This window comes from Cupressus sempervirens, chromosome 5 (genome assembly GCF_028749045.1).
Source record: "Cupressus sempervirens isolate cs-2001-9-10 chromosome 5, ASM2874904v1, whole genome shotgun sequence".
NCBI lineage: Eukaryota > Viridiplantae > Streptophyta > Pinopsida > Cupressales > Cupressaceae > Cupressus > Cupressus sempervirens.
The window spans coordinates 626,288,236-627,441,668 of record NC_143122.1 but is presented as its reverse complement, the minus strand read 5'-3'; the positions used below and the strand labels follow the sequence as shown (position 1 = coordinate 627,441,668).

Here is a 1,153,433-nt window from a genome sequence, read left to right as displayed (position 1 = left end):
AGTTCAAAAAATACTTCTAAATTTTTTAGAAATTTAGGTACACAGGTTCGTAGGTTTGCAAGTACACAGGTATGCAGGTCTACAAATCCGTAGGTCCACAGATCTGTAAAACTCTGTGGTTTGCAAAATCTAGAATAGTGAGAAAGTGTACTTCTACAAAGGTGCACTTTTCTCCAAAATTTGATGCAAGCTGGAGGATATTGATCCAAAATCCCCATTTTAGCAAGCATTAAGGTATATGCCAAGTACACACAAATTTTTTGAGCTAACCCACTTCCGTAAACCACGTAGTGACAAGGGAACATCTCAAGTTCAACCACTCCCTTTTGAAATTTCATCATATTCTTCAACTCCACCTTCACTCCAAGCACCTAGTGAACCCCCACATACTTTGATAGCTACTCCCCAACAACCACCATTAGGTCCACCAAATCCTCCCATGGCCTTTTTTGCAAACATTGTAGACTCATCAATAAACTTAAGAGGTGCACTCCATGACCTCCCAAAGAATCTTGAGAAGTTTTTCCCAAGATTCATCTGTGGTGAAACATGAACTGCTGAAGATCATGTCAAAGTTTTCAAAGAAATTTGCAACCGAAAGCAAGTGGCTAATGAGGATGTGGTTCTTCATTTATTTCCCTACTCTTTGTGGGAAATTTCCTCTGATTGGTATGTCAATTTGAAACTTAGATGTATCAAAGATTGGGATACATTTGAATTTTTTTTTTGGAACAATTCAAAACATTCATCAATCTAGCTATAATACATCATCAATTCATATCAATTAAAAGGGACCTAGCTGAGACAATGTCATGCTTCAACCATTGCTTTCATATGGCCTATTGCAAGTTGGAAATGCCATACACCATACCGGTTGAAGCCGCTATTTAAATTTATTTGAATGCTATGGACCCTCTTACTACGATCTTTCTAAGAAGACTTCCTGCAGTGAATATTGACACATTAGACAAAGTCTTTGCAGAAGCGATCACGTTCATGAAGCAAGCCAATCCTAATGGAGGAGGAGTGATGCTTCCAGCACAAGCAATCCCTACAATGCCAACATTGTTAAAATTAAAGATAGAGTAACTAAGAGGGGGGGGGGGGTTGTGAATCAGTTACTCACACAAATTAATCCACAGATCCCTTAGATGTCTTAAAGATCTAGTTACTACTGATACTCGGTAAACATAACAAAATGTTGTAACTCGATAAATTAAACTGTTACTTATCTTCAAGAAAACATGCATGTAATTGAAAACAAAATGAACACAAGAGACACCAGATTTAACATGGAAACCCAATATGAGAAAAACCACCAAGTAACTAGCTACCAATTTTTCACTCTTTTGAAGTGAGCCCTATTAGGAGCCAACCCTATTAAAGGTTACAATACACACTGTTAGGTGTGACCCTGTTAGAGGATTTAATCACCCTATTAGGAGTGGCCTTGTTAGAGGTCTTTAGAACAATTCAACTAAATTGTCACCTTGTTAGAGGATTTACAAAATGGCTGTTAAACCAACTCTATTAAGAGATTTGAAATCACTACTACAATTGTTAGAAAGCAATAATGAATTGACCTGAACAAGATACAACTAAATTTTCTAACTACAAGTCTCTATTCAACATCATTAGATCCTTCTTGATCAAATATAGCTTTGCTGCTCCTCAATGATCTCTGATCATCCTTCAAATTTGCTTCCAGAATAATTAGTCCTCATATCACATTAATTTCACTTTGACACTTAGAATTTGCAACTTAACCTCTTATTTATACCATTCAGATTATCAAGTCGACTCATTCACATGTTACATTTACCAATAAGCCATACACCAGTTGGCTACAAATATTACTTTAAAAAAATAAATGTTATTTCACAAAACAATGAAATCCTTCACTGGCCAACCCTGCTAAGTAAATACTGCTTCCAAAAATTTCTTGAGTTAACCATCTTGACTCGGTTAACATTGCAACATCTATGAAATCCTTTGGCTACCGAGTTGACTCGGTAAGAACTAAATTCCTTCTCTGTCCATGAAAACTCGGTAAGAACTACTTTTGCCATAATTCCCTTTGATGATCGAGTGAGCTCAGTAAGAATTGAATTTCTTTGTTTAACCTTGAATGTTCGATTACAACTGTCTACTCGGTAGACACTGCAAATTTTCTTTACTAACCTTCTGAGCTCGATAGACTCTCTCTTTTGCCTTGCTGACTAACTAAGCTTGATAGACTCTATTCTTTGCCTTGCTGACCATCTGAGCTCGATAGACTCTGTCTAATGACTAATATGACATTTGTGTGACATCAAAGACAACACAAAATTGAAAAATTGTATCCAACAATCTCTCTCTTTGGAATTGATGGCAACACAACATGTCATATAAGAATGAAATTTAAAAACAAGTCTTTATTAATAGAATACTTCACTTTCTTCTTCAAACACAACAAACTCCATCTTTCATAATATTCTCTCCTTCTTACACAAACTCTTATTATTTTGTAAATTTCAGAAAGATATGACAATATACTTTCCCTCTTTGATAGCACATGCCAAAGACAACACAAATCAACTAAATAGCATGGTACCTAATTTACTGATTCATATGCAATGTCTTCATTAGTTTGTTGCATCAAATTTCTAGATCTTCAATTCTGTTTCTATTGTTGCATCACTAAAACTATATTTTAGTGAGCTTTAGATAGGGGAATGACCCCTAACTTACCTCTAAGATACAAGAATGCATCCTTTAGCAAAGGCTTTGTGAATATGTCCGCAATTTATTCCTTTGTATGCACATATTCCAATCTGATTTCCTTTTCTTGTACCAATTCTCTAACAAAGTGATATTTTATGGCAATATGCTTGGTTTTTTAATGCATCACTAGATTCTTGGAGATATTAATTACACTTGTGTTATCACAAAACATAACAATAGGTACTTTGATTTCTTGCTTCATACCTTCCAATAATTGTTTGAACTACACAATGTTTGAGTAGTTTATTGCTACTGCAATATATTCAGCCTCTGCTATGGATTGAGATGTACAATTCTACTTTTTACTTGTCCAAAAAACCAACCTTTTTTCAAGAAAGAAAGCTCCTCCACTTGTACTATTTCTATCATCAAAATTCCTTGCCCAATCTGCATCAGTGAACACTTTTAAATCTAGATTTTCTCAAAGTTTATACCATAATCCATAATCTTCGGTTCCTTTTAAGTATCTCATGATCCTTTTGATTGCCATCATGTGATTTTATTTTGGTTTTGCTAAGAATCTTCCTATAATTCCTACTGCAAGGGCAATGTTTGGTCGTGTGTGCACTACATATTGTAACCTTTCAATCATAGGTCTATACAATGTCTGATCCACTCCCTTTGATTCATCATCCTTGGTAAGTTTCAATCTAGTACACATAGGAGTCCCAACTAGTTTGCAGTCTTCCATACCAAACTTTTTCAGTATCTCCTTGATGTATTTAGATTGAGTGATGTAGATGCCATTCTTACTCTATTGAAGTTGAAGACCAACAAAGAATTTGATTTCACCAAACATTGACATTTCAAATTCCTTGTTCATCTATTCTGAAAATTATTTGCAAAGATCATCATTTCCTATGAACAAAGTATCATCTAAAAATATTTCTACTAAAACAATCTTATTATCTGGTCCTTCCTTTATGTACAAACTACTGTTATCATTAGTTCTTTGAAAACTAATCTAAATAAGATAGTTATGAAATCTTTCATACCATGCTCTGGGTGCTTATTTCAGACCATACAATGCTTTATGCAATTTACAAACCATGTCCTTCTTTTTTGGATGAAAAAAACCTTCAGGTTGTTTGATGTAAACCTCTTCATGCAATATGCCATTAAGAAATGCTGACTTGACATCTATCTGATGAACTTTGAATCCTTTGAATGCAGCATATGCACATAAGGTTCTGACACATTCCAATCTTGCAATAGGAGTAAAATTCTCACCATAGTCTACACCTTCTTCTTGAGAGTATCCTTTGCATACAATTCTAGCTTTTTCCTTGATACCTTACCATCTTCATTTAGCTTGTTTCTAAATACCCACTTAGTTCCAATCACATTCTTGTCTTTGGGCCTAGGTACAAGAGTCCATGTTTTCTTTTTCTCTATCTGTTCTATCTCATCATTCATAGCTTCAATCCAACTTTCATTGTCTAATGTATCTTTGACGTTTCTAGGTTCAAAATCAGCAAGTAAACAAGTGTCTTTTAACTTACTTATTGTCATAGTTCCTTCTGATTTGTCTCCAATGATCTGATCTGGTGCATGATGATTTCTGACATACTTGGCTAACACAAGCTCCTTGCCTTTTGAATGACTTGCTTTGTTATCCTTCTGTGTCTCAACTTCTAGTTCTAATTCTAGTTGCTCGGGCTCTGTAGATGGTAACTTGGTAGCTTCTGTTTGCAACTCAAGTTCTTGCAGCTCAGTAGGTACTGACTCAGTTTGAACTTCTTGTGACTCAGTTAATGAAGACTCAGGAATTGAAGATTCCTGATTGACAGATGTATTTGGCATTGTATTAGGTTCAATGTAAACAAATCTCCTGTAGTCTTTAGGTTCCCCTTTGCTTTCTTCTTTTGCTCTTTCTACAAACTCATCAACTTTCACATGTGCACTTTCTATGACTTTGTGAGTAGATAAGTTCAAACATCTATATGCTTTACTTTTGCAAGAGTATCCCAAAAATATTCTTTCATCGCCTTTTACATCAAATTTACCTTTTCTAGATTATTTCAAAATGTAACATTTGCTTCCAAATACTTTTAGATAACTTACATTGGGTTTGTAGCCATACCACTACTCATAGGGTGTTTTGAATGAATCATTTTTTAGTTGTACTTGATTCAAGGTATTAACTACAGTGTTGATAGCTTCCTTCTAGTATTTGATAGCAATGTTTTTCTCAATCATTAAGGTTCTTGCACAACCCATGATAGATCTATTCTTTCTTTTTGCTATTCCATTTTGTTCAGGAGTTCTAGCTACTAAAACTTGTCTTTTGATTTCCCTTTCAATGAAAAAGTTATTGAACTCATGTAAAATGAATTCACCACCTCTGTTAGACCTTAAACATTTCAGTCTTTTGCCTATTTCCTTTTCCACTCTGGCCAAATACCATTGCAACTTTTCAAATGCTTCTGATTTCTCTCTTAGGTACATGACAATCATCATTCTTGTATAATCATCAACAAAAAGAATGAAGAATTTTTCACTAGTATAACTTTCAATGCCAATAGGTCCACACAAATCGGTATGCACAATTTCCAAAATTTCTTCAAACTGATAGTTCTTTCTTTTAAAACTAGTTTTTTCCATTTTGCCAATTTGACAATTCTTGCATAGACCAACCTTAGGTTTCTTTATGTTAGGAATGCCTCTTACTTTTCTGAACTTACTTATTTTTACCAAGTTGTCAAATTTTACATGACATAACCTTCTATGACATAATCAACTCTCTTCAACTTGAGCAATAGAACTTAAACATTCACCAAGTTCAAGATAAAATAAGTTACCTTTTGTTTGAGTGCCTGATCCAATCATCTTACCTTTTCCATCCAGCAATCTTTCTGTTCCATGCATAAATTCCACTTTGAATCCATTATTGAGTAGCTGTGCCACACTTAGTAGATTATGCTTTAGTCCTTCTACCCAATATGCATTACCACATACAAATTCCTTAGTTAGAGAGATTCTTCCTTTTCTTTTTATGCAACAAGGTTCATTGTTACCAAATCTTACACTTCCACCATCATAGTCTTCAAAGTGTTCAAACTTAGTTTTATCACCAATCATGTGATGAGAACAACCACTATCTATAATCCATGTATCATTTCTACTTATATGAGAAATAAGTGTCATTTCTTCATCATTATTAGACTCATCTTTCACAGCAATGTAGACAATTTCATCTTCTTCTTCATCATCAGAATCATTAGAATATTTAGCCATGAAACATGTTTTCTTACCTTTATCCTTGAAAGATTTGAAGTCTTTCTTGCCATTGTACTTGTGACCTTTCTTCTCATCCTTATTCTGCTTATTTGGGCACCTAGCAGCAATATTTTCAATTTCTTCACAAGAAAAAGAAAGATTAGAAGAACCTTACCTTTGTATTTCCCTTTCCCTCTTGAATATTTTCTTGCTAGTAGAGCTTCAACCACCTCAAGATCATTGTCTGATTGTGGATCCTTCATCTTCTTCCCTTTTTCTTTGAGTGAAAGCTTGGCTTCAAATGTTTATTCAATGTTCTTGGCAGCTGGAACATAATTATCATAGTTGTCTAGCTTGAATGTAGTCAATCTTTGAACTATGGCCTCTAAATTTATCTTATGGTTTGCTTCACATCTTCTTTCTTGAATTGCAGAGACTCTGATTGCATAGATAGGAAGTGGAGTTCTAAGAACTTTACTTATAACTGTCTCCTCCATGATATCTCCTCTAGATGCTTTTTGATAGCACTAACACATGCTTTGACTCTTTCAACATAATTTGCAATGTTTTCATCTTCTCTCATCCTCATTTGATCAAATTGTCCTCTCAAACTTTCTGCTTTGGCTCTTCTCACATTATCATCTCCTCCATAGATCTCTTTTAGCTTGTTCCACATTTCAAAGGCAATTTTACAATCCTTGATGTCATCAAATTCTTCATAACTTAGAGTAGATGCTATATCTATCATCATGTTGTTGTGAGTTTTTTTTTTAGCAATATCATTGACAAATAATGTACCAAAAGGTTCTCCATATTTTTCATCAAGGTACTTCAGCCCTATATCACCAATAGAAGCTAGATGAAGCCTCATCAATCCTTGCCATGCTGAGAAGTTGTCCCTATTAAGTCTTGGAATTTTCCTTTTGTAAACATCTTGATCTTTAGCTTAGATCCTTGAAATATTTTCCTGTAAGCACCAAAAGATCTGATACCAATTGTTGGAATTAAAGATAGAGTAATTGAGAGGGGGGGGGGGGGTGAATCAGTTACTCACACAAATTAATCCACAGATCCCTTAGATGTCTTAAAGATTTAGTTAGTGATGATGCTCGGTAAACATAACAAAATGTTGTAACTTGATAAATTAAATGCAATTGAAAACAAAATGAACACAAGAGACACCAGATTTAACGTGGAAACCCAATATGGAAAAAACCATCAAGTAACTAGCTACCAATTTTTCACTTTTTTGAAGTAAGACCTGTTAGGATCCAACCTTGTTAAAGGTTATAGTACACACTATTAGGTGTGACCTTGTTAGAGGATTTAATCACCCTATTAGGAGTGGCCTTGTTAGAGGTCTTTAGAATAATTCAACTGAACTGTCACCTTGTTAGAAGATTTACAAAACGGCTATTAAACCAACTCTATTAAGAGATTTGAAATCACTGCTATAATTGTTAGAAAGAAACAATGAATTGACCTGAACAAGATGCAACTGAATTTGCTGACTACACATCTCTATTCAGCATCATTAGATCCTCCTTGATCAAATATAGCTTTTTTGCTCCTCAATGATCTTTAATCATCCTTCAAATTCACTTCCACAATAATCAATCCTCATATCACATTAATTCCACTTCCACACTTAGAATTCGCAACTTGACCTCTTATTTATACCATTCAGATTATCAAGTCAGCTCATTCACATGTTACATTTACCAATAAACCATACATTAGTCAGCTAAAAATATTACTTTAAACAAATAAACATTATTTCACAAAATAATGAAATCCTTCACTGGCCAACTCTGCTCGATAAATACTGCTTCCAAAATTTTTTTGAGTTAACCGTCTTGACTCTGTTAACATTGCAACAACTGCAAAATCCTTTGGCTATCGAGTTGACTTAGTAAGAACTAAATTCCTTCTCTTTCCATGAGAGCTCAGTAAGAATTTTTTTTGCCATAATTCCCTTTGATGACCGAGTGAGCTCATTAAGAACTGAATTTCTTTGCTTAACCTTGAAAGCTCAATTACAACTGTCTATTCGATAGACACTACAAAGCTTCTTTACTAACCTTCTGAGCTTGGTAGACTCTATCTTTTGCCTTGTTAACCAATTGAGCTCAGTAGACTCTATTCTTTGTCTTGCTAACCATTTGAGCTCAGTAGACTCTATCTAATGACTAATATGACATTTTTGTGACATCAAAGACAACACACAATTGAACAATTTTATCCAACAAACATACCCCATGGGAGCACCCATCATGCCTAGCCAGTTCATACCTATGAACCTAGTTCCATTACAACAGGCACCTACTCCACAAACTCAAGTGATAACATATCTAGGGTATGAACCTCCAAAAATAGCTTTCTTTGAACAGAAAGTGATGGTTCCTACAAAAAAAAAAAAAAAAAAATCTTCTTTCAAAAGTTGGTCAAATGAAGAAGACTATGTCACAAATGAACAATGAGCTGAAATGTCTTAGGTTGTCACAAGGAAAAAATAACAACTTCCAAAGGAATAATGTTGGCCCCTACAACAACAATTTTGGTCAAAATTACAACAGGAACTTCAACAATAACAGTAACAAAAATAATGCAGGAAACAAAAATGGCAGAGGAAACAACTTCAATCCTCCTGATTGCAACAATGGCTTCCAAAGGCAAATTCGGCAATGGTACACTCGACCGAATAATGGAAGCATTCCTACTGATAACAACAACAACAACAACATTCAATATGCTGATGTCAATCAGTATGATGATAGCCAAAATGTGCCTAGCAATTATGGTTCATACTACAATGGTAATCAGGAGGTGAATCAAAACTCACAAGTAAATGACAATCCTCCTCTAGTTCAATTCAATGTAATTTTATTGGAATCTTACGATTATACATAGAATACGCAAGTGGAACAACAAGAAAATGAGGAATTCTCATTCCCATTTAGCCAATAACTAGACCTTCAACATGATGAGATGTTTGCCTTTAGAAATGATAATTAGGATACATACAATCTCATAAATAGAAAGGATCCCTTGATAGATGGAATTCCTCCTGGTTTGCAACCAAATCCACTTGATCCAAGAGCAAATAACAATCTTCCACTAGTAAGACCAGCCTAGGGAGGAAAATAGTATCAGAATCAAGTGAACATACCAAAAATATTGAAGAACCTCGCTTGGTCTATTGAAAAGTACAATGCAATAGAAGATCTAAAGAAAACTAAAGCCAATATGTCCATGTTCGACATGTTGCAAAATTGTCCACAACAAAGAGAAGTTCTCATCAAGACATTGGATAATACAAAGGTTTCCCACAATACAAATGTTTTCCCTCAAAAGATAATACCACAACAAGTAAATGTTGCATAAGCGATGGCCACTATGTTCAAGGATAAAGTTGAGGTACCCCCATTTTTGTTGAGCATAAGGATATATTGGAAGAATCTTCACAATTGCCTCATTGATTTAGGAGCTTCATGTAATGTAATGCCATTATCAATAGCCCAAAGGCTAGGAGATAGTCTTCACCCCTCTAATCGAGTGGTGATATAGTTGGATAAAATAGAGGTAAAAGTCATTAGAGTATTGAAAGATGTGCAGATACAGTTAACAATTGATCCTCAGATCTAGGATGTTATCGACATACATGTGGTTGACATCCTAGATACATATGGATTACTTCTAAGCAGAGAATGGACAAAATGTCTGAGAGGATGGTTTTCTACAAACTTCACTCAACTATGGTTGCCATGGAAGGGATTGAAAAATCAAATCAAGATAGATTATGAGCCCAAATTAAAAACAATGATCACATATTACAATGCCCCAAATGAGATAACATTCTTACAATCAGATTTGGGTTCATACAAAGTGATGGTATTGGATATGGTTCCAAACAATACACCTCAAGATCAAAATGAAGAACCTAAGGTGCTGGTACCCAAAAATGAAACTGTGACACAGTTCATAGACAACATGGTTGCTAATTTACAATGTTTAGGAGAGGAAGATGATCCTAGCATCCTCCTCCTTCCAAGATTTTGTCGATTGCACAAAGTCAGTCATTCAAAATTTGAATGTTCCTTATGTCAAGAATTAGTTGTGAAGGCATTGACCCACATGATGGAAAACAAGGATACAAAGACCTCAATAGATGAACTCACAGAAAGTCAAAGTTTTGTGAACTCATCCCACCTTGTTGAAAAGACTGAAGAGGAAAGTGAAGATCTAAATGTTTCGTACAGTGATACCTCTTCAGATGGTGGAGGTTTGTCTTCTCCTCCTCTAGGGATGATCAAAGTCCAAAGAAGGAGACGATATGTGAAAGGTACAAGATGGACCTCAATATTCATTCATCTTGAACCTAAAGTTGAGGAAATCAAAGAGCTGATAGGGGAAATTCAAGATAAATAAGAAAAATACACACTTCCTCTATCTACAAGTTATGAAGGGGACTCATCAAGTCCTACACAATGAAAGCTACAATGGGTTCCTAAGAAACAATCATTCAAGGCTCAAGTGAAAGAGAAGTTAAGGACGAATAAGCATAAAATCAAAAAACCTAAGGAGAATGCAATTTGGACACTCCACTTCAATGGCTCTAGGTGCAAGATGGGAGCTGGTGTAGGTATCAAATTAATCAACCCAAAAGGTAGATCTTTCTATGTTGCATATCGATTGCAATTCAGATGTACCAACAATGGTGCAAAATATGAGGCTTTAATCTGAGAACTCCTCTTTGCACTCAAAAAAGGAGTCACAGCTCTTAAAATTGAAGGGGATTCCCAATTGGTCACATGACAAGTAAAATCCTTATATTCTTGCAATGAAAAAAGATTACTTTCTTATAGGAAAAGGGTATGGGACATATTGGATGACTTTTAGGCCTTAAACATCAAGTCTATTCCAAGAAGAAAGAACATGGTAGCAGATGGTCTTGCCATCTTAGCTAGTGCATTGCAACCAGTTGAAAGAACCAAGTTGAAAATATTTTTAGTAGAATTGGTCACTGTTCCATCCATCCTTGATAATATCACAAACTTTCAAGTCATTCAAGATGATCAACATATACTTGAGTTTATCATGTGTAGTCATCATTTTGAGTCACAAGAAATTGATGATACACCAGATGACAGACTTGAAGATGATGGACTTTAAGATGAAGATGGGATTCTAAATTTAAAAACCAACACTATTTCAAAATGGATGGTTGAACTTGAACGCATCTTTGATCATGATGATTCAGTACTCAATAGAAGGGAAACTCAAGAAAAGGGAATCAAAGAATGTGATTCGTACAATTTGGGTACTAATGAAGAACCAAGAATGGTACAGATAGGAAAAGCGTGTACCTCACAAGAAAGGGATGATATGATCAAATTACTCACTAAATATAAGGATGTAATTGCCTAGAGCTATGAAGAGTTGAATACTTATGATCCTAAGATTATCACACATGACATCCTACTAAAACCTAATGCAAAGCCATTTTGACAAAGACAAAGACCGATAAATCCTCTCATTGAACCATTGATCATGAAAGAAGTAAAAAAGTTAATGGATGCTAAGATCATATTTCCTCTCTTCCATTCCACATGGGTGGCCAATTTGGTTCCCATGCGGAAGAAAACAAGAGAGGTTCATGTTTGTGTTGACTTTTGTAACTTGAATATAGCATTTCAGATGGATAACTATCCTCTACCTCACTAGATGAGGTATTGCAAATTGTTAATGGTTCAAAAATGATGTTATTCTTGGATGATTACTCAAGATATAATTAGGTGATGGTTGACAAAGAAGATAGGCTAAAGACTGCTTTCACAACCAAGTGGGGAACTTTTTCTTATAGAAGGATGCTTGTCAAACTAATTAATGCAGGAGCTAAATTTCAACATGCAATGGATGAAGCTTTCAAAGAATTGATTAATAGGTGTATAGTTATCTACATGGATGACTTGACTATCTTCTCAAAAGATCAAAGTACCCATATTGTTGATCTAAGGCAACTATTCAATAGATGTCATAAATATGACATATCCCTCAATCCCAATAAATGTTCATTTGGCGTTACTAAAGAAAAGCTCCTGGGACATGTCATTTCTGAAGCTGGAATCTCCATTGATCTGGATAGAGTTGAGTCTATTTTTAAGTTAGCACCTCCACACAGTCAGAAGTAATTGAAGTCTTTCTTTGAAAAGATAAACTTTGTACAAAAATTCATAAGTAGATTTGCAGAGATAGTCCATCCTCTCAATGATTTACTCAAAAAGGGGGCTAAGATAGAATGGGTACCAGAAATAAAGAAATATTTCAAAGATATTAAGGTTTCCATTTCCATAGCCCTAGTTTTGGTAAGTTTGGATTACAAGTTACCTTTCAAGATCTATTTCTTTTCTTTCGAACATTCTTGTGTAGGGATCTTGACACAAAAAAGAGAGAAGGAAGATAAGCAACCAATTTCTTTTATGAGTTGCCCTTTGAAGAATGCAGAGTTGAAATATTCAGACCTTGATAAATAGTCCTTTGCATTGATCAAGGTAGTAAAGAAGTCTTGTCACTACATACTTAGAAGTAAGCTATATGCAATTGTTCCTGATCTAGTAGTAAATATGCTTCTGATGCAGAATGAACTTGGTGAAAGGAGAGGAAAGTGGATGGCCATACTTCAACAATTTGATCTCAAAACTCAATCTATGAGATTAGTCAGAGGACAAGGGTTGTCAAAAATGATAGTAGATAACCAAGATGGAAATGAAAAGGAATTCAAGTTTGACAATGAGATAGATGAAGATGATCAAAAGAAGATGGTTGTATCACAAGTTGGTATCAACCAAGGTGTGGTGATAGATTTGTGGTACCAAGACATTGTTTATTATCTCTTACAAGACCAATGCCCCAAATGGATGAATTGTTCACAATGTAGGGGACTTAAGATGAAATGTGAGTCTTACATGTTACTTGATAACAAGTTGTATAAAAGGAACTACAAAGCAATCTATCTAAAATGCTTAGGACGTGAAGAAGCTAAGGATGTTTTGGAACATTTCCATGACAAGTATGGTATAGGACATGGTTCAACAGAAGTAACAACTCATATGATTTTAAGATCAAGTTATTTTTGGCCCTTGATATTCAAAGATACTTTTGAGCATGTGTATTCTTGCCATATATGTCAAACTAGTGCTAATAAAGAAAGGCACCTAGTAATGCCCCTACAATCAGTGTACGAGGTGTACCCCTTCACAAAGTGGGGACTAGATTTCATAGGTCTAGTCAATCCACCCTCATTAACTAGACATGCATTCATCCTTACAGTGATGGATTATTGTACATGATGGATGGAAGCAGAGACATTCAAAAATTGCACTACTAAGGTAGTGACTAATTTTTTGGAAGAACACATTGTTACCAGGTTTGGAATGTCATTCACCATTGTGTGTGACAATGGATCTACTTTCACATTTTCATTCTTGACCTAATGGTCATTTGAAAACAAAGTCATTATTAAGTTCTCTTCAAATTACTACTTGCAAGGAAATGGAGTAGCAAAATCTACAAACAAGAACTTGATCATATTGATAAAATGATTGTTGAAGGAGAATCGTAGGGATTGGCATACACAACTCAAATAAGCCTTATGGATGGATCAGGTGAGAGTCAAAAATTCCTTAGGTAATTCTACATTTTATTTTTTACAGACAAGAACTAGTGTTCCCACTCAATCTCAGAATTTTGGTTTTAAAATTCATGAGTGGGTATGTTGAAGATGCTGACAAAGTTCAAATCAGATTGATGAATCTCCTAGAAATCATTCAGGATTTCTAACCTTGTTCTACTCTGGGATAAGGCAAAATATAATTCGGGCAGTCATACCAAGTTTCAACACTTGTGGAAGGGTCCTTATCAAATCACAAAGATCCTAGGAAAAAACACTTTTAGGCTCAGTTCCTTATAGGGGGAATTTCTTCCCTTGCTTATAAATGGGTAGTTTCTGAAGCATTATTTTGAAGCCTAAAAGAAAAAAAAATTAGTTAGATTTCATTTCTGCATTTAGCTTAGATTTTTAGTTTATTTTTGCAAGTATGTTTGCTTTCATGTTGCGTGTTTTCTTTCAGTCATGTGTTTCCTTTCAAAGTTGCGTCAGTCCTAAGGGGGTAAGGTGTACTTGAGATTTTCTCTTAAGATTTCACTAACCACTTCTTGGTTCCATTTTTAGGAAGAGATATTTCTTTGTCAAAACATTTAGACGATTGTGTGTCTTAATCCAACCAAGCAACAGATATTTCTTGTTGAAATAGGGGACTCTCAATTTGGAAATCAGAGGCCTAAACCACTAGTTCTCAACACTTTACACATTTAAAGGTTTGATTGTTTTAGGTGTGGTTGATTTTTAGTTAAAGATGGTGAGAGACAATCCAAATTTTAACTAGTTCAAATAGGAGGGGTCTCCTCAAAAGCTTACTAAGATCAATGATTTGGCATGAGAGTTTTTCAAAAGTTCTAAAAGAGGAACACAAGGGATGTTCACAAGAGATCGAATTTGAGAAATGACACCGATGTTATGACTACATAGTCTAAGCATAGTTAGGATACAAAAAAAAAATTAAAGAGAGAGAGAGAGAGAGCACAAAATACGGTGTTGAGTCTAAAGGATTCTAAGATCTAAAAAGGAAAAAGATATGTTCTCAAAATGAAGTATCTTATATTCAAAGTATTTTTCAATCAAAAGTAACATTTTGAATGACATGGAGCAACTATTCAAAAGCCAAAAATTCAAAAGAATGTGGCATCTCGTAAAGAGCCCTCGAACTAATTCTCTCATCTAGTCAAGTAATTCATTGATAAAAAGCCTTCATAGAGATCCCAAATGAATGAGTTGGGAGGAGTGGAAGATGGTTTCAAGTTGTTAGAAGACTTTGATTGACTACGTCGTAGCACGTCAAAGGGAATGAATACACAATGCACACACTGAGTTGGTGGGTTTCGAGTTTTGAGATTTTGATTGAAGAGTCATCTAAAAGACACTCAAAATGTTCAAAGTCTGGTTGGTGTTTGACACATGTTGGATGGATGTTTGCTGATGAAGAAATGCCTTGGTCATTTCTTCCTTTTTTTTGGGGCTATTTGTTGTGGTGTCCACAATAGATGCCCCATTCCTCGCTAGGAATAGGGACCCCCTACCTTTTTTTTTGACTCCTAGAATCACAATTTGAGAGTCGAGAGAAGAAAACTTGTTTAGGAATTTGTGTCATAGAGTCAAAAAAATAAAAAACAAAAAAAAATTCCCCTCCCCTCACCTGCATGGGTGCATCAAGGCATGGCGTGTATGGTTTTTCATGTGCAAGGGGAGGAGGGTTATAAAACCCTCCCTCTCCTCCTTCTTCTTCATTTTTTTGAAGTGTTTAAGGAGGGATAGGTCAGCCTTAACACCCTCTCTCTATTGCCATAGTGCCCTCATGGGTGTGCACGCATTGCATGCACATGGCACGTACAACACTTGTGTGGCACACAGCATGGTGCAAGGTGCAACACCCTTTTGGGTGTACAAGTGGTGCCCATGCCTACACCCTCATGGCACTAGGCACAGTGTCCACACAACATCCTTTGGGGCACCATCATGGCACCCGTGCCTATGCCCTAGCAGCACCAGCTGCAGTGTGAAAGGTGTTAGTTTTCAATTTTGAAAAAAAATTATAAATTTTTTTTTTTAAAATTAAATTTAAAATTTAATAATAATAATAATTTTCAAACAAAAAAAAAAAAAGCCCCAAGGGGATCTTTTTTCTTCTTACATTATTTTTTCTTATTCGCTAGCTGGTGATTGATGATATTTTCTTCTCTCATAACGCATAGGTAATGTGATCAGATGGAGTCTACATCTAGAGTAGTAGCAAAACCAGTTGTTTTCAAGTTCCAAGGCATACCCCCAAAGTCAAGATTACATGATGAGTATGCTAAGATCAAAGATACTGACCTCAAACACATAGACTTGGGAGAATTCCTAAGAATTTGCAACAATCCAACATAAAGGTCAACCTTGGTGTCCCCATTGATCTGATCTAGATTAGTGAATGCAGCATTATATCTTGTGTCGATACAATCAACTGAATTGGTCATGACCTTGCCATGACACTTCATTCTTGATGAAAGGGTAATTAAGAGTGTCATCAGAGAAGTGGTCTTAGATCTATGTCTCAACAACAATGAGAGAGTCTTCCATCTTTTCAGAGCCAATCAGTTCATTTGACTCTCCTATGAAGCAACTAAAAGATGGTATAAAGATCATCACCAAGAAACCATCAATATTATACATTCCTTGTACTTCATTGAGAAGCCACCTCAGGGAAAGAAAATTAGAAAAGTGGATATGACTCAGGGATACATGAAGGATGACATCAGATACTCTATCATTCTCTTGAGTAGAGTCATGGGCTTACTTGCAATAGGTCATCTAACTCCATTCATGGTTAACTTCATTGAGAACATCAAGCATGCAAAGATACCACTGGATTGGGCCACCACACTTAGTGAAAACTTGTGTGAGTAGTTGAGAATAGTAAAGGACAAGAAGAAGTTCTATATGACTTCTTATGTGGTGTACCTACTTGTAGCAAGGGCAATGAACTATATCAAGTTATACAAGAAAGGTAGTATGCAAGACCCCAATGCTTCTCCATACATAGTATATCCTTAGTTGGTGAAGAAGAACCTCTCACCATAGAGCAAAGAGTACAGAATCATAAATGGTGCTTTCATCTTTGCAATCATTTAATTCATTGAAGGGGACAATGGGAATAGATTGTCAGAGGAAGCCAAGGCATATATCATAGCTCCCAGAGCATATTTCATCCAGTTCTACACATTTACATATATTCGGGTAGGTGGTGCATCTATCAATCTAAAGAAACTCCTGAGGTACATAAGTGACAAGTTGGTCCTAATGGAAATATCCAAGAAAATTGAGTCAGCTTATGAGAGGATCAAAGGACAATGGAGACCTTGTTGGGATTGGCCTTTTTTTGTAGGAGCATATCAAGTGAAAAGAAAATAGGATATTCTAACATTTGAGTGGGAATGGGAGAACTATCCACTTGAAGAGTACAACTCTCCTCAGCCATATTTTGACAATGTGGGAAAAGTGGAAAATTTGGTTGGGAAGGATTTCTATCATGAGGATGCCATTGACGATCATAGGATGAACACCACAAATAAATACGATGTCCACATCAGAGACTATTGTAGGATGACTTTGTATCTAGCAGAAAAGGCTCTCCATTTGACCATCCCTAATGAGATAAGGCTATGGGACTCCAAGGAACTACTAGATCCACTTGATCCAATTCCTAATACTGTAATCTTCCATGCACATGCTCACCCAAAAAGGGGTAAGGGAAGGAAAGTCACAGTTCCTATCTTTGCACTCCAGTCTCCTATTAGGCCAGAGATATTCTACTAGCTTGATCACCGAGTGGGATATTATCACCCTTCTAAAAGGAAGGGAAAGAGGAAGGGAACCTCTCCTTAGAGGATTCAGATAGAACATGTTATAGAACATGTGTCTTCTTGGCAGCATGAACAATGCTCACAAGAATCCCAAGGTATTAGAGCCTCTCAAATCCAAGATGAACCTTGTATATGAGCAATGTTAGTATGCTAATAGAAATCAAATTTAAATAAAGCTTCTACAAACTAAACAAAATTCATAAACTTCAAGATAGACTAAGATGAGCTCTCAATTGAGAATATGATCCATTAATGGGCTCTCTTAATAAGAAGCTCTCTTGTTGAGTGGCTTTGTCTAAATAGATAGGATGTATGCTCAAGCTTATGCTTCAAAAAGGGCTTCAAATGGAGTTGGAATTTGGGTGTGAGTGTATGGTTTTGATGTAAAATGGCTTCTTAAAATGGCATTATGACTTTACTTCATGGATTGTGTTCTTTTGCAAAGGGGAAGGATCTAATTTATAGGCAAGAGGCTTGAGGGATTGAGGGCTAAGATGCAAGGGTGGGGAAAAGCTCATGGAGGACTCAGATTGCATGAGAGGAGAGCACATATATTATGCTTCCTTACAGCCAATCAGGGAGTGACACATGCCATAGGGTGAGAGGATGGAGGAAAGGGGAAGGATGCATCAAAAAAGGAGGCTCAAGGGACAAAATCTTCATAAAGACCCTCATAATGGCTTGTAAGAGCAATGAAAGGGCTTGGAAGAGTCATTTATGGCCTAGTGGGCTTCACAAAGTTTTATGGTTGGGATATTTTGAGGGAGATGAGAGGAATTTTGACTTGGGCTTGATTAAGAAGGTTTTAAGCTTGCTTAGGATTGTGCAAATGATTAGAGGATGGATTAGGATGATTTAGGATTAGCTTAGGGATAGGCAAGTGGATGGCATTTAATGAGGGTGGGTGAAGGAGGAGATATTTGTTAACTTTGGCTTGGGTTAGTAAGTCTTAACCCATGTTTAGGGAATGTGACAAGGTTAGGAGGGGATTAGGATTAGATTTAAAGACATCTTCTAGAAGAGTCTACACTTTGGATGAGGATAAAGACTTTCTAGAATAGTCTAGAACTTCCTAGGATGAGGATGAAGACTTTCTAGAAGAGTCTATAACTTCTTAGGATGAGGATAAATTAGATTTTTAGGAAATAAATAAAGTTTTATTTATTTCAAGGGTTTGGGTTGAGGAGATATTTATTAAAACTTTTTTAATAAACATGAGGATTAATATTTAATCTTAATTAAATATTTCGAGATGGGATTAGGGGTAGGAAATGATGGGATTAGCCTTTAATCAAAATTAAAGAAGGATTAGAAGATTTTGGAAGAGGTTAGTGGTCTTAAGGAAGTTGGCCAAGTTTTGGGCAAAAAAATAATTTTTTATTTATTTTGAGTTTTTTGGTCAATTTATTAATTAAATAATTAATAAATAAGGAAATAATGTTTAAATAAGATTTAAACATTTTTGTGAGGGATTCCTTAATTAAATATTTTTAATTAAGATAAAGGGATTTAATGGCATAAAAATAAATTAATTAATTAATAAATGATGATGTCATTAGGAATTTTTTCAAAAAATAAAAATACTTTATTTTCTAAAGGATTTAGGTGTCTACAAACCTTAGTTGCCTCCTATTTTGGCAAGCCAACCTGAAGAGGGAAAAATTATAGAGACCTCTATTCTTCCTATGCAAGAAGAGTCTACTTCTCCTACAGTTTTGAAGAAAAAAAAGAGGACCAAGGTTAGGATGAACAAAAGACAAAGAGTCAGTAAGAGATTAGTGCCTAGTCCATCAGTTTCTGAAACCATTATGGAGGAAGAAACAAAATTAGATGAGGAGGCAGAAAAGTGCTCCTACAAAGGAGAACTTGATTAGCAAAAACCATAGACTTGGAAAGAAGAAAAAATGCCACAAGTACCCTGCCACCCACCCAAGTAGAACCATTAGAGCTCTCTTCTTTGGAGGACAAAGTGTAACAGTGGGTAAATGAGAAAAGGAAGCAAAGTGGAGATGTTCTCTCCATCCCAAATTTTGATTTCATGCCCATAGGTACAGAGTTAGTTTGAGGTAATATCATGGACACCCCTACAGGTGAACTCCAATAGAAAGACTAGATGTAGATGCCAACAAAGACATAGGATCCTGATCTCACTCCTCCATCTCCACCATAGGTCATGGTGGTAGATAAGGGTTCAGTAACTCGCCCACCTCCAAGTTCAGAAGAGGAACATGTTCAAAATGAACCATCATCACAAGAGAAACTAGAACCAAGTGTTACTAATGAGGCATCAAAAGAGGAACAGATAGTAGAATATATGCAACAACCTTCTCAGGAAGTTGAGGATCAAACTACAGGATCTACAGAGACTGAGACTACAGAAGAGGAGTCCTCATAGTAGGAGACTTCGAGCAAAAGTGATAAAGGGAAGGAGGTAGTTGAACACATCTCTTCATCATCTAGAGCCAAGGTTGTAGAGAGACACATCCCAAGATGGTTTTAGAAAGAAATAATGAGAAGTGCCAAGAATCAATTCTATGCTTCAAAGGATGACATTTGTTATATTGCAGAGATCTTGAACAAGCCTAAGTCTCCATTACATGATGGAATGCCATTTGCGTTTGTCACTACCATACAGAACCAGGACATATTTGCACAAGTAGCTCACCCTCCTGAAGCTACAAATGAAAAATTTGTTAGTCTTGACTACTATGAAGTGAAAGATATTATGTTGGGAAAGCCTACATAGGATACATCTTGATAGATGATGACTATGGGAGGCAAAGAGGTTCTTTGGCACATGGAGTAGGATGAAACTGAACTATGAACTCTTCGAAGGCAAGTTGAGATCCTAAAGGGATATTTAGCTGAAGTTGTTGGTCCTCTTAATCCTGAGTGCCCTGAGGAGACTCTAAATACCATTCTTAGAGAAGGGGAAGGTGTACAACTCAATCCATTTTTGAAAGCTTGTCAAGATTGGTGAGACAACCTTGAGGATAAAGGTATCACTATAATCATAGGAAGTTTGAAGTTGTTGCATGCTACACAAGAGAATGTTGATAAGATCATGGCAATTTTGAGGCAAGACTTCAATATCATGGATGAGGTACGAGCATGGAGCAAAGATTTGAAAACTCTACAAGCCATAAAAGGGAAAAGGTACCACATTCTAATTGATGTATATACTGGAGAAGAGTTAGACATGATAGATGATTAGATTGAGAAGATTGTAGATGGGAATAAAGTGATGGAAACATTGCATGATGAGATACATAGGCTCAAGGACCAAGCCTGAGAGAAAATTTTGGAAGCAGAAAAGTTGTATAGTGATGCATGCTTGGACATCTTTGAAGATGAAGAATGAGAGAAGTTGTTTCCAATTGAGGTAGTAGTGGAGAATTTCAAGAAGACTTTAGAGGAAGCTTCTAGTGATGAGAACATCAGACAAGGCTTCAAGATAGAGGAAGCATTGTTAGAGTTCGACAACAAACTCAAAGATTTTGCATAAACTCAAATTGAGGTGGACAACTACAGATAGAAGGTCAAAGACAAGTATGAGGCTGTAGATCTTCCAAATGCTACTAAAATTACTAAGATGATAGAGAAATTCAAGGGAAAACATCCAAACATAGTAAAATTTTGAGTTTTTGACCCAGTCAAGGTTTGTAGCTCCGCAAGTTCATAGCTCCGCATTTTCATGCTACTCTACAACTCTACAAGTCCATAGCTCTACAATTTAGAGGTGTGTTGATAGTTGACTACTAGTTCCAAAAATAGCACTTTCCATGCATTGGGAGCGCGTTTTGATGGAAAGTTAACTCCAACACATGCCTAGTGAAGGGCCAACTTTTATTTTTGGTGCATCCGTGCACTTCCACTTTGACTAATGGCTTCCTCCTACTTTCTCTCTTGTTCTTTCATTGTTTTTGACATGTAAAGGGCTCATGTATCAAAACAATGAGTAAAATATGGATGGAGTCCCTCTAACCATGAGATTAGTTGATAGTCTATAAATATTTAGTTTATTTTTATTGTTAAAAGCATTTTATTGCATGAAAGATATCTCTCACTTTCAACACAAATTGAGGAGATGATTTCTTATGAATACCCCATTGTAAAATGTAACAAAGGCCATTGTTATTATGCAATAAAATTATGCTTTTGGTACTCACATTTGGAGTGTAGTGATTCTTGCCTAAATGTGTCATTATTTTTGTGAATTTTATTCATGAGATTGTGATTGAGCCAAAGGTTCATTGCATTGTTTCTAGTTGTGTGATCTTTTAGTTCTAGTGTTTGCTACAAATATACAAATTCTACTGACATAACAAGCTTGAGAAGAGATCACCTGATTGTGTCTACATAGCTTTTTGTCTTGCATGAGCACACTTTCTATGGCCTTGTGATTTGATGAAGAGTGAAACATCATTCGATTTGTTAAAGATACTCATCGACAATTGTATCAGTGGATTCTAGGAAGCGTTGCTCCTATTTTCATTGGTTTCCTACCAATTTCTTCAAAGGTTTAACTCGCAGCGTGTTCTATTTTGTAGCTTATGTCCATTTAGGAATTTTAATTTCAAGTCATTTGATTTCATGGTATTTTATTTCAGTTTCGTTATTTGCTTTACCAACCCCTTGTTAGAATAAGACCTCATAGTAGCTACATTTTTAGAGTTGCATTCATTGAAAATAGAAAATACAAAAATATTGTTCTTTTTGGTGTGTTATTTTGAGATAGCAAACAAATTTACTTTGATTTCAAGACAAAAGTGTTTTTTAGAACCAGCGCAAAGGCCTCCTTGTGAACACTCACATTTATCTTCTACTGAGGAGATTTTGGTATGTCGCAAGAAAAACACTGAACCTTGGAGTGGATCCTTAAAAATATTTTCTTTTCAAGAGAGGAATTACACAATGGATTCCTCCCTTTAACCTTGTGCAAAACAAATGCCCAACAGTTAGTATACATGAACTTAGACATTTATTTAACTTTATTTTAACTTATATTTATTTGGATAGGCCTATTTTGATTTGATACATGTACATATATAATTGTTTCTACTTATCATGCTTCATGTTTACAGGACAATTCAAATCGGCAAAAGCATTTAATTGGTTAACAATGCAACATGCTAGAACCGATGTTAAGTTTTTATGAAATTTCTTTAAAAGTGGACATGGAAAAGGGGAGCATGATGGAGTAGGAGCATGTATAAAGTGTGTGCTTTGACAACATGAACTTGTAGGTAAATATGAATTTAATGTGCATGTTTAATACTAGTAGCATATATTTTAAATTATATATATGCATGTTGTATGTACATATAGGGAATAGGATAGATAGTGCAAATCAAATTGTTGAATGGTGCAAAGTTCATTTTTCTACTCAAGATATTGAATACAATAAGCATTACTTTTGGGAAGTGAAAGGTGAAGTAATTTATATTTATTTTTAATGTATTTTTCAAATTCTTGAGTTTTTTATTAAATATTTATTTTGGAATATGACAATTACTTTTTGTATTTGTAACAGATATAGATTGATCTAGTTCTTATGATTACCAAATGATTCTAGTTATTAGAAGTTTACATCAAGTGATGACTATAGGAAACCATAAACCTCGAGTAATTAAAGTAAGAGAGAAAACATGTTTTTGTGATGACTGCATTAAGGACAATCCAGTGAGTGTATGTGAAAATATTGTGAATGGATATGTTTCACATTAGAATTTGAAGGAGATAATTAGAATGCCTCATTTTGAAGATGTTGACATTGACATTGACATTCATGATCTTGTATATTCAGCTGATTATGAGCACATTTCTAATTTAGTTATGGAAAGTTTGTGTGCATATATACAAAAAAAATTAATATACATGTATATATTCATTTTAAAATTAATTTATATTTATCTATTTTTATATACATGCAAGAAATATTTTTGCAGTTAAAACCTTACCCGATAATGCAGAAAATGTGGACTATTATCTTTTAAGATGCACAAAAGAAAAACACAAGTTGCTAGAAGGAACTATAGATGTTGATGGACAATCATATCCAATTGGATCAATTGTTATTGAAGGAACATATTATCAACAAACAAGAGTAACTAATAGTGGTATTGAATTTATTGAATACAAGCCTAGAGAAAAAGTTTTACATTGTAGTAACCATGTTATAGCAACAAAGTTACAATTTGAAGCAATGAAAAGAAGAGGATGTCATGGAAATCAAAAGTGGAAACTATCTATTGAAGAACATGAAAGACTTCTAGAGATAATAAAAACTAGAGAGGATCCTAACAATACAATGTTTGTGGAGCTCTAGTTTACCTATTACTTATTATGGAGCTCTAGTTCAGCTATGTCTATATAGCTAGATTATAATACTTTCACATTTAATGTTGATAGGATATTTGTTTTATAAATTTGTATACATTGGATCATTTATCAAGTGGATATGTGAAATTAGACATGTTTTGTTATTTTTATGTAAATTAGACATGGATATCTCATTTAAGACAACCTCTTAGGACCTCCCCTTAAGAAAACCTCTTAAGACCTCCCCTTAGGACTACCTATTACCCAACCTCCCCTTAAGACCACCTATTAGGACATCCCCTTAGTACCACCTTTTAGGACCTCTCCTTAAGACAACCCCTTTAGTAAATTTGTATGTATTTATATACATTGTTTATGTTTTCTTATTGATTGTTAATGCTCTTATGTATTTATGTATATAATCTTTATATTCTTATATGATACATGTTCTTTATGTTTGCATATAATCTTTATGTTCTTATATGTATTAACTTTTATTAATTAAATGTTGTAACATGCATTCTTTAGATCATACTCTTTATATGTTCTTATGTACATGTATATGTTATATTCTTACCTATGCATTAATCTACATTCTTATAACATATTAAATTTATGATCTCCCCTTAAGACATGTCGTTAAATATAGTTAATTATACTTAGATTTAGACATTAAAAAAGTAACGTATGTACATAAACATGAATATTGAAAACATACATGTGTACATTTAACATGAAGATATTTACATACATCTATGAAATAAAATATACATTCTTTATGTTTGTATATAATCTAAGTTATGTTCTTATATGTATTAGCTTTTATTAATTAAATGTTGTAAAATGCATTCTTTGGGTCATACTCTTTATATGTTCTTATGTACATGTATATGTTGTATTCTTACCTATACATTAATCTGCATTCTTATAACATATTAAATTTAGGATCTCCCCTTAAGACATGTCATTAAATATAGTTAATTATACTTAGATTAAGTCATTAAAAACAATAACATATACATAAACATGAATATTGAAAACATACAGGTAGTCTACATTTAACATGAAAATATTGTTGACATTGAGTCAAGTTTGTTATTAGTGACATCACTGATTTAGATTCTGTATGGTTACCGAGCTCATTGAATAGTCTATAGTGTTTTCCATGCAATTCAGTAGCCACCAAGCTTTGCAATTTCTACCGAGCATTCCAATGGTTACCAGGTAAATTCAAGTAATGTGAAGTCCTATAGTTTCTACCAAGCAATTTAGTGGTTACCAAGCTTCATAGTTTCTACCAAGTCATCAGTTCATGTGAAACAAAGTTAGTGTTAACTGAGTAATGAGATGATTAGTGTTTACTGAGTTCAAGTATTGTAAACATGCAATTTAGTTTCTACCAAGTTGCAGAATATCTACCAAGTTGCCAGTGTAGACTGAGTTTGAGACTACTCTGAGATGATTATTATGGACCAAGCTTCCACTTCTACCTAATGCATGATGATGTCGAGTAATGATAGTGCACATCATGTATCAGAACTTCACCAAGTCAGTCTTCTGAACCTGAGTGTCTTTATTTGAGCCAACTTTGTAATATTGGTTTTAACTTGTATATTGGTCGACTTTGAAATTTTGTAAATTGGATTTATATATGTGTGTGCTTGTGTGTGTGTGTGTGTGTGTGTGTGTGTGTGTGTGTGTGTGTGTGTGTGTGTGTGTGTGTGTGTGTGTGTGTGTGTGTGTGCATGCATGTGTGCATGTGTGCGTGCGTGTGTGATGTATTGTATCATATCCAATAGTAATGAGCAGTGTGGAATGAAGTGATGTGAGATAATGTGAATGTCAATCAATAGTAGAACAAAGTGTATTGTAAGGCCATATTAGGAGCAACAAAGTTATATCTATCACATGGAGGTGATCAGTACTTCAAAGAATCTCTATCAACAAATTAGTTGTAAGTCAGAGATCTACGGTTTCATCCTAATACGTGAATTAGCTCCAAATTCCTCTAACAAGGTAGACTTAACGGTCTTTTTGTCAAATCTCTTTATCAAGTGCATACTTCATTATATGTCTGTAAATCCTCTCAAGGTGGACCTAGCAGTCCTAATTGCTCCTAACAGGGTAGATCATCAGAAGTGATCATTGTAAGCCTTAACAAGCCAACTTTATGCTGTAGTATTGAAGTTTTGTGGGTACCATCCTCACTCCAATTTTACTTTCTATTTGGAAGGTTTTTGGGTCACCCAATCATTGTGTTCATGTGTCGTGAATATTTATGTTTTTAGTTTCTCATGCATGAAGTTAGATCTGAGTTATAGAATTAAATGATTATTGGGTTATTACAATTAAGGTATGAATTTGTTAAAAGTTTTAAGGTTACTGATTCACCCCTCTTCTCTTAGTAACCTAGCATAGTCTTGAATATTTCCAACAATTGGTATCAGAGCTTTGTGGTTCTCAGGATAAAGCTTGATAGCTTGAGCAAAGATCAAGGACAATGGATATTCTTAGACTTGATAAAGTAATTAACAATGAAAAGCTAGGTCTAGAAATGGCCTTTGCACAACTCAAGAAAGCTAAGGAGCAACTTTCCCAATCCCTGAAAAGAATGAAGGAACTTGCAAATTAGATAAATGATTATCAATACATTGAAGAATAGGTTGAAGATTTTTTCCCTTCAAGCAATTTAGATTAAGCAAATGATGCAATCAAAGAACTCCTAAAAAAGAATGGTTCCCTACAAGAAGAAGTAAGAAAATTGAAAAGAGAACAAGAAATTTAGTCAATAAGATTGTGTGAAATCTCAGAACAAAGAAATAAGGAAAAAGAAGACTTGGATGCAAGGAACAATGAAATTCAAAATCAATCCCTTCAGCAAGAAAATCTTATTGATCAAGTCTCCTATGCAAATGAAGAAATCATGAGTCTGAGATCTGAAAATGAATGTTTAAGGAATGAATTAAACATTGAAAGGAAAATCAATGAAAGGATGAAAATTGATCTAAATTCTAAAAAGAAACTCAGTGAGCAAATAATGAAATCCCAACCAGACATGGATCAATTGAATTAGCAAAGTGAGTAGAATCTTTACAGACAAAAGGGTAAGGCATGACTTGGATACAAAGAAGAAGGTGAAATGTCCAAACAAGGTGCTCAAAGGAATCAAAGACCTACTTGCAATCACTATGGTAAGATAAGTCATACATCAAATAAATTTTGGAGTAATGGAAAGGCAAAATTCAATGGAAAATGTTACAATTGAAATCAGCATGGTCACAAGGCTAATGAATGCATAGAGAAATCAAAATTTGAAGGAAAATGTCACAAATGCAAGAAAAAAGGTCACAAGGTATCAAACTACAAAACCAAGGCATTCAATCTAGCAGAGAAAATTGTGAAAGTATTATTTGGTTGGGACTACAACACCTAGTGTAGATGTTATTACTGTGGAGAGTATGGACACATTGGCATGAACTATGTTAAACATCACACAAGGAAGAGAGATACCACCATAAGATGTTACACTTGTATAGAACTTGGTCATCTAGCCAAAAATTGCATGAATACAGGTAGAATTGAAGATGAAAAGAAGGCAAAATTAGATAACATTAGAAAGAAAATGAGGTTGAAATGGATTCCTAAATCCACCAAGAAAGGTAGTCCAAGTAATGATGGTCATGTCACTCAAGAAATGGGTGACTCCACCATTTCCAACAAAATTCTTAAGTAAGAACTGGAACTACATAATCATAGTCACATCTAAAATAGTTTTAGAATTGAAAATGAAACAAAGATCCAAATCAGTATTTGAGATACAAGGGGATCACAAAAAGATTATTATTAGTAATCACCTAGTAGGGTTGGGTCATGGACTCTACCGAGCAAGGTTGAGAGTAACTAGTCACACATGTATTCATTTTCAAGTTATGAAGTATTCATTGAGCAATCTGAACAGATAGTGGATGACAGCCTGTTGCTCATAATGATGTCATCACAACTAATTTTGTACCAAGCATTAATGGAAAAATGTTATCAAAAGGGAAGAAAGTTCAAACCATTTTTCACAAAAATCTTAAATTGTTATTACGATCAAGCGAATTGCAGAGCGATCAAGCGATTTCAAGTAGAATTTGCAGAAAAATTTCTCAAAGTTTTCTATATCCTACAGAATAACCATGGAACCATCAAGGCAATGAAAGGGTTAGAAATGTTGGTCTAAGGAGTCAAATGGAAACTGCCAAATTTCAAACTTATACCAACAATTGCAGAAACCCTTGATCCAAATGGAGTGCAATTGCAAATCCCTCCTAAGGTACTTCTCATTAATGATATTTGAACTCATTTTAAGTGTCCAATTCAAGAAATTGGAACCCTAGAAATGGATGATGCCCTAGGTGAATTATGTATGAATGGTGTTCTTAAACTCGAGCATAAGCACTTGGAAGATATGGGTTTAACCCACATTCCCCACCTACCCTAGAGTTTCAAAATCAAATGGATCAAATACATCATAAGCCAAAATCATAGTGATCAGTTATGGCTTGAGAAACTAGTTTTGATTACTAAGAAAATGATTTATTGCTTGGAGACCAAGCTTGAAGATGATTGAAACTATTATTAACTTAAAAAATAATGCATTGGTAGCATAATTTGTATATTGTACACATCTCAAGCTAGGGAAGCCTTTCGGAGTATTTTTAAAATTTTGCTCTCTAAAGTCAAAGCTACTAAAACCCTAGGTTGGGTGGAGTTAGAAAAGAAAACCCTAGCCGAGTGGGATGGAAAAGGCATGAAGATTAGTAGTGTAACTGATGTAGAACTGAAATTTGGCATACATGTAATAGCACACAAGATTTATAGTTTGAGCCATCTCAATAGTGTGTCATGTGAAGTAGTAGACTTGGCATTCAAAGTTGTGAAAAACAATATTTCATATGATCTTGCAAACTTATTGTTGAAACAATTCAACAAAAACATGGAAATTATAAGAACATCCAAGAACAATCCTTGTAAATTTGGTTCATTGTTGACATGTCTATTTTTTTATGTTCAAATTTTTTTCCCTTCAAAAGGTATAGTTGTATGGAGAAAGGACATGCCAGTTTTGTATCAAATTAATAAGTACATTACAAAAATGAGTGAGAATTTTGATAGCATAATGGATAACTACTTCGATGTTTTCAAGGAGAAAATGAATAATAGATTTAGGATTCCCATGAAATTGGTTGAATATTATGAGGATGATCTTTGTTTTATGGTAGATAGTGATAGAGTCTACATTCAAGAAATGATTCCAAGGGTTGTATGGGTAAAATATCTTCCCTATGAGGTGAACATTGATGAAGCAAGAGACAAAATTGAGGCCTTATTAAATGAACCTGTTGATCCAAAGGCACCACACTTTGGAACCTATGATGAGGCCAAGGCAAGAATAGAGCTTGAAATAAAGCTTCCACAAGTGGTTAACAAAGGCAAGAGGAGAATAGAAAAAATCAAAAGAAAAACACCTCTTTTGTTGACCAAAGGTAAAGGAGAAGATGATGATGATGATGTATAGGATGAAGATGAGTCAGAGAAGGAAGAAGAGCCAGTGAAGAAGAAAGGCAAGGTGGTCATCACCAAGTCATCAAAGCCATCCACTACAATGTTTACTAGAAGATCTAGAAAGAAAGTTAGTGAAGTTATGTTTAGCAAGCCTCTTCTAACCTTCCAAGAAATATTGAAACAAATGGAAGAAGGTGTAGGCATAACGAACTTCAAATCATTGAAGTATGAGACTGGGATAGAGGCTAAGAAGAAGTAGATTGAGGAATTGGTACTAGAACCAAGATGGATAAACAGAAGTATTCCCTTGATTAGATGGCTTCTCAAATTTGTAAAGATCTATTAGAGAGATTGAAGCCAAGATGGGACTTAGCCATGCAAATAGTAAGAGATGTCTATGAACAAAACCTAAGGCAGTTGTTACCGAGCATTACAAATGCTAAGGTAAAAGAGTCTATGAGGAAATATGAAGACAAGATGACTCTTAGATTCAATACTTGTTTAATTTTGTCAAAGGATATAGAACATGTAGTCAAGAATGCTATAGGCACGTGGAAGAATATCTATCACTTGCAAAAATTGAGTGACTTTCCTATAGAAGTCAAGGACGATGACAATGATGATGAGGAAGAAGAAACAAATTTTTAAACAATTCAATTTGATAATGAAGGAGTTGAAGAAGATAAAGAGGAAGAAGCTATTGAGGAAGTCAAAGGAGATGATGAGGAGACTAATCCTATGAAGATGGCTATAGTAGTCATTGCCTCACTTCCTCATTCTCCAAGAAAATTAGTAGCTACATCAAATTTAGAGTTAGCTTCAACAAGTTTGATTGTGACCATAGTAGAAACATCAAATGTCCAATCACTCTTCATTCCATCTCAGCTCAGCATATCATTAATGGAAGTGTCTACCACTTCATCTACCAAGTTGCAACCTCCCTCTTCTTTAGTTCCTGAGTCATGTTCTTTAGCAATATGTACATCATGCTCTACACTTTTGTGTTCTTCAATAGTAAGTACAGTTTCAAGTTCTACAATTTTGGATTCTATAGTTTTTTTTCTACAACTTTGGATACTTCTATAAGTATATCAATTTTTTATTCAATAAGCATTCTAGTCACTATTCCATCTGTCAGTACTATATCAATTTTTATTGCTAGCCTAGCTATCTCTACTATTGTCTCCATTATGGATTCTAAGGTAGTTTTTACTAAGGTAGTTGAACTCAAGGATCAACCTTTTACAAGACTTTTTGAGTGGAAAAGAGATAGAGGAAGATATTGATTTAGATGAGGAAATTGAAATTTCAAAGTGGTATTTTGATAATGCCACTGTAGATCAAATGAAATTAGTTAGTCAGCTCCTCCAAAAGAAAGCCAAGTACAAGCAATTAAGAGAAGAAAGAGACAAAGAATATAAAATCATAGAGAATGCTAAGGATATTTTGACTGAGGTAATAGGTGTTGAAGTTGATACTTCTCAACACATTCTATTTCAATTGGAAGAATCGGTCTAGAAGTTTAATGAGGACTCCAATGGTCAAGAGAAATTGATTGATAAAGTAGAGAAGAAATTTAATAATAAAGTGCTTGATCACATTACTCAACAAATTGCTATTCAGCAAGTGGAGCTTTTCTCAATTTTGACAAATCTTGAAAATTCTTGCACAAATATTACATCACTTTTTGCAAAGTTATGTAATGTTTCTGAGTTCACAAAGGAAATAAAGAGAAAATTGAATAAAATTGATGAATACCTGAAGGCTAGTGCACAAAAATTGCAACTTGACCCTAGTTCAAGTTCTACATATCATATGAAAATTAGATTCTTGTCAGACATGCAGGCAGAATTGTTGAGAGAGGAAGCAAGGATCCGGTCTTCATTAATAGATATTCAAAATATGATCCTTCCCATCATGGATACAATGTAGAAGTACATTGCCTATTCCAAAACATTGATCCATGACAATAATTTCTCAATTTTAGATCACATGATCGAGCTCTCTATAGAAGTACAAGTTGCTCTACAAACGTGCAAAGTTTTGCAAGAAAACTAGGATAAGACTTTAGCGCTCATTCTTAAGGTACATTCTAAGTTTTTTTCTTACATTGGTGTATCTATGTAAATAAGTTTTGACTAAATCTTTGGAATTATTTTCAAAAAGGGGGAGGAACAGAATATATCTATGTGTCTGTATGTATATAAGAGGAGAATCACGTAGCATGTATATTGTATGGGGGAGAATCATGCAAAGAAAATGAAAGTACATACTTACAAAGACAAATTTTGAAAAATCTAAAAAAAAATCAGTATTCCAATACTGAGCCAATATCACACTGTATTGTATATAAGTCTTGGTTGATAAGTGTTTTTTTCACTAATGCCAAAGGGGGAGATTGTTGACATTAAGTCAAATTTGTTATTAGTGACAACACTTATTTAGATTCTGTATGGTTACCGAGCTCATTGAATAGTCTATATTGTTTGACATGTAATTTAGTAGCCACCAAGCTTCACAATTTCTACCGAGCATTCCAATGGTTACTAAGTAAATTGAGGCAGTGTGAAGTCCTATAGTTTCTACTAAGTAGTTTAGTGGTTACCAAGCTTCATAGTTTCTACTAAGTCATCAGTTCATGTGAAACAAAATTAGTGTTAACTGAGTAATGAGAGTTAGTGTTAACAGAGTAATGAGATGATTAGTGTTTATCGAGTTTATATATGGTAAGCATGGAATTTAGTTTCTACCAAGTTGCATAGTATCTATCAAGTTGTTAGTGTAGACCAAGTTTGAGACTACTCTGAGATTATTAGTATGGACCAAGCTTCCATTTCTACCAAATGCATGATGATTCCAAGTAATGACAGTGGACGTCATGTATCAGAACTTCACCAAGTCAGTCTTCTAAACCTAAGTGTCTTCATTTGAGCTAACTTTGTAATATTGGTGTTAACTTGTATATTGGCCAACTTTACAATTTTGTAAATTGGATTGATGTGTGTGTGTGTGTGTGTGTGTGTGTGTGTGTGTGTGTGTGTGTGTGTGTGTATTGTATCATATTGAATAGTAATGAGCAGTGTGGAATGTAGTGATGTGAGATAATGTGAATGAAATGTATGCATGCAAATCTGAATTAGCAGTAGAGTAAAGTGTATTGTAAGGCCATATTAGGAGCAGCAGAGTTATATCTATCACATAGAGGTAATCAGTACTTCAAAGAATCTCTATCAGAAAATTAGTTGTAAGTCAAAGATCTACTGTTTCATCCTAACAAGTGAATCAGCTCCAAAATCCTCTAACAAGGTAGACTTAACATTCTTTTTGTCAAATCTCTTTATCGAGTGCATACTTCATTGTATGTTTGTAAATCCTCTAACAAGGAGGACCTAGCAATCCTAATTGCTCCTAATAGGGCAGATCATCAAAAGTGATCATTGTAAGCCTTAACAGGCCAACTTTATGCTGCAATATTGAATTTTTGTGGGTATCATCCCCACCCCAATTTTACTTTCTATTCAGAAGGTTTTTGGGTCACCAAATCATTGTGTTCATGTGTCATGAATGTTTATGTTTTCATTTCTCATGCATGCAGTTAGATCTGAGTTAAAGAATTAAATGATTATTGGGTTATTGCAATTAAGGTCTAAATTTTTTAAAAGTTTTAAGGTTACTGATTCACCCCTCCCCTCTTAGTAACCTAGCATAGTCTTGAATATTTCCAACACATATTTACATACATGTATGAAATAAAATATACATTAATCTACATTCTTATGTATAATTTAGGATCTCCCGTTAAGACATGTTATTAAATATAGTTAATTACACTTAGATTAAGGCATTAAGATGAATAACATATACAAAAACATGAATAACACATACATAAACATAAAAGATTAAGTCATTAAAAGATCAATAACATGTACATAAACATTAATAAAAATATGAATGTTGAAAACATGCATGCACATTCAACATGAACATATGTACATATACATTTATGAAATAACATCTGAGACATGTACATATATATAATAAAATATATCTAGAGAATAATGTACCCATATCAAATGTATGAAAATATCATGTATCAAATGTCTCCAAATAACATATATAAAACATCAAAGTCTCCATATAAACATGTATCTGGAAATAACATATAAAACATCAAAGTGTCCATATAAACATGTATCTGGAAATAACATATAAAACATTAAAGTATCCATATAAACATGTAAATCCAAAATAACATGTATAAAATAAAAGGCCATGATATAATTAGCTACATCCCCCTCCTAATCCTGGATGTCCCCAAAAGGGTCTATCAGCTGCATCTAAACTGTGTGTCAAATGATAGTGTCAAATTATGTATAGACAAAGTATATCATACATATAAATCAAATATATATTTAAATTGTAGCATACCTGAGACTCATAATGTGTAGGATCTGTCGGTGTCTGCAAATCACCAAAACGTAACATACTATCACTTAGACCCTATAACACATACACAAACATACACATATCTATATAAATTTAAACATATAGACATATTTACCATAATTAAAATAAATTTAAACATATAGACATATAAATACCATAGCATCATGTAATGCTTTGCCAATCTGACTGATATTTGAATCATGCAATGATAAAACATTATCAACATCCAAGTCGATAGTGTCATCTAAAAGCATAGAGGTAAATAGATCAGGTTGTCTAGCTATGAAATCCTGAGTAGGGGGGGTGTTGTAGGGTCTTGAGTAGTTGGGGCTAGTGTTGTAGGGGCCTATGTAGTAGTAGGAGCAATAGAAGGTGCAAGAATGTCCTCCTGCCTTTGTGAACCCTCTAATCTTGTTGTACATGATAGAATATGACTAATCTAAGAGTTGATGTCATGAAGTGGAATCCCTATGATTGTAGATAATGCTCGATATGAATCCAAAATATTAGATACTAAACAGGATCCCAAACAATGCAATGCATCCAAATCTGAGACTACAAAAACCTTTAGTGGAGAAGGTATGTCTACTATCCCATATGCATCATCGACACCTATGCTAGATGATGCAGCTGCACCAGTACCTCAAGACTGTAACATATATCTACCACATTGAACAAAAGAAATCTCCTGCAACTATGTGGATATAGTGGTGATGCTCGAATAAATCTATGTCCTGATTGTGTCATCAGGAACACTCTGGCCTACAACAACCATCTATGGACCTCTCAACATAACCAAAAGGTTTGGACCCACCATTTCCCATTTGTTAATGGACACAAGAGTGTCTTCAAGTCTGAATTTGTCTAAAAGTCTCCTCGGACCCTGCCCAACATGACCTAGATAATCTGTGTAATCAACACCATGGTGTAAATGAAATTTTGCAAACAATTGTTTGCAAAAATATAGAGGGAACTCATGCTTCTATGGCCATCTATGATGAGCAGCCAATAGCGAGGATATATGAATGGTGCAATGAGCTCATCAGTACACTTCATCGCAAAGTAGCCTCTAACTCTACCTCTATCTATATAAAATGGAAACATGGTCTTCACCATGGCAGTGGAGACCTCATTTTCAACTTGTCTATACTTCATAGTGCTAGTGACACTATGAGATAGAGAAGAATAAAATGTCTCAATACTAATATCATCAAAAGGGTTGTATGATTCAATGCGCTGAATCATACAAAACAACTTCTCTTGCATCACTATGATCTTCTCCCTATTAGAGAGGGTGGTAGAAGAGGAAACTGAGGAATCCATAACCCCTATATCATGAGATAATCTGGCAAGTGTATCTCTAAATAACTACTCTCTATCCTTAGTGGAGGATGTTGATCTACATGTTGTGCTATACTCAGCACTCTGACCCCCTCTATGGACACTAGCATCCCTTGAGGATGCAAGACCACAATCCCCAAAACCAAATGCCATAATGTACATATGTATATAATGTATGAGGATATGAGTGTGAAGCTACAAGACTGATAAATATCTAGACATCTGCACACAAACACACACACACACACATATAAACAAACAAGTGTATAAATTAAAAAAATTAAAAGTTAAATTTAATTTGAAGCACACGTACATATAAATACACAACATTAAATGTATGGTGCTATTCAATCATGTAATGTATGTATTTTAAAACAAATTATCTTAGAGACTATATCTAATGTCTTTTAATGTGTTCATGCAAATGTGAAAAATAAATATTCGTACATGTACATGTATATGCGATAATCTAAAAAATAAAATTTCTTGATTAAATTATAACTAAGTGTACACATGTATATGCAATAAAAAAATAAAATTATTGACTAAATTAGATACTGATTTAACTACAGGGTTAAACAATTTTTCTAAATTTCATATAGATTCATATAAAGGTACATTTTACCTAATGTTTTTCTACATTTTTACCTAATGTTTTTTTGCATTTTTTAACTAATATTTTTTTTACATTTTTTCACTAATATTTTTTGATATTTTTACCTAATGTTTTTCTACATTTTTATCTAATGTTTGACTACATTCTTGCTTATGTTTTAAATAATTTACTAACAAATCTAGAAAACAACTTAATAATATAAAAAAATTACCAAATCTAAATAATTCACTCATAAAACACGTAAAAAATAATTAATTTGACTACCATTAACATTTATTCATCAAAAAACACTTTTAAAAATTTTTAAATGGAAAAAAAAAGCCACTAACCCATTATGGCCGAAACACCTAGACTGCTCTCTAAGAAATCTGGAAATTGCTATAGTGAAAATGGTAGTCAGAAAGTGTTTTTGGTAGTTTTATAAAACCAGGGGGTTTTGGCTGGAAGCACTTCGGCTGAAACAGTACAGGCCATGTGGGGACGCAGAATTGCCACGTATGTACAACTAAAACTGTTACAGCCAAAATTGGTACGATCATAATTGTTTCAGTTGTAGCCCTCTTTGATATCATGAAGGGTGACATTACTTCATACTTTCACTCAATGTCAAACCAAGATTATTGAGTTTTGGAAAATGAGGAAAAATTTGGTTGAACCTATGACATCAGCTAGTTTTGAAGAAATTGAGGAGGATGAACTTTTTAGTAATTATTTGATTAAAGAGCATCCAATTGTACTATATGATTTTGGTAGTTTTAGTGATAGTGATATTCAAAGACAAAAGGACCTCGAGTTTGATGGAGACATTCAAGGTATTCAGGATTTGGGATCAACCAGGGGTAGATATATTGTTAATCTTCAAATGACTGATTCTATTAAACAATCATATACTAAAGGGGCAACTATGATACAAAAAATGGGTTATGTAGGTATAGGGCCCATTGGTGCAAGCGGTGAAAGGATTTGGAATCCATTCTAGTACCAGAACCACCCAAATGAGGAAGTAAACCAATCATTGGACTCTCCAATGGGATTGAAGATGATTCATCTAGAAAGGGAAAAAAACATTATACTTCTACTTCTAAAGGTCATCCAAACACATTATTTGTTAAATCTTCAAATCCGATTTTAGTTTATCCCATTGGTACTAGCACTGGCACTAGCATGGATGAACCTTGTGCAAAAAAGCAAAAAGTTATGACAATTATAGTGGAAGCAATGTTAGGGGTTACTTTACCAATGTTTGTAGCAGTAACTTCTGTATAAAACCTTGAAAATAGTCCTAAAATGCCAGGATTTGGAATGGTCCATTTTTAGTATGTTGGCAATCCTCAAAATACAATTGTAGGTGGAGTAAGTTTAACTAGAGTTAGAGGATCATACAAAAATACAACTAATAATTCACCTTTCAAACACTCAATTGTGTCAGTAAACCCATATTTTAGTTTGAAGGAGTTTACATCAAAGTTTGATCAGACAAGCAAAAGAAATAGGCAAATTATGAAGACTTTGAAAAGTGATGCAGTTGTTGAATGTCAGGGATCTACTAACAATATATTTCCAACATATGATCCAAACACCAAAATTATGAACTTCATGGTTTTTGTGCCCCTAGCTAGAGATAATAATCTACCAGAAAATGTGATAAATTGTAACAATGTACAAAATGGTCTACTCTACACTTCTAAAAGCAGAGAAGGAAAAAAAAGGCTTACAAAGCAAACATAAAAGTTACAGGCAGACCTTGATAATGTGAAGGCCAAGGAGAAAGCAACAAATAATAGGTTCAAAGAATTGAAAAAGAAGATAAAGAATTCTTCTCTTATAGAGGCAATTGTTCAGTACGAAAATATGAATGAACGACTAAAAAAATTGACTAAAGAATTGGATGAGTGCAACAAAAGAATTCAGCATGAAAAATCCTCTATTACATAGGAATTGGGGAATGAGAAGAAAAAATAGGAGTCTAGTGCAAACACAATCCATAATTTGAAGAAGCAATTGGAGAATATGAAGAAAAAATAGGAGTCAACTGAAAAAAAAAAATCCTTGATTTGAAAAAGGAATTGAAGAATGTGAAGAAAATGGAGTCTAGTGCTACTACAAATAGTAACACAATCCACCATATGAAGAAGGAATTGGAGAATGCAAAGAAAAAAGAGGAGTCAACTACAAAGAAAATCTTTGATTTGAAGAAGGAATTGGAGCCTGCAAAGAAAGAGGAGTCTACTCAAGCACTCCATGATTTGAAGAAGGAATTGGACAATGCAAAGAAAAAGGAGTCCACTACAAAGACAATCCATGATTTGAAAAGGGAACTTGAGGATGAGATGAAAAAAGAGGTAACTACTATAAAGAAAATCCAAGATTTGATGAAGAACTTGGAGGATGAGAGGAAGAGAGCAACTAATTAGCAATGACAACTAGAGGAAATACAAAAAAAGAGTGAAATAGATATGTCTGAAATGAAGAAAAAGATGAGAATATAATTGAACAAAATATAATGACATCTTCTGAAGACCATCATGTCAAAGATACTATAATAAACATGATTAATCTTATCAAACAAGAAAATTGGGACAAAATAATGAAGAATAGTGATAGTTTATTTGAATGGCTTGATTTAAATAGAAATCTAAGACTTTTCTTTGAAAATTTTAAAAAAAAAGTTGAAGGTAAAAGAAGTATCTTCACCAATTCCTTAAAAAATCTTGCTAAAAAAATTTTGAATAAAGTACAGAGATCTAGTGATAGGGATTTGGCAAACCAAGGAATAAACAACCGCTTGGATGCCTCTATAATGATCTTGTTGTCTGTCACAATTATGAACACGTAATAGAAATATATGAAGCTCTCAAATCTACTTATAGAGAATTGATGAAGATGAATCATAGCACACTAAACTTGCTAAATGTTGGATTACCAAATCCAACTTACGTAGATGGAAAATTCATTAGAAAAGAAGATTACATGAAAAAGTTGCAGAACACCATGAATTCTGATTGAGGCAACTTGCCTGAGGAAACCACTCTAGAAAGAATTGCAAGTTGTATCAAACCATTATCAACAATGAATGCAATTATAGATAAATTTCTCAATTCATGTAAAAATATCTCTTTTAAGTATTCATTGTTGATAAGGTTACAACTATTTAGCTACAACCTCAAAAAAATAGAGCTTCCAAATGATGCAGAATGGAGCGCCCTAAAGAACATCATTGGAGTTGGGTCATCTTCTCAAACTGTTACTATTGCTATCAATGATAGTCATAACTAATAGCACTAAGAAGTAACAACTTAGTAAGAGATAGTACTATAATCATTTTGTTACTTGTTGCTCTTTAATTTCAAATTTTGGATTTAATTTCAACTTTGTTTATTGTTAATTGTTATAGGAATAAAGAGCCAGCATATCAACATAGTTGGACATCCAAGCACTAGCATACTATTACTACATAAAGCAGATGGAAACAATTCCCCTACTCCTACTTGAAAAAATTGTACAATTGACAATTTAGCAAATTGGAAATGTCACTGTACACATGTAATGTATTATGTAGTAATAATTTGATTATATATATAATTACAAACTGACCTATAGCTATTGTTTCTCCCTTATATCTGTAAAAGGGAATTCAAGGTCATCTGACATTAAGTCATTTGCAAAAGGTTGTAATTGTTTGTAATTGTTAAATGTATTATGTTACAGGCTGATTTATACTTATAAATTATAATACAATTTTTTTTAAAATAAAACTTATTCTGTTAAATGCATTATGTTACAATTTCTTAAAGAAACTAGAATCAATGAAAATTTAAAAGTAAAAATGTCTAAAAACTAGAATGAATGGAAATCTCAAGTTCAACATGTACTATTGTATTAAAACTAGAATCAATGAAAATCTCAACATGTTTAAAAAATACAATCAATGAAAATCTCAACATATGTAGACTCTAAAAGTAAAAACTAGTTTTAATGAAAATCTCAACATGTAAGTTTGTAACATCAACATGTTTAAAAAATAAAATTAAGGATCTATAAAAGGACAATGAATAAAGGCTATATATTAACTTCTACAAACATAATTAAGCAGTAGATAGAGTCTTAAATCAGAGCTACTAGTCTACTACTTGACTCACACAGAAGTTAGAACTTAAAGTTGAGAAGCTACTATAGTTGCCACTCTGCATGGATCGACTCAACATCACTATCATCAAAATCCTCCTCATTTATTGCATATAAAATTTCATTGTTCAATTTCTTTTTTTCATATTCATTGTCAATGTCAGTATGCATGCCAAAGTCAACACCATCTTCATTGCTTCCAATATTAGGACATGAACCAATACCACTACCACCGCCACCACCACCACTATCACCACCACTGCCACTACCACTTGGGTTTGAAATGTTAGCCCTCCCTCTTCTTTGATATTTGTTTCTCCAAATGTTGAGAGCCCTATCATAAGGGAAACTATCTACCTCATACCTAGAATTATAGAGCCTCAAACAATTATCCAATTTTTTGTCTAATTTGTTTCTAACCTTTGACTTCAGGAAGCCCAAAGTACTGAAAACTCTCTCATCCTCCACTAAACCCAATATCATTATCAAACATAAATAGGTAAGCTTGAAATATTATAGTATTGATTCTCTCAACTAATTACTCTCACCAAGGTTTTTCCAAAGCTTTGTTACCACTCCCTCTTCATTTAGATTCTCCATAAGATCATATTGTTCCCTTATTATGTTTGCAAAAGAATATGATTGATCTCTCAGTCAAGATTCATCTAAAATTTTGTTTATAGTTACTTCATTGATTACTTTAGGTTTGTAAAAATGTTGAATCAAAGTTGTCATCCTTCTTTGAAAAATTAGTCAGATGGTTTAGAGACCAATATTGAGGAAAAATAATAGACATTGCTTCGAGTAGTTCCTCTGGAGGGAATTTGAATCTAATTTCTAACAAAAGATTGTAGCAAACTCACTTAATAGATTCAATAAAAGAGTCTTTGATCTTCTTGAAGTCTTCACTTGTAACATAAGAAAGTACCTTCGCTGGTTCTGATTCTACTTCACTTCCTACTTCATTGGGGTTGGAGTGAGGGTTGATGTGGGCATATGATGGGGACACAACCCAAGCACAGAATGGACACAATAGAAAAAGGGAAAAATATATTAAATGAGAAAATAAGCTAGTACAATATACAATAGCATAAATCTAGAGATAATTTCTCCTTTCAGTACCTCCTCTCAAACTCCACTCCAAACTACCTTTTACAATGCTAGGAATCTCCTTAAATAGACCCTGGAGGGTTAAGGACTAGGAGTACATTCTAGAAAGTGATAGTAGGCATCCACTGACCAAATAGAAGGTTCCAAAATTTGTGTTAGAAGTCGGTGCAAATCTAGAAGAATCCAGAAACGGTCACCGATCTTTTGGGAGGCATAACTTTTGAACCGTAGCTCCGATTGATGAACCGTTTACATTTTCAGAAAGCTCTCAAAGTGCTCTATAGCCCTATGGACAACTTCGCTCATCCCCCATTTTTTGGCCCTTTTTGAGGTCATTTAATGCCCCTAACTTGACTTTGAAGCATTCTTAGGAGGTCTCCAAAACTCAAAAAACTGAACTTTCAAACCGTGGGGCCTTTTGACCTGATTCTTTTTCTAGAATCCTCTAAATCACAATTACATTCATCTGGCCAATTCACACCTTCTAGTTTACCAAAATGATGGCCCAATTACATGCTCCTATTTTTTCAAGATTTTTTAGCACACTAATAGTGGAACTATGAGAGTTGGAACCTTTATTTTATCCAAATGGGTATCCAAAAATGAAAACACATGAAACCGAAACTAAGTCTAAGTACATTTTTTTTAGGTGACACAGGATTTCCCTTATACCTCTGGATGCTCCTGCATCAGACACCCAGGGTAGATTGAAAAGTGACTCTATCACTTTATGAATGGTAGAGGAAATCCCAAATGGGAAACCTCAGCTACTAAAATCCAAGTTGAGTCCTTAATCGGTCATCCTTTCCATTTGACCAAATACTCTTCATACTGCCTATTTCTGGTACTCCTACCCACACGATGATCTAGAATGTCTTCTATCTCCTCCTTCTTAGAAGCAAGAATTGGACATGGCTCTAACACCAGCTCCTCATCTACACCATCATCATGATACTCTGTTAAATTTGCAATGTTGAAAATGGGAGAAATGTGAATACCATCTGGCAACTCCACTTCATATGCATTTCCTAAGTCATGTTTCTTCAAAATTTTGCAAGGGCCAAATTTCTTCATTTTCAGCTTGTTGTAAGTACTGGTTGGAAATCTTTCTTTTCGTAAGTGCACCATGACTAGATCTCCTACTTGGAATTCCTTATGTCTTCTCCTTTGATCAGCCCTAGCTTTATACTCTTGATTCATCTTGGTAATGTGTGCCTGAACCTCCTCATGTAGATGCTTGATATGTTCAGCAAATTCTTCTGCTTCAGCACTTGTCCTCTCCCCTTGCTCCATCTTCCTTAATTTTGGTGCAGTCCTTGGGCTATTCCCATATACAATTTGGAATGGTGATTTTCCAGTACTCCTATTTATAGAGTTATTGTAAGAAAACTCTGCTTGTGGTAGAATCAAATCCCATCCCTTGGGCTTATCCCCAACTAAACATCTCAACAAATTGCCTAGACTTCTATTTACCACTTCTGTTTGGCCGTCAGTTTGTGGGTGATGCGTGGAACTAAATTTCAAGTTGATTCTTAACTTTTTCCACAATGTCCTCCAAAAATACCCCACAAATTTAGTATCTCTGTCAGAAACTATGCTCCTTGGAAGACCATGTAGTCTTACCACCTCTTTGAAAAATAAGTCTGCAATATGGACAGCATCATGAGTTTTGTGGCATGGAATGAAATGTGCCATTTTGGAGAACCTATCAACCACCATGAATACTGAGTCATTACCCCTTTGTGTCCTTGGCAATCCAAGAACAAAATCCATACTTATATCCTCCCATGGCCTTGATGGAATAGGCAATGGCTAATATAGGCCAGTATTGTGACTAAACCCCTTGGCAACTTGACAAACCTAGCAAAAAATTCTTCACATCCTGTGAAATTTGAGGCCAAAAATAATGTTTTCTAAGAATGGCAAAGGTCTTATCTCGACCAAAATGTCCTGCCATCCCTCCACTGTGTTTCTCCTTAATCAGATTTTCCCTCATGGAACTCCTTGGAATGCACAATTGACTACCCTTGAACAACATGCCATCCTGAATCAAATAGTCTAACCACTTGGTTCTATCTACAACAACGAGCTCTTTACAAGCTTTCCATGCTTCAGCAAAATGAGGATCCTCAGGGTAAAAATTCTTGAGTTCATCAAACCCAACTACTTCAACCTGCATTACTGTAAGCAACAACTGTCTCCTACTTAGTGCATCTGCAACCCTGTTAGATTTGCCACTTCTATGCTTCAACACAAATGTATAACACTGCAAGAACTCTACCCAATTCATATGCCTCTGATTCAATTTACCTTGGCTATTTAGGTATTGTAATGCCTGATGATCAGTATACCAAAAAAATTCCTTTGGCAATAAATAATGCCTCTATTTCTTTAAGGCCTGAACTATTGCATAGAGCTCTTGATCATAAACAGAATACTTCTTCTTTGCATCATTCAATTTTTTACTAAAATATGCAATAGGCTTACCTTCTTGGCTTAATACAACCCCAATAGTGCTAACATTGGCATCACAATCCACCTGGAAAACCTTTCTAAAATTTAGAAGTGCCAACATAGGTTGATCTATTAGCTTCTTCTTCAGCAATTCAAAACTTCTTGCAGCTACTGCAGTCCATTTGAACTCTTTTCTATCCCCTCTTATTGTATCAGTTAGGGGTGCACATATGCCACTAAAATTCTTAATAAACTTCTTGTAAAAACTAACTAGACCATGAAATGATCTTACCTCAGTAGCAGTCCTTGGAGTAGGCCATTCCAAGATGGATTTTACTTTCTCTGGATCCATTTTGAGACCTTCGGGTGATATAACAAACCCCAAATAGACTAACTCCCTTTTTGCAAAGATACACTTCTTCAGATTAATTAATAGTTTCTCTTCCCTTAGCCTTTTAAGGACACTATGAATATGCAGTAAATGTTCTTCCAAAGTCTTGCTGAAAATTAAAATATCATCCAAATAGACTATAACAATTTTTTCCAAGAACTTCTTAAGTACCTCATTCATGAGCCGCATGAAGGTGCTTGGGGCGTTCGTCAATCCAAAGGGCATGACTAAGCACTCATAAAGACCCTCCTTGGTCTTGAAGGTTGTTTTTCACTCATCTCCTTCTTGAATCCGTATCTGATGATAGCCACTCTTGAGATCTATCTTTGTGAAGTACTAAGCTCCACTCAAGCAGTCCATAAGATCATCCATCCTTGGCAAAGGAAATCGGTACTTGATCGTTATCCTATTTATAGCTCGAGAATCTGTACACATCCTCCACTCTCCATCCTTCTTTGGTGCGAGTATTGCAGGTACTAGACATGGACTTAGGCTTTCTTACATCAAGCCCTTCCTCAACAGCTCTTGAACCTGTCTATTTAGCTCCTCTGTTTCAGTAGGAGTCATCCTGTGAGCAGCCTTGTTAGGCAAACTAGCTCCTGAAATCAGATCTATCTAATGACTGATTTACCTTACTAGCGGCAATCCATTTGCAACATTATCAGAGATAGTATCTCCAAACTCCCCTAGTAAATCTGAAACTTCAAGTGGTATTTCACTACTACCTTCTTTATCTTTCCTAGGAATCAAAGCATAGCACATATGTTGATGTTTCATGCCATCTAAAAACTTCTTTTCATCAACAAGACAAATCCTAGCACTACTACATACCTTTTCACCTTCCTTTTTCATGGGCTTCAATTTGTGGCGAACTCCATCCTTTGTCAGAGAGTATGTGTTTGCATGTCCATCATGTACTGCATGTCTATCAAAGTGTCATGGTCTACCCAATAATAGATGGCAAAAATCCATCGAAATAACATCACAGAGAACTTAATCATGGTAACTCCCAATCTTAAATTTCACTAAACATTGTTCACTTACCAGGACCTTATAATCATCTTTTACCCAAGCAATCCGATAAGGCTGGGGATGTTTCTCCCTCTTGAGCTTCAGCTTAGAGACCATCTCTTTTGATACCAAGTTATCAGTGCTACTATAGACACCTAAAAACCTTTAGAAAATAAAGTATTTTTATTTTTTGAAAAAAATTTGATGACATCATCATTTATTAATTAATTAATTATTTAATTTATTTATTTATTTTTATGCCATTAAATCCCTTTATCTTAATTAAAAATATTTAATTAAAGAATCCCTCCCAAAAAAGATTAAATCTTATTTAAACATTATTTCCTTATTTATTAATTATTTAATTAATAAATTGACCAAAAAACCCAAAATAAATATTAAAAAAAAATTTTGCCCAAAACTTGGCCAATTTCCTTAAGACCACTAACCTCTTCCAAAATCTTCTAATCCTTCTTTAATTTTGATTAAAGGCTAATCCCATCATTTCCTACCCCTAATCCCAACTCAAAATATTTAATTAAGATTAAATATTAATCCTTATGTTTATTAAAAAAGTTTTAATAAATATCTCCTCAACCCAAACCCTTGAAATAAATAAAACTTTATTTATTTCTTAAAAATCTAATTTATCCTCATCCTAAGAAGTTCTAGACTCTTCTAGAAAGTCTTCATCCTCATCCTAGGAAGTTCTAGACTATTCTAGAAAGTCTTTATCCTCATCCAAAGTCTAGACTCTTCTAGAAGATGTCTTTAAACCTAATCCTAATCCCCTCCTAACCTTGTCACATTCCCTAAACATGGGTTAAAACTTACTAACCCAAGCCAAAGTTAACAAATATCTCCTCCTTCACCCACCCTCATTAAATACCATCCACTTGCCTATCCCTGAGCTAATCCTAAACCATCCTCTAATCATTTGCACAAGCCTAAGCAAGCTTAAAACCTTCCTAATCAAGCCTAAGTCAAAATTCCTCTCATCTCCCTCAAAATATCCCAACCATAAAACTTTATGAAGCCCACTAGGCCATAAATGACTCTTCCAAACCCTTTTATTGCTCTTACAAGCCATTATGAGGGTCTTTATGAAGATTTTATCCCTTGAGCCTCCTTTGTTGACTCATCCTTCCCCTTTCCAATATCCTCTCACCCTGTGACATGTGTCACTCTCTGATTGGCTGTAAGGAAGCACAATCCATGTGCTCTCCTCTCATGCAATCTGAGCCCTCCATGAGCTTTTTCCCATCCTTGCATCTTAGCCCTCAATCCCTCAAGCCTCTTGCCTATAAATTGGATCCTTCCCCTTTGCAAAATAACACAATCCATGAAGTAAAGTCATAATGCCATTTTAAGAAGCCATTTTACATCAAAACCATACACTCACACCCAAATTCCAACTCCATTTGAAGCCCTTTTTGAAGCATAAGTTTGAGCATACATTCTATCTATTTCGACAAAGCCACTCAACAAGAGAGCTTCTTATTGAGAGAGTCAATTAATGGCTCATATTCTCAATTGAGAGCTCATCTTAGTCTATCTTGAAGTTTATGAATTTTTTTTATTTTGTAGAAGCTTTATTTAAATTTGGTTTCTATTAGCATACTGACATTGCTCATATACATTTTGGTACGCCCGGTGGGACCCCGCATGGGTCATCTTCATTAGCTTTTTTAGTCAAGTTTTGTATGTCATTTGCTAATTTTGGCTAATTTTGTTTGTTTTTGTGATTGGTAGGATTGTATAAATTGGTTTTGTAGGTGCACATGAGCATGAAAAAGACAAAGGAACTTATAATCTATCTCATAGTGTTTGCAAATTTTTCAAGCTTATAGGTCGACAAAGCACTTGGAATTCTTCTTCCTCTTCTTGTCTATATTCTTCTTATTCCATCTACTTCTTCTTCTTCTTCTTGTGGGAGATCTTGGCCATTTTTTTTGAAGGAAGCAAAATCATACACACTTCTTTTTAGTACTTAAAATGAACCCCTAAATCATACTTAAATCCATTAAAAACTAAAAATTTGCAAAAAAAAAAAAAAAAAAAGCCTTTTAACAAGTGAAACTAAACCAATTCAATCATTTGCATCCTTGCAAGATCAAGGTTTTAGATGCATTCATGCAAAGATAGGAACACTTCATTTTTGGAAATTTAAAATGAACTTCAAGTTTCCATTTCAAAAGGTTCAAAATCAACACTAAGTGCACACTAAAATCTAAATCAAACTCAAAGCATCAATCAAGGATAAAATGAACCTCATTTGCAAATATTTTAAAGTTCTTTTAAAAATCTCATGAAAACTAAGAATCCTAAATGGTTGCCAAAAATTTTCCTAAAAGCTTTGTTATTTGTTCCAAACAAATGTCTTGTTGCAAAATCTTGAATGTTTCTTAGGTTTTTCATGCATCAAAACAATCTAGGAATATCATTTTTGGGCTTAAAATATGCAAACTAGAACACAAAATCTTGAATAAAAATCAAAGTCCAAAGAGTCATTTTCACTTTTGAGTCCAAAACAATCTTGAATGATCTAAGGTTAAAACAAAGCACTTCAAAGTTCTTAAAACAACACACAAAATCTCAATCTTGAATGCTCAAAGGAAAAAACTTGAATGTTTAATCACTTGTCTTTGAATGCATGTTGCTAAACACACTCTTGAATGCCATGGATTAAAATCAAATTTTCCTTGAATGCATGATTAAAACAACAAATCCATTCTTGAATGCCAAGGATCAATTAACCATTGCAATATCAAACACTTCATTTGGAGCTTCTAAAATTGAACAAAACAAAGCCCTTTTCCACATGCAATTTAGGTAAAGTTTGATTTTTGGACATTTAAGAGACTTTGTTAAGTTAAATACAAATTTTCAAAAATCAATTTGAGTAGTTCCTTGGACTCACCTCTTTTCTAATCACCCATCAATTCAACCATTGGTTGCAATCTCAGCACCATTTATGGGGATGGGTCTACTTGAAAAAGGTGTTAAATGTTCCACAATCTAACTCACTCACTTGGTCTTTGAATGTTTTCTTTAACTTTATCAAAAAATTTAAATGATCAAAACTCTAGATTAAATCAATCACACTTCAAGTTTGGGCACTAAAATTGAACAACTATTGACGTGGAGGGCCTCTGGGCACACACTTGACAAATCGAGTCTCACACATCTTTGCTTTGGGCTTAAAACAAAATCACACCAACTCTTGAATGCTTTAAAAGAAATTAATCAATACTTGACATGGAGGGCCTCCGGGCGCATGAGTTTGCTTTTGTTGATACTAACTCTTCTTCTTGTTTTCATTCTTCGATCGATTTACTTTTGTTGGCACTTCAAGTTGGAATTGAACATTGTCTCTTAAACATGAGTGCTTGCAAAGTCTAGATTAGCACACATAAGAGTCAGCTGGTAAAAGAACAAGCGTGTTTTTTTTTAGCCCAAGGTCATCCAAGTCTTCTCTCCCCTTGTCATCTTTCGAGGCCATCTTGGGTGCATAAGATTAGGATCCAAAACCTTGTTTCTTTTTAGGAGGCCTTCTTGGGGATTTCATCACCCCTTGGATGACCTCAACTCCAGCGTTCTGGGAGAGTATAAGAATCGGGAGGTGAATCGAAAGACACCTCTCTTGAAATCAAGATTTTTGTCATGCTAAGCCTCAAGGAAATTTATACCCTTGAGAAGTGAAAGAGGAGAAGTCGATTACTGCTCCTCTCGGCTGTGTGACATCTTGTTGGTTTCATCTATGGATTTGGGCCTCACGTACCTTTGGGTATATCGAGGACTCCCTAGCTAAACCAACTGTCAGCCTTGTAGACAACCATCTAAAGTGTTAATGTGTTTGAAGTGACTGATCAAAACATTTGTAAAACATACACACTTCTCAGCGCAAGTATCACATTCTGAGAATCAAAAACTTCTATCTGGTTGTTCCTATCTTCTGCTTGCTTTTTTATTTGTTGAATGAATGTTTTCCAAACTTGGTCAATCCTAGCTTAGGGTACACTTAGCATAGTCACTACCTATTCCAAAAGTTGAACAAGTTGAAGAAAAATAATCGAGGTCTCTCAAAGCCAAGCAGATTCAAGAATTGATGTTAGAGCAACCCAAATCCAAATAGAAGTTCCACAAAGTTAAACTCAAACCATCTCAGACATACCAAGAACTTTCAGCCAAGAGAAAGGAACTAACACCAAGTCCTCGAATTTCCAAACTCCATAAAGCAGAGGATAAAGTTGTTGACGAAGCACTTCAAGAGGCCTGGTTAGAGCGCACCATCAAATTTAGCCAACATCCAGGAGTTAATCTCGCTTATGCCTTACCAACTAGGCATGATTTCTATGATTAGACACCCTTGTTTCTCCACACCTTCTTGGATAAGCTTCACCTTAGAGTCATCTTTGTAGAAAAGTCAGCCATCTTAGGTTATCCCCTTAAGCATTATTAGCTCATCCATATCACTTAGGACCAAACCATCTAGCCAGCAATCCAAAATCTTCACATCCAAGCCTTCAAAAATTGTTGTCACCTTGCTAAAAGTTTTCCATTCCTAAAATCTTTCAAAACCATCAATCTCACCAAGGTTATCCCTTTGACAAAGCTTTGTCTAGGGTAATCTCGCTTTGCCACTTGTTATCCCTCATCACCTTGAGCTAAAGGTTGGGATCCACAAGTGGTCAATCTTGTGTTCTTCCTAAAGGATCATCAGTCTATCCTTAAGTTGACACAATCACCACCAAGCCTGCACATAGGAAAGTAGACCTTTTGTGCTTTGGCAACATATCTTTGAAGTTAGAATCTCCAACCCAATCCTCCTTAGGTTTTTTCATATAGCTTTGCCTCAAGCTAGGAAATCATTTGCATAGAAAAGCCTTCCTCCCTTTTGCATCCACCAGCATTTGTTGCATCTCATTCCTAGGAGCATTTTTCATGCCACCCGTCACTCGCTTAGCCAAGAAGAAAGAAACAATGGAGCCCTATCATTTGGATCGAATAGCCTCACCCCCCTTGAGCATTCAGCCATCCTTCATCCCAGAGAAAGCTATGCCATCATCTACTGACATTGAAGCTTTCATGAACCAACCAAAAAATGCAGTATTGGTAAACGCCATTATAGACAAGAACAAAGAGACAATCATGGCTAATTTTTGAAGGGACAATGTAGGAACCTTTGACTTTGGAAGACCCCCTCCGTTATCAAATCCATCTCACCCATTGTTTGGGCAGCTGCCACCACCCATAGGCTCTTATGATCCAAATTATCCTCAATATATGCCAAAAGAAGAGCCTCCAGCCAATCCATATGATCCAACAGACCCAAACATACCATCATCCACCCAAGTTGAAATCTCCATGCCGCAAGCCAACCCAGCCACCACCACTCCATCCTTGGTTCATACCTCTCCACTCCAAACCCCCTTTACCCAAAACACCTCACCGTTCATGCCCTTCACTATTGTTGCTGCTGCTCCCCAACCCAGCCTTCCAAATCCACCCATCTCCCAAATCAGTGCTAGCATCTTTGGCCAACCTCAGTAATATACAACAGGGATGCCGCCCATGGGGCCAAGTAATCAACCTGTCATCACCCCCAGCTTGTTCACCACAGCCCAAAGCACAATCCCATCATTTCCATTAGGTCTTGGGAGCTCAGTTCCATCAGCCACAAATCCACAAGCTACTACCCTCACTCCACAAAGCTATCAAACCCCACAAGCTACTACCAATGTTTTGCCCAGCTCTCAAGTGACCCAAGCTCCCACCACCACTCTACCAAACTTCCAAATCTAGCCACCAAGCTATCAAACCCCATCAATTCCATTTCCTAGCTTTCAATTCCCACCACCTCCACCACCAACTAATCCATTACCTCCTATTACCAACTACTTTTCAATGCCACTTCTAGGAGGTAACCCACCAATCCAGCCAACCACCAATTATTTGTAGGTACCATCCCAAATGGGGGTGCAGCCCACATACCTTGGTCAAACCCCACAAGCCCCCCGATCCTTTTCCCAAGCTTCACAACCATCTTATACCTTACCTCCACAAAGCAATTCATTTATCCCACAGCCAGCTTATGTTCCGCAATCCCAACCTCAAATCCCATATCAACAGCAAACCTCGCAGCACATGCAGCACTATGTGCCACCTCCCCCTCAGCAAATCGTCATCCACCATGCAATTGCCCAAACAATGTACAATCCCTATCAGCAAATCCCTTACAGCCATCCATATTCAGTGGCCCCATCTAGTGCATACCTACCTCAAGGCACTCCTACATTGGGGGCACCCCAGCCATCACCCATTAATTCAAAATGGGAAGCCATGAAAATAGCTTTGAAGAACATCCAAGAGGGAAATGATCCAAAAACTTTCAAGTTTGAGAATGTATGCCCTTACCCATTTGATAGAGCCATTACCATGACACCATTCCCCAAGCATTTTGAGACACCCAAATTTGACAAATTTAGAGAAAAAGGAGACCCTGTCACACATATCAAAGAATTTTACATGCACTGCCAAGAAGTGGCATACGATGACGTCTTCCTCTTGCATCTCTTTCCCAAAAGTTTGGTTGGACCAGCTCTTGAATGGTTTTATAGAATCCCCTATGGCACAATTAAAAACTTTGCTGAATTATCTGAGGCATTTGTAGCCCAATATGCCCATCTTGTTGAAATAGAGTTATCAGTAGTTGATCTTGTCCACACCAAGCAAAAAAGTGGAGAAAGCCTTCTCGAATATCTGCAAAGATGGCAAACCCTTACCACCCACATATCTTGCACCTTGCCAGAGCGCCATTTGGTGAAAATGTTTATTGATAATGCCCATCCTAGCTTAGCTCACCACATGACCATGAACTATTTGCAGACCTACAAAGATATCAAAGAGAAAGGAATGATCCTTGAGAAAGGACTCATTAAAGATGGTGTGGTCAAGATTTACAAGGAAGCCAACCAAAATCAATCACATTCCAATGACAAGTCTAGGTATTGGAACAAAAACAAGCATGTTGCAACAGATGGCGTCACTGGCACCAGACATGTGAATATTGTTGGTCCTTCTTACAACCAGTCCAACCCACCCTATCAACCAAACAATTAGCAAGCTATCAACTACCAATAGTAGAATAACCATAGCTATCAAAACCACAATCCAAGACCAAACTTTCAAGGGTCTAGCAATCAAGCTAATGCCATCAATATAGCTGCAGGACAAAAGCCCAGATTCCAACCTACACCTAGAAACTATACACCCATTGGTGAGCCATTGGATGTCATTTTTGAGAAATTAGTCAAGGAAAACCTCATCAAATTTCCTCCTACCCATCAAATTGACCCAAGCCAATCCAAAGCTGCATGGTACAAAGACAATGAGTACTGCAAATTTCATAGGGTAAAAGGTCACACTACCCTCAGATGCATAAAACTAAAAGACTATCTACAGGACCTCATTGATCGGAAGGAAATCACCATTGGTGCCCAAACCTCTCCCAATGTAGGCTTACAGATCTATCAAAATGCTTTTCCTCCTCACAACAATCAAAATCCTAGAAAAACACCTATCCAAACCAACAACCGTCAGCCAAACCAACAGCATGGGAAGAACAATGACCACACTTCATCCTATATAGACTATGGTAGCCTTATAGGTTGTATATCTGAGAAAGAGCCTTTTGTCAATGTTATCAATATCCAAGGACCAAACAATGAGTGTGCAGTCACCACTCAAAGAGCTCGATTTAACATCGCAGGCCCACTCGTTTCACCAGCACCATCAGCTCCATCAAAAAGCTAGTACAATATCTTGGAACACCTTGGGAACATGCCAGTCCAAATCTCCATTTTAGACCTTCTTCGCACTAGTCCTGTGTACAAGAACATCCTTGACAGTGCTCTCATAGAATCTCGTGTCCCTTCTGATATCAATGCTACTAATTTTCGTAATATTATTGGAAACCTTTCATCCTCATGTGCCCCATCATTCAAACCCACTGACATACCCATGGTCGAGACAGATCACACCCTTCCACTTTGCATAGCCATCATGGTATCCAATTTTGCCATGAAAAGAGTAATGATTGATAATGGATCAGCCTTGAATATTTGCACTCTAAAATTCATAAAACAAGCTAGGTATACTGAGGTAGATATAATCAGTGAGGTTATCACCATCAAAGCTTATGACAACTTGGAAAGAACCACAAAAGGAACTATTTTGCTTCCAATCAAGGTTGGGCCAATCATCCAAGAAACACTCTACCATTTTATTGATCTAAACCTACCATTCAACATCCTCCTCGATCGCCCATGGATTCATGCCATGAAAGCCGTTCCATCCACTTACCATCAGTGTGTCAAATTTTCGCATCAAGGCACTGAGGTAACCATCCATGCCGATCCAGAACCCTTTGCTTACTGCAATGTGGTTGAAGCTTCATATATAAACCATTGCCCTGGAATTGATATCGGCACATCCATCGCCAGCTCATCCCACACTTGTAATGACCCAAAAACCATCCTCACCTTTACCCTGTCTACCGTGAAGATCAATAACAAGGGCTATGGAGAGTATAGTCTATCGCGTGCATTTTCTGTCGGGGCACTCCCACTTGATCCACATGCCCATGGTCGAATGACATATCACAAAGCTAAGGAGATTCCACCTCCTTGATACAAACAGTTTGGCCCAACAACCTTTGTATCCTCGAAAATCCCTCTTCATGAGGAGCTCACTCCAAATATCAACAATTGGTTACATAACGATGCACCTTAATGGAATTAGACATGCCTTGATCACTTCAGCTAGAAGTATCCCCAAGAACATAAGCTCATCACTAAAAAATGGAACTATCAAGGTGGTGGTCTAGGACCAAAAGAAAGAGGCATGCAGTGCCCCATCGACACACACAAGTGGGAATCGAAGTCAGGTCTTGGCTTTGGAATACCCACAACTGAGGGCACCAATACAGATGGTCACACTTTTTTGAACATTCATCGTGACCTTGTCAAAATTGAAGACATTCTTGAGGAAGTTGAAAAGAGAGCCTACGATGATATCCTAGACCAAATCTCCCTCGGAGACTCTGTTCTCCAAGAACTATCCATCCACCTCATTGACCTACCACTCGCCCATCCACAACTCATAGATTAGGACCAACCAAGTGTCATACACATTGATGAGTTCACATCAGAGGAAGCACTTCTGAGATTCATGGGAGCTGAAACACCTCACAAGAAAACAAAGCCAGATTCTGCCTATATCTACAAGCTAGATCCCAAGGGGTATTTTGGAGAAAATCCCCAACCTAGTTCTGATACACCCAAAACTAGAACTAAGGTGAATCTGAGACTAGCTAAGGCAGTGAAGAGAACCCCTCAGCAAGAACATCTAGAGCCACAAGCAGAACATGAGGATTTAGCATTACCTCCTTAAGATAATCAACCAGAGATATCTTCTATTCTAATTAAGGATACTAGGGAAGTCAACATCGGTTCTTCAGAGATCCCTAGGCTTGTTCACATTGCTACATACCTATCACAAGACCAAGTTGATCTCCTCTTTGAGGTCTTAAGAGAGAACATTGGCCAATTTACATGGTCATATCAGGACATGCCAGGGCTTGATCCAAAGCTTGTAGTTCATCATCTTGCAGTCAATCCACAGATCAAGCCCGTCAGACAAAAGCTTAGAAAAATGCACCCCAAGGTGGCATTATAGGTCAAAGCTGAGTTAGAAAGAATGTTAGATACTAAGGTTATCCGACCTATTGACTATTCAGAGTGGATCTCCAACATGGTCCCCGTCACTATACCTTCTGGTGACATCAGAATCTGCACTGATTTTAGAGATCTTAACAAAGCTTGTCCAAAAGATGATTTTCCCTTGCCCAACATAGATATGATTGTAGATCTTACAGCTAGACATGAAATTTTGTCCCTCATGGATGGATTTTCTGGGTATAATCAAATCAAGATTGCAGAAGAGGATTAGCATAAGACAACATTCACTACCCCTTGGGGAACCTTTTGCTACAACATGATGCCTTTTGGCCTAAAGAATGTTGGGGCTACCTATCAAAGAGCTATGATAGCCATCTTTCATGATCTCATCCATAGCATTTTGGAGGATTATGTGGATGATATCTTGGTCAAATCTCATACCTTCATGGATCATCTTGCTGACCTGGAGAAATTCTTTGATAGGTTAGCCAAATATCATCTCATGCTGAATCCCAAGAAGTGTGTCTTTGGGGTCACATCTGGCAAGCTTCTAGGCTTTATAGTGTCTAAACGAGGTAGAGAGATAAACCCCAAGAAGGTCAAGGCTATCTTAGACATGCCTCCTCCCCAAACACTGCGACAGCTTCGCTCTCTTCAGGGAAAGCTTCAATCTGTCTGACGCTTCATCTCCCAGCTTATAGATAAGTGTACACCATTTTCACATTTACTAAAGAAGGATGAGAACTTCAAGTAGGATCCTTTATGTTAGCACAGCTTCGATCAGCTCAAGCAGTATCTCACCAATCCCCCTATCTTGGTTCCTCCAGTTCCTAGTCATCCCCTAATTTTGTACATATCAGCAATGCCTACTGCTCTAGGGGCACTTCTAGCACAGCTCGATGACTATGGCAGAGAAAGAGCCATCTACTACATTAGTAGAACCCTAGTTGGTTATGAACTCAATTATACTCCTATGGAAAAAGCTTGTTTGGTAGTTGTTTTCTCAACTCAAAAGCTTCGCCATTACATGCTAATTCATACCATCCAACTAGTCTCCAAGATTGACCCTCTCAAGTATATGCTCTCCAGAACAGCACTTACAGGCCATTTGGCCAAATGGGTTATGCTCCTTAGCAAATTTGACATCCAGTATGTGGACAGAAAGGCAATCAAAGGGCAAGCTATAGCAAATCACCTAGCTGATGCACCTCTAATAGATTTTTATCCGTTGATCACATAATTTCCAAATGAGCATATCTATCTAATTGAAGAACAACCCCCATGGAAACTTTATTTTGATGGCTCATACACATCTCATGGATCAGGGGCAGGAATATTGTTGGTCACACCTCAAGGAGATTACATTCCAAAATCCTTCAAGCCACAATTCCTTAGCACCAAAAATATAGCTGAATATGAGGCCCTCATAGCAGGATTAAAGATAGCTGCAGAATGGAACATTGTTGAGCTACAAATCTTTGGTGATTCTCAGCTCATCATCAAGCAAGCCCTAAATAAATATCAAACAAAAGATGAAAATCTATTACCCTACAAAGAGCTAGTTGATCAGCTAACCCAACATTTTACAAGGCTTCAATTTACACAAGTGCCTCGAATACAGAACAAAGCAGCAGATGCTATGGCTACTATAGGCTCGCTCTTGAAAATTCCCCAAGCAGCTACACAGTATGAGTTTTTAGTGGAGCAGCTCCTCACACCCGCCTATGCGAATGAGGATTCAAACCGTGTTTGTATCTTGGTTGGTCCCCAATCCCCTTGGTACCATGAGATTCACACTTACCTCAACGATGGTATCATATCCCCTCACCTCACATGTACCCAATGCCAGAACCTCATCCAAAAATCATCCCGCTATGTTATCATAGCCAATACCCTATATCATCGAGGTTATCATGATACTCTCTCTTGATGTTTAGACCAAAACGAGGCCACGATGGTGTTAAAGGAAGTACACTCTGGACTTTGCGGTGCCCACACGAGTGGTATTTTCCTAGCGCAACAAATCCTTAAAGTAGGCTACTATTGGCCTACCATTGAAGAAGACTCTTGTGACTTTGTTAGAAAGTGTCTCCCATGTCAACAACATGCAAATCTTGTGTACGCTCCAGCACAGGATCTGTAGCCTATTGCACCACCTTGGCCTTTCACTTGTTGGGGCCTTGATCTAGTTGGAACTATCACACCCCTCTCATCTAATGGACATAAATGGATAATAACAGCTACAGACTATTTCACTAAATGGGTGGAAGTAGTCACCCTAGTCTCAGCTACAGGAGTTCAGGTCTCCAAGTTCATCTTGTACCACATTGTTTGCCGCTTCGGCATCCCATCCACCATCTTCACCGACCATGGAGGTAACTTTGAAAATCTCAACAGGGAAGAATTATGCACTTCCCTCTGCATCCATCACCGCTTTTCTAGCCCATATTTCCCACAAGGTAATGGCGAGGCAGAGGCAACTAACAAAACCCTCCTCAAAATCCTAAAGAAAGTTGTCAATGATTCCGGCCATGATTGGTACCTACAAATAAATCCAGCCCTATGGGCCTATCAAACTTCCTTTTGTACATCCACAGGCACAACTCCATACTCCCTAGTCTATGGTGCCAAAGCGGTACTACCTATAGAGGTTGAACTTCCCTCCTTGTGCATATCTTTGCAAGGGCAAATATCAGATGAAGAATACAGAGTAGCTTGGCTCACCCAGCTAGATCTCTTAGACGAGAAGCGACAACAAGCCTATGATCATCTCACAGTCTATCAAACTTGTCTCAAAAGGAATTTCAACAAGAAGGCGCTTCCACGACACTTTCATCCAGGTGACATGGTCCTCAAAGAAAACATGAAAGTCCAAGCAGATCGAGAAAAGAAAGGCAAGTTTGAACCTACATGGCTTGGTCCTTATGTTGTCACTGTTTCCTTCGGCTCCAGAGCCTATCAGCTATCTACACTGGAAGGAGAAATCTTGAATGATCCTACTAACATCATTCATCTCAAGAAGTTCTACGCTTGAAGATCCTTGGTATACCCAGCTTTTGAAAAATACAAAAAAAAAAATAGTAAAGAGAAATAAGCATCCAATGGTGAAAACTTGGCAATTCAAGCACCTTGGATAGGTACCTTGGTGAAAACTTGGTAATTTAGGTGCCTTGTGTACTAAGACTAATCCATTATCTATCACTATCCTATCCCTCATCCATTCACCCACCATCCCATAAAACACCTGCTTGTTCCCTTGGTGTTCCAACCAAATATCCAAAATCTAATGGAGCTTGTAAATACCTCCTGTACAGCTTGTAAAATCTTGTACCAAAGCTTGTATTATACCTTGTAAATCTTGTACCATACCTTGTATATCCAAGTCTTGTCCAAATTTTGTACCATATAGCCTGTAAATAATCTTGTATCCTAGCTTGTATACTATCACGTGCACACACAAAACCCCATTTTCACTTTAGCTTTTCGCAAACCATCTACCTATCCACCTATCACCTATTATAGACATCTCATCCTTCACAAACATTTCCATCTCACAAAAACCAAAACATGAACAAACTTGTACATTTGTAACATATCTTGGTCCATCAACTTGTACATCCTCTTTAGCTTAGTACCATTGTATCTATCCAGCGTTCGTGTCAGTTCATCCTTGATCAGCATCTTGCACCCATCGCACATCTTGGTTAGCTATTCTAATGCATCCTTTAGCTAGATTTCCTATCACCAAAGTGTTATCTTTCTTAGTTCAGCTTGCCAGACGCATCACTCATCCAAATCCACCAGCTTAGGTGTTCTAAGATAGGTCCTTGTAGGATATAGCTTTCCTCATGTCTGATCTTGGTCCGTTAGTACCTCGTCCTACCCATCTCATTGGCAAACGGTTCTCTTTCAGATTTTTGCTTTCTTTTGATTTGGACTCTTCCCTATTGGGTCTTGAAATATCTTTTCCAAGCAATCTTCTTGTTCCCTCCTTAAGGTTGCCATGATCTTCCATATCATGGTATACTGTGAATGGGGCAATCAGAGCGTAAGGTCTTGATCATGTCTTTTGCTTGTTTTCTTTTCTACTTGTGGGTTACCTAGTGTCGTTTCCACACTGCTTCCTCTAGGATTCATGTGTGATACTGGGGCGATCCTTGTGTTTTTGTTTTGAGTCAGTTCATCAGTCCTCTGGACAGTTGGTGAAAAGGCCTTGATGTTCTTGGTAACCTTGGCAATTAACCAATAGCCCTATACCAAATCTAGTGCTCAACTGCATGGTGGTAATTCTCTTTGAAGTATCTCCCTGCTGAAAAAAGCTTCAATGGTTTCCCTTCATCTCCATTATCCCCCATCCATATCCAGCATCTGTCTCTCCTACCCCAGCTTATGCATCAGTATCTCTTTGAATCACTCCTCACCTTTAGCTTTAGGGATCCACAATCCTAGTCTTAGGGATCCACCAATCCAAATCAATCCACCAAGCCTCATCTTTCGAGATCCACAATCCTAGTCCTAGGGATCTCCGAAACCCATCTTCCGCCAATCTGACTCTTTGAAATCCTATTGCATCAGCTTTTTAATCCCCTCATCCATCTCCCCATCCTGGATTCCTTTTATAGCACTTTGCTCCTTCATCCTCTACAATCCCTGAGATCTTAAGCGTGCTTCCTCTTGTGCCTCTAATTCTCCCTTTATCATTCTCCTGTAGTGAGAGTTTGAGCTAACTAAACCTCTTCTCTTAAGCCAATCTGAGTCTTCTTGCTCATCTTGAATTCTTGTACTTTTCAAGAAGTCATCGAGCCTCGCTTTCTCTCCCCGCTGCCTTCTTAAGGGGGCATCTTGCAGTCCATTCTCTCCTCTTCTGCAATAGCCTTGGGCATCTTATTTTCTTATCTTTGATGCCATGCCACTTGTGGCATCACATCAAAGAGGGGCAAAATGTAGACACCTAAAAACTTTTAGAAAATAAAGTATTTTTATTTTCTAAAAAATTCCTGATGACATCATCATTTATTAATTAATTATTTATTTTATTTATTTATTTATTTTTATGCCATTAAATCCCTTTATCTTAATTAAAAATATTTAATTAAAGAATCCCTCCCAAAAATGTTTAAATCTTATTTAAACATTATTTTCATATTTATTAATTATTTAATTAATAAATTGACCAAAAAACCCAAAATAAATAAAAAAATTATTTTTTGCCCAAAACTTGGCCAATTTCCTTAAGACCACTAACCTCTTCCAAAATCTTCTAATCCTTCTTTAATTTTGATTAAAGGCTAATCCCATCATTTCCTACCCCTAATCCCAACTCAAAATATTTAATTAAGATTAAATATTAATCCTCGTGTTTATTAAAAAAGTTTTAATAAATATCTCCTCAACCCAAACCCTTGAAATAAATAAAACTTTATTTATTTCCTAAAAATTTAATTTATCCTCATCCTAAGAAGTTCTAGACTCTTCTAGAAAGTCTTCATCCTCATCCTAGGAAGTTCTAGACTATTCTAGAAAGTCTTTATCCTCGTCCAAAGTCTAGACTCTTCTAGAAGATGTCTTTAAACCTAATCCTAATCCCCTCCTAACCTTGTCACATTCCCTAAACATGGGTTAAAACTTACTAACCCAAGCCAAAGTTAACAAATATCTCCTCCTTCACCCACCATCATTAAATACCATCCACTTGCCTATCCCTAAGCTAATCCTAAACCATCCTAATTCATCCTCTAATCATTTGCACAAGCCTAAGCAAGCTTAAAACCTTCCTAATCAAGCCCAAGTCAAAATTCCTCTCATCTCCCTCAAAATATCCCAACCATAAAACTTTATGAAGCCCACTAGGCCATAAATGACTCTTCCAAGCCCTTTTATTGATCTTAACAAGCCATTATGAGGGTTTTTATGAAGATTTTATCCCTTGAGCCTCCATTGTTGACTCATCCTTCTCCTTTCCTCCATCCTCTCACCCTGTGACATGTGTCACTCCCTGATTGGCTGTAAGGAAGCACAATCCATGTGCTCTCCTCTCATGCAATCTGAGCCCTCCATGAGCTTTTTCCCATCCTTGCATCTTAGCCCTCAATCCCTCAAGCCTCTTGCCTATAAATTGGATCCTTCCCCTTTGTAAAACAACACAATCCATGAAGTAAAGTCATAATGCCATTTTAAGAAGCCATTTTACATCAAAACCATACACTCACACCCAAATTCCAACTCCATTTGAAGCCCTTTTTGAAGCATAAGCTTGAGCATACATCCTATCTATTTAGACGAAGCCACTCAACAAGAGAGCTTCTTATTGAGAGAGTCAATTAATGGCTCATATTCTCAATTGAGAGCTCATCTTAGTCTATCTTGAAGTTTATGAATTTTGTTTAGTTTGTAGAAGCTTTATTTAAATTTGGTTTATATTAGCATACTAACATTGCTCATATACAGCAACTACCATCAATGATCATGTCACAACATTTATCCTCACACTTGCATCTGGTATGGAACAAACTCCTCCATTGTCCTAGTTCAATCTCACCACTTAGTAGGACTCTTTCATTTACCAAGTTCTCTTCTCTTTCTGCATCCTCTGAATATGATGATTGTGCATCCTCATCCACATGAGCAACCCTAGCTTGGCCCTCAGCTCTCCTATCTATCCTTCCTTGTCATTGAGGGCATTCAAAGGCACGATGACCTTCTTCATTGCAATGGAAATAGGTACCATGGAAGCCTCCTCATCCTTGTCCACGTCCTCTACCTCTTCCTCTCTGATTTCCAAAGTCTTGATCATGGGAGCGGTTGAAACCCTCATTCCTCTGGTTCCTGCTAGTACCCACATCTTCATTTTTCTTTTGGGTTTCATTGTAGCCTCCAGATGATCTACCGCTTCCCCTTCCTCCTTGACCGTGCCCTCTTTTTCTTCCTTCAAACCTTTTATTCAACTTCTCTTCAACTCATAGGGAAAACTGGTATGCCTCTTCAATGCTGGTCATTCTTACCAGACTTAATTCCTCCTAGATGCTAGGTCGCAGCCCACTGATATAACAAGCAACCTTCTCCTTATTTGCTTCTGCATGCCCTACTCTAATCAAGAGTTGATAAAACTCCTTTGTATATTCTTGGACTGATCTTCTTGCTTGCTTTAACTCATGCATCTTCTTAAACAAATCAAGCTCGTAGTCCATAGGAATGAACTGCTTCTTCAATTTGTCCACCATGCGATCCCACCTTGTGATCTTCTCCTTTCCTCTTCTGTTTCTTTCCAATTGAACCTATTGTCACCAGATTTTGGCATGGCCTTTTAGTTTGGCCTTTGCAAACTTAACCCTATCTGGGTCCCTGATATCCTCATACTCAAAGTATTCTTCTAGTTCATTGATCCAATCGATCAACTCATCTGGTTTCAGATTTCCTGAAAAAATACACCCACTTCAATTGTAGGTCTTTTTCCAAACTTAATAATGGCCCTAAAAAGCCTTTCCTCTGCATGATTTAGAACTTCTCCGTCAAATTCCCCTTCTGGTCCAATTTCATCTTTGTCATTGTCATCTTCACTTTCATCACTTGTGGCCACAATTGTTCCTCTACGAAGCTCCTCCTACAATGCTTGTACCTGCCTTTGGAGGGCTCTAACCTCCTCAGGATTAATAGCTCTGGCCCTTTCACCATGCTCTCTTCATGGAGGCATCTTCTTAACTCAAACCCACAACTACATAGTCCTGGTGCAAACTACCTCACAGTCGGCACTCTATCTACAGACTCAAGAAAACCAGCTTTGATACCACTTGATGGGGACACAACCCAAGCACAGAATGGACACAATAGAAAAAGGAGAAAATATATTAACTAAGAAAATAAGCTAGTACAATAGTACAGGGAAAATAAACTTCAAAACATGCCCTAAGGGCTTACAATAGCATAAATCTGGAGATAATTTCTCCTTTCAGTACCTCCTCTCAAACTCCACTCCAAACTGCCTTTTACAATGCCAGGAGTCTCCTTAAATAGACCCCAGAGGGTTAAGGACTAGGAGTACATTCTAGAAAGTTCTAGTAGGCATCCACCAACCAAATAGAAGGTTTCAGAAGCTGCGTTAGAAGTCAGTGCAAATCTAGAAGAATCCAAAAATGGACACCAATCTTTCGGGAGGCATAACTTTTGAATCGTAGCTCCGATTGATGAACCGTTTACATTTTTGAAAAGCTCTCAAAGCGCTCTATATCTTTGCTCATCCCCCATTTTTGGCCCTTTTTGAGGTCATTTAATGCCCCTAACTTGACTTTGAAGCATTCTTAGGAGGTCTCCAAAACTTGAAAAATTGCAATAACTTTCAAACCGTGGGGCCTTTTGACCTGATTCTTTTTTTGGAATGCTCTAAATCAAAATTCCGTTCATCTAGCCAATTCACACCTTCTAGTTTACCAAAATGATGGCCCAATTACATGCTCCTATTTTTTTAGGATTTTCTAGCACACTGATAGTGGAACTGTGAGAGTTGGAACCTTTATTTGACCCAAATGGGTATCCAAAAATGAAAACACATGAAATAGAAACTAAGTCTAAGTACATTTTTTTGGGTGACACAGGATTTCCCTTATACCTCTGGATGCTCCTGCATTAGCATAGTTGAATTGGTATGTCAACTCCACATGCCTTGGCACATACCTCATCATTTGCACCAATATATAAAAAGTTCCCAAGATTGTTCAAATCTATGATTTCTATCCACTTTGCAAACTTTGATTCATCTAATGGTAGTAATTGATACAGAGTATCCAGGATACTACATGTCATTTTATGCAACTTATTATATTATATGATGTACTTAACTCTTTGTTGAATTTTTTTAATAATATTTCTCATGTCCTATAGCATGGGGAGAATAGCTACTAGCTAAGAGTATCTTAACATTAGTTAGACTTGAATATAGCTGAGGGAATCTATCTCACATAGAGTGGATTAGTCCAAGAAATGATAGATATTCAAAGAATATTTAATGCGCTTGGTCCATCCAAACAGATCCATCTAGTATCATTGTCTTTAAGAAGCTTCCTCTCATTAATAAGTTCTTGAACAAAGTGTTAAAATTCTCAAACTTATTTTTGACTTCGAGAAAAGTATTGGTAAATATCTTTAATTAGAGATTCCACTTTACTTACACAACCAAAATCACTGACAATTCCGAAAGCTAGATTCATTTGATGGGTCATGCAATGGATGGGAATAGCATAGGGTGCCAAATCATTCTTGATCTTTTGGCAAAGATTTCCTTTATGACCTTGCATAACTGAAGCTCCATCCACTCCAACACACACCAACATTTTGACAATCTCCATGTTATCCAAACATCCACATTCAATTAGAGTACTCTTTAATAAATTATATAAATTTTTAGTTGTTGCACTACAATTCAATTTAGCAACAGATAGTAGAAAGGGTTGATGGCAAAGATCGTTTACAATATAAACATGCATACACACCCAAAAAGTATTATTAATTTTTGTAACTTCATCTAGAGACAGTGTAGTGAAATTTGAGTATTTTATTTTCACCTTCATATCTTCTTTTTCAACTTGTGCAAGACATCTAGCCCATTTCCACCCACTATTTACTGACCAATGACTGTTCAGATAGTTTCAAACTTTAAAAAAGTGCAATAAGGCTGTAATTGAAGGGTAGTCCATCATAGGAAGTCCTCTACTCAAAATATAAAAGATTGAACTTAATTGAACTACTTTCCCATATTTTGCACTTGCATTGCTTTCCCAATGAAATCTTCAATGGAACTTTTTACTACAAAATGCTTCTCTTGTAATTTCTTGTGTAACTCATATATTTTGACATTCCTAATATGCAGACAGTTATCCTTTTTTTTCCAAGTTAGCACAGATTTTTCAACTCCATCCATAGTTTCCCTTTTACAAACTTTATCGACATTCTTTTCTATGCTATCAAGTTTAAGCTACAACCTCTTCTCCTTCTTTGTTATCTCTATGCAAATCTTACATCTACATTCTACAAGAGGCTCACCATCAACTGGATTGGCCACTAGTTCAATGCACCAGTAATTTTCCACCCATTCTAATTGAAAATTTCTTTTGGACAGATCCCAGCAAGATCAATCTTTCTTTTATTCCAATTTTATTTTTCTCTTTTGTGCATGAACATGATTTATGAAATCACTTTTTGTTATCTCACCTGATTAGTCATTAACTAACTCCAACTCTATAATATCAGTTTGTGACTCCCTACTCAGTGGAAGTGCCTCCAAATTGTGTTCAAGTTTGTCCTTAACTAAGATATCAGATTCACCAACTTGAACTTCTTCAATATGGTCTCCAACTTGTGATGAATCTCCTTTTTCAATAATTACTAGAAATATAACCTGTGAATCTTGTAGGTTGCCAACATTTCCACCACCAAAATATGTTGATATGGTTCTACATTTTGGTAATGGTGGCCTCTCTTGGCTTTCAGGGATCCTACTGGAACCCCTGTTACCCCTCTTGTTTGACATTGCAAACTAATAAAGGCTGCAAAAAATAAATCAACTTAGTTGTTGAACAAAAGACTCAAATAGTGACGAGTCAAAGATTGTGAACAGTGATACTAGACTACTTAGACTACATATAATAACACTAATATGATTCATTCTCATAAAAAGGGTACTATAGTCTACAATAATACCCAATAAAATTTGGAAACCTATAGGCTATCTTAGCATGTGAGATGTCTAGTCACCAGTGGACACTGGACAATAAAACTAAAAAAATAACCAGTACTGATACCACTGTCCACATAAAAAATAAATTTAAAATCATTTGCCTTTTACGAGAACCACAGTCCATGAGTCAATGGGCAATGCACTTAGCACTCTAAAACTTTGGCAACAATAAGAAATGTCAGTCTCCAGACCACAAAAGAGTGAATTGTGTAGAATAATAATATCTTATAGTCTAATCTAGGTTGGAAAATTACATGGAATTAACAAGCAAGAATGTCAAATGTAGGTGAAACACCTTCTTATGCAAGCCCACAATAAGAAATAGTTGGCTAAATGGGGCTGGTGGTTAACACATGTTGGGAAAATGGTAGGTGATGCCCAACCCAAGGGAAAATTATTTGGTTGTAGTAATGGTGAAAGAATGTTGGCCAATAAGAAACAACATGCAAAGGATGGTGAAATGTTTAAAATAAATGTATCCAAAACATATATTACATTGGTGATTAGACCGATATTTTTTACCAATCATGTGATAACTAATGGGTGACTACCACGGGCATTGGACCCAAATTTGATAAATATCTGGTGACACAGTTGACCTATGTTGCATGTGCTATTCACCAAATGATGATCAACTCATGAGATAGGATCACCAAATGGTGAAGATTTGCTGCTAAAGCAATCTCTAGTGTTGTTACTTTGGCTTATGTCCATTAGGAATTTTTCTTTCAATAATTTTCTTAAAATGTCTTGTTACTCTATCTTTATTATTTTCTTTTCAAACACTTGGTTAAAATAGAAATTCATATAGTTACATTGATAAATTGAATTCATCATCATTTTTAGTAGAGTTGTGCAAATTGGTTGGTACCAGCTGTAAGGAAACTTAGGTGCGAAAATAGCTTCCTACACTAATCTCTTAAAGAAGTATGGTACAAATCCTATTAAAACCTGTTACACTTACAGATTCAATATCATGTAAACAACAATATTTCAGCCAAGCAAGCATAAAGAAAATAGACAAAGAAAAAAACACATAACACAAAGATTTGTCAATGGGGAAAAACCTTTTGGTAAAACAGCCCCACCCCTCCAGAACCTACACAATGTATTATCTTCAACACAAGGTTACAATACACTTGCAATACAAGTTCAATAGTGACAACAGAAGACTCCAGTAGCGACTCACAATACCAACAATACACTTTTTCGCATACACCTCATCGCAACCCTAAAAATTCTTATAACATGCACTTCACTTTTAGGGCTACTCCCAAAGGTAACCATATTAGGGTTTTACCATTCTCTGAGAAAATAGGAACCCCAAAAAAATTTTGGGCCAATGCCCTGAACCCCACTATTGGGGTAGAGTGTATAGTACTCAAATTTATCAGTTGCCATGTATCTTCACCTATCATTGAATCTTCCTAACATAGCTCTTACATGTCATAGGAATTTTTCATAACTATTTTAGCTATGACCTCCTTATACACAATTAAAGATGCCGACATATCAACATTATTTGCAAGAAATACATTTTACAAAACAAATAATTAGCATAGGAATTATCCAAGGTTGAGACACCTTGTTCCTAACACCAGAAAATGCCTCCTTGTGAACATACACATTTATCTTCAATTGAGTTACCCAACAGGTTAAAAAACAACCGTCCAGAACCTTGGAGTTGGTCATTGATCAAATTTTCAAGAGAGAGATTTGAAAGTATTTATGCCATTAAGCATCATGTAAAATGATATATCAATAGAAGTGGTGCTAGAAAGAGGGCCCAAAACCATTCTACCCAAAAACCCAAGTTGTTTGAAAATTCTGCAATTTTTGGAAGTTCAAAAATTTTCCAAGTCTGTCACTGTTAGAAGGTGCGTAGGTGCACTTTTTGAAGGTACAATTTTTAGAGGTGTGTTTATCTAGATTATATACAAACTAGAAGATCTTGATCCACCATCTTTTTTTTAGCAATCTTTAAGGTCTTCACCCGGTAGACATGAGTTCCTAGAACTTAGTCACTTTTGCAAGCCTCGTAGTGATAAAGGGATACTAAAAATTTTACCACTGCCATTTCAAATTTCATCATCTTCCTCTGTTTCACACTCAAACTTACCTCCACCTACCATTCCACCTAACCCTCTATCCATGGCTTTCTTCAGTGCCCAAAGTTCACCTTTTTACCTAACTGGTCCATTACATGACTTGCCCAAAAATCTTTATTTTTTTTGCCCACTATTCATCTATGGAGAATCATGAACATTAGAAGATGATATTAAAATTTTTAAGGAAATCTATAATCAAAGCCAAATTCATCATATGGACATAGTCTATAGCCTTTTCCCTTATAGTTTGGGGAAAAGGCATTTAATTGGTACCTCAATCTACCACCAGCATCAATAAGGGATTGGAACTCTTTTGAGAGTTGGCACAATTCAAGGTCTATATTGATCCAACTACCCTACATCATTAGTTCATCTTAATTAAGAGGCATCCCCATGAGACTATTTCACAATTTAATCATCGCTTCTATAGGATGTATCACATAATGGAGTTTCCTTATATTGTACCACAAGAGGTTGTCATCCAGATCTATTTGGGAATAATGGATTTGTTAACATCTATTTTTCTAAGAAGGCTTCCACCCAAGGACATTGATACCATTGAAAAGGTCCTCAAAGAGTTTGTTACATTGACAAAGCATGTAGATACCCATGTGGAGGGAACTTTGTACCTTGCTTCACTTTGAATAATATAGTAGCCATAACACCATTTCTAGCAGGAGCATCTACTATACCCAATCGAATGCCCCTATTAAATAATGTACCTCTACTACAACATGTTATTGCTACTCCAATGCCAACAATTACATATTCAGGGTATGAGCCCCAAAAGACTGGATTCTTTGAGCAAAAAACTTCTCCACCTGCTAAACTTGAGAATAATATGGCTAGTGCGTTTAAGGCCATGAAGAAGACAATGTCACTTTTATCCAATGAGCTCATTAGGATAAATTTTAATTCCTCAAGAAACCAAGGAAATCATCCAAGACAATGCTGTAATGTTCCTGACCTCTGATATGGTTCCTGATTTCTATTGGGTATGTAACACGAAGTACAGATACTAAAATTGGGGTCATACAATAACGTTAGAAAGGAGTAGGGATGATGCTAGAGGTTGTTCAATAATGGTGGAGGGAAGTAGGGATGATGCTAGAGGTCATACAGTAATGCTAGAGGGGAGTAGGAATGATGTTGGAGGTCATTAGGGATGTTGTTGGAGGTCGTACAACAATGTTGGAGGGGAGTAGGGATGATGTTGGAGGCCATATGGTAATGCTAGAGAGGAGTAGGGATGATGCTAGAGGTCATTCAGTAATGCTAGAGGTGAGTAGGGATGATGTTGGAGGCCATTTGATAATGTTGAAGAGAACTAGGGACGATGTTGGAGGTCGTACAATAATGTTTCAGGGGAGTAGGGACAATGTTGGAGACTATTATGTTGTTGGAGGCCATACAATAATGTTGGAGGGGAGTAGGGACGATGCTAGAGGCCATTAGGGATGTTGCTAGATGTCATATAGTAATGTTGGAGGGGATTAGGGACAATGTTGGAGGGGAGTAGGGATGATGCTGGAGGTCATATGGTCTTAGAGTGTATGGGTAGGGAGTAATGGAAGTCATACAAGTAAAGAGAAAGTCATATGGAAATGTCCAAATGCCACACGTTACAACAATGAATGCAAAATTCATTCATACACAACACAAGTAGATCAGATACAAGATTAGAAACTTGAATACAAATAATTTCTTCAATATATGCCAAAAGATGGTGCTCTGATTTGCCAGATCCAAGCAAAGTGCAACACACAACGAAATAGGGTTAGGGTTGAATCCCACCGAAATTGGAAGAGCCAAATAGGGAAGATATTTCACTTCTAAAATGGTGAACAATAAAGAATACCAACTAGAATTCACAGTACAAGAGAAATAATCCAAATCGCATACCTACTACTACCTACAAGCCATGCTTAAATACCCATCGGGGAAACATTTCTGAGGGTGTACAAAGATAGCCAATGACAACACTAAAATTAAAATAGGTCCAAGATATATTAAATCAATCAGAACCACAAATACAAATATTAACTTCGGCCCATATTAATTAATTAAAGGTCCTTTTATTATATTATTTAAATTCTGGGACCAGTTAATTAATTAATTTATATAAATTATTACATAAAAAATTGGGGACATTACAAATCCTCACCGGCCAAAGATTGCTTGTCCTTAAGCAATACACAAACTCTAGGATCCCAAACCATGCACATATGTGGATTGTTGAAAACTCCATGCTTCTTCTAGATCACATGTGCATAATTGGATTCAACTGAGATGAGTAGATCACCATTCAAGCTCCACTATGTCATTTTGATATAAACATTGTTTCTTCCTGACTCACCAAGATCCCAAACTTGAAATTCATCTTTTTAATCCATCATGATTGCCACTGGGGAATATATTTCATAATCAGACAACTATAAAGATTGCTCCTACAAATAATCCTCGATTGAATCTGCATCACCACAAGGCTGAACAACTACTGATAGAGCTTTCTTATTCAAAGGGCCACTGATAAAACCCAAAGTTCCATCAACTTGATCATCGAGCATTGGGTTAATGTTATTTTTGCAAGTACCTTCTTCCATAATCATTTCCTTCATCTTTGATTCGGGTACCAAATAGATTGTCTTTGTGGTGAATGACATTTCCCACCACCTTATATCTGTCATCTTGTACTTGGCCATCCAACAATTGGCAAGAAAAAGTATTCTTGGAGTATTCAACTAAAAAATGTGCCCTCCAATCAAATGGAAATTGAGCCATAGTGTAATCCAAGTAAAACTTCTCCATTCTCCCAACAAGTTGGTAGAATCACCAGCTCTGATACCACTGTAATGTTCCTAACCTTTGATATGGTTCCTAATTTCTATTAGATATGTAACACAAAGTATAAATACTAAAATTGGGGCCATACAATAATGTTGGAGGGGAGTAGGGATGATGCTGGAGGCCGTTTGGTAATGTTGGAGGGAAGTAGGGATGATGTTGGAGGTGAGTAGGAATAATGCTGGAGGTTGTTAGGGATGTTGCTAGAGGTCGTACGGTAATGCCGAAGGGGAGTAGGGATGATGCTAGAAGGAATAGGGATGATGCTGGAGGTCATATGGTAATGCTAGAGGGTAGTAGGGATGATGCTAGAGATCATTCGGTAATGCTGGAGGGGAGTAGGGACAATGCTAGAGGTCATTTGGTAATGTTGGAGGGAACTAGGGATGATGTTGGAGGTTGTACGATAATGTTGGAGGGGAGTAGGGATGATGTTGGAGGCCATTAGGAATGTTGTTGAAGGTCGTACGGTAATGCTAGAGGGGATTAGAGACAATACTGGAGGCCATTAGAGATGTTGTTGGAGGTCGTATGGTAATGCTGGAGGGGAGTAGGGATGATGTTGGAGGGGAGTAGGGACAATGTTGGAGGCTGTATGGTGTCAGAGTGTATGGGTAGGGAGTGATGGAAGCCATACGGGTAAAGAGAAAGCCGTGCGAAAATGTCCAGATGTCACACATTACAAAAATGAATGCGAAATTCATTTATACACAACACAAGTAGATCATATACAAGATTAGAGATTTGAATACAAATAATTTTTTCAATATATGTCGAAAGATGGTGCTCTAATTTGCCAGATCCAAGTGAAGTGCAACACGCAATGGAATAGGGTGAGGGTTGAATCCCACCGAAACCAAAAGAGCCAAATAGAGAACATCTTTCACTACTAAAATAGCGAACAATAGAGAATCCCAATTGGAATTCATAGTATAAGAGAAATAATCCAAATTGCATACCTACTACTACCTACAAGCCGTGCTTAAATACCCATTGGGGAAACCTTTCTGAGGGTGTACAAAGATAGCTGACGGCAACACTAAAATTAAAATTGGTCCAAGATATATTAAATCAATCAGAACCACAAATAAAAATATTAACTTGGGCCCATATTAATTAATTAAAGGTCCTTTTATTAAATTATTTAAATTCTAGGACTAGTTAATTAATTAATTAAATTAAATTATTACATATAAAAAATTGGGGACATTACAAACGTGTTGCCCAAAATAAGTATTCTCAAAGTCAAAAATAAATAAAAAATTAACCCCTACGATAACATCAACAATGAGAATAATGGTATTATAGGTATGAGTCTAAGTGAGAATGGATATGGATACAATGATATTTCAGATCAACCTCCCCAAATCATGGAAAACCTTTGCAGTTTAGTGCAATGGTGTTTGAGTCATATGATAAATATGCAAGAGGAAAAAATGATGAAGATGATCAAGAGGAGTTTGTGTTCCCATTCAATAAAGAGAAAGAGCATGGATGCTCTGACATACATGTTTATTGCAGCAATAATATGAACGCACAAAGTTTGAAAAGTAGAGAAGAATCTCTAATGGATGATGTCTCTCTATAGTTACATCCTACTCCTCCAAACATGCAACTCTATAACACCCCAATGCATTATGAGGCTCCAAATAACATTACCCTGATAGTTCAGAATGAATTACATGTAAAGGATGAGGTTTTAAAATGTTTTATGGATAACATAACAATAAATTTGAAGTATCTTGGAGAAGATCAGAATCCAAACATCCTTTTGCTTCCTAACTATTTTTGCCTCCATAAAAGGATTCATTTAGAGTTGGAAAGTTCTAGTTGCCAAGATGCAATATCTAATGTGTTAGCGTAGATAGCTCAACCTATTGCCAAAAGTAAAGAAATTGTTTGATGTTTTAATGTTCCAATAAATGTGGATATTCTAGGAAATTTTGAGAAGGCATAAAATTTTGAGGTTCCAAATACCTATAGAGTTGCAATTTTTTTTCCAAGTTGCAAAAAGTGATGGAAATGTAGAAGAACAAAAGGTTGCTGAAATTTTTGAATTAGGAAGTCATTAAGAAGATACAAAAGCTTCCTATTATGGTATTGATCCTGCTTTGGATAATGATGAGGTACCTCCCTCAAAATGAGATATCTCATTAGATGAGAGAGAGATAAAGTGCTTAATTTGGTCTCAAGCTTGACTAAGGAAATGTCACTTTGTGGGTATTGTACAAATGTATCAAACCATGCAATAACCGAGTCATGTAGAATCCATCCATTTGGGTTCCATTAAGAAGTAAGTTGTCCTAATTTCTTGTTAGCTTGGGAGATCACAATGGAGGGTAACTATGATTTTGAACATGCTTCTTTGGGATATGAAGGAGAAAACACCTTGATTAATTATGTTAATGAATCCTATAATTCAAAAGGAAGGCTTATGATTGAGTTTTCTAGTCCCAAGGAACCTAGAGGTGACAATTTGTGGTTTAAGGCTAATGATGGTGATAATAAGGACCATAAAAAAATGTTCTATCTTTTAGGTCTTGTTTTGCTAGCTATATTACATCATTGAAGATAGTGTTTCCATATACGTGTGGATTTGTGTACCATGAGGTAAGACCACCAAAGGATAAATTACAATGTGTGAGTGTACCCCTATGGTGGGGGACTCACTAGATTAGGTGATATCATTCCATTATCTCTCTCAGTTTGATGATTTTCAATTTGAATATGATGTCAAAGGTAAGAGAACTTGTTTGTGGATTAATCATAACCATGGAAAGTTACCACAACTTCTGATTGTGTGATTTCTACCTAGAATTTGAACCAAGATTGCCCAAATTTTATTTTACTAAGTACAAAGACAAGTTATCATTTTTTAGAGCTATATGGGGTGGTTTATTAGTATTGCACATAATGAGAAATCTACTGACAACCACCCCATGTTATTATTATTTAGGGTTTTCTATATATAATTTTTTTTTACTTTTTTTTTTAGTCTTTTTAGTTAGGTGTTAGTTTTGTTTGTGTCAAGTCTATTTTGCTTGGATTTTTTTGCATTTTTTTGCTTCTTTTCCTTTTTATTCTTTGATTTAGGGAGTTACTATGTTTTTTTAGGGTTGTTCCCAACATGTGGTCCACCTAAATTGGTCTTGATTTTTGGAAGAGGTGTTTCTTTGTCAAAGCATTTGGAGAATTATGTTTCTTGTATGAACTAAATATAAATGTTGCTCATAGGTAAATAGGAATTCCAGCCTTAAAATCATATTCTAGATTGACCGCTCTCAGCACTTTACAAATTTAAAGAATTGACCATCTAGGTTGCTTTCAACCCAGGGGGACAGTGGTTAAGAGGTAGTCCAAAACTTTCTAGTTTGAAGAGAGGATTTCCCCATATACTTATCAAAGTCACTTATTAGAATGTGCATTTCCCAAAGTTCATTAAAAAAGGAATTCAAGAGTCATCATATTGGAAAAGGTCCATAAGAAAGGAACACCAAAATCTTGACCACATAGTATAATTGTTGTCAAGAAGAAGAAAAAATGGTATCATCAAATAGGATTTCAAAACTTGGTATGAACCAAAATAAGGTGATCAATGAGAGCTAACATAATATAATAATTGGCTCACTTCAAATGAATAAAAGTTTCAAGGAAGAATCAAGTGGAAACACATGAGCTTCATGAAGTTGACAAATGGATCACCAAAAATACAAAAGACAAGTAATTGATGACTCATTAAAAGCCCTCTGAATGATTTCTCACATCTGGTCATATAGTGATTTGAAATTGTCGATGGGGATTTCTCAAACTCTCACTGATCAGTGAAAGATTGTTTCTATGTTGTTTCACACTCATGGTGGTTGGCACTTAAGAGTGTCAATGGAATTAAGACACAGAACACACACTGAGCATGAAAATTGAAAAGTTTGAGTTCCTTGTTTGAAGTTCTCAAAAGCCACTAATGACATCTGGAATCAAGTTGCAAACTTGATATGGGTTCAAAATTTGCTTGCTGATAAAGAAATACCTTTGTCATTTCTTCCTTTTGTTGGGGCTATTTGTTGTGGTTCTATAGCACATGCACCATTTTCAACTTCAAAAATTTCAAGGTGCTCTAGGGAGTGGAAATTGTGTAGTTCAGGATAGGTCTAGTTAGTTAGCATCTTTTTACCCCCTAGTACCAATATACTGATGTTTATCTTTTGTATAGGTCATCATGGCATCCTCATCATCCGTGGCACAAAAAATACCATGGTATTACATGTGCATATTCAGCACAGGCGCCTTGAGATTTCAAATAGAAGAAGTAGGAGTTCAAATCTATAACAATGTTAGACTATAAATGGGCCTAAATCATCAAAAAGATCAAAATAAGTACACTAGAGGGCTTCCAGACATCATTTGAGAAAACCCTGAAAGCATTTTCAAAACAAGAAATTTGATTTTTGGGTGCATTGAGCAACTTGATCATTTCCCTGAAGGTGCAGAGGTGCACAATTGAGCAAGTGTGTAGGTATGGAGGTGCAAAAGTGTGCAAGTGTGTAGGTGTACAATTTGATGATTAGGTGAAGGAATTGTCTGCAGAGGGTGCACAAGTGTGAAGGTATGCAAGTGAACATTATAATTTTGAAATATTCATGAGTTGAGTGACTCTAGAAGGTGTAGAGGCATGAAGGTGTGCATGTGCGAAGGTGCACAATTCTAAAATCTTGAAGATGCCTAAGGTCCCAAAGATGCTAAGGTGTGCATGTATGCAATTTTACAAGTTTTGAAGAACAAAGTGCATAGGTGCGCAAATGGGCCTAAATCATCAAAAATATCAAAATAAGTACATAGAAGTGGTCTAAAACCCATTTGAGAAAAACCCAAAAACCATTTTGAAAACTGAGAACTTTGATTTTTTGGTGAATTGAGCACCTTGCGCACTTCCCTGAAGGTGTGTAGGTGCATAATTTGAAGATTTGATGAATGAGTTATTACTAAAGGTGTGCAGGTGCACATATCTAAAATATCTAGAGGTCCCTCAAGGTCCCAAACATTACCATGGCTTCCTTGTCTTCTGCAGTAGCTAAGATTAGACTCAAACCCATGACTTTCAAGTTCCAAGGAATGCCCAAGAAGTCACACTTCATGATTTCCATGGGGAAGTGAGGGGAAAGTATGAAGATTTAGACTTATTATCTCCTTAAGAAATCACCTTTGCCATCCAAAAGTTCAAAGGGAAGCATCCACACATCATTTTGGTTGAAGGTCAACAAGACCTAGATGATAGAAACTGAAAATTGTGGACTTAGGAAATTTCTCACTTTGGAAAATTGTGGAGTTAGAAAAAATTTCTCACTTTGAAAAATTGTGGAGTTAGAAAAATTCTCGCTTTGGAAATTGTGGAGTTAGAAAAAATTTCACTTTGGAAAATTGACACTTATAGAATTTTTGGGTCCTGTCACCATGGTGCACTTTTCTTAGAGGTTCATTGACAGTTTTGAAGAAGTAGTGCGCTGACAGTTAACTACCAGTTGTAACTTAGAGCATTTCATGGATCAAAAATTCATTTTAACAATAATTTAATTACCAGAAACATGTAGAGAAGGCCAAACTTGCATTTTTAGAAGTCCTAGTGACTCTCAGCTCATCTCATAGCTTCTCTCTTCTTATCTTCGTCTTCTTTTATTATTTTAAGTCATGTAAAGGCTCATGCAGCCATTAATTGATATAAACAAGGGTGGAGACCTATTGAGCACTATTTAGAGAGTTTGTTTTTATGTAATTAGCTCTATTTTATTAGTTTTTAACATAATGTTTTCATTAGAAGAGCTCTCACTCCTAACACAAAAGGAGGAGAGATTTCTTTTAAATACATGGATGTAATATGTACTCTAGGCCATTATTTTGATGCAATAATATATGCTATTAGTGCTCTCATTCTGAATGTAGTAAATCTTGCCAGAGTGTGTTATTTTTGTGAATGTGTGTTCATGAGTAATAATGGAGCCAATGGTTTTATTGCACTATTATGATTGTGTGATCTTTTAGTTATGGTGTTTGCCTTGTGTTAACAAATTCTGGTATTGTGACAAATTGGAGAAAGGATCATCTTTGTTCTTGCATAGCATTGTGTCTCATATGAGCGCACTTTCTGTGGCCTCACAATTTGATGAAACGTGAAACATCTTTTGATTATTATTGTATTTCCCATCAACGATTGCATCAGTGGAGTTGAGGAAGCACTACTCATAATTTCATTGGTTTCCTACCAAGATGTTTTTAATAATTTAATTCGTAGATGTGTTGTTACTTTGGCTTATGTTCGTTAAGAATTTGTCTTTCAATAATTTGCTTAAAATCTCTTGTTACTTTATCTAATTTATTTGATTTTCAAATACTTGGTTAAAAAATAGGAATTCATATAGTTGCATTGATAAATTGCATTTATCATAAAATAAAAAATACAAAAATATATCTTCCTTTATAGTTACATTTTTTAGCAGAGTTATGTAGATTGGTTGGTACCAACAAAGGCCTCCTTGTGAACATACATATTTATCTTCAAATGAGTTACCCAACAGGTTAAAAAACAACCATGCAGATCCTTGGAGTTGGTCATTGATCAGCTTTTCAAGATAGAGATCCGAAACGATTTCTGCCCTTAAGCAACATGCAAAATGATAGCTAAACACCTACCTTTTGTCTAGAATAGAAGATAGATTTGTTCAACATTTTGTATGAATGCATGAGTTGTTTATAACGACAAATAGTATAAGTCAAATGAAAAACATCTTATTAAATTTTAGTAAACAAAAATTTAAAATTTTAGAAATTTTTTTATTACAATTAATTTATAACTATTATTATTTTATACAAAACCTTGATCATAATACCAAGCAAAATTTTTTATATTGAAAATTTAGGTTCTAATAGATTTTGAATCAAGATCAAAGTTAGTTTGATATTTGTCATGGGAGTAGGTTATTTAGTTTCCTTCATATTTGATTGTGTTTGGCATTTGAGGCCATATCTGCAACTACAAACTTATCTTTTACTTTTTACACCGTTAGTAAAAAATATATTTTGTTTGTGTATTTTTTTCTTTCTCTTATACATATTTTTCCATATCTAAAGGTTAGTGGTATCTATAATTATGTTGTTTAGGGGTTTCATTATATCACAAGAGAACATGCTCTCATTGGTCAACTTGTATAAATGCATTATAAAAAAAGTCATACTCTTTAGCTTGTATGTGTCCCCTAAAATGTTTATATCAAATTAAATACATTTTAATGCTTGAATTAAAATGTGTGATGTTAATGACATATGAATAGCACTCAAATAATTGATGTATAAAATGTATGAAATGAATATGGTTAAATATAAGGATATTGTAAGGTATCATTTATAATTTATGTTAAAGTGGCTCCAGGTAAGAAAGAGATAGGCAAAATTCCATAGTCTTTTAATATTTTGTTTTCTTATTTAAGATAACCATGTTTGGGGGTCTACATTAGATTCCATATTTGCAATCTTGTCACACCAAAAGAAAGTAGATGACACTACACAAACCTACCTTTATTGTAAATTGTTTTAACATTAGAAATAGATTTAACTTTATTCTAAATTGTAATTTTTGAATTTTTTTTTTATTTGATAAAAATTAAGTTGTAGGAAGCTATCTTACCTACTACAACATAGATCCCCCACACACAACAAACTAGGTTGTTTATAAACATGTAAGATCATATTTATATAGGTAGAGAGAAACTGGGGTTTCATTTTTGGGCAATGATTTTCTCATTCTTTTTTCTTGCCTTAACCAGTGTTGCATTTACAAAGAAGATTCAATCAGGTTCGATCTTGAAACCTCCCAATGAGTTATCGCCCTCACCATCTGAAAATTTAATGAACATAAATAAACTATCTTTGTTCTTGTGAAGAAGAATTTCATTGAACTTTTTTTTGGTAATTCCTCTCTAAAAAATCAAGCTGGGCAACTTAGTCATCCAGTTTATATAATTGATCTCAAGGTTTGACAACTTTTCTACCATTCTAATAGTTTTTGCTACATGTTAATACTCAAAGATATGAATATTAATTTCAAACTTACCGATTGTAGGAATATCAGATTGGGAATGTTCTCTTAAGAGAGACAACTAAAAAATTGAAAACAAATGCAAAAATATATGTCAAGCATACACAACTATAACCCTAAATCAGAACATCTATAGAATGAGATGCATGAGCAGTTAAAACAATACACATTGAAAAAATATATTAAAATGAACATGAGATTGTATTTCACAGTTACATCTAACACACTCCAGTGCGCATAAAATGTACAGGAGACAACAAGGGGAGAAGCCTTTGTTGTTTTGCTTTCCAGTGATATAAATCCCCTTGCATTTACCATGATCTATTAAACATAAAGGGTCAAAATACCCAAATATTATAAACCTAGGCTTCTGTAGGTAAGATATATTAACTCAAGAAATTAGCTGAATTAGCTGAATAGTTTATGAAAATCTCAAGAAAATACAAGTGACAATTGTGAAGCTAAATACGACAATCTTTTTCAACATCTATCTTGTCACTACCAAAATGGCAAAATTTTGTTTTTTGCTTGTATCTTTTTCAAGAAGTTCTTTCTAGAAAAATGCACACAAGTTGTTCCAAAAAGATTTCTTTTACTGTTTCCCAAAACAAAATGCTCTTCTGGCTTTGGTTTGAGATTTCTTGATTTCTCGGTGCGGTTGCAAAGTAAACAGTTGATAGAATTAGAGAATGGGCATGACTTTGAATCTAGAAAATGGATGTGAAGCCTCAAATGGTAGAACTCCAGTGCAGTCTTTGATGGAGCATTAATTCCACATGCCCGATTTGCAAGTAAACTAGTTGGAATATGTCTTAGTCAGAATGAAAAAGAGAGTAAGTAAAATCTTTCGATTCATTTAAATTTTTTTTGTTTGCAGATAATGTTTCAACATATTCAAGAACTTGTTTTTAATAAGCTGTGAAGATTTAAGAAGAGCCACCAATATTCATGTATATGTCTCATGGTTCAGCTCCCAATAGAGTCCACGCAGAACCAACCACTAACAATACTCTTCATTGGAAACCCAAACTCATTAGGCGCAAACTCTAGACCTCGGGAAACATAAAATTGGAAACCAGTGAGGCCTCTAGAATTCGAAGAACCTAAAACCTAAAATCTAGAATTCGAAGACACTAATTAGACATGGACAATGAAAAAATTAGCTCCCTGCACACTCACAGAGACATATATAGGCAGGGACTAAAAAGAATTAAGGAATTAAGAATATCTGAACTTAAAATAAAAGATGTTAAGATCCTAACTAAAGAGGGTTAATGGTTAAGAGTTCGGGTTTTTATTGTGAAAGGAAAAAAGCTAAAGATTTTGAAAGCTAAAAGTCAACATTCCAACTTTTCCCATTCTTTCGGGCTACATTCTAATTTATTCCAGAACCAAGTAACTTTTAATAAATTAAGAAACTTTTGCTCTAATCTTAACCTTCCCTAAAATTTCAAAAAACAAAATCCCAGTGTTTCTCTTATGTGAACATCACCTAGATCCACTGAGTGCTAAGTGTTCCATTTATTCTCATTAGAGATAGATTCATGTGAAACTCATAAAATATGGATCAATGAGATTGACTGGAAAACTACACAGTTAAACCTGATAACAATATCACAATTTACCGTAAGAGTTTCGGGGCCCCTTCAAAACCTGCTTTTACCGTAATCTAAAAACAATATCACAATTTAACTTGTAAAAAATGTCTCCTACTTATCAAAACCCCCAACTCCAACTTTAGGAAGTACTTCTTGGTTACTTTTGGTAGCCCATTTGGCTGCAGGAATAGGAATGGAAAATAGGGATGTAATATACGGAATAGGAATGGCTATTCCAATAACAGCTGTTTTTTGGAATGTGTGTAACCTTATTTTAGAGGCGAAATGAGAATATGTATTCATATTCCCTATTTCAAGTGACGAACCAAAGGGAAAATTAAAAACATTTTCCAATTTTTCTATTCCTATTCCATCAACCAAACGAACCAATAGTGCAAAGGGTAAATTTCGTCGTAGACATGAAGGGAAAATTTGGGCTAAATGACAGATCCCAAATAATGGAATTGTTGATTCATCATCAGACTGGCATAAATATGCACAAAATAAGACTCGCTAAGAAGCATTTCAAAAGGATGTCATTTCATGAAAGAAAATGATCGCAGAATGTGGACAGATCAGTTTGCACAGAGTTGAAGATCTTAAATTTGAGTAAGGGGAAGTGCAAAAAAAAAATCCTAACATTGGTTGATATAGAATGGTTTTCTCTATAAACTCTACCTCATTCTTGGCCGCATCATGGAGGAGGATTTATCTTAAAAATAGAGTAACTGTTGGAATCACAAAGATCATGAACAACATCAGAAGTAACAATATAAGGTATAAAATATTTGTCAAGATGTCTTAATGAATTGTATATTCATAGGCTAAACTGCAAACCATTTGAAAAATGGGCTTAGAGAAATGTGATCTCATGGTCTGTGATTATCAGAAGGCTAAAATTTGAATGGTGATAAAATCCTGGAAGAGGATATCTTGGTTTCTCTAGTCATCCAGTTCAATCTTTTTGAATGGATATGAATTTAGTGATAATTAATGAAAATGAAATAAATTTTCTTCAGAGGCGTCATGAGATAATGAAGCCATTAAATGGCAATTTGGCAGACAATGCAGTGATGTGCATGCATTGCAATAGTAAAACTAATGTGCTGTGCAGTGCAACAAAGAAAGCCCATTAAATGTTTGACAAAATGTCACAAGAACATCATTTTGTTTGATGTTTATTTACACAAAATGTGGAAGCAAATGAACTATTTGATATAATTCCTCATATGTATGAGACAATAACGTGGTCATGTAAAAGCTCCTCACATTGATGTCCGAGCTCTCATGGATTTGATATTATTGTTTCTAATGTTGGTAGCTACGGGATCTCTATTTTGTTCAAGATGGCAACTTAAAATAATGCCCATGTAATGTCAGCTAACTTGGAGTCACATGTAAACTGTTTGACATGTGATCTAGTATATGTGACTCTAGGGAATGTATGACAATAAGGTAGTTGTGGAGAAGTTCTTCACATGGATTTGTTATTATTTCTAATGTTGTGGATTTGTTATTATTTCTAATGTGGGTGCGTAAGGGAATCTTTATTTTGTTAAGGATAGCAACTTTAAAAAATTACATGTCATGATGTCATCCATTATTTTTAAGCATATATATTAAGAGAAAAGTTAAGCTTGGAAAAAGCAAGAGGACTTTGATTATTTAAGTCTTTTAGCATAGGAATCAAGCCTTAGTTTATCATGTTTAAGTTGTCCACCAATTAACATACGGACAAAAATATGGAGCTATGAGATCACATGTAAACCATTTGACAAAATGTCACCTTTGGCGATCTCATATGTATCTTGGGTAACTAGTTTCTATGCACTAGCGTAATGGAATTGTTTGACAAAATGTATGGTGGAGCAATGAACTTTTCACTCAAATGCCACAAAGGTGTTCATGTCTCATATGTGGGTTGAATGCATGATTTGCACAAATTGTATAAGTTCAAATAGTTCTGTAAACTAGAGGTCAAACTCACAACCTTTGCCAAGCATATTATCCATCTATGTTTTGATAGGAGCATTGGAACATGTCAAGCAATCTTGGCTTTGCATGTGGACTGTTTTAAAGAATGTTGCAAGTAGATGTGAGTATCATAAAAAGGATACGATAAAGTAGTGAGTCACTTCTTGTTTGGTATAATTCTAAAGAACATGGAAGCATATATATAGTATGGTTGATTAGGGTATGTATGCCCACCATACTATAGAAAAGTGGTAGATTTTTATCCAATGCTATTTATCAACATCCATCATAACATAAGTGATTCAAATTAGTTGAAGGTTTCAGAAACACTATGGTTTCTACCTATAAGTTTCATTAACATTCACCACCACCTCCTTTGGATTCATGATCTTTGAGTAATGAATGTTCCTCAAGGTTGATGCCTTCATATGCTAACTCGAAACTCTAGCCAACTCAAATCAAAGTAAAAAGTCTTTGTATCTAATTTTGAGATTATGCCTACATGGGGAAACAATAAGAGATTCCTATTTAAGGTGCCTACATGGGAAACAATAGGAGATCCATATTCATATATTGTATGCTTTGTGGGTCTTTGTAGGTTTGGTAAGGGTAAATAATGCATTTGTGTCCATCTAAGTGTTCAAAACATGAAAATTGCATTGAAGCACATGAGTCATTTAATAGAGTGAGTCAAAGAAATGTACTCTTATTATATAGTGATTACATGATATATATAGACACACATATGCAAGCTCTTCAAGGTGCTCTTCAAAGAACATTGATAACAAATCAACAAAGACCACCTTTTAAATTAAATTACACTCAATACGAGGGATGATAGATTAATGGATCATATGATCATAAAAAATGATGTGAATGTCTTAGTACAATGATGTTATTGACATATTTAGTATGGTTCATTCAATTGAGGTAAATTTTCTAAAGGAATATTTTAGATGAATGATTATCTCTATGCCAATGATTTAGGTGTTGATTGAGCAATAGTGATATAGTTGCAATTGTGCAAGGAAAAGGGTTGGCAAGGATAGAGAAGCACATCAAGATATCTCATATGTCCAAGTTACAAGTTTCTAGATGCTTTTGGTAAAAAATAGGTTTTGTCACTTTAGGTCAAAGGTTAATCAGTTGACTATTTTTTGCACAAAATTAAAAGGTTAATTAATCTCTTCAAAATATGTAAAAATAAGTTTGTTATTAAGCTAGGAATTAAGGTAGTTATTTTTATGAGCTTATAAATACAAGGCTTATGTAATGCAGGGGGATGGGGAAGACAAAGGAGGAAATGCTAAAGAAATTTGTAAAAGAAGTTTTTGGTCTGCATCATGCATTGAGTATTCTTTAGTTCTTGTCTATTTTCAAGGAAATAATGAAGAACATATTTGGTCATATTTCTAAGATGTGTTCAACAATTATAATTATTTACTTTTGATATGTTAAGTCAATAAAGTTGATGAAAGCTCAACCTCGTAGCTCCCAAGAATCACCTACATACAAACAACTATCATAGAAAGAGAGAAGCAAAAGTTATGGAGGTTGCAATTCTCAGATCCATTGATGAGACATTCTTAATGAGAAAAAAGAGAAATTGCTATTGTCAAAAGTGAATTAATGTAAATAAGAAAGAGAGAACAATCCTTATAAAAGGAGATCAAAGCCCTAACAAGAATCTAACCTAGGTTGCATGATAATAATTAATAAAAGAATTAATTATTATATGCCTAAAGCTTAGATTAAGTAGAATAGAGTTAATTAGAAAATATATAATTACTCTGACACCCCTCCTAAGATAAACTCAAAGAGTAGCTAAAAACCTAGAGACTACTATTGAAAGTAAATTTGGGTCCCGACAACAAAGCCTAATGAGGTACCCAAACACAACCAAATCTCTATAAAGAGGAGAAATAGACATGGAAAAAACCCTACTCCAAGAAAAGATGGAAATAATGCCAAAAAGAATTGGTGAAGAAATCAAGAAGCCTCTAGACTAGGAAATGTCCCAAAAGATAGGAAAAAAAGATGATCATGAAGAACACCATTGAAGCATGTAGAAGTTACAAACCTTCGTCAAAAGTAACTACTAATATGAACCTAACCAGGTAAAGAAGACTATAATATTAATGATTTTTCTCATAAAATAATACTCAAATTAGGAGGCACATAAAGGCAAACAACTGAACTTGAATACATGGATGACATAAAATACCAAAGCCTAAAGAGTTGATCAATTGAACATGAAAATTTGCATCCAAAGTAGGAATGAAAAGAAGAGTGTCTATATGGTAGTTGATCCAACTGCATCCACCTAGTACATAGAAACAAAAACTAAAAACATAGTTCACTCTATCAAACCAAGGAAGCATGAGAAACAATAGAGTAAAACCCCCACACCTGCCCCAAACACACCACTAAAAATAAGGGTGGGGTGAGAGGAAATTTAAAAAGTGGGCCAAAAGTATTTCTTGTCAAGGAACCATGATTAAGATGCACAAAATAATATATGTGTGTGTACTAAAGTGATCAATCTCAGGCACGTCATGAGGCTAATGTCATAGAAGGGAAACTCACTTGACAAAGGAAGATGAAGAACAAACACAAAACATCAACCCGCCCCCATAGCACTGTAATTAGAGTAGTGAATGTACAATAAGGCACAAGATATGCTAAATCCCAAAAAAAAAAAAATCTGCATGAGTCTCCTTAAAAGACATTGCTCCAACCAAAAGGCAAACTAGGCAAAACAACTAAAATGAAAATACAAATACAATATGATACTTTATCTTAGTGCATTTACAAGAATGCATACAAATGATGTCTAAAAAGACTAGAAGAAATATAGGGCTAATAAAATAGATAGTACAACCCATGACATATCATCTGAAGCAACAAAATCAATAACAACCACGATATCTACCAAAATGCAAAAATACAAAAAATTAAATAGAATGTTCCTAAAGTAGAATTTGGAAAAGAAACTAGAATCACTGGAAAGAGTTCTGAAAGACCTTTCCAAAAATATAAAGAATTCCCAAATTGGAGATTAGAATCTCAAGATAAGTCTCCCAGAGTGCAAAAAATAACTCTAAACTTTGACAATAGAAAATGCAATAAAAAAGAATCAAAATGGAAAATAACCTATAGCACTGTGATGGGCTCAGGACCAACTTTTTGATGATATCTTGTTTTCTAAAAATACAGTTTGTATGCACAAGATATGAGCTAAAATTTTAAGGTAGTTCAACATAGAACTAGAAGGGTTGATAGGAGTGTTGATGCAATTCTAACATCAGCAAGTGATGAGCAAAAATTTGACAATCAAATGGTCATCGAGGAAAAAAATGCCTTAAAAATGACCCTTGGCAGAAAAAAAGAAAGATGAAAAACTAAAGGTCAGTGCCAAAAAATTTGGTGGCCAATAAAAACATGAGGTGAAAAAAATTTGCACCATGCAAACTACTTAGGAAGGCCAAATCTACCATTTACAAAATGTTAGCATATGAATACAAAAACCACACGATGTCCTTAATCTCCACTCCGAATGTTATTTTTTGAACATGTTGGTTTCCCAAAAAATAGGGACCACATGTCAAAAAATAGTGGACTGAGGTTGAAGGTGCCAAAGTAAGGTGCAACACATGTAGGTCTCATAAAATAAGGCAAGGTAGGAAAGAGGACAACACTTTAATCAAGTGTGTGAACTTGGGAGGTGGGTTGCTGACATGAGGCCTAAAAAGGAGGTTAGTACTGCTATCCAAAAAGTGCCTTCTGCAAAAAATAGCTCAACCTACAAAAATAAGCTCCACCAATAAGAAATGCCTTCACAGAGACCAATCAAGTGCAACTCAAGGGAAGGTGTGTCCTCCAAAAAATGGTGCCACAAGGGTAGGCTAACTAATCCACTATCACCAAACCAATAACATGTGCCAAGCATACTGCAAAACTAGAAAAAATAAGTCCCAATGGAAAATAAATCTAGCAACTAAGTTTAGCATAAAAGCATGAATTTTTAAAAAATTCACATGCACATGATGTATAAAGGCACCATCAAAAATTAGAATTGGTGCAAGGCACACATGGCACAGGGTGAGGTTGTGCCCTCTAATAAAAAATGCACCTTTCAAAAATCAATATGTGTTGACTGCAAAATATCCATAGGTCAAGGTCATTGAGTTGTTGATATGGAAAAGGGCATGGCACACAAAATATAGGAGTACCAAGAAAGCTGTCAAATGTGGAAGAAAAAACAAATAGTCTACAGCCCAAAAAATTCCATCTAAAATTGCAGAATCCTTAACATAAATTCCTTTTACCAAAAAAGAATGATAGGAATGGCATACTTCATGTGTTCCATCTCCAAATAATGAATATATTTTCTCTTCAATTCAAAACATGATCTTATGAACATAAGTTTACATGCCTCAATGGATTTGAAAAAATAATCAACAATAAAGATTATTCGAGAAGAATTGGGGGTAACTAAGTGCACCAAAAAGGAGGTTGTGATCACACAAAGAGTCTGAAGTGGACCAAAAATACATCCAAACTTGTGGCTAAAAACACATGCATGCCAAAAAAAAAGGATTGCTTCCAAAACAAATCCCATTGACTAGCCCAAAAACATGGCATGTGTGGGAGGAGAGAGCATGGGGATAAAAAATAATGGGTAATGGTGGAGGAAAAAGTGGTTGATGGTTGTCAATCCCACAACACACATCAACACACAATTCTAAATACATGCATAATCCAAAATTTACACCTCCCAAGTACCTTCCCCCTTCACTTTGTCTACCAATGATTTTGATAAAAAAGTTTATAAAAATAAATCAAAAATATCGTGCCTCATTTTTCAAGCCTAGTCCATATGGCTTAAGTAAAAAAAAAAATGCCTAAGATTTTAAGAACATTTAATTGGACATATTTTATATGGAAATGGGGGTTTTCAATCGTTTTGGGCTCAATGGTGATGGTTGTTTGGGCCCAAAGTGTCCCAACAAAAAGTGACCCCCAAATCTAGAATAAAACAAATCTCAAAGCTCAAACCCTCCAAAAGAGAAAAATATGGATTTAAAAACCAAGACAAGCCTCTATGAAACATACAAGGGCATGAAGATCTGAAGCCCTGATACCTTGTTGAAGTTGATGAAAACTTAATGCCACAGCTCCCAAGAATCACCTACATGCAAACACCTATCATAGAAAGAGAGAAACAAAAGCTATGAAGACTGGAATTCCCAAATCAATAGATGAAGCATTCTTAATTAGTAAAAAGAGAAATTTCTATTATGAAAAGTGAATTAATGTAAATTATAAATGTTGAATTTGATGAAATATCAATCCCACAACTCCCAAGAATCACCTGCATGCAAATACCTATCACAAAAGAGAGAAGAAAAAAGCTATGGATGTTGGAATTTCCAGATCCATAGATGAGACATTCTTGATGAGCAAAAAGAGAGATTTCAATTATCAAAAGTGGATGTATAATTACAAAGAGAGATTATCCTTATAAAGGAGATCAAAACCCTAACAGGTTAAACCCTAGGTTCCATGATAATAATTAATAAAATAATTAATTATTATATACATAAAGTTTAGCTTAAGTAAACTAGAGATAATAAGTGACTTAATAATTAAATAAAAATGATTTAATTAATAAGGCAATATCTTATTACTCTAACACCCCCCCACAAAGATAAACTTAAGGAGTAGCTAAAAATCTAGAAACTACTACTAAAAGTACATTTGAGTCTCGACAACAAGGCCCAATGAGGTACCCAAGCACAACCAAATTTTTGTAAAGAGGACAAATATAGAAAACTATATGGGAAAAACCCTACTCCAAAAAGAGATGGAAAGGATGTTTCAGAGGATAGGAACAAAGGATTGTCATGAAGAACAACATTGAAGCATGAAGCTGTAAACACTGTCAAACTATTGGTCTAAAGAACCTCTACTATATAGAATATGACCAAGTAGAGAAGAGTAAGTCTAAAGATTTGATCAATCGAGGATCAAAGTTATCTTCATGGCCTCCAAAAATAGGAATGAATGAATATCTATATGGTAAATGATCCATCTCACTGAAATGCATAAGTATCTAGCCACTTCAATCTCCTAGTACATAGGATCAAATATTGAATAAAAAACTCACTCGATCAAACCAAGGAAGAAATAGAACCAACATAACCCCCCTCTAATGCTGAGAGGTAAGGCATGAACACTAAGACTAAATACAATATCTAAGGCAGAAAGAAGAGCTAGGAACATCAAGAGTGCAAAAGAAGTACAAACACCTATACTGACATGTGTCATCGACACATCATGAGGCTAATGTCATGGAAGAAATACTTACTTAACAAAGGAATATGAAAAATATGGCCAACATGAAACCCCCCAGAGTACAACAAAATTCAAATATGTCCAAGATCCTGAAATGCAATAAAGTGACACTTTATCTTAGTGCATTTGCAAAAATACTACAATGGGATGTCAAAAAAGATCAAAAGAGATATAAGGCTAATACAATAGATAGTATAACCCATGAAAAATCATCTGAAACAACAAAATTGATCACTGGACATGAAACAACCAAGATATCCATCAGAATACAGAAAAGAAAAAAAAATGAATGGGATATGCCTGGAGCAGAATCTAGAAAATAGAATGTCTCAAAATATGTCTCTCAGAGTGCAAAATATAACTTTTGAATTTGACAGCCAAAATAGGCCACCAAATAGCATAAAAATCCAAATAAATTGCACCATCATGATAGGCTTGGAATTAACTTTATGACACTTCTTTCAAACCAAAAAACATAGTCTGAATGAGCAAGTTATGGCCAAAAAACACATGTAAGTCAAAAAAGCATTGGAAAAGCACACACAAAAATTATCGCCTTGAGATCTATGCCTGAATACCTCAAAAAGTGTGTCCACTAGTAACATATATTAAATCGTGTACCAATTTTGTACCAAAATATCTCAATTTGCATGCTAAAAAAGCTCAAATTTCAAACCAAAAATTAAAAAATCATGACCTTGAGAAATGTGCAAAAATCTCATTTTTTTAGAAAAAGTCTTGATTTGTGTACTAAAAATCTAAAAATATTCACCATGAGAAACATGAAAAAAGAGAGATCAATCCTTATAAAAGAGACCAAAAGCCTAACAGGAATCTAACCTAGGTTGCATGATAATAATTAATAAAAGAATTAATTATTATTTGCCTAAAGTTTAACTTATCTAGAATAAAGTTAATTAAAAAATATTTGATTACTCTAACACCCCTGCCCCCCATAAGATAAACTTAGGGAGTAGGTAAAAACCTAGAAACTACTACTAAAATAAAATTTGGGTCTCAACAACAAATCCTGATAAGGTGCTCAAACACAAACAAATCTTTGTAAAGAGGAGAAATAGAGAAAACCACATGGGAAAAACTTTACTCCAATAAGAGATAGAAATAATGCCAAAAAGAACTAGTCAAGAACTGAAAATGCCTCCAAACTAGGGAATGCCCTAAAAAGTAGGAACACAAGATGATCATTAAGAACACCATTCAAGTATGTAGAAGTTTCAAAACTCTGTCAAAAGTAATTACCACTAGTACATTTGGGTTGCATTTTTAACCTAAATTTTTTATGACAGGCCAATTTAACTTGTAAAATTCATTTTTCTTTAAAATATGATCATGATAATGTCAAAAATTTGGTGTCACTTAAGTTTTTCATCAAAATTTAGGTGTGGTAGTGGATATAAATAAAAAGAAAAGAAAAATGAAACTTTATTTATTCATATGACAAAGTGCGGGTGGGAGGGTTCAGTAGTGTGATGAAGATTTATTCATCGTCATCCAAGGTAAAATTTTCTTTCATCTATGGCATGAAAATGAGGAGGATCAAATCCTCATGTATTTGGTTTCTTAGTAGTATTAAATCCTCAATTATTTGGTTTCTTAGCACATTTGGAATGCATATAAGGCTACATTTTCAGTTTTTCTAATTTGCATGAAAGCTTCACTTTGAGAACCATGGCTCATTTGAATCCCATGTTTGTTTTGAATTCCCTAATTCTTGCTAAATCTTCTTTCCCTAAAAATATTGTGGTGTATTTTCTTTCCATTATTTTTGTCATATCCTCAAAATTGTACAAGAATTTGTCACTATACAAGTTTCTAGTCACCCATGTCTCTCAAGATTGTGACCAAAATTTCATATACCAACAAAAATCAAGCCAGAGGAAAAAATTACATCTTATTATAGGTCATCATTATACTTACAAGGGCACCCTCAAAAACAACTTATTATAGGTCACTGTTATACTTTATAAGCACAAAAGAAAAGGAAAGGATGTACAAGCAAAAAGAATTTGTCACCCTCCAATTTTATGCTTTACTTAACCATCGAATGGTTAAATTCATTTGATAGACAATATGTTAGGTTTAAACTCAATATTTGTTGCTCGCATGAAATGAACTTAGCATTCCATAGATCACTCATTCTCCTACAGAATATTAAAAATTTATCTTTCATGTATAAACAATGTCAACATTCAAGCATTCATGTCCTTCCTTCCACTGTTATGAAAAGGATTCAGACAACTAGAAACACTACCTCAGATAATGATGACATAAAATCAACCTTGGGAAAGATTAAGGATACAATAAATGAATGTATCCTTAATCATTTAGAAATGAAAATGAAAAATTGAAGTCATTTTGCTAACAACCATTAGGCTCTAAATCATTGAATGTCTAAAGTAAAATAACTTAAGTTTTCTTTAAAAAGATTCAAACATGCATATAGATTGCTCTGAAGATCTTTTGATTTTTAGTATTTTTAATTATTGTTTGAAGTAGGATACCAAAATATTGTTAGAAACCAAGATTAGTTTTGGACAACTTGTTCAATTTACTCTATTTTATCTTAGGTTATTTCTTCCAAAAAATAGCCTCATCTTGCTCTCCCTCACTCTCACTTTGAAATCCAAACTTATCTCTACTTCTTTCAATTTAGAGAATATATTATTTTGTACACTAGTGGACATTGACATGATTTCAAGTTAATCCTTTATTACTTTAATCAGTTCCAATATACTTGTTGACAGTGTTATCAAAGGGACTCCCACATTGAACTTAGATCATTCTACATATGATGTATTGAAGGTGATGAACTATTGCATAATGTTTGTCTATGGCTCAATTGGGTGGCATGATCCAAGTCAATGACTAAAAACCATTATTGAGATGGATTTTAACATGCTTTATGTTGAGAAGGCAATATGTGCTTTTGTACATCACCGGGGGAGAAGGACTAGGAACAATCAATATAGGGTCCCTTGATACATTATATAAGGATTAGTTCTCTATTAGATTTATGAGCCCTTTCCAAAAGGCTCATTTTTTTTTTCTTTGGTAGTTTCTTACAAAACTTAATCTAATTTAATCAAGTTGACATTTTTTCATTTACGGAAAGGAATGCCTACTAATGCTCAATCAAGTCAAAATGTCTTTTTGGCTATATGTAATCACAAGTTGGTTTCAATAGAGAAGAGGACATGATGCTTATTATTCATTCTGATATCTTTTCTATATCATAAAAGAGTCTATATTATTATAATCGATTGACTAATATATATAGTGAATAAATTTTCTATAGTGGCATAATTTGAGGCTTTGTCTACAATTGGTTCACAATTGTAGAGATGGCACTTTGAAAGTAATTGTCTTGGCATATTGCAATGATGGAAACCTATGAATTGAATTGCCAATTGAAATGCCTTGATTTTGTACACTAGTGGAATTTCACATGCTTTTAAGTTTATCCTTTATTACTTTCATCCTAAGTTACTAGATTCTCTTCAACAAACCCTCAAAGTCTAGTTCAATTCTGTACAAAGTCTAGTCCTTGTCAAATTCTCTTCAAATTCTCTTGCAAAGTTACGAATTTGCTGCAAATTCTCTTAGAAGAACCTAGTTAGAATTTGTAGTGAATTTTGAAGAATTTTTTGTCTACACCTAGGCTAAATTTAGTCTTCGAACATTTTTCTCAACCCTATTGTGACCACTAAAAGACCAAAAAATATTTTTATATGTCATTTATGTATTTGTGTATGAAAATGAAAGCTTGTTTATAAAGGAAATCCAAATTGACAATAGGTGACATCTAAATTGATGATTACAAAGGAATGTCTTTAAAAAGATATGATAGGTTTGAACCCAAGACTTCAAATTTGTATGTCACCTTTTGATATACCCTAGTTAGAAATACTCTAACCAATACAAAATAAAAATTTAAATAACTACATTTATCTTTTGAGAATTGCTTTCATTCTCAAATTGTCCCCATGATATGGAAATATGTTCCATGCATGTGACCAAGCATGTGCATCAAGTAGTATCTAGTGCTAAATAATGCAGTTAATGTCCTATTGAATTGAAACATAGATTTGGTGGTGTATTTTTCTATGTTCCTTTACTATTAGTAGAACCAAGTATGGATTTATTTTTTGTTCAATACATATACATGTAGACACCTAAAAACCTTTAGAAGATAAAGTATTTTTATTTTCTGAAAAAGTCCTGATGACATCATCATTTATTAATTAATTAATTATTTAATTTATTTATTTATTTTTATGCGATTAAATCCCTTTATCTTAATTAAAAATATTTCATTAAGGAATCCCTCCCAAAAATGTTTAAATCTTATTTAAACATTATTTCCTTATTTATTAATTATTTAATTAATAAATTGACCAAAAAACTCAAAATAAATAAAAAAATTATTTTTTGCCCAAAACTTGGCCAATTTCCTTAAGACCACTAACCTCTTCCAAAATCTTCTAATCCTTCTTTAATTTTAATTAAAGGCTAATCCCATCATTTCCTACCCCTAATCCCAACTCAAAATATTTAATTAAGATTAAATATTAATCCTCATGTTTATTAAAAAAGTTTTAATAAATATCTCCTCAACCCAAACTTTTGAAATAAATAAAACTTTATTTATTTCCTAAAAATCTAATTCATCATCATCCTAAGAAGTTCTAGACTCTTCTAGAAAGTCTTCATCCTCATCCTAGGAAGTTCTAGACTATTCTAGAAAGTCTTTATCCTCATCCAAAGTCTAGACTCTTCTAGAAGATGTCTTTAAACCTAATCCTAATCCCCTCCTAACCTTGTCACATTCCCTAAAAATGGGTTAAGACTTACTAACCCAAGCCAAAGTTAACAAATATCTCCTCCTTCACCCACCCTCATTAAATGCCATCCACTTGCCTATCCCTAAGCTAATCCTAAACCATCCTAATCCATCCTCTAATCATTTTCACAATCCTAAGCAAGCTTAAAACCTTCTTAATCAAGCCCAAGTGGAAATTCCTCTCATCTCCTTCAAAATATCCCAACCATAAAAATTTATGAAGCCCACTAGGCCATAAATGACTCTTCCAAGCCCTTTTATTGCTCTTACAAGCCATTATGAGGGTCTTTATGAAGATTTTATCCCTTGAGCCTCCTTTGTTGACTCATCCTTCCCCTTTCCTCCATCCTCTCACCCTGTGACATGTGTCACTCCCTGATTGGTTGTAAGAAAGCACAATCCATGTGCTCTCATCTCATGCAATCTGAGCCCTCCATGAGCTTTTTCCCATCCTTGCATCTTAGCCCTCAATCCCTCAAGCCTCTTGCCTATAAATTGGATCCTTCCCCTTTGCAAAATAACACAATCCATGAAGTAAATTCATAATGCCATTTTGAGAAGCCATTTTACATCAAAACCATACACTCACACCCAAATTCCAACTCCATTTGAAGCCCTTTTTGAAGCATAAAGCTTGAGCATACATCCTATCTGTTTAGACAAAGCCACTCAACAAGAGAGCTTCTTATTAAGAGAGTCCATTAATGGCTCATATTCTCAATTGAGAGCTCATCTTAGTCTATCTTGAAGTTTATGAATTTTGTTTAGTTTGTAGAAGCTTTATTTAAATTTGGTTTCTATTAGCATACTAACATTGCTCATATACATTTTGGCACGCCCGGTGGGACCCCGCATGGGTCATCTTCATTAGCTTTTTTAGTCAAGTTTTGTATGTCATTTGCTAATTTTGGCTAATTTTACTTATTTTTGTGATTGGTAGGATTGTATAAATTGGTTTTGTAGGTCCACATGAGCATGAAGAAGACAAAGGAACTCATAGGCTATCTCATAGTATTTGCAAATTTTTCAAGCATATCGGTGGACAAAGCACTTGGAATTCTTCTTCCTCTTCTTGTCTATATTCTTCTTATTCCATCTACTTCTTCTTCTTCTTCTTGTGGGAGATCTTGGCCTTTTTTTTTTAAGGAAGCAAAATCATACACACTTCTTTTTAGTGCTTAAAATGAACCCCCAAATCATACTTAAATTCATTAAAAATTAAAAATTTGCAAAAAAGAAAAAATCTTTTAACAAGTGAAACTAAACCAATCCAATCATTTGTATCCTTGCAACATCAAGGTTTTAGATGCATTCATGCAAAGTTAGGAACGCTTCATGTTTGGGAATTTAAAAAGAACTTCAAGTTTCCATTTCAAAAGGTTCAAAATCAACACTAAATGCACACTAAAATCTAAATCAAACTCAAAGCATCAATCAAGGATAAAATGAACCTCATTTGCAAATATTTTAAAGTTCTTTTAAAAATCTCATGAAAACCAAGAGTCCTAAATGGTTGCCAAAAATTGTCCTAAAAGCTTTGTTATTTGTTCCAAACAAATGTCTTGTTGCAAAATCTTGAATGTTTCTTAGGTTTTTCATGCATCAAAACAATCTAGGAATATCATTGTTGGGCTTAAAATATGCAAACTAGAACACAAAATCTTGAATGAAAACCAAAGTCCAAAGAGTCATTTTCACTTTTGAGTCCAAAACAATCTTGAATGATCTAAGGTTAAAACAAAGCACTTCAAAGTTCTTAAAACAACACACAAAATCTCAATCTTGAATGCTCAAAGGAAAAAAATTGAATGTTTAATCACTTGTCTTTGAATGCATGTTGCTAAAATCACTCTTGAGTGCCATGGATTAAAATCAAGTTTGTTTTTTTTTATGAATGTATGATTAAAACAAAAAATCCAATCTTGAATGCTATAGATCAAATAATCATCTTTTGGGGCATAAAAAGAATGCACATTTTTGAAATCTTCTAAGTTATAAAAACTAATAAAGATACTTTGAGTAAGCTTGTAGTTGGACTCACCCTCTTTAATCACCCATCAATTTAACCATTGGTTGCAATCTCAGTGCCATCTATGGGGATGGGTCCACCTAAGAGGGTGTTAAGTGCTCCACGCAAATCAAACTCCACTCACTTGGGTTTTTAGTAGTTTTTCTAAGTTAGAAAATTCCTTAAATGCACATTAGTCTTGCTAACACTTCATTTGGGCATAAAAATTGAACAACTCTTGACGTGGAGGGCCTCCGGGCACGCGCTTGGCAATCGAGTTTCACACATCTTTGTTTTGGGCTTAAAACAAACTCACACTCAATCTTGAATGCCTAACAATCAATGAACATTGCATGGTTTGGACGCATTTTCAATGACGCTCGCATTTCTTATGTTGACGATCTCTCGACTTTCATTATGCTGACGATGCTATCAAATTGGAATGAACATTGTATGCCATAATCACAAGTGTCTTCAATCATAGCTTACAAAATCTAAATCATCAATTAGAATAAACGCGTATCTTTTAAAGCCCAAGATCATGTATGTGGTCTTGTTTTACACTTTTTAGGAGGCCTGCTTGGGGATTTCATCACCCCTTGGGACAACCTCAACTCCAGCATTTTGACGGAGTATAAAAATCGGGAGGTGAATCCAAAGACACCTCTCTTGGAATCAAGATTTTGTCACTCGGGCTAAGGCCCAAGGAACTTTATACCCTTGAGAAGTGAAAGAGGAGAAGTGGGTTACCACTCCTCTCAGCTGTGTGACATCTTTTTGGTTTCATCTACGGATTTGGGCCTCATGTACCTTGCGTATATCGAGGACTCCCTAGCTATAAGAAATTTCATCCTTGTAGAAAGCTTCCTAGGATGTTGGTGTGTTTGACGTGCTTGCTCCAAAATTTTGTCTACTTGTTTGTTCATAGATTTTGAATTAATGTTTTTCAACTTTGGTCGAAATCCCAAAAAAGCAGAAATCTCCCAGCTCAAGGCATACTTAGCGTAGTCACTGCCTCATCAGAAAATCATCCAAGCTCCCCCACTGCAACTGAATCTATCTAGTTCCTTGCTTTAGAACAATCCAAAATCCAAAGTCTCTCCAAATCATCCCCCCCAGCTAGCTAGCAACCCAATCCAAAATCACACCCAAGCCTTTAGAGAGTTGTGGTCATTCTGCTAGAATTTGCTATCCAATCAATCCGACCAATCCACCAGCCTCACCAAGGTTATCCCTTTGATAGAGCTTTGTCTAGGGTAATCTAGCTTTGTCACTTGTTATCCTTCATCACCTTGAGCTAAAGGTTGGGATCCACAAGTGGTCAATCTCGTGTCATGCACATAGGATCATTAGTCTATCCTTAATTTGACACAATCTCCACCAATCCTACACATAGGAAAGCAAAACTCTCACTTTTTGACAGCATACCCTTGAAAGTCTTCCATCCACAGGAAAGCCAAAAATCTCTAGCCAATACTCCTTAGGTCTGTCATACAGCTTTGACTCTCCCTAGGAAATCTTTCATCAGCCAATCCAAAATTTGAGCTTAATCCAAATCTGACCATGAGCTTCTGTGCTCATCCATATGCAAGACCCCATCCCCATCAAACTCATCGCCAAAGCATGAAGTACCAATCCTATCATGATGTGTTCAGTCGTATTGTCCTTGCTCCTACCACCTCCTATTCCAATGATGATGAAAATCTTGTTGACTATGAAGGGTATCTTCAGAGCCTTAGAAACATTCCACCAACCATCCCCCAAAATCCAAGAGTTATTCCAAACTATCTAGTCATGCCATTTGATATCCCAGCTTCTCCTCCATCACCCAATCAACCAAGCTTCCAATCTTCCACCCCCATCACACTAGCTATTCCTATCAATCCACCTCCACCTCTGACACACGAGTCTCCAAGGAATCTCCTAGAGGAAATACAAGAAAAGTCGCCTCCAATAGTCGATAAGCCATGTCATCTAATCCAACCATGTGAAGTAGTCAGTGATGAAGCTTCCCCATCTATAATATCACCTCCATCTCCCATAGCTACCATCCCCATACCATCCATCAAATTTCTTAAAATCCTTCCACTTCCCACAAGCATCAAAATCCCACCACCCATTGAATCGCTCCAAATCCCATCCACATCTCCTCCTCCAAGCATTATCCAACTCCCATATAATGAACCTCATGCATCCACTCCCATCCATTCCTGTCAAGATCTTATCCAAAAGCATGTTGAAATATCCTCCGACAGAACAACAGATCCCGCCATCCCACTTATTCCCCTACATGATCCATTTTTACCATCCCCTCCATATCTAAATCCTACCATCTTACTTACTCCATCTCAAGATCCCTTTCCCTCGGCCCACCCAACTCAAGATCCTATCCTCCCATCTCCTCGGCTTCATGATCATACATCTCCCATAATCCATGATGATAGATCCATCGAAAAAGAACTAATTATCATATCCGAAGCTCCAACTCCTTCAGCTAGTAATGGACTCACATCTTGTGTTCCAAATAATGAACATCATATTGAAAAAAGAAATGAAAATGTATTTCTAGATGTTGGTATCCCCACTATTCCTGCATGGTCCCAAGTCCTTCCATCTCCACCCCAAAGTTCCCATCCATCTTATTCCGCATCTATTTTGGGCTCTCATCCTACTCCTTATCTCCAACCCTCCATTTTGGGTCCATATATCCCTTATCTAAATCCCACACCCTTTCCGTCCATTTTGGGTCCTTACATACTTAATATGAATCCTTTATCCCCTCCATCTATTTTGGGACCTATACCTTCCCCATTTCCATCTATTTTGGGCCCATATCCTTCCTTCCCTCCACCCATTTTGGGCAATTATATCCATCCATATCCTATGTTCCAATCTATCCTTCTATCCCCTCAAATCCACTAGCTAGATCATCAAAGGCACTCACCCTTGAATCCCTTCCAACCTTTAAACCCTATCACTCCATCAATTATCGCTCCATCTCCTCCATGCTCTTGTTCCCATCCCATGGCTAATAGAAGCATATTGGATGCCAAAATACAAAAGCATAAATCCAAAAATCCACAAAAATCCAAGTCTCAACATGTCCCTCTAAAATACATGTTCAAAACAAGAAACATTTAATCCCAATCAAAGAAAAAGTCAAGAGGCCACAAAAGCCCAAGCTAAAAAAGTCAAAGATCATGTGGATACCCAAGATGCTCATAAAAGAAATGCATCTCAAAGAAAAATCTCAATTGGCATCCATTCATGCTACTCAAAAAGCCTCATCCATCCATCGTTCATCCAAATCCCCATATAAGCATCCTTCATCCCCCCAATCCACTTTTAGTCCATATGCTTCTTATCCTAAATTTCCCATCCTCCATCTTCCAACTCTACTTTTAGTCCTTATCTTTCTCTTCCTCCATTTTCTCCTCAACCTCGCTCAAAACCATCTTTCCTACTACTTTATCACCTCTCAAGGTGTGTGCCAATGATGATCTTTCTATTTTCCTCATCCATTTACCCACAAGCCTTATGCCATCACATCCATTATCTGTTAAACTCCCACCCACCATTCCACTTATTCAATCCAATCCTTTTTCATCCATCCTACCAACATCTATGAGCCAAAAATAGCTGAAGAAAGCCAAAATCATTCCAACTAAGTCCAAAGTCAAAAAGTCAAAAAAAAAAAAGTAAAGAAAAATAAAGCGTCCACTGGTGAAAACTTGGCAATTCAAGCGCCTTGGACAAGTACCATGATGAAAACTTGGCAAACAAGCGTCATGCGTAATACAGCCATCCCCAACTTAGCCTATCATCCTCATTCTTTTGGTCACATCTTTCCATCCAGCTCCATCTTCCAATTTATCCACCAATCTTTCATCCTCCAGCTTTTATCTATCGCTATCTACTTATCTTCTGCAACCTCACCCCATTATCCCAGTTATCATCCATCTCCCTAGCACCTTTAGCTTTTCCATCCTAGCTTCAATACTATCACATCCATCGTAAGACCTCCTTTCACATGTCATCTTCTAACTAGGGGCACTATATTCCTTGGAGATCTTGTCTTGTCCATCCTCCATTGTCATTGGTATCTCGCTCTAGGCTATCCTCATGCAAATCCAATGTCATCCTCTCATTAGCCATTCACTCTAGCACCATCTATCCGTTCAGCTACCACCAACCTTAGCATTTTCCCCATCATCATCATTGGATGCATCTTGTCAAATCCATATCTTTCGTTATCACCTCATCCTTAGCTTCTGCCTCTTGCACCAACTTGAACCATCCCGCTGTCCTCTCATCCTGAGCTTTGTATCCATCTGTATCATACCTATCATTGGTCTATTAGCTTGTACCATATCTTGATTAGCCCACTTGTAAATATCTTGGTCCGTCAGCTTGTACATCCTCTTTAGCTTAGTACCGTTGTATCTATCCAACTTTCATTTCAGTTCCTCCTTGATCAGCATCTTGCACACATCGCACAACCCTTGGTTAGCTATTCCAATGCATCCTTTAGCTAGATTTCCTGTCACCAAAGTATTATCTTTCTTAGTTCAGCTTGCCAGACACATCACTCATCCAAATCCACCAGCTTAGGTGCTCTCCAATAGGTCCTTGTAGGATATAGCTTTCCTCATGTCTGATCTTGGTCCATTAGTACCTCGTCCTACCCATCTCGTTGGCAAACGGTTCTCTTTTGGATTTTTGCTTTCTTTTGATTTGGACTCTTCCCTATTGGGTCTTGAAATATCTTTTCCAAGCAATCTCCTTGTTCCCTCCTCAAGGTTGCCACGATCTTCCATATCATGGTATACTGTGAATGGATCAATTAGAGCATAAGGTCTTGATCATGTCTTTTGCTTGTTTTCTTTTCTACTTGTGGGTTACCCAGTTTTGTTTCCACACTGCTTCCTCTGGGATTCATGTGTGATACTGGGGCAATCCTTGCGTGTTTTTTTTGAGTCAGTTCGTCAGTCCTCTGGACAGTTGGTGAAAAGGCCTTAATGTTCTTAGTAACCTTGGCAATTAACCAATAGTCCTATAGCAAATCTAGTGCTCAACTACATGGTGGTACTTCTCTTTGAAGTATCCCCCCACTCAAAAAGCTTCAATGGTTTCCCTTCATCTCCATTATCCCCCATCCATATCCAACATCCATCTCCCCTACCCCAGCTTATGCATCAGTATCTCTTTGAATCACTCCTCACCTTTAGCTTTAGGGATCCACAATCCTAGTCTTAGGGATCCACCAATCCAAATCAATCCACCAAGCCTCATCTTTCGAGATCCACAATCCTAGTCCTAGGGATCTCTGAAACCCATCTTCTGCCAATCTGATTCTTTGAAATCCTATTGCATCAGCTTTATAATCCCCTCATCCATCTCCCTATCTTGGATTCCTTTTATAGCGCTCCACTCCTTCATCCTCCACCTTCCCTAAATTCTTAAGCTTGCTTCCTCTTGTGCATCTGGTTCTCCTTTATCATTCTCCCATAGTGAGAGTTTGAGCTAATTCAACCCCTTCTCTTTGCCAATCTGAGTTTCCTTGCTCATCCGATATTTTGGTACTTTTCAAGAAGCCATCAAGCCTCGCTTTCTCTCCCCGTTGCCTTCTTGAGGAGGCATCTCACAGCCCATTCTCTCCTCTTCTGCTCTAGCCTTGGGCATCTTATTTTCTTATCTTTGATGCCATGCCACTTGCGGCATCACATCAAAGAGGGGCAAAATGTAGACACCTAAAAACCTTTACAAAATAAAGTATTTTTATTTTCTGAAAAAGTCCTGATGACATCATCATTTATTAATTAATTTATTATTTAATTTATTTATTTATTTTTATGCAATTAAATCCCTTTATCTTAATTAAAAATATTTAATTAAGGAATCCCTCCCAAAAATGTTTAAATATTATTTAAACATTATTTCCTTATTTATTAATTATTTAATTAATAAATTGACCAAAAAACCCAAAATAAATTAAAAAAATTATTTTTGCCCAAAACTTGGCCAATTTCCTTAAGACCACTAACCTCTTCCAAAATCTTCTAATCCTTCTTTAATTTTAATTAAAGGCTAATCCCATCATTTCCTATCCCTAATCCCAACTCAAAATATTTAATTAAGATTAAATATTAATCCTCATGTTTATTAAAAAAGTTTTAATAAATATCTCCTCAACCCAAACCCTTGAAATAAATAAAACTTTATTTATTTCCTAAAAATCTAATTCATCCTCATCCTAAGAAGTTCTAGACTCTTCTAGAAAGTCTTCATCCTCATCCTAGGAAGTTCTAGACTATTCTAGAAAGTCTTTATCCTCATCCAAAGTCTTGACTCTTCTAGAAAATGTCTTTAAACCTAATCCTAATCCCCTCCTAACCTTGTCACATTCCCTAAAAATGGGTTAAGACTTACTAACCCAAGCCAAAGTTAACAAATATCTCCTCCTTCACCCACCCTCATTAAATGCCATCCACTTGCCTATCCCTAAGCTAATCCTAAACCATCCTAATCCATCCTCTAATCATTTGCACAATCCTAAGCAAGCTTAAAACCTTCCTAATCAAGCCCAAGTCAAAATTCCTCTCATCTCCTTCAAAATATCCCAACCATAAAACTTTATGAAGCCCACCAGGCCATAAATGACTCTTCCAAGCCCTTTTATTGCTCTTACAAGCCATTATGAGGGTCTTTATGAAGATTTTATCCCTTAAGCCTCCTTTGTTGACTCATCCTTCCCCTTTCCTCCATCCTCTCACCCTGTGACATGTGTCACTCCTTGATTGGTTGTAAGGAAGCACAATCCATGTGCTCTCCTCTCATGCAATCTGAGCCCTCCATGAGCTTTTTCCCATCCTTGCATCTTAGCCCTCAATCCCTCAAGCCTCTTGCCTATAAATTGGATCCTTCCCCTTTGCAAAATAACACAATCCATGAAGTAAAGTCATAATGCCATTTTGAGAAGCCATTTTACATCAAAACCATACACTCACACCCAAATTCCAACTCCATTTGAAGCCCTTTTTGAAGCATAAAGCTTGAGCATACATCCTATCTATTTAGACAAAGCTACTCAACAAGAGATCTTCTCATTGAGAGAGCCCATTAATGGCTCATATTCTCAATTGAGAGCTCATCTTAGTCTATCTTGAAGTTTATGAATTTTGTTTAGTTTGTAGAAGCTTTATTTAAATTTGGTTTCTATTAGCATACTAACATTGCTCTGGATTTTTATTGTTGCCTTTGTTTATATATTTATTATCCCATAATAAATTCATTATAGTTGACTCTAATATTGCTCCAACAACAGATCTTTTATTTACCCCATTAATATGTATACTTTATTAGTTTATGTATTTATCGTCAGTTGTCTTGGAGACATAGCAACTGTGGCATTGACGTGCTAACTAGAGTATTGAATCCTCTCTCAAATTATCATTCACATGCTAACTTGGATAATCTTTCTTGTGTAGATACCTTAGAGTCCTTATCATATCAATTTTAAACTCCTTCTTAGCATATACCATTGTTTCAATTTAGTTCATCCTATATTTCCAACTTCATAGGTGCTAAGCTTTATGCGTAGTCGCATACATGTTAAAACTTATTATAATGGCTAATTAGTTTCTATCACTTGTATCTATTCATAGTGAAGGAGGAAACATCATACTAGTTGTAATGGATGGTAATAATTTATTCTCTTGTTTGAAAGCATTTTTGTGTGGTTAATCCTTTCTTTGTCATTCCTTGTCTTTCTAATTGTCTTATACTTAGTTTTTTCTGATATTTTTACTTAGTAGCATATATTTGTTATATCTTGTGAATAACCAAGTACAACTCCTATTATATCTTTCTTTTTTAAAGGATAGATAAGATATATGAAAATGCAAATAATTCATCGTTCTCTACTCTTTACTTAAACTTGGCTTTTGAGTTAATGGGAACATGTCTTGTTTAATGGTTTGGGAAATTAACTATATTTATGCAAACTTATCATTGTTATATTTATATGACAACTTTTTGTCATCTCATTATTGTTGAATTCAATGCATGTTAGATAAATAATAGGGAGAGATTGACATGCACTACATACTTCAATTTTATTTTTTCCCTTCTTTGTCATTTGATTTGAATAAAGTTCTATAAAGTTTTACAGAGGAAGAAAATAAAGAGCCAGTGTATGTTGCATTGAATATTTTCTAATGAATTTTTGGCAAGTGGTGCCAAATTGATCTTGTGTTCAGTATGTTCATATGACATTGGATTATGTTTTTGTGAAGTAATTATCAAGTTGTTTTCATCTTGAGCTCCATAATGGTTTGGCAAAGAATGATTTCTCTTTTTTTTTAAAGATAATACATAATGAATAGTACAGATAATACACATGATAAGAATAGGTTTCAAAAATCAAGACCAACAATGTTGTCAAAATAATAAATTTAAATTATTAAAGACATCCATTTTTAGCGAAAGATTTTGTGACAGACTGGGGCTATGGGATTTTTTGAAAAATGCATGTATGTTTCAAAGAGCCCAGTCCATGTTAATGTCACTGGTCAAAACCTTTTCAACCAAATAAGCATTTCCTAACTTCTCCTCCCTAATTGTTCAATATAAGCAATGGGTAAACAATTCAGCATCTTGATAATGAACTCAATTTCATCCCTTTCCACATCCTTGACCACCAAAATCTTTTCCTTGGACAGATAATGTAGTGAAAAATTAGTGACAACTTCTCATGGAATATTCTTTTGGATCGATAATACATTGCATCCAATGGATTTGATCTTCTTTATCATACCTAGAATATAATTCCTCTCCTCCTTCAAAATTCTAACCATCCTTGTATAATCAAAGACCACAATGTTCTTCTTAATCATCGTCTTGGGAGGCAAAATCTGGAACTGTATTATGCCAATCTTTGCATTCTCAGTCCTAGTGAGGCCTCCAGTCATATGACTTTCCTTCTTATTGAACACCAAACCCTTGACCATCTATGTATCATCAATAGTCCCACCCAATTTTCACCAAAGAGTCATAGTCTATCAATTTGATAGGAATAGCCATCGTAGTTAAAAACTTGATGGTCTTTTTAGAAGCCCTATAAAAAGCCTCTAACATAATGGTAGGATGAACACCCTTAGACAAAAAATTCATGCATTGTTTAAGAATCACACCAGTGATGACAACAACTATTATCGTGTTGTTACTAGCAACAATATCCTGAGATTTCAAAAGCTCTACAAGCATTTTAGCTCAGTGGTTCTACCCATGGGTGTTGCACTGTGGTCGCCATTTTTAACTTCTTCCAAAACTTCTTTGTGTTGTCTTCTTTGCCTCCTAAAACCCTGGTAGAAAATCAGTAGATTGAATACCCTCTAATGAAACTTCGAGTGTCAAATCAAATCCCTCTCACTCAAACAAGTTCATTCTTACTTCTCGTTGTAGTCACTGGCAAATTCAAAGACTATACGATGAGCTCAATGTGTTGAAGGTGTATTGTGACCCAATTATTATTTTTTGAAAACTCTAGCTATCATCAAAACTTTGGCAGAGTTTACCATCAATGGTATAAAAAACTCATTGAATCATCTCTAGCTGGCATTGATAGTTTGACAGGGTTTGTCGTTGATGGTATAACATACCCATCGAATCATCTTTTCCTAGTGTCAATAGTTTGACACTTTGAATCAGTTGTCTAGCACCGACATGTGACATAGATAGGGGTGATTTTTGATGAAACTTCATGTCGATACATCAATGCTTGTGGAATACATCAAACTTTCAATGCATTTATAGCAATGATGACTGTTAACATTTTACTATCAAAATTTTGACTAGAACTATGTCGAAAAATAGGTCCAAATTTACTAGTGTACTGATATGAAAAACCTCTACTAAAATATAGCCTAACTAAGTAGAGAAGACTATAATTTGCTTGAGTGCTCTTACAAGGAACTACTCAAATTACAAGGCACATAAAGGCAAACAACTAAACTTGAAGATATAGATGACATAAAACACCAAAGCCTAAAGATTTTATCATTAAAAAATGGAAGGTCGCATCCAAAGTAGGAATGAAAAGAAGTAGTCCTCAAAGTTAGATGGTCCATCTCATTGAAATGCATAGGTACCCAACCACTGCATCCACCTAGTACATAGGAACAATAAATGACTACATAGCTCACTCCATCAAACCAAGGAAGCATGATAAACAATAGAATAACCCCCCTAATGCAGACAAGGGCGAGATGATAGGCAACTGAAAAAGTGGGCCAAAAGTGTTGCATGTCAAGGAACCATGAACAATATGCACAAAATAATACATATGTGTGTACTAAAGTGATCAATTTTAGACACATCATGAGGCTAATGTCACATAAGGGAAACTCGCTTAACAAAGGAAGATGGCAAACAAAGAAAAAAAATCAACCCCCCATGCCACTTTAATCAAAGTATTGCATGTATAATAAGGAACAAGATATGGTGAATCCCAAGAAAATAAAATCTGCATGAGTGTCCTTAGATGACATTGCTTGAATCATAAGGAAAAAACTAGACAAAACAACTAAAATGAAAATACAAATGCAATATGTCACTTTATCTAAGTGAATTTGCAAGAATGCATACAAATGATGTCTAAATAGACCAAAAGAGACATAGAAATAATACAATAGATAGTAAAACCCATGACATATCATTTGAAGTAATAAAATTGATCCTCGAACTTGAAACAACCAAGATATTCACTAGAATGCAAAAATACAAAAAATGAATAGAATGTTCTTGAAGTAGAATCTAGAAAAATAACTAGCATCACTAGAAAGACCTTTGAAAGACCTTTCCAATGATATAAAGAATTCTCAAATTAGAGATCAGATGCTCAAGGATATATCTCCTAGATTACAAAATATAACTTTGAACTTTGACAATAGAAAACACCATCAAAATAGAAAACAACATATAGCACTATGACAAGCTCAGAACCAACTTGTCGACAATATCTTGTTTGCAGAAAATGAAGTCTGTAGGCTCAAGATATTAGCAAAAAATTGATGGTAGGTCCATACAAAGCTAGAAGGGTTGACATGAGTGTTGATGTAATGCTGATGTCAACAAGTGACAAGCACAAATTTGATGGTCAAATGGTCGTCGAGGCAAAAAAAAGCCAAAAAATTACCCTTGCCAGAAGGAAAAAAAGTTGGAAAACCAAAGGTTGGTGCCAAAAAATCTGGTGGCCAATAAAAACATGTGGTGAAATTTTTTTACAACATGGAAACTACTTAGGAAGGCCAAATATGCCATTCATGAAATGCCACTGTGTGAAGTCTAGCAAAAACCATGTCATGTCGTTAATCTCCACTTTGAGAAATTCATTTTGAACATGTTGATTTCCCAAAACAAGGGGATCATATGTCAAAATATGGTGGAATAAGGTTGATGGTGCCAAAATTAGGTGCAATGCATGCGTAGGTCCCATCAAACAAGCCAAGGTAGGTAGGATGAGAGTGCTTTAGTCAAGTGCATGAACTAGGGAGGTGGGCTGCTAACATGAGGCCTACAAAGGAGGTAAAAAACACTATCCAAAAAGTGCCTTCTCCAAAAATAAGCTCAACCCACCAAAATAAGCTCCACGAATAAGAAATGCCTTCACAAAGACCAATCAAGCACAACTCAAGGGTAGCGTGTCCTCCAAAAAATGTCACCACAAGGGTGAGTTGATTGATCCACCATCACCAAACCAATAACATGTGCCAAGCATACCACACAAATGGCAAAAATAAGTCTCAATGGAAAATAAATCCAACAACCAAGTTTAGCATAGGAGTGCAAACTTTTAAAAAAATTGTATGCACATGATGTATAAGGGCACCATCGCAAATTAGAATTGGCACAAGGTGAGGTTATGCCCTCTAATAAAAAATGCACCTTCCAAAAAAAATGTCCTGACTGCAAAAAATCTACAGGTCAAATTCCTGGAGCCACTGATATGGAAAAGGACATGGCACATAAAACACAGGAGTACCAAGAAATTTGTCATGTGTGGAGGATAAAACTAATAGTCTGTAGCTCAAAAAAATCTTTCTAAATTTTCCAAATCCTTAACATGAATGCCTTTTATTAAAAAATAATGATAGGACTAACACACTTCATGTGTTCCAACTCCAGATAATGAAGATATTTTCTCTTCAATTCAAAGCACTATCTTATGAGCATAAGTTTACATGCCTCCATGGATTTGAAAAAATAATCAATAATAATTATTGGAGAAGACTTGGGGGCAGCTAAGTGCACCAAAAAGGAGGTTGAGATCACACAAAGAGTCTAAGGTGGACTAGAAACACATCCAAACTCATGTATCCCAAGGTAGGGCTGAAAACACATGCGCACCAAAAAATAAAGGAGTCCTTCCAAAACAAAGCACATTGATTGGCCCAAATTCACGGCACATGTGGGAGGAGAGAGCATGGAGATAAAAAATAATGGCGATGATGGTAGAAAGAGTGGTTGAAAGTTGTCAATCCCACAACACACATCAACAAAAAATTCCAAGCATGCACATGATCCAAAATTGGCACCTTCTAAGTATCTAACCCCTTCACTTTGTCTGTCAATAATTTTGATAATTTTTTAAATAAAAATAAAAAATATATATCGTGCCTCAATTTTTGACCCTAGTCCATATGGCTTAGGTACAAAAAAATGTTGCCTCAAATTTCAAAAGCATCTAAAGTGGATGTATTTATATGGAAATGGGGGTTTTCAAGTGCTTTGAGTTCAATAGTGATGCTTTTTTGGGCTCAATGTGTCTCGAAAAAAATTTACACCCTAGATCCAAAACAAAACAAATCTGAAATGTGAAACCCTCTTAATGAGAAAAATACAGAATTGAAAACCAAGCCAAACCTCCATGAAATAGATAGGGGCATAAAAATCTAAAGCTCTGATACAATGTTGAAGTTGATGGAATCTCAACCCCACAACACCCAAGAATCACTTGCATACAAACACCTGTCAGATAAAGAGAGAAGCAAAAGCTATGGAGGCTGGAATTCCCAAATCCATTGATGAGACATTCTTGATGAAAAAAAAGAGAAATTGCTATTATCAAAAGTGAATTAATGTAAATTACAAAGAGATATCAATCCTTATAAAAGGATTTCAAAATCCTAATAGGAATCTAACCTAGGTTGCATGATAATATTTAATAAAATAATTAATTATTATATGCCTAAAGTTTAGCTTAACTAGAATAGAGTTAATTAGAAAATATATAATTAATCTAGCACCCCTCCTTAAGATAAACTTAGGGAGTAGCTAAAAACCTAGACACTAACACTAAAAGTAAACTTGGGTCCTAAAAACAAAGCCTGATGAGATACCCAAACACAACCAAATCTCTGTAAAGAGGAGAAATAGAGAAAATCACATGGGAAAAACCCTACTCCAAGAACAGATGGAAATAATGTCAAAAAGAACTAATGAAAGACTAAAGAGCCTCCAAAATTTGGGACGTCCCAAAATATAGGAATGAAAGATGATCATGAAGAACACCACTGAAGCATGTAGAAGTTGTAAAGCTCTGTGAAAAGTAACTACTAATCTGAAGAACCTCCACTAAAATAGAACCTAACTAGGTAGCAAAGACTATAATCTGCATGAGTGCTCTCAGTAAAAACTTCTCAAAATAGGAGGCACATAAAGGAAAATAACTAAACTTGAAGATATAGATGACATAAAACACCAAAGCCAAAAGAGTTGATCAATCGAGCATGGAAGATTGCTTCCTCCTATAGATATGTATATATACATATCATACATGTATGTACATACATATGTATATATACTTGTGTATATATATATATATGTATATATGTATATATGTATATATACACATGTATAGATACATATGTATGTGCATACATGTATAAATAAATATACATGGTGTTTATAGATATGTATACTTAACATAAATATCTTTTACTTAAAAGGAATGATAGGAATGGCATGCTTCATGTGTTCTAATTCCAGATAATGAGGATATTTTCTCTTCAATTCAAAGAGCATGATCTTATTAGCATAATTTTACACACCTCCATGGATTTGAAAAATTAATCAACAATAGTCATTATTGGAGAAGACTAGGAGTGACTAAGTGCACCAAAAAGAAGATTGAGATTGCACAGAGAGACCAAGGGGTATCAAAAACACATACAAACTCCCACAGCTAAGGGCAACACTAAAAACACATGTGTGCCAAAAAAAAGGAGTACTTCCAAAACAAAGCATGTTGTTAGGACCAAAAACATTGCATTTGTCAGAGGAGAGAGCGTGGGGATAAAAAACAATGGTCATTAGTTGAGGTAAAATTGGTCGACAATTGTCAATCCTACAACACACATCAATGCACAATTCCAAGTAGGCACGTGATCCAAAATTTGCACCTTCCAAGTACCTACCCCCTTCACTTTGTTTGCCAAGAATTTTGATATTAAATTTTATAAAAATAAATCAAAAGTATCGGGCCTCATTTTGTGAGCCTAGTCCATATGGCTTAGGTACAAAAAAAAATTTCCTTAGATTTCAATAGCATCTAAACTAGATGTATTTTATATGGAAATGGGAGTTTTCAACCATTCTGAGCTCAACAATGATGTTTGTTTGGGGTCAACATGTCCTAAAAAAAGTGGTCCTCCAAATCCAAAACAAAACAACTCTAAAAACTAAAAGCCTCTGAAAGAGAAAAACACAAATTTGAAAACCAAGCCAAACCTCTATGAAACAGACATGGGCATGAAGATCTAAAGCTCTAATACTATTTTGAAGTTGATGAAAGCTCAACCCCACAACTCCTAAGAATCACTTGCATGCAATCACCTATCACAAAATGTGAGAATTAAAAGCAATGGATGATGGAATTCCCAAATCCATAGATATGACATTCTTGATGAGCAAAAAGAGAAATGTCTATTATCAAAAGTGAAATAACATAAATTATAAAGATAGATCAACCCTTATAAAATGAGATCAAAATCCTAACAAGAATCTAACCTAGGTTGCATGATAATAATTAGAAAATATCTAATTACTCTAACAATTTCTAATGTGATGGTGAAATCTAATCATCCTCTATGCAATGAATCTGGAAAAATATATTCATCTCTTGGTATCTTGGTGTGAATATGATGGCATAAATTGTTAGAATGTTTAGATGAATCATTATCCAAGGTCCATATGTACCAATTGAGAAAACAAACACTTAATTTTTTTTAGATCTTATCATTCAATAGCTCAGCCTCTATAGTCAACTTTTAGTAAACATAAACTAACATTCCACTGTCCTAAATATAATAGAATTATAGAATGTAAACATTAACAATAAATCAACACATATAACATCCACACAATTTTGACACTGGATTTAGCATAGAAACTCAATTTGAGAAAAACCACCAATAACATGTCACCAATCTTTCACTCTTTTGAATTGACCTCTGTTAGGAGCCAACCCTGTTAAAAGTTACAAAACACACTATTAAATGTGACATTGTTAAAGGATTTAACCACCCTATTAGGAGTGTCCTTGTTAGAGGACTTTAGAACATTTCACTAGAATTCCACCTTGATTATAGGATTTACATATGACTGTTAGGTCAACCTTGATAAAAGGATTTTAAACTAATACAATGATTAGAAAGTAACAACAAGTTTTGATCCGGAAAATACAACTCCCTTTTCAAATATAGATCTTGGTTAGGCACAAAATGTAATCCATTAATAAGCCTTCATCTTCATCTTAGAATCTAATTTTCTTGGGTACCCTTCAAGCAATCACACTTCTCCTCTTCTTAACTCTTCTCAACCATCTGCTTAAGTTCATAAGTCAATATCATCAACAATTGCTTCAACATTCAAAAAATCTTAAGGTTAGCCCTTGTACCTCCTTAAATAGATAATTTTGATCTTTTGTCACTTAAGCACCACCATAGGTATTAGGATTATGATTATATTCAACACATACACTAAATTTGTCCACCTTTGTTTTTATCCTCTTCTTTTCTAGAAACTTCTTCATGAACCCTTGCATAGAAACACACAAACATGGTTTATCTTGATTTAAATTTTCCCTGTCATCCATCCTTATCTTCAACACACTTTCCATATTCCAAGAAATCAACTTTGTTGGCTAAAAATTATGATTTCTCATAAATTGTCAAAATTTTGTCCCTTGACCAACACTGTGTTCTGACACTCGGTTATCACTAGATTACTTGGTTGCTACTAAACTTCTTGTTCGACACATGTACTATCACTTGTCAATTAATGCTCAGTCAACACTATTTCTACTCAACACTTATTGTGGCTCGATCAACACTACCATCACTCAACAGATACTTCAAGTTCTTTAATCTTCTTCTCTATTGCTCGCTCAAGCCTATATATTCAGTCTATCTTTGATCACTTCTTCAAGACTTTAACATGATTTAAAAAATCACTTTATCTTGTCAAGGTTTAACTAATCAAGTTTCCATTGGTAGTTTCCTCTTCATAACTCAACCTTTCCTCTAGGTGCTTTTTCCATGACCTACTTTTTAAATCCTCTTCATCAATTATATAGATATGACACTCAAATTAGATAGAAAATGGTCTTGCCAATAAGGATTGACATCAATGAAAACATAACAATTGTTTCAATTATAGCTTCCAACAATCTCCCTCTTTGTAAATGATGGCAACACCTCTAGTTACATGCAATACAAAACATGTATTGAATGAAGAAAACTTCTTCATTGTACATTATAAAATCTTCATTAATATCTTGAGTTTCATTCTAATTCACATCTTGGTGTCCAACAATCTCTTTCTTTATTTTCATTATAATTCTCATCTATGTATATTTGATATGCCACACATATTGTAATGCCTTTCCCGGAGATCCTTGGAAACAAGGATTCAAATCAAGCCAAGATATTTTTTTTTTACAAGTATGAATGCACAAGACAACATCATACAGGGATCACAAAGATCGCAACAGAAGACTTCAACACAATCCCGACAACCAACAAATCTCGGAACGCCACTACCCAACTGACACACCCAAACAAAAGCCAAAAACCACCACAACAAGATGAGGGCACAAGAAAAGACCACTCATCAACAAAACACCAAGCTGGGGTAAAATGTAGAATCCCCAAATTTGGCTAAGCCTGAAATCCTGAAGCCCTAAAAATTGGCTAAGTCTAGATTTATGAAGCCTTGAAATTTCCTAGAATCCATAACTTATCTCCAAGAGGTCTGAAACCTATCTCAAATAATTTGTCGCATATATTAAAATATATCTTAACTATAAGAAATTAAATATATGTCAACTTATACTTGAACGATATATTTTAAACCCTAAGAGACTAAAACAGAAACACAAAAACTCGATTTCAAGAGAAACCGACAAAATTCAAAATGCAACAGCATAGGGTCGAAGAACGTCCAAAAGGGTATCCAAAACTACTCTCAAAAAGATCGGATCACGAAGAAAAAAGTGCTCGTTGATGGCACACACAGGTTTTTCACAAAAATTGTGTGACACTTTTTACTAAGGGAGGGCGATACTTCTCCTTAAGGCGTGCGACACTCTTCCAGTGTCATACAACATTTCTCAAGAAGGCATGCGACACTTTTTACCATCATACGACATTTCTCAAGAAGGCGTGCGACACTCTCCCAGTGTCATATGACATTTCTCAAGAAGGCGTGCGATACTTTACAGTGTCATACGACATAGTTTGCATGGGCGTGCGATACTTTTTAAAGTGTTGCACCATGTTGAACAAATGTTGCCCATAGAAACACAAGAACACTCCCAGAAGCAAAAAGGACCAAAATTAGAGCAAAGAACCTCCACACCAAGGAGTACCAGATCCATAAAGGCTCGAGGAATGAACGCTCGAGTGCAAGAACAACACAGAAAGGAGAACATCTATCCATCTAAACTACAACAGCAAAGAACACACTAAAATAAACATCACAGTAAACTGAACAACCAAACTAAGTATGTGGTTCCTCCCAACTGTCAATAGCATCATAAGACCATCGTGGATCCTAGCCATCCCCCGCGTGTAACATCCCAAGCCACTGGCCAAATCGTCAGTACTGTCATAATAGGGATGTCACTACTAAAACATGCATAATAACAGCATAAGAAAATCTAACATGCTAGTGATAACGCATAAGATAATCCTACAGTAGATAACATCACCTATCACATGCTAAACAATAGTAAGCAACAGATATACTACTAAAGAAAATCACATCATCTAATCATATGCTAAACATCATAATAAGGGAATGCGCCAAATAAAATAACATCATCTAAACATGATATACAAGCATCCCAATGAAAGCATAAATCACAAGAAAGCATACTCCGGAACTCGAAGTACCAAGTGAAGACATCTAGCAACGGTTGCACTAGGACAAAAGATCATCTCTATACACCGATCCCTAGCAGTAGTGAAGGTAGCTACGCCTCCCAGCCATGTGGCACCCATAGGTCCACACTCGCTGTGCTGATGGAGATAAAGATCCAACCACAAACACACAAAAATCACAACATCCATGGCTAACACTCACGCCAAACAGTATGATGGTTGAACCAAGAACCTAAGACAATGCAAGGAGTACAAGTCCTGGCCAGACACTCAATAGGCTACTATGTAGGGACTAACATCATGGAGAGTCGCTTGGCATCAAAAAGCCCAAGCTAGGACTTGCAGAGATTCAACATCTCTCAACGGAAAGGCTCTTGCACCCAAAATATTTTATTATCTTAAATTTTATTACCAGTCACACATTTTCTTTAGTTATCACTTAAACAAGCTCCTCTCAGCCATACCCATGGCGTCATGATCGTCAAGCTACGAGATAGAAGCCCCCTCCATATGCTACCCTACCCTACCCATGCTCATCCTACGACAAGTGCCCGTGGGCATGCATACTCCCATCCCAACCCCAATGATCATAACTTTCGACAAATCCACAGAAGATCAGGCCTCGCAAGTCACCCAACAAATGTATGCGCACGTACTCGTGTGTGGCACACCACCATCACGAAGATCATAACACAAAGACAAGAATGAGAACACAGTGCAAAGAAAACACCCAACTAAACGCAACATGGGAAGGACGGATTCTACACGAATCCCAAAGCCAAAAAAAATCATACATCATGAAATCACTCAACCGGCCTCAATCCGAGAGTATGAATTCTACACGAATACCAATGATGTAACAAGACCAAACATCGTGAACTCACTCAACTGGCCTCAATCCAAAAGTATAGATTCTACACAAATCCTAGCGTTCACGAAACAAAAGCAAAGGTCCAACAAAAACCATAACAAGAATAAAATCACTCAACCGAACACAACGTCGGGAGTATGGATGCAACATGCATCCCAATGCAACATAAAAATGCAAAAGTGGTCTGACTGATATCCAAACGGATCATCAAGGTCCACAACCCACATTGTACCAAAAAAACTCGAGAAAATAGGGCGGTATGCAAAACAAGGTAAAAACCCCAAAAATTTGGAAAACTTCAAAATTAAAACCCATTTGGCCTTTGGGTTCAAAAACCCCAAAAATTAAAAAATAAATGGAATCGGACACCGTATGCAAAAATGGCCAGCATAATGGCGTAAAATCTCAAACCCTCATCCCAAAAAAAGGGAAATGTTCATACCCGCCCAACCGGGTAGAACTAGTATACAAAAACAGAGGGGAACACTAGTTCTCAGCCTCCAAACAAACGGCTACCAAAAACAGAAGCAAAAATAAAATATCCAAAAAAAAATGGGCTATTCCTATAAATAGGAATTCATCTATGGCAAAGCTGCCAAAAACTAAAATAAAACAATTAAAAAGCCCTAAAACCCAAAAACACAGAAATCACCTTAACAACTTTTGCAACAATGTGAACCTCTAAATGCACAGACACGCTTACTGGTCTAATCACATAATGCAATGAGTTCAGATTTAATAATCACTGAAAGGTTTAAATTAAACATTTAATTAAAGATACGTCGACCATATAAGGACAACATTGGTAAAATATGAAAGGCTGAATCACTAACTCCATGTGCCACTACCAGGGATATAAATCCTGCAAACTAAACAACACGATCAAATGCAATTGCATATAATAACATAGCCGAAGAAATAAATGCATTAAATCACCTAATTTAACCATTTATTTAATTATATTAAAATAATCTATTTACATCACTCACATTCGCATAAAGCATAACAACGCAGGAATGAAGTAAATAACCATAACATTAAATCCATCACATAACATAATTAGAGGTATGCCAAAAACTAGATAACCAGATATCATCATAAAAACACATTGTCATCTCAAAATGGCATCATCATGCAATATGATTAACTGAACAGCATAGTAGTATAACATCTATGATATTGAAAACCAAGTATAATATCTGACCCTCAGGTCATCTCAAATGTAAACATAACATGAGTAACAAATATCTCTCTAATCAAAAATATAACAAGGTAAATGTCCGTAGCACATAACTAAATAATCCCACATGAACAATCCATTTCTAATCATTAATGCATTTAATAAAGATTGATTACTCTACATTAAAAGGCACTTAAAACACATAAGCAAACACAGTCATAAACATGACTAACCACTGCTACAGGAACCTAGTCCTGTGTAGCATGGTAATGGTACACAGTGCAATCTCTGCACACATCTCAGGGTAATCACGGAACAACCTCATGATACCACATCGATCCTAGTAACCACTGGCACAAACCTCAGTGAACCAAAAATCACATCATAATCTCATAGATCAGTCAAAAGCATACACAAAACAACTGATACAGAAACATATATCCAAACACCTCGACGGTGTAGACCACTCAGGGTCACAATCATGATCCTATCACAACAAAATATCAGCAAGGTTGCATCCATCAGGACGACTTACAAAAGTCAAATGGGAGAGGCACTACATCATCCCCCCCAAAGACTAGGCTTACTCCTGGAAGCCTACAATCCAAGAATAGAAACCAAAACACACAAGAACCAAAATCAAAAGCGAGCAATAGGAATGACTCAACAACTTTGTACAAGTCAAATCCAAATCACTCCAACATTCTCAAACCATCACGTTAACCCCCAAATAGGTTAACCATGAGAGAATGGGTGTAACACAGACACAAGGTCCTCCAACAAGGAACCTTCTATGTGCTAGGAAGAACCCAACTATCCATAGAGTCAACAATACAAGGTAAGGAAAATCCCTCTCTACCTCGTCAGTAGGTGCCCAACTACAACATGCACCAACCACATGACCACAAAACCAGGTCAAAACACTAAGCACTTCCAACAAAAGTTGGAATCATGGGGAATAACCATCCCAAACTCCCAAGAATACTATCATGTCACACATGATCATTCTGGAATCCACGTAAACTCACCCTTAGAACAAAGAGGATGAAAGTTTACCAAAAAAAGGACACACTCCAAAAGACTGCTCACCACCAAGCGTAGGAGCACAACACCTCACCAAGGCACAAAAGCTCAACTATCACTGGGAACTGGGGTAACACAACCCAACCAGACAAGATATCACATTTTCACAAGGTTCAAAGACTTTCGTCAGTGGACACAATCATCAAATGTCTGCATACCAACTCACGAGATGGTAATATGTGTCCAACGATACCATGTCCCTCCAGCACCATGCTAGAAAAAATACACCCAAACTACCACTAAACTCAATCTCTAGCCTCAAGTCAACAGTTAAAGAGAAAATTTGATTCAGACAATCCACATGAAGATATAAGCTTAGGGAGAAGGATACTAAAGAGTATTAGGACTGAGAGGGAGTCTCTCTCAACCTCTACACTAAATCAGCCCAAGATGTGTTAGGGAACTCACAATTTCCCCAACCATCAACATACTCACAAGAGAACACTAACAAAGCTAGTGGCATAGCCACACTAGCCTACTCTATCAAGAGAGAAAGAATACAGAGATGTGCCAAGGTCAACATTCAGAAAGGAGAATGTAGACTCATCAAAGAACTGAGTCACTCCCAAACGATAAGGAAACATCATCCTCAAACAAGGAATGCTCAAAAACCACACTACACCTCACAAGGGTGGTTCAGTGCAATAGGAAACATAAAAACCCAAGCATGAACCCCAACAGGTACCTAGTAGATTATGAAGACAAGATAACTCTTCCATTATGAATAACATGAAGAGTTAAACTTCTCCAATGGCCATAAATATGATATGTCATGATTGAATTGACCTCTACTCGAAAAGGTACTCAGAACATCAATCAGCAACTCCAAAAGCCATAGCTTTAAATTCAGACTCGGATTGGCTCCACCCAAAAGCATCAAAAAGATATTGCTAAGGACTACAAAAAGATGGAGCTTTGAGAGACCTAAGACCTAGGATCTGAGCCACCACTCAAATCAAAACCACAAAGGCAAAAACAACAGTCTTGGTAACCAAGACAAGCAATGGACAAAATGTCCAACACCACACAAGAGCACACATGCCCAAACAACATATGACATGGAATGAAAGGTAATACACACATTGAAACCATCATTACTTTTCTTTCATAAATTCATTAATTAAGCATAACATAAGAACTAATGCATAATGAACTGAAAGATTTTCAAGCAAGGGTCCAAGAGTCACTATAGAACAAGTACATACCTTTCAATTTCTTTCAAAATAACATTAAGTTTAATCACCATTTAAACCATTCAGTTACAATAACAACTTTAGATCTAACAAAGACACACTAGCATGTTCTCCATGATATTATCCCTTGAATGTACTACCAGAGGTTCGAGATGAACATGATAGAGTCACAACACACAACTGGGCAGCAGTAAAACACATCCAGAATAATCATCATGAACAAAATCAAAAGCCCAAATGGGGGAAATTATCAATTCCAATAGTAAGTACCAAAAAGAGCTCATTTCAACAATAAGTCAAATGTGACAACTATCACAAAGAGAGCGATAGATAAAATTTGATGACTACTCCAAAAGAGGAAATTACTGAAAACCAATGCTAGCCCAACAACATGAGGAAAGTAACTCCAGCCAAATAAAATAAGGCATGAAACAAATCACATTACAAGTGATGACTGAGTACAATCACACAAGAGGGATAAATCACCACACAATGCTAAGGAATACATCATCCTAGCAATGTTAGAGAACACACTCACACACATCAAACAGTATACCATCAGTAATCTCATGCATATGCAAAAAAAAAAAATTCCATGCAATGCAACATTTAGATATCCATCAAATTAATACAATTTTACATAATCTTAAGAAACAATCAGATTGGGGACTTAAGTCATTAACCCAAATATATAATGCAAAACTACAACTTTGCAATGATTCACAATAAACACTCATTTTCAATGAAAGGAACCATTTCATCATTATAACAACAAAATAAAGAATCACAAATAAGATTCATTCATCAACTTACAATTAGGAGAAAATAGGGAAATAATGCACCTAACTCCACAAGGAGAAACAAGAAGAGGCACACAAGCCAACACATGGAAACCAATCAGTGGCTCCATCCAAAAAGGGTCACACACGCAACCAACCAAACAAGGCACATCAATCCCACCTACAAGGCCAGGAAGACTCACTTCCTTCTCCATACACTGCTCTAGTTGCATCTACTGGACAAGCAAGTCCATCATGAGAAGATACCAACGCAACAAAGATCACGAGTTCTCACCAAGACACTCTCACTCAACCAATGCAACAACAACTACATGGGCAACATAAACACAAAGATCCCAATGTTTGAACTAGGCTCTGATACCAGATGTAATGCCCCACTCAGAGATCCTTGGAAACAAGGATTCAAATCAAGCCAAGATATTTTTTTTTTACAAGTATGAATGCACAAGACAACATCATACAGGGATCACAAAGATCGCAACGGAAGACTTCAACACAATCTCGGCAACAAACGAATCTTCGAACGCCACTACCCAACTGACACACCCAAACAAAAGCCAACAACCACCACAACAAGATGAGGGCACAAGAAAAGACCACTCATCAACAAAACACCAAGCTAGAGTAAAATGCAGAATCTTGAAATTTGGCTAAGCCTGAAATCTTGAAGCCCTGAAAATTGGCTAAGTCTAGATTTCTGAAGCCCTGAAATTTCCTAGAATCCATAACTTATCTCTGAGAGGTCTGAAACCTATCTCAAACAATTTTTCGCATGTATTAAAATATATCTTAACTATAAGAAATTAAATATACGTCAACTTATGCTTAAACGATATATTTTAAACCCCAAGAGACTAAAACAGAAACATGAAAACTCAATTTCAAGAGAAATCGCCAGAATTCAAAATGCAACAGCATAAGGTCGAAGAACGTCCAAAAGGGTATCCAAAACCACTCTCAAAGAGATCGGATCACGAAGAAAAGTTCTCGCTGATGGCACGCGCAGGTTTTTCACAAAAACCGTGTGACACTTTTTACTAAGGGAGGGTGATACTTCTCCTTAAGGCATGCGACACTCTTCAAGTGTCATACAACATTTCTCAAGAAGGCATGCGACACTTTTCAGCATCGTACAAAATTTATCAAGAAAGCATGCGACACTCTTCTAGTGTCTTACGACATTTCTCAAGAAGGCGTGCGATACTTTACAGTGTCATACGACATAGTTTGCATGGGCGTGCGATACTTTTTAAAGTGTCGCACCATGCTAAACAAATATCGCCCATAGAAACATGAGAACACTCCCAAAAGCAAAAAGGACCAAAATTAGAGCAAAGAACCTCCACACCAGGGAGTACCGGATCCATAAAGGCTCGAGAAATGAATGCTCGAGTGCAAGAACAACACAAAAAGGAGAACATCTATCCATCTAAACTACAACAGCAAAGAACACACTGAAATAAACATTGCAGTGAACTGAACAACCAAACTAAGTAGTCATTCCTCTCAACCGTCAATAGCATCATAAGACCATCGTGGATCCTAGCCATCCCTCGCGCGTAACATCCCAAGCCACTGACCAAATCGTCAGTACTATCGTAATAGGGATGTCACTACTAAATCATGCATAATAACAACATAAGAAAATCTAACATGCTAGTGATAACGCATAAGATAATCCTACAGTAGATAACATCACCTATCACATGCTAAACAGCAGTAAGCAACAAATATACTACTAAAGCAAATCACATCATCTAATCATATGCTAAACATCATAATAAGGGAATGCGCCAAATAAAATAACATCATCTAAACATGATATACAAGCATCCCAATGAAAGCATAAATCACGAGAAAGCATACTCTGAAACCCGAAGTACCAAGTGAAGACATCCAGCAATGGTCGCACTAGGAAAAAAGATCGTCTCTATACACCGATCCCTAGCATGGTGAAGATAGCTACGCCTCCCAACCATGTGGCACCCATAGGTCCACACCCGCTATGTTGATGGAGATAAAGATCCAACCACAAACACACAAAAATCACAACATCCATGGCTAACACTCACGCCAGATAGTATGATGGCTGAACCAAGAACCTAAGACAATGCAAGGAGTACAGGTCCTGGTTAGACACTCAATAGGCTACTATGTAGGGACTAACATCATGGAGAGTCACTTGGCATCAAAAAGCCCAAGCTAGGACTTGCGCAGATTCAACATCCCTCAACGGAAAGGCTCTTGCACCCCAAATATTTTATTATCTTAAGTTTTATTACCAGTCACACATTTTCTTTAGTTATCACTTAAACAAGCTCCTCTTAACCATACCCATGGCGTCATGATCGTCGGGCTACGAGATAGAAGCCCCCTCCATATGCTACCCTACCCTACCCATGCTCATCCTACGACAAGTGCCCGTGGGCATGCATACTTCCATCCCAACCCCAATGATCATAACTTCCAACAAATCCATGGAAGATCGGGCCTCGCAAGTCACCCAACAAATGTACGCGCACATACTCGTGTGTGGTGCACCACCATCACGAAGATCATAACACAAGGACAAGAATGAGAACACAATGCAAAGAAAACACCCAACTGAAAGCAACATTGGAAGGACGGATTCTACATGAATCCTAAAGCCAAAAAAAATCATACATCATGAAATCACTCAACCGGCCTCAATCCGAGAGTATGGATTCTACACGAATCTCAATGATGTAACAAGACCAAACATCGTGAACTCACTCAACTAGCCTAAATCCAAGAGTATGGATTCTACACGAATCCTAGCATTCACGAAACAAAAGAAAAGGTCCAACAAAAACCATAACAAGTAAAAAATCACTCAACCGAACACAACGTCGGGAGTACGGATGCAACATGCATCCCAATGCAATATAAAAGTGCAAAACTGGTTTGACTGATATCCAAATGGATCATTAAGGTCCACGACCCACATTGTGCCAAGAAAACTCAAGAAAACAGTGCAGCACGCAAAACGAGGTAAAAACTTCAAAAATTTGGAAAACTTCAAAATTAAAACCCATTTGGCCTTTGGGTTCAAAAACTCCAAAAATTCAAAAATAAATGGAATCGACATAAAATCCCAAACCCTCATCCCAAAAAATAGGGAAATGTTCATACCCGCCCAATCAGGTAGAACTAGTATACAGAAACGGAGGGGAACACTAATTCTCAGCCTCCAAACAAATGGATACCAAAAACAAAAGTAGAAACGGAGCAGAAAAAATAAAATGGGAAAGCCCTACCTCACTGCCAAAAGGGCAAAACGGGAATCTGAACCATAAAATAAATATCTCGCAGAAGTAGCTAAAAATTGCGACAATCCACGATTTCCCCGAGCTGGATCCAACGAGCCCAAGCTCGCGATGATCCCACTCCTGTAGCTCCCACAACGAACAAAACAGTAAATCCTCATGAAGAGGATTTTGGGTTTTACTCTCCAACTTTCCAATTTGAAAGTGAGAAGTGAGGGATTAAATTCCTCTTTGGATATTTATTCACTTTTTGAGTGAATAATCGATTAGGGCAAATAACCAGCCAACTTAGTTAACCCCCGAATCAACCCAAACGAAAATAGGCTATTCTTATAAATAGGAATTCATCTATGACAAAGCTGCCAAAAACTAAAATAAAACAATTAAAAAGCTCGAAAACCCAAAAACACAGAAATCACCTTAACAACTTTTGCGACAATGCGAACCTCTAAATGCACAGACACGCTTACTGGTCTAATCACATAATGCAATGAGTTTGGATTTAATAATCACTGAAAGGTTTAAATTAAACATTTAATTAAAGATACGTCGACCATATAAGGACGACATTGGTAAAATATGAAAGGCTGAATCACTAACTCCATGTGCCACTGCCAGGGATATAAATCCTGCACACTAAACAACATGATCAAGTGCAATTGCATATAATAACATAGCCGAAGCAATAAATGCATTAAATCACCTAATTTAACCATTTATTTAATTATATTAAAATAATCTATTTACATCACTCACGTTCGCATAAAGCATAACAACGTAGGAATGAAGTAAATAACCATAGCATTAAATCCATCACATAACATAATCAGAGGTATGCCAAAAACTAGATAAACAGATATCATCATAAAAAAACACTATCATCTCAAAATGGCATCATCATGCAATATGATTAACTGAACAGCATAGTAGTATAACACTATGATATTGAAAACCAAGTATAATATCTGACCCTCAAGTCATCTCAAATGTAAACATAACATGAGTAACAAATATCTCTCTAATCAGAAATATAACAAGGTAAATGTCCGCAGCACATAACCAAATAATCCCACATGAACAATCCATTTCTAATCATTAATGCATTTAATAAAGATAGATTACTCTACATTAAAAGGCACTTAAAACACATAAGAAAACACAGTCATAAACATGACTAACCACTGCTACAGGAACCTAGTCCAGTGTAGCATGGTAATGGCACATAGTGCAATCTTTGCACACATCTCAAGGTAATCACGAAACAACCTCATGATACCACATCAATCCTAGTAACCACTGGCACAAACCTTAGTGAACCAAAAATCACATCATAATCTCATAGATCAGTCAAAAGCATACACAAAACAACTGATACAGAAACATATATCCAAACACCTCGACAGTGTAGACCACTCAGGGTCACAATCATGATCCTATCACAACAAAAGATCAGAAAGGTTGCATCCATCAGGACGACTTACAAAATTCAAATGGGAGAGGCACTACACATATGTTCCCTTTATCATATCAGAACATGAAATCAATCAGATTATTTTGTACTGCTAACAATACCTTTCATGCTTATTCAATTTCTCCCTTTTACTAATTACATATTTTCCTTCTTTCTTATGGTAACTTCTTCACAACAACACTTCTTCATGGTAATCTCTCTTTTACTACATGGGTAACTAGGTAACTACCTTTCATCTTCTCCCTCTTTGACAACAATGTCAAAGACATTTTAACTCATGCATCTTTTCCATGTAGATATCTTCATGCCAGTACTAAATTCTTCATATGTCATCTATGTATGACTGATACAACATGACTCTTCCCTTCTTCCCCCATTGATACTTCAGGCAACTCCTAAAGTAGGATTTTCTACATCAACTTGTAAGATAGTTTGATTAGCACATTTGATGCAGAATACTGTCTTTTCTTAGATATCTTTATCTAGGAGAATAACCCCTAGTTTACTTCTTAGATATTCATGAGCATATTTAGGTAAGTCTTTAGTGAAAATACCAACTATTTTCTCCTTAGTATTCACATACTCTAGTTTCACTTCTTTTTCTTGAACTAGCTCTCTCAAGTAATGATACTTGATAGCAATATGCTTAGTCTTTATGTGCATCACAAGATTCTTTCATATGTTAATAGCAATACTGCTATCATAATAGATAACAACTAGATTAGTAATCTCTTCCTTTATACCATTTAAAAACTGCTTGATCCATATGATATTTGAATAATTTTTTGTTGCTGCCACATATTCAACTTCAGCTGTTGATTGTGATATGCAGCTTTATTTCTTTCTTGTCCATGAAACTAGTCTCTTTCCTAGAAAGAATGCACCTCCACTTGTGTTTTTTCTATCATCAACATTTCCTACCCAATCAAAATCAATAAACATGTTTAGTTCAAACTTATAATTATTTTTGTAATAAAATCAATATTCTTCTATTCCTTTCAAATATCTTAGTATCCTTTTTATTGCCATCATGTGATTCTCCTTAGGACTTGCATAAAATGTGGCAACTATCTCAACTATCAATGTAATATTAGGTCTGTCATTAACAAAACATTGTAGTTTTCCATTCATTGGTCTATACAATATCTAGTTCACATTAGTAGAATCATGATTCTTAGATAACTTATGTCTAGTGGACATAGGTTTACTAACTAGTCTTGAATATCCCATTCCAAAAGTTTTCAATATCTCCTTGAGATATTTGGATTGAGTAATAAAGATACCTTGCTTCATTTGATATACTTGTAATATATGAAAGAATTTGATCTCACCAAACATAGACATTTTAAATTCCTTTTTCATCTCATCAAAAAATAATTTTCATAATGCTTTCTTGCCTCCAAATATGATATCATCAACAAAAATTTTGGACAACAATACCTCATTGTGATTGCAAGTCTTCAAGTACTAATTACTATTATCATTAGCTCTTGCAAATCCAATCTTCACCAAATAATTATGTAGTCTTTCATATCATGCTCTAGGGGCTTGCTCCAAACTACATAGACTTGTGCATATTACACACCATATTCTTCTTGTTGGGTTAAAAAAATCCTTCAGACTACTTTGTGTACACTTCTTCTTCAAGTATTCCATTCAGAAATGCAAATTTGGCATCCATATTGTATACCTTAAATCCTTTGTAAGCAGACTATGAAAGTAGTGTTCTAATTCCTTCTAGTCTTGCTATAGGGGAAAATGTTTCTCCATAGTCACTACCTTCTTCTTGTACATATATTTTTCATACCAATCTAGCCTTGATCCTTGTGACTTCACCTTTTTCATTCAGCTTGTTCCTAAATACACACTTTGTATTCCAATAATATTTTTGTGTCTATGTTTTGTTCTTTTCAATCTACTCAATTTCTTCATTCATTACTTGTAACTAATCCTCATTCTCCAAATAATCTTTTACAAATTTGGGCTCAAACTCACAAAGTAAGCATGTATCACTTCTAAGTTTTTTTTCTTTTCATAACATTAGATTCTTTATCTCCAATAATTTTCTCAGGTGCATAATGTCTTCTCACATATTTTTCTAATACAGATTCTTTTTTTCTCTCTTCTTCTGTAGGTCCATCTTTAAAAATGATTTTAAGCTCATTATCTCTCTCTAGTTTAGGTTTTGGTTCATGTTCTTCTCTCTCGTAACCATCTTCATGATGTTCGGCTCCCTTTGTCGATGACTTGACATCATTTTTTTATTGCTTGACACCCACTGTCTATTGCTTGGAAACTGGCTATTATAACTCGGCATTCCCATTTTGTTGTTGATTTGTAACTTTTTTCTCTTGTTCAGGTGGAGTGTTGGGAGCACCATCATTCACATATATGAATTTATTGTAGTCATCAGGTTTTGTCTTACATTCAACTTCATTATTTTCTCCATATTCATTAACTTTCACATTTTCCCTTTCCACAACTTTGTTAGTGTTAGATTTCAAACACTTATAAGCTTTTCTCTTAGTTGAATAACCTAAGAATGTGCTTTCATCACTTTTAGCATCAAGTTTTCCATTTCTATTGTCCTTAATGTTAGTATTCACCTTAGATAGAAATAATAGTTACATGCAAATATAACCAATACCAGAAAATAGTAGATTTCATAAAAGAGAACACAAGACACCAAGATTTAATGTGGTTCACCCAATCCCTAGGCTACAATCACCAACAGAAAGCCCAATATTATTATTATCCAATGATTACAACCTGATTATAATCTATAATTGGTTACAACTCAATACTACTGTAAGGCCCAATTTTCACATCACACATTATAAAAATCCCTAACCCTAAGCCTTTTTATACAAGCTTTTTTCCACTTACAAATTTAGGGATAAAATAATAGAAAAATAGTAGTTGATGCCTTTTACAATATAAGGTCATTTTTGGCTTTGGGGGTGCTGACCCCAAAAACCCCCTTAGGGGTGTTGCCCCTCAACCCCACCCTATATTGCAATAGGGAGCACACCTAGGGCATGGTGGTACCCCTTGAACCTAGCTTGGGGGTGCTACCCCCAAACCGCCATAGAAATAATCTGGAGGGAAACTCTGTCGAATAAAATCTTAGTCTAATTAGGCTCCACATACAACAATTTCCCACTTGGAGACTGATCAGACTCCACAATAATAACCTTCCACTTGGAGACTAATCATAGCACTACTAAACCTATAGCTCCCACTGGAATATTAAACCACCCTGGACTCTACTATTCTTTCAGCCTGTTCAGTCTAGAAGACCAACTGAAGTTGAAGAGGAGTTCATGATCTTCTCCCTTGTCACTACCTTTGTAAGCATATCTACCGGATTGTTATTTGTATGTATCTTCTCTAGTGTTAATTTTCCATATCCAAAACTGATCGAATGAAATGGTACTACAACTATATCTATTTTGTCTTTGAATGTAGAGGTGAATTCTTTGCAAGATGAATAACACTCTGGCTATCTGTGAACAAATAATTATCCCTCTATGGGTGTCCCAATTCTTCCATGAAGAATTGAATCCATATCATCTCCTTGGCTACCTCTATAGTAGTAACATACTCTACCCCTATAGTGGATAAAACATTAACTGTTGTAATAAAAAAACCCATCTCATCACTACCCCACCAATAGTAAATACATAACTTGTAGTACTCTACCTAGTATCAATATCCCCTACCAACTCTGAGTCAACATATCCTTGTAAAGTAATAGTAGATCCCCCAAATTTTAAACACTTACTAGATGTTCCTCTCAAATATCTAAGAATTCATTTAATTGCATTCTAATGCTCAGTTCTAGGATAACTCATATACCTATTAACAACTCCCACTACATGTGCAATATCTAGCCTAGTACATGCCATAGCATACATTAATCTTTCTAAATCTAAAGCATAGAGTACCTTAGACATCCTTTCCTCCTCTTCTTGTGTCTTGGGACACATCTCCTTAGTCAACTTCAAATGACCAAGTAAAGGTGTGCTGACAACTTTAGCATTCTCCATAGAGAAAAGTTGCAACACCTTCTCAATATAATCAACTTGAGATAATGTCAATTTTATGTTCTTCCTATCTCTCAAAATCTTCATACCAAGGATTTTTTTTACTGCCCCCAATTCCTTCATAGAAAATGCATGTGCTAACTAGCATTTCAGCCCCTTAATATGATCCATGTTAGATTGAGCTACAAGCATATCATCAACATATAAACATATAATAATGTAGATATCATCATCCAACCTCTTAAAATAAATACAATGATCTGAATGAAACCTACTATATCAAAACTCATGCATAAACCTATCAAATTTTAGATACCATTTTCAAGGTGCTTGTTTCAAGCCATATAAACTTTTCTTCAATCTGTACACTAAGTTCTCCTTACCTTTGACCTTAAATCCCTATGGCTATGCCATATGTATCTCTTCATCCAAATCACCATGAAGGAAGGTTGTTTTAACATCAAGCTACTCTAAATGCAAATCTTTAGTAGCCACAATACTTAAAATAGTGCGAATAGAAGTCATTTTAACAATAGGAGAGAAAATCTCATCAAAATCAATTACTTTTTTTCTATGCAAATCCTTTTACAACTAACCTAACTTTAAATCATTTATTACCTTCGTCCTCTTCTTTTAACCTATAAACCCATTTATTTTGCAAAGCCTTTTTACCCATAGGCAACTTGCATAAATCCCATGTCTTATTTTTCAACAAAGAGTCCATTTCATCTTTCATTGTAGACTCCCACTGAATCTTAGTATCCACCTACATAGCTTCATCATAATAATTAGGTTCACTAGCATCAATAAGTAAAATAGAATACAAGGAGAAAATCTTTCTAGTGCTCTACTTATCCTTGTTGATCATCTAACATTTACTAGGGTGTGTGGTATTTGTTGTTGCAAATCATGAGGAACTACTGGAACATCAACTTTTGGAATATCATCCAACACTACATAATCATTTTCTTTCTTCTCATGTTGCTGCAATAGATCTTTGTACAACACTTTCTTATTGACTATGACATCCCTGCCTCTTACAATTTTATGATTTTCATAATCTCAAATCCTATAACCAAATTTATTAATGTCATATCCAACAACTACACATTTCTTTGACTTAGCTTCTAGCTTGGTTCTATTTGCAAAATTTATATGAGCAAATGTTTCATGACAACCAAAGGTTTTGAGAAAAGAATAACTCACCTTCTTACTAGTCCATGCTTCCTCTAGAATACCACAACCCAAAGGAATAGAGGGATCTCTATTAATCAAATATATAGTAGTATTAATAACCTTTGCCCACATGTTTCAGGGTAACCCTACATGAAACCTCATGCTTCTTGCATGCTCCATTATAGTCTTGTTCATGCATTCAACCACTCCATTTTCCTATGGAGTCCTTGGAACATTTTTCTATCTACGAATACCATTAGTAGAGAAATAATCTTCAAATTCATGACTACAATACTCACCACCATTATCAGATCTAAAAAAATTCAATTTCTTTCTAGTCTCATTTTCAACCAAGCATTTCCATTTCTTAAAAGTTTGAAATACATTAGATTTTTTTCTAAGGAAATAAACCCATACTTTTCTAGTTGCATCATTAATAAATGTAACATAATAATGAGAGCCACTAGGGGAAGATATCTAAGCCAGTCCCCATACATCAGTATGCACAAGCTCTAATCTCTCAGTTCTCTTTTCCTTCCCAATTTTCACAAAACTCACTCTCTTTTATTTTCCATACACACAACTTTCACAAAAATTCATATTGACACATTTTAGACCTAGTAAAACTTTCTTTGAATGAATTACTTTCATAGCTTTCTCACTCATATGCCCAAGTCTGTTGTGCCACAACATTGTGTAGCTATTTGTTCTCCCCACTCAACTACAGTAACTATTCATGAACATTCATTTTTCTATGAAACAATCAAACTAGAAGGAACAATATAACCTGTACAGAGATATAAGATGCCTAATTTCACACATTTTTCTACTACAAGGGAACCTTTTGAAACCTTCTAATTTTTATCATTAAAAGTAATTACACAACACAACCCTCATCACTAAGTTTCCCTGCTGAAATTAAATTCCTACTCAGCCTTGGAACATGTATTACCTCATGTAGTAGCCAATGATTCCCATTCTCTAGCTTAATTTTAACTTTTCCTTTTTCAACAATCTAACAGGGTTCATTATCCCCCCAATAAACAAGCCCAAAATCTCCTTGGACATAATCAATAAAATAACCTCTATGAGGTGTAGCATGAAATGAAACACCAGAATCTAAAACCCATGAATCATCAACACTTTCTAAAGACAGAAGAAAAGCATCCTCTTTGGATTTGTTACCACATTTGCCTCATTGTTCCCTTCTGGTTTATCTCCTTCATTGTTCTTTCGATTCCAAAAATCCTTTTGCTTATACCCCATTTTACCACAGTACCAGCAATCTCTTGATCCTCTAGATTGAGACCTCTTTCGCTTTAACTTTCCTTTTGATTTTCCAGAATTTCCATAATTACTTCCTCTCTCAATCGTTCTGCCTTTGCTTTGTGTATTCAAAGCACTTCCTAGTGTAGATCCAACTGAGGATTTCCTATTATTTTTCTCACTCAAAATAATACCAACCACAACATCAAATCTTAGGGTATTAGATCCAGAAATAGAATTACTCACAGCCATTACCAAGCCATTCCAACTTTTAGGCAAAGAACTCAAAATCAAGAGAGCTCTAATTTCTTTATCAAAATTAATACCCACAAAAGATAATTGACTAGTAACAATATTAAAACCATTTAAATGATCTGCAATAAATCCACCTTCTTCCATTTTCATATTAAATAAATGCTTCATGAGAAATACCTTGTTTGAAGCAAAGGGCTTTTCATACAATTTTGCTAGGGTTTCCATCAACTCTCTCAGCATCTTCACTTTTGTAAATGTTAAATGTCACTAATGGTTCCAAACATAATCGAATGCTTCTAAGTCCCTTTTTGTCTAAAATCTCTCAGTCCTCATCTAACATAGTTCCTTGTTTCTAGGATTTTCCTTCCAACGGCTTCCATAAATCCTTTTGATAAAGATAGTCTTCTATTTGCATCTTCCATAACTGAAAGTTATTCCTATTAAAATTTTCCACCTTTAGTTTACCCTCATCTGCCATAGCTCCCACTCAACCATGAGACTCCCACTCAACCATTAGACCTTCCTACAAAGGATCGCTAAAAAAAAATGATGACTATCTAGCTTTGATATCACTTGTTAAGATTAACCTCATACAAAAATAATAGTTACATGCAAATATAACCAATACTAAAAAATAGTAGATCATATAAAAGAGAACACAAGACACCAAGATTTAACATGGTTCACCCAATCTCTAGACTACATCCACCAACAACAAGTCCAATATTATTATTATCCAGTGATTACAACCTGATTACAATCTATAATCCCTTACAGCTCAATACTGCCACAAGAACCAATTTTTACATCACACATTATAAAAATCCCTAGCCCTAAGCCTTTTTATACAAGCTTTTTACTGCTTAAAAAATTAGGGCTAGAATAATAGAAAATAGTAGTTGACACCTTTTACAATATAAGGTCATTTTTTGGCTTTAGGCTCGCTGCCCCTGAAAACCCTCGCCCCCTAGACCCCATCTTGGGGGTGCTACCCCCAAACCCCCATAGAAATAATTTGGAGGGAAACAACACCAAATAAACCTCTGAGTCTGATTAGGCTCCACATCACAACACTTAATTATATAGCATTTTCTTCCAAAAACTTTAAATTACTTTATATTAGGTGCATATCCATACCATAATTCAAAAGGTGCAACATTTGTACCTTTCTACTTGCACTCTATTCAAAGTATAAACTAGTGTACTTACAACTTCTCTCCAATATTTTGGTAACACATTTTTCTCCATTATCAATATTCTAGCACAATCCATGATTGATCTATTTCTTCTTTCAACTATTCTATTTTAAGGAGGAGTCCTACTTGTTGAATTGTGTCTTGATTCCTTTGTCATTATAGAATATGTTAAATTCATTGGAAATGATTTCACCACCTCTATTAGATCTCAAGCACTTCAAACTCTTTCCTATCTCCTTTTTAACTCTGGCCAAATACCACTTAAATAAATTAAAAGCATCAGAATTTTCTTTAAGAAATATCATGGTCATCATTCTAGAGTAGTCATCAACAAATAGAATGAAATATTTGTCTCCACAATAGCTTTGAACACCAATAGCTTCACATAGGTCAGTATGAATCAATTCCAAAATATCATCAGATGAATATATCTTGCTCTTGAAACTAGACTTTGTCATTTTTTCCAATTGACATTGTTTACACATAACATTATCAGGTTTCTTCAACTTTGGAAAACCTCTTGCTCTTTTCATCTTACTAATGGTAACCAAATTTACATGACCTAATCTCTTGTGTCATAACCACATATCTTCATATTGTGAAAAGAAACATGTCTCGCTAGATAAATCTAGATAGAATAAGTTACCTCTTGTTTGGTCACCACTTCCAATTAGCTCACCATTAGCATCAAATATCATTGCCTTTTTTTGATGGAATTCAACTTTGTAACCTTATTTGTTTAACTGTAAAACACTCAACAAATTATAGTTAAAAACTTCAACTCAATAAACATTGTTACACTTAATCATATCAATAAATTTTATTGATCCTTTACCTTTCACAAGACATGGTACATCATTACCAAATTTAACATAGCCATCCTTGTATAGTCGAATTTTCTCAAATTTAGTTTTATCACTAGTCATGTGATTTGAAAAACCACTATCAATCATCCACCTATCACTTTTATTCACATAAGAGATTAATATAATTTCTCATCTTTGTTAGAATCTTCTATCATAGCAACATAGACTACTTCTTCATCATTACTTTCATATTCATTCTCAGTTTCTTCTTCAACAATGTAACAATATTTCTTACCATTTTCTTTGTAGTCCTTTTTTCTCTTGTTGCCTCAATCATCTCTTCTCCCTTTGTACTTTTTTTCTCCCTTATTATCCTTGTTTTCTCTATCAGGACATCTTGTAACAATATGACCAACTTTGTTGCATGAAAAACATATTACAGGAAGTTTACCTTTGTGTTTCACTTTGCCTCTTAGAAGTCTTCTAGCCATCAGTTCTTCAAGCTCATCAAGTTCATCATCAGAAGTATCATTGTCCCTCTTTAAATGTTTTCATTTTCCTTTCTTACTAAGAATCGATTGTGATTTAAAAGAATATTCAATTGAAGTAGGAGTGAAATTATCAAAATTTAACATCTCAAAAGCAATAAGCCTACCAATCACACCTTCCAAACTTAGGTCATTACCTAGAGTATATCTTAGTTATCTTAGTTCTTGTATTGTAGAAAACCTAATAACATGGATACAAAGTAGACTTATCAATACCTTAATTATTATAGTGTCATCATCAATATTTCCAATAGAACCTCTTATATATTTAACAACTTCTTTGATTCTTGCACCATACTGGACTATATTTTCACCTTCTGTAATTCTCATTTCATCAAACTTACCTCTCGAGCTTTCTAATTTTTCTCTTAGGACATTCTTGTATCCTCCATAGATGTTTTGTAGTGTATCCCATATTTCTTTAGCATTATTATAGGGTTTAATATCATCAAACTTGACATAGCTTAGGGCTGATGCAATCTCCAACATAGCTTGGTTGTGTTCTTGCTTCTTCAGCTGCTAAGCTATTAGAGGAATTGTTCTTATCTCCACATATGTGATGGAAACACAACCAAAGACCAAAATGAACACACAGGAAAATGGAAAATATTATTATCAATGAAAAATGCCCTATGGGCTTACAATAGTATGATTCTAGAGAAAGAAATCCTCTACATAGTACCTTCTCTCAAACTCCACCGAGAATTGCCTTTACAATGCCAGAAGTGTTCTTAAATAAGCCTCAAATGGTTTGGGATTAGGAATACATTCTAGAATATGCCATTGGGCATCCACTTCCAAAATAGAAGGCTCCAAAAGTCACATTAGAAGTTGGTGTAAAATTAGAAGAATCCAAAAACGGTAGTCCAACTTTCAGGAGGCATAACTTTTGAACTATGACTTTGATTGACGAACCGTTTACATTTTTGGAAAGCTCTCAAAGCGCTCTACAACCCTATGGACCAGCTTTGTTCATCCCCCATTTTTGGCCCAATACGATTCTATTTAGTGCCCCAAATCTGACTTTGAAGCATTCTTAGGAGGTCTCCAAGAAAATTAAAACTACAATAACTTTCTATCCATAAAGCCTTTTGACTTGATTCTTTTTTTGGAGCATTTTAAATTACAAGTGTAATCATCCCTTCAACTTAAACCCTCTAAATCATCATAATTTTGGCTCAATTAAAAAATAACTCACTTTTTGCATTTACACATATCCCAAGGTGCTTAAGGTGCTTAAAAACTCTAACCCATAAAACTAATAGTGGAACTATGAGAATTGGAACCCTTATTTGACCCAAATGGGTATCCAAAAATTTAAAAAAATTAAATAGAAACTATATCTAAGCATATTTTTGGGTGATACAGGATTGCCCTTACACCACTGGATGCTCCTGCATCAATATGCATTATCCACAAAATGTATTACACATTCTCCAATTCCTACTAGATGTAGCCTCATCAAACATTTCCATGCAAGGAAGTTCTCTTTGTTTAACCTTGGCACCTCCTTTTTGTACATCTCAACCTTTAACTTCAAGTACATTCAAACTTTTCTTTACAATCAACAAAGCTCTAATACCAATTGTTAGAAAACAGTTATCTAAGGTCTACATATACCAATTGAAAAAACAAACACTTAAACAATTTCAAATCTTATTAGTCAATAGCTCAGCCTCTATAGTCAAGTTTTAGTAAACATAAACTAGCACTCTGTTGTCCTAAATATAACAAACTTGTAGAATGTAAACATTCAGTAAATCACCACATATAGCATCCACACAAGTTTGACACTAGGATTTAACATGGAAACCCAATTTGAGAAAAACCACTAGTGACATGTCACCAATCTTTCACTCTTATAAAGTGAGATATGTTAGGATCCTACCATGTTAAAGGTTACAAAAAACACTATTAAATGTGACTTTGTTAAAAGATTTAATAAGTCTATTAGGAGTGGCCTTGTTAGAGGACATTAGAAAATCCCACTAGAATGTCACCTTGATTAAAGGATTTACATAAAATTGTTAGGTCAACCTTGATAAAATTATTTCAAACTGATATAATGGTTAGAAAGTAATAGAACATTTAGATCTAACAAATGCAACTCACTTTGCAAATATAGATCTCATTTTGGCTCAAAAGTTGATCCATTGATAGGCCTTCATTATCACTTTTGTCTCTAATTCACTTGGAAACCCTTCAATAAATGACACTTCTCTTATCAACTCTTCTTAGTCTTCTACTTAAGTTCACCAATCAATAACATCAACAACTGCTCCAACCTTCAACAACTCTTAAGGTTAGCCCTTGTACCTCCTTAAATAGGTAATTCTAATCTTTTTCCACTTCAACACCATCGTAGATATTAGGGTTACAATCAGATTCAACACATACAATGAATCTGTCCACCTTCTCATTCATCCTCTTCTTTTCTATAAACTTCTTCATAAATCCTTGCATAGAAACACACATACAATTTCCCTTGATTTAAATGTTTGAGATCATCCATCCTTATCTTCAACACACTTTTCATATTCCAAGAAATCAATTATGTCAACTAAAAATTATGATTTCTCATAAACTATCAAAATGTTGTCCCTCAACCAACATTATGTTCTAATGCTCGATCATTACTAGATTACTCGATCACTACTAGATTTCTTGTTTGACACATATATTGTCACTTATTCAATATCGATGCTTGATAAACACTATTTTTTCTTGTCAGTTATTGTACCTTAGTCAACACTAGCAACACTTGACATATACTTCAAATTCATTAAGCTTATGCTCTATTGCTCTATCATGCCTATGCATTCAATCTATCTTTGATCACTTGTAATGCCCCACCAAGGGATCCAAAAGAACTAATCCTAAAGTTCTCTAAAATTCTACTAAGTTTTCCAAACTTTTTTTTTGAAGAAAGATTAACATACACATTGATCATAAATAGTGGAAGCAATAACATACAATCATACATAAGCAAACATAATAGATTACATTCCCTAAGGATCCCAAGACATTGAGCCACATTTAATTTTAAATAATACTAAGTCTAATAAATAACACCTCCACATGAAAGTACAACTAAAAGTCCATTCCACTTAAATAATATACATTTGTTTTGAATGCCACTTGGCAATAAAATTTTAAATACACAATCATCCACTGTATATGTCATAGGGTATGAAAGGCTAAAAGAATATACATTTATAAAAATAGATTACATCATCCCTTTCAGATCCATGAAACAAAGTATAATACAATAAGTGAAACCATCCATCATAATACATACAGATAGAATGAAAGAAAATGCAGACTAGGAACTCCAGCCACGGCATCAACGGACAGATCTCAATGGTAAGAGTAAAAAGCACTACCACCTGACCTCATGGTAACCCAAAAAGGTCCCCTCCCACTGTGCTGAGGACATAGTCTCAAGTCCTAAATAGGATATCAATCCCAAAATCAAAAGTAATATCTAAGTCAAGGAAACCCTACAAGTAATCTAACTCAAAGGTTCCAAGATAAATCGACATCTAAACTTAGAGGCAAATATAGACACATAGGAAATCTATACTACTAGTGGGCAAGTGTCATCGCATGAACCAACTCTAGGGTTACCCAACTACTCTTTTAATCCTCCGGCCCCCTACTGATTCTATGTGGCACTATTATCCTTTTGTAATGACAAGACATACTAACGATGTGTGGTCCAACCAAGTGCCTTGTCTTCTCCCATCCTGCTTTGCATTAGCACTTGAGGCATCGGTGAGGAAAACAAAGACTCTTATTATGTTCATTTTACTCTCATTTAGTGTAGTGTTTTCACTTATTAACTACTTACAATAGATTACCCTGGTAGCCACTTTGGGCCCTGGCCTCCATTGCAAGCCACTTCCCAACTTAACATACAAATTACCTACCCTAGGCTCATAAAAGTACAAATCAAAGAATCACAATTTTCACCTTAGCCCTCTACAAGTGACTGAAAAGCATCAAAAGATAATTCACAATAACACCTTAGTCATTTACAAGCAATTGGAAAGCATCCCAAAAATAACTAATTGAAGACTCAAAGGTTAAGTCAAATAGGTCATAACATTCATCTCAGTTTTACACAAGAACACTAAAAACAATAACAAACAATAAGTCTAGACTCATCATAGAGAATACCAATGCATTACCATGGTTGAGTTAAAAAATATCAAGACCAAATCATCATAATATCACAGAAACAGAACTCCTGAGCCTCTGGTAACATCTTAAGATTGGTCAACACTCTAGTCAACCCAAACCCAAAACATCAGACAACATATAATTAAAAGTATAGTTTCAGAGTTTCGTTTGATTTTGAAAACATATAGTCTGAGTCAACAGTAAGGTCAAGTTTTTTGTTTTAAGTTTTTGAGTACATAAGATTTACATTTTAACCCGTACTATTTAACCCATTTCTTGTATTTGAACAAAATGCACAATTACCCTTATCTAATTATAGGTTAAATATTCTAAAATAATTTAAAGGTGATTATTTATTAAATTATTAAAATAATAATTATTGATTTTCAACAAAAATAATTACAATTTTATTTAAAAAGCTAAATTAATAATAATAAAATAAATTTAAAACTTTATTAAATACTATTTATTATTAATTAAACTTAATTTAATTTAATTTAATTAATTAATAATTATATATATAACAACTATTTAATATTCATTAATCATTTATTAAATTAATAATTAATAAAAATAACCATTAATAAAAATTATTAATAATTAATAATAATCATTAGCAATATAATACTATTACTAGAATTTAATATATTAATATTTATTAATATTTAATATATTAATATTTATTAATATTTAATATATTAAATAACATTTAATAAAACTAATATTAATTAATTATTAAAAAAAATTAATTTTTTTTTTTTTTTTAATTTTAAAATCATCTTAAACTTTTGTTTTAAATTTAACAGCCTTAATGAAAGGTTGGTTTCCTGCGGTAGCCTTCGTATTGACCGCAATAGCCTTTAGGCCTACCACGGCAACCCTTGACATGCTCACAATAGGCCCTATATTGCACGTAATAGCCAAACCACTGCTAGGAGGTTGAGAGGTGGGGGGGTTTGGTGGCCCCGCCTCCCTTCCAATTTATTTATTACTTTTTTAATATATTTTTTTAAATATATTTTCTTTTATATAAAAACGTTTTCAAGCAGTCCCTCCCAATTCACATTCTCTTTTAATATACACATATTTTAATAGAAGTTCTAATAGTACTCTGATAAGGAAAATACGAGAAATCAGCCAAATATATATTCTAAAATTTTGATTTCATTTCAAACCTTTCCTAATTAAAATACTAATTTCTTTAATCTACGAAATGAGGGTTTCTAATTGCTTTTCAATCCTAATATATAGATGGAATTTGATACAAATAGGAATAGATTCAAAATGAAAGATTCAAAGATTCATACAAACAAAAATTGGAAAACAGATTTCACAAACACGATGTAGACAAGAATATCGAATTACGTAATTTATTAAGCGAATAAAACACAAAACCCTATCTGGGTCTAATGCTAATACGCAACCACCCGAAGATTGTGAGAGAATTCTCTTTTCTCTCAAAACCTTCTCTCTGAAAATTCTCTTCTCCAAAATCCCTGGTCCCTAAGAAATGAACCCTCCATTGATGATAAGGAGTTCTCTCCTAAATTCAAGGCATTGATTATGCAATCACCCCAAGGAACTCCTTGATCACAACCCTTTAACTCTTTATTAACCTTTCTTTTTATGTTTTCATGCATGCTTTTTACAATATAAAATATCTTTATTAATTTATTTGCTTTTTCTTTTTAATTAAATTATTATAATTTAATCTCATGCATAAGCTTTATGCAATTTTATTAAAATAAACTTTATTAAAAAATTGGTTACTCTCTCTTAAGAATTTTTGAAGCTTTTTTTTAGATGTAATATTTATTAAGTAATAATAATATTTAGCATTTATTTAAAAATGTTCACCTATATATTACTATTAAATTAGTTACATATTATTACGCTCTCAAAATAGAACTATAATTTCTATTTTAAATTGTATTCTTTTTATTTAATTAATTTCTCACTTAATTAAATATAATTAATATTGAAATTATCTTAATACTTTTCCATTAAATTAAATCATTAATTAATTTTTTAATTTGACATAATTAATAGAAAAATCACCAAAAACCTAAAAGATGAAATATGGAAACCCATCATAAAATACAACATACAAGATCAAACTCAAGGGTTAAAATCACGAATCTATGTCATACAAAAAATTTGAAAGGGTAATCATCTCAGATACTTGTCCTAATCTTCTAGGACAATTGGTTTAAAGGTTAGGATTTGGACTTAAGAATTTATCTCCCCTCTCTTACCATTGAGATATTGTGATAGGGTATGCTCATCCTGGCAATTCAAGGAAGTCGATATTGGGTACCTACAATCTGCATAAAATCCACGCATGTAGAAACACATATATTCTAAAGTAAATAGGCAATGGTAGGAAGTGGTGCATTGTGTAGATCTCGACTAGCAAGTGACTATGACTCCCTTCCTTAACCACATCAGAAATGCCATACATAAAGAAAATATACATGCACACCATACACATATAGTTTGGGGTAAGTATCCATAAGAAAACACATATAATAATCCATCTAACTAATCATCATCAAATAATTGAATCGCTATAATAATTATCATCAAGGTATAATCATGCATACATGAAGTAAATAGTACCAAGTAGTCTCATCATAAAATCAACCAAGTGTGAAACAATATCTGATAATTTGAAAGATAATGCTACTAATCATCAAGCATAAACTGGCCTAAAAGAGTTTTACAATAATAATAAAATGTAAACTAGGGGTAGACACTACATCACTTCTTTAGGGCTTTAGAACAATTGTCTTCTCCACTTCTAACATGATTTAAACAATCACTTTACCTTGTCAGGGTCTAACCAATCAAGTGTCCATTTGTAGTTTCCTCTTCATAACTCAACCTTTCCTCTAGGTGTTTTTTCTATGACCAACTTCTCAAATCCTCTTCATCAATCATATAGATATGACACTCAAATTAGATAGAAAATTGTCTCACCAATAAGGTTTGACATCAATGAAAATATAACAGTTGTTCTAATTGTAGTTTCCAACGATTTGTTCATATGTCAAGGTCTTTTATCCATATTTTATCTTCATTATATTTATGTGCTCAAATCCCTTTTGTTGTCACTTATCCATCATGAAGCCTTATTTGGTATTTGTATGTCTATCATCGGGGGTTTCTATTGTTCATCTTTTTTAGTTTTATATTTTCCTCTTTTATGTGCTTTTTTATAAAAAGTATACAAAAATCCCAGATACACCCATCTTACGAGGGAGATGCCCCTCCCAAACATACAAGAAGATAGAAATCTGATAGTGATGTTTCAACCTATCCAACTATTGGCACAATTATCACTATTCACACACAAACATGGTCAGTTTTAGAGATAATTACAGTGTGATAACTATGTTTACCAACAATGATCATAATTACATTGTGATAACTATGTTTACCAACAATGATCTATAGTACATCTCTAAACTAGGCCTTTTTGTTAGACTAATTAGATATTTCCTAATTAACTCTAATTTTCTTAAGCTAAACTTTAGGCATCTAATAATTAATTCTTTTATTAAAATTATTATGATGCAACCTAGGTTAGACCTTTTTAGGATTTCGATCTCCTTTATAAGGTTGATCTCTCATTGTAAACATTGATTCACTTTTAATAATAGAAATTTCTCTTTTTTCTCATCAAGAATGTCTCATCTATGGATCTAGGAATTCTAGCCTCCATAGATTTTGCTTATCTTTTCTATGATAGGTTTTTGTATGTAGGTGATTCTTGGGAGCTATGGGGTTGTTATTTTATTAACTTCAACATGGTATTAGATTAGTGCATGTACAATAAGGTACAAGATATGGAAAATCTCAAGAATATAATAATCTGTACAAGTGTCCTCAGATGACACTGCTTGAAATAGAAGGCAAAACAAGGCAAAACTATTGAAATTAAGATACAGATGGAATATGACACTAGATCTCTGTGTGTTTGCAAGAATGCATACAAATAATGTCTAAATAGACCAAAAGAGACATATGACTGATACAATAGATAGTATAACCAATGAAGGATCATCTGAAGTAATGAAATCGATCCCCAAACCTGAAACTACCAAGATATCCACCAAAATGTAAAAGTGCAAATAGAATGTGTCTAGAGCAGAATCTAGAAAAACAACTAGCATCACTCGAAAGATCTTGGAAAAACCATTCCTACTTTGGTTTCAGCCTTCCATGCTTGATTGATTAGCTCTTTAGGCTTTGGTGTTTCATGCCACATGTATCTTCAAGTTCAGTTGTTTTCCTTTGTGTGCCTCTTGATTCAATGCAGATTATAGTCTTATCTACCTAGTCAGGTTCTATTTCAGTGGAGCTTCTTCAGATCAATAGTTTCTTTTGATAGATCTTTGCAACTTCTACATGCTTTCATGGTGTTCTTCATGATCATCTTTTGTTCCTATCTTCTAGGACATTCCCAAGTTTGGAGGCTTCTTCACTCCTTCACTAGTTCTTTTCAACATTATTTCCATCTCTTTTGGAGTAGGGTTTTTCCCATAGGGTTTTTTCTATTTTTCCTATTTTCATATATTTGGTTGTGCTTGAGTACCTCATTAGGCCTTGTTGTTCGAACCCAAATTTACTTTCAATAGCATCTTCTAAGTTTTTAGCTACTCCCTAAGTTTATCTTAAAGGGGGGTGTTAGAGCAATTACATATTTGCTAATTAACTCTAGTTTTCTTAAGCTAAACTTTAGGTATCTAATAATTAATTCTTTTATTTAATTATTATGATGCGGCCTAGGTTAGACCTTTTTAGGGTTTTAATCTCCTTTACAAGGACGATCTCTCATTGTAAACATTGATTCACTTTTGATAATAGCAATTTCTCTTTTTGCTAATCAAGAATGTCTCATCTATGGATCTAGAAATTGTAGCCTCCATAGCTTTTGTTTCTCTTTTATGTGGTAGGTGTTTGCATGCAGATGATTCTTGGGAGCTATGGGGTTGATCTTTTATCAACTTCAACACCTTTTTTTCTAGACATCAAAGGAGTAGAGCTACTAATTAAAAAAATACATTTGAAAAGTAAGAAATATTTGACAAGGGAATAAGGATAATTAAAACTTATGAATTAAACTATACATTGTTCATAAAATAAAAATTAGGAAGAAATTTTCTTCATGCCATTTATAAATAATGGACACTATATAAAGTTAGGGGCATTCCTCACAATCATTAATTTGGTAAGACAGTGGGAGGATGATATGGGGTATATATTTATAATTATTATTTTCTTGCACTCATTTTTTTGTGCATGTTCTTGATTAAACTATATTGGTTATCCTTTCTTTTGCTTTCCTATAACTAGTTGACACTTATTCATTATACATTACATTAATTGGAGAAAAGTGTGATACATATAAAGACTTGGTATATTAGAGAATTTTTTTTTATATTAAATCCTTGATTCTAAATGATATAAGTTTTAATGTATTATAATGGTTGAGAAATTCTCTCACAACTTGTGTAACTCATCAAAATGTTTTAATCTTATGGATTTATTGTAATTCCCCACCCGGAGATCCTTGGAACAAGGATTCAGTTCAAGCCAAGATTTTCTTTTTTTACAAGTATGAATGCACATGGCAACATCATACAAGGATCATAAAGATCACAACTTAAGACTTCACCAATAATCCCAACAACCAATGAATCTCCAAATGCCTCAACCAAACTGACACACTCAAAAAGAGGCCCACAACGACCACACATAGGATGAGGGCTTGAAGAAAAGACCACTCATCAAATAAACACCATGCTAGAAGATAAATGCAGAATCATGAAATTTGGCTAAGTCTGAAATCCTAAAGTCATGAAATTTGGCTATGTCTGAATTTCTGAAGCCTTGAAATTTCCTAGAATCTTTATCTTATCTCAAAGAGGTTTGAAACCTATCTCAAAAGACTCATCACATATATTAAAATATATATTAAGTATAAGGAATTACTTAAACGATATATTTTAAAACCCTTAGAAAGACTATTTTGAACTTGAAAGGTGTGAAATCCAATAAGGTGTCCAAAACCAACTTTCAAAACTTCCTCAGCCAAGCCTAACTACTCCCTGTTTCTTGTGTGAGGAAGTACACTAGTCTCCAATGTCGCACGAGGAAGTGCACAACCTTACATGAGGAAGTACCAAGAATTGTGCAAAAACATGCAAGGAGCCACACGAACCTTCACATTCTCACGCAAGAAAGTACAATTATGCGCAAGGAAACACATTAGCAAGCCAAAACACTTAAGGAAAACAAACTAGGAAAAGAATTTACTCCACACCGGGGAGTACCAGATCCACATAAATTGAGGAATGAATACTCAAGTGCATAAACAAAAAGATGCCATGAAACAAGAAAGAGGAACATCTATCCATCTAAACCATAGTAGTAAAAGAACATACTAAAAGCAACATCATAGTGTATAAAAGCAACATCACAATGTACAGAAATAACATCGCAATAACTGAACAACCAAACTAAGTACGTGGTTCCTCCCAATTGTCAATAGCATCATAAGGCCATCATGGATCCTAGCCATCCCTCGCACGTAACATCCTAAACTACCAACCAAATCGTCAGTTCTATCTTATGAGGATGTCACTACTAAAATGTGCTACAACATAAGAATAAGGAAATTTAACATGCTAAAAGTAAAGCATTAGATAAGCCAATAGATCTACCACATCATCTATCATATGCTAAACATCATATGAATAGAAAATCTAACATGCTAAACCAATAAGCAATAGATACGCTAATGAAGCAATTCACATCATCTAATCATATGCTAAATATCATAATATAAGAATGTGTCAAATAAACTAGCATCATCTAAACATGATATCCAAGCATTCCAATGAAAGTATAAATCACAAGAAAACATACTCTAGAACCTAAAGTATCAAGTGAAAGCATCCAACAACTGTTGCACTAGGACAAAAGACCATCTCTATACACTAGTCCTTAGCAGTGTTATAGGTAGCTATGCTTCCTAACCATGTGAAACCCATAGATCCATTCTTGCGATACTGATGGAGGTAATGATCCAACCACAAACACACACAAAGAAAACATCCATGGCTAACACTCACACCAGACAATATGATGATTGAACCAAGAACATAGACAATGCATAAACTACAGGGCCTGGTCTAAAACTCAATGGGCTACTAAGTAGGGGTTGACATCATGGAGAGTCACTTGGCATCAATAAGCCCAACCTAATTTTGGCAATTGCTCTTCCCAATGGAAGGCATACAATTCAGTTATAATTATCTTAAATTTTATTACCACTCACACATTTTATTTATTTATCACTTAATTAAAACTTCCTTTGCTAACCCTTTGGACACATTGATCACTAGGTTACGAGATAGAAGCCCCCTCCATATGCTACCCTACCCTACCCATGCTCATCCAACGATGAGTGCCTATAGGCATGCAAATTGCCAACCCAACCCCAATGTTCATAGCTTCTGGAAATACCACAGAAAGTTAGGGCTCACAAGTCACTAGACAAATGTACACGCATGTACTTGTGTGTGGCACACCATCATCATGAAGATCATAACACAAGGACTGGATGATAACACAAATAAAATATCACTCAACTGAAAACAAACTCGAGAGGATAGATTCTACATGAATCCCAATGAACAATAAACCATATATCATAAAATCACTCAATCGGCCTCAATCTGGAAGTATGGATTCTACACGAATCCCAATGATGCAACAAGATCAAAAATCATGAACTCACTCAATCGGCCTCAATCCAAGAGTATGGATTCTACACAAATCCTAGTGTCCATGAAACCAAAACAAAGGTCCAAAAGAAACCATAACAACAGGTATAAAATCTCTCAATCGGGAGTATAGATGTGGTGTACATCCCAATGCAAATATAAAAGTGTAGCAATGGTCTTTCTGACATCTTATAGATAATCCAAGTCCACGACCAACATCATGCCAAGAAAACCCAAGAAAACTAGGTGGCACACAAACCAAGGGAAAAAAACTTCGAAACCCAAAAACTTCAAAATTAAAACCCATTTGGTCTTATGGCACAAAAGCCACTAATATTAAATAAAATCTAGGTTTGGAGTTTGTATGCAAAAATAGCTAGCATAATGATGTAAAACCCCAAACCCTCAACCTGAAAAACAAGGAAATGCTCATACCTGCCCAACTGAGTAGAGCTAGCATACAAAAATGGAGGGGAACACTAGTTCTCAACCTCCTAGCAAATCACTACCAAAAATAAAAGTAGAAACGAAGCTAAAATAATAAAATGGGAGAGCCCTACCTCACAACCAAAAGGGTAAAATGAGAATCTAAACCATAAAATAAAAAGCCTATAGAAGTAGCTAAAAATTACGGCAATCCAAGGTCTCCCTAAGTTGGATCCAACGAGATCAACCTCGCGATAATCTCATGCATGTAGCTCACACAACGAAAAAAATAGTAAATCCTCATGAAGAGGATTTTGGGTTTTACTCTCCAACTTTCTAATTCAAAAGTGAGAAGTGAGGAATTAAATTCCTTTTTGGATATTTATTCACTTTTTGAGTGAATAATCAATTAGGGCTAAGAACTAGCCAACCTAGTTAAACCCTGAATTGACCCAAACGAAAATAGGCTATTCCTAGAAATAGGAATTCATCTATGGCAAAGCTGCCAAAAATTCAAAATAAAATAAAGCTTGAAAACCCAAAAACACATAAATTTCCTTAACAACTTTTGCGACCATGTGAACTTCTAAATGCATAGACACACTTACTAGTCTAATCACATAATGCAAATGAGTTCTAATTTAATAATCACTAAAAGGATTAATTAAACAATTAAAATAAGCAAATGTCGATCATACAAGGACAACATTGGTAAAATATGAATGGCTGAATCACTAACTCCATGTGCCACTGCCAAGGATATAAATCTTGCACACTAACAACATGATCAAGTGCAATTGCATATAGCAACATAGCCTAAGCAATAAATGTATTAAATGACTAATTTAACTATTTATTTAATTATTGAAATAATCTATTCACACCACTCACATTTTCATAAAGCATAACAACAGAAGAATGAAGTAAAACCCGTAACATTAAATCCATCACATAACAAAATCAAAGATATGTCCAAATACCAGATAACCACATATCATCATAAAACACACTATCATCTCAAAATGGCATCATCATGCAATATGATCAACTAAGAAGCATAGTAGTCTAACATCTATGATACTAAATCAAGGTACAATATCTGACCCTCAGGTCATCTCAAGTGTAAAACATAACATGAGTAACAAGCACCCCTTGGATTAAAATATAACAAGGTAAATATCTGCAACACAAAACCAATGAATCCAACATGGAAAATCCATTTGTAATTATTTAAGCATTTAATAATGGTAGTTTACACAACATTAAAAGACACTTAAAACACATAAGCAAACACAGTCATAAACATGACTAACCACTGCTACAGGAACCTAGTCCAGTATAGCATGGTAATAGTATACAGTGCAATCTCTACACACATCTTAGGGAAATCACGAAACAACATCATGATACCACATTGATCCTATTAATCACTAGAATAAACCTTAGTGAACCATAAATCACATCATAATCTCACAAATTAATCAAAGCAACTGATACAGAGCATAAATCCAATCACCTCAATAGTTTAGACCACTCATGGCCACAATCATGATCCAACATAACGAAAGGTCAACAAGGTTGCATCCATCTAGATGACTTACAAAAATCAAATGGGAGAGGCACTAAATTTATTCTTTGTTTGAAATTTATATATGTAATTGGGAAAGTTTTGAAAGTTTTGGAGGTTATTTGGTGTATAATCTTAAGTTTCTTTAACCACAATCTATTGTTCATTTTCCATCAAACCTATTCATTTGTTCTTTGAGTATACATGACAAGCTTGCAAAAGATGGCATATTTATTTTCTTTGGCATTTGAAAAGGTACAAAACATAGTGGTATCTAGAAATAGGAAATCAATTTTTATAAGATTAATTGAAGGAAGGATGTCTTTCATTTATTTCAAAAAAAATAATAATATTAAAAATATATGTGATTATTAATTTAATACATATAATAAATATTCTAACTTCATGACCATTTTTATATTAGGTTTAGTTTAAATACAACTTGAAATAGTTATTCTGATTGTAAAGCTCGTGATTGCAAAACCTTTCGATTAACATAATTATTTACATAAAATAAAGCTTATTTCTCATTTACAATTGTATCTTTTATTATTATTTACCAATCTTGAGTCTCCACCTTAACGTCTAATATCTCTAGCATCACAAAATAGAAAGGTTGTAGAATAATTATGTGGGAAGGGAAAATTCATTAGGCCATTCATTGTGTTATTGAGTCCTAGTTAGAATTTTAGAAGAGGAATTACATCAACGTAAGTTTGACAAAGATTTGCACTGTGATTCATGCATACTTATGCAGTGGGCAAAGAAGCTTAAAAAATTTAGGCCAATAGTAAGTTTATTTTCATTCATCATACCCAAGAATTTATCACACTTTGTGATCTTTATTTTTCTCTACAACCTCATTTTTTTAGGAGATTTGTTAGAGCCTAACTGGAACTATTTGAAGATTGAGCAACAAAGAGAAAATAAGTGAACTAGGTAGGATGTTTCTCTTTCATCCATTGTCTAGTTGTGCCCTTTTTATTGCACTTGGTCTAACTTTGTTGTCATTCCTATCTGAGTGTCATTTTATTAGCAACATTCTTTGAATTGAAGTAGTTATCATAATTTCTTGTCAATGTTATCAAAATAATGTTTCTTCACAATGTTATCAAAAGAATTTTTAAATTACAATTATATTGTAGAATTGTATTGGTTGGATGATGCTACACTGATAATCAATACATATATAATTGAATTTGTTATTCTCTATAGTAGCATACTTCCCAAATGCACAACTAACCAAGTTGAGGGAATGGGTCTTCTTTGTGAACTCAAGGTTGCACTCTTTATTAGTATAACAACCATTTTAATTAAAGGGGACTCATAACTAATCATTGATGTTGTTAAATTAATGTCCAAGACTAAATGGTCCATTGAGTTGTTGGAAATATAGGAGTAATTGATTCACCCCCCCTCTCAGTTACTCCTTCTATATTTCCAACAATTGGTATTAGAGCTTTTGGTGCTTGCAAAAAGGTTTCAAGGACCTAAGCTAAAGATTAGGATGTCTTACAAGAAAGAGATTCCATAGTTAAATAGAGACAACTTTTCAGCATGGTAGGGAATCATGAGACTTTATCTAGCTACCATTAGTGATTCAAGTTGTAAATACCTTGATGAAGAATACAAAACTCCTACTGGTACATTATTTATTGGAGATCTTGCTAAGAAAAAAGAACCATAACATCATGATGATTGATATTGCATCTGCTCTCAACTATGATGAATTTGATGAGATCAAAGATAGTAAAACTACTTTTGATATGTGGAACAAGCTAAAGGATATCTATGGTGGTGATGACAATGTAAAGAGATCCAAAGCAGAAAGCCTTAGAGGACAGTTTGATCGGATGAGAATGAGAGAAGATAAAAATGTTGCCAAATATGTGGAAAGAATCAAAGCTAGTGTCAGTGCAATTAGAGCTTCTGCAAGAGAAATCAAGGAACAAACTATTGTAAGTAAAGTTCTTAGAACATTGCTTCCTATATATGCAATTAGAATATCTGTTATTCAAGAAAAGAGATGTGATCCAAATCACAAGTTAAGTTTGGATGTCTTAGTAGGAAGATTGACAACCTTTGAGCTAGATAAGTTTAACAATTATGTTCCAGCTTCCAAAAATGTTGAGTCTGCATTTGAAGAAAAACTTTCACTCAAAGAGAAAGGCAAGAAAATGAAGGACATTTAGTCAGAAAGTGAAGAGGAAATGGAGGAAAGTTCTGATAGTGATCTTGAAGTTATTAAAGCTTTACTTGCAAAGAAATATTCTAGAGGTAGAGGAAAATACAAAGATAAAGTTCCTTTAATCTATTTTTCATGTGAAGAGATTGGTCATATTGTTGTCAAGTGCCCAAATAGAGAAAGAAAGGATGAGAAGAAGAGCCACAAGTATAAAGGCAAGAAGGAATCCAAAAGTCACAAATCCTTCAAAGACAAAGGTAAGAAGACTGGTTTTAGTGGTAAAGATTATGATAACAGTGAAGATGAAATAGTGTACATTGTTGTAAAAGATGAATCTGATGAAGAAGAAGATAAGATGGCACTTATCTCTCATGTCAGTAAAAATGACACATGGATAATAGATAATGGGTGTTCACATCATATGATTGGAGACAAAGCACAATTTGAACACTTTGAACACTACGATGGAGGTAGTGTAAGGTTTGGAAACAATGAACCTTGTTGCATAAAAGGGAAAGGTTGCATATCATTAACTAATGAACTTGTATGTGACAATGCCTATTGGGTTGACGGACTAAAACATAACCTAGTAAGTATGGCACAACTAATCAACATTGGATTCAAGGTAGAATTCATGCATGGCAAGGCATGACTACTAGATGACAAAGGGAATTTGATTGGATTAGGCAAACAAACAAGAGGTAACCTATTTTATCTCGATCTTGGTGATTGCTCATGTTTTATTGCTCAAATGGAAGAAAGTTGGTATGGCATAGAAGACTTTGTCATGTAAACTTTGATAACATGGTCAAGATAAGAAAATTTAGAAAAGTAAGAGGTATCCCTAATTTGAAGAAACCAGATGTTGGATTATGCAAAAATTGTGAAATTGGCAAAATGGGAAAGACTAGTTTTAAGAGAAAAAATTATCAATCTGAAGATGTCTTTGAAATTGTGCATACTAATTTGTGTGGACCCATTGGAATAGAAAGTTATAGTGGAGAAAAATTCTTCATTCTTTTTGTTGATAGCTACTCTAGAACGATGACTGTTATGTATCTTAGAGAAAAGTCAGAAGCATTTGAGAAATTCAAATAGTATTTAGCAAGAGTAGGAAAAAAACAAGAAAAAGATAGAAATGCTTAAGATTAGACAGAGGTGGTGAATTCATCTCTAATCAATTCAATAATTTTTTCATTGAAAGAGGAATCAAAAGGCAAGTATCAACTCCTAGTACTCTTGAGCAAAATGGAATAGTTGAAAGAAGAAATAGATCTATCATGGATTGTGCAAGGACTCTAATGATTGAAAAGAATGTTGCAATCAAATACTAGAAGGAAGCCATTAGCACTGTAGTTCATACTTTGAACCAAGTACATTTGAAGGACTCATATAAAACTCCCTATGAATTATGGTATGGCTAGAAACCCAATGTGAGTTACCTAAAAGTATTTGGCAGTAAATGTTATATCTTGAAAGAGTCTAGAAATGGCAAATTTGATGTGAAAGGTGATGAAGGTATATTCTTAGGATATTCTTGTAGAAGTAAGGCATATAAATGTTTGAATTTGTTTACTTATAAAATCATAGAAAGTGCACATGTGAGAATTGGAGTTTGCAAAAAAGACTGAAGAAGAAAGCAAAAGGGAACCAGAATATTACAAAAGATATGTTTATTTTGAACCTAATACATTGCTAGACACATCTAACAATAAGGATACTTCAACTCCTAAGTCCTCCTTAGCTACCAAGTTGCAAACTGAGTCACAAGGACTGAGTCACATTCTGAAGCTATCGAGCCAATGCCTACAGAGTCTAAACAACCCGAGCCTAAAGTTGAAATTTAAAATGAAGAAAGTACAATTCATTCAAAAGAAAAAATAACATGTATTGGCCAAATTTGTAGAAGGCATCATGCACTTGATTAGATTATTGGAGATAAATCAGAAGGTACTATGACAAGAAGCAAATTAAAAGGTACATGTTTACTTGCTAATTTTGAACCTAGAAGTGTTAAGGATTCTATAGAAAATGAAAGTTGGATTGAGGCAATTAATGAAGAAATAGAATAGATAGAAAAGAACAAAAGTTGGACTCTTGTTCCTAGGCCTAAAGATAAAAATGTGATTGGAAAAAAATGGGTATTCAAAAATAAACTGAATGAAGATGGACAAGTATCAAGAAAAAAAGTCAGATTAGTGTGTAAAGGCTATTCTCAAGAAGAAAGAATTGATTATGGTGAGAATTTTGCTCCTATTGCAAGATTAGAAGGTGTTAGGACCCTACTTGCCTATGCTACTCATAGAGGATTCAAAGTATATCAAATGGATGTTAAATCTACATTCCTAAATGGAATTCTTGATGAAGAAGTCTACATTGAACAATCAAAAGGTTTTGTTGATCTTGAAAAAAGGAATATGGTCTGTAAATTATAGAAAGCTCTGTATGGTCTCAAACAAGCTCCTAGAGCCTGGTATGAAAGACTACATAACTACTTGATACAGATTGGTTTTCAAAGAATAAATGATAACAGTAGTTTGTACATCAAGGAAGGACCAAACAACAAAATTGTGTTGGTAGAGATATTTGTGGATGATACTCTATTTACAAGAAATGATAACCTATGCAAAGCATTTTCAAAACAAATGAAGAAAGAGTTTGAGATGTCCATGTTTGGTGAAATAAAATTCTTTGTTGGATTGTAGATATAGCAGAACAAAAATGTTATCTATATCACCCAATCCAAGTATGTAAAAGAGATACTCAAGAAGTTTGGTATGGAGGATTCTAAACTAGTTGGTACCCCTATGTATATTGGACTCAAGCTTACCAAAGATGATGATTCTAAAAAAGTAGATCAAATCTTATACAGATCAATGATTGGAAAATTACAGTATGTAGTTCATATAAGGCCTAATATTGCAAGATTCTTAGCTAAACCCAAAGAAAATCACATGATGGAATAGTAGCAAGATTCTTAGCTAAACCCAAAGAAAATCTCATGATGGAAATCAAAAGAATAGTAGTTGGAATAGTTGGAATAGTAGTTGGAATAGTAGCAAGATTCTTAGCTAAACCCAAAGAAAATCACATGATGGAAATCAAAAGAATCTTGAGATATTTGAAAGGAGATGAGTACTATGGCTTATGATACAAACTTGGAGGAAACCTAGACCTAAAGGTATTCACTAATGCTAATTGGGCACGAAATCTTGATGAGAGAAAAAGCACAAGTGGTGGAGCTTTCTTTCTTGGTAAAAGGTTGGTATCTTGGAAAAGCAAGAAGCAAAACTACACATCCCAATCTACAGCAGAAGCAGAGTATGTAGTAGTAGCAGTGAATTGTTCTAACATTGTTTGGTTCAAACAATTGCTGGAAGGAATGAAGGTTGAAATCAAAGAGCCAGTAGTCATGTATCATGATAACACCAATGCAATTAAAATATTAAAGAACCCAATGATGCATTCCAAAACAAAGCACATTGCTATAAAATATCACTTTGTCAAAGAACTGGAGTAGGACAAAGAAATTAGATTGGAATATGTCCATACAAAAGAACAAATTGTACACATATTCACCAAGCCATTACCTAAGGATGCATTCTTGTATCTAAGAGGTAGGCTAGGGGGCCATTCCCCTATCTAAATCTCACTAAATGAAGTTTAGTGATGCATCAACAAGAACCAAGTTAAAGATCAATCAGTTGATGCAGTATAATCAAGAGAATATTGCATATGAATCAGTACTCAAGGTACATTAATACAAATTTGGCATGTGTTGTCAAAGAGGGAGAAGTTTACTGTCATGTATTTATCTTTCTAAAATTTTGTAGAGGGAGAAGTTTGAAAAGAAAGTATTCAAAGGGAGAATACAACATAAAGAAGAAGTTCTTGTGTAAAATCAAAGAGGGAGAAATGTTCTAGCAAAAGGAATCTTGTTCTTAAAAATTTCATTGTGCTATGACATGTTGTGTTGCCATCAATTCCAAAGAGGGAGATTGTTGGATATAATTGATTAATTGTGTGTTGTCTTTGATGTTACAAAAATGTCATATTAGTTAATAGACAATGCTTACCAAGCTCACTTGGTCAATGAAGATAGTTTTCCTTGTCTACAAAGCATTCATAGGTTTACTCTAAACAGATTACAGTATCTACCAAGCTCACTTGGGCATTGAAGGAATTGACGTAGAAAAGAGTGTTAACCAATCTCACTCAGTTAATGAAGGGAAAGTTGGATAGAGTTAGTACTCACTGAGTTCACTTGGTTGCCAAAAGATTTCTACAAGTTTGTAGTGTTAACCAAGCCTTTTTTGGTTAACACAGAGAATCGTTCCAAAGTTAGTTTCTACTGAACAGGGTTGGCTTGCAAAGGATTTTTCTTGTTTTGGCATATGAAGCTGAATTACTTTATGTGTTGATTCTATCTGACTATGATGATGAACATTGGTTATTGTAATATGAATTTGGGTTGACTTGACAATCTGGAAGGTATAAATAAAAGGTCAAGTAGAGATTTTCAGTGTGTGTGCAAGTGTGTTGATTGAATTGAAAAGAGAAGAGAGGGAGTGAACTTGAAGGATAAGTAGGTATCCTTGTGGAGTAGAAAAGTAATATTTGATCAAGAAAGATCAAGTTTAAGCAAAAAAGAGATATGGATTCAACAATTCAGTTGCATCACAATTAGGTCATTTCATTGTTACTCTAACCATTGTAGCAGTGATCTAAAATCTCTTAATAGAGTTGGTTTAATAGCTAGTTGTAAATCCTCTAACAAGGTGGAAATTACATTCAATTGTTTTAATACCTCTTGCAAGGCCACTCCTAACAGGGTTGGCTCCTAACAAGGCTCACTTCAGAAGAGTGAAAAATAGTAACTAGTTACGTTGGTGGTTTTTCCCAAATTGGGTTTCCACGTTAAATCATGGTGTCTCATGTGTTCATGTTATTTATCTTATGCTTGCAAGTTAATTACTATTAATGTTTTGAGATCTACTAAAATTAATTCACACTCTGCATTTATCGAGTTACAGCATTCTTTGTGTATTTACTAAGTAACAACAATCAATCATTTTTCTTAGTCTAAATTTTATTTTTGACATCTAAGGGATCTAGGACTTATTTTAGTAGTAACTAATTCACCCCCCCTCTCAATTAATCCTTCTCTATTTCAACATGAGTGTACTATATGGGATATTCATTGGCTCTTACAGAGCTTTGACTCATTCATCACTAACCATGTTTATAGAGAATGCAAGTGATTCTAGACTCCTCAACTACTAATATTTATGAACTAAAAGAATTGAGATGCTAGTGACATCTTCACTCTCTTCAAACTGACATTCAAACCATCTTGAATGGGTAGTATTCAATTTCTAATGGAGATTTTGTGTAAGAGCTTGCATTGGAGGTGGTGCCTCCTTCATTATACTTTATGCAGTTAGATTTTCAACCACCCTAACCTTTTATGTACCAAGTAGGAGTGTGGGAATAGTGAAAAAAAATTAAATTTCAAATGGACGGTGAAAACATGGCATGATGGTATTTGTATACAAAAAAGCCTCATCCAATGAGATATTGATAATCACCTTTTCCATAGAGCTTCACCAAATTCCCCCTGGGTAATCATAAGAATTATAATTATTTTTAGAAATAACCTAAACTAATGAGATCACATTATGCAAGGGTAAAAAATGGTCACATCAACATTTATCATTTCCCCTCGCATAATGGTGAGTACCTAGTTTACACTATTTTGAAAAGACTTTATCTTGTGGAAAGTTGTAGCTTGAATGAGCCTAATTTATTGGGGGGAGGGGGTGGTTTAATGATATAAATTCTTAACTGATGGACAAGAATTTATACTTTCTTTATATCACTTCATGATAACAACAAGTTTCCATAATCATATCTAAGGGTTACAATTTTGTTCTCAAAGTCGATAACCCTATGTAATCTATTATAATGATAGGAGGGGACCATGTCCACATTGAGTCTGGGAAGACAAATGACTTAAATAGAGACCCCACAATGTGTCATATTTGTAAAGAAAAGGGGGTTTCTGACTTTAGTTAATCCATTAACAAATTCAATGGGTCTTGTCTATCTAGTTTTCTAGTTCCTTAAACAATAAGAGAGTTTTAGTTGGGGGTATCTCCTTTTTGAGATCAATGAAGAGGCTATCACAAAGGATTTTAGACTGTCCACTAATGGAAGGAAATGCAAGAAGATGAGTTGAATAGTTTTTAATGAGATCTTGAATTGGTTTTTTAGAGGTTATGAGGCTCCAATCAAAATGCAAGGAGGAGATGACAAAACTCAACTTCTACCACCTTGGGACCAAGTTTGTCGAATGCTCATGAAATATTATATAATGAAAGGGTGGTTTAAAGTTTATTACTCTAGTCACATGCCTCTCCATAACCATTTCAAGAACCATGGAATCATCTTCTTCTTTTTTCCTATTCATTTAGTTGGAGATTTCCATGGTCTATGCCAAGGAAAGAGCCTATTCTCAAGGTAGAAAACCAATTCCCTTGACCAAGGTCTTATTCTTAGGCTTTTACCACTTCTCCTTAGCCCTTTGCCATCATAAACCAATTTTTGTCTATGAGGCCTTTGTTCCTAGACAATAAGAGAGTTTTAGTTGGGGGTATCTCCTTTGAGATCAATGAAGAGGTTATCACAAAGGCTATTAGATTGTCCACTAATGGAAGGAAATGGAAGAAGACTAGTTGGGTAGTTGATAACGAAATCTTGAATAGGTTTTCTAAAGGTAGCGAGGCTCTAGAAAAAATGCAAGGAGGACATGACAAAACTCAACTTCTACCACCTTGGGATCAAGTTTGTCTAGTGCTTGTGAAAAATGAATCCTTTGCAGATGAGGTAAACAATGAAGCGAAGAAAGTGAAGGAGGAGCATAACACCCCTCATAGATGAAACATATTGATAACAAGGTTTAGTAAGAAAGTTAAAAATATACTAAATGATTGTGGCTCAGAGGATAATATTGAGTAGGGGAATCAAAAACTTAAAAGGAGAGTGAGAAGATCTAGACTATGGAAAGTGAATAGTTGAAGGTTGGCGCTATTGGTAGCTCAAACAAGTCTAACTTCAACAACTTGACACACACATTTGATAGGGTGAAGGAGGGACCTATTGATCTTGGGACTGAAAAAATTGCCAAATGAGGAAAATTCAATCTCGACTAACTCCATTGTGGCTTCTACTTCAAATTTTGCTAGCCTACACATGGAGGTGGATAGTTTGAAGCATAGGTTTAGTGAGGTAGAAACAAAATATGAAAGAATTTCTAGCTTTATCCTTAGGTGATGCACAACTCTACAACTTCTTAATACCTACCACAACACAAGATGCTTGACGATGGGCATGACAAATGTGATTATAAGTATTTGTTCAAATTCCTTACTAAAGACTGAGCACAACTCCTACACCAGCTGGGTAGTGACATTAGACTCTCCCATGATTCTTAATTCATGGTTGGTTGGGGTTATGCCCCCTTACCCTTCTGGGATTTGTTGGATTACTTGCTCATTAAATTTCTTGTCTTACTAAACTTTTTTTGTTTCTCTATGGTGTAAGTTATATAGGCTCATAAGATTGTGTCTTTTTCTAATATTTTTAATGGTACTAATTTGTATTGGGATTGTTCACTTCAATGTTTATAGGTTGTTTGACTACAACCTATACTTATCATATTTCACAACACAATTCTATGTTGCTTTTGATGTATTTTTGTTGTCAGTGTGTTGTGTCTAAACACCCTTGAGCAATGGTTTTGTTGGCTTGATTTTTCACACTGCCAAATTTTTTGAAAAACTTTGTCAAAATCAAGAAGAATTTTGGTGTCAATTGCTTAGGGTTTCTAAAATTTTGTTTTCCCTCATGAAAAAACCCCAGCGCAATAGTAATGTCTTGTTCCTTACATAAAATGTTTTTAATTTTCATGCAATTATCAACTAGGGACATGTAAAAATTTTGCTTATACTTCAATATCCCTAAGTCTTTTAACATTTTGCAATGTTATATTTCATGCTTCTAAAGACTTTTAAGTTGTGATGTTGCGAAAGTGTTTTACTCGCAACATCGCTCCTATGTAATCATTAACTTTTTTGAAGGAGGCGAGGATGTGAAACGGTCATAGACATAATTAGCTCAGCTTGTCGGCTATTAAGGCTGAGTGAAAGGTTTAAGTTGCAAAGATGTAGTAAGTTGTTAATTGCAACATCGATGGTAGTCAAATAAAACCTAAAGTCTGAGTCACGAAGGTGCGAAAGGTAGTAGCGATTATCTTTAAGGTTATTGCATGCTCACAAGTGGTCAAGGAAAACCAAGCGCCAAGGTAGTGACATAGGGAAAGCTTGTAGTCACACCATCGTAGGGTTAAATGTTAACTCAGATCTTCAAGTTGTGAACTAGCAATGATGAAGGAGACAGTCAAGTTAACAATTCATTGCAACATTGCATGGGTAAGCTAGAAGTTGAGATTGTAAGTTATGAAGCCATGAAAAGTATCTAGCAGTCAGAAAAAATGGTCATCACAATGTTGCATGGTTTTGAAATGGAATGAAAAATTAAGTTATGATGGAGTGATTAATTAATTAGGTAGTTAAGTTTTAAACCATCACAACATTGCAAAAGTTTGTGATTGACTCAAGTTTATAGTGCCAAAGTTACAAAAGCTTGAGATCACATTATCGCAAGGTCAAAGTTGCGATTAACATTTGAAGTTGCAAAGCTACAAAGGAAAAAAAATGTTAAGTCTTGGACTATGGAAAAGCTACGAAGAGTTAAGGATAAGTCTTTTCACATGTCATCATTAATGATGAAGAAAAGGGATAAACTATGGTTAAGGCATGATCATGGAAAATATGAGGAATCGCAACATCACAAGGGTGACCTCATGGTTTAGGCTAACTGCTCCAATAATGTGAAGAGGTTTGGTTAACCGATGGTCGCAATGTCTAATGCAAGGTTAAGAGAATTAGCTCTGAGAGTGTGAAAGCTTATTTTGCATGGTCACAACACTTAACCCATGGTCAAAGAAATGAGCTCCAATGGCGCGAAAAGGGGTCAGACACATGGTTGCTTGGGTTAAAGTATAGTCAAGGGTAAAGGCCCTGATGGTGTGATAAGATGACATGTGGCAAGAAACAACAAGGTGGTGGATTGAGAAAATTAGATGATGCCATGTGGCATGCTCTAGGACGACAATCTTGAAATCGAAGAAGGAGAAATGGAAGCTTATGATGCTACATTGGATCGTAAGTTCATAGGTGAAGATCATGAGTTTTTTGATGTCACGAAGCAATGTCATTGTATGATCTTAAGAGGAAAAATAAATGCTTCTGAAGCTACGAAAAAAGGGTTTGCTAATTGTGATCGTAAGATTGTAAGGTTGGAAAAGACAAAGCCTAATGCTACGATATGGTTATGATCGTGAGATCATAAGGCCAGTTTCTAGGCTTACAAGAATACAAGGGGTTTCAATATTTAAGTGCATCAACAAAACAAGGCCTAGGTCAACACCGAACAAAGGGATGAATTGATGCTCAAGCTACACAATTTTGATGGTGATTAGATTTTTAAGTGGAGTATAACAATTAGGAAAATTAGATTCATTGAATGACCATCAAGAAAGAAATAATTATTTTGAAAGCAATTGCAAATATCAAGGCTTTGCTGGCAGAAAGTAGTTAGAGATTTACATGATTAAGGGATGTTACTAGACAAACAAAATTAAGTTAGAACATTAAGGGTCTTATCTACTTTATAAGATTTAGTTGTATGCTTTGAAATTGGTACCATATGAAGAATTTGAGGTTCACCTACCTAGGTCTTGTAGAGACTGAACAAGGAGTACAGGCTTATAGTTGGCCCCGGTGTCTGAATGGGTATGTTGTAGATGGGAATTAGTTGCCCCTAGATGTATTATGTTCTCGTCATTGGGTTATTTTAAAGCTATTAATTTAGGAGCCAGCAGGTTCTATAAGGGTCATCATCATAGTTTTTTTTGTTGATTAATATCAAAAGAAGGAAATTTGATCATCAATATTGCAAGGACTGGACTAGAGCATGTAGCTATGAAACACTGCCATTAAAATATCTCTTAGATTAGATATTAAGTAGAGGGCTAGGAACAAATATGGTGAAATAATGGAGCTTAATGGAAGCATAAAAATATGTCATTAGTTGAGTTATCTTATATCAATTATTGATATGAAGGCATCAAAATAAATGCAAAGTCAAGGGGAAGGGGAAACCTAGGATAAGGTATACTTGCAAAGAGGCGGTAAGCTGTTAATCACAACATCGCTGGTAGTTAGATAAACCCTAAAGCCTAAGTCGCAAAGGTGTGAAAGATAGCAGCGGTTATCTTTTAAGGTTATTACATGCTTGGAGGTGGTTAAGGAAAACCAAGGGTCAAGGTATCGATGCAATGAAAGCTTGTAGTCACACTATCGTAGGGTTAAATGTTAACTCAGATCTTCAGGTTACAAAGCAAAAATCATGAAGGAGAAAGTCAAGTTAAGAGTTGATCACAACATCGCATGAGTAAGCTAGAAGCTGAGATTATAAGTTATAAAGCCATGAAAAGTATCTAACATTCAAAAGAAATACTCATCACAATGTCACAGGATTTTGGAATGGAATGAAAAATTAAGTTGTGATAGAGTGATTAAGTAATTAGATAGTTAAGTTTTAGATCATCGCAACATCACATAAGTTTGTGATTGACTCAAGTTTATAGTGGCAAACTTGTGAAAGCTTGAGATCGCACTATCACAAGGTCAAAGTTGTAGTTAACATTTGAAGTTGCAAAGCTATAAACAAAGAGAAATGTTAAGCCCTGGACTACATCGAAGAGTTAAGGATAAATCTTTTCACATTGTCATAGCCAATGATGAAAAAAAGAGATAAACTGAGGCGAAGGCACAATTATGGAAAATATGAGGAGTCACAACATCACAAGGGTGACCTCACGGTTAAGGCCAACTACTTCGACAATGCGAAGAGGGCCAGTAAATCATTGGTCATATGGCCACACCATCTAACACAAGATCAAGAGAATCAACTTTGAGAGTGTGAAAGCTTATTTTGAATGATCGTAGCACTTAACCTGTGGTCAAAGACTGTGATGACGCAAAAAGGGGTTAGATGCATGGGTCAATCGGGTTAAAGAGTAGTCAAGGGTAAAGGCCTTGATGGTGCAATAAGATGACATGTGGAAAGCAATAGCAAGGTGGCGGATCTAGCAAATTAGATGACACTGCATGGCATGCTCTGGGATGACAATCATGAAATTGAAGAAGGAAAAATGCAAGATTATGATGCTATGCTAGATCATAAGATTGAAGGAGCGGATCATGAGTTTTTCAATGTCACAAAGCAATGTCATTATATGATCATAAGAGCAAAAATAAAGGCTTCTGAAGCTATGACAAAAGGGTTTTCTTACTGTGATCGTAAGATCCTAAGGATGGAAAAGACAAAGCCCAATGTTATGATATGGTTATGATCGTGAGATCATAAAGGCCAATTTCCAAGCTTAAAAGAATACAAGGGGTTTCAATATTAAACTGCATCAACAGAACAAGGCATAGGTCAGCACCGAACAAAGGGATGAGTTGATGCTCAATTTGCACAGTTTTGATGGTGATCAAATTTTTCAAGTAGAGTATGATAGAAAAGAAAATCAGATTCATTGAATGACCATCAAGAAATAAATAATTATTTTGAAAGCAGTTGCAAATATCAAGACTTTGCTATCATAAAGTAGTTAGAGATTTACATGGTTAAGGGTAGTTGAAGACGGACAGAATTAAGTTGAAGACACTTGCAATAATTACCTGTTGCCAGCTTCACAACTACTTTCCCAAATTTTGTTTGAATGCATAGGATGTTTGTAATGTAATAGTATAGAAATACCTTTATATTTGTAGAATTTTGAGAGGAGTCCTCCCATCTAAAACTTGTTGCAATCCTTCTCTATATAAGGATTTCTAGAATGTGGAGGAAGGGGTTCAAGTTCTTAGATATTTTTCACTATTGTGATACCACAAGGATGGTTCTAGTTTGGTTGAAATTTCTTTCACAATTGTGATACCACATGTTGGTTCCAATCTTTATGCATGTGATACCATAAGGATGGTTCCAATTTTATTATTGTGTTACCACCATCTTCAACATTTTTCTCTATTATGAACAATATTGTAATTTCTATTAATCATTTAGATAATGCAGTCATTTGTTGTGTACTTTTTGAATTTTTGCATACATTTGATGTATTGATTTCTAGGAAATGAATACACAACTTTGTTGAAAGTTTCAATCTGAACCTTGTCTCCTCTTTATGGGTTTGTAGTTTTTTGTGATATATGTAAAAGGTGCATATTGTCTAGTTGCAGCTTGGCTTTGAAGTTGTATGCCATTGTGTATTTTGTTGTTGGGTCAAGGACTTAAGTAAATTGCTTGATATGCATTGACAGAATTGCAGGGATCATAGGAGGATTTGATTAGTATGAGTTTCATTTTGAAGATAGATGTTTGTTTGCAAGGTGAATGGATAGATTTGATATATGGGTATATAAGTATATCTTGGTTATTCAAATGTATGTTTTGACTTATTTAATGCCCAATGGATAAGGGACTGATCAACTTGGAGATTGTATGTTTATTGTTGTTCATACCTTAGATTTTCTAATAATCAACATCATTAATCAAAGCCTTTTCCCTTTTATGTTGAAGAGCAACAAGGATTTACCCTCACTTAGCTTGTCAAGTTCATAGGTCATGTTACTAGCTATTTCATGTCCATGATTATTTGCACAAGTAGTAGAAGATTAAGGGTCTTATTTGCTTTATAAGATTTAGTTGTATGCTTTGAAACAAGTACCCTATGAAGAATTTGAGGTTCACCTGCCTACGTCTTACAGAGCCTAAAGGAGGAGTATAGCCTTATAGTTGGCCTCGATGTCTGAATGGGTATGTTGTAGATGGGAATTAGTTGCCTCTAGATGTATTATGTTCTCATCATTGGGTTATTGAAAATTTGTTAATTTAGGAGCCAATAGGTTCTATAAGGGTCATCACCTTAGTTTTTTTAGTTGATTAATATCAAAAGGAAATTTGGTCATCAATATTGCAAGGAATGGACTAGAGCATGTAGCTATGAAACATTGTCATTAAAATATCTCTTAGATTGGATCCTAACTAGAGGGCTAGGAACAAATATGGTGAAATAATGGAGCTCAATGGAAGCATAAAAATATGTTGTTAGTTGAGTTATCTTATATCAATTATCAATATGAAGGCATCAAAACAAATACAAAGTCAAGGGGAAGGGGAAACCTAGGATAAGGTATAGTATGAAAAATAAATGAAAATGGAGTGTAAAAAATGTCCTACACTTTAATCAAAATATTTTGTTTAGAACAAAAAATTGATGGAAGCATTCTTACCTACTTTATTTTGGATTTTTAATTCATAACCAAAAATGCAAATTCAATAGTTGGTTTTAGCTATCTCCATTAGCGTGATTTAACTAATTCTTACTTCCAACACCACACATATCATATATAAAATCAATAGTAATGATGATTGAATAACACTATTAGAATGGTCAAATAAGATATAAAAGTCCAAATGATTTTGTTTCCTCTCAAGTCCTTTCTTCTCTTCATCTTGCCCCACATGTATAATTAATACAAAGTTAATTGTAATGATGAAAGAATCTCATTATTATCATGTCGAAATAAGATATAATTTTGTATATGCTTGTTTCTCCTCTCATGTCCTATTTTCTCTTTATGTCACTAGGTGTTTGTCATGAATATAAAAATAATAGCAATGATGATAGAATCTCATCAGTAGAATGTTCGATAGGAAAGTAAAAATTATACTATTTTTTCTCCTCCAAAAATATTTTCCTCTCTATCCTGTAAATTTTACTTTCTTCATATTTTATAGACATGAAGTAATTACCATTATATATTTGTATAAAAATATCTCATTTAATCTCATCTCCTCTTCATCTAACAACTACATTTTATAACATATGTAAGCTATAAATTTCTCCTATACAAACTATTTTTATTTTCCTTTTAACTCATCTCTTCTCTATATTCTTTAATTGTACCTTAGATTATCAGATTTTATAACCAAAAAAAAGATATATCTCACTATCCTGATGCTCAAAATCAGATGACCACATCCCTGTCATACTTTATATTATATTTCTTCTTTATTTCTTTAATTTTATACTTGTCATATCAGAGGTATATGACATTATACTGATACCCCCCCAATCAGATAGCTGATCACGTTTCTGTGAAAGAAAAATAAATAAAATAAGCACCTGAGATGTTTGAGCTTCTACGTAACTTATCACAGATATTTTATTTTAAGCCCAAAGAGAAATTGGTGAAAGCTCTCTTTCCTGTTCTATTATTGACTTTCCAATCCATTGGCAAAATGCCAAATTTGAATGGATGCAAGTGACTATCTTGATCCAATCAATGCGATCAATATTGATTGCTACAGGAAACTGGTCTAATAAACACCATTTATAAGCACCAAGACAAACAATATTTAGTCATGTTATTGTTGTAATGGTTAGCTACAAAAGACGTCTAATTTGTTCAGAATTTCTATTAGAAGATTTTTAATTCACAAAATTGTTCTCATTGTCTGACATGGAAGCAAATTTGTTTTCATTGTCTGATTTGGAAGCAAGAATTCAATGTTGAATCTCTTCAGCTAAAAGATATCGTCAAATTTATCTTCAATACAATCTCAACTTCATCTTTTATATCTTTTATATTAGTATAGAAAACTAAATAAGTTTGGATGATAAGGCTTATCTGATCAATGGTTGGTATTGTCAAATTTATCTTATTACTATCTCAACCTTACATTTTTTATAATAATATAGAAATTTCTAATTAAATTTAGATTTTTGTTTGATAAGGCTAATCTGACCATTGGGAATAGCAGCCATTTGGTGCATCTGAAACACAAATTGAGAAGCTAGTGTGTGATTTCGAGAGAGATGTTGAAATCGAAGTATGTCACAGAAAGAGAATCCAAAGCAGAAAAAAAAATGATGAAGCAGCAATGTGGGTCCGAATCCATGTTTCCTGTCCTTGTCCCACAGTGTCCACCTGAGAAGATATAGCCTCATGTTTCTGCAACGTCATGCTAACGTTTTTACTGTAGAAAAAAGCTGCCATAGGTAAACTTGTGGGCTGAAAAGTCAGTGGCATTACTTCAATGTTAACCCAGTGTTTCAGTATGGGAGGCAGAGAATATTAATCTTTGAAAGGTTGGGTTTTGTTTGGAATGATTTAGCTATTTATGACTGCAGTTCAATTACTTGGACATGATCGATGCTATGTTTTTTTTATTATACTCTTTGCTAAGATCTAAAGTTAGTAAATTGTTTTAGGTTGGGTTTTGTTTCAAAATATTTATTTATGTTAGTATATTTTTGGGATCAATCATATTTCATGATTCTGGAGGATGTAAAATTGAACATGTCCATCTTTGAGCTCTCGTATTCAGATGTTGGGTCATGGAGTATAATCGGAAATGTCATTGTTGAAAAAAGTGATACACAATCCATCTCAAAAGTATACAAGCATGAGTATGGTTTGTGGAAATTGGTTGTCTTAAATGATTTATTTATTCATCACATTTAATTCAGTTAGGGATTGTCGTTCAATTGATTGAATATGATTGATAGGATAATGGTTTGTTCCTTAATCATACTGTTCTCCTAAATCAAAACTTGTAGAGGTATGATATAAGGAATGTAATTGAGATCGCGACTTGATGACTTTGCCGGCACGGATACACTTCAGTCCTTGTCTACCAGACAAAGAAGTACTGGCATAAGCTCATACTCCTTTCAGTGTTTAACTCTTAACCAATGATGTATGAATATCATATTGATATCTTGCCTTAATGATTTTGGCATAATAGATATCCCTTCAGTCCTTGACTCTAACCGAAAAAAGTATTAACATAAATTCACACTCCTCGCAATGCTGAACTAATCAATGATGTATCAGCATGAGCTTGTGCTCCCCTCAATCCTTGACACTTGACCTCAAGATATACATATAAAATAAAATAACACTTCTTATTGTCCATATAAATTAATGCAAAAGTTTCATATCAACCTAGATTCTAAATATAAATCATCTTATTTGTTTTAACTAGCAGACAAGACTATTTTTTAATATCTTCAATCATATAGTTCATACTCTTGCTGGGCAAGATTACTTCATAGATTTACTCCACACATTCACATACAAGAATGAGGCTAAGTTGTACAATTGTTTGAGTTGATGGTATGCTCTTTGATTACAATTGATGAGGTCAGGTTGTAGACACCTGAACAGTTGGGAGCATTCATTATCAGGTGGCATAAGAGAAGGATTGAAATTCAAAATTAGCCAGTGCCCTTTAGAAGTATGATGTAAAGAATACCACTATATCATATCATAACAAATTTAATAGAATACATATATCTCATTCGTTAACCCAAAAAAGTGTCAAGTAGTACCTTGACACTTCACCTAAGACATCAGCACAGACATATAAAAGGAAAATCCCCCACTTGTTTTGCACAGTTCACTAAAATAACATCAAGTATCCAATTGGTTTGCAGTTTCTTCAAGTAGCCTTGCTGGTACAGGAATGAATCTCAGTCGTTCATGTACTAAGAACGTGCGTTTTAAAAAGGCCCGTATTCACATTCCAGGTCAAATTAGGGAACCTGCCCAACTCACGCATGGGAATAGCAACGGTAAATGTGTGAAAATACCGACTTCACGATGAAGGAAGAAAGAAACCGAAGAATTTAAAGTACTCTGATTGCTTTTCACTTTTGGTAGTTTTGGTTAGTTCTGAGTGGATTCAGTCTGCCTCAACTGGTATCCAAATGGTCTAAGAATATTAACTGATTCTGTTATATAGCGCAGGGTTCGGTTTTGAATACTTTGGAAACGAAATATGGAATTTGGGTATCTGAGAAGATTGTACAAGAGCAGATGGCTTGTGTTGGTTGCAGCCATATGGATGCAATCATGGGCAGGAATCGGATATGTGTTTGGAAGCTTATCACCTGTCATCAAGAGCTCATTAAAGTATAATCAGAAGCAGATCAATGCACTGGGAGTGGCTAAAGACATTGGAGATGCCATTGGACTAATTGGAGGGTATTTCTCCGAGCTTTTGCCTAGTTGGGCTATTATGCTGTGGGGTGCGTTGTTTAACATTGTTGGGTATGGGTGGTTGTGGCTGCTTGTTTGCCACAAGGTTCCCCAAATTCCATTCTGGATGGTAAGTTCAATTTCTTGATCTCTGAAACATTGTTTAATGCATCTTTTCGCTTTAGTTTTGTTTGGCTGTCCTGCTTAATCAGGATTTGGTGTTCTTTCTGAAAGCTTAGATTGCTCTTTTCTCAATCCATGGTCGTCGCTGAATCCAAATATTAGTTTGGAATCCATTTAACCTTCTCTTCCTTTGGCCGAGTACCATATGGAGTGATCGCCCAGTGGCCCTAAAGTTTTGGTTGAATCCATTGCAACAATACATGGTCGTCACTGAATCCAAATACTAGTTTGGTATCCATTTAACCTCCTCTCTCTTTGGTCGAGCACCATATGGAGTGATCTCTTGATCTCTTAAACAGTGTTTTATCATTTATGCATCTTTTCCCTTTAGTTTTGTTTGGTGTCCTGCTTAATCACGCCATCGGGATTTGATGTTCTTGCTGAAAGCTTAGGTTGTTCTTTTCACAATCCATGGTCGTCACTGAATCCAATATTAGTTTGGCATTTATTTAACCTCCTCTCCCTTTGGTCGAGTACCATATGGAGTGATCGCCCAGTGGCCCTATAGTTTTGGTTGAATCCATTGCATTCAAAGCAACAAATGCCCTCAGCTTCCCAAGGTGCACTGAGTGTTCTGTTACGGTAATTCTCTTGGCTCTCTATTTCAGCGGGAACTTGATTATATGAGTAATCAATAGCAAGAAATGGACTTAAAGTTTTATTGGCAGCGCACAAGGTGCTTTGGGTACTTATCCATTTGCAGAGGGCATTTATGTGTTCAAAGTATTGCAAAGGAGGGTTCATTTATGGATAGATTGAAATCCTACAGGCCATCAGGCAATCGATCTTGCGATCTCTGTCTTCCTATCAGTTGATCGCTAAACCTAAATGTAGATTATTCCCATCAATAGATTGAATCCTCCCGCCAAATGTGATTGAGAATTTATTGATTTATGGTATTGAAGATCAAACCGTCAAAGTGATGTACCCATTTTCCAGAGGAAGCAATTCCTTTTTTAACTATTCATTCTTGTTATCTTCACATGAGTCTTGAATTACATAAATTGCCTATGATCTTACTTCAAGCCTCGGATTCATAGTATAACCATGGCCAATCGAGAGTTCTATGCATTTTGCGAGTTTTTAAAGTTTTTAACGGCTGTTTCTCTATTTAGGGTAAAGGCTTTTTGATTTGGTGAATGTTATATGATGTAGGTGTGCCTCCTGATAGGCATAGGAACGAATGGCGAGACTTATTTCAATACTATTGCTCTGGTTTCATGCGTGAAAAACTTTCCTAAGAGCAGAGGCCCCGTTGTAGGGATTCTCAAAGGTTTTACAGGCCTATGTGGGGCAATACTTACGCAGTATTATGCTTCCTTGTTTGCACCGAATCACGCAGCCTTTATCCTCATGGTTGCTGTCGGACCTTCCATGATTGCCATTGCTCTGATGTTTATTTTAAGACCCGTTGGAGGCTGCAAGGAAACCGATCCTTCAGATCATTGCAATTTCAATTTTCTATATGGTGTTTGTCTATTACTGGCAGGATATTTGCTAGGAGTGATGCTTGTGCAAGATTTTGTTGAGATTGAACGCGGTGTCAATTTGATATTCACACTTGTCTTGCTGTTAATCTTGATTTTGCCTTTGGCTCTACCCCTTATTTCAGCATGTAAGAGTAACTATACCTCTACAGATCTTGATCCTACCATTAAAAGGAGTAGTTTGGAAGAATCGCTCTTGATTAATAGCAGGAATCCGGAGTCCGATGGATCAAAGCAATCCAACAATGGTCAAGGAGGATATCAGAGACAGGATTCGAGTGTGAATTGGAATGAAGTACTAATGAGTGAGATTGAAGATGAGAAGCCTAAGGAAATTGATCTTCTGCCAGAACGGGAGAGACAGAAAAGAATAGCCCAATTGCAGGCGCGTTTGTTGCATGCTGCCGCGGAAGGAGCTGTAAGGATCAAAAGAAGAAAGGGACCTCGGAGAGGGGAAGACTTCACTTTGATGCAGGCTATAGTTAAAGCTGATTTTTGGCTCATGTTTTTTTCTCTCTTTTTTGGAGCAGCATCAGGTTTAACCGTGATTGATAATCTTGGACAGATTAGCCAGTCATTGGGCTACCAGAACTCTCATATATATGTATCAATGATAAGCATTTGGAATTTTCTTGGGCGTGTTGGTGGTGGGTATATTTCTGAAGTTGTTGCAAGGTAAGGTTCAAACAATCTCCACATATTTGTAGCTGCTTCATATTTCTTCCTTTTTGTTTTGCGCTTTCATTTTTCAAGTGAAAACTAGGGGCGAATTTTGAAGTGTTTTCCCATCAATTTTCTAGAGTGCTATACTTGCAGCTGCAGTTTCTGATTAGATTTTTCTGTACGGTTTTCAAGAACCCATATATGCAACTAGGAAGTTAATGAGTTTGATTCTGCGCGCTTGTCCTCATTCAAATCTTTGTGGATCTTATTGTTTTTATTATCATACTATATAGGGGAAGAGACCTAGTACCTGTCCAGACTAACTTTGTGCATCTAGATCTTCTAAACTTTAAGTCGAGTTATGCCAATTTTTTTGGTGTACCTCTGTAGGTGACTCAAGAGCTTAAAGCTAAGTTTTTTGTGCTTGGGCATTTATGGATCTCTCTATAGAGGCTGTGGAGTGTAAAGTGATCAAAAAATTCCAGTTTGAAACACTCACTGATACTGGTTATGTTCATCCTTCAATAGTCGCTCATCAAAAAATACCAAAAGCACCAGTACTTGTGGTAAAATGTCCCAGTAGTCATTATGAAATGTTGACGATAGAAGATTTCCACAATCTATGAATTGTTCAGCTATATTTCTGGGCTGAGATTGTGTGCAAATGTTTAACCATCAATGTTTCAGATCATACTCCATGATCCAAGATTTTGCTTTCTTACATTCTCTCATCCTGATGATGGATCATGGAGTATGCTCCGAACATTGATGGTTAAAAAATTGTACACAGTCTCAGCCGAGAAAGACAACTGAACAATGTTATGAAATGTCCCAATAGTAGTGCACAAACAGGTCAATCACCAACCAATAAAGCTAAAAAGTTGTAAAAAATGATGAACTATTAGTACATGTGTGATCAGGTATTGAAAGGTATCTATGACATCTACTCCATTATGGTCATTGGACCCCCTAACGGCTACTAGGTCTCTTCCCCTATAATTGTTTAGCAAAGAACTTGGCAGATCACATTTCCTTGATGCATAGCTTTCAACGAATTAACATTTATATCAACATATTGTGGCCTATATCAGTATGGATTACATTAAATGGTTTTTTTAATGACTTGTGCTTTAAGATGAGGAAGTAGTTCTTACTATTTATGACATTTTCACAGGGATTATGCGTACCCTCGGCCAGTAACAATGGCAGCAGCACAGATCATCATGGCAATTGGCCACATGCTTTTTGCAGTAGGGTGGTCAGGATCATTATATATAGGGACATTACTTGTCGGCATGGGCTATGGTGCACATTGGGCTATTATTCCAGCAACTGCTTCTGAAATCTTTGGTTTGAGGAATTTTGGTACATTTTACAACTTTTTCATCATGGCCAATCCAGCAGGAACTTTCATCTTTTCAGGTCTCATAGCTGGTACTCTCTATGACAGGGAAGCAGAGAAACAGCACAGGAAGTCAAATTTCTCCACTTTGAATGCCACAGATTTTGGTATCTCAGGTGGGCCTCTTAATGAGAACAAGTCTTTGGATTGTCATGGTCCATCATGTTTTTCCCTCACCTTTGTCATCATGACAGGGGTGTGTGTTCTTGCAACAGTCCTTAGCTTGATACTTGTCTATAGAACAAGGATTGTCTACAGAAATATCTATGGAAAAATTCCCAATTTCGAGGAGAAGATCCTCAGGAAGGATAGTGATTTGCGGGGTCAAGCCTCTTCTAGTGACCTGAGACCTGGTGTTTTGAAAAATATCTAGCCTAGGGCGAATAGCCCAGCCCATCTGGTGTAGTTGAGCTTGAGGTCGTAGGTTATCCTCATAGTCTTGGGTTCGAGACCACCCCAGGTCTGAATGGTACATGTGTGTTATGGATATGTGCGTGTGCCCCAACGGAAACTAGATTCGCCCCGCTCACCCCAAAATGGGCTGCTGGACAGATAGCAGAGACACAACCCTCGATTAAAATTAAAAAATTAAAAAAATATCTAGCCTGTTTTATTGACAATCTTGAAATCTGTTACAGTTTGTTTGTGAGTTGGTGGAGTATGATTTTTATTATTGGCACTTAATGGCAGTCCTGAAATGATAAGAACATATGTGGAGGGAAGTCTTTTGCTCCAAATTGCACCCTAACAGTCCTTCTCAGTGATGATTGCTGCCAGATTATAAGTTGGCTTGCAGGGAGAATTTCAGGAAGACTAAGGATCGCTGCATGAGAAAGAAATTTATTTATAGATTGGACTTGCAAAATACCAAGTTGAAATTGTTGTTATTTGCTTAAAGGCTTATTTTGAACAACGAATGGTGACGAAAGCCCGCTTTCACCATCAATGGCGAGCATACAGATCATTGATTTATAGTTGTAATAATATAGTAAGCATTCATTATTCCTGTTTTTCCAGTTTTTGTGCCATGCGCCTTCCAGGTGGAAGATATTGTAGTGGGAATTCTTTAATGTACGGATTAATAATAATTCATCCATGTTTTGTTTTGATCTTCTGATTTAAGCAGCTTTTTTCATAAGGATTCAGACTATTCAAATTGCAGATTATGATTGTATTATGTAGTCTGAATTCCAAACAGGGAATTTGGTGCTACAAATTTTGTTTTATTGAAAAACAATTCAAAAGTAATTTCTTCAGAGTTAAAAACAGGTTTCTAGATTTAGGGGTCTGATTCCTCGGTGGGAGTTGCTGCTGTTCTTTTTCATTCACAGGCAGCCAGATTAAACTTTCCAAATAGGGAAAGATGGGATTTCCATTTCGAAAATTGAAACATCCGTTTTCCTTTTCCTTGGATATGAGCTGGTAGATTTTTTTTCAAATAAATAAGAGACATTTTTCACAACAAATTAAATTGGGATATTTGTATTAGAATTCAATTATAAAGTCAAATTGTATAGACCTATATTTCATAAATAGTGATTCACAACAAATCATCTATCATAAAAATATATATATAACATTAACTCATTTTTCATAAATTGTAATTCACAAAAAATCATATCATAAGAATGAAATAGAAAATTGGCCCATATTTGAATAGTAGTGATTCATCATTTCTCTCAATTAAATAACTAGAACACTTGACACCACCTTCTTATGTCATAGTTGTGTGCATATGTTTCAAAATTTTGCTATCTCAAGTTTTAATTTTTCCAAATATAGGGTAAGACATGACTCAAAATTCAAGTTTCTTATCGAACACAAATCCCTAAACCACTAGCGGTGTACTTGTCACAACAATAGCTATTGAGTAGCAAGAGCAATAATAAAGTGCATTAGAATTATATTAACAATATTTTGCTCCTAATCTTTATAGGTAATTTTTAAATTTTTTTTTTGGTTAAATTGGGGTATTGTGCTTTTGTACATGTGATTTGCTTAATCACATAGTTTTGTTCGTGGTTAAAACCCTCTCTACATGCATCCCATTTGCAAAACCTTCATCAAGTGTTGTGCTTTGTACATTTGTTTTACTTCATTATAATATCTCATTCACAAAACTATTTAATATAATAAACGTATATACAAATACACTATATTATGATGCTTACATTTACATTGTATGCTGGATAAAGAACAAATTGTGATGAATAATGAAAAAAGGTGCATCAATATCACCAACAATTTCATTTTGAGTGATGGGGATCTAAGTAGTAGTTGTGGTAATTCCAAAAAAGAGCTAATACAAATATTATAAAATCTTCTTTGAATATGACATCTCTAATGAGAGTGAATGAAACATTTAGCCCTAATTGCATTTAGGTAATACTCACTTAGTAATAAAAAGTTAAAACTGAATCTTGATAGCAATATCACAATTCTAAAATAATAATTTAAAATTTACTTTTGTATTAATTAAGAGGATACAAAAGTTAACATTAGAAATGATAGTAGCTTTTAATTTTTTAAATAACAAATAACATATTATCTTTTATGTTAATTAGAAAATACAAAAATTATAAATATAATAAATTTTAAGTAGAGAAATCAATTAGCTTTAAACTTGAAATTGTAATATATGTAAAATATAATATTATAAAATATCTATAATTTAAATAAAAATCAAAACAATAATATCTTCAAATTTCTAATAGTAATTAAAAAACCATCTTTCGTATTAATTTAAAAATTAATAATAATAATATTTTTTTAATTAACTATTTTTATCAAGTTATATTAACTATACATAAAGAGTACAAAAATAGCAGATAAGTCCAAGAGGTGGTTAAGAGAAATCATCAACTCCCAACCAACTTAACCCGAGGTTAACCCCAAACTAAAACCATCAAAAGGGCCTAGCCCTAGTGAACCTTAGAACCAAAAATAAAGGGTCCAAGGTAGTCGTAGGGGAACTTCTCATGTCATGAGAGCATACAAGAGGGCGGCATAGGATCAAAATTGTCATTGAAATCTCCCCATCCATTGATCTAAGGGGGTTCTGGATTTGGGAGTCTCCAGCAATTTGCAACGTCATTAATATCCTCGTTTTCATCTCAGTGGGGTGAAGTGGCTAATGAGAGATGAGGGATATCCTTAGTAGAAGGCCAACTGATAGGTCCACCAATTGGCCAACCAAAAGTGGATGTTGGTGGCTAGGTAAGTGTTGGGCAAGCGCCAGATTGAACAAGAGAGGTATCACAACCAACTGGAGCATGAAAAGCACATAGTGACCGGTGGCAAGGAGAATTGGGCTATCGAGCAGGCTGAGAGCGAGAATCACTTAGCCTATTGGAACTATTGTGTCCCTGACACCTTCCTCTAGAATGTGGAGGGGTATCAGAAGAAAAGCCATCACCTTAGCAAATACATACACATTAATGTCACTAATAGCATTTGAAAAAAAAGAGTTGAATTCCTTTCCTTCCATATTTAAAAGCGAATTGTCATTCTAAAAGTGTGCCAAATTTGCAGGACTAGAAAGGGAAGAGAGGGGTGATCTCCAAACAAAATGTGTAGCCAAGAAAACATCAACAAACAAAAAGTGGCAAAGACGCTATGTATCTAAACCCAATAATTTTTTGATCTATGACAAAGCCAAAAAAAGTGCATGAAAGTTTCGGGCTAATGGCAAAAAGGACAACAAGTATCCAAAACATCCAAGTAATGTAATCAAGCACCCAAAGGTAAGCCTTGAAACAACAAACATCAATTAAAATGAGCAATTTTAGGTTCTATGATACTAGACGAAATAGTAATAAATAATTGTCTCCATTGAGAATGTGATGATTATGCATGCCACCTCTGGTTCAATACATCTACCATTAGCAAATGGTGCAAGAGCCTGAAGGATCCTTGTTGAGGGTGGTATCTGTCAAAGGCAGTAACTAGATACCATCACCAATCCTTCCACCATGGTGTTTGTCATGTCCCCTTTTCAAATAATTAAAAAATAATAATCTTTGCTAAGACAGGCAGGCCCAAGAAAGTGAAGTTTCGGAAAAAGGGAGTTAATCTTTGGAAACCGTTGGACTAATAAATGATAATTATTATTAAAATATGTTTCATTAACCTCTCTTGGACGTGAGTTACAGTTATGCCCTTTTTAAAGAGGTTTGGAGGCATTTTGGGGGGATTCCAGACTTGATTTTCACTCATTCTTTGTTATTCTTCAGAGGCTGCCAAACCTGTGGAGAAGGAGACCCAAGAACGAGAGTTTGCAGGTTTCCAGGGAGACCCAAGAACGGGAGTTTGCAGGTTTCCAGGAAGGCTAAGGACGGGAGTTTGAAGCCATTCCATGTGCATGCTCATACAGAGTTTGCCTTTGTGCTGAACAGTGCAGATTTGTGAGTTTCCGGGTGTATTTTTGTAAGAGTTTGGTGTTTCCGGTTGAGTATTTCATATCAGTTTTGGTTGCTGCTGTATTTTATACTTTAAGCTGTTAAAATAGAGCTGAATATATATATTGGGACGTGATTAAACTTCTGAGATAGATTATTAGTGTTCTTGTGGTGTTTCCGAGCATATTTTGTGCTATTTCGGGAGCCCGATGAGCATAGTTTTGGTCCTACATTTTCGAGCTGTTGTGTAAAGGCTATACGGATCTGGAAATATCAATTTGTAGGCTGTTATGCTGCTGAAAGTTCTGTAAAAATTTCCATTTTCAGATTCATTAATAATTTGTGAAGTTGTGAAGCTTTTAGCACTATTTTCAACATACCCGATTTGGGGTTTCTTAAGGAATTTGGTGGATCTTTGTGATAGCAGTTGTTTGATTTTAAAGATCTGATTAGAGGTTGGAAATATCATGAAAAATCAGAAAAGGGACATTTCAGTGTTCGAGAGGTGACGCCAATCTTATACAATAATTTTGGTGGAACGAGAGAGAGAGAGAAGAAACTCAAATGTCTCCCTCTCATGACTAGAAAGACCAAATTGTGCACAAGCACACTCCCAAGTGTGAACTGACATAATTTTATGACATAAAAGATCTTAAGGAGTGCACAAACTTGGAATTGGAAATGTAAAGGTTGAAGGCCTGGAACTCTGACCAATGAAAATCCTTGCACTTGAAGAAGAGGAGACCACCAAAGGTTTTGTTGATTAAAAGAGAGTCCATTGTGGATGGCCAAACCATGCCAATGCAACCAAAGTTGCACATCTTACCAAGCTCACCAAATACTTTTGACAACAAATGTATCTTGAATCTGCACTAGTTCTATTATGAGGAGGATGTCATGGAAATCCAAATCTATCCATGCTAGTAGGGAATAGGTTGTCCAAATCCAATGCAATGATGAAGCAAAACTTTCCATGCTTTATTTCTGGAAAGGCTACAAACAATTCATTTAACACAAATAATGTCTTGCCTATGAATGGAAATGAGACCAAGACCTTTGGAATGACAAAGGAGACAATAATACTCCCAGGCCATATGATGAAAACCATGTTGTTGAGAATTATAAGCCCACCAAAAATCATGGAGATGGCATTCCAATTTGGCATATGCTTCTTTAGAAGGTGACCAACCAACAAGAGGAATATTGAACATGAGTGGCAATGATAATCTTCAAACAAATTTGAAATTTAGTAGCAATGGAAAGAGGCTTGGTGGTTCAATAAGAAAGCTTAGTCCCACTCTTGGCTAAAATTCCATCCCATAGCTCAACTAGGGACCTATGAAGGGTAAACGAAATGTACATAAAGTAGGATACTTGACCATAGTAATTCATTGCCAATTATCCACCGAGGAGGAGGCAAAAAGGACATCTAAAAATAAAGAGTCTTATGCCATTGGATGGAGGATCCAAATGTTGAACAAAAAATATCAAGGCAATGGATGACATTTTGAACATTGGCTTCATCCTCACTAAGAGTGATGAAGGAAACATCTGCAAATTGACCATTAACTAATTTGGCAGTGGAATTGGGTAAATAAATGCCATGAGCATGCCCAATAGAGGTAGTAGAGGAAAGGAGATAATTAAAGCCTTTGGCAACCAAAACATATAAGGTAGGAGCAAGAGGGCAACCTTAACTAATGGATTTGTGCAAACCAAAAGAGGCAGCCTTCCGACCATTGATAGTCATGCAAGCATTGACATTGCTAAAAAAAACATTTTAATAGAGGAAATAAATGTGGGCCAAACCCAAGAACAATCAACATAGCCAAGATAAACTATCATTCTGTAGAATCATAAGCCTTTGCAAAATCAATTAAAGAAAAACATAGTTGGTTGACCAATGACATGAATCCATTCTATACCTTCCCAATAAGTAATAATATTAGCTACAATAAAATGGGAATGAATGAAGTTTGTGTGTTTAGGTCTAACAATTTGAGGGAGAAGATGGTAAACTCAAAGAGACAAATCCTTAGCAATAATTTTGTAAAAAATATTAAGCAATGTGATTAGGTGCCTAAGCAATGTGATAAGGTGTCAAGCACAAATGCCTTCAAGATCACCAAATTTAGCTATGAACTTAATGTTGCCTCTATTAATTTCACTTCCTACAGTGCTAGTGTGAATTGATTCTAAACAAACATGGTATAAATCATTCCCTAAAGTGACATATAAGGCTTAGTAAAATTCAACAGGGAAAGCATCACACCTTTGAGCTTTGTCATCATTGGATTGATAAGGTAACCTCTCTAAGGTCTTTCTATGAAAATTATTTATCATGAAAGGAAACTTAGGAGGGAGAGAGATGATTGAGAACACATGCCAAACAAGCTACAAGAGCTTGTTGAGAAGCAAGAGTGGATTCTTGAGAAGTGAAAAAATCTTTACAATGAGCTACAAATGCTTGAAGAATAGTTGGAAGTTCAATATGTATAACATACCCTTCCTTTATCCTTCTAATCCCTAAATTGGAAGGCTTTGGGAAGAGTATTGAAAAGAATTCCTTAGTAGCACAATCCCCCCATTGTGGACTAATGTAACTATGCCTTAACTTGAGCTCATCTAGCGACATAAGTGTCAACAATTTTCTTTGCATGATGAAGTTCTTCCACCTTAACTTGTAACTTAGATGAAAAGGGTTGAGCTACCAACTTGCCAACAATTGCATATAATTCCTTGGTTTTTATGGCATAGGACCGATGATGAAAAACAAGTAGTTGTTAGCCAAAGAAAAGTAAAAATAAGTATGGTTCTAGAAACCACAACTAGTGATAACTTTAAGAAACCCCACTCAAAAAAATGCCTACAATGCTAATGAATCCAACATTTTGTGGGAAGGAAAATTTTAATTTTGAGGGCAATTTTTTTGTTCCATATAGGGAAATAAAATCTTATATGTTGGCGATTTTTTTCTTGCCCTAGCAAAAATCATTTTAAATGTGGTGAATAAATGTTTGCTCTTGCTGACATATAAATAAATGATGCCTATTTTTTCCCTTGACAAAAATGAATTAATAACGTCAGAGGAGAATTACTTGCTTTGTAGGAAAATGAATAATAATGGTCTTAGCCAATCTTTAGTGGTAAACTAAAAATTTGTTTAATCTGAAAGTGAATTAGTAGTCACTTCAAGTTTCAACGTGTGTACTGTCTTAGGTCTATTATTAATAATGTCGTAACGTTGTTATGTCAGTGTCACTATTACCAAGTCGGCTATCATCACTTTCAAGTTTCGTATTGTTAATACAATAGTTTTATCAATCGTTGATTAATTAGAGATCAATGACAAAAGATGCATTTCGGGGTCACTCGCTTGAAAAGACCTGGAGTCACATGAAATTCTCTAGAATGGAGACACGTGGGAAATTTTGCACTGAAACCATAAACAGGAATGTACTCAATGTCAAGAACTTTCGACTGTCCGACATTAATGCAAGTACATTTTGCACAATTGAAAATTAATAGGAATACAATAAAATAAGATATGAAAGATCGTGAATGCCAAACAATTTAATGCAATTGCCATTAAATAGCCTCTTCAATTCCTCTTTCATTATCATTTCTCAAATTCTTCAATTTGAATTCAATTTGCAGAGTTTCTTGAATCTTAGTCATGATAATGCCAATTTGCTTAAAATGCACTATAATGGCTCTGCAAAAGCCCTTTTTGGGCATGATTCTTAACAATACCCTTGCCATGGTTTACAAGCCAGATGCCCAAAGTCCTTTTATCCGCCGTGCTATATTCATGGTCCTTGGCCATGAATTCTTAAGAAACAATAAGAGGTATTGTGTGTCCACAGATATTACCTCTCGCTTCCCCGTGTCTCTTCTCAACCTTGGATGTAGTCAAATAGACATTCTGATGCTTCTACATAACATTTTTAAAGAAACATTTTTAGAAGATGATGTCAAAATTCTTGTATTGGTCGAGAAGGTACCAGGGCCGGGCATTGGCATCCATTTTGCAGATGTAGCAAACAAGTATTGGAAGCAAGGCATAGGGAGCATTGTACAAAAGCATCCCTTCTTGCTCAACATGACTGAATGGCAATTGACTCACCATCAGAAGTGTGCGCAGCTCGGAAAAGATTTTCTATGAAAGTGGTTGTTGTTGGACGACACCAGTGAGACTGACTTCACATGGCTGGACAAGTTCAGTGACATCATCTTCTCCAACAGATTCCTCGCAGAGGGACTTGACGACCTTTCTGATTGAAGGCTTCAAGCCCTTAGCCCCTCATCCCATTGATGCTTCTAGCCTCCTTGTTCCCTAGTTCCTTGTTCCTTGTTTCCTAAATGTTGTTTCCGTAACCCTTGCCCTTTGGGAAATTTTTTTTTTTTAAGATATATGTTTTTAAGACAAAAATGTGTGCATAAAAGTATCACACTTCTATAAACTATTATTCTTGAGAGAACCCATGGAAGAGGGAGTCTCAAGGGTTGGCTTATAGCTCTCTATCTATGACCTGCAAAGGCTATGAGATGGTGGCTCTCAAATGAACCAAACTATGCAACCTTTGCAAGATGCACAATAGAACAAGTGATTCAAACAGTAGAGGCAAGAGTACCAATATCCAATAATCTAGAATAAAATGCAATGCAAATGCAAGCTATTCTAAATGAAATGCAAGCTAAAAAAGAGAACTAAGCTAAAGCATAAATAAAACTAAGAGAAAAAGTATATCATAATGAAAGTAGAATGAGAGCTAAGCTAAAATGCAAAAATGTAAGAATGCTCAAGTCTCCAAAATCACCAAGAAAACCTACAGCATAACAATGGCACGAGAGACTAAGATTTTTTGAATGAGGAGAGAGCTCTCCCTTCTAAAGAAAAATGGATGTTAGAGATTAAGAGGCAAAAGAGGAATAATCAAGGGAGGAGAATACATCTTGAATGATCCATGTGCACAAGCATCTCAATCAATCACAATAAATGATTGACTTTTGAGAGGGTTTGAAATGTGTGGAGGAAAATTAAAGTTATTTTAAAAATAGAAGATTCTTCTCACATAGAAAATTGTGCATTCATGTGTAGACAAAAATGTCTTTTCTTTTATTTCTAAAATAGGAATAATGTTTTATGTGTGCACACTTAGGATAAGAGATGAGTGGGGAATTTTATTTAATTAAAAGGGGTGCATGTTCCTCTTATTAAACATGAACTTGGGATAAAGTGGTCATACCATAGGTTATAATCGTATAAATAGATTTTTGAGGATTTGATCAAAAATAACCATTAGATAAAATATGGAAAAATGCTAGAAAGGGGGCTCATAGTCTAGATGACCATTTTTAGTTGATTACAGACTTCAGCGAGACTAACTTCACATGGTTGAATGAGTTCGGCGACATCATCTTCTCCAACAGATTCCTCGTAGAGGGACTTGAAGACCTTTCTAATTGAAGGCTTCAAGCCCTCGGCCCCTCAGCCCATTGATGCTTCCAACCTCCGTATTCCTTGGTTCCCTATTCACTATTTCCTAAATGTTGTTTCCTTAACCCTTGCCCTTTGGAAAAAAAAATATGTTTAAGATATCTGTATTTTCTTTGGATTGGGCATTGTCCTTTAATGTAAATTACAAAATAGTAAAAACAAGCTGATTTAATCAGCTATTTTGAATATCTATGCTATGAATCAATATTATGTACATTGTACACTCTAAAATATTATCAATGAAAATAATAATTTTTGGCTTCTCAAATCATTGTTCCTATTAGTCTATGACTTTGTTTTTAGCCTCTCAATGCACTGTTGAATTGTTAGTATGCAACTTTTTTATAAAAATTAATTGTTAATAGTTATAAAGTTAGAAATTAGAAACAAAAAAAGGGTTTCAACAATCCCTTTATGGTTTCATATTTGATTAACGATTTATAGTAAAAAATTATTCAATTGAAAATTATCCAATTAAAAGTTTTGTAATTTCTAAAACTATTTTTCTTTAATTTGATTGGTTAAAACAAATGAAGTGATAAGAGCAGATTTCAAGGAAAACTAAAGATTATAACCTTAACAAAGTTAAATAAAATTTTGATAATTTATGTGTCAATTTTTTATTTCTTACCTATCTTACCACCTAACTTTTTTTCATTATGAAATATTTTAAATGATGAAGAATAGTTTATAAACTTATTACAATTTTCAATATATGTTAATAATTTATAAATAATCAAACTATGTTACATTTTAATTTTGAAACTAAATAATAAATATGAACAAAAAATATAGCATTTTCAATTATATTTTTAAATTATATTTATTTTATTTATTTTAAACTATTGTCATTATTATTTCATATCTTGCACCAATTTTATTTTATAAAATTTAATATATCTTCATTGAATTTTTCATATCATCTTTACAATAAAAAGTTTATGATAGAAAAGAAAATCCTTTATTTATATTATATTATAACTATTATATTTATTATTATAAATTTTATATATATATATATATATATATATATATATATATATATATATATATATATATATATATATATAAAATTAAATTATCATCATGATTTTGACATGCTCAAACTTAAAAATAAAATAATAATAATTAATAACAATTTCTTTAACAATATTTATTTCAATATTTTTCTTTATATTAATTAATATGCTATTTAAATTCTTTTCATGCTAATATTTTTTTAAATTAATTTATTACTAATTCTATCAATTTTTTTGCCACAAACTTAGTTGCTATGGAACCTTGTTTAAATAATTAATATTAGTTGTTCAAAAGGTTTAAGTTTTAACGATTCGTGATTTGATCTGGACCGTTCAATGAATGATAGATCAATGACCGCAACTCTATTTCAGGCCAAATTTTAAAAGATTGAAGTTGAATTCTATTTCTCCTCGAAATCAGGACACGTGTACTCAAAGATTCTACCCGAAATCCTGACCATTGACTAAAAGAGAGATCGATGGCCCGAGATGAATTTTGGGTCGATTTGGGGAATGTTTTCCCATGTGCCTAGATTTATCCGGAATGGTGAAACATGTCCAGTCATTGCAAAGCTCAATTAAGTGTCAGGAATTAGTTAATATTAATAATAATTATGTTTAGTCTTTTTAAAAAATTATTACTTAATCTTGACTTAGCAATGTCGCGATTGTTAAGTAAAAGGTAGATCAATGGCAATGACAACAACCCGAGATGAATTTTGGGTCTGCTATCATTGTTGTCAAGAAACATCTGGAATCATGACATGTGTCCTTAAAAAGTGTCACGATTTCGGATGACTCTTGACAACAGCGATAACATTCCACAAATTGACTCGAAAATCATATCGATAATTAAGTTTGATTTTTATTAATTTATTTATTTTAAATGTACAAATTTAAAAATTTAAATGTATATTAATGTAATAAATTTTAACTTTTTATTATTATAGTTATGTACATTACTACATTATTGAGTCTTTATGTCATTTACATGTACATTATACATACTATTAGTAAAGTACCTAAAACTAATAATTACTTAATACTTTCATTTTAACTTTTAACTATTTACTTTCTATGTTTTTAGAGTATGAAGTTGAAAGTTCTCCAAGTCAAGAGTCCAATATGATAGGGTTTTCAAATTTCAACTTTTTAAAGACTGACTGAATTTCATTTTGTGTTCTGAACACCGAAACTGTAAAACTTGAGTATCACAAGACAACACCAATTATCAAATCTTGATTCTAGGTATTTAAATTTTTTAAATTTTCTTTCATTGCAATTTGCAACAATAGAAATCCTAATTTTTATTGTCTTAGGCTTACACTTTATAATTTTTTTTAAATAGGGATTGAAAAAGAATTTAGTGTAATAACCAGTGGCAGGCATGGGCAAAACAAAGTCAAAAACTTCTACTATGAGTACAAGCATAAAGGAAAAGAAAGACATTATAGAACTCAGGCAAGTGCTACAAACCCCAAGTTTCACCAAAGAATGTCATGATATTTTTTATCCTATTATCCATGGAGATTTTAGAATCATGAGAATTACACATGCATTGTTTAATAAGTGGAAAGATCCACAAAAGGAGAGAAATTACTACAAATATAACAATAGTATTCGTGCACATACAAATAAACTAGCTACTTTGGTTACTAGATTAGCAAACCTTGTTGTACCCAAAGTATTCCCTTGCCCTGAAATTGTAATGCTATGCACTCAGAATTATGATGAAAATAAAAAGGAAATTGTGAACCAAAACACTCAAGAGGAAATTTTATCCATAACTGAGAGTGAATTTTTCACTCTGTTAAACCTAGGGCTAGGGTTTAAACCAAAAAGCTTTAATGAGTGCATTGACTTGGGTAAACTAGCACAAGCTTATGACAAGCTAGAAAGAGTTTTTCAAGATTCATATATTAAGGGTTTAATAAACTCAGAGTCGTCTACTAGTGTTACACTAGACATAGACCATAAGCCTCCTTATCAGTATGATATTTTTGTGCCATGGGTTCAGAAATAGTATTTCTTTGTTATCATTTTGTCTGGGATTGGACAATAATAAGGAAGTGGGGGCCAGTGTTCTTGAAATTATTTATAATAATCATTGTCGAGGTCAGTAAGTTGAGAAGGTAGATGTAAGATATAATTTTGTTTAGACATTGTTGAATCTGTGCAACAACAATTACTAATGATTAAACAATGTACAACTATAGGCAAGACGAAGACATTTAGGTTCACAAGTCACTTCTGTTACCTTCTTTTAGCAAAGCATCACCCAATATTTGAGACAAAGAACAAAAACCTTGATATTGAGGTCTATAAGTTTGATGAGAAAACCCAAAAGAAATCAGAGACTCCAAGTCTAGTATATGAGTGGACACATAAGACGAAGATGACTGCTAACAATAATATCTACAACCATTTTGTAGACTTCTTTTTAGCACCTATTTACCAAAAATCACAAGCACTTTGATGCCTAGATTGTTTGTGTCTTGTAAATATTGCATTCAACCGAAAAGTCAAATTCAATTGGCTGACTAGTTCTTCATGGAAGAGTACACTGTCTTAAGGTTTTATGGTTCAACAGTTGAACCATGCAAATTTTCAATGTATGTTACAGAAAGGGTTTTTGTACTGGAATATGTACGGAAGATGGAGAGCACAAATGAATTTTTCACTGGACAACAAAAGAAAATGATATTTCCTTCCTTGCCTTTCACAATTGGAGGCCTCACATTTGAGAGAAAGGCTTTCAAAGTGGCAAATGAATTGGTAACTTTTTTGGCTTTAATTTTGTCAGTCACTGGAATTGTGATCCACTAAACATAATAAAAACAAAACTTATTGCCAATGGGAACTCTATGAGAAAATATCAACATCATGAGATGCCATTGATAGAAAAGTTAAAAAACAAGGATTCATGGGATGAGGTTAAGAAAGAGATGGAAAATCATGCAACAGAGAATAATATTTCAATGCAAGAATTGTCATCCCAAATTACGACATTCTACATATCAAAGTCATACAAATCAAAGCCTCTAACATACTTAAATGTCTACAAGAAAGCATCTCAACCTTCTAAGAGGTCTATGCTAAAAGCAATTAAAGAGGCATGCACATCTAAACTGTGGTGTCAAACCAAGATGACTGATTTTTGAAAACTGAGGCAAAATTTGGGTGAACCAAAGACATCAACAAGTTTTGAGAAAATTGAGGAGGATAAACTTTTCAACAATTATTGGAATAAAGAGCATCCAACTATACTATATGATTTTGGCAGTTGCAGTGATAGTGATATTCAAAGATAGAAGACCTCGAATCTAATGTTGACATTCAAGGTATTCAAGATTCTGGGTCAACCAAGGGCAGACATATTTTTAATCTTCAAATGAGTGATTCTATTAAATAAATTTATAATAAAGGGGCAACTATGATACAAAAAATGGATTATATAGGTATAGGGCCCATTAGTGCAAGTGGTGAAGGGATTTGAAATCTAGTTCTAGTACAAGACCCACCCAAAAGAGGAAGTAAACCAATCATTGGACTCTCCGATGAGATTGAAGATGATTCATCTAAAAAGGGGGAAAAAAATTATAATTATGCTTCTGAAGGTCATCCCAACACATCATTTGTTAAATCTTCAAATCCAGTTGTAATTGATCCCACTGGCACTGGCACTGGCACTGGCACTAGCATGGATGAAACTTGTGTAAAAAAGCAAAAATTTATGACAATTACACTACAAGCAATGTAAGTAGTTACTTCACCAAGGTATGCACTAGTAGCTTCTATACAAAACCCTGAAAATAGTCCTAAAATACCAGGATTTGGAATGGGCCATCTTTTGTATGTTGGCAATCCTTAAAATACAATTGGAGGTGGAGTAAGTTTAACTAGAGCTAGAGGAGCATACAATAATAAACTGATAATTCACCTTTCAAACACTCAATTGTGTTAGCAAATTCATATTTTAGTTTGAACGAGTTTGCATCAAAGTTTGATCAGACAAGTGAAAGAAATAGGCAAATTATGAAGAATTTTAAAAGTGATGCAATTGCTGAATGTCAGGGATCTACTAATAGAATATTTTCAAAATATGATCCAAACAATGAAATGATGAACCTCATGGCTATTATGCCCCTGGATAGAGATAATAATCCACTAGAAAATATAATGAATTGTAACGATGTACAAGTTACCAATCTTCAAATGGATTTGTCAAAAGTAAAAAATATTGATAAAATCAATATATCAAAAGAGAGCAACAAAATGGTCTACTCTACACTTCTAAAAGTAGAGAGGGAAAAAAAAGGCTTACAAAGACAATAGAAAAGTTGCAGGCAGACCTTGATAATGTGAAGACCAAGGAGAAAGCAACAGACAATAAGTTCAAAGAATTGCAAAACAAGATACATAATTCTTCTCCTACAAAGGCAATTGTCCAGTAAGAAAAGCTGAATGAACAAGTGCAAAATTTGACTAAACAATTGGATGAGTGCAAAAAAATAATTCAGCATGAAAAAACCTCTACTACACAGTTGTTCAAGTCTATAGACAATAGTGTACAAGTCAAAAATAAATTAAAAACTGACTTGGGCTCTGCTGTCAAGGAAAATAATAATTTGAAGATTGAATTGGAGAATGAAAAGAAAAAAGAGGAGTCTAAGGCAAGGATAATTGATAATTTGTAGAAGGAATTGGGGAATGAGAAGAAAAAAGAGAAGTCTATTGAAAACACAATCCACAATTTGAAGAATAAATTGGAGAATATGAAGAAAAAAGAGGAGTCAATTGCAAAAACAATCCTTGATTTGAAGAAGGAATTGGAGAATGTGAAAAAAATAGAGTCTAGTGCTACTACAAATAGTAACACAATCCAACATATGAAGAAGGAATTGGAGAATGCAAAGAAAAAAGAGGAATTAATTGCAAAGAAAATCCCAGATTTGAAGAAGGAATTAGAGAACGTGAAGAAAGAGTCTACTCAAACACTCCATGATTTGAAGAAGGAATTGGATAATGTGAAGAAAAGGAGGAGTCCACTACGAAGACAATCCATGATTTGAAAAGAGAACTTGAGGATGAGAAGAAAAAAAAGGCAACTACTACAAAGACAATCCAAGATTTGAAGAAGAAATTGGAGGATGAGAGGAAGAGAGCAACTAATTGGCAAGGGAAACTAGAGGAAATACAGAAAAAGAGTGAAATAGAGATGTTTGAAATAAAGAAAAAGATGGTGAATGCAATTGCACAAAATAGAACGACATCTTCTGAAGACCATCATGTCAAGGATACTATAATAAACATGGTTAAGCTTATCAAAGAAGAAAATTGGGACAAAATGGTGAAGAACAATGATAGTTTGTTTGAATGGCTTGATTTAAATAGCAATCTCAAACTTGTCTTTGAAAATATAAAAAAAGATGTTGAGGGTAAAAGAGGAATCGTCACCAATTCCTTAAAAAATATTGCTAAACAAATTTTGAATAAAGTACAGAGATCTAGTGACAGGGATTTGGCAAAGCATGGAATAAACAACCACTTAGATGCCTCTGTAATGACCTTTGATGTCTGTCACAATTGTGAACAAGTAATGGAAATAGATGAAGCTCTCAAATCTACTTCCAAAGACTTGATGAAGATGAATCACATCATACTGAACTTGCTAAATGTTGGATTACCAAATCTAGCTTACTCAAACAAAAAATTCATTGAAAAAGAAGATTACATGAAAAAGTTGCAGAACACCATGAATTTTGATTTAGGCAACTTGTCTGAGGAAACCACTCTAGAAAGAATTGCAAGTTGCATCAAACCACTATCAATAATGAATGCAGTTATAGATAAATTCCTCAATTCATGTAAAACTATCTTTGTGAAGTATTTATTGTTGACGAGGTTACAACTATTTAGCTACAACCTCAAACAAATAGAGCTTCCAAATGATGTAGAATGGAGCACCCTAAATAACTTCATTACAGCTGGGTCATCTTCTCAAATCATTACTATTGTTGTTAGTGGCAGTCATAGCTAATAGCACTAAGAAGTAACAACTTAGTAAGTGATAGCACTATAATCGTTTTGTTACTTGTTGCTCTTTAATTTTAAATTTTGGATTTAATTTCAACTTTGCTTAATGTTAATTGTTATAATAATCAAGAGCCAGCATATCAGGATAGCTGGATAGCCAGGCACTTGGATACTATTACTACATAGAGTAGATAGAAAAAAATTTCCCACTCCTCCTTGAAAAATGTGTACAATTGGCAATGCGGCAAATTGGCAATGTGATTGTACACACATAATGTATTATGTAGTAATGATTATATATACAATTACAAACTGGCCTATAGCTATTGTTGCTCCCTTGTATCTGCAAAAGGAAATTCAAGGTCATTTCAATTTGACATTGAGTCATTTGCAAAGGGTTTTAATTATTTCTAATTGTTAAATGTATTATGTTACAAGCTGATTTCTAATTATAAATTATAATACTTTTTTTTTTAATACAACTTATTCTATTAAATGCATTATGTTACAATTTCTTAAAGAAACTATAATCAATGAAAATCTAAAAGTAAAAATGTCTAAAAACTAGAATGAATAAAAATCTCAAGTTCAACATGTACTATTGTATTAAAACTAGAATCAACGAAAATCTCAGCATGTTTAAAATACATAATCAATGAAAATCTCAACATCTGTAGACTCTAAAAGTAAAAACTAATTTCAATGAAAATCTCAACATGTAAGTTTGTAACATCAACATGTTTTTTAAAAAAAATTAAGCATGTATAAAAGGATAGTGAATGAAGGCTATAAATTAACTTCTACAAACATAATTAATTAGTAGATAGAGTCTTAGATCAGAGCTACTAGCCTACTACATGAATCACATAGAAGTTAGAACTTGAAGTTGAGAATCTACTATAGTTGCCACTCTGCCTGGACCGGCTCAACATCACTATCATTAGAATCCTCCTCATTTATTGCATATAACATTTCATTGTTTGTTGTGTTTTTTTCAGATTCATTGTCAGTGTCAGTATGCATGCCAAAGTCAACATCATTTTTGTTGCTTCCAATATCAAGACATGAACCAATACCACTGCCACTGTCACTGCCACCACCACTACCACTACCACTTGGGTTTGAAATGTTGGGCATCCCTCTTCTTTGACATTTGTTTCTCTAAATGTCGAGAGCCCTATCATAAGGGAAACTATCTACCTCATACCTAGAATTATAGAGCGTCAAACAATTATCCAAATTTTTGTCTAATTTGTTTCTAACCTATGATTTTAGGAAGCCCAAAGTACTAAAAACTCTCTCATCCTCCACTAAACTGAATATCATTGTCAAACATAAATTAGTAAGCTTGAAATATTCTGGTATTGACTCTCTCAACTGATTGCTCTCACCAAAGTTTTTCCAAAGCTTTATTATCGCTCCCTCTTCATTTGGATTCTCGATAAGATCATATTATTCCCTCATTATGTTTGCAAAAGAATATGATTGATCTCTCAGTCAAGATTGATATAAAATTCCATTTATAGTTGCTGCATTAATTACTTTATGTTTGCAAAAATGGTGAATCAAAGTCATCATCCTTCTTTGATTATCAGTTAAACAGTTTAGAAACCAATATTGAGGAAAAACAATTGACATTACTTCGAGAAGTTCATCTAGAGAGAATTTGAATCTAATTTCTAATGAAAGATTGTAACAAACTCGCTTGACAGAGTCAAGCATAGAGTCTTTGATCTTCTTGAAGTCTTCACTTGTAATACGTAAAAGTACCTTCTCTAGTTCTAATTCTACTTCGCTTCCTGATTTGTTGGGGTTGGAGTCAGGGTTGACGTAGGCATAGTACTACATTGGTATGTCAACTCCACGTACCCTAACACATACCTCATTATTTGCACCAATATGTAAAAATTTCCCAAGATTGTTCAAATCTATGATTTCTATCCACTTTGCAAACTTTGATTCATCTAATGGTAATAATCGATATAGAGTATCTAGGCTATTACATGTCATTTTATGCGGCTTATTATATTTTGCAATATACATAACTCTTTGTTGAACCTTTTTTATAATATTTCTCATGTCCCGTAGTATGCAGAGAATAGTTGTTAAAGTTAAGAGTATCTTAATATTAGTTAGACTTGAATATAGCCAAGGGAATCTGTCTTGCATAGAGTGGATTAGTCCAGGCAATAACAAATATTCAAAGATTACTCGATGCGTTGGTCCATCCAAAGAGATTCATCTAGTATCATTGTCTTTAAGAAGCTTCCTCCCATCAGTAAGTCCTTGAGCAAAGTGTTGAAATTCTCAAACTCGTTTTAGACTTCGAAAAAAGTATTGGTAAATCTCTTTGATTAAAGATTCCACTTTACTTATTTAACCAAAATCGCTGACAATTCTAAAAGCTAGATTTATTCGATGGGCCATGCAATGAATGGGAATAGCATAGGGTGCCAAATCATTCTTGATATTTTTGCAAAGACTGCCTTTATGACCTTGCATAACCAAAGCTCCATCCGCTCCAACACACACCAAATTTTTGGAAATCTCCATGTTATCCAAACCTCTACATTCAATTAGAGTACTTTTTAATAAATCATATAAATTTTTAGCTGTCACACTATAATTCAATTTAGCAACAGATAGTATAAAGGGTTGACGACAAAGATCATTTATAGTATAAACATGCATGCACACCTAGGAAGTATTATCAATTGTTGTAACTTCATCTAGAGACAATGCAATGAAATTTGAGTGTTTTATTTTTCCCTTCATATCTTCATTTTCAACTTGTGCAATAGATCTAGCCCATTCCCACCCATTATTTACTGACCAATGATTGTTTGGATAGTTTTGAACTTTGAAAAATTGCAATAAGGCAGTAATTAAAGGATAGTCCTTCATAGGACATCCTCTACTCAAAATATAAAAGACAAAACTTAATTGAACTACTTTTTCCATATTTTGCACTTCCATTGCTTTTCCAATGAAATCTTCAATGGAGCCTTTTACTACAGAATGCTTCTCCCGTAATTGCTGGTGTAGCATGTATATTTCGACATTCCTTATATGTAAATAGTTGTCCTTTGTTTTCTAAGTTAGCATGGATTTTTCAACTCCATCTATAGGTCCCTTTTCGTAAACTTTTTCAACATGCTTTTCTATGGTATCAAGTTTAAGTTGCAACCTCTTCTCCTTCTTTGTTATCTTTGTGCAAATCTTACATCTATATTCTACAGGAGGCTCACCATCAATTGGATTCACCATTGGTTTAATAAACTAGTACTTTTCCACACATTCTAATTGAACATTCCTTTTGGACAGATCCCAGTGAGATCGATATTTCTTTGAATCCAATTTTCTTTTCCCCTTTTGTGCATGAACATGATTTATGGAATCACTCTTGGTTTTCTCACCCGACTAGTCTGGAACTAACTCCAACTCTATAATATTAGTTTTTGACTCCCTACTCATGGGAAGTACCTCCAAATCATGTTCAATTTTTTCCTTGATTGAGATATTAGGTTCACCAACTTGAACTTCTTCAATATGGTCTAAGTCTCCAACTTTTGATGAATCTCCTTTTTCAATAAGCACTAGAGATCTAACTTGTGAATCTTGTAGGTTGCCAACATTTCCACCACCAAAATATACTGATATGGTTCTATGTTATGGTAATGGTGACCTCTCTTGGCTTTCAAGGATCCTACCAGAACCCCTATTACCCCTCTTGTTTGACATTGCAAATTGATAAAACCTACAAAAAATAAATCAACTTAGTTGTTGAACAAAAGACTCAAATAGTGACAAGTCAAAGACTGTGAACAGTGATAGTAGACTACTTAGACTACATATAATAACAATAATATTATTCATTCTCAAAAAGGGTACTACAATCTATGGTACTACTCAATATAATTCGCAAACCTATATGTTATCGTAGCATGTGAGATGTCCAATCACCAGTGGACACTAGACAATAAAACTTAAAAAATAACCAGTACCACTGTCAACATAAAAAATAAATTAAAAATAACTTGCCTTTATGAAAACCACGGTCCACGAGTCAATGTGCAATGCACTCAACACTCTGAAACTTCGGCAACAATAAGAAATGTCGGTCTCTAGACCAAAAAAGAGTGAATTGTATAGAATAGTAATATCTTATAGTCCAATCTAGGTTGGTAAATTACGTGAGACTAACAAGCGAGAATGTCAAAGGTAGGGGAAACACACCTTCCTATGCAAGCCCACAATAGGAAATAGTTGGCTAAATGGGGTTGGTGGTCGACACACATTGGGAAAATGGTAGGCAACACCCAACCCAAGGGAAAATTATTTGGTTGTGGTAATGGTGAAAGAACGTGGGCCAATAAGAAACAACATGCAAAGGATGGTGAAATGTTTAAAATAAATGTATCTAAAATGTGTATTGCATTGGCGATTGGACCAATATTTTTGACCAATCATGTGATAACTAATAGGCGACTACCACGGGTGTTGGACACGAATCTGATAAATATTTGATGACGTAGTTGACCTATGTTGCATGCACTATTCACCAAATGATGATCATCCCATGAGATAGGATTACCAAATGTCAAGGATTTGTCACTAAAGTAATCTCTAACCACAACATTCCACCACTCAATCCAACCTGACAATTGGGTTGGTCTCGATTGAAGGTTCCAAACATTCTTTATGTGATCTTGAGTGTTAGGATGATGAAGAAATGGCGTATTAAGCTGAAAAGTTGGTGAAGAGAAATGTGGTTGGTGAGTTATCCACTAAAATTTCTAAAATTATAAATAAAAAGTTATCTTTTATATTAATTTAAAAATAAAATTATAAAAAGGCAAGAGCCTACAACACAACGGTAAATTGTGAGCCTCTTATCGAAGAGGTCTTGGGTTCGAATCTACCAGTGCTTAATAAAATAATAATTAATAATAATACATAATTATTAATCTTGGCTTCGGCCTCTTATCGATCAAAAAAAAAATTATCAATAAAATAAATTTTAAAATAACATAGAAAAAGAGATAAGGCCGAAAAAACAAAAAAATAGTGGGGAAAAATACATAAGAGGACATCATCTCACCTAGGACTTTTGCACGAAAAAAAAGAAGGATAGTTGGAGAAGTTGACAATTTAGGTAGAAAGTCTCTCACAATTAGCCTATTAGCTAAATTATATTGTTGGAATGTTCTTTGTATTGATAATAGAGATTTGTTGGAAAAAAATGTTTGGCAAATTCAAAGTTGTGTGATTGTCATTGGTTATTGATGTGGTTGTGAGCACTTCATTGACACTTCAGATGCTTATGGAAAATAAGAGAGACCTACTAGGGTAAATTGATAGTAAAAAGAGAAAGATAAAAATAATGGCCTAAAGAGACATGACACAAAGACATATTAACATATAGATATAATTAAAATAACTTAGATAATTATGTATAAAAAGGGGAAGAGCATATGGCCTTGAGATTTATGCATAGAGTTTGTATGTGAAACATTATCACAATGTGTCAATTTTAAGACGAGACTGTTTTGACAAGTTTTCTATAGAAATTCCTTTTAGGATGTAAAGGTGGACAAATGAAAAAGGATTAGAGTGAATGCATGGACTATAACATGAGGCTTGGAACAATTTTAAATTGCAAGCATGCACTATAACAACATGACCAATGAAGAGCTACTCTAATGGGTAATACTTTCACATGGCTATGTGAAAAAGTGGTCCCTAGTAGATAGATGAAACATAGTAGAGTAGCATGAGTATGATAGTATAGACACTTGTAGAGTCTATCATTTGATAGATAGAACTTCCTTAAACAAAGAATTTAACACATCCAAAGTTGTGTGATACTTATCAATTATCCATGTGGTCATGAGTGAGAAGTATACCAAGACTTGACATTGTTTTGGAAACCAATAGAGATGGTTTAACCACTTGGATGTTGAGTTAATTGTTGAGTCATTTTTCATGTCAATATGGCCCTAGTTTCTATTTTAATATAATTTTTTTTATTGCAAGTTACCTAAATTTTCTTATCTTAGATTGAATTCGCAATGCGGTGCATAGCTACCTGTATTTTTGAAATTTGGAAAAACATTTTTATCAGAGTTAATTCAAAGTTATTTAAAAAAAAAAAAACAAGAAATAATGATAGCCATGAGACAAATGGAGATTAAGCATGCAATTTTAAAATGTGCACTCAACCATATGCTTCAAGTCTTATTAGTGACAAATTTGGTTGTTGTCTAGTAGATTTCATTTGGATATTTAATATAATTACATTTATTGCAACTCTTTAAGAGAGGAGAATTCCCTTATGCTTGAAAGTTGTGGTATTGGATATGTTGGTGTATTCTTGAAGCTTTTCATTGTAAGGACCACCAAAATCTCAAAATAACATAATTTAGATAATATAAATAGACATAAACAACTCTCATGTGTTCAAATATACAAGATCAAAGACTTGGAAAAAAATTCAACATAAATATTTAGTACATAACCTATGAAAATTCATTCAACATAAAGATTTAGTACATAAGCCAATAACAAAGTAGAACATAAGAAAGCATACCTAGGTGAACCCAAAATAGTGGGTTTTTTTTTGCCTAAAATGACACTAAAATTTACATTCTATAAAATAAATCATCACTTTTGGATGCATATTGCCACTAAACCATTATAAATTGGAACATGAAGTAAATTAGATTCTTTTAGGATGTTGTGTATTTGTCCAATTTTATTTTTCTTTATAGAAAGAAGACTTCAATACCTAGTACATGGTTATTTTTCAAAATTTGTTTTCTCTTATTTACTATTTCTCCATGAACATTGAACACAAAGGTTTATTTTTGGTAAGAAACCTACATTTGATTGAGATCAAAGAATATGTGCATAATAAACCCATTTTTCCAAATAAATGTATAACCATTAGAAAGACCATTTCAAGTACTTGTGTCATGAAAATGAGTTTATCAATGTTGTTCCACTTGAGTCCTTTGATTGTGTCCCAAAATCATGAAACCTTCAACAAATTCTTTCCATTTTCAACATAGGCCTAAATAGGTTTCAGTCAAAATTATTTTCCAAATTTGGTATGGTTAAGATATTCACTTAGGTACTTTCAATTGAAAGTACTTTTCTACTTTTGATAGAAACCCAAGTTGCTTTATTTAAATTTTTTTAGTCTAGTAATAATTTAATATAAATAACTTGATTATTTATTATTATTTTGTGTACCATCCTAAATTGGAAGCACTTAAATTAGTAATTTTCACCTCCTCTTTAGTGTGTTTTCATTTTACACTTGCACTTTGCACATACTTGTCTCAGTTTCCCTCTCTCCAAGACAAACTTGAGGTAGGATCTAACACATCCTCCTTGATTTCCCTTTTTTTCTTTTGTGAAAATTGAGGTGGGACCTAAACCTTATAGGGACTCCTCTCCTCTTCCCACTTTAGCCTCAATTTTTCATTTAAAACTTTATTTCTCACTTATCTATATGGAAAATCCTGATGAAACTTGCCTATTTGAGATCCTGAGGGGTCTTGCATAACAAAAATCCTCTTGGGTGGAGGATAATCTTATACACTGCCTATGGTAGAGGTCATCCTTTACCCTAGGTATTGTAATTATGGGACCTTGGGCCTATTTCAATTTTGGGGTTTTCTTGCTCAATTTAGTTGGTTCTTATGGGATTTCATCTTCAAAACACTAAAAATCACTATATTTAGCTTCATTTTCCAATCTACGTATGAATGACATTTTGCAAGGGTGAAAGCATGCTTCGATGGACATCCCAATTTTATATAAGATAAATTTCAAAGTGAAGACCAAAAGCTTTGTGATTCATCCATTGAAGCAAAGAAGTGTTTAAGAATTTCAAACAACCTTCAAGCAAGCATTCAAGACATTATGGAGTTGCAAATGAATTGTGAAGATGGATAGAGTACTTTATCCCTTCTGGGCTTGGTATGATTTCTATATTATTCTCACATCTATGCTTTGTTTATTCATATTTACACATTGGCATGCACTCAAGCACATATGGATTGAATTTACATGTTAGAGTTTCATTTTCTAGGGTTAGATTTTGGCATTTTTACATTATATTACATATCTCCTTTCATTTTCATTCAATACTCTAGATTCACAAGCACAAAATGCACTACATTACTCTTAGAAATTATTCATGGAGGAGGAAATCGCCAAAATGAGGGATTACCTAAGGCAAACCCCTATATAGCCAAACACACATTTTTTCATATTTGCAAGATTCAAAGCATAATTTTGAGTACAAATTTGAGAATTAATTTTAAATAACTTCCTAGATCCATATTGTATTCCAAGTTTCAACATTCCAAGGTTGAGGTCAAGGTCATCCCTGACCCTGTAGTTTCAATGATAGTTCTATTGCAAATTTGATAGTGCAAAGTGTAGATTTTGATATTAGATCATTAGTTTTCTACCCAGGTAGAGAACAAGGTCATCCTCCACCTAGGTTCAAGGATGGTATCATCCTTGACCTCCCGGTTCATCCCTATCCTACTTAGAAACAAAACCCAATCTAGTTCAGGTTTCACAATTTCAGGGGGCTCATCACATAATCAAGTCATTTTGGGCTTCCAATTAGTAGTAAATCAGTCATTTAGCCATTTTCTTCCATTGATCTCAATGGTACACACATTCTTGTCTCTACTACTTGTACTTATTTTCCTTGATCATATTTACATATGTTTTTGCTTTCCTATCTCACATATAGCATCAACACAAAAAGACCTTCAAACTTGTAAGGTTTAGGTCTTGCGCTTTTATCCTTCTTTCTTAGTGGTTCTTGTCAAATCCACTTTGTGGGTTAGGATCCATCCTCTTGATCCATATGTAATGGTGGAATGCGACCATTTTTACCATTACATTTTGTAAAGTCACATTTTGAAAATTATTCACATTTTTAAGAAGGAAGACATTTGGAAGTGCATATTTTTGTATTTTTTCAAATTTTAGAAGAGGATTTTTATGGAGGAGCGTGATGGGAAATAAAGGATAGGGGAAAATAAGACTACATGAAAGTATCACCTAAAAATGAACAAAGACTGCATGAAGAATTGTTGGCAATATATCATCATTGGAAAGAAGGTAGCTCTCTCTCCCTCTCTAATTCTTTTTAGGATCTTTCTCTCTTTACTTCTTTCTAGCATCTCTCTCTCTCTCTCTCTCTCTCTCTCTCTCTCTCTCTCTCTCTCTCTCTCTCTCTCTCTCTCTCTCTCTCTCTCTCTCTCTCTCTCTCTCCCCCTACATATTTCATAGATCCCCTCAACACTTGTTTAGGGGGAAAATGACATCAATGAATTTTAATAATGTAATATAGATGAGATAAATTAATTAACAACACACTTTCACACTAATCCATTCATTACAAGACAAAGAGTGGCTTCCAAACATAAATTTCAATATAACTCAAGTTAGATTAGAAAAATACAAGTAAGATGAAGGGATGTCAATACTAAACCTAAATTATATTAAGGAGATACACAAACAAGTCCTCTTTTATGCAATGTTTATTAACTTTAGATATGAAAATGCGAATGTAAATTGAGCCAATTTCTTAAATAATAAGAGTAAAATAGATCTAGGTGCTATATGTATTCAATCAACCCAATTGAAATATGGAAATAGGTCCATGCTAAAAAATAGAGGTGAAAATCTAACCTTGAAGTTTGCAAAGAAGACTATTTTTTCTCTCTAAAAACTGTATGTCTGAAATTATGACCGAGAATCTAACTACGGATCTATGATCATAATAGAATAACCTTAAAAAATTTGAAAATATAGGTCTTTGGGTACAAGTTGATGGTTTTCTTGGATAAGGGTGTGCCTTGGTCAAGCCCTATATTGAGGAATCAACATTGAAATTGAAATGTAGATAATGACAAAGGAAATGCTACCATGTAGTAGAATCAAATCAACAATGAAAAATAAAACTACCTTTGTAGATGCAATTAGATTTAGTATGTAATCAAGTATGCAAATATAGTATCCTTGATTATGTAACTTCTTAATTGGAATCACTTCAATATAATAACAATTTAGCACCCATTTAGTGTGGTTTAACGCTAGGCTTACATTTAATTTGTACTCTCCTCTTTATTTTCATATCTAATTATTTCTTCTAGATGGAATTGGGGTAGAACATAATAGATCATGCTTGGTATTCCTCTTTTATGGCATAAAGCTCAAGGTAGGAATTATTTACTTTGGTCATCCCTTCCCTTCTTTCAATCATCCAGAATCTTTTTTTTGCTCTAAAACTGGGCTTCCTCAAAATTTGTGCCTAATTTTTCAAAATAAAGACTTGTTCTAGGATCCTAAGGGAATCCTAGAGATTTCAGGACTTGGTTAGCAAAGATGCACTATGTCCCTACTTGATAGGGATGTCCCTACTTGATAGGGACACACTATGTCCTATCAAGGATCTATTTTTGGTATCCTCCTTGGGCCATGTATCTAGATTGATCTAGGGCATTAAATGCAATTTCACTTAGTGAATGAATTTTATTTTGGGCCTTTATAAAAATATTCATTTTCCTCATTTTGAATCTCATCCACACACAAGAAATAAACCACCAAGAATTCCATCATTCTCAAGCACTCAAGTATTCAAGCATTCAAGGCATTCAAGCAAGCCCTCCATTGAAGATCAAGGATTCAAGCATTTAATCAATTGAAGGACTTTATGCAAGATCTATCATAACATTTTCAACATTCAAGATCCTTTTTTGCATCTTCTATATTCATCTCTTCAAGGTCATTCCTAAGGTGAACTTCAAGCACACTCATTCATGAATGTTTTGATTTACTTTTATTTCCTTTCCTATGTTTTTTGAAGTTGATTTAAGGCTACTGCATTAATATACTTGGTTAAATTCTTAGTTCAAGAGTATATTCATATATTTATATTACTTCATGTTAATGTTCTCCTACTACTTGTTAGCATTATCTATTTCATATCTCAATATCAAGGTTGATTCCTAAACTAGGGTTTGACCAAGGAAAATCCCCCAAAAAAAGAAATCCCTCTTTCTTATAGGTTGTGGATTTTAGAAGATAGAGCAAAGTGTAGATTTGGATACCCTTTTTGTAGAACTTCATAGATTTGTAAATTGTTTCACATTTGAACACTATCAGAAAGGGAAGCACTACATCCCTGCCAAGTCAACCCTAATGCCTTAATTCAACCCTACCATAAAGCTAAATGATTTCTAGGTTTTTTGCATCTTGCAATTTCATGTCCAAGCAAGTTTTGGCAGTTTCAATGATCAGATGACAACCCATTTATAGGTTTGTATTTCATGAGGTGTGTTTTCTTTCCTTCTTTATTTCAATACACATTTTCTTACATTCATATTTACATGCATATATATATGCATAAACCCTCTCTTTATGGAGGTTAAGGAGTAGTGATTCCAAGGAATTTACCCTTTTTCTTTAGGTTACGAATTGACACTTTATCTTAAATTGATCATGCCTACATTAGGAGGTGAAACTTATTTTTTATCCTTCCTTTGTGGTTAGGGAAATTGATCCATTTTTTCCCTACACATTTTGGTGAACCTGACAATGTCAATTCTTTCTTTTGTGGTGTTATATTCCCCTTTGCATTCTATTGTGCACTCACCTTCACTACACATTTTGGTGAACCCGACAAGTCTCATCTTCTTGATTTTTGAGTTAGATTATTTCTTTGCATATCTATCTACTTTGTGTGCTATTATTTTTCCTTAGTGGTATTTAGATATCCTTTTGCATTGTTTTCATATAGAATGCATTTCATATATTTGCATTGTAAAAATACCAAAATACAAAATTTGCATCTAGTTCATTCTTAGGTTTCATTTCTTTCATAATCATTGCATTTCATTTCAATGGGGTTCTTAGCTTTATTTTCAAGTTCTATTTGTGATATTCAAGATGTTCAATTTCATGCACATGATGAACATTTAGTTTTTCATTTCATTGATTCTCATCCCTCTCCAAAGGGTAATCTTTTCAAATATGACATAGATCAATGTTAAGTGCATTATGATGTTCCTGACTTGGGTGTGCTCCTATTGGATGAGCCCTTAGATGGGATAATTGACTACTCTCTCCCTCATGATTTTATTTTTTGTGTGTCATGGTTATTCCTCTTGTAAAGTGTTCTTATTTCTCTCTTTGGATGATTATACTATTTGGGATGAACCCTTAGATAACAAGGGTGAATCCCTTCCTCATGAGACACCTTTTTATGATTTGATGATAGCATTATTGGTCCCATTTATCAACCACTTTCTATTCATCTCATTGCTATTCATTATGTACATGAGGCTTTTATGAGTTATCTTTTTCCTTATCCTAAGAGTTCCTTAGCCATAGAAGACTACAAACTTGATGCTTCTTCTTGTTCCTTTCAAGACATGTCTCAAATAAATTTAATTCTTCATTATGACCTTATTTTCACCAATTAAACCTTAGGTCATAAGGATCATAATCCCATTGACCCTATAAATGGTTTCTCAATTATTCAAGATTAAGAACCCTTAGATTTTATACCAACATTTTGTAACCAAACTTACATTCTTGACTTTGTGAGTCAAACACCTTTATTTGATGAATATGTGCCTATTGAATGTTTCTCTTTAAATTCCAATCTAATCACATTTAAGAGATCTTCTTTTTCTATGCTTCACCCTTATTTTCAATTAATTTCCTATGTTATGTTTCATATGACTTGCAATGATGAACAATATCTTTTCATGATCATTTTACTTGACACATATACATCCCTATTATGTTTCTTCTAGATCTGTGGCATTCTTAGCCTATACTTTAGGGGCTCATCCTCCTACTTTGTAAGTAACATAATAGTCATTTCTCTTTTCTCTACACTTGGGGGGCAAGGCCCTATGTCCTTCTTCTATATATATATATATATATATATATATATATATATATATATATATATATATATATATATATATATATATATATATATATATATATATATATATATATATATATATATATATATATATATATATATATATATATATATATATATATATATATATATATATATATATATATATATATATATATATATATATATATATATATATATATATATATATCATAGGATCTATTTTCTCACTTTGTTGACTTGTTTTCCTTTTATATGATGACATATTTTCTTGCATTCTTATTGTGATACTCATGGATTAATTTTTGGAAATTTGGATAAGAGGTGAATATTTGTTAAGGTTGTCATTAATGGAAACATATCATCCCTATTAAGTCAACATGTTATGAAGACAAAGTTTTGCCTTGAAGACTTAGAAAATTGTCTAAGTATCATAGAGTTTATCTGCCAACACAAACACCTTTTTGGTTGGTGCACTTCACAGATGAAGTTTTGGCACGTGCACAGTTACTTGGAGGAATTAAAAAAATTTAGTATTTCATACCTATGTGTGTGAGCCATTATGTATGAACAAAGATATTGGAGGTTTAACAGTCACAAGTTTGCACAGATTGAACATGACAAAGTAAAGGAAATTGGTAATTTAAATTAAGGAATTGTTGTGTTTACTAAAATATTTAGGGACACGTGTGAAGACATGAAGTCCAACATGACAAAACAACTTAGTATAAAGGATACAATTTTGGATGTGAAGTTTTGTAATGTTTTTGTGATGTCTAAAATATTGAAATGCTATTGTATTATGATTTGAGATTTACGATAAAGCAGAATAAAGGCAAAGTATGTGAAGTTGTGTACAAAGAGCTAAAAAGGACAAATTAGATATTGCAAATATCAATGTTATCAAAAGGTTTATGTATCTATTCCTTTTGAGTACAACATGTATCATTGTAATTGTATGTTTGGTTAGTGTGCTCATCTTGCATACATTTTGTAATTGTGATAACAACTCCTAATAGGGTTGAGGCTTCTAACAAGGCCTAGTCCTCTAACAAGGACCAAGACACTATACAGATGTAATAGACTCTAACAGGGTCAATATCTTTCAGAAGACACTTTTGATTAGTGGATCATTTTGTGGGTACCATCCCCACTAAGATTCTCCCTTGGACAAGATTTACTTAGTTAATAAATAATGGCATTATGAGTTGCATTGTGTTATTTCTATGTTTACTTTTTAGTTTATTCACATGTGCATGTTTTACGGTTGTAAAGGATATCCATAGTTGGGAAAAAATTTGTGGAATACTAATTCACCCATCTCTCTCAATATTTCCTATTTCTAACAATTGGTATCAAAGTGTAGTTATTTAGAGGAGGCCTAACAACTTGAGTAAGATCACTATGGATCTAGGTCAATTGTAGAAGAATCTAGAAGAAGCCCTTCAGGAACTTGATGTGATCATCGAAGATATAGATAGTTTGAAGAAGAAATAAAAAGAGGCAAAAAATACCACCTAGAAATTGAAAGAGCATATTGAATCCACAAACTCCAAGAAGAATGAGTCTTATGATCAAATCAAGGACAGTGACCCATTTTCTAAGCTTAAGAAAGAGAATGAGATCTTGAAGCATGAAGTTGAGATTTCCAATCTTAAGATGAGCTTGATGGAAGATGAGAAGATAAGTCAATCAGATTTGAGATATGAGAATGTAGATATGAAATACAAACTTACTAAGGTGAAATATAAATTTGATAATTCAAAGCTTTAGCTAACAGAACTTGAGAAGTATAATGTTATTGTGAAAGGAGAGCTTACATAGACAAATCAACATCTTGAGAAGTTGTCTTTCGGCACTAAAAAACTTGATGATTAGATCATGGCATACACACATAGTTATGATTAAGACTAGTATTGATTACCATGATGGAGAATCATCTAAGAGATTTGAAGTTATTGAGGAACCAGATCTTAAGATCCCAACTCCTGGATATCTACAAGGATATCAAAATAAGGAAGAGCCTAAGAAATCAAAAGAAGTACCTAAAGAATGTGAACAACCTAAAGAAGTAAGAAGGAAATTTATTAGAAAATGGTTTGCATGCAATAAGATTGGTCACATGAAGAAGGACTATACAAGTAATTATACTAACCCTGTTTCTAGTTATTGTTATAATTGTTATTCTTATGGACATAAAGCTAGCGAATGTACAAAACCTAGATTTAACAATAATATGTATCAAGGTACTAACCCTGCAACTAGTAGACCTATTGGAGAAAATAATGTCATAAGCAATAGAATCATGTTTTATAAGTGCAACAACTTTAGACATATTGCTAGAGATTGTAGATTAGAAATCAGTCAATTAGGACCTAGATATTGAAACAAGATGATATTATGTAAGATTTGTAACAACATGGGACATACAAAAAGATTATGTAGGATTAACAACATGAGCACACCTAGGTTTAGAAGGTATGTAAACAATTTGAGAAGGAATGAGAATGATAATAATAGTCAAAAGGAGAATGTGAAAGAACATATAGAGAACTTCAATGAAACATTTGTTAAAGCCAAGACATCATCTAGCATACAAATTTGGGTAGAGAAGAAGACACGTGACACACATGATAACAAGTTGAAATCATTATTAGTTGCAGATAAAACCTTATCATTCTAAGATGTTTATTCTTTGAAATCTTAAGGGAAATAGCATATGAAAATCATTTAGCCCTTGCAAAGTCAAGTTAAATCTTACAAAGCTAGGAAAAGGTTTATATGGATGTGAGGAAGCTATGGTTAAGTGTGCATACAATTATGAGTTCATATGTGAATGTACGAACAAGAAAGAGTTCTCTGGTTAAAGAAAGAAACTTATTGAGCTCTGCATACTTGTATAATTAATGCATAATCAAATTGAGTTGGATTTAATGGTTGAAATCAATGATTTGAGTACCTTCTAATTGAGAAAAGAGTCAAGGAGCACAAAGAAGAAAATTGAGAGCGAATTACTAGAAGTTTGGAAAAATTTTCAAAGCATTTCACCGTAATTGTGCAGAAAGCCTTGAATCACAAATTAAAGGTATTTACACTCCTGCACAGTAAATTTGTGAAGTAGGGTTAAGTTTTTAAATTACTACAATGGAAGAATCTATGTTACACAATGTTGAGGATGTCCCAAGACCTAAGTGGAAATAGAACTCTATTTCACCAATGGAAGATGACCCCAAAACCACATTTTCACAAATTCCCGATGAAGTACTTTATTTGGAGGAAATTGGGAGTTATACACATTGAATTATGAGACAATAGGAGAAAATGACATATCAAATGAATTTAGCAAGGTATACAAGAAATAAATGTCATTTAAGGATATATTTGAACACCTAGGTCAGAATGGTGTAGTGAAGTATATGTTTTAACTAGACTTTGACAATGAAGACTGGACCAAGATGATCTTAAGCAGAATTCATGATCATAAATTTTGTATAGGAGACAATGTAGTTGAAATTATAGAAAATTTGACTGATGAGGTAAATAGACTATGTAATTAATTAACAATTTCGCTAAATGAGAAAAATGTTAAGAAAATTGTAATTAAAAATACCCATTCAACTTATAATGGCAAAGGAATAGTAATTAGTAAGATAAACAAGGATGATGTGAGGTTTGTAAGTAAGATTATTAGAATAAAGTTATGCTTAAGTTCTAGAGATAATGGATTGGTAGAAACATTTATGCAAGAAGCATACAAGTTGTGTATTGAGAAAACCCGAGTCAATTTATGTGAAATTCTGAGGATTTAGTTGATAGAAAACTTGGAGAGGATAAAGTAAACAAGGAGTGGATAGTTTAGATTTCGGTCATTAATCACATACATATTTTTTCATCTTTTGAAGAGATTTCTAGTCATGCCTATAAATAATTGGAAAAAATGACAAATGTACAATGGACAAAATCACAAACTTTTATAGGAGACATCATATTGACAAGATTGAGAGCAGCGTAGTACTTATTTTGACAACATTTTAGTTAGAGATGAAATAGAGAACAATAATTCCAAAATCTATATTTGAGAAGTATAAGGATGAGATATTTTTTATGGTAGATATTGATTTGACATATATGGAGGCAGTCACACCAAGAGTATTGTATATTGACCCTCTTAGTTACAAGGTGTTAGAAGAAGCAATTGAAGAGTATGAATAAGCAATTCTCAAATCAAAATTAGATCTTGACAGTACAATATTTGGAATTTGTGAGGAAAACATGTAGTTGGCATATCAAGTTAAGATTGAGAAGTCCATAAGAAAGAAAGTAGAATGTACAATGAAGAAAATCATAGAAGAGATAGAAATCACCACATAAGAGTTTTTTGTTGTAAATTAGATTGTATCTAGAATGAAATAGGTTGGGTAGAAAGGCATCCTATTTGTTCCACCTTTGTCAATTGAAGGCCCTATCTCTACACCTACACCTGCAACTCAATTTGTTTCAACACTTGCAATTGTTCTAGATCATCCTATTCAAGAGGAAGCTGCTAGTATAATACATATTCAGCTATCTATACCTACCAACTGAAGAATTGCATCGAGGTTAGTAAAAGTGAAACAAGAATTAGTAGAAACCCCCAATCCTAAAAGAATGAAAGAAATAGCTATTGAACCTAGAAAGAGACAAAAGGTTATAACTACATATGAAGGAAGAAGGATGAGAGGACAAGTTACTACTCTTGAAGTTCAACACCAAAAACAACAACAACAACAAGAAAGAAGCAAGAAGAAAGCTTCATGGAAACCAAGAATTGAGAATATAAGTGATTCTATATCAAATGAAGCAAAACTTAAAAATCTAAAGCAATTTTATGACATACACCATGTATATGAGCAGAGAAATTTGGAAGTGATAGTAATTCAATACATGAATAATTTTTAAGAAACCCCTTCACATAATCGATGGTGAATTACCCAAAGCATTATGTGATAGATTGAATAGGGAAAGGTTGAGGATAAAGAAAGAAGAAGATATTTTGAGAGAAGAAATAGTGAGAAAATTCTAAAATATGAAGAATGGTGCACAAATAGAAATAATACTACATTTAATGAATCCACATGTGTGAGATAAGATGAGAGTAATAAGAATCATGGGAGGACAAAAAGAAGAAGTGATTAAGCACATTGAAGTGATTATTGATCAGATATTGTGTGAGTTGGTAAGAAGATTCTATATAGAAGAGGCTTGAAAAGATATTTTAACTCCTCCATCTACCATAGAACCACCTAGAACATCAGAGACATACATACCTATGACTATAGTAGAGAAGACTTCAGAAGACAAAATAAAGTTAGATGAACTTGGGGCTAGTAAATAGGAAGGAAACACAATGATAGGGGGAGTGGCATAAACCCTAGCTACTATAGCTACTACAGATATAGAAGCAAAGGAAGAAGAAGATATTGCAATGACTGGAGAAAGAGAAAACAAGGAGGCATAAGTAAACATTGAAGGAAAAATATCAAAAACTCTACAAATCACAATTAATGATGAAACAATGAATATTGATAGTATAGTAGTGGATGACACAGAGGATCCATTTAAGGATTAAGGAAATATTATTGACAATTTGGCAACAAAGAATTTGGTTGACTATCCAAGTTATAATAATGAGAAGAAAGATGAGAAAGAGAAATTAGAAGATCTAGCCACATTGGCTAAAACACTCAAGAATATAGACCTCAAGCTACAAATTGATTGGAGAATTATAGTTCAAGAAATGTCTCATTTTACACATTAGCTAAGACATACTAAAATAGGGAAGGAAATATTGTCAGTTAGGAGGTAGATGAGTTAGAACAACAAAAGGACACTACTGATGATCAACGCCTACTACAAATAAAGGATGAGAATCAAACAATTCAAGAATAGTTGGTTTTTGATAAGGTAAACAGGTTTTAAGGGGTCCTGAAACCCATAAGTTTAACAACAAGAAAGGCTGAAAATAAGCGAAAAAATGCCCAGCCAAAACATAAGCCTTACGGCTGAAAATAAGCCCAAAGGCCCAGCCCGAAACAACTGCCCACTAAAAAGGCCAAAGAACCAACTAGAAAAACAGAGACCAGACAAAAAGCCAAAGTTAGGAGAAACAAAAACCAAAGGACAGAGACCCAACCTAGCAGACTACTTCTCCATCTCGAGCATGGTTTGGGCAGCTTCGGCGCACTCTTGTTGCTCTTCTGCCTTATGATCTTGGGCGTTCGTCAAATCCTGCTCCATAGTGTTGTCCTTGGCTTTATCCACATCCAGCCTATCTTTGTCTCTGTTCTATTTATCATCTTCCTCCATCTGGTTCCTATCTTTGAGATTTTCCAAGAGAGAGAGGATGTTGTCGTTGATCGAAGCGAGGAGGGAGATCATTTGACTTGCCAGGTTGTGATTGTAGTTCTCAATATTTTTTACTCTCCTCTCCATCAGAGTCTCCCAGCTGTTCCAGTCGCCTTGGCTTTCTGCACCTGTCTTGCTCTTGATTTTTTCCATTTGGGAAACCCTATCTCTGACATCCTCAAGCTCATGGAAAAGCCATTTAATTGATCTGAAGTTGTCGATCATGCTATTGCGGGCATTGTTCAACAGATTCATGCTCGTTTCTCTTGCATTATCAGAAATAGCCACTATAGTCGGGTTAATTAGCTCATTGAGTCTAGGCTTCTCGAGGTCGTCCACCAGGATTTGGGGGTTCATCACCTCTCTGTAGATTCCCATAGTGGCCGTTCTCACATTGAAGTTCTTCCAAGCCTTCCTTCTGTTATTAACTTGCACTTCCCCCTCAATTTGTCCAGAGTTGTCATTTTCCTCCAAAGGAGGCTGAGGATGTATAGGGGAGAGGGGAATGGGCAGAGAATCCTTTCCCTGACTACTGGAGCGCTCCATGCTCTCTCCCTCCCTCTTCTATCTTTTTCTCAGTTTCTCCTCATCCAGCTCCTCCTTCGAAACCTTGTCAGAATCATCAGTATCGATTTCCTCCTCCACCTCAGTAGAGCCAGTTTTAGCTGGGGTATGACCTCTAGGGCTCTTTCTGCTGGGTAATTTGATAGAGGGGTAATCCTTCTTATGGCTTTTAGTCTTCTTACCTGAATGCTCAAAAACCTCATCAGAGCTGATGCTCTCGACATCGTCGAAATCTGAGGAAAAACTGGAGCTGCTCTTGTCAACATCCGCCCCCTGGATAGGGTTTTTGCTAATGGTTTGGGCATGGAAATGCTCATGAATCAGAAGCAGAAGACCCTCATGCAGTGCCGGGTTGACGGTAGCTTTCTTTTTAAAACTAGAAATGGCCTTGTTCATCAAGTTAAAAAGATAATACGGGAAGGAGATCTTACTACCATGGCGAAAATGATTCAGAATCACAAAATGGTGAGTCCTAACCCTATCAAACCTGGGGTCTAGGGTTATATATTCAATGACAGCGTAGAGAACATACCTCCAGAGCTTCTTTATAGTATCTGTTACAAAAAATGTCTCTTTCTTGCCCAGCTTGTTCAGCTCTTCAGTGTTTTTCACAAAATCCTTGATTGCATTAGAAGACATCTTCTTGTCTCTGAAGAATTTATGCCCCTCCATCTGAATCCCCATGACTTCAGCAACCACATCCTCAGTAATTTGAAAGTAGACCCCGTTCACCTTAACCTTACCATTATTCCACGAATTCACCATGCTGTTAGTGATCTTAGGATCCGAGCCATGAAGTTTCTCGAAGAAATTAGTAACCCCACCCTTTTCCAGCTCTCTCCAAACTTTGGCCTTGTTCTTCCACTTCTGAACTTCCCCCACCGGCTCCTTTCTGCTCCTCTCACCCGTCATGTTTACCTGATCAACTTCCACAATTCTCATGAACTCTGAACTGTGCAAGTTATTTGCATTCAAAAAAATGGTGATGTTTCTTTTATGATACCCGTGAATATACCCCTTTCTGAAAATAATGGTATCGTCCTTTCGAACGTGTCAAAATGTCAGAGGAAACCCGTTTTGCTGGTGAAAATCATGATGCCAATAATGGCACTTACCATTTATTAAGCAATCGTTATTATCTATAATTGCATTGGATTTGAGCCGTCCTTCCCAAGATTTTATCTTGGTCGATAAGAAACTTTGCCTCTGCCGAAAAATATTTTTCGGCATGCCAGGTCAGATTATTGGTGGCGTTAACCCCATTATTAGCAAACCAATCAGCGACTGGGTTTGCCTCTCTATAAACATGAGTGACGTGGACCTTATCGAATTTTGTGAGAGTGGCGCAAGTCTCAGCAATTATGTTCACAATCGTCCACGAGGGAGGGGAAATACCATTAATGGTATTAATAATGTTTTTGGAGTCCCCCTCAAGCCAGAGTTTAGTAATCTCGGCTTCAAAAGCCAACTTGACCACCTTACTCACAGCTCTTGCTTCAGCCAGATGAATAGTCTGGATTCCCAGCGGGGAAGTAAAGGCAGCTATTCCCTCCCCATAGCTATTTCTTATGATTCCACCACAACCTGAAGGGCCTGGGTTACCCTTAGAAGCCCCATCAAAGTTGGCTTTTGACCAACCATCTGGGGGGGAGAAGCCAGCTAGCATCCTGCCTTTTGAGGTTCCTGTCTTTTTCTTTAGCTATCTTTCTGTCCCCTTCTTCTTCTTCTTCCTCCTTCAGCACTTGGAGATTTTCCTTTATATTCTTCGAGACCTTCCTGCCAAGGATTATATCCGGCTCCTCTCTGTCTCTAAATATTCTATTATTCTTTTCCTTCCAAATTCTCCAGCAAAAATGGGGTAAAATCCAGTCCGAGTGATCCTGCCGACCAGCAATCTTACAAAGACCTTTCCACTGATGGAAAAAATCCATGAGATTATCCGGTTTGCACCAGAGGGTTTCATTATCATGTATGATGACATTCCACACCTCCCTGGCATAGTCACATAAGATGAAAATGTGATTTCCGGTCTCATCCTGATTCTTACACAAGGGACATCTACTGGGCATAACATGTCCTCGCTTCATGAGATTGTCATGAGTAAGGATTTTGTTCTAAAGAGCCAGCCAGTAAAAAATGTTGATCTTTGGAGTGAGACCCGGAATCCAAGCCTCCGCCCAAGGGGCCTTCTCTTTTAAGCTCCAAAGGGAATTATAGCCTGAGGCAACAGAGTATCTTCCATTGGGATTATCCCTCCAGACCAGCTCATCCCCCAAATTGATAGGAATCATGGAATTGAGCATAAGCATTATAGGAGTCAAGTCCTCAGAGATGAGGGATAGGTCACTCCATTCTTGGCCATTCCAATAATCACAAACTTTGGACCCAATTTGATCAGTACAAGCTTGCATCCATCTCTCAAAAATAGGGTTATTGATAAGTGGATCTTGGGAAAGCCATCTATCCGACCAGAACTGGATGTCCTTCCCATTTCCCAATTTCCATGATATCCTGGCCTTAGCCAGGTCCCTGGCTTTCATGATCCCATTCCAAATGTTCGATCCTTTTGGGATATCTTCATTAAAAAGGGTGAAAAGAAGAGTGGGTCTTCTAAGGTACTTGTTTACCAGGGTGTCCCTCCATTGACCGGTGCTACTGAAGATCCGCCATATTTGTTTAGCTAGGAGAGCCTTATTGAGGTGGGTGATCTTTCTAATGCCCAGACCTCCGTACCTCTTAGGGAGGCAAACCTTCTCCCAAGCAACAAGAGGGTATCTTTTCTTCCCTTCATTACCATTCCAAAGGAAGTCTCTCTGGATTTTCTCCATTCTTTCATCTATTTTCCCCGAAATTCCAAAGAGGCTCAGGGCGTAGATTGGCAGATTTTGAAGAGAAGATTTGACTAAGAGGCATTTCCCCGCTTGACTAAGAGAGACCCCTTTCCAACCAGCCATCTTCCTGTTGAATCTGTCCAAAATACCATTCCAAAATGACTCCGGGGGTGAGGATCCCAAAGGGAGACCAAGATAGGTAGAGGGGAAAGAGCCTACCCAACAACCCAGAATCCTGGCAATTTTTCTTTGTCTAAACTCAGAGGTGGTAATGAAAAAGAGCGAGCTTTTGTTCCAATTAATCAGCTAACCCGTCCCACTGGAGTAAGTATCAAGAATCTTCTTCAGGGCTCTGGCCTCTTTGACAGAAGCTTCCCCCCCCAAGATAGTATCGTCAACAAATTGCTGATGAGTGAAGGGAACGCAATTAGAGGAGGGAAGGATCCCTTTAATACAAGCCTCACGCTTTCTACAGTCTATAATCCTTCCTAAGCATTCAGCTAAAATGATGAACAAAATGGGCAAAAGGGGGTCTCCTTGTCTGAGGCCTCTGGAAGGTTTGAAAAAATTAGAAGGGACTCCATTAACCAGAACAGCCAGGGAGGAGGTGGACACCAATTGAGAGATAATTTTGCAAACTTTACTGTCAAAGCCAAAAGTTGAGAGGACCTTCCCAAGGAGAGACCAGTCCACCCTGTCATAAGCTTTAGAAAGATCCAGTTTGAGAATCATACCTTCCCATTTGGATGCCTCAAGAGAGTGGATGACTTCGTGCACCATCTGGACAGAATCCAAAATTTGTCTCCCTGGAACAAAACCTGATTGATGCTGCGAGATTATCATGGGCAAGATCTTGAGCATTCTTAAAGTGAGAACTTTAGAGATGATCTTGTAGAGTGAGTTGCACAGACTAATAGGTCTAAAGTTGTCCAACGAGTCCGCCCTAGGGGATTTAGGAATGAGAACCACAAAAGTCGAGTTTAGCTCCTTGAGAATAGATTTGGCTCCAAAGAATTCCTGGACAGCCTGAACAACCTCTCCCATGATCACCGGCCAGAACCTATGGAAGAAAAAAGTGGGAAAACCGTCCGAGCCTGGAGCCTTGTCAGCAGGCAGAGAAAAGAGAGCCTCTCTAACTTCCGAAGCATTAGGAATAGCACAGAGCTGTTTATTATGGATAGGTTGAATGAGCTGAGGGATACAGTGTAACAAATCCTCCTGGTCCAAATTGGAAAGCATTGGGTCCTCAGAGAGAAGGCTAGAGAAAAAGGAAACAGCTTCTTCCGAGATGGCAGATTCTTCAGTTAACAGCTCCTGCCCCTTTCTGATACCATAGATCCTGTTACTAGCACGGTGCTTGAGGGTGGTTAGGTGAAAAAACTTAGTGTTCCGATCTCCTTCCTTTAGCCAGGTGATCCTCGATCTTTGCCTCCAAAATTTTTCTTCCTTATTAATAATGTTATGAATTTCAGATAGGGTCTTGAGCTCTGAAACCCTGTTGGTCTCAGTGTAACCTTCCTTCTGAATGCAATCTTGGATAATAGTTAGATTATCAAATAACTCTTTCTTTTCATGGAAGATATGACCAAAATCAGACTTGTTCCAAATTTTAATCATCCTCTTCACATTGCTAAGTTTTCTGGTGACTCTGAACATGGCTGAGCCCTCCACCTCTATCCCCCACCATTTCTTGATATTATCTAGGAGGTCAGGGTGAGAGGTCCACATTTTCTCAAACCTGAAAGGATGGTATCTCATGTGTACCAGAGGGGAAACTAAAAGAGAAATGGAAGAGTGGTCCGAACCAATTCTGGGAAGCAGAGATAGTCTGCAACTGAAGGATTGAAGCCAGTCCGAAGATATAAGAGCTCTATCCAGCCTAACCTGAATGCAATCATGGCCTTTTCTCTTGTTTGACCAGGTAAAGGATCCGCCCTTAAGCTCTACGTCCATAAGGGCCAGATTATTTATGAAGTTAGAAAGATCCTATTTACTTTGCCAATCCGGGGGCATACCTCCCTTTTTCTCTTTATCTTCTAGCGGTGTGTTAAAGTCTCCCATGATTATACCTTTCTTAATGTCACAATCTTGCACCATATTACCAACTTTGGTCCAGAAGTTTTTTCTATCTCTCTTATTATTGGGGGCGTAAATATTCACTAAAAACCAGGAATCATTGGTGTGCAAATGTTGAACTCTGCAGAAAAGAATGTTATCTTCATCATACTCAGCTACTATATTGAAATACTTATCATTGAAAAGTAATAGCGGTCCTCCAGACGCTCCTTCAGAGTTAGAGGCTATGCCCTTCATGCTATTGTTGAACTTAATATTTTCCATCCTTTCCTTCTTCATTTTAGTTTCCTGGATTAGAAACACATCAAGCCTTTGGTCCCTTATCATATTTCTAATAACTTCTTGCTTGTGGATTCCATTGAGTCCACGAATATTCCAAGATAAGATCTTCATGATTTAACTACTGAACATGCTTCCTGGATGGTGCGCTGCGTACCATCCTTAATGTTTCTTCTGGCTTCCTCTTTCCTGATTTCATTCTTGTTTTTCCTTCCCACTAGGTTAGATTTGTGGCTGAGATCAGCCTTAGCCATGCTTCTAGTAGAAGGGGGAGATACTGGAGAAGGGTCCCTGCTATTCTTCTTCTTTCTACTCCTGACTTCTGTCCAGGGATTCTCTTCTCCCTCTAGTCCTTTGTCCAGCCAAGCATCAATTCTCGCCAAATGTTCCCTTGTCGATGCAGACAGCCTCTCTATGATTCTGTTTACTGTTGAAGGGGGGGGACAACACACTGGGTTAGGGTCCTGGGACATGGGTTCCCCCACCTTTAGTTCTTCCATGGAGTTCGAGACAAAGGATAGTTTCAAGTCATCCTCCTAAGAATCCAGAGGGGGAAGAGTCATATTTTCACCTGTCTCCTCAGGTTTCTTCTCAGATTCCTTCGCATTGGGGAGAGGTGTTGAATCATCTTTCACTCCTTTCTCTTCTCCCCCTCCTACATTTCCAGTCGCCCGAGGAGGCCCTGATTCCTCTTGGGGTGCATTAGGAGCAGTATTTGTTTTTCCTTCTGCCTCTCCATTTGACTTGACTTGCGATGCTTTTTTCCTCCATTCTTTTTTGGGATCTAGAGAATCTTTTATCCCCCCTTGTGGATGAGCCTTTCCCACCATACTCTTCCCTTTGAAAAGTGGGCATGATCCAGCCTTGTGGCCAGCCTTCTTACAATGGAAACAAGAAAAAGGCACACTTTCATAGTCAATCTTTTGAGATCTGTTTCCCAGACGAGATTGTAGTTCTAAAACTTGAGGCATGTCCTGGCCTTCGATGACTCCTACACAGATTCTTGCGTAGTTCAATCTTTTCTTAGCTGCTGTGACAGGGTCAATGGAGAGGAGCTCTCCAAAGGTCCTGGCTATGCCATCAAAGACATCCTCATGCCAATATTCCAAAGGAAGTTTCGGAAGTCTTAACCAAACTGGAACCTGAGATTGGAAATCATTGTTCAAATCCAAGTTGGATGTCCATTTTTGCAATATTAGGTTGGATCTGCCCAAAGACCAGTTCCCAGCACATAGTATACGAGAAAAATCTTTCGAGCAAGAGAACTCGAAAGACATGAAGCCTTTGGCCATAGCAGTCACTTCTACATGCCCTTTAAGGTCCCATTTTCTACTGGTAAATGTCCTCACTACATCAATATTAGGTCTTGGCCCTACAAATTTTCCTACTAGAGTGTTCGCCATACTTAGGATATTGTGGTCAATAATTTCCCTAGGGATTTCCAGAGCAAAAATACCTTTCTCCTTATCAGATTTGTCAATGACTTTTGGGAAAGACGATTTACCTGATGGTTTTATCCCGAATAGATTTGACCAGCGTCCTCATGCCCCAGATGGCCCATTGCCCACATGGGGGGGAGGGGGAATCTTCTCACCTGGATGGGGCATCATAACCCGTGGGTCCCCATCCTTTGAGGCATCCTCATCTTTCCCCTCCGTTTCTTGCCCTGCGCTTGCTGCATGCCCTCCTGCAGACGTGCTCTTCTGTCTCCCGCCTTTCTCCAGATTCGAAACAACGTGATTCGAATTGCAGTTCCCGCCCGCTCCATCCCTCTCTCTCACCGTGCCCATCTCTCACTGTTCAATCTTTCACTTGTTGCCAATATGTTTGATGACCATTGAAACACTTTCTTTTAAGAATAGTTGGTTACTCAAACAAAGGATATAAGTAAAGAAGTGCCTAGTTTATCAAAGTCCCCATTGGAATCTTTAATAGCTAGTATGAAGAGTTGTACACCACTGGCAGTAATAGAAGACTATGAGATTGAGATGCTTAGTTAATTATCAGCATTCGCTACCATCAAAATTATAGAGAATACTAAAGGAATCAAAAGTAGTCAAGAGATTCTTGATAAAATGACAGGAAAAATGGAAAGTTTGATAAATATTCATATTACTAAGAGGAATCTACATGAGAAGACAACCAAAGTATTAAAAGAATTTGATAATCATTTCAAGACTTTGGTAGAATTTTCTATAGTCAAAGCCTAAGGTTAACATGATGCAAACCATTTTGGCAAGGTATGTAAGAATGTAAAAGATGACTTAGCAAACTTGGACACGTATTAAAAAGTTGAGAAGATGTGTACATGAAGGTAAGGAACTATACGAGAAATGTGCTTTGTCACATAATTATATTCGGACCTCATCACTAAGGTCAAAGAGAAAGAAGATGAATTGAAGAATGAGGTAAGAAAGATAAAGAATGAAAATGCTTAAGTCATTGACTTAGAGCAAAAAATCGTTAAGATTTGTGATGAGCATAGATTATTGGAGAAATTCAAGGAGAAGATATTGCAAAGGTTCTCTTTATTAAAAGAGAATTTTTCATTGAATATTGATCAAGTCTAGCAACAACTTGATGATTTTCTAAAAGAAAAGACATCTAATGAGCACTTCACTTATCTAGACTTTCAAGCTACAAAACTTGCATCTTATGGACTATGCACACTCAACATTGTGTCAGATTTGGTTAAAGATTCTTGGAAGAAAGGTCTAATCATCTAAAAGAGAAGTTTTTTTTAAAATTATTACATTGCTAAATAATTCATCAACATAAAATAATGAAGGTAAAATCAAATTTTGACTCGTAAATAGTTTTTGACTCACCTTTGTCATTGATGTCACTAGGGGAGTATATTGTATGGAACATTGTATATGCAAAGGTATAAGGTAGAGTGTAGACTTAGGGAGAGTATATATAATTTAAAGATGGTATATAATAGAAATTATCCACAATTTTGAAAAAAATCAATGGCCATGTGAAGAACTTCACAATTTTGCAATTTTGCAATTTTGGGACTTGGCCAATTTTCCCATATGTTGCCATTAATGCCAAAGGGGGAGGTTGTTGGAAATTTGGATAAGAGATAAATATGGAAATGTTTTAAGGTTGTCATTTATGGAAACATATCATCCCTCTTACATCAACATGTTATGAAGACAAAGGTTTTCCTTGAAGACTTAGAAAATTGTCTAAGTATCACAAACTTTATATGTTAGCACAAACACCTTTCTGGCTGATGTATTTTATTGATAAAGTTTTGGGATGTACGTAGTTACCTAGAGGAAGTACATAGTGTCAAGATTTTGTACCTATGTGTGTGTGTCATTATGAGTTGTATAGATGAAGATATTGAAGGTTTAACAGTCACATATTTGCACAGACATAACGTGACAAAGTTAACAAAATTGGTAATTTAAGGTATTATTTTGTTTACCAAAAGAATTACTTGACTAATTAGGGATGTCATCCTAGATGTTAACCTGGGAAAGAGTTAGTTTATCATTTTGGGACACTATGAAGACATGAAGGCAGACAAGATATAATAACTTGGTATAAAGGACCGAGTTTTGGATGCGAAGTTGTGTAATTTTTTGTGATGTCTAAAATATTGAAGTGTTATTGTATTATGAGGCGATATTTATGTTAGAGTAGAATAAATGCAAAGTATGTGAAGTTGTGTACAAAGAGATACAAAGGATAGAACAAATTTTGTAGATATCAGCATTATCAAAAGATTTATGTATATATTCCTTTTGTGTACAACATATATATCATTGTAATTGCATGTTTCAGCAATAGGATCATCTTGCATACATTTTGTAATTGTAGTAATAACACTTAACAAGGTTGAGGCTTCTAAAAAGGACCGAGACACTATACATATGTAATAGACTCCTAATAGGGTCAATATCTTTCACAGGATATTTTTGTTTAGTGGATCATTTTGTGGGTACCATCCCTACTGGCGATTTCCCTTGGCTAGGGTTTCCCTAGTTAACAAATAATGGTGTTATGAGTCGCATTGTGTTATTGCTATGTTTACTTTTCAGTTTAATCACATGTACATGTTTTAAGGTTGTAAAGGATATTTATAGTTAGGAAAAATTTTGCGGAATGCTGATTCACCCCATTCCCCCCTCAATATTTCCTATTTCTAAGATTAACATGTTGAGTAAAATCTTATTTTTTTGAAATTACATGTCTTGTATAATTTACAACCACTTACGAAGGAGTAATGTGTCCTTCTCATGTTCAATGTATCCAGTATCATTTATGAATTTGTGTTCTCTTATAGTTTGATGTTCTCTCTTCCATGCATTTATTGTACTACGTAAGGATTAGCATCCTAAGCATGATATTATTATTGTATGTGTATCTTGATTATAAGAAATCTATCATTTAGGGCATATATTAGATTTTAATTCTCCCTTTTCTCAAGGATTCATTATCCCTTTTTTTTTTGTTTCATGATAACTAAGTAGGTATAACGTGGTATCCTTTCATATATCTATCTCATTTCTCTATAGATTTATACTATTTTATGGTGCATTCTTCTCTACCAGTATGTATAGCTTTATTAAATGAAAGATTGGGTGTCTTTGTGTAGCAATGTATTTTCATACCTTATATTTTAATGTTTCTCATTTAATAATCTTCTATAGTTTACTTCATATTTTATATTTTTCTAGCATCTCATGTTTCTTGGAATTTATTATCCTATGATGTTTCCTGCTTTCATTTTCTCTATGGTTTTGTATTATTCTATGGTACTTCTTGTTGGATATGGGGTGTTTGTGTTTTGTGCATAGCTATAGGTTTCTTCTTACAACTCATCTTTATATTCTACAAGATTTTGTTTTATAATCTACCATACATTTTCTCTCTCCTCATGCTAGGAGGGAAAGATGCCTTGTACATTCTTTTTTTCCCCTTATTTTCTTAGGATCTAATTTCATTGGGTTTAAGTGGAACTTGTTTATTATGTGACATCTTCTTATGAAGAATTATGCCTCGACTATGAATTCTCTCTTTCACAAGATTTTTATGTAGTGTATCATCACCTCTATTTTATTAGAAAAAAAATTTCTATTTTAAATAATTTCCCTTTATTTGGGTTAAAGTTGGCACCCTTCATCAGAAAATTGCCAACTCCTTTGAAAATAGGGGGCTAGATGGCTAAATTTTTGTTCCCCTCTTCTTTCTCGTGGAGATTTTATCTTGATCATGTGATCCTCTTAGGTATATGTCTTGTATTCAAGATTTATACCTTTTGAGGATACTCTTACCATAGGTAATATCCTTTTCATGATTGTCTATGTCTGTAGATTGTAATGGTTGATACCCTTTGATATGAATATGGTATGCATTGTTGTCTAAGGATGTCTCCTTATTGTGTGAAGTATGTATCCTATTTCTCTTCCTTATTGTTTCTATTATTTATACATGATAAGGAGGTGGACATATATACATCCTCCTTTGTATATAGTTTTTGCACTTTTACAATATGTGATAAATCTCATATATGGGTAACGCATACAAATTTGCTAAATCTCATATATGGGTAATGCATCAAATATACGATAAATCTCATATATGGGTAACATGCTCAAATATGATAAATATCATATATGGGTAACACATGTGAATATGCTAAATCTCATATATGGGTAATGCATACAAAATTGTTAAATCTCATATAGGGTACCACATTTAAATTCAACATGATAAATCTCATACATGAGTAACACATTTTTATTAGACCATGCCATGGTGGTACAAGGACATTGATCTATGGATGGAACTTTGGTGGGTTGACCAGCAGGTTACAACCCTATTAGACTATTCAATGTCATCTTTTGCAAGTAGCTCTTCTTGTGGTTCACAATAGGTTGGCCAACAAAATGGATGAGGTAATCACTATTTTTCCTTTCTCTCTTTTGCTTTCATGCTAGTAGGAATAGACTATGAAACTATTTTATTAATTATGTTTCTCTTGCATTTCTTATGTCACCATTTATGCTCTTGTCATAGCCTTCCAAATATGACATTAGTTGGTGAGAATTTGTTGGTCGATGTCTCTTCATTGATTGACTTGGGTTTTTTTTGTTGGTACTAACACCTTCTTTTTGTCTTTGTCCTTTTTTGTCTTTGTCTATCTATCTATATATATATATATCTATCTATCTATATATATATATATATATATATATATATATATATATATTGCATCTTGTGCATGATTGTGGAGCTTATAGGACCCTTTGTATTCATGGATTATTCCCCTTGACTAAGTGATGTTATATCTTGTTGTGATTCACTAGATTCTTCCTTCACTACTTTATCACAAGTTTGGGTTGAGCCATACTCTCATTAAAGTGGGGGATAAATTTAATGTCTTAAATTGGGTGCACTTAAATTTAATGATGTTTTAGTACCCATTTAGTGAGATCTAATGTCAGGCTTGCATTTGATTTGCATTCTCCTCTTTCTTCGCATCTCTCTTTATTTATTCTAGATGGGATTGGGATAGTACCTAATAGATCCTCCTTGGTATTCCTCTTTCATGCCACAAACCTCAAAGTAGGACTTATTTACTTGGGTCCTCCATTCCTTTCCTTCAAATGCTTGGAATCTCTTTTCTTCTCTAAAATTAAATTTTTTCAAAATTTGTGCCCAATTGCTCAAAATTGAGACCTATTCTAGGAACCCAAGGGAGTTCCAAATATTTTAGGACCTAGTTAGAAGGGAAACATTTCATCCCTTACAAGGACCCATTTTTGGGTGTCATCCTTGGGCCCTATATTAGGATTGATCTGAGGCATTAATTACAAGTCCAATCGGTCGATGTGAGGAAGTTCATTTTTTAGCCCTTTATAAGCATAGTTGTTTGCATAATTTTGCATATCATCCACACACAAGAAAATGACTATCAAGAATTCTATCATTCTCAAGCACTCAGGTTTTGAAGACTTCAAGCATTCAAGGCATTCAAGCAAGTCCTCATCCTCCATTGAAGATCAAGATGTTGAAGAAGGAGATTGTTGAAAATAGATTAATACAAGTATAATAAATGTGTTTCAACCATTATTTTGTCACTAATGTCAAGCCATCTATTTTTTTGGTTAGACTATTGGTTATATGATTTAAGTACTATCACTTATTTGATTGACGAAGAGGATTTGATCAAAAGATGTAACAATAATGCCTAGAGGAAAGGTTGAGTTATGATATAAAAAGGAGTACATGAATAAGTTAAGATAGTGATATCATAGAGTGCATTGATAATATAATTAAGGTTGCAAAGGTTGGTTACACTAAGCAAGTTCAGAAGAATAAGTTAAACAAAGTTTGTCTACCAAGCTTGACTAAATGGATAGTAGGTGCCAATCAAAGTTAGTGCAAGCCAAGCAAAAAAATTAGTTGGAGCCGAGTAAGAGTCTACTTTAGTCTATGCCGAGAAAAATAGTGGATGTTGAGTAAATTTTAGTTGATGTTGAGCACTAGTAAACTTTAGTTCATGCAGAGTGATTCTACAAAGGATGTCAAGCAATGCAATTTGTGTCAAGCATCAGAAGCAAGCTGATGTCGAGTGTCAGCATTATTAGAAATATTGTGAATTCGATGGATCTAAGATGACAAGTTTGTTTTCATGGATTGTGTGAACCAAGTGGAAGATAAGATTGATGAGCTGGTGGCACAATTCATGGTAAGCCATTTTGAGTTGAATTCAAAAAAGGATCGAAGAAGAAGTTTCTAGAAGTGATATGAAATGAGGGGTAGATTCATTGAATCCTACCTAATCAATCCTAACCCTAAATTGGACGATGGAGAATGAATGGAAAGAGATCTTAATTCTCTATTTAAAGGGATGGTTGTTCAAAAGCAAGGGTTTTCATGTGCAAGAACCTAAGAAAGACAAGGAGTCAAGGGTATTGCTTCATTCAGTGACCTAATTGAGAGTCTGCATTGGCATGTTAAGCAAGAAGGCTTAAGGGTATGGATTTTTGAAGGGTGAATAAGCTATCAAAGCTGAAATTTGTGAAAGCCAAGTAGAATAGGGGATTGAAATAGAGATCTATAATCTACAAATGGAGTTTTAAGTTGTTATTAGATCAATCCTTACTATTACTCTCTAACAATTGTATCAGTCTAAGGTAAATCCTTTGGATTAAGGTTGACCAAACAATCATTTGTAAATCCTTTAACTGGGTGACATTCCAAGTGAATGGTCTAAAGTCCTCTAACAAGGCTCACTCCTAATAGGGTGATAAATATTCCTTTAACTGGGTCACATTTAACAGTGTGTATTGTAACCTTTAACAGGGTTAGCATTTCATAGGGCATCACTTTAGAAGAGTGAAAAAGAGTAGCATGTTATTGGTGGTTTTTCCCAAATTGGGTTTCCACGTAAATCATTATGTCAAGTGTGTTGTTGAATCTATTACGTTTCATATTTACATTTTTGTAAATTGATTTGACAGTAACCTACAAGATTTAAGTGATTGCATAATCTTATGGATGCATGCATGATGATAAATGTTTTATGGGTTCACTAAGATGTGAAAATTTTTATTTATACATCTAGACCTTGAATAACCAATTCACCACCACCCTGATTATTCTAAATAATTCCAACAATTGGTGTCAAAGCCATCTACTTAAGAGGACTAGTTTGAAGGTACTAGAAGCACAAAGATCAAGATGTCAAAAAGAGATGTACCCAAGCTCATAGATAACTTTCTTGCATGGAGAAGTTTGATGAATTTACACATTGGAGGACAATGGAGATCATGCACAATCTACCATTACTACTGAGCATGTTCATCCTACAAGAGCCCTAACTGCTAAGGGTCTAAAAAAGAAGAAAGAACATAACTAGGTAATGTTGGAGATTGCCTTTTCCATAAGTTGTGTTGAATTTGATGATATCAAAAGTCTTGATAGTGTAAAGAAAATGTGGGATGCTCTACACACCATATATGGAGGAGACAAGAATGTCCTAAGAGCCAAAGCTGAGAGTCTCAGAGAGGTAAGTTTGATGATATGAGAATGCAAGAAGGTGAAGATATTGCTCAATATTTCTCAAGTATAAAAGATGTTGGTAATGCAGTAAGAGGAGCTATTGATACAATAGATGATGACATTGTACTAAGAAAAGTTTTAAGAAAATTGTTGCCTATATATGCTATTAGAGTTTCTGCAATACAAGAACTAAGATGTATATCAGGGAATACTCTATCTCTTGAAGGTCTAGTAGGTAGGCTCACTACTTTTGAGCTATCTAACTTTGATAATTACAAACCTAAAAATATTGAATCTACTCTCAAAGCTAAGTTGTTATTGACAGAACCTAATAAGAAGAAAAAGAAGAAAAAGACAAAGTATGTGTCCAGTGATAGTGATACACATGAGGAGGATGTAGATCGACTTGAAGCACTACTGGCAAGGAGATTTCACAGAGGTAAAGGCAAATTTAAAGGTAAATTACTTATTATTTGTTTCAATTGTAATGAAGTTGATCATATTGCTAGTAGATGTCCAGAGAAGAAGAACTACAGAGGTGGTGACAAGTACAAATGTAGAAGAGATGAAGATAACAAGGATTACAAAGACAAAGGCAAGAAGTCTTCCTACTTTGTTGAAGAGGAAACAAAAGATGAATCTAATGAACATGATGATGAAGTGGTGTATATTGCAATTAAGGACGAATCTAATGAGGATGAGGCAATTGCACTTGTGTCTTATGTGAACAAGAATGAAAAATGGATCACTGAAAGTGGATGTTCACATCACATGACTAGAGATAAAAGTAAGTTCATTACCTTGAATTGTTATGATCGAAATAGTGTAAGATTTGGTAATAATGCGCCATGTTTGATAAAAGGAAAAGATTATATCAAACTCACAAAAAATATTTTATGTGACAATGCATACTATGTTGAAGGACTTATCTATAATCTATTGAGTGTATCACAACTAAATAATTTAGGATGTAAAGTTGAGTTTGAAAAGAATATTGCTAAGATATATGATACTAATGGAAAACTGATTCGAAAGGGTGATCAAACTAGAAGTAAACTATTCTACCTTGATATAGAGAATTATACTTGTCTAATTGTAAAATCTGATGATGTATGGCTATGGCACAAAAGGTTATGTTGTGTTAATTCTGATAATTTGGTTAGTATCAGTAACATGAGAAAAGTTAGAGGTTTGTCTAAGTTGAAGAAGCTTGATAATATAATGTGCAAACAAGGTCAGTTAGGCAAAATGACAAAGTCAAGTTTTAAGAGTAAAACTCATACCTATGAAAGGAATAATAGAGATTTTTCATACTAACTTATGTAGACCAATTGAAATGCAAAGATACAAAGGAGATAAGTACACTATGTTGCTTGTTGATGATTATTCTAGAATGATGACAGTTATGTTTCTGAAATAGAATTCAGATGCTTTCCAAATGTTTTAAGTGGTACTTAGCAAGGGTTGAGAAGGAAATAGGTAAAAATTTGAAATGTTTGAGATCTGAAAAAGGAGGAGAATTTAGATCAAATGAGTTTGAGATGTTCTGTAATGACAAAGGAATGAAAAGATAGACATCTGCTCCTAGAACCCCTCCACAAAATGAAATTGCTAAAAGGAGGAATAGGTCTATAATGGGTTGTGCTAGGACACTCATGATAGAGAAAAATGTTGCTTTGAAATATTGGAGAGAAGCTATAAGTACAACTGTCTATACCTTGAACCATGTACAAGTCAAAAAAGGTACGCATTCGACACCTTTTGAACTATGGTATGGATACTCACCCAATGTAAAATATTTTAAGGTATTTGGAAGAAAATGCTTTATTTTCAAAGATTTTAGGAGTGGAAAATTAGATGCAAAAATAGAAGAAGGTATATTCCTAGGTTAGTTCACAAGAAGTAAAGCTTATAAGTGTTTAATAATAACACTAACAAAGTTTTGAAAAGTGCAAATATGAAATTTGATGAATATAGAGAAGTATATGAGGTTGAACCTATGAAAGAACTAGAAGAATACAAATCATTTGTATACTTTTATGAAGGAATACCTACTAAAGAAGATGCTACAAATATAACTACTAATCAATAGCAAGTTTGAGTGACGGTCGAGTCACGTACTATAAATGTCAAGTTGCATTCAGGAACCGAGCTACATTCAGATGCCAAGTTACAGAATGAAGTTGAGGCACATTCTGATTCTAAGATTAGCATACATGAGAGAGATGATGAAGTACTTGATAGAGATGTACATAATGACTCTTAAGTAGATAGACAAAATGAAGAAACAAGAGGTAAACCAAGATTGTCCAAATATGTCAAGAGAAATCATCTTGTTGCACAAATCATTGGAGATAAAGATGCTAGACCAATGAAAAGAAACAAGTTGACAAATGATACATGCTTTTTGAGCATAAAAGAGCCTAAAACAATGAAAGATGCCTTAGAAGATGCAGACTGCAAAAAATCCACGGAAGAAGAGATTAAACAAATAGAGAAAAATAAGACATGGACTCTAGTTCCTAGACCAGAAGACAAAAATGTGATTGGCACCAACTGGGTATACAAAAATTAATTAGATGAAAATGGTGAAGTCACAAGGAAAAAGGCAAGATTATTCTACAAAAAATTTGCACAAGAAGAAGGAATTGACTATGGAGAAATATTGGCTCCTATTGCTAGATTGGAAGGAGTAAGAACTTTGCATGCTTATTCTACATACAAAGGTTTCAAAATTTATCAAATGGATGTTAAATTTTCATTTCTTAATGGTATATTAGAGGAAGAAGTTTACATAGAATAGCTAGAAGGATTTGTTAATGTTAACAATAAGAACATGGTATGTAAATTACATAAAGCTCTATATGGTTTGAAACAAGCACCAAGAGCATGGTATGAGAGACTTCATAATTATCTTGTGAAGATTGGATTTGAAAGGATTGATTATAACAACAATCTGTACATGAAGGCAGAGAAAGGGAAAGGTATTTTGCTATCTAAAATTTGTGTTGATGATATCATATTTGAAGGTCAAGATGCTTTATGTAAGGATTTTGCAAATGAAATGAAGCAAGAATTTGAGATGTTTATGTTTGGAGAGACCAAGTTCTTTGTGGGTTTGCAAATACATCAAATGAAATATGGTATATACATCACTTAGTCAAAGTATGTAAAGGAGTTACTAAAAACTTTTGGATTGTAGGATTACAAACCAATAAGTACACCTATGGTAACAGGACATAAATTGTCAAATAATGATGATTTAGCTTAGGTAAATCAAACATTATATAGGTCTATGATTGGAAAATTACAATATGTAGTACATAGCAGACCTGATATTGCATTATCTATAGGAGTAGTTTCAAGATTCTCTACTAATCTTAGAGAGAATCATTTGATGGCTGTAAAGAGAATACTGAGATATCTGAAAAGAATAGAGGAATATGGTCTAGATACTATAAGAAAAATGAGAAATTTGAATTAAGAGCGTACACTGATGATGATTGGGTTGGAAACATTGATGACAGAAAAAGCACCAGTGGAGGAGCATTTTTCTTAAGCAAGAGGTTGGTTACATGGACTAGCAAGAAACAAAATTGCACTTCACAATCTACTATTGAAGCTGAATATGTTTTTGTTGTTGTAAATTGTACAAATATTGTATGGATCAAATAGCTACTCAAAGGTATGAAGGAAGAGATTTCTAAACCAATGATACTTTATTGTGATAGTACAAGTACTAAAAATATATCAAAGAATCCCGTGATGCACACAAAGACTAAGCACATTGCAATCAAGTATCATTACTTGAGAGAATTAGTTCAAGATAAAGAGGTGAAGATGGAATATGTTAGCACAAAAGAAAAATTTGTTGATATCTTCACTAAAGAATTGCCTAAGGATGCTCATGAGTATCTAAGAGGCAAACTAGAGGTGATACCCCTATCAAAGGCTATCTAAGTAACAAAAAAAGTGCCCTACATCAAATAAATTGATTTCCATATGTTACATTTTGATGTAGTGGATCTTACTTTAGGATATGCCTAAAGTAATCAAAGAGTTGGAACTAAAAATCAGTCACAAGCAAGGTAACAAAGGGAGAAACTGAAAAAGTTTATATTTGCATATTAAGATGACAAGTCTTTGCCATTGTTGTCAAAGAGGGAGAAATACAAGAGAGTAAACTGATAAACTAATCCTAAAGGGAGAATACAAGAGATTGAACAAAGAGGGAGAAATCCTAATCCTAACTCACAGTATGAGGGAGAAATTTTGACAATGTATCTTCTGATTACATCTACCTAGCAAGATGAAGATAATGCAGAGAAGTAATTCAGAGGGAGTCATAAGGATGACACAATAGAGTTTTGTAACCTATTCAAAATATGAAAGCTATTGATAGAGGGAGAGATTTCAATACAAGGAATTATTTTCTTTTTGGTATTTTTTTAGTCTTACTCTTTTAACCTAGTTAGTTTGGTTGATCAATTTGGTTCTCCATCAATGCCAAAGAGGGAGATTGTGGAAAATAGATTGATACAAGTATGATAAATGTGTTTCAATCATTATTTTTCCAATGATGTCAAACCTACTATTTTTCTAGTAAGACTCTTGCTTATGTGATTTAAGTACTATCACTTATTTGATTGATGAAGGGGATTTGATCAAAATATGTAACAATAGCACCTAGAGGAAAGGTTGAGTTATGATATAAAAAAGAGTACAAGAATCAATTAAGATAGTGATATCATAGTGCATTGGTAATTGACTTAAGGTTGCAAAGGTTGGTTAAACTAAGCAACTTTAGAAGAACAACTTTAAAAAAAAATTGTCTGCCAAGCCTGATCGAATGGATGGTAGGTGTTGAGCAAAGTTAGTGCAAATCGAGCAAAAAATCAATTGGAGCCAAGAGTCTACTTTAGTGTATGCCAAGAAAACAGTGGATTTCGAGTAAAGTTTAGTTAATGCCAAGCACTAGTAACCTTTAGTTTGTGTTGAGTGGTTCTACAGAGGATGATGAGCAATGCAGTTTACGTCGAGCATCAAAAGCAAGTTGATGTCGAGTGTCAGCATTATTAGAAATATTGAGAATTTGATGGATCTAAGCTAACAAGTTTATTTTCTTGGATTGTGTGAATCAATTGGAAGATAAGATTGATGAGTTGGTGGCACAGAATTCGTTGTAAGTTCTTTTGAGATGAATTTGAAAAAGGATTGAAGAAGAAGTTTCTAGAAGTGATATGAAATGAGGGATAGATTCATTGAATCCTAACTAATTTTTTCTAACCCTAAATTGGATGATGGAGAATGAATGACAAGATATCTTAATTCTCTATTTAAAGGGATGGCTAGTCAGAAGCAAGGGTTGTCATGTGTGAGAACCTAAGAAAGAGAAAGAGTCAAGGGTATTGCTTCATTGAATGACCTAATTGAGAGTTTGCATTGGCATGTTAAGCAAGAATGCTTAAGGGTATGGATGCTTGAAGGTTGAACAAGCTATCAAAGCTGAAATGTGTGAAAGCCAAGCAAAATGAAGGACTGAAATAGAGATCTCTAATTTGCAAATGGAGTTGTAAGTTGTTATCAAATCAAGCCTTACTATTAAACTCTCTAACAATTGTATCAGTCTAGGGTAAATCCTTTGGACTAAGGTTGACCTAACAACCATTTGTAAATCCTTTAAGCAGGTGACATTCCAATTGAATGGTCTAAAGTCCTCTAACAAGGCTCACTCCTAACAAGGTGATTGAAATCCTTTAACTGGGTCACATTTAATAGTGTGTATTCTAACCTTTAATCGGGTTGTCCTTTCACAAGGCATCACTTTAGAAGAGTCAAAAAGAGTAGCATATTACTAGTGGTTTTTTTCAAATTGGGTTTCCACGTAAATCATCATGTCAAGTGTGTTATTGAATCTACTATGTTTCATATTTACATTTCTGCAAATTGATTTGAAAATAACCTAAAAGTTTTAAGTGACTGCATAATCTTATGGATGCATGCATGATGATAAATTTTTTATGGGTTCACTAAGCTATGAAAAGTTTTATTTATACATCTGGACCTTGAATAAATGATTCACCCCCCCTCTCAGTTATTCTAAAGAATTCCAACACAAGACTCAAGCATTCAAGTAATTGATGGAGTTTATGCAAGATCTATTATAGCATTTTCAACATTCAAGATCTCCCTTCACACATTCAAGACACTTTGTTCCATATTCTATATTCATCTCTTAAAGATCATTAAGATCATTCCTAAGGTCAATTTCAAGCACACTCACTCTTGCAGGTTTTGATTTATTTAAATTTTCTTTCCTATAGTTTTTTGAAGTTGACTCAAAGGATATTTCATCAACATACTTGATTGCATTCTAAATTCAAAAGTATATTCATATATTTATATTGCTTCATGTTAGATATACTTCTATTACTTGCTAGAATTCTCTATTTTCTATCTCAATTTTAAGGTTAACTCTTAAACTAGGGTTGACCAAGGAAAACCCCCCATCAACAAAATAAAATTCCCTTCTTTCTTCTAGGGTGTATATTTTAGAAGACAAAATTGAGCATGGATTTAGATACCCTTTTCATAGAGCTTCAAATTTCAAAAGTTATTTCACATCTAGACATTGTTAAGTAGGTCATTTACTCGACCCTTCTACCTTAAGTTGACCCATCTAGAAATCCAAACAACTTTTGGGTTTCATAGATCTTGCAGTTTTAGGTCTAGATCATGGGTTTTGATAGTTTTAGTAATCATTCGGAAACTTTTTTACATGTTTATATTTAGCAAGATGAGTTTTCTTTATTTTAATACACATTTTCTCACATTCAGCTTTATATTTCATATCTAACTTCATAAACCCTCTCTTTGTGGAGGTGAGGATGAAGTAATTCCAATCATTTGACCATTTTGCATTAGGTTACCAATTTACACTTGATTGTGCATTGTTCATACGTACATTAGGATGTGAATCTTAGTTTTCACCCTTCATTTTTGGTTAGGGTGATTTATCCATTTCCCCCTACATAGACTCAAGGAAACCAAAAGGAAGCCATAGAATTTAATATTGCATGAAAGGGAATGTTTATACCATGTATTAATGAAGAATGAAATAACTTGAATGGGTGAATGGAAAATCTCTTCCTTAGAAGTCAAACTCCACTACCACCTTGAGGGAAGAAGCTTGATGCAAGAAGGAAATGCTTGATCTTGGATTAATGCTTGATGTAGATGCTTGAAAATACTTTCTTGAAGTCTCTTGTATGCATGTATTCTTGATTGTGTGTGTGGATGGATAGCTTGATGGATGAAAACAAAATTCCTAGGCATCCTTATATACTAGTCTTTGGGGTTGAAAACAAAACATGTGAATTGCAATATAGAATCAAATAATTTAAAACTTAAGAATATATAGGCCTTGGGATAAAGTCCCAAAAAGTATAGGTACTTTTTAGGTCAACCTATACCAAGGGGGTCTTGAGGAAAAGTGACCCTGAGGTCTTGAGGAAAGTGAAGAAAGATTTAGGAAATATTGAATCTGCTAGAAGATATGATCAAAAAGATCATAAAATAACACGTAAAGGGCCATGCAAGAAAATAAGAGAGAACCTAGAAATTTTAGCAATATTGGAAGAAGACGGAGAGGCCAAAACCATACTAAGGAGGGCTAAAAGGACTTAAAATGAAGTGCTTCCATTTTAATACAATACAAGACTCTCTCTCTCTCTCTCTCTCTCTCTCTCTCTCTCTCTCTCTCTCTCTCTCTCTCTCTCTCTCTCTCTCTCTCTCTCTCTCTCTCTCTCTCTCTCTCACACACACACACACACACACACATACACACACAACCCCTTTTTAGTATCTTTATACTTATGTCATAGATCCCCTTAAGAATGTATTTGCAAGTTAAATTTTTGTGAAAGGAACATACTTTAAGCAAATAAAAATAGTAAAACATGGGATTTAGTTTTATTAGTTATCAACATAACAACAAGGTTTATTAGTATATACACCTTGTTATTTACACTACCATATCTCTTCATCCATTCATAGGACATAGCATTCGTAAGTGGAGATTTGATACTAATGATCATAAGAGAACATTACATGTTATCCAATAGAAAGTCAAACCACTTGATGTGGCCTAATATATATATATATATATATATATATATATATATATATATATATATATGTTTGCAACTTGTGTGAATTTTGGTTGAACAATTCGACATAAATATAGATTTGGCATAAGCTTGTATACATGGCTAAGAGGATGATTAAAATTATTATATTGTATTTTGACAATTTCTTTGTTCTTAAGTTAGGATATGTATAAGGAGATGATTTAAAATCTGAAATATGATTCATGTAGATACAAGATATTGTATTGTGGTAATTTCAATTTTTTTTACTTTAGACATGTCTTAAGGATGTGATTTATTGTGTTGTAATGGGTGCTAATGTGTCATAAAGGTTGCTAATGGGTCATAAACGTTCCTAGAACACATTAGGATTCATTATGATACATTATGAACACTTAAGAACCTAATGTGTCATAACGGGATATAATGGGTCCTAAGTGGTCCTAATTGATCATAAATGTTCCTAGGACACATTATGGCCCATTATGATACATTATGAGCACTTAAGAATATAATGGGTCCTAAGTGGTCCTAATAGGTCATTTTGTGTCACAAGAGGTCCGAATGTGTCCTAAGACTTTTGAATGTATACATGTCATTGCAATACTTTATTCATTAATTAGGACACATCTTAAGGGGAATGTTTTAATACTTATCTCCATGAATGTATGCATGATATTGCAATTTTTTAATTTTATAGTTAATTAATCAAGACATGTGATAAGGGAGTGATTTAATACATATGTTAGTAATGTGTGCATGATCTATTTTATTATGAAAGACTTATTGTTTATTAATTAGGACATGTCAAACATATAAATTATATCTTGAAAAATATAAATTAGATCATGAAACATATAAATGAATGTAGCCATGATATTGTGATACCTTAGTTATCTATTTATGTAATACTCACCCATAGGTCACTTTCTAGTTTATATTTTTTTTAAACAATAACAGCCAAATAAGGTGGTTGGCCCTTTTTACAAGGCTCATCAAACAAAAATGGTCCAACAATAGCATAAAGATCACACAGAGTCAACATGAGGAGTGCTAGAAAAAATAGAACTAAAACAAAAAGGCAAGGAGGCCTTTGCCCAAATAGAGCAAGCCAAAAATCATACTCCAAAAGAAGGCAGGTGAGAAACAACCAAATCCTTCAGACAACTGACAAAACATAAAGGGAAAGCCCACTAGAGAGTGCCAAACTTACACCACAAAAGGAGGGTGTGAGTTCCTTCTTTGCCTTTTGACAATTGTCAAAATGACACAATCTTTAGGTTCCCCAATAAAGGAGACACCTCTAAGACAACTAAAAACACAACAACCAAAGTTTTGGAGAAGTTGAGAAATGTCAACAGAACCATGGTGCATGACTATAGAAGAAGAGGGAGTAGAAGTGCCCTCCTGACCTGAGGGTTGAGCACTAGTAGAGTTTGTGGAAACTCTAAGGGAAATAGTAGAAAGAAGACTTGGAATAAAAATAGAAGCCTGTCAATGAAAAATATGTTTGGTTAGGTCATGAACAACAAGAAATGCCTCAACAAGATCATTTACAAAGGTTAAATCTACAACAACAATCTATGAGCCATCAAAGGAGGACTCTGAGAGGGATTCATCAACTTGAATTTTCAAATGGTCAAAACAAGTGGCATTCCACCAAGAAGAAACACCTTTGCATTGTAAAAGAGCATAATCCAAAGCCAAGTGACCAGTAGTAAAGCAAGGCCGATAGCGGAAGGGGAAGCCCTCATAGTACAATGCTTGTGTCCATGGGCAAACTTTCTAGTTTATGTTGTTGTACTCATTTAAATTAGTTTTCATGTGTTTGTGTATTAGTTTACTCAATGTTATTGAAGAAATGTTATATGACATTACATTATGGATACATTTATATCATGAGACCTTTCTTATATTATATGCTTTTAGTAGTCAATTACGATTGTTCTCATAATGTAGTTACTTTACATTCTTTCAGTTAGTAATTACATGGAAAGCCAAACTAAAGTTCCATCATGCTTCAAAAAGGGAACAAGGGTCACTATGACTTTCAAATAAATTCATAAAACTTGTCTTGAGTAGAAAAATATTTTGACTAACGAGACACAAGTGACAAATTATTCCTAAAGGTGGTGAGAGGGATGAAGTTCTACCTAGAAATGCAAAAGTATCTTACGAGTTCTAAAACTTGACTTCATGAACATGGGTGCACTTTTGGAGTGCCCAAGTAGACACTACAATGCTTTTGGCACACACCTTTGATGTTTATTTCATCACATATATTAAGTGATGCATTTTTGTTGGGCTCAACCATCACTTTTCTCTTCCCATTCACTTAAGTTCGCAAAAATATCAAACAACTCTACTTGTGAAGAAAATTAGTACTCCAACTATACCAATTGGCCAAGAAAACAAATAAAGGAAGAAAAAATTTAAAGTTTTTCTCTATTAAAATTCAAGATTCAACATCTTTTTGAAGTCTTTTCCAATTATATACAATTTTCAAATGAAGAGGAGGGCCTATAATTATACAAAGTTATTCTATTGTTCTTTCTAATTGGATTTTCTCTAACTTTCCTTCCTTTCCAGCTTTCCAGCAACCTTTAAGCATTTCCTTTTAGAACTTGTGTTTTTGGATTATAGTAAGATCATCTCAAAGTCTCAAAGATTGAGCATTTGTAACACATAAATAAGAAGTTTGAGCACATAAGCTCGAAGAGGATAATCAATGTTACACTTAGCTATAAGATTAGTCATTTAAATAGTTATTGTCTTTATAGATATTGTATTAATAAGTTCATCAAGTTAATTAATTATTGATTGTGCTAAGTCGGGCTTTGTATTGATGACATATGTAAGACTTATCACTTTGAACATATCTTACCTATTTATTTGTGAAATTACATTATGTATTTCTTTCAAAAACTTGTTCACATTGAATAGTTGCCCTTTTTTTAGCTAGCCAAATGTTGTTTGGTTGTTTCAATTGACATTCTTTCATTCGATATCTGAAAATTTTATTTGCATGACATGATGCAATTTGGTGCATGACAAGATAGTATCTATGTTAATCATTGGTGATTCAATGTTGTAACCTAACTTGATTACATTCCTCAAGCCTTAATATTATTCATTAGACCACGTTTATCCATTTAACTAATTAAACTCATTCCTTATTATTATAGAGCCCATGAAACTCTATATTATTGTCTACTAGGGCATCTGATATCTTCCAAGGAAAATGGATAATCAATACCAAACCATTTTCACATTAAAGTGTTTTGAGTCTACTGTAGAATCTCAAGATTACAAAATTTTTGAATGGTTTAATTTCAATTTATAGTTAAACCCTCACTAATAGGCATGTTAAACAAGGGTTTCAGTCAGTTTTAAGATAATTCAATTATTCTTATGGGAAGAATTGTGACTGAACCTCCAAATCATATCAGAAGGAAGAGTATGTTAGAATATATAGTCCACCAATATAACTAAGAGGGGAGATGAATCAGTTATCCAACTATTATCACAATTATCAGTCTTATTAAATCTTAACCATATGAGAAATATAATCAAAAACCATAACAAGATACTCATTCACAATAACACTAGATATGTTAACTAGGGAAACCCTTGATCAGAGGGAAAACCCCAGTGGGGATGGTACCCACAAGATGATATACTAATATAAATACTCCTTGTTAGAGGATGGATCCTGGCAGGAGTCTTTGAAATACATTTAGCAAATATCAGTCCCTGTTAGGAGACTTTGAATCCCTATTAGGAGATTCCAACCTTGTTAGGAGTTGTGGAAGGTAGATGGACCCACTGTCCAAATAGTTTCAAGGGAAAAATCAATGAGCCCACTATCCAAATGATCTTTGTATTATTCCTTGTAGAATAATAGAATTGTAATGTACTGCTCCTTCCTCTTTCTCTTTCATGTCAACATGACCTCTACTTTTTTTTATCTCAATACCAAATCATGAACTCCGCATCCAATAATCCCTTGGATCACTTACTCACATTTTCAAATACTCTGCTCTTATTTGCACTTCTTTGATTACATTGCATACTCCATACACTTACAAATAAAGAAAATACTTTCCTTTTATACCAAGTCCTCAAAAAAACTCTTTGAGTCTACCTTGAGGCTTTCCCAATTAATTATAATACGACCACAATAAGATAATTAATTATTTCACAACCATATAGCACTATCAGCTCATAGTCTATACAAATTCTCACACGTGCGACTTCAGGGCTTGTGCACTTGCTGACATCATCATTAGGTTGTCCTTTATCATTGAATAATTGTGCATCTCCAAATTATATCTCTGTTAGAAGATATAATAGGATCATCAGAAACTGCTTTCCAGGCACTCTATCTCTGCACTGCTCTCTATAAATAACATATAACTTCCATATATCTTTGACTTAGATTATAGATACTTGACCTTGCTATCAAGCCACAATATATAACATGTCCTTAACCGCACATCTCCAAATAATCAAAATATTGTATGTACAACCACGATTTCTATCTTCTACTCTACTAGTCTTCATAGAATTACTGCTATGTTGACATCAATGAAAAACACAGTTATGAATGCAACATGTCAATCATGCTAACAATCTCCCAAGTGTTCTAGCAATGCTTAGGATACTTCCCTAAAGGAATACCATCAGCATTCATGCTAATAATCTACCCCTTTGGCATTGATTACAACATAGATGAAAAACATCTTGTTTCCAAGAATACCAAACAATACTTTGTTGTTGCTCTCATCTTTTCAAATCCTCTTCATCAATCAAATTTGAGATCCTCTAAAACATTTCTTTGTTCTGCATCTTCAAGGATTAGCATTAGTTATTCACACACTAAACAACTCTTAGCTTCTCCCCCGTACATTGAGAATCTTCATACTACATATCTCCCCCATAGAGATATTACTTCTCCTTACATGAATCTTACTAAATCTCCCTAATACATTAGAGATGTTTTTCATGTATATATCTCCCACATTGACATCAATTACAAAGGCCTCCTTATATCAATTCTCTACTCCAAGTCTTCAACCAGCTCAAGTGTCCAAAGACATTGTTACAAGACCAATTACCAAGAGTCCTTGATGACTCTGCTCATTATATATACTCCCCCATATAGGAAGCATCAACATTCAGTCTAGTCAAACAATAGTGCTCTGTACCACTAGAATGATGCAATATTTACATCATCTACTCTGAATTAGGTAGGGGCATAACCCCAAGCATACCTCTGAGGTACTCAAATGTATCTTTAGGTAAGGGCTTTGTAAAGATATTTGTAATATAATCTTTAGTACTGGCATACTCCAATCTAATTTATTTTTCTGCCACCTTCTCTCTCAAAACATGATACTTAATAGATATATGCTTAGTCTTAGAATGCAATAAAAGATTCTTAGACATACTTACTGTACTTGTGTTATCACAATATATGACAATAGGTTCTAAGAATTTTATCCCAATATCATTTAGTATATGCTTCATCCATATGACTTGATTGCAATTATTTGTTGTTGCTACATACTCTTCCTTAATTTTACTTTGTGACATACAATCTTATTTCTTACTTATCTAAGAAACCAATCTACCTTCAAGAAAGAATGCTCCACCACTAGTGCCTTTTCTATCATCCATATTGCCTAACCAATCCACATTAGTATAAGCACATAGAGTGAAATCACTTGATCTATCATACCATATCGCATAATCAGATGTTCCAATATCTAAATATTCTCTTTATTGCTGCATAATGATACTCCTTAGGGTCAGCTTGAAATCTAGCTACAATCCCAACAAAATTTTCTATATCTAGTCTAGTGTGAGTTAGATATTGTAAACCTCCAATCATGGATATGTACTTCTTCTCAACTACAGGTGTCTCATCTTTGCTAGATAAGTTGTGACTAGTTATCATTGATGTACCAATAGGCTTACAAGTTTCCAAGCCAAATCTATTCAACAATTCTTTCAAATACTTAGCTTGTCAAATGAAAATGCCATCATTGTTTTGCACAATCTTCAAACCTAGAAAGAACTTCATCTCTCCTATCATACTCATTTCAAATTCATTCTTCATTTCTTTAGCAAACTTATCACATGCTTCATCATTGCCTCCAAAAATTATCTCATCAAAAAATATTACTATAATCAACATACCATTCTCAATTTCTTTCAAATATAGGTTATTATCTGTCATACCTTTAGCAAATCCAAGTTTTGTCAAATACTTGTCCAATCTTGCATTCTAGGTTCTAGGTGCTTTCTTTAGACCATACAAAGCTTTCTTCAATCTACATACCATGTCCTTTTCTTCTATCAGAGGGAAACCTTCAGGCTTCTCAATGTATACCTCTTCCTTAAGTTCTCCATTCAAGAAGGTTGATTTGACATCCATCTGATGCACTTTTAATTTCTTATTTGCTTCATAAGCCTAAAATATTCTTATTGCTTCCATTCTGGCTACAGGGGCATATGTCTCCTCATAGCCTATTCCTTCTTATTGTAGATACCCTTTGTACAAAGTCTAGCTTTGTTCCTTACAACTTTTCCTTGCTCATTCATCTTATTCTAAATGTCCATTTGGTTCCTATAACATTCTTGCCTTTAGGTCTAGGAACTAATTCCCATATGTCATTCTTCAAAATCTGATATAATTCTTCATTCATTGCTTGAATCCAATGATCATCTTTACATGCTTCATTTGCACTCTTAGGTTCAACTTGAGAAATCAAACATATTTCCTCATTAACTATGTTCCTTGTCATCACTCCTTTGTCTTTGCTTCCAATTATTTGCTCTGGGGGTGATTCTTTGTCAAGTTCTTATTAGAGGTAGGAGTTGCTAACTCAACTCTTATCTCTTCTCTTGGTTTAGATCTCTGTTCTCCTCTTTGCTCAATAATTTACACATCATTCTACATATCATTGTTAGTCTCAAAGAAAACTTCCACATTTTCATGGTTAGCCTTTGGATCAATAATAGTTACCAAAGCTATATCTTCTGTTACTAAATATTTCTTAACCAATTCAAGCTCATTATATTTATCATCATAGACATTCAAGAATCTTTCCATACTTGCTTTAAATTCTTCATCTTTGTCAAAAAGTGAACTCTTTCTAGTTTTTCTTACTCTTTTAGGACATCTAGATGAAAAATGAGAAAACTCTTTACATGTGCAATAAATAAATAAAATCATACCTTCTGGCTCTTTTTTCATAAGCAGATTAATACCTTCTTTGAGCTTCTTGTCTTCTTAGGATCTGGATATGTCTTTACTTGTGCCTCTAATCTTCTCAATGTGATAAAAGGATTTTGGATCATGTAACTCAATGCTCTATTCTTTACACAATTCTAAAATCTTGCCAAGAAGCTCCATCTTTTGAGTGTCAAAATTTTCACTAATTGATTTAAGACTATCTTTTATGAATTAGCTCGCCATTGATCTCCCAAAGTTATTAAGCTTTCCCTTCAAGGACTTGATGCTCTGATTCCAATTGTTAGAATATATAGTCCACCAATATAACTAAGAGAGGGGGGCGAATTAGTTATCCAACTATTATCACAATTATCAATCTTATCAAATCTTAACCATATGAGCAATATAATTAGAAACCACAACAAGATACTCATGCACAATAACACCAAATACGTTAACTAGGGAAACCCTTGATCAGAGGGAAAACTCTAGTGGGGATGGTAACTACAAGATGATGTACTAATATAAATATTCCTTCTTAGAGGATGGACCCTATTAGGAGTTGTGGAAGGCAGATGGATCTTTAAGGGCAAGAACCATGAACCTACTATCCAAATTATCTCTATATTATTTCTTGTAGAATAATAGAATTGTATTGTACTACTCCTTCCTCTTTCTCTGTCTGACCAACCAAACCTCTTCTCCTTCTGATCTCAATACCAAATAATGAACTTCACATCCAATAATCCCTTGGATTGCTTACTCACATTTTTAAATACTCTACTCTTATTCACTCTTCTTTGATTACTTTACATACTCCATACACTTACAAACAAAGAAAATAGTTTCCTTTATACCAAGTCCTCAAAACAATTGCTTGAGTCTGTTGAAAATAATCAAGACTAGCTAGGTTACTAATAGGGGAGGGGTGAAAAAATAACCTTAAAAACTTTCATAATTTCAACACTTAACAATGTAAATCATTCACCATTAATTGACCCACTTTACTGCATGCATAAGAAACTGAAAGATAAACATTAATGACACATGAACACAAAATTTGGTGACCCAGAAACCTTCCAAATAGAAAGTAAAATTGGGGTGGGGATGATACCCACAAAATTTCACTACTACAGTATAAAGTGGGTTTGTTAAGGCTGACATTGACCACTTCTGATGATCTGCCCTGTTAAGAGCAATTTGGACTACTAGATCCACCTTGTTAGAAGTTTTACAAACATACAAGGAAGTATGCACTCTGTTAAGAGATTTGAAGAAAGACTGTTAAGTCTACCCTATTAAAGGATTTAGAAAATTGAGTCACCTATTAGGATGAAATAGTAGATCTGACTTACAACTTGATTGTTGATTAGATCCTTGAAGTACAGATCACCTCTTGTGACAGATATAACTTTACTTTTCCTTGTAGACCTTGTTGAATACTCTTCTCTATTGTTGATTCTCATTCACTCTTCTCAAAACATTACATGTCCACGTCATCCATATTTTTCAAATCATACAATACATCACATATATACCATTCCAATATTTACAATTATAAGGTCGGCTAAAATACAAGTGAACAAAATATTACTGAGTCGGCCAAATAGTAGAAATTCAAGTTCTGTAAGCTGACTTGGTGAACTTCTAATACTCGACATCCACTGCATTACTTGGAATTTTCATGCACTCGGTAGATGTAGAGGCTTGGTCCATACTAATCACACAATGTAGATTCGAACTCGATGACCATTGGAGACTCAGTAGATATAGTGTCACTTGGTGGAAATTGATTTCTATATTTACCTTGTTGGCACTCAGTAAACATTGCACATCCATCACTTGGTAGAAATTGGCTTCATGTCACAGTAACTGATGACTCGGTAAGTACTACAAAGCTCAGTGACCACTAACTACTCGGTGATAACTGCTAGACTGTGCAATATCTACTTTCACTCTGTAGCTTCTGGAATGCTCAATATGAACTGCTTAACTGATGAACTTACTTGGCAACCACTGAATGCTCGGTATAAATTGTAGACTAAGTGATGAGCTCGATAACCATACAGAGTTGAATAAGTGTTGTCACTAATGAAAAATTTAACATAATGCCAAAAATCTCCCCATTTGGCATTAGTGACAAAAACACTTATAAGCCAAGACTTTTGTACACTAACATACTGATTTTTAATTTTTCAAAATTTATCTTTGTAAAGCTATTGTATATACATTTGCACATATCTCCCCCATACATAAGACATAATATATACATAGTCTCTCTCTTTTATTCTGTACATATGTCAAACTATTATCTCCCCCTCTATCTCCACATATCTCTTACTCCCCCTTTTTGACAATAATGCCAAAGAGTTATGCAATATATTCAAATAGAGACATCAAAATGTGAGAGAAACTCAGAGTGTACCTTGAGAATAAGAACTAATGTCTTATCCCAGTTGTCTTGCAAAATTTTGCAAGTGGAGATTGCCACTTGAACTTTTGCTGCAAGTTCAATCATATGGTTTGCAATTGAGAAATTATTATCCTAGACCAACGTCTTTGACTATGCAATATGATTTTGTGTTGTGTCCATGATTGGAAGGATCATGTTTTGGATATCTATCAATGTGGATCTAATCCTTGCTTCTTCTCTCAACAATTCTACCTACATTTCTTACAAAAATCTCACCTTAATGTGATGTGTTGAGCTCGAGCTGGGGTCAAGCTACAGCCTTTGAGCACTGGCCTTCATATCTACATCAATCTTATTCAATTTCTCTTTTATCTCCTTAGTGTATTCAGTAACATCACATAGTTTTCCAAAAAGAGATGTTACATTGGTAAAAGAATGTTCAAGATTACTCAAAATTGAGAATAGCTGTACCTAATTAATAGCAATGTGCTTAAGCACCTTATTATCAAACTTTTTCTTTTCCTTTTCAATTAACTTCTCTTGACCAGATGTGTCCTCGTTGAACTTATTGACTACTTCTTCCAACTGTGGCAAAACGTGTTGAGATGAATCAACATCAACACCTAGAGCCTCTATTAGTATATTCTTTGCATTTTCAATTATTCAATATTCTCTGTCTCTTTCCTCTCTTAACTACTTCTACCTTGCCTTTTGTTCCAAAAGCTGGCTACCAGTCTCATTTCTTCAACTGTAGTAGTATCTAGATCCAACTTAGGAATTACAATTTCTTTGTCCAAATCTATGTCTTCATCAATTTCCTTACCAATAAGCAAAATTTTTAGGGGTTTCCTTGGTTCTACTCCTGACATTACTACCTTTGACTTAGGAATAGAGACAATTGTAGAGATACTTGGACTAGCTGAAAAAACTTGAATAGGACCAACTGAAGGAAAACTAAGAGGAGTGATAACTGAATCCATAATTGAAGTACTACCCAAAATTGAAGTGATAACAGGTGGAACACAAACTAGAGTACTTACAATAGAAGAACTTACTGGAAAAAAAATTGGTGCAAACAAAGCTATAGTAGTCAAAACTATAGAACATGATGATGAACTTACTGTACATGTTGCTGAAGAAGTTGACAAAATTGTGAACTAGATGTTGTGCATACTGTTGATGTAGATGACTTAGGAGCTGATGAAGAGAAAGGTTGTTGCTTGGTAGATGAAGTGGTAGAAACCTCCATTATTGATACCTAGAGCTGAGAGGGAGCAAATAGTGACTGAACAGATGATGTGTTTGTTGTAGTTGTGATCACATTTGCCGAAGCTATCTCCAACCTAGATGATGTAGCAGTCTTTGATGGAGAGTGAGGAAGGGAGGCTATAACTTGTGCATCTATTCTCACTAGATCATTCTCTTCATCTCCTTCCTTATAGTCCTCATCACCTTCTTCCTCTTTCTCTTCATCATCATTCTTTAATGCTTGATAGTCTTCAACATCAAAAGTGGCACATGGAGTGTTATATTCTTCATCATCATCACTATCATCATCATCATCTTTGATTTCTATTGAATCTTCACTAGGCTTGTGCAAATGATAGATGTTTTTCCACATGTTTGTAGCATCTCTAACAACATGCTCAATGTCTTTGATCAAAATCAGATAGGTATGAAATTTAATCATCATTTTACCTTCATTGCAGTAACTTTCTCAAAGATTGCTCATATATATCTTTTGTTGTTTGTATAGCTAATTCCCATCTTGGTTGCAATCTTGCCAATAATTCGTTTGAAATCTGAGGGGCAATTTGATCAGGGGAATATTTCCATTTTCCCATCTTCTTGAGTACTAGCTCCTCAATCTACATTTTCTCAGCATCTATCCTAGTTTCAAACTTTAATTCCTTGAAGTTTGTGATGCCTACACCTTCTTCCATTTGCTTCAACCTTTCTTAGAAGGTAAGTGGGGTCTTACTCAATACAACTTCACTACCACCTTTCTTCTTGGATCTCCTTGTGAATACAGTTGTGGAGGCTTTGGGTGGCTTGGTAATAATTACCCTGCCCTTCTTTTTCACTGGCTCTTCCTCCTTTTTAGATTCCTACTCTTCTTCCTCTGATTCTTCAATGTCTTCCCCTTTACCCTCAGTAAGCATAAGAGGAGCACTTGCAGTTTTCAACTTGGCTACCTTCCTCTTACCTTTGCTTATTTCCTGAGGTAGCTTGATTTCAAGCTCTATTATGGCTTTGGCTTCTTCGTAGGTTCCAAAGATGAGCAGCTTTAGATTTACTGGCTCATTCACCAAGGCTTCAATAATGTCTTTTGTCTCATCAATATTAACCTCATATGGAAGAGGTTTCACCCATGCAATTCTAGGCTTGACTACCTGGATATACACTCTATCACAATCAACCATAAAGCATACATCATTTTTATAATCTTCAACTAATTTGGGAGGAATCCAAAACCTGTTGTTCATTTTCTCCTTGAACACTTCAAAATAATTATCCATTATACTTTCAAAATTTTTACCCATCTCTACAATGAATTCATTAATCTGATACAAAATGGGAGTATGTTTCCTCCATACAACTAAACCTTTTGATGGGAAAAACTTTTGAACATAAAAGAAAAGACAAGTTAACAAAGAACCAAATTTTCAGGGGTTGTTCTTTGATGTCCTAATGTTTTCCATGTTCTTGTTTAGTTGCTTCAATAATAAAACTGACAGATCAAATTCTAGGTTTTTCTTCACAACCTTGTATACCAAATCCACAGCCTCACATAGCACACTATTCAAACAACTGGAGCTATATATCTTGTGTGCAATGATGTGAATACCAAACCTTAGTTCCACATCTAATACATTGTTAATCTTTAGACCTCTATCATCCCACTCTGCTAGGGTTTTCTTTTGAAGTTCATTCTGACCTAGGGTTTTGGTTATTTTGGCCTTATTGAGTATAGGGAGACTAGTAATCTTATGAATCATTTTCTTTGTGATCAACACTGGTAGTTAACCACAACTAACCATTATGAACATGGCTCAGAATATAGCTAATCCACTCAATTTGGAAATTCTTCAGCATATACGAGATATGGGTTAACCCTTTGACCTCTAGATGCTTATGCTCGAGTTTCAATGATCCATCAACACACATTTCTCCTAGGGAGTTGTCCATCTCTAGGGTTCCAATTTCTTGAATATAACACTTTAAAATGAGTGTGAATATCATTAATGAGGAGTACCTTTGGAGGAATTTGCGATTGAGCTCCATTCGGATATAGTGACTCCGCAACTGTTGGTACTAGCTTAAAATTTGGTGCTTTCCACTCCACGCCTTTTACCAACATCTCAGAACCTCTTTTTACCTTGCCATTGCTACTACTTCTAGATGCCATGGTTGCTCAATAAATGAGAAAAAAAATTGAACAAATATTCGCTACAAATTCACTTGAGATTGCTTGGATGCACTAGAAATCACTCTGTTATAGGTATACTAAAGTCACAGTGAAAAAATGAAATTGAATTCTACCCTTTTTGATGAAAAATTTTCATTAATTCTTGGTACCATAATGGCATAGTGCATGACAGATTGTCATCCACTCACTGTGCTTAGTAGAAGCTTGTGACTTAGCGATCGAACAAAACTTTATTACTCCCGACCTAGCTCAGTAGAGTCTATGACCAACCTTGCTTGATATGACTTGATTTCTTGTGATCCCTCTATATCTAAAATATTGATTTGGATCTTGCTTCCTATCATTGGAACTACTTAAGATATGGCTTGAAGATACAATTCCAGTCCTTCCTTAAGAGCTTAATTGGAAATGGTGGAGTCACCCACTTCTTGAGTGACATGACCATCATTTGAATTGGCTTTCTCGGTAGATTTGGGAATCAATTATTGTCTCATCTACTTCTTGATATTATCAACTTTAGCTTTCTTTTCATCTTCAACCTTTCCTATATTCATGCAATTCTTAGCTATATGACCAAGTCTAGTGCATGTATAACATCTTATGGTTGTATCCTTCTTTGTCAAGTGATGCCTTCCACAGTTTATGCCAATGTGTCCATATTCTCCATTATAATGACATCTACAAAAAGCATTGTAGTCCCAACCAAATATTGCTTTTACAAGTTGTTCAGCTGGATTGAATGGTTTAGATCTACATTCAGATGCCTTGTGACCTTGTTTCTTGCATTTGTGACATTTAGCTTCAAATTTTGGTTTCTCCTTGCATTCTTTAGCTTTATGACCATGTTGACTACAATTGTAACATTTTCCATTGAATTTTTCCTTTCCATTGCTCCAACATTTGTTAGATGTATGACCTATCTTACCATAGTGATTGCAAGTAGGTCTTTGATTCCTTTGAGCACCTTGTTTGGAAGATTCACCTTCTTCTTTGTGTCCAAGTCCTACTTTACCTTTTTTCCTATAATGATTTGGCTCGCTTTGCTGATTTAATTGATCCATGTCTGCTAGGGATTTCATTATCCTTTCATTGAGTTTGTTTTCAGAATTTAGATCAGCCTTCAATCTTTCATTGATTTTTCTTTTAGTGATTAAATCATTCCTTAAATTTTCATTTTCAGATCTGAGACTCATGATTTCTTCATTTGCATTGGAGAGCTGATTGATAAGACTTTCTTACCAAAAGGATTGATTTTGAGTTTCATTGTTCCTTGCCTCCAAGTCTTCACTTGCCTTATTCCTTTGTTCCAAGATTTCACACATTCTTATTGACTAAATTTCTTGTTCTCTTTTCAATTTTCTTACCTCTTCTTGCAGAGAGCCATTCTTTTCTAGGAGTTCTTTGATTGCCTCATTTGCTTCATCTAAATTGCTTGAAGGGAAGAAGTCTTCAATCTTTTCTTCAACATATTGGTGGTCATTCATTTGTGTTGCAAGTTCCTTCCTTCTTTTTAGGGGTTGAGAAAGATGCTCTTTTGCTTCTTTGAGTTGAGTTATTGCCATCTCCAGATCTAGCTTTTCATTGTCAATGGTTTTGTCAAGTCTGAATATCTCCATTGTCCTTGATCTTTCCTCAAGTTGTCAAACTTTATCTTGAGAACCACAAAGCTCTGATACCAATTTTTGGAAATAATCAAGACTAGCTAGGTTACTGAGAGGGGAGGGGTGAATCAATAACCTTAAAAACTTTCATAAATTCAGCACTTAAAAATGTAAATCATTCACCATTAATTGATCTACTTTACGGCATGCATAAGAAACTGAAAGATAAACATTAATGACACATGAACACAGAATTTGGTGACCTAGAAACCCTCTGAATAGAAAGTAAAACTACAATGGGGATGATACCCAAAAAACTTCACTACTATAGTATAAAGTTGGCCTATTAAGGCTTACATTGACCACTTCTGATGATCTTCCTTGGTAAGAGCAATTTGGACTGCTAGATCCACCTTGTTAGAGGTTTTACAAACATACAATGAAGTATGCACTCTGTTAAGAGATTTCAAGAAAGACTGTTAAGTCTACCCTATTAAAGGATTTAGAAAACTGAGTCACCTATTAGGATGAAATAGTAGATCTAACTTACAACTTCATTTTTGATTAGATCCTTGAAGTACATATCACCTCTTGTGACAGATATAACTTCACTGCTCCTTGTAGACCTTGTTGAATGCTCTGCTCTGCTGCTGATTCGCATTCACTCTTCTGAAAACATTACATGTCCATATCATCCATATTTTTTAAATGATACAATACATTACATATATACCATTCCAATATTGACAATTACAAGGTCAGCTATAACATAAGTGAACAAATTATTATTGAGTCGGCTAAATAGTAGAAACTCAAGTTCTGTAAGCTGACTTGGTGAACTTCTGATACTTGATGTCCACTGTATTACTCAGCATCACCATGCACTCAGTAGAAGTAGAGGCTTGGTCCATACTAATCACACAACGTAGCTTCAAACTCGGTGACCATTGGAGACTCGGTAGATATAGTGTCACTCGGTGGAAACTGATTTCTATGTTTACTTGCTAGCACTCGGTAAACATTGCACATCCATCACTTGGTAGACACTGGCTTCACATCACAGTAATTGATGACTTGATAAGTACTACAAAGCTCGGTCACCACTAGCTACTTGATGATAACTATTGGACTACGCACTGTCCTCTTTCACTCTATAGCTTTTGGAATGCTCGGTATGAACTGCTTAATTGATGGACTTACTTGGTAACCATTGAATGCCCAATATAAATTGTAGACTGAGTGATGAGCTCAGTAACCATACAAAGTTGAATAAGTGTTGTCACTAATGAAAAACATAACATAATGCCAATAGAGTTAGCCTTGAGGCTTTCCGAATAAATTATAATATGACCACAATAAGATAATTAATTATTTCGCAACCATATAGCACTATCGGCTCATAATCTATACAACTTACACGTGCAACTTCAAGGCTTGCACACTCACTAGCATTATCATCAGGGTGTCATTTATCATTATATAACTATGCATCTTTAAATTATATCTCTGTTAGAAGATATACTAGGATCATCAAAAATTGTTTTCCAAGCACTCTGTCTATGCACTGCTCTTTGTAAATAACATATAACTTTTGTATATTTTTTACTTAGATTATGCACACTTGACCTCGTTATCAAGACACGGTGTGGAACATCTCCTTAACTGTGCATCTCCAAATAATCAAAACATTGTCCATACAACCACGATCTCTATCTACCACTCTGCTAGTCTTCACAGAATTATTGCTACGTTGACATCACTGACAAACACAAACATGAATGCAACATGTCAATCATGCTAACAATCTCCCCAAGTGTTCTAGAAATTCTTACGATACTCCCCCAAAGGAATACCATCAACATTCATGCTAACAAAGTATTCATTGAGAAGCATACCTTAACCAATTTTATAGTTCTCTTAATCAATTTCAACAATGTAAATGTTCCTTTAAAAAAGAATGTGGCATTTCAATGAACAATCAAGGTACTAATCACAAAATATTATTGAAATCACTTTGCATGTTGATCAATACTCATGCAAGATGGCTAGAGGTAGATCATCTCACTTGTTTGCATGTAGTGCCTCTCCCATTTGACTTTTGTAAGTCATCCTGATGGATGCAACCTTGATGATCTTTTGTTGTGATGGGATCATGATTGTGACCCTGAGTGGTCTACACCGTTGAGGTGTTTGGGTTTATGTTTTTGTATCAGTTGCTTTGTTTATGCTTTTGACTGATCTTTGAGATTATGATGTGATTTTTGGTTCACTGAGGTTTGTGCCAGTGGTTACTAGGATCGATGTGGTATCATGAGGTTGTTCTATGATTACCCTAAGATGTGTGTAGAGATTGCATTATGTTCTATTACCATGCTACACTGGACTAGGTTCCTGTAGTAGTGGTTAGTCATGTTTATGACTGTGTTTGCTTATGTGTTTTAAGTGCCTTTTTAATGAAGAGTAATCAATCATTATTAAATGCTTAAGTAATTAAATAGATTGTTTATGTGGGATTATTTAGTTATGTGTTGTGGGCATTTACCTTGTTATATTTCTAATTAGAGAGATATTTGTTACTCATGTTATGTTTACATTTGAGAGGACCCAAGGGTCAGATGTTACTCTTTGATTTCAGTATCATAGATATTAGACTACTATGCTATTCAGTTAATCATATTGCATGATGATGCCATTTTGAGATGACAGTGTGTTTTATGGTGATATCTGGTTATCTGGTATTTGGACATACCTCTGATTTTGTTATGTGATGGATTTAATGATATGGTTATTTACTTCATTCCTGCGTTGCTATGCCTTTTGCGAACGTGAGTGATGTGAATAGATTATTTTAATATAATTAAATAAATGGTTAAATTAGAGATTTAATGCATTTATTTCTTTGGCTATGTTATTATATGCAATTGCACTTGATCGTGTTGTTTAGTGTGCAGGATTTATATCCCTAGCAGTGGCACGTGGAGTTATTGATTCAGCCGTTTATATTTTACCAATGTCATCCTTATATGGTCGACGTATCCTTTATTAAATGTTTAAATTAAACTTTTTGGTGATTATTAAATCCAAACTCATTTTCATTATGTGATTAGACCAGTGAGCATGTCTATGCATTTAGAGGTTCAAATTGTCGTGAAAGTTATTAAGGAGATTTATGTGTTTTTGGGTCTTCAAACTTTTTAATTGTTTTATTTTAGTTTCTGGCAGCTTTGCCATAGATGAATTCCTATTTATAGGAATAGGCTGTTTTCGTTTGGGTCAACTCGAGGTTTAACTAGATTGGCTGGTTATTTGTCCTAATCGATTATTCACTCGAAAAGTGAATAAGTATCCAAAAAAGAATTTAATTCCTCACTTCTCACTTTCAAATTGCAAAGTTGGAGAGTAAAACCCAAAATCCTCTTCATGAGGATTTACTATTTTGTTCGTTGTGGGAGCTACGGGCGTGGGATCGTCATGAGGTTGGGCTCATTGGATCCAGCTCGGGAAAACCTTGGATTGCCGCAATTTTTAGCCACTTCTATGGGCGTTTTATTTTCTGGTTCAATTTTTCATTTTGCCCTTTTGGCTGTGAGGTAGGGCTTTCCCGTTTTATTGTTTCGGCTCCCTTTTTGCTTTTGTTTTTGGTAGCTATTTGTTTGGAGGCTGAGAACTAGTGTTCCCCTCCATTTTTGTATGCTAGTTCTACCCAGTTGGGTGAGTATGAACATTTCCCTATTTTTTGGGATGAGGGTTTGGGATTTTACGTCGTTGTGCTGGCCATTTTTGCATACCATGTCCGATTCCATTTATTTTTGGATTTTTGGGGTTTTTGAACCCAAAGGTCAAATGGGTTTTAATTTTGGAATTTTTCTAAAATTTGGAATTTTTACCTCGTTTTGCGTGCTGCCCTATTTTCTTGGATTTTCTTGGCACAATGTGGGTCGTGGACTTGGATGATTTATTTGGATATCAATCAAACCACTTCTACACTTTTATGTTGCATTGGGATGCGTGTTGCATCCGTACTCCTGACATTGTGCTCGGTTGAGTGATTTTATACCTGTTATGGTTTCTGTTGAACCTTTGCTTTTGTTTCGTGAATGCTAGGATTCGTGTAGAATCCATACTCTCATATTGAAGTCGATTGAGTGAGTTCATGATGTTTGGTCTTGTTACATCATTGGGATTCATGTACAATCCATACTCTCGGATTGAGGCCGGTTGAGTGATTTCATGATGTATGATTTTATTGGCTTTGAGATTCGTGTAGAATTCGTCCTTCCCGTGTTGCTTTCAGTTGGGTTTTTTCTTTGCATTGTGTTCTCATTCTTATCCTTGTGTTATGATCTTCATGATGGTGGTGCGCCAAACACGAGTACATCCGCGTACATTTATCGAGTGACTTACGAGGCTCGATCTTTTGTGGTACTTCCAGAAGTTATGATCATTGGAGTTGGGATGGGAGTATGCATGCCCACGGGCACTTGTCATAAGATGAGCATGGGTAGGGTAGGGTAGCATATGGAGGGGGCTTCTATCTCGCAGCCCGATGATCATGGCGTCATGGGTTGGCAGAGGAATCTTTATATAAGTGATAATTAAATAAATGTGTGAATGATAATAAAACTTAAGATAATAAAAAGGTTTGGGGTGCAAGAGCCTTTCCGTTGAGGGATGTTGAATTTGCACAAGTCCTAGCTTGGGCTTTTCGATGCCAAGCGACTCTCCATGATGTTAGTCCCTATATAATAGCTTATTAAGTGTCTGACCAGGACCTGTACTCCTTGCATTGTCTTAGATTCTTTGTTCAGCCATCATACTATCTGGCGTGAGTGTTAGCCATGGATGTTCTTTTGTGTGTTTTTGGTTGGATCATTATCTCCATCAGCACGGCGGGTGTGGACCTATGGGTGCCACGTGGTTGGGAGGCGTAGCTACCTTCACCACTACTAGGGACCAGTGTACAGAGATGATCTTTTGTCCTGGTGCGACCGTTGCTGGATGTTTCACTTGGTACTTCAGGTTTCGGAGTATGCTTTCTCGTGATTTATGCTTTCACTGGGATGCTTGGATATCATGTTTAGATGATGTTAGTTTATTTGACGCATTCCCATATCATGATGTTTAGTATATGATTAGATGATGTTATTTGATTTAGCAGTATATATGTTGCTTACTACTGTTTAGCATGTGATAGGTGATGTTATCTACTGTAGGATTATCTTATGCATTATCACTAGCATGTTAAATTTTCTTATGTTTATATTGTTGCATGTTTTAATAGTGACATCCCTATGACAACAGTACTGACGATTTGGTCAGTGGCTTGGGATGTTACGCGCAGGGGATGGCTAGGATCCACGATGGTCTTATGATGCTATTGACGGTTGGGAGGAACCGCGCACTTAGTTTGGTTGTTCAGTTCACTGTGATATTTATTTCAGTGTGTTCTTTGCTGCTGTAGTTTAGATGGATAGATGTTCTTCTTTCTGTGTTGTTCTTGCACTCAAGTGTTCATTCCTCGATTTGTGTGGATCCGGTACTCCCTAGTGTGGAAGTTTTTTTCTCTATTTTGGTCTTTTTTGCTTCTGGAAGTGTTTTTGTTTTCTATGGGTGACATTTGTTCAGCATGGTGCGACACTTTAAAAAGTATCACACGCCCATGCAAACAATGTCGTACGACACTGTAAAGTATCACACGCCTTCTTGAGAAATGTCGTACAACACTGGAAGAGTGTCGCACGCCTTCTTGAGAAATGTCGTACGATGCTAAAAGTGTCACATGCCTTCTTGATAAATGTCGTACGACACTAGAAGAGTGTCACACGCCTTAAGGAGAAGTATCACCCTCCCTTAGTAAAAAGTGTCGCACGATTTTTGTGAAAAACCTGCACCTGCTGGCAGCGGGCACTTTTCTTCATGATTCAAACTTTTTGAGAGTGGTTTTGGATACCCTTTTGGGCGTTCTTCGACCCTATGCTGTTGCATTTTGAATTTTTTCGATTTCTCTTGAAATCAAGTTTTCATGTTTCTATTTTTGTCTCTTGGGGTTTAAAATATATCATTTAAGTATAAGAATGTTCTTATACTTAATATATATTTTAATATATGTGACAAATCATTTGAGATAGGTTTCAGACCTCTCAGAGATAAGTTATGGATTCTAGAAAATTTTAGGGCTTCAAAAATCCAGACTTAGCCAATTTTTAGGGCTTCAGGATTTTAGGCTTAGCCAAATTTCGAGATTCTGCATTTTACCCCAACTTTGTATTTTGTTGATGAGTGGTCATTTCTTGTGCCCTCATCTTGTTGTGGTGGTTGTTGGCTTTTTTTTGGGTGTGTCAGTTGGGTAGTGGCATTCGGAGATTCATTGGTTGCCGAGATTGTGTTGAAGTCTTTCGTTGCGATCTTTGTGATCCCTGTATGATGTTGTCTTGTGCATTCATACTTGTAAAAAAAAAAATATCTTGGCTTGATTTGAATCCTTGTTTCCAAGGATCTCCGAGCGAGGCATTACGTCTGGTATCAGAGCCCATGTTCAAACATTGGGATCTTTGTGTTTATGTTGCCCATGTAGTTATTGTTGCGTTGGTTGAGTGCGAGTGTCTTGGTGAGAACTCGTGATCTTTGTTGCTTTGGTATCTACTCGTGATGGACTTTCTTGTCTAGTAGATGCAACTAGAGTAGTGTGTGGAGAAGGAAGTGAGTCTTCTTGGCTTTGTAGGTGGGATCGTTGTGCCTTGTTTGGTTGGTTGCGTGTGTGACCCTTTTTGGATGGAGCCACTGATTGGTTTCCATGTGTTGGCTTGTGTGCCTCTTCTTGTTTCTCCTTGTGGGGTTAGGTGCATTATTTCCCTATTTTCTCCTGATTGTAAGTAAATAGATGAATCTTATTTGTGATTCTTTATTTTGTTGTTATAATGATGAAATGGTTCCTTTCATTGAAAATGAGTGTTTATTGTGAATCATTGCAAAGTTGTAGTTTTGCATTATATATTTGGGTTAATGACTTAAGTCCCCAATCTGATTACTTCTTAAGCTTATGGAAATTTGTATTAGATAGATGAATATCTAAATGTTGCATTGCATGGAAATTATTTTTGTTTGCATATGCATGAGATTACTGATGGGATATTGCTCGATGTGTGTGAGTGTGTTCTCTAACATTGCTAGGATGATGTATTCCTTAGCATTGTGTGGTGATTCATCCCTCTTGTGTGACTGTACTCAGTCATCACTTGTAATGTGATTTTTTTGATGCCTTATTTTATTTGGCTAGAGGTACTTTCCTCATGTTGTTGGGCTAGCATTGCTTTTTAGTATTTTCCTCTCTTGGAGTAGTCATCAATTTTATCTATCGCTCTCTTTGTGACAGTTGTCACATTTGACTTATTGTTGAAATGAGCTCTTTTTGGTACTTACTGTTGGAATTGACAATTCCCCCATTTGGGCTTTTTGATTTTGTTCATGATGACTATTTTGGATGTGTTTTAATTGCTGCCCAATTATGTGTTGTGACTCTATCATGTTCGTCTTGAACCTCTGGTAGTACGTACAAGGGATAATGTCACAGAGAACATGCTAGTGTGTGTGTAGTAAATGTAAAGTTAAAGTAATTAAATGTTGACTAAACTTAATGTTAATTCTTGAAAGGTATGTACTTGTTTTATGGTGGCTCTTGGACCCTTGCTTGAAAATCTTTCGGTTTCATTGTGCATTAGTGCTTATATTATGTTTAATTAATGAAATTATGAAAGAAGAGTAATGATGGTTTCAATGTTTGATTTACCTTTCATTCCATGCCTTATGTTGTTTTTGGCATGTGTGCTCTTGTGTGGATTTGGACATTTCGTCTGTTGCTTGTCTTGGTGACCAAGGCTGTTGGTTTTTTCTTTGTTGTTTTGATTTGAGTGGTGGCTCAAATCGTAGGTCTTGGTCTCTCTTAGCTTCTTCTTGTTGTAGTCCTTGTCAATATCTTTTTGACGCTTTTCAAATGGATTCAATCTGAGTCCAACTGTGAGGCTATGGCTTTTGGAGTTGTTGATCGATGTTCTGAGTACTTTTTCGAGTAGAGGCCAATTCAATCATGACATATCATATTTATGGCCATTGGAGAAGTTTAACTCTTCATGATATTCATATGGAAGAGTTATCTTGTCTTCATAATCTACCAAGTACTTGCTGGAGGTCGTGCTTGGGTTTTTGTGTTTCCTATTGCACTAAACCACCCTTGTGAGGTGTAGTGTGGTTTGTGAGCATTCCTTGCTTAGGGTTGATGTTGCCTTGTCTTTTGGGAGTGACTCAATTCTTTGATGAGTCTAGATTCTCCTTCTTGGACGTTGTCTTGGGCGCACCTCTGTATCCTTTTCTCTCTTGTGAGAGTAGGCTAGTGTGGTTATGCCACTAGCTCAGTTAGTGTTTTCAGGTGAGTATGTTGATGGTTGGTGAAATTGTGAGATTCCTAATGCATCATGGACTAGTTAGTGTAGAGGTTGAGAGAGAGACTCCCTCTCAGTCCTAATACTCTGTAATATCCATCTCCCTAAGCTTATATCTTCATGTGGACTGTCTCAGTCAAGCTTTCTCTTAAATCATTGACTTGAGGCTGGAGATTGAGTTTAGTGGTAGTTTGGGTGTAGTTTTCCTAGCATGGTGCTAGAGGGACATGGTATCATTGGACACATGTTACCATCTCCTGAGTTGGTATGCAGACATTACATGATTGTGTCCACTGACAAAAGTCTTTGAACCTTGTGGGAAGGTGGTATCTTCTCTGGTTGGGTTGTGTTACCCTAGTTTCAAGTGGTAGCTGAGCTTTTGTGCCTTGTAGAGGTGTTGTGCTCCTATACTTGGTGGTGAGTAGTCTTTTGGAGTGTGTCCTTTTGTTGGTAAACTTTCATCCTCTTTGTTCTAAGGTTGAGTTTATGTGGATTCCAGAATGATCATGTGTGACATGATAGTATTCTTGGGAATTTTGGGATGGTTATTCCCCATGATTCCAACTTTTGTTGGAAGTGCTTAGTGTTTTGACCTGGTTTTGTGGTCATGTGGTTGGTGCATGTCGTGGTTGGGCACTTGTTGACAAGGTAGAGTGGCTTGTTCCTTACCTTGTATTGTTGACTCTATGGCTAGATGGGTTCTTCCTAGTGCATAGAAGGTTCCTTGTTAGAGGACCTTGTGTCTGTGTGACACCCATTCTCTCATGGTTAACCTATTTGGGGGTTAACGTGATGGGTTGAGAATGTGGGAGTGATTTGGTTTGACTTGTGGAGAGTTTCTTGAGTCATTCCTTTTGCTCACTTTTGATTTTGGTTCTTGTGTGTTTTGGTTTCTATTCTTGGATTGCAGGCTTCCAGGAGTAAGCCTAGTCTTTGGGGGGGATGATGTAGTGCGTCTCCCATTTGACTTTTGTAAGTCATCCTGATGGATGCAACCTTGATGATCTTTTGTTGTGATGGGATCATGATTGTGACCCTGAGTGGTCTACACCGTTGAGGTGTTTGGGTTTATGTTTCTGTATCAGTTGCTTTGTTTATGCTTTTGACTGATCTTTGAGATTATGATTTGATTTTTGGTTCACTGAGGTTTGTGCCAATGGTTACCAAGATCGATGTGGTATCATGAGGTTGTTCCTTGATTACCCTAAGATGTGTGCAAAGATTGCATTATATTCTATTACCATGCTACACTGGACTAGGTTCTTGTAGCAGTGGTTAGTCATGTTTAGGACTGTGTTTGCTTATGTGTTTTAAGTGCCTTTTTAATGCAGAGTAATCAATCATTATTAAATGCTTAAGTAATTAAATGGATTGTTCATGTGGGATTATTTGGTTATGTGTTGCGGGCATTTACCTTGTTATATTTCTGATTAGAGAGATATTGGTTACTCATGTTATGTTTACATTTGAGAGGACCCAAGGGTCAAATGTTACTCTTTGATTTCAATATCATAGATACTAGACTACTATGCTATTCAATTAATCATATTGCATGATGATGCCATTTTGAGATGACAGTGTGTTTTATGATGATATCTGGTTATCTGGTATTTGGACATACCTCTGATTTTGTTATGTGATGGATTTAATGATATGGTTATTTACTTCATTCCTACGTTGCTATGCCTTTTGCGAATGTGAGTGATGTAAATAGATTATTTTAATATAATTAAATAAATGGTTAAATTACGTGATTTAATGCATTTATTGCTTCGGCTATGTTATTATATGCAATTGCACTTGATCATGTTGTTTAGTGTGTAGAATTTATATCCCTGGTAGTAGCACGTGGAGTTATTGATTTAGCTGTTCATATATTACCAATGTCATCCTTATATGGTCGAAATATCCTTTATTAAATATTTAAATTAAACCTTTTGGTGATTATTAAATCCAAACTCATTTGCATTATGTGATTAGACCAATGAGCGTGTCTATGCATTTAGAGGTTCGCATTGTCGCGAAAGTTATTAAGGAGATTTGTGTGTTTTTGGGTTTTCGGGCTTTTTAATTGTTTTATTTTAGTTTCTGGAAGCTTTGCCATAGATAAATTCCTATTTATAGGAATAGCCTATTTTCGTTTGGGTCGATTCGGGGTTTAACTAGATTGGCTGGTTATTTGCCCTAATCAATTATTCACTCAAAAAGTGAATATGTATCCAAAAAGGAATTTAATTCCTCACTTCTCACTTTCAAATTGGAAAGTTGGAGAGTAAAACTCAAAATCCTCTTCATGAGGATTTACTGTTTTTTTTGTTGTGAGAGCTACGGGTGTGAGATCGTCGCGAGGTTGGGCTCGTTGGATCCAGCTCGGGGAAACCTTGGATTGCCGCGATTTTCAGCCACTTCTGCGAGCATTTTATTTTCTTGTTCAATTTTTCGTTTTGCCCTTTTGTCTATGAGGTAGGGCTTTCCCGTTTTATTGTTTCGGCTCCGTTTCTGCTTCTGTTTTTGGTAGCCATTTGTTTGAAAGCTAAGAACTAGTGTTCCCCTCCGTTTTTGTATGCTAGTTCTACCCGGTTGGGCGGGTATGAACATTTCCCTATTTTTTGGGATGAGGGTTTGGGATTTTACACCGTTATGCTAGTCATTTTTGCATACGGTGTTCGATTCCATTTTTTTTGGATTTTTGGGGTTTTTGAACCCAAAGGTCAAATGGGTTTTAATTTTGAATTTTTTCTAAAATTTGGAATTTTTACCTCGTTTTGCATGCTGCCTTATTTTCTTGGGTTTTCTTGGCACAATGTGGGTTATGGACTTGGATGATTCATTTGGATATCATTCAAACCATTTTTTCACTTTTATGTTGCATTGGGATGTGTGTTGCATCTGTACTCCCGACGTTGTGTTCGATTAAGTAATTTTATACCTGTTATGGTTTCTGTTGGACCTTTGCTTTTGTTTCATGAATGCTACGATTCATGTAGAATCCATACTCTCGGATTGAGGTCGGTTATGTGAGTTCATGATGTTTGGTCTTGTTACATCATTGGGATTCATGTAGAATCCATACTTTCAGATTGAGGCCGATTGAGTGATTTCATAATGTATGATTTTATTGGCTTTGGGATTCATGTAGAATCCATCCTTCCCGTGTTGCTTTCAGCTGGGTGTTTTCTTTGCATTGTGTTCTCATTCCTGTCCTTGTGTTATGATCTTCGTAATGGTGGTGCACCACACATGAGTACGTCCGCGTACATTTATCGAGTGACTTGCAAGGCTCGATCTTTCATGGTACTTTTGAAAGTTATGATCATTGGGGTTGGGATGGGAGTATGCATGCCCACGGGCACTTGTCATAGGATGAGCATGGGTAGGGTAGGGTAGCATATGGAGGGGGCTTCTATCTCGCAGCCTAACGATCATGGCATCATGGGTTGGCAGAGGAAGCTTTATATAAGTGATAATTAAATAAATGTGTGAATGATAATAAAACTTAAGATAATAAAAAGGTTTGGGGTGCAAGAGCCTTTCCATTGAGGGATGTTGAATATGCACAAGTCCTAGCTTGGGCTTTTTGATGCCAAGCGACTCTCCATGATGTTAGTCCCTACATAGTAGCCTATTGAGTGTCTGACCAGGACCTGTACTCCTTGCATTGTCTTAGATTCTTGGTTCAACCATCATACTGTCTGGCATGAGTGTTAGCCATGGATGTTCTTTTGTGTGTTTGTGGTTGGATCATTATCTCCATCAGCATGGTGGGTGTGGACCTATGGGTGCCACATGGTTGGGAGGCGTAGGTACCTTCACCACTGCTAGGGACTAGTGTATAGAGATGGTATTTTGTCCTGGTGCGACCGTTGCTGGATGTTTTCACTTGGTACTTCAGGTTTTGGAGTATGCTTTCTCGTGATTTATGCTTTCATTGGGATGCTTGGATATCATGTTTAGATGATGTTAGTTTATTTGACGCATTCTCATATCATGATGTTTAGTATATGATTAGATTATGTTATTTGATTTAGCAGTATATATGTTGCTTATTGTTGTTTAGTATGTGATAGGTGATGTTATCTACTGTAAGATTATCTTATGCATTATCACTAGCATGTTAGATTTTCTTATGCTTATATTGTTGCATGTTTTAGTAGTGACATCCCTATTACAACAGTACTGACGATTTTGTCGGTGGCTTGGGATGTTACGTGTAGGGGATGGCTAGGATCCATGATGGTCTTATGATGCTATTGACGGTTGGGAGGAACCGCGCACTTAGTTTGGTTGTTCAGTTCACTACGATGTTTATTTCAGTGTGTTCTTTGTTGTTGTAGTTTATATGGATAGATGTTCTTCTTTATGTGGTTTTCTTGCACTTGAGTGTTCATTCCTCGATTTGCATGGATCCGGTACTCCCTGGTGTGGAGGTTCTTTGCTCTATTTTGGTCCTTTTTGCTTCTGGGAGTGTTTTTGTTTTCTATGGGCAACATTTGTTCAGCATGGTGTGACACTTTAAAAAGTATCGCACGCCCATGCAAACAATGTCGTACGACACTGTAAAGTATCGCACACCTTCTTGAGAAATGTCATACGACACTGGAAGAGTGTCACATGCCTTAAGGAGAAGTATCACCCTCCCTTAGTAAAAAGTGTTGCATGTTTTTTGTGAAAAACCTATGCGTGCCAGCAGCGGGCACTTTTCTTCATGATTCAAACCTTTTGAGAGTGGTTTTGGATACCCTTTTGGGCGTTCTTCGACCCTATGCTGTTGCATTTTGAATTCTGTCGGTTTCTCTTGAAATCGAGTTTTTGTGTTTCTTTTTTTGTCTCTTGGGGTTTAAAATATATCGTTTAAGTATATTTCTTATACTTAAGATATATTTTAATATATGTGACAAATCATTTGAGATAGGTTTCAGACCTCTCAGAGATAAGTTATGGATTCTAGAAAATTTCAGGGCTTCAGAAATCCAAACACAGCCAATTTTCAGGGCTTCAAGATTTCAGGCTTAGCCAAATTTCGAGATTCTACATTTTACCCCAGCTCGGTGTTTTGTTGATGAGTGGTCATTTCTTGTGCCCTCATCTTGTTGTGGTGGTTGTTGGCTTTTGTTTGGGTGTGTCAGTTGGGTAGTGGCGTTCAGAGATTCGTTGGTTGCCAGGATTGTGTTGAAGTCTTCCGTTGTGATCTTTGTGATCCCTATATGATGTTGTCTTGTGCATTCATACTTGGAAAAAAAAAAAATATCTTGGCTTGATTTGAATCCTTGTTTCCAAGGATCTTCGGGGGGCATTACATTGCATTTGTTGATCATCTTTCTCCCACATTTTGTCTTGCTCTATGCCCACATTTGGGTTGAATGGGAATTTTATGAACACTGTCTTTTATTCAAGTATTGTCATGTTTGTCAAAATTCTAACAAAAATATATTTTGTCAAAATTCTGATGAACACAAGCAAAATTCAAAAAAAAGAAAAAGATTGAGCAAATAGTTCTCATGGTCTGTTGAAAATTTTTTTCAAAAAATGAACCCAAATGAGTTAGTGAGTGTACACCTTATCCCACTCCTACAAAGCTTTTTGACTCCCCTTATTTATGCACAACCCTCTTAAGGGTCAATAAAAACTACATAGGATACTTAATTTGACATTTTATCAATTTATGGAATCAACAATTTCACCATCAACCAAGGCAACTATTTATATGCCTCTATCAAACAACATAAGTTTGCTAGTATGCTAACATAACATGGAATGTGAAATGTTGTCATTCCCTCTTTCAACATTTTTTCTTCCATGTAGAGAAAGGGGAAAAGGAGGAATTTAATATAAAATGTGTAAATTTAATTATGATACTTGATTCTTAATGTTCTATCTTTAGAAGCATAAAAACAAGGGTTTCTTAGCTACAAATATATGTCATACATGTTGGGAGAATATATCTTAGTTTCTTAAGGCTTCAAATAGCTCTAGATGCATTGTAGCATATGTATATGTTAGCCATATTATGAGTCGCCATATTTTTAAACTTTTCCTAAATTGCCCATCTAGTCATTGAAGCTTCTTATTGTCATTTCATGCTCTCCCGATCATTGAAAACCATTGTATGAAGTCAAAAGAAGCTTCATATCGTTCCTTGTCTTTGTTTGAACCACATTGAAACTTGGTTCAAAGTAGTTCAAAGCAATTCAATCAAAGGTTTTTACACTGACCTTTGTTTTCTACAGGTAATTCATGCAACACTTCGGAGTGTTCCTTTGAACCCCTTTGAAGCTTGGTTTGAAGCAGTTTGAAGCAGTTCTATAACTAAGGTTCTCCAAAAAAATTGATTGTGGGTTGGTGAAGCCACAGTGTTCACGTGGCATAAATTACCACATCAAGAGGTAATAATTCAAAAGAGTTGCCTTAATTTAAGGCATGGGAAAATGCCATCATGACTTAAAGTGGAAGATCTTTTTGCCAAAGGAAGGATTGGGTGTCAGACAAAGCTAATCATTGTCAATACAACCGAAAAGGGAGGTATTTAATAAAACGTCAAGTCAAAATATTTTGAACGTGTGAGCTTAGCCGCAGTTGATCTGTCATGAATGCCTCATTATGAGGTTGTACTTTCGCATGTATGTTCTATTTCCCTTAAAAAGATTGTAGTCTTTCTTTTTGTTTATCATGCGAAAGGAAAATTTGAAGGAGTTGCTAAAGGGCAAGAAAAGAGGTTATTTTTCTCAGCAAGTTGCAGGTGAGAACACAGAAAAGCCTTCCTTTTGTTCTACCGTCTGTGTGCATTTCAAAATAGAATTAGTTTGAGCCTTGCTTTCCTTGTTTAAGATGAAATCTGTGTTACATTTCTTTGGTAATGTGTCAAGCTTGGAGTGCAAAAGACCCATTATTTGTGATACTAATTTAGAAGGTGTTAGGCTGAAAAAATTAAAGTTGAATTTCCTTGAGCGAGCCGATTAATTAAATGGTTGTATGGAAATTTTGACTAGTGGTATAATTGTAGCAGCAGGTTTCCCTCTTGCCTTGTTAAGCCCTAAATTACTACAACTTTGTATTGACCATTATGATGTAAGGAGTAAATGTATCCTGAATAAAGATGGAGAACCTACGCTATCAATATCTAGGCAAACTATCGCCTCAGTATTGTGACTACTAGAAAGTACATTTGTTGCATTTTCTCCCATCCAATCCCTAGCTGAATACCAAGAAACCCCAAGAGAATATTGTAACTATTAGTGTAGTTTTTTTATTTTTCCTATTTTGCTAGGTTTTTCCTACACTTTTAATAATCTCGCTTAAGTTAATAAAGCATGTCTTATTAGGTGAATGGTTGTGAGGTGTCACCTTCCTACATGTGAGCATCCATTAGCTATCTCGAGAAGATACTTTTCTATCTTTAGTCCGATAAATGGTTGCTCCTCATTGGTTGGTGTTGCCACCTCCTCCCTCTTCCTAGCCTATATAAGCATGCTACCTGGCTTGTATTTGCATCTCTTATTTTTGCATCCTCTTAATGCTATTTTGCTTCCAGCATTTGCATTACTCTCTTCGACACTAACTCTATGATGTTATTTTGATTTTGTATCATTTGCATTCATAGTTTAGATATTTATTCTTTGCACTAGTTTTCTGGGTTATTAATCTTATCAGATTCTAACATGGTAACAGAGCTTTTCTATGTGCAAGAGTAGATTTTAGTTTCCTTATTTGAGAGATTGGGGGGGGGAGGGCAAATAAACTTTATTGTAGTTTTTTTAAAAACGAAGTATGCTCTTCTCTTGCATCTTTGGATGATCCTAAGAATCAGAAAAGTTTTTACAAAAATGATTTTTCTTTGGGGTTTCAATCTCAAATCTGACAACCAACTTGCATATTTGGAGTTTTCAATCAGTTTTGCAGGTTCCAGCATGTCATTGATGGACTTAGGAAGCTGATCCAGCATTTGCATGTCATATTCTGGTTGCTGGGGTCATTTTTTGATTTTTGGAGCCATTTTTTACTGTTAAAGGCGTCTGATTTAGACTACAGCAACATCTTCTGTACATCAGCAAGAGAAACGCTTTCTTAGTTTTGTTTGTAGCCCCGAAAAACCATCTGGGTATCTTTTAGATTTTGCATGCAAGCTGTATATTTTGTAGAATCGAGCATGCAAAGCTACAGCCATACCCCTCTCCATTGGCAGTCGCATATTTGAATGCAGTTTTCAAATGTCTCATTCTTGCTCATACAAACTCTGATTTTGATGATTCTTGTTATGAACTTGGCTATTTTTTTGTGCTCTATCCACTAGTGTAGTTTTTTTTATATTTTCATGCATGAATTCTTCAAAAATTGCAGATTCTTAGTCGTGACTGTGCATAGTTCTCGTTTTGGAAACTTCGAAGGATCATAACTTTCTCATACGACCTCGTATCGAGGCGATTCTTTTTTTGAAAGTGCATGATTTCTCAAGTAGATCACACTGGTGCTATTTTTTTCCTTGATTATTGTGCCCAAGTTTCACTTTTAGCATATGCTCTTCATAAGGAGGCCCTGTCAGTTTTTCTTCCGTAACTTGAGCATACGGATGTATTTTTTCAATCCAAAAAATGCGTCGAAAAGCTGGTTCTGAGACAGAGATGATGTTATAGGTTTTTTTTTATTTTTTCTATAGTCTAGTTTCCTATTTTGGCAGTCAAAGCCAGATGTTCTATTTTTCCTTCTGGGAGCCATATCTCGCTCATTCAGACTCTTTTCTGGGCTCGCCAGATATCGTTGGAAAGCTGGTTCTATGAGTTATTCAGTTGCAGAGGTATTTTATCTAGATTCTACTCCAGGTTCTTTCTCCTTTGAGTTTTGCACTTTTGCACTCTGGCGGATTACTTGGATTCTACAGGTCCTGGAATCTCTTCTTTTGTTCTTTTGGCTCACTCTTCTTTCTGACTTCTGAGCATTGTATGCTTCTATTCTGTTGCATTCCTTTTTCTGTAAACACACTGAGATAAAGTGTCTTCTTTTGCATATCTGGGATCTTGTACACCTTGTGTTTGTTTGTACTCGCACTCAATTATAAAGTGCCATGGGGGGTCATGATGTTTTGCCATTTTGTGCTCATCCACCTTTGTCAAGTGAATTTTTCTTCCACGACATTAGCCCATGCAGTGTGTCAGTGACACCGCCCTTTATCCTGTGCTTGTACTTCTATTGCACTGTTGGTGTTCCTGATTCTTCTTCTTGCAGATGTTTTTGGCATTGCATTTCAGTGTCCCTGTCACCCCTCTCCCTGTTTAGCGTTATGGGGGGGTTCACCTGTTGGCTCTATTGCTTCCTTGGTTCAGTTGAGTGATCTACGTATTCAATTTTTGTTCCTATGTACTAGGCGGATGTAGTGTCTAGGCACCTATGCATTTCGGTGAGATGGTTCATCTACTATATAGACACTCATTCATTCCTACCTTTGGAGGTCACCTCTTCTATTGATCAGCTCTTTAGACTTTGTCTTCTCTACTTGGTCATGCACTATTTCAGTGGGGGTTCCAGCAGTTTCTTCTGACAATGTTTGCAGCTTCATGCTTCGAAGATGCTTCATGCTCTTTTTTGTTCCTCTCTTTGGGACATTTCCTAGATTGGAGGCTTAGTTTCCTTCATCTAGTTCTTTTTCTTGTATTGGGTACCTGATCAGGCCTTGTTGCCGAAACCCATTTCTACATCCACCTAAGCTTCGCTTATGGGGGGGTGTTAGTGTAGTTTTTTATTTTTCCTATTTTGCTAGGTTTTTCCTACACTTTTAGTAATCTCGCTTAGGTTAATAAAGCATGTCTTATTAGGTGAATGGTTGTGAGGTGTCACCTTCCTACATGTGAGCATCCATTAGCTATCTTGGGAAGATACTTTTCTATCTTTAGTCCAATAAATGGTTGCTCCTCATTGGTTGGTGTTGCCACCTCCTCCCTCTTCCTAACCTATATAAGCATGCTACCTGGCTTGTATTTGCATCTCTTATTTTTGCATCCTCTTAATGTTATTCTGCTTCCAGCATTTGCATTACTCTCTTGGAGACTAACCCTATGATGTTATTTTGATTTTGTATCATTTGCATTCATAGTTTAGATATTTATTCTTTGCACTAGTTTTTTGGGTTATTAATCTTATCAGATTCTAACAGTAACATCCTAGCTAGGAAGTGGACAATGACTAATTATGGAGGAGGTTCAAGACTACCCAAGATAGTCACAAAAGATCACCTAAAACCCCATATTCATGATCTTGTAGTGTTGTTACATCGAGTTAAGGGTTCGGCTATGTCCTCCTTTTTGAAGAATGGATGTTTTGTTACGTTGAAATTATTTTAAAGGGAGAACAATGGATTGATTGGGAAAAAATAATTGCTAGCTCACTAAGAACATAGCTTAGACATGCTAAAGAATCAATCAAAAATTTGTACATGGCCTCTTATCTTACATACTACATTGCTTATGTCAGTAATCTCACTTCCCTACCCCATGAGATTTGGAGTGAGGAAATAACAATCTATCAGTATTGTCCCCTACTGCAAAGAGATAAAGTGTTAGAAAGCTTTAGAAAGGTGCATGATATATTGGTAGAAAGTGTACATTTATCTCTAAAAAAGACATCCATGCCCAAATTATCCTCAAAAGCCCAAAGACTAATTCAAAATTATGGGAGCTATTACATGTAGTTCCTGAAGTTCACTTATCTGAGAATAAGTGGGTTCGAGGATGAGCCAATAAGGTTACCACGTTATGCACTTGACTATTTTGTTTTAGCTGAGGTCTATAGGCAGTTATTCTCTATCATTAAGGATAATCTCCCACAAGAGAATTGGGAGTCAGTATTTCCTATCTAGCTTGGCCCTTTGACTTGTAGTAGCATGATCAATGCTTCAATCATAGGAAGCAATTTTCTCGGCTTTGGTTTTGGGTCTTACCAGGGAAGAAGGGATTTTGATAGTAAAGGATTACGGCTCAAGTTCTTGGTTTGAAATATCAATTATCCACAATCCCACACCTGGAGGATTTATGGAAGGATTGTAAAAATGAGGAAGAAGTGTTAAAAAGAGACCACTCAAGATTAACACTTAAACAAATCAATTCCCTCAAATTGAAGTTTCAACTTGAAGGAGTAGTTGAAGATTGTTCAAACATTGTTGAACCTGGGTGGGAAGAAGCCAGTGAATCAAGAAAATTAGAAGTGGATTGGAATTAGGAAGAAGAATATGATATAAATCTAAGAACTACATCCATTCTCACTCATATAGACAATTGGCTAAGTAAGCAGAGCATGAAAGTAGTCAATGAACCGTCTCCAAAAATGGTTTCTTTTTATAAACCACTAACCTTTGACATCCAAGTTTCATCTCCTGTTGTAGGTGTGTCAACTCTTGGCAAGCAAAAAAAGATGCCAGCACCCGCATAGAACACGGCTCCTCAAACCAGATCTAAAACTAAGTTTGAAGCCACCATGCAACAAGAATTCAGAAGGAAAAGATGCTGACCAAAGGGTAGGATTCAGGTGATGGTTTTGGTTTTTCAGACAATCCTGATGGCAATGTGCAATTTATTGAAGCTCCTAGGGCACACCATCCTAAATTCATGACTCCTACCTGGGATACCCAAGCAATCTCTGCTAATCTTGTTATCCCATCCTGGTTATCTAACTCAGTCAGCAAGAAAAGAAATTTGCAGCTAGTATGTACGCCTATAAAGGACATTGTAACAAAATATACAGCATGTGGTTCCAAAGTTGAAAAGCTAAAAAATGACACCTATTTAATAAAAGACACAGTGACTGGGAAAATCACAACAGTACTGGCCACATATAAGCAAAAGTCTAAATTTGCAAAAATAGACAGCGAAAGCTTCAAAGTTACTTCGGTTGAACTTGGAACCATCAATAGAAATACAAACAATAACTTCTTCAATTTTTCTATTGATCATATGTTAACCCACTCAAAAAAGGATAGCAGGGAGAAAAAGGAACTCAAGGCCTTAGTGGTGACCATGGCTACTTATATTGATCTCAGAGCCTTACCAATTGTTCAAGCCCCTCAATCTTTCGATCCTAATTCTGCAGACAGCCAACAACTAGTAAAATAGATGCAAAAAGGGAAGCTGCTCTCAGATGCAATGTAGGATTGGGTGAATTCTATTATCAAAGAAGGTAATAAGTTTATCCTAGAATTCACCACTATGTACGTTGAAGGGGAAACACTCTTAGGAGAGATTCAAACTCTTATTCTAGGGTGGGAAACTGAGCGGAGTTGATGTCAGGTTGTTGTGTTCCAAGTGACTGAAGTTGAAAAATATGGAGTGCTTAAATTCCTAAGTGAGAATCCTATGAAACTTGTAGATTCCTGTATGTTATTTATTATGAAAAACAATATGGGTTGGAAAGAATCGATTTACAAAGAAGCTATTAAAGAAATGCAATCAATTACAAACAAAATTTTTGGAATGCATGAAGAGCTTCTTAAAGACATGAATATAGTAAACCCTAAGGGAATTCTACAATTTGATGATGGCAACATGGATTCTGAAGCATTAACAAAGAGCTTCAATGATGCTATTACAAAGATTAAAGATAATGAATTGCCTACTACTAGTGATTTCGCCACTCTAGCAAATATTGAATCCATGTTATGTCTGAACAAGAATCTCATGCCATGTTAGAGCCTAAAAATCAAAGAATTCAAATGTCATAAAGACACTTGTAGGACTAAGTTGTTGAGTTTGAAGAACCCCCATTCCATGCGATGCAAGAATTCATGAACATCTTTAGAAGCTGGAAATTGGTAAGGTAAATTGTGGGTGAAGAGGAAAAGACCGATGATGAAGTTTGATCAAGATAGTTACTTCCGGTCATGTTTTAGGAAACCATTTTAAAAACTATTTTTTGTTCATATCGTAACTGTTTAAACTGAAATGGCTGGGCTTTAATGGAGACCTTTCAAATTTGTAATGAAACTATAAATTTTGGGGCATTGAACTAATTAGGGGTTAGAATAGAAAGCTAGAAGATACTTTGATAAGTAGATACTTTTACAACAATAGATAGATAGCATATATATGTTTGCTTTTTGAATGACTATGTGCATGAAGGAAGTTTTAATATATGTATCTAATCTTGGATCCCACTTTGAAACTTGGCATTTGAAGTGTTTAAATCATTGTTACTTTGTGAGCATTTGATTTATCATTTGAAGATATCTGTTGCTCTTTCTTTTGTAGTTCACATTGATTAAATCTCTTGAATGATTATTATGAAGTTGTTGTATCATTCTTTTCTTTGAATGGATGGTTTCTAAGAAGATATTGTGAATTATTTTCTCTTTATTGCATAAATGAATTATCACCTCACTACGTAGGAGTATGTGAGAGTCCTTATGAGCTTTTTGGAAAAAGTGCGAAACAAATTTTTGATTCATTGTTAAATCTTTTAGAGTAAGTTGTACCTATAAATACAAAGAGAAAATAATAGCATGAAGTTTTCTCAACTGTTGTGAACATTTTTGTACTTTCCAAAGTCTTGGGCATAGAGCAAATTATCATTGTGCAATTAGAGAGACAATATGTTCACTAACAAATTTTTGGCGACTCTACTGGGGAGAATCCATGTGTAATAGAACCAACTAAAAAAAGACTATGAATTAAAATGGTTCTCCCACATAGTGATGTGTTCCATGTGTTACAACCTAATCTTAGATTTGAAGATACACAGGAAGATATAGTCTTAGATTTGGCTACAACTTCCTGGACATTGCATCGAAATAGCCAACAATTTCAACAAGTGTTGAGGGTCCTACAAAGAGAAGAAGAACGGGCCAAACTATTAAGGGGTGTGCCTAAGATTCAAGAAGAGGTCATGGTCAATAGGCTTTCTCAAGCACCTGCAAGACCTGAAATAAAAAGTGATAAATAGAGCTAGCTACTAGGAGATATACAAGAGGAGAAAGAGAAAAGGGTATTCTAGACGAGAACTTTGAACCTTTAAAGAATCTAACTTTCTTACCTGATTTTAACAATCCCAAAAAGAAGAAAAGTAAGTCTTGTAGTAGACCCAATTCCCCACCAAAACAGTCCCCTTTCTTTCCTTTAGTGCAGTCTTTACTTCCATTAAAAGCTCTTGTTCTTTTTCATTTGAACATCCAACCTTTACAAGTCATATTACCAAACATAGTTGTCAATCAACTATGGGGACAAAACATAGGTCCATTGAAACTTGGTGTCAATCCTGCAACATTGCCTAAAGGCGCCACAAAAATCCTACCTAAATTTAGTGGGGATGGTAAAGTTTCAATAGATGATCACTTGAGCACTTTTCATACAGCATGTGGCATTATAAGCATCCCTACCCAAGAAATTATTGTTAGACTATTTGTTCGAATGCTAACCGATGCTGCTACTAATTGGTTCAATTACCAGTTGGAATGATATGAAAAATGTGTTTGAAAATAAGTTCAAAGCCCCTAAGAATGAGTGCTCCTTATTACTTCAACTTAGTCAAATGAAAAAGGAGATACACAAACCTATGAGAGAATTTGTGGAAAAATTCAATAGGTTAATTCAAAGAATTCCTGTAGTGTCTAGACCTAATGCAGAAAATCAAAAGATATTCTTTGTCAATGTTGTCCCTCTGGATGTAAGTTTTCACCTCATCAAGGATGCAATTGCTGATTTACCTACTGCCCAAAGGCTAGCTATTCAATTGGAGGACGTGTTTATTACTGTTGGTAAATGGAGAAGAGAGGTCCAATCTTCTGGGACCGCTTTTTCCTCTGCTCCCATAGACCCTATCATGCAGAAGTTGATGAATAATGTAGCCATGATGAAGAGGTAGTAGAATAAACCTCATGGCCGTTATCAATCTCCCTATCAGGATATTTATAAGCGACAACAACCACCAAATTATAGTAAAACCCCCACATTAACCACCCCCCAAACAAGGTTGCAAATTGAAGAGGCTCCCAAAGAGGTGATGTGTTCTTTTCATATGACCACTGATAATGATGGACGAACTTGTCCCAATTGGCTAAATTGTGTTCAATAAGCAAAAGATGCCCTTACAACAGAACAATCACCTGAAGTTGAAAAAGCAGAAAATGAAAGTGCAAGTGCTTATTTTCTTGAATACAAACCGAACATAGAGAGGGGAGGTATTGTTTTAATGACACTTCAAGACCTTGCTTGTACAATAATGACCAAAGGTCAAAGAAATCAAAAGCCCTATGCAGGAGCTAGTCCAAACTCATCGAATGCTAAAGGGAAAGAACACGTACAAGTTGATTCCATGAAAAATGCAAAGCCTAGAATATTGTCCAAAATAGAATCAGTAGCTAGTACGTTGGCCTTTGATATTGTAGAATTTTGTAAGCCTTCTTCTATATCCATTTCTCTAGTTGAATATCTGAGGTTGAATCCTAAAGAATTAGATAAGTTAGTCAAATATGGAAAAGGAGGCTCTACTACTAATGTTCAGTTTGCTGATAGTGTGATTAAAAGCCCAAAGGCTGCAAGTGAACCTATCTTTGCATATGAAGGATGCAGAAAAGATACTCCTTATAGGGAATCAATTGTTAATACTATTGGAGGAGATAAAAAAGAGAAAAAGCCCAATCCATCATTATTATTAAATGGACAAAAGCTCAACAACTATATCATTGACTCTGGAGCATTAGATAATATTATGCCAATGCTTGTTGCAAAAGCCCTCGGCTTATAGCTTACAAAAACTTTTGGATGTTGTTATTCTATGGATGGGAAGAAAGTACCCCTGGTTGGCCAAATGAAAGACGTGCAAGCTGTTCTTTATGCTTGCCTAGAGAAAAGGTTGAAATTGATTATCTTGGTAGCTGACATACTAGCTAGTTATGGAATGTTTCTTAGTAGAACTTTTTGTAAAGATATCAATGGAGAAATCAAGATGGACTTGTCTGAAGCCTATATTCCAGTAGGGAAGAAAAGGATAAAATGGGAGCTAGAACCAAAGAATAAATACATAGTTGTACCTTCAAACAATCCAAAAGCACAAATACTGTATGAAGAATGTCAGTTTGGAAACTATGTTATTTTGCTTGAGAATCAATGTGAGGAAATTGAAAAAGCAAATGACGAAGAAGCCCTGTGGACACTGGAGTTTGATGGAAGCTACTCAAATTCTGGGTCAGGTGTGGATGTTGTCCTAATTTATCCTTTAGGAAACATTTCTCCATTTTCTTTTAAATTAGATTTTCATAATACAAACAATACCGCAGAATATGAAACATTGCTTCTATGTTTGCAAGAGACCAAAGCAAAGAGGGTGAAAAATTGAAGGTAAAAGGTGATGTTAAACTCATTGTCAAATAGGTAAGGAAACAATTTTCTATAAAAAAAATGACAAGCTAAAGCACTATAGAGACCTAGTTTGGGATAAAATTGAATCTTTTGAAGCCTTCTCTATTGAATTTGTGCCTCATTCTCAAAACACTAAAGCAAATTCCTTAGTTGTTTTAGCCTCCTTGTTGTTACCACATCCAGATTTTAAAAGTGATACCTATAGGATTGAAATGATTTACAAACCAAGAGTCCCAGATAATGTCAATCACTGGCAGGTTTTTTATAATGATGCACAATTGAAGGATTTCATCGAGTGTGTTGGAAATTTTGTTGAAACTTTCTTCAAAGGATCAAACCATGAGGGTAAAACTATTGGAGAAGGATCATCTAAATCAAGAGAAGTTGTTCAATTGAAGGGTAATCACACTCGAAAGGGGTTGGTGTCTCTAGAACATCTCTTTGGTAGAAAGAATGATAGTGCCAAAAATAGAAGAAGTGACCCTGATAAAGGTGCAGAGAAACATGACAAAATAAATATCAGGAATGAAGAAAATCCCAAATGGATTTCCATTGGCTGAACCTGCTCTGAGCAAAAGAAGAATAAATTGTCTAAACTCCTCACCCAGTTTCAAGATGTTTTTGACTAGGGGTATGAAGAATTGAAGAACTTCAAAAATGGAGAATTTGTACATCATATACCTTTAAAGCTAGGAGTTACTACCTTTAGGAAAAAGGTCAAGAACTATAATCCTAAGGTATCTGAGGCTATTTTTGAAGAAGTAGAGAAGATGTTGAAAGCTTGCATAATATACCTGATTCATCACTCAACTTGGGTAGCAAATATTGTCCCTATGAGAAATAAAAATGGTGAAATTAGAATTTGTGTAAATTTTAGAAATCTGAATCAAGCCAGCCTCAAGAACAATTATGCACTTCCCACTATGGATCATATTTTGCAAATGGTTGTTGGGTCTGAAGTTATGTCAATGCTCAACGGGTATTTAGGGTATAATCAGATTAGCGTTGCACCTGAGGATCAGCACAAGATGACCTTCATTACTCCCTGGGGCACATTTTCTTACAATTGGATGCCATTTGGCTTGATCAAAGCGGGAGCAACTTTCCAAAGGGAAATGAATTCTTCCTTTAAGGATTTGAGGAACAGAATAATTGTGATATATCTCGATGACTTGACCATATACTCTAAAAGAAGGAAACATCACTTGAGAGATTTGGGAATGGTGTTGGACCAATGTAGGCAACGCAATATATCCCTCAATCCCAAAAAGTTTGTGTTCTTCGTAGAAGAAGGCAAATTGCTCAGACATATCGTTTCTAAGGACGGTATAACGATTGACCCAAAGAGGTGAAGGCAATACAAAAATTGGTACTGCCCACTAATAGAAGTGATTTGAAGTCCTTCTTTGGTCAAATCAATTTTCTAAGAAGTTTTTTGCCTGAATTTTCAGAAAAGGTAAGATACATGTTGGGTATGATGAGCAAAAAACATCCTTTTAGATGGTAGGAAGAGGGCAAGAAAGCTTTTGAAGATATTAAAACAGCTATTTCAAATGCACCTATGCTGGTGAGTCCTAATTTTGAAAAAGATTTCATTATTTACTGCTATGCTTCAAACCACACTCTATCCAGCTTTCTAACTCAAAAGGATGATGGAGATAATGAAGCCCCAATTGCTTTCATGAGCATTCCCTTGAAGAAACATGAATTAAATTATACCCAAATGGAGAAACATGCATTCGCTATGGTAAAGGCATTGAAGTAGTTTAGGTACTACGTTCTACATTCTCATTCAATTGTCTATGTGCCATAAATAGGAGTAAAAAGTATATTAACTCAGCAGGAAATTGGGGTGAATAAAAGAGCTGTATGGGTAACTAAGGTTCAAGAATATGATTTAACTATTAAGCCTACTTCTCTAGTAAGAGGACGAGGTTTGTGTAGATTGATGGCTGAAAACAAAGATTCACCTCCTAATAATATTAAAGAAATGCCCACTATTTTGCTGGAAAGTTCAATAGACCCTTGGTTCTCCAATGTAACCTACTTTCTAACATATGGTGAATGCCCTCTAAACATGAGCTATAAAGAAAAATAGAATCTTAGATTGAAGGCTGCAAAATATGTAATCTCTAATTGTATTTTATATAAGAGAGGGATAGATGGAACCTTTTTGAGATGTGTAGATGCAGAGCAATAGGAAAAGTTGTTAAGGGCATATCATTTAGATGTATGCGGAGGACACTTCTCATCCACATTGACTACCTTTAAAATCCTAAGTTTTTGCTTCTTCTAGCTAGGTATGTTCAAAGATGCCTACAATTTTTTAAAGAATTGTGAGAAATGTCACCTTTTCACTAGGCAATCTCAGTTAGTAGCTTTACCCCTTAGGCCAGTAGTGATTGATGAACCCTTCCATCAATGGGAATTGATTTCATTGGACCTCTAAGTCCTCCATCTAGCGCTGAGCATGTATACATATTAATAGCTATTGCTTATTTCACCAAATGGGTGGAGGCTATCCCAACTAAGAAGGCCAATTTCCAGGTGGTATGTGAATTCTTATTTGAGTGTGTATTTGTCAGGTTTAAGGTTCCTCAAAAGATAGTCTCAAATAATGCAACCTATTTTTCATTGAAATAGATTTCCCTTTTCTATTATGAACATGGCATATCCCTATCTCATTCATTGGATTATTTTCCTCAAGGGAATGGGCAGGCAAAATCTAGTAACAAGAACCTAGTTGCAATAATGAAGAAGTTGGTAGCTAATAATCCCCAGAATTGGCACAAAAAGTTGTATGAACCATTGTGGGCCTATCATATTACCCCTAAAAGGGCCATTGGCATGGCTCCATTTGAGCTGGTATATGGAATTGGTGCTCAAGTATCCCTACCTCTAGAGTTGTTTGCTTCGAAATTGCAATCTGTGATTAAGGATCATTTTTTTCAACTCTCTAGAAAAGAGAATAATGTATTAGAACAAATTAGAAGAAGGAAAAAGCACATTGATCATATTACGGAGCATCAAATGAAGGTGAAGCAAATTTTTGATATGAGTTCCAGGCCTCACAGTTTCCTGAAAAATGATGAAGTTCTTTTGTGGGATAAAAGGAGAGAACCTAAAGGAGCACATGGCAAATTTGATTCCCTATAGAAAGGGTTGTTTATTATCTCTAAAGTTGTTGGTCCAAACACCTTTCATCTAAGTTACACAAATGGCACAACCCTGCCCTTCACCTATAATGGGTAGGATTTGAAGTTAATAAAGGTCTAATGTCTCAAAGGCCTTGATCCTGTATATACCTTTTGTTTGTGGCTTTGTTTCTGTTTGCTTTCCTCTTCCCATTTTTTTTTGTGTAGTTTGGTGTTGTTTTTGTTTCTAGTTTTTTGAGTTTTTTGTATACTTCGCGTACCCAGTCCCCAGTCAAAGCCCCTATTAACCATATTATGAGTCGCCATATTTTAAACTTTTCCTAAATTGCCCATCTAGTCATCGAAGCTTCTTATTGTCGTTTCATGCTCTCCCGATCATTAAAAACCATTGTATGAAGTCACCTAAAGCTTCATATATTTCTTCATCTTTGTCTGAACCTCTTTGAACCACTTTGAAACTTGGTTCAAAGTAATTCAAAGTAGTTCAATCAAAGGTTTTTATGTTGACCTTTGTTTTTTGTAGGTAATTCGTGCAAGACTTCGGAGTGTTCCTTTGAACTACTTCGAACCCCTTTGAAGCTTGGTTCGAAGCAGTTTGAAGTAGTTCTATAACTAAGGTTCTCCGACAAAATTGATTGTGGCTTGGTGAAGCCGCAGTGTTCACGTGGCGTAAATTACCACATCAAGAGGTAATAATTCAAAAGAGGTGCCTTAATTTCAAGCATGGGAAAATGCCATCATGACTTAAAGTGGAAGATCTTTTCCCCAAAGGAAGGATTAGGTGTCAAACAAAGCTAATCATTGTTAGTACAACTGCAAAGGGAGGTATTTAATAAAAGGTCATGTCAAAACATTTCGAACATGTGAGCTTAGCCACAGTTGATCTGTCATGAATGCCTCATTATGAGGTTGTACTTTCGCATGTATATTCTCTTTCCCTTAAAAAGAGCGCAATCTTTCTTTTTGTTTATCATGCGAAAGGGAAATTTGAAGGAGCTACTCAAGGACAAGAAAAGAGGTTATTTTTCTCAGCGAGTTGTAGGGGAGAACACAGAAAAGCCTTCCTTTTATTCTACCATCTATGTGCATTTCAAAATAGAATCAGTTTGAGCCTTGCTTTCCTTGTTTAAGATGAAATCTATGTTACATTTCTTTGGTAATGTGTCAAGCTTGGAGTGTTATAGACCCACTATTTGTGATATTAATTTAGGTATTAGGCTAGAAAAATTATAGTCAAATTTCCTTGAGCGGGATGATGAATTAAATGGTTGTATGGAAATTTTGACTAGTGGTCTAATTGAAGTAGCAGCTTTCCCTCCTACCCTGTTAAGCCCTGAATTACTCCAACTTTGTATTGACCATTATGATGTAAGGAGTAAAAGTATCCTGAATAAAGATGGAGAACTTGTGCTATCAATATCTAGGGAAACTATCGCCTCAGTATTGCAACTACCAGAAAGTACATTTGTTGTATTTTCTCCCATCCAATCCCTAGCTGAATACCAAGAAACCCCAAGAGAATATTGTAACATCCTAGCCAGGAAGTGGACAATGACTAATTATGGTGGAGGTTCAAGACTACCCAAGATAGTCACAAAAGATCACCTAAAACCCCATATTCTTGATCTTATAGTGTTGTTACATCGAGTTAAGGGTTCGGCTGATGTCCTCCTTTTTGAAGAATGGATGTTTCATTACGTTGAAATTATTTTAAGGGGAGAAAATGGATGGATTGGGCAAAAATAATTGCTAGCTCATTAAGAACACAGCTTAGACATGCTAAAGAATCCAAGAAAAATTTCTACATGGCCTCTTATCTTACATTTTTCATTGCTTGTGTCAGTAATCTCACTTCTCTACCCCATGAGATTTGGAGTGAGGAAATAACAATCTATCAGTATTGTCCCCTGTTGCAAAGAGATAAAGTGTTAGAAAGCTTTAGAAAGGTGCACAATGTATTGGTAGAAAGTGTACATTTATCTCTGAAAAAAACACCCATGCCCAGATTGTCCTCAGAAGCCCAAAGACTAATTCAAAATTATGGGAGTTATTACATACAGTTCCCAAAGTTCACTTATCTGAGAATAGGTGGGTTCGAGGATGAGCCAATAAGGTTACCACGTTATGCACTTGACTGTTTTGTTTTAGTTGAGGTCTGCAGGCAGTTATTCTCTTTCATTAAGGATAATCTCCTGCAAGAGAATTGGGAGTCGATATTTCCTATCAAGCTTGGCCCTTTGACTTGTAGTAGCATGATCAACGCTTCAGTCATAAGAAGCAATTTGCTCGGCTTTGGTTTTGGGTCTTACTAGGGAAGAAGGGATTTTGATAGTAAAGGATTTGCGGCTCGAGTTCTTGGTCTGAAGGGTCAGTTATCCACAATCCCACACGTGGAGGATTTATGGCAGGACTGTAAAAATGAGGAAGAAGTGTTAAAAAGAGACCACTCAAGATTAACACTTCAACAAATCAATTCCCTCAAATTGAAGTTTCAACTTGAAGGAGTAGTTGAAGATGGTTCAGACATTGTTGAACATACGTGGGAGGAAGCAAGTGAGTCAAGACAATTAGAAGTGGATTGGAATCAGGAAGAAGAAGATGATATAAATCTGAGAACTAGATCCATTCTCACTCATATAGATAATTGGCTAAGGAGGCAGAGCATGAAAGTAGTCAATGAACCGTCTCCAAAAATGGTTTCTTTTTCTGAACCATTGACCTCTAACATCCAAGTTTCATCTCCTATTGCAGGTGTGTCGACTCTCGGCAAGCAGAAAAAGATGCCAACACCCACACGGAACACAGCTCCTTGAACCAAATCTAAAACTAAGTCTGAAGCCATCATGCAACAAGAAGTTCAGAAGGAAAAGATGCTGACCAAAGGGTAGGATTCGGGTGATGATTTTGGTTTTTCAGACAATCCTAATGGCAATGTGCAATTTATTGAAGCTCCTAGGGTAGACCAGCCTAAATTCATGACTCATACCAAGGATACCCAAGCAATCTCTTCTAATCCCGTTGTCCCATCCTGGTTATCTAACTCAGTCAGCAAGAAAAGAAATTTGCAGCCAATATGTACACCTACAAAGGACATTGTAACAAAATATGCAACACGCGGTTCCAAAGTTAAAAAGCTGAAAATTGATGCCCATTTAATTAAAGACCCAGTGACTGAGAAAATCACAGTAGAACTGGCCACATATAAGCAAAAATCTGAATCTGAAGAAATAGATAGCATAGGCTTCAAAGTTACTTCGGTTGAACTTGGAACCATCAACAGAAATACAGGCAATAACTTCTTTATGTTTTTTGTTGATCATATGTTAACCAGTCAAAAAAGGATAGCAGGGAGAAAAAGGAACTCAAGGCCTTAGTGGCGACCATGGCTGCTTATATTGATTCATTGATGAATCTCAGAGCCTTACCAGTTGTTCAAGCCCCTCAATCTTCCGATCCTAATTCTACAGATAGCCAACAACTGGTAAAACAAATGCAAAAAGGGAATTTGCTCTTGGATGCAATGTAGGATTGGGTGAATTCTATTATCAAAGAAGGTAATAAGTTTATCCTAGAATCACCACTGTGTATGCTGAAGGGGAAACGCTCTTGGGAGAGATTCAAACTCCTATTCCAGGGTGGGAAACTGAGCAGAGTCGATGTCAGGCTGTTGTGTTCCAAGTGACTGAAGTTGAAAAATATGGAGTGCTTAAATTCCTAAGTGAGAATCCTAGGAAACTTGTAGATTCCTGTATGTTATTCATTATGAAAAACAATATGGGTTGGAAAGAATCAATTTACAAAGAAGCTATTAAAGAAATGCAATCAATTGAAAATAAAATTGTTGGAATGCATGAAGCGCTTCTTAAAGACATGAATATAGTAAACCCTACGGGAATGCTACAATTTAATGATGTCAACATGGATTCTAAAGCATTAACAAAGAGCTTCAACGATGCTATTACAAAGATTAAAGACAATGAATTGCCTACTGCTAGTGATTTCACCACACTAGCAGATATTGAATCCATGTTATGTCTGAACAGGAATCTCATGCCATGTCAAAGCCTGAAAATCGAAGAATTCAAATGGCTAAAAGACGCTTGTAGGACTAAGCTACTGAATTTGAAGAACCCCCATTCCCATGCAATGCAAGAATTCATGAACACATTCAGAAGCTGGAAATTGGTAAGGCAAACTATGGGCGAAGAGGAAATGACCGACGGTGAAGTTTGATCGGGATAGTTACTTCCGGTCATGTTTTCGGCAACCATTTTTAAAACTGTTTTTTGTTCATATCGTAACTATTTAAACTGAAATGGCTGGACTTTAATGGAGGCCTTTCGGATTTGTAATGAAACTATAAATGTTGGGGCATTGAACCAATTAGGGGTTAGAATAGAAAGCTAGACGATACTTTTACAGCAATAGATAGATAGCATATATATGTTTGCTTTTTGAATCATTATGTGCATGAAGGAAGTTTATATATATATAATTATATAATCTTGGATCCCACTTTGAAACTTGCCGTTTGAAGTGTTTAAATCATTGTTACTTTGTGAGCATTTGATTTATAGTTTGAAGATATTTGTTGTTGTTTCTTCTATAGTTCACATTGATTAAATCTCTTGAATGATTATTATGAAGTTGTTGTAGCATTCTTTTCTTTGAATGGATGGTTTCTGAGAAGAGATTGTGAATTATTTTGTCTTTATTGCATAAACGAATTATCACCTCACCACCTAGGAGTATGTGAGTCCTTGTGCGCTTTCTGGGAAAAGTGCAAAACAAATTTTTAATTCATTGATAAATCTTTTAGAGGAAGTTGTACCTATAAATATAGAGAGAAAACAAATAGCATGAAGTTTTCTCAACTTTGTGAACATTTTTGTACTTTCCAAAGTCTTGGGCATAGAGCAAATTATCATTGTGTAATTAAAAAGACAATCTATTCACTAACACTATACTTGTACTGTGTTAGTGTAGTAAAGATCAAAAATGCTTGTTCTTCTTGGGGATTTCAATCTTTGAAGGTTTCTATATGTTAAATGAATTGTCTTAGTTGAGTGTAATATTTTTCCATGATTATATCATTAATTTGTACTTTTCTTAATATTGGCATACCAAATGAACAAAACAACCAACACATATCAATATATAATGATTGAAGACTTCACAAAAAGATATCTATAGATGGTAAAAGTTACAAAGACTATCAAACTCTTTATGTGATATTCAAATGCAAGAAAGCCAAATAGATATGGCCACCTCTTGAAAGTGCAATTACATAAGAAATTGATAAAAGAAAACTAATATTTCATTTTAATATGAAATAAAAGACAACTTATTTGTTTAATTCTATTATTATGTTATGCATGAATAGTGGGTTCAGTCACCTTCATCTAGTGTAATAGAACATAGGTTTGAGGAGTGTTAGAAGAGTTTCCTATATTAGAAACTTTCAATAAGTTAAAGAGTGCTGCAACTTGAAGAATATACGAGATAAATTTCTATTCGAAATAATTGCTGAAGAGCTAAATAACATCCCAAAAAATCTTAATATAACTACTGCATATTCTCCCTATTATATATTATTATTATTAAAAGAAGAAATTTCATTAAATATCAAGAATTTACAACTTTGAAAATGTAAAGGCAGAAGACCATAATCAAATAAAAGAAGTCCTTCCATCCAAAGGACTAGGTTACAATTTTAATATAATTACTATTTCTCTTGAAAAGAAAGATATTCACAATGTTTGTCTCGAGACATATTGAGGATGAATTTCTAGAAAAAGTATACACGATCAGATGGGTAGTTGGGAGTTGGGAGTTGGGAGTTGGGTACTCTTAACCATAATTCAATTGACTCTGAATATCAGTAAAGAGTTCTTCGCTATTTTGTTATAGATCAATTTTGTGGGAGAATAAACAAATGCCATTCCTTTATTTTAAGTAAAGAGATAAAAAGGTTAGAGGTTATTGCCTCCAGTGACAACCACCTTCCAAGCAGAGAATATATTCAAACCTCGAGGTGCTGAATTACAGATAACCAGTCAGATGGCCTTTGCAGGCAGTAGCATCTTCAACAAAAACTGATTTTGACGCCAACAGCAAGGCAACGAAATGGGTTGTTAAAATTAATCTAATGTATTTTGTTATTTCTATCTACACTAACAATTCGAACTACATTAAACATGAGATCCCTAAGTAAAGCATTCTTGATGCACTACATTAGACTTTATATGAAAGCTGAGCACCCACTGAGGCAGATGAATATGAGCTAGTTTCTCTTGAAACTTTGAATTTATTAAACAAGACAGTTAGCTTGATCAGGTTCCAGATGATCTTTAGTCAATATGATGAGTTCATGTGTTCATAACACCCTTTCTTCCTGCAACTATCATTTCCATGGCTTCTCCTCTGCAAGCATACCAAGCCATAAAGGAAAATATTTACCTTGAAGCAAAGAGACAATGACTCATTAGGGGTATCCATTATGTAAAAAAACTACAAATTGTACAACCTCCAATTTTCAGGAGTAACGATGGAACCCAAGATTAACAGGTGCTCTTAGAGGGATCTATCATTAAAGTAGTTCACACCATTATCCACCTTGGTTACCCACCAGGCCTCAGCTATGTTTGAGATGCTTATATACTCTTTGCCAACGAATGAAAACCCACTTCAAAGACTCGTTTGTAGAGGGTATCCATCACGAGCATTCCCATTAGTAAAACTAACTGGCTCTTGCTGCTGCAGACAACAACATGACAGATTCTGAGTCAAATGCTGAGAGAATTTTGTAATCTAAGGAATAAGATATTCATGTATGCATAGAATGAAAATATAAGTTACAAAACTTATAAGCTAGAGTACTTCCTATATTATAAAACTGCGTGCTAATAGATGCCACCTGGAACTGTAGAAGCGGGAATCGGAAATTAAAAGCTGATACTAATCTACAGCAAGTTCCTCTTGTAAAACAATGAAGGAAAAAAGGCCCAAGATTTCTAAACTATGTTTCATATTATAGACATTAGGTTTCCATATCGAGGCGATTTGAACTTCTAGTTTGACTTTGTTCTTTTTTCTCTCCAACATTTCAAATCATTCTCCATGATTTTCCTCTAGCTCTCTATCTAATTATGAGTCATAGAACATAATTTGAAAAATTGATAAGAAAATAGAACATAATTTGAAAATTTGATAAGAAAAAGAATACCGCCAAAACCAAAAGCTCAAATCACATCTTTTATATTTACAAATATCAGAGACTGCTCCTCACAAAGCAACCTACAGATATCTCCTTTCAGAAAAAATTCTATTGCATATCTTATTTCAGGAAACATGAAATATTCTTAAAATGCATTGATTGGTGTTTTTCACCTCACTTAAACAGTATAAAATTGAAGTGGCGTACTCTTCTACTAAAAATTGAACATTAACTACAATTTTCATTCCCATCGGTTTTTCTTTCTTAAAATGCATTGATTGGTGTTTTTCACCTCACTTATACAGTATACTATTGAAGTGGCGTACTCTTCTACTAAAAATTGAACATTAACTACAGTTTGCATTCCCATTGGTTTTTCTTTTTATTTCTCTTTGGTTCAAGACAAGAAACTTTTCTGAAAAATCATAGAAGCCCAAGTAGCAACAAGCCCAAAAGTTTCCATGTCGTGAAAGAAAGATCTAAAATAATAAATAAAAATATGCCATGCAGTTTCCAAACCATTAATATGCTGACAAAAGGCAAAAATTGAATCATAGAAACTCTGACGACATCAAATGTGTAATGAGCTTGATCTGTTATATGTACTCAAGCAAAATAGTAAGGGAGAATTTAAAATAATCATTGTAGACATTACGTGTTTTTCTATTTTATAACTAATATAAATGCAGGTTTATTACAATTCACTACCACAACTGCCAGGGAAATACTAGGTCGAAGACTCAAACTCAGAAAACAACAAATCTCACTGGCATCCTAAAAGAATTAGAAAAACTTGGAGGCTTAGAAAGTAATAAACCAATGAGCACCCAAACTAGTTGGAGGACTAACAAACAATGAACCCCGCAAACATCCTAAATTAGACTACCCATAAAGCTAATTACTATATGAGCAATTTTAATGAGAATTCGTTTTTCCCGAAATGCTCTTTACTCGCCAGTCCACAACTTTGTGAAACAGATATAACTCAATAGTAGTGTCACCTTGTCATGATGAAAGCTCTCAGTTATAACCTGATTATCCTAAACCAGATATCAATTCTATTTTCATTTCTGTTCATTCTTTGTTTAATCATAAGAAAAAGAAGCTAGTGGATTGAAATGACAAAGCGAGGATGGCTATAATATAAAAAAGAATTTAATGCCCACCAAAATGAAAAGGGAATGTCGTACAATCATTAAAAGTTGACAGGTAGCAACATTTTAATAAACATTCTATCCTAGAATGTAGGATGATTATATTTGTTTCTAAAACGAGTTAGGCTCATTGTTTTATTTCTAGCGGATCATTCAATTCATACATTAGCTGGAAGACTATAATCCAGGAACACCATGAGCAACTCAGATTTGTTTGAGAACTTGAAAGAGTGGCCCAATCAACTTCTCCGAAATTTCCTTCTCTACAAAGTATTCTCCTTTACTTCCCACAAGTGCTATTTCATGGGTTCTGTTGATAGTCAGATGACAAACTGAAAATAAAAAGCCCACTAGAATGGGAAGTTTTTGAAACACTTTATAACACAAAAAAATAAGTCCAACACCTTCAACCATATAGACTGTAAACTAGGAGCTAAAAATCAATGACTCAGAAAGAACCCAAACATATTAGGAAGTGCTCCCTCCAAGGCTTTTCCTCTTCATGCTGTTTGGATTAATGATCCATCGTTCATTCTTTGGCATATCTGGTTGGAGAGGAATCGGCGAATCTTTCAAGATGCCCAAATTGGTGTTATGCATCTTTGGTGCAAGATCTCACATTCTCTTCAGGAAACTATTCGAGCAAAAAGTGAGCTAGATGGGGGTATGGATCTGACCGATTGTGCTATATGCAATTGCCTCAATTTTCATCTTAAGGATGGGGCTGCAGCTCAATGGTATCAAAGAGTGCCCAAACAGCCCCGGCAACAGGATAAGGGATGGGTGAATCGGGAGGGGCATTGGATTCCTCCTCCTGCTGGTATTGGGGGAGTGGCTCGTTGTGGCTCTGGTGAAGTTAAATTCTTTTTTTCAGTGCATAAGGGTTACCATAATAACAATCTCATGGAGGCTCAGGCCATTTTATATGCTGTGGAACAGTGTTGCTTGAGGGGATGGCGCAAGATTATCTGTGAGTTTTACTTCACAAGAGCTTGAGAATGTTAGTTGGCAACTGGCTACTGTTGTTAATCAGACTCTTCTCTTTTGTACCTCTCTTGAGTTCATTAGGTTTACTTACATTCCTCATGAATGGAACAAAGCTGCTGATTGTTTGGCCAAATGGGCTTCTGTTCATGCACCAGGCTGGAATATTATGGATAGGGGGCAACTACCCCTTGATCTGTTACAAGAATTTGATGAACTTGTTAATCAGGACAGAGCTCCTTGTTGAGCTCTCCTTGTTGTAATCCATTCTGTCTTAATAAATTTTTACCCCTCTTTTTTCCAAACTACCAACTCAAATATACATATGAATAAACTTATAAATATATATCCATATGAATAATTTCACTCTATAGTTAATTGTTTATGTTTATATATAGCTATCTAACATTATATTTATGCTGTTGATCACACAGGCACTCTAAATTAGTTGGAAATCTCAAATAAATATGTACATATGAAGAATTTCACATTTCACTCCATAATTCATTGTTTCTGTTTATATCTAGCTTTTCTTGTTTATACAATTGATTACAAAAGAACTATAAATTAGTTGCAAATCTCAGATAAATATATATACATAGGAATAAATCACTTCATAGTTACATTTTTTGCGTTTATATATAGCTTTCTCTCTAGACACATTCAGTATCTGACAGCATGTTTATGCAATCGATTGTACAAGCACACTAAATTAGTTGGAAATCTCTAATATACATCACTCTATGTTCATTGTTTCGGTTTACATCTCTCTCTCGGATGTTGACATGTCACTTAGCCGTGTTCCAACTACAACCTAACAGACACATTACCAGGAGAACAAAAATAAGCAACACGGTTGTTAATTATTTTACTTCATGGGCAGACCCACTTGCAAGGTGAGCAGATGTTAGACTATTTGATATATTTATGATTGGTTGATTATTCAGATTGACCTCCTCTGCTGGAGCCCAGTTTGAATCGTAAGTCTCACAAGCACAAAAAGACAACGTACAATATCCATGAAACAAATTTAACTTGCCAAAAAGCACAAACTGAACCAGGTTAATAAAAAAAATGTAAGATTAGATATATACAAATGGCTCCCTAGTTCAAACAAAGGAAACCTTTCCTCTTGCAAAGACAGCGGTGTTCAGAAATCACCAGATAAAAGGGAACAAAGGTAATATTTAATTTGTAATGTTACCCTACATCATCTGAAAAGGGCTTGGATGAGCATGGACTTACTTGTTTAAAGAAAATGTCCATGAGGTCATTTGTAGAACTATAATTTTCTGGCAAAAAGCCACTGTTCGCTTTATCATGATCCATTGTATAATCTTTCTTCAATTTCATTAGACTCTCCGCACTAGACTGCCCATTATCACATTGCCCTCCAAAAATAGGAACAAACAAGTTTACTGGTGATCTGACAGGCACATTCATCTTTGGATCACAAAATCCAATATTCTGTCCCTGGAATTGAGCACAAGGCCTTCCCACAAATTTCTGATTCAAAACAGATGTCTGGCAGAACTGGGGTCTCAGCAAAGAATTAGCACTACGCCCATTTCCTTGGTTACTAGTTTGCCACTCTTGTTTTATTACCTGATTTAAACCAGGAATAACTCCAGGAGTCATATCACTTGGCACTGGAAGCTTTTGTCTTGATGGCGCGACTTCACTTAAGTTCCCCATGGTAGTACCCATTGCACTAACAGATGACAGAGAGAGATCATTTCTTGGGCCAGGATTTTGCGAGTTTGGTCCTGCAAAAGTGTTGACAGGGGAGATAGGAACATCCATTGTCTTACAATCACTGTTGGAAACTCTTATAAGGTTTTCTCTGTAATTTGGAATGGAGGAACTCGCAGTGCCAAGAGAACTACCAACTGACCTACTATTTGCTGACAAACCTGAAAATGCTCCACAGTTGCCCCAATTTTCATTAAGTCCGCTAGTGCTAGGTACTTGAGAAGACATTCCAGTGCCACTATCAGCTATCCCAGATTTTTGACCAACAATTCCCGCAATAGGTAGCCCTCTGTTATGCTTTTGTTGGTGATGTTGCATTAACATCATGGGATGATTATTTGTTGGATTCATAGTGACATTGGCACTACCACTGCCTCCAAAGGCAAGAGGAAGATTATTTGTCACAGTCAGCTGCTGCATTGGGTTAAATCTTGCAGAATCATCCATGACTGTAGTCATATCTCCAATTCTAGAAATCTGCTGCTTTTTCTGTAAATCTTCAAGTCCAGAGGGTAAGCAAGAAAGCAAGTTGCTAGAACTGTTGACAGGGTGTACTATTCTTTGTGCTCTTCCAATGTTGTTATTTGTGGGCGGGCCTTGAAGAGAAGTAAACTGAAGCATTCCAGAGGAATTCAAACCTGGTATTCCCAATCCTACCGGACCACTCAATCTTCCCAAAACTCCAGCATTCATTGATGCAAGTGCATGAGCAGGCAATTGACCATTGTGAGCAAATGCTTGCATTTCACTAAATCCGTCCAGAGCTCCAAGAGAAGCAAATGAAGAATCTCTGCCTCCTCCGAATGCATTGCCCATACCACCTTGCTGACATGCAACACCACTTATCCTTTTCAAGTACAGTCTATATTTCTGCAAAACATTCCCATTAAACGGCTTTATTGAACTATCTTTTCAAACATAGCAAATCAAAGGAACCATTAAAACCCATGAAATTGTACCCAAAATAAAGAGTTCAAATATGTTTGGCGATTGATAACAGAATCTGTACATTGAACAAGAACACATGCTCTTTGGGAAACATTAAACGCTGGTATAATTTTCAAAATACCTGCAAATGACTTGCAACATTTTCTCGTGTCAGTCCTTGAACATTCATAAGCTCCAGTATTCTTTTTGGTACAGCTTCTGCAGCCAGGCACAAATTATATGAAAATCAAAACCTGGAAGCCAGTGGATAAAAAGGAGACCAGGGTACACAGAACAGCATGCGTAAAGCATATGATTCTAAATCAAAAAATGGGATTCATGTTTTCATTGGTACGTTAAAACCACACAGGCTCACAAGGAGCTCTAAGACCACTCAAGTTTGGATCTGATTCCATTCAATCAGTGTCTACAGTACTGAAATTTTCGGGGTTTTGTTTCCATCTCAACCACTCTCTGCAGAAATCCAATTTTTGGGGTGGGTCTAATCAACACCTGCTCTTTCGCTCACATGCATAGAACTCTAAGCATGTGTAGTTTTGAATCTCATCTCAAACATAAAAGCACGGGCTGGTTCCTCACCATCTTGTCCACTAGGCCGTAGCTGGATGGACTACAAAGCGTTGAAACTAAGTGAAGATTTGGACAGTTATAAGCTCTGTAGAAGGAAATAACAGATATTGCTGCCTAACCGGAGGAGCAAGGAAGGTTCCGCATAGATAACCTTAACAAAACAAAGTAATTTGCTACATCACTGCAAAAATAGATTTACTAGGTGCATGAGTTACTAGAGGCAAAGATAAAAGAGTTCTTACTATCTATTCCCAATGAACTAACAGCACTGACAAATTGTTGATGTAATTCAATCGACCAAACGACTCTTGGTTTTTTCGATGTTGAAGGATCTTCATTGTCATGTTCGTTGTCATCATCATCATCATCATCCTCTTCATCATTTTGATCCTTCCTCTTCCTATTATGCTTAGAGTTGCGATCTGCTCCCTCATTAGCACTGGACACATATTCTCCATCCTCCATCCCACACCTTACCTTTTCATTTTCATCCCCCTGTCCTACAAGGTCATGATCCTTGGTGTCTGTCTTCTTTTTCCTAACCACATGCTGCCATATATTTTTCAGCTCTTCAAATCTGACAGGCTTCAGCAGATAGTCGCAAGCTCCATGTGTTATTCCCTTCATTACAGCACTAGTTTCACCATCTGCTGACATCACTGCATTGGAAAAACAGTGGAAAGAACATATATAAGCACAGTACAACATGAGATTGATCAAATTCTTCGTACCATGCAAAACAGTAACGGCACTTCATGCTAAATCAATGGTCAAACGCAGTTAGAAAAGGAAAAATCAAAGCTTTAGATTCTCTTTTTAATTCTTTTCATTTGTGTTAGCGCGTCCCCTGGCTGAGGCCTTCTGAAATGGAAGCGTATACCCATTTTTCATGAAAATATGTAGACCTAGGGCTGGTGACAAATACAACAAGTCAGAGATTATGACAAGAGTAAGTACAAAACTAGAAGAAATTGTCCTGTAACAAAGGAGGTTATAAGGCATGCTGTCATCCAACGTTCTCATGTGTTCTAATTGATATTCACAGATTCAGTCTACAGAACCCAGAGTAATGCGTGTAGCTTGGAAATTCTAGGGTGAATCCCTAATACTATTTCTGAAGCCTCCTTGATGGTTCAGACCGTATGGATCCAAACTTCAAAAGCAAGACTACCATTCAATACTAAAACCCTTCAGCTTGGGAAGCAGTTTAACCCTGTTGCACGTTATTGTTGCTCTATTCACCATTTCTGACCAAGACATTTTGAGTTAAACTTCATTTCATCAGTTCCCACCACAGTATTTAACTTTAAGAATCGAAGCATGCTGAAATGTTATTCAATAAAACATGCCCACAATACAGTTCTGCGATATAAAAGCATTAGTACTCACTGATAACAGGCAGGTCCATCTCAAGCCCCACAAGTTCCAGCAGCTTGAACCCGTCCATGTCAGGCATATAAACGTCACTTAGCACAAGGTCAAATTTATCCTTGTTTTTCCTCAATAGTTCCAGAGCTGTAATTGCCTGCACACATGTTGTAACTGCGATGCCCAAAAACCAATAGGTTAGTAACTCATCAGTTAGCATAAATAGATTATCTGAAAATAAGCACAACAAAGACAAGAAACTAGGAAAAACAAACCATTATACTGGCAGCGCTGAAGCAATTTCTCCAACATAAGCAACCAGACGGGATCATCATCAACGACCAGGACTCTCATGCCCACCGGAAAATTATCATTCAACTCATCTTCATTTACAACTTTCCCACCATTACCATTATTGACACTAATGTTCCCCGACATCTTGTGAAGAGGCTGTTGCATTGTTACAACAGCAAGCCCGCCTTCAGATCGATCATTCCCCCACATGAAATTTCTTTCACCAAACTTCAATTTACTTCAAACCCACATCAAAAACCCCCCATTGCTAACAATCCCACAGCTCAGATCTGTTCCTCTGATAAGCTACCCCGAGTTTCTCATCCAACCCAAATACAAAAATATCACGTCTCTATATAAACCGCGTTTACTCCATACCCAAATGCTATGTATGGTAAACTCAGTTTTTTACTTAATTAAATGCTATTGTATATTTTTGTACATATTGTGTTCCACCAGGCTGGCCCACGGGGACTATAATGCAGAAACTAGCTGTACAGATAGCGAAGGAGATCGGGGAAGATCGGCTAAGTACTATGACAGAAGCCCGAATGCTTTTGCAAAATATGAAAACATCCCAAACCCAAAAAAACCTCTGGTTTTGACCCCAGATAAGAAAATTTGCAGTGCTAATGATTATTATAATCCCGAGTACTTCAAGTACAGCTATGAATTACATATACTTACATGGCGAATCAAAAAGAATAAAGAAATATCCCGTTTGCAGGGCTGATTCACACGAATGTATATGTGGGTGATGCTGATTCTGATGCTTACTTCTTCATTAACAGAGGATTAGTATTACCATTCTGTTAAGGCTTATGTAATGAGTAACACGGAGATTCAAACGGATAGGAGAGGCAACGGAAAAAATAAGATCCTCTTCCCCTGCAACTGCAGATTCTCCTTCATATCTGCCTCACAATTAGCTTCAAATTTAGTTTGGCATTGACAAAGAAAAGAGGAGGGAGAGAGAATGATACAGGGGAATCAGTAACCGCTGTGGCCCGTATGACAATGGGCACATGTCGTGAGGTCACTGAGTAGATGATGTGCTGTATTTTGTCAACTTATTATTTGTTAGGGCCTTTCTAGTTTTTGGTCTGTGGGCTCCGCCAATGATTTGGGGGTCAAAAACCAACCAAAACACATTTAAAAACTTGTGCCAGGAATTTTATGATAAATCTATCCTAAGCTTTTTGTGGCGTGCACCTTTTTCTGATTTGTTTAGAGTTTCATGTTTTGGCCAAAGTGTAAAGTTCCTAGGGATTATTTCACCCTGCATGCGTCCCCATCTGCCACTGCCACATTTCCAGGAAAATTCTTTTGCCCATTTCTTAGTGGGTTTTTGACATGAATGCACTAGGTATCACTTTGAGCATGAGCAAGAGGGAAATTTTTGTTTTGAAATAAGGAGTATTATACATTAAGGTGTTAGGTTGATCAAAAGTTTTGGGTATTAGTTGTGTTCAAATCAATAGGGCATAATGTCGATCGTGCCTCTTATGATGTCATAGAATGCACTCAACAAGTCTTGACCCTTTGTCGAGAGGAAGCAAGTCAATCCAAAACATCCAAATGTTTTATGACTATGGGCATGAATAAGAAGGAAACCATAAGACTTGACCCTTGGTGGGTTGACCAAGAATCCATTAACTAAAAGATAGTTTTGTGTATGGTGATTTTTGGTTTTGATTGTTTGTGTTCAACATGAATCATATTTGATTATGTATAATTGAGAGGAAGCGAGTCAATCCTAATGATATATCATCAAGAAGAGTAGAGTCAATCCAAAACATCCTAATGCGTTAAGACTATGGGCATGAATAAGAAGGAAATCATAAGACTTGACCCTTGCAGGCTCACCAAGAACCGGTCAACTTCACCAATCAACTGAAGGTCCATTAAGTAAAAGACAGTTTTGTGTATGATTATTTGTGGGGTTTTGATTGTTTATGTTCTTCATGAATCATATATGATGATTTATAATCAAGAGGAAGAGAGTAGATCCTAATGATATATCATCAAGAAGAGTAGGGACAATCCAAAACTTCCAAATGCACTATGACTATGGACATGAATAAGAAGCAAATCATAAGTATTATCAATTTCATAGATTGAGGTATTTGTTTGATGAAAAGGGTTTCAAGCATTTTCGACCATATATATTTTAGAAGGCAATCTTGTGTACAATTGTTTTTGGTTCTAATTCTTTATGTTTTTCAAGAATCATACTGATTGCCTCATCATCAAGAATAAGAGAGTCAGTTATAATTTCAAGAATCTCATTTGTCGATTCATTGTCAAGAAGAGTAAAATCAATCGAAAACATCCATTGAAAAACATACATAGTCAAAATCAAAAAGGAATCACAGACATTAATACATGGATTATGGAAAACTCATGTCAATTAGAAGATAGTCAAGCTTTATTTCATATCACATTTTATAAAAGACAAGCATTTAGATAAGTTTTTGAAATTATGAATATTTGTTTGATAAAAATAAATTTGTATTTGATTCTGATTGTTTATGTTCCTTAAGAATCATTTTAAGTGAATTATTACCGAGAAGATGAGAGTCAATCCTAATTTTAAGAATCGCATTTAGTAATATCATTAAGAACAGTAGATTTAGAAAAACATATAAAATCAAAGCCAAAAGAAATCATAGCCACTATGATAGGGGCCATCATAAAATGACTTTTTTATATCAAGATATTAGATTACATTTTGTAGAAGATAGTTTGGTATATGATTATTTATTTTAAATTCTAATTGTATATGTTTTTCTAGAATCATATTTAGTTAGGCATCATTGAAAAGAAGAGAGTCAAATCTAATTACAAGAATCATATTTGGTTATTTATCATAACATAAATTAAGAGTCAAATCCAAAACATCCATTAAAAATATATCGAGTCAAAAATCAAATGAGTATGGGTATGGGCAAGTAAGAGAAAAGTTTCATTTTTAATCATGAGTATTATCCATTTCATAGACTGAGACATTTGTTTGATAAAAAAGTATGAGTTATTGGTTTTTTCTATTTCAATCTTTTGGATTATTTTTAATTAAATATAGTTTGTTTATGACTGTTATGATATTAATTACTTATATGTTTCAAGCATTATATTTGGTCATTGATTATTTGTAGAAGAAAGTCAATTCTAATTTCAAGAATTACATTCAATAATTCATCATCAAAATGACTAAGAGTCAACCCAAACCATCCTCTGAAAAATATACCTAGTCAAAATCAAAAGCAATCATATACTTTATTTCATAGATTATGAAAAATTCATGCTAAATCAAAGATAGTTTATTTTCATCATTTTATTTCATATTACATTCTATTCTAATTTCAAGAATTACATTCAATGATTCATCATCAAAATGACTAAGAGTCAACCCAAACCATCCTTTAAAAAACATACCTAGTCCAAATCAAAAGCAATCATATACATTATTTCATAGATTATGAAAAACTCATGCTAAATCAAAGATAGTTTATTTTTGATAATTTATTTTCATCATTTTATTTCATATTACATTCTATTCTAATTTCAAGAATTACATTCAATGATTCATCATCAAAATGACTAAGAGTCAACCCAAACCATCCTTTAAAAAACATACCTAGTCCAAATCAAAAGCAATCATATACATTGTTTCATAGATTATGAAAAACTCATGCTAAATCAAAGATAGTTTATTTTCGATAGTTTATTTTCATCATTTTATTTCATATTACATTCTATAAAAGAAGAGTGTCTAGTGAAGTTTATGGAAGAATTAAAACATATATACTCAAAATTAAAATCAATAATACACACGATTTCATTGAATGTGAAAACACGTGTCAATTACAAGTGATCTTATTTATATTGTTTTTGTATCATTTTTAGAAAAAAAAAAACATTTGAATAAGTTTATGAATGCAATAGAAAAAATTTAAATTTTAGAATCTAGATGAGACAACAAGATTATTGTTTTATTGTTTTAAATTGCTTATCTATTGCTATAATTAAAATATTTAAGAACAAAAAGTAAATAAAAACTTTTTAAAAATCTCTCAACTACATTGAATGCAAAATGTGATCATTAAAAAAGAGATTGTCAATTAAAAAACAGTATCCAACAAAATTTGCATTGATCTTCTTTATATTATTATTTTAAAAACATTTTAGGAAAGATTTTGTATTAATTGTATTGTTTATTTACAAATCAGATCTCCCAAAAGAATTAACTTTCATCAATTAATTTAAACAAAACCTAGAAAATCTCAACTACTCAAAAAACACATTCTAATTATGGAGGGTTGGGACCGGGGGCAATTAATGGATTGCCATGTTGAGGGCAGCTTGACTTTTGCAAGGAAAAGATCTCCATGCTTGTTTTTTGTGATGTTGTTGGAAGGAAGGAATCATGTAACTAACTTTTTTATGTGGTCCTCCATTTTCCACTACTTAGCCGAATTTGAGAACAAAATCTTACAATTCCTCTTTCCACCAAAGATTGAAATACTTTTCACAACGGTGAAGAGAGAATCTAAGCAACTAGGGATGATTGTGTTACGTGCCCACTCTTCAAGTTGAGCTCATGCAATTTTCATTAGTGTAAAATGCATGAATGGGCATATGATGAGGTAATTGCATGAATGAGGGTCAGTGTTGTAAAACAACTTGATTCATTATCTAGGTTAAGTTTTACTATATTAAAAATTAAATAATTAGATGGTATTAATATTTTATTTTATTTGATGGAGGGTTCAGATCTACGAGGTAGGCGAAGGCTACTAATATACGGATAATTAGATATTGATATTTATGTTCTTCTAGAGCGGATTATAAGATTAGGATGAAATCTTTATTAAAATTAGAAGTTTCTTTTTAGGTTAAGTTGGTTATGAGTAGGAGGTATCGATTGTTGGAAGAGATTAAGGTCTACAATCTTAAATAATAGTTTAATCAAGGTACTAGATCACTTTTCTTTTCTTTTTGTATATAAGTAAATAGGGTTTAATTATAAAATACGTATTGAATGAAGATGATTTTGCCTAACAAACTTATAGGAGAATCATTCTTCTTCTAGACAAACTTGTGTGCATGATGTGTAATTATTTAAATCATTTTTTTAGCAACATAGAAACACATGGAATATTTTGTTTTAGGTTAATAAGAAATTTACATTCTCATGTTGTTTCTCATTTAATTGAATTTTTTTTTAAAGAAAATATCTCTATTCTTTAGAAAAGTATCTTAATATATGTAAATACTGAAAAATGACATTATCTTGGCCCATTCTCCTATCCTTCACCCATCTCTCTACATAAATATTTACATTTAGATGAAAAACTTAATCTAATCATTTTTTCAAAAGAGTCTTAACCTAAAAAATGGCATAAACAAGGTAGTACACTTTTTTTTTTTCATATAAATAAGTTTCATTAGTTATACAATATGTATGAATGAAGATAATTTCACCTATCGAACATGTGAAAGGATAATTATTCATATGAGAATAAAACTCATAACTAAACTTTGAACATAGAAATATTTTAAGAATATTTTATGAAGTTAATAAAAATATTAATAGTTGCACATGTTGCAAATGGCATCATCTTGTGTTCAAAGTTTGGCTCATTCCCTTGTCCTTTACCCATGTGGGTGCATTCAAATATTCATATGTGTTTATTTAAAATGAATCCTTACACTTTCATATTTGATGAATTCACTTACACTTTTCCATCTATATAACTATGTCAATTTGTCAATTATCTATATAGATTAGAAGGTGAATTGACCTTCAAAACTGGCTTAATCAAGGTACTAAGTCACTTTTTTTTTTTACAAGAAAATGTGTTTAATTATACAATACGTAATGCGTATTGAATGAAGTAAAATAATGTCTACCAAATTTGTAAGAGGATAATTCTTCTCCTAGACAAACTTGTGTGTAGGATGTCTAGATTAATAAGTTTTTTTTTAATAATTAAGTATTAAATATAGAAATATTTTGCATATATTTTTTGAAAGGTAGTAAAAATATTTAGTTGATAGTGAAATTGACATGCTTATGTCATTTACCATTTAGTTCTATATTAGTTTTGGGAAAATGCCTTAACAATTGTAAATGTTGAGAAGTGATATTATCTTGTGCCAAGTTGTCCTCATTCCCCTATTCTTTACACATCTCTATACATGTGTATTCACATGTATTTATTCAAACATTATTCTCCATGTGCATTCTTAATTGTACTTCTAAATGATTTTTATCTTTAAAAAATCACTCAAGCAAGGCACTAGACATTTTCCTTTTTGGTAATAGAAAATGCCATTTAAATACACAATACATATTGATTTAAAATGATTTTTCCTACAAAACTTATGGAGGATGATTCTTCTCCTAGGAAAACTTGTGTAAATGATGTATAGATGTATTAAAAAAAAAATTGAATAACTAAATTTTAAATGTATATTTTTAAGGTGTTAGAAATATTAGGTTAATATGGAATTTGGCATGTTAGTTTTCTTATTCACTTAGCTCTATATTTGTTTTGTGAAAAAATCTTAACAAATATACATGTTGAGAAGTGATTTATTTTTTTCAAAAGGTTGTATACCCATAACATGGAACTGATAAAGCCACCAATATGAAATCAACCATGAACAAAAACAAAATACGACTCATCAAAACTACGAATTGTCAACTAAAAGTATGTCTTAGTTGTATCAACAATCTTGCATAACAAAATTGGCCGACACACCATTTCATCAATGTTGAGAAGTGATGTGATCTCGTGAGAAGTTAGAATAATTCTCTTATCCATTACCCATCTCTGTACATGTATGTTCACATGTATTTATTCAAATCTTGTCCTTAAACATGCATATTTAGTTGTACTTTCAAATATTTATTAACCTAAAAAAATGGTTCAAGCAATGTACTAGACATTTTATTTATTGATATAAGTAAATGTCATTTAATTGTACTATTTATATTGAATGACGATGATTATTCCCACTAAACTTATAACAGATATTTATTGTCCTCGACAAACTCATGTAAGGGATGTGTAAATTTGTAGAAAGTATTTTTAATAACTAAAATATAATATAAAAATATTTTAAATACAATTTTAAGAAGCTTGATGTCAGGTTAAAAGTAAAATTGACATGTGCATTTTATTTCTTATTTAGTTGTATGTTTGTTTTGGTAAAATATCATAATAGATGTATATTTTGTGAAATGCATCCTCCTATGTGAAGTTGGGCTTGTTCTCTTGTCTTTTACCTTTATTTATATAGATACAATCAAATGTATTTAATCAAAAATTATCCATATTTATACATAATTGTAATTTTGAAGGATTTTTAACCTTAAAAAATGACTCAAGCAAAGTACTAGACATTTTCTTGTATACAAGTAAATTTTATTTAAATACACAGTGCGTATTAAATGAAGATAATTTCACCCATTGAACCTATGAAAGGGTAATTCTCCTAGGGTGTAGATTTCTCAAAAAGAAAAATATATATAAATATTTTAAGTTCATTTATTCTAAAAAAACTTTTGGGTTAACAATGAAATTAGTAAGCGCGTGTTATTTTTCATTTAGTTGTTTTTTTTTTGGGAAAATATCTTAATAAGTGCATATCTTGACAAACAACGCTATCTTGTGTGAAGTTGGGTTCATTCTCTTGTCCTTTATCCATCTCTATATATACATGTATTTATTCATATGTTATCCATACACGTATATTTTGATATGTTCACCTAGAGTAAGTATTCAAAATATATATCCATATACCTATTGATTTCTCCATTATCTATTAGATCTTAAGGTTTTTTAACCTAAAGAACTAACTTAATCAAGATACCAACCAAACTTATAGCATGATAATTCTTCTCTTGGAAAAACTTGTGTGCAAGATGTGTAGATTTCTATATTTAAAAAATATAGCTAAACTTTAAATATAGAAATATTTTAAATACAATTTCTTGAAAATCAAAGTATTAGGTTAATAATGAAATTTTCATGACTATGTTATTTCTCATTTAGTTTTATTTTCTTTAATGATATTAATACTCTCTATATATATTATTATTTTACTTTATTTATTCAAACATAATCCATCCATGTGCATACTTACTTGTACTTTCAAATGATTTTTTAAACCTTAGAAAATGGCTCAAGCAAGGCACTAAACATTATGTTTCTTTAATACAAGGGAATGTAATTTAATTATACAATACATATTGAATGAAGATGTGTATGGGAGATATATTGAAAATAAATAAAAATAAACTTTAAATATAGAAATATTGTAAATATACTTTTTAAAAGTTATTAAAATATTATCTTAATAGTGAAATTAGTATGCATGTGTTATTTATTATTTAGCTATCAATTTGTTTTGGGAAAATGTCTTAAACTAACACATGTTAGAGAAATGGCTTTATCTTGTGGGGTGAGTGTGTGAATATGTTGAATAGAAAAGTGACCACACTCCAAAAAAAAAACTCTTTAACTTGATTGGGTTAATTAAATTTTGAAATAACCTGGCTGGGTTACAACTTGGTGAATACCAAGCCTAAGTTCTTCAAAATCCAATTGTGTTTTGAAGAACAAAAAGATCTCCAAAATGTGATCACATTTGGAAGAAATAGAACCTCTTCAAAAAATGAATGTGTATTGAAGAACTAATTTTATTTTTAAATCATGATCATATTTTGAAGAACTTAAAATGCACACCAAATTCATATTCTCTTAAAAACCATGTGCATTTTTTCTTATCTAAAAATGTTATTTCTTCCTAAGACAGATCTTAAATAACATTATGATTCAAGTAACGGTAGATTAGGAAGATAGGAGATTGAGGTGGATAAAGGGAATAAGGTGTGTGTGTGTGTGTGTGTGTGTGTGTGTGTGTGTGTGTGTGTGTGTGTGTGTGTGTGTGTGTGTGTGTGAGAGAGAGAGAGAGCCCTAGGTAGAGAGATCTTGATGTTAACACATATACTAAATAGTTTCAAAAGTTGTGTTTAAGGCCCAAGGTAATAGAGGATGATAGTGTACAAGTTGCAAGATATCTAAATGGATTAATATAAACTATCTAAGAAGAAAATATTTTGATAACCTACCATAGTCCACAAGTTTTATCAATTTGCACTTAAGGTGGAGAAGAAAAGAAAAAAGACACATGAACAAGGAAGCAAAGGTAGAGGTAGAGAGAGAGAGAGAGAGAGAGAGAGAGAGAGAGAGAGAGAGAGAGAGAGAGAGAGAGAGAGAGAGAGAGAGAGAGAGTAAAGGTCATAGAGGCAATTTTGGTGGAAAAAATACATACCAAAGAACCCAAGGAGAATCTAAACTTGCAAAAAAAGTGGAGATTCTAGTAGAAAAGGAGGCTACAGTAGAGGAAGGGATTCTAACAACAATAAAGATAAGTTTGGAGGACCAGGTAGAGGGTCATATTTCACTACCATGAAATTCTACAACTGTAATCAACTTGGACACCCTGCTTATGAGTATCTTGAGAAGGCATCTTCTTCCCAAGGTATTAAGAGGATTAACTATGTACAAAAGGACACTAGGAGTGTGAAATCTCCTTAGGTGAACTTATATTTAGAGGTTGGGGACAATATCATGATAAGGAGAATTTTGATTAAGGAGCCTATCGAGGAGGAACCAAAGAAAAGGTTTCTATTTAGAATCAAATGCAAAATCTTGGAAAAGGTATGTAAATTTATTATTCACACAGGCTCTTCTGATAATATTATCTTTGAAGAAGTAGTTAATAAGTTGATTTTTTCAAGAATTCCTCATAACAATCCTTATAGGGTTACATGGCTCAACAAGGGGCAACTTGTCCTACTTATTTTACAAGCTTGGGTAGAATTTACAATAGGAGCTTATAAGGATAGGATGTTGTATGATGTTTTTCCAATGGATGCATGTCATTTTCTATTGGCTAGACCATGGCAATATGAAAGAAAATTTATTCATAATGGCAAGGAGAATTCATAATCCTTCCAGAAAGATGATGTCACATATAAAATCCAATCTATTGTGGATGGGGAAGAGGGTAAATCCCTTGGTCCTAATGTGTTGTTGTTGGAAATCTGATTGAAAAGATCATTGTTGAAGAACGAAGAAGATTGTTTGCAACAAGGGAGATTGTTAATAAAGAATGTTTTCAATCATTATTTTGTCACTAATGTCAAACCTACTATTTGTTGGAATGACAATTTCTTATAAGATCCAAGCACTATCACTTAGTTGATTGATGAAGAGGATTTAATCAACAAGATGTAACAAAAGTACCTAAGAGAAAGGTTGAGTTATGGTTTTGTAATGAAGTGCAAAGATCAGTTAAGACAATGGTAAAATGATGTATTGATAATATACTTGAAGATACAAAGGTTGGCCACACTTAGAAACTTTAGAAGAACAAATTGTAAAAAGGTTGTCTGCAAAGTTTGACTAAGTTCATTAGTGAGTGTTGAGCAAATGCAAATTCTAGTGTGTGCCAAGTGATACAGAAGGAGCACAGCAAAGTTCAAGTGTCGAGCATCAGAAAACTTAGTGGATGTCAAGTGAACCCATAGTAGGTGTCGAGCATCAATAAAATGTAGTTGGCAAGTAACACAATATGTGTCGAGCACTAGAATTTTAATAGTGTCAAGCTACTACATTATGTGAAAAGTCAAAGATTCACTAGATCTGAGCCGACAAGTTTGTTACCTTGAATTTTGTGAGCCATATGGTGGATAAGGATGATGAATTGGTGGCACAAAATTTTAAGAAACTATTTTTTAGCAAATTCAAGAGGATTCTTCATGATGTTTCTAGAAGGAACAAGATATGAGGTAGATTCATTGAATCCTACATAATCCATTCAAACTAAAATTGAAAGTGTAAAGGGTCGAGCAAGAAAGAGGATTCCAAACTTTTATTTAAGGAGTCATAGGCCAAGAAGTTAGAGTTGTTGGGTCGAAGTTGTTGAAGGGTGTCAAGAAGAAGGCATCGAGAAGAAGGAAGAACAGAGCATAGAACACTCTGCTTCGATAAGTGGCCATATAGGAGATTGCACTAGTATATCAAGCATGAAGACTCAAGGAGACAAAGATTGAAAGGAGGACAAGTTTTCAGAGCTATAGAGACTAAATGCCAGGAAAATTGTGAAGAGTTGAATAGAGATCAGAAATCTACAAGTTAAGTTGTGAGTTGTATCAGATCAAAAGCCCTTGTTGTTACTCTTTAACAATTGTGTCAGCTAGGGTAAAATCCTATGGACTTAGGTTGGTTTAACAGGCATTTGTAAATCCTTTAATAGGGCAAAATTCCAAGTGAATGTTCTAAAGTCCTCTAACCAGGCTCACTTCTAATAGGGTGGTTAAATCCTTTAACCAGGGCACATTTAACAGTGTGTTGTAGCCTTTAATAGGGCAAGCCTTTCACAAGACATCACTTCAGAAGAGTGAAAATTGAGTAGCATGTTACTGGTGGTTTTTTCCAAATTGGGTTTCCATGTAAATCACTGTGTTATGTGTTGATCCTTCATGTGTTGTGCTTGCATGTTGATTTTATAGTAACTTGCTAAATTACGAAAGTTTAAGCTTGGATGCATGTATAGTTTAATGGGCTCACTTTACTTGATGATAAAAAGTTTTAATTGGACATTTGGACCTTGAATAACTAATTGACCTCCCCTCTTAGAAGAATTTCTAACAGTTGTTAGTTGGAGGAAAATAATTTTTGATCACCCTCAATAAAGGGAAATGAGTTGGTTATGCCATTGATGTGAAACCCAAGGAAGAAGAAAAGTTAAGAAGGTAGACATACCTACAGAAGTACAAATCATTTTGGATAAATTTAAAGGCATCATCAATGATGGGGGCCTTGCTACTTTACCATCACAAAGAAAAGTAAGTTGTTGGATTGACTTTATTCCAGGGGATTCCTTTCCAAATAATAATACTTACAAAATTACCCAAGAGTAGAAAAAAGAGGTTGCTAAGAAAGTACAAGAGTGTGCTTCTTGACAATGGGATGGTAGGGAAGAGTATTAGTCCTTGTACAGTCCACCGGTGTTGGCACCTTAGAAAGGAGGGTCATGGAGATTGTTTACTTATTGAAGGGCCATCAATAGGATTAAAGTAGGATATAGGTTTCTGATTCCTAGGTTTGAGGACCTAATGGATTGTTTGGTGGGATCTCAATACTTTACCAAGATAGACCTTAAAATTTGCTATCATCAAATCAAGATAAAGGAAGGTTATGAATGGAAAACAACTTTCAAGACCAAATAAGGCCTATATGAATGGCTTTTATGCCATTTAGACTCACCAAAACCCCTAGTACATTCATGAAGCTCATGAATAAAGTCCTTGAAGAATATATAGAAAAATTTGTAGTTCTTTATCTAGATGAAATCAAATTCATTAGTAAAACTAAAGATGAGAATATTAAGCATATAGAAATGGTACATAGGAATTTTAATGATGAATAACTAACTATCAATTTGGGGAAATGTGTGTTTATGAAGGAGCTTGTATACTCAGGCTTTGTGGTCTCAAAAGGAGATTTGAAGATGGATGCATCAAAGGTTGAAGCAATACTAAACTAGGTTACTCCCAAGATAGCTAATGAGGTGAGGAGTTTTTATGGACTTTCTTAGTTCTATAGAAAGTTTATAAGAATATTTAGTCAAATTTGTTCTCCAGTACTTGATAGTATCAAAGGTCATATGAAAACAAAGATTAAATGGACTAAGGAGGTAGATATAAGATTTGAATTTCTAAAGAATAAAGTGGCCACACAACCTATATTGGCATTTCTTACCTTTGAGAAACTCTTTATACTCAAATGTGATACAAGTTACATTGTAGTAGGTGTAGTGTTAAGTTAGAATAATAGACCAGTAGAATTTTATAGTGAAAATATCAATGAGGCTAAAATGAAGTACTCGTCCTATCACTTGGATCTCTGTGCACTTGTTTAAGCACTTGGGAAGTGGAGGCACTATCTTTTTCCAAAAGATTTTGTTGTATACAATAACAACCAAGCATTGAGTTTTCTTAACTTAGAAGACAAGTTAAGTCATAGGTACATCAAATAGATGGAATACTTGCAGTCTTGCAGTCATATATTTTCACAATAATTCATAACAATGGGTACTATCCAATGCCACTTTTCTGGTCACATTCTTCACTATCCTCTTGTCTTGTACATAATTGTGTGTCGGTGTCATGGTTAGCTCAGATGATTAGATCAAAGTTGGATGCAAAGTTGTGTTCACCAACCTGACCATTACCAGTAAAGTGAGAATATCTTATATCTCATTAGGCTTATTGAAAATCCCCAAGAAATGGTTCCAATTGATTTTCCCCAACACAATGTCCTTGATCTTAGAGTGTGCATCAATAAATTTAGACATCACAAGGTATTCTTTGAACTTGTATTGTATTGGCCTAGGTGATGCCACCTTGGATTGGGATACAAAGGTAGAATCCATTGATTATCTATATGAAATAACATCCATCAAAATTCATGTCACAAAACCATGCATGGAAAATGATCAGAAAGACTTAGACTGGAATGGAGACTATTATGACTATGCAAGGAAATTGACTAAAGAAGTGATGTAGTACAAGGTAGGAGAATCCACAAAGGAGATTTCCTAGCCCCCTGCAATTAACCATGTAGTGGAATATTAAAAAATAGCATAGAGATTAATATGCACAACAATACCAATTCTCATAATAGAATCATAATCTTTTCAACCAACATGCCTAGTTGTAAGGCCTTCCGAGTTACAACCAAATACAAAGAAATTACAATAATAATTTTGTAAGAACTCAAAAGATCCAACCACTAGCTAGTCCAAATTCCCAATCTAATAGAAAACCCCAAGAAGAATCTAAACTTGTTCTCACAAGCCACCAAGAAACCCTCGTGTTCTCCAAGCGACACTTAACTACTAGCTATACTCAAAAATTTACTCCTCTTAACTACTCCATCTTCTCCATGTTGGATGATAATGATTCAAGACTCCACAAGACCATCTTACTTATACCTAACTAGGCTACAAGTCAACGTAGAAAGATAAAAATTAAATAAACTCTTACATTAAATACATATTTAAGCCATGAGTTGGCCTACAACATAGATTAAATACCAAATTCCTTAGAAGGCTTAAAATACCCATTAAATACACATAGGACAAATAAACAAGACCAAAATAGGTTCTCACAAACTTCCATGATTTCTCCACATCATGATCTCACACCACATACATTAAATGCTCCAAGATGATTGATTAAATCTGCAAGAACTTCAATCAACAAGCCCAAATAGTCAAGCATTAGCAACTACCAACTAAGCATTGTCAAACTCCTACAAGAATTTTTGAGAAATATGGTATATGTCGAGCAATAGTATATACCAAGAAATAGTATATGTCAATTTCCTTCACTGACCAAGCACCTTGGCCAACACTACACCCAAGAATTGGTCAATAAGAATGAGGACTAGTCATTCTACAATCGAGTTCTCTAACTCCAAGGTCCAACCACTTCCCAATGCAAGATTGCCAACTACCCTAGGATGCTTATGCATCAAACACCCTAGGTGTGAAAAGATGTTCTTAGTATCTAGAAGAAAATCTTCTAAGATTCAATGCATAACTCCCAAACAGGTTCTTCACATACATGTCCTCCAAGTCTTCAACTTGCATAGTCTTTCCCTTGTTCTACTTCTACCAATCCTTTCCAACAATAGACAATTTCTTTCTCTTCTTCTACACATCCATCCTCAGTGTTCCACAAGTGTTTTTTCCACTCTGATCTCTAACCCTCTTAAAATCCTTCAACTCAACCTAGCTAACAATACTTAGGTTCCTCCTACCGAGTTCTTCATCCTACAAAGGAATAAGGAAAAGCTTTTGGCCATCTTTCTTTATAGTAATCAAATTCTTGACACAATCATGCATAGCTCTGCAATCATACTGCCAAGGTCTACCAAGCAATATGTGACATTTACTCATGTCCACAATATCACATGACACTTGGTCCTTCTACTACCCAATCAAAAAATCAACAAGACATTGCTCCCTCACTTCGAAAGCATGTTCATCTTATAGCCAACCAATCCTATAAGGATAAGGATATCCCAATATCTTCAAACTAGTTTTCTCTGAGCAATAAGGTTATCTATGCTATCACCATCCACAATCACATTGCAAATTTTACCACTAGACTTATAATGACTCCTGAACAAATTACTCCTTTGACAAGGTTCTAGTGCCCTCTTACCAAACAGTACTCGTTGAACCAATAAACTCTCCCCTTCCTCAAGTTCATTGGCATGGCCTTCAAGTTCATTCACCACAACAACTCTCCTATCACCAGCCTTCTATGAACATTTATAAGCTTGATGTCCTTTTTCACCGCAACAAAAAAAATTACCTTTAAATTCACATATGTCTATCCTTATCCTTGGCCCAATGGGTTTTGGTTCACATTCTGCACTTGGTTCATCCTTTTCTAAGTGATCTTTCTTCTCTTTCCATTAAAAATTATCTTGATTTCTTCTCTTAAACTTCTCTTTTGCCCTCAAAGCATATTGATAAGCATCCTCAACAGAAACAATATCCAACATACCAATCTCATCCTGAATATTAAATCTCAAGCCATTAATGTACCAAGACACCTTCTCCTTAGATAATTCTCTATGTCCAAACCGAATGGTCAACTTGTAGAACTCCTTGGTATAATCTTTCACAAACATATCCTTCTACTTTATATTTTGCAACCTCTTAAATAATTTAAGTTCATAATCAGAAGGAATGAATTTAGCCTTCAACTTAGTCACCATCAAGCTCCACCGAGTGATCTTGATAAGATAGAGAAGAGGAAGGAGAAGTATAGTTTAATTATATTATTATGCAAGGAATAATATAGAGATCATTTGGACAGTGGGTTCATTGGTCTTGCCCATGAATTTGTTTGGATAGTGAGTCCATCTGCCTTCTACAACTCTTAACAGGGTTGGAATTTCCTAACATGGATTCAAAGTCTCCTAACAGGGACTAATATGTATTGGTTGTTTTCATAGACTCCTGAAATGGTGCACCCTCTAAGAAGGAATATTTATATTAGTACATCATCTTTTCGGTACCATCCCCACCGGGGTTTTCCCGCTGATCAAGGGTTTCCCTAGTTAGTATATATGGTGTTATTGTGCATGAGTATCTTGTTGTGGGTTCTAATTATGTTTCTCATATGGTTAAGATTTAATAAGGTTGATAATTGTGATAATAGTTGGATAAATAATTCACCCTCCCCCTCCTCCTCTTAGTTATATTGGTGGACTATATATTCTAACACATATGTGAAGTGAAATATGGAACTAACAACAACTACTAACCATCTAAAATAAATCCCTAAGTCAAAAGGCAATGGTAGGATTCAAATTTAACACAATTTGGGAGGAAAAAATACAAGTAACAGAAGAGGGGGGAAATTAGAGCATATGAACCTTGAAGATGATCCAAGAACTAGACTAATGTTGTGAACCAAGCATGGGTAAGATGAAAAGGGATACACCCAACCAACCATAAATGATTAAGATCAATGTAAGATCAACATCGCATGCCACTAAAATGAGAACTTGTCAAAAGAATTAAGCCAAAACTAAGGAGGCCTGACAAAATCTCCTTCTCGTAAGACACAATGATAAGCACACAAACCTAGAAGACAAAATTAAGCAATAATGAGTAATGAAAATGGAGGAAAGTAGTATTTGAGAGCCCATATCTAGACCATGGGGTGGCAAGACATTAACCCTAGGATCTATGCACCAACCCACTCCACCAAACTATGGAGTTGTGCACTTGTGCAAGTGTGCAATACCTTATATGAATCAAAGAAGGCACACATCTAGACCTATGGAGATACATAAGTGTGTAACTATACAAATCTATAGTTTTCAAAGTGACTAAAGAAAAAAAGATAAAGATAAACTATAGACCTATGGAGGTGTGCAAGTGTGTAACTCCACAGATGCAAAAATGCTTAAACTACTATTCTCAAAATTAGAATTAGAAAGAATAAAAGAAGGGGGACTAGCCCAAATCCTATCTAGCAACCTATGGGCCTTCTTAACTATTTAGGACACTCAAGAGTGGCCACCATTTGATGCCTTGAGTAGACATGAATTACAAGGTAGGGAGCAAAAAGGAAAAAAAGTGGGGTCCCCATTTTGCAAAAACAAAAATGGGGCATTTTTTATGGAATCACAAAAAAACTAATGGACAAATAGAGGTTGACAATAGGAGTTTAGGAATTTTTTTGAGGATATTGTTTGTAGATAAGCCAGGTAATTGGGATTTGGTTTTTGCATAAGGATATTTTGCATATAATAATTTGGTGAATAGGAGTAGAGGATAAACACCATTTTAAGTTGTTGATTGGCATGAATCCAAAGGGAGTTCTAAGTTAATATATCATAAATTTTACAAGATAGGGTTATAATTGAACCAAAAGATGGACCTATCAATGCGTAATATAACTAGTGGAATTATAGAACATGGGAGGTGCTTAAGTCATGTAACAAATCTCAAAGGGGAACATTGACAGTTAGTCCAACAATCCTTCCATTAGTGTTACGCAAGGAGATTTGAACCTGTGACCAAGCTTTAATACATTGTGACAAGATAGAGTTGTTATTGCATCAAAAGATTGACACGTCGATTCTTGAAACAACCACAAGACTTATGTAATATAGTAGATGGCTAAGCCACATCACCAATATCAAATGGGAATGTTGGCATTTAGTCCAACATTAAGTAGGAGGAAAAAAAGGAATGTTGAAGGAGAGGAATTTGTGAGTTTTATGAAGTTGTTACACAACCAAGTTAAGCATCATTTGGAAAGTATGAATCAGAAGTATAAGTAGAAAGCTAATAACACTCAGAGACACAATAATTTTTCAATAGGAGATCAAGTTATGGTTTATTTGAAGAATAGAATATTTATTGTTGTGACTTATAACAAACTGAAGATAAAGAAGTTTAGACCTTGCAAAATATTCAAGAACTTTGATTCCAAAAATACTTATATAAAGTGGATTTATCCAAGGATGTGGACATTTCACCTATATTCAAAATTGCATATTCATAAGGATATCATGAATCAACTATAATGAGAATAGGCAGTAACAATGAAATAATGCGAATGCAAAAATAGTAAATACTCAAACTGATAGAATTTTATTACTCACAAATTGCATCCTTCCTAATGAGAGATAGAAGTTCCCAATTTATAAAAACCCAAAAGAGATCAATGGTAGAGATCAAATCAGATGAATGGTGGAGATTGACTATGAATTCAACTTGAAATGCAAGTTTCTATTTAACAGAAAATCTTTTGAGAGTTTCGAGGAAATAAGATTCACTTGAGAGTTACTTGATTGAGTTATTTCCCTTTCTTTTCAAGTTAACTCAAAGTTTCCATGTTTTGAACTCAAGAGGAGATTTTGGAAGATATTGAGAATTTAATTAAATATTACCTCATATTTGATGATTTTCTCAATTAATGAATAATTAAATCCAATAATTCAAATGGGGGGTTTTATTTAATTAAATATATTTAATGCCTTTTTTATGTGTTATTTTGTGATTTAATTTAATTAAATGCACTAGGAATTTAGTTAAATTAATTCTATCAAGATGGTTTATTAGCTACATCAAGTCAATTTTTAGGAATTAAATAAGATTATAGGATTCTTGTAGACTTAGGGTTTTCTATGATTGCTACTTAGATCAAGTAGTGAAATAGAACCAGAAATATTTAATAAATTAGGACTTTGTCGATTGATAGATTAATGTTTTGAGACTAATGAACAAAATTGATTTAGGATACTAATTTTGGGGTATCACATTTTCCCCTCTTTGAATTGATGTGCGAGAAACACATAGATTCAAAGAATAGTATAGTTTTGAAGTACAAGATGAGAACTAAGATTGGTTTTGAGATCGATGATATGAAGTCCAATTGATGAGCATGAATTGATTGAAAACTTAGTTTGAACAAAAGACAATCCTCATGAGTTTATTTATCATAGAGGTTAGAAAATGAATACCTATCTTTTGAAAAGAGTTATTGAATTATCTCTAGAACAAAGCTTAACCCTTAGGAGTCTATAAAGGACACCTACATACCTATTTGTTGAGAGTTTAGGGTCGTCTCTAGAACAAAGGTTGATCCTCAGAAGTCTAGATAGCACACCTAGATACTTGTCCATTGAGAGTTTAGGATCATCTCCAAAATGAAGCTTGATCCTCTGGAGTCTAGATAGAACACCTAGATAGATGTGCATTGAAAGATGACAACAACTGCCATGAGTTGACCAAGATAACTGATAGAAAGTCAATCACCTAGCCAATAGATAAGACAATATAGGATTAATGTGAGATACAAGGAAATGAGATTCCCCTAGACATTTGAGATGCCCCTAGAGATGAGGACTTTGAGTTCTTATTAGATTTATTTGAAGCAAAATTTTATTGATGTAAGAAATGTAGCCATCTTGCCCCTTCAAGAGAAGAACTGAAAGATGACATAGCGAAATGGTGATGTAGAGTAGTTGATTGAAGCCAAAGAGGTGATTGGTGATGCAAAATAATGTAGAATAGATCAAAATAGATTGACGGTATTTTTCATAATACTTGGAGTCCATTCAAAGTGATTTTGTGGTCTATTTGACCAAGTTTGACCTTGCTTGACCAAAGTTGACTTTTGTTGGAAAAGTTGAAGATTTTGATAATATTTTGGTGTGAGAAGATTATAAGATGAACGTAGAATCAAAATGATGGACAACACAAGCATTCAATCATGTTAGTCCCAAAAGTTTAAATCGCATTTTGAGTTGTTTATTCTGTCAGATTTTAGTTTCAATCCCAAAAATGTATCTAGGACCATCAAATTAAGTAGGGGATGATTTTCACACCAATTGGAGCACTTTTGAAAATTATGTCAAAACCTATATAAGGGCCCATAAGGCTAGTTTCAAATCATTTTCTTATTTTTCTTTTGTGAGTGGAGCTCTGAGTCATCATGGTGGTATCCATGCACTCGTATCATTTAAGATTTTTGGACATCATAGTTGGCCAAAAAACTACCCAACTCCTATAAGTGCTTGAATACCTACTTAGTGATTCAAATTTTATGCATTTTCATTGATTTTTTTATTATTTTTATATGTTTTTAGGATAGAATTCTCATTTTCTCATGTCACAACCTATTTACTCGCATCACACAACAAGGACACTCACATGAGACTTCATAAACAACACCAAGTATTGCATCACCATCATCTAGATCTCACCCAATGCATACACATATATCATCTAAGAAACCCTAGACTGGGTGTTTACTCATGTTACCCTAGGAGAAAGCTCACACGAAATTTTTTACTCGCGTGGAAACTAATAGTCTTACGCAAGTATAATGCCTCACGTGAAAAGAGAGAGGCATTTTTTAGGATGTGAAAGAAAATTTTTTATTTTTTGTCTTCTGATTAGCTTTGTGGACTCTTTTAGGACCTGTGTATATGGGTGTTGTATAGTTTTTACTACTTTGACAGGCTATACCTATCGGAGGTCTTGTCAGAAAACTATTTGATGTTGAGGTAGCATGTATTGACATCTTAGGATCATTTCATCTCTATGATATCTCCAATATTTGGGTGACTTATGGTCTTCTCACAACAGTTGTAGAGCATTTCCATAGTGAAATTAACACATTCCACCTTCCCCTCAATGAGATGATAGTGCATCCCAAGGATACTTATTGGATCTTGAGGATTCCTTTCTATGGTCCTCATATAGAGTTTGATTCATATTCATAGCCTGAAGTGGAGGCCCTCGGAGAGATATTTCAAGATGATATCATTCTAGATAGAGTTATTCCATTGGACAAGTTAGTCCATAGATATGGGGAGGATCATCACCTTATCATTATATTGGGAGCATATTTAGGTGCATGTTGGCACATATGTTCCATGAGATGAAAAAGGTTGTATATCGTCATGCAAAGAGCTTGGTAGTGCAAGTATTTGTGCTATAGGTGTGGGCATGGGAGCATCTACCCATTGAAAGGTCTATATTTTAGGATTGTCACCAGCTAGTATAGAGCTAAATATTTTGTTATAGCATAGAGATTACCTAGTCCTGGTTGGGTAAGATAAATTATTGGAAAAGATAGCTAGACAACTTGATGTTAGTTATATAGAGCTCATGGCAAGGCATAGAGCCATGGGATGATGTCTTCTCATAGTTGGGCTATATGTTGGTATATTAGCCACTAATTGGCTACTCAACAAAGAAAATTGAGGGATTCCTATTGACCTATTTTTAGAGACAATTTGAGCATCAACATGATATCTCATAGAAGTATTGCACATATGTTCACTTCACCGATGAGGTGAAGAAGGGGTGGACAGCAAGGTTGGACCCTATGAGATGCATGACCGATGTTTGTGAGCTTTTCATCGTGAGATAGAAATACTTTTCTAAGGTCGTAGATGTTGGAGTCACTCCTGAATTGAAGGAGTATTTTGTGACTCATCCTTTTTCAAGATTTACAGATCTAATGGGAGATATTGGCATAGTACCATAACTAATGCTCAATAGGCACAAGCACCACAACAACAACTAAGAGTATTCCTAGTTGATGTTCCTTCTTGGGTGGTTAGATTGGATCTTAGTTCTAGTAGCAGTGGATCATTATAGAGATCTTCTCATGTTCAAACCCAAGGAGAGATGGGTACCCCAGATGTAGTTGGAGGAGATACCCAATGCCAAAGGGTAGATGAGCCACCATAGTAGGTAGCCTAGGGAGAGCAGTAGGAGGGTGGAGGAAGAGATGAAAAAATGCCTATTTAGCTACCATAAGGCCTGCCTATAGGATATATATTAGTGTAGACAAATGATGCATTAAGACAAGCCAAGGAGATATTAAGGACCTCTTAGAGACAAGTTAGAGAGTTATACGTATAGGTAGTAGTAAGGGATTTGCAACTAGTAGAGAGAGATTGTGAGATTTTTTATCTGACAGGTCATGAGATGGGGAGCTTGCTAGTGATATTTTGGAGCTACAAAGGTAGCTAGGGGAGGCATGAGAGAAGGCCTGCCACCAGTCACCTAGGGAAACATTCTACTATGTGGCATATACAATGGCAATGCACATTAAGAGGCACATGGCCAGGTACTCAAACTATGATAGAGCCTCAACTGGAGCACCACCACCACTACCATAGGCAATGGATTCACCTCCTCCACCACCTCTAGGAGATGAAGGGGAGGGATGTAGCTAGATTCTTCTCTTCTGTCACATGTTGATGTATTTAATGACATATGTTATGATGTAGCATCACATTTTGTATCATTTTGAGATCATAACATTGATAGTTCTTGAGTAGCACTCATTTTTATATCACCCCCATTTTGACATTTGACATATATATGATATTTCATTTTTTTTCCTTGCATGTGTTCAAGAAGTACAATACACTCTCCATATATACTAATCAAGGAATTATTGTACACTCTCCAAAAAAAATTGGGCCTATTTTATTGGTTGTTTTCCTATGGGCTGACATGTTGTAATCTTTCTAAACCTAATTTTGTAAGTGACAAAAATATTTTACAAAATGGCTTAGGGTCAGGGATTTCATGAGGTATGATGTGATAATAGCTTCTTCTGGCAATATTGAGTTATAAGAGATTACATATTGTAATAAGGTTGTAATCACTAGATAATAAAAATGTTGGACTCACTATCTAGTGGATGTAGCCCAAGGATTGGGTGAAACACATTAAATATTTGTGCCTTGAGCTCTCTTTTGTGTGCATTATTATTTTCTAACATTTGATCTATTTGCATGTAATTATTATTTATGTCTCTTTAAATCCTAACAATTGATGCACCAAAGACTCCCAAAACAAAGTATAAGACATTCCCCCCTAGCACAGGTAGGTTTCCCTTAAACTATGATCACTTTCAATCCATGAAGATACGTGCAATATCTCAAATTGATTTGGAGCTATGCACAAGCAAGAGTAGCAAACTAAAGTAGGAAATTGCAAAAAGAAAAACATTCAAAGAAGGAAAGCAAAAGCAGAAGACAACTGTACAGGAGCTAAGAGGTGTGTTGATGGATGGAGCATTTGGAACATGAGGCGCCTTTTAGCAAGTTTCACCTTCTTGGCAAAGATTCTATTTTTTCTACCATGATGCTTGTTTGCCAAGTTTTCATCAATGGCATTTTTCTTCTTTTTCAAATTTTTTTTATTTTTCTCATTTTCCTATTTTTTTGGTATTTTTAAATTTTTTAATTATTTTTTGGTATTATCAAGGCACTTATTGCTAGGTTTTCACCAAGACAATAGATTTTTTCAAGACTTTTTCTAATTTTTAGTACTTTTTTAGGATATTTAGCTATGTACAATGAGCTTCTGAGCATTTATTAGTTGTAGAATCTTTTCAGGTGAAAGGTGTTGATTGACTCCTATAGCAATTTTCCTTCATTGGTAGAGAGTTGATATGTGCCTGATCCAAATACTACAATGGTGATGCATGGACAAGCTAGTTTGGCTCAAACTTACCCTTCTATACCTAGTATTGCTGATTTTTTGGGTTCTCTCTCAAAATGAGTTCACCCACTTGGAAGTATTTTGGTTTGAATTTATTGTTATAGCTCTTCAACATCCACTTTTGGTAAGATCTTAATGATCAAATGTCACTTTCTCACATTCATCCAGTAGTTCTAGCTCTTGTAGATGAGATATTTGATAATCATCATCAATGGTGAGGCTTGTTAGAGAGACTTGTAGAGTAGGAATCTTGAGCTCAATTAGAATCACAAAATCAGCTCCATTCACTAAAGTAAAGAGCATAGCCCCAACTAGTGTTCTAATGATGGTAATGTAAGCTCATAGAGCTAGATTGGTTCGAAGGTGCCAGTCCCTTCCAAATTTGTTTACTATATAATGTAAGGTTTTTAGTTTAACCTTATTGTTTTCTTCTATTTGTCTGTTACCGTGAGGGTGGTAGATGGAAGACCAATTCCGTGTGATTTTACACTTGGCACATAGATCTTATAGATATTTATTTTTGAATTGTTCCCATTATCAGTGATGATTGAGGAGGTACACCATACCTACAAATGATGTAGTTTAGAATGAACATAGCTACAATTTTCCTAGAGGCTTCAGTAAGAGGTACTTTCGCTACCCACTTTGTGAAGTAATTTGTATTAATGATGATAAACTTATGCCCATTTAAGGAAGATAGGTGAATCTGGCCCACCAGATTGAAGGCCCATTGTTGGAATTGCCACAATGTGATGAATGGAATTAGCTCCCTAGCTAAAGCATGGATCAGATTACTAAAAAGCTAGCATTTTTTGCAATATTTAGCATATTGGGTAGCTCCTTTCTCAATTTATGGATAGTAGTAACCAGCTCTAATAAGTTTGTGAGATAATTCCTAGCCATTTGAGTGGGATCCACAAATTCCTTCATGTACTTCAGTTAATGCACACTATGACTCCTCGAGTTCTAGAAACCTAAGGAGGGTACCATCCAAACCCCTTTTATACAAGTCATTAGCTATGATGAGATACCATGAAGCATTTCAAATAAAGTGGCATTTTTCATCATGGGTTAAAATTTCCAAAATAGTTTGGTCATGCAAGTAGGAGTAGATGTGGTGGTAGTGGGATGAATCTTGTCCTATGACAAAACAAATCATCTGGGATTTAGGAGAGTCATAAGCAAGGTAGTCTAATGTTTTCACCAAGAACTTATGTTTGAAGTCATTTTTTAGCATCTGAAGCATGGAAGCCAGAGTATCCATGGCATCATCTACCTTATTGTTTTCTTGAGGAATCTACACAAAAGTGACACATGCAAAGTATTTCTTTAAGTCATCAACCATCCATTTGTAAGGTATAATTTCTCATCATTTTCCTAATAAATATCATTGACCTGATTAATTACTAGTTGTGATTCTCTAAAGATATTTAGTCTGTCCACCCTCCATTCAATGGAAATTTCTATTCCATTGATTAAGGGTTCATATTCGGCAATGTTATTTGTATAAGGGAATAAGATCTTGTATGTCTTAGGTAGAGATTATTTCTAGGGTGTAATGAATAGTCTTCTAGCACTCGATCCTTGTTGAGTAAACAATCCATTAAAGAAAATGTTCCATGTTTTTTATCTTAGAAGTAGTATGGACTCATTAGGAAACTCAATGCTCATGAGTTGGTAATCTTGCAATGGTGCCTCCACCAACTAATCATTAATTTCTTTCCCTTTGATAGCTTTCCTTTCCACATACTTGATGTTGAACTCACTCAATATCATTATCCACTTTGCTAGTCTCCCTATCAAAGTCACTTTTCTTAGAAAGTATTTCAATGGATCAACCTTTGCAACCAACTTTGTAGTGTAGATGATCATGTAGTGTCTAAGATTCTAGGAAGAAAAGACAACTTCTAAACAAGCCTTCTCAATAACATTTTGGTTCATTTCATAGGATACTAGTGTTCGACTAATGTAATAAATAGTCCTCTCTCTTGTTTTGACCTTCTTGAGCTAGTAGGATGCCCAAGATGTGTCAATTATAGAGATGTACAAGATGAAAGGATTCCTCTAAATAGGACACATTAGTATAAGTGGATTGGCAAGATACTATTTGATCTTAGCCAAGCTTTTGTCACACTCTTCATTCTATTTATGTTACACCCTTATGCAAATTCTTGGTAAATGGTTGTGACTTATATGCTAGTTGTGAGATAATCTAGCAAATGGACTGGATTCTTCCTTGTAATCCTCTCATCTAGCTGATATTCTAAGGTGGAGACATTTCCATGATAGCCTAAACTTTCTTGAGGTCCACTTTTATGCATTTTCCTAAAATAATGTATCCTAATAGTTTGCCTTATGTGATTCTAAATGTGCACTTCTTAGGATTCAATCTAAGGCTAAATTTTTCCATGTGGTCTAATATTAGGGCCAAGTCCTTAAGATGAGTGTTCCTTTGCATTCTTTTAGCCAGAGTCTCATCAATTTAATCATCCATATTTTTGTTCATCATGTCGTGAAAGATTATTGTTACATCTTGTTGATATGTTGCTCCAACATTCTTCAAGCCGAATGACATTGAATTCCAATAGAATGTATGCCAAGCACAAGTGAAATTTGTCTCTTCTTGATCCTCTGGTGTAATCCTAATCTGGTTGTACCCAGAGAAACTATCCATCAATGAATACATCTCATAGCTAGCCATTATATCCACTATCATGTCAATGTTAGGTAGTGGAAAGTCATCCTTTTGGAATGTTTTGTTGAAGTGTTGTAAATCAGTATAAAATCTTATGGATATATCATGCTTAGAAAATGGAACTATGTTAGAGATCCATTTATCATAGCCAATGGCTCAAACGAATCCAACTTTTAGTAGTTTCTCTAGTTCATCTTTGACCAAAAGTGCCACATATGAATACATCTTCTATAGTTTCTTATTTTACAAGCTTCACACCTAGTGCACTAGACAAGTGATACATTATGAGATCAAGGTCTAAACTTGAAATATCATAGTATTCCATGAGAAGTTTATTTTCTTTTCCCAAAAGAAGATGATGAACTCTTCTTTCTCTTTAGCTTACAATGATTGTGCAAGGTGTATGATGTGCAGATTTACTAGTTGTGTTAGTTCTATTAGCATAGATGTCTTTCCTAAAAATGACTAGGAAATGCATCAAATATCACATCTTTAAGTGCCTCAAAGAGGTTTTGACCTTTAGATGCATCTTTTTATTTTACTATTTTAGGCTCTGATATTGCAACAATGTGGTTTTCACCATTAGAGCACTTGTTTTTTTTCTTTTGATTGTATGACTGAGATATTTGATGTCAGCTTCAATCATGTTTACACTTTATTTTTTGGTGGAAGACATTATAGGCTTGACAAATTTTAGGTAGAAGGCAATAACATAGTCATTTTGGAACATAGGGACTTTGTTGGATGTAGAATGGGAGTTCGAATCTATGAGCTTAGGATAGATGAGTAGAAGAGAATCAACTAGTTATAATGTGTTCACAACATAATCATCAAAAGTATGGACCATTAAGTCAAGGCCTAGAACTATCACATCCAAAGGCAACATAATCATCAAAAGTATGGACTATTAAGTCAAGGCCTAGGACTATCTCATCTAGAGGCATGTTTAAATCCCTATGATTCGCAATGACATTAATAGAAGATAAGTTGACATTGGTAGAATTAGAATCATCGAACTTGACCCTAGACCCATCTCCTACTTCAAGTTGATTTTTATATGTATGCACCATGTCTACATCTTTGTCAGAAGTTTCATCAGGTAGAGAATCAAACTCATATCCTATAGGATCAGTGCTAGATGGAGGTAGATTGAAGTATTCTCCCACAATCATGGATCCATTCTCTTCTTTCATTGTCTTCTTCATTTTGTGTAGATTTTTCAGTGGTTAGAGTCTGACTAGATTCACACTATTCCAGTTATTTTAGGGGAGTGACAGAAGTAGTTTCATTAGAATCACTATTAGTTTCAATAGTACTAACTCATAGGAAAAAATCATGAGGCTCCTTGAATAATGTAGTGGGCTCTATAGGAATGGGACAAGGAAAGGTATACTCGTCATCTAAGCTTCTTCTGCATTTTTTAGGCTTTGACTGATATTCTGGTTCAAGTGGACTCCCAAGTTCTGGGATAAATCAATTTATTCCCAAGTGAAAGGAAACTTTCTTGAATCCTAGACCCATTATATCATGAGGTCATCTGGATGTAGATTCAATCAGATCAATCAAGCCTTTGTTTTTTTTCCTAGAGGATCATTTCCCTTATAGCCATGCTATTTCATTAGCTTGAGGCCTTGTCCATATCTTTCAAGGGTTAGTTCAAAACTTTGAGTTTTAGTATCAATTGTGTCATCTCCTCTATATATCCAAGTGGAAATGGCTCTATCCTTGTCCTCATCTTCCAAAGGTAAAGTTGTCTGCATGAAAGTGCCATCACAAATAGTTTTGGGTTGTACAATAGAGGGTTTCTTCACTTTAGAAGGTCTTCCATAATGTTGAAGAGACAATGGAAGAGATCTCATAGATATTATTTCTATTTTGTACTCTCCTATGCTAGTATCCTTCATCTTTTTGACATGGTGTTCAATAGGCTCTTGGTCAGTTCGTACAAAGGTATCAATAGATCAATTGAGTGTACTGCAAGCATAGCTAACATTGGCAAGTATAGTCTATTCTTCTCATTGAAAAAGGAATTATATGCATTGGTGGTACATTGAAGGAAGTGCCTACATCCTGTGTATCCAAGGCTTACTCAACAATATGTTATATACTAAAGGTATGTCAAGAACCTAGCATATGACATATCTCTCTACAAGTCCCACTCTAATAGGTAGTATAACAAGAACCTTGGATTTTCTTTCTTCTTCATCATATGCCTTTATGGAAATTTTCCTATGAGGATCAATGAACTCCTCATCATAACCTAGTTGAGTTAGAAAACTAGCAGGACATATGTTAAGACTAGCACCATTATCTATTAGCACATAATGGGCACTTTTCTTATGGATCATGAACTTGATATGTAGTGGTTGGTTGTGAGGATGACTCAAAGAGTGATCCTCCTCCCCAAAGAAGGATAGATAGTGTGGTGAAGTTAGATGACCCACATGAATTGAAATTAATTGAGATCTAAATCCTTATGTATGTTAGACTCAGTAAAATCTTTATGGAGAATCTCCTTATGAGAAGGTGATATTTTCACTAGTTTGAAGATGGTGATATGAGAATTACTTCTTTGAATTTGTTACATAACACTATAGTTGGAAGTGGTAGAGGATTTTTTAGTTTTGTGTTCTTGGTGGTAGTCCCAGCAGTAGGTTTGTCTTTAGTCTATTTTGGCTTAGATGTAGATGGTGTAGGACCCTTGAGCACTATTTTTGCATAGGATCATGTGACAGTATTTTCACAAAATTGAGATTGTCCTTGGTCGAGTTCAAGAGATGCAACTACTTTAAGTACAAATGGATTCTTTGGGTTTTTTGTGTTGTCATTCTTTCCCTTTATTGTTATGACATCACAGTATTCAAATTCCATAGGTTTAGATATATTGATCACATTATCATAATTGGTATACGTATAGTTGAATTTGGTGTTGTTTTTTGGCTTAGATGTCTCTCCCTTTTCATTTGAATGGAATAGTTTCTTGAATGCGCTAATTTGATTTTTTGTTATGTCCTCCAAAAACTACATCACCATCATCAATTAGATCCTATATTTTGTATCTCAATTTTATGTAGTTTTATGTTTTATGACCCTTTTTTGATGGTGTTCATAGTAGTTAGAATCACTCCACCATTTTGGTCTTGGTTATGGATCATAACATCAAGAGTAGTCAAGAGGAATGATGATTTGATTTTGAAGAAGTTTCTTGTAGACCACTTCAAGAGGCTCAACAAGAGGTGTGTAGTCACGCTTGGGCCTAGGAACCCAAGATCTATCTCTAAAGATGTTTCTAGTTGGTTTAGCATCTACGATAGCCATTTTTTAAGCTTTAGCTACTTTCATGTTGTTTGTGAGATTAAATACATCTTTAGGGGGTTTGGGAGTCACAATGTCCACCACCCCATCATTTACCACATCATAGTTTTTGTCGATATATTTGGAATTATCTTTACTTGAGTTAGACCCTTGTTTCCTATTTTTTTATAGAGTCAACTCACTTTTCTTGACCATGAACTCTTATATTCGGATGCCATGTTTAATCATCTCATAAAATGTTGTGGGTCCTTGGAGTTGTAAATTATACCCAAAATTAGGTAGAAGGTTGTCCATGAATTTGTCAAGTTTCTCATTTTCAGGTATATTATAGGAGTATTTTTTATACAGTTGTCTCCATCTTAGAGGAAGTTAAAGAATGGATCTCTCATTCTCTGTTTGAGGTTGAGAGGGTCCTTAATGTTAACTAGACATTGAATGTTGTGGGAACAGTGTTGAATGAACATGTTCACAATTTCATCAAAGGTTTTGATTCCAATGGGTAACCTTGAAAACCACTCCATGACTTGACCACCCAGACTATGTGGAAATAGGCATATAATGTATGTTTGATCATGCATGAACTACATAAATAGGGAATCAAACTCCCTTAAATGATCTTGGGGATCATAAGTGTTATAAATAAGGAATATTCTACAAACTTTCATTGAAAATTGGATATTGTTAATTGCCTTATAACTTACATATGTAAGTAAACTAATAATGTTGAATAGTAAAAATAACCATACAAAAAGAGAAACCATAACACCATATTTTGTTAACTAGGGAAATCTTGGCCAAGGGAAAACCCTGGTGGGGATGGTACCGACAAAATGATCCACTAAAAAAAAGTATCTAGTTAAGGATATTGACCATGTTAGGAGTCTATTACATACATATAGTGTCTCTATCCTTCTTAGAGGACTAGGCCCTATTAAAAGCCTCAACCTTGTTAGGATTTGTTATTTGAAATTACAAAATGTATGCAAGATGATCCCACTTCCCAAACATACAATATACATTGTAGTTCCTTGATACAAAAGAGATAGATAAAAAAACCTCTTTACAATGTTGATATCTTACTTATTAGATCCTTCCTTTATTTTTCACATATCTCTAATTATACATTAGAATTCGCATCACATATAGTTTTCATATCATATATAAATCTTTCACATAAGTTTTCATATCACTTACAAATTCCACCCAACTTTGCATATTGCATTCTTTTTTTTGTACCTTTGCACTTTACAATAATTGTCCAGTCGGCCTTCAAGCATTCACATGCTTGGAAAAATACAAAACTAAATCTTTATCTCTTACAGTTAACATCAAGGATGACATCCCTAATTGTTCAAGCAATTATTTCATAAACAAAATAATTTCGTAACACATAATTTCCTTTTTGTTGTTATGTTATGTTCTACTTGTATAACGTTGCATGTGGTAAATCTGTCATGTTTTCTTCTGTATTGACCAAACTAACTTGCTCACTTACATACATCATCCTAAAACTCTTTATTATCTATACCCAACTTTTCATGTGCCAATAATGTCTCTCCTAATCATACACATCAAAACTATCTCTATTATGTTGGATAACTAACTTGTACTTATAATTTTCCATGTCTAACTATGAAATCTTCATCTACATATATTGCATTCTTTATTCAAAGTATATGTTTCCATAAATGAAAATTCTGACATTATTCCAACTTACCCTACTTAGAAAAATTTCCAACAATCTCCCTCTTTGGCATTGATGGCAACATATGGGAAAATTGGCAAAGTCCCACAATGTTGTACAAAAACTTTCACAAAACTTGGCCTTTGCAATATTTACAAATTTTCAAATTTTGTGGATCATCATATTTATAATCGTCTTAACTTATATCTCCTATAATATTATAATTAATACTTTGCATAATTACTACTCCCCCTTTCTATATACATCATACATTTATTTTGTTACTCCCCCTTACATTATACTTATACAATTTCCCTATGTTACTCCTCCTTTGACATCAATGCCAAAGGTGTCAAAATCTATATACAATAAAAATTGTGGATCTATACCTTTGCTTTAAGGTAGATAGGCATTAAATCTAGTCATCAAAACTTTCCCTGGGATTCTTTAAGTTCTTCTCCCATGTTTCCTTGACTCCCTCTAAGATATTGAGTAGAGCACACAACCCATAGGATGTTATTTCCACTACATTCAAATATGAATAAAAAAACTTGTCAAAAGATGTCTTTGTTTTTAGACATTCTTCTAATTTATACTCAAGTGTGCTAATCTTCAAGGATAAGTGTTCTCTTATAAGTGAGAACTTCCTTGTTGTCCTTTCTTTGTCCATCTCTATAAGACTTATCTCATCATAAGTCTTTCCAATTTCTACCTTAATATCTTCAATATTCATATATGGTTGTTGAAGTTGATCTGCTAATGCCTGTAGCTCATCATCATGTAGTCTTTGATAAATTTGAATGGCATTGCACATTTTTCATATAATGTCTTTTCTTCTTGTTCACACCTTCTCAGCTCCTTAATACATGCATCAAAAGCTCCTATATCATTCCTGATATTTTGACATAAAGTGTCAAACATTTGAGCAGCATGCCTTGTTTGAGCTTAAACTACTGCTATATTAGATAGACTTGTGAATTAAACATCAAAAGCTTGAATCACAGCATTGTCTCTATCTTTTGGATCAAGATCTATCATCCTTACTACAAGGGTGCTCTACAATTTCTCTGTCATGTCCTTTAGAGGTTTTTGCAGGATCTTTACCTTTCTAATTTATCAAAAAAAAATTCAAAGATGAGATCAGCTCAATATATCATCATCTAATCCTATCAAAGATGCAAGAGTTAGGGGTGTTGTAGATGATCTAGGTATACTAACCTTCTTATCTTCTTCCTACTTTTTCTTCTTTTCCTCTTTTCTTCTTCTCCCTTTTTCTTTTCTTCTTCTTCCTTCTTTCTCTTTTCCTCTTTTTCTTTCATCTTCTTCTCGTTTTCTTCCTTCTTTTTCTTTTCCTCTTCTTCTTTCATTTTCTTCTCTTCTTCTTCTTATTTTCATCTTCTTTCTTCTTTTTCTCCTCATCCACTTTTCTCTTCCTTTCTTCTTCCTTCTTTCTTTTCTCCTCTTCTTCCTTCTTTCTCTCTTCTTCTATCTTTCTTGTTTCCTCCTCTTCTTCCTTTGTATGTTCTTCTTCATCTGCTTCCTCCTCAAAGCTTGTGTAACTGGTCAAATTGTCAACAATAATTGTACCATAATCCTTAAAAGGATCTTTTGATGTGTCAATTATTAAGTGGTGCTATCAATCTGCATAGTATTTGTAGAAATTATTATCCGTGGAGTAAGAGATACCTTTGTTATAAGGATTTCTCCCCCTAATTCCTTGCTCTATTTTGTAATAATAGGTGTAGAGGTCATAAATTTAATAACAGCTTTCTTTTTTTTCCCATTAATCTCCTCATAGTTATCGCCCATTAACAAAATTGTTCTTTTTTTTTCTTGACAAGGGTTCAATACCCTTCATTATTCTTTTCATGTCTTTTCATCATTGTTGACCTCACAAAGTTTTCTTATTTGATTATCTTTGATTCCTTTGTCTTCATTCACCACTGTTGTTTTTCTATTTATCAACCTCTTATACATATCTTGTGGTATATCCTTCTTGATATCTTCAAATTTCTTATTTTCCAAAATCATATATCTAACTACAACATTCTCTAATTACATTCTGTCCATGTTACAATACAAATGAAACTTATTTAACTATACAAAAAAATTATTGTCAAGGATTTGAATATTAAAATTCTCCACTTTTTGTTTCCAAGGCTTCTAACACAAAGTCTTATTTGCCTCTGTCTCAACTTTTTCAACAGGTGTATCCTCTAATTCTTCCTCTCACTCAACAGATTCTATCATATGTAGTGTTTTTTTCCTATTGCTATTTGAAATATAGATGGAGTAACTGAGGGGGGGGGGGGGGGGGTTGAATCAGTTACCACAAAAAAAAATCCATCAATCCCTTAGATGTCTTATAAAACTAGTTACTACTGTCACTCGGTAGCCATACAGATAAATGTTGTAACTCGGTAGATGCAGTGTATGATGACTTTAACAGAACTTTAACAGATAAAATTTTACTTATTGATGCTGGTGAACCTTAATGTTATGATGAAGTTGTGTAGGTGGATACAAAGATTTAGTGGGAGTTTGCAACAAAAGAAGAAATGAAATCTTTGCTGAAAAATCAAACATGGGATTTATGCAAGTTGCGTGCAGGTAAAAGGGCTTTACAGAATAAATGGGTTTATAGGTTGAAAGAAGAGGATGGAGGTAAGAAATGATTTAAAGGTAGGTTAGTGGTAAAAGGATTTTCATAGAAAAAGGGCATTGATTTTGATGAGATATTTTCTCCTATTGTTAAAATGACTTCTACTCGTATTGTTTTAAGTATTTTTCCTACTGAATATTTGCATTTGGAGTAGCTTGATTTTTAAGAAATATTTCTTCATGGTGATTTGGATGAAGAGATATATATGGCATAGCCACAGAGATTTGAGGTAAAAGGTAAGGAGAACTTAGTGTGCAAATTTCAAAAAAAATTATATAGCTTGAAGCAAGCACCTCAACAATGGTATCTAAAATTTGATAGTTTTATGCATGAGCATGGATATAGTAGGTATTTTAAGAGGTTGGATGATGATAACTACATTATTTTATGTTAATATGTTGAAGATATGCTTGTAGCTGGGTCTAACATGGATCATATTAAGGGGCTAAAAAAACAATTAGCACATTCATTTTCTATGAAGGATTTGGGGGCAGCAAAACAAATCATTGGCATAAAAACTTGCAGAGATAGATAGAATAAAAAATTGACATTATCTAAGGTTGATTATATGTTCATTACTCTGTGGAGAATATTAAAATTGTCAGTACACCTTTACCTAGTCATTTGAAATTGACTAAAGAGATTTGTCTAAAGGCACAAAAAGAGGAGTATAAGATGTCCAAGGTACCTTATGATTTTTTTTAGGAAGCTTGATGTATGCTATGGTATGTACTGGGCCAGATATTACACATGCAATGGAAGTTGTTGGCATGTATATGAGTCATCTAGGGCTCGAGCATTGAAATGAAATTAAATGAGGTCTCAGATATTTGAGAGGAACATCTAGTAAGTGTTTACATTTTGGGGGCTCTACTACTAATTTACAAGGATATGTTGACTCTGATTTGGTAGGAGATATTGATACTAGGTGGACCACTATATGTTATGTATTTACTGTTGGAGGGACAATAGTGAGTTGGATTTCTCAATTGTAGAAGGTTAATGCTTTATCCACTATAGAGTCAAAGTATGTTATTTCTACAAAGGCAACTAAGGAGATGATATGGCCTTATATTATAAAAGGCATCGACTATCATTTTTCTAGTGGATGACTTATTCTAGCTCTAATTTTGTAAGCAGCAAAAGCTTGTATAAAATGGCTTAGGGTTAGGGATTTCATAATGTATGTTGATATTGTAGCTTCTTGCAATGGTATTGAGCTATAAGGGATTATAGATTGTAATCACTAGATAATAATAATATTGGACTTATTATTGATGAACGTAGCCCAGGGATTGGGTGAACCACATTAAATCTTTGTGTCTTGTCTTCTCTTCTATGTGATATATTATTTTCATGTAACTATTATTTTTGTCTATGGTCAATCCCAAATTTTTAATTTTTAGGTAGTTCAACTCCGTTAGGAAAATGAGGTATGTAGAGGTTCTTGTCAAAAGGAAATGGACAAATGACATCTAGAGTAAATTGTTTAGTAGGTTTCTCATCTTTCATCAATTTTTTTAATTGTTCCCACATATCTTGGATTTGTTTGTAAATTTTATACATTTCACTCTCTTCCTCTTTGATCACAATAGTCTCTATGTTGTAATTTTAGGGTAGCTTAGCTCCTTTAAAAAGTTTAAGGTATCACTTCTTTTTCTCTTCCTTCATCAGGATTTCCATCATCTTTCAAAAAAAAATTGTCCATTTGACATTGATCTTTGTCTTCTTGGGGTATCTCTTCATCATCCTCATATTTTTGAATATGGGTGTACTAAAGTTTTTGTTTGTTAGTTTTCCTATTCTCTTCTTTATTTTCTCATCTACTATGTTCCCCTATTTCTTGGTTTTAATCAGCCATTTTTTATTTGTGTAAGTTTGATGTATGTAGGGGTTTCATATATAAAGGTGTTGTATGTAGTGGTTCTATGTTTGAAGTAGTAAGTATTGGTGTCCTATTTGTAGTGATAAAATTAGGTTCAGGAGATTACTCATCAGAGGTGTCTTTGGGATGTTCTTTAAATAGTGGATTCCAAATTTAACTAAAGTTTATTGAAAAGGAGTATTTAATGTAAGGTGGAGTAGCAAGGGAGAGAGATCATGATGACCCTTCACTAGGTGTGAAAGGTGAAGGGGATCATGAGGATCCTTCACTGAATTCATACTATGTTAAGAACTTGGTTTACCTCTACAATGATTTCTACCTCTACCTCTTCCTCTTCCAAGTCTGCGCAAAGGAAAATCATTTCCACTTCTAGTTACAACGGTCATAAATAACAAAGTGTAATAGGTTTAGACTAAGGCTACACTCTTTGTCTCAAAGTAGGTTAAAATGATAGTAAGAGTTATGTACACCAAGGTGCAAATCATCAGAGTGGTGGCTAGAATAGTTGAGATGTTTGACTATCATGATAGAAAGGTATGACAACACAACAACACAAGTAGAGCAATAGATAAAGAGACTAGTTTTCACATGGGTCAAAAGTGCTCAACCTAAAGGATTCAATTGTATATTCATAATATTTACAGACATAGAAGTGTAAACAAAGGGTTCTTAAATAGTGACCAAAATAGACTAAGGACCTAGTAGGTAAAAAATAGAGATTACTATTTTGATAATTTATAGACAGACTTGCATGAAAAAATATTTCCTCGGGCGAGATTTGGAAAAACTTGTGCAAGTAAATGAGGAGCCTGTGCAATTAAATACCTTTTCAGGTGAGATGAATCAGTTTTGACAATTGTGGCCAAATTTTGATAGTGCTTGAGCAAAAGCTCATTAGAAAGAAAGGGAGTTATTAGGCAACAATAGCGATGTCGCTGTATGAGAAAAGAAGTATAGTAGGCCTAAGATTATGACTCGTGTGACATTTTTCACTAGACTAGGTGAGTAACACCAAAGTTTCTCAATTTTAACAATTTTTTAGACAAAGTTTTGACAATATCTTACATTTTGTAAGTTTTTTTCCAAAAAAAAAATTGAGATAGTAGACATTTGGGATAAAAAAATGGTAGTTTCAAACAATCCAACTAATGGAAAAGAAACTTGGAAAGATGGTGGAATTTTAACAAGATTTTAACAAGATTGGATAGTACTGACTTAATAAACATGCTTTATCTCTAGAAAGAGAATCAATAGAGAAGACACAACCTTTGCCCACATCTTATGCATATATGTGCACCTCACATAGTCTTTTTGGTTTTTCCAAGGACTTAATAATATATGTTCAAAGGTTACCCTTGTAACAAGGGCAAGTGTTATATACCACCTTCAACCCTCTAGGTGTATACCTATGGTGAGTATTTTTAGAAGAGATTCTTCCCCCTCCTTGTACAAATACTATGTCCTCTTTCAAAGGTGAACCAGATAGCTTCTAACTAGGAATTTTTTAATAGGCTTTTGGTCATGATAACCCCTAATGTCCTTGCAAGAAATATTTAGGCCTCTCAACCACACCAACACTTGCAAGTGTACATCCTTGGCAAAGCAAAATTAGGAACAATGTTTCTCAATATAATAGATAGGGAACTCTTAAGATATATGGCATTAGGTCAAGAGAGAGAAATTACCAACATCTTGAAATCTTTCAATTTTACAATACTGACTTTATGTAGTGGGGTGGAATCATTGGTTAAAGGTGTGTACCTACTTGGGTCATTTTTTGAGGTTGAGAACTCCAACATGCCTACTGAAGGGGACTCTTGATACTAATAAGATTTGATCCAAGGGTTTGGTATCTCAAAAGAAGAAGAGCATACTTTCCTATCCTCTTCATGTCCTACAAACACACTTAACACGTTAATCGCCAAGATAATTCATTGTTTAACAAATTCTAGAAGCTTCAAGGTTTCTTATTTTCCCATTAGGAAAAAAGAGAATACTCCCCTAAATGGAAGACTTAATAAAGAATTCACTACCTTTCCTTGCTTCCCCAGGTATCTATCTCTTAGCAATGTCTAGGATTCTAATTCATCCATGGGCATCACTTCCATGTAATAAAGAGCAAAATTACCTATTCTACTAGTAATACACTTAAGAAATTTTAATAAGATCCTATTTGGACTATGTTTTGAAAGCATTAAACATACACAACATTTTAAGTGGGTTTGAATTGCATCTTTGACGAATGTTCTTTGAAAAGCATCCTACAAGAAAATCATTAGCAAGTTTCTTTATATTTTAAGGAATCTTTGTCATACATCCTATAGAAAATGTTAATATGTTCCATAAATCAAATCAAACAATAGATAATCTCATATAAGTATAACAAGAAGACCATAGAATCAAAAAATCTTGAAATGTCATAGCATTGATGTCAAAACTTGTGTAACTTCCAGGAAAGAAATTGTTGTCTCAGGTGATACAGAATGTGCTATAACATGAGATTATACAATTCTTTCATGAGTCATCATTTTGTGGTGTGAGTCTAAATAAACTATTGTTCGACTAAACCAAAAAACCTCGTGAGGAAAAAACCTTCCAGGCGAGTACTATTTGTAGTGTATAGAAATGTAAATGTAGTCTAATGAAATATTATGAAAATGAGGTCAAAATTGATTTTCTTGTCCCACGATGGGCACCAAAAATATATTTTCTAAATGTGGTAAGAAACACACTTCAACATGGTCATTCAATGATAGATTCATCTAAGAATGAACATCAAATTGTTCATCTCAAAAGGTCCAATCATGGAGATATGTTTCCTTCTATCTAGTTGGTGTTTGAATGAATGCTCTCAGAATAAATAACTCAGTGACCAGAGACCAAATAATTAAGGATTTGATAGTATGAATGCAAGATTAACCTAGGTTTTTAGGATTTTTCTATTCAAAATAGATGAGATTAAAGCAGATGAATGTGCAAATTAATATAAGATGTATAAGAAAAGATTTAAACTGAAATGTATGCATATTAATCTAAAATAAAAATATTAAGAAACTATAATGAGAATAAGCACTAGAAATGAAGTAACTCAAATGCACAAATATAGAATATTCAAACCAACAGAGTTTTCTTACTAATAAATTGCACCCTTCCTAATGAGAGATAGATGGTCCCAATTTATAGAATCCCATAACAGATCAATAGTAGAGATCAAATAAAATGAATGGTGGAGATTGACTATGACTCCAGTTTGAAATGGAAGTTTCTATTTAAGAGAGAAGCTTTTGAGAGTTTCTAGGAACTAAGATTCAATTTAGAGTTAGTTGATTCATGTATTTCCCTTTCTTTTCAAGTTAACTCAAAGTTTCCATTTTTTGAACTCGAGAGGAGATTTTGGAAGATATTGAGAATTTAATTAAATATTACCTCATTTTTTATGATATTCTTAATTATGAATAATTAAATCCAATAATTAGAATGAGGGTTTTATTTAATTAAATTTATTTAATTCCTTTTTATATGTTATTTAGCTTAAAGGGGTGATTGAATTTAATTAAATGCAAGAGGACTTTTAATTAAATTAATTCAATCAATCGGGTTAACTAGCTAAATCGAATCATTTTTTAGAAATTAAATATAGTATAGGATTATTGCAGTGTTAGGGTTTTCTAGTATGCATACTTAGATGGAGTGGTGAAATAGAACTATAAATGCCTAATAAATTTGGCAGTTATCGATTAATAGATTGATGTTTTAGGAGTAATGAACAAAAATGGTTTAGGATGCCAATTTTTGGGTATCACAACTTTGTCCCATTCCTTATAAAATAACTTAGTTACATCAAGGTTTCCCTGGTGCAGACATTCCATGAATGGGGTCAATTGTCCATCTTTCAATATCTCCTGGACCTTCTGTCTCCTTGTCCATTTCTCATAGTTAGGAGATTTTCGTCATCTCCTTTTCCCTCCCATCTTGAGGCAATGATCTTCACACACTAGATAACTAATAGAGTAGTTTTCACAAGCAATATTTTCAAGTCAAAACTTGTTATTGGAAGAGTTTTAAAAAAAATCAAACATGCATACCCACAATACATGTGCATGAAGGAGGAATTAGTTACAAAGCCTATCCTTGAGGATCATAATAAGCCTCATAATCATAAAAACATTATCCCAAAGTATTGCTGATATTGTGCCAAACTACTCATTCTTTACCACTTATCATGTCATAATTAATATATGATATGCTCATCAACAAGAGAGATGCATCACCTTGCCAACTCATCTTCTAGTTGAGCTTCATTGCCACATTCACAAGAGAGTCAACAACCATGTTAGACTCATGATATACATGAGTAATAAAATGATTCTCCAAAGTATTAAGGATATTCTAGCTTCCTGAGTTATGTTTTCAAAAGTCTAAGAAGGTTTGGATAACCCCCTAAGGAAATTGATAATGTTTTCAAATTCACCCTCTAGCCAAATGTTAGAGAAACCCATGTCTTTAGCCATTCTAACAGCTTGAAGGGATGATATTACCTCTGCATAGTCATCGATTTGCTTTCCCAAGGGGAGTGCTACAACTTAAGGCATTGACCAAATTGGGTTTTTATCACTCCTCCATACCTAGCCAACCTAGGATTTCCCTTGGTTGCCCCACCAAAATTAGATTTGTGCCAATCACGAGGAGGAAAAAGCCATCTGTTGTCCCATCTTCTTTTATCACTAGGAGTTTAATGGGTCTAAACAAAACCATACAACATATCCAAACAAGAGAACCATCATGAGAACAATTTATGTTTTCTAAAAAGGCCCTCTCAATTTTGAAAAATATGACCTTGGGGGAGAAGACCTATCTCTAAAGTTTGTGTTATTTTGTTCTTTCTAAATACCCCACAAAATTTGAGGAAGAGAAAAGGACTAGAGACATTTGGGATTTGTAGAAAGGTGGGAGGGGGTGTTATTGTAGAAAACAATTAACCAAGCTAGAGGGGAAGATTCAGGCTAAGTTGAGTTTTCCAAAGAAGATAGACCAAATATCATTGGCAAAAGGATAATGGACAAAAAGGTGAGTAAAAAATTCTCATTAGCATAGCATAACACGCACTTGTTTGGCACACACTTGTTTGGGATATAAAAAGCCCTCATACATAAGTTTCTCATAATGAGGATTCTATTTTGAAAGAGGATTCAAAAAAAAGATATTGACTTTAGGTAAAAGACCTAAAATCCACACTTTATCCCAACATGGAGGAGAATCAAGAACACTAGATAAGGAGAGATGGGGAGAAGTAAGAAAAAAAGGAGCTAGAGGATGAGGCAACCCAAAAAAGGACATATGGATTGTTACTAAGGATAACCAAGGAGAGAATACTCATTAAAGGCACAAGATGGGGATAGATAGCTCTCAAATCCACCCAATTGGTACCCTTCCAATAATTAGCAACAAAGAAACCAATACTTTCCCCATAGATCTCCTTCCATAGGTTGGATTCCTTGAGATTATCCAGCCTATTAATAGGTAGCCAATCATCATCCCAGAATTTAATCAAATTTTTATTGTTAGTCTTCTATTTGATACCTCCAGAAACAACACCTTTAGATTTTAGAATGTTAGAATATTTAGAATAACTAAGAGGGCAGTAGGGGCGGGGGGGGGGGGGGGGGGAGGTGAATCAATTATCCAAGGTCTAGATGTACCAGTTGAACAAACAAATACTTAAATATTTTAGATCTTAACATTTCATAGCTCAATCTCTATTGTAAACTATTAGTTACATTAGCTAGTTCTCTACTATTATAAAATAATAGACTTGTGGAATGTAAACATTAATTAGTAAAACATCATAATCACATCCACACAAGTTTGATACTAGAATTTAATGTAGAAACCCAATTTGGGAAAACCACCACCAACATGTCACCAATTTTCACTCTTCTAAAGTAAGCCTTATTAGGATCCAATCCTATTAAAGGTTACAATTCACAATGTTAAATGTGACCTTGTTAAAGGATTTAATCACCCTGTTAGGAGTGGCCTTATCAGAGGACTTTAGAACATTCCATTAGAATGTCACCTAGTTAAAGGATTTACATAGACTGTTAGGTGCTTATGATTGTTAGGTCAACCTTGATTAAAGGATTTCAAATATTGTTCACAATGGTTAGAATGTAATAGTAGGCTTGATCTGTTAAGTACAACTCACTTTGCATGTATAGATCTTTGTTCATCTCTCATTACTAATTCATTGTTTGGCTTCCATTGTCATCTCACTTTATAATTTTCTTGGCAAATCTTCAAGCAATCACCCTTCACTTTTTCTCAATTCAATTAAGCCTTTCGCTTAGATTTTCTAGTCAATAACATCAATAACAACTCCAACTCTCTGGAAAATTTTCACACATGCATAGCCTCTTAGCACTATACACACTCTACAAAAAGTTCACCTTTGTACCTTCTTCAATAGGTAATTTTGATCTTTTGCCACTTAATGAACATCATAGATTTTAGGGTTTATGATTTGATACATCAAATATAATAAATCTAATCACCATTAGGTTTATCTCTTCTTTTACAGAAACTTCTCTTGGAATCCATCTCTTAGGTCATTTACCTAATCTTGTCCTTAAATTAATTGATCCAACTTCAACACACTTTCTGTATCCCAAGAAATTAACTTAGTCAGCTAGAAATTATGATTCCTCACAGATAGATAAAATGTTGTTCCTTGGCCAACACTATGTTTTGACAATCAGTCATCACTAAATTACTCATTCTCTATAAAAACTTCTTGCTCAACACATACATTATCACTTAGTTGATACTGATGCTCAGTGAACACTAACTTTTCTCAGCACTTACTGTGGCTTAGTTGACACTAGCATCACTCAGTTTGTGCATCAAAATTATTTAGTCTTCTACTCTATTACTCGATCAAGCCTATACATTTGATCTATATTTGCTCACACTTTCAAGTCTTGCATATTACTGTCTTCTCCTCTTGCAACATGATTTAAATAATCAATACATCTTGTCAAAGCCTAGCTAATCAAGTGTCCAGTTGTAGTTTCCTCTTCATAACTAAAGCTTTCCTCTAGGTGCTTTTGTTACAAGAAGCTTCTCAAACCCTCTTCATGAATCAAATAAATATGACACTTAGATTAGATAGAAAAATGTCTCACCAATAGGTTTGGCATCAATGAAAACATAACAATTGTTTCAACTATAGTTTCTAACATAGAATATTGTGTTAGAATGATTAGAATAACTAGGGGGGTTGAATTAGTTATCCTAAGATCTAGATGTATCAAATCAACATTTAACAATATCAAAAAATCTCATAAAATAGCTCAGTTCATATAGCTATATATCAAAAACATTACATTCATCAATTCTTTGTTTTGTATATGTGTGTCAACTAACTAGAAAATAAGCAACTATAAAAATAGTATGCATAACATAACATTCGCATAAGTAAATGACACCAGGATTTAACTTGGAAACCCAATTTGGGGAAAACCACCAACATGTACCACTTTTTCACTCTTTTGAAGTTAGCTCAGTTAAGAGCCAACCCTATTAAAGGTTATAAAATACACTGTTAGATGTGACCTTATTAAAGGATTTAATCATGATGTTAGGAGCGTCCTTGTTAGAGGACTTTGGATCATTCCATTAGAAAGTCACCTTAATCAAAAGGATTTATAAAATGATTGTTAGATTAACCTTGATTAGAGTATTTTGACTATCACAATGGTTAGAATTTAATAGCATGTTTGATCTGTAAAATAAAACTCACTTTAAATTCGAATCTTCATTCGCTCATCTATTGGTTCATTGACTGGCCTTCATTATCATCTTCATCACACATGTACATGACACCTCTTCAAGCAGTTACACTTTACTACTCTCTTGACTTCTCTTCTACTACTTTGTTCTTCATAGGTTCTCCTTAAGATCGCTAATCAATAAGAAATCAACCTTAGAAAATATCTTTTATGCCTCCTTAAATAGGTAATTTTGATTTTTTTACCACTTAAACATCACCATAGATCTTAGGGTTAGGTCAGATTCATCAAATCCTTCTATAATTTTTTTCTCCTTCTCCTTTCTTGATACTTCTAAAAACTTCTAATTAAATCATTCCAAAGATCTCGTAACAAACTTGATTCATGAATTAAATGTGCCAACTCATCAATCCTTATCATCCACGCATTTTGATTATCTCAAAAATTTAATAACTTTTTCTTTCACTTGGCAATTACTAAGTTCTTTTGCTCATTCATTACTGTGTAGATCAACATACAAATTTTTGTCTCACTCGACATCTTCTGGCTTGCTCAGCCATTTCTACACTCAATCACTAGTACAACTTGCTTGCCTTAACTAGCACTTAATACTTTTTGTTCATCTTCTTCTTAAGTTCCTTAATCTTTTGTTTGAGCTCCTTCATTGACTAACCAACATTGATACTTGATCAAGCTAAGATTTATACATAACTTCTTTTTATCTCACTCATGCATCAATTCACTTGTCCTTTTTACTTCATGTATTGATTAAACAACACACTATCTTGTCAATGACTAACTTACCAAGTGCCCAATGTAATTCCATGATACTTAACTTCTCATCACCCAACACCGTCACTAGCTAACCTTGTTATCTCCTCTTTTCAAATCCTCTTCATCAATCAAATGATATGGCACTCTACGCTATTAGTAAATATCTCTCCAATAGGTTTGACAATGTCTCACTAGTAGGTTTGGCATCAATGACAACATAAAAATTGTTTCAATTGTAGTTTCCAACATATTGTTCCATATGGTTGAGTCATTATGGATAATATTGGAGGAAAAAAAGTCTTGAAGAGTAATATTATGGAAGAGATACTTATAAGAAAGGATGTATCTCCATTCCCTGATGTTATTAAATATTCTCCACACCTACTTGGTAGTAAATCTTGATTGAAGATTCTCAACTTTCTTATACCCAAGAAACCTTTAGCCATTGTGAGGTATACCTCTTCCATGTCTATTGGGTTGAAGGTCTAAAGTATAATTTTTTGAGTGTTGCAAAATTGAATAAAAAATCACATGTTAGAGTTTAATAGAGATGTGTACAAGATTCTTGGTAATGTTAAGATAATGGGTGTTGCACATATTGCATAATATTGTTATATTGTATTATTTTATTTTATTATGTAATGTTGCACCTAGATGGACATGCAACATGTAAAGATTCCGATGTGATATACTTGATGAGTTGTATTGTAACATTGTGATAATATTTCATGTAATCATTTAATATTGGGAAAAAGAAACCAATGTCCAATATTAAATGTGGGGTCAATGGGTTAGGTAGCACATGGTTTTAGCACATGGTCTATGTAATACCACTTGGTGGTTTTGTGGGACTTGCTACTATATAAGAAACCATAAGGGTAGTTGTTGGTGTAAGAAGAAGAAGGGAAAAATAACCAAGGGAGCATTTGTGAAGGTTGGAAGCATGGCATGAGATGTGTGGATTCATGTTTGTTCACATGGATTGCTCAGTTGTGGCTATGGATTTGAAGGCTTCCATAGTTGTAATGTAATGGTATTTTTTGTTGAATAATACATGGTAATGTGTGCTTTTGGAGGCTAGGTTTTTTCCTCAATGATGGTTTCTTAGGGTATATCTTGTATCACATTTTTTTGGGTATGTTGTTTATTCTCTTGTATGTGGATTTTAATTCTGTATTTATTTTAGATATATTATGGGTTATGTGGAAATGGTTATATTCTTTGGTGCAAGTTTCCTTAAAAGTAGTATCAGAGCTATGGTTTTATTATTGTAAACCTAGATTTAACCTATGGGAATGCATGAGAGGATAAAAGAAAGGGCAAGATATATGAGTTGTTTTTATTGAAGATTTAAGGGTTCTATGTTTATTGTTATGATGGGATGTTGGTAGATTTTGGGCATGTGAAATTGTTAGACAAGAGGGTTTTTCAGATGTTTCATTTAAATGAGGGTTTTAGGGGCAACTTGTAGAAATGATCTCTTAAATAAAAACAGACCTCACTATTGGATCCAGATTGGTGTTTCCATAAAATTTGATATATAATATGCCCTAGGTTGGTCATGTTCAGAGGAAATGAAAGTGTTTTAGTTTCAGCCCGTGATGGCCATTAAATTTAATCCCGTCAGAATTTTTCATCACAAAAAAAAATCATAGTGAAAATGGTAAAAAGATTATCTTAGTAAAATTACCATAACTTTCTCTCAGCATATTGGATTTCAAACTTCTTATAGGCATTGGAAAGTTAATTCAAAGCACTACAAATTAATGTAGGTTTGGTTTTGGGATTTTGACATTTTGACATTTTGTTAGGTTTTAAGAGCCTAAAAGTCAGATTTTTTTATTTTGAGCATAGATTAGGGCATAACTTGGGCATACAGAGTCTGATTTTGGACTTTGAGTAGTCAAAAAAAAGCTCTTGGAAAGATGTACACATTAGTTTAGATTTGGTGTAGGTTTGGCATGGTTTATTTGGTGCTATATTAATCTGAACAGTTTATGGTATATATTGGCTATGGTAACATTATGAGTTTATGACATTGTATGTTTGGAGATTTAAGGTTTAATATCATTGTATACTCAGTTTATATTTCAAATTGGTCTCATGATGATATGGTTATCAGTGTTTGGTTTAAGCTGTGTAGTGTTGTAAGCAGTCTATACTTATAGGTTGCATTTATAGCTTGGTTATGGATTGTCTTTGCCCATTGATCTTTTATTATTGATGCATATTCAGACTTGTAGAAAAGTGAGAAAAATGAGACATGGACACTAGTTCTAAGACTAATTGATAAGAATGTAATAAATACCAAATGGATTTTAGAAAATAAGACGAAGGGATGTGGTGAAATGGTAAGAAAAATGCTAGAATTATGTGTAAAGGTTATGCACAAGAGGAAGGATTGGACTATGGTGAAATTTTGTGCATGCGGCTAGACTTGAAGGTGTGAGGACTCTGTGTGCATATGTTGCTTGCAATAAATTAAAGGTATATCAAATGGATGTTAAGTTTGTATTTCTCAATTGTGTTGTAGGAGAAGAAGTGTATATTGAACAAATTGAAGGGTTTTCTTCATTAGAAGAAAAGGATATGGTGTAAGCTGTAGAAATATTCATATGGCTTGAAATAGGAACCAAGGGTATGGTATGAAAGACTACACTAATATCTTATAAAGATTGGTTTCATCAAAATAAGTGATAATGAAAATGTGTATTTCAAGATAGACAATTATGAAAAACATTTGATTGCTAAGATCTTTTTGGATGACATCATTTTTGAAGGAAGTGATAAGTTGAGCATAGTATTTTCTAATGAGATGAAGAAGGAATTCAAGATGTCAATGATTAGGAAGATGAAGTTCTTAACTAGATTGTAGGTATCACAACTTGGAGATAGAATCTACATTAGCCACTCCAAGTATATGAGAGAGATATTGAATGCATTTGGACTAGAAGACTCAAAATAATTTGGTACACCTATGGTGGCCAGTTGTAAATTATCAAAGGAAGGTGAATCTAAAGAGGTGGATGAAACATTTTATAGATCTATGATAGAGAAGTTGAAATATGTGGAACATAATAAACTCGACATGGTATGAAAGACTGCACTAATATCTTATCAAGATTGGTTTCATCAAAATAAGTGATAATGAAAATGTGTATTTGAAGATAGACAATTATGAAAAATATTCGATTACTAAGATCTTTTTGGATGACACTTTTTTTGGAGGAAATGATGAGTTGAGCATAGCATTTTCTGATGAGATGGAGAAGGAATTTGAGATGTCAATGATTAGGGAGATGAATTTCTTAATTGGATTGTAGGTATCACAACTTTGAGGTGGAATCTACATTATCCACTCCAAGTATCTGAGAGAGATCTTGAAGACATTTGGGTTAGAGGAATCAAAATTAGTTGGTTCACCTATGGTGCCCAATAGTAAATTATCAAAGGAAGATGAATCTAAGGAGGTGGATGAAACATTTTATAGATCTATGATAGAGAAGTTGTAATATGTTGAACAAGTAGACTAGACATTGTATAGACAGTTGGGTTGGTTAATAGATTCTCTACTAATACTAAAGAATCACATTTGATAATAGTGAAAAGGATATTTAGGTATTTAAAGTGAACTATAGACTAGGCTCTTTGGTACGCTCACAAAGGTTATTTCTCTTTGAGTGTGTTTATTTATGTAGATTGGATAGGGAATGTGGATGACAGGTTGACCACAAGTGGAGTTGCATTCTTTATTGGTGATAGTCTTGTATATTAGAAAAGAAAATAGAAATATTATATGCCTCGGTCCATAGATGAAGTTGGATATGTTGTGGATGCTATGAACTATACAGAAGTGTGTGAATCAAGTATATACTTGAAGGAATTCATCAAATGGTAACTAAACTAGTGATTATCTACTATGATAACACAAGTTCTATCAATATATCTAAAAACCCTATGATGCACTCTAATAAAAATCACATTGCTATAAAGTATCATTTTCTTAGAGAATAGGTAGAAGAAAAAGATGTGTAGTTGGATTATGTGCTAACTAAGGAGTAGGTAGAAGATCTATATTTACAAAGACATTAACTAATGATACATTTGAGTATCTAAGAGGTAGGTTAGGGATCATTCCCCTACTTGAGTTAAACTAGAAGAAATTGTATTATATTAGCCCATTGTATAAATTGAATATATTATGAAAGGATTGATGTTTTGGAAGAACTCCTTAGGGGGAGAAATCACTATAGTGGGTCAATCAGTGTAGTGAAGTAGTTCAGTGAAAAAAGAAAAGATTTGTAGGTATGAGGCTAGTCAAATTATGTGACACCTTTGGCATTGTTGTCAAAGGGGGAGAGAAAGAGGCAGTGGGAAAACAACATTAAGAGAACAAATAAGAAGAATATAGATGATAGGGGGAGAGAATGTGAAGAATAAAAATAAAAGTGGAGTAGACAAAGAGAAGATAAAAGATCAATGAAAGGAGTAGAAGGCTTATGAATGCTAGAATATATGTGTTCTAACTGATAATAAGGAATGTAGATGAATTAAAATTGAGGTGTTTCTATCAATGCAAAAGGGGGAGATTATTGGTAAAATTGATGCAATAATGGTAGGTGATGTCTGGACTTGTCATGGTGATAAATATTTGGTTGAATAATGATCAATTATTGTGTTTACATTGATTTCATAATTTAACCTAGTGTTCTTAGCATGTTGTTGAGTATAAATACCATGAATAAGGCATTGTAGTGAGATTTAGTGGTTACTATCTTTATAGGAGATTTAGGGGTGTCTTTGAATGTTAAATATATGACCACTACTCTTGATGTAAAGATTGGAGGAAGTTATGATCAAGTGAAGGTTAACAATCCAACTACTAGAATGTTAGTTGTCAAATCTATGATGAGTAAAGTAGATCAGTCATAGGAGAAGGTGGAAAATAGTCCTTAGATGTTATGGAGGCGAACACAACTCATTTGGATGACTAATAAGAGAGTATTTAAGTGATAAATAAAGTCTTTGGATAAATTATTAATGTTCTCTTACAATTGTAGCAATAAAATCCCTTAAACAAATGGATCCTAATAGTTCCTTATTGTAAATCCTTAAATAGGGTGGGGATTTAATTGGTTTCCATGAGATCAAAATATTTGTGTCACATTTTGGATTATTTTGTGAATGTGCTTGCATGTTTGATTCTTTCATTTTCTACTACTAAGTTGATATTGAGATAAGGGTTTAAGAGGTTGAAATTTTGTTTAATCAGATGATTATTGATTCACCCCCCCACCCCCCTCATTAATTTGATCCATTAAGATTAACACTATCTTGGATTATGTTCCTAGATTCACAACTTATTTGGAATTGCATTGTTTGAGTTATGAATTATTCTCTCTCAGGTAGCATGTTCTTATCTATTCTTGGACCTAATCATGGAAATTAGATTTGTGGAGATCTACAACTTTTAATATTTGGTGACACATCTAACTATGTTCTTGGATCATGTGTGGATGTAAATCCAGGATCATAAGCTCTAAAATAGTTTATGACATCATTTTCTTATGATTTGGGACCATACCTATTTGTTATAGTATATTTCTTAGCCTTGGGGAATGCAATTCATCTTAAGCCCAACCTGTGTGTCATGATGCCTTTATATGTAATGCAATGGATCTCTTGGGAAGTAGTAATATGGTAGTAGTAACATATTATAGGAGAATTGATTTCAAAATCAGTCTTTGAAGCCCTTTAAGAAATCAAGCATATTTCTTTGGCATGTATGAAGGCATGTGTGTTACCAACTAAATGTAATTTGATTTCCTATTACATAAAGATAGGTATGGCATTGCTCTCTCTTTTTTCCTTGTTGTTCTAATGTGTTTACTCTTGTTGCATGCTTGGATGGATCTTATTGAGGTCTCTCCATTTATGGATACACTAATTTTCTATTGACTACTCTCCACCATGATTGTATTTTCATGATTTTTGGCAGATTTAAAAACATAGCTAAGCTCATTCTATGAGGGAAAAAAATTTATGTACACAATTTAGTTTAAGATTCTTCTTCAACTTTGTTAGGATATCTTTTAGTTGTCCAACTAGCATTGTTTCTGATTGTGGTCCATAATTTAAAGGCAGTTTTTGGCAATCTTTGTGGGACATTTTGTGAGTTTCTCTCAACTTCTCCAATTTTTCATCCTCAATCAATACTCAAACTAAAGCTATGAATTGCATTCTTACGAAGAGTTCAAGGATTCATCAGCACACTTTTCATGCCACGTGGTTCTTAAGCCTAACCCTCATAGAGAATGCATACAACCAAGAAATTCACTCCTCTATGGGTCACTCTACTTCTAATATATTCCTTGGTTCTCAACCTTTGGATTCACATGATCTTCCCTTATCTTTTCCATCTCCAAACCTTCATCCATTTTTAGAATCTTTAATCAAAAGTAGTTTAGATTCTTCGACATAAGATTGAAGAAAAGAATAAATAACTTATGAATTCTAATAAATCCCTCATACTTTTCCAAGTTAGGGATAAAGTTTGCATACACTTAGAAAAACATTATTTCTAGGAGAAAATGCATAGTAAGTTTAAGCCACGCCATTATGGGCCTTACACCATTCTTTGAAAGGCATCTGATAATACTTTTCAACTTGATCTTTTCGTTCAATCTAGTATCTACGGTGTTGTTAATGTTGATCTTCTCAAGCAATATCAAGAATCAACCAAAGAGACTGAGCTTCATGTTAGCCATCTTAGAAACATTGTTCCTAATTTTCAATTGCCACTTGATTTTGATAGAGTTTTTGACATAAAGAATTGTTAGACATGACATGGTTTTACCATTTCCTACCTTGTTAGCAAACAACCTTATCTTTTGCATTAAGCCCATTATATTTCTCACCATCAACTATCTCAAGAATTTTCTTCTCTTTTACGAGCATTGGAATCCAATATCAATATTGTTGGGAGGAATGATCAAGATTCATAGGGAATTATTATTCATAATATTAATATTTCATGTGTATAATATTTTAGTATTTAATTAGTAATGCTAATGTCATTTTCCTAGTTGTAAGGAGGTTAACCAAATATATTATATTGTTCTTATTTTTTTATTTAGATATCAATTTCCATCTCCTATTGAGGTTTGAGAAGATATACCAAATGCAATGCAAATATGATGTATTATATTCAAATTGTTATAACTTACACATTGTAAATTAATTACTTCAATAGATGCAACCTATAATGGAAGCAATATAAAAGCATTGCACATTCATGTAAGAAAACTAAAAAGATGTTTTTATTTGGAATATTTAATTTCATATCAAATTAGATTTCATTTCTACCACAGAGAACAAAAATATGAACATCGTCCATTTGGAAGATTTGATTATTTAATATTGGATTTGATTATTATTATTATTATATTTATTTTTTCTAAATATAAATATACCAATTAATATCAATTAGAAAAAAAAAAAACTTATATCAATACAAAACTCTTAAATCATTTGATAAAAATACATAAAATTTTAAACAAATTACTCGGAAACATATAGCAAAGCAAGCAAGTGACAATAGTACTAGTTTATCCCCTAGAGATCAAGTCATTATCTTCATTTGTATGCACCAATGAGATTTACTTATGCAAAGATAAAAATAATAATGAAATTGTTACTTTGAAAAGGAAGAAATATCTAACACCCATCCTTCTCACGCAGTACCCCATAGATTTGGGTGTTGGCTACGCTCGAGACAGGATGCACCAAAAGACAAAAAAAATTAAAAAATTAAAAATCAGTATCCATGGATTTGTCTCTGATTTTTTTTGGTTAAAATATAGAAAGAAAGATCAAAGAATTCAATAAATCTGTAAAATATTTCATATTAAGTTTAAAAAACCATAATGTAGATATTGTGGGTCAACTTAGAATTTCTTAAATTATATGAATATTGAAATGATTTTATTTGAGAGAAAGATTTATAATTTAATTAATAATAGTATTGTTTAATTATATCATTTATTAAGATTTAGGTTATTATTATTTTTTAATTTTGCAAATAAATTTTCAATTTATTAAAAATTATTAAATTATAATCTATTTAAAAATACAAAGATCTCCATATTTATATAATTCATATTTTTGAGTCTATAAATACACATTTTCCATTTAGCAAATAATTTTTATTTAGGAAAGAATTATAATTTAATTAATAATAATATTTCAATTATATCATTTATCAAGATTTAGATTTTAAGAAATATGATTATATAATTTTTTAATTTTTTATATATTAGAAATGGCTCTTCAATTTAATAAAAATTACTAAATTATATTCTATTCAAAATTACCAAGATATCCATATCCATATAATTCATATTTTAAGATTTATAGATACTCACTTTCCACTTAAAATATGGATATTTGATTTTGGATCTACTCATAGCTATACTTACCATATGGGTGAATGATTTATAATCCATAATAACAATGATTTATCTTTAGGTCTCTGGATACCCATTTTTTATATAATCATTTTTTTAATTAAAAAGTCTATCACTTGCAAATTGACAAGTTGGCAAGCACATAAATGCCAAGTCAACATCAATTAAAAGTATGTGTGTAAAGTAATTGAAAATTAAATGGGCATGTGCAAGGTGTAAAGAAAAGGAATGGATGAGGTTACATTTGGAATTTGGCTTAGGTTTGAATAATGGTCACGGGTAGACCATATAAATTTATGTACGTGGCCAAATGGGAATAAAATTATTAATAAGATAACTCAATCTTTTCAAGTGATGTATAAAGTTATTGAGTTTGGCAACATATGAGTGTTTAAAGAAAGATATAATAGTATTGAACTTGAGCCATATAAAATTCCCCTTGGATTATTGGTGGTCCATATGTAAAGAAAAGGGAGTAATCATAAAATAGAGTATCTTTGGATATGGTAATTTGAAATGGTATCTAAAATCAAATATTTAAGTCTCCACTTTTAGAATATCTTTACATGGAATTAAATGTGAAACAAAGACAATATGAGGATGGGGAGTATTATATGGGGAGATTGAGATAAATGATATTTTATTCAGTGGAAGTAACGTTTGTTTTTGTTGGAAGATATAATTTTGTGAGGTCTTTTGGTGTTTCTAGGAAGATATAATCATGTGAGGTCTTGTGATCTCTTTTTGGAAGATATAATGATGGGGGGTCTTTTAGTTTTCGTATTGATTTATAATAGTTTAGTTAAAGAATAGCCTACGATTTTGATGTATGAGTTATGAAGTTATAATTTAATATAATGGTAGAGTGTAGATATAAATATAATTTTGTTTAAAGGTGTATGCTTTTGTTTCAAAGATATTACTCGAGAATGTCATAATGAAGAACCACATCTTCATTTTACGTTTCAATCATAACACCTTAGTTGAATGTGAATCTTGTTGGAAAGAACCAACACTACAACTTAACTTTGACAACATGTCGATACAACTACATCGTAATGCAATTTGGTGATTTCCAACAAAATATAATTTATTTAAATTACTTTTATTTTAAATAGTATCTTGTAGATCTAAAGTATTAGTTAGCATAAATTTAATGTTGAAATAACAATTAATTAAATAAATTATAAATACCCATTCTTTAACCTTTTTAAATCAAGACTTTGGTCCTTCCTCGCACACTTTGATGATATCAAACTATTAATAAAATGGAAATATATATGGACTAATATGTAGTTTTAGAAAAAAGGTATATACTTCTTTTTCCCCAAATTACTTTACATTTAATTTAGACTTTTGAAGATATTATAGTTTTTATTTAATTTATTTTGTGTATAACATAAAAAAAATAAAAAACTATCATTTGTGAATCTATTAACTCTAGTGGTTTGGAACCATCCTGACTCATATTGCAATCTCTATTATTAATCAAATCACATAAGTGATTGTATTCCTTGAATTGAATATATGCACAATAACATCTTTCAAATTAGAATGTGGTTCTCCTATCAAACATTATTTTTATTATATTGGGCCAAAAATTATGCTAAACTAATTTATTATTAGTCGACATGCATGCAAAAATATTTGAATTTACTATCTAAGATGGACCATGTTTAAATAAAAATACATAAGACAATAGTAAAAGATATAAGAACTAAGTGGTATTCTGGTTTCACAATGCACACCCCATTTCTCCTAGAAATGGGGACCCCCTAGTCATTTTTTTTTCTTTCCCAGACACCTAGTCTAGGGTCTGAATCCTTTTAGGGTTTTGTTAATTTCTAAGTCTAGCCTGGCCCCCTGCCTGAAAAACCCAGTTGCCATTAATTGAAGAATTTAGATGAAAAAGTGTTTTTAGAAGAGAAAAGGGCACAGTAGCACACCTAGTGCACCCCTCAAGGTGCGCTAGTGCACTAGTCACGCTAGTGCAAAGCACTTCCTCTTGGAAGTGTGCACCTACACAGGTGCACACCTCCAAGAGGTGTGCTCCATCCCAAGCCTATAAAAGCTCAGGATCCCCTTCCTCATTCATTTTCTTCTCTAAGTAATATGTCAGCACACCTTTGCACCCTCCAAGGTGCGCCATCTTGGAGGTCTTGCACACACACACAAAGCAACACATAGGTTTGAAGGTGTGTAGTTGCACACTTGTCCAAGGTGTGCAACTGCGCACCTTTAATCACAAAACTTAAAAAATAAACACCTAACATCTAAGTGGAAGGTGCACATATGTGTACCTTACAAAACCTAAACTAGGCATTTAACAAATAGTGCGTAGGTGCACACCATTTAGTTTTAAACACTAAGTATGTAGAGTTAGGGTGCGCACATGCGTACCCCATAAGGTGCATAGGTGTGCACCCTTTATATTAAAGCTTGCTAAGTGTTAAAGGTGCACCCTCAAGGTGCACCAAAAAACTACATACTAGTGACTTAAATAGGATTTTGGGATGTTTTACTAGGTTTTAGAATTTTGGGTTTGAATTTTTTTAGAATTTAGGGTTTTTTTAAGGTTTGAAATTTCTACCTTTCGGCCTAATTTGTTTCTATTTTGAGCAGACAAAATGGCTTCCTCCTCATCTCACTCACAACGAAGATTGCTCCCAAACCAGTTGTCTTTAAGTTTCAGGGTTTACAAATTAGGTCATATTGATTGGAATGCATTCTTAGTACTCTCCAACCAACCAAATGAGAGATCCCCCATGATTTCTACACTCATTAGATCTGGGTTAGTTAATGCGGCCTTACATCCAACTTCAGAGGAATCTTTAGAACTTGTTATGGCCTTGGCAGAGATTATGTATCAAAAGAGAGAGTGGTAAAGAGCATAATACTAGAGACCATCCTAGATCTAAGACCAAATAACATCGAGAAAGTATTGCATCTCCCAAGGATAGATCAATACATTAGGTTGACTTATCATCAAGTAGAAAGGTGGTATAGAGACAATGAGCATAAAGTTATTGAAATCATTCAATCATCATATCTAATTGATAGAACACTTGTGGGATGAAGAGCAGGAGAAGTTGACATGACAAGAGGTTATATGAGGGATTATATCAGATGCTCCATAGTGCTCCTGAGCAGGATCATGGGATTACCAATAGCAGGGCACTTGCACATCTGGATGGTACATTTTATTGAGACCATTAAAGTAGCTAAAATGCCAAGTGATTGGGCCATGATTCTCAGTGAGAATTTAGATGAATAGCTGGTGACAGTAAAAAATGATCTAAGGTTTAATATGACATCTTATTTGGTGTATCTGTTAGCAACAAGAACCACAGGTTATCCAAGATTGTTTAAAAGAGGAAGCATGCAAGATGTTAATGCATGGCCTTATGCAGTATACACTCAGCTAGTAAAGAAGAAGCTCTTGGATCACAACAAAGAATACAGAATAGTGAATGATGCTTTCATTTTTGCAATCATCTAGTTCATTGAGGGAAACTATGCAAAAAGAATGTTAGAAGAGGTAGCAGCAAGAATTACAGAAATAGGCACCTACTACATCTAGTTTAAGACATTCACCTACCTAAGGGTAGTGGGTACAATTGTAAATCCTAAGAAGCTCCCTAGGTATCCATGTGATAGACTCATTTTGTTGAAGATTGCATGATAACTCACATCTGCATATGATAGAGTGAGAAAATAGCATAAGAAGACCTAGGTATGGCCCATCACCATAGGTCCATTTGGAGTCAAGCAGAAGCAGGATATCATGGTTTTTTATTTAGAATGGGATCAGTATCCCTTGGAGGACTATAACTCCCCTTGTCCATGTTTTGACAATATTGGCAGAGTTCAATACTTTGTAGGAAAACAATTTAAACATGAAGATGCCATAGAGGATCATTGGATGAATGCAATAGATGACTACGATATCCAAATAAGGAATTATTGTAGGATGACTCTTTATTTGGCAGGCAATTCCTTGAAAATAAAGGTCCCATTGAAGGTTTTTCAACAAGACACTTCATATGTCTTGGATCCCCTATACAATTGAGATAAGATATGTGATCGGTCGATTATGAATGCAGAAATTGGTAGAGAAGAAAATGTAGATATCAATCATAGGGAAAGGCAAATCATCTAGTTGACCAAGGAATGGATTAAGAGACCATTCAAGTTGGACCCAATTCCTCAAAAAATAGTCTTATAGGCCACAGCCTACCTAGTAAAGGGAAGAGGGAAAAAAGTTATAGTACCAACATTCACAACCCAATCTCTAATAAGATCAGAAACGGTATATCAGCATGATTAGGAAGTTGGATACTTTAAATAAAAAAAGGGCAAGAATAAAAGGAAAAGAAATTATCCTCAAAAATCTGAGCCCAAAGTTGAAGTGACTCAAGCCCAAGAAGAAACTCAAGCACCTGAGAACCAAGAGCCCAAAAATGTAGAAGCCCCTCAAACTTAGGATAATCCACAAGTGCCACCATTGGAACAAGAACAAGGACCTAAATAAGAAGCACAAGAGATGTCCATACATGTTCAAGAGTAAGAAGTCTCTCCATCCACTCCTAAGAGAGCTAAGACTAAAACTCCTATCAAAAGGAATAGAAGACAGAAAGTGCAAAGAAAGGTCATTCATATTCCTTTAAACCTGGAAAGCACTCCTGAAGAAGAGGATGAAGAATATGAAGAGGATAACATTCCCTTGTGTCAAAGAACTTGTCTAGCTAGGGCTAATGAGGTAGAGTAGAGAAGGAGTTCCATTGCAATGTCGCCATCTATTCCTACACAACCTCTTAAGGTTACAATTTAGAGGATGAGCAACAACAGTGGATTGATGAACAAGAAGGTCAAGACACTGATGTCTTTAAAATGTCAAATTTTGATTTCATGCCTATAGGTACTAAACTCATAGGCAACAAGATAAGGGATAGACCAATGAATCAACCTTTACAAGAAGATGGGAGTCAATTTCCACCTTTTCAACAAGGACCTCTAGGTGCCCCACCATCACCAAGTCAAGATTTATCTTTCTTGGATAAAGGTTCGGCCACTCCTCTCCCTCCTATTAATGAAGAGCAAGTAAAAACCAGGTAGGAAGAAGAGCCACAATAAAGACCCACCAATGAAGTATCAGAAGAAGGGGAAATATATGAAGAACCTCAAGACACAGAGGTGGGGAGTTTGGACTCATCAAACATAGGGATGCCTAATGTAGACCTCTCACAGAAAGAGAAGAATCTAGAGAGGAGCGATAAGGGAAAGGGCCTAGCGGTACAAACCTCCTCTTCAACTAAGTATATGTCTTTGATGGGAACTACTCCAAGCTAGTTGAAGAAAGAAATGATGATTAGATATAAAAGGAAACTGTATTGTAGTGAGGAGGAGGGAAAAAAAGAATTAGTTGAAGCCCTCAAGAAACCTAAGCTACCTATGGGTGATGCGTGAACATTGGCCTTTATTATAAAGAACCAAAATCAGGACTTGTTCACTCATATTTTCATCCCCCCTCTACATGCAAATACTAAAGATCTGACCTCGAAAGATTATCAGATTAAAGAGATCTTTCTGGGAAAGCCCACTATGGATGCGGCTAAATTGTTGGTTACTACAGGGATTAAAGAAGTGTTTAACCACCTAGAATGAGATGAGTCTAAATTGTTGAGGCTCCAAAAATAGAATGAGCTTCTACAAGGCTATTTGCATGAAGTGGTTGGCCCTTTGGACCGTATGAATCCTGAGGAAACTCTAGCTATGGCACTTCATAGGAAGGAGAGCACAGGTATACAATTGGATTCATTTTTGAAGGCATGTCAGTTATGGCTGGAAAGTTTTGAGGAAAAGGGTGTGCAGATAATATAGGGAAACCTTAAACTATTGCAACATATGCAAAATAGTACAAATAAGCTGGTTGCTATACTAAACCAATATTTTGGATTAATGGACAAGGTACATACTTGGGGTAAATACCTCTAAGCATTACAGTCAATAAAAGGCCAAGGGTATCATATGCTCATATGTATATACGGGGGATGAATTGGATAAGGTAGAAGATTGGATCAAGAAGATTTCTACTAGTAATAAAGTAATGGAGACTTTACATACAAATATTCATAAGCTCAAGGATCAAAACCCAAGAGCACGTTTTGGAAGCTGAGAAGTATTATAGTGATGATTTCCTTGACATTTTTAAAGATAAGGGATAAACTCGTGTCTATGCAAGCAATTGTTGAACATTTTCAAAAGACTTTTGAAGAAGTTTTGACTAATGAAGACACTAGAAAAGCATTTAAGATGGAGGAGACATTGCTAGGGTTGGATGTAAAGTTGGAAGACTTTGAGGAGACTTGCATAGAAGTGGGCAACTATCGACAAATAGTAAAGGATAAGTATGATGCTTTGGATTTTTTGGATGAAGCTCAAGTGAAGGATATCATAGAGAAATTCAAGAACAAACATCCAGACATAGCTCTGGTATGAAGGGGAAGAAAACCCAAAAGCTAGAATTTCAATTTTGACACTGTGCACAAGGTGCACTTCTCCCAAGGTGTGCAAGGTGTGCTTCTCCAAAGGTGCGCTGGAAGAATCTGAAGAAGTTAAAGGTATGCAAAAGTTAGCTGCCAGTTCCAAATTTAGAGCTTTCCATGCACCGAAAACACATTATGACGGTAGTTTAACTCCTATAAACATCTAGAGAAGGTTGAGCTTCTATTTTTGGCATCTCCAGAGACTCCTACATCATCTGACAACTTCATTCTTCTTATCTACTTCTTCTTTTATTGTTTTTAAGTCATGTAAAGGCTCATGCACCAATTAATTAATATAAACAAGGGTAGAGTCCTACTTAGCACCATTTAGAGAGTCAATTCATACATAATTAGATTTTTTTTATTAGTTTTAAGCATATATTTGCATGAAGGAATCTCTCACTCTCAACACAAATTGAGGAGACAATTGCCTATAAATTGAGGGATTAAATATGTATTCTAAGTCATTATTTTGATGCAATAATATATGTTATTTGTGCTCTCATTCTGAGTGTAGTTATTCTTGTGAGAGTGTGTTATATTTTATGAATGTATGTTCATGGAGTGTAATGGAGCCAATGGTTTTTTTGTGTTATTTTGATTGAGCGATCTTTTAATTCTAGTGTATGTCATGTGTTTACAAATTTCATTGACATACTTAGTTGGAAAAGAGATCACCTACTGTTCATACATAGCTTTTTGTCTTGCATGAGCGCACTTTCCGTGGCCTTGTGATTTAATGAGAAGTGAAACATCTTATGGTTACTAAATTCCCATCAACAATTGCATTAGTGAAATTCAGGAAGTGTTGCTCCTATTTTTATTGATTACCTACCGATCTTTTCAAAGGCTTAACTTGCAGTTGTGTTGTTTCTGTGGCTTATGTCTATTACGAATTTACTTTTCAAGTCATTTGCTTAAACTTCTTGTTACCTTATCTTTCTTATTTTCTTTTAAACAATTGGTTAATTTAGTAATTCATATAGTTGCATAGTAAAAACTGCATTTGTTATAAACAGAAAAATACAAAAATATACTTCTTTTTGTGTGGATACTTTTTTGAGATAGCAAGAAGATTCAACATCTTATTCGAAATTGGTCATACTGGCAAAGGCCTTCTACTGAGTGGATTGTAGTAGGATCGAAACCTTGGAGTTGATCCCAAATTAGCTTTTCAAGAGAGGAGTTCAAAAGGATTCCTGACATTAAGGATTGTACAAAACAATAGCTCAATAGAAGTGGCACTAGAAGGAGAGCCCTAACCATTCGGAATAGAAAAAACAACTTGCAATTTCAAAATTTTGCATTTTTTCACAAGTTCAAAAAATCTTTTAAACTGTCACTATTCCAATGTGCACAAGGTGAGATTTGTTTTGAAGAGGTGCACTTTTTCAGAATTTGACATAAACTAGAAAATCCTTATCCATCATCTCCATTTCAGCAGGCTTTAAGATCTTCACCTGGTACACACGAATTCCTTGAACTCAATCACTTTCACAAGCCTTACAGTGACAAAGAATTACCTAGAATTCTACCACTTCCATTCAACATTTCATCATATTCTTCAGCTCTGCCTCCACATCAACCACCCATTGTTCCACCAAATCCTCCACCAATGGCCTTTTTTTAAACATTGTAGACTCGCCAATCAACTTAATAGGTGTACTCAACGACCTTCCTAAGAATCTCGAGAAGTTTTTCCCAAGATTCATCTATGGAGGGACAAGAATAGTTGAAGATCACATCAAGGTATTCAAGGAAATTTGCAATCGAAAGCATATTGCTAATGAGAATTTGATTCTTCACTTATTCCCATACTCGTTAGGAGAAGTTTCCTTTAATCGGTATGTCAATTTGCTACCAGGGTGCATCAGAGACTAGAACACTTTAAAAAAAAAAATCTTGGAACAATTAAAAACTATCATCAACCTAGTTGTGATACATCATCAATTCATATCAATCAAAAGGGACCCAGTCGAGATGGTCTCATGCTTCAACCATCACTTTCATATGGCATACCGCAAGCTATAAATTCCATACACTATACCGGTTGAAGCTGTAGTTTAGATTTACCTGAATCCTATGGACCATCTTTCTAATATTTTCCTAAGAAGACTTCCTGCAATAGATATCACCACATTGGACAAAGGCTTCTCGAAAGCAATTACCTTCACAAAGCAGGCCAATCCTAATGGAGGAGGATTGATGCCTCCAGCTCAAGCTATTACAATGATGCCAACATATCCTATAGGAGCACCTATGATGCCTAGAAAATTCATACCAATGAATCCAATTCCATTATAGCAGGCACCCACTCCACAAACCCCAGCTATAACATACCCAAGATATGAACCTCCAAAAGTTTCTTTCTTTGAGCAAAAGGCAGCAGCTTCCGTTGAAGCAAATCATAGTTTTGCCTCCAAGTTTGGTCAAATGAAGACCATGTCTCAAATGAATAATGAGCTAACCTTCTTGAGGTTGTTGCAAGGGCATAATAACAACTTTCAGAGAAACAATGTTGGTATGTACAATGACAACAATTATGGTCAGACTACAATAGGAATTTCAGCAGAAACAACAATACAAGAAATAATAATGGAGGAAACAATTTCAATCCTCCTGATCGCAACAATGGTTTCCAAGATAGAATTGACAATAGAACACTCATCCAAATAATGGAAGCATTCCTACAAATAACAATAAAAATAATGCTTAGTATGTGGACATCAATTAGTATAAAAATAATTAGAATGCACCTAACAATGATGGCTCATATTACAATAGGAATCAAGAACTATCAATTCTATGCTACTAGAGTCCTACCATTTCGCACAGAAAATGGAAATGGAACCACAAGTCAATGAAGAATTTTCTTTCCCATTTAGTCAAAAACTAGATACGCAACTAGAAGAGATGTTTTCTTTCTGAAATGACAATCAAAATACTTAGAATCTGTAAAATCGAAAAGAACCTATGACAGATGGGATTCCTCCACCGTTGCAACCAACTCCTCTAGATACGAGAGAAATTAATAATCCAATACCAATTAGATGCCTATATGGAGGACAACAAAATTAAAATCAAGGGAATTTTCCTACAATCTTGAAAAATCTTGCATGGTCTATCAAAAAGTACAGTGCGATGGAAGATTTGAAATGAACAAAGGCTAATATGTCCATGTTTGACATGCTAAAAAATTGTTCTAATTAGCAAGAAGCACTGATGAAAACTCTCGATCATCCCAAGGCACCCCATAATATGAATATTGTTCCTCAAAAGACAATATCTCAACAAGTCAATGCCTTGAAGGCCATGCAAACTATGTTTAAAGACAAGGTTGAGGTGCCTCCCTTTTTGCTTAGCATCAAAATATATGGGAACAATCTTCATAATTGCCTAATTGATTCAAGAGCTTCTTGTAATGTCATGCCACTTTCAATAGCACAAAGGTTGGGAGTCACTCCTTAGCCCTCTAATTGAATAGTGATAGAATTGGACAAAATGGAAGTAAAAGTCATTGATGTGTTAAAAGATGTTCGGATATAGATAATCGTTGATCCCTAAATTCAAGACATCATTGACATACATTGGGTGGAAATTCCTGAGACATATGGATTGCTACTAAGTACAGAATGGAAAAAATGCATAAGAGGATGCTTTTCTACTGATTTGACTCAATTGTTGTTACCATGGAAAGGGTTGAATAATCAGATCAAGATAGATGCAAAGCCAAATTTAAAAACAATTATTATAGAATATAATGCACCAAATGAGGTGGCATTCTTACAATCAAATTTGGGTTCTTATAAAGTAATGACTTTTGATACAACTTTAACTAAAACATTGGCTCATCAAAATGGAAGATCCAATATTCATGTCCTAAAAGAAACAAAATCATGACACAATTAATAGATAGCATGGTGGCAAACTTACAATGCCTAGGTGAAGAAGCAGATCCAAATGTTTTGCTTCTTCTGGGATTTTGCAGATTACATAAATTTAGTCATTCAGAGTTTGAATGTTCACATTGCTAGGAAGCAGTCCCTAAGATATTAACATAGATAATGGAAATAAAGAGCGACCAAGTCCCAAAAAAGGTACCCTTAGTGTTAGTAAACAGTTTTGTCCTTTCAGAATTAAATACAAAGAATGACTCAAGATGCCCAAATGAAACAACAATTGGAAATACTATCATGATATTGATAGCTTTCCTCTGAATTGAGAGGTACAGCTCCCTCTTAAAAGATACTCAATAAATGTGATATCTGGTTATGTCTTTAACCTGAAGACACAAAGGGTTTTTCAGACATTCACCCATCAATATGGAATAAATGCGATTAAAGATTGCTAACTAGAAATGAATGAAAAACTAGTAAACAGCCACAGGACTATCTACCATGTTTCCATATTACAGAGAGAATGGAGAGAGAAAGTTGTAAACATCTTTATGCAAAAGTGTGAATACATAACCATAAGATTACATATATCACATCCGACATAATAATAAAGAACTGCATCTAAAATAGAAATAAAAGGACTTCAAAATCCTCTCAGATCAGAAACACAAATGTATATGACTGTAAAATCAAACACACTAATGTCCCTCTTTATTTCAGAGACATGATAAAACAATAATAGTACTATTCCATCCCCTTATTACAATCAATCTGCATAAAATGAAACTGCTTCCTCTGGTAAAAAATAGAAATCTCTTCTCCTATAGTAGTAGCTATAGAACTTCTGCCTCCAAAAAGAAGAAACCCCCTCCTTACATCTAAATCTTGCAATAAATAATAACTTTGGGTTGTCTTGTGGTTTCCATAACCGTTTCTTGAAAACTCAATTTAATTATTCTCAAGAATAATCTTCTTCTTGCCCCTATGGAATTTTAATAGCTGAGCCACTTTAAAGTTTCATAAATTATAAAAAATCTTTTATCAAATTTAAAATGAATCCCATGTGCATTCTTGGACAAGTAGCATATGTTGGTTACAGATTGCTATCATGATTTTGTAACTGTCACTGCTAATATATTACTACACTTAAACAGTCATAACTTTTGATCCGTCAAGAATCTTGCAAAACGGCTTGGAGAGAATTTAGATAATTAGGTTTCCTCAAACATATCTAGAATTCAGCTCAATCCAATAATTGGATTAAAATTTGTGAGCCCCGCAACATGACTATTTTTTCTGACTGTAGCATATATGTATTTGCTAGTGTGTTGACAAACCTGCATTCAGTCCCTCATAACTTTTGACTTTGGCCAAATTTTCAAGATCGCCTTGGTGGACCTTTATAAAACTTGATTTTGAACAACATATCCAAAAAAATTTCAGATCCAACGGTGGAGTTAAAATTTATGCCACCCGCATTGTTACTATTATTTTAATGCTGTCAGAAATTTTGACTCTGCAGATTCAAACATGAAGTTAAGGTAGAAACCTTTGGTTCAAGTTCAAGTTTGACTCCACAAATATGCTACACCTTGGAATGTATTAAAAATTCAGCGTTTTGCAAACCCAATCTTAAAATGAAGCAAAAAATTGAAGTTCTAAATTTGATGGTTCCACCTCAGCATATCTTCATAACCCTATCTTCTTCACAGGTTAGAGTTCATAATCTATCATCAGCAATTAAAAACTAACTCAAATCGACTTTGCAGAGTTAGCTTGGGAGTTTAGAACATGGGTGCTAAAAGCATGGTAACAACTGGCTCTGACTGGGGATGTGGGCCGTGAGGGACACAAAGAATCCAGCAATCTCTGGTTGAGACTAGTGTCTAGCAATTGGGCAACAGAGTCATGGAAACAAAGAAAGGAGAAAATTTGCAGAGAAAGGGAAGGACAACGAGAACACCAAAGCACAAAGCTAACAACAAGCCAAAAACCAGCAAACTAAAACTAAGCACAACCAAAACTTTATGTACAAAGAACTGGGCAAGCAGCCCAAACTCAAAAGAATGTATCTGACTGCTCATGGAAAACCATTAACTGGTTCAGAAAAATATATGCCAGTGTGGAAAAGTGGCTGGAAAATGAGATGCACCACTCCAAACAACCATTGAGCGGCTGATAAAAGCATGGACCTGAACATCATGTTCCCTCAATGCTTGATCTCCACGTGGCTGCAACATTTTGATTTGACTGACATGATGTTGAAAATTTATTTCACAACTTCCTCTTTTGATCAGATTTTTAGAATGAGAATAACTTTTTAAATCTGATTTCTCTTTGATATCAACACCAAGCCTATTTTCAAAGTAAACATGTTCTAGAATAGGCTGATCACAATCTTCTAGAATTTCAAGGAAATCTTTATTTTCTCTTTCATGGAAAAGAAGAACCTCATATTCAAATAATTCATTACTCATATCAGCTTCAAAATCAAATGATTCTTGCATTTTAGTCCTCTCAAGATCTTGAGATGCTTTGGGCTGTAGAAATTATTCATTGATCTCCATGTAACCAAAATAGAAGCATTCATAAACAGTATGCAAAATTTCAGTTTCAGCATTATCACCCTTAAGTTTTTCTTGATCTTAATGATCCATTACACTTTCTTGATTAAAGTGGCCAGCTGAATATACATCAGAAATATCAAATCTAAAAGATTCTAATTTGGAAAAGAAAACACCTGGCAGCAAGCTCTTACTCGTTTCAACATCAACAATGCCATCCAGAGGGTCTTCTTGCTCCTGTGGTAATTCAAGATTTGATCTTTCTCCTTGAGAGGTATAATGAAGATGGAAATTTTCATTTTCCCTGCATGTATCAAGATAATAGTTGCCTTGTTGTTCATGTTGATTTATCATATTTTCCCTATTATCACCAATGGATGGGACATCATTAGATATTTCAAAAGAAAAAGATTCAAGTTCCTGCAAGGGCATAGCCAGTAATGAGCTTTCATTCAGCTGATTATCACCAAGTTCTCCTTCAGTAGAAAGCCCAGCAAAGCAAGTCATCATATTAGATGACTGAGGAAGATGTTGATCATTCATTCCAGCATGCAAACCAGATTCTTCATTTTTTATGCACTCAAATTAAAAATATTCATAATCAGCTTGCAAGGGATTTTCTATTTTACCATTATCACTAATGTACCTTTCTTGATCTTGTTGATTTGTCGTACCTTCCTGAAAAATATTAGTTGTTGAAATTGCATTAGAGGATCCAAAAGAAAAAGACTCAAATTCAAAAAATGGAGAGGCCATTGGTAAACTCATATTTAATTTATCACCATCAAGTTTTTCCTCAACAAGAGGCATAACAAGGCAAGCCATTAGATTTGGTGTTGGAGAGATGTGCTCATCATTATTCTCAATGTGCAAACAATCTTTTGACATATTAAAACAACTATTTTCAGCTGATGGGGTTTCTTGAAAATCTTCATCATCATACTCAACATGTAAATGATATGCTCCAGCCGTATCACAAAGATTATCTTCAATCAAAGGAGGCGTTAGAAAATCATCTTCATTAAAAACTGTCAGATTTTGACAAATAGAAACAAGGGGTGTTGATTTTTTTTTTTTTAAGAACCAACCTTTTTTGTGTGGGTTTTATCTTTGGATAATATCGCTGTTCTTGGAGGCATATTTCAACCTGTGAGGGTTTAGCACATTTCATCCCACTTAGAATCATGTCATCATCTAAACTGATAGCCTCCCTTTGCACATCTTGCAACCTCTGCAACTTTAATCATAGAAGCAAGAATTTAACTTCAGATTGCATGGCAGCAATGAATATACACAACTAGTTACTCTCACTTGGCTGGCTAGCTAGAGGAATCTTACAAACACTTCTATTAAATCTATCAACAAAATCTCTCATGGCTTCCCCTTCTTTCATCTTAATTTGAAAGAAATTTAATAGCAACTTAACAACATCAACTACAAGCATAAACCTCTGTAGAAATTTTACCTCAAGATCATTCCAGCAAGTAATGCAACTATCTGGTAAATTCTGGAACCAATCAGCAGCATTTCCCACAAGGCTTTGAACAAATAGCCTGATAGATACATTTTCTTCCTGCACACCAAGAATACTGCATGCAACAGTGACTGCTTTAATGTGATCATTTGGATCCTGAGTCTTATCTCCAGAAAACTCGGGAAGGTATTCCCATGATCTTTTAGGTAGGGCTAAATATTGGACCAAGGAAAATGGTTCGATCTGAGCCCCCCATGGCTAAGTGGCAACCACAGCCATAATAAACACTGGAACTCCAAAATAAAGATTCGGCAGGTTTGAAATACAAACTCGCCAACCTCCATCCTCGAGGAGGTGACCTTCAGATTTCCAAGAAAAGAAAAGCACTGGAACTTGCTTTCTTCCCCAGCAGAGTTGCCAAAAACTGTTAGTAAACAGTTTTGTCCTTCCAGAATTAAATACAAAGAATGACTCAAGATGCCCAAATGAAAGAACAATTGCCACTAACAATTGGAAATACTATCATGAGATTGATAGCTTTCCTCTAAATTGAGAGGTACAACTCCCTCTTAAAAGATATTCAATAAATGTGATATCTGGTTATGTCTTTAACTTGAAGACACAAAGGGTTTTTCAGACATTCACCCATCAATATGGAATAAATGCGATTAAAGATTGCTAAACTAGAAATGAATGAAAAACTAGTAAACAGCCACAGGATTATCTACCATGTTTCCATATTATAGAGAGGATGGAGAGAGAAAGTTGTAAACATCTTTATCCAAAAGTGTGAATACATAACCATAAGATTACATATATCACATCCGACATAATAATAAAGAACTGCATCTAAAATAGAAATAAAAGGACTTCAAAGTCCTCTCAAATCAGAAACACAAATGTATATGACTATAAAATCAAACACACTAATGTCCCTCTTTATTTCAGAGACATGATAAAACAATAATAGTATTGTTCCATCCCCTTATTACAATTAATCTGCATAAAATGAAACTGCTTCCTCTGTTACAAAATAGAAATCTCTTCCCCTGTAGCAGTAGCTATAGAACTTCTACCTCCAAAAAGAAGAAACCCCCTCCTTACATCTAAATCTTGCAATAAATAATAACTTTGGGTTGTCTTTTGGTTTCCATAACCCTTTCTTGAAAAATCAATTTAATTATTCTCAAGAATAATCTTCTTCTTGCCCCTATGGAATTTTAATAGCTGAGCCACTTTAAAGTTTCATAAATTATAACAAATCTTTTATCAAATTTAAAATGAATCCCATGTGCATTCTTGGACAAGTGGCATATGCTGGTTACAGATTGCTATCATGATTTTGTAACTATCACTGCTAATATATTGCTGCACTTAAACAGTCATAACTTTTGATCCGTCAAGAATCTTGCAAAACGACTTGGAGAGAATTTAGATAATTAGGTTTTCTCAAACATATCCAGAATTTAGCTCAATCCAATGGTGGGATTAAAATTTGTGGGCCCTGCAACATGACTATTTTTTCTGACTGTAGCATATATGTATTTGCTAGTGTGTTGACAAACCTGCATTCAGTCCCTCATAACTTTTGACTTTGGCCAAATTTTCAAGATCGCCTTGGTGGACCTTTAGAAAACTTGATTTTGAACAACATATCCAAAATTCGATCAGATCCAACGGTGGAGTTAAAATTTATGCCACCCGCATCGTTACTATTATTTTAAAGCTTTCAAAAATTTTGACTCTGCAGACTCGAACACGAAGTTGAAGTAGAAACCTTTCGTTCAAGTTCAAGTTTGACTCCACAGATATGCTGCACCTTGGAATGTATTAAAAATTCAGCCTTTTGCAAACCCAATCTTAAAATGAAGCAAAAAATTGAAGTTCTGAATTTGATGGTTCCACCTTAGCATATCTTCATAACTCTATCTTCTTCACAGGTTAGAGTTCATAATCTATCATCAGCAATCAAAAACCAACCCAAATCGACTTTGCAGAGTTAGCTTGGGAGTTTAGAACGTGGGTGCTAAAAGCATGGTAACACATAGAAAATCAAAGTTCTACAAATGTATTTGAATCTGTGGAAAATTTTGAAGAGGACATTGAAGATCTAAATGCATCATACAGTGATACCTCTTTAGATGGTGGAGCTCTGTCTTCTCCTCCACCAGGAAAGATCAAGGTCTAAAGAAGGAGACGTTACGTAAAAGATCAAGGTTGTAATTCATTAGTTGTTCATCCCAAGTCTAAAATGGATGAAATTACAAAATTGATTGGGGAAATTCAAGACAAATAAGACAAACATACGCTCCCTGTATCAAGGAGTAACAATGGAAAATCGTCAAGTCCACCCAGCGAGATATTACAATGGGTTCCAAAGAAACAATCTTTTTAAGTCCAAATAAAAGAAAAGCTACAGAAGAATAAGAATAAGTCTAGGAAGCCCAAAGAAGAACCCATCTAGACACTTAGGTTCGATGGCTCCAAGTGCAAATTAAGAGCTGGCGCAAGTATTGAGTTAATCTACCCAAAAGGTAGGTCTTTCTATACATCATATCAATTACAGTTTAGATGTACTAATAATGTTATAGAGTACAAAGCGTTGATCCAAGGACTTCTCTTTGCACTAGAGAAGGGAATCCCAACTCTCATAATCGAAGGAGACTCCCATTTGGTGATAAGACAAGTGAAATCGATATACTCTTGCAATGATAGGAGGTTGCTTACTTACTAAAAAAGAGTATGGGATCTAATGGACGACTTTGAAGCTTTAAACATCAAGTCCATGCCAAGGAGAAGAAACATGGTAGCAAATGACCTCACAATTTCAACTAGCACACTACAACCTGTCAAGAGAACAAAATTGAAAAGATCTTCAGTAGAATTGGTTGTAGCCCCATCTATCCTGGACAATATTAAAAGCTATTCTATGTATGCTTCTGGGTGCAATTATGTGTTGTTTTAACAGCATCAACGTTTCGAATCATACTCAATGATCCATCATCAGGATGAGAGAGCTAAGAGAACATGTACTCTAAATTATCATGTGAAATGGCCACTTTAAAGAAAAAGAGATTAATGACACTCCAGATGACAAACCTAAGGATGATGAACTCAAAGATGAAGATGGGATCCTAGATTTGAAAACCAACACTATCCCTAAGGGGATGGCTGAGTTGGAATGCATCTTTGATCGTGATGAATCAACGCTTAATAAAAGAATGCTCAAAGAAAGGGGGATTGAGGAATACAATTCATATAACTTGGGTACTGATGAAGATTCTAAAATGGTAAGGGTTGGAAAGGCGAGCAAAATCTAGGAAAGGGAAGATATGCTCAAATTGCTTAGAGAATACAAGGATTTCATTGCTTGGAGTTATGAAGAGCTCAAAACATATGATCCTGAAGTCATCACACATGACATTCTGTTGAAACCAAATGCCAAACCTTTCCGTCAAAGACAAAGACCTGTTAATCCCATTATTGAACCCTTGATAATGAAGGAATTTAAGAAATTACTCGATGTTAATATTGTCTTTCCCATCTACCATTCTACATGGGTCACTAAGTTGGTACCTATGAGGAAGAAGATTGGAGAGATTCATCTTTGTGTGGATTTTTGTAATTTGAACCTAGCATCTCAAAAGGATAACTACCCTTTTCCCATACTAAATGAAGTACTACAAATTGTCAATGGTTCCAAGATGATGTCTTTCTTGGATGGATATTCTAGATATAACCAGGTAATAGTTGATGAAGAAGATAGGCTAAAGATTGCTTTCACAACAAAATGGGGGACTTTTGCATACAAAAGGATGCCTTTTGGGCTAATTAATACAAGGGCTAAATTTCAACGAGCCATGGATGAAGCTTTTAAAGGATTAATAAACAAATGTATACTCATCTACATGGATGACTTAACTATCTTTTCAAAGGATCGAAGCACTCACATTGTTAATTCAAGACAGGTATTCAACAGATGTCGGAAGTATGGCATATCACTTAATCCCAAGAAGTGTTCATTTGGGGTTACTAAAGGAAAGCTCCTAGGTCACATCATCTCTAAAGTGGGAATCTCCTTTGATCCTAAGAGAATTGAAGCCATTCTAAAGTTGTCACCTCCACGAAGTCATAAAGAACTCAAGTCTTTCTTCGGGAAGATAAATTTTGTGCGATAGTTTATAAGTGGATTTGCAAAGATAGTTTGCTCCCTTAATGATTTATTCAAAATGGGAGCAAAAATAGAATGGGTTCCAAAAATTAAGAAATCATTTGAGGATATCAAAGTGGCTATTTCCACGGCCCTAGTGCTTGTGAGTCTGAATTATAGACTACCTTTCAAAATATACTCTTTTTCTTTAGAACATTCCTTATTGGGATTCTTATGTAGAAGAAAGATAAAGAGGATGAAAGGCCCATCACTTTAATGAGTTTCCCTCTAAAAATGTTGAGATAAAATATTCTAATCTTGATAAATAGTCTTTTTCTTTGATAAAAGAGGTAAAGATTTTCCACCATTATATACTCAGAAGCAAGGTATATGCAATTATGCCTGACCCTATGCTTAAGTCATTACTAATGCAAAATGAATTGGGTGAAAGGTGAGGAAAATGGATGGAAATATTGCAAGAATTTTATTTAGAAATTCAACCCATGAAATTTGTAAGAGGGCAAGGATTGTCAAAAATGATAGTTGATAACCAAATCGAGGATGAGAAGAAATATTGATTTGATGATCAAACTGATGTGGAAGATCAAAAGAAGATTATAGTATCTCAAGTTGATATTTATCAAGGTATAATAATAGATGTGTGGTTTTAGGATATTATTTACTACCTTTTACAAATTCAGTACCCCAATTGGATGAATAGTTTACAACGTAGGGAATTCAAAATGAAGTGTGAATCCTACATGTTGCAAATAGAAAATTGTACAAAAGAAAATATGAAGGAATTTATCTAAAGTGTTTTGAATGAGAAGTAAAAGAAGTTTTGGAATAATTTCATGATAGGTATGGTACAGGACATGGTTCAACAGAGGCTATAGCCCATATGATTTTAAGATCAGGTTATTTTTGGTCTACGATCTTCAAGGATACTTTTGAACATGTGTGTACTTGTCACAGTTGTCAGATAGTGCTAATAGAGAAAGACATCCTGCAATTCCATTACAACCAGTGTTCGAGATATGCCCCTTTGCAAAGTGGGGACAAGACTTTATTGGTCTAGTAAACCCACCATCATCAATAGGACACACTTTTCTTCTCATAGCTACTAATTATTGCACACATTGGATAGAAGCATAAACTTTTAGAAACTGCACTGCTAAAATAGTCATTAATTTCTTGGAAGAACATATTGTTACTAGATTTGGGATGCCATTCTTCCTTGTTGGTGATAATGGGTCAGCCTTTGCATCAATATTCCTTACCCAATGGACATTTTAAAATCAAGTTATAATCAAGTTCTCTTCAAATTACTATCCCCAAGGGAATGGTGTGACAAAGTCCACAAATAAAAACTTGATCACAATAATAAGACATTTTCTAAAGGAAAATCCTAGAGATTGGCATACTCAGCTCAAATATGCCTTGTGGACAGACCAAGTCAGGGTAAAAAATACTTTGGGGACATCCCCATATTTTCTCATCTACAGAAAAGAGCTAGTGTTTCCACTTAACCTCAAGATTCTTGTTTTGAAATTCATGAGAGGGTATGTCGAAGATGCTGACAAGGTTCAAATCAAACTAATGAACCTCTTGGATGGATGAAAAATAGATAGATTCTTTAGAACATATGGTGAAACATCAGGTTGTTGTTAAAAGGTGGTTCAACAAGAGGGCCATGATTAAATCTTTTAGAATATCTGACCTTGTTCTTCTATGGGACAAAGCAAAAGAAAAGCCAGGCAGCCATACTAAGTTTCAATGCTTGTGGATTGGCCCTTATTAGATTGTATAAATTATGGGAGAAAATACTTTTAGGCTAAGTTCCTTACAAGGGGAATTGGTTACATTTCCAGTCAATAGGTAGTTCTTGAAACATTACTTCAAGGCCTAAAAATGGAAAAAAAAAAAAAAAAAAACATTTTCACATGTGTTTTTATTTCTTTTAGTCGTGTGTTTATTTCTACAAGTGTGTTTGCTTTCAGTTATGTTTTTGTTTTCAAAGTTGTGTCAGCCCGGGGTTAGGTGCAATCTAGATTTTATCTTGATGTATTTCATAAACTATTTTCTTGTGGTTTTGGCTTTTAGGAAGAGGTTTTTATTTTCTAAAACATTTAGATGATATTTATCTTCTACCAACTGGAGGAGGATGTTACTTACAATTGTAAAGGACTTATAGTCTTGAAATCAGAGTGGCAGATCGATAGCTCTCAACACTTTGCAAATTTAAAAAATTGACTACTTCGGTGCTTTTGAATTAATGTTGACAGAAGCAAGGGATAGTTTGAAACTTACCAGTTCAAACAAAAGGTCTTTTCAAGGAATTCTTAAGATCATTCTTTGGCGTGGAAGTATTTAAAAGTTTCATTAAAGAGGAACGCAAGTGGTTATCAAATTTAAAAGAATCTAAGAAATGACACTAATGCCTTGGCCATACAGTCTAAGCATGGTCGAGGTACAAAAAGAAAACAAAAAAAGAAAGGTGTTAAGAATGAAAGATTCTGAAAAGGTCTGAGAGAATAATCTGACAATAGAGGTATGCACTCCAAAATGGCTATCTGGTATTTATCCAATCACTTCATGGAAGAATCAAATTGAAACATACAAGCTCTATAAAGCATAACTTAAAAGATTGTTTAGAACCTGGAATTCATTAAGTGATAACCCATTAAGAGCCCTCATGAACGGATTCTCTTATCTAGTCAAGCAGTGATTGATACACATGATTGGTGAAAATAGCATCAAGGGGGTCTCTAAATCCAATGAACCTTTTTCTATCTATTATATACAATTTTAAAAGCAAAAAAAAATTACAAATATTAATTTTAAAACTAAAATAGACATGTAGAGAAGCTCTCATGTCCATCCCAAGGGGTTTATAATAATATTTAATAATCTCATAACATGTACACAAATGAAACATCATTACAAGAAAAGACCCAACTAGTAACATGGATGGTGACATAGCATACACATGAAACCATGCACTTTCACTTTATAAAATATACTTCCTACCAATGCCAAATGGAATTGTTAGGAAATAGAAATGAAGAGATGATATATAATTCTATTACAAAAATGTTGGAAGATGCAATTTCATCATGAGTGAACACTAGCACTCCTAAAATAAAAGTATTGCCCTTGTGAGAAAATAAATTAGAAATACTATTTCCCTCTCTATAATTGTGAGATATCTTGGTAATATTGAAGTGATGAAAGAATTTACCAAGCCTTTGAAAGTATTTAATTTATCTTCCAATTGGGTGATTCACTTTTTTTTTTGTGCATTGATAATGATTAAGAGTCACCTTTCAATTATTAGACAAGAGATAGAGATTATTTTTTTTGCTAGTTTCAACCCTATAAAAGTTGTCAAGTCTCAACAGCATTATTTACATAATCTTACACTTTATAGGCTACAATAGATACTATTATCCCTGATGAATCCTTAAGGATGCATTCCACTCTAGAGGGCCCCAAGTTAGCTCTGGGGGAGCCATCATAATTTAGTTTTGTAAGCCCAAGTGGAGGAGCTTTCCATCTACTTGATCTTCTATCAATGTTTTGTGTAATATTAATCATAAGACTACCTTTAAAGGGAAGGGAATTTTTTTCCAAATAAATATAAAGTTAGAGCCCCAAAAAGTAAATATGGGTGTCAAATATTTTCTTTGAGAGATAAAAGGTTTTGACATTTTTGATATTAAGGTTTCAATCTTTGTAATGACCTTATCAACAAAGAGATGTTTTTTTCTTAAAGATCTGCATATCATGCTTCTGCAAAATATTCAAAAGGGGGATGGAAGGAGTGATTGTCCAAATAGTTGCAAAGAATGACTCTTAATATAGGAGGGACCAACTCTCAAATATGTCAATGGATAATTTGGAAGAGGGGCTCCAAAAAATTTATGTTCAACTAGGCCTAGCAATTTTGCATAAAATTATATTATACAAGGAGATGGTTGGTCTCTACTTTGGAGTTACATAATACATAGAAAATATTATTTACAATCCCAAGATGAGTGAGTCTTTCACTTGTTAATTTTTCTTTTTCAAGGAAGTTTGTGAGAAAATTCTAGCTTATGTAAGAAGTCATTGGTTCATAAAAAAGAAAAGGTTTAGAGGAGGCCTCAAAGGCATGATAATTCAAATATCCATATTCCTTACTGAGTATTTATCACATGGAGATGTTTCTCATACAAGAAACTATAATTTCATACATAGGTGAATTTGATGTGATTGTAATAAATTATGAAGGGGATAGAAATTTCTCCATTTACATTGTGGAACATTTTGATCTCTATAGAAATGCGTTAGTCTTCAACTTTTAACTCCTAATTTTTAAAAACTCTTTTGCTTGTTGAAGTTATTGAATGTTTGCTAATGGAGGTTTATCTAACCACTAGTCTTCCTAGAAAAGGGTCTTGCTACCATCATGAATCATGTAAGAGTGATAACGAAAGATTATTTTTCTACATTTAATTAAAATATTATATAGCACAAAGCTTAAAGGAAGATTTTCTATTATAAAGATCCTCTCTAGGGAGGAATATTCTAAATATTTGGTTTGAATTATTCTTTCGCATTTTGACGTTGAATTAATATATAAATTGTTGATGAATTTTTCTCTAGGGTCCTTATTTTTATATTATATTGAAGTAGGAGATATTTCCACAAGTCAAATTGTGATATTGCTATCAAGATTCAATTGTGTAGTTTATTGGGTCAAACTCATTGACATATGTTTCATGAGTAGTGGTTCACATGAAACTGTCTCTCATGATATTGAATAGAATACTTAGCACTCATTACATCTGGGTGATGCTTACAAAGATAAAGCATTAGGACTTCCTAGTAGGTTGCCCATCCTAATACTACTCCATGTCAAGTGTGGTTATCTACAAATTATTCTCTTTAGTTAAACCCACTCTTCTTGCAACCCCATTTTCAAAACCTTTAATAATTATAGTTTCATATGATCCATTCATTAGAAAATACCTTAAGATTTTCAATTGATAGGTAGGATATATTCTCCATAAGTCAAATTATGATTGTTGTGAGGACTAAACTATGTATTTTTTAGTCAAACTCATTGACCCATTTCTTATGAGTAGTGGTTCACATGAGCCCATATCTAATGAGAATGAATAAAATACTTAGAGTTCATTGCATTTAGTTGATTCTCATAGGGGTGGGCCACAAGACTTCTTAAAAGGTCACCCATACCAGTATTACAACTCAAGTATGCTTAACTATGGATTTTCCTCCATGGCTAAAACCATTCGTTTTGCAACCCCATTCGTAAAATCTTCAACAATGTCATGCCCAAATTTTGGGTCAAAAACACACCAAATTTTTTATTTTTTTTAAAAGCTGAAAGGTTAAATTCAGTTAAGACAAGGTACACCAAGGACGGTAGAAAAAAACTTCTATCAACACTGAGTGACTAAAACTCAGATAATAACTCTTGGAAGAAACAGGTTGTTACCCCAAACATTCATTGATGGATAATTAATTAACTTAAAAAACTAAATTCAATTTACTAAAAGACCTATCACAAGACTATAATAGTTACACAAAAGAAAACAATTAGGACTCTTATAGATCATTGTTTAATCAATGTAAACCAACTAAGTTAAGTTCATTGAAAGGTCTAACACCAAATTATTATTTACCCAATTAAGATCGTACATCCTTAGAACAATAGTAACATGAAATGCTAGACAACTATCGAGTTATCAATTCAATACTTAAAGTTAAACCTAATGGTCAAACTCAACAAATAACCTACATTAATCCAAGTCAAATTTAAGATACATTAATGCTATCAATAATTTAAGACAATATGACCACTGATATTAAGAAAGAACTAATTTGCAGATCTACTATTCAGCTTTAATTTATACTAAATTTCACCTTAACAGACACTAATAATTATCCCTCTAAACAAATTAAATAAATTGACTAACCTTAGACAATATATTAAATCAGTAATAGAAATTAACTTTCTCGAATTATAAATCAATAGCAAAGGTACTAACACTAAAGTATCCAATTATTAAATCAACTATAAGTTGAATATAATTCTGGCTACCTGCTTAAGGATAATTTCCAATATTTACCTACACTAATTTCCACAAAAAAATTGATTCAACAAAATTCACATTCCACAATCCATACTATACACCAAATTCACATCACTCAAACTCTTACTAATAACCATATGCTAACTTAATTACATAAATTAATAACTAAAAGCTAAATCTATTTCATAGCTAACTAGAATGATACCTAGAATTAAATTACACTAAATTGAAATACAACTTAAAACTAATAAATTATTCTTATTATTAAAGTATTTCTAACAAAGTATTTTAACTTAACTAACTATCTATCAACCATTACCAATATTTAACATTACAAATGTAATCATAAATTTAATTAACTTTAAATCTTTATATACATTACCTACTAACCTAACCAAGCTATAACTTTAACTAACACTCCTTACATACTAATCTTAAACATTACTAACCTATCATTACAGTTCTTGACAACTAACTCTATCTAACATTTAAATATACAATTTACATAACTCTATTTCAACTTATCTAAAACTGATCCTATTAACAAATGCTATAAATACTAATTTAAAACTAACTTAACCCTATACAACCTAAGCCTGGCCACTCACATGCTAACTGTCCCCCTTAACCCCACTCTCTAACTCTAACCACCCTAACTCTCCACACACCTACACCTCTCTCCTAATAGCTTGTGTGCTGCCCGAGCAACCTGTGCGCTGACCAAGACCTTTATTTAGGTCTGCCCCCCCCCCCTCTGCCATGCCTGACATGATCTCCCTTAGTGGGCACTACCCAAGGTAAGGAAATGGGGAAGTAATAATGAAGTTTGCTATGCATTTTTTTTGTTTTTTCTTTGAATCTTTTACCCATGCTTCTTGCTGCCCATTTAAACTGACATGCCCACCCAGCTATCATATGCCTAACATGGGAATCCGTGTGAGTACTTACTCTAGTTAGATGCAAATTTGCATGGGGGGGGGGGGGGGGGGAATATAAGCATTCATGTTTTAAATATTTTTAGGTAAGTATGAGATAGAGCTAGGAGTTATGTTTTAAAGTTATGTAGATAGTCTTTTAGGATATTTATTTAATTGCTTCTACATAAATTTAATATTAATTAGATTTACAAATCAAATTTCTAAAGGAATCCATTTTGGAATATACTCTGTCTTAGCAAGGGAATGAATATTTTTCCCATACAATTTCCAACATCCTGTAGGTGGTGTTTGAGAATTTTCTTTTCTTTTTTTTTTTGAAAGTATGTGCATATTTTTGGCAACTGTATTTTAACAATAGGTGTATATATATATATCCTTTCCAAATTGGATTTTACTAATTGCTTAGTTAACAAGGGAGATTGAATGATTTAGTTTATCAACAATGCAAGATTAATTTTTTTGGTCTCCCAATATTCTCGAATGAAATTGAAAATTTCAACCTAACATAATTTCTTCCTTAGAAAAATTGAAACATCACCATTTTACCTATTCGTCATTTCACATATGCATAAAACTGAAATACAAAAACCTCATATGCAAGAGACATGTCTCAATCTCTCTCTTTTTTTCTATATAAATCAACCTAGTTCAAGGCTCCATCGGGAAAGAACCAGTAAGAAAACTTGACATCTTTGCCAAATACATCAAAATTTAAATACATTTTTACATAATGTTACAATTCAAATGAGATCTCTTCTAGGTTCTTCACAAGAGGTCTTTTTCCAAAATCTTCAATGCACCAAGGGAACCATGGAGAGATAAGAACCAACACGGGGTAAAACAACATAATATGATGAGCAATTCAAGCATGCATTCCCAACCCAATTTTGCACAATAGGTTCAACATTGAACGAAAATAGGGGGGAGGTGGATTTTCTCAATAGGAGATGTCAATCACCATACCTTAACATAGCCTTTTCGAGGCTAATAATTCAAGAACTTCCATTCTTCTACAAATGCCCTTTCGGGGCCAATATAACAAGGGGTATTCATTCCTTCCCTTCTTCAAGAATTCAAATTTTCATACAAGGTATGGGATGACAAGTAGGGGCCCATACACCCTACCCTCTTTCCCGAGACTCTACACTATTGAGGTCCAACTAAGGCCCTTCCCCCATACATGGCCACTTCTTCCCTACCCAAGGGTGAGTGATGCCAAAACGATCTCCATGAAATCCCTTCAAAAACAAAACATCAAGGCAAGCATAAGAATAACACCAAAAACAAGTTAAGATCCCTCCCAAAACACCCTCAACACACACGCATACAAGCAATACAAAGATCATCACAATGCCTTATGTATGAATCAAGCATGAACAATAAGAGAACAAGATCAAAAGAGTGAAGAACCCTACCTTCACAAAAGTTATGGTAAAATGACAAATTGAGAAGAGCTTATCCTTCCTTTCCTTCAACCTTCATCTTCTTTCCAAAAACTAGAGATTGGGTAACCAAAAACAAAACTACTCCAAATTGCCTCTAAGTATGATCCTTAGCTCAACTAGACTTCAAGTAACCTCAAGATAGATTTTTGAGTCACCAACTCAAGTAGGGGACAATCAATTTTCACAATCAACCAAAAGTAGGGTTTTTGAGTGACCCTAAAAGTCAAACAAAGAGGCTAAGGAGGTGAAAAGTACTCCCCACCCATACCCTTACCCCTAGGGCACTTAAATTTAATATTTTTAAACCTTAAAGACTTAATAGGAAACAAAAAAAGGCTAGGGGGATAGTAAGACCAATTAACAACCTTTAAAGAAAGACAATGCAAAGATGGCACAAATTAACAAGGGGTTTAGTTCTGTCTTTCCATTAGGTTTCCTGGCTAAATATCCTGCACATATCAGTAGGTTCAAGAAATCACATGCATTATTTAATTTACGTATCAGAAAAATCATATAAATTAAAACATCCATTTTTTTAATAATCAATTTTTTATCTAATTCTACTATATTTTTTACTGTTAAAATTGCATAATCAAAGTGTTAGTTTTGCATTCATTTACTTCATCATCATACATGTTCATAAAGAATTAAATGACAAGTTCAAATATCTAAAAGTAAAGCATCACACATCATAAAATAGCATAATAATGCTCAGTGCATCAAATAATGTCCCGTCATATCAAGTCATGAGCATCAAAATAATAATGTTTCAACTATGCTACAATGAGTCAAGGCAAGGCCTCAGATTTAATCATCAGAATTCAAAAAATCGATACAACATAACTTATCCATTAATTTAGATTAAGATACTAGAATAATCATCGTTAGGCATGCATATACCTAACCTCATAACATCACCAGATAAGGAATATTGCACTATCTGAAGGCACAAAACCTAATCATCAATATACCAAAATTGACACCCTTATTATTAGTTGAAATGCTTCTTTATCTTTGTTAGTGAAATTTTAATGTTTAATTAGTCAAGATAATGTAGCAGTTCTCGAATCATAGAGTATTAGAATATGGATGTATCAACTACTCTTAATTCCATAAAACATAACTTCAATCCGTTCCAATTCTCCTATAAAAGGTTTAACACGAAAAATTCATATTCTATAATTACATATGAGGAGGGTCCTTACAAACAAGTGTTGTTCCTCACGGACCATTTATTAGAGAGCTAGATAATCTCATCAACTAATAATTAGGATATATTTTCCACAAAATATCAAATTATGATACTGTTAGTAGGGACCAACTGTGTAGTTTTTTAAGTCAAACTCATTAACCTATGTTTCATGAGTAGTGATTCACATGAAATCGTCTCTAATGGTAAAAAAAAAAACACTTGTCTCCATTTACAACTAGGTGATTCTCGTAGAGGCGAAGGAACAAGACTTCCTAGGAGGTAACATATCTTAGTACTACTCCATCTTGAGAACCCTAAACTACAGAATTTGCTCCATTAATAAAGCCACTCTTCTTGCAACCCCATTTACAAAACCTCCAACAAGATTTTTACCTTATGTTATGAATATCATCCCCACCTTAAGAATTTTTTTGGTAGACACTTTCCTAGGATATGAGATGAATTTGAGCCTTATTATCCATTTTTATTTTATCTTCTATGTTATGAATATTAGGCGTGCCTTAAAATTTTGGTTTGTAGAGGTTTCCATAGGATATAAGATGGGTTTTATCCTTGTTATCCATGTTTATTTTCCCTGAAAAGGGTCCCAAGTTTTGTTCCAAGGAATATAGGATGCCTCTGGGCATTTGGAGAGAAGACATAATACAACTTGGGATGGTAGAGAGAACTAATTCAATTAACACTTTTTTTATCACCAATGAGAGTCACGTACTCTTTTGAGAAGAGATTATACCTTAGATTAAGGAAAATATTGAGTAACAATGGAAACTCTTATTTTATCCTATAAAGGAGGGATGTCCAAATATTTCCAAGGGACAATTAGTTTATTAAAGGTTGTATATCTTTGAATTAAATATGCAATTAGGTAATAAATGTTCATAGAGAATATCTTACACTCAAGGGTATTGACTTTTATACTTTAAATATAACAATATTATGTATACACACTTTTATAGTATTTACTTGAGTCATGTTTTCAACAAAAAACAAGAGTATATCATCCACAAATATAATTTGTTGTAAAATATTTGGATTTTGGAATTGTAATTTCCTATAATTTCAAAGTAGATTGGCATTTGGAAATAAATCTATCAGGGCCTTTAGCCATAATGATGAATAGAAAAGGAGAGTGGGTCCTCTTGATGAACACCTTGGAAGGAATAAAAGAAACCACATAGACTACAATCAGCCAATACTAAAAAAATTTATTCCAAAATACAAGAGATGATTAATCCACTTGCAACAAACATTGGAAAACCCAAATTTCAATATTTTTTGTGAAGAGATTCTCAATCAATTATGTCATAGGAATTTAACATGCCTAATTTGATTATCATTATAGAGGTGATTTTATCCTTTCTAACAATTCATGATTTATAAGGGATCATTATGTTGTCTCTCTACTAGGTGTAACACACTACTAGGGAACCTAAGTGAAAAACATAAATTTTCTATGAGTGTCACACACTTTTTTCTTTAAATATGCATCTAACATTAATATTATATCATGATAAAATATATTAGAATATTGTAATATCAAAAACCTATCCTCTTAGGTTCCCTAACATCACTACTTATGAACATATACAAATAAATTAATTAAAAATAACATGGAAATATTAGATTAATAACAGGACATCAATTTATCAAACCCATAAATTGGTATGAGACTAATATATTACATAATCATGATAGCCAATTATGCAATCAATCTATTTAATTCACATATCAATGACAATCAATACATGTATATAACATGTTTACCATTACTTACAATAATATATGTTTACAATTCCACATTTCACTTTACACTAATTGATACATATCACAGTAATGATCATCTATCAAGGAGTTGGTAAAAATATACAATGAAGATGTGAGAATGTTAGAAAAACTATCTATGTCCATGAACCAAAATAATGAACTAGCAAAGAGCCATGATAGATAAATATTTGTAACCCAACCATGTGGAACCCTTAGGACCACTCTCTTGAGATAAGAGATAGAATAAGGCCTCACATCTCACAAGCCAGCACAACAAAATACATCATAGGAAAACATAACAAGATCAATCAAGCCACAAATAATACTCCAAGGATACAGAAACGGTTGGATACAATTGTCCAATTGTGTGTTGTCTTTGATGTTACACAAATGTCATATCAGTCAATGTCTACCGAGCTCAGTTGGTCAGCAAAGCAATTCTCAGTGTTTGTTGAGCTTAGCTGGTCAGCAAAGCAAATTTCAAAGTCTACCAAGCATTCCTGGAAATTACTTTGTGGAAACAGTTTCTACCAAGCTCACTCGGGTGTCAAAGGATTTTGTGTCAAAAGTTAGTGTTAACCGAGCTCGCAAGGTTAACGAAGGAAAGTCAGTATTTTTCGAGTTCACTTGGTCTACAAAGGATTTTGCAGAGTTTGCAGTGTTAACCAAGCTTCAGTTGGTTAACACAGGAAATTAGTTTAGAAACAATGTTTACCAAGAAGGGTCAACCAAAGAAGGATTTTGTTGTTTTGGAAAATAAAGTTTAATTGTTTCACATAATGATTATAGCCGACTGATGTAATGATTATTAGTAATTATAAGTTATAAATGAGCTGACTTGACAGTTTGTAAGGTATAAATAAAAGGTCAATTTGAGAATTATAATGTGAAATGAGTGAGCATGCAAGTGTATTGATTGAGGAAGAAAGTGTGAGTGAACTTTGAAGGATGGTCTGATATCCTTGAGGGGTAGCAAAGTTTTATTCGATCAGAGAGGATCTAGTGGAGCAGAATAGATATCTGTATCAGCAATTTAGTTGCATCTCATTCAAGTCTATTCATTGTTACTTTCTCACCATTGTAGCAGTGATTTCTAAATCTCTTAACAAAGTTAGTTTAACAGCCATTTTGTAAATCCTCTAACAAGGTGACAGTTCTTTTGAATTGTTCTAAAGACCTCTAGCAAGGCCACTCCTAGTAGGGTGATTAAATCCTTTAACAAGGTCACACCTAACATTGTGTTTTGTAACCTTTAACCAGGTTGGCTCCTAATAGGGCTCACTTTAGAAGAGTGAAAATCAGTAGCTAGTTACTTGGTGGTTTTTCCCATATTGGGTTTTCACGTTAAATCTAGTGTCACATGTGTTCATGTTATTTCTTTTATGGTTGCATGTTAATCACTGTGAATGTTTAAAGATCAGTAATAAGTTAACATACACTGCATCTACCAAGTTACAACATTTTTCTGTATGGTTATCGAGTAACAGCAGTAACTAATTTATCAGACATCTAAGGGATTTCTGGATTTGTTTTTGTGGTAATTGGTTCACCTCCCCTCTTAGTTACTCCATCTATATTTCCAACAATTGGTATCAGAGCTTTTGATGCTTGCAGGAAGGGTTTCAAGGACCTAAGCTAAAGATTGGGATGTCTTACAAGAGAGAAATTCCAAGGCTTAATAGGGACAACTTTTCAGCATGGTAGGGACTGATGAGACTTCATCTGGCTTCCATTGGAGATACAGGATTGAAATACCTTGATGAAGAATAAACAACTCCATCTGTTAATGACATTACTGAGAAAAAGACTCATAACACCACAATGATAGACATTGCATCAGCTCTAAGCTATGAAGAATTTGATGATATCAAGGACTGCAAAACTGCCTTTGAAATGTGGAACAAGCTGACAGATATCTATGGAGGTGATGACAATGTGAGGAGAGCCAAAGCAAAAATTCTAAGAGGAAAATTTGATCAAATGAGAATGAGAGAGGATGAAAACATTGCCAAATATGTTGAAAGAGTCAAAGAAAGTGTCAGTGCAATCAAATCTTCTAGAGAAGACATCAAAGAGGAAACAGTTGTAAGTAAAGTTCTTAGGAAATTGCTTCCCATTTATGCAATTAGAGTTTCTGCAATTCAAGAAAGAAGATGTGAAGAAAATCATAAGATAAACTTGTAGGCAATAGTAGGAAGATTGACTGCATTTGAGCTAGATAATTATGACAATTATGTTCCAGCTTCCAAGAACGTTGAATCAGCATTTGAAGCCAAGCTTTCACTCAAAGAAAAAGGGAAGAAAATAAAAAAATCTCACTCAAAAAGTGAAGAAGAATCAGAAGAAATTTTTGACAGTGATCTTGAAGTAGTTGAAGCTCTACTTGCAAGGAAATATTCTAGAGGCAAAGCAAAATACAAAGGTAAGGTTCCCCTAGTCTATTTTTCATGTGAAGAAATTGGTCATATTGCTGCTAGGTGCCCAAACAAGCAAAACAAGGATAAAAGAAAGGTCATAAGTGCAATAGCAAGAAAGATTTCAAATCATTCAAGGACAAAGGTAAGAAAACATGTTTTATAGCTAAGGACTCTAAGGATTCTAATGATAGTGAAGATGAAATTGTTTTCATAGTTGTAAAAGATGAATCTGATAATGATGAGGAAGATAAGATGGCACTTATGTCTCATGTGAGAAAAAATTATACATGGATCATAGAGAGTGGTTGTTCTCATCATATGACTGGTGACAAAACTAAGTTTAAACATTTTGTAGATTGTGATGATGGTAGTGTAAGGTTTGGAAATAAAGAACCTTGTTGCATAAAAGGAAGAGGCCAAATCGCATTAACCAAAGAACTTGTATGTGATAATGCCTATTGAGTTGAAGGACTAAAACATAATCTGTTGACTGTGACATAGCTAATCATTATGGATTCAAGGTGGAATTCATGCATGGAAAGGCAAGACTGTTGGATGACAAAGGAAAGCTGATTGGATCAGGCATAGAAACAAAAGGTAACTTGTTTTATCTTGAATTTGGTGAGTGCTCATGTTTTATTGCTCAAGTTGAAGAAAGTTGGTTATGGAACAAAAGGTTATGTCATGTGAATTTTGATAACTTGGTGAAAATAAGTAAATTCAGGAAAGTAAGAGGCATTCCTAGTATAAAGAAACCCGATGTTGGTCTATTGGTCTATGCAAGAATTGTCAGATTCGTAAGATGGAAAAGACTAGCTTTAAAAGTAAGAACTATTAGTCTAAAGATATTTTAGAAATTGTGCATACTGATTTGTGTGGACCTATTGGAATTAAGAGCTATACTGGAGAAAAGTTCTTCATTCTTTTTGTTGATGACTACTCTAGAATGATGATTGTTATGTATCTGAGAGAGAAGTCAAAAGCATTTGACAAATTCAAATGGTATTTGGCCAGAGTAGAAAAGGAAATAGGAAAAAGACTAAAATGTTTGAGATTAGACAGAAGTAGTGAATTCATCTCTCATGAATTCAATAACTTTTGCATTGAAAGAGGAATCAAAAGACAAGTATTAGCTCCTGGAACTCCTGAGCAAAATGGAATAGCTGAAAGGAGGAATAGATCTATCATGGATTGTCCAAGAACTCTAATGATTGAAAAGAACATTGTTGTCAAATACTAGAAGGAAGCTATCAGCACTGTAGTTCATACCTTGAATTGAGTACAACTGAAGAAGGACTCGTTCAAAACCCCCTATGAGTTATGGTACGGCTATAAACCCAATGTAAGTTACCTGAAAGTATTTGGAAGTAAATGTTACATCTTGAAAGAATCTAGAAAAGGATTATTTGATGTGAAGGGTGATGAAGGTATATTTTTGGGATATTCTTACAAGAGTAAGGCATATAGATGTTTGAATTTGTCTACTTACAAAATCATAGAAAGTGCACATGTGAAAGTTGATGAGTTTGCAGAAAGGATTGAAGAAGAAAGCAAAAAGGAACCAGAAGATTATAGAAGATTTTTTTTCATTGAACCTAATACATTGCTAGATACATTTGTTAATCAAGTGACTTCTACTCCCAAGTCTTCCTCAATCATCGAGTTGCAAGAAGTTCCAACCAAGTCACTAGGACCTGAGTCACAATCTAAAGCTATCATGCCAATGCCTACTGAGTTTGAAGGACCCAAGCAGTAGACAAATCAACCAGAGCTAGAAGTTGAAACTTAAAATGAAGACAATGCAATTCATTCAAGAGGCAAGGAACCTGTATTGGCCAAGTATGTCAGGAGACATCATGCACCAGATCAGATTATTGGAGACAAATCTGAAGGTACTATGACAAGAAGTAAGCTAAAAGGTACTTGTTTACTTGTTGATTTTAAACCTAGAAATGTCAAAGATGCATTATAAAATGAAAGTTGGTTTGAGGCTATGAATGAAGAGATAGAGCAAATAGAGAAAAACAAAACATGGACTCTTGTACCTAGGCCTAAAGATAAAAAGTGATTGGAACAAAGTGGGCATTCAAGAATAAGTTGAATGAAGATGGTAAGGTATCAAGAAACAAAGCTAGATTGGTATGTAAAGGCTATTCTCAATAAGAAGGAATTGATTATGGAGAGAATTTTTCTCCTGTTGCAAGATTGGAAGGTGTCAGGACCTTACTTGCACATGCTGCATATAAAGGATTTAAGGTATATCATATGGATGTCAAATCAATATTTCTCAATGGTATTCTTGATGAAGAAGTCTACATTGAGCAACCTGAAGGTTTTGTTGATCTAGACAAGAAGGACATGGTCTACAAATTACACAAAGCATTGTATGGTCTGAAACAAGCCCCTAGAGCATGGTATGAGAGATTACATAACTATCTTATTCAGATTGGTTTTTAGAGAACTAATGATAACAGTGCTTGTATATCAAGGAAGGACCAGATAACAAGATTGTTTTGGCAGAAATATTTGTGGATGATACTTTGTTTACAGGAAATGATGATCTACGCAAAAAAAATTCAGAGCAAATAAACAGAGAATTTGAAATATCTATGTTTGGTGAGATTAAATTATTTGTTGGTCTTCAGATTTAGCAAAGCAAGAATGGTATCTACATCACTCAATCTAAATACATCAAGGAGATACTCAAGAAGTTTGGTATGGAAGATTGTAAACCAGTTGGAACACCCATGTGTACTAGATTAAAGTTTACCAAAGATGATGAATCAAAAGAGGTAGATCAGACCTTGTATAGATCAATGATTGGAAAGTTACACTATGTGGTTCATACAAGACCTGATATTGCTCTTGCAGTTGGTATAGTAGCAAGATTTTTAGCAAAACCCAGAGAAAATCATATGATGGCAATAAAAAGGATCTTGATATACTTGAAAGGAACTGAAGATTATGGTCTATGGTATAAAGTTGGAGGAAATCTGGACCTAAAAGTGTTCATTGATGTTAATTGGGCTGGTAATCTAGATGATAGAAAGAGTACAAGTGGAGGAGCATTCTTTCTTGGCAAAAGATTGGTATCTTGGACAAGCAAAAAGAAAAATTGCACATACCAATCTACAGCAAAGGCAAAGTATGTTGTAGTGACAGTGAACTATTCTAATAATGTTTGGTTTAAGCGATTATTGGAAGGCATGAAGGTTGAGATCAAGGAACCAGTTGTCATGTTTTATGATAATACAAGTGCAATCAATATATCCAAGAATCAAATGATGCATTCCAAAACCAAGCACATTGCAATAAATTATCATTTTGTCAGAGAATTGGTGCAGGATAAAGAGATTATATTGGAATATGTCCATACAAAAGAACAGATTGTTGACATATTCACAAAGCCATTACCTAAGGATGCATTCTTGTATCTAAGAGTTAAGTTAGGGTCATTCCCCTATTTGAAGCTCACTAAAATAAAGTTTTAATGATGCATCAACAAGAATCAAGTTGAAGATCTATCAGTTGATGTAGCATAGTCATGGGAAAATTGCATATGAATCATTACTTAAGGTACATTGATACTCATTTGGTATGTGTTGTCTTTGGCATGTGTTGTCAAAGAGGGAGAGTTTATTATCACATCTTTCTGAAATTTGAGCTTGTTTGTGGAGAGTTTGTTTTTTAGGAAAGAAGCTATGTATTTTCTTCATAGAGGGAGATTACTACATTAGTGAAGTTTGTGTCATAAGATCTAAGAGGGAGAAATTGTTCTGTCAGGAAAAGACTTGTTTACAAATTTCGTTGTGCTATGACATGTTGTGTTGCCATCAAAGCCAAAGAGGGAGATTGTTGGATACAATTGTCTGATTGTGTGTTGTCTTTGATGTTACACAAATTTCATATCAGTTATCAATCAGTGTCTACCAAGCTCAGTTGGTCAACAAAGAAATTCTCACTGTCTATCAAGCTCAGTTGGTCACCAAACAAAATTTTACAGTCTACCGAGCATTCCTGGAAATTACTTTGTGGAAACAATTTCTAGCGAGCTCACTCAGGCGTCAAAGGATTTTGTGGCAAAAGTTAGTGTTAACTGAGCTTGCAAGGTTAATGAAGGAAAGTTAGTGTTTTTTGAGTTCACTTAGTCTCCAAAGGATTTTGCAGAGTTTGCAGTGTTAACCGAGCTTTAGTTGGTTAACACAAGAAATCAGTTCAGGAATAGTGTTTACTGAGCAGGGTCGACCAATGAAGGATTTTGTTGTTTTAGAAAATAAAGTTTAATTGTTTCATGTAATGATTGTAGCCGACTAATGTAATGATTATTGGTAATTATAAGTTGTAAATGAGCTGACTTGACAATTTGTAAGGTATAAATAAAAGGTCAAGTTGAGAATTCTAATGTAAAATGAGCAGGCATGCAAGTGTATTGATTGAAGAAGAAAGTGTGAGCGAAATTTGAAGGATAGTTTGATATCCTTGAGGGGCAACAAAGTTTTATTCGATCAGAGAGGATCCAATGGAGTAGAACAGAGATCTATATCATAAATTCAGTTGCATCTCATTCAGGTCTATTCATTGTTACTTTCTCACCATTGTAGCAGTGATTTCTAAATCTCTTAATAGAGTTGGTTTAACAACCATTTTGTAAATCTTGTAACAAGGTGATAGTTCTTTTGAATTGTTCTAAAGACCTCTAGCAAGGCCACTCCTAGCAGGGTGATTAAATCCTTTACCAAGGTCACTCCTAACCATGTGTTTTGTAACCTTTAACCAAGTTGGCTCCTAACAGGGCTCACTTCAGAAGAGCAAAAATCAGTAGCAAGTTACTTGGTGGTTTTTCCCATATTGGGTTCCCATGTTAAATCTGGTGTCTCATGTGTTCATGTTATTTATTTTATGGTTGCATGTTAATCACTGTGAATGTTTAAAGATCAGTAATAAGTTAACATACACTGCATCTATTGAGTTACAGCATTTTTCTATATGGTTACCAAGTAACAGCAGTAACTAATTTATCAGACATCTAAGGAATCTATGGATTTGTTTTTGTAGTAACTGATTCACCCCCCCTCTTAGTTACTCCATCTATATTTCCAATAGTAACATATGTCAAAAATACACATGGGAAACCAAAAGACTCCATATCATACCAAAGGTAAACCACAAGGCTAACATGAGGGAATTCTAAGGTGCATTCCAAAGAGTGACATCACACAACTCCCACTCCTAGATTATCCTAGAAATCACCCCTTCTAGACCCTGGCCCCTAGGTAGAACTCATGTGGAATTGACAACCTTTCCTAAGAATATGTATTGTCAATTTTTTAGTCAACACTAGCACAAGCCACAAGGCCTTCACTAACCCATCCATGGTCCACATAGGATTACATATAGAAATGGGTAATGAAACTTAATTATCTTGATTAATGTTTAACCCATCCAAGTTTACTTAAATTATGTTTTCACTTGATTAAAACTCCACAATGGGCTATTTGGATAGCCACTTTGGGCCCTAGCCCCCATTGTGAGCCACCCTCTGAGGAAATGCTCCTAGAAAAACTTCACCTATGATCGAAATTGAAGAGCAAAATATCATAACAATAACAATAAAGAAAATTCCTTAAGGATTGTCAAATCTAAGGAACACAAAAATAGAGTTTGGAGCATAGAAACTCAAGATCATAAAAAATCAAAATCATGTACACATTATAATGATATTCTCATAGGAACTCTTCAAGTTCCAAAACATAACCAAAATCCAAACACAACGTACCCATTTATAAGTTCTCTCTTGGATCCATTCTAACAATTTGGGTACAGGAGATCTCCTTCATCCATCAAATGCATATGGGTAAAAGCATGATTGGGTGGTGCATTTGGAGCTAACTTGAAAAAATCATTTGAGTAATACTCGCTAGAGTAGTACTCAATTGCGTAATACTTGACCAAGTCCATGCAAGCACCACAAGGCACCCAGTGGCACTTACTACTTGATTAAGTAGGACTCAATCAAGTACCACTCCCAATAATGTATTACCCAAAAGCGTGTTTGATCCACTCATTTGCACATTGAGGGGCTTGCATAGCACAAAAGGGGCTCAAGGGGTACTCAGCCGAGTTTGAGGTAGGGGACCCACATTTTTCCATATTTTTTTAATTTATATTTATTTGTCAATGACATGCTTTAAAAATGTTTTATATTAGTATAAAATATATATTTTCCATTTTTTTTGTAATTATCTATATAAAAATAATAATAAGTCATTTATTTTGAAATATTATTTTCGTAAATTTAATTTACTTTTTAGTTTTTATAATAGATGTAAACATGTAACTTAAAAATGATGCATTAAAATATGACTTAAACCATTATATTGAACTACAACTTAAACCATTAGATTGAAATATGACTTAAAACCTTATGGGTCTGTGTGGTTGTTGAGTTAAATATGTCAAAATCATCAAATCCAAAAAATCGTTGGAACTATTTGGTTCACCTAGAATTCATAATGAGAGAGTGTTTCTTGTGTTTGGTTCCATATTTCTAGAACCAGAATACCGCCTAAATAAGATTTATTTTAAATATTTTAACAATAATACAATGTGATCTACATGTGATTTTTATTTTGTGTGTGATTTTTGTTACGTGATTTAAATATGTTTTCTGTACTTAATTTAAATATGACTTTTTTAATTTGATTTAATTGTATTATTTTATGTGAACTTTTAATATGATTGAAATTTAATTTTTGTTATATGATTTAAATGTGGTTTTTTTTATATGGTGTAAATGTGATTTATTTAAGGTGATTAATATCATGCTAGAAAAGAAAATGAATAATTTTCAAAAAAACCACCATATTAATTTGCAAAGCCGTGACATGATCATAAATTAGTCAAAGTGTGTATACAAAATTGTTAACAAGTCAAATATAAGGTTGACTCATAAAAGAGAAACCAAATTCATTAGGAAATTTCGCTTTATTTTAGGAACATTTATGCATATGGTCCCAACATACAAGTCTGGTAATAACAAAAAGAATGTAGCATAGAGAGATCATTTCAGCTTTGGCCATTGAAGGAATATCTACCCTAGCTACCTCTCATCTTACAGAACGTGCAATCATTTCCTTCATCATGTATAAATGTAGACAGGGCATCAGCAATCCACCTAAAATATATGCATCCATTGTTCCCGATAATATGAAATCTACATTAGTTTGTACTATAAATATTACAATTCATTAATTTTGAACATACAATATATAGGTATTACCAACCATTTTCCTCCAGGGGTAACACTAAAACTAGGAACAATACAATAATAGAAAAAATAAAAAAAAGATTTGAAATGAAGACTCTCGCTCCTCCCATGAAGACTCTCGCTCAAGCTTTGGTGTCTGTTGCTCTAGCTTTTGCAATAGCTTAGAAGCCTCCCGTTCAGACTGTTACTCATGCCCTAGCTACTCCTGCCATCGCTACTTAGGCTTCTACCCTCGATGTCGATGATTCCTTTCGACCTCTAGTTGCAATTATTGTGGCTCGAGTTGTTGGTCCTGCACCCATTGATCTAATTGTTCATGTTGTGAATGCTTCTCTTGTTCAATATGCTCTCTCGTATGTGGATGTGGTTGGGTATGAGGTAGATATTATTGCTCCTATGAGGAAGGGGCTTCATTTGGTTGTGCCTTCTGTTAGTCGATTGGTTAAGCTTCTTCCTATAAGTAATCTGGTTGTGCTTCATCTTGAACAAGATATTGTTGATGAAATCAATACTTATGTGGTGGATTACTCTTCTACGGCTGTTATTATTCATTTTAGGGGTTTTTGGCCCTCTCTTTCAGATTTGCATGCTTGGATTTCCAAATATTGGGAACCAATTATTTCAAATGTAGTGCAAATTTACCTTGTGGCAAGGGGTTTTTTTATTGTGAAATTTGCTAATGGTGATGACAGAAATGCCATCATGTATCATGGTTTTTCTTGGGAGGAAAGGTTTCTCCTAATGGTCAAACCCTGGTACTTGGCATTTAATCTGACTATGGAATCCTTTAATAAAATGCCTCTTTGGGCGAAGTTGTTGAATCTTCCTCTTCACTTTTGGCAGGATTTTATCTTGGAGGTTGTGGTTGATGCCATTAGGGATTTCATATTGTTTGGTGCAGTTTATTTCAATTCTATAGGATAATGTATGTTCACATCCTTGTGGAGATGGATATCTCTAAGGGGCCAGCATTGTTGAAGATGGCTTCTCCAAATGGTTATTGGATTCAGCTTCTTGATTATGAGGGTATTCCTTTCAAATGTAGGAAATGTCATAAGACCAGCTATCTCACTACGCAATGCTCCTTTGACAAGGTTAGATTGAAGAAATCACCTTCTTGGTGGTTGGAAGTTTCAAATGATCATTATACAGTTCATAAAATATTCGCAGATGTGGATAGGTCAGATACCTCTTCTCATACTAACATTGTGGTTGATGATTATGTTGTTGTTTCCAATGGTTCGAGTGTTGTCCCTACAACAGATTTGAATCAAAATGGTGTTTCTGACCTGTCACCAGTTGTTGTTTCTATTGATTCGATTATTGTCCCTTTAGCGGCTTTGAGTCAAAATGTTGATGCTGTCCCTTTTTTTGTTGCTGACTCTGTCAAGAACACTATTGTTGGTGCTTCTCTTGCTGCGAGGGTTTTGGGGATTGGTAGAAGGTTTTTGGAAAGGTGGAGGATGGTTGGACATTAGTTAAAGGAAAAAAAAAAATCAAATCCTCGAAACCTTCATTTGATATGTCTTTACGTTCACAAAAGAATGGACCAAAATGTAAATCTTGATGGTTTGTGGCTTCTTGGGTTGTTTTCCCTCTTGTTGGGAACTCTAGTGTGTCCCTCTCATTTGTTGGGTGGTTTTCCACAGTTGTTTTAAGATCATCATTGTTATATCTTTCTTGTCCTTTATAAAAGGTTTCAGGTCCTTTCAAAACCTGTTTTTACTTAATCAAAACACCAAAACTAGTGCCTAAGAGTAGTCTTCATGTGGAAAATAGGCACAACCCAACACCGTATTGACACATATCTCAAAGTCATCAATCATATACCAATATTCCACCATAAACCTACATTTGTTACATAATGGCACAACCCACCTTATCGTAACCGAATTAATTGGTGTTTCATTGCCACTTGGATTTTTGTTAAAAAGAATTTATCTCTTATAAAATTATTCAATGGAAATAATGTAACGGTTGAAATAAAAAGGATCGGTTACATAACTAAGTAAAGAATCTTACAACCACTCTCACAGAATTTTAATAATGAGAAGAAAATGGAATTAGTGGGTTATTTTTGGCATAAGGTTGTTTGGGGGAAATAATTTAAGGAGGAGAACTAGAGGAGGCTAGGAGGCTACTCAGTCAAGACGCAGTTGTCCTCCCTACAAATTGCACCATTGACTGAATTTCAAAAAAAATGAAAACATAATAAAAAAAATTGAAATTTTCAATATTTGATATTCATGATCTATATATTTTGTGATTGAAAACAACAAAAATTTTGAGAAAATTTCATTGTATTTTTGTGAATCTGAAAAAGAATCATGTCTAACTTTTTTTTTCCTTTGGTGAATTTATCTAGAGATCAGCCAGCGCCAATCAGAAGGAAGGGAGAATTGGAAAAGCAAGATCAAAAAGAGAGTGAACAATGGAGACTAACACCAACTTCTCTATTAATGCTTTAGTGTAGTGTTCTTATGATTAAATTGCACATGAGAATAATTTGATAAGCTTTGCTAGAAGTTAGCATCATTTAATGGCACTGGCTAAATCATATGTATTGAATGCTTTTCTACTTTTTTGAGAAATTGTTGCATTGTATCTAAACCTCCAAGAACATATCTCCCTATTAAGGAAGAACTGGTACCGATGACCGCTCTCAATTTATCTTGGCCAAACTCCTATGTTAATTCTTCCTCAGCAATATCGATATTGAGTGTGAATGAAAAACTTCACTAATGCTTGATTAACTTACTTCACAATTGGTTATAGAGCATTCCATGTAGAAACTTGGATAGTGTAGGAAAACGCAACAAAATGAAGCTAAATTATGTGTGAGTCTTTCTTCTATATGGCTTGGTGTGTCTTGACATGGTCAAACTGTTCAAATCTTGTATGCATACTTTTATAAACCATAACTAGCAAGTTGACCATATCCTTCGATGTGATAGGTGATTGCTTGTAGATGGTTCAAATTAATTGCCTTAACTAGACTTGTAGTATGTTCTTTACAAAATGTCTTCCTTCCTATGCATGCACTGTTGCTTTTAATTGATAAATTTGTCATACTAACAATGTCATGGAGGCTCTGGCTATTTTATATGTTGTGGAACAATGTTGTTTGACGGTATGGCATAAGATTAGCTATGAGTCTGATTTCCAAGGGGTTGTGAACTTTCTTTCTTTGCATGCTCTTGAGGATGTTGGTCGACAATTGGCTTCAATTGTTAATCAAACTCTTTTCTTTTGTACTTCTCTAGAGTCTATTAGTTTTACTTACATTCCACAAGATTGGAATGGAGCTTCTAGTTGTTTGGCTAAATGGGCTTCTGAACATGCTCAAGATTAGAATATTGTGGATAGGGGGCAACTTCCCTGTGATCTGTCTCATGATTTTGATGTCATTGTGGATCAAGATAGAGCTCCTTGCTGAGCTCTCCTCTTTGTTTCTCTCTTTTTTTTAATTAAAAAAATCATCCCTCTTTTAACTACTTTGAATTGGGAAATATTTTAGAAATACCATTGTCCATTATGTCTCTTGCAATATTGTTACTAACATTGAAACATACTGGTGATCAAATGTGAATAAAAACTTGGCCTTGTGTTTGTGAAACAATCCACAAACTGGAAATTTTGGTTTCTCAACACCATCATGCCTTGAGAAGGATAGGTTGTTATGTCTTCTATCTGACCAAGGACCGATCTCCCAACTCAATACACTCTTAGATTTTCATGATCTATAGATTTTATATTATTTAAGAGAATCGTTCTTGCCTTCATTCTTGTGTGTCTAGCTTGGCCTAATTTGTTTAGTATGTGAATCTCGGCCAATGATGTTAGGAAACTCTAAAATTGACATCGTTGTACTTGTTGTTGTTTCCATTTATAGTGATGCCTTATTTAATCAAAAGAATATGACAAACAATATGGTAGAAAACAAAATTTTGGATTGGTTATTGCACTGGATTGCTCCAGAAGTCTGTTGACTATAATTAAGTAAGATTTAACTAAATTAAAACTTAGCACAGATCTTTATGTGCCAAAGGCATTGTGTTGAGCATTGGCCTTGATAGAGTTGCTTACATGATTATATAATTAAATGTAGGTATGAGTGGTGTTCAGAAATGTCTTATTACTTGCTTTATTATTTAATACATTCTCCTTGAATCCATTATCTAGAATTTTGGTGATTGGGAGTCAATTAAGATGGGTCATATTTCAGTTATAAACCGTAACTTTGTACCCATAACTAGAATTGGTGTCGCTAATGGTGGTAATAAAATGTGCTTCTAAAATTGGGAATGCCTCAATGCCTAAATTTATTATGTAATATGTTACGGGTGACACATCACAAATATTTTCTTGAGATTATATTAAATGTACATAATTATTAAATTCATGTGTATGAGATGGCTTAGACATTATATGGTTACTAGAACCATACTCCATTTGGTGATAAATTTCTTATTTGATTAAGAAAAGTAAATGAGATTACTTCTTTTTTTTAAAAAAAATCAAATATGACAGATGAAATTACTTCCTTAAACCTTATTGTCACCTCAGTGATGTTAGAGGTAATCAGATTGACAATGTGACCATTTTATCCTTCATCCTACTATCATATTGGTTGGATAATATGGTTTGATGATGATATGTTTTTAATGTGTAATTGTAATATCTTATATTAACTAAGTGATGGTTCTATATGACATTTTTTTTTTAAATGATGTCACATTACGAATTCCTCATGATGTTTATCTTACATGTTCCACATGCATACATGATGGTTATGATAATTGGAAATAACGATGATAAAAAAAATTGATTATGATAAGTTTTTGATTCAGTAAAATAGGTTTTGAAGGGTGCCTGAAACCCTGTACAAGTCTAAAGATTTTCAATAAGTGCATATACAAAAAGTACATCAAACCAACACGAAACTAGTCACCCCCCAAATAGAGGGTAACCAAGGTGACAAAAAATCCTACCACCAGCCGAAAGTAAAGATCCAACAAGGAGGCAGAGCTAGATACATCACGTTTTTCCCTATGATTTAGAGCCTCCCTTACATGATCAGAGGTTCATTTCTAAAGGAGGAGCAGATGGCCTAGTTTTCTTTCTTTTTACTACAATCTAACCATCCTCCACCTTAGCTGCCTCAGCAATCCAATCCTCTGAAGAAATAGAACAATGGAGCCCAGGGGAATTTGAAACAACAGCAATCTTCCTAGAAGAGCCTGTAACCATCTGGCCCCCCACTAAACTAGGAGGAAAGTTTGATACAGGGGTGGAGGCAGGAGAGAGTACAGGGTCGGGACCGGGAGGGACATCCAATATAGGGGCAAGAGAAAGAACAAGGAGAATAAACTCCTCTACCGAAAGATCATTGGCAGAGGAATCATCCGCAGAGACAACCACTGAATCCAGAGGCGCATCCATGGACTTAACCACCGTGTAGTGTTTAGAAGAGGCCCCTAACCACCAAGAAGGTGGTCACCTTGATTTAGACTTCCCAACAACATAGCGAGCGACATTTTCTACAGCGAAAAGGGATACCTTCATAATCCAAAATTAGGGTCCAAGAGCCTCGCGAGGATTCCAAACAAACCTTCTCAGGAAGGCCCTTAGAAATATCCATCTCAACAAGAAATCGAGCATATGTCGAATGGAGAATATCTGAAGTGTCTGAGTCCACATACAAAAAATCACCAATGGCATCCCCAATAGCTTCATAAACAGAATCTAGCCAGAGATGCATTGGGAGATTTAGGATCCGGACCTAGATAGGAACCCTGTTAAAGGATTCAATAAGTGGATCGAAATCCATATGCCACGGTTTGGCCATAAGTGGAAATCTATCCTCCCATGAAAAACTAATATTGCACAAAATAGTCTTCCTATCTTCAATAGATTTAAACTTTACTATGAAAAATCCTTTAACCATCGGAAAGATGTGTACTTCATGATCTAATATTGGTTTCCAATGCTTAGAAATCCAAGCATGAAGATTAGCATGAGACGGCCAAAAATCCCAAAATTGAAAAATAGCAACAAAGGTAGAGAGGTCATCTGCTATACCAAAAATATCATTGACTGTATCAAAGTCCAAAAGTACCCTTTTAGGGTTTGAAACACTTACAGGGGAAAGACTTACCTCGAATGTGGCCACATCGACATAAGAGGTAGGCCTACCCCCTTAAGGCATAGAAACCGACCCAGAACCAGCAAGAGAAAAAGGCATATTAGACCGCTTCTACACCCTGAAATAGCAACCAATGGGTAGCAAAACCTGCAACCAGCAACCACAGCAAGGGCAAAGAGGCAACAAAAATCGGGCACAATAATTCCTCCTAGTTATACCTCCCAACGTCCAAACATTCCAGAAATCAGGCACAATAAGGGGTGGAGTCTCTGTGGGCACCAAGGCAGTGGACGGCAAGGGCCCTACGACCCCTACACACGGCAGCCAAGAACGAACAGGAGTAGGAGTAGAAACACGGGCATGGAGTCGGCGGCCACAACTAGGGCAGCGGCAGGAGTTTTACACTGCTTCTTGTGATGTTAAGTTATTGATTATGATAAGTTGGATATTGACCTAATTATGTGTTTGTGAGTGTTTGGATGGTTTTTGTATGGCTTTAGAACATGACTTATTTTAAGATTGATTATTATTGACTGATCAATATTCAAATGACATTGACTCTTGTATACTTCTTGCATTTTATGGAGATTGTTGGTGTGGCATTGGTTTTGCAGGGGCAATCCTTATGCATAATGAACAAACAACTAACCAACAATGTAAAGAAACAACCAAAAATGCATATATGGAACTAACCAATTTCAAATGTATAGTTATTGATGTTAATAGATTACCAACAAAAAATAGTGGAAATCAAATGGTGAGAAATAAACTTTGTTATACTATCTAGGTGATGGAGATTGCAACAAGGAGAACCAGAAATTATAGTAAAGACAAAAAAAAGGTAGACAATACCAATCAATAGTTATGTAACAATAATAATAATAAATTGGAATTTGAAATGAAGGCTCCCGCTCCTGCTCACATGAAGGCTCTAGCCCCTGCACCTACTTTTTTCCTCACTAGTCTCGCTGGGGCTCATCAGGTTGTCTCTCTCACCCTTTGTCCTCTAGTTGTTGTTGGGGATTCTGCTCCTATTGCTCCAGCTGCTCATGCTGAGGATTCTATCCATTCTTGTGTTTAGTCTAGGGTTTTTATGGGGAGATCTGATATTTCCTATGCGGATGTGGCTTCTTTTGAGGTAGGTATTGGTGCTCATGTTATGAAGAAGGGGCTTCGTTCGACTGTTGTTAATCATTCGGTTGTGCCTATTTTAGTAAGTAACCTGATTGTGCTTCATCTTGATTCAGATATTGTTGATGAGGTTTCTACATATGTGGAAGATTGCTCTTCCATTATTGCTTTTACGTTTAGGGGTTTTTTGCCCTCTCTTTTAGATTTGCATGCTTGGATCTCCAAATTTTGGGAACCAATCATTTCAAATTTAGTTCAGATTAACCCTATAGCAAGGGGTTTTTTATTGTAAAATTTACTAATGTTGATGATAGAAATTCTATCTTGGGTCGTGGCTTCTCTTGGGAGGAAAGGTTCCCCCTAATAGCTAAGCCTTGGTATCCGGCTTTTAATTTGAATATTGAATCCTTTAATAAAATTCCTCTTTGGGTACGACTGTCGAATCTTCCCCTTCACTTTTGGCTGGATTCAGTCTTGGAGGTTGTGGGGGATGCCCTTGGGGATTTCTTTTTGGTTGATTCGATTTCCTCCAATATCTATAAGACAACGTATGTCTACATCCTTGTGGAGATAGATGTCTCCAAGGGGCTTCTTGAAAAGATAAAGTTGGCTAGGCCAAATAATTCTTGGGTTTAGCTTCTTGATATGAGGGTATTCCCTTCAAATGCAGGGAATTTCATATGATCGATCATCTCATTGCATGATGCTCCTCTGACATGGTTTGATCAAAGAAATCATCTTCTTGGTGGTTGGGGGTTTCGGATGATCACTATACAGTTCAAAAAGTATCCATGGAGGTGGATGGGTTGGATAGCTCTTCTCATGTTGATCTTTTTTTTTACTAAGGATTTTGTTGTTGTCTTTGGTGATTTGAATGTTGTCCCTTTGATGGTTTTGACTTAGAATGTTGTTGCTGACACTTCTCCTACTACTAACTGTTGATTCGATTGCTATCCCTTTGGCAGCTTTGAGTCAAAATATTGATGTTGTCCCTTTTTTCTGCTACTGACTCCGTCCAAAACTTTGTTCTTGGTGCTTCTCCTACAGCAAGGGTTTTGGGGGTCAATGGGGATTGGCAAAAGGCTACTAGGAAGGTGGAGGATGGTTGGACATCAGTTAAAGGAAAAAAAGGCAAATCCTCCAAACCTTCATTTGATATGTCTTTACATTCTCAAAAGTCTAGACCAAAATGTAAATCTTGATGGTATGTGGTTTCTTGGGTCGTTTGCCCTCTTGTGGAGAACTTGGTTGTGTCCCTCTAGTTTGTCAGGTGGTTTTCCATAGTTGTTTTTTTATCCTCATTGTTATATCTTTCTTGTCCCTTTGTACAAGGTTTTGGGTCCTTTCAAAACTTATTTTTACTTAATCAAAACAGTTATGTAATAATTTTGCATAACAATTAGCATAAATAGATTTCATAAGTAAACTACCAATCAATAGTTAAGCAAAAAAAACAATTTGTTTGTATTGCTTATTAAAAGACATATAATTTGTGATTTATTATCGTTGTTTATTCCTTAATTATCTACCATTTGGTAGCACTACCCCAGTGTCCAAACTTTAGATTTAGCATTGACCACAATCAGGCAGACTAATCACCAAGCTAGAGCTAATATAGCAATTGATACACTTAAAAAGATTGAATGGGGCAAGAAGGAAGTCTTTTATAACAATTATTTTTTCAAAAAAAACAATAAATTTTGTTGAATGTTTTAATGGTGTAACTGTTTTTAAACTAAAAAATTAGATCCTAAGATGGGTATAAAAAAGCAACCATTTCAAAAGGTAGTAGTGCAATGGTTATAGAGGGTACTCATGAAATTTTGGTCCTATTGAAAGTTGCATGTTATTATAGATTGAGGCACTTTATAGATGTAATTAAGTTCCTCATCTCACTTAGTAGTCAAGATAAGAGAGTTTTATAAAACTACCTTACCTTGGAATCAAAATAAACCCCCAAAACATTATTAAACTAATGCTTTTGATTTGGAGAGTTCTTTTGCTCGAGTTTTACTATCTTTAGAAATCAATTCTAGTAGAAAAACACAACTTCTACCTCTTAAAAGCAATCATTAATAGGAATATCACTCTTTGGCTTCAAAAGTACACCATTCAACAAGATACAATATTCTATATAAATATTTTATATGAGTGAGAGAATAGAAGCACTATAAGACTCAATTTATCAAATTTCATTCTAGCAGAATCAAAAAAAAAGCAATCCACAATATTTATGTAACGATGCATTTTGTTAAACATTTAAACTGATATCAAAGCCAAAAGCATAGAATTCATCGGACAGCTTAAGCATCACACACTTAGACTTGATTCCAAGACTAAAGGTTTTAAATAGTCAAAGTTGACTTGTGTTCCCAAGCTTAATTTCTTACTTAGTGTGTGATATTTGAGGATGGCAAAAATTCACCCTTACATTACAAGATTTCATGTTTTTTTTTTGTATTAAATGCAAATTTGGAGGCTACCCATTGGAGCTGAATATAAAAGTATGGGACTACTTTGAAGAATAGCTTTTGTATAAGAATGTGGTAGTAAGGGGTGATGTAAAAGACACATCATATTATCTATTTCTATTAATGGAGCCAACCTTGCAATGGCTATTGTGTATCTAATTTTGTCTAAATGCCCATATGAGCAAAAATAGGATTCAGTTTATTCACAAATCGATAGTTGGCAAAGTTTTTGTTAGAATATAATGGTTCACTTGAAACATGGATAAGAATTATTCCGATACAATTTGAACAACTATTGAAAAAGACTCTTGTTAGACGCTATATTTTCCTTGTATCGTATTTGGTGGAAAAATATTCTAAAGATAAGTTGCTGCCCAAAGCTGACGATGAGGGCAAAACGTTGTTACATTGTGCACCAAAATATAAAGATGATGATCTGGATAAAGTAGTTATGTCACTTGGATGTATCTTTGAGGAAAGTGGATAACCAAGGAAGGACCATCTTCGAGACACTTGTAAAGCTATAGAACGATGAAACTATGAGGAGAGTGGATAAGAAGGGACATATGCATGCTTGCTTTTGCCTAAAATGAGGTATCCACATCAATAGGAGATAGTTAAGCAAATAAGCATCACATGAATCTATAAAATAAATTTCCAAGTTACATAGAATTATTGCTTAAAAGAATTATAAACATCAATATAAAGTTTGACTAAGTTATGAAATTCAATTAACTTACTTTAACAATAGTCATGATGTAGAAACAAATAAGTAATAGTAGGATTTATAATAAATAGTATGATTTGTCAAGATTAATAACTAAAATATCATATAATATTTATAAGAGTTATTTAAACAGTTAGCAAACTGTCCTATAAACAGATAAGACTAGTACTCTTCTAAGAATGTCATATAAATATTGAACAATAATGTCCGCATCTTACATAGCATGACCATCATACTAAATCCTCTCCATAATTCTACTAGAGCCCTCCAAACTTCATTTGAATATATGATATCCTCTCCTCCCGAGTCATTCTCGAGAACCCTTTGTTTCTTACAAGTTCAACAAAAAATGCATTATCTAAAGCTTTATCTAAGAGTTATCCACTTTGATAATTTGAGGCTTACTAAGGCCCTCATGTAGCTCATTGATAATTTCATACATCACATCCATGGAACTAGCCATGCTTTCCTTGTTCCTCTTTTGCCTCCTTGATAATGATGAGCAAACCTGTTTGTTGTACACCTTACACAATTAAGTAATCTTATTTAATCATCTCCGAGAGCATTATTAATTAAATTTTTAATATTAAATTAATTAATATTAATCACCTAGTTAATTAAGTAATTAATGATAAGCCAATTAATAATCAAATAGCAACCAATAGTTTAATTTATCAATTAAAACACCTATTTATTCTATTATATTGAATAATTGCACAAGTCTATTTAATTTGATTATATTTTCCTCTTTCGACTAAATAAATCAATTAATCAAAATCCTCTAATTCTTTAACTAACCCTTAACCCAACCCTAACCAAGTGGTTTAGACACAACCCAACTCAATTCACCCATACGAAACTTACTTGATTAACTAACTAAGCCTAGTTAATTAAATCACCCACTTACATACCCCTAACGTGTCACTTGCCTCCTAATTCACCCCCAATCCAAGGCTAATCACCCCCTAAACATTCGCAACTTTAAATATGGATTAACTCCCACCTTATGTGCCAAAATGTATAAGCTAAAATGTAGCATTAAGGAGTACTAAACAAAGCAAGTATTCAACAAAACAAATAAGCTAAGACAAAAGAAACAAATCGAGTATTCAACAAAACAAATAAGCTAGGACAAAAGAAACAAAGCAATAGGAAATGTAAACCAATAACCAAAACCCCAAGCCTCTTTTCATAAAGAGATATGTCCAAATAATGAAGATATGTGTGCTTCAAGCCTTCAAATGGATGAGAACAGGGTGTCAAAGTCTTATGCACTTTGTAACCTCTTCTTTAGTTTTCTTTGACAATGTAATTTGCTCACAAGATTTTGCTTCTTCAAATGGGATACATAAACTGATAGCTTCTAAAATACTTCACATAACTCGAATGGATAATGGATACCATTGTATGTTGAGCACTCCATGACAATATTGATGTCTCTACTACACCTCTATTGCAAAATAGACATATAACTCGAATGGATAATGGATACCATTGTATGTTGAGCACTCCATGACAATATTGATGTCTCTACTACACCTCTATTGCAAAATAGACATATCATTTCTTCACATTCTTCCTTAGGTATCATTTGTCTACCAATTTCACACCTCAAGTGATGAGGACCAATCCTAAGTTAGGCTATATAATCATTTTTACTCTCTATTTGCTATTCACTCCTTTCTATGTTCTTTTTTCATGCTCTCCTATGGAGTTAAATTCTTTGATATAGTAGGCTTATTAGCATCCTCCTTGTGATATTGCTATCAAGATATAACCGTGTGATTTTGAGTCAAACTCATTGACCCATGTTTCATGAGTAGTGATTCAACATGAATCCATCTCTTATGAGAATAAATGGAACACTTAGCACTTGTTGGATCTAGGTGATGCTCACAAGGGTGAAGCATCAGGACTTCCCAAGAGGTCACCCATCCTAGTACTACTCCCGCCTGAGCACGCTAACTACAAAGTTTCCTCCATGGTTAAACCCAATACTTGCTACACCATTTGCAAAACCTTCACCAAGTGTTTTACCTTATGAGCCATTCATTAGAAAGCTCCTTAAGCTCATCAATTGATAAGTAGGAGATGATTTCCACAACAAGTCAAATTTGTGATATTTGCTATCAAGATTTAACTGAGTGATTTTGAGTCAAACTCATTGACCCATGTTTCATGAGTAGTGATTCCACATGAATCCATCTCTCATGAGAATAAAAAGAATACTTAGCACTCATTGGAACTAAGTGATGCTCACAGGGGTGAAGCACCAAGACTTCCCAAGAAGTCACCCATCCCAGCACTACTCCAACCTGAGCGCACTTAACTATGGAGTTTCCTCCATGGTTAAACCCAAAGCTTGCATCCTCCTTGTTTTGACCATATGATATTCCTTAATTTCTCCCCCACAACTTTTTTATTTCCTCGTCGATTTACAAGCATTCGTGTATGCTAACCTCTCATTTTTTCATCCATTTGTCATTTGTCACCCCTTCTTTTGCTTGTTAGTGGTACCCCCTTGAGACATGTTTTGTATATCACATGTGAATAATTGACAAGTTGGTCTTTTCTCTTGTTCAGGTCACAGGTGTCATAGTTTTTATCATTTATAAAATGGCTGCTGCTCCTTAGCAGCTATCTACCTACCAAAAAAAAACAAGAAATCCATATATTCCAAAAATTCTCTTTGGGGGGTTTTGTATTAGTGGGAGTTGCCAAGCAATAGAGTCCACGAGACCAGGCTGCATTGTTATGTATTGTCTTCAATATATAATGATTAATGCTCTTCATAACATTTAGCATATTAGCTGCTTCAAAATTGGCTCATTGATTTCCGGAAAAGTAAGCAAATTCAGTATTTTTTTCGAAACAAACTTAAAATTTACCTTCTCAAATCAGACTTAGCATTCAAATCATATTCTGCATTCACAGGTAATAGAGGACTAGTTGAAAGCTTCGGTGATTGTATATAATACACAAAATCCAAATATCAGTGCCTGAACCTGGAAAAGTTAGCTACCACCCGATTTAACATTAAATAAAGATCAAAGGCATTAAAGGTGGGTATTCTTTGCATCTATAGTGGCATGGTTCGAAGTTTAATACTCAAGCATCTCAGATTAATCTTTGCTATGTAAACAAAATTACAAGAATAAAAAGCATATGTCAATAATAAATAATGAGTGAGCAAATGGTAATCATTCCAACTAAGAGAACGATATAAAAATGTAGGACAGTGTGCCCTGCAAAACTCTCTCAATAACCAGCCCTTGAAATCAAAACACAACCACAAACAATGCCTAATTATGATTCAGCAATCATTAATTAATCAACTTGTCCTGTAAACTATGCCTACCAATGCAAAAATCAAAAAGTAGAACAAAGGTAGCATGTACCAGCAGGAAAAGGCTTCCGCTGGAAACAATTATGTTTGATAGATTTGACTTTATTTTTACATGGCATGCATAATACATTCACTTATAGTGCACATTGGATTACAGTCATCTTGCAGTTACGAGATTGGTTGATAAGAGGTGTACATCATGAACACCCTAGCCGGTATGGTTGATATGAAGTGTACAACATCATGATCAAAGACATTTCTCACCAATCCTAATCATTTCCATTCATCGTGGAAGAGGCAGCTGGTAAATTTGACTGCACCCTGTACCAAAAAGGGCAATCTTTGTACAACTGCCAATCATCCAGGATAATGGTTTTCCTGTGAGACTTGGGATACACCTGTACACTGTTAGATGATCTAGCTAAAATTAACAAATAACAAGTCTGAAACACAATATTCAAGTTATTCATCCAATTCTACAAGATGTGCTCTCTTTTCAGCAGCAATCTTCCTAATAAATATACCCCAGCGTAGGGCTGCTTTGAGTTTTAGCCATCCAACAACAGCTTTCCCAGAGCCACGAGTTCGATCTTCATTTAAGCCATAAGGTTGAGCTGGGGTAAAAGGAACATACTGAAAAGTATCATCTGCAACACCAACACCTCCAGCACCAATACTGAACATGCGTAGCAAATGTTGCATGTCTTCATTTTCTAACATTTCCAAACTCCTTGTGCGTATTTCTTCTTCAGAGAAATAGTCATCCACCTGGCCTCTATTATCTCTGTTATGTGACCAGTCTTCTACTCCATTTGTACTTCCTAGCTGCATAACTGTCCCCATGGAATAAGGAACAACAGTTGAGACTGTTGACTGTGGAGGCCCCAGCGCAAGACCCACCAAGGAATCTGGTGATGAAAGGGCATTCTGACATGGTGGTCCTGGTAATGCTACCTGGTTTGGTGGATTGTAAGAATGGTTCCCATAAGAAAGTTGGTTGGCGGTTGTCATTTGTAAAGGTTGACCTCCATATTTTGCAACTGATCTCTCACTGAAACCAGAATTTGTTGAGACACCTGCCAAATCTCAAGACATTTTAGCAGAACAAAAATTTCAGAAAACTTATGAAATAGTATGTGTAAATTCTAAATTTCAATGTAAAAAAAATTATATCACTTCATCTATGTCATCAGTTTTGTTGACCTACCACCTCCAGTCAACCCAGCATTAGCTGAAGCTTGAGCAGGTTGCATCCCAACTGGTTCAGAACTCCCTGAAGCTTGCTGGCTATAGGCATTAGCATATTGTATGGTGGGTAAGGAAGATTCTTGGCAAGAACTACTACCTTTCTTGTTTGACTTTAGATTAAGCAATGCCTTCCCATCATATTCTACAACAGACAGCCAGTTATCATATGCCTTCTTCACTAATGCATCAACAGAAACCTGTCACAACAACAGATGACATCATCATAAGTACATTCTATTCAATGTCCATGCATAAAACATGCTTCAATGTGCAAATAAAGATACCTTCTCAGAATCAGAGAGTGATTCAGCCGGATAATATTGCTGATTTGCAATAAGACCACTCAGTTCATAGACATTATTGAAGATAACCCCAACATTTTGTGTCTCGTCAGTGTAGTAGACATACAGTTTTCCACTAAGGACACAAGTTTTTGCATGCTCTACTGTACTCTCCCACATCTTGTTTGACATACCACTTCCAAGGATCTGCATCAAATCCAAAAAATATCAGCTACAGCAAGAGCAAATATTCAAATGACATTCACAACTAAATTGACAAATCAAGAACTTACATTTCGTAACTTCTGAGGATCTCTGACCACAAGCCTCAGAAAGTCTTCAACCGTGAAAATACCTGCTTTATTTAGTTTCTTGTGAAATGCTCCATCTTTTCCAATTTTATTTAATCTCCATACATCATCACTTAATGCTGGGGGATAGTGTTTCTTATACACTGAGAGCAAACCAAAATTTAAATCAATTAATGAAAAAAAAGATTCCAATTAATGCCTACCAGCTTTTATCTAACTAGCTACCCCTAAAATATTAACCATCAGAGATTAAAAGCATTTTTATTTACTCTATGTAATCTAAGCAAAAAAGAAAAAATTGAAGGCAAATAACTCACATTCACCCCTATGATCTTTAACAGTGAAGGCTTCTGTTTTAGCCTCACGAATACGGATGCCTTCACAGTAACCTGATGCAACTTTTAATCCGAGTCTGAACTTCCTGCTCCTTATCCAACTTGAATTATCAGTAAAGATCAATTCTCCAATAGTACCAACACCTTCCTTCAATGTAATTTGCAAATCACCATTCAGTAAAGGCCTCTTCCCGTCCCGCTCCTTGACTTCATGACTCTCAAAATCCTCTTGTGTCCAATCGTCTTCATTTTCATTGTTGAAGTCTCCTTCCAAGACTGTAATATCTAATTTTGCAGATGCCTCAGGCCCTGATGTAACAACCCGATTTGTGTCTGCGTCCAGCAAAACTACATGAATAGCAGCACCCTGCTCTCCCTCTACCCTTGCACCTGTGAAAAGAGGGAGTGATAATCTTGTCTTGAAATGCAGTTGCAGGTTTCTTCCATCAGGCCCTTCTATGCATTTTGGAGAAGCCCTGCATTCAGTTAATGCCATGGTAAATGTCAGCCCGAATGAACAAAATAATAATGAAAATATATGTACCATAATAATTCAGCAAAACAGAAAGTGCCTCAATAATTGCAAAATCAGTAAAAACAAAACACAAATTATTGACGAAATTTGGAACTCCATTTTCTCTGATCAACTGAAATAGATAGTAACTGTTTGGCCTCTGGACAAGCTGTAAATATCAGTTGTATCATGAGTTTCTAAGCATGATATGCAAAGCACCTGAAAAACATTAACATGGAATAATTTACAAGATCTCTTGTATTGAACAATATCTAACTAAATTATTGTATTGATGTTAGCCTACTCCCTCTGTTCCAGGAGAAAATGGGAAACCAAGGATCTCATACCAACGTCAGCTCTCATTTCTAGCTAATACAGCTCCATCAGAAGCTTAGTTATTACCTGCAGAAAATGTGGTCGTAAGGCAACAATGTAAATCCTCCCCAAACCTGACTCCCAAATCTGATAGCATGTATTCTGACAGCAGTTGCAGCACCATTCCTAGGAAATGAAAATACAGAGGAACCTAGCTAGAATTTTCCCAAGTGGCATATAGAATTGTAACTGCTAAGCCATTTGTTGCCCTCCTATTTATATATTAGTCAATAGTACCATTCTTTTTGACACTAAGTGGAAGTTATCAACTTAGTGAGCTAATCTAGCTTAGACATAGAATAGGAGGATAGCTCAAGCATGCATAGTATATTGGACCTCTCTGATCTTAAACAAAATTATCGCATGATAAAACTTCAAACATTGTTTTTACAGTTCTCATTGCAGTGCCTAACTGCTCATTTATTAATCTTTCCTCTAGCCTTTATAGTTCTCGGCCTATCATTGAAAACTAAAGCTCCCACCATAGCACATTTAATTCACTTCCACACTTAGTTCTAGAACTCTCTTAGTCCAGGTGAGTCCTAAGTACTCTTCAGGAACTCGCTTAGATCAATTGTAATTTTCAATTCATGGTACTTTTAAATGAAATTGTGCTCACAATCAGTTTGCTGGAATGTTCACCCAAAGTGGACTTCTCTAGGGTGTAAATGTCTCTTCTTTTAGTGTTGTACTCTCTGATTTCCTTACATTTCCTTGATAATTCATGCTTGATTAAGATCACAGATGTGTCCCCAGCATCTTTGGGGTATCCCCATTACAGAGACATTCTGAGGGCAGGGGGTGCCTATGGGACGTCCTGGAAACTTGGGGAGATCCCAGAGCGGGGTCATCTGGGCTTCATTAAAAAAAATGTGTCCACATGCAATCAGCTAAGCAGGTCGTGATCTTGACTCCTGCCTATAAATAGTATAATTTTCCTTTTTAGATAAAAAGTTGATTCCTTGACCTTTGCTCTAATATTTAGAATTGGTATGTGTTCAAAAAAGACCAGCCTAGATGTAGGCGATCAGATCCAGGTTAGTTATGAGATTGGTTGATATGTCCTGACCTGACTTGTGATTGTCCTATTGCTCACTGCCAAATATCAGTCAATCAAGTAACCCATAACAATAGGTGTTTTGGCTTTTTGAGAAAAAAGTTCAAAATTATTGATGTGTAAAATGGATTGGATGGGACCTTCTCAGAAGAGATAGTTGATCGTGGTAATGGCCCTGCATTTATACCTAAGATTAATTTTTACTTTTTTCTTTTTTCTTTTTAGCAATGGACCTAAGATTAATTTTTAGTTTTTTCTTTTTTCTTTTTAGCAATGGACATATATAGTTGTCAATGCATTTGCTTATGTTGGTGCCTGCTGCACTCACTTATTTTAAGTTTTCAAACTAGAATATATTATAGCAACAAAGAAATACAAACTCTCAAAAGAATAACAGAGAACACACAGAAATTATCCTGGGCAAAACCCTCCTTACCATGGGAAACAAAGGATCCCACCAAAAGATAGATCATTTTTTATTGTCGCAAGACAAATTACAGAATCTCTGCTCCCTTACAATGTCTTCACTACTCAATTGATCAGAGTTAATACTAAACAACAGAGTATTGCTGATAAGAAATCACGATACACAAATATATAGAATGTGACACTGCTATAAATGCATGAAACTTAGATAGAGCATGATAGCTGCTCATACATAGAGCAGAGATATATACACAATACTCAAGAAAACCAATGATTGGACTAACACGGTACAAGACTGCCCTCTAAGTAGACCACCCCATGATGGATGCGCAATGTGCCTGCCACTTGGGGCCAGGAGGGTGAGTGTCAGCTCTTGGGCTTAGATAGAAGGAATTTCGGGCCCCCTATTGCAATTTCCTTTCCAACCTCTAAAATGATTGATTGTTGGAGAAATCGTAACTCATAACAGGATGATAAGGAGACATGAATAGGGAGGGCAGACACAAGCACCCTACTAGGTAGAACACCCCATGCTAGATGTTCAACATTTGTGCCACTTGGAGCCAAGAGGGAGTGTTCACTCTTGGGTTTAATTTGAGGATTTCTTTGGGCCAACCTATCATGCTCCCTTGTTCAAACCCTAAAGATTGAATACCAAAACTGAATAAGGTGACCTAAATAAGAGGGCAGAAACAAGAATCCCTAGGTAGATGACCAAATGATGGATGTCCAATGTGTCTACCACTGGGCTCAAGAGGGTGTGTCTCCGCTCTTGGGCTTAATATGAGGATTTCTTGGGCCAACCTATCATGCTCACTCATTAAAACCTTATTGATTTGATTAAAGTGACCAATCCTACAAGGTAGACCACCCATGATAGATGTCCAATGTGACTAGCACTTAGGCCAAGGGGTATGATATATCCACTCTTGTGCTTAGTGTGAGGATTGCTTTGAGGCAACCTATCGTGCTCCCTCATTCAAAACCTATTGCAATAAATGGAAATGTGCTATGACTTATCTAATATATTTGATGATCATAAATATTTGTACTCATGTGTGATAACTAACCCCGATGAGAATAGATCTTATGAATTATATTTCAAGTATTATCTATGGTTGCAAGATTTCAACCAAATTTATCTCCGTAAAAATGTTTTATTGGTAGATTTATAATTCTAAATATACCCTGCTCTTTATTGCACTTGTGATACTAACACAAGATTTAAGATCATCGCAAAAAGGGGACATTACATACCAAGCTGATTAGGAACAACTAAAAAATGAAGATTAGGTCTCAATGTGAGTATGAGAACAAAGAGACAAGCCTTTGATCCATCAGACTTGAAAGACTTGTAATATACCCAAGCATATCGAAAGTACCATTATCATAGGGTATACAATATGCATGTGCAAGGGGGTTTTAAATATGCCATCAGGCTTTTGGTCCATTCATGTCTTTCATACCTTCATCCCTTTTTGGCATATTTCCTTCACCTCCTCGACATCCAAACCTCACCAATGTCTTTGTAAAACGATTGTCTTAAGTATTTTAAACATTTAGAGTTTTGCTTTCCTCTATCCCATCATCCCTCATTATTTCATGTTTTTGACCTCTCGAACCTCCTCATCATTCCATTCCTCTCTGGCAAGTAGTATAGGTTCTTCCTAGCCCCGAATGTTGTAAACTTTGTCAAATGCCCCAAGTATCCTAATGCAATTGCAGTTTTAGCTTTCCCTTTTCCCTCATTTATTCTTATCTTAATCCTAGTTTTCCTTACATACTTGTAACCCACAATTTTTGTATTTTTTTGCTATTGATGGATTATTGAGATATATCTTGCTCCCATCCAAAGCTTATTGTTCAATGGTTCAATGCCTTGTCAAGGTTTCAACGACCATGTTGGTGATTTGGTCCAACTAGTATGCATTTAAGCAATGGGCCAATTGCCTAATGCCTAACATATTGCTCGTTATGCTACACCCTTAATATTGGTGTATATAAAGTTATGAATAGTCAACTTGTAGCTATCTTAATCCTTAATTAAGTCATGTTATCATTATTATATTATTATTTAGGTAGGTAGGTCGGCCTAGGTATTATGTAGGGTTGTGTCTATTCAGCCTCAGCATAATTAGGTATATATAGGAGGTTGCGAGTCTTATTTCAACATCATATTGTGAAGTGTGTTCTCATTGGAGATATTTAGAGATTGCCCCCTTGAAGTGGCCTATTACTCTCAATTATTATCAATTATTTATAGAATATTTCATATTATCTCTTCCATTGTGCAAGTTATTTCATTACAAGTGGTATCAGATTTCAGCGAATAACTTTCATTACAAGTTATTCCATTGTGCAAGTTATTTCATTACAAGAACATAACTTTCAGATTTCAGCGAATTTTTTAAAGATTTTTAAAGGGTCTTTTAAGACCATATTAAATAAGCTATAGTCAAAATTTCAGAGGAATTGGAGCAAATTATTGCAGAATTACCATTTCTACAAAGTTTATTGAGATCTACATATCTCTCACATCCTATCCAATTGGAGTATAACTTAAATTGGGTTTTTGAATACATAGTAGAGGAGCCTCCATTTTAAAGCTTGGAGAAATTGAAGCAAAAATAAGCAAGTTATTGCAAAATTTGGAAAATTCGCTCTCAAGGCAGCAAGTTTGCTATTTTTTTGCATTTTTACGAGTAAGGGTATCTTTGCCCTAGTAAGTTACAGTAAAAATAAATTAAAAATCAGAGAATTTAGTAATTTACATTTCATTTGTGTGATTTATTTCAAAAATATTGGTTTCCATCATGACGGGGCCTCCAGCAAGAGGCAAAAAGAATATTACCACACCGGGGAAATCAGCTGATAAGGATTGGGGAACAACAGAGGATAGTAATCCCAATGAGGAAATAAGTAAGTTCAAGGAAGAGGTTAAGAGTGATATGTGTGACCTACGAAAAGATATATCAGATATACGAAGCATGTTAAGTGCCTATATGAATGAACCAAGGAAGAAGTTCTCAAGCAATCAAGGTGAAACCTTCGAGTCAACTAATAATGACACAAATTTTAAGACTCCTATGAGATCTAGGAATTTTTTTCTAAAGGTGGATATGTGCAAGTTTGATGGCAAGGATCCTCTAACATGGATAAACCAAATGGAGAATTTTTTTAAAGTACATCAAACCCCATATGGACAAAAGGTCACACAATAGCTTCCTTATATCTAGAACCAAAGCAATTCATTTGGTATCGTTGGCTTTGTACTCATCGGAGGAAAAAGGGTCCCACTGTATCATGGTCAATTTTTATAGAAGAACTCCAAGCACAATATAGCAATAGTGCGACAGACAACTTCTTTAGCCAACTTGCTTAGCTTCAACAAACAGGATCAGTTAAGGATTATATTCAAAAATTTCAAAATCTATTCTTAAGAGTGGATACAATTACAGACGAGAACTTGAATGATTTATTCTTGGGTGGCCTCAAGGATCACATTCAACATGAGGTACGCATGTTTAGTCCTAGCTCAATAAATGAGTCTTTTATATTGGCATGCAAGGTAGAGGAGAAGTTCATGAATCCTAGAAAGCAAGGGGCTAATGTGACAAGAGAAAGAGGATATTCAACACCTTCTCTTCCTCAACCTACTACGTTGACTCCACAACAAATTGAGGAGAAAAGAGCAAAAGGGTTGTGTTTCAATTGTGATAGCAAATATAGTCAAGGACATAAATGTAGTGAAAAGAAATTGTTCTATATTGAAGGTTATATGTTCTATATTTCAAAAGCGCAGTGAATGTGTTATTGTTGGTACAACAAAGAATAATAATGCTCATCTCTCCATTTATTATTTACAGCCACTCTTTTGTCAGGGCACCACCTTTGTGCCACAATTTCAATGGATTTTGTGGCTGATTTCACTCAAACCCATGAATCATTGATGTCAACATATGAGGAATGTCTGCAGAGAGCACCAATTGCTTTAGGGTTTATTGTACTCACAAATATGGTTTCTTGTGTAGTAAGGCACTGTAACACTCTGCACCCCTCCCTATAGCAAGTATATCTACATTGGTTGCCATTTTTTGATGGGATATCAAAGGATAACATTTTAAACTAAGGAGAAGCAATTGCAAATCTAGCAATTCATTTTCCAATTTGGGTTATTAGTTTTTTGGCATTGCAACAATCTAGGCTCACCTCAAACTTGAAATAAACACTTGTCAACTTCAAAACTTGAATGGTTAAAGACAAAATCAGCCTTCCTTGGTCAGCCCGAAGTTTGTATCTTCCTTACAAAGCCTTTGTAAGGCAATTGTCAACATAATAAAAGAAATGTATGGTTATGCTCAGGGAATACTAATTAAACTTAATTTTTTGCAATTATTTATTTATTTTTTTAAATGTATATGTTGAGCCCAACTTGCTATTACATTCTAAACATAATAGTCTTTTATGAAGCCTTGACTAAGATATCACCTACCTTTTCGTTATTAAATGGTTGACTGATTTCGATTTCAAAGGCTTCACCTAGCTTTTCGTTATTAAATGGTTGAATGATTTCAAAGGCTTGTGACCTAGTTGGATAAAGCTAACATAAATAGCTTTCTCTCCATCATCCTCAACACATTCAAAATACATCATTATCGACATCTTTTCAATTTTGTTTGTTTGTGTGTTTCAATTGCCATGTCTAAATGTATGTAATATTTTCAGGGATATTATAAAGCACACTCATTAATACTTATCTGGCATATTATCTATTTAATAAAGGCTTAAATTTGAGACTCCTAAAACAACGTATAGTCATGAGATGACAATCATAAACGGGAGTGCATTATGCAATGGGTGCGGATTGAGCAGAAGTAAGTGTTTTGTTTTTGTAATGTTACATAATGCAACACCTTTGGGAAACCACCCTTGGTCATAGAACCAAAAGCAAATGAGAGTTTACCCAGCTCGCCAATTGGTCCATAGTTGGACAATCTGAACATAGGTCTGTGATAATCCTTCTAAGTTTGAATACCCTGGAGCTTGGGGATTTGGGATTTACAAAATAGATAACCAAAATGAAGCATGCAGTATGCAGTATGCGTGAGCGAGTGCTTCTATTGCTCTGCTTCTTTATCAATGGCAATTGAAGGTTGACAACTCTATTTTACAATCAGCTGTTTTCCAGTTTCAAATAATGTCTCAATTTCACTGATGTTAACTAAGTATGCAGGTTTGTGCATAGTTCGAGCAATGTAATAGGTGTCCTCAAGGCACTCATAAAGATGCAAAACTTCCTCATTGATTTGTTTATACTTATTTTCAAATCTGATTCACCACTTGAACAAGATTTCTCTTCTACAATCACTGCCTCTCAAAGCATACAAACCATCCATCAAACACTGACTAATACATCTATTAAGACCTTTGTACTCCCAATCATGTATTGTATTGACTTCTTCAGGCCAGGCTCACATCCCAAATACCATGTTTAGCTGCAACAAGCTTTCAACTTACATAGACAGCACATTCATTAGACATAATGAATGTTGTACAGCATTTGGAATCCTATCTTCTTTGATTTCATTGTTTTTTTAATTTGATCTTCCTCCAGCTTCTTTTGATGGCACTATTTCTTGCACCCATCCCACTTTAATATTTTGTTCATGTAATTTTTTTTAGCATCTCTCATTCTTAGTTGTTCAGCAAGATTTCCAATTACTCCCATTTTGCAAATCCAGTACCTGCTAAAGGGTACTTATCTTTTTCCTCTCTATTTCAACTATTTCTGCTAAATCTCAATTTAGATCAGTCCCTGTCATTATGATCTTTTGGACCAAATTTAGCATTCCAGACTTGTGCTGTTTAATTTACAAATTCATTGATTTACAACAAATTTGTGCATTTTGACACAATTGTGGCATTGTTGGTCCTCTACCACCACTGCTGCTATATTTTGCAGTAACTTTGCATTTACTGATTGTTGTGCCCTTCCCTAGATGAATCAATTTTCTATTTTATTACTTTTCAGCTATGCTACCAGTTGATCAGGTATTTCCCCCAGATCTGCAGCTGGCTCAGATCGGATTCAGATTCTAGACCAATTCGTTTTCCGTATACATCTATGATGAACCTGAGTGAGAAATCACCAGATCGGATGACATCTGATAGACTGTACAGTGAACCCAGTAGTTTCACCTCCTTTCTTCTTTAAAGTATTTCGTGAGGCTTGTCTACACCTGGTATTCTGCTCCACAATAATTTAGTCTGTTCTCCAACTATGGTCTATTCCATCCTTGGTCTGGCTCTCTTTGCAATACTTCATGCTGTCTGTCTGCATACTAGTCCAGCACTCCTATTTCTTACATTGGGTACAAACTATCAGGTTCTGATCCTTCCTGTCAACCACTGTCTCTTCTACTTCTTGCTCTGGCTCTGCTTGCAATACTTCAAGTAACATTTGGTTCCAAATTGGATGTAGCAACCACTGTCTCTTCTACTCCTTTCTCTGTCTCTCTTTCCAATACTTCAATGCTTTATCTGCAAGGACAGTGTACAATGTCTGTTTCTGAAAATAGTATTTGGATGGTGTGCAATATCTGTTTCAGCAAAACAGAATTTGACTGGTATTAACAAATGCGTGTTTTTTCTTAAACAACCCTACAAATCACTTTTTTCTCATATGTACTGCTTGGTTTTCCGCCTCTTATTGCCACTTCCTTGACCCTTGAAAACTTTCTTCATTCAGCTATGTCAGTTTCATTAGCAAGAAAAAGATATAAAAGCAATGATCAAACAGCTATGACTATAACTAATTATAAACGATACAATAGATTGATATAGCTTGATGATTTAGTAACTAGAGATGAGTCCTTGTAAATATGAAGTTCTTAAGAAACCAATAACCTAGCTCAACTAGAACATGCTTGGCAGCATTAACTACTTAATCTGCTTAAAGCTCAAGAATTCCATCTTGAAACAATAGTTTGAAATTTTTAGTGGATATATTCACTGTGCTTCACAGGGTACTATAATAATAAATCAAACAAGGTAATGTGTTATGCATGAATTGCTCATGAAAATAACTGGCAAGAGTGTATAAAAACAAAATTGGGATGCAGATGGACTAATAGCTTCATAACATAATCAAACAGAACAGTAATATATATAACATATTTATTAATGGCTTTGGGTTATATCCCCATGGGCAATAAACTCAGACTACTACAACAAAACTACTATACAAACTTGTCCCAACGATTAAGGCTTAAAAGCCAAGCATGAGCCATGCCACAGAATCCAATACAAGCCTAGTATTAGGTATGGGTATCATCTGAGAGCTAAAATGTCAAGATTGCTACATATACAATGAATATGAAATTTCAACAAAAAAGCATGAAGGTACGGAATTATGCCTATGTACAGAAATTTTAATATTTAACAGATTCCAATGTTTGTATTATAATCCTTCATCAGAAAGGAACAGTAAACTGCAATAAAATTTCATGACAAAAAATGTATGAATGCTTATTCAAAATCTACACACCTGTTGGCAAGTTTGGCTGGTGCTAACTTTGCTAAGGCACGTTCAACCTCTTCACTAACCTGTTCAGTACAACTGAGAATCAAAAACAAAATGTGGAAAACAACTGAGCAAAAGAAAGTTTGAAGCATGTCTGCTGCAATCATGAACATTGAAAACTTTCCTATGCATTCAATCATGCAAGATTTCTTATGCATTGTCAAAATTAAGATAAATTGTAGGTATGACCAATCCTTGAGCTATTTCTTGTGAATCATCCTTCACAAGTACATGAAGTTTTAAGCATCTGATAAATAAAGTAAGAAAATGGATGCCAATCATTATAGCTAGCAGTTAAATATTGCCATGGTGACCCAAAATCTTGGCAAATTTAATCAGTTATTGAATTGTTAAGTAATTGTTATGAACTTTAATTCATTAAATAAACAGCATTTGATATGATTATAAAGACAAACAATTCAAACACAGGATAAAATATCAATAATCATCCAACACAAACTCTAAAGAAAGCTAATATTCTTCGGCATTTTAACATAGCTAGTCAATCCATAATAATTTCTTGTTCTATGTTTATGTTGGCACTTTAAAGGAAGGGAAAATGGAAAGTGGTCTTGATTTCCATGTCTCTGTCACTACATAGTTGTAACTTGTGATCATCATTTAAGTTTGCTCAAGGAACGAGTATTCCAACAATTACTTTTCTTGTTGTGTTACCACCCATAAAACTTTCCAACCATGCCTACATATTTATTCACAAATTTATTCACAAACAAAAAGCAAGCTTATATGCAAATCATCTTTTACTAATTATTTTTCCATCCTCTGATAATTCAGTAGCATGAATGACGTAATAAATCATAACCAATCATTCTCAAGAGTTTACAACACGGGTAGAGTGACCCATGTTAAAAGCTTAAAAAGCGATTGCACTTATTTTCCAAACATAATTTATATCCTCTAAGAGTCCCTCAATGCTATTTTCCTTATAATATTGTCTTTCATCAGGCAATATTCTCAACCATATCTCCATTGTCTTAGGTTTAGATTTTAAACTGAACATGGAGAATTAGTTATCACCTCCTACATTACCATCAAAAAAAAATGAATTAAGCCAACAAACAACCAGCAATAGATCCATCCCTTAAATTGATCAATTCATGATGTTCCCTTTTTGAGATAGGATTTAATAATAATAATGAACTATAAAAGAAAAAAAACAAATTTTAAATTAAATATATAAAATATAAAATAATAAGATTAAAATAAAATAGTTAAATTTAATAAAGTTGGTGAAGGGTCAAAAGGCATGACATGAAAAGCTGTCACTCCTCAAACATGAAATATAAAAAGGGAGAAAAGAACTTCATTTGAAAGCGGGGGAGAGGGAAAAAGAGTAAAGGGAAGCTGTGAAGCAAAGGAAGAATTAATAGAAAAGAAAGAAAAATGAGAAGAAAATAAGGAAGTGACTCCTTCAAAGGGCAAAGGTTATGAAGGGTTGTGACATTTCAAGAAGGTTGTGATTATAAAGGTTCGCGACTCTTTCAATGAGGGACAATTATGAAGGGTTGTGACTCTTTCAAATGGCATAAATGACAATGGGTTGTGACTCTCAAAAGGTTGAAAATCATGGAAGGTCATGACCTTTGCAAGGGCAGCCATGATAAAGAGATGCGACTCTCCCCCGCAATGGAAGAAATAAAGGGGAGACTGTTTCACTTGGGGAGAACATACAAGGGAGAGCAATCTGGGGAATAATATATTATTCTCAATGGCAACAACGAAAAGAGGTGACTCATTTCTAATGAAAGATTGTGACCCTTTCACCACCATAGTGTAAAGGAGATTTGACTCCAAGCGAAAAAAGGAGCAAAAATAAAAGATTATTATTCAGATTTTGAGAGCAGACTAAGCAGAAGAGCTCGGTTTGATAAAGGAGATCGATCTAAGAGATCAACCTAATATAAAAAATCAGACTTCAGATATTTATATGGCTTGATTCATCCTCTTGGGGTAATAATTACATCTTCAACTAATTTTTTGCCACTGTTTCATTTTGGATTTGTGATTTTAAGGCAAAGTATAAGATGATCCCAAAATAGGGCATTACAACAGTAGGAATATATTTTGATTTCTCTTTGATATAAAGGTTACTAGGCAGATTCCAAAATTTTGAGAAGCGTATCTCTTCTCTAACGAATCACAAGGATTCTACAGGGGATGGCTCTCAATAAACACTTGAGGCTCCTCTCCCAGAAAAAGAGGAGACTGGTTCCAGTCCATGCTTAAATTTCTTCTCTGCTTTGAAGTTCTGTTGAGTTTTCTTTAATGTTGGTTGGGATGGGTAGGGTGTTTGGTTTCTGGTTATTTTTTCAGTTCATAGCTCGATATATTTCTCTAGGTTCCTTTACTGGTTGAATTTTCTTAGTTTTATTCAAGATTTTGCTTTTCTACATCTTGTTGGGTATTTTGCGATCTACAAAAATGACAAGAAGGAGAACCAAATATGCATTGCATAATCATGTAGAGAACTAAATAAGAACAATAATTTGCATAAGCATTAGCATTTAAGGAACAATAAAATGAGGTTATACAATTTTGAGATGCCAGCTATCTAAAAACTTAAATGAGGAAATTGCAGCTGCATACTTTGATCTCAGATGGGAATGCCCTCATGCTAATATAACGCTTCCAATATAGAGGATAAGTAATAACTAGATATTAAGCATGAAGAATTGACAGTGAGTATGAAGAAGATAGCTTACATCAAAATGTCTCAAGACTTCTGCACAAAAATTTTATGAAATCAAATTAGAAATCTAGAAATTAGTGAAGAAACCCTGCAGCCAAAAAAATAGAAATGTGGAACTGGCATGAAAAAGGTTGTGGACATCGTGATTTCCTACAGAAACAAGAAATCTCATTCTCTGAAAATTTAAAAACAATTCAATCTGTGTAAATTTGAAGCAGGACATTTACATAGGAGAACCTACACTTCTCAACAATGACAGCAACCAGATTCAGCTATGAAAAAGGTAACATTGGCAAGAGAAACAGCGTGCAATCAAATTACAGTAATTTGAGCTCCTCTGACCTTGAGCATTTGCATAGTTCAATAATTAGCTGAATATCACAGAATTAAAAGAAATCACTTGGGGTTAAAATAACTTTCTAACAAGGTGCAGATATACCAATTAAGGTCTATTATATCCATGAAAAGCATGGACACTGCTATTGACCTCATGGCTCAAAGAGATCTCCCATCCCACTCTAACATATGTTAGCCATATAGTTTCTCGGGGCAACTACCAACATTATCCTGAGATAATACTTTTTTCAGCAGAACTCTCATTCCATTAGTACCAGTATGAACTCAGCTATAGAATCATTGTTGTCTGAATGACGGAATTTCAGTATAAATTTCCTGGAAAATCATTCCCAAGCACAGTAAGATGAAAAAGAACAGTATAGCAAAAAAATGAGGGATGAAACACAGTGTGTTTCCGCCGAAACATTAAATGCAATACCTAAACAAACAGCCACTTTTCCAGGATCAACTGCATCATCAGTCCCAAAAGCCAGAAATCCACCTTTTAAACATCCTGGACTAACTGGGTTGGGGGATCTAAATGATGGAATTTAACAAGAGTATAGTTCAACTAAATATATTTAGGTGCAGTATAATGTTTATTACTAAGGTTTGTGAATTATGGGAACATAATGATATTTTCTGTACACATGATAGAAGCAATTTCTGAGTTTGGAATTGATGAATTGAGACCATCTGTTAACTGCCAGTAACTTTTGGTGTGGTGCAGTGTAGTTATGATTATGTTATTATGGATAAGTATTCAAAACAAATGGATGTCATTGAAGAGAGAACTGTGTATTTCCCTGCCATGTGAGATTATGTGAGTTTTTATTTATAAACATGTCCAATACAGAGAGCATGCATGTGAGATCACTCTGGCAAAGCGGTATCTCCATTTCCAGCTACAGAAAAGATTTCGTCATCATAATGTAACATCCTCCAAAGGCAAAATTGTAGTGCAATAATTAAATTTATTATTATTGGAGAAGGCAGATCAAAAGAAGTTGAAATAGCCCAAGCAAGTGTATTTTTTATGTCTTTCAATGGTAGCTTGAAGTGCAATATGTGCTAGTTCTGGTGTTTTTCTTAAATTTCAACACTGCTATGCGAGTTTTAGGTGATATAATGGGATCAATATCCATCTAACCTTTAATAACTGAATTAAGGAATGTGCTTTTCCACATTGGCCTAATTCAGCTCATGGTTATTCCTCTGTTAACACCTCAATAGCATCGTATAAATAACCAAAACCTCTCATTTTTCAGTTTTCATAAATTTAACAGTAACCTTAAGCCCTGATAACAACTAAATTTGCAAACTTTTCTCCTAATACAAACAGAAGGCTTCTTACCACCCTCCGAAGTATTGGTTCCAAGGATGAGCAGAGTTTTTGCAAACTGTCCACTTTTAGAGCTTCCACTATAACACTGACAAAACAGTTCCCACATAAGAAAGCACGTCAGAGCATTGAAACATAAACATTATTCATTTTCTTAGCTAGAAACCACAAAGTACCTTAACCCATAGGAATAATTGTGAAATGCCTAGAAATACGAATACGAAAACATTGTCCGGTGGTTTTCCCTGGTCTAAAATTAACCTGAGTTATAAATGCAAGGTACAAGCCCTACAGAGACTAAATTTAAGTCTCCCTCAACAAAAATGGGATAGAAGGACTTGGTGTTAACAGCCAGGAGACTAAAACAATGATTTACATCTTAGAGAAACCATTAGCAAGAACCTAACAATAGCTCGGAAAAAAAGAGAAGCAACAGATTAAAAACCCATATTTAGCAAAAATGAAAAAGTTTATCCCTAGGGCAAATGAATAAAAAAACGATTAGAACTACAAGACCAGGAACGTCGCAAGCTGATCAAGCACAAAAAAGGCCTAGCACAAGCAAATAAAACATAGGCATGCTACTAACAGTGTTTCAGGAAAGACTTTAACCAACCATTAATGCATCAGACAAACAAATGACATCCAAAAAAACTCCATTTAGTGCAGAGAAGGCAATTAATTTAGCGAAGCCGTTACTGAGGACAAGTGAACACAAATACTAACTAGAAAACTAAAACTAGAAAAGTTTCAAGGTGATTCAGCACAGCCATAACCTAGCACAGACTTAAAAAATCGTTTTTTCACGAAACACACGCAAAAAGCTACCTTGCAAGCTGAGGCACTTTCTGGCGCTTCTCCTCTGGTCGGACTTCATCATTCCCGTCGTTTTCCAACGGGCGCTTCTCTCTCATCGTAACAAACCCCGAACAAGAAAAAAAAGCTACAAACTAAAGCTTCAAACTTCTCTTCTCTATAAAACCCTCCGATCTACAAATCCAGCAGCGTCGAGCATGGACAAACCCTACACTGCCCTTCCAGAGAGCACTTCCCTAATTTCCACGTACAAATCGCGATCTCAAAATACTCGTGCCAAAATATGCCACAAACTTAGCCCCAAACTAAGTTTGAAAAGCTGCAGTATACGCAGCAGGAGGGTTTCCCGGGATCGATAAGACGGCCGTCATGGCCGAACCTCGAACTCTGAATGGTTGATCTACACGTTACCAATCTATAAACTCCCTTCTCAGTCAATCTCTCCTATTAACAATTTCAGACAATAATTTCAGTCTACTGACGGCGTAGACCAGGTCTTTTAATTTATTTTACATATTTATAATTTTCTATACTCTGCATCCACTGAGCAGCGTAATTCAGTCGAGCATTTGCGACCGTCGATAGGCGTCAACTTGCACGGATTTTAACGACTTCTTTATTGTTGAACTTCCCTGGATATTGCGTGTAACATTAGACGGCTGAGATTGAGCGTCTGATTTCAACGTGGCGATTTCGACGGGTGAGATTTGTTGTGATCCATTTCTTTCCGTGCTGGACCACGTGTTGTCTGAACACGGTCTGAATGTAAAATAGATTGCCGCTTTCTTTTTTAATTTTATCCTTTTTAAAAAGCAACTAATCTGAGACACTGGTAAAAACATAGAAGCAATTTCATACGGAAATCATATCTTTTTATGGGGTTATGCATACCATGTGGGTCAATATTCTTTTATTATTATTATTAATTATGTATTGTAGTTTAATGGTAATTGTGATTATTTGCTATTTTTCTTAGTGCGAAGCCCGCATTGAGGTGTTAAGAGGTAAATTATTATTCTAATGCGATCTAACCATTTTTCCATAAAACCACTTTTCTAATGGGTTCTAACAATCTTTTCAGTAAACTACTTTCTTAATAAGGTCTAAAAATTTCTTAGGTGTACACCACTTTCTTAATAGAGTCTATCAATCTCTTTGGTGTAAACCACTCCTCTAATAAGGTCTAACAATCTCTTTGGTGTAAACCACTTCCTCAATGGAATCTAACAATCTCTTTCATGTAAATTACTCGTATTTTGGTGTGTAACGATCTCTTTGGTCTAAACCACTTTTTTTATGGGGTCTAAAAAATCTTGGCATTTTTTTTTTAAAGAAAAATATGTTTTTCTTGTGTTAGTTTAGGTTAATTATATGTGTTCAATTAAGTAAGTGTAAGTAAATAATGATGCAATGTGTCAAGTTCGAGCCAAAAGTTTATTATATTTTAAGTATTTTACAATTGCAATATGATTGTTTATATTCTATTTACTAGAGTAATATTTTTATAAGCCTTTAAAAACTTGATAGACTGTAAAAAACTTGATAAGCCCTAATTAATAATTTAGTGTGAACAACATGCACAACTTGGCTATGAATACAAGACCCTATAGAATATGCACAGTATTGGAATGGATAGATAGATGATGAAAAGAACTAGTCTTTATTAAAGACAATAGTGTAGGACATAAACTTTTGGTGGAAAAACTATTGTTGATGCACCGCTCCGTCAATGAATTCTGAGATAGAAACTTTTTCTGAAATAATGCAAAATCAATATATGGTTAAATTGTACAGTCTTCAGAATAATTTGGAAAAAGAAATTCTTGATCAATTTATTTACAAAGTTGAATTTAAACTAATTTCATAGTATCTTCATAACAATTATGTTGTTAGCTAAGTTAATAGTGGTTTTGTTTTCTAAGAGCATTTTCCTGTCACATTGTATTAAGTTATTTTAGAAAAAACTAAAGATTGTCATCTTAAATGTTTATTTTGATTGATTTAAGCCTTCTTTTCTCAAAAGTTTTCCTACACAAATGAACCCCAGTTTTCATTTTATGTAAACAGAAATATCTATTACACATACAAAATGTCTATAGAATGAAGGCTCTCAAATTTTGATACTAATTACAAACCTTGATGAAGGTAGATGTATATTTAATTAGCAAAGCATATTGAGGTAGTTAGAAGAAACCAAAATGTTGTTTCCTAAACTATGCAAGAGTTATTATAAGATATTATACATATCTTAATGTAAACATTAAGTTACAATTGAGATAAATTAAAATGTAATAATGGCTTTTACATTACTATTAACATAAATACGGCAGTTTTCTAATAGATTGTATATGGTCAATTTTATGTAAGTTCATATAATCTGCCTTTCCTGTCAAAAAGTATATTATTAGCTATAAAGCATTAATTCTATAAACTATATTGTAATAATTATAAATAATAAAATGATTTTGTTCTATTAGAAGCTAAATTATACTCTCGGATATGAATGACAACCATTTTCATTCCATATATATTACAATGTTTAATGCACCCAAAAAAAATCACTTTGATTCCATCAATCACAAAATGATTGATTGCCTCCAAGATATTTATCACATTTTCATGATCTAATTATAAAGAAAAAGTTGAAACTATGATCAACTTTATGGAAAGGACCATGCTAGATATGTTTTATCTTTATTTATTTTTTAATTGAATTCGATCATAAATGTTGCAATGGACTTAAATATCGAAAAATTAAATATCACAATTTATGACCAAATTAGAGCATTGTTCTTGCAATTAGTGTGTTGTTTCCTCGGTCAAGCGTGTACTAACGAATGACAAGAGCCATATTTTGGAAGCAACTTTTAATAAGCATAAGCTCTAAAAAGATAAGATATTCAAATACAAAGTACACAAAACATTTTTTTTCTATGAGGTCTATGGAAGTGAGCCACTGTAGGATGCAAAGAAGCCTAATAATTATATTTCTACAGTTGTTAATTAGGACTCCCTAGAGATGATGTTGTATCAATAGTTGGCAAGTAGGTTTTAAACAATTGAATACTAATTAATGCACTTGAATTGTTCACTGACATGCCTCAGTGTCATGTTAAGTAAAGTTTGATTTTCTTATCAAACTTTCCATCTTCAAAGATTTCTTCCACTATCACTTCAATAATAGATCTGGCGCCATTCTATCTCAAATTACAAACAATGTTGCCCTTTAGATGGAACCTTAGTTCTTGTATCTTTTAAGATTTGAGGATTTCAATGACTTCATTTGGTATAGGTTAATCGAAAGCATTATTTGCATTCTATGAACAATTATCGAAAATAGGAGAAAAAAATTGGTTTCATCAATCAACATGTCCAGAGATTTACATTTTTTTTAAATGCAAAGGCTGGAAGTTGTAGCGCACAACAAAGGACACAAATTCAATCAAATAAATCTTGGTATGTGAAATCAAATAGTATACTAAAAAAATTCAATTAAGTGAAGAAGGGTGCTCACATAAAAATGGTAAGCAAAATGAAATCATAATTTGTTGGCATTTCTCACATGGCGTTTAACATCATATAAGTTTTTTCAATTTATCTCCTACTAAATAGGGTTCATTTGTGTAGGAAAACTTTTGAGAACTTGGACATCTTGTCAAAAACTATATGAACACAGGTAGAATTAAAGATGAAAAGAAAGCCAAAGCTGACAATATCATAAACCAAAATCTCCGGAGAATGCAAACAAAGATCTTGAAGTGAATGACACCCAAGTCAATGAGTTGGGTGGTTCAATCATTTCAACTTGGCTCCTTATGGAGATCACTAAAGTTGTGATTTAAAGAAGAAATCTAATATCAATTCTAGGCAGCAAGCAGAATGATCCAATTAGCATTCAAGATGCACAGGGATCACTAAGCATTATTAAAAGCAGGAGACCTTACTGAGGAAGGTCAGGTCACAAGACCTTACCAAGCAAGGTTGGGCTGCATATTGTTATAGACACAAATTGGTAGTTCCTACTAAGTGATGGTGACTCTACCAAGCTGTATATGTCCCCTGAGCATTAAAGAACAAGTCATGTGGAGGACAGTCTATCACTGAGTGAGTATGAAGTATGAAGCATTAATGGCGATCAAATAAGGGAAATTTGTTAAAAGGATGAAATCGAAGGCATTTTTTTCACCATGAATTTCTAGAGCTATTAGTGTAGAGTGATTTCAGAGCCCTCAATTGATTTGAGTATTTTTTGTTGAGGAGATCTTGAAGTTTTCAAAAATCCTACCGAGCATGGCATCTTCAAGTAGCAAAGCAAAGAAAGGTTTTAAAATGTTAGTTTGTGGAGTCGACTGCAAGACACCAAATTTCAAGTTGAGTCCAGCATTTGCAAAGGTGCTCAACCCAACTAGTGCACAGTCACAAATTTTGCCTAAGGTATTACTCATGCATGACATCCGTTCCTTTTAACACTCTTCTATTTAGGAACTCGGAACCCTATAGATGAATGAAGCATTCAGGGAATTGTGTGTGGACAATGCATTGAAGCCTGAACATCAACATTTGGAAACCAAGGGCTTGACACACATTTCACATATGCCAAGAGACTTTCAGGTCAAGTGGTGAGATATATCCTAATTCGTGTACACAATAGGCAATTATGGTTGGAACAACCTATTCAGCTAACAAATAAAATGATTCATAGAATCATTGGGCTCACAATGCTTAATAAAGTGAAGAAAACCAAAACCCTTGGTCAGGTCGAATTGGAAAAGCAAACTCTTGTCAAGTGGTATGGAAGAGGTATGAAAATTAATGGTGTAAGAAACATGGAGCTAAAGTTTAGCATTCATGTATTGCACACAAGATTTACAATTCTAGTTAGTTGAACAACATATCTTGTGAAGCTATCAATCTTGCATACAAGGTTGTGAAGAATAACCTATCCTTCCACCTTGAAGAGTTGTTGTTGAACAAGTTCAACAAGAACATGGAGAGCATCAGATGATCAAAGAATAATCCATGTAAATTTGGATCTCTTTTGACATGTTTATTCTTCTTTGTTCAGAAATTCTTCCCTTCCAAAGGTACAATAGTATGGAGGAAAGATGTTCCTGTTTTATATCATATTAATGAGTATATAGTAGAGATGGATGAAAACTTTGATAGCATTGTGGATAACTATTTTGAAACATTCAAATAGAAGATGAATAATAGATTTAAGATTCCTAAGAAACTTGTAGAAGACTACAAGGATGATATATATTTTATGGTGGATTGTGACAAAATGTATATATTTAGGTAGTCAAACCTAGAGTGGCATGGGTTAAGCCTCTAGAGTACGAGGTTAACATCAATTATACTAATGATATCATAGAGGCTCTACTAAATGAGCCTGTGGATCCTAAAGCTACACACTTCGGAACATATGATGAGGCTGAGGCAAGAATAGAGCTTGAGATCAAGCTACCTCAGGTGGTGAATAAAGGAAGAAAAAGAGTAGAGAAGATACTAAAAGGCACAAAGCAAACAAGTTCTACTCTAATGCTTACCGAGATGACATAGAAGATGATGATGTAGAGGATGAAGAAGAAGAAGCCAAATCTAAGGAATAGTAGCCTCTCAAGAAGAAAGGTAAGGTTATCATAACCAAACTCGCCAAGTCATCCCTTGTATTCACTAGAAGGGCAACCAAGTCCAGGAAGAAATTGAAGTTAGGTGAAGATGAAGTCGAGCATATAATCTTCAAAAGAGATGCACCTACACTTCAAGAAAAAATAAAGAGAATGGAAGAAGGATCTAGCATGGAAAATTTCAAATCTCTAAAGTACGAGACCAGGAATGCAGAAGAGAAAAAGAAAATTGAAGATATGCTTATGTCAAAATTGGGAAAATGGAAGTACTCACTAAATCAACTTAAATAACAAGTTCCTAATGAACTTCTTTAGGTAATCAAACGTGGATGGGAAAGTGCAACAAATACTATCAAGGATATCTTTGAGTAGACCTTGAAGCAACTCATGCCAAATATCAGTAAAAAGGAGGTAAAAGAATCCTTAAAGAAAAATGAAGAGAAGTTTACTCTTAAATTTAACACATGTATGATATTGTTGGAGGACATTGAATATGTAGTCAAGGAAGCTACAACTACATGTGAGAACATCTACAAGTTGCATCTACCTAGTGACTTTGTCGTACATGTTGATGATAAGGATGATGAAGATGAGGAACAGGATGTAGAAATAAAAGATGATGAGTTAGATGGTGTCAATCTAGATGATGCAGAGGAGGAATAGGAAGCGATTGGAGGAAGTCTTCCAGAGATACAAGGCATTAAGGAAACCGATGCAAAGAAAACTACAACAACATTCATGTCCTCATTTCCTCACTCTTTGAGCACAACCTTAGTGCAATTTGGCTCAAAGATAGCTTCTACCGATTTGGTTGTGGATACCACTACTGTAACAAGCACCCAACCAATCTTTTAATCTATTCAGTTGAATATTTCATTGACTGAAGTGCCCAACAATTCATCTGCCAAGCAGTAAGGTCCTCCATCATTAGGCTTGACTGACTGGCAACAAGGTATTCCCATTGTTAGTATTATTTCAACATTTATTGCTAGTCCATCATTTTCAACAATTATCTCTATTCCAAGTATATCCATAACTAGTACAATGAAAGTTGAGAACCAATCTCAACCAAGTATTGAACTCCTAGAAAAGGGAAAACAAATTGTTTCCACCATTCTCAAGGAAAAGGGAAAAGAAGCAGTAGCTATTGATCTAGATGAGGATATAGTTATTCCAAATTGGGATATCTCTACCCTCACCCCTGATCAAATGGAAACCATGGGTGAATTGTTGAAGAAGAGAGCTAAGCAGCAAAAGCTTACAGAAGAGAAGAGAAAAGAAAACCAAGTTTTTGAAGACATAAAGAGCATATTTGTTGATGCTTTAAGTGTTGAGATTGATGGTACCCAACCTATTTTGGACCAGTTAGCAAAAATTGTCCACAAATTCAATGAAGATCTAAATGGACGGGAGAAGCTGCTACAAAGAGTAGAAAGAAAATTTGAGAATGAAATGTTAGAACAAGTTGCACAAAGAATTGCAATAGATCAAGTAGAGTTAGCTACTATTCTTGGTTCATTAGAAACCTCTATCAATAATGTTGTATCATTATTTGTCAAGTGACACATCTATCTTTACAAAGTGTATCAATGAGAAATTGTTCGAGATAGATGAAGACATGAAGGCAAGTGCACACCAATTGTCATTTGACCCAAGCCGTAGTTCTGCACATTATTTAAAGATCATATATCTAACAAACTTGCAGACATAATTACTGAAGAAAGAAGCCAGGATTAGGGCCACACTTGCATAAATCTAGGGCTTGATTCTTCCAAACATGGATGCATTATAGAAACATATTGCACATGCAGAGACACTCATCCATGATAACAACTTCTCCATAGTTGATCACTTGATGGAATTATCAACAGGAGTTCAGATTGCATTGCATGCAAGCAAGGTACTATAGGAAAATTGGGACAAGAAAATGGTACTTATTCTAAAGGTACATTCTGAATTCTTGTCACATTTTGGTATTATCATATAGTTATTATACACCTTTGTTATTTATGTCAAAAAGGGGGAGAAGTGAATATTATATGAATAAGAATGGGGGAGAAGTAATATGTAAAGAAGGAGAAATATACTATACTCCATTTGTATGTATGGGGGAGTAGTATAGTATGGATAAGAAAAAAATAAACCTTTACAAATACACTTTTCAAAAATTAGATGAACAGAGTATGTTACCGAGCCACAATAGATGGAAGTCAAAACCAAGTTGAAGAGACAAAATGATGGTAAAGAAAGTTTTTGACTTATAGTTTTAATGATCAGTTTTTTTTATGATAAGTGTTTTTGTCACTAATGTCAAAGAGGGAGATTGTTGACATAAAGGTCAATTTGTTTATTAGTGACTCAATATTTAGTCAATTTGTTACATTGCTATCAAGCTCTACAGTTGCTACCGAGCTTATCATTTAGTTTGTAGTGTTAACCAAGTGATTTAATTGTTCCCGAGCTAACTAGTCAGAATATAGTGTCTATCAAGTACCTGAGTCAATTTGTAGTGTTTGCCGAGCTACACAGTATTTATCGAGCTTTAGAGACAAAGTTCAGTGCAAACCAAGTGTAGAAGAGGCTACTAAGCTATTAAGTGGAAGTAAAGAAGATCATAGTATTAACCAAGCTCTACAATTTAACCAAGTCCAACAGTGTCTACCAAACTCACGAGGTTAATAAAGTGGATCTAGTGTTGACTGAGTCATGCAGTGTCAACCGAGTGATCCAGTTGCTACCAAGTTTCTCAGAGTTCACCAAGTCACACAGTGTTGACTGAGTTCAAGCTACTTGGAAGTGACTAGTATGGACCAAGCTTCAAGTTCAACCAAGTACCAAAGATTGTTGAGTGTTGACAGTGTTTACCAAGTATCAAAACATCACCAAGTTTGTCTTTAGAACTTGAGTTATAATAGTTGGGCCGACTTTGTGAATTTGATGACTGGTATTGTAGCCGACTTGATTTGGATTGGTATATATGTAATGCATTATATCATATCTAAAAAAGGGATGTGAAGAGATATGACGAGCAAAAGTGAAAATTGAAGAAAGCTACAAGCAATATAAGGGAAAATGAAGTTTTATCTATTGCAGTTAGGTGATCATTACATAGAAGGAATCTCAACCAACAAATCAAAGTTGCATATCACAGACCAGCCACTAGTTCATCCCAACAGGTGTATCAGTTAAATCCTCTAATAGGGTAGACTTAACAATATTTGCTAAATCTCTTAACTGAGTGCATACTTCACTGTATGTTTGTAAATCCTTTGATAAGGTAGACCTCGTAGTCCGTATTGCTCCTAACAAGGCATATCACCAGAGGTGGTCAATTGTAAGCCTTAACAGGTTAACTTTATACTACAGTACTAAAGCTTGTGGGTACCATCCCCACCCTAGTTTTACTTTCTAATTGAAAGGTTTATGGGTTACCATATCTTGTGTCAAAATTTTATGAGTGTTTATATAATTTCATTCTTTCATGCATGCAATTAGATCATAATATTATATGAAGGATTAATTGGTGAAGTAAGATAAAGTTTTTATTGGTTCCTGATTCACCTCTCCTCTCTTAATAACCTTGCCTATCTTATATTTTCAACAATTCAAGACACAATGGAAGGCCTATGTTATGCTTTGTAAGGTAATTGTGGATTCAAGTTCTACTAAAAATGTTATTTCAACTGAGATCATAGATAAACTAAGGTTGAGAAAATTACCTCATGTTAATCCCCATAGAATGTTATGGTTGAGTAAATGTTATAATTTTATGGTAGATGATCAGGTTTGTGTTGAATTTGAGTTTGCTTACTACAAGGATAGGATTTTGTGTGAGATTATTCACATGGATACTTGTCATCTTCTACTAGGCTAACCATGACAATATGATGTGAAGGCACAACATGATGGGGAAAAAAACACCTACATCATAAAAAATGGGAAGAAGTATAGGATGGATCCTCTGCTTTAAAAAATGGGTGAAAATGACAGTGGATCAAGTGTCACAATGGTGAGTGGGAATAAATCTTTGGAACTCATGAAAGAGGGGAATAAGCATGGGTATGCCTTAGTGGTAAAGCTAAGTGATAGTTTTGATATGCGGACCAAGGAAAAGAATGAAGTTCCCATAAAAGTTTAAAAGTTGTTAGATAAGTACAAGGGTATAATAGTGGGAGATATGCCAATGCCCTACCTCCTATGAGGGATATAAGCCATCAAATAGACCTTATACTCAGTGCCACCATCCCCAATAAGACTTTCTATGAAATGACACCTAAGAAAAATGATGAAATAAAAAAATAGATCCAAGAAATCCTAGATGAAGGCATGATTAGTAAAAGCCTTAGTCCATATGTAGTACCAAATGTACATTCCCTAAAGAAGGATGGGAAGTGGAGAATATGTATATACTCTATGATCATAAATAAGGTCACTATAAGGTATAGACTTTCATGCAAAGAATAGAAGTTCTCATGGACTATCTTGGAGGGTCATGTTACTTCTCAAAGATGACTTCAGATCAGATTATCATCAAATAAGGATAAAGAAAAGGGATGAGTGGAAAAATTCCTTTAAGACCAATTAGTTGGGTCTCTACGAATGGCTAGTAATGTTATTTTGCCTTGGCAACTCCCCAAGTATATTTAAACATTTGATGAATGAGGTTTTGGTAGAGTGTATTAGAAAATTTATGGTTCTTCATCTTGATGATATGATTATTTTTAACATGACCTAATGATGAAGGGTGCTCCCCTTAATACTTTAAACACATAACAAGAACAAAGAAGTAACAGCAATTTGCGAGAATAAAATATGGGCTTCTAATTATCATCGCAAATGTGGAATTACAAAACTCAGAATTATTAAATGCTAACCCACATGGGCACCTTGATTATAGTAATATGTAAGAAAAAGCTACGAACTATCACCCAAAGTTGTTCTAGACAATGTTTGAGCATTTCTTAAATAGGAAATTTTATGCCACCCAAGAAGGTTCTAGACACTAAAACTTAGTACCTAGGGATGATAGACCTTGACAATACATATATAGTTGGTCAAATACATTTTTGACATTTATTTTGGAAGTTTTGGTTAGCCCAACTTCATAAGGCCATGACTATCAAACCCATTGCTCTAATTGGCTATTATAACCACTTTTCTGAATCCTTAGCTTCTGATCTATAGGCTTTGATCCACACAAGCGCCCATCCGTTGAGTTTTTGGGCATCATACAAGCATGTTTAGGCCTTCAACGGTGAGCCTAAAGTTTTTATACCAAAATTGCACACTATAAATCCATGAATACACATGATATGGCACTGAGCCTCAATTGGTAGGCTAATATATCCAAGATGAGCATTTGCCTCTAAAATTAGGATATTTCGAGATCATATAATATACTTTCTAAGTAGCAAGCATCTATAGATAACAACTCTACTTTAAGACAACTCTTATTCAAACAATTGAAATGAAATATTTTTGGTTGATGCGAGATTGCTCTTACATCTAGGATGCTCCTACATCAGGCACCCAAGGTAATTTGAGAAGTAACCCCATCATGTCTTAGGTATTTAGAAGGAAAACCAAGATGGTTAACCTCCTCCCTTGCTAACTATGATGAATCTTCTACTGGCTTCCCTTTCCATTTGACCGAGTATTTTTCATAAGTTTTGTTCCTTGTATATTTGCCAACACAACTATCTAATATCTCATTAATCTCTTTTGTAGCCGGAGTAGTTGCTGGAATACTCCATTGCACTTCTACAACTTCATCCCCATCACCTCCTTCATAATACTCTATCAAATCTAAAATGTTAAATACTAGTGAAATATTCAATTCACCAGGAAACTCCACTTCATAAGCATTTCCATAATCATGCCTTTTCACTATCTTGCACAGTCCAAACTTCTTCATTTTCAACTTATTATATGTACCTACTAGAAAATACTCCTTTCTCAAATGAACCATGACTTCATCTCCAATATGAAATCCCTTATACCTTCTTTTCACATTGGCCTTAGCCTTATACTATGTATTCATCTTTATAATGTTCTTCCTCACCTCCTCATGGATGTTCTTCAAATGTTCAACAAATTCTTTTGCTTCAACACTACTTATTTCTCCTTTATCCAATTGCCTTAATTCAGAAGAATTTATGGGACTACTCCCATATACAATCTGGAATGATTATTTACCAGTACTCCTATTGAAAAAGTTATTATATGCAAATTTTGCCTGTGGTAAAATTAAATTTCCATCTTTTTGGTTTATCTCCAACCAAACATCTCAACTAGTTTCCCAAACTGCGATTCACAACTTCTGTATGCCAATTAGTCTATAGATGATATGATGAATTGAACTTCAAATTTGTCTTCAATTTCTTCCACAATGTATGCTTGAAATACCCATAAAATTTTGAATCACAATATGAAACTATACTCTTTGGAAGACCATTTAGTCTCACCACTTCTCTGAAAAATAACTCTGCTAAATAAACACCATCACTAGTCTTCTTGCAGAGAATGAAATGTGTCATCTTTGAAAACTTGTCAACCACCACAAAAATAAAAGCATGCCCTCATTAAGTCCTTTGTAATCCAAGAATGAAATCCATGTTGACATCCTCCCATGGCTTCTTTGGTAGAGGTAATGGCTAATACACCTCGTATTTTACTTCACTCCTTTTGCCATCTGACATACTCGACAACTCTACACAAATTTCTTCACATCTTACTATAGGTATTACCGGTAGTAATTATCAGCAACCAAAGTAATGATCTTATCTCTCCCAAAGTGTCCATCCAATCCTCCAGTTTTATTCTCCTTTATGAGATTCTCTCTCATTGAACTTCTTGGAATGCACATTTGGATCCCTTTGAACAACATAGCATCTTGGATTATGAAATCCAACCACTTCATCATGTCAAGAGTGACAGGTTTTATACAAGCCTTCCATGCTTCACCAAAATAAGGATCATCTGGATACAAATTACTAAGTTTCTTGAACCCAACCACCTTAATCTGTATCTCTATTAGCAAAAGTTGTCTTCTACTAAGAGCATATGCAACTCAATTAGACTTCCCACTCTTGTTATTCAAAAAATATATATAACTTTGCAAAAAATCAACCTACTTCAAATGTCTCTAGTTTAATTTTCCTTGACTATTCAAATATAGTAAAGCTTGTTGATCAATATACAAAACAAACTCCTTAGGAAGAAGATAGTGTCTCCACTTCTCCAATGCCTAAACTATAGCATAAAATTCCTGATCATAAACATAATTTTGTAATGCCCCGCCATGTGACCCAAAAGAAGTTAACCTAAAGTTTTACTAAGTTTGACAAACATTTTTTTTAAGACAAAGATACATAACTTAACAACAACAAATATAAATATAGTGGAAGCAATCACATGCACATAAGCACATACCATAAAATAGATTACATCTCCTAAGTGTCCCATGACATCGAAACACATTTAATTTTAATTAACACTAAATCCAATATATAATAAATCCACATCAAGTAATAATATACAAGTATGAATTCATTTAAATAATATATAGTCATCTCGAATGCCACTTGGCAATAATCATAATCTACCATCATCCACTATACAGGTCACAGGGTATGAAGAGTTGAAATAATATACATCATGAAATAAATTACATCATCTTTTAAGATCTTATGAAATCAAATACAATACAATAGTACAACCATCCATCATAGAAATACAAGAACAGATAGAAAGGGAAATTTGCACAAACACATCCAGTAGCGGCATCTGACAATTAGATCTCAATGGTATAAGAAAAAGCACTACCACCTGACCTCATGGAACCCAAAAAGGCCCACTTCCACTGCGTTGAGGAGATAAAATCAAGTCCCAAATGGATAACAAACTCAAAAGTCAAAAACTAACATCTAGGTTCAAGGAATCACCTAAAAGCAATCTAACTCAAAGGGTACCAAGCCACAAGTATCAAATAATCCCAAAGGCAACACCGATATGTAGGAAATCTATTATGCATGTGGGAAAGTGTCATCACATGAACCAACTCTAGGATTACCCAGCTAGTCTTTTAATCCTTCGGCCCCCTAGTGACTCTATGCAACACTAGTATCCTTTCGTACTGACAAGGCATACTAATGAAGCATGGTCGCAACTAAGTGTTTTCTCTACTCCCATCATAGCCTGCACTAGCACTTGAGGCATAGGCGAGGAAAATAATGACTCTTATTAATTCATTTAAAACACATTTAATGAAATGTTATGACTTATTAATCAGCCTACAATGGCTTACCCATTAGCCTCTCTAGGGCTTCAGCCTTCATTGCAAGCCACTTCCCAACATGACATACATATAACTTACCCTAAGCTCAATAAAATCAAAAAGATCACAAAAGACCACATAGCATGTATAAGTTCTTAAACAAGCAACTAACAAGTACCAAACATCACTTATAATAATCACGAATTCCACCAATACGATCATCCTAACAGGACTAATCCCAAATCAAGTACACATAAACCAATCCACGTCATAACATGACATCACCAAGAACAAATCATACAAACACCTCAGTCCTATACAAGTGACTAGAAAGCAATCCAAAAATAACTAATCGAAGACTCAAAGGTTATATTAGATAGGTCACACCAGTCACCTCAGTTTTACACAAGAACACTAGAAAGCAATAATAATCAATAGATCAAAACACTTCATAGAGCATACAAGACACATTAGCATGGTTGAATATAAAATATTGTTGTCAAAACATCATCATGACATCACAAAATAGAACTCTCGAGCCTTTGGTAGACATCCTGATTTGGTCAAAGTACTAAGTCAACCTAACACCCAATAATAAAATCACACGTCATAAAAAGAGTGCATACAAAAGTAACTTTCACAAAATATTAGGTTTAGAAAACACAACAGTTTAATTTTCATTAATGGTTTTAGAAGTTTTCATTTTTATTTTTTCAAATATTATAGTTGATAAAGTTTGCGATCTCAAACAGGATTTCAATTTCCATTTCTCTAGTTACTAGATCTACTAAGGTTTCTGAGTTCACTAGAATTCCAGATGATTCAACAAATTGTATAAAGTTGTTTAAACATTGTTTCATAGTTTAATTCATTATCAAAACATAAGAGTTCAGTGAACATACACATCACAGTTTTCATCTTTTTAAAGTATGTTAATGACTAAGGTTTTCCAATAAGAAAATTTCCCTAGCAACATAAATCATTTTCATATAAAATTGAATCCTCAAGCACAACTCAAGTTTACTAAAGATAACCATTGATTCTCCCAATTAATTTCTTTGATTTTCAATTTACTTTAGAATTATATTTAAATAATAAAGTAATAAATCAAATTTTCAAATAATTAAATTTCAAATTTTAACAATACTTATTGAAATTAACAATAATAATTATTATCAATTATTACCATAATAATTTTAAACTTATTAAACTTTGGGAAAACTTTCCCAAAAAGGATATTTGCTAAAAATAGAAACTTCAAAAAATAGAAACCTGCTAAAAATAGAAACTTAAAATGGAAACCTACTAAAAACAAAAACTTTCTAAAAATAGAAACTTGCTAAAAAAAGAAACTTTCAAAAATAGAAAGCTACTAAAATATAAACTTTCGAAAAATGAAAACTTATTAAAAAAAACTTTCCAAAAATAAAAACTTGCTAAAAATAGAAAGTTTTCACAAATAGAAACTTACTAAAAATAGAAACTTTCCAAAAATGGAAACTTACTAAAAATGGAAACTCACTAAAAATGGAAACTTACTAAAAACAGAAACTTTGCCATAGGAATCTGGTAGAGAAAACTAGATCAAACAGTTAAAATCTATAAAATTAATTTCATTTTCTTTTCAAAACCTAAATCTCGAAATCAACATGCAATTACAAAATTCCAAAATAATCAAACAAGGGTTTTCAATTTAACTCTTTCTCAACTATATTCAAGAGTAGAGAATAATAAATTTTAACACGAGGGTTTCAAATCTCTATTTCTCATATACAGATAATCAAACGAAGAACAATTAAAATATATGACAAGGGTTTCAATTTCATCAAGTTGTTCACGGATGTAATCAAGAATAGAAAACAATAAATTTCAATCACAAGGGTTTCAAATAATTCTAAAAGTTCTTAAAACATATTTAACCAGACACGAAGAAGACAAGAAAATTGAAGAATGTAAATCTATTGCGCAAATTAACCACAAGATTATACCTGAATATGATGCTAATTTGACAACACACGAAGCGCGCAAGAATTTCCCTCTCTTTCTAAAAACCTTATTTTTCCAAATTGCTCTTCCAAAACTAGTGTAATTGCAAAATGAGCTCTAGATCTCTGATAAAGAGTTCTCCCTTAATTTAGGGCTCTGATTGTGCAATCACGCGAACTCTAATAAAGAGTTATCCCCTAAATTTGGGGCTCTGATTATGCAATCATGCGAGGGAACTCACTGATCAATTACTGTTTATTACTTGTTATTTTTTACCGTTTCATGCACAACTCTTAGCAATTTTAAAATATCTTTATTAAATTAATTTTCTTTCTCCCTTTGATTAATTTATTATATTTTAATTTCATGCATACGCTTTATGCACTTTAATAAAAATAAACTTTATTAAATAATTGCTTACTCTCTCTTTAGTTAATATTCGAGACATTTTTATTATAATATTTATTAACTTAAGTAATAATAATATTTAGCATTTATTTAAAAATGAACTCCTAAATATATTGTTATTAAATTAAATAAGTATTATCATGCCCAAAATTAGACTTTAACTTTATCTTTAAATGAATTCTTTTATTTAATAAATTCACGAGACATTTTAATAATATATTTATTAATTCAACTAATAATATTATTTAGAGTTTATTATTTAAAATAAAAGTCCTAAATAATAATTATTAAATTAAATAAATATAATTACGCCTAAATTAGAACCATAACTTTATCTTTAAGTTTCATTCTTTTATTTAATTAATTCCTCAATTAATTAAATATAATTAAATATTGAATTTTCTTTATAAAATTTCTATTAAATTAAATCATTAAATTATCTTTTAATCTAATTTAATTAAAACAGAAAAACATCACAGACCCACTAAACTGAATACGAAAAATCCATCGTACAAAAAATCATGAATTCACGTCACTTGATGAATTTGGAAAGGTGAAACTAACTCAGATACTTGTCCTATTTTCTAAGACAATTGGCTTAGGTTAGGATTTGGACTCAAGAGTTATCTCCCCACTTATACCATTGAAATATTATGATAGGGTGTGCTCATTCTGGCAATTTAGGAAAGTCGATACCTAGTATATGCAATCTACATAAAATCCATGCATGTAAAAACACATATATTCTAAACTAAATAGACAATGGCAAGAAGTGGTGCATCATGTAGATCCCAACTAGCAGGTGACTACGACTCCTTTCCTCAACTACACTAGAAATGTCAAATATAAAGAAAATATATGTGCACACCATACACATGCAAGTACAAGGTAAGTATCCATAGAAACAACATAAAAATCAGTCATCTAACTAACGTCATTATATAACTGAAAGTTGCTATATGAACACATATATCATCATCGAACAATCATGAAATAATTGAAATAACTAAGTGACTCTCTCTCTCTCTCTCTCTCTCTCTCTCTATATATATATATATATATATATATATATATATATATATATATATATATATATATATATATATATATATATATATATATATATCAAGTGAATATAAAATACATCTAATCTAATCTGGTAACCAAGTATCAATAATCATAAAACACAATCAGAAAATTGGCCTAAAAGAATCCAACAATACAATAAAAAAGTCAAGTAGGGATAGGCATTACAATATTTTCTTTTGGCATCAATCAAATTCTCATTGAAATAAGCAACAAGTTTACCTTCTTGGCTCAAAATAGCTCCTATTGTAGTACCACTAGCATCACAATCTACTTGAAACACCTTGTTAAAATCTGGAAGTGATAAAATAGGTTTCTCTATAACTTTTTATTTCAACAGATTAAAACTCTTATCTACTCCTACACTCTACTTAAATTCATTTCTATCTACTCTCTTTGTTTTAGTCAAGGGTCCAGAAATACTATTAAAATCTCTTATGAACTTTCTAAAAAACTAGCCAGTCCATGAAAAGATCTTACCTCTATAGCATTCTTTGGAGTAGGTCAATTAAGGATAGCCTTCACTTTCTCTGGGTCTATTTTTAGACCTTCTGCTGAGACTACAAATCTCAGGTACACCAACTCCTTCACAAAACTACACTTCTTTAGGTTTATCATAAACTTTTCTATATAAGTGAAAAACCTACCTGTTGGGAGCATGCTTAAATAAGGTAACATTAGTTGTACATGTTCACATATCAAGATTCAAACAATGAAAATAATTAAAGCTACTTACATTTTACTAAGCTAATCAACCAATAGATATGAGTCCTACACAACCTCGGAGCAGCGTAACAAGGGCACCCGTGTGAACCTTCTTGGTGTGCTCTAGTTGGAGGGATGTGGATGTGCTCTCCCAAACACAATGGTTGAATCCCAAGATGATTGAAATGAAGTGCAAGATGCATGAAGCTAACTATATGTGAGGAGAATGTTTCAAACAATGGTTATGGATGCAACCATGCTTAAAGCATTCAAAGATGGTGAAGATGGATGCAAGAAAATAAACCAAGTTAACCATGAAAATAAAATGAAACTAGCAACTACCAAAGATTAGCAAAATGCATAAAACTACTAAGAGCTCTAGAATTATACTAGCATGATAACAATGCATATGAGGGAGATAGAAAATGCTTGAGACAAGGGCTCTATTTATAGGCTTGAGAGAGGCCTTAAGGAGGTGGCATCTATGTGGCATCTACATAGGTGCCACAATGGAGACATATGGTCTAAGGGGACAAGCCATGCAAAGATCAACATAAGGCTTATTTTGATTAAGATGGCTCAAGGTGTGCTCACACCTGTGAGCAGCCTTGGAGAAAGGAAAGGGGGACAAGTGTGTAAGAGTCTAAGAGGCTTTTGGAGTAATTAATGAAAGGGGGGCTTTCTTGGGCTTTGAGTTGCTCACACGTGTGAGAAACCACTTAGGGTCTAAAGGTGTTTAAGAGGGTATTTAGGATGATAAAGTGGGATTAACTAGTGGGTAGGCTTAAAAGGACGAGATTGATGGGTGGTAGGCTAGGCTTTAGGTGGGATTAAATCAACTAGGATTTAATTTAATCATAGGATTATAGAATTTAATAAAGTGGAGGAAATTAAATTAATTGGAATTTATTTAAAAGAGAATTTACAAGGCACTGTACATTAAATAAATTTAACACATTAGGGGGAAGTATTCAAAGTAAATTTAAATACATTAGGGACATGAACCTATTTAATTAAATAAGTAGAAAAATATGATAAATATAATTAATTAATTAATAATCAACTATAGTGTCGAGGGAGATATTAATAAACTAATATAGTGTTTAGGACAATTTTAAGTGTCTACATTTTGCCCCTTTTTTATGTAGTGTTGGGACAACATTGCATCAAATAAAATAAACTACAGGTTGCCCTAGCAAGGAGAGGAGTTGCAAGAGTCGTGTCACAGTGACAACAAGGGAGGAGGGTGCCCCCTCAAGGAAATGGGGTGAAAGAGGAATATATTTTGCCCCATTTTCTCAAAAATAGACACAGAAAGGAAAAGGGAAATAAAAAGGCTTAAAAGATGACCTTGCATGACTTGTTGGTAAGACCAGAATGAAGTAGGGTGAATTGGATAATTATTTAACTAGATAATGAGTCTAAATGCATCCTAACTACATGAATTCATGGGATTCGGTTGTCTTCATATGGGAGAGCACAACCTAGTTCGATATTGCAAGAGGAGTTATCCATAAAATGCTATAGTAGCATAGCTGACAAGGTTACTTTGTGTGGACTATACTCTTAACACGATAGTGGCTTTAGGAACATATATGTAGGTTTCATAGTCATGATGGAACAAATGATATATATGCACTAGAGAGGTCTAGGCACACCCAAATTCTTTTCAGGGAACTTGGTGGAAAGTGTGCTAACCCATTGCCCCTAGTGAACAATGCAAAACCATAACTCAAAAATTGACATAGATGTACTAAAGAATCATTTAAAAAGATCATACTGCAAAATGACCCATGTAATCAGGTTAAGCCATTCAAATGATACCAAGATATTGAAGATCGAGGCACACTTGGGTAGATTATTACTGACACCACAAAGATAAAATCAACAAAAGACCTTATGACCAAGTAGTCATTCAATCCACAATTCTTACAATGAATGTTATTTAGATGGTGAATTTGTAAAGCCTGTGTAGGAAGGATTCATCTTGTAAGGCAAAAATTGATTGTTTGATTGATTTATATTGAAATGTTTGTGATTATTCGCTAGCAATTGTGTGAAAGGAACAAGGTTCTCAAATCATTTAGTCTCAATGTGAATTTGTGTAAGTTTGTTTGCAATCACTATTTTGATAAGCTTGATTTGATGGGTTGAAGCTCAACATCATGAGATTAGATGATGAATAGAAGAATTTGGACAAGATGATGGATGAAGGAAGAACTTGATTGGAAGAATGGTTTTGATAAGGTTGGGTTAGAAGAAAAAAGGACAAAAATTGATTTGTATGAAATGATTGGAAGAAGGGAATGTGATTAGATTAGAGGATAAATGAATTGATTTAATGAATTGGAAGAAGTAAAAATTGATGGAATGTGGAATAGATTAGAACCAATGATAAGGGAGAACCAAGGAATGGTAAATGGATGAAATGAAAGGTGAAAGAATATGGGGGACCAAAGGATATGGTATCAGAAAATGGGGAGCCAAGGACCATGTTTCAAAGGAGTTAAAATGCCTCATACCAAGGTTAGGAAAAAAAAATGGAAGAAAAGATGGTGGGAAAGGATGCATGGAAATGGAGGTTCATGAATTGTTTCCAAAGAATATAGGGATATTATTACTTTTTTTAAATTGTTATTTTATTTTATACCTCTAATTTTAATCACAAACACAGGTATGAAAATGGAAGATAGATGGGAAAAGGATATGATGCGGAGGAAGTGAATATGATATGAATAATAAAATGTAGGATATGGATGAAATATTGAATGTGAAATGGAGGAAATGTATGGGATAATCAAGGCCAAAGGCATATGAAAGAAGGACAGAATTATGTAGGATTATGGATGGAGGATGGAGAAAATGAACATGGATGGAGGATGTAGGATAATGGATGAATAATGAGAAAAGGATATGGAAAGTGAGCATGAATGGATGGAAGGAATAGGATAGTCAAGATAAAAGATGGAAAATTATGATTGATGATATATGGAAATATGGAAGATATGTAAGGCAATGCATTATGGATGGGGCTTGCCCCCAGTGTAGAGTGCAAGTGGAAGAGGACAAGTGAATGGATGGATAAGTGGAATTAGAAGGCATTGGATACAAAGGGAGGAATCAAGCATCTACATACATGTATGGTATCCCTTGATATTTATTTCTCTTTCTTTGTTATTTTCAAGGAATTTTTACTATTTTCTCATTGATGTTGGTAAGATGGTGAAAATAAGGATGAAATGGGTTGGTAAATGAAGGTCAAGGACTTGTGAAAAAGTTTAGATTAAGGGGGTGGACTGTTTGGGAGGAAGACATAGTTGATGGATGATAGGTTAGAGACTTGTGAATAAGTGGATGAAGGAAGTGGAAAGATCATCATTGACACACACCTTGACGGGTGATGGAAATGAGGAAATTCTGAAGGATATGTAGGATAAAGTTCAAATTTTGGGATATAGGGACCCAAATTGGATGAAGGAGATGATGGATTTAGGAAGGTGGATTTTGGAACATAAGGACCCAAAATAGAGTTGGTAAATGGAAAATTTGAGGATTTATGGATGAAGGAAGCCTTTGGATTAGCAAAATTTGATGCCATTTTGAATTTTTCTTTCAAATTCATTGCTTCATTAAGTAGCTTTGGAATCCACATGATTTTTAAATTTTTCATTTTGAGCCTTTGTGGCCTTCTAATTTTTTCTTTCTTTTGGATCATATTTTTATTTTGTTGAACATGTCTTTTAGAGGGGACATGTTGATCCTTTTATTTTTGTGGATATTTGGCTTTATTCACTTTATCGTTGGCATCCAATTTTCTTCCATTGGCCATGGTATGGGTGCATGAAGATAAATGGTATGGAGAGATGATGGATGAAATTATGGAGGCTAAACATTGGAAGGAATTCAAGGATGTGTGCCTTTGTTGATCATTATTAGGAGAATGAGGGGATGAAGTGGAAGAATGGGATATTGTAGATGGATGTATGTAAGGACCCAAAATGGATGGAAGGGATGAAGGGTTTTTCTTTGGAACATAAGGACCCAAAATGGATGGAAATGAGGAAGGAATGGGAATATGGATATAAGGTACCAAAATGGACTTGGAATATGGATGATGGGAATTTTTAGGTTTGGATGGAGAAATTTTAGATTTGGAAGGAGTACCAACATCTTGAGATGTTGTTTCTTCAATGGGACATGTATCACTTTCAATACAAGATGTGAGTCCATGTATAGGGGGTTCATGAGTTGATTGGATAGGTGTGATAGTATCATGTGGGGGATTAGGATCATGAGGGGGATTATGAGGGATAATAGGATATTGAGATGGATTGGGATCATGAAATATAAATGAAGGGGTACTTTGATCTTGACTTATAAGAGGATTATGTGGTGGAATGATTGGATCATGAGATGGAATAGAATCATATAATGGAGTGGAGGGAAAAAAACCATGAGATGGAGTGACTTGATCTTGACATGGAGGAGTATTAGTGGATGGAGTGGAAGGAAGATCTTCATGAAGTGGAGGATCAATGGATACTAACTTTGGAGATGGAATGGAATCATTAATGGGTGCAATAGAGGGAATGTTGTGATCTTGATTAGGAATGAGATCATGAGATAGATTAAGAGGGATAGATATATTTTGAGGGATAAGGGAATTATGGGATGGTGAATTGCTTGGATCTAAAGGAGAAGAGGAATCCATAATGACATGATTTGGAACAAGTTCTTGAGATGGCATTAGATATATGACTTTGGGTGATTGGACCACTTCATTTTTAGTTTGATACTTAGACAAGCTTTCAACTAATGATTGTGAGATAAATACATACTTATTACAAGGTATGGGTGATGTTGATTTTGGAGGATTAGAATTGTGTAGCTATTGAGAGCTAGGTAGGGGATTGGGATGATAGTTTTGGACATTAAGCTCAAAGTATGGGGAATTACATGGAGGATTTGGGTTGGATGGAACATGAGGATTATGGACTTGGAAGCATGGGGAAAGAGGACATATGTTTTGGAAGGTAGATTTTTTCTTTTGACCCCCATTTGATAGGTTAACGATATAATTCTCAAGTTCCTCAAATTCTTAGGCAATGGAATTTATGTTTGAGGAATTATGTGGGCTGTGAGGTGAATCATATGTTGGTGAAGGATAATAAGGTGGATTTCCCTTGTCAAAGATAGAAGAATAAGGAATGTGAGATGGATTAGGATTGGACATGCAATTTTGAGGATTGATTTGGTAAGTAGGTCAAATAGGAGGTATAACTCTAGATTGCCTTTGAAGATCTTCAACCATTTGGTTAAGACTATTCTTATCCATGGAGCTTAGATGAAGAGTGGTGAAAGATTTGATGATGGATGAAATATGACCTTAGGACTAGGAGCAATTTTGAACTTTGTTTTGATTTGATATTAGATGAAGATTTGAGATAACCTTGATGTAGATAAAGACCTTATGATATTGCAAACAATTAGATGTTGGATTTGGATGATGATATCTTCTTCCACTTAGAGATGGAAAAATGATCCCAAGTTGGAATATGATACACAATAGATGATTCAATACTTGGTGATGGACAAATGATCCCAAGTGACAGAGTATAACTATTATAAGTTGTCTTAAGGATGAAGGTCTAATACCACACTTTGGAAAGATCTTTCTACCTAAAGATTGGATTGAATCTTCATGAAGTAGAAAGATGATTGATAATCTTGATTTGAGTCAATCAAGATAGCTAGGATTAAAGTCCAAGATTTATGATGGTGCTCCTATGTCAAAGTGGAAGATTGAATTAGAAGAGGATTCAAATAGATGAAATCAAAAAGATTGATTTTGGATGAAGATGTGAATGGATTGAATTAGGAATTGATTAGAAAGGAATGAATTTGACAAGGTATTGAATTAAGAATCATGAGGATGAACCGTAAAATTAAAAATTGCATCTTGATGTGGATATTGAATCAAGATTAGAAGGAAGGTTAGAAATTTGATTTAATGATTAAGAAAATCAGGAAATGATTAGAATGGTTGAGATTTTGAAGAGTGTGATGAAATGGATGAATAGAAGAAAAGATGTGGAAAACAAGAGCTTCTTTTTGTTATTTTTGTTTTTGAAATGTTTTTGGATTTTGAATTTTTATGATATTTTTGAATTTTTTTGAAACATAACATGCAAAGCATAAAATGAAATATATACAAGAAAAGTTTAGATGATGTGTCCCCTTCAAATGGGGATGGTTTTGAACACTCAAGCACATTGAACACACCAACAATCCTATAAGGTTTGACTAGGATATACAAGCTCAACTAGGGGTGTCCTTGATATACACAAGGTATGTGAGGCCAATTTTGTAGATGAAAGAAAATAATACCACACAACACTTGGTGAAGGTTATGCAAATGGGATTGCAAGCTTTGGGTTTAACCATGGAGGAAACTCCCTAGTTAAGTGTGCTTCTGTTGGAGTAATACTAGGATGGGTGACCTCCTAGGAAGTCCCGGTGCTTCACCCCTGTGAGCATCACCTAGATCCAATGAGTGCTAAGTGTTCCATTTATTCTCATGAGAGATGTATTCATGTTGAATCACTACTCATGATACATGGGTCAATGAGTTTGGCTCAAAATCACACAGTTAAATCCTGATAGTAATATCATAATTTGACTTGTTGTGGAAATTATCTCCTACTTATCAATTGATGAGCTTAAGGGGCTTTCTAATGAATGGTTCATAAGGCACAACACTTGGTGAAGGTTTTTCAAATGGGGTTGCAAGCTTTGGGTTTAACCATGGAGGAAACTTTGTAGTTAAGCGCACTTCTGCTAGAATAGGACTAGAATGGGTGACCTCTTGGGAAGTCTCGGTGCTTCACCCTTGTGAGCATCACCTAGATCCAATGAGTGCAAAGTATTCCATTTATTCTCATGAGAGATGGATTCATGTTGAATCACTACTCATGATACATGGGTCAATGAGTTTGACTCAAAATCACACAGTTAAATCTTGATAGCAATATCATAATAATACCACACAGCCGGGAGGAGACAGTAACCCAAATCTCCACCTTCACTTCCCAAAGGTATAAAGTTCTTTGGGGCTTAGCCAAGAGTGACAATATTTTACTCCCAAGAGAGGTGTCTTTTAATTCACCTCCCAATATTTATACTCCGCTAGAATGTTAGAGTTGAGGTTGCCCCAAGGGGTGATGAAATCCCCAAGTAGGCCTCCTAAAAAAAAGTGTAAAATAAGACCACTTATTTATTGTGCACTCAAGATCACCTAAAGGCGCGAGAGGAGTGAATACGTAAGTGATCTTGGGTTTAAAAGACACTTGTTCTTTTCCAATGGAGCTTTAGGTTTTGTAATCTATTTTTGAAGACACTTGTGTTTATAGCATACAATGTTCTTTCCAACTTGATAACGTTGTCAACATAAGAAATCAAGAGTTCGTCAACAAAAATAAATTGATTGGTGTCAACATCAAAAATTTGACAGGGATAGAGAAAATTCCTTTATTGCTTTCAATTATGAGCAAGTGTTTGTTTTAAGCATCAAATCCAATATTCATTGCAATGTTCTTTGAACCTTTAAGCATTCAAGATTGTGTTTTAACAACATTCATCCAAATGAAAGGTTTTGTTCAATTGATTATGCATTCAAGATTGGATTTGCTTGTTTTAAGTTTAGCTATTCAAGAATGTGTTTGATTTATTCAATTAAATGCAACATACATTCCAAGACAAGTGTTTAAGCATTCAAGTTTATTCCCAAGAATTAAAAAAACTTTAAGGAAAACCTACAAGACACATGATTAGTTGTTTCTAGAATGCTCCAATCTGTAATGCTACAAATAATCAACTTGATTATCATCAGCAAAACCCCCAAAATAAATGCTTGGCTATGGAAAAATTTATTTAAACTTTTATGTAATTTTTTAATATACGTAAATCAACTTACAATAGCCCAACCAAGTAAGATATACTTGATACTTACACTTGCAGATCATAGATGACAGGAGAGATTCACAGATGACATAACTTGCAAATGCTAGAAGAAGTGGAGATGATAGTCAACTAAAACTATGAACTTTTAGTCACCTGCAATGCATATGACAGAACATAAACTTGTGGAGATGATTGTTAATAGAAACTACAAACTTTCAATCACCCATAATGAAAATGATAAAATATTAAACTATGGAGACAACAATCAATAGAAACTATAGACTTTCAATAGCCCACAACGTAGATGACAGAATATGAAACTATGAAGATGACAGTCAAGTCTATAGAGATGTCAAAGAAATAGAGATGACAAAGCAAAATTTGTTGAGGTGTTTATTAATTCTATCACTGGCGAAGACGTGAAACTACAGAGATGACGAAGCATCTTCGCGGATGACACTGCATCCTAATAGAGATGATAGTGCATGGTTTTTTTTTAGAAAATTGAGTTTTTGATCAAATTTAAGTGTGAAAAAGGGACATGGGTCTCATTGGGCATGCCAAAATGTATACTTGAAAAACCTACCTATTAGGAGCATGCTTAGACAAGATAAACATTAGTAGTAAATGTTCATATATCAAGATTCAAACAATGAAAATAACTTAAATTGCTTGCATTTTACTAAGCTAATCAACCAATAGATATGAGTCCCACCCAACCTCAGAGCAACTCAACAAGGGCACCTGTGTGAACTTTATTGGTGTGCTCTAGTTGGAGGGATGTGGATGTGCTTTCCAAAACATAACGATTGAATCTCAAGATGATTGAAATGAAGTGCAAGATGCATGAAGCTAACTAGATGTGAGGAGAATGCTTCAAACAATGGTTATGGATACAACCATGCTCAAAGCATTCAAGGATGGTGAAGATGAATGCAAGAAAATAAACTAAGTTAACCATGAAAATAAAATAAAACTAGCAACTACCAATGGTTAGCAAAATGCATAAAACTACTAAGAGCTCTAGAATTGTACTAGCATGATAACAATGCAAATGAGGGAGATGGAAAATTATTGAGATAAGGGCTCTATTTATAGGTTTGAGAGAGGCCTTGAGGAGGTGGCATCTATGTGGCATCCACATAGGTGCTATAAGGTAGACACATGGGCTAAGGGGACAAGCCATGCAAAGGTCAACATAAGTCTTTTTGTGATTAAGATGGCTCAAGGTGTGCTCACACATGTGTGAACAACCTTGGAGAAAGGAAAGGGGGACAAGTGTGTAAGAGGCTAAGAGGATTTTGAAGGAATTAATGAAAGGGGGGCTTTCTTAGGCTTTGAGTTGCTCACACATGTGAGCAACCACTTAGGGGCTAAAGGTGTTTAAGAGGGTATTTAGGATAATAAAGTGGGATTAACTAGTGGGTAGACTTAGAAGGATGAGAGTGATGGGTGGTAGGCTAGGCTTTAGGTGGGATTAAGATTAAATCAAATAAGATTTAATTTAATCATAGGATTATAGAATTTAATAAAATGGAGGGAAATTAAATAAATTAGAATTTATTTAAAAGGTGATTTATGGAGCACTGTGCATTAAATAAATTTAACACATTAGGGGGAAGTGTTCAAAATAAATTTAAATACATTAAGGATGTGAAACTATTTAATTAAATAAATTTAATTAAATAAGTAGAAGAATATGAAAAATATAATTAATTAATAAATAATCAATTATAGTGTCAAGGGAAATATTAATAAATTAATATAGTGTTTAGGACAATTTTAAGTTTCTACATTTTCTTCCCTCAACTTATCAAACACCTTTTGAATATGCATCAAATGATCCTCTAATGTCTTGCTAAAGATCAAAATATTATCAAGGTAAATAATGAAAAACTTACCCAAAATCTTCTTTAGTACCTCATTCAGAGCCTCATGAAAGTGCTTGGTGTATTAGTTAGCCCAAAAGGCATGACTAACCACTGGTACAATCCTTCCCTTGCCTTGAAGGTAGTCTTCCACTCATCTCCTTCTTTAATACAAATCTAATGGTATCCACTCTTCAGATCTATCTTTATGAAATACACAACTCCACTCAAATAGTCCATAATAACATCCATCCTTGGCAATGGAAATCTATACTTTATTGTGATATTCTTGATAGGCCTCAAATTTTTGCACATCCTCCATTCTCCATTCTTCTTTGGTGCTAATACTATTGGTACAACACATGGACTTAGACTCTCTCGAATCAACCCTTTCTACAACAACTCATGAACTTGTTTGTTCAACTCTTCAATTTATGTTTGTGTCATTCTGTGCATTGCCTTGTTTGGAAAACTAGCTCCTGGAATCAAATCCATTTGGTGACTAATCTTCCTCACTGGAGGTAATCCATCAGGTACATTATCTGACACAATATCAAGAAACTCTCTCAATAAATCTACAACTTCTGCAAATACCTCCTCTACTTCTTTACCATCTTTTGGGATTACAAAAAAACACGTATGATCATGCTTCATATCTTGGAGAAATTCCTTCCCATTAACAAAATATATTATGGCAGCACTACATACCTTTGCTTCTTTCTCCTTCAATGGTTTCAATTTATGTTTCACTCCATCCTTTATTAGAGCGTAGGTATTTGCATGCTCATCATGTACAACATGCCTATCAAATTGCCATGACCTACCCAACAACATATGACATATGTCCATAGGAATGATATCACACAATACCTCATCTTGGTAGCCTCCAATCTTGAACTTCATTGAGCACTGTTCATTGACCATGATCTTGTGGTCATCTTGTACCTAGGAAATACGATATGGACGTAAGTATTTTTGCCTCTTAAGCTTCAACTTTGTGACCATCTTTCCTAACACCATATTGTTAGTACTTTCATCATCAATGATCACATCACAACACTTATCTTCACATTTGCACCTTGTGTGAAACATGCTCCTTCTTTGATCAGGTTCATTCTCGCCACACAATAGGACTCTTCTATTACCTAGGACTTCTCCTCTTTCAACATCTTTAGAGTGTGATGATCTGACATCTTTATCAACATGCACAAATATGGCCTCACCTTTGATTCTTCTATCAGTCTTTCCTTGTCGAAGAGAACATTCAAATGCTCTATGCTCTTCTTCTCCATAGTGAAAATACTTTCCACAAAAACCTCCTCTTCCAAATCCTTTTCCTCTACCTCTTCCTCTATGATCTCTATTATTTTGATCATGGAAATGTTTGGAATTATTTCCCCCTAGTTCTGACTACTACTTTCGGCTTCATCCTTGTTCTTTTGTTCATTATTTTGACCTTCATAAGACCATTTTCTAGATCTTCTACCGTGACCTCTTCCTATTGCAAGCATGAATTCTGATGATATTCCTATGGTGGAGTATTGTAGATATGTTACTATGATGGTATGTTACATTCATGACTGAGTTTGTCATTAATGTCAACACAACAATTTTTTGTGGTATCTAATAGAAGAATAGCGGAAAGATCAAGTTGATTCGAATGACTAGTTGAGCATTCTAACTATCTGAGGTTATGGGAGATACTTTTGAGTATCTAGTCTATGTAGTTAAAATTAGAAGAAGAAATGATGAGTCTGGAAGAAGTTATGTAAGTTTGGTGATGTTTGCTTTGAGATAGAGTTTACAAAGACATGTTTTAGTAAACTTGTTATATCTCTTAGCAGAGTTGTTATTTTGAGAATCGAGGTTGAGGATTTGAAGAAGACATTTTGGTGATGATGTGGCTAAGATCACTCATCATAATATTGTGTGTACAAAAAGATATTCAAGTTGCAAGGTAGAAGATTAATGTTATCGCTAAGTGTAACATGTTCTTAATGTGGTCCTATAATGATTAATTGAGAAGGTCTAACAACCAACTCAAGGAATTATTTTATGGAATCAATATAAAGTAAGAACATTTTCCTTTATCATATAACATAGTGGAATGCAAAGTTGAGCAGAGCAGTGCAAAAGCGAAGGAAACTTCACTGCCAAGGTTTTTGTTGAGTGATCCAAGGTTTGATATTTGGATCTAAGGTTTGTGGCTTGGTCTACAAGGTCTAATAGGGGTTGGTTCAGTTGACAAAATAAAGGAAAGAAGAAAACAATAGTAAATTGCATGTTTGAGCAATGAGCTCTTCTTGTAGTTGAAATTGCATGTTTGGGCAGTGGGCTCTTCTTGTATACATTGTACTACAACTCTTAACAGGGTTGGCACAACTCCTAATAGGGTTGGAATCTCCTAATATGGATTCAAAGTCTCCTAATAGGGGCTCTATGTACTAAATGTTGTAATAGACTCCTAATAGGGTCCATCCTCTAACAAGGAATATTTATATTAGTACATCATCTTGTGGGCATCATTGCCACCAAGGTTTTCCCCCCAAACAAGGGTTTCCCTAGTCAACATTTCTGATGTAATTATCTATATGCATCTTATTATGGTTGTTGTTTACTTTGGTTGAATGGCTAATTTTTTTTAAAGAAGATAAATGTTTTAATTTTTGAATAATTGATTCATCCTCCCTCCCCCCCCCCCCTCTAAGTTATCTTGGTGGACTATTGTTTCTAACAATTGGTATCAGAGCATTAGGTCCTTGAAGATAAAGTTCAACAATTTTGGGAGATCAATGGTGAGTTATTTTAGAAAAGATAGTCTTGAATCTGATGGAGGAAATTTTGACACCCAGAAGATGGAGCTTCTTGGTAAGAGATCAGAATTGAGCATTGAGTTTATATATAGAGGCATAAGTAAACATAGATCTAGATCCAAAGAAGACATGAAGATCAAGGAAGGTATTGATCTACTTATGAAGAGAGAACCAGAAGGTATGCAAATTTTTTATTGTTGGAAATGTAATGAGTTTGGTCATTATGCATCTACATGGCCTAAGAGAATAAGGAAATCTAGAAAGAGTTTGCTTTCTGATGAAGATGAAGAATTTAAAGCGAGTACGAAAAGATTCTTGAAAGATTGTGATAATGAGCTTGAATTGGTTAAGAAAAAGGAACTAGTAGAAGAGATAGCTTTGGTAACTTTTTTTGATCCAGAGGCTAACCATGAAAATATGGAAGTTATCATTAATAATGATTTACAGAATTGGAATCATATTAAAGAACAAAGATCTAATCATAGAGCAGAAGAAAGAGTTGAGTTGAAGACTCCTAAACTGAATAGAATTGCATAGAGAAGGAACATGTTAGTTACAAAAGTTGTAAGAGCTATGTTAGCTGAGAGTGAGGTATCCAAGACATTTTGGAGAGAAGCTATGAATACAACGATCTACACTATGAACAGAGTACAAGTTAGGAAAGACACAAACAAGACCCCTTATGAACTATGGTTTGGTCACTCACCTACAATTAAGTATTTCAAAATTTTTGGTAGTAAGTGTTATATCAAAAGAGATGATGATATTGGTAAGTTTGATGCTAGAAGTGATGAAGGTATGTTTCTTGGTTATTCATTGAAAAACAAGGCTTATAGATGTTATAATTAGAGAACTAAGACTATTATGGAAAGTGCAAATGTGAGAATTGATGAGAATATTCAGGATATAAGAGAGAATAGTTGATTACAATTCAAATGATGATGTTGTTACTAAGCCAAGGAATGATGAAGTATTTCTTGAGACTAACAATGATTTGTAGAATGAAGGAGAGCTAAGGCAAGAACAAAACTCAGAATGTTTAGTAGAGCCAAGAGTTGAGATAACAACTCCTACTTTGGGAAATAATATGATAAAGAGTCACCCATCCAAGCAGATCATTAGAATCAAAGACAAAGGTGTAATGATAAGAAGCAGAGTCAGTGAAGAACTATGTTTGATATCTCAAGTTGAACCTAAGAATGCAAATGAAGCATGTAAAGATGATTATTAGAAACAAGCTATGAAAGAGGACTTGGATTAGGTAGTAAAGAATGAGACATGGGAATTGGTCCCTAGACTAGCAGAGAAGAATGTGATAGGAATCAAATGGGTATTTAGGAACAAAATGAAAGAACAAGGTGAAGTTGTAAGGAACAAAGCAAGATTGGTATGTAAAGGTTACTCACAACAAGAAGGAATAGATTATGAGGAGACCTATGCTCCAATGGCTAGAATAGAAGTGACAAGATTATTATTAGCCTATGCAGCACAAAAGAAATTTAAAGTGTATCAAATGGATGTCAAGTCATCATTTCTGAATGGAGAAGTTGAAGAAGAAGTGTACATCGAGTAGCCTACAGGTTACCCCTTGACAGATGACAAGGACATAGTATGCAGATTGAGGAAAGCATTATATGGATTGAAGCAAGCACCCAAAACCTCGTATGCAAGGTTGTACAAGCATTTGACAAAGCTTGGATATAGCAAAGGTATGATAGACAATAATCTCTATTGGAAAGAAATTGATGATGGTTTGATTATTTTGGTAATATTTGGTGATGACATCATATTTGGAGGAAATGTTGAAGAAAGTGAGAAGTTTGTAGAAGAGATGAAGAAAGAATTTGAAATGAGTATGATAGGAGAAATGAAATACTTTCCAGGATTACAGATTGTACAGAATAAAGAAGGAATCTTTATTTCTCAGACTAAGTACTCGAAGGATTTACTGAAAAGATTTGGTTTGGAAACATGCAAACCCATTGAAACACCTATGGTAACTAGACACAAGTTATCTACAAAGGATGAGACACATATTATTGAGTAGAATAAGTACTATTTGACTCACACAAGGTCAGATATAGCAAATGTAGTTAGAATTGCTACAAGATTCCAAGTTGATCCTAGAGAAGCACATTATGCGATAGTCAAAAGGATATTTAGATATTCTAAAAGGAACATCTGAGTTTGGATTGTGGTATGACAGATCTAATGATTTTACTCTAAGTGCTTATATTGATGTTGATTAGTAGGCAATATGGATGACAGAAAGAGCACTAGTGGTGGAGCCTTTTTTCTTGGAGGAAGATTGGTTTCTTGGTTAAGCAAGAAGTAGATTATACATCGCAAAGTATAACAGAAGCAAAACATGTTGTGGTAACAAACAATTACAATCAAGTTGTTTGGATGAAGTAGATACTGAAGGATATAAGGATAGAAATCAATGAACCTATTGTCATACATTGTGACAACACAAGCATTGTAAATATGTCTAAGAATCTAATGTTGCATTCAAAGACTAAGCATATTTCTATTAAGTATTGCATGTTAAGAGAGAAAGTTGCAGAAAAGGAAATCAGATTGGAGTATGTGAGCACTAAAGAGTAGATTGCAAATATATTTACCAAGCCTCTTCCCAAAGAGACTTTTGAGTATTTGCGAGGTATGCTTGGGGTTATGCCCCTTCCTACATCATAGTAGAAGATACAAAACTACATCAATCTAGTGTAACAAAGCACCATTGTTGTTTGGATTGAATGTTGATGCTTCCTGTATGGGGGAGTATCTGTGATGGACAAAGTCATCTAGGACTCTTGTTGGATGTTGTTTTGAATAGTCTCCTTTGACACTTGAACTAAGCAAGGATCAATTGTTACAGAGTTTGATGTAGTAAAGTTGGTTGTTGAAACTTTTGACATTGATGTCAATGGGGGAAGATTCAGCATGAAAGATAGCATGGAAAAATAGTATGACAATTGGAAGAGTTTGACATGAGTATAGTAAGTTTGGAAGAAGCACAACATGGAATGACAGTTTGGCAAAAAGCACATTGAGGTATATCAATCGGGGAGAATGATTGATGAAGAGGATTTGAAAAGTAAGATGAACAGTCTTTTGTTGGTATTCTTGCAACAAGATTTTTTCATCCATGTTTCCATCAATGCCAAAGGGGGAGATTATTGCAAGCATGAATGCTAATGATATTCCTGTGGGGGAGTATTGTAGATATGTTATTATGATGGTATGTTACATTCATGACTGATTTTTCATTGATGTCAACTTAGAAATAGTTTATTCAATCTAAGGATTACTTCTCCCACCATTAGGTGCATTTAATTTGTCAACCCAAGGAGGTATACTTGAAATGGTTGGCACGGTATGTGCACTAGGTTCCTTGAAGAGTCATTATGCTTATGTTGTAGGAAAGTAAAATGCATATAAAGAACCTACACTAGTGCTGTAGAAAACTAACACACTTAACTCCTTACTGAAATGAATGCTGAAAATACAACTCTATGCAAACCTATATTTCAATCCAGACCATCCACATAACTGCTCTTATGAATGCTATAGGAACATATATAATGTATGATGCTATAGGAAGAAACTGTAACTTCTATCTGAAATACTGGAAGTAAATCTAGACTACTCTAATCTAATCCACCTCCCAAGTGGGCCCCCTTGGTTGGCTTCTGCTAATCTACTAACATAGAATGTGAACCAAGAATTACTTCATTATATTTTAAAATCTCCTTACATAAGAACAATATATAAAATTTTAGATAAGCCGCTACAAGAGTCAACAATGTTTTTCCATAAACTTTTTCAACATCTAAAACTATTGATCTCATCCCTATAAATAGAGAATCAACACTTATTCTAAAATAGGAAAGAAAACAAATTGATTAAAAATCCCCTAGAGAAGAAGAGGGAAATATAACAGCTAGTGGTATAAGCAATAAAGTTTGGGCAACCAATTCAGCACAATAGTAAACATAGAGGGAATATAGCAACACTTCATCCTTGCATTCCTAGAATAATAGCTCCTCCTTTGTAGTAGTTGTGTCTTCTAGTGCCATAATGATTCCTCTGCTACAGTTAGGTCTTGGCGCTCCTTCTTGAATGTTGTCGACCACTCTCTAGCTTCTTTCTTTCCTAGCAAGTTAGTTGCGATGTAGATATATTTATGCAAATAAGCATAATCAAATTAAATCCAAATATTAGAACACACATTCTGATGATTATATGAAATACTGCATTATATGTATAATATTGGTAAAATATGACATAACTATCTACCCATGGTTTGATAGTTCTATCTTGACTTTATCATAAGTTCAATTGGTTATAAGTTCACAAATGTCCTGGTAGCATTAAAAATAGAGTATTAAAATTAACATAAAATAGAAGCAATAATTGGCCTCATCAATTGGTATAGATGACTAGTTAAGCATTCTAACTATTCGAGGTTATGGGAGATACTTCTAAGTATCCAGTGTATGTAGTTAACACTGGAAGAAGAAATGATAAGTTGAGAGGAAGTTATGTAAGTTTTGGTGATGTCTGTTCAGAGATAGAGTTTACAGAGGCATGTTCTGGTAAACTTGTTATATCTCTTAACAGAGTTGTTATTCTAAGAATCAAGGTTGAATGTTTGAAGAAGACATGTTGGTGATGATGTGGCTAAGATCGCTTGTCATAATATTGCGTGTACAGAAAGATATTCAAGTTGCAAGGCAAAAGATTAATGTTATTGCTAAGTGTAATGTGTTCTTAATGTGGTCCTATAATGATTAATTGAGAAGGTCTAACAATCAACTCAGGGAATTGTTTCATGGACTTGATATAAAGGAAGAACATTTTCCTTTATCATATGATATGGTTGATGATTGATGAAAATAATAGTAAGAGCAAAATGCGAAGTTGAGCAGAGCAGTGTGGAAATGAAGGAAACTTCATTGCAGAGGTTTTTGTTGAGTGATTCGAGGTTTTATATTTGGATTCAAAGTTCATGATCTGGTCTATAAGGTCTAACAGTGATTAGTTTAGTTGACAGAACAAAGGAAAAATAATAATAATAGTAAACTGCATGTTTGAGTAGTGAGATCTTCTTGTAATTTGTTTGGGCAATGGGCTCTTCTTGCATACATTGTACTACAATTCCTAACAGGGTTGGAATCTCCTAATAGGGATTCAAAGTCTCCTAATAGGGACTCTATGTACTAAATGTTGTAATAGACTCCTAACAAGGTCCACCCTCTAATAAGGAATATTTATATTAGTACATAATCTTGTGGGCATCATTCCCACCGGGGTTTTCCCTCTGATCAAGGGTTTCCCTACTCAACATATCTAGTGTAATTGTCTATGTGCATCTTATTATGGTTGTTGTTTACTTTGGTTGAATGGTTAAGTTTGTTTAAAGAAGATAATTGTTTTAATTGTTGGATAACTGATTCACCAACCCCCCCTCTCAGTTATCTTGGTGGACTATTGTTTCTAACACTTCCACTATTCTTGTTATCAATTTTTTTGCTCAGCTTCTCCTCAATTCTTAGGGAAAACTGATATGCCTCCTCAATATTGGTCATTTGAACTAGACTAATCTCCTTTCTAAATACTTGCCTTAGCCCATTAAGATAATGGGAAACTTTCCCCTTATCATCTTCCATATGGCCGATTCTAATGAGAAGTCGGTAGAACTTTTTGGTATACTCTTGAATCGATCTTTCCATTTGTCTCAACCCTCTTTCCATTTGTCTCAACCCTTACATTTTCTTCAATAGATTAGGCTCATAATCCATGGGAATGAACCATCGCTTCATTTTAGCTATTATTGATCCCATTTGATGATTTTTTCCTTCCCTTTTCTATTTCACTCCAACTGGATCTCCCACCACCAGATCTTTGCGTGACCCTTCAGTTTGGCCTTCACAAACTTGACCCTATCTAGATCTTCAATATCTTCATATTCAGAGAACTCTTCTGATTCATTGATCCAATTGATCAATTCCTCTGGGTTAAGATTTCCCAAAAATGTGGGAACATAAAACTTATGTCTTTTTCTAATTTTAGAAATGGTCTTGCAAAGTATTTCCTCCTCTGGGTTCAAAACTTCATCTTCTATTGCTTGATCAACATTTCCTTCTTCTTCCCTTTCATCCTCAATTTCATCGTCTCCTATGACAAGATTCATTTCTCTACACATTTTTTCTTGCAACACTTGTATTTGCCTCTGGAGGGCTCTAAAACCCTTAGGTGTAACACTTATGACTCTCCCACCACGCTCTCTTCATGGAGGTATCTTCGTGCTTCTTTTGAAACCCTAGTGCAAACTGCCTCACAATTGGCAACCTGTCTACATGCTTAGGCCAAACCACAATTCTGGTATGAATTGCCTCATAGTTGGTGATCTATCCACACACTCACGAACTCTAGCTTTGATACCACTTGATGAAGGGTGCTCCCCTTAATACCTTAAACACATAATAGGAACAAAGAAGTAACAACAATTTGCAAGAATAAAGTATGGGCTTCTTATTATTGCCATAAATGAAAAACTACACAATTTAGAATTACAATATGTTAACCCACATGGGTGCCTTCATTACAATAATCTAAAAGACAAAGTTGTGAAACATCATGCAAAGTTGTCCTAGACAATGTTCAGGCATTTCTTAAATAAGCAATTTTATGCCACCTTGGAAGGTTCTAAACACTCAAACTTAATACCTAACACTAACATATCCCAACAATTCATATACAGTCGACCAAATTCATTTTCAACATTTATTTTTGGAATTTTTGGTTGACTCAACTTTGGAAGGCCATAACTCTCAAACTATTGCTTCAATCAGCTATTATAACCACCTTTCAGAATCCCCAACTTCTAATTTATAGGCTTAGATCTGTGCAAGTGCCCATTTGTTGAGTTTTCAGGCCTCATTTAGGAACATTTAGGCCTTCACTAGTGAGCCTGAATTTTTTATACCAAAGTTGAACACCAAAGATCTACAATAAATCTGTAAATTCACATGATATGGCACTAAGCTTCAACTGGTAGGTTGATATATCCAAGATGAGCATCCACCTCTGAAATTAGGGCATTATGAGCTTGTATGAATGAGTTACTAAGTAGCAAGCCTCCATAGATAAAAATTCTTCTTTTAGATAACCCTTATTTAAACAATTGAAACAAAATATTTTTGGTTGATGCAAGATTGCTCTTACACTTGCATGGATACCTGAGGTAATTTGAGAATTGACCTTGTTATGTCTCAAGTATTTGGAGGAAATCCAAGATGGCTAACCTCCTCTCTTGCTAGCCATGATGAATCTTCTAATGGCCTCCCTTTCCATTTGACCATGTATTCTTCATAAGTTTTGTTCCTTGTACTTTTGCCAACACGACTATCCAGTATCTCCTCAATTTCCTTTGTAGGCAAAATAGCTAATGGAATACTCCATTGTGCTTCTATAACTTCATCTCCATCACCTCCTTCATAATACTCTATCAAATCTAAAATGTTAAATACTGGTGAAATATTAAATTCAATAGGAAACTCCACTTCATAGGCATTTCCAGAATCATGCCTTTTCACTATCTTGCATGGTCCAAACTTCTTCATTTTCAACTTATTATACGTACCTACTAGAAAATGCTCCTTTCTCAAATGAACCATGACTTCATCTCCAATATGAAATTCCTTATACCTTCTTTTCACATCTTCCTTGGCCTTATATTGTGTATTCATCTTTATAATGAGCTTCCTCACCTCTTCATGGATATTCTTCAAATGTCCAACAAAGTCTTCTACTCTAGCACTACTTATTTCTCCTTTATCCAATTGCCTCAATTCAAAAAAAATTTAGGAACTACTCCCATATACAATCTGGAATGTGATTTACTAGTACTCATGTTGACAGAATTATTATATGCAATTTTTGCCTATGGTAAAATCAAATCCCATCCTTTTTTGTTTATCTCCAACCAAACATCTCAACAAGTTTCCCAAACTGTGATTCACAACTTATATTTGCCCATCAGTTTGTGGATGATGCGATGAACTAAATTTCAAATCCATCTTCAATTTCTTCCACAAATGTATGCCAAAAATACCCAACAAATTTGGTATCACAATTTGAAACTATACTCTTTGGAAGACCATGTAGTCTCACCACTTCTTTGAAAAAAATCTTCCAAATGAACAACATCACTAATCTTCTTATGGGGAATGAAATGTGTCATCTTTGAAAACTTGTCAAACACCAAAAAAATAGAATCATGCCTTCATTGAGTCCTTGGTAATCCAAGAATGAAATCCATTCTGACAACCTCCCATGACTTCTCTGATACATGCAATCGCTGATATATCCCCTTATTCTACTTCACTCCTTTTGTCATCTGACATACTCTACAACTCTACACAAAATTCTTCCCATCTTGTTACAATTGTGGCTAGTAATAATTCTCAACAACCAAATTAATGGTCTTATCTTTCCTGATGTTTCTAGTGAATCCTCGACTATGCTTCTTCTTGATGAGATTCTCTCTCATTGAACTTATTGGAATGCACAACTGGCTCCCTTTGAACAACATATCTTCTTGGGTTATGAAATCCAACCACTTTGTCCTATCAAGAGTAATAGGTTTTGTACAAGTCTTCCATGCTTCACCAAAATCAGGATCATGTGGATACAAATTACTTAGTTCCTTAAACCCAATCACCTCAATCTACATCTCTATCAACAAAAGTTGTCTTCTACTAAGAGCATATGTGACTCGGTTAGACTTCCCACTCTTGTGTTTCAAAAAAAATGTATAACTCTGCAAAAACTCAACCCACTTCAAATTCCTTTGGTTTAATTTTCTTTGACTCTTCAAATATTTCAAAGCTTGATGATTAGTGTACAAAACAAACTCCTTAGGAAGAAGATAGTGTCTCCACTTCTTCAATGCCTGAAGTATAGCATAAAATTCCTGATCATAAACATAATATTTTCTTTTGGCATCATTCAATTTCTCACTACAATAAGAAACAAGTCTACCTTCTTGGCTCAAAACAAATCCTATTGTAGTACCACTAGCATCACAATCTACTTGAAACACTTTGTTAAACTCTGGAAGTGCTAAAACTCTTATATGCTCCTATAGTCCACTTAAATTATTTCCTATCCCTTCTCATTATTTTAGTCAAAGGTCCAAAAATACTGCTAAAACCTCTTATGAACTTTATGTAAAAACTAGCTAGTCCATGAAAAGATCTTACCTCTGTAGCACTCTTTGGAGTAGGCCATTCAAGGATAGCCTTCACATTCTTTAGGTTCATTTTCAGACCTTTTGTTGAGACTACAAATTCCAGGTACACCAACTCCTTCACAAAACTACACTTCATCAGGTTTATCAACAACTTTTCTTTCCTCAACTTATCAAACACCTTTTGAATATGCATCAAATGCTCTTCCAATGTCTTGCTAAAGATCAAAATATCATCTAGGTGAAAAATTATAGACTTACCTAGAAACTTCTTGAGTACCTCATTAATGAGCCTCATGAAAGTGCTTAATGCTTTGGTTAGCCCAAAAGGCATGACTAACCACTCATACAATCCTTCCCTTGTCTTGAAGGTAGTCTTCCACTCATCTCCTTCTCTAATGTGAATCTAATGGTATCCACTCATCAGATCTATCTTTATGAAATACACAACTCCACTCAAATTTTCCATAATAGCATCCATCCTTGACAATAGAAATCTATATTTGATTGTGATTTTGTTGATAGCCCTCGAATCTGTGCACATCCTCCATTCTCCATTCTTATTTGGTGCTAATGCTGCTTGTACAACACATGGACTTAGACTCTCTGAAATCAACCCTTTCTACAACAACTCATGAACTAGTCTATTTTGTAGGATTTGAGCAAAAGCGCATAACAAATCCACGAAGCCCAAGAAAACCTGCATGCAGAAAACTTGTCATGGAGAAGAAAAAGACAAGAAGAGGCAAGGGTTTGATCTGAAAAACTCAGACAAAGAAAATATTATTCAATGGATCTTCATAATGAAAACTACAAAGAGATCAATCCTTATAAAAGGAGATGAAACCCGAAAAGGGTAACCTAAAGCCTAAAAAAGCTAGGTTGCACAATATAATTAATAAAATATTAATTATATGCACCTACAAGATAGCTTAAGCAAACTAGAGTAATAGGAAACTTAATTAATTAAATCAAAGTGATTTAATTAATAAGTGCAAACAACTAATTACTCTAACACCCCCCCTTAAGCAAAGCTCAGAAGGTAAGCTAACCTAGCACAGCTATGAAAGCAGAAAAGTGAGTCCTGGCAACAAGGCCTGATCAGGTACCCAATACAAAGAAATCTCTGTAAACTAGAGAAATAGAGAAAACCACATGGGAAAAACCCTACTCCAAAAAGAGATAGCAAAGAATGTTCCAAAAGATAGGAACAAGGAGAGATCATGAAGAGAACCACTGAAGCATGAAAAGCCACAAAACTCTATCAAAAGGTGATGATCTGTAGAACCTCCATGGAAATAGAAGGCATGAAACAAGCATGTCTATATGGTTGATGATCCATCTCACTGAAATGCATAGGTAGTCAGCCACTGTAATCGCCTAGTATGTAGGATCAGGTACTAAATACATAGCTCACACTAATGAACCATCGAACCAAGGAAGCATTAGAACCAACAATATAACATATTCAACTCTTCACTTTCTACTAGTTTCATTCTGTGTGCTACCTTGTTTGGAAAAATGCCTCTTGGAATCAAATCCATCTAGTGACTGATCTTCCTCACTGGAGGCAATCTATCAGGTACATTGTTTAACAAAATATCAAGAAACTCTCCCAACAAATTTGTAACTTTCGTAGGTACCTCCTCTACTTATTCCTTACCATCTTTTGGGATTACAACAAAAAACATATATTCATGCTTCATATCTTGGAGAAATTCCTTCCCATCAAAAAAACATATTCTGGTAACACTACATACCTTTTTCTTCTTTCCCCTTCAACGATTTCAATTTATGTTTCACTTCATCCTTTGTTAGAGTGTAGGTATTTGAACTCCCATCATGTACAATATGCCTATCAAACTGCCACGACCTACCCAACAACATATGACATATGTCCAAAGGTATGATATCACAAAACACCTCATCTTGGTAGCTTCCAATCTTGAACTTCACTGAGCATTGCTCACTAACCATGATCTTGTGGTCATCTTGTACCCAAGCAATACGATATGGATGTGGGTGTTTTTACCTCTTCAACTTTAGCTTTGTAACCATCTTTTCTGACACCATATTGTCAGTACTTCCACCATCAATGATCACATCACAACACTTATCTTCACATTTGCACCTTGTGCAAAATAAGATCCTTCTTTGATCAAGTTCATTCTCGCCACTCAACGTGACTCTTCTATTAACTAGGACTTCTCCTCTTTCGACATTTTTAGAGTGTGATGATTTGGCATCTTCATCAACATACACAACTTTCTCCTAGCCTTTAGTTCTTCTATTAGTCCTTCCTTGTCAATGGGAGCATTCAAATTCTTTATGCCCTTCTTCTCCACAATGAAAACACTTTTCGTGAAAATCTCCTCTTCCAGATCATTGTCCTCTGCTTCTTCCTTTATGATCTCTATTGTTTTGATCATGGAAAAGATTAGTATTATTTCCCCTCTATATTTGACTACTACTATTGGCCTCATCCTTGTTCTTATGATAATCATTTCGGCCTCCATGAGATTGTCCACTAGATCTTCCACTGCGACCTCTTCCATTATCCTTATTATCAAACTTTTTGCTTAGCTTCTCCTTAACTCTTAGGGAAAATTGATATGCCTCCTCAATATTGGTCATTCAAACTAGACTTAGCTCCTCATAAATGCTTGGCCTTAACCAATTAAGATAATGGAAAACTTTCTCCTTATCATCTTCTACATGTCTAGTTCTAATGAGAAGTTAGTTGAACTCTTCGATATACTCTTGAATAGATCTTCCCACTTGCTTCAACCCTTGCATTTTTTTCAATAGATCAAGCTCATAATCCATAGGAATGAATTGTTGCTTCATTTTAGCTATCATTCGATCCCATCAGGTGAATTTTTTCCTTCCCTCTTCTATTTTGCTCCAATTGGATCTCTTGCCACCAGATCTTTGTGTGACCCTTCAATTTGGCCTTCACAAAATTGACCATATCTGGATCTTCAATATATTCATATTCAAAGTACTCTTCCAATTTATTGATCCAATCGATCAATTCCTCTAGGTTAAGATTTCTCAAAAATGTGAGAACATCAAACTTAGGTCTTTTTCTAATCTTAGGAATGACCTTGAAAATCTTTTCCTCCTCTAGGTTCAAAACTTCGTCTTCTACTACTTGATCAACATTTCCTTCTTCTTCCCTTTTATCCTCACTTTTGTCACCTCCTACAGAAAAATTCATTCCTTTACGCATTTGTTCTTGTGATGCTTGCATTTTCCTCTAGAGGGCTCTAAAACCCTTAGGTATAACACCTATGACTCTCCCACCATGCTTTCTTTGTGGAGGCATCTTCGTGTTTCCATTAAAACCCTAGTAAAAACTACCTCACAATTGGAAATTTGTCTACATGCTCAGCCCAAACCATGACCCTAGTGCAAAATGCCTCATAGTCAGTGATCTATCCACACACTCAGGAACTCTAGCTTTGATACCACTTGATGAAGGGTGCTCCCCTTAATACCTTAAACACATAACATAAACAAAGAACTAACAAAAATTTGTGAGAGAAAAATATGGGTTTCTTATTATTGTTGCAAATGCAAAATTATAGAATTTAGAATATGCTAATCCACATGGGCACCTTCATTACAATAATTTGCAAGACATATTCATGAACTATCACCTAGAGTTGTCCTAGACAATGTTTGGGCATTTATTAAATAGGTAATTTTATGCCACCTGGGAAGGTTCTATACACTTACACTTAATACCTAGGGTCAAAGAACCCTAGCAATGCATATACAGTCGACCAAATACATTTTTGATATTGTTTTTGGAAGTTTTGGCCAACCCAACTTCAGAAGGCCATAGATCTCAAATGGTTGCTTTGATTGGCTATTATAACCACTTTTTAGAATCCCCAACTTCTAATCTATAGGCTTGGATGTGCTCAGGTGCCCATCCATCTAGTTTTCAACCCTTATCCAGGCATGTTTTGGCCTTCAACGGTTAGCCTAAAGTTTTTATACCAAAATTGCACACAAAAAATCTGTAATAAATCCACAAATACACATGATATGGCACTAAACCTCAAGTGGGAGGCTAATATATCTAAGATGTGTATCCACCTCTAAAATTAGGACATTTTGAGCTTGTATGACTGACTTACTAAGTAACAAGCCTCCACAGATAATAAATCTGATTTAAGACAACTCTTATTCAAACAATTGAAATGAAATATTTTTGGTTGATGCAATATTTCTCTTACACCCAAGTTTCTCCTACATTAATAAAGAAGAGAACATAAGGAACCTTAAGTAAGTGTTGAAGAGGTTGCATGAGGAAAGGTTGATGGTCAATCTTGATAAGTGTGAGTTCTTGAAGACTGGACTAGTATACCATGTTTTTGTTGTTTCTAAATGGTGTTGCAACATGGATTCCTCAAAAGTAGAGGCTATCCTTATCTATCCCACACCCAAATCTATTGGAGATGTATGCATTTTTCATGGGATAACAATTTTTTATAAGAAGTTTATTAGGGGATTTAGTCGCATATGTGCCTCAATTCCTAAAAAAATCAAAGAAGAAGTAAAATGGAAGTTCTCTTGGATAGAGAAGGAAAAAGAAAGATTTTAGTACTTGAAGAAAAAGGTGGTAGAATTACCTACCTTTGTGGTCCCTAATTTCCATAAACTCTTCACAGTTGAATGTGATGCTTGCAAGCAAGATATTGGAGCAATTCTTAGTCAAGGACATCTAATGTCATTTTTTAGGAAAATTTGAATGAGGAAAAATAAAAGTATTCAACCTATGATCTAGATCTCTATATAATGGTACAATCTCTCAAAAAGTGGAGACATTATCTCCTACCAAAAGAATTTATAGTCTTAACAGATAATCATGTTCTAAGCTTCCTTAATGGCCAAGATAAATTGAACCAAAAGCATAAAAAATGGGTAGAACAAATGCAACCATATACCTTTATCGTAAGCACAAGAAAGGGAATTCAAACAAGGTGATGATGCCTTGAGAAGAAGAGAGATTACTATTCAAGAAGTCTAGCTACACAAAATGTGAATAGATTCCCTTAAGGAGTTGTATAAAGATGATAGTGACTTCAAGAAGGTTTATGATTTAAACTTTCTAACTCATTTCATGTTGATTTTTCTGATTATATGTTGTAGGAAGGCTTACTATTTAAAGAAAATCAATTATGTGTGCCTAAATGTTTCATGAGGGAGAACATCATTAGGGATAAACACAAAGGGAGTTTAGGAAGCCATTTTGGGTTAGATAAAATATTGGAGTAGGTAACAAGGTTCCTTTATTAGCCAAAGGTGCATATAGATGTGAGGAATTTTTTTTCAAGTTGTTCTATTTGTCAAATGGTAAAAGGGAGTCTCTTCTAATGTTGGGATGTATCAAGTCCCTAATTTCCATAAACTCTTCATAGTTGAATGTGATGCTTGCAAGCAAGATATTGGAGCAATTCTTAGTCAAGGACATCTAATGTCATTTTTTAGGAAAATTTGAATGAGGAAAAATAAAAGTATTCAACCTATGATCTAGATCTCTATATAATGGTACAATCTCTCAAAAAGTGGAGACATTATCTCCTACCAAAAGAATTTATAGTCTTAACAGATAATCATGTTCTAAGCTTCCTTAATGGCCAAGATAACTTGAACCAAAAGCATAAAAAATGGGTAGAACAAATGCAACCATATACCTTTATCGTAAGCACAAGAAAGGAAATTCAAACAAGGTGATGATGCCTTGAGAAGAAGAGAGATTACTATTCAAGAAGTCTAGCTACACAAAATGTGAATAGATTCCCTTAAGGAGTTGTATAAAGATGATAGTGACTTCAAGAAGGTTTATGATTTAAACTTTCTAACTCATTTCATGTTGATTTTTCTGATTATATGTTGTAGGAAGGCTTACTATTTAAAGAAAATCAATTATGTGTGCCTAAATGTTTCATGAGGGAGAACATCATTAGGGATAAACACAAAGGGAGTTTAGGAAGCCATTTTGGGTTAGATAAAATATTGGAGTAGGTAACAAGGTTCCATTATTAGCCAAAGGTGCATATAGATGTGAGGAATTTTTTTTCAAGTTGTTCTATTTGTCAAATGGTAAAAGGGAGTCTCTTCTAATGTTGGGATGTATCAATCATTCCCTATTCCCAATAGGCCTTGGGGAATAATTAATATGGATTTTATATTAGGATTTCATAGAACCCCTAGTGGATTTGACAATATATTTGTCACTATGGGTAGATTTAGTAAAATGGCTTATTTGTGCCATGTAAATGCAAAGATGATGCATATTACATTGCAAGGTTATTTTTTAAAGAATTTTGTGAGGGTTCATGTATTACCCCTTAACATTGTGACATATAGGGACTCTAAATTTATAGGGAATTTTTGGAGGACCTTGTTGAAAAGGTTGAGAACCCAATTGTCCTTCACATTAGCCTATCACAGCCAAACTAATGGGAAAATTGAGGTTGTTAATAGGTCCTTGGAAAATATTCTCAAATTTATCACTAAGAAACATGGGCTATCTTGGGACACAATGATAGATTAGGTTGAATATGCTTATAACAATTATGTTGATAAAAGCACATGAAAAAATCCATTTGAAAATTTTCATAGTTTTCATCCAAGAGGTATGTTGAAACTTAGATGTATCAGTGGAATGGGCATAAGAAAAATCTCAAGGGGAGGATTTTTCTACCACCATAAAGGGCATACATGATACAATGAAGGCCACTCTTGAAAAAAGTGCTAAAAATACAAGGATATGATATATCTCAAAAGAAGAGAATTTCAATATAAAGTTAGTGACCTGGTTATGTATTACTAGAAGAAAGAAAGGGTACCTAAGGGTCAAACTACCAAATTTATTATGAAAAGAATAGGGCCATGTAGGATTGTGCATAAAAATGGAGCAAATGCCTATGAAATTGAATTACCCATGACCTTAGTATTTCCCCTATTTTATCTCTAATTTTTTTCCTTTTAAGGGATCTTTGTTTGTAGGCGGTGTTAGTGATGTTGTTTCTATTGAAGGGGATGATTATTGGATCAAATATTTTCCTCTAAGAAATATTTTACAGTTTGAGTGTATTCTAGATTCCAAATTGATTAAGAAAGCAAGGAAGGGAACCTACAAGGAGAACCTTGTCAAGTGGGTAGACTTAACAACCTCAAAGGTTACTTGGACGACATAAGAAAATATTTTGAAGCATGACAAAAATCTTCAAGAATTGGCAACTCAAGGGACTTGAGTTCTTTTCATTTAGGGGAATATGGTGTAGGAGCACCAAGGATGATCCTATGAGAACCAAGGCTGACCAATGGGATCATTGATGAGATGTTTATAATATTTTTTTTTATCATGTAAGCCTTGTGATAAGGCCTGAACTAGGCCATTTGTGTTTGTAATAAGACTATAAGACCAATTTGGTCCTAGAGTCTTGTAAATGCCACACTTGGTACAACATTGGTCAAGCTTTACCAAAATAGGTCAAAATGGTCTTCATAGATGTTTGGGGATATTAAGAACCTATTGGCTTGTTTGTAAGGTCTTTGGGGCATTATAATGTTCCAAATGCAAAAATGCAATAATATGTAAAATATATCAATTGTGTATAAAACGTTGCTATGCAACTTTGACAATATTTGTGTTAACTTGAAAAACTAATGATCAAACAATTCAAAAACTAGTTGCATTAGTTGGGACATGTCAATAAAGGATTTCAAAGAATCCTATTAGTGATTTCAGGTGTAACTTAAAAGTTTGGAATAATAGAAGGGTTTTGTGTTGTTGTAGAATCAAGTTTTTCTTGTTTTAATTCATCACTTCTTGTTGTTGTATGAACAGATACTAATTGGACATCTTAATCCATGGTTCTAAAAACTTATAATGTTGAGTTAACTTCACTTTGAAAATTTATTAGGAGTCATTTGGTGCACATAATAAGGAGATACATTGATTCTTGTAAAGACTGGTTTAGGAAACCTAAAATCCCTAGGTCTTGGACTCATATTGTAATGTCCCCATCATTTTAGCATCTTAGTGGAGTTCTTAGCCTTGGCATTCTCAAAAGACTAAGTGGAGAAATAAGGAGAAATTGATTAAATTAATTTCTTATAAAGTCATTAAATAAATTAAAATAAAAAGGTGACTTTATATTTAATTAATTTAATTAATTGAGAGTGCATTAATTATTGGAAAGGGGAAACTTCTAGTAATTTAATTTCCTAAAAGCACATTAATTATTGGAAAGGGGGAAACTTCTAGAGAATGCAATTATTAAATATTTTATTTCCTTCTAGAAGGGTGAAGGAAAAGCATAAATAGAGGCGAAAGCTTCATTGTTTATCGTCTGATTATTGTATCCGATTATTGTGAATTGCATTTGATATTAAGTTTGGAGAAGAAACTAAGGTTTCCAATTTTAGTCAGCCATTGGAGAATGTCAACTCTTTAGTGTTGCAACTATTTGAGGTGGTGAAATATCCATTGAATTTGATATTCAAGAGAGCTTCAATTCAGGAGTTCTATTTGTGCTTAAATTGGAGAATAGATTTCAGCTGCTACAGTACACATGCACAATGTCATGCTAAAATATCTGTGTTTGATTGATTTCCATTCTTGGGCATCACTATTATCAAGTTCCTCTTGTAACTATTAGTAGTTACCATTGTACTTCATAAGCATATGATTTTTCTGTGATAATTCAAAATCAAATTTTGGCATTACTATGGCCATTATTGTATGTCAATTTGTTTGCATTTCATATCTAGTTTCCATGTATTTGCATTAAAAATACCAAAAGAATTACACTTGCATATTAGTTCCTTGTAAGAGGATATTATGTTGGTATTAGAGCTTGCTTGCAAAGTGTTTGACAAAATGTCAAACAATTGAACTAGAGAAGATTTTGGTGTTTGAAGAAGTTATAACCTATTGGGGTTATTGCATTGGTATCAGAGCGTAGTTCCTTCCATCCTGAGGGTTTAGCAATCACATGTAGCCACCTGGGGTTGGCTCTCATAGATTTTTCACTCGCAGGCAAGCTTTATTTGACAAGGAACAAGATTTTTATAGGCAGCCAGACACCATGGGTGATAGGTAAGAGCATAGCCCACCAAGAGAAAATATGAATGAGGATCAGGAAATAAGGGAATTTCATAGAGCAATGGTTATAGGACAAGAGCATATGGCTCAGGCTTTGCAGACACTCACCACCATGGTCAAGCGCATGAATCCATAGGATAGATGGAATCAGGAACAAGAGGATAATAGGAGTGTAGTGGGATCACCTAGAGCTCATAGAACTCTTTCCAGAACAACAAATAGGCCCACATGTCCTACCTTTGTTAGAGGAACTAGTATAGGAACCAATAAAGGAAGTTGAGGTGAGACATTTGCTGATATCCTTATGGCTGCAAATGACGAATGAGAATTATTGGCACCATAGGTTCAAGAGAGGATGACCTTTAAACTCTTTGTAAATTAGAGAAGAGAACATTACATGACACTCAGATAGGATAGGAGGCCTAGGGGTCAAAATAATGAGCTGAAGAGGGCTATAGACAAGCTTACTATGCTTATATTTGATGGGAGTGGAAATATGATAGCTCAATCTTAGATCCATAAGCTTGAGACATTTTTGGCGCTAAGGCCAATGACAAAGATTGAAGCTACCAAATATGCCACTTTGCATTTGGTGGGAGTAGCACATGATTGGTGGCACCATGGTATGGTAACACTTCAACATAATTAGGTGACAGAGTACCAGGACTTTGTGGATAGGTTGGTTGAAAGATTTGACAAGAAAGATCTAGAGGTTTATTTCCAGGAATTAGCATAGCTAAAACAAACAGGCAACTTGGAGTATTTCATTAGTGAATTTCAATGGTTGGTAGTTATGGTGCCAAACATTTTAGAGTGTAGATTGATAGTTCTTTTCATTGAAGGCCTATCCGAACCACTAAGAGGTTGGATAAAAGCATTTGATCCCATTTCTTTATAGGGAGCAATGGAAAAGGAAAGAAGTATGGAATATATCGTCCCAACAAACAAATTTCAGTCCAAAGAAGCATCTTCTAGTAAGGATAACAAACCATTTTATAAAAAACTAGAGAGGACTAATTTTAAAAATGATTCTAAAGATAAAACTCCAACACCTTTTGACAGGGAAACATAAATTGATTTGAGATAGAAAAAATTATGTTTCTACCGTAAGGGACCCTATGATGCAAACCATGGCTATCCTATTAGACCAAAGGGAAAAGCTAACAAAATCATGTGGGCATACTATGAGGAATTAGAATCTGATAATTCAGACCAGCAGTTTGATATAAAGGAAATAGATGGTGAAAAAAAGGAAGACAAGGCTGAAAACTTGTCTAAAATGGAGTCCATGAATGGGGAAGGAGATGGGCAACTTAGGGAAGCTCATTTCACTAGTATTAAGCAAGAAGGATCATTTCAAATGAGAGGAGTACTTGTTGGACAATGAGTAATAGCTTTGGTTAATAACAATGCTACTCATAATTTCATTGATTCTAGGTTGGTGGAAAGGCGTGGCATAAAAACATAGTAGTTTGAGGAAATTAGAGTGAGGGTGGCTGATGGCTATGTCCTTAATTATGATCGTAAGATCACTAGACTCCCATTGGAAGTTAATAATTATGCCTTTGAGGCATTTCTATGTTGAGCCTATGGGAGATACATATATAGTCCTTGGAATGAGTTGGTTGCATGATATTGGCGAGTTCACTCTTAATCTCAAGGAGATGGAGATGAGGTTTAAAGTAAATGGGAAGACACAAATTCTTAAGGCAATTAGGAACAATGATTTCAGAATGGTCTCTTTCCAAAGGATGGCTAGATTGATTCGACATGATCAGATGGAGTGGGCAGTAGAGTGCATGTTAATGCCATCATAGGAGAGGCAACAGAAGATTGAATATCCTCCTAATATTTAGAAGCTTAGAGTTAAACACCCTAAGGTGTTCAGTGACATTCCACTAGGTAGACCACTAGATAAGGGTATTGAGCACATCATTGAGTTTGAGGAGGGGGCTAATCCCATCATGATTACACCTTATACGCATTCGAAGAGGTTGAAGGATGAAATTGAAAAAATCATAAAGGAGTTACTTGCTATGGGCCACATTAGACCAAGTAAGTCTCCTTTTACTTCTTCAATGATGTTGGTGAAGAAGAAGGATGGGACATTAAGGATGTGCATTAATTATAGGGTGCTTAATAGGAAGATAATTAAAAATAGTTACCCCATTCCCAGGATTGATGAGTTGATAGATGAGTTTCATGGAGCTTGCTTCTTCTTAAGAATAAATTTGAGATCAGGTTATCACTAGATCAAAGTTAGAGAGCAGGACATTGAGAAGATAGCCTTTAGATGCCATTGTTTCCATTTTGAGTTTGTAGTTATGCCATTTGGGCTAACTAATGCACATGCTACTTTTCAGGCAACAATGAATAGGGTTTTCCATCCTTAGTTGAGGAAATTTGTACTTGTCTTCTCCGATGATATCTTGGTGTATAGTAGATCTTGGGAGGAGCACTTGGTTCACCTTGACATAGTGTTGGATATATTGGGCAAAGAGTCCTTGTATGCAAAGGAGTCGGAATGTGATTTGGGTATGACAGAGTTGTTGTATTTGGGTCACATCATCAGTGCAGAAGGCATAGGCATGAATCCTAAAAAAATTCATGCCATTGTGGAGTGGCCTTCACTAGTGAACCTTACATAGTTGAGGGGCTTTCTTGAATTATGTAGTTTTTACAGGAGGTTTGTGGATGGATATTCTAGGCATGCAACACCCTTGCCAGATTTGATGAGAAAGGGAGCTTTCTTGTGGACTCCTAAGGTACAAGAGTGTTTTGAGAAATTTAAGGAGTTAATGACTCCCTGTCTAATGTTAGTGTTACTAGATTTTAGTAAACCTTTTGAGCTACATTGTGATGCTTTTGGAGAGGGCATTAGAGCAACGCTTATGCAGGAGAAGCACCCTATTGCTTATGAGAGTAGGAAATTAAGAGGGCTAGAGCAGAGCTTCAACATATATGATAAGGAGATGTTAACCATTATGCATGCTTTGGCTAAATTCAAAAAATATTTGGTAGGTAGCAAATTTTGTATCAAAACTGATCATAATAGCCTAAAACACTTTTTGGGACAATGAGATCTCAATGATAGGTAGTAGAAGTGGGTGAGCAAGTTATAGTCCTATGACTTTGATATTATATTTTTTAAGGGGACATAGAATGTAGTTGCTGATGCTTTATCACATAGGCCCATTTGAGCTTATTGATAGATATATCAGAGGATTGGAGACACTTGATCCTTGTAGAATATGCAAAGGATGTATGGACCACTATATTCATAGATGGAACTATTCAGGACAGTTGATACACCCTTGTGAATGAGCTCATCATTTACAAAGGGAAAATATTTTTGGTTCCAGGCTCAACAGTGAGGAGGATGGTTCTGAAATCTTTTCATGATTCACCTATGGCAAGATATCTTGGTTTTTGCAGGACATACCGACAAATTAGAGAGCACTTCACATGGAAAGGGCTCAAAGCAGAAGTACTTCAGTATATTAGGGAGTGTCCCACCTACCAGTAGAATAAGCAGGAACACTCTTATCCAGACAGTTTACTTCAACCACTTCTAATTCTTGATAGGAAGTGGGAGTGTTTATCTATGAAATTCATCATAGGACTACCTAGAGCCAAAGGTAGGGACTGCATGTATGTGGTTGGGGATTGCGTTACAAAGTTTATACACTTCTTTCCGATCAGTGCTACATACACTGCTACATAGGTGGTAGAGTTGTTCTTCAAGGAGATATTCAGACTACATGGCTTACCTCAAAGCATTGTGAGTGATAGAGACAATAGGTTTATGAGTCATTTTTGGCAGGAGTTATTTAGGTTGTGTGTGATAGAGCTCACTCTAAGTACTAGCTACTACCCTTAGACAAATGGTCAGATAGAGATAGTGAATAAATGGGAGGAGGAATATCTCAAAAATTATATAGCAGGGCAATAGAAGGCATGGGTAAAGTAGATTTATCTCTGTGAGTATTGCTACAATACCACTTATCACATGTCTATTCGATGTCATCCTTTATGGCCTTATATGGGTATGAGGCATCCAATTTTATGGATCTATTTTTGAGTGACAGTAGAGTGCCCAGTGTAGGTGATTTGTTATAGGAGAGTCAAGACATTGTTAAGACTCTCAAGAATAATATAACCAAGGCACAAAATCCATAGAAGCAGTATGCAGACTAGAAGCAGGCAGAGTAGATTTTTGAGGTTGGAGATATGGTGTATCTTATGTTGCAGTCTTACCATCAATCCACTCTTAAGAAGAATGGTGCCAAGAAAATTTAGCCACGATACTATGGTCCATTCAAGATTATTAGGAAAGTGGGAGAGGTGGCTTATGAGTTAGATTTGCCAACAGAGAGCAAGGTGCACAATGTTTTTCATGTTTCACACCTCAAGAAGGCGCTAGGACATCATATTGTTCCTTCTTCAGTGCTACCACCCTTGGATGATGAGGGAAAATTGATATTGGTGCCAGAGGCTATCATTGATTTTAGGGAACGAAACTTGAGGCGGTGCACTATAAGGGAGTATTTGGTGAAATGGAAGGACCTGCCAGTAGAGGATGAGACATGAACTTGAAGTTGCTCGAGGACAAGCAATTTCAGGGAGGGCAGACTATAATGTCCCCATCTTTTTAGCATCTCAATGGAGTTCTTAGCCTTGACATTCTCCAAACGCTAAGTGGAGAAATAAGGAGAAATTGAGTAAATTAATTTATTATAAAGTCATTAAATAAATTAAAATAAAAAGGTGACTTTATATTTAATTAATCTAATTAATTGAGAGTGCATTAATTATTGGAAGTGGGAAACTTCTAGTAATTTAATTTTCTAGAAGCACAATTAATTATTGTATTGCAAGAGAGAAGCTTCTAGCGAGTGCATTAATTATTAGAAGGGGGAAACTTCTAGTAATTTAATTTCCTAAAAGCACATTAATTATTGGAAAAGGAGAAACTTCTAGAGAATGCAATTATTAAATATTTTATTTCCTTCTAGAAGGGTGAAGGAAAATTATAAATAGAGATGAGAGCTTCATTGTTTATCATCCAATTATTGCGAATTGCATTTGAAATTAAGTTGGGAGAAGAAACTAAGGTTTTTGATTTCAGTCAGCCATTGGAGAATGTCAACTCTTCAATGTTGCAACTATTTGAGGTGGTGAAATATCCATTGAATTTGGTATTCAGGAGAGTAGGAGTTCTATTTGTGGTTAAATTGGAGAATAGATTTTGGCTACTATAGTACACATGCATGATGTCACACTCCAATATCTATGTTTGATTCATTTCCATTCTTGGGCATCACTATTATTGGGTTCCTCTTGTAACTACTAGAAGTTATCATTGTACTTCATAAGCATATGATTTTGCTGTGATAATTCAGAATCAAATTTTGGCATTAGTATAGCCATTATTGTATGTCAATTGTTTTGCATTTCATATCTAGTTTTCATGCATTTGCATTAAAAATACCAAAATAATTGCACTTGCATATTAGTTCCTTGTAAGAGGATATTACATTGGTATTAGAGCTTTCTTGCAAAGTGTTTGACAAAATGTCGAACAACTGAACTAGACAAGATTTTGGTGTTTGAAGAAGTTATAACTTGTTGGGGTTATTACAAAAATAGCCCTAAATTCATATTCCACCATTGGAATTAACCAATTTTAGCTAATTTCAAGTCATTATATACATTACAAGATGCAATTGGTTTTGGAGTTTTATGTGCATACCCTAATTTTTTTTGTAAAGCCCTAGGCTTGACATTTGAATGTGACAAGCTAGAAATGAGAGGAAATTGAGTTGCAGAAGAACCAAATGGAGGTGTGGGTGCAATATAATGTATGATTTGGTGTTTTTAGACACATGAAGACATAAAACAACAATAATTTTTTTAGGGTAAGTTTATTGGTGAAGAGTTCAATATATGTTCCCATCAATTAGCCCTATTAGGCCTAATTAGACTAGTGTTGGTTGACTTGATCAAACCTAAAACCTAGATCTAATTTTAAGATATTTTATAAAAAATCCAAAAGGTTGTCTATACTTGTGTTTCATTTAAGCCTTGTTAATTGACTTTTAAATTTAAGGTTTAAAAAGCCAGTTTGCAAGGCTTGTAGCCAATAAGTCTCCTATAGGCCTAAGTGGCTAAAACTACATAATGGGAATTTTTTTGTTTCTTCCAAGGGTACAAGTTGGGTTAGTAGGAGTATTTTTAAATTAAGAGGCACTCACACATGATCTCTAAAACTTTGGAGATATAATCTTGATTTGCTAGGGTATAGGTTACTTGGAATGCCTTTAGGAAAAGTGGCTTGATGTGAGGAGTTGTATCTCCTTAATGAATTGAATTACTTAGAGGAGTTTAATCAAAATAAGGGGACAAAGATAAATTTCAAATTGGACCACTAGATGGTGCCAATATTTTTCCCTTAAACAAGTATACCCTTAAGAATTCTAGAAGTGAATCTAGACCTCTGCATCAATCCACAAATTTCCTAGAAAACTATCTACAAACATACTATGGCACTAAAAATGAAAAACCACTATTGAGGCATTCCATGAACCCTCAACAATATGAAGATACACTTCAATAATATTTTTATGCCTGAACAAATTGACAAAACCAAACAAATACATAGTTCTTCATAGTTGGAAGACTAGGAAAAAAAGGTCATGAAATATTAAATAATCACACATACTTTTGGTATACATCATTACCTAAAATTTGACATAACACACACTTTATAATAACATTCACCTCACCACAAAGATATAAACATGAATGTAGAGAAATACAAAGAATTTTCTGGATCATTCTCGTCAGACACTCAAATTTCCAACACATTATATTTACTAGAACATCCACAACAACATCAAGACCTAAAAGGATATCAATCTAACATTCACTATACATATAATTAATTTTTGGACTAAATGAAAGTATCATAAAATTTTGACAAATGCAAAACACTATTCTAAATAGTCTTCAAATCATTTTCCTAAAACTTCACACAACTTGCAAGGACTTGGTGTTAGGATTTGAAGAGACAAAAATAAAAATTACATGCAAATATATTCAATAATAGAAAATAAAAATGCATATATAAGAGAACACAAGACATAAATAGTTAACACGGTTCACCCAATCCCTGGGCCATGTCCACCATACAACAAGTCCAATTTTTTTATTATCTAGTGATCACAACCTGATTACTATCTATAATCCCTTATAGCTCAATACCACCACAAGAAGCATTTATCACATCACACACTTATGAAATCCCTAACCCTAAGGTATTTTATACAAGAATTTTTTTGCTTTATGGTAATAGTTAGTTACAGTACGTCGGCCCAAAAATTGACAATAAAATAGGCCCAAAACCTCGCTGAGGAATTATAGAGAGTGTACACTACTTGATCAGTCACCGCAAACCAACACTTGGAAATCCTTGCGACACTAATATCTCACACAAGAGAAATATAGTAAACACAAGACCATCTACTTCATCAGCATGCTTCTAATCCCCATCTTAAACTTACACTCCTCATCTTAATATGATATCATCATGATAACACATTTGTAGATAATCAACAACTCATGTCATCCAAATGTGAACCTTATCACAATCTTTCATTATTGTCTAGACCGTATTTAATGCGTCATCGTTATCATTATCAATATCATAGACATGCAAGTATTAATGACACTAATATACATAGATCCCCATCAACATTAATGCGTGTTTATATCCAACAATAGATTTCATCAACAATTCAACATTTTTACACAATGACTAATCAATGACCACACAACATCAATCTCTAACAATCTCCACAATGATCAAGGTTAAATATGAAAATACTACAACAAATATCAACAAAAAAAATTGTACTCTTATCTATGTTGTTTCTCCCTCTTTGATGTCAAGGACAAGCGGAAAAAAATTATGCACTCTTTCCTTAGCACTCATATGGAATTTCTCCTTTACACTTTCTCCCCTTTTCTCATGCTTTCTCTATAAAAAATAACAATAAACTACTTTATCCCCCTGAGAAGAAACCCTTGCCAATCTAGGCAAAAAATATATGATCTTGAATTCATCCCCTTAGATAGATGCAACACCTTATGTGCAATTTTTAGAAGAGGAAATGACCCCTAGCTTATGCCTAATATATCCAAAGTATATATCCTTTGAAAAAATATTTTCAATTTGATCCTTTATAAGAAAATACTCCAATATAACTTGTTTCTCTACAACCTTATCTCCTAGAAAGTGATACCTAATAGAATTATGCTTGGTCCTTGAATGTATCACTAGATTCTAAATTAAAAATTAAATTGTCACATGTGATAGGAATATGCTTATCATACACCATGATAACATATTTTAAATAATTCTTCATCCACTTGTGTGCAACAAGATGCCACAACAATATACTATGCTTCTATTTTTTAAAATAAAACCGAGTCTTGCATATTACTAAACCAAGAGACCAATCTATCTCCTCTAAGAATAATACACTATTAATTGTGTGTGTGGGAAATGTGGTAAGCTAAAAATACAAAATACTAAACAAGACATTGAAATGTTAGGGATTATCACATGAAAGATATCAAAATAAGCACAAAACCCTAGCAAGATCATCCTATTGCTGTCTAATTAGGAACAACATGATCAAATGATCATTTGCCCTCATAATCGAGTCCCTAATCAGTGACAATACATGCCTAAAATGTGAGATTCAAGTCTACATGATCAAATTCAAGAGATAATTGTAAAATTCCACTGTCCAAATTGAAATAATGAACCAATTACAAAGAATTGAATGAATTCATAATGCAAACAAAAAATGAGTTAGCAATTCACTATAGTAACAATGCAAATCTAAGAATGAGGGCCATGAATTTGGCATCATAACAATGTAAGTATAAAATGAGAAAGCCATTTGAGCTTCAAACCCATCTTATTTATAGAAATTAAGGTCAAATTAATGGTTGGGATTCAAAGCTGAGAGAGGGATAGGATGCAACATGAAGTGATCTATGTGATGTTGATCCATGTGATTTACCCTCTTTGGTCCATGTAACCACCTTTTGTCTACTTGTTCCCTTTGATATGAGATGTAATTAGGTGGGATTTATAATTCCTTTTTATTTAATTACTCTAGTAAAGTGCATTTAATATTTTGATTTAATTAAATATGCTAGGTAATTAATGCTTTATTTTAGAAATAACTAAATGATTTAATGAATTATGCTAGTTACAAGGTCAACATAATTGAGAGTATAACCTAATTAGGATAAAATAGGGCTTCTATTTGATCAAACCATTTTAGGTTGATTACATTTGCCCCGCTTTGAATCATTGTATGGGCAGAGTGTTAATTCAAAGAAAAGAGGATGTTGACTTAGAGAATAGTTTGGTATGAAGCGATGGAACTATTCTTGATTCACAAATTGAGAATTATGAGTTTGATCAAATGTAATTGAATTGATTGAAAAGTTTTAATCCATCAATTCTAAATTTTATGAACCAAGAACCAACCACACTAACTTCTATCTTGATGGAATAAAGGTCAACAATATCTCAATAAGAATACCTAGTTTAAGTCACAATATTAAAACTAAATATACAAGATCATGATTGACTAATATATAACCAATTCAAGTCACAATGTTAGAATCGATTAAAGTCAACAAATATTAGAAGAACTAATGTTTGATTGATAGAAAAAATAGTTTGATATGATTTCATTAAATTGATTAGGTACGATATTCATTTGATCTAGGCATAGATAATCAACCTGATATGATGTGATGAAGTTAATCATCCAACAATATCATCTTGATCAAAAAGAGCTATTATGCCCCTAGCCTTAATAGACTTGATTTAATTGAACATTGATTTATGTAGATATGATCATGTCCCTACTTGATTTAGATATGACCATGCCCCCTCAAGAGCAAAATCAAAATGATTCATGATGAAATCACAATTTCAAGCATTGTTGAAAATATTTATGTGAGCATTACCAATTTGAAGATGATAAGTATCACTTAGAAGATGTTTTTGAATATTTTAGAATTTGATTTGAGTTGATAAAGTGTTGATAGAGCACTATTTGACCAAGTTCATTGGATTATTTGGACCCTTTGATTTTGGTTTTGGTACTGATAATGTCCAATATAGATGTGATAAAATAATTTGATTATGATTTGAGAAAGTAGTTAAACTTGAATTTTTTTTTGTGATTGTTAGATTTTGTTAACCACTCATATGTGATAAGAATGATATAAAGCTCAAATAGCCCATGCAATCTACATTAATAATTAATGCATCTAATTTAAGATGAATGTAACTTAGATTAAGACCTCTAGGACTTGTCACTAAATATTCAAAGTGGACCATTTTTTTATTATCATTGGACATTGTTTCATAACGAACATTATAGGTGAGTACAACCTTCAGTGATAGAGTTAACAACCATGATGATATGAATACTACCTTAATCAGATGTAATGTCAAAAGTGAACCTAAGAATCAAGGCATGTAGTCTAGGATGATATGTTAGTTACTTCCTTAGGATCATTAGAACAATGAGCACAAGTAGAAAATAAAGAAAACACCATTCCCCCTATCCTTGCAACTCTAGTCTTTTAGATATCCTTGAGTCACCCAGGGTTTATGATAGGGAAAAAACCATCAATTTTGAACACATTTCTCTAGTCTTTGAGACATCGTAGAGATAAACACATAGATGTAAATCAATCATTGTTTAATTTTTTGTCAAATTATTGTGTCATGATTTTAGGATGTTTTAGGACTTGTTCGTCTAGATGTGAATTTTTTTTGCAAGCAATATTGATAAACACTTTAATTTTAGGTCCATTTGTTCAGTACAACCTGATTGTGGTGTTGAAAAATACTTTTAATTTATTTACGGTAGCTGTGTTTTGTGACAATTTTGCATTTTGGAGTGTTAAGAAACACTTGTCTTATATTAGTGGTAAACTTCCCTATACCACTACCTAGGCATGACAAAGTTTGGTGAATCAACCTTGATTGAGAAATTATACTTGATGACTAGATTGACTAGGAGAGGTGCACAATGAAATACATCATCCAAGAACTTAGATTAAAAAATATCTTAATGTAGTCGATAACTAATTTGGAAAAAGATAAGGAATCTTAGATGTGTCTCAAATTTTGTCGGTAACTAGGTTGGCATAAGACAATGAGCTAGGCTAACAAATCTTAGATGCAAAGACTAACATGTGAGACTTGATGAACTCACCACATAGTAACGATTGGTGTCAATTAAAGTCAACCTCTCTAGGATGACTAAGAACTTGTTCATAGAAACATATGATTTTCCAAAGGATAATATGTAAGTTGGTACAAGATCTCACACAACTGATAGATTTAGGGCTAGGCTCGAGATTTTCAATTTTCTTATTTGTTTGGATTTTTAGAAATTTTAGATTTTTTTTTGAATTTTTAATATATTTTGATGTTTTTGAGATTTTTTAGATATTTAGATAATTTTGAATTTCTTCAAGAATGTTTTTCACCTTTTTATGGATTTTTAGAGATAACTAGTTCTCAAGCAAAATCATATTGTTTTCCAGCATTGTCTAGAAAGGTATAGGATAGTATGGCTTAGCAATCTAATGTAAAAAATGGATAGATAATAATGCATGAAGCAGGTGAATGTGATCCTCAAGGACCAACTCTTCAATATTTTATTGGCTAGGAAAAGGTAATACAACCATATGAAGCAAGTTTCAAACAAGCAATAATAGTCAACAAGCTTGATAGAAATGGTATTCAATGTTCTAGATAGTAGCATAGAGGATAATGACCTTATGTCATGAAAGCACGGGGTACCAAAATGTGGGCATGTTAGGAGGTTTCTTAAAACTATGATTTGATTCTTCTTCTTTGTTCTTCAATGTGATCAAGACCAAGGGGTCAATGGAATAGGATAGTGGTAGGATAGAACATTAGGATGGTCTCTATGGAGGCAATAAGTGAATGAATTGGAATAAGCAAGATCATTAAAAGGCAATTAATAGATTAAATAACCAATGCTCACAGATAGCTCAACTTTGTCAAGATCAAAGGTGAAAGACTGAATAGATGGATGATATAAAAATTACACATGATGCCTGTTTGCCAGGTTTTTATCATGGTACTTGTCCAAGGTGCCAAAAGAATTAGTTTTCACCATACGATGAATTTATTTATCTTTACTTTTCATACCAAGATGCATGTTTACTAGGTTTTCACCAAGGTACTTTTCTCTTTTTTTAAATTTAAAAAAAAAATAGTTTATTTTTTTGATCTTTGGAAGGACTTTAGGAAATTATTCTCTTTTGATAATGCTCCTCTTGAAAGGACATGTTATGCTAGGCCAAGTCCACCAAAAGGTATTTTTAAAGATATTGATAGGGTGATGGAAATGTGATGCTAAAGAAAATAGATGTTTGCAAATATTGCTCAAGGGAAGATGGGAAAGTGGGAAAGATCAACATTTACATGCACCTTGAAGGGTGGTAGAATGATGGAGGAAACATGAATGGAGTAGCTTGAGGTTTTGATAGCTGAGGTGATGGAGGATGTTTGGACGAAAATGGAGTGGAAGACTTTGGAAGGTTGGATGCCAAATTTTATTTTTATTTAACATTAAAGTTCGTTAGGAGAGAGTTGGGAATCCATATAGCTTTTAATTTTTCTTTTCTTTTGGATGCTTTAGGAAGCATTTCTTCAATTATGGATTTAGGAGCTCATATTTTCTTTGATTTTAATCATTGCTGCATGGATCTTTGTGGTCTTTCTTATTTCTTTGTATTCACATGTGATTAAATAGGACATGGTTATCTTCATTTACAAAAGGATTCTTGTATTTCTTCTTTTTATGTTGTACATCCAAATTGTTTCCAAAATACTTGGGATTTGTAGATGAATAAGGTTGATATGGTGGGTTTAAATAGATGGGTGGATGAAATTTTCTCAAGGATGAATATCTTTGTTGAACTTGAGATATAGGAGACGAAGGGATATAATGTCCCAATATAGATGGAAGTTTTGAAGGTTTTAGCTTGACTTATAAGGACCAAGGATGGATCTGGAGGATGCAAATGGATAAAGTATAGGGATATCAACATCTTTAGAATGAGAAATATAACCAAGGCTCTCATATTTAGGATACATCTCTAAATCAAGAGGCTCATGAGTAGCTTTGGTATTTTATTTATTTATAGGACAATCCTTTATAAGAGTAGTTGAAGTTTGAAAATGTTTATTCTTATTCTATGTATTAGTAAGAATGGAGGAGTTTTGAGGTAGCTATGGAGGAGTATCCCAAAGTAATGAGCGGATAATTTGATCTTGGAAAGGATCTTTGGATTGTATAGGAATAATATCTTTCTCTTGATTTTCAATAAGATCATTTTCAATGTCATAGTAATCTTGTTTGGGAGGTGGATAATGTTGTGTTTTAAAATGTCATGTTTCAAAAACCCAATGATGAGGATGGAATACATCTAGGGATAGCTAATTCCCATCTACAACATACCCATTCAAACACTAGGGCCAACTATAAGGCTATACTCCTTCTTGTACTTCAAGGTTTACAAAACCTAGGTAGGCGAACCTCAAATTTTTCATATGGTACTAATGTCAAAGCATATAACTAAATCTATATAGCAGATCATACCCTTAATCTTCTAACACTCATACAAATAAGATAGACATAAAATAACTAATGACATGGCCTATGAACTTGATAAGTCAAGTGAGGACAACATTTTTCAACTCTTCAACAAAAAGGGAAGAGGATTTGATTATACATTTGATTTCAAAAAAGCCAAGATATGAATAACACAACACTTTGATCGTATAGCTGATCAATATCTTATCCATTGGGAAATTCCACAAATCACTGACATACATCCTCAGAAATAATTGAAACATTTCATGTATCAGAACTTCTAGATCTATCCATTAACCTTGTGAATCAGACATCTACATCTTTCTAAATCTCATACTCAACTTATCCCTCCATGAAATCTGCAACCCCATTATGGTAAATCAAGCATTTACATGACTCCTTGAATCATAAGAAAAATAGACCACGACATACAACCAAAAATATATTACAACTGAGTTTTATGCAAATAGGAGACAATAATCATATTGAAGATTAACTTGCTACTGCACTTTTATTCATTTCCTTGAAACAAATACAATAAGATGCATGAAATTGAATCATAAAATTGCTAATTCAACTAGAACTATCTGTATTCTCATTACTTGTTTTTCATTACTTGAGAGAAATGATGAAGAAATGGTGAAATCATAGTCATGACGGAACTTTCAACCTAACTTGAACCATCCTTGTGGTATCACAATAGTGAAAGAATGTCTAAGAACTAGAACCAACCCTAGAGAAAGAAAGAAAAGAGAAAGATATAGGAGAGGAAAGAAATCATAGATCTAATTTGGAAGTGACATGTGTCCACTTAAATCTCCATCCTCTACTACCGTAAGCCTCTCTCTTCTTTCTACAACTGAGATCTGAAAAGAATCTCATCATTAAGCTTTAACAAACTCAAAATGTCTCCTCCAACTAATGAGAAACCTTATTCTGACAAAAACATAGGTATGCATCTAAAATTCTGATAAAATCCTCACTAAATTGATATTAAGGTGAAAAAACATCACCAATTGCATCCTCACCAACTTTGGCGCACACCCAGTTCACCATTTTGCCAAAAGAATTAAATTTGAACTACCTTACCAGAATATGCTTGAAAAATAGGCACTTGCAAAAAGCTCTAAATAGCTTCAATATATTTCTTCCTATGTAAAAACTAACTATACATCTAGAAAGTTCATTCTGAGAGCTTTCCGTTGGTATATGATAATCCTATACCTGCTTATCAAAAATGCCTAGGATGTCCATTTGAAAATCAGGTTCAGGCATGGTTCTCAGGACTGTATTGCAAATATTTAATTTTGCACTAAGATCCAAACTTTATAATATAAATTTTCTAATTTAAATGACCCATGTATGTGTTTTCAAAAAGGAAAATAATAAAAATTAAAATTTTCTCAATTTTGAAAATTTCCCTCTAGTTTTTAATCTAGGTCAACTCAAGTTTGACTCCTGTGACACATGGTAGTGTTAGGATTAACCTCAGATAGAAATAACAGTTATATGCAAATATAACCGATATCAAAAAATAATAGATTGCACATAAGAGAACTTTTGTCAATCAGGATTGTGCCTATAGCGAGATAAGAATCTAGCTATCTTGTTGGAACATGGAAACCTCTCTTGGATGGTGGGGTTAAGAACGAGAGAAGAATCTCTGGATTCTAGGCCAGTTCCTATATGATATCACCTATGAAACTAACTTGTACTCGGGAAAAGGGTAGATAATGTATGTGAATAACTGGATACTAAAATTTAAAATAGGTGATACACCAAAACTGAATGTAACTTTGACCAAAGAACTACGGATTAATATTGATTTGAAAAGGTTCACAATACATAAACAACTTGCAATCACATAAATATTTCCTTATTAGGACCTGGAATCTGATGCTTTGAAAGGAAAACTAAAATTTTCACAATTTTTTGTAATAAAAAATAGGACACAAACAAGAAACTGTAATCATAAGTATCATGCTTCAAAATGCAACTAGGAACGTAGCTTGAATGAAAGGATGAACACAATCACAAAAGCAAGGAATTCACAAAATTGCACAAGAATCAATGAGAAGGAACCGCTAAATCTGTATTAATCACTGATAAATCAATCTCTGCTACAACTGGATACAATAACTCGATAGCACAATAATCTCACAAGAAATCAAGGCTCTCATAAAACTTCATCCCTTTCTCATTTAAAATGAGAGGTATTTATTAAATCTAACTCCTAGATGAGCTCCTAATGTACTAGTCGAATTTGCATAATTTTGACCACTAAAAAGTATTAAAAATATTGAAAATCATGCAAACTATATGCGAAACTGGCTGAATCATGCATGTGCATGATTGGACTGAAAAATCCACCCCTTTGAAAGCCAAAAATAATCCATCAATAGCCTATAATCTGTCAAATATCTTTGTCATGCAAACTGCCCCATCTGATCCATGTAGCTAAAAATAACATCAAAGTGCCCATCAATGCATGACAGTCTCAATTTGTCCTTGGCCTCCTAAAATAGCTCCATGCAAGTCTTCATGCAAGTGTTAACTAAATGTCCCTTTAATTAGTTCACCACCGTGCCCTCCTTACATTTAGGCATTAAGAGTGTTCCTTTTGATTCCTTTTAATTAATTAATAAAATTAAAGGCCTTATAATTATAGCCTTTTAATTTATTAATTTTACAAAAAGTTCTTTTTATTATATTTAATTAATATTGACGTGTTTTAATATTATTAATTTTTTTAAAAACACGTCAATATTATTAAATATAATATAGGGAAATACTAAATATGTATTATATATATTAAATAAATAAATAGTCATAATTTATTCAATATATATAATATTTAAAAAATATATTTTAACTAATCTTCATTTATTAATAAATCTATTATATGAATTATATAATCTACATGGGTATAATGCATATAGAAATTTATTCGAAATGAAACATTGAGTTAAAAAAAATGCCTAACCCTACATGGTTCGGACCTGAAATGCTTATGAAATTTGTTAAAGGCCAAAAAGGAGAAGCATTCATTTTGGTCTTCATTTTGTTGCTCACATATGAAGAGTGCTTGAAGGGTTTGTGAAACCCTAGTTGACTGCATTGTTCTTTCTCCTTGAGTTTTTCTTCATGGACATTTTGCTGAGCTTGGATGGCATTTTATGCACTTACTGGTTCGTGGGTATGAGATGCTATTTTCTCTTGATTGTGTGTTCCTTTCATGGGTTTTATTCTGCCCCTAGACGACTTCATTATGATGCTTTGGACACCATATTCTGGCTTGGACAACATGGCTTCTTTCACTACAGCTAGGCATGATTTTTTGGGTGTTTTATTATGGCCCTAGATGTGAGCTTTGCTTCCAGCCACGAGTTTCTTCTTGGATGTATGGCACCTTACATTCTTGCTAGTAACTATTTTATCCTTTGTGTTAGACGCCCTCTTTTCATTGATTCCTTTGCCATATTGTATTCTCCATCTTTTTCTTTCCTAATTTTGTAAATGGACACCAAGTTGAAAAGAAGTTGTTGGTTCGGGTCATGATTTCATTCTCCATATAATTTCTTCTACTGCTATTATCCATGTGAATTTGAATTAATCTTTTCTTGCTAGTTATTTGCTTTCTATATGGGTTTTACCTTTCATCATACTGCTCATGTAGACTCCACTTTGTGATGATATACAGAGGATTTCTCTAGTTTTTCCAAATCCCATTTCTTTTTCACTATTATAAAGCTAGAGCTGGGCCTTTATTTAATTTCAGCTGGTTATAAATAACCAAGAGGGTTCTCCTATTCTGGTTTGATTTTCATGGTTTTAATGTGTTGGACATTTCCAAGCAAGCATTGCATCAACTACACCTTTGTGAAATCAGCAAGTGTCCCATTTGAATACATTAAGCAAGATGTCTGTATGCCCAAATTTTTATTTTACTGTTCACTTTTTAAACTTTAGAACCATATATGTAACAGAATGAAACATATTGATTCCAATATACCTTTAGGAAGCAGTCTCTTATGAATGTTGTGAGCTTGTTTACCATAAATTTGCTTGTAGAATATAGCACGTATCATTAAAATATGGTACCTTTTTGCTGGAAGTATTCATTTATCCATCTCTTTTGACATTGCTGATTCTTGTGAATTACCCTTGGAATGTTACTTTGGCTCCTTGTTGCTATCATAAACTTGTATGGAAGAAAATTTGGATGCACTGAAGTAAATTTTCCTTTTGATATAACATATATGGAATGAAAACTTGAGACCTTTTCTTGTAACGTTTGCTGCAATATGTTGAACTGTAATTTTATTATTATTTTTCTATGTTGTATCATCCCAATTGCTTTGTATGCAAAATTCCACATTCTCTTCTGATATATCTTCATGGCTGTAGGTTACTGCTATTCAAATTTTAATATAACTGTTGAAGTTTTACTCATTCTTGCTGTTCAAAAATTAGATATCAGTAGAAACATACATTTTCTTTGTATTTGCTGAATATGTATCATTTCTATGAATTTTGTATTTGATCATAGAAATGTACTTCCATATATCATAAACATATAGCTCCACTTTAATTTTCATACCTTTTGATAATCCCTGTTTGCACGCAGTACTTACACCAGCATCTCTTTCATTTCTTTTTTTGCTAATCAATAGGAATGATGAATTTTTGTTGTATAGTATGCCTCTGAATTTGTCTTCGGTCTTCGCCCCTCCCTAATTTGACTAGAAAGTTTCATGCTTGTAACTTATGTATGTCCCTTCAACGATCTCCTTAGTATCTTCAATCAACTCCATTGGTTTAATCGGAAGGTCCCATACCCAAAACTTGTGTATATCCCCTTGACAGTCTCCCTAGTGTCTTCTGTCTTTGCTCGAACAAACTCAGCTAGAAGGCTTCATGCATGTAACTTACGCATGATCCTTCCATAGACTCAAGTCTTCATACTTGTATTTGCACATGGAACAAATTTGATTAGTATAAAAAAAAACATTGTTTTCTATTTCTCTTCTTCTCCTTCTCCTTGCACTTCTTGATTCTGATATTTGAATTGACATGTTATGATCGGACGATATGTAACAAAGGTACATAGGAAAGCTTTCATTGCTCAGTTCATGTGAATTGATTCTTCTCTTTTACATTTTATTGTAGGTTGTTCTTGAGTTGGATGCTGGCTCGGATCTCCTTTAGCTTCCACCATCCGCTTCTTGCTCAAGAAATGAAGGCTTCCCTTTTGTCTTTCCTTCATGTTATTTATTTGTAACATGTCTATTCTCATTTGTACGTTTTATGCCTCCATAGGCTGTGTAGATTTTGAATGCCTTGTAAATTATTGTATATAAAATATGAACACTTGTACATTAGCCGAACATCTTATATTCTTTTATGTCTATATCTCAGTTCTGAAATGATAGTAGTAAATCCTTCTTGAACAATATATCATTTAGCAAACAATAAGGAATGGCTTGCATCCTGTAATACCTTTGTTTTGCTTTGTCTAAACCTTTAGGACAATGTACTGTCTGTAAGAAATTTACCATGTCATCTATCCAATCATTTTGAATATTTATAACAGTAGGTTGTTCTTCATCATTCTGAACTAGAACAACATCTGAATCTTCATTAAACCCATTCTTTCCTATTTTAGAAAGCTGTTCACATAGCCCCTTACCTCTCACCAGCTTGGTAACCTTGATTTCAATATCGTATTCCATAGCTTTGGTAATCCAGCCAGCCCTCTTAGTATTCAAGTCCTTATTTAGGAAGAAATCTTTGACTAAAGGATGAGCAACCATTAGCTATATTTTATTATTTGAAAGCATATGTCTGAATTTCTTTGGACTTCTTATGACAGCAAGGACATGTTTCTCTACAAATGAATAATGCAATTCATAATCTTTTAGTCCTTGGCTAAAAAAGGCTAATGGCTGTTCAAAGCCTTGATCATTCTATTGTACTAACATGACAATAATGCTATCATTATTCTCATAAGCATATAAAATGAAATCCTTTAAAAAATTAGGATTTAATAATGTGGGAGCTGAAGCCAATGCTTCCTTTATCTGTTTAGAACTTTGCTTACCTTCTTTAGTCCAGTTGAAACTCATGCCTTTTCTCAACATGCTTGTTGATGGTAACAACAATTCTACAATATTTGGAATAAATCTCCTTATAAAGTTTATCCTACCAAGGAAGCTTTGGAGACCTTTCTTATGAGCTGGTAGTAGTAAGTCTAAGATAGCACTTACCCTTTTTGGTTCAATGGTGACACCTTCCTTGGAAAAAATAAATCCTAACAACTTGCCTTCATGAACTGAAAAAACACTCTTTTTGGGATTCAATAAAATACCGTATTCCGTACATCTCTCAAATATTATCCTTAAATGCCAAAAGTGATTTGCTGCATTTTTAGAGAAAACAGTAATGTCATCAAGGTAAACAAGAACAAACCTGTACATCACATTCAAGAAAGCTTTTCCATGGCTTTCTAAAATGTTGCACCAACGTTTGACAAACCAAATGGCATCTTCTGATTTGCCATCGTTCCCCATTTGGTGGTAAAAACTATCTTATACCTATCCTCTTCCTTGACACGAATCTAATTATATATTGAAAAACCATCCAGCAATGAGAATCTCTTCAAACCAGAAACAACCTACAAGATTTGCTCCATTGAAGGCAAAGGATGACTATCTTTCAATGAAGCTCGGTTCAAGTTACAAAAATCAACCCATAGCCTGATTTCACCATTTTTCTTTCTTACTAGAACCAAGTTTGAAACCCAATAAGTATGCTTGATAGGAAAAATAATCTTGCTTTCTATTAACTTATTCAGCTCCTTAATCATAAGAGGTTCTAGCTTGGGATTAATTGGCCTTTATTTCTACCTGATTGGTTCTGCCCCTGGGGCTAAATCAATGGTATGCTGGCATATGTCAAGATTGAACCCTTTCAAATTTGCATAACTTCAAGCAATGACATCTTGAAATTCATTGGTTGGATTAACAAAAAACTATTTTTCTTCAGGGGTGCATACCTTCCCTAGCTTCAATTTTTTACCTTCAGCAACTTCAACTTCCTCATAGTGTTCCTCCTTAATTTACAAGTTGGATCTGTCCTTTTTTAGTTGATCACCAGTATTGAAAATGGACTCTAAGGTAACTAGTCCTTTTGGCAGCTTATTTGTCCTTAGTTGAATAACTTGGTCCTCATACTGGTCTTGCAACTTCTGCTGGTTTGGCTGAGCAAACTCAGCCTCTTCTCTTATAAAATTCACTAGGTGTTGATCAGAATCAAATAGCTGCCAGCTTTTAGCATTGTTAGGTACAACAGGTCTAATAATTACCTTTACATGATTCTTTGCTGCACTTTTATTGATTTCAGTTGGGATGTCATACTGTGCACCTATTGCAACAAGCCTATCAATGTGCTTATTCTGATTTATGGGTATAGATTGTAGATTGAACGCTTCCAACCCTTCAATTAGGTCCCAAAAAATGTGTTTGTAACTTTTCAACAGGTCATTCTTTGTTGTGTGGACACCTCTAACTTGGTTCACAATCAACTCAGAGTCCCTAAACACTTGCAAATAGTTGACACCTCTCTTGATAGCCCACTTCAGTCCATGTATGAGTGCCTCATATTCAACAACATTGTTAGTGCAGCTAAAAGTAAATCTGAAAGAGGCATAATACCTTTCATCTGTAGGTGAAATCAACATGCAACCTCTTATTGCACCTATATTATTGCATGAGCCATCAAAATATAATTTCCAAACTGCATTACTCTGCTATTCCAGGCTTAAATCTATATTATTCATGATGTTTGGTAAAAAATCAGTGGTCTCATGGATAACATAATTCCCCAAGCTTGGTTCTTCAACTTGTTGTTCTAAAATTTTGGACTCATAAACAACATTAATCTCCTCATGATCAAATAAAATAGCTGTTGTATTATTTTCAATACCAACAATGTTATGTTCAAGGCAATCTTTAGCAATAGGTTCAGATGAGATTATTACCTTAGTACCATATCTAGTGCAGAAAAGCATATGAGACCAATCTATGAATACATAACCTCCAATTTTGGCAGTGAAATCATGTGATAGACATATGGAAAAATATGGAGGTAAGTCAATGATGTATATATCCATAAGGACTAAAAAACTGGGACAAGCATACAAGGTCAAATCCATGTTCTTTATAACTCCAGTCGTTTCAATAACTATTCCATCTAGCTGAACTACCCCCTTTTCAATTGGTTCATATTTAAGGCCTAGTTGGTCAACTATCTTCTTTGGCATAACTGAGCTAGTAGCACCCGAATCTATCATGCAGTTATAAACAAGGTACTTGCCTATTATGACTGTAACATAAAAAGGTGGTGGCTTCACTATTTTGGATGGTTGTTGTGAATTATTAGCATTTGCAGCCATTAGAACTGTAGGGGTTTGCTGTGCGAAAGTGTTATTAGATAAGGTAAGTGATTGCAATGCTTCCTATAACATATCCTTTTGACCTGGGAGTGCTAGAACGTCCTACATGGAAATAGGAACATGAGTCTTCTTTAGATGCTGAACAATATTAAATTTTTGGGTACTATCTTGATTGACAATAGTTTTTGGCATGCCCGATGGGACATGAACTAATTTTTAGTTCGTTGAATCATAGAGTTCTATTGCTGTTATTGGTGCAGGCAATAGTATTACAACCTTTTTGAAGGATTTTTACCAGCACCTGGCGACTCTATAATTGAAGGTTTTGTAGATCCAGTAAGCACTTGATGAGTAGGACTCCAACAAGGTTCAACAAAGAGGGATTTGTCTACCAAGAACTATAGCTGGGTAGAAGAGGAACCAGATCAGTAAGGGGAGCAAGGAGGATAGATTTTTCATCATTTGACAACCCGATATTTGAAGATCAAGAACCAGAGGTAATTGCTGAAGATATTACTTTTTCAGAGGATTTTGATATCTTTGGTAATTCTAGCTCTGAATTACCCATTGTTGAGGAAACACCCAAAGGTTAGCTTGTTCCTACAACATCTACTAGCAGTTCTCCAATTGTTGTCCAAGGCCTAAAGACATATCAGTGAAAGGCAACCAAGTCAAATCAGTCGTTATCATCAGTTTTATAGCAGCAAGTGTTACCACTTCACCAAATGGCTCAAAATTTTCCATTTGTACCTTTCAATGCTGGGAGCCCTTTACAAATTACCACTCATCATGATATTCCACTAGTAGCGCTGAAAAGTTTACCATATTTCACTAGTGAAAATTAGCTATCAGTGGTAGAACATATTAGAGATGCAGCCATGCTTTGCGGCTTACATCAAGTAGCCCATGAGGATGTGGCATGAAAATTACTGGCAGCCTCATTCAAAGGTAAGGCATTAATATGGTTTCGTAGCTTACTAGTCAATTCAATTGCCACATGGGATGGGCTGGGAACAATTTTTATCAGTAAATTTGAAGACAAATAAGATATTTTATCCTTAATTGAGCAATTGACTACCATCAAAAGGTGTCCTAATGAGCACGTTTCAGACTTCAATTTTTATTTTTAGAGGACATGGGACAAAATTCCAGCATCTGTCAAACCTTCTGAGGATCATGCATTTTATTATTATTTGAGAGCTTTTAATAGCGATATTTCAGTCATAATGCAATCTATGGGGGGTCGTACCTTGCCAAGTGCATTTGACATTGCCGTTAGAGCTGAGAATAGCTTGATTCAAGCTAGAAAATCACCTCCAAGGCCACCAATGCCATATTTTGTAGAGGTACAACCAATAGTACCAACCATAAGTTTTTTGGTACAATAAGCTCCTTCTGCTATTGTGATGGCTGTGAACTTGCCTGTTGCGCTTGAACTTGCTGTCCTTTTGGTACATATTACATTTTTTGTGCATTTGATGGTTTTGGTTGAATATTATCAGTATTGACCTACTGCTATTTTGACTTATCAATTTGCTGTTGTACATTTGCAGCTTGGGTCTTTGACCTTGTTCCCACTGATATAAGTCTCCAAGTCTGATTTTGATCAAAATTTGTTGCTATAACAACCTCATCTTTGTTAAACTTCATTAAGGTAGCGTCTTGATTACCTTGTAGTGGCAAATTACCTTGTTGGTTGACCTCTCCTTAGTTTACAATCAGTTGTCCCTTGAGGACATCTTGCCTTCTTGCCTCTAGCGCATGTGGGAAATCCCACCAAAAGTGGCCAGCATTACACGTATTGGACCATTCTTCTTCATGTACATAATTATTCTAAGACACCACTACCAGCTCCTTGGAAGTACTAGGAGTGGCATAGTTATAGGATTGACCAACCCTTTGACCATAATTCCTTTGCTGTCCTTGATTCTAAGATGGCTGATTTGAATTTGAAAACTAATTTGTCTGCCTATTATTCTGATAAGGAACTTGAGGAGTTCTATTGTATTGACCTTGTTGCCTCTTCAAGTTCGTTATTGCATTCCCATAACTGTGCAATGTCTTCATTATGCTGTAATTTTTTTTTCTTCAGCTCAACCTTCTGCTCTTTTAGCTCTCTAATATGAGTTGTAACTGCATATTCTTTTGCTACAACCTACATGTTGAATGCTGGTAATGTTGGTGCTGGTGGTACAACAAGAACACAAGACACCAAGATTTAATGTGGTTCACCCAATCGCTAGGCTACGTCCACCAACAACAAGTCCAATACTATTATTATCTAGTGATTACAACTTGATTATGATTTGTAATCCCTTACAACTCAATACTGCCGCAAGAACCAAATTTTTGCATCACACATTATGAAAATCCCTAACCCTAAGCCTTTTTATACAAGCTTTTGCTACTTACAAAATTAGGGCTAGAATAATAGAAAAATAGTAGCTGATGCCTTTTACAACATAAGGTCATTTTTGGCTTTGGGGTGAAAACTCCTACAAGGGCATTGCCCCTAAACTCCACCCTATACTACGATAGGGAGTGCATCTGGGGCACTACCCCTTGATCCCGTCTTGAGGGCACTACCCCAAACCCCTATAGAAATGATCTAGAGGGAAACTGCACTGAATAAACCCCAAAGTCTGATTAGGCTCCACGTCACAAAAATCTTCCACTTGGTGACTGATTAGACTCCACAATAATAACCTCCCACTTGGAGACTAATCATAGCACTACTAAACCTGTAGCTCCCACTATAATATATCAAACAGACCTAGATTTTGTTTTTGTTCTATTCTATTCATTCAAGAAGATCAACCAAATCCAAAGAGGAATTTAGCTTCTCCCTTATCACAACCTTTGTAAACATATATGCTAGATTGTCATTTGTATGTATCTTCTCTAGCTTTAACTATCCGTCATCCAAAACTAACTGAATGAAATGGTACCGCAACTATATGTGTTTTCTCTTTGAATGTAGAGCTAAATTCTTTGCAAGATTAATGACACTCTGGCTATCTGTGAATAAATAATTATCCATCTGAGGGTGTCCCAACTCTTCCATGAAGAACTAAAGCCATATCATCTCCTTGGCTACCTTTGTAGCAACAACATACTCTGCCTCTGTAGTCGATAAAGCATTAACCTTCTGTAACCTAGAAACCCAACTCACTACTACCCCACCAATAGTAAATACATAACTTGTAGTACTCCACCTTGTATCAATATCCCCTACCAAATCTGAGTCAACATAGCCTTGTAAATCAATAGTAGAGCCCCCAAAGTGTAAACCCTTACTAGATGTTCCTCTCAAATATCTGAGAATCCATTTAACTACATTCCAATGCTCAAGCCCTGGATGACTCATCTACTTGCTAATAACTCCCATTGCATGTGCAATATCTAGCCTAGTACATACCATAGCATAAATCAAGCTTCCTATAGCTAAAGCATAAGGTACCGTAGACATCTTATCCTCCTCTTCTTGTGTGGTGGGACGCATCTCCTTAGTCCACTTGAAATGACCAAGTAAAGGTGTGTTGAAAATTTTAGCATTCTCCATAGAGAAACATTGCAACACCTTCACAATATAATCAGCCTAAGATAAAGTCAATTTCTTGTTCTTCCTATCTCAACAAATCATACCAAGGATTTGTTTTGTTGCCCCCAAATCTTTCATAGCAAAATCATGTGCTAATTGGCGTTTCAACCCCTTAATATGATCCATGTTAGACCTAGCTACAAGTATATCATCAACATATAAACATAAAATAATATAGCTATCATCATGCAACCTCTTAAAATAAACATAATGATCTGAATGACACCTGCTATATCCATACTCATGCATATACCTGTCAAATTTTAGATACCATTACTGAGGTGCTTGCTTCAAGCCATATAAAATTTTCTTCAATATGCACACTAATTTCTCCTCACCCTGGACCTTAAATCCTTGTGGCTATGCCATATATATCTCTTCATCCAAATCACCATGAAGGAAGGTTGTTTTAACATCAAGCTACTCCAAATGAAAATCTCCAGTAGCCACAATATTTAAAATAGTGCAAATCCTTTTACAACTAACTTAGCTTTAAATATTTTCTTACTTTCATCCTCTTCTTTTAACCTGTAAACCCATTTATTTTGTAAAGCCTTTTTACCCGCAAACAACTTTTATAAATCCCATGTCTTATTTTTTAGCAAAGAGTCCATTTCTTCTTTCATTGTAGACTCCTATTGAATCTTCATGTCCACTTGCACAACTTCATCATAACATTCAGGTTCACCAGCATCTGTAAGTAAAATAGAATACGAAGAAGGAGAAAATCTTTCTGGAGGTCTACTGGGCCTTGTTGACCATCTAACATTCATTAGTGTGTGTGGTATTTGTTGTTGCAGTTTTTGCACATCATAAGGAATTGTAGGAACATCAGCTTTTGGAGTATCATCCAACACTACATAATCATTTTCTTTCTTCTCATGTTGCTGCAACAGATCTTTGTACAACACTTTCTCATTGAATATGAGATCCTTGCTTCTTATAATTTTACAATTTTCAAAATCCAAAACCTTATAACCAAATTTATTAATGCCATATCCAAAAAATACACATTTCTTTGACTTAGCTTCCAGCTTGGTTCTATTTTCAGAATCTATATGAGCAAATGCTTCACAACTAAAGGTTCTGAGAAAAGAATAACTCACCTTCTTACCAGTCCATGCTTCCTCTAGAATACCACAGCCCAAAGGAGTAGAGGGACCTCTATTAATCAAATATAAAATAGTATTAACAGCCTCCACCCACATGTTTAAGGGCAACCCTGCATGTAACCTCATGCTTCTTGTATACTCCATTATAATCCTATTCATGCATTCAACCACTTCATTTCCCTATGGAGTCCATGGAATAATTTTCTGTCTATGAATACCATTAGTGGAGAAATAATCTTCAAATTCATGACTGCAATACTCACCACCATTATCAAATCCAAGACATCTTAATTTCTTTCTAGTCTCATTTTCAACCAAGCATTTCCATTTCTTAAAATTTTGAAATACATCAAATTTCTGTCTAAAGAAATAAACCCATGATTTTCTAGTTGCATCATCAATAAATGTAACATAATAATGAGAGCCATCAAGGGAAGATAACTAAGCTTGTCGCCATACATCTGTATGCACAAGCTCTAATTTTCCACTTTTATTTTTCTTCCCAGTCTTCACAAAACTCACTCTCTTTTGTTTTCCATACACAACTTTCACAGAAATCCATATTAACACATTTTAGACCTAGTAATTTTTTTTTGAATGAAGTACTTTCATACCTTTCTCACTCATGTGCCCAAGTCCATCGTGCCAAAAAACTATATCAGAATCTACAACAATGATTTGTTCTCTTTGTTCAACTGCAACAACTATTCCTAAACATTCATTTTTCTTTGAAACAATCAAAGTAGAGGGAATAATATAACCTGTACAAAAATATAAGGTGCCTACTTTCACACCTTTTGCTACTACAAGGGAACCTTTTGAAACGTTCCAATTTTTATCATTAAAAGAAACTACACAACCCTCATCACCCCGTTGCCCTGCTGAAATTAAATTCCTACTCAGCCTTGGAACATGTCTTACCTCATGTAGTAGCCAATGATTCCCATTCTGCAACTTAATCTTAACTTTTCCCTTTCCAACAATCTGAAAGGGTTCATTTTACCCCAAATAAACAAGCCCAAAATCCCCTTGGACATAATCAATGAAATAACCTCTATGAGGTGTAGCATGAAATAAAGCACCAGAATCTTAAACCCATAAACCATCAACAATTTCTAAAGACAGAAGCAAAGCATCCTCTTCAAATTTGTTACTTACCACATTTTCCTTCTTGTTCCCTTCTGGTTTATCTCCTTCATTGTTCTTTTGAGTCCAACAATCTTTCTTCTTATGCCCTATTTTACCATAGTACCAACAATCTCTTGGTCCTTTGGATTGAGACCTCTTCCCCTTTGACTTTCCTCTTGATTTTCCACGATTTTCGAAATTACTTCCTCTCTCAGTCATTCTACCTCTACTTTGTGCAGTCAAAGCACATCCTGATGTAAATCCACTTGAGGTTTTCCTATGAGTTTCCTCACTCAAAATAACACCAATCACATCATCATATTTTAGGGTACCAGATCTAGAAACATAATTACTCACAGCCATTACCAAGCCATTCCAGCTTTCAGGCAAAGAACACAAAATCAAGAGAGCCCTAATTTCTTCATCAAAATTGATACCCACAGAAGATAACTAACTAGTAATAGTATCAAACCCATTTAAATGATCCACAATCTACCCACCTTTTGCCATTTTCATTTTAAATAAATGCTTCATGAGAAATACCTTATTTGAAGTGGAGGGCTTTTCATACAATTTTGCTAGGGTTTGCATTAACTCTTATGTTGTCTTCTTTTTGTAATAATAAATGCCACTGATGGTGCTAGGCATAATTGAATGCTTCCAAGTGCTTTTATATCCAAAAGATCCTAGTCATCATTTGTCATAAATCCCTGATTCTTGGTTTTTCCTTCCAACAACTTCCATAAATCCTTTTGATAGAGATAGTCCTCCATTTGCATCTTCCATAATTGAAAGTTTTGCCCATTAAACTTGCCAACCCTTAGCTTACCCTCATCTTCCATTGCTCCCACTCAACCATGAGACTCCCACACAACCGTGAGACCTTCTTGCAGAGGATCACTAAAAAAAAGAAGTCTAGCTAAAAAAAAATGATGACAGTCTGGCTCTAATACCACTTGTTAGGATTAACCTTAGACATAAATAATAGTTACATGCAAATATAACCAATATCAGAAAATAATGGATTGCACATAAGAGAACACAAGACACCAAGATTTAATGTAGTTCACCCAATCCCTAGGCTACGTCCACCCACAACAAGTCCAATACTATTACTATCTAGTGATTACAACCTGATTACAATCTGTACTCCCTTACAACTCAATTTTTGCATCACACATTATGAAAATCCCTAAGTCTTTTTATACAAGATTTTTGTTGCTTACAAAATTAAGGCTAGAATAATAGAAAAATAGTAGTCTTGGGGGCACTGCCCCCTAACCCCATAGAAATAATCTAGAGGGAAACTATGTCGAATAAACCTCTAAGTCTGATTAGGCTCCACATCACAACAGGCCACACATGATTGGTTCACCCTTTGCTTTGTCATCACCACCTAGGTGCCACATGGCACTCTTAGATTGCTCCACCAATTTGCCACTTGTCACTTGACACATTGCCACCTAGTGAGCTTTGATTGGGTCTCTCCCTACATGGTCACTTCCACCTCATCAATCTACTTAGTGCCCTGCCATGTTGTCGCCGTGTTGCATCCTCTATTTGGTCAGATCTGCTCTGTGCCATGTCATCAGCCACCTGGGCCCACTACCACATGTCATAACCATGCTTCCCCACTTTCCTTATCTTCCCTACATCTTTATACTCTAGGGATGTGCTAGCCGTCATATCTACCATGTGTCACAATCTGGTGAAGTACTCCTATTCTATGCCACATCACCACAAAGTGCCACATGTCATCATAATGCTTCCCCACTTTTCTTAATGACCTTGCATCTTTGAAATGCATGGAAGCATGGACCATCTAATCTGACATGTGTCATGATTTGGTGCCTCCGATCTTGGAACCGCCACATCATACCTCCTTGAAATCTGTGTCAAGTGTCACCTTGTGATTTATCTGTTTGGGTCCCATGTGGCATGTCCTGGTTGGTTGCACGAGGTCCACATCATCATCCTTAGTCTACATAGTCATTCAAAACTTCTTATCCTTCCCCTCTTACTGGCCATAGGCCCCACGTGAGTTGCCTCTTTGTCCATAAGAGTAAAGCTTTTGACATCTAACGTTTGAGTTTTTGGGTAAATAGACACTTCCTACCTACCCCATGTGGGACTAAAGAAGGTGAGTTTTAAAGGACCAAAGCTCATGGCTCTTGCCATTTCTAATGGCAACATTCAACAATCAAAGCTTAACTATAACAACTTGCCATGAACTTCAAAAGCAAGAGATTTATTTTTCAAGACTTCTATAACTTCACACAATTGTCAGAGATGTTTTAAGCACAATGAATGCTCCCTTATATCGTTGCTTTACATATACTTCTGACTCACCCCTTTAAAACACTTCACAATGCAATTAGGTGGTCGAAATAAAAGCATAACTCTGCTCATGCTAACAAATGTCTTGTCCTTCACATTTAATCACTACTTGTGCTCTCTCGCTTAATATTTCATCATTAGCACAACCACTTCTACCTATGCTATGGCTTTTTAATGGTGGCAGAATGAAAATTTGTGGAGCCATCTTGAACATTTTAGTGGCCAGTGATCATAGTGACATCTTTGCCATCTCTAATGAACATGATGTTGTGCTTAGTTTTGGAAACATCAACGTTCTCCTAATAAACCCCTTCTTAATATGGATAACATATTTGGAGCTATTCTTCTCTGGAGCTGCAACAATCGCCATCGCAATGTTCAATGCCTTCCTAGGCAATGATAATGTTAACCTTTACACTCCATGTAGGGCTCTACAAAATCCATCAATCTCTTGCTGACATCCACTCACCTAGCCGCAACTTCTTCTTGCAAGTTTTCAATAGCTACATTATTGTTATCTACGATAGAATCAACATTAGAAGAAGGTGACTCGTTGTCCTTCAAAGAACTCATTTTTCCCTCTAGCAATGTTGTTTCATTCTCCTCCATCCTTTCCATGTCATCATCCATCCCTATGCCTTTTAACTTTAAAACCAACAATTTTCCTGTTGTGACCATCCACCCTACTCCAATCATTTTTCACATTAGATGTTGTCTCTAGATTGCCTCTACATTAGCAAAAATTGATAGCATCTTAGAGGGAAAAATGTGTAAAGATGTTGCTTTATAATGGGGAATGCATTAAAAGCCTTCCATATCGATCAAGATTTGGGTGAGGAAAATAGGTACAACCGCCTTCATCTATTCTTTTACATAGAGCTTGCCACTCATAGACATCATATGTCTCTAGATTGCCCACCACAAAACCTCTAAGATTTATATAAAGACTCTTCGAGGAGATTTTATTCTGATTGTGTATGAATTCTATAAGTTTAGATACACATTTCCCTAAATAACTTTCTCTTGCAAGAAAGAACTCCAGTGTTCTATACTATGGGAAAATTTCAAACTAGTTTGGAGGATCCTATATGTATTATGAGCAATGATGAAATCATATAGAGACTTGTAAATATATGTTTCATTGGAGTATGAAAATCCCACTCCAATTTGAGACTCAAGAAAAACATATTAGCTTCTCTATTCCATGAGTACTCGTTGAAAGAAAAAGTCTTCCCATATGAAATTATGATGAAAATCCCAATCTCTTGTGTTGCTCCAAAAATTGTGAGCACAAGACCTCCTGGATACATTTAGAGTTTACCAAATTACTCATGATGTCCATTTTTTTTTTACTATGGTTTCATAATATAAGGGAAAAGCCCTGTCCTCTCATATGAAAAAAATGTACATACCAAGTAATTATAAAGATTGAAAATCATTATAACATTTCTTCAAAAAATTAAATCCATAATACCTTGTTAACCTGTAGTTTGGTGAAGTTCAGTCGGGCCCCAGAGTGGATCTGGCTAATTTTTTATTATTTTCAAATGACTAAACTGTCAGATTGATCCAATTAATTCTTTTCATTAATTAGATTCATAATCAATCACCGGTGCACCATAAAAAAACTCTCTTTACCACTTTTTAGAGATTGTGACTTTTGTGTTGAGGGGTCCTGTGATTGGCCATAAAAAATGACCAAACACCTGACTAAGTTTTGTAATAAAACATACTGATTCTTTGTTCTACATTATCTTACCTTGTCAAATTTTTTGTCATGAAGATTCTTGGGTCAAAAGATATTGACCATCAAAGTTGCCTTCGTGAAACTGCTTGCAAGCAAATGTCAAAAAACTATAAAATGTGTTCAATTTTGGCTTCAACAATAGGTAAAACTAACACTTGGGGGCATGAAAATTGGGGCGTTAGTTCATTGCCATCAGGAGAGTATAAATTTGTGATTTGGGCTCATAAAAAACAATTAGGTGCATTTGGAAAGCATTCAAAGTGGGGTACTTGGATTTGTAGAACTGGGAATATTTGTAGAACAATGATTTTCACAAATGGAATGGACTTGGGAAAGTGTGCAAATGGATTCGTCAAGACTTGAAAAGTTGCACACTTCAAGAATTTTAAGAGTAGAAAACATCATTACAATTGATTTGGTTTAGATAATCACAAATTTAGAGTCGTGACATCCTGAACAGGGCTACCAATCAATCTGCATTTCTTGACACAAGTAAAACTTTATAAATTACATTTGGTTGCAAACTAGACAAATGGATTTGTCATAAGCTCAAATCTGAGACATAATAATCATCTGACCTTTGGAATGCAATGCAAAAGGATTTTTCTTATTTTGGTGAACTGGGTCAAAGTTATAATTGGTCAAACAGGGCTTCTCGAAATTCTAAACAATTTTCATCAGAATGACAACAGTAAACAACCAACTTTGAGGGATTCAAAACCTAGTCGAAACATATCAAAATGACTTTGAAATTGAAACATAGGCTCTTTAACATGTGTACTAAACACTCCAAAAGTGGTGAGTCATGAAACATAACTAGGTGCAAGATATTCAAACACAAACTAGGCTTCCTGTCATAGTTTGACACTTAAGCAAAAATGCAGATTTGAACAACTCAAAATGAAACCTCATGGAATGACCCGAAATGGAGATTTATCATTAGGGAATGCATGAATATGTTGAATGAAAGGTGTTATAAATAAAAACACCTCTTAGGCCCCAAAAGGATAGCTAGGTACACATGCATCAAATGTGCTTATATGGGCTCAGATTGACTCAAAAGCTTAAAATGGTACTCAAATCAGGAAAACAATTTCGAGTCATGAAAGATAAGATGTAGGACATGGAGGAATATGTTTCTCTAGAGATGGAGAGATAACATCATGGAAGAAATGAAAGGGGATGGAGGGATCTTGATCTTGATCTTTAGTCATACTTGTTTCTTCATCTTTGGAATAGTCATCTTGACATGAAGCCACTTCTAAGGAAAATGAAGTATCTTGTATTTGTAAAATACACATGGTAGCACATGAAGCTTTAGTATCTTTTATTTTGGAAGCACTGGGAAGATTTGGAATCAAATACATTATTAGCTTGGATTTGCTTTAGAGGTAGACCTTGAGGGTACATAGTCAAAATGAAAAGCATTAACTTATTTTTCTCAATGTTCTCAATTTGGACAGCTTTGATGCTTTAGGAGGTGCATGAATTTTGGAAGAAGTAGGATCTTCAAGAGAACCACTACTACAAATAGGTTCATAGAGCTGATCTTTCTTGAGAGTAATATTTTCATTAAATGAGTCATTAGGATTTTCAATTTGAATTAATTTATCATCAATAAGATCTTGGATCTTATGTTTTAATTCCATGAAATTTGAAATTTTTCTCTCATTATTAGGTTCATCTTGATGTTATTGTAGATAGAGAAAATTCTCAAGTGAATAGGACACATCCATTTCTTCATCTTCTTAATTGGATACATGTTTATCATAAGTTTGTGTCATAGACTATTCATCAAAGATTGGGTTGTCATGTTTGAAGGAGTAGGGACAAATTTTGAATCATGCCCAAATAGAAAAGGACATATTGATCTTAAGAAATACTTGGCCAATGAGGTCTCCTTTTCTTGCTTCATTTATTTACTTTTGGTTTGCAAATCTTGAAATTATTTAATGAGGTTGAAGATAGCTTGAACGTCCTTGTTATGATTATGTTGATAGTTAGCCGAGATTTTTTTTGTTGAGACATGTTGGAAGTAGTCGTAGGTGTCATCCCTTGAGTGTTTTGGAGTGTACTTTGTATGATAGGAGTTCTTGATCCAAATAGGAGTTGTCATTGTGAAGTTTCATGTTGTTTAAATGCTATAAGTCTTGATTCTTCTTATTTAGAAGGAATTTTTGTTTTGAATTTGTGCATTTTAGAGTTTGTGACTGTCATTAAGGATTTGTATTGCAAAGTGATTAGGTCAAGTTTGTAATGTCCCAAAGTTTGAATTAGGATTTTGAATCTTTTGCAAGTGTGGTTGTCTTAAGGATTGATAGATAAGACACAAGGCATGTTTAGGTTCCAAAGAAGGATTAGTTTCTAGATAAAAATGTTTGTTGCCTCATACATGAAATGAGAAATAAGAGGTTTTATTGACAAGACATGACACACAATAAAGTAGCAAGATAAGTTTGAACTTTGAGCTTGTAGTTTGGGGTACACTTGGACATAGACCTAATAAGGCTTTCCAATTTTACTTCTATGATAAGATGGCTTGAAAAAATTCCCAATACAGTACTAGAATATGTAATTAGGTCTTGGAAAACACATTTAAATGACTTTGCACTCCCATAAATGACTTTCTTCTCCTATAAGCGACTTCCCTCTTCCAAAAGTGACTCCTCTCACCCACAAGAAATTGATATCTTCCTGGAAGCAACTTGGAACACTTAGAAGGATTTGACAACACCAAAAGAAACTTTGAAATGGATTTTGAACCTATTTTCCACTTTAGGACACTAGGGTTTCAATTTTTCAAGTTTTAATATTTGTAGGTGTTCAAGGAAGTTGTTTTTAAGGATTAAATTTTTATGTAAGGTATGTCAAAAATAATCCAACCAAGGGAAAATAATATTGGAAGGATGGGGGGTAATAGTTGACAAGTTTGGACTCCAAAAAGATAATTCTTAACCCTAGAAAGAAATTTGGTAGAGAAGACACAACCTTTGCTAACATCTTATGTGTACATGTGTGCCTCACATAGCTTTGTCACCCTCTATAGGGTGCTTGTATTTTTGGTTTTTCCATGGACTCAATAATATATGGTCAAAGGTTACCTTGAAATAGGGGTCAGTTCTATATACCACCTTCAAGTATCCAGATGTATACCTATGGTGAGTATCTTCAAGAGAGATTATTCACCCTCCTTGCACAAAGATCATGCCCCCTTTCAGAGGTGAACTAGGTAGCAACTATCTAAAAAGTGTCTAGTAGGGCTTCCATTCACATTAACCTTGGTATTCTCACAAGTGAGATTAAGGCCTCTCAACCACACCAACACCTGAAAGTGTAATCCCTTAAGAAGCAAGGCATAAAGAGGTGTATTACTTAGTACAAAAATCATGGCATCCTCAAGATATGTGATAATCTTAAATTAGGAGCAAAGAATAAACATGCCTTTGGAGTCTACAAAACTGCTTTATTATAGTGAGTGAGAATTACTAGCGAAATGTGTGTGTTCACTTGGGTCATTCCTAGAGAGATATTTCCCTTGTCTAAAAAGCCCTCTAAAGGTGACTAAGACTGACTAGTATAGTTCTAAGGGTCTAAGTTTCTAATTCCTAAAAGGAGAAGAGCATACTCCTTTACCTCTTCACTTCACCAAAACACATCAAGAATGTTCACCACCAAGCTAGATCCTCTCTCAAAAAAATCCAAAAGCTTCTAGGTTTCCAATTTTTTTTCAAGGAGAAAAGAGCACACTCCCCTCACTAATAGACAAATCAAGTGATTCTTTACCTTTCATTTCTCTCAAAAGAGTCCATCTCATAAAGAGGTCTAGGTTCCTAATTTGTCTAGAGTAATCACTTCCATGTAGCAAAGAGAATACTCCCCTATCTCAATATAAAGATCCTAAGAGGATTTTAACAAGGCCTAATTAGACTATTTCCTATGAAATCAACTAATCAAAACACAATGTTTCAAGATAGTCTTCAAGACAACCTAGACATAGTCATTAGTAGTCTCAAAGTTTTATTTCAATGTCTTTGAAAAAGTGTCTTCTAAAAGTTTGTTTCAATCAATAGTTAGGATATGATCATCACACAAGAAAGATTATTGTTAGAGGTTATGATAATAAAATGAAATCATAGACACATCACAAATAATGCACTAGTTAGGGTTAGATCAAAATAGGTCAATAACAACACCAAAACCACAAGTGCAAGTTAGGATTATTCCAATAAGCCTCTATATGATCAAATAAAGTATAAGACATAATGAATCAATTAAACTTAAAATACATGCAAGAACCTGAAAAGTTTCACCAAAGGCAGCTTGCATAACCCCAAAGGTGACTCCCTTTCCCAAAGGCAACTGGCTCCTCTCCAAAGGTGACCTTCTTTTCTAGAAGCAACCTTCTTTCCCAAATGTGATTCCCCTCCTACCAAAGGCAACTCCTTCCTTACCAAAGGCAACTTAGAATCACAATAGATGACCTAGGATTCCCAAAGGCAACTCTATATGAAATTATTGATCTAAAAATGGGAAAGAAGTCAAGATAAGAAGAAGTAAATGGTAGATTTAGGGTATAACCCCAAAGTGGGAACCAAAAATGTGAGTGAGAAATGTGGTAAGTTTCAAATACAGTACACTCAATAATACATTAGAATTTTAGGGATTAACACATTAAATATATCAAAATAAGCAAAAAACCCTAGAAAAATTATCCTATTGCTCTCTAATTAAGAAGAGTGTGATTAAATGCTTAATTGCCCTCAGAATTGAGTCCCTAATTAGTGAAAATACATGCCTACCATGAGAGATTCAAGTCTAAATGATCAAATGCAAGAGATAATTGTTCAATTCTATTGTTCAAATTTAAATGACGAGATAATTACTAAGAATTTAATGAATTCACAATGCAATCTAAAATAAGTAAGCAACTCACTATATTAATAATGCAAATCTAAGAATGGGGGCCATGAATTTGGCATCATAACAATGCAAGTCTAAAATGAGAGAGCTATTTGAGCTTCAACTACAACTTATTTATAGGAATTGAGGTCAAATGAGTGGTTGAGATTTGAAGTTGAAGGAAGGGTAGGATGCAACATGAAGTGATCCATGTGATGTTGATCTATGTGATTTATCCTCATCGGTCCATGTAACCACCTTTTGTCTAATTGTCCCCTTTGAGATTACATGAAATTAAGTGGGGTTTATAATTCATATTTATTTAATTACTCTAGAGAAGTGTATTTAATCTTTTGATTTAATTAAATGTGCTAGGTAATTAATGCTTGATTTTAGGAATAATTGATTGATTTGATGAATAATGCCAGTAACAAGTTCATTATAATTGAGAATATAACCCAAAATAGGGCTTCTAGTTGATCAACCCATATAGGGTGATTACAACTTGTACTTCTCCTATCATCCACATAGCTGGCCCAATTAAAACTAGTGTAGGCCTTTAAAGAGAAATTATAATCATCTATTTTACACTACAAACCATGGTTTCAAGTCCCTCCAATATTTGAATATCGTTTAATAATCTTCTCAAGTATTATTTACAATTAGCTTGATATTCTACAACAAAACATGTCACATGCATAATATTAGGTCTAAAAGTAGTCAAATATGACATTCCTCCAATAATAAACCTATAAAGAGTTCGATCAACTTTTATAGAATCATCATCCATGCTCAATTGAAAACTAGTATCGATGAGAGTATTCACTAATTTAGAATACTACATATCAAACTTCTTCAACATATATTTACCATACTTAGCTTGAGAAATAAATATATAATAATCTACTTGAGAAATTAAAAGCCCAAAAAAAAAAGGAAACTCACTGTAGACACCCAAAAATTGGCAAAGACCTGAATTATGCAATTATGATCAATCAATGCAAATTAAGGAGGAAATCAAGAGAAACACAACCAACTTTCAAATAAAAAATCAAATTAGGTCATTAATTATATATCAAATGAACAAGACCTAAGTCAACTTTAATAGAGGAGAAAAACAATTCAAATTCATAAAATAAAATTAAAAAAGGGAGGAAGAAAAAGACAAAGTTTTGAAAATAAATAAGACATTTATTAAATCAATAAAGTCATTTATCCTCACAAAAATGAAAATCTCCCTTTTTCATTTAAAAGAATTAGAAATATCCTCATTTATCCTCAAAACCAAGTCTTTTGGACTCTTCCTCCTGGTCTATTATGAGATATTTTTAGTTTCAAGTCAAAGTTGAAAAACCTGATTCTTACCCCAACCCCTTCCAAAATCCTATAAATAGGAGGGAAATCCAAGAGCCAAAGGACCCAAGTTTTAGGCATCTGCACTATAGGCACACTCCGAGTTATCATTTTAGCATTATCATTCTAGCAAATTCATAGCATTTTAGCATTGCTTTTATGTTATTTAGCATCATTTATTACATGTTGGATCATTGTATGTCCATTTTCATAGCATTCTAAGAGTTTTTATCCTCATATAATCTGCATTATAGTCATAGATCTTGCATGCATTCTTATAGATCTGCATTCTAAACATACTCCCATTCTAGAACTATCGTTGAGATGCTAGTCTGAGAGCTTTCTTAGTGGGTGTAGTTAGGGAAACATGAGACGTTCATAAAATTTACCTTTTGATAATGATTTCTTGGGTTTAGTCTAGTTCATTGTCAGTCTATCTGCATTCTACATTAAAGTTTCATGAATACGTGATTATACCGTGCACACTCACCAATCATAAACATCTCAAATTCTTTATACATCTTTTCTTCAATTTTTTTACACATACCATCACTTCCACCAATGAAAATGTCATCAACATATACAACAATCATAAAAAATAAACTTTGTCAAGCTTAATGTAAAGATTGTTAGCTACGACATCTTTCTTGAAACCTTGCTACAATAAGTAATTATCCAACCTTGCACACCAAACCCGAGGAGCTTGCTATAGACTGTACATGGCCTTTTTGAGTTTTTTAACCATGTTGAAATCCCTTGATAATCGAAATCAATTTGTCTTTTCTATGTTGACTTCTTCCGCTAAATCATTTTTCAAGAAAGCTGAGTTGACATCCATTTGATAAAACTTGAATTTATATGAGTTGAAAAAAATATTTTGAATGCCTCCAACCTAGCCAATAGAGAAAAGATATCCTCAAAATCAATGCCCTCCACTTGTGGAATAACCATTACAAACCAATCTTTCTTTATTTCTTTTTACTTATCCTTCTTTATTTAACTTTTTTTGGAATGCTCAAATTATTCCTATGGATTCCAATGTTAGTTATTAGTTGTTGGAAATGTAGTATAGACTAGGTGACTAAGAGGGGAGGGGGGCGGTGAATTAGGAACCAATAAAACTTATACTTTAATTCACCAATTAAAGCTTCACAATATAATTTCATCTAATTGCATGCATGTAAGACTAAAAGCAATAAAACATTCATAACACTTGACACAATATTTGGTAACCTAGAAACCTTCCAAATAGAAAGTAAAACTAGGGTGGGGATGATACCCCCAAGTTTTAGTACTACAATATAAATTTAGCCTTTAAAAGCTTACAATTAATTACTTCAGGTGATATGCCCTGTTAGGAGCAATAAGGACTATTAGGTCCACCTTGTAAAATGATTTACAACACACAATTAAGTATGCACTTGGTTAGGAGATTTGGAAAGAACTATTAATTTCACCTTGTTAAAATATTTTGCTAATGCACCTATTCGGATGAATCGGTGGCTAATCTCTGATCTACAACTCAGTTTATTGAATAAGATTCCTTTGAAATAAAATGATCACCTTGTTGTGATAGATAAGATTCTATTTTTCCTCATACTGCTTGTAGCCTTCTTCTAATTCACATTCATGCTTCTTCTTGCTTGTTACACTTCGATGCATTGGATATGATAAGATGGATTATATATATACCAATCCAATAAATTATCATCTGGAGTCGGCTACAACACCAAATTCAATGATCTTCACTAAGTTGACTAACTATTGGAACTTGGGTTTAGAAGACGACTTAGGTGATATCTGACACTTGACAACACTGTCAACTTGACAAACTCTAGCATTCATTTAACATTGGTGCTCTGTTCACATTGATCACTCTGGAGTAATTCAAACTTAGTTAGCAATTGGTGACTCAATGAATATTGGAGAACTCGATAGACACTAAAGGACTCAGTTGACACTGCAGAGCTGGATCAACACTAGCTTCATTCTACTTTGATAACACTACCAGCTCAGTAGACACTGATAAGCTTGGTTAACACTACAAAGCTCAGTTGACACTACTTCCTCCATGGTTTTCACTGATGAGATCAGTAGACTTTGTGAATCTCACTATACTCTATGAAGCTCGAAAAACTTTGTGAGGCTTAGCAGCAACTAAAATGCTTGGTATACACTACTAGCTATATGAGAAGCTCGGTAGAAATTGTAGAGCTTGGTAACAATGTAGATAATCAATCTGATCAAGTGTTTAGTCACTAACTGAAAAATAGTTTGACCATAAGGTCAACATTAGTAAATAGATTTGTCACTTCAAAGTATGCAAGTCTTGTCCAATGGTAAGTAAAAGAAGATGCCCCAACTATTGGATAAATTGTTAAGGAACAATGGCTTCCCTTTGCATTTGGGAGGAACAACTCCTTCATAAGAGTTTATTTATATGTTGAAAGCAAATGTGATTTACCAAAAAGATAAAGAATTTAAATAATAAATATACAAGTGGATATCATCATCATAATTAAGACCTACACTTAATTATAGATACAAATCTTGCATTAAAAAATATTCACTTCAAAGTGCCAAGAAAGGAACTAGGCCCCACATAAACTTCCCAATCGACTATTGCTTTCTTGACACTATGAGAAAAAAAAAGTCATTATCAATTATTATTACATGATAGATTAATAAAGACTTCAAGAAAAAATCTATACATGCACATCCAAAATTGTATTTCATTACTTTGTTAGATTTGTACAAATCCAAAATATTTTATGTTCTCCTTCTTGTAAATAATAAAAAGTCCTTTTACAATGCCATAAGTCTCATGAATAAATAAATAAATAAATAAAAATATATATACTTTAATCATTTTTGCATTTAAGGTTATCTTAGGGACTATTTAACTTTTGGACAAACAAAAACATGTTAGTAACTATTTTCATTTTTTCACAAAGAATTAACTTTACAACTTTGACAAAAATAGGTGATAATTACAAAAGATAATACTAAAAACTACAATGGTTGAGAAGAAAATATATATAACTTAATCCACATGAAAATATCTAAGATTATCCCCCAAAGTCTGACATCTTTAGATGAAACATTCTAACTTGCGACCTTTTTCTTCACTGAATTGAAGATTTTTATCTTGAAAGTTCTGTAAGCCTTGAGAGCCTGCACTAAAGTTTTACTTTAGGGATAATCACATTACTTGTTTTCAACTTTGAAGTAGCATGTTTATCCTAAACATCAACCAAATCTTGATGGTAACCATATGTGTAGTAGGAAAATGGAAGTAAGTCCTACTCATATTAATAAGAAGGGGAAATACCAAGATCCACCATTTTTGGATTAGATTAGGTTGGTACCTAATAGCTAATGACAAAGAAGAAAGGATAACATAGGTTTACTTCCCTCTCACCCCCACCTTAAAGGGATTTTGGAAAACAAATGAAAGCAAAGGAAATGGTGAAATGGGAAGTATGGAAATAGAAGGGAAAATATAGTACCTTTAAGAACAAAAACCTAAAAATCTACAGTTAAACAATGTAGAAAGTGGCTGAAATCTGAAATCTAGGGTGTAATCTATGTGACAAACATAAATCTTCTGACAATCTATCAGGGGCGAACTGGTGCATCAGTGGTGAAATGTGACCCTAATTGACTATGTCCAACATTGATTTTTACTTTACAATTCTGAAGAAAGCCAAATAAGGTATCCCAATTCATGACATGTTTATCTATTTGAGATCTAAAACTACAAAACAAAGAGATTGTTTGTTTGTTGTTTTGTAGGGGGGGTCACCTCATTCAAACCCCAGTTTAGGAATTTTAAACTTGAATTAAAATGATTAAAATTAAATGCTAGCAAGTAGTAGTGATAGATCTAACATGAAGTAATGTAAATCTATGGATATGCTCTTGAATTTAGAATATAATTGAGTATGTAGATGAAATAGCTTTGACTTAACCTTTAAAAAAATGAAAAGGAAATCAAACTGAAATTAAAAACTACTTGAATGTATGTGCTTGAAATATGCCTTTAATGAATCATGAGTAAAGATGTAAAAAAGGACAATGAATGTATGAAGGGAGATCTTGAATGTTGAAAATGCAATGGAAGATCTAGCATAAACTCCTTCAATATCATGAATCCATAAATCCTTGATCTTTGATGGAAGAAACCTTGAATACCTTGGATTCTTGAAGAGAACTTGAGAACTTGGATGCTTGAGAAATATGTTGTGATTGTTGGATGAGAAATAGAGCAAATGGAAGGATTTAAATAAAGATTGGAATCAACTAACTCTCATAGGATGATTGACATAGGAATTTGTACCTCATTTTCTAAAACAAGGAACTGAGAGAAAAATGACAAAAATAGGGCCTAATTAGGAGTGTAATGTGGCCCTCATTGGTGCTTTCCACATGCAAAAATCTTGGGGACAATCTGAGGACCCCAAATTAGGTCTCAAAATCCAAAATCCATGCCTAGATTTTGAGGAAACCTTATTTTGGTGCCAGGATCATATTCCAATTGGAAAGGTGAATGGAAAGGAAGGACCTAAGGGAAATAGATCCTACCTCAAGCTTATCACCATGAGAATAAGAGCTTTAAAGAGGATATATTAGGTTTTGCCCCAATTCTACCTAGGAGAAAGGACATAAAGGGAGAAAGAAATGAAAGAGGGGAAGAAGATGATGACCTCTAATTAAATAGGTGCTAAATCTTCATTAAATTGGAGTGCTTCCAATTTAAGACAACATATTTAGCTTCCACTTTAGCGAAAGTGTGGAACAACCCATGCTTGCGGTAAAGTAGAGATAAGAAGAAGAAAAGAATTTGGTGAATCTCAACAAGATAGGACATCTCTTAGTCCAAGGGAACAAGCCACCAAGACTAAGGGTCCTAAGTTCACCCACATGCATGAGAGTGCAAAAAAACCAAAAACAAAGGACAAAGAACATAACCAAGGGGTTAGTACTAAACAAGCCCAAATCAATTAGTGAGAAGAAACCTAGTTGAAGAAACATTTATCCCACTAATGTCATATTTGGAAAGCCAAATTTGAGGAAGACAAAGGAAATCTGCAAGAAATAGATCACTTGGTGTAGAACAAAGAAATCATGGAAAAATAATAGCAAATTATTATCGAAAAAAAAAGAAAGTATGTACATGTAAATTCATATGCGCATATATTTTCAATTTTCTAAATAATTTTTTAATTTCGTTCATGTATATGAATATAGGTTGCAACAAATAGTCACAACATGATCAAATACATGTTAGAGAAGGTTTGGGACATGATAATTTAGGACATGGAGTAGAGGAAGTTGGAGAAGGGTCAGGATCAGCTGCTCAAATTGGTATGGATGAACACATAAGACTAGCTACAAGTGTAAAGAAAAATATCACTCATAGAAATTTAGATCATTTACTTGCAATGGATGTGGATAAATTGAAATCACTTACTGATATTAAATCAATTAGTCTTTTAAAAAAAAGAGATTTGAATAAGATAGTAAAAGAAATAACAAGTAAATTTGATGTTTTGGAAACACTTGAAAAAGCCCAAGTACTTTCTCGTGTTCTTATAGAAAAGAACTTGAAAGAGCCATTAAAATTATTGGGTATAGACCCAATATAAAAAAAGAAGAAAATTTTCCAGCATGCAAGTGATATTATTGAAAATGTTAAGAAAGGTTTGAGCTCTCTAGGGAATACAACTCAAAATAAAGATAAGATCATGATAAGAAGAGTTATGTTGACATCTATTGTTGATAGCACTATACCCCAAAAAATAAAAATATCTTCAATTTCATCACAAATTGGTTTTAGTAGAAAAACCATATCAAAATATGTTAAGAGGATAATGGTTTTGGATGATAGCACTTTGGAAGGAAATTGGGAAATTGTGTGTAGAGCTCCCCATTGTGATAAGATTGATGGTATCCCTTTGGGAGAGTATCCTAAGCATTGCTAGAACACTTGGGGAGATTGTTATCATGATTGACATGTTGCATTCATGACTATGTTTCTCATTGATGTCAACATAGCCATAAGTCTATGAAGACTGACATAGCAACATACATAGATCTTAGTTTGTACAAACAATGTTTTGATTGTCTGGTGATGCACGTTCATGGACATTTTCAATATGATGTGCTAATGTTAAGGTTCAATACATAGTATTTGAGTCAAAGATGTATGAAAGATATGCCTGATTTATAGACATCAGTAAAAAAATAGAGTACCTAAGAAGTGGTTTCTGATGTTTGTATTATATTTTCTAATAGATATATAATCTAGAGATGTGCGGTCAACCAGTGACATAAGAAAGTTCGATAATGACATTAGTAAATGCACAAGCCCTAGTGTCACACGTATGAGAAGTTGTATAGACTGTGAGCCGATAGTGCTTTTGTAATTATGAATGAATTAATTATCTTATTCTAATTAATTAGGAAAGCCTCAAGGCTGACTCAAGAAATTATTTTAAAGATATGTTTTAGAGGAAATATGTTTTCCTTATTTGTACTGTAGAAGTAATCATTGTATTGAATGCAAAGTGCGAAAAGGAGTAGAGTGTTTAGTGAATGAGAATGGATTATTGGATGCGAGATTTGTGATGTGGTTACAAGATCAGAAGAAGTAGGAGTCCGGTTGACAAGATAAAGAAAGAGGAAGGAGTAATACTATTCATTTCTATTAGTCTACAAGGAATAATACAGAGGTCATTTGGACAGTGGGTTCAATTATCTTTCCCCTGAAGCTGTTTGGATAGTGTGTCCATATATTTTCTACAACTAAAAACAAGGTTGGCACAACTCCTAACAGGGATTGACATGTACTAAATGTTGTTATAGAATTCTAATAGGGTCCATCCTCTAACAAGGAATATTTATATTGGTACATCATCTTGTGGGTATCATCCCCATTGGGATTTTCCCTCTGATCAAGGGTTTCCCTAGTTAACATATCTAATGTTATTGTGTATGCGTATTTTATAGTGGTTTTTGACTATATTGATCATATGGTTAAAGTTTAATAAGGTTGATAATTGTGATATTATTTGGATAACTAATTCATCCCCCTTCTCGCTTATAATGGTGGACTATATATTATAACAAAGACAACTCAAAATAAAGATAAGATCATGACAAGAAGAGTTATGTTGACATCTATTCTTGATAGCACTATACCCCAAAACAAAAAAAATATCTCCAATTTCATCACAAATTGGTTTTAGTAGAAAAACCATATCAAAATATGTTAAGAGGAGAATGGTTTTGGATGATAGCACTTTGGAAGGAAATTTGCGCAAATTATGTGTAGAGCTCCCCAATGTGATAGGATTGATGATAGAATACAAAATTTGGTAATATCATCTTGGAATGATAATAATTGTCGTTCGTCAAATAATAGAGATGTTCTTAGACATAGGATTTGAGCTAATATTTACAAACATCATACAAAGCATTGGTTGGACATAACATGACATGAAATGTATGTCTCATTTGTAGTTCAAAACCTGATATAACAATTGGGTAGACATTATTTGAAAGATTGAAGCCATATTATGTTAGGAGAAACAAAGTGTTTGAAACTTGTCATCGTCATTATCATATCAAATTTGATCTCCACTATCAAGTTTATCAAAAAAATTTAAAAGAAACTCTTGGTTATAAAAATGCTTCTCCTAGTAAACAAAGTGAGTTCATCTAATCTATTTTATGTGGTAAAATGGATGATTTCATTGGTCAAATTAATTTCATTAGAGGAACATGTGGCACATGTGCTAATTTTGCTCTTTTTCCTTTGAAAAATGAACATATTGATGTCACAAATATGATAAATTGAAATGGTTACAAGTATGTAATGAATGAAACTAAAATTGGGAAAGAATCCAAATGATTAGAATATGTTGAAGAGGAGATTAGTGTTGGAGCATTTATGGACAAATTTAAAAGTTTGATTCAACCATATATTTGTCATGATTTTTTTTGCAAAGTGGCAAGCACAAAAATTTCAAGCACTTGGAGATAACTTCCCACTTGGAACCATTTTATTAATTGTTGACTTTTTTAGAAAACCATTCTTTCATTCATCAAAAGATTATTCAATCAGACTACTATTTTTTAGATCAAGTTACTATTGTGGTACAAGTGTGCTATTGTCATGTATAGTTATATTTAGATGGTATTTGAAGCACAAATGAAGTATGAGTCATCAAGAAAGAACATCACTTCTACATAAGTGATGATAAAGAACATGATATTCATTATTTAGAACATTGTTTCAAGATTTTTTTTTTGCATATATCAAATAAAGGGGCATAAGTATTGATAAACATTACATATCATCACATGGGTGTGCTACACAGTTCAAATCATCTAGACCATTTTATGCACTTTGTTGATATCATCTTGATGAAAATATACCGCATGTATGGAGTTTTTTTGAAAGTGGACATGACAAAGGTGAACATGATGGTGTTGGAGCTTGCATCAAATGTGCTCTACAAAAGTATCAAATGAATTATAAGGGAGTTTGCATATATAATGTACATTATGTTGAATGGTTCAAGACACATTTTGTATCAAATGAGGTTGGTGCATCATAAAGAATGAATCAAGCAGTACCATGTAGAGTCTTCTAGGAGATATTAGGCACATGTGTACATGCGTGTATATTTAAAATATATGTTCATATATTTTTTCTTAATTAATTTGAATTAAATACACACACATATATATTTATCTCTAATTTTATGTATATATTAAACATTTCTTCAAGCATGCATAGAAAAACTATGCATGGTTATAAAAGGATAGAAAAATACGATCTTTACATTTTGTTATGAGTACCAATCATCACAATTTGACATCTGTCATTTATACAAAGACATCTATCAGTAGATTTTGACTAGTCTTCAGGATATTACTGATAGGATTAGATCATAGAGTACAATCATACCACAGTCTGTAGATATGAATTTTGTTGAGCTTAGAGCAGAGGGTGGATAGGGGGTACATTAGCATGTGGTCCCTGTTCTTGCCCCTTCCCCCGATCTTGTTCAATTCTATGTCCCTGATCTTCTCCTTATCCCTAACCTGAGGTGAAGGTTTTCCATGACCCTCTCCATGTCCCTAGTCCTAAGGCTCAGGTTGTCCATGATCACGGGATTGCATCTACGAGTAACATGTACAAACTAAATGTTAACTTAATACTAAGTACTTGATTACACACACACACACACACACACACACACACACACACATAATTATAATTACAAGAATATATATTTGATAAAAACTAATATGTGAGAAAAGAGAAAGACTGGAGAGACAGAGAGGAGAGAGAAAGTAATCTAAGGTCTTAAAGGTCTTATAAATTAAAGATACACATGCATAGATAATAAATTAATTAATTACATGTACATCTAAAAATGAACAATGAAAATTTCACATCTGAAACATTTAAACAAATGTAAACAAATTAAATGAATATGAGATGAGAGAGTGAGGAGAGAGAAAGGAGAGAAAATAGAGAGAGGGGGGAGAATGAGGAGAGAGAGTGGAGAGAGAAAGTGAGATGCAAGTGAGGAGAGAGAAAAGAAAGAGAAAAAAGAGAGGGAGAGTAAGGAGAGAGAGTGAGTGAGGAGAGAGAAAGTGAGATGCAAGTGAGGAGAGATAAAGTGAGATGTGAGTTAGGAGAGAGAAAGTGAGGAGAGATAGTGAGAAGAGAGAATGAGGAGAGAGAAAGGAAAGAGTGAGGAGAGAGAAAATTTGAGGGGAGATGTATTAGCATGAATATTGATGGTATTGCTTTGGGGGAGTATACTAAGCATTAATATAACACTTGGGGAGACTAACATGTTGCACTCATGACTATGTTTGTCATTGATGTCAACATAGTATTATTTCTATAAAGACTGGCAAAGTAGCAGATAGAGAATGAAGTCATACAAACTTAGTATTGATGATGAGGTCAAGTACAATTAAGTATATATTCTACAATAAGTCTTGATGATATGGACAAGTGCGCATGCAAAAATTCGAAGACATGTGAGAGATATTCATAATTTATAGAAGACAGTGTGCAGATAGAGTACCTAAGAAGGGATTTTTGATGTTGGGATTGTATCTCTTAATAGGGATAGAATTTTGATGATAAAAGTTAGATAGTGATAGTAGATAGCCTAATGATGATGTCACCGAGTGTGCAAAGTCTGAGGTCACATGTGTAAAAAGTTATAATTACTATGAGCCAACAATGTTTTGTAATTGCGTTCAAAGATGTAATGAATTGTAATATCTTTAATGAGGTCCTATTATAATTAATTGGGAAAGCCTCAAGGCTGAATCAATAAATTATTTTGAGGATATGGTATAAAAGGAAGGTTGTTTTCCTTATGGTGAGTATGTATGAGTGTGTATGTGCAAATTGCACAAGTGATATGCGAAGTTGGTAAATGTGTGTAAGTGATCAAAGGGATCAGTGTGATGCAAGTTTGAAGATATGGTATTGAGATCTAAGAAGGTATTGTTGAAGTTGATAAATGATCAACCCCACAACTCCCAAGAATCACTTGCATGCAAACACCTATTACAGAAGAGAGAAGCAAAAGGCTATGGAGGCTTGAATAGCCAAATCCATAGATGAGACATTCTTGATGAGCAAAAAAAAATGAATTGTTATAAAAAATGAATTATCTCAAGTTAATGTTTCCAATGAGAGATCATCCTTATAAAGGAGATCAAAACCCCAAAAGGTAATGAAAAATTCTTTAGGGTATTTAATAATTACAATATAATTATTAAATACAGGAAGAGTATTTAATCTAGGTATTTAATAATTACAAGATAATTATTAAATATAGGAAGAGTATTTAATCTAGGTATTTAATAATTACAATATAATTATTAAATATAGGAAGACTATTCAATCTAGGTTGTATCATAATAGTTAATAAAAGAAACTAATTATTAGATACCTAAAGTTTAGTTTAAGTAGACTAGAGTTAATTAGAAAATATCTAATTACTCTAACAGGTATTTGGTGTGGTATTGGCATAGTGAGAAGATAGAGAAAGTGTTCAAGTTGTGTAGATAAGTTTCATTTCTATTATTCTAAAAGGAATAATACAAAAGGCTAGTTGGACAATGAGTTCAGTGGTCTTACCCCTGAAGTTGTTTACCATATGCCTCTACAAATCCTAATAGGGTTGGAATCTCCTAACATAGATTCAAAGTCTCCTAACAAGGAATGATATGTACTGAATGTATTTCATTGGCTCCTAACAGAGTCCATCCTCTTACAAGGAACATTTATATTAGTACATCATTTTGTGGGTACCATCCCCATTGGGGTTTTCCCTCCAATCAAGGGTTTCCCTAGTTAACATATGTGGTGTTATTGTGTGTGTGTGTATCTTATTATGGTTTCTTATTATATTGTTCACATGTTTAAGGCTTAATAAGGTTGATAAAATTTATTGAACTTTACTTTCTAACAATTGGTATCAGAGCATTAGGTCCTTGAAGAAAAAGCTTAACAACTTAAGGAGATCAATGACAGGTCATTTTAGAAAAGAAAGTCCTAAGTTTTATGGGGTTAACTATGATAGTTGGAAAGAGAAGAGGAAGACATATTTGCTATGCATAGATCCAAGATATTGGCTAATGAAAAAGAATGGAAAGAAGGTTGTGGAAGAAAGTAAACTTGAATAATGCAATGAAGCTTAAAGAGATCTATTTATGTGTAACATACTTCCCAGAGAATCACTATTGTCATCTCTTCTTGGAAATGAATATAGTCAAGAGAAATCCTTAGATTTATCTTATGAAATTTAGAAAGCTTTGGAATCTACTTTTGAAGGTGATAAACATGCTAAGAGAATTATATTACAAAATTGGATATGTTTGTTTCAAGAGGCTCAAATGATGGAAGATGAATCTATAAGAAGTTATGTTGGTAAAATATCAAATTTTTTTGTAGGAATTAAGTCTTATAATGGATCTAAAGATGAGGATGAGATTATATGGTGGATCTTGAAAAAATTGACACCACCATTTAAGAAGACATTGTAGATGATTGAGCAAGTGATACCTTGTACTGAAAAATTTACTAGAGAAACTCTTCTTGGAAGATTGGAAGCAACAAAAGTGAGTTTGAAACAAGTTGGAGATTTTCCTAGAGTAGAAAGTTCTTTTTGTGCATTAAGTGTTCGCCCTCCTTGTCAAGAACTACAAGCACCAATGAAGATTATTATAGTAGCAGTAGATCTAGATTTGAGGAAGACAAAAGGATCAAAGAAAGAATTGCCTTGCTTGTAAGGAGAGAACTAAACGGTAAGAGAATCTTTAAATGTTGGACTTGTAATGAATTTGGTCATTATGCTTCTAAGTGTCCTAAAAGAGAAAAAAAGAAGTATAAGAATAATTTCAATTCTAAAAGGATTTTTTGTTTGCAAATGAAGATGATGAGTCTAATGAGAGAGTTCAGAGTGAAAGTGATAACGAGTTAGGATTTGTAGCTATAAAAGAACAATATCTTGAAATAAAAGTCAGAGAAGAGAAAGACCTAGTTTTGCAGGTTGGAAAGAAATCTAATTGGATCATAGATAGTGGTTGTTCACATCATATGACTAGTGATATAAATAATTTTTAAAAGTTTAGTAGTCATGATGGAGGTATTGTCAGAGTTGGTAACAATATGGCTTGTCATATGAAGTGAATAGGATCTATTGCTCTTGATGGGAAGACTAACATAGATGATGTTTACTATGTTCATGGATTAAAGCACGACCTATTGAGTGTTGGTCAATTGGTTGATAAGGGATATCAATTACAATTCACATATAGGATATGCATTATAAAGGATAGATATGGCAACTTGATTGGCACTGGTACAAGATCTAGAGGTAATGTTTTTCAGCTGAACCCTACAAAGATGACATGTTTGGTCGCAAAAGTTGATAACAGTTGGTTGTGGCATAGAAGGCTTTCTCATATAAATTTTGATAGTATTGTGAAGGCAAGTATTAAATTTTTTGTTAGAAATATAGCAAAAATTGTGAAGCCTACTAATGTTGTGTGCAAGGAATGTGTTATGGCTAAAAAGAAGAAAAGCTCCTTTCCTAGAAAGATGTTTACTACAACAAAAAATTTATAGATTATTCATATAGATCTGAGTGACCTACTAACACAAGATGATTCTATGGTGAAAGCTACTTCAAGATTATTGTCGACAACTTTATTAGGATGATGTGAGTAGTGTTCCTTAAGGAAAAGTCTAAAGCATTTGAAAAGTTTAAGTTGTTTTAGAATAGAGTTGAGAATGAGTTTGGATTGAAGATTAAAAGTTTATGATCTAATAGAGGTGGAGAATTTACCTCTAATGAGTTTAACACCTTATGTGAAGTGAATGACATTAAGGGACAACTATCAACTCCAAAGACTCCTGAGCATAATGGAGTTGTTGAAAGAAGAAATACGTTTGTAATAGAAGAAACTAGAGCTATGATATTTGAGAATGATGTATCAAAGACATTTTGGGGAGAAGTAGTCAATACAATAGTATACACAATGAACAAAGTGTAGATCAAAAAAGGTATGAACAATACACCTTATGAACTATGGCTTGGACATGCACCATCAACGAAATATTTTAGAACTTTTGGAAGTAAATGTTATATAAAGAGAGATGATGACATTGGTAAGTTTGATGCAAGAAGCGATGAGGTATGTTCCTTGGTTATACATTGATTAGAAAATCTTATAGATGTTTTAATTAGAGGACTGAAACTATTGTTGAATGTGCATATGTGAAAGTGGATGAGAAGTTTAGAGTTAAAGAGTGAATGCTTGATTATAATTTTAATGATGAAGAAGCTAATCCTAGGCCTATCATAGAAAATGTTAAAACTTTTTTTGAGACCAACAATGATTTGTATAATGATATTCAAATTGTGGAACAAAGAGAAGAACCAAGATATAAACCTAGAGAAGAAGTAAGAATTGAGCTAGGGACACCTAACAGGAACTTGACAAAGAATCACCCTGCTAAGATTATTGGAAGCAAAGAAAAATGAGTTATGACAAGAAGCATAGTACATGAAGAATTCTGTTTGATTTCTCAAGTTGAACTAAAGAATGCAGATGAAGTATGCAAGGATGATCATTAGATTCAAGCAATGAAGGAAAAACTAGATCATATTGTGAAGAATGAGACATGAGAATTGGTTCCTAGACCTAAAGATAAGAATTTTATAGGAAATAAATGAATTTTTAGAGCTAAGATGAATGAACAAGGTGAGGTTGTGATAAACAAAACAAGATTGGTATGTAAAGGATATTTTCAATGAGAAGGTATAGATTATGAAGAGACATTTTCACTGTTGCTAGAATTGAAGCAGTAAGGATGTTCTTGGCTTATGCAGCAAGCAAGAAGTTCAAAGTGTATTAGATGGATGCGAAGTCAACATTTTTGAATAGAGAACTTGAAGAAGTCTACATTGAGCAGCCTAAAGGATTTCCTTTGATAGAAGAAGGAGACATGGTATGAAAGTTGAAGAAAACATTGCATGGACTAAAGCAAGCACCTAGAACCTGGTATGTGAGGTTGGACAAGTATTTAGCAAAGTTGGGATTTGTGAAAGGTATTGTAGATAGTAATTTATATTTGAAAGATATTGAAAATGGATTGTTGATTATTGTGATATTTGTGGATGACATAATCTTTGGAGGTAATGATGAAGCAAGTGAAAAATTTGCTGATGAAATGAAGAATGAACTTGAGATGAGTATTATTGGTGAGATGAAATATTTCTTAGCTTTACAAATTGTGTAGAACAGTGATGGTATTTTCCTATCATAGAATAAGTATTTGAAAGACTTCTTGGAGAGATTTGGCTTGGAAAGTTGTAAGCTTGTTGGTACACCTATGATACCTAGTTACAAGTTATCTAGCAAAGATGAGAAACCTACAATTGAGTAGAAGAAGTACAAATCCATGATTGGAGGTTTGCAATAACTGTCTCACACAAGATTAGATATAGAAAATGTAGTTGGTATATTAGAAAGATTTCACGTAGATCCTAAGGAATCACACTATGCAACAATAAAAAGAATATTCAGATATTTGAAGGCTACACCTAATTTTGGTTTGTGCTATGACAGATGAAATAACTTTACTCTATGTGCATATATTGATAAGGATTGGGCAGGCAGTATGGATGGCAGAAAGAGTACAAGTGGTGGATCAATTTTTCTTGGAGGAAGATTGGTTTCTTGGCTAAGCAAGAAAAACAATTATATTTCATAGAGTACAACAGAAGCAAAGTATGTAGTACCAACAAACAATTGTAATCAGATCATGTGGATGAAATAGATGCTGAAGGATATTGGGATAGAGTTTCCAGAACTTGTTATCATACATTGTGATAACACACATACAGTAAATATGTCTAAGAATCCTATTTTACATTCTAAGACTAAGCATATATCTATTAAGTATCATGTTCTAAGAGAGAAGGTTGCAGAGAAAGATATCATATTAGAGTATGTTAATACAAAAGAGCAGATTGCAGATATTTTTATGAAGCCTTTTCCTAAGGATACATTTGAGAATTTGTGAGGTATGCTTGTGGATATGCCCCTACCTACTTTTGAGTAAATGGTGTAGAGAGTGCACTAGTCTAGTGGTACATATCACTCTTGTTTATTTTGACTGAATGCTAATGCTTCCTGTATAGGGGAATATCTATGGTTGAGAAGAGTCACTAAGGACTCTTGGCAGCTGGTACAAAAAAGTGTCTTTGGACACTTAAGATGGTTGAAATTTTTGAATAGTTGACTGACATAATGATGTCTTTTTCATTGATGTAAATGGGGGAGAGATTGCATGAAAAACATCTCCTATGAATGGGGGAGAGTGTGCAATGGGGGAGAGATGTACTAAAGCAAGATGATCACATTGAGTTATATCAATCGGGGGAAAGTGTGAACAATTGATGACATCCATGTAAGAATGATGAAGCACAGATGGAGAGTTGTTCCTCCGAGTTTCAAATTTGATTGATGAAGAGGATTTGAAAAGATGAGAGCAACAACAACAACAACAAAGTTGGATTTGGTATTCTTGGAACTTAGATGTTTTTCATTTATGTTGCCATCAATACCAAATGGGAAGATTGTAGCATGAATATTGATAGTATTCCTTTGGGGGAGTATCCTAGGCATTGATAGAACAGTTGGGGAGATTGACATGTTGCATTCATTACTGTGTTTGTCATTGATGTCAACATAGTATTGTTGTTGTAAAGATTGACAATGTAGTAGATAGAGAATGAGGTCATACAGACTGTATATTTAATGATGAGGTCAAGCACAGTTAAGGATACGTTCTAAAGTATGTCTTGATGATGTGGACAAGTATTCATATAGAAAGTCAAAGACACATGAGAGATATTTAGGATTTACAAAAATAGTGTGCAAACAAATTACTTGAGAAGTGGTTTCTATTGTTTGGATTATATCTCTTAACATGGATAGAATCATGAGGAGTGAAGTTAGATAATGATAGTAGGCAATCTGGTGATGATGTCAATGAGTGCAAGAGGTCTGAGGTCACACATGTGAAAAGTTGTAATTACTATGAGCCGAAAATGTTTTGTAATTGCAAAAAGATGTAATGAATTGTAGTATCTTACTGAGGTCTTATTATAATTAATTGGGAAAGCCTCAAGGTAAACTTATATAATTATTTTGAGGATATGGTATAAAGGAAGGTTATTTTCCTTATGGTGAGTATGCATGAGTGTTTAAGTGTGAATTGTGCAAGTGATATATGAAGTTGGTAAATGCGTGTAAGCAATTAAACATATTAGTGTGATGCGAGTTTGAAGATCTGGTATTGAGGTTTGAGAAGGTATTTGGTGCAGTATTGGCATAGTAAGAGGTCAGAGAAGGAGTTCAAGATTTGAAGATCAATTTCATTTCTATTATTCTAAAAGGAATAATATAGAGGCCAGTTGAATAGTGAGTTCAGTGGTCTTGCCCTTGAAGTTGTTTAGACAGTCGGTCCATCTACCTTCTACAACTCCTAACAGGGATTCAAAGTCTCCTAACATGGACTAATATGAACTAAATGTATTTCATTGGCTCATAAAATAGTCCATCCTCTTATAAGGAATATTTATAATAGTACATCATTTTGTGGGTACCATTCCCACCAGGGTTTTCCCTCTAATCAAGGGTTTTCCTAGTTAACATATATGGTGTTATTGTGTATGTGTATCTTCTTATGGTTGTTGATTATATTGTTACATGTTTAAGGTTTAATAAGGTTGATTAAAGTTATATTGATATGATAACGGGTTCCCTTCCCCTCCCCCTCCCCCACTCTCAGTTATCTTGGTGGACTTTACTTTTTAACAAGATGATTGTTTTAAATTGTTTACTAGACATCCTAGGTTTTTATTTTTTGTTTTTTATTCATCTAGATTTTAAATCATTTTTTGTTTTATAAATCTACCTAGTCTTATTTTTCTTTTTTGTTTTCTATCTACCTAGCATTTTTCATTTTCAAAATATCTATTGTTTTTTCCAACTACAATTTTAACTATGCTTTTTTCAATATTTTCTAACATGTAAACTAAAACATAAAACTAATTAACATATACTTTTTTTTTAGAGGGGTAAACACTTTGACCTGGAGCTATGAACCAGTGAGGCCACAAACGAGGGACCTCATCCCCATTAGATTTGAACCTTGATGGCAAAGATAACAACTCAACAACTTAACCATCATAACATGCCACTATTGGCATACTAATTAACATATACTGAAAAAATAACTAAATACCCATAAAAAATAACTAAATATTCATTAAAAACAACTAAGCTTTCATTAAAACAATTAAACTATCATTAAAAATAACTAAATATTCATAAAAAAACAATTACATATTCATTAAAAACACAAAAAATGAACAAATGTACATACCTCATATGTTGAATGCTCGAAGGAGGTCGAAAATGGTAGACCGAAATGAGGATGCAACCCAAGACATCAAAGAGTTTTCTCTAAGCCCTACCACCAAATCACAAAAATCACAATGAGAAAAAAAGTGGAAAGTTGATGCTTGTAAAGAGGTTTTTGGTGGAAAAATAGGGCTTTGAGCGAAGCCCTAGCATCCACATAGGCCAAGGGGCTTTTCTTGAAGCCTAGGGCTTCGTTCGAAGCCCCTCTACAAATGACTTCGCTCGAAGTCCTTGGGTAAATTTTGGATTTCCTACTTTTCAATTGATTTCTTCATGATGAAAAGTGGGAACCATTACTATGGCCTCACCCCATTGTAAGAGCATAAGTGACGACATAAGAAATGCAAGAGCAATATCATTAATTGACATAACTTATGGATCTATCTCTACTAGCACGAAAGCAAAAGAGATAAAAAGGAAAAAAAAGTGATTACCTCATCCAATAGAGTGCCTAACCCACTGTGAATCACCAAGAGAGTTGTTGCAAAAGATGGTGTTGAAATAGTCTAACAGGGTGGTAACCCGCTAGTCAACCCAACAAAGTTTCATCCATAGATCAACATCCATTGTATCACCATGGTATGGTTCTATGTAAAAAGATGTGTTACCCATGTATGAGACTTAGCATGTTGTGTTTGGATTCGTTACTTATATATGAAACTTTAACATATTGTTATGTGTGGCCCAAATATAAGATTTAGCATATATGCATGTGTATCTGGATGTGTTACCCATGAATGAGATTTAGCAAGTTCGTTTGCATTATCCATTGTGAGATTTAGCATATGTGTTTGTGTGTGCAAAAGAGAGATGAGGTAACAATGCATAGATCTGAGAATGACTTAGAAATCATACCCAACATCTAAGGCTAAGGTACTCCAACCCATGCTTAGTATCTATATTTTCTACCCTATGTAAGCAAAAAGGAGTTTATGTACAAGAACGACATATATATGCCCGCCTCCTTATCATGGCTATGTCAAATAGGCAGAGAAGGAAGAGAAAGAGAATACTCACCCACACAAGAAGGAGATATCCTTTTAGCAACAATGTAAACTGCATTCATAGTAAAGTTTCTGGAGTCTTCAATCTAGGAAAATAGATAATCGTGAAAAAGATATATCACTTATGGAAAGAGGATCCATGAAAATAGGAGTTTTAAAGAGGATCTATTAAGTTTTAAATCTTCATTAAATTGGAGTGCTTCCAATTTAAGATGTTACATTTAGCCCCCACTTTAGTGAAAGTGTGGAACAACCCATACTAGTAATAAAGTAGAGAGAACAAGAAGAGAAGAATTTGGCAAATCTCACTGGGATAGGACATCTCTTAGTCCAAGAGAACAAGCCCACAAGACTAAGGGTCCTAACTCGACACACATGCACGAGGGTGCAAACAAAAACCAAAAACAAAGGACAAAGAACATAACCAAGGGGTTAGTACTAAACAAGCCCAAATCAATTAGTGAGAAGAATCTTAGCTGAAGAAACATTTCTCCCACTAATATCATATTTGGAAAGCCATTGCAAGAGCATAAGTGACAACATAAAATATGCAAGAGCAATATCATTAATCGACATAATTTCTGGATCTATCTCTATTGGCATGAAAGAAAAAGAGATAAAAAGGAAAATAGTGTTTACCTCACCCAATAGAGTGCCTACCCCACTATGAATTACCAAAAGAGTTGTTGCAAAAGATGGTGTTGAAATAGTCTAACAGAGTGGTAACCCACTAGTCAACCCACCAAAGTTACATCCATAGATCAACATCCATAATATCACCATGGTATGGTTATGTATAAAAAGATGTGTCACCCATGTATGGGACTTAGCATGTTGTGTCTGGATGCGTTACTTATCTATGGGACTTTAGCACATTGTTATACATGGCCGAAATATAAGACTTAGCATATATGTATGTGTATTTGGATGTGTCAGCCATGAATGAGATTTAGCAAGTTTGTCCGTGTTACCCATTATGAGATTTAGCATATGTGTTTGTGTGCGCTAAAGAGAGATGAGGTAACAATGCATAGATTTCAGAATGACTTAGAAAGCATGCCTAGCATCTAAGGTTAAGGTACTCCAAATCATGCTAAATATTTGTGTTTGATACCCTATGTAAACCAAAAAGAGTTTATGTACAAGGAGGGCATATATATGACCCCCTTCTTATCATGGCTATGCCAAATAGGCAAAAGAAAGAAGATAAAGAGGATACTCACTTACACAAGAAGGAGATATATATATATATATATATATATATATATATATATATATATATATATATATATATATATATATACGGATCCTTGGATGAAAGATAACAATCTCCAAACAAGTGAAAATGTGCATAATGGACAAAGCTTTTCTTAATAAAGAAGAGGTGATGACCTAGGACAAGCACCTGTTTAAAAGAGAGAATCCTTAGTCAAGACACAATTCTTCATTGAAAGAGCAATGCCACATAACGAACAAATTTTGTGTAAGCTTGGAAAAAAAGGCAAAGAATATACAAATACTCTTGCCCCCCAAGCGTGAGACAAGAAGGAAAATCCTCAGTAAATTATATAAGAAAGGCTTGAAGCTATAAAGTGATTCGTAAGCAAAAACCAATAGCCAGGCATGAAATGACAACATCTAACATCTATCAAGTGTAATAGAAAGCCATACTATTTTGAGAGAATAGAAGATCGTAATATAAGATCATAGATATGAAATCTATGCTATAGCAAAGAAGACATCAACAAAAAGACAAAGCCATTATACTTCTAGAGAGAAATCCCATAGAGATAAGGTCTTATAGAAAAAAAAAAAATGTAGAAGAGATAAAAAAATCTTCATCTCGCATAAGAGAGAGATAGAAGAAAAGATCTCAAGAAGAGATAGAAACCTTGTCCCCTAGTGAAGGACAAGGGAAATAAACCTATTCGGAGATCCCAAGACATATTATATAAGATAACGAGGAATCTACTCCAATAGGTGAAAAAGACTAAGTAACATCATGCAAAAATTATAATACCTCACATGTATAAGGAATAATACCCATTGAAGCCTTTTCTTTAACATATAAGCAAAAATGAAAACAATTGGCAATGTTATGATTGTCATTGTAATGGAAAGGACACGAGTAGACAAAAAGGCAATCTTTAAGAGGTATAGGATTTTTCTTTGGTTAAGCAACAACTAGTTGAATATACACCTTTAAAGCCAAATCTCGACAAGTATTAGGATAATCCAGGTCAGGGGTAGGTAATAGAAGATGAAGAGGAGGACATTTGAAGTATTATTTTACTATATCGAAAGGAGAGACCATGCTTATTCATCGTAGGAGACTCATGAATAGGATTCTTAAGACCTTGTTCATTGATACCAAGTCCCAAGCCATTGTAACCTTGTTCAACAACTATGTGATAACCTTTAGGATAGTTATTCGTCAAATCTTCAACAAGAGTAGATTTTTCATTAGGATTGTGTGAAAAGGTAGTGTAAGGGACAACATCAGGAGGAGGAACAAAAGGGGCTGTATACTTTCCCCTAATATGAGTAATAGAAGGAGAAATAGGCTCCTCAAGGTAAGTAGAAACATCCTCATCATGAACTAAAGCTTGAACTTGCACATATCTAAAAGAATTACTAGGAGATGAAGAAGGAGAAGGAGTATTAGGAGGGTTAAGAGGAGGAGGATCATCCTCAACTAAGGTTCTCACATAATCCAAAGAGGTTGTTGAGTCATCACACTCTTTTTCTTCTTCAATTTCATGGAATGAGTCCATTATCTTTCCTCTTAGTTTTGATCTCCTTTTCCTTATCATAGGAAGACCCTCACATGCTTTTGCAAGATATCCTCTTTTCTTTGAATCTTCGTCATCTCCATCATCACCACCATCACCTTAAGCAACTTTTTGTAAATTCATGACTAGAAAGGAAACTCATGAATGACTATAAGAGCTTGAACCTTGATGACCATTATTCTTCTCCTTGAAGAGTTCTCTCCTAGAAGGTCGGTTGGTTGTAATTTCAAAAAAATTCCTCTAAACTCATTCCTTTGTCCTTTGCACACAATAAAATGGTCTTCATCCATATTCTTCACGTCTTGCAGTGACCAATTAATATGTAGAAGTAGCAACATCTAAATCCTCTCAAATGAGATAGGGTCAATCAAATATGATTTATCATCTTTAATGCCAGTCACATTCAACTCCAATCTGATCAACAATTTGTTTGAAAACAAGTCTCATCCATTCCTTTTTCGACCTTCAAAATCATCTTCCAGGCCTTCCAGAAGTCCTAAATGTTGGAAAAATGATGAAAACCTGAGCCAAAATCTCATAATGTAGGGATACAAATTGATTTTCGCAATTGAACTTTCTTGAGCACCTGAATATTTCATGCAGCTTTAATGACCAACGCCAATCAGAAGATAGATGCCATTTCTATATCTATTTTTGCAGATTTTGTTGATTTGGATCACTCCCCTGCATACCAACTACAGATCTTGGTAATAAGATCTTGGTAGCATGAAGGGGTATCCATGATAACCTCCAGTTTGAATATAGGTGAACTCGAGAACTAGATGGAATAACTTCAATATTGCTAGATTAGTGTCATTGCCTCTGGAGACACCCTGGAGTTCCTTTACTGTCAAGTTTCAACATAATGAAAGCGTCATCAACCCTTCAAAATTTATGATAGTTGTGTTCTAAATGCAACTATGGATGACAGTTGTAAATCTGAGTAGTGTCATCATAAATTCCCCTACTATTAAATCGCAACCAATTCTCCATTCCTGCAATAGCATAGAAGAGATAGAATGTCATGTAGAAATACTTATTTGCTTCAAATAGGGTTTGCTGGTCATGTATGTTGTGATTCATGATGATTTTTTTCCAATGAATAAATTGAACACCTCCACATATAATACTAATAAAGAGAACATCCACCCTTTAGGACTATCATAATTCTCATTCCCCATTGAACTGTTCAGAAATGTGTCTTATTGGAAATGTCTTCCATAAACAAAGACCGTGAAGTGTCTTTGGCAACTATGATTTTAGTATTTATTCTCTTGGGTGTCACTAACTAGTCTTTGGCTATGGTACCAACGTATTGATCTTTATTAGTTCTGCCAAGGTAGGTACTATTGCATTCATTCATTTTAATTTTTCAATCAAACTTACCAATTACATAAGAATTTAAAAAATTAATTCTAATTTCAAATATTTATTATTATTTTCTATTTCTTATAACTTTATAAATCTAGTTTTTCATCAATTCTATTGAACTAGAGTAATTTTAGTAAGAGCTCTCTCTATATATAATAATACATGATTCTATCTCCTTCAACTCTATCTTTATATCTCCTCTCATTCTTCAGTCCAATTTCATCCTCATATATCTACTCTCCTTATTCTCTAACTGTTGGGAGGTACTTTGACACATTGCATCTCTTGTCATTGACATTATACTCTTCTTCATATTCTTTACCAATATCTATGATTTTTTTCTTAATTGGAATCTGAATACAATCCCGATGGAAATTGGATAAGTTTTACCACCACAGCATTATGAACTATCTTCACTTCTTGAGTTTTGAGATTGTATGCTCTCATACATTTTAATACCAATTATATGAAATAAACAACTGCTAGGTAGCCTTCTGTGTTTGCTGGACTACTATCCAATAATCTTTGTGCCATTTGGGTTCTCTTCTCAGTCCCATTGACTTCCAAAAGTCATGAATACCAATAGTCCCCAACCTAATGTCAAATTGGAAGAATGCATTTAAGATATTGTAGTGTAAACATGTCCCTAGCATAAGTACTCCATCATGTCACAAAGTTCTGCTACCAGCTACAAATATACTACGTGTTCCCGAAACACTACTTATCACAATTTTTTGCATGTCAGCTTTGCGACACTTCCTTTTGTCAAGCTAATTCCTCTCTTTTCCCTAAACATGCAGAGTTGCAGCACTTTCAAATTTCAATTGAAGTAGTAATATTGGAAACCCTGTGCTCAAGAGCTATTTATGATTCCAAGACTTGACAATAGGACCATTCTCAACTATAATTTCTGACAAAAATATTAGAAATACAAAACATTAGATAATACAAATTGACACTAACTACAAATCCGTTTCTTGTATATAATGTAATTATTGTTTTTTCATGAATGGCATCTCTTTCAAGGATTTGTTAAACGATTCTGGTGCGTTCATTTCTAACAGAGCAGTCATGACAAACATCAGCCCAGGATTTCTTTTGGTTATGCTTTGATTGCTGTTTATCTCCTTTTTCTTCCATATTGGCATCCTTAGGAAGATACTAACTCAAGAATGTATAGTTTAGCTTTAGTTTTACCAATTGAATTAGCTTGAAAGTTTTTAAAAACTTTTCAACATATTATTTCTGTGTTATTGATTTACCTTCTTTTTAAAAAGTTCAGCCAAACAGTTTGCGAGCCAAGTGTATGCTTCACATTCACAAACCTCTTAACCATACAATGACAATTGCATTTTGTCAATCAATTCATGTTCTTTGTCTCTAATTCCACATTTCGCAAACACATCATATTTCTTTGAGGCCTTTAATCAAATGGTCCTCAAGTATGGTCTATGGTTGCACTTTTCCAACTCACAAATATCCTGCAATTAGTGTACATATCTTGAGTATTTTGTCAAAGATTACAACCACTCTGTCATTTCGCCCCTGTTTGTCTAAGCCTCCCAACAACATCTTTTATCCATATCCCACTGTTACAGCACACTATGGAATTACAATTCTTGAAGGCATTTCATCAAACAGTTGCCGTGCGTGGTTTGTGATTCCACTTCATACATGCTTTGAGACCATCTGTCAAACATTTCAATTGCTTTGTGTATGCTACCATAGTTCGCATTTGCTCTGAAAGTCTCCAAAGCCTTTAAACAAATTCATTTTCCACAAGTCTTATATAATCTTTGCATTTCACTGCAGTGACACCTCCAGGGACCATTATGTCAAACAATTCACTGACTACATCTTTTTTCTAATTCTACAGTTTGCAAGCATATCTACATGGGCTTTTCCAGCAATAATAACTGACAAAAAACTTTGAAGTAGTCTATAAAACAATTCATGTGCAGTGCCTACGCTTTCACAGTTCGTACACATTTTCTAAACTATTTAATGACCAAATCTATCATGTGTAAATTGTGTAATCATGGCATCTATTGTGATGAAATCTCCTTTGAGCATTTTGTCAAACAATTCCAGTGCGTTGTCTTGGCTCCCATGACATGCATATCGATCTGTCAAACCATTTGCAGACAATATGCCTCCATTTTTCTCACTTTTATAGCTATCCATACAAGGTTCCCAAAATCCTACTATTAGCGCAGAAAGGAACAATGGTAGAGAAATTTGAGATACTTCATTTCATGTTTTGCATCGCTTGGGAGTTTTTAAAACCTTTTCACCAAATTGTATTCTGCATAGCTTGCATTTGGTGCATTTCATGATATTGCCTGCTCCCGAGGCATTCTACCCAAAATACAGATTCATATAAATCCCATCGTCTTATATAGCATCGGTTATTTTCATGATAAAACTATTGCAGGAATGAAGATCAAACACGGGAACCTATTAATCAACTTAATGCACTTCATGTGATTGAGTTATATACTTCGATAACCGCTCGGAGCATTTACAACACAGATACCAACAGATTTCCCAACATATTTTTTTCTTGGGCAATTGTCAATGAGTTCTTGGTCTATTAGTGAAGTTAAAAGGTTGTATATAAGCCCATTAGGATCAAGTCTTGCTTAGCGTAAGGCTTCGACATTATAAGGGATGAAGTTGGGATTGTACCCCAGGTGATTTTGGCAATGTGGATACTCCTCGATCTTTGGCATTGAGCCAAAGAGGTTCCAGGTATGAGTGTGCCCATATTGGGTTCTGAAAATGTTCTTGTGGTGGCCTTCACTAGTTGGTAGCTCGTAGGCTTCGTGCCTCTGTTGGACTACCTTGTAGATCTGAACCCTCCATAAAAAATTTAAAAAACTGGACATTTTAAACTCTTGTAGTGTATAGAGTACATTATAAGTCAACGCTTCCCTATTTTTCATTCTCCCAATTTATTAAATATGTGATAGGCCACTTTTGAATTCCCTCATTATATGGAATACATGGTAGGCTAAAATTTGAGTACCTTTAACTTTCTCACTCTACTAAGTACATGATAGGCCAATATTTGTACATTTTTAATTCTCTTCTCTACTAAGTAATTGATAAGTCAATATTTGTGCATTTTTAACTCCCTTCCTATATCGAGTACATGATAGGTCAAAATTGGCGCATTTTTAATCTCGTGCTCTGCAAACTACATAATAGGCCAATATTTGAACATTTTTAACTCCCTTACTCTAATAAGCACATAATAGGCCAATATTTGCCATTTTTAACTCCCACGATATATGGAGTACACAATAGGCCTACATTTGCACATTTTAAACTCCCTTATGGTACATAATACATGAAAGGCCCATATTTGTGAATTTGTTTATCACCTAAACACATAATTATGATATAATGTGATTATTATTATAATAATATTAGAATTATCTTGAAACAATTTAATATTCTCCATTTTAATTGAATCATCAAATGTTCAAAAGTTAACATATAACTTTTGATTGGTAAAGTATTTCACCTTGAAATTTTAATCCGATATCAAGGAGAATGAAATGACCTAAAGCCATAAAATATATCCACTATGAAGCTCTTTAAAATGAAAATTTAATGCTTTTGAATATATATTCACAAAATTTTAAGCATTTAAGATTCTCGAACGTTGAACTAGGTTTTGTGAACATTGGCCACATCGTACCAAATTAATGCTCATCCAATGGTGCCCCTTGATGCTTGACAAATTTTTTTTTTTTTTTTTCACCAATAGTTCAAGACACATATCATAAATTTTAAATATGTTCACTAGGATTAAACTCAAATTTGTGAATGTAGCATGACCATTTGGAGTTTGATGTTCATAATAATTTTGATGCTAGTGCAAACGGGGGACACATTTAACAACTTACAACAAATTTCATCAATGAAGGCTTTGAACAAAATCCACATATTCACTCATAATGAGGGATCTTGGGAACCCAAACATTAAATTTAATACAAAGCTTAAAATTTTGAGTGTACAAAAGTCTAGGCAATAACTAGTTAGGGACTAATTCCTATGTTTATATATTATCAATCTAATTTAGCTCTTCTTTCATTGCTTCCAATTATCCTTCATCCTTGTTATCATTAGAAAAGGTCTTGGGTGTTTCCTTCAAAGGAGACAAATAGTTACTTGTTTACTTTCTTTTGTAACTCACTCCTCCTCCTCCTTGTCTTCTCCTCCTCCTCCCACTCTTCTTGTTCTTCTTCTTATTTGACCTCTTCCTCGTCTTCCTTGGCTTCTTCTTTCTCTTCCTCTCCCTCTTCTTCTTCTTCCTTGTCTTCCTCATCTTCTTCTTCCTCTTCCTCTTCCTCTTCTTCTTCTCCCTCCCCTTCCTCTTCTACTTCCTCCTCCTCCTGCTTAGCTTCAGCTTCTTCTTCTTTCTCTTCCTCTTCCTCTTCCTCTTCCTCCTCGTCTTCCTCTTCCTCTTCTTCCTCCTCTTCTACTTCTTCTTCTTCTTCTTCCTCTTTCTCTCCTTCTTCTTTTTCATCTTCTTCCTATTCATATTCCTTTTCTTCCTCCTCATCTTCTCCTTCGTCTTCTTTTAATTCTATTTTCACTTCTTATTTTTCCTCCTATTCCTCTTCCTCTTGTTCCTCCTCTTCTTCTTCATCTTCTTCATCATCTTCTTCTTCCTCTTCCTTCTCCTCCTCCTCCTCCTCAAGAAGAGGAGGAGGAGGAGGAGGAGGAGGACTTTAAGAAGGGGAAGGGGGAGGAAGAAGGAGGAGGAGTAGGAGAAGGGGAAGCAGGAGGAGGATAAGAAGAAGGAGGAGAAGGAGGAGAAGAAGGAGAAGGAGAAGGAGAAGGAGAAGAAGGAGGAGTAGAAGAAGGAGAAGACAGAGGAGGAGGAGGAGGAGGAGAAGCATGCAGAGGAGGAGAAGGAAAAGAAGTGGAAAAGAAGAAGGAGGAGGAGAAGGAGGAGAAGGAGGAGGAGGAGGAGGAGAAGAAGGATCTTTCTGTTATATTCTATTTCCAACAATAAAGAATTTTTGGTGATCTATGCTTAATTCTTGGGACTTATTGTATTATTGTCTCTAACAGGGTCCTCAGGGGGTTTCAAAATCTCTATTTCATTTCTTTTGTTCTTGTTTAGTTTCCTTATCCTTTTGCAAAACACTAGGAGAAGAGTTAACTTATATAAAATATCAAATGTTTCTTTGTCTACTACATTTTTGTCCCACTCCTACAAAGCTTCTAGACTAGCCTCATCTAAGAAAGATCCTAAATCTAAGATCAAAAAATACCATTGTAAGAATTTGTCTCTGAAGGTTCTAGTAAACAAAAAATTTCATAAAATTATCATTGTGATAAATTACTACATAGTGTTTAAAAGGTTTTGACGTGAGTGAAAAGATCACCCTTACCATTATAGGTCTCAAGATGATGAATCTCCATACATTCTAGGATAACAAGACAAAGGATATCCAAAGATAAAGGACAAGAAATGTCACAAGTGGTAATGTTAAATTTGGATTGAGTCATTGAGGTAGTTTTTTGTTGCAAGGAAGAGATTGTTTGAGCCAAGCCATTAATGGTAGAATCAATGGAAAGAATGGTGGGAGTGTGCTAGAAATTTTAGGAATGTTTTTGGAAATTAAAGGAATGGTTGAATATGAAAAGGAAACACTATAGTATGTTGGACTTGAGGAAGAAAATATAATATATGGAACACTTGAATTAATGGAAGGAGGAATGTGGTTATAAAGAATACTTACATGTGTAGTATTTTGTTTTTTTAATTGAATTTGTTATGATTTGTGGCTCACACGAGTGGAAATAATAGGAGTGGAAGTAGAAATAGGAAAACAATTCTCAACACTAATAATAGGTGAGTAAGGCCTAAATCTTGAGCACAATCCCTAATAGGATTGTCATCAGTATCAATGATATGAGAGATGTTATGCAAGATGTTAAAATTATGTTCATCATTATGAATGAGCTTCCTTAAACCTTCTACTATGGAAATGGCCTTGGGATTAGATTTTTCTTGTCCCAAACCAATTTTCAAATTTCTCAAAGTCATGGAAATGTTTTTGGACTTTCATAGGAGGGACTCTTGAAGATTGATCTCAAAAGAAAATGTTTACTTTGATTTCTAAAGAAGCTAATGGATGTGTCTTATTTTCTTAAAGAATATAAATGGAATGATGATACTTTTTTTTGGACTTCTGTACTAAATAGATATATGATTTTCTTTAAAATGATTATTCCATTTTTTCTTGAGTAACCCAGAGCTGGGGATTTGATTTTCCTTTCTCAGATTAGTACTTTTTCTTTTATTTCTTTTGGCGTACTCAAGAGAGTGTGGGTTTATTGGTGAAAAGTGCCCTACGAAGTAAAACCATATGATGTATTGGTGACACACACCCTATGACAAGTAAACCCACACTCTCTTGAGATAGGTTATACCCTAAGCAAGGAAACCAATCAAAATTTCTTATTATACAAGCTAGGAGACAAAGTCTATGATCTTTCTAAAGTGCACATATTTTCCAAGAAGCTAAAGGTGGCGACCAATCTTGGAAGATAGTCTAATGGTGGAGGATTAGTCTAAGGACATGATGCTTATAGGATCGTGATGATTATCTTGGTATCAAAGGTGGATGTAATGTTATATGTGTGGGAGTTGTAGGATGATGGTAGATAATCAAGTGTGGAGCCCAACCTTTTGATCAAGGTGACGAGGGAAAAAATGATGAGATAAATTACCTTGGGCAAGTGTTTTAGCCAAGGGATAGTAGTAGTGCTTATGAGATAGAGGATGTGGATCAAAATGTAACTAGGCAAGGATTTTGGATGTGCTTCTAAGGGATGATAAATCAAACAATGTTGAAGAGGATAAGCTATGCGACAGATCTAAGAAGGGACTCTAGGGTAAACAAAGTGTAAAGTGTGTGAGGAAGAAGTTGGACCTAATCATAATAGTTGTGAGTGGTGATTTTGATTTTGATAAGGGCATAATTAAATCTGAGGTGGGCTTTTAGTCTATCAATATTGCACTCTCACTCTACTTGTAATTCACTTTCAATTCCCTCTCTCTCAATTTGATCTAATTGGAAAATTCTTGGATTGGGTGCTATTTTTTGTGTTCAACTTCTTTTTCTTTATATACTCGAGATGGTTGGAGCTTAACCTTTTTGAACTTGGGTTTGGATCATTTTAACATGAGGACTCAACTTTTTAGATTTTCTACGTAAAACAACTTTCAAATTAGGTAGTGACTATGATAAGTATAGCTTACCTTTGGTTTAATAACTACTTTCTCTAGAACAAATCCTAGGGTTGTTGGGAATAGACTGGCTAACAACCTTTCAATACTTAATGATAAAGATCTTGGTAACAAAGTTTAGGATTTGTGATGAGGCTAAAAGGAATAATTATGATTGATGGATGAATGGTCAATAAGCCAGTGGTTTACTCCTTTGCTAAGGATTAAATTGTTGACTTTGTTATCCTGCTTAGTTTGTAATGTTGTTTCAACTTCTTCTTTCTCAAACTGTAGTTCCTTCACAAGTCTAGGATTGGAGGGTGCTAGTTTTTGGTGTGTTGACTCTCTTTCTCTATATGCTAAGGATGGTCTAAGATTTATCTTTATAAACATGGGCTTTGGTTGGTTAGAAATGAGCACTTGACTTCTCTATGCACAAATAAATAATCACAATAATAAATAAGACAAGTAATCTTTCAAATAGATAAAGCAATGACACAATTTTATAATTTCAACCAAAAAAATTCTAGGGTTGTTGTGAATGAACTTGTTAAAAACATGTCGGTACTTAAAGTTAAACTTCTTAACAATAAATTAGATATGTGAAAAAATAGTCTCTCAAAGGACATAACAACTTTGAGAGAGACAAGTACGCAATCTTTTCTAAAAAAGGATTTTGGAAAATAGGACTGAGAATTGTGTATGTTCAACAAATGTTTTTACAAGGTTGAATCACAATGCAAGCACTTCAGAAACACATTATCCCTAAGGTCAAATTGGATTTTCAGAATATGGCTAAAAATTTAGCTACTAATTTGGTTCATAATTAGATCCATGGAGTCCTCCCAAATGGTTGTTACGTGTGCGACCCACTTAAGAGTCTATTATGACCATGTTGAAATCATAGAAAAGTTTTCCTACCTCAAACTAGCATCAGAAATGCATTGCTTGAACTAGTGTAGATATAAAGATAATTTGTTTTAGTGCCTTGTTTCTATACTAGTCAAGGATTTATTAGTGTGAGGTTGTTCTCCAATGGGGTGATGTTTCCCAATGGATGGGCCTCTCTAGAAGTGCTCCTAGGGTTGTTGCGAATGATCTTGCTAACAACCTTTTACTACACATGTCGCTTAATTTAAGTCGATAGACTTATATGTGGGAGCTTTGCTCCTGTATTTTACAATTTCTTGCCAGAAATTGTTAGCCAACTATAAAAAAAAATATTTCCGAAAATTTTGAATTGCTTTTCAACATATTTTAATTTTTTTTTAAAATTATATTTTTTCTTTTTATTTATTTTAAAATTCTTTCTATTCTTATTTATTACTATTCTTTCTATTATTTCTAGTTCTTTTGATTTTTGTCTCCTCTTTAGGCTTTGTTTATCAAAACAATTCCTTCGAACTAGTTTCTTCCTTCCCCATGCAGAGTGTTTTTATGTTGCCATGCTTTTAAATTTCCTTTGTTTTCAATTTCTTCATTTAACATTTCTATAAAAGTCCTTTGCAATGATGCTATGGCTATAGTTTGAAGGCTTGAACTCCTCTTTGAAATGTCATACTCTGCATTTGTTACTCAATTTGGTGATTTTTTAATCCATTTATGCCATTTTTGAAGTTTTAAATCTTTGATGTCATTTTTAGTATCTCTACCTGAGTATTTTCTTCTATGAACACTTCAAACTCTTGTTTTCTAATTGTAAACATTAGCATTTGCTTCTGATTTATATTTCTATATTTTCACTTCTTTGGTTCTGTGTAGAAGAAATGGTGAGGAAGGATAAATCCATGATCGTTTGTGGTGGAGAAATGGGTAGTGTAGATTAAACTTAAGTGCTAAGTTTACTATGAATATTTTGAGCTAATTTGTTGTTGTGAGAAAACTTTTAGTACTTCATTAACAATGTATGTATAGTTTTGTCTTTAAATATTCTCCTTTTATTTGTTATTGTCCTCCTCATTTATCTATTTTTAAAAGTATTTCTCTTATGTTTTCAGATAGTTACATAAAATATTTCAAATACATAAATTTTTTTTGAATAGTATGATATTTTAAGTCGACAACAAATGAAAATGAGTTGGTTAAATTTAATTATAAGTCTCAAAATTTAATATCAAACTATGTAATTGGTAGAAAAGACATATTAGTGACACATATTTAAAAATTATAAGTTCCAAAGAATAATTTGTAATTATTTAACTAAATATTTAAATTTCTTGTGGTAATAAATTTTTTGTTAGCCCCTCTTAAAAATAACTACTTTCTATTGTTTTTTTCAAAAAAAAATTTGGGGGGAAAGATTTGTTGGAAATTTAAATTCTTAGCCTTTTTAGAATTAGTTCAATAATTTCCTCATTTTAATATTTCGAGTGAAAATTTTGAACTTAATTAATTAGAAATGCAAAACTTTTTTAGAATTTTCTATTTATTTAAGTTAAGTTTCTTTTATTTTGCAAGCATTTGCAATAAAAAAAATAAAGATGTGTTTTATTCTAGATTCATTATTGTGGTTTACAAACTTATGCATTAGATATACTCCTATAAAAATCTAATTAAGTATTTTTTATTATAAATATGTATTTGAATTATATTAATTTTTTTACTAATAAATTTAAGTATAGTTGACAAATGTTAAATATCTTTATATATTCAGAATTATTTTTATAAATCTTACAAAATAAATTTATTAAAATAAAAATAAAAATTCATTTATCAATTAAATGTATTTATGAATTGACTTTTTAAGTATACAAAAAAATTGAGACATTGGGATTTTAATCTTCTTTGAAATTATATAGAAAATTGTTTTTAAGATATGTGTTTGATTAATTTGTCACCACAATGAATTACAAGTCCAAGCACATTTTATATTGGTTTCTTACGTAGCATTTATAAATATGCTATGTTCTTTTATTTTTTTCATGGTTATATAAGAATTTATTTCTATCTTCTAATTAAGATAAATTATATGTGTTGACATTAAAAATTTATATATAATTTTAAATTAATAAAAATAATAAAAATAATTCACATTTTTCTATAAATCAAATTAATAGTTCTACTATTTCCCTCTATTATGCAGATATACTAAATTTCTACCTGCTTATTGTTGCATGTACAAAAGCATGCAACTGCTACTTAATTGGATTCTAAAATGAAAGAAATCGAATGAGCCCATGGAAGTGTTATAGTAGAAACACTCCTAAAAATACACCAACAAGTTTGATCTTTCCAAATTGAAGATTTTAAGTTGGTTATTTATGACATAAGACACTCGTGATTAAGATGCATATTCATTTTTTCAACTTGAAAATGTGTGTGGTCAACTTAGAAAATCAAACATCAACTTAATAAATCATTTGAAGGGGTCAACTTAATAAATCAAATAGTGAAAGATGGAAAGAGAAGTGTGCAATTTGCAATGTTCTTTAAAGCTTTATGCATTCAAGATTGTGTGACTTCATTTTAGACCCAAATCGAAAAATTCATTATTTAGTTCATCCTCTTAATCATTCAAGATTGTGTGTATATGAGAACATGCATTGATCTTAAAACTGTGATCTTGGTATTGTAGACTACCGACATCAATATCAACCTACAAAAAAAAAATTCATTATCCAATTATTTTATTTTCTCCCAAAATGAAATTTTATGAAAACTCATGCAAAAGGTATAAAATATCACAAATTGCTCAAAAAATCTGAATTTTTTTACTGTAGCATATGCACATCAACAACAACCTACAAAACATATTTCATAATCTAATTCTTTAATTTTCTCTCAAAAAATTTGATGAAAAATCATGAAAAAATATTAATAATTGTAAATTAATCCAAAAATTCTTATTTTTTTACTGTAGGTTGCAGACATCACCAAAAACCTACAAAAAAATTCACTATCCAATTCTTTAATTTTCTCACAAATTAATTTTTTTTTATGAAAAGTCATTAAAAAATAATAAATTATCAAAAATTGATTAAATTTTAAATTTTTTTTTACTATAGGTTGTAGAAATCACCAGTAACCAACAAAGAAAAATTCATCATCTTATTCTTTTATTTTCTCTCAAAATAATTTCTTAATGAAAAATCATTAAAAAATTTATATAAAATGTTAAAAATTGATCCAAAAATTCTAATTTTTTTTTTTTTATCGTAGGCTCATGATATCAACCTAGACCTGTGAAACCCAAGAAACTATACAAGGAAGCCACAAAAACACAAAAATGTTAGATAATCCATTAGTCTTTTAACAAAGACAAATGAATCTTGGATAGCAAAATGACACATTTGTAGAGCCCCACTAGGCATGCCAAAATGTATGCAATAAAATTAGTGTGCTAAGAATACAAAGAATAAACTAAGCATTGACAAACTAATAACAAAGAAAATAAGTAGATTGACCAAAAAGGCAACCAAATAACAAAACATGCAAACCTTATATCTTTGTAGCATCTTTGATGTGTACATATGGTCGTAATTATGGATGTGTGCTCAATTGAATGCTCGATGCTTCAACAATGGGCGATCATGGATGGATGCATGAAAATTTGAATATCAAGAAATAATGCTTTGAAATTAATTAGCTCTCAAAATGGCATAATAATTTTACTCAAAGGGTGGATGATTTGGGAGGAGCAAAGGGTTCAATCTATAGATAATTGGGTGAGGAGGAGATAAGAATTCTTGATGGATAGTTAACTAAGGTGTGAGATAGGCTTCAGTTGATTGAGTAGGGTGGAGGAGATGGACTTCTGTGTTTGAGATGGATGAGGGAGAAGTGGCATGGGAGTGGACTTTTTCTTGAGTTAGAGGGAATAGATTATACCTTAATTCATGCAAGTGATTTGGAGAGGAATTTTAGACGTGGAAGAGGAGGTGATGTGTTTCAGTTAAGGTGGGTGAGGTGGCTTAGTTGATTGGATGATGTGGGAGGTGGATGGATTTTTTAGAGAAAAGGTTGGTGGGTGAGATGAATTAAATAAATGAATTATTTAATTAAAAGAATTATTGGTGCATGAGCTTTAATTAGATAAATGAATTATTTAATTAAGAAGAATGATTGGTGCATGATATTTAATTAATTAAATGAATTATTTAATTAAAAGTGGAATATTTAGTGCATGAAACTTAATTAATTAAATGAATTATTTAATTAAAAGAGGAATTATTGGTGCATGAGTTAAGTTTGGGTAACTATTGGTTTAGAGGATGAGTTTGTGCATGGAGGGATTTAATTAATTTAATTAATTAAATAGAGAGGGGTTTTGGAGATTAAATTAAATGGATTTTGTGTTTATTTAATTTACTAGAGGAAGGGGGATTTCATTAATAAATTAGCCTGTTGGTTGTCATTTAAATTATTAATTAATTAATGTGATCAGATTTAGGTGTCTATAGTAATCACTCAAATCCATGAAGATGCTTAAATGTGTTTCGAATCCAAAGAGTTGATCTTGGAATGAAATTAAGAATTAGGGATTTCTTCACAAATGCATGGATCTATAATTTCCAATTCTAAATCTTGAACATATGTATGCTTGACAACTACATGAGGAAGGAGAGGGAGAACAATGGATGTGTAGATCATTTCGCTTGATTGATGACTCCTCTACTTGGACATCATGAGAGAAACTTTCATCAACTAGAGAAGATCACATTTTCTTAAATAGAACTTGAATAAATAAAAACTTGGAGATCTTGAATGAAATGATTGCCTTTGAATCTTAAATGCAAATCCTCAATCACACAATTTGATTACATGATGATGGATTGCACACGAATATCTTGCACTTAATTGATTGATCTTGTTATGTTATTATCCAAATGAGGGGAGGAGACGTCCTTTTATACTCCATTGAAGAATTAAAATTAAATCAAGTCTAAATAAAAATAAAAACCTTAGAGGAAAACCCCACCATCATGCCTTGGGCCAAAGTTGAGCTAAAAACTCCAGGGAAAAGTTGGTTAGTTGACTTATCCCTATGGACAAGTTGACTTGTCCTAGGTAGAATGATCTCAAATTATTTTGGGATGTTAGGGAAGGTAAAAAGAAGTCGGGGGAGAAAATGCATGTTGTTGTGATCAAGCATAACGAACATTTGGAGGTCAAAATCTCCAAAATGGGGTCTAATAGGTCTTGGAGCCTCTAATTATGGGTGCTAAGTTTTTAAGACAATGCAATTATTTAATTGCAAAGATATCCCAAAATTGTCCTTTATTCCACTAAAGTAGTTTACTTCTTTTTTTTCAGTTTTGATGTAAAAAAAAAAGAGTTTTGGTCTTGTGACTCTCATATCCTTCCACCACTGTTCTATCATTTTGAAGAATTTATTATGACTCATCCACATCTTTTTAAATATGAAGGGACATCTATAGGTTTGAGTTCTATAATTATTAACTAAATAGGGAAATGACTAGACCCTAAATTGGGTAGGATTGCATATGTGAAGTTTGTATTACAAGTGTGGTTGTCATTGCACTAAAGGATCAATTTTTAAATTGCTGACACAACCACTAGACTTATAGAATCACAGAAGGTGGTTAAACCATGTTGTAGATCTCATGAGGGATGTTGGTACACTACCAACAATCCTTCCAATATCACTTTTTATAAGCCCATGTCATTCACAAAGGACATTCATACTTGTGACCAAGCTTTGATACCACTTGATACAAGTGGGGTTGTCATTACACCAAAAGATTAACATATCAATGCCTAATACAACTACTAGTCTTATATAATCTATAGTAGGCGGTTAAAAAATCTCATAAGAGAATCTCGTACACTACCAATAATTACAAGCAGATGTTTCTAGGTCTCCTTTAAAAAGGATTATGGATAATTTCTTTTCAGTTTCGTTGAAACCATATCTCTTATTGTTCTAGATGAAAATCAAATATTATATCTTTATGTCCAAGATATTTTAAATATTTATCCACTCTTTAAATCAATTAAGAATTGAGGTTCCTTCCTAATGCCACCAAATTTTTTAGATAATTTTATGATAGCATTAAAATTGATTCCCAATATATAATTTTTATTATAATTTTGAAGAAGTTGATTTCTAGTTCTTCCCATATTTATTTTTTCTTGTGATTAGGAGTTGGTCCATACACACTCAATAATGCAAAGGTAAGAATACTATTCAAGCTTTTTACTAGTGCACATTCCCAATTTTTTCTTTTAGTGATTTCTTCACCAAGCATTTCCTAGGATCCCACTATATACCTAATTCACTTGAGGCCACTTTTGCTACTAAAAACTCTAACTTCCAACTTCCTATCCTTTTAGCGAGTTTTATTTGTCCAAATTTGTCTCTTGAATCATTATCATTTAGGGGGAAAATGAAAGCTCTTTAATAAGATGTAGACCTCCACTTTTTTCCACTAAACCATTCAAATAGATATGTGTGGGGATAAAGGGAATTTCCAAATATGATTCCTTTTTGGATCCAAATTATATTAGTAGGGCCCAAATGAAGGAAGGAATTCCAATGCTCAATTTGAATTGTAGAAAGGAATTTTCGATGGCTGGCGCTCTAAGCATTTTTGAATTGGCTAGTTCCCTGCTAGGCAGGAAATTGGTAGGGGAGAATTTGGTAGGAGGTACTGATCCTAGAGGGACAAAAGGATGAATAGAGGAAAATTTGGCAAAAGCTGATGGGATAGAAGGAAAAATTGTGGATAATGTGGATTATTATGTGAAAACTATGGATGCGGGTACCACTAGTTGTGGGGTCCAAGACCTTTCTTTGGATTCTTCTTCTACATTTGACATGCCTGGTTAGGTATTTGAGAATGAAAAGAATCCTTTGGAGAATGTGGAGGTCAATATTGAGAGGAAATTAGAAGGGTCAAAGATAAGGTTTACTAATCAAAGGACATGGTCTTCCTTGTTTGGTAGGAAACCTGGTGGTAAATCATCCTTCCTGCTAGTCACTTCAAAATCTTGCTGGGAGAAAGGTGAGTTCCAAATTTTTATTCTGGATCCAATCGTTGATTTTTCTATGTCTTCCATGGAGTTCACTCTTATGGGAAAATTTATGGGGGCTAGACCAAATATAGATATTTTGAAAAAAATGATTAAACGGAAATGGGTTATTCATGGTGATGTTGATATAGCCCCTATGTTGAATGACTTCTTCTCATTTGCTTTTAATGTTAAAGAAGATATGAATATGGTGCTCTGTGGAGGCCCATGGTCATTTGGAAAAAGTACTCTCACTATTAAAAAATGGGAGCCAAATATAGACTTAACGAATGCTTTCTTCTTAACCACACCGATCTAGGTTAGACTCCTTGGCCTTCCTTTAGAATTTTGGCATGAAGATATATTTAAAGGAATTGCTAGCTCCTTTGGGGAACTAGTTGCTATGGTTCATGCAATAGCATCGAGATCTAAAATCCACCAAATTATATGTGAAAGTGACAAACTTGAATCACCTCCCAGAAAAAGTGGAACTAATTTCAAAACTGGGTAAAATAATATACGAAATTATATATGAAGATTTTCCAAATGCCTGCTTTCCTGTAAAAAATAGGGCCATTGGGTGAAATACTATCCTAATAAAGGCAAGAATAATCCTTAGACTGAAAAGGAAGTTAAAAAGAAAGAAGTAAAAGTTTAGAAGAAAGTTTGGAAACCTAAAGTTACTCATATGAATGATAAATTGAATTTGGAACCTCAAGATATTGGCAAAATGTCAAATTTGGCCTTGAAAGAAAACTTAACATTGAAAACAAGGGGGATGAGATGATGCTGGAATTTGTGTTACTTGAGAAAAATATAGAAGATATGGTGGATTTGACGAAACAACTAGTAATTTATTAGAAGTTTGGTGATAATTGGGAAGATCTAGTTGAGATGGATGAATTAGAGGAGGGGGAAATTCTGTTTGACTCTAGTAAATTGATGGTGCTAGGAGATTCTCAAAATCCCCAGCTGACTGAAAATCAAAATGTTACCCCAAAGTCTCTTGAGACGCCTGTGTGCAAAGAAATTGTTCCCTTTAGGAATGAATTTGAGCTTGAGGAGATAAAGGAGGAAGGTAGGCATCTTAAACATAAATCAAGTCAAAGGAAAAAGATAGAAAAGAAGAATAATACAGTTTCCAAAGGAGTGGAGACTAGAAGTAGTAAATTGGACAAGCAAGCCAAGGTGAAACCAAATGTTGGTACTCCAGACAAAATTGGAAAGAAATATTCTAGGAGAACTAGAGAAATGGAAAGTATGCAGAATATTGATGATGGAAGATAGGCAACTATTCTAGGCAACTATGCTTATCAAGGAAAGTGGTAATAAAATGGAACAGGTTAGATCTAGTATTTGTATTACTGTTGCAAGCCTTGGAAAGCATACCAAAGAAGAAATTATGTCACCAGGGGGTCCGAGTAAGAGAACCAGGTAGAGTTCCAGGAAGAGAGCTATTGAGGCTACTAGTGGTTCAGCTACTGACTCCATTCAAGGTGCTGTGGAGATTGGTAAAGAAGTGGTCAAAATGATCAAAGAGCTGCAATAGTAGCTTTTTCTGGTTGTTGGTCTCTAGTTTTTTTGTTTTAGTCCTTGTCTTAGTTACTAGTCCTGGTATATGGTCTCTTTTTATAGTTGTTTTATCTAGTTTTTTATCAGTTGTTCAAACTAGGTTCCAGGTCCTTGTAAAACCTGGGCTCATTTTTTGGATATTTTCTGTGGTTTCAGGTCCTTATAAAACCTAATTTTGATACTATTTAAACATCAGGTTTCAGGTCCTTGTAAAACTTGGTTGTGCTTCATGATCTATCTTTTCTATATTTGTTAAAGGGTTTCGGGGTCCCTTCAAAACCTGTTTTTATTGTAATCTAAAACTATTCTACATTTTAATCCTAAAAAATAGATATGAAAATTATCACTTGGAATATTTGAGTTTGAATAGTACTAATAAACTTGATGTTGTTAGGAATTTTGTTAGAGAGCATAAACTGGATTTTCTATTACTGCAAGAAACAAAGATGGAAAAGGAGAAAGCTAAACAAATTAAATCTTTTAAAGATTATTGTTTAAAAGCAAGTAGTTCTGAAGGAGCTTCAAGGGGAACTCACATGTTATAAAAGAAATCTTATTACTCTGGAACTGTTTTGAATGCTAGTAAACATTTCATGGTGGTTAAAATTACTAGCATTGATTTGAATAAGGATTGGTATATTGTCAATATGTATGCTCCAAATATCAAGAATCTTAGGAAAAAGGTATGGGACACTCTCTCTCATATAAAAAGTAAAGATTACTTTGGTCGATGGATTATTATGGGAGACTTTAATGTTCCTCTTTATGACCATGAAATAAAGGAGCTGGAAAGAAGACTGGATCTTATGGATTTCATCAATAAGGAGGGTTTAATGGATATAGATCTTCATAGAATTCAGTTTACTTGGAGTAATAAGAGGCTAGGTAATGACTACATTTAGGTTCGATTGGATAGAGCTCTTATTTCACCTTATTGGACTAAAGAGTTTGTTTGCAAACTGGAGGCACTTTAGAAAATTGGGTCAAATCATTTCCCTTTGATTTTTTTTGCTGATAAGATAAACCTCAAGAAAAACTTTCCTTTTAGATTTGAAAAAATGTGGATGCAGCATCCATAGTTTGAAAGGAAATTGGCTGAATGGTGGAATATAGATGTTGAAGGTACTACTCTATTTAGAGTCTCAAAGTTAAGAAACATTAAAAATGACGTTAAAATATGGAATAAAAGATGTTTTGGTAATATCTTTGAGAGTAAAGCAAGTATTAAGGATGATATCCAAACTATCCAAGACAAGATACAGAAGGAAGGGTATATTCCTGACCTTGTTAGAGAGGAGAATGAAAAGTTGGTTCAATATCATGACATTGTTACTAAAGAAGAGATCTATTGAAGGCAAAGATCCAGATTGATTTGGCTAAATGAAGGAGATAAGAATTCTAGGTTTTTCCATGTTTCTACTCTAAAGCATAGAGCCAAAATGTGTATCTCATATCTTAAAAAGGGAGATTTGAAGATTACTAAGGAAAAGGATATTTCGGAAGAGATGGTATCCTTTTTTTCTTCTTTAATGTCAGTTAATCCCAACATTGATCGTGCTCACCAAGCTGAACTTTTAAAGGTGATCCATCCTTTAATTACTAAGGAGCAAAATAAATTGTTAGGTTCTATTCCAAAGGAAGAAGAAATCTTAAAAGATGTCTACTCCTTAGGAGGGGACAAATCACTAGGACCAGATGGTTTTCGCATGTTCTTTTTCCAGAAGACATGGAAGCTAGTTGGAAGAGATTGTGATGTTGTTAAGGAATTTTTTGGGGCAAAAAGAATGCTTAAGGAAATTAATTCTATCTTCCTATGTATGATTCCCAAAAAGATTAGGGCTGATTCTCTAGACTAGTTCAGACCGATTAGTCTTTGTAATTCCTTTTACAAGATTATTTCAAAAGTCCTAACATCTAGGTTGCTGCTGGTGCTTCCTTCTCCTATTGCTATTCAACAAAATGGTTTTATCCCAGGTAGGCAACTTCTTAATTCTTATATTATTGCAGCTCATGAGAATATTCACTCTTTATCATGTTCTAATAATCAGGGTTTTATCGTGAAAGTTGATATTGCTAAAGCCTATGACATAGTTGAATGGGCTTTTCTTGTTAAGATTTTATAGGCCTTTGGGTTTGATCATAAGATTGTTGGAGCTATTTATCAATTGATCTCTACTACTTCTTGATGTCTTCGTGAATGGTTGTTCTTCTAAATTTTTTAGTCCCTCTAGAGGTTTGAGATAGGGAGACCCTTTATCCCCAATTCTTTTTGTTATTATGGTTGATTGCTTGGGGAGATATATTGGGAAATTGGTCCAACAAGGGGATATTAAAGGTTTGCAGCCTTCTTCTCAACCTCGTACTTGTTCTCATGGTCAACTTTTTGATGATACTTCTTTCATGGGTAAAGCTGAAGTTAAGGAAGCTAGAAATCTCAAGCAAGCCCTTAATTTGTACTCTTCTACCTCAGGTTAGTTGGTAAATTGGAACAAGAGCTCTTTGTTTTTTATTAATACCCTTATCCCAAGATAGAAAAAAATTGCTAAAATTCTTGGGTGCTCAATAGGATATTTTCCTTGTATTTATTTGGGTCTTCCTTTGGGTCCTAAAGCTCCCGATTCTTTTTGGGAAGATCTCATAAAGAAATTTAATAAGAAAGTGGTAGGCTGGAAGGGTAATCTTTTGAGTCAAGCTGGTAAAATTACCCTCCTTAATGCTTGTCTCCAAAGTATCCCTACTTATGTTTTGAGCCTTTTTAGAATACCAGTGAAATTTGCAGATACTATTGATAAAATTCAAAGAAATTTTCTATGGACTAGAATTGAGGAAAAGAAGAGAAAGGCTCTAATTGCATGGGATCAAATTTGTAAGCCCATCAGGGATGGTGGATTGGGAATTAGGTCTATATGAATTATGAATAGAGCTCTTTTGGTGAAACAATGATGGAGAGTTTATCATGATGATAAGGAATGGAGTATTATATGAAAATGTAAGTATCTCTTTAATGCCAACTCTTTATCTGATTTCCTATCATCTCTTGATGTTCTTTCCCCTTTTTCTATTTGGGCAGCTATTTAGGGAACTAAGAATACTTTAGCCAAGGGCTATTCATGGAAAATTGTAAATGGGCAAAAGGTTAGATTTTGGGAAGATTCTTGGTTAATGGATCATCCTCTGATTGAAGACTTTGAGGATATAACTCAAGTTGACATATGCAAGCAATTGTATGGGACTTTTGTGGGACATTATTGGCATAACAACACTTGGGTTAACTTGGTTGATGTTGACCAAGGTTTTTATAACATCCAGATAATGTTGAATGCCTTTTCTTTGTATCCCCATTAGGAGGATAAGATGATATGGAATGCTGATCCTAGTGGTCAATTTAAAGTTTCTTCTATTTTTAAATCTAAGGAGAAAGCTAATCAACCTTTATGGTCTCAAGCTTGGATAAAGGGTCTCATACCAAAAATAAATATCTTTTATTGGATTTTGCTTCAAAACAAAATTCTCACTTAGAATAACTTGCAAAAAAGAGGCATTAATGTGGTAAATAGGTGTACTCTATGTAAAGGAGGTTTTGAAGACAAAGATCATTTGTTTTTGAATTGTTCTTATAGTCAACAAGTTTGGACCTCTATTCTCAATTATTGGAACATAACTTGGATTCATCAAAATAATGTTGAACTTTGTTTTAAAAGTTAGAGATGTCCTTCTAAGGATACTCATGTTGATTTTCTATGGAAAATTACTCTTCGTCATCTCTGGTGGGGTATCTGGAAAGAAAGAAATAACTGAATCTTTAGAAATAAAGAAATGCCAGGGTGGGTGCTTGGACAAAATATTGTCAGGGCAATAAAGTAAAATTTTAAGTCTTAGAGAAGATGTGATCAAGACTTTCAAATTGAGTCTCCAAAGGTTCTAATATTAAAAGAGATGACCCAAGATTGATGACTAGATGGAAGGCTCCCCCTATTGGATGGCTTAAAGGGAACTTTGATGGTGCTGCTAAGTGAAATTTGGGAAAAGTAGGTTGTGGAGGAGCTTTGAGAGATCATACTAGTAATATAATAGATGCTATTGTAATACCTATTGGTATCTCTAACGGTCACAAAGCTAAGGCAATTGTTGCTCTATATACTATGAGGCTAGTAGTTCAAACTAGTTTTCAAAACTTTTGGATGGAAGGAGATTCTTTAAACATTGTTAATATGCTTAATGATAAAAATTCTATTACTTGGTCGATTGAGGCAACTGTTATGGAAATTAAAACTTTAATGAATAAATTTGAAAAAGTGGTTATATCTCACTCTTACCGCGAAGGTAATGAGGTGGCAGATTGGATTGCCAACCATGTTGTCGAAATGGGAAATAAGATAACGTGGAATGGTGACTTAAGTAGGAATGTGGATTTGAAAGCCCTTAACAATTATGATATAGCTCATGTGACAGTGGGAAAGATTTGCCAAGATTAGTAATTTTATGATATTTGGGAGTGGGGATACGAACATTAGTGTTCCCTCCCCGAGGAAGTACATTTATGTGATTTTAATCCTGGCTTCACACGTATCTATTTTAATGTATGCCTTAGTTGTATCAATGAATGTATTGTCTTTGATTAATTCATCTGTTCTTCATCTCCATTTGATTCTAGCTTATTGCAGTAATTTTAAGTCTTTGGAAATGGGTGAAGAACCACTAAAATAGGAGCCAAAAAATTGCAAGGCATGGAAGGCCAAAGCTTCTATATGGTATACTCTGCAGAAGGGTAATGTCACCACTTATTTGGAGCATCTTAATGGGTTTAAACTTCATGTTACTGAGGCATTTTTCAAAAATTGGATTGAAGATAGGGTTTCTCTGCATGGAGTGACAGTGTATTTGACCAAAGAGTTCATAGTTGAGGTGACAGGTTTGCCTAAGGAAGGCATTAAGTTTAGTAAAGAAATGAGTATTTCAAATGCTACATTTAAGAAATTTCCCAAAATGGATGAAGAGGAGAAAAACCTAGAGAAGAATGACGATTTTAATGAATTGGGCCAGATTAAGGTCATTGGTAGGATGTGCTCTCATGTATTTGTGAGTATTTTATTTTAGATGGAAGAGCTAAGCATGTTCATAAATTTAATTTTGTGTTCCTCAATCACTTTAGGCATAAGGATAGGCTCTCGTTTCCTTTTTATTTGAGATTTTCTTTACTCTAAAGCTTGCAAGCTCATAGGAAAAAAGAGTCGCATCCTATTTTGCATGAAGGGTTAATTTTACTTATTGAGGGTTACTATAAAAGCAAGGCCATTGTGTCTTCTTCACCTTCTAAAAAAAGAATGGCTCTGTTAGTGAAACTTACTCTAGGAAGAGTAAGAGTGATGAAGCTGTTAAGGGTAAAAGGAGGAGTTTGAAACAAGAAACCTAGCAAACCCCTCAGAAAAACGTGGAAGAGATTATTGAGTCTGATAACTCGGAGAATAAGGAGGAGAAAAATTTAGAGGAGGAGAACATGGATGTGGGTAAATTCAGCTCCAATTTGGAAGGCTACCCAGGAAACAAGAGTGAGACTAGTAAGGATGAAGAGGAAGAGAGTCGTGAGAAAAATATAGGATCGAGCAATGTTGGTGAAGAGGAAAATTAGAGTGAGCATTCAAAGGGAGTGAGGGATCAAAAAGAAGAAATGGCGAAGGAAAAGGAGGACCCTTTTGATTTGAATGTGAGGGAAGAGGTAAGGATAGACAAGGATGAGTCTTTTGATAGAGAAGAAATGGGGAAGGAGAAGAACGAGTCTATTCAAAGGGATACCATGCTTTCTTTTCTACATACTGCAAAGCTCAAGGCTAATACCTCTCTGCAAGCTGAATCATGGATGTATAATGAATTAATGAGTCTAAAAAGGAAAATGGAAAAGGTGCAACAGAATGAGGAAATAGACTATGCAAAGATTAGTCAGATGGAAGTGCAGGTGGGTAATATACTAGAGAAACTAAAGGAGTATAACAAAAACTTTGTTTGCTAATCAAAGAAAGTGGCAATAAGATGGAGTAGGTTACTTCCAGTATTTGTGTTGCTGCTATATGTCTAGGGAAGCACACCAATGAGGAAATTATGTCTTTAGGGGGACCAAGTAAAAGAACCAGATAGAGCTCTAAGAAAAGGGCAGTTGAAGCTACTGGTGGTTCGACTGTTGATACCATCCAAGGCACTACCAAGATTGGTAAAGAGGTGGTCAAAATGATAAAAGAGCTACAATAGCAACTAGTAGTGTTTCTAGTTTTTGGTCTTTGTTTTTTGTAGTGGTCTTGGTATTTGGTCATTGATATAGGTTATTTTATCTGGGTTTTGTTTGTTCTTAAAACTAGGTTCCAGGTCCTTGTAAAACCTAATTTTGCTACTTTTTAAACTGAAGGTTTTAGGTCCTTGTAAAACCTGGTAGTGCTTCATGGTTATCTTTTTCTTTTATAAGGAAATAAACTTTGTCTCGTGTGATAATGTGTATGCAAAAATGAACTAATTGACTAAATAATGTGGATCTAGATGCTAAGTATATAAAATTAGTGCAACTAAGATATAGATCTAGGACAAAGATATGTAAGGAAATAAAATATTAATGAATCTCCTTAAAATATGTAGTGTAAGATGTATTTTAGCTCTTTAAATCATGGATTGAAGCTTATTTTTTAATATTTGACCGCAAATTCTTGAATAAAATGATGAAGCATATGAAATAGAGAAATTGTTCCTCCAAAAAAGTAGCAAGGTTTAGGTCAACCTAGAAGGTCACATTCTCATGAGGTTGACATGTACTAATGGCACTATAAAAAATTCAAACTAACTTTTTGAAAAAGCTCTTGGGGAGTAATTTCCAAATGTGCATGGGAAATCTCAATATCCTATTCCTACACACATGAAAACTTAGTTTTGGGGTTTCGGTAGGGGAGGGATTTCCTTGGTCAAGCCCTAGATTGAGGAATTAACCTTGAAATGTAAATTTAAATGTATTTAAAGGAAACAAGACAAATGTAAATATTAACCATCCTTGTAAAAACCCTTGTCAATAAGAATTTTTCCTTGTTGTATGTTGTAGATGTTGAATCCATTATGAAGTATGTAAGATATCTCTACAATTACAATAGATCTACCATAACCACATTATGAAGCCATGGATGTAAGTGTGCATAAATGAATAAGATAATAAATGCATCAATGTATATATCCTCCCTTGATAGCCAAAAAAATGCTAGATCTTAAAGAGTAAATGCCTACAAAGAGTTTTTGAATGCATGAAGATTACTTGCTTGAATGAATTCTAGAATGGTTGATGTGAGTTGATTTCAATGGATGCTTGATGATGATGAGATGTGAAAATGAAGCCCCCGAGCCTCCTATTATGCTAGTTTTTTGGTGGAAAAACAATTTAGGCTACCTAGGAAGCTGAGAGTTAACTTTAGGTCAACTGGGAAGTAGAGAGTTAACTTTAGGCCGATTGGAAAGTGAACAGTTAACTTGAGGCTTACTAGGAAGCAGAGAGTTAACTTTAGGCTGACTGGGAAGTGGATAGTTAACTAATTAAACATCTAAGACTTTTCAAGCACCGAGCCCTGTAATTCTTGGGGTCAAGGTGACCTGGTTGACCTTAACCTAGTCAATGTTGACTTAGGTTGACCTAGACCAGTATAGGTCAACCTTGATTGACCTAGTCATAAAGAAGGTGATAGGGGAGCCTTAGAAAGCTTGAGTAAATGTTAGAAGAACTAGGGAAGAAAGTGGAAAGAAATAGGGAAAAGGGAGCACCGAGAACAAGTTCATCCATGGACTAGGAAGTCATTATGGAAAGGGTGGTAAAAGGTCTTAAAAGGTAAGTGTGCCTATTCTAAGATGATACAATTATTATTCTAGCTTTGGTTGGAAAGATGCAACATATTAATATTTGTTTCTAGTTAAGGGCATTCATGCCCCTAACATTCCACGTTATGATCTTCATGGTGAAGTGGGAAGGAACTTCCCCTTACCTACATTAAAAAGAATAGTTATGTTGGATTGTTCTATTGTCATTCCATCCTTGTATCTTAGCTCTATTAGATATTTCCACACTCTTTTTTGGGGATCTTATACAACTTATTTTAATCTTACATGGGTATTTATGAGAAATACATAGTGATCCCTCCATCCTTTCTATTTCCATAACTACTTTTTTATTCTCTCTATTGTTAACCACCTCTCCTCTTTTCTCTTCCATTAATTCTATGATATCTTTAATTATTGATTATTTCTCAAATGTGTTTTCCTCTTCTCCTAGATGTTCTTCCTCTATTTTGAGGCCCATGAATTTATAGGTTTCTTTCAATTCTAAAGGCATATCCATTTCTTCATCAATATTGTGCTCTATTATTGTGATTTCCAAGGGCCCATGCTTCATTTGCATGGAACTGTCATTTCTATCCTTATCTTTTTAAGATTATTATTTTTCTTCCTCTCATCCTTATAGTTAAATATAGTAGGGATAATCACTTCCTTACTTCCTCTTGAAATTTTTCATATTCTACCAATATTGATTCAAAAATTTCCTTATAAGCATTTATTTCCTTACTCCTATCTGGTTGACTAACTCTAACATCCTCGTTGGATTTTGTTTTAGTACCATATATTTTTTAAGCTCTTGGTAACATAACTTAAAACCTACTAATTCCTTATTTAATCAAATACTAATATTTGGTTAACATTTGGACCCGAGAGCCTACAAGTTATATGTTTATCTAATATTTTCTTCCCTTTGACCGTTGGTTCCATTTTGTTATGAGGATTAACCCTAGCTTCATTGATTACTCCTTGATATAATTTTGGATCTAAATCCATATTTTATATCTATGTAATTACCTCTAATATGTGTAGTGTTTTATATTTAGAATTGATATCTACTAAATTTTTAACTTCACCTTGTTTAGGGGGAAAATAACATGAATATAAACTAGATGAGATGAGTTAATTAGGTGAACGCTTTCACCCTAAACCACTCAATACAAGAGAAAGAGGGGCTTCCAAACATAACTCTCAATGAAATTCATGTTAGATTGAAAAAATCTAAATAGGATCAAGGGATTTCAATACAAACCTAAATCACACTAAGGAGGTATGCAAGCAAGGTTTTTTCATGCAATGTTAATTAACTTTAAGATCTATAGTGTGATCCAATTGAATTAAATTGAGTAATTTACCTAGGGAAAACAAATCTAAACACATGTAAATTCCAAATGCAATGAGAAAAATAATTTGAGATGGGTAAGTGCAAGAAGTTGGGTCTCACTTTTGGGCAAAAAGTGGAAGTGCTTTTCCTATTTTTGAAATTTCTTGTCAATTGATGTCAAAATTTGATGCATTGAGAGATTGAATATAAAAAAAATTCAGCAATAAAAATTGTAGTGTTTGGAATCTACTTTTTGAATATGTAATTTATTTGTGTACCCATATGATAGATTTTTTTTTTTGGTATGGATCTTTAAAAACCACTTTTTCAAAATGCCTGTTTTAGGACCATACCACACTCGTGTACGGACACCATAATTTGACACAAACAAATATTTTTTTGTAAATCCTTTTAAATGAAGTTATCTAACACATGAAAGATTGATGATATTTTTTTCCTTTATTTTTTATTGAATATTTATTTTATTAATAATTTTTAATTGGCTATAAAGGTAAATTTTAAAACCTCTCATGTATGGACAACATAATTTGATAAAAATTTCACTTTTTTCATTTTTTTTTTATAACTTCAAAAGAACTAAATGTAGATTGATGACATATAAATTAATTTAAGAAAAATCATAAAATTAAAAAGTCATTAAAGTTTTAGTGAACATCACTATTTTACATTTAGGTACCACCTTTGATTAAAAAATAATACAAAAATAGTAAATAAAATCATAACACTATAAAATTTATATTTTTTAAATCAAGACATTGAGAGCTGTAATGGGTTTTTGTTTCCTAAAAAAATTTGATCGGGAAGACCCTCTAAAAATTATGGCAAGGCATGAATTTGTCAGTTCAATGCCTTAGCCAAATCTTGAGAGGCCAAGGCATAGGCTTGGTCTCACCAAGCTTGTCCCAAACAAAAATTTGAGGCAGGAAAAAAAATCCCACCTCATGTTGTAAGAAATGGGCACTTGTTATTTGAAATTCAAAAAATATGTACCCATTTTGAAAAACTAAAAGTAGCATGTAAAATCCCCCCAAAACTAAAAAATTTGGATTTTTTAGAAAAGGGTATCCATTGTTTACTTTTAAAAAATGGGTACCTGTTTCTAAAAAAACCATTTTTAAATTTTTTTTTTGAGAAATGGGTACCCATTTTTTGAAAATAAAAAATGGGTGCCCATTTTTTAAATTTAGGATCGAGTACTCGAGCCAAAAATGGGTGCCCATTTTTAAAAATTGGGTACTCGTTTCTAAGAGGTTTGATTCCATGGATTTGACTTCCGCGAAATTGCAACCCAACTTTGTGCATTCACCCAGATACCAAAATAAAATAATTAAGATGAACCACCTTGAAAATTAATAGTAAAAGACACATTTCTGCTTGAAAAATTGTTGATCAGAAATTGCAACTGAGAATCCAACTATGGATCTAGAATCATAATAGAAAACCTTGAAAACTCTATAAGTATCTGAGCTCTAGGCATAGGTTGATTTGGGTGATATCTACTAGTAGGTTTATGGGGTGATGGACCTGTTCAGGGAGCACAACAACAACATGTGACCCATATTATTTCTTAAACCATAGACCAATAGTTTTTAAATTTGAACTTGCCATTTTGTAACTTGCAAGTCTATAACAGAGTTTGTGTATCAGGTGGCTATTTAGGGGTTTTCCTTAGTCAATCCCCTATTTTGGTGATTTCTACCTCTATAGATAGACATTATAAAGGTTATTGTGTGTGTATCTAGTGCTCATGAATCCTAGAGTGTAAATCTAGAATGTAAGAGCTAAGGAATTCCTCTATGAGTGAAACCCTAACATGTATTTGTGCATGTAAATATTTGAAAAATATGAAGGAACAAAGATTACATCTAAACATAGCATAGAAAATATACCAAGCGCCCTAGGCTACATTACTCTACCCATCTTCATGATCCCCTCGCATCTCCATGGTTGTTTATGAATTACTTGAATGTTTGAATTGAAGAATGTGAAAGAAAACTTTCTTTGGTAATGAGTGAATGAGATCAATCCCTTTGATTCTACCTTGAAATTGATCTATGTCAGATTGGGATGCCCATGTGTTTATGTACATTGCTTCCATTTATGCCAAATCAGGTCAATGATGTCTTTTTATAGTCAATTTTTGAGATTAGCCCTATAGGATCTGACTATAGCAAGCGAGAAACCCTTTGAAAATTGAATCAAAATCAAGGCCCATAAATAAAATTCCAAGAGTACAGGTTGACCTGCCTTACCTATAATGGTATTGGTTGACTTGGTTGACCTATATGTTAGTCCACTAACTAGTGAGTACATGCTAAGGGGTAAATCAATATATTGTTGGTAACTTCAAATTTTGACACTTAACTTGTCTACTGATATGTATGCCACTCACTCAATTAGTTAGAAAATAAGCAATAGCACATTCAACACAAAAGGTGGAAGCACATAACAAAGATTTATCTTGTCGAAACCTAACTAGGGTAAAAACCATTGTTTTGAGGTGATGCTCCCTAAGATTTCATGCTTCAAGAGTGTGCCCGATCAAGAGCTTATCCATGTTAAAAGATTACAAAGACACTATCAAGTGCCACCCAATTAAGGGATTTGGAGAAGACTAATTATAGTCTTTACCCTATTTCAAGTAACCTATTTTAAAAGTATTGAAGACATAAATGAATGTGTCACCCTGTTATGGGATTTAGTACAAAGGACTTGTCAAAGTCCACCCTCAATAAGATTTGTTATTATAATTATGAGAGTAATGTTTACCATTTTAGCCCCCCCCCCCCTCCCCCTTCTAAAATCCCAATGTTGTCAATCTCATGAATATCTAGGGTGATGGCCTTGTCTACGTTCTTTGACTTATTCATTAATTGCCATGCAAGCCTAATAGGGATATGAAAAAATATTATTTCTTTTATATCCCTAAATCTTTTATCCCTTCACATCAAATGAAAGATTTTGAGTTGTCATGATGCAATTAACTTCTTTTTCTTTGTCACTTTGGTTTAAGGCTTAACCATCATAAAGGTCATGAAGGTGCAATAGAGTCAATATCACTGTCAGCATGACTTCGTAGCTTAGAAGGCTAACACTTAGATCCTAGTTTCAATGTTTCCATTAACTATGCACCACATGATCATAGGTAGCTCTAGGTTTAAGCAGATTCAAGTTGTGATGTTGGAAAGGTTAACCATAGCAGTTCAAATCTATGCGCTTTCACATCTTTGTAGGTGGTCAAGGGTAACCTAGGGTTAGGACAATGCAACGATGTACTTGTTCACTCATTCGCAAGGTTAGAAGATGGGTTAACATTTCAAGTGACAAGAAGGCTACAAACCTAGACAAGCTTTGTTCATACCATCACAGAGTGTACTGCTAAGTTAAGAACTTAATTCATGATGGTGGGATATAAATTAGTCTAATGGTCATCATAGAGCCACAACAATTAGGGGAAAGAAACCATGGGTGGTCACGATGGTGCGATGATAGTCAATTTGATGGTTGTCATAACATCACTTGTAGTTAAGCTTGACCAAGGATACAGGTTGTGAAACAGAGATCGCCTTCAGCCCATCGTTGCAAGGACAAGAAATGTTAGATCCATGATAGTTGCAAGGATGTCAGATGGTTAGTATAATGGTTTTTGTACAATCGTAGATGTCTGAGCTGCAGTCAAGTTTTTAAGTCACGACAGTGTGAATATCTATGTTGATAGTTAAGTTCATGACAGTCATAGTGTCACATGCATTTTATGTCAACCCAAGATCAAGTTTGTGAAGGGGAGACAAGATCAAAATGAATGACTTCACATCATCACATGGTTAAAGGGTTACTAAGCTCAAGCTGCAGTGAGGGTGCGAGAAGGCTAATTATAGGACATTCATAGTTTCACAGAGCTAGACAGTTAATAAAAATAATAAGTTGCAAAGCTACAAAAAAATGTAAGCTTAGGTCAACAAGATAGTTAGACTATTGGGAAAGGTGGAAATTTTTTTCAAGGACATGATGCCATGTTGTAGAAGGGACAATTGAATTCAATTGACTTGTTGATGTAGCTAATCTAGCATGATGTAAATGTAATCCATGTAGCAGTTGGAAAGATTAAGGATAACTAATTTATTATCTACAACCATTTTTTGATGTCTTCACCACCATTGCACTCCATACTTCTTAATTGCATATCATGATCGATTATGTGTTGATTTGATCTCTTGTGGCTGAGTGCACTCCTTTCCTTGTTCTTTCTGTCATTTCTTGTGGGCAGTTGCACTTCACGATCAGATTTCTTCTACTTTTGAGTTATTTCTCTCATTTTTAATCCAATCTCATGGATGTGTGGGTTCTAACTTAATGTTGTATCTAGGTTATGCCCACACCCTATAAAGGAAAGTTTTTTTGTTGTTCAAAGGATCTCTCTTTTCTGGTCTTCTATAGATGCTCTCTATACATGTTCTTGCCTCTTATTCAATAGAAATTAATGTTGTTGTATCTGATTTCAACTAATTAAGTTTGTACAATCTATTATGCCTCATTTTCCTAGATGTATTTCAACAATTGCAATACCATATGATTATGTTTATATCAACTAACTAATTTGTTAAGTGAATCTGTTGAATTCCTTTCATGATCGTGTTATTTTTTGGCTTGTCTATGGTGTTAAGATTGAATGAATGCATATAGTGGTATATCTTGTGAAGTCTATTGGATTTTAGTGAATTTATTGGAAGGAAGTAGATTGAAATACTATTTTGTGTATCACCCCCTCTAGTTTAGGATTGGTAGTTTAATTTTCAAACACATCTCCTTCTCCCTTTCTCCTCAAGAAGTAGTTAGGTGCACCTTGATAGTAAGGAAGTCGGCCTTCTCCAGAGATTCAATCTCTAATTGAAAAGTCCCACACTTTTGAGATTGTTTCCATATTACACAAGGTTACCTTTAGGTCAAAAATTTAGGTAGGGGTGGAAAATTTTGTGTCAACAGATTTTGGCATGCTCGGTGGGATAGGATATTGAAGCATTTCTTAAGCCTACTAGTTTACTAGTGTCAAAGAAAAGAACTTCAAATTAAATTCTGAGGAGATAGTGCTACTCTTAGCATTTTAGCCTTTAGGAGGCTCTCATTCAAGTACTTGGCGACTCCATCTCTACATATTGGTTTCTAGACTAGAATTGTTGCAATTCATGCCCACGGCTCACACAAGGGCATCATCTAGAGGTACTTTTCAATACACTAAAATTTCATTTTCAAATCCTAGAAGAAAAAGAAATAGGCTCTCTCTATCACCAATTAGAAGTTTAGAAATATCACATACACCTGTTAGTTCTCTTTCTACTCCTCTTGTTGATAGACTACAACCTAGGGTACCATCTTTTTGAATAGATCATTATTCCACATGGCCTTCCCTAGAAATCAGGTTTTTTCAACCTTTAATGGTGGGAGTCATCTCATTCTAGCCCAAAGACATGATATCCTAGTAGCTGCTCTTAAAAGTCTACTAGATTTTACTAGTGAAACTTCTATCTCCCCAATAGAACACATTCAAGAAATCTCAAACATTTGTAATATACATGGTATTACAGAAGATGAAATTGTTTTCAGACTTTTAACTTCATCTCTAAAAGGAAAAGCCTTACAATAGTATAGAGGATTGCCACATAATTCCATTAATAACTAGGATGAGCTAGAAGAAAGATTATGCAAACACTTCAAAGATAAGAGTGATCATTTATCACTCTTAGAATAGCTAACTACAATCAAAAGGGCACCTCATGAGTTCATGACATATTTCAACTATAGTTTCCAAAAAACTTGGGATAGGATCCCTGTTGCAGTGAAGCCTACTCCTAGTAATGCTTTCTTGCATTACCTTAGAGCCTTTAATAGTGACATTGCTACCACACTACAAACTATGGGAGGGGACACCTTCTGCCTATGAAATTTCCATAAGGGTAGAGGACACTTTGATTCAAGGAGGAAAGTTAAATCAAAGGCCTCCAATGCCACTATTTCCTAACATGCCTATGCAACATCTTGTAGTGGCTCTCATCCCAACTAAAACTACATGTCAGTCTCTTGTTGTTTCCCCTTCAACTTCTACATCTTCAAATGGGATAGATGAAATTAAAGTCATGATGTAGGATAGATGCAAAATATGGATAAAATTAAGGATCATAACTCTAATGTAGAAAAAAGATTTTAGGATGCAAATGTAGTGATACAAAAAATGAACAATGAATTGGTGACTATAAAGAGACAACAAGCTCAAGGTAGCCGACTTTTTTAGACCAACTATAAGAGTCATCTATTCAATAGACCACCAAATTAGGGTCAAGGCTATGGCCCCTTCAACCCAAATATACTTATGGGAAATGTTGCTCCTGTAAATATAAATACAAATCCAGTAAGGACTATGGTTTCTCAAAATAATTTGTCTCAAGAACAAGAATATTGTTTTGTTTGTAATTTTTAATACAAGCAACATATCTATCATAGAGTGGAAGCTTATCAAGCATTGACTATGCAAGATAAAATGATAGGGCATCAATATGATACTAATCAACCCACTGTTGGTTTTCAATCCCAATTACAGGGGGACTACACCTTCATGAATTACCAACCTAAAGATTACTGCCATGTAAAATAATGGTGGTAATGATGGGATAGCTCACAACACTAGAAGCAAAAGTAGAGTTGCAGAGGAAGATCCATCCTCTTCATCAAATCAGACTACAAATTTGAAGACTATTCCACATGCCACATGTGCAAATGTACAACAAAATGTTGTTGTTCTATTGAAAAATGAGAGCATCAAAAAGACTAAAGAGCCACATGCCACTTCCTTTCATACATTAGATCCTATAGTAACCAAGGTTCCAGCTAAGACATCATACACTCCTCTTAACATTGTAGACCAAATGAAGAGGACTAATATCAGTGTTCCTATGTGGGATGTTCTTGAAATGCCACCTCAATTGGAATTGCTACAACAAGAATTAAAGACTACCAAAGTGTAGGATGGACCAGTCACCATGGAGGGAGCAACAAGCTTTGTGCAACCTCCAAGGGGAGAAGAAACAGGTAAGAAGAATAAACCTTCTCCTTTTTATCTCTCTTTGATTATAGGAGAAAAGTTAGTTTACAATTGCATGATAGAGTTTGGAGCGAGCAACTCAATTATGCCAAAGTGTGTAGCTGATGGTCTTGGTATTTAGTATGAGCCAATGGGTAAAGGGGTTCTTCAGTTGGATGGTAGTTGTGTTACAATAGTAGGAGTCTTTAAAAATATGAAGATGGCATTACATGCATGTCCTAGAAGTACTATCACACAAGATATATTAGTTGTTGAGCTTCCTCCATATTTTTTTATTTGCATATCTAGGTAATTCACTGCACAAATTGGTGGTTATATTTCATTTGACTGGTCCTACATGTTCTTTAGGACAAGATATGGAATGAAGGATTCCATAAAGTCTGAGCCATTAGCCATTAATCACATAGAAACTTATACTCCCAGCCCCATGAATATGAACTACACAATCCAAGAAGAGGAAGATGAGGAATGCATAACCCATGAACATGTTACACTATTGACAGGGGTCCCTGATTATCTTTTAGATGAATGATGTAATGTTTTTCAAGCTGATCCAATATAAGAAGTTGAGGAGACAGGTCTTCAAACTTATTGTATATTTGAGGAGGGTGCTCCTATTCCCAACCTTATGAAAGAAAAAGAAGATATAAGCAGATTATGGAATATGTTCTTTGATGGCTTAAGGAACAAGAATGGTTTAGGTGCTAGTGTAATGCTTGTTTCCTTTGATATGGAGAAACACTACTTTTCATATAGACTCCAATTCAGCTGTACTAATAATGTGGTAGAGTATGAAGCCCTAATCCAAGGTCTCCAAGTTACACAAAGGAGAGGCATTAAGCTCTTGAAATTATTTGGAGACAATGAGTTAGCTATAAATCAAATCAAAAATTATAATTTCACAAAGAACAACCTTCTCAAGTCATATAAGCATAGAGTTTGGGACCTACTTGAAGGCTTCCAAGAATTCAACATTCAGAGTGTTCCTAGGAATTAAAAAAAACATGTTGACAAGCTTGCAACAATTGGTGCTTAGTATGATATACTAGAACATGTTGCTGATATAAAGGAGCAACAAATCAAACTTGTTGTAAGACCTATTGTCCTCGATAATTGCACAAATTGGAAAGTATTTGATTCTAGCTTGCAAATTGTTAATTTCCTACAAAAATGAAGCAAAGTTCTTTGCTAAAAATCAGTCTAAGCTAAAAAGTTAGTATGGGGATCAAATTATGAATCTTAATTCCAATAAATTTCGTAAAGGTCTAGCCACTTTGGAAGGCTTGTTCAACTCTAACAATCAAGCAAGAATCAAAGGTTAAAACTTGGCTCCAAGGAGGGATGACTACAAACCTATCACCATTGTTGATGGAAAGACTCTTAACTTGGGAAAGGTATACAGTAAGAAGAAACAAGAAGTTTTCATTAATTTATGTCAAGAATTTGGTGATGTTATTGCTTGGACATATGAAGACTTAAAGGGTTTTGACCTAGGCTTATTTCAACATACTATAGACTTAAACCATGATGCAAAGCTTGTTAGGCAAAAGAAAAGGCCAGTTAACCCTAAGATTGAACCATTAATGAGAAAATAACTATCTAAGATCATAGAGGCTAATATCATTTTTCCTATTAAACACTCCTTGTGGGTAGCTAATCTTGTTCCTATTAGAAAGAAGAATAGAAAAATTAGGTTATGTGTGGATTTAAGACACCTTAATAAGGTTTCTCTTAAGGATCACCATCCTCTTCCTTCTATGGAATAGATTATGTCCTAAGTTAGTGGCTCAGAGAGGTTTTCCTTCTTAGATGGTTTTTTAGGTTATAATTAGGTGTTAGTACAAGAGTTAGAACAATGTAAGACAACCTTCACTAACAAATGGGGTACCTATGCCTATTGTAAAATGTGATTTGGACTAAATAATGCAGGTGCTACATTTCAAAAGGAAATGGAGATGGCCTTCAAGGGCATGCTAGAAAATTTTGTACTAGTGTATATTGATGATATAACTGTCTTCTCAAAATAAGTAGTAATTCACTTTGATCATTTGAGGCAAGTATTCATCAGATGCAGAGAGTATGGTGTATCTCTAAACCCTAAAAAGTGTGTGTTTGCCACTAATCAAGGAAAGCTACTAGGACACATTGTATCAAGGGATGGGTTAGCAATGGATCTAGAAAGGGTAGAAGCAATTCTCTCTCCCCTAATCCTCATGTCTGATCTTGGTTTGTTAGTAACTCGTCCTACCCATCTCGTTGGCAAATGGTTCTCTTTTGGATTTTCACTTTCTTTTGATTTGGAATCTTCCCTTTTGGGTCTTGAAGTATCTTTTCCAAGCAATCTTTTTGTTCCCTCCTAAAGGTTGCCACGATCTTCCATATCATGATATGCTACGAATGGGGCACTTTGAGTGTACGGTTTTGATCAAGTCTTTCGTTTGTTTCTTTTTTGCTTGTGGGTTACCCAGTGTCGGTTCCACACTGTTTCCTCCGGGTTTCATGTGTGATGCTGGGGCAATCCTTGTGTGTTTGTTTTGAGTTAGTCTGTTAGCCCTTTGGATGGTTGGTGACACGGCCTTGATGTTCTTGGTAACCTTGGCAATTAACCAACAGTCCTATAGAAAATCTAGTGCTCAACTACATGGTGGTACTTCTCTTTGAAGTATCCCCCTGCTCAAAAAAGCTTCAATGGTTTCCCTTCATCTCCATTATCCCCCATCCATATCCAACATTTGTCTCTCCTACCCCAGCTTATGCATCAGTATCTCTTTGAATAACTCCTCACCTTTAGCTTTAGGGATCCACAATCCTAGTCTTAGGGATCCACCAATCCAAATCAATCCACCAAGCCTCATCTTTCGAGATCCACAATCCTAGTCCTAGGGATCTCCGAAACCCATTTTTCACCAATCTGACTCTTTGAAATCCTGTTGCATCAGCTTTATAATCCCCTCATCCATCTCCCTATCCTGGATTCCTTTTTATAGTGCTCTGCTCCTTCATCCTCCACCTTCCCTAAAGTCTTAAGCTTGCTTCCTCTTGTACATCTGATTCTCCTTTATCATTCTCCCATAGTGAGAGTTTGAGCTAATTCAACCCCTTCTCTTTGCCAATCTGAGTCTCCTTGCTTATCTCAAATTCTTGTATTTTTCAAGAAGACGTCGAGCCTCATTTTCTCTCCCTACCAACTTCTTGAGGGGGCATCTTGCAATCCATTTTCTCCTCTTCTGCTCTAGCCTTGGGCATCTTATTTTCTTATCTTTGATGCCATGCCACTTGCGGTATCACATCAAAGAGGGGAAAAATGTAGACACCTAAAAACCTTTAGAAAATAAAGTATTTTTATTTTCTGAAAAATTTTTGATGACATCATCATTTATTAATTAATTAATTATTTAATTAATTAATTTATTTTTATGCCATTAAATCCCTTTATCTTAATTAAAAATATTTAATTAAGGAATCCCTCCCAAAAATGTTTAAATCTTATTTAAACATTATTTCCTTATTTATTAATTATTTAATTAATAAATTGACCAAAAAACCCAAAATAAATAAAAAATTTATTTTTTGCCCAAAACTTGGCCAATTTCCTTAAGACCACTAACCTCTTCCAAAATATTCTAATCCTTCTTTAATTTTGATTAAAAATCTCATCATTTCCTACCCCTAATCCCAACTCAAAATATTTAATTAAGATTAAATATTAATCCTCATGTTTATTAAAAAAGTTTTAATAAATATCTCCTCAACCCAAACCCTTGAAATAAATAAAACTTTATTTATTTCCTAAAAATCTAATTTATCCTCATCCTAAGAAGTTCTAGACTCTTCTAGAAAGTCTTCATCCTCATCCTAGGAAGTTCTAGACTATTCTAGAAAGTCTTTATCCTCATCCAAAGTCTAGATTCGTCTAGAAGATGTCTTTAAACCTAATCCTAATCCGCTCCTAACCTTGTCACATTCTCTAAACATGGGTTAAGACTTACTAACGCAAGCCAAAGTTAAAAAATATCTCCTCCTTCACCCACCCTCATTAAATGCCATCCACTTGCCTATCCCTAAGCTAATCCTAAACCATCCTAATCCATCCTCTAATTATTTGCACAATCCTAAGCAAGCTTAAAACCTTCCTAATCAACCCCAAGTCGAAATTCCTCTCATCTCCTTCAAAATATCCCAACCATAAAACTTTATGAAGCCCACTAGGCCATAAATGACTCTTCCAAAGCCCTTTCATTGCTCTTACAAGCCATTATGAGGGTGTTTATGAAGATTTTATCCCTTGAGCCTCCTTTGTTGACTCATCCTTCCCATTTCCTCCATCCTCTCACCCTATGACATGTGTCACTCCCTGACTGGCTGTAAGGAAGCACAATCCATGTGCTCTCCTCTCATGCAATCTGAGCCTTCCATAAGCTTTTTGCCATCCTTGCATCCTAGCCCTTGATCCCTCAAGCCCTTTGCCTATTTAAGGAATCCTCTCCCAAGCCATTTTAACACAATCCATGAAGTAAAGTCATAATGCCATTTTGAGAAGCCATTTTACATCAAAACCATACACTCACACCCAAATTCCAACTCCATTTGAAGCCCTTTTTGAAGCATAAAGCTTGAGCATACATCCTATCTATTTAGACAAAGCTACTCAACAAGAGAGCTTCTCATTGAGAGAGCCCATTAATGGCTCATATTCTCAATTGAGAGCTCATCTTATTCTATCTTGAAGTTTATGAATTTTATTTAGTTTGTAGAAGCTTTATTTAAATTTGGTTTCTATTAGCATACTAACATTGCTCATATACATTTTGACACACCCGATGGGACCCCGCATGGGTCATCTTCATTAGCTTTTTTAGTCAAGTTTTGTATGTCATTTGCTAATTTTGGCTAATTTTTCTTGTTTTTGTGATTGGTAGGATTGTATAAATTGGTTTTGTAGGTCCACATGAGCATGAAAAAGACAAAGGAACTCATAGTCTATCTCATAGTATTTGCAGATTTTTCAAGCTTATAGGTGGACAAAGCACTTGGAATTCTTCTTCCTCTTCTTGTCTATATTCTTCTTATTCCATCTACTTCTTCTTCTTCTTCTTGTGGGAGATCTTGGCCTTTTTTTTAAGGAAGCAAAATCATACACACTTCTTTTTAGTGCTTAAAATGAACCCCCAAATCATACTTAAATCCATTAAAAAATTAAAAATTTGCAAAAAAGAAAAAATCTTTTAACAAGTGAAACTAAACCAATCCAATCATTTTCATCCTTGCAACATCAAGGTTTTAGATTCATTCATGCAAAGTTAGGAACACTTCATTTTTGGGAATTTAAAAAGAACTTCAAGTTTCCATTTCAAAAGGTTCAAAATGAACACTAAGTGCACACTAAAATCTAAATCAAACTCAAAGCATCAATCAAGGATAAAATGAACCTCATTTGCAAATATTTTAAAGTTCTTTTAAAAATCTCATGAAAATTAAGAGTCCTAAATGGTTGCCAAAAATTGTCCTAAAAGCTTTGTTATTTGTTCCAAACAAATGTCTTGTTGCAAAATCTTGAATGTTTCTTAGGTTTTTCATGCATCAAAACAATCTAGGAATATCATTTTTGGGCTTAAATATGAAAACTAGAACACAAAATCTTGAATGAAAACCAAAGTCCAAAGAGTCATTTTCACTTTTGAGTCCAAAACAATCTTGAATGATCTAAGGTTAAAACAAGGCACTTCACAGTTCTTAAAACAACACACAAAATCTCAATCTTGAATGCTCAAAGGAAAAAACTTGAATGTTTAATCACTTGTCTTTGAATGCATGTTGCTAAAATCACTCTTGAGCGCCATGGATTAAAATCAAGTTTTATTTATTTATTTTATGAACGCATGATTAAAACAACAAATCCAATCTTGAATGCCATAGATCAAATAATCATCTTTTGGGGCATAAAAAGAATCCACATTTTTGAAATCTTCTAAGTTATAAAAACTAATAAAGACACTTTGAGTAAGTTTGTAGTTGGACTCACCCTCTTTAATCACCCATCAATTTAACCATTGGTTGCAATCTCAGCGCCATCTATGGGGATGGGTCTACCTAAGAGGGTGTTAAGTGCTCCAAAAAGATCAAACTCCACTCACTTGGGTCTTTAGTGGTTTTTCTAAGTTAGAAAATTCTTTGAATGTGTATTAATCTCGCTCACACTTCATTTGGGCATAAAAAATGGACAAATCTTGACGTGGAGGGCCTTTGGGTGCGCGCTTGGCAATCAAGTTTCACACATCTTTGTTTTGGGCTTAAAAAAAACTCACACTCAATCTTGAATGCCTAACAATCAATGAACATTGCATGGTTTGGACGCAGTTTCAATGACTCTTGCATTTCTTATGTTGATGATCTCTCAACTTTCATTATGCTGACGATGCTATCAAATTGGAATGAACATTGTATGCCATAATCACAAGTGTCTTCAATCATAGCTTACAAAATCTAAATCATCAATTGGAATAAATGCATGTCTTTTAAAGCCCAAGATCATGTACGTGGTCTTGTTTTACACTTTTTAGGAGGCCTGCTTGGGGATTTCATCACCCCTTGGGACGACCTCAACTCCAACATTCTGGCGGAGTATAAAAATTGGGAGGTGAATCCAAAGACACCTCTCTTGGAATCAAGATTTTGTCACTTGGGCTAAGCCTCAAGGAACTTTATACCCTTGAGAAGTGAAAGAGGAGAAGTGGGTTACAGTTCCTCTCGGCTGCGTGACATCTTTTTGGTTTCATCTACAAATTTGGGCCTCACGTACCTTGTGTATATCGAGGACTCCCTAGCTATAACAAATTTCATCCTTGTAGAAAGCTTCCTAGGATGTTGGTGTGTTTGACGTGCTTGCTCCAAAATTTTGTCTGCTTGTTTGTTCATAGCTTTTGAATGAATGTTTGCCAACTTTGGTCAAAATCCCAAAAAAGCAAAAATCTCCCAGCTCAAGGCATACTTAGCGTAGTCACTGCCTCATCAGAAAATCATCCAAGCTCCCCTGTTGCAACCAAATCTATCTAGTTCCTTGCTTTAGAACAATCCCAAATCTAAAGTCTCTCCAAATCATCCCCCCCCAGCCAGCTAGCAACCCAATCCAAAATCACACCCAAGCCTTTAGAGAGTTGTTTTCATTCTGCTAGAATTTTCTATCCAATCAATCCGACCAATCCACCAGCCTCACCAAGCTTATCCCTTTGATAGAGCTTTGTCTAGGGTAATCTAGCTTTGTCACTTGTTATCCCTCATCACCTTGAGCTAAAGGTTGGGATCCACAAGTGGTCAATCTCGTGTCATGCCCATAGGATCATTAGTCTATCCTTAAGTTGACACAATCTCCACCAATCCAGTGCATAAGAAAGCAAAAATCTCACTTTTTGACAGCATGCCCTTGAAGTCTTCCATCCACAGGAAAGCCAAAAATCTCTAGCCAATCCTCCTTAGGTTTGTCATATAGCTTTGACTCTCCCTAGGAAATCCTTCATCAACCAATCCAAAATCTACGCTTAATCCAAATCCAATCATGAGCTTCTGTGTTCATCCATATGCAAGACCCCATCCCCATCTGATTCATCATCAAAACATGAAATCCCTAACCTATCATGATGTGTTCAATTGTATTGTCCTTGCTCCTGCCACCTCCTATTCCAACGATGATGAAAATCTTGTAGACTATGACGGGTATATTTAAAGCCTTAGAAACATTCCCCCAAGCATCCCACAAAATCCATGCATTCTTCCAAACTATCTAGTCATGCCATATGATACCCCAGCTTCTCCTCCATCACCCAATCAACTAAGCTTCCAATCTTCCACCCCCATCACACTAGCTATTCCTGTCAATCTACCTCCACCTTTGACACACGAGTCTCCAAGGAATCTCCTAAAGGAAATACAAGAAAAGTCGCCTTTAGCAGTTGATAAGCCATGTCATCTAATCCAACCATGTGAAGTAGTCAGTAATGAAGCTTCCCCATTTATAATATCACCTCCATCTCCCATAGCTATCATCCCCATACCATCCATCAAATTGCTTAAAATTCTTCCACTTCCCGCAAGCATCAAAATCCCACTATCTGTCAAAACCCTCCAAATCCTATCTACATCACCTCCAAGCATTTCCCAAATCTCCCATAATGACCCTTATGCACCCATCTTCTAATCACCCATCTCCACTACTAAATCTCCCATCTATCCATCTACTGCCTTTGAAGAGTCCATCCCTTCACCTCCTATCACACCATCCACTCCAAACCAATCCTATCAAGATCCTGCCCAAAAGCATGTTGACATACCCCAAAGCATAAACGAAGATATCATCATACCATGTCTTCCATCCATAGTGCAGTCACTATCCCCTCCATCTCCAAAACCTCAAGCCATACCTCCTCTACTGCAGGATATCTTTTCATCCCATCAGCTAAATCAAGATCCTATCCTACCATCTCCTCCACTCCATGCTTCCATCTTACCACCTATCCAAGCTATTTCACTATCTATAATATACCCTCTTGGTTCACTTACATTCATCCATAGTGGCCTCCTCTTAGCATAAGAATTAAGAATAGTATCTCCCTATTGCAGTACATCTGATAAAGCACTTCCACCATTTTTTGCAAGCAAAAAGTATCCTTAGCTAGTTCAAATGCTTAATCGATGGCATTATCAAGGTCAAGGTTTAGGACCACAAGAGCAAGGAATCAGAAAGCCTATTATTGCACAAAAAAATCTAGGATTTCATGGTCTTGGATATGTATCCAAAGACTCACCATCTAAAGGTGTTGGTACACCACACCCCCAAACCAAGCCTATCTCCAAACCCCCCATGCCAGCCTACTATCACTCCTTCAAGAAATCTTATGTCATCCCCCCTCCACCATCTTTGCAAACTAAAACAACCTACCATATCCCCCCTTCATCCGCTAAATCCATTTTGGGTCCCTATGTCCCAAAATCTACCATCCTCCATCCTCCTATCAGCCATCATTCAAATCTTATTCCCTCCATTCCTATGCAAGATCAACAAAGGCACATATCAAGGCACATCATCCATCATCATCCCCCTACATGCTCTCCCATATCCTCTCCATCTCACAAAGCTTCTCCTAACCATCTTCCCAAAGCTTACCACAACAATGTAAATGCCAACTTCAAAATGCATAAAGCTAAAAATCCACATCCTAGGCAATCATATGTCTATTCTAAAAGACATACTCCAAAAAGGAAAAATCCAATCAAAGAATGAAAAATAATGCAAACGCCTATGAAAAAAAAAACCAAAACCATGTGGATCCCAAAGAAAAAAGTTGAAACCCAATGCATAATGGCATCCACCATTGCTAATCCCCCATCTAGTGACTCATGTTCCCCCATCTCCTAACTCCATCTTGGGTGCCTATATCCCCAAGCACGCTTCCACAAATCCTCCATCACACCTGCATCTACCATCTCTCCCTCATATGCTCTTTTCACACCCATCCCAACATGTGCCAATGTTGCTCTTGCAAGCATCCCCATCTCATGCTCCTTTCCAACCTTTTCATCCCTCCATATCCTACCATCAATCCCATCTAATCCAATCTATTGCATAAATCACACATCCGGTGTACCAATAGCTAGCAACAAAATTAAACATTCCAACAGCCAGTGAAAAATCCCAAAAAAGCCAAAAACAACTGAAGAAAGCCAAAATCATTCCAGCTAAGTCCAAAGTCAAAAAGTTAAAAAGTCAAAAAAAATAATAAAGAAAAATAAAGTGTCCACTGGTGAAAACTTGGCAATTCAAGCACCTTGGACAAGTACCATGATGAAAACTTGGCAAATAAGCGTCATACATAATCCTGCCATCCCCAGCTTAGCCTATCACCCTCATGCTTTTGGTCATCTCTTGACATCCAACTCCATCTTCTAATCTATCCACCTATCCTCCACCCTCCATCTTCCATCTCACACCATCCACTTATCTCCTACAACTTCAGCCAACCATCCCAGCTATCATCCATCTCCCTAGCCCCTTCAGCTTTTTCCATCCTAGCTTCAATCCTATCACATCCATCATAAGACCTCCTTCTGCATGTTATCTTCTGATTGGGGGCACTATATTCCTTGGAGATCTTGTCTTGTCCATCCTCCCTTGTCATTGGTATCTAGCTCTAGGCTATCCTCATGCAAACCCAATGTCATCTCTTTATATCCATCATAATCCTAGCTATCTACCATCCTATCCAGCCATCTCATCCTGCTCCTCTAGCTATCCTTGGTCACAAAATCTCTCATCATCATTGGATGCATCCTGCCAAATCCATATCTTTCGCTATCAGCCCACCCTTAGCTTTCACATCTTGCACAACATTGAACCATCCCGCTATCCTATCATCCAAAGCTTTTGCCTGCTTGTAACTATCTTGGTCAGCTTTAGCTTGTAAATATCTTGGTCCGTCAGCTTGTACATCCTCTTTAGCTTAGTACCATTGAATCCATCCAGCTTTTGTGTTAGTTCATCCTTGATCAGCATCTTGCACACATTGCGCATCTTGGTTAGCTATTCCAATGCATCCTTTAGCTAGATCTCCTGTCACCAAAGTGTTATCCTTCTTAGTTTAGCTTGCCAGATGCATCACTCACCTAGATCCATCGGCTTAGGTGCTCTCCGATAGATCCTTGTAGGATATCACTTTCCTCATGTTTGATCTTGGTCTGTTAGTACCTCGTCCTACCCATCTCGTTGGCAAACGGTTCTCTTTTGGATTTTCACTTTCTTTTGATTTGGAATCTTCCCTTTTGCATCTTGAAGTATCTTTTCCAAGCAATCTTTTTGTTCCCTCCTCAAGGTTGCCACGATCTTCCATATCATGGTATGCTATGAATGGGACACTCTGAGTGTACAGTTTTGATCAAGTCTTTCATTTGTTTCTTTTTTGCTTGTGGGTTACCCAGTGTCGGTTCCACACTGTTTCCTCCGGGTTTCATGTGTGATGCTGGGGCAATCCTTGTGTGTTTGTTTTGAGTCAGTTTGCCAGTCCTTTGGATGGTTGGTGACACAGCCTTGATGTTCTTGGTAACCTTGGCAATTAACCAATGGTCCTATAGCAAATCTAGTGCTCAACTACATGGTGGTACTTCTCTTTGAAGTATCCCCCTGCTCAAAAAAGCTTCAATGGTTTCCCTTCATCTCCATTATCCCCCATCCATATCCAGTATCTATCTCTCCTACCCCAGCTTATGCATCAGTATCTCTTTGAATCACTCCTCACCGTTAGCTTTAGGGATCCACAATCCTAGTCTTAGGGATCCACCAATCCAAATCAATCCACCAAGCCTCATCTTTCAAAATCCACAATCCCAGTCCTAGGGATCTCCGAAACCCATCTTCTGCCAATCTGACTCTTTGAAATCCTGTTGCATTAGCTTTATAATCCCCTCATCCATCTCCCTATCCTGGATTCCTTTTTATAGTGCTCTGCTCCTTCATCCTCCACCTTCCCTAAAGTCTTAAGCTTGCTTCCTCTTGTACATTTGATTCTCCTTTATCATTCTCCCATAGTGAGAGTTTGAGCTAATTCAACCCCTTCTCTTTGCCAATCTGAGTCTACTTGCTTATCTCGAATTCTTGTATTTTTCAAAAAGTCGTCGAGCCTCATTTTCTCTCCCTGCCACCTTCTTGAGGGGGCATCCTGCAGTCCATTCTCTCCTCTTTTGCTCTAGCCTTGGGCATCTTATTTTCTTATCTTTGATGCCATGCCACTTGCGGCATCACATGAAAGAGGGGCAAAATGTAGACACCTAAAAACCTTTAGAAAATAAAGTATTTTTATTTTTTGAAAAATTCCTGATGACATCATCATTTATTAATTAATTAATTATTTAATTAATTTATTTATTTTTATGCCATTAAATCCCTTTATCTTAATTAAAAATATTTAATTAAGGAATCCCTCCCAAAAATGTTTAAATCTTATTTAAACATTATTTCCTTATTTATTAATTATTTAATTAATAAATTGACCAAAAAATCCAAAATGAATAATTTTTTTTTTTTTGGACCAAAACTTGGCCAATTTCCTTAAGACCACTAACCTCTTCCAAAATCTTCTAATCCTTCTTTAATTTTGATTAAAGGCTAATCCCATCATTTCCTACCCATAATCCTAACTCAAAATATTTAATTAAGATTAAATATTAATCCTCATGTTTATTAAATTTTTTTTAATAAATATCTCCTCAACCCAAACCCTTGAAATAAATAAAAATTTATTTATTTCCTAAAAATCTAATTTATCCTCATCCTAAGAAGTTCTAGACTCTTCTAGAAAGTCTTCATCCTCATCCTAGGAAGTTCTAGACTATTCTAGAAAGTCTTTATCCTCATCCAAAGTCTAGACTCTTCTAGAAGATGTCTTTAAACCTAATCCTAATCCCCTCCTAACCTTGTCACATTCTCTAAACATGGGTTAAGACTTACTAATGCAAGCCAAAGTTAACAAATATCTCCTCTTTCACCCACCCTCATTAAATGCCATCCACTTGCCTATCCCTAAGCTAATCCTAAACCATCCTAATCCATCCTCTAATCATTTGCACAATCCTAAGAAAGCTTAAAACCTTCCTAATCAAGCCCAAGTCAAAATTCCTCTCATCTCCTTCAAAATATCCCAACCATAAAACTTTATGAAGCCCACTAGGCCATAAATGACTCTTCCAAAGCCCTTTCATTGCTCTTACAAGCCATTATGAGGGTCTTTATGAAGATTTTATCCCTTGAGCCTCCTTTGTTGACTCATCCTTCCCCTTTCCTCCATCCTCTCACCCTGTGACATGTATCACTCCCTGATTGGCTGTAAGGAAGCACAATCCATGTGCTCTCCTCTCATGCAATCTGAGCCTTCCATAAGCTTTTTCCCATCCTTGCATCCTAGCCCTTGATCCCTCAAGCCCTTTGCCTATTTAAGGAATCCTCTCCCAATCCATTTTAACACAATCCATGAAGTAAAGTCATAATGCCATTTTGAGAAGCCATTTTATATCAAAACCATACACTCACACCCAAATTCCAACTCCATTTGAAGCCCTTTTTGAAGCATAAAGCTTGAGCATACATCCTATTTATTTAGACAAAGCTACTCAACAAGAGAGCTTCTCATTAAGAGAGCCCATTAATGGCTCATATTCTCAATTGAGAGCTCATCTTAGTCTATCTTGAAGTTTATGAATTTTGTTTAGTTTGTAGAAGCTTTATTTAAATTTGGTTTCTATTAGCATACTAACATTGCTCATATACAATGCCTACACCCTATAAAGGAAAGTTTTGTTGTTATTCAAAGGATCTCTCTTTTTTGGTCTTCTGCAGATACTCTCTATAAATGTTCCATCCTCTTATTCAATAGAAATCACTGTTGTTGTATCCATTTTCAACCAGTTAAGTTTGTTCGATCTGTTATGCCTCATTTTCCTAGATGTATTTTAGAAATTGCAATACCATATGATTATGTTCATATCAACTAGCTAATTTGTTAAGTCAATCTATTGAATTCCTTGCATCATTATGTTATTTTTTGGCTTGTTTATAGTGTTAAGATTGAATGAATGTAGATAGTGGTATATCTTATGAAGTCTATTGGATTTTAGTGTAGTTATTAGAAGGAAGTAGATTTAAATACTATTTGGTGTATCACCCCCTCTAGTTTAGGATAGGTAGTTTGATTTTCATGCATCTCCTTCTCCCTTTTCTCCTCAAGAAGTTGTTAGGTGCACCCTGATAGTAAGGAAGTCAACCTTCTCCAGAGATTCAATTTCTAATTGAAAAGTCCCACACTTTTGAGATTGTTTCAATGTTACACGAGGTTTCCTTTAGGTCAAAACTTTAGGCAAGGGTGCAAAATTTCATGTCAACAAATAACATAATGCTTGATATGAGAAGTAGCTATGTGTCTTAGCTTGATATAGATCACTGGTGTGCTCACCAAAAGTTATACAACTTTCTTAGCACTTCCTCACCTTTGCATATCAATAATGGCCATTTATTTGCTTGGCTCACCATACCTTTAGCACTCATACTCTCTTTGTGTGGTATGGTTCATTGACTCAAATAAACACACTTAAATTGCATCCTCTTTCCTTACCTTTCTATTTCTCCTTTCTTCTTCTGGTGATTGCAAGATTGATGGTATTCTAACTTTCCAATGTGCAAGCAATAGTTTTTCATTCAACATGAATGACTAATACATATTCTTCTTCTCATTATGAAACCCTAATTTATGAATTAAAATTTTAAATTCAATTGTCTCTATCTAGATGAGTTCTCCTTTCTTTGGCATGTGTCATATTTACAAGTAGCATGTATTAGGTGTACTTTCCATTAATAGATAGTAATGGGTTTTATATGAACCCTTCCTTGCTTCGATGGGAGGATCTTGAATTTGAATTCTTTTCACCTATCTTCTTTATAGAACTTGATATGAAGACTCCTCTACCATACTTCAAGGTGCTAGATCATCCTTACCAACTCAGTGATGTATCTAGTCATGGGAATCCTATTTTGTTCACTTGTCATGAAGAATTTCCTTTTAACTTGTTTGTGTTATTTTTTGGTCTTCTTACTATGTTTTCATGCAGGCTTATCTTGGCTCCTTTCTTCCTGCAAACTTATACTTAGCCCAAATTATCTTCATAGATTGTTATTAGTATCCCTATGGACCCAATTAAATTTTTATAAGTTGGACCTCCTTTGTGCCAATTCCTGCTCAAATTGACATTTTGTCTTTAATGTGCATATAGCCTTGAACCTTATTGAACCAGGCTTGAAATGGATCATTTGGTTTGAAGCAGTTCATGTGATCATGTAGGTTCAAAGAGTTCAATTGGTTCAAGATGTTTTAAATGGTACAAACAAGTTCATTAGTTTAATGCAAAGGTTTAGTGATCTAGAGTTCAAGTTTGAAGGCTAAATTTAGTGGTTTAATGGGTATGATGTAGTTCATCTACATCAAAGAGATTCACATGTACATGAAGTTTACTATAAAGGTTTGAAAGTTTAGAGTTTGAAGATCATACTAGTTCATATTAGTTCCTAATGGTTCATTTAGTTCATGATAAATCTTCTAGGTTAGTTCCGAGGCTTAAAAAGTTTGGTTCAGGAAGTGTAATGATTCAATAATCTCAACAATACACAAGACAAAATCTTTAAGGTATGTTTACCAATTAGAAAGGTACATTTCAAACTTGGTTTTAAAATGGCTTAATAAGGTCTTCCCAGATTTAAGCTGGTTTACTTCACTCCAAACTAGTTCAACATAGTCTAGATTGGTTCAAAGGATGTAATAGAATCCATATTCAAATTTCAACATATGGAGTACATATTGAAGGTTGTAAGTGGTTGATGATCCAATCGAGATTATAGTTTTCAAATTCAAAGTTAGAAGTGGAGATTATATTATAATGTGCTCCAAGTTTGAAAGGAATTCACTTTTCTCATATTTAAAGTGCAAAATTAAAGGACACAATAGATGGGCTCATATTCCAAATATACAATCAAGATTTGAGTTTGAATTCTCATATCCAGATAAATTGGTAACACAATCCTCTCAGTTCTATGTCAGATATTGCTAGTATAAGGCATATTAGTTCAAGGGTTCATAGTTGCAAATCTTCAACTTCCTCTATGCTTCTTCTCATTGGAAAGTTCATTTTGCATGAATTCAAGGGTATAAAAATGAGTGGAATAATGGATTAAGAGGCCTTGGCAATTGAAGGACATAAAAAAAATCTTCAAACTATTATTTTCCCCAATAAGTATTGCAAATGATGGTCCCATGCGAATACAAGAAGGCATGATACCACTCCAAAGGTAGGATCCTTATATAGTGTTTTGGTCATCAGTGACACTATTAAGGGAAATATCTTAATATTTACAAAAAATGTGTGGTTCCTATGTATACCTTTTGACTCAATGTCAATATGGCCATGGCTTGTGGAAATATATATCAAAGTCGATTGTAGATGGACATTGGAGAAGAAAGGAGAGCGTAAAAAAAATCCATTTGAAGCTTGTAATTGCAGATAAAATACCAATGAAGTAAATCTTTTGTGTATGCAATATACATCTTATTTCAGCTACATCAATTTTTGGCAATGCAAATAATGATTTGAGTATGATGAATCTCAATAGTGGGAAAAATTAGATCAAACACGATGAAGATCTCACTAGCCATCATTTGAAGATCAATATGCATATCCAATATGTCCAAATAGAGATAAATATAGGTGTAATCAAGTGAAGGTTGAGACTTGTCAAATTTAAACTCAAACATATCTAATGCTTTAATGTGGAATCATGATAAAGTTCCATCACCAAATGATTTTGGTAAGTCATAAATTGTCATAAGACAAGAATTCCATATTCTAGAGAAGTAACATGTAAAAGGGAATTAGGTAAAATTGAAATAGAAAATAGTTTTCAAAGAATCAGTTATGATAACTAACAAAGATTACTAGAAAGTAAGAAGATGAATAAGAAATAGAAAGACAAAGACAAGGTTTGACTTCTAGGTTGAAGCCTGTTTGCTACAAAGGGGAGGTTCCAATTTTCTTTCTAAAAGAGACTTTGTACTATAAAGGGAGGGGATAGGTTTTTTATTTTACAGTGTAAGAGGAAGGGAGATATTTAATTTTTCAATAATGTGTAATCTTTTGCACATTAGAGAAGGGAGGTATGAAAGATAATTGCATATCAAATCTATGAGTTTGAGTGTTTATCTTTCCACTCACTAGGATCTTTGTATTGTATTCAGTTTTATCTAAATGTATTTTTGTACCCTTTCTTTATGAATGTGTTTAATTACTTGGCCTTTGGGCTTTGATCCTTCACCTTCTTATAAAGAAGGAATATGCATATCTCTTTCCCATTTTCCCTATTTTGTAAAGGCTAAATGAATGGACTTTGTGTCATTTGTTTTCTATTCCTAGTTGATTATTTTTCTTTTCTTAGCTATTTTGTATTTACAAATCGATGTTTATAAGCCTTTATTGCTTTCTAGTTAAAAGCATTCCCAAAATTCATATTTCTCTAAAGAAGGGAGTTTTATCTTCATACCAAAATTCAAAGGGCATTTATGTATTTCAATTGTAAAGCATCCCAACTGTTAGTCATAGATATTGGTCTTCTTAATTTGGGCATTCGTGATTTATTTTGAAGGATTTTTTGAAAAGATAAATTTGTTAAATAAAAATTTCAAATATCACTTCTTTTTACCACTCTCTTGTAGCTTTGTCCAGTCTTCTTTGCCTTTGACTAGGATGAACTCATGTTCTTTCCTCATTTCATCACTTCCCTTTCATATATGGGTATGTACTTCGATCCTATATTGACATCAAAGACAACACATACTCTTACTTGTTTCATTGATAAGCTCCACCGATCTCATACATGACTCCTTTTAGTCAATTATGCCAACAATCTCCACTATTGGCATTGATATCAACCTTTTACAATTTTAGTGCTATGTTGTGGCTTAGCACAATATTATTAATTATCAAAATATAAATGTTTGACTATTGAAAACTGAAAAATTAAAACACTGTTGTTACCTTTCTTTCCTCTATTTTCTTGAACGTCTCCCCTTGAGATAGTTGTGTCCTTTGGTCTTCCATTACTTTTTTATTTTTCTCATTCAATATTCCTATCATCTTTGATTTCTATGTTATGTGTAGATGTACTACTCCTCTTCTTTGTGAATTGTCTCCCCTTTCACTTCTCCCCCTTTCACAACAATGCCAAAGGTGCATAGTTACAACTTTTTATCTATGTGATTGCTCCCCCTCGTGAAGTAGTCCCTCTTCATCATCAATTCAATTTTTTAATAAGCTTTGAGAATCATAGAATTATGCCTACTCACTTTGCTCTACTTTAGGCATGATATTGGTGTAACCCCTAACCTTCCCCTAAGATACTTAAAGGTATATTTTTAAAGAGGTTTAGTGAAGATATTATCTAATTGTTCTTTAGTTGGAATATTTTCCTACCTTATCTCTCCTACACTTTCTCTCTAAGAAAGTGATACTTGATAGAGATGTGCTTTGTCTTTGAGTGCACAACTAGGTTCTTTGATATGTTGATTGCAATTATATTGTCACATCTTATGGTTATCAGTTCTTCTAGATTTTCCCTAAATTCCTTCAAAGAGTTGTTTGATCCAAACAATCTAAGTGTAATTCACTATTGTAGCAACATACTCAACCTCTATCATTGATTGAGATATATAGTTTTTCTTCTTGCTGGCCCATCCTACCAATCTACCTCGAGAAAGAATGCACCTCAAGTTGTGCTCTTTCTATCATATATGCTTTATATTAAGTAAAACAATTTTTTTTTATAGGGGTTCCTGAAACCCACCAGTTAACAACACAAAATAAAAACTAAGCAGTTTAGGTCTAACAAAAAAACATCATAAAAAATAATAGGCTAGGCCCAGCTAATAGTTGATATCAAAAAATAATAGGCCAAAAGCTAGGAAAGTGAAAAAAACCAAGACAATTGATTAGGGAACAAGATCTTTAGCAAGCTCCTTATTCGTTAACTCCATCTCTTCCTTAGCCTCTGCCTTGTTGGTCTTTGAGTGACTATCATCCTGAGAAGCCAACTCAATCCTTTTTCTCTTTTCCATTTTGCTCTTTCTGCTCGGGCTCTCCTCCTACAAGGAATCCTCCTCCTTAGTCTCCCTAGTCCCATCAATGTTCTTTTCCTCCTTATCCTTTTTATTCTCCTCCATCATCCCATGAAGCTAAATGATATTATTATTTAGGCTGTTTATAATATTAAGGCTTTGATTAGCCAAGCTGTGAAGTGTAGTTTCCATCCTTTCCACCCTCTTCTTGATCTCTAAAACCCTTGCTTCCAGACTACCATAATTAACATTATCTCCCACCCCTTCTAGGCTATCCTAACCCTACATCCTATACTTTAAACCCTCAATTTCATGAAATATCCATTTGAGGGACCTAAAATTGTCCACGAGGTTGTTTCGAGCATTGTTCAAGAAATTTGTACCTGTCTCCCTTGCATTGTCGCTAAGAATCACTAGACCAGGATCAATGAGCTCTTCTAGCTAAATAGTCCCATCCCTTCCCTTGATCACCTCTAGGTCAATGTGTTCTCTAACCAACCCCATCTTAGTAGTACCTACATGGAAATTCCTCCAAATAGTTTTTCTCCTCTTCTTGTCTAGAGAAATTGTACTTTAAACTGCACCCTCTCCTTCCTTCCTTTCTTCCCAGAGCTCTAAGGACCTCTCCTTCCCCTTTCCTTGAGTATCCTCAATCTCCTTATCTCCCCTTCTTTTCCTTTTGACCAAAATTGCCTCCTTCCTACTTTCCTGAGCCTTGCTAGGACCAACCGCTCACACATTATCTTCCCTGTCTGAGTCAATCCCTTCCTCCTCCTCATTATAGTCTTCCTCTGACTCCTCCTATTTTATCCTTTTCTCTGAGCCTCTCCTTGGATTATTTTTATTCTTCTTCCCCATATCCTTTATGATTTTTTCCACCTCCTCTTCTTCTTCTGAGTGCATACCTGCACTATCTTTTGTCTGACGGGAGGTAAGAACTCTCAGTTTCATTGGAAGAAACCACCTTTTGAGCGACAACCCTTCCATGAGTTTGAGCTTTCAAATTTTTGTATAAAAGGAGTAAAAAACCCTCATGGAAGGTAGGGTTAGAGTAAAATTTCTTATTATAGTCCATTATACTCTTATTAGTTGAGAAAAATAGATAGTAAGGTATGGAAATCTTGATTCCATACCTGAAATGGTTAAGGATAACAAAATGGTGGGTTTGAATCCTATCAAACCTAGTATCAAGCATGATATAGGATACAATTTCCCTTAGGAAGAATCTCCATAGCTTCTTAATAGACATAGGTTCATAATAGGCTCCCATTTTCACAAGCTCCTTCATTTTCTTCAAATCCCTTGTGAAATCCTTAACCACATTCAGAGTGATCTTCTTGTCCCTATAGAATTTAATGCCCTAGTTTGGGGAATTAATCACCTCAGTGATCACCTCTTCATTGATTTCAAAGTACAACCCCTCAATATTTACCTTCCCCTCCCTCCAAGTCTTCACCATTAGGTTTGTGATCTTTGGGTCCTAGCCATGAAGCTTTTCAATGAAGGTCAAAATGCCTTCTTCCTCCAGTTTCTCCCACACTTTTGAATGCCTCTTCCAATTCTTAGATTCCCCCTCTAGCTCCCTTCTATTCCTCTCTCCAACCATGCTATCAAAAATAGGATAGCAACACCTCTGAGATTTCTAAATGCCTTGAGTTGAGACCTAGTTTTCGTCCTCTAACTTGTACTTGACCTTGCCCTTAGAAAATAAAAAGTAGTAATAATTACCAAAAACCTCCAAGATCACCCATAAAATGTGCCAATAAATTCTCCAATAATGAACCCTCTGGATTGGTTCATGCTAGTTTCTTAGTATATTATATGATATATTAGTTGCATTAATTAACTACCATAATTACCTGTAATGATACCCATTTCCCCTTAGTACTTTCCAGATCCATAATACTTTTTGTGTCCACTGGAAAAACCTCTCCACTTGTCCATCTATGTGATGTGTCCCTCCTTACTGCCTCATTCACCATCCATTTAGTAGCCACATTACCTTCATGGTACACGTGAGATACAAAAACCTTATTGAAGGAAAGAAAATTATTTTTTGTTTCCTCAATAATATTCTTTATACTCCATGAAGGATGGTGATCACCCCTTAGGCATTTTATTATGTTGTTAGAGTCCTCCTCCAACCACATTTGACCCCAACATCTTTAGCCAACTTCATAGTATGGAGGGTAGCACTGGCCTCAACATAATGGTTTGTTTGAAATCTTGGAGGGCAAGTGACCACTGTGATCCCATACCCTTGACTATTTCTTATCACACCACCACAACCCATCTCTCCCAAGTTGCCTTTAGCAGTGCCACCAAAGTTAGCCTTGTGCCAACCTTCGAGAGGTAAGGATTAGGAGCACTCCTTTCTTTTAGTTTGAGAATCAATGGTTCTCACATTTTCACCTACAAAAGGGTTAGTTCCTTTTATAAACATATAGTTTTCCAATAGAGAATTTTGAATTTTCTTAGTAACTATTCTAGCTGTAAGGAGTTTATTCCTAAAAATCCTATTATTGTTTTACATCCAAATACCCCAACCAAAATGAGGAAAATCCCATTTGCTTATAGTATGGAGACTAGTTCCCTTCCAAGAACTATCCCACTGCCTTAAAAAATCAATAACAGATCTAGGAGCACACCACCTCATCCCAAAGTCCTCACTAAACAAAGATAAGAGCTCACTAGAAAATGAGTAGTGAATAAATAGATGGTCCATCGATTCTTCCTAGTTTTTACAAAGGATGCACCTATTAGGAATAGGATGTGCCCTCTTGCAAAAGTTGTCAATAGTTAGAATCCTTTTCTCGAGTAAGAGCTAGAAAAAAAATATTGATTTTTTGGGTAAGGCCAAGGTATCAGGCTTTAGCCCATTCTGGCCTCATATCCTTCTTCATAATAGCATGGTAACCTAAGGCAATTGAATAGGATCCATCCAAAGTATCCTCCTAGAAAATCCTATCCTAATCCTCATTTATATCCATCGAGATCAAAATACTCATAAGGGGTTCTAGGTCCATAGAAATGATAGTCAGATCCCTCTAACCCTAGTCATTCATATACTCAGAAACAAATCTCCCCACTCTCTGGATGTAGGTGTTGACCCATCTCTCAAATTTAGGGATGGAAATGAGAGGCCCTTGAATCAACCAATTATCCTACCAAAAAAGATTTTCCTCTCCACTCCCAACATACCATTTTCCCCTTCTGATAGCAACATCTCTAGCACTAAGAAGATCATTCCATATATAAGAGCCTTTAGGAATTGAATCACTAAAAAGAAAATTTCTGAATGATGGTCTATGAAGATATTTGTCTTCTAAGATGTCCCTCCACTCCCCTCAACTAGAAAAATATTCTCCATACCTATTTTTCTTGGAGGGCTTTATTGAAAGGGTACAGTTTCCTTATCCCCAATCCACCATTCTATTTTGGAAGACACACATTATCCCAAGCCCCTAGGTGAAAATGATTGTTGCCTTCTGATCCAAACCAAAGAAAGTCCCTCTGAATCTTCTCCATGTAATGTGAAAACTTACTAGGAATCCCAAAAAGACTCAAAGCATAGGTAGGAAGGTTCTAAAGAGTAGCTTTGACAAGCTAAATCTTGCTAGCTTGGCTAAGAGTGACTCCCTTCCAACTAGCCAACTTTTTGTCAAATAAAACTAAAATATTATTCCAAAAGGAATCCAGGGGTCTCAAACCCAAGGGACCTAAGTAGCTAGATGAAAGATTGCCAACATCACATCCCAACATAGCCACTATCTTCCTCTAAAGTAATTTTGGAGTATTAATGAAAAACATTGAACTCTTGTTCTAGTTGATAAGCTACCTCGATCCCTTAGAATAAGAGCACAAAATCTTTTTCACTGCCCTGGCCTCTCCAACAAGAGCTTTTCCTCCCATAATAGTATCATCAATAAATTGTTGATGTAAAAAAACTAGGGGGCCTAAAGAAGGTTTTATCCCAGATAGAGCTCCCAAAATTCTATTAGCAGAAATCATCCTACTAAGACAATCAACCAAGATAATGTGAAGAATAGGGGAAATTAGATCTCCTTGTTTGAGACCTCTGGAAGGCTTAAAGAAAGCTAAGGGACAACCATTAACTAGCACAACCAAGGAGGTAGTGGTAACCAACTGGCCAATAAGTTGGACAACCCTAGAATTAAACCCAAAGGCCCTGAGAACATTGAAGAGAAAGGTCCAATGCACACGATCATAAGCCTTAGACAAATCAAGCTTAAGAAGAAAATCTTCTCTCTTATCCTCCTCCAAAGAAGTCCAATCAACATTAGTATAGATAATCTCGCCACAATTTCCACTAGATATGTGTTGGTGAATAGATTTGCCTCCTTCTTTGCCACCTTATGACATTAACTCTATTACCCTAGCTCATAAAAAAAATTGATCATTTAAAATTTGGGTAAGTACATGATGGTAACTTCCCTCTAAATTTTATAAGGTACATCTCCCTCACATATATTTTTAATGAATCTTGACTAATCTACATATACATAAGCACTTTTTAACCAAAAAGCACATAAGCTTACCCATAGTATTTTTAGATAAGGAGCTTAATTCAGTGATCATGTAGAATCAATCACAAGTTTTGAAAATCAAAGTTTTCTAACCCTCATGAACTGAACCAATATCTCAATTAACTAAACATATACTCTAACATGAAATGCCTACTCACTTCGAACCAATCAAGAAAATACAAGGCACAAAATGTAGTATTTTCAAATAAATATTCATTTTATAAATTTAAACTCAAAGATCCAAATTACTTCCATATGTTCATTTATATTATCTATGCACAAAGATGAAGCTATTTCAGTTGCATAAGTATGTAGGTTCATTTCATTTTAGAAAACTAAAAAGAACACTATTTTTTTATACTACCTATTCTTAGTGTTGGTTCCATAATTTCTAGCCCTTTCTTAGTTTGTGCTTCAACATATATTTTTGCAATAGCTAGGAGGTCTCCCTGAAAACCTAATCTCTTGGAGATTAATATAAATAGTTAATAAAACTAAACATTTTCAAAAGGACACATGTCCCCAAAGTTCAACATTCATCAAAACTTTCTAAAAATTAACTAGGCAGATAAAATTGGTCATTCTTCCTCTTCTTGATCATCCTCCAACATGTCATAGTGAGTGATTTTCCAACACCTATACATGCTCACAAATTCTTATATGATAGGTGCATTTGGGTTCTTCAAACTTGATAGTTGTGCCCTCCAAGTATCTTTTTCCCATTTTTGTTTCATGATCTGATCAAAATATTTGGGTAATTGATCAGTACAAAGGTGACATAACATGGCTTCAACTTATGCAGCCTTAGTGAAATCCACCAACTTTTGATTCTTTTCTTCCTTGATAGTTTTCATTGTTGTTTCAAAGGTTTTTAACAAAGCCTTTGTATCTTGGTTTCCTTCCTCATATTATAGGATGCTTGTGGGATTAATGATTTTTATGTCTTTGATCATACTATCATGCCTGAACCCTAGAAATGATAGTTTTGAACATAGAATTTCTCCAGCCAATATTCTTCTTTAAGACATATAATATGCATTTGTCAACTATTCTCAAAGAATTTTTAGTCAAGAATTTGGGTGCTCCATATGTTTTTTCATTTGAAAGTTGTATAACCACCCCAACCCATTTTCCTTCATCTATCTCCTAGATGGAAGCTGGTTTTGTATCTCTTCTAGAAACACCTCTACATCATCAAAAAAATGTTGGTCACCTAAATGAACTTATTCCCATATTTAATTATACCATTGATCTAGTCATCCATTGCTATGACTACTGATTTACTCCTTTGAATTTGACTTAGTTGCTTTTTTATCTCAGGGGAATTGCAATCAAAGGCTTGTGGTGCATGTGCCAGGGGAAATACTCCAAAGTTGTTGAATTAGTCTATATATTCTTCTATAGTGGTTGTGGATTTTTTGAGTTCCTTCTTGTCTTGGCTATCCTTTTGGGATATAGCATGTGTGTGTAAAGTGGTAAAAATAAATTATTTTTAGCATCCCTATCTAGGATTTGTAAATTTACCTTAGTCTTTTTAAAGTTATTAACATCTAAAACTAGGGTTATTTCCTTTAGTTTATACACATCAACCTTTGTGGTCACTTTTTAGTCTTTGAGTTAATTACCAACCTTGCAATATTTTTTACTCTCTTGGGTTTGGGGGTTCTTGTTGTGTTCCTACTTGCCATGTCCCTTATGGGTGTGGAGACTAGTGCCATGTTATGCTTCTTACTCACTAAGTTCATCATCCATTGTGGTACTAAATTAAAGGTTTTTTCTCCTCAAAAGGTTTTATAGTACATGGATAACATTATCAATAATTTCTTGATTCTATTCTTTAGTACCCAATAAGAGAGAACTGTGTTCTTTCTCTTTTTCCAAATCCACAGAAGTAATTCCCTAGCTGGTCATTTTTCTAAGCTTTTTGGACCTAGTTTTGCACTTGATTCTCTGTATGGAAAAATGATATGCAATAGGTTTAGAATCTTGTTCACCAAAATTTACCTTTCTACCTAGGAATTATACTCTACCGACATCATCAATTAAGAGAGATGTATTAGAATTACTAATAGGGGAATACAGGGGACTTGTGTCTGGCCTTTCTATTTGAACTATCTTTGTTATTTCTTTTCTCCTCTATTTTGGTCAAATCTTAGTATATTTAATAACAACTCTAATCCTTTGATTAGTATTGTATTCTTCTTCCCTAGTCTAGTTTATTACAAGTAAGGGTACTTACTCTAGGTTATAATACTCTAATTCAATGAAATTGGAACCATGTCATCTTCTACTCCTTTTATGTTCATTCTTAGTTGCAAAGTGGAAAATTGGGACAACCATAACCTATAATGATCTATTTTACCAATCTCTTTCTCATATAGATAATCCTCCTAAAATTCCTCTATATGAGGAATGGAAACTATATAATCCTCCAATTCCAAGGCTTGTCTAGCAAAGCGTTTATTATCAAACCCTTTTCTATCATAATAATATTTGTGGTTAAAATTGGCAAAAAAAAAAAAAAAAACTTGTGCTAATTGTATCTTCAATAGATTTACATGCAAGACAACCCAACTCAATAGGGAAAATCATCTCCTATTTCTTCTTGACAAGGAAACTCCTGACCACAAGAGAAATTTGTTTGCATACCTCTACTAACACAAAACAATCTATTGCGTGCCTCAACAACTTTACAGGTTTATCTTCAAAATAACCAATTCAAATATAATTGAACCAAGGGAAATTAATATAAAAGTTTTCATACACCATAACCAAATTATTGGCTTTTGGGCACATCCTTCTTTCTGGGGTTTTGACCAGTTCAAAACATAAATTTCCCATGAAAACATCATGCACGCTTCTTAATTTTGAAGAACTCTATTTCTTTGTAGCATGGGACAATATTCATATATAGTGATGTTTTTGTCTTGTGGGTCATGGGGAATCCCACTAAAGATTTGTGCACAAGCTAGGTAGTACATTAGGTAGGAAGACATGTAGAAATATTTCTTGACTACTTGTGATAATTTAAGTTATTCTGTTAGTGGACTCGTTATGACCTCTCACTAGTCCATGTATTGTTTAACCTCAAGGATTATTTCAATATAAAAATACATCCAATCCTCAAATAAGAAGGCTTCATGGGAACCCTTTACTCTATGTAATAGACCCACCAAATTATGGATGTATTGCCTCATATGGTCTTTATTAAGGCTTTTGGGTAGATGGGAATCCCCCTTATAGAATTTTTTAGCTCAATTTATGTTGGAAGTTATTTGGAAAACTAAGATGTTGAGGGGGGGCAGGGGGTGGGTGTGGTGAATCAAAACCTATAAAAATTTAATCTTCAAAACAACTTTACTACATTCACCATCACATATCTAGTTTATGCATAACATAAATCAAATGTTGTAAAAAGTAGATATAATTGTCAATCACATCCATGAAACATAAACAAACAACACAAAAGGTTTGGTAACCCATAAACCCTCCAAGGTTAAGGTAAAACTAGGGTGCAGATGACACCCACAAATATTCACTACTACAATAGCAAACTTAGCCTATTAGGGTTATAATTTTGATCACTTTTGATGATCTACCATTTGAGGGATCTACTCTACTAAAAGTGTTTAAGATTGTTCAATCTTAGCTTTGTTAAAGGATTTCACACTTACAATCCAAAGCAAGGATTTTTTAATGAGATTTACAAAGGTCTGTTAAAACCAATCTATTAAGAGATTTGCCTTGATTCAATCTATTAAAACTGACTCAGTACTTGATCCTTCATTTTGCACTTATAAATGATGATTATAGATCTTTGCCTTCCAATCTCTAGTCTAACCTCCAATTTGATATGGCTTTTCTTAGTCCTTCACTAATTCATCAGGTACCTAAACTTTGTTGTTCACAACTTTTTTCATGTAACATCCAAAGATTAACTCCTTCACTCAATATTTCATCTCCTTTGTACACTTCACAATCTCTTCTGTGATAACTCACTCTACTCTATAAAAATAGGGTTTGGATCTACTAATTTAAAGACATCTTTGGAGTCTTCTAAATGCTTCCCATTTTTCCTCTTCATAAGGTTGGTTGTTCTTTCCTCATAGGGATCAATGATCCACATAAATATGTGTAATGATCTATGTAAAAATCTCTACAATCATTTGATGTCATGTCTATGTTGGCTCAAAAATGGTTTACCTCAAAGTTTGTATCATTCCATATATTTATGTTCACTCTATGTTACTCGACACATACTATCTCTGATGCTTGGTCATAATTATGCACTTTGTCTTCTCAACATTTACTAGGCTTGGTTTATACCACAAATACTTGATGACCAAAGACTTGCTTGGCTCCTATAGAGCTCAACATATACAATATTATATAAAAGTCTTTACATTTCTCAACCTATATACAGTAGCCTAGTCATAGTGATGATCGATTGAATCTACCTTATATATGACTAAGTGTTTGACACTAATAGACAACAAGACTTAGAGATACCAACAATATCCCCCTTTGAGATTAGTGGCAAAAATACTTTGTCATTATTATGTCTTTACAATAAAAGAATAAGAGTACTCCCCCTAAGCCTATGACTTAGTTCTTATAGAACTTAAAAACTTTTTCCTAACACAATATAAAATATGTGACATGTAGCTTTGCCATACGTTGTTTGTCTTCTGCCTATTTAAGCTTTGTATATCTGTATCATTCCCCCTTGATCATTTCACTTAATTTCCTTCTTTTATATAGAAATCATCTATATTAGTCATTCACCCTTATTTTTGACATTTATGTCTACTATTAGGGTGTTTTTTACAAGATGGATGTGTTAAAAAAGTAATGACAAATAGGAGACTGAGAGGAGGGGTGAATTAGGAACCACTTAAACGTTTTCAATTAGAATACTTTTTCATTACTAATTACATTATCTAATCTACTATCATGCATAAACATAAAGCAATAAAGAAATCAACACCATTAACACTTTGACAAAATATTTGGTAATCCAGAAACCCTCCAAGGAGAAGGTAAAATTGGGGTGGGGATGAAACCCATAATGTTTCACTACTTTAGTAATAAAGTTGGCCTGTTAGGGCTTACAATTGAACACTTCTAATGATCTACTATGTTAGGAGTATGAAGGACTATTAGGTCCACCTTGTAAAAGGACTTTACAATACAATGAAGTATGTACTCTGTTAGGATATTTAGCAAAGGACTATTAGGTCCACCTAATTAGAGGATTTGATTGATGCACTTGTTAGGATGAATCGATAGATTGATCTTTTCTTTGAAACTCTATATTTTTAAATAAAATCTTTGAACAATATGATCACTTGACTTGTGATAGATAAGTCTCTACTCTACCCTTTATACTGCTTGGTAGCTTTCTTACTTAATTTTCTCCATATTTGCTTGCTTGTCTTCTTTTTATATTTCTTATATTCCACATTATATCTTAGACAAACTAATTTTCCTTCCTTATATATCTATCAAATAATATCTTCATACCAAGTCATATCACACAAGAGATATCTTCACAATAACCAAATTATACCTTTAAGTTGGCCAAATGTTGATGCTCGAGTCTCATTGTGCACTTTGGTGTTTTATTGATGCTTAGGAATATAGTGATGTTGGGTAATAATCTGGCACTTGGGTAACACAAGATGCTCAGGTAACACTTTGGCACTTGGTTGATACTGCAGCATACTGATTTGAACTAGTAGCTCGGTTCATACTAAGAACTTGGTAAGTACTGTGAGCTCAGTTCACACTGAGAACTTGGCTCATAATGATAATGATAATAACTCGGTTTATAATGTGAACTTAGTTCATATGAAAGATCTTATTTTACACTGGGTATCCTTGAACTTCTCGAGCTACATTGAAACATGTTGTCTGATGGAAAGCTTAGTTGTACTATTAACCAACCTTCCTAGATAACTTAAGTATTTTATCACTAATTGACAATATGTCTTTCCATCGGGTCAAGAATCTCCCCCTTTGGCATTAGTGACAAAAAAACTTACCTTTTGTAATTCTAGCAACAATCCAAAATCTCTTAATCAATAATTTTTTTGTCAAACTCCCCATTTCCATGTGATTGATTCTGCAATTGAGTTCGAACTAAAAATTATGGCTCAGTCACAATTTATGATAGAAATTGTAGGTTCAGACATAGTTTGTGATGGATCTTTGGAAGAAGATAATAAATATTTAGGTTCATGTTCCACAAATTATGGGGGTGGGGATGTTTTCTCCCCTCTATTTGACTATCATGTTAATAAAAGGGACCCACTACATGAAAGGGATCTCTCAGAGGGTGTGGATAAGAATGAAAATGTATGTAGTGTAGAGGGCCAAAAGAAGGAGAAGCTGGAAGTTGATCAAAAAAAGTGGTCTTCTTTGTTTGGGAAAAGACCTGGAGGGAACTCTTCTTTTCCTCTGGTTACATCAAAATCCTACTAGGAAAAATGTGTGTTTCAAATCTTGATACCAGATTGATTGTTGGTTACTCTATCTCAACAATGGAGTTTACTCTAATTGGTAAATTTCTTGGGGCTAGACTTGATATTGATGCATTAAGAAATATCCTCAAAAGAAAATGGGCTCTCTATGGACAAGTGGATATTGCACATATGATGAATGGTTTCTTTTCCTTTTTACACTTGTAATGAAGTTTTAAACATGGTGGTATATGGTGGACCTTGGTCTTTTGGTAATAGTACTTTAACGATAAAAAAATGGGAACCTACTATGGATCTTTCTGATGCCTTCTTCCTAAAGACTCTAGTTTGGGTGAGACTACCTATTTTACCCCTTGAGTTCTAGCATGAAGAAGTCTTCAAGGGAATAGCTAGATCTTTTGGTGAACTTGTAGCTATTGAAAATGTTACTACCTCAAGATCAAAACTTTAGTGTGCCATAATCTATGTGAAAGTCACTCATTCGAAGAACCTTCCCTAAAAGGTCAAATTGAATTCAAAACCTGGTGAATGGATGTAAGTGATCATCTTTGAAGATCTTCCAAATACTTTTTTTGTCTATAAAAAAATAGGCACATTGGCGAAAAAGTTGTCCTTTGACAATTAAGAATCAACCTAAGTTGGTAAATGTGGAAAAAAAGAAAGAAATTAAGATCTAGCAAAGGGAAAGGGTATGGAGACCTAGAAAAATGCCTGAGAAGGTAAAGATATCCAAGAAAATCAAGTGTCAAAAATGCAGACCGAAGTAGACGAGACTTCAAATTTGCAAGAAAAAGAAGAGGCTATAGATCCGATGAATCAGATGGTCATTTACCAAAGAAAAGAGCTAGATTGGGAAGATATAGAAGAATTAGAATAGACAAGGGAAGGAGAAATTCTTGAGGAAAGGAGTCATATCTTGGTATTACAAAATATTTAGGTGTTTGAATCTTAGATTCAAACATCACCCCTTTGTCAAGAGATTGAATCCATTGAGAATGCTTTTGAATCCAAATGTATGGATGCGATTTTAGATAAGAAAGAACCTAAGTAGAAATAGAGTCAAAGAAAGAAAATAGAGAAGAAAGGTAACATTTTATCAAAAGGACTTGAGATTCAAAGTAGTAAATTGGAAATGTGCTTTCCAAAATTGAAATTGAATGTTGGTACTCCAGAGAAACCTGGATAGAAAACATCTAAAAAAACTAGAGAAAGTGAAAGTTTACAAAATATTGCTGATGGAAAATAGACAATTCTTCTAGATTTTACCCCTAAAAATTTATGATGAATATTATCACTTGGAATATCATAGGGTTGAATAGTATTCATAAGTTAGATATTGTTCAAAATTTTGCTAGAGAGCACAAACCAATTTTTTTAGTGCTTCAGGAAACCAAAATGGATAAAGAGAAAGTTGAAAAGCTTAAATATTTTAATAATTACTGGCTAGTAGCTCAGAAGGAGCTTTAGGAGGAATGATGATAATGTGGAAGCACTCATTTTTTTCAAGTGCTTTGTTGAATGCTAATAAACATTTTATGGTGGTCAAGATTAAAAGTATTGCTTTGAACAATGAATGGTATATTGTAAATGTGCATGCACAGAATGTCAAGAATGCTAGAAAAAAGCTATGGGATACTTTTTCTAACATTAAGAGGAAAGAATACTATGTTAGATGGATCTTTTGGGGGGATTTTAATGTTCTACTTTATGAGCATGAAAAAAGGGGGAAATTCTAGTCAACTAGATGCTAGACTGGATTTCATAAACAGGGAAGGATTAATGGATTTAGATCTTCTTGGGGTATATTTCACTTTGAGTAACCAAAGGGTTGGTAATGATTGTATCCAAGCTCATCTGGATAGAGTTCTTATATCACCAGACTGGACTAAACATTTTCTGTGTAATCTAAGGGCTATCCAAAAGATTGGTTCAGATCGTTTTCCTTTGATATTTAAAGCTTAGGCTATTTCAAAAAAAAATAATTTTCCTTTTAGATTTGAGAAAATGTGGATTCAACAACCACAATCTGAGGATAGTTCATCTAAATGGTGGAACATAAATATTGAAGGAATGACTTTATTTTTAGTGGCTTCTAAACTCAAGAATGTTAAAAAGAAAGTTAAAGTTTGGAACAAAAGATTTTTTGGGAATATCTTTGATAGCAAAACTAAAATTAAAGAGGATTTGCTAACTATTAAAAATAGAATATAGGTGGAAGGATATTCTAAGGATCTGGTAAAGGAAGAAAAGGAGAAGATGGTGGAGTATCAAGATATCATTACCAAAGAAGAGATTTACTGGAGGTAGAGATGTAGATCGACTTGGCTAGATGAAGGTGACAGAAATACAAAAAATAATTATTTTTCAACTTTAAAACATAAAGCCAAAATTTGAATTTCAAGTCTTAATAAAGGAGGAACCAAGTTAACTGATAAAAAGGAAATTTTAGAAGAAATGGTTTCCTTTTCTTCTTCTTTGATGGCCTCAGATCCTGGAATTGACTTGAATCATCAAGCTGAGTTGTTGGATGTTATCCCTTCTTTGGTTACTAAAGATTAGAATAGATTGCTATCTACTATTCCTAAGGAAGAGGAAATTTATAAAGATTTTTGTTCCCTAGCAAGGGATAAGTCACAAGGACCAGATGGTTTTCCCATGCTAATTTTTTAGAATGAATGCAATCTAGTTAGTAAAGATGTGTGTGATGTTGTTAAAGAATTCTATGGGGCTAAAAGGATGCTGAAGGAAATTAATTCTATTTTCCTCTATCTGATTCCTAAGAAAATTGGTGCTAATCTCTCAGATCAATTCAGGCCTATCAGTCTTTGTAATTCAATTTATAAAATTATTTCTAAATTCCTAACTTTGAGATTGTTTCTTTTGCTTCCTTCTCTTATTTCTAAGCAATAGAAAGGTTTTATTCCTGGTAGACAAATCCTTAACTCTATTATCTCTATGCATGAGAATATCCATTCTTTGTCTCTCTCTATTAATTAGGGGTTTGTTATGAAAGTTGAATGGTCATTTCTTCATAAGATCCTTTTGTCTTTTGGCTTTAGTGTCAATGTGATTAAGATTATTATGCAGATGATCTCTACTACAATAGTTGCAGTTTTGATTAATGGGCATTCTTCCACTTTCTTTAAACACACAAGGAGACTAAGATAGGGAGATCCTTTATCTACTATCACCTTCACAATTATGGTTGATTGTCTGGGCAGATATATTGGAAAACTAGTCTCTTTAGGGGAAATTCAAGGCTTGAGACCTTCTTCTATCATCCTCTTATTTTTTCTCATGAACAATTTGTGGATGATAATATTTTTTTAGGTAAAGCTGAGGTAGGAATCTCAAAAAGGCCCTAAATCTTTATTCTTCTACTTCTGGTCAACTAATTAATTGGAACAAGAGTTCTTTGTATTTTATTAATACCCTTGTCTCTAGATAGGGAAAGATTGCTAATATCCTTGAATGCTCTATAGGGTCTTTCCCATGCATTTACCTTGGTCTCCCTTTGGGTCTTAATCCTTTGGATTATTTTTAGGAGGAGCTTGTTAAGAAATTCAATAAGAAATTTGCAAGTTGGAAAGGGAATTTGTTGAGTCAAGCTGGTAAAGTTACTCTTCTAAAGGCCTCCCTCCAAAGTATCCCTACCTATGCTTTGAGTCTCTTTGGGATTCCAGCTAAATATGTTGATACTATTGACAAAATCCAAAGGAATTTCCTTTGGTTTGGATCTATGGAGAAGAAGAGAATGGCTTTAATTTCCTAGGAGAAAGTCTATAAGCCTAAATTGGATGGTAGATTGGGCATTAGTTCTATCAGGAGTATGAATAAAGCTCAACTTGAAAAGTAGGGTTGGAGAGTTTATCATGAAAATAAGGAGTGGAGTTCTATCTAGAAACATAAATACATCTTTGCTTCTCCTTTGCCTGATTTTCTATCTTACCCTAATGTCCAGTCTTCTTCTGCTATTTGGGGTGTTGTTTAGCGAGTTAAAAATATCTTAATCAAAGGTTGCATCTGGAAAGTGGGCAATGTGCATAAGATCAGACTTTGGGATGATATGTGGTTGTTGGATCATCCTTTGCTTGAGGAGTTTGAGGATAGAACTCTTGTGAACAAATGTAAATAGAGATTTGATTTATTAGTAGAGAATTATTATATTAATGGTGAATGGGTCAATCTTACTAAAATCAATATGATCTTTACTAGAATCTAGTTAAGCCTAAATGCTTTTGGTCTTTATCCTCATATTGAATATAAAATGGTTTGGGGGATTGATCCAAGAGGTTTTTTTAAAGTCTCTTCTATTTTTAGAATTGAGGAAAAGGAAATGAAACCTTTATGGGCTAAAGCCTGGATTAAAGGGCTCACTCCTAAAATTAATATTTTCTTTTGGATCTTGCTTCAAAGCAAAATCTTAACTTTGGACAATTCTGCAAAAGAGAGGGTTTTATGTGGTCAACAGATGTTGTCTATGCAAAAGGGATTTTGAAGATAGGGATCACCTCTTCTTAAATTATAGATGTAGTCATAAAGTTTGGAGTTATATCCTTCTCTACTAGAACTTACATTGGGTTTAGCATAATAATATTGATCAATGCTTCCAGAGTTTGGCATGTCCTTCAAAGGATGTTAATATTGGTTTTCTGTGGAAAATTTCTCTACCCCATTTCTAGTGGGGAATTTAGAAACAAAGAAATAATAGAATTTTTAGAGATAAAAAAATTCCTAAGTGGGTTCTTGGTCATACTATTATTAGAGCTGTCAATGAAAATTTCAAGTCTTATAGAAAACTGAGTGATGAAATTCAAATTAATAATCCTATGAAGACTAAAAGCTATAAAACCAAAATTGATGACTAGAGACAGAATGTTAAATGGGATTCCCCACCAATGGGCTAGATTAAAGGTAATTTTGATGGTGCTACAAAAGGTAATCCTAGTAACGCTGGTTGTGGAGGGGTGTTGAGGGATCATACTAGTAGAATTGTTGATGTTATTGCCATTCCCATAAGGATATCTACTAGTCATAAAGCAAAGGCTACGACTACTTTATATATTATGAGGTTGGTAGTGGAGTCTAGTTATTGAAATCTTTGGATGGAAGGAGATTCACTCAACATTATTAATATGCTAAATAATAAGAGCCTAATTTCTTGGACTATTAAGGGAAGTATATTGGAAATCAAAAACCTTATCAATAAATTTGATAACATTTTATTTTCTGATATTTTTTGAGAGGGCAATTTAGTTGCTGATTGGATTGCCAACCAAGTTGTTTATAGGGAAAGTAAGCTAAGTTAGAAAGCTGACATATGCAAGGAAGTGGAGTTGATAGTGATAGTTAATTATGACAAGACACATGCTAGAGAAGGAAAGATTTTCTAGTATTGGAAAATTTATTAAGGGGAGTGATGGGTTTATGGAGGACAGTTTGAGTTTCCCTAGGAAGTACTTTGGTGCTATTATGACTTGCACTTGGCACATATGTAAGGTTAATAGCTCCTCAGTAATCTTTAAAATTTTATTCCTTTTTTTGGTTTCCATTTCTTAGGTGAATTGTAGGGGTAAACAAGATTTTGGGATGGGAGGGGAACTTAGAAAGCATTAACTGAGCAATTATAGGGAATGGAAGGCTAATGCTCCTGTGTGGGAGATTTTTTAGAAAGGAAAAGTGACAAATTACATTGAGAGACTCCATGGATACAAACCTCACATTATAGAGGCCTTTTTCAAAAATTAGTTTGAAGAAAGGGTCACTTTGAATGGGGTCACCGTGAACTTAACTAAAGAGTTTATTTTTAAGCTTATGGGGCTTCCCATGGAAGGGATAAAATTTAGTAAAGAGACTAGTATTTTGAATGCAACTTAGAAGAAATTCTTGAAGGTGGAAGTTGAAGAGAAAAACGTGGAGAAAAATGGTGACTTCTATGACCTGAAACATATTAAGGTCATCTGCAGGAATGTATTGTCATGTATTTGTGAGTATTCATATTTGATGGTAGGGAAAAGAGAGTCCATAAATTTCACTTTGTTTTCGTAAGTCATTTTAGGCAAAAATATAGGACTGCCTTTCCATTTTATCTAAAATATTGTCTGCTTCTAAGCCTCTATGCTCATAGGAAGAAAGATTCTCTTCTTGTGCTTCATGAAGGGTTAATTTTACTTATTGAAAACTACTATAAAAGTAAAGCAATTAAGCCTTCTTTGGTTTTAGAGAAGAGGAAAGGGTCTAGCAATGATCCTCATTCTAAGAGAATTAAGGTTAAAAACAAGGAGGGTACCAGTGAGACTAAGAAGGTTGTCAAACGAGAGGGGAATAAGAAAAATGTGGAGGAAATCAGAGAATGTAAAGATTTTGAAAATGAAAATAAGATAGAAATGGGGGAACTTAGTTCCAATTTGGATGGATATTCTAGGAGTAAAGGGGTGTCAATTGGTAAAGATAATGTGGAGGGTAGCAAGGATACAATTACTAATTCTAATGTTGGTTTGGAAGCCCTCAGAGAGAATGAAGAGAAACAAAGTACTCACCCTACCCACCTGAAGAGGAATGTCAATGAGGAGAAAATGAAGGAGGTAACTGGTAAGAATATAGAGGATAAAGGCCCTACTACTAAGGACAACAATCTGAGAAAAGAGGAAAATGAAGAGAGGATGGAGAAGCAAGATATAAATTATGATATCTAGATCAATATTGTTACTATTGCCATTGATTCTGAGATTAGGGCCATCGCTGACGGTAGGGAAAATTCTCATGAGGCTAAATTATCTTTTCTTCACCCTGCTAAGCTTAAAGCAAAGGCTTCCCTTCAGGGTGATTCTGAGCTCTACAATGAAATAATGGTTCTTAAGAAGAAAATGGGGGTTATGCAGAAAGAGCTAGATTATGAATGCACCATGAGAGCCCAGATGGAAGTACAAATTGGTAACATATCTGGTAAGCTCAAAGAATACAAGTAGGAGATCCATTACCTTATTAAGGAAAGTATTCAAAGAATGGAATAGGTCACTTCTAGTCTATGTGTCATGGTGACTAGCCTAGGTAAGAAGAGTAATGAGGAGATAATGTATCCTGGTAATGTGGGTTTGGGGAGTCTAGGTGGTCCTAGTAAGAGAACTAGGTAGAGCATGAGGAAGAAGGCTATTGAGGCTCTTATTTTAGCTTCAATGGACATTATCCATAGTACTATAGAAGCAAGTAGAGAAATGGTGAACATCATCAAAGATTTGTTGTAGGCATTGGTCATGGTGCAGGTATATTGGGTGCTAGTCCGGGTGGTTTTTCTAGTTTTTTCTTTTTTCTTTTCAACTTGTTTAAAACTTTAGGTTCCAAGTCCTTATAAAACCTAGTTGTTTTTTATGGTTTAAACTTTTGGTTTCGGGTCCCTGTAAAACCTAGTTTCATTGTTTAAAACTTTAGGTTTCAGGTCCTTGTAAAACTTGGTCGTGCATAATGCTTATCTTTAGTTTTTTGTAAAGGGTTTCGAGTCCCTTCCAAACTTGATTTTATCATAATCTAAAACTCTTCATGTAAATTGATCAAAAATTTGACCTTCACAAAATGATTGGAGTTGGAATTTGGGTCAAGTGCTAACCGAGTAACACTATCCTTCAATTCTTCATCAATCTTATTACGATTATCCTTTATTTTCTTTGTGAAATTTGAAGTATAACATAAGTTTTTAAATAAAGATACAACATTATTTACAACTCCTAGGCTAGTGTACCAATTAGAGTGGACAACTCCACTTGATCAATGGCAATTTTTTTTGCTACATTCTCCAAAACTTTATTTTCAATTTTTATTTCTGCCCTTTGCATAATTTTATCCAGGAAATCTATATCCCTATTGAATTTATGTACAATATCAATCAATTTCTCAATAATAAGGGCCCTATTGTTTACCTCAATTTGCATTACATCTGGAAATATGTCCTTGATATCTTCAAGAACCTTTCCTCTTTCCCTTTCTACTTTCAATTTCCTCTTTTGGGCCCTTTTTCTCCATAATTCACTCAAGATCTCCATCTCTTTAGTAGAGAGATTGTATTGTTCCCAATTTGGAATCATAATCTATGTATCAAGGTCAATCTCTTCAGGAATATTTTTATTTCCCCTCTATGAGCATAATAGGGTCATTGTTCTTATCTAATTTCTTCTAGATGGTTTCTATTCTCTTCTTTCCTCTCTTCAAAATTTGAGGAATCTCTATTTCTAGAGATATCCTAGTTTTGGCCTCCTCATATGTGCCAAAATATGTAGCTTTGGGGTCAGTTGGTTTATTTAGAAACACCTCTATGATATCCTTATTATCATCAATGTTCACCTCATATCTTAAGGGTTTTACCCATGTTGTCCTTGTAGACACCTAAAAACCTTTAGAAAATAAAGTATTTTTATTTTCTGAAAAATTCTTGATGACATCATCATTTATTAATTAATTAATTAATTTATTTTTATGCCATTAAATCCCTTTATCTTAATTAAAAATATTTAATTAAGGAATCCCTCCCAAAAATGTTTAAATCTTATTTAAACATTATTTTCTTATTTATTAATTATTTAATTAATAAATTGACCAAAAAACCCAAAAAAAAATATATTTTTTTTTCCCAAAACTTGCCCAATTTTCTTAAGACCACTAACCTCTTCCAAAATCTTCTAATCCTTCTTTAATTTTGATTAAAGGCTAATCCCATCATTTCCTACCCCTAATCCTAACTCAAAATATTTAATTAAGATTAAATATCAATCCTCATGTTTATTAAAAAAGTTTTAATAAATATCTCCTCAACCCAAACCCTTGAAATAAATAAAACTTTATTTATTTCCTAAAAATCTAATTTATCCTCATTCTAAGAAGTTCTAGACTCTTCTAGAAAGTCTTCATCCTCATCCTAGGAAGTTCTAGACTATTCTAGAAAGTCTTTATCCTCATCCAAAGTCTAGACTCTTCTAGAAGATGTCTTTAAACCTAATCCTAATCCCCTCCTAACCTTGTCACATTCCCTAAACATGGGTTAATACTTACTAACCCAAGCCAAAGTTAACAAATATCTCCTCCTTCACCCACCCTAATTAAATGCCATCCACTTGCCTATCCCTAAGCTAATCCTAAACCATCCTAATCCATCCTCTAATCATTTGCACAATCCTAAGCAAGCTTAAAACCTTCCTAATCAAGCCCAAGTCAAAATTTCTCTCATCTCCCTCAAAATATCTCAACCATAAAACTTTATGAAGCCCACTAGGCCATAAATGACTCTTCCAAGCCCTTTTATTGCTCTTACAAGCCATTATGAGGATCTTTATGAAGATTTTATCCCTTGAGCCTCCTTTGTTGACTCATCCTTCCCCTTTCCTCCATCCTCTCACCCTGTGACACGTGTCACTCCCTGATATGCTGTAAGGAAGCACAATCCATGTGCTCTCCTCTCATGCAATCTGAGCCCTCCATGAGCTTTTCCCCATCCTTACATCTTAGCCCTCAAACCCTCAAGCCTCTTGCCTATAAATTGGATCCTTCCCCTTTGCAAAATAACACAATCCATGAAGTAAAGTCATAATGCCATTTTAAGAAGCCATTTTACATCAAAACCATACACTCACACCCAAATTCCAACTCCATTTGAAGACATTTTTGAAGTATAAGCTTGAGCATACATCCTATCTATTTAGACAAAGCCACTCAACAAGAGAGCTTCTTATTGAGAGAGTCCATTAATGGCTCATATTCTCAATTGAGAGCTCATCTTAGTCTATCTTTAAGTTTATGAATTTTGTTTAGTTTGTGGAAGCTTTATTTAAATTTGGTTTCTATTAGCATACTAACATTGCTCATATACATTTTGGCACGCCCGGTGGGACCCCACATGGGTCATCTTCATTAGCTTTTTTAGTCAAGGTTTGTATGTCATTTGCTAATTTTGGCTAATTTTGTTTGTTTTTGTGATTGGTAGGATTGTATAAATTGGTTTTGTAGGTCCACATGAGCATGAAAAAGACAAAGGAACTCATAATCTATCTCATAGTGTTTGCAGATTTTTCAAGCTTATAGGTGGACAAAGCACTTGAAATTCTTCTTCCTCTTCTTGTCTATATTCTTCTTATTCCATCTACTTCTTCTTCTTCTTCTTGTGGGAGATCTTGGCCATTTTTTTTGAAGGAAGCAAAATCATACACACTTCTTTTTAGTGCTTAAAATGAACCCCTAAATCATACTTAAATCCATTAAAAACTAAAAATTTGCAAAAAAAAAAAAAAAAAAGCCTTTTAACAAGTGAAACTAAACCAATTCAATCATTTGCATCCTTGCAACATCAAGGTTTTAGATGCATTCATGCAAAGTTAGGAACACTTCATTTTTGGAAATTTAAAAAGAACTTCAAGTTTCCATTTCAAAAGGTTCAAAATCAACACTAAGTGCACACTAAAATCTAAATCAAACTCAAAGCATCAATCAAGGATAAAATGAACCTCATTTGCAAATATTTTAAAGTTCTTTTAAAAATCTCATGAAAATTAAGAGTCCTAAATGGTTGCCAAAAATTGTCCTTAAAGCTTTGTTATTTGTTCCAATCAAATGTCTTGTTGCAAAATCTTGAATGTTTCTTAGGTTTTTCATGCATCAAAACAATCTAGGAATATCATTTTTGGGCTTAAAATATGCAAACTAGAACACAAAATCTTGAATGAAAACCAAAGTCCAAAGAGTCATTTTCACTTTTGATTCCAAAACAATCTTGAATGATCTAAGGTTAAAATAAAGCACTTCAACATTCTTAAAACAACACACAAAATCTCAATCTTGAATGCTCAAAGGAAAAAACTTGAATGTTTAAATCACTTGTCTTTGAATGCATGTTGCTAAACACACTCTTGAATGCCATGGATTAAAATCAAATTTTCCTTGAATGCATGATTAAAACAACAAATCCAATCTTGAATGCCAAGGATCAATTAACCATTGCAATATCAAACACTTCATTTGGAGCTTCTAAAATTGAACAAAACAAATCTCTTTTCCACATGCAATTTAGGTAAAGGTTGATTTTTGGACATTTAAGAAACTTTGTTAAGTTAAATACAAATTTGCAAAAATCAATTTGAGTAGTTCCTTGGACTCACCTCTTTTCTAATCACCCATCAATTCAACCATTGGTTGCAATCTCAGTGCCATTTATGGGGATGGGTCTACTTGAAAATGGTGTTAAATGTTCCAAAATCTAACTCACTCACTTGGTCTTTGAATGGTTGCTTTAACTTTACCAAAAATTTTAAATGACCAAAACTCTAGATTAAATCAATCACACTTCAAGTTTGGGCACTAAAATTGAACAACTATTGACGTGGAGGGCCTCCGGGCGCGCGCTTGACAAATCGAGTCTCACACATCTTTGCTTTGGGCTTAAAACAAAATCACACCAACTCTTGAATGCTTTAAAGAAAATTAATCGATACTTGACGTGGAGGGCCTCCGGGCGCGCGAGTTTGCTTTTGTTGACCTTAACTCTTCTTCTTGTTTGCATTCTTCGATTGATTTACTTTTGTTGGCGCTTCAAGTTGGAATTGAACATTATCTCTTAAACATGAGTGCTTGCAAAGTCTAGATTAGTACACATAAGAGTCAGTTGGTAAAAGAACAAGCGTGTTTTTTTTTTAGCCCAAGGTCATCCAAGTCTTCTCTCCCCTTGTCATCTTTCGAGGCCATCTTGGGTGCATAAGATTAGGATCCAAAACCTTGTTTCTTTTTAGGAGACCTGCTTGGGGATTTCATCACCCTTTGGACGACCTTAACTCCAGCGTTCTGGTAGAGTATAAGAATCGGGAGGTGAATTGAAAGACACCTCTCTTGGAATCAAGATTTTTGTCACTCGGGTTAAGCCTCAAGGAACTTTATACCCTTGAGAAGTGAAAGAGGAGAAGTGGGTTACTGCTCCTCTCAGCTGTGTGACATCTTGTTGGTTTCATCTACGGATTTGGGCCTCACGTACCTTTGGGTATATCGAGAACTCCCTAGCTAAACCAACTGTCAGCCTTGTAGACAACCATCTAGAGTGTTAATGTGTTTGAAGTGACTGATCGAAACATTTGTAAAACATACACACTCCTCAGTGCAAGTATCACATTCTGAGAATCAAAAAATTCTATCTGGTTGTTCCTATCTATTGCTTGCTTTTTTATTTGTTGAATGAATGTTTTCCAAACTTGGTCAATCCTAGCTTAGGGTACACTTAGCGTAGTCACTACCTATTCCAGAAGTTGAACAAGTTGAAGCAAAATAACTGAGGTCTCTCAAAGCTAAGCATATTCAAGAATTGATGTCAGAGCAACCCAAACCCAAACAAAAGTTTCACAAAGTTAAACTCAAACCATCTCAGGCATACCAAGAACTTTCAGCCAAGAGAAAGGAACTAACACCAAGTCCTCAAATTTTCAAACTCCACAAAGCAGAGGATAAAGCTACCGACGAAGCACTTCAAGAGGCCTAGTTAGAGCGCACCATCAAATTTAGCCAACATCCAGGAGTTAATCCTGCTTATGCCTTACCAACTAGGCATGATTTCTATGATTAGACACCCTTGTTTCTCCACACCTTCTTGGATAAGCTTCACCTTAGAGTCATCTTTGTAGAAAAGTTAGCCATCTTAGGTTATCCCCTTAAGCATTATTAGCTCATCCATCTCATTTAGGACCAAACCATCTAGTCAGCAATCCAAAATCTTCACATCCAAGCCTTCAAAAATTGTTGTCACCTTGCTAAAAGTTTGCCATTCCTAAAATCTTTCAAAACCACCAATCTCACCAAGGTTATCCCTTTGACAAAGCTTTGTCTAGGATAATCTAGCTTTGCTGCTTGTTATCCCTCATCACCTTGAGCTAAAGGTTGGGATCCACAAGTGGTCAATCTCATGTTCTTCCTAAAGGATCATCAGTCTATCCTTAAGTTGACACAGTCACCACCAAGCTTGCACATAGGAAAGTAGACCTTTTGTGCTTTGGAAACATATCTTTGAAGTTAGAATCCACAACCCAATCCTCCTTAGGTTTTGTCATATAGCTTTGCCTCAACCTAGGAAATCATTTGCACAGAAAAGCCTTCCTCCCTTTTGCATCCACCAACATTTGTTGCATCTCATCCCTAGGAGCATTTTTCATGCCACTTGTCACTCGCTTATCCAAGAAGAAAGAAACAATGGAGCCCTATCATTTGGATCGAAAAACCTCACCCCCCTTGAGCACTTAGCCATCCTTCAGCCCAGAGAAAGCTATGCCATCATCTACTGACATTGAAGCTTTCATGAACCAACTAGGAAATGCAGTATTGGTAAACGCCATTATAGACAAGAACAAAGAGACACTCATGGCTAATTTTCGAAGGGACAAGGTAGGAACCTTTGACTTTGGAAGACCCCCTCCATTATCAGATCCATCTCACTCGTTGTTTGGGCAGCTTCCACCACCCATAGGCTATTATGATCCAAATTATCCTCAATATATGCCAAAAGAAGAGCCTCTAGCCAATCCATATGATCCAATAGACCCAAACATACCATCATCCACCCAAGTTGAAATCTCCATGCCGCAAGCCAACCCAGCCACCACCACTCCATCCTTGGTTCATACCTCTCCGCTCCAAACCCCCTTTACCCAAAACACCTCACCGTTCACGCCCTTCACTATTGCTGCTACTGCTCCCCAACCCAGCATTCCAAATCACCCATCTCCCAAATCAGTGCTAGCATCTTTGGCCAACCTCAGCAATATACAACAAGGATGCCACCCATGGGGCCAAGTAATCAACCTTTCATCACCCCCAGCTTGTTCACCACAGCCCAAACCACAATCCCATCATTTCCATTAGGTCTTGGGAGCTTAGTGCCATCAACCACAAATCCACAAGCTGCTACCCTCACTCCATAAAGCTATCAAACCCCACAAGCTACTACCAATGTTCTGCCCACCTCTCAAGTGACCCAAGCTCCCGCCACCACTCTACCAAGCTTCCAAATCCAACGACCAAGCTATCAAACCCCATAAATTCCATTTCTTAGCTTTCAATTCCCACCACCTCCACCACCAACTAATCCATTACCTCCTATTACCAACTACTTTTCAATGCCACTTCTAGGAGGTAACCCACCAATCCAACCAACCACCAATTATTTGCAGGTACCATCCCAAATGGGGGCGCAACCCACATACCTTGGTCAAACCCCACAAGCCCCCCGATCCTTTCCCCAAGCTTCACAACCATCTTATACCTTACCTCCACAAAGCAATTCATTTATCCCATAGCCAGCTTATGTTCCTCAATCCCAACCTCAAATCCCATATCAACAGCAAGCCTCGCAGCACATGTAGCACTATGCACACCTCCCCCTCAGCAAACTGTCATCCACCATGTAGCTGCCCTAACAATGTACAATCCCTATCAGCAAATCCCTCATAGCCATCCATATTTAGTTGCCCCATCTAGTGCATACCTACCTCAAGGCACTCCTACATTGGGGGCACCCCAGCCATCACCCATTAATTCAGAATGGGAAGCCATGAAAACCACTTTGAAGAACATCCAAGAGGGAAATGATCCAAAAACTTTCAAGTTTGAGAATGTGTGCCCTTACCCATTTGATAGAGGCATTACCATGACACCATTCCCCAAGCATTTTGAGACACCCAAATTTGACAAATTTAGAGGAAAAGGAGACCCTGTCACACATATCAAAGAATTTTACATGCACTACCAAGAAGTGGCATACGATGATGTCTTCCTCTTGCGTCTCTTTAACAAAAGCTTGGTCAGACCAGCTCTTGAATGGTTTTATAGAATCCCCTATGGCACAATTAAAATTTTTGTTGAATTATCTGAGGTATTTGTAGCCCAATATGCCCATCTTGTTGAAATAGAGCTATCAGTAGTTGATCTTGTCCACACCAAGCAAAAAGGTGGAGAAAGCCTTCTCGAATATCTACAAAGATGGCAAACCCTTACCACCCGCATATCTTGCACCTTGCCAGAGTGCCATTTGGTGAAAATGTTTATTGATAATGCCCATCCTAGCTTGGCTCACCACATGATCGTGAACTTTTTGCAGACCTACAAATATATCAAAGAGAAAGGAATGATCCTTGAGCAAGGACTCATTAAAGATGGCGTGGTCAATATTTACAAGGAAGCCAACCAAAATCAATCACATTCCAATGACAAGTCTAGGTATTGGAACAAAAACAAGCACCTATCCAAACCAACAACAACAACACCAACAACTATTAGCCAAACCAACAACATGGGAAGAACAATGACCACACTTCATCCTATATAGACTATGGTAGCCTTATAGGTTGTATATCCGAGAAAGAGCCTTTTGTCAATGTTATCAATATCCAAGGACCAAATAATGAGTGTGCAGTCACCACTCAAAGAGCCTGATTTAACATCGCAGGCCCACCCATTTCACCAGCACCATCAACTCCATCAAAAAGCTAGTGCAATATCTTGGAACACCTTGGGAACATGCCAGCCCAAATCTCCATTTTAGACCTTCTTCGCACTAGTCCTATGTACAAGAACATCCTTGATAGTGCTCTCATAGAATCTCATGTCCCTTCTGATATCAATGCTACTGATTTTCGTAATCTTGTTGGACACCTTTCATCCTCATGTGCCCTATCGTTCAAACCCACCAACATACCCAGGGTCGAGCCAGATCACACCCTTCTGCTTTGCATAGCCATCATGGTATCCAATTTTGCCGTGAAAAGAGTAATGATAGATAATGGATCAGCCTTGAATATTTGCACCCTAAAATTCATAAAACAAGCTGGGTATACTGAGACAGATACCATCAGTGAGGTTATCACCATCAAAGCTTATGACAACTTGGAAAAAACCACAGAAGGAACTATTTTGCTGCCAATCAAGGTTGGGCCAGTCATCCAAGAAACACTCTGCCATGTTATTGATCTAAACCTACCATTCAACATCCTCCTCGATTGCCCATGGATTCATGCCATGAAAGCCGTTCCATCCACTTACCATCAGTGCGTCAAATTTCTGCATCAAGGCACTGAGGTAACCATCCATGCCGATCCAAAACCCTTTGCTTACTGCAATGTAGTTGAAGCTTCATATACAAACCATTTCCCTAGAATTGATATCGGCACATCCATTGTGAGCTCATCCCACTCTTGTAATGACCCAGAAACCATCCTCACCTCTACCCTGTCTACCATGAAGATCAATAACAAGGGCTGTGGAGAGTATAGTCTGTCGAATGCATTTGCTGTCGGGGCACTCCCACTTGATCCACATGCCCATGGATGACTGACATATCACAAAGCTAAGGAGATTCCACCTCCTCAATACAAACAGTTTGGCCCAACAACCTTTGTATCCTCGAAATCCCTCTTCATGAGGAGCTCACTCTAGATATCAACAATTGGTTACACAAGGATGCACCTCAAAGGAATCAGGCATGCCTTGATCACTTCAGCCAAAAGTATCCCTAACAACATAAGCTCATCACTGACAAATGGAACTATCAAGGTGGTGGTCTAGGACCAGAAGAAAGAGGCATGCAGTGCCCCATCGACGCACACAAGTGGGAATCGAAGTCAGGTCTTGGCTTTGGCATACCCACAACTGAGGGCACCAATACGAACGGTCATGATTTTTTGAAAATTCACCGTGACCTTGTCGAAATTGAAGACATTCTTGAGGAAGTTGAAAAGAGAGCCTACGATGATATCCTAGACCAAATCTCCCTCGAAGACTCTATTCTCCAAGAACTATCCATCCACCTCATTGACCTACCACTCGCCCATCCACAACTCATAGATTGGGACCAACCAAGTGTCATACACATTATTGAGTTCACATCAGAGGAAGTGCTTCTGAGATTCATGGAAGCTAAAACACCTCACAAGAAAACAAAGCCAGATTTTGCCTATATCTACAAGCTAGATCCCAAGGGGTATTTTGAAGAAAATCCCCAACCTAGTTTCGATACACCCAAAACTGGAACTAAGGTGAATCTGAGACTAGCTAAGGTAGCGAAGAGAACCCCTTAGCAAGAACATCCAGAGCCACAAGCAGAACATGAGGATTTAGCATTACCTCCTCAAGATAATCGACCAGAGATATCTTCTATTGTAATTGAGGATACTAGGGAAGTCAACATCGGTTCTTCAGAGATCCCTAGGCTTGTTCACATTGCTGCATCCCTATCACAAGACCAAGCTAATCTCCTCTTTGAGGTCTTAAGAGAGAACATTGGCCAATTTGCATGGTCATATCAGGACATGCCAGGGCTTGATCCAAAGCTTTTAGTTCATCATCTTGCAGTCAATCCACAAATCAAGCCCATCAGATAAAAGCTTAGAAAAATGCAACCCAAGGTGGCATTACTAGTCAAAGATGAGTTAGAAAGAATGTTAGCTACTAAGGTTATCTGACCTATCGACTATTCAGAGTGGATCTCCAACATGGTCCCCGTTACTAAGCCTTCTGGTGACATCAGAATCTGCACTGATTTCAAAGATCTTAACAAAGCTTGTCCAAAAGATGATTTTCCCTTGCCCAACATAGATATGATTGTAGATCTTACAGCTAGACATGAAATTTTGTCCCTCATGGATGGATTTTTTAGGTATAATCAAATCAAGATTGTAGAAGAGGATCAGCATAAGACAACATTCACTACCCCTTGGGGAACCTTTTGCTACAACATGATGCCTTTTGGCCTAAAGAATGCTGGGGCTACCTATCAGAGAGCTATGACAGCCATTTTTCATGATTTCATCCATAGCATTTTGGAGGATTATGTGAATGATATCTTGGCCAAGTCTCATACCTTCATGGATCATCTTGTTTACTTGGAGAAAGTCTTTGATAGGTTAGCCAAATATCATCTCATGCTGAATCCCAAGAAATGTGTCTTTGGGGTCACATCTGGCAAGGTTCTAGGCTTTATAGTTTCTAAACGAGGTATAGAGATCGACCCCAAGAAGGTCAAGGCTATCTTAGACATGCCTCCTCCCCAGACACTGTGACAACTTTTTTCTCTTCAGGGAAAGCTTCAATCTGTTTGGCGCTTCATCTCCCAGCTTACGGGTAAGTGTACACCATTTTCACATTTACTGAAGAAGGATGAGAACTTCAAGTGGGATCCTTTATGTTAGCGCAGCTTCGACCATCTCAAGAAGTATCTCATCAATCCCCCTATCTTGGTTCCACCAATTCCTGGTCATCCCTTGATTTTGTACATATCAACAACACCTACTGCTCTAGGGGCACTTCTAGCACAACTCGATGACTATAGTAGAGAAAGAGCCATCTACTACATCAGTAGAACCCTAGTTGGTTATGAACTCAATTACACTCCTATGGAAAAATCTTGTTTGGTAGTTGTTCTCAACTCAAAAGCTTCGCCATTATATGCTAAGTCATACCATCCAACTAGTCTCCAAGATTGACCCTCTCAAGTATATGCTCTCCAGAACAACACTTACAGGCCGTTCGGCCAAATGGGTTATGCTCCTTAGCGAGTTTGACATCCAGTATGTGGACAGAAAGGCAATCAAAGGGCAAGCTATAGCAGATCACCTAGCTGATGCACCTCTAATAGATGCTTATCCATTGATCACAAAATTTCTAGATGAGTATATCTATCTAATTGAAGAACAACCCCCATGGAAACTTTATTTTGATGGCTCATACACATCTCATGGATCAGGAGCAGGAATATTGTTGGTCACACCTCAAGGAGATTACATTCCAAAAGCCTTCAAGCTACAATTCCCTAACACCAAAAATATAGCTGAATATGAGGCCCTCATAGTAGGATTAAAGATAGCTGTAGGATGGAACATTGCTAAGCTACAAATATTTGGCGATTCTCAGCTCATCATCAAGCAAGCCCTAAATGAATATCAAACCAAAGATGAAAAGCTATTACCCTACAAAGAACTAGTTGATCAGCTAACCCAGCATTTTACAAGGCTTCAGTTTACATAAGTGCTTCGAGTACAGAACAAAGCAATAGATGCTATAGCTACTATAGGCTTGCTCTTGGAAATTTCCCAAGCAGCTACACAGTATGAGTTTTTAGTGGAGCAGCTCCTCACACCCACCTATGTGAATGAGGATTCAAACCGTTTTTGTATGTTGGTGGGTCCCCAATCCCCTTGGTACCATGAGATTCACGCTTACCTTAATGATGGTATCATATCCCCTCACCTCACACGTACCCAACGCAAGAACCTCATCCAAAAATCATCCCGCTATGTTATCATAGCCAATACCCTATATTGTCGGGGTTATCATGATACTCTCTCTTGATGTTTAGACCAAAATGAGGTTGCGATGGTCTTAAAGGAAGTACACTCTGGACGTTGCGGTGCCCACACGAGTGGTATTTTCCTAGCGCAACAAATCCTTAGAGAAGGCTACTATTGGCCTACCATTGAAGAAGACTCCTGTGACTTTGTCAAAAAGTGTCTCCCATGTCAGTAGCATGCAAATCTTGTGCACGCTCTAGCACAGAATCTACAGCCTATTGCACCACCTTGGCCTTTCGCTTGTTGGGGCCTTGATCTAGTTGGAACTATCACACCCCTCTCATCTGATGGACATAAATGGATAATAACAGCTATGGATTATTTCACTAAATGGGTGGAAGCAATCCCCCTAGTCTCAGCTACAGGAGTTCAGGTCTCCAAGTTCATCTTGTACCACATCATTTGCCGCTTCGACATCCCATCCACCATCTTCACCGACCACGGAGGTTACTTTGAAAATCTCAACATGGAAGAATTATGCACTTCCCTTTGCATCCATCACCACCTTTCTAGCCCATATTTCCCACAAGGTAACGGCCAAGCAGAGGCAACTAACAAAACCCTCCTCAAAATCCTAAAGAAAGTTGTCAATGATTTTGGCTGTGATTGGCACCTACAAATAAATCCAGCCATATGGGCCTATCGAACTTCTTTTCGTACATCCACAGGAAAAACTCCATACTCCCTAGTCTATGGTGCCAAAGCGGTACTACTTATAGAGGTTGAACTTCCCTCCTTGTGCATATCTTTGCAAGGGCAAATATCAAATGAAGAATACAGAGTAGCTCGGCTCACCCAGCTAGATCTCTTAGACGAGAAGTGACAACAAGCCTATGATCATCTCACAATTTATCAAACTCATCTCAAAACGAATTTCAACAAGAAGGTGCTTCCACGACACTTTCAGCTAGGTGACATGGTCCTCAAGAAAACATGAAAGTCCAAGCAGATCGAGAAAAGAAAGGCAAGTTTGAACCTACATGGCTTGGTCCTTATGTTTTCACTATTTCCTTTGGCTCCGGAGCCTATCAGCTATCTACATCGGAAGGAGAACTCTTGAATGATCCTACTAACATCATTCATCTCAAGAAGTTCTATGCTTGAAGATCCTTGGTATACCCAACTTTTGAAAAATACAAAAAAAAAATAGTAAAGAGAAATAAGCGTCCAATGGTGAAAACTTGACAATTCAAGTGCCTTGGATAGGTACCTTGGTGAAAACCTGGTAATTCAGGCACCTTGTGTACTAACACTAATCCATTATCTATCACTATCCTATCCCTCATCCATTCACCCACCATCCCATAAAACACCTGCTTGTTCCCTTGGTGTTCTAACCAAATATCCAAAATCTAATGGAGCTTGTAAATACCTCCTATACAGCTTGTAAAATCTTTTACCAAAGCTTGTATTATACCTTGTAAATCTTGTACCATACCTTGTATATTCGAATCTTGTCCAAAGTTTTTACCATATTCTAGCCTGTAAATAATCTTGTATCCTAGCTTGTATACTATCACGTGCACACACAAAACCCCATTTTCACTTAAGCTTTTCGCAAACCATCTACCTATCCACCTATCACCTATTATAGACATCCCATCCTTCACAAACATTTCCATCTCACAAAAACCAAAACATGAAAAAAATTGTACATTTGAAACATATCTTGGTCCATCAGCTTGTACATCCTCTTTAGCTTAGTACCATTGTATCTATCCAGCGTTCGTGTCAGTTCGTCCTTGATCAACATCTTGCACCCATCGTACATCTTGGTTAGCTATCCCAATGCATCCTTTCACTAGATTTCCTATCACCAAAGTGTTATCTTTCTTAGTTAAGCTTTCTAGACGCATCACTCATCCAAATCCACTAGCTTAGGTGCTCTCCGATAGGTCCTTGCAGGATATAGCTTTCCTCATGTCTGATCTTGGTCCGTTAGTACCTCGTCCTACCCATCTCGTTGGCAAACGATTCTCTTTTGGATTTTCACTTTCTTTTGATTTGGACTCTTCCCTGTTGGGTCTTGAAATATCTTTTCCAAGCAATCTCCTTGTTCCCTCCTCAAGGTTGCCACGATCTTCCATATCATGGTATATTGCGAATGGGGCAATCAGGGCGTAAGGTCTTGATCATGTCTTTTGCTTTTTTTCTTTTTTTCTTGTGGGTTACCCAATGTCATTTCCACACTACTTCCTCTGGGATTCATGTGTGATACTGGGGCAATCCTTGCGTGTTTGTTTTGAGTCAGTTTGTCAGTCCTTTGGACAGTTGGTGAAAAGGCCTTGATGTTCTTGGTAACAGTCCTATAGCAAATCTAGTGCTCAACTACATGGTGGTACTTCTCTTTGAAGTATCCCCTTGCTCAAAAAGCTTCAATGGTTTTCCTTCATCTCCATTATCCCCCATCCATATCCAACATTCCTCTCTCCTACCCTAGCTTATGCATCAGTATCTCTTTGAATCACTCCTCACCTTTAGCTTTAGGGATCCACAATCCTAGTCTTAGGGATCCATCAATCCAAATCAATCCACCAAGCCTCATCTTTCGAGATTCACAATCCTAGTCCTAGGGATCTTCGAAACCCATCTTTCGCCAATTTGACTCTTTGAAATCCTATTGCATCAGCTGTATAATCCCCTCATCCATCTCCCTATCCTGGATTCCTTTTTATAGTGCTCTGCTCCTTCATCCTCCACCTTCCTTAAAGTCTTAAGCTTGCTTCCTCTTATGCATCTGATTCTCCTTTATCATTCTCCCATAGTGAGAGTTTGAGCTAATTCAACCCCCTTCTCTTTGCCAATCTGAGTTTCCTTGCTCATCTGAGATTCTTGTACTTTTCAAGAAGCCATCGAGCCTCACTTTCTCTCCTCGCTGCCTTCTTGAGGGGGCATCTCACAGTCCATTCTCTCCTCTTCTGCTCTAGCCTTGGGCATCTTATTTTCTTATCTTTGATGCCATGCCACTTGTGGAATCACATCAAAGAGGGGCAAAATGTAGACACCTAAAAACCTTTAGAAAATAAAGTATTTTTATTTTCTGAAAAATTCCTGATGACATCATCATTTATTAATTAATTAATTATTTGATTAATTAATTTATTTTTATGCCATTAAATCCCTTTATCTTAATTAAAAATATTTAATTAAAGAATCCCTCCCAAAAATGTTTAAATCTTATTTAAACATTATTTCCTTATTTATTAATTATTTAATTAATAAATTGACCAAAAAACCCAAAATAAATAAAAAATTTATTTTTTTCCCAAAACTTGGCCAATTTCCTTAAGACCACTAACCTCTTCCAAAATCTTCTAATCCTTCTTTAATTTTGATTAAAGGCTAATCCCATCATTTCTTACCCCTAATCTCAACTCAAAATATTTAATTAAGATTAAATATTAATCCTCATGTTTATTAAAAAAGTTTTAATAAATATCTCCTCAACCCAAACCCTTGAAATAAATAAAAATTTATTTATTTCCTAAAAATCTAATTTATCCTCATCCTAAGAAATTCTAGACTCTTCTAGAAAGTCTTCATCCTCATCCTAGGAAGTTCTAGACTATTCTAGAAAGTCTTTATCCTCATCCAAAGTCTAGACTCTTCTAGAAGATGTCTTTAAAACTAATCCTAATCCCCTCGTAACCTTGTCACATTCCCTAAACATGGGTTAAAACTTACTAACCCAAGCCAAAGTTAACAAATATCTCCTCCTTCACCCACCCTCATTAAATGCCATCCATTTGCCTATCCCTAAGCTAATCTTAAACCATCCTAATCCATCCTCTAATCATTTGCACAATCCTAAGCAAGCTTAAAACCCTCCTAATCAAGCCCAAGTCAAAATTGCTCTCATCTCCCTCAAAATATCTCAACCATAAAACTTTATGAAGCCCACTAGGCCATAAATGACTCTTCCAAGCCCTTTTATTGCTCTTACAAGCCATTATGAGGGTGTTTATGAAGATTTTATCCCTTGAGCCTCCTTTGTTGACTCATCCTTCCCCTTTCCTCCATCCTCTCACCCTATGACATGTGTCGCTCCCTGATTGGCTGTAAGGAAGCACAATCCATGTGCTCTCCTCTCATGCAATCTGAGCCCTCCATGAGCTTTTTCCCATCCTTGCATCTTATCCCTCAAACCCTCAAGCCTCTTGCCTATAAATTGGATCCTTCCCGTTTGCAAAATAACACAATCCATGAAGTAAAGTCATAATTCCATTTTAAGAAGCCATTTTACATTAAAACCATACACTCACACCCAAATTCCAACTCCATTTGAAGCCATTTTTGAAGCATAAGCTTGAGCATACATCCTATCTATTTAGACAAAGCCACTCAACAAGAGAGATTCTTATTGAGAGAGTCCATTAATGGATCATATTCTCAATTGAGAGCTCATCTTAGTCTATCTTGAAGTTTATGAATTTTGTTTAGTTTGTAGAAGCTTTATTTAAATTTGGTTTCTATTAGCATACTAACATTGCTCATATACAGTCCTAAGTATGACTACTTGAATGTGAGTGTTATCATAGTCAACTAGGAGACACATGTCTTTGTCATATTTTGCACCCATTCATTGAGGAGTTATAAACCTATTCTGCATCTTTTCATTGAAATTCTAAAAGTATGCATCCATTATACCATCAAAATTTTCTCCCAATTTATTTATGAAATCATTGATCTAATAAATAACTACTCTATCCTTAATCCAAACCACATTACCCTTAGATAGAAAGAACTTTTGCACATAAAAAAATAAACATATAAGAAGAGAACCAAACTTACACACATTCTTGTTTGATGCCTGAATGCTTTTCATGTTCTTGCCTAGTTGGCTTAGTTGTAACTCAGCAAGGTCAAAAGATAAATTATTCTTCACCACTTTGAATGCCAAGTCAACTGAATCACAAGGAACTTTTTTTGGCCTGATTTAACTATAGGTCTTGTGGTCTATCACATGAATCCCAAATTTTATCTCTATGCTTGTTATGTTGTTTAATTTTATGCCCTTACCATCCCATTCTGTTAGGGTTTTCTTAGCAAGCTCACTGCAAGCTAGGGTTTTGGTTGTCTTGGATCTATCCAACATTGGGTAACCCATAACTTTGTGAATCATCTTCCAAGTAATATTCATGGATTTCTCAAGCTAGAAGGACATGTCATGAACCCTACTAAGAATGTTTAGGGCATGAGTCAAACCCTTAACTTCCACATGTTTGTGTTTAGGCTTCAACACTCCATTATCACATATTGCATTTTATGCTTCATTTATCTCAAACATACCTAGCTCTTGAATCATGCAATAATAAAATGGTCTTATATTGTTTGTTAATAGTACCTTAGGAGGAATGACTAAGTGGGCTCCCAACGGATCTTTCTATATAGCAATCACAGGGTAGAGCTTGAATTCCCTTGTGTATTGTATTCTTTAGCAACATCTCAGAACCCTTCTTCTCTTTTACACTAGAGCTAGATGCCACAACACTCGATGAATGAAAAGTCTGCAACAACAAATAACCTTTCTTACAACTTTGTTTGCAACAATCATTTGCTCTTGAATACTTAGGGGCTCAAAATTGCTCTATGTAATCTAAATTTTGAATGCAAGGTGAAAGAATAAACCATCAATTTTTCTTTTTTATGAGAAATTTCAATTTTAGGGCCTCATAAATGCATCATATAATGGTAGGTGAGATGACTTTTCAAGGTCTTTGAATCATTATCTTGGAATGAAAAAATTATTGGGAAGCTCATTTAGAGTTGGTTTCTAACTTGACTTTACTTGGATATGATTGACAACTCAATTGTAATTGGGTTGTATCTCAGTTAGAACATAGCTCCCTTGCTTAACCTTGTGCATCTAAATATGCAGATTTGAACTATTCTTTCTTGCATATTTGGAACTTATGTAGGATCTTCCTTAAATTCTCAATTCCAACCATATTGTTAATAGCTAAGTTGGATGTGGGTGCTCCACCAACTCATTGGGTTGAATGATGATAGCTCCATTGTCTTGCCTTGTGTTTTCCTTTGATTTCCTTACCTATTTCTAGTTCATCTGAATTTTGATTTGTTCAACCTTGGATTTTCCTTTGTTTTCTTCACCAAAATTTTCTCTATCATTATTCTTATAGTTTCTTGCCAAATGACCTATCTTTTTCCTTTAGATAACATCTCACAGTAGTATATCTTTTCCTGAAGTGAGTTCCTACACAATTTACTCCAATGTGACCATATTCTCTACATAGATGACATCTTCCCCATGTGTTGTAGTCCCAACCAATAAATGCTCTTTGTTTGGTTCCATCGTGTTGATTATTTGGATTCCATTGATTTTATCTACACTCTGAAGATTTATGACCATGCTTATGACATGTGAAATGATTTCATTCAAACTTTGATTTGGATATGCATTCATTAGCCTTGTGTCCATATTTGTTATAATTATAGCAATAACCTTTGAACTTGGGTTGCATAGTATTACTCTAACAAACATTTAATGTATGACCTACTTTCCACAATTTTTACATTTAGGCCTTTTGTTCTTCTATGCTCCTTGTTGTGATGATTCTCCTTGATTAGTATACCCCAAGCTAGTAGTATCTTTAAATCTATTCAAAATTTTCTCATATAGTCGATTCAAACTTTCCTATGACCTCAATCTTCTTTCATTAAGTTCCTTCAACTCTCAATTTATTCTAGACTCTATCATTTTCCTCTCTTAGATTGGTGATTCCATGATTTGCATCATCTAGTTGATTTTCCATATCTATCTAATGTTGCGACAACAGCTAGACTTCATTGTTATTTTCTTCTAATCTTGTTGCAAGTAATATTTTCTCTTCATCTACCATTTCTTTTTCATTTATTTATTTTTTCTTTTATTTCATGACTTCACATAGCTTGACTGAGTGACTTTCCTATTCTCTTTTCAATTATATTACTTCTTCTTTTAGAGTAGCATTCCTTACTTGTACATATTCTATGGTTGCATCTACTTATTTTGAACTTATTTCTCTACATAGGTCTTCTATTCTTTCTTCTATGTATCAATTTTCATTCATCTATATATCCAATTCTTTTCTTCTTTTCAAAGAGTGGGTGAGTTGTTCCTTGAGTTTCTTAACTTGCTCCATAGCCATATGCAGATCAAGTTTATCATTTTCAATAGCTTTCTCTAACTTGTACACTTACCTTACCTCAGATCTTTACTCTCAAGTTCTTAACCCTCTAATAGGAGAAAATTTATCTTATGCCAATTGTTGTAACTATAATTGCAAATAGGTGGCTTGGGGGGGGGGGGGGGGGGGGGGTGTTGAATCAAGAAACACTTAAACTTTTTCACCTAGAATAATTTTTCATTACTCATTGTATTATCTAATCTACTATCATGCACAAACATAAAGAAATAAAGAAATTAATACCATTAAAACTTTGACACAATATTTGGTAACCTAGAAACCCTCCAAGGAGAAGGTAAAACTAGGATGGGGATGACATCTACAATGGTTCACTACCTTAGTAATAAAGTTGGCCTATTAGGGCTTACAATTGATCACTTTTGATGATCTATTCTATTAGGAGTATGAAGGAATTTTAGGTCCACCTTGTAAAATGATTTTACTATACAATGAAGTATGTACTCTATTAGGAGATTTAACAAAGGACTTTTAGGTCCACCTTGTTAGATAATTTGACCAATGCACCTGTTAGGATGAATTAGTAGGTTGATCTTTTCTTTGGAACTATATTTTCTAAAATAGACCCTTTGAATAATATTATCACTTGACTATGATAGATAAGTCTCTTTTCTTCCCTTTATATTACTTGGTAGCCTGCTTACTCAATCTGTTCCATATTTGTTTGCTTATCTTCTTTTCATATTGCATATATTCCACATTTTATTTTAGAAAAAATAATTTGCATCCATTATATATCTATCAAACAACGTCTTCATACGATGTCATCTCACACAAGATATATCTTCAGAATAACCAAATTATACCTTTAAGTTAGCCAAATGTTGATACTTGGGTCTCACTGGGCACATTGGTGTTCTGCAAATGCTTGGGCAATACAGTGATCTTGAGTGATACTCTAGCACTCGGGTAACACTGGATGCTTGGGTAACACTTTGGCATTCAGGTGACATTGGAGCATATTGACTTGAATTGGTAGCTTGGTTCATACTAAGAACTCAAGAAGTATTATGAACTCGGTTCATACTGAGAACTTGGGTTATACTGATAAAATTGATAACTCAATTTATACTATGAACTTGGTTCATATGGAAGAGCTCAGTCTACATTGGATATCCTTGAACTGCTTAGGCTACATTGAAACATGTTGTCTAATGGAAAGCTTGGTTTTATTATTAATCGACCTTCTTGGATAACTTAAGTGTTTTTTCACTAATTGACAATATATTGTGCCATATGGTCAATAGGATGCATATGAAATCAGACCATATTTATCAATGAAAGGTTTATGAATTTTATTGATCATGGAAATTGCACGATCCCATGTGGTTCTTGTGGATTGCAAAACATGAATCTTTATCTCCAAATTTGTAGCTAAATCAATCAAGACGTCAACTATAGAGAGATTATGATCTCTTTGAATTAGATCCTTTGTTGCAGTTACCTCCCTTTACATAACCTCCATGTGAGGTATCAACATTGATTGTATGGAGATCAATTTGGCTCTCATTCAGCTATCTCTTGTCCATAGCTTGACCAATCTTCCTTGTGCAAACAATAATCTATTATAGTACATTGAATTGGATCCAACTGACTAAGATATAGATCCTCCTGATTGCTTCATGTCATTTTGAATCTTCAGTATGTTTGTCTAGAATTCATTTGTGAATGTTGGCACATCACAAAGTATATTGTATATATCTTTTACCTTCTTTACAAGTTCTTCTATGTTTTATAGAAGTTCTTGTAATACCACTTTTCTCACTGTAATAACAGTAGAAATTTTCTCCAAAAATTTCTTCTCTAATTTATTTTCTGACTAGGCCATTAGCTTCTCATTAGATTCAATATCCTTAGTGTTAACTATTTCAACTATTTCTACTAACTATGATATTATGGGAACCTATTCATCAATGTCCTCTATATCAAAGGTGTCAACAAGTATGTCTTTGATATCATGCAACACTTTTTAATATTTTTGTTCTCACCTCATCTCTTCTTGCTTTTTATTTCTTTCTAATATGTCCTATAAGATGACAATTTTGTCAAAAGTAAGTTTGGCTAGATCCCAGTTTGGCATTTTAATTACTTCATCTAGACTAGAAGTATTATCTAGAGAACTATCATTTTTCATCTTTCCTTTTCCCTTCCTTGGAATGTTGTTGCTCAACATGGCTTGAGTTAGAGTTGGTGAGGGGGTGTCACCACTCGGTCTTGCTTGTACTTTAGTGATTGGAACATCAATAATAGCACTTGGTAATGTTTGAGAATCTACATTCTCTTGTTCTTTATCTTTTCCTTGTTTTTTAGTCTCCTTCTTTCCCTCATTTTGAGGTCTTGAGACATGTTGTCCTTCTTGACCTATTGTAGAAACTTCTACACTGGTTTCCATTTATGGTTCCTCTTGCTTTTTCTTCTCCCTTTCTTATTCATTAGCTTCTAAGATCTTCTTTTGTACATCAACAGGAGTGTCATGTGTGGTGGGATGAATAGGAGATATGTTTCCTTGTGGGCTCAACACACCTAAACTTTCTTCATCACTTTGATTATCTTCAATAGGTACTGTGTCCATTATTTTCTCATGTTTATCTCTTTTTGTGGTTAATCCAAAATTACTCTTCCATGACAATTCATTTTTTTGTATAACAACCTCAACCTAATTCTATAGAATCATGAATGTTCTAAATTTAGGAACAAATCAGTTCCAATCCTTCTCCAAAAATGTTGTCTTTTTTTTGTTAATTCAAGAATAATTTTGGCCAATGTTCCTTCTCTAATTTTCTTCTCTACTTCTATTGCCTATTTCCATTTTCTATCTAGTCTAATATACAAATCATTTGGAATAATATTTTCAAATTCAATAGGAGCAAGCTTATTATTAGTCATCATATCTATTGTGGCCTCTTCTACCTCGGTTTTATCAACATTTCTCAATGTATTATACTTTACATATCTGAAACTTGATAGACTGACAAAGCTTCTGATATTGGCACATACCTCATCAATATTTCATCACTTTTTAGGTACAATGACTTGGTGATGTCCAAGTTCATCATACTCAATCCTCTCTACATCTTCCTCTTCAACCTATTTCTACTTCACTAGCCTTCTTCTCTTTGGTTGTTCTCTAGTGGTTGAAACTCTCCTTTTCTTTACATTGTGTCACTTGAACCATTTCTTGGCTTGGTAACTTTCACTAAACCTTTCTTTATTGGTGACTTGGCACTACTTTCTATTGTTGCCCTGGTTCTTAGTCTTGATGGTGTAGGAGGAGAGAGGGGTCTTCTTGGAAACCTTCCTTGCATTTAGATCAACTAATTTTTCCTTATTTGTTGGTCGGAGAACAAGTGTTAGGGATTTTTGATGTTTCTTTGCACTTTCTTCCTCTTTCTCATCAACAATATCATTTTCTTCTTCTTCTCCAAGACCTTGAGTAATCATCAAAGGTTCTTTGCCTTTTGTCTATTTTCCTAGCTTTCCTTCTAGGTCTTAAATTGTCTTCTTTCTCTTCTTGTCATTGGAAGCAATCTTGATATTAATTGTTTTTTATAAGAAAAATAGGTTTTTAAGGGAGTCTAAAACCCTTTACAAATCATGAAATTTTCAAATAAGCCCAAACAAAAAAAAACTACAGTCCAAAGGTGAAATAGGTCACCCAACATGACATAGTGACCAAGGTGGCATTGTAGATAACACAATACTCATCAGCCACACAATCAGGTTTTGAAGGGTGCCTATAACCCTATATGAAACAACTCCAGGTGGAATAGATCACCAAAAAAAAAGGTGACCAAGGTGGAAACACATAAAAAATAACACTATAGCCACAAAATAGGTTTTGATTAGGCTCCTGAAACTCCCTTGTGAGACACACTACAAAGAACTATAGGCCCAAAGAGCTAGGGGACACTATAGAGGACAACAAGCCAAAAGCCAGGAGATCTAAAAAAGGATAGCCACTTCAAAATTTCCCTTTTAACCCCTTCTTTTTGGACCGTAATTCCATATCAAAAGAGGGATTGGAGGGCTTGACATTTTTTCCTTTTACTGTGGTCCATCCATCCTCCACCAAACCGACAGCCTTCTTCCATTGAAAATTAACACCATCACAGCCAGAACCTAAAAACCCCAAAGCCAAGGAAAAGGCTATAGAAGACGAAGTGACAACAGAAGCATGAGATGGAACAACAACACCCTAAAAAGAAACCATAGGAGGAGCTGCCTTGGAAACGCTAGAAAATAGGATAGTAGAATCTAGAGATGGACCAGCTACCACCACAGAAGGAGCCAAAGGCAAATCCACCATCAATATGCCAGGAGCGGATGAAATAACAGAGACAACAGCTAAGTCCATACAAGAAATGAGAGAGATGGACTAGTTTCCACCATAGAATGAGCCAAAGGAGTGGACAAACTAATAGAGATAGCAGCAAAATCCAAACTAGAAACTAGGACAATAGAATCTAGAGAGGGACCAATAGCTAGGGTAGAAGAGACAATAATATTAGCCACCACCATAGGGGAAACATGTATAACAACAAAAGAATCCACCTCCAAAGTATCCTGAGAAGGAACACCCAACCCTTCCCTAATAGAGGGAGCTTTCTGAATAGAATAATGATCATCCAAAACCCCCTTCCACTAAGAAGGTGACTTATTTGATCTAACCTTTCCAATGGAGCATCTCGCTACAAGGTGGCTATTCTTTTGGTATATCTAACATCTGAATGGGATTCCATCATAATCAAGAAGCTAATTCCAATAGCCATTGGGAGAGAACAATTTAATCATTTTTGGGAGCCCCTTAAATACATCTATCTCCATAAGGATACATGCATATGTCATCCAAAAAAAATTGCAAGATGTAGAGTCAACCATCAAAAAATCCCCTAGGGCATCCCCCACGGCCTCCAAAACTAACTTGATTCATAAGTGAAGGGGAAGGTTAGGAAGCCTTAACCACAAAGGAATCTTGTTAAATGATTCAGTAGACGGATCAAAACCTGCATACCAAGGTTTAGCCATCAAGGGGAACCTCTCCTCCCAAGAGAAACCATGCCTTAGGATGGAATTTCAATCCTTCATAGAAGAAAATTTCACAATGAAAAAGCCCTTTGCCACAGGGAAAATCTAGACAATACCTAAAACTAAAGGCTCCCAAAATTTGGAAATCTAGGTATGTAGATCCAATAGAGAGGGCCAGAAACCCCTAAAATGAAATATGGAAAAAGTAGAGGAGTAGTCCTCCACTTTAGTAGAAATCTCATCAACAATATCAAACTCAAGAATAGTCATAGGGTTAATTATTGTAACAGGCACAACATCATGAGTCCCTAGATGCACAGCCTGACCACCAAGACAAACCTCATATGTAGCCACATTAGCATAGGAAATGGTTAAAGCACCCACAGCTCCTGGGGAATGAATATCTCCACTAGGAATAGGAGAATTCCTAGCCCAAAAAATAGTAGAAGTTGCAGTAGAACCCACACTAGGACTGAAAGCTGAAGCTACCACCATAAAGCTAGACACAAGAGCCAAAGCTAGATGTAGGAGCCAGGCATGGGAACCAAAGCCAAACACAAAAGATGGATGTGGGAGCCAAAGCCAAATGTAGAAGCCCTAAGAATAAATATTTTTAAAAAAATTTATTAACCCTTGGTTGTAAGTACTACAAGCAAGAAGCCCCACTATTTCGCTAAGGGTCAATGGGAAAACATTCTCAATTAAGATCCACAATAGAGAATTGCCCTGTTATTAATTGTTATTAATTTATATTAATTGTTATTCTAGCCTTTTCTTCCTCATACTTTCCAAAGTGCTTGACCTCTACATCAATTTCTTCCTTTAGTAGTATAGCAATACTTGCACTCTTCATAACCAAAGGGTTTAAGCTAGGCTTTCCAAGGCTTAACTGCATGTACAAATGTATTATCTGTGTCTACCAAAAAACATACATAATTGTAATGCTTCAAAAATAATGATATTGGGATATTCAGTCTTTTTCTCATCTTCTATTTGAATTCCTTGAAATAATTATCCATAACATTTTCATAATTTTCTCTCAACTACGTTATCTACTCACTAATCTATCTTCTAATGGGTTTTCCTTGTTCCTATACAAAATTTCCAATCATAGGAAAATAGTTCTAAACATAAAAGAAAATACATATAACTAATGATTCAAACTTACACATTGATTTCTTTGCCTTTTAGATGGATTCTAGGTTCTTTTCCAATTGTGACCTTTGTAACTTAGCAAGATCATATTCATGATCCTTCATCATAATCTTCCACACTTATTCAATTGTCATACAATGCACACTATTCATTCTACTCAACTGATAAAATTTGTGAGAGATGACTCTTACTGCAAACTCAATCATTGGATTTGTGATGGTTAAAATAAACATTCCTTGTCCATTCCACTCAAATTTGTATTAGCCTCAATTTATTCTTGGCTTAGACAACACATTATCTTCTTCTTGTCCGTTGTTAGATACCCAGTAACATTGTGAATCACTTTCTTTGAAATCTCAATAGGTCCATTTTCTAACCACAACTACATGTCATGAATTCTACTTAACACAAATTTAATCCATTCAATCTTAAAGTTTCTCAAAAAATATAGGTTACAATTTAACCCTCTCCTCTCAACAATTTTAAACTCATCCTTTAGTATACCTTCATCACACAATTTCTCACATGCCAAATAATCTCATAATCTCCAACTTCACCAATTTTACACATATAGAAGCTTTGTACAGTATGTATCATAATAACCTTAGGTGGTATCAATGATAATGCACTTGTTGCATCTCCTTTCATAGAAATATATGGAATAGTATGAAACTTGGGTGGAGGACAAGAATCACTCATCACCAATTGAACATTGCTTACCTCTTGACTCTTCCCTACAGATGATGAATATTCTATTTTCTCATGTTAGCATTTTGAAACTTTGGTTTCTGAATAAGTCAACACAACATAAAATCAGCACTCAATCACTCTTTCACTATTAGTTTTCTTCCAATTGCCTTAAAATCACTTTGTAAATTCCTCAAATCACTCTATGCTCTCAAAATTTGAATGCAAGGTGTGTTTAATGTATTCAAGTTCTTGATATATACCTTCATTCTTTCAAGTTAGGGTCTTCATTAATGTGATGTCCTCTATTAGGTGGAATCTAGTTATCTTAGTCAATATGGACAATTTTGAACTTAGTCTCCACTATACATCTCAGTTAATTCCATCAAACTCAGCCTATGTGTCAATCTAACATTTTGGGTTCCTTGGTCCATATTGCAATGCCCAGTCAATATATAAAATTTTACTAATGTTTGACACCCATTGCGTAAATAATTCTTTTGTACTATTTTTTCCATAGATTTTTTCTATTACATCTTTTCTCATGCTAATATGGAATTTTTCATTTTTTAATGTTAGTAACTGGTGTAAGATAAATCATTAAGTATACAGTTCCTTACAAACCTTTCTTGATCAGTTTGAAGTGGTGTGATCACCTTCACCATTAGATTGGTTGACCTTAACTTCATTTGTTTCACTGCCTCTAGATTCCACTTTTTTCTTCTAGGTTTTATTTATCTCCTTCTTTGTTTGTTTAGCATTCACTTTGCTTTTACCCTTTTTGTGTTTATTGTTTGGTACCAGTGCTTGATTCCTACAGTTCTTACTCATATGTCCAATCTTGTGACAATTGAACAAACTTTCTTTAGTGTGTTCTTGTTTGTCTAGTTAGGTTTTGCCTTTGATTTTTGTCCATATACTCTATAACCAAACTTTTGACAATTGTAACAATATCCCTCAAATCTAAGTGCAATAGGTGTATTGTTAATTCTTGATCTACACTCATGTATTCGGTGTCCTTGCTTCTTGCAATAAAAATAATAACTACTAAACTTAGGTTTAGGGTTTTGTATACAATTCTTTCTTTTTTGAATGTTTGTAGTGTGTCCAAGTTTACCACAATGATAGCATGTAGGTTTTCCTTTTGACTTTTTATTCCTTATCTCTCCACTCTTGGATGATTCTCCTTCGTCAGTAAAATAATGTTGCTTTATATGTCCTTGTCCAGAAGTACTGCCAAATGACCTAGGTGATTTCACCAGTTCTTCAAAGCATCTTAATGATTTACTAGACTTGTTCATCCTTTCCATAAATTATATCTTAGATATTAACTCATTCCTTAGTAGGTTAGTATGTGATCTTAGATTTTATATCTCCACATCTTTCCTATTCAATTCTTGATTTGTAAGCATTAGTTGATTCACCATGTCTAGTTGAGTGTTTGTAAGCTTTTTCACATTAGGTGACCTTTCTTCAAGCCTGATAGCCATTTTTATATTGTCTTCTATAGCTACAAATTTATCTTTTTCATCTTTCTTTATTTGTTGGGTCACTTCACATAGTCTTACTAACTGAATTTTATGTTCTCTTTTTAATCGGCTAACTTCTTCATTCATGATATTGTTCTTCTTTAGTAGATCTGCAATGGTTGCATCAATCTCATTAGAATTTCTAGTGTCAAAAAATCCTTGTGTATCAACTTGTTCATAAAGTGTGTCATTCTATTGAATTTCCATATCCTATCTCTTTCTAAAGGATATCCTTAGTTCCTCTCTTGCTACTTCAAGTTGTTGCAATATGAGTTGGATGTCAATCACTTGATTGTTAATAACTTTTCCCAATTTGTAAGCCTCTATCTCCAAGATCTGAACTCTTAAGATGTTAGATTTCTTTCAAGAGAACCAATTCTCTGATACCTATTGTTGGAACTTAATTGGGAAACTAAGATACTGAGAGTGGGGGTGAATTAAAATCTATGAAAAAAATTAGTCTTCAGACCAACTTTACTGCATTCACCATATTCACCATCTCATATTTAGTTTATGCATAACATAAATCAAATTTTGTAGTAAGTAGATCTAACTATAAATCATATCCATGAAATGTAAATACATAACACAAAAAATTTGGTAACTCATAAATCCTCTAAGGTGAAAGTAAAATTGGGGTGGGGATGACACCCACAAATCTTCATTACTGCAGAAACAAACTTAACCTATTAGGGTTACAATTTTGATCACTTTTGATGATCAAACATATCTGCTCTGCTAAAAGTGTTTAAGCTTGTTTAGTCTTACCTTGATTAAAGGATTTCACACTTACAATGAAGTAAGGAATCTGTTAGGAGATTTACAAAGGTCTGTTAAAACTACCCTGTTAAGATATTTGCTCTGATTCAATTTGTTAAAACTTACTTAGTACCTAATATTTAAAATCTTAACTCCTTTGCTCAATATTTCATCTCCTTCATACACTTTTCAATCTCTTCTGTGATAACTCACTCTACTCTATAAAAATAGGGTTTGGATCTACCTATTTAAAGACATTTGTGGAGCCTTCTAAATTCTTCCCATTTTGCCTCTTCATATGAATGGTTGTTCTTTCCTCATAGGGATCGATGAAACATGTTAGAATGTGTAACAACCTATGTAAAAAATTCTACAATCATTCAATGTCGTGTCCATGTAAGCTCAAAATGGTTTATCTCAAAGTTTGTATCATTCTAGATATTTATGTTCACTTTGTGTTACTCGATACATATTGTCTATGATGCTCGGTCATAACTATTCTCTCTATTGTTGCTCAACCTTAATTATACTTAGCTCCTTATGTATAACTTGGCATCTATGTGCTCTATCTACTCAACATTTACTAGGCTTGGCTTATACTAAAAATACTTGGTGACCAAATAATTGCTCAACTCCTATAGAGCTCAACATATACAATATTATATACAAGTCTTTACATGACTCAGCCTATATAGAGTAGCTCAGATGTAGTAATGACCAACTAACTCTGTCTTATATATGACTAAGTATTTGACACTAATAGACAACAAGACTTAGAGATACCAATAGTTTATTTCTATAACATTGTGATATTTTTTGGCAAATTCATTAAACTTGGCTAAGGACTAGGTAGGGGTGAACTCTAAGAATGATTGCTTTGGAATCTTCAACATAGATATTATAGTCTCTCTATTGATAGATATCAACACTTAACTGTTGTTTTTCTTAACACATTTGTACCTAACATCATAGTGATTAATGCATTATTGGATTAGTTCAAGACTCACAATTGTAGGTTAGAAGGTTGTGGAAGGTAATAAACCACTCAATATGATTTCTAGAGTAAAGGAATTCACTAATTGGCTAGATGACTTATGATTTATTCTTTATACATCTACCCCCTTTAAATAAATATCACTTATAGAGAAACCCTTTTAATTCATACTTGTGACATTACCAAATAAATGTAGTGTGGAACTCATGACTCTTGTTTTAAACAAACAACAACCCTTCAAGCTTCATTCAAAGAAATTCTTGAAACAATAGGAAGAACGGTTATCAATATTTACCTTGAGCTTGTAGGAATTTTGAACACTCCCTCATACTCCTTTGTTTCACTTTTGTAATCATATTTAGAGACAAATATTACTAGTCATCCATCATTATATATCACTCTTAAAATGGCAGATGAAATGAAATGTATCCTAAAGGTTAATTATGGAAAGATTTGCATGTAGTGAGAGATATTGATTTGATAACTTTGTGTTATGGGTAATTTATAATTTTCATTTCTCAAATTCAACCTTACCATGTCATAATTTCCACACTCATGTCGGTTCTTTTATTTCTTACATCATGTAACCAAACAATCCTTTCCCAAGGCCTCAATCTTTAATGATGTCATAACATAATTAAATCAATCTATTCTCTTCTAATATGTGTCACCAAGTCATGTCATACTACTGAAAGATCAATGAATTATTTTGAATTTCTTTGAATTGAGTACAAGATAGCTCCATGAGGTACAAGAATAATTGGTATAATATGGCACTCACCTCCAGACATCTTATGAACTACATCAAGCTTTATCAAACCTATTTGAACCTCTTCAAACCTGGTATAAAGAGGTCCAAATGATTCATGGTGCTTTGCAGGTTTAGAATTCTTTAATTTTTGGAGCAATGACCAAGTAAATGATGCAAACCAACATGACATATACAAGAATGACACATCGAAGAAATCAATAAGAAAAGAGAAAATAGAACCAACTAATCTAAAATGTGTTAAACATATCTGGATTTGGAATAAAACTATAAAGTCATAGGCAAGCAAGGATATTTAACAATGAAATAGAGTGACTCTAAAATAGGAGCTTATATTGTCTCTAACTGGGGACTATTTTTGTGGGAAATACAGAGAACCTCTAGTTTTTTGTTATGCAAACTAGAACTAAGGGGAATGGACCAATACACACCAAAAGAAATGAAAACAAGAAAACCACTAGATTAATATGTATAGAGAATAACTTGAGAGAGATATTAGACTTTGTATAACTTTTGATCTTGTCCATTATAAATTAATGGAAAGATCATTCCATCTAGGTACACCAAGTAGAAGGCATTTGGTCCAATTACCTAATGAATCTTGAGGGGTCCTTTCCACAGGGACTTAAACTTCCCATGAGCTCCATTTGGTTTTTTTCTCTTATCCCATAATAATACTTCATCCTCTTCTTAAAAAAATTGAGGCCTTTCTTTCATATCAAAATTATTCTTGACTTTCATTTGATGCTTCATGAATTGATCTACTAATTTCTCTCTCTCTTCCTCCAACTTATTTAGGTACATCACCCTTTTCTCTAAAGAAATTTGAAAGAACTCATCCTTAATGACCAATTACAGCTTAGCAATAGACAATTCTAAAGGCAAAGACATGTGTGGGCCAATTCCATACATAAGTTTGAAAATGAAGTCATTCCTATTCCCCTTTAAGGAGTTATCCTATCGGCCCATAGAGCTTCATATAACTTCTTGTGCTAGTTCCAAGCATTGTCATCCACCAATTTCTTCATGATTGTGACAAGGTTCTTGTTACCATAATCTACCTGTGAAAAATAATTAGACAAATGAGTTGTTGGATAGCTAAGAGGGGGAGGGATTGAATTAGTTATATCATGTCTCTTTAAAACATTTTTTACCTCTTAAGCTTATCAAAAAATAATCCTTCCTAATCAAATTCATCATATAACCAACCAATAATAGTTTACAACTTTATGCATATGAAAACATGAAATAACATGCAACACATTCAATCACACATTAACACCAATATATAATGTGGAAACCCCATTTGGGTAAAAATCACAATGGAAATTGTCACCCACAAAGAATTTCACTCTTTTGAAGTGATATCAATTAATTGTGAACCCTGTTAAAGGCTACAAAGACATTTTCTAAATGTGACCTTGTTAAGGGATTTTCACCAAAGATCAACTAGATCTATCACTCCTCAATGAGTGGTCATATTAAAGGACTTAGTACATTCATTATAATGCTACCTTACAATGGATTTACAAATAAGATTGTTAAATCCACTCAATTAAGAGATTTTTTGCTACAATGGTTAGGAAGTTACAGCAAAATTATCTAAAGAAATAGAAACTACCTTTGCTTATATAGATATCCTTTTTTTGCATATCAATTCTTTAAACACTTCATATCATCTCTTTCCTTCACACTTTTCTTGGCCTTTTTTCTACTCAGTGACTCTTCTATCTTTGTTTGACTATTAGCAACATCAATATTGTTGCTCATCCTTTATATAGCCAATATTTTTTTCACTTAATCATATTCATTAGGTTTTCCCTAATATTAGCTCAATCACATCTCAATGTACATCTAATGTATTTTCCACTCGAAAAAATATTTTATGCATCATCCCAATTGTAATTCACCTTGGAAATTGAACTTATGTTGGATCACAAACCTTTCCTAAATCTTCACCATTTGATCTTGCCTAACAAATTTTATCTATATATTTCACTAACAAAGTTCTTTCCTTCTTTAGAGTCTTCTAGATCAATCTAGATTCTTACTCGATGTTGTCCCACAATTTATTACATCAAAACATTTTATCTTTATTGACTTGTTTTCTTCCTTTGCCAAACACCTTCATTTCTCAATAACACTTACTTTTTCTTTAACACTTGTTTAATACACTTCTACCAAATAATATATTTTCTTATCAAAAACCATTTCCAGCTCAGTAGCACACACTTATTCCTTATCTTTTCACTTCACAACAATAATAATTTATTATTGACCAATATGAATGACTTTACACCATTATAACACTTCATAAAATCATGTCAAAAAATCAAACTAATATTACCTTGTCAAAGACTAATTCGTCAATTTTTTATTTAAGCTCATACACTTAACATCACTTCTATATTTTATTTTCTATCTTTATGAAACATTTCTCTTCTCAAGACCACATCCTTTAGATGATTTAGAAACTTACATAAATTAGTAAGTCAATAGACTTAACATCAATGACAATATAATAACTAATCTAATTCTCTTACATTCATTTAAGTGCTTGGTTAACTAACCTTGTTCATCATCATCATCATCAATTTGGGTAATAGTATCATTTTTAGTAACATTCTCGCTCTTTTGCATTGATGGCAACACAACTAAAATATACCATCCAATATTATGGATTTTACTAGTCTTCACATGCACTTGAATTTCTATACTTCTCCCCCTTTGATTATTCTTTTTATTTTTATCATTTAATCAAATCTCTCCCTTCTATGCTTCTCTTCCATATTATGTTTTCATTTTCTTTGTTCTCTCTCCCTTTCTCTTCTCATCTCACTTCTATGCTTCTCTCCCCCTTTGACAATGATGCCAAAGGTATCTACAACACCTAGTATAAAATAAATTTTCTTTGGAGTTGTCCCTTGTATAGGATCTTTCTTGTAACAATCACTTATGTTTCCTCGTAGATTTCACCTTCTTCACAACTTTAGGATGCTCCTATTGAGTGAACACCAACATTAAGTTATAGATATATAATCTAATAAAGTGTGAGTTGATGCAACATGCATCTTTCTGTAATGAACATTATATAGGGGATAACCCCTAGTTTATCTCTCAGGTACTCAAAAGTATCCTTGGTTAATGGCTTGGTGAAGATATTAGAAATCTACTCTTTGGATTTCACATATTTTAGCTTTACTTGATTCTCATGTACTTGTTCTCTCAAATATTGATACTTGATTGATACATGTTTTGTCTTGGAATGCATCACAAGGTTCTTTTAATTGTTTATAGAATTGGTAGTATCACAATAGGTTGTTATAGGGCCATCTCCTTCCTCTTGTATCCCTTCAAATAATTGTTTAATCCACACAATATTTGAATAATTGATTATAACTACTACATATTCAGCCTCAACGATACACTATGAAATGTAACTTTTCTTTTTGGTTATCCATGTCACTAATCTTTCTCCTAAGAAGAAAGCTCCTCCACATGTACTTTTTTTGTCATGCACATCACCTGCACAATTAATATTAGTATACACTTTCAAATTAAAATCTTCATTCTTATTGTACCATAAGTCATAGTCCTCAGATCCTTTCAAATATCTAAAGATTATCTTTACAACAGTCAAATGTGTCTCTTTAGGATTAAATTAAAATCTTGCCACAATCCCTATAGCATGAGGAATTTTTGGCCTACTATGAATAAAATATTGTTAGCCCCAATTGATAATGTTGTCAATGTATGTGAAAGTCATATCACTTGGTATGTTATCATTGATGCTAAGCCTTAGTTGGTTAGACATTATGAAAATTTAGTAAAGTATGTTAGAAATATGGAAAATAAAATCCTAAGCATGATAAATTGCATAGTCAATTGGAGATGTTGTTGAAAAAGAGTACACCCAAAGGGGGAGAAGATGTCAAAGTGGACATCAAGCTAGAACTATCAAACCTATTGCAAAGAACTTGAACGAAGTCAGAGAGATGAATATATGTTGGAATTTGATGTTTTTATTATGTAACATTATGCAATATAATATCTTATTTATTTATGTGCTTGCATCAATGCCAAAGGGGGAGATTGTTAGCCCCAACTGATAATGTCATTAATGTATGTGAATATCAATTATTATATTGTTATTGATGTCAAGCCTTCATCAGTTAGACATTGTGCTAATTCAATAGAGTGTCATATCATTTGATTGATGAAAAGGATCTAAAGAGAGTATGATGATGTAAGTGTTGATAGGTGTATGTTATACAATGAGCACTTGAATGAGTTGGACTCTGATAGCATAATGTCAATTTGATTATTTTATATGACTTGATTAACTATGATGAGATTACATATCTGCAATATAGTTTGGTGAGTAAATGGAGGAATACAATATTAATTGAGCTATTATAGTTGTCACCGAGCACCTAAAGAAGAGATGTAGAAAATGTAGTGTCAACCAAGCAATTTCAATATTATATGAGCCTAGTGTTGATCAAGCTACATGTAATGTTAATCGAGCATGGGTAGGAAGACCAGTTTAAGATAATATTTAATCAGAGGCTCACATTTTATGAAAATAAATATTGTTTGAGAATTTTCATAGATAAAGATGAATTTTTCTATAAGATCAACAACTAGACAAAATTTAAATAAGATCTAATGAAGGAGATTTGACAATTGGTAATAGACCACAAAATCCAAGGTGAAAGTACATTTCACAAGCATCTAGATTCAATTAACATGAAACTAATGGAGATATAATGATTGTGATTAAGTGTCAAAAACCTAGAAGATTCTAGAGAAATGGAAAAATGTTTCTATTTAAGGGATGAAACGTGAGGTTTATTATTGTTGGTTGAGTTGATCAGGTTGATGAAGGAATAAGGAGAATTGAAAAGAAGAATATTGTGATGATAAAACAAAGAAAGTGCTAATTTGAAGCGTGGAGTATGTGACTCAATGAATAAGAGATCAGAAGATGGAGATTTAGCAAAGTAGAGATATGAACAAGTGAGGTAGTGCTAAACCTAATAGATCATTTCAGTGTTACTCTCTAATCATTGAAATAGAAAAAAATCTCTTAACCAAGTGGACCTAACAAGTCATTTTAAATCCTATATGGTAACATTCTATTGATGTTTATAAGTCTTTTAGAGCATACCATTATTTCAAAGTGTCAAAAAATGAACAAGGTCTCTAGATTTTTTTTGAGAAAACCCTCTAAAAAGGTCACATTAATAATGTGTATGTGACCTTTAAATCGGTGGGCTCCTAACATAGCTCACTTCGGAAGAGTGAAATTTTTGGGTTGTTGGTTCCTATTTGATTTTTCCCCTTATAGGGTTTCTATGTTAAATACTTGTGTCAAATTGTGTGAATACTTATGTTCTTGCAATTTTATTTCATGTTTACTATGTATTGCTACAATTTAGTATAAGCTAAAAGATAACTCTGATGCTCAGTATATATTAAGTGATAGTTTATTGAAAATTTTATATCAGTTTAAGTTTTGATGCTAGATCTAGTTACCAAGTTAAATATATGAAAAATTAAAGTGTTTTGAATTGGTGAAAAGTATTTTTGAGGCCTGTAGGTATAGTGGAGGAAATGTGAGTCAAGTATGAAACCCTAAGTTCATCACATAACTTACAAATACATATACATATAGAGGGAAAGAAGATAAGAAAAATATTCCTTTGAATCCCAATTCACTAGAACTAGATCTATAGAGATTAGTGCTTACTAAATAAGCAAGGAGCACCAATGCAAACTAGGTCTAGAAAGAATGGGAGAAAGATATCCAATTCCTTAAAAACTATTTGTGTGTGTAATGAAAGCTCCATATATGTAGATATGATGAAAGGAAAAAGAAGGTAAAGTAAAACACCTATGAAGTTTATTTCCTAATTGATATTCTCATGTTAATGAATGGAAGTCGTTGGATCTAGGTCTAAAACTGGGCAATAGGTAAAACCCATAAATCTTTCTATAAATTGTCACAGGTGAACTAGATCTTCAAGGGAAAAATAGAATCTTTAGGTGTAAAGTGCACCCGTAAAGATGGTGTGTGATGTTGATTCTAATTTTCCAATTTCAAAGAAAATGAACAAGGTTACTCCAATTTGTGACCTGTTTGTGAATTTGGTATCTACAACCTATAATTAAAAAGGATTTTTGTTGTTGATGGGGGGTGGGGGGGTTCCCTGGTTGAATCCCTTAATTGAAATAGCATAAATGTAAAGTAAATATATGAATTCACCTTATAAAATCCAAATATCTTGAATCAAATGGAATGTGCTTACTTCACCTATGAATAGATGTAGAAGATGTAACAAAGGATCTTGAATGGATTGAAGAAGATCTTGAAGATAAAAATCCTTCAATTCTTTGAATGCTTGAATCCTTGATCTTTAATGGAGGAATGCTTGAATGAATGCTTGAAGACTTGAAGACTTGAAAGACTTGAAACTTGAATGCTTGAGAGCAAGAGCTTGTGGATGCTTGGGAACTTTTGAATGAGATCTATATGAAAAATGGACAAAATGGAAGGGTTTATATAGAGATCAAAATTAAACTCTCGTAGGCAAACCAACCTAGAAGTTAAAAACTGAACATCCCAAAACATAGGACCCAAAGAGTGAGGCCAAAATAGAGCCACATCAAGGGTGCATTATTCCCTTGATTGGCCCATCAGGGGCATACTACACCCCTTATTGGTTAGGGGCACACTATGTCCCTAATGATTAGGTGCACAAACCCCTAGGATTATCTCGGGGCTCCAAAACACGTTTCGCAATCTAGAAATCAGGTCCAAATTATGAGGAAATATGGTTTAAATGCAAGTAGTAAATTCCAAGCGGATATATGGGTGAAATAAAGGACCTAGGGGAAATAGATCCTGCCTTTAGCTTAAAACCCTGAAATAGTATCTTTAAAGAGGATCTATTAGGGTTTACCACAATTCCACCTATGAGGAAGTACGAAAAAGAGAAGAAAAGATGAAAGAGAGAAGGAGATTGATGATCTCACATTAAATGGGTTCTAAACCTTCATTAAATTGGAGTGTGTCAAATTTAACATGATACATTTAGCCCCCACTTTAGCGAGAGTATGGACTTGATCCAGACTCTTAGTAAAGTAGAGCACATGAAATATGATACACATTAAAATTTAGGAGACAAAGAACCCATCAAGCCCCCAAGTGATTCAGACCTTTCTAACGCTTGAATCATAATGAGAGAGAAATTGTTGAGTGAAAAGAAAGAAGAGGGGAGTGATTATCTCTCCCAGTAGAGTGCCCACCCTACTGTGAATCATTGAAAGACATGTTGAAAAAGATTCCATTGAAATATTCTAATGAGGTAATAACCCACTATTCAACCCATCAGAAGACCCACACATAGACCAATGTTCTTCGTATCATTATGGTAAGGTTTAGTAAGTATGTATTACCCATGCATAGGATTTAGAAAAAAATGTATGTGTTACCTATAGATGATATTTAGCATATGTGCTTGTAAAAGAAAGAGAGACCTAATGTCAAGGATGCTCACTTCCTGGATTGAATGTGTGCATAGAGAATCCATTATTTAGGATTGTGCATAATCAATAAAGATATTTCTAATAAATATACATTGAAAAAGAGGATGAAGTAGTAATTTGTAGATTTAAGGATAACTTGGGAATCATACTAAGTATCTAGGGATAAAGTAACCCAAGCTATACTTAGAATTTTTATTCACTACCCCATGACTAGAATACAAAATGAGAAGAGTGTATGCCCCTACATTAAAGTCAATGATAATACTTTAACATGAGAAATGGATTTAATGAAGTATACACACAATCATCAAAGGACATTTTCACTATGAGATGTCCCTAGGAGAAGACAAATCAATGGAAATGAAAACATAACATGCAAGAGCACAAAAGGGATATACTAACTCTCAGGTCAATATTCTCATATGATAATATGTAAATATTATATCAAGTATGAAATTTCATCATCACCCAAACAAAATAGAACTACAACACATTGGAAGAAATACATGTAAGAGTTGCAAAGAAGAATCTTTTTGGATCACCACCATGGAGACCAAAAAGAATTTGTGCTACCATGTCGCAAATCCAAGCACATAAAACAAGGATACAAGTTTGAAAAATAGCACATGTACAACATAACATAGAATGGTAGATAGAAGTAGATAAAAAATAGAAAAATGTTACAATATGGCAATTTCTTTATCACCTTGCACCTACAGAGAAACAAGAGTCATTTAAAGAAATATAAACATGCATTAAGAAAACTTGATATGAGGAAAGCACATAACAACAAGAAAATGAACCAAATTATACCATACTATATCACTCACTTCAAGAATGTTTATATCCTTCCCTATCTTGATCAGTAGTAATAAGAGAAGCTAGATAACTTAAAAGAGGAGCTATGTCCAACACAATAGGAACAATACCTAAATTGAACCCTCAAGAGAGTCAGTATTCTCAGGTGTAGATGTAAGTGTAAGATTCATAGAAAGCATGTTACATAAATCAACATCAATATCAATAATCTCATGCTTATCTTCATCTAAATTAAAAGCAATAGAATTCAAAATAGGAATATGCATATCACTAACTTTCTCAACATACATGGATTGGTGAGAAGATTTCAGAAGATCTTTAGCATGAGCTTGATGGTTCTTTCAAAATTCATGAGCACGTTAGTTACACTTAGTTTTTTTTTTTTTTTTTTTTTTTTTTTTTTTTAAAATTGAGAATATGAAGGATGATAAACAACCATAGGTCCCTTATCATTTGGTTACACAAGGGGAGGAGCAAAAGAAGGTTTAGATGTAGAAGGATGAACTATACTAGGAGGAGCCATACTAGCATAAGGGTTCATACTAGAAAAAGGAACCACACTAGGAGGATTAGGATATGCAAAGGGTGGTTAACCATTAGAAACTAAAGAATCAGAAGATATAGGTGTAGAAGAGGTAGGGAAAATGCCACGATGCATACTTAACTCATAAATATTTTGACATTTATATTCTTGATAAGCATGGAACATATAATCTAAATGAGCAGGAGTAGTAGGAATAGAAGGCCAAAATAAATCAAGAGTAACACAATTTCAAGGTAAAGAAGGATGATAAAGATTATGATGTATCTTCTTAATCTCACCATCATAAGGAAATTTTATACATTGATGAATAAGAGAAGTGATAGCTTACATGGCATTCAATAAAGATAAACTAAGCTTCACTTGGAAATGATCACAAGTAGGAATGACAAAAAAGGTACTATTCACCACTTTACCATAAAGCTCAAAAGAAAAAAGAGGGAACCTTGCAGAGGATACAAGAAACCATTACAAGTTTGACTTGAAGCATCCATTGAGTCATAAAAATCATGATATTTTCTCTCCACAACATTAATAGTATTATCATTCTCTCATCATAAGGTATCATAAGAAACATTCACCTTAGGAGGGGCAAAAGAAGTAGGATACTAAATAATAGCATTAATAGTAGGCCAAGGCAAATGATTAGTGTAGATTTGAAGATTTTGATTAGGAGTTGTTGGTCATTGTTGCCTTCCTACCAAAATTTCTATATCTAAATTCAAACATAATAACTTTCACATATTTGAAAAACCAAATAATAGGGCATGAAAAAATAGTTTATATTTAAACCTTAGGTCATATATTTTCCTAAGTCATTGTGCATTTTAATGTTTTTGCGAGCCCATATTTTATTCACTGTCAGATCAAGGAGGATCGAGGGTTGTCACTTTGTCGCTATCAAAAATGGTAATCTCTTTTTCCATACCAATAAAGTGACGTTGTCTCACGTGTCCAGGGTGGGCCTTTCTTCTTGCAACTATTAGAGTTGTCAGACCGAGTTTTAGCTGGTGGGTTCTAATTTGTGCTTATGTTGTCAATGGGTCCTTTTCCTTTTGTGGGTCATAGGTGAAGTGGATGAAGTGTCAGATTAGTTGGCATGGGACCAATGTTCTTATTCATCGATGCACTGATGGGTTTGGTGAATTCTCAGATCTATCAAATGGAGATTGATCAACTCTCATTATGTCAATATGGAAAAATGACCAATCTTTAGTCATAGTGACATAGTGATGTCTTGCCACATGTCCTAGTGGGCCCAGTTTGGCAGGCATAGTTAGGTTGACATCATGGTTAAAGTTAGCAATATCATAAGCCACCATCATCAAGCTTTAAAGGATGGCACAATTAGTTAGATGGGGCAGTCAAACATGTGAAGAATCTATAAGTTGGTGAAATGAAATAATGTGGTTGGTCCACATGGCTTATTCCAATTGCGTGACTGGATTAAGTTGCTAACTTTTCTTATTCATTAACCAAGAATAAAGAAAGGTAGAGTTTTCTCTTGCGATCTAATATTTTGATCAATCCTAATCACTCCAGAGTTAATGTTGGGTTATGAATGATGTAGAGATATCCCTTCCACTATCTCATCATCCATTTTGGAGAGTTTTACATTGATTGGCTTCATTTCTATCATTTCCAAGGTCCTTCCAACTAGGGTTTAAATGATTATGTTACATCTGGGATTGTTGCATGATCATATTTCTTATAGATTTGTAGTAAATGGTGAGTATTAGTGGTTGATTTTGGCCTCCAAGGGAAGGTATCTCAGTTATGCATGAGCTATAAAGGAAATTTCTTTGGCATTGCTTTGGCATCCTACTATAAATCCCCTTTGCCTTAGGACTGTACAAAACTCTATCTTATCATTTTCAATCATTAATATATTGTGTAAGACCTATTTGCCTTTCATTGGTGTATTGTGGATATCTGCAATTTTCCATGACTGTATCTCTTTGACGTATGGATGATATATAAGTGAATCCCATTTTCCTTGTGTCATTTATTTTGGTTTTTTGATCTATATGTGATTGTTTGGTTTAAAGCTGTTGGAAATCTGATTGAAAAGCTCATTGTTGCAAAGAAGGAAGATTTTTGTTTATTGATGAAGAGGATTTGATCAACAAGATGTAACAAGAGCACCTAAGGGAAAGGTTGAGTTATGATGTTGTAATGAAGTGCAAGGATCAGTTAAGACAATAGTTAAATGATGTATTGATGACATACTCAAGGATACAAAGGTTGGTCACACTTAGAAACATTGGAGGAAGAAGTTGTAACAAGGTAGAATGCAAAGCTTAAACTAAGATCATTAGTGGGTGCCAAGCAAGTTAGTTGAAGCCGAGCGAATTCTCAGTAGAAGCCGAGTAACAGAAAATTCTAGTGTGTGCCAAGTGATCTTCAGGTGCTGAGTGAAGATCAAGTGTGAGCATTAGAAAAATCTTAGTTGGTGTCGAGTGATCTTCAAGTTCTCAGCAATAGGAAAAACATAGTTGGTGCCAAGTAACACAGTATGAGCCGAGCACTAGTATTTCAATAGTGTCGAGCTGCTGCATTATTTTAAATGATGAAGATTCACCAAATCTACACTAACATAATGGTTACATTGAATTTTTTGAACGAGTTGAAAGATAAGGATAATGAGTTGGTGGCACAAAATCCTATGTAAACCATTTTTTGAGTGAATTCTAAAAGATTATTCAAGAAGTTTCTAGAGGAAATAGAACATGGGTTAGATGCAATGAATCCTACCTAATCCATGCAAATTGAAATTAAAGAATGGAAGAATTGAGTAGGAAAAGGTACTCCAAGACTTCTATTTAAGGATTCAGAGAACAAGAAGCATAGAGCTACTGATACTATTGTTGCTGAAGAGCCAAATCTGTGAAGTAGTTTCAAGGGTGTCAAAGGGGAGACATCTAGGAGAAGGAAAAGCACAGAGACTCTAATTTTATGAGTGGTCATGAAGAGATGATTACACTGGTACATTGAGCATGGAGACTCAAGTAGACTAAGCTTGAAAGGAGGACAAGTTGTTAAGAGTTGTAGAGATTGAAGGCCAGGTAAGAGGATGAGCTGAGAAGTGATCTGAGATCTGCAAGATAAGTTGTATGTTATAGTCAGGTCAAGATTTTCTAATACTCTCTAGAAATTGTATTAGATCTGAAAATCCTATGGACTTAGGTTGGCCTAATAACAATTTGTAAATCTTATAACAGGGTGGCATTCCAAGTGAATGTTCTAAAGTCCTTTAACTAGGCCCACTTCTAATAGGGTGGTTAAATCCTCTAACAAGGTCACATTTAATAGTTTGTTGTAAGCCTTTAATAGGGCGGGCCTTTTATAGGGCATCACTTCAAAAGAGTGAGAATTGAGTAGCATGTTACTAGTGGTTTTTCCCAAATTGGATTTCCATGTAAATCACGGTGTCATGTGTTAATTTCTTATGTTTTATGTTTGCATGTTGATTTACAGTAACTTGCTGATTAGAAAAGTTAAAGCTTGGATGAATGAATGATTGAATGGGCTCACTACACTTAGTGAAAAGTTTGAATAGGACATTCAACCTTGAATAACTAATTCACACCCCCCCCAGTTATTCTAAAGAAATTCTAAAAATTGGTAATAGATAAATCTGTTGATTTAGTCTCTAGGTACTAGAAACAGAAAGATCAAGATGTCCAAGAGAGAAGTTCCCAAGCTCAAGAAAGATAACTTTGTTGCATGGTAGAGTCTAATGAAACTACACCTTGGATCAATAGGTGACTATGAAAAAACCTCAATTGGAACAGAACATGTAAATCCAGTAGGACTTCTCACTACAGATGATTTGAACAAAAAGAAGGAGCATAACCAAGCAATGTTGGAGATTGCCTCTGCACTTAACTATGCAGAATACGACGATATTAAAGACTATGAGACTATATGCAAGATGTGGAAAACCTTATCAAAAATCTATGGAGGAGATCAAAATGTCTAGAGAGAAAAAAGAGAAATCCTAAGAGGAAAGTTTGATGACATGAAGATGGAGGAAGGTGAAAATGTTGCTCAGTATGCTACAAGAATGAAAGAAGTGGTAAGTGCAATAAGAAGTCTAGGTGGACAATTGGAAGAAGAAAAAACCATCAACAAATACTTAAGAACTCTACTTCCCATCTATGCTATTAGAGTTTCAACCATCCAAGAGATGAGGTGTGTACAAGGGAACACACTAACCTTTGAAGGAATAGTAGGAAGACTTACTGCATTTGAGCTATCCAATTTTGACAACTATAGACCTAAAAACCTTAAATATACTTTCAAGGCCAAGATGACAATAAAAGACACTGAGGAGGACATATCAAGCAAGAAGAGAAGAAAAGGAAAATATGCATCTAGTGATAGCGGCACAGATGAGGAAGATGTGGAATAGCTAGAAGCAATATTGGCTAGGAGATTCCATAGAGGAAAGGGAAAATTCAAAGGTAAGCTCCCTATTATATATTTCAATTGTAATGAAGTAGGTCATATAGTTGCAAGATGTCCATAGAAGAAGAACTACAAAGAAGGAAACAAGTACATGAATAAAAGAGAAGATGACAACAAAGAATACAAGAAGAAAGGCAAGAGATGCTACATTGTTGAAGAAGACTTTGATGAGAATGATGATGAAGTAGTCTATGTAGCCATGAAGGATGAATTAGATGTAGCAACAACATTGGTTACCTATGTGAATAAGAATGAAAAGTGGATCATAGATAGTGGATGCTCACATCACATGAAAGGAGGTAAAAGTAAGTTCATTACCTTTACTCATAATGATGGAAATAGTGTTAGATTTGGTAATGATGCCCCATGTAAAATCAAAGGAAAAGGTTCTATTAAACTTACAAAGATAATTTCATATGATAATGCATACTATGTTTAAGGATTGAACTACAACTTGTTGAGTGTATCATTGTTAGGCAATGTAGGTTGCAAAGTTGAATTTGGAAACAAAACTGCCAAGATCTATGACACTGATGGAAAGCAAATAAGAAAATGTGAACAAACTAGGAGTAATCTATTTTACCTAGATATGGAAGATGCAAAATTTCTTGTTGTTAGACTTGAATATGTGTGGTTGTAGCATAAAAGGCTGTGTCATGTTAATTTTGATAGTTTGATTAGCATCACCAAGAAAAAGAAGGTCAAAGGATTGCCCAAGTTGAAGAAACTTGAAAACACTATGTGTAAACAATGTCAACTAGGGAAGCTGACTGAGTCTAGTTTTAAAAGAAAAACATACACTTCCAAGGAAGTACTAGAGTTAGTCCATACAGACTTATGTGGCCCAATAGAAGTGCAAAGCTACCTAGGAGACAAATACATAATGGTATTTGTAGATGACTACTCTAGGATGATGATTGCTATGTTCTTAAAGCAAAAATCTAATGCATGTCATATGTTTAAGTGGTATTTGGAAAGAGTTGAGAAGGAAACATGAAAGAACCTGAAATGCCTAAGATCAAACAGAGGAGGTGAGTTCACATTAAGAGAGTTTGAAATATTCTACAATGACAAAGGTATCAAAAGGAAAACATTAGCACCAAGAACTCCACCACAAAATGGTATTGCTAAAAGGAGGAATAGGTCAGTGATTGACTCTGCTAGAACCTTGATGATGGAGAAAAATGTTGCACTAAAGTACTAGAGAGAACCTATAAGTACTGCAATCTACACATTGAATAGAGTTCAAGTCAAGAAAGGTACAAATGAAACACCTTTTGAATTATGGTATGGTCACTTACCCAATGTTAAATATTTCAAAGTATTTGGTTGTAAATTCTATATTCTAAAAGATACTAGAAATGGAAAGTTTGATGCAAAAAGTGATGAAGGCATATTCCTTGGATACACCACTAGAAGTAAGGCATATAAGTGTTTGAACATTAACACTAACAAAATTGTGGAGAGTGCACAGGTAAATTTTAATGAGCATGCACAAGTTCAAGTTGATGAGTCAAAGAAAATAGACGATTATAGATCCTTTGTATACTTCTATGAAGGAATGATAGTTGAAAAAAATGCTGCAAATCAAGTTGGGAATCAACAAAAAACTTTAGTATTTGTCGAGTCTCAATCAGTGAATGTCAAGCTGCATTCAGAATCCAAGCTACAGAATGTAAAAAATGCACATTCTGATTTTGAAAATAGTATGCATGAAAGGAATGATGAAGTGTCTGATGAAGAAGAATGAAATAACTCTGGAGCTGAAGGATCAAAAATAGAAAGAAGGATTGAACCAAGATTAGCCAAGTATGTGAGAAGACATCACCCTGTAGATCAAATCATTGGTGACAAGGATGATAGACCAATGACAAGGAATAGACTAAGGAGTGAATCATGTCTGTTAAGCAAGGTTGAACCTAAAATGGTGAAAGATGCATTACAAGATGATGACTGGTATAAAGCCATGGAAGAAGAAATAGATTAGATTGAGAAGAACAAAAGATGGTCTCTTGTTCCTAGACCAACTAATAAGAATTTGATTGGTACCAAATGGGTGTTTAGAAACAAACTTGATGAGAATGGTGAGATAACAAGAAACAAAGCCACACTAGTTTCCAAAGGCTATGCACAAAAAGAAGGATTAGATTATGGAGAGACATTTGCCCCTATTGCAAAAATGGAAGGAGTAAGAACATTACTTGCATATGCTACATACAAAGGTTTCAATGTATACCAAATAGATGTGAAGTCTATTTTTTTGAATGGTATACTGAAAGAGGAAGTTTACATAGAACAACTAGAGGAATTTGTTGATGAGAAGAACAATTACATGGTCTATAAACTGCACAAAGAACTTTATGGATTAACGCAAGCACCTAGAGCATGGTATGAGAGTTTGCACAAATATCTTGTGAAGATAGGATTTGAGAGAACAGATGACAACAACAACTTGTACATCAAAGCTAAAAAAGGTAAAGACATTTTGATATTAGAAATATTTGTTGATGATATAATATTTGGAGGAAAAGATATTCTTTGCAAATATTTTTCTGATCAAATGAAGCATGAATTTGAAATGTCAATGTTTGGAGAAATTAAATTCTTTGTTGGATTACAAGTACATTAGTTGAAACATGGAATATTTGTGACTCAATCAAAATACATCAAGGGAGTACTCAAAACATTTGGGCTAGAAGACTCAAAACCAGTTAGCACACCAATGGCAACAAGCCATAAACTATTTAAGAATGATGAGTCTACTGAAGTAAATCAGACATTGTATAGGTCAATGATTGGAAAGCTATAATATGTTGTACATAGTAGACCAAAATTTGCATTAATTGTTGGAATAGTAGCAAGATTTTTTGCTAATCCAAGAGAAAATAACTTAATGGCAGTGAAGAGAATATTGAGATTCCTAAAATGAACTGATGACTTTGGTTTGTACTACAAAAGGAGTGAAAACATTGAATTGAAAGCCTATACTTATGCAGATTGGGGAGGTAACATTGATGATAGAAAAAGCACCAGTGGAGGAGCACTTTTCTTAGGAAAGAGGTTGATTACATGGACCAGCAAAAAGCAAAGTTGCACATCACAATCCACTACTAAAGGTGAATATATGGCAACTACTATAAATTGCACCAATATTGTATGGATCAAACATCTACTGTAAGGTGTGAAGGAAGAAGTAACTAAGCCTGTGATACTTTATTGTGATAATACAAGTGCTATCAATATATCAAACAATCCAGTAATGCATGCTAAAACTAAGCATATTACAATCAAGTATCACTATGTAAGAGAGTTGGTGGAAGACAAACAAGTGAAGATGGAATATGTTAGCTCAAAGGAATAAATTACTAATATATTCACAAAACCACTACCTAAAAATGTTTTTGAGTATCTTAGAGGTAAGTTAGGGGTGATAGCCCTAGCTAAGGCTACCTAAAGCAAAAGCAAGATTGCCCTGCATCAAATGAGTAGAATGTAGAAGACTTTACACATTGATGCAAAGGATGTTTACTTTGGGGTTCATACCTAAAGTAGTAGAAGTGCTGAAGTTCTAAATTAGTCAAAAGTGAGGTGATAGAGGGAGACATTGAATGAAACTACAAAAGCTACACTTGCATATTAAGATGCTAATATGTCTTTGGCATTGTTGTCAAAGAGGGAGAGGATGTTTGAAACTAATCAATAGCAAAAGGGATCAACAGGAGAAGTTGTGAGATATCAATCAAATGAAGATAGAGGGAGATGTTGATCAGAATAGCAGAAGAAGAGAAATATAGAGAGTGCAAGACAAAGAACAAGGTGGCAACAGCAAAGAGGGAGAAGCTGAAATGAAGCAATCATAATAGTAGAAGGAAATGTGAAGTTACAATTTACTTTTTGGCATTTGACTTACTATTCTAACCTAGCTAGCATTTGGTTGAATAGTTGAGTCTGATGGTTGATCAGTGTGGTTTTCCATCAATGCCAAAGAGGGAGATTGTTGGAAATCTGATTGAAAAGCTCATTGTTGCAAAGAAGGAAGATTGTTGTTTTCAATCATTATTTTGCCATTGATGTCAAACCTAGTATTTGTAGGGATGATATTTTCTTATATGATCCAAGTACTATCACTTAGTTGATTGATGAAGAGGATTTGATCAACAAAATGTAACAAGAGCACCTAAGGGAAAGGTTGAGTTATGATGTTGTAATAAAGTGCAAAGATCAGTTAAGACAATGGTTAAATGATGCATTGATGACATACTCAAGGATACAAAGGTTGGTCACACTTAGAAACATTGGAAGAAGAAGTTGTAACAAGGTAGAATGCAAAGCTTAAACTAAGATCATTAGTGGGTGTCGAGCAAGTTAGTTAAAGCCGAGAAAATTCTCTGTAGAAGTCGAGTAATAGAAAATTCTAGTGTGTGCCGAGTGATCTTTAGGTGCTGAGTGAAGATCAGGTGTTGAGCATCAGAAAATTCTTAGTTGGTGCTAAGTGATCTTTAGGTGTCGAGCATCAGGAAAAATACAATTGGTGCTGAGTAACATAGTATGAGCCAAGCACCAATATTTCAATAGTGTCGAGCTACTGCATTATTTCAAATGATAAAGATTCACCAAATCTGAGCTCACATAATGGTTACATTGAATTTTGTGAAAGAGTTGAAAGATGAGGATGATGAGTTGGTGGTACAAAATCCTATGTAAACCATTTTTTGAGAAATTTTTGAAGGATTATTCAAGAAGTTTCTAGAGGAAACAAAATATGGGTTAGATGCAACAAAACCTACCTAATCCATGTGAATTAAAATTAAAGAATGGAAGAATTGAATGGGAAAAGGTACTCCAAGACTTCTATTTAAGAATTCATAGACCAAGAAGCATAGAGCTACTAATACTATTGCTGTTGAAGAGCCAAATCTATGAAGTAGCTTGAAGGGTGTCAAAGGGGAGACATCTAGGAGAAGGAAGAGCATAGAGGCTCTACTTCTATGAGTGGTCATGAAGAGATGATTGCATTGGTACATTGATCATGGAGACTCAAGTGGACCAAGCTTGAAAGGAGGAAAAGCTATTAAGAGTTGTAGAGATTGAAGGCCAGGCAAGGGTATAAGCTGAGAAGTGATCTAAGATCTGCAAGATAAGTTGTATGTTGTAGTCAGGTCAAGATTTTCTAATACTCTCTAGCAATTGTATTAGATCTAAAAATCCTATGGACTTAGGTTGGCCTAATAGCCATTTGTAAATCCTTTAATAGGGTGGCATTCCAAGTGAATGTTCCAAATTCCTTTAACTAGGCCCACTTCTAATAAGGTGGTTAAATACTCTAACAAGGTCACATTTAATAGTGTGTTGTAAGCCTTTAATAGGGCAAGCCTTTCAAAGGGAATCACTTCAAAAGAGTGGAAATTGGGTAGCATGTTACTGGTGGTTTTTCCCAAATTGGGTTTCCACATAAATCACTGTGTCATGTGTTGATTTCTTATGTGTTATGCTTGCATGTTGATTTACAGTAACTTGCTGATTAGAAAAGTTAAAGCTTGGATGAATGAATGATTGAATGGGCTCACTACACTTAGTGAAAAGTTTGAATAGGACTTAGTTATTCTAAAGAAATTCCAACAAAAGCAAGTATGGATTTGTATATCTTTGGTGTCATGATGGTTCGAAAGTGCATGTATTGGCAGAGATTGGTTTGAACACTCTATTTTCGTGCATCACCCCCTTAAGTTAGAGTAGGTATATTTGCTTTCATGCATTCATTCTCCCTTTTCCTCTCCAAGATTATTTAGGTACATCCTAATTGTAAAGGAAGTCTACCTTCTCCGGAGACTCAACCTCATAGTTCAGGTCCCACACCTTGGAGGTTATTTCCATGTACTTTAGACAAGGGTGAATATTTTTGTGACAATAGGTGCCACATATTTGTTCCCATTATCTTGACCTACAAAAGATAAGGTATTAGTATCAGTCAAATCATAAATCTTATGTTTCAAAGAATAAAAGTCCTCGGTATCATGTCTAGGTTGGTCATAAAATTGACAAAAATCTTAAGGATTAAAATGTTGACTTGATGTAGTATAAGGAAGAAGCAGTTTAACAGAAGGAAGTGTAATCATATTAACACTAACCAACCTAGTCATAATAGAATGTAAAGACTCAAAATGAGGAGTAAACTTATGATTGATATGAAAATAGAGGAAGAAGTAGCGACACTTTGAGATGTAGCAGTTGTTGGATACAATTGTCTAATTGTGTGTTGTCTTTCATGTTACACAAATGTCATATTAGTTGGAAGTTAGTATCTACTAAGCTTAGTTGGTCAACAAAGAAAATTTCTATGTTTACTGAGCATTTTTGGAAATTACTATGCATAGATAGTGTCTACCGAGCTCACTTGAGCATCGAAGGAAAATGTGGCAGAAAGCAGTGTTAATAGAGCTCACGTGGTTAATGAAGAAAAGTTAGTGTTTACTGAGTTCATTCAGTCTCTAAAAGATTTTGTAGGATTCACTGTGTTAATCAAGCTTTAGTTGGTTAACACTGGAAATCATTTTTGGAACAGTGTTTATCGATTAAGGTCAGCTAAAGAAGGATTTTGTTAATTTGAGGAATAAAGTTTGATTATTTCAAGTAATGATTGTAGCCGACTGAGGTAATGATTATTGGTAATTTTAAATTTTAATGAGTCAACTTGATAATTTGTAAGGTATAAATAAAAGGAGAATTTGAGAATTCTAAAGTATAATGAACGAGCATGCAAGTGTATTGATTAAAGAAGATAGTGTGAGAAAACTTTGAAGGATGGTCAGATATCCTTGAGGAGCAGCAAAGTTTTGATTAGGAAGGATCTAGTGAAGCAAAATAGAGATTTATAAATAACAATTCAATTGCATCTTATTCAGATCATTTCATTGTTACTTTTTCACCATTGTAGTAGTGATTCCTAAATCTCTTAACAGAGTTGGTCTAACAACCATTTGTAAATCCTCTAACAAGGTGACAATTCCATTGAATTATTCTAAAGAGTTTTTGCAAGGCCACTCCTAATAGGGTGATTAAATCCTATAACAAGGTCAGACCTAACAGTGTGTTTTGTAACCTTTAACCAAGTTGGCTCCTAACAAGACTCACTTTAGAAGAGTGAAAATTAGTAGCTAGTTTCTTGGTGGGTTTTCCCATATTGGGTTTCCATTTTAAATTTGGTGTCTCATGTGTTCATATTATTTCTTTTATGGTTTCATGTTAATCATTGTGAATGTTTAAGATTTGTTAAAGTTAACATACATTGCATCTACCGAGTTATAGCATGTTTCTGTATGTTTACCAAGTGATAGCAGTAACTAGTTTTATCAGACATCTAAGGGATCTATGGATTTATTTTTGTGGTAACTAATTCACCACCCTCCCTCTCAGTTACTCCATCTATATTTCCAACAATTGGTATCAGAGTTTTTGGTGCTTGCAAGAAGGGTTTCAAGAACCTAAGCTAAAGATCAGGATGTTTTACAAGAGAGAAATTCCAAGGCTTAACAGGGATAACTTTTCAACATGGCAGGGTCTCATGTAGCTTCATCTAGCTTCCATTGAAGATACAAGATTCAAATACCTTGATGAAGAATATACAACTCCTTCTGGTACATTATCTATTAATGACATTGCTGAGAAGAAGACACATAATACCATGATGATAGACATTGCATCTTCCCTAAGCTATGAAGAATTTGATGATATCAAGGACAACAAATCTACCTTTGAAAGTGGAACAAGCTAAAATATATCTATGGAGGTGATGACAATGTGAGGAGAGCTAAAGCGGAAAGTCTAAGAGGACAATTTGATCAGATGAGAATGAGAGAGGATGAAAACATTGCCAAATATGTTGAAAGGGTCAAAGCAAGTGTCAATGCAATCAAAGCTTCTGGAGGAGATATCAAGGAGGAAATAGTTATAAGTAAAGTTCTTAGAACATTACTTCCCATTTATGCAATTAGAGTATCTGCAATTCAAGAAAGAAGATGTGAAGCAAGTCATAAGATAAATTTGGATGCCATAGTAGGAAGATTGACTACATTTGAGCTAGATAAATATGACAATTGTGTTCCAGCTTCCAAGAACATTGAATCAAAATTTTAGGCCAAGCTTTCACTCAAAGAAAAAGGCAAGAAAGTAAAGGACTCTTAGTTAGAAAGTGAAGAAGAATCAAAGGAAAGTTCTGACAGTGATCTTGAAGTAGTTGAAGCTCTACTTGCAAGGAAATATTCTAGAGGCAAAGGAAAATACAAAGGTAAAGTTCCCCTAATCTATTTTTCATGTGAGGAAATTGGTCATATTGCTACTGTGTGCCCAAACAAGAAAAGTAAGGATGAGAAGAAAGGTCACAAGTACAATAGCAAGAAAGATTTCAAATCATTCAAGGACAAAGGTAAGAAAACATGTTTTATGGCTAAGGACTCTAAGGATTCTGATAATAGTGAAGATAAAATTATTTACATTGCTATGAAAGATGAATCTAATAATGATGAGGAAGATAAGATGGCACTTATCTCTCATGTGAGAAAAAATGATACATGGATCATCATATGACTAGTGAAAAAACTAAGTTTGAACACTTTGAAGACTATGATGGTGGTAGTGTAAGGTTTGGAAATAATTAACCTTGTTGCATAAAAGAAAGAGGTTGAATCTCATTAACCAAAGAAATTGTATGTGATAATGCCTATTGGGTTGAAGGACTAAAACATAATTTTTTGAGTGTGGCATAGCTAATCAATATTGGATTCAAGGTGGAATTTATGCATGGAAAGGCAAGGCTATTGGATGACAAAGGAAAGCTGATTGGATTAGACAAACAAACAAAAGGTAACTTGTTTCATCTTAATCTTGGTGAGTTCTCATGTCCTATTGCTCAATTTAAAGAAAGTTAGTTATGGCACAAAAGTTTATGTCATGTGAATTTTGATAACATGGTAAAAATAAGCAAATTTAAGAAAGTAAGAGGCATTCCTAGTTTAAAGAAACTTGATGTTGGTTTATGCAAGAGTTATCAATATGGTAAGATGGGAAAGAATAGTTTTAAAAGTAAAAACTATCAGTGTGAAGATATTTTAGAAATTGTGTATACTGATTTGCGTGGACCTATTGGAATTGAGAGCTATATTGGAGAAAATTTATTCATTCTTTTTGTTGATGACTACTCTAGAATGATGACTATTATGTATCTAAGAGAGAAGTTAGAAGCACTTCAAAAATTCAAGTGGTATTTGGCCAAAGTAGAAAGGAAATAGGGAAAAGACTAAAATGTTTGAGGTTAGATAGAGGTGGTGAGTTCATCTCCAATGAATTCAATAACTTTTGCATTCAAAGAGGAACCAAAAGATAGGTATTAGCCCCTGGAACTCCTAAGCAGAATGGAATAGCTGAAAGGAGGAATAGATTTGTCATGGATTGTGCAAGGACTCTAATGATTGAAAATAACATTGCTATCAAATAATTGAAGGAAGCTATCAGCACTGCAGTTCATACCTTGAACCAAGTATAGCTGAAGAAGGACTCATTTAAAACCCCCTATGAGTTATGGTATGCCTATAAACCCAATGTAAGTTACCTAAAAGTATTTGAAAGTAAATATCACATTTTAAAAGAATCTAGAAAAGGAAAATTTTATGTGAAGAGTGATGAAGGTATATTTTTGGGATATTCTTGCAAGACTAAGGCATATAGATGTTTGAATTTGTCTACTCACAAAATCATAGAAAGTGCACATGTAAAAGTTGATGAGTTTGCAAAAAGGACTAAAGAAGAAAGAAAAAAGGAACCAGAAGATTACAGGAGATTTTTTTTCATTGAACCCAATACATTGCCAGATACATCTATCAATTACGAGACTTCTACTCCCAAGTCTTCCTCAGTCACTGAGTTGCAAGAAGTTCAAACCGAGTCACAAGGACCCAATTCACATTGAGATGCTACCCAGCCAATGCCTATCAAGTTTGAGCAGCCAAAACTTGAAGTTGAAGTGCAAGAAGATGACAATGTGATTCATTCAAGAGGCAAGGAACCTATATTGGCCAAGTATGTTAGGAGGCATTATGCACTAGATCAGATTATTGGAGACAAATCAAAAGGTACTATGACAAGAAGCAAGCTAAAAGGTACTTGTTTACTTGCTAATTTTGAACCTAGAAATGTCAAAGATGAATTGGAAAATGAAAGTTGGATTGAGGCTATGAATGAAGAGATAGAGCAAATAGAGAAGAACAAAACTTGGACTCTTGTACCTAGGCCTAAAGATAAAAATGTGATTGGAACAAAATGGGTATTCAGGAATAAGTTGAATGAAGATGGTCAAGTATCAAGAAACAAAGCTAGATTGGTATGTAAAGGTTACTCTCACAAAGAAGGAATTGATTGTGGAGATACTTTTTTTCTTGTTGCAAAATTGGAAGGTATCGGGACCTTACTAGCATATGCAGCATATAAAGGATTTAAGGTATATTAGATAGATGTTAAATCAACATTTCTCAATGGTATTCTTGATGAAGAAGTCTACATTGAGCAACCTAAAGGTTTTATTGGTCCAGATAAAAAAGACACGGTCTGCAAATTACACAAAGCATTGTATGGTCTAAAACAAGCCCCTAGAGCATGGTATAAAAGATTGCATAATTACCTTATTCAGATTGGTTTCCAGAGAACTAATGATAATAGTAGCTTGTACATCAAGGAAGGACCAAATAATAAGATTTTTTTGACAGAAATATTTGTGGATGATACTTTGTTTATAGAGAATGATGATCTATGCAAAGATTTTTCAGAGCAAATGAAGAAGGAATTTGAAATGTCTATGTTTGGTGAGATTAAGTTCTTTGTTGGTCTTTAGATTCAATAGAGCAAGAATGGTATCTACATCACTCAGTCTAAGTATATCAAGGAGATACTCAAAAAGTTTGGTATGGAAGATTCAAAACCATTTGGAACTCCCATGTGTACTAGATTGAAGCTTACAAAAGATTATGATTCAAAAGAGGTAGATTAGACCTTATATAGATCAATGATTGGAAAATTACAGTATGTAGTTCATACAAGGCCTGATATTTCTCTTGCCATTGGTATAGTGGCAAGATTCTCGACAAAACCCATAGAAAATCACATGATGGCAATCAAAAGGATCTTGAGGTACTTGAAAGGCACTGAAGATTATGGATTGTGGTATAAATTTGGAGGAAATCTGGACTTAAAAGTGTTTACTGATGCTTATTGGGCAAGAAACATTAATGACAGAAAGAGTACAAGTGGTGGAGAATTCTTTCTTGGTAAAAGATTGGTATCTTGGACAAGTAAAAAGAAAAATTGCACATCTCAATCTATAGCAGAAGTAGAATATGTTGCAACAATAGTGAGTTGTTCTAATATTGTTTGGTTTAAATAGTTGTTGGAAGGCATGAAGGTTGAGATCAAAGAACCAGTTGTTATGTTTTGTGATAATACAAGTGCAATTAACATATCAAAGAATCTAGTGATGCACTCCAAAACCAAGCACATGGCAATAAAATATCATTTTGTTGGAGAATTGGTGTAGGATAAGAAGATCAAATTGGAATATGTCCATACAAAAGAATAGATTGCAGACATATTCACAGGGCCATTACCTAAGGATGCATTCTTGTACCTATGAGGTAAGTTAGGGGTCATTCCCCTATCTGAAGCTCACTAAAATAAAGTTTTAGTGATGCATTAATAGGAACCAAGTTGAAGATCTATTAGTTGATGCAACATAGTCAAGGGAATATTACATATGAATCAGTACTGAAGGTACATTGATACTCATTTGGTATGTGTTGTCTTTGGCATGTGTTGTCAAAGAGGGAGAGTCTACTATCATATCTTTCTAAAATTTTTTTATGGGAGAGTTTGTTGTTTGGAAAAGAAGCTATGCAATTCTTTCAAAGAGGGAGATTACTGCATTAGAGAATTTTGTGACATAAAATCTACGAGGGAGAAAATTTTCTATCAAAGAAAGAACTATTTTCAAATTTCACTGTGGTATGACATGTTGTGTTGCCACCAATGTCAAAGAGGGAGATTGTTGGATGCAATTGTCTAATTGTGTCTTGTCTTTGATGTTACACAAATGTCATATCAGTTGGCAATCAATATCTACCAAGCTTAGTTGGTTAGCAAAGCAAATTTTTGTGTCTACCGAGCATTCTTGGAATTACTTTGTATAGACAATGTCTACCAAGCTCACTCAAGTGTCGAAGGAAAATATGGTATAAAGTAGTGTTAACTGAGCTCACATGGTTAACGAAGAAAACTTAGTGTTTACCGAGTTCACTCAGTCTCCAAAGGATTTGTAGGATTCACTATGTTAACCGAGCTTCAATTGGTTAACACTGAAAATCATTTTTGGAATAGAGTTTACCGAGCAGGGTCGACTAAAGAAAGATTTTGTTAATTTGAGGAATAAAGTTTAATTATTTCAAGTAATGATTGTAGCCGACTGAGGTAATGATTATTGGTAATTGTAAATTGTAAATGAGCCAACTTGACAATTTGTAAGATATAAATAAAAAGTCAAGTTGAGAATTCTAAAGTGTAATGAGCAAGCATGCAATTGTATTGATTGAAGAAGATAGTGTGAGTGAAATTTGAAGGATGGTTAGATATCCCTAAGGAGCAACAAAGTTTTGATCAAGAAGGATCTAGTGAAGCAAAACAAAGACCTATAATCAGCAATTCAGTTGCATCTCATTTAGGTGAAAAGGTGACAATTCCATTGAATTGTTCTAAAGACCTTTTGTAAGGCCACTCCTAATAGGGTGATTAAATTCTCTAACAAGGTCACACCTAACAGTGTGTTTTGTAACCTTTAACCAGGTTGGCTCCTAATAGGGCTCACTTCAGAAGAGTGAAAGACAATAGCTAGTTACTTGGTGGTTTTTCCCATATTGGGTTTCCATGTTAAATTTGGTGTCTCATGTGTTCATGTTATTTCTTTTATGGTTGCATTTTAATCACTGTGAATGTTTAAGTTCTGTTAAATTTAACACACATTGCATCTACCGAGCTATAGCATTTTTTTGTATGTTTATTGAGTGATAGTAGTAACTAGTTTAATCAGACATCTAAGGGATATATGGATTTTTTTTTGTGGTAATTGATTCAACACCCCCCCCCCCCCCCCCCCCCCCCCCTCCCCCCCTCTATTACTCCATCTATATTTCCAATAGTAGCTACTTAATCATCTACTATATTTATGACTTTTTTGAGCTTGACATAGATGTTAGGTTTTTGTAATTTGTTAGGAATAGGTGTGAAGTCACTCTTATTAATAGGTATAGGAGACATTGGAGTAGTTCTCTCAAATTTACTCACTTGTAATTGATAAAGATGAAGCATTGCACAAAGTTGTGAAAAAGAGGTAAACTTGATAAACATAATCTCATATATAATGTCTTTTTTATAAATTTACAATAAACATATGTTGAATATCAAAATCAAGCACATGATAAGAAATTTGAACTTGCTTAAATCTACCCATAAAATCAGTCACTTTCTCTTTAGGACCTTGTTTATAATGCATCAAATCAATCGAAGAAACAGAAGGACCAATATTATTCTAAAATTGTTGAATGAAGGAATTAGCAAGTTTATGAAAAGAATCAATAGAATAATGTGGAAAAGGAAATACCATTGGAAATCTTTGTCATGGAAAGTGTGAGAAAATAACTTAGCTAAAATCCTATGGTGATGAGAAAAGTTGCTACATAGAACTTGGAAAGTCTTAACATGTGTCACAAGATCACCTTTACCATTATAAATGTCAAGGTGAGGCATGTCAGTTTGTGAAGGACCAGTAGTACAGATAATGTCAAAAGAAAAAGGAATACCCATATCACATGTAGGAACATTAAACTTAGTTTGAGTGAGGGAAGTAAGTTGTTATTGCAAAGAATAAAATGTTTGAGAAAGGCTAAGGATAGTTCAAAATATTAGAAGGAAAAGATGGAACAGACACATTTGATACACTAGGAAGAGTGTATAAATTAGTAAGAATGGATGAAACTATGGGTGAAACACTTATAACCATAGTAGAAGGATTTTGGTAATTGAAAGGAATATTGTTAAATGAAGGTTATAAAGTTGGCAATGAAGCAAGTGGAATAATCATAGAAAAAGAGGATATAGGAAGACTACTAAGAGGATTAGATATCTAAATGGAAATAGTCATAATAGGAGGAACATGAGTGGAAATTCTAGAGATATGCACATAAATAGGGGAAAAAAGCTCAAGAGTATAAATAGGTAGAGCCATCCCTACTTTAGAAACAACTTGATTCAAAGGCTTAACATGGGTATGGACGAGGTGAGTAAAACCACACAAAAGATTTACAACATGTTCATCATTACAAATTACTTTTGTAATATCATCAAAAGAAGATATGGTTTCAATATTGTTATTTTCTTATAAAAGTTAATCATGCATTTTATCAATCCCATTAGCAAGATTAACAACTTGTTCATGAGGAACTCTTAAAACCTCATCCTCATCATAAGACAGGTGGGAAGAACCATGCTCCATAGAAGGATTAGGATCATGAGAAAATATAGGGTCACTAAGGTTTTGAAAAATATGAGAAGAGGAATACAGATCAAAAAGATCCATGGGTCTATGAATTCTCCTTACATGAATTCTATAAGAAGGACTAAGAGCCATAAAGCTCATATGCCAAATAAGGAAAGAAGACACTAATTAATCTAACCTTAACCTATGATCTCAAACCCAAAATAATGTAAAGAAATAAATAAAGCATGCAAAGATAGCTCACAAGATAAAGAGAAAACTTTGAATGAAAAATTGAACACCAAATCAAAAGTGGAAATGTTATAAGTTGGGTTCATCAATAGATGTTATGGAGGAAATGTGAGTCAAATATTAAACCCTAAGTTCATCACATAACCTACACCTACATATACATATAGAGGGAGAGAAGATAAGGAAAAGAATACTTCCAATCCCAATTCTATAAAACTAGGTCAAGAGGGATTAGTGTTAACTTAATAAGCAAGCAGCACCAATGCAAACTAGGTCTAGGAAGAATACAAGAAAGATATCCAAAAAGGTAAATGAACACACCTTTGAATTTTATTTTCTTCTTGTTATTTTGATCAAAATGATTCGAAGCCATCAAATTTGAGCTTTAAATTGCACAATAGACAAAACCCAGAAATCTTTCAGCAAACTATTAGGGGAGAACTTGATCTTCAAGAGTGAAAAGGGATCTTAAATGGTCTATTGCACCCTTGATAATAATATGCAATGTTGATTCTAATTGCATATTTTTGAAAAAATCTAAAAAGGGTACTCTTATATGTGACCTATTCGTCAATTTGATGTTTGCAACCTCCAATAAAAAAAGATTTTGTCATTGATGGGGGGTCTACCTTGGTCAAACCCCAATTTAGGAATTAACCTTGAATTGAAATAATTAAAATGGCATGAATGTAAAGTAAATTTATGAATTCACCGTACAAAATTTGGATCTCTTGAATCAAATGCAAAGTGCTTACTTCGCCAATGGATTTAGACCAAGAAGATGAAGATGAATGGATTAGATGATTTAACAAAGGTTCTTGAATAGATTGAATAAGATCTTAAGATAAACTCCTTCAATTTCTTAAATTCTTGAATCCTTCATCTGTAAAGGAGGAATGCTTGAAGATTTGAAACTTCAATGCTTGATAGCTAGAGCTTGTGGATGCTTGGGCACTTGTGAATGAGATATATATGAAAAATGGATTAAATGGAAGGGTTTATATATAGCTTAAAATTAGCTAACTCATGCAAGCTGACCAACCAAGAAGTTAACACCTAAACATCTAAGAACATGGGACTTGAAGAGGGAGACCAAAATAGGGCCTCATCAGGGGTGCTCTACACCCTTGATTGTCCCATTAGGGGTAGACTCCACCTGTGATTTGTCAGAAGTTCACTACACCCTTATTCATCAGGGATGTATTGTACCCCAGATGATCAGGAGCACAAACACCTAGGGTTTTCTTAGGGCTCCAAAATAAGTCTTAGGATCTATAAATTAGGTCCAGATTCCAAGGAAATCTCATTTTAGTGCAAGGAGTAGATTCCAAGTGGATAGATGGATAGAAGGAAGGACTAGAGGAAATAGATCTTACCTCAATCTTAACCCATGAAATAGGAGCTTTAAAGATGATCTATTAGGTTTTACCCCAATTCTATCTAGGTGGATAGGATGGAAAAGGGAAGAAGAGATGAAAGAGAGAAGGAAATTAATGATCTCACATTAAATAGATGGTAAACCTTCATTAAATTGGAGTACATCAATTATAAAATGGTATAGTAGGATAACTACTTATAATTGATTCACCCCCCACCCACCCACCCCCTCCCCCCCCCCCCCCAATTATCTAACAATTGCTATCAAATCTAAGTGCTTGAAGGAAAAATTTGAAGGGACTTAAGATAAAGACATGAAGATGTATATATAAGAGAGAGGTACCAAAGTTGAACAAGAAGAACTTCTCCTCATGGAAAAGAAGGATGAGACTTTATCTATCTAAGATTGGAGATAATGCACTCTATTTTTTGGACAACCACTATACCCCTCCTAACCCTCCTATGAAAATTGATGAGATGAACTAGAAGAAAGGGTACAATACTCTGATGATTGAGATTGCTTCTACACTAAATGATCTTGAGTTTGATGATGTCAAAGATTGTGCTGCTACTAAAGAGATATAGGAAAAGTTAATACTTGTGCATGGTGTAGACCAGAATGTATTAAGAGCCAAAGTAGAAAGTCTAAGTGGCAAGTATGATGAGATGTGGATGAAGGGAGGTGAAAACATTGTTCAATATCTCAAATTAATCAATGAAGTTATGAGTGCTATCAAATTTTTTGGAGATCAAAAATGATGAAGTTTTAAGTAAGATTCTAAGAACTTTATTTTTTGTTTATGCTATAAGAGTATCTACTATTTAAGAATTTAGAGTTATGCCTAGTAATGATCTAACTCTTGATGATCTCGTCGGTAGATTGATTGCATTTGAGTTAAGTAATTTTGAAAATATTGTACGTAAGTTTGAAAATTCTTTCAAGACATCACTAACTACTATAAGTTCAAAGAAGGAAAATAGTAGAAAGGATGAAAGTAATTCAATATTTATATGAGAGTAAGATGGATGAGATTGAAGATCTATTGGCAAGGAGGCTACCAAGAGGTAAAGGATAATTCATATGTAAACTTCCTCTGATATATTTTAAATGTAATGAAGTTGGTCATATTGTTGGTGGACATCCTAAAAAGAATATTTACAAAAAGAATAAGGACTGTAAGGAAAAGGAGAAGAAGTCATACTATATTGCTAAGGAAGAGCACACTGAGTCAAATTTTGATGATGAGAAAGAAGGTGAAGACTTGGTATATGTTGTTGTTAAAGAAGATTCAAAAGAGGAAATGTATGCGGAAGAAAAAGCTCTTATTTCTCATGCTAGTAAAAGTTACACATGGATTATTGAAAGTGGATGTTTACATCATATGATTGGTGATATTAGGAAGTTTAATAATCTAGAAGACTATGAAGGTGAAATTGTTAAACTTGGAAATGATGTTCTATGTCCTATGAAAGGTAGAGGATCATTGATGCTAAATTAATAAAATCAGATGTGATAATGCTTATTGGGATCAAGGACTAAAATATAATTTTTTGATTTTTTTGCAGCTGAATAATATAGGTCACAAGTTGGAATTTTAGATTAGGATGGCAAAGATATATGATGATGATGATGGAAACTTGATTGGTACTGGAGAGCAAATTGGAGGTAACCTATTTTACCTAGATCCTATTATCAATACATGTTTATTTGCTAAAATTGAATACGTATGGTCGTAGCATAAGAGATTGTGTCATATATATATTTAAAATATGGTCAAAGTGAGCAAAAAGAAGAAAGTGAGATGCTTACCAAACTTGCAGAAACCTAAAAATGTTATGTGCAAGCAATGTCAACTTGGTAATTAAGATGATTGAGTCTAGTTTTTCAAGTAAGATGCATTCATATAATGACATCCTAGAATTGGTATATACTAATTTGTGTGGACCTATAAATGTTAAGAGTTACTATGGAAATAGGTAATTCATATTGTTTTTTGATGATTATTCTAGAATGATGATAGTTATGTTTTTTTAAAGTTGAAATATGATGCTTTTCAAATGTTCAAGTGGTCTAAGACAAGATTTTAAAAAGAAACTAATAAACAATTGAAATATTTGAGATCTAATAGAGGTGGTGAATATATGTTTAATGAATTAACTAACTTTTATGTTGAGAATGGAATTAAGAGACAACTATCCACACCAAGGACGCCACAACAGAATAGGATTGCAGAGAGAAGAAATATATCCATTGTTAATTGCACTAGAACACTAGTAATTGAAAAAGGAATTGCTAAATTTTTTTGGAGAGAGGCTATAAGTACTATCATTTACACCCTCAACCAAGTCCAGTTGAAGAAAGAAAGAAACAAGACACCATATGAAATCTACTATGGTTGTACATCAATTGTAAGCCATTTCAAAATATTTGGAAGCAGGTTTTGATAGTTATAAAGATGCAAGGAAAGGAATATTTGATTCAAAAGGTGATGAAGGTATATGACTAGCTTACTCTACTAGGAGCAAGGCTTAAAAATGTTTGAAAAAAGTGAATAATACAATGATTGAAAGTGTAAATATTAGAATTGATAAGTTTGCAGATAAGAATGATGAGGAAAGCAACAAGGAACCTAGGGATTACAACAAGTCTATGTATGTTTATGATTATACATCTGCTATTATACCCAAGTATCAAACTAAATCATTACAATGGTACACTGAGAAACAAAAAAAAACTATCGAGCAACAACCTGCACTACCAAAGCCACATATTGAACAACCCAACTAGAATGTTGATGCCCAACTGAGTGAAGACTGTGTTGGAGATTTAAAAAGTTGAACCTGTCTTAGCAAAGTATATGAGAAGGAATCATCCAGAAGATCAAATAATAGGAGATTAGAGTGTTGGAATCATGAAAAGAAGTAAGGTGAAGGAGAATACATGTTTGATTGTTGGATTTGAACCCTTAATTGTGAAAGATGCACTTGATAATGATGAATAGATCAATGCTATGGATGAGGAAATACATCAAAATTAGAAGAATAATACATGGACACTTGTACCAAGACCCAAAGATAAGAATATAACTAGAACCAACTAGATATTCATAAACAAACTAAATGAGAAAGTTGAAGTTGTGAGGAACAAAGCCATATTAGTGTGTAATGGTTATGCCTAAGAAGAAGGTATTGATTATGGTGAGCGTTTGCATCCATAGCAAGATTGGAAGGAGTCATAAAAATGGTGGTGTATGTGACTTACAACATATTTAAAGTTTATCAAATGGATGTTAAGTCTGCATTCTAAATGGAATATTGGAAGAAGAGGTTTACATTAAAAAACCTGAAGGATTTGTGGAGCAAAATTAGAAGCACCTAGCATGCAAACTGAACAAAGCATTGGAAGCAAGCACCAAGAGCATGGAATGATATTTTGTATTCATATGTGATCAAGATTAGATTTTTTATAACAAGTCAGAACAATAATCTATAGTTGAGAAGTGAAGCTTAAAAAAGTACTAATACTTGAAATATCTGTTGATGATATAATATTTGGTGGTAATGATGTGTTATGCAAATCATTTTTTGACCAAATGAGCAAATAATTTAAGATATATATGTTTGGTGAGATCAAAATTTTCATTGGTTTACAAGTTTATCAAACCCAAGCTAGTATATATGTGATCCAATCTAAGTATTGAACACATTTGGTATGGATGATTCAAGGCCAATTGGAAAACATGTGGTTATTGGATAGAAACTATCTAGGGAATACAATGCTACTGAAGTGAATGAGATATAATATAAATCAATGATTAGGAAGTTGCAATATGTTGTATACACCTGACCTGATATTGCACATACAGTTAGAATAGTTGCAAGATTTTCATCTAATCCTAAGGAGATAGATATGACTATGGTTAAGAGAATATTCATATATCTAAAAGGAAAAAAAGAATATGGTACAAAAAAATAGGTGATTTTGAACTTAGAGTTTATATTGATGCTAACTTGGCAGGAAATATTGATGAAAGAAAGAGTACTAGTGGTGAGGCTTTCTTTTTAGAAGAAAGGATAATCACATGGTTGAGAAAGAAACAAAGTATATATCTCAGTCTACTATTAAAGTTGAATATGTTATTATTGCTATTAATTTTTCAAATATTGCAAGGATTAAATAATTATTGGAAGGTATGCAAGAAGAAGTCATTGAACTTGTTACTATCTATTGCAAGAACATAAGTGCTTTAAATTTATCAAAGAATCATGTGATGCATGCAAAAAACAACCACATATTTATCAAGTATCATTACTTGAGGCAGAAATCTCAAGAGAAATAAGTGAGAATGGAGTATATGAAGTCTAAGGAGAAAATTCTAGATATATTCACAAAACCATTTCCTAAGGATGCTTTTGAGTATCTAAGAGGTAATTTAGGGGTTCTTCCCCTATCCAAGATTCACTAGGAGAAGGTATAAGTTGCATCAATTCATAGATTTAAAAAATATATTTGTGGAGTTGATCCAAGAGTTTGCTCTTTAGGGGCTGCTTCCTGAAGGTGTAAAAGTGTTTGTAATGAAGCCTAAAAAATCTGTATATGAAAGGTATAAGGTGTTACTAAAAGGGTTTTATAGGTTTCTCATTGAAACTTATAGTTACCTTTGGCATTTTTATCAAAGGGGGAGATGGGTAAGTAAGGGAGTGAAGTTTTGTATAAAGAGATGAGTAAGTAAAGTGGAGATGACTCAAAAATATGGAAGATTATATCCTAAGGGAGATAAATAGCATAGTTGATTGAATATGTTGTTTAATAAGAGGAGTACACACAAAGGGGGAGAAGATGTCAAAGTGGACACTAAAATGGAATTATCAAACCTATTGCAAAGAACCTGTTGTAACAAAAGCTTGCACCCTTGCCTAAAGTTTTTACCTAAAGGCAACCTTGTGAAACATGGAAATAATTGCCAAGCTATGGGACTTGAACTATGGGATTGAGTCCCTAGAGAAGGTTAGCTTCCTTACTATTAGAGTGCACCTAACTACTCTTTGAGATGAAAAGGGAGAAGGAATGCATGAAAGAAAACTACCTAATCTAATCTAAGGGGGTGATGCACCAGAATAGTTTGTTTGGTCTTATCTCTACCTAACAATGCACTACTCATCAATATAACCTTATGATACACTGATTCAACCTTTGCATTAACTCAACAATCACATGTAGATCAGAAACCAAATGAGATGCTACAAGGAACTTCACCCTATAACATTTAAGAAGCAAAAGTAGATATTGTCATGCTAGATTGAAAAATGAAAACAAAACACCAATAGAGGCAAGAAAGCTCTGCATTAATATTGATGGGAGAATGAGGTACAATAGAGAATTACATTCATTCATAGACAAAAGGAAATTATAATAGCAAAGCATAAAATGCAATACTAATAAATCAAAAAAGGGTCGACGCTAAGAAGGGTTACAAAATTTTCTTTTATAGCGCAATAATAACTCAGATAGCTTCTACCCTAAGCCAAATCACAACAACTACATTTAAAGTTGCATAGAACAATCACTTTTAATCTGGGGGCAATCTGATCTTGGTACACATCCACATCTAGGAAAATCATAACCTTCATCAAAAATAGCCATGAGAAGATAGAAACAATGGTCATTAATGTTTTGACCAAGTAGATGGATAAACAGGTGGTGATGGAGTGTTCCCTTACATTTATCAAGCATAGAGAATGTTAATAAGTGATTGTAGATGATCAAGAAGATCAGACTTGCCATTAAAGAGTTGTCTTTCCTAGTTCTCAACACACCAAATTAGATAAATCAACAAGTCAACTAGAGTCAATCCTCAGGCTTCACCATGTGGTCCAGCCATATTAAAATATTCTACCACCCTATTTAAACCTTTTAACTTTATGTTGACCACTAACTGCCCTTTGGAAAGACTTCTCCACCTTTTCCTTCGAGTTAATATTAACTCACTTAACATCTTCTACTAAATTTTCAACATTCCTCGAGTGTGCCACTTGGTGACATTTTATTTTCATTCCTTTGTTCTAGCTTTACCACCCAGGCCTGTGAGGACATATGTCAACCTGTCACTATGTCACTATGAAAAGTCAACATAAACTTTTCCATAGTGAAAAGGTGGCGACCCTCAATCTACATTCAATATGATGGTGGAGGAAGAAAAACACCCTATGAACTATGATGGGCCCAATGGGGTACGTATTGCATCGTTGCCATCTCGCTATGTATTTTCACCATTCTTTTTTTATGAAAACATAGTGACATGCATTGATCTTGGAAGATCGAATGGCCAAGGGAGAACCAAAGTATGCCATCCTCGTCAGTACCTCTAACCAATCAAGTACTCCCACATCATCAAATTTCTTTGGCTCCTTTCTTATTACATAGCTTAAGCTTCAATCTAGCCCCACTTTTCCATGTGTTAGTCTATTGCTATCTCGTTATGAAAATTCAATGTACAATTTTCCATAGTGACAAAGAGATATCTGTAGATTTACTTTGAGATCAATAGTGGACAAAGGCACAATAAGAAATTTGCCCACCTCAAAAGGTAGTGAATAGAATTGTGATAGTTGTTACCTCATCTAACAAATCCACTAGCCACAAAGAAGAAAAGCCCACCTGGGATACGTGGCATGGTGTTGTTATGTCACTATTGATATTCTTTGTGCAATTTCTATTAGTGACATAATGATGTCCATTGATCTATCTTTAATTTGTGGTGGAGATGATTTTTCACTGATTTTTTTTCATGACTCAAAGTAAGAGACCCCACCTGAACACATGTCACATTTTCATTATGTCATTATGGAAATTCAACTTAAAATTTTCCATAGTGACATAGCGATGTTCATTGATCTATTTTCAATCGGATGACGAAGAAGATGCAAGCCTGTCGAAGTGTTTATAATGTGTACTAGCTTGAAGACTTAGGATATAAAGATAACCCAAGGTTTTACATGTATCTTTATAACTTTAGAATGTTTGAAAATTTGAATATTTCAATAGATATGACCATTGGCCATGCTTGACAGGTAGAACTTAATTTTTGGTGGGAGGGAAAAAATGGCTAACAAAACTTGGATGAAGTCTAAGAGTTAGCTAGAGATGTATTAGCATTTAATGATTTGATTATGCAATGTTATACAATGTAATATCTTATGTATTTATGTATTACCACCAATGCCAAAGGGGTATATTGTTATCAGTAATGGATCTTGTTGTTAATGTATGTGAAATAGTCATATCAATTGTTATGTTGTCATTGATGTCAAGCCTTAGTTGGTTAGACATCATGCTAATTTAGTTGAGTGTGTAAGAAATATGGAAGATGATATCCTAAGGGGGATAAATTGCATAGTTGATTGAATATTTTGTTGAATGAGAGGAGTACACCCAAAGGGGGTGAAGATGTTAAAGTGGACACCAAGCTGGAACTATCAGACCTATTACAAAGAACCTAAATGAAGTTAGGGAGTTGAAGATGTGTTGGCATTTGATGTTTTCATTATGTAATGACATGCAATGTAATATCTTATGTATTTATGTGTTTCCATCAATGCCAAAGGGGGTGATTGTTATCCCCAACTCATAATTTTGTTAATGTGTGTGAATGAGTCATACCAATTATTATGTTGTCATTGATGTAAAGACTTAGTTGGTTAGACATTTTGCTAATTCAATAGAGTTCCATATTATTTGATTGATGAATAGGATTTGAAGAAAGTATGATGATGTAAGTGTTAATAAGTGTATAGTATTCAATGGGAACCTAAATGAGTTGGACTTTGATAGTATAATATCAGTTTGGTTATTTTGTATGATTTGATTAAGTGTGATGAGATCATGTATAAGAAAGACAGTTTGGTTGGTAAATGAAAGAACATAGTGTTAGTCGAGCTACTATAATTGTCACCGAGCACCTAAAGAAGAGATGTAGAAAGTGTAGTGTCAGCCAAGAAATTTTAGTATTAACTGAGTCTAGTATTGACTAAGAAAGATGTAATGTTTAGCAAGCATGAGAAAGAAGAATAGTTTAAGAAAAGTTTTAATCTGAGGCTGACGTTTGATGAAAATAAATATTTTTTAACAATTTTCAAAGATAAAGATGAATTTTTTAATAAGATTAGCAGTTGGAGAAATTCAAAGAAGATCTAGTGAAGGTAATTTAACAATCTAAAATAGAGCACCAAGTTCAAGGTGAAACCATATTTCTTGAGTGTCTAGATTCAATGAATATGAACCCAATGGAGATCTAACAATTGTTATAAAGTGGAAAAACTTAGAATGTTCTAGAGGAATGGTAAAAGTTTTTTATTTAAGGGATGAAACATGATGTTTACTTTTGTTGGTTTAGTTGATTGAGTTCATCAAGTTTATGAAGCAATAAAGAGAAATGAGAAGAATAGTACTACAAAAATCAAGCAAAGGAAGTGCTAAATTGAAGTGTGGAGCATGTGAATCAGCAACTAAGAGATCAAAAGATAGAGATTGAGTAAAGCAGAGATCTAAACAAGCAAGGTAGTGTTAAACCTAATAGATAATTTCACTATTACTCTTTAATCATGATAACAACAAAATCTCTTAACTGAGAGGACCTAAAAAGTCTTTTGAAATCTTATATGGTAACATTCTATTGAATGTTTGTAAGTTCTTTAGAGAACATCATTCTTTAGAAGTGTCAAAGAATGAGCAAGGTCTAGATGATCTTTGGTTAAAACCATCTAACCAGGTCACATTAACAATGTGTATGTAACCTTTAACAAGGTTGGCTCCTAATAGATCTCACTTCAGAAGAGTGAAAATTGTGTTTCAGTTCCAATGTAATTTTTTCCTTTACAAGGTCTCCACATTAAATACTCATGTTAAATTGTGTGAATGCTTATGATGTTGCAAGTTTATTTCATGTTTAGTGTTTATTATTGCAATTTGGTATAAGTTTTTGATAAGATAAATAGGTTTTAAGGGATCCTAAAACCCATAAGTTTTACAAAAACAAGGCTGATAATAACCCAAAGAAGCCCAGCCAAAACAGAGGTCCAGCAGCTGAAAAAAAGCCCGAAGGCCCAACCCAAAACAAAGGCCCACAGAAAGGCTAGAAAACAAACAAACTAAAATAGACTACAGAAAACCTGTCAAAAAGCCAAAAGCCAGGAAGACGAAAAGACAAAAGACAAGAAAACTAGTCTTCAGTTATCTTCTCCATTTCCTGCATAGTCTAAGTTGCCTCGACTATCTTTTGCTACTCCTTTTCCATTTGATCCTGGACCTTCTCCATGCCCTGATCCATACTAGTGAGTGTACTAATTGTGGCCTTGTCATCATTCGGCTTGGCTTTATCCCTGTTCTGTCCTCCCTCCTCCACCAGCAAGCCCCTGTCCTTAAGTTTACCAGTAAGGGATTGGAAGTTGTCATTCATCGAACTCAGGAGAGAAATCATCTGACTTGCTAGGTTGTGGTTGTAGTTTTCAAGATTTCTTAATCTCCTTTCATTTAAGCTTTCTCTGTTTTCCTGGTCCTCCTAGCTATCATTACCTGTCTCATTCTTAGTACTTTCCATCTGGGATACCCTTTCTCTAACTTCTTCCAGCTCATGGAAGAGCCATTTGATTGATCTAAAGTTGTCAATCATACTACTGTAGGCATTATTCAGAAGGTTCATTCCAATCTCCCTTGCGTTGTCCGAGATGGCCAAGATAGCTGGGTCTATGAGCTCATTGAGCCTAAGCTGCTCCAAGTCGTCCACCAGGATCTGAGGGTTCATAGCTTCCCTAAAAATCCCCATAGTAGCAGTCCTCACATTGAAATTTTTCCAGGCCTTTATCCTATTTTTGACCTGCACTTCCCCCCCATTCTCACCAGTGATGACATTCGCTTTTTCCTCCGAAGGAGGCTGAGATTGGATAGGGGAGAGGGCAAGAGGAATATCATCTATCCTTTGATTTCTAGTCTCCTCAACTCTCACAACCTCCCTCTTCCATTTTTTCCCAGGTTTCTCCTCTTCCAACTCCTCCTCCGACACTTTGTTAGAATCTTCTGTATCCATTTCCTCCTCCTCCTTAGCATAACCCTCCTTAGCAATTTGGTATAAGTTGAAAGATAACTCTGATGCTTGATATATATATTAGTGATACTTCATTGAAAATTTTATATCAATTTAGATTTTGATGCTAAATCTAGTTATCTAATTAATGATCTAAAAGATTAAAGTGTTTTGAATAGGTGAAAAGTGTTTTTGTGACCTGTAGGATAACTAGTTATAAATGATTCACCCTCCCACCCCCAGTTATCTAATACATATTGTAGCTTGCTAATAATAGATTTATACAATGTCTCATCTACCTTGGAAAATTCATCTTCCTTTGATAATTTGAATGCAATTATCATTGGTGTACCAACTAGTCTCGATTCTTCATCCCAAAAGTTCTTAAGATCTCCTTGATAAACTCTAATTGTGTTATGTATATCCCATCCTTAGTCTATTGAACTTATAATCTAGTAAAGAATTTGATCTCTCCTATCATTGGCATTTCAAAGTCCTTTCTCATTTCATCAATAAATTATCTATACATTAGCTCATTTCGTACAAATATGATATAATCAACAAATATTTCAGCTATTAATACCTTATCTTTGGATTCACTTTTCAAGTACTAGTTACTATTTTCAGTACTCCTAATGAAACCTTTTCTTATTAGATATGAGTGGAGTGTTTCATGCCATGCTTAGTGTGCTTATTTTAAACCATACAATGCCTTGTGGAATTTGCATACCATATTTTTCTTGTCTTTGTCAACAAATCCTTCTAATTTCTCAATGTAACTTCTTTTTCTAGTATTCCATTAAAAAATGTAGACTTTACATCAATTTGATATACTTTGAATCCTTTTTAAGATGCATATGCGATTATAATTATTACACATTCTAGTCTAGCAATAGGAGAAAATGTCTCACCATAATCAATGCATTACTCTTGAGCATATCATTTACATCCTAGTCTTTCTTTGTTCCTTGTCACATCTCTATTGTCATTCATCTTATTCCTAAACATCCACTTAGTGCCAATAACATTTTTCTCTTTAGGTCTCAGTACTACTTAGGGGGAAAAGGAAAATGCTTTAATAGGATTTAGACCTCCACTTTAAGCCGCTAAAAAATTCAAAGGGATTTGTAAAGGGACATACCCAAATATTATTCCCCTTTATAACACAAATTACATTAGCAAGGACCCAAAGGAGAGAGGGTTCCAATTCTAAATTTGAATTATAAGGAAGAATGTAATTTAAGGAAATCCATGCCAATAGTGGCATGTTGTGATGGTTAAGTTTTTGCGTTGTTATCCTTGCCATCAAGGTTCAAATCTCATGGGGATGAGGTCCCCCGTTTGTGGCCTCACTGGTTCATAGCTCCAGGTCAAAGCGTTTACCCCTCTAAAAAAAAAATGTAATTTAAGGAAATACAATGTTTGGCCCATGAATGATAGTGTGTATGCAAAATTTAACTATTTGATTAAATAATATGGATCTAGATATTAAGTGTACACAATCAACCCAATTAAAGTATATATCTAAGGTAAAGATATGTTAGGAAATAAAAAATAAAAACTCACCTTGAAATATGTATTAGAAAATGTATTTTAACTCTGACAATCACAAATCTAAACCTATTTCCAAATATTTGGTTGTAGATCTCTGAACAAACTTATGAAATGGATGAACCTAGAATTTGTTCTTCCAAAAGAGAAAAAAGGTCAAGGTAGACTTGGCCAGTCACCTTCCTGTGAGGTTGATGTATACTAGGGGCATTGTAACAGAATCAAACCAACTTCTCCAAAATTCTCTCAGTGAGTAATTTATAGATCCGCATGTGAAATCATGATATCCTATTCTTACACATAGAAAGTGGAGGATTTTTATTGTTTGGTGGGTGAGGGCTTGCCTCAATCAAGTCCTAGATTGAGGAATCAACCTTGAAATAATAAATGTAAATATAAATGATTGAAACAAAATAAATGTTAGGATTCACCTTGCTTTAAACCCTTGTTAATAAGGATTTTATTTTGTAGAGTATTGAAGATCTTGAATTCAATATGTAAATGTAGGGCATCTCTACAATTTGCAATGGATCTATGATAATCCCATCATGGTGTCATGGATGTATGTGTACATCAATATAGAAGATTGTAGTGCCTACTCTCATTCACATCTTTTCTAGACTTATTGTTGCTATTATTATCAGACTTTGATGGACTAGTTTTATGTTGATGGTTTTGTGGTGTTGTTTTGACACTATCAAATATTATGATAGGGATTCAGTTGATATATGATGAGATCATATAGAATTTACATTTCATGTATGTATGATGATCATTACATTGTTTTCAGTTATTAATGATGATTAGTTAGATGGTTTATTATCTCATGTGTTTTATTATGGTTACTTACCCCATACTTGCATGTGTATGGTGTGTGTGTTTTCTTATTGTATGGCGTTTCTGATGTGGTTAAGGAAGGGAGTCGTAGTCACCTGCTTAGTCGAGATCTACATGATGCACCACTTCTTGCCATTGTCTGTTTAGCTTAGCATTATATATTGTATGTACATGCATGGTTTTCTGCAGGTTGCAGGTACCGGGTATTGACTTCCCTGAATTGCCAGGATGAGCGTACCCTATTATACTATCTCAATGATAAGAGAAGGGAGATAAATTCTCAAGTCCAAATCCCAAACCTAAAAATCATTTGTCCTAGTGAGTTAGGACAAGTATCAAAGTTGAATACCCACCGAATGTGTCGGATGACATATTTCATGATTTTTAACCCTTTAGATTTATTTTGTATGATTTGTTCTATGATGGGTTTTCATATTTTATCTTGGAGGTCTATGGTGAATTTTCCATTAATTAAGTCTTAATAAATAGATTTAATTAATAAATTATTTATTTGAGAAAATTAATAAAATATCATGATCTTTGATATTTTGATTGTAATTAATTAAATGTGAATTATTGAGGTAAGGAATTAAATAAAAGAAAACTAGAAATTAAAATTAATAATAATTATAAAATAATAATAAAGTAATAAAAAAAAAAATAATAATAAGAGTTATAAAAATTAAAATGAAAGTTATAAAATTTAAATTGAAATTATTTAAAAAGTAAATTGGAGTTATAAGCTTGCATGGAATCAACATGTGTCAACAACACGGGGGTTAGTGCATCAATTAAGCACAAGTTGTCTACAATTCTATGACTCATCAAAAAGGTTGGAAAAGACCCATGCTTAGTTGGTGACACCTTCCAGCTGTTTCAAGAAGCATTCCAAAGGTTTCTTGAGAGCTCTTTATATTCAGGCATTCATAGAAGCTTAGGGAGAGTGTGGAGAGCAATTGGAGCATTGGAGGACTCAAGAACTTTGAAGAAGGGAGCTTGCTCTGCGGGTTTTCTGAGGAAAAGCGAATTAGCATCAAAATCTGGGTAGATTCTTGTGATTTTTCTTATGCTATTTCCGCATCATGCATTCCTGTCTTCTTCGTGTCTTCCATATGTCTTCTGAGAAATTTCATATTTTTATTGTATGCATTTTCAATTTGGGCAATTAAATTTATTTGAGAATTTTATATGCATGGATTTTTTTAAAAAAAGAGAAAACGGGGCTAGGGTTAATTCATAGCCAAACCCATTAGATTATTTATTGGATAAATTTGAGATCAAACATATATATATACATGATTATATGCTGTGATGTTTTTTTTTTTAATTCTGCAAGTATATATATATACACACACACACATATATATATACATATATATATACATACATATGTATATATAATATATATATTTAATTAAAAAAATGAATATCATTAATCGAAAACATTTTTTGAAAAACGTTGAACTTTATTTAAAAATCGAATTGCATACTCGCGAATGGAAATCGCATAAGCGATTTTTTTTAAAAAAATTTAAAAGAAATTTAATGCAAATTGAGGCGGGCGGGGAGGGCCGAGCCCGTACCCCCACCCCACTACGTATATGTGACAGTAGGCCTGCATGGTACCTCCTCTGCGCAGTGATATAGATATATATGAATTGACTTCCAAGGTTGTGACGCAATTTTGCGATTTGCGATTTGCGGTTTGATTATTATATTTTGTTTTATAAAATGTTTTTTTTTTATATGTATAGATGTATATTTATATATATATACAAGTATATATATATATATATATATGTATGTATGTATGTATGTATGTATGTATGTATGTATGTATGTATATATATATATATATGTATGTATGTATATATATATTATTAACTATAAATGATTATTATAAAGTTCTCAATTAATGGATCACTCTTTTAATGATTAAAATATTTCTATTAAGCTTGTCAATTGTGAAGAGATATTAACAATTAATTTAATTAAACTTAGTTTTTTTTTTAATTAAGATTAATTATTAGAATATATAATCGAAGTTTTTGATTCATTGAGAATGTCAATTTTCAAACAATGTCATATAAATCAATTAGAAAATTGAGTCTGATGGAGAAACTTTTATCTATCAAACGAATACTTGGGTTAGGAAAAACATGAAATTTCTCCACTTGATATAATTTGGAAAAACGTAAACTGAGACTTTTAAAATTCAAAAACTTAGCAAAACCAAAACATGTGTTTACATTGTGTATTCCTTATGCTATTGTTTTGGGTTTTGGGTTGACTAGTGTTGACCAATATAGGACGTCTACCAGAGGCTTGGGGGTTATGTGACTGTGATGCCATGATGATGTTTTAATATTGATCTTTATATCCCAACCATGGTTATGTGATGGAATGCTCTATGTATTGGATGTGAATACTGATTGTTATAGTTGAGATTCTTATTTATGAGACTTAACCATTATTTTTGGTCATCGATCAGTTATCCTTGGTTATTTTCTAGTCGCCATGATGGGACTGAAATGTGGATTTATTCTTGATGATGTCATGTTGTGACATGTTTGACTCAACCATTTTTGGAGTCTTCGATCAGTGTGTTTGAGATATATTGTTGGCAATTGAGAACCATTGGATACTTTTGATTATTAGTGATGCTTCAGTTGCCAATAGAGAGTTGTTGTGGTCATGATTTTCTATGGATGTTTGCTCATGGAGATTTGATGCTTTTATTTGATGATTTTATTATGGATTATTTTTGTGATTTTGAGATTTATGATTCCATGAGCATTAGGGTAGGATATCTGCATGTAGTGACGGGAAGTTGCTTGCAATGGGGGTCGGGGCCCTAAGAGGCTGCAAGGGTAACTCATTGTAAGTTGGATTAATAAGTGATAACATTCACACCTAATACTAACTGAATGAACCTAAAAAGATAAGTGTTTTGGTTCTCGCCCATGCCTTGAGTGCTTGTATAGGCTAGGATGGGAGTAGTGAGAACGTATGGTTGCGACCTTGCATTCCATAGTATGCCTTGTCAATATGAGAGGATACTAGGGGCCACATGAGATCAGTATGGACCCATGGAGTTTAGCTAACTGCCAAGGTAACTTGTACGTGATAAATGCGATGACACTTTCCTGCTTGCATAGTAGGTTCCTACATGTCATTGTGTGCCTCTGGGATTAGATGTCAGTTTTGTGATTGGAACCTTTGAGTTAGTATACTTTTAGGATTCTTGGATTATAGGGATTTATGCTATGTGAATTTGATAGCCTATTTGGGACTTGAGATTATCTCCTCAGCACGGTGGGAGTGGACCATTTAGGTACCATGCGGTCGAGTGGTAGTGTATTTTCCACTCTTATCATTTGAGATTCATTGAGACATCGTGGCTGATGCATCCTTCATGATGGTGGATATGTATCCTTTCATTGATGATTAGCATATGTTAGATGATGTTATCTTATGCTTATATTTTCATGTTAGATTTCTTTCTACATATGATGTTATCTATGTTAGGAGTGACATTCCTACTATGTTAATATCGATGATCTCTTCGGTGATTTGGGATGTTACACAGGAAGGGATGGCTAGGGCCCACGATGGTCTAATGATGCTATTAACGGTTGGGAGGAATCGTGCACTTAGTTAGTTATGTTTGATCTTTTGATGGATGTATATGTATTCTATGATGATGTATCATGTGTATCATGTGATTGTCTTTGATGTATCATGGATTAGAATAGGATGATGTACCTTATTTCACATATGTATATTCTTTTAAGCCTTCATACCCTGTGACATGTACAATGGATGATTGAGCATTTGGAAATGTAATGTATGAACATTGGACTTATCATTATTATTTCATGTGGTTGTTGTACTAGATGGATTCGTGTATGTAACTCAACGTTAAGGGATTCTTAAAGAATGAAATCGGTTATGTATGTTATGTTTACTTTTAGATGGACATTGCTATTGCTTCTGTTATTATGTACAAGTTATATGTGGTATTTATTTTCATGTTTTTTTTTTTTTTTTTAAATGTTACCAAACTTAGTGAAATTCTAGGTTAATTCTTTGGATCCCTTGGCGGGGCATTACAAAGATGATGAATACTTTAATTGAGATCTCCTCCCTTGATGGCCAATAATATGCTAGATCTTGAAGAGGAAATGCCCACAGAGGGCCCTTTAATGCTTGATATAAATATCAATTAGAAATAGGCAATACTGAGAGCGGGGGTGAATTAGTATTCCACAAACTTTTGTCAAACTATGGATATTATTTACAATATTAAAACCAACATATATGATCAAACTAAAAATTACAACACAATGCAACTCATAACATCATTATTTATTAACTAGGGAAACCCTGGCCAAGGGAAATCCCTAGTAGGGATAGAACCCACAAAATGATCCACTAATCAAAAGTATCTTGTGAAAGATATTGACCCTGTTAGGAGTCTATTACATCCTTATACTGTATATTTCCTTGATAGAGGATTGGGCCTTGTTAGAAGCCTCAACCCTATTAGGATTTGGTATTACAATTATAAAAGTAGCAAGTTGAGCCCATTGTGCCAACATGCATATACAATAGATACAATCTTTACACAAAAAGGTATAATACAAAAACCTTTATGACTGTGTTGATATCTCCAATATCTAATTTGTCCTTTGTAGTTGCCCTCACAAAATTTATCATGCAACTGTACAATATCATACTGTCATTAGTTTTGCATCAAAATTGATCATACAAAGTGTGCATCATTACAACATTACATTATAATGTCACACTTCTTACAAACAAAAAGTGTCTTTTTTATATCCAACTGCTTAACCAACTGGTCTTCATTACTTTGCACATTTACGAAAGTTCAAAATTAATTTTTTCTAAGTGAGGGTAATATCTAGCATGTCATCTATACCTTGTTAAGTCATTGTTTTGGAAAATCAAAAAAATCCCTTAACCAAAATACTTTTACTCTGTTATCTTCTTTTTTCTACCTATTCAACTTGTACCTGTAAAAGTTTTCATAACTTTTTATGTACGTCAAATATTATTAATTTTTCTTAATCAAATTCATATTACATCATATAATGTCATCCCTCAATTTTGCATAACCTCAATTTCTTCCAATAAACCATGCTAAACCAAAATGCATAACTATTCATTGTTTTCATGAATTATACTTAAATAATTTTCTAATTTCAATCATCTAAAACTTAATCTTATGTTTTTCTTCTTCATGGAAAGTATATGTTTCCATAAATGACAACCCAATATCACCCTTACATATTCTCCTAACAAAATTGCCAATAATCTCCCTCGCTTCAAAGCTCAAAATCTCGATTGCCTTGAATGCTTGAACTCTTTGAATATAAATTTTGGATGAAGCTCTCTCAAAAATGTTAGATTGATGTGAAGGTTATGAAATGAAGTCTCCAAACCTCCTTATATATGAGTTTTCAGGGAGGAAAACAATACAGGTTGACTAGAGAGCAAGATTAAATTAATCAAAACCTCAAGACCTTTCAGGCTTTGGTCCCACAAACTTTAGGGTCAACCTAAGTTGACCTAGACCAGTCCAAGTTAACCTAGAAAAGTCCAAGTTGACCTAGTCCTAAAGGAGGGGACAGGAGAGCCACATGAAGCTCAGGTAAATGCCAAAAGAACTAGGGAAGAAAGTGGAAGAACACATGGAAAAGGGAGCACCAAGCACAAGTCAATCCATGGTCAAGGAAGTCATTATGGAAAGGGTGATAAAGGTCTTAAAATTGAAACATGTCTATTTTAATAAGGTACATGTATCCCCCACTTTAGTGGGAGTATGAGTTTCCTCAAGCTCATGGTAAATTAGATCAAAAGTAAAGAGATGATCTTATAATGATCTAGGAGACAAATAAATCATCAAGCCCATAAGAGAATTGAGCCTTTATTACATCTAAAATCACAATAAGAGAGATAAAAACTAAAGAAATGGGTGTGGTTACTCACCCAATAAGGTTTATGTACTTTATTATGAATTACACATGAAATGGAAAGAAAAGAGAGAGGGAGAAAGGTATTTGCAAAAGAGGATGTTGTTGAATGGTCTAGAAAGTGTGTGTGGCATGCTAATCAATCCATCAAAGGATCCAACTTCAAGGGAATTCCACATTCCCAAAAGAAGAATCCTAAAGTAACATGTTAACTAAAATACCCTCCTGCCAGAAAATCAAATTTAAATGATAATTCACCCAACGATCACCTAGGGTTTTTTATAAAATGATTTAGCATTTACTATATTCCTTATTTTATATTACACCTTGGAAGGTTTTAAGTTGTTATCATGCGATTCACACGGTCGTAGTTTGATGAACATTAACCAGGGTCAAGGTGGTGAAGGTGTACTTTGCTTTGTATTCACCTGATCACATGGTTATATTGATATGTTATAGTTTAAGCTATGACCATGTAGAAAAGGTAGATATTCAGTGCTTCAAGACATATATTGCACTATTAGATCATCCAGATCTATAGACAGTGCATGATTGTCACGAGTCAAGAAATGGTTAAAGTTTGAGTTCTAAAGTAGCAGTTCCCTTTGTTTTGCTTGGTCGCAAGGGTTAGACAATGACATCAGTTTAAGATGGTGACGGTGTGGATGGGGTCTAACCTCAACCTTCACAAGGTTACAATAGTTAGTAAAGAATTCTATATGTAGGTTGTAAGGTAGCGATGATTAGTGGATCACAATTTTGCAGGCAATAACATTTATTAAAAGAAGGTGGTGGTGAGGTTGTGATCGTGAATGGTCAAATGCAAGGCATGAAGATTAGACCACTAATAGGGTACCATAATGATGAGAAATGTTTGGTCCAAGACTTAATGGTTAAACCTCAATTGACCAAGGGTCATGGTCGAGTAGGAAGTTCATGGCAGCAAAAGTAGTTCCTTGAATGATGAATCTGATCTTTCTAATCTCTTGTAACCACTTCCATCAATCCCTGGGCTTGATAAATGCAAAGAGATACTCCACTACCATATGTTGATCCATTCATTCAGTCAAATATTAAATGACCATCACTCCTAACCTCTCAGAGATTTATGCAATAGTTAGATCTTTTTAGTTTTTGTAGTGATTATTCTCTGGAGATTTGATTGTAGTGGTTGATTTTTTGTCTTGCGATACAAGTCATCTAAGTTATGCTTGCACTATATAGGAAAATATTGTACTATTTCTTACAGGCAAATCTTCTTTATTTTCTCTGGCATTGCCTTAGCATGCAACTGTAAATTCCCTCTTTGCCTTTGAGTTATATGACTTTTTGCCTTATCTTTTTCAACCGTCGTCGTATTGTGCAAGTTGTCTACCTCTCTTCAATGTACTGTGAACATCTACAATCTACAATGTATGTATCTCTTTGGTCCATGAATGATAAGAAGTGAAGTATTTTACTTGTGTCACTCATGTGGTTGTCTAGTCTTTATGTAGTTTACAGATTAAAGCAAGTTGAATACGTATATTTTTAGACTATCATAATAATAGCACTATATGTGTATGGGCAGAGAGTGGTCTAAACACCCTATTTTGGTGCATCACCTCTTTATAATAGATTAGGTAGTTACTTTCATGTCTTCCTTCTTCCTTTTATCTTCAAAAATAGTTTAAGTGCATCTTAATAGTAGAGGAAGTCGGCCTTCTCTAGAGACTCAACCTCATAGTTCAAGTCCCATAGGTTGGAGGTTGTTTCCATGTTTCACGAGGTTGTCCTTAGGTAAGACTTTGGACAAGTGTGCAAGCTTTCATGACAAAAATAACCCAAGAATAAGGATTGTTGACCCAACCAATCACATCGGCATAATGTAGTATGGTTGACATAAGTATGTTTTCATTGATTGGAAATTGATTAAAGATATACTTCACCACATGCACCAGTAGAAATATTTATAGGTTCACCGCACAAGAGAATAAGACAAGAGAAAAGCCAACATAATCAGCATGAGGATTCATCAATATGGCATGACATGTCATATATGCTAAAATTCTAATATTCCTTTTACTGTGAGAAGAATAAAAAAGCACAGAAAGGAAATTTGGATTAAGACAAGACCTGGAGTGATGGAATGCACCAATGTATAAGACCCTACATGTAGGTTTCTCCAGTCACTCGTGAATCACTCAATAGTTTGAATTCAAAATTTGAATTCACTAGCTTTGAGAAGGACATGGTCTAGGGTTTTGACAACCTTAGATTAAAAGGAACTTTACACAATCTAATAAGTGTGGATGAAAAAAGTGGGGGGAAGTCGATAAATGGTGAAGAGAAAAGAGTAAGAAGGAAAAAAAGGAAGATTGAGCCAATAAGAAGGTGAGCTAAAATAACGAATGAAAGCAATAAGAAAGGAGGTAGATAAGAAGATTTATATTAACTAGAAGCAATAGTGCACACTATAGACAAGGGTTAGAAGAGAAGCGAAACCCAAAGGTGACACGACAAGATATCACCAGGTGATCTTGAATAACATGGAGATCATGACATCTTACAAGGTAGAAAAAGGAAATCTTCCAAGCAAGAGAGTGTTATACATTTTTTATCACATCTTGATTACTTTTCAACAATTTTATTTGTTGTATAAGCTCTTAACCAAGCATGCTTCATTAGTAAGCACTTGTTAAATCTGCTAACAAGGTGCCTCTTAGAAAGAGTGCTAAATAATGTAACCAAGTAGTCTTAATAGGCTAGAGGAAATCCTAATAGAAATTTGACATTCTTAACAAATTGAGTTCTCAAAAGGAACAAGTTGTAGCTCTTAACAAGGCAACCTTTTATCTATAGTAAAAGGCTAGTGAGTATATTATCCCCACTATGGTTATCATCATTTGATTGATGGTTTCAACATACATAATATCTATGTAAATTTGATGAATGCCTTGGTGTATGACTTTACTTGGTTCTACTTTATTTCCCTAATATATCTTTTAGTTATCGAGAAATTATTAGTTAGTATATTAAGAGCTAAAAAGAAAGTCTCTAGTTTTAGAGATGGTATTGATTCAACCCCCTCCCCCCACCACTCAGTACTATTTGGGAACAACAATTGGTATTAGAGCTTGGTCCCTAACAATGGAAAGCCTCATAGCTTGAGCTAAAATCAAACAATAGTCATGAAGTACAAGCAGTAATATAAAGAAGCTCTAGACATTATAGAAGATCTTAATGACAATTTGAAGGAGTCACAAGTAAAAAGAAAGAAGTCAGTAAAGAAGCTAAGTGAAAGACATAAGATCATATAGAAAATGGAAGAACAAAGTAGCTTAGATTGATCTAAAGAAACCATCTCTAATCTCACGATGGATAACAAAAAGGTTGAAAAAATCAATCTAAAAGATGAAGAAGGAGTTGGAGGAAGTGTTAGATAAACTAATGCAAGCACAAAGACAGAAAGATGATGATGCCCAAGCACTAGAGAAATATGAGAAAACACTAAGTAAATCCATGGAAGAAAAGAAAGTAAATGAAGAGCATGCCAAAAAAAGGATGAGGAGAAGTTAATCGAGGAACTAAGAAGCACGAATGAAAGAAATGAGAAGCTAAGAAGGTTCAATGTCAACTTATGAGAAGATAGATGAGAAAATCAAGGCTCAAAGAAAGACCATAGACACTAACAGCCTTGGCTATGAAGGATTCAACAATACTAAGATCAACAAAACATCTGAGAACAAAATTTAGACCAAAAAAATGAAGGGAAAATATCATCTAAAGGTAAGAGACCTAAGAAACCACTTATCATAATTGTGGTAAAGTAGGTCACACCTCAAATTTGTGCTAACACAAAAAGGCTACATCCAATGTATAATACCCTCTAATGGTTAGTGTAACACATGCCATTGGTACATGGCCACTCCTCCTAGGAATCCAGATTTAATGCTCATGAGAAAAAGTTTAATGGGTACTATTGTTATTGTAACTAGTATGGATACAAGGCTAAGGTATGCAGATCAAGACAATAAGCAACTCAGTAGTCTCAGAGAACACCAAATTTAGGTTGGAAGAACATACTTGACACACCTACATGCTCAACCTATGAGAACAGAGGACATATTGCTAAACATTTTCAAATAGAATCGATTGATGGAACCACTTAGGACCATGGAGAGGTAGAGGCATAACCTATTACTACTATGACAAGATAGGACATCTTGATAAAGACTACAGATCAATAAAAGAATCCCAAGTATGCAACTTGGATCATAATGGAAAGAAAAAGGTAGTGGAAAAGGAGGAATTCAGAAAGGTCTTCAACAAGATATGGGCAAGGAAGGTAGATGAGAACAAAGAAGTCAAGTCTAAAGAGGTAGAAAACTTGCCAATTGTTGGTGAGACTTCTACAAAAAATTAAGCTAATTCAAAGCTTAGAAGGGGTTACATGACACAAAACATGCTGCATATCAGTTCCCTATTCAAAATCAGTGGAAGTAAGCATAAATAAATCATAAGAAGCCTATATCAAGGATAGAGAATGTTGAGAATAAGATCATTGTTGTATGGATCAACCATATTTAATGTAAAAAGATAGGTAGGTAATCCTTTTGTTTACCATTGATGACCAACATAAGCCAAATGATATTGCATCAAAAGGAATAAATAAGATAAAGAAGGATATGATTAATCACTTGTGATCTTTAAACTCTCAACATGTGCTATATTTCTACCATAAAAAAATTATGATCTTGCAAGCACACTACATCCTATCTAGTAGAGATAGTTATCTCAGATAAATTAAGATGATTATTGAGGAAGGAATGTCCAAAACTAAACTTATTAGCAATGAAGAATTTTTAGAACTAGAATACATGGTTACCTCATTGGAAGGAGATGCAAGGAACCAAGTAGTCACATTATCCTCACTACCTATAGATGTCTTACTTGTAGAAGACATAAGTACATATCTACAGGCAAGCATCTTGGAACTAGGTGCAAAAAAGATGTATGAAGCATTCTCCATATGTTTAGAAGGTGATGTTTTGAAGAAAGAATGGCTACATTTATTAAATGGAATATTGTATTGCATAATAGAAATCCCTAATTTCATTCATAAGGACTGGGTAAGACTGGTACTAAGTAGGGTATATGGAAACTTTATGTGGCTTGATAAACCCTATGAAATAACCAAGCAATTCATCCTTAGGCTAACAGGACTCAGTGGAATAGGAGTATCATTGAACACAAGGAAAATCACACTTGAAGAAGTTGCAAGGCTAATCAGAGCAAAGAAGGTAGGGCGAGCCTTGGCCATTGATGAGTTTTCCAACCCTGAAATGAATTTTTTTGGCAATGGAAATTGCATACAGACTCTACTTCTTGAGCAAGGTCAATAATATACCCTATGGAGCGGTACATGTAGCATATCAAATCATTTGATAAAGTGCACCACTTGACCTAGGTGGGTGGTTGTATGAGCAACTAATACTAAACTTGAAAAATATTAAAGAGAATCCCAAGGTACACCCATTCAAGATTGAAGCTCTCCTGGTATGTATATTTTTCTACTTTGTGCACCAATTTCCTAGACAAGGCTTCATCAACTGGCTAAAGGATAAGCCTATTTTTGAACAAGTATGTAGATCATATGTGAAGTTAGGAGATAATAGGGATAATTTATTCAAAAGATACTTTGACAATTTTAGGAACATAATGAGGAAAAGGGAAAGGGTACCCTTCAACCTAGTAGATGAGTATAAAAATGATGTAATTTTTTTTGCATGGATAGGCACCTGCGTGATTCAAACCATGAATCCCATAACCCACTAGCTCACTAGATTTTAGTGGGAGATAACAAAAGAAGAGGCGAGGATGACTATTGAACTAATATTATCAATGCCTATAGAAAACATGCTAGCCATTTATGGTACCAACTCAATGAGAAGAAGCATAATAGACAAAATAGAAAAGGATAAGGAAGAAAATAAGAAGGAAGCCAAGAAAGAAAATTAGAAGAAGAAGAAAAAGGTACCATGGCCACAAGACATAAGAGATAGGAAAGTGAAGAAATAAATGTTGACTCAAGAAAATAGACTACCTCACTAGCACTAGAGTCAAGTGAGGAAGATGAAAGCAAAAAAGAAAAGACTGAAGTAGTAGCCAAAAAGAAACCCACACCAATACAGAGAAGAGAAATCTCATCTATGGGTACATCATCATCAAGAATAGCAATACTTGTAAGAGAAATTTGTAATCCCACTCCTACATTCTCCATTGAGGATATACCCAATGATATTTTTTACGATGGCAATTATAACACAATAAGATATACATACACACTAATGAGGGAAAAAGACAAAAATAGTATTATAAGTGTAGTATTGGTTAGCATGAGAACCTTTTGTAGAATAGTTGGTATGGTAAAGAGAATACTACTAAAGGAGTTGGAAGAGATCATTATGAAGAAATGGCAAGCTAGAGAAGCACAACTCAAAATAATTCTTAGTGATGCATTATTAAAGGTCAAGTTAGCCTACACACAAGTAGAAAAGGAAACATGTATAGAATCATATGTCATGAAGTTTTTAACTCAAGAGAATGTTGCACTAATAATAACTAGTAGAGAAAGAGAATTATTCAAAAGAGAAATCAAAGATTGGATAGAAATAAAAAATCAGATGGAACTCATGTATGCCTTGAAGCCCGCAAGGTAAATGAAAACTTTAACTAGAGCTAATTTGAATGGCAAAGATAAATTGAAAAGAATCATGTATTCTGGCACTAGAAGATTAGTTGAGTATGGGAGATATGTTGAGGAACTAGATGAAGAACTAGCCACCTTCAATCCTCTAACTTCACTAATGAAAAAAAAATATGCAATAAACAAAGGAACTATGGCTACAATAAATGTCAAGGCACTAGAAATGATGAAATATCATGACACTCCAATAACATCATGATTATTTGATCATCCTAAAATAGACACAATACAACCAACAACAAAAACAAAGACATCATTTTCAATTATGCATGACGATATAAGGAAAGAAAGAAACAATCAACCAAGCATATTGGTAGAGACTCCATGCTTGTAGATCTCAATAGAGGAGGCTACACGTGAAGAAGACAAAGAGAAGGGTAGTTCGATAAGGGATGCCATTGAGAAATATATGCTAGATCAAAGGGAGACAAAGAAAGGAATATGACCAATCGATCACCCATTCTACCTTTAAGGAGACCATAAGTTTCACTAAGCCCACATATACAAAAGGAAAGTTGTAACTAGGAAGCACTAAATCAAAATAATCCAAAGAGAAAAGGACAAAGTAGAGAGGAACACCATCCTCATCTCCATCATTCTCATACTTGTAAGATGAAGAAGAATTGTATCAAAGGCACACTCAAGGAGCAAAAATCCTAAAACAACTCAAACTAAGTTAGAAAAGTATTATGACAATGTGAAGGACCTCAATAATAAAGAACTTGATCACCACAATTGACTGCTAATGAAACTAATAGTAGTAAACAAATCGAACATAAGGAAGGAACATGTGCATACCTTGATCAATTCAAAGATGTTGATCACAGGAATACTTGGCTATGTACAACGTGACACTGAAATTGATCACATTGATCAACTATGGCACATCCTATAGAATGAAAACATTAGTAAAGCAATGAGTTCACTCAATAAAAGAAAATAAAAATAAAAGCTAGAGTGACAAATTGCACATCATTTGTAGAAACTTGAAGAAGAAAGAAACATGGTAGTAGAGTTGTGGAAGGCCATTTCTCCAACACTTCATAGAATATTAGATTCACAAAACTTTTTGATTGATCATAATGCCACTCTGCACACTATACATGAGAAAGTTCAAGGTACTCAAAAATATTTTGGTGTATCAACCACTTTCACAAGTTTGTATACCAACTAGATCCAAGAAAAGAATCACTTGATTAAATGTGTCACTACAGAACAATATAAGGGGAATTTCACCATGGTTGAGTTATAATTTTTCTTATTTCCCCTCATGAGAATCATTCAAGGCCATATTTGGGAAGCAGATATGCTTCCATCCACAAAATTTGATGACACTATCAAAGAAATGGAACAACACCTACTAGTCATTACCAGTCTAACCATAACACTCAATAAACTACCAAAAACCTAGAAAACAATGCAAGAAACTGGAGAATAAAAATACCCTTTGTCATTGATGACAAAAAGGGGGAGATAAAGATGATAAAATGGGTGATAAAGATAAATATGATAAAAGGGGGAGATAAAGAGATAAATACGAGATGATGAAGAAAGGTAGAGAACATGAAAGAGAGAAAAAGACGTGAACAAAAGGAGAGGAAGATAGTTGAAAATAAAAGCAAATAGAAGATACATCACAGGGGGAGAGAAACAAACAAAGATGAAGAAAAGTGAAGGAATATGGTTAAGTCTATTCACCGGCAATTTTACTGGTACCTAGCCAAGCTGAGGAATAAAAGTTGCCATCAATGCCAAAAGGGGAGATTGTTGACACAAGTGTTTTGTTATTGATTGGAAACCAATTGAAGAGATACTTTACCACATACACTAGTAGAAATATTCGCTAATCCACATAGGAGAATAAGATAAAGGAAAAGAAACACAATCATGATGATGATTCATCAATATGATATGGAAGGTCATGTATGATGGAATTCAAATTTTCCTTTTACTCTAACGAAAATGGTGGAGCATAGAAAGGACAATTAGATTAAGATGAGACCCAGAGTGATGGACTTGGACAATAGTCTAGATCCTATATCGTAGGTATCATAGGTCACTCATGAGCCACTCAATAGTTTCAATTCAAATTTACATTTCACTAGTCTTGAGTGAGATAATGATCTAGGGTTTTGACACCCTTAGATAAAAAGGAAATTTACACACTCTAATAAGTGTACCTAAAGAAAAAGGGAGGGAGCTAGTAAATGGTGAAGAGAAAAGAGTAAGAAGAAAAAAAGGAAGATTGAGCCAGTATAAGTAGTAGTGTGCACTACAAACAAAGGTGAATAGAGAAGAAAAACCCAAATGTGACATAGTCGGATATCACCATGTGATATCGAACAACAAGGAGGTCATGACATCTCACAATGTAGAAAAAGGAGATCTTCTAGGCAAGAGAGTATTATATAATTTTTATCACATCTTGATTTATTTTCAACAACTCTAATCGTAGTGTAATCTCTTAACTAAGCATGCTTCATTAGTAAGAACTTGTTAAATCTTCTTACAAGGTGCCTCTTAGAAGGAGTGCTAAATCCTATAACCAAATAGTCTTAACAAGCTAATGGTAATCCTAACAGATTACTAACATTCTTTACAGAATGAGTTCTCAGAAGGAAGAAGGGCAACCTGTGGGTATATTATCCCCACTATAATTTTCATCCTCTCATCGAGGGTTTCCACATACAAAATATCTGTGTCAATTTCATGAATGCCTTGGTGTATTACTTTACTTAGTTTTACCTTATTTCTCTTATATCTCTTTTAGTTATCAAGTGACTATTAGTTAGTATATTAAGAGTTAAAAATATTGTAACTAGTTTTAGAGATGGCACTGATTCACACCCCCCAACCTTCACTCTCTCAGTACCAATTGGGACCAAGAAGATGTGTGTGTCCTTAAGGGATCATGTTCGATTATGGTGACTGATGAGGGAAGTACTGTACATCATAAATTTTTTGGGGCTTAGGGCACCGCCCTAAAAAAAATTTGGGCCCTATTTTATCAAAATTTTGGGCTAACATGTAATTATTAATTGTAACCCTAAAGCAGTAAAAATACTTGTATAAAAGGGCTTAGAGTTAGGGATTATTTCATAGTTGTGATGTGAAAATTGGTTCTTGTAGTAGTATTGAGTTGTAAGGGATTACAGATTGTAATCAAGTTGTAATCACTGGATCATAATAATATTGGACTTGTTGTTTGGTGGATGTAGCCCAGGGATTGGGTGAACCATGTTAAATCTTGTTGCTTTGTGTTCTTTTGTGTGATCTATTATTTTTTGATATTGGTTATATTTGCACATAATTTTTATTTATGTCCATGGTTTAATCCTAACAAATCAAAACAAGACTAGGCTTCCTAGACTATCAATATTCAAAAGAAGGGTCAAAAACAAGGATTAGGCCTCCCAAATTGTCCATAGTTTAGAGAGAGATCCAAAGAGATCAAGCCCCCAAGAACTATCAATAGTTCCAGGAAGCTAATAATGTACAAAAGGATAGAGAGAGAAACAAAAAAATAAACAAAAAGTAACAATGCATAGATTTGGAAAAGATAGATGATAACCAAACTTGAAGAAAGATCATTTGAAGTAAAAAAGTTCACAAATAATCAGTTGGATAAGTTGGAAATATAAAGGAGTAACTAAGAGGGGAGGGGTATGAAAAATGGAGAGTGGGAGCAGACAGGGAAGAGGATGGGGAAGTGTGCCTTTTCAAAATTTGAAGCATGTCCTGGGCAAGATTCCTTAGGGAGGAGGGAATTGGAAGCCTGGAATGTAGGAGGGGTTTATGTAGTGTCAAGGGATAGTAGCAATCAGAAATTTGACAGAGAATGAAGATGGGGACCCATGTGACAAGAGCAGAGGTTTGGACAAGCCTTTTCTGCCACCCAAGGTGGATTAGTCTGGGGTATTTCCCACAAAATGGTCTTCTCTTTTTGGAGTTAAGCCTACTGGTAAGCCTTCCTTTCCTCTGGTTAAAATTCTATCTAGCTTGGAAAAGGGTTCTTGTACGATTTCTATTACAGATGAGTTGATAGATCATAGCATTGCTTCAATGGCTTTAACCTTGGTGGGAAAGTTTATTGGGCCAAGGTTAAACATAGATATTGTAAATCCTTCACTCAGAAGAAATGGAATCTTAAAAGATAAGTTATTGTAACGGCGATGGAAAAAGGCTTCCTATCTTTTGATTTCTCTTGTAATGAGGACTTGTTAAACATCCTATGTGAAGGGCCTTGGAGCATAGGTCACTCGACCCTGGTGCTCCAAAAGTGGTCTTCGAAGTTGGATCTGAATGACTCATTTTTTGTGTAAGCACTTGTTTGTGTAAGACTCCCAGAGTTGCCTCTGGAGTTCTGGAATGAGGATCTCTTTGTGGGGGTGGCAAATTCCTTTGGTGAGCTTTTGTCTATAGACCCAATAATGGCTTCTAGAAGGAGACTAACATATGCAAGGATCTGTATTGGAGTGAGGGAAGGGGTCGATATGCTAGAACTTGTGTGCTTTTACTCAAAACTTGGGACACATACTCAGAAATTGGATTATGAAAGTGTTCCCTTTTCCTATTTTCACTGCTTGAAATCTAGGCATAAGGTGAATCAGTGTCCTAAGGCTAAAGCTGAAAAGAAAAGGATTCAAAATTTTTCTAAACCTGGAAAGCAGAAAAAGATCTGGAAAAGAAAGGATATTAAGGAAGGCCAAAAGACCCAAGAGATTTTAAAGGAGGTCCTAGTGGCTCCTATCATAGGAGAAAACAAACTAGTCTAGAATGACCCAAAGGTTGACAAGATAGTGGAAAAGGTCATGACTAGACCAAAGATTATTGAGGTGCAAGATGCAGTAAAAATAGAGGAAGACCCTGTCATAGTAGAAGACAAGATAGAGGATAAGGTTTTGCCTGGATCTAAGTTAAGTGAGGTAGTAGATCTAGTCAAGAACCCTAGTTTATGTTGAGCAGTCATTATGCATGATGCTAAACGGCAAGAATTCTTGCGAATTCCTCTCTTGAAAAGTTGATTTTGTGAATCAACTCCAAGGTTCCAGGTTCATCTTGTGACCTACTAGAATCTATTAAGTTGAAGATAAATGTGATTGTTCACAAGGAGGCTTTTGCTGGTTCATTTTGATTTCATATGAGATGAAGAATTTGCACACTATTTCAAAAATAATGTACAAAAGAACTATGTTTTTGTATTTTTTATGATTTTTATGAATGCAATCTAATAGTGTAGCTAGTATGAAATCCTATTCTAATGAGGGGGTTAATAAAGTAAATAACAAGAACTTTAAAAAAAATAACATGAAATTCAAAGAAAATAACATGAAATTGAAATCCTAATGGACATAAGCTACAGAAAACAACAAGTTTGTGAGTTAAGCTTTCGAAGAGATCGGTAGGTAACCAATGAAAGTAGGAGCAACACTTCCTCAATTCCACTGATGCAATTGTCAATGATAAACTTTAATGATTGTATGATATTTCACTCTTCATCAAATCGCAAGGCCACGAAAGGTGCGCTCATGCGAGACAAAGAGTTATGCAGAAAAAATTCGGTGATTTCTTCTCAAGCTAGATACATTAGTAGAATTTGTAAAACTATAGCAAACACCAAAACGAAAAGATTGCACAACCAGAAAAAAAGAAATAAACCTTTGGCTCAATCACAATTCTAGGAACAAAATTCCCAAAAAATATGACACATTCAGGCAAGAATTACTACACTCCAAATGCGAGCACCAAAAGCATAATTTTATTGCATAATAATAGCGGCCCTCATTACATATTATAATGGGGTATTTATAAGAAATCATATCCTCAATTTGTGTTGAGAGTGAGAGATATCTTCATGCAATAAAATGGTTTTGTTTTAATAAAACAAACTAATTATATACAAACTAACAATCTAACTGGTGCTAAACATGACTCCATCCATATTTTATTCATTAATTGGATGCATGAGCCTTTACATGTTGAAAAACAAAGAATTATGAGAGAAGAAAGAAGGAGAAAGCTCTGAGTCAAAGTGGAAGTGTCTGGAAGTGCTAAAATTGGAAGCTGATCCTTCACAGGGCATTTGTCAGAGTTAAATTGCCATCAAAATGTGTTTCTGATGCATGGAAAGCTCTATTTTTAGAACTGGTAGTTAACAGTTGACAGAACTTTTGAAAATGCACATCTATGGAGCTACGAACCTATGGACCTATGTACCTATAGACTTGCAGAGCTGTGCACCTCAAAATGATCCAAAATCTCAAAATTTTAATGAGTGTCAAAATTGAAATTCTGGCATCTGGGTTTTGTTCTTCTTCATTCCAAAGCTATGTTTGGATGTTTTCCCTTGAAATTCTCTTCAATCTCAGTAATTTTAGTCACATATGATAAATCTAAAGCCTCATATTTTTTCTTGACCTTTTGCCTATAATTGTCTACCTCAATTCTGGTGTTAGCAAAAGCCTTGAGTTTGGTATCCAATTCTAACAAAGCCTCTTCAGTCCTCAAGGCCTACCCAATGTCTTTGTCATCAGTAGCTTCCAAAAAAATCTTCTTAAAATTTTCCACCACTACCTCTATAGTTAATAACTTCTCCCATTCTTAATCCTCAAAAATATCTAAACAAGCATTGCTACAATGCTTTTCTACTTCAAAAATTCGCTCTCAAGCTTGGTCCTTCAGCCAATGAATCTTTGCATTTAATGTTTCCATTTCTTTATTACTATCTACAATTTTCTCTATCCAATCATTAATCAAATCTAATTCTTCATTAGTATAAACATCTACCAAACATCATATACCTCTATCCCCTTATTATCTACAAAATTTGTAAGTACTTGCTTCAGGCCCTTACTTCATCCATAATGCTAAAGTCCTACTTCAAAATTGCTACCATTTTATTCATGTTCTCCTATGTAGCATGCAATAACTTTAGGTTCCCCTGAATAATCAAAATTTCTTTATCCTCAAAAATTTCCTACCATTGTTGACAAGCTTTCAAAAATAGATATGACTGTACACTCCCCCCTTCCCTGAGAATGGCATTCAATGTGTCCTCGAGGCACTCAAGATCTAGAGGACCAACTACTTTGGCTAAATATCCTTTCAGGATCTCATTCCACCTTCAAAGTGCTTGAAGTTCAACCTCTTCCTACTCCATGCTTCTAAAGATCTCCTTAATTCCAAAAGTCACCATCAATCAGGATGTATCCTGTGTAGGTCTCCTAAGCATGACCTCTTTGATTTCATAGTCTTGGGGGCTGAGGCTTTCTGCATCTGTATCTTCTGGAGGGACGATGACTTGAGCAAACAATTCCTAGTTCTATGTATTGTTAACAAAGGCCAACAGACTTGCCTCATGCAATGAAGACTTAGGCTTATTTAAAATCTCTGCAATCTCAAAAATGACTTCCTTAGTAGCTCAAAATTGAGGTTTGGTAGTCCTCATTACTTCTTTCCAGAGCCACCTTGGGATTGCTTAGTGAACGACTTACCTCTCGAGGATGAAGGAGTATGTTCTACTACCTCATTTCCCTTATCACTCTTCCTCAGGGTTGTTTCCCTCTACGAGGGCTCTTCTTCTATGGCCTCTATTTTTGTAGATCCTGCAATTTGCACCTCAGTTTCCTAGGAAGGTGGTTGAGAATATTCAACCATTTGTCCCTCCTTTGACACTTCATCGATCATCATTTGTTCTGGCTCCTCCCCATGTGATGGTTCCTGAACCTATTCCTCTTCTGAACTCTAAGGGGGAGGAGTAACTAAGCCTTTATCTACCCCCATGACTTGTGGTGGAGATAGGGGAGTAAGATTAGGACCTTCTGAGTCTAGCGGCATCTGTGTCTAGTCTTCTTGTTGAGATTCACCTGTAGGGGTATCCCTGATCTTATCCCCAACTAGCTCTATTCCCATGGACATAAAATAAAAATTTGACATTTTGAAAATGTCATTTCCTGCTTCACTCTACTCATCCACCCACTATTGTAGTTCATCTTTTGAAGAAGAGACTTCTAGGGTTCCTACAGGGGTGGATGGTGATGTACCTTCAATACTTCTCCTTTCTTTCTCTATGGCTCTAGCTAGTCGGGTTCTTCTTTGCAAGGGCACTTGCTCCTCTTTTTCTTCCTCTTCCTCTTCTTCCTCTTCTCCTTTTGGAATGGTCTCAGGAATAGATGAAAAAGGCACCATTCTCCTAGTCACCCTTTTCCTTTTCTTCATTTGAATTTTAATCCTCTTTTGTTTTGTGGAGGCAGAAGGGGACGTTGGCTCTTCCTACAAAGGAGGAATAGAAACCTATTGACTCTCACCGTCTTCTAATTGGCTAGGCACAAAGGGAGGCAATTGAGGGTCATCCTAGATTTGAGCAGCTCTAGTATCCTTAGACCCTTGTACACTCTCCTCCTGTTGCTAGGAAGGTGCTTGCAGTTCACCTTGTTCTATTTGAACCCTTTGAAGGGAGGTCCTCTTCCTTTTATTCTTTCTCTTCCTCTCTAGAGGATGATAATATCCAACTGGGCGGTCAAGTTGGTATACTATCTTTGGCCTAATGGGAGAGTGGGCTACAAAGGTAGGAATTGTAGCTTTCTTCCCTCTACCTTTCTCAGGGCGAGCTTGAGTGTGACAGACAATAGTGTCAGATATCAAATCAAGTTGAAAAGGCTTCTTGATCCAATCCTTTGTCATTCTAACCACATGCCTTTCCCAATGATTAATATCATCACCCTCCTCCTTGTCAACCTCAGCATTTATGATGGGCCTCTCTCCTATTTTGTTTGAGTTGAACATGGGGTCCAACAGCTCCTGTGAATCCTATTGCCTTATTTCCTCCAGGATGTTCAGCTTGAGGACCTTCTCTGCTAGATACAAAGTCATCCTACAATAGTCTCTTATGCAGACATCATAGTCATTTGTTGTTTTCATCTAATGATCTTCAATAGCATCTTCATGGTGGAACTCCTTACTAGACAAACTCTCCACTCTCCCGATATTATCAAAATAGAGCTTAGGGGAATTGTATTCCTCAAGGGAATAATTCTCCCATTCCCACTTAAAGGATAGAATATATTGCTTCTATTTGACCTAGTATGGTCCAATGACCAAGGGCCATGTCCAACAGGGTCTTCGTGTCTCTTCACCCTCTCATATGTAGATTCAATCTATTGAGAAATCTCCAATAACACCAGCTTGTCACTTGGATATCTAGGGAGCTTCTTGGGGTTGATAGATGCACCACCCACCCATAGATATGTGAATGTCTTAAATTGGATGAAGTAGGCCCCACAAGCTATTATTTGTGCTTTTGCCTCATCAAATAACCTCTTTGCATAATCACCCTCTATGAATCGGATGATTGCAAAAATAAATACATCATTCACAATTTTGTATTCCTTGCTTTGTGCCGAGAGCTTCTTCCTCACCAGTTGAGGGTAGATAATATAGGGCCAGGTATTAGGATCCTACATACTGCCTCTTTTGTACAAACTGGGGTAGTTTTTCACCCTTGCTACAAGAATATAAACCATGTAAGAAGTCATAGAACTTCTTCTTGTCCTTAAGTACCTCTAATTGCTCACACAAGTTCTCACTTAGTGTGGTGGCCCAATCTAGTAGCATCCTTGTCATCCTGATTGTCTCAATGAAGTTGACCATGAAAGTGTTGAGGTGGCTAGCTACTGGCAAACCCATGACTCTGCTCAAAAGGATGATGGAATAGCCAATATCTTCCTTCATGTATCCCCTAGTCATGTCCACCTTTCCTGTGACCCTGCCCAAAGGAATTTTCTTAATGAGATATGAGGATTGAATGATTTCAGATGCTTCTTTAGGGTGCTCCCTGTACCATCTCTCTGCTGCTTTATAGGAGAGTCTGATAAATTAATCTGCCCTCAGGAGGTGGAAGATCCTCTCAATTTTTTCGAGTCAAAGGTCCAAGACCACTTCTCCTGTCATGCCCTTAACCACTCTCTCTTTAGGAACAAAATGTTAAGCTAGTGTCACAATCATTTCTACTAATTGCATAAATGTGGGATGCGAAGTTGTGCTTACCAACCTAGAACGGATCAAGGTAGATACTAGAGCTAATCTCTTCGTGGTTGTAGAGCCTAAGGAACTCTCCCAAGTTAGTATGTCCCAAATCAATGTCTTTGACTTCTACATGATCATCATGGAACCTCAACTTTGATGGTATGCCTTGGAACTTGAATACAACAGGCTTGGGTACCATTTTCTCTTTAGATGTGGATGCCATTATATCTACACAACACAAGGGCAATGTTTATTAGTTCAAAATAATGAAAATTTAGAAAAATCACAAAAGCATTAAATTCTTCTCTAATTAATTATTGTTTAAAAAAAATTAAGTTGCACCTTTCTATTTATTTACTACTTTTTTATTATTGCTTTTATATTTATATATATTTTATTATTATTATTATAGGGTTTTTAAGGTTTTGAAGGCAGAATGGGGCATTCACAGCATGTGGCATGGTAGCACATGCTGCGCAAGTAGCACGTGGTGCACAGCGTGTGATGTGGCACATGTGTGGCATGGTGAATGAGCATAGGGTATATGTTTTTGGAGGTGTGGCAAGGCATGTTGTGGAGCACGCATAGTGGGCACAGAGCATGCGTGGGTGCAGAGTGTTGCACAATGGGTGCAGATGACGTGTAGTGGGTGCAGAGCACATTGTAGGTTTCAGCACACAAAGTGCATGGTAGATCTTGGCACTTGTAGATTTTGGCACACAAAGTACATAGTAGATCTTGGCACACGACGTGGACACTATGTGGGTGTGAAGCATCATGAAATGGGTCAAAGAAGGTGTAGAGTATGTGCTCACCTTATCGTGGAGTGTGCTTGAAGTTTTTCCAAAGTGTTGAAAAGTTGAGAATTTTGGAAGATGGGGGGGGCCTTTATAGCCATGCCCACCCATAGGGTGCACAGCGTGGCCCTGTGCACCACCGTGGGTGGTGCGCGGTTGTATTTATTTATTATTATTATTATTATTTTATATTTTTTTGATTTGTTGATCTTTCAATTTTTAGAGTTTGACTCTTTGAAAAAAAAATTCTATCCCGAATTGTGAGTTTGGGGATCTGAAAAAAAGTAGGGGGTCCCCATTCCTAGTGGGGAATGGGGCATGCATTGTGGGACCACAACAATTTCCTTGGAGTCAAGGAGGTGGATTCTCTAGCTAAGGTGGCTATATTGGAGAATAAGATGGAGAATGATAGTCTATCGAAGAGAAAGGGGGAGCAAGTATTGAGTAATGAAGGGGAATTAGAGAGGGAGAACCAAGAGGTAGTAGTGGGAGGTCCTCCTTCTTCTAGGAAAGACTACTTTGTTTCTTGTAATCTAGAAGAGAGATTTGAGAAGGAAAATTCATTATCTCCAGTTAAGATGGGAAGGGTTGATGATTGTTTGAAGGATAAAAAAGGAAAGCCCAAAAAGAAAAATAGCCAGGAGCCCTCCCCAACTTCTCTAGCATAGACTAGGAGTAGTAGTAGAATGGATGTGGGAGGGAGGTCAAGGTCAATAGGAAGGAGGCCTATTAGTCAAGTCATTCAAGATGAGGCCAGAAGGAGTTTGGCGAATGGGAGCCAAAGAACTATTTTGGAATATACTTCTAATTTGAAACGAAGATAATTTCTTGGAATATAAGGGGCCTCAATGGCATCCATAAGCAGGAAATTCTTAGGAATTTGATTAGAGATCACAGACCTGATATTTTGAAGATTCAAGAGACAAAAATGAAGAAGGAGATTCTGGGTAAGATGTCCTTTAGCAGTAATATGGTAGGTGAGGCAACGGACTCTGAAGGTGTGTTAGGAGGTTTGCTTACTCTTTTTAATTAAGCCGATAGGCTTATATGTGGGAGCTTTGCTCCCGATTTTTACAATTTTTCGCTGGAAAATTGTCAGCCTCATCAAAAAATGGATTATTTGAGTTGCTCTCCAGTTATTTTAAAATTATTATAAATTATTTTTATTTTCTTTAATTTCTTTCTATTCTTATCTATTTGTTTCTCTAATTTTTCCCTCTTGTATTGATTGGTTGTATCAAAATATTTCCTTTGAACTTATTTTTTTTCCTTTCCCATGTACAATCATTTTAGGTTGCATGTCTTTAAATTTCCCTTCTACTCAATATGGGGTTTATTAGACTTGTGTATTTTTTAAGATCTGTAGCTATTTAGAGTACTTACATTTTGGATAAGTTGTTTTAGATCAATTTGTCTTGATAGTTTCTAATCTTTAGAATTTTTTTTGTTCCCTATAAGAAATAATGAAATCCTCTTTCTCATTAAAATGACTTGTTAATGTGGAGCTTCATTCTTGTGAAATCTTTGAACATTGTAGTTTAAGTTGGGCATTCACTATTAACAAAGGAATGGCTCTACAGGTTCCACATATTAAAAATAAAGAAACAGACTATCTATCATTGCTATTTGGTTTGAATCTCATATTAGGCATGTTTGTATATTGCTACACTAGTAGATAGATTACTGTGAATAATATTATCTTATTGTAGTAAGAAACAGTGTATGTTGACCATGTGTAATTGCATTTATTAGAAATAGTTTTGTATGTTGCATCCTTCACACCAAATTCTTTTACTCCATCCTTTTGGCACATTGAAATTTTTTGATCATCATGGTTTCTATTTTTTCTTTAATACCAATGACTATTGTGATACACATTGTCGGTTTTGAATAGTAGCATTCACTTAAAGTCTAATCATAGTCATCTTAAAAATATTCCATATTCCCATTAGTTTGAAATCGCAAAAGTACAAAACAAAAGCAAAAATAAGAACATGCAATATTACCTAGAAATAATCAAACAATTATAAAGACCATAGACCATAAGTTAGTTTAATCATATTTGAATTTCTCACTCTTTTATTGTTCTATAAATGAGACTATACATCGCAAACATTCAATTCAAAGAAACTTTTTGAATGCCAATTAATAAGGCAAAATTGCTATTTACATGCAAAAGGAAAGAACAAGATTTTTGATAATATATTTAAAAATATAGAAATGTTCTATTTCTATCTAGATCTTAATTTTAAATTAATTCTTTAATTATTCATTTAAAATTTTAAAAAAATTGTGATTTGTTTTAATTTTGAAAGATGTAAAACTTTAAATAGAAATTAAATAGAAATATTTTTTATACATTTCAAAAAAAAATAGAAAGATTTTATGTCTACATATTTTTAGAAAGATTCTCCATATATCTAGATTTTAGTTTTAGATTTATAGACCGATTGAGATTTTAAGAAAAGAATTTATTTTAATTTTGAAAGTTGAATTGAGTTACATACAAAAAGGAAAATAGAATAAAAAGAGTATTTATACATGTAGATTAATTTCTATTCCCGATTTTTACAATTTTTCGCTAGAAAATTGTCAGCCTCATCAAAAAATGGGTTATTTAAGTTGCTCTCCTGTTATTTTAAAATTATTATAAAGTATTTTTATTTTCTTTAATTTCTTTCTATTCTTATCTATTTGTTTCTCTAATTTTTCCCTCTTGTATTGATTGGTCGTATCAAAATATTTCCTTTGAACTTGATTTTTTCCTTTCCCATGTACAATCATTTTAGGTTGCATGTCTTTAAATTGCCCTTCTACTCAATATAGGGTTTATTAGACTTGTGTATTTTTTAAGATCTGTAGCTGTTTAGAGTACTTACATTTTGGATAAGTTGTTTTAGATCAATTTGTCTTGATAGTTTCTAATCTTTAGATTATTTTTTGTTCCCTATAAGAAATAATGAAATCCTCTTTCTCATTAAAATTAATTGTTAATGTGGAGCTTCATTCTTGTGAAATCTTTGAACATTGTAGTTTTCTTGTGAAATCTTTGAACATTGTAGTTTAAGTTGGGCATTCATTATTAACAAAGGCATGGCTCTACAAGTTCCACATATTAAAAATAAAGAAACAAACTATCTATCATTGCTATTTGGTTTGAATCTCATATTAGGCATGTTTGTATATTGCTACACTAGTAGATAGATTACTGTGAATAATATTATCTTATTGTAGTAAGAAACAGTGTATGTTGACCATGTGTAATTGCATTTATTAGAAATAGTTTTGTATGTTGCATCCTTCATACCAAATTTTTTTACTCCATCCTTTTGGCACATTGAATTTTTTTGATCTTCATGGTTTCTATTTTTTCTTTAATACCAATGACTATTGTGATACACATTGTCGGTTTTGAATAGTAGCATACACTTAAAGTCTAATCATAGTCATCTTAAAAATCTTCCATATTCCCATTAGTTTGAAATTGCAAAAGTACAAAACAAAAGCAAAATAAGAACATGCAATATTACTTAAAAATGATCAAACAATTATAAAGACCATAGACCATAAGTTAGTTTAATCATATTTGAATTTCTCACTCTTTTATTGTTCTATAAATGAGATTATACATCGCAAACATTCAATTCAAAGAAACTTTTTGAATGCCAATTAATAAGGCAAAATTGTTATTTACATGCAAAAGGAAAGAACAAGATTTTTGATAATATATTTAAAAATATAGAAATGTTCTATTTCTATCTAGATCTTAATTTTAAATTAATTCTTTAATTATTCATTTAAAATTTTAAAAAAATTGTGATTTATTTTAATTTTGAAATATGTAAAACTTTAAATAAAAATTAAATCGAAATATTTTTTATACATTTCAAAAAAAAAATAGAAAGATTTTATGTCTACATATTTTTAGAAAGATTCTCCATATATCTAGATTTTAGTTTTAGATTTATAGACCGATTGAGATTTTAAGAAAAGAATTTATTTTAATTTTGAAAGTTGAATTGATTTACGTACAAAAAGGAAAATAGAATAAAAAGAGTATTTATACATGTAGATTAATTTCTATTCCCTGTTTTTACAATTTTTCGCTGGAAAATTGTCAGCCTCATCGAAAAATGGGTTATTTGAGTTGCTCTCCGGTTATTTTAAAATTATTATAAATTATTTTTATTTTCTTTAATTTCTTTCTATTCTTATTTATTTGTTTCTCTAATTTTTCCCTCTTGTATTGATTGGTTGTATCAAAATATTTCCCTTGAACTTGTTTTTTTCCTTTTCCATGTACAATCATTTTAGGTTGCATGTCTTTAAATTGCCCTTCTACTCAATATAGGGTTTATTAGACTTGTGTATTTTTTAAGATCTGTAGCTGTTTAGAGTACTTACATTTTGGATAAGTTGTTTTAGATCAATTTGTCTTGATAGTTTCTAATCTTTAGATTTTTTTTTTGTTCCCTATAAGAAATAATGAAATCCTCTTTCTCATTAAAATGACTTGTTAATGTGGAGATTCATTCTTGGGAAATCTTTGAACATTGTAGTTTTCTTGTGAAATCTTTGAACATTGTAGTTTAAGTTGGGCATTCACTATTAACAAAGGAATGGCTCTACAGGTTCCACATATTAAAAATAAAGAAACAGACTATCTATCATTGCTATTTGGTTTGAATCTCATATTAGGCATGTTTGTATATTGCTACACTAGTAGATAGATTACTGTAAATAATATTATCTTATTGTAGTAAGAAACAGTGTATGTTGACAATGTGTAATTGCATTTATTAGAAATAGTTTTGTATGTTGCATCCTTCACACCAAATTCTTTTAGTCCATCCTTTTGGCACATTAAAAAATTTTGATCATCATGGTTTCTATTTTTTCTTTAATACCAATGACTATTGTGATACACATTGTCGGTTTTGAATAGTAGCATTCACTTAAAGTCTAATCATAGTCATCTTAAAAATCTTCCATATTCTCATTAGTTTGGAATTGCAAAAGTACAAAACAAAAGAAAAATAAGAACATGCAATATTACCTAGAAATGATCAAACAATTATAAAGACCATAGACCATAAGTTAGTTTAATCACATTTGAATTTCTCACTCTTTTATTGTTCTGTAAATGAGATTATATATCGCAAACATTCAATTCAAAGAAACTTTTTGAATGCCAATTAATAAGGCAAAATTGTTATTTACATGCAAAAGGAAAGAACAAGATTTTTGATAATATATTTAAAAATATAGAAATGTTCTATTTATATCTAGATCTTAATTTTAAATTAATCCTTTAATTATTCATTTAAAAATTTTAAAAAAAATTGTGATTTGTTTTAATTTTGAAATATGTAAAACTTTAAATAAAAATTAAATAGAAATATTTTTTATACATTTCAAAAAAAAATAGAAAGATTTTATGTCTACATATTTTTAGAAAGATTCTCCATATATCTAGATTTTAGTTTTAGATTTATAGACCGATTGAGATTTTAAGAAAAGAATTTATTTTAATTTTGAAAGTTGAATTGATTTACATACAAAAAGGAAAATAGAATAAAAAGAGTATTTATACATGTAGATTAATTTCTATTCTCGGTTTTTACAATTTTTCGCTGGAAAATTGTCAGCCTCATCGAAAAATGGGTTATTTGAGTTGCTCTCCGGTTATTTTAAAATTATTATAAATTATTTTTATTTTCTCTAATTTCTTTCTATTCTTATCTATTTGTTTCTCTAATTTTTTCCTCTTGTATTGATTGGTCGTATCAAAATATTTCCTTTGAACTTGTTTTTTTCCTTTCCCATGTACAATCATTTTAGGTTGCATGTCTTTAAATTGCCTTTCTACTCAATATAGGGTTTATTAGACTTGTGTATTTTTTAAGATCTGTAGCTGTTTAGAGTACTTACATTTTGGATAAGTTGTTTTAGATCAATTTGTCTTGATAGTTTCTAATCTTTAGATTTTTTTTTCTTCCCTATAAGAAATAATGAAATCCTCTTTCTCATTAAAATTACTTGTTAATGTGGAGCTTCATTCTTGTGAAATCTTTGAACATTGTAGTTTTCTTGTGAAATCTTTGAACATTGTAGTTTAAGTTTGGCATTCACTATTAACAAAGGCATGGCTCTACAGGTTCCACATATTAAAAATAAAGAAACGGACTATCTATCATTGCTATTTGGTTTGAATCTCATATTACGCATGTTTGTATATTGCTACACTAGTAGATAGATTACTGTGAATAATATTATCTTATTGTAGTAAGAAACAGTGTATGTTGACCATGTGTAATTGCATTTATTAGAAATAGTTTTGTATGTTGCATCCTTCACACCAAATTCTTTTACTCCATCCTTTTGGCACATTGAATTTTTTTTATCATCATGGTTTCTATTTTTTCTTTAATACCAATGACTATTGTGATACACATTGTCGGTTTTGAATAGTAGCATTCACTTAAAGTCTAATCATAGTCATCTTAAAAATATTCCATATTCCCATTAGTTTGAAATCGCAAAAGTACAAAACAAAAGCAAAAATAAGAACATGCAATATTACCTAGAAATAATCAAACAATTATAAAGACCATAGACCATAAGTTAGTTTAATCATATTTGAATTTCTCACTCTTTTATTGTTCTGTAAATGAGATTATACATCGCAAACATTCAATTCAAAGAAACTTTTTGAATGCCAATTAATAAGGCAAAATTGTTATTTACATGCAAAAGGAAAGAACAAGATTTTTGATAATATATTTAAAAATATAGAAATGTTCTATTTCTATCTAGATCTTAATTTTAAATTAATTCTTTAATTATTCATTTAAAATTTTTAAAAAAAATTGTGATTTGTTTTAATTTTGAAATATGTAAAACTTTAAATAAAAATTAAATAGAAATATTTTTTATACATTTCAAAAAAAAAATAGAAAGATTTTATGTCTACATATTTTTAGAAAGATTCTCCATATATCTAGATTTTAGTTTTAGATTTATAGACGGATTGAGATTTTAAGAAAAGAATTTATTTTAATTTTGAAATTTGAATTGATTTACATACAAAAAGGAAAATAGAATAAAAAAAGTATTTATACATGTAGATTAATTTCTATATTTTAAATTTCACAACTAAAAAGATATTGTACCTATTTAAAGTCACTAAAATTCTACCATTGTATAGTATAATTTTCATTTTATTAATAAAAATACAAAATATATTTAACATAAATGTATTAGTATAATTAAATATAATAAAAAATATTAAATTGCTATTTGATAATTTTTATTTGTGATGGTATTTATCCAATATTTCTACTATCAAATATAATAGATATTAAAAATTTATGTTTGAAAAATCTTGATTCTTGGCTAAATGAATTACAAGAAAAAAAAAATAGTGAATCTACCTTGCAATTTGAAATAAAGTTGTGTTATATATCAATTGGAAAATTTATATATTAAATATCAAACTTAGATATGGTTATGGTGTTAATTTGGTTTATGGTTTTAGAGAGAGAATTACAGATAGGGTCAAGGTTTAGAGTTATGGTTATGATTAGAGTTATGGCTAGGGTTGGGGTTTACATCAAGGTTAGGGTTAGTATTAGGTTTATGGTTAAGGTCAAGCTAGAGTTGTGCTTAGGATCAAGGGTTAAGATTATGATTAGCATTTACATCATGCTTAGGACTAAAACTAGGGTAAATGTTAACATTAGGTTTATTGTTACTCTTAGGATTAGGAGTATCTTTATGTTTATTTCTAGGTAAAGCTTCAGATAAGGGTTAATATTATAGTTAGAATAGTATTAGAGGGATACAATAAAATTATCATAGCTTTTTTCTCAAGATAGTAGTTAGGGTTTTTATTTTAGAATGATAATTACACTTAAGTTATTAGATTCAACTTGTGCTTAGGATCAAGGCTAGGGATTATGATTAGCAAATTTGCATCATGCTTACCACTAGAGATAGGGTCAAGGTTAACCTTAGGGTTATTGTTGCTCTTAGGATTAGGACTAGATTTTTAATTATAGATGTGGTTATCTTTATGTTTATTATTAGGTAAAGCTTAGGATAAGGGTTAATATTATAGTTAAAAATAACATTAGAGGCATAAATTTAAAATGATCATATGTTTTTGCTCAAGATCGTAGTTATGTTTTTAGTGTCAAATGATAATTGCATTTTAGTTATGAGTTTGATTAGACTAATTACAGGTTATGGTTAGAGGTTGAGATATGAATAATCTTATGGTAAGTGTTAGATTTTGGACTATAATTATAATTATAATCGAGTACTTGGTTTAAGATTAGGATTAGTAGTATTATTAAGATTAGGGAAATGATTATAAATATATTTAAACCTATAAACTAATCATAATACTAGACCTTATCCTAAACTAATGAAATCTTAAAACCTTAAACCTAGTTATGGTGCTAATAATAGTCTAATAATAATCATATCCCTAACTCGTACACACAACCTAATCCAAACCTTAAAAACTTAACACTAAATTTTATGTATGTCCTAAAGTTGACCATTATTTAACTGTAACTTAACCCTTACCATTATCCTGATCAATAGGTTTACTGTAAAGATTCAAGTAAGGTTAGGATTAGGGTTCAATTAGGATTGGGTTTCTATCATAGTTACAAGAGAAATATTGTATTCATGGTTAGAATTAAAATAGAATTAAGTTTTAAATAATGTGTAATTTGATATAATTAGTTTAGTTTTTAGTTAAGGTTAATATTTAATTAAGATTAGGATATAATTAAGGTTACATTTCAATTAAGGCTAAAATTTTTTACTAATTTTGTCATTAATACACACTTATGCTCATTATTTTGCCCCCCCATCTCTCTCTCTCTCTCTCTCTCTCAAACATTGTCATTATACCATTTCCCTATTTTTCTGTATTCGTAATTTTTTATTAAATGGTAATACTCATAAGGTCATTGTGTATATCATTCATGTACTTAGTACAATCATACTAACCTTGTATATGTGGTGTTGTTGCATTCAATACAATCATACTAACCTTGTATATGTGGTGTTGTTGCATTCAATACTTCTCAAGAAGCTCTTTATCAATATGTTGTCAACTTATTAAAGCTTTGGAAATTCATTTAATTATGTTCTAATTACTATTTATGATCAATTTTTCTCATTCAATTCAACAAAACAAATCAATCCTATCGGCTCATTGTTGCACGTACAAAAACGTGCAACTGCTAATAATAAATAGTTCAAATTTACTTCACTATATAATGATGGAAATATTCTCTTTTGTAATGTGTTTCATCTGCATTCCAATGAATATTGGTTCCTTTTGAATGTCTATGCTCCTAATTCTAAAAGTGAAAGGAAGAATTATTGGACTAAGATTTTTGATATGGTCTAGACTAGTAATTTGAATAAATGAATTATTATGGGGGAATTCAATACTCCTTTTATAGATGAGGAGAAATTTGGAGGTTTGGCCTTGAATTGGGAAAACAAGATGGATCTCTCCAATTTTATTAATAGCTTGGCTTTGTTGGATGTGGATCTATCAAGTGGAACTTACACTTGGTCCAACAAAAGAATTGGAAGTGATTGTATCTAGGTTCGGTTGGATAGAGCTCTTATTTCTCTAGACTAACTAAATTCTTTCTCTTGTAGGTTGTCCCTACTCCCAAGAGTTGGTTCAGATCACTCCCCTATATCCCTCTCAGTTGTCTCTCTTGAATGTAGGAGGAACTGCCCTTTTCGATTTGAAAAGATGTCGACTTCCCATCTTGATTTATTGAATAGGATATGCTATTGGTGGGGTATGGAAGTGGAAGGAATAGCTATGTTTAGAGTTGCTAAGAAATTGAGTAATGTGAAATGAATGATTAAATTCTAGAATAAGATTGACTTTGGGCTCACTTCTATCCAGGACACTATTCAACAAGACAAGTGTAACAATTTGAATAGGAACATTGAGATGTCCATTTTGACTAACTTGCATAATATAATAAGCAAAGAGGAGAAGTTTTGGAAGCAAAGATCAAGAATCAATTGGCTTAAAGAGGAAGATCAGAACACCAGGTTTTTTCATATCTCTACTCTTAAGCATAGAGCAAATAATAGAATATCAGGTTTTAAAAAGGGTTGGAATCTTTTGACAAGAGAGGATGATATTTCTAGTGAGGCTATTTTTTATTTCTCCTCTCTTCTATCCCAGGATCCTTTTCTATCAAAGGTGGATCAAAATGAAATTGTCTCTTGTCTCCCACAGATTATTCAACCCCATCATAACAAGATGTTGAGGGTGATTCCAAAAGCATAGGAAGTTCAAGAAGCTTTGTTTTCTTTTCCTGCTGACAAATCCCTTGGACTAGATGGTTTTCCAATTTTCTTTTTTCAAACTTATTAGGAGGTGGTTATGAAAGATGTGGTGAAGGTTGTCTAGGAATTTTTTTGAGTAAGAAGCATTCTTAAGGAGATCAATTCTACTTTCTTGGTCCTCATCCCTAAAGTCCCTGGGGCTAATTTTTTGGATAAATTTAGACCTATTAGTCTTTGTAACTCTTTCTACAAGATTATCTCAAAGGTGTTAACTTCAAGAATCCTCAAAATTCTCCCTTTGATTATATCATAGCAACAAATGGGTTTTGTCCCTGGAAGGCAGATATTGGATTCTATCATGATGGTTCATGAAGTGATTCATTCCATGGAAGTAGGAAAAAGAGAAGGTATGCTTCTTAAGTTGGATCTTTCCAAAGCCTATGATCGGGTGGACAGGACCTTACTTGGTTTGGTGTTTTAGGCTTTTGGATTTGATCAAAAAGTTTGTAAGCTTATATCTCGGCTTATTTCTACTTCTTCCCTTGCAATCATGGTAAATGGGGCTCCCTCAAATTTTTTTACACCTTTGAGAGGGTTAAGATAGGGGGATCCTATTTCTCCTATTTTGTTCATTATCATGGTTGAATGTATTAGAAGGTTGATTGTGAGGAATAAACAAGAAGGGAGACTTAAAGGGATCAAACTATATTTGAGGAGAGCTTCTTTTTCTCATCAGCAATTTGTGGATGATACTATTATGGGAGGGGAGGCTTCTATTAAGGAGCCAAAAGTAATGAAGGATATTCTAGATTTGTATATTAGAGGATCAAAACAGCTTATTAATTGGGAGAAAAGCTCTGTGTTCATTAATACTCTAGAGGACAGACAAAGGAAAATAGTGAGGATTCTTGGGTGTGGAATGGAAAAGCTCCCTTCTACTTATCTTGGTCTCCATATGGGTTCAAAGCCTCCTAATTCTTTTTGGAATGGGATTCTTGACAAGTTTAGCAAGAAGTTGGTGAGGTGGAAAGGGGCTTCTCTTACTCAAGCAGGCAAATGTCTTTTGGTAAAATCCACTCTTCAGAATCACCCTATGTATGCCCTGAGTCTTTTTGGGATATCGGTTAAGTTTGCTGAAAAAATGGAAAAGGTCCAGAGAGATTTTCTTTGGTCTGGCCTTCAGGGTCAAAAGAGATATCCCCTTGTGGCTTGGGATAATGTTTGTCTTCCAAAGTGCTATGGGGGCTTGGGAATTAGGAAATTAAAGCATCTTAGTAAGGCTCTTCTAGCTAAATAGATTTGGCACATTTTTAATAGCACATGGGAATGGAGAGATATTTTTGTTAATAAGTATATTAGAAGACCTACTATTCAGTTCCTGCTCAATAATGAAGACATCCCGAATGGATCTGTCATTTGGAATGTAATCCTTAAGGCAAGGGATTTGGGCAAAGCTAAGATTAAGTGGAAAGTGGGTAATGGTGAGGAAATTTTATTTTGGCATGATAATTGGTTGATTCAAGGTCCCCTTATAAATAATCCTATCTTTGAAAATTGGTCAAATACTTTTATTAGGCAATTTGGTTTGACAGTTTGTGATTGTAGAACTAACCAGGATTGGAGAGACCTGTCTCTCATTTCAAATGACCTCAAGCCAGTTATGATAATATTGAACTCTTTGATTCTTAATAACAAGAGGAATGATTTAATTTGGGGACCAAATGGTTGTTACTTGGTTGCATCAGGATATAACTCTCTTTGGAGCATGAATGAGAAGCCCCCATGGCATAAAGCCTGGATACCTACTCTTACCCCAAAGGTTAAAAAAAAATTATGGTTGGCTTTACAAGAAAAAATTCTTACCCAAGATAATTTAATTAAAAGAGGACATTATATGCCTAATAGATGCATATTGTGTAAAAATCAAATGAAAATGACAAATGATTTGTTTATCCATTGTCCTTATTCAAGGGAGGTTTGGGATAGCTTAACAAAGAATCTTGGGGTAAGTTGGTGCAAGTGAGGTAATGTACTAGATTTATTTTGTCAATGGAATAATATGTTTAAAGGAATAGATTTGTAGGATCAAATTACCTAGTCTTTGCCTCATTTTTTTTGGGGAGTTTGGAAAGAAAGAGACAATAGAATCTTCAGAGAAAGAGAGGAGCCTGCATTTGTTCTAGCAGACAAGATATATAGAAGCATGAAGGAAAATTATCAAGTAAGAAAGGGGGGAGATATTGAAAGTGGTGGTAAGAAAAAGGAGAAAGATAAGGATAGGAGGATTAAAAGACAGGAGGTGAAATGGCTGCTCCCTCCAGAGGGATGGCATAAAGAAAATTTTGATGGTGTGGCCAAAGGAAACCCTGGACCTTCAGGTTGTAGAGGTATCACTAGAAATAGCTATGGTGAAGGGGAGGTGGCTTTTTCCCATCCTTTGGGATATCAGACAAACCATTATGCAGAAGCCAATTTTGTATGCCACATAGTGAAATTAGCTTTGGACATGGGAGTTAAAAAATTATGATTGGAGGGGGATTCATATAACCTCAAAAAGTGTATTGAAGAGGTCACTCAACCATCATGGTCCATAGCTAATATTATTGAAAAGACCTGATCCCTTCTTGACAATTTTGAAAGTGTCCATGTCACCCATGAATATGAGGTGGAAAATTCTATGGTGGATTGGTTTGCCAACGAAGTAGTTAGGCAAGAAAAGGGGATGATTTGGAATTCTGGTGGAAATATGGAAATATGCTGAAAGAAGCAAAAATCCTAATAGAGCTAAACAAAATCGAGGGAGGTACAGTGGATATCTAACTATTATAATGGTATTTAATGAGAGTTGGGGTTTAAGTAATTATAACAGTGTCCTTTATGGAAATATAGTCAGATGAGGTTATCAGTGTCACATTGACACATTTCTTGGATCGAATTCTTTCTCTTTCTTTACCATTTTGGGGGTAAAGAAAGACATATTGGCAATTATCAGAGAGGTGACCATCAAGGTTTTCAGAGGTTGGAGAAGGGTTATTAGAATTTGGGGTTTATGAGAATAGTAAGCATTGAAAATTTAGAAATGGTGAGGGAAAGAATTAGGAAGGAACCTGTTGGTGAAGTAGAAAAATGGAAGCAAATGATGAAAGTCTAGGAAAAGCTAGAGAAGGGTGGTATAGCCAATTATATTTCTAAACTTCATGGCTTCAACCCTATGATCACTAATAGTATGGTGGATTCATGAAAGGAAAAAAGGGTTAAAGTGGATGGGTTTTCATTTCAAGTCATCGAGGAAGTCATTTCTCTGGTAATTGAAATTCCAACAGAGGGGTTGAAGTTTTATAGGGATAAGAAGATGTTAGTGAATGCTATGAAGGAATTTGCAAAGAATATGGAGGAGAGAAATGAACTGGTAAAGTGTGAAACTTACTACAAAATGGATTCTATCAAGAAGCTATGGAGGTATGTTTTGTGGGCCATTATAGAGTATATTTCTTTTGACACTAGATTTGATAGAGTAAGAACACATCACTTTGTTTTACTCAATCACTTTTGCTATGGTATCAAGATTTTATTCCATTTCTATTTATATACTTCAATGTGTAAGAGTAATTTTGGGTATAATAAGAAATCCTTAGCAAATCTAGCCCTACATGAGGGGTTATTACTTCTAATTTATGAGCATTTCAAGGCTTAGACGATAAGCAAAACCCCCCTATAGGGCATAGATGCTTTTGTGGATACGGGAAGCTCTAGTTTCTCATCTGATTTGGAGGATGTCCAAGTATTAGTTTGGAGGGTGAAGAGAACATTACACCTACTAAGAAGGCCAAGGATTCAAACAAGAAGTTTCCTTCATCAATAAAAACCCTAAGCAAGAAGAGGCCTAGAGAACATGGGTCTAAATCATCAGGCTAGGTAGATGAAGAGTATAATGAGGAAGGGGATGATATGAAAATTGATGAAGAGGTTGAAGAGGAGGTGGAAACTAAGTTAGTGGAACAGGTTGCTAAAAAACAAAGGAGGTCAAAAGAGAAGGATCTAGAGGGGATTGTGGATTCTAGGCTAGAGCTCTCTACCATTCCTCTTTCCCCTATTCATCCTTAGGAATAGCACAAGGAGAAGAAAAATGGTGAGGGAGGAGAGGTGGTTATTAAGTATAGGTGCATCACTTGGAGAAACTTTAATTTTAGAACTTCCAAAATGGGTATAGTAAGAGAGGCAATAAACCCACAAATCTTAGAAGAAAAATAAGGTCAACTCTAGTTGGAGGATCTCATTGATCCAGCAATGGTGGCCATAATGGATAATGCAAGGGAGACTAGCATGAATTTTCTTAATAATGTTAGGAATGACATGATTGACAATTTTAGGTCAATCAAATGGCTTTACCATGAATTGGAGGAGTTCAAAGAAAAAATAGGCTAGCTAGAACACAAAAGGAAGACACTAGATTGTGGTAATTTCAACAAACAGGGGGATTGACTTAGTTTGGATGAGAAGAGAATCTAGAATTTGGAAAATTACAATCATAATCTAGAAAATTAGATGATAACCATTCTAACTTCTATCAATGATAATATCTCATCCCTTGCTGGAATACTGAAAATCAGGGGTCTTCTAGATGAAAATGAGGAAAGGACAAAGAAAGAGCCAGGATGGAAGAGGAAGTGACGACTAACATTGCCTTTAGAATCTTGGAGTGGGATAGTTAGAAGAAGTAGGAATAGATGGCTGAGGAGATTAACGAAGCCTATGAAGCAGTGAAAATGATGCAGGAGCTGGAGAGAAAGATAGCGGAATAACATTGGTTTTTCTTTTCCTATCTTTTGGATTATTAGATTGCTGTAGTTTTTTGTCTAGTTGGTTTGTTAGTCTATTGGATTGGCCTTTAGGTTGGCCTTCATTTTTTGACTCGACTTTATCTGCTTATTATCAACCTTTTGCTTTTTGTCTGTCTGTTGAACTAGCCCTTTGGTTAGCCTTCTTTTACTGGCTGGGCTTTAACTACTTATTATTAGCCTTATGATATGTTTTAAATCTTGGGTTTTAGGATCCCTATAAAACCTATTTTTCTTATCAAAAACAATTCATAGATTTGGAAATAACTCAAAAATAATACCAAGCATACGAGGCAAAAATACTCCAAGCTATATTTAGAATCTATATTTTCTACCCCATGACCAAAATGATGAGTGGAGTGTATGTCCTCATGTTAAAGTGATTGCCAACATCTTAATGAGAGTAGTGGATTTAGCAAAATCATACATGCATCCACTAAAGAGAGTTCCCACTATTAGATTCCCCCAAGAAGAGAAGCATATCAAGGGAAATGAGAACATGACAAAAAGAAAGAACATGAAGGGATCTACTAGCCTTAGGGTCACTATGATAATATCTAATATTATACCAAGTATGAAATCTCATCATTCCCTAAAGGAAGTGTAACTATAACATAGTGAACGAAAAGACACATAAGAATTACGAATAAGAGTTTTTTTGTGCCAATAACATGGAGACCAAAAAGAGTTGGTGCTTCCATATCATAACCAATAAAGAATACTATAGAATATTGGTGATACAAACAATATCAAGGGTAAAACATAATATGTAACAAAACATGAAAGAAAAGATATACAAATAGAAGAATATGTATGCTAGGTTTGATCACTATATCCTCTTGTGCTCAACAAAGCAACAAGGATTGTCTAAAGTAATCTAATCAAAATATATAACAAAAACACAACATAGGAGAAAACACAACACAAAAACATGAAGACTACCATGCTAAATTGAGTCCACTTAAAGGATTTTGTATGCCCCCCCACCCCATCTCAGTACAAAATTCTAGGGAAAAGATGGTGACTCACAAGAGGAATGACATCCAACATAGTAGGAATCAAAACTAGTTCTAAGTAAGGATTTTGATGGGATTAATTATACTCATCAGTAGAAGTAGTTGTAAGATACATAGAAATAATTTTAGGAAAGTCATTATCCATATCAATAAATTATTCATCAATACTACGGTGATCATCATCAACATTATCTTCCATATTACGACATGCATATTTTAATCAAAGGAAGGTAAGGGTTGAGAAGATAGAGAATGGGATTTATCCTTAACCTTAGGTTGATGATTCTTGCAATACTGACAAGAATGCTAGTTATGAATAATTTTGTGAGATAAATTATAGGGATTAGGATCAACTACTATAGGATCTGAAGAAGGAACAACAATAGGATCAGGTATAGTTGCTAAAGGAGTGGATGCAGAAGGTAAAAAAGGTTCAGAAGTGGAAGGGACAAATGGAGTAGGCAAGACAAGCATAGGGGAGTGACCCTTAGGAAGACTAATATCAAAAATCTTGGCTACCTCATGTTTTTTATAGTGTCGATAAAGATGATCAGGATGAGTAGGTGGTTTTTCAAGAAGATATGGTCAATAGAAATTAATCTTAGCACAATATTGAGGACATGACGACTTATAAAGGGAATGATTAAAGGTGACAATTTCTCCATCATAGGGAATTTAAAGCACTTATGAATAGGAGAAGCTACAACCTTCATGGAAGAAAGCCATAGAATACCAAGCTTAACTTAAAATTTATTAGAAGTAGGAATAACAATATAGTTAGTGTAAACAACCTTTCCTAAAAGAGTGATAGCAAGAGTGGTAGAACCTTGAGGATGATAAAGAAAACCATTACAAGTTTGAATCCATACAGGAATTGTATCACAACTATCTTTATGTAGCCCTATATTAAAAAGGTGCTCTTAAGCGATAAAATTCACAACAAAGAAGGATCAATCAAAACACCATGAGAATGAATATGAGAAACTCTAGTAGTAATGTAAAGAGGATTGTTAGGTGCCATAAACATATCCATATGACTAAAGCTAAGAAGATGTGTTTGTTTAAGTTTAGATGGAGAGGAAATTGGAGGTTGAGGTTGTAACTCAACATGATTAACCACACAATTTTCTTCTTCTATCTTATCATCATAGTCAATATTATGGTTAGAAGAAGAAGTTTGATTAATGACATTTATTTAATGTCAAGGTAAATGATTAGTATAAATATGCAAATTCTGATTAGGAGATGCAACATATTTATTTTCATTATTAAATTGAGCATTAATAAATATAGAATTACAATCAATAAGGTCTTGAATAGTATTTTTTAAAGCATAACACCTTTGAGTATAATGACTAGGTTGATGATGGTATTTTGAATCAAAATACTTAGGCATTGGTTTGCTAGTGTCAATAAGACAAATAGGAGGAAGTTTAAGAATTTTAGCATGAATCAATTTAGTCATCACCTCAGGTAAAGGTTCAGATAATTGAGTGTACTTAAGATTAGGATGATATATAGATGAAAATGTAAGCATACCTTTAGATGTAGTAGCCACTCGATCAGTAACTATATTTGTTGACTTGATTTTTAAGAAATTGTTAGGTTTAGAAAACTTATTTGAATTACTAGGAATATCACTCTTATCACTAGAAATAGGAGCCATTGGAGTCGATCTCTTGAGTTGAATCACTTGTAATTGGTAATGGTGAAGCACTGCATAAAGATGATAAAAGAGGTATACTTAGTAAGAATGATATTATCTTTAATGTCTTTCTATAAATTGGAAATAAAGATGCATTGAATATAATGATTAGGCATAGGAAAAGAAATTTGAGCATACAAATGTTTAACTCTACCAAAATAATATGTAACTTTCTCTTTAACAATTTACTTAAAATGCATAAAAATAGTTAAAGAAATATGTGGACCAATATTACTCTAAAATTATTGAATGAAAGCATTAGCAAGAGTTTGAAAGGAACCAATTGAATAGGAGGTAGAGATCAATACCATTACAAGGCTTTATCCCTAAAATTAAGAGGGAACAACTTAGCTATAAGCCTATAGTAATGACAAAAATCACTAAATATAGTCTATAAAGTGTTAACATGAATTAGAGGATCTCCCTTACCATTATAATTCTCAAGGTGAGGTACCTCAACATGTTGTATAAAAACATGAAAGATATATAAGGATAGAAGATTATCAATGTCACATGTAGGAATGATATACTTAGATGAGTGAATTGAGGCAGTTGTCCTTGCAATGTCATGACGGTTTGAACCAAGCTACTGACAATAGGATCAGAAGATGTAATAGTAGGCATACATATGTTAGATGTATTAGGAAATTTTTAAGAAGCAGATGGAATATGTAAAGAAGTTAGTGGAGGATTATAAAGAATAGGTAAAGGGTTTGAATAAGTAAAAGGAACTACATTATATGAAGGTAACAAAGAAGGTATGGAAGTAGGAGGAACACTCACAAAAAGTGAAAGACTAGGTACAACAACAATTAAAGGAGTGGACACTTGTGTAGAAGTTGTCATAAGAGGTGGAACATATGTAGTTATGCTAGAAAGAGTGGTGGAAATCAAAATATAAGGTTCAATGCTTGTAGAAGGAGGATATCACATCTCTTGAGAGCATTCCGTCAAAGACTTAACATGAGTATTAATAAGGTGGGATATACTATGCAAGATATAAATGTTATTATTATAAGCATGAATGTTGATGATATTCATATGGGGAGTATCCTAGGATTGTTGAAGCATCTGGATGATTGTTAGCATGATTATATATTGCATTCATGGTAGTGTTTGTCATTGATGTCAACATACTAGTTATTCTATGAAAACTGACATAGTAGCATATAGATATTGAGGTCATGAGGTTAAAGGATTGTAGATGATATTATGAATAGCTAAGGATGTGTTTTGTATATTTTCATGATGATTTGGTTAAGTGCACATACAAAAATTCAATGATTAGTGACAATTATTCAAGATTTATTGAAGACAGAGTTCTGGCAGAGTTCCTAAGAAGTGATTTATGGTAATTGGATTATATATCCTAACATTGATAGAATCTGGTTAAGTGTAGTTAGACAAAAGTAGAAGGCATGGAAGTGATGGCATGGTTGATCATGCAAAGTTTGAGGTTGCACGTGTGAATATTTGTGAAGACTATGAGCTGATAGTGTTATGTAATTATAAAAAGATGTAATATAACATGTATTGTATTATCTCAATGAGGTCCTATTGTAATTATAAATTGAGAAAGCCTCAAGGACAACTCAATAATTAATCTAAGGAGTTGGTATAAAGGAAAGTTGTTTTCCTTGTGGTTAAGCATGAATGTGTGGCAAGTAATTTTGAATTATAAGAATGGATTGTGAATTATAAGTGAGTAAGTAATCAAATGGATTTTGTGTGATGCGAGTATCCAAATCTAATACTAAGATTAGAGAAGTGTTTGGTGTAGAAAAAGCACAGTGAGAGAGTGAAGTGATTATATTTGGTAGAGAGTTCTAGTGGAAAGTTGATGATTTGATATTATTCTAAAAGGAATACTACTAAGGCCAATTGGACAATGAGCTTGGTGGACTTTCCCTTGAATCTATTTGGACAATGGGTCCTTCTACCTTCTACAACTCCTAATAGGGTTGGAATCTCCTTACAGGGATTCGAAGTCTCCTAACAAGGACTGATATGTATTAAATGTATTTCATTGACTCCTAATAGGGTTCATCCTCTTACAAGAAATTTATATATTAGTACATCATTTTGTGGTTACCATCCCTACTGGGGTTTTCCCTCTAACCAAGGGCTTCCCTAGTTAACAAATCTGGTGTTATTGTATATGAATATCTTCTTGTGGTTATTACACTAGTTGATTACATGTTTTAGATTTAATATGGTTAATAAGAGTTGTTTTAATTGGATAACTGAATCACCCCCCCCCCCCCCCCCCTCTAAGTTATCTTTATGGACTTTACTTTCTAATAGTTATCATCATTATTAATAATTTTATTAAGAGCCTTAATAATAGTAACAACATCGAGAATATGATGTTCTTTCATAAGCTAAGTTTTCAATTTATCAAAATCATGAAAAAAAGTATCGACTTGCTAAGGAGGAACTCTTAAAGCTCCATCTTCATCATGGGATGAGTGACAAGAGTTATTCTCCATTATACGATTAAGATCATGAGAAATGATGTTAGTTTCATCATGAGTCCTAGGTAGGAAAGAGGAATTATGATCGAAGGAGCCCATGAGTCTACGACTTTGCCTAATGGGAATGTTATAGTTTGGACTTAGTGTAATTACACTCATAAAAGGGGAGATCACAAAAGGAAAATCTAAAGAGATCTAACAACACAAATGCAATAAAGAGCATAAAAGAGAGATATAGCCACATAAAAGATAGCTAAATCTAACTCTATAATGAAAAACAATATGCCAAAGTAGAGATAATCTAACTCCAAAAAGAAAGGGGCACAAGTCAAGTTCACTAAAATGTTTAGGGATAACATGGAGATGCATAAATAGGATGTAGACTTCCATTTCATTCCCTTAAAACATTTAAAGGGATGTGTTAAAGGGAAAGAGATAATCCCCAAATATGATTCCTCTTTATAACCCAAATTAGATTAGAAAGGACCCAAAGGAGAGAGGGTGTGAATTACAAATTTTAATCATAAGGAAGAATGAAATATAAGGGAAAATACTCTTTGGCCTAAATGTGATAACATGTAAGAAAAATTGAACTAATTGATTGAATAATGTAGATCTAGGTGCTAAGGGTACACAATCAAATCAATTAAAGTATAGATTTAAGATAAAGATATGTAAGGAAATAAATTATAAAAGACTCACCTTGAAATATATAGTAGAAGATGTATTTTAACTCCAAAAATCATGGCCTAACTCTTTTTCCAAATATCTAACTATGGGTCTCTAAATAAAATGACAAAATGAATGAAACCTAGAACTTGTTCTTCTGAATAAGTAAAAAGGTCAAGGTCAAACTGGTCAATCACTTTCCCATGAGGTTGATGTGTACCAGGGGCACTATAATAGAGTTACACCAACTTCTCTATAAAACTCTCAATGAGTAATTTGAGATCCATGTATGAAATCCTTCTACCCTATTCCTACACACAAAGTGAAGGGTTTTCATTGTTTGGTGTGTGAGGGCTTGTCTTGGTCAAGCCCTAGATTGAGGAATCAACCTTGAAATGATAAATGTAAATTTAAATGACTGAAATAAGATAATGCTAGGATTCACCTTTCTTAAAACCTTTGCTAGTAGAGAATTAAAGATCTTGAATGTAATATGTAAATGTAGGGTATCTCGACAATTTGCAATGGATCTACTATAATCTCATCATGGTGTCATGAATATAAATTTGCATCAATGTAGAAGATGTTGAATTCTTCAATGTATATCTCCTCCCTTGATGGACAATAATATTCTAGATCTTGAAGAGGAAATGCCTACAACGGAGCCTATAATGCTTGATAGAAATCTCCCTTTCTTGAGTACTCAAAATGCTTGATTACCTTGAATGCTTAAACTCCTTAAATTTAAAGTTTGGATGAATCTCTCTTAAAAATATTAGATTGATGTATAGGTTATGAAATGAAGTCTCCAAGTCTCCTTATATGTGATTTTTGGGGCGGGAGAACAATATAGGATGATTGGAGAGAGGGATTAAATTAATTAAACCCCCAAGACATTTTGGGCTCTAGGTGCCATAAATATTAGGGTTAAGGTTGACCTGATCAACCTTGACCTATTCATGCTTAACCTAGGTTGACCTAGACCCATACAAGTTGACCTAGACTAGTCCAGGTTGACCTGGGCTAACTTGATCAACCTTCACCTGGTTTGGGTTAACTTAGGTCAACCTTGATGTAGGAGCATCTTGGGTTGCCTTGTTATGCTACTCATTTTTGTTCATTCTACATGTTGGAGCCGAGTTGCTATAGCACTTAGTTGGAGCCAAGTTACTATAGCACTCAATGGGAGCTGAGTTACTATAGCACTTAGTTGCAGCCGAGTTACTGTAGCATTCAATGGAAGCCAAGTTACTGTAGCACTTAGTTGGAGCCAAGTTACTATAGCACTTAGTTGGAGCCGAGTTACTATAGCACTCAGTTGGAGCTGAGTTACTGCAACACTCAGTTGGAGCTAAGTTACTGTAGCACTCAGTTGGAGCCAAGTTATTGTAGCACTCAATGGGAGCTGAGTTATTGTAGCACTTAGTTGGAGTTGAGTTACTGTAGCACTCAATGGGAGTCAAGTTACAGTAGCACTCAATGGGAGTTGAGTTACTATAACACTTAGTTGGAGCCAAGTTACTGTAGCACTCATTTGAAGCTGAGTTATTGTAGCACTTAGTTGCTATTGAGTTATTGTAGCAATTCCTTCATGTGCCAAGTTACTATAGCAATTCCTTCATGTGTTGAGTTACCCAGTGTATGTCGAGTGACTCTTCATGTGCTGAGTTAGTGTATGCCAAGTGTTTCTTCATGTGCCAAGTTACCCATTGTATGTTGAGTGTCAAAATTTGGACATGATTTCTATGAGGCAACTTGCAGGATTTATTTTTGATCATGACATTTATGTTAAGATCTTTTCTTAGGATGTGTCCAAACCATTGTTGGGTCGGCCCTCCTCTTATGTAATGTTCTAGAATAATTTGTGAGCCATTTTGGAAAGTATATATAGAGTGTTTAGGCATAGAGTTAGGAAATTTTTTGGGAAGAGGATTAGAGAGGAGAATTGAAAGTGCAAATTTGTTGTTGGATCTTTGAATGTGAATGTATTTGTCTTTGGCCATAACCCAGAAGGTCTTAAAGCTCAAGATATATGAAGATATTTTGATAAATCAATAAAAGTATTTCTCTCTTCTTCCTCCTTTGGTTGTTGTTCCTTGTGTTTGCTACTATTGTGTTAACTCTTGCAGGGTGGTGTGGATAGTTGGGTGAGCTTGTGGCCCTATATATTCATCCATTTGCCTATGAAACTTAGTATTAGATCTTGAGGTTCATCCTTGTGGATATTGGATCATGTAGAACCCTGATTCAAATTTGGTATTAGGGTTGCAGATCTACGAATTTAACCTATAACTTGCAAAGAGTTACGATCTTGCAAGAACTTGATTTGTAAAGATGGTTCATGGTAGAGGAAATAATGTTGATAATGCTATATTGGATTAGTTGAGACAAATTGCAGCCAAATTAGATGCTGAGGAGATAGCCCAGAGGAGAGGAGCACATCTTGATGATGTAAGTGATGATGAAGTAGTAGCACCAAATCATAATCAAGAACCTAAAGAAGACTAAGATGAGGAAAGATTGTTGTGAGTGTTGTCTAGAGCAAATTTAAAGCCTACTATAGAAGTTGTTACTTATCATGGAAAATTGGATACCAATTTTGTGTTGGATTGGATCTCTGATATGGATAAGTTCTTTGAGTATGAAAACACTCCTAGTAATAGAAAGGTGAAGATTGTAGTCACTAGGTTGAAAGGTCATGCATCGCTATGGTGGGACCATTTGCAAATTGATAAACAAAGGAGAGGATAGGAGAAGATCAAAACTTGGCCAAAGATGGAGAACAAGGTAAAGAACAAATTCCTCCCTACTAATTACCAAGTTAGCTTGTTGAGAAAGATGCAAAATTTGAAACAAAAAGACATGACTGTGAAAGAATATACTGAGGAATTCTATAGATTGGACATCAAATATAGACATGTGGATGATGATGTTGAGAAAATTGCAAGGTACATTAATGGATTGAGATCTAGAATTCAAGATGAAATAAGTTTTGTGAAGTTGGAAAGTGTAGAAGAAGCATATCAATATGCCTTGAAAGCTAAGGAGATCTTGACAAAAAAGCATGAACAAAGAAAAAGAGGTAGAGGTGGTAGATTCTAGAGAGGCAGAGGTACATCTTATGGAGAAAGTGGCAGATTTGATAGTTCTATGCAGGATAAAGGCAAATCTAAATGGAAGAATGATGACAAAGGCAAGACCGAATGGAAAAGTGGTAATTTTTATTGAGGAGGCACTAATTCTTACCGAGGAAGAGGTAATTCCTATTCTAGAGGTGGATTTCATGGTAATTATTTCAAATGTGGTAAAGAGGGACATAGATCTTTTGAATGTAGATCCTCTAAAAGTAGGCAAAGTAATAGAAATGTTGTGATTCAAGAAGATGATGAGGGTTCAAAAAGTGGACCTAAGGTTGGAGAAAATATGATGGTGAGAAGAACCATATGTAATAAGGGAAGTGATGAGCAACCTATTTTAAGGAGAAGTATTTTCAAGACAAGATGTAAGATGGCTGGAAAATGCTACAAAGTGATCATTGACAATGGAAGTTCTACAAATCTGGCATCAGAAGAGCTGGTTACCAAGTTGCAGTCACAGAGGCTAAAACATCCTAAACCTTATCATGTTTTGTGGATCAAAGATGAGCATAAGATATTGGTAAGTGAGCAATGCCTTATGAAATTCAAAATTGGACATTACTTTGATGAAGTTTTGTGTGATATTATGCCCATAGATTGTTGTCATATTTTGTTGGGTAGACCTTGGCAATATAATAGATATGTTGTACATGATGGAAGATTGAATCAATATACTCTTTGAGTAAATGGGAAGAAACAAACATTGTTGTCTTTGGATTGAAAGTCCAAATGAGGTTAATTGTACTTATGTAAAAAATTGCATGGTTAATAGGAAACAATTTGAAAAGGAAATAAAAAAGAATTAAGTATGTTTTTCCATAGTTCCTAGAGGACCGAATGTTGGTAGTAATGACCAAATAGTAGAAGTTATTAATGGCCGAGTGAGAAAAGATAGTGATAGCTAAGTACCAGTAGAAATTATAGAATTGTTGAATGAGTATAAAGACATTATTGCTGATGATATTCCTAATGGTTTACCTCCGATAAGAAGTATAAGTTATTGTATGGATCTAATTCCTAGAGCTAGTTTGCCAAACAAAGCACCATATAGATTGACACCTGCAAAGAATGAAGAACTTAACAGACAAGTGCATGAGTTATTGTAGAAAGGTTTGTTTAGAGAAAGTTTGAGTCCATGTGTTGTACTTGTTGTATTAGCATCTAAAAAGAATAGAGAATGGAGAATGTGTACTGATTCTAGAGCCATTAACAAAATAACAGTGAAATATAGGTTTCCTATGTCGAGGATGGATGACATAATGGATTATTTGAGTGGAGAAAAGTATTTTACCAAGATTGATTTGAAGAGTGGCTATCATAAGATTAGAATCAGAGAAGGTGATGAATGGAAGATCGCTTTCAAGACAAAAGATGGTTTGTATGAATGATTGATTATGCCTTTTGGTTTGACTAATGCACCTCGTACTTTCATGAGGTTGATGAATGAAGTTCTAAAAAGATTTTTGGGTAAGTTTGTGATTGTTTATTTGGATGATATTATGATATTCAGTAGAACTAAGGAAGAACATCTTGAGCATATTAGATAAGTATTGCAGAGGTTGAAAGAGGAAAAGTTGTTGATTAATTTGAAAAAGTGTTTCTTCATGCAAGAGGAGATTATGCATTTGGGATTTTTGATTTCAACTAATAGATTGATGATGGATCTTGAGAAGGTTAAAGAAATTTTGGAGTGGCCTACATCTGAGAATGTGGGTGAGATAAGATCATTTCATGGTTTGGCTAGATTTTATAGAAATTTTATAAAGAATTTTAGTTTTGTTTGTAATGCTATGACTAAGACAATGAGGGGAGATAAAAAGGAATTCAAGTGGACACATGGAGTTGATAAGAGTTTTGAGACTTTGAAACAAAAGGTTGTTGAATTACCTGTATTAGCTTTACCTAATTTTAACAAAGTATTTCAAGTTGAATGTGATGCAAGTGGTAATGCAATAGGAGCTATATTAAGTTAAGAAGGTAAACCCATTGGTTTCTTTAGTGAAAAATTGAATGATGCTAAAAGGAAATATTATGTGTATGATCAAGAATTTTATGCTATTGTCCAAGCATTGTAAAAGTGGAGACATTATTTGATTCCTAAGGAATTTGTGTTGTATATTGATCACAAAGCTTTACAACACTTGGGAAGTCAACATAAATTGAATCAAAGACATATGAAGTGGGTTGAGTATTTGCAAAGTTTTACATTTTTCATTAAGCATAAGAGTGTAGTTACTAATAGAGTTGTTGATGCATTGAGTAGCAGACATTCTCTGTTGACTAAAATGAAGGTTGAAGTTTTTGGTTTTGATGAAATGAAAGAGTTGTATGATTCTAATCCTGATTTTTCTCAGGTGTGGAGAGAGTGCAGAGCACCAAATCTAACAGATTACATAGGTAAGTATGATGAATATTTCATTCAAGAAGGTATGTTGTTCAAAGGTATTCAGTTGTGTATTCTTAGAAGTTTTATGAGGTTGAATCTGATTAAGGAAAAGTATAGTGGTGGATTAGTTAGACATTTTGGAATTGATAAGACACTGAGTTTTCTGAAAGAGAAGTATTATTTTCCAAAAATGTATAATGATGTTTAGAAATTTGTAAAGAGTTGTAGAGTTTGTCAAGTTACAAAGGGAGTGAGTCAAAATACTGGTTTGTATACACCTATTACTGTTCTTGAGAAACCTTGGACTGACATCAATATGGATTTTGTTCTTCGATTGCCTAAGATAGTGAAAGGGTATGATTCCATATTTGTTGTAGTGGAAAAAATTTCTAAGATGGTTCATTTCATACCATGTTAGAACAAATCAGATGTTGAGCATGTTGCTAAACTTTTCTTTAAAGAGATTGTGAGATTGTATGGATTACTAAGAAGTATTATTTCTGACAGAGATAGTAAGTTTGTTGGTTATTTTTGGAAGACTTTATGGAAGAAGATGGGTACTAAGTTGAATTTTAGTTCTACATTCCATCCACAGATAGATGGACAGATAGAGGTTGTGAATAGAAGCTTGGGTAATTTGCTAAGATGTTTAGTTGGGACTAAGCCAAGTAATAGGGAGATGGTATTGGCACAAGCTGAATTTGCATATAATAATTCTATGAATAGGAGTACAGGGAATACATCTTTTGAGATTATTACTGAAATGCATCCTAGAGGTATATCAAATTTGAGAGATGTTGCTAGTGAAGAAAAGAAAAGCGCTACAAGAGAAGAATTTGTTGATTTTATGGAGTCTTTGCATAAGTGAAGTTGAGGTTGGAACAAAATAATCAGAACTACAAGGAGAATGTTGATCAGTCTAGAAGACACAATGATTTTCAAATTAGTGATGAGGTGATGGCTCATTTGAAGAAAGGAAGATTCCTAGTTGGAACATACAATAAGATAAACATGAAAAAATTTGGACCTTGTAAGATCTTGAAGAAGTTTAACAGTGTAATGTTTATGAAGTTGAGTTACCTGATGACATGGATATATCTCCTATATTTAATATTGCTGATTTGTATAAGTATCATGAGTCAGAGGATGAAGTTTTTGTATCAGAAGATTATCCTAAGAAGAAAATTGAAGAAGTTGAACGAATATTGGATCAGAGAGTTGGCAAGAGCACAATAGGAAAAGATTACTATGCATATTTGGTGAAGTGCAAGAACAAGCCTATTGAAGATGCTTCATGGATTTCTCAATCTAAGTTGGATTCAACTCAGATTGCAACCTCTCAATGATTTAGGACAATCATTTCTTTCAACCTTGGTTGTCTAATGTATGAGCATCCTGGGTTGCCTTGTTATCCTACTCATTTTTGTTCATTATGTATGTTGGAGCCGAGTTACTATAGCACTCAGTTGGAGCCAAGTTATTGTAGCACTCAATGGAAGTCGAGTTACAGTAGCACTTAGTTGGATCCAAGTTACTATAGCATTCAATGGGAGCTGAGTTACTATAGCACTTAGTTGGCGCTGAGTTATTGTAGCACTTAGTTGGATCCGAGTTACTGTAGCACTCAGTTGGAGCCAACTTACTATAGCACTCAATTGGAGCTGAATTACTGTAGCACTCAATGGGAGCTAAGTTACTATAGCACTTAGTTGGAGCTAAGTTACTATAGCACTCAATGGGAGCTAAGTTACTGTAGTACTCAATAAGAGCCAAGTTACTGTAGCACTTAGTTGGAGTCGAGTTACTATAGCACTCAGTTGGAGCCGAGTTATTGTAGCATTTAGTTGGAGCCGAGTTACTGTGGCACTTAGTTGATGCTAAGTTACTATAGCAATTCCTTCATGTGCCGAGTTACTATAGTTACTATAGCAATTCAATCATGTGCTGAGTTACTATAGCAATTCATTTATGTGCTGAGTTACCCAGTGTATGTTGAGTGACTCTTCATGTGCCAAGTTACCTAGTGTATGCTGAGTGATTCTTCATGAGCCGATTTACCTAGTGTATGTCGAGTGTCAGAATTTGGACATGATTTCGGCGAGCTAACTTGCAGGATTTATTTTTGATCGTGACATTTATGTTAAGATATTTTCTTGGGATGTGTCTAGACTATTGCTTGGTCAACCCTCCTCTTATGTAATGTTCTAGAATAATCTATAAGCCATTTTGGCAAGTATATATAGAGTGTTTGGGCTTAGAGTTAGGAAAGTTTTTGGGAAGAGGATTAGAGAGGAGAACTCAAAGTGTGAATTTGTTGTTGGATCTTTGAATATGAATGTATTTGTATTTGATTGTAACCCAGAAGGCCTTATCGTTGGGCATGTATGAAGATATTTTGATAAATCAATAAAAGTATTTCTCTCTTCTTCCTCCTTTGGTTGTTGTTCCTTGTGTTTTCTTCCATTGTGTTAACTCTTACAGGGTGGTTTGAATAGCTAGGTGAGCCTTTGGCCCTAGTGATTCATCCTTTTTCCTGTGTCAAACCTAGACCTCTACAAGTTGACCTAGACTAGTACAGGTTGACCTAGGCCAACCAAGTCCTAGAGGAGATGAAAAGAGAGCCATAGAAAGCTCAGGTAGATGTTATAAGAACTAAGAAGAAAATAGGGAAAAGGGAGCACTGAGCACAGGTCCATCCATGGTCCAAGAAGTCATTATGGAAAGGTTGCTAAAAGGTCTTAAAGGAAAGTGTGTCCTTTTCAAGATGATGTAGGTACCAATGTCCAAGTGTTTTTCTTTTCAATCTAATCACTCTCTTCTTTCATTGCATGATTCCAATCTTCATTATCTAGTGCATCTTTGACTGGTCTAGGCTCAAATTTAGAAATCAAACATGCATTATCTCCTAACTTACTTCTTATCATGACTCCTACATCTTTATTTCCAATTATTTGATTCGTTGAATGGTTCCTTCTAACAAAATTTGGTAAAACAAGATCGGTTCTCTATTGTTCAATATTTTCTTCACTCAGTGGGGGTTCAACTTGTTCTTCAATTTCAACTTGTTGTAGTTCAGGTAAAGTGTGGGAAACTCCTTCCTAAACATATGGAAATCTTTGATAATCTTCATATTCTTTATTTTTCATTTCATTGTTACTTTCTAGCCATTGTACCAAAAAATCTCTTAATCAACTAGATTAACATGATGGCATTATGATTATTTTTGTCATTAGTGACAACACTTACTCAATTCTAAATGCTTACCAAGCATCCAGTGGTTACCTTGTAAGCTTAGCAGTTCAGCAATTTACACCGAGTAGACAGTGGCTACCAAGCAAATACAGACAATGTGAAGTCCAGCAGTGTCTACCGAGCTTCTCAGTATCTACCATGCTTCACGGTGTCTACTGAGCAATAAGTTTGTTTCATGAAGATTCAATGCAAATCGAGAGATGGAATATTCAGTGTTTACCAAGTAAAGCAAGGTAAACTCAGTGTGCAATATCTACCGAGTGACACTACATCTACCGAATCACCAGTGGTTATTGAGTTCAGAACTGCATCGAGTGATTAGTATGAACTGAGCCTTCACTTCTACTGAGTGCATGATGATGCCGAGTAATGCAGTGGACACCGTGCATCACAAGGTCACCGAGTTAGTTCAGTGAACCTGAATTATTTACTATTGGGCCAACTCTGTAATGTATTTTTTTACTTGTATTTTGGCCGACCTTGTGATTTTGTAAATTTGAAAGGTATATATATAAGATGTATTATAAGATATCAAATATGATGAAATGAATGAAAAAGGAATAGAGAATTAATGTGAAGTATATGAGAAAGATTATCAGCAGTAGTTCAAGGAACTCAGCAAGGTCAATTTAGAGACTAAAAAGTTATATCCATCACATGAGTTGATCAGTGCATAAAGGATCTCATTAGAAATCAGTTGCAAGCAAATCCACTACTTCATCCTAACAGGTGAATCAGTTTTCTAAATCCTTTAACAAGGTAGACTTAACAGTCTTTGTACAAATCTCCTAACAGAGTGCATACTTCATTGTATGTTTGCAAATCCTCTAACAAGGTGGACCTAGTAGTCCTTTGTGCTCCTAACAGGGTAGATCACCAGAAGTGGTCAATGTAAGCCTTAATAGGCCAACTTTATACCATAGTATTGAAGTTTTGTGGGTATCATCCCCACCCCATTTTTACTTTCTATTTGGAAGGTTTCTAGGTCACCAAAATATTGTGTTCTCTTGTGTAATGATTGTTTTATGTTTCAAAACTAATGCATGCAGTAGCATAGATGGATGTGTGGTAAATTAATAAAAAGTTTTAAGGTTACTGATTCACCTCTCCCCTCTCAGTAACCTGTCAGATCTTGAATATTTCCAACATAATAGTACTATTTATAAATCCTTTGTAAGGTGGAATTCTGACAAATGTACTAAGTCCTTTAATAAGGACACCCATTGAGGAGGAACACATCTAGTTGATCTCTGGTGAAAATCCACTAACAAGGTCACATTTGGAAAAAAAAATTGTAACCATAAATAGGGTTTTCTCTTAACCAAGCTCACTCCAAAAGAGTGAATTTATTTATGCATGATGACTCCTATAATGGTTTTTACCCAAATTGTATTTCCATGTTAAATACTTGTGTTAACATGGGATTGAATGTGTTGCATACCATTTCATTTTTTCTTATGCATAAAGTTGTAAAATGTTGTTGGTTGGTTATATGTTGAATATGATTATGAAGGATTATTTTTTGATAAGATTAAGAGGTGATTTTTTTTTTTTAAAGGACCTGAGATAACTAATTCACCCCTCCCCAATCAATTATCCAAAAATTGGTATTAGAGCTATTGGTTCTTAGAGGTAAAATTTTAAAAGACATGAGCTAAAGAGCTAAATATGTATAAGAGAGAGGTACCCAAGTTGAACAAGGAACACTTCCCTACATGGAAAAGAAAGATGAGGTCTAGAATTGGCATTTATGTATATACTACCTAGATAATTACTATACTTCACCACCACTTGGACCTACGATAGTTGAGAATATGAGGGAAAAGAAAAAATACAACACCTTAATGATTAAGATAGCTTCTTCTCTAACTTGTTTTGAATTTGATGATGTCAAGAATTGTGCTACAATAAAGGAGATGTGTGACAAAATTCCACTTGCTCATAGAGGTTATCAAAATGTACTAAGGGAAAAGGTTGAGAGTCTCAGAGAAAAAAATTGATGACATAAGAATGCAAGAAGGTGAGAACATTATATAGTACAATAACAAAATCCAGGAGGTACTTAGTGCTATGAAAGGAGCTAGTAGAGTCATAAGTGAAGATGATGTGGTAAGAAACATTTTAGAAATATCTTAACTATATATGCTATTAAAGTCTTTGTTATTCAAAATTTGAGATCCATAATTGGTAAAATTGTTACCCTGATGCTTTGATTGGTAGGCTGACTATATTTGAGCATAATAATTTTGATAATAGTTTACCGAAGATAGAAACTGCTTTCAAGACATCCCTAACCCTTGTTAGCCCAAGAAGATAAAAATAACGAGATGTTCATAGTTTAGGTAGAAGTGGCCATGAAAACATATTGATTGAGGAGAAAGAACAAGAAGAACTAGAAGCAATACTGGCAAAAAGGTTACCAAGAAGAAAAGGAAAATGCAAAGATAAATTGTCTCTAAAATGTTTTAATTGCAACAAGATTGGTCATATAGCATCCAGGTGTCCCTACAATAACAAGGATAAGGAGTACCAATTTTGAAAGTTCAGAGACGTGAAGCAAAGGAAAGAAATCATGTTACCTAGCTAAGGAAGGCCAAACCAATGAAGAATCTAATGACTTAGAAGAAGGTGAGGAAGTAGTTTATGTCACTATAAAGGACAATTCAAAAGAAGAAAGATATATATGAAGATGAAAATTCCCTTGTTTATCAAGTTGATAAGATTGATACATGGATTATTGATAGTGGTGTTCGCATCATATGACTAGTGATGCTGACAAGTTTGAAAACATAGAAGAATATGATGGAGGATGTGTTAGACTTGGTAATGAAGCTCCATGTTTTGTCAAAGGAAAATGATCCATTATTCTAAATGAAAAAATTAAGTGTGACAATGATTATTGGGTCCTAGGACTAAAATACAATTTGTTGAGTGTGGCATGGCTAAATAACACAGGTGACTAGAATTTCAATCCCAAAAAGTGAAAATATATGATGCTACTAGAGAATTTATTGGTACTAGTGAACAATCTAAAGGCAACTTATTATATCTAAAATCTACTACAATACCTATTTTTTTGAAAGAAGTGAGACAACATGAGAAGATGCTTGGTTATGTCATTAAATATTCTATCATGTAAAATTTGATAACTTGATCAATATTAGTAAGAACAAAAGAGTGAGGGATTTATCGAGATTAAGCAAGCCACACAAAGTTATGTGTAAGGAATGTCAAAATGATAAGATAAAAAAATTAAGTTTTTCAAGGAAGTCCTATTCATCTAATGATATACTAGAGTTGGTTCATACCGATCTATATGGTCCTATGAGAGTGAAAAACTATTATGTTGATTGGTATTTCATTTTGTTTTTTGATGACTACTCTAGGATGATGTCTGTAATATTTTTGAAGGAAAAATTTGATACATTTCAAATGTTTAAATGGTATAAGGCAAGAGTTGAGAACGAAAAAGGTAAGCAACTAAAGTGCTTAATATTTGATAGATAAGGTGAGTTTATTCCTAATCAATTTATTATCTTCTGCAATCAAAATGGAATCAAAAGACAACTCTTTGCACTGAGAACTCCACAACAAAATGGAATAGCTAAAAGAAGAAACCAATCAATATATAAATGTGCTAAAACACTGCTAAATGAGAAAAATGTTCAAAAACATTCTGTAGAGAAGCCATGAGTATTATTTTTTACACCCTCAACCAAGTACAACTAAAGAAAAGTACAAACAAGACTCCTTATGAACTTTCATATCAGCATGCACTAAATGTTAGCTACTTTAAAATCTTCGGAGGTAGGTGTTACATAATGAAAGATGCAAGGAATGGAAATTTTTATTCTAAAGAAGATGAAGGCACATTTATAGGATACTCCACAAAGAGAAAAGCTTATAAATATTTGAATAATAAAGTTACTGCCAAGATTGTGGAAAGTGCAAATGTAAGGATTAATGAGTTTGTAGATAAGAATGAAGGAGTCTAGAAAACATGACTACATTTGCTAGTTCAGATCTTCTTTATGCTCATATCACTTCTTCAAACTCTACCTTGTTAGTTGATCAACACACACACTTCATATAATAGCTTTCCTTCACACTTTTCTTGGCCTTTATTATGTTTAGTGACTCTTCTATCTTCATTTGGCTATCAACAAAATCAATACTCATGTTCATCCTTTTATATAGGAAATGTTTTGTTGCTTAATCATTTTCATTAGGGTTTCCCTAATTTCCTCTCATTTTCTTGATCACATCTTATCTTACATTCAATGTATTTTCCACTCAAAAAAACATTATATCCATCGCACCAACTATAATTCACCTTGGAATGTGATGACCCCTTTTTAAAATCTTTAACCTGGTATTCAATTTTAGGCATAAATTAGGAAATCATCAAATTTAAACAACCTATTATCCTTTCTGCTATTAAATTATGTGAGGAGTTGAGCATTAACATTAATTTATTTGTTTCTATGGAAGATTTCTCCTCATAGTGTCAGGGCATCTTCTCTTCTTAATTATGATCATTCTGAGATGGTAGAATGACGGTGCAGAGGGCGTGTGAAACAAGCTCCAAGCGTATCAGACAAGTGGTCAAAATTACTCTGCCTTTTCCCCCACCAACTCCCTATCTCAGAATTTCATAATTTAGGTGAAGACACAGCCTTCTACACTATAATTCGAAATACATCTTAATGTTATTTAAATTTCTATATATATATATATATATATATATATATAAGTTTATTGTACTAATATCCTTTGATTACAATATCTATTATTATATTATGTGTCAATATCCACTTGGAACCTTTGTTATCACGTGTACGTATGTGTGTGTGTGTGTATATATATATATAATGTAAACATGGTAATCTGTACATATGAATATTTTAATAACATTGAGTACTTCTCTTTATTATAATATTCATCTTAATATGCATGTGGTAATGTTTTATGAGTTCATAAATATAATAATATTACAAACACATAATAATACTCTCATGCGAAAAGCCCAACAATTCTGATTATATGCATCAGGGCATGAGACAGGGATTACGTACTTCGTAATCCTACTTAATAACATATGCATTTATTAATGTTGTTGTGATAAGACACAGCTAATGTTTATTTTGATACCTTCAAAGTATTATACAATCGGCTATTTAAAATGTACAGGAGGAAATTGTGATAGTACCTAGATTCTCAATGCGGAATAATGATTTGGCAGCGCCCGTACTGCATGATGATTCCTTGTACCCTGATACAGTGTCAAGCTCATTTAATGTATAGAGAGTATCCTTATCTCGTTTTCAAACTTCTTATTATATTTTTATGATCTCCTTTTCTCTTCCAGTCCCTTTACAGACTATGCTTACGACTATTAATACATGTAGGTTTGTTGCGTTGGAGACTTGTGTCTATGCGATTCCCAACATTAGGTTTTAGGTTTAGGTTTTCCATTAAATATTTATAAGTATAGTAAAGATTTGGATTAATGTATTAAATTAATATGTAGTCTATATTGTTAGATTTAATTAACATATACAATTTAATATATTTCGAAGAAAGCAATTATTGTATAGGATAGAAATCAAAAGAGATAGGAATTAATTGGAAAGACATTTCATATAATAATTTCAAATACGAAATTAATTAAATAATTGTAATGTGGGAATATTTCAAAGAAATGTTTAATCAAATACATTAAATAAGAACTATATTAATTTTGGTTCATGACATATTATTATGTTCATTTATATTATTTTATATCTTATCATTCTTAATTATATTATTTATTTGTTTGATCTTTTATTAATAATATAATAATATATTATATTATTATATATTATATTATCATATAATTTATTCCTATCATGTTCTCATATTTTATTATATTAACACTAAATGTAATAAATTATAATATAATTTATTATTAGATTCCTTATGTTGTTCTTTATTATTATTATTATTATTTTAAATTTTAGGGGCAAAGTAGGGAGCATGACATTTGCTAGTTTAGATCTTCTTTATGCTCATATCACTTCTTCAAACTCTACCTTGTTAGTTGATCAACACACAAACTTCATATAATATCTTTTCTTCACACTTTTCTTGGCCTTTATTATGTTTAGTGACTCTTTTATCTTCATTTGGCTATCAACAAAATCAATACTCATGTTCATCCTTTTATATAGGCAATGTTTTGTTGCTTAATCATATTAATTAGGGTTTCCCTAATTTCCTCTCATTTTCTTGATCACATCTTATCTTACATTCAATGTATTTTCCACTCAAAAAAACATTATATCCATCGCACTAACTGTAATTCACCTTGGAATTTGAACTTTTCTTGGATTACAAACCTTTCCTTGAATCTTCTACATTTGATCTTACCTAAACAATTTTATATTTATATTTTACTAAAAAATTCTTTTCCTTCTTTATAATCTTCTAGATCAATCCGAATTCTAACTTGATGTCATCCCACAATTGATTTTATCAAAATTGTTTATCTTTATCAACTTGTGTTCTTCCTTCTTCGAACACCTTCATTTCCTCAGTTAACACTATTTATTTGGTTGACACCTTTTTTTCTTAGTAACACTTGTTCTTTAACACATGTTCATTAAAATTTCACCAAACAATATATTTTCTTACTATCCACCATTTCCAACTCGATAGCATATAGTTATTCCTTGTCTCCTTGTCTTTTCACTTGACAACATCAATCCTTTATTACTGAACAATATAATTGACTTGTACATCATTCTAACACTTCAAAAAATCATGAAAAATAATCAAACAAATATTACCTTGTCAAAGACTAATTCATCAATTGACCATTTAAGATCATGCACTTAGCATCACTTATTTATTTCATCTTCTATCTTTACCAACCATTTCTCTTCTCAACACCACATCCTTCAAATGATTTGGCAACTTACATAAATTAGTAAGTTAATAGGCTTGACATTAATGATGATATAATAGCTAATTTAATTCTCCTACATTCCTTTTAGTGCTCGATTAAGTAATCTAATATCACTTTGGGTAACAATAATGAAATGTTATGTTCATACCAAAACATAGTTAACTCTTTAGATGAAAAATAAGTCACATTATCTGCAATAGTTTTTCGAGGTATTTTGAAACGAACCGATATATAATCCTTTAGAAAATCACATACCACCTGTGAATTAGCCTTCTTAGTAGGGATTTCCTCTACCCACTTTATAAAGTAGTATGTTGTGGTTAGGATATGTGTGTGTCTCACACTAGATCAAGGGTTCAATGGACCTATAAAATCTAGATTCCATTTCTTAAAGGGTTCATCCACTACCACTCGTTTTAAGGGAAATACTGTAAGTTGTGGTTTTCTAGTAAAGAGATTACACTTACCACAATATATGATGTAAAAGTAGGCATCCTTTGTTATATTAATAATTATTTATTGATTATTTATTCTTTTACTTAAGTTAACTTAGGTTAATGAATTTATTTATTAGTTTTAGTTGATGAGTTGTTGACAACGCATGATTTTGTTCCTATCTAAGTCATACTTATCCTCTCACCTTGATCGAGGATATCCCACCTTTTGTGGATGTATGCTTAGTTGTCAACCTTATCTCCTAGAGCCTTCTAGCTTGTTCTAGATGTCTCCTTGAGGCCTTTATATTCAGGATCTCTCATTCTATTTCATAACTCATAACTCATTTTCAAGGCATATTGTATAGCAATAAATTTTCTTTGTTTGCAATATCTTCTCTCTCAGTCCGTTTAGTTTTTCCAAGCTCCACCTCTTTCTTCTTTGGTTTCCCTTCAACAAGTTATTTGCATGCAGGTGATCTTGGCAAGCTATGAAGTTGGCTTTCATTAAATTCTACATGGTATCAGAGCCTCCCTACTACTTCTTGGCTAAAGGATTTTTGAAGCCGTGATTCAAAGACACAAACCCTAATTTATTTGTGATTTTTTCTTCAATTCAAGGGAAGAGCATTTTTCAAGGCACTTTGGGCCTAAATAGACATTTCCATTGAGTTCAGAAGGCCCATTACAATCAGGATCTATATAAAATTTGTCCATTTTGGACACAATTGATCCGAGAGGTGAAATTTTTTTGCCTAGAGGTCGTACGGACTTAAAAAACACATTTATTGTGCATTTTTTATTAAAAAAATTGTAGCACCGGGCGGCCATCGCCACGCCACTCCAACGCTACCACCGCACCACCCACACTCAGCCCAAACACCACTACAACTAGCAGCACAGCCGCGGGGCAACCGTTGCACAACTCTGTGACCACTACCACTTGGTCGACCCACCGCCCTCCCGGCGGTGCCCCCAGTCTTCACCACCTGCACCAACCTTCTCCAACCCTATGACTACTCAACCATCTATAGTCTCTCCACTCTACCCACCTACATCCCCAGCAACACCCCTTCCTATGTGGAGTTTTCAGTGACACTTGGCACCTTTCTATAGCTAACACGTGGCATGGGTGCCACGTGGCCCCTGCCACGTCACCTACCACATGGCCTCTTTTTTTATACGATAGCCTCGAGGTCATCAATTTTAATGCAGTGACTTGTTGACATCAGCACTACATCATCACACCTACACACACTCCAAGGTACTTTTTGACCTACTTGCAATTTTTTGGCCATAACTTGAGCATACAGAGATATTTTTCTAATCCAAAAGAAGCGCTAGAAAGATGATTCTAAGACATGGACATCAATGTAGATATTTTTAGGTTTTGATGTAGTTTTATAGCCTATTTTTGTAGTCAAAGTCTGAATTTCTATTTTTCACTCTAGCGAGCTTATCTTTTGCATCCCATTTCTATTTTTTGAAAATATTATATTTATGGAAAGCTGGTTTTATCATCTTTTTAGAAATGTTTTCATTTCCTTCAAATTCTGCCCCATGCTCTTTCTATCATGTTTTTGGCATTTTTTCTCTATGGTGGATATCTTAGGTGTTCTAGGTCTGAAGATCATTTTCATGGCATGGGATCCTTTGTTTTGGGTTGTTCTATATTTCATATCAACTCTTTTCCCTTTCTAATCATTGTTGATATCATTTGTAAGCATCTTTATGCAAATGCACTGAGATAAAGTGCCACTTTTCCATTTCGGGTTCATGAATGTTGTTTTGAGATAGTTGTACTTGCACTATTTTCTAAAGCACCATGGGGGGATAGTTGTTGCCATTTTTGTGCCCTCTTCCTTTGTCAAGTGAGTGTCCCTTCCACAATATTAGCCCCATGAAGAGTCGGTGATCGTGTCTTTATAATTGTTTGTACCTCTTCAACTCTCTCATCGTCCTTGATTCTTTCTATAGAGGATTTTGGCCTACTTTCTTAATTTCCTATCATCTCAACCCATCTACATTAAGGGGGGTTATTATGTTGTTCTAATGCTTCCTTGGTTCAATGGTTCAATAGTATGACCTATGTATTTAGTATTCGATCCTATATACTAGGTGATTGTAGTGGCTAGCTACCTATGCATTTCGGTGACATGGATCATCTACCATATAGACACGCTCGATTCATGCCTTCTTCTTCCGTGGAGGATCTTCAAATTAGTAGTTTCTTTCTGATAAAATTTTTGGCTTCTTCATGCTTTAGTGATGCTCTTCATGATCACTTTTTGTTCCTGTTTTATGGGACATTCCTCTAGTTTGAGGCTTCTTCAGTCCTTCACTAGATTTTCTTACCTCTTTTTGGGGGAGGGTTTTTCCCATGAGGTTTTCCCTCTTTCCCTGTTTTCAGATGTTGTATTTCTTTGCATTGTACATGGGTACCTAACATGGCCTTGTTTTTGAGACCCATTATGCATTTCATCTTAGTTCCTGTGAGTTTAAGGCATTCCCTTAAGTTGCACTTAAGGGGGGTGTTAGAGTAAATAATTATTTATTAATTATTTATTCTTTTACTTAAGTTTACTTAGGTTAATGCATTTATTTATTAGTTGTAGTTGATGAGTTGTTGACAACATGGGAGTTTGTTCCTATCTAAGTCATACTTATCCTCTCACCTTGATCGTGGATGTCCCACCTTTTGTGGACATATGCTTAGTTGTCAACCTTATCTCCTCAAGCCTTCTAGCTTGTTCTAGAAATCTCCTTGAGGCCTTTATAGTTGGGCTCTCTAATTTTATTTCATAACTCATAACTCATTTTCAAATCATATTGTATAGTAATACATTTTCTTTGTTTGCAATCTTCTCTCTTAGTCTATTTAGTTTTTCCAAGCTCCACCTCTTCCTTCTTTGGTTTCCCTTTAGCAAGTTATTTGCATGCAAGTGATCTTGGTGATTTGTGAAGTTGGATTTCATCGACTTCTACATCCTTAAACATGCGAGGTGAGTAAAAATAATTCCTATGAATTTTTAAAGTTGTGACTATTAATGAAAAGTGTCCCCTGCATACATCTTCATGGAATACAGTCAAGAGTACTTTCTTTCTACTAATTTTCACCCACACATCTTAGGATGGTTCCATCAATGTCCTTCTTATATAAGACACCTTTTGAGATCACATACTTTGTTGCTTTGAGTCTCAAGTCGCATTCCCCTTGCGATGTCAAGTGTTCTGGAAACTCTCCATATGTAAGATAATAGGCTACATTTGAGAACCTGGAATACACCAAACTTACTAATAAAGCTATAGGTAATTCCTCTATGTCCTCTCCTGATGGACTTCCATTTTTTTCTATTAACTTACACAGACCATGCCCTTGAACCAAGTTAGTCAATTTGATTGTCAAATCATTGTCTTAAATCTTGGCGACGCATGTTGCTCTTTTGTTCATCCCTACTTCTTGTTGCATTAAAATGCTCTTGAATCCAGTTTCGGGTACATATACAATTGAAAGTGAGTAGAGAATGTAATATACAGTGTAACGAGACTCAAACTTGGCTCGGACTCGGCAAGGGTAACTTGACTCGTGACTCAGCTCTGACTCATGACCCGGCTCGGCGGTGACTCGGCAAAGTGAAAAAAACCTCAAAATTTTGAGATTTTTTAGGATTTAAAGAACATTCCATGCACCCATTATTGAATAAAGCATAAAGACACAATAACATCATTAAATAGAAGATAATTTGATCATAATGCACATGCCACATACTTAAAGTTAAAAACTTAAAACTTAAAAGTCAAACATCGATTACATATGTACAATACTACAAACTACAAAGTTACAAACTTACAAAGGTAAATTGCTAAAAGTAAATACTATATTACTAGTAATTAAAGTCAAACTAAGATAAATCCATGCAAACCATCAAAATGTATATGTATTATCATTTATGCATTATGAAATCCAACACATCAAGATTCAATAGTCATCATCAAATTCAAATGTTCCAAATGCTGATCATATATTAAGTTACTGTTAAATTGTTAAACAAAAAGTTAAAACAAGACTATAAGTCTACAGCTATGGCTCCTAGTTAGAGTCCTCATCATCATCCTCATCCTCATCCTCATCCTCATCATCATCGTCATCCTCATCCTCATCCCCAACCTCAGCCTCAACCTCAGGCTCAAGATCAGTATAATCTACAAAATGCCTCTTAGTAAGGCGTCTAAGGTAGGTCTTGGATGTCTCAGTAGCCATAACATCAGCTCGTGAGGTGCCTCTAGGATCAACTGTACTCTCTGCCTCTGGCTCTGCCAATCTCTGTGAGCTGCCACTAGGAACAACTGGAGCTCTCTGGTCCTCTGCTGCCATAGCCACAGCCTCAGCTTGGCCCTCTCTATCTGCCTAGTCAAGCCACTGTAGGTCCTCATCATCAAAGACAGGATCAGTAGCCTCAGTGATCCAATCAGACTTTGGATCAACCTCCTCTAGAGTAATCTTAGAGGTGTCACTATCCAAAATCTCCCTGATCCTAATGTGTAGGTTGTAGTGCACAAAGACTAGACTATTCATTTTTTGTACAGACAACATGTTACGCCTCTTCGAGTGGATGTGCTCGAACATGCTCTAGTTGCACTCACATCTAGAAGCGCTACTTGGCTAGCTAAAAATGCGGATGGCAATTTGCTAAGGTTTTTGGTTGAAGGCCCAAACATTTGCCACCATCTATCTGAATTTTGAAAAAAGGAAAACAAAAAAATATTAGTCTCATTTCAAAATTTGAGCTTTAAGTTTAAAGCTAGAAATTTATAAACTAGATTGTATAAGGCTTAAGCTGCAATCTTTACCTGGCCGCAATTTTGTACGACCTTCTTTGCAAATTTGACTTGAAAAAATGGGCCCTGATGCATTATTATAGGCATCCATCTCAAGTAATATATCTGTGGGATTAGGAGACATCTTCGATACCACTGTGTATAGGCCACTAAGAACCTCCTCATCTGCCTTGAAATCATCAAGGAAACAGTATGCCGGATTGAGGTAATAGGTTGTTGCGTGGATGGGCTTATGAAGCTGATTTTGCCATCTCCTATCAATTATGTCCCAAATAAGGCCATAGTTTTCCTCAACTCCTACATATTTGGCCTTAATAGTCTCCTTGACCTTATCCATGCCCTCATAAATGTAGCCCATAGAGGGCTTCTTGCCATCAACAACTCGTAGGAGGGCTACAAGGGGCTCGATGATCTAAAAAACAATTAAACAAAAAAACAATTTAGTGAATGATGAAACTTTGCAAAGTTGCACAATGAATATAAATCAAAAATATGTATGAGACAAATTAATTTATAAAATGTTAAGACTTAAGCTTTTAAAATTTAAAATTTAAAATTTAAATTACCTCCACAATCCTCGAACATGGCTCCCAAAAATCATCATCATCATAAATGCATTTTGTTACATCTATCCCTGTAGGGCTACTCGCAAAGGAGGAGGAACTCCATTCTGGACCAACAAACATGCACCTCAACTCTAACCTTGAATGCAGTAAGGATTTTAGTGTAATAAAGTTAGAGGCAAATCTTGTGATACTAGGATGAGCCAACTCCTTTCCCTTCGTGTATTTCCTCATAGTGTTGAGGACCAAGGAATGATTATAGATGAACTTACAAAGATTTTTGGCCTTGGTAACACATGATTTCACCCATACAAGCTTGCCAATATCCTCTAACATGAGGTTGATGCAATGGGCCGCACATGGAGTCCAAAAGATTGTTGGGTGTCTCTCCATCAATAGTTTTCCTGCAGCAATTTTAAATTAGTTAGTAAACAATGAAAATTTTTGATGTATTAAAAAACTTTTAATTTTCAAAATTTAATGAAAAACTAAAACAAATTTTTTAGAAGTAGAACTTAGAAAGTTAGAAGTTCAAATTTTACCTGCAGCAACATAATTAGCTGCATTATCTGTCACCACTTGGACAACATTATCTTCCCCCACCTCCCTTATGACCTCCTCAATAGTCTCACATAAGAATTTTGCATTTTCACACACGAGGAAGCATCTATGGACCTCAAAAACATGGTGGATCCTGAAAGTGAAAATTAAACAAAATAATTATCATTCAAGAATCAAGAATCAATACTCAATAAAACAAAATTTTCGTTATTCAATAATAGTATACATTAAATTTTAGACTTCAAGAAGTAGAGCATGATGAATTACCTCCGCTAGAAACAAGAAAATTTAGGAGGGTTCTAGACCTCCTATCTGTCCATCCATCTGTCATGATGGTACACCCCTTTTGGCTCCAAATCTTTTTTGTGGTCCTCCAACTCAAGTTTCATCTCCTCAACCATAACTAGGAAGAGGGGGCCACTCAACTCATCTTCACTGGGGGCTTTGAACCCCGCACCACAGATGGAAACTGCATCAATCATCCCCTACCAATAAGGAGTCCTATTACATTTATAAAAACATTTTAATTAGCATATTTCAAATTTTCAACATCAAGTTAAAAGTATAAAATTGAATATAAATTTTAAAACTTAAAACGTAAAATAATCAAATATAAATGAAGTTGAAAACTTGAAGTACCTGGCTGCTATAAATGGAATGTCGCAAAAAAACCAAAACTTGCAAATTGCTCTTACTCTAGCTTCATGTATCTCCCTATTCCAGCCCATGCTCTCAAGTGAGGGTTGTGCACCAGGAGTGGTACGCAGTACAAAAAAGTTGTCCAACTTACTAGATTTTTTGACTCTAGGATGAAGAAGAGCAGCACTACTAGAAGGGGCAGCAACAGTAGCATCACTAGAAGTGCAAGGAATAGATGTAGAAGAAGCACGAGCAATAGAAGCACTAGGACGATAGGGGGGATGAGAAGAACCTTCTCCAACATAGCCTACTGACTCAGAAACATTTGCAGATGAGCGTGGAAGGGAACTAGAACCAATCAAAGCTAACTCTTCTAAAAAAAAAAATTTAATTCTTTTTCTTGTTCATATTTTTCCAAGGCTACATAACAAAAACGTTGAGCCTCAACAGATGCAACTCCACAAGGCTCAATATCATGACCATGTAAGCCAGCAATATGGTATTTTAATCTATTTATCCCCCCACTATTAATGGTTTTGCAAAATAGGCATTTTGTTTGAGTTCTCTTTCTACCCGGAAATTCTATGGTGAACTTCCAACACTCATCTTTTTTGTTGCCTTTAGAGAGCTTGGGTTTTTTACCTCCAGAAGCCATTATGACTTAATTAAGGAACAATGTAAAGGTTGCTGCAATAAGACATTTTAGACCAAATATTACCATTTCAGCATTGCATTTTATGAAGATCTAAAGTTTAAAAAAAAACTCATAAACAAACAAAAAAAATTCATGCAAAAAACCCATAAGCATAGACAAAAAAATCATCAAAATCTAAACAATCAAGTCTTACCTCTTTCAAATGCTTTGGGAGGTGTTGAGAAGAGCTCCTATAAACTCCTTGATGATATAAATGCAAGCTCCAATGTCACAAATGCAAGCTTTTCTCCTCCTCCTTTCAGCTGGTTGCAAAACAAGAAACCTCTATTTCTCTTCTACCTCTCTCTCTCTTTCTTCTTTTCACTATAGACTGTTATGGGAGCCCTTTTAGGGTTATATGAGTGAGATATGTAAAAAAAAAACATAAAAAAAAATGCAAAAAATTATATTTTTATGGCCCGGTTTCTTGCCCATCGCGGCCGAGTCAAGAAGGTCGGGTCACGCGAGTCACTCCTCGTGACTCACTGCTTGCAAGTCACGAGTCATTGTGACTCGGTGAGGTCAGTGTAGCTCGCTGACTCGCCTAACTCATGTGACTCGCGGTGAGTCACGTTACCCTGGTAATACATGAAGTGCTTTACTGCATTAACTACAAAAAAATCTTGTTTTCCAATAGATAAATATTTGAGTTCATGTTTCTTCTATGGAATACTCATAAATGCAATTGGTGCTTCATCTCCATTGTTATTCTTCAAATTCAAGATACAAGAAAGAGTGTTCTCTAAAGTGTAACAATAGATAATAAAATATTTCTTGAAGTCTGGGCTGGTTAAGGTAGGATCTTGAGCTATAGTAGACTTAATACCATCAAAAGCTTTGTACCCTTCTTCATTCCATTTGAAAGGTTATTTCTTTCTCATCATGTCTATGATATGTCTTGTTATTTATGAGAAATTTGAAATGAAAGATTTCAAAAAAATTATCTAACCAAAATTAGACTTCACTTCATTTTTTCTAGAGAGTAAGCTAAGTTGTTGAATGGCTTTTAGTCTCTCTAGATCTATATTAATTCCTTCCCTTAAGACTATATGGGGTAGGATTTTTCTTTCTTCGATGAAGAAGACTAATTTATTTGGGTTTAACAATATGTTTTGTTCTAAACACTTGTACAACACTATCTTCAAGTCCCTCAAATGATATTCCCTTCTCTTACAAAAGATTGTTAGTTTGTACAAATAGACCACAATACTTGTATTCCTTAAGTCCCTAAAAGAAGAGTTCATGACCCTTTGGAAAGTGGCACATACATTGATTAGCCTAAAATTTTATTATAGGGAAAGGTACCCCATGGTGTTATAAAAGAGTTATTTTGATCATCTTCATACATGCTTATTTGGACTATCATCTTTTCTAGAGAATAAATGTTCTAGAGAAACCATACCCTTAGGGATTTTATTTCCTATCAACTATATGACATGAACACAAACTTCATAATTTGTGCAAATGTCCTTGCATTCATTATTTGACCCTTCAGAGTATAGTCTGGAAAAACCTTGAGCACATGCCAAGAAGTCCTTAGTTTAAGAATTGTCATCAAACACTTACCGATACTCTATATTATCTAGGACACTTGGCCTATAAATCATCTCCACTCTATAGGTATTTGTCTTGAATCCAAGGTGAGGAAAAAGTAATTGATGCAAGAGAATCTTGGTTTGCCTATGTTATCCTACTTATTTTCTTTGCTTCTACTAAGCTTGCAATGTTGGTCAAGTTTTAACATTACCAAGTTGCAGTTGATGTCAAGTGCTAATCTTGCTGAGCTCAATTTTGACCAAGTTTCCTTCATTGATCGAGTTGTTTGTGATTGGTTCTTAATTTGAGCTGACTCATGTTTTGAATTTGGATTATGAATTTAATGATAGGATCTTGTCTTGGGATGAGTGTAGACCATTTTGAGGTTTTCTTTTCTATTATGTAATGATCTAAAATCTTTTGCAAGTCATTTTTCCAAGTATAAGTAGAGGTATTTGGTTTAGTTTTAAAGTAGGACTTAGAGAGTGAGAGCATATGTTTTTGGAATTGCAAATTTGAAGCTAGATTGTAGGTCTTGAAGTTGTATTTTGTATTTGGTCATAACCTAGAAGGCCTTAAAACTAGGCATGTATATTGATCATTGGATGAATAAATAAAAGTGTTGTTCTCTCTGTCCTTGGTGTTGTTCTCTATTTGTTTTCTTCCACTATGTTTACTCAGCAAGGTTGTTGGATAGTTAGGTGTGCCCTTTGGCTCTAGTTGTTCAATTCTCCTTACATTAGGTGGTATCAGAGCTTGAGGTTCATCCTTGTGGAGATTAGATCATGTAGAATCTTAAGTTGGACTTGGTTGTAGGGTGGTAGATCTATGGATTTGACCTATAACTTGTAGAGGGTTACGATCTTGCAGGAACCTATTTTTAAAGATGGTTTGAGGAAGAGGAAATGCTAACACTGCTATTATAGACTTTTTGAGACAAATTGCAGCCAAATTAGATGTTGTGGAGATAGTCTAGAGGAGAGGAGAACATCTTGATGATGTGAGTGATGATGAAGTGATGACATCAAACTCTAATCTAGAACCTGAAGAGGATCAAGATGAGGAAAGATTGTTGAGAGTATTGTCTAGGGCACATTCAAAGCCTAATGTAGAAGTTGTTCCTTATGATGGAAAATTGGACACCAATGCTATGTTGGATTAGATCTCCGATATGGAGAAATTCTTTGAGTTTGAAAATACTCCTGATAATAGGAAGGTGAAAAGTACAGTCATTAGGTTGAAAGGTCATGCCTCACTATGGTGGGAGCATTTGCAAACTAATAAATAAAGGAGAGGAAAGGAGAAGATTGGGATGGCTGAAAATGATGAACAAGGTAAAGAAGAAGCTCCTTCCTACTAATTACCAAGTTAGCTTAATGAGAAAAATGCAAAATTTGAGACAAAAGGATATGATTGTGAAGGAGTATATTGAGGAATTTTATAGATTGGACATCAGATCTGGACATGTAGATGACAACATTGAGAAAGTTGCAAGATATCTAAATGGATTGAGATCTACAATTCAAGATGAAATAAGCTTTGTGAATTTGGAAAGTGTAGAAGAAGCATACCAATATGCCTTGAAAGTTGAGGAGATCTTGACAAAGAAGCATGACCAAAGACAAAGCGATAGAGGTGGTAGATTCCAGAGAGACAGAGGTAGATCTTATGGAGAAGGTGGTGGATTTGACAATTTTGTGCAAGATAAGGGAAAATCTAAATGGAAAAGTGATAAAAAAAGGCAAGACCAAATGGAAAGGTGGTAATTCCTCTCACGGAGGTACTATTTCTTACCAAGGAAAAGGTAATTTTTATACTAGAGGTGGTTTTCATGGTAATTATTTTAGATGTGGTAAAGAAGGGCATAGATCCTTTAAGTCCTCTAGTGAGAATGAACAAGGTAATAGAAATGCTATGAGTCAAGGAGACCTTGAGGGTTCACTAAGTGGGCCTAAGGCTGGAGAAAATATGATGGTGAGAAGAACTTTGTGTAATGAGGGAATTTATGAGGAACCTGTCCTAAGGAGAAGTCTTTTCAAGACCAGATGTAAGATGGTTGGAAAATACTGCAAGGTGATCATTGATAGTGGAATTTCAACAAATTTGGCATCAGAGGAGATGGTTACAAACTTGTAGTTGCAAAGGTTGAAGCATCCTAAACCCTATCATGTTTCATGGATCAAGGATGAGCATAAGATATTGGTAAGTGAACAATGTATTGTGAAGTTCAAGATTGGTAATTACTTTGATGAAGTTATGTGTGATGTTATGCCTATGGATTATTGTCATATTCAGTTGGGTAGACCTTGGCAATATGATAGATATGATATACATGATGGAATATTGAATCAATATACTCTTTGGGTGAATGGGAGAAAGCAAGTGTTATATCCTTTGATTGAAAGTCCAGATGAGGTTAATTGTACTACTGTTTGAGTTTGTGTGGTCAATGGAAAAGAATTTTAAAAGGAAATGAAGAAGAATCAAATCCTTTTTGCCATAATTCCTAGAATACTGAGTTGTTCCAGACATAACCAAGTGATAAAAAATAGTGATGATAGAGTGATAGACAATGATAACCAAGTGACAAAGTTTAGTAGTAACCGAGTGACAATAGAAGCCAGTAGTATTGATTGAGTGCTAGTAGAAATTACAAGTTTATTGAATGAGTATAAAGAAATTCTTATAGAGGATATACTTGATGGTTTACCACCAGTAAGACTTATAAGTCATTGTATGGACCTGATTCCTAGAGCTAGTTTTCCAAATAAAGCACCATATAGATTAACACCTATAGAGAATGAAGAACTTAATAGACAAGTGCATGAGTTGTTGCAAAAAGGTTTGATCAAAGAGATTTTGAGTCCATCTATTGTACCTACTATATTAGCACCTAAGAAGAATGGAGAATAGATAATGTATACTGATTCTAGAGCTATTAGCAAGATCATAGTGAAATATAGGTTTCCTATGCCAAGGATGGATGACATTACGGATTGTTTGAGTGGAGCAAAGTATTTTACAAAGATTGACTTGAAGAGTGGTTATCATCATATCACACTCAGAGATGGTGATTAATGGTAGACCGCTTTCAAGACAAAAGATGGTTTATATGAATGGTTGATAATGCCTTTTGGTTTGACTAATGCACCTAGAACTTTCATGAGGTTGATGAATGAAGTTCTCAAGAGATTTTTGGGTAAGTTTGTGATTATTTATTTGGATAATTTTTTAATATTTAGTAAGACTAAAGAAGAAATCTTGAACATGTTAGACAAGTATTGCAGAAATTGAAAGAGGATAAGTTGATGATTAACTTGAAAAAGTGTTCTTTTATGCAAGAAGATTTTTTGTATTTGGGATTTGTGATTTTAGCTAATGGTTTGAGAATGGATCCTAAGAAGGTTAAAGCAATTTTGGAATGACCTACACCTGAAAATGTGGATGAGGTAAGATCATTTCATGGTTTGGCTAGTTTCTACTGAAAGTTTACAAAGAATTTTAGTTCTATTTGTAATGCTATGACCAAGACGATGAGAGGAGATAAAAAGGATTTTGAGTGGGCGTATGGAGCTAATAAGATTTTTGAGACTTTGAAACAAAAGGTTGGTTAGTTACCTATATTGGCTTTGCCTAATTTCAATAATGTATTTCAAGTTGAATGCGATAAAGTGGCAATGCAATAGGAGTTGTACTGAGTCATGTTTCTTTCTTTAGTGAGAAGTTGAATGATGTTAAAAGGAAGTATTCAGTGTGTGATCAAGATTTTTGTGCTATTGTTCAAGCCTTGAAGAAGTGGAGACATTATTTGATTCCTAAGGAATTTGTGTTGTATACTAATCATAAAGCTTTACAGTATTTGGGAAGTCAACATAAGTTAAACCAGTGATATATGAAGTCGGTTGAGTACTTGGAAAGTTTCACATTTGTGATAAAGCATAAAAGTTGAGTTACTAACCAAGTTGTTGTACTGAGTAGAAGATGTTCTTTTTTGACCGAGATGAAGGTTGAAGTTCTTGGTTTTGATGAAATGAAAGAGTTGTATGATACTGACCTTGATTTTTATGAGGCATGGAGAGAGTGCAGAGCACCAAATTTATCAGATCACATGAGTAAGTATGATGATTATTTCATTCAAGAAGGCATGTTGTTCAAATGAATTTAGTTATGTATACCAAGAAGTGCTATGAGAGTTAATTTGATTAAAGAAAAGCATTGTGGTGGATTGGTTGGAAATTTTGGAATACATTGAGTTTGTTGAAGGATAAGTATTATTGGCTACAAATGTATAAGGATGTTCATAAGTTTGTAAGGAGTTATGGAATTTGAAGTTGAAAAAAGAATAAGTCAAAATACTAGATTATATACACCTATTTATGTTCTTGAGAAACCTTGAAGTAACATTAGTATGGATTTTGTTCTTGGATTGCCTAAAATAGCAAGAGGGTATGATTCCATATTTGTTGTTGTGGATAGATTTTATAAAATGGTGCATTTCATACCATGCAAGAAGATATTGGATGTTGTGCATGTAGCTAATATTTTCTTCAAAGAGATTGTTAGATTACATGGATTACCAAGAAGTATTATTTCTAACAGAGATAGTAAGTTTGTTGGTTATTTTTGGAGGACTTTGAAGAAGAATATGGGTACTAAGTTGAGATTTAGCTCTACATTCCATCCACAAACACATGGATAGATAGAGGTTGTGAACAGAAGCTTGGGTAATTTGTTGAGATCTTTAGTTGGAGATAAGCCAAGTAATTGGGAGCTAGTATTGGCACAAGATGAGTTTGCATATAATAATTTTAAAAATAGGAGTACAGGGAAAAAACCCTTTTAGATTGCTATTAGAATGCAGCCTAGAGGAGTATCATATTTGAGAGGCGTTGTTGGTGAAGAGAAGAGAAGTGTTGAGGGGGAAGAATTTTCTAGTTTTATGAAGTCTTTGCATGAGAAAGTGAAGCTGAAGTTGGAATAATGTAATCAAAAGTATACATGTAATGCTCAACCAAGGGACCCAAAAGAAATGACCTAAAGTTTTACAAAGTTTGGTAACTTTTTTTTTTTAAAGTAAGAAAGATAATCATACACATCAAACACATAGTAGCAGAAGCAATAACATACAATCAACTAAAAGCATACATAATAGGTTACATTTCTTAAGGATCCCATGACGTTGAATTACATTTATATCTAATCTAATACTAAGTCTAACATCTACCACATCCACATGAAAGAATAATCAAAAAGTCCAAAGTCCATAATATACATTTGTTCTGAATGCCTCTTGGAAAATTAATTCAGAATGCTCAATCATCCACTGTACATGTCACAGGGTATGAAAAGCTAAAAGAATATACATATGTAGAAATAGAAATAAAGATGCATCATCCTCCATGAATCCATGATACAAAGTACAATAAAATAAATGAATCCATCCACCATACATGATACATCCATGATCCATCATAAAAGATATAAACATCCAACATGAAATACATCTAGCCATCATAAAACATAACTAACTAATTGTGCAGTTCCTCCCAACCATCAATAGCATCATTAGACCATCGTGGGCCCTAGCCATCCCTCGTGCGTAACATCCCAAGCTATCGAATAGATCGTTGGTACTATAGTAATTAGGGATGTCACTCCTAAACATACTACAACTTAAGCATAAGGAAATATAACATGCTAATCATCAATATAAGGAAATGCATCAATAAAAACATCATCTGAACATGATAAACAAGTATCCTAAGAAGCTCCAGCTATGGTGACTATGGATGGATCTCAATGGTAAGAGTGAAAAAACACTACCACTTGACCGTGTGGAACCTAAATGGCCCACTCCCACCGCACTGAGGAGATAGTCTCAAGTCCCAAACAAGATATCAAATCACATAACACAAGTACTCTCTAAGTCTAAGAAATCCTAAAAATATTCTAACTCCAAGGTTCTAATAAAGAATGACATCTAATCCCAGAGGAACACAAAGACACGTAAGAAACCTACTTTGTAAGCAGGCAAGTTTCATTGCATTAATCGTGTAGAAGTTACCCTAGTAGTTAACTTAGGACTCAAGGGTCCCTACTGATCCCTATGTGGCCACTAGTATCCTCTCGTACTGACAAGGCATACTATGGAATGCAAGGTCACAACCAAGTGTTCTCTCTACTCCCATCCTAGTCTATACTAGCACTCAAGGCATTGGTGAGAACATACAATTATCTTATTAGGTTCATTTTAATCCCCATTTAGTGTAATGTTTTCACTTATTAAAAAAACTTACAAGGAGTTACCCTGGCAACCACTTAGGGCCCCGGCCTCCATTGCAAGCCACTTCCTGATGCTACAAGCAGATAACCTACCCTATGCACAAATCCATAATCATATAAAAATCACCTCAGTCCTATACAAGCGACTAGAAAGCATCATAATGATAATCATAATAATCACACCAGTTCTCCTTGAGCAGCTAGAAGCATCAAATGATAAGTCACAATATCCATTGGTTCTCAACAAGCAACCTAAAAGTATCCCAAAATAATACTAATCGAAGACCCCAAAATGGTCAAGTCAAATATGTCACAACATGACATCATCAAGAACAAGCAAACACTTCAGTCCCATCAAGGTGACTGGAAAGTAATCCAAATATAACTGATCGAGGAGTCCAAAAATGGTTAAGTCAGGTATCTCGTAAACATACACCTCAGCTTCACACAAGAAGACTAGAAAGCAATAACAACAATAAATATAACCATAACATAGAGCATACTTAATCACATTACCATGGTTGGTTTTAGAAAGATCAAGAACAAATTACCATAACATCACATTCAAATACCCCTGAGCCTCTAGTAACATCCTAAAACTAGTGAAACTAGGACAACCCCAAAACCCTAGTACATAGAAAACATAATAGGATAGTCTCACAGCTTGGTTGAATTAGAAAAAAACATAGTTTAAGTTTAACAATAAGGTTTCAGTTTTCAGTGTTTGTGTTCAAGTAAATAGTCTCATAGTTCAATTTGATAATTTACTATTGAGTTAATGTGAGGTTTCCATTTCTAGTTAAACGTATGTTTTAAACAAATAAAACCCATAGAGTTCATCATATTTCTTAGGTTTAGGTGTTTCAACAATTGGATCAGGTCATGATTAAAAAATGAAGGGAGCGGGAGCACAAGTTCAAATTTCAAATCTGGAGACAGGCGAGAATTCACAAGGAGGCAGATCTCGATCACCAGGCACGCAGGAGGGGATCAAGGCAGGCATCGAGAAGGAGTCAAGCGATGGGGACCCACGTGAGGACATTCTAGGGATTCTCCCAAAGCATTGGGCCTCACTCTTTGGAGTCAAGCCATCAGGTAAATCCTCTTTCCCTCCGATTAAGGTTGTGTCAGGTCTAGAAAAGGGATCTTGCACGATCGCTATTCCAAACAAGATTGTCGATCACAGCATTGCCTCTATGGCCTCAACACTCATTGGAAAGTTTATTGGCCCTAGACCAAATATTGATGTGGTCCAGGCCTGTACTCTAAAAAAATGGAGCTTGAAAGGTCAGGTCTTTGTCATTGCAATGGCTAAGGGTTTCCTTTCTTTTGAGTTCTCCTGTCATGAGGATATTGCTGAGATTCTGTGTGAAAGTCCCTAGAGCTTTGGAAGGGCCACCCTCATGCTTTAGAGATGGTAATCCCAATTGGACTTAAACAAATCTTTCCTCCAGCAAGCTCCAGTATGGGTCAGACTCTCGGAGCTACCTTTGGAGTTCTGGAATGAGGATGTCTTCAAGGGAGTGGCTAGCTCTTTCGGAGAGCTTCTCTCCATCGACCCAATCACTGCTTCGAAGAGTAAGTTGACTTATGCAAGGATATGCATTGGAGTAAGGGAAGGGGAGGATATGCCCGAAGTGGTTTTTTTTCAGTCCAAACTTGGTACCCATATCCAACAGTTGGGCTTTGAAAGTGTTCCTTTTGGGTGTTTTCACTGTCTAAAAATCGGTCATAAGGCATTTCAGTGCCTGAAAGCTAAGATGACTAGTAAGAAAAATCCCCCTTCTTCTTCTCAACAGAGCTTGAAGAAAGTTTGGAAAAAAAAGACCACAGATCAAGGCCAGAAGGACCTATCTTCAAGGACCCAGGTTGCAGCAGAAGCCCCAAAGAGGTCAGACCAAGCACCTAAAGGAAAGACTAGTGAGGAAGGAGAGTTTCCCAATTCCTCTCTACCTTTAACTGAACCCTAACCATTAGCAAATGATTAGGTCAAGGAAAGGACCCTCAAGCCTAGAGAAGAGGAAGTTAAGGGTGTCTCACAGAATGATCTTCAAGAGGATGGTTTGGACCTTCCCCCTAGAGAGGAGTAGCCGGTTCTTGGCTCCATGGAGGAGATCAAGGAAAGAGATAATAGGAAAATTATCGTCCTCCAGGATCTAGAGGATAACTTGGTCTCCACCATTGATGCACCGACCCAAATAGGAAATAAGGAGGATAAGGAGATAGATCAGAACCAAAGGGTTGATCTTCACAGCACCCTAAGGAATGCTAATAAGGCTTCTAGATCCCTGAAGTTCACAAAGAAGGAAGAGATACTAAGGAAGAATCAAATCAAAGATCCATCCAAGGCTTCTCTGACAGCGACTAGGAGTAGTTGCAAACTAGATGTGGGCTCTACAACCAAAGCAGGAAGGAAATCAGAAAGGGAGTCCAGAGAAGAAGAGACTAGAAGATGTTTGGCGAATGGGTGCCAAAGCACCCTAAAGGACTTTTCCAAGAGTAAAAAATGAAGATCATCTCATGGAATATCAAGGGCCTAAATGGCACCCATAAACAAGAAATCATTAGGAATTTGATTAGAGACCAGACACCAGATATTTTGATGATCCAAGAAACAAAAATGAAAAAGGATTCTTTGAGAAACATAGAGTTTAGTAACATGATGAGCGGAGAGGCTGTGGACTCTGATGGAGCCTCTAGGGGCCTACTAACTTTATAAAAGTCAAATCTTTTTAGGATGGAATTGGTTTCCAATGCTGGTAACATTCTATTTTGTGAAGTATACAATATTTATTCCAATGAATTTTGGTTCTTGCTCAACATTTATGCCCCCAACAACAAGAGAGAAAGAAATTCCTACTGGTCCAGAGTAGTAGGGATGGTTCAAAATAGCAACTTGAAACAAGGCATCATTATGGGAGACTTCAATACCCCTCTTCTGGATAAGGAGAAGAAGGGTGGTCTACCTCAGGACTGGTATAGCAAACATGATCTTTCAAACTTCATCAATGATTTGGCCTTTTTGGATTTGGACCTCATGGGTGGTAACTTTACTTGGTCCAATAAATGCTTAGGTAAGGAGTGTATTCAAGTTAGACTAGATAGAGCCCTCATTTCTCCTGATTGGCTGCAATCCTCTTCCTGCAAATTAGCTCTTTTCCCTAGAATTGGGTCCAACCACTCCTCCATTTCCCTCTTGATTGTCCCTTTTGACCCCCTACAGACCTCCTCCTTTCCATTTCAAGAAAATGTGGACCTCCCACCCTGACCTTCTAGAGAGATTAAAGGGTTGGTGGAGCATAGATGTGGAAGGCACTGCTATGTTCAGGGTAGCAAGGAAACTCAATAATGTTTTTGATTTGGAAAACAGGTTTTACAGGGATCCTGAAACCCAAAGTTTTATAGCAATAAACAACTAAAAGCATAAAAGTTAGAAAAAACAAAAATATCCTCAAAAGGCTAGAAACATAAAGGCTCGAATCCAGGGAAGCAAAGGCCAAGAACAGAGCCTGGCGGGCAGACTAGTGCCCCTTGTTCTCCATTGCCTACAAGATTTCTGCAACATTGCTTTCCTTCTGGATGGCTTCCTCCTCTTGGTTCGTGGGGGGGAAATGCATCTGGTCCCCCTAGCTTTCCTGGATTCCAGTCTCTTTCTGAGGATCCTCCTGGCTAGTTCCGTTCTTTGTACTCTGCTCCATGTTCCCCACAAGATTGGAATTGGTCAAATAGTCCCCCAGATTAACAATGTTTTCATTCAAGGTATGGAGGGTATCCACAATCTGTTTAGTCACAACCTGGTGGACGGAATCTAGCCTTTGGACCTTCTGCTCGAGCTGGGTGATTCTTTCCTCCTGATTGTCACTGGGGTCCTTGCTTCTATCTTTTTCCTAGCTGCCCACCTGGTCTTTACTGCCTCTAGCCTCATGATCCTTGACTTCCCCCCTGTTGTTGGTCTAGTTGGACCTGTCCTTCAGAGTCTCAATTTCCTGAAAAAGTCACTTAATGGAGTGGAAATTGTCAATCAGGTTGTTCTTTGCATTGTTAAGGAAGTTGAAACCCATTTCATGGGCATTGTAAGAGAGAACCAGAAGGGTCAGGTCAAGGAGCTCGTCATAGTGGGTGCTACAATCAAGATCCCCCAACACCTGGATTTTAGCAGGTTCTTTAACAATGCCCATACTAACACTATCCATATTGAAATTTTGCCAGGCTCTTCTCTTATTTTTACTAATGGCCTCCCCTCCCTTTTCAACCATAATTTCTATCATCTCTTCTAGGGGTGAAATGGGGATCTCCAGGGGGGAGGTGGGCGCAGTGGGGCTGGGGGGCAAATCAGTGTTATCGCTGAGATGATCATGGGTTGGGGTTTGGTCCAATTTTCTTTTCTTGGGGTTATCCTGGGTTACCAAGGGGGTCGCCTCCTTCTTTTCATTATCTTTTTCCTTGTCGTCTTCCAACTCTCTTTCCTTCTCTGCCATCGAATCTGCTTCCTCCGACTCCATATCTGACTCCTCACTAGACTCCTTAGGATGAGGGGTAGGGGGGTTAGGGGGAGGGCATCTGGGGCTCTTCCTGCTAGGGAAGCGGGGAGAGGGTTTGGATTTTGGGGTTTCAGACTTGACAGATTTCACAATGCGCACTTCCCTTGATTCAGAGCTAGCAGTGTCCTCCAAGGAGCCACCCGAAGCCCCAATGGGCTTGACTCTTGTTTAGGTTTTCATAAACTCAAAAATGAGGAGCAGAAGACCTTCGTGAAGGGCGAGAAACTCAGTAATGTTAAAAGGATGTTAAAAGCATGGAATAAGTCAAATTTTGGTTATTTATTCTCTACGAAAGAGGATCTTTCTTCTAATCTCTCTTCCATCCAAGCCTCCATTCAGGAAAATGGGTATGATGCCTCGAGTAGAGATGCAGAGTTGTCCATCCTATCTAATTTACATGACATCATTAGTAAAGAGCAAAAGTTCTAGAGGCAAAGATCTAGAATCAATTGGCTCAAGGAAGGAGACAAGAACACAAAGTTCTTCCATTTATCCACACTTAAACATAGAGCTAACAACAGGATTTATGGCCTAAAAAAAGACCAGGGTGTGTTGATTAAGGAAGATGATATTTCACTTGAAGCTATCTCTTTCTTCTCCTCCCTTCTTTTTTGGGATCCTTTTCTCTCTAAGGTGGATCAGGACGATATTGTCTCTTGCATCCCTCAGATCCTCCAACCACACCATAATAATATGATCTGGGCCATTCCTTCTAATTCTAAAGTGAGAGAAGCTCTTTTTTCTCTTCCGACGAACAAGTCACCTCGACCTGATGGTTTTCCTACCTTCTTTTTCCAAATGTACTGGCATGTCATTATGAAGGATGTTGTTAAGGCAGTTCAAGAGTTCTTTGGAGCCAGATGTATCCTGAAGGAAATCAACTCCACTTTCTTAGTTCTTATTCCCAAAGTGCCAGGGGCTGACACTCTGGATAAGTTTAGACCCATCAGCTTCTGCAACTCGTTTTATAAGATCATCTTGAAGGTGCTCACTTTGAGGTTGCTTAAGCTCCTCCCCCTGATCATATCTCAACAACAATTTGGTTTTGTCCCAGGCAGACAGATTTTAGACTCGATTATAATGGTGCATGAAGTGATTCACTCTATGGAAGCTCATAAGAAAGAAGGGTTGTTACTCAAACTTGACATGTCTAAAGCTCACGCCCGGGTGGATTGGTCCTTTTTGGAGTTGGTGTTGAAGGCTTTTGGCTTTGATGCCAAATCTTGTAAGCTAATTCCCAGCTGGTCACCACCCCCTCGCTAGCTATTTTAGTGAATGGATCCCCCTATGATTTCTTCAAACCCACTAAAGGCCTTCGTCAGAGAGATCCTCTATCATCGATTCTCTTCATCATCCTGGCAGAATGTATTGGTAGACTTATGGAGAAAAAAAAGAAAGATGGGAGGATCAAAGGCTTTAAACCTTCTTATAAATGCACTCCCTTCACGCATTAGCAATTTGTTGATGGCACAATTATGGGAGGAGAGGCTTCGATCAGGGAAGCCAAGGCTTTGAAAGACACTTTGGATACCTATTCCAGAGGGACAGGGTAGCTTATAAATTGGGACAAAAGCTCTATTTTCTTTATCAACACTCCGAAGGGAAGACAACAAAGAATCTCTAGAATCTTGGGTTTTCAGGTGGGGAAGCTTCCTTCTTCCTACCTTGGTTTCCCCTTGGGCATGGCCCCTTCTGATTCCTTCTAGAACGGCATCTTGGATAGGTTCAGTAAGAAGCTAGCTGGCTGGAAAGGATCCTCTCTCAACCAAGCTGGAAAATATCAACTAGTTAAATCCATCCTTCAAAACCTACCTATATATGCCTTGAGCCTTTTCACCATACCTGGAAAATATGTTGAGACAATGGAAAAAATCCAAAGGGATTTTTTATGGATAGGAACTGATAGGAATAAAAGGTACCCCCTTGTTGCTTGGGGCAAAGTTTGTCTCCCTAAAAAGAACGGGGGTCTAGGGATCAAGAAGATCACTCATATCAACAAGGCCCTCCTGGCAAAGCAAATCCGGTGCATCTTTAGTAGCACAGGGGAATGGAGAGACACTGTGGTGAACAAGTATATAAAAAGGCCCTCTTTTCAGTGAGGATTTACCCAAAGGCTCAGTTGTTTGGAATGGCTTCTTAAAATCCAGGGATTTGGCTAACTCTAAGGTCTCCTAAAAGCTGGGAAATGGGGAGAACATTCTTTTCTAGTCAGATAGCTGGCTTTCTCAAGGCCCGCTCATTAATAACCCCACCTATGGTGTTTGGGCTAATGATTGCATCAACCTTTTTGGGCACAAAATTAGTAACTACAGGACTGATTAGGGATGGAAGGACCTTTCTATCATCTCAGAGGATCTCAAACCAATTATGATCATGTTTAACTCCTTATCCCTCAGCACCAACAAGGATGAACTAGTTTGGAGGGATAATGTCAATGGCCTCTATTCGGTTGCCTTTGGGTACTCTGCTTTATGGAGTACAAATGTGTCCCCCCCTTGGTCGAGGGCCTGGCTCCTAGGCCTAATGCCAAAAGTCAACATGTTTTTTTGGTTGGCACTTCAGGACAAAAATCTCACCCAAGAAAATCTCATTAAAAGAGGTCATATCATGCCCAGAAGATGTGTTTTATGCAAAGACGAGTCAGAGACAGGTAATTATTTGTTCGTTCATTGCTCTTACTTGAGAACAGTCTGGGACTTCCTCACCCAGGACCTTAACTATAGCTGGTGCATTCCTTCCAACCTCCTAGACTTCCTCTGCCAATGGCAAGGAATGTTCAATGGGACTGCCTTGAAGGAAATCAGCTCCTAGCTCCTGCCCCATTTTTGTTGGAGCATATGGAAGGAGAGAAACAATCAAATTTTCAGAGACAGGGAGGAGCTGCCTTTGGTTGTTTGAAGGAAGATCTTTAGTAACATAAAGGAAAATATTTTTGTGAGAAAGGGGGAAGCTTTTGAGACAAGAGGTAGGAAGAAGGAGAAGGTAAAAGACAAAATGAGAAAAAGATAGGAAGCCAAATGGCACCTCCTCCCTGAAGGGTGGCACAAAGCCAACTTCGACAGTGCCTCCAAGGGTAACCCTGGATCCTCGGGTAGGGGAGGTGTGGTTAGAAATGAAAATGGTGATAGTATTGCAGCTTTCACTCTTCCTTTTGGTTTCCAAAAAAATCATTTTGTGGAAGCCAACGCCACGTGCAATGCAGTTAAGCTGGCTTTTGAAATTGGGGTCACCAATTTATGGTTAGAGGGGGACTCGAGTAACATTATTAAGTGCATTAATGGCAATTCCTATCCTTCTTGGACGATTGCAAATCTTATCAATGAGATGAGAGAGACACTTGCCAAATTCAAAAAATTCCATGTCACCCATACTTTTCGGGAAGCAAACCCGGTTGCAGACAGGTTGGCAAATATAGGGGTCAGCACAGACCAAAAAATGACATGGCTTCCCGAAACTTCTTTGCTGGCAGACATCAAGTTTCTGATTAACTTGGAGAAAATCCAAGGAAGTACGAAGGATATCAAGATGTAATTATGAATATGAAAGGGTTAAGATAGATGGGTACTTTTCATAATAGAAAAATGGGAATTTGTAAATGCAAATATCCTACTATGATTAATTGCCACGCTTTGTGGGTTCTTCATTGCATTCATTTCAGGGGCAACAACAATGTTATTTTTCTCTGCTCCTTGCTTAATCTTGGCGATCCTTTCTAGTCTCACAGTGAAGAGCTTATGAGTAAGGCGGGTGCGCAAAGTGAGGAGATGGTGGGTGAGAGATGCAGAAAGGAGCCGGTGAGGGACTTTGAGAAATGGAGAAGCAGGCCGAAAGTTTGGGAAAAGCTGGAAGAGGGTGGGGTAACCAAGTATCTCATGAAGCTACACAGTTATGATCAAGAGGTGACTAACAGTATGGTGGGGTCATGGAAAGAAGGCAGGGTTAAGGTGAAGGGCATCAACTTCTAGATAACGAAGGAGGTTATCGCGGCTGTCACAGAGATCCCAATCAAGGGTTTCAAATTCTTCAGGGATAAGAAGCTCTCAGCCAATGCGGTAAGGGATTTTGTGGAGAGTGAGAAGGAATTGAAGGCATTAAAAAAGCTTGACACCTACTATGTCCTCGACTCCATGAAGAAACGATGGAGGTATGTGCTGAAAGTTGTCATTGAATATATCACTTTGGACCCAAGGTTTGATAGAGGCTACACCCACCACTTTGTTATTTTAAATCATTTTCGAAAGAAAGCCAAAATTTCTTTTCCTTTTTATCTGTTAACCTCCATGAGTAAGGTGATGGACAGCTTCAAAAAGAAGCCCATTGCAAACTTGGCTCTGCATGAAGGGCTACTGCTTCTTATCCATGAGCACTTCAAAGCCCAGACCATTAGTAATGCCCCCCCTCAGATTGAGACTGTGGAGTCTGGAAGTTCCAATTACTCCTTTGACTCGGATGACATTCAGAGCCTCAGTTCTGAGAAAGGCGAAGTCTCCTCCTCAGGGAAAGTTGCGACTATTAAAAAATCCCCCTCTCCCATAACCCCAAGCAGAAAAAGCTGTAGGGATCTTGGGTAGAAGCAGGCTAAGAAGGCTGAGGAGGGAAGCAGTGATGATGAGGAGGATCCAGAGTCTAAGGAGGTGGTGAAGGAGACGCAAGAGGAAATAAAGGTCAATAGTGGAAGGAAGAAGTGTAAGAGGGAGAGCCTGGAGGATGTGCGCTCTCATTATGAGGAGACATCTGCGATGCCCCTTTCTCCTGTCCATCTCCACCCTGAGGATCAGAAAGAGGAGAAAGTTGGGTATGTGGAAGGGGAAGTGCAAACCAATGATAGGAGGAAAGCGTGGATTAATTTCAATGTCAAGACCACCAAAATGGGATGCCCAAATCCTAATGGATAATCAAGAAGAGCAACGGCTAGAAGAATTAATTGATCTGGTGATTGTGGCTATTTCGGACAGAGCCAGGGAGACAGGGATGAATCTCTTAAATAATGCTTGCAATAGCATGATTGATAATTTTAGATCAATCAAATGGCTCTTCCATGAGCTTGAGGAGGTTAAAGACCAGGTGAAACACATTGAGGCAACAAGGGAAGGAAAGGATGCCAATAGGAGGACAAACTCGGCTGATAGGCTCACTCTGGCGAAATAGAGGATACACAATCTAAAAAACTACAATCACAACCTTGCCAACCAGATGTTTTCCTTGTTAAGCTCCATCAACAACAACATCATCTCTCTTATGGGCTAGATTAAAGACAAAGAAACGCACGTGGATGAGGATGGAAACGACAGAGACGAGGCCAGAACAGAGGATGACCCTGCAAAGGAAAACTCCACTCCTGCATAGGACCAAGGGAATCAAAGAGGGCAACAGATGGAAACAGAGGAGAATCAATAGGCCTTTGAGGCTGCTCAGGTGATGCAGGATTTGGAGCGAAAGAACGAGGAATAACTCTTGCCTGTTCCTTTGTTTTTCACTATATTTTAGCTTTTTGTGCTGGCTTTTGGCCATGGCTTTGTCTGTTTCCTTTTTTTGGTCTTTTCTCAAAACTTTTTTCTTTGGCTGGGCTTAATGCTTATTATCAGCCTTTGAACTTAAACTTTTTTGGCTGGGCTATCACGCTTATTTTCAGCCTTCTTATGTACTAACTTTCAGGTTTCAGGTTCCCTGTAAAACATGTTTATCTAATCAAAAACAAATAAAACCCATAGTTTACCCTTACAAATTATCTCATTTCTATATCCAAATGAAATGCATAATTACCCCTAATTGATTTTAAATCAAAATCTTAAAACAGTCCAAAGGTAATAATTAAATTATTAATAATACTTGTTGATCTTAAATATAATAATCTATGTTTTCATTAAAATTATTATTATAATAATTTAATAAATTTTAGACTTAATTAAACAACTTCTTTTATTAATTAATCTTAATTAAATTACATTTTAATTAAATTAATATATATATATTCATTACAACTCACAATATATGATTCTAAAATATTCTAATAATAACTTAATTAATATTATTAATTAAATATTCTTGGATCTCATAATAATTATTTATTTTAAAATAATTTATATTATATTATCATTAAACAATTATTAATTTATTTATAAAAGAAAAATTAATAATTATTATTCACATTTTATAATTTATAATTTATTAAATAACATTTAATTTAAATATGATTTAAACTTAATATAACTTAAACATAGTTTATAATTTAAAACAAACTTTTTTTATAAAAAAATGACCATGCGTATATTTTGAAAGCCCCCCAACTTTTATTAGCCGTAGGCTTGGCTGTTGCCGCCGGCAACAATGTTAACTGCTACCGCATGTAGCAATCAACCTCTGTGCGGACAACAGCAAGGTGATTATATATATATATATATATATAATTTTATTTATTTATTTATTTTTATTTATTAAATTTTATAAATCAATTTCCAATAATATATATATATATATTTTTATTAATTTGTATAACAAATAACCACCCCCATTATATATATATATATATATATATATATATATATATATATATATATATATATATATATATATATATATATATATATATATATATATATACAGTTTTAATCTGATAGGAAAAATACATTCAACCATTCAAATTTCTACTTAACAATTTCTTTTTTTAAATTTCAAACCCTTTCCGAATAAAATAGTAAATTCTTTAATATAGAAAATAGGGTTTCCTTGATTATGTTTTCTAATCTCTACGCATGCAAAAGACATTAGCTAGCATTAAAAAATTTACAACATTGAAATGTTTAAGTATTCATCACAAAGAAATTTGAATTCACAATCCACAGGCATGATGAAGATAGGGAAGGAAAATTTGTGTAATAATTAGTGATCCAAAACACAAGACCCTACTTGAACCTAATGCTAATTCGCAACCACCCGAAGATTGAGAGAGAATTTGCTTCTATCCAAGGACTTCTCTCTAAAACTTTCTCCAAAATTTCCCTTCCAAAATTCGCATCCAAAATTCCTTTCTAAAATTCCCCCCAAAAATGAACCCTCTAATTGTGATAAAGAGTTCTCTCCTTCAATTGGGGCACTAATTGTGCGTTCATTGTGGGAGAACTCCTTGCTCACAACCCTTAACTCCTTATTGACTTTTACTGATCTTTTTCTTTTATCTTTTCATGTACGTTAACAGAATTATTAAATAACTTTATTAAATTTCCACTTGACTTCTTTTTAATTAATTAATTAAATTTTTTAACTCATGTGCACTTTATGCAATTAAAATACCTTTATTAATTTCACTTATTTTATCTTTTAAATTAATTTCCTATATTTTAATCTTATGCATACATCATGCAAACTTAAAACTTTTATTAAATTAATATCTTTTCACTTTTTAATTTATTTTCGAAACTTAATGATGAAATATTTATTAACTTAAATAATAATAATATTTAGCATTTATTTCCAAAATGAACTCTAAATATATTGTTATTAAATTAAATGAATATTATCATATTCTAAATTTAAACTTATAACTTTTATCTTCAAATTTAATTCTTTTTATTCAATTAATTTCCAATTAATTAAATATAATTAAATATCAAAATATCATAATAATTTTTCATTAAATTAAATCATTAATTTAATCTTTTAATTAGACTTAATTAATAGAAAATCATCAAGGATTCATAAAACAACATACGAAAAACCATCATAGAAGAACACATACAAAATCAAAGTGAAGGGTTATAATCATGAATTAAAGTCATTTGATGCATTCAGAGGGTACTCAACTCTGATACTTGTCCTAATTTTCAAATAGGAAAAATAGATTAAAGGTTTAGGATTTGGACTTAAGAATTTATCTCCCCTCTCTTACCATTGAGATAATGCGATAGGGTATGCTCATCATGGCAATTCAGGGAACTCGATCCTCGGTACCTACAACTTGCATAAAATTCATGCATGTACAGACATAATATTCTAAGCTAAATAGGCAATGGTAGGAAGTGGTGCATCATGTAGATCCAGACTAGCAGGTGACTACAACTCCCTTCCTTAACCACATCAAAAATGTCATACATAAAGAAAACAAACATGCACACCATACACATGCAAGTATGGGGTAAGTATCCATAAGAAAACACGTATGATAATCATCATCAATAACTGAAATCATTATAATAATCATCATGCATAGATGAAATATAGAGTACCAAGTAATCTTATCATAAATCAATTGAATCTAAAACAATATCAGATAATCTAAAAGTAATGCTACTAAACATCAAGCATAAACTAGCCTAAAAGAGTTTGGCATTGATAACAGAAATGTGAGCTAGGGGCAAGCACTACAATATAAGGAGAATGTTGATAATTCTAGGAGACATCATGTTTTTGAAGTTGGTGATGAGGTGATGGTTTATTTGAAGAAAGGTAGATTTCCTATTAGAACATATAGTAAGTTGAAGATGAAGAATTTTGGACCTTGTAAGATCTTGAAGAAGTTTGATAGAGGTAATGCTTTTGAAATTGAGTTACCTAATGACATGGATATATCTCCTATATTCAATGTTGTTGATTTGTTTTATCAGATGATTATCCTAAGAAGCAGATTAAAGAGGTTGAATAGGTATTGGATCAAAGAGTTGGTAAGGGCACAAGAGGAAAAGATTGCTATGAGTATTTGGTGAAGTGGAAGAATAGACTAGTTGAAGATGCTACATGGATTTCTCGATCTGAGTTGGATCCGCTCAGGTTGTGAAATTTGCATGATTCAAGAAAGTCATTTCTTTCAACCTTGGTTGTCTGACATAGGAGCATCCTGGGTTGTCTATGTTATACTTCTTGTTTTCTTTGTTTCTACTAAGCTTGCAGTGTTGATCGAGTTCCAACATTGCTGAGTTGCAGTTGTGCCAAGTGCCAATCTTGACAAGCTGAATTTTGATCAAGTTTCCTTCATTGACTAGCTTGTATGTGATTGGTTCTTAGTTTGAGCTAACTCGTGTATTTAATTTGGATCATGAATTTAATGATAGGATCTTGTCTTGGGATGAGTGTAGACTATTTTGAGGTCAGCCTTTCTATATGTAATGATCTAGAATCTTTTGTAATCCATTTTGGCAAGTATAAGTAGAGGTATATGGTTTATTTTAGAAGTAGGATTGAGAGAGTCATGGCAGATGTTGCTAGAATTGCAAATCTGAAGCTAGATTGTAGATCTTGAAGTTGTATTTTGTATTTGGTTGTAATCCAAAAGGCCTTACAGCTAGGCACATATGTTGATCATTGGATGAATCAATAAAAGTGTTGTTCTCTCTCCTTGGTGTTGTTTTTTGTGTGTCTTCTTGTGTTGTGTTTAATCAGCAAGGTGGTTGGATTGTTAGGTGTGCCCTTTGGCTCTAGTTGTCCAATTCTCCTTGTGCCAGTAATGAAGTAGACATCACCAAATAATATGCTCGGGTGTTCTTACTTCATGGAATGGACTCAATAGAGAAAGCATCAAAGAATTCGATCTCATCCCAAACTTGATTTCTATAATGTTTGATCATTTCATTTTAACTACAAATACATCCCTTACTTTCTTCACAGTCAATTGTATGTCATCTTTTGCAACCAACATCTGCACTCCTTTGTATTTTTCTTCTTCTAACCCCAACAATAAGGCTTCATACTCAACAATGATATTTGTTTTTTTAAAATCCAACTTAAAGGAAAAAGGTATATAATCACCTTTAGGAGATATAAGTACCACTCCAATAGCTGAACTTGATTTTGAACAACTCTTATCGACCTCAAGATTATACTTCCTCTTCCTTTGAACTTTTAGTAGTGAACTCATCATTTTCTCTAGGGAGGATAACATAATTACTAAACTAGCATTCTTCATAGAGTATCTGGGCCTTAGGATCATCTGAAGGAAAGAATGTATATTTATTTTTTGGGTTTCAGTTCAAGTTTTACCTTCTTCTTTCCTACTAGTATAATAGCTTATGACAATCCATTTTGATTTCTCCACCCATATCTTTACAAATAGCTCTACTAAGCAACATATTGTAGCTAGCTGAGAGATCAACAACTAGAATGATCAACTCTAGCCTTTTATCAGGTGCATGTGGGAAGGACTTCTTGGGCATCCTTTACTTGACCCATCAATGGAGCTTGTCTCCCATTCATAGAGTAAAATCTCCCAAAAGTCTTAGTGAGGGTCAAACCTAAGGCTTTGACAAAATTAGAGAATATGATATTATCTAATGCACCCGAGTCTATAATTCAGTTTCTTAATTTTTGACCATTTAGAAGTAAGTAAATGTAGAAAGGGTTAGGTTTCCTATCTTAATCACCAATTTCTAGGAGATAGTGAGAGATAGAGTTCTTTGGTTGTTTTGAAGTTGTGTCAAACACAAAAATAGTGGACTCTTGTGAAGTTGACATCTCTCCAACTAGGAACTACTATTCTAAACCTATTGACTTGATTCTCCTATGACATATTTAACTAATTTCTCTATTTCCTTTGAGTAAAATTTAAATATTTAGCAAGAGGATTGGATATGGTGGATTATTTACATAATTCAACTATATCAAATACAGGATAAGAAGAACTTATACTATTTCTTTGTGGAATTTTAGTTTCTAGTACCTTAGGATTAGGAGTAGTGTGTATCGTCTGATCTTTATCTTTGGAAGTTGTACTTGATGAGGTGGTACTAGGTGTGAATTTGGAGTTTCTTTTATTCTAGGTGATAATTTTGCATGCAGGGTATTCAAAGGTGACCAAACTATCTCCACCTCTATCAGAATCTGACTCATATTCAAGATAGAATGAGCCAGAGCCACCAAGACCTCCTTGATTATTCTCTTCATGAGTGATTTCCCTATGATCATCTTTCATAATCTTTATTTGAAGGTGTCTCAACATATCTAGACAATTATCTCCAATATGATTTGTAGTTAAATAGAAAGAAAACATGACCTCTTTATCTGGGTTTTCTTCAATCTATAATTTAGGTTGTGAGGAAGGAAAAAGAGGTGTCTTATCATAAGATTGATTATATTGTCTTTGAATAACATCTTGATAAGGTGAATGATAAGATGGGCCAAGTTTATTTTGTTATTTCTTGAGGGTTTCCACGTCATTCACCAATCTCTGTACAATGGGATCAATTGTGGTAGAAGATTGAGCACTTAGAGTTTGCCTTCTACTCTTCCACTTGCCAATAGTAATGAGGTCATCTTCTAGCTCAATTTCCAACCTTTTCACTTTAGAAAGCTCAACCACCCTATCTCGTATGAGATCAAAAATCGCATTAGGTGGCATAATATTCAAGACAAAACCATTCTTGTTCTCATTATTCAACCTTGAAGCTATAGGACTCTTATGAAATATATTATTAAACTTGGTAACAAATTCCCTCATAGGTAGGTGTATCTCTTTTTTCAATTGGCTTAGCTAAAGTAACAAAGTGTATTCATCATCTGCCACTTTGAACCTAGTTTCAAATATGTCATCGTGTTGTTCTAGCTAGTTATTAAAACACACAGGATATTATGAAATAAGTATGCGGAGGAATTTTTAAAGGTTTGCACAAAAAGTCTTGCTACCACATCTTTCGTCAAGACATCCAAGACTATAGGAAAAATGAAAAAAACTCAAATGATCTTCTTTTTTTGTTTTTTCATCTTTGTTGAACTTAAAAAATAGTTCACAAGCTTCTTTTAACAAGGCACCAAGGTTAGGACCAAGGTTCAAAGGGCCTACTCCCTATCCCCAAGGCTAAGTTTCAGCCATGTTTGGTAGAACAAAGTTCAAAGGTTGGGTATTGATACAGAGAGGTGTTATTGTACTAGGGATGGTTAAAGATTGCACAACATCTAAGGAAGATGAGGTCTTAGATGGGGAAGATTGTCTACTCCTAGACTTTGATCTTTCTCTTTCTCCTAGTGGTAAGATTAGGGAAAAAAATTAATTTCTTTAAAGCTTCAAAGTCACCATACACCAATCCATTATTCTTATCATCTCTAGTGTACTTCTTTTCTACCAACTTACTAGTTTTAAACTTTTAATTGATTCCTCATAGGGGCATGAGTGATCATGTTTATGACTATCACTTCTTGAAACACAAACACTCCTCTTAGGCATTCTTTGATTTCTTCTTTCTCTTTTAGAAACCTAAGCACTTGGTAGTGTTGGTTATTTCTCCTACACTTCCATGTAACTAAGTTTAAATTAGATATCAAATCCTCCTGGGTGTTTTGGAATCCTAAAATTTATTGCAATATAGGGAAAAACGTCATTTTGTGGAAAGACCATAGTTCTCAATACAAGGTTGATTATTTATGCACCATGTCATCAACAGTATGAATCCCTAGTAGATACCTAAAAATCTGTTGGTGAACAGTTTTGTTTCCTTCTTTGTCACCTTATAACATTAAGTCTATTACACTAGCTTGGAAACAAATATGATCATTCCACAGTTGAGTAAGTACGTGATGGTTACTTCCCTTTGAATTTTTATAAGGTACATCTCCCTCACATAGATTTTTAATGAATCTTGACTAATCTACATATACATGAGCACTTTTAAATAGAAAGCACATAACACTATTCTTAGATAAGGAGCTTAATTCAACGATCATGTAGAACCAATCAAAATTTCTAAAAGTCAAAATTTTGTATCCCTCATGAACTAAACCAATATCACAATTAACTAAACATATACTCTAATATTAAATGCCTACTCATTTGAACCAATCAAGAAAACACAAGGCACAAAATACATTACTCACAAAGAAATATTCATTCTATGAATTTGAACTCAAAGATCCAAATTACTTTCATATGTCCATTTATATTATCTATGCTCAAAGACAAAGGTATTTCAACTTTAGAAGTATGTAGGTTCATTTCATCTCATTAAACCAAAAAGAACACTTACTATTTTATACAAACTATTCTTAATGTTTGTTCTAAAATTTCTAACCCTTTAGTTTATGCTTCAACATATATATTTTTGGAACAACCAAGAGATCTCCATGAAAACTTAACCTCCTAGTGATTAAAATAAATAAAACTAAACATTGTCAAAAGGACACACCCCAAAGTTTAACTATCATCAAAACTTTCCAAATATTAGCTAGGTAGATAAAACAGGTCGTGCTTCCTTTTCTTGATCATCCTCAGATGTGGCATCAAAAGCGATTTTTCAATCCCTATATGCACTTATAAACTCTTGTATTGTATGTGCATTAGGGTTCTTCAGACTTGATAGACATGCCATCCATATGTCTTTTTCACATTTGAGTTTCACAATTTGATCAACATATTTGGGTAGTCGATCAACAAAGAGACATAACATGGCTTAAACTTGTGTGATCATAGTGAAATCCATCATCGTTGGATTATTTTCTTCATTGATAGATGCCATAGATTTTTTGAAGGATTTTACCGAAGTCTCTAAATCTTGGTTTCCTTCCTCATACTAAAGGATTCCAATTGGATTATTAGTTTTCATGTCTTTGATCATATTATCATGCATTTCTTTAACTTCTAATTCAATATCCTTAACCCTAGAAATGGCAACTTTGAAAACAAAATTTCTCCAGCCAATATTCTTATTCAACACATATGGCATGCATTAATCAACCATTTTCAAAGAATTTTTAGTCAAGGATTTGGGTGTTCCATACCTTTTGACATCTAAAATTTGTGTAACTGTCACAACCCATTTGCCTTTGATTGTCCCCAAAATTTGAATCTAGGTTTGCATCTCTCTAAGCAATGCCTCTACATCATTAAAAAAAATGTCGGGCTCCTGAATTAACATGTGCCCATATTTGGTTATCCCATCCATCCATTCATCCATTGTTATGACTAGTGATTTACCCCTTTGAATTTGACTTAGTAACTTTTTGTTGTCAAGGGAATTGTGATGGAAGGCTTGTAGTTCCTAAGCTAGGGGCAATGCTCCAAAGATGTTGAATGAGTCAATATATTCTACCATGGCTATAATGAATTATTTGAGTTCCTTCTTGTCATGGCTATCCTTTTGGGACAATATCAACATCTATTATGCAGAGTGCTAAAAAAAATGATTTTTAGCATCCATGTCTAGAATTCCTAGATCCATCTTAGTCATTTCAAAGTAATTAACTTCTAAATATGGGGTTCCTTCCTTCAGTTTATACAAGAAAACCTCTATGGTCACTTTGCCAGTCTTTCAATCTGTTACCAACCTCATAGTGTTCTTCACTCTCTTGGGTTTGGGGTTTTTTGTTGTGTACTTATTCACCATTTCCCTGATGGGTGTGGATACTAGCATCAAGATATGATTCTCACTTATTGAGTTTGTTAGCCACTGTGGTATTGAACTAGAGGTTGTTTTCTACTCAATGTTTTTTATAGGAGTGACTAGAGTGTCTAGTACAGGGATGCCATTATCCAATATTACTTGAGTCTATTGTTCAATGTCCAATGAGGGAGAACTAAGTTCTTTCTCTTTGTCCAAATCTATGTAAGTTGTTTCCTAGATGGCCATTTTGCTATGCTTTTTGGACCTAGCTTTTGACGTAGTTCTCTATATGGTAGAATGATTTACAATAGGTGTAGAATCTTATTCACTAGAATTACCCTTTATGCCTTGGAAGTGTACTCTATATGCATCATCAATTGAGAGAGATGTGTTAGAAGTGTTAATAGGGGAATACAAAGGACTTTTATTGGACCTTTTTTATCGAATCATCTGTGTTCTTTTTTTTTTCCTATGTTTTAGTCAAGTCTCAATATATATGATAATGGCTCTAGTCCTTTCATGGATATTATCTTCTTATTCCCTGGTCCAACCTATTATAGGTAACAGAAAGCTCTAGTTTTTTATACTATGGCTTAATGGCATTGGAATAGTCATTTTCTACTCTTTTTATATTCATTCTTAGCTATAGAGTGGCAACTTGGGACAATTGTAACCTGGAATTATCTCTTTTATCAACCTCTTTCTCATCTAGAAAATCCTCCCAAAAGTCTTCCAAATGAGGAACCGGTACTATCGAATCCTCTAATTCCAGAGCTCATCTAAAGGAAGCCTTTATTATCAAACTCTTTTTTTTCATAATAATATTTGATGTTAAAATTGCATAAATCACAACATATTCTAACTACATCTTCCATAGATTTACATGCAATATGACTCAATTGAATGGGGAAAATCATCTCTAATTTCTCATCAGGAAGGAATCTCCTGAGCACAAGACAAATTTGTATACATTCCTCTGCCAACTTGAAACAATCCAATGCATGCCTCAAAAACTTTATAGATTCATCTTCAAAATGCCAATTGTATTATATGTGAACCAAGGGAACTAAATATAAAATATGCCATGTACTTGAACCAAATTTTGGGCTTCTAGTGACATCGTTCATTCTGGGATTATGGCTAGTTCAAGACATAGCTTTCCCATGAACACATCATGCACCCTCCTATAATTGTTAACAACTTTATTTCTTTGTAGCATGGGGTGATACTCATATACAATGATGTTGTTCCAAGGTTCATGGAGAATCCTAGTTAATTTTTGGGTACAAGCTAGGAAGTACATTAGGTAGGAAAACATGTAGAAATACTTCTTGACTACCTACGATAATTTAAGTTGATCTACCAATGAACCTACTATGAGTTCTCCCCATTCCATGCATTGTTTACCCTCAAGAATTATTTAAATATAAAATACACCCACTCCCCAAATAAGAAGGCTTCAAGGGAATGTAATAGCACCTCCAAATCATGGATGTATGGCTTCATATGGTTTTTATTGAGGCTTTGGATAAACAATAACCCCCCCTTGTAGAATTGTTTAGTTTAGTTTCTTACTATAATATTGAGATGTTTTTGGGCAAATGCATTAAAGTTAGCTAAGGACTAGATAGAGGCGAACTCTAAGAAAGGTTGTTCTAGGATCTTCAACTTGGACATTATAGTCTCTTTATTATCAGAGATCAACACCTCACCATCATTTTTCTTAATATATTTAGCCCTAAAATCATAGCACTTTATGCATTCTTGGACTAGTTTAGGACTCATGACTGCAGGTGAGAAGGTCACGATAGGTAATTAACCACTCAATATGATTTCTAAAATTAAGGGTTTGACTAATTGGTTGGACAATTTATCATTTATCTTTTCTACATCTACCCACTTTAGATCAGTATCAAATATGATAGGACCCTTGCAATTCATACTTGTGACATTCTCAAAGAAATGCAGTGTGGACCTCATGACTGTTCTTTTAAACAAACTACAACCCTTCAAGCTTCATGCAATTAAATTCTAGAAATATAAATAAAGAAAAGTTATCAATATTTACCTTGAACTTGCAGACACTATAAACACTCCCTCATACTCCTTTGTTTCATATCATAATTTACATTTAGAAATAAATATTTCCATTCATCCATAATTATATAATACTCTTAAAATGACAGATAAAATGAAACATATCTTGAGGGTTAATTATGGAAAGCTTTGCATGTAGTAAAATATATTGATTTGGCAACATTGTGGCATGTGTAATTAATAACTATCATTTCTCATATTCGACCTTACCATGTCAAAATTTCCACACTCATGTTGGTGCCATTTTACCAAATATATCATTTCCTAGCGCCTCAATCTTTAATGATGTTGTACCATAATTAATTCAATATATTCCCTTTTAATCCATAGCATCAAACCATGTCATAGTACTCGAAAGCTCAGTGAATTCTTTTGAATTCATTTAAATTTAGTACAAGATTGTTCCATGAGGTACAAGAATAATTGGTATAATCTATACATGAGGCCCATCTCTAGACATCTTATGAACTACATCAAACTTCATCAAACTTGTTTGAACATCTTTGAATTTAGTACAAAGTTGTTCAAACCATTCATGGTGGTTCATAGGTTCAAAATTCTATAATTTTTAGAATAATGACCAAGTAGACAACATAAAATAATATAACATATACAAGAATGACATAGCCAAGAAATCAATAAGAAAAGAGAGAAGGGAAGTGACTAATTAAAAAGGTGTTGAAGGCATCCAAATTTGGAGTAAAATTATAAAGTCATAGGCAGGAAGGATCTTCAACAATGAAACATGACACCTCCAAAAATTGGAATAAATATTGTGCAATGTCAAGTCTATTGTGCACTATATAGTATAGTTTACTAATCATAGACCAATAAAGAATCACATTCACTTCTAGACCCATCCTCCTTTGACAACTTGCAATAGATTTCCATTGGGGTGCCCATCAGTTTTGACTCCTCTAATCCAAAGGTCTTCATAATCTCCTTCACGTACTTAGTCTAACTTATGAAGATTCTACCTCCCATTATATATATTTGTAGTCCAATGAAGAATTTTATCTCTATGATCATGGACACCTCGAATTGTTTCTTCATCTCTTCTACAAACTCCTTGCCCATCTTATCATCACCTCCAAAAAATGAAGTAATTTACAAATATCTTTGCAATTAGCAATCCAACCATGGCTTCTTTCTTCAAGTAGATTTTTTTGTTGTCATTGGTTCTTACAAACTCTAATTTTGATCAAGTATAGTTTCTCATACCATGGACGGGGTGCTTGTTTAAGTCCATATAGGGATTTTTTAACTTACACACTTTGTCATTTCCATCTTTATATCCAAACACCTTTGTTCAATGTATACTTCTTCTTCAAAAACTCCATTGAGAAATGAAGACTTTACATCCATATGATACACTTTAAATAATTTGAATATTGTGAAGGCTAGGAGTATCCTTACACCTTCCATTCTAGCCACCATTGTAAAGGTTTCCCTATACTCTATTCCTTCTTCATGTGCATACCCTTTGCAAATAAATCTAGCCTTGTTTCTTATCACTTCTCTATTCTCATCATCTTATTTATATACACCTAATTTGTGCCAATGACATTCTTGTCCCTTGGATGGAAACTATGGTCCATATTTTATTCTTATCTATTTGTTTAATTTCTTCCTCCATGACTTTCATCCAGTCTTCATCCTTTAAGGCCTCTTTTGTGGCCTTAGGTTCAACATGCAATAGTAGATAGGTTGTCTCTCTCATCTTTCTCCTTGTCATCACTCTAGCATCCTTGTATCCAATAATTTGGTCTATTGGGTGGTGCCTTCTAACATACTTAGCCAACACCAGTTCCTCTCTAGGTGCCTCAACTACTAGGTCCAAGGGATGTACTTCCTCTACCTGTGCAACTTCTACAACTTTTCCTCTACCAATGCAACAAGTGGGATGTATGCAAATTGTTTATAGTATTATGGTTCTCTACTACTCCCTTCATCATTTTATTTTGTAAATTCATTCACGCTTATACTCATTGACCCTATTATCTTATTTATTTTGGTATTAAGATACCAATAGGCCTTACTTTTATTAGAGTATCCTAAAAAGATGCCTTCATTACTCTTAGGCTTGAACTTTCCTTGTTATTCATCTCTCTTTATGTAGAATTTTCTTCTAAATAACTTAAAATTGTTCACAGATGGTGGGAGACCAAACCATAGCTCATAAGGAGTCTTGCATGTGCCTTTCTTTATTTGAACCCTATTCAATGTATATACTATTCTAATCACAATATTTCTCCAGTAGACTTGTGCAATGTTCTTTTGAATTATTAAGGTTCTACCACAGTTTATTATTGTATTATTCCTTCTCTTAAGAACACCATTTTGTTAAGGTGTTATTAGGGCTGACATCTGCTTGACTAATATATCAGCTTGGAAACTAAACTTTATAACTTGTGGATTTGGGCATCCTCAAGTGGCAACTAATGACCTATTAGACTCATTTACTATACTGACCAGGGATGTAAACTTGAAATGATGTCTACAAAATATATTCTTTAAAAATGAAGAATTTTATCTCTCTGATCATAGACACCTCAAATTGTTTCTTCATCTCTTCTACAAATTCCTTGCTCATCTTATCATCACCTCCAAAAAATGAAGTAATTTACAAATATCTTTGCAATTAGCAATCCAACCCTAGCTTCTTTCTTCAAGTAGATTTTGTTGTTGTCATTGGTTCTTACAAACTCTAATTTTGATCAAGCATAGCCTCTCATACCATGGATGGCGTGCTTGTTTAAGTCCTTATAGGGATTTTTTTAACTTACACACTTTTTCCTTTCCATATTTATATCCAAATCCCTCAGTTTTTTCAATGTATACTTCTTCTTCAAAAACTCCATTGAGGAATGAAGACTTTACATCCATAAGATACACTTTAAGTATTTTGAATATTGTGAAGGCTAGGAGTATCCCGACACCTTCCATTCTAGCCACCATTGTAAAGGTTTCCCTATACTCTATTCCTTCTTCATGTGCATACCTTTTGCAGATAAGTCTAGCCTTGTTTCTTATCACTTCTCTATTCTCATCATCTTATTTATATACACCTAATTTGTGCCAATGACATTCTTGTCCCTTGGCTGGAAACTATGGTCCATATTTTATTCTTATCTATTTGTCCAATTTCTTCCTCCATGACCTTCATCCAGTCTTCATCTTTTAAGGCCTCTTTTGTGGCCTTAGGCTCAACATGCAATAGTAGATAGGTTGTCTCTCTCACCTTTCTCCTCTTCATCACTCTAGCATCCTTGTATCTAATAATTTGGTCTATTAGGTGGTGCCTTCCAACATACTTAGCCAACACCAGTTCCTCTCTAGGTGCCTCAACTACTAGGTCCAAGGGATGTACTTCCTCTACCTGTGCAACTTCTACAACTTCTCCTCTACTGGTGCAACAAGTAGGGTGTATGCAAATTTTTTATAGTATTATGGTTCTCTATTACTCCCTTCATCATTTTATTTTGAGAATTAATTCACCTTTATATTCGTTGACCCTAGTATCTTATTTATTTTGGTATTAAGATATCAGTAGGCCTTACTTTTATTAAAGTATCATAAAAAGATGCCTTCATTACTCTTAGGCTTGAACTTTCCTTGTTATTCATCTCTCTTTATGTAGAATTTGTTTCTAAATAACTTAAAATTGCTCACAGATGGTGGGAGGCCAAACCATAGCTCACAAGGAGTCTTGTGTGTGCCTTTCTTTATTTGAACCCTATTCAATGTATATACTATTCTACTCACAATATTTCTCCAGTAGACTTGTGCAATGTTCTTTTGAATTGTTAAGGTTCTACCATAGTCTATTATTGTATTATTCCTTCCCTCAAGAACACCATTTGTTGAGGTGTTATTAGGGCTAACATTTGCTTGACTAATATATTAGCTTGGAAACTAAACTTTATAACTTGTGGATTTGGGAATCCTCAAGCGACAACCAATGACTTATCAGACTCATTTACTATATTGACCAGGGATGTAAACTTGAAATGATGTCTACAAAATATATTCTTTAAAACCCTTTTTAAGGGTCATCACTAAGCTATAGGAATGAAATTTGTAAACTATGATGTTGAACTTGAAACAAAAGAAATTATTATATTGGAAGCACCTCAATACATAAATGAAACTAATCTACCGCCTATGCTACAAGAACAATCTCTGGTTCTATTACTCATGGCTACATAAATAGCACAATACTAACTTACTTCTAAACCAGCTAGAAACTAATTCCTACCCAAAGAAAGTATTCACTCACCAAGTGGGTCCCCTTGGATAAGAAAATATAGAAACTATTCAGAACTAAATACTTGATAGAAAGAGCATCATGTTAGTCATATTCAACTCATCAAATACAACTGAGAATTACAAAGTCATAAGTTTGGCTACTTTTTGTTGCATTATAAAAGGATTTGTGACTAACTTTGGAAAATTAGAGCAACTGCTTATTTATCCTATCTAACTGAAAACAAAATTTCCTACATTTAAGATTCTCCACAATGTAGGTTCAACTGAATATTTCAATGAATTAAGAAAAATATCAAGAATCATTAATCATGAAACAAATCTTCCTAGAATATAGTTCATCATGCTCCTAGATTTAGGGAGGGGCATTGATAGTTAATTTGACTCATTCCTTTTTAATTGTTTGTTGTAACTATTGCAAGGATGTGGTTCCAAGTACTTGATGTCACACCTCAAGTATAGTCTACTCATTCCTGCGAAGGGTTAACACAATTTCCAACTTTGAAACATAAATTCAAAACATTAATCCATAGAAAAACATTTAATACACTAATTAACTATTTTTTTCTCACAACACATGACTACAGGAACATTCCCCATTAAGCTATAGGAAGAGAACATCATATTCATTCAACATGCACATGTCTAATTTCGTTAATCATCCAAAAGTTCTAACTTATAGTATTATGTCCATAAACCATGAAAATATAGAAGTTCACAAATCCACATGTTTATACAGTCATCACATCTTAAAAGTCTTCTAATATGAACATATAAAACTATCAAAAAGACTATGAAACTTATCATAACAAATACTATTAAATACTTCCATCAACTTGTAATGCCTTGCTCGGGACCCTAAAAGAAATAAACCTAATATGTTACAAAGTTTACTAAACAATTTTTTTTTAAAGTTTAAACAACATCAAAGTAACAATAATGCAGAAGCAATATATACATACACATAAAGGACATGTAATCAATTACAAATATAGTTTCAATTCATCAAGGGTTCCTTCACGTTGAGTCACATTTAAGAAAGTTTTATCAATAAGTTTAAGTCTCAATTACATTGTCCATAATCATAAAATGAATAAACACATATATAGTCATATAAGAAAATGCATAAGTACAACTAATAATATGAAAGCACATCTAATGAATAACATCCACTGCACATGTCATAGTATATGTGAAAATAGATGCAATTACATCAATATAAAATAGAATATCCCGTAGGATCTCAAAACACATGATACATAGATACATCAAATGAATAGAAGCCTTTAGGATAAGAGGAAGAATGATAATGGTACCATTTTATCAAGGATCATCCAACATCTGTCAATCTGAAGGGGACCCAAATGGTAAGAATACACTACCTCCCAATTGCGTGGTCACCTAATCGGGCTCCTACTCCCACCGTGCAGGAGAGATAATGTACGATCCACACATAGATAATCAAATCATAAAATAATTCTAGGCAAAGAATTCTAATAGCCAAAACTAACTCAAAGGTAACACTTACTAATCAAAAAGATAAGATACTCCAAAAGGAAGAACACTTAATCCAACACCAACATCATACATATACCAACAATAGATCAAATCATGAAAATCATAAGATAAAGTCAATGAAAGATATCCACCTCAAGACAAAAGCCACATGCCAAAATTACATCAACCATAAATCACCAATCACCATCAATGAAAGTAAATAACCATATTAAATACATCCAACAAGAAGTACACCACCAATAACAACACCACCAAAGGCAAATACAAAAATAAAACTATGGAGGAGACTCAGGGTACATTCTAGGGAGTGTCATCACATGGTCAAACTACTTGAGTTACCCTAGACTAATCTCTCAATAGATCCCAGACCCTCAAGCATTGAGTTACCTTGGACTAGTTACTCTGAACCCTAGACCCTTAATGTGACACATGTGGAACCAGAAAACCATCTCAAGAAGATGAGGCAAACTAGTCATACTATCATCCCATTCCCATCCTTAGTCTATACAAGCACTCAAGGGATGGATGGGGCAAATATCTCTAACTTATTTTTTTAGTGTGTTTCCCCAAAATATTAACTACTAGATTATCACTTATTACATAACTTACAATAGGTTACCCTGGCACTGACCACTTTGGGTCCAAGACCCCTATTGTAAGCCACTCCCAAGGATATGTACCCAGACAACCTCCCAAAAATCACAAACCATGATAGTGTCTCATACCACAAGAGTAATATTGATCAAATTTGGTTCCTTAATAGGCAACCCAAAAATAACATTGTATCTCAAAACCCAAGTTCTCATAAGTGCTCAATAACATAAAGCCCATAAAACATAAATCTCAATTCAAATCATAAAGTTCATCATGACATCCAGTCAAATAATCATAAAAGAAATCTAAAAATGCCTCTAGTTCACATTGTAACTTGGCCAACTAAGCAACCCACAAAGAAAAACCATCATGAAAATAAATATCAAAAGACTATAAATAGAATATTAGAAAACACATAATTTTTAGCCACATGATTTACTTCCATCAAGTTCATTTGTTTAATTTGGGTCATAAAGTAATCAAATTTGGAGATGATGATGTGCAATTTCCAGACTATGGCTAGGGCGTGCGTGCCCTAGCTCACCTCGTGACTCATTTTTCTCCCTGTTGCGCATTGTTTCTATGTTTTCGAAGGTTGGTGCTTGCTACGAATTGGGTGGGCGCTACTATTTTAGGTGGCTTGGTCCTCCTTCAGCCATGGGTGGACATCTATGTCTCATCCTTTTCCACTTCCATGTCCTTGGTAGGGTCTACGAGGGGTGTGGTTGAGGGGTTTCTACCCTTCTTTCCCTCTTTAATTTACTTAGTCTGGGTCCCAGGTGAATGGGGGAACTTGGAATCGCCTCCTCCATGCCTTCTGGTGAAGATTTGGAGATGGGTGATCTAACTTCGATAGTGCATGCCAATAGTAAGGGTATGGATGGTAAACCCTAATCGGCGGAAGGAGAATCCTCTTCAAATGGGAATATATGATTACAGAAAATTAATGGATGTTTGTAGAAAGTCGAGGTCTAGCCAATTTTGGTTATCCAACCTAAATAGGTTTCAAAGGATGTTGAGTACTAGAGCAATCATGCTCTTATTTGCAGATTTTTGGGCCTTGACCTTTCACTGCCTATGTTAGATTCCTAGGCCTGTCGGGTGTGGAACCTAGAAGGAGATATGGAGATTCTGGTAGCAGCTAACAATTATTTCATGGTTATCTTCTCAAGCATGTCAGATAGGAATAAGGCCTTTGAAGGTGGTCCTTATTTCTCTAATAAGGTGGGGCTTTTTATCAAGCCTTGGCACATGGGCTTTAACTCTGCCGAGGAAATCCCTTCTTGAGTTTTGATGTGGATTCACTTGCCAAGATTTCCTTTGGAATTCTGGAGGGAAGATATTTTTCACTCAATCTTGATGCTTCTAGGAAAACCTATGGGACCAGCTACACAGACTTAGGATCGTAAGGTAATCTCTTTTGCTCGTATTTATGTAGAAGTTGATTTAAATAATCCATTACCAGATTCTATGGAGATTTGTATGGGCTCAGTTTCTTGGATTTAGTAGCTGGATTATGAGACCCTACCATTTAGATGCAGAATCTACCATGAGTATGGACATTTATTTCGCAGATGTCTCAGGAATAAGAACCCCACCATGGATGCTCCTGAACCCCCTAGAGAGGACAATGGGAAGGCTAAGTTATCTAATGGACTTGTTGATAGCAAGGGATTTACTCAAGTTAAATCTCATAACAGAGGTAAAGGTAAGAAGAGAACTTGGATGGATAGGTGAACATATGGCACCTTTAACAAGTTTGATGTTCTTGGAGACATGGTCTAAGAGGAAGGTATCCCAATTGAGCTTTCTCCCGAGGCCAAAAATCAACACGAGATTCTAGTTAGGGATATGTAGAGTGAGGATCAGTTTCTAGTGATAGGGGATCTATAGGCCAGGCAATTGGATATTGATTTGCCTCCTCTTGTTCAAGATATTGGAGATATTCATGGGTCACAGGGTTCAAAGGGGCTTGTCTTGGTGGCTCCTGACCCCCTTATGCCCAAGGGAACCTTTGATTCTGCAAAGAGTAATAAGGCCCCTCTTTTTTTAGGCATACAATAGAAATCCTTCAAGAAGGGGCCTTTAGATAAACCAACAAAGAGTGGTAGAAAGTCTGATCAGGAGAAGGTGAAGATTATGGGTAAAAATTTGGTTGAATCTGGGTCGGTGAAACCCATTGATTCTCATTTCTCCCACCCCCATAAATGATTTTACTATCATGGAATGTAAGGGGGTTGAATAGCATCCCTAGACAAAAGGTTGTTCGTAGATTAATTGAGTCTCAGTATCCTAATTTGGTCTTTATTCAGGAAACAGAACTTTCATTGGATGGTTTGGCTAATTGTGTTGCATGTATCTATCCCCAAGGCTCTTGGTAGGGGGTGGGTGCCTTGAACTTTTCAGGTGGGGTGGCTTGCTTCTGGAACCCAAGGAAAGTCTTCCCCTTATGGTGGATCTCCAGTTGGTCCTCCATTTCTTTGGTTGCTACTAGCTTTGAGAATGGAGAAAGGTGCCTTATGTCCAATATTTATGCTCCTACTAATTTTACAGGTAAATCCTAGTTATGGGCTCATATTAGATTCATCCAGTCCTTGGACACCTTTCTCCCATGGATTATGGCTGGAGATTTTAATGCAGTTACTAGTCTAGAGGAAAAGTAGGGTGGGCTAGCTAGGCTAGACTCATCTTCAAATCTTCTTAGAGATATGATTGGCTCATTAAATCTCATTGATGTGAAGCCAACCAATGGTGTCTTTACATGGAATAATAGAAGATGTAGTGGTTAGGCTATCTCATAAAGGCTTAATAGATTTTTGGTTTCATGCTATTGGTTAGACAACAGGTGGATCACCAATTTTAAAATTCTTGACTAGAGGGGCTCAAATCATTGGCCCATTAAGCTTTCCATCACTTCATACAGAGTTACCAAGAATCCCTCTTTCAAATTTTAGTTGATGTGACTTAGAGACTTATCTTTACCTAATCTTATTGTGGCTTGGTGGTATGGGAATGCCTGCTCATGGTATGACCATGTACAATTTCAGTAAGAGGCTTCAACATGTGAAGTACAGGCTTAAGAGATGGAATAAACAGTGCTTCGAGTTGCTTCATGTTTAGAAGAGTGATGCTCAAACCAAGCTGGATGATATTACTCACTAGATTCGTGAAAATGGGTTAACTCTAAGCCGAGTAAAGTTGAGTCCTCTGCTCTTAAGGATCTGGAAGAATGGGAGTTTCAGGAGGAGATTTTCTAGAAGCAAAAATCTCATATCAATTGGCTTCAAGAGGGGGATAGGAACACTGCTTTCTTTCACAACTCGGTCAAGGCACGCAGGCATGGGAATTATCTTTCCTCTCTTATCTTAACTGATGGAGCAAAGATATTTTCTTGTGAAGATATTTCTAGGGAAGCAGTATATTACTTCTTTGCTCTCTTCTCTAGGGAGGATCTTTATTCTAGGCCTGGGGAGTGGCACATTTTGGATTGTATCCCTCACCTTGTCTTTGCTGAGATGAATGGCGCCCTCTTAAGTCCTATCTTGCTTTTTGAATTGGATAAATTTCTATTCAATATGAAGAAAGGTAAGGCCCCTGGTCTAGATGGTTTTTCGATTGAGTTTTTCCAAGAATTCTGGGAGATAATAAAGTATGATCTCCTAGAGGTGGTCTAGGAGTCACATAGGAATAAATAGATGATGAAGTCTTTAAATTCTACCTTCTTGGCTCTTATACCTAAGAAAGAAGTGGAAAATCAGTTGGACCAATTTAGGCCTATAGCGTTATGTAATGTTGTCTATAAGATTATCACCAAATTGATTATCGAGAGGCTCAAGGCACTCCTTGGTTCTTTGATCTTGCTAAACAAGGTGTCTTTGTTGATGGAAGACAAATTTTTGATGGGGTTGTGATAGCAATGGAGGCTGTACACTTTATGGCTACTTCTAAGGAGAAAGCTATGTTCATTAAGCTAGACATGGCCAAAGCTTATGATCGGTTGAGTTGGGAGTTCTTACAGAAAATTCTTTTGACTTTTGGGTTTGCTGAGGAGTGGGTGGATTGGGTTCTTAGTTGTGTGACCTCATCCTCCTTCTTAGCTCTTATTAATGGAGAACCTTCAGATCTATTTAGTGCCTCTCAAGGACTTTGACAAGGGGACCCTCTATCTCCCTACTTGTTCATGATCATGGCAAAGGGTCTTGGTAGATTTCTTAAAACTCAAGTGCGACAGAGACTTATCCAAGGATGGAGTTGGAAAAATGATCATCCTTCATATTCTCATCTTTAGTTTGTGGATGATATTGGATGGATGGGCATGGCTAGAATTAGTGAAGCAGTGAACATCAGGAAAGCTTTGGATACCTATTTAAAAGCCTTGGGTCAGAGAATTAATGATGATAAGTCTTTCATTTATTTCTTTAATACTCCTCGTCTTATTTAGAATAAGATTGTTGGAATTCTTAGATTCCAAATTGGTTCCCTTCCCTTGATGTATCTCGAGGTCCCTTTTTCCTTGGGTTCTCAGTAGAGGGATTACTGGTAGGGCATTTCAGATAAATTCAGTAGTAAGGTTAGTCACTGGACTTACAAATGGTTATCTTCTATTGGGAGAGTGGTTTTTCTAAAGAATGTGGTGCAGTCTCTCCCCATTTACAGGTGTTGTGTTTAGGTTCCACCCTCTAATTTTGTGAGTGACTTTGATGCTTTATCTCGGCAATTCCATTGGTTTGGTAGCTTTCTTTCCTCAAAGTGGAGCCTGGTCAAGTGGGAGTTGATGTGTAGATTGAAACATGCTAGTGGCCTTGGGCTTTGTTTAATGGCTCTTGTTGTCACAGCCTTAGCTGCCAAGTTGTATTGGCGATGGTGTAACAATCAAGACCAAGATTGGGCCAAGATCCTTTCCCTTAAGTACTTTCCTAGTGCGGATTGCTCTGAGGTGCCACAACTTCCTTTGGTGGGTAAAGGCTCTTGTATTTGGGATACTCTTAAGAAGGGAGCCCAACTAGTTAAGGAGGGTCTCTTTTGGATTTGTAACAGAGGCTCAGATACTCTATTTTGGCAGGACTCTTAGGATGGCTGCCCTCCCATTATTTCTAGCTTTGCCTAGCTTCTACCCATTTTCTCATACTTTTACTAATGTTGGCTAGCTTAAGGTGGAGCATTTTAAGATTGTCAAATGCCTGGGTCAAGTTGAGGTGACTTTCTGGAAGGATTCTTAAGAGTGGCTAGTTGGTGGCTCTGTTGAGGATCGTGCCCTTCTTTCTAAAGTTTTGGAGATTAGGTTTTGCAGTTCACTTAATGGCAGGGATAGCTTGGCTTGGATTCCTAGTCCAAAGGGTAAATTCATATTGGCTCAAGGCTATGCTACACTTGACAGGAACTTACATGGTCTAGCTAAAGTGCACTGGTCGAAGAGGATTTGAAGCCACCTTTCTTGGCCCAAATGCAATTTTTTCTTCTGGTTGTTGGCTTAGAAGAAATGCCTCACTCGGGATAATCTTCGCAAACGAGGTTTTTCAGGGACCTTCAGTTTGCTTTCTTTGTTTGCACAATGAGGAGTGTCCCTCTCACTTGTTTTTTCTCTACCCTTTTTTGAGAGAGATATGGCATAGATGGTGGGAAGCTTGGTGTCATGGGTGTATTCATGCCACTTCTCTTATTGATTTCTGGGAAAGTTTGGGCAAAACTCTAGTGAAGACTTCTTTCTTACAGGTTGCCTAGATGGTTGGTCCGATTTTCATTCTCTGGAACCTTTGGCTAGAAAAGAACCATAGAATTTTTTGTGATTCCAAATTAGGAAGCAATCAATTAGGGAAGATGATTCTCCATAGGCTCCAAGAAATGATTTATGCAAAGTGTGATATGTCTAATATTATAGAGCCTGGGGATCATGTTATTGTGAGGAATCTGAACCTGGAAGTTAACAACTAGGGAGGCATTCTAGGAAAAAGACCTAGCCATGTTAAGCAGCAGGTTTGTCAAGATGGGAGATGGTCTCCTCCCCCAACTGGAATTTTGAAGATCAATACGGATGGTTCTTCTCGGGGGAACCCTAGTCATGTTGGTATCGGTGCTATTGGTAGAGGTAGTGATGGTGATGTGGTTTTCCTCCTCTCTATTTACAAGGGTCAACATTCTAATAATCTGATGGAAGCCCTAGCTATTAAGGTTGCTATTGAGCATGGTTGCACTTTAGGATGGCAGAAGATCATCTGTGAGTCTGATTTTTAGATTGTTGTGGATATGCTAAATAACCAGAGGTTGGAAGATGTTAATTGGCAACTTGCCTCTTTAACCAGACAAATTCTAAGTCTTTGTAAGTCCTTGGACTTTGTCTCGTTTCGTCATATCCCTCACATATAGAATAGAGTGGCAAACTGTTTGACAAAGTGGGCTTCAAAGAATGTGGGTGGATGGGATATTAATGGTAGGGATGAGTTACCTTCTAAGTATTGTGAGATCATTGATCAGTTGTTACTAAAGGACAGGAGTATGTAGTGTTGTTTTGGGCCTCTGGCCTTTGCTCTATATGTTGGATTTGATTGAATAAATTTTTACCCTCTTTTTTCAAAATAAAAATAAAAAAATTGGGTCATAAGGATGTGTTTAGAAATAAAGTAAGAATACATATGTTAATGTAAATTGTTATGTTAATAAACTTATTTAAATCAATAAGTATTTAAATATCCAATCTCTTTGCATATAAAATATCATGCAATACTATCATGTTATTAATTTAAATAATCTTAAATCATAAATGATTTAATTAATAACATAAATATATATTATTAGATTAAATACTAATATCAATTTCATTTCTAAAACATTAATTTGACTTCTATTTTATTCCAATATTACATTTAATTTTCCTTTAATTCATAATGCAAATAGAGATAATGTTATAAATTTAATTTAATTATTTATAATTTATCTCATAAAGTCAAATAGTTATTAGCTAAATAATTACAAAGTGAACTCTTCCACAACTTCTCTTAAAATATAATAAAATTATAAATATTTATTTATTAAATTCCCTTTTGCATTAATAATTATAAAATTGTTTATATGCAACTAAGAGTTTAATTAAACTTAAATAATCACTAATACTAACATTCACTTTATACTTAATGAGTAGTATTAATTTAATTTTCAAAATTAATTAATAATAGTAATTATTATTTTTAAATAAATAAATCTAAAAATTAAATTATATTTTCATAAAATTAAAATAAACATGCAATTAGTATTTTCGCATGTCTTTGATCTCTCAAATCATGCAAGCATACTATACTTAGTTTTCTATTTTTAGCATATTTGTTTTCACATGCATGTAACCATACTATACTTACCTTTCTATTTTTAGCGTATTTGGTTTCACATGCATGTAATCATAATATACTTAGCTTTCTATTTTCAGCTTATTTGTTTTCACATGCACATAACCTTGATATACTTAGCTTTCTATTTTTAGCATATTTGTTTTAACATACATGTAACCACACTATACTTAGTTTTTATTTTTAGCATATTTATTTTCACATGCATGCACACATTTAGTTACAATGTGCTTTCCTCTCAATTAATTTTTTTCTTTTTCCAATATATTTTGCGATTAAATTATTTTAGATATAAGAATAATATTTATCTATATGTAGAAAATTTATGATAATCTCATGGTTCTAATGACAAATTAAAAATTGAAACCCTAACTGTTCAATTTATTGTTTTCTTCCAATTTTTAATAATCAAATTTTTGTTATATTAGAAAGGGGTTTATAAGAATATAGTCACAATAATTTTCTTTAGTTTTTCTATAATTTTCCTCAATCAAGTTTTCTTGATTAATAAGTTTTCCTTTTCAAAATCCAACAAAATTCTTTGTTCAACAATCAATACAATAAATTAATAAGTAATATGCAAACACTCAAGAAGACACGAAGTAGACAGATCTTTTAATCAAATTATGTAATGGATTTTCAAACCTACCTCAAAACCACAGCTAAAATTTGAGACAATTTGTGAATGCATACAAATCTTGACCCCCTGAAACTTTCAACATCCTTTTGATCCAATTCTGAATTTTGCTTTCCAAAACTTATGTAATTGCAAAATGAGCTCTAATCTCTTAATAAAGAGTTTAACTCTACCTAGGGTTTCTGGTTTTTGAACATGCAAAGGCCTCTCCTTAAAATAAACTTTTATTATTTAATCATTTCATGCACACTTAAAGATTTTTTAATTAAAATATTCTTTTATATTTATTTTTCCTCCAATTTATTAATTAATGCAAACACTAATTAAAGCATAGTTTATTATTTAAATTAATAATAATAATCAAAGCTCATTGTTTAAATGCAACTCTAATTTAATTATTATTAAATAAATAATTATAATAAAGCAATATTAAATCTTTAATATTTTAATTCTTTTTTTGTCCAACTTCTTAAATTAGACTTTTAAATTAAATCTTTTAAGCTAAAGTACATATTTAATTAATTTATAATTAATTAAATATCATCTTATTCTAGTTTCTCTTTAGCCAATTTTCTAGATTAAGACTTTTAAATTTAAGCACATATTTAATTAGTTTTTTAATTAATTAAATATTATCATGCTTTAATATTTACTTTTTAATCAAATAATATTTAATAATTCTCAATATTATATGACTAACCGAAATATGTGAAATCTACATAAAAGCAACGTTACCAAAACAGACCAAAGCTCAAAATCAAACAACACATACAAAGATAAACTCACGAGTTTAAAAAGGGTAGAAAGTCAAATACATGCACTCCTTCTTAGGACAAGTAATTAGGCTATGATTGGGATTGGACCTGAACATTATCTTCTCATTCTTACCAATGAGTTATTATGATAGGACACGCTCATCTTGGCAATTCACGAAAATCAATACCTGGTACCTATATTCTGCATAAAAGATGAGCATGTACAATTATATAAATATATCTAAACTAAACAAGCAATGGCAAGGAGTGGTACATCATGTAGATCTCGACTAGTAGGTGACTACGACTCCCTCCCTTAACCACATCAAACACATCAGACAAAAAGATAAAATAAACATGCACACCATACACATGCAAGTATGGGGTAAGTATCATAATCACAAGTCAAACATCAAATGTTCAAGTATAACAATGCATCATTATGAATATGAAATAGTTATCATTAACAACATCATCTCACATTGCTATGAAATAAATCTTATTTATTAACTATGAATCATTAATGCACGAGTAACCATAATCATCAATCAACATGTGAAATATAATCAACTAAGTAATCATCATTGATATATCACTAATCCAAGTCATGAAATAATATTATAAAACTATAAATCTAGTATCTCTAAAACTAATCAATACATAAAATTGGCCTAAAAGAATTTGGCAATCAGAACATAAAAGAAAACTACAGGTGGGCATTACACAACTCCCCCCAACTTAATACCTTGTTAGTCCTCGAACAAGTATATAATTCTTCACTTGGATTTTAGCACGGAAGTCAACATGTATACTCTCACTAGTTCCCCCTTCATCAACATTTCAGTAATATCCTTTGTTCTCCCTATCGTTCTACCAAATTATTTCCTCTCCATCTCTGTCATATTCACTAGGATCCTTATTGACACTAAGCAAAGGATGAATGAGAAAAGGTGACTGAAATTTTAGAGGAAACCATAAACTTTTTCTTTCTCAACCCAAACTAATATACCTAGGATCCCTCCTCATTTCCATTATGAGATTCTGTAGTAAGGTTCTTTTACCTTTAAGTATTGAGGAAGACTTATCAACCTCTACATGATAGACCTCATAGCTTCCCTAAGTTCCCTGGTAGGTAAATATTAAAATTTTGTATAGGTAGCTTCCCTCAAAGGATTAATTCTTTTACTTTTTGATTTGGTATCAGCTACCTTTAACTAATCCATGTAGTAGATCTTAGGATTCTTATCCTCAAGCCTTAAGAGTAGGTACATGGTAATCTCTTCTCCCCTATAAGGTCTTGCTTGTTCTTTCCTACTGAGTTCATTTTGTATCCAGGACATTAGGGCTCTGAGTTGAATATCTCTTGTATATATTAAGGGATTTTATTTCCTATCATCTGGAACTACTAGGTTGTGTAAATAGAGCTCACAAAGGATGTTCTTAATCATAGGTGGGGGGTGTAGGAAGGCATAATAAAATTCACGAGGTGTGTTTAGGGAGGGACAGAGTTCTTGAACTATTCTAGTCATCTAAAAATTCAAGAATTACTCCTTAAGGAAGAGGCTATACACCTGAGTTGGTGGTCGAAACTGAAGAAAATCAGGTATTATGGTTGTAATATGAGTGACCTTATCTTTCAACACAATAATATCATCATCCTTGTTCCTTAATTCATGTTGCTGATTATGAATAGTTATTTCCAATCTTAACTTTTCCTCCCTCCAATTAGCCTTCTCTAATAGGAAATGTTGATACAAACTAAGTCCAATATTTAAGGGCATAAATAAATTAGGTGGAAGCATTGAACCTTTCCTCTCTTCACTAACCCAACCTAGTGATACAAAAACTCTTGGCCGACTCAATTCTTCTTCATGAACTGGCATTCTAGTTCTCAAGAAATTATTCTTTCTTAATTTCCAATTTCCACCTATTGTGGTTTTTCACATTTCTCTTGTTGTGGGGTAGGTTGCTCAACCTCATGTGGTTGTGGTTGTTCAACATCTAATTTTTTTGCATCTTGAACAAGATTTTCTAACCCTGGACTAGGAATGTGCATAGTTGATTGATCACTAAATTTTTCATTTTCACCAAAAACCTCAGCATTGGAGTCTTTATCAGTTGTTGCAGTAAGATCTTGCTGAGTCTTATTTATGCTAATATTATCCTCAGGAATAAATGATTATTTCTCAAGAACTGATTCATTCCCCTCGTAAATGTCCTCATTTACCACTTCCTCTATTTCATCAAAAATATTTCCAACATTTTTTGATGACACATTGGTTTCAGTTTGTGTTTCCCCATCATTCCTTAGTGGCATAATTGTTTCTCTTTCTTCCTATGGCTCAAGGTCAATTGTTTCTTATCCTACATTTTTAGAAGAAATAACACTTTTAGCATGGGCTTTTCCACTGTCGAGAGTTCCATAAAATCTCCTACTACTCCTCCTAATAGGTTCTTTAAGTGAGGTCTTAGGGACCCATTTCTTTTTCTCACTAGAAGGCTCACCTTCAATTGAAACTAAAAACATCTCATCTAAACCTATTTTTTTCTTTAAAGGTCATTTTGCAAAGCCACTCAGCTCCTTATCTATCTATGTCATTGAGGTTCATTTTGTTGTACATGTTCTTCTACTTCTTCCTCTTTATCCCTCTGGGTGGAAGACCTAGTTTTTATTCTAGATTGAGGGGTAACAGGTTCCTTATGAGACTCAACATTTCCTTTCTTTTTCTTAAAAATAAAGGGTACCCAAGATAATACATCTTTCTTGTTCTTTCCAGACCTAGGGTTTTCAGAGGAAGAGGCTTCTAGGCATTCAATGACCTTCATTTTACTAGTAGGAGTTCTAATTATCGTACCTACCCCTTCTCCTCTAGGCCCTATGACTCTAGGAGAGTATGTATAATTTAATATAAAATCGTACCATGCTATAGTTGCATCCCTCTACAAAGATTTTTCAACTAACAACTTAATTAAATAGTGATGACCAATGAAATTGGCTTACCCACTTGAACTGCAATGACCCTCTTCTTTAAGAGATTGAACATGAAATTGGGTAGGTTGGCTATCATGTTGTCATGATGAAGGCAATTGAGGATTTTGAAATGAAACCCAAGTAGCCATTGATACTGACCCTCGCAAGTTATATAGTGCATAATGTACTCATCATACTGGTCATAGGGTTCTAGCAATGAAGTCCTCCTCATGCCCTTCTTCTTGTCAACCTCTAAACATTCGTTAGTATGCAAGGTGAACTAGGCTTTTGCAGACCTGGCATCAATATTTTCTTCATATGGCTCTCCTTCCTGAGATAACCCTAAATTTGCTACAATAGTATCCTCATTACATTCAACATGGAGTCCCTTAAATAAATCCATACCATCATGTAGAGAATTTAGGAACTGGAAAGCCACCACATCAACGTATGTTGTCAATTTGAGAAAATAATTCAACCAACCCCTAGCTTCAAATCATTCTTGAGTAGGCTACTCTTGAAGGACAAGGTCATGAATAGTAGGTTCACAATGAATTATGTCACCTCCCATCACTACTGTATCAAAAAATCTCAAGCTATTAACAGATCCAGAACACCAAATTCACAATGCAGGCTTGCAAAGTTCTAGAATTCAAACTAACACAAATAGGAAAATGAAAGCAATTGTAATCACATGAAAAATAGCAAATAAAAATGACAAAATTCACAATCTTTCCTGCATGTCACATCATGGTTAAACTAATTTGGCTTGTAGTATGTCACTCCATAATTATCAAGTTGGTGTACAAGATTAAATAATCACATCAATGTGAACTTACCCCTTTTTATCATGACATGTCATCACTCTTTTAGGTAAGAACTTATATGAAAATTAAAATAAAATTAGACCATACAATATAAACAAATAAAAATGAAGTATCTCCCCCCCACCCCAAACTCAAAATGAGGCATGGGTCCCACCATGCCATGTGTGTGAGCTAAATAGTTAAGTATATAATAATGCAAATATATAAAGTAAATGAGTAGATATATGTACGAGAACATCATACTTACTTGTCTAGCTTGGCAGACTGATTGCATTGTCATCATGTACAGTGAAGTGGGGAAGGGTGGGATGGATGGGTGGAAACATAGAAGATGAGATGGTAAATGAGTACATAAGGCTTCCTAAGTGAAAGTATTAATTATGAAGCTTTGAAATAAATTCAAAGAGTTGAGTGAATCTAAGTGGAAGACTCAGATTTTATTGTTTCAGGAGAAGAGGTAGTGTTATCTAATTTGAATTGTTGTAGGAACTCTTCCTTACTTTGTGGTTTGTTGTAGATCTTGAGGCGATGATCATTGACCAGAAGTTTGAACCATATAGGATCTATGGTTGACAATTGCACAAAACCATTATCATCTATTATGACTATTTCATATGGTCCTAACTATCTAGTTTGGAATTTTATAGGATTATGTTGATAGCATGAATCATATAAGAGTGCCCAATCACCAACAACAAATTGCTTGTATTTTATAAACTTGCCATGTCACTTCTTACACTGCCTTTAAATAATTTCATTTTTATAAAAGGAAGACTCTCTATATTCATTGAGTCCATTAAGTTGTAGGACCCTTTCTCTTTATGCCTTGTTGAGATCAATATTCAGTTTCAATGTTGTACTGAGTGTTTTGTATTCAAACTCAACCGACATGACAATTGCCTTTCCATAGACTAGCTCAAATGGAGTAAAGCATGTTGTGGTCTTCCACATCATCTTATAGGCCCATTGTGGTTCTTAGAGATGAGATGTCTAATATTTCTTATGGATTTCTACTATCTTTGTCAAATTTTCTTCAATCTCCTATAGGTTATCTCAACCTGTCCATTAGCTTGGGGGTGGTAAGGAGACAACTTACCATTGTAATGCTATAAAACCTAGTATGTTAAGAACATTAATAAATAGATTAATATACACAACTAAATAACATAACAACACTTATGATAAGACAAAGGTGGACACCATGGAGGAAGGTAGACCAAAAATGGTAAGCTCCTCAAGTGTGACCTGTGATGACATAGATATGTCCAGATATGGATGGATATGTGCTTGGTGGTGCTCAAGCTTCAAGTGGTGGGTTTTTTTATCATGCATGGAAATGAGTGAAGGATTCAACAATGAAATTGAAGATGGATTTTAACATGGTAAGGGTGTAAATGGATATGTTGTAGTGGTTAGTGGGGAATTATAAGCTTGCATTGGTAGATGATATATTGTGAGAGGGGAAGGGCTCAATTTATAGGCTAAGGGGTAGTGAGATGGAAGGCCAAGATGTGAGGATGGAGAAAAGGTGAGGAATGGCTAGGATGAAATGAGAGGAGAACACATGGATTGTGCTTCTTCAAAGCTCTAGCCTTGTGACAAGTGTCACAAGGGGATTGGGTGGTCAAAATGGAGAATTAAGGGGAGTAATGAGGGAGAAAGAGTGTGTAAGAGGGATGTAAGAGGAATTAATGGCATGTAAGAGCCATTAATGCTCTTAGATGGGAATGGAAGAGGACAAGGGAGACCATTGACTTTGGCTTGGGTTAGCAATTCTTAATCCTTGCTTAAAGTTGTGCACATGATTAGGAGGGGGATTAGGCTTGGCTTAGGAAGGGGGTTAAGAGGTAAGTGGCTTAGCTTTGATGGGATGACTTAGTTAGTTGGCTAAGTGAGGTTAGTATGGGTGAATGGGTTGGATTAGAGGTAAAGTGGTTTTAGGGATGGTTTAGGGGTTTAGGATGATTTATGAAATGATTTATTTAATAAAAGGGGGTTGAGAAATTAAATCAAACAGGTTTTGGTATTTATTTAATTTAATAGAGGAATAGGGATTTAATTGATGAATTGATTTTGGGTTATCATTTGATTTCATCAATTGGACTATAGTCAATTAAACAAATAAATAAACTAGGGGATGATGATTAATTAATTAAATAATAAATATTTAATCAATAATGTCCTAGAAGACGACTAAATAAGATTTTCTAATGGTGTAACCAAATCTAGGTGTCTACAACCATGTCTAATGGTATATTCATTCATGAGTGCAGTTGTGAGACTTGAAGTGAATTGGGAACCCTAATCAGACACTAATTCCCTAGGAACACCATACCTTGTAAAATTTTCTTCATACAAAAATTCAGCAACATTATTGTCCCTAGACTGTTTCATAGGTTTTCCTTCAGCCCATTTAGTGACATAATTACTATAGGCTAAGATGTAGGACTTACCTTTGGATGGAGGTTCTATTGGGCCAACAAAGTCAATTCCCCTTTTGTCAAAAAGTATAACTAATACATGTGGATGCAGGGACATTTCATCGGATTTAGTAGGTCCACCCATTCTTTGGCATGTATGACATTTCTTTGTGTATCTTGTTGCATCTTTGTGAAGAGTTGGCCAGTAGTACCCAGTTATCAAAATCTTGAAAGTAGTCATCTTCACTCCAAAATGTTCTCCACATGGTTTATCATGAGAGGCATGCAAAATATCATGTCTCATCTTCTCTTATGCATCTATACATCACTTGATTAGGTCCAACATAGAACATACATCCAACAATCTAAGAGAAGTTGAAGCTTTTCTTTGTCAACAACCTTTGCTCGTTGGAGGAAAAATTTGTTGGTGTTCTTCATATACAAAGGTAGTTGGCAATGTCAGTGTACCATGGATTATGGGCTATTAAAGAAAATAGGTGCTCATCTAGAAAACTATGATCAATGGTTGTAGGATTATCAGGTAATCTTGAAAGGAACTCTGCCACCACTTTAGCTCTTTCCAATTTATCTATTACCTTGATGTCAAACTCTTGCACGTGTAGCAACAAGTGATCTAATTTTCCTGAAATGGTAGGCTTGTTCATTAGGTACTTTATGGTTGCATGATTAATATGCACAAAAATATCATAACCACTGATGTAGTGTTTGAACTTATTAAGTGCATAGATTACAACAAGTAGCTCTTTTTCTATGACAGTAAAATTTAGCTCAACTCTCTGCAAATTCTTATTGATGTAATATATAACATGTTCAACTATTCCTTCTTTTGTCCTAGTATAAAACCTATGGCATATCTGTAGCATTAGTATGAATATGAAATGGTATGTTCCAACTAGGGCCTCGTAACATTTGCCTTGGTCAAGACTTCTTTAAATTGTTGGAATGACATGTCACATTCTGAGTTCCATGAAAATTCAAAGTCTCTCTTCAGAAAATTATATAATGGGGCTACTATTTGGCTGAAATCCTTTATAAACCTTCTATAATAGTCAACATGTCTAGGAAATCTTTTGACATCTTTTTGTTTCTCTATAGTGGGCATAGTCCTTATATCTTTTTGAGATCAGCTTGGATGCCATAGGATGAAATATAGTGGCCTAAAACAACTTCCTTTTCCATCATGATGTAGCAATTTGTACTATTCAGAGAGAGGTTGCATTCTTGGCATATTTTTATGACCTCTTCCATATTAGATTTAGCTTCTTCAAAATTACACCCATATACAATGAAATTATTCATATAGATCTCCATGTAACCAATAGACATGTTAGAAAAGATAGTTATGACAGTGCACTGGAAAGTAGTAGGTGCATTACACAGTCTAAAAGGCAGTACTAAATAAACAAATATGCCTTGAGGATAAGTAAATGTTATCTTATCTTGATCTTCTGGTGCTATCTAAATTTGATTATATCCATTAAATCCATCTAAGAAGAAAAAATACTTACTATCAGCCATATTGTCAAGAATTTAATCAACAAATGGTAAATGAAAGTGATTTTGTTCGTGGTTGCATTGGATTCTCTATAGTCCACACATACTCTCCACTTTCCTCCTTTTTTATACACTATAACCAAAGGTAAAACCCATTAGCTATCAGAAATGGGATAGATTAGCCCAACACTTAGCAATTTTTGTAACTCGGCCTTCACAATATCTCTTAATGTTGGATTAACTCTTCTTTGTAGTTGTTTTAAATGTTTACATTCAAGGATAATGTAAATTCTATGAGTATAGAGCTTTGGGTCAAGCCCCTCCATGTCTATGTAGTCCCAAGCAAATGCTTGTTGGTTTTCTTATAACAACTGAAGTAAACTCTCTAGGTTGTTAGGGAAAAAAAATTACTGACATTTAGCTCTTTAACCAGACTCGCTTCAACTTTGGACATCTTTTCTAACATGGCTACCTCAGAAAAATTAGATAACTAAATCTCATGGGATAGTAATAAATGTAAGTAGCTAGTTGATGCAGGAAAATGAACTTCATTTTTAGGAGAAAGCATTGTTTCTAGAGAGCAATTATGGTCATCACACAGAGAATAATCTCCACCATATTAATTAGATAGGATGGTTGTGAGGACATCATATTCTTCCTAGGAGATCATAAATGGGTTTATATCAATCACCATTAACTAACTCAATAAATTAGCTTCGGGTTCAATATCTCCTAAATCAAGCCACACATCTTGATCATCTTGCAAAAGTGGTTTAGCAAGAGGATATAAGGTCAATTTTTTAATGTTTGAACCATTAGAGATGGTCATCTTTCCAGAACGACAGGTTATGCAGGCATCTGTAGTGGCTAACCAAGGCCTACCTAGAATGATGGAGTAACCTGCCAAGGTAGATTTGGGTGATAAGATGACAAAAAATATTGAATACTCCCAATAATCCAAAGTGACAATGACATCCTCAATCATACCATCAATTCTAACAGTAGAGATATCAACAAGATGGAGTATGGTAGGGGTCAATCTTATTCCAATGATGTTTAATTAAGTGAATTGGCACTTCTCTGGTCATTGCATTGATGGATCCTCCTAGATCTATCAAGACATTCTAGACTTGAACTCCATTGATATAATTTGTGACAACTGAACTTCTGTGTTCAGAATATTTAGGAACTATGGACTTATTCAACATGAGATCAGACAACTAACCCCCGACACAAAGAGTTTGTTATAATTTATAATCTTTCCTTGGTTGTATCTATTAAAAGGGATAAACCAAGGAATCCCTTAAGTTGTTTGTCCTTTAGACCACATGTGAGGACAAGTCTTTTTTGTAATTCCTTTATTAAGGAAAATAGTTTATTCCTCCTTAAGAGGATTATGACACTTGTTAAGCACACACTTATGAATGTGGCAATCATTCACTTGGGAGTTACAAATAACTCTTCTCATCTCTTTATAAGAGATGCTTCTCTCTCATTCTAAACACACAATCACGATGTAGTTCATGTAATGAACCCTATGGCTCCACATTGTCTACTTCTCTCTCTTTCTTTATTCTTAGGCATTTGCCTCATTCATATAATTCACAAGGGGTTTTCTTTGCTTTCCCCTCTCAAAATCTGTGTCTCCATTCTTATGTTGATCTTGGAAAGCTCTTTAAAGTATGGTAATTATGTTCATCACAAACTCTCTTGGATTAATTTATAATTTGTTAATTTTAGTTCATTTTGATTTTATTATTTCTAACAGAGTCTATGGGTCTTTTCTTTTTCTAGCATTTTCCTTTATGTAGGATTCTTTAATGGCTTTCGTATATGCTGAGATTTACTTGAGAGCATTAACAAAGGTATCTTACAATCATTTGCTTCAATTGATTGAGCAATTCTCCAACATAAGGGTTCTAAAAAATAATAAAGGGTTGAGCAAGTCTTTGCAAAAATACTGAAGTCTTGGCTACAAGACTGGTTGGAGAGTGGGAATAGTTTGCCCTGCCATAGATGTATCTTCACTAGTAACTTTAGTTATTATAGGCCCTTTAAGAGCTGGAAGAGTGATTCCAGACCTTAGGTGTATATCATTTATGGAATAAGTTTGTTGTTAATTATCATTAGATGAATACACTTTCTTTTGAGCTTGCATGTTATTAGGATTTGGCACAGGTTGAGTACGTGACTAAGTTTTCTTAGGTGTATTAGAATTGGTTGTAGGAGGAGGAGGAGGAGGTAGTAAGGCTTGCTACTAGGGTTGCTACAGTGCACCAAATTTTTGGTTAGGCCGCCACTATGGTGACTGTTGCTAGTTATCTTGTGGGACTTGGCATTAGTTGGGCTACTACTGCTAGTTTTGTCACTACAGCTACCAATGATTAGGAGGGGCTTGCCAGTTATGTTATTGCCATTTGTTAGGTAGAGGTTGATTCCATTGTTGATTATTCTACAAGGGCTAAGGTTGGTTAGGCCAAGGATTATTCAAATAGTTTAGAATCAGTAGACCAACATTCTAGAAATTGGAATTTTGCCATTGATTATTAAAATTTCCAAAATTTTGGAGAGGGTCTCGAGGCATACCTTGTCTTGAAACTTATGGTCTTCATTGAGCAATGTACAATACTTCTCCATTATCATCAATTTCTTTGAACTCAATCAACATGTTGTGAGGTTGAATCTCCACATTAGCAACCATCTTACACTTGCAATTTCTCCTCTTTTCTTGATAGTGAGAGCAAAATTCAGCCAACACAGCTTAAACTTCTTCATGTTTCCTCCTATCTTGCATGGTATCCAATTGAGTGGCAATATTGTTGATAATATGTTGCTTTAAATCAAACAAAATATTGGACATCTTCACCTTTGACACTCCAAAACCATTAGTATTCAAAGGATTAGAATGAATTCCTCTCCCTTTCATCACAATTTCCATTGAGTAATTTAGGCATATTGTCTTGATATCTTTCCAACTTTTGAGTGATATCACATCCTACCATGAGGTCTAATTTCGTCATTAACACCTTTAAGAAAAATATGGTTTTGTGATTCTTCATTCAATTGATGTTGAGTGTTCCTTTGGAGGTTTAACATAAACCTAGAGACAGTCTCCTAATGTCTCATCCTCTTTCTATTACATTTTAAAAATGTCACCCCCTTCATATCATAACCTCTATAATACTCCTTGTGCTTTGTAAGAAATAAATTCTTCATTACATCCTAGTCAACTATGACATTTGCATCCAACCCCATACATTGTCTTAAGGCTTCCTCCTTTAGATTATATGGAAATAGTTTCATCTTGTGGGTATCACTTGTGCAGTCATAGATCCTACAAAGGATGTCAAACTTGAAGAGAAAGGTCTTAGGGACTTTAGTGATAAGGCCATAAAATTTAGGGAGTGCAAAAGAAGGAATATTCTTGAGGTTATTGTTATGTTGGTCGGGTATAGGAAAGGGAAATCCTTGGTGGTGGAAGTGGTATTTCTTGTCCTGGTTGGTAGATGACAATGGCTAAAGGGTTACCTTGACAATCTAGTTCAACAAATAGGTTGTTCAAATGCAAGGATCCTTCTGAGGATGGAGGTGAAGGGAAATCTTCTTGGGCATCAACAAATGGATTCTCAAATGGTGGTTTTTCAATTGGTTGGTCTTTTGCAAATGGATTCTCAAATGATGGTTCTTCTTCAAATGGGGGATCTTCTAGCTTAGGCTCAATATCTTCTTCTATTTCACAGGGGTCATTTGGAAGGAATCTCCCAAAATGATCTCTTCTTCTATGCACGTAGATAGAGGAATACTAACCTTACCTCATCTGAAATTACTAACAACTAATTATGTTAAGAACTCAAAAAATGACCCTTAGGAAAGGTTAAATTGACACCATACCTAGCAATGGTGCCAAAAATGGTTGACCAATATATCATCTTGGAAACTAAACTTTATAACTTGTGGATCTGGGCATCCTCAAGAGACAACCAATGACCTATCAGACTCATTTACTATATCAACCAATGATGTAAACTTGAAATGATGTCTACAAAGTATATGCTTTAAACACCTTTTTAAGGGTTATCACTAAGCTATAGGAATGAATGTGTAAACTATGATGCTGAATTTTAAATGAAAGCAATTAATCTATAAGAAGCACATCAATACAAAAATGAATCTAATTCTACTACTTATGTTGTAGGAACAACCGCCAGTTATGTAACTCGTGGTTGCGGGAACAATAGAATGCTAATTTACTTCTAAACAAGGTGGAAACTAATTCCTACCAAAAGAAAGCATTCACTCACCAAGTGGGCCCCCTTGGATAAGAGAATGAAGAAACTATTGAGAACTCAAATACGAGATAGAAAGGGCATCATGTTATTCATATTCAACTCATCAAAATACAATTGAGAATTACAAAGTCATAAACTTGGCTACTTTTTTTTGCATTACAAAAGGATTTCTGACTAACTTGGAAAATCAGAGCAATTACTTATTTATCCTATCTAACTGAAAACAAAATTTCCTACATTTAAGATACTCCACAATGTGGGTTGAACCAAATATTTCAATGAATTATTCAAATGTAGGGAATCATTAATCATGAAACAAGTCTTCCTAGAATATAGCTCATTGTGCTCCTAGATTTAGGCAGTGGCATTGACAATTAAGCTGAATCATTTCTTTTCAACCATTTTCTATAATTATTGCAAGGATGTAACACCAAGTGTTGATTCTCCTTAGGTATAGTTGACTCATTCCTATGAAGGGTTAGCACAATGTCCAACTTTGAAGCATACATTCAAAACATTAATCAATAGAAAAAAAGATAATGCACTAATTGACTAATCTTTGCTCACAACAAATGGCTACAAAAACATTCCCCATTAAGCTATAGGAATAGAACATCATATTCATTCAGCGTAAACATTTCTAATTCCATAAATCATCCAAAACTTTTAACTTAGAGTATCATGTCCATAAACCATGGAAAACATAAAAGCTCACAAATCCACATATTTATATACTCATCACATCTTAAAAGTCTTTTAATATGAATATAGAAAACTATCAAAAAGACTATGAAACTTATCAAAATGAATGTTATATAATAGTTCCATCAACATCTACCTCTTGATGACATGTTCTTCATAGAATCCCACAAACTTAGATTGTGAGGTGAACTCACCTCCCCTGTTTGATCTTAAGCATTTTAAAGCTTTACCTATGTCTCTTTCCACTATTACTTTGAAAACTTTGAACATGTGGAAGGCCTCTGACTTCTCCTTCAGGTAAACAACCCACAACATCTGAGAAAAATCATCTACGCATAACATAAAATACCTATCACCTCATACACTCTTAGTCCTCATAGGACCACATAGGTCAGAGTGCGTTGTTTCTAACATGTGTTCAAAAGTAAATTATTTTCTAGAAAAACTAGAACTAGCTAACTTGCCTAGTTCACAATCTTCTCACATAGTATTATGCAATTTAATGATTGAAGGCAAGCCTCTTACAAATTTATCTCTTCCTACCTTAGCAATACTATCTAAGTTTACATGACATGGCCTCTTATTAAAAAGCCAACTGTTTTTGAATTTAGCAAAAAAACAACTATTAATAGAAGAATTGAGATAAAAGATGTTACCTTTTCTTTGTTCACCTATAGCCAACAGTTTACCTATCTTGTCTAGAATCCTACAAGACCCTTCATCAAATTCAAATCTATAACCTATGTTACTTAGTTGAGCTATGCTCAATAAGTAACGTTTTAATCCTTCTACTAGATACACATCTTTACATACTGTGGAGTCATTTAGTGATATGGAACCTTTACCTATTACTACAAAAGGAGCATCATTGTCCAATCTTACTGTTCCACCATCATAATCCACTACTTTTTGGAACTTGTTTCGATCATCGATCATGTGATGATAACATCCACTATCTATGATCTAATTATTATTATGGAAAATACTCGATATTAGGGCTATTTCCATTCATTCTTCCTTTATTACGACAAAGACTATCTCTTGCTCATCATCATCAGAACAAGTTAACTCCTTGTCAGTCACACCTTTCGTTAGATAGAAATGCTTCTAGTCTTTGATTTTTAAGTTTATCCACTTCTTATTCTTTTCCCTTTTATCTCTCTCTAGACATTTGGCATCTATATGTCCTATTTTACTATAGTTAACCCACTTGAAAGGAAGATTACCTTTATAATTTCCTTTCCCACGAGGCAATCTTCTTGCTAGTAGAGCCTCTAGCTCTTCCTATTCAACTTCCTCTGTAAAGAGACTTTCAAGGTCTTTTCTAAGTCTTAAAGTTCTCTCCACTTCTTTTCCTCTTTTGGATGTAATAGGTACAATAGAGGCCTTGAATATAGCCTTGCCTTTCTGAAGATTGTTTTCATGGTTACTTAGTTCAAACGCAGTCATCTTTCCTATCAAGGCATTTAGTGAAACTTCACCTTTCTCCAATGATCTTAGTTCCTAAATGACTAAGACCCTTATAGCATAATGAGGTTACAGAGTTCTTAGTAATTTTCTTACTACATCATCCTCTTCTAGGCTAACTCCAACTGCTCTTGTGCCAATCACCATGTCTTTTATTCTCTTGTTATACTGCTTGATGTTCTCTCCTTCCTACATTATTATGTCATCATATCTTCCTCTTAGAATGTCTACATTTACCTTTTGGATGTGCTTGCCACCTCCATAGATAGTTTTAAGCCTTTCCTATATTTTATAGGCAATTTCAAGATCTTTTGTACATCAACATACTCAGCATACAAGAGTGTTCTTACCAGTGCATCCATGGTAGCAACATGGATCCCCTGCTCCTCATTTGATCCACATCAAGTGGTGGTGCATGTTTGATGTATTTGGTTTCAACATGCTTCCAATATGCATCTCCTAGTGTTCTAAGATGCAATTTCATCTTTCCACACCATAGGGCATAGTTTTCCTTTGAAAACTTTGGTGCTTTCCTTTTCATCATTCTGACCTTTTCCTCAAGTTGTTAGACTCCTATCTTCAGAGGACTCAAGGTCTGATACCAATTTTTGGTCCACTAACTAGTGAGTATACCGAGAGGGGGAGGGGATGGATAAGTATAATGTTGGCAACTTCAAATTTTGACACTTAACCTACTTACTAATATGCATGTCACTGACTCAATCAGCTAGGAAATAAACAACATAACATTCAACAAAAAAAGTGGCAACAAATAACACAATTTTATCTCATGGAAACTTGACTAAGGGAAAAACCATGGTTGAGAGGTGATGCTCACTAAGCTTACACCCTTCAAGAGTGTGCCTGATAAAGAGATTAATCATGTTAAAAGATTACAAAGACACAATCAAGTGCCATTTGATTACGGGATTTGGAGAAGACTAGTAAGAGTCTTTACTCTGTTGAAGGTAACTTGTTTTAAAAGGGCTTAAGAGACAAATGAATGTGTCACCCTATCAGGGGATTTAGTACAAAGGACTTGTCAAAGTCCACCCTCAATGGGACTTGTTGTTATGATTATGAGAGAACAAAAAAATGCTTGATCTATGAGAAGTAGTGTAATGCCCCGCTAGGTGACCCAAAAGAAATTAACCTAAAGTTTCACTAAGTTTGTCAAAAAAATAATTTTCAAAGATAATTAACAACAACAAATAATACAATGGAAGCAATAACTCACATACGTGAAAACAATCCATAAACAGATCACATCCCTTAAGGGTCCCATGATGTAGAATCACATTTAAGTTTAATTAATACTAAATCCAATACATAATAAATCTACATCAAAGAATAACTACAAGTACAAATCTATTTAACGAATATACAATTACATAAGATGCCACTTGAATAACTAGAATGCATGATCATCCATTGTACAAGTCATAGGGTATGAAAAGCTCAAAGAATATATAACATATATAAAATACATCATCTCATAAGATTTATGATAAATCAAGTACATTATAACAGGATATAACCAACCAATAGAAATATAAGATCATAAAGAAAGGATCAACTACATAAGTACATGGTTAGATCTCAATGGTACAAGAAAAATGCACTACCACCTAATCTCGTGGAACCTAAATGGCCCACTCCCACTGTACCGAGGAGATTAACTCAAGTCCCAAATGGATATCAAAACACAAGTCATAACCAACATCTAGGTCAAGGAAATCCTTATAGCAAACTATCTCAAAGGGTACCAAGAACACAAGTATCATCTAATCCCAGATGCAACAAAGATACGTAGGAAATCTACTATATAAGTGGGCAAGTGTAATCACATGAGCCAAATCTAAGCTTACCTTGGCAGCCACTCTGGACTTTGGTTTCCTAGTGTCTATATGCGAAACCCATATCCTTTTGTACAAATAAGGCATATTAACGAACCAAGGTCACAACCAAGCATCCTCTCTACTCCCATCCTAGTATGTACTAGTACTCGAGGCATGGGCGAGGAAAAGCACTGACTCTTATTAGTTCATTTTAAATCAATTTAATGAAATGTTATCAGTTATTAAAACAACCTACAATGGGTTACCTAGGCAACCACTTAGGGCTCCAGCTTCCATTGCAAGCCACCTCCCAACGTACACATAGATTACCTACCCTAGGCTCATAAAAGTACAAATCATAGAATCATAGTTTTCACCTCAACCCTTTACAAGTGATTGGAAAAGCACCTCAATCCTATATAAGTAACTGGAAAGCATCCAAATATAACTAATCAAAGACTCAAAGGTTACACTATTAAAGTCACACCATTCACCTTAGTTCTACACGAGAAAACTAGAAAGCAATAACAACCAACAGATCATAACTCATCATAGAAACATGTGACACATCACCATGGTTGGGTATAAAAGACTATGATAAAAAACTAACAATAACACCATCATAGAACAAAAACCCCAAGCCTTTGGTAAACATCCTGATTGGTTAAAGAACTAAGTCAAACCCGAAACCCACAACAGTAAACCACACATCAAATAAAATACAAGGCAATGCAACTTTCATAACTCATTAGGTTTTATGTTTTGAAAACACAACAATTCAATTTTCACTAAAGGGTTTCAAGTTTCCATTTCATTTTCAAGCACAAGATTTGATATACAAGTAGGGTTTCAATTTTAGTCTTTTCAAAGTATCAAGATTTCTAAGGTTTTTGAATTATCAAAAGATGTAATAGTTTTCCCTTGATAATAGAAATCATTTTCATTTAAAATTAGACAGTCAAGAAAAACCTAAGTTTACTAAAATAACCATTTTCTAAATTTCAATTATCAATTTACTTTCCAAATATGTTTTAATAATCAGAAATCTAGAACTCAAATATTAAAATCCAACAATAGTCAATTAAATTATTAATGATAATAATAATATTTATATCATTTTAATAATTAATAATAAAAATATTATATAATATTTAATAATATTATTAAATATTAATAATAGCTAATATTAAAATATTATTAAAAACTATTACTAACATATAATATAATATTTAATGGGAACTAGTCTTAAAAAAAAAAGCTCTTGGCGCAGCTCTGCAATTTTTTTGAATTTTTTCCCACTTGGCTCCTGGCGCCTGGCTTCGGCTTCGGCTTCCACTCTGGGCGACTTGGCCTCTGCGTCTGGTCCTACATGGACTCTCAGAAATGGAGTCGTTTTTAGGCTCCACATCTTTTTGATTTTTCTCGCCTAGCTCCCTGTGCCAGGCTACGGCTTCGGCTTCAGCCCCTGGCTTTGATCCTACCTTTTTGCCTGGTTCTGACTTCGGCTCGGCTTCTATTCCTAGTTTCAGCCTCGACTCCAACGTGGGTCCTGCTCTTTCTCCAGCAACTGGTTTCAGCTTTGGCTTCGATTTCGACCCCTAGCTTCGATCCTGCCTCTGTGCTTGGAACCGACTCCGGCTCGGCCTCTATTCCTGGTTTTGGCTCCAACGTGGGTCCTGCTCTTTTTCTAGTGTCGGCTCCAACGTGGGTCCTGCTCTTTTTCCAGCATCTGGTTTTTGTTCGAGTTTTTCCTATTTTTGGCTCTATGGAGGTCCCTTCGGCTTCAAGGTTTTGTTCGCCTGGTGCAAGTTGTTCAACCATTTCTTATGTTGATGTGGCTGCCTTTGAGGCTGATCTTGGTGGACCTGCTATTAAGCCAAGGCTTCATGCCTCTGTGCGCTTGGGGTCTCCGATTGCAGTTAGTAACCCTTTAAAGATTGATTTACAACCTTCTGCTATTGATGAGATCTCTTACTATTTGGATGACTTCTCAGCCAATGCTGCTATCTTTTTCTTTAAGGGTTTTTGGCCTTCTTTGTTGGAATTGCATGCCTAGATTTCTCGTAAATGGGACCCCTTAATTTTTGCAACAGCCCATATCTACCCTTTGCCTAGGGGGTTGTTCATTTTCAAATTTGCATCCGTTGTTGATAGAGCTGCCATTCTTCACCTTGTTTTCTACTAGAAATCAAAGTATCCCTTGATGGCTAAACCTTGGCATACATATTTCAACCCATTGATAGAATCTCTTAATACGTTCACTATCTAGGTTAGGTTGCTGAATCTCCCCCTTTACCTTTGGGTAGATTCTATTTTGGAGGAGGTGGGGTGTTCCCTTGGTGCTTTCTGCTACATTGATAAGGATTCTTCCATTCTTTTTCACTCTACATATGCTCGTATACTAGTTGAGATTGATATTTCCAAGGGACTTCCAGACATGATTTATGTGGCTTCTTCTTTAGGGTCATGGGATATCCTTCTTGACTATGAGGGTATCCCTTCCGCTATAGGAAGTGCCACAAGACTGGTCACTTGGCTTTTGGCTGCTCTACAGGTAAATCTGGGCCGAAGCTGCTCTCTTCTTGGTGGAAAGGAGCCTCTGATGATCACTACACAGTCTGCAAGGTCCTCTCTTTAAGGGAAGATGACTCTCTTCAAGATATTTTGGTGGAGGTCTCTTCTACTATTCCCGGCTCTTCAACTAAGGTTCATCCTTTGGCACCTTTGGTGGCAGCAAATCAGTCTTTGGTTACTGTTGTCCTATCTTCTGGTGCTTTGCTAGAGGATCCTCCTTCAGTTCCTTCTGTGGTTGTAGCTAATCTATCTTCTAGTGCCTCGAGGGCAGCCACCTCTCTGGCTCCTTCTCAGGTAATTGTTCCTTCTCCTGTTCCTGCTATAAATTCCTCTGTGGCAGTTCTTCTCCTGGCTTCAGGGGTTCCAGGGTCTAGTTGTGGCCTTGTTGTTTTGCAGTGCCAGCTGGTTGCTGGTTCGGTGGGGGATGGAAGGACCTCTATTAATGGTAATTTGGTCATGCCCTCCTCTTTTGTTTCATTTGGGGTGGTCCTTCCTTTGTCTTCTTCTCTGGATGCAGTTATTCCTATTGAGGCCTCTTCCTTGGTATAAGGGATTTATGGCAGTTCTGGTGTTGCTGATTTACGTTGGCAGAAGGCAGCAGGTTTGGTGGAGGATGGATGGACCGTGGTAAAAGGAAAAAAGATGAAGCCACCCTCTGCCTCTTTTGATATGGCATTATGGTCTCATAAGAAGGGATCTAAAGGCAATGCATGATTGTTTATGTTTTGTTGTTCTTTTTTTACCCCCTGGCTTTTGGCCTGTTGATCTTTGTTGTGCATCATGGTTGGGGATTTCTTTCCCTATATTCTTTGGGTTTCAGGAGCCTAGGCAAAACTTGTGTTGGTGGCTGTCGTGATGCCACTTTGGTCACCTTTTGTTTGGTGATTTGATGTACTGGCCTTTTGTCTGGCCTTTGTCCTTTGGTTGGGCTTTATTTGCTTATTTTTAGCCTTTTGTCTTGTTTCAACTTGAGTTTCAGGATCCTTGTAAAACCTGTTTATCTAATAAAAAACATATAATATTTAATAAAGTATTTAACAATAATTAAAAATTATATATAAATAAAAACAATAAATTAAAATTAAATTTAAAAAACTTACCTATGTGTTTTATAGCTCGTTGGCTTGCCTACGAAAGGCTGCCACAACAACTTATGTGTCAGTAGTAGTTCAGCTGCGTATACAACAACAATCGCTATCGGCGTGGGGGAAGGAGAAAGGAGAAGGTGGGTGAGGGCCCCCGCCCACCCAATAAGTTATTTTATTTTTTTAAAAACAAAACCTCCTACAATGTGCTATGGAAAAATTACCAGAACACAAGCCCCCATAAATAAATTCAATGCCCCCCTCAAATAGACAAAATCACTCCATAATTAAAATTGCAATTACCATAGTAATTTGGAAAAAAATAAAATTATATATATATATATATATATATATATATAAGTAGATCTGATAGGACAATAATCTTAAAACAACCAAAATAATAAATTAAATCTGGTTATCATTTCCAAGCCCTATCCCGAAAACACAGATTTCTTAACCGATTCAATCTACGAATAACCAAATTAATCAAATGAGGGTTTTTTAAATATCAAATCATATACAAATGATTTCAAAAATAATAAAATTTGCAACAAGGGTTTCAACTAAACTAAAATTTTGAAAACAAATCCATAGGAAGACATGGAGAAGACAGAGAAATCAAAGCATGAAAACTATTGTGCAAAACTCATGAGATCCTACCTAGATATGATGTTAAAACAACGAATGCACGAAGATCGCAAGCATTTTCCTTCTTTCGAAAACCCTCTTCTCGGAAATTAGCTCCTTTGAATCTCGATATCTAGATATGAACTCTAATTTCCTAATAAAAAGTTTTTCCCAAATTAGGGCTTCGATTGTGCAATCATGCCAAACCCCTTTTCCTTTATTACATTTTAATTTCATGCACCAACTTTATGCAATTTAATTAAAATAATCTTTATTGAATCAATGCTTGCTCTCTCTTATTAAATCACGAGATGCTTTTAATACAATATTTATTAATTTAACTAATAATATTATTTAGAGTTTATTATTAAAATGAAACTCCTAAATAAATAATTATTAAATTAAATAAATATAAATACACCAAAATTAGGACTTTAATAAAATCTTTTAAATTTAATTCTTAAATTTAATTAATTTCTCAATTAATTAAATATTGAATTTCCTTTATAATTTTTTTATTAAATTAAATCATTAAATTATCTTTTAATTTGATTTAACTATAACTGAAAATCACAATAGACCCACGAGACTAAATATGACAACTCAACTGAAGACAAAGAACAAAATCAAACTCCAAGGTCAAAATCATAAATTTACGTCACTTGAAGAATTCATAAGGGTAAACAACTTAGATACTTGTCCTGCTTTCTAGGACAATTGTATTAGGGTTTAGGATTTAGACTCAAGAATTATCTCCCCACTTATACCATTGAGATAATATAATAGGGCACGTTAATCCTGGCAATTCAGGGAAGTCGATACTCGGTACCTGCAATTTGCATAAAATTTGAGCATGTACATATACATATCATCTAAACTAAACATGCAATGGCAAGAAGTGGTGCATCGTGTAGATCATGACTAGCAACTGACTATGACTCCCTCCCTCAACCACATTAGGAATGCCAATCATAAAGTAAAACAAACATATACACCATACACATGCAAGTATGGGGTAAGTAACCATAGAACTGCATATAAAACATTCATCTAACTAATCATCATGAGATAAGTGAAATCATTGTATGAACATACATGTATCATCATAGAAATAATCTTGAACACATGAAATAACTAAGTAACTCATCACATAAATCAACTGAGTATGAAATACATCTAATCAAATCTGGTAACCAATTACCAATAATCATAAAACATAATCTAAAAGAGGCCTAAAAGAATTTGACAGTACAATCAAAAAGTCAACTAGGGGTAGGCATTACAAGTAGCCACATGTCTTAGCTTGATATAGATCAATAGTGTGCTCATCAACCAGTTTGCAACTTCCTCTACACTTCCTTGACTCTACAACTCAGACTTGGTCCTCTCTTTTCTTGGCTCACCCTACCTTCAAAGGTCATACTCTCCTTTGTGTTTTGGATTTGCCGGAAGTTATGATCATTGGGGTTGGGATGGGAGTATGCATGCCCACAGGCACTTGTTGTAGGATGAGCATGGGTGGGGTAGGGTAGCATCTGGAGGGGGCTTCTATCTCGCAGCTCGGCGTTCATTGCGCCGAAGGTTGACGGAGGATAAGAAGTTTTAAGCAAGTGATAACTAAATAAAATGTGTGATTGTTAATAAAACTTAAGATAAGTAAAATGTGTGAGCACCCGATTAAGTTTGAGGACACAATGTGTGAGCACCCGTTTAAGTTTGAGGACACACGATCCGAGCTTGGGCTTTTCGATGCTAAGCGACTCTCCAGGATGTCAGCCCCTACTTAGCAGCCTTTTGAGTGTTTGACTAGGACCTGTACTCCTTGCATTGTCTTAGGTTCTTGGTTCAGCCATCATACTGTCTGGCGTGAGTGTTAGCCTTGGATGTTGTGCTTTATGTGTGTTTGTGGTTGGATCATTATCTCCATCAGCATGGCGGGTGTGGACCTACAGGTGCCACATGGTTGGGAGGCATAGCTACCTTCACCACTGCTAGGGACCGATGTACAGAGACGATCTTTGTCCTAGTGCGACCGTTACTGGATGTTTTCACTTGGTACTTCGAGTTCTGGAGTATGCTTTCTTGTGATTTATGCTTTCATTGGGATGCTTGTATATCATGTTTAGATGATGTTATTTTATTTGACGCATTCCCTTATTATGATGTTTAGCAAATGATTAGATGATGTTATTTGATTTAGTAGTATATCTGTTGCTTACTGTCGTTTAGCATGTGATAGGTGATGTTATCTACTGTAGGATTATCTTATGCTTTACTACTAGCATGTTAAATTTCCTTGTGCTTATATTGTTGCATGTTTTTAGTAGTGACGTCCCTATTATGATAGTATCGACGATTTGGTTGGTGGCTTGGGATGTTACGCACGGGGGATGGCTAGGACCCACGATGGTCTTATGATGCTATTGACGGTTGGGAGGAACTGCATACTTAGTTGGTTATTTTTCTCATTGCATTGTTAACTATGTTATTGCGACGTTTCTTTTAGTTGAATGTGATGTTTCCTTTGTGTACTTTTTCCCTTCTCTGTTTGGTAGATGGTTAGATCCTAGTGTTCTATCTTTCAGTTACTCTATTATTGTTCGAGTGCTCTCGCCTCGGAATGTGGATCTGGTACTCCCCGGTGTGGAGCTTTTTCTATGTGTTTGGCCTTTTTCGAGTTTCTTGAAGTGTTTTTTTTTTCTATGGGCGACATTTGTTCAGCATTGTGCGACACTGATACAGTATCGCACACCCATGGAAATAGTTTCGTACGATACTGTAAAGTATCGCACGCATTACTAGAGAAGTATCGTACGACACTAAAAGAGTGTCACACGGCTTCATGAGAAATGTCGCGCGATACTTTTCTAGTATCGCACGCCTTCTTGAGAAGTGTCGCACGCACTATGGGAGAAGTGTTGCCCTCCCTTAGTAAAAAGTGTCGCACGCACTTTGGTTAAAACCTGCGCATGCCATCAGCAGGCACTTTTTGTAGCATTTTGATCTTTTTGATAGTTGATCTGGATACCCTTTTGGGCGTTCTTCAAGCCTATGTTGTTGCATTTTGTATTCAGGAGGTTTCTTTGTATTTCAGTTTTTGGGTTTCTGTTGTAGTCCTTCAAGGTTTAAAATATATCGTTTAAGTTGACGTATATTTAATTTAAGATATATTTTAATATATGCGACAAATCGTTTGAGATAGGTTTCAGACCTCTTAGAGATAAGTTATGGATTCTAAGAAATTTCAGGGCTTCAGGATTTCAGGCTTAGCCAGATTTCAAGTTTCTGCATTTTACCCCAGCTTGGTGTTTTGTTGATGAGTGGTTGTTTCTTGTGCCCTCATCATGTACGTTGTCGTTGTTGGCTTTGTTTGTGTGTGTCATTTTGGTAGTGGCATTCGAAGATTCGTTGGTTGTCGGGATTGTGTTGAAATCTTTCGTTGCGATCTTTGTGATCCCTGTATGATGTTGTCATGTGCATTCATACTTGTAAAAAAAAAATATCTTGGCTTGATTTGAATCCTTGTTTCCAAAGATCTCTAGGCGGGGCATTACATCTGGTATCAAAGCCCATGTTCAAACATTGGGATCTCTGTGTTTATGTTGCCCATGTAGTTGTTGTTGCGTTGGTTGAGTGCGAGTGTCTTGGTGAGAACTCGTGATCTTGTTGCTTTGGTATCTACTTGTGATGGACTTTCTTGTCTAGTAGAGGCAACTAGAGTAGTGTGTGGAGAAGGAAGTGAGTCTTCCTAGTTTTGTTAGAGGAATCGATGTGCCTTGGTTGATTGGTTGCTTGTGTGACCCTTTTTGGATGGAACCACTGATTGGTGTCCATGTGTTGGCTTTGAGTGCTGCTTTTGTTTCTCCTTGTGGAGTAGGTGCATTGTTTCCCTGTTTTCTCCTGATTGTAAGTTGATGAATGAATCTTATTTGTGATTCTTTATTTTGTTGTTATAATGATGAAAGGGTTCCTTTCATTGGAAATGAGTGTTTATTGTGAATCATTGCAAAGTTGTAGTTTTACATTATATATTTGGGTTAATGACTTAAGTCCCCAATCTGATTGTCTCTTAAGCTTATGTAGAACTGTATTAATTTGATGGATATCTAAATGTTGTATTGCATGGAAATTATTGTTGTCTGCATATGCATGAGGTTACTGATGGTATATTGTTTGACGTTTGTGATTGTGTTCTCTAACATTTCTAGGATGATGTATTCCTTAGCATTGTGTGGTGATCTATCCCTCTGGTGTAACTGTCCTTAGTCATCACTTGTAATGTGATTTGTTTGATGCCTTATTTTATTTGGCTGGAGGTACTTTCCTCATGTTGTTGGGCTAGCATTGGTTCTTAGTTTCTTCCTCTCTTGGAGTAGTCATCAAATTTTATCTATCGCTCTCTTTGTGACAGTTGTCACATTTGACTTATTGTTGAAATGAGCTCTTTTTGGCACTTATTTCTGGAATTGATAATTCCCCCATTTGGGCTTCTTGATTATGTTTCATGATGACTATTCTGAATGTGTTTTATTGCTGCCCAGTTGTGTGTTGTGACTCTATCATGTTCATCTCGAACCTCTGGTAGTACGTTCAAGGGATAATATCATGGAGAACATGCTAGTGTGTCTTTGTTAGATTTAAAGTTGTTATTGTTATTGAATGGTTTAAAAGATGAGTAAACGTAGTGTATTCTTAAAGAAATTGAAATATATGTACTTGATTTAAGGAAAGTGACTCTTGAACCCTTGCTTGAAAAACCTTTCATTTTCATTGTGCATTGGTGCTTATATTATGTTTAATTAATGAAATCATGAAAGAGGAGTAATGATGGTTTCAATGCATGTATTACCTTTCTTTCCATGTCATATGTTGTTTGGGCATGTGTGTTCTTGAGTGGTTTTGGATGTTTTTTCCGTCGCTTGTCTTGGTGGCCAAGACTGTTGTTTTTGCCTTTGTGGTTTTGTTTTGAGTGGTGACTCAATCGTAGGTCTTAGGTCTCTCATAGCTTCTTCATGTTGTAGTCCTTGTCGATATCTTTTCAATGCTTTTCAAATGGATTCAATTTGAGTTCGGACGTGAAAGCTATGGCTTCTGGAGTTGCTGATTGATGTTCCGAGTACCTTTTTGAGTAGAGGCCAATTCGATCATGACATATCATATTTATGGCCATTGGAGAAGTTTAACTCTTCATGATATTCATATGGAAGAGTTATCTTGTCTTCATAATCTACTAGGTACCTGTTGGGGTTCGTGCTTGGGTTTTGTGTTTCCTATTGCATTGAACTGCCCTTGTGAGGTGTAGTGTGGTTTGTGAGCATTCCTTGCTCAGGGATGATGTTGCCTTATCGTTTGGGAGTGACTCAGTTCTTTGATGAGTCTACATTCTCCTTTCTGGATGTTGACCTTGGCACATTTCCGTATTCTTTCTCTCTTGTCAGAGTAGGCTAGTGTGGTTATGCCACTAGCTCAGTTAGTGTTTTCAGGTGAGTATGTTGATGGTTGGTGAAATTGTGAGTTTCCTAACGCATCATGGACCTTTTAGTGTAGAGGTTGAGAGTGACTCCCTCTTAGTCCTATACTCTGTAGTATCGTTCTCCTTAAGCTTATATCTTCATGTGGACTGTCTCAGTCAAGCTTTCTCTTAAATCATTGACTTGAGGCTGGAGATTGAGTTTAGCGGTAGATTGGGTGTAGTTTTCCTAGCATGGTGCTGGAGGGACATGGTATCGTTGGACACATGTTACCATCTCGTGAGTTGGTATGCTGACATTTGATGATTGTGTCCACTGACGAAAGTCTTTGAACCTTGTGAGAAGGTGATATCTTGTCTGGTTGGGTTATGTTACCCTAGTTTCCAGTGGTAGTTGAGCTTTTGTGCCGTGGTGAGGCGTCGTGCTCGTATGCTTGGTGGTGAGTAGTCTTTTGGAGTGTGTCCTTTTGTTGGCAAACTTTCATCCTCTTTGTTCTAAGGGTGAGTTTACATGGATTCCAGAATGATCATGTGTGACATGATAGTATTCTTGGGAAGTTTGGGATGGTTATTCCCCATGATTCTAAATTTTGTTGGAAGTGCTTAGTGTTTTGACCTGGTTTTGTGGTCCCTTGGTAGGTGCATGTTTTGTTGGGCACCTGTTGACAAGGTAGAGTAGCTTGTTCCTTACCTTGTATTGTTGACTCTATGGCTAGATGGGTTCTTCCTAGTGCATAGAAGGTTCCTTGTTGGAGGACCTTGTTTTTGTGTGACACCCATTCTCTCGTGGTTAACCTATTTGGGGGTTAACGTGATGGGTTGAGTATGTTGGAGTGATTTGGTTTGACTTGTGGAGATTTTCTTGAGTCATCCCTATTGCTCGCTTTTGCTTTTGGTTCTTGTGTGTTTTGGTTTCTATTCTTGGATTGCAGGCTTCCAGGAGTAAGCCTAGTCTTTGGGGGGGATGATGTAGTGCCTCTCCCATTTGACTTTTGTAAGTCGTCCTAATGGATGCAACCTTGATGATCTTTTGTTGCGATGGGATCATGATTGTGACCCTGAGTGGTCTACATCATTGAGGTGTTTGGATTTATGTTTTTGTATCAGTTGCTTTGATTGTGCTTTTGTCTGATCTTTGAGATTATGATGTGATTTTTGGTTCACTGAGGTTTGTGCTAGTGGTTACCAGGATCGATGTGGTATCATGAGGTTGTTCCGTGATTACCTTGAGATGTGTGCAGAGATTGCACTATGTTCTTTTACCATGCTACATTGGACTAGGTTCCTATAGCAGTGGTTAGTCATGTTTATGACTGTGTTTGCTTATGTGTTTTAAGCACCTTTTTAATGTTGTTTAAACAATCATTATTAAATGCGTAAGTAATTGAATGGATTGTTCATGTGAGATTATTTGGTTATGTGTTGCAAGCATTTACCTTGTTATATTTCTGATTAGAGAGATATTTGTTACTCATGTTATGTGTATATTTGAGAGGACCTGAGGGTCAGATGTTACATCTTGATTCTAGTATCATAATATTTTAGACTATTATGCTGTTCAGTTAATCATATTGCATGATGATGCCATTTTGAGATGACAGTGTGTTTTATGATGATATCTGGTTATCTGGTATTTGGACATACCTCTAATTTTGTTATGTGATGGATTTAATGCTATGGTTATTTACTTCATTCCTGCGTTGTTATGCTTTATGCAAACATGAGTGATGTAAATAGATTATTTTAATATAATTAAATAAATGGTTAAATTAGGTGATTTAATGCATTTATTGCTTCGGCTATGTTATCATATGCAATTGCACTTGATCGTGTTGTTTAGTGTGCAGGATTATATCTCTGGCAGTGGCACATGGAGTTAGTGATTCAGCCTTTCATATTTTACCAATGTCGTCCTTGTATGGTGGACATATCCTTTATTAAAATGTTTAATTTAAACCTTTCGATGATTATTAAATCCAAATTCATTGCATTATGTGATTAGGCCAGTAAGCGTGTTTGTGCATTTAGATGTTCGCATTGTCGCAAAAGTTGTTTAAGGATATTTATGTGTTTTTGGGTTTTCGAGCTTTTTAATTGATTTGTTTTAATTTCTGGCAGCTTTGCCATAGATAAATTCCTATTTATAGGAATAGCCTGTTTTCGTTTGGGTCGATTCGGGGTTTAACTAGATTGGCTGGTTAAATGCCCTAATCGATTATTCACCCGAAAAGTGAATAAGTATCCAAAGAGGAATTTAATTCCTCACTTCTCACTTTCAAATTGGAAAGTTGGAGTAAAACCCAAAATCCTCTTCATGAGGATTTACTGTTTTGTTTGTTGTGGGAGCTATGGGCATGGGATCGTCGTGAGGTTGAGTTCATTGGATCTAGCTCGGGGAAACTTTGGATTGCCGCAATTTTTAGCCACTTCTGTGGGTGTTTTATTTTATGGTTCAGATTTCTATTTTGCCCTTTTGGCTGTGAGGTAGGGCTTTCCTGTTTTATTGTTTCTGCTCTGTTTCTGCTTCTGTTTTTGGTAGCCGTTTGTTTGAAGGCTGAGAATTAGTGTTCCCCTCCGTTTCTGTATGCTAGTTCTACCCGGTTGGGCGGGTATGAACATTTCCCTATTTTTTGGGATGAGGGTTTGGAATTTTACGTCGTTATGCTGGCCATTTTTGCATACGGTGTCCGATTCCATTGATTTTTGGATTTTTGGAGTTTTTGAACCCAAAGGCCAAATGTGTTTTAATTTTAAAATTTTCCTAATTTTTGGGGTTTTTATCTCATTTTGCGTGCCACCCTGTTTTCTCAAGTTTTCTTGGCACAATGTGGGTCGTGGACCTAGATGATCCGTTTGGATATCAGTCAGACCACTATTGCACCTTTTGTTGCATCCGTACTCCCGACTTTGTGTTCGATTGAGTGATTTGTTACTTGTTATGGTTTTTGTTGGACCTTTGCTTTTGTTTCGTGAACACTAGGATTCATGTAGAATCCATACTCTCGGATTGAGGCCGGTTGAGTGAGTTCACGATGTTTGGTTTTGTTACATCATTGGGATTCATGTAGAATCCATACTCTCGAATTGAGGCCGGTTGAGTGATTTCATGATGTATGATTTTATTGGCTTTGAGATTCGTGTAGAATCCGTCCTTCCCGTGTTGCTTTCAGTTGGGTGTTTTCTTTGCATTGTGTTCTCATTCCTGCCCTTGTGTTATGATCTTCGTAATGGTGGTGCGCCACACACGAGTACGTGCACGTACATTTGTTGGGTGACTTGCGAGGCCCAATCTTTTGTGGATTTGCCGGAAGTTATGATCATTGGGGTTGGGATGGGAGTATACATGCCCATGGGCACTTGTTGTAGGATGAGCATGGGTAGGGTAGGGTAGCATTTGGAGGGGGCTTCTATCTTGCAGCTCGACGTTCATGGCGCTGGAGGTTGACGGAGGATAAGAAGTTTTAAGCAAGTGATAACTAAGTAAAATGTGTGATTTTTAATAAAACTTAAGATAAGTAAAATGTGTGAGCACCCGATTAAGTTCGAGGACACAATGTGTGAGCACCTATTTAAGTTTGAGGACACACGATTCGAGCTTGGGCTTTTCGATGCCAAGCGACTCTCCAGGATGTCAGCCCCTACTTAGCAGCCTTTTGAGTGTCTGACCAGGACCTGTACTCCTTGCATTGTCTTAGGTTCTTGGTTCAACCATCATACTGTCTAGCGTGAGTGTTAGCCTTGGATGTTGTGATTTATGTGTGTTTGTGGTTGGATCATTATCTCCATCAACACGGCAGGTGTGGAGCTACGGGTGCCACGTGGTTGGGAGGCGTAGCTACCTTCACCACTGCTAGGGACCGGTGTACAAAGACGATCTTTGTCCTAGTGTGACCGTTGCTGGATGTTTTCACTTGGTGCTTTGGGTTTCGGAGTATGCTTTCTTGTGATTTATGCTTTCATTGGGATGCTTGTATATCATGTTTAGATGATGTTATTTTATTTGACGCATTCCCTTATTATGATGTTTAGCATATGATTAGATGATGTTATTTGATTTAGTAGTATATCTGTTGCTTACTGCCGTTTAGCATGTGATAGGTGATGTTATCTACTGTAGGATTATCTTATGCTTTACTAATAGCATGTTAAATTTTCTTGTGCTTATATTGTTGCATGTTTTTAGTAGTGACGTCCCTATTACGACAGTACCGACGATTTGGTCGGTGGCTTGGGATGTTACGCGTGGGGGATGGCTAAGACCCACGATGGTCTTATGATGCTATTGACGGTTGGGAGGAACCACATACTTAGTTGGTTATTTTGCTCATTACATTGTTAACTATGTTATTGCGATGTTTCTTTCAGTTGAATGTGATGTTTCCTTTGTGTACTTTTTCCCTTCTCTGTTTGGTAAATGGTTAAATCCTAGTGTTCTATCTTTCAGTTACTCTATTATTGTTCGAGTGCTCTCGCCTCGGAATGTGGATCCGGTACTCCCCGGTGTGGAGCTTTTTCTGTGTGTTTAGCCTTTTTCGAGTTTCTTGAAGTGTTTTTGTTTTCTATGGGCGACATTTGTTCAGCATTGTGCGACATTGATAAAGTATCGCACGCCCATAGAAAGAATGTTGTACAATATTGTAAAGTATCGCACACATTACTGGAGAAGTATCGTACGACACTGGAAGAGTGTCGCACGACTTCATGAGAAATGTTGCGCGATACTTTTCTAGTATCGCACACCTTCTTGAGAAGTGTCGCACACACTATGGGAGAAGTGTCGCCCTCCCTTAGTAAAAAGTGTCGCACACACTTTGGTTAAAACCTGCGCGTGCCATCAACGAGCACTTTTTGTAGCGTTCTGATCTTTTTGATAGTTGATCTGGATACCCTTTTGGGTGTTCTTCAAGCCTATGTTGTTGCATTTTGTATTCAAGAGGTTTCTTTGTATTTTAGTTTTTGAGTTTCTGTTGTAGTCCTTCGGGGTTTAAAATATATCGTTTAAGTATAAGTTGATGTATATTTAATTTAAGATATATTTTAATATATGTGACAAATCGTTTGAGATAGGTTTTAGACCTCTCAGAGATAAGTTATCGATTCTAAGAAATTTTAGGGCTTCAGAAATCCAAACTTAGCCAAATTTCAGGGCTTCAGGATTTCAGGCTTAGCCAAATTTCAAGATTCTGCATTTTACCCCAGCTTGGTGTTTTGTTGATGAGTGGTTGTTTCTTGTGCCCTCATCATGTGCGTTGTCGTTGTTGGCTTTGTTTGTGTGTGTCAGTTTGGTAGTGGCGTTCAGAGATTTGTTGGTTGCCGGGATTGTGTTGAAGTCTTCCGTTGCGATCTTTGTGATCCCTGTATGATGTTGTCATGTGCATTCATACTTGTAAAAAAAAATATCTTGGCTTGATTTGAATCCTTGTTTCCAAGGATCTCCGGGCGGGGCATTACAGTTTCCCTATTATCAAAAGAGTTTGCATATGTTGTAGGAAGCTTTGTTGTCTATATTTAATCATTTTGTCTTTTTTCCTACTACTAATTGTCAATCATGTTCAAAAGATGAGGCAACAAGGATATCTTGATCCCTCCACTTATAATTTTTTATTATTTGCATATAGATTGCATCTCCTAGCACATGCATAGACACAAATACACACATTAGTCTATCTTAAAAATATATGTAGATAGGTGTCATTGTGGAAGTACCTAACCTATGTCACACCTTTAAAGATTTAAACATTTCAAAACCTTTTAAAAGATACCATCTATCTAAAAAATAGAAAAACCATCAATCTACTTTTTTGTTTAACCAATCAACCTTTTTCACTTATTCAATATGACACATCTTACAATATCTAATTAATTCATATCACACATAAAATACAAACCCATTTTACAATATATAAACAATTTATATCACACATTCTACATGAACACGTATTATTATATATTATATATAATCAATTTATATAACATATTTAATATAAACACATCTTACTATATCTAACCAATTTATATCAAGTATTCAATATGAACATATCTTAGCACATCTAATCAATTAATATCATAATATACAAACCCTTCAAAACTAATATTTTCCCATCATTATAAAACCTAATTTAATATGACACATCTTACAATATCTAATCAATTCATATCAAACATCAAATACAAACCCATTGTACAAGATATAATCAATTTATATCACATCTTATTATATCTAATCAATTTATATCACATATTTAATATGAACAAATTTTGTTATATCTAACCAATTTATAAAAGTATACAATATGAACCCACCTTATCACATCTAATCAATTAATATTATAATATACAAACACTTCAAAACTAATATTTCCCATCATTTATAAAACAACAAATTTGATTAAACTTAAAAATCAAAATTACTAATTCTAATGTCAAAACAAACCAAATAAAAAACAATAGAAGTAAAGTCAAAATTTCATGTCCACACACCATGGTATTGATTCTCTTAACCAGCTTACACCTAAGACTACGTAGGAACACTTTTTCCTATAAAAGAACCGAACGGTTGCTTACCTAAACACTCTCCTTACCTAAAACACATCTAATAACGACAAGCCCACATCATCGCAAGTATTAAACAAATAATATTTAATAGTTCTTGCAAACGTTTAAACTTTAATTGACTTGGGAATGTGGTGAAATGTTTTACCATGTCAAATAAGAAATTTAAAAAAAACCCCCACTGCCACCTTAGATTGAGAGTATAAATTCTTGACGTCCAAGGGCTTTCGCTTTAACATTACATCATCATTAAAGGGAAAGAAAAAGGGCAGAAATGGCTCAGATCATCTGGAGCGTACGCAGTCACTGTCAACACAATAATGACCGCCATTATTATGATGACCGACCTCCGACTTTTCAATCTGACGCCTGTTCTTTTAACTCCTTTTTTGATTTTTATCGCAGTTCCGTTCTGTTCATTTGACGGTAAGTATTCTTTCTTCGATTGTTTTTTCTGTTTGACTCGCCGAATTTTTCATTAGTTGAGCTTTCAATCTTCTTCGCAGACGAAAATGGAATAGTGATTTTAAAAATGATTTGTTTGCTGAAGGTAAACGAGGTTGAATTTTCTGTTTTTTTTCCTGCGGTGACGAAAATTGACGAAAATAGCGTCAAGATTTTAAATTTTTTTATTAGATCGAGCTTTCAATTTTATTTGCAGACGAAAATAGAACAGCGATTTTTAAAATGTTTTGTTTGTTGAAGGTAAATGAGGCTCAATTTTCTGGTTTTTTCTCTGCGCAGACAAAATTATCAGAAATTTTTATTGTAAGATCGAGCTGTCAATTTTCTTTGCATACGAAAGTACAACAGTGATTTTACAGTGTTTGTGTTTATTGGAGAAAAACGAGATTGAATTTTCTGAATTTTTGTTCTTTCAAATATTTATAATTGTTGAAAGTAAACGAGGTTGAATTTTCCTTTCACGGACTAAAACAAGGGAAAGATTTTAAATATTTATAAATTATTGACAAAAACGAGATTGAATTTTAGAATTTTTCAGTTTTATATTTAGAGAAGAAAATGAGATCTGGATTGACCTGGTTTTAACAATTGAACATTCAAATTCTTTGAAAAGAAAAATAAGGCTTCAATTTTAAATATTTATATTTATTAAAGCAAAGTAACTTTTGAAGAGCTCAAAAATAAGATGTGAATTGACTCTCACACTTTGAATTTTCAATTTTTATTTTTATTCGTATTTTTATAGTAGAAAAATAAGATTTGAGTTGACTTATTTTTTTAGATTGAATTCTTGTAAGTTTAATAAATATTTATATTTATTGAAACAAAATAGGATTACTTGATTGACTTTTTAACTTTTGACTTTTCTACATATTTATAGTAGACTAATAACATTTGAGTTGACCTAATTTTTTGAGATCATACTCATGATCCATTATAAGGATGAAAGAATGTCAAGATATAAATGATGAAAGAATTTTCAAATAAGTTTTCAAATTTTTTTTATCTCAAATTTTAAATATTTCTTTTTAAATAGAGCAAACAATATAGTGACATTGGATATTTGAAAATCTTAAATTTTTGTCCATATTTACAGGAAAAAATATGGATTGAATTAATTTTGTAATTGAACTTTCAATTTCTGTGGAGAAAGGAAAAATATCAGATTTTGAATATTTATATTTATTGAAAAACCAAGATTTAAGTATTCAATAATTGAACTACTTTGAGATTTATTTCATATTTGTAAAAAGAAAAATAAGATTTAGACTTGCCCAATTTTTGATAGATTGAACTTTCAATTTTCTATGTCGAAGAAAATAAGACTTGGAGGACAACAAATTTTGGATATTGAATGTTTGAAAATTTCTAGTTATGTTTATATCTTAAGGTAAAAAACTAAGATTATCAACACAAATTGTCTTTTTTTAAATGGATTGAACTTTCATTTTTCTTCATATTTATGAAAGAAAAATAAGATTTGGATATTGAACATTTATATTTCTAAAAGAAAAGTAATATTTATATATAGATATTGAACTTGACCTATTTTCTACTTAAGATCAAGATTTTGCATGCTTATATTTATAGAAAACAAATAATTCAGATTTGGCATACAATAGAAAGATGTTAAAATTGTTGAATTGTCTAGTAGTATTAAGCATTGCGACAAGTACAAGGAGCATTATAGAGAATGAATTGAGTGAAGAACAATTTCAAAAGTAGATCTTACTTTGTAAATGTCACCATAGAATGCTAACAACAAACATATGGACAAAAGTAAGCCTTGTGAATGGGCTCTTAGTGAGAATTGAAAATTATTGTGGGCACCCATGGGATGAAAATGACCCCACAATTGCGTTGAAAATTCCCACGTTGCTAGGTAGCCGATGACAAATGGGGGTCACAATATCGTGGGCTATAATAATACACAAATGCTAAGGATTGACAATATAAAAGATGCCAATCGACATTGGGAAGGTTGAGAGACAAGGTTTGACATTTACAACCACATCAAGAGTCAAGTCACTAAGTAGCCTCTACATTCAACCAACACTTTCCTTTGAGAGGTACAAACAGATGCAGAGTAACAAGTATTTAGTACAATTTGAATCAAGTGGAAGATGCAAAACCAAAGTAGTCGTTCCTTCCATATATACTTCTCGATATGCATTTAACACTTAGGAAAAAAATAACTACATATCTATTGTCAATGCCTACTACAAAAAAATATGTCATGTATATATATGTCTATTAGCATACTATTGCACCTCCTTTGAATACAAATGCCAAATAAAAATAAATAGATCCACTATGAAAGGCCGTAGTAATTTATTTCTTTTAATGTTCAACTAAGAATTTACTTCAAAACTTACAAAAGACAACACCCGTATTTCATTTGAGAACAGAAGGAAGGGCCCAGGTTTCGAACACCTGACCTCATCCTCCTTAACAATCGGTGTCTTGAATAAAAGGGAAAAATGGAAAAGCAAATTTTATGCAGAATAAGCAACTGTCCCCTAACGAACACCGAACACCCACCCGCCATAGGACATGTCATCCTCGGCTCGTCCTACGTGGCACAATTTGACGGTCCGATTTGTCACAAAGTGTTTATCCGTACTAAAAGACGGCGGAGATCGTCATTGGGATAGACAGCTGGTCAACTGCACTTCTGTCCTTTTCATTTATAACCAGCCCCTTGTATTACAATTTTCCCTTCTCTCTCTTGTTCTCTCTCTCTTCTGTTGCTAATTTAGGGGGCTTTTTTTTTATAATTTTTTTCGTTACTTTTAATAATGTTTAGCTAAAATACGGTAATCGCAACAGTAAATGGCCTCATCTGTTTTCGCGGCTACAGAAGCTACAAATCCATGGCGGAAATCCACAGGTAAGAATTTTCAGCGACTCATTTGGATTTAATAATTTTTTTTAATCGATTGAGAAAATGTCAAATTGCTGCCTAATGGCTCTGGATTGTTTTCGTTGTGAATTTTCTGGGTTTCTGTCTTTTGGGTCCGGTAATGTCGTCTATGGGTTGTCTGCAGACAATGTATGTTCATTTATATGCACTTCTGTGCCGGCGCTTTCTGTAAGAGAGGGGATATATTTTTTTCGGCAATTTTATAATTTGTTTTTTCGTGTAATCTTCACAGCCCATTTTTTATTTCTGTGCATTTGTCTTTCAATGTGTTATTCTTTAGAATCAGGAGCACGATTTTAGTTTGTGTATGTATTTATCTTTTCCTCTTGTTTAAATTTTGCGGAGAGGGGTTTGGCCGTCTTTGATCCGGTTGGTCGGAGCAAGTTCTTTGCCGGGAGCTGGCATTGTTTCATGAAACCCTAATGTTTGTTCTTATATTAACGTCCATTTCTGCTTGTGGGCGGTTTGGATTTTCTAAAACCGTCGGCATGCCCACATAGGGTTTCTGGGATATGATGAGCAATACGGGTCTTGTACGAGGAAGTCCTTGGGGTGCGTTGATGCGAGTCGTAGGGAGTGGCAGATTTTAGCAGGTCATTGAGAATAGCTTTTAGGATTTTATGGTGATTTATCTTTTATTTTTTTTCAGGCACAGATTTCCTTGGATTTCATGAGAATGATCTGTCTTGGTCCGTTTTTAAGAAATGGGGAGATTTAATAATAGGGAATGAGGATGCCTAGGAACTAGACCCCGAAAATTTTAGGAGAAATTTAGGAATTGGAAAATAGCAGAAAGATTTGGGAAGGTGAATTACTAACAAGGGTGGAAATGCGTTCCTGTGGAACATAGGTTTTTTATAACCTTGGGAGGGTTGGTCTTTCCAGGATTTTAGCCGTCTTTGCCTAGGAAAAATAAAATTCTCATTTCCCGTCGTATGTTCTTGAAGAAAACTGGTTGAGAGCATGAATGTTTTTTTTCCATGGTGAACTGTTGGGTGATTTTATTGGTAGGACTTGGAGGGATGCCATGGAATCTATATACCAAGCTGAAATTTATTAGCCCAACGTTACAGATTTTACACATATGCTTTGTACTAAAATATCACAGCATGAATGTAATCACTGGATTTATCCATAACCCATGATATTTCCATGGGTACAATGAGATATAGAGTATTTGAACCTGGATCACGATTTTATGCCAGTGCCATCACCTCATGTCTTACACCTTGGAAAGAGGAAAATAATTGCCTTTTCTAAAGGTCAAGGCTCTCTTAATTATTTAGGAGGTACACATCCTTGCCTTTATGCTGTTATGTTTATTGTTATGACACAAAAATTCTTGTAAATCTGAGATACCAGCTATGTTATACCATCTGTGGATCAAGGATGCGCGAAAGTCAACTCCTTCACCAAGCCACGCTAATTTTGAATTTTGAGACTGCTTAACCTTTTCAGATGTTTAGGTTGTGAATCTGGATCATCTTTGTAAGAAGCACCCCATCTTTTTGTTATACACATAGCACACATATTTGGACTTGTTTCAGGCTCGCCAAGACTAACCTGCCAACTGCAAAATAAAGATGCTACTCCAAATAATGACGTTTCTTTTGCATTTTTCAGTTGGTTGAGTCTCACGCCTGCATGGACTTGGAGTTGGTGAAACAAATCAGTTATTTCATATGAGAATTTTCTTTTTCTTTTGAAAGGCTGGTTGAATCTTATGGTCTTACAGACTTGGACTTGGCAAAATGGATCACCAATTTTGAATGATGGCTTTTCTTTTGCTTGTGCTTTTGACAGATTGAGGTTTTTTCCTGCTTTCAGCTTGTTTTCATTTGTTATCCTAACTTGGGAGTGTAATTATTGACTTTGAGATTTGTACCATTGCACCATTTGAGGGCAATTCTGTTTCCTTTTTTCTCTACTGTTTAGGATGCTTTGAATAACTATTTTTTGAAACTTTTTAAGAGATGGGTTCTAGGAAATCACCACCCATATCCACATCATCTGACATGATTATATTTAAAGCTATATAAAATTATATCACCAAAACTTTAAAGGATGTATCAAAATTTCTTCATGCATTTGGCCTTGTTTATTACTCAGAATTTGGTTCAGTACTTATTAGCAGTTCTATACTTACAAAATATGCTGAATCATACTTAATATTCTCTTGCATTTGCTTAGATGGGGGTTCCCTGACATTACTAATCAAACAATCGATTAGTAATGTCAGGGAGGTCTATTATTAAGCTCTGGCTTGCAATAGGTTTTTTCTTGTGCCATGGATATTTTTTTTCCTGAATTGTTACCCTGAAATACCTTTACTTTGCCAAGACCTTATAGCAAAGAGTGCAAGTGCTTGACAGCGTAATCATGGAATTCAAGCTGTTCTGTGGCTCATCTTTGGGAGCTATGGCCTTTTTCCTTTTCCACAGTCTCCTATTGTGTTTTTTCAATGTAATGAATGTTGTTGGATATTATTAGTTTGATTATATATATATATATATTACATCATAGTTTAGTAAATGGGTTCAAATATTAATTTAAACCAATAGTTTATAATTTTATAGTTGGTTACTTTTTCATAAAAATAGGACATGTACTTCAAAATAATAGGAACCCAACAAAAAATAATATTAATTGTAATATATATTTAGTCCTATTGCAGCATCAACTATAAAATTATAAACTATTGGTTTAAATTAATATTTGAACCCATTTACTAAACTATGATGTAATATTAGTAGACTGTACATTTATATGTTAAAAAAGCAAATTGTTGATTATGATTAGTTATTTTAGCAGGAGTTTGATGATTCATTAGGATAGTATTAGACTTGTCTCAAATTGATGAATTTGGACTCATCCACAATTCATAATAGATGAACCGGGACAGTGATGGTGACACACTGTAGTTCATGATTGCCTAAAGGGCCAAAACAGTTTAAGAAGCATGTGTGCCTGAGTCAGTTGAAAGCCAAGCACTTCCGCTTGTAGAATGTTTATATTATATTCAAAATAGTTTGATTCCATTGCATTAGGTTTTTATATACTTGGCAATTTCTATTATCTTTCAGCAACAGTTGCTTTATATTTTAATTTTTTTCCATACCACAGTGAAAGATATTTGTTGCTTTTTTAAATTTCACTCATCTTTCCTAGGGCACAGCTTTAATTTTATTTGCCCGTTGCGTATCGTAGTGCTATATTTGAAGATTGCTTGATAATGTATTTTGCCAGACTTACTCCATGGTAAACTTACCAAGCCCTTTCAAAACAGTTTGATTTTTCCTTTGTTTCTTGGTTCTTGTTAGTGGTTTTAAACAAAGACTACGTTTTTTGTTTATCTATTTCAATGCTTGATGTGACAACTCTTTCATAGTTTTTCCCTAGTATTTTTGTGCTAGAACATCTTAGGCTGCATTTTACAAGAATCATTCATACTCTTGGCTTTTACTATTTGTTTACTACTTTTTTTTTTTTCCGATGCAGTGCCTAAATTCTGAGGCACAAGATCTAATGAAAGAGAGGCAACTGGCTTGATGGTGGTGTGAAACTTTATTCATATCCATTTTTTTCTACTGGAAGGTCAATTTATTTCAGTCTTATGCACTTACTCAAGGTATGGTATATTAGTTTTGAGCCGCTGAAACAACTAACTTTTAATGAACAGAGTTTTATGTCTTTTTGTGTTTTTACATGTTTTTTTTTTCACAGGGTAAATTTGGACAGAACAAAAAAATGTGTCTGTTGAACTTGATTATGTTCAATGATGTTGACCTTGTTTGAAGTAAGTTTATATTGTAATATTACACACATAACTTAAGAATATAAGATTTCACTATAATTTAAAGCTAGTTAACTTATGTAATGATGATCAGCCTTGAAATGATTTTAATATTACATCATTTATGATTTGGATATTGAACAGGCAAGGATAAAGAAATGTGAGTGCAAAAATGAGAACAGAGCTTTTTCTTTGTGTCTTGTGATTGCTGTGGAAGTGGAATATGGTCAGTATGGATAGAGTTGCAGAGGATGTTTTACATTGGAAGGAAGATGGAAATAGTCTCAAAGAATTAAAATGCAAGGCTAACAATCTGAGTTCCAACAGGATGGATTGGATCAATAATATTCCTGTCTGTCCAACCTTTTATCCAACAGTGGAGGAGTTTGAAGATCCATTGTCTTATCTCCAGAGCATTGCCCCTAAAGCATCAAAATTTGGTAAGCTCCAACATGTATGTGGAAAATCTTGGATTTTCTGTTTTCTTTATACTTTACTATGTAGCGTTGGGACTCAACCGTTGAAGTCTTTGTTCCAAAGTTTAAAACCTTCTTTCTAAATTATCTTTATGTAGTAATAACATCAGACACAGGAGATGATGTGTTTGTTTGAAACTTGCAACTATAGATGGCTCTATAAAAGCTTGAATCTTCAACTCTCATATCAGAACCTTAGCCATTTCTGGTCTTCTTGCAAAGTTTGTAACTCATAATATAAAACTAGTTCCACATTGATCTTTGGCAGGTTGATCATCTCTGGTTATTCATTTCTTTGATTTAATTTCATAATAAGTGCATTATAGGGAAGGCTTTATTTTGTGCAATTGCTCTTGGCCACGCTACAGGAATATGCAAGATTGTTTCACCAGTTTCTACATTAGTGCCTGCTGGAGTTGTTCTGATGAAGGAGAAATCTGGATTCAAGTTCACCACCAGAGTGCAGCCATTTAAAGTTGCAAGATGGGATACTGAAGAACAAATTAAGTACTATATGAGTGGAAGGTAGGAATATTAGCAATATATTTATACATATTTTGTGAAATAGATAAGATGTACGTTTTAGATTATGGTAGTAATGTATCATGCAATTTTTGATACTGCAGTTTTCTGTTTCAGGAAATACTCCTTTCGTGAATTTGAGAAAATAGCAAACAAGCTATTTGCTCATAAATTTTCTACTTCGGCAAGCTTGCCTGCCAAATTTGTTGAACGAGAGTTCTGGCTTGAGATAATTTCAGGGAAAACAGATTTTGTTGAGTATGCCTGTGATGTTGAAGGGAGTGCATTCTCGAGGTCAGCAAATGATCCACTAGGAACCAGCAAGTGGAACTTACAGGTTAATTTTATTAAGTTTTAATATTTGACTAAGTGATGTGGTTATAAATTTTATAATGTGTGTGAGCATATGCCACAAGTCTCTAACTTCTACTGATACCTTGCCTTTCTTGGGAGCATGCAGGATATTTCAAGACTTCCAAAATCTATCCTGCGCCTACTTGAAGCTCCAATTCCGGTAATACTTTTGTCTGTAGCTTGTCTAGTCCTAGTGAATATGAGCCGTGTTTTTTAGCAGTTCAAAATATGCAGCAGCTGCCACTGCTGTTATTTGTACCCAACTGAAGTTCCATTCTGATTGGTGCAGGGGGTGAGTGATCCAATGCTTTACATTGGAATGCTCTTTAGCATGTTTGCATGGCATGTTGAAGATCACTACTTATACAGGTAAGTCTAATTTAAAATCTGTACTAGTTTTTATTCTTTGAGGATCATCATATTTGACATTATGACAGGCACTATTGTGAATTTAAAATTACACTATTTTTGGAAACTACTTTATTTAACTGTTCTCTTTTCATGGCAGCATTAACTATCACCATTGTGGTGCATCCAAGACATGGTATGGTGTTCCCGGACATGCAGCTAATGATTTTGAAAATGTAGTTGTGGAACATGTGTATGGCGCAGAAATGGCCATGCAAGAAGGAGAAGATGCAGCTTTCAGTTTGTTGATAGGAAAAACAACAATGTTTCCACCAAAAATATTATGTGACCATGGAGTTCCGGTTTATAAGGCTGTACAAGAGCCTGGGGAATTTGTAATTACGTTTCCTCAGGCATACCATGCAGGCTTTAGTCATGGTAAAGGCACAGGAAAGATTTATATTGTTGAGTGCATTTTGTTATCTGTGTCTGGTTGATTTTCTTCAATTTTTTGATTGCATTACTCAAGTGAACTGGGGTCATGTAAGGCATATGCAGTGTTTGGTTTGGTTTTTTGTTTTCTTGTTGACATATTAAAACATTGTTGTAGGTTTTAATTGTGGTGAGGCAGTAAATTTTGCATTAGTTGATTGGTTTCCATTTGGGGCAGCAGCCTGTAAACGATATGAAAATCTGAATAGAGTACAAATACTTCCTCATGAGCAACTACTGTGTAAAGAGGCAATGCATTACGCAAACAATAGAAAAGGTTCCGGAGGAGTGCAGCACTTGATGAAGATTGCATTTGTTTGCCTTATGAGACATCAGCATCAGTCCTGTTGGTTACTGAAGAAGCAAGAAGCACACATATTTTACTCTCTGGGTTATGACAGAAATGTATTATGCAGTGTCTGCAATCACTGGTGCTATGTTGCATTTGGCATATGCCAATCCAAGATGCACACTGTGTGTTTAAATCATGGTATGGCTTTCCTTTCATTGTTAGTTTTGATAATTCATCCTTTATGTTTCTTTGGATATCAAAGATGATGCTGAGATAACTTGTACTCGTAATTGTTGGCTTACATCAAAATAGATTTTATTTCATGAAGTGGCAATTTGACTGGTAGCTACAAATGCATTCTCTATGTGGTTATCCTCTGTATACACAATATGGCTTTCAATGACAAATTGTTTACCATGAAAAAACTATATATTGGACTCTTTTTTTGATTTTCTACATGCCTTGGTGTTTTTTAATTTGCAGCAATAAAATGCGGATGTGGTTGCATACCAACCATCTACTTGAGAGATGATATATCCGCAATGGAAGCAGTAGCCCAGGAATTTGAACAAGAGGAGGGGGTGTTGGAAGAATCTTTGAAAGAGCTGCCTGTCTTGCTTGATGAACACAATGATTATGTTCCATATTCTAGTGTCATTTCAGAGCAAAATCAAAATTATGTTCTTTCTTCTTCAGTGTGCTGCAGCCAAAATAATGGAACATCCTCTGGTTCTGACAAGGAATCTTCCAATGAGGTTGGTTTGGTATTTTAACTATTCAAATTGCTTGCTTACAATTTTGCCTTTTGCTTTTCTTTATTTTTTCTGGACTTTATTTTTTTTGACATTTCTCATCATTAAAATGCAGGAATCTCATATTGTACATAGCATCGGGGAAAAAGGTGATGAGGATTCTGATTGTGTACCATTTAGGGTAAAGAGACAGTGCAGAACTTTCCCTGAGAACAAAATTTTAGATCATGAAATGGTAAGGACTAGTCTCTGTGAATTTCATTCTTTTAAGAATCAGGTGCTCTTTTTGATTTTTAATACAATAATAATATATTTTTCATTCTTATAAGCATTACATGAGCCTGCAAAGCATATTCATCAAACTTAAAGTTGTACATGAATTCGTAATAATATATGACTGGTATAACATTCTACTACAGCATGATAATCATATAATGTAATGTGTTCTTTCCAACCATGATTTCTGAATACTGAACATCACATTATTGATGGAAACACTGTAATGTCCCTGCTTTTGGAGGAGTTAATTATTTACAAAGTTATCAATAAAAAAAAAATTACAAGATAACTTTATATTTAATTAACTTAATAAAGTGATATATTTTATAAAGTCGTTAAATAAAACAATCTTCTAGAGGTTGCTGGAAGAAGCGGAGAAAAAATTAAAAAGGAGGCCGACCTATCGAGAAAAAAAGAATAAATAGGCATTGAGGGCTCATTGCCTATCATGGAGATTTATTATTGATATTTGCTGATGTGCATTGTGAAGCCTAGGGTTTCTGCAATTAGTCACAATTGGCCATTGAGAACGAAAACTCTCAATTGGTACGCAATTTTGAGGGTGTGAAAGATCACCTGAATTATTGCAGCTGTGGGAAGGATATTTCAGTCCTTTCACTTGTGCTTACTTGTTGGTTTGGAGTTTCAACTGGAGTTGCACTTTCATCATATCATCTTCAGCATTCAGCCTCCAGCACTTGATCAATCCAGGTTCTTCATTTCAGTCTGTAGTTGTAACAAGTTCTTAGTTGGATTCAGACAGTTAGGGTTTGTCTGTAATGTGCCATGTTGTAATGCTTCAGTGCTGAAAATTGCATATCATATGTAAAAACATTTTGGTGATCATTGAACGAATACATTGGCACTATTTTACATCAGTTACTTAAGCAGAACAATTTCTTAATTCAGCAATATACTTTCAGCAGTGTATTAAATTTGGGGTTTTTTAGTGGTCTGTTGGTAAGGGTCACTACAAGCACCATATGTTCTATGCACGTGGCAATGAGAAATGGACCACAACAACAATTGAGTAGGCTTCTTGGCTAAAGATTCTGGTCTTTCTCAATCTCCCAACCCTTCCTCTTTAGCAACTGTACTGGTACCGTACTTTGCAGCACCTGTACTGGTACCGTACTTTGCAGCACCTGTACTGGTACAAATCTGGTCTGTACGTGTAGGGTTTGTGGGATTGTGCTTGGCATGTATGGGGTATGACTGCTGGGATAATCCAGATAATACCCACCAGAATACATGGTCAAATTAGAGTAAATATGGAAATATACAAAATCTACTATAAATAGCACAAAAGAAGGCACTTGATGAACTGCATATTGATAAAAAGATTAGTTTTCCATCCTAATATACATTCTAAGCAAAGTTGCATGAACACAGATACAGGTATTTTCAAACTCCTAACTAATATGAATACTGTTGGATATGGCCACATGTGTGTTGGTGCATTATATTATTAAATAATTTATTTTTTGTATAAATGTTTTATTATTTTAAGCCAAAGTAATAACATTTCATTATTTATAAATATTAAATTATTTTATGAAGTACTACTAAATATAATAAATCTTACAAGAAAAATATATTATCTAATAATCTATTATATTAGAATTTAATTGATTATCTTTTTTTAAAGGGAGAGTGAAAAACCAAAATTCTTATTGAAAAGAGTAAAGAGTTTCAACTAGCATGAATTAGATGATAAAGCATGTCCTTCCTCTTGAGCAACTTTACCAGGACTCCTTTGCAGTGCATCTACTGGTACAAATCTGGTCTGTACCTGTAGGGTTTGCACATTTAATGGGATTGTGCTTGGCATGTATGGGGGTATGACTGCTGGGATAATCCGGATAATACCACCCGAATACATGGTCAAATTACAATAAAAATGGAAATACATGAAATCTGCTATAAATAACACAAAAAAGGCACTTGTCGAACTGCATATTGATAAAAAGACTAGTTTCCATTTTAATTATACGTTCTATGCAAAGTTGCACGAACACAGATACATGTATTTTCAAACCCCTAACTAATATGGATACTGTTGGATATGGCTATATTGTGTTGGTGTATTATAATATTAATAACTTATTTTGTATAAATGGTTTATTATTAAATATGCTAAAATATTATCATTTCTTTATCTATAATTACTAAAGTATTGTATGAAATATTATTATAAATAATAGATATAACAAGAAAGAATATACTATCAAATAATCTATTATATTAGAATTTAATTAACTATAATTTTTTAAAGGGAGAGTGAAAAAAGCAAATTTCTTATTGAAATGAGTAAAGTGTTTCAACCAGCATGCATTAGATGATAAAGCATGTAGAGGAGATAAGTTGAAAGAGGAAATTGATTAAGGGAGGAGTGAAGGATAATAGAGTGATTCTGTCTTCATGAAAATCAAACAATAGCCACAAGATTGGATGTGTACTTAAGGAAGCAAGTAAAGAAGTAATGGTCCAAGTGGGACAAGGTTGGGAATGAAGTTAAAGTTTTTAGTTTTCAATGTTAATTTAACCATCGATTCTTATTTCTCAATCACTGAAATCTCAAACAAATTTCTAAATTTTATAGTGAAAAATTCAACAAGAATGCCTTTGACAATCAAGTCTATATGAGTTTGTCTGTCAATAATTCAGAATTGGATTGGTCAATCGCCTAAATTGCCCTTGTTCTAGCATTAGCTTTTTACCATGGGCTTGTAGTAGATAACTTTATAGTTAGAAGAGGATGTGGATATATTTTTGAAGGATCACAGTTAATGGGATATTTAGGCTATGCTTGAGAGCTTGATTAGTGGGGTTTGTTCTTGGGAAGAGTCCAACATGGCTTAAAATGTACACGGTTTCCAAAGAACGTTGGTTACAAGAAATATTCTAACAGATTGAGAAGACTACAGAGAAGTATGTTTACAACTCAATGACATTGCGAAGTAATTGACAACCTAAGCCAATAATTTGTTATAGTAGATTTAAAAGCCTAACAGGCATGCAATTGAGATTCGGTCATTGATGGGGTCATTGATATTGTTTTTGCAATTGGAGTATCAGTGTGTGCTAATTTAGTATTTAGATGTTGGAAACTTGGACAGTTGGCACAATATGTGATGCAGAAGCATCTTGCATGGGAAAATTTAAATTAAAAAAAAAAAAAAAAATGGTGGAGGAGAGAGGAAGTGAAGAAAATAGAAGGAAAAAAATTTAAAAAAAAAGGAAAAAGAGACAAAAAGAGGAATTTCTATTTTCAAGGTGCATAGGTGGCATAAATAGAAAAAATAAGAAAATGGTAATGGTTGTCATTCCATTTATCGAGGTGTGTAGGTGGAATTCTAGAAGGTTCTAGATAAATCATGCTTTTAATATTTGTTGGGCGCTTAGTTGTATTCGGGTGGGAATTAAATGTTTGTTGAAAGGTAGTTGCAACATCTTGGGTGGTAAGTGCCTATTTAAGCAAGGCATATGAGCATTTCTAATCAAGCTTTGGAAGGTCAAGCTTCAAGGTGTGGAAGCTCTTAAGGTGTAGCTCTTCAAGTAGAAGTTCTTGGGTGAAAGCTGGAAGGTGTGAGGGCTTTAAGGTGTGAAGGCTTCAAGATGTGAAAGCTTCAAGATGTGCTCTCTTCTTAGTAGAAGCTTGGAGAGAAGGAGGAAGTGAGGAGTGAGTTTTCCTGAGTCTATGGACAGAGTGCCGAATGTGAGGCAGTTTACAGCAAGATTGTGGTGGAGTTGCGAGTTTGTGAGAAGAGCTAGTGGCTGCGGTTTAGAAACAAGGAGGTTGCTTGGTGGCTTGCTAGCGCAAGTTGAGATCTTGGAGGATTCTACCAGAGTGTGGATCTGGACTAGCTTGGGTTTGGATTGGATTTTGAGGGATCTTGCAGAATTGTTATTGTAATTGCTATTGTATTTGGCCGTAACTGGGAAGGCCTTACAGCCCGGCACATTGCAGGTAACAGTTATTTTATGAATAAAGAGTTGTGATTTGGTATCAGATTTTGTGTTATTCCTTCTTGTTGTTGTGTTTCTGCTGCGTGGTTATATTGCTGGGGGCTAGGACATCTCCTTTGGGGATTCTCCTGCCTTGCGCTTCATCAATATGTATGCCATAATTTGTGTTAGAATGGGTTTAAATAAACCTAATAGGCATGCAGTTGAGATCTTGGCACTGATATGGATTTTGGAGTTGAATTATGGGTATTTGTCAATTTGGCACTTTAGATGTTTAAAATTTGGAGATGTGGCCAAAACCATAGTGAAGGAAGGAAGGGAAAAAAATTCCGTAGAAATGGTTGGTAAAGGTGTAGTAGGAAGTGCAAAGGCAAATTCAAAATTTGACCTAGGGAGGTGGGAGTAGTCATGGAAAGCTTTGAAAGGAAAAATGATGAAAATAAGCTAACCCAAGAGGAAAGAATATCAAAGAGTGATTTGGAGGAGGGGGGGATATCTTTAGGGACAAGGAGGATGATAATCTCTTTCAAGATAAGATGAATGAAATTGTAGATGGTGTTTTGGGAGAGGCTGAAGAGGAATATGAGAAAGATTTATGAGGAGAGATAAAAGATTGGAGGGTGGCATGTAGGAAAGGAACAAGGGAATGTGACAAAAAAGGATATATTTCTTTTCAAAGCCTAGCCATGTGTTGGTTGCATAAGTTTGATTATTTAAAAACTTTTGTATATTACAGTTTGTGTAGGTTGTTGAATCTAAATGCTTTTAGCGCGGCTATTTGGGTTTGGGCGAGCATGGTAGCCAAGTCATATCATTCCCATTCCCTTATGGAATCCTAGGGGAAGGGGGTGGTATATTCAGTTGGTTAATATACATGTTTTATTTTTATTTGAATATAATGATTAAGTACAGATCCCAAAAAATTGCTGTTTTTGTATTTGATACTGTACTTGCCTTAGATATTAAGTCTACAACAATGCTATTGGCAGTTGAACAATATTACTCATTTGTCTCTATCAACATCCCACCATTTATGCATCTTATATTCTTCACATCGACATCCAAACATTACATGGGCACCTTCTAAAAAGCAACCGCCTTCTCTTTCAGAGTGACACCTTGTAATTTGTATGGACCAAAACATCCTATCATTTAGGCAACTAGTCTATTATTATTCATAAAGTAATTATAGATTCCAATTTGTTCTTTAATCCCTCTCTGAGGTGGGCATGTTGGAGACCTAGGTACTAGGTTAATAGATTACATGAATAGTTGAAGGCTAATTTTGTAGGTGAAGGGGCTTGAGAAACTGTATTTGATTGCTGACCTGAATTAGCAGGTGCATATTCACACATTCCAGAGGCTGTTTTCACCTCTATCCACAATATTCATGAACCAGTGATGTTATATGGGCAGCATCAATCAGAAAACCTTTAATTTTCTGGGATCAAACAGATGTATAGAAGTACTCAGAACATATCATTTACCTAATCATGCAGTACTCTCAGAAGTAAAAATTGATAAAAATATATCAGAAGTTGTGACCACACAACTAGGACAACCTTAGTGCGATTATACCACAATTATGCAGGACAAAATCAGTAAAAATATTTTGTCTGATTTATTTTAAAACCTGCAAGTTATTTTAGGGGTGGGGGGTGGTTAAAATCTAGTGATTCATAATTTTTTTCATGATGTCTGCTTCTAAGAAGTGATCCGTCTATTGTCAATAGAAATGAACTATTGTGAACCACTAGTCATCGATCGTGACTTTGATGAAAACTAAGTTGGAACTACCAAGGAAGATTGGTCTTAATTTTTGAAGGTCACGGAGAGTTAGGCATTAAGTTTTAGGTTAGTTTTTAGTCGGTGGAATCACCAATAACATACTTGGTTAGATTATATAAGAAAAGAATGTAAGTATTTCTCACATTTATGAAACATTCAGATGAGGTTAGTAATGGCAATTCCATTTTCATGGCCTGCTCTGTGATGCATAATGCTTTGAGGATGTGAACATCCTGGTGGATTTTCCTGTAATATGTCCGCAACTGCAAACTCATCCTTACAAAGCTATAAACTATTCATAAACTTTCAATAAATATTGTGTGAATGTCTTCCATATCAATGTTATACATTTGTGATATGTTTTATGTAATCACACGTGCCACCAAGCAGTTCTCCATACCCTTTTTGAAAACATGCTTGCCACTAGTTGGATCTTTAGAAGAAATGCCTGTGGAGAGCTATTTTAGCCTTTTCTGGTTATGTAAATGATAGGTGGACTGTAGGTTGCAAAACATGCTATGATGTCTGGGCTTTAGCTGTTTGTCTCTTGAAAATTTCAGGGGCCTTTTTATTATCTCTGTAGCTGTTGTTTATTAACTTATTAATTTACTGGCACAAATGCACTATACTTTCAGATTCTGTTGCTTGAAATATTCAATCTATTATAGCTATTATGTGACATCTACTATAGTTAGTTATTGTCTTAATGCCTTTTGAGAAATGTGCTATTGAAAGCATCCCTGCAACTTTTTCCATCCTCTTAGGTCCCGTATAGCAGAAAATCATCTTTTTTGGTTAAATATAGATTTTTATTTGAAGCACATAATACAACGTTATTATGGCTCATGATTATCAGGTTTATAAATTTATAAGTTCTTAACTAACCAAAACAAATTTTATTTATTAATTCTATTTCTTCTGCCGGGGCTCATTTTTACACCATACTCCTTTGAATTCTAAAATGCCCGAGTTGGTGATCTCACCACAGGCCTAACCCAGACACTTACGCATTGACACTTTTGTCTTGTTGATCCCATGCTAAGATAAGGCTGGTCTGGTATAAATATAATTGTGAATTTGCATTGTTGTTATTTTTTGTTTTGTAGGAATTTGCATTATTATTTTGAGCATTTTTAAGGTTACATCTTATTTTCATTGTTATGTGTTAGACATAATTTTTTAATGTTTTATTATATTGTATAATATACATTTATCATAGTAACACAATTTTTTTGGCGAGTCTCTTTTAATATCTGACATCAACTTGTATTTTCAGTTTGTTGGTGGGGATGCATGGGTAACATTTGAGGTTGACATTTTCATGATATGCAACTAATAATTAGTACATTCAAGTTTCAACATTGATTTGATGTCTATGATATAGTTTTGGTCATTTATTCATTATCTGATGTGAACAGAACATTGAAGCAAATCCAGACATCTGGACTTTTATTTCCCTCCTGTTTGCACCAATATTCTTTTTAATTTTAATTATCATGGTAACTATAATTCTGATACATTATACATGTATTATAATTATAGTTCTCACTGCAATAAGTTCCATTTCAAAATACCAATTTGTTTTAAATGGGGGCATCTTGGGTTGCCTCTAGGTCCATGTATACATACAACGTTTGGGTGTACATTATCAGAAGCTTTCTCAAAGCTAATACAATACTGTTAAAAGTTAAAACAGACAGTTACAAACTTTTTTTTTTGCAGGATTATATCCATTCAAACAAAATCTTGCAAGAAGCTGAATTCTGTAGGCTGGAAAACTTTGTGGAGAAGACAACCGATCCTGTTAAGAGTGGCAGTGACATAGGCCAAAGTACTCCAAGTAAAGCTACAGATGTGCCTACCAGTCAGCGGAGAGAAGGTTCCCTCAAAATTAGGCTAAAAATAAGAGGCCCTTCTCTTCCTGTTGGGACTGCCACATGACATGATCAAACAGATAACATGACATTTGTATCATATCAGGAATTTTTTACAAATCGTGTAAAAGTGGCGAAGACACGAGATGTTCAAGCTTCAGAGGAATCAAAAGTGGAAGGGCCTTTAGCAACTTTTATTTCATTCTGAAGGCTCCTCTACCTGATATGGGATCTGACTAACCATAGCCCCCTTATTCTAAATACAATTTTTTCCCAACATTGAATTAGCAGCATGTTACCTAAGTGTCCCGTGTACAGAATTGAATTGATTCCTGACTGCTGCTAAGAATTGCTAGAGGCGTTATTCTTCTACGGAAATGCCTTTGCAAGGGTTAACATTTTTCTTATTCCAGGCTTAAGTGGGATTGCCTGCCAGATGGACAACTTAGAATAGATAGAGGTCAACAATTCCATCTTCTCATTTGGAAAAAATCCTTATTATTTGGGTAGAATGTAACAACTAATATAGCAGGCCAAACTGTAAAATAATGCTCATTTTACTTTCATTTTTTTCATGGAGCCTAAGAGGGGACATTCCCCTATTCTATTTTTGTGATTTTCAATTTGAAATGTTATTCTTAGGCTCTATGAATTCTTTATTCTTATGGTGCAAGAGCACTTGAATGTGAATAAAATTCAAATTTGATGTAAACCAATGGCTTACTTTGCCAGGTGTCATTTATTTCAGCCGTGAAAGGGAATGAAAATGAAGTGACCTTTCACTGCAAATTTGCATTTCTTGTAACTTTCAATTCTGAAATAAAGCTTCACAGGTAAATATCTCACATTTTTGGACTGCAGATGCAAATGTTATGCATTACAACCTGACCCACCATGTTATATTGTGGTATTTTGTCATTGTATTACAGATTGCTTGTTTAGTTATAACTGGATTTCAGATCGCAATGCAGTGGACTTACATTGATGAGGACATTTTTCTTTACATAGAAATCTCAGATTTTGCCTTGGATTCTTAGTAGAAGGTTATGGGTGGTCAGTCGTAAGGTTGCTGTTCTATTAATAAATTATGATTAGATAGATTATGATACTCTTACTTGTTGACATGCTGATAAAATAATTGCTATTGATTGGAAATTGCTAAGTTGTGATGGGATTTTTTGGCACTCCTCCCAAATTTTGTATTTCATGCTTGAAAGTTTTCTTCTGGGACTTTTGTGGCCATCATTTATTTCTGATCTGGTAGCTCATAAATGTGGCATGTTGATCAAGTTTAACTCACATTTTATTGACAAAAAAACCATGGGTATAAATGTGTTTTCTACATGCTGTTTTTAAAACCATGCATTTTCTCTTTCAAGATGTCAATTTTTAATTTAATACATTTTGTATTTGAAACAAACTTTTTTTTTCTGTTCCACTTCGTATCTCCGCAACCCTTGCTCTCTGTGGGTTTTAGAGTCCACATCAATGTATGCGACTTCAGTGAGTTGGGACTCCAAACCTTGCTTTCCACTTCTCTTGCTAGCAGGCTTTTAAGGGCTGTGCACATATTTGCAATTACTGCAAGTTGCACTCAACCTTTTTTTTCCACTTTTCTCACTGGTCATATGACCTGGCTTGCATGTGTACGACTTTTTCATATTGCACTCCGGCTGGTGTTCCCTGCTTTCCTACCTCCTTTGTTACTTGCAGAATTTTGGAGTCTCTAGGCAGCTTTGCAATTCTTGCAAATTGCAAATTGCAAATTGCAGCCTAAGTTCTTCCATTTGATCCATACTTGCAGATTTTTCGCTTCTTATTACTGCCTGCACCTTCCCTTGAATTCAAATGAAGAGCCATGTGCTGTTGAGAATGGGTATAATTTAAATGAAGAGCTATGTACTTCTGAGAAAGTGGGTATCTTGATTGCATGCGAATTGGTACTTGGTGGATTAGTTTTGAGTTTGGGAAGAATGATTCACTTACATTGTACACAATTATATATCCAGAGGAGATTTGAGTTGCAATTGTGTTGTTGGCGATTGACAAGGTCAATTTGCAAATGACCTGTAGCCTATTTAGACAATTTGCAAGCCTTGCAATTTTGCTTCAGAGTTGCACCATTTGGTGCATCATTAAGACCTTAAATGAATGTGGTATGCCATTAGCAACCTTTAGGTCTGTCCATGTTTTGATATGCTATTAATGCCTTGAATGAGTGAGATGGAAACTTGCCAATATCCAAGATGTTGAACTCCTCTAGGGTGTGAATTCAAACAAAGGGGCATGTGTTGTTGATGGAATCTCTTGGAGGAGGCAAATACAAATGAAGGGCCTTTTTTTTGTTGACAAAATGGGTATTAGTTATTGCACACACATTGGTACTTAGTTTGAGCGTGGAAAGTGTTTCACCTACTTTAGCATACATTTGTAGATCCAAAGGAGATTCTATTTGTAATCGGTCACACAAAACAACAATATGGTCATTTTTTTTTTGATTAAGTCGAACAAGGTTTGAAGGGGCCTTAAAACCTAAAAACAAAACAGGTGTAAATCTAAACAACTTGCAAACTGAATTGAAAGGTATACAATATTCTCTTCAAAAAAAAATAGACAAAGAGACAACAAAACAAAGATAGAAAAAAAGGGGGTGCCAAACATCTCACAACCCCATTACACAAACTGGTGATCAAGGGAAACATAAACACTAAATGATTTGATCACGCTACAAAAGGAAAAAGACAATAGATTTTAAGATTCTCTAAACCCCCAACTTATGGGAATTAGGAGAAGAACAAGAAGGATTTTTTGAATGCTTTCCTTTAACCATGATCTACCCTCCAATTTTGGTTACCATCGAGTGCTAGGTCAACGAATCAACAAAATTGTTAGAACCAACACCGTTAATGACAAGGTCATCAGTAGCAAGATCATAAGCATCAGATCCATCTATCACAGAGTCATTTTGTACAAGGGCCAACATCACTAACATTTCCGTTGGAAGCCATTACATATGTAACAACACCAATTTGGCTAGTAACAACAACATAGGAAACACTAGAGGCAATGTGAATAGAACTAGCCACATGAGGGACCACAACATCAGCAATTAACTGATCGAAACCATCGTGACTAGGAGAAGGGACAACCACATATCCTGTTGCCGAATAGCAACAATATCATTTGAAGGAACTCAACCATTAGATGCAGGTTTTTTGACCACCATATAATGTTGCCACAAAGCACCCTTCCACCATGAAGAAGATATCTTAAATTTAATTTTATTAGCCTCACTTTGCTGCAACATGCCTAGTATTAAAGCATTTTCTGCATCCAAAGAGAAGACCTTGATAATCTAAAGATTGGATCCAAGAGCCAATAGGACTACATAGTTTAATCTCTATTGGAAGGCCTTTGGAAGCATCTATATCAACATGAATCCAAGCATAGATAGAATGCAATATATCATAAGATTCTAAATTCACCATTAACAAATCACCTAAAGCCTCACCAACTTCCTCAAGAATAGAATCATGCCACAGATGGAGAGGAATGTTAAGAAGATAGCCATATAATAGGCTTTTCATAGAAAGATTCAGTGATAGGGTTGAAGTCCTTGTACAAAGGTTTCATCATCGAAGGAAAACGATTTTCCCATGTGAAGAAATGATCACATAGAATGTTTCTCCTATCATTTGCAACAATAAAAAAACCTCTTACCAGAGGAAAGATCTAGACACAATTAGTAATATATGGATCCCAATGCCTAGAGATCCAAGAGTGGAGCTCATTGAGAGGGCCAAAAACCCCTAAATCAACAAATAATAACATCACCTCAAGGGCCACAGTCTGTTGTTCAATCTTTGAAACTGTATCTTTATCGAAATTGATTGAAATAGGGATATGGGTAAGAAAGGGTTTGGAAATTGTGAGCTTAGTTACAACACCCAAACCAACAATGTTAAACCCCCAAACCCCCATAACAATCTCCTAACAAGCACAACCTCCCACAAAATCCCTTCATCCACTGCTAAATGAGAGAGTAGAGACCCATATAGAATCCCCTCTTGAGAAAAATCGTGCCCATAAACAAGGGAATCAAAAGGCCGAATGCCCTTCCCAACACCCACCTCCACAGGAAGGGAAGGGGTCGAGTGACCAACACCACCCAACAAAACAATGACCCTCGCATTGCACTCAGACCCGCTAGAAAAGAGCCCATCCATCACAACAGATGCACCAATCTTCTTTGAAGGGCCAAAGCCAATAGATAAGGACCATGCATGCAAGGGAATGGAAGAAGCTAGCACACCGCTAGAATGCACATGCACACATAGGGGATTTCCCTCTCACCATATATTGGTCCGAGTGATCGTTGATTCAACACGTGTGAGTATGGTCATTTTGTCTATGATAATGGGAAAAATAGGTTTTGAAGGGACTTGGAACCCTATACAAAAGGGGAGAAAAAACCCCCAAATCCAAGTCCAATGCTGCCAAAAAATAAAAGCTTTAACTCAAGCAACCTAAACCAATCCAACAAAAGTGCAAAGGGTCACATTACCCTAAGCCAAAATTGTCCAAATGGGTTTTACAAACAGGATTTCACAACCTACCAACCGAAAGGAAAAGATAAGATTTTCTTTTATTTCCCTTTTTTTGGGAACAAAGAGTCACGTCAAAATGAGGAGACTTTTTAGAACACTTTCCAATTATTGAGAGATAATCTTCATCCACCAAAGCTACCTTATCCTGCCATCCTCGAGAAACAAACATAGTGACTCCATTGAGAGTAGGCCCAAATCGAACCCCCTCACCAAGAACCATAGATCCAAGGGAATAAAATTGTACCAAACCAACACCATTCGTTGGAGAAACCTTATTAGACTCAGCAACAGTGTTGACGAAAGAAATGACACCAACAAACTGCTGCACAACCCCATCACTCACAGGCCTTGTAATCCTGCATTGATAAGAACCAAAAAGCTCCACCACCATCACAACCTGTCTAGAACTAGTAGGGAACTCACTCTCTCCCAAAACACATTGTCCTTGATTTGAATCAGACTCATCAATAGTAATATCCTCCTCTTGAGAATAACTTTTACCCATAGTGTAGTGCTGTGATGAAGCTCCCTTCCGCCAAGATTAGGGCCTCTTAGGTTTGATTCTCCTTTAGATGCATCTATGTTTACAAGAATTTGAGCATAGGTAGAATGATGCAAGAGCGTCGAGCTTGGATTTTGTGGACCCTATGTTCTACGTGATTAGGGTTGTGTTTGGGGCATGTTGGTGAACCTTGTCGTATGAGCGCATAATGATTGGAGCGACCGTGTTGGAGTTAGAGCCGTTTTGGTGGCTACTAGTAACATGTTCGTTATGTCCTGGGTAGACTTTGGAGATTATTTTCATGAGCTTCATTCTGTGTGAGTTGGCTTGTGCGATCTTAGATGTGGATTGTTGGATGACATGTGGGCCTATGTCGAAGGCTGCATAATGTTATGTTGTCTTATGAGTTAGTTATCCATTGTAAACTTGGGGCTTGTCTTTAGTGTTTATTTAATTTAGTCTGTTAGACTAACTTGTGGCTTGAGTGTTCATTTAATGTAACTTACTAGGTTGACTTGTGGCTTGGTTTAGTATAAGTAGAGGGTCTTGTTATGTTGAGAGGAATTCATTCAAAATGGAGTTGAGCAAGAGTAGCTAAGAGGAGTGAAGTTTAGTAGAGCTATAGTTGAGTGTGGGCATAGGAAGCAAGAAAATTTCTTAGTGGTTTGGGAGCACAAGTTTAGATTCTTTTTGGGGTTTCTACCAGATTGTAGTCTAGGTTAGTAGGGGTTTGGATTTTGTGAGACCTTGTAGAACTGTTATTGTAATTGCTTATGTATTTAGCCGTCATCCAAAAGGCCATACAACCGGGCATGTTCGATGTAAATCTTATGATTCTATTAGGAGAATATATGTTGTTTTGGATCTGAATCTTTGAGTTATTGTTATGTTTCTGCTGAGTGGTTATTTGTTGGGGGCTAGATCATCTCTTTTTGAGGTACACCTACCTTTAACTACATTGTGTTATTAGAGCCTAGTTTCAATCTTGTTGTTCAATCTTGTTGCGATGACCTTGAGGATCAATTATTTTAGGAGTCCTCATTGGTGATTTTGGTGTGGGATGGCAAGTTGCAATGTAACCTAAACTTGTAGAGGATTCACTGATCAACCTTTTGATACTTGGATGTGGTGAGATGGTTGTGAAGATGAAAGGAAGATCTCCTGATCTAGTTTGGGTCGAATTTATTGAGAAAATAGTGGAGTTAAGTCAATCTTGTTTGAGTTGGCATCTACTAATCAGAAAGAGAGTTGTCTCTCCGATTAAGAAGATTGTGTAGAGAAGAAGATGAATCATGGAAGTACATGATGATTACACTGAAGATGAGGAGGTTTCTTTTGGTTTTCATGAGCAGATGGATGAATCTGACATGGAAATTGTAGAGCATCTTACTGTGAGCAATGTGATTTCTTATTATGAGGATTTACATATGGACAAGGATTTGCACATGGTTGTTGATATGGATCTGAATTCACATGTTGTTGCTTAGATGGTTTGGAGATTCTATTGTTGATTTTGATGTTGCTACTGATATGGACTTGGATTTACATGTTGCTGATGTGGATTCACTTGTTACTAATGTGGTTGAGGATCGACATGTTATTATTGACTTGGATTTGCATATTGTTGATGTAGATTTGTTTGTGGTTCACATGGTCCAGAATTTTACATGTTGGTTTGGGCTTACATGTTGTGATTTGGTTTTGGAGTTACATGATGCTACTAACATGGATTTCATGTTTGAGGATGTTATTATGGTTGGTTGTGATCATTTGTAGGAATTTTTGGTGAAGCATTATGTTCAATTTGTTCTTGGGAGTGAGCATGCTTGGTTGTTGAGATTCATTTGATTCTAATGTTTGAATGGATGAAGATGAGATGGTTGATGTGCAGATTTGTTCTCTTGTCTTTGATGGATTTGAAGCCTTTGGTGAAGATGAAGTTGAGTGCATATATTTCTTTTGGCATTAAAGCATGAGGCACACTTTCCTATTTATCCTAGGAGTTTGACGTAAGAGCATCAAGCTTGGATTTTTTAAAACCTATGTTTTGCGGAGTTCGGGTTGTGTAAGGCATATTGGTGGACCTTGTCCTATGAGCACATAATGATTGCAGTGATCGTGTTGGAGTTGGATCCTTTTTGGTGGTTGGTGGTAACATGTTCCTTATTTCCTGGGTGGACTTTGGAGATTGTTTCTGCGAGCTTCAATCCATATGAGTTGGATTGTGCGATCTTAGATGTGAATTATTGGATGACGTGTGGGTCTGTATCTAAGGCCACATAATGTTAAGTTGTCACATGAGTTAATTATGCATGGTAAACTAAGTGTTTATTTAATTTAGTTTGGCCGACTTGTGGCTTGAGTACTCATTTAATGTGAGCGTTTATTTAATGTAACTAGCTAGACTGATCTGTGGCTTGGTTTAATATAAGTAGAGGGTCTTGTGATTTCTAAAGAATTTCATACAGGATGGAGATGAGCAAGGTTAGCTGAGAGGAGTTAAGTTTAGTAGAGCTAGCAATTGAGTGTGATTTTAGGAAGCAAGAAAATTGCTTGGTGGCTTGCGAGCACAAGTTTAGATTCTTCTTGGGTTTTCTACCAGATTGTGGTCAAGGCTAGCTAGGGTTTGGATCTTGTGAGATCTTACATAACTGTTATTGTAGTTGCTTATGTATTTGGTTGCAACCTGGAATGCCTTACAACTATTACAAAGTAATTGGTAAATATTTGCTCATTATTAATAGAGATCGAGAGGTCAATATATACAAAAGAATAAAGCGATGTTTCCTTAAGAAACGATCATAAAGAATAGAAATATTCTATTCTAGCTAAAAGAAAGCTAAAGAAAGCTAACAAAAAACTACAACTAACTAAATATTAGAAACATTCTAATATTTACAATAGATTACAATCAGATAACCATTAACTAATAATAGAAACTTATCTAGTATTGTAATACCTTCCCTTAATGGTTAATCTATCCACAACACCAAGTTGTCCTTTGAATTTGACAAACTTATCAGGACTAAGAGGCTTGGTGAGAATGTCTATAGTATGACCTGTGTTAGGAACAAACTGCAAGTCTATTGTCCCATCTTCAACCAATTGTTGTATGTAGTGACAGTGAACATCCACATGCTTGGTTCGTTCATGGAAAATTCAATTTTTTGGTAACTTGATAATGCCTTTGTTATCAACAAACAAAGTGGTCGGTCCTTCTGGTGACATCTGCATATCCCTAAGCATCTAACGAAGCCAAACAACTCCACAACCTGCCTTGAGTGTCCCTTTGTATTCGGTCTTTGTAGAGAAGAGAGAAGCTGTCTATTGCTTTTTATGGGTTCATGTGATGACACTGGATGCCAAAATGAACACATATCTAGAAGTTGACTTTTTATCATCAATAGAGTCTTCCCAATCTGAATCTGTGAACCCACTAAGTTTATGATTAGAACTTCGAGAGTAAAGAAGTCCATAATTTGAAGTGCCCTTCACATAATGAAGTACACACTTTACTGTCATCCAATGATCAACCTTGGGAGCTGTCATAAAGCGTGAGATGTAGCTAACTACGAAGTTGATATTAGGCCTAGTAGTAGAAGGTAGATGAGATTGCCCATTAGTTTCATGTATGTAGTATCATCAACGGGAGGAGAATCGAACTTGGCTGATAACTTGAGACCTTTCTCCATGGGTGTAGATACAGGCTTGCAATCTTACATACAAAATTTGTCTAATAGGGCCTTGGCATATTTGGATTGAGAGATTAATATACCAGAAGATTGTTGTCAAACCTCAACACCTAGGCAATAATGCATGAGCCCAAGGTCAATCATGTCAAAAGACTGGCATAAATTCATATTTGATTCCTTGAATCAAAGACGTCAAACTTCCAGTGGTGATTAAATTATCCACATAAATAACCAAAAAGATGATGTCACTATCAGTAGTCTTGATGTACAAACTTGAGTCTGAAGAACTTCTTTGGAAGCCTTGATCATTAAGGTGCTTTTAAATTTTCATGTACCATACCCAAGGGGCCTACTTCAAGCTATATAGAGCTTTTACTAATTTGAGAACCTGATATTCTTCACCAAAAACCTTGAAACTATGAGGTTGCATCATTCAAACCTCTTTGTGGAGATCACCATTCGAGAAAGCACTCTTGACATCCATTTGATGGACCTTCCAACCAAACCTTGTTGCCATGGAGAGGACTAATTTGATTGTGCTCATCTTTGTAGAAAGAGAAAAAGTATCCTCATAATCAATTCCCTGACACTAAGAAAATCCCTTCAAAACTAAACGAGCATTGTATTTATCCAAAGTACCATCAGATTTGTATGTGATTTTGTAAACCCATTTGTAGCCAATAGGTTTCTTCCCCGTGGAAGATCAAAAAGGATACAAGTGTTATTCTTTAGCAGGCTCTGGTGTTCAGATGTCATGGCCTGTTCCCACTATGGAATTCCTTTAGCCTTAGAATATGTTTGAGGTTCAAGCACACTATGAATGTTGGCCATGAGAGAAAAGTTAACATACTCTGTAGGTTTGCTCTTTTTCTGAGCAATTCTCTTAGCAATGAGCTCATCATCATGAAGATCAACAAGTGTCTTAGTGATGTAGGAGCATCAACACAAGAAAAGGTCCTCACGAAAGATGAAAGGTTGGTAAAAGGAAAGGAAGACTATGAACCAATAAAGTGGCATGTTCTAGAACCTATCATGACCTGAGGAGGTTTTCAAAATGGCAAAGTTGTAATGAATCCTTAAGGGCCTATTAAGGACCCTAGGATCTCAAATGGGGATTTAAGGGTAGAAAGGACGTATGGATTCAAATAGAGTCTTTAGGAGTCCTAGGTTTCTTAATTTGGTCTAGAGGACCTACTAGACAAGTTGGAAAGTTTTTTTAAGCAATAAAATGTAATTTGGAAATTCAAATCTTTGAATTCCAATGGTTAGTTCTCTTTTGGAGGGAAAGTAGTTTTAGGAAGTTTTATGCATAACCACGCTTGGAAACTGATTCCAATTGGCTAGAGTAGTTGCTAGGAAGGTTTTATGATCCTTTGAAGGCATTGTATGACAAATAGAAATAGGAAACCATCCATTTGTATAGACTGTGGAAGAAAACCAATGAAAAACTCCATTTTGTGAATGAAATCTTGATGGTTTACATTTAGTTTTGTATTCAAAAGTTTCTCTAACCCTAGAGGACATTGTATATTGTATAAGGATCCATTTCATATGCTTTGAAGTTTTTTGTTGATCTTTGGTTTTGCATTTGAGTGCTAATGACATTAGGAATAGTTCTCTTTATTGCTCATTTTGAAAAAAAGTTGATGTTTGGGTGATCATTCCATGAATGACTTGCTGATTCTTAAGGAATCACTCATCCCTAACCTATACAATAATGTAATAACCCTAACATATGTAGATGAGAGCTTGTTGATGGTGATCACCCAAGAAAGAAGATTGAATGGTGAATGAGAACATAGGTATCGAGCAACAACAAGAGTTTCAACCATTGGAGGCTATTATTTAATGATGGAAAGTGATTGAGTATGCCAAGGACAAGGTGAATCCACCCTTGTTTGATCCCATAATTGTGGGGACAACATTGAATTAGAAAGCCCTAGTTTTAAGGGTTTGGGGAAGCAATTTGGGGCTTTTGATGTTGTAGACACTTTGAGTTTAATTCCCCTTGGATTTATGGTATTGAAGACCTAAGAAGAGACTATCTAAAGTGGGAATACTATAAGGTGAAGATAACTCATAGTTACTTTGCTAATTTTCTCATCTTTTTTGCATTTTAGAGCCAACATGTAGTGATAGTCAGGTTTGGTCCAAAAGAACGCTATGTAACCTTTGGATATGTTGAAGAATGGCTAAATGGGTATCTAAAAAGCTTATAGATTTGAGTTAGTGCTTTAAGAAAGTTGGGAGAAAATTAAGCATCTTTATCCCTGGAGGCCTAATTGGGGCAACTAGGCCTAAAAGGCAAATTGAAGAGTTTAGAAGGATTGGAGAGTTGAGAACTGTTTGAACCTCAAGAATCCTTAAATCCAAGTCATAACCATCAAAATATATCAATCCTAGCATTTGGAACATTGGTGAAGTCTTGTTAGGTTTTGAAGGTATTTGAGTACTTAAGGCCTTAGCAAATACTAGGTAACTTGCACAAATTGGTAAACTTGTAGGTGGGCCATCTATACACCACCCTTACCTCTGCATCAAGTGGTATCAGAGCACAGTAAGAATCCTTTGGAAGTTGGGAAAGAGGTCTTAAGAACTTTGATAGGTTGGATACTTAGTTAGCCCTTACAGTTGAAGTATCCTTTTAGGAGAAGCACTTGAGTTGATCCATCTTGTCAAGGAGATCATGCACCATGTATGAGGGAGAAGGAGATTTTCCCACAAGGATGAAAAATGTGTAGTTTGCAAGGATAATCAAAGAATAGTTGGCTAATAACAAGAAGTTGAAGGCATCACTAGAAAAAGAGAGAAAGAGAGCCATGAGAAGGATAAGACACTAGAGATTATGATGGAAATAATCTTGGCATCAGAGGAAATAGTTAAAGGAAGAAGACAAGATGAGGAAGCAGAATTTGGAAAAGAAGAGGAAGAAGCACTCCAAGAGGAGGAAGAATTAGATCCTGAAGACATAAGGATGGCTATGTTTGTAAAAGTTAGAAAGAGTGGAGATACAAGAGAAGAGTAGATTTGCTTATGTATGGAGGAAAGATGGATGAAGAAGAGTTGATAGATTGGTTTAGTGCCATAGCAAATTTCTTTGAATGTGAGGATATTGAAGAGTGAAAAAAGTTGAAGATAACAAAGTAAAAGTTGAAGGGACACACTCTACTATGGTGGGATTGTGTTCAAGTAGAGAGATGGAGGAATAGGAAGCCAAAAATCACATCTTGGTACACAATGATGGATAAGATGAAGGAAAAATTTCTGCCAAATGTTTATAGGGTACATTTATACAAGAAGTTACAGGGTCTTAAACAAAATGACATGAATGTATAGAAGTAAACCAAAGAGTTTTAGAAAGTGGACATAAGAGTGGGTCATGATGAAGATGTTGAAGAAAAGATTGCAAGGTACATGGGGGAACTTAGGTTCAATGTCCAAGGTGAACTTAGTCTTGCTACCCCTAGATCAGTTGAAGAGAGCTATAAATTGGCCATCAAGGATGGGGAAAATATTAGAAGAAGGCAAGAGAGATAGAGTAACACAAGAGGAGGTTCATTCATGAGAGGAAGAGGTGGTAGAGGTTTTATTGATTTTTAGAACAACAATGATAAAGACATGGACAAACCATACACATCAGAGGATAGAGGAGGCTATAGAGGAGGCTGTAGGGGAGGAAGACATGGAGGAAAAGATGATGGAGTGTTCAAAGGGAGATGTTTCACTTGTAATGAAATGGGCCATCAGTCATACAGATGTCCTAAGTTGACGTAGGGAGCTGGGAGTAACTATGGCCAAAAGGCACACTCAGCTACCCAAACCACCATGCGAGAGTTAACACAACAGAAGCAAACACAAAAGAGAACAACACCATAGAGAGAGAAAAAAATATTCTTTATTGATTCATGAAAATATCATCATACATGCCCAGCTATAAGGCCTTCTGGGTTATGGCCAGATACAAATACATTCATGATCTAAGATCCAGCTTCAAATCCACACTTTCTAGCTCTGCTCTCCAATTATCTCTTAAAACTGCTCTAGCTCTAAGCCTAAGCACTCTATTTATACTAGCCAAAATGACTTATAGATCATTCTAGAACATAGAGAAGCCACAAGTTGGCTCCCAACAAATATTAAATACCCATCATGAAAATAAACCTAACATTAAATACTTGAAGAGCCACAAGTCGACTTGCATCAGCAATTAAATGTCTTGAAATCTATATTTGAGAAAAATTGCGATATCTCCTAGCTTTGATTGAATTAGAACTTGCGTGTCAAACTCTGGGTAGTATTTTAGGTCCTCTATAGCCCCTTAAGTGCACAAAGGCTGATTCACTAAGGATAAGTGTACATCCATCCCGAAAGTCAAGCACAGAAAACTATCGTGCAGAACTACCAAAAATTGATACTCTGGGAGAATTTCCATATCTCCCAACTTATAAGGAATTAGGACTTGCTCCTTTCACACAAGGAAGTAATCTAGACCCTCCTCGATCCCTAAAAAGTGCATCCTCTCATTCAACCCAAAACAAGAAAACACAATTTCAACAAAACACAGTTTCAACAGTAAGGTAAAAATTGAAAACATGCAGGATAGTAGTGCAACCCAGGATGCTCCTACATTAGACAACCAGGGTTGGAAGAAATGATTCTCTTGAATCATTGAGATGTCACAATCTGAGCTAAATCCAACTCAGATTGAGAAATCCATGAAGCATCTTCCATAGGTCCATTCTTCCACTTCACCAAATATTCATAATAATCTTTTCCCCTTGTGCTCTTACCAATTCTCTGATCTAATATTTGTTCAACTTCTTCAATCTGCTTCTTAAGATAATCCTCTGATACAATAACTTCATCATCTGATTCATGATATTTGTATAAATCAACAACATTGAATATAAGAGATATATCCATGTTATCAGGTAACTCAATTTTATAGGCGTTTCCACTATCAAATCTTCAGCTTACTATATGTTCCAACAGGAAATCTTCATTTTTAAAGATGAACCATCACCTCATCACCAACTTGAAAATCATGATGTCTCCTAGACTAATCATGATGTCTCCTAGACTGATTAGAATTCTCCTTATACTTATGATTACTTTGTTCTATCCTCAACTTCACTTCCTTATGTAAAGATTTCATAAAATCAACAAATTCTTCTCTTGTAACACTTCTCTTTTCTTCGCCAACAATATCTCTTAAATCTAATACTCCTCTAGGATGCATTCTAGTAATAATCTCAAAAGGTGTCTTCCCTATACTCCTATTCATAGAATTATTATATGCAAATTCAGCTTGTGCTAATACCATCTCTCAATTACTTGGCTTATTCCCAACTAAACATCTCAACAAATTACCCAAGCTTCTATTTACAACCTTTGTCTGTCCATCTGTCTGCGGATGGAATGTAGAACTAAACTTCAATTCAGTAGCCATCATCTTCCACAAAGTCTTCCAAAAATAACCAACAAACTTACTGTCTTTGTCAGAAATAATGCTTCTTGGTAATCTATGCAATCTCACAATCTCTTTAAAGAAAAGTTCGGCAACATGCTTAGCATTTGATGTTTTCTTACATGGTATGAAATGAGCTATTTTAGAAAATTTGTCCACTACAACAAATATGGAATCATACCCCTTCACTATCTTAGGTAATCCAAGAACAAAATCCATATTGATGTCACTCCAAAGTTTCTCAGGAATAGAAATAGGTGTATACAATCTAGTATTCTGACTCACTCCTTTAGCAACTTGACAAACTCTATAAATCTTTACAAATTTCTCAACATCCTTATACATTTGTGGCCAATAATACTTTTCTTTTAGCAAAAATAAATTCCAAAATGTCTAACCAATCCACCACTATGCTTTTCCTTAATCAAATTCAACCTCATAGAACTTCTAGGAATACACAACTAAATACCCTTGAACAACATACATTCTTGAATTAAATACTCATCATACTTATGTGATTTGTCAGATTTGGTGCTCTACACTCTCTCCACACCTCAGAAAAATCAGGATTAGCATTATACAACTCTTTCAATTCATCAAAACCAAAAACTTCAACCTTCATTTTAGTAAAAAAAAGAATGCCTTCTACTCAATGCATCAACAACTCTGTTAGTAACTCCACTCTTGTGCTTAATGACATGTAAAATTCTGCAAATATTCAACCCACTTCATATGTCTCTGATTCAATCTATGTTGACTTTCCAAGTATTGCAAAATTTTATGATCAGCATACAACACAAACTCTTTAGGAATCAAATAATGTTCCCACTTCTTTAATGCTTAAACAATAGCATAAAATTCTTGATCATACACATAATACTTCTTTTTAGCATCATTCAACTTCTCACTAAAGAAAGCAATATTTTTACCTTCTTGACTTAATACAACTCCTATTGCATTACCATTTGCATCACATTCAACTTGAAATACTTTGTTGAAATCAGGCAAAGCCCATATAGGTAATTCAACAACCTTTTGTTTCAAAGTCTCAAAACTTTTATCAGGTCCATGTGTCCACCTAAATTCCTTTTTATCTCCCCTCATTGTCTCAGTCATAACATTACAAACAACACTGAAATTCTTTATAAACTTTCTATAAAAACTAGCCAAACCATGAAATGATCTTACCTAATCCATATTCTCAGGTGTAGGCCATTCCAAAACTACTTTAACCTTCTCAGGATCATCAACAAAAAACATAAAATAATTGGACTCAAGAATAGGAGTGGCCATAATGCCACATATATCATCATGAACAAGTTGAAGTACTTGAGAAGTTTGCCATGAATCATTATTGGTGAAAGGTGTGTGATGTTTCTTCCTAGCCTAGTATGCATCACAATCTCCAAGTTGTCAAGTCTGAATCTTTGATAAATTGAGAACAAGCTCTTCCTGAGTAGGCAGAGAGAGATAATACACATTTAAGTTCCCATACCACTGATGCCAAAGTGTGCTAATGAAGGACCAATGAGAAACCATAGCTAAGTCTTGAGAATCACTAGAATCAGTAAGTTGGAAAAAATCATGATCCTCAAGTCCCATTGCAACAATTGATCGAGTTGCCCTATCAATGATGGTACATTGATGTGAATTGAAGGTGACATCCAAGTGTGGAGAATGTCGTAGTAACTGACTAACTAAGAGTAGATTTAGTTCAATCCCTAGAACATAGTACAGATTAAGGAAAATGAGATTCCTCTCAATAGACTAAATCTGAATGTTGCCTTTACTGAAAATGACATACTCTTCTCTACCACAAAAAATAATAGAATATAAGTAAGGATAGTAGTCAGTGAACTAGTCTCTGTAGTGTGTGAAATGATGAGAGGAAATTGATTCAATTTACCAGGCATACAACTTCACATGATCTATAAGTCTTTTAGCCATGAAGGCGTGAAAGGAAGATTCTATTTTTTTAGCATGCTCTACACTATTTTCTTTGGGCTACGATCCCGATTGCTTAGATTTGGAAGCTATGCATTTTTTAAATTCAACCTTCATGCAACCAAACTTGTGGTAATAGTTGCATCGAATGTTCTTCTTTCAGAAGCCTTTTGAATTTGGAGTAGAGGATTTCTACTGAGACAACTAATGAGACTTTCCTTTATCCTTTTGAAAGGATTTAGCTACAAAGGCTTGCTCTGAGGAGGTGGAGTTGGAACTGCTACTGAACTATTGTTTCAAGTGATTTGGTTGAAGGAGTGTGCAAAGATTTATGAATTTCATATCAACATTAGAAAAAGTAATGTTGAGAGTCTTGATAAAATGCTCATAGGACTTGGGAAAACTTTTGAGGATTATGACCACAATGTCCTCTTCCTCCATCTTATGACCAATGGCAAGAAACTAATCATAGATTTCCTGAAATACAAGAAATGCATCTGATTTCTTTTTAAGAAAATACATCCACATTTTTTCTACTGAAATCATCAACAAAAAACATAAAATAATTGGACCCAAGAATAGGAGTAGCCATAATGCCACATATATCAGCATGAACAAGTTGAAGTACTTGAGAAGTTTGCCATGAATCATTATTGGTGAAAGGTGTGTGATGTTTCTTCCTAGCCTAGTATGCATCACAAACTTCAAGCTGTCAAGTCTGAATCTTTGACAAATTGAGAACAAGCTCTTCCTGAGCATGTAGAGAGAGATAATACACATTTAAGTTCCCATACCGCTGATGCCAAAGTGTGCTAACAAAGGACCAATGAGAAACCATAGCTAAGTCTTGAGAATCACTAGAATCAGTAAGTTGGAAAAAAGCATGATCCTCAAGTCCCATTGCAACAATTGACCTAGTTGCCCTATCAGTGATGGTACACTGATGTGAATTGAAGGTGACATCCAAGTGTGGAGAATGCCATAGTAATTGAATAACTAAGAGTAGATTTAGTTCAAACCTCGGAACATAGTATAGATCGAGGAAAATGAGATTCCTCTCAAAAGACTGAATTTGAATGTTGCCTTTACTGAAAATGACATACTCTTCTCTACCACAACAAATATTAGAATATAAGTAAGGATGATAGTTAGTGAACCAGTCTCTGTAGTGGGTGAAATGATGAGAGGCAATTGATTCAATTTACCAAGCATAAAACTTCACATGATCTATAAGTCTTTTAGCCATGAAGGCATGAAAGGAAGATTCTATTTGTTCAACATGCTCTACACTATTTTCTTTGGGCTACGATCCTAATTGCTTAGATTTGGAAGCTACACATTTTTGAAATTCAATGTTCACATGACCAAACTTGTGGTAATAATTGCATCAAATGTTCTTCTTTCAGAAGCCTATTGAATTTGGAGTAGAGGATTTCTACTAAGAAGACTACTGATACTTTCCTTTATCCTTTTGAAAGGATTTAGCTACAAAGGCTTGCTCTAAGGAGGTGGAGTTGGAACTACTACTGAACTGTTGTTTTTAGTGATCTAGTTGAAAGAGTGTACAAAGATTTATGAATTTCATATCAACATCAGAAAAAGTAATGTTGAGAGTCTTAATAAAATGCTCATAGGACTTGGGAAAAATTTTGAGGGTTATGACCACAATGTCCTCTTCCTCCATCTTACAACCAATGGCAAGCAACTGATCATAGATTTCTCGAATCCTATTCAAGTGAGCATGGACAGATGTTCACTCATCCATGATAGTAGAAAAATGGCCATAAGAAACATATATCTCAGAAAAATAATTTCAAAAAAATATTGCTCTAAAATTTTGAATAGGAAATTATAATATTTTTCAAAAAAATTGAAAGAATTTGCCCCATTGGTAAATATTTTCTTATTATTAATAGAGACCGATAGGTTAATATATACAAAAAAATCAAGTGATGTTTCTTTAGGAAATGATTGTAAAGAATAGAAATATTCTATTCTATCTAAAACAAAGCTAAAGAAGGCTAACATAAAACTAAAACTAACTAAATATTAGAAACATTCTAATATTTACAATAGATTACTAATAGATAACCATTAACTAATAATAAATGCTTATCTATTATCATAATAACAACCAGGCATGTTGGATGTAAATCTTATGATTCTATTATGAGAATATATGTTGTTTTGAATCTGAATCTTTGAGTTATTGTTATATTTCCATTGTGTGGTTATGCACACCATGATCTTGTACATACACTTATTGTGTATATTTTATCTCTTGGCATTATTCACCTTACTAGTTATTAAAGTTGGATTTGATAAGTTATTTTTATGCTTAACTAAGAACATAATTGATTTACCCCCCCCCTCCCCCCTGTTGTATTGGTGGACTTTACTTTCTAACATTTCTTTGATATTGTTTTGGTTTATTATTGGCATCCATTCATCCTACTTGGGTCGGATGAATCTAACTTGATTTAAATTGAAAGTCATGTTTTGAAGCCCTTCTTTAGCTTGCATTGAATGACTTAGAGTGAAACTAGTTAGTTAATAAATTCATCTCACATAGTTTACATTATTAAATTCATTGATTTCATTCTCCCCCCCCCCCCCTAAACATTTTGGTGAAATCAACATGTCATTGCTTTTTTTTAATGGAGTTAGATCCATTGAACTTACTTATCTTGCATTGGTTTCACCTAAACATTTTGTTGAACCCAACACTTTCCCTTCCTTATTTGATTTTTGAGTTAGATTCCTTTGTTGTGCATCTAGATATAAATTGTATGATATTGTTTTCATTAGTGGTATTAATATATCCTTTTTAATTTACATTTTTAATATATTTACTTGGTCAAAATGGAAAAACAAAATTTCGCATCTTGCATAGTCATTTCGATTGAGTGGTCTTACTTTTCAAGTTTTCTTCATGGTCTTAAGGATATTCAATTTCGTGCATATGATGATACTTCATTGTTTTCTTTCATCAAGGCTCCTCTTTTAAAACATGGTGTTGATTAAGATCTAGTGAGTCATGATTTTCCTAACCTTGATGATGCTACTATTTGGGTCATGAACTTCAATTGATAGGGATATTGACTTCTCTGTCCCTTATGAACTTTTTTAAGTGATGATTTCTCCTCACCAAATGTATGTTCTCTTCTATCCTTGGATGGTTATACTATTTGGAATGAACCTCTATAAGGTAATGTTGACTATTTCTTTCTTAAGAAAAAGATAACAAGGTTGTTACCTTTTATTTTAAAAATTATTCTTCTTCTCCTAACACATCCCCTCCTCTTACATCCATTTTTATCCTAGTAGATTAAGCATTGATGGAAGTTCATAGTCCCTATTTTAAGAATTCCTTGGGAAAAGTGGATGATATCAAACTTTTTAATGCTGTCACTTCTAACTATAATCGTAGGAACAATAAAGAGCTTCATCAGGATTACATTATTGATATTCATGAACCTCATAATTATTCTCTCATCTCCCTTAAAGGTTGTCCTTCCATACCTCTTATAGGGGAACCTAGAAATGTTATAGTTTATCATGTGTGTGTCACACCTATTATGCAAGGAATGATCCTCTACCTCATACACTCCCACCTTCATAGCCCATTCTTCCTCTTCCTATTTGGATTAACATGACATAAAAAAAAATTACATGCAAACATAACCAATATCAAAGAATAATAAAGAACACAAAAGAGAACACAAGATACAAATATTTAATGTAGTTCACCCAATCCTTGGGCCACATCCACCAATCAATGAATCCAATATTCTTATTATCCAGTAATTACAATCAAATTACAATTTGTAATCCCTTACATCTCAATCTCTACAAGAAGTTACTAATTCATCATACATTATAAAATCCCTAACCCTAAGCCATTTTATAAATTTTTTTTTTGCTTACAAAATTAGCGCTAGAATAAACCAACCAATAGAAAAATATAACTCTCATAACCTTTTATAATAGTAAATTGATTTTTTGGCTTCAAGGTTGCTTCTCTTCGACCCTACCTTGTATCACAACAAGGAGTGCGCCTTGGGCTGTTGACTCCAAGACCTTGCAAGGGTCGCTACCCTTGACCCTGCGTAGGGTGTTGCTCGATGACCCTGCAAGGTGAATTATCCCTTGACCCCTAGAGCATGGGGGAGTTTACTCTAAACCCCCATAGTAATGTTTGAGAAGAAACTATACCAAATGAAGTGGGGGAAAAATTAACCTCCAAGTCTGATTAGGCTCCATATAACAACACCACCACCCCATATTTCTCAAAATCTTGGAATGGAATATGTTGTGGTGGCACAATTATGTAATACACCTACCCATATTTCCTTTTCAAATCTTCTTAAAACATCCCCTACATATTATGATCAAGCCCTACAAAAATATTTAGCCACTCTTCTAGATACACCTCCTAATTAAGAGAACATCAATACCCTTTTGCAATGCATAAATGTCACCCCTATCACAACTCAAATTGTGTTTACTCATGGTGATTTTCCTTCTAATAAATTCAAGATCTCTATGATGCACTTATGGTAGCTATCATCATCAATGGTAACATCATTCGAAGGACCTTAATTGATAATGTGTATGGGCTTAAAGTTTGTAGCATGGACATGCTCAAACAAACTTAAGTTGATCCTTCAAATATCCAACCTCACAATGTGGCTATTCATGATTTTGGTAATATTTCTAAGAAAACCTTAGGTTTATTCACTTTACCTATCAAATTAGGTCTGCCTATGTTGGATACTCTCATTCATGTCATGCTTGGACCACTTAATTAGAACCTTCTATTGGGTAGATCTTGGTTACATGATATGCATGTTATTCCTTCAACTCTTTATCAAAAAGTTAAGCTTTTCTCTAGTAATATGATGTACATTTCATGTGGATGATAGGCCAAATAGTTTTCTAAATATTGAGGAAAAAAAAGATCAAGAATATAACACTAATCCTCCTTCTAAAAGTGTACTTTTAGAAGATGATTGAGAATCCTTAGATTTCTCACTGACTTTTATTGGGAGTATAGAGTTTCTGACTTTCTATTTATGAAATTAAAAAAAATCCTCTTTCTAATAACTTTTTTGTCTGGTCAACTCATGATGAATCTACCAAACCTACTTGTGGTAACATAGTAATAAAATAAGCCCCATTATCTCCTTCTCATATGGCTTCTTCTTGTAGTCATAGTTATCATTCATTAGCAAAGTATGGATTCAATGAGAATGGAAGTGGTAAACAAAAGCAAGGAAATGTAGTGCCCTTAAGTAACAAGGACCATGAGAATTCTTATAAGCCACAAGTAGTCAACACAATTTTGGATCCTAATGTAGGATGTGTGCAACAAAGCATTGAATATTTTTTTTTTTCCACATCCTCTCCTTCATGTAATATATCTACTTCTATTAGTCAAGAGATGGTTTTTACTAAATTTCTTTATGCTAAGGTGATTACTAGACCTAAATGTAAAAATAAATATAGTCAACAATTTATGAATCTTCTATTTTTCATGTATCATTTCTAACTTGGTGACTCTAATAATGATTATCAAGATTTACATTACTAGATTTAACAACTCATTGATAATGAGGTTGTTCACATGTCTCCTTATAATGAGATCTAATTTAATAATCATTCCTTTACAAATAATCTAAGTCCCTATTATGTTTCTCTACACCATGTAACATTGTTAGCCTATATATTGGGGGTGTATACAAAAAGTATGAAAAACTGTATAAAATTTTATATTTGTAAGATCCAATGGATTTGAATCTCCAAATGGAGACTTATAGATTCATATTCATAATGTGAAATAATCCAATGATAGTGAAGATAGCTCTCAAATGGAGAAAAAAAGACCCAAGTGCACTATGGGATTGAAGATTGAATAAGATAGAATGCAATATATTTTCAAGCATCAAAATATCTTCATGACTGCATGCATGATAAAGAAAATAGTAAGCTAATGTAAGATGCAAAAAATGAAAGTAAATTATAAAATAACATGGATACATGATTACTATGTCATGCTAATTAAGCTAGATTCTCTAAGTTGGAATGCAAGAAGGAAATGACAAAAAAATATAAAGGATAATACAAAATCTCTGAATAAATGCTCAATAAGTCAAATCAAAAAGTAGAAGCGTACCCCTAGCACAAATCAAGATGTATCAAAAGATGAGGAGAGACCATCCTTTAAAGGATTTGGAAATGAGTGGACAATTAAGATTAAGAGGCAAAAGAATGCGCAATGGTAGAGGTTGATTCTTGGTTGATCCATATGCTCGTTTCTTAAGAGGAAAAAGCATAGGATAAGATTAAGAGGAAAAATAATGAATGGTTGAGATAAAAGGGCAAACAAGCTTTTGGAAAATTCTAAGACTCCCTCATTGAAAAGTGCACTCAATTGGTGGGATTTTTTTTTCTTTGTTATTTAATCTTTTTTCCATATGCACTTAAGATAAAGGGGACATTTTATTTAATTAAAAGGGGATATATCCTTTTAATAAAATAAACTTAGAATAAAGTGGTCAAAATTTAGGATATAATTAAATAAATAATTATGTGATGATCTAATCAATGATTATTGATTTTTAATCATGCAAAATTGATTTAATGCACAATAGACGTCTAGTATTTGATTTATATTACTCAGAAAGGGGCTTATCGTTTAATAGACAAAAAAATGGGTGATTAAGTTTGCCCCTATTTAAGTCATTGTGTAGGAAGAACATTGAGTCAAAGAATATGACGATGCCAAATATTTCTTTTGTGATGAACCATCCTGAGATGAATTGACTCCAAAATTGATTGAATGTAGGGTAGAAAGATTAACTCTAAACTTGATTAAACATGAATAAGGAAATTTTTAGAGCACTTGTTCCGAACTTGATCAAACAAAATGATAGTTACACCAAATCAAAATTTGATTGAACTAGAATCGATGGGAAAAGCATGAATGGACACTAATACATGTGACACTTTTTTTTAATGGAAATTTGCGATGATGGGGAAAAATCTAGTGTAAATTGGTGTTTTTTTTTTCATGTGTTCTTGATAGCATTGTAATTACAACTCCAAGATTTTAGTGGAATTGCAATTATGATGCTAATGGAAATACATTTTAAAAATATATATGTACCAAAATCATTTTAATTTTATTCCATGAACAACATGAAAAATTATGATTATGATAAGGGTTTTATGAATGCATTGAATTACCCCATGTGCTTAGCCCTTGGAGCTCTTTCATGGGTGGTAGTTTTGTGTATGTGCAATGCAATTTAAAGATAGAAATGTCAGTGCAATAAAATCAGTTATGTAATTAATGTATCCATTGGCTCGTGGTGCTCCTTGCATTTATGACTACAGAGGAAGCATTCTTATTGTTTAATTCCTAGGTTGAACTTTTTCATCTCCTATTTTAAAAGATAAATAGACACACTCATGCATAATCTTCAAATATTTATAAACCTTGCATCTTTTTGAAACTACTATACATGTATACATAGAATTTGGTTGAAGGATAATAATTAGTTTCCAACCATGCATAAAATCTAGTAAGAAGTACAATAATTAGTTGTCAAATAATAAATAAATTACAAAGATTAATTTCTACAGTTTATCATTATACTTTATTTTATTTTTAGATTCAATTATTTGAAAAAATTCTTTGTATCAATATTTATGATAGTATCAAGATAAGAGAGTTGTAAGAATCCTTTTTATAGTTTTTACAAAAGGAAAAGTTAACTTTGTTGCAGTAAAGGAGTACTAAACTTATATCCTTGTAATATAAAGTTTGAAAAGTTATCTCTATTATCTCTCCTTGTAGTCTTAAATGGTATCCCTAAAGGGTAGATATGAGAATTACCAATTTAGTAAAGGAATTGAAACCATTACTTTGGCATCCCAAACTAATCAACCATATAAAAAATTGATGTTGAAGATCTTATAGGTAGCTTATTATTTAATGATAAGATCATTTTAGAGGTCAACTAATCATCTCATGAGAATGATGTTGCAGACTTAATCAACTTGGACATCTTATGCCAAGTTTATTGCATTTTTACTTCATGACATAAAAGACAATCTTTCACATTTGGTTGAATAACCAGCTGAAGCCCCCATCTTTCCTCTCAAAAGCATAGTTTGGTAAGCTCCAAATATATGCATTTATTTCATCAATGATGTTTTTCACATATCCACAAAATCTTAGTGCTAGCTATTTGGGCAATACATTTTCATCTCATTACTTAAATAGAAAGTCACCATTCAACAAAATAAGTAGGTTACTCCTAATTGAAATGAAAAGGATCCACTTAAGGCCTATGAAGAAAGTCCCAGGTGATAAAGTCCCTTATATAATCTAAATGTTGAGTAACATGGATCATTTTCTACAAATGTACTAACATAGCCATTGTAATTGATGTTCTCCAAATGCATATTCGAATCTCATATAAATATGAGAGGAGGAGACATGTCTCATGAAGAGACATGTCTCTATGGTGTAATCATCATTTAAATAATATTATATTAACATGAATAATAATAATATATATAACTACACACACACACACACACACACACACACACACACACACACACACACAAAATAATTTATATGTATTATATAAAATAATATATATTATTAACATGAATAAGTATATATAGGAAATGATGATTACCAATTAAAATAATGTATATTAAATCAAATCAATCCGATTGAAGCTACAACTTTAACACTCCCTCTTAGTTAGTGAGGATTGATATAGAACACATTATGCTCTCAAGTATGTGAAGAGATATCATCTCACCTTTTATAACACACAATTGAACTAAATTCCATAACTTTAATATAAGCTTAAACACCACCTTAAGTTTGGTCTATAATAGTAACTATGTCATGGTGTCTGACAAGATCTGACCTAAAGAACCATAACAAGTTGGTTATCTTGATGTCTGGAAGAATCCAGCCCAAAGAACCATGATGATTTGGTTATCATAGTGTTCAATAAAAATATAGCCTAAAGAACCATGATAACAGGTCTACTTTTTATAAGATTGCCACTTTACAATGATTATCTTCTATTTGTTCATTATCAGGATTTCCAACACTTTGGGACAACTTAATAAAATCTGTCATGAGATAATAGGTCTACCATTTATAAGATCGTAATCTTACAATGATTACCTTCTATTTATATATGTCAGTGAATGATCACCACCTTTCATTACATATCATATGTAAATAGTAACCACCATTGTTGATATCTGATTGAAAATATCATTTGAAAAGAGTATTGTTAAGAAGGATATTGTTGAAGAAGACTATGTGTTTCAATCATTATTTTTTCACTAATGTCAAACCTGCTATTTGCTGATAAGATAATTGCTTATATATTTCAAGTACTATCACTTAGTTGATTGATGAAGAAGATTTGATCAACAAGATGTAACAAAAGTACCTAGAGAAAAGGTTGAGTTATGATTATGTAATAAAGTACAAGGATCAATTAAGACAATGATATAATAATGTATTGATGATCTACTTGAGGTTATAAAATGGTTGGCTACACTTAGAAAGTTCAGAAGAATAAGTTAAACAAAGTTCATTTGCCAAGCTTGACCAAGTGGATAGTAGGTGCTAAGCAAAGTTAATTCAAGTTGAGCAAAAAATTAGTTGGAGCTGAGTGAAAGAAAATTCTAGTGGATGCCGAGCAAAAAAAAAGATGCCGAGTAAATTTCAGTTGATGCCAAGCACCAGTCAAATCTAGTTGATGCCAAGTGATTTTATAGTTGATGCCGAGTGCCATAGTATGTGCCAAGCATTAGAAGATTGATAATGCCAAGCTATTGCATTATGAAAAAGATCAAAGATTTTCCAAATAAAAGTCGACGAGTTTTTTTTCTTGGAACTTGTGAATCAAGAGGAAGATAAGATTGATGAGCTAGTGGCACACAATCTTATGTAAACCGTTTTGGAGGCTAATTCAAATGGATTCTAAGAGAAGTTTCTAGAAAGGACAAGATATGAGGTAGATACATTGTATCCTACCTAATCCATCTAAAACCCTAATTTAGACGAGGGATAATCAGTGGAAAAATGTTCTAATTTCCTATATATAGGAATGTTTGGTCATGAAGCACAGAGAGTTAGAGAGTTAGGTGTGAGAACTTGAGGAGAAGGAGAAAGGGGTTTTGCTTCATCAAGTGACCCAAGAGAAGAGTCTACAATGGTGTACTAAGTAAGAAGGCTTAAGAAGATGAATGCTTGAAGGGTGAACAAGCTGTTAGAGCTACAAAGAATGGAAGCCAAGTAGAATTGAGGACTGAACAAAGATCTGTAATCTGTAAGTGAAGTTGTAAGTTGTAAGTTGTATAAGATCAAAGCTCTACTGTTACTTTCTAACAATTGTATCAGTCTAGGGTAAATAATTTGGAGTAAGGTTGACTTAACAATCATTAGAAAATCCTTTAATAGGGTGACATTCCAAGTGAATGGCCTAAAGTCCTCTAACAAGGCTCACTTTTAACAAGGTGATTGAAATCCCTTAATCGGGTCACATTCAACAATGTGTATTGTAACCTTTAATAGAGGAGGCCTTTCATAGGGCATCACTTCAGAAGAGTGAAAAAGGAGTAGCATGTTATCAGTGGTTTTTCCCAAATTGGGTTTCCATGTTAAATCATTGTGTCAAATGCAGTGATGAATGTATTGTATTTCATGCTTTATATTTCTGCAAGATTGACTTAACAACAACATATAAGTTTTAGTAGATGCACAATGAATGCATGAATGGGTATGAATGTTTTATGGGTTTGTTAAATTGTGACAAAAGTATTATTTGTACATCTGGACCTTTAATAATTGATTCATCCCCCACCTCTCAGTTATTCTAAAAGAATTCCAACAATTGGTATCAGATCCATCTTCTTAAGAGTATTAGTTTTAAGGTACTAGAAGCACAAAAATCAAGATGTCAAAAAAAGAAGTACCCAAGCTCAATAGAAATAACTTTCCTGCATGGCAAAGTTTGATGAAGCTACACCTTGGAGGACTTGGAGATCATGCACAATCTTCCATTACAGTGGAGCATGTTGATTCAATAGAAGCCCTAACTACTGAAGATATGAGGAAAAAGAAATAACACAATCAAACGATGTTGGAGATTGCCTCTGCCCTAAGTTATGCCAAATTTGATGATATCAAAGGACGTGACAGTGCAAAGAAGATGTGGGATGCCTTGGCCACCATCTATGGAGGAGACAAGAATGTTCAAAGAGCCAAGTTAGAGAGTCTCAGAGGTAAGTTTGATGACATGAGAATGGAAGAAGATGAGAATATTGCTCAATATGTTGCTAGGATAAAAGAAGTTGTTAGTGCAATAAAAGGTACTACTGGTAAAATAGATGATGATACTGTGCTAAGTAAAGTCTTGAGAACATTACTGCCTATTTATGCCATTAGAGTTTCTGCAATCCAAGAGTTAAGATGTATACCAAGAAATGATCTAACTCTTGAAGATCTAGTGGGTAGACTCACTACTTTTGAGCTATCTAATTTTGATGACTACAAATCAGAGAGTATTGAATCAACTTTCAAAGCAAAATTGTTATTGAAGGATTCTGAAGAGGTAAAGCAGAAAAAGAAGAAAAGAAAGATAAAATATGCATCTAGTGACAACAACATAGATGAGGAAGACATTGAACAATTGGAAGCATTACTGACAAGAAGATTTCATGGAGGAAAAGACAAGTTCAAAGGTAAGTTACCCATCATTTGTTTCAATTGCAATGAAGTTGGTCATATTGCTGCAAGATGTACACAGTAGAAGAACTATAGAGAAGGAAACAAGTACAAAAATATAAGAGAAGATGATGGCACAGACTACATAGACAAAGGCACAAAGTCATGCTACATTGCTGATAAACATGATGATGAAGTCGTATATGTTGCAATGAAGGATCAATCTATTGAGGATGAGGCAATTGCACTTGTGACTTGTATGAACAAGAATGATAAATGGATCATTGATAGTGGATGCTCACATCACATGATTGGAGACAAAATTAAGTTTATTACCTTAACTTGTTATGATGGAAATAGTGTAAGGTTTGGTAATGATGCACCATGTTTGATAAAAGAAAAAGGGTCTATCAAACTCATAGACAAGATTTCATGTGACAATGCTTACCATGTTGAAGGATTGAATTATAACTTGTTAAGTGTGTCACAATTGAATAATTTGGGATGCAATTAAGTTTGAAAATAAAATTGCCAATATATATGACACAAATGGAAGCTTGATTGGAAAAGGTAATCAAACTAGAAGTAATATTTTCTATCTGGATATAGAGGATGCTACTTGTCTTATTACAAAATTTGATGATGTATGGCATTGGCACAAGAGATTATGTCATGTTAATTTTGATAATCTAATTAGTATCAGTAACATGAAAAGAGTTAGAGGTTTTTCTAAGTTGAAGAAACCTGATAATATAGTATGCAAACAATGTTAGCTAGGAAAAATGACAAAGTCAAGCTTTAAAAGTAATGTTTATACCTCTAAAGAAATACTAAAAATTGTTCATACTAACTTGTGTGGACCTATTGAAGTGCAAAGCTATAGAGGAGATAAGTACATAATACTATTTGTTGATGATTACTCTAGGATAATGATAGTCATGTTTCTAAAATAGAAATATGATGCTTTTCAAATGTTTAAGTGGTACTTGGCAAGAGTTGAAAAAGAAACAAGTAAAAGTTTGAAATGCTTGAGATTAGACAGAGGAGGAGAATTTACTTTAAATAGTTTGAGATGTTCTATAATGATAGAGGAATCAAAAGATAGACATCTGCACCTAGAAGCCCACCACAAAATGGAGTTGCTGAAAGAAAAAATAGCTCTATAATGGACTATGCCAGAACACTTATGTTGGAGAAGAATGTTGCTCTGAAATACTGGAAAGAAGCTATAAGTATTGCTGTATATACCTTAAACTGTGTGCAAGTAAAGAAAGGTACTCATTCAACACTTTTTAAACTATGATATGGATATCCACCTAATGTGAAATACTTTAAGGTGTTTGGAAGAAAATGTTATATTCTTAAAGATATTAGGAGTGGAAAGTTTGATGCAAAGAGTGAAGAAGGTATATTCCTTGGTTACTTCACAAGAAGTAAAGCTTATAAGTGTTTAAATACTAACACTAACAAAATTGTGAAAAGTGCAAATGTGAATTTTGATGAATTTACAGAAGTACATGAGGCTAAACCTACAGAAGAACTAGAAGAATACAAATCATTTGTATACTTCTATTAAGGACTGCTTGCTAAAGAAGATGCTGCAAATCAAGTTGCAAACCAACAAAAAGTCTCAGTAATTGTCGAGTCACAACCTATGAATGCAAAGTTGCATTTAGGAACCAAGCTATATTTAGATACCGAGTTGTAGAATGAAGAAAATGCACATTCTAATTTTGAGATCAGTATACATGAAAGAGATACTAAAATACCTGATAGAGATGTATACAGTGACATTGAAACTGAGAGACAAAATATAGTTACAAGAACTGAACCAAGATTATCCAAATATGTCAAAAGACATCATCTTGCAGATCAAATCATTGGAGACAAAGATGCAAGGCCAATGAAAAGAAATAGATTGAGAAGTGAATCATGTTTGTTAAGCATGAAGGAACTTAAGAAAATAAAGGATGCATTGGAAGATGATGACTAGTACAAGGCTATGGAAGAAGATATTCAACAAATAGAGAAGAACAAAACATGGAGTCTAGTTCCTAGACCAGAAGACAAGAATGTGATTGGCACCAAATGGGTATTTAGAAACAAGCTAGATGAGAATGGTGAAGTGACAAGGAACAAATCAAGACTAGTTTGCAAAGGATATGCACAGGAAGAAGGAATTGACTATGGTGAGACATTTGCCCCTGTTGAAAAATTTTTAAGAAGTGAGAATTCTACTTGCTTATGCTGCATACAAGGGTTTCAAAGTTTATCAGATGGATGTTAAATCTGCATTTTTGAATGGCATACTAGAAGATGAAGTCTACATAGAACAGCCAAAAGGATTTGTTGATAAAAATAATAAGAACATGATATATAGACTGCACAAAACCTTATATGAATTGAAACAAGCCCCAAGAGCATGGTATGAGAGACTTCATACTTATCTTGTGAAGATTGGATTTGAAAGGACTGATGATAATAATAATTTGTACATGAAGACAGATAAGGACAAAGGTATACTATTATCTGAAATATTTATTAATGATATCGTATTTGGAGGACAAGATGCTTTGTGTAAGGACTTTGCAAATCAGATGAAGCAAGAATTTGAAATGTTAATATTTGGAGAGATCATATTCTTTGTGGGATTAGACGTATATAAGATGAAATATGGTATATATATCAATCAGTCAAAATATGTCAAAGAGATATTGAAGACATTTGGACTAGAGGATTCCAAACCAATAAGTACACCTATGGTGATAGGACTCAAGCTATCAAAGAATGATGATTTAGTTGAGGTGAATCAAACATTATATAGATCCATTATTGGAAAATTGCAATATGTAGTACATAGTAGACCTAATATTGTATTAGCTATTGGGATAGTTGCAAGATTCTCTACAAATCCCAGAGAGAATCACTTGATGGATGTAAAGAGAATAATGAGATACTTAAAATGAATATAAATTTTTGGTTTATATTATAAAAAAAATGAAAAATTTGAACTGAGAGCCTACACTGATGTTGATTGGGCTAGAAACATTAATGACATAAAGAGCACTAGTGGAGGAGCATTCTTCTTAGGTAAAAGACTAGTTATATGGACTAGCAAGAAGTAGAGTTATACTACCAATCTACTGCTAAAGCAGAATATGTTGTTGCTGCTATTAATTGTACAAACATTGTGTGGATCAAATAGCTATTTAAGGAAATGAAAGAAGAAATCACAGAACTAGTGACACTTTATTGTGATAATACAAGTGCTATCAATATATCAAAGAATCCTGTGATGCATACAAAGACAAAGCTCATTGCAATCAAGTATCATTATGTAAGGGAACTGGTTCAAGATAAAGAGGTGAAGATGGAATATGTTAACACAAAGGAGAAAATTGCTAATATCTTCACAAAAGCATTACCTAAAAATGTTTATGAGTATCTAAGAGGTAAACTAGGGGTGATACCCCTATCAAAGGCTATGCCAGAGATAAAGGGAGTGCCTTGCATCAAACAAGTTGATACAAATTGATGCCGTGGATCTTACTTTAGGAACTACCTAAAGTAATCATCGAATTGGAACTATAAATTAGTCACAAGTAAGGTGACAGAGGGAGAAATTGAAGAACTTGCAAAAGCCTATATTTTCATATATTAAAAATGCCAAGTGTTAGTATATATTTTTTGGCATTGTTGCCGAAGAGGGAGAAAATACATTAAACTAATCAAGTGCAAGAGGAATAGTGGAGAAAGTACATCATCTGAAGATCAAGAAACAAATAGGGAGACATTGATTAGAGAATTAAAAAGATCATTATTAGAAGGAAATATTCTATTGATCAATTCAGTATGAAAGAGAGGCATAAGAAGGAACTCAAAGGGAGTCATATTTGGTAACCTAATTAGACGATGGGAGTTGCTGATAGAGGGAGAAATTTCAATACAAATTTTCTTTTTGGTATTGTCTTATTGTTTTAACCTACTTAGTTTGATTGAACAAGATGTTCATCATTTGATTGACTTGGTTGACTAGCTTGGTTTGCCATCAATGCCAAAGAGGGTGATTGATGATATCTAATTGAAAAGATCATTTGAAAAGAGTATTGTTAAGAAGGAGATTGTTGAAGAAGACCGTGTTTTAATCATTGTTTTGTCACTAATGTCAAACCTATTATTTTCTGATAAGAAAATTGCTTATATGTTTCAAGTACTATCACTTAGTTGATTGATGAGGAGAATTTGATCAACAAGATGTAACACAAGTACCTAGAGGAAAGGTTGAGTTATGATTATGTAATGAAGTACAAGGATTAGTTAAGAAAGTGATAACATAATGTATTGATGATCTACTTGAAGTTACAAAATTGTTGGCTACACTTAGAACGTTCAAAAGAATAAGTTAAACAAAGTTTATCTGCCAAGCTTGACCAAGTGGATAGTGGGTGCTGAGCAAAGTTAGTTCAAGCCAAGCAAAATGTTAGTTGGAGTTGAGTGAAAGAAAATTCTAGTGAATGCCGAGCAAGAGAGTAGATGCCAAGTAAATTTCAGTTGATGCCAAGCACTAGTGAAATCGAGTTGATGCCGAGTGATTTTATAGTTGATGCCAAGTGAGATAGTATGTGCTAAGCATCAGCAGATTCATAATGCCGAGCTGCTGCATTATGAAAAAGATCAAAGATTTTCTAAATAAAAGCTGATGAGTTTGTTTTCTTGGAACTTGTGAATTAAGAGGAAGATAAGATTGATGAGCTAGTGGCACAAAATATTATGTAAACCATTTTGGAGGTGAATTCAAATGGATTCTAAGAGAAGTTTCTAGAGAGGACAAGATATGGGGTAGATACATTGTATCCTACCTAATCCATCTAAAACCCTAATTTAGACAAGGGATAATGAGTGGGAAAATGTTCTAATTTCCTATATATAGGAATGTTTGGTCATGAAGAAAAGAGAGTTAGAGAGTTTGGTGCGAGAACCTGAGAAGGAGAAGGAGAAAGGGGTTTTTCTTCATCAAGTGACCCAAGAGAAGAGTTTTCAATGGTGTACTAAGCAAGCAGGCTTAAGAAGATGAATGCTTGAAGGGTGAACAAGCTGTTAGAGCTACAAAGAATGGAAGCCAAGTAGAATTGAGGATTGAATAGAGATCTATAACCTGCAAGTGAAGTTGTAAGTTATATGTTGTATCAGATCAAAGCTCTACTGTTACTTTCTAACAATTGTATCAGTCTAGGGTAAATCCTTTGGAGTAAGGTTGACTTAACAATCATTGGAAAATACTTTAATAGGGTGGCATTCCAAGTGAATGGTCTAAAGTCCTCTAACAAGGCTCAATTTCAACAGGGTGATTGAAATCCCTTAACTGGGTCACATTAAGCAGTGTGTATTATAACCTTTAATAGGGTTGGCCTTTCACAAGGCATCAATTCAGAAGAGTGAAAAGGAGTAGCATATTACTAGTAGTTTTTTCCAAATTGGGTTTCCATGTTAAATCATTCTGTCAAATGTGTTGATGAATGTATTGTGTTTCATGCTTTATATTTATACAAGATTGACTTGACAATAACCTATAAGTTTTAGTAGATGCACAATGAATGCATGAATGGGTATGAATGTTTTATATGTTCGTCGAATTCTGAGAAAAGTATTATTTGTACATTCTAACCTTGAATATCTAATTCACCCCCCCCAGTTATTCTAAAATAATTCCAACAACCATGACCCAGTCAGAGGGTAGTACAAAGACTTTCACCTTAATTTTTCTTTCATAGATAAGAATGCATTACAAGGAGTTTCACTTAGAATTTCTCCTCTTAAAGAAGATATCATTCAAAAATGATTGCACCTCAAAACAAACCCCCCTCTGAACAAAGATCCTAAGTTCAGTAGTTACTCCCTTAGAGACTTTCTTCCCCAAGGATTTTAGTTAGACTCACTCTGAATCAGATATCTAATTTTCTAGTGATAAGTCATTACTTCCTCATGAAATACATAGGAGTGCTCCCATCAATACCATGTAGTTACACACATGTATTTCTAGACTTCCTTTGAGTATCAATCTTCTAAGCTCCTACATTGCCTTAGAAGAAGTGTCATACTCCCTCTTAATGTGGAAGAATTTCATAATCTCAATCATCAAAGACGTTTGTTTCAAGAGCCTCACTTTATCCATCTTCATCATTAGGGTCTTTGGAGCTACTATCATTAGATTGTGTCTACACAATATTTGGGAGCATATGTAAAGTACCAACCTTCTCTTCCTATAAGAATATCCTCAAACATAAAGAAAAGTATCGAGGTAGATAACCTTTATAGTATGTATAGAATTACAAATAAGAGAGAGACTACAAAGAGTAGATAAATGTAAAAGATAAAAATACTTATCTTCACATGAAGATTCATAAATCGTATTTTTAGATTGTTTGAGAATGGAACAACTCCCCTCTAAATAAATTAAATATGACAACTCCTTTCTAAGTTCCAACTTTCTCTTTTCATCCATTGAAGGTCCAAACATTCATTTAGTTTAACAGTAGAAGCGAACATGTCCTTCCATTTTATCAAACTCGTCCAAAATATACCAATATCTTTATTAAGTATGATTGTGCCATATGAATGACTCTACAACTCATACATCAAGTTTCATTCATCAATGAGAGACTCATAGATGGTTTAAATGAATTCCTAAAAACTTCATTAACCTCTCAAACCAATTCAAATTTTCTTACAGTAACTTTTACAAATACAAGTGACATCATTTAGAAGTTATCACTTCATCATGATGTACACAGGCAGTAGGCCCATTAAAATCACATGGTCATGATGTACATGAATCATTGTACTCTTGACAGTGACAATTTATTAATCACTAGATATATCCATCTCAACATTGTTTACTCCCTCTTAATCAACAAGAATGAGATCACTAAAGGTTGATTGAATCATATCCTCTATCTTCTCCCTCTTTTTCAAAGTTGCCTCTAATGAAATGCCACTTTTTAAAATTTTGTTTTGTTTTACAAGAACATTCTTGAAAAGAAAAGAAAAGAAAATAAAAAACCAAGGCACATGGCTCTTATGGTATATATAAAATAAAAATAAGATGGAGACTTCACTGATAAAATAAAATAATCAAGGATAATAAATAATTCAATATAATAATATAAGATCAATATAATGCAATATAGATAAATATCTAATTTTAAGATATACTTCAATCTATATTCACTTATAGTCATAAGCGATTACTATCCTGTTGAACATCAACTAATCCTCTTTCATTTAATAATGTCAAAATATTTAAATTAAAGAATTTTAAAAAAAATATTTTCATTTATTGAAATAAGATAATATAATACATCTTACCTTTCATACTCTCATAATGAATCTCTTTATATTTGTCAAATTATTAAATATCATTTTTGAATGAATATGTATACTCGCACACAAATATATATCTATACATCAATTAATCCTTTCTCTTTAACAATGGAAAATTGTTTTATCTCATTAATAAATCAAAATATTATCCTTAAATCAATAGAGTAAATTGATTTAGTTTAACAGGGAAATTCTTTGCGCAACATTACACCATGGAAGCTCTTGACAAAATACTTCCTCACGCTATCAAGGGTACTTTCATCCCACAATGATAATTATGATAATCAGATGAAGACATTGCAGTAGACTTAATTCAGATTCAAAGATTCCAATCTTACTTAAGGAAGAGTAGAGTGCTTCTCATAGATTTTGTAGCATGCACCACCAATTTGGACTTCACCAGAACCATAAATCTTCAGGCGGCTACAGAAATGCTTCACTAGTGATGGATTCTGATTGTTTTTCCTTCACTTAATATAGCCTAATAAAATATTTATCGAGCATCTTTAAGATGATTCAAAAGTTTATATAATTTAAGCTCTCACTGAGAAATCTCAACTTTCGAGTTCCAATCCATGACACTATAAGACTGTGAACTTTGTAGGATATTACATTTAATATAGTATAATAAAATATTTCCTTCTACAATTGTAGGCAAATTTTATTTATCTCTACTGCCTTATTCATTCTATTGGGTCCTGCGACTCCATTAAAAATATTAAATACCTGAAGAAGCCTGAACAATATAAACCCTGATTAATATGCATAATATATATATTAGATATAGATATATATTATATACAATAATATATATGTATTGTATAAAATAATATATATTATTAACATGGATATATATATATATATAGGAAATGATGATTACGAGATTGAATCAACCCGATTGAAGCTATAACTTTAACACTAAACTCTTTGCAATCAACTATCAATATTAATAATATTTTAGTATTAGTCTTTAGAAGATTAAGTGCTCTTAAAATGTAATATCTGAACAACCCTTCTCTCAATGTATTTACAATACATTATCTTGAATACTAATAAGATATAATCAAATAGAAAGAACCTTGTCAAATTATTACATATATTGTACACCACGGCTCTTAGAGATTCTCTTTCTTTAATATCTAATACCAATTCACCACATTATTGTTCTACCATAACCTCTTCACCAGTTCCTTTTTTGTTTAAGTTTCTCTAAATATGTTGACCCCATGTGTAGTGAAATAGAATCATCTTTAGGATTTGGTTGCTTTGTTTTGGTTACTTTGTATTCTAAATGAAACAAATTCTTCTTAGTGGTGAATATGTAGCATGCTAATATACATCCCATTCTTCAAAAAGATATTGGTTTCTCTCATCTAAGTGACAATTCAATATATAGCTTTCAATACCATGGATGTTATTTTTGTGAGCATTCTCTTTTATAACCATTCATGATCAATCCATGAGATAATGCTTCTCAACCCAATTGGTATCTTGTCAATTACTCAACCATTTCTAGTAAAATATACATGTTTTAATGATTTAGAATAACTAAGAGGGTGGGTTGAATCATTTATCCTCAGGTCCATATATACTAATTTAACTTTTGATTACGTCAAACAAATTAATCAATCCCAAATATTCACTCGGTCTCTATAAAAAATCATCACCAGTCTAACATTTCCTATAATATATTAACTCTCTGTCTTTATATGTGTCGAATTCCACTAAATAATATTTTTCATTGATGGAAACATCTCATATACTTTACTTAGTGTACTCGTTACCATGCAATCCAAAAAGTTTTAACACTATACACTATTTTCTCCCTCTATGTTTGTGTTGTCTTTTTCTTAGTTCATTTTGATTATCAGCCAATTAAGCTCAGGATGTGTGGGGCCCATTTGCCGTTGCACCAAAAGCCATGACTGTTAGTGAACATGGAACACCACATAATTAACCACCTGTGGGTAGGGGAGCGCGTCGCATCACCCAACAATCTCCCCCTCGACGCGCATACCAGGTGCTTACGCAGGTCGGGAAGGCACCGGGGAGATTTGAACCCATGACCAAGCCAAAACCAGGCTTTGATACTAATCCTGCACTGTCACCCCATCACTGTCACAAGCTCCCACTAAACCATGTATCCAAGCTATCCATGACATAATGATGAAAAACCATCTTCTAACCATGAGAATCAACCAAGGCATCAAACTATCAAAGAACTCAAAGTGCACATCATGAGCTCCTCAAAAGAAAACCAAATAACCATGATCCTCAACCAAGAAGATATACCACCATAACTGCATCAAAAAATCCAAGCTAATGAACATCAAGGATGTACCTATATAACCAATCATGTCATGCCAAAATTCATGACACCATGATCACATCCATGAACCGAGCATCTGGCTCTCAATATGTCCAACCTGTCAGCATAGAATAGTCAACCACAATCCTCTGCCATGACTGTACCTGGTAACGACATCTCATCCCTTCTACATGAAGAAAATAGTAAATCATGTGACTTAGGGCATAGACAACCCAAAACCAAGCCACCAATCTGAATATGCATCAATAATGAAAGATCAATGGGCAAAAACAACCCATAACCAAGCTATAAATGCAACTTGTAAGTATAGACCGCTTACAACATTGCACAACTTGTAGACCCAACAAGTCATCATGCATATCCAAACCAAACACTGATAACCATATCATCATGAGACCAATCTGAAATATGAGCTGAGTATACAATGACATCAAATCTTAAATCTCCAATGCCATAAACTCACAATGTTACCATAGTCAAAATATACTTATAAACCGTTTAGATAAATATATCACCAAATAAATCATGCCAAACCTGCACTAAATCTGAACCAATGTGTAGAGCTCTCCAAGAGCTTTCCGTTGACTACTCGAAGTCCAAAATTCGACTCCGTATGCCCAAGTTATGCCCTAATCCGTGCTCAAAATAAACAACATCTGACTTTAGGGCTCTTAAAACCTGACAAAATTTCAAAATTATGGAACCAAACCTACACCATATTGTAGTGCTCTGAATTAGCTTTCCAACGCTTGTAAGAACTCTGAAATCAGATATTCTGAGAGAAAGTTATGGCCATTTTACTAAGACAGTCTTTTTACCATTTTCAGTACGATTTTTTTCATTTTTAATTTTTTCAGTGACAAAAATTCCGACGGGATTAAATTTGACGGCCATCATGGGCTGAAACTAAAAAACTCTTTCATTTCCTCTGAACATGGCCAAACTAGGGCATATTATATATCAAAATTTATGGAAATGTCGACCCGGATCCAGTGGTGAGGTCTGTTTTTACCCAGGAGGTCATTTCTGCATGCTACCCCCCAAAACCCTCATTTAAATGAAACATCCAAAAAAATATTTTTGTCCAACAATTTCACATGCCCAAATCTTTTAACATCCCATCATAACAGCAAACCCAAAAGCCTCAGATCTGCAATAAATTATTCATATATCTTGCCCTTTCTTTTATCCTCTCATGCATTCCCATGGATTCAATCTAGGGTTACAATTAATAAAACCATAGCTCTGATACCACTTGTGGGGCCCATTTTCTGTTGAACCAAAAGCCATGACTGTTAGTGAACATGGAACACCACATAATTAACCACCTGTGGGTAGGGGAGCGCGTCGCATCACCCAACAGGATGCTCCCTTTATCAATTCAATATACACTCTTCTTTGTACAACCTCAACATATGTCAACCTCTTGAAAACAATCATTCTCTCTTGCATAAGTTCTCCCTCTTACTCATAAACTTTTATCTCTTAAACTGATCCATGTTGTATGGTAAATCAGTAATACTCTTCCTCGTTATATCCGTACTTGTATGGTAACTTGTACACTTCTCCTTCTTTGAAAACAATACCAAAAACATTTACACACATCTTCATGTCGCTGATTTGATTGATATAGAAATGTCATCTCAACATCAAGTTCTTATAGCTTCTTCTAGTCATGTGTCAGTGTCTTTTATTTCATACCTTTTGTCAACTCCTAAAGTGTGACCTCCTGCAATAATTTGTAAGATATTATGCTCATAAAAACTAATGTAATGTAACATCTCTTCTCAGTTTTCTTCAGGTAGTGGGATGACCTATAGCTCACATCTTAGATACTCAAAAGAATCCATAGGTAGTGCCTTAGTGAATATGTGAGCTAATTGTTCCTTTGTGTTCACATTGTCCACTCTCACTTCTTTCTCTTGTACTGGATCTCTCAAGTAATGATACTTGATCTCAATATTCTTAGTCTTTGTACGCATCACATGGTTCTTTGATATGTTTATAGAACTTGTGTTATGACAATAAATCACAATAGGTTTAGTGATCTCTTCTTTCATTCCTTTCAACAATTGCTTGATCCATACAATGTTTAAACAATTTACTGTTTCAACAACATATCCAACCTCTTTTGTAGATTGTGAAATACAATTATGCCTCTTCTTGTCCATGAAATTAATCTTCTACCTAATAAGAAATATTTCTATCATCAACATTTCCCACCCAATCAACATTTGTTTAAACTTTCAATTCAAATTTTTTAGTTCTCTTGTACCATAGACAATGGTCTTCTATTCCTTTTAGTTATCTCATTATTCTCTTTAATTCCATAATATTGTTTAAATTCTTTAGAATAAATTGGGTGGGTGGGGGGACGGGGAGGGGTTAAATCAGTCTAGATGTAGAAATAAAACTTTTCACAATTTAGTGAACTCATATCCATAAAAAAATATTATACATGCATCCATTGGATCATACAATGCTTAAACTTTGTAGGTTACTATTTAGGTAGGTCAAAACATCTTTGCAAAAATGTAAACATGGAACATAAAAAATTCAATAACATATTTGACACATGGATTTTACATAGAAACTCAATTTGAGAAAAACCACTAGTAATATGCTATTAATTCTCACTCTTCTGAAGTGATGCCTTGTAAAAGGCCAACCCTGTTAAAGGTTACAATATACTCTTTTAAATGTGACCTGGTTGGAGTATTTCAATCACCCTATTAGGAGTGAGCCTTGTTAAAGGACTTTAGATCATTCACTTGGAATGTCACCTAGTTAAAGGATTTACAAATGATAATTAGGTCAACCATAATCTAAAGGATTTACCCTAGACTAATACAATGATTAGAAAGAAATTGTAAGACTTGATCTAATACAAAATTACAACTCACTTATAGATTACAAATCTTTTTTTTAGTCCTCCATTCTTCTTGGCTTTCATACACTTCAGATCTAATAGTTTTTCCACCACTCAAGCATTCATACTCTTAAGCCTTCTTGCTTTGCATGCCATATGTAGTCTCTTCTATTCGGCCATTGAAATAAGCAATACCTTGGACTCCTTGTCTTCCTTAGGTTTTCATACATGACAACCTTCACTTTTGACCAACTCTCTTTATAAATAAAGATTTTAGATCTTTTTCCAGTTTACCTCAATTGTCCATTTTAGAGTTAGGTAGGATTAGATAGGATACAATGAATCTACGCACTTTTCTATTTAGTTCCTCTAGAAAATTATTCTTCATTCCTTTTAAAATTTTCCACAAAATGGTTTATCTTAAATTTTGTGCCACCAACTCATCATAGTTATCTTCCACACACTTCACACAATTCAAGAAAATAAAATAGTCAGCTTAAATTTTTCAAATCCATGATTTAACATGAATACTAGCACTCGACAATAATATGCTTTCACTTGGCTTCCATACTATTCTTCCACTAGTTAACTCAACAAACACTAAAATTTATTGATGTTTGACACCAACTAAACTTTACTCGACTTACACTAAGTTCACTCGACATACACTGAATCTTCACTTTTCTTAGCTCCAACTAATTTTTTGCTTGACTTGCACTAACTCTACTTGAGTCATCACCTACTATGCATTCGGTCAAGCTTGATAGACTTGATTCTTCTTACTTATTCTTCTACACTTAATCAATGTATCCAACCCTTGCAGCCTTAAGTAGATAAACAATACACTATATCATTACTGTTTTAACTGATCTTTGTACTCCTTTTACATACCATAACTCAACCTTTCCTATAGGTGCTCTTGTTAACATATTTGATCAAAACCTCTTCATTAATCAAATAAATGATAGTACTCAAATCAACTAAGTAGTTATCTTACCAACAAGTAGTAGTTTTGACATCAGTGACAAAACAATGATTGTAACACATTCTCATACTTGTATCAATCATTTTCTTGACAAATATGGTTTTCTCTAGGATTAGTTAAGAATCTAGAAAAAATTCTAACAAATAATGAAATCTTAGGTCTACTATGTATAACATATTGTAGTTTCCCAATCATAGACCTATGCAATATTTGGTTCACTTCATCAAAATCACCATTCTTTGATAATTTGTATTTAGTCACTATTGGTGTTCCAACCAGTCTTGAGTCTTCCATACCAAAAGTCTAAAATATTTCTTTTATATACTTTGATTGAGTAATGAAAATAGCTTTATTCATTTGACAAGATTGCAAACCAACAAAAAGTTTAATCTCTCCAAACATTGACATTTCAAACTAATTTTTCATTTCATCAGAAAATGACTTGCTCAGTAAATCTTTTCCTCCAAATATGATGTCATCAACATAAATTTCAGCTAGTAATATCTTTTTTTTCATCTTGACTTTTCAAATACAAATTTCTATTGTCACTAGTTCTTGCAAACCCAATCTTCACCAAGTAACTATGTAACCTTTCATACCATGCTCTAGGGGATTTTTTAAAACCATATAAATCTTTGTGTAACTTACATATCATATTCTTTTTGTTTGGGTCAACAAATCCTTTAGGTTGTTCTATATAGACTTCTTCCTCTAAATTCTATTAAAAAATGTAAATTTTATATCTATTTGGTACACTTTGAATCCTTTGTAAGAAGCATATGCAAGAAAAGTCCTCACTTCTTCTAACCTTGAAACTAGGGAAAATGTTTTTCTATAATCAACCCCTTCCTCTTGTGTTTATCCCTTACAAATTGGTATTGCTTTGTTCCTTGTGACTTCACCTTCCTCATTCATCTTGTTTCTAAACACCCACTTAGTACCAATCACATATTTATCTTTAGGTTTGGGTACCAATGTCCATGTTTTTTTCTTCTCAACTTTCTTAATTTCTTCATTCATTTCCTTGATCCGATCTTCATTCTCCAAAGCATCTTTGACAGTTTTGGGTTCAAATTTACATAATAGGCATGTGTCATTCTTCAGTCTTTTTCTTGTCATGACTCATGAATATTTATCTCTAATGATTTGTTTTGGTGCATGATATATTCTCACATAATTTTCCAATATAGTTTTAGGTCTTGGTTCCTCCTTTTGTTGTTGACTGGATTGTCCATGTTCAACTTCTTTTGTTATTTATGACTGCAACTCAACTTCCTCTATCTCTTGGTCAACAGTTACACTCTATGACTCAACTCCTATATCCTGATGCTTGGCCGATTGTTGATGCTCGATAGATATTTTTTTATAGAGCCTCGAAAGAGCTTGGATGCTGATGTTTGACATCCACGTTTTCTAGTTTAGTTAAGGTTTTAGGTTCACCTTTATAGATATAGAAAAACTTTCTATAATCTCTAAGTTCTTTCTTGCATTCTTCTTCATTTTTCTTTCCAAATTTGTCAAATTTAACATTTGTATTTTCACAATTTTGTTAGTGTTAGAATTCAAATAATTCTAAGCTTTACTCTTAGTGGAATAACCTATGAATATACCTTCATCAAATTTTGCATTAAGTTTACCTTTTATTACATCTTTCAATATATAACATTTACTTCTAAAAACTTTAAAATAATTCACATTTGGTGCATATCCATACCAGAATTCAAAAGAAAGTTTATTTATTGCTTTCTTCACTTGAACTCAGTTTAGAGTATAGACCATAGTACTTACAACCTCTCTCCAGTATTTTTGTAAAACATCCTTCTCTATCATTAGTATTCTTGCACAATCCATAATTAATCTATTTCTTCTCTCTACTATATCATTTTGTGGTGGTGTCCTCGGTGCACTAATTTTCCTTTTGATTCCTTTGTCAAATTGTAAAATATGTTGAACTCATCTGAAATGAATTCACCACCTCTATCTGATCTAAGAGATTTCAGACTCTTTCCTATTTCTTTCTCAAATCTATCAAAATACCACTTAGACATTTGAAATGCATCACATTTTTCCTTAAGAAACATCACAATCATCGTTCTTGAAAAGTCATCAACAAAAAAAAAAGTGTTTATCACCATAATAGATCTGTATTATAATAGGACCACAAAATTCAGTATGAACCAACTCCAAAATATCATTAGAAGGATAGGTCTTCCTCTTGAAACTAGACTTTGTCATCTTACCTATTTGACATTGTTTACACATCACTTTATTAGGTTTTCTTAGTCTTGGTAACCCTCTTGTTGGAATCCTTTAGAATAACTAGGAGGGGGTGGGGGGAGGGGTGGGGTGAATCAATTATCCAAGGTCCAAATGTACAAATAAAACTTTTCACAGCTTAGTAAACCCATATCCATAAAACATATTCATTGTGTATACATCCATTAGATCATACAATCACTTAAACTTGTAGGTTACTATCAAATCAACTTTATAGAAATGTAAGTATGAAACATAACAGATTCAAAAACACATTTCACAAAATGATTTTTCATGGAAACCCAACTTGGGAAAAACCACCATTAACATGGTACTCATTCTCAATCTTCTAGAGTGATGCCCTATGAATGGCCAACCCTGTTAAGGGTTACAATGCACACTCTTAAATAGGACTTAGTTAGAGGATTTTAATCTCCTTGTTATGAGTGAGCTTGGTTAGAGGAATTAAGATCATTCACTTGGAATGTCACCCTGTTAAAGGATTTACAAATGACTGTAAAGTCAACCTTATTTCAAAGGATTTACCCCGGGCTGATACAATGATTAGAAAGTAACAGTAAAGTTTGATCTAATAACACTTACAACTCACTTTGTAGATTATAGATCTCTATTTCAATCCTCTATTCTACTTGGATTTTATACACTTAAGCTCTGATAGCTTGTTCACCCTTCAAACATCCATACCCTTAAGCCTTCTTGCTTTTCTTGCCAACAACAATCTCTTCTCTTTGGTCACTGAGTGGAGCAATACCTTAGGCTACTTGTCTTCCTTAGGTTCTCTCACATGAAAACCTATGCTTCTGACCAACCATCTCTATAAATAAAAAATTAAGATCTTTTTTCTAGCTCAACTTCTATCATCCATTTTAGAGTTAGGTAGGATTCAATGAATCTACCCATCTTTTCATTTTATTCCCTTCTATAAAATTTTCCTTCAATTCTATTTGAATTCATTTCAAAATGGTTTATCTTGAATTTTGTGTCACCAGCTCATCAAGCATATCTTCCACATTGTTTACACAATCCAATAAATCAAACTTGTTAGCTTAGATTCATCAAATTCATGATCTTTCTCATAATGCTCTCATTCAGTATTAACTTGCTTCAAATGCTCAACACATACTACATTGCTTGACATCCACTATCAAAACACTTGGCACGAACTAAAGTTTATTGTTGCTCGATATCAATTAAACTTTACTCGGCTTACACTGTATCACTCGACATACACTGAAATTTGACTTTTCTCAACACCTACTGTGCAAATTTTTAAGCTTGGAGAACTCAATTTGTTTTACTTGTTCTTTTGAACTTAATTAGTGTATCTATCCTTTGCAACCTTAAGTAGATAATCAATGCACTATAACATCACTGTCTTAACTGATCCCCATACTCCTTTTCCATATCATAACTCGACCTTTCCTCTTGGTGTTATTGTTACCTCATTTGATCAAATCCTCTTCATCAATCAAATAAATGATAGCACTCAAATTAAGTAAAGAGTTGTTTTACCAAAAAGTAACAGGTTTGACATCAGTGACAAAACAATGATTGGAACACATTCTCATACTTGTATAAATCTATTTTCAATACCTCCAACTCTTTTCATTTTACTTATGGTTACCAAGTTATCAAATTTCACATGACATAGCCTCTTATGCCATACACAAACATCTTCATATTGTGAAAATAGATAAGTATCTTTAGATAGGTCTAGATAGAACAAGTCATCTCTTCTTTACTCTCCACTTCCAACTAGTTCACTAGTAGCATCATAGATATTTTCCTTCTTGTTCTGGAAATCAACTCTATCATCTAAATTTATCAATTGTGCTGCACTCAACAAGTTATATTTCAAACCATCAACCCAATATACATTATCACACTTGATCTTTTTATTTAGTTTAATCAATCCTTTACCTTTTGTTAAGCATGATGCATCATTACCAAACTTAACACTACTTCCATTATAATGTTCAAGCTTATCAAACTTACTTGTATCACCAATCATATTATGTGAAGTTCTCCTTATTCACTTTAGGTATGTCTCTCTCATACATCTTGATCTTTGTCTTGAGTCCCTTCAATATTTCCCTACAAGCACCAATGATCTAATACTAATTGTTATAATGATTTATAATAAATGATAGGGGGTGAATTAGTTATCCTTAGGTCCTAATCTACCAATTCAACTTTTAATTACTTCAAATAGATTAATCAATCACAAATACTCACTTAATCTCTATATCATATCATCAAAAATTTAACATTTCATTTCATATCTTAAATTTTTGTCTCTATATGTATTGACTATTAGTAAATAAACTAATTTGAAATATAGAATGCAAAAAAATAACATCTACACATGATGATAACACTTTGACTCTAGGATTTAACATGAAAACCCAATTTGGGAAAAAACACTAAGTAACATGATACCAATTTTTCACTCTTTTGAAGCAAGCTTAGTTAAGAGCCAACCCTATTAAAGGTTATACAACATATTGTATAATATAAGCTTGCTAATAGATTTAATCATCCTATTGGTCTTGTTAGAGGAATTTAGAATATTCTGTTAGAATGTCATCTTGATTAAAGGATTTACAAAATGACTATTAGGTCAGCCTTGATTAAAGGATTTTGGACTTATATAATGGTTAGAATGTAATAGTAAGTTTGATCTATAAATTAAAAATCTATTTGAAAATTTAGATCTCCATTCACTCATCTATTTTTTCATGGACTGGTCTTCATTAACATCTCCATCACTAATCTACTTGGCATCTCCTCAATCATTTACACTTCACAAACTCTTCACACTTCACCTCTAATGTTCTCTTCTTCGCAACTGCTCTTTAAGATCACAAATAAAAAATGAACCATCCTTAAAATTCATTCTATATGTCTCCTTAAATATGCAATTTCAATCTTTTATCTATTAAAGATCACCATTGATATTAGGGTTAGGTCAGATTCATTGAATCCTTTCATATTTCTATTCTCCTTCCTCTTATAGAAATGTCTGATCAAATCCTTTCCTTTGATCACATAAAGAACTCTATTTATGTATTAAATATGCCAACTCATCAATCCTTATCTTCCACACTCTTTGACTAATTCAAAATTCTAATTGTGTCAACCTCAAAATCAAATCTTTCTCAAACTATAACTTTTATTTTCACTTAGCAATCACTATGCTCTTTAGTTCGGTTGTCACTATCTAGCTAAATACACACTATAGTGTCTCACTCAATATCGACATGCTTGCTTGACCATTACTATCCTTGATCACAACTAGACTTCTTCATACATTTTCTCAGCAATAATTATCACTTGGCTTGAACTATTCGATTTATACTTAAGTTCCTTAATCTTCTGCTTCATCTCCTTCATTGACCATACAATACTGATACTCAGTCAAGCTTAACCTTTTGACTTGTTTCAACTCTGAACTCCATCTAACTATCTTCTTTCTTTCATGTCTCAATTGAACAAAACATTATCTTGTTAAGGACTAACTTATCAAGTGTATATTATAATTCCATGATTTAACACATCTTAGCTGAACCTTTCACTAGGTCATCTCATGATCCCTTCATTTCAAATCCTCTTCATAAATCAAATGATATGACACTCTACACTATTAGTAAATGTCTTTCTAGTAGGTTTGATATAAATGACAACATTACAATTGCTCGAATTGTAGTTTCCAACAATGCATGTCAACTTGAATATTTAATGCCATATTCCTTGATAGAGGTTCTCCTTTTATTTTAGGCTTCAATGGAATATGCCTAGATCAATGGTACAAGTAAAGATTTGGAAGCTATGCCACACTATTCATTATTACATATTTAATATGTATGAGATGACAAAGAATCTCCAATTATATATCTGATACAATTTTCTATAATGTGTTTTGATGAATATAGAGAAACCATTTCAATGCTCCTATGTTGTAGCACAAGTATAAAAGGATGGTGGAAAATCTTGGGGAATTAATATTTCTCTTACTAGTTACATTTACATTTTTTTGAAAGCTCCTAAATCCTTATTCAACAAATCCATTTTGAATATATTCTACAATCATTACACTTCATCAAATCACATTTTTTGGGGCATTTTGACAAAATAATAGGGCACATTATCTATGAATCCATATTCTTGATCCATGTCAATGTGATAGTTTGCAACTATGACATACATCTTTCTTGCATTGTTTAAAGTAATATTTGAAATACATTTTGTTCCAAAATCCAATATTGGCATACATGGAGGAATGAGATTGTCTTTTCATGTATAGATTATAGTTAGATGAAGGTTCCAAATGTTTTTTCATCAAATTTATTTGGTGTAAGACCCTATACTATTACATCACTTCTCTTGGAATGATGTCTTTACAAGGCTCTATAAAAAGTTTTGATTGTATGTAATCCTCTAAGATTGCATGTACCATAGCATTGAAAATGCTAATTGTATAGAAGATGGACATCAAAATGTGTTAAATAGAGTTTAAGTGGACTATCATGTAATGACACTCATGATCATTTGAATGTGGTTGTTCGTCTAAGTTAATCTATGGAAAATACCTCTTGTAGAGGTTTGAAATGGATCTTGACATTAAGTTAGTTAACAAAAAAAGGATTCTTTGGTAATATTCAAATTATATTTATTATCCTTAGTGTCAAATTAGTGGCACTTTTTTTGTCCAATCTGTCATTTAAATGTCTTGGTTTAATTAATTGGAGGAATTGGACATAATATAGTCTTGAAAGTTTATTTTTAGGATTATGCATTGTAAATAATGAGGTCACTTGTGGACTATGAATTACTAGGTTTGATCAACATTCAATATGATAGCTATGTTGTATGGACTAAAGTGAATAGGGATCAATGTGACAAGTTTTTGACATGTGTATTAATGGAAGGTAATATTCTATGAGTTTTTTAGAAACAATGATTGTAACATCAAGGTGTAATAGGCCTTGGGGCTTGCTAACATGGTATGATTCAAAGGTACTCCCGAAGGAGGTTACTATGTAAGGGTGATTGAAATGGTGGAACATGGTTCTTTATATATTAAGTTTGATGAACCTAATTGAGTGGGTAATTTTATTAAAGCTAAGTTATGTGTAGTTTGGTGTTTATTGTTGAGCATAATTGTGATGCAGGCAAGAGATGAATAACCAGGGCCAAAGGCTCACCCAGCTATCCAAACCACCTTGCAAGAGTAAACACAATAGAAGCAAACACAAGTGGATAGCAACCAAAGGAGGAGAAGAGGGAAATACTTCTATTGATTCATCAAAATATCTTCATACATGCCTAGCTGTGAGGCCTTCTGGGTTATGACCAATTACAATACATTCACATTCAAAGATCCAACAGAAAATTTGCACTTTCAGTTCTGCTCCCTCAAAAATTTCCTTCTTCTAATAACTTTCTTAGCTCTAAGCCTAAACTCTCTATTTATACTTGTCAAAATAGCTTACAGAATATTCTAGAACATTACATAAGAGGAGGGCCGACCCAAAAACAGTCTGGACTCATCCCAAGAAAAGATTTTAAATTAAATGTTGCAAATAAAATAATTCTCGCAAGTTGGCTCGTAGAAATCATGTCCAAATACTGGCACTCGGCATACACTGGGTAACTCAACATCTGAAGGAATGCTATAGTAACTCAGCACCTGAAGAGTGCTACAATAACTCAGCACCTGAAGAGTGCAACAGGAACTTGGCATTTGAAGAGTGCGACAGGAGCTCGGCACCTGAAGAGTGCGATAGGAACTCAACACCTGAAGAGTGCAACAGGAGCTTGGCACCTGAAGAGTGCGACAGGAACTCGACACCTGAAGAGTGCGATAGGAGCTCAGTACCTGAAGAGTGCCACAGTAACTCAGCACCTGAAGAGTGCTACAGTAACTCGACACCTGAACTCAGCACCAACTGGAAAAGAAGCAAAAAAAGAGCAGGATAACAAGGCAACCTAGGATGCTCCTGCATCAAAGAACCGGGGTTGGAAGAAATGATTCTCCTGAATCATTGAGATGTCCCAACCTGAGCTAAATCCAACTCAAATTGAGAAATCCATGAAGCATCTTCAATAGGTCTATTCTTCCACTTCACCAAATATTCATAGTAATCCTTTCCTCTTGTACTCTTGCCAACTCTCTGATCCAATATCTATTCAACTTCCTCAATCTGTTTCTTAGGATAATCATCTAGTATAAAAACTTCATCCTCTGACTCATGATACTTATACAAATCAAAAATGTTAAATATAGGAGATATATCCATGTCATTAGGTAACTCAACTTCATAAGCATTACCACTGTCAAACTTTTTCAGGATCTTACAAGGTCCAAATTTCTTCATCTTCAGCTTGCTATATGTTCCAACTGGGAATCTTCCTTTCTTTAGATGAACCATTACCTCATCACCAACTTGAAAATTGTGGTGTCTTCTAGACTAATCAGCATTCTCCTTATACTTCTGATTACTTTGTTCCAACCACAACTTCACTTCTTTATGCAAGGACTCCATAAAGTCAGCAAATTCTTCTCTTGCAGTGCTTTTCATTTCTTCACCAATGACATCTCTCAAATTTGATATACCTCTAGGATGCATTCTAGTAACAATCTCAAAAGGTGTCTTCCCTGTACTCCTATTCACATAATTGTTATATGCAAATTCAACTTGTGCCAATACCATCTCCCAATTGCTCGATTTATTCCCAACTAAACATCTTAGCAAATTACCCAAGCTTCTGTTCACAACCTCTATCTATCCATCTATCTATGGATGGAATGTAGAACTAAACTTCAATTCAGTACCCATCTTCTTCCACAAAGTCTTCCAAAAATAACCAATGAACTTACTGTCTCTATCTGAAATAATGCTTCTTGGTAATCCATACAATCTCACAATCTCTTTAAAGAAAAGTTCAGCAACATGCTCTGCATCTGATGTCTTCTTACTGGTATGAAATGAGCCATCTTATAAAATCTATCCACTACAACAAATATGGAATCATACCCCTTCATCATTTTAGGCAATCCAAGAACAAAATCCATTTTGATATCAGTCCAAGGTTTCTTAGGAACAGTAATAGGTGTATACAAATCAGTATTTTGATTCACTCCCTTTGCAACTTGACAAACTCCACAACTCTTTACAAATTTTTGAACATCCTTATACATTTGTGGCCAATAATATTTCTCTTTCAACAAACTCAATGTTTTATCAATTCCAAAATGTCCGGCTAATCCACTACTATGCTTTTCCTTAATCAAATTCAACCTCATAGGACTTCTAGGAATACACAACTGAATACCTTTGAACAACATACCTTCTTGAATGAAATACTCATCATACTTACTTATGTGATCTATCAGATTTGGTGCTTTGCACTTTCTCCATGCCTCAGAAAAATCAGGATCAACATCATACAACTCTTTCATCTCATCAAAACCAAAAACTTCAACCTTCATTTCAGTCAATAAAGAACATCTTCTACTCAATGCATCAGCAAATTTGTTAGTAACTCCACTCTTATGCTTGATCACAAATGTAAAACTCTGCAAATACTCAACCCACTTCATATGTCTTTGATTCAATTTATGTTAACTTCCCAAGTATTGTAAAGCTTTATGATCAGTATACAACACAAAATCTTTAGGCATCAAATAATGTCTCCATTTCTTCAATGCTTGAACAATAGCATAAAACTCTTGATCATACACAAAATATTTCCTTTTAGCATCATTGAACTTTTAACTAAAGAGAGCAACAGGCTTACCTTCTTGACTTAACACAGCTCCGATTGCATTACCACTTGCATCACATTCAACTTGAAATACTTTGTTGAAATTAGGTAAAGCCAATACATGTAATTCAACAACCTTTTGTTTCAAAGTCTCAAAAATCTTATCAGCTCCATGCGTCCACTTGAATTCCTTTTTATCTCCCCTCATTGTTTCAGTCATAGCATTACAAACAGTACTGAAATTCTTTATAAACTTTTTTTAAAAACTAGCCAAACCATGAAATGATCTTACCTCACTCACATTCTCAGGTGTAGGCCATTCTAAAATTGCTTTAACCTTTTCAGGATCTATCTTCAAACCATCAGCTAAAATCACAAATCCCAAATACACAATCTTTTCTTGCATAAAAGAACACTTTTTCAGATTAATCATCAACTTTTCCTCTTTCAACCTCTGCAATACTTGCCTAATATGCTCAAGATGTTCTTCCTTAGTCTTACTGAATATCAGAATATCATCCAAATAAACAATCACAAACTTACCCAAGAATCTTTTCAGAACTTCATTCATCAACCTCATGAAAGTACTAGGTGCATTAGTCAAACCAAAAGGCATAACCAACCATTCATACAAACCATCTTTTGTCTTGAAAGCAGTCTTCCATTCATCACCTTCTCTGATTCTGATATGATGATAGCCACTCTTCAAATCAATCTTGGTAAAATACTTTGCTCCACTCAAACAATCCATTATGTCATCCATTCTTGGCATAGGAAACCTATATTTCACTATTATCTTGTTAATGGCTCTGGAATTAGTACACATTCTCCATTCTCCATTCTTTTTAGGTGCTAATATAGTAGGTACAACACATGGACTCAAGCTTTCTCTGATCAAACCTTTCTACAACAGTTCATGCACTTGTCTATTAAGTTCTTCATTCTCTACAGGTGTCAATCTATATGGTGCTTTGTTTGGCAAACTAGCTCTCAGGATCAGGTCCATACAATGACTTATACTTCTTATCAGAGATAAACCATTAGGAATATCTTTAGAAATAATGTCTTTATACTCATTCAACAACTCTGCCATTTCTCTTGGCATTTGGTCAATACTACCATTTGTCACTCGGTCACCACTGTCTGGCACTCGGTTAACATTGTTTTCTGGCACTCGGTCTCCATTGACAAAACTTGGATTTCTTGGAATTATAGCAAAAAAAACTTGATTCTTTTTTAGTTCTTTTTCAAATTGTTTCCCATTAACCATGCAAATTTTTATAGTAGTACAATTAACCTCATCTGGAACTTCAATCAAAGGCAACAATGTTTGTTTCTTCCCATTTACCCAAAGCGTATATTGATTCAATCTTCTATCATGTACAACATATCTATCATATTGCCAAGGTCTACCCAACAAAATATGACAAGAATCCATGGGCATAATATCACACAAAACTTCATCAACATAACGTCCAATTTTGAATTTCACAAGGCATTGCTCACTTACCAATATCTTATGCTCATCTTTGATCCATGAAACAAGATAAGGTTTGGGATGTTTCAGCCTCTAAAATTGCAATTTTGTAATCAGCTCTTCTGATGCTAGATTTGTAGAACTTCCACTATGAGCGATCACTTTACAACATTTTCCAGCCATCTTACATCTTGTCTTGAAAAGACTTTTCCTTAAAATAGGTTCCTCATCACTTCCCTTGTTGCATAAGGTTCTTCTCACCATCAAATTTTCTCCAGCCTCAGGTCCACTTGGTGAACCCTCATCATCTTCTTGAATCACAACATTTCTATTATTCTATCCACCTTCAGAAGATCTACATTCAAAGGATCTATGCCCTTCTTTGCCACATCTAAAACAATTTCCATGAAATCCACCTCTAGAATAAGAATTACCTCTTCCTTGGTAATAATTAGTGCCTCCTCGGTAAGAATTACCACTTTTCCATTCAGTCTTGCCTTTGTCATCATTCTTCCATTCAGATCTACCTTTATCCTACACAAAACTTTTAGATCTACCACTTTCTGCATAAGATCTACCTCTGCCTCTCTGGAATCTACCACCTCTACCTCTCTATCTTTGTTCATGCTTCTTTGTCAAGATCTCCTCAGCCTTCAAGGCATACTAGTATGCTTCTTCTACACTTTCCAGCTTCACAAAACTTATTTCATCTTGTATTCCATATCTCAATCCATTAATGTACCTTACAATTTTCTCAACATCATCATCCACATGTTCAAATCTGATGTCCAGTCTATAGAATTCCTCAGTATACTCTTTCACAGTCATGTCTTTTTGTTTCAAATTTTGCATCTTTCTCAACAAGCTAACTTGGTAATCAGTAGGAAGGAATTTTTTCTTTACCTTGTTCACCATCTTTGGCCAAGTTCTGATCTTCTCCTTTCCTCTCCTTTGTCTATCAGTTTGCAAGTGCTCCCACCGTAGAGATGCATGACCTTTCAACCTAGTGATTGCTATCTTCACCTTTCTATTATCAGGAGTGTTTTCATACTCAAAGAACTTCTCCATATTAGAGATCCAATCCAACACAACATTGGTGTCTAATTTTCCATCATAAGGAACAACTTCTACAGCAAGCTTTGGATTTTCTCTAGACAATATTCTCAACAATCTTGCTTCATCTCGGTCTTCTTCAAGTTTTGGATTATGGTTTGGTGCTACTGCTTCATCATCACTTACATCATCAAGATGTGCTCCTCTCCTCTGGGCTCTCTCCACAACATCTAATCTGGCTGCAATTTGTCTCAACTAATCCAATATAGCATTATCAACATTATTTCCTCTATCGCAAACCATCTTTACAAATTAGGTTCCTGCAAGATCGTAACCCTCTGCAAGTTATAGGTCAAATCCATAGATCTACCACCCTACAACCAAATCCAAATCAGGGTTCTACATGATCCAATATCTGCAAGGATGAACCTTAAGCTCTGATACCAACTGACATTGGCAAAGGATGAATAACTAGGGCCAAAGGCTCACCCAGCTATCCAAACCACCCTGCAAGAGTAAACACAATGGAAGCAAACACAAGTGGACAACAACCAAAGGAGGAGAAGAGGGAAATATTTCTATTGATTCATCAAAATATCTTCATACATGCCCAACTATGAGGCCTTCTCGATTACGGCCAATTACAATACATTCACATTCAAAGATCCAACAAAAAATTTTCACTTTCAGTTCTGCTCCCTCAAAACTTTCCTTCTTCTAATAACTTGCTTAGCTCTAAGCCTAAACTCTCTATTTATACTTGCCAAAACAGCTTACAGAACATTCTATAACATTACATAAGAGTAGGGCCGACCCAACAACAGTCTAGACTCATCCCAAGAAAAGATCTTAAATTAAATGTCGCAAATGAAATAATTCTTGCAAGTCGGCTCGCAGAAATCACGTCCAATTATTGGCACTCGGCATACACTGGGTAACTCAGCATCTGAAGGAATGCTACAGTAACTTGGCACTTGAAGAGTGCTACAGTAACTTGGCACCTGAAGAGTGTGACAGGAACTCGGCACCTGAAGAGTGCTATAGTAACTCGGCACCTGAAGAGTGCTATAGTAACTCGACACCTGAAGAGTGTGACAGGAGCTCGGCACCTGAAGAGTGTGACAGGAGCTCGACACCTGAAGAGTGCAACAGGAACTCAGCACCTGTAGAGTGTGACAGTAGCTTGGTACCTGAAGAGTGCCACAGTAACTCGGCACCTGAAGAGTGCTACAGTAACTCGGCACCAACTACAAAAGAAGCAAAAAAAGATCAAGATAACAAGGCAACCCAGGGTTCTCCTACATCAAAATGATATCAAATCAATAATACTTTAAATTGGTCATGAAATCTCTTCTTGGATTGCATGTGCTCCTTTAAGATTTCATTATTATTCATACTATTACATGTATAGATTGCCTACAAGAAGATGAATTATAGAATAAGAGTCTAGACACTTATAAAGAACAAAATTATCCTAGGAAATACAACCATAATAGAATATCCTAAACCTTTTACATGGGTTCTTCATGGGTGGAAGAGGTTATTCAAGTTGTTATTTGTGTTACTTTCTTTGGAGCATTTCTAAAATCATTTTTGAGAGTACAATAATTTATAATATAGGATATATGTATTGACATGTTTTGGTATATTTTTATCATCTCAAATTATAGCTATTGAAAAATAAAAATTACTAAAAATAAATAAATTGAGGGTTTATTCATCATGGTCCTAACATGATTGATATGTGTGGTTGAACTTCTACAAGGAGCCAATTAGGGCATATTGGAGCATTTCTAGTATTCAATGAGGGCCTATTGGAGAATTTTTTATACTATATGGGATCTTATCCTTCTTATCTATTTTACTTAGGAAGCTATAAATTATCCTTCTTACTATTTTGTTATTGTAGCACCTGTATTTGGTTTTATGACTTCTATAAATCATAGTTATTTAGAGTTTATTCAGTTTCTAATCCCTTGATGATTTATTATTGGGTAGGATGAGTAAAAAAAAATGATAGAGGATCTCTTTTCCTATGTGATGAACAATTAAAAATTTCCAAAGGGACCAACCTAATTATTACAAACTATTGAAATATCCTTGGTATAAAATATTGCTTCCCTCTTATCAAATTAATTGTGTATCTTAGTGCAAGTTGAATGGAATAAATTCTAATCATTTGAATGTAAGAATTCTCCAACCTAATATTATCTATTGCAGTCATAGTCCAACATTTCTTCTTGACATTATTTGAAAGGAATTGAGTTTTGAAGGTTTTTTTGTAGGAATTCCATTATTCTATTAATGGTAAATTGTGTATCTAGTTTGATCTTACATAGCTTAGTTATGTATCATGGTATCTTTGTACCCACACACCCATGTTAGGAAAGTCATGATTATGTGTTATATTGTGATTAATATTGATAATGGATGATATATTGGGTGGTTTTTATGTTAGATAATTGGGGGGGTGGGGGGGGGGGGGGGTGGGTGGGTGGCGATGGTTGAATCAATTATATCCAACTATCCTATTGTCCTTTCAAAAACTTTAGTACCAATTAAACCTCATAAACATCAAAAAAATTAATTCAATGATCTCAACCAACTTCACAACTCAATCTTATAATCAATTTACTCCAAACTATTAACTCACTATTTCTACTATTTACCAATTGTTAGATACATAACTTTATTATTATTTAGTATTTATCGAGTTGTAGTATAAAGTAAATATCATGAAAATTAACTTGAAACACAAAAAAATTCACATATTTGACATTGAAATTTAATGTGGAAACTTTGTGAAAGGAAAAACCACATGGGACTGAAAACCAAATAATTTTCACTCTTTAGAAGTGAGCTTTGCTATGAGCCAACCTTGTTAAAGGTTACATGCACATTTTTAGCGTGATCTAGTTACAATATTTTAATATAAAGATCATCTAGAACTTATCACTCATTGATTTTGTCTAAAGAGTGACTTTCTCTAAAGGACTTACAAACATCACTAATTGATGTTATCATATAGGATTTCATATACTTGTTAGGTCCACTCAATTACGATATTTTTCCACTACAATGGTAAGAAAGTAACACTCAAATGATCTATAAGATTATGACAACCTTGCTTGTTCAAATTTATGTTGTTTTCTATCTTCTTCCTTCTCTTATCTCTATTTGGCTGATTCACTTCTTCACACTTTCAATTTTCTTAAACTCTTCTTGATCTTACTTTTGCTCTTCTCTATTCTCCTTGATTCTTTCCTTCCTCTTAATTCTTCCAAATTTTTTTTCTTAACTACATCCATAGATCTGAGATTCAATGTACTTATTTACTTAGGAAATACAAATCTTATTTAACTTTTTTCTCACCCTTATCATGTTTCAATCTCCATCATCAGATAATCATTGTATTTTTCCAATCATTGATCTTGTAATAAAGTTTGACTTGCATTGTTTGAACTTCTTGAACATTCTTTATTTTCACCATAAGTTGGCCTTGGACTCCATATTTCTTAACTTTTCCTTCCAACTCGTACTTGGTGAATATTAAATTTCACTTGGGTAACACATCATTTGATTAATACATGAATTACTTTGTTAGCACTATAGTAGCTCAGGCAATACTGAACTCATTCTTTTACCTTACCACCCAGTGTAGCTTATATGGCTCAGTGAATACATAGAATTCATTATTAAATTACATAATTACATGACTATAAAAAAATCAAACCAACATTACATTATCATTTTCAACTCATTAAAGTGCCCATTTAATACTATAAATATCAATTTTGTCATCCTAGTGACATACTTTCTTCAAATCCTCTTCATCAATCAAATCATATTACACTTTACCAAGTTAACATAATTTCTAGCCAACTAAGACTTTGACATGAATGAAAAAATACCAATTGATATGACTCTTTCACACACATTCATAGAATTATCACTTACATCATTAGTTGGGGCTAACAATCTTTACCTTTAGCAATGATGGAAACACATAAAGATATGATTTTCCATTATAAAACATTATATAAGATGATCAAATGTATGCATTGAAAACAATATAACTTTTCAGCTCTAGGCTCTCTTTTAGGTTCTTTGCAATAAATTTCATCATCAAGTTTACTTGGTTTATTCCTTCATCATCATCAATCTTTAACACAATCAACATTCCTCCTCCTTAGGATATGATCTCTTTCTGTTCAGAAATATCTTCCTTCTTCTATATTAGTTCCTTGATTCTCTTCCTTTGATTATTCACTCCATCTTTACTTATTCTCTCCATAGCATATAACTCCTTTGTTTAATAGATTCTCTCCCCTTTTCTATTCATACTCTCCATATCTATTTGTTTTTTTAATCTTTTTCATCTTTTAACTAATCTCTCTTAGTGATTCTCTCCTACTTATTCTCATTTTGCTTCTCACATATCATCTCCTCCTTTATAGATTCATTCCTCCTTTGAAAACAATGCCAAAGGTAACTATTAGATCTAATGTGAAACTTATTAAATCTTTTTAGTTATACCTTGTACCTTGTATGTATTATTTCCACTAGTTTCATTATAATCACTTTCACAACTTCAGAACTATTCTTAAAGTATGAAGTTTTCTATCAACTCCACAAAGATATTTATGTTCATCCATGAATTGATGCACTATGAATCTTCACTTAGTGAATAATGGATTGGGGTAGGACCCCTAGTTTACCTCTTAAATACTCAAAAACATCCCTAGGTAGTGGCTTAGTAAATATGTCTACAATTTTCTCCTTAGACTTCACATATTCAAGCCTAACATGTTTATCTTGTACTTTCTCCCTTAGGTAGTGATACGTGATTGATATATTATTGGCCTTTGCATGCATCATCATATTCTTTGATATATTTATTGCACTAGTTTTATCACAATAAATATTACTAGGCTCTACTATATTTTCTTGCATTCCTTCTAAGAGTTGATTAATCAAAATAAGATTAGAATAATTGATTGAAACAACATATTCAACTTCAGTAGTAGATTGGAAAATACAATTTGTTTCTTGCTTAACCATGTTATCAATATTTCTCCTGCAAAGAAAGCTTCACCACTTGTTATTTTTCTAGTAGTATCAACATTTCTAGCCTATTCAGCATCCATGTAGACTTTAAGAGTAAATTCACTTCTTGTTTGTACCATAGTCCAAAATCTTTAGTCCCTTTAAGATATATGAATAATATCTTGACATCAACCATGTGTTTTTCCTTTGGATTTGATGAAACTCTAGCAATAATACCAATAACATGTGCAATATCTAGTCCACTACACACAATATATTGTAATTTCATAATTATTGATTTCTATTGCGTTTCATTTACATTAGCAATAATATCTTTTTTTGACAATTTCACTCTAGTCACCATAGGTGTACTAACTAGTCTTGACTCATTCATTCCAAAAGTTCACAATATTTCCTTTACATACTTAAATCAAGTCACATATATACTTGTTAGAGATTTGGCTAGGTAGATAAGTTGTAGTTGTCATTTATGGTGACATATATTTTGTATGCAAAGAGAAAAATGTAAAGTTAAATATATAGTAGTTATAGTTGGAAAATTCTCTAAGTATCAGTTAGTTTATCTAGCAAAATAGAATTTTTTTTATATGCACAATTTATAGAGACATTGTTGGCACATGCCTCGTTAGGTATAGAATAATGTATACATGAGTGCAAGTCAATACGGTCAGTATAGAAAGAGATATAATAATTTTACTAGTCAAACAAAGAACAAGTAGAATAAATCATGACACAAAATAGATAATTATTGATTAAGGAATTATTTTGTTTACATAATACTTACTTAATTAACTAGGGAAGACAACCTAGATGTTAACCCTAAGTTAGCAAGATTTAATTTTGTATTTTGTAAAGCATGTGAAAGCTTGAAGGTCGATTGGACAATATTTTGTAATTTGTAAAGGTATAAAAGAAAGTATAATATGCGAAGTTAAGTGTGCTTCTATGCAAGATTTTGCAAACTATATGTGATGTAAATTTTGATGTATGATTAGAGGAATGCAAATAGTGTGATGAGCAACAAAGGAAAGATCAGATATTGAATATATCAACAACAATGAAAGGCATTTTTGTATCTATTAGTTTGTATCAAGAAACTACATTATATATTACATGTTTGGGAAGTGGCTGTTGGAGATAATAAAGTGAAAGAAAGTTTTGGGTGGGGGGGTGAATCAACACTTAAAACTTTTACCTCTTAAAAAATATCACCAACATCCATCTCATAATTAACATGTAAACTGAAATAATTTAACATGCATTACATCCATAGCATAAATTAAATTCAATACACGATACAAGAAATTTGGTTACCCAAAAACCCTCCAATGGGAAGGTAAAATTGGGGTGGGGATGATGCTCACAAATCTTCACTACTACAGTTGGAAAGTGTGGCCACTTATGACTGCAATGTATTTGATCATAATCTATGATCTACCTTGTGAAAAGTCTACCCTATTAAAGACTTACAAAATCTATTAGGTCTTACCTTGTTAGAGGATTTATACTTACAATAAAGTAAACACTCGATTAAGAGATTTACAACAACCTATTAGGACTACTCAGTTAAGAGATTTTCTCTATATTACCTATTAGAATGATTCAACACCATGATCCTTCAGTTAGCACCTTGCTACTTGATGCCAAATCTCCTCCTTATTGTTTAAACCTTTATCCTCCTGATCATATATGTCTCCCCTATCCTTTCACTTCTTTACTTTATTTTTCTCAAATTGATTCTGCAATGCATAACTCTGTCATAGCAATCTAAACCACCATGAATGCCCTTTGAACTCTTAGAATTTATCTCCTCATACACACATAAAATTCTTAGGGTTTAACCCTCTTAAATAAACATTGGTGGTGATGGATTAGGTAAGAATCAATAACTATGGTTGATCCTTATTGCCTCCTAAAGCTTCTCTCAACCTAATTGGTTGCATGTATTGCATAGGGATTCATAATATTTCTCCGTACTTATCTTCTACAATCATAAAATTCTATTTATATTGGACAAAAAATAGTTTACATAGAAGTTTGTGCTATTACAAACATCTATGTCATGAACTATTCACTCGACATCCAAAGGCATTGATGCTCAACCTTCATTGTCCTCTTAATGTTGTAACTTAGATTTTGAATAGCTCAACACTCACTATTTTCTTGAAACCAAAATAACTTGGCTCTCTCTATTGGCTCGACACTTAAATGACTTGACACACATTGACTTCTCGACACCTAGTGGTGCTTGACACTAACTTTTATATTGCTTGACATGTATTGTCTAGAGACTAATGCTCAACATGCTTTGATTACTTGGCATGCACTATGTTTTTGCTAGATAATAACTTAAGTGTTTTGTAACTACTTTGTCAAAACCAATTTGAGATTAACAATCTCCCCCTTTGAAATGAGTGAAAAAAACACTTTTTCATAGCATATATAACTTTTTTGTATGCATAAGTCAAACAATATATCTTCATGACTCGACTGATAAAAAAATTCTCAAAAACTTCAACATTTGCAAAATTGTTGTATATCCTTCATACCTTATTACTCCCCCTGAGTAAATACTTCATTTCTGTTTCTTCATTCATTACTCCTACTGAGTAGATATGCTGCCTTAATAAATTTCCTTCAAAATTTCATTCAAAAAATACTTATCCAAAACTTCATATCGCAAAAAATTCATATCCCCCCTTTTGACACTTATGTCATTTGGGTTGTACACTTATAGTGTGTTTGTCCATGAATGGTTTGTGTAGCTCCAATATGATCTTCAATGCTACATCCCAATTATCACATGTTGCAACTAATGAATGAATCTATATTTTAAAATTAATAGCAAGGTCAACTAAGCCTTCATGTGTAGAAAGTTGGGAGTCTTTCTTCATAATTTTTTTAGCATAGGCTAGTTCCTTGTGTAACACTTCTGTTAGGATTTAACCATGGACAAAAATAATGATTATATGAAAATATAAAGAATATCAAAAAATAATAGATCACACAAAAAAGAACACAAGACACCAAGATTTAACGTGTTTCACCCAATCTTTGGGCTACGTCTAGGAAACAAAAAGTCTAATATTATTACAATCCAATGATTATAACCTGATTATAATCCATAATCTATTACAACTCAATATTGCCGCAAGAACCAATTTTCACATCACACCTTATGAAACAATCCCTAACCCAAAGCCCTTTTAAACAAGTGTTTTTCCCCCTTTAGAGTTGAAAGTAGTTACAACATGTCAACCATAAATTGGCGAATATAAGCAATAGCCAATTGGCAAATAGAAGCCCAAAATTTTGTGCCATTGGAAAATAGTATGAAGTATGTACAGTACTTCCTTGATCAATCACCACAAATTAACAATCTCCCACTTGGGGACTGATCAGACTCCACACTAGACAACAATCTCCCACTTGGAGACTAATTCTATAGCAATACCACTACTACATGGGGCTTCCACTAGATCAAACCACCTTGGACTCTATTGTTCTTTAATTTTTTTTAGTCTAGAAGACCAACCAAAGCTAAAGATGGATTCAACTTCTCTCTTGTCACTACTTTTGTAAACATGTCCGTTGGATTATCATTTGTATGTATCTTATCTAGCTTTAACTGTCCATCATCTAAAACTGACTGAATGAAATGGTACCACAACTGAATGTGTTTTGTCTTTGAATATGGAGTTGAATTCTTTGTAAGATGAATGAAACTTTAACTATCTATAAACAAATAATTATCCCTCTGAGGGCATCCTAATTCTTCCAAGAAGAACTAAAGCCATATCATCTGCTTGGACACATCTGTAGCAGCAACTTACTCTACCTCTATAGTGGATAAAGCATTAACCTTTCATAACCTAGAAACCCAACTCATGACTACCCCACCAATAGTAAATACATAACCTATAGTACTCCACCTGGTATCAATACCCCCTACTAAATGTGAGTCAATATAGCCCTATAAGTCAGTAGTAGAGCCCCCAAAGTGTAAACACTTACTGGATATCCCTCTCAAATATCTAAGAATCCATTTGATTACATTCCAATACTCAATTTTTGGATGACTCATATACATACTAATGACTCCCACTGCATGTACAATATCTAGCCTTGTACATACCATAACATACATTAAGCTTCCTATAGTTGAAGCATAGGGTACCTTAGAAATCTTATCCTCTGCTTCTTGCATCTTTGAACACATCTCATTAGTCAACTTCAAATGATTAGGTAAAGGTATGCTGACAACTTTAGCATTCTTCATAGAGAAATGTTGCAACACCTTCTCAACATAATTAGCCTGAGATAGCATTGATTTTCTATTCTTCCTATCTCTACAAATCTTCATACCAAGGATTTGTTTTTTTGCACTCGAATCCTTCATAAAAAATGCATGTGCTAATTGGCATTTCAACCCCTTAATGTGATCCATGTTAGGCCCAACTATAAGCATATCATCAACATATAAACATAAAATAATGTAGCTATTATCATCCAACCTCTTAAATTGAACAAAATGATTTGAGTGACACCTATTATATCCATGCTCATGCAATATTACTATCAAATTTTAGATACCATTGCCAAGGTGCTTGCTTCAAGCCATATAAACTTTTTTTCAATTTCTACACTAAGTTCTCCTTACTTTTGACCTCAAATCCTTGTGGCTAAGCCATATATATCTCTTCATCCAAATCACTATGAAGGAAGGCTATTTTAACATCAAGCTGCTCCAAATACAAATCTTAAGTAGCCACAATACTTAAAATAGTGTGAATAGAAGTCATTTTAACTATAGGAGAGAATATCTCATCAAAATCAATGCCTTTTTTCTATGTAAATCATTTTACAACTAACCTGGCTTTAAATCTTTTCTTACCTCCATCCTCTTCTTTCAACTTTTAAACCCATTTATTTTGTAAAGTTCTTTTACCTATAGGAAACTTACATAAATCCCATGACTCATTTTCAGCAGAGTCCATTTTATCTTTCATTGCAAACTCCCACTGAATCTTAGTATCCACCTACACAACTTCATCATAATATTTAGGCTTACTAGCATCAGTTGGTAAAATAGAATACAAAAAGGGAGAAAATATTTCTAGAGGTCTAATGATCCTTGTTGATTGTCTAACATTCACTGGTGTGTGTGGTATTTGTTATTTTAGTTGTTGCACATCATGAGGAATGGCTAGAACATGATCATCTTTTGGAGTATCATCCAACACTACATAATCATTTCTTTCTTCTCATGTTGTTGCAATAGATCTTTGTATACCATTTTCTCATTGAATATGACATCCTTGCTTCTTACAATTTTACAATTTTACAATTTTCAAAGCCTATAACCATATTCAATAATGCCATATCCAACACATACACATTTCTTTGACTTAGGTTCAAGCTTAGTTCTATTTTTAGAATTGATATGAACAAATGCTTCACAACCAAAAGTTTTGAGAAAAGAATAACTCACCTTCTTATCAGTCAATGCTTCCTCTAGAATACCACAACCCAAATGAGTAGAGGGACCTCTATTAATCAAATATACAATAGTATTGATAGTCTTTGCCCACATATGTAATGGCAACTCAACATGCAATCTCATGTTTGTTGCATGCTCCATTATAGTCTTGTTCATGCATTCAACCACTCCATTTTCTTGTGGAGTCCTTGGAATTTTTTCTACCTACAAATACCATTAGTGGAGAAATAATCTTCAAATTCATGACTATAATACTCTACCACCATTATTAGATCTAAGACATTTTAATTTCTTACTAGTCTCATTTTCAACCAAGCATTTCCATTTCTTTAAAGTTTGAAATACATCAAATTTTTGTTTAAGGAAATAAACCCATACTTTTCTAGTTGCATCATCAATAAATGTAACCTAATAATGAGAGCCACCAAGGGAAGATACATGAGCCGATCCACATACATCTATATGCACAAGCTCTAATTTCTCCTTTTTATTTTTCTTTCCAGTCTTCACAAAACACATTCTCTTTTGTTTTCCATACACACAACTTTCATAGATATCCATATTAACATATTTCAGACCTGGTAAAACTTTCTTTGAATGAAGTACTTTCATACCTTTCTCACTCATGTGTCCAAGTCTGTTGTGCCACAAAACTGTATCAGAATTTACAACAACTATTTGTTCTCCCTACTCAACTGCAGTAACTATTCCTAAACATCCATGTTTCTCTAAAATAATTAAAGTAGAAGGAACAATATGACCGTACACAGATATAAGATGGCTACTTTCACACCTTTTGCTACTACAAGGGAACCTTTTGAAACCTTCCAATTTTTATCATTAAAAGTAACTACACAACCCTCATCACCAAGTTGCCTTGCTGAAATTAAATTCCTACTCAGCCTTGGAACATGTCTTACCTTATGTAGTAGCCAATGATTCCCATTCTGTAGCTTAATCTTAACTTTTCCCTTTCCAACAATCTTTTAGGGTTCATTATCCCCCAAATAAACAAGTCCAAAATCTCCTTGGACATAATCAATGAAATAAAATCTTTGAGGTGTAGCATGAAATGAAGCACCATAATCTAAAACTCATGAATCATCAACACTTTCTAAAGATAGAATCAAAGCATCCTCTTCGAATTTGTTACTTACCATATTTGCCTCCTTGTCTCCATCTTTCTTTTCTCCTTCATTTTTCTTTTGAGTCCAACAATCTCTTTTCTTATGCCTAGTTTTACCATAGTACTAGTAGTTGTTTGGTCCTCTTGATTGATACCTCCTCCCCTTTGACTTTTCTCTTGATTTCTCACTATTTTTGGAATTACTTCTTTTCTCAGTCATTCTACTTTTTCTTTGTGCATTCAAAACACTTTCTAATGTAGATCCACCTAAAAATTTCCTATGAGTTTCCTCACTTAGAATAACACCAATCACATCATCATATTTTAGGGTATTAGATCTAAAAATAGAATTACTCATAGCCATTACCAAGCCATTCCAGCTTTTAGGCAAAGAACACAAAATCAAGAGAACCCTAATTTTTTAATCAAAATTAATACCCATAGAAGATAACTAATTAGTAACAATATTAAACTCATTTAAATAAACTACAACAGATCCACCTTCTGTCATTTTTATATTAAATAAACACTTCATGAGAAATATCTTATTTGAAGCACAAGGCTTTTCATACAATTTCACTAGGGTTTCCATCAACTCTTTTATCATCTTCACTTTTGTAATATTAAATGCCACTAATGGTTTTGGACATAATCAAATGCTTCTAAGTGCCTTTTTCTCTAAAAGATCTCATTTGTCATTTGACATAGATCCCTGCTTCTTGGTTTTGCCTTCCAACAACTTCCATAAATCCTTCTGATAAAGATAGTCTTCCATTTGCATCTTCCATAATTGAAAGTTCTTCCCATTAAACTTGTCAACCCTTAGCTTACTCTCGTCTACCATTGCTCCCACTCAATTGTGGGAATTTCTTATAGAAGATAACTGAAAAAACATCACTTTGATACCACTTGTTAGGATTTAACCACAGACAAAATAACAATTATATGAAAATATAAACAATATTAAAAAATAATAGATCACACGAAAAATAACACAAGACACCAAGATTTAACATGGTTCACCCAATCCTTGAGCTACATCCACCAAAAAACAAGTCCAATATTATTACAATCTAGTGATTACAACCTAATTACAATTTGTAATCCCTTATAGCTCCCTAACCCTAAGCCCTTTTATACAAGTATTTTTCCACTTTAGGGTTAAAACTAGTTACAACATATCGGCCATAAATTAGTGAATATAAGCAATAACCAATTGGCAAATAGTAGCCCAAATTTTGTGCCATTGGTGAATAGTAGCAAATTTTTTTTTGGGGTGATGCCTAGAACCCCAAAGAATTTATAAAGTATGTATAGTACTTCTTTGGTCAGTCACCACAAATTAACCATCTCTCAGTTGGGGACTGATCAGACTATTGTTGATCTCAGATTGGTTTTGACAATTGAGTGTCAACACACTTAAGAAAATTTCTAAGTTGATGTCGAGTCACAATATGTGTTGAGCCAAAAATTCAACAAGTGTCGAGTCATTCAGATGTGGAGAAAATAGATAGTGCTGAGCAAGTTTTAGATGCCAAGTGACTAATAGATGCCGAGAAAAGTTCAAGTGCCGAGCAAGACAAAATTTAGTATGTGTCGAGTATTAGTAATCAAAGTGCAGAGTAACATAGAATCAACATAAGAGTTTATGCCTTTATAAAGTAAGATGTAAACTATTTTTGAGTTGACATATGGGTAAATCTTAAAGGATTAAAAGATAAGATCGAATCTATTCAATTCCCTACGCAATCGACATTCAATCAATCAGAAAAATAGAAAAATTTGAGTGGGAAGGATGGATGAATCTCAATTATAGATTTATACCTAACTCTAAGTCACAAAATCCTTTTTAAGGAGGTCAAAACCCCATAGTTCAAAATGTATGAGAGAGTGTGCGAGAAGAGAATGCATGCAAGGAGATAAAACTATCAAAGTTTGAAGGTAGTGAAAGGGGCGAATTGATTTACAAGAAGGACAACATTACAATATCAGTTAGCAGAGTAGAGAAGCAAGGTCACAATAGTTTCATCCCAAATCAGTGAGGATTAGATTGGATAGAACAAGGATATGAAATTAGCAATAGTAGATTGCAAGCAATCAGGTCAAACATTCTACTATACTTTCTAACAATTGTATTAGTAGAATGAAATCCTACGGGGATAGGTTCATTTAATAGCCATTCTATAAAGCCTTTAATAGGGTGACATTCCAAGTGAATATTTTGTAAATTCTTTAGCCAGGTACATTTTTGATAGAGTGTTAAAATCCTTTAATAGGGTAGGATCTAACAATCCTTGTAAGCTTTTAACAAAGCAAACCTTTCATAGGGAAGACCATGAGAATGGTCAAAATATGTAAGCTTAATAAGTGAACTTCATTGTTGCAGTAGTGAAGAGTTGTGGTGTCATCCCCACTCCATTTTTACCTTCTCATTAGAGAGTTTCTGGATAATCATATCTAGTGTCAATTGTTTATGTGGATTCATTTAAATTACATGCTATTTTTATATGTTTATGCATGAAATATTTTAGAGTTTAAAAGTTTTATTGGTTAAAGTTTAATACTTTTGATTCACCCCCCCTCTCAGAAGTATACTTCCTGCTTGTTAATTTCCAACAATTGGTATTAGAGCTTAGTTCTCATTAGGAGAATCTTTATAGCTTGGAGAAAAGATCTTGAGATGGAAGTTTACAGGTTGGGAAAAACCATTGAGAATCAGGAGATTGAGATACACCTCCTACTGCAACAATAGGACGAAACTTGAAATGCCTTGAGTAGTTTGCTAAAGAGAAGGAAAGAGATTGCCATAGCTAAGAATGAGACTCAATACAAGGAGATTGATACCACAAAGTTATTTTTAGATGGTAACTCATGTGAATTTGATGCAACAATTGCAGATCTCATAGACAAGAACAGAGCACAAGTTGAAGAGATTAGAAATCTCAAGTTGGAGCAAGAATCACAAGCAATACTACTATGTGAAGCAACCAAACAAAAGAAGAAAGCCATTGAGGATAAGGCCATGATTAAAGAAGACAAAAACCTTTTTCAAAAAAATTGGGAGAAAGGTCACTAGAGTTGTTAAGGATCTCAAACATGTAGTTGGATACCTTGAGCCAAATGATGAATGCCCATCATGAGTTGAATGTTAATGACATTGAAATAACCACATTGAAGTTGCAAAATGAGTAGCTGCAGAATGACCTAAAAGAGAGAAGGATTTTTTTGAAAGCTTCAACAAGCCAAATGAAGCCATCAAGTACTTTTAGGAACTACTAAAATCCCCTAGATCTAGTAAAGACACATCAGCTTTGGGCTACACAAACACTGAGAAAGGAGAGTCATCCAAGACTTTTGGACAAAGGAATAAAAAAGGTAAGAACTCCAAACCCACTTATCATTTTTATGGTAAGAAAGAAAGGACATACAACTAATGATTGCAGGAACAAGAATGGTAGTCGGAATGCTAAGCCAAAGAATATGACACATTGTTACAAGTTTAATAAACAAGGTCATTAGGCACATGAATGTAGAAAAAGGATCATGCACGCACCAAGATTTGAAGGACGCTACTACAATTTTTAGAAGTATGGACATAAAGCTTTTGAATGTATATCCAATCCCACATGGTCATCAAATAAGGGAAGAAGCCATGAAAATTCTATAATTGGGATTACAACACAAGACATAGTTGTCAGTACTATCAGGAGTATGGACACATCCATGAGAATTGCATAAGAATACATTTCAGTGGAAGCTATAGTAGATGGTTGAGCCAAACTACATGCTTTAGTTGTTTAAAGACTGGTCACATCAGTAAGCACTACTCAACAATGACAAAGGCACCTAACTTTGACTCAAACAAGGGAAAAGTTAAGGTAGATTTTGAGCATATTAGAGGAGAGATGAATAAGACATGGAAGAATAAAGATGTAAGCAACACATCAAATAAAGGGGTCACTTCACCTAAAGGGTCAAGTGGTCATACTTCATCAATCTAAGCAAGAAGGTGTGTGAGACTGATATTTAAATGCTTTATCATACATCAGTTCCTAGAATGAATTAGAATTGAAAATAATAGAATAGCATGAATAAAGATGCAAGGTAAAATCTTCAAAAGTTTTCATACTACTACCGAGTAAGGAAAGTTGCCCTTAGATGCTAGGTGAAATCTTAGAGTATGTCAAGTTGTCTGCCGAAGTCAATAGAAGCTAAGTAAAAGGAATTTATTATTGAAGCTAAGTAAGAGAAACTCTAGTAGATGTTGAGTGTTGGAAAATCAATGGAGGCCGAGCAAAGAAAAATTGTATAAGGAGCTGAGTGGACAACTGCACATGCACTAAGCATTAAATGCTGTGAAATAAAGGGTATAAATTCAAGTTTTCAATCATTTCTTATCATTGCAAACATAGAGAAAGAGTGAGAAGAGCACAAAAATGATTTCCAAGTAGAGATTGATGCTTTTACAAAGATTCCAACAAAGATTTAGCATTATTTGGATGATCCAAGGTATTTACTCAAGAGCTGAGCTATGCAATTATGAAATTTCTATATTTTGAAACCTTAGTTTTTTGAAATAACATCTAGCTCTAGAAACCCCAAGGATAAGGAACTGTTTGAGGTTTAATTGGTCATAAATGAAGTAAAACAACAAGATTTTAGACCAATTCCTGAAGTGGTTTACAAAAATGACCCTGTCGGTGCTTTATCTATTATCCCACCTAAGGTTGTTATGGTGCAATATGTTAGAAAATGTTAAAATTGAAAAATTGGAGAAATAGGTGACATGGAGATTAGGGAAGCTTATGATTTTTTTTGAGAAAATGGGGTATTGAAGGAGGAATTCCAAATTGTTGAGGGAAAGGGCTTAACCTGTGCCCTAGATTTCCCCATAGTTTTTAAATCTCAATGGATAAGGATAGTGTTGAGCATAATTCATGATGGATTCTTATGGTTGGAGGATGGACCTATTAAATTGACAAAAAAAACATATATAGAGTAATAAGGTACCCAACCCTAGAACGACCAAAAACCTTGAGGAGTGATTCAAAAGAAGCCATAGAGAAGAACACTGGGACTAAGTGGAACAAAAGGTGTATGACAATAGATATAATCAGAGATCCACTTGTAGAATTTTCTGTTAGGATTATATCCCATAAATTCTACTAGTCTAGCTAACTAAACAGTGTCCCATGCATTGCAATTGATGTGGGATATAAACTTGTCAAGAAGGATCATACATATGATCTAGCAGAGGTGCAATTGCAATAGATTTTTAAAACTTTAGGAGCAATAAGGAGATCCAAGAGTGCTTAGTGTATGTTTGGATCAATTTTGATATGTATATACTTTTATGTTGAAAATGAATTCCCTTATTTTGGTAAAATAAGTTAGAAAAAAAATAGGTCCATAATAGAAAAAGTTAATGAGTATATAGAGTAGATGGGAGCCAATTTTGAAACCTTAATGACAAGCTATTTTGAAGACTTTAAGAAGTCTATGAAGCAAAGGCTCAGAATACCAATCTCTCTAATGGATCAACATATAAATGATATTTGTTTCTTAATTGACATTGATTATACACACATCCAAGTAATAGTACCAAGGGTAAGATGACTAAGGCTCCTTGGTTATGAAATTAACATTGATGAGGCATAAAAAAAAATCACAATATTGCTTGCAAAAGACATTGATAAAAGTGCAAAACCTTTTGAAAATTTTGATGTTGTGAAATACAAGGTAGAGATGGAATTGAAGACTACTTCTACCCTAAATAAGAAGGATAAACTAGTCAAGAAACTAAAGGCCAAATTTGGTGAAGGGACTGTTGAAGCAGAAGAAGAAGATCAAGAAGAAGAAGAAGAAGAATAGGGCCAAGGGCCACTTGCCTTAACACAAGGCATGGGTGAAGATGCTGAAGAAGAAGAAGGTGTTGAGGAGGAAGAGAAAGCCAAGGAAGCACCTATCAAGCCAGAGCCAAAGAAAAGAAAAGCTCAAAAAAAGCTTGTAGCTTAGCCCAAAGGCAAGAAGATAGCAAAGCCAATCCCAAAAAAGCCTACTAAAAAGGGAAAGTACGATATCCACAACAAAGGAGGCTAAGGAGCAAGAAAAGAAGAAGGCTATTGAGCAGAAAGGCCCAACTAAGAAGAAGCTAAGAAAAAGGTATGTTGCACTTCCTCAATCAGATGAGGAAAGGACTGAATTTGATGGCAATGGCCAATTTAGAGTGTTAAATAAAACTGCCAAGTCTAATTTAGAAAATATATGTGATAACATTAGAGATAATGTGGACTTATCTAGATTAAAAAGCATTGATTTTAATAAATTGAGCAGAGAAGAATAGAACATAGTTGAAGAATCAATCTACACTATGATGGCCAAGTTCAAAAACACTCCACTTGAACTTGACAATTCAATGCCTAAGGATTTATATTCCATTGTAGAAAATAGATGGCATTATTGCCTTACTATGGAAAAAGAAATACGAGAGTCAACATTGGCTCGAGTAATTCATTAACTCACTAAAGGGAAAATAAGCAAGGCAAATAAGAAGCATGGAAGCAAATTTGCACCCAACTATAGAGCATTCAGTATTCTCCAAAATAAGATTGAGGATGTTGTGAAAAAGTCCACACAAATGTGGAAATTAATCTATGGACTCACAACTTTCAAAGAAGGAGAAGAAGATCCCTTTGAAGGGAGAAATAATGGAGAAAATGATGAAAAAGAAAAGGAAAATGATACAGTGGAGAGGGAAACACAAAAGGATGATATGGAAAAGACTGAAGAGCAACAAATAGAACAAAGTGTGCAAGACACACAATTGCCACCTCCAGGTCCTCCACATGACACTTTTACACCTGCAAAAACTGTAAAAGTAAAGGATGTTCCTAACAATTTTGGTCAGAACATAAACCCATTGATTGCAGAGGATCTCAAGAAGGTCCTTGACCAAACAACTCTACAAGCTCAATTATGTAGCAATCTAGTGTTGTTCAGTGTAGATGAATTGCACAAGGCAATAGCTGATTTGACTAGGGATAGGATGGAAACACAAGAAACATCTTTAGTCATCCCTATAACTATAAGTGGATAACATAAAGAGGAAGCTGTACAAGATACATCAGCTAAGATTGACTCCACAATCAAAGTGACTACAACTATAGAGGATCCAACAAGGGATCAAACATGATAGATGGATACTACTATTCCTATTGCACAAGTATAAGATGCACCACCTCAGATAATAATCATTGATCAAGGAAGATCAAAAGAAGAGAAGGAGACCCCAAAAGAAAAGGAGTAACAAGCTATTCAAACTTTGGTTAATATGCTGACTTCTAGGACTCCAACAAAAATGCAACAAAAGTTGAGCATTGAAGTAGTACCACTTCAAATATCATCACTGGGCTTGAGCTCTGTGTGCTAGAAAATGAGACCTGCAAGAAGTGTGGGTTAACAAATAAGCACTAGTTTAAAATTTTGAAATTGCATCAAAGACTTATCAAGATGAAAAGAACAAAGTACCAACTAATGCTTGCTTGGGTTTTGCAACCCTAAGCAACCAAAAAATCCAACCTTCTAGCCACCTCTATAGCTCAACAAGGACACCGATGAGAGACCTTGTTGGTGTGTTAAGATGGGGGGGGGGGGGGGGGGGGGTGAGGGCGGGGGGGTGTTTGATGTGCTCTCCCAAACACAACAATAAATGAATCTCTTGAGTGAGTGAGTGCAAGTGTGTATGCAAGTAAAGTATGAATCTAAACTAAATGAGATGAAGAACACCTCAAAAAATGGCTACGGAGAGAGCCATTCTTGAAGGCATTGAAAGATGAAGGTGATATGTAATGAAAAAGCTAAGTAAATGTGCAAACTACGATAGAAATGCAAGCTAAAATGAAGCTACAAATGCATGTAGAAACTAGATTAACAATGCATAATGTAAACTAAATCAACTACCCAATTGTTAGTATGAATCTACAAAATCACTATGAGACTCTACTAATGCAAACTCAAACTACCATGAAAGCTCAAACTATGAATGCAAACTCAAATTTCAAACCAACATGGTAACAATGCAAATGATGGGAGATGCAAATGCTTGAGACAAGCCCTCTATTTATAGGCTTGACGAAGGGCTTGTTGAGGTGGCATCCAAGTAAGTGCCACATAAGGTGGCATGCAAATGGTCAAAAATTTAAAGTTTGCTCACACATGTGTGAGAAAACTTGAGAAGAAGAGTGGGAGACAAGAGTGTGTTGGCATGCCATCTCACACATGTGTGAGCACACTCTTAGGCTAATGAGAGGGATTAGGGAGATAATTAGGAATGATTAAGTGGGATTAGAGAAGAAATAGGCTTAAGAGGATGAAAATGATGGGTGTAGACTAGGCTCTAGGTTGGTTTAAGATTAAATTAAATGAGATTTAATTTAATCATGGGTTTAGAATAATTAATAGGATGTGAGGATTTGAATAAATGAAATTTATTTAAAAAGGGGGAAAGATGGAGGGTCATGTGTTAAATTAATTTAACACATTAAGGTTAGAAGTATTTAAATAATATTTAAATACTTAGGAGAATGAACTTATTTAATTAATTAGCTTAATTAAATAAGTAGAGAAATGTGAACAATATAATTAATTAATTAAATTACAATGTCATGAGAAATATTAAAATTAATTAATATAGTGTTTAAGGACGATTTTAAACGTCTACATTTTGCCCCTCTTTGATGTGATGTTGGAACAACATCATATCAAAGAAAAGAAAATATAGGTTACCCTAGAGAAGGAAGGAGTCCTATGGCGACGACAGAGGAGGAGGGTGCCCCCTCGAAAAAATTGTGCAAAAAATAATTTTTTGACAATTTTTGCGAAAAGGTCTTAAGAAAGAAGAAAAAGAAGAGAAAAGGGGAATAAATGACAACATTTGCATGACTTGCGAGTAAACAGGGGACAGATACAACTCAAATAAGAGCGGGGCTCAAACGGGGTTTGTCGGGGGGCTTATATAAGCCTCTGAGGGGTCCAAAGAAGGTCATTGTCACATCGCGAGTAGAGCACATAGAGCCGATATGGACCCTATTGATCGATTGCAGCTTGGTGAGTGCGTGCGGGAGTACCAACGAGCAGCGAAGATGGGCCCACCGGTAAGTCATCTGATCCTCTTCGTGTTTTGGTAGGTTAGGCTAGACTAGGTGCATTTATGAAGGCATAAATGCACTAAAAAGAGGTCCGGGTGGAGATGAAAGTCTCTACCCTGTCGTCTATGCAGATGACAAAATAGGGATCTCGACATCTGCAGAGATGACAAGAAACATCCTATCGTTTGCGCAGATGCCAAAAGAGGGGAATTGCTCGCGGAGACGATAGGATGTAGCCTATCATCTTCGCGAATGACAAAGGCAAGCAGAGACGACGAAACAAACATCGTCATCTCTGCAGACAACAAAACATGGAACTAGTGTCTGCGCGGATCAACATCTCCACTGATCGATGTCTACGCGGATCTGTGTCTCCGTTGATCAACGTCTATGTAGATTGACGTCTACACTGAAAATGGCCATGCCAATGAGGTTATAATAGGGGGACGCAAGGGAAGATGCTCCACTGTAGGGACATCATAGGCTAGCAAAATTGACTCTCTGCATGTCTATGCTGCAGGAGGAGACGGTGGTGTTTAGGTCAAGGGAGCACTATCCTCTGACCATGACAATACAGGAGAGGCTGATGGATGCAGATTGGGGACACGTGCGGCTATGTGGGCTAGAGCATGTTCATGAGTGGCCAGATCTGAGGGCCCATTTAGTGTAGCTATCGGCTCTCATAGAGCGATGACACACACCCACTGAGAGTTTCCATCTGCCGACAAGGGAGACCATAGTCACACTCCTAGATGTGTGGCGGATCCTTCGAGTGTTGATCAGAGGAGCGTACCCAGAGTATGTACTGGAGGGGTCATATCCATTTCTAAGGGAGTGCTTTGGCCAATGGTGACTGAGATTTCCCATCCAGCGATCATGATTGTCATGGAGGGGTGCACTAGAGAAAAGGCTACCGAGGCTAGCAGTATACCTAGCCTCACTGATATGGCAGATGCTGCTAGATCACGTAGGACACAGGTGGTCGATCGCATGGGCACAAGTGCTGAGCACTCTACTACAAGAGGAGGGAGTAGTCTACTGCTGGGGACAGACTATCCTAGCTGAGTTATATCATGATCTACACATGTGTGCATATCAGACCCAACGCACGGTAGGACCAGGACTGACACTACTGATGGTCTAGTCATAGGAGCACATCGAAGTCACACAGCTGATCACTCGGCGAGAGACTAGGAAATAGAGTCTGTGGGGTTCTAGCATCGATGTATAGATGAGATCATCATGTTTGAGTGGACTCTGTACGATGGGGTAGAGTGGTGGGGGCAGACACTAGCAACAAGGGGTGAGGATGACACGGAGGATTAGATGTACCTCCCGTACACATAGATAGACTGTTGGATCATTAGCCAATCCATGCACGTGATCATGCACTATATGCCCTCTCGAGTGAAATGACAGTTTGGCAGGGTACAAGATACAGTGGCAAATAGATTCTTATATCCTGTGGTGTCACGAGAGTATGGCTAGCTATGGGGACACGAGACCACTGTACGATTAGCCTGAGATTCTTGGATGGGGATGGCAGTAGTGCCATGGGTGCATGGCCAGGACAGGGGAGATGCAGGTATGACACTAGCGTATACACAGTGGTGGGCAGCCCACCAGCGGGTCAGGCTGACAGTGCCAGGGGCACTGCCGCTAGTAGAGTAGGCACAGGGAGAGGGGGATGGAGCAGGGGATGGTGGGAAGGTAGCCATGATGCCACCACCAGCTCAGGGGGCACAAGAGGGACCACACGAGCGTAGAGTTTGAGCGCGGAGAGGGCCAGGGCCAGTACTAGCACAAAGGCCACCACAGACAACACCCCAAGTACAGGTGTAGGTACAGGCACACACACAAGCACCACCGCAAGCACCACCATAGGCACCACCGCAGGCACCTCCACAGAGATAGGTACAGGGGGAGGACCCAGACATGGTCAAGGCTGAGAGGGACAACCTGCGGACAGAGGTAGCCCATCTACAGGGGATAGCACAGGTGCAGCAGGCACGAGAAAACAACTTAGAGGAGGCCATGGAGGCCATACAGGAAGAGCTGCAGGTGCAGAGGGTCAGGGGGGATAGTGCACAAGAGGCCTTAATAGCCTTACAGGCATGGGTGGATGCTGGGGAGTTTGCAGGGATGGGCACCCAGACAGGGGTGGAGGATCGGGCAGAGGTAGAGAGGCTCCTAGCAGAGGTAGCTGGCTTACAGGCTGAGCGGGCCACCCATCAGGCGTAGCTGGACGGATACCACAGGCAATGGGACATAGCCATGCAGATGGTACAACCGAGAGCAGCCATCGCAGTGCTGTAGGAGGCCCTCATAGCTAGCCAAGCAGAGATGCGGGCCATACGAGAGGCAACGTATTATAGGTCACTGTATAGGGAGGCCGTGCCTGCTGACCATTAGCAGCCAGATTTTGAGAGGGGAGCCAGCTCATGGATCTCAGGTGGCAGAGCCAGATCAGAGCAGTCCATAGGATAGTAGAGACCTCCTCAAGGGGGGGATACAGGGGGGGTAGGGCCCTCACAGCCAGCTACTTGATTGTATAGGGTGATCAGTGGTTTTGATAGACATGTGCAGATGCAGCTATTTTTGATGATGCATTTTTACTACATGATTCTACATGATGTATATGGACTTTACAAACATTTTTTTTTTGAGATATATACATCACATGATTTGATGATTCTATGTGTGTATGGATGCATGTGATGCATATGTATGGATTATGATGTGGATAGTAATGTTGGGGATGCAGGATGTGATGCTATGTGATGTTTCCTATGATGCATGCATATGTACATGATGCCTAACATGTGTGTGATGCAGATTAGTGGGTGATTATGAGATGTATGCATTGTTTTATGGATGCATGATATATAGAAGTTAGATGTGATTATGATGTATATGCCCCTACATGTGATGACTAAAATGAATGTAATTACTGAACTCATGCAATGAACTAAAAAAAGAAAAGAAAAGTCTAAGGAACACTAAATGAGATGAATCAAATGAACACTAATGAAATGGAAAATGAATGAATGCAATAATGGTAAGTCAATACAAATTAATGGAAATAAACTAAATGAATATCTGTCATAACTGTCACTCATAGAAACTCAGTAGCCTAGCATAGGAGGGAGGAAATAAATAGGACCTTGTCTCAAGCATGACTCGAATGAAACCCTAGACTACATGCATCTGAACTATATGATATCAAGAGATTCCATTGTGTTTATATGGAGAGCACACCTTAAGTTGATTTTGCAAAATGAGTTTATGCATTATATGCTATAGAAGCATAAATGTCATGACTCTTTTGCATGGACTAGACATACAAAACCATAGAGACTTTAGGACAATAGGTGTAGTTTACATAGTCATGATGGATCAAATGTCATATACGCAATGGAGAGGTCTGGGCACACCCAAAGTCTTTTAGGGATCTTTGGTGGGACGTGTGCTAACCCATTGCCCCCATTATGCAATGCATTAACATAACCTGCAACTGACACACATGAAGTAAAGTCTCAAACATAGATCATACCGCAAAAACATGTGTAGTTAATGACAGCTATTCCGGTATGACCAAAATATGGAAGATCAAGGTGCACCATAAAAGGCTATCACTAACACACAAATAAAATCAACCAAAAAGAAACCTCATGACCAAGTAGTCATTCAGTCCATAGTTCCTACCAAGAACCTTAGGTCTAGAAGTGAATGTCACAATGTCACCTATAGGAAGGATGCATCCTATGAAAGTGTGTCAAGTTGAAATGTCAAATGATCATAATATTGTTTTTTTTTAGCAAGGGCTGTGAAGCGAACAAGTTTCTTGAAGCATTAAGTTTTAAATGGTGATTTTGTGTAAGTCCAAGGGTGGTTACTGTTGTCAAATAGCTCAGCGTAATGGGATGACAATCACTTGACAGAAAATGCCTCATGAACTAGAGGTCTTTCAAAAGATGGAAGTGAAATGAAGCCTCGTAGAAAAGAGGTCTTTATTAGATGCATGAAATGCAAATCGCTAGATAAGACTTTGCACAAAGGAAGTGGAATGGTGGAATGGAATGAAGCAAAATGAGCCTTATAGACAATGGATGAATCCATACTTTTTTCAGGAACATTTTTTTGCTTTGTAGGGCTTTTTTCAAGAACATTTTATGAATTTTTTTGGATTTTTTGATTTTCTAATTTTTTTTGGATTTTTTGGGACTATAAACACTGTACAGGAATTACAAAGGCTCAAGCATAGAACCGTTTGAGATGCTGGATATTTATAGGCTCAGGGAGCGGATCTCCCTCTGGAGTAGCAATCTGATAGGCCCCAAAACCATATTTGGCTATAATGATAAACAGACCTAGCCAATTTGCCTCAAATTTTCCTTTCTTTTCATGGTTCTGGAGGTTCTTCATGTTATGCTGCAAAACTAAGTCACCCACTTCAAATTCCCATGGCTTGACTTTCTTATGATATTGAAGCTGAAGGTGATTTTGATACACGTGGAGGTGGTTTAGGGCATTCAGTCGTCTCTCATCAAGGAGTGTTAGCTCTTGCAAGTGAGAAATTTGATAATCTTCTTCGGATATCAAATTCTTGAGAGAGATTCTGAGGGAAGGGAGCTCAATTTCAATGGGCAAGACAACTTCAGAACCATAAAAAAGGGAAAATGGGGTGGCTCCTATGGGGGTATGGTAGGCCCAAAGGGCGGGAGCAACTTGGATGTGCCAATCACGGCCAGCTGCATCAACGATTTTCTTGAGGATTTTCAAGATGGTTTTATTGGTAACTTCAACTTGGCCATTGCCTTGGGGGTAGTATTTGGTGGAAAAATGCTGGGTGATGTCGAATTTCCTACATAGTGTGGCAACCTCTTGATTTTTGAAGGGGGTTCCATTATCAGTCATGATATCTTGAGGTATACCGAAACGAAAAATAATATAATTCAGGATAAACTTTGAAATCTATTTTCCAGTGATGTAGGTTAATGGAATAGCCTCGACCCACTTTGTGAAGTACTCAGTGGCGGTAATAATGTACTTGTGGCCATTTGAGGAATTTGGGTATACTTGACCAACAAGATCGAATCCTCAGTGGGAAAAGGGCCATGGAGTGATGGTGGGCTGAAGGTCTTGGGCGGGAGCGTGTATCAAATCACCATGCTGCTAACATGGAACACATCTTTTCACAAACTGATATGCATCTGCTTCCATAGTGGGCCAATAGTAACCTGTCCTAAGAAGCTTTTTTGCTAACATAAGGCCGCTAGAGTGGGCACCACAAATCCCTTGGTGAACCTCTTCTAATGCCATTCGAGCTTCATCTGAACTAAGACATCGAAGGAGGGTTCCATCAAAGTGTTTTTGGAAAAGTGTATCACCTAGGATGGTATAGCGGGCGGTTCGACGGATGAAGGTTTTGCTTTGGTTTGGGGTGAGGGCTATGGGAATGGTTTTGTGATGTAAATAGGCAAAGATGTCAACATATCATGGAGAATCAGGACCAACAATCTCACACACCAACCCTGAATCAGTTTGCTCATAAGCAGGAGTAAAAAGATTCTCAATGAGAAACTCACATTTAGGACTATATTCTGGCATGGCAATCATAGAGGCAATAGTAGCTATGGCATCTGCTGCTTTATTATTAGCCCTTGGAATCTATTGAAAAACAATCTCTATAAAATGTTGCTTAAGATCCTCAACTATTTTGTGGTAGGGCAAAAATTTCTCATCCTTGGTGTGGTATGCATCTGTGACTTGTTTAATGACCAATTGTGAGTCTCTAAAGACAAGAAGGTTTTTGATATTCCATCTGATAGCTTGATGTAGTCCTCAGACTAAACCTTCATACTCATCTATATTGTTTGTGCAAGGGAATGATATTTTATAAGACTTTGGAATGAGATCCCCTTGTGGTGTCACAAACAAAATTCTTGCCCTCGATCCCTTTTGTGTAAAGGATCCATCAAAAAACAATTTCCATGGTGTAGTAGGGACTAGGGTCATCATTGTGTCATCTAGAAAATTGGCTACAATGGGATGGTTCCCTTGAAGAGGAGCTTCAACAAGCTGATTTGCAATTACTTTTCCTTTAATGGCCTTACGATCCTTATAAACAATGTCGAATTCACTCAAAATTAAGACCCGTTTTGTTGCTCGACCAGTGAGGGCGGCTTTTGATAACAAATACTTGAGTGGATCTATCTTGGCAATGAGATATGTAGTATGATTAAGCATATAATGATGTAGTTTTTGCATACAAAAGACTATAGCCAAACATTCTCTCTCAATAGCAGTGTAGCTTAACTCATAGGCAACTAGTGTTCGACTGAGGTAATATATGGCTTGCTCATTCCCCTTATCATCTAATTGTGCCAAAAGTGCTCCTAAGGCAACTAAAGTAGCTGAAATGTATAGAATCAATGGTCGTCCTATAACTGGAGGCACTAAAACTAGAGGATTAGCCAAATATGTCTTAATTTGTTCAAATGCTTTTTGGCATAGGCAATCCCATTGAAACTTGTTTCCCTTGCAAAGCAAATGCTGAAGTGGATGGACTTTATCTGCTAGTTGTGACAAAAATCTCCTAATAGATTGTAACTTTCCTTGAAAACTGCGGAGTTGTTTCAATGTGGTAGGTGGAGGCATATCCATGATGGCCTTTACTTTTGCTAGATCTACTTCAATACCTCTTCTGGAGACGATGTAGCCTAACAGTTTGCCTGATTTGACCCTAAATACACATTTCTTAGGATTAAGGCATACTTTATATTTCTCCAACCTATCAAAAATAATGGAAAGGACATCAATGTGGGATTCTCTTGTCTTAGATTTTTTAAGGATATCATCAACATAGTCCTCCATTATGACATGTAGAAGATCATGGAATATGGTAGTCATTGCGCATTGATAAGTGGCACCGACTTTTTTCAAGCCAAAAGGCATGACTTGATAACAAAAGGTTCCCCATGGGGTGATGAATGCCATTTTATGTTGATCCTCTTCTACAATTCTGATTTGGTTATAACCGAAAAATCCATCCATCAAAGACAACATCTCATGTCCAGCAGTCAAATCCACTATGATGTCTATGTTAGGAAGTGGAAAATCATCCTTAGGACATGCGAGATTTAAATCTCAAAAATTTGAACAAACACGGATGCCCCCAGATGCTTTCCCTATAGGAACAATGTTGGAGACCCACTCAGGGTAGGTAATAGGATGGATGAATTTTTCCTCTAACATTTTCTATAACTCTGCTTTCACTAGGAGTGCTATCTTAGGGTGCATTTTGTGCAACTTTTGCTTTACTGGTTTAATCTTGGGATCAACTATCAAATGATGTACAACCAAATCTATATCTAGGCTAGGCATGTCTTTGTATGTCCATGCAAAATTGATTTTTCCCTTTTTTAAGAATTTGGTCATGGCTTTTTGTTCCTCAAGACTTAAGGTAGCAACAATGTAGGTGATTTGTGGACTATCCTCTGTTCCCAAATTGACTAGAATTGTGTCTTCATTCAAAATAGGTGATTTTTTTGGTGGCAAGGATCTAAATGGCAAGTCAAGCTCTCCCTCCTCTGGCACCTCTAAAAGGTTTTCACCAGAAGATGCGTCCTTTATTTTATCTTTTTCTTCATCCAAAAGTGCCCCAGGGGAGTTTTCACTAGAGGATGTGTCTTTTGTTTTTCCATTTTTATTTTCTTTTTCACTTTTGCAACTAAGAGAGTTGAATTGGCTACCAAAGTAGGCTTCCTCATTGTATTGGATCTCATGTTCATATTCTTGGAGATTCTTAAGGCCAAAAAGTGCCATCACTACTTCATCAGACTTACAGATATCGAGAGCTGGTGGTGTATCTTGAAGGTCCTAGTCTATCATGTCTGGATTGGTGAGAGGTAGGTTAATGGATGAAAGGTCATCTATGGTAATGGCGTGGACATAATTATCTAGGTCATCTTCAATGTATTGGAAAAGTACTTCAAAAAATTCCTCCTCTTCAGTCTCAGAATCAAGTTCAACCATACAATAGTTGTCAGCAAAGGATACCTTAGGTTTAATGGAGCCCAATCCTCATCCTTTAGGATAGCTATTAGTTTCTAAGGGTTGTCTAATTCTATCTTCTTTCGGTCTGAGGTCGATACCATGGTATCCCATGTTTTCAATAATGGGAGGTGCCTTAACATATTTATCTTTAGGAAACTCCACAGGTTCATCTTTTCCATCATAATATAGCCAATCTAGGATATTATCTTCCATGTGCTCATCACTAAGTGAACTCCAATTCTCAAATGTTGTCTTCCTAACTTGCATGGTTTCCTTATTAGTAGAAGGTGACAATTGAGAAGGTTTTCCAAAGGAACGAGGGGAGAGTGGTAGTTGTCCCACACACAAGGCATTTTCAAACTTATACTCTCCCATTCCTAAATCAGCAAAAGTGACCTTCTTTCCTATGGTGTTAATTTTAGTATCTCCAACCTTCTCTTTTCCCTTGTGGGAGCTTGAATCCTCATTAGCTAATTTTGGTACTATTGTGGAAGGTGGTTCTATTATGGTGAGAGATTTAGGCACAACTTTGGCAAACTCACTTATTGGACAAAAATTCATTAGTGCACCTTTCAATCTTTTACAAAACTCAAAAGGAGTGGGATCCCCTGGGATTGTGATTTCTCTTCCTTGGTGGGGGAATTTCAAGCATTGATGATAGGTGGATGGGACTGCCTTTAGTGTATGTATCCACGATCTACCAAGCAAGATGTTATATGGAAAATCCAAGTCTAAGACATGGCATTTAGTATTTATGATAGCCGGTCCCACCTTTAGAGGCAACATGATGACTCCTTTTGATTCGCTTTCTCTTTCATCATATGCTTTTATTGTGATCCTTTTATTAACATCTAGGAGATCCTCTGGTAGTCCCAAGAAACGAATCATTTTCAATGTACAAAGGTTCAAACCGGATCTATTGTCTATAAGGACTCTCTTAATCTTATGTTTCTATATAAGAACTTCAATGTGGAGCGAAAAATTATGACGGGGATCGGGACCTTGAAAATCTTTATCTATGAAGACAAGGTGTTGTTGAGCGGCAAGGTTTCCAATCATGGCAGTGAATTGGGAAGCATTAATGTTTTCAAGAACACGAGACTCCAAGAGAGCCTTTTCTAATATCTCTTTATGGATGGGTGATGTGGTAAGAAGCTCAAGAATGGAGATTTGTGCAGGAGTCTTACCTAGCTGGGACAACACATTATAGTGAGAAGCGGGCCGTTGTGAGGTGGATGGCCCAACAGGCGCATGTGGTATTGTTAGATTAGTGTTATTGGGAGTGGAAACTTGCAAAGTAAGTCTTCCCCATCGAGTGGTGGAATCACAATCAGCTGCTTGTAAAAAAAGGGTATTCACATGAGTGTCTACTTCTTCAATGTGACCACACAAGGAGTCAAACCCTGATATGTGGTTAGTGGAATAATCATTAGGTAATGCATTTGATGCGGAGGCTTGATTTGCATTGTTGGTATTGTTGTTATCATTATTGTGATCGGGAAATGGTTTTTGAAATATCTTCAATTTAGCATTTTTAGAAGTTGGACCTCCTTCCACTTCAATTTCCCCATCATCAACAAGATTTTGGATAAAAAATTTGAGCTTAATACATTTTTTGGTGTCATGTCCTTTGATACGGTGGTATTTACAATATTCATTTTCCCTATACCACTTTGACTTTGGTTCATTTTTATGAAAAGGATGTGTGTTAGGAAATACCATCAAGTTGTGATCCACTAATTTTTGAAAGATGGTCTCCAAAGGTTCACGAAAGTTAGTGAACTTTCTATTTCGATCATAGTCACAATTGTAGTTGTTGCGTGGAAAGAATTGTGTTTGACTTCTAGATTGTTGATTGCTTTGATTGTCATGATTTGAATTGTTGTTGTTCTGATTGTGGTAGTTGTTGTTGTTTCCTCCTTGAAGGTTTTTTACATCAGTAACACCATTGTGTGTAACACCCTTATTCTTGGACCAGGATTTGGGTTTGCTATTGTTGTTTGACTCATTGTTGGAGGATGATGAATTATAATGTTTGATGGTACCTTTTTCCAAAAGTCCATTTTCGATATTCTTGCCCTTTTTGACTAAAGTGGAAAAGTCTTCGGGGCTAGCCATTTTCATGTGGAAGGACATTTCGGGTATCAAATTCTTGATAAATATATCCACAAGATGGGAATCCTCAATTTTATATGGCATACGATTAGCAAGATGTCTCCACCTTTGTAGGAAGTTGGCAAAAGTTTCTCCATTTCATTTTTTTGTGTTGCACAAGTCACTCAATGAGGCATGATGTTCAATGTTGTAAGAGTATTGTGCTATAAACTTGCTTGTCAAATCATTGAATGAAGTAAAGGATCCCTTAGGTAAATTAATTAACCACTCAAGTGCGGGGCCTCCAAGACTTCGTGCAACGAGTCTCTTAAGATATTCATCACTGTAGGCTACTTCTTGGCACAAAATGGAAAATTCCTTGAGATGGGTGACGGGGCATGTCTCTCTCATATACTTGTCAAATTTAGGTATTTCAAAACCGGTTGGAAATGGCACCATATTAATGGATTTATCAAATGGAAAAGGACAAATTTCCTCAAAAGAGACATCCTTCACCCCTTTTTTGTTCATGTTAAGGACCAAATTTCGCAATTCTTGGAATTTTTGGGCCAAATCTTGATTAGGTTGCACTTGTGATTGTTGGGTGTTCACAAATCCACCTCCTAAATTATGGGGAGTCCCAAATGTAGTGGGAGGTGGTGGAGGCACTCCACTTTGGCCAATGTATTGATATGAAGTTGTTGGAATTGGCATGGATGTCTTTACCATAGTGGTTGGCACTTGTAAATAAGAAGAGTGCATTGGTTGTGTCGGAATTGCCATTGGTTGAGCAGGCACTTCTCCAATGCCTAAGCATCCCACAGTTGAAGTTGTCAAGGTAGATTGTGGAATATTAGCATGTGTGGTAACATTGGGCATGACACTAATGATCTGTTGAATATGTTCTACACTCAATTGAAATGTAGGTTGTGTTGAAGTGATAGATGTAGGCATAGCACTAGTTATCACCATGGTTTCTTTCCCTTTGCTAGAAGTCAGAACTGCATTTGAAGTGGGCAACATGGGTGCACCACCTTTTGTAATTTGTCTAAACAAAGTGTTCTCATCAAAGCTTGGGGGAACATTAACACCATCCTTGACCAAGTTTAGGAATATCTCAGTTTTGTTTGCCCTAATGGATTTTTCCATCATTTCCACATTGTAGGGGTCTGCGAGGAATGTCCTGACATCATTAGGTACATCGTTAGGGTCAATAGGATCTTCATCTTGGTATATCTCTTCATCATTATCCCCCAAAGTTGTGTTATGGAAGGGATCTTCTGGTTCTCATGTGGATGTAGAGTTAGGTATGCCGAGGTTTGAACTAGAGGGAATTGTATTCCCTAATGAAGTTGTGAGTGGAGGAAAAGGATTCTCCATCTCTAATTGCCTCAATGATTCCCACAAACGTGACATGGGATAAAATGTGAACCTTCCTAATCGTGTGTGTACCATACAAGAGTGATCAAGCCAATGGGTGGAAGATTATGGAAGAAAAAGAAAATGAGGATAAGAGCTATTAACCTTATGTGATTAAAGGGTCAACTACCCAAGTTTGAACAAAAGACCTTGATTTAGCAAACAAAGATTGACTAGAGGATAGTAGTATCTTTCTCCTACCAAAGATAGCCAAGTGATCTTGTAGGCAAGATAGGGCACCAAATTGATTGCTCATTATTTGGAGATGGACATGTGATCCCAAATAAGTAAGCATGATTAGGATACATGTTTGCTTATAGATGAAAGGTCTAATGTTGCAATGTCAAAAGATGTTTTAAGGTTTAAGCTCTCTAGTAGAAAATTTGAAGGTGGAAGACTAGGAGTTTGGAAAGATGGAGGTAGATATGGTTGTGGTTACTAATGCAACTATCTCAATCCTCGTTTACTGGAAATAAAAACCTTGGGTTCACTTCTGGGAAAGCAGACCAATTTTGAAGTTTTCCATTGTATTCAATTCTATCATAACGGTTTTGAGTAGCTTCTTCTTTTTGAATGTCTTTGATAGCATATCGAAATTGTTTGTCACCGTATGCTAGGTTCTTCCTTTCCTTGTAGACAGGCGGTTTGGACAATTTCACTTTCTTATGTTTGACTTGGTTGACTTTATCGGTCATGGCAAGAATAAAATAAGACCCAAATTTAGAGTGACTAGACTCAACCAAAATGCAAACTACCAAAAGTAACCGTGAGTCAAGAAGACCTCACTTAACCTATCTTACTCAATAAAAGGATAGCTCACAATTTCACTTGTTTTAGAACTTATTTGATGTTTTGGCTTTGGTTTTTTGAATGTTTGAACAAGCACGCTGAACACGCCAACAACCCTAATAAGGCTATCTTTAGGATGAACAAGGCTTATCTCGAGGGAGTCCTCGATATACACAAGGTATGTGAGGCCCAAATCTATAGATAAAAGGAAATACTGCCACACAGCCAGGGGGAAACGGTAACTCAAATCTCCTCCTTCACTTTTCAAAGGTATAAAGTTCTTTGGGGCTTAGCCAAGAGTGACAATATTCCACTTCCAAGAGAGGTTTCTTTCGATTCTCCTCCTGATTTTTATACTCTGCCAGAACACTAGAGTTGAGGTCATCCCAAGGGGTGATGAAATCCCCAAGCAGGCCTCCTAAAAATAAAAAACAAAATCACTTATTTCTTGTGCACCCAAGATCGCCCAAAGGCACGAGGGGAGAGAATACATAAGTGGTCTTGGAATTTAAAAAACACTTGTTCTTTTCTAATGAAGCTTTAAGTTTTCTATCTATTTGAAGACACTTGTGATTAAAACATGCAAGGTTCTTTCCAACTTGAAATAGCGCAAACATAAATGAAAACGCAGGTTCGTCAACAAGAAAGTAAAGCGAGTGCATGAAAGTAAAATGATGAAAAGAAAAATTCAAGAAATAAAGTCAATTTACCTTAGGGCATTCAAGAGTGTATGACTTCATTTTAAGCACCAATTCCAAATATTGTCTAGCCTAGGCATACATGTCCATTATCCTTTAAAGCATTCAAAATGGTGTGAATTCTTTTTAAGCACCAAATCCAAATGTATCTTCTATCCTAAACATTCATGTCTCTTTTAAGCACCAAAGTCCAAATGTTTGCTACCCTATGTATTCATGTCAATTTTAAACACCCAAGTCCAAATGTTGGCTAATCTAGATATTCATGTCAATTTTAAGCACCAAAGTCCAAATGTTTGCTAATCTAAACATTCATGCATTCAAATGAAAGTGTTTAATCCATTCAAGTTCATTAGCATTTAAGGTTTAAGTGATAAAAATTACTACAAATCTCTCTTAGTGATGAAAATCACTATTGGTTTTGCTTTTTAGGAACTTAAGGTTACTTCTCTGCATGAAAATTGTTAGTTAAAACTCGCAAGTCAATCAGTTAGCTAAAATTATTGTTAAAAATTGGACAATTCTTTCAAAATGTGGAGATGCCAGAATACAGGCGTAGACACCAAAATGCGCAGATGATGAAACTCGAAGATGCCAAATTGTAGAGATGTTAAAACTCATAGATGATAGGCAACTAAGTAATTTCAGATGCAGACGACAATGTGAAAATCAGAGATGCCAAAACTCAGAGATGAGAAAATAGTTCCAGCCCACAACGCAGACGACAGATTAAGTTCGTAGATGATAGAACTAATGAAGAAGATGACAGAACTAAAGTCACAGACGACAACCTAAAAGTTAGAGATGATAGATTAGAAGTGCAGATGACAGACTAGAAATAGAGACAACAGAACTAGAAGCACAGATGAGAGAACTACAAGCGAAGATGATAGAACCACAAGCGGAGATGACAGAACTAAAATGAGAATATTGCTTGAAACTACTACAGAGACGCTAAAAAGTGCGAAGACACTGGTCTGCGCAGATGCTGGTCTGCGTAGACGATGGTATGCACAGACGACAAACAGAGATGACGCTGTGGCCTGCGTAGACGACAATGCGATGTTTTACGATTGAACTAAGGTCATTTGCAAAATTTTGAAATGAAACCAGAGACATGGGTCCTACTGGGCATGCCAAAATGTGTGCTAGAAAGTGAGACCTGCAAGAAGCGTGGGTTAACAAACAAGCACTAGTTTAAAATCTTGAAATTGCATCAAAGACTTATCGAGATGAAAAGAACAAAGTACCAACTAATGCTTACTTGGGTTTTGCAACCCTAAGCAACCAAAAAATCCAACCTTCCAGCCACCTCTACAGCTCAACAAGGACACCCATGAGAGGCCTTGTTGGTGTGTTAAGATGGGGGGGGGGGTGGTGTTTAATGTGCTCTCCCAAACACAACAATAAATGAATCTCTTGAGTGAGTGAGTGCAAGTGTGTATGCAATTAAGGTATGAATCTAAACTAAATGAGATGAAGAACACCTTAAGAAATGGATATGAAGAGAGCCATTCTTGAAGGCATTCAAAGATGAAGGTGATATGTAATGAAAAGCTAACTAAATGTGCAAACTATGATAAAAATGCAAGCTCTAATAAAGCTACAAATGCATGTAGAAACTAGATTAACAATGAATAATGTAAACTAAATCAAATACCCAATTGTTAGTATGAATCTATAAAATCACTATGAGACTCTACTAATGCAAACTCAAACTACCATGAAAGCTCAAACTATGAATGCAAACTCAAATCTCAAACCAACATGCTAACAATGCAAATGATGAGAGATGCAAATGCTTGAGACAAGCCCTCTATTTATAGGCTTGAGGGAGGGCTTGGTGAGGTGGCATCCAAGTAAGTGCCACATAAGGTGACATGCAAGCCATGCAAATGGTCAAAAATTCAAAGTTTTCTCACACATGTGTGAGCAAACTTGAGAAGAAAAGTGGGAGACAAGAGTGTATGGGCATGCCATCTCACACGTGTGAGCACACTCTTAGGCTAATGAGAGGGATTAGGGAGATAATTAGGAATGATTAAGTGGGATTAGAGAAGAAATAGGCTTAAGAGGATGAAAATGATGGGTGTAGACTAGGCTCTAGGTTGGTTTAAGATTAAAATAAATGAGATTTAATTTAATCATGGGTTTAGAAGAATTAATAGGATGTGAGGATTTAAAAAAAATGAAATTTATTTAAAAAGGGGGAAAGATGGAGGGTCATGTGTTAAATTAATTTAACACATTAAGGTTAAAAGTATTTAAATAATATTTAAATACTTAGGAGAATCAACTTATTTAATTAATTAGCTTAATTAAATAAGTAGAGGAATGTGAAAAATATAATTAATTAATTAAATTAAAATGTCATGGGAAATATTAAAATTAATTAATATAGTGTTTAAGGATGATTTTAAACGTCTACAAGCTCTACAAAGGTTGCAAGGGGACTTCACTATGGAGATCCTGCACTAGATGAAGAAATAGTCATTTCCAAGTATGACTATGAAACTATGAATATTGAACAAATCAATGAAGTGTAAGAGGCACTAGAGAGGAAAAAGAAGTAGGAGATACACAGGAGTGAGTATAAATAGATGCAAGCATTGATTGAAATAAAGGACATCTTTTTAGATGCATTTAGCTTGTAGACACTTGATGAAAAAAAGCCCATAATGGAGCAACTTTCAAACATAGTGGACCAGATGCAAAGTGAAGACCATGATACTAATGCCAAGTTGATGGAATAATTAGAAAAGAAGTTTTAAACAAAGGTAAATGAAAGAATATCTAGTGAGATAGCACTATCTCAAGTAGAACTAGCTAAGAAAATTGAAAAGGTGAAGAAAGTACTTGAGAACATATTCTCATTGTACTCAAAATTGTTTGATCCTTCTATCTTCACATAGGATACTAGATAGATAATTATGAGCTTGGAAAGGAACTTTAAAATATCAAGTATGCAACTAACCAAAGATCCAGCTCAAAGTGAGAAGTACTTTAATACAATGCTTCACACTCAAAAGGAATTAGCTATATTAACAACAAAAGAGGCTTACACAAGAGCCAAATTGGTACAGATACAAGCCTTCCTCACCTCTCAGATGTAAATTTTGCAAAAGGAACTATCCTATTCAGAGAATGTTGTAGAAGTTGAGAAAACCAACTTCACAGATCCTCAAGAACACTTGCATGCAAATATCCTATAATGAAGAGAAACTAGAAAACAAAAAAAGTAGAGCTTAGAAGTTCTCAAGAAGGTGAGAGCAAAAAAAGTATTCTAAGTTATGAAAAAAAAATACAAAAGTTCAACCTTTTAAGGTGAACGAAACCCTAAAAGAAAGAAAACTAGGTTTGTGCATTATAATTAATATAAAATAAGAAAACTAGGTTTGTGCATTATAATTAATATAAAATATTAATTATATGCACCTAAGAGAGCTAAAGAAACTAGAGTAATAAATAAATTACTCTAACACCCCCCTTAAGTAAAGCTTAGGAGGAAGCTAACCTAGCAAAGCTATGAAAGCAGGAAAATGGGTCCCGACAACAAGGCCTGATCAGGTACCCAATACAAGGAAATCTCCATAAACTGGAGACAAAGGAGAAAACCCAATGGGAAAAACCCCTCTCCAAAAAGAGACAAAAAAAATATGTTGAAAAAAAAATGAAGGAAGGAAGGCCTCAAAAAGACCCCCCAAGGACAACATCCGTAATCCCAAGCACAAACCATATCTAAAGATAGCGAGGTGATGCAAATGACTTGGTGAAGATGTTAGCAACCTGTGCATTAGTGGAAATGTAATCAAAAGAGAGAACACCATATTGGATCAAATGACGAATGGAATGCATATGAAGCTCAATGTGTTTAGTGCATTGATGCTCCATCGGGTTGCAAGAAATATGAATAGCACTCTGATTATCACACCACAAAATAGTGGGACAATCAGGAGGAAAACCAAACTCAGTAATTAACTACTAAAACCATAAAATCCCCTGACTAGAAAGCACTATGGCTCGATACACAACCTCTATAGGTGAAAGTGTGTGAGCCTATTGATTCTTGCATGACCATGTGATAGGACCAAATCCAAGACAAAAAACAAAGCCAGAAGTAGACTTCTGATCATCGACATCACTGGCCCAATCTGAGTCAATGTAGCCAACAATGTGAGGAGTCCCTATTGTGTAATGAATGCCATACATCAAGGTGCTCTGAATGTATATTAGAATATGCTTGGTAGCTTGCCAATGACTCTCATGAGGATCATGTGAGAAATGAGAGACAAGACCCACTGCAAAGGAGAGATTAGGATGAGTGTGTGTCAGGTACAACAAGCTACGAACTAACTATTGGTACAATGTGGGATCCATTGAAGGCAAAGTGCAAGAGGTAGACAAAGTAACACCTAATTGAAAGGTTGTAGGAGCAGGCTTACAATCAAGCATGTCAAAGTGTCGAAGCATGTCAAGAGCATACTTCTACTGGTAAACAAAGATTCCTATAGGGGATTGAACAATTTGAAGACCAAGAAAATAGTGTAGCAGGCCAAGATCAGTTATCTCAAACTATTCCATCAATGGTCTCTAAACATCCTTAACCATAAAGGATGAGCTACTTGTAAGAAGAAGACCATCAAGATATAGCACAAGGATAAAGATGTTGAATGTAGACCGTAGGATCAAAATGGCAATGGGTGAAGCCTGTAGAAAGCAAAAAAGTGTCCATCTTCTCATAAAAAGCCTGAGGGGCTTGTTTGAGACCATACAATGAGCGTTAAAGTCTACAAACCAAGGTGGAATCCTACACAAATCCTTGAGGCTACTCCATGTAAATCTCCTTAGTAAGATCACCATGTAAGAATACACTCTTCATGTCCATCTAAAAAATGGGCCATCCCTGTGAAGCTGCGAGGGATAAGACAAGGCAAATAGAGTTCATCTTGGCAATAGAGGCAAATGTCTCAGTGTAATCAATACCCTCAAACTATGAAAAACCCTTCACAACAAGACATGCCTTGCACTTATCAATGGAACCATAAGTAGCAAACTTAGTGTGATACAACCATTTTCATCACACAACCTTTCTTCCCTTTGGAAGAGAACAAAGATCCCAAGTATGATTCTTCATCAAACAAGAATACTCCTCCTCCATTGCATTGTCCCAATTAGGATGTCCTATTGCTACTATAAAAGTATGAGGAACATCACAAATAGCATGATTGAGAAGAATAGAACCCACAATATGTGAATAGGTGCAATGGGAAGTGGTAGGGTCACCAGGTAGTGATCCTATAGCCTCAACTGTAGCTCGAGCCCATTTAGGCATCTGAGGAGGATCCTATGACAGAGGTAAATGGGGATCAACATGATCATCATCCTCATCATCCAAAAAAGAGACTAGAAAGGATGAGGAAGTGGTGGTAAGTAAAGTAGACTCTGGATGCAGGATATCTACTACAGGAAGGTGCTCATCAAACTGGACATCCTGTCAAAATAGGATCTCTCTAGATTATAGGTCAAACAACCTATAAGCCTTAACATCCTCACAGTAGGCAACAAAAATGAGGTGTTAGCTCTTCTGCTCCATTGCTCTCCTCTAAGAATCTAATATAAATGCCCATGCTTCACTACCTAAAACTCGGAATGAAGATACATTAGGCTTGACATGAGACCAAGCCTCCTTAGGAGTCATATTTTGAACTACCTTATGAGGCATTCAATTCTAAATATAGTTGGCACAATTGTCTGCCTCTGCCCAAAAACACAAATCCATGGATCTGGACTAAATCATACAATTAGCCATCTCCCAAAGGGTTCTATTCTTCCTCTTTACCACACCATTCTGCTGAGGGGTGTAGGGCACTGAAGACTAATGCTGAAGACCATGTTCAAAGCAAAAATCCCTAAAAGCTTGGTTCACATACTCCCCCCCATTATCTATGCATATTTTCCAAATAGAAAGACTAGATTGCTTCTCAAAAAATGTCTTGAAGACTCAAAATGAATCAAAGACATGAGACTTGTACTTCAAAATGCACACCCATGTACGTCTGGAGAAGTCATCAATGAAAGTAAGCACATATTTGGCACTTGGAAAAGATGGAGTGAGAAATGACATGAGGTCACTATGAATCAACTCCAATTGTGCCAAAGCACAAGTGGCCCATCCATGTGGAAATGGATCCCTATGTTGTTTGCCAAGAGCACAACCCTGAAAAACACCATCTATGCAAGAAATCTGGGGAAGCCCAAGAACAAGTGTCTATATGCTCATCTAATGAACATATCTGTAATTGACATGGCCAAAATGCTCATGCCAAAGTCTTCTTACTGAATCTACATGTGCAACAAGACATGAACTTGTGTCATCAAAAGACTGAAATCCATCAAATCTATAGAGGCAAGATGTATAATCAACACTCCTAGTAGCCATAATCATCTTAGAATCATGTAAGTACTAGATAACCACATCATGTGGTGAGAACTCAACTATCTTACCAGAGCTAGAGTGGAAAATATGATAGATAGAAAATAGGTTCATTGAAATGTCAAGGACAAGAAGAACATCCTGAAGAGAGCCCCTAGCTAATGCAACATAACTAGAACCCATGATAGAAAGATGTGATGAGTTCCCAATAACAATCTAGGAAGCAGGACAAGGGGCAAGTGAGGTGACCAACTACTGAGTGTTTGTCATATGGTGAGAGGCACCAGAATCAAGAATCCAAGTAGGCCCAAAAGTCATAGCTCATGTAGTAAGAGTGTGACCTCTCCCTGTAGGGGGGGATGCAGACTTAGGAGCTGAAATGTGATGCTCCTGCATGGCTTCTTCTAAAGCCTCCAAATATTTCCAACACCTAGAAATGGGATGTCCATCCTTTCCACAAAAGCTACATGTCTTAGTTGATTTCTTCTTAGTCTTGGAGGTAGAATCAATAGACTTCAAAGTAGTTTTACTCTTAGAAGAGTTAGCTGGAGGTTTGACATTAGTTTTTGGTGCATCTTTCTTCGGTTTGGCTTTCTATTTTGGTTTCCCTTGAGAAGTCCGAGCAACCAATGCTTGGCTGGAAGAGCCAGAGGCATCCACCTATTGGATCTTAGCCTATTCTCATGTCAAGCGATCACAAAATGTCTGAAATGAGGGCATCTGATGTCTATTACCCAAGGCATCCATGGTGGAGTAGAAAATGGAAGAAAAGATCTGATACTATCCTTGCAACTTTGAGAGTATCAAAAAAATACACTTATCATCAGTTTCTTTTTTACCACATCCCTGCAAGACTATATGCAAAGATTTGAACTTCATCAGGAAGTATTCAATAGTGGGAAAGCTGGCTGGTGTCAGAGAAGTCAACTTTGCATCAAGCTGTAGTGCCTGAAACTCATTCACTATGCCAAAAAACTTGTGGAATTTGGTCCAAATAGCCAGTGCAGTGGTCAAATCATCCAAATAAAATAGTAGACTATCAGAGATGTTTAGTGCAAATAGTCCCATGGCTTCATCCATTTTATTTATGTGCTAAAGAACCTCAATAGGGCACTATAGAACAGGTTGGTTCGCATCTAGGCAGGACTATAAGCCTCTGGACATGAGAAGCCTGGTCATCTGTGTCTTCTAGGTGTGATAGTTGTACAACATGAGCTAGATCATAGAAAGATCTGACATTGACAAAAAGAAAAGATGAAAGTAGAAGGGTATGATTCTGAAGAAAATTACAGAATAGAAAATTCTGCCCCTCGGAATGAATAAAAATATCACCCAAAACTAAAGCAACAACCATGGAAAAGCACAAAAACTAAGAAAAGAACCTAGAATTTGGATGCAAAGAAGAAGGAAAATAGAAGCCTCTAATTCAACACCAAATATAGAAGTTCAAATGAACTTAGAATCAAACAAAACTAGCACCATTGTCTTTGTCTCTGAGTTAGCATTCTGGCCCTTCTTTTGGGTCACATAAATAAGTCCGTATGCTCAAGTTATGAGCAAAAAACTGACTGTAGGTTCAAAAGAGGAGCTCACTGGAAAATTACAGACATTGTCCTAAATTTGATGCTCATACAACCATCATAGAACATCATCAAAAAAAAATTTTGTTAGCCAAAAAGATGACATCAGAAGTAAAAAATGATGACATCAGCAAGGCCTAAAGTGGGATGACATTAGCTGATAGAAAAGTGATGTCATCTGATAGAATGATGATGTTAGCTATTAGTTTGCTGACATAGGCTGATAGAAGGTGACGTTAGGTGGACATCATACATCAGAGAGGCAAGTTTGTGAGGACCACCGATGGTAGTGGTGCTTAGGAGGAGAACCCAATGGGGTCGTTGGTTGGAGCTGGGTGGAGGTGGTGCTTGAGCAGTCGACTGGTGGCGGCGGGGCATTGGCCACACCATCAGTGCTACGCCAGCTATGGATGAGCGTGGGCTAGGCATGGGTGGTGCTCTAGTGTCTATATGGTAGTGCTGAGGTGGCCCATTGGCAGAGTGCCCAAAAATCACTATTTTAAAATTTTAAAATTTTTTTTTTGAACCCTGCGTCTGTACGACCGTATTAGGGGGCCAAATTTTTTTTCCAAAACACCTTGTAGCTAAAAATAAAAAGTTTTATATGTTTTTTGACTACAAATGGCCTTCTAAATTGAATGACAATGTCTCTTTGGGCCCAAAGTGCCCCAAAATTTTTCGCTTCACCCTTTTGAAGAAAAAAACTCTAAAAAAGCTAGGGTTTTTGACTCCGAATTGTAGCTTCAAGAATCTTCAGACGAGGAAGCAATAGGTCTACTTTGATACCATGTTGAATTTGAGCAAACCAACTTATCAGATCCTCAAGAACACCTGCATGCAAATATCCTACAATGAAGAGAAACCAAAAAATGAAAAAAGCAGAGCTTAGAAGTTCTCAAGAATGTGAGAGCAAAAACAGTATTCTAAGTTATGAAAATAAAATACAAAAAGTTCAACCTTTTAAGGTGAACAAAACCCTAAAGGAAAGAAAACTAGGTTTGTGCATTATAATTAATATAAAATATTAATTATATGGACCTAAGAGAGCTAACGTAACAAGAGTAATAAATAACTTACTCTAACAAATGTGACAAAGAAAGATTCCAATCTTTCTACATTAGATGGCTTAGTTCACCTTGTAGCAGAGACAACCATCCAAATTAAATCCCTAGAAGTAGCAATACAAAACTGGGATGCTACTCTGAGAATTTAAATTGAAGTGAACAAGAGATACTTGGCTAAGTATTTAGTCAGTGTCTAAGACCCTTTGACATCAGTGTCAAAAGGGGGGAGATATTGTTGATAGGGGGAGAAATTAAAGACACATTAGGAGAAATTGAAAAGCCAGAAGGACACTTAAACTGCAAGGGAAACATGTGAAAGGGGGAGTAATAAAATAAACAAAGAAAGAGAAAAAAAGAGCATAACAAGGACACATAAGATAAAGAGTATCAACATATAGAGCATAACAAGGGTACATCAGATAAAGAGTATCATCATTGAAGACAAGGAGTATCATCTTAGGTACATCAATCTATTCATTGATATTTTGGTTACAAGGATATGACACATCAACTCAGGGGGAGATACAAATTTTTTAAGGTATATAGTCTTTCATAAAATTTTGAAGTTATGTATATATGCCAAAAAAAATGTATATTATACTTGAGGGGATTAGTTTCATTATGTATTGTTAAGTACTTTTGACAGTCGTGGAAAAGGGGAAGATTGTTGATCTCAGATTGATTTTAACAATTGAGTGTTAACACACTTAAGAAATTTTCTAAGTTGATGTTGAGTATAATATAGATGTCGAGTCACAATATGTACTGAGTTAGAAATTCAACAAGTTTTGATTCATTTAGATGCTAAGAAAATAGATAGTGCCAAGTAAGTTTCAGATGCCAAGTGACTAATAGATGCCGAGCAAATTTCAAGTGCCAAGCAAGACAAAATTTAGTATGTGCCATGCATAAGTAATCAGTAAGTGCCAAGTAACATAGAATCAACATAAGAGTTTGAGCCTTCACAAACTAAGATGTAAACCATTTTTGAGCTGACATATGGATAAACCTCAAAGGATTAAAAGATAAGATTGAATCTATACGATTCTCTATGTAATCAACATGCAACCAATCAAAAAAATGGAAAGATTTGAGCAAGAAAGATGGATGAATCTCAATCATAGATTCATACCTAACTCTAAGTTACAAAATCCTTTTTAAGGAGGTTCAAACCCCATAATTTAGAATGTATGAGAGTGTGCAAGAAGAGAATGCATGCAAGGAGATAAAACTAGTGAAGTTTAAAGGCAGTGAAAGGGCTGAATTGACTTAGAAGAAGGAAAACACTGCAGTATCAGTTAGTAGAATAGAGAATTAAGATCATAATAGTTTCATACTAGATCAGTGAGGATCAGATTGGATAGAAAAAGGATCTAAAATCAGAAATAGCAGATTGCAAGTGATTAGGTCAAACATTCTACTATACTCTCTAACAATTGTATTAGCAGAATGAAATCCTATGGAGATAGGTTGGTTTAACAACATTGTATAAAGCCTTTAATAGGGTGACATTCAAAGTGAATTTTTTGTAAATCCTTTAGCTAGGTACACTTTTGATAGAGTGTCAAAATCTTTTAATAGGGTAGGATCTAAAATTCCTTGTGAGCTTTTAACAGAATAGGCCTTTCACAAGGTAGATCATGAGAATGGTCAAAATATGTAACCTTAATAGGTAAACTTTATTGCTATAGTAATGAAGAGTTGTGGGTGTCATCTCTACCCCAATTTTACCTTCTCATTAAAGGATTTTTGGGTAATCATATATGGTGTCAAGTGTTTATGTGGATATATTTACTTTACATGCTATTTTTATATGTTTATGCATGAAATATTTTAGAGTTTAAAAGTTTTATTAGTTAAAGTTTAATACTTCTGATTCATCCCCCCTCTCAGAAGTATACTTCCCACTTGTTAATTCTGAACAACTGTTGGAGCAAATAATAATTATTTACACTTTACTTAAGTTTTCTTAGGTTAAATGCATTTATTTATTAGTTATTGTCTAGGAGTTGTTTACAACACAAGAGTTTGTTCCTACCTAGTCATGAGGATAATCCACCTTTTGTGGACATATACTTAGTTGTCAACCTTATGTCCTAGCTTTTTTTAGCTTGTTCTACAAGCTTCCTAGAGGCCTTTATAAATAGGCTCTCCAATTGCATTTTTGTACAACAATTTCATTTCTTATTGTTCCAATATATTTTCTCACTTTGTTGAGTTGCTCCAAGCTCTTGTTCCTTCCTTCTTCGATTTCTCTTTAGTAGGTTATTTGCATGTAGGCAATCTTGGCACATTGTGAAGTTGACTTTCATCAACTTCTACATGGTATCAGAGCCTCCTTGCTACTTCCTAGTTTGAAAGATTTTTTGAAGCCGTGATTCAAAGACACAAACCCTAGTTTGTTTGTGATTTTTTCTTCAATCGGGAGGAAGACCATATTTTTGGGGCACTTTGTGCCTAAATGGATGCTACCATTGAGTTCAGAAGGCCCATTACAATTAGGATCCATATAAAACTTTTTGTTTTTGGTGATTGGAGCTTCTGTAAATTTTTTTCCCCATGTAGTTTTGCAGGGATGTCAAATAAACAAAATAGATGATGAGTGTATCTTTTTGATACTTTCAAAGTTGTGAGGACAGTATCAGATCTTCTCTTCCACTTTCTACTCCACTATGGATGCCTTGAGTAATAGACATTAGATGCCTTCATTTGAGACATTTTGTGATTAGTTGACATGAGAATAGGAAAAGATCCAATAGGTGGATGCCTCTGGCTCTTCTAGCCAAGGATTGGTTGCTTAATCTTCTAAAGGGAAATTTAAAAAAAAAAGCCAAATTAAAAGAAGATACACCAAAAACTGATCCTACACCTCCAACTAACCCTCCAAATGGTAAAGATTCTTCAAAGTCTGCTGAGTCTACCTTCAAGACCAAGAAGATATCAAGTGAGACCTACAATTATTGTGGCAAGGATGGACATCCCATTTCTAGGTGTTGGGAGTGTTTGGGGCTTTAGAGGAAGCCATAAAGGAGCATTATATTTCTGCTCCTAAGTCTTTATCCCCCCTGTAGGGAAAGGTCATGCTCTTTTTTCTTGTGCTACAAATTCAGGGCCTACTTGGATTCTTGATTCTAGCACATCTCACCATATGAAAAACACTCTTAAGTTGCTTACTTCACTTGCTCCTTGTGCTACCTCAAAGATTTCTATTGGGAACTCACCACAACTTTTAGTTATGGGTTTTGGTTCTTTTGCACTAGTCGGGGGCTCTCTTTAGGATGTTCTTTGTGTCCCTGATATTTTGATGAACCTATAGTCCATCTATTAGATTTACCACTCTGGTTCTAGTAAGACAATTGAGTTCTCACCACGTGATGTAGTTATCTGGGACTTACACAATTCTGAGATGATTATGGCTATTGGGAGTGTTGACTTTGCATCTTACCTCTATAGTTTTGATGGATTGGAGTCTTCTAATGACACATTTTCATGTCTTGTTGCATATGTAGATTTAATAAGTAGACTTTGGCATGAGCATTTTGACCATGTCAATTTTAGATATCTTCAATAGATGAGCACACAGGCACTTGTTCTTGGGCTTCCCCAAATTTCCTATACAGATGGTGTTTATTAGGGTTATGCACTTGGCAAGCAACATAGGGATTATTTTCCACATGGAGAGCTACTTGTGCTTTGGAACCTTTGGAGTTAATTCATAGTGACCTCATGTCATTTCCTACTCTATTTTTGGGTGCTAGATATGTGCTTACATTCATTGATTAATTCTCCATATGCACATGGGTGTACTTTCTAAAGTACAAGTATGATGTCTTTGATTCATTTTGAGTCTTCAAGACATTTATAGAGAAGTAGTCTTGTCTTTCTATTTGAAGGATATACACAGATAATGGGGGGGAGTATGTGAACCAAGCTTTTGAGGATTTTTACTCTGAACATGGTCTTCAACATCAATTTTTAGTGCCCTATACTCAACAGAATGGTGTGGCCGAGAGAGAGAACATAACACTTTGGGAGATGGCTAATTGTATGATTCAGTCTAGGTCCATGGATTCATGTTTTTGGGTAGAGAAAGTTAATTATGCTGATTATATTTAGAATTGGATGCCTCACAAGGCAGTTCAACATATGACTCTTGAGGAGGCTTGCTCTCATGTCAAGCCTGATGTATTGTCATTCCAAATTTTTGGGAGTACATCATGGGCATTTGTACCTAATGCTCAGAGGAAAGAAATGGAATGGAAGAGATGACCACTCATTTTTTTTGGCTACTGTGAGGATGTTAAGGCTTATAGGTTGTTTGATCCTAATTCTAGAGAGGTCCTATTTTGATGAGATGTCCAGTTTGATGAGAGCCTTCCTACAGTTCATTCCTCACCTTCGGTGCCTACTTAACCTCCCACTACACCCTCCTCTCTTGTAGTTTGTTTCATGGATGATGATCTTGGTGATCCCCATTTACCTCCACCATTGGATCCTCCCTAGATGCCTAAATGGGCTCGACCTATAGTTGAGGCTGCAAGATCTCAAGCTGGTGACCCTTCTACTTCCTGTTGCACCCATTCTCACACTGTGGGTTCTAGTGTTCTTAGTCATGCTATTTGTGATGATCCTCAAAAATTTTCAAAAGCAATAGGATATTCTAAATGGGATAGTGCAATGGAGGAGGAATACTATTCTTTGATGAAGAATCATACTTAGGATCTTTGTACTCTTCTTAAGGGAAGAAAGTTAGTGTGATGCAAATGAATCTATTGTACTAAGAATGCTATTGATGGTTTAATTGATAAGAACAAGGCTTATCTTTTTGCGAATGGTTTTTCAAAGGTTGAGGGTATTGACTACACCAAGACATTTTCCCTTGTCACCAAGATGAATTCTATCCACCTTGTCTTATCCCTTGTAGCTTCATAGAGATGGCCTATTTTTTAGATGGATGTGAAGAGTTCCTTCCTGCATGGTGATATCATTGAGGAGATTTAAATGGAGAAGCCTCTAGGATTTGTGCAAGATTTGTCCTTGGTTTGTAAACATTGATGCTCATTATATGGCCTCAAATTGGCCCCTCAGGCTTGGTATGAGAAGATGAACTCTTTTCTACTTTCTACAGGCTTCACCTGCTACCATTCCAATCCTATAGTGTATATTCAATGTCTTGGAGATAAGATCTTGATTCTTGTCCTATATGTTGATGATCTTATCCTAATAGGTAGATCATACTCTATGCTTGAGGATGTTAAACATGCATTGATGGACCAGTTTGAGATGACTGATCTTGGTTTGCTACACTATTTTCTTGGTCTCTAGATTGTTTAGTCCTCTACTAAGATTTTTTTAATCAACAGAAGTATGCTCTTGATATGCTTGATTGGAAGTCTTCTCCAAAACCTTTTTAGTCAGGTGTCATCTTATCTACCTACTGCTCTTCACTTTTAGTGGATGCTACTTTATATCGGTAGTTGGTTGGTAGCTTATTGTACCTGACACACACTCATCCTGATCTCTCCTTTGTAGTTAGCCTTGTCTCTTAGTTTTTTTAGGACCCTCATGGGAGTCACTAGTAAGCTACCAGGAATATTTTGAGATACATTTAGGGAACACTCATGTATGGAATTCATTACACCATGAGGACTCCTCACATTGTTGGCTACACTGACTCTAATTGGGCTAGTGATGTTGATAATCAAAAGTCTACTTTTGGCTCTGTGTTTTGTCTTGGCTCTAGTCCTATCACATGGTCATGCAAGAAGCAACATGCTCATGTAATTTCATCTATAGAGGCTGAGTATACAGGCATAGTCCTTGCTTGTTAGGAGGTTTTATGGCTTTGGAAGTTGATGAATGAGTTTGGTTTTTCTCTAGATCGTCCGACTATTTTGTGGTGTGATAATCAGAGTGCCATTCACATTTCTTACAACTTGATGGAGCATCAACACACCAAGCACAGTGAGCTACATATGCACTTCATCTATTAGCTGATTTAGGATGGTATTATCTCATTGGAGTACATTCCATTGATGCATAGGTTGCTAACATCTTCACTAAACCTTTTGCATCGCCATGCTATCTTAAGTTACGGTCTATGATTGGGGTTACAAAAGTTGTCCTTGGGGGGTCTTGTTGAGGCCTTCATTTTTTTAGCATATTTGTACTTACCTCTTTTTGGGGGAGGGTTTTTCCCATGAGGTTTTCCCTCTTTCCCCATTTTTAGAGGTTGCATTTCTTTGCATTTGTTCGTGGGTATCTAACATGGCCTTGTTGTTGGGACTCATTCTTCATTTCATCTTAGCTTTTTGTAAGCTTAACTACATTCCCCTAAGTTGCACTTAAGGGGGGGTTTAGAGTAAATAATAATTATTTAATCTTTACTTAAGTTTACTTAGGTTAAATGCATTTATTTATTAATTGTAGTCTATGAGTTGTTGACAACATGAGAGTTTGTTCCTTCCTAGTCATACTTATCTTCTCACCTACATGGAGGATAATCCACCTTTTATGGATGTAAGATTAGTTGTCAACCTTATTTCCTAGCTCTTTCTAGCTTATTCTACAAGCTTCCTAGAGGACATTATAAATAGGCTCTCCCATTGCATTTTTGTATAGTAATTTCATTTCTCATTGTTGTAATATATTTTCTCACTTTGTTGAGTTGCTCCAAGCTCTTGTTCTTTCTTCGGTTTCTCTTCAGTAGGTTATTTGCATGCAGGTGATCTTGGCACACTATGAAGTTGGCTTTCATCAACTTCTACACAGACTCCATAGTAGACAACAACTTTCATGTGAGGTGTTAACATTGATTGGATAATGATCAGAGTAGATTTGATATTGGCATCTTTTGGTTGTAACTTGCCAAGCCTACTCCAAGTCATCGGGAACCTTTGAAAGTGTATCTAACTTTGACCAGGAGATTTTTGTAATGTACTACCTATGAGCTTGAAATAGCCTTATAGTTGGTCAATAGATTGTTGATTTTCCTAAGTGAATAGATCAACATTGCATAAATCTTTATATAGACAAAAAATATTCTCTAATGCCTTCTTCACTCTTTCTATTTTGATTGCTAAATCTATTAGAAATATAAGAGGAGTAACAAAGAAATGACGGGTGAATTAGTTACCACAAAAACAAATCCTAGATTCCTTAAGATGTTAGTACAAAACAAAATCAAACTCTGCTAAAATTGAAATATTGTTGTAACTTAGTTAGCATTGAAACACTTGACAAACACTAATATATTTGATACTGAACAATTACTGAAATATTTACATATTAAGATGTTTAATGTTATTAACCATAATTAACCTAGTTTTAGAAACAAAAAGAAAATAACATTAACACATATGACACCAAGATTTAACGTGGAAGCCCAATTTGGAAAAAAATACTAATTACAACTAGTTACTACTTTCCACTCTTCTAAAGTGAGCCCTATTAGGAGCCAACCCTGTTAAAATTTGCAAAACACATTGTTATGTGTGACCCTATTAAAGGATTTAGTTCACCCTTTTAGGAGTGGCCTAGTTAAAGGTTTTTAGACACTTCAATCTAGAAATGCCACCTTGTTAGAGGATTTGAAAAATAGCTGTTAAGCTAACTCTGTTAAGAGATTTGATTCACTGCTACAATTATTAGAGAGTAACAATAATATGACCTAATTTCTAATGTAAATTATATCTTCTGATTTTAGATCTCTATTCTTGCTTGAATACTTGATCCTTCTTGATTAGATAAAACTTTGTAGCTCGGTCAACTTAGGATACTCTACTATCCTTCCAATTCGCTTCCTTGGTTTATCTTTTTAATCCCATGCTTCTCTTATTCAATCCCATAATTTGACCTTATACTTATATCTTTTTCCTTGTCAAGTCAGCTTGAATACACTTATAAATATTTAATAGTCATCCCTTAAGTTAGCTAGACTTAATAAATAAATTTAACAAGCTAAATATGCTGATTTAAGAAAATCCTTTATTAGCCGACCCAACTCAGTCAATACTAATTCAGAAAAGACTTTCTTCAGACTTCCTTTGGTAACTAAGTGAGCTTGATTAACATTGGTTCCATGTCAACTTCTCTTTGGTGCTCAAGTGAACTTAGTAGACAACTCCTTCCTAAAAACTTCCTTTGGTGCCTAAGTGAACTCGATAGATACTATCTTCGAACTTGATTATCTTTGGAATGATCAGTAGATAATAGAAACTATCTTCATTTCTTGAATAATTTGGGAAGACACTAATTGGTAAGGACTTAAAATTTTGTGTAACACCAAAGACAATATACAATTGAATAATTATTTTAAATAATCTCCCTTTGTGGCATTGATGGCAACAAAACACGTTATGATACAATGAAATTTTAGAGAAAAATAGAACGAAAATATCCTTAGTTTCATTCTGATTCTCATTCATGAGAACTCCCTCTATTAGTGTGAGCTTCCTCTATCATCAATCTCTAATTGTAGTGACAACAATATAAAACTCTCCCTCTTTGATATCAACTCAAGTTCATTCTCCCTCTTTGACACATTCTCTGACATATATAAAAATATCTTTGATATATGAAAACAAACTCTCCCTATTAGACATAACATTTCTTTGATTTATGACAAAAACTCTCTCTTTGACATGTCATACCAAATATAGCATTTAATGAATTTCCATGTGCTTGTTATACTGATTCATATGCAATCTGCCCTTTACAATACTACATCAACTTGACTGATCTTCGACATGCTGGGTTGATGCATCACTAAAATTTGATTAGTGAGCTTTAGATAAGGGAATGACCCCTAGCCTACCTCTTAGATACAAAAATACATCCTTAGGTAATGGCTTGGTGAATATGTCTACAATTTGTTTTTCTATATTCACATATTCCAATCTTACCTCCTTATCTCACACCAATTCTCCTAAGAAATGATAATTGTAATGTGCTTGGTTTTGTTATGCATCACACGATTCTTGGATAAGTTAATTGCACTGGTGTTATCACATAAAATAATGACTCGATCCTTGATATCTTACTTCATACCTATCAATAGTTGCTTGAACCAAATAATATATGAATAATTGACTACTACTGCAACATATTCAACTTCTACTGTAGAATGAGAAATACAGTTATACTTCCTGCTTGTCCATGATACTAGCTTCTTTCCAAGAAAGAATGCTCCTCCACTTGTGCTCTTTCTATCATCAATGCTTCCTACTCAATCAACATTAGTGAATGCTTTCAAATCAAATTTTCTTCCTTTCTTATACCACAAACCATAATCTTTAGTACATTTCAGATACCTCCTGATTCTTTTTATTGTCATCGTGTGCTTTTATTTTGATTTAGCAAAGAATCTTACGACCATTCCAACTGCTAATGCTATATCAGGTCTTGTATCCACCACATACTAAAATTTTCCAATCATTGATTTGTATGTAGTTTGATCTACCTCTTTTGAATCATCATCTTTGGAAAGCTTATGTCTAGTAGACATAGGTGGTCCAACTAGTTTAGAATCCTCCATTCCAAACTTCTTCAATATCACATTGATGTACTTTGATTGAGTAATATAGATACCATCCTTCTTCTATTGAATCTGCATGACAACAAAGAACTTGATGTGTCCAAACATTGACATCTCAAATTCCTTAATCATTTCCTCTAAAAAAGATTTACACAAATCATCATTTCCAGTAAATAATGTATCATCCACAAAAATCTTTTCCAACACAATCTTCTTATTTGGTCCTTCTTTGATGTATAGTCTATTGTTATCATTAGTTCTTTGAAAATCAATCTTTATGAGATAATTCTACAAACTCTCATACCATACTCTAGGGGCTTATTTGAGACCATACAAAGCTTTGTGTAATCTACAAACCATGTCCCTTTTTCTAGGATCAACAAAACCATCTTGTTTCTCAATGTAGAATTCCTCTTCTAAGATTCCATTCAGAAATGCTAATTTCACATCCATCTAATACACTTTGAATCTTTTGTGTGCTACATATGCAAGGAGCATTCTAACACCTTCTAGTCTAGCAATAGGAGAAATTTTTTCTCCATAGTCAATACTTTCCTCTTGAGCATAGCCCTTGAAAAATCTCCTTGCCTTGTTTCTTGAAACTTCTCCATTCTCATTCAAATTATTTTTGAATACAAATTTTGTGCCTATTACATTTTTATCCTTAGGTATAGGAACAAGAGTCCACGTCTTATTCCTTTCAATCTGATTATTTTCTTCATTCATTGCTTCAATCTAACTTTCATTTTCTAATGCATCTTTGATAGATCTAGATTCAAATTCAGTAAGAAAACATGTACCTTTTAATTTGTTCCTTGTCATTGTACCAGCTAACTAATCTCCAATGATTTTCTTGAGTGCATGATGCCTTCTAACATATCCAACAATTCTAGGCTCCTTCTTTCTAAAATCACTAGATTCACCATAATCTTCTGAATCATGCTTGAGTCCCACTATTAGTGACTCAGGGTCCAATAGACAGTGGCTTGGTTTCTACTTTTTGAAATTTAGGTCCTTCTGATGACTTGGGTTGTACTGGCTACAACTTGGGTTGAACTGGAAATTTCAAGAACTTAGGTGGTGAAGAATGCTGACTCCCAATTGCATTAGATGAAGTGTTAGGCTGATAGTAAATAAAGTTTTTGTAGTTTTTAGGTTATTTCCTACTTTATTCCTCACACTCTTCTACAAACCCATCAATCTTCACATTTGTACTTTCTATAGCTATTTGAGTAGATAGATTCAACAATTATATACTTGACTCTTATTGGAGTATCCCAAGAATATGCCTTTACCACTTTTTCACATCAAACTTTACTTTTCTTGACTCCTTCAGAATATAAAATTTTCTTCCAAATAATTTAAAATAACACAAATTAGGTTTATAGCCATAGCATAATTAAAAGGTGTTTGATTTGAATCCTTCATCAACTAAAATTGGTTCAAGGTATGAATTGTAGTGCTGATTGCTTCCTTCTAGTATTTGATAGCAACATTCTTTTCTATCATCAAGGTCCTTGTACAATCCATGATTTGTCTATTCATTCTTTCAATAATATCATTTTGCTAAGGTGTGCTAGGTGTGGACAATTATCTTTTGATTCCTCTTTCATTTTGTATCTAAGAGGTAAGCTAGGGGCCATTTACCTATATGAAGCTCATTAATCATATTTTCGTGATGCATCAACCAAGCGTGTTGAAGATCAGTAAAGTTGTAGTATTATAAAGGAAAAATTGCATATGAATTAGTACATCAGGTACATGAAAGTTCACTCAATGCTATCTTTGACATGAGATGTAACAGAGGGAAGAGTTCTATCATAGATCAAATGATTTTTATGTCTATTTGGGAGAGTTTTGTATCACATAGCAGTGATGTCAAAGAGGGAGAATGAACTAGAGTTGATAGCAAAGAGGGAGAGTTTGATATTGTAGTCACAACAATTAGAGATTGATATCAAAGTGAGTTCACATTGATAGAGGGTGTTTTGATGGATGAGAATCAGAATGAAACCAAGGATATTATACTTTTGTTTTTCTAAAAAAAAAATCATTTTTAATGACATGTTGTGTTACCATCAATGCTAAAGAGGGAGATTGTTGAAAATATTGTTCAATTGTATATTGTCTTTGATGTTACACAAAATGTCAAGCCTTTACTAGTCAGTGTCTTCCAAGCTCACTCACACAATGAAGAAAATTTCTAGTATCTACCAATCATTTTAAAGATAGTCATGTTTGAAGATAGTATCTGTCGAGTTCACTTGGGCACCAAAGAAAGTTTGCAGGAAGATATTATCTATCGAGTTCACACGAGCACCAAAAAGAAGTTGGCATGGAATCAATGTTAACCAATCTCTCTTGGTTAATGAAGTAATATAATTTAGGAAGTAGTGTTAACCAAGTTCATGCAATTAACAAAGGAAGTCTAAAAATCTTTTCTGAGTTAGTGTTGATCGAGCAGGGTCGGCTAAAAAAATAATTTTCTTGAATCAATAAATGTAGTTTAATGAATTTATTTTTTAAGTCTAGCTAACTTAAGAGATGGATAATGAATGTTTGTAAGTATATTCAAGATAACTTGATAAGGAAAAAGACATAATTATAAGGTCAAGTTGTGGGATTAAAAGAAAAAAATATGGGATTGAGAAGATAAATCAAGAGAGTGAATTGGAAGGATAGTAGAGTATCTTGTGTTGACTGAGCTACAAATTTCTATCTGATCAAAGAGGATCAAGTATTCAAACTAGAAAAAAGCTCTAAAATCAGAAATATAGTTGCATCAAAAATTAGGTTATATCATTGTTACTCTCTAATCATTTTAGTAATGTATCAAATCTCTTAACAAAGTTATCTTAACAACTATTTGCCAAATCCTCCAACAAGGTGACATTTCTAGATTGAAGTGTCTAAAGACCTCTATCAAGGCCACTCCTAAAAAGATGATTGAATCCTTTAATAGGGTTACACTTAATAGTATGTTTTATAATCTTTAATAGGATTGGCTCCTAATAGGACTTACTTTAGAAGAGTGAAAAATAGTAACTAGTTGCAAGTGGTGGTTTTTCCCAAATTGGGTTTCTACGTAAATCCTAGTGTCATAAGTGTTAATATTTTTTTTTTATGATTCAAAAACTAAGTTAATTATCGTTAATAATATTAAATATCTTAAGAATCATTTATTTTAGTAAATTTCAAGTAACATAGATTCTTAGTGTTTGCTGAGTGATTTAGTACTAATTGAGTTACAATAGTATTTTTAGTTTGAATAGAGTTAGGTTTTAATTTGTATTGACATTTAAGGGATATATTATTTATTTTTGTGGTAACTGAGTCACCCTTACTCTCTTAGTTACTCCTATTATATTTTCAACAACTGGTATTAGAGATAAGTTGAATGAGAATGGAGAAGTTCTAAGAAAATGTTAGAGATAGGGATTATTGAGACGGTGGGCGAATCAATAATCTACAAAATTTAGTCACCAACTGGATATTATTTCTTACTTTAAACCATGCATAAAAAAAAATAAGGCAATGCTAAATAGTAATAGTAACAATGCACAAAGATAACTCATAACACCATATTTTGTTAACTAAGGAAACCCTGGCCAAGGGAAAAACCCGGTGGGGATGATACCCACTAGATACTATACTGATATATAAGTTCCTTGTTAGAGGATGGACCCTGTTAGGAGTCAATGAAAAAAAATCAGTATAAGGAGTCCCTATTAGGAGACTTTGAATCCCTGTTAGGAGTTGTAGTATAGTAAATGCAAGATGAGCCCACTGCCCAAAGATGCACTTCCAATTACAAGAAGAGCTCACTACTCAAACAAGTAATCAAGATTTTGGAATATAAGTACTCTATCTTCTTCCTTCACTAATCACTAGTCTTTAGCCCATTCTTGGATCACAAGATAGCTCATATAAAACTTTTCATATATCACTTTCACAAATGTTCACATATAATCACAATTACAAGATAATACTTGCAATCAAAATCACAATCCTCATCCCAAAATGTCCTTTGCATAGATACCATGCTTTAAAAAAATTGTTGCTAGGTTGGCTAAGACCACAATCCACTTTTCCAACTTAGAGTAAATGTCTAGGATGTTGGCCCTAATTGGACAAATAATTATCTTGTAAACAAAATAATCCTTTCCTTCAATTCCGTTGTCCTATTTCACTTCAAGCATGATTATCTCTATTCTGTACAGTCTGCACTAAATTTTAAGGTTGTACACATCATCACCAACATGTATACTATGTCCCTCTATCTTCACTAGTCATAATATAATGTCAACAACAAGTTATAAACAAAAAAATACACTGTTGTATACCAAATTCCATACTTAGACAATTTTCTGATTACCAAACACTAAGTATCTTTATTTTTGATGTTTCCTTTGAATATGTACATCGTGTGTTTCCATAAATGAAAAAAATTACATATCACTATTAGCCAAATGTTAATAATATCCACCTTTGGCATTGATGGCAATAAAATAGGGAAAATTGGCTAAGTGACAAAAACTTAACACAACAAATATAAATAACACCTTATATTACATCTATTACAATTTGTCCAACTTTACATAGGCTCCCCCTTACAATATACTTTACAATTTTTTGCAACTATTCACCCTTTGACATCAATGACAAAGGTCAAAATGTCAGAAATCTATCCAAAAATGACGTCCTTCCTTATGTTGATATGATCTTCATGCAATCATAAAAGTTAACCTTAAGACTATTTACACCTTTAGTCCATGTTTCTTTGGTGGATTTAACTAAGGTGAGAATTGCACATAAAGAATATGATGCAATCTCAACTGCATTAAGATCTAAATACAAAAAGTTAGAATATGTGTCCTTGGCCTTGATACATTCCTCCAAGTGTTTCTCAACGAAAGATATTTTTAGAGCAATAGCTTCTCTAAAATTTGATATCCTCTTCAAAATTTGTTCCTTTTTAAGTTCTAGTTTCCTAATGTTGTTGTGGATACTGGCCACTTGTCCTTCAAAATCATCTACTTTACAACATGGATGCTAGATTGCTAGATAGAGCCTCTTGCTCACTCATCTTACCTTCTTTCATATACAAAGTTTTCCCATCCTATTGGAATTTTACAAAGTTCCTTGATACAAGTATCAAGATTAACCAAATCATTCTTAATGTTTTGATAGATAGTGCTAAACAAGTTAACATCATGGAAAATCTATGCCTTTGCTTCTACAATATCTAACAAATTAGTAAACTCTTCATCAAATGATTTCAGCACTACTTGTGCCCTCTATTCAAGATTTGATTTAGTGTGTTGTATTGCCAAAGTACTATGTAGTTTGTTTGTAACTTCCATTAAAGTTTTCTATAAGTTTTTCACTATTCTATTCTTCTGTATAAGCTTAGATAGGGATGAGATTGAATCTATTTGATCATCATCAATAGCTAAACTAGCAAGAGAGAGTGAAGTGGATGAACTAGATGGTTTAGTATCATCCTCTCTTTATTTCTTAGCTACTTCCTTTATTCTTCTCTCTTCTTCCTCTTTCTTTTCTCTTTCTTCTCTTTCCTTTTCTCAATTTTCTTCAAATCTCTTCTCATCTTCCTCAGATTTATTTCTCATTTCTTCTTCTACAATCTCCTCTTTTCCTCCTGCATTCTTTTCTTTTCTTGCTTAAGCAATTTTTTCTTGGCCTCCTCTATTTTCCTCTTCTCTTTTGCAATTTGTCTCAGTTTATCCTCAATACCCTTGGTGTCTGGTTCATTAGGTTTAGAACCTCCAAATGGATTGGTAACATCAATTTTAATGGCAAGATTAGTTTTATTAATTTTCATATTTTTACCGCTCACTAACACTTTCGAGGTTCTAGGTGCTAGAGGAGATACTACCTTTGACTCTGTCAACATCTAACTAATAGCTGCCATAGTCTCACTTCTTAGTTTATCTTTTTCACCAACCATAAATTGAAATGGTCTCACTTTATCCCTTAAATACAGTATGGATTTATTCAACAATATTTAATCTCTTCTTCACCACCAGTCTTGAAAATAGTTCTAAGCATAGAATTTCAAAGTTCTAGATCTTCTTTCCTTGCAAGAGCCTTTTTTTGAATGAGTCTTTCTTAGAATTTTTTGTTAATTATACTCTCAAGATCCTTCAATTTCAAATTGTTTTCTATGATATACCTTATAGTAGATATATTAATCTGATCCTTCTCAAAACTATTATACAAATCATGAAACCTGTTCATCTGAACAAAGTTACCTTCATTAGAAATAGTTGTATTGATCTTCTCTATCTTTGGATTCCAAGGTTGCTGAGCTTTGCCTGCTAATTGCTATGATGGAGTCAATTTCTCTTCTTCCTTGATCTCTTGTTCTTCTTCCTCTTCATCATTGGACTCAACAATTGTCAAAAATGTTTTTTGTCTTTTACCTGGTCTAGTGGCTTTTTGTTTGAACCTCTTTGTTTTAGTAGTCACTGGCTCCACCAATCTTTCAGATTTTCCTTTTAGTTCACTTGGTTGCATATCTGACACTAGTACATACAGAATGCTATGTTGTATAGATGTTTCAACAATAGATGTCGACAAAGGTTGAAAATTTAGTATTCCTTGCTTCATAGTTTTTCTTACAACCTTAGACTCACTCTCTGTCATTCTGGTCTTTGATAGTGCCTTCTTCATAATAGATTCTATCTTCTTGTGTGATGCCTTCTCTAAGGTTGATTGATAAGCTGACTGTGTGATCTCATCATAAGTACCAAATCTATATTCTGCTTTGTCTTTATCTGAATTCAACAATAAATCAATATAAAAAATTGCTATATCATCATTTAATTTATAACCCGAGGGATCAAGAAATGTTTCTTGAGGTTCCATTGCTTGAATATAGGTATAATCTGTATTAACCAAAATACAATTGTCTTCCTTAAATCTATCCACAATTGTAGGTACAATTCTGAATCTCCATTTCATTTCATTCTAAAATGTTCTCATTATTAGGTTGCCACTGTCCAATATCTTATCTGCAAGATGCCTTTTGCGTACTTTTGTAATCTTTTCCATTGTACATCTATCACTACTCATTATGTCTATGACTGATAAATAAGGAAATATTTTAGGTGCATGAAATAATATGTGATTGATTAATGACTAAAATCTAAACACACCATTCTTTTCCCTCTTAATCTTTTCTAGGTTGTCTAAGAATTTCATTAAGATTCACTTGTTCCTTCTCTATACATATCTTATATGCTGCATAGATGAATCCTGTTAAAAGTTCATCAATCTTTGAACTTGCACAAATAGAATAGGTAATAATTTTACTAAAAGATCTTACATCATCTTGTTTGATGGTGCTGATCAACATAGCTATAGCCTTTCCATTATATACAACTTTAGTATAACTCTCAACTTTCTTCTTAACCATTTTCTCACCTATAGCTACACTTCCTTGTTTAATAAGACCAATTACCTCATGAATATGGTTAGTAGAAATATCAATTACATTATCTTGCATCCATAATTTTCCATCATGTATCCTATTCAATATGATATATGCCCACTCATCTATGTCCAATTCATGGTTGAAGTGATATTTGAATAGGTCTAGTTCCCTTAAATGTTCAAATTCAGGCTTCATAGTCATGTCTTGATTTAAAACTAATTCTATATCTTTGTTCATGAATTCATTACCAATAGACTCAAACTTACTATTTAGATAACATCCTACATCTTCAAGATATACTATGTTGTTCAAAATGATAGACAATGCTAAGTCAGGGTTTCCTTCAACAGGTTTTAAGGAAACAACCTTCAACTTAGGTCTATCCTCATTCTCAATATTGTGCACTACTGATATATCCATGATTCTATCAATTATGAACTTTTATTAAACAAATTTGTAGAAAAATGATAAAATAACTCTTTCCAAAAATAGGGTTTGCTATGAAATTGCTCTGACAAGTCACTTCTGAGTGATCTTTGCTTTGGATGTATTTGCAATGTAGTGAAAATCAATTCTGTACTCCAATTATTCCTTCAACATGAAATTGCATTAATTGCATACTTTGTATACACAAAAAAGCTATCAATTACATTCTATAATCAAATAACTACTTAAGATCATCTATCCAATCTTTAGATGTCACCCGAGGTTTGCCATAGCTATTTTCCATCATGACAAAACTCTACTAAACTTCACATCTTGAAATTCTTTGTAAAAGCATACTTTTCATCTACTATTATAGAATTAGCCTTTAATTGTAATACCATTAACTCCAAATTTTTTCATAACTTGCTTAGATGAGGTCCAAATTACAAGCAAGCTTTGGTGCCATCGAAACTTATCTTGATACAACTTTTCCCAACTTTGCTACATTTAGTTCAACTTCTGGATGAAGTTTTCAATTTTTGATGCTATGAACGAGCTTAATTCAACTGAATTGAATCAAACTCAACAATTGACTTCGATCTTCTTATCTCATCATCATCTATCTTTTGCTTTGAGATATCTAGTCCTTTTACAAATGCCTCATTAAGTTCTTCTTAAGTTCACTAATAATGTTTCTTTGTTCCTCAATGTCTCTGTTGGTTCTAGAGTTTCTTTCATGGTTTCTTCTATCATTTTTGACATTCCTTCCATCATTCCTTCTATTCCCAAAGTTTCTTCAATTGTTCCTTCTATCTCCAAAATTTTTGTCCTTTCTGTAATACTTTCTTGCATTTCCAAAGTTGTTGCATAACTAACATACAGGTGCTCTACTTCTAAAATTTTATTGATCATCAGGTGCATGCCAATTTTGAGCACTGTATCCTAAGTTGTTACACTTATACCACATGATTTGTCTTCTGTCGTCATAAGATCTTCCTTCTCTTGATGTCCTTTCATTAGATCTTCTTCTATTTGTAGGGTTAGTATTTATAGACATTCTACTATTTCTTCTATCATTATCATGCTTAGGTTTCCTACAATCAATTACATTATGACCCAAATCATGACAGTTATGACACTAAAAGTCCTTAACATGATTAAATGACTTATTTCTACAATCTCTTTTCATATGACCTTTTTCATTACATAAAAAGTGCTTACCTCTAAATTCATACCTGGTTTCTTTAGGAGATTTCACTTACTTTGGTTCATCCAAAATTTCAACTTTCTTATTTTGCTAAATTTCTTTAGATTTATCAGAAGATTAATTGGATTCAATCTTATCAATAGATTTATCTTTTTCTTTCAGATTTGATCTAATCTCAGGTTTCTTTGTAGACATGTTAATTAGATAACCAAGACCTATCTTATCATAAGTAGGTCTTTGTATTGAAATTGAATCTTCAAGCTTTTCTCGACTAGAATAAAGCTTCTAAAGCTACTTCTTGTACCGAGTTAAAATACCTTTCACAATAGTATTGTACTTATGAAGTTCTTCATGATATTTTTTCAATGTTTTAAACTCATATGTTTTCTTTGCTAGAATTGCTCTCAGATCTGCATTCTCAGTTTTTAAATCAGATTCAACTTTTCTAGGATCATTTCTCAAAGTCAATTTTAGATTTGTAATATTCAATTCATGCTTCAAGATCTTGTACTCTATCTTCAACTTTGAATAATCATCATCACTAGTTCTAGATTCAGGCTTGGATTTTAGATGTTCAATCTTTTTCTTCAATTGGCCAATGTATAATTTTGAGTCTTCATATCTATCCTTCAGCTTATCTCTTTCTTTAGTAAGGGGATTTATTCAAGAGCTTCTTCAAGGTTATTCATCAATTATTCCATAGGGATCTTACTCAAGTTGTTAAGCCTCTTCAAAGTAACTATTCTCTGATACCAATTGTTAGAAATATTGATTACTAGGGGGGGATGAATCATTAATCTACAAACTATAGACACCAATTGGATATTATTTCTTACTTTAAACCATGCATAAAAAATAAATAAAGTAATGCTAAATAGTAATAGTAAAAATGCAAAAATATAACTCATAACACCATATTTTGTTAACTAGGGAAGCCCTGGCCAAGGGAAAAACCCGGTGGGGATGATACCCACTAGATAATATACTGATATATAAGTTCCTTATTAGAGGATGGACCCTATTACAAGTCAATGAATAAATTTAGTATAAGAAATCCCTATTAGGAGACTTTAAATCCCTATTAGGATATTCCAACCCTGTTAGGAGTTGTAGTACAGTAAATGCAAGATGAGCCCACTGCCCAAATATGCACTTCCAATTACAAGAAGAGCTCACTGTCAAAACAAGTGATTAGGCTTTTGGAATATAAGTACTGTATTTTCTTCCTTGATTGATCTTTTATTTTCAACTTGATTTGGATCACAAAATAACTCATGTAAAACTTTTCATATATCATTTTCACAAAAGTTCACATAAAATCACAATTACAAGATATCACTTGCAATCACAATCACAATTACAATCCTTTCTCATCAAAAAAAGTCCATTGCATAAATACCATGCCTTTAAAAAAATTTCTATTAGGTCAGTTAAGAACACAATCCACTTTTCCAACTTAGAGTAAACATATAGGATGTTGGCCCTAGTTGGCCAAGTAATTATCTTGTAAACAAAATAATCCTTTCCTTTAATTATGCTGTCCTGTTTCACTTCAAACATGATTATCTCTATTTCATACAATTTATATAGACTTTAAAGGTTATACACATCATTACCAACATGTTTACTATCTTCATCTAACTTTTCTAGTCATAATATGATGTTAGCCACAAGTTATAAATAAAACAATATACTTCTATATACCAAATTCCATACCTAGACAATTTTCTCATTACCAAACACCAAGTAACTTTATTTCTGAATTTTCCTGTGAACATGCACCTCATGTGTTGTCATAAATGACAAAAATTACATATCAGTATTAGATAATTGTCAACAAAAACAATGCAAGGCTAGGTTGCAAAGGCTATGGTCAAGAGAAAGGTATTGACTATGGAGAAATGTTTGCTTTTATTGCTAGACTTGAAGCTGTTAGAACAATCCTTGCATATACTACACACAAAGGATTCAAAGTGTATCAGATGGATTTGAAATCAATATTCCTAAATGAAACCTTATAAGAGGAAGTTTACACTAAGAAACCTAAAGGTTTTGTTGATCCTAGAAAAAGGGACATGGTTTGCAGACTACACAAAGCTTTGTATGATCTAAAACAAGTCCCTAGAGCTTGATATGACAGGTTGCACAAGTATCTCATAAATATTGTATTTCAAAGAACCAATGACAATGAAAACCTATACATCAAAGAAGGACTAGATAAGGAGATTGTGTTGGCATAAATCTTTGTGGAGGATAGGTTGTTTATTTGAAATGATGATTTGTGCAAATATTTTTATGAGTAAATGAGTAAGGAATTTGAGATGTCAGTGTTTGGAGAGATTAAATTCTTTGCTGGTTTGTAGATTCAATAGAAGAAGGATAGTATCTATATTGGTCAATCAAAATACATCGAGACAATACTAAATAATTTTGCAATGGAGGATTCTAGATTGGTGGCATTTCTAGATTGAAGCATCTAAAGACCTCTAACAAGGCCACTCCTAATAGGGCGATTAAATCCTTTAATAGGATCACACCTAATAGTTTTTTTTGTAACCTTTAATAGGGTTGGCTCCTATTTGAAGCTCACTAATTAGATTTTAGTGATGCATCAACCAAGCATGTTGAAGATCAGTCAAGTTGGTGCAATATTGTAAAGAGAAAATTGCAGATGAATTAGTACATCAGGTACATGAAAGTTCACTAAATGCTATCTTTGGCATGAGATGTCAAAGAGGAAGAGTGTTGTCATACATCAAAGAAATTTTATGTCAGATAGGGAGAGTTTTCTATCATATATCAAAGATGTCAAAGAGGGAGAATGAACTTGAGTTGATATCAAAGAGGGAGAGTTTGATATTGCAGTTACAACAATTAGAGATTGATGTCAAACGGAGTTCACACTGATAGAGGGAGTTATCATGGCTGAGAATTAGAATAAAACTAAGGATATTATCCGTAATTTTATTTTTCTCTAAAATTTAATTGTATTATAATATGTTGTGTTGCCATCAATGCCAAAGAGGGAGATTGTTGAAAATAATTGTTCAATTGTATATTGTCTTTAATGTTAAACAAAATTTCAAGTCTTTACTAGTAGGTGTCTACTGAGATCACTCAGGAAATGAAGATAGTTTCTAATATTTTCTAAGAATTATAGAGATATTCATGTTTGAAGATAGTATCTATCAAGTTCAAGTCATGTTTGAAGACAATATCTGCCAAGTTCAGTCAGGCACCAGAGAAATCTCGTAGGAAGATAGTGTCTACTGATTTCACTTGGGCACCAAAAAGAAGTTGGCATGGAACTAGTGTTAACTAAGCTCACTTAGTTACTAAAGGAATTCATTTTAGAAAGTAGTGTTAACTAAGTTCACATGGTTAACTAAGGAAGTTTGAAGAAAGTCTTTTCTAAGTTAGTGTTGACCTAGCTAAGTCAATCAATGAAAGCTTTTATTGAATCAATATATTTAGTTTGATGAATTTATTTATTAAGTCTAGCTAACTTAAGGGATGAATATTGAATATTTGCAAGTATATTCAAGTTGACTTGAGAAGGAAAAAGATATATGTATAAGGTCAAGTTATGGGATTGAAAGAAAAAAGCATGGGATTGAGAAGATAAATCAAGGAAGCAAATTAGAAAGATAACAGAGTATCCTAAGTTGACTGAGTTGCAAAGTTTTATTTGATCAAGGAGGATCAAGTACTTAAAATAGAAAAAAGATCTAAAATTAGTAGTATGATTACAATAGAAATAAGGTCATATCATTATTACTCTCTAACAATTGTAGCAATGAATCAAATCTCTTAACAAAGTTAGCTTAACAACTATTTTCCAAATCCTCTAACAAGGTGGCACTTCTAGATTGAAGTTTCTAAAGACCTCTAACGAGGCTACTCTTGACAAGGTTATTGAATCCTTTAATAGAGTCACACCTAATAGTGTGTTTTGTGACCTTTAATAGGGTTGGCTCATAACAAGGATCACTTTAGAAGAGTAAAAATAGTAACTAGTTGCAATTGGTGTTTTTTCTCAAATTGAAATTCCACATAAATCCTAGTGTCATATGTGTTCATGTTATTTTCTTTATGACTCTACCTCTAAGTTAACTTTGGTTAATAATATTAAACATCTTAAGAAGAATTTATTTCAATAATTACCGATTAATAAATATTTGTAGTGTTTTCTGAGTGATTAAGTACTAACCGACTTACAACATTTTTTTTAGTTTCAATAGAGTTATGTTTTGATTTGTATTGACATTTAAGGGATCTAGGATTTATTTATGTGGTAATTTATTTTCCCCTCACCTCTATCTGTCTTGGTGGAAAAGTACTAGATATCTTCTATAAAAGCTTTGTATGAAATTTCCTTTCAAAATGTTCTAACAATTTGACATTATAATCTAGGTCTTCATCCTTTATCTTATCCAAAATGGTGAAAAGTTTCTCTATTATGGAATTATCTTCATTAGTTTTTGGGAGATCAAAATAATAAAAAAACATGCCTTTGATTTCATGCAAAACTTGCTTTTTCTTATGCTCCCACCTTAAGATTTCTTATCGCTTCTTCCTTTCTAGACTGTCCTAAAGAATGCTCATCTCTTCAATTATGATTGTATTCAGATCAAAATTTGGTGACTCAATCACCTAATCTAAGCTTACATCCTCAAATGATGTAACTTCAACACTCTTGGGTGTGCTAAAACTTGGCCTTGAGATCTATAAAGGTGTTGCATGTGTATTCGGTCTCTGAAGAGTGTTACTACTGAGAGGAGATGTAGAAACTAGCAAGGTAACCAAAGTCTATATTTCTATTTTGTCTTCAGGCTTAGTAGTTAGCTTCAACTCTTTAGTCTTGTCTCCTTCCTTCTAGACTTCACCTTGTGATGGTAGAATAGGTACGTGACTAACTTCCTAACCCTTATGCACTTCTATTTCATCCTTCTCAACAATCAGTACAACTTGTAAACCTAAACTATTTAGGCTTGGCACTGATGTATCTGTACGTTGTGGTTCTATATCTTTCATCTATATAAAAATAGTTGGGATAATAGATGGTGTCTTAGTTGTAATATCCTTCTGTTCCAAGTTCACACTTTGATCTCTTTGAAGATCCTATGATTCTTTTTCCTTTATCTCTGTAGTTGGTGGGGTACATTTGATGTATCTTATGGCTTCCCCCTACAGATGAAACTTCTATGTTTTGAATCTCATCCACTCTCACCAATATAGGATTACTTAAAAAAAGTGATGCATTGGTAGAGTCTTGAAAAATTTTCTCCAAGTCATCTTCAGTTAAAGGATTGACATTTTGTGATTTTTTATCAGGAACATCCTTGATGCTCACCAAGTCTTATTGACTTTCTAGATCATTGTGTGGGGGACTAACAGTTGACACCTGTGAATCCTGTACATCTTTATGCTATTATTTAGATATTTCCTCCTTTTCTATTCCTTTAGTACCCTCCACATTACCTTCCTTGACTAGGTTCACCTCTTTATCTTTCTTTGCCTCATTCTTATTAGGTTCTTTCTCTTCTTGTTCATCTTTCTTAGTTATAAATTTAGTGGATAACCCATAAACAAAATTCTAAATTGATTTACTTTTGGTTACCACATCTTCTATGTTATTCTTTAAAATATGGAAAGATCTATATTTAGGGGAAAATTTCCCTTTATTCTTCTCCAAAGATTTGACAATCATCTTTTTATCTAGTTTAGGCATTACTTGTGCTAGAGTAGTTTCCTTTATTTGTCTCTTAGTGTCTAAACTAAATTGCCACTTTTTCTCAACTATGTCATAAGAAATTTTAGGTAGAGAGTTGGAAATGTCTAGAGGAGTGGTCTCAAAAGTAGCCATTATTCACATATGGCCTCTTCAACCTTATTTTTATCAACATTCCCTAGCTTATCAAAATCAACATGCATAAAACCTAACAAATTTGCATTGGTTGTAATGTTTTCACATAAGTTGTCAATATTAGAAGAGGGATTATGACTTACCACCTTGAATTGACTCAAGTCATTTGAATCTGTGTTCTCCTCATATGAATTCTCTTATGGCTTGTACTTCTTCCTTATCTTGAATATGTTTGGTGCATGCTGGCTCAACTCTACTATAGTGCTGGCTCTCTTTCCTTTTGCCACTATCACTTCTTTAGCCTATTTAGTGGCTACCCTTGTGCTTGACCTAGTTATAGGTACAACTAGCTTTTGCTGTGACTTCTTCATAGTCTTCTTAAGTTTCTCCATTATTTGAGCCTATACTTTCCTTTTCTTTTCCTTTTCCTTAGGTTCTTCCTCAACACCTTCAAAATATTCATGTAGGCCTTGGGTAAGTTTCAATGGTGATTGGCCCTATTCTTCTTCTTATTCTTCTTCTTCTTCACCTCCACGTTCACCAAATCTCTCCTTAAGATTTTTGAAAAGTTTGTTCTTCTTTCTCAAAATTGTAGTTGTTTTAAAGTCAATGGTTATTCTAAGTTTTGCTTCATCATAGTTTCTAAAGGATGTTGCATCTTTATGAATTTCCTCTACTAATAAGGTTATGATTGCTATTGATGCTTCATCCACATTGATCTCATATGGCAAGCGTTTTAATCATCTAACCCTAGGTATTGCTACTTGCACATATGTATATTTGCATCAAATAAGAAACACACATAATTGTAATGTTGTTCCACTAATGATATATGAATCCTCAATCTTTGTTTCATTGATTCCTTAAAATCCTCAAAATAACTAGTCATGACTGACTCAAAATTGTCTCCAAGTTGCTCAATAAATTCAAAAATCTGTTGTGTAACTGATCTATTGGTCTTATAAGAAACTTTACCAAAAATAAGGATTGTATTTTTCACATAGAAAAATATACAAATGATCAAAGAACCAAACTTTGAAGATGCACTTTTGGCCTTCCTAATGACTTCCAAGTTTTCTGATAACTATTATAGTTGTAACTTAGCAAGGTCATAGGAATGATCTCTCTTCACAATTTTGTAACCAAAGTCCACTACCATATAGGAAACACTATTCTGTCGGCTTGACTGGAAGAACTTATGGGCAATGACTCTGACTACAAAGGAAAAAATGCGATTTTAAATAATATCACTCTCTTATTCCACTTGACACCTGTATTATTTTCAATAACCTCCTTTGCATCACTTCACATGCTCTTTGGTCAGTCAAGGGTAGGATACCTTGTTATTCTATGTACAATCCACATAGAAATCTTGATTGGTCAACCCTTTAACCAAATCTAGTTGTCCTGTATATGGATTAGAAAAATCCAAATCCATTCAATTTTAAACATTTGAGGAAATTCTAGGGCATGCATTAACCCTTTTCGCTCAATAATCTTATTCTCTTCCCTCAAAACACAATTGTCACATAGCTTACTGTCAGTGTCTCTAATGTCCATTTCTCCTACCTCTCCAATATTTATAGTATAGCAATATCTCACATCCTAGATCATGAGAATATTTGGTGGTATCATAGATAGCGCACCAGATGGATCTCCCTTGTATGCTATATTAGGAATTTCTTGGAATGGGGGTTGCCTAAAATCATTGCTTATCAACTAAATATTGAAAATATCTTTCCCCTCTTTTCTAACATTTGACAAAGAACTAGCTTCAATTTTTGAATCCTAGGGTTTGCAAGAACCAAAAAATGTAACTTGACACTAGTTAAATACCTTTTGAATATGATGATTGATGTTGAGTAGCAGTTGAATTTGGTTTGCAAACACTTGAATCTCTTTTTTCCAATCATCTTCATGCTCTTCAAAATTTTGTGAATGTAAATGAGTTGAAAATTGACTATATAACCCTTCAAATTTGGTAATAAATGCTCAGTGCTTATACAACTATAAGCTCAACCAATATAGGATTTTCAACATGCTTGACTAACATAGTGAGATTAGCTCATAATAGCCTCAATTCCATCACTTGATAATACCTAGAATTTCTTCCATACTCAGCAACAAAATAGAAAAAAATATATCTATAGAATAACTCATACCCTTAATTTCTTCATTGCATCTTGATTCATGCACACTTATTCTTTTCAGATCTTAGATATTTGGAACTAATGCATAATATAACTTTTCAAATATCAATTTCACACATACCTTTTATTTCCTAGTTGGGGGTGATTTAATCACCTAATCCATTGGATGAAGTGACTTGATCTATACTTGATATATGGCAATCTTCCTTCCTTCTCTATGTCTTGTTCATTTGCACCTTTACTTTCTCAACATAGACCTTTTCTTTACCTTTATTTAATCCTTTGCTCAACACTGGTGACCTAGTTGGATAGTTTCTATTGATATGACCTATCTTGAGACAAATAAAGCATGTAATCTCACTCAACCATCTAGTGTACTTGCCTCTAAAATATTTCCTTATGCAATTTTCAGGAACATGTCAATATTCTTGAAAATAGTGACAACTATACCTTGTGTTGTAATCCCAGTCATAGGAGTTTCCATTTTGGTGTACCTTATTCTATTTGTTTGATGTCCACTTGGTCTTAGATCTGTATTCACATGCTTTGTGTTCATACTTCTAACAATTGTAGTGGTATTGTTCAAATCTATGAGTTCTGATGGTCTTAGTCCTACATTCATTTCCTTGATGTACTTGTTTGTTTTAGTTATAGTATTATCCTTTGTATTTCTTCTTGGGGTTTTGGTTAACAGTTATGCTCCTACAAGCATTTTCTATATGACCCAAATTTCCACAATTATTGCAAGTGAGTTTATAGTTCTTACCTCTATTATTCCTTTTCTCACCACTTTTAGATGATTCTCTTTCTTCAGTATTAGTGTATCTCAATCGAGTGGTATCATTATTAGGCCTTGGTGATTCCATCAATTTATTAAAGTATTTTATGGCTTCACTTAGTTTCTTGAATCTTTCAATGAATTCCTTTTCTACTCTTTTTTCATTTTGTAATATATCCTTCTATGACTTTAGGGTTGTGATCTCAATTTCCTTTCCATTCAATTCATGGTTTGCAAGTATTAGCTGATTCATTGTATCCAATTGCATCTAGCAAGCATTTTTACATCTAATGTCTTCTCTTCAAGTCTATTAGTAAGTGTTCTTTTGTCTTCTTCAATCATGACTTTTTCTTCCTCAACTTTCTTTTCATTTCAATTATCTCTCATAGCAATAATGATTGTACTTGTTCTCTTTTGATATTTCTAACTTCTTCAGTTAAGGCAGTGTCCTTTTCCATTAGACGTACAACTATTAAATCAAATTTATTTGAGTTTCCATCCTTAAACAATCTAGTAGTTTCATCTTCTTGGTATTCAGTGTCATTTTTCTAAATAACTGATTCCTAACATCTCTTCAATGAACACCACAATTCATCTCTTGTCTCCTTGAGTTAATGTAGGCCAAGTTGTATTTCAATCTTCTAGTTCTCAATAGTCTTTCCCAACTTTTAGATGTCAATATTAAAGATCAAAGCTATAAAACTTTCCTTTCTAGAGAACTAAGACCTGATACTAGTTGTTGGAAATAAAAATAGGAAAGTAAGTTCTAGGGGGTGGGGTGAATCAATACTTAAAATTTTTGCCTCTTAAAATATAAACTAAAATAACTTAACATGCATTACAACCATAGCATAAAGTAAATTAAATACATGACATAAGAAAATTTTTTACTCAAAAACCCTCCAATGAGAAGGTAAAACTTGGGTGGGGATGAGACCCACAAATCTTTAGTACCATATTTGTAAAGTGTGGCCAATTATGGCTACAATATAATTGATCATAATCTATGATCAACCCTATGGGAGGTCTGCCCTGTTAAATGCTTACAAAGATTGTTATGTCTCACCTTGTTAGAGGATTTGATCTTACAATAGCTTGTTAGGACTATTGGGTTAAGAGATTTTCTTTGTATCACCTATTAGAATGATTCAACACCATGATCCTTCAGTTAGCACCTTGCTGCTTGATGTCAGATCTCCTCCTTACTATATAAACCTTGATCCTTCTAATCATATATGTCTCCTCTATCATTTCACTTCTTTACTCTATTCTTCTTAAGCTGATTCTGTAATGCATAACTCTGTCATAGCCATCTAAACCACTATGAATTCCCTCTAAACTCTTAGCATTGGTTTCCTCACACACACATAAAATTCTTAGGGCTTAGCCTTCTTAAATAAATATTAGTGGTGATGGATTAGGTGAGAATCAATACTTGTCATGGATCCTTATTTTTGCCTAAAGATTCTTTTAATCTAATTGGTTGCATGTATTGCATAGGGATTCCTAATATGTCTCCATAAGTATCTTCTACAATCATAAAATATTTTTTATGTCGGCTAAAAAATGGTTTACATAAAAGTTTGTGCCATTATAAACATCTAGGTCATGAACTGTTCATGTGGTATCCAAAGGCACTAATGCTCAACCATCATTGTCCTCTTAATGTTGTAACTCAGCTTCTAAGTAGCTTGGCATTCACTATTTGATCGACACAAAAATCACTCAACACATACTATTTACTCAGCTCTCTTTGTTGGCTTGGCACCTGAATGACTCATAACACATTAACTACTCGATACCTACTAGTGCTCAATACTAATTTTCATATTTATAGTCATGTATTGTTTGGATACTGATGCTCGACATGCTTTGATTACTTGGAATCTACTCTATTTTTGCTAGATAATAACTTAAGTATTTTGTCATTGTCTTGTCAAAACCTATATGAGAATAACAATGGGTTAACAATGGGGTCTTCTTGCATACATTATGTTTTTGTATATGAAAACTCTTAACAAGGTTGAGGCTTCTAACAAGGCCTAAGTCCTCTAACAAGGACTGAGACACTATACAGATGTAATAGGCTCCTAGTAGGGTCAATATCTTTCATGAAATACTTTTGATTAGTTGTGGGTACCATCCCCATCAGGTTTTCCCTTGGCCAAGGTTTCCCTAGTTGACAAAATATGGTGTTATGAGTTCTCTTATTGCATGGTTATGTTTACTTTTCAACATAATTAGTTTACTTTCATATGCAATTTATAAGGTAATTAATAATATCCAATTTTGGACTAAAGTTTGTAGAATACTTATTCATCCCCACTCTTAGTATTCCCTATTTCTAACAATTGGTATCAGAGAACAGTTACTCAGAAGAGGATTAATAGATTGAGTAAAATCCCTACAGATATGGAACATTTATAGAACTTAGAAGAAGCTCTTGAGTAGACTAACATTATTGCCGAAGAAAGAGATAACCTAAAAGAAAGACATGAATATGAAAAATACTATATTAGAAAGATGAAAGCCAAGATTGATCATCTAAAATCTAAAAGAGAGCCTAAAGATCAAATTAAAGATAGTGATGAAGTTTCAATATTGAAGAAAGAAAATAAAATCCTGAAATATCAATTGGAGATCACTAAACTAAAATTGAGCTTAAAGAAAGATGATAGAAAAATTGAGTCAAATCTGAAATCTAAGAACACAAATTTAAGATCCCATCTTACAAAAGTTACATTTGAACTCGAATCCACCAAATTGGAGTATGCAGAACTTGAGAGGTACAACACTATTTTGAAAGGAGAGCTAACCCAAACTATGCAACAATTAGAAAAGTTATATTTTATGTAGGGAGACTGATAGAAACTACGACCAAAGGCACACCCAGCTACCAAAGCCACCCACAACAGTAAACATAGTGGAAACACAACATCAAGAACGAAAACAAAGAGATAGAAGAAAAAAACACTTATTTATCCATCAGATTATCAACATCCATGCTCGACTATGAGGTCTTTTGGGTTACAACTAGTAATACAATTCAGACTTTGATCTTCAATGATGATCTTCGCATTATAATTCTCCAAAAAAAAACTATACTTTTTCTCTAACTCCTTCTCACTCTTCCTCATAAAATAATCCCTAAGACTCTACCCAAGATCCCCTTAAATACTTGCATGATCACAAGTCAACCTGTTACAAATTACCAACTAAAAAAACCCTTACATTAAATAAAAAACTAAGCCACAAGTTGGCTCAAAAAAATATTAAATACAAATACCAAATTAAATATGCACAAAGTTGGCCCAAACTAGAACCAGACAAAGACAACTCAGTCAATTAAGGACAAAGGAAAACATTGTCACTCGACAATGCTCAACATGCAAAGGATGTTGACATCAATAAGAACTTGGTACCAACATCAAACTAAACACAAACAAGGAAATTGACACCAACAAGGAACTCAACACCAAAAAGGAACTCAACACCAACTAGGATCTTGGCACCAAAAAGGAACTCAATACCAACAACGAAATAAACACCAACAAGGAACTCAACACCAACTAGGAACTCAACACCAATAGAGAAACATGAAAAATATGCAGGATAGAAATGTAATCTAGGATGCTCCTGCATCAAATAACCAGGGTTAAAAGAAATGATTCTCCTAAGTCATGTAAGTTTCACAATTTGAACTGAATCCAACTTAGATTAAGAAATCCATGTAGTATCTTCAATTGGTCTATTCTTCCACTCCACCAAATACTCATAGTGATATTTTCCTTTTGTGCTTTTACCAACTCTTTGCTCCTATATTTGTTCAAACTCTTCAATATTTTTCTTAGGATAATCACTTGATATATAAAATTCATCATCTAACTAATGGTACTTATACAAATTAGAAACATTGAGTGTAGGAGATATATCCATGTCATCAGGTAACTCACCTTCATAAGCATTACAACTATCAAAATTTCTCAAGATCTTACAAGGTCCAAAATTCTTCATCTTCATCCTAGTATATGTTCCACTAGGAAATATACCTTTCTTCAAATGAAAAATTACCTCATCACCAACTTCAAAATCACAATGTCTTCTAGATTCATCAACATTCTCGTTATACTTTTGATTACTTTGTTCCAACCTCAACTTCACTTCCTTATGCAAAGAATCCATACAATTAACAAATTCTTCCCCTAGATCACTCCTCTTTTCTTCACCAACAATATCTCTCAAATCTAATATCCCTCTAGGTTGCATTCCAGTAAAAATCTTAAAAAGGTGTTTTCCCCATACTCTTACTCACATAATTATTATATGAAAACTCAACTTTTATCAACACCAACTCCCAATTATATAGTTTATCTCCAACTAAAGCTCTCAACAAACTATCCAAACTTCTATTCACAACCTTTGTCTATCCATCTATCTATGGATGGAATGTAGAACTAAACTTCAACTTAGTACCCATCTTCTTCCACAAAGTCCTCCAAAAGTAACCAACAAACTTGCTATCTTTGTTAGAAATAATATGTATTGGTAATCTATGCAATATAACAATCTCTTTGAAGAAAATTTCAGTAAGATGCTTAACATCTAATGTCTCCTTACATGGTATGAAATGAGCTATCTTAGAAAATCTATCCACAACAACAAATATGTAATCATACCCCTTTACTGCCTTAGGTAATCTAAGAACAAAATCCATACTAATGTGACTCCAAGGTTTTTTAGGAATAGAAATAGGTGTATACAAACTAGTCTTTTGACTTAATCCTTTTGCAACTTAACAAACTCCACAAGTCTTTACAAATTTTTGAACATCCTTATACATATGTAGCTTATAATACTTATCCTTCAACAAAATCAATATTTTATCAATTCCAAAATGTCCAACCAATCCACCACTATATTTTTCCTTGATCAAATTAACTCTCATAGAACTTCTAGTATACACAAATGAATTCCTTCGACATGTTGGAAATATAAGAGGAGTAACTGAGAGGGGAGGGGTGAATTAGTTACCACAAAAATAAATCTTAGATCACTTAGATGTCAATATAAATCAATCTCTGTAAATACTTAACTTTGTTGAAACTCACCAAGCACACAGACAAGATGCTGTAACTCAGTAAATACTGAAATAACTCAAAAAATTCTTAACATGAACAACTTGATTAAAAATTGTAATGATATAATCTGTGACAATATACCATTGCAATATTGAAAATTTGTTCAGTTAGAATGGGCACTCTCACCTTTTTTGAATTAGTTGGTTCATAGGAAAGTAGGAAACTAGTTGGGGAGAATTTGGTAGGAGGTATAGATCTTGGAGGAACTGGAGGGGGTATTGAAAAAAATCTAACAAAGAATGATGGGATAGAAAGTATCTTTATGGACAATTTGGACAAGTCTTTGTGTGATTCAAGCACATGTTCTAAGGTTTGAGACCCTCTCTTGGATTCCCCTTCTGCAATTCACACACTGGGGCAGGTTTCTGAGAAGGATAAAACCCCTTTGGTTGTCAAGAAAAGTAAGGAAAATATTTTTGAAGGGACAAAGGTAGGGTTTTCAAAGCAAAGAGCTTGGTCTTCTCTTTTTGGAAAAAAACCTAATGGTAAATCATCCTTTTCGTTGGTGACTACTAAATCTTGTTGGGAGAAAGGTGAGTTTCAAATCTTTATCCCAAATTCTTTAGTTGATTATTCTATGTCTTCCATTTATTTTACCCTAGGGGGCAAATTTTTAGGGGCTAGACCAGATTTAGATTCTCTAAGGAAAATGGTAAAATAGACATGGGTTATTAAAGGGGATGTTGATTTAGCTCCCATGTTGAATGAGTTTTTCTTGTTTATTTTCAACTTTAAGGAAGATATGAATTTGGTTCTCTTTGGAGGCCCGTGGTCATTTGGGAAAAGTTCTCTCACTATTAAAAAATGGGAGCCTAATATGGATTTATCAGACTCTTTTTTCTTAACCACCCCGATTTGGGCTAGACTCCCTGGCCTCCCTTTAGAATTTTGGCATGAAGATATTTTTAAAGGTATTGCTAGCTCATTTGGTGAACTAGTGGCTTTGGATAATGCTACGGCTGCCAGAACCAAACTTCATAGTGCCAAACTTTATGTTAAGGTGGTAGACCTGAATCATCTTCTAGAAAAGGGGGAATTAATTTCCAAGCTTGGAAAGAGAACACATGAAATTATTTTTGAAGATCTTCCAAATTCCTGCTATGCCTATAAAAAATAGGGTCATTTGGTTAAAAATTGTCCTAATAAAAGTAAGAATCATTCAAGAACTGAAAAGGAAGTGAAGAAGGATAAATTTCAATGGAAAGTGTGGAAACCTAAAGTTTCTCACCTAAAAGAGGAGGAGATCATGGTTTGAAAAGCTCAAGATGAAGCCATTGATAAAGATCTTGAGAATAGTCAAAAGGAAAGGAATAGATCTGTGGGGAATAAACTTGTGCCACAACTTGAGAAAGAGAATTCTAGAAAAGGTGATAATGGATCCATGTTTCAATCTATGAGGCTAGAACATAATATAGATGACTTGGAAGATTTATCAAAACAAATTGTTATTTATGAAAGGATGGAAGATCGATGGGGTGATTTAGATGAGAAGAAGATTCTTGAGGGAGGGGAAATCCTGGTTGACTCTAGAGATCTATTAGAGGAGACAAATATTACTAAGTGTAAAGAGATTTCTCCTTTTAGGAATGATTTTATCCTAGAAGTTTCAAAGGAGGAAGGAAAAGACTCAAAGCATAAACCAAATCAAAGGAAAAAGGCTGAAAAAAAGACCAATATTGTTTCTAAGGGGGTAGAGACTAGAAGCAATAAAGTTGATCAGCAAGTAAAGATGAAACCTATTGATCGAACCCCAAAAAAACCTGGAAGTAGAATGGATCAACAAACTAAGGTGAAACTAGATGTTGGTATCCCAGATAAACCTAGAAGAAGATCCTCTAGGAAAACCAGAGAATTAGAGAGTATGCATAATATTGCTGATGGAAGACAAGCAACTATTCTAGATTTTACCCCTAAAAACCATTAATGAAAATTATAACTTTGAAATATTAGGGGGTTGAATAACATCCATAAGCTTGATGTTGTCAAGAATTTTGTTAGAGAGCAAAAGCCGGATTTTATTTTATTGCAAGAAACAAAGATGGATAAAGAGAAAGTTGAAAAGATTAAATCCTTTAAAAATTACTCAATTAATGTTAGTAGTTCAGAAGGTGCTTTAGGGGGAACTCTGATGTTATGGAAGAAAAATTGTTATTCGGGAACCATTTTGAATGCTAGTAAATATCTAATGGTAGCCAAAATTACTAGCACTGACTATAAGGAAGACTGGTATATTATCAATATATATGCTCTCAATAATAAGAACTTTAGGAAAAAGGTGTAAGAAACTCTCTCCAATATAAAAAGTAAGGATTATCTTGGTTGATGGATCATTATGGGTGATTTTAATGTTCCTCTCTATGACCATGAGTAAAAGGGAGGAAATGTGAGTCAATTGGAAGGTAGACTTGTCCTTATGGATTTCATCAACAAGGAGGGTTTAATGGATATGGAACTCCATGGAATTTAGTTTACTTGGAGTAACAAGAGAGTTGGTGATGAATGTTTTAAGGCTCGGATTGACCATGCTCTTATCTCTCCTGACTAGACAAAAGAATTTTATGTGTAAGTTGGAAGCTTGTCAGAAGATTGGGTTAGATCACATTCCTCTAATCTTTATTGCTGTAAAGATAAACTTCAAGAAAAACTTTCCTTTTAGATTTGAAAATATGTGGTTGTAGCATCCCCAGTTTGAAAGCAAACTGGCTGAATGGTGGAATATAGACATTGAAGGTACTGCTCTCTATAGAATAGCTTCCAAGCTCAAAAATGTTAAAAAAGAATTTAATATATGGAACAAAAATTGTTTTGGTAATATTTTTGAGAATAAATTTGCTATCAAGGAAGACATCCAAAAAATTCAAGATATAATTCAGAAGAAATCTACTGGAGACAAAGATCAAGATTGATATGGTTGAGCAAAGGTGACAAAAATACCAGATTCTTTCATCTCTCTACCCTCAAGCACATGGCTAAAACTCACATTTCACACCTAAAAAAGGGAGATCTGAAGATTACTGAGGATAAAGACATTATGGAAGAAATGGTTGCCTTTTTCTCTTCTTTAATGACTGCTGATCATAATATTAATTTGGACCACTAGGCTGATTTTCTCAGAGTGATTCCACCTTTGGTCTTGAAGGAACAGAATAAATTGTTAAGCTCTATTCCAAAAGATGAAGAAATTTTCAAAGCTATCTGTTCTCTAGGAGGAGACAAAGCACTTGGTCTAGATGGTTTTCCCACGTTTTTCTTTCAAAAATTATGGAAACTTGTTGGAAAAGATGTTTGTGATGCTGTGAAGGAATTTTATGGAGCAAAAAAAATGCTAAAGGAAATCAATTCCACATTCCTCTATTTGATTCCCAAGAAGCTTGGACCTGATTCTCCAGATCAGTTTAGACCAATCAGCCTTTGTAATTCTTTCTATAAGATTATTTCCAAAGTCCTTACTTCTAGACTACTTCTGGTGATTCCTTCAATCATTGCTGATCAACAAAATGGCTTCATCCTAGGTAGACAAATTCTTAATTTTGTTATCTCAGCCCATGAGAATATTCATTCTTTGTCATGTTCCAATAATCAGGGTTTTATTATGAAAGTGGAAATTGCTAAGGCCTATGATAGAGTTGAATGGGCATTCCTATCTAAAATCTTATATGCTTTTGGTTTTGACCATAAGGTTGTTCGAGCTATTAATTAGTTGATTTCAACCTCTTCTATAGCTGTCTTGGTCAATGGTAGTTCTTCTCACTTTTTCAATCCTTCCCGTGGTTTGAGACAAGGAGACCCTTTATCCCCCATTCTTTTTGTTATTATGGCTGATTTTCTGGGGAGATACATAGGGGATTTGGTTCAAAAAGGTGTTATTAAAGGTTTACAACCTTCTTCCCAACCTCTTATTTTCTCTCATGGTCAGTTTGTTGATGATAGAATCTTTATGGGTAAATATGAAGTCAATGAAGCCAGAAACCTGAAGCAAGCTCTAAATTTGTATTCTTCAGCCTCGGGTCAATTGACTAATTGGAATACAAGTGTTGTGTTTTTTATTAACAACCCTATTCCTAGATAGAATAAAATTGCTAATATCCTTGGGCGTTCTATTGGTTCTCTCCCTTCAATCTATTTGGGTCTTCCTTTAAGTTTGAAAGTCCCTGATTTCTTTTGGGAAGATCTCATTAATAAATTCAATAAGTTGGCTGGTTGGAAAAGAAATCTTTTAAGTCAGGTAGGTAAATTAACTCTTCTCAAAGCTTGTCTTCAAAGGATACCAACTTATGCTTTGAGCCTTTTTAGAATTCCAGTGAAATTTGTAGATGCTATTGAAAAAATTTAGAGGAATTTTTCATGGACTGGGACTAAGGAAAAAAAGAGACTACCTTTGATTACTTGGGAACAAGTATGTAAGCCTATTAGAGAAGGTGGTCTAGGGATCAGGACAATAAGAAGTATGAATAGAGCTCTGTTGGCTAAACAAGGCTGGAGAACTTATCATGATGACAATGAATGGATTACCATATGGAAACATAAGTACCTTTTCAATATTAATTCTCTAGCTGATTTCCTTTATTCTCCTAATGCCCTTCATCCATTTGCCATATGGGGTGCTATTCAAGGGACAAAGAATACTCTTGGAAAGGGTTGCTCCTAGAAAATTGGAAATGGGCAAAATGTGAGATTTTGGGAAGATATTTGGTTAATGGATCATCCTCTACTGGAAGACTTTCAAGATACTAATCAAGTTGACATATCTAAGCAAAGTTATGGCATTTTTGTGAGTCATTATTGACATAACAATTCTTGGGTGAATTTGACTCATATTGATCAAGGCTTCAATAACATACAATTAAGTTTGAAATCTTTTTCTCTATATCCTACTTATGAGGATGAGATGATATGGAATGCTAGTCCTATTGATCAATTCAAAGTTTCAACTCTCTTTACTTCTAAGGAGAAGGATAATCATCCTTTTTGGTCTCAAGCTTGGATCAAGGGTCTCATACCTAAAATAAACATTTTTTACTGGATTATGCTTCAAAATAAAATTCCCACGCAGGATAATCTAAAAAAGAGAGGTATTAATGTGGTAAATAGATGTACTTTATGTAAAAATGGATTTGAAGATAGAGACCATTTGTTCTTGAATTGTTCCTATAGTCAACAAGTTTGGGTTGTGATTCTCAACTACTGGAATATAATTTGGGTCCATCAAAACAATGTTGAACTTTTTAAAAAAAGTTGGAAGTGTCCTTCTAGGGATCTTGATGTTCAACTGCTATGGAAAATAACTCTTCCCCAGCTCTGGTGGGGTATCTAGAAAGAAAGAAATAATAGAATCTTTAGAAATAAAAATCTGCTAGGATGGGTGCTTGGAAAAAATATTATTACAGCAATTAAGGAAAATTTCAAATCTTAGAGGAAAGCTATTCAAACTTTTCAAATTGATAACCCTTTGCGATCAAAAGGTCCTAATTTGAAAATTGATAACCCAAGATTAACTTCTAGATGGAAAACTCCCCCTAGTGGATGGATTAAAGGGAACTTTGATGGTGCTACAAAGGGCAATCTAAGAAGAGAAAGATGTGGAGGGGTCTTAAGAGATCATGCTAGCAATATTATTAATGCCATTTTAGTTCCTATAGGTAATTCTAATAGCCACATTGCTGAAGCTACTACTGCTCTATACACTATGAAGTTAGCAGCTGATTCGGTTTACCCTAAACTATGGTTGGAAGGTGACTCATTAAATATTATTAACATACTCAATAACAAAAATTCAATTACTTGGTTGATTGAGGCAACGGTCATGGAGATTAAGTCTCTAATTAATAAATTTGAAAAAGTCATAATATCCCATACTTATCGTGAGACTAATGGGGTTGCTGACTCGGTTGCCAATTATGCAGTCTAGATGGGTTATAAAATGACGTGGATTGGTGAACTATATAAGCACGTTGATCTTAAAGCCCTTATTAATTATGATATTACTCATGTTAAGGTGAGAAGATATGCTAAGATTAGAAATTTAATGATTTTTGGTAGTGGACCTATGGTTGTCAGAGTTTCTTCCTTGAGTAGGTACATTTATGTGATTACAAGGTGAGATTTTGCATGTATCACCTCTAGAATAGGTTTTATGTGATGTGGTGAATATTTGGTACCTATTTTACTTTTTTGCTTTCAACTTTCACTTGCTTCTGGTTCCTACCATTCTCTATAATTCTCTAAAAATGGGAGGTGAGCCACCGAAACAAGAACCCACAAATTTTGATGAATGGAAGGCTAGGGAGGATGTTTGGTAGATTTTGGAGAAGGGGAAGGTGACTAGTTATTTGGAATGCCTTCACGGGTTCAAACCACATGTCACCATGACCTTTTCAAAAAATTGGACTGAGGATAGGGTCTCTTTACATGGTGTTATTATGAAATTGACAGAGGACTTCATAGTTGAGACCACGGGTTTACCCATGGAAGGCATTAAGTTCACTAAATGAACTAGCATTTCAAATGCTGCTTTCAACAAATTTCCTAAAATGGATGCTAAGGAGAAAACTTTGGAAAAAAAGTGGATATTTCTATGATGTGGAGTAGATAAAGGAAATTTGGCAGGATGTGCTCTCTTGTACCCGTGAGTATTTCATTTTGGATGGTAGAAATAAAAGAGTTCATAAATTTCATTTTGTTTTTCTCAATCATTTCAAACACAAGGATAGACTTTCTTTTCCTTTCTATTTGCGATTTTCTTTGCTTAAAAGTCTACATGCTCATAGGAAGGAGTCATGTCCTATTTTACATGAAGGTTTAATTCTTCTAATTGAGGGTTACTATAAAATTAAGTCCATTGTTTCCACTCCCTCATTAGATAAAAATAAGGGTTTTGTTACTAATTCTCATTCTAAAAAGAAAAATAATGAAGAGAATGTTAAGGGTAAGAAGAGGATTCTTGAACAAAAACGTTCACATTCTAAAAAAGATAAGGTGGAACTGAACATAGAGTCTAAGACCTCTAAAAGGAAAGAAGATGATACTCCTAAGGATGATACTTTAGTGGAAGCAGTTAACGTGGATGTTAGAGATTTTAACTCTAATTTGGAAGGTTACTTAGAGAGCAAAGGAAAAAGTGGGAAAGAGGATGAGGAAGAAAATTGTGAAGATAATATAGAACAGGGGAACAATGGTGATGAGGGTAATCAGACTGATACTGATGCTGGTGAAGAAGAAATGGAAAAGGATAAAGAGGACCCTATTACTATGAGGGAGGAGGATCAGTTTGTTAAGATTGTTTCACTCACCAGAGAAGTTGTGGAAAAAGACCAAAATGAGGACCCTGTTGCTATAAGGGAGGAGGAACAGACAGATAAGATTGCTTCCTACTAGAGAGGTTGTGGAAGAGGACAAGAATGATTCTCCATATAGGGAAACTATGCTTTCCTTTTTGCACTCTACTAAGCAAAAAGTCGATTCCATTCTCCAAGTTGATTCATGGATATATAATGAAATTATGGGTCTGAAAAAGAAAATGGATACTGTGCAACAAAACTAGGATATAGACCATGCCAAAATTATCCAGCTGGAAGTGCAAGTGAGAAACATCCCAAACAAACTCAAGGATTATGAAAAAAACCTCTAAATGCTTATAAAGGAAAGTGGTAGTAAAATCGAATAAGCAACTTCTAGTATTTGCGTTGTTGCTGCTAGTCTTAAAAAATGCACAAATGAAGAGATCACATCACCAAGGGGTCCAAGCAAGAGAACTAGATAGAGCTCTAGGAAGTGAGCTCAGGAGGCTTCTATTGTTGATTCCATTCAAGACACTATAGAGATTGGAAAAGAGGTTGTCAAAATGATCAAAGAGCTGTAGTAGCAATTGTCACTGGGTTTTGATCTCTAGTTTTTGTCCCAATTTTTGGTCCTTTTTGTTGGTTGCAGTTAATGGTTTTTGTCTCTGGTTTTTAAAACTAGGTTCTAGGTCCTTGTAAAACTTGGGTACTTTTATTGGTTATTTTATGTGGTTTCAGGTCCCTATAAAACTTGATTTTGATGTTGTTTCTCAGTAGGTTTTAGGTCATTGTAAAACTTGGTGAACTTTAATGCTTTATCTTTTTTGTTTTTGTTAAAAGGTTTTGGGGTCCCTTCAAAACTTGTTTTGATCGCAATCTAATTTTTTAAAAAAATATTATCTATGATTAATATTACTTTAACTTAGTTGCAAACACATAAGAGAAATAGCATGAACATAATTGACACCAAGATTTAATGTGGAAACCCAATGTGGGAAAAACCACTAATTGCAACTAGTTATTGATTTTCACTCTTCTGAAGTGAGCCCTATTAGGAGCCAACCTTGTTAAAGATACAAGGTTACAAAACATAATTTTAGGTGTGACCTTGTTAAATGATTTAATCACCTTTTTAGGTGTGGCCTTGTTAGATGTCTTTTGACAATTCAATAGAAATGCCACCTTGTTAGAATATTTACAAATATCTGTTAGGCTAATTTTGTTCAAATTTTTGATCACTACCACAATGGTTAGAGAGTAACAACAAGATGACCTAATTTTTGATGCAATTTAATTGCTAATTATAGATCTCAATTTTGGCTTGTATATTTGATCCTTCTTTATTGAATGTATCTTTGCATCTCAACAAGGATATTCTACTTATCCTTCTAATTTTCTTCCTCTTAGCATCATCAAATCTTCAATTATGTTCCACACATTCAATCCTTAACTTGACCTTGTATTTATATCTTACATATTGTCAAGTCATCTTAAATACAAGTTAGAATAATTAATATTCATCTTCTAAGTCAACTATAACCAATAGAAAAATCACTTGAACTCAATATGCCAAAAAAAGAAAATCCTTTGTTAGCCAACCCTACTCGGTACATACTAACAAATTTTTTTTTTCATGTGTTAACCAAGTGAACTTAGTTGACACTGCATATTTACAAAGTTTCTTTGGTAACCGAGTGAGCTTGATTAACACTGGTTCCATCTAATATTTCTTTCATTAACTGAGTGAGCTCGATTAACACTCAACTTTTGCAAACTTTCCTTTGTCACCCAAGTTAATATTGTAGACACTTCCTTCTAAACTAGGCAAACTCTAGAATGCTCTATAGATACCTAAAACTATCTTCAATGCCTGAGTAAGCTCATCATACATTAACAAGCAATGATATGGCATTTTGTGTAACATCAAAGACAATACACAATTAATCAGTTGTTTCCAAATAACATACCTTCTTGAATGAAATAGTACTCATAAAACTATCTCATGTTATTTGATAGATTTGGTTCTCTACACCCTCTCCATGCCTCAAAAAATTTAGGGTCAGTATCATACAAAAATTTCATTTTATCAAAGCTAATAACTTCAACATTCATCTCTATCAACAAACAATGTCTTATAATCAATGCATCAACAACTTGGTTAGTGACTCCACTTTTATGCTTAATCACAAGTGAAACTCTGCAAGTACTTAGCCCACTTCATATGTCTCTGATTCAATTTATGTTGACTTAACAAGTACTGTAAAGCTTTATTATCTATATGCAACACAAACTCCTTAGGAATCAAATAATGTCTCTACTTCTTTAAGGTTTGAAAGATTGCATAAAACTCTTGATCATACATAGAATAATTTCTTCTAGCATCATTCAAATTCTCACTAAAGAAAACAACATGTTTACCTTCTTGACTCAATACAACTCCTATTGCATACCACTTGCATCACATTCAACTTGAAATACTTTATTGAAATTAGGTAAAGCCAATACAAGTTTAGCAACCTTTTGTTTCAAAGTCTCAAAACTCTTTTAAGCTCCATGTGTGCACTTGAAATCCCTTTTGTCTCCTCTCATTGTCTCGTTCATAGCATTACAAAAAAAAATAGAATTCTTTATAAACTTCCTGTAAACACTAGCCAAACTATGAAATGATCTTACCTCACCCACATTCTTATGTGTAAGCCATTCTAGAATTGCTTTAACCTTCTCAAGATCCATCTCAAACCATTAGCAGAAATCCCAATTCCCAAATACATAATCTCCTCTTGCATAAAAGAACACTTTTTCAAGTTAATCATCAACTTCTCCTCTTTCAATCTTTGCAATACTTACCTCACATGCTCAAGATGTTCTTCTTGAGTCTTACTAAATATTGGAATATCATTCAAATAAAAAATCACAAACTTACCCAAAAATCTCTTGAGAACATCATTCATCAACCTCATGAAAGTACTAGGTGCATTAGTCAAACTAAAAGGTATTACTAACCATTCATACAAACCATATTTTTTCTTGAAAGCAGTCTTCCATTCATCACCTTCTCTGTTTTTGATTAGATGATAACCACTCTTCAAATCAATTTTGGTAAAACACTTTTCTCCATTCGAATAATCCATTATGTCATCCATCCTTGGCATTGGAAACCTATATTTCATTGTGATCTTATTAATAGCTCCAGAATTAGTACACATTCTTCATTTTTCATTCTTCTTAGGTGCTAATACAATAGGTTTATCACATGGACTCAAATGTTCTCTGATTAGACCCTTTTGTAACAATACATGAACTTGTTTGTTAAGTTATTCATTCTTTGTAGGTGTCAATCTCTATAGTGCTTTATTCAATGAACTAGCTCTAGGAATCAGATCCATACAATGACTTATAATTTTTACTAGCGGTAAACCATTACAAATATATATTTTACAAAAATTTCCTTGTACTCATTGAACAAGTTTTCAATTTTTTTTTGGTACTCAACTTCTACCAATTTCTACTATCACTCGGTCATTACCAACTTCTTCCACTTGGTCACCACTATTTTCTATCACTTGGTTGAAATTGGTACAACTTGGCTTCCTAGGAATTATAGTAAAACAAACTTGATTCTTCTTGACTTCTTTTTCAAATTGCTTTCCATTTACCATGCAAATTCACACAGTAGTATGATTAACCTCATCTACAGTTTCAATCAAAGGTAACAATAATTTCTTTCTCCCATTCACCTAAAAAATATATTGATTCAATCTTCCATCATGTATAGCATATCTATCATATTGCCAAGGTCTACCCAAACAAATATGACAATAACCCATAGGCATAATATCACACAGAACTTCATCAAAATAATGTCAAATTTTAAAATTCACAATACATTGCTCATTTACCAATATCTTATGCTCATCCTTGATCCATGAAACATGATAGGGTTTAGGATGCTTCAACCTTTGCAATTGTAACTATGTAACCAACTCTTCTGATGCCAAATTTATAGAAATTCCACTATCAATCATTAGGTTCTTCTCATGATCAGATTTTCTCTAGCCTCATGCCCAATTAGTAAACCCTCAATGTATCCTTGAACCACAACATTTATGTTACCCTGTTCATTCTTAGAGGAGCTACACTCAAAGGATCTATACCCTTCTTTACCACATCTAGAACAATTACCATGAAAACCACCTCTAGAATAAGAATTGCCTCTTCCTTGGTAAGAACTGGTACCTCCTTAGTAAGAATTACCACCTTTCCTCTTGATCTCACCTTTTTCATCATTATTCCATTCATATTTCTATTATCTTGCATATAATTGTTAGATCTGCCACCTTCTTTATAAGATCTACTTTTTCCTCTCTAGAATCTACCACCTCTACCTCTTTTTCTTTGTTCATGCTTCTTTGTCAAGATCTCCTTAGCTTTCAAGTCATATCGATATGCTTCCTCCACACTTTCCAATTTCACAAAACTTATTTCATCTTGAATCCTAGATCTCAATCTATTTGTGTACCTTGCAATTTTCTCCATATCATCATCTACATGTCCAGATTTGATGTCCAATCTATAGAATTCCTCAATATAGTCCTTCACATTCATATCCCTTTGTCTCAAAATTTGCATCTTTCTCAACTAACTAACTTGGCAAGCAATAGGAAGACACTTTTACTTCACTTTGTTCACCATTTTCAGCCAAGTCCTGATCTTCTCCTTTCCTCTCCTTTGTCTATCAATTTGCAAATGCTCCCACATAGTGAGGCATGACTCTTCAACCTAGTAACTACAATTTTTACCTTCCTATTATTAGGAGTGTTTTCATACTCAAAGAACTTCTCCATATCAGAGATCCAATCCAACATAACATTAGTGTCCAATTTTCCATCATAAGGATGAACTTCTACAACAGGCTTTGAATGTGCCCTAGATGATACTCTTAACAATCTTTCCTCATCTTGATCTTCTTTAGGTTCAAGATTAGAGTTTGGTGCTACTGCTTCATCATAACTCACATCATCAAGATGTCATCTTCTCCTCTAGGCTATCTCCACAACATTTAATCTAGCTACAATTTGTCTCAATGTATCCAATACTACATTGTTAATATTTCCTCTACCTTAAACCTCAAACCATGTTTATAATTAGGTTCCTGCAAGATTGTAACCCTCTGCAAGTTCTGGGTCAAATCCTTAGATCTTCTACCCTACAACCAAAAAAACTTAGGGTTCTACATGATCCAATATCCACAAGGATGAACCTAAATATCTAATACCACATAACATAGGGAGACTAATGGAAACTAGGGCCAAAATCACAATTAGATACCAAAGCCACTTGCAGGAGTAAACATAGTGGAAACACAACACATATAACAAAAACCAAAGGTGATAGAAGAGAAAAACACTTATTGATTCATCAAATTATCATCATACATGCTCGACTTTGATGCCTTTTAGGTTACAACCAACAATACAATTTGGACTTTGATCTTCAATGATGATCTTTGCATTCTAACTCTCTAGACAAAACAATGCTTTTTCTCTCATTCCTATCCACTCTTCCTCATACAATAATCCCTAAGACTCTACCCAATATCCCCTTAAATACTTGCATGACCTCAAGTTAGTTTGTTACAAATTATCAAATAAACAAACCCTTACATTAAATGCAAAACCCAGCCACAAGTTAGCTCACAAAAATATTAAATGGCAATACCAAATTAAATATGCATAAAGTCGACCCAAACTGGAACTAGAAACAAAAAATTTGGTCAATGAAGGACCAAGAAAAATGCTATCACTTAGAAATGTTGAACATACATAGGAACTTGATATCAATAGGAACTTGGCACCAACAAGGAACTCAACACCAATAAGGAACTGGAGACCAAAAAGGAACTGAACACCAAAAAGGAACTCAACACCAACTAGGAACTTGACACTAACAGAGAAACATAAAAACTATATAGGATAGCAATGCAACCCAGGATGCTCTTGTATCAATATTCTATTAAAGAAGGAGGTTTATAAGAACATATTGATACAAGTATGATCAATATGTTTCAATTATTGTTTTTCATTAATGTCAAACCTACTATTTGTTAGTAAGACAACTACTTATATGATTTAAGTACTATCACTTATTTGATTGATGAAGAAGATTTGATCAAAAGATGTAAACATAGCACCTAGAGGAAAGATTGAGTTATGTTATGTAAAAGAGTACAAGAATTAGCTAAGATAGTGATAACATGGTGTATTGATAATCTACTTAAGGTTGCAAAGGTTGGTTACACTAAGCAAGTTCAGAAGAAAAAGTTAAACAAAGCTTGTCTACAAAACTTGACCGAGTGCATAGTAGGTGCTAAGAAAATTCAGTACAAGATAAGTAAAAAATAAGTAGGAGCTGAGTAAAAGTCTATTCTAATATATGCCAAGCAAAATAGTGGATGCCAAGTAAATTTTAGTTGATGTTGAGCACTAGAAAACTTTAATTCATACCGAGTAATTTTATAGAGAATGCTGAGTAACACAGTGTGTTCTGAGCATTAGAAGAAAGTTAATGCCGAGTGGCTATATTATTTGAAAGATCATGAATTTGATGGATCTAAGCTGAAAATTTTGTTTTCTTGTATTGTGTAAACCAAGTCGAGGATAAGATTGATGAGCTTGTGCCACAAAATTCAAGGTAAACCATTTTGAGGCAAATTCAAAAAGGATCGAAGAAGAAGTTTCTAGAAGTGATATGGAATGAGGGGTAGATTCATTGAATCCTACCTAATCTATCCTAACTCTAAATTAGATGATGGAGAATGAACAACAAAAGATCTTAATTCCCTATTTATAGGAATGACTGGTCAGAAGCAAGGGTTATCATGTATGAGAACCTAAGGAAGATAAGTAGTTAAGGATTTTGCTTCATCAAGTGACCTAAGAGAAGAGTTTGCATTGGCATGTTAAGAAAGAAGGCTTAAGGGTATGAATTCTTGAAGGGTGAACAAGCTATCATAGCTAAAATGTGTGAAGGCCAAACATAATGGAGTACTAAAATAGAGATCTATAATATGAAATGGAGTTGTAAGTTGTTATTAGATTAAGCCTTACTGTTACTATGTAATAATTGTATTAGTCTAGGGTAAATCCTTCAGATTAAGGTTGACCTAAAAATCATTTGTAAATGCTTTAACCAGGTGATATTCCAAGTGAATGTTCTAAAGTCCTCTAACGAGGCTCACTCCTAACAAGCTGATTGAAATCCTTTAACAGGGTTACATTTAACAGTGTGTATTGTAACCTTTAATAGGGTTAATCTTTCATAGGGCATCACTTTAGAAGAGTGAAAAAGAGTAGCATGTTGTTGGTGGTTTTTCCCAAATTGGGTTTCCAGGTAAATCATTGTGTTAAATGTGTTGCTCAATCTGTTATGTTTTATGTTTACATTTTTGCAAATTGATTTGACAATAACCTACAAGTTTTAAGTGATTGCATAAATGTTATAGATGCATGCATGATAATAAATGTTTTACGGGTTCACTAAACTATGAAAAGTTTTATTTCTACATCTAGACCTTGGATAATTGATTCACCCCCCTCTTAGTTATTTTAAATAATTCTAACATACTCTAGTAGTGAGAAAATTAATGAGTAATTATATTTTCAGAGACCTTCTTATGATAAGACTACTCTTGGATATTTCATTGGAGAAATATTGGTTAAGAACTCTAAAGCTAGGAAGGAATCTAATCCTTAAATTCATCATCTTATGCAAGAGAAAGAAGAACTGAACAAGGAAGAGCTAAATAAATCTAATAATTCACCTAAGGAGATTGAATAAGTTGTTCAACCTAAAAAAACTAATGAACCTAAGCAATCTAAGAAAACTGAATCACTTAATGAAGTAAGGTATGAATTTAAAGGTAGATTCTATGCATGAAATGAAACTGGTCATATGAAAAGGGAATGCATAGGTAAGCCATTTAAACATTTTACTAATTTCTATTATTATAATTTTCATGGTTTTGGTCATTAAGAAGTTAATTTTAGGAAACCTAAATTTGATAATAATAGTAGCAATAGTAGAATATTTGGAAGTTCTAACCATGAAGGAGAAAGAAGGATATCAAATGAAGGAACTAATGAACACATAGCCAGAAATTACGAAGCACCTAGAAAACCAACCTGGACTCAGATTTGGAAATAATACACCAGTATATCATTTATGCAATGACTTTAATTATATAGCTTGATTTGTAGAATGGAAATGAGGAACATCAACATGAATCTAAATTTTAGAAAGAATATGAACAAAAATGTTAGAAGGGGTGAGAGCAGCAATGAAAGTTAAAAATAGAGCTTAAAAGAACATGAAAGAATCCAAAGAAGTATTTGTTAGAATATTTTTAATAACCAGAGGTGGGTGAATTAGTTATCCAAGGTCTAGATGTACCAATTGAATAAATAAACACTTAAACAACTTGAAGTCTTAACATTTTTTTACACTTAAACAACTTGAAGTCTTAACATTTTTTTAGCTCAACCTCTATAGTAAATTTTTATTGACATAAACTAGTAGTCCACTGTCCTAAATATAAGACTTGCAAAATGTAATCATTAATAGTAAATCACCACACATAACACGTGTCATTGATATTTTCACTTTACTGAAGTGAGTTTTATTAGGATCCAACCCTATCAAAGGTTACAAAACACATTGTTAAATGTGACCTTCTTAAAGTATTTAATCACCCTATTATGAATGTTCTTGTTAGAGGACTTGAGAATTCTATTAGAATGTCACCTTCATCAAAATATTTATATATGACTATTAGGTTAACCTTGATTAAAGGATTCCAAACTAGTACAATGGCTAGAAAGTAAGAACATATTTTGATCTAACAAATACAACTCACTTTGCAAATATAGATCTCATTTTGGCTCACAAAATGATCCACTAACTAGCCCTCATTGTCATCTCAGTCTTTGATTCAACTGGAAAGCCTTCAAGCAATCACTCTTCTTCTCTTCTCAACCCTTCTTATCCTTTTTCTTAAGTTTACCAATCAGTAGCATAAACAACTATTCCAACCTTCAAAAAAACCTTCATGATTGTTAACCCTTGCACCTCCTTAAATAGTTAATTCTAATTTTTTCTACTTAAACACCACTGTAGACCTTAGGATTGTGATCTGATTCAACACATCCAATGAACTTGACACCTTATTGTTCATCCTCTTCTTTTCTAGAAAATTCTCTAAACCTATTCATGAATCATTTCATAGAAACATGTAAACACAATTTTCTTTAATTTAAATTTTTTAGGTCATCAATCCTTATCTTCAAAACACTTTCCATATTCCAAGAAATCAACTCCATTGGTTCGAAATTAGGATTTCTCATAAACTATCAAAATGTTGTCCCTCAACCAACAATAAGTTTTGACACTTAGTCATCATTGGGTTCCTTTGTCACTACTAAATTTTCTTGTTTGGCACATATATTGACACTCGATCAATACTGATGCTCGATCAACACTATTTCTTCTTGGTTTATACTAGTACTTAGTTGACACTAGCATCAATTGGCATCTTCTCCAAGTTCTTTAATCTTTTTCTCTCTTTTTCATTCAAGCCTATGAATTTGGTCAATCTTTGATCACTTCTTCAAGAATTTAGTACATCTCGCTTCTCTACTTTTAACGTGATTTAAATACTCACTTTATCTTATAAAAGTCTAACTAATCAAGTATATAATTTAGTTTCCTCTCATAACTCAACCTTTCCTCTAAGTTCTTTTGTTATGACTAACTTCTCACATAGAAAACTATGTCACCTATAAGATTTGACATCAATGACATTACAAAAATTGTTCCAATTATCGTTTCCAACATTCTCTCTCTTTGGCATTGATGGAAACACCTATAGTTACCATGTAATCCAAAACATGTATTGAATCAAGAAAAATCCATCTATCTATAGCATCAAATCTTTATTAATATCCTTAGTTTCATTTTGATTCTCATCTCTTTATCCAAAAATCTCTTTCTTTAGTTTCATTTTTATTCTCATCCATGCAACTCTTATGTGTAATACCTATGCTCCTTTTATTATATTAGATCATTAAATCAATTAGATTCTTTTTTATTATTGGAAACACTGTGCTTCTTATTTACTCTCTCCCTCTTATTGATTATATGTTCACCTTTTTTCTTATGGTATCCCTTTTTCACAATATCTCCTTCTTCATGGTAATCTCTCCCTCTCTGACAACAATGGTAAAGAAACTTTAACTCGTGCATCTTTTCCATGTAAATATGTTTATGTTAGTGTTGAATTCATCATTTTTTATCTATATACTGATACAACATGATTTTTTCCTTCATCCTCTATTACTACTTTAGACAACTTCTAAATTAGGATTGCCTAGATAACCTTGTAAGATAGTTTGATCAACACTTTTGATGCAAAGAACCAACTAGGCTTAAATAGCCTTGTCTAGGAGAATCACCCCTAGTTTACCTCTTAGATATTCATGACCATCTTTAGGTAAATCTTATTGAAAATATCAACTATTTGTTCCTTAGTATTCAAATACTCCAATTTCACTTCTTTTTTTGGAACTAGCTCTCTCAAATAATGATACTTGATAGCAATATGCTTAGTCTTTATGTGCATTACAAGATTCTTTGGTATGTTTATAACACTACTGTTATCATAATAGATAAAAAATAGATCAATAATATCTTTCTTCATACCTTTCAAAAATTGCTTGGTTCATATGATATTTGAACAATTCACTATTGTGGCCACATATTCAACTTCAACTTTTGATTGAGAAATGTCATTACATTTCTTGCTTGTCCATGAAACTAGTCTCTTTCCTAGAAAGAATGCTCTACTAATTGTACTTTTTCTATCATCAATATTTCCTTCCTAGTTAGAATTAGTGAACACCTTTAGTTCAAACTTATCAATCTTCTTGTAATACAATCTATAGTCTTCTATTCCTTTCATATATCTCAATATCATTTTCAATGCTAGAATTGTGTTCTCCTTAGAAATTGCATAAAATATTGCAACTATCTCAACTGCCTAATGTAATATCAGGTATGTTGTAAATAATATATTCCATTTTTCTAATCATTGATCTATATAATGTCTGGTTCATGTCAGTAGAATCATCATTCTAAGACAACTTATGTCTAATGACCGTAGTACTACTAACTCATATTGAATCTTCCATTAAAAATGTTTTCAATATCTCCTTTATGTATTTGACTTGAGTAATGAAGATGCCTTGCTTCATTTGATATACTTGTAATCTAAAAATGAATTTGATCTCACCAAATATAGATATTTCAAATTTTTTCTTCATCTCATCAACAAATGATTTGCATAATGCTTCATTTCCTCCAAATACGATATCATCAACAAAGATTTTAGATAATAATACCTCATTTTTCTTACTAGTCTTCAAGTACATATTGTTGTTATCATTAGTTCTTGCAAAACTAATCTTCACCAAATAGTTATGTAGCCTTTCATACTATGCTCTAGGTCATTGTTTCAAACCATATAGAGCCTTATGGAACTTGCATACCATATTCTTCTTGTTGGGGTCAACAAATCCTTTGGAATACTCAACATAAACTTCTTCTTAAAGTATTCCATATAGAAATGCAGATTTGACATCCATTTGGTATACCTTAAATGCTTTATAAGTAGAATATGCAAGTGGTGTTCTAAATCCTTCTATTCTTTAAACAAGGGAAAATATATCCCCATATTCAACTCCTTTTTCTTATGCATATCCTTTACATACCAACCTAGCCTTATTCTTCATGACTTCACCTTTTTTATTGAGTTTATTCTTGAATACCTACTATGTTCCCATAACATTTTTGTCCTTAGGTCTAGGTACCAGTGTCCATGTTTTACTCTTTTCAATATGTTCAATTTCTTCATTCATCTCTTGTCTCCAATCCTCATTTTCCAAAACATCTTTATAAGATCTAGACTCATACTCCCAAAATAAACACGCCTCACTTCTAATTCTCTTCATTGTCATAACACTAGGGTCTTTATCTCTAATGATTTTCTTAGGTGCATGATGTCTTCTCACATATTTTGCTAATACCAGTTCTTTCCTTCTCTCTTCTTTAAAAATTTCATCTTGAAAAAATATTTCAATCTCATTATTGTGTGTACAAAAAGTGTCACACTTCTATAAACCATTATTCTTAAGAATACCCTTGAACAAGAGCATCTCAAGAGGCAACTTATAGCTTCCTATCTATGATGTGCAAGAGATATGAGATTATGGCTCTCAAGTGATTCTAACTATGAAAACCCTTGCAAGGTTTACCATAGAATGGAAGATTCAAAGAGTAGAGGCACTACTACATTTGGTGTAAAATTACGATGGTAGCACGTCACAATTGCGACAACCACTCATCGCCCAAGTGAAAAATACAATAATCGGCTCCCATTAGATAGATGTTAGAATTTTTTCATCTCAAATTGTGATGGTAAGGGCTTCTATTGCAACTATGATGCATAAATATATTGTAAATTGAAGCTAGATGGGTCAATACCCACCACAATTGCGATGGCTATACCACATAGACTTCATCACACATGAAACATTTATGCTACAACTATGCTATAGGTCTAACAACTAGCCATTGAACCTATCAGTCACAATAGAGATGGATTTGTGATAGCAATGCTATGGATTTAATGGCCAGCTATCAAAAATACAATAATAATGTAATAGAAACAAATATGGATTGTGTGACATTGGAGAGAGTGCTTTCCTAACAAATCTATTTCTAAAATTCAAAATTTTTTATGAACATTATCAGGAGACTATACCCCTCTTACCCCTAAAATTAGTTTTCCTATTATTTTTATCTTTTGGGAGATATTGGATGATTCTTTAGACTGTCAAACAAGAACCATCCAGTCTCTCCCAAAAGATAAAAATAAAAGAAAACTAGTTATAGGGGTGAGAGCATTGTAGTCTCCTGATAATGTTCATAACCAAATTTGAATTCTAGAAATAGTTTTGTTAGGAAAGAACTCTCTTTAACGTCACACATTCAATAATTTTTCTATTATGATTGCAAAATTTAAAGTTATTGCATTGATCTTGCTAGCTGGGAGTAGCTAATTTTTCATTTTATCATACCTAGTTTGATGACAATTCTACATGAATTTGTAATCAACCTAGCTAATCAACAACTAGACCAATGAATTTCAGTGACAAAGGCATAAAATATCTAACTAAAGTCCCTAAGAAAAGAGATTTAGAAAATGAATCATTTGAGGGGCTACTAGAAAAAAGAGAGAAAAGGAGAAGATATGATCATGACCACAATGGTGAGAATAAAAACTATGGACATAGTAGAATGAATTCAAAGAAATATAATAGAAAATCTACAAAAAGTTCTAATCAAAGGAATGAGATTTATGGAAGTACCAAACACAATGATATTATATATGATTTAGAGGGAAGATACAAGAACATAGATATGGATTTTTTTTAAATGATTGTAGAACTAGTAAGCATCATACCTTTGTAAAAATTCAAGATGATAGAGAGCCTAGAAGGGTTGAAACAATGGGCGAAAGAAGTAATTGGGGTAGAGATGCTGAGGGTGATAGGTAAAAAGCATGTGGAAGACAATAATAAATATGATTGTTAAGTAAACAATTATAAATACATAATAGTTAGAGAATGTTTGCATGAGCCTACAAGCTCCTTGAGATATTATTTTGTACAATTTAGTATGTACATGGTATGACATTTATTTTCTCTTTCTATAGACATGTTACTAAGAAGTAAAAGGTTTTATATTTTAGTTTTCCATTGACTCATAATTTGGTATGGTGGGTTATATATTAGAATTTGGTAATTGCAAGATTTGTTTTTTGCTATATTTCAAAATAGATTTCTATTTAAAAATTGGGTAAACAATAAATCTGGGATCACCATTTTGAAAATAATTAGAAGTTTTTCTATTAATATCAACAATCTTCTTCACTTAAAACTTAATTTTACCTTAAATGCATCATGCAATGAGAAATTCTATGTAAAAAGTGCACTATTTCTTAAGTTATTCAAAGTTAACTTCTTTTTGGTTCATGGTGGATTAGATTGTATCTAAAAGGAAACATTGAATTTGTCAAGGTTTCGTGTCAAACTACTTGTTACTTGTTACATATAATATCTTAAAATAGTTAAGTGCTACCTAACTATGTCCAAGGTATCTACACACTGGAGGCATACTCTGCTTACATACCCATATCCATGAGATCAAGACCCTTGAACTACTCACTCTAATGAATACATAGTTTTGGTTTCTAATTTTTTTGATGTAGCTATATTCCTATAACCATTGTGAGCTTTACTCACCTAATACAACTTAGCACAATCATACACCCACTCGGGCAAATCAACCAGTTTTCTATAATTACAATACTATAATACCCTGGTGTAACCTTTGTGTTGTAGTTTACAATTAATGTAAGGTCAACCTATATACATCCTAACTCACCCCTTATATAGTTATGTTTAAAAGATTGTGACAATTATCAATGTGACAAAAGCTTGTTTAAAAGCACATATTCTTTTTATTAAATGTAAGGTTGATTACCTAAACATCCATACCTATATAAGCATGGTAAGTTACCTAGAATGTCATGAGATCAATCTTTAAATAACCTAGAATATCCTCATCACCTCCTACTACTCTCAAGGGAAGTCCAATTCATTACTCATGAGAAATTCATTACACAGGTACATCTAGGAATGTCCTCATTATCTCCTACATAAAATGAATCCAATATTACAAAATCCCCCCTAAGAAATAATAGTTCAAGTGAAATAAACACATGAAAAATGAGAGAGAAAAAGAGGAATCTACTTACCAATAGGTGTTGCCATTGTATCTATGGCCAGCTACTTGTTGAGTGAGTTTTATTACTTTTCTATTGTATCAAGATCTCTCTATTTATATACAAACACACACACACACACACATACATATGCATATATGTATATACATACATACATGCATATATAGAGATCACGAGGGTAGTGCAATGAGATGTAGAGATTACAAGGGTATGACAACAAAATATTAGATCTCTACTGATCTCCACCAATGTTTAGAGTTCTCCACCCTCATTTGGAGCTCTCCACCCTTTTCATGCACAAATCTCCACAATCAATCAAAAAAAATGGGGAATGATTAATGTTATTTTTTCTTTTCATTTTTGTTTATAATATATATATTTACATAAATACATATAAACATACATACACATACATAAATACATACATATATACATACATACATGCATGCATACATACATGTATACACACACACATATATATACATACATACATATATACATACATACATACATGAAAATAATAATGCATTTTCTAAGAGTTTACAATTATTCAACAAAATTATTGTTTTACAAAAAAATGTTGTTGAAACAATACATAAATTGCTTGACATGAGAGGTCCACAAGTGAGGGTGTTGACCAATCTTTAAAAATTGAATGCTAAAACTGATTTTGATAAAGATATTATGGAAGCCATTAGATAGAATTCAAGAAAGTGTTTGTACTATGACATTGGAAACACCAGTTAAATTGGTCTAGTTGTTGATTAACTGGGTTGATTACCTCATTATTATATGATCCAATGGTAATGTTAGTTATTATTTTGACATATATGAAAAAATTATTATTATTCATTATTATATATACATACATACATTAAAACAAAAATTCCCTTTCTAAGTGTTTATAATTGTTCAAAAAAAATAATGTTTTACAAGAAAATGTTCCTAAAAAACTGTTAGCTCAGAAGCAAGAAAATGTTGTTGAAATAGTACAAAAATTTCTTGACATAAGAGGTCCAAAAGTGAGGATCCTGACCAATCTTAAAAACATGAATGTTGAAATGAAAGCTATCGATGATCAAACACCTATGATAGAGTTGTAACACAATGTGAAGTTGATTTTTGTTGGAAATAGAGATGGACTAACTGAGAGGGGAGGGGTGAATTAGTTACCACAAAAATAAACCCACAAATCCTTAGATGTCTTAAAATATAGTTGCTGTTGATACTCAGTAACCAAACAAATAAATGCTGAAACTTGATAGATGTTCTGTTTAACTTATTAAGCATTTAAAGTGATTAACATGCATTCATAAAGAAATAACATGAACACAAGAGACACTAGATTTAACGTGGAAACCCAATTTGGGAAAAACCACCAAGTAACTAGTTACCAATTTTCACTCTTCTGAAGTGAGCCTTGTTAGGAGCCAACCCTGTTAAAGGTTACAAAACACACTGTTAGGTGTGACCCTGTTAGAGGATTTAATCACCCTGTTAGAAGTGGCCTTGTCAGAGGTCTTTAGAACAATTCAACTAAATTGTCACCTTGTTAGAGGATTTACAAAATGGCTGTTAAACCAACTTTGTTAAGAGATTTTGAATCACTGTTACAATGATTAGAAAGCAACAATGAAGTGATTTGAAATATATGCAACTTATCTTTGCTGAATATAGATCTCTATTCTAACTTTGCAGCTCCATAAGCATATCTAATCCTTCTTCAACATTCACTCATATATTCAATATTCACTCATTCCCTATCCATATATTCGCACTCTTATGCATCCAAACTCTTCCTTCTTATGAATTCACAACTTGACCTTTCATATATACCTTACAGATTGTCAAGTTGGCTCAATTACAAGTTACAACAACTGAAAAATATTAAATCAGTTAGTTGTAAACATTGCATAAAATAATTAAACTCGATTCTTTAAAACCATAAAGTTCTTCGCTAGCTGACCCAGCTCAGTGACCACTGCTCCAGAATAGTTTCCCCAGTGTTAACCAAGTGAAGCTCAGTAAACACTACAAACCTTGCAACTTCCTTCGGAGATCGAGTTAATTCGATAAACACTGACCTTCCTTCGCTTACTGAGTGAGCTTGGTATAAGCTAACTTTCTCTTCGATGACCGAGTGAACTCGATAGTTATTGACTTTCCCTTTGTTAACCTTGGGAGCTCGATTAACATTAACTTTCTGCTAAAAAATCCTTTGATTCTCAAGTGAGCTCGATAAGAGCTAACTTTCTATGTAATATTCAAGAACACTTGGCAGTCACTATAAATTGCTTTGCTGACCATCTGAGCTTGGTAGACTCTGTCTGATGGCTGATATGAAATTTGTGTAACATCAAAGACAATACACAATTAACAATTGTATCCAACAATCTCTTTCTTTGGCATTGATGGCAACACAAAATGTCATAGCAGAATGAAATTTGAAAACAAGTCTTTCTCATTACAATTCTCCCTCTAAGATAGAAAACTCTCCCTCTTATAGTAATCTTCCTCTGTGAAGGAATTACATGGCAAACTCTTTATTTTAAATGAATTTCAGAGAGATATGATAGTAAAACTCTCTCTCTTTGACAACACATGCCAAAGACAACTCAACTCAAATGAATTTCATTGTACCTTTAGTATTGATTCATATGCAATATTTCTTGATTATGCTGCATCAACTGATAGATCTTCAACCTGGTATGAGTTGATGCATCACTAAAACTTTATTTTAGTGAATTTTAGATAGGGGAGTAACCCCTAATTTACCTCTTAGATATAGGAATGCATCCTTAGGTAATGGTTTTGTGAATATGTCAGCAATTTGTTCCTTTGTATGAACATATTCCAATCTGAACTCTTTAGCTTGCACCAATTCTCTGACAAAATGATATTTTATTGCAATGTGCTTGGTTTTGGAATGCATCACTGGATTCTTAGATATGTTGATTGCACTTGTATTATCACAGAACATAACAACTAGTTCTTTGATTTCCATCTTCATGCCTTCCAACAACTGTTTAAACCAAACAATATTAGAACAGTTTACTGCTATAGCAACATACTCTACCTCTACTGTAGATTGAGATGCACAATTCTGCTTTTTGCTTGTCCAAGAAACCAACCTCTTTTCAAGAAAGAATGCACCTCCACTTGTACTTTTACTGTCATCAAGGTTTCCTGCCCAATCAGCATCAGTAAACACTTTCAAATCTAAATTACCTCCAAACTTATACCATAAACCATACTCTTCAGTTCTTTTCAAATATCTCATTATTCTTTTGATTGCCATAATGTGATTTTCTCTAGGTTTTGCTGAAAATCTTGCTACAATACCAACTGCAAGGGCAATATTTGGCCTAGTATGAACTGCATACTGCAATTTTCCAATCATAGATCTATACAATGTTTGATCTACTTCTTTTGATTTATTTTCCTTGGTAAGTTTTAATCTGGTACACATAGGAGTCCCAACTGGTTTACAATCTTCCATTCCAAACTTTTTCAATATCTCCTTGATGTATTTTGATTGAGTGATGTAGATGCCTTTTTTATTTTGTTGAATTTGAAGACCAACAAAGAATTTGATCTCACCAAACATAGACATTTCAAATTTTTTGTTCATTTGTTCTGAGAATTCTTTGCACAGATCATCATTCCCTGTGAAAACAGTATCATCTACAAATATTTTTGCCAAGACAATCTTATTATCTGGTCCTTCCTTAATATACAAGCTACTATTATCATTAGTTCTTTGCAAACCAATCTAAATAAGATAGTTATGCAATCTTTCATACCATTCTCTAGGAGCTTGTTTCAGACCGTACAATGCCTTGTGTAATTCGCAGACCATGTTCTTCTTATCTGGATCAACAAAACCTTTAGGTTGTTCAATGTAAACCTCTTCATCTAGGATACCATTGAAGAATGCTGACTTGACATCCATCTGATAAACTTTGAATCCTTTGTGAGCAGCATATGCTAGTAAGGTTCTGACTCCTTCCAATCTTGCAACAGGAGCAAAAGTTTCTCCATAGTCTATTCCTTCTTCTTGAGCATATCCTTTGCATACTAGTCTAGCTTTGTTTCTTGATACTTTACCATCTTCATCCAACTTGTTTCTAAATATCCACTTGGTTCCAATCACATTTTTATCTTTAGGCCTAGGTACAAGAGTTCATGTCTTGTTTTTCTCTATTTGCTCTATTTCTTCATTCATAGCCTCAACCCAACTATCATTTTCTAAAGCATCTTTGATATTTTTAGGTTCAAAATCAGCAAGTAAACAAGTACCTTTCAACTTGCTTCTTGTCATGGTTTCTTCATATTTGTCTCCAATGATTTGATCTACTGAATGATGTCTCCTGACATATTTAGCTAATATAGGTTCCTTTCCTTTTGAATGGATTTCATTATTATCCTCTTGCATTTCAACTTTAGGTTCTGTCTGTTCTGGCTCAGTAGATATTTTCTCTGTTGATGCTTGCTTGGGTCCTTCAGATTCGGTAGACACTAAATTTAACTTAGTTTGCTGTGGCTCGGTTTGAACTTCCTGTAACTCGGTTACAGATGACTTGGGAGTAGAAGATTCCTGATTCTCTAATGTAACTGGTACTGTATTAGGTTCAGTGAAGAAAAACCTTCTATAATCTTCTAGTTCCCTTTTGCTTTCTTCTTCAGTCCTTTCTGCAAACTCATCAACTTTCACATGTACATTTTCTATGACTTTGTGAGTAGACAAGTTCAAACATCTATATGCCTTACTTTTGCATGAGTATCCAAAGAATATACCTTCATCACCTTTTACATCAAATTTTCCTTTTCTAGATTCTTTCAAAATGTAAAATTTACTTCCAAATACTTTAAGGTAACTTACATTAGGTTTATAGCCATACCATAACTCATAGGGGGTTTTGAATGAGTCTTTCTTCAGCTGTACTTGGTTCAGGGTATAAAATGCAGTGCTAATAGCTTCCTTCCAGTATTTGATAGCAATGATCTTTTCAATCATTAAGTTCTTGCACAATCCATGATGGATCTGTTCCTTCTTTCAGCTATTCCATTTTGTTGGGGTGTTCCAGGGGCTGATACCTGTCTTTTGATTCCTCTTTCAATGCAAAAGTTATTAAACTCATGTGAAATAAATTCTCCACTTCTGTCTGACCTCAAGCATTTTAATCTTTTCCCTGTTTCCTTTTCTACTCTGGCCAATTACCATTTGAACTTTTCAAATGCTTATGATTTGTTTCTTAGATACATGACTGTCATCATTCTTGAGTAATCATCAACAAAAAGAATGAAGAACTTTTCTCCAGTATAGCTTTCAATTCCAATGGGTCCACATAAATCAGTATGCATAATTTCTAATATATCTTCAGATTGATAGTTTTTACTTTTAAAACTAGTCTTTTCCATTTTTCCAATCTGACAATTTTTGCATAGACCAACCTCAGGTTTCTTTATGTTAGGAATGCCTCTTACTTTCTTGAATTTTCTTATCTTACTATATTATAAAAGTTCACATGACACAACCTTTTATGCCATAACCAACTTTCTTCTACTTGAGCAATGAAACATGAACATTCACCTAGTTCAATATAGAACAAGTTACCTTTAGTTTGAGTACCTGATCCAATCAGCTTTCCTTTTCCATCCAACAGTCTTGCTTTACCATGCATGAATTCTAGTTTGAATCCATTATTAAGTAGCTATGCCACATTTAAAAAATTATGCTTTAGTCCTTCTACCCAATAGGTATTATCACATATAAGTTCCTTGGTTAGAGAGATTCTTCCTCTTCCTTTTATACAACAAGGTTCATTGTTACCAAATCTTACACTACCACCATCGTAGTCTTCAAAGTATTCAAACTTAGTTTTGTCGCTAGTCATGTGATGAGAACAACCACTATCTATGATCTATGTATAATTTTTGCTCATATGAAAAATGAGTGCCATTTCCTCATCATTATCAGATTCATCTTTCATAGCAATGTAGATGATTTCATCTTCTTCCTCATCATTAGAATCATTAGAATCTTTAGCCATAAAACATGTTTTCTTACCTTTATCCTTAAATGATTTGAAATTTTTCTTGCCATTCCATTTGTGATCTTTCTTCTCATCTTTATTCTGCTTGTTTGGACACCTAGCAACAATATGACCAACTTCTTCACATGAAAAACAAATTAGAGGTATTTTACCTTTGTATTTTCCTCTGCCTCTAGAATATTTCCTTGCTAGAAGGGCTTCAATTACTTCAAGATCACTATCTGAACTTTGGTTTGATTCATCTTCACTTTCTGACTGGGATTTCTTATTGCCTTTCTCCTTAAGTGAAAGTTTGTCTTCAAATGTTGATTCAATGTTCTTGGAAGCTAGAACATAGTTATCAAAGTTGTCTAGTTCAAATGCAGTCAATCTTCCAACTATAGCCTCTAGATTTATCTTATGATTTGCTTCACATCTTCTTTCTTGAATTGTAGAAACTCTGATTGCATAAATGGGAAGTAGAGTTCTGATAACTTTACTTATAACTATCTCTTCTTTGATATCTCCTCCAGATGCTTTGATTGCATTGACACATGCTTTGACTCTTTCAACATATTTTTGCAATATTTTCATCCTCTCTCATCCTCATTTGATCAAATTGTCCTCTTAGACTTTTTGCTTTGGCTCTTCTAACATTATGATCTCCTCCATAGATCTCTTTCAGCTTTTCTCACATTTCAAAAGCAGATTTGCAATCCTTGATATCATCAAATTCTTCATAACTTAGAGTAGGTGCTATATCTATCATCATAATGTTGTGAGTCTTCTTTTCAACAATATCATTGAAAAACAGTGTACCAACTGGTTCTACATATTTTTTATCAAGGTATTTTAGTCTTGTATCTCCAATAGAAGCTAGGAAGTCTCATCAAACCTTGCCATGCTGAGAAGTTGTTCCTGTTAAGTCTTGAAATTTCCCTCTTATAAGACATCCCGATCTTTAGCTTAGATCCTTGAAATCTTATCCTGCAAGCACCAAGAGCTCTGATACCAATTGTTGGAAATAGAGATGGAATAACTAAGAGGGGAGGGGTGAATCAGTTACCACAAAAATAAATCCACAAATCCTTAGATGTCTTAAAATATAGTTGCTGCTGATACTCGGTAACCACACAAATACATGTTGAAACTTGATAGATGTTCTATTTAACTTATTAAGCACTTAAAGTGATTAACATGCATGCATAAAGAAATAACATGAACACAAGAGACACCAGATTTAACGTGGAAACCCAATTTGGGAAAAAACACCAAATAACTAGTTACCAATTTTCACTCTTCTGAAGTGAGCCTTGTTAGGAGCCAACCTTGTTAAAAGTTACAAAAGAAACTGTTAGGTGTGACCCTATTAGAGGATTTAATCACCCTGTTAGAAGTGGCCTTGTCAGAGGTCTTTAGAACAATTCAACTAAATTGTCACCTTGTTAGAGGATTTATAAAATGGCTGTTAAACCAACTCTGTTAAGAGATTTTGAATCACTGTTACAATGATTAGAAAGCAACAATGAAGTGATCTAAAATATATGAAACTTATCTTTGCTGAATACAGATCTCTGTTCTAACTTTGCAGCTCCATAAGCATATCTAATCCTTCTTTAACATTCGCTCATATATTCAATATTCACTCATTCCCTATCCATATATTCGCACTCTTATGCATCTAAACTCTTCCTTCTTATGAATTCACAACTTGACCTTTCATATATACCTTATAGATTGTCAAGTCAGCTCAACTACAAGTTACAACAACTGAAAAACATTAAATTAGTCGGCTGCAAACATTGCATAAAAAAATTAAACTTGATTCTTTAGAACCATAAAATTCTTCGTTTCCTAACCCAGCTTGGTGACCACTGCTCCAGAATAGTTTCCCCATTGTTAACCAAGTGAGGCTCTGTAAACACTGCAAACCTTGCAACTTCCTTCGGAGACTGAGTTAACTTGGTAAACACTAACCTTCCTTCGCTTACCGAGTGAGCTCGGTAAAAGCTAACTTTCTCTTCGATGACCGAGTGAACTTGGTAGTTATTGACTTTCCCTTTGTTAACCTTAGGAGCTCGGTTAACATGAAATTTCTATTACAAAATCCTTTGATGCCCGAGTGAGCTCGGTAAGAGCTAACTTTCTATGTAATGTTCAAGAACGTTCAGTAGTCACTATAAATTGCTTTGCTGACCGTCTGAGCTCAGTAGACTCTATCTGATGGCTGATATGACATTTGTGTAACATCAAAGACAATACACAATTAATAATTGTATCCAACAAATTTTAGATAAGATAGAGGTAGATATTTAGAAGTTTGATAATCAAAATTTAAGGCACAAGAGTGAAGGAGAAGGAGCCACTTTAGAAAGAAAAGGAGGAGTGGCTTTAGAAATAGACTACATGATAGAAACAACATGTAGACAACATTGAGGATATTATGGGAGCCTCATGATTATAGCATTTACACAAAAGCTGAACTTGCTTCTTCAATTCCTTACACTCAACTCTTCACTAAAGTTATTCTTCTAGTAGTGAGAATAATTGCTATAAGTTCCTAGTAGCATTCAAAGATGAACCATCTCAAACCATTTTGACCTTGATTTTGGTGCCCCAACCAAAAACATGTACCTCTTAATGGTTTGAATTTTCTACATGGTAAGGGATAATGTGCATGGTTCATCTTATTTAGTGATGATATACAAATGAAGTTGAAGCTTATTGTTTAACAAGTTTAAAGTTTTGAGGAATATAAGTGATAATCTAATCCAAGATTCATTATTTGGCCTACAAGATATCACCTCTAAATGAGTTAGAGCCACTGCATGGGAAGGTTATCGTGTCTCTCTATTCCATACCAACACATGTATGATCATTTGGTGTTGGACATTCAGATCCTTAAGAATTATGCCATGATCTATGCTCCATTTCCAACTCACACCACTTGAACTTGCTCCACATGCCTTATTTTCCATATGGTAGAAATAAAAAATATACCAAATGCTTGATAACTTATAATTTGATAAAGAGGGATGCCATGTGTTTGATCAAATTTATTCAGTGGAGATTCATCACAATTTACTTCAAGGCACTCTAAGTCAGAATTGGTTTTAATACATGCTACTTGGTTGTCACCTTATTGAATGTTGTTTTGAGGATGATGAGTCTTTGATATCCACTATGGTAATGCTCAAGAGAACAAAAAATCATATTCCCAACCCGAGAGGACACTACACAATTTTTAGAGATTGGTGTGTTATGCTTGCTGTAAATTTGGTGTTTCAAATCAAAAAAGGTTTCTCTGGACAATAATGAAATATGAATGACAATGTATATGAATTGTTTGACAAAATAATTCAATTTCCAGCCTATGGTCAAAGAACATTCCTATACAATTGTTGGATAGCTTTCAAAACTTTTGTGACTTTTCCTCTTCGATGACAACCCATATAAAATATTGCACAAATAATTATCAGAGGAGATTTGAAGCCTCTAAATCACCACCTCACAAATTGGGTTTCTAAACTAGGGGTTCACACCAAGCCATGCAATATTGAGCATTAACAAGATAAAAATCAGCTTCAAAATAATCCATAAGCAACGGTGACTGTAGAAACTAGATAAGAAGCCAATATCCACAAAATGATATGTGAGGAACATAAATAAATGTGAAGCTTCTTATCTAACAACACTTCTTAGTGACAACTCATCAATCGAGCAGTATAGACAAGGCACGTGAACTATTTGATAAAATGCTACCATGATATTTGTTAAAAATATTGTTTAAAATTTTATTCAAAAGTCAAACATTGGCAGGCGTCATGTTGTAGAGGCACCATATTGAAGGTAGGCATGAATCATTTGTTGTAATGTCTCAATACAAAGGTCATCCCATGAGATGGATAAAAAGTGGAGTGATAATTTTTAGAGTAATTATTTTGTTTCACTTATTAATTAGATCATCTTGATTTAGTTAATTAAGTGGTTTATTACTCTAGTTCTTAAGCTTGCTTTTAGTTGCATATAATTAATATTTTATATTAATTATAATGCGCAAACCTAGTTAGGGTTTTGTGATTCCTTTTATAAGGATTTACCTCTTTGTATTTTTTCATTCACTTATTGGATCATAATAGAGATTGCTCTTTGCATGTTCATAAGATGTCTCTGGCCTTTTGGCCTCCATGATTTTTTTCTTGCTTCTGTTCCTTTCTTTTTCCATGTGACAGGGTTATGCATGCAAGTGTTCTTGGGAGATTAGTTTTTCACCTAATCTAACATGGTATCAGAGCCATCTTGTTGCTCATTGTTCATGTTTTGTTGAAGTGTTACAGAAGTAGGAGTTTTTCAAGTGTTTTAGAAGCTTTTTATGTGGATATAAAATTTGTCCAATTTGGACAACGTTGGTCCAAGAGGCAAACAAATTTTGTCGTATAGGGCTGTACGACCTTTGCACACAGTACGAGGTAGAAATTATCATAATAAATTACAAAATAAAATAAAATTGTGACAGTTTTTAGCCCCGGTAGTTAATTAACCGCAGCAGAGCCACTAGCGGTCACCGCTGACAGCCACCGCTAGCAGTTACTACAAGTCTGCCCCGTGACTGCCCATGACCCTCCCACCACTCGGCCACCATTCCACTAGTAGTGGAGAGGATTTTTTTTTTTTAATTTTTTAATTATTTTTTTAATTAAAAAAAATAAATTTTCATGCATTTTCAGAGGCCCTGTTGGTTTTTCTTCCGTAACTTGAGCATACAGACGTATTTTTTTGATCTGAAAAATGCACCGAAAAGTTGGTTCCAAGATGGAGATGTAGGTGTAGTTTCATTTGAGTTTTGATGTAGTTTGGTTGCTTTTTTTGGCAGTCAAAGTTGGATGTTCTATTTTGCACTCTGGGAGGCGTATCTTGAGCATCCAAACTCTTTTTTGGGCTCGCCAGATATTGTTGAAAAGCTGGTTCTATGAGTTATTCAGTTGAAGAGGTCTTTTATCCAAATTTTTCTCTAGGTTCTTTCTCCTCTGAGTTTTGCACTTTTGCACTCTTACAGATTACTTGGATTCTATAGGTCCTAGGATCTCTTCTTCTGTTCTTTTGGCTCACTCTTCTTTTTGACTTCTAAGAATTTTATGCTTCTCTTCTATTGCATTCTTTTTTCTATAAACGCACTGAGATAAAGTGCCTGCTTTTGCATATCTAGGATCTTGGACACCTTGTGTTTGTTTGTACTCGCACTTAGTTATAAAGTGCCATGGCGGGTCATGATGTTTTGCAATTTTGTGCTCATCCATCTTTTTTAAGTGAATGTTTCTTCCATGACATTAGCCCATGCTATGTGTCGATGACACCACCCTTTATCTTGTGCTTGTACTTCTATTACACTATTGGTGTTCTTGATTCTTCTTCTTGCAGATGTTTCTAGCATTGCATTTTAGTGTTCCTATCACCCCTCTCCCTGTTCAACATTATCGGATGCAGTGGCTAGGTAACTATGCATTTTGGTGAGATGGTTCATCTACTATATAAACACTCATTCATTCCTACTTTTGGAGGTCACCTCTTTGATTGATTAGCTCTTCAAACTTTGTCTTCTCTACCTGGTCATGCACTATTTTAGTGGGGGTTCCAGCAGTTTCTTCTAACAGTGTTTGCAGCTTCATGCTTCAGAGATGCTTCATTGCTCTTTCATGCTCTTTCTTGTTCCTTTCTTTGGGACATTCCCTAGATTGGAGGCTTTGTTTCCTTCATCTAGTTCATCTCTTTTTGGGGTAGAGTTCTCTCCACTTAGTTTTCTCCTTTGTCTCTGATTTTCCTGCTTTCATAGCTTTGCTAGGTTAGCTTCCTCCTAAGCTTTGCTTAAGGGGGGGTGTTAGAGTAATTATTTTGTTTCACTTATTAATTAGATCATCTTGATTTAGTTAATTAAGTGGTTTATTACTCTAGTTCTTAAGCTTTCTTTTAGGTGCATATAATTAATATTTTATATTAATTATAATGCGCAAACCTAGTTAGGGTTTCGTGATTCCTTTTATAAGGATTCACCTCTATGTATTTTTTCATTCACTTATTGGATCATAATAGAGATTGCTCTTTGCATGTTCATAAGATGTCTCTGGCCTTTCGGCCTCTATGAATTTTTTCTTGCTTCTATTCTTTGCTTTTTCCATGTGATAGGGTTATGCATGCAAGTGTTCTTGGGAGATTAGTTTTTCACCTAATCTAACAATAATTACATAAAATACAAGGATCATAGAATATGCATAATATGGAAGGATAGACAAGGACATAAATAATTGGGAAAGAGGCCTCAAGAGACCAATTTTTTTGGAATTGATTGGTTTTATGAGTAATATTCATACAAAATATGGCTTACAAGAATAACATACCATACTATAATGTGGCTTGTAGAAATACCATGGAAAACAATATTTGATCCTGCTGGATGGGAACAACTAATTATTCATTTTATTGCACCTAATTTGATGACAGTTCTACAAGAATTCGTAATCAACCTAGCTAATCAACAACTAGACCCAATTTACTAGGTTATGGCTAATTTCTTTCTAAATATATGCTACGATGTTTTTTCCTAAAATTTCTTGCAAAATCTGCCCTTTTTTCCTAGTCTACATTATTTTTGTGGAGGATATTGAGGTAACTCACTTAGCATAGGTTGAGTGAGTTTTATTGTATTATTATTTGGATTTTAGAATATGTATGCAACTAGATCAATTTTTTTGTTGTGCTAAGATGTAATAAGCACCTTAAAAAAGATCTCTAAATATACATGTTTAGAAGGAAATATAAAGAGTTAGAAAGAAATGAAATGAAAATTTATATAGCCCTTGAAGAAAATGCTAGAGCTAGGGCACAAAAATGAATCATAGAGAAAGGTCATGTCACAAAAAAAAAATTATAGAGCAAGGGCACGAAGATCACAAGGGTACAACATGGCAACAAAATCATAGAGCAAGGGCAAAAAAATGAAATGCATAAGAAAGGGCACAAAATGTTAAATTGTGGTGACTGATCAGGAAAGTACTGATTAGGAAAGTACTGTACACACATATTATGGCTGACATATGGTAGCTGACATATGGCCGACATGTTATAACCCTAAAGCAGTTTAATACTTGTATAAAAGGGCTTAGGGTTGGGTATTTTTCATAATGTTGTGATACGAAATTGGTTCTTGCGGCGGTATTGAGCTGTAAGGGATTACGAATTGTAATCAGGTTGTAATCATTGGATTGTAATAAGATCAAACTTGCTATTTGGTGGACGTAGCCCAGGGATTGGGTGAACCACGTTAAATCTTGGTGCCTTGTGTTCATTTTTGTGTGTTCTATTATTTTCTGTTATTGGTTATATTTACATGTAATTTTTATTTCTGTCCGTGGTTTATCCTAACAAGTGGTATCAGAGCAAGGTTGTCTTTCAGTTATCCTCTGTAGGAAAGTCTCATGGTTAAGTGGGAGTCTCACAGTTGAGTGGGAGCGATGGCAGATGAGGGTAAGTTGAGGGTTGATAGGTTTAATGGGCAGAACTTCCAGTTATGGAAGATGCAAATGGAAGACTATTTATATCAAAAGGATTTATGGAAGCTGTTGGAAGGAAAAGCCAAGAATCAAGGAACTATGTCAGAGGCTGAATGGGATCTTTTGGATAGAAAGGCACTCGAAAGCATTCGGTTATGCTTGGCACCATCGGTGGCATTTAATATTACAAAAGCAAAGACAACAGAAGATTTGATGAAAACCCTAGCGAAACTATATGAAAAGCCCTCTGCTTCAAATAAGGTATTTCTCATGAAGCGTTTATTTAATATGAAAATGGCAAAAGGTGGATCTGTTGCAGATCATTTAAATGAGTTTAATACTATTACTAGTCAATTATCTTCTGTGGGTATCAATTTTGATGAAGAAATTAGGGCTCTCTTGATTTTGTGTTCTTTGCCTGAAAGCTGGAATGGCTTGGTAATGGCGGTGAGTAATTCTGTTCCTGGATCTAGTACCCTAAAATATGATGATGTGATCGGTGTTATTTTAAGTGCAGAAACTCATAGAAAATCCTCAGGTGGATCTACATCAGGAAGTGCTTTAAATGCACAAAGCAGGGGCCGAATGACTGAAAGAGGAAGTAACTCTGGAAATTGTGGGAAATCAAGAGGAAAGTCAAAAGGGAGGAGGTCTCAATCGAGTGGACCAAATGATTGCTGGTACTGTGGGAAACCAGGGCACAAAAAGAAACATTGTTGGAATCGAAAGAAAAATGAAGGAGATAAATCAGATGGAGACAAGGAGGCAAATGTGGTAAGTAACAAATCCGAAGAGGATGCTTTGCTTCTATCTTTAGAGAGTGTTGATGATTCATGGGTTTTAGATTCTGGTGCTTCATTTCATGCTACACCTCATAGAGGTTATTTCATTGATTATGTCCAAGGGGATTTTGGGCTTGTTTATTTGGGGGATAATGAACCCTGTCAGATTGTTGGAAAGGGAAAAATTAAGATTAAGTTGCAGAATGGGAATCATTGGCTACTACATGAGGTAAGACATGTTCCAAAACTAAGTAGAAATTTAATTTTAGTAGGGCAACTTGGTGATGAGGGTTGTGTAGTTACTTTTAATGATAAAAATTGGAAGGTTTCAAAAGGTTCCCTTGTAGTAGCAAAAGGTGTGAAAGTAGGAACCATATATCTTTGTACAGGTCATATTGTTCCTTCTACTTTGATTGTTTAAGAGAAAAATGAATATTCAGGAACAATTACTGCAGTTGAGCAGGGAGAACAAATAGCTGTTGTAGCTTCTGATACAACGCTGTGGCACAATAGACTTGGGCACATGAGTGAGAAAGGTATGAAAGTACTTCATTCAAGGAAAGTTTTACTAGGTCTAAAATGTGTGAATGTGGATTTCTGTGAAAGTTGTGTGTATGGAAAACAAAAGAGAGTGAGTTTTGTAAAGATAGGGAAGGAAAACAAAAAGGAGAAATTAGAGCTTGTGCATACAGATGTATGGGGACCAGCCCAGGTATCTTCCCTTGGTGGCTCTCATTATTATGTTACATTTATTAATGACGCAACTAGAAAACTATGGGTTTATTTCCTTAGACAGAAATCTGATGTATTTCAAACTTTTAAGAAATGAAAATGCTTGGTTGAAAATGAGACTGGTAAGAAATTAAAATGTCTCAGATCTGATAATGGTGGTGAGTATTGCAGTCATGAATTTGAAGATTATTACTCCACTAATGGTATTCATAGAAAAAAAACATTTCCAAGGACTCCACAGGAAAATGGAGTGGCTGAACGCATGAATAGGACTATAATGGAGCGTGCAAGGAGCATGAGGTTGCATGCTGGGTTGCCCTTACATATGTGGGTGGAGGCTATCAATATTGCAGTATATTTGATTAATAGAGGTCCCTCTACTCCTTTGGGCTGTGGTATTCCAGAGGAAGCATGGACTGGTAAGAAGGTGAGTTATTCTTTTATCAAGACCTTTGGTTGTGAAGCTTTTGCTCATATAGACTCTGAAAATAGAACCAAGCTAGAAGCTAAATCAAAGAAATGTGTCTTTGTTGGATATGACATTAATGAATTTAGTTATAGGCTTTGGGATTTTGAAAATCTTAAAATTATTAGAAGTCGGGATGTCATATTCAACGAGAAAGTGTTGTACAAAGATCTGTTGCAGCAACATAAGAAGAAAGAAGATGATTATGTAGTGCTGGATGATCCTCCAAAAGCTGATGTTCTAGCCATTCCTCATGATGTGCAACAACTGCAACAACAAATAACACACACACCAGTGAATGTTAGATGGTCAACAAGGCAAATTAGACCTCCACAAAGGTTTTCTCCCTCTTTGTATTCTATTTTACTTACTGATGCTGGTGAACCTAAAAGTTATGATGAAGCTATGCAGGTGGATACTAAGATTCAGTGGGAGTCTGCAATGAAAGATGAAATGGACTCTTTGCTGAAAAATAAGACATGAGATTTGTGCAAGTTGCCTGCAGGTAAAAAGGCTTTACAGAATAAATGGGTTTACAGGTTGAAAGAAGAGGAAGGAGGTAAGAAAAGATTTAAGGCCAAGTTAGTTGTAAAAGGATTTGCACAGAAAAAGGGAATTGATTTTGATGAGATATTTTCTCCTATTGTTAAAATGACTTCTATTCGTACTGTTTTAAGTCTTGTGGCTACTGAAGATTTTCATTTAGAGAAGATGGATGTTAAAACAACCTTTCTTCATGGTGATTTGGATAAAGAAATATATATGGCTCAGCCATAGGGTTTTGAGGTCAAAGGTAAGGATAACTTAGTGTGCAAATTGAAGAAAAGTTTATATGGCTTGAAGCAAGCACCTCGACAGTGGTATCTGAAATTTGACAGTTTTATGCATAAGCATGGATATAATAGGTGTCATTCAGATTACTGTGTTTATTTTAAGAGGTTGGGTGATGATAGCTACATTATTCTATGTTTATATGTTGATGATATGCTTGTAGCTGGGTCTAACATGGATCATATTAAGGGGTTGAAACACCAATTAGCACATGCATTTGCTATGAAGGATTTGGGGGCAGAAAAACAAATCCTTGGTATGAAGATTTGTAGAGATAGGAAGAACATAACATTGACGCTATCTCAAGCTGATTATGTTGAGAAGGTGTTGCAATGTTTCTCTATGGAGAATGCTAAAGCTGTCAGCACACCTTTACCTGGTCATTTGAAATTGACTAAGGAGATGTGTCCCAAGACATAGGAAGAGGAGGATAAGATGTCCAAGGTACCCTATGCTTCAGCTGTAGGAAGTTTGATGTATGCTATGGTATGCACTAGGCCAGATATTACACATGCAGTGGGAGTCGTTAGCAGGTATATGAGTCATCCAAGATTTGAGCATTGGAATGCTGTCAAGTGGATTCTCAAATATTTGAGAGGAAAATCCAATAAGTGTTTACACTTTGGGGGCTCTACTACTGATTTACAGGGCTATGTTGACTCAAATTTGGCTGGGGATATTGATACCAAGCGGAGTACTACAGGTTATGTCTTTACTGTTGGTGGGGCAGCCGTGAGCTGGGTTTCTAGGTTACAGAAGATTAATGCTCTCTCCACTACAGAGGTAGAGTATGTTGCTGCTATAGAGGCAGCCAAATAGATGATATGGCTTTAGTTCTTCTTGGAAGAATTGGGACATCCTCAGAAGGATAATTATTTGTTCACAGATAGTCAGAGTGCCATTCATCTTGCTAAGAATTCAGCTCTGCATTCTAAGACCAAACACATATAGTTGCAGTACCATTTCATTCGGTCAGTTTTGGAGGATGGATAGTTAAAGCTGGAGAAGATACATACCAATTACAATCCAGCAAATATGTTGACAAAGGTTGTAACAAGGGAGAAGCTAAACTCCTCTTCAGCTTCGGTTGGTCTTTTAGACTAAACATGAACGAAAGAACAGTAGAGTCCAGGATGGTTTGATCTAGTGGGAGCCCCATGTGGTAGTGGTATTGCTACAGGATCAGTCTCCAAGTGGGAGATTGTTGTTTAGTGTGGAGCCTGATCAGTCCCCAAGTGGGAGATTGTTAGATTGTGGTGACTACTCAGGAAAGTACTGTACAAAATTTTTTGGGCAGTAGCCGACATATTATGGCCGACATATGGTAGCCGACATATTATGGCCGACATATGGCCAACATGTTATAACCCTAAAGCGGTTTAATACTTGTATAAAAGGGCTTAGGGTTGGGTATTTTTCATAATGTTGTGATACAAAATTGGTTCTTGCGGTGGTATTGAGCTGTAAGGGATTACAGATTGTAATTAGGTTGTAATCACTGGATTGTAATAAGATCGGACTTGCTGTTTGGTGGACGTAACCCAGGGATTGGGTGAACCACGTTAAATCTTGGTGCCTTGTGTTCATTTTTGTGTGTTCTATTATTTTCTGTTATTGGTTATATTTGCATGTAGTTTTTATTTTTGTCCGTGGTTTATCTTAACATGAAAATGAAATACAAAGATCACGAGGACATGACATCCAAATCATAAAGAAAGGACATGCCAATGAAAAATAGAGATGAAAACAATAAAATTGAATACAAAGATCACAACAATGAAATATACGACAAAGTTCATAGCTCTCTATGCCTATTTAGAGCTCTCAACCCTCTTTCCTATACAACTCTCCACAATCAAAGCAAATGGGGAATGATTTATGTCATGTTCTTTTTATTCTTTTACAGTCATAGGGCATCATAATAACGACACTAATATTGGTATTGTAACAATGTTAGGGACAATAACCAAAAAAAACATGTAAATCAACACAAATTACACCACCATTGCAAATTGCTATCACAATTTGACCCCAAATGTTGTAGTGAGGCAAGAGTGCCAATATCCAAGAATCTAGAATAAATGTAATGCAAATGAAAGCTAAATGAGAGAAACTAGAATGCAAGCTAAACTAGAAAATAAGTATTACAACCTCTATTTAAACTAGATGATTTAAGCTATAAGAATGGAGAGAAACTAGAATGAATGAGAAGCATGAAGAATGAAGAATATAAGATAGAAGAAGAGGAGCTCCACAAGTATTAGATCTTCAATCCTGTAGGATAACGTTAGTAGAAGAGTGGAACTTTGTGAAATGAGGAGAGAGCTCTTTTAAAGAGAAATGGATGATAGAGATCATGAGGATATGTTATTTTAATTAAATATGAACTTAGGAAAAAGTAGTCAAACTATAGGATAAAAATCAAATAAGTTGATTTTCGGAGATTTGATCAAGGATAGTCATTTAGACAAATTATGCAAAAATTATAGAAAGGGGGCTCATAGTCTAGATGAACATTTTTGGGTAATTACATTTTCCTCTCTTTAACTAATGTGTTATTAGTCTATAACACAGTACATCAAAGAATGAAGAAGCCTAGATGATAGAGAGATCTAATTCTGAAGAATAGAGAAAACATAGATAGAAGATCCTAATTGCATAGTCTATTTAGCAGCAATACTAAATGTTTGGAGAGAAAAGAGACAATATCAATACCCAAGACATACACTGATATGTCAAGAAAAGAAAGCAGATAGATCAAGAGAAAATTTATAGTTGTAGCAAAAAGAAATATGCAAAAATGATAGAATATTCCTACCTCCTTGGTATTGAAATCAAAATGAGATAGAGGAGACATAGAAATAAGCTAGATTTGATTAAATTAGAGCAAATAAAATTTCATGATGATGGATAAGAGATAATGACCAAAGAGAGACCACCAAGCAATGAATATTTTCCCTAGTTTGACTAAGAAATATAAAGCATAATAATTAGGTCAAAGAAAAAAGAAAGATGAAATGAGATAAAATAGAAACAAAAGCAAAGAGTGGAAGAGAGTAGAAATGATGAAGAAATTTAGAAATGATGATTTCCCCAACAAGATTCAAGGATTAAGCCTCAATAGGTAAGACAATTACATAGAAGAAGGAAGAAATTTTGAATAGAAAGATTAGAAAAGGTAGGTAAAAAGCATAGATGAGATGGTTAGATAGAAATGAAGAGATAGATAAGAAAGAAGAGATAAGATAAGATCAAGAAGAGGAAGGAGAAGGATGAATGCAATTAGTTGACATGTCCATGAAATATAAAGAAGAGAGCTCTCTCAAAATGTAAAATGCAAAGATAAGATAGAGTGAACCATAGAAAGAAAGCTAGTATGAAAAGGTGCAATTGTAAGGGTTACATAGGTAGACTCATATGAAAGTCTAGTCCTAGTCAATGCCTAGTCTAGTCCTAGTCAATGCCTAGTTTAAATATCATTGAGCCTTATTAGGGACATTGAAAGATCATAAGATCATCACTAACATAAACTATGAGGATATGAATATTATCTATATCAAATAAAAATGTGGGAATCCAACTTATGCATCAAAGACATATAGGTTAAGATGACTATGCAATTAGATTCCCTAGGTTTAGTGTAGCAAGATTATTCTTGCATTGAGACACAACATGTCGAGATGGCAATAAGCATGCAATTGTAAAAATAGACAATTATGAGGCCTTTGAATTGATCTTAAGTGTCCATAGGACCAATAAATATGCTTAAGACACCTAAGATATAATCAAAGAGGACACCCATAGATAGAAATCAAAGGAAAACATGTCCCATGCCCCCAATCCTCTAGTCCATGACATCCTTGAGAGACTATTAGGGAGAAAACACTCAACAAATAAATGTTCATAGACAACACACAAAGAGAAATAAAGCTAACAAGACTTAGCCAATTATTAGTTTAGGCAGGTGTGTGGAAGTCACATGACTGTCTCTTATAGGACTTGAATCTACCAAATAAGAGGTATCACAACATCCTAGACTGATCTAAAGTATTTTTTAAGTGTTGAGAAATACTTGATGTCAAGAAGATGGGTTTAAAAATACTATTTAACTAGTTGCTAAAGAAACACCAACACAACAACTAGACCCTAATAAGCTATGTAGTTAATCATGCCCCCTAGACCTAGAAAAGAGTCAGTTGTAAGCTACATAAGGAAGAACAAGATGAATGGTGTATGAACACAAAGAGAGATAAAGATAGACATAAGTGTAAGGGTCTCAAGTAGCATCTCTTTCTAGATTTTCACCACTTGGTATAATTCTTTCGAAATCCTTTTTTTTTTGGTGATACATCAAAGTGCCTATTGCTAGGCTCTTAAATTACAATTTTTTCAAGACATTTTCTATTTTTAAGGATTTTTCTGGCATCATATATGATTTTTTGGATTTTTTCAATGATTTAGAGGTTACTTGCTCTCAAGGAAGATTGCATCAATTTGTCCCAACGTCTAGCAATGTGTAGAACATGAAATAGAAGCCAAGTGGATAAGATAAGTAAGAAATAAGGAAGCAAGTGAAAGTGATCCTCAAGGACTAACTCCTCAAGAGTACCCAAGCTTAGGAAAGATAGCCATATGAAGTAAATTTTTGACAAGAAAAGAAAGCCATGAAAGGAGATAACATGTAGGATAAGAATTTAAAGCTAATAAGAGAGATAACATATGGGATAAGCAATGGAAGCCAATAAGAAAGATATCATAAAATAATGTAATCCAAAAGGGTAGACATGTCAAGAGGCCTAAGAACTATGTTTTTCTTTGTGTGATCCAGACCAAGAGGTTGACTAGATATGATATCAATGGGATAGAGAAATAAGAATGAAGTTGGATATGAAGGCTATGAGTGAATGAGAAAGTATAAGCAAGAACATGATAGGTTATGTTGATGGATAAGATAGCCAATACACAAGGATACCTTAACATTGTCAAGATCAAAGAGGAAGAGCGGATAGATAGATGATGGAAGAATTATACATGAAACTTGTTTACTAGGTTTTCATCATGGTACTTATCCAAGGTGCCACAAGAAGTGGTTTTCACCAAGGCACATTTTCATTTTTTTGTATTCATTTTTTGATTTATTTTTTTGATTTTTGGAATTTTAGAAATAGGTTAAGCTTTTTCAAGTTAGATAGTGATTCTATAGGAAATATAAGTCATGATAAGCCAAGACCATAGAAAGGTATGATTAAAAATGTCGATAAGGTGATGGAAAGGAAATGATAGAGAAAAAGTTATATGGAGGATACAAGTTCATACCTTCGAAGGAAAGAAGGAGGTTGGATAGTAAATACACATAGGCTTGAAAAGATTGCATAAGGATAGGGTAGAAAAAATCAACATTGATACACACCTTGAAGGGTGGTGGAATGACCAAGGAATCATTGATGAAATAGATTTAGGTTTTGATATATGAAGTGGTAGAGTAATCTTGGTGGAAGATGGAGTGAAAGGCTTCAAAATCTTTTGAGGAAGATGTTTAGAAGAAGATGGAGTGGAAGCCTTTAGAATCTTAAATGTCAACTTAGATTTATTTTCAAGTTTCACGTATTTCAAAAGAGACTTGGGAATCCATATAGCTTGTTATAATTTATTTCTTTTGGATTCTTGAGAATGCATATCTTAAATAATAGATTTAGGAACCCATATTTGCTTTTATTTCACTTTTTGAATAGTGGACTTTTGTGGTCTATTAAATGTTTTCTTCTTCTTTGCATTCACATATCTATTAGATGGGACATAGTGATCTTCATTTTTCAATGGATTCTGGTATTTCTTCTATTCAACATCCAAATTGCTTCTAAAAGACTTGGGAATTATGGATGGATAAGGCTGATGTGACTAGTTTAGATGGTTGAGTGGATGAATATTTTTCAAGGATGAATGTCTTTTTTGATCTTGAGGTACAATAGGAGAGATAGAAGTGGAAAATTGAGGAGATGAAGGAACATAAGGCCCCAACATGGAAGGAACGTTTGAATTTTTTAGCATTCATGGATAAGGACCAATGACAGATTTAGAAGATAGAAAGGGATAGTGGATAAGGATATCAACATATTTAGAGTGAGTGACATGGCCAAGGCCATTAATAGACTCATGAGTAGCTTTGATAGGAGAAACACCTTTGATAGGAGAATTTGAAGCTTTAAAATAGTTTTGAAGTATGGAGAAGTAGAACAAGAGGGGATATTTTTCTCTTGACATGTTTCTTTATGTATAATAGGCATTGAAATTTTCTCGTGATTTTTAGTAAGTGTAATTGAAATAGTGTAATTGGTGTCTTCATAATACTTGGGAGATGGGAAAGACATAGGATACACAGGGGTGAAGTTATGAAAGAGATGAAAGGGTGCTTGATCTTGGTCTTTTTTAAAATTTGCATTGCTATCTTTTTGATAGTCCTCTTGACATGGAGGCACTTCTAAGGATATGAGAAAATATGAGGTTTACATGATAGGATCTTGAAGAAGCAATGAAGGAAAAGTTGAAGTAGGCATAGTAGGCATAGCATTGCATGGAGTTTTAGGATCTTTATCCTTAGTAGAATTGAAAATTTTTTCAGCCAAGTGAAGTTTAGTTTGATTTTTTTTTAGATGTAACCCTTGAGGGTATGCATCATCAGTGAAAAAAGAATTAGGCTCTTTGTTTGATGGAGTCATGTTGGAAAACTTTGAAGTGTTGGGAGGTGCATGAGTGTTGAAAGAAAATGAGGTATCAAGGAAACTATCACTAGACACATGTTCATCAACATGATCTTGTTCAAGAGAAGTATCCTAATCACATGAGTCATTAGAGGTATCAACAATTCCATCATCAATACAATCTTGGACTTTATGTTTCATCTAAATGCAATCTTCAGTTTTATGACCTTTGTTTCTATGGAAGTGACAATAATGATCATTTCTCCACTATGGAGGTTTTATTTTATGTTCATAAGGTCTAGAGTTGTTTAGTAATGTGATGTATTCATTATCAAGAAGCATTTCAAGATGTTATCATAAGAATCTTCCAATGGAGTAAAAGTTCTCTCAAAAGTATCTCCATGATCATTTTTTTGTTTCTGAAGTGAATAGCATGTATATGTGTCTTCATCACTACCTTGGTCAAAGAAAGGTCCATCATGAAATCTTGGCATAAACTCAAAGGATGTATCACTTGCTTGCTCTATGAAGAGGTATTTATATCAATAGATGAAGACAATTGATGTCTTGGAGTAGATCATGTAGATCTAGAAGAAGATGACCCATATATATATTGAGAGCTTAAGGGAAGCTCATGTGATGATTCCATTCTTTCTTCTAACCTTTTGTCAATTTTAGAATTCATTTCTATCATGTCCATAGTGAGATGAAGGTAACCAAGATCATATGTCTCTTCTATTCCTTTGTATTGAGTGTATAGGTATTGAAACTCTTTAGTGGAATGGAAGAACTCATGATCATCTATACCTAGTTAAGATTTAGTAGCAAAATATTTGAACCCCATAGTGGTAGATAGGAAGTCAGGCATGAAGGAGACTTAGAGGAAGCTAATAAACTGACCCAAGATAACTTGATGTCCAAACTAGAGAGGTAGAATGTTCACCAGTCAAAGAGAGGTGGCAATGAAAGAGTGAATTAATAAGTAAAGTGTCCAAGAAATTTATTTCTCTAGTCAAGAGTTAGGAAAGAAGCCAAATAGCTAAGTAGATAGAAAAAGTGATATGAAAAGTGAACAACTTTCCTAATCAAAGAGTGTAGTCAAGAGGTCAAGACAACAATTTTAGAAAAAAGAAATTCTTAGTATGCTAGCATAACCATGAAGATGGAAAATAGCAAGAGAACTAAGACCAAAGAGTCACTTTAAGCATGTTCAAGCACTAGAGACATAGCAAATTAAAGTCAAATGATGAAACTCTCCTTACCAAGCAACTCAAGAAAAATGTTTGCAATTGATGTTTTGACTTGGAGAAAAATATTTGACAATAGTAGATAGAATAACAAGTTTGATGTTCAAAAGAAAGTTTTTTCAAAGAAATATAGTGACACACAAAGTAGTCTTCAAGAAATCAAGAAAGGGACAAAGAAACCTTGCATGATACAAGCATATGTGAGGTCTCAAAAGAAATTCCTACAACTATCGTCATGTGTATGTTCAAAATATTTTCAAGGGTCATTTCACATGCAAAGACACATTCCAAGAAATACTACCTAAGGTCATAGTTCATTACTCAACAATTTGGTCCATACTTGATGCCCCCTGGCGTCAAACAAAGTGGTCTTCCACAATAGATGTTAATTTTTCCATGAAAATTATAATGGAACAACCAAAGGGACATAAATGGCGATTGTAAAATCTTGGGGTGACTTAGGTAATCCACTAGGATTGATCATTGCACCAAAATGTTAAGTGGAGGAAGAGGGCATCTTCTAATCCTATGGTGTTTAGAAAGGGCTTCCATTCATATCATTCCTCTTTCTACTACTATGGGACACCTTATCATATGATAAGTAATGGAACTCATGGCTAGAAGAGTACCTTGAGAATTCTTTCCTATAATTTTATTGATGGTCCCAATGTTAGGGTTAAAAGATCTAGAACAATATAAGAATAAATAGTTATATGCAAAAACAAAAAAAGAATACTCAAGAACATAGATAACAAACATATTTAATGTGGTTCACCCAAAACTTGGGCTACATATAACTACACAACTTTCAACCTTTCTATTATCTAGAAAAAAATGTACACTAACATTATAATGCATTATGTATCTTAGCTGCTTATAACAATATTTTAGGGAAACCTCTAAAATCAAGGAAATGTGATAGAAAAGTATAGATGAAACTTTGACATCATCAAGTTTCTCCTTAAATGTGGAGAATAAAGGAAGAACAAGGGAAAAAGAAAAAGGGCCTTCACATGAAAAGTGACGAGGCAAGTCAACGAATGATATTCTCAATATAAAGGAAAGAAAGATTGTTGGTTTTGTTAGATTCTGGGGCTTCATTCCATGCTACACCCCATAGAAAATGTTTTCAAGATTATGTTCAAGGTGATTTTGGGCAAGTACATTTGGGTAATGATGAACCCTATCCCATTTTTAGGAAAGGAAAAATAAAGATCAAGTTTCCAAATGAAAATGATTGGATACTGCAGGAGGTAAGGCATGTCCCTAATTTAACTTTAAATCTTATTTTTTGCTAGACAATTGGGTAGTGAAGGCTGCATACTCATGTTTTTAGAAAATATCTAGAAGGTCACTAAATGTTCATTAGTAGTAGGTAAAGGTGATAAGGTAGGCACATTATATTTGTGTACTGGTAACACTTATTCTACCTTAGCTACTATTGATAATGTTAATGTAGGGAAAGCTACTATAAATGTTGCAAGAACAAATTAAAAAATATGGCACCATAGGCTTGGGCACATGAGTGAGAAAGGGATGAAAACCCTTCACACTAAAAATCTATTTCTAGGACTAAAAAATATCGACTTAGAGTTTTGTGAAAATTGTGTTTATGACAAATAGAAAAGAGTCAGATTTCTCAGAGTTGGGAAAGAAAAGAAGAGTGAGAAGTTAGAGCTAGTGCATTCAGATGTATGGGGACAAGCTTGGGTATCATCTCTTGGAGGCTCTTGTTATTATGTTATTTTTATAGATGTTTCAACTAGGAAAACATGAGCATATTTATTGAAACAAAAATTTGATGTTTTTGAAACATTTAAGAAATGGAAAGCTTTGGTTGAGAATGAGATAGGAAAGAAGTTGAAGTGTCTTAGATTCGATAATGGAGGTGAGTAATGTAGTACAACCTTTCAAGATTACTATTCTAATAATGGAATTTGAAGGCATAAGATAGTTCTAGGAACCCCACAAGAAAATGGGGTGTCAGAAAGAGTGAATTGGACACTCTTGGAATGTACAAGGAGTATGATATTGCACGTTGGCTTGCCCCTTCAATTCTTGGTAGATGTTGTAAACATTTTTGTCTATTTGATAAAAAAAGGACCTTCAGCCCCTTTTGATGGTGGTATTCCAGAGGAAGCATGAAATAGAAAAAAGGTAAATTATTCATTATGAAAACTTTTGGTTGTGAAGATTTTGTCCATGTTGATAAAGAAAATAGAACCAAGCATGATACTAAATCTATAAAGTGTACCTTCATTGAATATGGAGTAGGTGACTATGGTTATCACTTATGGAATTTTGAAAATATTAAAATAATCAAAAGTAGATATGTTATATTCAATGAGAAGGTCATGTATAAAGAACAGTTGTAGGAAAATAAGCATGAACATGTCAAACAAGAATATGTGGTGTTGGATGAGACTCCTAAAAATAAAAAGCCATTGGTACTTGATGCTCAACAAGAATATGTTATCCCACAAACTCTTGTAAGTGTTAGGTATTCTACAAGGTTAATTAAACCTCCTAAAAGGTTTTCTCCTTCTTTGTAGTCTATTTTATTGACTGATTCTAGTGAACTAGAAGAATATGAAGAAGTAATGCAGGTGGATGCCAAAGAATGGTAGAAGTTGGGCATGAAAGAGGAGATGGACTCCTTGTTGAAAAGTAAGACTTGGGACTTAGTCCCTTTACCTGAAGGAAAAAGAGTCTTGCCTAACAAATGGGTTTATAAGTTGGAGGAAGATGGAGGAAAGAAAAGGTATAAGGCTAGATTTGTGGTAAAGGGTTTTGCAAAGAAAAAGGGTACAGATTTTGATGAAATATTCTCCCCTATTGTACAAATTACTTCAATTACAACTTTACTAAGTCTTGTGGCTGTAGATGACTTACATCTTGAACAATTAGATGTCAAGAAAAATTTAAATTTACATGCAGCGACCAAAGGGATATCAGGCCAAGGGTAAGGAGAATTTGGTGTGAAGGTTAAGGAAAAGTCTATATGGCCTAAAGTAGGCATCTTGACAATGGTATTTAAAATTTGATAGTTTCATGGATGAAAAAGGGTATCATAGATGTCATTTTGATCACTATGTATATTTCAAGAGATTGAATGATTGGAGTACATTATCCTATTACTCTATGTTGATGACATGCTTGTTGCTAGGTCTAATATGCAACAAATAAATAAACTTAAAGAAAAATTAGCAAAATCATATGCTATGAAGGATTTGGGTCTTGTTAAGAAAATCCTTGGTATGAGGATTACATGAGACAAGAAAAATAGAAACTTGAATTTTTCCCAAAGTGAGTATATAAAGAAGGTGTTGAAAAGATTTAATATGTAGGATGCAAAATTAGTCAATACACCTTTGGCTAGTCATTTTAAAAATGAGTAAGGAAATATCCCCAAAGGCACAGGAAGAGGTAGATAAAATTTCTAACATTCTATATTCATGAATTTTTGGCAATCTAATGTATGCAATGGTATGCACATGATTAGATTATGCTCATGTAGTGGGAGTTGTTAGTAGGTATATGAGCAATCTGGTATGGAACATTGGAATGCTATCAAATGGATTATTTGATATTTGAATGTTATTACTACAACAACATTATGTTTCATAGGATCTAGTTTTTCTCTAAGTGAACTTTTTGACTCTAATCTAGCAGGAGATATTAATACAAGGAGGAGTACTAGAGGGTATGCTTTTACTATAGGAGGCACTGTAGTCAGTTGTATTTCTAGATTACAGAAGGTTAATACACTTTCAATGATTGAAGCTGAGTATGTAGTTTCTATAGAAGCTAGTAAATAGATGATTTGGTTGCAATGTTTTCTAGAAGAATTGGGTCAGAAATAGGAAGGTCACCCATTCTATAGTGATAGCTAGAGTTCCATTTATCTTGCAAAGAATTCTAATTTTTATTCAAGGACAAAGTGAATACAACTCTAGTACCATTTTATAAGGTCCATTTTGGAGGATGACTAATTGTAGCTTGAAAAGATTCAAACAAGTGAAAATCCTATAGACATGTTCACAAAGGTAGTCCCCAAGGAGAAGCTAGTTTCTTACTTAGCTTCTATTGGGCTTCTTGACTGATGATCATGGAGGTAATACACAACAAAGTATTTTAACTAGTAGGAGTTGCAAATACTACATTATCATTTAAATTTAGTCTTCAAGTGAGAGATTGTTTTGTGTTGAGCATGATCAGTCTCCAAGTGGGAGATTGTTGATATTGTGGCAACTAATCATGTGGTGGGTGTTGATGTTGTGGCCACAATATCAACACCCAATTCCACAAGTACTAACACTAAGTGAAGATAAGCACTATATCTACAAAAGTTTTATGTCATTGATAGCCTCGAGTTTAAAGTGGGTCAAAATAGCTAGGTTCGCTTGTCCCCACTTGTCTTGTTCCTCTTGATCACTCAAGAGCATGCCCTCTAAAGTATTGAAGAAAGAGATTGTTGAAAATAGATTGATACAAGTATGATAAATATGTTTCAATAATTATTTTTTCATTGATGTAAAATCTAATTTTTTCTAATAAGACAACTACTTATATGATTTAAGTACTATCACTTGATTGATTGATGAAGAGAATTTGATCAAAAAATGTAACAAAAGCACCTAGAGGAAAGGTTGAGCAATGATATACAAAGTAGTACAAGAATCAACTAAGACAGTGATATCATAGTGTATTGATAATTGACTTAAGGTTACAAAGATTGGTTACACTAAGCAAATTGAGAAGAACAAGTTAAACAAAGTTTATCTACCAAGCTTGACTAAATAGATAGTAGGTGCCAAGAAAAACTAGGGCAATTCGAGTAGAAAAACTAGTTGGAGCTAAGTAAATTTTTCATTTTAGTATATGTTGAGCAAAATAGTGGATCCCAAATAAAGTTTAGTTGATGCCAAGCACCAATAAATTTTAGTTCGTAGTGAGTAATTTTTCAGAGGATGCTCAGAAATGTAGTATGTGTTGAGCATAAAAAATAAGTTAATTTTGAATGCCAACATTACTAGAAGGATTATGAATTTGATGGATATGAGCTGACAAGTTTGTTTTCTTAGATTGTGTGAACCAGGTGGAAGATAAGATTGATGAGCTATTGGCACAAAATTTATCATAAACTATTTTGAGGTGAATTCAAAGAGGATTAAAGGAGAAGTTTATAGAAGTGATATGGAATGAGGGGTAGATTCATTGAATCCTACCTAATCTATCCTAACCCTAAAATGGATGATGGAGAATGAATGACAAAAGATCTTAATTCTCTATTTATAGGGATGGCTAGTTAGAAGCAAGGGTTATCATGTGCAAGAACCTAAGCAAGACAAGGAGTCAAGGGTATTGCTTCATCAAGTGACCTAAGTAAAGAGTCTGCATTCACATGTTAAGAAAGAAGACTTAAGGGTATGAATGGTTGAAGGGTGGATAAGATATTAAAGCTAAAATGTGTGAAATCCAAGCATAATGGAGGATTGAAATAGAGATATGTAATCTGTAAATGTAGTTGTAAGTTGTTATTAGATCAAAGCCTTACTATTACTCTCTAATAATTGTATTAGTCTAGGGCAAATCTTTTGGATTAATTTTGAGCTAATAGTCATTTGTAAATCCTTTAATTGGGTGACATTTCAAGTGAATGGCCTAAAGTCTTCTAATAAGGCTCACTCCTAATAGGAAATCCTTTAATAGGGTCACATTTAACAGTGTGTATTGTAAACTTTAACAGGGTTGGCCTTTTACAAGGCATCACTTTAGAAGAGTGAAAAAGAGTAGCATGTTATCAGTGGTCTTTTCAGAATTGGGTTTCCATGTAAATCATTGTGGAAAATATGTTGTTGAATATGTTATGTTTCATGTTTACATTTTTGCAAATTGATTTGATAGTAACCTACAAGTTTTAAGTAAATGCATAATATTTTGGATGCATGCATGATGATAAATGTTTTATGGATTCATTAAGTTGTGAGAATTTTTATATTTGGACCTTGGATAACTGATTCACCCCCCCCCAGTTATTCTAAATAATTCCAACAATTGGTAATAGAACCATCTACTTAAGAGGACTAGTTTGAAGGTACTAGAAGCACAAAGATTAAGATATAAAAAATAGATGCGCCCAAGCGTAATAGAGATAACTTTCCTGCATGTCAAAGTTTGATGAAGCTACACTTTGGAGGGCTTGGAGATCATGCACATTCTACCATTACTACTGAGCATGTTGATCCCGATGAAGCCTTAACTGTTGAGAATATGAAAAAGAAGAAAGAACACCAAGCAATGCTAGAGATTTCTTGTACCCTAAGATATGCTAAATTTGATGATATCAAAGGTTTTGACAGTGTAAAGAAAATGTGGGATGCCTTAAACAACATCTATGGAGGAGACATTAACGTTCTAAGAGCCAAAGCTAAAAGTCTCAGAGCTAAGCTTGATGATATGAGAATGCAAGAAGGTGAAAATGTTGCTCATATTGCTCAAGGATAAAAGATGTGTTAATGCAATAAGAGGAGCTATTGGTACAATAGATGATGATACTATACTCAATTTTTTTTTAAGAACATTACTACCTATATATGCTATTAGAGTTTCTACAATACAGGAACTAAGATGTATACTAGAGAATACTCTATCTCTTGAAGATCTGATAGGTAGACTCATTGCTCTTAAGCTATCTAACTTTGACAATTACAAGCTTGAAAATATTGAATCTTCTTTCAAAGTGAAGCTATCATTGAAGGAATTTGATGAGAAGAAGAAAAAGAAAAAGAAAAATTATGTGTCCAATGACAGTGACATAGATGAGGAGGATGTAGAACAACTTGAAGCACTATTGGCAAGGAGATTTCACAGAGGTAAAGGCAGGTTTAAAGATAAATTACTTATCATTTGTTTCAATTGCAATGAAGTTTGTTATATTGTAGCTAGATGTCTGAAGAAGAAGAATTATAGAGGTGGTGATAAGTAAAAAGGTAGAAGAGATGAAGACAACAAGGATTACAAAAACAAAGGCATGAAGTTTTTCTACATTGTTGAAGAGGAAACAAGAGATGAATCTGAAGAACATGATGAAATGGTGTGTGTTGCAATGAAGGATAAATCTAATGAAGATGAGGCAACTACACTTATGTCTTGTGTGGACAAGAATGACAGATGGATCATTGACAGTGGATGTTCACATCATATGACTGGAGATAAAAGTAAGTTCATTATCCTGAATTATTATGATGGAAATAGTGTAAGATTTGGTAATGATGCACCATGTTTGATAAAAGGAAAAGGTTCTATTAGAATTATATAAAAGATTCTATGTGAAAATTCTTACTATGCTGAAGGACTTAACTATAATCTATTGAGTGTGTCACAATTGAATAATTCAAGATGTAAGGTTGAGTTTGAAAATAAGATTGCTAAGATATATGATGTTGATGGAATACTGATAGAAAAAGATGATCGAACTAGGAGTAATATATTCTATTTTGATATAGAGGATGCTACTTGTCTAATTGTAAAATTTGATGATGTGTGGCCATGGCACAAGAGGTTTTGTCATGCTAATTTTGATAACTTGGTCAGTATCTAGTAACATGAGAAAAGTTAGAGGTTTTCCTAAGTTGAAGAAGCCTGATAATATAATGTGCAAACAATGTTAGTTAGGCAAAATGACAAAGTCAAGTTCTAATAGAAAAACTCATACATCTAAAGAAATACTGGATATTGTTCATACTAACTTGTGTGAACCAATTGAAGTGCAAGATACAAAGGAGATAAGTATATTATGGTGCTTGTTGATGATTATTATATAATGATGACAATTATATTTTTGAAAGAGAAATCTAATGCTTTCCAAATGTTTAAGTGGTACTTAGCAAGAGTTGAGAAGGAAACATGTAAAAGTATGAAATGTTTGAGATTTGACAGAGGAGGAGAATTTACATCAAATGAGTTTATGATGTTTTATAATGACAAAGGTATCAAAAGACATATATATGCTCCTAGAACCCCTCCAAAAAATAAAATTGCTAAAAGGAGGAATCAATCTATAATGGACTATGCTAGGACACTCATGATAGACAAAAACTCTACTTTGAAGTACTGGAGAGAAGCTGTAAGTAAAACTGTCTATACCTTGAACCATGTACAAGTCAAGCAAGGTGCTCATTCAAAAACTTTTGAACTATGGTATATATACTCTCCTAATGTAAAATATATTAAGGTATTTGGAAGAAAATTTTTTATTCTTAAAGATTCCAGGAATGGTAAACTAGATGTAAAAGTTAAAAAGGTATATTCCTAAGTTATGAAAAAGGTATATTCCTAGGTTATTCGATAAGAAAAAAATATTTTAAGTGTTTAAATAGTAACACTAACAAAGTTGTAGAACGTGTAAATGTTAAATTTGATGAATATATAGAAGTACATGAGACTAAACCTATGAAAGAACCAAAATAATACAAATAATTTATATAATTTTATGACGGTATGCCTACTTTAGAAAATGCTACAAATCAAGCCACAAACCAACATCAAGTTTTAGTGACTGTGGAGTCACACAATACAAATGCTAAGTTGCATTCAAGAACTGAGCCACATTTAGATGCCTAGTTATAGAATAAAGTTGGGGCACATTTTGACTTTGAGATTAGTGTGCATGAGAGATATTCTAAAATACCTGACAGAGATGTATATAGTGACTCTGAAGCAGATAGACCAAATAAAGAAACTAGAGTTGAACCAAGATTGTCCAAATATGTCAAGAGACATCATCCTACTACACAAATCATTGGAAATAAATATGTTAGATGAATGACAAGAAAAAAGTTGAGAAATGATACATGTTTGTTGAGCATAAAAGAGCCTACATTAGTGAAAGATGCCTTAGAAGATATGGAATGGAGTAAAGCCATGGAATAAGAGGTTGAACAAATTGAAAAAAATAAGACATGGACTCTAGTTCCTAGACCAGAAGATAAAAATGTGATTGGCACCAAGTGGGTATTTAGAAATAAGCTAGATGAAAATGGTGAAGTCACAAGGAACAAGGTAAGATTAGTTTGCAAAGGACATGCACAAGAAGAAGGAATTGACTATAGAGAAACATTTGCTCCTATTTCTAGATTGGAAGGAGTAGGAACTCTACTTGATTATTCTACAAACAAAGGTTTCAAAGTTTATCAAATGGATGTTAAATTTGCATTTCTGAATGACATATTAGAGGAAGAAGTTTACATAGAACAACTAGAAGGATTTGTTGATGTTAACAATAAGAACATGGTATGTAGATTACACAAAGCTCTATATGGTTTGAAACAAACACCAAAAGCATGTTATGAGAGACTTCATAACTATCTTGTGAAGATTGGATTTAAAAGGACCAATGATAACAAAAATCAGTACATGAAGATAGAGAAAGGAAAAGGTAGTCTATTATCTAAAATTTTTATTGATGATATCATATTTGGAGGTCAAGATGCTTTACATAAGGCATTTATAAATGAAATGAAGCAAGAATTTGAAATGTCTATGTTTGGAGAGACCAAGTTTTTTGTGGGTTTGCAAGTACATCAGATGAAATATGATATATACATCACTCAATCAAAGTATATCAAGGAGATACTAATTTTTTTTGGACTGGAGGATTCCAAACCGGTAAGTATGTCTATGGTGACAGAACATAAATTGTCTAAGAATGATGATTCAAATGAGGTGAATCAAACATTGTATAGGTCTATGATTAGAAAATTACAATATGTAGTACATAGAAGACCTGATATTGCATTATTTGTAGGGATAGTTGCAAGATTCTCTACTAATCTAGGGAGAATCATTTGATGATTGTAAAGTGAATAATGAGATATCTGAAAGGAACAAAGGAATATGGTCTATACTATAAGAAAAATAAGAAATTTGAATTAAGAGCCTATACAAATGCTGATTGGGTTGGAAACATTGATGATAGAAGATAACCAATGGAGGGTCTTTTTTTAGGCAAGAGGCTGGTTAAATGGACTAGCAAGAAACAAAACTGCACTTCACAATCTATTGTTGAAGCTAAATATGTTGTTGCTGCTATAAATTGTATAAAAATTGTATGGATCAAACATCTACTCAAAGGTATGAAGGAAGAGATCACTAAACTAATGACACTTTATTGTGATAATACAAGTGCTATAAATATATCAAAGAATCTTGTGATGCATACAAAGACTAAGCACATTGCAATCAAGTATCATAACTTGAGAGAATTAGTTCAAGATAAAGAGGTGAAGATGGAATATGTTAACACAAAAGAGAAAATTGCTGATATCTTCACAAAAGCATTACCTAAGGATGATCATGAGTACCTAAAAGGTAAATTAGGGGTGATACCCCTATCAAAGGCTATATGAGTAACAAAAGGATTTCCCTACATCAAACAAGCTGATTGCCCTATGTTACATATTGATGTAATGGATCTTACTTTAGGAGCTGCCTAAACAAATCAAAGAGCTGAAACTTCAAATTAGTCACAAGCAAGGTAACATAGGAGAAATTGAAGTTCATATCTTCATATTAAGATGACAAGTATTTGGCATTATTGTCAAAGAGGGACAAATACAAGAGTTAAATTGATCTCGAAGGGATAAATATGAACAAAGAGGGAGAAATCCTAACACATAATATGAGGGAGAAAATGGTGACTACTGAGATAGTGTATCTATTGATAACATCTACCTAGTAAGAGGGAGATACTATAAAAGGGAGATATAAGAAGTAATTCAAAGGGAGTTATAAGGATGACAAAATTTATTTTTGTAAACTATTCAAAAGATGAAAGTTGTTGATAGAGGGAGAGATTTTGAAAGTTGCTAATATAGGGAGAGATTTTAATACAAGAAATTATTTTCTTTTTGGTATTTTGTTGGTCTTACTATTTTAACCAAGTTAGTTTGGTTTACCATCAATGCCAAAGAGGGAGATTGTTGGAGAAAGAGATTGTTGAAAATAGATTGATGCAAGTATGATAAATATGTTTCAATCATTATTTTGTCACTAATGTTAAACCTACTTTTTGTTGATAAGACAATTACTTATATGATTTAAGTACTATCACTTTTTGATTGATGAAGAATACTTGATCAAAACGATGTAACAAAAGCACCTAGAGGAAAGGTTGAGTTAAGATATACAAAGGAGTGCAAGAATAAACTAAGATAGTGATATCATAGTGCATTATTTATAGTACATCATAGTGATATAATAGTGATATGTTTTATTTATGCTCTATTGAATGTACATGTGAATATTCTAATGAATCTTATCTTTCAATGTTAATGTGAATGTTCTAATGAAACTTATGTGTTAATGAATGTTATCAAGTGATAATTCATGAATGCTACATTTTATGAATATAATGAATGAATTTTAGATGTTAATGGGGAATTTAGATGTTGGGGGGGGGGGGGGATGAGCTTTCACCTTCATGTGGTTGGTTCTAATTAGTAGAGAATATTAAAATATTATCCAAACCAAGTGAAGCTCAACATCAGCCTATGATTTCATGATAACTAACTACATAAATTTCTTAGTTTTAGGCAATGCAGAAGGAGACCATAGTTCAATATGCAATCTCAATTCATACGGATATAACATTAGGTGGAGCTAAATAACCCCAACATGTTTACATTTTTGTTAGAGGTCTTTAATTAGGTTTTCTAAGTTATAAACCATCACGAACATTATAACTTTTACTCTTATAAGCAAGGGTAATGTCCTTAAGATGCAACCAGATCAGGACTTTCTATGTGCAGGTTTGCTGAGAAAATTCTCTCTTCCATAGAAGCTACAGTTCTAACATTCACGATGGTCTATAATTAAAAAAAAACTTAATGGACCTATTAAATAAATGTAAATGTGGTGGGTTTTTTCAACTCTTCCTATTGTCCATGCATATAGAATGCAACTGCATGCACATTTTTAATTAAGAGTGACATTCACAAGTTTATCAAATCAATGGTATGATGTCATTCACATCTACAATTTTGCATTCGCAAGTTTAGTTAATTGCTAGGCTATTGTTACAAACTATGCATATGCTTAAACTTAAGATTTCAGAGCTTGTTCATTCGAACACATAAATTTTTATTGTATCTACTATCAAGCCCACAAAAAGAAATATTGTACCTTGATTAACTCTAGTTGCAAAGTTATCATTAATGCAAGTTAGGATGCTAAAGAAATTGTTATTTTAAGTTGACTAAGTTTACTTAATTTCTTTAGTATTGATGAATACATGCTCTTTGGAAATATCCCATAGATCATTTTTCAAAAATGAGATTAATATCAATGTGGCACTACATCCAAATGTTATGGGTCCTCTTCAATACAAGTCTTTTTTCCTTGGTGTATTGTCATTGAAGTAGAATGGCTATAGCTACACAAAATGAATAAATATGTGCTCCCTTGTGCACTAGAATTGTATTGCACTCACCCTTTCAAATCTCCATGAGAGGAAAAATTCTCTCACTATAAGATGTAATAGAGACATAAGATTATGTTAAAATGAAAATGATTTCTTAGCTAGGAAGAATTAACCTTTGTTTATATCAAATGCAGTAGCTTCCAACACAAACCACCTACATAACTACACCATTAGATTCAATGAGTAGCATTTTTCACAAGTCACATCTACATAGAAACATTGTAAATTTTCAGGTGAACCTACATGAAGTAATTAGTAATCGATATCGCTACTTACCATCATTTATATAAATTAAATCATGTGACAAAATATAGTCTTAATAGGACAATATCTCATTTATATTACATAGAAAATTATCATTTTGAGGAACACTCTATATTTTTCTAAAATATTTTGATTGCAACATATGGAAGTTCAAAAATTTACAATATTAACAACTATTTTGAGAATCTTGTGCCTATGTGTTTTCTTTTTGTTGGAATACTTTTAGAATATTTGGGGGGGTGAATCAGTTATCCAAGGTCTAGATGTAGGTTACTATCAAATCAACTTATGCATGCATCCATAAGATTACACAATACTAAAAAAATGTAGGTTACTGTCAAATCAACTTGTAGAAATGTAAAGTATGAAACATAATAGATTCATCAACACATTTGACACAATGATTTATGTGGAAACCCAATTTGGGAAAAACTACCAGTAACATGCTACTTCTTTTCACTCTTTTGAAGTGATGCCCTATGAAAGGCCAACCTTGTTAAAGGTTACAATACACACTATTAAATGTGGCCTAGTTAAAGGATTTCAATCACCCTATTATAAGTAAGCCTTGTTAGAGGATTTTAGGCCATTAACTTGGAATGCCACCCAGTTAAAGGATTTACAAATGACTGTTAGGTCAACCTTAATTTGAAGGATTTACCCTAGCCTGATACAATTGTTAGAGAGTAACAATAGAGCTTTGATCTGATACAACTTGTAACTTTTCTTGTAGATTATAGATCTCGGTTTAGCCCTCAATTCTATTTGGCCTTCATTCTTGTAGCTTTGATAGCTTGTTCACCCTTCAAGCATTCATCTCCTTAAGCCTTCTTGCTTAACATGACATCGTAAGCTCTTCTCTTAGGTCACTTGATGAAGTAAAACCACTGTCTCCTTATCTCCTTTAGGTTCTCAAACATGACAACATTGCTTCATGATCAAACATTCCTATATGTAGGAAATTAAGATATTTTCCCACTCATTTTCCATCTTCCAATTTTAGGGTTTGGATGGATTAGGTAGGATACAATGTGTCTACCCCATACCTCATATATCTTCTAGAAACTTCTCCTAAAATACATTTGAATTTTCCTAAAAATGGTTTACCTAAAATTCTGTGCCACTAGCTCATCAACCTTATCTTCAATCTTCTTCACAAAATTCAAGAAAACAAACTTGTTAGCTCATATTCAATCAATCTTTGATCTTATAAATAATGCAATAGTTTGACATTATCAACTTTCTGACACTTGACATTGTGAAATTACTTGGCACCTACTAAAGTTTATTGATGCTCAACATCAACTATTTTTCTCAGCATACACTAGAATAAAATTTTACTTAGCTCCAACTAATTTTTTACTCGGCTTGTACTAACTTTTCTTGGCATTTACTATCCACTCGGTCAAGCTTGGCAAACAAACTTTGTGTAACTTGTTCTTCTAGAATTTATTAGTGTAACCGGCCTTTATAACTTTAGTAGATTATCAATACATCATGCCATTACTATCTTGACTGATCCTTATATTTCATTACATAATCACAACTCAACCTTTCCTCTAAGTGCTATTGTTACCTCTTATTGATCAAATCCTCTTCATCAAGCAACTAAGTGATGGTACTTAAATATTATAAGAAATTGTCTACAAACAAATACCAATTTTGACATCAGTGAGAAAACAATAATTGAAACACATAGTCTTCTTCAAGAATCTCCTTCTTTCAACAATCTTTCTCAACAATGATCTTTTCGATTGGATCTCAACACTTTTGTTGCATAATCAATCCTTAGATTAGTTTCCTTGGGGTGTTACCTCAACATTGAGAGACATTTAGTTTTTTCTTATTACAATTAATAATTTCCACAATGTTTTAAAAATCAATGAATCTATTGTTTCAAAAAAAAATGTTATTGAATCATAAACAAGAATTTTGATTCTTATTTCAAAATTATGTCACTTCTATATATCAAACTTGTTTGTAAATTTTCTTCTTTTTTAATATTGTTTCCTCACTAGGATTCATTTAGATTGTTTGGAATAATTTTTTATGACATGAGTTATTGTGTAGGTAAATTTGTGTCTAAGTTTTGTGCCAAGTCTCTACATCAAGTTGTGAAAGCTGAGAATCATAAAATGAGTTGATAACACAAGTTTTTGTAGATTAGAATTGGAGAGAGATTTTTAATTTCTTGATAGGCTTTTAATTGGATCTAAAATTATTAATCTTATGGTAGTTCGATCATCCAAATTCAACTTTCTATTGTAAAAAGTGTATAAAATGAATTTCATTGATATTATCTTTTAATTATGATTTAGACTCTGGTGTCGAGACTCCTAGGATAAAACCTTTGTCAAGTTAGTGAAAATTATAATTCAACCAATATCCCATGTCTTAATCTACTCCAGTGGTGTTTGCCAAACCAAAAGATATATATATTTTTTAGGAATATATTATGCATTACTCTATTTGGAGCTTCTATATATAGTGTATTAAATTTATTGAGGACCAAAAATTTCAATGTTGTGAATCTAAAAGCTCCTAAACTAAAAATATATATTATGAGCTAAAAATAAGGGCAAATGCTAAATGACCCAGACAAGATTGGGGTATCTTATCAAACAACCCAATCTTACAACCTTAACATATCATTCAACCCAGTATACGAAAAAAAAACTAAAATGTATCTTTATTAAAACTTTCATTTGTACATTTATACAAAACAATACCTAAAGAACAATTTCACACATTAAGGTTATACATAGGTAACAATATACATAATTTTTACAAAGGTTTCTAGACATCTCATGTGTAATGCCCCACCTGAAGATCCTTGAAAACAAGGATGCATCTAAGCCAAGATAATTTTTTCTACAAGTAAGGATGCACACAACATTGAACTTATGAGGATAAAAAAGATCACAATGGAAGACTAAAAAACCATCCAAATGTCAATGGATCTCAAACACCACTACTAACCAAAATGACAAACCATGGAAGGACACACACAAATACAAATCCAAAGACATACCAAATTCAAAATAAAACTCTAAAGTATTCAAGAACACCATAGAGGGTATCTAGAACACCTCCAAAAAACTTCTAGATAAACCAAAAATTTCCCTTTGTCCGCTTGAGCAAGATTTTCCAAAACCTAGGAAATACTTTAAAATAACATAGTACGATACTTTCCAATACTGTACAACCTTTCTAACGAAGGTGTGCGATACAATCAAGGTTTGGGTGATACTTCTTATGAAGGTGTGTGATACTTTTCTAGTATTATATGACTTTTCTTCAATGGCATGTGATACTTTCCAATATAACACAACATTTCTTTAAGAGATGTGCGATACAATCAAGGTTCACATGATAAATCTCTTTTGGGCATGCAATAAAAACTCTACAGAGGAATCAAGGGATAAAACAAGAACTAAGAACCTCAATAGTAGGGAGTACTAGATCTACCGTCAAGGTATAGACACTCGAACACAATAGCTATTAGATAAAAACTACATCTAACCATAACATAGTAGTGAAGGGAAAGTATAGAAGGAAACATCGTGGTGTACTAAAACAACATAACAATAAAGTGAAACAACATCACAATGAACATAAAAACCAAACTAAGTATATGGTTCATCCCAACTGTAATAGCATTATAAGACCATTGTGGGTCCTAGTCATCCCCTACACATAACATCAAAAACTATTGACTAGATTGTCGATGCTATCTTGTGAGGACGTCACTACTAAAACATGCTACAAAATAAGAATAAGGAAATCTAACATGTAATATGTAACACATAAGATAATCCTATAAATCAAACTCATCATCTAACATATGCTAAACATCATAATAAGGAAATGCGCCAATACTAATATCATCTAAACATGATATACAAGTATTCTAGTGAAAGCATAAATCATAAGAAAGCATACTCCAAAACTTGAAGTACTAAGTGAAAACATCTAGCAATGGGTGCACTAGGATAGTAGACTATCTTTGTACACTGGCCCCTAGTAGTGATATAGGTAATTACACCTCCCAACCACATGGAACTCATAGGTCCACTCCCACCATGCTGATGGAGATAATGATCCAACAACCACAAACACACATAAAGAAAATGTTCATGGCTAATAATCAAGCTAGATAGTATGAGGACTGAAACAAATATTAGAGACAATGCATAAACTATAGGTCTTGGTTAGACACTCAATGGCCTACTAAGTAGAGGCTGACATCATAGAGAGTTGCTTGGCATTGACAAGCCCAAGCCAGTTTGGTAGTTGCACTCCCCAACGGAAGGCACACAATCTAGGTGGTACCTCTTCCCAATGTAAGGTACACTTCCCAAAATTTTAATTATCTTATATTTATTACCACCCAAATTTTTAATTTAGTTATCACTTATATAAAACTTCTTCTACCAACCAATGGGAAATAGTCACTAGGTTGTAGGATAGAAGTCCCTCCATGTGCTACCCTACCCTACCCTACCCATGCTCATGCAATGATGAGTTCCTATAGTCATGCATATTCCCAACCCAACTCCAATGATTGTAACTCTTGAAAGTGCTATGGAAGATTGGGCCTCACAAGTCACCCGACAAATGTACATGCACATACTCATGTGTGGCACACTACCATCATGAGATCATAACATAAGGACTGGATGAGAACGCAATACAAATGTACACTCAAGCAAAAATAATCTTGGGAGGATGGATGCGACACACATCCTAGTGTAATATACAATTGCAACAATGGTTTGACTGACTTCCAAATGGATGATCCAAGTCCACGACCAACACCATGCCAAGAAAATAGGGCAGCATGCAAAATAAGGTGAAAACCCCAAAAACTAGAAAACTTTGAAATCAAAAACCATTTGGTTCTTGGGCACAAAAACCCAAAAAATCCAAATCAGACACTGTATGCAAAAATGGCTAGCATAACTATGCAAAATCCTCAATCTCCATCCTGAAAATAGGAAAAATATTCATACCCAACTAACTAGGTAGAACCAACAAATAGAAACAAAGGGGAACACTATTTCTTAGCCTTCTAACAAATTGCTACCAGACATAGAAGCTAAAATGATGCAAAAACAAGAAAATGTGAAAGCCCTACTTGACAAAAAATGGGGCTAAAATTAAAAACAACACAATAAAATAAATCACCTATTGAAACTACCAAAAATCACAACATAAAAGGTCTACCCAAGCTAGATCCAATGAGATCGACCTCATGAAGATCCCATTCTCACATCTCTCACAATGAACAAAAATGTGACCCTCCAAAAGAGGATTCTCAAAAAGGATCTCAAATTTGTGTTTTGCAAAAGTGAGAAGTGAGAAAACAAATCCCTTTTTCAATACTTATTCACTTTTTAAGTGAATAATCGATTAGGGTGATAACTAGCCAACCTAGTTAAACCTTGAATCGACCCAAATGAAAATAAGATATTCCTAGAAATAGGAATTCATCTAAGGAAAAGCTGCCAAAAATTAAATTTGATAAAAATTAAAGCCTGAAAACCCAAAATCACAGAACACAACTTTCACGACAATGCGAAACTCTAAATGCATAGACACACTTACTGGTCTTATCACATAATACAATTGAGTTTGGATTCACTAATCGCCAAAAGGTTTAATTAAACATTTAAAATAAGGATACATCAACCATATAGGAATGACATTGGTGAAATATGAATAGCTGAATCACTTACTCCATGTGCCACTGTTAGGGATGTAAGTCCTAGACAATAAAACATAGGATCAAGTGCAATTGCATATAATAATATAGTCAAAGAAATAAATGCTTTAAATAACTAATTTAACCATTTATTCAATTATACCTAAATAATCCATTTACATCATTCATGTTCGCATAAAGCATAAAGAGACAAGAATGAAGTAAATAACCATAGCATAAAATCTGTCACATAACATAATCAGAAAATATGTCCAAATATTAGATAATCATAAATCATCATAGACCTACTGTCATCTCAAAATGGCATCAACATGCAACTATGATAAACTAAACAACATAGTAGTAAAGCATCTATGGTATTGAAATCAAAATATAACATCCAACTCTAAGGTCATCTCAAAGTACATATAATAAGAGTATCATGTATCTCTTGAATAAAAATGAATGAGGTACAAATTGCAAAGACAAGAGGTACTACATCCTCCCCCACTAGCATAGGCTTACTCCTATAAGCTGACAAAAAGATAGGGGTACAATCTGTTGGTAAACAGATTTGTCCTTTCTTGTTTCGTAGGTATATGATTCTTAGTGCCCAAATCATGAACAATATCTAGTTACAACAGTTGAAAAGCTACTCTCTGATTATTGGCTTTTCTCTTAATTGGTAGGTATAGCTCCCTTATGGAATGATATGCAATGAATTATGTTTTGATCCTAAAACTAACAAAGGGTATGATCTCAAATTTGTGTTTACAAAGTTCGATAAGGTCCACGTCACTCATGTTTACAGAGAGGCAAACCCAGTCGCTGATTGGTTTGCTAATAAAGGGGTTAACGCCACCAATAATCTGACCTGGCATGCCGAAAAAGATTTTTCGGCGGAGGCAAAGTTTCTTATCGACCAAGATAAAATCTTGGGAAGGACGGCTCAAATCCAATGCAATAATGGATAATAAAGATTGCTTAATAAATGGTAAGTGCCATTATTGGCATCATGATTTTCACCAGCAAAAGGGGTCTCCTCTAAATTTTTGACACGTTCGAAAGGACGATACCATTATTCTCAAAAAGGGGTATATTCACGGGTATCATAAAAGAAACATCACCATTTTTTCGAATGCAAATAACTTGCATAGTTCAGAGTTCATGAGAATTGTGGAAGTTGATTAGGTAAACATGACGGGTGAGAGGAGCAGAAAGGAGCCGGTGGGGGAAGTTCAGAAGTGGAAGAACAAGGCCAAAGTTTGGAGAGAGCTGGAAAAGGGTGGGGTTACTAATTTCTTCAAGAAACTTCATGGCTTGGATCCTGAGATCACTAACAGCATGGTGAATTCGTGGAATAATGGTAAGGTTAAGGTGAACGGGGTCTACTTTCAAATTACTGAGGATGTGGTTGCTGAAGTCACGGGGATTTCAATGGAGGGGCATAAATTCTTCAGAGACAAGAAGATGCCTTCTAATGCAATCAAGGATTTTGTGAAAAACACTGAAGAGCTGAACAAGCTGGGCAAGAAAGAGATGTTTTTTGTAACAAATACTATAAAGAAGCTCTGGAGGTATGTTCTCTACACTGTCATTGAATATATAACCCTAGACCCCAAGTTTGATAGGGTTAGGACTCACCATTTTGTGATTCTGAATCATTTTTGCCATGGTAGTAAGATCTCCTTCCCGTATTATCTTTTTAACTCGATGAACAAGGCCATTTCTAGTTTTAAAAAGAAAGCTACCGTCAACTCGGCACTGCATGAGGGTCTTCTGCTTCTGATTCATGAGCATTTCCACGCTCAAACCATTAGCAAAAACCCTATCCAGGGGGCAGATGTTGACAAGAGCAGCTCCAGTTTTTCCTCAGATTTCGAGGATGTCGAGAGCATCAGCTCTGATGAGGTTTTTGAGCATTCAGGTAAGAAGACTAAAAGCCATAAGAAGGATTACCCCTCTATCAAATTACCCAGCAGAAAGAGCCCTAGAGGTCATACCCCAGCTAAAACTGGCTCTGCTGAGGTGGAGGAGGAAATGGATACTGATGATTCTGACAAGGTTTTGAAGGAGGAGCTGGATGAGGAGAAACTGAGAAAAAGACAGAAGAGGGAGGGAGAGAGCATGGAGCGCTCCAGTAGTCAAGGAAAGGATTCTCTTCCCATTCCCATCTCCCCTATACATCCTCAGCCTCCTTTGGAGGAAAATGACAACTCTGGACAGATTGAGGGGGAAGTGCAAGTTAATAATAGAAGGAAGGCTTGGAAGAACTTCAATGTGAGAACGGCCACTATGGGAATCTACAGAGAGCCGATGAACCCCCAACTCCTGGTGGACGACCTCGAGAAGCCTAGACTCAATGAGCTAATTGACCCAGCTATGGTGGCTATTTCTGATAATGCAAGAGAAACGGGCATGAATCTGTTGAACAATGCCTGCAATAGCATGATCGAAAACTTTAGATCAATTAAATGGATTTTCCATGAGCTTGAGGATGTCAGAGATAGGGTTTCCCAAATGGAAAAAATCAAGAGCAAGACAGGTGCAGAAAGCCAAGGCAACCAGAACAGCTGGGAGACTCTGATGGAGAGGAGAGTAAAAAATATTGAGAACTACAATCACAACCTGGCAAGTCAAATGATCTCCCTCCTCGCTTCGATCAATGACAACATCCTCTCTCTCTTGGAAAATCTCAAAGACAGGAACCAGATGGAGGAAGATGATAAACAGAACAGAGACAAAGATAGGCTGGATGTGGATAAAGCCAAGGACAACACTATGGAGCAGGATTTGACGAACACCCAGGATCATAAGGTAGAAGAGCAACAAGAGTGCGCCGAATCTGCCCAGACCATGCTCGAGATGGAGAAGTAGTCTGCTAGGTTGGGTCTCTGTCCTTTGGTTTTTGTTTCTCCTGGCTTTGGCTTTTTGTCTGGTCTTTGTTTTTCTGGTTGGTTCTCTGGCCTTTTTAGTGGGCAGTTGTTTCGGGCTGGGCCTTTGGGCTTATTTTCAGCCGTAAGGCTTATGTTTTGGCTGGGCATTTTTTCACTTATTTTTAGCCTTTCTTGTTGTTAAACTTATGGGTTTCAGGACCCCTTAAAACCTGTTTACCTTATCAAAAACAAAGGGTATGATCTTAACCCAAGAGCAGAAGAGGCAAACCAAATTAATCCTAAACAGAACTTAATCCAGGAAAGGAGAGCTTTCTAGTCTATGAACCAAATGGTAGAACTCACACATCCTATGAATTCATACACTCAACACTTAATTAATCTACCTCAACTATTAATAGAGATATAAATGAAATAATGAAAAAATTCTAATGAGTCCTTCGAATATTCCATAGAACAGCCTATTGGGTTTATTCACAACATCAAAACAAAGAAATGAAACATCCTTTCCTTCCTTCTATAACTTAGTTTAAGAGAAAGAATCAGCTAATTAATAACTATCAACTAACTAGACCAAAAAATAATTGACATAAAATACTCTTCAATTGACTCTGCAACATCAAGTATCCTACACCAAAATTTGCCGACCCTCCATTAATCATTCAACTTCATACATATAGTGTTTGAGAGATGACCATTAGAATAGAAATTTTAATCGGGTCATCTTCTAAGGATGACAAATGGCAAGATGCTAGTTTTTCATATTACAAAATTTACAAAATTTGTAATGTTTACAACAGAAAATGAAAAGGGGGTGTCAACTGAATCACTTGGACTTCTTTCCTTTTTCAATTTTTGCTCTATATGCTTTAGCAACAACTATAATTGGAATCAATTCTTCGTAATTAGGCACATGTACATTAGTGAATCTTAAGAACCACTTTGAATGCTCTCACGCCAGCTCCTTCACTGCATTTAGTTGACTTGTTAATTCTTTAGTAGCCACATGTATGCATCCACCAAGCATCTGTAGCTCTATCACTCTACTTTGATTGCTTGAAGCCATTCTTGATAGGTTACTAAAGTACATGGATAAATTGTTCTTCATTACCTCCACTCCAATAAGAGCTTTCCCTTGACCACTAGTTTTTGGATCAGTGTGTAATCCTTTCATCAGTTCAAATGCCCTATCTTGAGTTCTCTTCACTTTATCTCCTATTTCCTTGAGTCCTTCTTCAGCTTCTTGAATCATCTCTAGCTTGAATTGCATACCTTGAAGCCATTCAAATAGAGGCTCAGTTCCTTTCTTCAAAATTTTCACTTCAACCACCTCCTTTGCCTTCATTTGGATGATCATTTTCAAGAGAGAAATGCACTCATCATATCTTTCCTTCTCCGTGGCCAAAGTGTTGTGATTAGATATGATATTATCCTTCTCAGTTTCCAATCAAAGGATAAAATTTCCAATTTGATCAATCAGAGCAACTCCATCTACATTGATTTTCTCAATCCATTCTTTTTTGATCTGGCCAAAATGCCTATCTTTGTGAAGCTGTGAGATGAAATCTTGCACTTCTTCTGCTATAGGGTTCTCAATAGTAGGCACACCAGTAATGGTTGCCAATGGAACAACTAACTACTTGTTAAATCTTTTCAATTCTTCTATCTTATCCTTCATCTTGATTTTTGACAATCTGAGGCTCTCCAATTGTTCTTCTGTCACCTCATTACTTGATCTCCATAGGCCCACCTTTGTATCATGCCTAGCCTCTCCAAGATCAATTGAATGTAGAGTGAAATCATTAGGTGTCATGTCTTTAATTCTCCCTACTTTGTTTGGCTTTGCTATCTCCATGGTTAAGTATCCTATTTCTGGATCTTGCCCAAGTATTGATAGAGTCTTCTACTTCTTAGCTTTCACTATTGCAAACCTAGAGTGAACTGCTTGAGACACTGTATCTTTTGTAGGGATACTCTCCTCTTTTCTCTTTCTCTTCCTTTCTAAGGTGTCTTCTAGCAAGGACTCTATACTAATCACTTTAGAAGTAGCCCCAAGTGACTCTATACTAAACATTTTCTTCTTCACCAGAGTCACTGTCACTATAGTTGTAGAAAAAGGATTCTTTGGATCTTGAAAAAGAAGCCTAGATGAACTTGGGGCTTTCTCTTCCTCTTGAGTTTTCTTCACAGCTTCATCAAATTCAGTGGACTCACTGCTACTGCTCTTTTCATCCTCGATTTCTACTATTTGAATGGGGGAACTAGTTGGCTTCCAAAGAGGAGTGCTTGCAGATGGACCAGGGCTATGATGAGGAGATGGAGTTGGAGTAATGTGAAGAGATGAGACTGGACCAGTAACACCATCTTTCGGCTCTTCAGGCCTCTTTTCTTTGGTGCTAGCTTGGGCTCCAATAACTGGTAGAGGACTACCTAGGAAAGTTGGAGTTATTGAAATGTTCTTCTCTAGGGGTTGATCACCTCCTCTTGTAGATTGAGCTGGTCCTTGAGCAGCTGTGGTTGTAATACTAGGTGTGGCACTCTGAGAAGAAGTGGGAGTAGCAGTGGTTGGAGAAGCTTTAGTAGTCTTGCTCTTACTATGGCCCTTTTTTTCTGTCCACTCGACCCATTTTCTTGTTCTCTTGATGATCCAGGCCATCATAACATCAAGGTCTTCTTTTATATCAACATATGGCTTAGAACTGATTGGATTATTTTTCAATTTGGTCAAATATGTATTACTATACATATTTTTCCCATCATCTTCTAGCCCTTCCACATCTAAGTTAATGCCATATGTCTTTATTTGATCCACTGTCAATCTAGCAAAAGCCCAATCTTGGCTTTCCAACTCATCTTTACAATCCACCCAATAATCCTCCATAGTAGTAACATGCTTGATTATGCTTCCAATTTGTAGTACATCTCTGGCATACCCATTTGGGTCAAACATAGGTCTCACCACTTCATACTCTAACTTTTACTTGTTCTCAAATGTCTTAAGGATGTTTTTAGCGTCTGATCAAGTCTCACAACTGTAGGCCCCAACTTTCATGGGGAATTCATACCCCTTCTTCCTCAAACTAGCACTCAACATGTTCACCTAAATCGCTTGCCTCATGATCTCAATGAGTATAATCATGTTGTTCGAGTATCTAGAAAACTTCAGAGGAAATCCATTAAACACTGCAAGATGCAAATAAGAAAAAGATAAGAATTGAATCAAATAATTGCCAAATTGACTGATAACCACCATTATTTTTGGACTGAATCTCTACTCCAAACATCCTTGGAGTTCCCTACATATTCTCATTGTGAATGCATCATTTACCTGGATATACTCCGCATAACTATTTTGCAACTATAGGCATGGATAAAATTCATAGCTTTTCACATCATCAAGAAAATTCTCTAATCTGGGGAGTCCCGACCACAATTTTAGGGAAGCCAACATATATATCAAGAAAGAAGACATATAAAATGAATTTTAGAACTTAGCTGTACTGAGATCCCTAGACAGATGTTCACTTACCTCATACACCTAGTCAACATATTGTGTATCTGAGAAAATAATTTTCACCAAAAAGAAGTATTGTTCTACAAAATTAAGGGCTTCTACCTCACCTTTAAGTCAATGTAAGAGGACCAAAACGTCCACAATCTCAGGCTTGAGATTAGTGCCAAAAAGGATTTTAGGGACCTTACTCTTAGCTCCCCTTGGCTTTTGGAACCAAGAACTCATGATCTCTTTTCGCCACACCATCTTCTTCTGAGAGAATTCTGACATAGCTCCTCCAATTGTTAATTTAGAGAACTCCTCTCATTATAGAATCCACAAGTAGTTGACTACCACTTGCCTATCAATTGAGATTAGCACTATTTGATCTGGTAGTAAGATTTGCTTTGTATCCAAATTGTAATGATTGATGCATTCAATAATGAACTTTGGAGCTTGTACTGCTATTGGAAGTCTGGCTACCTCTATTAATCCACTTCGCCAAAGTTTCTCCATTATGGGGTGAATTGGCTCCATCCTTAGTCTCCTTTGGAAGTCTTGCATGTTGAAGAAGCGAAGTGAAGTGTTTGTGATATTCTTCCATATAGACTTGATTCCACCTAGTCCAAAAAAATCGGTGAATCTTGTTGCCATTTTGTCTGATATAAAGGTAAACTAAAATCTAATAATTGTAAATAGTGCAAAGAGTGAACCTTGTAACTTTGAAAATTTTTGGAAGCATTATTTAACATAATAGTTCAAAATAGAAAGAAATGATTTGAAAATCTGTTACACTTATCTTTATATAAGAACCCTTAATCTGTCCGTTGATTTTCATGATCCACCCCACATGAGTGAATTTAAGGATAAATCCATTGAATTAGTAAATGTGAGGGTTCTAATGGATTTTTCCCTATCTTTTCACTATTCCCATTGGCCCAATGATAACTTTCTTTAATTACAGACTTACTTTCCAATTTTTACCCTATTTCAGAGAAATAGAAACAGAGTACTCCTCGGGAAGAAATCTACCTGACTGGATTCTATTTAAAATACTTTCACAAAATCAACTGATTTCATTCAATTATCTTTCCCAAAACATCCCATGATCAATTTACACAATTACTATTCTTGCAAAAATGATTTTCCATTACATGCAGAAAATTGTTGTCAAGGGTAGAAAGCTCGCGAAGGAGAAGGCGATTTCCACTTTTCCACTTTTACCCTCATTTTACCTTCTCTTACCTAATCACTTTACCTTAAGCCATTGAAAAATATAAAACTAGCTTCGTGAGTGAAAAATGGGACCCACTGACTTGCTTTACTTTTTTAGAAATGGCTTTTCAGAAAAATGACTTCTTGGTTCGAAACCTACCGAGGAGAAGCTATTTCTGAGTTTTCCAAGGATCTTTTTTTTATCATCTTAGTGAGTTTTGAGTGATTCCCATAGTGAAAACATGGCAATTCTTGAATGATGTCATGTCCCCTTTTCAAATAATTAAAAATAATAATCTTTTCTAAGGCAGGCAGGCCCAAAAAAGGTGAAGTTTTGGAAAAAGGGGATAATATTTGGAAGCTAATGGAATAATAAATGAAAATTATTATTAGAATATGTTTCATTAACCCCTCTTGGACGTGAGTTAGGGTTATGCCCTCTTTTAAGGGGTTTGGAGGCATTTTGGGCTGATTCCAGAACTTGATTTTTGCTCATTTCTTTGTTATTCTTCAGAGGCTGCCAAACTTGTGGAGAAGGAGACCCAAGAATGGGAGTTTTCAGGTTTCTAGGAAGGCTAAGGATGGGATTTTGAAGCCATTCCATGTGCATGCTCATGCAGAGTTTGCCTTTGTGCTGAACAGTGCAGATTTGTGGTTTTTTGGGTGTATTTTTTGTAAGAGTTTGGTGTTTCCGATTGAGTATTTCATATCAGTTTGAGTTTCTGCTGTATTTAAGAATTTTAGATGTTAAAATAGATCTAAATATATATATTTGTTCATTATTATACTTTTGTGATAGATTATTAGTGTTTTTGTGGTGTTTCTAGGCTATTCTATGTTGTTTTCGGGAGCCCGATGAGCATTGTTTTTATCCTCCATTTGGGAGCTGTTGTGTAAATGTTATATAGATCTAAAAATTTCATTTTTTAGGATATTATGCTGCTGAAATTTCTATAAAAATTTCCACTTTCAAATTTACTAATAATATGTGAAGCTGTGAAGTTTTTGGCACTATTTCCGGCATACCCAATTTGGGGTTTATTGAGAAATTGGTGGATCTTTGAAAGATTGGTCATTTGATCTTAAAGATCTGATTAGAGGCTTGAATATCATATAAAATCAGAAAAGGGACATTTCAGTGGTATCAAAGCTATGATCTTGCCAGCCTAAGGGTTTGTAGAAGTTTGCATGTCAGTTTTGACAATTACCCAAATCTTGCATGTCAAAATTTATGGTTGCATGCTAATTCTAATCATTTGCATGTTAGTTCTTGGTGAATTTGGTGGTTGCATGTTGCTTCTAATCAGCTGCATGTCCAAATCTATGGTTGCATGCTACTTCTAATCACTTTCATGTTAGTTCTTGGTGAATTTGGTGGTTGCATGTTGCTTCTAATCAGCTGCATGTCAAAATCTATGGTTGCATGCTACTTCTAATCATTTGCATGTTAGTTCTTGGTGAATTTGGTGGTTGCATGTTGCTTCTAATCAACTGCATGTCAAAATCTATGGTTGCATGCTACTTCTAATCAATTGCATGTTAGTTCTTGGTGTTTGAAGAAGTTATAACCTATTGGGGTTACACTCTATTTTATCTAGAATGGATATGTATAGTATAAAGTCTCATAGGACACGATCTTGGACAATTGATATTCAGAGTCAGAACAGTAGAAAGGATGGTTATTTAGACATTCGAGATAGACTTAGGAAAATAAGCCATGACATGTCTGAATAGTTGGTTGAGCACCACCGTATGATGAATGACATATTGTCCGACCCAGCTAAGGTGGATAAGTTGATTGGATTTCTATTTGGAAAATTTTCTCACAGGGTAGATGAAACAATTACCAAGAACTTGCATGAGGAGCTTGAGAAACTAGCTTATAGCCAGGCAGAGGTCTTAGATTCTACTTCACCATAGGAGGTAGTGGGAAAGCATATTACACAGATTAATAGTAACGGTCAACTTGATACTAAAGTTGAGACAATTGTATACAGGTTGCCAAAGGGTGATGTCTTAGGTACTCAGGATGGTTTGGTTTCAATAGGCAGTGACTATAGCATAGTAGGTTCAGATGATGATTATGAGGATGTTGTGCATGATGGTGAGATACCTGATAGAGATGAGTAGACATTGAGAATTCATGACTTTGCTGAGACAGAGTACCAGGCACAGTTAGATGCTTTGTCACATGAGGTTGAGGCTAGTAGTACTTCACATGATTTATCTAGTCAGTTGAAGGTGAGTGAAGATAGTATTGTGACTACATTATCTCATCATGCCAGGATGTGAGATATGATAGAGGATCACATTTAGATGATTTAGTTACAAGGTAGACATAAGGGAGTTCAAGAAAAGTCTTCTTGTGTTGACTTATAGGCGATTAGGGAAGGAACAAGAACAATGAAGTTGAGCTATTTACATCTTCTACTAGATCATGTCCATCTTCTTAGCCTTGTCAGAGACTATTCAGATGCCTTGAGGAGAAAGAAGGAAGAAGTTGATAAGCTTTCTGGTGAGCTTGAGGACACTCGATCTTCTTTGGTGAATACTCCATTGGCATTAAAGGACTGGGAGAGACATGGGGATAAGCATGGCATGGAGTTGAGTTTAGTTTCATCTTATGCTCTTGATAATCAGCTTTTTGTGGCCAACAGATCATGTGTGGTCATTGATAATGTTGCAAGTTCATCTTGCATTCACATCCAGGATATAGGGACAATGTCAGACAAGTATGTGGAGTTAGTTGGTATTGGTCATATTACTCAGGTGAGGAGTTTGCTTGAGTTACTAGCTAATTCTAGTTTACAAATATGGACTCGAGATTGTTATATTCATAGTTGGGATTTAGTTGACTAGAAATCTTTAACACTTTTTGGTAGCAGTGATTGTTTGGGTGCTATCATGGATTTGATTAGCAGATTGCATGGTGTTGTCTTTTCTTGTGCCAGCAGCTTGTCTGATGTTGTGTGTGCAGATGAGTCTCAGGATCATATTGGCATTGATGACATCCAAGAGGATGCAGTGAGTAGTTTTGAAGACTTAGTTTCCTTGATGGTTTCTTTTGGTACAGAGGAGTTGGACAGTAGTGCTACAATTTTTGATACTCCGTATGTTCATATGAGCTTTGGAGTTGATTCACAGGATATGGATCATAATACTCTAGAGACCAATAACTTTGGGGATACTCCTTTAGACAGTGCATCAGAGGAGGTTTGTAGGAGATAGTCTAGCCAGTGCCATCAGGTGTCCAGTTAGTTGAGAGTTAGTGAGTGAGACATTGCTATCACTTTCCAGCATTTTGATGCTGCTCATTAGTTATTAGCAGTTTATGGATGGGGTTCTCCTACTAGTGATGAGCAAAGAGGCAGTTATCTTTCCTTGATAGAGTTCCACTCTTTATGGGAGGCTATCCAGATTCTAAGACAAGATTATATGCAGTTGGTAGCTGACAGAGATTATCTTATGAAGTGGGGGAGTACAGCATACGATGCATTATTAGCCAAGGAAGATGAGGTGAGTGAGCTTACTCAGCAGCTCGAGGTGACTTCTGAGATTCTTGAGAGTACACAATTGGCTTTCGAGGAGTCACAATTTCATTTGACTAAGGTGACCATGGAGTTGGAATGACTGTAATCTTTACCAGATTCTATATAGTCACAAGCTATGGTGTCTGGTGATCCGAGGATGTCTATGGTCAAGATTGTTAGAGACAGTGGAGATGGGAATACATCCATCCTTGATACTAACATTGGAATATCAGGTTTGTCCCCACTAGAGTTAGGTTTAGTTGAGTTGGGTGCTGTAGCAGATTGTTGTGGTATGCATGACATGGTGGTTACCTCTAGTACTGATGACATAAAGACTAGAGATGTTGTATCAAAGATCATGTGTGATGTTGGTGAGCTGAAAGTTGGCATGGTTCTTATTAGTAATACTACTCTCTTGGTGATGTCTTCAGAGGAAGTAGTCAGTTCCAACTTGATTAGTGATCAATTGCAGTTAGTTACATCTGGATTGCAGTCTGAGCCACTAACTCAGATTGGTGCATTCTATCAACATTACATTGTGAGGTATGCTCATCAATTTACCTTTGATGACCATGTTGGTGAGATGATGATACAGAGATGTACTTTGGTTCCTAGTTCTTATCATCAGTTATGGGATAGTTTGATGCCTCGAGATGAGAGTTGTGATGGGCACGACATGGCCATAGGTTTTGCAGTTGATAGCTTGATAATACATCACTTGGTGTAGGAGTTTTGGAGTGATGCTTCAGCTGGTGTTGTTATTGATTCTACTCCTTTGGCTATGAAATCTCCTCACTTAGCTCATGATCAGTCATAGTGGGTTGTATCACTTGTTCATGGAAAATTTGGTTTGGGTTCCATTTCTTGCTGTTTATCTTGTGATGGCTTTTCACCATTAGGAGTGCATGGGAGTTATGGTTATGAGACAATGGCTGGTGATTTGTAGAGTTGTGTTGACTGTAGGAGTTGTATAGTGTGTGGATTCTCCATACTTGGCACAGTTTCATTTGGGAGCATTCACCATTGTTGCAGAGTTGGATTGTACATTTTGTATAGGCCAGTGGAATGCGTTGATGGTATTTACTATGTTGGTAGTTTGATTTCTGCACTTTACTTGGGTTTTGATGTTCTAAGAGTTTGTGTCTCATGGGTTTTTGACTGTGGAAGTTGTGACTTTGGAGTTTGGTTGAGCAGTAATTGTCAGTTTGATTATGGATTTCTCTTGGTTATATTGCAGAGGATATTGCAGGAGCCTGTGTTAATTGACAATAGTATAGTTCATGACTACATTTGGGATCCAGGTGGATTGATTGGTTTATTGTTCAGCCATTTCTTGAGGACAAGCAATATTTGGAAGGGGAGGACTTGTCATGTCCCCTTTTCAAATAATTAAAAATAATAATCTTTTCTAAGGCAGGCAGGCCCAAAAAAGGTGAAGTTTTAGAAAAAGGGGACAATCTTTGGAAGCTAATGGACTAATAAATGAAAATTATTATTAAAATATGTTTCATTAACCCCTCTTGGATGTGAGTTAGGGTTATGCCCTCTTTTAAGGGGTTTGGAGGCATTTTGGGCTGATTCTAGAACTTGATTTTTGTTGATTTCTTTGTTATTCTTTAGAGTCTGCCAAACCTGTGGAGAAAGAGACCCAAGAATAGGATTTTGTAGGTTTCTAGGAAGGCTAAGGATGGGATTTTGAAGCCATTCCATGTGCATGCTCATGCAGAGTTTGCCTTTGTGTTGAACAGTGCAGATTTGTGGTTTTTTGGGTGTATTTTTTGTAAGAGTTTGGTGTTCCCGGTTGAGTATTTCATATCAGTTTGGGTTGCTACTATATTTCAAACTTTTAGATATTAAAATAGAGCTGAATATATGTATTTGGTCATGATTATACTTCTATGATAGATTATTAGTGTTTTTGTGGTGTTTCTGGGCTATTCTATGTTAAAGAGATTAAATTTCCACAATCCATAGCAAATAAATTGATATATTTCTGGATTCGATTGTGTAAAGATTTTTTATCATCAACGTTTTGAATCACACCATGTGATCCATCATCAGGATGAAGAGAGCAAGAGATGTCAAACAAAATGGGTTATGTTGACTCAGATTTGGCTGGGGATATTGATACCAGGCAGAGTACTACAGGTTATGTCTTTACTGTTGGTGGGGCATCCGTGAGCTGGGTTTCTAGGTTACAGAAGATTAATGCTCTCTCCACTATAGAGGAAGAGTATGTTGCTGCTACAGAGGCAGCCAAGGAGATGATATGGCTTTAGTTCTTCTTGGAAGAATTGGGACATCCTCAGAAGGATAATTATTTGTTCACAGATAGTCAGAGTGCCATTCATCTTGCTAAGAATTCAGCTCTGCATTCTAAGACCAAACACATACAGTTGCACTACCATTTCATTCGGTCAGTTTTGGAGGCTGGACAGTTAAAGCTGGAGAAGATACATACCAATGACAATCTAGCAGATATGTTGACAAAGGTTGTAACAAGGGAGAAGCTGAACTCCTCTTCAGTTTCGGTTGGTCTTTTAGACTGAACATGAATAAAAGAACAGTAGAGTCCAGGATGGTTTGATCCAGTGGGAGCCCCATGTGGTAGTGGTATTGCTACATGATCAGTCTCCAAGTGGGAGATTGTTGTTTAGTGTGGAGCCTGATCAGTCCCCAAGTGGGAGATTGTTAGATTGTGGTGACTGATCAGGAAAGTACTATACATACTTCATAAATAGTGGGGTTCAATTTTTTTTTTTGGGCAGTAGCTGACATGGTAGTTGACATATTATGGCCGACATATGGCCGACATGTTATAACCCTAAAGCGGTTTAATACTTGTATAAAAGGGCTTAGGGTTGGGTATTTTTCATAATGTTGTGATACGAAATTGGTTCTTGCGGCAGTATTGAGCTATAAGGGATTACGGTTTGTAATCAGGTTGTAATCACTGGATTGTAATAAGATCGGACTTGCTGTTTGGTGGACGTAGCCCAGGGGTTGGGTGAACCACGTTAAATCTTGGTGCCTTGTGTTCATTTCTATGTGTTCTATTATTTTTCTGTTATTGGTTATATTTGCATGTAGTTTTTATTTCTGTCTGTGGTTTATCCTAACAACAGTAAATGAACATGCAGTAATAAAACATGCAAGATTAACACATGACACAATGATTTACGTGGAAACCCAATTTGGGAAAAACCACCAGTAACATGCTACTTGATTCTCACTCTTCTAAAGTGATGCCTTGTTAAAGGCTTAGAACACATTATTAAATGTGACCTTGTTAGAGGATTTCACCAAATTGTTAGGAATGGGCCTGGTCAAAGGACTTTAGAACATTCACTTGGAATGTCACCCTGTTAAAGGATTTATCTCATGGCTATTAAACCAACCTAAGTCCATAGGATTTAAACTAACTGTTACAATTGCTAGAGAGTAACAATAATAGAATGTTGATCTGATACAACTTACAACATACTTTACAGATTTTAGATCACTCTTTAGTTTTATCCTTTTGCTTGGCTTTAATCACTTCAGCTCTGACAGCTTGTCTTCCTCTCAAGCTTCGTCTCCTTGAGTCTTTTTACTCATCATGCTAATGCAATCATATCTGGGATCTTCTTATCAAAATAGAGTAACTGTGCTCTCTTTCTCCTTAGCACCTCCTTCAGCACTTCATTCTTTTATGCTTGACCACCTTCTCCTCTCTTTGGTTCATGACCTTATGACTTCTTAAATAGAAATCTGGTTTGCCTTTGCTACTCGATTCTCTGTTTCCAACTTTAGGGTTTCAAATGGATTAGGTAGGATACAATGTATCTACCCTATATCTTGCTCTTATCTAGAAACTTTGTCTAGACTCCAGTCGTAATCTCCAAAAAAAATGTTCTACATTGTGTTCTATGCCACCAGCTGATCATTCTTATCTTCCATTTAATTCATAGGTTTTTAGATAACAACCTTGTCGGCTTAGATCTGGTGAATCTTCGATTTTCAAAATAATGTAGCAACTTGGAATTATTGATTTACTGATGCTCAACATCTCTGTGTTACTCGACACTATTAGTTTTTTGATGCTCAACGTCTATTTCTACTCGACACTTGATTTTACTTGGCACTTGAAGTTTGCTCGGCATCTGAAGTTCACTCGGCATTTGAAGTTTACTCGACATCTGAAGTTTACTTGGCACTTGAGGTTGAATTTATTCAACTTCGACTAGAATCTGTTCGACACCTACTATCTTGCTCAGCTCCCTCTCTCTAATGAACTTTAGTTAGGTTTTACAAATGTCTTAGCTAAAACCTTACATCTTTGATATGTTTCAATGTGCCTATTCTCTGTGTCTGTCATCAATACACTTTTTCATCAATGGCTTAGCTGATCCTTCTACTTCATTTTAACATCATAACTTCAACCTTTCTCTAGGTGTTCTAGTTACAGCTTATTGATTACCTTCTCCTTGTCAATCAACCACTTGATAGTATTTGGATCACTAAAGCAATTGTCATTCCTGCAAGTAGCAAGTTTGAGATCAATGACAAAAAAATGATTGAGAACATTCTTTACTAGTTTCATATGATCATTCCAACAATTTTCTTCATGATATTTTCAATCATTTCCAGCAATCTCCCTCTTTGGCATTGATGGTAAAACCAAACTGATCAATTGATCAACTTAGTTACCACCAAGATTGTATACGTTATTTTCTATTGTCTGCTACTTTTCTTGGTTGCTGCATCTTTACTACTGATCTGATATATATCTTTTAGTTTCTTTATTAATCTCCTTCTTTCATATATATCTCCCTCTTGCTTTGTATTGATAAGGTTTCTACATATTTCTCCCTCTTTGACATAAATGCCAAAGATGTAGCATCTTTATCATGCAAAATATAAGCTTTGCATATCATGTTTTCTCCCTCTATCACCATGCTTTTGACTCATTTAGAGTTTTTGCTCCTACTATCATCTTCTGCATCATTTTTTTAATATTTCAATGATTTATTCTTGTTGATGCAGGGAAGCATCCTTGTTGCTTTAAACTGCTTGAGTTAGGGGTATTACCCCCAACTTGCCTCTAAGATATTCATAAGTATCCTTGAGCAATGGTTTAGTGAAGATATTTGTAGTTTGTTGCTTTGTGTGAATGTATTCCAACTTCACTTGTTTGTCTTCTACCAATTCTCTGACATAATGATACTTGATTGCAATATTCTTGGTTTTTGCATGCATTACTGAATTTTTGGATATGTTTATAGCACTTGTATTATCACAATACAATATCACAGGTTTTGTTACCTCTTCTTTCATTCCTCTTAATAGATGTGTGAGCCACATAATGTTTGTGCAATTGACTACAGCTAGTACATATTCTGATTCTGTAGTGGACTGGGATGTGCATGTTTGTTTCTTGCTAGTCCAAGTAACTAGCCTTTTTCCTAAAAATAATGCACCTCCACTTGTGCTTTTTCTGTCATCAATGTTGCCTCCCCAATCTACATCTGTATATGCATTGAGTTCAAACTTTCCATTCTTTTTGTAGTATAGACCAAAGTTATCAGTTCTTTTAAGATATCTCATTATGCTTTTTACTGCTATGAGATGATTTTCTTTGGGATTAGCAGAGAATCTAGCCACTATTCCAACTGCTAATGCTATGTCTAGTTTGCTATGTACAACATATTGTAGTTTTCCAATCATGGATTTGTACATTGTTTGATTGAATTTAGCTGATTCATCATTTTTGGATAGCTTATTTCCTGTCACCATTGGTGTGCTGACTGGTTTGGACTCCTCCAATCCAAATGTTTTGAGTATTTCTTTGATATACTTTGATTGTGTCACAAATATACCATGTTTTAGTTGATGTACTTGCAATCCAACAAAAAATTTGATCTCTCCAAACATAGACATTTCAAACTCATGTTTCATTTTGTCAGCAAAGCCTTTGCAAAGCACTTCCTTTCCTCCAAACACTATGTCATACACAAAGATTTTAGATACAACAATATCCTTACCTTCTTCTTCTTTGATTTACATGTTGCTGTTATCATCTGTTCTTTCAAATCCTATTTGCACTAGATACTTGTGAAGTCTCTCATACCATGCTCTAGGTGCTTGTTTCAGACCATAGAGTGCTTTATGTAATTTACAAACCATATCCCTGTTGTTCTCATCAAAAAATCCTTCTGATTTTTCAATGTAGACTTCTTCTTCTAGTATACCATTTAGAAAAGAAAATGTTACATCCATCTGATAAACTTTGAAATCTTTATATGCAGCATATGCAAGTAAAGTTCTTACTCCTTCCATTCTAGCATCAGGGGCAAATGTTTCCCCATAGTCTAGTCCTTCTTCTTGAGCATAACCCTTGCATACTAGTCTAGCTTTATTTCTAGTAATCTCACCATTCTTATCTAGCATGTTCCTGAATACCCACTTGGTGCCAATCACATTTTTGTCAACTGGTCTGGGAACTAAACTTCAAGTTTTGTTCTTCTTTATTTGATCAATCTCTTCTTCCATAGCTTTATACCAGTCATCATCTTGTAATGCACCATATACTATTTTAGGTTCAAATTTTCTAATTAGACATGATTCATGTCTTAGTCTATTCCTTGTCATTGGTCTTGCATCTTTGTCACCAATTATCTGTTCAACAGGGTGATGTCTTTTTACATATTTGGATAATCTTGGTTCTGTCCTTGTTTCCATGTTTGATCTTTCTAATTCAAGGGCACTATGTACTGAGTTTTCAGGTTGTTCTTCATCTATTTCATGCGTATTGACTTCAGAATCAGATTGTGCATTTCCTTTATTTTGTAACTCGACTTCTGAATGCAACTTGACATTCACTGGTTGTGATTCGGCTGAAACTAAAATTTGTTGTTGAGTTTCAATTCGACTGACAACATCCTCATCAATAGGAATTCCTTCATAAGAATACACAAAGGTTCTATATTCATTCGTTCTCTTTGGTTCTTCAACTTGGACTTCTGTATGCTCATCAAAGTTTACATTTGCACTTTCCACAATTTTGTTAGTGTTAGTATTCAAACACTTGTATGCCTTACTTCTAGTGGAGTAACCAAGAAATATGCCTTCATCACTTTTTCCATCAAATTTTCCATTTCTAGCATCTTTAAGGATAAATCACTTGCAACCAAACACTTTGAAATATTTTACATTGGGTGAGTGACCATACCATAATTCAAAAGGTGTTGTATTTGTACCTTTCTTGGCTTGTACTTGGTTCAGTGAATGAACAGCTACACTTACAGCTTCTCTCCAGTATTTTAGAGCAACAATATTTTTCATCATTAATGTTCTAGCATAGTCAATCACAAATCTATTTCTTCTTTCAGCAATCCCATTCTATGGGGGAGTTTTGGGAGCTGACATTTGTCTTTTGATTCTTTTATCATTACAAAATATCTCGAATTCTTTTGATGTGAATTCACCACCTCTATCTGATCTCATGCATTTCAAGCTTTTTCTTGTTTTCTTTTCAACTCTAATCACATACCACTTAAACATTTGAAAGGCATCAGATTTTTGTCTTAAGAACATAACAGTCATCATTCTAGAATAGTCATCAACAAACAACATTATGTATTTATCTCCTCTATAGCTTTTTACTTCCATTGGACCACATAAGTCAGTATGAACTAACTCAAGTACTTATTTAGATGCATAGTTTTTGCTTTTGAAACTTGACTTTGTCATCTTTCCTAGTTGACATTGTTTGCACATGGTATTATCAGGCTTCTTCAATTTTGGTAAACCTCTGACTTTCTTTATTTTACTAATATTGATCAGATTGTCAAAGTTGACATGGCATAGCCTTTTGTGGCATAACCATTCATCATCAAATTTAGCAATAAAATAAGAGACATTATCCATATCAAGGTAAAACAAATTATTTCTTTTTTGATCTCCTTTTCCTATCAGTTTACCATCAGTATCATAGATTTTTGCAATTTTTTTTCCAAACTCTACTTTGCATCCTATATTGCCTAACTGTGAGACACTTAGCAAATTGTAGTTTAATCCTTCAACATAGTATGCATTATCACATGAAATTTGTTCTGTAAGCTTAATGGAACCTTTTCCTTTTATTTGACATGGAGCATCATTACCAAATCTAACACTATTTCCATTATACTGAGTAAAGTTAACAAACTTACTTTTGTCTCCTGTCATGTGATGTGAGCATCCACTATCTATGATCAATCTGTCATTCGTGTTCATACATGTTACCAATGTTGTAGGCTCTTCATCAAATAGGTCCTTCATGGCTACATAAACAACTTCATCATCATTATCATCAGAATTTTCTTCAACAATATAACACTTCTTGCCTTTGTCTTTGTAATCTCTCTTATTGTCTTCTCTTCCATATTTGTATTTGTTGCCTTCCTTGTAATCCTTTTTCTGTGTATATCTAGCAGCAATATGACCTACTTCATTGCAATTAAAACAAATGATAGGCATCTTACCTTTGAATTTTCCTTTACCTCTATGAAATCTTCTAGCAACTAGTGCTTCCAATTGTTCCACATCTTCCTCATCAGTGCTACTGTCACTGGATACATATTTCATCTTTCTTCCCTTTTTTGATTTTACCTATTCAACATCTTTCAATGATAGCTTGGCCTTGAAAGCAGATTCAACATTCTCAAGTTTGTAGTTGTCAAAGTTAGATAACTCAAATGCAGTGAGTCTACCCACTATACCTTCAAAACTTAGATTGTTTCCTGGTACACATCTTAGTTCTTGTATTGTAGATACTCTAATAGCATAGATAAGGAGAAAGGTTCTTAAGAACTTACTATTAACAATATCTTCATCCAATTGACCATTCAAACATCTTATTGCACTTACCACTTCCTTTATTCTTGCACCATACTGAGCAACATTCTCATTTTCCTCCATTTTCATATGATCAAACTTTCCTCTAAGGCTTTCTCTTTTTTCTCTTTGGACATTTTGATCTCCTCCATAGATGTCTGATAGGGCTTTCCACATTTTGAATGTAGTGTCACATCCTTTGATATCATCAAATTTAGCATAGTTGAGTGCAGAGGCAATTTTCAGCATTGTCTAATTGTGTTCCTGTTTGTTTTTCATATCTTCTGCAGTAAGAGTACCAGTTGGATCAACATGTTTAGTAATAATTAAATTTTGGGCATGATCTCCTATGGATCCAAGATGTAGCTTCATCAAACTTTGCCATGCAACAAAGTTTTCTTTGTTGAGCTTGGGGACTTCTCTCTTAGACATTTTGATCTTTCCTTCTTATAGTCCCTTTAAACTGAAACAACAGTTTGGCTCTGATTCCAATTGTTAGAATTCTTTAGAATAACTGAGAGGGGGGGGGAGTGAATCAGTTATTCAAGGTCCAAATGTCCTAATAATACTTTTTCCTACTTTTAATAAATCCATACACTTTTCATCCATCCAAACTTAGATCAACCATATTAGCAAGTTACAGTAAATCAACATGCAGTAATAAAACATGCAAGATTAACACATGACACAATGATTTACGTGGAAACCCAATTTGGGAAAAACCACCAGCAACATGCTACTTGATTCTCACTCTTCTAAAGTGATGCCCTATTAAAAGCCTACCCTGTTAAAGGCTTGCAACACACTGTTAAATGTGACCTTGTTAGAGGATTTCACCAAACTGTTAGGAATGGGCCTGATCAAAGGACTTTAGAACATTCACTTGGAATGTCACCCTGTTAAAGGATTTATCTCATGGCTATTAAACCAACCTAAGTCCATAGGATTTAAACTAACTGTTACAATTGCTAGAGAGTAACAATAATGGAATGTTGATATGATACAACTTACAACATACTTTACAAATTTCAGATCACTCTTCAGTTTTATCCTTTTTCTTGGCTTTAATCACTTCAGCTCTGACAGCTTGTCTTCCTCTCAAGCTTTGTCTCCTTGAGTCTTCTTACTCATTATGTCAATGCAATCATATCTGGGGTCTTCTTATCAAAATAGAGTAACTGTGCTCTCTTTCTCTTTAGCACCTCCTTCAACACTTCATGCTTTTATGCTTGACCACCTTCTCCTCTCTTTGGTTCATGACCTTATGACTTCTTAAATAGAAATCTGGTTTTCCTTTTCCGCTCGATTCTCCCTTTCTAACTTTAGGGTTTCAAATGGATTAGGTAGGATACAATATATCTACCCTATATCTTGCTCTTATCTAGAAACTTCATGTAGACTCCAGTTGTAATCTCCAAAAAAAAATTCTACATGGTGTTTTGTGCCACCAACTCATCATTCTTATCTTCCATTTAATTCAAAAATTTCTAGATAACAACCTTGTCGGCTTAGATCTGGTGAATCTTCAATTTTCAAAATAATGCAGCAACTTGGCATTATTGATTTACTGATTCTCAGCATCTCTATGTTACTCAACACTATTGGTTTTCTGATGCTCGACATCTGTTTCTACTGGGCACTTGATTTTACTTGGCACTTGAAGTTTTCTCAGCATTTGAAGTTCACTCGGCATCTGAAGTTCACTCGACATCTGAAGTTTACTCAGCATCTAAAGTTTACTCAACACTTGAAGTTGAACTTTCTCAGCTTCAACTAAGAATCTGTTCAGCACCTACTAGCTTGCTCAGCTCCCTCTCTCTAATGATCTTTAATTAGGCTTTATAGATGTCTTAGCTAAAACCTTACATCTTTGATATGTTTCAATGTGCCTATTCTCTATGTCTATCATCAATACACTTTTTCATCAATGACTTAGCTAATCCTTCTACTTCATTTTAACATCATAACTTCAACCTTTCTCTAGGTGTTCTAGTTATAGCTTATTAATTTCCTCCTCCTTGTCAATCAACCACTTGATAGTATTTGGATCACTAAAGCAATTGTCATTCCTACAAGTAGCAAGTTTGACATCAATGAAAAAATAATGATTGAGAATATTCTTTACCAGTTCCATATGACCATTCCAACAATTTTCCTCATGATCTTTTCAATCATTTTCAACAATGTAGAAGTAAACACTAGATCTCTATCAAAAATAATTTGATGAGGGATCCCATGCAAATGAATAATATCCTCTAGGAAAACACGTGATACAAAAGAAGCTATGTAGGGTGCTCTCATGGATGAAAAATGTGCTAATTTTGACAACTTGTCCACTATCACCATAATACAATCATGCCTCCATGATGACATAAGAAACCCTGTGATAAAATCAATATATATCATATCCCACTTCCACTCTAGAATGGTATGTGGCTACAAAAGGCTTGCTAATTGATGATGCTCTGCCTTCACTCTCTGACACTTGAGACATCAAGAAAAAAATCAGTGAAATTGCATTTCATCCCTACCCAAAAGTATAACTATTTAAGATCAACATGCATCTTCTTGATATTAGGATGTGTGGAATACGATGCATGATGTGCTTCCAACTAAACCAAGGTATGATCACTAGACATGGGTACATAGATACACCCCAAGTGTCACAGTAGTTTATCAGACTCAAGAAAGTATCAAAAAAATCTCCCCTCAAGGGTAAATCTAGACTCAATCTCTACCCTCACTTCCTTATACCAAGTGTCACTAGGAAAAGCCTCCAAGATATGACCTTGCAAATCTACTCCCAATGACAACACTGATACCTCATGACACCTTCTACTCAAGACATCCATGATGAAATTCTCCTTCCCTTTAATGTAGTGAACATCAAAGTCATACTCACACAAGAACTCCATCTAGTGACACTATCATGCATTTAGGTCTGGTTGTGTAAAGATACACTGCAAGCTCCTGTGATTGCTACGCAACTCAAACCTATGTCCCAAAAGGAAATGCCTCTAATAAACATGGACATGAACCACAACCATGAGTTCCAAATCACGAGTGGGGTAATTAAGCTCATGGTTCTTGAGTTTTCTAGATTCATATGCAATCACTCAATCATCCTATATCAACACTGCACCTACACCTTCCAATGAAGCATTTATGCAAACCATGAAATGACCTACAAGATTAGGCACTACAAGGACTAGTATACTAGTCAAACACTCCTTAAGGGCATTAAATGCTACCTTGCATTGGTTTGACCAAACATCCTTCTTCTCTTTTCACTAAAGAGAAGTGATGGGATGAGCTACTTGTGAGAAATCCTTCATGAAGTGATGGTAGTAGCCTACTAATCCCATGAAACTACAAACTTCTAAGACAGTAGTGGGTACCGACCAATCCATGATAGCATAAATTTTCTCCAAATCCATTGTAATACAATCACCAATGATGATGTGTCCCAAACACTTCACCTCTGACTAGAAGAATTCACATTTACTCAAGTTTTTATACAACTAATGGTCTCTCAAGCATTGCAACACTTGACATAAGTAAACTTCATGCTCCTCCACAATCTTCAAATAAATCAATATGTCATCCAAGAATACAATGACACATTGATTGAGGTAAGTGTGAAATATGCCATTCATCAAAATCATAAACACTAATGGTACATTTGTTAACCCAAAGGGCACAACAATGAACTCATAATGCCCATACTATGTACGAAGAGCTATTTGACGAATGTCAACCTTCTAGATATGAAGTTGATGGTATCCTACCTTTAGACTAGTCTTTGAGAACACTCATGCTTCCTTCATCTAATTGAAAAATTCATCTATCCTCGACAAAGGATATCAATTCTTCATTATTACCTTATTCAATTACTAGTAGTTAATGCACAAACACAATGAACCATCCTTCTTCTTCATATAGATGACTGGTGCACCCCACAATGATACACTAGGATGATTATGGCCCTTGGAAAACAATTCCTCCAACTATAATCTAAGCTCACTCAACTTCTAAGTAGTTATATGGTAAGGAGCTCATGAAATTGACTCCACTCTTGGTAGAAGATCAATCCAAAAATCAATGTCACACTATGGTGGAATACTTGGAATTTCATCAAGAAACACATCTACATACTCATGAAGAAGTGGGTGATCATCAAGTGTCATCATACAACTCTTGGTTTACTCAAGATCATTGACAAAAGAAATAACTAAAAACCCTTTCATGCACTCCACTTCAATTTATTAGTTAAGATCATCCAAAGTGAGATTGGTCTCAGGACTTCCAAAAGTTCCACCTATTCAACTATGTCATCAATACATTGTATCATCTTACGGAAAAAATTTGTATTCATTTGATGGGTGGCTAATGAATCCATACCCAATACAATCCCTGACCAATGAGTCTACAACCACTTTGGAGCCAATGGCTAACTCAATCTACCACTCATCGACCTAACACAATGCTACTAGTCCACATTGTTGAATAAGGGATGATGAAATGAAAGAATCTAAAGCATTAGAGTGAAATAAAATTGGAGCTAAAATACCATGCAATGTACCTAAAGCCTCAACTACTTTACCTTGATGCTTAGCTTGATAGTTTTCAACCATTGCAAAGACTCAATGATTCCTTCTAGCGTCTCCCACTATAGCTTCAGATCTAGCTACACTCTTACCAGGTCTTAAGGATGGTTTTATAGAATACTTAAAAGATTTATGGCTAGGCTATCCATGAGAATAATGGTTTCTCCTTAAGATGGAACCTATTCCACAACCACCTTGAGTAGCACTAGGATAAGGTGCACTACCCCTGCTAGAATTCTGCTAAACACTCTGAGGAGGACAATCTTGTTGAGATTTTTGTCCTTGGATTTGGTTATTTCCCTTCTTCCCTAAGTCACCAGCATTCTGTCCACCCTTAAACCATTTTCATTTTGATAAAAAATGATGATTACCACCTTGCAAGGGTGATGATTGGGCTTGGCCCTTCCCTGAGGATTGGGTAAACATGCATCCTATCTCAAATTTCTTGTACTTTAGTTCAGAGAACTAGATTTTTTGCTGAAACCTCTGGCCAAATTTTCCTCTGTAATACATGTCTTTTCAATAGCTAGAACAAGAGTCCTAGGCTAATACATACAAACTTCTCCAATGAGGGCATTCTTAAGGCCTCAAATGAAATGATGAGACAAGAGTAAATCATTATATTTATAGCATGGATATTGCCTAGGCTCAAAGAACTAGATTTCATACTGATCCAATGTCATGTTACCTTGTCAAATTACATGGAATTCATCAGCATAGACCTATTTGAATTGAGGAGGTAAAAATATCTCTTAAAACCTCTCCTCAAAGATCTCCCAAGTGAGATCTAGAATACTAATCTAGAGTTTCTACCCCTTAATAATCCACCATATAGATGCCTGGTCCCTCAACTACATAATCACATAATGTGTCTTCATATTGGTTGCATATGGGTACATGGTGAAGCAACACTCCATGTCAAATAACCAAGTTTTTGCCTTGAGGCTACCTCCCTTACCATCATACAATGGTAGTTTGAACTGATGAAGGGACTTCATGATATCCAGACAAATAGAATATTAACTGTTATAGTCCCTACCACCCTGATGTTTCCCTTGACCACCTGGTGGATCAAGGGAATGTTCATGCTCATGCTCCTACTCTCTATGCTTTAATTGATGGGAATCTCCATGATGAGATCCCTCTTCTTGATTACGATCTTTTTTGCATTCCTCTACATGAGGTTTGAACCAAGAAAGAATCCTGTAAAGGATTGACATTAGTACCTTAATTCCACCTTGATTGTTATTACCTTGTTCTCCTTCTTCACCTTGGCATTCCTCTTCTTGGTGTTCTTCTTCACCGTTATTACTACGGGTACCCCCCCCCAACCACAAGGTCTACATGGAGGAGGTATCAATATAGAAGCAACAAGAAAAGATAATAAGAACAATTCACAAGCATAAGAATCATAGAAATATATAAAAGTAATAACTAGTAACTAACATACATATATCGAAAATAAAACCATAGTGGAAGCATACCATAGAGATCCCAATGTTGCAACATGAGCTTTGATACCAGATGTAATGGCCCACCTGAAGAACCTTGGAAATAAGGATAAATATAAGCCAAGATAATTTTTCTTTTATAGGTAAGGATGCAAACGACATACAATTTATGAGGATAAAAAAGATTGCAATGGAAGAGTACACAACCATCCAAATTCAAATCGATCTCCAAATACCAATACTGACCAAAATGACAAACCACAGAAGGATGCACACAAATATGAATCTAAAAACATAGAAAATTTGTAATGAAACTCCAAAGTATTCAATAACATTATAAAGGGTATTCAAAACACTTCTAAAAAACTTTCAAATAATCTAAAAAGTTCCCACTGTCTGCTTGAGTAGGTTTTTCAAAAACTCATGCAATACTTTAAAATAGCATAGTGCGATACTTTCTAGTATCATACAGCCTTTCTAATGAACATGTACAATACAATTAGGGTTCGGATGACACTTTTTAGGAGGGTATGTGATAATTTGCCAATATCATATGACTTTTCCTCAATGGGTGTGCGATGCTTTCCAGTATCACCCAATGTTAATGCATGATCGCCCAAGAACAAAAGAAAAACTCTAAGGAGGAATCAAGGTATAAAAAAGAACTAAAATCCTCCACACTAGGGAGTACTAGATCTACCATCAAGGTATAGGCACTCAAAAATAATAGCTATAAGACGAAAACTGCATTAAGCATCTAACATAGTAGTGAAGAAAACATTGCAGTGTACTAAAACAACATCACAATAAACTAAAACAACATTGCAATAAAGAAAAAAACCAAACTAAGTACACTATTCCTCCAACTATAATAGCATCATAAGACCATCATGGGTCCTAGGCATCCCCCGCATGTAACATCCCAAACTATTGACCAAATCATCAGTGCTATCTTATGAGGACATCACTACTAAAAGGTGACACAACATAATAATAAGGAAATATAACATAATAGAAGTAAGGTATAAGATAATTCTACAAATCAAACTCATCATCTAACATATGCTAAACATCATAATAAGGAAATAAATCAATACTAACATCATCTAGACATGATATACAAGCATTCTAGTGAAACCATAAATCATAAGAAAGCATACTCCGAAACCCAAAGTACCAAGTGAAAACATCTAGCAATAATCACACTGGGATAGTATACCATCTCTATATGCTAGTCCCTAGTAGTGGTATAGGTAGCTATGCCTCCCAACCACATGGAACCCATAGGTACACTCCCACCATGCTGATGGAGATAATGATCTAAAAATAAATACACATAAAGAAAATGTCCATGGCTAACAATCATGCTAGATAGTATGAGGATTGAAACCAAGATCAAAGACAGTGTATAAACTATAGAACTTGGTTAGACACTCAATGGGCTACTAAGTATGGACTGATATCATGAAGAGTCACTTGGCATCGAAAAGCCCAAGCTAGTTTAGTAGCTGCACTCCCCAATGGAAGGCATACAATTCAGGTGGAAACTCTTCTTATTAGGATAAAACAACAGACAAAATGACAATTATATGCAAATATAAACAATAATAGAAAAAAATAAATTGCACAAAAGAGAACACAAGACACCAAGATTTAACGTGGTTCACCAAATCCTTGGGCTACGTCCACCAAACAAGTCCAATATTATTACAATTCAATGATTATAATATGATTACAATCCATAATCCCTTACAACTCAATACTAGCACAAGAAACAATTTTTACATCACCCACAATGAAATAATCCCTAACCCTAAGCCCTTTTATACAAGTATTTTTTTTCTTTAGGGTTAAAATTAGTTACAATATGTCGGCCATGAAATGCCAATAAAATAGCTCCAAAAAAGTTTTCTTCGGGGCTTTGCCCTTGAACCCCCATACAACCCTAGCTATATTGGGGGCTGCCACCCCCAAACCCCCACTCCCAGCCTAAACCCCACTAAGGAATTATGGAGTATGTACAATACTTCACTAATTAGTCACCATAATCTAACACTTCCCAACTTTTCAATTATCTTATATTAATCGCCACCCAGTTTTTTTATTTAGTTATCATTGATATAAAACTTCTTCTACCAACCAACAAGAAATAGTCACTAGGTTGCAGGATAGAAGCCACTCCATGTGCTACCCTTCCCTACCAATGCTCATCCAAAGATGAGTGCCCATAGGCATGCATATTCCCAACCCAACCCCAATGATCATAACTCCTAGAAGTACCATAGAAGATCAACTTCACAAGTCACCCAATAAATGTACGTGTATGTACCCATGTGTGACACACCACCATCACGAAAATCATAAGGACTGGATAAGAACAAAATACAAATATACATGTAACCAAAAATAGTCTCAAGAGGATGAATGTGACATGCATTCCAATGTAACATAAAAGTGTAATAATGGTTTGACTAACATCCAAATGAATGATCTAGGCCCACAACCAACATCATGCCAAGAAAACACAAAAAAAAAAGGTGGCACACGAAAAGAGGTAAAAATCACAAAAACTAGAAAAATTCAAAATTAAAACCCATTTGGTCCTTGGTCACAAAACCCCCAAAAATCCAATAATATTTGGGTTCAAACACCATATGCAAAAACAACTAGCATAATGGTGTGAAACCCCAAACCCCCATCTCGAAAAATAGTGAAAATATTCATACCTAACCAACCGTGCAGAACCAAAAAACACAAATGGAGGGTAACACTAGTTCTTAGCCTCTTAACAAACTTCTACTAGAAATAGAAGTTGAAGCAAAGTAGAAATGAGAAAATGGGAAAGCCCTGCCTAACAACAAAAGAGGCTGAAACTAAAAACAACACAATAAAATAAATTTCCCATAGAGACTGCTAAAAATCATGGCAGAAAAAGGTTTACTTGAACCAGATCCAATGAGACTGACCTTGCAAATATCCCATGCTTACAAATCTCACAATGAACAAAAACATAATCCTTAGAACAAGATTCTCAAAAAGGCTCTCAAATTTGTTTTTGCAAAAGTGAGAAGTGAGAAAACAAATCCCTTTTTCAATACTTATTCACTTTTTGAGTAAATAATTGATTAGGAAAAATAACTAGCCAACCTAGTTAAACCTTGAATCAACCCAAACAGAAGTAGGCTATTCCTAGAAATGGGAATTCATTTATGGAAAAGCTTCCTAAAATTAAATTCAATCAAAATTAAATCTTGAAAACCCAAAATCATAGAAATTAACTTAATAACTTTCATGATAATGTGAACCTCTAAATGCATAAACACGCTTGTTGGTCTCATCACATAATGCAGATGAGTTCAGATTTACTAATCACCAAAAATTTTAATTAAATAATTAAAATAAGGATATGTCGACCATACAGAAATGACATTGGTGAAATATAAATAGCTTAATAACTAACTCCATGTGCCACTGATAGGGATATAAATCCTACACACTAAAACACACGATCAAGTGCAAATGCATATAATAACATAGCCAAAGAAATAAATGTATTGAATAACTAATTTAACCATTTATTCAATTATATCTAAATAATCCATTTACATCGCTCACATTAACATAAAGCATAAAGAGACAAGAATGATGTAAATAAGTATAGCATAAAATCCACCATATAACATAATTGAAAAATATGTCCAAATATCAGATCATTAGATGTCATCATAGACCTATTGTCATCTCAAAATGGCATCAATATGAAAATATGATAAACTATCATAGCAAGAAAGCATCTATGGTACTGAAATCAAAGTATAACATCTAACCCTCATGTCATCTCAAAGTATATATAATAAGAGTATCATGTATCTTTCAAATCAAAATGAACAAGGTACAAACTACAAATCTGAGAGGCACTACATCATGTTTGTATGTCTTCAAACCCTCAAGTCTTCAAACCTTCTTGACTTCAATAATCATTTTGAATTTGATTGTTTTCTTTATCCTACATCTCTCATGGCTATCTTGAACATCTACAATGCACTTGTAAAACACATTTTCTTCTTCTATTTCTCTTCTCCTCACAAGCTGATTTCCTACACTATTCCCTATGAAACTCACTACATAAATCTATATTTTCTATCAACCTTGCTACCATTGGTTGGTGCCTCTTAACACCATGAAAGGCTACATTTTATAGAGGTTAAAATGTTTGTGGGACAAAGAGAGATGAAAATCTTCTCTTTCATTTCCCATAATATGACCTTTGAAATTCCTTCAAAAATAATGGAATAAAATATAGTTTTCTTCCAAAATGTGTGTTATGTTGCCTCATATCAAATTAAATTCCTTCAAAAATAATGGAATAAAAATTATATTTTTCTTCCAAAATGTGTGTTATGTTTCCTCATATCAAATTATTTTCTATTGTAGACGCTTTTATAAAATAAACATAAAATAAACAAAATACTAGACCAAGTTGTGCTACTTTGGTAATGGAAGAGCCATTAATTATTTTTCCCAAATTCAATAATTTTTCCTTCCCTTTTAAGCATCCAAACTAAATGAATAAGACAAGAATAGAATACCAAAAGTCACTTTTCTCATGGACACTTTTAGAGGCATAAAAATTGATAGAATCATAAAAATAAATATTAAGTCTTCTTTACAAGTTTCCTCTAACTTGCCAATGGACCCCTTCAACCTTTAAAATCTTGAAATTGTGTAATATAATCACATTAAACAAGCTAGTTGTCTTTGATTTTTGAGATGGAAGCCAAGTTTTTTTAGAAAGAATATTATTTTTTGGCAATGCAAGATTTCTTGTCAGCTCGAACTCTCTTGTATCACTAAACAATACTAACATATTTCATGTACTAGTATCAACTACAAGGAGTTAAGGAAAGTGGGTGAAAATGAGTTGGGTTGGTTTTGGTTAAGTTATTTGTATTTTTTATATTTAGTAGTTGAACCTCAACTACAAATTCATGCTTAAAATTCCAAGTTATGCCTAGGAACAACATCAATAATAAGAAACTGAATTAAAGTTTCCATTGATGCCACCCATGAATCATAATTCACTTGTTTAGGTTTAACTATACTTCTAAATATACTTCTTATCAATAACATTTCACCATGATACTTGTCTCATCACATTCTCAGTAGGTCTACTTATGGATCCATAACCTTGAATGATAGGAGTTAGTCCTTGTGTGCACATTATTAATGACTAGGGATTATTTAGCAGTGTTATGATATGGAGGTTGGGTGGGATTGACATCATCCATAATATACAATAAGTGTTGCCATGTCAAATAACTAATATAACAAATGTGGTAAGAGTTGATAAGTGATGTGCCAAATCCTTCTCTTCCTATCGATTACCATGTGACAAGAACCATTAAGGATGCATAAAAATTGAAACTATCCCCTTCTTTAATTATATCCATGGTGTGAAGGGAAAGTAAATGGGTAGGAAAGCTAGTCATCCTCTTTAAATTTGAGGACCCAAATGTTAATATCTTTTAACATTAAGAAATACAACTAATGTCTTGGTAGTTACAAGAATTCTTTTGATTACCATTATAATTGTAGAAGTGAACATTAAACAAGAAAATGCAAAATTAGGTGTTACAAGCAACAATTTTTTAAAAAATAATTTGGCTATCCATTGCTATTACAATGAAATGTTGTGATGGATAGTTGTCATTCCCATGACACAACTATCGATACACCATCACAATTACAATAACTAGTTTTGATGGTTTGATGTTGCTTCCATAGCACAACTATCACATGGACAACCTAATTATGATGACAGACTGAAAGATTAAGATGTCATCATTGTGATGGTCTATTGTTGCAATTGCAATGATGATAACATGAACTCTTACCTCTTCCTTCTTTGATGTTATGATAGTTTTATCCATCACAATTGTGACATAACCCCTTTTTATCATAATTTATGATAGAAAAAGTTTGACGCCCATCTGACAAGAGCCAATTATTGGTTTTGTCACTTGGGTGATGGGTGGCTGTCACAATTCAGACCCAAATGTAGTTGTGAAATAACATTCATCACAAAACAACATTCACACATATATGACACTAGAATCTAATGTCAAAACCTAATTTGTGAAAAACTACCAAGTAACATGCTACTAGTTTTTCACTCTTCTAAAGTGAGATCAATTAAGAGCCTACCCTGTTAAAGGTTACAAAACACATAGTTAGGTGTGACACTATTAAAGGATTTAATCACCCTATTAGAAGTGGCCTAGTTAGAGGACTTTAGATCATTCTATTAGAATGTCACCTTAATAAAGGATTTATAATATGAGTGTTAGATCACCCTTGAGTAAAGGATTTTAGTGCCAAAATGGTTAGAAAGAAACAACTAAGTTTGATCTATTAAGATACCACTCACTTTTGCAAATTCATATGTCCATTCAGCTTATTCCTAGTTCATTAATTTGACTTCATCATATTATCCATTACTGATCTTCTTAGAATGATGTAGGAGCATCTTGGGTTTCCTTGTAATCCTATACTTTTGTTCATTTTGACAATTACTACCAAGTTTCTAGTTACTGCTGAGTGCCAGTTTCTAGTTACTGCCAAGTGCTAGTTTCCAGTTATTGCGAAGTGCTCGTTTCTAGTGTGTACTAAGTTTCGGTGTGTGCTAAGTTATCCAGTGTGTGTCAAGTTATCTAGTGTGTTCCAAGTTACCCTTTATGTGCTGACTTTCCTAGTGTATGTCGAAAGACCCTTCATGTGCCGAGCTACCTAGTGTATGTTGAGTGACTCTTCATGTGCCAAGTTACCCAGTAAATGCTGAGTACTAGTATTTGGACATGATTTTATATGAGCCTACTTGTAGGATTTATTTTGATCATGACATTTTTTCTTGGGATGTGTCCAAATCATTTTTGGGTCGAACTTTCTCTTATGCAATGTTCTAGAATGTTTTGTAAGCTATTTTGGCAAATATAAATAGGGTGTTTAGGCTTAGTTTTGGGGCATAACATAGAAGATTGAAAAGGGAATGATTAGGTGTCTAGAAATGAGAATTTAAAGTTGGATCATGGATCTGGAAGTTATATTTTGTATCTATCCATAACCTAGAAGGCCTTATAGCTAGGGATGTATGAAGATATTTTGATGAATCAACAAAAGTGTTTTTCTCTTATTCCTCATTTGGTTGCTATTCTTTGTGTTTGCTTCTGTTGTGTTAACTCTTGCAGGGTGGTTTGAATAGTTGGGTGAGCATTTGGCCCTAGTTATTCATCCCTTTGCTTGTGTCAGTTGGTATAAGGGCATGTTGTTCCTGAGTGTGCAAGCAAATCATCGAAGTGTGAGGCAGTTTGTACTAGGACCTTGGTTGGGCAAAATTTATTAGAGCTTGAGGAACCTGATCTATAAAGATGTTTCATGGTAGAAAAATGTTGATGATGCTATATTAGATTAATTGAGACAAATTGCATCTAGATTAGATGTTGTAGAGATAGCCTAGAGGAGAGGAGGACATCTTGATGATGTAAATGATGATGAAGTAGTAGCACCAAACCATAATCTAGAACCAGAAGAAGATCAAGATGAGGAAAGATTGTTGAGAGTGTTGTCTAGGGAAAATTTGAAGCCTATTGTGGAAGTTGTTTCTTATGATGGAAAATTGGATACCAATACTATGTTGGATTGGATCTCTGATATGGAGAAATTCTTTGAGTATGAAAACACTCTTGATAATAGAAAGGAGAAGGTTAGAACTTGGCCAAAGATGGTGAACAAGGTAAAGAAAAAATTCCTTCTTATTGATTGCTAGGTTATCTTGTTGAGAAAGATGCAAAATTTGAAACAAAAGGACATGACTATGAAAGAGTACATTGAGAAATTCTATAGATTGGACATCAGATCTGGACATGTGGATGATGATGTTGAGAAAATTGCAAGGTACATTAATGGATTGAATCTAGAATTCAAGATGAAATAAGTTTTGCAAAACTAAAAAGTTTAGAAGAAGCATATCAATATGCCTTGAAAATTGAGGAGATCTTGACAAAGAAGCATGAACAACGACAAAGAGGTAGAGGTGGTATATTCTAGAGAGATAGACATAGATCTTATGGTGAAGGTGGTAGATCTGAAAATTTTGTATAGGATAAAGGTAAATCTGAATGGAAGAATGATGACAAAGGCAAGACCAAATGAAAAGGTGGAAATTCTTATCGAGGAGGCTCTAGTTCTTACCAAGGAAGAGGTAATTCCTATTCTAGAGGTGGATTTCATGGTAATTGTTTCAGATGTTGTAAAGAGGGACATAGATCTTTTGAATGTAGATCCTTTGAAAGTGGGTAAGGTAACATAAATGCTATGATTCATGGAGATGATGAGGATTCACCAAGTGGACCTAAGGCTGGAGAGAATCTAATGGTGAGAAGAACCTTATGTAATAAGGGAAGTGATGAGGAACTTATTTTAAGGAGAACTATTTTTAAGAAAAGATGTAAGATGGCTGAAAAATGCTACAAGGTGATCATTGATAGTTGAAGTTCTAAAAATCTGGCATTAGAAGAGCTGGTTACAAAGTTGTAGTTGTAGAGGTTGAAGCATCCAAAACCCTATCATGTTTCATGGATCAAAGATGAGCATAAGATATTATTAAGTGGGCAATGCCTTGTGAAGTTCAAAATTGGACATTACTTTGATGAAGTTTTGTGTGATATTATGCCCATGAATTGTTGTCATATTTTGTTGGGTAGACCTTGGCAATATGATAGATATGCTATACATGATGGAAGATTGAATCAATATACTCTTTGGGTAAATGGGAAGAAAAAAAAATTGCCACCTTTGATTAAAAGTTCAGATGATGTTAGCTGTACTACAATAAAAGTTTGCATGGTTAATGGGAAATAATTTGAAAAGGAAGTGAAGAAGAATCAAGTCTATTTTTTCGTAGTCCCTAGAGGACCGAGTGTTGGTAGTAATGACCAAGTATTAGAAGTTGGTAATGACAAAGTGACAATCAAAATTATAGAATTGCTTAATGAGTACAAAGATATTATTGCTGATGATATTCCTATTGGTTTACCTCTAGTAAGAAGTATAAATCATTGTATGGATTTGATTCCTAGAGCTAGTTTTCCAAACAAAGCACCAAATAGATTGACACACGTAGAGAATGAAGAATTTAACAGAAAAGTGCATGAGTTGTTGTAGAAAGGTTTGATTAGAGAAAGCTCAAGTCCATGTGCCGTACCTGTTGTATTAGCACCTAAAAAGAATGGAGAATGGATAATGTATACTGATTCCAAAGCCATTCACAAGATAACAGTGAAATACAGGTTTCCTATGCCGAGGATGGATGACATAATGGATTGTTTGAGTGGAGAAAAGTATTTTAGCAAGATTGATTTGAAGTGTGGCTATCATCATATAAGAATTAGAGAAGGTGATGAATGAAAGACTACTTTCAAGACAAAAAGTGTTTGTATGAATGGTTGGTTATGCCTTTTGGTTTGACTAATGCACCTAGTACTTTCATGAGGTTGATGAATGGAGTTCTGAAAAGATTTTTGGGTAAGTTTGTGATTGTTTATTTGGATGATATTCTGATATTGAGTAAGACTAAGGAAGAACATATTGAGCATATTAGACAAATATTATAGAGGTTGAAAAAGGAAAAGTTGTTGATTAATCTGAAGAAGTGTTCTTTCATGCAAGAGGAGATTGCGTATTTGGGATTTGTGATTTCATCTGATGGTTTGAAGATGGATCCTAAGAAGGTTACAACAATTTTGGAATGGTCTACACTTGAGAATGTGGGTGAGGTAAGAACATTTCATGGTTTGGATAGTTTTTACAAAATGTTTATAAAGAATTTCAGTGCTGTTTGTAGTGCTATGACTATGACAATGACGGGAGATAAAAAGAAATTCAAGTGGACACATGGAGGTGATAAGTGTTTTGAGACTTTGAAACAAAAGGTTGTTGAATTACTTATATTAGCTTTACCTAATTTTAATAAAGTATTTCAAATTGAATGTGATGCAAGTGGTAATGCAATAGGAGCAGTATTAAGTCAAGAAGGTAAGCCTGTTGCTTTCTTTAATGAAAAGTTGAATGATGCTAAAAGGGAGTATTTTGTGTATGATCAAGAATTTTATGCTATTGTCCAAGCATTGGAGAAGTGGAGACATTATTTGATTCCTAAAGAGTTTGTACTATATACTGATCATAAAGCTTTACAATACTTGGGAAGTCAACATAAATTGTATCAAAGACATATGAAGTGAGTTGAATACTTGCAAAGTTTTACATTTGTGATCAAGCATAAGAGTGGAGTTACTAATAGAGTTGCTGATGCATAGAGTAGAAGACGTTCTTTGTTGACTGAAATGAAGGTTGAAGTTGTTGGTTTTGATGAAATGAAAGAGTTGTATGATGCTGATCCTGATTTTTCTGAGGCATGGAGATAGTGCGGAGCACCAAATTTGATAGTTCACATAAGTAAGTATGATGAATATTTCATTCAAGAAGGTATGTTGTTCAAAAGTATTCAGTTGTGTATTCCTAGAAGTTATATGAGGTTGAATTTGATTAAGGAAAATCATAGTGGTGGATTAGTTGGACATTTTGAAATTGATAAGACATTGAGTTTGCTGAAAAAAAAAGTATTATTGTCCACAAATGTATAAGGATGTTTAGAAATTTGTAAAGAGTTACAGAGTTTGTCAAGTGGCAAAAGGGGTGAGTCAAAATACTAGTTTGTATACACCTATTACTATTCTTGAGAAACCTTAGACTGACATCATTATGGATTTTGTTCTTGGATTGCCTAAGATAGTGAAAGGGTATGATTCCCTATTTGTTGTAGTGGATAGATTTTCTAAGATGGCTCATTTTATACCATGTAAGAAGACATCACATGCTGAGCATGTTGCTGAATTTTCCTGTAAAGAGAATGTGAGATTGCATGGATTACCAAGAAGCTTTATTTTTGACATAGATAGTAAGTTTGTTGGTTAGTTTTGGAAGACTTTGTGGAAGAAGATGGGTATTGAGTTAAATTTTAGTTCTACATTCCATTCACAGATAGATGGATAGATAGAGGTCGTGAATAGAAGCTTGGGTAATTTGCTGAGATGTTTAGTTGGAAATAAGCCAAGTAATTAGGATGTGGTATTGGCACAAGCTAAATTTGCATATAACAGTTTTATGAATAGGAGTACATGAAAGACACCTTTTGAGATTGTTACTAGAATGCATCCTAGAGGTATATTAGATTTGAGAGATGTTGCTGGTGAAGAAAAGGGAAGTGCTACAGGAGAAGAATTTGCTAATTTTATGGAGTCTTTGCTTAAGGAAGTGAAGTTGAGGCTAGAACAAAGTAATCAGAAGTATAAGGATTACCAAGAAGCATTATTTCTGATAGAGATAGTAAGTTTGTTGGTTTTTTTGGAAGACATTATGGAAGAAGATGGGTATTGAGTTAAAGTTTAGTTCTACATTCCATCCACAGACAAATGGATAGAGAGAGGCTGTGAATAGAAGCTTGGGTAGTTTGCTAAGATGTTTAGTTGGGAATAAGTCAAGTAATTGGGAGATGGTATTGGCACAAGCTGAATTTGCATATAACAATTCTATTAATGGGAGTATAGGGAAGAGACCTTTTGAGATTGTTACTAGAATGCATCCTAGAGGTATATCAAATTTGAGAGATGTTGTTGGTGAAGAAAAGGGAAGTGTTGTAGGAGAAGAATTTGCTAATTTTATGGAGTCTTTGCATAAGGAAGTGAAGTTGAGGCTGGAACAAAGTAATCAGAAGTATAAGGAGAATGCTAATAAGTCTAGAAGACATCATGTTTTTGGAGTTGGTAATGAGGTGATGGTTCATTGAAAGAAAGAAAAATTTCTTGTTGGAACATATAGTAAGATGAAGATGAAGAAGTTTGGACCTTGTAAGATCTTGAAGAAGTTTGATAGTGGAAATATTTATGAAGTTGAGTTACTTGATGACATGGATATATCTCCTATATTAAATGTTGTTGATTTGTATAAATATCATGAGTTAGATGATGAAGTTGTTGTACCTGATGATTATCCTAAGAAGCAAATTGAAGATGTTAAACAAATATTAGATTAGAGAGTTGGTAAAAGTACAAGAGGAAAAGACTACTATGAATATTTGGTGAAGTGGAAGAATAGACCAGTTGAAGATGGTAAATGAATTTCTCAATCTAAGTTGGATTCAGCTTAGGTTGTGACACTTGCATGATTTAGGAGAATCATTTCTTCTAACCCTAGTTGTCTAATGCAAGAGCATCCTGGGTTTCCTTGTAATCTTGCACTTTTGTTCATTTTTCTAGTTGCTACCAAGTTTCCATTTACTACTAAGTGCTAATTTCTAGTTATAGTTGAGTGCTAATTTCTAGTTATTTCTGAGTACTAGTTTCTAGTGTGTGTTGAGTTTTAGTGTGTGTTGAGTTGTCTAGTGTGTGTCAAGTTATCCAGTGTGTCTCAAGTTATCCAGTGTGTGTTAAGTTACCCTTCATGTGCTAAGTTTCCTAGTGTATGATGAGTGACCCTTCATGTGCCGAGTTACCTAGTGTATGCTGAGTGACTCTTCATGTGTCGAGTTACTGAGTGAATGCCAAGCACCAGTATTTGGATGTGATTTTCTATGAGCCAACTTGTGGGATTTACTTCAATCATGACATCTTTTCTTGGGATGTGTCCAGACCGTTGTTGGGTTGGCCTTACTCTTATGTAATGTTCTAGAATGTTTTGTAAGCTATTTTGACAAGTATAAATAGGGTGTTTAGGCTTAGTTTTGGGGAAAAACTTAGAAGATTGAAAAGGGAATGCTTAGGTGTTTGGAAATGCAAATTTAAAGTTGGATCATGGATCTGGCTATAACCCAGAAGGCCTTACAACTGGGCATTTATGAAGATATTTTGATGAATCAATAAAAGTGTTTTTCTCTTCTTCCTCCTTTGGTTGCTATTCTTTATGTTTGCTTCCATTGTGTTAACTCTTGCAGGGTGGTTTGGATAGCTGGGTGAGCTTTGGCCCTAGTTATTCATCCCTTTGCCTACTTCATAGAATCCCTTCAAGCAATCACACTTCACTAATCTTCTCACTTTTCCTCTACTATTCTATTCTTCATAGGATCATCATAATTTTTCTAATCAACAACCATAAAACATCTCTTGCTCCTCCTTAAATAGGAAGCTTTGACCTTTTTATGCTTAAAAATCGTTGTAGACATTAGGGTTTGATCTTCTACTCCTTTCTTGAAACTTCTATAAATTTATCCTTGAATCCACACCATAGATTTCTTAAAAAACTCAAATTGTGCATTAAATATTCCATCTCATCAATCCTTATCATTTACACATTTTATACAATCCAAAAATTTAACTAGGTTAGCCTTAAAACTTGATTCTTTCACAAACTATTATTTTGCTGACTCTCAGTCATCAATGTGTTCTCCATCTCAGTCTTCGCTATAAATATCAACCTTTACTATTTTTTCTTGCTTAGCTTACATTGGCTCACTCTGTCTTCACTATGCTCAATCACTACTTCATTTACTCTTTCATCTTTTTTGGTCATAACTACCACTTAGCTAATACAATTTTCTTGGCTAACTCTTAATTTCCTTAATCTTTTGCTTCATTGATCTAGTGAAATAGTCACTTGGTCATACTTAGTGTTTTCCTCACCTTCTTGTCTTCTTTTCTATACATCATAACAATTATCTTCTCCACTTCATATAATGATCAAAAAACACATTATCTTGTCACGAAATAATTGATCAAGTGCCCATTTTAATTCCAACATACTTAACTCCTCTTTACTCAATGACTTGACTAGCTCACCTTGTTGTCTCTTCTTTTCAAATCCTCTTCATCAATCAATTGATATGGTACTCTGTGCTTTTAGCAAATGTCTTACAAGTAAGGTTTGAGATCAATGACAACATAACAATTGTTCCAAGTATAATTTCCAATGATCTCCCTCTTTGGCAATGATGAAAACACCTTTTGTTACCATGCAAATGCAAAAAAATTCCTCATGATGTTCACTCTATCAACCCCTCTGTAATATGTATCAGATATTCATTAATATTCTTAGTTTCATTCTAATTCTCATCTATTTCTCTCCTTACAAATTCTCCCTACATGATACCAATTATAGATTATTCATTATGAAACCAATTGTAATACCAACTATAATAGCACCTATAATGATTCCCCCTTTACATCTCTGCTTGTAACTAGATGGTAACACAACATCTTACTCTTTATCTATAACTTTTATGGTAACTATCATACATATCTCCCTCTTTGAAAAAAATGCCAAAGAAATCATCCATTTCATATACACTATCATCTTATCACTATTCTTACTAATGTTGCAATATCACTCCCTCTATCATCTTGACATATAACTTCATCTACTCATACCATTGTCCATCTTTTTAGAGCTTTAGACAACTCCTAAAGTGTGACCTCCTACATCACTTTATAAGATATTTCTAATCATACCAATTGATGAAATGATGCACCCCTTTTTAATTTTCTTCACATAGGGGAATGACCCCTAACTTACTTCTTAGATACTCAAATACATCCTTAGGTATTGACTTAGTGAATATATCAGCTATCTTCTCCTTAGTGTTTACATACTCCAGTCTAACTTTTTTTTTTGGTACTAACTTTTTCCAGTAATAATACTTGATTGAAATATGCTTGGTCTTTGTGTGCATCATAGGATTATTAGATTTGTTTATAGAACTTGTGTCGTCACGATAGATCACTACAGGTTTATTAATCTCTTTATTAATACCTTTCAAAAATTGCTTGATTTACATTGTGTTTTAACAATTAATTCACTAGTAATTTTGGACTCAATTTTTGATGAATATTGGTTCAAATTTTGACCCAAGTTGGTCAAAATTTCAACCAAGTAGTTTGTGGTAATTTTTCTTGTCAAAATTTTGACCAACCAATGTTTGGTTGAAATTTCAACCAATACATTCATTGAAAATTTTTAGTTTTTGCTAGCTTTGATTTGTTAGTGTTGGTCTAAATTTCCACCAATGTTTGGTCGATTTTTTTAAAGAATTGGTAGAATTTTTTGACCAATTCTTACTAGAAAACTACCAAGAATTGGTCAAAATTTCCACCAATGTTTGGTCAATTTTTAAAAATAATTGGTGGAAATTTCGACCAAGTCTTGGTAGAAAACTATCAAGAGTTGGTCAAAATTCCCAGCAATGTTTGGTCAACATTTTTTTATAATTGGTGGAAATTTTGACCAATTCTTGGTAAAAAACTATCAAGAAATGGTCAAAATTTCTACCATTTTTTAGTCAAAATTCTTTTTATAATTGGTCAAAATTTTGACCAAGTCTTGGTAGAAAACTATTGAGAATTGGTCAAAATTTTCACCAATTTTGGGTTGAATATTTTTATAATTGGTCAAAATTTTGACTAAGTCTTGGTAGAAAACTATCAAGAATTGGTCAAAATTTCCACTAATGTTTGGTCATTTTTTTTTATGCTATATCAAGAAATTGTTTCCTATCCAAGCCATTTAATTTGCAACCTTTTAAATCTCTACAAAGATCAAGTTGGCGTAGGATAATTTTTCTTCTCAAAGGTGTCCTTTGATTGTAAAGCATCCATTCCATTATCTATTGAACTAGACATGTCTTGTTTGTTGAATAGATAATTGAATGGATGCTTTACAATCAGAGGACATCTTTGAGAAGAAAAATTCTCCTGGTCCAACTTTATCTTTGCAAAGATTTAAAAGGTTTCAAATTAAATGGCTTAGATAAGACATAATTGCTTCATATAGCATGGAACAAATGGACATTTATGCATAGGGCACCATCAATTATGTGAGTGATGTAGATGCAGCCAATTTTTTTGGAGTCAAAGCCACTAATTAATATAAGGTTTCTAATCTCCACAAGATTAACATTGTGATTGTAAGGGCCATGGAGAGGGCACTTCTTTATTGTCTGCTTCATCATTGATTAACTTGCACCATAGACCGATGGTCTTCATCTTTTTTGTGGGCTCCTATCCCTTATGTGAGTGCTAATGTAGAAGCCAAAGTAGAAAATATAAGTGAAAGTATGTTGAATTGGGTTTCTAATCTCAACTTGGTCAACATTGTTGATTTAAGTGCTATGGACCAGGCATGCTAGAAACCCAACAAAAGCCTTACATTGAGATCTTTCTCAAATCGTTATCACTATGTCGTCATTGGACTAACTACCTTTGGGATGTGCTCATTTTGGATAATAATAGGATGATTTTTATAAAATTATTATATTGTTCCACATGGGATAGCAAGAAATGGTGATTGAGTTGAAATAGATCTATACAGCAGTGCTTTAACATAATGTACTAGCCAAGTTTTCTATAAGAAAAATACACCTATCAATAAGAAAATAACCATACATTAGAAATGTCATGCTGTAATAGATGGTGTAACTAATTAATGTGCACATTTCTTAACTTGCTCCTTGCATATCATATATTAATTTCTATTTTAAATGTCATTTCTAACACCATAATTTTATATAGGTAACATAATGTAAAGCAAGAGCATTGACCACAACATTTGGATTATCTTAGTGTAGAAATGGCCAAAGTCAAGTGACTAGAACTTGAGAAAGATTCAACGAGTCAAGATGTAACCAACTTATCCCTTAAAAAATTTGCTTATGAAAAAAAGTTCAAATTATCACAAAAGAAAAGGAATTCCGACGAAAACTACACAATGTGAATAACTAATACCAAACAATCCAATGTCTAAAGAAAAGTAAAATACAAAAAATAGGAAAGTTTACAGTCCAAAGCTTTAATTTATTTACACTTTACAAGGCATTGTAAGTGACTTCAACATAACTAAAGGGCCTAGTCTAAGAAGATTAATGACACAAAAAATGCCAAGGTTTAAACATACAAAGACCAAATTTAAAAATCCATAGGTTGCCATTGGTCACATTATTTTATGACCCTAACTACAAAGTTGTCATGCTGCCAATCCTTCACTTTGCAAGGGTGGGAAAATTTTCTCATGATGCACCCTTCTATCTTTGGATCATTGTACTATGTAGTTTAGAGCTTATTCTCCAAACCACACTTAATTGCAAAAAAATTGTTATGTAGTCTGGGTTGGAAAATTCGAACAAGACTATAACTAGGACATTCACCTTATGTAGAGTGGAGTTTATTCTCTGAACTACATTTTCTTTATTTAGTTTAGGGATTTTTTTTCTCTGCATTATTCTTTGTGATGCAATGTAGTATTATGTTGTGATAAAGAATGTGAAGGATGTAATTTCCTTTCATTGGTAAGGTGGTGCTGGTAGGCTTCTACCATTGTCAATTTATCATAGCATTAGAGTCAAGTTCAGGTTTGATATGGACAACTAACCATAAGAGCTTTGATATGGGGTATGATTGGCTTAGGGCCATATCTTAAATAGGTGGCATTATGATTTCACTTGCTAAGAACCAACTGCTTTAGCATTGCAAAACTCTAATGTGAGGGCATCGCTCCAAAGATACAAATTGAAGGGATGTTATCTCCATATTGCACAATATCTCCTAAATGCTACCATTAGAATACAACTTCTCTAGTTCCTTCTACCAAATTAATTTCTAGTATTGGTGGTTCAATAAATGATTGGGAGTAGGACAAAATTGGAATCCATCACAGTAGAGGGTGTATAGTCAGCTTTGTTTCATTATCAATAGTCAGATGCAACAAATGTAATTGTAGAGTTACAAAATGAGATAATGATCTTGCATGCTTATTGTGGAGATGCTAAGATTTTAGCTGGCTTGTGTCTTCATCACCATTAAGAACATCTAGAAATTAGATGTGATTACATCATGCTATTTTCTTTGGCCCTTCCATCCACAGATCATGATGCCAGAGGGAGATATGTTATAGTGTGTGTTTTACATCTCTGATAGGGAATTGGAGGGGAAGGTTAGTCAATGAAATGAGCCTCGAGTCACATTGATATAGAGAGCAAGAGCATTAAAAATGTAGATTAAAATGATTGTAATGCTGGACAAGGATTACATTTATTAGATTTTTAGATGCCCAAACATTAATGAGTATGCTATTATCATCATACAGTCAACATAAGATTATAATGCAAGCAGTCTAAGAAATGTAGGAAGAATATGAACATGAACTAGCTCAAGATATCCAAGCCTACTATTGCAAGGTGGCTAAAGACTCTCCCATACTGAATTCCAACAAGAGGTCAATGATTTGATAACCCTTCTTCGTAGGGTTAAAGGTCTTCCTAAATCTTAAATTTTTCACTAATGAATGTATCAATACATTCACATTGTTAGAATGGCAATCATAAAATCTTTTGGGTAAAGCAAATTAGTGATGCAATTTGTGATTATCTTTCAAAGGTGTCAAATATCTTGAAGTTCTACATGACCTCCTAGTCAATGTATAATGTTGCATCAATGAGAAATTTTGCAGGTGTGAATTTATAGAGTGACACAAGTTAAGTCCTGGTGTATGAGTATTATTCCTAAACTCTATAAAAATATGAAACAATTGAGGATAGTTAATGAAGCTTCTTAACTAGTTTGGTTGCACTATCATTGTGCTTTAATTTATTCAAGTAGGGTGGCCACATTTGTGAAGGATTTTTATTTTGAGGTTGCATTCTCATGGTGGATGACAATGTATTAGCTATTTTTTAGTGCATGTGTTCAGTTAAATGTTTCTTTGTCTAGTGTTGATATTCCATTGGTTGTTGCAAATGGTTGGAATGGTCCAAAGCTGTAAGAAGGCTCCTGGGACCCCTTTCTCTTTGCTCAATCTCAATCATTTCCTTAAAGAAACTTTTGATGGATAGTACCTAGCAACTCTGGAAAAAGTAGTGTTGTGAGTGAAGGGAGTGTAGGATATTTGGTGAAAGGAGTAAGCATACAGCTAGAGTAGATTTCTTGGCTTAGTTGAGTTTTAAGATATCAAACAAAGCCTTATAGAAAGTGGACTTATTGATACCAAAAGAGTTGTGTTGATGTCTTCTGTGGTTGCCATAAATGTGGAGAACAAGTTTAGTATGCATAAAGCATGATTATATTACTAGGAGGAAATGAAAGCAGTCCTAAAAAATAAATATGTGCAACATAGCTTCTCTAAAAAAGAATCTTTTTAACCATTGACCAAAAATAAAGCATAAACAATTCAAAAAGAAATGTTGTAAATAATATTCATAGACATAAGCCATTGGTTTTCCTAAAAACCTATTGCCATTGGTAGGATTTGGTTAAACCGATTGTAAGAAGCCACAATAAATTAAAAAATAAATCTAAAGAGATTGTCATTCAAAATAAAACTGTTTACTTACCAACTTTTCATCAACTGTCTAAACTTTAACCTATTGACCTTTAATCTCCACAATTTCTCCATCAATTTAGGCCACCTTAGAATCTTGCATCCATACTTGGAAACCTACAAGAATGTTTACAGGAGCAAGAACAGTACTTGGTGGTTAACTAATATAGGAATAAGAACTACTAATGGCAATAGATTTATACTATAAGATTGCCAATAAGATACTTTCATAACCTTAATATCAATTTGATCCATCAAATATGACATTCTCAAAGCTTTCTCTCTAAGGACAACTCACATGCTAGAGGAAAGAACTATAACAAAATAAATATAGATCATCACATTTGATGACCATAAGTGTTCACTTACTGAGAGATAATAGTGGCAAGAGCAACTTCAGTAACACCTAACCTAAGAATGAGAATAAAAAGAGGAAACATTAGGACATTCAATATGTTGGTGGTCCCCACAAAAGTTTTAAAAACCAAACCTCAAGAACAAGCTTATGTGCATGAAAAATTTAGTAATTTCAAAATTTATAATATGTGGACATTAAAACAAAGTTGAAACAGTAGTCTGATAAAAGCCAAAGTGAATTAGAAATCAATGAGTGAGTTTGAAAGTGTAGGGAATTCAAGATACCATTTTGATTTATAATAATTTTAAATTTTAAATGCAATTGCAAGGGTACTGACAATACCATTATATAGGAAAAAGATATAAATACAGATTAGATGGCGTAAATACATAACAACAGTAAAAGCAACAATTGGACTTGCCAAATTATCATCTCATCTCTATAACCCACACAAAATGTCAGATATAAGTACCTCACTCTCAATGGTATCAAATTTGTTTCTTATGTTATAGATGCTAGGCATATAACTGTGGAGGAAGCAAGAGATTGTATAATCCAAACTAAGCATGCATTCACAAGAGTGGGAGTGGGGTTAAATAAAATGTATGAAGAAATGGGGAATGACCTAACAAGAGATCTCAATAGAAAGCTGAGAAAGGAGAATCTGGAGTCTAAATTAATGGTGCTACCAGAGAAAAATAGAAATCTATTGCATGAGATCAGTATGATAAACAAGCCTCTTAAAATGCTTCCTTGTTCTCTTAGGATTCTGATGCTGGGTACCCTGTTTGACCTATTACAAAAAGCCAATTAATAGTTAAAAATTTTGAATAACACTACTCATTATTTTTAGTCATTGTGTTAATGAAGTGAATATAATTCTCATATCACTAGTGCCTTAACATCAAGAATGGATGTTGTGAAAGTCTTGACTCCTTGGATTTGGAAGGAATTGAAGAACAATGGTCTAACAAGGATTAGAGAATTCCATCACTTTGTAGATATCTAAGAACAAATTTTAGATTAAAAGGATCATGGTATAGGTAGGGAAATTCATGTATATTCTAATCTAGCAAAGGCTTCCAAAGATAAAATTAATGACAAAGAGGGTCTTGGAAAAGAGGCTCTATCACAAATCCCAAAAATGAGGATAAAATATACCTCCAATCAAAGACAAAAATTATGATATAGGTAGGCTAGATAAAAGAACTTGATAAAATGTGGCATAAAATCCCAAAAGTAGCAAAATTGAGATCAATCCTCATGCCTCATTGGTTAAAGAAAATCTAATTGGAATTATTGGAATAAGGATTGATGTGTAAAGGATAAATGTAAATATTGTCAAGTCCCTTTTCAGACTTTTTTGGCAATTATATAAAAAAAATGTCATGGTTAAAACCTAAGAGAAAACTGAAATAAATGCTAAAATAATTGAAAGTTAACTAAACCCTTAGCTTATCAATTATCTACTTTAGAACCCTTTATATTTTTTTCAATTTTTGTTTATGGAAATGACCAAAGAACAGACAAAGAAAATATTGAAAAATATCTAATGAAAAAAAATTAAAATCAGAGGTTGAGAATGGGGAATTTGTAAACAATTTTAGTGTTTTAGTTTAAGACCTAACCAACAATTTTCCATAGCTGAAGTGTACCATTTTATATACTTTTGGCAATTAAGTAATTTTATTTTATTTTAATTTTATGCTTAAGAGAAAATTAAAATATATGCTAAAAGACAATAAAATCCTAGTCTACACCATTATCTAATTTTTGGATTTTAGAACAATATGTGATTGTTTTGTGTGTTTTATTTATGGAAATTACTAAAGAATGGACTGGACATAAGTACCAAAAAACATCTGTGAAAAACAAAAAAAAATGAAAGTTTGAGAATGGAGAATTTGTAAACTATTTCAACAATTGAGTTTAGATTTAACTAGCAAATTTCCAAAATATGTATCTATAAAATATAGCAATAATTAGTATATCTTATAATCAATATTAACATTAGTTTACAACAAGAATTTGGATCTATATGATGACTTCAACTGCACTAACTAAAATTTTACTATGTAAAGTGTTTACAATGAACATGCATAGAATATACTGCCTACGTGGACAATTATTTCAGACTCAACCTCCCCTTAAATGGATAGTAGTGTGTATGTAAAAGATGATAGAAAAATATGTAGGAAGACAGTGCATACAATGATAGTTTAAATCATACATCACTAACACTAGACAACTATAGCTTTAAACTAGAATTAGTGCAAAAGATATTGCTTCATAGATACTAATGTAATACCTCCCAAAGAATATTTGTTCCAAATTTAACAAATGTCACACAGTGCTTTAAGCGAACAATATTTATGCAACTAATTTCTTTTTATCCACTAGATTATTTTGAAAACCATATAATATCAGATTGAAATAGAGGCCTAAAATTAAATATGAAGGTTACCTTGGTTTGGATGTAATAATGAAGTTGCTCCAATAGTCCTCATCGACTATGGTTTGCAGATTTCTTATGGGGTTGAGGTTGTTTAGAGCAACTGTCAAATGACTACTACAAACTAGAACATTAAGGAGGGCTATAATTACCTAATTAAAAAATAACTAAGACCAAAGACAAACATCTATTCGAAATAAGGACTGTTTGTATGGTGGTTTGTGGACTACAACACCATCTATTGTCATATGGGAGATGGTAGGAGAGAAAATAGATGCATTAAAAAAAATAAAAAGGATAGGATAGGAACAACTTACTGACAAGATGGAGGTTGCCATTATCAAGATTGTGAATGATAGAATATCGAATATGAAAATAGTGGCAAAAAAGATGCCTTATTGGAATGAGAAGATGAGAGGTAGATGGATTTGGGTATTGTGATTCCTTGGTATGTTAGTTTGAGCTTCACTTGGTTTTGAGAATACTATAATATTCTCTACTTAAAAAGGCCAACCACGTGAAGGTGGAAGCTCATTTGGCCTCACCCCCTCCCCTTACCATCAATCTAAATTACCCATTATCATCTAATTACATACTTCATTCATCCATTTATGAACTATAATATTAAATCAGTAAAATCACATAACATTGATTAATATGATATAAAATTCATTATTATACAATAGTAATCAAGACTTCATTAATTAAGACATAACAATATTCATTAACATAAAATAAAAAATCAATATTAATACACAATATTCATAGATAATTACTTAAAACAAAGTTCTTTCACTATCCAACAGGGTTTATCAAAGACCATTTTGAAAGCATCATTTCTTCTTTTTGTTTTTCTTAGCTCTGTTAAGAAAAAGATTGATAGGAGTATCAATATCTTCCTCATTGTCCTCCTCTTTTTGCACATGTAATGTCAAATTACGACAACTCCTCCTCTTTAGAGGAGCTAGAGGCTGCTGAACTAAAGGGGGCTCTATTGCAAGAATAAGTAAATGGGTTAAATTGGCATAATCTTTTTCTTTTTTTAATTGTTTCAAGTCTATAATTAAGTACTAGTACAACATAACATGCATTTTTATTACCAAAAAATGCCACATCATGTACATTAACATTTTGATCCACTACCACGTCAACATGCTGAGCACTTGGAACATGATCCACTCCTTCACCATGATGTTCAACATGCTCTAAAATATTCAAAAAAAGGATACACATCAAATTGCAATTGAAGATGTTAAATTGTATTCATAATTGCATAATTAATTTCTAATAGAAAATTAATACCTCCATCACTATAATGCACATCATGGCCTTCATTACGAGTAGGTTCTATGATAGGATATGAAGGTTACAGTAAAATGTTATGTAGTCAATTGATGTTCAAAACTAGCACCAAAACAGAATTTTCTCAACTATTCAATTTCATTTACTTTTCATCTGACCAATTTACCTATGTCTCATTTGGTGCACAAAATTCTTGGGTAAGGCTTTCAAATTCTTGGTGTAGGCATGCATCCATAATTTTATAGCCTTCCTTCAAGGCAATTTTTCTATCTTCATTTGTGAGCTCCACATTGAATTCTCTACCCTATATTTTTTGCTTAACATCGTCAGTTTTCCATGTATGGTTTCATTAAAAAAATTTATTTGCAAAATTATATAAAATAAAATAAAATAAATATATATATATATGAAATTTCATTTCTGCTACTTACAAGTCGAGACTAAAAATTCATATAGCCACCAGAGCCAAGTTTGTATTGGCCAAATTTTTCTAGTCTTGCTTAGCCACGAATGTGTCCTATAGTCTATGAATAGTTTCAAACATGTTAGATTATATATTTACAAAGATCACTAATTATTACATGATTACAATGTACTTAATACTATCATGACATACCTTCTTTTGCCTTGTGTTGGTTCATTTACTCTATTTTCACATAGCCTTTTCTCCTTTGCATCTTCTATTATTTCATTCCACTCCATCGGTAGAATCTTAGGAGGATACTCGTATGTTGGGTTCTCCATAAAACCCCTTGTATATTGATCCCTCATAGTCTTCATATGCCTTGATGCTCTTTTCAAAAGTAGGGTGGTGTCAAATTTTTTTTTTCCAAATAGGTCCTCAAAAGATGTAATCAACTGAATTTTTAATTTGGAACCCTGTAAATTCTACCTTTAAAAAAGATTTAAATTTTTAGATCAATAACTTTAATATAATACAATAAATGGAAGAAAAGAAAAATTATGTAGCAATGATATGAAACTACATACCTTTTATGTATGGTGGGTCCAAATAGCCTGAATGTCATATCAAAAAGATGGTCAAAGAAAATATTATTACCTACAAAAACATAAAGGGATTATCAGTCCAAAATGAGTTATGTATAAGTAAACTAAATTTACACTTTAAATAATAATAATTTTAAAGCACTCGGAAGCTTTTGTAATTTAAACAAAAACATAGTTTTCTTGTTTAGCAACGATGTCCCTTCAAATGAACCAGTACTACTCACACATACTTCTCTAGGAAATGGATTAGCTTAAGTAGTATTGCTCTCTATTGCTCTATCAATTGAATGTCTATCTATTAGTGCGTAAAATAGGTACATGAGTACAAAATCCACCCAACAAGAAAAAATGCATGATTAGCACATTATACAATATAGCAAAATAAGGTTTTACCAATTGTATTGGGCATAGATAAGGATGTTTGCATGCTTCTCGATGCTGACAATGCACAAGGCAATATTGGACCGCCGACTAAAGGAGACATCTACACTTCATTGTGAGCTGAAGAATACAATATTATTAGCAAAGACATTTGAAATGTATAACGATAAAATGGGATACTAGCTAGAAGCGTCCAAAAAAAAAGTTAAGTGTTATAATGTTGATGAAAATAAACAAAGAAAGTGTTACTCACATGAAGGTTGTGTGCTACAACCCTCACCATGTTCACCACGTGATGTCACAACTGTCAAATTTTTTTTACAAGAACACATAATATTTTAGATCATATTCAATAAGATACTATAAAATATTAACATCTATTGAACTTCTATTATTGATTTAGATTAATTACTACTTACCTTCAAAGATTGGACCCTACAGTCTAATTATTTTTTTAGTTCCTCCTTCTCCTTGCTTATGTCATAGTCGATGATAATGTTAAAAATTTCATTAGTGTATCTTTGTTTGAGTTATTGGGCCATGAACATAGGGTTAGCACTAAAGGCGATGTCATGTAAAAATGATGCCTATATTTCAATCACATTTGATCTACTATCATTCTAGCTTTTTCCCTATCATTTGTGACATCAATATTAGTAAAATTTCATCAAAATAATTGCAAAGCCATAAAGAAAAGAACATAATAATATGAAATTTGTTTCTATATAACAATAAAAATTACAACAATTAATGTTTACCTTCGCTGAAGGTGTTTGAGTTGGTGTAGCTCTGCCTGTGCGTGGTGGTCTACCCATGTTGCCTTGTGAAAAAGATTACTAATTCTTAGAAATCAGCAGTGAAATGAAAGTATTTGACATGTTGTACTTAATGTTTGTATCTACACATATGGTTTTGAAAGAAAATTTTGGTGTAACTAATGGGTACATCTACAAAATTCAAAATAAGTAAAATTTCATCAAAATAACTCCAAAGTCATAATGAAAAGAATATAATAATATGACATTTGTTTGTATGTAACAATAAAAATTATGATAATTAATGTTTACCTCCATTAAAGGTGTGTGAAATGGTGCATCTCTACCTATACATGGTGGTCTACCCATGTTGCCCTGTGAAAAAGACTAGTAATTCTTAGAAATCAACAACAAAATGAAAGTATTTGACATGTTGTACTTAATTTTTGTATCTACACATATAGTTTTGAAAGAACATAATAATAAAAAAATTATTTCTATATAATTTTAACAATTACAATAATTAAGGTTTACCTCTGTTGAAGAAGGTGCATGAGATGGTGCATCCTAGCCTGTGCAACGTGGTGGTCTATCCATGTCGCCCTGTGAGAAAGAATCAACAAAAAAAAAAAGTAATAGACTTACCAAAAAAATATTAATAATAAAGTAGATTGTATATGTAAATGATTTATTCTAAGTTAGCCAAAAATTTGGTGTAACTGATGTGTATATGTAAAAAACATTTGACATGTTCTACTTAATGTTAATATCTACACACATGGTTTTGAAAGAAAAGTTTGGTCATACATGACCCCATCATAGTTGAAATTGATCGTACCTAGATAGACATTTTATTGATCATCATCTTCATCCATGTCATCATCATCATCATCATCATTTTACTTAGCACACTTTGATCATCATCGTCACCACCACCACCTTCATCGCCATCATCATCATCTTCATCACCATCATCATCATGACCATCATCACCATGATCATCACCATCTTCATCAACATGATTATGATCATGATCATCATCGTGACCATTACCATCAGCATGACCAAAATCATCACCATCTTCTTCTTCATCATTGGGTAACATTCCTTCGTGATTATCATTTTCTTCATCTTCTACTTCTTCAATATCTTCTTCTTCCATCACATTATACTTTATTGACCTTTCTCTTGGATCATGTCTAACAAAAAATGACCAGCCTAGTTTGTCTGGAATGCCAAAGTAAAACACTTTCTCGCATTGGCTTGGAAGAACATAGGGCTCATCTCTGACTGGCTCAAATGACCTTGTATTAATCATTGTAAATCCACTATCATGTTCAATAACAGTCCTATCAGGATCATTTTGATTAAGCTGTAGCCTATACCATTTGACAACAAATAGAACTATTTTGAATGAATTAAAGTTACATTCAAGCATATCATCCAGAATACCATAGTATCAATTTTTAAATTGTTGAGGATGTATGTTAGTTCTAGATGAAATATTGGTGACCATGAAGACTACACTTATACTAAAATCACACGTTTTCTTCGTTTCGTCTATTTTTTAATGCAAAATTTATAACCATGGTAGTACATAGCTTTGTGGTGTTTGACCTACAATTTTTCAAGCATGTTAAGATTATTTGCATTGATCTATGAGTTGATATTGAACTTATGGCTCATGATTAGTAATCTTCTATGAATCTTTGTATCTCTTAAGCCATATACCAGATCAGGTACCATCGGCATAACATTGAGATCTCCATTACGATGAGCTTCTTTAACCAACAATGCAACACTATACCATGTTAATGAGTGACTATTTTCTTGAGACTGTTCAATCCATACCATCATCTAATCAAGATTGTTTGCAATATACAAATGTAGTGCATCCCATTCATGACCAACTATAAAGAAAAAAAATAAACTAGTTAGAAATAACTTATATTGACGATGGATAAGAATTAATAAACTACAAAAAACAACAACTTATAATTACTTGTCAATCTCCTCAATCTACCTTTCCCTATCAGGTACTCTTCTTCAAATTTTCCATTAGAGTTGAGATCCCAAATGTGATCTACATGGATATTTGCTACAAACTTTGGAAAATATTTATTAATGTACACCATGGTATAGTAAACCATATATCCCTCTACCATAGAACCCTCAGGATGTGCTCTTTGTCAAACCAATCCCTTCATCAATTTCAAGTGCCTCTCAATCATCCACATTGACTTAGTTTGTATAGGTCCACACAATTCAATCTCCTCAACTTGATGTATGAGGTAGTGTTCTTGAGCATTGAAAAAGCTTGAAGGTAGACACTTTTGCATTTCACACATAAGCTATAGAAATTTTTTCTTCCAATATTTTATATCTTTTTTATCAATTTCTTTAGATGATAACCACCTAAAAGAGATTCAACACACAAGAACATATAAACAAGATTTTAGATAAAATTATACAAATCTAAGAAAAAACACCTCTAACCTCATGTATTTTTCAAAGTTGTATATAACTTGTTTAATATTGTTGTCAAACTGGTGTGGGAGGGATAGAGGTAGGACATACTACAATCATTAAAAATGATCATTTCAATATATTATTAAATAATGTAATAGGTAGTACATTCAATTTTACAAATATACTATAAATAGAGAACATGACTTATCTTGATGAAGGTATGCTAATCATGTGTTTTCAACCCTAGGCCAAAATCACTTGTCTTTGATAGAAGAGTGCTTATATTTGGAACAAATATTGTTGGAATTTTTAAAAATTTTTTTATGACTTCTTTTAATGCATCACTTTGTTGCTTAGTTAATAACCAAAGAAGGGAACTTGTATTTATACGATCTCCATTGCTATTTGATTCAATGAAATCTTTTAGTGCATGATTGGATTCATGAATGTCAATACAAATTTTAGCAATTTTTTTCTCTATCACACTTTCCATCCAATATTTTCCATAGTATCTTTATTACATTCTTTCCAATATGCATAGTATCAAACAAATGTACAATTGAGAGATCCTTGTAGTATAGTAACCTACTAAATTAAGTAGGATAACTTTTAATTCCTCTACAAAGTTGGTCATTGATGCCTTGAAAACCTTCATGAGTATCAATTACATTATTAGTAAACATAAGACAATATCAAAATACAAATTTTAAACTTCAAACAACAAACTGGACATTACCTCGATGATTTATTTGATTATATTCCAACTTTCATAAATGAGGTGTCATTCTTTGTGGCCTTCATGATGTCTCTTCTTTCTCATTAAAAATATGTTTTTCAGTAATTAGATACTTATGATTATTGTGGAGAAAGTTCCTAAACTTATCGAACACCTATTTTCCTAAACTTCTTAAATGATGAGATTTCATCTTCAAACTACAAACTAGACATACGAATTTTCCCTTTGTCTAAAGACCTAAAAGATCATGTAAAATCATTATGCACATCTTAAGCATACAATAAGTAATGTGTAAACACTATAATAGACCAAAAATATTTGATCTTAACAATATAACATACTACATAAATGAGTTAGCCTAGGGGCATCATGTATTCTCCATACAAGCATTGCATGAAATTGAAATTGTCGATGTCCTCTTGGTTTAGAGATGTCATACATAGTGATGCCATTTCATAACTTCAAAAAATCATCAATTAGGGGCTCAATATACATGTTCATATATTTAACTTGGTACTTACCTAGTAATTGAATGAACATAAATATTACATAATTATTATGACCATTTTCATGCATTGTTTATAAATTAATTTAGAAACTATTAAATGAAAAAATACCTAGCACAATCATTGACAACATTATGTGCTCTCTCTTTATGGATATCCAAGGAAGAATGTTATTGTTGATAACAAAAATAGGCCACATTGAGTAAACAAATCTCATATTTCCAAATGGATTGACATCATCCACTGCTAATTAAAGTTTTAGATTATGAGGTTCTTCTTTAAAGTGTGACCATGTTTTTTCTATCTCTTTAAATGTAGAACCATTTGCAGACATTTTCATAATGTCATCTTGACTTCTATTGTGTGCATGGTAATCCATAAATTATGCCAAGCTAGTGCACCTGAATAATCATTGAAGATGTGAAATAATGAGAATATACCAAAGAACTTTGTAAGACATCTTTTATGTTATTTGATTTGACCGATATTCGCTAGTATGAAAATTAGGGCATTCTGTTGCAAATTCATGTTGTTTATGATATAGAATGTGATTATTGGGACATGCATGTATTGTTTGATACTTCATTCCAATTTGATTCATAATGGTAGATAATTCTCAGTATGAATAAGGCAAAATTTTTGATGGTGGTAACAAAAACTCACCTATCAACCTACAACAAAAAATATGCATTGTTAATATAATGAATAGTAATTATATGTTAATATTGAAGATTACAAAAATGGCATATCTTAACATACGTGACATTGCTATATTGGATAAACCATTCATAACCATTAAGTTCACCAACAACACTATAACCAAGAGAAGACTTGTTTGGGAGCCTTCGTAAAGGGGCTTCTGTGCCTTCTCAAGTAAAGGTATATCAAGACCATCTTCATCATCATTATCAGATGTGCTAGTACCATCATTATGAGCCTCTTTATCACCTACTTCAATACCATCTTCTTTAATCATATCCTCTGGCACATTATCATCTTCTTCCATGGGACTGTTATCCTCAGCTTGGATATTCACACCTCCATATTCCTCCAGTAGGAAATCCACATTCAACAATGGACAAAAATCATGGCCACCTTCAATGTGACTATGTTGCCTATAATGACTCTATGCTATTGTGATTAGAATTCTTCAATTCTTTAAGCTCTTACACTTTTTGCAAGGACAATTACATTTATCAACTTTTCTTCAGAATTGAGACCATAATGTAGCCATTGTCTTGTTATTTTGTTTTGGGTTCATCTTGTTAGGCATGGTCTTTCTTCATAGGAATATATATCTGCAAATAAACTAGATATGTTGTACTTAATGTTTATATTTTCATATATGGTTTTGAAAGAAAAATTTGATCTAACTAATGTGTATATTATCTGCAAAAAAATTGAACATGTTTTACTTAATGTTTATATCTACACATATGGTTTTGAAAGAAAAATTTAGGGTAATTAATGTGTTCTCTAATTGTAACAACACTTATATTATAATACAATGAAGTTTTTACAATTTTGAGTACAATTCCCTGGGTCTCCAATGATCTAGAACATAAAAAGACAATAAACATATGGATACAAATGTTTTGAGCATAAACCAATGAGCTTTTTTACAAATATTGTGTGAAGAAGTGCTCAAAGATTTTCAAAAGGGTACTGCTACTTTGTAATCATAATTGTAGCATTCTGGTTAGCACTCAGTTGGGGTAAAAATCACCACACTGGCTATGCAAAGGGAAATTGTGTGAAACTTCCTCCTTTTGAAGAGGGACCATGACCTATTGGAGAATAAGGAAAGGCTGCCATATAGTCAATGAATTCACTAACAAAAATGACTCACCACAAAGGTATAGAATCAACATGTTTTGAACATGAACAACCTTTGCATGTTACTACAAACCACTGCATGTTGTTAGTAGGAGGGAATTCTTAATTAAACAAATAGGAAAAATATAAATAAACTATGAATGTTGTTACATGTGTTTCATCAAGTGTTTAACTGTTTAATGCACTAAGACCCACTTTAAAGGTACCAAAGAATAGTGTTTGGGGTGAAATGTATGTTATTTCATAGAGGCATATTTGGTGCAAATCTGGGAACCAAAACCTTGGAGTTTCTCCTTATTTATATTATCATTTTGAGGACTTAAATAAGAAATAATATTTATACATAACAATAAAAAAGAACCTATTTTAGCAATTTCTAAAGTTCCCAATTACCATGCTAGTGCTGGAGCACCACACACGACCAAGCTGAAGTTGAAGATTATAAAGACCCGAAAGACCCTTAAAACAAACCAGAAGGATGGAATGTATAAATAGGGTTTTCAAACCAATTGGAAGGGTTTAGAACCTATAATGATACTAAAATATTGTAATTCTTCAATTATATTGTAATGTCCTCAAAGGACTGCTTTTATTGTGTAATGTCCTCTTATGCAATAAATACTTGATTGTAATGGACTAAAGTGTCCAAGCTTCAATAATGTTTCAAGAAGTACAAAAGGGGCATGGGGTAGGTCTAGATATTAGAATAAAGGTTAAGTATCAAAATAAAGCCATTTTTGTTATTTAAAATTTAAATATATTTAAAAAATAATGGCTAGTTTAGGGATTGCGAAGTTTTGGGTTGTATGGTTAACATTCAACTCAACAAATGGAAGTTGGTTGAGTCATTTTCTTATGTAGTTATAGGGGAACTTTTATATGAGAAAAGAAGTCTTTGTTACGACATGTAGAGAAGAAGGATTAGGCTATGTATCGGTGAACAAGAAACAACAAATGCAAAATATTTCTATTTTTTGAAAATTGACTCCATTTTGAATCCCAATTTGATTGGATCTCCATATTTTTTGATCGACTTCATCATTTTCTGTGTTTAGTAAGTTACTGTCAAACCAGTTATAATTTAATTAGTCACTATTTGTTGAAACTTGTTGTTTCTGTAATACCTTAGGGAGAATGACGGTCATTCCATGAATGTAGAGGCTTAACATTCATGGAATGATGTGACTTAACATGTATCATAAAACTCTATCTATGGATATGTAGAGTCGTGTTTGATAGAGGTGATCATAGTTAAGGAATAGTGTGAAGATATAATTGAATGAGTTGCTTGAGAAGGAGTGGATTTTATGCTTGGGAACATTTCAATAGAGTAAAGTGAATGTGAATCCATCACCAATTGGATGCAAGATCGGGTGGAGAGTGAACATTGAGGAAGCCCTAACAAAATTAGGTTTGGAGTTAAGAATTGGGGATCAGGAGTTGAAGAACTCTTGGGACTAATTCCTTTTGGAATTGACCATTTGATGGTATAAGAAAACATTTTCCAATAGTAGGAAGTGCCTGGAGGATTTTTTCATGTAATTCCTTTGTTAATAGGTCAACCTTTATGCATAAAAATAGGGCACTAGTCAAGGTTAATTGTGTTAGTCCAAAATAAACATAAGGAAGTCTATGATGTGTTGTAGTACACCAAACAAGGCATGAGTAAGCATCATTACATTGCCAGTTGTCTTAAAAAGGTAGAATTATTTACATTCTAAGTATGTAGTAGGACTAATAGTAGAGTATTGGGCTTTTAGGATCAGTTTGAGGAGATTTTGTGAAGTGGGGGTATGGAATTGTAATAGAGTCTTAGTTGTGAGTCTATGAAACCAAATCCATCATTGTGTGATATTGTGAAAGCCTTGACAATTTAGAATTAGAGGTTGCTGATAGGTTAGAGTACCTAAACCTCTGAAATTACAAACTCTTATTGTGTTTTTGATTACCAAAACCCTATCCTACTAAATCACTTGCCATTTGAATATCTTTATGTGGTAATTTCCACATTCCCATACTTCTTAATAGTTTAGAGAGTCAAAAGGGAAGTTTTGTGACCTCTGCATTCTCTCGAGTCTAGCCAAAGGCACATTGTAGGTTTCTTCAAGGGAGTTTAATAAATGAAGAATTTAACTTTAGTGAGATAATACACACAGTTGATGTTTTCATTATTTTCTAAAGCTCCATGTCTATAATATCATGACAATTGGTACTTGTGCATAGTTAATGGAAGACTGTATTGGAAGGAAACTCAGACCCAAATAGGAAGACACATATAGGATAAGACTTTTTTTCCCTTGTTTTTTTAGGGATCTTTGAACATGGAAATTCATTTACTTTGGAATGGATGGAGTTGAAAATAATTTTATAGAGGTTATCATTCTCCAACATTACAAGACCATGCAAATATGACTCCAACCTATATGAAGATTGTCAAAACTCATGCTATTTCATGGAGCTGCTAAACACTAGATAACATGTACGGTATTAAGAACTCATACACATAGTATGTTTTCTATATCATTTCTATCCTTAGTAGGGACTAGATAGTAAGTTTGTCTTATTTGTTTTCTTGAAGTCCATGGTAGCATTTTCTTTTGGTGAAACAAAGTTGCTCTTCATGGTATTGTGCCTAGATGGATAACCTTCACTAGGTATCTTTGAACTATGCTTTATTCACACCCAATGATGGTGTTATTGACCCCAACCAGACTTTTTCTACACTAATGCATTTCATGTAGATGGATCCCCCTTTCTTTGAAAATATGGTAATGTTTAGGCGACAATGCTTCTTGGAGAGGAAACATGTCATTATTGTATTGATGAAAAGTTTTGGATGGTTTCATTGTCAAGTATAATACTATAAAGTTAAGAAACAAAATTCTTATAAAAATAAATGTGGTATAGGTTTTAAATTCATAAATCATGGAATGAGTGTCTAAAATATGTTAATGCACAGTAAGTAGAAATAGATCTTGAAGACCTTAGAAATTAAAATACAAAACAATTAAAGGCTACAAGACTGTCATAATGAGGATAGTCACATATTATCTTTTATTGTTGCCATCAAATGTAGTAGTTTGTTTGAAATTACATAAATGGTAACATGGCTACCTAAGGATGATGGTGTTAGCAATGGAACCTTATTGTTATCTTGGAAGGCTATGTGTTAGATCTACCAATCTAGTCATTATGGAGATTTTTGCTATATTATCAATGACCTTCCCACAGGAGATTACTTTTCAGACCGTATTTTGTAGAGATGGAATTTACCAATGGGCCTCTTGGAATAAGTGCTTTTATGTGTTCATATGAGATCATAAAATCTTGTCAGAATTAGATATATATATTTATATATAGGTTCAAATAGTCCACTTTTTTTGACAAATACAAAGGCAATCATTGCTAAAGATAGAATATAGAAAATAAGAGTACAAAAAATTGTATAGGAATCCCCATCTCAGCAATGGACAATTGTTAAGAAGCTCAAGATAAAATAGGGAGCTAAAGGTGTTCATCATGTTCTTGGACTTGCTAGATCACAAATGCACATAATGAGTAAAGTATGGAAAGTGTTGCAAATTGAGAGAAATTCTAGAGAAATTAGTTCTACCAATGCTAATGAGTATAGCAGTAGCTTTCACTGTAGCATTTGTGTGATGGTAAAGCGAGTTGTGGCTTGTTGATCTAGTGGGAAGTGAGAGAGAAGAACACATATTCCTTATAGGAACTCCAACTTCACAAGAAAGATAATAATTTCAAGTTGTGGCATGCTCAAATGAGTTAATAAATTTCTTGTGTATAAAAAATTACAAAAAATAGGAGTTGCATAACTTAAATGTGTTTATCAAATGCATGAAAATATTGATCAAATTTTACTGCTAGTATAGTACTAGTGCTAAATCAATTAAAACTAAAAGGTTTCCCAAGACAGTTTCAAAAGGAATCTAGAAAAAATGAGAGTCCACAAAAAACTTCAATAGGTGTGCAACCCTTTGGTCTATTATTTCAAGATAATAAATTGTCTGGATACTCTTACTAGTAGAAAGGTTTCTTGCATGCAATATCAACAAGGAAAAAAGGAGGCATCTACAAAACCTATGGTTAAGGTAGATATATAAAATATCAATGACACCTCTCCTTTGTTATCTTCAGCCAAAATGGGAATAATCATCTATGATAATGAGTAATCTTGTAATGTACAATGGACTACCTCATCTACGTGCATAAAAAAAATGATAAAGAATTTGAGGAATGGTCTTGAAAATTCTATAAGGTATCAAAATTTTTTAGTATAAAACACAATTGGGTGGGATCATTCATTTTGGTAAAAAATGGCTATAGGTTTGAACATTTCTAAGCATTTTTTAGAAGATGGTATTCATGGAATGAATCCTATTAAGGAAGGCTCAAAAAGTGCAAAGTTTGACCTCAACAAATATTGTACTAGTCTGTCTAATTCTATTATTCTTGATGTTACAAAATCCTATAGCTCTCATAACAACATGAATTTTCCTGCTAATGAGAAAAATATAAATAAACTATGAATGTTGGAACATGTGTTTCATCAAGTGTTTAATTGCTTAATTCACTAAGATCCACTTTAAAGGTACCAAGGAATAGTGTTTGGGGTCCCAAATTTTGATCTTTCATGTTATAATTTTTTTAACATTCAAATCTCATCTTTTCCATCCTATGCTAATTTTGAATAGTCTAGTTTGCACCTACAAATTAGACATTGATTCCTAAGCATGGTTGTACATGATCTATAAAACTTTATTTGGATTAACAAACTAATGACTATCCAAACCAGGTCACTTAATATCACTTATTTAAAGAGATTACTCATTTTCTGCAAGTAAATATTGTTTTCTCTGATAGAATGTGAATAATTGGTATACCTAGAATATTCAATGGGTAGAAGCGATTTGTTTTGTTCATCAAATTCATGATGACAAGCTTAAAAATTTTGTTATCAGATGTCTCTCCAAATTTTCTTCTACTTATAACTTCTTAATTTATTTTTATATTATAACTTAACCACTAGAAATGTTCCCAACAACACAAGAGATCAGGCTACACTAATATGTCCTTTGTTAAAATGTCTCAATATAAATAACAATAAGATTATTTATTGTTAGCAATTTTTTGTAGTCCATTGATTATAATTGGAACTTGCAGAATTTAGTGTTTCCTTGAGTTCCATTTGTTTGAAGGAGTTATTGTTATAGTACTTGAAGATAGGTTATGGGTATACATGTAATTTTAATTCAATTTATGCATGGACTTGAAATTCATAGTTATATATCAATTCAAGTATTCTTTCAAAAACTATGGTGTAGTAGACTAGTGGCTAGATAACCCTAATGACTATTTTTTCTTTTATACATTGATTAGCTTCTTTTATTTAAACAAGTATTTCTTTTCTTTTTTTAACTAAAAATGAGTAAAATGCAGAGAGAAGTAGTTGAAGTACTTTTTTAGGAGCTTCCAAAATTTTGCATGAAGGTAGTGCCTATAAACTGTACTGAGTGCCCCATCTACTTTAGGGAGTTTTGTGTAGGAAATGAGTTATGCAATTTAAGATTGTTATAAATAATTGTGTTACACTTTGTTAAGGGAAACTTGCTTTGTATATTTAACACTTGGTTTAGTTTTAATGATAAGTAACCTCTCTAATTATAGGTCTTTGGGCTACCCTATGCACATAACTGTTGGCATTATATTGTATTTGTCATTAGTGACAACACTTATTTGATTTTAAATGATTACCAAGTTCATCACTTAGTATACAGTGTATACCGAGCATTCAGTGGTTACCTTGTAGATTCATCACTCAAGTAGTTCATACCGAGCATTCCTGAAGCTACTAAGTGAGTGTGCAGTCCAACAGTTCATACCAAGCATTCTTGAAGCTACCAAGTGAGTGTGCAACCCAACAGTATCTACCGAGCATACAACGTTCACCAAGCTTCATAGTGTCTACTGAGTCATCAATTTGTGTGATAGAAGCCAGTGTTTTTCGAGTGATGGAAGTGTAGTGTTTACTGAGTGAAAGAAAGGTAAAGGAAGGATTTAGTTTTTATCGAGTGATGGAAGTATAGTGTTTATTGAGTGAGAAAAAGGTAAATAGAGGATTCAATTTTTACTGAGTGATACTAAATCTACCGAGTCTCCAATGGTTACCGAGTTTCAAGCTATATTGTGTGATTAGTATGGACCAAGCTTCTACTTCTACCAAGTGCATGACGATGCCGAGTAATGCAATGGATGTCGAGTATCAGAAGGTTACCAAGTTAGCTTGAAGAACTCAAGTTTTCTACTATTTGGTTGACTTAGTAATATTTTTTTCACTTGTGTTTTGGCTAACCTTAAAATTGTAATTATTGGAATGGTATGTATGTAATGTATTATATCATTTGCAATGTATGAGTATGTCAAGTAATGGACATGTAATGTTTTAAGAAGAATAAAAGCAAATCAGCTACAGAGTAGAGTATTCAGCAAGGTCTATAAGGAGCAGTAAAGATTCATCAATCACAAGAGGTGATCTGTACTTCAAGGATCTAATCAGTAATTAAGTTATAAGTAGATCCATTGTTTCATCCTAACAGGTGAATCAGTTTTGTAAATCCTTTAACAAAGTAGAATTAACAGTCTTTGTATAAATCTCCTAACAGAGTGCATACTTCATTGTATGTTTGTAAATCCCTTAACAAGGTGAATCTAGCAGTCCAAATTTCTCTTAACAGGTCAAATCATTTGAAGTGATCAATGTAAGCTCTAACAGGCTAACTTCATATTGTAGTAACAAAGTTTTGTGGGTATCATCCGCACCCCAGTTTTACTTTCTATTTGGAAGGTTTCTGGGTCACCAAAATTTTGTGTTCATGTGTTGTAAATGTTTATCTTTCTCATGCATATAGTATATTAGATGAATGAATGATGTATGGATCAAGTATTGAATTGATTTAAAGTTTTTGAGGTTACTAATTCACCCCTCCCCTCTTAGTAACCTAGCTAGTCTTGATTATTTCCAACAATAACTTCCATGTTGAATGTATTGATCAATGGCTACACCTTAGCATAAAATGGCCTTGTTGTCATCTCTCTATTTTTTCCAATGTGGACCTTAGTGCCTTGGAAAATACCCAATGTTCTCAAAATGGATACTCTAGTAGATCTTCTCAAGCATCTACAAATGCCCAATCTTCTCAAACTAGAGGCTCTAGTAGATCCCCCTTTCTTTGCAAATGTGGTAATGTTTAGGTGACAATGCTTCTTGGAAAGAAAATATGTCATTATTGTATTGATGAAATTTTTTGGATGGTTTCATTGTCAAGTATAATACTATAAAGTTAAGAGACAACATTCTTATCAAACTAAATGTGGTATAGGTTTTAAAATCATAAATCATGGAATGAGTGTCAAAAGACGTTAATGTACAGCAATTATAAATAGATATTGAAGACCTTAGAAGGTAAAATACAAAAAAAATTAAAGGTTGCAAGACTATCACAATGAGGATAGTCACATATTATCTTTTATTGTTGACATCAAATATAGTGCTTTAAAATGATGGAACATTAATCAATAATCCTAAAAGAAAGACATTGTTATTGAAATTAAGAGCAGCGGACTAGGATATGCAAGGAAAAGTAAAGTAGGCATGGAGGACACTATTGTGAGGACATGAAAAAAAGAGAGGTCTATTATGTAATAGAAAAAGATGCACTAAGAAGACTGACGTCTCAAATATTTCCATGAGCTCAAAGGTAATTTTCATGATGTGATAGACCTATGAGGGCCTTCTAATAGTATTGAAGACTGGTATGGTGAGAATGCAAAGATTGTAAAAGGGATGTGTAAATAAAAATGATGAACAAATGATGACTACACTATTATGATAGTGTTGAAGGTATGTTAATAGTATGAATTAACTTTAATCCAAATCAATGATGTAGTAGCATTTAAAGGACAATGGTCAATGAACAATGGTTTCCTAATATATATATCTATATCAATTTATTTTGTTGTGTCAGTTATGTCTTTTGCAACAAATGCTCTAAGACATCTAGACTTGAAACCCTCTCTCATGAAGGCCAGCTGAATATGGTTTATGTAGCATCTATTCCACTAGGATACAGTAAGCAATAGTCATTAATCTTATGCTCTCAACAAGTTTTTAATTGCTACATCATATTTTTGTTTATGTTGTAGATTTTTTTGATTGTTGGTTGCCTTCAATCATTTTGTTTGTATTTATGTTCTTCTATGGCTTATTGTGTAGGATAAATCATGACTGTGAGACCATACTTTAAGAGTAATTATTAGGTAGTTTGTGTCATAGAAATAAAATGGGACAATATTTTTGTTGTCTATTATCTATTATACTTTTTAGAGTACTTATAAGTCTTGTATTTTATGACATAGGACTTGTGTTCTTGAATAAGATCACGATTTCAAATCTCATTAAGTGACTTTCCTAATAAAAACTATGTGTAGATCCAAATTTACATCTCTTTACTTTTCTTATTTAATGTAAAGTTAAAGATTAGGTTTTTTTTTCATACATGATTAACTAATTGAAGCAACAACATAATTTTTGTTCAATTATTTTTAGAAAGAGAGAATTTTGTTAGTAAATGTGTGAATCTTTGTTGCCAAGAAATCAAAAATAGGTTTGTATGAGATAATATTATTTGAAAGAAAATGATGTATCTTGAAATATAAAAGTTATTCTGATGTAAAAGAGAATAATCAACTAACATCCCTCAAAAAGAAGATTTGTGATAGTGGCAGATCAAGTTTAGGAGATGTGGCAGACTTACAAGTAGTGGTGCCATTGGGAGTGCATAGTATATGACTAAATGCTAATATAAACAAGAATTTTTTTCTAGTACCTAAAAGTTAGGTTTTCTATATAATGAAGTTGAGAAGAATCTTCTAAGGACAATTCTAGGGTGCAAATATCAAGACATGGGAAAAAAGAATGTGATGAAATTCCTAGTAATAGTAGAGATTGGAGAACCTTTAGATAATCACCATGAAGAGCATATTACAAACCATAAAGAGTGATTTAGTTATAGGTCAAAGAATTAGGCAATAAAATGAAGATATTTGACATGCCTAGTTTACATGTGATAGTTAAGAATATGATATATGAAGGTATCATGAGAAACAACCTTGAAGGAGACACCGACTTGATAAGGGTGATAGTCATGGTCTTATATCTTTGTTTGGCCTTTTCCAAAGATTAATGATAGTGCAAAGAATATACTAAACTCAATAAAAAACAATGCCATAGCTAATCATATAAATAGGATCTCCCTTGAAAATGAGACAGTTGATGCTTATATGACCATCAATTAAGAAAAAGATATGCTTATAGAAAAGTCTCTATCAAACAGCTACCAACATCTTGCAAATGAAAAAATTGATATCAAGTCTCAAAGAGAGTTTAATGGTTATAATTCTGACCTATTATAGATATAGATGTTTATTTTCCCTTTTCCAATCTAGGGTTACTATCTTGCTGATTTCCAAATGTCTATGCCAAGGAAAAGATGTAGCTTCTTGCCAGTGTTTGACCTTTAGATAGACCAACTCCCATAGAGTATACACAATCACAAAAATCTTAAAATATTCAATACCATCATAAATTATTAGTTTGAACTTTTATCTAACCTATAACCTAGATACACTTATCATATGTAATTGCCAAATTTTGAAAATATTTAATACCCTCATGAATTATTAGTTTGAGCATTTCGCTAACCTATAGTCTATAGGCATTGAGGGCCAAATATGGGGAGCTTTGAGAGAATTAGGAGCAAGGAAGGCATAGAGTAAATCTACCCAATTAGTATTTTTCCCTCTAAAGCCCTCTATATGTCCATAACTAGTAATCTAATCTCTTTTTCCTTCCTCTCGACCCTGTTTTGACTTGTCTTCAACAGGAAGTTCAAAGAAGGCTCTTGTTGCTTTTCTTCCATGATTCTCATCCACATCTAAAGGAATACCATGATTCACATCCACTTACAAGAAAATAATCACACATGATTCACAGCCACCTATAAGAAAATAATTATAGTCATGGCTTAAAATGTTTTTTGGGAAAACCTTATCTCGTGAAATCACGCTAATCCAAAATCACTCACCAAAGTTTAGTAAACATGCGAGCTGATCTATTATGTGTTTCTTGTCTTTTGCATCGACTTTATCTAAATTTTGTTAGTCAAAATTGTATTATGACCCAAATTGGTCAAACTTTCGACCAACTTGGGAATAGTTAAGATATTTTCAACTTGGGCAAACTAATGTTGGTCAATATTTTGACAAAAGTAGGAATTTATTTTTTCTTTGCAACCAATGCGGGAATGAAAATAAAAAATAAAGAGGATTCATAGCTTTGGCCAAAAAAATTGGTAGAAAAATGGGTGCAAATGTACTATTGATTGTTGTTGCATCATATTCAACCTCTTTTATGTATTAAGAAATATAGTTTTTCTTCTTTCTTGTCCATGAAATCAACTTATTACCTAGAAAGAAAGCTCTTCCAATTGTACTCTTTCCGTCAACAATGTTTCCATCCCAATCAACATCTGTATAAACTTTTATCTCAAACTTGTCATTTTTCTTGTACCATAATCCATTGTCTTATGTTCCTTTCAGATATCTTAGTATCCTTTTCACAACTATCATGTGATTCTCATTATGATTAGAAAAAAACATTGCAACAATACCAATAGATAATGCAAAGTCAGGTCTTCTATGAATAACATATTACATTTTTCTAATCACTAACCTATACAATGTCTGATTTACTTGAACATAACCATCATTCTTTGAAAGTTCTCATCTAGTAATCATAAGTGTTCCAACTAGTGTTGAATCTTCCATTCTAAAAGTCTTCAATATCTCCTTGATATACTTTTGTTGTGTAATGTAAATACCTTTATTTATTTGATATACTTGAAAACCAAAAAATAATATTATCTCTCCAAACATTGATATCTCAAATTCTTTCTTCATCTCATTAGAAAATAATTTGTATAACATTTATGTCCTCTGAATATGATATCATAAAAAATAATCAGCTAGCAATATCTTACTCTGAGATTCACTTTTCAAGTACAGATTTCTATTATCATTAGTTCTTGGAAAACCAATTCTCACCCAATATGTATGTAACCTTTCATACAATTATCTCAGGGCTTGTTTCAAACCATATAATTCTTTGTGAAACTTACATACCATGGTCTTTTTATTAGGTTCAACAAATCCTTTAGATTTTTCAATGCAAACTTCTTCCAAGATTCTATTAAAAAATGAAGATTTGACATCCATTTGGTATACCTTGAATCTCTTATAAGAAGCATATGAGAGTAATTTCTTACTCCTTCCAACCTTGCAATTAGGAAATTTTTTTTCCATAGTCAATACCTTCCTCTTGTGCATATCCCTTACAAACTTGTCTTGCCTTGTTCCTTGTGAGTTCAACTTTCTTATTCATCTTGTTTCCAAATACCCACTTTGTTCCAATCACATTCTTATCCTTTGGTCTTGGTACCATTGTTTATGTCTTGCTCCTCTTTATTTCATCAATCTCCACTTTCATTTCTTTAATCCAATCTTCATTTTCAAGTGCATCTTTGACTGCTCTTGGCTCAAACTCACATAGTAGACATGTCTCATTCTTCAACTTGTTTCTTAATAGGAATCCTCAATCTTTATCTCTAATGATTTTTTCTGATTTATGGTGTCTTATTATATATTTTTCTAAGATGGGGGGTGGACCCACAATAGTGGGTTACACTTTATTGCCTAATGGACACTAAACTATGAATTTTTTAAAAAGACTTTTACTTTCAGATGCAAATTATCATTTAATGGTTACAAATTTGAAGATGAAGTAAATTAGAGCCTTTTTGAATTTTTTGTGTAGATTATATATATATATATATATATATTAAAGGGTGACTCTAGTTTTGACAAATATATCTTTTTTCTATAATAGATATCAATGTGATTTTTTCAAATTTAGCTTGTTGGCATCCATACGAAGCTTGTGGAGGTGGTTTGATGTCATTATGTTTAGTATTTCATATTTTATTGATGTTTAAAGTTGACCTAACTCTAATTTTAACATACATTTATTTTTTATTCATGTAACTTATTTTTTTATTTGTTTGATTTTGAAATTTATTTTTCAAATAGAAATAGTACTCTAATATAGAGATTTTAGTTATTTTAAAGATTTTTTATTCTCTTTTTTACTATTTTTCCATGAACATCCAATACAAAGGTTAATTTTAAGCAATAAATCTATGTTTCTTTCACACTAAAAAACATGTACATAATGAAATCAAAATATATCAAAGCTATAATCATTAGAAAGCTTTTTCTAAGTAATTATTCAATGTAAATGAAAAAGTATTAATTTTTTCATTTGTGCCCTCTAATTGAGTCCGAAAGTCAAGATTTATGTTGAAATTATTTAGCCTTTGCAAAATATGCTTGGGAATTTCTATAGAAAGTAGTTTCTATCAAAAGTATTTTAGCAAGTTTCTATTGAAATTGATTCAAAAATTTTACTTAATTTCAACCGAATAGTTTTGATCAAAAGTACCTAAATGATACTTTCAGTCAAAAGTACCTAAAAGGGTACTTTCAATAGAAAGTAAAGTACTTTAGATCAAAAGTCCCAAAGGAATCTCTATCAAAACTCCATCAGAATATTTTTTGGCATTTTAGATTTTGGAAAATTTCCTTCATCTAAAAAAGTGTAACCTACTATTGTGGGTAAACCCTAGGTTCAAATCTCCTTTCTTCTTGTGGTATTTTATTGGTCCAACTTTCTTGTATTCTTCAAGTATCTCTAGCTATAACTCATAATTTTGTTTTTGGTGTTTGGTCTTCTCTCTCTGACATTCAACTTCCTCTCTCTATGACTCGATTCCTACAACATGATCCTTCGCAACATGTAGTTTCTTGATAGCATGGCTATTGATGGTCAACAACCTCTTTTTTTAAGTTTAGGTAATGTACTTGGTTCTCCTTCAATGTAGACAACATTTCTATAATCTCTAGGTTCTTTCTTGGATTCCTTTTCATTATTTTCTACAAATTCATTAACTCTAACATTTGCACTTTCCACAATTTTGTTAGCATTAGAATTCAAACACTTGTATGCCTTGCTTTTAGTTGAATATCCTAATTAGAATATACCTTCATCACTTTTTTCATTTCCTTGTGTCTTTCAATATGTAACACTTTCTTCCAAATACTTTGAAATAGTTGACATTAGGTGCATAGCCATACCAAAGTTCAAAAGGGGTTTTGTTTCTACCTTTTTTGACTTGAAATTGGTTTAGTGTATAAACAACAATACTTCATAGTTTATGTCCAATAATTTTTCGAAATATTATTCTCCATCATCCATGTTCTTGCATAGTCCATAATTGATCTATTTTTTCTTTTAGCTATCCCACTTTATCGCGGAGTCTTGGGTGCATTCATTTGTCTCTTGGTTACTTTATCATTGCAAAATTTATTGAACTCACCCAATATGAATTCACCTCCTCTATCTAATCTTAAGCACTTCAGACTCTTGCCTATTTCTTTTTCAACTCTATCTAGATACCACTTGAACACTTGAAAGGCATTGGATTTTGATTTTAGAAACATCATAGTCATCATTATAGAGAAATCATCAACAAATAGATTAATGTACTTGTCACCATAATAACTTTACACTCTCAGTTGAACTGACTCCAAAATATTATTTGAGGAATAGGTTTTTCTCTTGAAACTAGACTTTGTCATTTTGATCATTTGACGTTGTTTTCATATCACCTTATCAAGTTTACTATATCTTGGTGATACTCTTACTCTTTTCATCTTACTAATGCTTACCAAATTATCAAATTTCACATGATATAGCCTCTTATATCATAACCAAACATCTTCAAAGGGTACAAATAGACATGTATCATTAGATAGGTCTAGATAGAACAAGTTACCTTTTGATTTATCTTTCATTGCAACATTAACAACTTATTCATCATTTTCATTAGAATCACTATTAGTGGCATCTTCTTTGGTGATATAACAAGATTTCTTACCTTTTCCTTTTTAGTTTTGTTACCTCAATTATCTTTTTTTATCTCTCATTCCTTGGTATTTTTGGTCTTTTATTTCTTCCTTTTCATCTCTATCTAGACATCTTGCAGCAATATGACCAACTTTGTCACATGTAAAATAGATTATAGGAAGTTTACCTCTATATATTCCTTTTCCACTCTGTAGCCTTCTTGCTAATAATGCTTTAAGGTCATCAAGATCATCATTTGATTCACTAGCATTATCCATAGGCCTATTCTTTGAACTTTTTCTCCTCTTTTATCCATCAAGGGTTAGTTGAGACTTGAAAGAACATTCAATGCTAGAAGGTTCATAATTATCTAAATTTGACAATTCAAATGCAATGAGTCTACCAATTAGAATATCAAAGGTTAGATCATTACCAAGTGTACATCTCAGTTCTTGAATTGTAGATACTTTACTTGCATAGATAGGAAGTAAAGTCCTCAATCCTTTCTTATAAAATTCTTTTCAAATACATCTCCACTAGCTCCTCTAATAGCATTTGCAACCTCCTTAAATTGGTCTTAATACTATGGAACAATTTCTCCTTTCATTATCATGTGATCAAACTTGCTTCTCAAACTTCCTTCTTTATTCCTTAATATATTTTTTGTTTCTTCCATGAATTTGTGCCAACTTGTCCCACATTTTATTTTCACTAGTGCAATCCTTCACATCATCAAATTTAGCATAATTGAAAGAAGATGTCATATTTATCATCATTTGATTATGATCTTGCTTCTCTTTGATTTTCTCAACTGTCATGGGTCAAGGAACTCTAGTGTATTCATTGTATAAGTAGTAAAATACAAATTCTCCAACTTCATATGGATCCAATCTCATCAAGTCTTGTCATGCTAAGAATTTCTCTATAAGAATATGGTATAGCTCTAATACCATGTAGGAATTTTCCCACGGCAAGAATGAAATGCCAAGATCTAGAAGCTCAAGAGATAACACAAGTGAGAGAAGATATGATCAAATAAGAATGGATTAATCAGGTAATTGGATGAATACATTTTATAAGTGCCTTGTATATAAAGGAAACTAATATGACTAGGAGTCTTCAAAGAGATAAGCATAACAACTAAGCACAATTCTACCAAGAGTAGATTATCCTCCATTTTCCATGAATTTATGTGTAAAGATGAGAGGATAAAAATGCAAAGTTGTATCTCATAAAGTGATGTAGTAGAAATTATGTGCTCAATTGGAGTGCAAAATACTGTGTTATCTACATGACAACTCATATGAATATGCAGACTCCTAGGTGTCTACATGACAACTAATATGCTAATGAGTTAACCTAAGTACACTTAAGTAAAGTATAATTAGTAAATACTTATTTAAACCAACACCCTTTATTTAGCTTGGGTTCATCTCTCTTGTACATCTAGATATTTAGCTTAAGTCCCTTCAATATTTCTTTCAAGAACCAAATATCTAATACAAATTGTTAGAATCTTTAGAATAACTAAGACAAGGGGTGGTCTGGGGGGTGAATCAATTATCCTCACGTCCACATGTACCAATTCAAATTTTAACAATTTCAAATAACTTATTAAAACACATAAAACAACTCAATTAATATAGAAACTCATCAACTACTTTAACTTATTCATTTATCAATAGCTCTATGTTTAGTATATGCTAACATAAATAAATAACACTAAATAACATGCATCACAAATAAATATTCATACATCTATGACACTGGGATTTAACATAGAAATCTAATTTGAGAAACACCACCAAGTAACATGCTACCAATTTTTCATTCTTCTAAAGTGATCTCCATTAATAGACAACCTTGTTAAATGTTACAAAATACACTGTTAGGTGTAGCCTTGTTAAAGAATTTAATCAACCTATTACGAATGACAATGTTAGAGGACTTTGGATCATTCCATTAGAATATCACCTTGATTAAAGGATTTAGAATATGAATGTTAGGTCAACCCTGATTAAAAGATTTTACTACTATAATGATTAGAAAGTAATATCTAGGTTTGGTCCATTAAGATACAACTCACTTTTGTAAATTTAGATATCCATTTGGCTCATTCTTGGTTCATTTATTGGACTTCATCATATTCTCCATCACTAATCTACTTGGCAACCCTTCAAGAAATCTAACTTCACTAATCTTCTTAGTTTTCCTCTACTACTCTGTTCTTCAATGTTTATTCATAAGTTTTCCAATAAATAACCATAAAGCATCTCTTGCTCATCGTTAAATAGGTAGCTCTGATCATTTTTAGCTTAAAAATCACCATAGATCTTAGGGTTTGATCAGATTCATTGAATTTATCTATCATTTTGTCCTTCTACTCATTTCTTGAAACTTCTTCTTGAATTTAAACCATAGATCGTTTAACAAACTCAATTTGTTCATTAAATATGTTAGCTCATCAATCCTCATCATTTACACATTTTGACCAATCCAAAAGTTTGACTATTTATACATTTTGACTAATCCAAAAATTCAACTATATCAGCCTCAAAATTGAATTCTTTCACAAACTATTCTTTTGCTAAAACTCAATCATCATTGTGTTCTTTAGCTTCATCATCACTATGTAGCTTGGTCTCTACTACTATGGTTTTCCTGGCTTACACTAGCTCACTCAATCTTCACTATGCTTGGTTAGTACTTCATTTTCTCTTTCATCTTGCTCAACCATAACTATCACTTGGCTAATACTATTATCTCAACCAACTCTTAAGTTCCTTAATCTTCTTCTTCATTGAACTAGTGAAAGTATCACTTGGTTGTGTTGGAAATGTAGTATAGACTAGGCAACTAAGAGGGGGGAGGGGGTGGTGAATCAAGAACCAATCAAACTTATACTTTATTTCACCAATTAAACCTTCACAATATATCTAATCTAATTGCATACATGAAAGACTGAAAGTAATAAACATTCATAATACTTGACACAATATTTGGTAACCCAAAAACCTTCCAAATAGAAAGTAAAACTGGGGTGGGGATGATACCTACAAGCTTTAGTACCATAGTATAAAGTTATTCTATTAAAGCTTATAATTGATCACTTCTGGTGATTTTCCCTATTAGGAGGAATAAAGACTATTAGGTCCACCTTGTGAAAGGATTTACAACATAAAATGAAGTATGCATTCAGTTAGGAGATTTGGAAATAACTATTAAGTCCACCTTGTTTTAGGATTTAACTAATGAACTTGTTAGGATGAATTAGTGGCTGATCTCTTATCTACAACTCATTTTTTTGAATGAGATTCCTTTGAAATACAATGATCACCTTGCTTTGATAGATAAGTCTTTGCTTTTCCTTATATTTCTTGTAGCCTTCTTCTAATTTGTACTCATGCTTCTTCTTGCTTGTTACACTTCAATGATGCATTGGATATGATAAGATGTATTGCATATATATCAATCCAATAAATTACCTTCTAGAGTCAACTACAATACCAAATTCAATAATCTTCACTAGGCTGACTCACTATTGGAACTCAGGTTCAAAAGACCACTCAAGTGATATCCTGACACTCAACAAGACTATCAACTTAGAAAAATATGGCATTCATTTGACACTAGTGCTCAGTCCACATTGATCACTCTGGAGTAGTTCAAACTTGATTAGCACTTGGTGACTTGGTGACTTGGTGAATACTAAAGAATTTGGTAGACATTGAAATGCTTGATGGACACTATAGCTTGGTCAATAGTGCCTTCATTCTACTTCATTAACACTGCTGGCTTGGTAGACACTAATAAGTTTAGCTAATACATCAGAGCTCAGTTAACACTACTTCCTCCATGGTTTGCACTAATGAGCTTGATAGACTCTGTGAAGCTTGGCTACAACTAAAAAACTTGGTATATATTGCTAGCTATATGCGAAGCTCAATAGCAACTATAGAGCTTAGTAGTAATTTAAAAAATCAATCTAATCAAGGGTTTAGTCACTAATTGACAAATTATTTGACTATAAGGTCAACAATCTACCCCTTTGGCATTAATGACAAAAACACTTGTCACACAAAATATGGATACTCAAAAAATATGAGTTAAAAATCCCCTATCAACATGTCTGAATTTTCACCTCAAGTTTGATTACTATTTGCTACACACTAAACTTTGAATCTATTTTTTGATTTTTCAATTTTTTATTTTTTTTGTGTACATATTTTCTTCTTTGTATATACATCTTCCTTTTTGTACATTAATTTCCTCCATGATATATATCTTTTGTATGATATAACCTATTTCCCTCCTTTTTTGACAAAAATTTCATAAAATGCATAATTACAAGCTAATGCCAAAATATGAAATGAAATCAGTATATACGTTCAAAATTTTGGACAAGGATTTGTCCCAGTTTCCTTGTAAAACTTTTGAAAGTATGTAATTCCATCTGCACTTCAGCTAATAGTTTCATAATGTAAACATCAATTAAGAATTTTTTGTCATGGATTAATCATTTGGCATGCACAATGTGTTTTTGCATTAAATCCATGTTGGGAACTAATATACTTTGAATATCTGCAAGTGTGGCCCTTATCCTGGCTTCTTCCCTTAACAATTCTACTTGCAAATCTATCATATATCTGATCTTCACTGAATGTGTAGAGATGGTGCTAAGGTCAAGTGACAACTGGTGTGCACTTTCCTTCAAATCAATATCTATCTTAGACAATTTTTCCTTTATGTCCTTGTTGAAGTTAGATGCATCACTCAACTTGAAAAATAAAAAAATAAAATTATTTACAAAATTTTCAAATTTGGAAAGAATAGTGGATAATTCTACTTGATCAATAGAAATCTTTTGAGCCACCACCTCCAAAACGTTGTCTTCAAATTTCCTCTCTACCCTTTAAAGAAGTTTATCCTATCCACTTAATTCCTCATTAAACTTGTGTACAATTTCAACAAGTTGATCCAAAATAGGTTTCTTTTCATCAACCTCTATACTCCATGCATCAACAAATATGCTTTTAATGTCTTCAAGCACTTGGTTTTTCTTTTTCTTTTCTTATCCAATCTTTTGTTGTCTTGCCCTTTTCTTCCATAGCTTACCAAGTGTATCCATTTGATTAGAATTTGGATTGGGGAGATCCCAATTTGGTATGACAATCTCTTCCTCTAGAGAAATTTCCTCATTAGAGGCTTCTAACTCTTTACCCTTTTCTTTATGTGTAGTAGAAAGAATAATTTTCTTTCCTTCATTCAAAACTTTGGTACTTGGTTGAGGCTTAACCTCAACTATCATTGTAATAGCAATAGTAGAAACATTATCAATTGTAGGAGAAACATCACTATTGATAGAAATATTTGAAGTACCTTGCTGAGACTCAGTCTAGCCTATTGCTGAGATGCTTGGAGCCTATTTCTTGGTAGATGAAGTGATGGAAATAACACTCATCATTGCAGTCAGTAGAAATGTTCCAAAAATCAACTAAGTTCTTGATAATATAGTGTTTACTTCAACTGACTCGGTAGTAGCCTTCTTTGAGCTAGGTGATGCTAAGGCTTTTCTCAGAGAGAGTGGGAGGGAGGGCATTACCTCTGCTACTATCTTCTCAGGATCTAAGTTTTGAATACTCTAAATTTCAAGAAGATCTCCACTTGTTGCTTGATTCTCTTCATCATCTCCTTCTATATTTTCTATCTCCTCATCTTCTATCTCAACATCCTCTTTCTCCTCATCATGCTTATCATCTATTTGTACAAATTCTTTAGTAGGCTTGTGTATTCCATAGATGTTCTTCCATGCAATTTTTTTTGACTACACAACTAGTTCAATATCTTTTGATAGAATTAGGAATGCATTGAACCTAGTGGTAAACCTTTTTTCATTCTTCTTAAATGATTCCTTCACTTCCTTGTTAGAAATATTTGGCATAAGTTGTCTCAAGGTTTGTTCTTTGATGTCCCTACAAAAATTTAATGTTTTATCCCAATGATATGTAATGATCTTTAGTAGGATATCAGGAACTTGCTTTGTCAGGTCATTTGGGGAGTACTTCCATTTAGCCATTTTAGCCACTAAGGTTTCTTCAATTTTCTTTTTCTCTTCTTTAGTTCTTGTTTCATACTTCAAAAACTTGAAATTAGACATACCTCCACCATCTTGTAGTCTTTTTAGTCTTTGTTCAAAGGTGAGGGATGACATTTTGAATGTCACTCGCTAGTTTTCTTCTTCTTCATCATCATCATACAATTTGAGCTTCTTCCTAGATTTTGTAGGTCTTCTTGTGAATATTGTAGGAGAGGACTTTGTAGCCCTTTTTATTATAGCCTTCCCCTTTTTATTAAAAGGCTTAGCTTCTTCAAGTTTTCTTCTTTTGTAGGTTCTTCTTCTCCTTCTTCTTCTTCAACATCATCTTCCTTGCCTTTTTTCAGCAGAAGAGGGGAGCTAGATTTCTTGCTCTCCTTCAAAATCTTTTCCACCTATTTTCTTCCTCTCTTCATGGTTCAAGGAAGCTTGATTTCCAAAGAAATCTTGATTTCCAAAGAAATCTTGGCCTTGGCTTCTTCATAGGTACCATATCATGGTTCCCTGGTGTCCACTAGATCATTGACAAAAGCCTCAATTATTTCTCTTGTATCGTCAATATTCACCTCATATCCAAGAGGTTTCACCCCTACCACCCTTGGCATTATTGCCTATATATGTACTTTGTCACAAATCCACAAGAAAACATATACCTTATTCACAGTCATCCACTAACTTTTTGGAATCCTGAATCTTTTCTATATTCTTTCCTGGAATGTATCAAAGTATGCATGTATGATGCTCTCAAAATTATCTTCCATATCAGCTATAAACTCATTTATCTGATATACAATAGGCATGTCCTTCTTCCATGCCACAATACCTTTGGAAGGGAAAAAGCTTTTGAATATAAAAGAATAGATAGGTTAAGAGTGATCCAAAATTACAATGATTATTCTTTGATGACCTAATGCTCTCCATTTTTTTCTTATTTGATTGAGCTAAAACTTGGCAAGGTCAAAAGATAGGTTATTCTTGACCACTTTGTATTCTAGGTCAACAACTTCACATGGAATGTTGTTTAATCTATTTGAAATATATATTTTGAGGGTAATAACATGTCCTGAATTTGATTTCCATATAAGTAACTCTATTCAACTTCATAATTTTGTCATCCCACTCTACAAGAGATTTCTTTATAAGTTTGACCCGACCTAGGGTTTTGGTAGTTTTCTTCTTGTTTAGCATAGGTAATCTTGTGATTCTATGAATAATCTTCTTCATGATTTGAATGGGTTGCCTAAGACATAGGTTCATGTTGTGGACTTAGCTAAGAATAAACCTAATCCATTTTCCTTGAAAGTCCCTCAAAATGTGCAGGATATGGGTCAAACTCTTTGCTTCCAAATTTTTGTGCTCTGGTTTTAAACTTCTATCCACACACATTTCTTCATATGCTTGGTTTAACTCTAAGGTTCCTAATTCCTAGATTGAGCAATGAGAAAACAATCAGATATCAAGAGTTAGGAGTACCTTAAGAGGGAGTTGAGATTGGTCTCCAACTAGGTCAAGCTCTTCTATAATTGATGGACTCAATTTTAATGCTAGGGATTTACACTCAACACCTTGGAACAAACTTTTTGAACCTTTCTTCACTTTGTTGTTGGTAGATGCCATTATGCTTAGTGATGGGAAAAAAATTTGCACATAGAAAAATAGACAAGTTAAGAGTGAAAGAAACTTACAAAGATTTTTCTTTGAAGTTCTTATACTCTCCATATTCTTGATGAACTAATTTAGTATTAACTCGACAGGGTCAAGTGAAAAGTCATTCTTAGCCACTTTGTATGTGAGATCCACTACTTCACATGAAACACTATTGAGTCTATTTGAGTTATATATTTTGTTCATGATGATACAATTGATCTTCATTCCCCTTCCATCCCACTTGGCTAGGGTTTTATTTTCTAGCTCAACCTGATTTAGGGTTTTCGTTATTTTAGCTTTTGCCAGCATTGGAAGATTAGTGATCCTATTGATCATCTTCTTGATTATTAAAATGGGTTTTTCCAACCATAGTTGACCATTATGCACATGGATGAGGATAAATCTTATTCATTTGATTTGAAAGTCTCATGGCATGTGTGGAACATGAGTCAAATCCTTGACTTCAAGGTGTTGATGCTTTGGTTTTAACACAACATTCACACACAATTCTCTCAATGACTCATCCATTTCCAAAGTTCAAATATCTTGAATAAAACAACAAAAATGTGAATGAATTTCATTAATGAATAGCACCTTTGATGGAATTTATAATTGATCTCTGCTGGGATCTAGGGTTTCTATGACAACTAGAATTAGCTTGAAGTCTAGTACCTTCCATTACACACCTTGAACTAATATATCAAATCCTTTCTTTGATTTGCTACTAGTGGGTTCCATTTTGATTGGTAAGGTTTGAGAGAATACAAAAATATTCTATAGTAATTCACATAGATAATCATATGCACTGAGAACGTTCTACACAAATAGCTCTCAAAAATTCATGGTGAAAAATAACTTCAATTTTGCCCTTTTTATCAAATTTTGTCTTTTGATCACCATAAATGCTTGGTACAATTATTTGTTCAAATGATAGACTATCATCCACTTTTCTTGCATTAAGTGCTAAATAGAGTCATCCATGATTTGATATCCTCATAAAACTTAGTTACTCTTGACCTTTCTTGGCAGGGTCTGCAACTCGACCTCACTCAGTAATGACTGACATCATTTTGAATGCTTAGTGATCCCTTTGCATCTTGAATGCTAATATTGATCTTTCATTCTACTCATTGGAACTAATGTGAGATTTCTTCTTTAAAATCCTAGTTCCATTACTCCTTGTGAGAGATCTAGTAGAAATACTTGAGTCACCCAATTCTTGAGTGAGATGATCATCATTTCTCAAACTTACATTTTGAGAAGATTTTGGAATCCATTTCTATCTCATTTTCTTTTTGATCTTATCAACCTTAGTTTTCTTTTCATCTTCAATTCTTCTAGTATTCACATAGTTCTTGGCAAGATGACCAAGTTTTGTACAAATGTAACATCTTCTGGTAGTGTCTCTTGTCCTTATGTGATGTTTTACATAATTCATTCCAATGTGTCCAAATTGTCCATAGTAATGACATCTACACCAAGTGTTATAGTCCCAACCAAATTTAGCTTCTACAATCTCTTTTTTTAGGTTCAATATCTTAGTTTTGCATTATGAGGATTTGTGTCCATGCTTCTTACATTTGTGACATTTTCCTTCAAACTTAGGTTTCTCTTTGCAGTCATTAGCTCTATGACCATGCTGATGGAAATCATAGATTTTCCATTAAATTTAGCTTTTCCATTGCTCCAACATTTTTTTGATGTATGACCTATCTTACCATAGTGAGTGCAAGTAGGTCTTTGATTCTTTTGAGCTCCTTGCTTGGATGATTCATCTTCTTTTGTATATCTAATTCTTACTTTTCCCTTTTGTCTATATTGGCTTTGCTCATTCAATTGATTCTTGTCTTCTTGAGATTTCATCATCCTCTCATTAATTTTCCTTTTAGTGTTTAGATCATTTTGTAATCTTTCATTTTCTAATCTTAGATCCATGATTTCTTCATTTTCATTGGTGAGTTGATTAATGAAGTCTGTCTGCTGAAGGGATAGGTGCTGAATTTCATTGTTCTTTCCTTCTATCTCTTTTTCTATCTTGTTTTTCTCATCCATGACTTCACACAATCTTACTGACTAAATTTCTTGTTCTCTTTTCAACTTTCTTACTTCTTCTTGAAGTGTACCATTCTTTTCTAATAGTTCTTTGATTGCTTCATTAGCTTCATCTGAATTACTTTCTAAATGAATGTCTTCAATTCTTTCTTCAATGTAGAGATGGTCATTCATTTATACTGCAAGATCTTTTCTTCTTTTCAATGATTGAGAGAGTTTCTCCTTTGCTATCTTGAGTTGTCTAATAGCCAATTCCATATCTAGATTCTCATTTTTAATAGCCCTATCAAGTTTGAATACCTCCATAACCTCTGATCTTTGCTCAAGTTGTTAAACTTCTTTCCTAAGAACCCCAAAGTTTTGATGCCAATTGTTGGAAATATATATGATAATACAAGTTACTAAGAGGGGAGGGTGAATTAGTAACTTATAAAACTTAGTCCTAAATTACCAGTTAATCCTTCATGTGAATTCTAATCATGCATAAGAAAATGAAAGCAATAAAACATTCATTAAAACTTGACACACAATATGGTGGCCCAGAAACCTTCCAAATAGAAAGTACAAATGGGGTGGGGATGATACCCACAAGCTTTAGTATTGCAATATAAAGTTGGCTTGTTAAGGCTTACAATGATCACTTTTGATAATCTACCCTATTAGGAGTAATAAGGATTGCTAGGTCCACCTTGCAAAAGGATTTACAAACATACAATGAAGTATGCACTTAGTAAAGAGATTTACAAAAGATTGTTAATTCTACCTTGTGAAAGGATTTAACTGATCCACCTGTTAGGATGAAATAGTGGCTAATCTACAATTTGGTTTGCTGAATGAGATTCCTTTGAGTGTAATGATCACCTTCCTATGATAGATAAATCTTTGCTTCTCCTTATACTACTGTAGCTTTTGTATTTCACACTTTTCCCCTTCTTTTCTAGTTGCATTCCATAAATACATCATATTGGATGTGATACAATACGTTACATATATACCAATCTAGTTTACAAATCAACAAAATTGACTACAATACAAGTTTACAAAAATGCACAAAGTTGGCTCAACTATAGGAACTCAGGTTTTGAAGACAAGTTCAGTGAGGTTCTAATACTTGACATCTACTGTCAATGCTTGACATAATCATACATTGGGTAGATGTAGAAGCTTAGTCCATACTGATCACTTCTGAGTACTGTGAACTTGATTTACACTAGTGACTCTGTGAATACTATGAAACTCAACATATAAATTGAATCACTTGATTCACACTGCATAGCTCAGTCAATACTATCACAATGAGCTCGATATAAACTATATCACTTGGTTAATACTGAGTGGCTTAGTCAACACTAGATTCACATCACTATAACTGCACACTTGATAAGCACTACACAACATGGTTTGCACTAAGGAACTTGATAAACCTTATGAAGCTTGGTTTACATTGCTGAAAAGTATCATGGTAGAAATTGCTCGAGGAAAACTAAATATTGCCCCTTGAATTTTGTAGCAACTGTAGAACTTGGTAGAGTCTAAAATGCTTGGTTAACTCTATTAACTATACTATACGCTTGGTAGATACTTACAATATGAATAAGTGTGTGTCATGAATAACAAACCTAACTATAATGTTAAAAAAGATAACCTTTCATTTCTTCCTTTTAAGAAAATTCTATCTTTAAAGTCACCATTAATATGTCATACAATAGTTATTCTAGTGACAAGATGTCCATCTTGGCTAAGTCTTCAACATTTGGAAGATACCTTTGACTTGGTAGAGTGTCCAATTATCCATCTACATTCAAACCTAGTTAGGTCTAGTAACTCCACCATGCTTGGTGAGGACTTAAGACATAACTTCAACTATCATCTTAAATTAGTGATCATAGTGCATTTGAAATATTGATATGGATCTTCTTGCTTGCTAGATAGAACTGATATGAGATATCTCCTTAGAATCATAGTTCTAGTGATCTTCATGTCTAACTAGTTTTAAATGTTTGAGTTACCCAACTCATTGACTTGGGTGTCAATATTTTTAATACTTTGATTTGAATCCATTGCTACCTCATTTGACTTTTGATTTTTTTAGCCTTTTCTTTCTTCTCATATTCAACTTTACCTCAATTCATACAGTTTTTAGCTAGATGTCCAAGTTTTGTAAATACAAAATATCTCTTTATAGGGTCTCTCTTCCTAATGTGATATTTTATGAAACTTTCTCCAATGTTCCCATACACACCACAATGGTGACATCTACACCATATGTCATAATCCCAACTAAAAATAACTTTCACAATTTGTTTATACTAGGTTCTGTTGAGATATCATTATGCACAATGCTTAATGGTAGGAATCCTTTTAAACTCCTCTCTTGAAAAACTAATATGAGGATCAAATCCAAGGTTTTGGGTGATCTTTCAACCTACTAGAATCCACTTCATTGAAGATAAATGTGAATTTTCATGAGGATGCCTTTACTAGTTTGAACAATTCAAATAAGATGTAGAATTTGCTTGCTACTTCAAAAGAGTAACCACACAAAAAAAGAACTTTTTTATTTTTATTTTTTTGTTTTTATGATGAATGCAATCTAACAATGCAAATATATGAATTCCTAATTTAACCAAGAGGTTAGCAAAGAAAATAACAAAGATAGGGTGATAAGAAATTTAAGCAAATAACATGGAAAGTAAAATCCTAATGAACATAAGCCATAGAAATAACATATTTGAGAGTTAAACTTTTGAAAAGATTAGTGGATAACTAATGAATATAAGAGCAGTGCTTCCTTAATTTCACTGATGCAATCATTGATGGGAATTTAGTAACTGTAAGATGTGTCACTTTTCATCAAATCACAAGGCCACAGAAAGTGCACTCCTGCGAGATGAAAAGCTATGCAAGAACAATATGATAATCTCTTCTCAAACTAAGCACATTAGAAGAATTTGTAGACCCATAGCAAACACCAGAATTAAATGATTGCACAACCAAAAAAATGCAATAAAACTATTGGCCCAATTACATTCCATGAACATAAATCCACAAAATATAACACACTTAGGCAAGAATCACTACACTCAAAATACTAGCACCAACAACATATATTATTGAATCAAAATAATGATAACCTTGAATATAGATTACATTCCTAAATTTATAAGAAATCTTCTCCTCAATTTGTGTTGAGAGTGAGAGATATCTTTATGCAATCATATGCTTCTAAACTAATAAAACAAATCTATTTATGTACAAACTCATTATCTAACTTGTGCTAAGTAGGAATCCATCCATATTTATATCATTAATTGGATTTATGAGCCTTTAAATGTTATAAAAAAAATAAAGCATGAGAAAATAAGAAAGAGAGAGCCTTTAGTTGATGTAGGAGTGTTTGAAAGTGCCAAAAATAGAAGATCCATCTTCACTAGGTGTTTGTCAGAGTTAAATTATTGTCAGAATGCATTTCCAATGCATGTAAAGCTCTAAAATTAGAACTATTAGTTAACTATTGTTGCACCTCTAAATTCTTCAAAACTTGTGGCAAACCTATGAAAAAGTGCACCATGCACCTTGGAAGCAAGTTCCAAAAATGCAAAATTTCACTAAGTGTCAAAATTAAAATTCTGGCTTCTGGGTTTTGTTCCCCTTTATACTAGAGTTATGTCTAGATATTTTTGCTTGAAATTATTGATGATATTAGTGACTTGAGCTAAATCTAGAAAATATAAGGCTTCATATTTTTCTTTTACTTTCTACCTGTAGTTGTCCACCTCGATCTAAGTCTCTATGAAATCTCCAAGTTTTACATCTAGCTCTAATAAGGCTTCTTCTATTCTAAATGCTTGCCTAATATCATCATCATTAGTAGCTTCCTCAAAAATTTTCTAGAATTGTTCTACTACTACTTCTACCTTTATTAATTTCTCCCATGCATCATCCTAAAAAATGTCTAAACACGCATCACTATAATACTTCTCAACTTGCAAATTTTTCTCCTGGGTTTGATCCTTGAGCCTTTGAATCTCTACATGTAATGTCTCCGTTACTTTATTACCATCTACAATATTTTCAATCCAATCATCAATCTTGTCTAATTCCTTAGCTATATATACCTCCATCAATATTCGATACTTTTCTCCTTTGATAGACTGTAATGCTTGCAAATCTTTGCCCCAGGTATGTACTTCATCCATTAAACAAAAATATTGATTCAAAATGGTGAATATCCTATCAATATTCTCCTACATAATGTGTAACATCTTCAAATTCACTTGTATAATTTGTACACCCTTTTACTCAAAATTTTCTCTTCACTACTAACAAGCTCTCAAAAATGGTTCCAACTATACCGTACCTTTATCCCTTCTCTCCAATATTGTGTTCAAGGTCTCCTTAGGGCTTTTAGTGTTCAAAGTGTTATTAATTCCACCCCATCCTATTCCAAGCTCTTGAATACTTCTCTAATCACTATTGTAACCATTAGCTTAGCAGGATCCAAGGTAGGTTTCCCAAGCTTAACCTCCCTAATCTAATAATCCCTTCTAGTCAATTTTTTGACATATATATGTAGAGGAGGGATAGCCATGTATGCAAACAAGTCTTGGTTCTGATCATTCATGATAAAGGCTAATGTCTGTGCATCCTTTGGTGGCAACTCAAGTTTCCTTAGAACTTTAATTAATTATATTCTATCCTCCGCTTCAGTGGTGAATTTTTGCTTCTTATTTCTTATTACTTCCTTTTTCAGCCATCTTGGAATATGTTGTAGTAGGGATTTGCCTTTTGAGGATGAATGAGTTTTCTTAGCTATACTCTCCCCCTTATCACTCCTCTCTAGAGTCTTCTCCTTTTGTGAGAGATCCATAGCAAGAGTCTCTGTATCCGTAGAGTCCACAGTTCTCACCTCTATGTCTTGGGAAGTTTGTTGAGGTTGCTCACTTATTTTTCCTTCTTTCAACACTTCATTAGTGGATACTTGTTGTGGCTCTTCCTCTTGTCCTACTTGTACCTATTCTTCTTCATTGTTTGGAGGAAGAGGAGTAGTTGATCCCTTATCTACACAAAATGTGACTTGCATTGGGGATGGTGGGGCTACTTCAAGACCTTGTGGCTTAGGTAGCAACTAAGTCCAATTGTCCTACTGAGGTTGATTGGTTGGTGTGTCTCTTATCTTATCCCTAACCAATTTAGTACCCACATGCATGAAATCAAAATCTAACATTTGAAAGACATCAGTGCCCTCCACATTCTACTCATCTATCCATTATTTTGTCTCATCTTTTGATGTTGTAGTCTAAATAGCCTACTCAAGAATGAGTGGTAGCATGATTGTGGAGCTTCTTCTTCATTTCAATTCCATGGATCTTACAAGATGAGTCCTTTGGTTCAAACATAGATTATCCTCTTCATCCTCCTCATCCTCTTCTTCCACTTCTTCTAGGATAAGTTTAGGGATTGAAAGGAAAGGAATCACTTACTTGATGACTTTTTGTATTCTATTAATAGGAGTCTTGATCTTTCATTTCTTAGAAGTAGAAGGGTAGGCTTTTACCTCTTGTGAAGGAACTTATTTTACTTCAATTTCAACTACTTCTTGGACTTGTTCTACTAGCAACACTTGAGGGTTATCTTGGGCTTGTGTAACTTCCACATTCTTTGATCCTTGCACATCTTCTTATCCTATCTATGGAGGTGTTTGGGTTGCTTCCTATTTTTTCTTGGCTTGTTGAGGAGAAGTTCTCTTCCTCTTTCATTTACCTTTACCTTTTTGAACCCTATAATATCTAACTGGCCTATCAAGTTGGTGTACTATCTTTGGTCTTACCGTTGACTGGGCTATAAATGTAGACACTATGACCTTAGCTCCTTGACCTCTAGCTAGGTAGGCTTGAGTGTGGAAGACCACCATTTGAGGAATTGGATCAAGTTTGAAAGGTCTCTTGATCTAATCCTTTGTCAATTTGATGACATGCCTTGCTCTGTGATTGATGCCTACATTTTCTTCCTTATCAACCTCAACATTCGTGATAGGTTGGTCACCAATCTTGTCCCTATTGAGCAAAGGATTGAGAAAATCCTCCATATCTTGTTGCACAATATTTAATGAAATATTTAGCTTTAGATCACTTTCTACAAGATATAGAGTCATCCTAGAATAATCCCTTATGCAGATATCATAGTCATCCACTGCATTCATCCAGTGATCCTCAATCGCATCCATATGCTAAAATGTCTTACTAGCTAGATGTTGCACTCTTTTGATATTATCAAAGTAGCGTTGAGGATAATTATATTATTCTAAGGGATATTGATCCCATTCACACTCAAAAGACAAAATATATTGTCTTTGATCCACACTGAATGGTCCTATAGCAATAGGCCACACTCACTTTATTTTATGCTATCTTTGTAATCTATCATATGCAGATAAGAGTTCTGGAGCAATCTTCAATAGTATAAGCATATCACTAGGATTCTTAGGGAGCTTCTTAGGATTGAGAGTTGTAATTTCTACCCTTGAATATGTAAATGTTTGGTATTGGATGTAGTAGGCTCCAATGTTTGAAATCTTAGCCGTTGCCTCTTCTAACATCCTCTTCACATAATCTCCTTGAATGAAATGGATTATTGTGAATATAAAAGAATTTTTTACTATCTTGTACTCCTTTCTATGCTCTTGAAGATTCTTTTTTACTATTTGAGGATATACTATGTATGGCCATGCATTTGCATCTTGCATACTGCCCCTTTTATACAACCCTAGATAGTCTATCACCCTAGCAACTAACTAGTACAGAAAATATGATGTCATATAGGATTTTTGGTTATTTTTTACTAGCACCAACTACTCACTCAATTTATCACTAAGAATAGAAGACCAATCAATTGGCATCTCTGCTATTTTGATTGTCTCAATAAATTATACCATAAAAATGTTCAAGTGTCTAGCTACTGACAAACCCATAACTCTACTCAAGAATATAAATGAATGTCTAATATCTTCCTTCATATAACCTCATGTCATATTGACCTTTCCTAATTTCCACCCTAGGGGAGTCTTCTTGATAAGGTATAAAGGCTGGATGATCTCAAAAGCTTCATTAATATGTTTTGTATACCATCTCTCCACTTGCTGATAGGTTAATCTAATGAATTGATCTACCCTTCAGAGAGGGAACACCTTCTCAATGTTCTTGGGTCAAAGATCCAAGATGACCGCTCCATTTATACTCTTTACAACCCTTTCTTCAGGAACATAATTGTCTGTGAGTGTCATAATTAGCTCTGAGAACTATAATAACACTAAGTGTGATGTTGCACTAACAAGTCCTAATTGAATGAATGCAAATATTATTTGAGACCTTTCTATGGGTTTATTTTAGAATGCTAGGAATGCACTCAAATCTGTGTGACCTAGTTTGGTATCCTAGATCTCTAAGTAATCATCTTGAAATAGTGACTTGGTTGGAACACCTTGAAACTTGAATACTACGGGCTTTGGTACCATCTTTGTGGCAAGGGAGGATGATGAAGAAGCCATTGAATTTTCATAAAAATAATGTATATTATTTTAGAGTTAAAGAAAAAATAATAAAATCAAACCCTAAGAGTGTCACCAAAAAAAACTAGAGCCTGACTGCTTCGATAACTTAACCCCCTTTTTTGAAAAAAAAGGGCACACTTTGAACACCTAATAGGTGCACCTAGTGCACATTTTTTCCTTAGGAAAAATTTATCATATGGGGTTTGTAGTAGTGCACCTCATGGGGTGCATTGATGCACACCCTAGTTTTGAGTTGGCATAAAAAAGGTGAAAGTGTAAGTGCGTAACAAAACACCTAATTAGGTGTGCTATTATGCACCCTAAGCTAGGTTTAGCTCATTCTTTTTTAATGTTACTAATTTTTTTTAGCAATGTAAAAGTGTACAGTAGTGCACCTAAATAGGTGTACAATTGAGCACCTTGATTCTAGTTTGTTTTAGTGTTTGCTAATGTATATACTTATAGGTGGAGGTGAGGAGCGAGGGACATGCACACCTAAATGGGTGTGGTGATGTGCAAAGGAGATTTGAAGAAAAAAATGAAGTGTGAAGTCAAATGAGAGCCCGTGTTATATTTAGTCTTGATCTGTATAGCTATGCTGGTGTATAGGTGCATTGATGCACACTTCCCATAGAGTGCTTTAAAAAATTTTCTTAGTGCACTAGCGCACTTGGTCAGGTGTGTTGGTATGCCTCTTATCATTAGAAAATTCTCTAGTGCTCTCAGGCAATTTTCATAATCTAACTTTTGAATTGAGACCCAGGTTGGGTAAAAAACACTAGATAAAAAACCTAAAAGACTCAGACCCTAGACTAGGGATCCAAAAAATTGAAAAAAACTATGTAGGGGGTCCCCATTTCTAGGAAAAATGGGGCATGCATTATGAAACCACAAAATGTTCCATTTCTTGGTCTTGCATTCCAAAGATTTATGTCCTTGTTTGTTGCAATTAAAAGACTTTCCTTTAACCTTAGGTTTCTCTATACATTCACTTTCTCTGTGTCCTGGCTTGTTACAACTATAGCACTTTCCATTGTAACTTGGTTTTCCATTGCTCCAAAACTTGTTTGATGTATGCCCTATTTTTATACAATGACTACATGTAGGTCTTTTTTTTCTTTTGAGCTCTTTATTGAGATGATTCACCTTCTTCTATGTATCCTAATCCAAATTTTCTTTTGTGTTTAAATTGAGTTTTCTTGTCTAATTAATTTATGCTTTCTTGAGATTTCATTACCCTGTCATTGGTTTTCTTATCTATGTTGAGATCATTTTGCAATCTTCATTCTTTGTCCTCAAATTGATAAGATCTTGATTTGCATGATTGAGTTGATCAATCAGTTTTGCTTGCTAAAGAGATAGTTTATGAATTTTATTGTCATTTTCTTCTATCTTTTTAGTTAGCAATCTTTCCTCTTCTTTGAATTTGTGCTTTTGTTCCATGTCTTCCCACATTCTAATTGATTGAATTCCTTATTTTCTTTTCAGCTTTCTGACTTCTTCATGAAGAGTAAGATTCTTTTCAAGTAGATCTTTGATTGTTGCATCAACTTCATCTGAACTTCTATCATGATAAATGTCTTCAATTCTTTATTTAATGTAGAGATTATCATTCATCTGTGTTGCAAGATATTTTCTTCTTTTCATGGATTGAGAGAGTTGCCCCTTTATTTTCTTGAATTTATCCATGGCCAATTGCAAATCCAACTTTTCATTTTCAATAACTTTCTCTAGTCTATATACTTCTATTTCCTTTGATCTTTTCTCAAGTTTCTATACTTTGGATGTGAGAACCAAAGCTCAGATACCAATTATTGGAAATGTACTATAGACTAGGTGACTAAGAGGGTGGGGGGTGAGTCAAGAACCAATAAGATTTATACTTTAATACACCAATTAAACCTTCATAATATAATCTGATCTAATTGCATGCATGAAAGACTAAAAGAAATAAAATATTCATAATACTTAACACAATATTTGGTAACCCAAAAACCTTCCAAACTAAAAGTAAAACTGGGGTGGGGATGATACCCACAAGCTTTAGTACCACAGTATAAAGTTATCCCGTTAAAGCTTACAATTGATCACTTTTGGTTATCTACCTTGTTAGGAGCAATAAGGACTATTAGGTCCACCTTTTGAAAGGATTTACAACATACAATGAAGTATGCATTCAGTTAGGAGATTTGGAAATAACTATTAAGTCCACCTTTTTTGAGGATTTGACTAATGCACTTGTTAGGATCAATTAGTGGCTAATCTCTAATCTGCAACACATTTTTTTGAATGAGATTCCTTTGAAATACAATGATCACCTTGTTGTAATAGATAAGTCTCTACTTTTTCTTATACTACTTATAGCCTTCTTCTAATTCACAGTCATGCTTCTTTCTTGTTACACTTTGATGATGCATTGGATATGATAAGATGTATTACATATATACCAATCTAATATATTACCTTCTAGAGTTGGCTACAATAACAAATTCAATAATATTTGGTGACTTAGTGAATACTAAAGAATTTGGTAGACACTGATATGCTCAATTGACACTATAGCTCAGTCAACATTACCTTCATTATGCTTCATTAACACTACCAGTTTTGTAGACATTGATAAGCTCAGCTAATACTATAGATCTTTGTTAACATTACTTGCTCCATGGTTTGCATTGATGAGCTTGCTATACTTTGTGAATCTTGATAGAATCTATGAAGCTTGGTTGTAACTAAAATGCTCGGTATATATTGCTAGCTATATGAGAAGCTCGGTAGAAACTATAGAGCTTGGTAGCAATGTAGATAATGAATCTGATTAAGTGTTTAGTCACTAACTGGCAAATGATTTGACCATAAGGTCAACAGGTTGTGCTTCCTATTTTTCTCACCTTCTTCTCTTCTCTTCTATACATCAACTCATCTATCTTCTCCAATTTATATAATGATCAAACAATAAATTATTTGATCAAAGATTAATTGATCAAGTGCCCTTATAATTCTAACATACTTAAATCCTTTTTACTCAACAACTTGACTAGCTCACCTTGCTATCTCTTCTTTTCAAATCCTCTTCATCAATCAATTGATATGAAACTCTACACTATTATAAAATATCTTATTAGTAAGGTTTGAGATCAATGAAAATGTAAAAATTGTTCCAAGTGTAGTTTCCAACAGGGTTCACTAGCCCATCTGGAGCTAATGGCATTGATAATTTGATGCCATGGTCAATAATTTGATCAATCCCCAAATGCAATTAGTTTATATTAGATACTCCTTAATTGACAAGTTTTTATAGTACTTATAATTTGTGTCAGTGGTATGTCAATCACACTTTCAACTTTGTAAATATTAACAATATTTAATAGATGAAGTAAACACATTTTTTTTAGCTCCCTCCATGTATTTTTTGACTTTTCTAATTAGATCACTTTGACCAATAGAAAACCTTATGAAAATATATATTAAATAAAACAATATATATTTCCAATATCTCAAGTGTTTCATCGATATTACATCAATACACAACTACCAACAATCATAGTGTCAAAAATATAATGAAATTTTCTTCATTTGGATCCTTTTTGGGTTTCTATCTTCATGCATTGCTACTCTTCATGATGTAGCTACATTCCAATTTCATACATCATATCAGTATGATGTAGGAATAACAATAAATAGATTGATAAACAAGATTTAATCATAAGTTAATTTAATTTAAACAAGATACTAATTGGTTCACCAAATCATTATGAACAAAAAAACATAAGAAGTAAATATACCAAGTTGAGTGTTTTGGTAGGGTCCTTTCTTTTCTTCAGGGTCTCCAAAAGGGCTTCATGACCAAACTTACTAATAGTAAAAAGTTATTTTAAATTTGTTATTCCTTGATGCTTCAACAACTTTACACCTTTTTCTATAATAAGGTGTGAATATATGATATTTCTTTTGTGCTTCTCGTAGTCTTCGAATGTAGGAATTCCACTATTTATTAGAATGTATGTTCATACCCATGTTCTAGCAAAAAAAAACTAAAACTGTAGGATATGTGAATCCAACATCATCTTTAATCAACAATGCAATATTTTTTTAACCTCTTACACAATGTGCTAACCAATAACTTCATTTCTCATCATTCCACTATGGTGCAACCAATGCAAATACATGTCATGGATGAAGAAGATCTGATAGATGGTTGTATTCAAATAAATTATCCATGCCATCATTTTAGATAGAGATGTGAGAGAAAATAGAGTAAGATAATTTGGAACCCATATACCTACCCACTCATTCATCTCACAATGATCCCAATCACACTAAAAATAACCCAAAGAAAAACAAGCTAACTTTCATGTTCAAATGGTCCATGTACATGAATCAAAGCTCTAGAATGAATGTATTTTTGAAGAATAGCTAATAGTATCACAACCTAATATGACACCTATGGACCCCTCCTCAACCAACCAAAAGAACCTACATACTTCTAAAGAGTCCCCCCATGATAATGTTGAACTAAACCAATCAATAATGCTATGAGCATCAAGAAAATTTTCACCTAAAATATTCAATTTCTCCTTAACTAGAGATCTCTTCACACATGCCCCTACTCCATCATATTTCCATTTCCCATGATTGGACACAAAAAAATTCCAAATATGAACCATCCCCCTCTCTATGTGCATCCTACACAACCAATAAAACATGCGAGCATTCTTGAATTGACCTATGCAATTATATGACCAAATGACATGTCTATCCATAGAAATATCATGCTCCTACAAGAAAACAAAATAATTGTTGAAAAAATGTTGCACAAAATAATGAGAGTAAGATCTATAATCAATATTAGAGAGCATGTCTATATGTTATTTGGAAAAAAAATGCAATCTTAATGGACTTGTAACATTGAGAATGTGTCTCATTTTGGGGCCGCAATGTGTAGTTCTCTACAAAGTCAATAACAAATATAATAGTGCCAATGGGAAAAGTGTTCTTACACATTCTAAATTGCTGGTACAACCACTAAGACCTTTGATTGTGTCTTGCATACTTGTAGAAAATATTTTCCTTGCAATCTAAATTAAAATCAGTTGCACTAATTTCTTTTGCAAGTAACTCACATCTAAATCCCTCACCTCCACTCTTCAATGTGTATGTCATAGTTTTATATACCCTTTTTTCACTATTGTCCTTCCATGATCCTTTTTGAATCCCTCATAGAAATATGTTATAAACTTGGATAAGCCACCACATTGTTAACAATTCTCATTGAATCAATAATTTATATAAAAGAAATAGCCATAAACTCTAGGACATACAAATTTATCTAGCAAGTCTCTTGATGATTTTGGAAGCCCACTAGCACCACAATTCTCCAACATTTCATTACTATACAAATTATAAAAGATGGAGTGTAATAATTTGTGGTGCATAGAAAAATCCACATAATATTCAAAACAACATATATATATTATTTGGAATACAATATTTGATGAATCCCTCTAAATTATTTGAACAACATACTTTGACTTATCTCCAAATAATGTTTAGGGTGTGGTATGTAGTCTCTATTTCCAATTCTCAACTTCAACACATCCTTAGCATTTGGTGAAACTCTTGAGCTAAAGTGCCAAAATTGTGTAATTTCTTGCTTCACATCATCGGTTATCTTTTTATTGAAATGTGGAAGTCTCCTCCCATAAGACCATGTATCATTATGAAGAGAATAATCAAGTCTCTCTCTTCTAGAAAGTGCTCTACTCAAAGTAGAATGATTTTGGTTCTAGTCAACACAAGTTTGTCTCATATATCTACCCTTTCTCAAATGATAACTTACCAAAGAGGTTGTAATACCCTTCAAGAAGCTCTATTGTCCTTCTCCTTGGTATTTTTCCCAATGCTATTGAGAGCATTAAAAATATATTTCATAATAATGGTATGTCTCCCCATTTTCTTGTTGATGCAAATATTCAATTTGACAAGAATATGTCTCATATTTTGCATCATTAACAAGTACACAAAGAGTTTGCATTAATCTAAAACTATCTTGTTGCCAAAAAGAATATCATAGAGTTTTGAAGCCCATAATCAAACAAATCTTTGTGATTTCTTCCCTTCCAAATTACTAATAATGGTTTCATCAATTTCAATTATCCAATTTCCTACTCTAGAAGGATCTTCATTTTAGTTATAATTAGGATATATGTAGGGTTCTTGCATATTTTCATTTTCCACATTTTCAATCCCAATATTGGCATTATGAATTGGTACATTTTCATTCTCCACATTTTCAATCCCTACATTGTCATTATGAATTGGTACATTTTCATTCTCCAACTAAACATACTCATTTTCTAACTCTATAATTTCACCTTTGATCAATACATTGTCAACTTGATTGACATTTAACATACCTTGTGTCTTCATTCGATGATTTTTCCCTATCTCTTTCCCTATACACTTCAATTTCTTCATTTGATACCTTCCTTTTGCATTTATCCTTTCGAAAAATACTACTCCCCATTAAGACAACAATATAGGACACCTTATCAAGTATTTTAACCACATTATAAAACAATGGGCCCAAAACCATTTTTTCTACAACACAGTTGAAACTTGTGAAAAAAGGTTTTAAAAATGTGATTTTTAGGACTACAATGACATAATATTTTGGTAAATGTTCACCAGAAAAATGGATTGGGAACTTGATCCCATATCAAATAACCAAAATAATTAGGAACTGATATAGGATCATATACCTGAAATATGTATCCAAATTATGGATAGAAATAAAGTGTGGACATATTTTTTAAAAGAGGGACCACTTTTTGTATGGTACATAATTATTATATATATTAATATAAATAGTATAATTTATTAGCATTTAATATTTTTTTATCTAACATTATATGTATTACTATTTATTATTAGTACATTGTAATATGGTTTAATATATATTATAATTATATATTGTTTATATTAGTATAGGGACAAGCACATTGTGTTCCTATGGGCTGTAAGGGGTTGTAGGTACCCTAATTAATGATTTTGATTATTCACATGACAACATGTGTTCCAAGGGGTCCTAGGACCCCAAGGGACATGCATGTTGTGTTCCAAAGGGTCCAATGGGGTTATAGCCTACCCTATGTGCCGTTTTGACCATTCACATAACAACATGTGTTCCTAGGGCTCTTAGGACCCCTAGAGACATGCACATTATGTTTGAATGGCTTGTAATGTATTTTAGGTTACCTTATGACCCTTTTCAACCATTCAAAAGATAAAATGTATTCATAGGTGTCTTAGGACCCCAACAGACATGCACATTGCATTCCTATGGTTCATAGGTTACTTTATTGATTTGATTTAGGATTACAAGTTTTATGATTTAATCCCAAAAATCAGATATACTTTCTTGATCCAAGTACTAAATGCATGGCTATGTATTTAAAACCATTGAAATTACAAAAAAGAATAATCTAGGATTGATATAGAGGAATTCTAACCAATTACATAAAGTAAATTTTATGCTTTTACTGAAGTAATTAACATAATTGAAATATAGAAGAAAATAACACATAATAAAATTGATAGAAAGAAATATGAGAGACAACACAATTTGATATCAAAATTCACCCTATCAGGACTACGTCTTTGGGTCCTGCTCCAACTAGTGGACCAATTCGATCAACTCAAAAATCAAGTACAAAGTGTTACAATATCAACCCCTTCAAGTACAACAACATTACTCTACTTAAATGTACGGGATTGAAAAATGTCCTCCAAAAATTTCTCTCCTTCTCAACACTTGGTCATTCAAAATTCCAATATTTAAAAAGGCCTCCTACCCCCCTTATTTATACATAAAAGTAGGCTAAAATAGGCCAAAACAATAATTGGTAAAAATAGGCCCTTTAACAAATTACATTCTCGAAAATTACCCTTTAGACATTTTTGCAATTGGGCTTTACATCGATTTTGGGCTTAAAATTAATAACAAAATAACTAAAAACTTTAAAATAAAGGTTGGCGGGCAGTTTTATTATAACTTAAATAGAATGTTTGTTATATATATATATATATATATATAAGTCTAACCATGGCACATTGACAATACGCCTTTTAGGCTGGCAATCAGTCAGGGGTTCCAACCCCATTGATGCCCACTTTCCTTACCTTGGTGGTAGTTGCAAATTTAAATATAAACAATACCCAATATAGTTCAAATGCCAACTTTGGTGTAATGACTACTAGGTTAATTTTGATAGGTGATGGTTATGGGTTTGACCTTGACCACTAACCACTTGCCAAAACTTTTAATGATGCCACCATGTGGTCTCCTCTTTCCATTACACATCACATGCCATTTTACTAGGTGATTTAATCATTCCTTTTGGTCAACTAACTTTGACTAAGCATAACTTTTGTGTTTGGACTCCATTTTTGATGAAACAAGCATCATTGGAAAGCTCTAGATGAGACCTTCAATTTGATGCCAACTTCAACTAGTTTTGGAGAGTTCCAAAATTTTTCTTTCTGATGGCCTCTAACCCAAGGTTTGACCAACCTTTGACTGATCATAACTTGAGCATACAGACTCCTTTTTGTCTATTTAAGTTGTGTTGGATTTAGAATTTTAAGGACTTCAACATGGTACTAATTATTAGAGTTTTGGAGATACTTCAATTTTAATAAAAATATCCTCTAGATCAAGCCTTCCCACTAGAAAAGAGCTTTCAAACCTCCAAAAGTTTATTTTTACATAGAATAAATGTGAGGCCATGTTTGCCTTGCTTGTCTAGTATCACCTGTACAAGCTACTAGAATTTTGAATATTTGAATCATCACACACATTATGAAGAATGAAATAACATTGCTAATACAATCAACCATATATCCACCGGTGTTCATTGTTACATCCATCACCCACATAGTACCAACTAGTAGAAATAGAAGAAAAAAACTAAAATAACTAATGAAATAGAAAAAGTATCAACATCTTGGACCCCATGTACACAAAAATCACTAGAAAATTAACCTTTCAAATCCTCTTTTATCATCATGGACTGAAATCTTGATTTTGCTTGCACTTGATCCTCACTAGCTATTGTAAAGATGAAATTTAGTTTACTGCTTGCATTTACTATCATTTTCAAATGTCTTGTGTTTATAATTGATCCTTCATTCTTCATGCGATGAGCTCTTATGATGTATTCAATTAGATTTTTAAACAAATGATACTTATTGTGTTCCCTATAGAAGATAGCTTTCCTATCATATAAGTATGGGCTACCCAACACAATCCCATAGATATCAAGTGGAACCACATCAAATTTAACCTCATCTACAAACTTAGATGTTATTGCAAATATTAACTTACATTGCTTAGTGGCTCACAATCTAGCCATCTATTATCATTGCACACCCAACCTAATGGATAAGGTCTCTTATGTGGCTTAGTTTCTTATCCCAACTATTTAACAACTTCTTCTAAAATCAAATTAAATTGGGACCCACTATCTATCAATGTGTCAATTTTATTGTTCTTTGAAATCACCCGTATATGAAAAAGTTCACACCTTTTACTATCTTCAAAAACAACATGACTTTTTGAAGTAGAAGCATATGAAACATTAGTGGTAGAATCAACAAAAGGTTTAACTTTCAAATCCACAGTTGATATTGTTGCCTCATCACCAAAATCTGATCCAAGATCCTGAACTATAGCTGTAGAATTTTCCTTTCCCTTTTGATCCTTCTTAAACCACTTTTGTTTCAATTCTGGATGCAATTTCCAACACTTTTATTCTACATGTCCTTTCTTTTGACAATGTGAACAAGTAGGATTTTCACCTTCCTCTTTCCTCATAGTGGCTGCTTTCTTGCCCTTCTTGTGTCTTCCAAGAGGAACAAATTCCTTCTTTGAACTAAAACTTGTGTTTCCTCCACCTGCTTCAATATGGGTTGCTTGAACACATACTTCATGAAAGTTAGAAGGACTAAACATTAATATTGTATGCTTTAAATATGAATTCATTCCACCTATATACTTTAATAAAGTATCTTGCATGTAAAGAGGAATTCCAAGAGTTAATGCCTTCTTCCTAAACACCTGTGTATAATCTTGTACAAATTGCCCTTTACCTTGTCTGAGATTTTGTTAGTCCATAATAGCTTGTTGCATATGACCCAAAGGATAAAATTTTTTCTTGAAAGTAGAAGTAAATTCATACCAAGATGACATGATTTTACCATGTGTAGCAAGATAATCCTAGATCTTACTCTCCCACTAGACTAATGTAGTACCTCCCATTTGAGAGTAGCTAGCTAGATTTTGAAAGAATCATGCAAAATATTTTGAACCCTATAGTATACTTCAATCTACTTAAGCCAGTTATCTAGTTTTTCTACATCCAATTCACCACTATATATAGGCAAATCAAACTTCACATCAAGCTTTCAAAAAGACGTCTTCACATGTTTCTTTTTAGAAGTAAACAACTTAGAAGAAGAAGAAGAAGAAGAGGATGAAGAAGATGGGGATGGAGGCTTAGGAGGGTCACTATCACCTCATACTCCTTTTCCTTTGTCATATTTTGATGAAGATTGAGCTTCTTCCTTCTTCCTAGCCTTGTTCAACTTTCTCAATTATCGTTCATTCCTCTCTTGAAGAAGAATGTCCGCCAAAGCCTTCAATTCCACAAAATATCTATAGAAGGCTTCTACATCAAACTCAAAAAGATTTTGTTTAGATGCCATGACTCATGGAAAGTTTCTTCTTTTCCCAATCTCTGGGTTGAACTCTTCAAGATAGCCTTTTCCTTGCTTCAATTTCAACCTAGTTAACATTCACCACTTTCAATTTCTCTGAAAAATAGGCTTTGATACCAAACTTGATTTGATTTAGGGTCTATAAGTTTTATGATATTATCCCAACAATCAAATATACTTTCTCAATCCAAGTAGTAAATGCGTGGCTATGCATTTAAAACCACTAGGATTACAAAGAAGAAGAATCTTGGGCTGATATAGAGGAATTCTAACCAATTACATAAATTTAATTTTATTCTTTTATTGAAGAAATTAATGTAATTAAAATATAGAAAAAAACAACACATAATAAAACTAACATAAAGAAATACGAGAGATAAGAGGCACAACACAATTTGATATTGGAGTTCGCCCTGTCAGAACTATGTCTCTAGGTCCTACTCTAACTAGTGGACCGATTTGATTAACTTCAAAATCAAGTACAAAGTGTTACAACATCAACCCCTTTAAGTACAACAACATTACTCTACTTCGATGTACGAGATTGAAAAATGTCCTACATAAATTTCTCTCTCCTTCTCAACACTTGGTCATTCAAAATTCCAATGTTTAAAAAGGCCACCTACCCCCCTTATTTATACATAAGATTAGCCTAAAATAGGCCAAAACAATAACTCCTAAAAATAGGCCCTTTAAAAAATTACATTCTCAAATTACCCTTTAGCCATTTTTGCAATTTGGCTTTACATCAATTTTGGGCTTAAAATTAATAATAAATAACTAAAAACCTTAAAATAAAGGCTGGTAGGCAGTTTTGTTATAACTTAAATAGAATGTTTGTTATATATATAACAAAGTCCAACCCTAGTGCAGCAATAAGACCCCTTTTGGGCTGGTGGCCGGTCGGGGGTTCCAACCCCACTGAACTTCCTTATCTTGGCAGTAGTTGCAAATTTAAATATAAACAATGCCAACTATAGTTGAAACACCAAATTTGGTGTAATGTCTACTAGGTTAATTTTGGTAGGTGGTGGTTATGGGTTGAACCCTAATTGCTAACCACTTGCCACTAGTTTTAATAATGCCCCCATGTGGTCTCCTCTTACCATGACATGTCACATGCTACGTTACTAGGTGATGTCATCATCTCTTTTGGTCAATCGACTTTCATCGAGCATAACTTTTGTGTTCAAACTCCATTTTTGACAAAATAAATGTCGTTAGAAAGCTCTCAAAAAGACCTTTGATTTGGTGCTGACTTTGGCCAATTTTAGAGAGTTCTAAATTTTTCCTTTTTGATGGCCTCTAACCCAGGGTTTGACCAACCTTTGATTGGCCATAATTTGAGCACGTAGACTCCTTTTTCATTTGTTCAAGTTGTGTTGGATTTATAATTTTGAGGACTTCAACATGGTACTGATTATTGGAGTTTTGAAGATACTTTAATTTTAGTCAAAATATCCTCTAGATCATTTATAACTCCTTTTGACCATTAACATGACAACATCTATTCCTAAGGATCCTAGGATCCCTAAGGACATATATGTTGTGTTCGAATGAGTTGAAAGGGGTCATAGATTACCCTATAACCCCTTTTGACCATTCACATGACAACATGACATACATGTTGTGCTCCTATGGGTTGTAAGGGGTTATAGGTTATCCTATGACCCATTTTGACCATTCACATAACAACATGTGTTCCTAGGGGTGCTAGGATGTCTAGGGACATGCACATTGTGTTTAAATTAAAAGGGGTCATAGGGTACCATTCACATGAAAACATGTATTCCTAGGAAACCTAAGATATTTTGTGTTCAAACAAGTCAAAAGGGCTTGTATGTTACCTTATGACCCCTTTTGACCATTCACATGACCACATGAGTTCCTAAGGGTCCTAGGACCTCTAGGGACATGCATGTTGTGTTCTAATGGTTCAAAAGTGGTAGTAGGTTACCCTATGAGCCCTTTCGACCATTCACATGACAACACATGTTCCTAAGGGCCCTAGGATCCCTAGGGACATGTACATTATGTTCGTATGTGTCATAATGGGTCCTAGGCTACCCTATGACCTTTTTTTGACCATTCAAATGAAAATATTTATTCCTAGAGGTCTTAGGAACCCTAGGAACATGCATGTTGTGTTTGAATGGGTCATAAGGGGTCATAGGTTACCTTTTGAACCCTTTTGAGCATTCACTTGACAACATGTGTTCCTAGGTCCGAAGACCCCTAAGGTGAGGCATGTTGTGTTTGAATGGGTCATAAAGGGTTGTAGGTTCCCTGTAACCACTTTTGACCATTCACATGACAAAATGTGTCATGCATGTTGTATTCCAATGGGTCAAAAGGGTTATTGGTTACCTTATGGCCTCTTTTAACCATTCAAATGATAACATATGTTGCTAGGGGTCCTAGGACCCCTAAGGACATAAATTTTGTGTTCAAATTGGTCAAAAGGGGTCGTAGGTTACCTTATGACCTCTTTCAACCATTTACATGACAACATGTGTTCCTAGGGGTGCTAGGACCCTAGAGACATGCATTTTGTTTTCCCTATATGTTGTAAGGGGTCGTAGGTTACCCTATTACCCCTTTCAACCATTCACATGACATCATGTGTTCCTAGGGGTCCTAGAACCCCTAGGGACATGCATCTTGTGTTCCAATGGGTCAAAAGGGGTCATAGGGTACTCTATATCCCATTTTGACCATTCACATGATACGATGTCTTTCTAGGGGTCCTAGGATCCCTAGGGACATGCATGTTATTTTCCTATGGGTTGCGAGGAGTCGTAGGTTATCACATGACCCCTTTTGACCAGTCACATGATAACATATATTCCTAGGGGTCATAAGACCCCAAGGGATATGCCTGTTGTGTTCTTATGGATCAAAATTTAACCTTTCACATGGGAAGATGTGTTCCTATTAAAATTTGAAAAGATTGATAACCTTGAAAACTAGTGCAAAGAATAGATATCTAAACTATGAATACAAATGATAGTAAATCAAAATAGTAACATAGAGTTAGTCTCCAAGAGAGTAATCCAAATGCTAGAAGAAAAAGAAAATCAAGAGAATGCAAAAGAAATCAATCACAAATACAAGCCAGGTAGCATATTTATGTAGACTAGGAAGAGGGAGGAGGTAGCAACACTAACCAATGAGGAGCAACCATCTATCAGACTAAAGATAGAAATTTATCTTCCTAAGATAGCTAATGGATGCTCACATGTAGGAAGGTGATACCTTGCAACCACTTTCTAAATAAGACATGCTTTATTAACCTAAGCAAGATTATTAAAAGTGTAGGAAAACCCTAGCAATATAGGGACAAGTCAGGCCTGATGAGGTACCCATGTACATAAAATTCCCCCAAAAGAGAGAGAAGAGACCCCCAAAAATAATTAGGACTCCAAGCGAAGAGGGACAAGATCCCGTGTGGTTCCTCATCAATGAACTATACTCTTCCTACATAGCTATATCCTATTCAGGAATACTAGAAGGCTCATCAAAGTACTATGGATTTGAAGTAGTAGCAATTAAAATATGTGGAGCATCCTAAAATTGTGAACAAGTTTTCTTGGTGTTTGATGGATCCCCAACCCAATCACTTGTAGACTACAAGGTTTTTCTAGCTCAAGGTGGACTAGAAGATGGAGAATCTAGAGGAGAAACATCAACCTGTGAATGATGACTAGGAGAGGAAGGAGATCAGTCCTCTAAATCACTCTCTGTATCAGAAGTGGAGGTAGAAGATAGTTCAAGTAAATCTGCCTCATTAGAAGATCTATTATGTATTCCAAGTGACTCCAATGTCAAAGTAGAAGGAGTTGGAGAAGTGATAGAAAGGGATTTTGAAGGTCCCTCCTCAAACTGAACAATCCTCTCAATGAAAAACTCATGTGTAGTGGGGTGGAGCAACCAATAACCCTTCACACCGTCAAGATAACCTACAAATATGCAAGGTCTGCTCTGTGGATCTAAGGCCTTCCATTTCTTTGCACGAATGTGCACCCATGCAAGAGAGCCAAACACTTGAAAGTGCTTAATTGATGGTTTCTGACTGCTTCAAGCTTCAAAAGGAGTAACTCCCTTCAAGGCTTGGTGAGGAACATAGTTCTAGATATAACAAGCATAGTTAATGGCCTCTACCCAATACTATGGTGCAAGAGATCTAGTGTGAATCATATAGTTTTCCATTTCATCCAAGGATCTATGCTTCCATTCTACAACACCATTCTACTAAGGATTGTGTGGAACTAAATGTTGTAAATAAATATCCTTTGAAGTGCAAAATATTTCAAACTAATGGTTGACATACTCATCACCATTTTCTGTGCACACAACTTTGATGGCTTTCCTGAATTGCTTTTCTAAAAAAAAATTTGAAGTCCTAAAAATGATCAAATACCTATGAATTATGTTTGAGAAAGTACACCCAAGTATATTGAGAAAAGACATAAATGAATGTGAGGACATATTGGGCCTGCTAAAGAAGGATGCTGAAATGGACTAGCCAAATCACTGTGAACTAACTCTAGTAACTGTGAAGCTCTCCATGCCTTACTTTTGTCAAACTTTTCCTTAGGATTCTTACCAAGAATGCAACCTTGGCAAACACCACTTGAGAACTAAATTGAAGGCAACCCTATGACCATGCTCTACTAGTTGAACTGATGCAAATAGTGAAAGTTAAGAATGCAACCTTGGAAAACACAACTTGAGAACTGAACTAAAGGAAACCCTATGGCCATGCTCTGCTGATTGAGCTGATGCAAATAGTAGAAGTTAAGATGGCCAAATTGCTCATGCCATAATTCACTCACATCATTAGAGTGAGTGATAAAAATAGTTGAAGGAGGATTAGGAACAAAGTATGAAAATAGATAGAGTCATGACTAGTGATTTTCTCTCCCAAGTGCAATTGTAGAATCACTATGCAACTCACATATCTCCACTAAATCAAGAGTGAACTCAACTCACTTTCCTAAACCTATGTGATCAATTTGGTATAATAATAGGATATTAGTTGATAATGAGGGTACACAAATAACATCATGGAATGTGCCATCTCCCCCGTCAATAGACCCTCTCCCACACACCTCAATAGGAGTGTCATCACCCATCAAAATAGAAGGCATAGTACATAGCTCTAAGGATGCAAGTTCTTCCTTATATGAAGCCATGTGGTACAAAGCACACTAATCAAGAACCCAAGTGGATGGTGAGGAAGCAACTGTAACAAGAGCCTTGCCCTTTCCTTTCCCCTTGTTGTTTTCTTTTGCCTTGTTAGACCCTTCATTAGAACTTTGTTTCATAGACTTAGGAACACTGATATTATTCTTCTCAAGAATGTATGTCAAGTGATCAATTTGTTTCTTCAAACATTTATGTTCATCATGACTAGGATTTTTACAATAAGCACATTGACCTTTTCTTTATTAGGCTTATCGCCCTTGGAAGATGGGGTATCAATAGTTGCTTTTGAAGCAACCAGTATCTGATTCTTCTTTTCCTCACTATTTTTTTTTTCTCATCCTTACTATTGTTGCTACTACTTTGTCATTTTTGTTATTTTGTGCCTTGGTTGGTAGCCAAGGTATGTGACTTAGAGGAGTTAAGAGTGCCCATCTAGATTAGCTTGTCCTATTCTCAAGTGAGATTAACAGTAAAATCATCTAAAGATTACATGGTGAATTGAGTACCAAGTGTACCCTTAGTACCATAGAAGGTAGAGACAAACAAAGAATATTCTAAACTTAGATTAGAGAGAATACTAAGAATCAATTGTTCATCTTTCTTTTCAATTCCACATTGTTTTAACTGTAACCTTAATGACTTAATTTAGTGAAGAAATCTTGGATTGTGTTGAAATTGCCTAGACTTAAACTAATTAGTTCATTTTCCAATATATGACCCCTCATTAAATCTTGTGTGCCAAATAGTGTTTCTAACTTTAACAATATTTCATTTGGTGTATCCAAAGATTCAATGTGAAATAGTAAATCAGGAGAAACAAAAAAACATAATATTCCATATGCCTCATCACATCTGTTAAACCACTTAGGCTTATCTTCATCTTTATTAGGTTTAGTTTTAAGTCCCATAGTTATCCTATTTAATCCAACTTTCCTTAAGTAAATTGTCACATGTGATTTCCACTCAAAGTAATTGTATGGAGTTAGGATGGGTATATTTGTTTGATCCATGATGAAGAAATGCAAAGAAGAAATGCTAAAAAGAGGAGAACCTAGCCATGACAATGTCCCCCTTTTTTACTCAATTAAAGAACCCCCCAAAAGAAATGTGATTTGACACTTTATTTTAGTGTGTTTATAGCTACCACTAGAAAGAAATACTTAGTGGTCTTGATTTCAATGCATTACAAAACCTCATGAAGAGCATATGTTGAAAGTGAAACTTGAGCACAATAATCAAGGAAACAAATAGTACCACTATGATCTACTCAAAAAATCATGCACTTTCAAAAAAAATTGCCTCAATAAAAGGTCATATGAGAAAGTTATGATCCTTTGAAGTTTTAAAAATGAGAATTGTGCACAGTCACAACCAAGAATCTAAAATTTCTAAAGAATTTATGCATACAAAAAAAAAAAAAAAACTCCACTAGTGCATAGAGCACAAAAAAAAACCAAAATCATAACAAGAATCATTGAAATTAGAGTCTGTATGAGCAAGAATGAGGCATTTGAAAACTATGTTCAAATTTGCAACTGCCAATGGAGAGGGGTACAACTATAGCTTTCCATGATCAATTATGCAAAATATACAACTTGCATGCAAAAACTAAAAGATACCTAGATAGTTTTTTGATGTTGTGAACAAAACCCAAAAAGAATTTTTCTTGCTGATGTATAGAAGATGTAGTTGTAGTGTAAATTAGATACTTTTAACAATACAAAAATGGATCCATAAACCAAAAAATGACCCCAACAACCAAAAGATGACATAAAAATGTTGAATCAGCTTCCTAAGTCCATCAATGGCATGTTGGAATCTGCAATACTAATTGAAACTTCAAATATGCATGTTGGTTGTCAAATTTGAGATTGAAACCCTAGAAATAAAAAACATTTTTATCAAAACTTTTCTAATTCTCAAGATCATCCAAAGATGCAAGAGAAGAGCATAATTTCTTTTTCAAAAAACTACAATAATATTTATTAGCCTCCCCCCTCCTGAATATCTCAAATAAGAAAACTAAAACCTACTCTTTCACATAGAAAAGCTCTAATACATGTTAGAATCTGAAAAGATTGATAACCTAGAAAACTAGTACAAAGAATAGATATGTAAATTATGAATGCAAATGATACTAAATCAAAATAGAAACATAGAGTTAGTCTCCAAGAGAGTAATGCAAATGCTGGAAGCAAAATAGCATTAAGAGGATGCGAAAGAAATTGATCACAAATACAAGCCAGGTAGCATGCTTATATAGACTAGGAAGAGAGAGGAGGTGGCAACATTGACCAATTAGGAGAAACCAATTTTTAGACTAAAGATAGCAAAGTATCTTCCTAAGATAGCTAATGGATGCTCACATGTAGGACAATGACACCTCGCAATCACTTTCTAAATAAGACATGCTTTATTAACCTAAACAAGATTATTAAAAGTGTAAGAAAAACCTAGCAATATAGGGAAAAATAAATAACCCACTAGGAAATAAAAAAACTAAACTAATAGTTCCTAGGGGTCCTAGGACCCAAAGGGACATGCATGTTGTTTTCTTATGGGTCATAAGGCATTCTAAGTTACTCTATGACTCCTTTTGATGATTTACATGACAACATGTGTTCTCAGAGGTCCTAGGACCACTAGAGACATACACATTGTGTTTGAATGGGTCATAAGGTGTCTTAAGTTACCCTAGACCCCTTTTGACTATTCCAATGACAACATGTGTTCCTAGGGTCATATGTTGTATTCTTATGAGTCATAAGAGGTTGTAGGTTACCATGTGACCCCTTTTGAACCGTTTCAACCATTCACATGAGAAAATGTGTTGCTAGGAACATACATGTTGTGTTCGAATAGGTTATAAGGGATTACAGGTTACACTATGATCCCTTTTGACCATTCAAATGATAACATGTGTGTTGTGTTCCTATGGGTCATAAGGGGTCATAGGTTATATTGTGACCCCTTTTGACCATTCACGTCACAACATGTGATCCTAGAAGCATGCATGATGTGTTACAATGGATCATAAGGGGTTTTAGGTTATCCTTTAACCCTTTTCAAACATTCGCATTACAACATGTGTTCCTAGGAGTCCTAGGACCCCTAGGGACATACATGTTGTGTGTTTGAATGGATTGAAAGTTATTGTAGATTACCCTATGACCCCTTTGGACCATTAACATGACAATATGTATTCTTAGGGGTCTTGAGATCCTTAGGGACATGCATGGTGTTAGTCTAAGCATCATAAGGGATCATAGTTTACCTTGTGACCCATTTTAACCATTTACATGACAATGTGTGTCCCTAGTAGTCATAGGACCCCTATGGACATACATGTTGTAATTGAATGAGTCATAAGAGGTTGTAAGCTAACTTATGACCCCTTATGACCATTCACATGACAACATGTGTCCCTGGGAGTTATAAAACCCATAAGGACATGCACATAGTGTTCAAATGGGTCATAAGGGGTTGTAACTTATACTATGACCACTTTAGACCATTTAAATGGAAACACGTGTTCCTTGTAGTTCTATGACCCCTAGGGACATGTATGCTGTATTTCTATGGGTCATAAGGGGTCATAGGTTACTTTGTGAACCCTTTTAACCATTCATATGTCAACATGTATTTCTAGGGGTCCTAGGACCACTAGGGATATGCATGTTTTGTTCTAATCAGTCATAAGGAGTCATAGGTTACCTTGTGACCCTTTTTGACAATTCACATAAGAACATGTGTTCCTAGAGTTGTTATGACCCATAGGAACATACATGTTGTGTTTGAAATGGTTGAAATTTTGCATAGGTTACCTAGGACCCTTTTCAACCATTCACATGACAACATGTGTTCCTCAGAGTCCTAAAACACTTAGGGACATTCATGTTGTTTTCCTATGGGTCACATGATGTTATGTATCCCTTAGGGTCATAGGACCCCTAGGACAAATATTTTGTGTTCAAATTGGTCATAGGTTATGCTATGACCCCTTTTGACCGTTTGCATGACAACATGTGTGCCTGAGGTTCCTAGGACCCCTAGGGACATATGTGTTGTGTTCAAATTGGACATAAGGAGTCATAGGTTATCCTATGATCCCTTTCAACCATTCACATGAAAAATGTGTTCCTAGGGGTCCTAGGACCCCAAGGTACATGTATGTTGGGTTCTTATGGGTTGTAAGAGATTGTAGGTTACCTTATAACCCCTTTCGACCATTCATAGGATAACATGTGCTCCTAAGGGTCATTAGATGCCTAGGGGACATACATTTTGCATTTGAACCAATCATAAGGAATTGTAGGTTACCCTATGACCCCTTTTGACCATTCACATGACAACATGTGTTCCATGGGGTCCCAGGATCCTAAGGGACATGTATACTATGTTATTATGGATCATAAGGGGTCATAGGTTACTATATGACCCCTTTTGACTATTCACATGACAACACATGTTCCTAGGGATCTTAGGACCCCTAGGGACATGAACATTGTGCTTTAATTAGCCATAAGTTTTAACCATTCAAATCACATGTGTTCCTAGGGGTCCTATGTTGTATTCCTATGGGTCATAAGGGGTCAAAGGTTACCCTAGGATCCCTTTCAACCATTCACATGACAACATGTGCTCCTAGGGATCCTAGGACCCCTAGGGACATGCATTTTGTGATCATATGGGTCATAAGGGGTCGTAGGTTACCCTATGACCCCTTTTGTGTATTTAAATTACATGTGTTCCTAGGGGTCCTAGGACCCCTAAGGAGATGCACATTGTGTTCCTCTAGGTCACAAGGGATTGTAGGTTATCTTATGACTACTTTTGACCTTTCACATGACCACATGTGTTTCTAGGGGTCCTAAGACCCCAAGGAACATGCATATTGTATTTTCATGGTTCATAAGGGGTTGTAGGTTACCCTATGACCCTTTCAACCATTCACATGATAACATGTGTTCTTAAGGGTCCTAGAACTCCAAGGGACATACATGTTGTGTTCTAATGGATCAAAAGGTGTTGTAGGTTACCTTATGACCCCTTTCAACCATTCACAATACAACATGTGTTTCTAGGGGTCCTAGGATTTCTAGTGACATGCATGTTGTGTTCCAATGGGTCAAAATGGTTCTTAGATTCCTACATTTGTAGAAATGATCCAAGAAAAACATGGTATCAAATCTAGGCTAAAAATAAAGATAGTAAAGAAAGAAACAAAGCTATTTTGTAATAGAGATAATCCTAGGTCTACCAAAAGATTTAGCAATACAATACCTCTTGATAGTTCCTTACAAATTCCAGGCCAAACTTATGGTAGTATCCAAGTGTTGGAATGCTCAAGTGAGCTCTACTAACTTTTAGAAACACCAAGAGCACTATGGTGAGTAGGAAGAGATGCAAGCTTTCCTTATGAAATCCAATGAATTGTAAATGATGATGAATGCAATTTTGACATAGTTTTTGATTAGATAAATAGGTTTTATAGGGACCCTGAAACCCAAGAGTTAAAACAATAACAAGGCTGATAATAAGTGTGAAAAGCCTAGCCAAAAAAGTTCTAATTCAAAGGCTGAAAATAAGCACAAGGCCCAGCCGACAAACAAAAACCATAGAAAAGTTCAGGAACAGAAACAACAAGAAACGACTAGGGCAAAAGCCCTTACAAAAATCCAAAAAAAAGGCACAGATAGAAACAAAAGAATAGGCAAAGGATTAGTCCTCATTCTTTCTCTCTAGGTCTTGCATGACCTAAGCTATCTCATAGGCCATCTTGTTCTCCTCAGCCTCTTGTTGGTGCACCCTTTGATCCTCCTTGTCCTAACCATTGTTGATGTTGTCCTTTGTAGTGTCGACCCCCATTCTAGCTTCTTCCCTCTCTTTACCATCCTCATCATCCTTCATAACTCTATCTTTGATCCAGCCTATTAAAGATATGATGTTGTTGTTAATGGAGCTTAGCATCAAAATCATCTGATTCGAAAGATTATGATTGTAGATTTTGAGGTTGTTAATCCTTCTCTCTGCCAGACTAAGCTTCTCACCATTTCCATCTCTTTTTTCAGAGTTTGCTCCATTCCTGTTATCCTCCATATGACCCACCTACTCTTTGACCTCCTCCAGCTCATGGAAAAGCCACTTGATTGATCTGAAGTTATCAATCATGCTATTGCAGGCATTGTTCAAGAGATTCAGCTTGGTTTCCCTAGCTTTGTCCAAAATAGCCACAATCACCGGGTCTATGAGTTCTTCAAGCCTTGTCTCTTCTTGGTTATCCACGAGGACCTATAAGATCATGGCCTCTCTAAAAATGCCCATTTTTGAGGTCCTAACTTTAAAGTTTTTCCAAGCTTTCCTCCTATTATATACTTGCACCTCCCTACCCTCGGTCTCAAAATCCAAATTTTGTTCCTTAGGTTGTGCATGAATATGGATAGGTGAAAGAGGCAGTGAAGACATGTCCTACTTTTGTTGCATTATCTCATCCTCCTGACCCTCCCTCTTGTGTTTCTTCCCTCCCTAGTCATCCTTATTTTCCTCCTACATCTCCATTTCCTCCTCTTTCATCTCCACATCCTCCTCCTCATCATTTTCATCCTTCACATCCTTCATAGGATGTTTCTTCCCATGATCCCTAGGACTTTTTCTACTGGGGGTGATGGAGGAAGGTGAGTTCTTAACTTTATGGGTAGCTTTTTTATCAGCGGAAGAAATCACATTATCCTTAAAGCTAAAGCTTTGAATGTCATCCGAGTCTAAAAAGAAGTCAGAGCTTCTAGAGGTCACATTCTTAGTTTGGGGGGGAGCCTTGCTTATAGTCTGAGCCTTAAAATGCTCATAAATAAGCAACAGGAGCCCCTCATGCAATGCAAGGTTATCAGTAGGCTTCTTTTTGAAGCTAATCACCGCCTTGCTCAAAGAAGTTAACAAGTAAAAAGGAAAAAAAATTTTACGGTTGTGCTGAAAATGATTCAAAAGAACAAAGTGGTGGGTACGAGCCCTATCAAACCTAGGGTCCAAAGTAATATACTCTATAATAGCTCTTAGAACATACTTCCACAGTTTCTTCATGGTATCAAGAACATAGTATGTGGCAATCTTCTTCAGGGCTTTTAATTCCTTCTCATCCTTAAAAAAATCCCGCACAACATTAGCCAAGAGCTTCTTGTCCCTAAAAAACTTAAAAACCTCAATTGGGATTTTAGAAATGGTTGAAATCACCTCCTCAGTGATAATGAAAGAATCCCCATTCACCTTCACTCTATCATCCTTCCATGAACCAATCATACTATTGGTCACCTCCTGATCAAAGCCATGCAATTTTGTAATGTATCTGGTGATCCCGCCCTAATCCAGCTGCTCCCAAACTTTATCCTTGCTCTTCCATTTCTCAATTTCACCCACTGGCTCCTTTCTACACCTTTCACCAACCATATCTGCACTCTGCACACCTATCTGCACTCTGCACACCATCAATTCTCATATGCACCTCGCACTGCAATAGAGTGGAACCTTTGTGAATAAGTAGAATGCAAAAAGGATTAACCCTTTTGTTGCTCCTATTATAAACATAACAAACAACCCACAAAGCATGTCGACTAGTCTATAATAAATTGCACCAATTACAATTTCCCATGCTAACTTTTTGGGAAGTACCCTTTCCCCTTGATCCATTCATACTCATAATTGTACATTGATCTTCTCTGTACTTCCTTGGATCTTGTCCAATTCAATCATGCTTCTAACAATATCCATCGGCAAAGTATTTTCATGATGCCATGTCATAATTTGGCTTGCACTGACCCCAATATTTGCAAACTTGTCAGCAACTGGGTTAGCTTCCTAAAAAATATGAGTGATGTGGACTCTACTAAATTTGGAAAGAGTCTTACGAGTCTCATTAATAATATTTGCAATTGACCATGATGGCTAAGAGTTTCTATTAATACATTTTATAATGTTGTTTGAATCCCTTTCAAGCCAAAGATTAGTGACTACAATTTCAAAAGCCAGTTTGACAGCATTACACGCAGCATTTGCTTTCGCAAAGTGGTTGGTTTGATAACCCAATGGGAGGGAAAAAGTTGAAATACCATCTCCATTTTCATTCCTTATTATGCCTCCAGTTCCCAAGGAGCCAAGATTTCCCTTGGATGCTCCATCAAAGTTGGCTTTATGCCAAACTTTTGGGGGGAGAAGCCATTTGGCTTCCTGTCTTTTCATCTTTCTATCTATTGCCTTCTCCTTTTTTTGCAACCTAATTCTATATCTCCCCCTTTCCTTACTGAATAGTTTTCTTTAATGTTAGAAAATATTTTCTTTCATATCACTATAGCCGGCTCCTCTTTATCTCTAAAGATTCTATTATTTCTCTCCTTCTAGATGCTCCAACAAAAATGAGGTAGGATCTAGGAACTTAATTCCTAAAGATGAGACCTATTGAACATACATTTCCATTAATAGAAGAGATCCAGAAGGTTAAAAGGCACACACCAACTAAAGCCCAAGTCCTAGGTGAGGAAAACCCAAACCTCCTTAGAGAAAGAGCAATGAATGAACAAATGATTGCCACTCTCCATTTGATCTTTACATAACACACATCTGCTAGGCATAATATGACCTCTTTTAATGAGGTTATCCTGGGTAAGGATTTTGTCCTGTAGAGCTAGCCAATAGAACATATTAATTTTTGGAATGAGTCCAGGAATCCAAGCCCTCGACCAAGGAGGAATCTCTTTTAATCTCCAAAGGGCTGAGTACCAAGAGGTGGTAGTATATTGCCCATTGGCATTATCTCCCTAGACCAACTCATCCCTGTTGTTATTTAGGACCATAGAGTTAAGCATAATCATAATAGGGTTAAGATCTTCAGAGATGATAGAGAGGTCTATCCATCCTTGGTTATTCCTATAGTTACTAACTTTTTCCCCAAAATGGTTGATGCAGTCATTCACCAAAACTTCATAGTTGGGGTTGTTCATAAGGGGGCCCTGAATAAGCCAGCTATCAGACCATAACTAGATATCTTTCCCATTTCCCAATTTCCAAGATACTCTAGAATTTTCCAAGTCCTTGGCTTTTAAAAAACCATTCCAAACAGTGGATCCTCTTGGGATATCTTCGTTGAAGAGGGTAAACTATTTAGAGGGTCTCTTAATATACTTATTTTCCATAATGTCTCTCCATTCCCCTATGCTACTGAAGATATGCCATATTTTCTTAGCCAAAAGAGCCTTGTTGAGGTGAGTTAGCTTCCTAATGCCTAGACCACCATATTTCTTTGGGAGGAAAACTTTTTCCCAAGCAACAAGAGGATACCTTTTATTCTTTTTAGCCCCCATCCATAAGAAATCTCTCTAAATTTTTTCCATTCTCTCAACAAATTTCATAGGGATCACAAAGAGGCTCAAAGCATAGACATGCAAGTTCTGAAGGGTGGATTTAACCAGTTGGCATTTTCCAGCTTGGCTAAGAGAGGCCCATTTCCAATCAACTAGCTTTTTACTAAATCTATCCATAATATCATTCCATAAAGAATCAAGAGGATTTTTGCCCAAAGGAAGCCCAAGATAGGTAGAGGGAAGCTTCCCCACACTGCATCCTAGAATTCTGGAGATTTTCTTCTATCTATCCTCAGGGGTGTTGATAAAGAAAACAAAGCTCTTATCCCAGTTGATGAGCTGCCCTGACCCTTTGGAATAGATATCCAAGATGTCCTTCATAGCCTTAGCCTCCTTAATAGAAGCCTCCCCTCCCATTATAGTATCATCTACAAATTGCTGATGTGAAAAAGGGACACTTTTAGAAGAAGGTTTAAAACCTTTGATTCTCCCTTCCTTCTTATTCTTCTCAATAAGTCTGCCTAAACATTTTGCCAAGATAGTGAAGAGAATAGGTGAGAGAGGATCCCCCTGATGAAGGCCACGAGAGGGTTTGAAAAAATTGGAGGGAGATCCATTAACTAAAATTGCAAGAGAGGAAGTAGACACCAGCTGAGAAATAAGCCTACAAGTTTTGACATCAAACCAAAAAGCCTTAAGCACTCTATCTAGAAAAGACCAGTCAACCCTGTCATAGGCTTTAGAAAGGTCTAGTTTAAGTATCATCCCTTCCCTTTTTCCAGCTTCCATACAATGAATCACTTCATGCACCATCATTATGGAGTCTAAAATTTGTTTGCCTAGGACAAAACTAGTTTGTTGATGAGAAATAATCAGAGGGAGGAGTTTGAGTAGCCTGGAAGTAAGAACCTTCGAAATGATCTTGTAGAAAGAATTGCAAAGACTAATTGTCCAAGGAATTGGCTCTAGGAATTTTAGGAATGAGAATTAAAAAAGTTGAGTTAATCTCCTTAAGAATGCTTCTTGCCCCAAAGAATTCTTGAATAGCCTGAATCACATCCTTAATCAAAATAGGCCAAAAAAATTGCAAAAAGAAAGACAAAAAGCCATCAAGGCCAGGGGATTTATCTACCGGCAGAGAGAAGAGAGCTTCTTTAACTTCTAACTCAGAGGGAATGGCTCGAAGCAGTTTATTATGGTGAGGAAGGATGACCTAAGGGATACAAGAGACAATTTCATCTTGATCCACTTTGGAAAGAAAAGGATCCCAAGACAATAGGGAGGAGAAGAAAGAAATAGCCTCCATTGATATATCCTCATCTATGGTCAGCAATCCCTGTCCTTTCTTTAAACCTATGATTCTGTTGTTTGCATGATGTTTTAGAGTAGTGAGATGAAAAAACTTCATATTCTGATCTCCCTCTTTGAGCCATTTAACCCTTGATCTTTGTCTCCAGAACTTTTCCTCTTTATTGATAATATTGTGTAAATTTGAAAGGATAGACAACTCAACCTCCCTGTTTAACTCGTTATACCCATCCTCCTAAATTGAGGTTTGGATAGCAGAAATATTTTCAATTAAGACTTCCTTCTCAAAGAATATGTGGCCAAAATTAGACTTGTTCCAAGCTTTAACCATCCTTTTAACATTGCTAAGTTTTCTTGCTACCCTGTACATAGTTGTGCCTTCCACATCAAAACTCCATTAGAGCTTAATCTTTTTTAAAAGGTCAAGGTGGGAGGTCCACATTTTTTCAGAATGAAAAGGGGGAGGCCTTTTGGGACCTATAGGAACAACTGAAAGGGAAATAGGGGAGTGGTCAGATTCCACTCTGGGCAAAATAGATAATTTACAAGAGGAGGTCTTTAGCCAATCGAGATTGATAAGAGCTCTGTCCAGTCTGACCTGAATATAGTCTTGACCAATGTGTTTATTTGACTAAGTAAAGGCACCTCTCATGAGGTCCATATCCAAAAAAGCCAGACCATTAATGACGTTTGCAAGGTCAGTTTTGCTTTCCCAGTTTGGAGGTAGACCTCCCTTCTTCTCCTCATCCAACAACAGAGTGTTAAAGTCACCCATAATAATTCCTTTCTTTAAATTTCTACTTTGCACTAGACTTCAAGCTCTGGTCCATTAATTCTTTGTTTCTCTCTTATTTTTGGGAGCATATAAGTTCATCAGGAACCAGCATTCATTGGAAGGGATATGAAAAAATTTGCACAAAAAGAATATTATCATCATTTTAGGTCACTTCCGTTCTAAAATTTTTGGTATTAAAAAGGGTCAGTAGACCCCCAAAGGCACCATCAGAGTCTGAAGCTTCCCCACTCATCAAGTTGCTAAACTTAATCTTCCCCAAAAAATCCTTTTTCATCTTAGTTTCCTAGATCATCAAGATGTCTAGTCTCTGATCTCTGATTAGGTTCCTCATAATTTGTTGTTTATGGGCTCCATTAAGGCCCCTAATATTCCATGATATGATCTTCATGATTAATTCTTGGAACACTCCTGAAGAGTTCTTTGGCACCCATTTTCCAAGCTTCTTTTGGTCTCCTCCTCTCTGGCTTCCTTTTTAGATTTTCTACCTCTTTTGGCCGCTGAGCCCACATTTGGTTTGCAGTTGCTTCTAGTCTCCACCAGAGAGGCCTCAGAAGGTTCTCTAACATATTTCTTCCTGGGATTTGGGGAAAGAAGAACTTCACCCTTCATGCCAAAATTCAACAACCTAGAAGCCTTGAGGGCAGTCTATGGGTTGGTTGGATGAAACTCCCACTGGTCCAGTTCCTTAACCAAAACATCCAACTTTCCTGTGCTGGTCCCTCTAGCTAAAGAGGAAGCAAGATTTTCCTCTAGGTCTTGATAGATGAAAATATCCCTATTAACTCTATCATTCTCCACCTCTATGGGAGCCAGGGCTCACCTACCCTCAAAAAGTGGAGAACTTAACAACACTGCCACTTGAGCTACCTACTGTGGGGCTTCCTAGCCTTCCTCATCTCCAGAATCTAACATTCCCTTAGCCAAAGCACCCTCAATCAGTTGGGGTTGAACAAAGGTTTGCTTCTCCCTAATGAAAAGAGAGGAGATCGCGGCAGGCTTCGACAGCTCAGCCAGAGGACCCATCTTATCATTCGTGCCCTGAGGTAAAGTGGATTCAGAAGGTTGCATTTGATCTACCTTCTTTGAATCTTTTGCCACCTTAATAAATGCTGAAAGTGAACCCTTCTGGCCCTGGTTGGTGGTCTTTTTTCTCCAGACTTTCTTGACCCTAATAAGAGAAGCCACATAGGGATTCTTCTTCTTAACTGACTTTGCTTTCGAGCATTGAAAAGCCTTATGGCCTATCTTAAAACAATGATAACATCCAAATGGGACACTCTCATAATCCAACTACTGAATACGAGTGCCAAGTTTGGACCACTCACTTGTGCATTGTTATGAAAGGCTATCAGAAATACCCAAAACATTTAACTTTTCATACATAGAGTATAGTCATTGCCTCTTCATTAAATCCAACCCACAATTGGTAGTAATATTTTTTTAAAGTTTTGTAATAGAGAGAGCCAAATAGAAGGTGTGGCAATATTTGATATTTTATCTCACACATGTGGGCTAGGCACTAATATTCTAGGAAGTCAATGTATTTGCATGTGCCACATTAGCATTTGAAGGGGTCATCTATAATGTTAGTGGGTACAATAGGTAGACATTTTGTCCCTATGTACAAGATTCTATTATTGTTTATAATGCAAAGGAATACAAGTGTGGTTATGTTCCTGATATGAATATCGATCTAGACCTTAATCCCTACATTGTTGGTGTACTTGATGGTAAAGTTTATATACTTCCTTCCAACAATAAAAATGCACAAGTTTAGGATCCTAATACTCAATTTTGGAATAATGTCAATAAACAAGAAATTGATGTTAGATACATTGATGCTATTATGAGCTTGAAGATTTACAATGTCCTACAGAAATGTTGATTATGCCATGACAAGTTCCTACGAATTGTTGTTCATTCAACTATATGAGTATTCAGATAACTTTTGGTGCATCATAGGGAAATCCAAGTCATAATGTGGATGGGATTTTCCCATCATGTCCTTGCCCCAATGTTAGAAGAACACGTGCAAAATAGAATATGAAATTGTCTTACTATGGTATGACTTCAAAATTTCATCCCAACATCCTGAGAGGGGACTCCCTTGAAAATACAAAATGGAAGGCATAGATCAGCCACTAGATTCACCACTCAACCATACCACTCCAACAAAGTACATAGCCATGTGAATGGCCTATGAATATATTTAATGATTGGGGGCACATCGTGAGTTTAAGAAGGTATGTTAAAGGACAATGCATAAGGTATGTGTTATTTACATTTGTTATTTCATTTATATATAGAAATGGATATTATAAATCTAAATGTGATGATAATTTAGGGTATGTGTAGGATCATGATGTGACAAAAATTGGCGATGTGAAAAAAATAGAGTTTGAAAACATCTAAAAGCACTTCAAAATTTGCTCTGACCTTTTTTCACCTATTTAGGTACCAAACCTAAGAAGTAAGGCCCAATCCTTATCGGATATCCGATTTGATATCAGATATCCAATATAATATTGGATACCTGATAACACTTAAAAATATATAATATGAAATATATATCAAATAATAAATTAGTTATTACATTATATAATTATAAAATAATAAATATATTATATTATTTATGAAGATTAATATTTTTATATTTCACAAGTCATTCACAAATATTAATATAAGTAAAATATAATATAATAGTATAATATAATATAATAATATAATATAATTTTATATTATATTATAATATAATATAATATAATAGTATAATATAATAATAATAATATATTATAATAGTATAATATATTATATAATAGTATAATATAATATATAGTAATATAATATAATATATATATAATATAATATAATATAATATCATATAATATAATATCATATAATAATATAATAATATAATTGTGTGCTAGAAAATGTGACCTGTTGGGAGCACGAATCAATAAACAAATATTAGTTAAAAACCCCAAATATGCATCAAAGACTCATCAAAATGAAAGAACATTAACTAACTAATGCTTGCTTGAGTTATACAAATCTAAGCAACCAACAAACCAAATCCTCTAGCCACCTCTATAGCTTAACAAAGGCACCCATGAGAGGCCTTGTTGGTGTGTTAGAAAGGGGGGTATGTTTGGTGTGCTCTCCCAAACACAACAATATAGTGAATTTCTTGAGTGGATGTGCAAATTTGAACAATGATAAAATATGAACCTAAGATGCAATGAAATGAAGAACACCTTAAGAAATGGCTATAGAGAAAGCCATACTTGAAGGCATTCAATAATGATGATATGAAATGCAATAAAGTGAAACTACACTAATATGCAAGTTAAACTAAGATGCAAATGAAATGAAAATGAGAATGCACAAATAAACCAGATGAACAATGCAAATGCAAAGCTAAACCAACTACCAAATGGTTAGTATGCATCTAAAAATCACCATGAAAACTACCATGAAAGCTACTATAAAAACTCAAACTAGCATGCAAGCTTAACTAAAAACTCAAATCTCAAACCAACATAATAACAATGCAATAATGAGAGATGCAAATGCTTGAGAGAAGGCCTCTATTTATAGGCTTGAGGGAGGGCTTGCTGAGGTGGCATCCATGTAGATGCCACATAAGGTGACATGGAATCCATGCAAATGGTCAAGAATTCAAAGTTTTCTCACACATTTATGACCAAACTTGAGAAGAAGAGTGGGAGACAAGAGTGCAAAGGGAAGTGTGTAGGCATGCCATCTCACACATGTGTGAGCACACTTTCAAGCTAATGAGGGGGATTAGGAAGGAGATTAAGAATGATTAAGTGGGATTAGAGAAGAAGTAGGCTTAAGAGGATGAAAATGATGAGTATAGGCTAAGTTTTAGGCTAGGCTTAAGATTAAATTAAATATGATTTAATTTAATCATAGGTTTCGAAGAATTAATGGGATGTGAGGGATTTAAACAAATCAAATTTATTTAAAAAGGGGATGATGGAGGATCATGTATTTTAAATTAATTTAACACATTAAGGCTAGGAGTATTTAAATTAAATTTAAATACTTAGGAGAATGAACTCATTTAATTAAAATAATTTAATTAAATAAGTAGAAGAATGTGAGCAATATAATTAATTAATTAATAATTAATTACAATGTCATGGGCAATATTAATAAATTAATATAGTCTTTAGGGATGATTTTAAGCATCTACATTTTGCCCCTCTTTGATGTGATGTCGAAACAACATCATATCAAAGAAAAAAAATACAGGTTGCCCAAGAGAAGGTGGGAGTCCTATGGCGACGACAAAGGAGGAGGGTGCCCCCTTACGAAAATTGTGTTAAAATTTTTTTTTGGACGATTTTCATGAAAAGGTCTTAAGAAAAGAAGAAAAAGGAGTAAAATGAGAATAAATGACAACATTTTAATGACTTGCGAGTAAATAGGGGATGGACATGGCTCAGGGAAGACATGGGCTCAAACAGGGTCCATGGGGGCCCTATATAAGCCTCCAAGAGGCCCAAAGAAGGTCATTGTCACACCACGAGCAGAGCATATAGAGAAAACATGGACCCCATTGATCAATTATAGCTTAGTGAGAATGTTCAGGAGTACCAACGGGCAGTCAAGATAGGCCCATCGATAAGTCATATGATCCTCTTCATCTTTTGGTAGACTAGGCTAGGTTAGGTGCATTTATGGCACAATAAATGAAACAAAAATGTTGTCGAGGTACAGACAATAATCTCTGCCCTATCATCTATTTAGACAACAAATCAACGTCCGTCGCATCTGTGGAGATGACAAAATTGACCCTTTCATCTGTGTAGACACCTAAAAAGGGAATGGACTCTGTGGAGACTATAGGTTTCATCCTGTCATCTTCGTAGACAGAAAAGGTAGGTAGGAAAAATGGAGATGACAAAAAACATGTCGTGATCTCTGTAGATGATAAAAGGTTTATCATCTATGCTTATCAGTGGCTGCACTGATCTGCATCTGCACAGATTGATGTTTCTGCCAATTAGCATCTGTGCTTATCGGTGTCTACACTAATTAGCGACCCTGTCGATTGAGAAAAATCAATAGGAGGCAAGGGAAGATGCCCCATTCTAGAGACAACATAGGCTAGAAAGACTGATGCTTTGCATGTCTATGCTATAGGAGGACATGGTGGTATTCAGGTCGAGAGAGCACTACCCTCTGACCATGGTGATCTAGGAGAGACTCACAAATATGGATTGGGGACATGTGCGACTATGTAGCTTCGAGCGCATTCATAAGTGGACAAGCCTTAGGGCCCACTCAGCACAACTATTGACGCTCATAGAACGGTGGCACACACTGATAGCAAGCTTCCATCTACCAATGAGGGAGGCTATAGTCACACTCCTAGATGTGTTGCAGATCTTGCTAGTGCTAATTAGAGGTGCATACCTAGAGTATGTACTAGAGGGTTTTAATCTGTTCTTAAGGTAGTGCTTCGGTAGATGATGATAGTAGTTACCCATTCAGTGATCATGGTTATCATGGAGAGGAGCTCTAGAGCAGAGTCTACTAAGGCTGGCAGTATACCTAACCTCACTGATATGATAGATGATGCTAGATCATGTAGGACATAGGTGGCCGATCAGTTGGGCGCAGGTACTGAGCACCCTACTATAGGAAGAGGGAGAGGTCTATTGTTGGGGATAGACAATCCTGGTTGAGTTATATCATGATTTGCACATGTGTGCATATTGGACCCAGCACACTATAGGACCAGGACTAACGTTACTAATGGTTTGGCCATGGGAGCACATTGGGGTCACATGGCCCATCACTTAGTGGGAGACCAAGCAGCCTGGGGAGCCATTCACCTACAAATATCAACCTCTGATTTAGTATACAAAAAAAAAGTTAGTGAGATTTTGGTGCCGCTATATTGATGAGATTCTTATGTTTGAGTTGAGTCCATATGATGGGGTAGAGCGATGGGGGCAAACACTAGCAGTAGGTGGTAAGGATGACATGGAGGATCAGATGTACCTCTAGTACACATAGATTGACTGTTGGATCATTGGGTGGTCCATGCACGTGATCATGTGGTACATGCCCTCTCGAGTGCTATGACAATTTGGCAGGACACAAGATGCAGTGCTAGATAGATTCTTATATCTTGTGGTGTCTTGAGAGTATGGTTAAGTATGGGGGCATGGGACCGCCCTTTAGATGGCCTCATGGGTATTGATGCTAGTAGTGCCGTGGGTACATGGATAGGACAGGGGAGATGTAGGTGTGACACTAGCATATGCACAGTGGTTGGCAGCTCACTAGCAAGTCAAACTCGTAGTGCCTAGGGTGCCTTCACCAATAGAGCAGCCACAGGGAGAAGGGGATGGAGCAAGGGATGATGGGTAGGTAGCTATGATGCTACCATTAGCACTAGGGGCACAAGAGGGACCGTAAGGGCATAGAGCCCGAGTGAGGAGAGGGTTAGGGCCAGCACCAGTATAGGCACCAACACAAGCACCAGGACATGGGCCATAGGTATAGGTACAAGTATGGGTGCCAGTAGGGGGACATAGACAAGGGCTAGTAGATGACCTAGATATGGTGAGGGCTGAGTGGGATAGCCTCCGTGTAGAGGTAGCTAAGCTAAAGGGGATAACACAGGTGCAACATCCATGAGAAGACAACTTAGAGTAGGCCATGGGGGCCATACAAGCAGAGCTGCAGGTGCAGAGGGCTAGATGAGACAATGTACAAGAGGCCTTAGCATCCCTATAGGAATGGGTGGATGCCAAGGAGTTTGCAGGGATGGGAATCCATATAGGGAAGGAGAAGCAGGTAGAGCTGGAGAGACTCCAAGGGGAGGTAGCTGCATTATGGGTCGAGTGGGCCACCCATCAGGCATAACTGGACAAATACGGTAGGCAAAGGGACATAGCTAGATAGATGCTATTGCTTGGGGAAACTATCACAGTGATGCAAGAGGCCATCACAACTAGCCAAGTAGAGGCACGAGCCATACGAGAGGTAGCCTATTATAGGTCACTTTATATTGAGGCCACACTTGCCTATCGACGAGAGCTAGATTTTGAGAGGGGGGCCAACTCATGGATCTCGGGTGATAGAGCCAAATCAAAGTAGTTCGTATGATAGTAGAGACCTCCTTGAGTGGGGGATATGGGGGGGCTGGGCCCTCATAGCTAGCAGCTTGATTTTGTATACTGATCAACACATTATCGTAACCTAAAGCTAACACATATGAAATAAAGCTTCAAAAAATAGATCATACCACAAAAGACATGTGTAGTCAATGAAAGCCATTCAGGTATGACCAAAATATGGAAGATCAAGGCACATCCTAAAAAGGATTCTATTAACACACAAAAATAAAATCAACCAATAAGAGACCTCATGACCAAGTAGTCATTCAGTCCATAGTTCCTGCCAAGAACCTTAGGTCTAGAAGTGAATGTTGCAATGTCGCCTATAGGAAGGATTCATCCTATAATAATGTGTCAAGTCGGATGTCAATGATCATAAAATCATTTTTTTCTAGCAAGGGCTATGAAGCAAACAAGTTTCTTGAATCATTAAGTCTTGAATGGTGAGTTGGTGTAAGTCCAAGTGTGGTCACTGTTGTGAAAAAGCTTTATGTGATGGGATTGGATAACCACTTGATGAAAAATGCCTCATAGACTAGAGGTCTTTTAAAAGATGGAGGTGAAGTGAAGCCTATAGACAAGAGGTCTTTTATTGGATCTATGAAATGCAAAAAGCTAGATAAGACTTTGCACAAGGGAAATGAAATGGTGGAATGAGGAAAAATGAGCCTTATAGACAATGGATCAACCATACTTTTTTTGGGAACATTTTCTACTTTTTAGGCTTTTTTCAGGAAAATTTTATAATTTTTTTTGGATTTTTTTTATTTTCTGATTTTTTGGATTTTTGTGGGACTATAAACACTGTATAAGAACTACAAAGGATCAAGCATAGAACCGCTTGAGATGTTGGATATTTATAGGCTCAGGGAGAAAATCTCCCTCTGGAGTAGCAATCTAATATGCCCTAGAACCATATTTGGCTATAATGATAAATAGACCTAGCCAATTTGCCTCAAACTTTCCTTTCTTTTCATAGTTCTAGAGGTTTCTCATATTATGTTGCAAAACTAAGTCACCCACTTCAAACTCTTGTGGCTTGACTTTCTTGTGATACTAAAGCTGAAGGAAATTTTGATACACATGGAGGTGGTTTAGGGCATTGAGTCATCTCTCATGGAGGAGTGCTAGCTCTTGTAAGTGAGCAACTCAGTATTCATTTCGGATATCAAATTCTTGAGAGATTCTGAAGAAAGGGAGCTCAATTTTGATGGGCAAGATGAATTTAAAACCATAAACAAGGGACAATGGAGTGGCTCTTGTGGGGGTATAGATGGAGGTATGATAGGCCCAAAGGACAGGATAATTTTGGAGATGCCAATCATGACCAGCTACATCAATAGTTTTCTTTAGGATTTTCAAAATAGTTTTATTAGTAGCTTCAGCTTGGCCATTGCCTTGGGGGTAGTATCTGGTGGAAAAATGTTGGGTGATTCCAAACTTTCTACATAGTGTGGAAACTTCTTAATTTTTGAAAGGGGTTCCATTATTATTCATTGTATCTTGAGGTATGTCGAAACCATAGATAATGTAGTTCAAGATGAACTTCAAAATCTACTTTCTGGCAATGTAAGTCAATGGAATGGCCTCGACCCACTTCATGAAGTACCTAGTGGCGGCAATAATATACTTGTGTCCATTTGAGGAATTTTGGTATACTTGACCAACAACATTGAATCCCCAGCAAGAAAAGGACCATGGAGTGATGGTGGGTTGGAGGTCTTGGGCAGGAGCATGTATCAAATCACCATGCTACTGACAAGGAACACATCTCTTCACAAAATGATATGCATTTGCTTCCATAGTGGGCCAATAGTAACCTATCCTAAGAAGCTTTTTTGCTAATGTAAGGCCACTAGAGTGGGCACCACAAATCCCTTGGTGAACCTCTTCGAACACTGTTTTGGCTTCATCTAAACTAAGACATCAGAGGAGGGTTCCATCAAAATATTTTCAAAAAAGTGTGTCACTTAGGATGGTATATCAAGTTGTGTGATGGATGAAGGTTTTTCTATAATTTGGAGTGAGGGTTATTGGAATGGTTTTGTGATCTAAATAGGCAAATATTTCAGTGTACCATGGAGACTCAGGATTGACAATCTCACACACCAACTCTGGAATAGTTTTCTCATAAGCAGGAGTAAAAAGATTCTCAACAAGAAACTCACATTTAGGACTATATTCTAGCATGGAAATCATGGAGGCAATAGTTGCCATAGCATCTACTACTTTACTATTAGCCCTTGGTATCTACTAACAAATAATCTCTGTAAAGTGCTGCTTAAGATCTTCCACTATCCAGCGATAGGGCAACAATTTTTCATCCTTGGTGTGGTATTCATCTGTGACTTGTTTAATGACCAATTGCGAGTCTCCAAAAATAAGAAAGTTTTTCATATTCCATCTAATAGCTTGACGTAGTCTTGTGACTAAACCTTCATACTCAGCTATATTGTTTGTGTAGGGGAATGAGATTTTATAAGAGTTAGGAATGAGATCCCCTTGTGGTGTCACAAACAAAATTCTTGCCCCTGATTCTTTTTGTGTAAAGGATCCATCAAAAAATAGTTTCCATGGTGTATTAGGGGCTATAGTCATAATTGTGTCATCTCAAAAATCCACTACAATTGGATTGTCACCTTGAAGAGGAGCTTTGACAAGTTGATCTACAATTACTTGTCCTTTAATGGCCTTACAATCCTTATAAACAATGTTGAGTTCACTTAAAATCAAGACCCATTTTGCTTCTTGACCAGTAAGGGAAACTTTTGATAGCAAATATTTGAGTGAATCTATCTTGGCAATGAGGTATGTAGTATGATTAAGCATATAATGGCATAACTTCTATGTGCAAAAGACTACAACCAAACATGCTCACTCAATAGTAGTTTAGTTCAACTCATAGCCAACTAGTGTTCGATTGAGGTAATATATAGCTTGCTCATTCCCATTGTCATCTAATTGTGCCAAAAGTGCTCCTAGGGCAACTAAAGTAGCTGAAATGTATAGAATCAATGGTCATCCTGCAACTGGACAGACTAGAACTGGAGGATTAGCCCAATATTTCTTGATTTGTTCAAACACTTTTTGGCATAGACAATCCCATTAAAACATTTTTCCCTTGCAAAGAAAATGCTGAAGTGGATGGACCTTATCTACTAATTGTGACATAAATCTCCTAATAGATTGTAACTTTCCTTGAAAACTGCAGAGTTGTTTCAATGTGGTAGGTGGAGGCATATCCATAATGGCTTTCATTTTTGTAGGATATACGTCAATACCTCTTCTTGACACAATGTAGCCTAATAATTTGCCTGATTTTACCCCAAATACACACTTATTAGGATTAAGGTGCACTTTGTATTTCTCCAACCTGTCAAAAATAGTGGTAAGGACATCAATGTGGGATTCTCTTGTCTTGGATTTTCCTAGGATATGTAGAAGATCATAGAATATGGTAGTCATCGCGCGTTGATAATTGGCACCAACATTTTTCAAGCCAAAAGGCATGACATGATAACAAAAGGTTCCCCATGGGGTGGTAAATGCCATTTTATGTTGATCCTCTTCTCCAATTCTAATTTGGTTATAACCAAAAAATCCATCCATCAAAGATAACATCTCATGTCTAGTAGTCAAATCCACTATGATGTCTATATTTGGGAGTGGAAAATCATCCTTAGGACATGTGAGATTTAAATCTCAAAAATTTGAACAAACATGGATGCCCACAGATGCTTTCCCTATAGGAAAAATGTTAGATACCCACTCAGGATAATCAATAGGATGGATGAACTTTGCCTCTAACATTTTTTGCAATTTTGCTTTGACTAAAAGTGCTACCTTAGGATGCATCTTGCACAATTTTTGCTTCACTAGTTTAATCTTGGGGTCCACTGTCAAATGATGCACAACCAAATTAGTGTCTAAACTAGGTATGTCTTTGTATGTCTATGCAAAATTGATTTTTCCCTTTTTCAAGAATTCAATCATTGCCTTTTGCTCTTTAGGATTTAGGGTAGCGGCAATGTAGGTGATTTGTGGATTATCCACTGTACCCAAGTTGACTAGAATTGTGTCTTCATTCAAAATAGATGACTTTTTTAGTGGTAAAGATCTGAATGACAAGTCAATCTCTCCCTCTTCTAGCACCTCAAAGAGGTTTTCAATAGATGATGCATCCTTTATTTTATCTTTTTGTTCATCCAAAAGTGCCCCAAAGGAGTTTTCACTAGAGGATGCTTCTTTTACTTTTCCATTTTTATTTTCTTTTTCACTTGTGACAAAGAGAGTTGATTTGGCTACCAAAATAGACTTCCTCATTGTATTGAATCTCATGTTTGTAATCTTGGAGATTCTTAAGGCCAAAGAGTGCCATTAGTGCTTCATCAGACTTACAGATATCGAGAGCTGGTGGCGTATCTTGAAGGTCCTAGTCTATCATTTTGGGGTTAGTGAGAGGTAGGTTGATGGATGAAAGGTCATCTATGGTAATGGCATGGAAATAGTTATCTAGGTCATCCTCAATGTATTGGAAAGGCACTTCAAAGAATTCCTCCTCTTCAGTCTCAGAATCAGGTTCAACCGTACAATAATTGTCAGCAAAGGATACCTTAAGTTTAATGGAGCCCAATCCACATCATTTAGGATAGCCATTAGATTCTAAGGGTTGTCTCATTCCATCTTCTTTAGGTCCAAGGCCGGTACCATGATATCCCATGTTTTTGATAATGGGAGGGGCCTTAACATACTTATCTTTGGGGAACTCCACAAGTTCATCTTTTCCATGATAATATAGCCAATCTAGAATATTAGATTCAATATGCTCATCACTAAGTGAACCCCAATGTCTAAATGTTGTCTTATTAATATGCACATTCTCTTTTTTGGTAGGAGGTGGCAATTGTGAAGGTTTTCCAAAGGAACAAGGAGAGAGTGGTAGTTGTCCAACACACAAGGCATTTTCAAACTTATACTCTCCCATTCCTAAATTAGTAAAAGCAACCTTCTTCCCTATAGTAGTGACCTTAGTATCTCCCACCTTCTCTTTTCCTTTGCAGGAATTGGAATCATCATTGGCTAATTTTGACATTGTTGTGGAAGGTGATTTTGTTATGGTGAGAGGCTTAGGTATAACTTTGGCAAACTCACTGATTGGACAAAAATTTACTGGTGCACCTTCCAATCTTTTTCAAAATGCAAAAGGAGTGGGACCCCCTGGGATTGTGACCTCTCTTCCTTGGTGAGGAAATTTCAAGCATTGATGATAGGTAGATGGGACATCTTTTAGTATATGTATCCAGGGTTGACCAAGCAAAATGTTATAGGGAAAATCCAAGTCTAGGACATGGCATTCAGTATTTATGATGGTTGGTCCAACCTTTAGAGGTAACATGATAACTCCTTTTGATTCTATTTCCCTTTCATCATAGGCTTTGATTGTTATCCTCTTATTGACATCTAGGAGATCTTCTGGAAGTCCCAAGAAACGAATCATCTTCAATGTACATAGATTCAAATTGGATCCATTATCTATAAGGACTCTTTTAATCTTATGTCACTATATAAGGACTTCAATGTGGAGTAAAAAATTATGGTGAGGATTAGGACCTTGGAAATATTTATCTATGAAGACAAGGTGTTGTTGGGTGGAAAGGTTTCCAATCATGGCGGTGAATTGGGAGGCATTAATGTTTTTAGGAACACCAGACTCTAAAAGAGCCTTCTCCAAGATTTCTTTATGGATGGGTGATGCGGTTCGGAGCTCAAGAATGGATATTTGTGTAGGAGTCTTACCTAACTAGGATAACAAATCATAGTGAGAAGTGGGCCTTTGTGAAGTGGATGGCATAGCAGGCACATGTGACACTGAGGGATTAGTGTGATTAGGAGTGGTAACTTGCAAAGTAAGTCTTCCTCTTCGAGTGGTGGCATCACAATCAACTGCTTGTAAGAAAAGGGTATTCACATTAGTCTCTACTTCTTCAATGTGATCACACAAGGATTCAAATCCACATATATCGTTGTTTTCTATCTTACCACACGAGGAGTCAAATCTTGATATGTGGTTAGTAGAATAATCATAAGGTAATGCATTTGATGTGGAAGCTTCGTTCACATTGTTGGTATTATTGTTATCATTGTTGTGATCAAGAAATGGTTTTTGGAATATCTTCAATTTATCATTTTTAGAGGTTGGACCTCCTTCTACCTCAATTTCCCCATCATCAACAAGATTTTGAATGAATATCTTGAGCTTGATGCACTTGTTGGTGTCATGTCCTTTGATGCGATGGTATTTGCAATATTCATTTTCCCTAGACCACCTTGACTTTGGTTGATTTTCATCAAAATGATGTGTGTTAGGAAATACCATCAATTTGTGATCCACTAATTTTTGAAAGATGGCCTCCAAAGGTTCATGAAAGTTAGTGAACTTTCTATTGCAATCATAGTCACGGTTTTAATTGTTGTTGTTGCAAGGGAAAATTGTGTTTGATTGCGAGATTGCTAATTGTCATTATTCGAATTGTTGTTGTTTCGGTTACGATAGTTGTTGTTGTTCCCTCCTTGAAGGTTTTTGACATCAATGACACCATCATCTGTGACACCTTTGTTCTTGGACCAGAATTTGGGTTTTCTATTGTTGTTTGCCTCATTGTGTGAGGATGATGAATTATAATGTTTAATGGTACCTTTTTCCAAAATTCCATTTTCAATATTTTTGCCCTTCTTGAATAAAGTGGCAAAGTCTTCGGGGCTAGCCATATTCATGTGGAAAGACATTTCCAGTATCAAGTTCTTGATAAATATATCTACAAGGTGGAAATCCTCAATTTTGTAGGGCATGCGATTAGCAAGATGCCTTCACTATTGTAGAAAGTTAGCAAATGTTTCACTGTTTCGTTGCTTTGTGTTGCACAAATCACTCAATGAGGCATGACGTTCAATGTTGTAATAATATTATGCTATAAACTTGCTTGTTAAATCATTGAAGGAAGTAAAGGAGCCTTTAGGTAAATTCATTAACCATTCTAGTGCAGGGCCTCCAAGACTTCGTGCAAAGAGTCTCTTAAGATAATCATCACCATAGGCTTCTTGGCACAAAATGAAAAATTCCTTGAGATGTGTGACAAGGCATGTCTCTCCCATATACTTGTCAAATTTAGGAATTTCAAAACTCGATGGAAATGGTACCATATTGATGGATTTATCAAATAGAAAAGGATAAATTTCCTCAAAAGAGACATCTTTCAACCCTTTGTTGTTCATGTTAAGGACCAAATTTTGCAATTCTTAGAATTGTTGAGCCAAATATTGATTAGGTTACACTTGTGATTGTTCGGAGTTCACAAATCCACCTCCTAAATTATAGTGAGTCCCAAATGTAGTGTGAGGGGGTGGAAGTATTCCACTTTGGCCAATGTATTGATATGCAGTTGTTAGAATTGGCACAAATGTCTTTACCATATTGGTTGGCACTTGTAAATAAGAGGAGTGCATTGGTTGTGTCAGAATTGCCATTGGCTAAGTAGGCACTTGCCCAATGCCTAAGCATCCCACAGTTGAAGTTGTCAAGGTAGATTGTGGAATAATAGCATGTGTGGTAACATTGGGTATGGCACTAATGATTTGTTGAATATGTTCTGCACTCAATTGGAATGTGGATTGTGTGGAAGTGTTAGATGTAGGAATAGCACTAGTTGTCACAATGGTTTCTTTCCCTTTGCTAGAAGTTGGAGTTGCATTTGAAGTGGGCAATACGGGAGCACCACCTTTTGTAATTTGTCTAAACAAAGTGCTTTCATCAAAGCTTGGGGGAACATTAACACCTTCCTCGACCAAATTTAAGAATATCTCAGTTTTGTTTACCCTAATGGATTTTTCCATCATTTTCACATTGTTGGGATCCGCAAGGAATGTCCTAACATCACTACGTACATCATTAGGGTCAATAGGATCTTTATCTTGGTATACTTATTCATCATTACCCCCCAAATTTTTGTTATAGAAGGGATCTTCTGGTTCTTGTGTGGATGTTGAGTTAGGCATACCAAGGTTAAAACTAGAGGGAATTGTGCTCCCTAATGAAGTTGTGAGTGGAGGAAATGGATTCTTCATCTCTGATTGCCTCAATGATTCCCACAAATGTGACATGGAATTAAATGTGAACCTTCCTGATTGTGTGTGTACCATGCAATAGTGACCAACCGATGGGTGGAACATTATGGAAGAAAAAGAAAAATGAGGATGACAGCTATTAACCTTATGTGATTAAAGGATCAACTACCCAAGTGTGGACAAAAGACCTTGGTTTAGCAAAAAAAGTTTGATTAGAGGATAATAGTATCTTTCTCCCCCCAAAGATAGTCAAGTGATCTTTAGGCAAGATATGACACCAAATTGATTACTCACTATTTGGAGATGGACTTGTGATCCCAAATAAGTAAGTGTAATTAGGATAAATGTTTGCTTATAGATAAAAGGTCTAGCATCACAATTTCAAAAGATGTTTTAAAGGTTCAAGCTCTCTAGAAGAAGATTTGAAAGTGGAAGACTAGGAGTTTGGATAATTGAGGTAGATATAGAAAATGGAAGATATTATGGTCACTTATGTAGTTAACTCAATCGTTGTTCACTGGAAATAAAAACCTTGGGTTCACTCTTGGGAAGGTAGACCAATTTTGAAGTTTTCTATTGTATTTGATTCTATCATAACGATCTTGTCTAGCTTCTTGCTTTGATAGTGTATCAGAATTGTTTGTCACTATGTGCTAGGTTCTTCCTTTCCTTGTAGATGGTTGGTTTGGACAATTTCACTTTCTTATCTTTGACTTAGTTGAATTTATCGATCATGGCAGGAATAAAACAAGACCCAAATTTCAAGTACCCAAAAACTTCGCAACAAGACTTAACTAGACTTAACCAATTTCAATGTAAGACTACTAAAAATAACCATGAGTCAAGAAGCCCTCACTTACCACTATTTCACTTAATGAAAGGTTTCTTCACAATTTCACTCATTTTAGAACTTGTTTAATGTTTGGCTTATGTTTTGAATGTTTGAACAAGCACGCTGAACATGTCAAAAATCGTAATAAGGCTACCACTAGGATAAACAAAGATTATCTAAAGGGGTGTCCTCAATATACACAAGGTATGTGAGGCCCAAATCTATAGATAAAAGTAAATATAGCCACATAGTCGGGGGGAAATTGTAACCCAAATCTCCTCCTTCACTTCTCAAAGGTATAAAGTTCTTTGAGGATTAGCCAAGAGTGACAATATTATGCTTCCAAGAGAGGTGTCTTTCGATTCACCTCCCAATTTTTATACTCCGCGAGAACACTGGTGTTGAGGTCGTTCCAAGGGGTGATGAAATCCCCAAGTAGGCCTCCTAAAAAAGAAAAAGAAAACCACTTATTTTTTGTACACCCAAGATCATCCAAAGGCACAAGGGGAGAGAATATGTAAGTGGTCTTGTGGTTTAAAAGACACTTATTCTTTCCCAATGAAGCTTTAAATTTTCTATCTACTTGAAGACACTCGTGATTAAAAAATGCAAGGTTCTTTCTAACTTGAAATTATACCAATGTAAATGAAAAATGTGGATTTGTCAACAAGAAAGTAAAGCGAGCATGCATAAATAAAATGTTGAAAATAAAAATGCAAAAAATAAAGTCAGTTTACCTTAGGGCATTCAATAGTGTATGACTTCATTTTAAGCACCAAATCAAATTGTGATCTAGTTTAAGCATACCTGTTCATTTTAAACACCAATTCTAAATGTGATCTAGCCTAGGCATACATGTCCATTGTCCCTTAATGCATTCAAGATGGTGTGAATTCTTTTTAACCACCAAAACCAAATGTTGTTTCTATCCTAAACATTCATGTCAATTTTATGCACCTAGTCCAAATGTTTGCTAGCCTAAACATCCATATCAATTTTAAGCACCAAGTCCAAATGTTGGCTAACCTAAACATTCATGTCAATTTTAAACACTAAGTCCAAATGTTGGCTAACCTAAATATTCATGCATTCAAATGAAAAT

General features: G+C 34.6%; 4 protein-coding genes across 8 annotated transcripts; 2 read left to right on the top strand and 2 right to left on the bottom strand.

Annotated features, from left to right (window-relative positions):
* Positions 1 to 165,582: 165,582 nt before the first annotated feature.
* LOC149557462 (protein NUCLEAR FUSION DEFECTIVE 4-like) lies at positions 165,583 to 171,012 on the top strand. Its single transcript, XM_089832120.1, has 3 exons — positions 165,583 to 166,298; positions 167,507 to 168,513; positions 169,676 to 171,012. Exons 1-3 carry the CDS (start codon positions 165,969 to 165,971, stop codon positions 170,274 to 170,276), a joined length of 1,938 nt encoding a protein of 645 aa, XP_089688246.1. The 5' UTR covers positions 165,583 to 165,968; the 3' UTR covers positions 170,277 to 171,012.
* Positions 171,013 to 277,738: 106,726 nt separating this feature from the next.
* LOC149557461 (two-component response regulator ORR23-like) lies at positions 277,739 to 287,044 on the bottom strand. Of its 2 annotated transcripts, none has more exons than XM_089832117.1 (6): positions 286,003 to 287,044; positions 285,749 to 285,901; positions 284,602 to 285,018; positions 283,911 to 283,987; positions 282,335 to 283,711; positions 277,739 to 278,491 (listed from the first exon to the last, which is right to left on the bottom strand). In XM_089832117.1, the coding sequence occupies exons 1-6, from the start codon at positions 286,229 to 286,231 to the stop codon at positions 278,423 to 278,425; spliced, it is 2,322 nt and encodes a 773-aa protein (XP_089688243.1). In that variant the 5' UTR covers positions 286,232 to 287,044; the 3' UTR covers positions 277,739 to 278,422. The 2 variants fall into 2 exon arrangements, with proteins under 2 accessions (XP_089688243.1, XP_089688244.1); XM_089832118.1 differs by having other exon boundaries at positions 277,739 to 278,488.
* A 105,535-nt stretch (positions 287,045 to 392,579) lies between these two features.
* LOC149557460 (calmodulin-binding protein 60 D-like) lies at positions 392,580 to 410,362 on the bottom strand. The gene is made up of 8 exons (XM_089832116.1): positions 409,883 to 410,362; positions 409,067 to 409,142; positions 404,631 to 404,689; positions 394,695 to 395,188; positions 394,360 to 394,520; positions 394,070 to 394,273; positions 393,745 to 393,982; positions 392,580 to 393,613 (listed from the first exon to the last, which is right to left on the bottom strand). The coding sequence occupies exons 1-8, from the start codon at positions 409,966 to 409,968 to the stop codon at positions 393,000 to 393,002; spliced, it is 1,932 nt and encodes a 643-aa protein (XP_089688242.1). The 5' UTR covers positions 409,969 to 410,362; the 3' UTR covers positions 392,580 to 392,999.
* A 399,954-nt stretch (positions 410,363 to 810,316) lies between these two features.
* LOC149557459 (lysine-specific demethylase JMJ13-like) lies at positions 810,317 to 826,304 on the top strand. Of its 4 annotated transcripts, XM_089832115.1 has the most exons (14): positions 810,349 to 810,485; positions 814,017 to 814,146; positions 814,242 to 814,314; positions 814,456 to 814,537; positions 814,639 to 814,751; positions 815,156 to 815,312; positions 815,427 to 815,646; positions 815,770 to 815,823; positions 815,953 to 816,032; positions 816,172 to 816,449; positions 816,622 to 816,993; positions 817,279 to 817,550; positions 817,663 to 817,782; positions 825,306 to 826,304. In XM_089832115.1, the coding sequence occupies exons 5-14, from the start codon at positions 814,640 to 814,642 to the stop codon at positions 825,522 to 825,524; spliced, it is 1,884 nt and encodes a 627-aa protein (XP_089688241.1). In that variant the 5' UTR covers positions 810,349 to 810,485; positions 814,017 to 814,146; positions 814,242 to 814,314; positions 814,456 to 814,537; position 814,639; the 3' UTR covers positions 825,525 to 826,304. The 4 variants fall into 4 exon arrangements, with proteins under 4 accessions (XP_089688239.1, XP_089688241.1, XP_089688238.1 ...); XM_089832113.1 differs by having other exon boundaries at positions 810,317 to 810,485; positions 814,456 to 814,751; XM_089832114.1 differs by lacking the exon at positions 810,349 to 810,485 and having other exon boundaries at positions 814,014 to 814,146; positions 814,456 to 814,751; positions 816,685 to 816,993.
* The last annotated feature ends 327,129 nt before the right edge of the window (positions 826,305 to 1,153,433 follow it).

Bases quoted from the DNA above. Each gene is read 5' to 3' on its own strand.
- LOC149557462 (XM_089832120.1), top strand. From the start codon at position 165,969: ATGGAATTTGGGTATCTGAGAAGATTGTACAAGAGCAGATGGCTTGTG. The intron at 166,299-167,506 runs GTAAGTTCAATT...TATATGATGTAG, and splicing joins CCCAAATTCCATTCTGGATG to GTGTGCCTCCTGATAGGCAT. The intron at 168,514-169,675 runs GTAAGGTTCAAA...ACATTTTCACAG, and splicing joins ATTTCTGAAGTTGTTGCAAG to GGATTATGCGTACCCTCGGC.
- LOC149557461 (XM_089832117.1), bottom strand. From the start codon at position 286,231: ATGTGGGGGAATGATCGATCTGAAGGCGGGCTTGCTGTTGTAACAATG. The intron at 285,902-286,002 runs GTTTGTTTTTCC...TGGGCATCGCAG, and splicing joins TCAGCGCTGCCAGTATAATG to TTACAACATGTGTGCAGGCA. The intron at 283,712-283,910 runs GTATTTTGAAAA...AATGTTTTGCAG, and splicing joins ATGTTGCAAGTCATTTGCAG to AAATATAGACTGTACTTGAA.
- LOC149557460 (XM_089832116.1), bottom strand. From the start codon at position 409,968: ATGAGAGAGAAGCGCCCGTTGGAAAACGACGGGAATGATGAAGTCCGA. The intron at 409,143-409,882 runs GTAGCTTTTTGC...CTGTTTTGTCAG, and splicing joins AAAGTGCCTCAGCTTGCAAG to TGTTATAGTGGAAGCTCTAA. The intron at 393,983-394,069 runs GTATCTTTATTT...TTGTTGTGACAG, and splicing joins CACTCTCTGATTCTGAGAAG to GTTTCTGTTGATGCATTAGT.
- LOC149557459 (XM_089832113.1), top strand. From the start codon at position 814,535: ATGGTCAGTATGGATAGAGTTGCAGAGGATGTTTTACATTGGAAGGAA. The intron at 815,824-815,952 runs GTAATACTTTTG...TGATTGGTGCAG, and splicing joins TACTTGAAGCTCCAATTCCG to GGGGTGAGTGATCCAATGCT. The intron at 816,994-817,278 runs GTATGGCTTTCC...TTTAATTTGCAG, and splicing joins CACTGTGTGTTTAAATCATG to CAATAAAATGCGGATGTGGT.